The sequence below is a fragment of the Pan troglodytes genome, chromosome 16, assembly GCF_028858775.2.
Source record: "Pan troglodytes isolate AG18354 chromosome 16, NHGRI_mPanTro3-v2.0_pri, whole genome shotgun sequence".
Classification (NCBI taxonomy): Eukaryota; Metazoa; Chordata; class Mammalia; order Primates; family Hominidae; genus Pan; species Pan troglodytes.
Genome location: NC_072414.2, coordinates 77745891 through 78899323, shown reverse-complemented (window position 1 = coordinate 78899323; position 1153433 = coordinate 77745891). Strand labels below are relative to the sequence as shown.

The 1153433-nt window shown below is 39.6% G+C and overlaps 1 protein-coding gene, 3 long non-coding RNA genes and 1 other non-coding gene across 15 annotated transcripts; 4 read left to right on the top strand and 1 right to left on the bottom strand.

Moving 5' to 3' along the window:
- Nucleotides 1-186984: 186984 nt before the first annotated feature.
- On the bottom strand, nucleotides 186985-1024827 carry AGBL1 (AGBL carboxypeptidase 1). The gene is made up of 23 exons (XM_009429779.4): nucleotides 1024424-1024827; nucleotides 962497-962560; nucleotides 960718-960864; nucleotides 950007-950138; nucleotides 945520-945613; nucleotides 879683-879720; nucleotides 856831-857039; nucleotides 847693-847858; nucleotides 846691-846758; nucleotides 841828-841944; nucleotides 839893-840464; nucleotides 838273-838356; nucleotides 837654-837740; nucleotides 834661-834809; nucleotides 833034-833121; nucleotides 824928-825072; nucleotides 809332-809485; nucleotides 707049-707229; nucleotides 574274-574403; nucleotides 557162-557293; nucleotides 548789-548965; nucleotides 428956-429119; nucleotides 186985-195700 (listed from the first exon to the last, which is right to left on the bottom strand). The coding sequence occupies exons 1-23, from the start codon at nucleotides 1024472-1024474 to the stop codon at nucleotides 195493-195495; spliced, it is 3357 nt and encodes a 1118-aa protein (XP_009428054.3). The 5' UTR covers nucleotides 1024475-1024827; the 3' UTR covers nucleotides 186985-195492.
- On the top strand, nucleotides 218740-253602 carry LOC129137164 (uncharacterized). The gene is made up of 4 exons (XR_008539395.1): nucleotides 218740-218830; nucleotides 247558-248399; nucleotides 249525-249632; nucleotides 252327-253602. It is a non-coding gene; the product is annotated as an uncharacterized LOC129137164 (long non-coding RNA).
- Nucleotides 787537-826076, top strand: LOC107968412 (uncharacterized). 11 transcript variants are annotated; one of them, XR_010151489.1, is made up of 7 exons: nucleotides 787581-788037; nucleotides 799702-800096; nucleotides 802850-802964; nucleotides 804871-805016; nucleotides 807669-807731; nucleotides 820725-821061; nucleotides 825601-826076. It is a non-coding gene; the product is annotated as an uncharacterized LOC107968412 (long non-coding RNA). The 11 variants fall into 11 exon arrangements; XR_010151487.1 differs by lacking the exons at nucleotides 820725-821061; nucleotides 825601-826076 and adding exons at nucleotides 809189-809505; nucleotides 809653-810023; XR_001709557.4 differs by lacking the exons at nucleotides 820725-821061; nucleotides 825601-826076 and adding exons at nucleotides 809155-809505; nucleotides 809653-810023.
- LOC112205758 (small nucleolar RNA SNORD74) lies at nucleotides 931276-931348 on the top strand. The gene has a single exon (XR_002939845.1). It is a non-coding gene; the product is annotated as a small nucleolar RNA SNORD74 (small nucleolar RNA).
- On the top strand, nucleotides 987837-1016128 carry LOC104002415 (uncharacterized). The gene is made up of 4 exons (XR_001709559.3): nucleotides 987837-987942; nucleotides 994551-994697; nucleotides 996813-996932; nucleotides 1016089-1016128. It is a non-coding gene; the product is annotated as an uncharacterized LOC104002415 (long non-coding RNA).
- Nucleotides 1024828-1153433: the final 128606 nt, after the last annotated feature.

Below are 1153433 nucleotides of genomic sequence, written 5' to 3'. Positions count from 1 at the left end.
CAGTTTAGCCACTGTGAAAAGCAGTTTGAAGATTTCTCAAATAACGTAAAACAGAACTACCATTTGACCCAGCAATCTCATTACTGCAAATATACCCAAAGGAAAAGAAATCATTCTACCAAAAAGATACATGCACTAGTATGTTCATTTCAGCATACACAATAGCAAGGGCATGGAATCAATCTAGGTGCCCATCAGTGGTGGATTAGATAAAGAGAATGTGGTACATATATACTATGGAATACTATGCAGCCATAGAAAAGAATGAATTTGTGTCCTTTGCAGCAACAGGGATGCAGCAGGAGGCCATTATCCTAAGTGAATTAATGCAGTAACAGAAAACCACATAACACATTGTTCTCACTTGTAAATGGGAGCTAAGCATTGGGTACACATGGATATCAATGCAGGAACAGAAAACCAAATAACACATTGTTCTCACTTGTAAATGGGAGCTAAGCATTGGGTACACATGGATATCAAGATAAGAACAGCAGGCTGGGCACAGTGGCTCATGCCTGTAATCCTAGCACTTTGAGAGGCCAAGATGGGTGGATCACCTGAGGTCAGGAGTTCGAGGCCAGCCTGGCCAACATGGCAAAACCCCATCTCTAAGAAAAATACAAAATTAGCTGGGCATGCTGGCGCATACCTGTAATCCCAGCTACTTGGGAGGCTGAGGCAGGAGAATCCACTGAACCTGGGAGGTGGAGGTTGCAGTGAGCTGAGATTGGCCACTGCACTCCAGCCTGGGTGACAGAGCAAGATTCTGTCTCAAAAAAATAAATAAATAAAAAGTAAGAACAACAAACAACAGACACTGGGGACTAGTAGAAGTGGGATGGAAAAAGAAGGGAAAGGGCTGTGAAACTACCTGCTGGGTACTATGCTGACTACCTGGGTGACAAGATCATTCATATCCCAAACCTCAGTCACACAACATACCCATGTAAAAACCTGCACATGTACCGCCTGAACCTAAAATAAAAGCTGAAATTTAAGAAACAAAAGAATCTTGGAAATAAAGGGAGTATCAGCAAGCTTGAGAAGGCTGGCTTAAATCCATGGAGTGGAGCTTAAGTATATAGCAGATTTCTATACCTGAGAGCATGTGATTTGGGAAGATTAGTTACATATATATACACTAATGAAAGCATATTGTCCAACCCAGCTTTTAGGAAGTAATCCTAAAGAAACAACATTTAAAAAGAGATATGTGTTAAGTGATATATACAAAAATGTTTACTGTAATTGTGATAGATACACTCTTGTCCCAAATTCTTCACCCTTCTTGGTATCCAAGCTTTTTACTATGTCCTGTTGGGGTTTTTCTTTACAAAAGTTGGAGTACAATTTGAGCTTGGTTATGATTTGCTTTGGACAATTTTTTTATGGGCAGCTGTAATGTCGCCAAGGATTCAGAATGTGCTCGCAAAGTCAAGTTTGTTCCTGCTGTTGCCATAAAATAGCATACCCCAGATAGCCTAATGTTTCATGGAAGAAGAAAGCCACATGGAGAAGATCCTGAATTGCCAATATATACAGGGAACCACAGCTGCCATGGCTGAGCAGTAGATCCACAAATATAAAGATTATTATTTTAAGACACTGAGTTTTGTAGGGGTTTGTTACTGAACATTATTTTAACAATAGCTGACTGATACCATAGTATAATTTACAATATCAAAAATTCAGAAACAACTTAAATATTCCATAATAGGATTGACTGAAATATGGCATGTGCATGCCATGGATATGTAGTTACTAAAAACAATGTTATGGAAGAATATTCACTGACCTGGAAAGTCCCATTAGATACTTGATAAATGAATATATAGCTATCAAATGCTATGTATAGTATGCTTTTTTGGTAGAAAATATATATAGATTTCTATCTCTGTATATCTATACATTTATATATAAATTTAAATTTTTGCATAAAAAGATTAAAAAACTAAAGACTAAAATATTAAAAGTGGTTATTTCAGAATGTTGAAATAATAGTTTTTTTTTCTACCTTTATACTCTTCTCTTTTCCAAATTTTAGAGATGCAAATAAGGACAAGGAGAGATTTAACATTACTAAATATTCCAGACAGCTGCAGATTTCCCTTCCATATTACAAATTTCGAGCTGGTCTCGCTGCATGCTAACATGACTGGAAACATCTGAGAGAGTGTCTGCACATCTCAGTATTTGTAAAATCTGAATGAATGAGAATCTGAATGAGGATACATAGTTTATTTGTGTCAATAAATGTTTTCATCATCACAGTATATCATTTGTAATTTGTATCAACTCTTCCTTCTTGATTCAGGGTGAAACTTTCTGCAAAACAGTACTGCTGATACAACAGGCATTTAGTGTCTATTTGGTGAGTGTATGAATGGGTGGTTGAAAGATTGAGTCAATGATGGAATGAATGTCAGGTGGCTGAGAGATTGTAAAGCAAAACACAAAAAACTCTGGTCCACTTCCTCTTGTTTGGCAAGGAGACCAGGTGGGAGGCAGGACCAACTGCAACTGGGGTTGAACCTATTTTTTAGTGTATAAGAGATGACTCCATACACTGTATCTATGTGAGTGTCACCATGGTTTTGTTCTTATTCATAACCCAGTAGTCTTTTTTCTAAACTTGTTAACCTCTATGTTACAAAAATACATTTAACATGGGTAAATGACTTCAATAATACATTGGCAAGATTCTTTAAATCCTTGTGCCACCAAAGAACAAGGGCTTTCAGAATAGTGGATGTCTTCTTTAAATGGATGCATGAATATGAATAGGTTTGGTATAAAGCTTTGGGATTAGATCAATATTATATGTCATATAAAATAAATCAACTCACGCAGGAACTGACAACAAAATCTTTCCATATCCAGAAATTTGTCCACATTATTACTAGGAGTAATCTGAGTTTGAGTCTCATCATAATCTTAACTTAGGACCTCAAGCAATCATAATCATATAGTCTTCCCTTAATAATGAAAATATTAGCTAATGCTGACAAAAGAAACCACCTCATTTCAGAGTGATATGTATGTAGTAAATAGTGCATTTAGATGTATTTGTATGAATTTCAGATGTATTTGTACAAATTTCAGATTTAATCCACATTTCAGCTCTTCCTTACTGTATGATTCAGGAAGGCTATCTTAGTGCATTTGCACTATTATGACACAAAATATCCTAGTCTTGGTAATTTTTAAGAATAGGCCAGGTGCAGTGCCTCACACCTGTAATCCCAGCACTTTAGGAGGCTCAAGCAGGAGGATCACTTGAGTCCAAAAGTTTGAGACGTCCCTAGACAACATAGTGAGACTTTGTCTCTGCAAAAATTTAAAAACTAGCCAAGTGTGGTGGTGCGTACCCATAGCCTCAGCTACTTGGGAGGCTGAGGTGGGAGAATTGCTTGAGTCTAGTAGGTTGAGGCTGCAGTGAGCCGGGATTGTGCCTCTGCACTTCAACCTGGGCAAAGGTGTGAGCTCCTGTCTCAAAAAATAAAAAAAAAGAAATGTATTTTTCACAGTATTAGATGTTCGTAAAACTAGAGGCACAGTACTAGAGGCTGGCTTGTCCAAGATCAGGATACCAGTAAGTTCAGTGTCTGGTGAGAGCCTGGTTTCTGCTTTCAAGATGGCACCTTGTTGCTACATCCTCTGGAGGGGACTAATGCTGTGTCCTCACCTGGTAGAAGGGATGGATGGGCAAAAAGGGTCCCACAATAGTTCGTTCCAGTTCCTTTATAAGACAGTAATCCCTCATGAATGACAGAGCCCTCAGGAATTCATCACTTCCCCAAAGGCCCCAACTCTTAATATCATCACAATGAGTATTAAATTTCAACAAGGATTTTGGAGGGGACACATTGAAACCATAGCACTCTCTGACATTTCTGAGGTTACCTGTACACAGAACTATGGAAAGCTCTGAATGAGATAGAGGTGAAGAAGCCTGGTCATGTTCCACAAGGCAAACAATGCACTCATCAGTTTGGACAACTCAATTTTTGTAAATTCTTCTCTACACATGACACTAATAGTACCTAGTTACTGTGAGAATAAGTGACGTTAGTCATACACAGTGCCTGGCGTAGGTGTTTGGTACATATTAAGCACTAAAGAATTATTAGAGTCCTCCCTGCTTTTTTCTCTTTTAATGTTATTTTCCTGTCTTCTATTCTTTGTCTCTTTATGTTCTCCTTATTTTTCCTTCTCATGTACTAGGAATTGCTGATTCAGTACAGATGTTTGTGACAGGATATACCCTACTGCATTAGACCCAGTTTCTCTCTTGCCCCAGCATACATCTACTTCCTTTGAGTGAACATGTTCTAAATTTGAAAGATAATGGTGGCAGTTCTTGACATCAAATTCTTCCAGATTCAAGTCAGATGGAAATAGAGAGATTTTAAGGTCTCAGCAAAAGTTTGATTGTATCTCACATGCTTTGATTGAATCAGAATTTTATCTCGGCAGGGAGAATGTGCTGCAATTGATTGGCTTAAGTCTGGGTCATACGCTCCAATGCTGGAGTCATGTGTCAGGGCTCCACTTAAATCACAACCTGCAAGTGGGTTGAATAGATGCTGAGAGGCTTAAATGAACACATTTAACTTACACAGTATTTTATTTTATTACCAGCCTTAGAATCTTCCCATTCATATAGTAACAGCTCCTCAGGTAATATATAGGAGGCATGGACTGGTTTATATGGAAAGGATTAGGAGAATTTTTAGCCTCAGGATATCAATCCATAGGCTTTTATCTTTTAGAAAAAAAAAGTCATGAAGACTTATATAAGGACCTCTATCCAATATTGCAATATCTTCACCAGTCTTTTCCCAATTTGACTCTTTCCTATTGTTTAAATTACCCAATTATTCCATAATTAAAGAAGGAGACCAGGAAAGAGCTTCTTCTGTTTTATTTTCTGTGTCTCATCTTCTTCTTTGACATTCCACCATCTATAGCATCACCAACCTGAGCCTGAGTCTCCAACTATTGAAGAATATTTGGTGCCAATATTCTTGTGCCATACTTTTTACGTGTTTGGATGTACTCCAAAATGCCTAATGGTACCCATTAAACTTCAAATTACAAAGATTTTTTTGAGGCAAGAGGCATACAATCCTGTAAATAATTAATGTAGAAGGAGAAATACACATACACACAAACACACACACACGTTACCGTGTATGCCAGGAGACATGAAATCTAGGGATAGGATGATAGTTTGTACATATTCATGATTAGAACCAAAGAGAGAAAGAGAGGAAAAACAGATTATAAAGCTTTCTTTTTAGCACTTTGCTTCAGTTCCATTAGAGTTTTAATATCAACAAAGTATTTCACCAAACACCATTATGAATTAGGCCCACCTATCCCTGCTGTTCAGATATGGGAGCTGAGGCCTAGAGAAATTTGGGGTCTTTCTCACTTATTCACTGAGGACTCAGTAGACCCGGCCTCCATTTGCAGTATGGGTAGACATCACCCTTATAACACACACACACACACACATACACACACACGCATGCACACACACACACAACTACAAACAAAATTACTTGGATGAAACTATAATTTTTAATGAAACAGTTCCTATATGTAATTGATTCTATTAATTCAGTTTACAAATCAATTCATTTTGTTAAAAACAAGCCATAAAATTGACTGAACCTTTCACTTTTCCACTGGTCTGATGACTGCATATACAATATAAGCACAAACACCTCCACGTGTGGTTTCAGGGATAATAGACTAACAAGAAACAGGAAGGAAAGTCAGAAAAAAATTAAAAAGTAAAGGAAGAACAATGCCAAGGAGTGAGTATAAAGGGGAACAGAGAGGAATGCCAGTCAAAGGACACAGCCTGTTGAGCAACCAGAATTGAAAAGCATTGAGAGAAACTGTCAGAGTAAGCCGATGGGAAGACTGACACTCTGGGAGCTCTTATTATGATCCAAGAACTGTTATTTAATTCTCCCCTGACCTGAGAAGGCAGGTACTGTTATTATTATCACATTTGCAAAGATGAGAAAGCTGAGGGACAAATGGGTTAAGTAACTTGCCCAAAGTCATAAAATGGTAAGAGATGAGAAGAGTTTGTGACTCCAGGTAGCCCATGGTGTGATCCTGAGCACTGCTTGTCACAGTGACTGGGAATGAACCTAGAGGTGTGCACAGAAGCCGTGGGGCAGTGAGGGGCTGTGAACAGGGACAGTGTTTAGTGCAAGACATGCCCAGTATATGTTGTATGTACACGGAGGGGATTCAGGTGATTGACAGCGGTAGAGTAAAATGTGCAGGTAGATGAAAAATGGGCCCAGCATAAAATGCACAAGGGGCAGAAAGAATGGGGAAGTCAGGAGAGAAGAAAGAAAAATAAATGAGTAATTAAGGTAGCCAAAGCCTTGAACTGGACTGAAATACCAGCCCGTTGCACAGGGGTCAGAGCCAGCCCACCGTAGGCGCATCCACAGAAGTGGCCACTGTCTTTATAGCCGGGACCACACGGAAATGTGGTGGTTAGGTTCTAGGAGTTGATAACTTCTGCAGAGCTGAGCACCGTATACAACAAAGAGTAGACCCTCAATCCATGTTAGCCCTTTATTCCCAGTATGCTGTCAATACCTACTATGTACTAAGTACCTACTACAGGTTAGGTAGTGGTGATACTTAAGAGGGCCTTATAAACTAGGGTTTGGAGTCGGGCAGTTTTGAGTTTGAATCCCACTTCTGTCACTTAATGTTCATTGGACCTTTGGCAAATGTTCTTAGTTGCATTTCTCTTTTCTCTGAATTGTGCCTAATAGTAATTAGCACAGTACTCATGGCATTGTGATGGCTCAGAAGTGGTTAGGTGTTGAAGATATTTTGACATTATTACCAAAGTCTTACTGCGCATCCCTTGCAGATGATGGAGCTCACAGTTTAACAGGAATGACAAACCCATAAACAATGGTTGCTCTGGTGAACACAGGCATGATCTTGAGAAAAGAATGCACTCCTCCCCCCCATAGATTTAGAGACTGCCTCTTCATTTTCAGGAAACTGCCCTTGTGGGTATCAAGAAGGTCAAGGTGACAATTCAGCTGTCTCAGCAAAGCCTGAAGAATAATAGAAAGATTCCACTGCCGCGTTTAAAATTGACTCATAAAAGTATGCAGGAAAATGGCAAGGTTGCATGGTATGTTTAAATATAAATTTCATCAGAAGCCTGGGAAATATTTCTGAGGTTTAGAATTCAGGCCACACACCTGAAAGCAAACCTTTGTCAAACCAAGAATTCCCTTACAAAGCAGTTCTTCACATTATTTGGCATACGTTTGTCACATAGTAATTATCCTATTAATCCAAATTAAACCCTTATCTTAGGCTCTTTATCCAAAGTGTGAATATAACAATTAATGGGGGGGGGGGCTAAAAAGGAGGAGGATTTTAGAATCATGCCTTTTCATGAGAGCAGACATTGTGTTTTTTTGGCAGCAAGAAAGAAATACACTTTTAACATACGCAGTGTAAGAACTAAGACATGAATATAGTTAAGAAATATGATAAATTACAGGTTTTTAAAGGTCTTCAAAGTTCATATAGTGATCTGCAGAGAGATTATAAAATCGCAAGCAGTCTCAGTTAGTGGGCACACCAGATACTTCTGGCACTTTATATTCCAGAGACTTCTATTTATGTGACCAAAGAGCCGTATAAAAGACCATCACTTAATTCAGGATCCCATCCCACAGATCCAACGGGCAGCAGCAGTGAAATCCTAGGGTAGGACTTCCCAAATGCCACTGAGGAGCCCTGTGCAGCTGCTTTGTAAGAACGCTCTCAAAACCTAGATGACGGGTCGATAGGTTCAGCAAACCACCATGGCACATGTATACCCACGTAACAAAACTACACGTTCTGCACATGTATCCCAGAACGTAAAATAAAAAACTAAAAAATAAAAAGAACACACTGGAGAGCCTGCTAAGAGACATATTCTTCTGCCCCGTTTTGGAAGATTCTATTCAACAGATCTGAAGCATGGTTTCAGGATCTGTAGGTTTTATCAAGCTCTCCACGTGATTCCGATAGCTAAGAGTGGAAAATTAGTGTCAAATGCAAAGTGCAAATCACACCTGACAGTGAGAATCTCCTAGGCTGTTACATAAAATACAGACCTCCAGGCCACACTCCAGACTCACTGTATCTGAATCTCTGAGTTCTGAGCCCAAATGCTGTTTCACCTCCCCACAGGTGAGTCTCAGCCTCTGACCTAGTATGAGCTTATGCGGCAGTGCTTAATGTCTGTAAATCCACTTTCTAACAATACCAGTCAGTTCAGAACTGGAGGCAGCTTTGAGTTTTAATTCACCTGTTTTAACTACTAGACCTGTGACTCTGGATCAGTTCCATGACCAAGAAAAGTCTCTGGTGACTCATCTGTGAAATAAGCCCAGGTTATTGTGAGGATTAAATAGTAGTGAGTATAAAATCTCTAGTAAACTGTCTGGCAGGTAGTGGGTATTGAATATTTATTTCTCACCACCATAACTTTATTTATATCTTAACTTCAATATAAATTCACACATTTGAGTAAATCTAAAATAGAACATTTTGGTGGAGGAATTATGATCAGAACAAAAATAAGGTCACATTTTGCTTTTGCTAAAAAAGAAAAATGAAAAAAAAAACACCAATTTCTGATGAGGTTGAAATTAAACTAGTACATTTACACTGCCATAGGCAAAGTGAATTGACAATTCTTTTGGAGATTTGATGTGTTTTTAAAATTATAAAAATGCTCAGATATTCTGACTTAATCATTTTCCTCCTGGAAAATTTTCTAATGAAATCGTCCCCAACGATGGAAAACACTACTTTGATCAAGATGTTCACTTCAGTAGTGAAGAATTTTAAGATGGCTTGAATGTTCAACAAGGCATTTAAGACCAGGTACATTCATTTAGATGTAATATTATGAAGCTTCTAAAAGCAATAGTATACGTTATACAGCAACAAATAAAAGTAGCCACACAGTAATGAGAGAAAGTCAGAGTGTAAAATTGTATCTATTCTATGATTACAAGTTTAAAGTATTTATGTATAGAAGACATGAAAAATGAATAACTGACTCCAAGTCTGAGATATGATTTTTTAAATTTAATACTATTATTATTACAATACTGCTGCATGTTTAATGACTACTTGAAAATATTGCTCATCCGTTTTATTACTTAGCAGAAAAAGACAGCATCCACAGAGGTTCTGACATAAAGCCACCTTGAATATCTCTGACAATTAAAGAAGAATCTCATTTGTATTATAGGGCCCCCCTGGTTAATCACCAAGCCCCAAACAGAAGGAGATCAGGTTCAGTGATAGGAAAGAAAAAGGGTAACCCAACAAGCGCATGCCAAGCTGGACACAGGAATATGAGCTAAACCCAGAACGGATGTCCAAATTCAGGTCTGGAAGGCAGTGTTGATCCACAGGACGGCTGCACCTGGAAGGCATCAGAGGTATGGATGCCTCTGCGGGTTTGTTATGTCCTGAGGCCTGGGAAAAGCAGCAGAAGTACATTTTCACATATACTGAGTAGAGTCTGAGACGAGCTGAGCTGAGCATTAGCTGGGATGGCCTAAAGAAGGGATTGGTTCTCTTTTCCTATGCTTGTTCTCTTCTCCATATCCCTATGTGCTCCAAGGCCATGCCTGATTCTATGGGTGCACTTTTGACCCTATTATGTTGTTGGTATATTCGTTTGCTAGAACTACACTTTGCTTAAGAAACAGAATTTTGTTTTCACACAATTCTGGTAGCTAGACATCCAAGATCAAGATTTCAACAGGGTTGGCTTCCTCTGAGGCCTCTCTCCCTGGCTTGTAGATAATTGTCTTCCCCTCCCTATGTCGTCATGTGGTCTTTTCTCTTTACTTGTCTGTGTCCAAATCTCCTTCTCTGTTAAGGATGCAAGGCAGATTGGATCAGGGACCACCCTAATGATCTCATTGTAAGTTACGTGCTTCTTTAAAGACTCTCTCCAAATACAGTCACATCCTGAGGTACTGGGGTCTAAGGCTTCAACATATGGATTTTGCAGAGAACACAATTCACCCCACAACAGTTGTCGTGCTTTAGCTCAGAACATGAAAAGGGTCCCTGGAGAACCAGGTAACCAGTCACATTTGCAATACAAGGTATGCATGGGCAGAGAGACTCTGCGTGTTGGGAAGAATCTTGGAGATTAAACTTGACCTAATCTTGGAAATTACTTGACCTTCATTTTATAGAATAGGGGGAGACTTGGGTGGGTTAGGTGAGCTGCCTGGGACTATAGCAGGCAAGTTCACCTCCATCTTTGGAGCCTCCTGGTCTTTTTGAGATACTATGCAAGTTATCACTATTTTTTTTCCTCCTTCTCATCCCTGGACTTCCCCTTCTTCCCTTGAAGTAATCCTAGCTAATTGTGTCCCAAGCCTGAGTCCACAGAGACACTAGCCTTGAAAGAGGGGGATTCTGAGTAAGGGTCAGAGGCTACATGAGTCCTTCTTCCCCATCCTGAGATGTAGTTCTGTTGGATCCAATTGCAGGACAAGAATAAGAAGGCTCCATCCTATTCCAGCTGAGGCCTTTTATCTGCAGGCTTCTGGAACAAGTGGAGTAGGAAAAATGGTTCTCATCAGAGGACTCTACTTCCCCACCAAGGAAGAGGAAAACCCCGGCCAAGATGATTCCTCATGCTGAAAAACAGTTGGGCTTTCGGTCTATTTCTCTGTGCCTCCCCCTCTTTCTGACCTCTTCCCCTTCAACAGTGGCCTCCTTCCCATTCCTCAGACATGCCATGCACCATGTTCTGTCCGAGGACCTTTGCAGTGGCCGCTCCCTGTTTGTCATGATCTTCAGATCTTCAAGTATTCATATAGCAGCTTCCTTCAGATTCTCTCACTGAAGCCTACCCTGATCATCCTATTTAAAATTGCAAGCCACTACACCCCCCAGTCCTACACCTATTACCACCTATGCCTTTTCTGTTTTTCTATAGTAATTATCACTTTCTAATATATTCTATAATTTATTTACTGTTTAGGTCTTTGTTTATTGTCTTTCACCCTCCACTAAAACACACACAAGTCAATTATTTTTTTAAGAATAACGAATTCCAAGAACTAAGAAGGCACTCAAGAAATAGCTATTGAATGAATGAATGAATGAATGAATGTCTTCTACCCACAGTTTGGGGTGACTAAGCATTCTTTTCTCCAGCCAACTGAAGTCTCCTAGTAAGGAGATTAAGAGACAGGGAGAAGGAGGGAAAAGGATGTTGGCTATCCCTCTGTGTACTGGTTTGGAGAAACATAAAAATGTCAATTCTAATTATATAATAATAATAGTGGAAGGATCTTACGGTTATTGAAAATCTATTTGGCTGCAGTCAATTCAATAGTTATATCATACAGCAATTCTTTACAGATCCAAAAATTCAAGTTCAGAAAAAAAAAAATAGGTCCCTGTTTTAAGATCACGCAGGAAGTAAAAGAAATCAAATTAACAATAAAATCCAGATCGGCCTGGCTCCCACATTCATTGCTTTTGGTACACCATCACTACAGTCCTTTATTTAATGACACACCAGGACATGTTCATTTCCCTCTATTTTCTTAGAGGGGATATTTGTCATGAGAGAAAATTAGCTCCCTAAAGATTCTGAGTGAGATATCACCTGACCTCAACTTTATGGCTGCCTGAGTATCAAACCAAGGCCCCCTCTTACCTAGTGGATTCCCATTTCAGTGTTATAATACATGTGGGTGTTGACTAATTTGGGGTGTGTCCTCTAGCATTTGTTACCTACATTAAAGTACTGTCTTATATGACTGATGGAATTTTATAAAGAAATAACAATTCAATGTTTTCTTTACAATAGCATCACTACAACTTCTTTGTTTTTTTATGTTCTTTCTTAAGTGGAATAAAAATGGATAGAGTCACAATTAGCTTGCCCAGAATTGCCAGATACACCAAGGGAATGAGCCACCCTTGTGCATGTTCATGATGGGTGGGTCTGCTCAGCCAGTGGGCTGCTCACATGAGATCTGTACATCCGGGCTGGGACTGATCCTCTTCTTGAGCCACACATGTCTGCAGCAGGTATTAATGTTCACATCACAAATGTAGAGTGATAGAATATCTCTGTTTTTCCTAAAGTATAAATAAAGATATGCTATAAGCCCCCGTTTTGAAAAGCACAAACATTTAACCTCAATAGATTTAGGGAGACTTGGTCAGCTGGCCTATGTCTTAGGTATTATGGGGGAGCAGTAATATCCAAGCTTTGCTGGATATGAAGGTGAAATAGATGTTCAATTATCCGTCTGTGCACATCGTGGCTCCTCATTCTGAAAGCAGGCATCAAGGCCCCTTCATGTTCACTGCTGTCCTCATCTGTGATGCTCAATTGTACATGTCAGTTTGACTGGACCAAGGAATGCCCAGATAGCTGGTAAAATGTTACTTCTGGGTGTGTCTGTGAGGATCTCTGGAGAGATTAGCATTGGAATCAATAGACTATATAAAGACAATACCCTCCACCATGTGGACCAGCATCATCCATTCTGAGGGTCAGAATAGAACAAAAGACCAAGGAAGGACAAATTTGCTCTTTGCTTGAACTGGGACATCTAAATTTTCCTACCCTCAGACATCAAAGCTCCTAATTCTTGAGTCTGTAAACTTGGACTGAGAATTCTCTCTTATATATATATGAGAGGGAGAGAAAGATAGATAGATAGATAGATAGATAGATAGATAGATAGATAGATAGATAAGAGAGAGAAGATGGATGGATGGATAGATAGATGAGAGAGAGAAGATGGATGGATGGATAGAGAGATGAGGGAGAGAAGACGGATGGATAGATAGATAGATAGATAGCTATTCTATTGGTTCTATTTCTCTAGAGAACTCTGACTAATACCTCATCCATTTTATCATTTTTCTCTTTTTGGAATTTCAGAGCATCCTACTGCCCTTATGTACCTGGGGACACCAAGAACTCTCCTTTCCTATTAAGAGCTCATGGAAACCTGAAGCAACCCAGGAGATAAGGACCAGGGCTTCTCTCACAAATCTATGGAGTACTAAGCCTCAGTCTAGAATCCAGGATATAGGGTATCTTATCCAGGACTCACAATCATCCAAGTCCTCCCTTTGGTCTCCTGACTCTCTTCTCCATACCACCCATGACTTTTTACCTAATCTAGAAACAAGGTTGCTTGACTTTTTATCTCTTCATCCCAACCTACCACCAATAGCCTGAGGTTTGTGCCTCCAATTCTTTGTGGCTCAGAATTTTGAAGATTAATGTTTACGTTCCTTAACTCCCAAAGCATATTCCATCTTGATACTCAAAAGACTAGAACTGACTTGTTTACTGGGCTCTGTGGTAAATAATCTAACCTGAGGCAGTAGATCCTTCATTGTCTCTTTTGAATGGAGAAGAACGATGGGTTAAAAAAATTACGAAGATTAAAAACTTACTGTCAAAATAGTATCTTACTAGACACCTTAACTAATGAGGGAAACATGTGGTCAAACTCATCAAAAACCAGTGTTGCTAACTGAGAACTATGAGCTGATAGGTATCATCTCTATTGCACAGGACAGATAAATAAGAATTATCAGGATCTTCAGCTGCAGTTGCCTCCTGGCAGGTTTTTGTGTGTCAGGGACTGGAAGCTTTTTAAAATTTTTTCATCATTTTCCAACTAATATGTCAGATATTGGGTGCCCTAGTCCAGTGCTTCTCAAACTCTAACATACGTGCAAATCACCTAGGATATGGTCAAAATGCGATTCAGATTCAGCAGGTCTGCAGAGAAGCCTGAGACTATGCATTCCCAAAGAAATCCCAGGGGCTATTGATGGTGCAGGTTCATGGACCAAACTTTGAGTACAAAGTAGTATGTTGATTTCATCTGCAACTTACTCATATGAACCCTATACTCCAAGCCTGCCAAATACCCATAATTTTAAAATTATGTTTTTTCTGTGTTGTTTGTCCTCTGTCTAAAAGAGCTACCCAGATTAGCTGCATGTTTCTGTCTTTGTGGTTGTCAATCCTCAGGCCATGCTCTCCTGATCCCTTACTTCATCCATGTCCTAAACAGGGGGGGGGTTGATACAGTTGCCATGTCAATGCATCACGCTGCTCTCTAACTTTTTTTTTCTTATGCAACATATTATGAGTTCATTAAATACAGGGATTACGTGTGTCCTTTCTCATTACCTAATATCGTGTGTGGCTGAAACCAGATATTAGTGATTGCTTGAATGAATGGATGACTAAATGAATGAAGCTTAATGTTTGACAGGTGAGCAATGGCACAAATTATATGAACCACGTATAGATATATGCAAAGGGGGAAAAAACCCTCCCAACCTCATATTCTGACAAGAACAGATGATCAAGGCTGTGTGTAGATTGCTAGGCCTGTTTCAGAAGAGGGGCCAAAGACATTGAGATTTTATTCTGTCACTAATGAGATGAATTAATCTCTAGGACTATCTGTGTGAAGAGATTCATTCACCTTATACCTCCAGCACTCTGGGGTGGGAGTGGGGCAACCAGGAAGAGGGGAAGAAAAAGATCTCTCCTGCTCCTCGAGGCTCCAGGAGAAACCTCATTGCACAGTGGAGATCACAAGGGGAGGCCCGTGGCGATTATTACCTTTTGAAGATGGTAGATTCATTTCTGCAGAAGCCAATTCCAGGTTTGTTCCCATTAATCCCCTGCTTGATGAGAACGGCGGGGTGTACTGCTAATGGTTTCTGGTTGCTTTTGGGCTGATGTGAAATGCATGTGATAATTAGCTAACTAAATTAGTTCTGTTCTGTTCTCATTATTTTTTATATAAAATGGTTTTGTAGGGACGGATTTTTATAACAATGTCTGGTCTAATTTCTCATTATCACCATTGGTTAAAAAAACCTGATAACAATTTTCTCCCCATTTTCAAGGATATCTCTTGTACTCACCTCTCTTGGTGATTTTCAACCATGCTCATGTATGTATGGCCTATTACATATGAAAAACACTAAAATTCTGGAATTGTCTCCGTCCTCTGTCTTTCCTTTGGGTTCATAGGACGGTCATCACTATTGGATTTCCTCTTGAATATTCACAGGTCAGTGGTGATTTTCCTCATGGCTCTAAATGCAGAGAGAAGCACAGGATTTTCTGCTACTGCAAGCACAAGGACTTTCCACCCCAACATGTTAACATCCCAGATGTATGACATGAGCCACTCTCTGGGACTTGCCCATCTGTTCTAAGTCTCAACCACCTGGTGATTATGCAGAAAGAGCAGAATGCATGCGGGTTTTTGTCCTGGTATGGCCATTAGGTTTTAGGGCCTTACAAATCCCTGCATATACAGCCTGCTCTGGAGAGCTCCCTGTAGGATTTTTGATAGTGCATTATGCTGAGTTGCTTGAAATTAGTTGAATTTGCACCTCCTTCTTAGAGGTTGTTTCTTATTTTTGAACAAACCAATTCTGGACAGTCTTACATGTAGAAAAATTCCCAGACAATGTTGTGAATTGAATTACATGACTTTGTCTATTTGGGACTCAGCTACTGCATCAGCAACATAAGATGTGCTCCAGGGTTAATTTTCCTAAATGTGATATGGATGTTGTTAAATGATATACTGAGATTTAGTTCCTATACTAATTGAGTTACTATGGTGTAACCTTTTGAAAGATTGCCATAGATTCTGTGACACTCCTCCCCGGGTCAGATGGGGTCTAATTTATCTTCCTGTGCTGGGCTGGCCTGAGTGAATTGCTTTACCAAGAGGAGTGAGTGGCATACTGAGACTTTTTTTTTTTTTTTTGAGACATTGTCTCACTCTGTCACCCAGGCTCGAGTGCAGTGGTGCCATCTCAGTTCACTGCAACTTCTGTCTCCCAGGTTCAAGTGATTCTCCTGCCTCAGCCTCCCGAGTAGTTGGGATTACGGGCCTGAGCCACCACGCCCAGCTAATTTTTTGTATTTTTAGTAGAGACAGGGTTTCACTAGGTTGGTAAGGCTGGTTTCAAACTTCTGACCTCAAGTTATCTGCCCGCCTCAGCCTCCCAAAATTCTGAGATTACAGGCATGAGCCACCACGCCTGGCCCACATACTGAGACTTCTGAGGGCAGGACATAAGAAACCTTATAGCTCAGTCTGGAGGATAACAGCCACCATATAAAGAGTCTGACAAGCCTCCCACCGCCATGCTGTAAGGAATCTCAGGTTTCATGTGGACAGGCCACGTGGAAGGAGGAAGACAGAGAGAGAGAGAGAGACCCAGCTAGGCTTCTGCTAATTAAACCATCTTAGTTCAGGTGCTACACGTGAGAATAATGATGCCATTTTGGATGTTCCGCTCAGTAGAGCTTTCAAATGACTACAGCCCCAGCTATGCAAAAGAAAGCCCAAGCAAACACCATCTAGTTGAGCCCAGTCAACCCACAAAGCCATGAGAGGCCATAGTAAAGTATTTCTTTTTAAGTCACTAAGTTTTGGATGATTTGTTTAGCAGCAACATAGAATGTACAAACAAATAACTCAGTATTCTCATCTATAAAATAGAGATACTTATGCCTATGTCCTGTGAATACTGAAACTTAAGTATAAATAGGTAAATCCCTTAGCACATTACCTGCAGGAGGAGATTCTTAATAATTCTCACTTCCCCTTCCTTTCCAGTTCTAATCATTTATAAATTTGTGATCAATTTTTGTAGGTCTGTATTTGCCTTCCAAAGTTCACTTGTCTGAAATATCGTCAGAAAGAGAAAACACTTACAACCATCCATTTATTTCATCAGTCACTACTTTCAATAATAGCTAAATCTTAGCCATCCAGAAACACCAAAGAAATAATAATCTGGATAGTTAAGTTTTATGGAGAGTTCAGCATACATTTTTCATAATTTTCAAAAATTTATTTTCAAAATCCTAATTTAGATGTAAATCTTGTTAACATCTATTATACTTTTTTATACTATTAAAATACCAATATACTCAACATGATGTGATATTAATGTTCACTGATCACTTAGTCACTGGGATAAACACAAGTTATTATATTTTATTGTCATCTAATTATTACATAACCATTTGTGTGTACATCACAGATCCCTGGTTGCTATCATATTTTTTTCTTGTTTAGTGAGTTCTTACCCACGCCTTTCTGCTAACAGGTTAGCTGTCACATCCTGAAACTGACAATATAATTGTTTCTGGGAAACTTCTCAGAGACTACCTGGGCCACTGGCCAGACTACACATGTGTGCCTTTAGGTCAGGTGTCTACTCGTGGTCTGTCAGCTGTTGCATGTTTGGGTGATGAAACAGAAAACATAATGACTACGGGGGGGAGTGGAATGCTACAGAAATACAAGACAATCAACTGAAGGCCTTGGGAGGCACATCCTAATATCTAGACCACCTGAGGGTTCATGGAAGGCTACCTAATATCTAATAGGCTGTAGCAGTAAGGCATTGCTCTTACCGCTCCCATATTAACCTGGTCTGTAGAATTTAATTTCCTGATTTGCTGTCTGCTTTTCCTGATGAGATGGCGCCTCTTCTTGTAACTTCAAATCATCTGTTTGCTGCCTTGACAATTTTTCAGGTCCTTACCAATCCCAGTCCCTTCTTTTTGGGGTTTGGACTCCATCCAACTGGCTGCCGTTTGGGGCCTGAATTCACATTAAGAAATAGTGCCTGGATCCAAAATGCCACCATCATAGAGTATTATTCCCTAGAGATTAATAAGAAGAAATAAAATCAAGCCTTGAATAACAGTGCAGTTCAGAATGAGCCAAAGGTCATCTCCCACTGGACAGTACTCCACATTTATTAGCATTACCCCAACAACCATAATGATGATTGCTAATATTCTGAGAGCAACTCAGCATGTCCCATGCATCATACTAAATGTAATCTTATGAGCTGGATTTTACTATTATGCATGGTCCATAAAGAGGAAATAAAAGGCAGAGCAGTTGAGAGAATTCCCCAAAACTACAGAGTGAGCAAGAAGGAGAGGCAGAATCCAAACCCAGGCAGGGAGTGTGCTCCCTTACCGACTGCACCCCAGTGCCTCTCACAGTGCTAACCCAAGCCTGGCCTTGGCAACCTTACTTTTCTTACTTTTGCAGCTCAGTGAAGACTGTCTGGAATGCATCGTGGCACAGGCTGTGTGTGTTGTCACATTGTCTAGTGACCATTTTGGAGCTATCTTCAGATCATGCATCAGCGTAATTAGAGAAACAGTGATGAATTACTGAAAAAATTAGCAACTCTAGCTCCCCAGTGAGATCCATTACAATTTTCCTGTCCAATTCTGGCTAGTTTACATGATTTTAATTTCTCATATTCCTTAAAGAATTGCATCTTGGGAACATATCTTAAAAATTCCATATTCCTTGACTATATTGTTCTTGTTCTGCCGTACTTTGAAATTTAATTCCTGATTGGAAAGAGCATAAATTTTTGTCACTGCTACCTAGAAACATAATAATGTTTCTTCATCATAACCATAAATCTTTCTCATCTTTCATTCTCCTTAAATTTAAGTGGAAATTATTTGATAGATTAGAAAAGTCCATAAATGGCATTCAGACATACTGCTTTTTTATAATTAATTTCTATTTAATTTTTTTAGCCTATGTTTTTAACAACAGCTCTTTGTCAAGGTCTTCATTAAGCTTCAACTGTTTCAATGTCTATTTTTTTCCTTATCAATAGGGAATTTAAAATTTTTCCTAGCCATGTCATTTTTAGCTGTGATCTATCCTTTACTACAGTAATAAACAGACTAACTAGCCTGTATTTCTAGTTTTCATTTATTGAAGCAGTAACTCAGCTTCTCAGAGGATCCAAATGTATCCCTAGGGGAATTCAGTTTGCCTTTTTGTTGTACATATGACATTCTTAGAAACCCTGGTCTAATAACTTTATTATACAAATAAAAAGAAAAAGATCAAAATGTTGATGGCCTTAACAGTGTGAGTTTAGAGCCAAGGATCCTCTAATTTTTTCTCCTGTGGTTACTAAAAAATAACAAGTAATAAGATTATTGTTGGTTTTGAACTTCAGACACCCTAATTAAGATGGTGGAAAAACTTCCTTTGAAACATCCAGTTCTACCCCCAAAGATAATAAAGAGATCACAGACAAAAGGAGCATCAAGACCTTTTTAAAATGTTTATTTCTTTCCTCATACTCCATTACCCAGAGAAAAACAATAAATAGCAACCACAATGAGAAACAGGGAGGTGGGAAGACAGGACAAATGATATACAGTCATGCACCATGTAACAACGTGTGGGTGAATGATGGAGCACAGATATGATAGTGATACCATTGGATCATAATGAAACGTATCTAACAACTTGATATATGGCACTTGATATTGGCATTTCAGATCAAAGAGGATAAATATTAATATTCAGTATAAATAAAAATGTATACATCATCTGCGTTTCTGTAACTGTACTCTGTAATGTTTGGACAACAACAGAATTGCCTAATGAGACATTTCTTAAAATGTATCGCCATCTTTATGTGATGCATGACTATATATATTTTTAAAGTCTTAACTCTAAAAATAAGAGGCATAGTTGAAAATGTGGCAAATAAAAAGTCACTTTCTAGAGCCCAAAGACAGGTAAGGAAATTTCTCATTGAATTTTCTAGTTGAAGGAATCAGCCTAAATTCCCTTTAATGAGAGACTGGCTAAAGAAAAATGTGGTACACATACACCATGGAATACTATGCAGCTGTAAAAGGTAATGAGGTCATGTCCTTTGCAGGGACATGGATGGAGTTGGAAGCCATTATCCTCAGCAACCTGAAGAACAGAATACCAAACACCACATGTTCTCACTTACAAGTGAATGATGAGAACTTATAAGTGAAAGCTGAATGATGAGAACACATGGACACATAGTGGGGGATTAACACACACTGAGCATCTGTTGTGGGAAGGAGAGCATCAGGAAGAATAGCTAATGGATACTGGGCTCAATACCTGGGTGATGGGATGATCTGTGCAGTAAACCACCATGGCACACATTTACCTACGTAACAAACCTGCACATCCTGCACATGTACCTCTGAACTTAAAATAAAAGTTGAAGAAAAAAAGAAAAAGAAAAAGTCAGAAAAGCAATCCATTTTGAAGTGGGTGTGTTCAGGATTCTTAACCCCTCATTTGGTATAGTCTGAGTGGCCAAAACCTGAACCATTAATCTCAGCTTACCAGATGAGAGCCCTATGCTTGCCTATAGGTCTGTGTGTTTTTTTCTGTACTTCGGTACCAATGACTAGAGATGGTTTTACTTAGCATTACAGGTAGCCACTTAAGGCCAAACTATACTTGTCTTAACCCACTCCTTCCTAACTAACCACTACCTTGGAAGTGGGGCCAATGAGATTCTTCAGCACTGACTGATAATCTTTTCTCTAATTCCTCTGCTGGAGAGGTATAGCTTACTTCTTTCCATTTCCTCCTGTAGCATCAGGTATATTCCATACACTATTGTACCTTTTAATAGTATGCTAGGCTAATTACATCTGACTATTCCATAAGTCATGACAATAAAAAGGTCATTCTTCAATCTTTGCTGTTTCCTATGTTCTCACTGTTTAGTCTGGATCAGCTGGTCAGCTTGAGTTAAAAGGGTTGGAGGAATTCAGAACAGTCATTTTCCATAGCCAGCCTTCCCAGGGACATTTAGCATACGTTTCCATATGATGTTGTGGTAGTGATAAGTGACTAGGCTGTTGAAGGAATATTGTAGGAAATCATCAAGAGGGCAGAAAATATCTACAGACCAAAGCGGTAGTTCCAGAGAAGCATCAATAGAGATCATCCTGAACTAGGTCGATGACGAATCACATATATGTACTTGAAGCACCATAGGATTCCATTCTAAGAGAGGGAAATAGGGCTCATGTGAATATTTGCTGAGAAGATGTGCCAGGCAAAATAGGACTTGATCCCAACTCATACTACGAGGCCAGTATTAGACTGATGCCAAAACCAGAGAAAGATGTCACAAGAAAACAACAGTAAATATCCCTTATGAATACGGACCCAAAACCCTCAACAAAATACCAGCAAAACGAATTCAGAAACAGATGAAAAGGATTATGCACTGTGACCAAGAAGGATTTATCCTAGGATTACAAGACTGGATTAATACCCAAAAATCAATACTATGTTTATAGCATGAAGAGCAAAAACTACATCATCATCTCAATAGATGGTGAAAAATTATTTCACAAAATTCAATACCCTTTCATGATATTAAAAAAAGAGTCAACAAACTAGAAATAGAGGAAAACATTATACTTAATGGTGAGAAATTGGATGCTTTTCCCTTAAGCTTGAAAATGAGGCAGAGACATCTTCTCTACCCACTCCTATTAAACATGGTACTGGAGGGTTCTCACCAGGGTAATTAGACAAGCCAAATAATAGTAATAATAATAATAGTAATAGGCATCCCGATTGAAAACAAGGAAGTAAAACTATCACTATTTGCAGATAAAAAATCTTGTACATAATTTTGTCAAGCCAAAGAAAGACTATTAGCAGTAATAAGTGACTTCGGCAGGGTTATAGGATAAGCTAACAATATTCAGTATTTTTATACCTTAGCCATCAAGAATCTGAAAATAAAACTAAGATGCAATTCTACTTACATTTAAATTTCCCCTAAATTATAATGCAAAATAAAATACTTAGGGATAAATTTAACCAAAGACATGTAATAATTAATTGTATACTGAAAACTACAAAGCAATTGTTACAATTTCAAGGAGACAGAAATAAATGAAAAGTTACTCCTTGCCATGGATCAGAAGATTTAATGTTGTTAAAATAGTGATAACACCTAAATTGATCTACAAATTCAATGCAGTGCCTATCAAAATCCCAGCAGCCTTATTTTCTTCTAGAATTGACAAGATGATCATACAAGTTATATGGAAATGCAAGGGACTCAAAATACCCAAATCGATATTGAAAACAAAGAACATAATTGAAAGACTCCAATACTTGATTTCAAATATGCCCCCCACACATACACACACAGTGTAATATTTCTATGCCACAAAAAGAATGGAATCATATCTTTTGCAGCAACATGGGTGGAACTGAGGCCTTTATCTTAAGTGAAATAACTCAGTAACAGGAAGTCAAATTCTGCATGTTCTCAGTTATAAGTGGGAGCCAAATAATGTGTATATGTGCATGGAGAGAGTGTAGTACTGGACATTGAAGACAGAAAAGTGGGAGAGTGGTAAGAGGGTGAGAGATGAGAAATTACTTAATGGGTACAATGTCCATTATTTGTGTGATGGTTATACTAAAAGCCTACACTTCAGAGCTAAGTAATATATCCATGTAACCAAACTGCACTTGTACCCCTTAAATTTATAAGATTTTTTTTAAAAAAGGTATTTCTAGTCTCACCAAGGATTTCTGCATTGCTAAATCCAGTGAGCAACATTAAGGAGAGTGTCTTTCCTGCTATTTCAGCAGCACTTAACTCCAGTTGATCCCTCTTCCTTCTTGTGTAAACTCTCCTGCCTCGATTTCTGTGACAGTCCAGAGTTCGCACTGCTCCTTTCCCTTCCTGTTTGCATGCTTAGCCTCCACTACTGAGAAATTAAGTGTTGATGTCCCTCAAGATTTGACCTTAGGTTTGCTTCTCTTCATGCTCTATCCTTTATAAAATTTGGTAAAGATGTGGCTTGCCTATTGGTCCAAACACTAAATACATAATCATTTCATACCCACAGTAGCCATGTGAGGTAGAGGGTTCAGGCAAAACCTAAATATGTCCAAGACCATGTGCTATGTTTATAATTCAGGAAGTCCAAAGGCTGGTAAAACCACTGTCTTATCTCTGGATGATTTCACCTACTTCCCTTACTTCACTTCATATCTGTAGGCTGATAACCCAATGTCTTATCTCCATCCCTTCTCTTTCACTCAGTTAACTTCTAGTCAGTCATCGGGTCTTATCTCAAATGTTACTTCTTTTCCATAACTCCCAAACTAGGGGATATCCTGTTATGTATTCTCATTTCCTTAACGATGCTTAGAAGGACTGTTATTTTACAGGTATAGGTTTACATATTTAATTAATAACCCTCCCTCTCCTCCACAGAGAATAAATTCTGTAAGGGTTGAGTCCAAGCTACTTTGGATGTCTTCTGTTTACAGCAGTATCCAGGACAAAGTAAGCATGGAATAATAATTTAGTAAGTGAAGGAATGCATGTGTGAATAACTAGTCAAACAGACCTTTGTTGATACCCTACTTCTTCACTGCTGCTGATGGGACTTTAAGTAAGCAATTGACTCTCCTACTCCAGTATTCCTTATCTGTAAAAGGAGGATCACAATACTCCCAGCCATGCAGGTTTTCTGTAAGGATTAAGTAAGATAATATATTTTAAAAGCTTCCAGCAAAGTTCCTGGAATGTCATAAATGTTCAGCGTTCTGACAACCTATACTACAAGAGCTTCATCTTAGAACAGCATCTAGAGAAGGATGGGATTTGCCCAACATCCCATAGCTTGTGGCAGAGGCTGGATTGCATTTTACCACCTTCAAGCCTTTGTTAACTCATTGTTCATCTGTGTGACATACTCAAATTTCCATTTTGGCAAGATTACTCTGCCTGCTCTGTGTGTGTGTGTGTGTGTAGTGTGTGTGTGTGTGTGTGTGTGTGTGTGTGTGTGTGTGTGCTGGGCAACAGCCACCTTTCCTGTCTCAGACCATAGCTTTAACAGCACTTTCTTATGATAGTGGAGTCTGACGCCCTCACAACCCCATAACCCCTAAATCCCCTGGTAGGAAGAATTACAGGATTCAAATGCCTGCGTTTGTAAAGTGGGGAATCATTACAATTCTAAACTCACTATGCTGCTCCTTAAATCCAGTCAGATGATTTCCATTGAATTGCTGCTGTATGAGATGAAACATTATCTTTGTGTTATATTATTATTATTCTACCAAGACATTCAAGCCTCTGAAATGCACTTTGGAAATGCCTTAGGGTGCATGCTGTTTGGTAACAGGCATTGCTTCTGCACTGACACCTGTGTGCAGTGGTTTAGTCAACTGCTTGTTTTCACGCCCCTCACAACAAGGGCTTCTGAACTCAGGGGATGTTTAACAGGAATCTGAAATAATCAGAAAACAACGAGAGAGGTCCACGGGGGAGCAGCTTTGGCAGGGAGAAAGGGAGTCCGTAATTCACAACTGCCAGTTCCTGGGACCAAAGCAGCCACCTGACTGACAGCCAGGGAAGAGAGCCTTTTTCAGCCTCGTTCCCTGGGCTTCACGCCTTGCCTCTCCATTTGCTCCTGTTCTCTAGCTGCAAAAGGAAGGGAGAAGAATATCTGCTCTGAGCTGCAGAAAGGGGTTTGAGGAAGCTTTTCAACCAGTGCTGAAAGCTGCCCACAATTACAATTATCCATCATGAAACCTGCTTAACTGAGCAAAGCCAGATAACCAATTCTCATTTCTTCGCACAAGTAGGATTTTTCAGGCCTGGGTCAGGCTTTTTCTCTCTTATTCCATTTTTAAAGGGAAAGGAGCATGGTGCTTAATTCAACCAAGGGCCAGCATTTTGGACTGAATGGTTTTGCTCCCTTTCCTGCCCTGCAAATTCATGTGTAGAAACACTAACCCCCAATATGATGGTCTTTGGAGATGGGGCCCATAAGAAGTAAGTAGGCCCATGATGGGATTAGTGCCCTTATAAGGAGAGATGTCAGAGAGAGAGAAAGAGAGAGAGAGATCTCCATGATCCTGAACCCAGGAAAAGCCACTTGAGAAACAGCCATAAAGCAGATGTCTGCAAGCCAAAAGAGAGCCCTCAACAACAACTGAATCAACAGGCATTTTGACCTTGGACCACAGAACCGTACAAAATAAATTGTTGCTTAAACCACCTAGTCTATGTTATTTTCTTTTTTTCTCTTTTTTTTGAGATGGAGTCTCACTCTGTCACCCAGGCTGGAATGCAGTGACACAATCTCGGCTCACTGCAACCTCTGCCTCCAGCGTTCAAGCGATTCTCCTGCCTCAGCCTCCCAAGTAGCTGGGATTACAGGCCCTTCCACTATTCTCGGCTAATTTTTGTATTTTTAGTAGAGACAGGGTTTTGCCATGTTGGCCAGGCTGGCCTTGAACTCCTGACCTCAGGTGATCTGCCTGCCTCAGGCTCCCAAAGTGCTGGGATTACAGGCGTGAGCCACCATGCCCAGTCATCTATGGCATTTTCTTATGGCAACCTGGGATAACAAAAGACAGTCAGGGGCCACCATGTAATGAAACACGTATAAAAAGATGTCACTTTTGTGACTTCTAGGAAGCTATGGCTACTTGGTGTATCAGGTTCAAATGTCCTTTTATATGGTCACCTACAGTGTGTGGCTTGAGCCAGAGGAGCAGTTTTCCTTTAGTTAGCACTTCTCTTGGTGGGATTCTGCCTTGCTGTCCAAGCACTCTTGATTCAAAGCCCCCCCGGCCTTGTTAATAGCATCAGACTGCAACAGGGGCTGGCACAATTCAACAATGATTTTGCCCTTTCTAACCCACTGCAGGTGGTAGCTTTTGTTATTATTAATTCTGGCCTCCATGTCATTCAGGTCACCCTGGGAACAGAAGCTTGGAGCACATGGACAAATGGACTGAATATTCCCTTAGCTGCTTGTGGTTAATTCCTGAGTCCATCCTTAGACTCAGCTCTCTAAGGCTGTCAGGCCAGTGGGAGCTAAAATCCCCTCAGTGTATACTTAAGGGTTTTGTGGGCTTTTTTTGTTTCTCAAAAATGATTAGATAATTCTCTTCTTTTCTTAAACCTGGGACCTTGAGGAAACCTCAGTGGCTAAAATTTGTCATCAATGAGAATTAAAGATCCACATCCAAAGTCAGAATAGCCAGATAACTCAGCCCTCATTTATCCACTCCAGAACTCAAGGCTTACTGTCTTTAAAATGAAATGATTAAATAGTCTTATACCTAATATATGAATGTTTTCTCTGAAATAAGTGTGACTCTACACATTTTCCAGGCTCTCTATGCTGTATGACTTGGAAAGGGATTTTTGCATAAATCTTTCTCTACGCCAGGGGCTTCCAAAGCATAGAACCAGCAGCACCAGCATCACCTGGGAATTTGTTAGAAATATACAACCTGAGGCCTCATCCAGGACCTATAAGATTGAAAACCCTGAAAGAGGAACCAAGCAATCTGTGTCTTAACAAGCCCTGCTTGATTATGATGCGTTCTTAACTCTGAGGACCACTGTTCCATCTTAGCCATACTTTTTTCACTAATCCTATTTTTAAGCACCTTTACCAATACCAAAAGCATGAAGCCAGATAGTGAAACCTCATCCCTCTTACTGAAGTGACTGGCACAGGTTGGTTCAAATTGTCTGAGAGCTTGTGACTTTTCATCTCTAATTGGTGAACAAGATACCTATGTATCCATAAGAAATGTGCCTTTTCCTTTTTTCAATTTCTTCATTTATGCCTCAGTAGAGTTTCATCATTTGCTTCCAACAGACAATGAACATTTTTCCAGTTCATTCCTAGACAATTTAACTCTTTTGTTGTTGTTGTAAATTAGATCTTTGCTGCATTTGATTTTTCTAACTTTACTGTTTGTGTCTAGGAAGCTATTTAATTTTATATATTAATTTTTTAACCAGCCGATCTCTAAAATTCTCTTACCATTAAAACAGTTCTTCAGCTGATTCTCTTTCCATGTATACAGTCTTATCATGTGCAAATAATAATAAATTTGCCTCCATTTGTATATACTTGATACTTTAACTTATTTTCTTACTGCATTGATTTGTACTTTCAAAACAATTTAAGTACAAGTAAGTTTGTTCCTGGTTTTTAATGGTAACACTTCTTTTTATTTTACTAATCATGATCTTTGCCATTCATTTTATGTGCATTTATCAGATTAAAAATTTACAAATATATTTCTAATTCAAATTTTATTGGCAAAATTAAATAGTAAATCAAGAAATGCATATATTTAATATACCAAAATGTCTTCGTCAAGTTTGTGGAAAATGTTGGATTATTTAACAAATACTCCTAGTGGAATTTATTATCTAGCAGAAGAAAACCTATCTGGGCTTCCATTTTATACTATTTCCCAATGGAATTCCCAGGGAACTAAACATTCCAATTAAAAAAAATACAATATTGATGATAAAATATGACATTAACAAGGTCAAATAGATGATAAAAATAGATTTTTACTAACTTTTTTCCAATTCCGATAACACATAAAAGGTTAGTGTCTCTAATGTCCAAAGAAAATTTACAAATTCCCTAGGAAAATATATATATTCCGATAGAAAATACCAGGCAAAAGCTACAAACAAGTTACTAAAGAACGAACTCAGATTGTCATCAAACATGACAGACTCCAATTAATAACAAGAGAGAAATGTGAATTTAAATTGTAAGATGTCTATTTATAACTATCAGACTGACAAAATTTAAAAGGAATAGCAGCATTGTGTCTTGTGTAGGATGTGGGTAATAGGCTTTGCTATGTTCACTGTAGGGAGGTGGATTGCTACTGTTTTTGAGGAAAGCAATCTGGCAGCATCCGTCACATTTAAAACACATGTATTCTTCATTCTAGCCATTTTAATCCTGGAAATCACTTTCATTAAAATAAAGCACTAGTACTATAGTTGGATGCTGTGGTGTACCACCCAGATCTCCCCTCAGGACTGAGTCACTAATGCCCCAGGTGTCAGGAGTGTTGTAGCGTATCTTCAATTAGAGTAGCAGACCTGCTATGGTTGATATAAAATAAAGAATATATTATAAAGACAAGACGTGACACAGTGGTGGGAAGTAGTGGAGATGTCTGACCCTACATCTGGTGTTGGGCCTGAAGTCACTGTAGGTCAGCCAGACCATCAGTCAGAAAGGAAAGCTGGGCATGGACAAAGGAAGAACACACTGAAACTGGGACAGTGATCTGCAGTGCATGAAGACGAACTGGAGTCCAAGTCTCTCACCACCTCCAACCTCAATGCCACAGGAGACTTTCAGGAGCAGCTGGTACCATTCATCACAGATGTGCATACTCACTTGCACAGGGTCAGAGAAGCCAAAAGAGTAGATGTGGTGGGAGTTGGGGAAATTATAGGTCCATCCATTAATCAATCAGGTAAGCTGGTAGATTAGCAAAAAGGTGCACAAGCTGTCTGTGTCTGGCATCCTGTACCGACTTTTATTTTTTAATTTATCTATTTATTTTTGAGACAAAGTCTCGCTCTGTCACCCACGCTGGAGCGCAATGGCACGATCTTGGCTCACTGCAACCTCTGTCTCCTGGGTTCAGTCTCTCAGCCTTTTGCGTAGCTGGGATTACAGGTGTGCGCCACCACACCCAGCTATTTTTTTATTTTCTTTTATTATTATTTTTTTATTTTTAGTAGAGATGGGGTTTCACCATGTTGGCCAGGCTGGTCTCGAACTCCTGACCTCAAGTGATCCACCCGCCTCGGCTTCCCAAAGTGCTGGGATTACAGGCGTGAGCCATGCCACCCGGACTGTAACAACTTCTAGACATGGCAAAACAGCAGCACATTTACCTCTGCCTTTGGTTATCTCCCACCACTTTCTGTTTTGTCCAAAAGGAACCTAGAGCAATACAGGGAAGGGGATTCTGAGAAATGTAGTTCTAGCCTAGCTAAGATGATAAGGAAAAAAGCTCTGCAATCACTCAGCCAAGTTGCTCTCCAGTAATTGCCCTCAGTCAAAGTAAGCTGCCCCATCCCAGGCTTTGACCCCTCTTTGGGGACAGCAACCACTATGGAGGTACAGAGGCTTAGCCTCCTTGCATCAATTGGACCAACTGCGAGCACCTGATTTCAGAGCCACCCAAACTCCTCAAGGCCTCTGATACAACTGTATTGCAATTCAGTGGCTCCTTCTGCCCAATCCTGGTCCTCTCACCCCTCACAGATGTTCTTCCTGGGAACGCCTCCCCAAAAGCCTCCTGCAGCAACTCTCAGAAACTCAGAATTCGTTTCCCAACAAACCCAACTTACTACAAGTATATATAGATATTTTATGATGCCTTGTTTGTGGTAACAAAATGAGGAGACAATGTGAATTTCAATTATTGGTTGAATATATTAGGTATCTACATCATAGACTATATGCCAGCAAGAATATGTAGTAGTTGCTCACTCAGGTCTCCCTTTTGAAGTGCTCACAGGGAAACGCACTTCCTCAGATCTGGGTGACAGTCCACAGTGCCCACAGGGGCCTCGCGGCATCTCCCAGTCTCATTGGCGTCGCTGTGACTTGGAGCAAAAACTCCCCAGGCCTCATCTGTGGTTGTTTCCTCATTTTCATTTCTAATTTGAGGTATTTGTGATACTTATGCTTTCTCTTCCCATCTTTTTTTTTTTTCTGAGACAGAGTCTCGCTCTGTTGCCCAAGCTGGAGTGCTGTGGTGCGATCTCAGCTCACTTCAACCTCCAAAGCTCTGTCTCCAGGGTGCAAGCGACTCTCATGTCTCAGCCTCCCAAGTATCTGAGATTACAGGCATGTGCCACCTATGCCCGTCTATTTTTTGTAATTTTAGTGAAACAGGGTTTCTCCATGTTGCCCAGGCTGGACTTGAACTCCTGACCTCGGCCTTCCAAAGTGCTGGGATTACAGGCATGAGCCAGCGCATCCAGCCTCCCTTTTTTACTTTTTAGTTTAAATGTAATTTTTAGAGTTTCCACTAGTTTTTCTAATTTTTAATTCACTTATTTCTGCTTTTATTTAAGTTCTCCCTACTCACCTTCAATTTATTTTGTTTTCCTTGAAACCATAATTTTCATTTTTTCTAGTTTAGTAAACATGAATAATTTTTTTTAGTTTAGTTTTAGTTACAATCTATTGATTTCCTGGGAGTTATTTCATAATTCCTGATTAATGTTGTAAAATGTTGGTTTCGATTTTTTTTAACACAATAGAGGGATTTTTAAAGTTTCTAGATTGGAGGCTTTTTAATTTTTCATGTCTATGCTGGGAATTATTTAATAGTTTTTATACAAATTATTTTAAAAATATGATCCATATTACTTTCATTTGAGAATTCTTGGAAGATTTCTATCGCCTAATATATGGCCAATGTTTCCAAATGCCCTATAGGTATTTAAAAACAAGTTACCTTCCGGGTATACAGCAGGGAAAAGTTCAAGAACACATTATTGAGTGTACTTTTTAAATTGCATTTAAAAATCTCTATTGTAACTTGGATTAGTCATGCAATGCAAGAGAAGTTAAACTCTGCTAGTTACCATGTTTCTATATTTTCTCCTTTTATTGCCCACAATTCTTGGTTATGCATTTTAATGTTTTGTTGTTTGATGCATGAAGATCACATGAACACTTAGACGTGTATGCGTCTCTAAATTTTATTATTATACAGATCCTTTAGTCATTTAAATTTTTGTCTTGGATTTAACTTAAATACCATTGTTGTGGGCTGTGATTTATTTTTCGTTTGTGTTTGTCTGATGTGATTTTATTCTATCTTTTCACTTTCAAACTTCTGAGTCAATTTCAGATATGTCTCATATATATGGCATATAGTTAGGTTTTATTATTTGATATAATCTGAGTCTTTTTCTTTAATAGGTTAGTTTATCCCACTGACATTTGTTGCTGTAACAGATATTTTTGTTCTGAATTCTGTCATTTGTGTTATTCCATTTGTTTTTAATGTTTCCTATAGCATCTGTCATTAGCTCGATGGTTTGTATTTTCTTTTGCTTTGTATGTATGATTTGGGTTTTAGTTTTGATAATCTGTAATGTTTATAGACTCTATTTCTTATATCATTGGCTTTACTGCTACCTTTATTACTAACATTGCCCTTAAAATATATAAGGTCTAATAAATCTATCAATTTCAAATCGTATCAAATAATAGGAAAGCAATATTTTTACATGTTCTTTCAATATCTGCTTACATATGCCACCACATTTTTGTAAGTTATGATATAATCTTTAAATTATCAAGATTAAAAACATTTATATTTTGCTGTTAAAATGGTCACACTTGTCCAGTTATACATTTAAACAAAATGTATATTTTGTTTAACAAAATTAACACTTGCCACCAACTTTCACCTCACAGCTTCTCTGACCCTAAGCTTCTTATTTTGTTTAATGATTTGTTTGATGGAGTGTTAAACTCACTCCTCATTCTGAACCAATTCTCTCCACTCCTGAGCCTTCCATGTTTCCCATTTTCTGCAGGTCAGAAGCCAAAATTCTTAGTATTTTATTCAAGTCCCCCCATGTACTTGTTTCTGTCTGCTTTTCTAGCTTCCTCCCTCATCAATTCCTGCCTCCAAGTTTTCATTTTGTTTGTGGAGCTGCCTATAGTTTATACATGTATCAAACAATTTTATGTTCCCGGACCTATAGCCACATTGCCAAACACTTAACTCTTCCTGCCCTATTTTATGCTAATTCTAATTTGTTCATAAACATTCAGGTCAGAATTTATATTTCAAGTAAAAATTTATGACTGTATAACTTGAACATAGAAAGTTACAAATCCTGAATGTGCAGCTTGGTGAATTTTTACACACAGACACACAAAATCACACCTCCCTATCCAGATGAGGGAACAGAAATTAATCTGCAGGCCAAAAGCGCTGTTTATACACCCATAGTCACTCCCTCTCTCCCCAAGGAACCCCTCTGCTGATTTGTTGCCATTAGTTATTTTTGCACGTAAGTTTACCTGCATGGAAAAATATTGTATGGGTAATTTCGTGTTTGATTTCACAGGCCCTGCAGTTTTTGGTTACTTCCTTGATCCAATCTTTGATCACCTCTGTAGCCCCAACCTCTCAAGTCTTACCAGCCCCCATCTGTCCCTTCAGCCCTGTCTGCCTTTTTTGTTCTAGATGCCCCCAGCCTGGCCAGTCCAGGCCATCTCTGAAGAAGACTTGTTGGCCTCCACTGGACCTGATCACTTAGGGAAGAGAAGAAAAGCCATAGCAATAGAAGACCAAGAAAAGGAGAGATATAGAATCATTTTTTTTAAGAAGCCAAAAAATAAAAAATAAAAGGAAGGGAGAAAAAAGGAAGAACACATCTAGGGCATTCCTATTTTTAGGTATTGAGATTTTCAAAAAATAGACACACACCTAAATACATATTTGTCAAAGAAAATATGTGTCTTCTAGTAAACTTTTCTACGTTGCTATCTATTTTTAGACAAAGTATACATTATTATTAGTATTATTATTTGAGATGCAGTTTTTTGTTCTTGTCACCCAGGCTGGAGTGCAATGACGCGAACTTGGCTCACTGCAACCTCTGCTTCCTGGGTTCAAGTGATTCTCCTGCCTCAGCCTCTCTAGTAGCTGGGATGACAAGCACCCGCCACCATGCCTGGCTAATTTTTCTATTTTTTGTTTATTTGTTTTTGGTAGAGACGGGGTTTCACCATGTTGGCCAGGCTGGTCTCAAACTCTTGACCTTAGGTGATCTGCCAGCCTTGGCCTCTCAAAGTGCTTGGATTGCTGGCAAATTATATATTATTTGAAGTCCATGTCTGATGACTTAAATATGTGCATCATCTGCAGATAGGTTTATTTTATTTCTTATCTTTGTCCTTTTTCTTGGAATTCCCGATAATTTTTAAAAGAATGTCACGTGCTGAGTACGCAAAGATGCCATGCCCTCTGCATATAAAGTCTCTGGATGACATTTGCTTATTTTAGATAATATTTCCTTCAGGTTATTATTTGTAGTTAGATTAGTAGTAGACCACCAGTCTTGTATTGTGACAACTCAAGGCTGATTTTAGGCTTGGTAAGACATAGGCCATGTCCAGTTGACTCCCCTAGACTGCCAGGAGTCCCTACATAAAATTGTGGGATGTTTATCAGGGTCTCTTCACCTTCAAGTGCTCTGAATTATAATGTTTATCTCTCTCATACCATAAGGTGGCTGATAGCTCAGCTCCACTTAGCCCCTTATGACCTACTTTCTACTTGGCTTCTCCACCTCTCTGACAGCACAAAATACACATCAGAGAATTTATCAAGAGGAAAAGTTGGTCTCACCTCTCTTCCCTTCTATTTGGGATCTTGGGCACACAAGAAATAAGGTCTATGCAGACCAATTTCTTCTTTTTTTTCCCTGTGAGACTGCCAAAAGCTCTGCCTTGTTTTTAACTTGGTTATCAGCTGGAGCAGCTGTTTCTAACTAGGTTCTTAGACTCTCCACAAATCTTGTTAACGATTCAATAAGTTACTAAAGTGAAAAAGTAGAGTAGAATATCATACTCTCCTCAATACCTTTCCTTGGGGACTTTGGCATTTTATATCCTGCCTGCCTTGGTAGATATTTAAGGTCTTTACACAGATTTTTTTCTGAAATATATGTTATCCAGTTTTGTAGTTGTTCTCATGGAGAGGATTGGTCAGCTATGTGCTAGTACATCATAGGCATAAGCAGAATTCAGGAAGTAGTTTTAAAGCAAGACAACTACTAACTCTCTCCACACCTCTCCCAGATTCATTTTGAAATCAGCAAATATGAGAATAAGAGTCATCTGAAATTGTGAACACTATACATGTCTATTGTTCCCATACCTGAGATCTTGACATTGATACCGTAGATACCTGTCTACTGGATGGAAAGAAGGGCTCATCCAGAGTGTCCTTTTATGCAAAGGCAGATTTCCTAAATCTGAAATAAGGAGCTGCAGATGATATAATCACAAGTCTCCAACAAAATCCATCAATTTAGGAAAGGGTAAGAGCTTGATTTGAGGGTGTTCTGTGGTGAAAATAGGCAACACATTTAAATCCTAACAATGCTCTAGGACAACAAAATCGTATTGTTGCATGTCTGACTCCATCACTAGAGGGTAAGCTTCCTGAGGGCAAAAAAAAAGGCATCATTTTTCTTCTGCAAAGCCGATTTTTCAGGAAATGTTGGTTAAATTCTGTACCATAATGACTCCCTTAACACTTAATTTAGAATTTCCTTTGTTCACTCATTTATTCATTTATTATTTTTTTTCTAGCAACTCAATGCATGTTGGGAATGAGCACCCTTCCTTAAGGACACGGCAAGGAACACAGAAGCTAGGGCCTAGGCTTTGTGGGACTTACTATCTAATCCCATTTCCACTCGAACACTGATTGTTTGGGGATTGTGTTCGCTTACTCCTTGATGATAAAGACCATAAGCCTGAATTATGGAAAAAAATAGGAAACTACAGAGAAAGAAAATGGAGATGAAAGTCATTTCTTATTTTTTTCATCTGAATTTAACCAAGGTAATGCCTCCTGCTATATTCCTTCATACATTCTCTTATAGTTCCAAACACTTATTCATAGATATTTTTACAAATGTAAATAGTTTTATACCATATATACTGGCTTTTAAAAATCCTATCAGAATATCTTGAATAACTTTCTACTTGTTTCCCTTATATTTTGAACTATTATAGACATATATAGTAGTCCGTGGAGTGACAACATAAGCCACCCCCCACAAAGTTTTAGAAAAAAATGAAAATATTTGCCTTTTACTTCGTATACTTCTCTCTGCTGTATTCTTGTGCCTACCTTTCCCTTCCTGAACTGTGAGGCATTCCCAAAGATAACCATTATCCTGATTTTTCTGTTCATCATTATTTGAATTTTCTTTACTTACTAAATACTTATGCATCTGTCCATGTTGTATAATTAAGTGTATTTGTAAATTTTATAGAAAATCACATTTCTGAGACACTTTTTTTCTTCTCAAAATTATAGTTGTAGGATTTATCTCTAGAGAATTATGTAAATCTAGTTTTTTAAAAAACTTTAATATAGGATACCACTATTTAGTATAGGTTTTATCACTGTCTTCTTAAACATTTAGGGTTATTTTCTATAATTTTTCACATTTCACCCAAATGGGTGAAATGAACATTCTAATTCATGCTTTCTCAAGTACCTATGTAAGAGTTATAGCCTGAAAGTAAAACTGCTAGTTAAAGGGTTCATGCAATTTCAGCTTAAATAAATATTGCCAAACGTTTCTCTAAAGTAGTTACACCAATTAAAATTCTTAATTTCAATTTACAAGTGTATATGTTGCTACACATCTTTGTCAATACTTAGCATTATCAGGCTTTACACTTTTTAGCAATTCTATGGCTATGGAATCTGAAATTTCATCATGGCCTATATTTGCAAATCTTTCCTGACAAGTGAGGGTGAATATTTTTATATATATTAATTGGTCATTTTAGTTTACCCTTCTAAACTGTTTATTTCTTTGGCCAATATTTTAATTGAACTATTTCTGTTGAACTTATTTTAGGGATAATTTTGAACAATTTGCACACTAATTCTTTGTTATCTACATGCAATACAACTGACATATTTGCAGGTTTTATATAATTTTTTTTACTATTTTCATTATCTGAAGTTTTAATTTCTTCCTAATAATACTGATTAAATTTTTCCCTTATGGTTTATGAAAATTTTGATTAAAAGATGCCTGTCTAGATCTTCTTTTTGAAGTTAAAGTTTGGCTGTTCACTTTGAGGTCAATATTTCATCTGCAACTAGTTTTCTTTATAGCATAGAAGTAGAGTGTTTTCCCTATAGAGATAATTGCCACAACATTGCCAATTACAAGCGTGTGACTTCTTTTGCAATATCTGTCATGTATCAATTTTCTATAGATATTTTACATTTGTATCTAAGATCTCATTCTGTTTCTTCATTCTATTTTTCTATTCTTGCATCAAGACTATGTTGTCTTAGTTACCCTAGCTTCTAATAGTTCTTGGTGTTTGTTATGATATGTCTTTCTTTATTCTCAATTAACGAGGTCATTTAAGACGTCTGCTCTTTGAGGCATATTTTAGAATACACTTTCTAATTCCATTATAAAATTTGTTTGAGATTTTGAGCTGAAATGCTTTAAGTTTTTATATTAATTTTTAAAAATTCAATATTTTATATCGTTTCTGTATCCATAGAATGACCATATGAATTATCATAAGTATATATATGTATCAATGTGAAATGTTTATGTATTAACAAACATTATTATATTGGTGAAATTATAAAATAAATCTCTTCAAAAACTAGTTTCAAAAATTAAGCTCTTCCAAAGAAAAAAAGTAACATGTAACTGTGTAAAAAAAGACAAAATGAAAAATTATCTCGTGCACTTGATTATTAAAATATAACATAAGCAGAATAATTATTCTTAATACATTTACATATTTCATCAAATTTTCGCTCTGTCTCTAATACAGAGGATCTGATATTTTTCTAAATAATTTTTGATATGTCTTTATTATTTTCAATTTTTCATAAATTGGCCTCAAGTGCATTTTATAATAAACTTGAAACTGCTGACACCTTAAACCTATTCTGTATATTTTCCCTTCCTTTGAAAAAATCTTTATAAACTCATCCAGTAAGTTGCTATATGATTATTTTCAATTTTTTTTTACCAATTTTAAAAACCACAAAATCATACATCTTTAATGTTATTTCATTTTAGTGTAGGATAAATGTATCTACTTAAAAATAGACATTCCACCAAAATATTTTTCATGCAAGTCAAGATGTTTGAAAACACAATTATAGAAATTTGACATTTAATCTGGTATGCCATTTTAACTCTTTTTATTTAATTTATTTAAGACCTTTTTGGCTTTGCGGTGCATGAAGTTTATTTATGTAAGGCACACATACAGAGGAGTTTAAAAATCACAATTGTGTAGTTACGGTAACTAGCATCATATTAAAAAGGAAAAAATCGCTCTGCTGTAAAAGCTGCTCACCATCGTGCCCTCTTCCAGTGACTACACCCATCCTCCACAAAAGACACCACTGCCCTCATTGCTAACACCATGAATTAGTTTGGCCTGCATGTGTACTTTATATTAATGGTATTATACGGAATGTAGTTTTTCATGTCTGGCTTCTTTTATTTGATACTGTTTGTAAAATTCAATCATGTTTTGGAGAATAGTTACAGTTCATTTATTTTCATGGCTAAACATTTTATTTTGTATATATAGATTATATTTTATTCTGCACTATAGTGATTTTCAGTTTCAAGCTATTGTAAATAGTGGTGCTATATACCTTCTCTTATGCATCTTTTTTTTTTTTTTTTTTTGAAATAGGGTCTTTCTATTTTGCCCTGGCTGGTCTTGAACTCCCGAGCTCAAGCGATTCTTCTGCCTCAGCCTCCTGAGTAGCTGGGGTTAATTACAGGTATGTTCCACCACACCAGGCTACACATCTTTTGAAGAACTTATAAACACATTTCTATTGGATATACAGGTAGGATTGGTACTTCTATTCTACAGAGTGTGCATGTGTTCTCTTTTATGAGAATCCCAATTGGTCCACATTTTTATGAACCCTTGCTGTTTTCAGTCATTGTTACCTTTAGCCTTTCCAGTGGTGAGTAGTGGTATTGTGTTGTATTTTAAACTTCAACACCACTCATAACTACTGAAGTCAAGCACCTCTTTATACATTTGTTAATATTTTGGTGATATTCATTCATGAAATATTTGTTCATACTTTTTGTTGTTGGTTTGGATGTTTGCAAGGTTTTTTTTTGGCCAATTCTTCTGCTGGTGGTCTGCCTTTTGGTTATTGATTTGTAGGAATTATTTTGTTGTATTGAATACAAATCTTTGTCAGAATTTTTTTCCCAGATGTGTGACATGCCTTTTCCCTCTGTTACTAGTGACTTTTAATGAATGAAGGTTTTAAGTTTTACTCATAAGTAGAAAAAAAACTTAGTATTTTAGTTGAGAGAACGTTTGCTCTGTAGATACTGGTATTTCTATTGAGCTCAGAAAATAATGTTCTAGAATGAAGATACTAATTTCTATATTTTTCATGTTTATAGGTATAAATATTTCAGCCTAACTATGTAAACTCGTAAAATAATTTGCCTGATTCTGTGGCATGTCTTGGATTCTAAGATGATATTATGTGCAAAGTTAGAATTTTCATTGTCTTGTTGTGGCTGCTATTGTCATGCTCACCCATTGCTTTTGTGGGCATGAATTTTCATATCCCCTTTTGTGTTCAAACTTTGTTTTCAATAACTACATTTAATTAAGAGCATCAGCTACGGAATATTTTGACATTCCATTTGTTAATTACTTTAAATAAAGATTTCCAACTAAATTTGCACAAGATACAACTAAATTGAGAAGAACATTTTATTTTTAAAAATGTTCAATAACATCGTAAGCCATGGTGTTTCATTTCCCAAATAGTTTTTCAAAAGCTCAAGTATTTGTAAACTTTGGTGATAAGTAGCAAAGAAAGAGTATTACTTGCATGGGCCCGGTAATCTCCTTGTTTTGCCAATTTCTTCCCTTTGGAATGGCTTCATTTACCGAATACCCGTACTCCCATTGTAACTAGGAAGTAACTTGCATTTGATTTTTTCAGGCTCATAGGCAGAAGGGGCTTGCCTTGTCTCAGATGAGACTTTGGAAAGTGGACTTTTGGGTTATTTCTGAAACGAATTTAGACTTTGGGGGACTGTTGGGAAGGCACGATTGGTTTTGAAATGTAAGGACATAAGATTTGGAGGGTCTAGGGGAGGAATCATGTGGTTTGGCTCTGTGTCCCCACCCAAATCTCGTCTTGAATTGTACTCCCATAATTCCCACATGTTGTGGGAGGGACCTGGTGGGAGATAATTTGAATCATGGGGGCCGTTTCCCCCATACTGTTCTCATGGTAGTGAGTAAGTCTCACGAGATCTGATGGCTTTATCAGGGGTTTCACTTTTGTCTCCTTCTCATTTTCTCTTGCCATTGCCATGTAAGAAGAAGTGCCTTTCACCTCCCACCATGATTCTGAGGCCTCCCCAGCAATGTGTAACTGTAAGACCAATTAAACCTCTTTTTCTTCCCAGTCTTGGGTGTGTCTTAATCAGCAGCATGAAAAGGGACTAATACACTAACTAAGACAAAAAGAGAGAAGACAATAATTACAAATATCAGCTGGGCACGGTGGCTCACGCCTGTAATCCCAGCACTTTGGGAGGCTGAGGCGGGTGGATCACGAGGTCAGGAGATGGAGACCATCCTGGCTAACATGGTGAAACCCCGTCTCTACTAAAAATACAAAAAAATTAGCCGGACGTGGTGGCAGATGCCTGTAGTCCTAGCTACTTGGGAGACTGAGGCAGGAGAATGGCATCAACCCAGGAGGTAGAGCTTGCAGTGAACTGAGATCGCGCCACTGCACCCCAGCCTGGGCGACAGAGCGAGACTCCGTCTCAAAAAATAATAATAATAATTAAAAAAATAATAATAATTACAAATATCAGGAATGAAATAAGTAACATTGCTATAAATACTACAGACATTAAATGGATAATAAGGAAAAACTAGCTTTATATATGCCCATAAATTGACAACTGATATGAAATGAACCAATCCCTTCAAGTACATAAACTTTCTAGCTCACTCACAAACAACAGATAAACAGAACAGATCGATTTCTGCTAAATAAATTGAACTTGAAAAAATTTAACAAAAAAAGGTTTTTTTCCAGATAGCTTCATTGGCAAACTGTATCAAATATTTAATTAAGAAGTAATAACAGTTGTACGCCAATACTTCAAGACAACAGAAAAGGTTAAAAAAAAGTCCTAACTCAAGTTATTATGCCAGTACTACCATGAGGCCAAAACAGTACAAATACAGTCTAAGAAAAGAAAGTTAACAAGCAGTATTCTTCATGAACATAGATGTCAAAGTCCTCCACAAAATATTAGTAAATAAAGTCCAAAAATATATGATGAAGTAGGGTTTATCCTGGGAATGTAAGCCTGATTGAACACACAAAAATGAATCAGTTGTAGCTTATTTCTTATTTGTGCCTGTAAAGTATGTTTCTTCTCTTATTTTTGAGATCAAGAAAGGGTTATATAAATTGAGAGACTTTCCAGAGTCTTGAGAGGTAAAGAGGAATATTTTCTCTAAACTTCTCACCCAATTAATATAGTATTATTCTGCAAACTTACTACAAAGGGCAAATGATATTTTTAGAAGACATTTAAAAACAATTATAATAAGAACTAAAAGTAATACATGTACAGAAAAAAGAGAGATAGAGTAACATTAATGAAAATATGTACTACTAGCTTTTTAAAAAATATTTTTAATAATATTCAAAACTGGTACATTAGTAGACTTCTGTAGTAAAGAAGTCTATCAATTCTTCAAAGCTGTTCCACATCTCAGTTTTCTTTGCAATTGATTCATGGTATTCTAGTTTTTTCTCTCTAGATATATTTTGGTTTTTGTTGTGGTGGTGGTGGTGGTGGTGCTAGTGGTGAATAGACAAAATGTGTTGTCTTTATTGTAGCATTTTGACAGTTAGCATCTTCAAACTGCCTTTAAAATAAATCCAATCTCTTACAACAAACATTATTTTCAGGGCCATTTCATTTCCTCTTTTATGTTGGGCTAATTTTTATGTTTTAAGGCTGCTTTATATTTGAAGTCCGATGATTTATTTTCATTTCACTTGTGGTATAAGTGCATTGTGCTTTGATTCTAAGTCTGCTTCTTTTTCTCTCTTTCTTGAATTCCTTTTTCCTTTGATAATGCGTTACCTCAAGATATTTTTCTCAAAAAATAAGTACATGGAAATTTTTTTTAAGCGCTAGTACATTTGAACATATTTTAAATTTTCATTTACATTTGATTTATATTTTAATAGATGTAGCATCCTAACTTCAAAATTATTTTCCCTCAAAATCTACTTCTCTCAAAATATTAATAATATTAATTTATTGTCATTTGACATAGAGTGTTGCTGAAGAGAAGACTAAGTTCTTTGCCATTTTTTCCTTTGTCAGGAATACCATTTTGTTTTGTTTTGCTTCCTGTTTCTTTTTCTTTCCAACTTTTATTTTAGCTTCTAGGGGTACATGTGCAGGTTTGTTACACACGTAAATTTCATGTCACAGGGGTTTGGTGTACAGATAATTTTGTTACCCAGGTAATCAGCATAATACCCAATAGGTAGCTTTTTTATCCTTACTCTCCCCCAACCCTCTACCACAAGTAAGCCTTGGTTTATATTGTTTCCTTCTTTATGTCCATTTATATTCAATGTTTAGCTTCTGCTTATAAATGAGAACATACAGTACTTGATTTTCTCTTCCTGCATTAATTCACTTAGGATAATGGCCTCCAGCTCCAACCATATTGCTGCAAAGGACCCAGTATTTTTTATGGCTGTGTATTATTCTGTGGTGCACATGTACCGTATTTTCTTTATCCAATCAACCATTGATGGGAATCTAGGCAGATTCCCTGTCTTTGTGACTGTAAACAGTGCTACAATGAACATCTGTGTGCATATGCCTTTATGGTAGAATGATTTATATTATTTTTAGTATATACTCAGTAATGGAATTGCTGGGTGGAATGGTAGTTCTATTTGGGGTCCTTTGAGAAATCTCCAAACTGCTTTCCACAGTGGCTGGACTAATTTACATTCCCACTAGCAGTGTATAAGTTTTCCCTTTTCTCTGCAACGTCACCAACATCTGTTTTGTTTTCTTTTGTTTTGTTTTGTTTTGTTTGCTTGTTTTTTACTTTTTAATAATAGACATTCTGACTGGTGTGAGAGGGTAACTCATGGTTTTGAGTTGCATTTCCTTAATTATTACTGATATTGAACATGTTTTCGTATGCTTGTTGGCCACATGTATGTGTTCTTTTGAGAAATGTCTGTCATGTCTTTTGCCATTTTTAAAATGGGGTTGTTTTTTGCTTGTTAGTTTGAGCTCCTTATAGATTCTGGATATTAGATCTTTGTTGAATGCATAGTCACAAATATTTTCCTCCATTCTGTAGGTTGTCTGTTTACTCTATCGATAGTTTCCTTCGCTGTGCAGATGCTCTTTACTTTAATTAGGTCCTACTTGTCAATTTTTCTTTAGTCTTTGTCATGAAGTCTTTGCTGGGGCCAATGTCTAGAATGGTATTTCCTAGGTTTTCTTCTAGAGTTGTTATAGTTTTAGGTTTTACATTGAAGTCATTAATCTGTCTTGAGTTGGTTTTTTATATGGTGAAAGGTAGAGGTTCAGTTTCAATCTTCTGCAAATGGCTAGCCAGTTATCCCAGCACCATTTATTGAATAGTGAGCCCTTTCTTCATTGCTTATTATTGTTGGCTTTGATGAAGATTAGATGGCTGTAGGTGTGCTGCTTTACTTATGGGTTCTGTAAACTGTTCAGTTGATCTATGGGTCTGTTTTTGTACCAGTACCATGCTATTTTAGTTACTGTAGTCTTATAGCATAGTTTGAAGTCAGGTAGTGTGATGCCTCCAGCCTTATTCTTTTTGCTTAGGATTTCTTTGACTATTCAGGCTCTCTTTTGGTTCCAAATGAATTTTACAATAGTTTTTTTCTTTCAAATTCTATGAAAAATGATGTTAGTAGTTTGATAGGGGTAGCATTGAATCTGTAAATTGCTTTGGGCAGTATAGCTATTTTAACAATACTGATTCTTTCTATTCATGAGCATGGAACATTTTTCCATTTGTTTGTGTCATCTCTGATTTCTTTCAGCAATGTTTCGTAATTCTCATTGCAGAGATCATTCACCTCCTTGGTTGGCTGTATTCCTTGGTATTTTCTTCTTATTGTGGCTATTGTGAGTGGGATTGCATTCTTGATTTGGCTCTCAGCTTGGATGTTGTTGGTGTACAGAAATTCTGTGGAGTTTTGTACATTAATTTCATATCCTGAAATTTTGCTGAAGCTGTTGATCAGATCTAGGAGCCTCTGGCCAAATAATATGGTGTTTTCTAGGTATAGAATTATATAGTCTGCAAAGAGAGATAGTTTGGCTTCCTGTCTTTCTATTTGGATGCCTTTCATTTCCTTCTCTTGACTGATTGCTCTGGCCAGGACCTCCAGTACTATGTTGAATAGGAGTGGTGAGAGTGGGCATCCTTATCTTGTTCCAATTCTCAAGGGAAATGCTTCCAGCTTTTGCCTGTTCAGTATGATGTTGCCTGTGGGCTTGTCATAGACAGCTCTTATTATTTTGATGTATGTTCCTTCAATGCCTAGTTTGTTGAGGGCTTTTAACATGAAGGTTGTTGAATTTTATTACAAGCCTTCTCTTTATCTATAGAGATGATCATGTGGTTTTTGTTTTTAGTTCTGTTTATGTGATGAATCACATTTATTGATTTGCATATGTTGAACCAACCTTGTATCCCAGGAATAAAGCTTACTTGATCATGGTCAATTAGCTTTTTGATGTGCTGCTAGATTTGGTTTGACAGTATTGTGTTGAGAATTTTTACATCCAGGTTTACCTTAGATAATGACATTTTTATTTTTCTCTGATTATTACTTTCCATAACATGATGTTAAATCATTTTTTTTTTTGGTCAGGGGGGATGGAGTCTCACTTTGTCATCCAGGCCGGAGTGCAGTGGCGCGATCTTGGCTCACTGCAAGCTCTGCCTCCTGGGTTCACGCCATTCTCCTGCCTCAGCCTCATGAGTAGCTGGGATTACAGGTGCCTGCCACCACACCCAGCTAATTTTTTGTATTTTTAGTAGAGACAGGGTTTCATTGTATTAGCCAGGATGGTCTCGATCTCCTGACCTCGTGATCTGCCCATCTCAGCCTCCCAAAGTGCTGGAATTACATAAATCATATTTTTAAATAATTAGCTCTTTGATCTTTCTGATTAAAAATTTTATTTAAAGGTCTTTTCTGTTACCTGAATAATTTATTTACTTGCAGGTTCAGATGTTCTGCTGACTTCTAATGGTCTTGTGTATGTGTGTGTGTGTGTGTGTGTGTGTGTGTTTATGCACATGCGTGCTGTTGGTTTTCTTTAAGTGCCAAATGATCTGACGTGTTATTGTTGCTATACAGAAAAACTAGTTATTTTAAATATTTACTATGTATGTAACCCAATTATAAAATTATCACTATTTATAATAGATTTTCTTTCAGTTTTATCCTTTTGATTTAGGTAAAATTGCCATTATCTGTGAAGAATTATCTTTTAAAATATTCTCTATTTTAATTAGTATTATTATTTTTATTCTTTTTTATTGTATTGGTTGTAACTACCAGAAAAAATTTAAGTATAGTATTGTAATATGTTTAACAATACTTATTATATAGATAATACATAACATTTCATTTTATGTCATAGCATATATAGTTCCTCTAGAATGTAATCATATTGACGTCAGCTAATGGTTTTGAAATCATCATGCAAAGTCAGTATACTTCACTTGACAGTTTGCTCAAAGCTTACATTTTATGTTCTTAAATGTAGAAAATTACTATAAATTTTTTTGAAATTATTTTTAACATCTATTAATATTTTTTCTTCTTTGCTTATTAAAATGACAAATTATGTTAATATATCCTTTTGTTGAAATGGCCTCACATTCCTTTATATACTTTATGCACTTGTATGTTGTTATTTTAACATGCTGGTTTCATTTATTAAAACATTTTGCATTTCTATTCTTGAAAAATGAGTCGATTTTCTTGAGCTATCTTTGTGATTCATTATGAAAATTATACTTGATTTATAAATTTAATTGAGAAGAAATGTACTCCTTTCCACAATGCAGAAAAATGTAGAGAGCATGAGTGTTACCTGTTTCTTACTGATTTTATAGAATTTAAAGCTCTCCGGACCCACAGTTTTAGTGGAAATCCTTAATAGCATGCTCAATTTATTTCCCCGTTTAATACATTTATTAAATTATCTCTTCTATTTTAAGAAAAGCATAGAAAATAACCCTTTTCATATAGATTTTCCAATGTTAGCTGTAGAAATGTATAGGAGTATTCTTTTAAATCTGTCCCATATTTGTGCCCTCTTGTTTATGTATGGATTTTTGTAGTTTTAGTTTTCTGAATTCTGAATTTTGCTTGAATTCTGAATTTTGCTTGATTACCTTTAAAAAAACTTTGACTATTTTTAGAGTTTACCCCCAAAACTAGTTCCTGCATAAATTTATCATTTTTTCAATTCTCTAATATATTAATTTCTAGTGTTATCTTTGTGATTTATCATACATATTATCATCAAATCTTTGCAGGAGAGGAGGCAGTTTGTTTTTGAAAAATTTATTTTCTTTTTTATAGTTCAATAATTAACATATTTGAGACTATGAGTATGCTTCTAAAGACATGTTTTTCTGCCTTAAGTTTTCACATGTTTTTATTCTAATTGGCATTAATATCTAAGACTGTAACTAGGCATATTACTTTGATTCTGGAACTACTTAGTATACGGTTTTTATCTTCTTTCTTTTCAATTTAAAAATGAATCTATATTTTGTAAGTATTTTATTATTACTTGTTTTTTATTATAGAGTTACGTCAGTCCCATCTTCTGTAATAAATCTGTCTTCTCGTTTGCCAATATTATACCATATTCCTTTTACTTAGCTGCTGTTATGATGTTTATTAGTAAAATCATATCCTGAGTTTTCAGAGTTATTTCTTGTGTGATATAATCTGAGAAGAGAGATATCCAGCTTATGATATTAGTATCTAAATAAAGATACTCAGGAGAAAATTTAGGATTTTTAAACAGCTTCCGAATTTAGAGGCCAAACTCTAAATAAGATCCCATAAGGTTCCACTTGTTTAAAAAGAAATCTTTTGCTCTCCTTACTGCAAAAGTAAACCATAATTCAATTAACTTTTCAAATATCAAGCCATTTGGACTAGAATTAATAATGTGGTATCATAAGGATAAATAAGTTCTGACAAGAGTTCTGTTCTTTAATCCTTCAAAACAAGTAAATAATCAAAAAGGGGAGATGAAGCTTAGCAGAGGCTGACAGGAATTTTTGAACATATCACAAACACAAGGAAAGTCTATAGTGTTTCAAGTTACTCTCTATTGATTTCTCTTTTGTCCTTTCCATTAGAGAAGGCTCATGTTCATTACGATGTGCTCTAGACTTGGAATAGGATGTCCCTGACAGCTGCTAGCAGGGATCCTGGGATGTGTCAGAAGATATCCAGTTTCCTTTGAAACTGGACATTCTGAAGAGAAGCTGCTGTTGTTTTTGATATTAAAAGCACAAATGCAAAAATGGTCCAAATTTCTTAAGGTCTTACTAGTGTGGGAGGATATATCTGTGAGATGAGTCTCAAAACATGCATGGCTTTGGCCATACAGCATGATTTTAGCCTTCACCAGATTAATATGTGAAAAGCCAGGCCCTCAGTTCTTTTCTCTGGATTGCCAAAAATCCTATATTATCTTATATTTGTTTCCAAGTAGTCACAACTGATCTTTCTTCTCACCTTTTAGCATTCAGTTTCCACTCTATTTCCCATCACTATATTTGTATTTGTATTTATATTTAGGCACTTGGTCCATATGTGAACATTCTTTTTATTATTTATGAATGCATCTCCTCATAACTAGATAATGTCAGTTCTTGCTCTAATATTCATTACCATTTTCAGGAGCCTCCATGTCTTTGTTTTGTAGCAGCAGGGAGTATGCTTAACTATTCAGAATCACAGAAAAACATTCAAATAGAACCAAGAGACCATGATTTTGTCCATCATCTTACAGGTACAATGTCAGTGCATGACATTCATAAGTTCACACACAGTTTGTCTGTAAAAGATATAGGACTGGAATCTAAGTTTCCTGAATTTAGTTCTGTGTACTTTCATCTGCAACAGTCATTTTCTAACTTTTTAAAGGCTCAGAACACTTTACATGATATAGGCCCTTGAGTCAAATAATATAAAAGAGGAGCTAATTTAAAATAAATGCTGGGGATCTAGACCCTATCTGTTCCACTGCCCCACCTCTTCCCCTTCAGCAGGTCGTGAAGCAACCCTGCAAACACATAATTTGAGAATGACTGCTATGAAAAAGAAAAAAAAATAAAGAACAAAAAAGACAATCGGGAGTGTCAGAGCCCCAGGGAGGCAACCAATTATGTAGGAAAATAATTTATATTTTAAATAAAATGGTCAAGGTAAACCACAACGAGATGGTGACATTTGAGCAATGCCTTAAAAGGAAATAAGGGAGCAATGCATGTGGACATCAGGGTAAAGAACATTCCTGGTAGAAGGAACAGCCATTGCAAACTCCTGGGCATGTCCAAGTCCCAGTGAGAAGGTGCATTTGGAAATACAAGAGAGGAAGGTTTCATCTGCTAGCCAGCTAGGTTAAATCAGAGAGCCCTGAGGAGACTTCCGATAACACGTGTTACAGCTAAACCATCTTTTGTATCATTAATATAACAAGCACTCTCAACTTTCTTATAAAACAAAAACTTCTAATTTGAACCTTCTTAAGTGTGGGTTTGTGCATGTGTGTGTTTAAGTCATTCATATATATTTTTATATATATATGAACACATACACATATATTGGAAGCTTACCAAAGAGGTTGTTCTAGAAGATATCACTAATTGTTACTATTTGCAGATGCTACACCTATTTGATACAGCATCTATCAAGCTGAGAACATGGAGCTACCTGGGCAAAAGCATTACATGCATATGGGTATAACATAACCACATCTAAGCAAGTGCTTCTATAGAAGATTCCATCATAGTTAAGTGAGTTGTCTTGCCGTCTGAGAAGGCATGTGGTTTCTTTGACCAGTGATTCAGAGAGACCTTTCCCAATAACTAAGCTTTATCAAGCTATTCAATATTCCATAAAACATTGTGTTCTAATCAAAGTGCCAGTGTCCCTTGACCATCTCATTTCCTTTCCCATGAGATCTACTCTGCCCAGAATGTTTTCCGCTGGTCTTTCTTTCATCATCGCACAGACTACCTGGCAAGTATCTGTTCATCCTCCAAGAAGAAGTTCATTTATCATCTATTCTGCAGCAAGCAGAGCACGTGGCTTCTTTCTCTTTGCTCCTTCAGCATTCTGCTCCTGGCCTCCTTTGAAGCACAGTTGCATTCCATCATTGCTGTGTATATTTGCACAGGTCTTTGCCTTGTACCACATTGTGAGCTCCTTAAGGACACATAATGACAATTGATTTATTTCTGCATCTACAGACTGAACCCAGTGTCTAATGCACAGTAGACTCTTAATAAATGTATATTCAACACATGTGAATGAGTTCTATTAGTTCAAACCTATTATGTCGGTACACATGCAAACTAACATTTAGAACATCTATGGAGAAAATTTCCATGTTGAAAATCAAGAAGCTGAACTCCGATATCAGTAACACTTTATATGAAGTTTTTCATTGGGATTAAAAACATATATCATTTTATTGTGCTTCACTTTATTGTTCTTCACAGATATTGCTTTTTTTATTTTTACCAGCTGAAGGTTTGTGGCAACCCCACATCAAGCAACTCTGTTGGCACCATTTTTCCAACAGCATGAGCTCACTTCTTGTCTGTGCCATATTTTGATAATTCTTGCAATATTTCAGATTTATTATTATTACTATTATAACTGTTATGGTGGTCTGTGATCCGTGATCTCTGCTGTTATTATTATGGTTTGGGGCACCATCAATCATGCCCACATAAGATGGCAGACTTAATCGATTAATGTTGAGTGTGTTCTGATGGCTCCACCAACCAGCCATTTCCCCTTCTCTCTCCCTCCACCAGCAAAAAGATTACAACTTGCTGAAGGCTTAGATAATCTTTAGCACTTTTTAGCAATAGAGTATTTTTAATTAAGAAATGTACATTATTTAGGCATAATGCTATTGCACACTTAATAGGCTACATTTATATGTACTGGGAAACCAAAAACTTCCTGCGACTTGCTTCATTACCATATTCACTTTATTGCATTGGTGTGGAAACAAACCCACAACATCTCAAAAGTATGCCTGTATATATAAAGCAAACCTCCTTGGGTCTCACCCAACATGAACTGGACTTGCACTGAACCATTTTTGATTATGCAGGTAACAGGTCCTGAAAACAAAAATAATCATTCCCATTCAGAAGATGAGATTTCTATATCAGTGAAATAAAGTGCCTTAACAAAGATGCACCCATTCCTTTATTTATTCCACACATTTACTGAGCTTCAGGCACTGTGTTAGATACATCAGTGAAATAAAATACCAAAACCTCTGTCCTTATAGAGCTTGCATTACACTAGTAGTTAACAAAAAATAATTCATTGATTTAGCAATACAGCAGAAATAGGAGGATCAGTAATACAAGGGATTCTGGAGCAGGTTTGAGTATGAATAGGGTTGTCTGGGTGGACCTAATTAAGAGAGGTAAGCTTTGAACAAAGATTTAAAGGGATAGAGACCTCATAAGAGACCTTGGCCCAGCAGGATCGCCTCTAAACTGGAATCTCCTATAGCAAGGACCCCAGGAAATCAACCTGAATAGCTGAGCAAACCCAGCAAACATTCCTGGCACCGTTTGTTAAGTTCTCCTAGTACCAGTAGCCTGCAGAAATGGCATCCATAAAATATTCTAATAGTATAGCCATCTCCAAGATGAATCTGGTCTATGCATTTTAAAGATAACAAAATGTTTCCATCACCATGGTGCTTTGAAATTATTTTTAAAGATCAAGGAAATTGGCCAATTTGGTTGTATTTAAAATGGAACATGTTTACGTCACCTTATATATTACCCACCCTTTAACAATGCATTCTGTGCCTATACCAGGGGTACAGTTGTGTCCCCACCACCTTGTGGAATAAACGGGCTGAATAAATGCTGCTGGTAAAAGGCTCAGTGATGATAGATTCATGGCAAGTTCCCTGGAGGTCACTGTGCTTAAGATCAGCTGATGTTTCCTTACTTTGCCAGCGCCTATCAGACTGCCATTTGTAGAAAATTGACTTGGGCAGAGCTATCATTATTATTAATATTATTTTATTCTTGCCAGAAGCTGCCATTTCAAAGTGTGTTCTTTTCTGGACTGAAAAACAAAATAATGAGCCTGTATTTTTATTTCCTGGGAGGCCACATTCATTTGCATTCATTTACAGTTTAGACTCTCCAGGTCCTATAATTTGCACAATGCTTCTAGAGCCAGGCATATAATCACAGCAGGGGAGAAGTGAGTCCCCAAAGCTTAGATATTGCAAGATGCCTAGGTTGTGCTTATGTTGGCTCAGGGGTCCTAGTGCTTTCAGCACCATATCCATGTATGTATGGGCTGAGACATTTTATATAGAGAGATTTGCATCCTAGCTATTGTACTCAATCTCTGATGGGTCTGAGCCTGTCTCCTCGTAAGTCTGTTTGCACAGGCCAAGCACCATAAATGCTCTCTGTTGAACAATCAATCAGGTCCCTGACCTGTCATTTTTTTTCTTTTGTGGTTGTAACACCAACGTGCATGTATATAGCACTATTAGATAAGTGGCCCCCAGGACAAACCTGATTAGTGATAAAGAGTGACTTGGTGACAAGACACTATTTCTAGTCTTTGACTCCATCTACTCTTAAGCATCCAGACCTCTAGCCCACCTGACTCTAGGAACCTGCAAGGAAATCTCACAGATATTTCCAGGCTTCCTGCTGCTGTGTTTCGTGTTATTCCCTTCTCTGCTATTTCTTGTCATGATTTATATCAGCTGCTTAAACCATCAGAGCATCCACAGCAGACAGGGCTGGTCTCTGTTCTGGTTTCCTATTGCTACCTAACAAACACACTAAAACTTAGTGGCTTAAAACAACAACCATTTAATTTGCCCACGATTCTAGTCTGTGAGCTGGGCTCAGCTGGTCTTGCCAGTGATCACTCCTATGACTGCATTCAGCTGGCAGGTCGTTTGGGAGCTGGGATGCCAGTAAGGCTGGGCATCTTCCTCTGCTCCTGTAGTCTCAGAGCTTCTCCCATTCCACATGAAGTGTCCACTCTGTATCTCCATGTGCTCTCAACAGTAGTATGACTGGACTTCTTAGAAGACTGAAGATTCCCAAGAGCACAGAATAGTGGCTTCCAGGCATTCATAAGACTTAGACCCAGAACTAGCACAGCGTCACTTCCAACACATTCTATTTGTTAAAACAAATCGCAGGCTGAGAACAGATTCCAGAGAAGGGTCAGGATTAGGGTGAGGCAAATAAGGTGCCTTGGACACATCTCTGAGTAAGTGGATCTGTGTACATGGATCTCACTTATATTCTGTGCCATAGGCACCTACCTGGTCTCACTCTAGTCCAGGTCCTGCTGAAGAAAAATGGAAAAGGGCATGAATCTCAGCAGCCAGGATTTATTGGGGACCATCAAGGTGACAATGTAACATAATCTGGTTTATAATGATTCACATTCTTCCCAGATGAAAAATATTCTCACTCCCTACCCCACAAAAGCAAAAAGTAAGACCCCATTTTAATGTTATGCTTGGGTTTGAGGTCTAGGATATTGTCTTCTAAATCAGACCCAACGTGGATGAGGTTCATTGTCTGTTTTTCCTCAGAGTCAACCGAATGAGTATACATCTTCTCAATCTAAAGGCCAGTAAAGTGATCTTACACACCCCAGGGTATAACACAGAAGCAGACATAGAAGTAGAATAACTGCAATGGACAAGACCATGCAAAAAGTAATTTAAAAAATAAAAAAGATGCATTTCAGTCACTGGCTTGCAGAAATTCTGTCATCTACCAGGGCACATATCATCAATTTTCTTATTCCAGGGTGAAAAAATATTCCTTGATTAAGGCTCAGTTTTAGTCCTTGGAAAATGTGTGTGTGTCTGTGTGTGTGTGTGTGTTGGCTGTGCTCTTGGCATCATCCTTTTAAAATCAAATTGGCATGTGTTTTGTACCTAAGTGGTTTTCTCATCCTACCGCCTGTCTGTAGGTGTCCAGAAGCCTGTTATTATTTTGAACTGTCCTTGGTCCTTTTAGTTCAAGCTGCTAGTGCTTCCATCAATATAATTACATTTACAAACTTTGTAAGTTTTCTATGAGTCATATCGGTGTTTACTTCATCAGACAAAAACCACACCTTCACATATCTTCAAGAGAAATCACACTCTACTTTGGGCTGCTGTGATACAATGCCCTTCAGATTCTTAGAAGTCTTTTGGCCTGAGTTCATAAGGCACCCCATTAAACTCTTCTGAGGTCCTGTCACAGGATTTACAGTTGCATTTCTCATTTGATTTTGACCTGACCCTGAGGCCATCTTTTACTGACAGAACCCTAGATTTGGTCCTTGCCCTGAGGCCAATTCTTATTTTGAGAATCTTTATTTTCTGGAGAAGCTGGGTATGAAAAGCATTTAATTTTCCATACTATCAAATTCAAATGTGGGTTTTATTTTCTCTAGCTTCTATTCATACTTGAAAACTGAACAGCTTATCTCTTAGTTCATCTCTATCTGTATATTATGAAACAGACAAACATAACTGGCACTCATACCATTCAACCTAGACATCTCCTTAGCTAGAGGTACAAACTCATTGAGTAAATTTTCCTTTTTTTTTTTTTTTTTTTTTTTTGAGAAACAAGGCTGTTTATTTCACCTGGGTGCAGGCGGGCTGAGTCCGAAAAGAGAGTCAGCGAAGGGGAGATAGGGGTGGGGCCGTTTTATAAGATTTGGGTAGGTAAAGGAAAAAGGGGGGTTGTTCTCTGGCAGGCAGGAGTGGGGGTCACAAGGTGTTCAGTAGGAGAGTTTTTTGAGCCAGGAAAAGGAATTTCACAAGGTAATGTCATCAGTTAAGGCAAGGACCGGCCATTTTCACTTCTTTTGTGGTGGAATGTCATCAGTTAAGGCAGGAACAGGCCATTTAAATATCACGTCTTTTGTGATTCTTCAGTTACTTCAGGCCATCTGGATGTATAGGTGCAGGTGACAGGGGATATGATGACTTAGCTTGGGCTCAGAGGCCTGACATTCCTGTCTTTTTATATTAATAAGAAAAATAAAACATAATAGTGTTGAAGTGTTGGGGTGGCAAAAATTTTGGGGGTGGTATGGAGAGATAATGGGCGATGTTTCTCAGGGCTGCCACGAGCGAGATTAGGGATGGTGTGGGAACCGAGAGTGGGAGAAATTAAGCTGAAGGAAGATTTCGTGGTAAGGGGTGATATTGTGGGATTGTTATAAGTAATATTTGTTGCATAGAATTATTGGTGATGGCCTGGATATGGTTTTGTATGAATTGAAAAAAGAACGGAATAAGACAAGGAGAAAAACAGATATTAAAGGACTAAGAATTGGGAGGACCTAGGACATCAAATTAGAGAGTGCCTAAGGAGATTCAGCATAGCCCTGCCAGCAAAGATTATTTATTTACTTTAAGAGGGAGTTAAGAGTGGCACTTTGGGGATAGCACCAGGAGATATCAGCTGTGATGGCTTGGAGAAACAGTGTAAACCGGCAGTGTAAACAAGAGCAGGGCATTTATGAGTAGTTGAGAATGGTGAATAGGAGTATGACTAGACAGAAGATAGTAGGGATGGCAAGTTGTTTTTTTTTGGGGGGGGGGCGGGGCAGGGGTGCAGTCCAAGTTGGTCTGGTGTCTGGAATGAGACTGAGACTTAATAGAAAGGAGCATCCATTACAGGAGCTCAAATGGGCTGTACCTTGTAGCATTCCGAGGACAGGCCCGAATTCTGAGAAGGACAAGTGGTAAAAGTATTGTCCAGTCCTTTTTATGTTGGTGGCTGAGCTTGGTGAGGTGTGTTTTTAAAAGACCATTAGTTCACTGAATACTAAGAGCCTGAGCAATTGCTTGGGGGCTTTGACTAATAAAGTCCTTCTAGGACTGTATAGAGGTGGGAAGGCCAAACCGAGGAATTATGTCTGACAGAGGGAAGAAATGACCGCGGTGGCCTTCTTACACCCTGTGGGAAAGGCCTCTACCTATCCAGTGAAAGTGTCTACCCACACCAAGAGGTATTTTAGTTGAGTAAAGCCAATTTGCCAGTCTTGGGCGGGGGCAAATCGCCGAGCTTCATGTGTATGGAAGGGAGGGGTCCTGAATAATCCCTGAGAAGTAGCAGAATACCAGATGGAACACTGAGAAGTTATTTCCTTGAGGATAGATTTCCACGACGGAAAGGAAATGAGAGGTTCTAAGAGGCGGGCTAGTGGCTTGTACTATAGCATAGCCTGCCTTAGCTGGTGTGTGGCAATTAGGCTGGGCGGAACTGCCATCAATAAACCAAGTGTGATCAGGGTGAGGAACAGGAAAGAAGGAAATATGGGGAAATGGGGTGAATGTCCGGTAGATCAGAGAGATACAGTCATGGGGGTCAGGTGTGGTATCAGGAATAATGTGGGAGGCCAGATTGAAGTCCCGGCCAGGAACAATGGTAACTGTGGGAGATTCAACAAAGAGTGAGTACAGCTGAAGGAGCCGGGGAGCAGAAAGTATATGCATCAGGTGTGAGGAAGAAAATAGATTTTGGAAGTTATAAGAACTATAGAGAGTGAGTTGAGCATAGTTTGTGATTTTAAGGGCCTCTAAAAGTATTAGGGTGGTGGTGGCCACCACACGCCAACTTGAGGCTAGGCAAAACAGTAAGGTCAAATTGTTTGGATAAAAAGGCTACAGGGCACAGTCCAGGTTCTTGTGTAAGAATTCCGACTGCACAGCCCTGCACTTCAGCTGTGGGTAATTAAAAGGGTTAGGATGAGTCAGGGAGAGCTAGGGTGGGGGCAGTCTCTAAAGCTGTCTTCAAGGAACAGAAAGAGGAGTGGGGAAAGGATTTAGGATCTATGGGGTCAGCTAGGTCTCCTTTTGTGAGTTTATATAATGGTTTTGTTAGGATGGCAAAACCAGGTATCTAAAGTCGAAAGTATCCAACCATGCCTAGGAAGCAAAGGAGTTGTTTTGTAGAAGGTGCTGGGGTTTGAGAGATCAGTTGGACATGATAGGCAGGGAGAGCACGTGTGTTTTTATGAGAATTATGCCAAGATAGGTAATAGATGAGGAAGAAATTTGGGCTTCACTGAACTAATGGGGGTTGTCCGTGAAGCCTTGCGGCAGTACAGCCCAGGTAATTTGCTGAGCCTGATGGGTGTCAGGGTCAGTCCAAGTGAAAGTGAAGAGACGCTGGGATGAAGGGTGCAAAGGAGTAGTAAAGAAAGCATGTTTGAGTTCCAGAACAGAATAATGGGATGTGGAGGGAGGTATTGAGGATAGGAGAGTATATGGGTTTGGCACCACCGGGTGGATAGGCAAAACAATTTGGTTGATAAGGTGCAGATCCTGAAATAAGCTGTAAGCCTTGTCTGGTTTTAGGACAGGTAAAATGGGGGAATTGTAAGGGGAGTTTATAGGCTTTAAAAGGCCATGCTGTAGCAGGCGAGTGATAACAGACTTTAATCCTTTTAAAGCGTGCTGTGGGATGGGATATTGGTGTTGAGCAAGGTAAGGGTGATTAGGTTTTAATGGGATGGTAAGGGGTGCATGATTGATTGCTAAGGAGGGAGTAGAGATGTCCTACACTTGTGGGTTAAGGTGGGGAGATACAAGGGGAGGATGTGAAGGGGGCTTTGAACTGGGGGAAAAGGTGGCATTGAGGTGTGGCTGTAGCCTAGGAATAGTCAGGGAAGCAGATAATTTAGTTAAAGTGTCTCAGCCTAATAAGGGAACTGGGCAGGTGGGGATAACTAAAAAGGAGTGCTTAAAAGAGTATTGTCTAAGCTGGCACCAGAGTGGGGAGTTTTAAGAGGTTTAGAAAACTGGCCGTCAATACCCACAACAGTTATGGAGGCAAGGGAAACAGGCCCTTGAAAAGAAGGTAATGTGGAGTGGGTAGCCTCCATATTGATTAAGACAGGGACAGACTTACCCTCCACTGTGAGAGTTACCCAGAGCATCTGTGATGGTCCTGCAGGCTTCCGAGGCGATCGGGCAGTGTCAGTCTTCAGCTGCTAAGCCTAGAAGATCTGGGAAGGAGTCAGTCAGAGAGCCTTGGGCCAGAGTTCCAGGGGCTCTGGAAGTGGCTGCCAGGTGAGTTGAACAGTCCAATTTTCAGTGGGGTCCTGCACAGATGGGACACAGCTTAGGAGGAATCCCGGGTAAGTTTTCTGTCTTCTAAGTCCATGGTCCCCAACCTTTTTGGCACCAGGGACTGATTTCATGAAAGACAATTTTTCCATGGATGGGGTGGTGGTGGGACATAGTTGTGTGGTGAAACTGTTCCACCTCAGATTCTTAGGCATTAGATTCTCATAAGGAGCTTGCAACCTGGATCCCTCGCATGTGCAGTTCACAATAGGCTTTGTGCTCCTATGAGAATCTAATGCCCTGGCTGATTTGACAGGAGGCAGAGCTCAAGCAGGAATGCTTGCTTGCCCTCTGCTCACCTCCTGCTGTGTGGCCCAGTTCCTAACAGGCCACAGACCAGTACCAGTCCACAGCCTGGGGGTCAGGGATCCCTGTTCTAAGTCACCTAAGATGACAGTGTTTCCAAATATTCTGCCATTACATAACACGAACCATCTTTCCTCCAACCTTTATTTACAATTCTGTACTAGTTCATTTTCTGTTGCTTATAACAGAATACCTGAAACTGGGTAATATGTAAAGAAAAGAAGTATATTTTTTATAGTTACAGAGGCTGAGAATTCTGAGATTGAGGGACTGCATCTAGTGAGAGTCTTCTTGTTGATCGGGACTTTCTGAAGAATCCAAAGGCAGCACAGGATGTCACATGATGGGCGGCTGAGTGTACTATCTCAGGTCTCTGTTTCTCTTCTTATGAAGCTACCAGTTTGTCTCCCATGATAACCCATTAATCCATAAGTGGATTAATCTATTCATGAGGTCAGGACCCTCATGATACAATCACCTCTTAAAAGATTGCACCCTTCAATACAGCCACATTGGGGATTAAGCTTCCAACACATGAAAACTGGGAGACACATTCAAACCATAACAAATTTACTCATGCCTTTCTAGCACCCAGTAGCAGGCTTCTTATTGCCCTTTAAGTACCTATTCTCCACTAAATCCCAATGGCAATGTCACATATATTCGATATTTGTTATGGCAGCACCTCATGTATAGTTACCAATTTAAGTTTTAGATATCTGTTACTGCATAACAGAGAACTCCAAAACATAGTGACTTAAAACAACACTAGTTTATTTTCTCATACCCTGTGCATCAGAAATTTGCACAGGGTTCAGTTTGGCAATTCTATTATTTTATAAGGTTTTGGCTTGGGTCATTCACTTGACTACATTCAGCTAGTGTCTGGGCTAGTGTAAAGATACAAGAAGGCATTTGGATAGCTAATTTCTCCAGCACCATGTTTGATTCTATTCTCTATCTAATTGCATTGGCATCTTTGTTACACTCAATAAACTATTGTTTTATTGATCTAAGTGTTTATATTTTACCAGTACCATACTGTTAAAGTTGGTTTCTTATAGAGATCACTATAGCAGTGACTTGTTCATATCTAGTCTGATAACCTCAATATTTTGATTAAAGTATTTAAACTCTTTATATTTAATGTAAATATTAATATGACAAGATTTCAATTATCATGCTATTTCTTTTTTATTCTCTCATCATTTATAATGTAGTCCTTTTCTCCTCTTTTACTGAATAATTTTGTGTTACCTGAATATATTTTTCTATTCCAACTTACGTCTACTCTTGGCTTATTAGATTTATCTGATTTTTAATTTAATTTTATAGTGATTGCTCTATGATCTAAAAATCCATTTTTAACTTGTTACCTGCTACCTGTAAAAATATTATACAACATCCTACAGCATGTAAGAAACATACAACAGTATGCTTCTGTATTTCCCACCTGACCTTTGTGCTATTGTTAGCATACCTTTCATTTCTATATGTTAAAAAACCTCACGATACATAGTTATTATTTTTACTTTATATGTTAAAATATTAAATAAAATTTTTAAACATGAAATAGACTTTTATATCGACCCACATACTACCATTTCTAACACTCTATTGTTTTCTATATGTCCAAGTTTTCATGTGGTATAATTTTTCTTTGGTATGAAGAATTGCTCTAAACATTTCTTGACTACAGGCCTGCTGGCAGTGCTTTTGTCAGAAAACGTCATCATTTCGTGTTCATTTTTGAAGAATATTTTCATTATCTACAGAATTTTGTCTTCGCAATTATTTTTCCTTCCAATACATAAAAGTTGCTGGTCCTTTATCATCTGGCTTGCTTTGTTTCTGACAAGGTGCCTACATTCATTTTTATTTTTGTTTTCCTATACAAAATATGGCTTTCCCCCACTCTAGCTGTTTTTATTTTCTTTTTATTACTGACTTAAGAAATTCGGTAATGATTTGCTTTGGTGTCACATTTTTTCATTTTTCTTCCTCAGGATTTGTGAGGCTTCTTGAATAAAGAAATACATAATTTTCACAAATTTGAAATTTTTAAATAATTTCTCTAATATTTTCCTGTCCATTCTGCTTCTTTTCTAAGAATCCAATTAAGCGTGTTAGACCTCAGTAATGTCTGCAGTTCATTGCTGTTGTGGTCAGTTTTTCAGTGTTTCTTCCCTCTGTGCGCTTGAGTTTCCTCTGCTCTGTTTTCAAGTTGACTGGTCTTTTTCTCTGCAGTGTTTATTTTTTGCTAATTCCATCTCTTGCTGAACTTTTAATTTCAGATAACGTATTTTCAAGCTCTGGAGTTTTAACAAAGATGTTGTTCACTTGTTTACTCATAATTTCCTTCTTATTCTCCTCTTAATTTTTGAACATATAACAGCATTTTGAAAGTGCTTACGTGCTATTTCAGTCATCAGTTGTGTTTAAATCTGTTTCTGTTGACTGATTTTTCTTCTGGTAATCATAGTTCACATTTTCCTGGCTCTTCACTCATCTAATATTTTTTATTGGATGTCTAGTATTATGAATGTTACATTGTTGAGTATTTGGATTTTGTTGTCTACCTTTGAAGAGCACAGCAGTTTGTTTTGACAGCTAAATTTCTTTTGGATCAGCTTGTCATTTCTAAGGCTTGTGTTTAATTTTGTTAATGTGGATATAGATTAGCCTTTGTTCCAAGGCTAGTTTAGCCTCACTGCTTCAGTAACCTACTTGGGTCTCTACTGAATGTGCTCAGAATTCAATGTCCCTCACTGTATTCATCCGTTTTCAAACTGCTATAAAGAAATACCCAAGACTGGGTAATTTATAAAGGAAAGAGGTTTTAATTGACTCAGTTTCGCATGGCTGGGGAGGTCTCAGGAAACTTACAATCATGGCAGAAGGTGAAAAGGAAGCAGACACCTTCTTTACAAGGCAGCAGGAAAAGAGAGTGCAAGCGAAGGAGGAACTGCCAAACACTCATACACCCAACAGATCTCGTGAGAACTCACTGGCTGTCACGAGAACAGCATGAAGGAATCCACCCCCATGATCCAATCACCCCTCCCTCCCCTGTCAGGTCCTTCCTCAACACAGTTTGAGAAGAGAGTTAGGTGGGGACACAGGGCCAACCCATCTCACTCGCTGTGGCTATTAGGAACTTGAATGTCTCCCAGCCGTGTAAGAAATCTGGAAGTTGTTAGCACATAGTTTCCTGGCAATTGTTCTTTTTAGGTTTCATAGAAGATTACTCTTTCCCTGTAGAGAGTAATATTTAGCCCGAGACTCAAAAGGGCCCCTGCAGATTTCTGTGGCTCTCCCTGTGAGTAATCCTTTGTTCTCTGGTGCTCTTCTTTCACCTATTCTAGTTACCCCTGACTTTCCAAGATTTTTTCTCTGTCTTCTCTTATCAGCAAAATCTTCAGGCTCTGATTAAATTTCTTCTTCCTTTGCTAATGGACTCTAGGCAGAAAACTGGGATAGTGATTTAGACCAGCTCTTTAATTTCCATTTTCTTAGGGATCACAGTCTTATCCTACCTGTTGTCCAATGTCTGAAAAATATATGTGTGTATATATGTATGTGTATATGTATATGTATGCAGTATGCCACTTTAATTTTTTTCTCATTGCCATCTGTGTGTATCTTAAAAGATATTTTCTGAGTGGTTCCACTCAGAAATTAGTCTGAATATACAAATATAGATTCAAAGTTTCCATAAAAACTATGCTTTAATACAGCTCCTCCCTCCCCCCAATTTATGTTATTTTTGTGGCAAGTTGCATCTTTATATAGGATGTATCCATTAATATAGATTTATATTGTTTTATGCATTTAAATCATATAAAAAATAAAGTTAACAAAAACTAAAAATACAATAATATCAGCTTTTATCCTTATGTAATTATCTTTACCAGGATTTATCATTTATGCATATAGCTTTGATTTTCTGTCTGATATTCTTTAATTTGAGCCAAAGGATTCTAATTAGGATTTCTTGTAGGGCAGTTCTACCAGCAATGAACTCCTTCAGCTTTTGTTTATCTGAGAATGAGATTCTTGAATGTGTAGATATGTCTTTTATCAAATTTTAGAGTTTCTTCAAATATTATTTTCTCTCCTATTTCCCTTTCATCTCCTTCTGGGATTCTCATTATGTGTATGTTTTTATGCCTAATGGTGTCCCACAAATCCTTTAGGCTCTGTTCCTTTTTCTTCATTTCTATTTTTCTTCTGTTCCTCAGACTAATATTTTAAATGGTTCTACCCACATTTTCTCTGATTATCTTTTCTGTTTGCTCAAATCTGCTATTGGTATCCTTTAGTGAGTTTTTTGCTTCAGTTATTATATCTTCAGCTTTAAAATTTCTGTTTTTTATAGTTTCTCTTTATTTATATTTTTTACTTATTCATATGTAATTATTCTGGTTTCCTGTAGCTCTTTAAGGTAGTTGAATTACAGTTATTTGTCTAGTAAATTAATGTCTGCTTTCTCAGGAACCATTCCTATAAATTTCTTCTGTGAATAGACCACACTTTCTTGTTTTGTTTCATGCTTCATAATTTTGAAAACAAACATTTTTAATACTAGAGTGTGATAACTGTGGAAATCAGACTTTTCCCTATCCTCTGCAATTGTATTAGTTGCTTGTTATAGGCTGTAGCCATTTGTTTAGTAATTTTGCTGAACTAATTTTGTACTGTATAGTCTTCTTCACATGTGATCTCCAAAGTCTCTGTTCATTTAGTTTGTATTCAGAAAGTATTTTGGCAGATACTTCCTTACATGCCAGGAACGTCAACCTCCAAAATAAGAAAATTGACAAAAAAAGAGGAGGAAACAAATTTTAATAATAATAATAATCTATTTATCCTGGCCTTTGCAGGATAGGCTGAGTAACAGCTCAGCCTTCCAACATCAGATTAATTTCACTTTATTCTGCAAAAAGAATGTACTATTCTCCCACCTCTGTCTTCCATGTTTTGAAGCTTATGTTTGAAGCTATTACTTTGTGTTAATGATTCTTAGTTCACAATCTTAAAAAGAAAACAGACTGCAAATCTGTGTCTTTTATGGCAAAGAAAGAAACAAGTAGTGGTGTTATATTACCCCTTCAAAAGGAATAGCCCCTGTGTTATTTGCAGATTGGCTATGTGCTGGGTCACTCCTTCGATGTTTAGCCTTAGTTTTCACTTCCTGCTTGTTCCAAGCCTAGAGATTAGCCCTAAGTGAAAGCTTAGGGCTTTCCCAGGTCTTTTCTGAGCATGTATCATGTCGTGGACATATGTGTACCTTTCTAAATCTTTCAGTATACACAGGTGTCTTTGAGTAGCCTACTTTCCCAAAGAATCTCTCTTCTTATGTTTTCACCCATGCTTTGGGTATTCTCCTGTATGCTTCAGCCATAATCTTTTGCCTCAGGTGATTTTAGCTTCTTCAGTTGATTTACAAAGTTCTCAAGGATTGCATGCTGTTTTTCCACCCTGTGTGAGTTCCAGATTAGACAAAACAATGACAAGCAACTTGTGTCAGTTCTTCCAGCAGCCCCCAGACAGACAGATTAGAACAAACATAATTCTTTGCAAATGAGGTGTGTATTACTCCCTCCAGAATCAGGAAATGAGGTTCTGGGAAAGTGGGCTGCTGTCTTCAAAATCACTGCCAAACTGGAGAAGGGGTAGAGCAAGGGCAAGTAAAAATGCTACATAACTTTTCTACCATTTTTAAATGGTCTTTTTCTTGATTCAGCATTTGCTTGGTTATTGTAATTCTTTTATGATTTTCAGGATTCTGACAGTTGATTCTGACAACTTTGCTTGATTTTTCTGTTTCTGTTTGAAGAATGAATTGTTAGAGTTGCCTACTCCCCTACTTTTGCTGACATCATCTCTATTTTTACTTATTTGTTTTCTGGACATTACTAGTAGATAACAAAAGAGCAATAGAGATGAAATATGAAACAAAACCCCTGCAATTCTTTCCTGCTCCTGGACTGCACTTTGCAATAGGCAACAACATGAACTTTTACAAATTCAAAGGTGAAATCCAGGTGAAGGTGTCCTGAAGGGATTTGTGGGCATGCTGTTGCTAGACTTGAATACTTTCGATTCCTTTTACATATCTCCATTCTAATGAGAAGACCCTACATTTTCATAATTAGTGTGCCAATCTTACCAGCAGAAAGAAGACTAAAAATAATTTTGTCCCTGCAGTGTAGCAATGTGCCCAATAAATGTATTTGTTTGGATCCTCAGATAATTAATTTTGGCAGTATGTGTTCATTATTCATCCATTGATTAATTTACTCAACATATAAACTCTCTCTATGTATATATAGATATATATGTATATACTTATATGTATATTATATATGTGTATATATACACAGTTTATATATTGAGTAAATATATATATACATATATACAGGTATATATACACGTACGTATATATACATATACATTATATATGTATAACGTGTATATATACACACGTATATGTACATATACGTGTATATATACACACGTATATACGTATATATACGTATACATATATCTATATGTATAGATATACGTATATACACATGTATCTGTATATACATATACGTATATACACATGTATCTGTATATATATATTTCATTACGTATGTATACATGTATACATGTATGTATACATGTATATATGTATGTATACATGTATACATGTATGTATACATGTATGTATGTATACATGTATGTATACATGTATGTATACATGTATGTATGTATGTATACATGTATATATGTATGTATACATGTATATATGTATGTATACATGTATATATGTATGTATACATGTATACATGTATACATGTATGTATACATGTGGCTATATATACATCTATATACATATACATGTGGCTAGGGGCTGTTGCATTGGAAAGCACACAGATCTAGCTGGTTTCTTGAGCTGTTATTTGGGCATTTACCAAGTGGTTCAGTCAGAAAAATTAATGTTTTATACTTAAAATAAGTTGTTTCTACACTATACTATATATGGTATAATCTATAGCATAAACCGCACAGTTCTTGAACACATATATATATGTGTTGTGATTTAAGTGTATATCATTTTATTCATTAGTGGTATACATAAATGGAAAAAGAAAATCCCTGACCTCATGGAGCTTATATTTTAGTGGTGGAGGAATTTTTAAAAATTATGTAAATAAATAGACTTAATACATGCACATTACGAATATATATTATATAATATGCAAATATAGGCTATATGGGATATTAGTTTTTAAACCATATAGTAAGGTTAGAAGATTTTGGTAGTGATGCCAAAGAGAAAGGGTTATAATTTTAAGAAAATGATTGATGAGGGTAGTCTTTATGGAGAGGTGACATTTAGGAAATATATCAAATATCTTGAAGGAAGTAAGCAAAGAGTGGTTCAGATAAAGGTTGAGTCAGTGCAAAGCCTTCAAAGTGGGACTTGACATATATGAACCATAAGAAAGGTACTGTGTGGAATGAGAAGGAGAGACATAGTAAGAAATAATCAGAGGGATTCTTAGAAGCCAGATGCTGTTGCCCACTCTGAGTCATTTTAAGGACTTTAGCTATCTCACACTTTTGCTGAGTGATCTCTTGCTCAGGAATCATTAGAATATTTTGAAAAGGAGAGTGACATGATTTGACTTAGATTTTAAAAGAATCATTATGGCTACCATGTCAAGAATAATCTCTAGGGTAAAAAAGACATAAACATGAATTTTCGGTATCTCCTTCCCACTAGATTATCCCGTTTCCTTGTCCTGCTGCACTTTTCCGGAGTTTCCAAAGAGGAATTACATGCCGTGATATGACACCTTTAAGTTTTGTATCCAATTCTCCTAAATTCTGATCAAGTTCTACTGGTCTAGGTTTCAAGACAGTGAACATGAATGTCATTTTAGGGCCTATTGTCTTCCCAGTCCAGCATGGGCAAGATTCATTGTCCTTTTCCTTCATGCAGTCAGATTGACAGTGTCTCTGAACTTCCGGTACCTATTTTCATTATTAGTTATGATTCTTTCACTTGCAAGCAACTTAATAAAAATAAAGAATTGTTTTATTTTTGCAGTCATATTTCACCAAAACCAAGGGCAGAAATGAAGCCAAGCTTCAGAGAGTGCTGGAATCAGAATCTGTAAAGCCACTGGGAATGTACCCAATCCTTTAAGAAAGTGAATATGATTGGCCCAGCTTGGGTCAGGTCTATCTTGATTAATCGGTTGTGTCCAACTGGACAGTCACATTGTACGAGAGTAGCCATAAGGGGCCCCCTTGTGGAAGGAGGAAAGATATTTTCAGAAAACGTAAAATGGTTCAAGAACTGTGCAGTTTATACTATAGATTATATCATATATAGTATAGCATAGAAACAACTTATTGTAAGTATAAAACATTAATTTTCTGACTGTACCACTTGGTAAATGCCCAAAATAACAGCTCAAGAAACCAGCTAGATCTGTGCCGTCCAATGCAATAGCCCCTAGCCACATGTAGCTATTGAACACACTTGAGATGAGACTAGTCCAAATCAAGATGTACAATAAGTACAAAATACACATTTGATTATGAAGACCAAGTACAAAAACAGAACATAAAATGTCTCAATATTTTTTATTAACTACATGTCTGGATATACTGCATAAAATAAAATGTATCATCATTGAAATATATATATATACTTTTTTTACATTTTTAATGTGGCTACTAGAACATTTAAAATTACACATTCGACTCACATTATATTTCTGTTGGACAACACTGAGCTAGATTCATAGTACATTTTAACACTGAATGACAGCATACAAAATATATGCCAATATGTCGAGATGTAGACATGGTGTAGAAGTCAATGCTCTTTTAAGTTTCCCTTGGAATCCGTTAATCATATTCATGCATTTGTCTCCAGCTTCTGTGAACTTCGCTTCTAATGACCTGTATCTGCAATGCTGTTCGCATAACTATCTCTTGGCTAGGAGAGCCACCTTTTCCTGCATGCCTTAGAGCTCACACCCCTCCAGGGCAGATTGTAGCCAGTGGCTGACTGACTTATCGATCAGGAATGCCCAGCTCCTGTGCTTTGAGTTTTGACAAACTGTGAGGTGCAAACTATACTCCAGAGTTCCCCACAGAATCAGCTAGAGATTCGACTTTGCCTGAAATCATACCTTATTAACTTCTTCCCCTTCCCCTTACTTTCTCCATTTTTTTAACCATTTTATCCTGGGAGTGCTACCTTAAACTATTTAGGTTGGTGCAGAAATAATTGCAATTTTTGCCACTAAAAGTGAAGGCAAACTGCAGTTACTTTTGCACCAACCTAATACTTGCACATGAATCTTTATCTCAGGCTTTGCTTCTGGAGAACTAAAAAAGGCACATGGTAATTTTCTTTAAGTGGCAACTTGGACAGATTTTTGCAGTAAGGCTATGATTCCTGATGAGCCATATTCTCTCCCATGCTGCAGAGTGTTTCCTTACAGGCACAGAGTCCACAGAAATCTACAACTGCAGAGTTTTAATCAATATCTCAGTTTGCAAACAAAGGAAAAATAATAAATGGATACGGCACTGTAGGACAGTGTGTAATTGTGAAAGTCTTTTCTTTGGTTACTGATAAAAGTAATTTTATTCCAGAGAAGACCAAATTGATCTGAAAAATCTCCTTCGGCTCAGAGGAGAGTATGTTTGGATTGTTCCTTAAAAGTCATGCGGAGACATGTACAAGGCACGAATGGGGTGCAATGGTACATCTTTGAGCAATTAGCTAAGTACCGTAGAACTTGCCAGGACTGTCAGATTAAATGTGGAACAATGCCCAGCTTCAACTCTGGCAAAAATAAAACAAAGCAAAAAAAACCCAGCAAATGAAGTCAAAACAATGTAATAAACCATGCTAAACTAAGGACAATAAAAATGGAAGGCATTGAAAAAGAATAAAGCTTTAGTAAAGAGCCTGAAAGGCAAAAAAAAAAAAAAAAAAAAAATACAACAAATATTAAAAGTCCATTTCTCGTCTCATGTTAAAGAAAAAATCATTTGACATGAAGTTACATTTTTTATCTGCACTTAAGGCTGGTCTGTGTTATCTTAATACAATAAGGGAGCCACATATTTATTCCTATTTGCTGTAAATGTATATTTTTCATGAGAAATATCTCTCTATTTATGTTAATATGTCTGCTTTTTCCAATTTTGCCGTTGACTAATCTTCCATTTTGTAATTATGGTTACATCAGGGTATCACAGATGTTGGTTTAAAAAAATTAAGAGAAAAAATGAGACAATAGATCAGTGATTTCAGGATATGTTTGAAAAGTTGCCTTCTTCCATACACAAAGCTGACACATAAAAAGATAAGGGAAGGTTGAATTTGTTCTGGTTTACAGAAAGCCCAAGCTATTGTAGTGGGAATTGAAGAAGTAGGCAAATATGTTTGCCTAAAAATGAAAATGCTTTTTTTGAATAACAGCAAATATTTGCCTTCAGTTGAGAGCAAATCGATGTCACTCTTCTCTGAAGTAGTGTTGGTTGTATCGGAAATATCAGGACCTATGATGCCACCTCTGTCCTTCCTCAGTTCAGCCACAACATCCTACCAGAGTGTAGACTTGTATGGACTGGGTGAGAGGCTGTGGCTTGGTGCGAGTAGAGTAATAGAGTTCAAATACACTGATAATTGGGAAAAATAGACCCAGTGAAGGAACTGGGATAGCTTTCTAATGGAGAAAAAGTGGGTTTTATTCATAAGGAAGTAGGAAATTGGTAAATGTGCTCAATATAGTTAGCAAAGCAATATCACAAATAAATTTATTTAGAAAAAGAGGGGAAAAGTGCACAAGGAAGCTTAATGTGTGTCCTCAAACCACCAGGAATAATTTTGCTGGGCTTACTTGCAATGACATCATTTTCTCTACTCTTTCCTTAGTTATTGGCCATGATGGCAAAACTCACTTTGATTATTCTTATATGTTAAACACCAATGATTTTGTTAGTGATATAATCTATGGCCAAGCAAAGAGTTGTAAATAGAATGAGAGACTAGAATAATAAAACCTGCTTTTATTACTACTGTTCAACAAGAAATACTTACCTGTTCAAGCTGCCCCAGTAGAAATAAAAATTATATCTAAGAATTTGGTTCTTAAAACGATTGGGTATTTAAATATTGATATTTAAAGTTGAGTTTCACTCAGTCTTAAGGATAGAATCAGCTGCTATTTATTATTTTTAATCTCTTCTCTTAATTAACCTTGTATACATATGCCCACCATAAGATTTCTGAATCCTTGCATATTGTGCTAAAATGTCATGGGTGTACAGTAGACACATAAAGTAATAGTGGTAATAGTGACTTCAACTACAGCCACGAATGAGCTGTTCAGTATAAGCAGTTTTTCCAGATACCTTAAGTTTAGTTTAAGTATCCAACCTTTTAATTGTAATAATCTTGCTTAGATGTCTTTCAAAAATATAGATTTTTTTTTCATTTATCCTTAGTCAAAAAGAATCAATGAAATTTCACTTTTACTTCATTATTCAGAATTTTCTTTATGTATCTTCATTAACATCCTAGGAGCCATCAAGGGATGAAGGGTTGTTTGCCTCTACAACGAAATACCCAGAAGTGCTATGCATTTTAGTTTTGTGGCTTTTGTGTGTGCATGTGTTTGCGTGTGTACGTGTGTGTGTGTATGTGCATCTTATACTATGTCTCCCTCCATTTATTAGCTGTTGTGAGTTATGAAATCAGATATTTGAAGGAAAAGATTATATTCTAGAGAAATACAAACATAGAAAAACATTAAAATTCTTGTTTCCCTACAGATTATGTTTTTGACTTTAAAAAATATTCTCTAAACCTTAGTTTCCTCATTATAAAATGGACATATAACTATAGTCATCTCATAGGGTTTGTAGGAGGACAAAATAAGAAATTATACTTAAGTACCAATGAAGGGGTAGTGGTCATTACTATTCCTAATGTTGCTGTCATTGTTGTTGTTATTATTATAAATAGAGTGCTGGTCCTTTGAAAGAGGATCTAAGAAAAATGCAAAGAATAAAGTATTAGCACATCAAAGCATGCATGAACTAGGGACATTGTGCTTGGTGGTTAGATTCACTTTCTTCTTGATGACTGGTTTTGGTCTATGTTTAAATTGATGGATGTTCCAGAAAGTGATCCCTGGGTAAATGAGTTGTTTCAGTATTACGTAAAGGATATTGAGCCCCTGATGCTACAAAACCACTCACGGCTCTTTGAACCGAAAAAAGAGGCACTATTTCAAATATGGAAGCTGCCTTGGTAAGAGACACTTTAATGCTTGAGTAGAAAACTATCTATGTGAAGTACCTTTGTGATTCTTTCATTCATTTAGTTAATGTATATTTATTATATTTACTGAGTGTTAGTTCTGTCCTGTTCTAGGTTCCGAGAACTATGAACCAAATAGGTGGAGTCTATTTTTATGAAGATTGCCTGTCCTTATGTTTTCTTATGGAGGTAGATATAGTAGATAAGGGAGTGCAGGGATGATGGAGCAACATTTTCCATAAGACATGCACATCTTGAAGGTTTCAGATATTTCCTCACAGATCCAGGAGGAGCTGGGCACATGGCATGAACTTCAATACTTGCTCATTTGAAGGGAGCCTCATCAAGTGTCACAAACTCTGAGAAGGAATAAGAAATATATTAATTACTGTGCTTGAAGCCGTGTAACTTCTGGTTTGTGCCACAAGTTTGGCAAATTGACCTTTTAGAGATATGAAATTCATTTTCCTCATCTATGGATTATAAACAATTATACTTACATTTAGATTAGAGATGTAAGAGATATTTCTCCTCTTCACCCAGAATGTGAGAATGTGAGGGCATGAATTCTTATTTACTGCTTTATTCCCATTGCACTGAATAGGACCTGATACCTAGAAAATTCTCAATAAATTTTTTTTAATGAATGGATGATTTAAAAATATAAAGTCGTTAGGTAAATTCCAAGTATTAATATTATTGATATTATCATCACTACACTTAAAGTATTATTGTTTACACATGAAATTAATCTTTAAAAGTTCTATATGAAATTGGCCACTTGAATAAATTTAATTCAACTGACTTACTCAGTAACCACGTTTGAGTCTATATGGATCAGATATCCTATTTTGATACAGATACAAAAGCAAACAGGAAATACAATGCCTCTGCCTGCATGATAGTTGTATTATAATACAGCTTACAAAATATTTCCATTATTTTTCCAATAGAAAGACATTCTCAGAGAAATCTCACAACTTACTGCATTGAATATTATGAGGTTGATCAATAAGCAAAGGGCACTTAGATTTCTCACTTTCCAGTTAATATTGAAACAGAAGGTATTAGAGGAAATGGAGACTTTCCTTTTTTTTTCTTTTGACCATACATTTATATATATATTTTTTATTTTTTTCTTCCACTTTTAAGTTCAGTGTATGTGCGCAGGATGTGCAGGTTTGTTACATAGGTAAACATGTGCCATGGTGGTTTGCTGCACAGATCGTCCCATCACCTAGGGATTAAGCTCAGCAGCCATTAGTTATTCTTCCTGGGGCTTGCCCTCCCCTCACCCACACCCCTCGAGAGGCCCCAGTGTGTGTTGTTCCCCTTGATGTGTCCATGTGTTCTCAAAGTTCAGCTCCCACTTGTAAGTGAGAACACATGGTGTTTGGCTTTCTGTTCCCGCATTAGTTTGCTGAGGATAACGGCTTCCAACTCCATTTGTGTCTCTGCAAATGACATAATCTCCTTCCTTTTTATAGCTGCATAGTATTCCATGGCGTATATGTACCACATTTTCTTTCTCCAGTCTATCATTGATGGGCATTTAGGTTGATTCCATGTCTTTGCTATTGTGAATAGTGCTGCCATGAACATAAACGTGCATGTATCTTTATAATAGAATGATTTATGTAATAAATATACATCTATATAATACATATCTATATAATGTATTATATAATGCATAATACATCTATATAATAGAATTATTTATATCCCTCTGGGTAATGAGATTGCTTGGTCAAATGGTATTTCTGCCTCCTGTCTTTGAGGAATCACCACGATGTCTTCCACAATGGTTTAACTAATTTACACTCCACCAACAGTGTAAAAGCACTTCTTTTTCTCTGCAATCTTGCCAGCATCTGTTGTTTTTTAACTTTTTAATAATACCCATTCTAACTGGTGTGAGATGATATCTCATTGTGGTTTTGATTTCCATTTCTCTAATGATCAGTGATGTTGAGCTATTTTTCATATGTTAGCCACATGTATATCTTTGTATTTATTTATTTTTATATGTTATTGAGGAACAGGTCGTGTTTGGTGACATGAGTAAGTTCTTCGGTGGTGATTTGTGAGATTTTGGTGCACCCATCACCCAAGCAGTATGCACTGCACGCTATTTGTAGTCTTTTATCTCTCACCCCCTTCCCACCCTTTCCCTGAGTCCCCAAAGTCCACTGTGTCATTCTTATGTTTTTGCATCCTCATAGCTTAGCTCCCACTTATGAATGTGAACATACGATGTTTGGTTTTCCATTCCTGAGTTACTTCACTTCAAATCATAGTCCCCAGTCTCCTCCAGGTTGCTGCAAATGCCATTAATTCATTCCTTTTTATGACTGAGTAGTATTCCACTGTGTATATATACCACAGTTTCTTTATCCACTTATCAATTGATGGGCATTTGAGTTGGGTCCACATTTTTGCAATTGCAAATTGTGCTTCTATAAACATGTGTGTGCAAGTATCTTTTTTGTATAATGACTCTGGGTAGGTATCAGTAGTGGGATTGCTGGATCAAATGATAGCTCTTCTTTTAGTTCTTTAAGGAATTTCCACACTGTTGTTCATAGTGATTGTACTAGTTTACATTCCCACCAGCAGTGTAGAAGTGTTCCCTGTTCACCACATCCATGCCAACATCTATTTTTTTGATTTTTTGATTATGGCCATTCTTGCAGGAGTAAAGTGGCAGGGTATTGTGGTTTTGATTTGTATTTCCCTGATCATTAGTCATGTTGAGCATTTTTTCATATTTGTTGGCCATTTGTATATCTTCGAGAATTGTCTCTTCATGTCTTTAGCCCACTTTTTCATGGGATTGTTTGTTTCTTGTTGATTTGTTTGAGTTCATTGTAGATTCTGGATATTAGCCCTTTGTTAGATGTATAGATTGTGAGGATTTTTTCCCACTCTGGGTTATCTGTTTACTGTGCTAACTGTTCCTTTTGCCATGCAAAAGCTCTTTAGTTTAACTAAGTCCCAACAATTTATCTTTGTTATTATTGTATTTGTGTTTGGGTTCTTGGTCAGGAAATCCTTCCCTAAACCAGTGTCTATAAGGGTTTTTCCAATGTTGTCTTCTAGAATTTTAATTTTCAGGTCTTATATTTAAGTCGTTAATCAATCTTGAGTTGATTTTTGTATACGGTGACAGATGAGGATCCAGTTTCATTTTCCTACATGTGGCTAGCCAATTATCCCAGCACCATTTGTTGAAAAGGGTGTCCTTTCCCCACTTTATGTTTCTGTTTGCTTTGTTGAAGATCAGTTAGTTGTAAGTATTTGGGTTCATTTCTGGGTTCTCTACTCTGTTCCATTAGTCTATGTGCCTATTTTTATACCAGTACCGTGCTGTCTTGGTGACTATGACCTTATAGTATAGTTTGAAATCAGGTAGTGGGATGCCTCCAGATTTGTTGTTTTTGCTTAGTCTTGCTTTGCTTGCTTTGGCTATTTGGACTCTTTTTTGGTTCCATATGAATTTTCGAATTTTTTTTCTAATTGTGTGAAGAATGATGGTGGTAATTTGATGGGTATTGCACTGAATTTGTAGATTACTTTTGGTAGTAACGTTATTTTCACAATATTGATTCTACCCATCCATGAGCATGGGATGTGTTTCCATTTGTTTGTGTCATCTATGATTTATTTCAGCAATGTTTTGCAGTTTTCCTTGCAGAGGTCTTTCACTTCCTTGGTTAGGCATATTCCTAAGTTTTTTTCATGTTTTTTGTTTTTGTTTTTGTTTTGCAGCTATTTTGAAAGGGGTTGAGTTCTTGATCTAATTCTCAGCTTGATAACTGTTGGTGTATAGAAGAGCTACTGATTTGTGTACACTAATTTTGTATCTGGAAACTTTGCTGAATTCTTTTATCAGTTCTAGGGGCTTTCTGGAGGAGTCTTTAGGGTTTTCTAGGTAAACAATCATATCATCAGCAAACAGCAGCAGTTTGACTCCCTCTTTACCAATTTGGATGCCCTTTATTTCTTTCTCTTATCTAATTTCTCTGGCTAGGATGTCCAGTACTATGTTGAAGAAGAGTGGTGAGAGTGGCCATCATTGACTTGTTCCAGTTCTCAGAGGGAATGCTTTCAACTTTTCCCCATTCAGCATTATATTGGCTGTGGGTTTGTCATAAATGGCTTTTATTATATTGAGGTATGTCCCTTGTATGTCGATTTTACTGAGAGTTTTAATCATAAAGGGATGCTGGATTTTGTCAAATGCTTTTTCTGCATCTATTGAGATCATCATGTGTTTTTGTTTTTATTTCTGTTTATGTGGTGTATCACATTTATTGACTTGCCTCTGCTAAACCCTGCATCCTTGGAATGAAACCCATTTGATCATGGTGAATTTTCTTTTTGATATATTGTTGGATTCAGTTAACTAGCATTTTGTTGAGGATTTTAGCATGTATGTTCATCAGGGATATTGGTCTGTAGTTTTCTTTTTGGGCTAGGTCCTGGTTTTGGTATTAGGATGATACTGGCTTCATAGAATGATTTAGGGAAGGTTCTCTCTTTCTCCATCTTGGGAAATAGTGTCAATCGGATTGGTAGCAATTCTTCTTTGAATGTCTGGTAGAATTCTGCTGTGAATACGTCTGGGAATCTGTCTGGTCCTGAACTTATTTCGTTGGTAATTTTTACGCTACCATTTCAATCTTGCTGCTTGTTATTGGTCTGTTTAGGGTATCTAATTTTTCCTGAGTTATGCTAGGAGAGTTATATCTTTCCAGGAGTTTATCCATTTCTTCTAGGTTTCTAATTTATGCATGTAAAGATGTTCATAGTAACCTTGAATGATCTTTTTTATTTCTGTGGTGTTAGTTGTAATATCTCCTGTTTTGTTTCTTATTGAACTTATTTGGATTTTCTCTCTTCTTTTCTTGGTTAATCTTGCTATAACGGTCTATCAATTTCATTTATCTTTTCAAAGAACCAGATTTTTGTTTCATTTATCTTTTATATTTTTGTTGTTGTTGTTTCAGTTTCATTTAGTTCTGCTCTGATATTGGTTATTTCCTTTCTTCTGCTGGGTTTGGGTTTGGTTTGTTCTTGTTTCGGTAGTTACTTGAGGTGTGAACTTAGATTGGCTGTTTGTGCTCTTTTAGACTTTTTGATGTAGGTATTTAGTGCTATGAACCTTCCTCTTAGCACTGCCTTTTGTGTCCCAGAGGTTTTGACAGGTTGTGTCACTATTGTCATTCAGTTCAAAGAATTTTTTAATTTTCATTTTGGTTTAATTTTTGACCCAATGATCATTCAGGAGCAGGTTATTTAATATCCATGTATTTGCATGGCTTTGAAGTTTCCTTTTGGAGTTGATTTCCAGTTTTATTCCATTGTGGTCTGAGAGAGTGCTTGAAATAATTTCAATTTTCTTAAATTTATTGAAGCTCATTTTGTGGTCTATCATATGGTCTTTCTTGAAGAAAGTTCCATGTGCTGTTTAATAGAATGTATATTCTGCAGTTGTTGGATGGAATGTTCTGTATATATCTGTTAAGTCCATTCGTTCTAGGGTATAGATTAAATCCATTGTTTCTTTGTTGAATTTCTGTCTTGATCACCTGTCTAGTGATGTCAGTGGTGTATTAAAGTCCCCCACTATTACTGTGTTGCTGTCTATCCCATTTCTTAGATCTATTAGTAATTGTTTTATAAATTTGGGAGCTCCAGTGTTAGGTGCATATACATTTAGGATTGAGATATTTTCCTGTTGGACAAGGCCTTTTATCATTATATAATGTCCTTCTTTGTCTTTTTCAACTACTGTTGCTTTAAAGTTTGTTTTTTCTTATATAACTATAGCTACTCCTGCTCACTTTTGCTGTCCATTTGCATGATGTCTCTTTTTTCACCCCTTTCACTTAAGTTTGTGTGAGTCCTTACATGTTAAATGAGTATCTTGAGGGCAGCAGATAGTTGACTGGTGAATTCTTATTCATTCTGCAATTCTGTATCTTTAAGTAGAACATTTAGGTAATTTACCTTCAATGTTAATATTGAAATGTGAGGTACCATTCCATTCATCATGCTATTTGTTGCCTGTGTACCTTGGTTTTTTGACTTCATTTTTTAAATGGTATTTTTGTTTTATAGGTCCTGTGAGATTTATGCTTTAAAGCGGTTTTGTTTTGATGTTGTTTCCAGGATTTGTTTCAAAATTTAGAGCACTTTTTGAAAAGCAGTTCTTGTAGTGGTGGCATGGTAGTGGTAAATTCTCTCAGCATTTGTTTGTCTGAAAAGGACTGTATCTTTCCTTCATATATGAAGCCTAGTTTCACTGGATACAAAATTATTGGCTGATAGTTGTTTTGTTTGAGGAAGCTGAAAATAGGGCCCCAATCCCTTCTAGCTTGTAGGGTTTCTGCTGAGAAATCTGCTGTTAATCTGATAGGTTTTTTATTTTAATAGGTTACCTGGTACTTTTGTCTCACAGCTCTTAAGATTCTTTCTTCCGTCTTAACTTATATAACCTGATGACAATGTGCCTAGGCAATGATCTTTTTGTGATGAATTTCCCAGGTGTTCCTTGCGCTTCTTGTATTTGGATGTCTAGGTCTCTAGAAAGACCAGGGAAGTTTTCTTCAATTATTCCCCCAAATATATTTTCCAAACTTTTAGATATCTCTTCTTCCTCCGGAGAACCAATTATTCTTAAGTTTGGTTATTTAATATAATCTCAGACTTCTGGGAGGCTTTATTCATATTTTCTTACTCTTTTTTCTTTGTCTTTGTTGGATTGGGTTAATTCAAAGACGTCTCTGATTAGCTTAATAACTAACATCCTGAATTCTTTTTCAGGTAAATAAGGGAGTTCTTCTTGGTTTAGGTCCATTGCTGGTGAGCTAGTGTGATTTTTGGGGGGTGTTAAATAACCTTGTTTTGTCATATTACCAGAGTTGGTTTTCTGGTTCCTTCTCATTTGGGTAGACTCTGTCAGAGGGAAGGTCTAGGGCTGAAGGCTGTTGTTCAGATTCTTTTTGTCCCATTCAGATTCTTTTGTCCCACAGTGTGTTCCCTTGAGGTAGTACTCTCCCCCTTTTCCTATGGATGTGGCTTCCTGAGAGCCTAGCTGTAGTGATTGTTATCTTTCTTCTAGATCTAGCCACCCAGCAAGTCTACCAGGCTCTGGGCCAGTACTGGGGATTTTCTGCAGAGTCCTGTGATGCGAAACATCTGTAGGTCTGTCAGCCGTGGATACCAGCAGAGTATTTGGCATGTCTCCTGGGTCCTGCAGGAGCAATCTGCTTCCTTCAGGGGTCTGGGGGTCCTTTCAGGTTTCCTGATTTATTCCTGTAGTTGTTCTGGAGCAGAAATTCATAATGCAAGCCTCCACATGCTGCTCTGTCTGAGTTAGAGCTGCAATCTAGTCCTGCCTCCCATCTGCCATGATTCCCTAGGAGTTGAAAACACATGTCTTCTTTTGAGAAGTGTCTGTTCATGTGCTTTACCCACGTTTTAATGGGGTTGTATGGTTTTTTCTGGTAAATTTGCTTAAGTTCCTTATAGACTCTGGATATTAGGCCTTTGTCACATGGATAGATTGCAAACATTTTCTCCTATTCTGTAGGTTGTCTGTTCACTCTGATGAGAGTTGCATTTGCTGTGCAGAAGCTCTTTAGTTTAATTAGATTCCATATGTCAATTTTTGCTTCTGTTGCAATTGCTTTTGCGCTTTTGTCATGAAATCTTTGCCCATGCCTATTTCCTAAATGGTATTGCCTGGATTTTCTTTTAGGGTTTTTATAATTTTGGGTTTTACATTTAAGTCTTTAAACCATCTTGAGTTAATGTTTGTATATGGTGTAAGGAAGAGGTCCCAGTTTTAATTTTCTGCATATGGCTGCCAGTTCTTCCACCACCATTTATTAAATAGGGAATCCTTTCCCCATTGCTTGATTTGTCGGGTTTGTCAAAGATCAGATGGTTGTAGGTCTTATTTCTGAGTTCTGTACTCTGTTCCACTGGTCTATGTGTCTGTTCTTTTACCAGTACCATGCTGTTTTGGTTACTGTTTGGTTTGTAGTATAGTTTGAAGCCAGGTAGTGTGATGCCTCCAGCTTTGCTCTTTTTGCTTAGGATCGTCTTGGCTATATGGGCTCTTTTTTGGTTTCATATGAATTTTTAAATTTTTTTTTCTAATTCAGTGAAGAATGTCAATGGTAGTTGAATGGGAATAGCATTGAATCTATAAATTACTTTGGGCAATGTGGCCATTTTCACAATATTGAGTCTTATCCATGAGCATGGAATGTTTTTCTGTTTATTTATGTCCTCTCTGATTTCTTCAAGCAGTGGTTTGTAGTTCTCCTTAAAGAAGTCCTGCACATCCCTTGTTAGCTGTATTCCTCAGTATTTTATCCTTTTTGTAGCAATTGTGAATGAGAATTCATTCATGATTTGACTCTCTGCTTGCCTGTTTTTAGTGCATAGGAATGCTAGCAATTTTTGCATGTTTATTTTGTATCCTGAGACTTTGCTGAAGTTGCTTATTAGCTTAAGAAGCTTTTGGGTGGAGATAATGGAGTTTTCTAGATATAGGATCATGATATCCGCAAAAATAATTTGATTTCCTCTCTTATTATTTAAATACCCTTTATTTCTTTCTCTTGCCTGATTGCCCTGGCCAGAACATCCAATACTGTGTTGATATAGGAGTGGTAAGAAAGGACACCCTTTTCTTGTGCTGGTTTTCAAGGGGAATGCTTTCAGCTTTTGCCTATTCAGTGTGATATTGGCTGTGGGTTTGTTATATATGGCTCTTATTATTTTAAGGTATGTTCCTTCAATTCCTAGTTTATTGAGAGTTTTTAACATGACAGGATGTTGAATTTTATTGAAGGCCTTGTCTGCATCTAATGAGATAATCATGTGGTTTTTGTCTTTAGTTCTGTTTGTGTGATCAATGACATTCAGTGTAAATTGTGCCAGCTCTTGTTTGTACCTCTGGTAGAATTCAGCTGTAAATTCTTCTGGTCCTGGGCATTTTTTTTGATTGGTAGGCTATCTATTACTGCCTCAATATCAGAACTTATTATTGGTCTCTTCAGGGATTCAATTTTTTCCTGGTTCAGTCTCGGGTGGGTGCATATGTCCAGGAATTTATTCATTTTATCTAGATTTTCTAGTTTATGTGCATAGAGGAGTTTATAGTATTCTGTGATGGTTTTTATATTTCTGTGGGGTCAGTGGTGATATCCTCATCATTTCAGATTTGTTTCTTTGATTCTTCTTTCTTCTTTATTAGTCTAACTAGTGGTATATCTATTTTATTATTTTTTTCAAAAAACAGGCTCCTGGATTTGTTGATTTTTGAATTTTGAGGAGTTTCTATATCCTTCAGTTCAGCTCTAATCTTGGTTATTTATTGTCTTTTGCAATGTTTTGGATGTGTTTGCTCTTGGTCCTCTTGTTCTTTTAGTTGTGATGTTAGCTTGTTAACCTGAGACCTTTCTAGTTTTTTAATGTGGGCATTTAGTGCTATAAATTTCACTCTCAGAATTGCTTTAGCTGCATCCCACAGATTCTGGTACACTGGCTCTTTGTTCTTATTAGTTTCAAAGAACTTCTTGATTTCTGCCTTAAGTTGATTGTTTACCCAAGAATCATTCAGGAGCAGGTTGTTCAATTTCCATGTAGTTATATAGTTTTAAGTGAATTTCTTAATCTTGCATTCTAATTTGATTGCACTGTGGTCTAACAGACTGTTTTTTATAACTTCAGTTCTTTTGCATTTGCTGAGGAGAGTTTTACTTCCAATTATTTATAAATTTTAGAGGAAGTTCTGTGTGGTGATGAGAAGAATATATATTCTGTTGTTTTGGGTTGGAGAGTTCTATAGATATCTGTCAGGTCCACTTGATCCAGAGCCAAGTTCAGGTTCTGAGTATCTTTGTTAATTTTCTTCCTCGATGATCTGTCTAATAACGTCCATGGAGTGTTAAAGTCACCCACTATTTTTGTGTGTTAGTCTAAGTCTTTTTGTAGGTCTCTAAAAACTTGCTTTATGAACTTGGGTGCTCATGTATTGGGTGCATATATATTTAGGATAGCTAGTTCTTGTTGAATTGAACCCTTTACCATTATGTAATGCCCTTCTTTGTCTTTTTTTTTTTATCTTTGTTGGTTTAAAGTCTCTTTTGTCAGAAACAAGGATTGCAATCCCTGCTTTTCTCTGTTTTCCATTTGGTAAATTTTCCTCCATTCCTTTATTTTGAGCCTATGTGTTTCTTTGCATGTGAGATGAGTATCTTGAAGACAGCATACCAATGGGTCTTGGCTCATTATCCAGCTTGGGATTCTGTGCCTTTTCATTGGGGCATTTTGCCTATTTACATTTAAGCTTTGTATTGTTATATGTGAGTTTGATCCTGTCATCATGATGCTAGCTAGTTATTTTGCAGACTTGTATATGTGGTTGCTTCATAGTGTCACTGTTCTGTGTACCTCCGTGTGCTTTTGTAAAAAACTACTTTTGGTAACAGTTTTTCCTTTCCATATTTAGTGCTTCCTTCAGGAGCTCTTGCAAGGCAGGTCTGGTGGTGATGAATTCCTCCAGCATTTGCTTGTCCAAAGAAGATCTTATATCTCCTTTTCTTATGAAGCTTAGTTTGTCCAGACATAAAATTCTGGGTTGGAAATTTTTTTTAAGAATGTTGAATATTGGCCCCCAATATCTTCTGGCTTGTAGGATTTCTTCTGAGATGTCCATTGTTAGTCTGAAGGGCTTCCCTTTGTAGGTGACCTGGCCTTTCTCTGGATGCCTTTAATAATTTTTCTTTCATTTTGACCTTAGAGAATCTGATGATTATGTGTCTTGGGGTTGATCTTCTTGGGGAGTATCTTAATGGGGTTCTCTGCAGGTCCAGAATTTGAATGTTGGCCTGTCTTACTAGGTTGAAGAAGTTCTGAATGATATCCTGAAGTACGTTTTCCGACTTGGTTCCATTCTCATCTCTTTCAGGTACCCCAATCCATTGTAGGCACAGTGTCTTTACATGATCCCATATTTCTTGGAGGTTTTGTTCATTCCTTTTCATTATTTTTCTCTATTCTTATCTGTCTATTTTAGAAACATATTCTTCAAGCTCTGAGATTCTGCTATTGATACTTGTGATTGCATTGTAAATTTCTTGTGTTATGTTTCTCAGCTCCATTAGGTTGGTTATGTTCATCTCGAAACTGGCTGTCCTGGCGATCAGCTTTTGTATTGTTCTATGATGATTATAGCTTCTCTGCATTGGGTTACAACATGCTCCTTTAGCTCAGCAAAGTTTATTATTACCCACCTTCTGAAGCCTACTTCTGTCAATTTAGCCATCATCTCAACCTCAGCCCTGTTCTGTGCCCTTCCTGGAGAGATGTTGCAATAATTTGGAGGATATAAGGCACTCTGGCTTTTTGGGTTTTCAGGGTTTTTGTGTTGATTCTTTCTCATCTTTGTGGGGTTAACTACCTTCCATCTTTGAGGCTGCTGACCCTGGAAAGCAGTTTTTGTGGGATCTTTTTGCTGATGTTGTTTTTGTTGTTTTCTGTTTGTCCGTTTTACTTTTAACAGTCAAGCTATTCTTCTGTAGGACTGCTGCTGTTTTCTAGGGGTCCACTATGGACCCTAGTTGCCTTGGTTTTTCATGTACCTTGAAGTATTATCAGTGAAGGCTGCAAAACAGCAAAGATTGCAGCCTGCTTCTTCCTCGAGAAGCTCAGTCCCAGGGAAGTATGGACATGTTGCCAGCCCAAATTGTATCTAAAGGAGGTAGCTGGAGACCTCTGTTAAGAAGTCTAATCCAATCTAGAGGAATGGTATCAGGGACCTGCTCCAAGAAGCAGTCTGGTTTTTTTTGGTAGCAGAATTGTGCTGTGTTGTGGCGGACCCTTCCTCATCTGGACTGTCCGGACTCTCCAGAGTTGGCAGGCTGGAAAAGCTGAGTCAACCAGACCACAGAATGGCAGCCACCCCTCTGCCCAGGAACTTGGTCCTTCTCAGGCAGACTCCAGCCTGTTGCCACTGGCTGGCTGGAATTCCAAGCCAGTGGGTCTTAACTTGTGAGGTGTTGTGGAAGTGGGGCCTGCAGAATGATGCTGCTCAGCTCCCTGGATTTAGCTCCCCTCTTAGGGGATGTAGGGACAGATCTCTTACCTTGTCAGAAATCCTGGGGCCACAGTATGCAAAACTCCTGGGTCTCTGTGTGTGCCCCAGTGGCTGCTCTGCAGGGACTTCACACAGCTCTCTGTATCAGACCCAAGGCCTTGGTGGTATGGGCTTAGAAGGGGATCCCTGATCTGCTGGTTGCAAAGATCTGTGGGAGAAGCATGATTTCCCAGGTGGGATCACACAGTCACTCACCACTTCCCTTGTCTGGGGGTGGTGGTTCCTTTGGCTCTATGCCACTCCTAGGTGGGCCATCACCCCATCCTGCTTTTCTTCATTCTCTGTGGGTCAAGATGTTTGCCTAGTCAGTCCCAGTGTGAGAACCTGGATATTTCAGTTGAAGGTGCTGAATTCACTTGCCATTTTCTTTTCTCTCCATGAGTGTTGCAGACTGTAGCTGCTTTTAATTGGCCATCTTGGCCCAGTCCTAGACCTTCTTTTATAATGTCCTCAGTTTATAGATGAGAAAATAAAGGCCCGAGAGATAAGTATTTTGTTGAGACTTCCTTTGTTGGGAACATCTTTGCACCTCTCCTCAGCCTAGCAAGCCCCCACTCATTCTTCAAGGCACAGCTCAAATGTCCCTTTGTCTGAGAGACCATCTTTAACTCCTCCAGCCTGAGTCCATTGCTAAGCCTGCACTTAATTCTTGTCTCTATTATAGCAGTCAGAACAATGATCTGAAATATGGCTGAACATAAAAATCACCTGGGACAGTTATTAAACATCCCAATTCCTGGGCCTTATATCAGTCCTAGTGGATCAGTGGGTCAGATTCTCCTTAAGGGTTACTTGAGAGTTTATGTTTTAAACAAGAATTGGAGGGGGCCTGTCATGATCACGTGATATGGAAAGCATTAAATTAAACTAGCATTCAGCTAGGATGGTTCTGGCTGCAAGTAAGTAAAAATTTATTTCAGACTTGGTTAAGCAATAAAGTCATTTATTAGCTCAGATAACATCAAGTCCACAGGCAGAGCAAGAAGTCTTCAGATTGCTTAAACCAGCTGCTTATGTGTATCACCTAGGACACAGTAACCTTCCCACGCTCTACTCTGCAGTTGGCAAATTTAACATCATTCTAAGGTAGTGTACCTTAAGGGTGTTAGATGACCTCTTTAGCCCAAGAGGGCATTTTTCCCATAAGTGTCTAAAAATTACTCCTAATGTTTTAGGTTTCAAGTTAGCTTAGACTTAAAGCTCTATCCCTGAATTCATCAATAGCACGGGTGTGGGGTGGGGGAAATGAAGGATGAAATTACTATAATTGGCTAAGAATAATCAACTATGGGAAATAAGCCATAAAATGCTTTAGGAGATAAATAGATTTATTTATGCACATCTGTTTCCCTCCACTAAACCATTTTCAACTGAAGTCAAGAATCATATTGTGTATATAACTCCTAGCACAGAAGGCACTCAGTGTTTACTGAATGAATGTTGTAATGAATCACATAGCTTGGTAGGGCTGAACTGGTTTGACTTCCATATCATTGCCCTTACCTATACACATAGTATATTCGGTCAGGGTTTTCCAGAGAAAGAGCCAATAGGATAGATAGAAAAATAGGTAGATAGATAGACAGACAGACTAGATAGATAGATAGATAGATAGATAGATAGATAGATAGATAGACAGACAGACAGACAGAAAGATAAGGGATTTATTAGGGAAATTGGCTTCCATGATTATGGAGGCTGATAAGTATTATCACAGGCTGGAGAACCAGAGAAGCCAGTAGCAGGGCTTAGAATAAGTCCAAAGGCCTGAGAACTAAAGAAGCTGGTGGTGTAATTCTCAATCCAAGACCAAAGAAAGACTTGAGAGGCCTGGGAGGCTAAGGGTGCAGGTTTCAGAGTTCAAAGCTTGAAGAACCTGGATTTCTGATGTCCAAGGGCAGGAGAAGAAGAGTGTCCCTTTCCTGAAGAAAGAGAGAATTGATGCTTTTCCACCTGTTTGTTCCATCAGGGCCCCAAGCTGATTGAATCATGTCCATTCACATTGAGCGCAATCTTCACCACTCAGTCCACCAACTCACATAACAATCTTCTCTTAAAACACCCTCAGAGAGACGCCCAGAAACAATACTTCACCAGCCATCTAGGCAGCCCTCTATTCAGTGAAGTCGACACCTAACATTAATCATCAAGCATGGCTACAGAGAGGAGTTTCTTTAAGCAAGCTTCTAATGGAGGGCAAGTAGGGAGATAGACATAGTATTCAGAGCAGGCCTCCTTGTTCAGGTATTCCCCCACTGAGCCTGGCAGTACAAGTGATAAAAGAACTTCTCCATTTAAAATGTTCAGGCATAAAATGCATTGAAATATCCGGGTACTCTTCTGTACCTCTTCCTTCTGATTCTGCCTTTGTAATGGACTTTATAAGCACATATCCGTTAATCTGAACACTTCTTAAGAGGTAATCATAATAACTCGCCTAGATCTAATGTTGTAGAGAAACATTTTATGGCCCTAGGATACATTTTCATCCAAGTTATTAAAGCCCAATTACATCATGTTTTCTTCCAAGGAATGCCAAGTACTTGAGGGACAATATTGCAGTCACTCTCACTTGTGTCTTGGAAATAATTACACAGATATAGCAGATAAAGTCCTCTGCCCTTCCTCTCAACGAAATGCAAAATTGTACTTACTTGCCTAAGATCACGCAATAGAATTAAGAGAGGGAAAATTGAAATAAGAATGCAATTTTTCTCTTTTGCGTTAGCTAATACACACAGCCTTCTTTGTGAAAACATTAGACATATATATTGTGATGATGAGGAAACTATCATGTTGGGTGGTCAAGGGAGGAAGTAAAACTTAAGACTTTCTAAATAAAATTTCTGGGCTATATCATGATTCATATCACAATTGTCAGCCTTAAACCAAGCAATGTGTTGGAATTAATACAAGAAATAATAAGTGTTTATCATTTATTATTATTGATTATAGTTTAGGTACATTAAAGGTATTTTTTGATAATTCATATCAACTCTATAAGTTGGACTCTATTTTGCTTTTTAGAGATCTGACACTCAGAGATCACTAAGATGTAGAAGGACGTACAGCTAGGAAAGGGTAGCTCCCGGAATCAAATCAAGTGTGTCTATGTTCAAAGCCCATGACCTCCCTGCTACCCCATGCTGCTCTGGAATATTGAGCTGGGAATTCAGCATAACTCCATTTTGTTAAATTTAAACAAGTCACTAATGTCTCATTGAGTGAACTTCTTTAAATGAGGACAATATTCTCCCCTCCAAATTCTTCAGTCGGGTAACCTCATGTAACTCTTCTAGAAGACGGCATGCCTAAAATGAGAGGCAAGGCCTCGTAACCAAATGGACCCAGATCAAGTGTCTAATAATTGTCACAAGATCACCTGCATGGGTCTTGGAACCCTTCCTACTTATTTATTCAACCAAAATAAATCTTTAGGAGTCTTGTAAAAAAAAAAAAACTATTCAAAAACAAAAGAAAAAATAGTTTATTCTTTTGCTCTCATGAGGTTAGGTATTTTTAACATTGTTAAAAATGTTTGGGCCACCTCTAAACAGTAGCAATTTCAGCTTTAGTTGCTGAAAATCAACCAGGACCCCAGTGAGCACATAGCTTTAGAGCTCCTTAAAGCCCCAGACTTGGGATGCACTCAATGCCAAAGGAAAATTCACTGAAAAATAACAAAGAGACCAGGGCTGGCTTTGTTTCATCCAGCCTTCCTGTCTTGCCAGACCTTTCAGATAACAGAGCAGGCATATTTAAATTTGAAAGTTTTTTATGATTATTTAATAAAATGAGGATGAACTAAGCAAATAACTGTTGAGAAGAAGTAACATTTAATTTCCAAGAGTGCCCTGAGAGACATATCATGGAGTGAAGCCACTGCAATTACTTGGGAATTCATTGTCAGAAATGTTAAGCTAATTCAGGCTATAGGAAAATACTTAACAGTATTATGAAGTATAGATATCAGTAGCCGTGGTCAGAAAATAAGCATTGTTGCAACCGCATCCAGGACAAGGTTGAAGATTTGAAATTCCAAGTCAAAGACAAAATATTTAGCCAATTATCTCTCAACTCAGAAACTTAGAGCATCAAAGTGCAGAGCTGGAAAGAATTTTTTGAGATGCCCTCAAGGGCAATCATCTCCCTCTAGGTAAGGATATATCTCAGCCATACAGAACTGATGGATTTTGAGGGGTATTTAATTTCAGGTTTCACTTTTTATTTAGCTTCTAGCTCCCTATCTAGTCAGCTGTACTGCTCCAAATGCCAAAAAATAATTTTTTTTGTATTGACTACACTGGACATATTTAGGATGGGATTTAAAAGTGGCTCCTCCTCCATTTAACACCAATACTATAATAGAGGGAAGGGCAGGATACAGCCCAGATCACACTCAGTATTCCTTTCCTTACCACTCAATTCCCCGTCATTCTGTTTGCATCAGTGGTACATAACTTCCTCTCACCAGGTGACTGTGAACAATTTCCTTCTAGTAAAACGATGTCTTAACGTTGTATCTTCACCCTTTTCCCCACTGAACCATATATTCGAACCATATATTCAGTAATTGAGGTTAAATACATTTTCTTAAACATTTACAAGTATAATCCTTTGTATTTTACCCTCCAATGTAGGAAAGTACCCCCAAAAAATATGGAAATGAGAAAAATCAAGGAATTAGCTTTATGCTACTACATTCTTGTTGGATTTTTTTTTTTTTTTTTTTACCTAGCTTTGGCTGAATAATGAGCAGATATGCAAGGGTGTGTGTGTGTGTGTGTGTATAAATTTGTGTATACACGCAAAAGTACTAGAAGAAACTAACATGAAGGGTCACCTTGATTTAGCAGAGCATACCTGAGCCTATTCTCCTTCTCAGCATTTATATTTCTAAATAGTTATCTCTATTAAAAATTAGAGATAGTAGCCTCTGTTGGGCCTTTTATAAACCTCAACAGAAGAAAATTAAATTGGCTATTTTTTTTCTTAGGTTTCATGGTGAGATAGCTCTATGGAAAGTAAACGGAATATGTACCAGCTTGTTCTCATCTTCAAAACTTTGATGACTCTTTATAGAGTTTCTGCAAAGTAATTAAAGTCCAATTAATTAGAAAAATATACACAATGGGCATTCTGAATATAATATCTCCAATGGGTGCAACTTTTATTATCTTAAACAAGTGGCTAAGCCAATGTTGCAAGTTTAAATTTTGAGCTCCTAAGCAAATATCTCAGAAAATATACTCTTGCACTTTGTTGACTACAAAATAAACTCCTCTCCAGTGGAGGGCTATCTCACCTCCTTTGGGAATCCATTACAGTGCAGTCAGTTTGGGTAGCATGCTGGTACATCCCTTTTTCCTATAATGACTGTACCCACAAACATACTGAAAATGCAATATTTTTAAATGGACAGTAGAAGCTGACCACTGAAAGGAATCCAAGGGGAATATTTTGGTGACATACAGAATTACCAAGTAATTTATCTCTTATTTATTTAAATCTGGACATTCACTTCCTACGTATACATAAATTTAGCTGTTGTTACATAATGTTTCCCCTTTTCCCCCATTTATGTTCTACTTGTAAATAATGCTGGCTTCTATTACAATTTCATGTTCTCAATGGATCAACACAGTGAAGGTTTCTTTTCTATTCACTCCCTAGTTCAAATTTAGATAGTGTGGGAGTGGGCCTCTTCCCCATGCAACCATTCAGGTACTCAGGCTCCTCCCATGTGGTAGTCTCCTTCAATACACAGTTAGGGGTTGTCCTGACATCATCTAGCTGGCAGATGGGAAGAAGGGAGTGCAAAGACAAGGCAGGTTCTTATGTAACTTCTGTCACTGAACTGCAAGTGACAAATCACTTTCATTCACTATCTATGGCAAGAACTGCTGACATGGTCTCGCTCATATATGCGAGAAGTTCACAAAATTTAGTTTATCTGCACTTACAAGAAGAGAAAAATGGGTTTGGTGAGCATTTAGCCAGACTCTGCTACATTTTCTAGGCTTTGTCTCTGTTTGATCTTTTCATCTTTAGATAGATGTATTAGTCAGGATTTTCCAGAGATGGAATCAATATGATGGGTGGATAGATAGATGAACAGATAGATAGGTAGGTGGGTAGGTAAGTAGGTAGGCAGACAGATAGATGACTGATAGATAGGAGATTTATTAGGGGATTTGCTCTTGTCATTATGAAGGTTGAGGAGTCCCATGATAGGCTATTTTCAAGCTAGAGAACCAGGGCAGCTGTAGCATAGCTTAGTCCAAGTCTAAATGCCTCAGAACCAGAGAAGGCAATGGTGTAATTCTCAGTCTGAGGCTGAAGGCCTGAGAATCCAGGATGGGGAGCAGGGGAATGGTGCAAGTTGTGAAGTTCAAAGGCCAGAGAACCTGTAGTTGTGTGGTCCAAGGGCAGGAGAAGAAGAGTGTCCCAGCTCCAGCAGAAAGAGTGAATTCACCTTTCCTTTGCCTTTTTTTCTACATCAGCCCTTAGCTGATTGGATGCACTCATCCATGTTGGGTGGTGTATTAGTCCATTTTCACCCTGCTGATAAAGACATACCTGAGGCTGGGCCATTCACAAAAGAGAGAGGTTTAACGGATTTACAGTTCCACATGGCTGGGGTGGCCTGACAATCATGGCAGAAGGCAAGGAGGAGCAAGTCAATCTTACATGGAGGGCGGCAGGTGAAGAGAGTTTGTGCAGGGAAACTCCTTATAAAACCATCAGGTCTCATGAGACTTATTCACTATCATGAGACCAGCATGGTAAATACCTGCCCCCATGATTCAATTGTCTCCCACTGGGTTCCTCCCACAACACATAGGGATTCATGATGAGATGTGGGTGGTGAGACAGCCAAACCATATCATTCCACCCCTGGCCCCTCCCAAATCTCATGTCCTCACATTTCAAAACTAATCATGCCTTCCCAACAGTCCCCCAAAATCTTAACTCATTTCAGCATTAACTCAATAGTCCACAGTCCCAAGTCTTATCCAAGACAAGGCAAGTCCCTTCTGCATATGAGCATGTAAAATCAAAAGCAAGTTAGTTACTTCCTAGATAAAATAGGGGTGTAGGCATTGGGTAAATACGGCCATTTCAAATGAGAGAAATCGGCCAAAATGAAGGGGCTACAGGCCCCATGCAAGTCCAAAATCCAGTGGGGCAGTCAAATCTTAAAGCTCCAAAATGATCTCCTTTGACACCATGTCTCATATCTAGGTCACTCTGATGCAAGTGGGCTCCCATGGCCTTGGGGAGCTCTGCCCCTGTGGCTTCACAGGGTAGAGCCTCCCTCCCAGCTGCTTTTGTGGGCTGGCATTGAGTGTCTGTGGCTTTTCCAGGTGCATAGTGCAAGCTGTCAGTGGATTTATCATTCTGGGGGCTGGAGGCCAGTGGGCCTCTTCTCACAGTTCCACTGGGCAGTGCCCCAGTGGGGACTCTGTGTGGGGGCTCTGATCCAACATTTCTCTTCCACACTGCCCTAGCAGAGGTTCTCCATGAGGCCCTGCTCCTGCAGCAAACTTCTGCCTGGGCATCCAGGCATTTCTGTACATTATTTGAAATCTAGGCAGAGGATCCCAAACCTCAATTCTTGACTTCTGTGTACCCACAGGCTCAACACCATGTGAAAGCTGCCAAGGCTTGGGGCTTTCACCCTCTGAAGAAATAGCCCGAGCTGTACATTGGCCCCTTTTAGTCATGGCTGGAGTAGGTGCAATGCAGGGCACCAAGTCCCAAGACTGCACATAGCACAGGGACACTGTACTGAGCCCATGAAACCATTTTTTCCTCCTAAACTACCTCTGCACCTGTGATGGGAGGGGCTGCTGCAGAGGTCTCTGATATGCCCTGGAGACATTTTCCCCCATTGTCTTGGTGATTAATATTCAGCTCCTTGTTACTTATGCAAATTTCTATAGCCAGCTTGAATTTTTCCTCAGAAAATAGGATTTTATTTTCTATCGCATTGTCAGGCTGCAAATTTTCCAAACTTTTATGCTCTGTTTCCCTTTTAAAACTGAATGCTTTTAACAGCACCCAAGTAATCTCTTGTATGCTTTGCTGCTTAGAAATTTCTTCTGCCAGATACCCTAAATCATCTCTCTGAAGTTCAGTGTTCCACAAATCTCTAGGGCAGGGGCAAAGTGCCATCAAACTCTTAGCTAAAACATAACAAGAGTCACCTTTGCTCCAGTTCCCAACAAGTTCCTCCTCTCCGTCTGAGATCACTTCCGCCTGGATTTCATTGTCCATATCATTTTGGTCAAAGCCATTCAACAAGTCTCCAGGGGGTTTCAAACTTTTCCACATTTTCCTGTCCTCTTCTGAGCCCTTCAAACTGTTCCAACCCCTGCCTGTTACCAAGTTCCAAATTTGCTTCCAAATATCAGGTATCTACAGCAGTGCCCCACTCTACTGGTACCAATTTACTATATTAGTCCCTTTTCATACTGCTGATAAAGTCATACCCTGAGACTGGAAAGAAAAAGAGGTTTAATGGATTTACAGTTCCAAATGGGTGGGGAGACCTCACAATCATGGCGGAAGGCAAGGAGGAGCAAGTCATGTCTTACATGGATGGTGGCAATTAAAGAGAGCTTGTGCAGGGAAACTCCTTCTTATAAAACCATCAGGTCTCATAAGACATATTAACTGTCATGAGAACAGCGTGGGAAAGACCTGCCCCCATGATTCAATCACCTCCCACTGGGTCCCTCCCACAACACATGGGAATTCTAGATGAGATCTGGGTGGGGAGAGAGCCAATCAATATCAGGTGGAAGCAGATCTTCCTTACCCAGTCTACTAATTCAAATGCCAATCTCTTCTGGAAGCACTCCCACAGACATGCTTAGAAATAATGCCTTACCAGCTATCTGCATATTTCTTAATCCAGTCAAGTTGACACCTAAAACTAACCATCACACCTTCCCTCCTTCACTCACCAGAAAAATCTATCTTCAGCAATGAATAATCCAAATTTTCTTCTTTATGACTTCCATTATTTCTCCTTATAAAGGCTGCAGAGATTCAGTTTCAGATTCAACAAATATCATTCGGAGTCCACTATCATGGCAGGTTGTTACAAGGAATTGCCATATACATTAGGCTATTTAATATAGAAACAAGCATTGTAGAGCCAGTTTTAAGATGAGAAATCTGAGGCCCAGGAATTGACTAAGCATACACAGAGGTAATCTGTAGAGTCAGCATTCCCATTTGCTCCTGTGATGGATTCCTTACATATCTAACAGAGCTGATTCTTCCACCAGCAAACATTTTATATCTTTTTGTTGCGCAGTTATTTTCTTAATTCCTTTCTCCTTTATATTTTCCCTCCCAACTTCTTATATAGTTATCTCTCAACTAAAACACCTCATCCTGTCTGTGTTCTTATTCATGTCTATTATGAACAAGACTCATGCTAGCAATATATTTGTATCAAGAAAAAGTATGTTGTTTTGTAAAGAAATCAGAAATACCAATATTGAACTGGTGATATCAATTTTAAAGTTCCTACCAAAGTCCAGAGTACCTGCAAATTTTCTATTAAAATTGATTTTCTTGAGGAAATAGTTTAGCTAAAAGCAATGTATTTTTCTATCTTAGTGGGGTTTATTTTGCTGCTGTATCTAATATGGATCATTTTAAGAGTCCAGGATTCTGTTAATTCCATTACAAACCTGTAGTATTTCAGCTGCATTATGGTTATATATATATACAGCTAGCGTAAGAACCTGGTCTTGATGCAAAATATTTCTTTCCTGGAAAAAATGTACTATATATTTCAAATGAATACCAAACAATTTTTCTTCAGTGGCTTTTTTAAAAAGGCATAATTTCTGTGATTCTTTTTTGAACCCTTTCTATAACTTCACTTGATTTTTACCCAATACAAGAGAATTTAAACTAATTTTGTACCTTCTCTGGAGTATTATTCAGATAGAGCATGACTTAGTTTTTCCCTGCTTTGTTTTACTTTCTGCTATGTTTTGGGGATAGCAAAACCCATCCTACTTAAAGCTCAACCCCCTGTCTCACTCCTCACCCATGAAACAGGACCCATGTCAGATCCTTTACTTTTCTCTCATTCCGTTCTTCTCAGGCTGTAGTCCAGGTTTAAAATCTTGGCTCCAAGGGGTTCCAAGACGGCTGAATAGCAACAGCTCCAGTCTACAGCTCCCAGAGTGAGTGACGCAGAAGACGGGTGATTTCTGCATTTCCAACTGAAGTACTGGGTTCATCTCACTGGGGCTTGTTGGACAGTGGGTGCAGTGCACAGAGCGTGAGCCAAAGCAGGGCGAGGCATTGCCTCACCCAGGAAGTGCAAGGGGTCAGGGAATTCCCTTTCATAGCCAAGCAAAGCTGTGACAGATGACACCCAGAAAATCAGGTCACTCTCACCCTAATACTGCACTTTTCCAATAATCTTAGCAAACAGCACACCAGGAGATTATACCCCGTGCCTGGCTCGGAGGGTACCATGCCCATGGAGCCTCACTCATTGTTAGCACAGCAGTCTGAGATCAAACTGCAAGGCAGCAGCGAGGCTCGGGGAGGGGCACCCACCATTGCTGAGGCTTGAGTAGGTAAACAAAGCGGCAGGGAAGCTTGAACTGAGTGGAGTCCACCATAGCTCAAGAAGGCCTGCCTGCCTCTGTAGACTCCACCTCTGGGGGCAGGGCATAGCTAAACAAAAGGCAGCAGAAACCTCTGCAGACTTAAATGTCCCTGTCTGACAGCTTTGAAGAGAGTAGTGGTTCTCCCAGCATGCAGCTGGAGATCTAAGAACAGACAGACTGCCTCCTCAAGTGGGTCCCTGACCCCTGAGTAGCCTAACTGGCAGGCACCCAACAGTAGGGGCAGACTGACACCTCACACAGCTGGGTACCCTTCTGAGACAAAACCTCCAGAGGAAAGATCAGACAGCAACATTTTCTGTTCAGCAATATTTGCTGTTCTGCAGCCTTTGCTGCTAATATCCAGGCAAACAGGGTCTGGAGTGGACCTCCAGCAAACTCCAACAGACCTGCAGCTGAGGGTCCGGAGTGTTAAAAGGAAAACTAACAAACAGAAAGGATATCCACACCAAAACCCCATCTGTATGTCACTATCATCAAAGACCAAAGGTAGATAAAACCAAGAAGATGGGGAAAAAACAGAGCAGAAAAACTGAAAATTCTAAAAATCAGAGCGCCTCTCCTCTTCCAAAGGAATGCACCTCCTCACCAGCAACGAAACAAAGCTGGACAGAGAGAGAATGCTTTGACAAGTTGAGAAAAGAAGGCTTCAGATGATCAAACTTCTCTGAGCTAGAGGAGGAAGTTCGAACCCATGGCAAAGAAGTTAAAAACCTTGAAAAAAGATTAGACAAATGGCTAATTAGAATGACTAATGCAGAGAAGTCCTTAAAGGACCTGATGGAGCTGAAAACCATGACACGAGAACTATGTGACGAATGCACAAGGTTCAGTAGCCAATTTGATCAACTGGAAGAAAGGGTATCAGTGATTGAAGATCAAATGAATGAAATGAAGTGAGAAGAGAAGTTTACAGAAAAAAGAATAAAAAGAAAAGAACAAAGCCTCCAAGAAATATGGGACTATGTGAAAAGACCAAATCTACGTCTGATTGGTGTACCTGAAAGTGACAGGGAGAATGAAACCAGTTGGAAAACACTCTGCAGGATATTATCCAGGAGAACTTCCCCAATCTAGCAAGGCAGGCCAACATTCAAATTCAGGAAAGACAGAGAACGCCACAAAGATATTCCTCGAGAAGAGCAACTCCAAGACACATAATTGTCAGATTCACCAAAGTTGAAATGAAGGAAAAAATGTTAAGGGCAGCCAGAGAGAAAGGTCAGGTTACCCACAAAGGGAAGCCCATCAGACTAACAGTGGATCTCTTGGCAGAAACTCTACAAGCCAGAAGAGAGTGGGGGCCAATATTCAACATTCTTAAAGAAAAGAATTTTCAACCCAGAATTTCATATCCAGCCAAACTAAGCTTCATAAGTAAAGGAGAAATAAAATACTGTACAGACAAGCAAATGAGAGATTTTGTCACCACAACTCCTGCCCTACAAGAGCTCCTGAAGGAAGCACTAAATGTGGAAAGGAACAACTGGAACCAGCCACTGCAAAATCATGCCAAATTGTAAAGAAAGACCGTCAATGCTAGGAAGAAACTGCATCAACTAATGAGTAAAATAACCAGCTAACATCATAATGACAAGATCAAATTCACAGATAACAATATTAACCTTAAATGTAAATGGGCTAAATGCTCCAATTGAAAGATACAGACTGGCAAATTGGATAAAGAGTCAAGACCCATCAGTGTGCTGTATTCAGGAGACCCATCTCACGTGCAGAGACATAAATAGGCTCAAAATAAAGGGATGGAGGAAGATCTACCAAGCAAATGGAAAACAAAAAAAGGCAGGGGTTACAATCTTAGTCTCTGATAAAACAGACTTTAAACCAATAAAGATCAAAAGAGACAAGGAAGGCCATTACATAATGGTAAAGGGATCAATTCAACAAGAAGAGCTAACTATCCTAAATATATATGCACCCACTACAGGAGAACCCAGATTCATAAAGAAAGTCCTTAGAGACATACAAAGAGACTTAGACTCCCACACAATTATAGTGGGAGAGTTTAACACCCCACTGTCAAAACCACTCAGCTACATGGAAACTGAACAACCTGCTCCTGAATGACTACTGGGTATATAACGAAATGAAGGCAGAAATAAAGATGTTCTTTGAAACCAGTGAGAACAAAGACACAACATACCAGAATCTCTGGGACATATTTAAAGCAGTGTGTAGAGGGAAATTTATAGCACTAAATGCCCACAAGAGAAAGCAGGAAAGATCTAAAATTGGTACCCTAACATCACAATTGAAAGAACTAGAGAATCAAGAGCAAACACATTCAAAAGCTAGCAGAAGGCAAGAAATAACTAAGATCAGAGCAGAACTGAAGGAGATAGAGACACAAAAAACCCTTCAAAAAAATCAATGAATCCAGGAGCTGGTTTTTTGAAAAGATCAACAAATTGATAGACCACTAGCAAGACTAATAGAGAATAATCAAATAGAGGCAATAAAAAATGATAAAGGGGATATCACCACCGATCCCACAGAAATACAAACTACCATCAGAAAATACTATAAACATCTCTATGCAAATAAACTTGAAAATCTAGAAGAAATGGGTAAATTCCTTGACACATACACCCTCCCAAGACTAAACCAGGAAGAAGTTGAATCTCTGAATAGACCAATAACAGGCACTGAAATTGAGGCAATAATTAATAGCTTACCAACCAAAAAAAGTCCAGGACCAGATGGATTCACAGCTGAATTCTACTAGAGGTACAAGGAGGAGCGGGTACCATTCCTTCTGAAACTATTCCAATTAATAGAAAAAGAGGGAATTCTCCCTAACTCATTTTGTGAGGCCAGCATCATCATGATACCAAAGCCTGGCAGAGACACAACAAAAAAAGAGAATTTTAGACCAATATCCCAATGAACATTGATGCAAAAATCCTCAATAAAATACTGGCAAACCAAATCCAGCAGCATATCAAAAAGCTTATCCACCATGATCAGGTGGGCTTCATCCCTGGGATGCAAGACTGGTTCAACATACGCAAATCAAGAAACATAATCCAGCATATAAACAGAACCAAAGACAAAAGCCACAGAATTACCTCAATAGATGCAGAAAAGGCCTTTGACAAAATTCAACAGCCCTTCATGCTAAAAACTCTCAATAAATTAGGTATTGAAGGGACATATCTGAAAATAATAAGAGCAATTTATGACAAACCCACAGCAAATATCATACTGAATGGGCAAAAACTGGAAGCATTCCCTTTGAAAACTGGCACAAGACAGGGATGCCATCTCTTATCACTCCTATTCAACATAGTGTTGGAAGTTCTGCCCAGGGCAATCAGTCAGGAGAAAGAAATAAAGGGTATTAATTAGGAAAAGAGGAAGTCAAATTGTCCCTGTTTGCAGATGACATGATTGTATATCTAGAAAACCCCATTGTCTCAGCCCAAAATCTCCTTAAGCTGATAAGCAACTTCAGCAAAGTCTCAGGATATAAATTCAATGTGCAAAAATCACAAGCATTCTTATACACCAATAACAGACAGAGAGCCAAATCATGAGTGAACTCTCATTCACAAATGCTTCAAAGAGAATAAAATACCTAGGAATCCAACTTCCAAGGGATGTGAAGGACCTCTTCAAGGAGAACTACAAACCACTGCTCAACAAAATAAAGGAGGACACAAACAAATGGAAGAACATTCCAAGCTCATGGATAGGAAGAATCAATATCGTGAAAATGGCCATACTGCCCAAGGTAATTTATAGATTCAGTGCCATCCCCATCAAGCTACCAAAGACTTTCTTCACAGAATTGGAAAAAACGACTTTAAAGTTCATACGGAACCAAAAAAGAGCCCACATTGCCAAGTCAATCCTAAGCCAAAAGAACAAAGCTGGAGGCATCACACTACCTGACTTCAAACAATACTACAAGGCTACAGTAACCAAAACAGCATGGTACTGGTACCAAAACAGAGATATAGAACAATGGAACAGAACAGAGCCCTCAGAAATAATACCACACATCTACAACTATCTGATCTTTGAGAAACCTGACAAAAACAAGAAATGGGGAAGGATTCCCTATTTAATAAATGGTGCTGGGAAAACTGGCTAGCCATCTGTAGAAAGCTGAAACTGGATCCCTTCCTTATACCTTATACAAAAATCAATTCAAGATGGATTAAAGACTTAAATGTTAGACCTAAAACCATAAAAACCCTAGAAGAAAACCTAGGCAATACCAGTCAGGACATAGGCACGGGCAAGGACTTCATGTCTAAAACACCAAAAGCAATGGCAACAAAAGCCAAAGTTGACAAATGGGATCTAATTAAACTAAAGAACTTCTGCACAGCAAAAGAAACTACTATCAGCATGAACAGGCAACCTACAGAATGGAAGAAAATTTTTGCAACCTACTCATCTGACAAAGGGCTAATACATCCAGAATCTACAAAGAACTCAAACAAATTTACAAGAAAAAAACAACCCCATCAAAAAGTGGGTGAAGGATATGAACAGACACTTCTCAAAAGACGACATTTATGCCACCAACAGACACATGAAAAAATGCTTATCATCACTGGCCATCAGAGAAATGCAAATCAAAACCACAATGAGATACCATCTCACACCAGTTAGAATGGCGATCATTAAAAAGTCAGGAAACAACAGGTGCTGGAGAGGATGTGGAGAAATAGGAACACTTTTACACTGTTGGTGGGACTGTAAACTAGTTCAACCATTGTGGAAGTCAGTGTGGCAATTCCTCAAGGATCTAGAACTAGAAATACCATTTGTCCCAGCCATCCCATTACTGGTTATATACTCAAAGGAATATAAATCATGCTGCTATACAGACACATGCACACATATTTATTGTGGCACTACTCACAATAGCGAAGACTTGGATCCAAGCCAAATGTCCAACAATGATAGACTGGATTAAGAAAATATGGCACATATACACCATGCAATACTATGCAGCCATAAAAATGATGAGTTCTGGCACAAGACAGGGATGCCCTCTCTCACCACTCCTATTCAACATAGTGTTGGAAGTTCTGGCCAGGGCAATTAGGCAGGAGAAGGAAATAAAGGGTATTCAATTAGGAAAAGAGGAAGTCAAATTGTCCCTGTTTGCAGATGACATGATTGTATATCTAGAAAACCCCATTGTCTCAGCCCAAAATCTCCTTAAGCTGATAAGCAACTTCAGCAAAGTCTCAGGATACAAAATCAATGTACAAAAATCACAAGCATTCTTATACACCAACAACAGACAAACAGAGAGCCAAATCATGAGTGAACTCCCATTTACAATTGCTTCAAAAAGAATAAAATACCTAGGAATCCAACTTACAAGGGATGTGAAGGACCTCTTCAAGGAGAACTACAAACCACTGCTCAAGAAAATAAAAGAGGATACAAACAAATGGAAGAACATGCCATGCTCATGGGTAGGAAGAATCAATATCGTGAAAGTGGCCATACTGCCCAAGGTAATTTACAGATTCAGTGCCATCCCCATCAAGCTACCAATGACTTTCTTCACAGAATTGGAAAAAACTACTTTAAAGTTCATATGGAACCAAAAAAGAGCCCGCATCGCCAAGTCAATCCTAAGCCAAAAGAACAAAGCTGGAGGCATCACACTACCTGACTTCAGACTACACTACAAGGCTACAGTAACCAAAACAGCATGGTACTGGTACCACAACAGAGATATAGATCAATGGAACAGAACAGAGCCCTCAGAAATAATGCCGCATATCTACAACTATCTGATCTTTGACAAAACTGAGAAAAACAAGCAATGGGGAAACGATTCCCTATTTAATAAATGGTGCTGGGAAAACTGGCTAGCCATATGTAGAAAGCTGAAACTGGATCCCTTCCTTACACCTTATACAAAAATCAATTCAAGATGGATTAAAGACTTAAACGTTAGACCTAAAACCATAAAAACCCTAGAAGAAAACCTAGGCATTACCATTCAGGACATAGGCATGGGCAAGGACTTCATGTCTAAAACACCAAAAGCAATGGCAACAAAAGACAAAATTGACAAATGGGATCTAATTAAACTAAAGAGCTTCTGCACAGCAAAAGAAACTACCATCAGAGTGAACAGGCAACCTACAAAATGGGAGAAAATTTTTGCAACCTACTCATCTGACAAAGGGCTAATATCCAGAATCTACAATGAACTCCAACAAATTTACAAGAAAAAAACAAACAACCCCATCAAAAAGTGGGCGAAGGACATGAACAGACACTTCTCAAAAGAAGACATTTATGCAGCCAAAAACACATGAAAAAATGCTTATCATCACTGGCCATCAGAGAAATGCAAATCAAAACCACAATGAGATATCATCTCACACCAGTTCGAATGGCAGTCATTAAAAAGTCAGGAAACAACAGGTGCTGGAGAGGATGTGGAGAAATAGGAACACTTTTACACTGTTGGTGGGACTGTAAACTAGTTCAACCACTGTGGAAGTCAGTGTGGCGATTCCTCAGGGATCTAGAACTGGAAATACCATTTGACCCAGCCATCCCATTACTAGGTATATACCCAAAGGACTATAAATCATGCTGCTATAAAGACACATGCAACCGTATGTTTATTGTGGCACTATTCACAATAGCAAAGACTTGGAACCAACCCAAATGTCCAACAATGATAGACTGGATTAAGAAAATGTGGCACATATACACCATGGAATACTATGCAGCCATAAAAAATGATGAGTTCATGTCCTTTGTAGGGACATGGATGAAATTGGAAATCATCATTCTCAGTAAACTATCGCAAGAACAAAAAACCAAACACTGCATATTCTCACTCATAGGTGGGAACTGAACAATGAGATCACATGGACACAGGAAGGGGAATATCACACTCTGGGGACTGTTGTGGGGTGGTGGGAGGGGGGAGGGATAGCATCGGGAGATATACCTAATGCTAGATGATGAGTTAGTGGGTGCAGCGCACCAGCATGGCACATGTATACACATGTAACTAACCTGCACAATGTGCACATGTACCCTAAAACTTAAAAGTATAATAAAAAAATATATAAAAATTTTATATTTTATATAAAAAAAATGATGAGTTCATGTCCTTTGTAGGGACATGGATGAAGCTTGAAACCATCGTTCTCAGCAAACTATCGAAGGACAAAAAAACAAACACTGCATGTTCTCACTCATAGGTGGGAATTGAACAGTGAGCACACTTGGACACAGGAAGGGGAACATCACACACCAGGGCCTGCTATGGGGTGGGGGAAGGGATAGCATTAGGAGATACACCTAATGTAAATGATGAGTTAATGAGTGCAGCACACCAACATGGCACATGTATACATATGTAACAAACCTGCATGTTGTGCACATGTACCCTAGAACTTAAAGTATAATAAAAAATATATATATATATATATAAAAGAAAAAATAAAGTAAAATCTTGGCTTCATGTCACCTTGGGCAGGTTGAGCTAACTAACTTGTCAGAAGTGTTTTTTTCTGCATCTGTGCAATTTGCAGTCATGCTTATATCTCAACCAAAGCCTTACTTTGCAGAATGATTGTTACAACCAAATGAGATTCTGTATATCAGCTGCCCATTCCCTTGTTGAGTACTGAGCATGCATTCCACAAATGTGGCCTTTATTGCCATATAACAAATTAACAAACATATTGGAGAAAATAAGGTGTGATTATTATTTTCAATTTCTCTAAGTCTAGGCATGACTTATCTGGGGTCTCTATATCAGAATCTTTAAGAGGCTACAATTGAGGTATCAGCCAGGGCTGCAGCCTCATGTAAGTCTCAGCTGGGAAAGTATCCACTCCCAATTGATGTGTCTGCTGGCAAAATTCAGTTCTTCAAGGGCTGGTTGGATTGAAGTCCTCAATTTCTAGATGGCTGCTGGCCAGCAGCTGCCCTCAATTTCTTGCCCCTTGAGTCTCTCAAGATGGCAACTTGCCTTACTAAAGCCATGAAAGGAGAGAGTCAATTGAGAGAATCTACTTGAAATACAAATGTTACAGTCTTTTGTATCCAGTCACTGAAGTGGTATCCTATCACTTTTACTATATTTTATTACATAACAGCAAGTCACTAGACTAGATCATACTCAACGGGAGGGAATTACACAAAGCAAATATATCAGGAGGTGGAAATTCTTAGGAGGTCATCTCAGAAGCTGCCTGTCACAATCCCCAATCCTATGTGTTCCTAAGACATCACAGACATTCAATCTACTATATATACATAGCTCAATGTGTTACATATCTAGTTCATTTACACAGAACATGTAAAGTATAAGAAAGTAAATATATAAAATACAAAAATAGGCAAAGTGTGTGTGTGTGTGTGTGTGTGTGTGTGTGGCTTCCACATGTTTGGCCAATATATTGTGTTTTTAGTATATAAGGAGTTAGGAAATATGTCTTCCTCTCATGAAAGAATGCACAGTTCAGGTGTTTATATTAGGTTTTCCATTAAGTCTCTTTTAAAGAAAAGGAGCAGAGATATTAAGAATGTGGGCTTTACAAACATGGTTAATGGCTCTCTCTGTGTAATTTAATAATCAGATGTTGGGAACCCATGAGGAAAAAACAAAAAGAAACCTAGCACGTCAATCAGTCATAAAATCATAGACTCTAGGCTTAGAGGATACAGTCTATCAAGTGATCCATCAATATCTATTGTGCTTTTTTCTGTTTTCAAAGGCTGTCCTAGTTGCTAAATTCCAAAGTCTGAAGGGGGAAAAAGCCACAATTGAAAAGGGGCTTGATAAACTGAAGCTGAGAATTAATTTAGTCTTCAATTATTTTTGACATGTAAACAAATGTTGAAGCAGTCTCCTTAGGGCCAGGGGAAATTTGAAGGAGAGTATACTTCTGGGAGAGAGATGGAAAAAATGAAAACACAAAAGTGAAAGGATGCAGGGAAGAGAGGGCACTGCAGGAGGCCGCCAGGACCTGGTGACTGTAATTAGGGAAGTTGGCCATGCATTTGGTTATCTCTGAGATACAATGTATGGAAATAAGAGACCGACATGCACAGTTAGACTCCAGAGTGCCATGGGACCAGGAAATATGATTAGACCACATACAAATCATTTAAGTTCAAAAGAAGGTTAGTGGATGAGGGACTAGGTTTATTCAGAGATGCATAATTGGACAAATACAGATCAAAACAACAGGAAAGAAAAAAAACGCTATTCATGTCTCTTTTTTTTCTTTCTTCTTATTTTTTGTTTTCAATTGCAGCTTTATAAAGATGGTTATGACTCTAGAAATAAGTTTTATAATGGATATTTTCTGTGGTGGTCTCTTAAGAAATTTTTAAATCAAAATATACATTGGAGTATTAAAAGGGAGCAAAACGAAATTGACAAGTTTTGTCATTGTTTTTAATGGTGATGAACTCCAAAGTTTTCTCATTTTGGTTTAAATAAAAATTTTTAAAGTATGAGCAATAGCGTTGCTATTGAATTGTAAATGATTCTTATCAGTCAAAACCATGCTTTAGGCTTTCAGGTAAAAGATGGCAAACAGATCTAATGTGTTTATATTTTGTTCATTCCAAAGCCTACTGAAATGACAGAAATATGTAATAATAGAATAAATCAAAGCCAGCAATTCTACTCCTAGGTATATGCTAGGTATATGCTTTGAGACAAGGTCTTGCTCTGTTGCCCAGGCTGGAGTACAGTGGCACCTTCCTGGCTCACTACAGCTTTGACCTCTCAGGCTCAGGCTATCCTCCCACCTCATGAGAACAAATAAAGCATGGCTACATGCAAGAACAGGGGTGAATCTCCAAACACAGATTAAAGAAGCAGTGCACAAAGTGTATATACTGTGGAATCCTGCTTACATAAAGTGCAAAACAGGCAAGTTTAATATGGTGCTAGAGGTCAGGATAGTTGACTTCCTTGGGAGGGGGGCTTAGTATCTGGAAAGGTGCAGGAGATGGGTTTCTGGAATTCCTGGGAAGAATCTGCTGCTTGATCTGGGAGATAGTTACACAAGCATACTCTTCAAAAATTCATCAAGTTATAGCCTCACCATATGTTCACCTTTCTGTATGTATAGACTTCAGTAAAAAGTTGGGTATATGAACAAATGAGTAAATGAATAAAATCTCCATAGCGGGGCTAGGAGGCTGGGAGGAGTGTCATCAGCCCACATGATGGTTACGGGGTTTGTAAAAAATGCAAAGCTGATGGGAACAGGGTAAAAAATGATAAAATACAGTGATGCTGAGAAAATTGCAAACTCATCCAAGTGAAGAAGAGTATCTCTAAAAAGTGATTTTTTCCATTAGTGTTTCGAATAATTTCAGAATGATAGGCAGTGGTGTCATAAAATTAGAACCCGGAGGCTGGAGAAAATGCGCTCCTGCTGCAAAGACTGATCAATGCAGATTCTTATTTACAAATATGAAAAGATGACTAAAAATCCCCAAACATTTGAGGCAATCCACCCTTGTGAGAAAAAGCATCAAACCAAACAAACACAGAAAATTCAAATTCAGGAGGAAAAACTGTTAAAATTAAAAACTAAAATCTTAATGTAGCAGAGAATAATTAATGTATCAGAGACATTGGTGGCAAAATGCTGCCCCTCAGGTCAGGCGAATTTTCTACCACTGTATTTTCAAATATTTTCTTTTTTCTCCTCTGTGCCTTCCTTCTGGAAATAATCTTCAGGGCTTTTTGAACTTTTGACACATTTCTATGTCTCCTAAAAGGCTTTCGCCCCAGAAGTTTCACTGGCATAGAATTGTATCTATTTGATTGAGAGCTGTGGGCTCTGTAACTTGGACAGGTTGGTTAACTTCTATGTACCTTAGTGCCCCTATGTTTGTTTATTTACTTATTTATTTTTGAGACATGGTCTTGCTCTGTCACTCACCCTGGAGTACAGTAGCACCATCCTGGCTCACTACAGCCTTGACCTCCCGGGCTCAGGTGATCCTTCCACCTCAGCCTCCTGATAGTTGGGATTACAAGCACGCACCATCATGTTCAGCTGATTTTTAAATTTTTTGTAGAGATGGAGTCTCTCTAGGTTGTCCAGGCTGGCTCAAACTCCTGGGCTCAAGCGATCTTCTCACCTTGACCTCCCAAAATTCTGGGAGTACAGGTGTGAGCCACTGTGCCCAGCCCAGTACCCTTATTTTAAAAGCACAATTTACTATCTACCACATAGGACTAGAGAATGGATTAAAGGAAATAATGTAACACGGTCTCCATCATAGTGCCTGGCCAAAGAAACATAAAGTCAGCTCAGCACCAACATAGCTCTATGCTTGGTAAATACCAGGTTTAAAGAAATAGTTCATTACAGCCTCATATTTTACTGTATGGGTCAAAGATTTTACTTCACCCCACAGTATCTGTTTCTTTCGACCATTATAAGGTTGAGAAATAAAATGAAATTAAATCTTACATATACTTTATGTTCTAAAGTCAGCTTGTAAGATGACTAATTGGAATGTTTAAATTTGCCCTTGGAAAGCCTTTTAATGGCTTATAAAATATAGAAGGGTATATGTGATTTTTAAATACAACTTTGAAAGCAACTTTTCTTTAAGCATTTTTTTCCCTCTGAACCTCACTGAATTCTTCAAGCTCTTTTATGATAAAGAAGCAAACTGATCTACTTGCCTAGAAATAAATGTATCATTTTTTCATTGTCTGGGAAATCTGTAAAATCATTAACCTATTTTCCATGACCACCAACCATTTCAGAATTGCCTCTTTCCAGGGCTTGAGGGAGAGTGGTATGGTAGAGAGTCTTTTAGTTATTTTCTCTTTTCTCTCTCTCTCTTTTCTAACTATTCATAATTGAATAGCTACCCAGTTGGCGTCTAACACTCTGGACAGTCCATGCCCAGCTGTGCCCATCCGAACCCACCCTGGGACGTAGAGAGAGCACAGGCCAGGATATATATATACAGAGAGAGATATTCCCTTGTTGTTTAGGCTTTTCATAGTTGTTCAAGTGAAAATCAGTGCTCTGATTTCTGAGGGCCATCTCAATTCCAAGGCTGGGCTATCCATAGCATTCCAATCTACTGCTTTGAATTTGAAAGACAAATTTCCCATCAAAACTCACTTTCTGGTTACTTTCTTTGCTGCGGGGAGCTTCCTCTTTCAGTGGTCTCCATGGGACTGAAGTTGAGTTCTTCTTCAGAACCTGTGTCACAGAATGAATGTAACATTGAATGAAGCGTTGTGACGTCGAATGAAAACGTCACTTTGGGGTTTGGCAGGATGGATGGGAAAGGACCTCCTGTAGAACTCAGGTTTGGATCAATCTCTCTAATTCCTCTTACCCCTACCCTTCGAGAGGAGTCCTGGTTTCTGCCAAGAGCTCTCAGTAAAGAAGGGTCTAAACAGCTATCCTTGCAAAGCAGGCCAGCGCTAATAAAATGACAAAAAGCATACTGAGAAGGGGATCTGACATTTGAAGTGGAGATTCATTGAAATCTGGCTTCAGGCAAAGGAAATTGTTGGATTTAGATAGATTTGCTTCTCTCCCTGCCTTTGGAGTGAGCTTTTATTGAAGAACAACATACATAAAGAAAAGTTCACATAGCACAAATCATAAGTGTGAAACTCACTGAACTTCAACAAAGGGAGCATACTCATATAACCACCCACGTGAGAAGAACACCAACCCCACCCCTCAGAAACCTCCCTCAGACTCCCTGCCAGTGACTACCCCACCCATAACTGCTCTCATGTTTGTGACAGCAGAAGTAACAGGTATATTTGCTTTTGAAACTTTGTTCAGCTGCCTATTGATAATACAACCTAGGAAAACTGGGTTAACTTGTTGGTTTCCATATCAGCCATGTGGGAGATAGTAATTCTTATATTATTGCCTATCACAGTGTCCAATATATAGTTGGTATTCAATAGAAGTTTTGAATAAAGGGCAAAGAAGAAAACAAGAGTTGATGTACAAAATGCCTTGGGAATAAACTGGGGTTACAAGGAGAAAAATAAGGATCCAGCTGCTTAGGACAGTACATATTAAGTGAACTGTGTCTATCAGTCACAAATTTAATTTGTAGCAGTTTATTATACTTTCCTTTTATATTACAGTTAGAGCACAATGTTGATACTCTGAAACTATTTATGTCAAATATTATATCACTTTACTTTTTATTTTAGGATAATAAAAAAATGACAAATATTGGTCATAAATGGGAAGTGTTTATTCCAGTTAGATTGAGGACCTCTGCTTAATTCAAATTTCTCTTCCACACACTCACCACACTGGAGATATTTTAGGGATGCTCATGTCTCTTTGCATAGCTCAAGTCATTCCTGCCATTTAAAACAGTCACCCATAAGGAAACTATGACTAGATAACAATGACTTTGAAAAGCCAAGCTAGGAACTGAACTTATCTTTTAGTATGCACCAGATAGCCATTGTGTAATATTTAGCCGTTTAGGCATTGTTGATATTGAGCAGGCTTAGCATTAGGCATGGAGGTGAAAATCATTACAAAAAAAAAAAAAAAAAAATCCAGACTTCCTTGCAATCCTGGTTGGCAAGAAACACTCAGACCCAGGGAAACAGCAGCCCTGAACCCATGGCCATCTGTCCATTTATGGCAGTGCACCCTGATGAGGGAGGTGACACTTCAGCTAAGTGCAGTGCCAATACCTAGCCAATAAGACTGCAATTAGGAAGGGATTCTGGTTCCAGCAAATAGCTGGTCACTGAGAAATAAATTTAGTAATATATCTAGTACTGTGTTCAGTGCAATAGATCAAAGTATGTGGCTTACTAGAGATGAAGAGTGCAATTCTAAAGATTTCAAGTTAAATGGGAATGTATTTTTGCATTAACTAAACATTTGCTAAGTACCTTACATAGTTCCGATGTTTCCCTCCAAACCTCATGTTGAAATGTAATCCCCACTGTTGGAGCCGAGGCCGGGTGGGAGGCGTTTTTGTCATGGGGGCAGATTCCTCATGAATGGCTTGGTGTCCTCCTGGCAGTAATGAGTGAGTTCTCAATCTGAGAGCACATGAGATCTGGTTGTTTAAAAGAGTGTGGCACGTGCTACATCCCCTTGTTCACTCTTGCCATGTGACATGCCTTCTCCCACTTCCCCTTCTGCCTTGAGTAGAAGCTCCTTGAGGCCTCACCAGAAGCCAAGCAGATGCCAGCACCATGCTTCCTGTACAGCCTGTAGAATTAGGAGCCAATTAAACCTCTTTTCCTTATAAACTACCCAGCCTCAGGTATTCCTTTACAGCAGCACAAAAACAGACCAACAGTATCTACTATGTACCTGGTATAGGGAAGATACAGAGAAAGACAAAATTGACAGCCTTAGTCTATCCCCAACTAATACAATCGTTTCAGGAAATGCTTGATTCCAAGTCCTTGGAAGAAGTAAAGCTGAGATTGAGATTTTGGGTGTCCTTGGTGATTACTGAGGGAATTTCTATTGACCAGAATGTGTGAGGAAAGCATACTCAGTGCTACGGGCTAAAGTCAGAGAGAATTGACACAAGTACTCACAGGCAGGCATCTCTGTCCCTCTCTACCTGTGTAAAACAGACAATATTCACATCCAGGCTCAAATCCTAGTTCCTCCTCAGAGCCCTCCATGGTCCCTCAGTCAAGAGTCATTCTCCCTTCCTCTGAAATTATCTTATTGCCTAGATCATCCTTATGGATTTTGTCCTGCATTGCTTTGGTTTGTAATGACTTGATCTCTCATACTTTGGTTTCCTAAGCATTTTGCAAACCAAAAAAAAAAAAAAAAAACTAAATATAAATCTGAAATGAACAAAAAGTACATAAGGGGCCTGGAGAACTTCACTTTTGGGGAAACGATGGAAATGGGCAAACATGTGTAAGCAGTTCAGATGCTGAGGGAATTTTAGAGACATATGATTGATAGTTTTATGCAAGAAAAAAGTAAGTTGGTGTTCTGTGCCATCACACTAAGAATGCACAGAGCTTCATTTTAACAAACAAACAAATGAACAAAAAATAAGAAGAAAAAGACTTCTGTACCATTTAGCCAGAGAAAATTCAGATCCAGTATTAAGGACTGATCATGGGAGAAGACAGCGAGAATCCTAGACACTCTACTTCTTTCTCTTTTTTGTCTATTATAAAAAACTACGTTGCAGCTCTCAGGATCAGAGAGCCTAGGTACTCTTATAAAATGTAATGCTAACAGCAACAAATGAATAAATTATGTAATCCTACCCCTCCTTCACTATTATCAATAACAGAGTCCTCTTGTATCCACAGCCAGAGTGGAGATTTCTATCCTAAGAAACATACCCTAGAATCATAGCCAGATAAAGCATTCATGCCATTCTAAAGTGAGGCCCCAGACAGCCTATAAACCTCCCCCTTCTGAGTTTCCATATGCCAAGGACTCTCCCTCCCTGTCCTTGCTCCTGGTGGCCTTGAACCACCTTCGGAGGTAGACCTTGTTTGATGTTCCCCAGCCACCAAGCTAACTCCCTGAGACTCTTTAAACATGTGCAGGTACTTTACCTCTCTGTACCTCAGCTTCTTCATATAAAATGGTGGTCATAATAGTATCTACCTGTTGAAGCTGTGAAATGAATACATATTTACGAAATTCTTAGAAGAGTGCCGGGTAGATAGTAAGTGCTATAAAAGTATTTGCTGTCAATATGGATATTCCCCATGTGTCCAGAACCCAAACCTTTCTCTTTTTTTTCTGAGATGGAGTCTTGCTCCATTGCCCAGGCTGGAGTGCAGTGGCACAATCTTGGCTCACTGCAACCTCTGCCCCCCAGGTTCAAGCAATTCTCCTGTCTCAGCCTCCCAGGTACCTGGGACTACAAGCACCTGCCACACGTGTGGCCAATTTTTGTATTTTTAGTACAGACAGGGTTTCACCTTGTTGGTCAGGCTGGTCTTGAACTACTGACCTCAGGTGATCCACCTGCCTCAGCCTCCCAAAGTGCTGGGATTATAGATGTGAGCTATGGCGTCCGGCCCCAAACCTTTCTTATTTGACCAAGTCCCTATCCTCTCTCATCTGGAGTTACACAAGAGCCCTCTAACCATTAGTTTGCTTGTGATTTTGCTTTCTTATACGCTTTCTATCTTCCGCAAATAAGCCAGAGGATCCTACTAAAAAATAAGTCACGCTCTCCAGAGTTTTATCTGCTTCAGAATAAAACTCCAAAGTTCTGGCCATGGCCCCCAAGACCCTGGAATGGAGCATCTGATATTTAGAACCTGTCAGGTCAGATATGCTGCTGTGTCTTTGACTTTACAGAACCCCACTCACACTGTTACTTGCCACCCCTTCGCCATCCTGACCAACTTCTTTCTGCCACAGGGCCTTTGCGCTTGCCAATTCCATTGCCTAGAAAGTGCTTCCTGCATGTGTCCATATAGCTCATTTTCTCACTTCCTTCTGATCCCTGCCTAAATGTCATTTTGATCAGATAGAAAATTCTTAAACATCTTCTTTAAAATAGTACCTACCAATCTCTATCTTGTTCCGTTTTTATTCAAAACATTGTCATATGTCATATTATTTATTTGCTTAGTTTTAAAAAAATAATAAAACCTTTATCACCATTCTTCCTTTAATCATTGCTATATATTTCTCAGATGCTAACAGAACACCCAGCACTAAGTGGGCAATTAATCAACAAATTTAATGTTGGCCTCATTTTAGAAAATATTTTAATCATTTCCCATCTTAGCAGATTAAAAGGGGGAAACCCTTATGATCTCTTCAAGAGAAAGGGAAAAAAGCAGTTGAAAAAATTTAGCAATTATTTAATAATAATAATAAAATCCTTATCATACATAGACTCTACTAACCTAATAAAGGAAGGAAACTCTACTAACCTAATAAAGATAATCTACCAAAAATCCATCAGACTTTACAGTAAAAGCTTAGAAGCATTGATTTAAAAATCACAAATGAGGGCTGGGTGTGGTGGTTCATGCCTGTAATCCCAGCACTTTGGGAAGCCAAGGTAAGATGATAACTTGAGGTCCAAAGCTGGAGATCAGCCCAGGCAACATAGTGAGACCCTATCTCTACAAGAAATAAAAAATTAGCCAGACTTGGTGGCAAACACCTGTAGTCCCAGCTACTTGAGAGGCTGAAACAGGAGGATCATTTGAAGCAGGAGGATCAAAGCTGCAGTTAGCTATGATCACACCATTGCACTCTAGCCTGGGCAATAGAGCAAGACTCTGACTCTTAAAAAAAAAAAAAAAAAAAAGCAGGGGGAAAAAAATCAGAGATGAGTAAGTATATTGGCAATCATCATTTTCACTCAATATTTTATTCAAAGTCCTAGCCATTCGAGTAAGAAAAATAAAATGAATAAATACTTGTCATAAATGGGACAGAAAACCCTGTCAATTCTGGGGTGATATTAATATTCATGTAAAAGAAGCATGGGAATCTGTAATCAAATTACTAAAATTAATCATCAAAATGTATAACTTGGTTTCTAAACATAAGACCAAAATTTGAAATAAAGTGAGTTCTTACATACTAGCAATATACAGTTACAAAGTATAATTCGAACATACTATTTGCATTGCCAAAATATTAAGAACTGAATAACTTTGAGATAAATCTGACAACAGAAATACAAAGAGAAAATGATAAATCCTTATGTAATAGCATTAAGAAAGGTAAAATTAAATTGTTTTTTAATAGGTCTCCACACAATTATAAAAAGATACTTCTCAAATTAATCTATAAAATTTAATATCATTGCAGTGTACCTCAAAATGATATGAATAGGTATTTTAAAGAAAAGAAACAAGAATCAACAGCAAGCAAGACATTTACCAATGAAACCTTGGTGTATATTTACTAACAAAACCACAAAGGGATCCACCAATTGAGATCAACATCTACTGGTAGATAGTAAGTACTGAGTTCTATGCATACAGAACAACCAGTAATCGTATTCATTTGTATGAATGTAAATTGTTGCAACGACTTTGGAAAAGAAGTTGGCATTGTCTTGCAAAGCTGAAGGGTATGTTGTTTTTTTGTTGTTGGCCCACCCATTTACTTTCTCTTTGTCCAGTCCCAATGTAGTCACATGCAGGGCATTTCATCCAGCAATCCCCGCCCCAAGCAATGTACAATCAGGAAACTGACATACTCACTGGGAGACATGCAGAAGAAGGTTCATCTTGAAAAAGTTTGTAATGGCAAAAAAGTGGTAAGCAAACCAAATATGCTTTGACAGGAAATTGGATGATTTTAATCTGTAATGTTCAGATAAATGAGTGGTACAGATTGGTGAAAATAAACCATAGTGTCACATATTATTATAGATGGATTTTAAAAACATATTATTGAGTGGGAAAAACAAACTTTAATAGGATATATATAGTAGGATACCAGCAACATAAGGTCAGAAACATACAAATATTTATAATCTATTTCTTATTAAAATATACATAATGTATGGTAAAATATATGGTGGTCTAAGAATCTGATAAAAAATTAAGAGTGACTATCATTGTCAGGAATGTATGGTACCGTAGTTTTGAATAAACGAAAGGAAACACGATTATATCATTAGATGCAGAGAAACCTTTTGATAAATTCCAATACCTATTAATGATAGAAACTATTAACAAAATAGTAAAAGAAATGGAAGGGAAAATTTCTCAACCTGATAAAACTAATTAAAAACAGCCAAATTTCACTGCTTTTGTTTAATAATGTAAAAGGAGGACTTGGCCTGTGCGGTAAGTCAAGCAAAGAAATAAAAGGCATACAATTTGGAAATAAACTGTCTTATTTGTAGTTGATAAATCATGAATACAGAAAATTCTAAAACATCTACCTAAAAGGTTTTTAGAAGTTTTTAGAACTACTAGACACACTTATGTATGCAAAACAATATACAAAAATCAACTGTCTTTTTATATACTAGCAATAACAATTGTAAATGTAATGCAAAAACACCATTGACAATGATGTCAACTGTCAGGCCTCTGAGCCCAAGCTAAGCCATCATATCCCCTGTGACCTGCACCTATACATCCAGATGGCCTGAAGTAACTGAAGAATCACAAAAGAAGGGATATTTAAATGGCCTGTTCCTGCCTTCACTGATGACATTCCACCACAAAAGAAGTGAAAATGGCCGGTCCTTGTCTTAACTGATGACATTACCTTGTGAAATTCCTTCTCCTGGCTCATCCTGGCTCAAAAAGCTCCCCAACTGAGCACCTTGTGACCCCCACTCCTGCCCACCTGAGAACAACTCCCCCCTTTGACTGTAAATTTTCCTTTAGCCGAATCTTATAAAACGGTCCCACCCGTATCTCCCTTGGCTGACTCTCTTTTCGAACTCAGCCCGCCTGCACCCAGGTGAAATAAACAGCCTTGTTGCACACACAAAGCCTGTTTGGTGGTCTCTTCACAGGGACGTGAGTGAAATTTGGTGCCGTGACTCGGATCGGGGACCTCCCTTGGGAAATCAATCCCCTGTCCTCCTGCTCTTTGCTCCGTGAGAAAGATCCACTGAGACCTCCGGTCCTCAGACCGACCAGCCCAAGGAACATCTCACCAATTTTAAATCAGGTAAGCAGGCTCTTTTCACTCTTCTCCAACCTCTCTCACTATCCCTCAACCTCTTTCTCCTTTCAATCTTGGCGCCACACTTCAATCTCTCCCTTCTCTTAATATCAGTTCCTTTCCTTTTCTGCTACCAGAAAAGGAGACGTGTTTCTGCTACCAGAAAAGGAGACACGTTTTATCTGTGAACCCAAAACTCCGGCGCCGGTCACGGACTCAGGAAGACAGTCTTCCCTTGGCGTTTAATCACGCAGGGACGCATGCCTGATTATTCACCCACGTTTCAGAGGTGTCTGACCACGCGGGGATGCCTGCCTTGGTCCTTCACCCTTAGCGGCAAGTACCGCTTTTCTGGGGGGCAAGAAACCCCTGACCCCTTCCCTCCATGTCTCTACCCCTTCTCCACTTTCCTTGGGGTCAAGCAACCCCCACCCCTTCTTTCTGTGACTCTCTCTCTTCTCTGGGCTTGCCTCCTTCACTATGGGCAGCCTTCCACCCTCCAGCCTTCCACTCCTCCTTCTCCCTTAGCCTGTGTTCTCAAGAACTTAAAACCTCTTCAATTCACACCTGACCTAAACCTAAATGCCTTATTTTCTTCTACAATGCCTCTTGACCCCAATACGAACTCAACAGTGGTTCCAAATAGCCAGAAAACGGCACTTTAAATTTTTCCATCCTACAAGATCTAAATAATTCTTGTCGTAAAATGGGCAAACGGTCTGAGGTGCCTGACATCCCAGGCATTCTTCTACACATCGGTCCCTCCCTAGTCTCTGTTCCCAAGACAACTCATCCCAAATCTTCCTTCTTTCTCTCCACCTGTCCCCTCAGTCCCAACCCCAAGCATCACTGAGTCTTTCTAATCTTCCTTTTCTACTGACCCATCTGACCTCTTCCCTCCTCACCAGGCCGAGCTAGGTCCCAATTCTTCCTCCGCCTCCGCTCCTCCACCCTATAATCCTTTTATTACCTCCCCTCCTCACACCGGGTCCGGCTTACAGTTTCGTTCTGTGACTAGCCCTCCCCCACCTGCCCAGCAATTTCCTCTTAAAAAGGTGGCTGGAGCTAAAGGAATAATCAAAGTTAATGCTCATTTTTCTTTATCTGACCTCTCCCAAATCAGTTAGCATTTAGGCTCTTTTTCATCAAATATGAAAAACCCAGCCCAGTTCATGGCTCCTTTGGCAGCAACCCTGAAACACTTTACAGCCCTAGACCCTGAAAAGGCAAAATGCCGTCTTATTCTCAATACACATTTTATTACCCCATCCGCTCCCGACTTTAAATAAAGCTCCAAAATTAAATTCTGGTACTCAAACTCAACAACAGGACTTAATTAACCTCGCCTTCAACGTGTACAATAATAGAAAAAAGTTGCAATTCCTTGCTTCCAGTGTGAGACAAACCCCGGCCACATCTCCAGCACACAAGAACTTCCAAACGCCTGAACCGCAGTGGCCAGGCGTTCCTCCAGAACCTCCTGCCCCAGGAGCTTGTTACAAGTGCCAGAAATCTGGCCACTGGGCCAAGGAATGCAGGCAGCCTGGGATTCCTCCTAAGCTGCGTCCCATCTGTGTGGGACCACACTGAAAATCAGACTGTTCAACTCACCTGGCAGCCACTTCCAGAGCCCCTGGAACGCTGGCCCAAGGCTCTCTGACTGACTCCTTCCCAGATCTTCTTCTCAGCTTAGCGGCTGAAGACTGACACTGCCTGATCGCCTCAGAAGCCCCTAAACCATCACGGACGCCAAGCTTCGGGTAACTCTCAGAGTAGAAGGTAAGTCCGTCCCCTTCTTAATCGATACAGAGGCCACCCACTCCACATTACCTTCTTTTCAAGGGCCTGTTTCCTTTACCTTTATAACCATCGTAGGCATTGATGGCCAGGCTTCTAAACCTCTTAAAACTCCCCAACTCTGGTGCCAGCTTAGACAATACTCTTTTAAGCACTCCTTTTTAGTTATCCCCACCTGCCCAGTTCCCTTATTAGGCCGAGACACTTTAACTAAATTATCTGCTTCCCTGACTATTCCTGGGCTACAGCCACACCTCATTGCCACCTTTTCCCCCAGTTCAAAGCCTCCTTCACATCCTCCCCTTGTATCTCTCCACCTTAACCCACAAGTATAAGACAGCTCTACTCCCTCCTTAGCGACAGATCATGCACCCCTTACCATCCCATTAAAACCTAATCACCCTTACCCCGCTCAGCGCCAATATCCCATCCCACAGCATGCTGTAAAAGGATTAAAGTCTGTTATCACTCACCTGCTACAGCATGGCCTTTTAAAGCCTATAAACTCCCCTTACAATTCCCCCATTTTACCTGTCCTAAAACCAGACTATGCTTACAGGTTAGTTCTGGATCTGCGCCTTATCAACCAAATTGTTTTGCCTATCCACCCGGTGGTGTCAAACCCATATACTCTCCTATCCTCAATACCTCCCTCCACATCCCATTATTCTGTTCTGGATCTCAAACGTGCTTTCTTTACTATTCCTTTGCACCCTTCATCCCAGCGTCTCTTCACTTTCACTTGGACTGACCCTGACACCCATCAGGCTCAGCAAATTACCTGGGCTGTACTGCCACAAGTCTTCACAGATAGCGCCCATTACTTCAGTCAAGCCCAAATTTCTTCCTCATGTGTTACCTATCTCGGCATAATTCTCATAAAACACACGTGCTCTCCCTGCCGATTGTGTCCAACTGATCTCTCAAACCCCAGCACCTTCTACAAAACAACAACTCCTTTGCTTCCTAGGCATGGTTGGATACTTTCAACTTTAGATACCTGGTTTTGCCATCCTAACAAAACCCCTATATAAACTCACAAAAGGAAACCTAGCTGACCCCATAGATCCTAAATCCTTTCCCCACTCCTCTTTCTGTTCCTTGAAGACAGATTTAGAGACAGCCCCCACCCTAGTTCTCCCTGACTCATCCCAACCCTTTTCATTACCCACAGCCAAAGTGCAGGGCTGTGCAGTCAGAATTCTTACACAAGAACCTGGACTGCGCCCTGTAGCCTTTTTATCCAAACAACTTGACCTTACTGTTTTGCCTAGCCCTCAAGTCTGCGTGTGGCAGCCGCTGCCGCCCTAATACTTTCAGAGGCCCTTAAAATCACAAACTATGCTCAACTCACTCTCTACAGTTCTCATAACTTCCAAAATCTATTTCCTTCCTCACACCTGACACATATACTTTCTGCTCCCTGGCTCCTTCAGCTGTACTCACTCTTTGTTGAGTCTCCCACAATTACCATTGTTCCTGGCCCGGACTTCAATCTGCCCTCCCACATTATTCCTGATACCACACCTGACCCCCATGACTGTATCTCTCTGATCTACCTGACATTCACCCCATTTCCCCATATTTCCTTCTTTCCTGTTCCTCACCCTGATCACACTTGGTTTAATGATGGCAGTTCTACCCAGCCTAATTGCCACACACCAGCTAAGGCAGGCTGTGCTATAGTACAAGCCACTAGCCTGCCTCCTAGAACCTCTTATTTCCTTTCCATCGTGGAAATCTATCCTCAAGGAAATAACTTCTCAGTGTTCCATCTGCTATTCTACTACTTCTCAGGGATAGCTCAGGCCCCTTCCCTTTCCTACACATCAAGCTCGGGGATTTGCCCCCACCCAGGACTGGCAAATTGACTTTACTCACATGCCTCGAGTCAGGAAACTAAAATACCTCTTAGTCTGAGCAGACACTTTCACTGAATAGGTAGAGGCCTTTCCCACAGGGTCTGAGAAGGCCACCACAGTCATTTCTTCCCTTCTGTCAGGCATAATTCCTCAGTTTGGGCTTCCCACCTCTATACAGTCTGATAGCAGACCGGCCTTTATTAGTCAAATCACCCAACCAGTTTTTGAGGCTCTTGGTATTCAGTGAAACCTTTATATCCCTTACCATCCTCAATCTTCAGGAAAAGTAGAACGGAATAATGGTCTTTTAAAAACACACTTCACCAAGCTCAGCCACCAACTTAAAAAGGACTGGACAATACTTTTACCACTTGCCCTTCACAGAATTCGGGCCTGTCCTCAAAACGCTACAAGGTACAGCCCATTTAAGCTCCTGTATAGACGCTCCTTTTTATTAGGCCCCAGTCTCATTCCAGACACCAGACCAACTTGGACTGCGCTCCCCGACCAAAAAAAAAAAAAAAAAAAAAAAAGAAAACTTGTCATCCCTACTATCTTCTGTCTAGTCATACTCCTATTCACCGCTCTCAACTACTCATACATGCCCTGCTCTCGTTTACACTGCCAGTTTACACTGTTTCTCCAAGCCATTACAGCTGATATCTCCTGGTGCTATCCCCAAACTGCCACTCTTAACTCTTAAAGTAAATAAATAATCTTTGCTGGCAGGACTATGCTGAATCTCCTTAGGCACTCTCCAGTTAGATGTCCTAGGTCCTCCCCAATCTTAGTCCTTTAATACCTGTTTTTCTCCTTCTCTTATTCCATTTAGTTTTTCAGTTCATACAAAACTGTATGCAGGCCATCACCAATAATTCTATACAACAAATGTTTCTTCTAACAATCCCACAATATCACCCCTTACCACAAAATCTTCCTTCAGCTTAATCTCTCCCACTCTAGGTTCCCACGCCGCCCCTAATCCCGCTCGAAGCAGCCCTGAGAAACATCGCCTATTATCTCTCCATACTAATCCCCAAAATTTTCGCTGCCCTAACACTTTACCACTATTTTGTTTCATTTTTCTTATTAATATAAGAAGACAGGAATGTCAGGCCTCTGAGCCCAAGCTAAGCCATCATATCCCCTGTGACCTGCACCTATACATCCAGATGGCCTGAAGTAACTGAAGAATCACAAAAGAAGGGATATTTAAATGGCCTGTTCCTGCCTTCACTGATGACATTCCACCACAAAAGAAGTGAAAATGGCCGGTCCTTGCCTTAACTGATGACATTACCTTGTGAAATTCCTTCTCCTGGATCATCTTGGCTCAAAAAGCTCCCCAACTGAGCACCTTGTGACCCCCACTCCTGCCTGCCAGAGAACAACCCCCGGCTTTGACTGTAATTTTCCTTTACCTACCTAAATCCTATAAAACGGCCCCACCCGTATCTCCCTTGGCTGACTCTCTTTTCAGACTCAGCCCGCCTGCACCCAGGTGAAATAAACAGCCTTGCTTACACAAAGCCTGTTTGGTGGTCTCTTCACATGGACGCGAGTGAAATCAACGAAACAGAAAACACTTAAATATAAATTTAGCAAAGCAGGTACAAGATTTGGACACTGCAAATTACCAGCATGAATAAAATAAACACAAATAAATGAAGAGATGTACAATGTTCATCTATTGATCATTCAATATTAGTAAGGTTCTCTCAAACTGATCTATAGATTCGACACAAGCCCAGTCTAAAGCACACCAGATATATTACTCCTCTACATCTTCCTCACCTTTTTCCTCCTCCTCCTTCTTTTTGCTACTATTTTTGTAGAAATGGATAAGCTGATTATAAGATGTATATTATATGAAAAGGCTATACAATGACTACAAGTTTGAAAAAAAGTTGAAAGACTATCTGATTTCAAAACGTATTATAAAGTAATTAAGAAAGTACGGTAGTGTGTGTGTATATGTGTGTGTAAATATATATGTATATAGTTGTAACAAGCTAGGAGTCCAGAAATAAATACCCACATGTCAATTGATTTTTATAAGATTTACCTAGACAATAGAAGAAATAAACTTTTTAAAATTTAATTATTTACAAATAGTACTCTAACAATTGATATCCTGGCCGGGCGCCGTGGCTCACGCCTGTAATCCTAGCACTTTGGGAAGCCGAGGCGGGTGGATCACCTGAGGCCAGGAGTTCGAGACCAGCCTGGCCAACGTGGCGAAACCCCGTCTCTACTAAAAATACAAAAATTAGCCGGGCATGGTGGCAGGCACCTATAATCCCAGCTACTTGGGAGTCTGAGACAGGAGAATGGCTTGAAACCGGGGGACAGAGGTTGCAGTGAGCCCGGATCCCGCCACTTCACTCCAGCCTAGGCGAAAGAGGGAAACTCTGTCTCAAAAAAAAAGAAAAAAAAAAAAAGATTGATATCCATATAAAAAAATAAACTTTGACAATTCACATTGCATACAAAAGCGAACTCGAAATGGAACATGGGACTAAATGTAAAAGCTAAAACTATAAAACTCTTAGAAATAAATGTGGAAATACAGTTTAGATACAACAGCAACAATATAAACCATAAAAGAAAATGTTGATACGTTGGACTTCGTTAAAATTAAAACCATTTTTCTTTTGAATACCACCACTGGGACAATGAGAAGGTAAGCCACAGAGTGGAAGAAAATATTGACACAACACAAATCTGATAAAAAAAAAATTGGAACAAAAAATTTTTACAAATCCTAAATGAGAATGCAAACAACCCAATATAACGTGGGTAAAATCTTGAATTGACACATCACCAAAGAAGTTTTAAGGATGGCAAATAAGCATATGAAAAGTTGCTTAGCAGCGTTAGTCATCAGGGGAAAGCAAATTAAAACCATGATACGATGTCACTGCATACACATTACTAAGCTAAAATTAAAAAGGCTGACGATGCCAAATGCTGATGAGATATAAAGCAACTGAAATTCTCATACATTGCTGGTAGGGGTGTAAAATGATACAACTATGAGGAAATCATTAGGAAGTTCCTGATTAAGTTAAACATAACCTACCATATGAACCAGACATTTCATTACCAGATACTTACCCAAGAGCAATGAAAATAGATGCCTACACAAAGCATTGTACATGAATGTCCACAGAGGTTTTATTCACAATAAGCAAAAACCAGATATAATCCAAATTCCCATCATTAAGAGAATGGAAAAACACAATATAGCATATCTACACAATGTACTACTATTTTGCAATAAAATTAGGATACTACTAAAACATGCAACCACATAGATGGATCTCCATGAATGAATCATTATGCTGAGTAAAATAAGTCAAAAATAAAAACTGAATGTTTCAATTTATAAATTGAAAAACCTAGAAAATGCAAACTAACCTATTTTGACAGAAGGCAGATCATCAGTTGTCTGTGACCAGCCAGGAGTGGAGGCAGGGATGGAAGTATTTTGTATATACTGTAGTGGTGGTTTAACAAGTGTATGTGGCTGTCAAAACTCATTGCACTGTGAACTGTAAATGGATATTTTTTAATGACACCGTTAAAATAAAAAAGCAAGCCACTAACTGGGAAAAATATTGCACCTATATGTATATGAGAGAGGTCTTGTCTCCCAACTATATGAAGGACACTTAACTCAATCATAAAAAGAAAACAGGCCTGGCGTGGTGGCTCACGCCTGTAATCCCAGCACTTTGGGAGGCTGAGGTGGGTGGATCACAAGGTCAGGTGTTCAAGACGAGCCTGGCCAAGATGGTGAAACCCTGTCTCTACTAAAAATACAAAAATTAGCCAGATACGGTGGCAGGTGCCTGCAATCGCAGCTACTTGGGAGGCTGAGGCAGGAGAATTGCTCGAACCCGGCGGGGCGGAGGTTGCAGTGAGCCGAGATCACGCCACTGCACTCCAGCCTGGGCGACAGAGTGAAACTCTGTCTCCAGGAAAAAAAAAAAAAAAAAAGAAAGAAAAAAATGGAAAACAATCTACTTTGAAAAAATTGACAAAATATGTCAATAGACACATTTCCAAGAAGATCTATGAATGATCAATAAATACATAAAAAGATATTCAACATCATTAGTCCTTAAGAAATGTCCATTTAAATAATAGTAGCTAAAATTAAAACAAAACTTTGAACTAAGCCTACCTAATGAATATGGATTACCTGAAACATCCCTACATTTCTGGTGGGAATGTAACATGAGTACTAACACGTTGGGAATGTTTTAAAGTTAAACATAGGACTTACCATACAACCCAAAAATTTCTCCCCTGGGTACTTACCCAAGAGAAATAAAATGATATGCCCACATAAAGCATATGCCTATACTTGTATATAAATATTTTAGGATCCAAATTAATAAGAAAGACCTTAATTGTCCAGCAACAGAAGAGTGGGTATGCAAACCGTTGCATACAGTGGAATACTACTCAGAACTCAAAAAGAACTACCTATGTACACAACAACATGGATAAATCTCAAAGCACTATATTGCACAAAACAAGCCAGAGACACCAAGTACTTTTGTATAATGTACGATTATATTTATATAAAATTCTAGAACACTGAAGACTAACCTATATTGACAGCTGATACTGGTTGTTTGAGGCTGGAGATTAGGAAAGGGGCTACTTGCAAAAGAACGCATGGGAACCTTTTGGAGGTAACAAGTCTGTGTTCTCCATCTTGATTATGGGTATATATACTTGTCAAAAGATATCAAACCATATACTTAAAATGTATGCATTTATTGCATATAATTACATCTGAATAAAGCTGAGTTTTTAAAAATTCAAAAGAGGGGTTAACATAGTCAGGAAAGACAAAAGAACATCAAAAGACCTTCAGGGGTATTGCTGATATTTCATCACCAGGTCATAAGGTAGGTGTTTGGCACAAGAATTTTTGTTTTATTATATTTCAAGCCTTATATACTCATCATATATATTCTTTGTGCGAATGAAATATTTCATAATAAAAAATAGATTAGCCATGGTCTGGGAGATGATAGTAGCCATGCATATAAGTGACAAAGATTAATATACTGATTATAATAGAAGATCCTGCAAATCAATAAGAAAAGATAAACACCACAGTAAATATTAGGCAAGATATATTAGTAAGCAATTTGAAGAAGAGGAAATGTGAAGATCAATATACATACAAAAAGAAGGTCAACTCAATAGTAATCATGGAAATACTAATTAGAACCATAATAAGACACCAATTATCACAACAAAAACAAAACAAAAACAGAACAAAAAAAGGTGTGATAATAGTAAATTCTAATGAAAAATGGAAATTTAAATTTGTAGAACCACCCTGAAAAGCAAATTCCAGTCAACTAAAAAATGGCGTATGCTGATCTAGACAAACTCACAGGTTCTCAAGAATACACAGCTGATCCTTGAACAGCATGAAGATGAGGGGTGCCGCTTTTCCCATTTGGTTAAAAATCCTTGTATAACTTTTGACTCCTCAGAAACTTAACTACTCATAGCCTACTTTGACCAGAAGCCTTACCAATAGCAAAAACAGTTAACACTTATTTCGTATTATATACTGTATTCTTACAATAAAGTAAGCTAGAGAAAGGAAAATGTTATTTAAAAAAATCATCAGAAAGAGAAAATATGTTTACTGTTTACTAAGTGGAAGTGAATCATCATAAAGGTCTTCATTTTCATTTTCTTCACATTGAGTAGGCTCAGGAGGAAGAAGAGGAGGGGTTGGTCTTGCTGTCTTAGGGATGACAGAGGCAGGTGAGGTGGAGGAGGTAGAAGAAAAGGCAGACACACTCTGTTTCATCTTTATTGAAAAGAATCCATGTATAAGTAAATGAGAACAAATTCATATTGTTCACAAGTCAACTGTATATAAATATTCCTATCAGCTATGTTTATAATAGCAAAAAATAAAACAAGATAAAAGAAAAGAAAATAAGAATATACCACAAGCTAAATGTCCATCAACATTATATGATGTAATACTATAAAAGAGTAAAATAGGTATCAACATGAGTGAGTTTCAAAACATAATTATGGGTGAAAATATATGTTCTCTGCTTAATGAAATTTGAAATGTGCATATTTGACAATTTTAAAACCATTCTGCCTATTATTTGGGATGATATAACTATATGATTAAATATAAAGAAGTTCTTAGGGATAAGAAACTCTTTCTGAGGGCAGTAACTTTTTCTAGTTTGGGAGGACATTAAGAAGAATGTGATCAGCATGAGGTACCTGGGGCCTTCATCGTTTTGATGATCATTTCTTAAGCAGAATATTCATAACATGAGTGTTCATGATATCCTTACTCATATTTGGTCTGTTGAAAATATTTTACATTATAATTTTTAAAGTAATTATAGGAAGCAAAACAAATAAAGAAAATTAAGAATGAGAGGAATTTTCTGGTCCCAGGAGGAATCATTCTGCTGGACTAAGATCCACTTACTCTCTGTGCCTCTTGTGCCATAATCATCTCAGATGTCTTTACAAAGCTGATGGTTTAGAATGGTGATGGATCCTGTTTTCCTGTTTTGTCCCAAGGCAACTTTCATTTTTCCGGGCCTAGAAGCTGGCTTAACGGGGAGATATTTTGGTCATAGGCATTCAAAGAAAAAACAATTTAAATCAAGCAAGGACCATCATTTCAAACTCAAAAAAAGGTGCAACTGTATTAAAAGTTTCAAAAGTATTCTGCATTTCTTTGACGAAAAACAATCAAAATCTATGTCAAAGGTTTACACTAGAACTATGTAAAGAACAGTTACAAGTCAAGGAGAGAAACCAAGGAGATACATGGACAAAGATCATGAACAAAATACTCATATAATAGTGACGAAGAGCTGAGAAATATATAAAGACATTTCTTATAAGTAATTAATGAAATTCAAATTAAACAAAAATTAGCTTTTCTGTCCATTAAACAGGCAAAGTTTGAAAAACAACGATCATGGTGTTGCACAGACTGCAGTAAGACAGACTGTACGATGCAACTAATGAGAATGAAAATTGATTAATTCTTTCTGAAAGCACATTATTAAAATATACTAATAAATTTAAAATATTCATACATTCTGGTTAAATAATTAATATCGTAGAATATTCACTGAGGAGATACTAAGAGATGTGAACAAAAGTATACTTATAAGAATGTTTTTGCAATCCCAGCACTTTGGGAGGCCGAGGTGGGTGGATCACCTGAGGTCAGGAGTTTGAGACGGGTCTGACCAATATGGTGAAACCCTGTCTCTACTGAAAATACAAAAGTTAGCCAGGGGTGGCGGCGTGCGCCTGTAGTCGCAGCTACTCAGGAGTCTGAGACAAGAGAATTGCTTGAACCCGGGAGGTGGAGACAGTCGTGAGCTGAGATCACACCACTGCACTCCAGGCTGGGTGACAGAGCAAGACTCTGTCTCAAAAAAAAAAAAAAAAAAAGGATGTTTCTGAAGCACTATTTATATTTAGTAGATAGTAGATAAAGCTTCAATGATCATGAAATTAATTATATTCATATAGTCATAAGTGGTTTTAAAATAATATATAATTTGAGTTTTTAAAATAATAGCAAGAGAAATGAATGAGAACTCAATATTTAATGAAAAAACATGATGCAAGACTCAATTTAGTATGATGTCAATATTGTATTGTGTGTGACTAGTGGAATCTACGTTTTTGTCCATTTTTGAGACAAATGAAGGAGGCGTATTTTCTCAAAAAATCTCTCTAATATCTCTGCTGCAGCCCACAACCTAGGAGAGAAGTTTACGATTTTCTTAGAGGAGGAATGGAAGTTACTTTTTAAGTATCATTGACAGAGGATTAGACTTCCCAGGGAAGATGCTTTCACAGAATTCGCCGAGCCATTTTCCACTGATGAATTTTGCAGCCCCTTTGCAGTACGAATCTGACTCTGACATTCATATACACAGCAGCCAGTGCTATTTTTTGGAATGCTCCCGCAGGTGGCAAAATCTCCCATTCAAATAGAACATTAAATATAGTTTAAAATCACAATAACACACAAAAAAGCAATCAGCAGGCAGCTCTAACTTCTGGCCACCGTCTATAAACAGGTGGTGAAATTCTTGTACCAACCAATTATTCAGAGAATATTGGATAAAATCAATGGTTTCAACTACACTTCTGATTTAAAACTAGGATCTGATTACTGAGTTGAGTTGCTCTAGGAGGGCGAAGAATTCAGGATTGAGGTTAAAATCAAATAAGATGACAAAGGTTTTTTCTTTTTAAGAAGCTCCTTCCTAGATTTCAATCCCAACAATTTCTCAGGCTATATTTGGAGATAAGGGCATTAGGGGAGAGGAAGGGAAAAGAAAGTGATAAATTGCTCTCACCTGTTAAAAAGTCTCTTAGTGGATCCCAGTAAAAATCACTTGGTAGCTTTCTCTCTGTTGTTATGGGATGGGAAAGGGAAACAGTGAGATGTGTATGAGATGGGGCCAAGAGGGGTCCTTCACTCTAATATGGTTTCAAGTTCTTCAAGAAAGTGCCTCTGGCCGGGCGCGGTGGCTCACGCCTGTAATCCCAGCACTTTGGGAGGCCAAGACGGGCAGATCACGAGGTCAGGAGATCGAGACCATCCTGGCTAACACGGTGAAACCCTATCTCTACTAAAAATACAAAAAACAAACAAACAAAAAATTAGCCGGGCGTGGTGGCGGGCGCTTGTAGTTGCAGCTACTCCAGAGGCTGAGGCAGGAGAATGGCATGAACCCGGGAGGCGGAGCTTGCAGTGAGCCGAGATCGCGCCACTGCACTCCAGCCTGGGCGACAGAGGGAGACACGGTCTCCCCCAACCCCCAAAAAAACAAAGAAAAAAAGAAAGTGCCTCTACATTGCTTTTAATTATTGGCTCACTTACCTGTGTGTTTTCAAATAATCTACTCTTAAATTGTATCATGTATTAGATATAGTAAGATAACTGTGATTTTAGGGCATTGGGGGAAACAAATGTGCATTATAATTGTGGATAGTTATTTTATTTGAAATAAGGTGCACTCGAATTTTTGTTTGCATTTTCAATACTGCACTGCATTTCCCAAATTGTCATAATGGATTTTTCTTAAAGAACGGCTTATTCTTCATGATTTATATTTTAATTGCTCAGACACATTTTTAGCATTTTAATAATTTAAGGACAAGTGACCAAAATGTGTAGAAATAGTTCAGTTTTAATGACAGGTTAGATGAAAGCATCACCAAGCATTACAAGTAGGATTTACCTCCTCACACTGTGTCATGCCAGTGAATAGGATACAGGTTTTCTGAAGCCTGTGCCTGCACCAGTTCCAGAATGCTCAATACAGACATGTTAATATCTCCTTCAGTTTGAGTGTGAATTTGAAAAGCAAGAACTCATTAAATGATTCCTGTCAGCTTTCTGCCTCAATTCTCCACCTCTTATGGGTTCCCCCTGACTGGGTCCACTGGACTATGTAAGTTCAGATTTATTTCCAAGGAGAAAATAGGCTGATGACAAGACATAGTAAGAGGCTCCATATCTTGCCAGTCTGAGAGGCCTTAATATTATTTGTTCTTTTACATGAACTGCAGTGACTTAGAGCTTATCTCTAAGTTCTTCCCTCCTGCCCAGCTCACAGCCTGACCCCAGAGGTGCTAACGTGATCTGATTCTGAGGGCTTCAGTAACCACATGTTCACTCCTTCACCTGGGATCCTTTGGTGGGGCTAGGTTTCTGAGCTGGTTTATATTTTGGTCCTACATCAGTAACTTTTCTGAGTCATTCATTTTCTATTAAGGAGCACTACTTGTTTTACCTTGCTGTAGGGCTGCGCGAGTACTTAAACCCCCAGCTTTGTAAGTCAGGCTCTGCAGCTCATAGACATTTCCCAGAAGCTATTTGTCTAAATCTTCGTTGCTAAATTTGGTCTGCCTCCTACTTTTAGAACTTGTGAATATTTATGACCATCACTAATATATGTGCCCTAACTGAAACTTACAATCGCTTTGTGCTATCTGGTCAATTCCATTGACCCTATTCCCCTAACCTAGGAAGAAGATCTACTTTCATTCTCTGAACCTTAGTGTATTCTTTTTTTAGTCTTGTTGCAAGTCTGTATATGGCATTTCAGATATGAAAATTTCAACCTAAGTGTGTGTTGACTTACTTGTAAGGTTAACAGACAATAGTGGTTAGGTAGTAGTCTGTGAATTTGGCTGATGGAATTACTTATAGACAGTTTTAACTGAATTAGAAAAGTAAGCATTAGTTTAAAATAATAATGCTTTTATCTAAAAAATTATTTATAAAAGACTACATGATAGTCTTAGAAACATGATAGCTTAGAAGATAATTTTGATAAAATTTAACATTTCTTATTTTAAATATCCTTAGTAATTCAGGAGTAGAATGATTCTTCTGGGGCTCCAAAATCAACTTAATAAACAAGCTAAAGAGGCATTCCCCTTAAATTTGAAAATTAAGACATATTTGCTTATTCAGTAGTCAATATCGATCTAAAAGTTTTTAAGTAAGCAATAAGAAGAGAAAATAACATCAGAAATAATCATACAAAAGTAGGATGCAAATTCATAATCATTTGCAAGAAAATGAAATCTAGTAGACTTAAGTAATTAATTACATACTAAATTCATAAAACCCAATAATTTTCCTATCATTATAATAACAACTCAGAAAAATGTAATGACAAGAAATAAATCTCATCTATAATTGCAATAACAGAAATGTAATGCTTAGGAATAAACTTGACAAATATTGCAGTTAAGGAAAATAAACAGCTTTTTTTCAATATGTAAAAAGATTTGAATAATGGCATAAATTAATCTCTAATTTTAATGTGCAATGACTATCCAGTGATATTTGATGAGTTCTTTTTATCTATAAAAATAAATGTATCACAATAGTAAAAAAAAACTTTAATAAAGAAAAAGAAACAATAAGGAACTTACCATACATTACAATGTATTATAAAATTAATAAAGTAGTTTTCTATTAGCTTAGTAGACCGTTAAAACTGCATACAAAATCCAATGCCAAAGTCAAATGTATATAAGAATTGCTATGTGTTATGAGTGGCACATGAAAAAAATGAATTTTTATATAAGTGATATTTGATGGAACAACTGAAAATTTATTTGGAGAAAAAAATGGAAAATGTTACCTCATAACTTATAGCACCAGAAATATGAAATCTTTATATAAGATGTAAAACACACACACACACAGAGCATAAAATACCTGAAGAGAACAATAAAAGATGTAACTTTCACTATATTAAAATGTGTCACTTTACAGCAAAACAGTGAGTCAAAATTAAAAGACATCAACAAATTCAGAAAATATAACATGCTGCAAAAGTAGTATAAGTATCTTTGAAATATACATGAAGACATTTATAAATCACTAAGAAGACAAACAACTTGAGTGAGGACAGCAACAGATCCATACACGATATAAAAAAAGTTGTTTTTGAAATGGTGAATATGCGTATATACGAATAAATATATAAGCATATCTATCTGTGTTTATGTATAAATTCCACTATATTTGTAATAAAAAAGATATGAATTTAAAACAAAATCTACAAATTTTGTCTATCAACTTCGAAGAGTTTAAAAGGAGTATAGGAATAATATTGTTGAGCTGAGTATTACATCTCACTAGTGTAAGAGAGCTTTAGAATTACTTTCCTTTTAAAGACAATTTGGCAGTATGAATCAAAATATTAGACTCAGTAATGCCACATTTAGAAATATATCCTAAGAAAAAAGCATGCAAAATTTAGCAAAACAGTTGTTTATTCTAGCATGTTTATAATAAAATATTTAAAATCATCCAAATGCCAACAATAAGCTTTAGTTAAATAAACTGGGGTACTTGAGAAACAAACAAACAAATGCAATGCTATTTAGCAATTAGAAATTATATTGGTAAAGAACATCTAATGACTTGAAAAATTTGTTATGATATATTTCTAAGTTGTAATAAAAAATTTATGAACAACATATGCCCTACCATCCAAAATTACACATGGATACATATTCACATATACATACATATATACTACAGATATATAAGCATATATATTACTAGAATAAATTATAATATCTTAAATAATATAATTTATTAATACATAAATAACTAAAATCATAAATAAAAATATAATAAATGATTTATCCTATGTGATAGATCTAAAATTTTTTATCCTATTCATACTTTTATAATTTTAAAACTTTCTACAATGAATATGTGTAACCAACATAATAATTTTAAAGTATATGATTTTTTTGCTTATTTACTCAGTTATTCATTCACATACTCAGCTATCATTACTGAGCAGCTGCAGACGGTTTATTAGGTATGAAGTTAAACTGCCTCTGCTGTCATGGGGCTTGCAGCCTAATGGGATAGCCAGGGCAAACAATCATGCAGAAATTCCATGATTTCAAACATTTTGGCTATCTAGGAAAAGAACTGACCAGGTGTTCTTGAGAATTTATAACTGCGATCATATTTAGTCTGAAGACCCAGGGGATGCTTTCCTGCAAAATTGACATTTAAGCTGAAAGACAGGTTGAGTGTGGGATGGTTAAGCAAAAATAAGGAAAGAAGTTCTCAGACGGAAGGAGCATCATTTGCAAAAGTCCATTGTGTCAGGAGGGAGCCTGAAACATTGTGCTTTAGAAACACTGCAAATATTTGCTGATGAGGTTGGAGCATGGAGAGCAATGGGAATTTTTGGAGACAGGGTCTTTAGTTGTAAAATAAGGGAAATACTATGTATTTGATATGGCTTGACTGTGTCCCCACCCAATTCCCATCTTGAATTGCAGCTCCCATAATTCCCAGGTGTCGTGGGAGGGGCCCTGTGGGAGGTAATTGAATCATGGGGATGGGTCTTTCTCTTTCTCGTGCTCTTCTGGTGATAGTGAATAAGTCTCATGAGATCTGATTGTTGTATAAAGGGGAATTTCTCTGCACATGCTCTCTTGCCTGCCACCACGTAAGAAGTGATTTTGCTCCTCCTTCACCTTCTGCCATGGTTGTGACACCTCCCCAGCCATGTGGAACAGTGAGTCAATTAAACCTCAGTCCTTTATTAATTACCTAGTCTCTGGTATGTCATTATTAGCAGCTTGAGAAGAGACTAATACAGTATCCTTAGAGCAATGGGAAACCACTGTAGGACTTTTTATCTTATTTCTCCTCTCAAAAAAGCTCCAGAAAGTTGAGGGGAGGATTACTTGGTCCTGTCTCCAGAACCTCAGAGCTAATGAGAAATGAATACCAGGAGTTCCCCAAAACCACTTCTTTTAGAGACCTCTTAGACCCTTGCTTAAAGTCCCTAACACCAAGAAAAAAGCTCCAATAATCCCCCTGCAACATTATTCTGCTTTATATCTCCACTCAGGAACTTCAAAATAATCACCCAGAAGTGTGGTTTCTCTCCTGTCAATTTACTACATTGTTACCTCTAGCCAACATACAGTAAATTCCACCATATCCCCAACTAACTTGCTTGAGATTCTGTTTTTGATCTGGCTCAGAGTGGAAATTCAAAAACTGAAAGTCATAATTAGCTAGTATTGCTCATGTCCTCTCTGTTCTGATCACTGTTTTTTTTACTTGCTATTATTCCTTTTGATCTTTCTTCTCATCTTTTTTTGCAGAAAAGTTAAATATATATATTTATATATTTAATATATAAATATATATAATTTATATTATATAATTATATATAATTTTTATATATTTAATATATATTTATATATAAATATATTTATATTTATATTTAATATATATATTTTATATATAAATATATATATTTGTATTTATATTTAATATATACAATAAATATATTTATATTTAATATATAAAATATGTTTCTATTTAATATATAAAATATGTTTCTATTTAATATATAAAATATGTTTCTATTTAATATATAAAATATGTTTCTATTTAATATGTTAAATATATTTATATTTATAATATTAAATATGTTTATATTTATAATGTTAAATATGTTTATATTTTAAATATATATGTATATATTCATGGCACATTGCAAACATTTTTTAAAGGATTAAGAACACTAGGGGTACGCAGATTTTATAATTCTGCTTTTCAATGAAGAAATATATTCAGAAATGTAAAATGCATTGCTGAAGGACAAACCTGGGGAAGCCTGGTCTCTTAACACAAGAGAATGCTCCTTTCACCACAGCATACCACTTTTTATTAAGCACAAAGATCCTTTCTCTTTCTGCCTGGAGAATAAAAGTTGCAAGATTACTATGGCTATGTCTGTGTAATGTACTTCGCACAGTAGTTAGCATAGCATTATGCCCTTTTAGGTGCTGAAGAGATGCTTTTGGATGATTGACAGCCAACTTGTGATTTTTTCCGATCATGCTAGGCCAACCTGACATGAGAAGTCTTGGGAGGAACTAGTTCCCTGAAGAGGAGGTAGGCTGACACTGAGTGACTTGGAAATGACAGGAAGTCAATTGAAATTGCTACTATAGTTAAAATGTCCTTTTAAGTAATTCTACATAAAATAGATTTCTCACCATCAAGAAGCTTCAACTGTTGATGGTGTAGCAATTTTAAGTCACAAAAGTAAGTTTAGGTTTCATGAGCATAAAATCATTAGGAAGATGATACTGTTCACATGTCACCATGCTCTTCATGTGGCTATTTAATGTCAGTGGAGTTTTAAACAAGGAATAATAACAACTAATATATACCAATTGCTAACAAACAGGACTACTGACCATATCTATTCATCATTTCATACCATCTTCACAACAAGCTTACAGCATCACAAATACATACCAGTACTACTGTTACACAAATGCCAAAACTGAGGCTTAAAGAGGTTTTGAGATTCACCAAAGGTCACACAACCAGAAAGTTGCAAAAATCCAATTTGTCTGATCCAAATTCTTTGTTCTTAACCACCGAGCTATACTGCTTATACCAAGATTATAATGAGAGAAGCAGATGGCTACTCCAGAAATTTGATTCTGGGTGAAGTTTATTGAGACTCTGGATCTACCATTGTCAGAAAAAAAACTCAGAAAAATTACTTGTCAGGTTGTGAAAAACTGAGTTTTAAGGGAATGAAAATTATCAGACTTGCAATAGATTAGCATACAATGAAAGAGAAAAGAAAGCTTTTGTAAAGCAGAATGGCCACATTAGCATGATCAGTGCATTCTCCCCCTGTAAGGAAAGGGGAGCAAACAAACATGCAAATATTTGGTGATCAGGACATCAGAAATGCAGGTGAGTTTCAGAAGTCAAACATTTAATGGTATCTGGCCAAAAGCTCAGTGCATCTATGTAACATAAAGATAGCCTTGACAGTAATGCCCATAAAAGTGTGATAGATAAGATTCTTATTTTCAAATCAGAAGTTATAAATTTAATAATTTCAGTAAATAAAAAATGCTTTGTTTGAAATACATATCTTTATCTGCAATAGACCATTTATCATCCAAGCCTGAATGAAGTCTATGTCTTGGTCTGGAATGGCACCAACAGGTGCCACTATTTCCTCAGACCTACTAGAATTTCACGTCTTAGTTATATGTTGGGCAAATAGCAAGGCCTATTTCAGGAATGCCAAATATTGTATCTGTGAAACTTCTTTCTCCTTCTCTCCTCAGATCAATAATCTATGACAGAGTTGGCAACTAGGGCTCACAGAGTGGTAATCATCTATTTGGCATGGCTTTCTGACATGCTGTGTTAAGATGGATTCTGAGGTCTTATCCAGGGTAAATGGAAAACTATATTCATCAGTGTATTAGTTCGTTTTTGTATTGCTACAAAGAACTGCCTGAGAGGATAATTTATAAAGGAAAGAGGTTTAATTGACTCACAGTTCAGCATGACTAGGGAAGCCTCAGGGAACTTAGAATCATGGCAGAAGGTGAAGGGGAAGCAGGCCCCTTCTTCACAAGGCAGCAGGAAGGGGAAGTGCCAAGCAAAGTGGGAAGAGCCCCTTATAAAACCATTAGATCTCCTGAGAACTCACTATCATGAGAACATCATAGGCGAAACTGCCTCCATGATTCAATTACCTCCACTTGGTCTCTCCCTTGACACAGGGGGATTATGGGGATTATGGGGATTACAATTCAAGATGAGATTTTGGTGGGGACACAAAGCCTAACCGTATCAATTAGTTAATTCAGCTGGCCAAAGAATGAAAAGAGAGGGAGCTGCAATGTTTCCAGATACCAAATTACCTCAGTTATTTAAGTTACGCAAATAAGAGGAGAAATCATGTATTTTACTGACTTAGTAACATATTAGATGCTAGAATAGCAGCTATTCCTATTTTTTCTTTTACCTTTCTCATAGAGCTCAGTGTTTTCTGTTCTTGACTATTTAATTAAAAAGCACATCCCCTCTCCCCATAGCCACATACTTGGGTTAGTAGGAATAGTATAAATGAGGCAATATTTAGCATTAATATCAACTGGTAACCTTTATGAACAAGCCATCCCTTACTGTAGAATGCTGTTTAGAGCAAGGTGCTAAGGAAACACGTAGTAGATGGCAATTAATGTCTCACCACATGTCACAAAATACAGCTCTTAATGGAAACATACACAAAAAAGGGCATAAGAAATATACTTCTCTCAGGTTTGAAGATTCCTAGCATTTCTAGGTTTCATCTACATCCAAGTATGACAGTACAGTTTTCCAAGTTCATGCAAACAGGAGGAGCTAATAGGTAAAGTGAGCCATGCTCATCTTGGGTACTTGATCTTCTAATTTGGTTTGAACTGTCCTGAATTCGAGTTGTCCCTCAATATCCTTGCAGGATTTGTTCCAGAACCACTGCAGATGCCAAAATTCACGAATGCGCAAATCTCTTATATAAAATGCTGTACTATTTGCATATCATCTACACACATTCTCCTGTATACTTTAAATTATCTCTAGATTACTTGTAATACCTAATGCAGTGGAAGTGACATGCAAATAGTGGTTAAATGTCTTGATCTTATTTGTATGTCGTTATGTTTTATTATGTTTTTTCCAAACATTTTAAAACCTCAGTTCGTTTGAATCTGTAGATGGAGGACCCATAGATATGGAGGGCCAATTGTACACTATTCTGCAGTTCAGATATCTAGGGGAAAGTTTCAGCTAACTTCCATCCAATATGCATATGGAAACTGAATGTGGTAGGAACATACTGAATTTTGTAAATTGCTTTGTAATGTTTTCCCTTGCTAGGATAAAGAGAAAAATTGGCTATCACATATTGCTTTTGCATTATCAAATCAAACCTAGGTACCATGATTGTAGTTTAGAAAACTAACTCTGAAAATAAAGACAATTTGTAATAGGCCTGCGTTCAAATCATTGCTCCACCACTATGACTTTGAGCACATAGCTCAACGTCGTTGAGCCTGAGTTTCTGCCTTAGTAAAATTGACTTCTTAATATAGACTTCAACCAGTTGTTATGAAAATAAATGTAAATGGAATATATCTTTAATGCACATAGTAAAGTGCCTGATATACAATTGGCAATTCATAAATGACAACAATAAGCAATAATGACTTCTAAAACTCTTTAAATGGTGCTTGCTCATACTAAGTACCATATAAGTATTTGCTACTATTATTAATATTCCTGTATTGAAATTGGGGTTTCTTTCTTTTTCCTGCCTCCCAGTATAGTGGGATCTCATTCAGGGGTTGTTCTGAGGGCTAGAAGGAAGGGATTAACACAGTATTTCCAGTGCTGCCTTGGCCTGGGCTCCACTTCCTCTGCAATTGAAAGACAGAATAAGCTACTAGAGTTATTGGGTAGACTTTTGGGCTCCCCATGCCTTTACCTTTTACTCTTATTTTGCTTATTCTGGATACAACTCTTCCCCGTAAAGCAGCTACGACCTACCACCCAACTTCCTTATAGTTATAAGGAAGCCCCATGTAGCTGGAGAAAATTCAACATGAAATCCAGAGTCCAAGTAACTCTATTTTTGCTGATGTTTAAAGATAATTTCAACTGTGTTCTTCCCACAGTCCTCAGTGAGGTGACTGTAGACCAGCTCCTGATTTGGTTAATAGCATGCTGTTTCCTTAAATTCCCACTGTAGGTTCAATGAGAGAATTTCATTCTATTTCCATTTTCTCCTTCTTCCCACTTCCACCCTGATGACATATTCAGAAATCTGTGCAAATTCAACCAACAAATATCTGCAGATATATATGTACATCTACCCTTATATCCACACCCACATATACCAACACATGAATACACAAACTAAAATGCACATATGCCCACATACACATTCCCACGCAAATAGTCACACACATGCATATGCTTGTGCAGAAACACCCACATGCAGACTGATGAATACACTTGCCTATGCGTATGTGCATACATAAAGGTGAATATTCACATACATATGCATGTATCCTCACTGACTCTGGTCTGGGACATGGCAGAGACTTAAGGTTTTCCACTTCCTGTGCTTCGTTTTCTTGTATCCCATGATTACTAGTTTCTAAAGGAGAGCAGGTAGTATCTTGCAACAACTCAAGTTGGAAGGAAAACATGTCTGTTTTTTGAGTTAAGTTGGGCCAGTCCTGAGGTCTGAATGATTGTGCAATGTGTTGTGGAAAGCACATAACTTGTTTGATTTCACTGGCCCACAGCTGGAGCAGAATTTGCTCTCAGAATGAGTTGTACCTTGAGTCTCACCCACACCTGATTTAGATGAGACTTTGAACTTTAAATTTTGAGTTGATGCTAGAACAAGTGAATACTTTTGATGCTATTGGGATGGAATTAATATAGTTTGCATATGAGAAGGACATAAATTTTGGGAGGCCATGGGCAGAGTACTATGATTTAAATGTTTCTCCTCAAAATTTATTTGTTGAAATCTAACCCTAAAGTGATGGTATTAAAAGGTGGGGCCTTTGTGTGGTGACAAGGTTATAAGGGATCTGCCTCATGAATAGAATTAGTGCCTTTATAAAGAAGGCCTGTGGGAGCTTGCTTGCTTCTTCCACAATGTGAGAAAGCTACAAGGGGTCTCCATGTGTGAGTAACAAGCCCTTACCAGACACCGAATCTCCTGGCATCCTGATCGTGGACTTTCCAGCCTCTAGAACTGTGAGCAATAAACACTTTTGTGTATAAATTACCTAGTCTAAGCCATTTTGTTATAGCAGCCTGAAGAGACTAAGGCACAGAGATATTGAATCCATTATCATGGTGTGGGATAAGGGAGGTGGCTGAAGAGTTGATTGAGTCTGCTTTCCCTCATTTTTATGCCAGGGTAAGATGAAAATCAGACTAAATTTAGTTACATGGTGTGGTCACGGGGCCTAAGATCATTTTGCTTCCAAGAGTCTTAATTTGATAGAAAACTTTGAAAGAGCATTGTGTTATTTACCTATGGGATAATCCCCCTGGCCATTTGTATCCATTGCAAAATGCGATGTAAGCAATTATTTGTAAGTTTTGGAGCAATCAAAGCTTAATGTTTGAAGCCATATTTGTGCTTAGAAGTCTTTTTTTTCCACTGAACATTCCATCTAATCATTACCTTAGCTCTATGAGATAGAGACTATTATTGCAATTACACAAATCTGAGGCTCAAATATGAAACTCAGAGACTATTGGCCCCTAGAAGGTCAAAAAGATGGTAATCATTTGAGGAGGTAATCTAGGCCTTCTTTCTGACTCCAAATCCAATGTCATTGTCACTACTCCAAATGATTTTGGGTGACCCTCTTTCTACATGTTCAGGAAGAGACTCTCCTCACCTTTGAAGTTGGGCAATATTACTAGCCCCATTCTGCAGCATAAAAGAGAATCTGATATTTTGTTTGAAATGATTCAATCCCGGACCTCTTCAAGGAGAACAACAAACCACTGCTCAATGAAATCAAAGAGGATACAAACAAACGGAAGAACATTCTATGCTCATGGGTAGGAAGAATCAATATCGTGAAAATGGCCATACTGCCCAAGGTAATTTATACATTCAATGCCATCCCCATCAAGCTACCAATGACTTTCTTCACAGAATTGGAAAAAACTACTTTAAAGTTCATATGGAACCAAAAAAGAGCCCGCATTGCCAAGTCAATCCTAAGCCAAAAGAACAAAGCTGGAGGCATCACGCTACCTAACTTCAAACTATACTACAAGGCTACAGTAACCAAAACAGCATGGTCCTGGTACCAAAACAGAGATATAGAACAATGGAACAGAACAGAGCCCTCAGAAACAATACCACACATCTACAACTATCTGATCTTTGACAAACCTGACAAAAATAAGAAATGGGGAAACGATTCCCTATTTAATAAATGGTGCTGGGAAAACTGGCTAGCCATATGTAGAAAGCTGAAACTGGATCCCTTCCTTACACCTTATACAAAAATTAATCAAGATGGATTAAGGACTTAAATGTTAGACATAAAACCATAAAAACCCTAGAAGAAAACCTAGGCAATACCATTCAGGACATAGGCATGGGCAAGGACTTCATGTCTAAAACACCAAAAGCAATGGCAACAAAAGCCAAAATTGACAAATGGGATCTAATTAAACTCAAGAGCTTCTGCACAGCAAAAGAAACTACCGTCAGAGTGAACAGGCAACCTACAGAATGGGAGGAAATTTTTGCAACCTACTCATCTGACAAAGGGCTAATATCCAGAATCTACAATGAACTGAAACAAATTTACAAGAAAAAAACAAACAACCCCATCAACAAGTGGGTGAAGGATATGAACAGACACTTCTCAAAAGAAGACATTTATGCAGCCAAAAGACACATGAAAAAATGTTCATCATCACTGGCCATCAGAGAAATGCAAATCAAAACCACAACGACATACCATCTCACACCAGTTAAAATGGCCATCATCAAAAAGTCAGGAAACAACAGGTACTGGAGAGGATGTGGAGAAATAGGAACACTTTTACACTGTTGGTGGGACTGTAAACTAGTTCAACCATTGTGGAAGTCAGTGTGGTGATTTCTCGGGGATCTAGAACTAGAAATACCATTTGGCCCAGCAATCCCATTACTGGGTATATACCCAAAGGACTATAAATCATGCTGCTATAAAGACACATGCACAGGTATGTTTATTGCGGCATTATTCACAATAGCAAAGACTTGGAACCAAGCCAAATGTCCAGCAATGATAGACTGGATTAAGAAAATATGGCACATATACACCACGGAATACTATGCAGCCATAAAAAATGATGAGTTCATGTCCTTTGTAGGGACATGGATGAAGCTGGAAACCATCATTCTCAGCAAACTGTCACAAGGACAAAAAACCAAACACCACATGTTCTCACTCATAGGTGGGAAGTGAACAATGAGAAGACTTGGACACAGGAAGGGGAACATCACACACCAGGGCCTGTGGTGGGGTGGCAGGAGCAGGGAGGGATAGCATTAGGAGAAATACCTCATGTTAAATGACGAGTTACTGGGTGCAGCACACCAACATGGCTCATGTATACATATGCAACTAACCTGCATATTGTGCCCATGTACCCTAAAACTTAAATTATAATAATAATAAAAAAGATATGGGCCAAAGAATGAGGATTTCTGTTAAAAAAAAAAAAAAAAAGAAATGGTTCAATCCCACACCTAAATTCAGACTGGACCTTAAGCTCTGTTACAGCTATTTTCACATTTTTGTTTTGTTTTGTTTTATATTAAAAAATACTACAGAGTCCCTGATACCTTAGCCTTTATTGCTATTTTGAAAAGGCGTTTTCAGTAATATTTGTGAAACATGGCCCAGATGGGCAAAATTAAAGGCTTTCACTTATTGCCAGTGACCTCAAAAACAATTTACCTAAGAAAAACCGTCTATTATTTCCTTTATTACTATTATTATTATTATTATTATTATGCTTTAAGTTCTGGGGTACATGTGCAGAACGTACAGGTTTGTTACATAGGTATACACATGCCATGGTAGTTTGCTGCACCCATCAACCCGTCATCTACATTAGGTATTTCTCCTAATGCTATCCCTCCCCTAGGCCCTCAACCCCTGACAGGCCCCGGTGTGTGATGTTCCCTCCCTGTGTCCATGGGTTCTCATTGTTCAACTCCCACTTATGAGTGACAACATGCAGTGTTTGGTTTTCTGTTCTTATGTTAGTTTGCTGAGAATGATGTTTTTCCAGCTTCATCCATGTCCCTGCAAAGGACATGAACTCATCCTTTTTTATGGCTGCATAGTATTCCACGGTGCATATGTGCCACATTTTCTTTATCCAGTCTATCATTGATGGAAAGAAACCATCATCAGAGTGAACAGGCAATCTACAGAATGGGAGAAAATTTTTGCAATCTATCCATCTGACAAAGGGCTAATATCCAGAATCTATAAAGAACTTAAACAAATTTACAAGAAAAAAACAAACCCATCAAAAAGTGGGCAAAGGATATGAACAGATAACTTCTCAAAAGAAGACATTTATGCAGCCAACAAACATATGAAAAAAAAAGCTCATCATCACTGGCCTTTGGAGAAATGCAAACCAAAACCACAATGAGATACCATCTCACACCAGTTAGAATGGCAATCATTAAAAAGTCAGAAAACAGCAGATGCTGGAGAGGATGTGGAGAAATAGAAACGCTTTTAGACTGTTGGTGGGACTGTAAACTAGTTCAACCATTGTGGAAGAGAGTGTGGCGATTCCTCAAGGATCTAGAACCAGAAATATCATTTGACCCAGCAATCCCATTACTGGGTATATACCCAAAGGATTATAAGTCATTCTTCTATAAAAATACATGCACATGTATGTTTATTGCAGCACTGTTCACAATAGCAAAGACTTGGAAACAACCCAAATGCCCAACAGTGGTAGACTGGATAAAGAAAATGTGGCACATATACACCATGGAATACTATGCAGCTGTAAAAAAGGATGAGTTCATGTCCTTTGCAGGGACATGGATGAAGCTGGAAGCCATTATTCTCAACAAACTGTCACGGGAACAGAAAACCAAACACTGCATGTTGTCACTCATAAGTGGGAGTTGAACAATGAGAACACATGGACACAGGGAGGGCAACATTACACACCGGGGCCTGTCAGGGGTTGGGGGGTAGGGGAGGGATAGCATTAGGAGAAATACCTAATGTAGATGATGGGTTGATGGGTGCAGCAAAACACCATTGCACGTGTATACCTATGTAACAAACCTGCACATTCTGCACATGTATCCCAGAACTTAAAGTATTTTTTTTAAAAAAAAGATTTCTATTTCTTTTAGAAGTAGAAGTGACTATAGGCAAGCCCACTAAGCTGTCTACATTAATAAGGTTGTGTCAGTGGTTCATGTTCAGGAGGTGATTTACTGTAACATGCTCACCTTAGGGATCCTATGGACCTACTATTAATAGATCAGTAGTTTCCAATCAGGGATGATTTTCTCCCAGGAGACATTTGGCCATGTCTGGACACATTTTTTGTTATCACCGTGGGGGTAGTGGTGGGTAATGTGCTTCTGACATCTAGTGGGTAGCAATCAGGGATGCTTCTAAACATTTTACAATACATAGCATAACCCTCCACAACAAAGAATTATCCTACAATACATAGCATGACCCTCCACAACAAAGAATTATCCTGCACTAATTGCCAATAGTACTGAGGTTAAGAAACCCTGAAAAAGAGTGATTGAAGAGTCCTAGTTTTACAGTCAGGCAGAACCAGGTTTGGTCCCTAATTCCAGCACTGACTAGCTGTGAACTTAACCTCTCTAGGTATAACTTTACTCAACTGTAAAATTAGTATAATAACACCAAGTCTTCCAAATTGTTTGAAGTCACACACACACACACACACACACACACACACATACAGAGAGAGAGAGAGAGAGAGTTTCCTGGCTCAGATCTTCCATTAGTCTGATTGCTTGCAGAGCTGGCTTTCTATTCTTAAATTATGCCAATGTATTACCCTTGAATCGCTCATAATTCTTTCTTCAAGATCTCTTATCTCTGGCTTTACAAGTATGAACTCTGAGCCCAGCTCTGTACTAGGTAGTGCTGGGAAAAATCAGACACTCGTCCACTAGGAAGCTACTGCCTTCAGAGGACCATTGTTCAGAAAAATCATTGAACAGTGGTTCAATGAGAAAGGCAGTAACTCAAAAAGGACTAACACAGAGACTTTGGAAGAGAGGGAGTCTCCTACTCCACCCTCTAACCTACAGACTACACTAACTCCGAGTGATGTGATGTGAGGATACACAGATAAATAACGAGACGGAGCTTTTTCCAGATCCTTAATCATATTCTGGCACCCAATATTTGTCATGTATGTTTCCTGAAACTTCTTGCTATAACTTTGTACTATGTGTGCTTTCAACGTGGTAGATTGTTTATAATCCATCCAATATACTAGATGATGTTCCCTTTGATTGGAAAGTTTATTTCTAACTGATCTGAGGACAGCACTAATCCAAAGAAAGCATTTTTGAAATGATATAATTAACCAGTGATAAATAAATGTTAAATAGATATTTTCAAACCATTAGAATATTTCTAAACTTGACATTTGGCACTATTAGAAGAGTGTAAGTAAATTGAGGATTCTGTATACTACGTGTCAATGTAGCCTTGGCGCATTCATGGCATTAAATGTCTTTCTCTACTCACTAGCAAATTGTTTTGTGTTAATCAAGCGAGAGTTGTGGTTTTACGCCAGGTTGTCCATGGCTTTTGTCATTCTCCTTATTTCCTAATATATTCTTATCCAGTTATTTAGATCCAGATCTGATGCTGATATATATGAATTCAAACTGGTCACCTATTCAAGGCTTACATGATATTTTAATATCATTGTTTATGCTTTGCAATTGGTTAATGCTCACGTTTTAATCGTCACATTTTAAAAGATAAGTGCAATTAACCTTAATTATATGTTTCTAGTTTGTGTTTTCTAATTTACATGCAGAAATGTGTGATATTCATAACTTTAGAAGTTTGAGTATTCTACAATAGACTTTCGCAAACTTTTTGTGCACAGGAATCAGCTGGGGATGTTGCAGATAATGCAAGATTCTCATTCAGTAGCTCTGTGGTGGGACCAGAGTTTCCACATTTCCAACAAGATCCACAGTGATGCTAACCTTCCTTTTCCAAGAACCATATTTTGAATAGCAAGGTCCTAAATAGACCTGCCTCAAAATATGTTTTATAAATGTTTGTGGCTTTTCATGGAAAGAAAATATCTTCTGGTGTAAGTCTTATATTCAATGGTATGTCCTGCATAACCTGAAATTTATTTACTCTGCATCATTGTCTCCCTAGGAGAGCTTTATGAAGCAAAATTTCCAAGAAGTGTTATTCATAAGAATTCTTTAAAAAAGTGTTTTGTGGTGAAACGAATATGTGGCATGATAGTAAACAATGTAAAAAGAGATTTTTTTTTTCTTTTAAAGACATGATTTAAAAAAGAATGTTTCTTTAAGAATTTTTGGAATCTTAGACACGTTAATGCCTTGTGAATGGTAATAAAAAATGTGTCCTTCCTGGAGAATCATTTGGAAATGCTATTCCAGAAAACACACAGATCCAGGAGTCTCTTGTGTCTCTCCACCAAAAATCCTCTCTCCCACTTCTGGCCCAATCTGGATCTAGAAACTGCCCATTTTCAATTTTGCTGAGGCTTACATTTAACACTTTTGTGTCTACATGTGTATTTATAAACCTGGGTGCAACTTGTCTTTCTTTTCAAACACTGCTAAACTTATTGGTTGGCTGTCTCCAGGATAATTGAATTTGAGAATTGAATTTGCAATTTGTAATAGAAAATAGTAACATCATATGACTGCAAATAAGAACTCGCCAATACATCACAAGAGATTTGTTTAGTGTTTTGTGGGGAGAAATGATTATTTATCCTCACATCCAGGCTTTTTGGACATTACTCTATAAAGTCAGTTTCAGGCCCTTCTATTTAGTAGCCCTGGCTGTTCTACTGCCTTCACTGCCCTCTTCAGGAATGCTGAATCAAGATTATCTTAGGTGATGGTAAATGCACCTGAGAGGCAATATCTTAGGCATACCCTAAGAATGGCCCTGTATGGCAGATGCACCTGAATGTGTGCTCTAGAGCTAGGGAATCCAGGAGTGGCTAAACTAGAGATTCGTTCCTGTCTATGAGAAACATCTGAGCCCCCGGCCTGACCCACAGAACATGGGAGATACAGAGGATCGAGGTCCTGAGTTTTGGGTTGAATGAATGTTGCCAAATGGAGGTGGTCAGGGAAAGGGTTCTAAGTAAAAATACTGTATACATTGCATGCCTTTCCAAGTGGTGGCAGTTCTCCTGTTCATCCCACCACCACTGGACCCTCTCCCCTGTGTGTAAGCCTCAGTGAAGCCCCAGGTCTCGTTTGCTGGCTCTGGGTCTCTTCTTCAGACCCTTGAATCTGGTGCCCTCCCCATTGAAGTCGATAGAAGTTTGGCATAGCACTTAGTCTCCACAGTGATAGGGTTGTCATTATACTGACCAATTTTTCAGAAATCCTACAGTAGAGCTGCCGAGTGGACCCTCATTGGCTTTTTTTTTTCTTTTCTAAAGCCTGGGTAGATTTATAAGTACTCCTAACAGAGGTTGCAGCAATGACTCCCTTTTTTGAGCTTTATTTAGTATTAGTGACAAAAATTGTAAACATTTAAATGTACAACATGATGATTTGATAACACATACGTATTGTGAAATGATTACCACATCAAGCTAATTAACATGTCTATTATGTCACATAGTTACCATTTGTCTGTGGGAGTGTGGGGGTGAGGACAATTGAAATCTACTTTTTTAGCAAATTTCAAGTATACAATAGAGTATTATTAACTCTAGTCATCATGCTTTACATTAAGTCTCTAGAACTTAGTCCTCTTATAATTGAAAGTTTGGACCCCTTAACCAACTACTCCCCATCTGCCCCATCCTCCAGCACCTGGCAATAACCATTCTATTCCATGATCCTATGAGTTTGACTATTTTAGGTTCTACATATAAGTGAGATTATGCAGCGTTTGTGTTTCTGTTTGGCTTATTTCACTTAGCATAATGTCATTCAGGTTCATCCATGTTTTCAGACATGGTAGGTTCCTTTTTTATGGCTGAGTAATGGCTAAGTGTCCATTGATGGATGCTTAGATTGTTTTCATATCTTGGCTATTTTGAATAATGCTGCAGTGTACATGGGGGTGCAGATATCTCTTGGGGATGGTCATTTTCTTTCTTTTTTGGGGGGATATATAGCCAGTATTAGGATTTCTGGATGATTTTGTAGTTCTATTTTTAATTTATTGTTGAATCTCTATACTGTACTAATTTACATCCTTATCGAATACATAAGGGTCCTGTTTTCTTTACATCTTTGACAACACTAATGTTTTGACTTTTTGATAATGACTTTCTCTTGTGTCAAGCTCTACTTGAATCTGATCCTTACCCTATGAAAATAAAACAAGAGTGGTGTATTTGGCTCATTTCAACCAGATAATTTATATTTCTTAATAATATGGAATTACCTGTAGTTTATAGATATGAGCATAAGTTGTACAAGGAAAGAAAAGCTATAAAATAGAGTGATAAGAGCTTGAATGGGTATAAGATCTAGAAGTAGCTCCCTAATAGAATAAAAACTAAGAGCCATCAACTATCAACTCCAATCCTGTGTCTACATCTTTTTAACAACTAAGAAAATGTTGAGTCAGACTGTGCAGAAAGCAAGATAAGTAGTACCCTGCATTTTTATTACATTTTCATTTGTTTTCAAGTCAACAAAGAAAGGTTAAGAAGCAAAAGGCCTTCAATTGAATTATTTAAAAAATATTTTGAAATATTATGCGCTGCACATTTCCCCGAAACCTTAAAAGAGTTGGTGGGCATCTTTAGAGATGACACAATTAAAGAAGAGCTAATCCCATTTCCCCTGAACAAGACAAATGAACAGAGCAATAAAGATCCAATGTGGCTGTGTAAACATCCAATCAATGATCCACTTGTTAAGCTAAATCTGACCTGGAAATAGAGAAGTGGAGAGAAACTCAGATAAGAATAATGTGCATCATTATTTTGGCTTTAGAAGAAAAAGATAAGTCTTGTGAAAGGGTATTGAAGCAAATGAGCACAGAGATGAATGTGTTGAGGAGAGAAAAAGAAGGAAAGAATAAGAAGGGAGAGAAAAAGTGACAAGCTCATTAATAAACAGGAAAGAAAAACAGAGTAGATTTACCAGTTATCGGAAATAGGGAGCTTAAATTTTAATTCATCTCTCCTGACAAATAACAAATCAAAGAAAAAAAGAAGACTTTGGGTGTTTGTGTGTGTTGTAATGATGATCTCATAAGCAAACACTCTTCAAAGTAAGAAACAGAAAATGGAAAGTGCATATTGCAAGTCAGTCCATATTAGAAATGTGAAACCACTTCTGGTCAAACCAGAGAACACCCATTTCCAGGCAGGGACATTTTTTAGAAGAAGCATGGAAATGGAAGGCATGCATTTGGGTTCTTAGGTACAGAACTGGATGTTGAACTACTCATTTTATTGTGTTTGTATAAGTAGGTTTAATTTTTTTTTACTAAATATTAAAATACCTTTAATCAACTGGACAAGCATAATACCTTTTTTATGAACACACTTCCACATATAAAAACAGAGAGCAATAAGAAGATTATTATGTTTGATGAACAAAGATTAATACTAAACTATTGCTACATTAGCTTCAGAAGTCTTTTTTGTTATTACCGACTTAAGTACATCTGTAATTGAAATCTCACATCATCCTTCTTTGTCCCTCCATTTCCAGAAAGGGAATATTTTCTCTCAGGATTCTGTGTACTTACTACATTTGTAGGCAACTATAAACAGTATATATTATTGTTTCTGAGTGTTTTAACATTTCAAATATATGGTACCTTACTGTAAGTATACTTTGCAATATTTGCTATGTTCTTGTATTATATTTTTGAGGCTTATTCATATTGATATTTTTAAATCTAGCTAATTCATTTTAACAGACACATAGTGTCCCACTGAATTAAACATAAAGTTTATTTGTCTTAATAATGGATAGTAAAATTGTTTTCATGCTTTTGCTATTACAATCTGTGCCAAAATGAATATCTTCTGAACTATCCCTTTGAATACATTTGTGAAATTTTTCTAAGATCAATTTATAGAAAGTGCTGATAAAATATTATATATTGCTTTAGCTTTTCAACTGAGTCTTTACATTTAGTTTTTTAATCAATAGATTTATGTGTATAGCACAGAAATCTATTTCATTAATTGTTTTCTATAAACAGCTAATTGTTGCAGAACCTTATACTAAACTTTTTCCTGTTAAATTTACTACCATTGCATATACACCAAATTTCTATGAATGTAGGTCTGATTCATGTTTCTTTTTCTTTTTAATTATTTTTCTTGTTTATACCTATGCTAAAATCAAATGGTTTTAATTAATTTAACTCTGTGGTTCTCAATGGAGGACATTTTACCCTCCAGAGGGCATTTGGCAATGTCTGGAGACATTTCGATCATCACACCTGTAGGGGCAGTGGCCAGGGACACTGCTGAATATTCCATTAATACAGTGCAAAGGAGAGTGCCATTCTACCACCTTTCATTTTCTTTTCTTTTCTTTTTTTTTTTTTTTTTAAGAAACAAGATCTTGCTCTGTCACCCAGGCTGGAGTGCAGTGGCACAATCATAGCTTACTGCAGCCTCCAATTCTTTGGCTCCAACAATTCTCCTGTCTCAGCTTCCCAAGTAGCTGGGACTACAGTTGTATGACACACATTCGGCTAATTTTTTATTTTTATTTTTTAGTTACAAGGATCTTGCCATGAGGCTCAGGCTGGTCTCCAACTCCTGGCCACAAGTGATCCTTCTGCCTTGGCCTCTAAAAGTGCAGGGATTATAGGTGTGAGCCACCGTGCCTGGCCTCAAACATGTTTTTGTTCAGAATTATATTGACTGTACTAGGTTTTTTATTATTCCATACGAATTTTAGAGTTAAGCTCTTAAATTCCAAGAAAACAAAATATTTCAACATTTTAATTGAATTAACATTTAACTTATAGATTAATATGACAAGAATTGACGATTCATTATATTGATTCTTCTCATTTATTAAGGGATAAATCTACATTTGTTTTGAAATTGGAAAAGGTTCTTTAATTAAATTTGATATTTTTACTCTGAAAGATCATTCAAACTTTTGTTAAATGTATTACAGGATGATTACCTGATTTCTTTCTTCTGTTTTATATGTAATTGATTAAATTGTTTTTCTGATTGTTTGCTGCTGCTATATAGTAATGTGATTGATTTTTATATATTGATATTTTCCATTATATATTAATCTAACATTTTTTCCCAAATTCTCACAGTATATCTAAATATTTTTTATGGATTCCCTTAGATTTTACTTTGTTGACATACCTCTGAGAAAAATGAGAAGATTTTAACTTTTTCCCAAATGTTACATATTTTATTGAAATTTTTTCTTCTGCATTAGTGGCTAGGCCCCTCACTACAATGTGATGATAGAGGAAATGGCTGAACTCAGCATTAAAGAGTAAAATTTTCTGTAGGATTTTAGTAGATATATTTACCACATTCACTGAATGTCCTTTAATTTCAAGGTATTAAAATATTGAATAAAATATATAAAAATAGATTATTTTTCAGTGTGTTGAATTCAGATTTTAGACTTGATTTCAGATCCCACACGCACAGAATGGAGACAATCATACTGCTTAGTTCCTAATTACTAGATTGATTGCCCTTATCGTCGGACCATGTATAACACCTCTAATGTTTCATGTCATGTTTTTTCTTTTTGTGCCCAATTGCCTTTGTATTGTTCCTTCTAGACATGCACTTTATTTTCAACAATCTATACCGTTTTAATTCATTCTGTATACACACATATGTGCATAGATGTGTTCAGTGTTATATGCTGCATGTTTAACTTATGTAAATATTATTTGTTATTCCATTCAATTTCTTAATTATTTCACTAACATTTTGAAATGCTGCTACATTGCTCTATGAAAATGTAGCTCTTTACTTCTCATTGCTAAATAGTAATCTTTGGCATATGTGATGGTTAATTTTATGTGTCAACTTGGTTAAACAATGGTGACCAATTGTTTGGTCAAATACTAGCCTTGATGTTGCTGCAAAACTATTTTTTAATGTGTGACTAACATTCACATCGGTTGGTTTTAAGTAAAACAGATTACTCTCCATGACATGGATGGACCGCATCTGATCTGTTGAAGAGCAAAGACAGACGTTTCCCAAAGAAGGAATTCTGCCTCAAGTCTACAATAGAAATTTTGCTTGAATCTAGTTTTTACACTCAAGTATGCAAGATCAACACTTACTTGAATCTCCAGCTTCTGCCTTGTCCTGTGGGATTTGGACTTGCCAGCTCCCACAACTGTATGAGCCAATGTCTTAGAATTTATCTCTTTCATTTTATCTGCCTCTCTCACTCTCTTTTCATCTATCATCTATCTGTCTATCTATCTATCCATCTATCTATCATCTATCTATATCTATATCTATCATCCATCATCTCTATCATCTATCTAATCTATCTATCTATCTATCTATCTATCTATCTAATCAATCATCTACCTATCTATATCTAAATCCTACCGGTTCTGTTTCTCTAGAGAACCCTAATACAGAATTTATAACTTTTTCCTTATATATTTTCCTAGTTAATGGACCCATTAATAGTCTATAATTTCTTGCTACTACCAACAATGTTGCTTGGGATAATTTTGTAACTTGTTTCGTATAAACTGTATAACTCTATTTACCCAGATTTGATACAGCATGCACATGTATACTTAATTTCATTCCAAAATGCTAGACTATTTTGTAAAACCCTGGCTTCATGTCTCACTCCCACCAGCAGGAGTTTCTCCATGGCCACAATAACATATATATTATTGAATTTTTCATTTTTACGTGTTTGATATAAAGTCGTATCTCCTAAAACCTTTCTTCTATGGAGGGAGAGCCTTGGAATCCTATTTAAGTATACTAAAAATCGAGTCTAGTTGATTTTCATTTTTCTTCTTCATAATCCGGTTGTTAATTTATTTCCAGAAATTAATTCATGTCATATGCACTCAATCATGTATATTTCATAGTACCTTTCCAAGACTTTAAAAACTTTTGTTGATTTTATCATTATAGCTACTCTAATCTTTCTTTTCTCTTAATCATACTTGTCAGAAGTTTGTCTATCTTGTCTTTGTAAACCAAGCTGTAGTTTTATTTTTACATTTTTGATTTCTTTCTCTATTCTGTTCATTTTTGATTACATGTTCATCATTTGTGTCTGGTTCTTTTTTAAAATTTACTCATTTCTATTTCTTCCATCTTGAGTTGAATTCTTGGCTCCTTTGTTTCAGAACTGATTTGTTTTCTGATAAGGGTAGCTAGGGCCACTGATTTCCTTCAAGTACTATTTTGTTAGCAACCCACTCATTTTAACCTTTAGGGTTTTCATTGTGATTCTATGATTCAATTTTAAGTATGTGCTAATTGTGCTTAGGAGTTTTAAAAAAATTTCATTACAATGAATATTTAATAACATTTATTTTGACTTTAGATATATATTAAAATTTTTATTTTTAGTAAATTTGTACTGGAGTAAATATACATATAAATTTGCGCAAATCTTAAATCCAAAATGATAATGAAATTGCAGGGTTTCTAAAATATGCAATAGTGAAATGTACGACAGCCATAGAACAAAGTTCTGGAGGGGAGAAATGGAAGTATGTTTTTGTAGGATTCTTATACTGTATGAGAAGTTATGTAGTACCACTTGAACTTACACTCTTACAAGTTAAAGATATATAAGTAAAGATACGTGAACTCTAAAGCAACCACTAATGTAATAACACAAGTTATCATGACTAATAAGTCAAAAAAGATATAACCATAAACTAATATTCAATTCAATTAAAATTCAGAAAGAGAGAAGCAGAATAACAGATGGAACATTTTTTTAAATTTCAGTGTTTATGTTAGATATAGAGGGTTCATGGGCATGATTGTTACATGGGTGTATTGCATGATGATGAGGTTGTGGAATGGATCTTGTCACCCAGGGAGTGAGCATAGGACCCAATAGGTAGTTTTTCTAACCATGCTCTCCTCTTCTTTCCCCCCTTCTAGTAGTCCACAGCGTCTATGTTTCCATGTTTATGTCCAGGTGTGCTCAATGTTTAGCTCCCACTTAAAAGTGAGAACAGGTGGTATTTGGTCTTTTGTTCCTGTATTAATTCACTTAGGATTATGGCATCCAGTTGCATCTATGCTGCTGCAAAGGACATGATTTCAATCTTTCTATAGCTGCACAGTGTTCCATGGTGTATATGTATCATATTTTCCTCCTTCAGTCAATCACTGATGGACACCTAGGTTGATTCCATGTCATTGCTATTGTGAATAGCACAGTGATGAACATACAAGTGTGAGTGTCCTTTTGGTAGAATAGGATAATTTATTTTCCTGTGGATATATACACAGTAATGGGATTGCCAAGTCGAATGGTAGCTCTATTTTAAGCTCTTTGAGAAATCTCCCAACTGCTTTCTATAGTGGTTGAACTAATTTCCATCCTTACCAACAGTTTATAAGTGTTCCCTTTTCTCTGCAGCCTCACCAGATTCTGTTGTTTGACTTTTTAATAATAGCTATTCTGATTATTATTATTTTGACTTTTTAATAGAAGCCATTCTGAATTTTATTAATAGCCAGACTGGTGTGAGATGGTAACTCATTGTGGTTTTTGACTGATTGGCATTTTCCTGATAATTAGTGATGAGGAGCATTTTTTCAAATGTTTGTTGGCTGCTTGTCCGTCTTCTTTTTTTAGCCAGAGTGATCCAGCAAGAAAAAGAAATAAAAGGCATCCAAATAGGGAGAGCAGAAATCAAACTATTTCTTTTTGCTGATTATATAATTCTATACCCAGAAAACCCTAAAGACTCTTCCAAAAGGCTCCTAGAACTAATAAACGACTTCGGTAAAGTTTCCAGATACAAAATCAGTGTACAAAAATCAGTAGCATTTCTAAACACCAATAATGTCTAGGCTGAAAGTCAAATCAAGAACACAACCCTTGTCCAGCCACAGTGGCTCACACCTGTAATCCCAGTTCTTTAGGAGGCCGAGGTGGGTGGATTGCTTGAGCTCAGGAGTTTGAGACCAGCCTGGCCAACATGGTGAAACCCTGTCTCTACAAAAGATACAAAATTGAGCTGGGCATAGCGGCATGTACCTGTAGTCCCAGCTACTTGGGAGGCTGAGGTGGGAGGATTGCTTCAGTCCAGGAGGCAGAGGTTGCCGTGAGCCAATATCACACCACTGCACTCCAGCCTGACGTGAGATGCTGTCAAAAAAAAAAAAAAAAATCCAAATACAGCTTACCAAGAAGGTGAAAGATCTCTACAAGAACTACAAAACACTGCTAAAAGAAATCAGAGACTACACAAATAAAAGGAAAAAATATACCTTGCTTGTGGATAGGAAGAATCAATATAGTTAAAATGGCCATACTGCCCAAAGCAATTTATAGATTTAACACTATTCCTATCAAACTACCAATGTCATTTTTCACAGAATTGGAAAAATATCTAAAAATTACATGCAACCAAAAAAGAGCCAAAATAGCCAAAGCAATTGTAAACAAAAAAGAACAAAGCTGGAGGCATCATACTACCCCACTTCAAACGATAAAACTATAATATCCAAAACAGCATGGTATAGCACAAAAACAGGCACATAGACCAATGGAACAGAAAAGAACAATCAGAAATAAAGCTGCACACCTATAACAATCTGATCTTCAAAAAGGCCAGCAAAAACACACAATGGGGAGAGAACTCCTTATTCAATTAGTTATGCTTTCATAATTGACTATGTGCAGAATGAAACTGGACCCTTACCTTTCACTATTACAAAAATTAACTGAAGATAGATTAAAGATTTAAATGTGAGACCTCAAACTCTAAAAATTCTTTAAAAATCTAGGAAATATTCTTTTTAACATGGGTCTTGGCAAAGAATTTTTGGCTGAGTCCCCACAAGCAATTGCAACAATACAAAAAATTGACAAGTTGGACCTAATTAAATTAAATAACTTCTCAGCAGATGAAACTATCAACAGGGTAAATAGACAACCTACAGGATGGGAGAAAATATTTGCAAAAACTATGCATCTGACAAAGTTCGAACATCCAGAATCTATAAGGTATTTAAACAAATCAACAAGAAAGAAACAACCTCATTTAAAAAATGGGCAAAGGATACAAATTTTTTACAAGTAGCAAGATACTAGTTTTAATTACAGTTATATCAATAATCACATTAAGTGTCAATTATCTAAGCACTTAATTAAAAAGTAGAGATTGTTAGATTGGATAAGATATCATGACCTTACTAGATATTGCCAATAAGAAGCAGGTTTTAAATATAAATAAGCAAATAGATGAAAAGCAAAGTAATCAAACAATGAAATAATTTATATGCTACTAACACTGACTAAAAGAAAATAAGAGTGACAAAAAAATTTTTTTTTTTTTTTTGAGACAGAGTTTCGCTCTTGTCCAGGCTGGAGTGCAGCAGCGTGATCTCGGCTCACTGCAACCTCTGTCTGCTGCTTTCAAGTGATTCTCCTGCCTCAGCCTCTGGAGTAGCTGGGATTACAGGCACCTGCCACCATACACAACTAATTTTTGTATTTTTAGTAGAGACGGGGTTTCACCATGTTGACCACGCTGGTCTGGAACTCCTGATCTTGTGATCCACCCGCCTCAGCCTTCCAAAGTGCTGGGATTACAAGCGTGAGCCACCATGCCCAGCCAGGAGTGACTATATTAATAGCAGACAAAGTTGATTTCATGGAAACAATGTTACCATATATACAGTCATTTCATAATGATAAAATGGTTATGAAGAAGACATAGCAGGCCTAAACATGTGTACACTTAACAATAGAGCTTCAAAATATATAAGAAGAAAAATTGGATAGACTTATAAAAAGCAATAAATAAAAATTGCCCAAATCATGAGTGTGGAGCTCAATAAATTTTTACAATTTTCATATCAATAAATATGATATTATTGGCATTCCAAAAGTTTCTCTTTGTGTCTCATCTTAGCAACTCTTTTTCTCAAATAACCACTCTCCTGACTTCTAATCCCACAGACAAGTGCCTTTGTTAAAATTAATATAAATCAGTTAATATGATCTTTTGCATCTCCTTTCACTCAACATTATATTTATGAGATTAACCATGATGTCATGTACAGTTGCACTTTGTTACTATATACAATTTTTTGAATTATTTTACTAAAATGTCTCTACATATTTTTTGGATCAACATTTGAATTGTTTTCTTGTGAGTGCTATTAGGAATTGGGCAGTCGTGAGCATTCTTATATTTGACTTTTGATGAACATAAGTATTTATTTGTCTTGAGTATAATAGCAAAGAGTAGAACAGCTGAAAACTTAGGGTATGTGGGTACACATTTAGTAGAATATGCCAACATATTTATCAGGTGGTTGTGCCAGTTAATAGTTCCACTAGCTTCTTATCCTCACCAACACTTAACATTAGGTCCAGGAGTACAATGAGGCAGGTGAGGCAATGAAGGTAGAAAAATGTAAAAGGTGCACACCCTCATTGACTTTTGAACCTAGCGTAACTTGCGTGAACCTAAGAGGGTGTCTCTCTAAAAATCAGGTGCTCGGACACAAAATTTAAGAAGGTAGAACTCTGCATTTGAGCAAACTTGAGAGTAAGTGCCTTCTTAAATTCTATACCATAGACACACTTCATTTATCTCACTCTACTCTCAGCCTTGTTTGATATAGTGTTTTTATTTTATTTTTTTATTTATCTAAGGGGAGTGTAGTGTTTTTGCATTGTTATTTTAACTTACATTTCACTGATGATTAATGATGTTGAGAACATTTTAATGTATTGATTAACCATTTTGACATCCTCTTTTGTGAGTTGCCTTTTCAAATCTTTTGTCCAATTTTAATTGGGTTAGCTGTGTTTCTTCTTCTTATTTAACATTCTTTGTATATATTCTTCATGAATCCTTTATTGGATTTCTGTATTGCAAGTACATTTCACTCTGACTTTCCATTCCATCCTCCAGTGGTTTCTAATGGTAAGTAAAATATCTTCATTTTAGTAGAGCTTAACTTATAAATACATATACACACACAAATATATGTGTGTGCATATATATATACATATATATATTTTTTTCTTTTTGGTTACTGCTTTTCTGTCCTACTTATGAAATCTTCTTTCTTATTTTCTTTTTGTATATGTAAAATCTATGATTATGTCTCTTTTACTACTCCTGATATGAGTATTTTTTTAACTCTTGGTTGAATTCTATGAATCTAATTAGTCTTTCCCAAATGTAAATTTGATTTTATTTATGTTATTTTATTTTACATTTGTTTTTTATTCCGTTAGTCTATCTTTTTATTATTTTCTTGTTTTAACTTTATTTGGGGCTAACTGATTATTCTTTCCTTAGCTTCTTGAGATGGTTACATAAGTTACTGTTTTTTGAGAATTTATTTTTTAAGTTATATTTATTTAAAATTATCTTTCCTTTAGGTAATTTCTCCTCTAAACAGGCTTAACAGATATATTTTGATAGGGCATTTTTTTGGTCATTTAGTTCAAAATATTTTCTAATTTCCAGGTTGATTTATTTGACCCCTGTCTTATTTACAAGTATATCTTAGTTTCCAAACGGCTGATAATTTACTTTTTGTTATTGATTTATAGCTTGATTCCACTGTAATCAGAGAACGTACTCTACATACAATCATTCCTTAGAAATTCGTTGAGCTCACTTAAAGGCCCAGTATATAATTATTAATGATAAGTGTCCTATGTCCAATGAAAAAATATGCTATTTTGCTATCATTGGGTATAGTGAGGTTCTATATGTGTTCATATACAAAGGCTCATAAATTACTGTAATTGCGAGTTTGTCTATTTCTCATTTTAATTTTTTTAATTTTTACTTTACATATTTCAAAACCTTTTTTACTCTTTTCTTCCAGGTTCTAGAATGGAGAAGGATCAAAGCATTATTATACACATAAAACATTAGCAGTTTTATATGATTTTTGTGGATTGACCCTTTTGTTATTATGTAACCCCTTTTTCTTTAGCAGTATTTTTTGTCTCAGAGTCTACTTTATTATTAATATATTTAAGTCAACTTTCTTTTGATTATTTGACAGCCTGAAATATCTATGTTATCCTCTCTATTCTAGGAGTTTTGATTTTTTTCGTCTAGTTTATTTACGTCTTAACAGTGGCCTTCTTCCTGAATTGGCTCCAAAAGTTTGAAAATTCCCTGAAGGGTGGAGCAGTTACAGGACATGGGCCTACCTCGCTACAGTTTCTTCTTTCTGGGATCTTAGTTACTTGATTCTAGGAAAACTCCTGACTGTTTCTGATGTCTTCAAACAGATTTCAAATTTCATCTTGATTTTGTAAGTTTTTCCTAATAGGAACATTGGTCTGCTGCAATCTGTTCTATCAAAAAGAGAAACAAAAATCTTAATGGGTCATTTTTTTTTTATTTTTTTCATTTAAGAAAATTATCTGCCATTATTCTCTACAGTATTTCTTTTTTTCTTCTAAATTATCTCCTGTTGGAACTTTTACGTGACTTTTTCTGCAGTTTTTATTGTCTCCATTTCTTCATCACGGGAGACATTTTATGTAGGCTGTATGGACCACACAGTTCCTGTCACTACTATTCAGTTCCACTGTTGTAGCACGAGAGCAGTTATAGATGTTACATCAATGAATGTCTGTGGCTGTATTCCAGGATACTTTATTTACAAAAAGTGGTATCCAGGGCCTACAGGCCTTAGCTTACCAATTCCTGGGCTAGGTTATGCTAGTGTATTAAACATTCTTGAAATCTCACTCGTCCAAGATATCAAATAGTTATTTTATTTTTCTCTTCCTCACGCTACATGTTTATTTTAGATATATCAATGGCACTCTGCTCATTGCAGTTTTTCAGGGATACTAGCTAAGACATCTTGTTGGCATTCAAACAGAAAAGAATGTTCTGGCAATTAAATATTTACTTTGGAAGACATACTCATCACACGCATTCAATCACTCATTGGCTAGAAATATGATGGACCACGCATAATCCTCTAAGTGTATAAAGTGACCAGGAAGGGTAATCTTATGGCAGTCAAAAAACAGACAAATCAAATGAGTGGCTCTAGTGTCCACTTAGGTGAGTTTTAACCTTTTTTAAATAGATTCATTTCTTTTTCCTTCGATATTAGTATTCTTATATTTATCTTCTAATTTACCAATTCTTGTTCCAGATGTGTCTACGTTTTTATTTTAAATGTCCATTTACATTTTAATTCTAATGACTATTTTTTATTTTTAAAAATGCAATATGTTCTTTTTTAAATCTGTCATTTACACATATTGTTTTGTGTTTGCTTTGGTGTTTTCTAGGGGCTCATTGGTGTATTTCATTCATCTCTTTATCAGTCTGCAGCTTATCGCCTGGGTGTCTATCTGGTGGTGTTTGGTCTAAATCCACCTCCTCCCCCCAAGTCAGGGAGCCTCAGTGTCACTGCACATGCTAACTCATGGGGCTCTTGGTTCTATTTTTGCTTCTGTCATGCCGTAAAATGTTAAACCAGTATAGCCACAGAACTGCAGAATTGAAAGGCCCTCTTTCATCTTTTGAGGTAGATGACAACCTTAACATCATGTTAATGGGGGAATATTATTTGATGATGTAGAGAAAAACTTCAGCTAAAGCAGATAATTAATGTTTCTCCTAATGTCCGTTATCATCAGTATAGCAGATAGCAGTATAGCAGAAAAAATACTATATTTTTAATGTAAAATCTAAAGGAAAAAACAACATCAGATAATCTGTATGAATTGTTTTATATACTAATCACAACAACTTCACAAATTTGGTATTTTTAAAATGAGTAATAAAATAAGAAATATAAGGCTAACTTGCCCTCAGTCATTCAGCTGCTACACGGTGAAGCTAGGATTTGAACCCTGGATCTCACTCAATGCCTATACCTTTTGACTCTTTTGTGGACATTTTCTTCCTTCAGTGTTGTAAAGCAATCATATGACTTACAATTTGATAACAAAATTACAACAAAGTTTGACATTTTCAAAATAAATTAATAAAATAATTCGCTGGAATTAGCTCAGCAATCCTTTCTGTTTTCACCCTGAAGGCATAATCAGGCAAACATTTCAAAGTTCCATAATTTATCTGCAAATGATTGAGTCATAGAACAACATAAAATATGAAATATCTGACATAAAATCTACCTAAAGCAATTTATGAAATACCTGAAGGAATACTAAATGTTAAAAACCAACAATATAAATTTAGGTCAGGTCAATAAGACAAGCTTGCCAGGTTTCAGGACTAGAAATTATGCTCATGTGAGTAACTGTCCCTCAATTCTGGTATCATTCAAAACAATTACTAAAATATGAAATTAAATGGCTGATCAAATCCAAGCATATACTTAGTCAACAGGAGCCGGGCAGCTTTCATTATTCATTATTCATTAAGATCAGCAAAGAATTCCCACCACCCTTCTCAAATTTAGCATTTAATTTTCAGAGAAGCAGCAGAAATGATCTTCGTGTTTCTAGCTGATTAAGTCGGTAGTCCCTGGATAGGTTTGTGTGCTTGCAGGGAGTATTGCCACATCCTTAAAAGGTTCCTTGAAGAACTTAAAGCCCATATGAAAAGATGCCACACAGATTTCTGAGTAATGGGCAGGGGACATGCGAAGGGATAAATCAATTCCCATCTCCCATCTCACCTCCCTGTAGTATTTCTTTTTCTTTCTTTTCTATTTTGTTTTTTTTTTTTTTTTTTTGGACCGAGTTTCACTCTCGTTGCCCAGGCTGGAGTGCAATGGCATGATCTTGGCTCACTGCAACCTCCCCCTCCCGGGTTCAAGCAATTCTCCCTCAGCCTCCCGAGTAGCTGAGGTTACAGGCATGTGCCACCACGCCTGGCTAATTTTGTATTTTTAGTAGAGACGGGGTTTCTCCATGTTGGTCAGGCTGGTCTCGAACTCCCAACCTCAGGCGATCCACCTGCCTCGGCCTCCCAAAGTGCTGAGATTACAGGCTTGAGCCCCTGCGCCCAACTTCCTCATGGTATTTCTTAGCATTCCCCATTAGACACTTCAACAGAAATAATCATAGTGAGTCTATTAATAAATGAATAAAAGGTTTATGGACTCATGTGTTCATGTATGGAAAGGATAAATTAAATAGATTATATATACTATATAAACTAGCACTGGAATAAATTCCACTACAAAAAAAAAGAATCCTAAATGTTATATCCTTAAGCTCAGTGAAGTATTCAAATAGCAGAATGGGAGTTTGAATTTTTATTAATTTCAGTGTTGTTTTAATTTTCTGGCCATCAGGCAAGATCCAGTCTGCTCAGCACATCACTTGTGCACGTGACTCTTCAACAACTTTTCCAAAGGCTTCTTCCATCCAAATAGTAGCCCCTTAACACTGCCTGTAATAAAATATTGCATCATAATTAGTGACCCGGGATGAACCTAGGTTGCTGTATTTGAAAGAAATTTGAACTTAGAGTTGGGAGATATGAGTTATAATTCTCACCCCACCTTAAAATATCTGTTTGACTTTGGGCAATTAAGTTAATCTTTCAGAAATTCTGATTCTGGAACTGTAAAATGAGAATTATAATACCTGTCTTCTGTTGAGTAGATGAAATCAGATAACGCACATGAAGGCACTTTAATGTGAAAGTGCTATACATTTGGGAAGAATTATTATTCTTTGACTCTGAGCTGTCCTTCAGCTGAATCTACTTGTAAAAACTTTGGTGAGGTCCAAAAGTATCTTTTTAAAGTGCTGTATCCCCAGACTGCTGACTAATAACAATGAATCAAAATAGAAAACATACATACACGCACACACATATGCACACACATATCTTTCTACTATTCAATGGGTCAACCAATTTTAATAAGTTGTAACAGTTTTTTACTTTTCTTTTTTGAGATGGGGTCTCACTCTCTTGTCCACACTGAAGTGCAGTGGCACAATCTCAGCTCACTGCAACCTCTGCCTTCCAGGCTCAAGTGATCTTCCAACCTCAGCCTCCCAAGTAGCTGGGACCACAGGTGCATGCCACCACAACCGGCTAATTTTTTTTGTATTTTTTGTAGAGACGGGGTTTCACCAGGTTGCCCAGGCTGTTCTCAATCCCCTCTGCTCAAGCCGTCTACCTGCCTCGGCTCCCCAAACTGCTGGGATTTACAGATGTGAACCACTGTGCCCGGCTGGTTTTTCACTATCTTTTCTACTACCACCCATTGAATGGAAATAAATCTGTAAACTTTTTTTCTCTATCTTTACATATTGTGAACTCTTTTCATAATATCAAATATTTTCTTTATGACTTTTTTTTTTTTTTTTTTTTTTTTAGTGATGGGGTCTTGCTCTGTTGCCCAGACTTGGGTGTAGTGGTAAGATCATAACTCACTGCAACCTCGAACTCCTGGTTCAGGCGATCCTCCTGCCTCAGCCTCCCAAGTAGCTAGGACTACAGTGTGCACCACCGCACCCAGGCATAACATTGTTTTATCAGCTGCTTACTATGTCATCATTTGACATGATAATTATAATTCCTATTTATTACTATAATTTATTTACTGTGACATTGTAAACAATGATGTGACAAATTTCATAATACTTATATACACGATGACCATACATTCTGGTTTGCTCAGGAAAGGGCCAGTTTACAGCTGTTGTCCTACTGTAAGTATTTAGAGAAAACCCTTTTCCCTGCAAAAGTCTCCTAGTTCGGTCAATAAATTGTATTGTCACTCTATCTTAAAGATTCTTACTTATTGCCCTTAAGAAAATTGACAATGGAATTGCTGAGTAAAAGATAATAATTAATTCTACTTGTTTTCTAATGTGAAATACATATTCATTTCTGAAAATGAATTGAAGGTATTGAAAATTTGCAGATTTCATGAATGAAGGCGTTAAAAATATGCAGATTACTTATGTAGGTACTACATATGCTTGGACTATTTTAAACAGTTATTTTTGTCCCTTCCTCTTTCAGTTCTACTGTGCGTCCCTTATGACTTCAACATTGCTAAAGTTCTGAGCAAAGCGATGTCCAGTCGAATGTTCTGTCTCTCTATCATCAGGACTGACTTTGAATTGGTCCCCTAACTCAGCTCAGTATGTTCCCCGAATGGTGCCATGCTTTCCCTGCACATGCTGGTCGGCCATCCTGAAACATGCCTGCCCTCATTATTATTATTATTATTATTTAGACGGAGTTTCACTTTTTGCCCAGGCTGGAGTGCAGTGGCACAATCTCAGCTCCCTGTAACCTCTGCCTCCCGGGTTCAAGCGATTTTCCTGCCTCAGCCTCCTAAGTAGCTGAAGTAGCTGGGACTACAGGCATGTGCCACCATGCCTGGCTAATTTTGTATTTTTAATAGAGACAGAGTTTCTCCATGTCGGTCAGGCTGGTCTCGAACTGCTGACCTCAGGTGATCCGCCCGCCTCAGCCTCCCAAAGTGCTGGGATTACAGGATGAGCCACCGCGCCCCACCCTTCATTCTTCACCTGACTCTTACTCTTCCTTCAGGTCTTATCTTAGATTTCATTTTATCTTAGGCATACTTTTTTGACACAGTATATGTTATACTGTGGCAGAGAAAGTTCGTGGTCCACAAGTACTCCATGTGCTAGCTACATTCTCCAGTCTTCCTTGAAGTTAGGTTTGGGCCATTTGGCTGCTCCTGGCCAATGGGCTGGTGATACAGGAGCTAGAAGGAAATGATTTAGGCAGACAGCAAGGGTGAGAGAGTCCTTGGTAAGGTTTCCCTTTAATAAAAAGCAGCCTGAAAAATCAAGCTGCAAGCATAGATAAGCAAGCTAAAACTTGCAGAGGGAAATGCCAGCAGCTGTGCCAATAGAAAAGGGATACCTGGAAGCCAGGTATATTCAACAGGGAGGTTCCCTCTTCCTTTTTCTTCATCACCACATGTGCAGTAAAAAAGCAGGCAATATGGTGCCGACTGGATAGAGAACCCATCTGCATAATAAAAGATTAGGGTGGGGTGGCCAGCATCTTCACACACTATGTGAATGGCGCACCTGGTCCAACCAATCTCTCGTGCCCTATGTAAATCAGACACCACATCCTCAAGGTCGTCTGTAAAACCCTGTGTATTTTGTCACAGAACCAGAAGACCTACTGGAGCGCTCTTGTCTCTCTGCAGGAGAGAGATACCACAGATTCCAAAATTAATAGAAATTTTGAATACCGTTTTGTGAATTTATTTTTTTTCCACATCTGGATATGTTGTAATCTCTTTCCATGTCTTCTATGTCAGGATATAAAGTCCACACAAAGTTTCCAGTAGAATTGCCATTTTTCTTCTTCCTTATCATGCTAATCTTAAAAGTGATGTGTTCCAGATAGGTAGTTTCAAGATAGAACAGGACTCTTTAATTTGTATGAGACTTAGGTTAACTGAGAAATAATCCTTAAATTATTTTAAGTACCTGAGATTTTAGAGCTTTTACACTGTAACCAAATCTGTTAACTCTCCTGACTTATAGGAATCTTGGTTCCAAAAGTAGGGTAATGACGTTACAAAAACCTAATTTATGTGGCATTGAATAAGGAGTTGAGCAGTTAACAGTGAGGCTAAGAAGATGGTGATCCATTTTTTGCAGTGAAAAGTGAGAACAGGTACAATGTGCCTGCAGTGTTAGAAGGAAATAATACAAAATTTAAAAGGCAGTTGTTACTGAGATATTAGCAACTACTGGTGGATTGAGAAGGTATTACAAGAAAGACAAGAACTCAGTAATTCATTAGCCTCCTTATAAGTAGAAATGAACTGGAATGAAATAGAATCCAGAAAATTGGGTCCTTGCAGGGTTAGAAAAGCCGACTGTTTCTAAAGCCCAAACTGTAAGAGAAGGGATTACAAAAGGCTTTGAATCACAAATGCTCAGTAAGATAAAGTGATTCTAGGCAAAGATCAGATTGAGTTTTAAGGTATTTTAATTAAGTTGAGAGAGAGAGGTGTGAGGGAAAAAATGAAAAGTAATAAAGTGGCTCTAAAATCTATGTCTCTTCAGATGTCTAGGTGTGGTTGCTGGTACCTGGAACTGAGTGAAAGTCCATGAGTCAGAATCTGATTAACTTTTTGAGACAATGAATAACCTAAGAAGCCACAAGTTCAGAATGTAAAAATATCTTTTACTGAAACAATTCTAAAACCCTCGGAAGAAACTTCCCGACAGTAGAGTCAGGGAATCTAGAAGAAATGTCAAATGAGCCCTTCCAGGAGTAGAACCATGACTACCTCTTGAGTCCTCCTCCACCTTAGGGGATGAAAACTTCATAGTCCTCCAAGCACAATTGCTATGGCTGGTGACTGTTGCTGTCTCCCTCACGTTCCCTTTTTAAAATGGGAGTATTTACTACAGTTATCCTATTCTGGTTACACCACTGTGTACTGAATGTTTTGCGTATGTGTGTGTTTGTGTGTGTAGGTTTACAGGGGAGGCAGTTAAGGAGAAAAGGAACATCTTAGTTCTCAACTCTCTGGATCAAGAGTTGACTCTTCTGTCCTAATGGAGAGAATACTGTATATTGCCTGGTTCGAGTTGGATGCCTGTGCTATTCATCCATTGCCTCTCAGTTCCAATATCACCCTTTTTACTGCCTTGTTGAAATAAATCTGCAATCTTAACTCTTTTTCTTCCACCAGCTAGCACTAATTCACTACAAGGCACTGGAGAGAGATTCTGGCAGAGAAGAATTTTGCCTCCTGCTTCTGGCATGTTCCCTGGGCCTGCTCCTGTAGTGTGCATGGTTCTCCTGCATCAGGCTCTGCATTGCACGGCGGTCAGCAGCCCTCAATGGCTGGCACCTTGCCTGGCAGCTCTTCTTTGAGCACTTTGTCATAGAGTGCCTCCAGTAAGAAAGATGCCTCCTGGTGAACAGTTTTCCTGGAGGGCAGTTTTCCAGCAAATTCCAAAGGGCCTATTTCCAGCAAGATCTGCCAGGATGGCTTCTCTACGTATATTATCTCTATATACAGTGACTTCTCTGCCATCATGAGCCACAAAATGGCCTCTCCAGCCAGGTTGGATCTCAGCTTTGGGTGGGGAATGGCCACTGCAGAGGGCTCTTCCTTGGGCGTGATGTCTCGGCTCCATAGCTGTGACTGTTCCTCATGTTTACTATTTCTATGTTCTTTAGAGTTCTCTTGACTTCCAGTGACCTAATTCCTGATTACTCCAATTCCCTATTAGAATATTTATATTACCATAACTGTTAAAGTACTGTGTAGTTTTTCTCCTGACTGACCCAGACATTACAATGTCCTGACAGGGTTGAGCTTTAGCTTTTCCTCCTGGGGAAGTGTGAATACATTTCAAATGTGGAGGAAAAGAGTCTCAGAATATTTAACCAAAAGCCAAACAGTTTGTGCTCTTCAAATATATCCATTCATCTTGTAAATGTCACAGTCTCCTTTGCAAGTAGATTCCATGTTACTTAGAACCATGTTTTTTACTTCATATCACAGCACGCATAGGACCAAAGAGTATGGTTTATCTACTGATTTCTTTTGCCAAAAGACAAAGTTACAAGAATTACATTTAAAGATCTAAGGTTGCTTTATTTGAGGTCCTAGAATTGGGCAACACTTCATTTCATAAAATGGAATAAGTTCCAGTGAGCTGAGCAGAGGACATTGGTTTTATAGGCAGAGCAGGGCTGAAGAAAGCAGAAACAAAGAACAGGAAGTGATTGGTCCTTTCAAATTTATATTTCTTGTAAGGTACGGAAACGGAAAAAAAACAATAGAAAAGTGATTGGCTAACATCAAGTTACTTCAGGTTACCTTTTGTTTAAGAGTTAAAGGCAGAGGGAACTTCATTACCATGCCAATTGAAACTGGCCTGTTTGGGAAATTTGCCTATCTCTCCCTCCAGATTTCTCAAGTTGGATAACTCAGTTTTGGTTTGGTGATGTGGAGCCTCAGCATAAGTGACTCCATTTTGACTTTTAGTTTGGTCTGTTGGGCCCTTGTGTGTGCACTTAGTTTGTAACAATTTCCTTCTATAATTTTTATTCAACACTCTTATAAGTTCCCTGAAGGTAGGGACCATGGCTTAGTGGTCAACATTATATGCCAGGTATTCAGCATATAACCAGTACTTAATGAGTATTTGTGATTCAATGAGTGAGTGCCTGATCACTCAGGGAGATTAAGTTTCTTGGACACTTACCATGTGCTGGCAATCTTCTAAATAGTTTGATAAATCATCTCAGTTGAAACAGCAACTCTATGAGGTCTATATTATTATTATCTCCATTTTACAGATCAACAAATTAAGAGGTTAAGTTTTTCTAAAAGAAAGTGTGTTTCGAATAAGACACACCAAATCAAAGGGCTCCATTAGAAACAGTGCACTCAACCGGGCACAGGCTCATGTCTGTAAGCACTTTGAGAGGCCAAGGCAGGTGGAGCTCTTGAGCATAGAAGTTCAAGCCCAGCCTGGGCAACACAGAGAAATCCCGTCTCTACCAAAAAAAAAAAAAAGAACTACCAAAATTAGCCGAGTGTGTTGACACATGCCTATAGTTCCAGCTACTAGGGAGGCTGAGATGGGAGGATTGCTTGAGCCTGGGAGGTCAAGGCTGTGGTGAATCAATAATGGTGCCACCCTGGGCCAGTGTAAGACCCTGTCTGGAAAAAAAAAAAGCATATATATATAAAATAAAAAAAGAAACAGCATACTCTATTCTCTCCCATGGTTATCAAGATTCTGCCCAAATTACTGGTGTATTTGGCTGACTTTCTTCCTTATTCCAGTCTTCTGCTTATTTGCCACTCAGGTGATGAGCAAAAGCTCAGGAAGAGTGGTACTGATGGAGAGGATAAATGCTTACCCAAAGTCACATAAGTTGGCATATCTGCAGGGAAACATCACGTTAGCCTTTGAGGAGAGAGGTAAGTTCTTAGGCTGTATTAGGATTCTTTCGAGGCACAGGACTAATAGGATAGATGTATATATGAAGGGGAGTTTATTAAGGGGTGTTGACCCACACGATCACGAGGTGAAGTCCCACAATAGGCCATCTGCAGGCTGAGGAGCAAGGAAGCCAGTCCGAGTCCCAAAATCTCAAGAGTAGGGAAGCCAACAATGCAGCCTTCAGTTTGTGGCGGAAGGCCTGAGGGCCCCTGGGAAATCATTGGTGTAAGTCCAAGAGTCCAAAAGCTGAAGAACTTGGAGTCTGATGTTCAAGGGCAGGAAGCATGCAGCACAGGAGAAAGATGAGGGTCAGAAGACTCAGCGAGTCTGCTCTTTCTATCTTCTTCTGCCTGCTCTATTCTAGCTGAGCTGGCAGCTGATTAGATGGTGCCCATCCAGATTAAGAGTGGGTCTACCTCTCCCAGTCCACTGACTCAAATGTTAATCTCCTTTGGCAATACCCTCACAGACACACCCAGGAACAATACTTTGCACCTTCAATCCAATCAAGTTGACACTCAATATTAACCATCACACAGGCTATGCAGGGATCCAAACAGGAAAATGTGTAACAATTTCAGAAGTGGCAAAAAGCAACAAGGAGATGGAAAAAGATGTGAAGGATGTGACAGTGAATGTGGGTCACCCCCAAGGCTCTTTGTGGCAAGACAACGCTGGAGCTCCTCCTTTGCATGAAACTGATTGATGCTGCAAGGTCCTGAAGGAAGACAGATGTTTTTTGTTTTGTTTTGTTTTAGTGCAGTTCTCCAGTAAAAAGAAAACCCAGGCGGTGAATAAATTCAGTCTTCTCCTTTGGGAGAAGTTCACTTCTACTGGAGCCAGAATCTGCTTTTACATACCCTGAACTAGAGGGTCAGAGTATCCTCAAAAGGCTTTCTTGGTACTTCAATTCTGATATCCACCGATCCTTAGAACTACCGCTGCTGCTCCAAAACCTCATACCCTGCTTTCTCCAACCCCTGAGAGAGAGATATTGGCTTGAGTTAGTCTCAATTTTGTTATGTATCCTGGACTAGGTGCTTGGAATGGCTGAGTGTCCCTCCAAGCAGATGGAACAGCCCCCATGCCATTCTTCCATATTAGTTAGAAATACGTTCTGCTGCCTGAATTAGAAAATCCCATGACAGAGGCATTAGGGAACAACACTTTGGTTTTCTCCAAAAGAGCAGGGAGGTAGGCAATTACTATGATTATTTTAGTGGCTCTACCAAATTAGGTCCAAAGTCTCTTCCATTTTTGTGGCCTTCCTCTCCTGGTCACAGCAAGGTTGCTGCCACTCAAGCCATCATATCTGTGTCCCGTGCAAGATGGGAAGACTATAAAAGGGGAAAGGGCTCTTGGAGGCCATTCTATTTTCTATAATCAGGAAAGCAAATATTTTCGTAGCTCATCTCTTCACACCCACTTCCCAGCAGACTTCCATGGGCAGCAAGTCTTCCCACAGAAGCAAGGGAAGCTGGAAAATTAGGGACCACTTTTATCAGAAGTGTCTCTGCACAATCATGCCTTGGAATGGATATGTTGCTGCACCCCAAAAAAGTAGTGTGTCTCAAAACAAGGAAAAATAAGAGACTAAATACTTGATGGGCAACCAACTGTATTGGCCATTTCTTCTATTTAATTTAATACATCAGATCTTACTCTGCTTCCCTTAGCTGTATGGTCTCACCTCTTGCAATTTTACTTTGAGGTCCCTGCATGCTTTACGTCCAGACTGTAGAAGGATTGAGCCTGCTGAGGCTGTGCAACAGGGTAGTACATAGCGTGTGGTATTTTACAGGTTGAAAAAAACTTTTTTTAAACTTTTATTTTAGTTTTGGAGGTACATGTGAAAGTTTGCCACATAGGTAAACTCATGTCATGGGGGTTTGTTGTACAGATTATTTCATCACCCAGGTATTAAGCCCAGTATCCAATAGTTATCTTTTCGCTCCTCTCCCTCCTTCCATCCTCCATCCTCAAGTAGAACTCAGTGTCTATTGTTTTCTTCTTTGTGTGCATAAGTTCTCATCATTTAGCTCCCACTTATAAGTGAGAACGTGTGATATTTGGTTTTCTGTTCCTATTTTAATTTGCTGAGGATAATGGCCTCTAGCTCTATCCATGTTCCTGCAAAGGACATTATTTCATTCCTTTTCATGGCTGCATAGTATTCCATGGAGTATATGTATTACACTTATCCAGTCTACCACTGATGGGCATTTAGATTGATTCCATGTCTTTGCTATTGTGACTAGTGCTGCAGTGAACATTTGTGTGCTTGTGTCTTTATGGTAAAATGATTTATATTCCTCTGGATATATGCGCAGTAATGAGATTGCTGGGTTTAATGGTAGTTCTGCTTTTAGCTCTTTGAGGAATCACCATACTGCTTTCCACAATTGTTGAACTAATTTACACTGCCACTAACAGTGAATAAGTGTTCCTGTTACTCCACAACCTCACTAGCATCTGTTACTTTCAGACTTTTTCATAATAGCATTCTTACAGGTGTGAGATGGTATCTCATTGTGGTTTCCATTTGCATTTCTCTAATGATCAGTGATATTGAGCTTTTCTTCATATGCTTGTTGGCTGCATGTATGTCTTCTTTTGAAAGGTGGCTGTTCATGTCCTTTGCCCACTTTTTAATGGGGTTGTATGTTTCCTTTCATAAATTTATATAAGTTCCTTAAGGATGCTGGATATGAGACCTTTGTCAGATGCATAGTTGGCAGATATTTTCTCCCATTTTGTAGGTTGTCTCTTTACTGTGTTAATACTTTCTTTTTCCGTGCAGAAGCTCTTAAGTTGAATTATATCCCACTTATCAATTTTTGCTTTTACTGCGATTGCTTTTGGTGTCTTTGTTATGAAATATTTGTCCGTTCCTATGTCTAGCATGGTATTGCCTAGGTTGTCTTCCAGGATTTTTTACAGTTTTGGGTTTTACAATTAAGTCTTTAATTCATCTTGTGTTGATTTTTGTTTATGGTATAAAGAAGAGGTCCAGCTTCAATCTTCTGCATATGGCTAGCCAGTTATCCAAGCACCATTTATTGACTAGGGAGGCTTTTCCCCATTACTTGTTTCTGTCAGAGAAGAAATATGTTAATAGTCCTGATAACATTCCCGTATCTTGAATGTCCTGCTAACATTCCCCTATCTACAAAGCATAGCACCTGGGGTGGTGTTGAGTCTGGATTCCTTGGAAGTGTCAATATACACCAGATAATGGCCAGTTTTCCACAAGAATATAGATGACTAGCACTTCCTGTCACAATACCTGGCACAGTGAGTAATTTACTTTTGTTTTTTTTCTTGTTTATCTGTTGTTCTCTCTCTCTTTCTCTCTCTCTCTGACTCACACACACACACACACACTGCTGTTTACAATTTGGCAATGCATTTGTTGTCCATTCAAAAGCACTCATTGACAAAGCTGGGCTCTCTCGAGTGTGGCTGAGATGGTGTGCACTTAGTGGCACTGCAGAACCCCAGGGCCTGGGCACCAGGGCTGCACCTGCCGAGCAGCCCGCCTGTGAGACCCATCCTCGCCCGCTCTGCTGCTCAGTGGCGGCCTCTGCCTTGCCTGCTGGAGCAGGGCTCTTCAGCCGAGGACAGGACAAGTCTCTCCTTTATTCAAGTCTTTCACTGAGCTTCCAGAGCTGCGGTTGCGAATCTTTTGTTTTTATTTGTAAACTAAGTGAATTTGACATGGAAATCACCAAAGGGGAATACATTTGGAACATTGAAATGCCATTTTTACAGGCACATTTCTAACCATAGCTGCCCTTTAAAACCCACATACAATTGTCGCCTTGAGTTCCCCTGTTTTCCAGCCTCAGTGCGGCTCTCTTTGCAAATCCCACAGCATGACAACAACAAGATTTCATTTTTAGTCAGACTTGACACTGGCTAAACACTAACGTGGGCTCTTTATGTTTCCATAAACTCTCTTATCACAGAGCCACCAGTAGAGCATGGGAAACTGAAAACTAAGTTCCAATTAGAGACTGTGTTGGTCCACTGAGGGTGATATGGCTCCCAGTGTTTTTAGAGAGGGAAAGAGCATAAAAGAAGAAGGCTGTGTGCCCCAGCTTGCACCTGAAGGAGCTGTGCCCACTATGGTGGCATGGGGAAATGTCACTCATTAGCTGGCTTGCCTCCTAGCCTAGAATTTGTTCTTACCTTCTCTGTCTTCTCCTAAGCCATCCCTTTCTCTGAGCAAATCCAATGCCTTAGAGCACCGCCAACGTATTCACGTGTACAATTAATTTTAATGTCACATGTATAACCATAACTCCGTGTGGTGACTCACAGTGCCCGCATTATCCTCTTTGCCAAGTGAATGGTAAAACACTGAACAACCCTCTAATTGATCTCTGGGGTCACAACAAGACCTGACAACGGGACTCACCAGGCACAAGAACATGATGGAGAAGTCTGAAAACAGAAAATGGAGAGGAATCGGGGAGAAAATCCACTGAGTTCATTTTCACTCCCATAATGAAAAGAAATCTGGTTCAGCCTGGAGGATTACAAAATAGGACAAGACCAAGGTGACCCCAGCTGCAGCGTAAATTTATTTTATAGTTATTATATTTTAACTTAAATGCTACATTTGTCCCATTTATTATGGCACAAGGTTGGAAAATTTGGTGTGATATCAGGAGGAGAATGGATTCAGAATATCTGGAGTATGTCTTATCGTCCTAACCCACAATTTCCCCAAAATCAGTGTTTAAAAAATATTTATCAATATATGTAGAGGTTATTTTGGCAGCCCATGGAAAAAGGGAACTTACTATTTTCCTCACCATGTATCTGGTACCCAGAAGTAACCACAATAATAAATAACTACACTATTAAAAGGCAACATTTATTGTGTGCTTACTTTGAGCCAGATACTGCTTGAAGTACTGTATTAACCAGCTCCAGGGGCTATAATCTTAATCATGACATCCTATTGATCCCATAACTTATAAATATAACATAGTATGCAGTTAATAAATATTTATTTTAGCCATCTCCAAGAACTTTGGGAGACAGTTTTGTTCTGCTATTTACTTTTTTTTTTTAACCTATATAAGGTTTGAAATGGAGAAATAAAATAATAGCAAGGAGGAAGTCTGTAAGCACAGAACATACTGGCTTGTTTATTCTGCCTCTCTTTGGTTCAGATGAGGGAATATAGTTGAAGATTCACACATTCTGATCTATTGTTCTAAATGGATGATCCCAAAGACTTATTCTTGGCCAATAGGGAGCTGTTAGACCTTTTTCTTGCTTTAACAGCTTTCTGGACACTTAAAGAGATAAAATAAGGAATAAATCATTTGATGCCCCTACTTTGCCACTGGGAACATTGGGTTAACAGCACTCACAAGCTGCAGAACAAGTCTCCTTGGAGAGGTGAATTCATTTACTCCTCTCCCCAGCTCACAGCAGCTTTTAGCTGTTTATCATAATTCTGACCTCTGAGCATAAATTTGAAGAGATAATGGATGAAAAAACACTCTATTAAAAATATAGTGCAGGAAGCCAGTGCTCTCTGATGATTTTATTATTTTGTTTCTATAACTGAGATTCATCATAGAATCCACAGACGGAGAACATTAGGGATGATCTTGCCCAACTTGTTCAATTTTTAGACGGAAGAATTGAAGATGGAGAAACTTAATAAGGCCACAGAGCTTGTACTGGGCAGTGTTAGAACCTCAACCAAGATCTCCTGACATCCAAACTAGAGTTGTTTTTCCCAAAGTGGCAATTCCTCCGGCAAGGGGGCCTATATTATATGCATTGCATAAGACACTGGGGAATACAAAGAGATGGGTGTAAGAGAAGACTTAGTGGTTAGAATAGAGCTATTCTTTGAAGGAATCGGATACACGGAAAGTGGGTAGAGTGAAATAAAACACAGGCAGGCAGATAAAACGTGATCATTGAGGAGGGGATGTAATCACCTAGCAGGTTCTTCCTGCCTGCTGCACAGACAAATCCAATTCCCTGAGACTGTGGTATTCCAGTCAAGAAATGAGTTTAACTGATGCAAGGCCAGACACACAGGATAACTGGAGTTGATCTCAAAAGGTCAATCTTAGGTTCTACAATAGAGATGAGATCTATGGGAGCAATTGGGGAAGTCACAAATCTTGCGACCTCTGGCTACATGACTCCTGAGCTGTAATGAGCTATAGAAATTAAGCCTACATTTGAGCAGAATTCAGACCCCTCCCATATCCCTTATTTTGTGGCCTTTTGGTTTCATCCCCCAAACAAGGAGGGGATCAGTTGTAGGGAGGGACTATTATCATCCTTGCTTCAAAGTTAAACTAAAAACTAAATTCCTCCCATGGTTATCTTGGCCTCTGCCCAGGAATGAACAGGGACAGCCAGCCTGTAAGGCTACAAGCAGGATGGAGTCAGCCACGTTACATTTCTCTCACTTTCATAATCTTTGCAAAGGTGGTTTCAGAGAAACTGTTAAGGTCATGTTTGAAGACTAGTTATAGATTAGACTAGCGCGTGAAAAGTCTCAAACAGCAGAATTAAAGGCAGTCTATCTTGTTTAAAATTCTATTATTATTTATTCGACTGCATATTCACAAATTATGCCTCAATATTTAGAAGAATGACTTACACTTAGCCTTAAAAAATCACCATGGAGATGACAGCTGACTAACAATTCTGTTTCCACCAGGAAGGCTCTCACAGGCAGTCAAGACCAGAACATTTTTTTCAAGCACTTAAAACATTGGCTAAAAGTCTTCTCATCAGAAAGAAAATCAGTCCAGATTCAAGTAACTAGACTTAATGGGACAAAACTTCCATAAAAGGTTAATTTCTGCCTTCAGCAAAACATTCATAATGGGCCATTATATGGTAAGCAGTGAAGCAGGAGAATGGGGAGTGAGCCATAGTTGATGTCATTGCAAAGCGATTTTGGAAAAAAATACAAGACTCAGGACCAACCTCTGTCCTTGCTTCACGGAGTTGACTAAATGTGACCTAACTGATTGTCTCTGAAGACTGGTGATTTGATTTATTCTCAGCAATTCTCTTTTCAAACAATTCTCTGGCTTCAACACCCACGCAAAGCTATTATACATAGCAAGAAGGGAAGGAAAGAGTTTCCACGCACCCTTTGAAACAGGTCCTAAACACTATCAAATCAGCTTATCCACACAGCAGTCCATTTTAGAACCTGAAAGATCTGAACTGCTGGCATTAATCAAATGACTTGAGTAATGCCTGAACACCCCTTCTCCACTTTTAAATGTGTTGACAGAGCCTAAAGTTAATGGTCAGGTCTATCCTTGCAGTAATATCATGTTTAGAAATTACTTCGTTGTTTATATGCACTTAGGGAATTTTACATTATACATTAGCCATAGTTGATATAACAGGGCTCTTCAAATGGGAGGGTGTTGGAAGGAGTCTTGTATTAGGTCTTGGGAAACCTGGGTTTGAGTCCTGTCTTTCCTACCTGAATGACCTCAGGAACTAATTATTTTTTAGCCTCACTTCCTCCGTGAGTAAACCGTACAAGCTAGATAAGATAAATTTAAAATCCCTTCCAGCTTTATAACTCTATGATTCCACAATTACATTCATTTTGTCCTTCAGAATATCAAACAGAACCACAAGTAGGCATTTAATAAACATTGCTAGATAGCATCACACTTGATTTTTACTGCTTGCATGTCTTCCCCTAAACCATTCAAGAATTTTAAAATATTCAGATAAAGATTCTGCAAATTGTACATTTCATTTTGCTTATATATTTAGGCAACCATGATGCCTTCAGGGTTATAGTTATAAATGATGGCATTGGCTTGTTTTAAGAAGTAAATAACTCTAGGAAAATGTATCCCAATAGAATTCAGAGTATTTCTGCCCAAGGTCCCCCCTCCACCTCACACCACACACATACCTTAAAATTTCAGAAACGTATCAAATGAAAAAGACTTGTTAGCATGGAATCGATCAATACAACAACCAGCAGCAGCAGCAGCAGCAGCAGAAGCACCACTATTCATTTTGTTGCTGTAATTTTTCAGTGAAATAATGTAATTTTTTAAATGTAGATTCCTATTGTTACCAAACTGAACTGGGGTGCACTTGCCCAGCATGGTAAGGCCAAACATTCCTACCCAGGTTTTGCAGCAGGAGAAAGATAGGTGTGTATCTGCAAGGCGCCAAGCAAGGAGAATCAGGTACCTCACTCTGAAGACCTGACCTCTCTGATAGCTTACAAACAAGGGTTGTTAAACATAGGGGTAAATTTCAGGGAAGCGGAAGTTACAGGCAAAATTGTAAATCAACACATGGAGGTTATCCTTTGGTTTGGCCTATAAAGGCGAAATATCTTGAAGCGAAGGGTAACATGTCATAAGTAGATTCAAAGATTTTCTGATTTGCAATTGGTTAAGGAAAGGAAGCATCGTCTAAAGACTTGGGGTCAACAGAAAAGGATGCTAGCTTTGGCTTATGAGGATGACTCTTTCCAGGCCTCCGAGGAAGAAATTTGGAGTAAAAGATGGCAGGCAGTCAGAGTCCAGTCCTCAGCTCCTCCTTATCTGAGGTCTACATGCCAGCAGATCTGTTTGGTGGGGGTCTGGGTTTCTGAAAAACAACTAAGGGATTTATGTTAAGATGTTATCTTTAGTTTCTATAGGGAATCAGACATCTCACAACTCTAACTTCCTTGACTATTATTTTAAGCCACGATTACCTTTTTGCTTATCAAGTTGCTCATTTACTTTTATGTGCCTGGAATTCCCCTTGAAGAAACTCAAGATTTTCCTTTATATCTATGGTTCAGGGGCTGGCAGGCCCCTAAGAGGGATCCCTGATCTATCTCACTTTGAAAATAATTGTTGAATTATTCTGAGTAATTTCTTTTTTGTCATTTTTTTCAAGGACCCTTAAATCCTATAATGAACAGCTAGCACATGGCAGATAAATGTATTTTCTTTCACTCATATGCTGAAAATAATTGTTTATTTTTAAGGGAGCTATCTACAACCAAAGAAAATATTTATTAAATAGCAGTCAAATTGAAATGATGTCCTCTAAGTAAGCATCTCAAAGGTCTCCCTTGCTTATTGTTAATTACAGAATAAACAGATCTCCCGAAGCAGTGCCCCCAACAGAATGGACCTCCTCTTATCACTGGCAACTGCTATCCCGCCCCTGTCCCTCCCTGCCTCATGCTGACCCCTTATATTTATATAGTAGCGATAAATATATTGTCACATGCATCACTTCATCCTGTTCATAGTTGCCCTAAGTGGAAAGTAGGACAGGATTTTTATTTTCACTCTGGAGGGTTTTTCAGAGTTGGTGACTTGCCTGAAGTCACCCTATCAGCAGTTAACTGGAACAAGGATATAAGTCTCCTAACTCCCATTCCAGTGATATTCGTTATATTTTGTGGCATGGGAAGGAGTGAGCCATTGACGATAATATTCATCATTTATTTGTGCCCTTTTAAGTAGTATCTGGGGGAAGACAAATACCATGATTTATGGTATGTTTCCTTCGGCAAGCAAGCATGGATTGTTGGAATGCATGATAGACAATTTACACACACCTATCTATGTGCTTACCAAAATATTAGCCAGCCAAAGGGCATTTATAAATGAGAATTGGAATAAAATTGAGGAAAGGCAGGTAGGCAACCTCCATGAAGTGGCATATTCTAGTTTACCCAGTTTAGAAATCATATTCATCTGTGAATATGTTCATCTGTGAATATGATATATAGAACTTCAGTTGGATGCCAGTGATGAATGTCAATGATCATAAAGAGAGCTATTACTGGAAGTTTTTCAGTTATAGTCAAAGCTGAAACACGCTGGCTCTCTGGAAAGCCCAGATTCCTCTGAAGATCACCAGGCTGATGGATAGTGCCATGCAGTCCTAATATTTTGAAAACTGGATGTTGAATTGTGTATCTGAAAGGAACCTCTGGGCACTGCTCTTTCATAATTTTGTGACTTGCTAGACTGGGAATCTCTTCATTCCAGAGCATTAGTATTACTTGGATGCCATTCCCTAAGATGCATCTACCTGGCCATGTAGGCAAAGGTGGTGAAAATTCACAGGTAGATTCAGGCCTCTGAGTTGATATTGGAGGGGAATGTGATCAGTTGCTGGGATTGTGAGGCGTAGCTATCCCATTTTGTGTATTGTCCAGAGGTTGAGGAAAGAGTATTAAAAAACTGTTTCCTTGATAATCATGTTGATAGTCTTTTTGTTCAGAGCCACAAAGGGCAGACCTTGAAAAGGTATCTCAACCTTCAATCTTTCCCCATTTAAAAAAGCCAGACCAGGTGTCACTACTATTGCTATTTACATCAGATTCTTTCTTATTAAGAGAATGTTTCAAGACCTGACCTGAGGAGACTGAATAGTGGTAAATGAAAACCAAATAGGAAAGAATGTAAATGAATGGTGGACTGAGGAGGAGGACATGGCAGACAATGGAAGAAACTGCAAATAAACACTGCACTCCAGCCTGTCGACAGAACCAAGACTCTGTCTCAGAGAGACAGGGAGTTTGAAAGAAAGAGTTTCAGTATGGAATGATTAAAAAAAAGTTCTGGAGATAATAGTTGCAAAACAATGTGTATGACACTAAATTGTACATTTTAAATGGTTAAATGGTAAATTCAATGTGATGCATATTTTACCACAATAAAAAATAAAGTTAAATTATTAAAATGTGAAAAAAATTATAAATTAACACAGCTTAAATTAACATTCAGCAACCTCACATGTAAAATAAACAGGTAAAATATGAGAGACAACTTAATTACTTTCATTCATTCAAATGAAATGCTTTATTGCCAGAAACATTGTGGTTAGAAGAGATTGGGATAGAAGAGGCAGAGGGGCACATTCAAAATGACCAAAAGGATATAATTCATACACATACAGAAAACATGCACGGTACTTGGAGAAAAAGATAGATATGAGTGATAGAGCATCGTTGTTGTTAAGACTCATACGTTCTTCCACATTTGTAGAAGCTCTGCAGCACGTGATAGTGCAGTGGAAAGAGCAAACCAGCCCTAGACTCAAATAACTGCTCCAGTCCATATCAGCTCACCAGTTTCAGGAAAGGGGCTTTACATCACTGAGCCTCAAGGAAAATCGGGTTCATTGTCAGGATTGATTTGGACTCAGACGGGACCTGAAAATCTTTCTGCAGACAGGGCCTCTCTTAGGCCAGGTCCTCCCTGGTCCCTTCCACCGTGAGCTGTGTGTTCTCTGCCTTTGCTTCTCTCTGTGCCTCTGCCCTGGTTGGTCCATTCTGTTCCTCTGCCCTCTCTTTACTCTGCATCACAGATTCTGACAGTCCAGGGGCTCAGCATCCTTACTTGAGTTTGCATATTGTTCTTCATGCCATCAATTGCCTTATGACTTTTCAAAACCTTTCAATGAGCTAATTAAGTCATTATCTTGATATTCTTAGTTTAAATGGCCCATACAGGGATCTGATTGGCCTAGCTTATCCTTCCTTTTTTGTTTTATACATTTATTTCTATTTCCTCAGACATTCCTTACATAAAGTACATTTTAAGTGCAAGACTCAAACATATATACACACATGCTCACAATATACATACACACACATTTTATATATATATATGCATATATAAAACTCTGAACTTGCTGTCCTTGAAGTAGCTGCTCACCTTTGGTCTAAATATTTAAAGGGAAGGGTGAGGTCAGGTAATACACAATATTGCAACCTAGGTTTGTCCTTCAGTCAGTGGTTTTGAGAGGAACAACTGCCCTAGAGGTCTGTGTAGGCAAGCAGACACAATGATTGACATTTCTAGTATGCTGGCACATGGTAATTTTTTTTCAATAACTACTACTGGTCATGATTATCAATATTGGATTATATTATTGCTACTTCCTCTATTCATTATAGCCTTCTGCCTAGATCTTAGCCTAAAGTAACTTTTTTTAAAAAATTTTATTTATTTATTTCAAAGATGGGGTCTTGCTCTGTCACCCAGGTTGGAGTGCAGTAGTATGATCATAGCTCATTGCAGCCTGGAACTCCTGGGCTCCAGCGATCCTCCTGCCTCAGCCTCTCAAGTAGCTAGGACTTATAGGCCTGTGCCACCACACCTGGCTATTTTTTTTTTTTTTTTGTAAAGATGGGGTCTCCCTTTATTGCCCAGGCTGGTGTCAAACTCTTGGCTTCAAGTGATCCTCCCACCTCAGCCTCCCAAAGTGCTGGGCTTCCAGGAACAAGCCACCACACCTGGCCTAAAATAACTTTCCTTATTATTTGTAAGTTGAGCTACTTTGAGGCATAAGGAACAGAGATACTCAGTTTATCCTAAATAGCATTTTACAATTATACTAAGCAGGATTCCTAGAGCGGAGATTTTATTTTATTTTATTTTATTTTATTATTTATTTGTTTATTTATTTTTAAGATGGAGTCTCACACTGTCGCCTGGGGTGGAGTGCAATGGCACGATCTCGGCTCACTGCAACCTCTGCCTTCTGGGCTCAAGCGATTCTCCTGCCTCAGCCTCCTGAGTAGCTAGGATTACAGGCGCCCACCACCACACCAGGCAATGTTTTGCATTTTTAGTAGAGACGGGTTTCACTATGTTGGCCAGATTAGTCTCGAACTCCTGACCATGGGATCCACCCGCCTTGGCCTCCCAAACTGCTGGGATTACAGGCATGAGCTACCACGCCTGGCCTGAGTGGAGATTTTATTGAGGTCAATGCAATAGTTCTAAAAGTACAACTCCTGCTCTGATGATGCATAGAAATTCTGGTGATTGCCCTGTGGTGTCCAATCCTCCAGACTCTGGCTTGAATGACTTGGCAATTTTTTACCTCTATTTCTATTATTAGCACTGCTTTTGTAAAATTATTCTACATGTGTCTCAAATTCAAACTCTTCAACAAAGAAAAATCGAATTGGCTTGTAAAGTCTCCATCCAGTCTATGGCATTCCTATTAGAGCTTTCACACCAAGTCACTTCATAGATCTAAGGAATCCCTATAAATTGACTTGCTTCTTTTGGGTTGGGGGTCAAATCCATCGTGTTCAAGGTCATGATATCATTGAACACAAACAAAATGACCTATTTGTATGGAGTCTCTTAAAAGGTTGTTTACATGGCAGGTATACTAAGCTATTGGAAAGTCATTGTGACTTGCTAGCACCTTGCCTGGCCTGAATGGTTCAAAGTCTCAGTAAGTTTCTAGGACCAGAACGAATGGCGTTCATTTTGTTCAGAAAAGATTTATGTAGTGAGGATAATGTAAGACGAAGTAAAGTCATGGAGATGGAAGTTGGCAACGCTCCACAATAACTTCTTTTCATCTGCAGCAGATAGAAAGGAGAGGATAGACAGAGGCTTACAGACCTAAAGAGAAGAAAATGACAGGGGCAAAAGGAATAGGGGAGAAACATGAAAGGAACGTGGAGGGAAAAGGTAATGGAAGGAAAGGAGAGGAGATGAAGCAGATATTGACGTTTTCCTTCTCCTATAGGTTAGTGTTCTCCTGCTTTCCCTGATCCAGACTCTCCTTTTCACGCCTATAATCCCAGCACTTTGGGAGGCTGAGGCGGGTGAATCACAAGGTCAGGAGATTGAGACCATCGTAACTAACACAGTGAAATCCCGTCTCTACTAAGAATACAGAAAATTAGCCGGGCATGGTGGCGGGCGCCTGTAGTCCCAGCTACTTGGGAGGCTAAGACAGGAGAATGGCTTGAACCTGGGAGGTGGAGGTTGCAGTGAGCCGAGATGGCACCACTGCACTCCAGCCTGGGTGACAGAGTGAGACTCTGTCTCAAAAATTAAAAATAAAAAAAAAGAAAAGAAAAAGAAAAAGAAAAAAGAAAAAAAGAAAAGAAGAAAAGAAGAAAAACTCCCATCAATGAGAGGAAGCCTGTCAGCACCTATTTGGTGGACAGCTACTTTGCTTACATAAGAACAAGGCTTGAGATAGTAATATGAGCATCTGTGTAATGCATAGAAGCTCTCTACATTCTCTGAGATACAAAGGAGAGCACTGATGTTGGAACAGAAGAAAAATACTTAGGACTGGTGTTATTAATAGAAAAAGCTTCCTGATTATCAGTATCATAATATATTTTCTTGAAGGAAACTAATGCTTCTTCTATGCCCTATAATTACACACCATGTCTGTTAGGACAGCGGTTCTCAAAGGGTGTTCCTTGGACCAGCAGTATCAGCATGATTTATGAACTTCTAAGAGATGCAAATTATTAGACTCTACCATATACCTCCCCAATCAATCACCAGGATTGGGGCTTAGCTCTCTGTTTTAACAAGCCACCCAGGTTCTTCTTCTTCTTTCTTCTTTCTTCTTTCTTCTTTCTTCTTCTTCTTCTTATTATTATTAGAGACAGAGTCTCGCTCTGTCACACAGGCTGGAGTGCAGTGGTGCAGTCTCGGCTCACTGCAACCTCCACCTCCCGGGTTCAAGCGATTCTCCTTTCTCAGCCTCCCGATTAGCTGGGACTACAGGTGCCCACCACCATGCCCAGCTAAGTTTAATTTTAAATTTTTTAATTTAATTTTTTGTATTTTTAGTAGAGACGGGGTTTCACCATGTTAGCCAGGATGGTCTCAATCTCCTGACTTTGTGATCCACCCTCCTCAGCCTCCCAAAGTGCTGGGATTACAGGTGTGAGTTACCGCGCCTGATCACCCAGGTAATTTTTATGTGGCCAAAGTTTGAGAGACATAGAGTAGCAAAATGTAATGATTCTTATCATGCACATGGAAACTATCCGCTGCCAAAAAGTGATGTCCAAGTTATGAAGGGAACCTACGAACAATCTTGTGGTACCTTCCCCACCACAATTCCCTCTCTGCTTCCCACTTCTGAAAGATTATAGGTTTCAGAGCTGTCGTCTTTGTCTCCCAAACAGAGAATAAGCTGAGAACCTGGATAAACAATATGCCTGCTGAGCACCCTCCACATTCATTATACTTTCCACGTCATGATTAACAGAGGAATTGACATAGAGCTTTTCAATAGCTAATATTACAACTAACACGGCTGTACTTCAAAGTAATTTGCTGACTATAAACCAAATCAATGAGGTCTGGGCATCCTTGCAATAAAATTGAGCCTCGAAGCATTCTGCTAAGATTACACACCTTTCTACCCTAAATGGGATTAAAAATTCTCTATGTCCTTGCCAATGAGACCATTCATTGTGCCATTAGGATCACAATGTCCTTTCAGGCAGAACTGTGTGTGGCACTTACCAGCCAATCTATCGTGATGCAAACATTTGTGTGTATGAGCATGTGTGTATGCATCCCTGTGTGTGTGCACATGTATGTGTGCATGCATACATGTGCATCTGTGAATATGCATGAATAGACATTTTATCTAGGCTTTCCATTTAAAGATTCCTTCATAACTTAAAACTTGTGGGCAAATGAAGTAAAATAATTGACACGTATTTATGGAGACTGCTTTTGTATGTATATATGCTATGAATATCTTATTTTGATGTATTATCTAGAGTAATGGCTCCAGGAAGGTGTAATGATATCATGGCCTCATGGGAAAAGCAGAGGATTTTTGTCCAAATCACATGGCTTTAAATCTTGATTCTGTCACTTATTAGCTGTATGACATAGGGTGGGTTTTTAAACTTTGTTAAGCCTCAATTAGGTAGTTCATATAATGAGGAAAATAATATTTAACATGAAGTTTTATAGGGAGCATTTTGTCAGATAATATCCATAAACAAACTGAAATTGGAAGATGCTAAATGATGAATGATATAAAAAAGACATAACCTTGCTTTCAGGGAATAAATAGTGTACTTGCAGAGATATGACAGTCACATGTGAAGCATTGAACCACAACAAAAGAGATAAACAGCCAAATAACCAAGCACGAAAGGATATAGTTAATTGCATAATAAATGCTTTAAGGGTTCATGGATAGAAGCACAGAGAGAGTAGGAGTTACAAAAGATACTCAGATCAGGGGTAAGCTGAGATTTGAATTGGTCCTTGAAGGGAGGGAGGAACAGCAGGAAAAGATGAGGAGGTGATAACAGGCAGGATAAACTTAGGAGATGAGGAATAGGCCACTCTGGCTGAAAAGCTGGTCCTGGGCCCTGTGTATTGAAGACAAGCCTGGCAAGGCAGGCACAGGTGAGCTAAATTGTAGAGGCTTTTGAATGTCAAGCTGATACATCATATGGACAACTGAAGGAGACAGTCTTTTCAATTCACTTTAATCTGCCCTAAGCCCACATAATTCAACAGATCTGTTTACCCATTCTGCCTATTTATCATGTGTTCAAAGTTACCTGGTGTAAGAGAGAGAGACAAGGGATGAGAGCGCAGATAGACACATCACCACATTAGTGATATCCAGCTTCAGCGATTGCATCCCTGCCACCACCATCCCTCGGGCCGGATACCTGGACTCCTTCTTGCTGCAGTGCCCTGGGTGGGATCATTGTGCAATTTTTGCCTCCTTATTTTTCACATGCTCTCACAGTCAGATTGAACATCTCCTCCTGGTCATCATGCCCTTCTACCACAGCTGTGATAATAAGCTGATTCATATTTCTCCTAGTTTCCTAAACCAGTCCCGTTATCTAAACCATTGCTTCAGAACTTGAGCTTGCACTTGTAATTCTTCTCATTGGTAATTGCTCCCTAGAAATCGCTTCATTGCCTCTTTTCCACCTGGATTGTTTCATTATGAATCTTTTTATTTTGTTATGTATAATGAATGAAAAATAGTATTATGTTTATTTCTTGATCATACTTGATATTCTGTGTCATTTAGTGGTATAATTTATAGCATTTAAATTATAGCTATAATTATGAAATGTCAGTTTTCTACCTTCTGTTTAGTTTTTTAAAATGTTTCTGGGCCGGGCATGGTGGCTCACCCTGTAATTCCAACGTTTTGGGAGGCCAAGGCAGGTGGATCACCTGAGGTCAGGGGTTCAAGACCAGCCTGGCCAACAGGGTGAAACCCTGTCTCTACTAAAAATACACAGAATTAGCTGGGCATGGTGGCACATGCCTGTAATCCCACCTACTTGGGAGGCTGAGACAGGAGAATTTCTTGAACCCAGGAGGCGGAGGTTGCAGTGAGCTGAGATTGTGCCATTGCCCTCCAGCCTGGGTGACAGAGCGAGACTTCATCTCAGAAAAATAACAACATGTTTCTGGATTTTGATTTTTGTTATGCCTTTTGCTATATGCAACAATGTAATTTAATTGGTGAAGTTGCTCTGTTAATACTAATAATATTAAGGCGCTGCAAAATACTATTTTTGAAATCAACTTTGTTTCATATTTATTAGCCTTTTTTCTTCTAATTTATGATTATAAACTAGTTATACCTTTAAGGATATATCTTCATCCTCCTACATAAGCCAAAATAATGCAACCCAATCAATGAAAGACTGAAAAATTATGACTAAGTCCATACAGAGTAACCATTGGTTTATTAGGTCCCTTTTTTATATAGACCTGTGCAGGAAGCAGAGTCCCAGGGACATGGAGGTGGGATATCTGTTTCATGAAGACCTCACTTTATACCTTGAACATCTCAAATGTCGTTACTAGATCAACTGCTCCTGAAGGATATATGGGAGAGGGGACAGTCTGGGGAAATGTGTGCTCTTTATAACTAAGTAAGACTCTGAGTACAAGATGGTGAAATTAGAAGAGGTGGACATGCCACAGGTGCCTTGACATTACAGCCTTGGCCACAGACAGTCTGATCCATGCATGCTGTGCTGCCTTCTACTGCATCCTATTCCTGTCCCACTAGACAACTCCAAACCTCATCAAGAGGGAGTAGGGACTCCTCTTAGGGGCCTCCTCCTCATTCTCCCTCCCCAAGCATGGAAATAAGAGAAAATATTGAGTTTCTTCAAGGGAAATTCCAGACACCTAGCTAGCCTTGAGAAGTAAAGGAGCAACTTGATAAGCAAGAAGGTAATAGTAGCTTAAAACAATAACCAAGGAAGTTAGAGTCATGAGATGTTTGGTTCCCTATAGAAACTAAAAATTACATCTTAACATATGTCCCTGAGTTGTTTTTTCAGAAACCTGGACCCCTACCAAACGGATACACTGGCACATAGACCTCAGACAAGAGGAGACTGAGGACTGAACTCTGACAGCCATTTTCTGTTCTAAATTTCTTCTTGAGGAGCCTGGAGGAAGTCCCATCCACAGGCTGGAACTCACATTCCTTTCTGTTGACCCCCAAATCATTAAACAAAGCTTCATCTCCTTAACCAATCACAGATGAGAAAAATCTTTGAATCCTCTTACGACCTGCTTCGAAATGTCCCAACTTTTTTGGTCAAACCAATGTATAACCACCACGTATTTATTGATGACTTTGCCTATAACCTCTGCCTCTCCTCCTTTAAAGACCCTTACCTAGAAGCCGCTGGGGAGGTCAGGTCTAAGTGTGAGCTGCCCAGTTCTCCTTGCTTGGCACTCTGAAAATGAATGCCCTCCTTTCTCCAATTGCAAAACCTCAAAGTGGATGTTTTGCCTTAATGCACAGGTGAGCAGCTCCCTAATTTGTTTTGGAAACACCATGTTCACATCCCAGCTCAGGCAAAATGAAGGAAAAAAACTATGTCTAAGAGAGTACATTTTTAGATGGAGCCAAGAAATCTGGCATAAACCTGGAGCTGTACTTGTCGAGTTCAAATCACAACTCAATCCCAGGCTAGCTGTGTATACTACATCAATACTTTGGCCTCACATGTAAAATCAGAATACTGGGATGAATATACCTATGTTATAGGATTGTCATGAAGATTGATGTTATTAAGGTATATAAAATGCTTAAACTGTTCCTAGCACTTTGAGAGAGCATTACATAACCCTTGATAATATTACTGTTTGTGGTAAGCAAAATTATAAAAATAAACCCAATGAAATCTGCCCTGTGTTTTCCCCTTCCCCACTTTTGATCATGGATAGAGGCCCTGACTATGATGAGATTTCACTCCTGTGATTATACTAGGTTTTAAGGCAAAGAATAGATGATCAGGGTGGGTCTAACCTAATCACACTAGCCTATTAAAAGAAGAGAGTTTTTCTGGCTAGTAGAAGTAAAAGAGATTCAAAGCATCAGGGAGGGGTGGTGGTTAAATCCACTTTGTTGGCTTTGAGATGTCACAGGCCAAGGAATGGAGGCGGACTGTAGGAGCTGAGAACAGCCCCTCTGACAGCTGGCTAGGAAATGGGGAGCTCAGTGCCTACTACCACAAGGAACTGAATTCAGACAACAGTTTGAGCTTGGAAGCAGATTCTTTCCCTGAGCTTCCAGATAGGAGTCCAGGCTGACTGACGCTTGGGTTTCAGTTTCGAGGCCTCTTGAACAGAGAACCCACGGAGGTTCCCTGTGCTTCTGACTTACTCACCCTAAGACAGTAAATGGATATTGTTTGACAGCACTAAATTGGTGGTAATTTGTTTTCCAGCAATATAAAACTGAGGCACAGGTACTGATAACCCTCCCCTATGAGCCTGCCCTTTACTCCTGAGGCCCATGGCAGAGTGGGCCAGGCAGCCCCTGCCTACTCCTTCTCCCTTGTCCCATTTCAGCCCCACTGAGACTCCAGACACTGTGAGTGCTTTACAGGCTGGACACATCCTGCCACACCATCTTTCTCATATCATCTGGCACAAGGTATTACACCAATTATAAAACATCGTGAGAGAGCTTGCCGCAGTCGCTTCTATTTATAATCTTCCTCTTACCACAAAAACTGCTCTCTGCAACAGGCACCAAATTAGTGTCCTTGAAGGCTCTGGTTTTTTCTTCATTCATATAAGAGTTTTTCCTTAGGTAGTCGGGTGGGTGGGGGGGTATGTGTGTGTGTGTGTGTGTCAACAGGGAGTGGGCAACTAAGCAGCTAGTCATTGATGGGCCCTAGAGATTTCAGTGTCAATTCATTCTCCCTTGCTGGGCTCTGTTTTTCCTTACCTTAATTAATGTCATGTGTTTCTGGTCTTTTCATCTTGTAGCCACTTCAGATGAGAAAAAAGCAAAACAAAAAACAACAACAAGAAAACTATTCAGAAAAAGAGAAGCATGGCTCAGGTAAGGCTGTCTTTCGGGAATATCATTGACTTATGTCAGACTACAGGAAAATCTATTTCAACAGAGACAGGAAAAGGTAGAGGACCAAGGTGTGTTTCTCCTGTTGCTCTTTGCTGAGTGGCCTTGCTGAAGTGGCCACTCACTTATAGCATTAATTTTTAGGTTGAAGTCAAGTGAAGTTGAGGAACAGTAACAGTTTAGGATTTAAAGAGTATAGATCCTTTCCTAATAAAGTAAACTGAGTATCACTTGAAACTAGCTGATATTGATGTGGTGCATTATAGATCTCTGAGCGTAAGTCTGCAAGGTATCCCTAGCATTACTATGCCACAGCCTTCAAAGTAGTACTCTGAAAAAAAAAGAGTCACCAGGGGAACACATGATATTGTTCGGAACACGCATGGACGTGACAGACAGAGACCCAGAAGAATCATTTCCTGAACCAGAGCAGACACCTTAAGGGAAATCCTGCTGATCCCAATCCAGACACGATTTTGTTGGGGACATATTTCTCTATGATGTTTACTTAACCACTGTGTGAAATTCATGTTGTTCATCTTTAAAAATGTTGCTCTGAACATTTACTAGGGGAAGCTTATAGTGTGCTTCACGTATTTCCCATACACATCATCAACTACCACCATCAGCCCATTGTAAGATTTCTGTAAAAGGTCACACAGCATTTTTGTCTGGAAATGTGGAAAAGGAAGCTGAGCAAAATTTAGATTAATAGGTACGTGGGGGAGAAAACAGGCCTTGACTAAGTCTGAAAATAAGACTCTGAAAATTACAGATCCATTTCCTTTTTTTTTTTTATTTTTTGAGACTGGGTCTCCCTTTGTGGCCCAGGCTGGAGTGCAGCGGCATGATGCGGATCCATTTCTAATTGAATTTGAAGAAGAAAGTATGAAGGCAAGTTTGCCTCAAGGGAAAAATGAAGGGAGGAGATGTCCACTGCCACTAGGAATATTTCCTTTTCCGAGGTGATACACCATGGGGAGAATGGGAAGAGGATGCAAGCTCAGTTCAAACCCAAATGCAGCCTCTCCACTAACCACTCACTTTGCACAAGCTGCTAACTATCTCCCAGAGTTTGTTTCTTTGTCTGTAAAATGGGTATCATAATAGTTATTTACCTCAAAAGGGTTTTGTGAATAGTAAACATTCAGCCCAAGGACTGGTTCATGTTTATGGTAAGTTGATTATTATCATTACCATCATATTCATGAAGTGCCCAAATAAATGGAATCTGTAATTTCCTAGAAATGAATTTTGCAAATTTCCTGCTTCTGCTGAATTCTCTTTGGTGGCTTCCCCCATGTTTTTATCCAAAATGAACAATTGAACCTTTCATCTATGCAAAATATAATGAGAACCCAGCTACTTGGGAGTAATGGACTTTTACTAGAGATTTGAGGGACTAGGGATGGAGTGAAATGAGATCCCACAGAACAGAAAACAACTTAAAATTCAATCCTGGACATCACTTTTTTATGAGTCAGGACTTCTCAGAGGCCCTCTTTGCTCCCCTGCCTTGAGCCATGCTGGGAAGTCCTCATCCTCTCTCTTCTCTCTCCTTCTCTCCCAGTGCACACCCCTGGCCCCACTCCCTGAATCTTTGGTACCATCTAATGCACAGCAGAGCAGCTTTTCATCCCTCACCCCGACATTTGCATATCCCCAAATTCAAGAAACCGCCTCACTAAAGGAAGTCTCCAACTGCTTTGAATCTCTACCCTTCGCAATGACAAGGCCTGGAACAAGGTTGTAGAGGTGATCCGCGTGTGTTTACTTGCCCTGTGGCTGCTGCTAGGTCACTGCTGTCTGTCTCCTTGCATGTTGCATGTAACTGTACAGTGGCAGGAACATTCAATGTGCTCAGTAATAATGAGCTCCCTTTCCCTAACCCTCTTGCACACATCGTCCCCTAAATGACCAGATTTGAAAGTCATTTTGATTGAAATCCTGAGTGTGTGCAAAGAGCCTAAGAGGAAGCTGGGCCCCAAATGCTGAGAGACAAGGTCGATGAGGGCAGTTGGCCCAGGCCCAGGCAGAGGCCAGGGACAGGAGAGGGACTGTGAAAGAACTCTCTCTGAACAACCAACAAAGAGTCAGTGAGGAGTGGGTGGACCAACTGCACAGTGGGGAGGAAACGAGCCTGAGAGAGCAGCCACGCCTCTCCCCCATCTTCTCCATCTTCTCCCAGGGTGGCATCAAACTCCCCCTTCCAACAGCACTTTAAACACCAGTGCAGCACCTAGCAGGCCAAACCATGTGGATGAAAACAAATTAGATTCTTCCCTGCCCCACCCCAGCTGAAGTTTGCTGACTCAATTCATTCCCCCTCCTTTAGGTCTTCCTGTTTATGTTGTCATTTTGTTTTATTATTTATTTTTAGCCCTGATTTCGGAAGCTTTTATTCTGCTGGGCATTGGCAGGGTATCAACGGCACTGCTCTGCTCTGTGCTCTGAAAAGATCATTGTGCAGGCCTGGCCTCGGTCCCTGCAGAGACAGAACGCTAGTGTGAGCCACCTCATGCTGCCTCTTCACCGGCCTGGCCAGCCCTGGGCCTGCTGGTGTTCTCTGCAGGCCCCGCCAGCACAGCATTCATGTTCATGAATATTAGAAATAGAAGTGAGGTTAGATTTCGTGTGGTCCAGCCCTTCACCCTCCAATGGAGAAACTGAGACCCAGAGGAAAGGGTCAGTCGAAAGCCATATATTGAAGTAAGAGAGCCAGAGCCTAAACCTTGGTTGGACTCTCAACTTCTGTTATAATGTTCTATTCCATATGCTAAGGAATCACTTAAAGAACAAAACCATCATTTCCTAAATTACACAATAGGTGAAGACCAGAGTGCCTGATCCATTTTTATTATTTACATATTTTTTCTGGACTCTGAATGTACTTACATTCACACACACACACACACACACACAAACACACACACACACACACACACACACACACAAAGTCTGGGACATCAATAGGAACTCCTCTCATCGTTCCCACAGGTTATTCTCTTTGTTATTTTTTCTTCTTTAAAAAATTAAAAAAAAAAATGCTGTGAGCCGGTAGCAGCAACCTGGTGCGGCTTGCCTCCTTGGACAGGCTGCAGCAGCAATGAAGCAAGGGACACGCTTCAGTTCCCAGGACAATGGTCTCTTTGACTGGGAATATACCAAACCAGAATTACAAGTGTGCAAGAATAAACAAGGCTGGAGTCAATCTAAAGTTGTTTTACACTCTGTTTTATTAAAGTCAATGCATTTCCGTTCCTATGTGCCCAGCTTAGGCTTGCTTAATTATAGACACCCGGGGTGAATGCTAATGTAGAGAGGACAGTCGGTGATTGGAAAACAAGGCCCTTTTCTGACCTCTACAGGCCATTTGGAGGAAACAAGAAACTGCTTCTGGAAAATTACCGACCAGGAGGCACCGCAAACGGGGCTGAAGGAGGTTTCTCCTGGACGCCTCCTTGAAGCTCTGAGTTGGCTGGACTCACGTGTGTCCTGCTTTCCTGCAGCTCTGCTCTCCATGTGTAAGAGGCTACTGAGGCAACAGGTAGGAGGTCATTCTCAGGAGACCTTTGTAACGGAAATTAAGATCTCAACCATTCAACACATATTTATGGAAGTCCCACCACATCTTGGGCACGATGCTAGGCTCTCAGGATGTAGCAGTGAACAAAATTGTCTTTGTTCTCCAAGATATTACAGTCTTGGTGCAGTGGGGCGGTGGGGGGGAGGTGAAGAGGGGACAGCAAAGTCCACAGGCAATGCCATACAACAAAAGCTGTGACTGGGTTTCTCCAAGATGACAGTAGGAACTCAGAATCAGATCATGGGAGACTTCTTGGAGGAGCCTACATTTAAGCACATAATGGATAGATCTAGGCACATGGATGGAAGAAGAGGGAACAGAAGAGTAAGGTGCTTTCTGAGAATTGAAAGTAAGTTTTTATGACTTTAACAGGGGCTGATGTCAAGAGAAGAGACCAGAAAATTACGTAGTGGCTGGATCTGAAAAGGCTCAAGCACTAGGTCCTGTTTGCATTTTATCCTTAAGACCATGGGAGGTCACTGACAAATTATAAACCGCGAAAGTAGAAGCCGGTTTTCCTTCCCAATACTATCAGGCTGCACAGGGATGAAAGGGTTGGAAAGGAGGCACAACCAAAGGTGAGAAGAGTGGTAAGAAAACTTGAAGTCCAGGTGAGAACAGCGTTATCGAGTCTGATTCTTAGCTTTGGACTCCAACCAAAGCTAAGATTCACACTCAACAACATTGCAGATTCATCTGTTTAGTGAAGATCTGAGTACCTGCCTCGGCCAGACAGTGAGCTATGCATCTGGCACACAAATAAATCAAACAACACCAGTTTACTATCAGCATAATCAAGTTTAGGAATTTGGAGGTAGAGATTTTGTTGGGAGGAGATTTTGACTTTGAACCTGTTGAGTTTGAAGAGGAGCAGGAAGTTATGCAGAAATGTCCAGTAGGAGTTACTTGTATTTGAGTCAAGGATCTACAAGAACAACACACTTTCCTAGAGATGGAGACTTGCTCCATAACCTCTCAGAGGGCCCTTAGGGGTCTTTGAAGAAAGATGTTTTTCCTTGGAGAGCAAGTTTAAGAGTCCGATTGCCTGAGTTAAGGTTGTGATCTGCTACTTACTACCTGTATCATCTTAGGCTAGCCCTTAAATTCTTAATGCCCTCACTTATAAAGTGAGCATAACAACAGAGTTTAGCTCGTTGGGCTGAAGTTTTAGGCTTAAACATGATGACACCTGCGATGGTCTTAGACTATTATAGATACTAAGTGTTGCTAATTACCACGTTAGCTGTAACTGTGTTATGGTTCATATTCACCTCCTCTGGGGAAGTGGAGGGAGCATGAGTTAGGAAGTCAGATTTCCCCGGGAACAGATTCCAGCTCTATCATTTACTAAACGTGTCTCTTTAAGTATGGGTGCACTTCATTTTTAAAATGGCAATCATAATGTCCATTTATCCCATAGAGCTGGTACTGAGAGTGAAATGAGTCACTATGTGATTGTCTGAGCAGAGCAGAAACATAGGCAGATTTTTCCTCCTCTAATACCTCCCAAAATAACTTCCTCTTCAGAATGAAGTGTGGGTGGGGTCTGGTTGATAGTCTTCTACCCCAGGACATTCATTCATTTAACCCCCATACCCTGGATGTTTGGATGGCAGACCTGTCGGCCTCTCTGCTTCCTGTCCCGTCCCACAGCCAGTAGAGACAATGGAACTCAATGCCATGTCTTGCCCTGCCCTTCAAGACCAGGGCTACACTCAGACACTTTAACTGAATAGCTCCAAATAATTATGCTTAAGTGTTACTTATTTTGCCAGGAGCTGGTCATAATACTTATCTGATACCAAGAAATCATTTTAACCCCATAAGAGCCTAGAGACTATAAAAGATCATTGAAATCCCCCCATGTAGAATCATCTTTGCTTCAGCCTTTTTATTTACTTTTAGACAGAGTACAGGGTCTCACTCTGCCACCTAGGCAGGAGTGCAGTGGTGCGATCACGACTCACCATAGCCTCAACCTTCCACTTCCAGGCTCAGGTGATCCTCCTGCCTCAGCCTCCCTAGTAGCTGGGACTACAGGCATGCATCATCACGCCTGGCTATTTTTTTTCTTTATTTTTTGTAGATTCAGGGTCTAACTATGTTGCCCAGGCTGGTCTTAAACTCCTGGGCTCAAGGGATCCTCCCAGCTTGGCCTCCCATAATTCTGGGATTACAGTTGTGAGCCACCACGCCTTGCCTGCTTCAGCCTTGTAAACAGTCAGTGCTCTCCTCTGTTTAACTACTTGTCATAAGACCTAAATGTGGCTCATTCGGTAATTCTCTCATAGACTGTGTTCTCTACCAATGATACTGAACCCATTTTACTTTGCGCTGGAACTGGCCCAGAATATATACGCACTTCAAGTCCAGTTTATGTCACGTGCTAATGAGAGATGAGTCCTGTCTTCTACCCAAAATACCTTCATCTTGACATCTGTGTGACAGTAGAGCCTAAAATCATCAACTAGCTGCCCCTCACCCATATGAACATGTGTCATGTGTCTGAGGATCAACCTTCCCTCACTCATTGTTATGCTTAAAGCCCTGTGCCGTGTGTGTTTGTGTGTGTGTGTGTGTGTGTGGTGGGGAACTCAAACTCAGCTTCAGCTCCATTATGTTGAATTGTGTGTGTGTAATAGATGATTTTAAGTTATATGCAATTGTATCTTTTTATTATTAGGCACTGAAAGGTTGTAATAGAATCCATTTTTATCTCAAAATTCCCTTTTACCACTCTATTTTTTCTTTTCTAAAGAACACTTTTTATCAAGCATTGGTAGCATGAACCAAACTGCAACACAAACAAAAGAGGACATCTGTTGGGAAGACAGCAGCAGGCTCCAGAGCTGATGAATTATTTTTGCCCAGAAAAGCCCTCCTGGTGAGCACCAGGCTACTATGCATGTCTTTCCAAGACTAGAGAGTTTGGGGAGCTGGGGTGAGCTGTACCAGCAAGGCAAAACAAATCCATCATTTTAATGCAAATCCAAATGCTGAGATCCACCATGCGAGTCATTATTCTGTGGCCCTAACAAGGATGACTTATGTCAGGCATTTCCTGGGAGCTCCTTCTCTTGGCATAGGGCAGAGGCCTCCCTTAGCATATGAAATCGACTCTATGGCACCATTTTCCAGGCTGATAAATGAAAGGGTGTAATATGACCTTCCTTGTGTTGGCAGCCCTCAAGGTGAGCTTGTAACTCAGGGAGCAGGTTAATTTCAAATATTCTTGGTGGCTCCGAATCCTCTTTCTGGAAGGAAACGGAAGCCAATGTATGGAATTCTTGGATGCTGATTCTTATTGATGGGATTGCAAGGAGGGCCCAGGCAGCCAAGTTGGCATGATATCCATGGAGCTGCACAGACAGTTCTCACCAAAGGGAGCATAGGAGGCAGAGCCCCTGGGTAAATGTGGCAGCTCCTGGGAACCCTTGGAGATGCCACCCCTCCATTATCACCACTCTAAACATTTGCACAACACAGGTAAGGAAAAGGACACCCTGCCCCTTGTTAAGCTCTCCTCGCACTGGGAAGTCTTCCATGGCAACCACCAGCTTGAGAGGCCAGGCTGCACTTGTGCTACACGTCCTTTTAGTGAAACCAGTTTCCCTGTCTATAACACAAACTCTTCTTTGAGATGGAAAATGGAGGGATTTAAGGAAAATAAGTGAGATTTTATTGAGACATTGGATGTCTGGGTTTGAAGCTGAGGGGAAGACACATTTTTGAACACCTGCAATGTGTTAAGAAGTATGATAGGTACAGGGACAGATGCCAAGACAATAGCAGGTTTGTGCACTTTAGCGCTCACTATTCAATGGCGAATGGGGGTGTGGGTATAAAAGACATATTTATCAAGTTAAAAATAAGCATAGTATAAAAGAGATATATAAACAGTGCAACAGGGGCATGGAAGAGAGATTATATATAACTTGGCATTGGGCGATGAGGACAAGTTTTATAGAAGAAAGGTGATATTTGAACTGGGTTTTCATATTCCCAAATGAGGGAATGGGAGATTCTTATCAGAGGCAGAGGAAAAATGTGAAAATGTTAGAAAAATCAAAAAGGACATTTAGGGAGCTGTGTGGCTTAAGAAGTGCCCTTCCATGCCCCTATTGCACTGTGCATGTGCATATGTGTGTAGACACTCACATGCATAAGTGCGATGAGAGAAAAAGAGGGTATGTTCTGCGGCAAATCAAAGAGAACAAAGAATGTCAGAACCTGAGGCTGTCAAGGAGACTGGGGCCAGGCTATAAAGGGATCTGTTGAGACATTTAGACCTCCTTCTGAAGGAAATGTGGAGCCACAAAGCCTCTTGCCAGAGGGAAGTGTTACGAAGGGGTCAGTAGTCTCCACCCTTGAGGGCTCATGGGTGGCAAGTCTTGGGCTTCTATTCTAACAATGGGACTATCTTAAAGGTGAAATCAGAAAGCTCCCAACCTTTGCCCATCAGAGAAGTTTTACCAGGCTGTCCCACGAAGCTGCAGGCCCCCACAGCCCCTCAGCCCCAGTTCCAGTCCTGCATGCAGAGCACCGGATGACAGCTGGTACAGGACAGCATGCACTTGGCCTGCCCCAACATCGCCTCTCTGGACTCTCCTCTCTCCTCTGCACGTTTTGGACCACATTTGCTTCCCATTATGGCCTACAACTCCTTGGAATTCTTGGGTCATCTTAGTTTGGCTTTGAATTTGGTAGAACACGTTTTATCCCAACAATTCAGTGAAGTGGTCTGGCCAGCAAGAGAAAGTCCTGGCTTGACTGGAAGAATGGCTCTTATAACTATTGAGAGTTAACTCTCAAGTAAGTACCCTCTAACTCTGGATGGAAGACTGGTGAGATGTGACACAAGATAGCCTTCAGTCCTAGCAGGAAAGGAGAGAGGTCTGCTCCCAAGTCCCCTCCTTCCCTCCAGTCAATTGCCTTCCCAACTCACTGACACCTGGGCTTAGGTGCTCAGGACATTCACCTGTGTCCCCAAAATCACCAGGTGTTAGGTACACCTCTCTTTGTTCTCCTTCTACTTCCTGAGGTACCTCTGATTTCTAGGAAACCTTTCGAACAGGCTATCATGTAGGCCACCAACATTTAACATGTCCCCAAACTGCACTTATTATCTTTGACCTGAATGCAAACGTTCTGCTCTTCAAATATAGTAGTATCACACCTGGGGCACTCCTCAAACTACTGAACAACCAGCATAGCAGGAGCACCAAACCCTCAGCCATAAACAAGGGAACAATGGCGCTGATATCAGTCACGGGCATGCCTCTGCTGAAAGCTCTTTAAGTCTCCCCCATTACACTCAGAATTAAATTCAGCCTTTTCATCAAGGAATGCCAAATGCAGCTTTATCTGACTGCTGTCTAGTTTTTCCATTTCATCTGTTGTCACTCTCCTCCTTTCCTCGCATACAAACACATCTTTTAAACGAGTCACACTGAACATTTTATTTCAAGCTCTAACTCTACCACAGGGCCTTTGCACAAAATCTTTCCACTCCTTCGCATGTCTTTTCTCCCTTTATACCTGAAACCTCCTGCATATTCTTCAAGAATCACCCAAATTATGACCTTCTTTTGGTAGACTTTTACCACAACTGCCACCCCCATTAGATTAGGCGTTTTTGTAATATTCTTTGCAGAGTTCCATAATGGCATGGGCCATACTGCATTAACTTAGAATGTTTATTGTTCTTCTTTGTCTGGTTACTGAGGGCACAAAATAGGTCTTTCTCATCTGCATCCGTAGAGCTTAGTAAAGTGCATGACCCACAGTTAGGGGTTAAATATACATTTGTTACATAGATGGATCAACAAATACTTCATGTTCCTGGCTTTTTCTGAACATGCCACATAAAAACTTATCTGTCATGGCCACGTTTTTTAAGAAACATGCCTCATGACCAGAAGCTAACCCCCAAAACTAATTTGGGCTGAAATAATAATTAATGATAAGCTAGCATCATTCCCACCTCTCTCAGCAATTACATTTCAATATTATCTTCTTGAATCCTCAAAGCAAAGAGAAATCAGCACCATTATGCTAACCTTTATTTAAGAGTGGAAAGATTAAATATGGGAGGAGTTAAGAGCTATATAGCGTTTGGGTTTCACTTTCAGTATCTTTGCTAATAGTCTTCAAATTTCTTGCATATGTTACATAAACATACATGTCTTAATATGAAGAATGGATATACAATTTCTGAACTACAAAATGGAAACTTGGAAAAGAGTTATAAAAATAAGAGACTATTAATAATGTTATCAACTCCCAAAATCACAACACAGATGCCTTTCTTCTATGCCTTGGAGCTAATCCTGTTTTGTTCTGTGGCTTTCTGCTGGTCAAGAGGTGTGTGCTATGAGTGTCATCTGAGATTATTCTGATATATCCAAAACTCCCTTGGTGGTGTTTGGAACATCAGGAGAAGTCTTTTGGCAGATATGTAATCTCCCAATATGTATTATTATCTTTTCCCTTAGTATTCAGACTTTTACTTCAAACTTCAAATTTTAGCTGGGCCCACCTCAAATAAAGACTATGTTTTCTAACCTCTCTTGCAACTTCCTGTGGCTATAGGCCCATTTTTTTCAGCTGGTGGGATTAAGAAGAAATATTATGTATAGCTTTTGGAAAGATAGAAAACAGGCATTTCTTTTTGTGTTCTTCTTGCTACTGCCTGGGATGCAGATGCAGTGACTGATGCGTCAGCAGCCATTCTAGACCAAGAGTAGAAGCAACACACACGTAGAGCCAGAAAACTGCAGAAGCCAGGTCTCTGACACCATGCAGCCATGACACTAGGACTGGTCTTCCAGTGTGTAAAATTCCACAGGAAAGAGACATAGACTTATGCCTTATGAAAGCTACTACTATGATAAGTTGTCCATCTCTTGCAGCTAAACCTAATCCTAACTAATACACATGACATCTAAAACAGCCTAAGTTTGACCTAGCATATTCTATCTCTCACTCTACCACTGCCTTTGTCGTCCCTTCTCATCCTTTCTTCGCAGGTCTCGTACACTTCATTATTCAAATAACTAAGCTGCTTCCTTCCGAATGCTAAAAGGCCTTGCTCCATTTTCACCTGTTTTAAGTGATTCCAGCCTCCTAGATTCTGCTCCTCTGTAATCTCCTTCCCAGCTCCCTTCCAGTGAGAGGGCCTATTTCCTACCATGTGACTCCAGAGAATTCTGGATTCTGGGTTTGTTGTCGTTGTTGTTGTTGTTGTTTGAGACAGAGTCTTGCTCTGCTGCCGGGCTGGAATGCAGTGGTGCAATCTCGGCTCATGGCAACCTCCACCTCCCAAGTTCAAGTGATTCTCCTTTCTCAGCCTCCCAAGTAGCTGGGATTACAGGTGTGCACCACCACACTTGGCTAATTTTTGTAGAGATGGGGTTTCGTAGAGACAGGGTTTCATCATGTTGTCCAGGCTGGTGAGAATGTTTTCTTAACTGTCAGAATTCTTACACAGAATGTTCTTTTGTGTTATGAAGAAAAATAAGCCAATGTTGTTGTGTACCAAATGCTAAGCTATACACTTTTATATATCATCTCATTTCATCCTACAATAACTTTATGATATAGATATACTTATCCACATTTTATATATAAGAAAACTGAAGTTTAGGAAAATTTAATTACTTGCCTAAGTTGTCATAACAAGCAACTGCCAGATCTAGCATATGAACCATATCTGTCTGATTCTGAAATGAATAAATTTTCCAGTAGGTCTGGTACTTCCTAGCATTATGTTTGGTGATCTGAATACATAGGATTTTAAAATCTGTGAAGATCAGTGACAATGTCTTATTTCTAAGAGTCTAGGGCAGCTTCTGGCCTGTACCACATATGTAAAATATATGCTGCTTGAGAAGATCACAGATGAAACCTGCAATTACTTGGATGCACGGTTTTTCACGTTCAAGCGCCAGCACCTGAAGACCCTGCCAGGATCCCCAGAGTCTCAGTGGTTTGTTCTGGGGTGCTCAAATGCTATGGTGGGGAGATAACATTGGAAGATAACACTTGTATATGGAACAACTTCAATAACCACTTGGAATTCTGACTGAGAAGCCAAGAAGAAGCCCAACTCCTCTACTCCCAGCTTGCTCCAGTTCAAGCACAGGAATGGAGAATAACTCAGAAAAATCTTGAAAGGATCCATGGTAATCTTGAGGCTACCCATTGGGTCCCATTCTAAGTACAACGGCAGCTTGCATAGGCCCCAAGGGCTACCTAACTCTAACATAAAATGTTATAAAGTGGCTAGTTTCTACACATAGGGAAACTAGAACAAAATCTGGAAATGGGGTTGCTGAGCTCACATAGGCTGGCTTTTTGCACTGGCATATACATTGTGTGTGTCTGATGATGAAGCAGCAGCAACATAGATGCTAGTCCAATCCAATGGTTGGAGACACAGAACTTGCTGTGAACCTCGGGGCTATGGGATGGCTTCTCCTCCCTGCCCTGGTGCCTCCTCTTCTTCCTCTCCCTCAACCTTATTGAAGGCACACTCCTGGATCCTCCGGTCCAGCTCAGACAAGCTCCCTTCCTGGTCTGAGCTGTTGTCGGTACTGTAATCAATCTCCTCCATGCAGGCAGGTTCATCCTCCAGTTCCGAAGGGATGCTGCCACTGCTGCTGCTGCACCTGCCATTGGGTCCCGGGAAATATGGAGAAGAAAGGAAGAAGAGGAAGGAAGACAGGGAAAATGTACAAAGGGAAAGGGAAGTAGAAGGAGAAAGATGGGGAAGAGGAGAGAGAAATGAAAAGAGAAATTAGCCAAAAAAGGGAACACATTCAATTGATTGGAAGAGGAGAGTGGAAGTTCCCTGCTTTGAGTTTTAACCTCAGATCACTGCTCCTTTAAATGTGTCATATGCACACTCCCCTGTGTCCTCAACCTTGAGGCTGGGGCGGGGGGAAAGTTGTATACAATTTGCAGGCTTCTTTCTTCCTTTGCCAGCAGAGTATACATTTCTTAGCCCTATTTCCAATCAGAAGATGTGCACAGCCTCACATGTTTAGAATTTTTCAAAGTAGTTTAGGCTTTAAGTGAACAATCAGAGAAGGTCATCACTGAGTGTCTGAGAATGCCATGTCATTTTCTTCCAGGAAAGAGTGGGATTGGAATGCAGGTAGACAGAACTCAAAGCCCTCGTGTTTCCCACTCCAATAAACAGCACTATGAGTCATATTACACGGTTCTCCTTCATCATGATGAATGGTTTATAGTAGCTGGAAAATTAATCCAGGTTGAAATTAACAAATGACAGAGTAAGTGGGCAAACAGCATTCTGCTTCTACAGTGTTTGTGCTTTCCCACTTATGCCCTCTCTCCAGTTTATTAACAAGTGGAAGATCAACAGGGGTTGACCAGCAAGCGATAGAAGAGGGCAGTAGAAATGAACATTAACAAAAACTTTACTGCATATTGTGAGCAGGGGGAGTTTCCTCCCAAGGAGCTGTATGTCTCCCTCATTTGCATGAGGCACCTTCATTCCTGAAGACTTTCTACTCACTCCCTACTTAGGACTTAACCAATTAGGATTAGCAGCGTGCTGGGTTTCTGCTCTGTGATTTATAGAAGGCAAGCACTTCATAAATCAGGCAGAGCTGTTCATCCACCTGCCTCGCCATAAACAATGAAAATGGGTAATCAGCAGCATGGTTACATGTTAGATCGGGAAATGAATCAAAGGCCAGTGTCTTAATTGTCTGCTGACTGATGTGAGCTGCTTCTGTGCTCTCCAGGCTGCGGTACCCTAAACTGAAGGTCTGGTGGGACATTGCCTGAATGGAGAAGAAGAGGAAGAAATATGAAACTTGTTTCTACAGCACCACATTAAATTGTTATCATATTTTACAGGCTGACTTGTGGGTAATAAAGTAGCTGAGTAAAGGAAGGCAAGAGCTGCCCCAGCTGCAACACAGGCTCAAGACATTGAGAACCCTGGGAGCCTGTGCCTCACCTCCATCATGCTAGGTATGGAGGTGTCAGTGTCATGCAATGTCAAGAGCCTGTGTTTAAATATTGGCTGTGGGACTTTGGAAAAACCGCTTAATCTAATAGAATGTCCATAATAATACCTCAATAGTTGCATTGAATACTAAATGAGAAAACACATGGATGTTGTCTAGCAGAGTATTCTATGAAATAAAGGCAATCACCACATTTTAATTCCATTGCTGTGCTGTTGATTCTGAAGAACATGGTGAAACATGGTGTGGAAGAAGAGCATGCATGTAGATTTGTTGCTTCACACCTGGGTTACTGCAGTAACTGTTGCAAAACCAGCCAAATTGGCACTCCTAATAATTTCTCTAAAACATCATTTTTATTACGCCACTTTCAAATTGTGGAACTTGCAATGATGCTCCCTTGCCTATTAGTGCAATGTGAGTATTGATGAACAGAGCCTACAGGGTCCAGTGGGACACAACAAGGTCAATCTTGCTTAAATAATGTCCTGCCTTGCATCCTGCACAGTTGGCTCTAGTCACTCACAAACTTGCAGTTCTCCCGCGCATCAAGTTGTCAAGTCGTACTTGTTGTGATCATTTAGACATACCAGATGTAATATTTTCCCAAGCCTTCACAATTTCCTAAAACCGTCTGCCAACCCCTCAACATACAACCAAATGCAGCTTTTTTAAAAAGCTCACTTTAATTTCTATGAAATGACTATTTTGATAACTCCATCTCTTAATGAAATTTCCATTTTCTAAATATGAGTCTTTACAAATTAATTTATTTTTATCATTAACATGGTTATAGTGTTATTGTCAATAAGGCCTATGCCTCTGTCAGATTTATGTTTATTTTATACTATAGAACACCTAGAATGTAATGAGATCATACTAGACATGCAATAAAGAGTTGCTGAATTGAACATATAACAGGGGTATATATAGAAAAACCCATATTTGAATCATCTTTTGTGGAATTACTTTTTAATTTATTTTTAAAAGATTTTTATATATGGATTATACCACAATTATCATGTCTGTGAATTTTAGTGATTTATAACAAATATGGTTTTGTCATTTATATATAATAAAATACATGTAATATATTTATATATAATAACATACATTTATTATACATAACAAAATAAATATAATAGATACTACAAATAGAATATATAATACTTATTATATATGATATGATAATACATTATGTAACATGTTATAAACATATATATAAATTTAGGAGTCTCAAAATCATTTAATTTTATCTCTCACTTATTTGCCCAAATGCAGCATAAGCATTCTAATAAGTTAAGGAATTAAGATACACATTCAAGGACTTTCACTTCTGAAAAGATAGAGAAGTATTTTTACTTTTTCCTCTTCCTAATTTCCTTCAATATTATATATTAAAATATTATATACTAAAAAAATAAGAAGACACTGAAACGTGGACGGAGTGGGGAGAGAAAGAGGCAGACCGTATCAGGGCCTCAGGACTAGCAGGTGGAGTTGGCAATGATCTCTCTGGGTTTCCTTTGGGCCTCACATACTCTAGATTTGGAGCTGGAACAGCTGAGAGCTGGAAATGCCAAGAGGTGCAGATGATTAAAAGCCCCAACAAGAGCTTGTTTCCTCTAGCCACACGATGAGGAAGGGGGCAGCTTATCAAGAAAGAAAAGTTTGTTCTGCTCCAGGCAAACACCACAGAAAAGCCAGCAGTCCCACCCCCATCCCCACCAACAAAAGCAGGGAGCCTAGGCTTCTACTCTCACCAGACTGTTAGAACATGCCCCAAACCCCCATCTCCCTCATGCTGAGGAGGAAGATCAGGGAGAGAAGGCAGGGGCGGGAGCCAAGACTTTTATCCCCACTGGGTAATAATGTGGCTTCCTCCCCTTCAAGATCAGTGGAGGTTATGTGGGGAACCTGGACCTCTACAGGCAATTGTTGGTAACAAGACTGTCCCCTACCATTGGAGAGCAGTAAGGAGGAACTGCTGCTTCTTCTGGCCAGAAAGGGATCAGCAAAGTCCTGGTGGGGAGCTGGAATTCCCACCATGGCCCAGCAGTAGCAAGGAGCCCCTCCCCACACTGGGTGCCCCTGGAGGCCTAGTGGGGAACCTAGACTTCCACCCAACACCTGACAGTAACAAGCTCCCTTTTTCTGTTGTGTGAATGGTGTCAGAGAAATCAGCTCAAACAGAAGATTTAAATAAGATCCATAGCCTCATAGAGTAATACTCAAAATGCCCAAGTTTCAACAGAAAATCACTCATCATACCAAGAATCAGGATAATCAAGACATGCCAACAGCAAGATGATACAGCTGTTAGAATTATCTGACAAGGATTTTAAAGCATATAAGTGTTCCCATGAGTAATTATGGACACACATGAAACAAATGAAAAATTAAAATGTCTCAGGAAAGAAATAGAACATCCCAGAAAAAAAGGTAGGGAAAATAAAGAAGAACAAATGGAAACTGGAGAGGTGAGAAATCCAATAACAGAATTATAGAACTCAGTAAAAAACAAGAAGTCTCAGCAACGAAATGGAAGCTATAAATAAAAAATGAAATGAAAATTTTAGAATGAAAAAAGTATCAAAAGCTAGATAAAGGAAACTCAGTAGAGGGACTCAACAGCAGAAAGGAGAAGGCAGAGGAAAGAATCAGTGAACCTGAAAGTAGAAAAAACCCAGTCTGAACAAAAACGTGAAAATAGACTTTAAAAAAAAAAAATAAAGAGAACATTAAGATCCTGTAGGACTATAACAAAAGATCTAATCTTCATTTCACCATTGTCCAAAAAGAAGAGAGGCTGTGAAGGTATCCAAAGAAATAATGTCTGAAAATGTCCTAAACTATGCAAAAGACATAAACCTACAGATACAAGAAACTTAGAAAAAACCCCAAACAGATAAAGCCAAAGAAATCAAGGCAAAGACAGATGATAGCTAATCTTCTTCAACTAAAGACAAACTTAAAATCTTGAAAGCTGTGGGAGAAACTTTAGGGGAACAATGCCATAGGGAAAAACAATTAGAATGGCAGCAAAGTTCTCATCAGAAACCATAGAGGCCAGAAGAAAATGGCACACCATTTTTCAAGTGTTGAAAGCAAAGAACTGACAACCTAACACTCTAAAACTAGCAAAGATATCCTTCCAGAATGAAGGGAAACTTAAAACATTCTCATGGGAAGTAAATTTTTGATAATTTTTTGGCAACAGATCTACCCTAAAAGAATGGTTAAAGGAAACTCTCTAAACATAAATAAAATAATAAAAAGAAATTTTTAACACAAGCAGGCAGAAAAAAGCAACAAAAGAGTAAAAATATGAGCAAATACATAGATTTTTCTTTTCCTAAGTTTTTAAGATGATGTTTGACAGCTGAATTAAAATTTATAAAATTGTGTGGTGTTTTTTACTATATTATATAAATATTTAAGATGTTCAACAACACTAACTGTGAGGGAAATGCAAATTAAGACTATAATGAGATATCACTGCCCACCTATAAAAAGAAATACAATTTTAAAATAGTCATTATACCAAATGCTGGAGAGGAGACAGATGAGCCAGATCTTTAATACATTCCTGGTATGAGTGTACAGCTGTTCTGGAATGTAGTTTGTTAGTTTGTTTAGAAACTCAAAGCGTACTTTGTAAAACGATGCCACAATTACACTCTTGGACATTACACCCAGGTATATAAAAACTTATGTCCACACTGAAACCTGCGCATGATAGTTCACAGCAGCTTGATTTGTAATAGCCCAAACCTGGAAACATCAAAATGTCCAAAAATAGGTGAATGGTTAATGAACTGTGGGACCTGCATACCAGGAAAAACTACTCAGCCACAAGAATAAATGTATTATTATTAATATTGATATTAATAGTTTTGCTGTTTGAACATTAACCAGCTAAAACTTTAATGTAACAATTTAAAAAAAAATTCATCCACAACAGAAAAAAACATATATAAAATACTTAGTCATAAAAGCAATAAAAACTATGTAGGTTTACATGAAAAAAGTACCAAATTTCAGTGTGGGTCATAAAGTGACACCTAAATGCATACAAAGAAAATTATAAACTATTTTGAAGTAAATCTTTTATTCAATTATTAAAAATTTTTGAAATTGTTTGAAATGTAACTAGAAGACCAAATCACCAACAAAAACATGGAATTGGGTTCAAAGAAAAAATTATTTAAAGAAAGGGTAATGAGGGGTTACTTGCTCTATTTGTCTTAGGACTCTTTATAAGTTGGTCTAACAAAATATAGTAAAGCTGAAGGAATAAAAATATAGTGCAATAGAAAAGAAAGTTGGAAATGAAGACACCATTATGTATACAAACTATTACACTATAAGAGGGTTTTTTCAAATAGAGCACCTGCAACAATTTTGGCATGAAATCAAGTTATAACCCTATCTCACACCATGATAAAAATGTAATTCTAAATGGCTTGAAAATATTAAGAAAATACATTATGAAAATATCAAAAGAAAACACAATGAATGTTTTCTAAAACTTATGATGGAATTCTTTCTAAATTTGACACCAAAGGCAACTGAACTCTTTAAAAAAATCTTCTACAAATGAAACAGAAATCTAAAACCTAGTCAACATATTTGAAAGCCTATAAAAAACCAGAAAAGTCTTGCAATGTGGAAAACCATCGAATGGTCATTATCTGGAGTATTTAAAGAATTCTTATAACCTGGACTCAAACAAAATCCTCACCAGTGGAAAATGATCAGGGGTATGAAGAGAAAACTTATATATGAAGAATATGGGGATTAAAAAATGAGGAAAAAATTAAAAAGTGAGGTTTACACTAAGTAAAATAAGAATAGCTAATATAATGGGATGTCACTGTTCATGTATAAAATTGACACTAAATATGTGAGAAGATTGTTAAGTGTTGCATTAGAGAGGGTCCAGGTAAACTGATACCTTTGCAAGTGCTGAAGGGTGGCACAGTCTTTCCAGGAAGTAATCTGCAAGAAGTATCAAAAGCTTTAAAAAAGACACAATCTTTCACCCAGATATTCAACATCTTATCAGTAAAAAGGTTGGGCAGAGATATTTATTTTGTATACCAGGAAGTTCATTCTAGCATTGCTTATAGAAGGAAGAATACACAAGCAAAAAAAAAAAAAAAATTCTGATATAAGATAGTCGATATAAGATACTCGATTGTCTTTTCTGAACTCTCAAAAAATAAAAGTCCAAAAAAAAATCAATTACACTGAAATTAGAAATTGGCCTTAACCTCAATCTATAGACTATGAAAAATATGTGCTAAATATACTCAAGTTTGGAAAATTTAAAGAAAGAACTAAGAATGGATAAATTATTTTCCCGTTTGTCAAGGAGGCTGAGGAGTTTTCTGAAAATTACTAAGCATTCTGATAAGATCAACCAAAAATCTCTCTGAGGAATCTTAGATTCCTGGGATGAAACTAGGAAAAGTAAGAAACATACGTGTATTAGTCAGGGTTCTCTAAAGGGACAGAGCTAATAGGATGGATGAATATATGAAGGGGAGTTTATTTGGAGAACTGACTCACATGATCACAAGGTGAAGTCCCACAATAGGCCATCCACAAGCTGAGGAGCCAGAAAGCCAGTCTGAGTCCCCAAAACCTCAAAAGTAGGGAAGCCGACAGTGCCGCCTTCAGTCTGTGGCTGAAGGCCCGAGAGCTCCTGGCAAATCAGTGCTGTAAGCCCAAGAGTCCAAAAGTTGAAGAAATTAGAGTCCAATGTTCAAGGGCAGGAAGCATCCAGCACGGGAGAAAGATGAAGGCCAGAAGACTCAGCCAGTCTAGTCCTTCCATGTTCTTCTGCCTGCTTTATTCTAGCTGTTCAGGCAGCTGATTAGATGGTGCCCACCCAGATTGAGGGTGGGTCTGCCTCTCCCAGTCCACTGACTCAAATGTTAATCTCCTTTGGCAACACCCGCACAGACACATCCAGGAATAATATGTCGCATCCTTCAATCCGGTCAAGTTAACACTCACAATATGCATCACAATATGCATCAGGCTGCAATGTATCACCAAAGCACAGTGTGCCTGGCTAGGACTGAAGGGAGGTCAGGCCAGGATCATTTTTCCATGATATGCACAACTAATTCAGATGAATTGTCTTCATGTGAGGTAAAATGAAGAACAAATCAAGACTTGATATACCCAATAAATATATACAAGTATTATCAAATATAAATTTTAAAGAATTTTAAGATTTTGAAATAAAGAATTTCAAGCTACTTTTTTTAACATTTATTTTAGGTTCAGGGGTACTTGTGAAGGCTTGTTACATAGGTAAACTTGTGTCATGGGGGTTCGTTGTACAAATTATTTCATCACTCAGCTATTAAGCCAGTACCCAATAGTTCTCTTTTCTGCTCCTCTCCCTCCTCCCCACCTCTACCCTCAAAGATTCTAGTGTCTGTTGTTTCCTTTTTGGGTTTAAAAGTTCTCATCATTTAGCTCCCACTTATAAGTGATAACACGTGGTATTTGGTTTTCTGCTCTTGCTTTAGTTTGCTGAGGATAATGGCCTTCAGCTCCATCCACGTTCCCACAAAAGACATGATCTCATTCTTTTTTATGGCTGCATAGTATTCCATGGTGTATATGTACCACATTTTCTTTACCCAGTCTATCATCGATGGGCATTTAAATTGAATCCATGTCTTTGCTATTGTGTATCATGCTGCAATAAACATTCGTGTGCATGTGTCTTTGCGGTAGAATGATTTGTATTCCTCTGGGTATATACCCAGGAATGGAATTGCTGGGTTGAATGGTAGTTCTGCTTTTAGCTCTTTGAGGAATCACCACTGTATTTTCCTCAATGGTTGAACTAATTTACACTCCCACCAACAGTATATGTGTTCACTTTTCTCCACCACCATGCTAGCAAATGTTATTTTTTGACTTTCCAATGATACCCATTCTGCCTGGTGCGAGATGGTATCTCATTGTCATTTTGATTTGCATTTCTTCAATGATCAGTGATGTTGAGCTTTTTTTTTTCATATTCTTACTTGCCACATATTTGTCTTCTTTTGAAAAGTATCTGTTCATGTCCTTTGCCCATTTTTAATGGGGTTGTTTGTTTTCCTCTTTAAGTTCCTTATAGATGCTGGATATTAGACTATTGTCAAATATATAGTTTGCAAATATTTTCTCTCATTCTGTAGATTTTCTGTTTACTGTGTTGATAGTTTCTTTTGCTCTGCAGAAGCTGTTAAGTTTAATTAGATCCCAGTTGTCCATTTTTGATTTTGCTTCATCTAAGACCTTCATCTAGGATCTTTGACAAAGTGGGCAAAAACAAGCAATGGGAAAAGGACTACCTATTCAATAAATTGTGCTGAGATAACTGGCTAGTCATACGCAATAGATTGAAGCTGGACCCCTTCTTTACACTATATACAAAAATTAACTCAAGATAGATTAAAACCTTAAATGTAAAACCCAAAACTGTAAAAACTCTGGAAGACAACCTAGGCAATAATACCATCCTGGACATAGGAATCAGAAAAGATTTCATGACAAAGACACCAAACACAGTCAAGCTACTTTTTAGACAGCAGATCAGAGTTGAAGAATAAAATACTAAATTTCCAAAAAATGTGTATCTATTCTGGTGCTTTAATAAAACTCTGGAGAAGTTTTTTCCTGCTATTTTGTGCATCTTTCTTCATTCATTTAATAATTTATTTATCAAATATTTATTCAGGGCCAGGTGCAGTGGCTCATGCCTGTAGTCCCAGCACTCGGTAGGTGTGGGTGGGCAGATCACTTGGGCCTAGGAGTTCAAGACCAGCCTGGGCAATAAGGCGAAACCCCACATGTACAAAAAATACAAAAATTAGCTAGTCATGGTGGCACGTGCCTGTAGTTCAGCTAGCTACTCAGGAGGCTGAGGTGGGAAGATCACCTGAGCCCAGGAGGTCGAAACTGCAGTGAGCTGAGTTTGTGCCACTGCACTTTAGCCTGGGTGACAGAGTGATTCCCTGTCTCAAAAAAAAAAAAAAAAAAAAAAAAAAAAAAGATAGAAGATGAAAGGAGTAAATTATCATAGTTGGAGAAAAAAAAAAGGTGATTAAAATTTATGGAAACCATAATCACATTTGAAGCAACAAGAATTAGGGTGGAAACCACTGGGGGGAAAATCAGTGACAAGAAAATCAGAGTTGTGAAGTTTACATAAAACATACTGAACATATCCAAGGAATAAGAAAAACATAATAAATATGAAAGAAACATTGAAAAACCAATGTAGGGGAGAAAGTTACAATTCAAATATATAATATATAAGAAAGAAGTTAATAGGAGAGAAGATAATAGATGTGAAAGTAAAACAATAAAGGATCAATGTAATGGGAAAATATATAGTTTAAAGATATAATAGAAAAAAAATCTCATATACAGAAAAACTTACTTGTAGCTCAAAATGGTGCATCATATACACTAGAAATAAGAACGGACTGAATGATCCACAGCAACATATAATCTTACTTATTCAATCATCCATTCAATCCTGCAACACTGAATACTGTCTCTATGTCAAAGAGGGTGCTTGGAGCTGAGAAACATGTAAGGCACTATAGCAGTGTCAAATTCAAAGATAAAGGAAAAAAGTATATAAGCATGTAAGTAGAAAAATAAGTCTTCTAAAGTGAGAAACACAGACTGATTTTAATGTTCTCTACTGTGGAGTAAGTGTCCCTAATGAAAGAAAAGGCCAAAAGAAAATTAAAGTCTGACTAAATAATTTTCTAAAAAGCCAAATTGTTTTGCAAAAGAAAGACACTGTCTAACATGCAAGACCTCTAGAAATATAAAAGCTATTTGCTTTCCTTAGGAATGTGCATGTAGTGGGTAGAGGGAGACACTACTTGAGAAAGTCTAGGAAATCCAAAGATTGATAAAGTGAAAATCTCACAAATGGGGAGTGCATGGTCAGAAAAGTGTTGACGAGCACAGAACTATGTTATAATAAATAAATATATAACTAAGGATAATCTGGAAATGATGTTTACAAAACAGAATATAAATGCTATCAATCTTGTCAATGGAAAGGTGATGCTATAACTAATAAAAATAAGAAGCTATGCATGAGAAAGAAAATGTATATTGGAATAATTTATCTCTTACAGCAGAAGTCAATAGACAATATGTTAATTTTTAAAAAGAAACAAAAAATAGAGATTTAAATATGGGAAAGTAATGTTAGCAATGCAACAAAGTTAGAAAACCTAACTACCAGAAGGGGGAAAATGTTGACAAAATATAGAAATCATAGATTACACAGATGTGGAGTTCACAATTACATTGTGAATCACAAACCACGTAATTCTTGTTGGTGAAAACTTGAGGCCCCCATCAGAAACAAATACAAAATTACCATGCAGGTATTTTTTTTTTTTTTTAACCCAGGGTATATGGAACTCTCCTGAGAGGGGGTGAAGGCTACAGCCTGCAGAAGATACACTCAAAATAACAAATCATAAATCAAATGAGGAAATAATCCACCTTGAACAAGACTCAGCAGACACAAAAAGCAGCAAAAGCAGACACTCACGAACTTGAAATATTATGACCCATTTGGAAAAGACTATAGAATGGTTATATTTGCAATAATTAATAAATTAGAATAAGTTCTCGAAACATAATGAAAGAAAAAGATTTTTTTGGGAAAAAAGGTAGATTTAAATAGTAAACAGTCTTTTCTCTAAATGAAAAAAACATTTTAACAAAAAGCTTAATAGAATGGTTAAATGTCACAGACACAGTTCAGCAAAGATAAGAAACAAGAAGGAATTTTTAAAAGTCGTGTTTAGGGTAAATGGGTAAGAGATAATATTTAAAAAGATACTAGTTGAAAGATGATCATCTTCAAGAAATACTCTAGAAACCAGAAAAAATATAGGAAATATATGAAGTTCATAAGTAAATACATCATAATAAACATCAATAAAGAAGGGCAAATCTTAGAAAACTTGAGAAATAAAGACAGATTATCTTTAAATAAGGGACATTTAGATCAACAATAAATTTTCTGTAAAGACAAATTAAATAAGTGAAAGTAGGTGAAAGGAACTTTCTGTGGTATCTTTGCAGTGTTTCTATAAATATAAAATTATTCAAAGTTTAAAGCTTAATTTGCAAAAGCAAAAACAAACAAATAAATAAAAATGTTAAAGCCAGGCAGAAAAAAGAAATTAATTAATGTCTTGTCAATGCTGAAGGAAAATGAACCCCAAACTGCAATTCTATACTCAAAAAATCCCTTTATTTCTTTTGTATGAGTAAATACATCTTCCCATGGAGAAACCACTGCTAAAAAGAACTACTATAGTATATAGCTTAGTAAGAAGAAAACGGAGCTCAAGAAATACACGCAAATGCAAAGATAATTAAAAAAAAAAAAAAACTAACCATGTCAGATAAAGAACTGGAAAGTATACTCTTGTAGGCTGACAGTGGTTATACTTAGATAATGAGAATAAGACGACATAAGGTACAGGTTATTTTTTATGTATCAATCAATGTTTTCTATATTTTTCTCAAGGCTTAAAATGAGTATTTTAATGAGAAAAAAAGAATATAATGTTTTACATCTAAAAACATAAAAGTAAGGCTGGGAAAAGAAAAGGGGGGAAAAGAGAAAGAAGAAAAGAGTAAAAAGAGAAAGAGAAGAAAGTAGAAGGAAGAAAGGAAGGAAAAAAGAAAGGGAAGGAGGGAAGATAAAAGAAAGAAGGAACAAAAGGGGATGGATATGAAAAGATGAAACACTGTTGTTAGATGTCCCTGGCAAGTGGTCAGAGTCACTGTGTCCTGCCACCACTTAATCCATTATCTTATTCCCTTTGAACAAAGTTGTTCATATCTAGCAAAATGCAATAAAACTGCCTTGACACTCCTGCCAACCTTTCCATCTTGAAGGCAAAGCTTGCATTCAGCTCTTTGAAATCTTCCTTGAGAACATCAGCCTCTCCCTTCTTTAACTTGTTTGAGCACTTTGTTGGACCACTCTCTTCGACTGGATACTTCTATTTTGTTTAATATGACTGGCAGTGGTAAGAAGCAATTCTGTGTGTGGTGGCCTCCTACTGGTTTCACCACTGCTCCTTGTACTGCCCTTGTGCCCAGGGCAGTGTGTGGAATACTTCATAGATACCAAATCACCTCCAATCTCATTAACTGTTTGCTCATTCCAGATAATTCCCCATTCTCATAAACAGCCTCACCCTTAAGTTAGCCTAGCGGACCAGAAGAGCAACACAGCCCGTGTCCAGGAGAACCTTCTTCTAAGGGCAGCATTCTACATGCCAGAGAGCAGACAGCAGCTTCTAAAATAAAGCTCCGACGTCATGCAGAGTTGCTCTCTCTGCAGCTCAGATTCAGCTCCCTCAGGATGAAATACATATGTTAAGGCATGGTTACAATAACTTCAGCAACAGTAGGGTGTTAGCTATTCTCTCTCTCTCCTCCCTCTTGATTTTTCAAACCTGATGAATTCAATTCATACTCACCATTTGCAACTGAAGTTAAATGTAAATGAAAGAAAATAGCATTATAGCATCATGCAGAAATCAAACGGTAGTTCCATTGATAGAGTGGGCCTTAATATTGAGATGTGGGAAATACATGGAGAAAACACCTGAAAATTGATTTTATTTCCTCCTTTCACTAGGAAGCTTTGATGTCCTGTAAACACACATTCAAAAGTGAAGTCACTTTAGGCGGTATTGGAGAGTCATGGTGTAGGGGCAAAATATAAATCAGAAACAAAACATAAAATTAGAGTCAGATAAGTAATTGTGGGTTTGAATCCTTCTCCAAATACCAAGTGAGAAACAGGAATTTGCCTTCTCTGAGCTTTGTTGTCTTCATCTGTAAAATGGGAATCTTATTCTTTTTCTTCTTGAAATGATATACATAGAAATGAATGCCATAGCATAAAACCTCTTCTTCTTGAAATGACGTACTTAGAAACAAATGCCATAGCATAGAACCTCACACATAGTCACTCGACTGAATTTTTATTCCCCTTTCCTTTCCACAGAGTTTGGAGACAAAGTATGAAAATGATTTTCTCCTGGCAAGTTCACCATCCTCATCCTCAAACATAAACCTATATAAATGAAGCTTTCAGACAATCTCTAAGCAAAGCCATTAAGAAGACTCTATCCCTTGCCATTCTTCCAAGCCAGGCTATACAGCAATTTGCAACTTTATGATGTGATAAATAGAGGTTCTTTGTTTTGATTTTTCATTTGCATATTTATTGAGATATGACGATCTTAATTAGTTCTGCTTTTTTTGTTTTGTTTGTTTTCTTGGTTGGGAAAAGACAGCTTCCTATAGTGAAAAATAATTCTGCATGCTAACAGGGTGAACAAAACCCAGCCTGTGGCATTCCTTAATGTTGACGCTAATTTAAACGCAGCTTTGCGGATTCTTTTTTTCACTTGTTTTCTCTTTAAATGCTGAGGTAATGCTCAAGACTTGGGTGGGTGCCAGACCTCAAGAGGCAGCCACCTACTGAGAAGCAAGAGGCGAGCACTTAAAATTCCAGACACTCAGATTCATCCAGCATACTCTCCCAGCTACCTGTCGCCCATCTCCCTCCTGAAAAAGCTGAGCTCCACCGAATGTCTCCTTCTAATGAAACGCAACTCTGGCTACATCTCAGTTTTTGCAGGCTAGAAAAGAGCAACTCTGAATTCCCTGGGTGAGTGAGTCCCGGAGGCAGTATTTAGCAGCATTGCCCACACGCTGCTATTCTCCCTTGACCTTCTATCTATTTTCTCCAGGAGCAGAGCTGTGTGAACGCTGTGCTCCATCTAAGAGGCACGAGCAGCCTATTACACAACTCATCCACACTCACAGACACACTGAGTATGCTCACCATGAATGTCTCACCATCATCATCTGGGACAGTTAGCATGGTTCCCTAGGGTTTTGTGTTTGTCAGGTACTTCACACCATCACAAAGTGTGTCCCTGAGTTAACACATTTAAGAGGAAGGACATAATTTATTACTCTCCGGTTTTTTTTTCTTAACTCCAGTAACGGAGCATTTTCTATGTACAGAGAAGAGCACTAGGCACTGTTGAGAAAAGAATAAGAATAAACATCGCCAATCACCTACTGTGCGCCAGGTGCTTGGCCATTGTTCTCTCTTAAAATGTAAGCAAATAAACAAATCTATGGGGTAGATCTTATCAATCCTACTTAACAATTGGAAAAAGAGATTTAGAAGTTTAGATAATTTTCCCAATATCTTAAAGCTGCACATGGCATAGAAAATGTGTGATAATTAGATAAGACCAAGGGTTCCTATATCCCTTGATTCAATCAACAAATATTTATAGATAAGGTCTACTCTGCCTGAGGAAGAACTGGAATGAGGTATTCATTCAGCCCCAATCGAAGTCATGAACTCTGTTACATGATCTAGAGCTCTAGAAAAAAATCCAGTCATTCCCACATAAAAAGTAATGGAAATAAATGTCCTATTTCTTATTGAACAAGTGTACCCTAGTGTGGGGAGATGCAGTCCAAACTCTTTATGAAAATGGGAATGTAGAATAAAACAGGAAGGAAGTGGGAGAGAGTGGGTTAATGAGGAAAAGAATGACAGCAAAAGAGAGGGAAAGGAGAGACGGTGTTTGACCTGTTTAGTCAAACTTGCTGAATCAATTCATCAGCAAGTGCTTTTCTCTTAAGTTCTCATAACTTATGAAAAAATGGGTTGACCTAAGTGGTCTAAAGGAAAAGATATATAAGAGGCTGGTTCACTGAGAGTATGGTCAATAGCTAAAAGTTTAGCATTTACATGAGAGGACCTCTGAGTACTGAGTGGCCCATTGATGTTTCAGACATGCAATTCAAACTATTTACCTAATTAGTTGATGAAACTCCACTGAACCAAACCACATTCATTTGCTCATTCCTTCTGTTTAGAAACTTATTCAGTGTTAAAATACAGCTGGGCTTTGGTGTGCATGGTTGGCTGTAATGTGTAGCTAAGGGACCAGGAGAAGTTAACAAATTCGTATAGGTATCAAAATCAAGGTCATAATGACCCATGTCACTTGAGTAGAGAAGGTGCTTGTGGGCAACCCAGTTTTTCACTTTACCAATGAATGATGGTGCTGTTGCTCAAGCTACTATTGTTTCAGCATTCAAAAGATACCCACTCCCTTGCTTGTTTTTTTTTTTTTTTCCTCATTATTTCTTGTTGAATGGTGTCAGATACATTCTACTGGATATCTGTGGGTCATTGCTAAAATGAGACAGTGTAATCAGATATGGCTAAGATATTTTACCATTTGGTATAATACATTCCCTCAAGCAGTGGGACACATGGTGCAATGTCAGATCTAATGGATCAAGGAAAACACTTTACAGGGAGATGGGACCATCTCACTCAACTACACTGCTGTAAAACTCATCAATGTCATTCTAAAACTTACAGAGGAACATTTTCTCATTGTCTGAAAAGAAATCAAAGCATCCAGCCCAAAAGCTTCTTAAGCTGATAAGAAATTTCAGCAAAGTCTCAGGATACAACATCAACGTGCAAAAATTGCTAGCATTCCTATACACCAACAACAGGCAAGCAGAGAACCAAATCATGAACGAACTCCCATTCACAATTACTACAAAAAGAATAAAATACCTAGGAATACAGCTAACAGTGGAAGTGAAGGACTTCTTCAACTACTGCTCAAGGAAATCAGAAAGGACACAAACAAATGAAAAAACATTTCATGTTCATGGATAGGAAGAATTAATATAGTGAAAATGGCCATACTGTCCAAAATAATTTATAGATTCAATGCTATTTCCATTAAACTACCACTGACATTCTTCACATCTTCACAGAATTAGGAAAAACTATTTTAAAATTCATATGAAACTAAAAAAGAGCCTGCATAGCAAAGATAATCCTAAGCAAAAAGAACAAAGGTGGAGGCATTATGCTACCTGACTTCAAACTATACTACAAGGCTACAGTAACCACAACAGCATGGTACTGGTACCAAAACAGACACATAGACCAATGGAATAGAATAAAGAACTCAGAAACAAGACCACACACCTACAACCATCTGATCTTCAACAAACTTGACAAAAATAAGCAATAGGGAGAGAATTCCCTATTTAATCAATGGTTCTGGAAAAACTGGCTAGCCATGTGCAGAAAATTGAAACTGGACCTCTTCCTTATACCTTACACAGAAATTAAGATGGGCTAAAGACTTAAATGTAAATCCCAAAACTATAAAAACCCTAGAAGAAAATATAGGCAATACCATTCAGGACACAGGCACAGGCAAAGATTTTATAAGAAAAACACCAAAAACAACTGCAACAAAAGCAAAAGTTGACAAATGGAGTCTAATTAAACTAATGAGCTTCTGCATGGCAAAAGAAACAATTATCAATAAGAGTGATAAAACAACCTACAGAATGGGAGACAATTTTTGCAATCTATCCATCTGACAAATGTCTAATACACAGAGTCTACAAGGAACTTAAACAATTTTACAAGAAAAAAAATTAAAAAGTGGGCAAAGGATATGAACAGACACTTCTCAAAAGAAGATATTCATGCAGCCAACAAACATGTGCAAAAAAAGCTCAACATCACTGATCATTAGAGAAATACAAATCAAAACCACAGTGTTATACTATCTCAAGCCAATCAGAATGGTGACTATTAAAAAGTCCAGTAACAACAGATGCTGGCAAGACTGCAGAGAAAAAGGAACACTTTTACACTGTTGGTGGGACTACAAATTAGTTCAACCATTGTGGAAGACAGTGTGGGTGATTCCTCAAAGATCTAGAGGCAGAAATATCATTTGACCCAGCAATCCCATTACAGGGTATATACCCAAAGGAATATAAATCATTCTATTACAAACATACATGCATATGTATGTTCATTGCAGCACTATTCGCAATAGCAAAGTCATGCAATCAACCTACATGCCCATCAATGATAGACGGAATAAAGAAAATGTGGTACACGTACACCATGTAATACTATGCAGCCATAAAAGGAATGAGATCATGTCCTTTGCAGGGACATGGATGAAGCTGGAAGTCGTTATCCTCAGCAAACTAATACAGGAACAGAAAACCAAACACCACATGTTCTCACTTATAAGTGGGAGCTGAACAATGAGAACACATGGACACATGGAGGGGAATAATACACACTGGGGCCTGCCGTTGGGGGCCAGGTGGGGGAAGGGAGAGCATCAGGAAGAATAGCTAATGGATGCTGGGCTTAATAACTAGGTGATAGGTTGATCTGTGCAGCAAACCACCATAGCACATGTTCACCTGTGTAAGAAACCTGCACATCCTACACATGTACTTGAGAACTTAAAATAACAGTCAATGAAAAATAAAACACAAACACCCCTCACCCACCCCCCAGAAAAGAAGATCAGAGCATCTGGAAAGAAATATAGATTTGCCGAAACCACTTAGATTTCAGTTTAATTTTTGGTCAATCTTTCTACAGTAAGTGGTATCGCCACCCTAATTTTCTATTAGAAGGACTTTTCTATCTTATATGCTTCAAAACAACAGAAATAAAATGGGTTACTGGATGTAAACTAAGCCACATAAGGATAAACTATGGCATGGGAAAGGTCAGGAATGACTTTTCAGTGAACGGAAAACAAATTATAAACGTTGTAAAAGTAAACATAGGATTTAATCCTTTGAAAAGTTAAAAGATAATATGCATTTATTTTATGACCTAAATTTATAGATGTCTCCTTTAGTGCCAGTCTTTACTTGTTATATAACTCTTACTAAGTGCTTATATATTGTTAGTCTTGTCCCAGAAATGAACGCCATCTATTGCTCCAGCCAATGAATGTAGCATGCGATTCAGCGCTTTGCTCATTTCTAAAAGTGCTCATTTTTAACTCCTCTGCAGCTTTCTCTTTCTGACATTATTTTATGTTCTGATTAACAGTTTTGACTCATAATGGTTCACGAAAGACATGCAAATAATAATGCTAGAGGTACATAGACATGAATGCTATGTTTTAAAGCAGCTTGAGGCCATAAGCACATTTAAGGAAATGAGGGGTAAGGCAACAGATGGAAAATGTCCAAGGTCAATGTATATCCCCAATGAGATCTCTGAGAAATCCCCTCGCGCTGAGCTTTAGGACCACCCCACTCCCTCTCATCCTCAGAAAACTTCATTTTATACCTAGATCTTCGTTGGTTACCATTTTCTCCTCAAATTATTGACACACATACATCTTAGATATAATTCTGGCTAACAAACCTCGCAAAGAATCGACAGTGTGAATTTCAGCATCAATATTACCTTTAAAATACAGGTATATGATTCATCTGTAGCTCTACAGTTTATGTGGATTGGTGCATTCTTTTTTTTTTCTTTTGAAGAGAGCTCCAGTCTTCTGAATATTTAGTTTCCACTGGACAGCCTAATCTCTTTCTATGAGGTAGCCCTAAGGTGAGTGGTGCTGGCCAGGTCACTTCTGATACAATCAGACCCATCACCGGGCTTGTTAGAATGAATGGTGCTGAGGGTGCCTCAGACTAAGGCAACAGGACTGGTCTTGGTCCATGTAGTTCTCGTTTCCCTGCTGGTCCCAGGGACTGAAGTTTTGATCTCTGTGGGCCCAAACGAAAAGAATCCAGCTTCCCAAGCCTTGATGCTCCTGCAAGATGCACCTCCTTTTTCTCATCTTTGGCATGTAGAGGCAGCCGGAGTGGTGAGAGATTGTAACTCTAACTTCTTCTTCATTGTTATATTTTTCTCATTCTTCTCCAGAGGGTTTAGAGTAAATGGAAGGCAAATTAAAGCTTCCTGGGGCTTATACACATCATTATGAATCTATACCTCTGTGTAGTGACCCCCTTATCCAAGGATCCAGAGGGGGTATATGTTTTCTTTCTTTCTTTCTTTCTTTCTTTTTCTCTATTTATACTAATTCAATTGGAGAATTGTCGAAGTCCTTTGACATTATAACACTGCCTTCTGTGAGGTGCATATTCCTAATTGTATGATCTGTGGCTAAAAGAATCTTGGTGAGGTGCATGGAACAATGTCAGGGAATTAAAAGTGAAATGACAATTGTAAAGTTCAATGTCAGAAACTCATCTCTATAGGGACTATGTTTTAAGGACTTGTGTAGCTTTTATTCAAACGGCATTTCTATTTTCACAAACACTTCCTCCTCACTCAACTCATAATGCCTGTACATGCTAGGAACTAAAAGCTTAAAATGAAAGCATAGCAGAATATGGCTTGAGAGAGATGCTTAAACAATACTAGAGGTGCAGGTATAAACTGCGCAAAAGCCCTGTTGAGCTCAGTGAAGTCTGAGTTCAGGCAGGTGGATGTGAGCACTTAGGCAGGTGAGTGTTAATGAAAGAGATGCTTATCCTTAGAATTGAGGTCTATAGTTCAAATAATAGGAAGAGTTTAAAAGTAACAGCCAAGATAGATCGATTTGATAGATAAATGATAGGTAGGTAGGTAGACAGATACATACATAAATAGATACACGCATAGATTGAATGATAGAGGATAGATGGCAGAATAATAGACATATATATCTTTACACATATACCTTTACATATATGTACCTTATTATTTCTATTTGTTTTAATAAATTATGTTTATGAATCAGAATCCTTACATAAACAGTCTAATTGGAATTTACTGAGTGTTAACATCTTAGACACATATTATGAGCAAAGCCTTCTCACTGTGGGAACTCTGTGAGCATTCCACTAACCTTGGGCATTCTCTGCCCCTTAAGTTAATAGAGCTTTGATCTGTGTCATCTACTGTTTTGGAGACTTGGTATTACATACTTGGTGAGAGAAAGGAGCTTCTAAAACCTTGTCTTTACTTATTTCTTCGTCTGAGTTTTCAACTACATGGTCCTACCTAATCCCTTCATTAGAATTAACTTGATCTCTCACCTCTCCTCAAATATGCTTGGGGCCTTGCTGTTGTCTGACTGGGTCCAAGCTGACTCTAGCTGGAATGCCATCCTTCTTGCCACGGCTAATTGAAAACTCTGCCATAGCTTAAAATAAACCCAATGTTACCTCCTCCATAAAAACATCCATGATCATGCAGATTAGAAATAATTACCCATTTGATTTTAATGCGTTTATTCACCATATGGTCCCTTAGAGGCCAGAGACACATTTCTATTAATTTATAATCCTCATGGTTCTTATCCTTTGTCTTATATATAGAATATGCCCAAAACAAATGCTAATTAAAGAAGGGCAGAATAATTCTCTTCTCTAAACTTGAGAAATATACACTCCACTTCCAGATTAGGGATAACCAAATATCTCTGCTGCTTTCATTACACCATACACAGAAATGGAAGGGGCAGGAGTGTTTAAGAGAATTCATACCTTGAACTGTTAAACTGCAAAAGTGATAGTGCTAACGTGGGCCATTTCTTCCCAAAATAACTTGCTATAACTTCAAGTTAATTGGCAATTTTATAGATGATTTTAGTACACTTGCCATAGGCAAATATACTAATATAAACTACAAACATTTGTATGCTATTTTACTGTCTGTTCTATCTTTGTGTTTTATTTTGCTTCTTACTTCATATGAAGTATGAGAACAGGATGTTTACAGTTTAGATGAAGAAAGTACAGATGGATAGAAGTCCAAAACTTGCAGGATGGGGTGGATGTTTAAGAGCCTATATAAAAAAAAACCAAAAAATCGGCAATGCTATTTAAAGACTCTATTTTGTTATCTTGGAACTGTTTCCCAAATTCTATGTTTCTATCAGGCTCTCAGGTTTCAGATAAAAGGATTTAGTGTTGCTATTGTTACAGACTAAAAGAATTCTTTACACAGGTCTTTTTGTTGTAAGAGCAAAATCAAATCTGCTTGCCTTCTGAAACACCCAGGGATTGGAAGTTTACAGAGCAATGAATTTCAGTCTCAGTTGTAGGAAGAAAACCAGATGGCTCTTGGGCTCAGAGCATGGAGTAAGTTATGCTACCACCTACCATTGACTCTGGAGTAAAACCATAATTTTGTGGATGTCTTATTCTATTTTAGTTAGAAGTAACACATTTACAGTTATCTATATCTTATTGCTTTTTTCACATACATTTTTCCTGACAATGAAATTATATTACAGTCAGGTAGCATGGCCATAGATGCTAGTACTATAAACATCATTGGGAGAAATCACTGTGGAAGTGAAATAAGAATGAAGCATTTATGTTTATTAAATATAATATGATATAGAGAGTGTCACTCTTTTTTACTTTTAAGTAGGTAAATAATCAACATAGGGTATTTTAATAGTTGTGAAGTATTTAGAATGGACTCCCATATTGTTCAGGTCAACTGCTGAAAAACCTTGTCTTTTCACAAGATGTGTGAGCAAAAGCTGTCAGTACCTTCAGAGGGAGGTTACCCCAAACCGATAAACAAATTTGAATTTCTCCCACATTCAGTTCTATAGTAATTTCATTACTATATGCCACATACAATATTATAAAATAATTTAAGATAATGCATAATATGTTACAGCAACTTGGTATAAGAAAGGAGTGAATTAATATACTTAACAAAACCATGATATTGTATTATAAGAATCATAACAAAGAACAGTATATGTGTGTATGTAAAGTTATTTTACACATTATATATAATTAAACTAGGTTATATATTATAATTTATTTCAAAAGCTTTTTAAATGTAAATAAAAATAGCATGGTAAAATAGATGTTTCAGCATCATCTGGTAGCATATGTTCTATTAGGTAGTTCTTTTTTATTTACTAATTACTGAACAACATAGCAACCACGAGAAGAAGCACAATGCACAGTAAAGCACATCTTCCGTATCCGAGAGCTCACTGAGAGGCATTTTGTGAGACACTTTAAATAAATTACCTCATTTTACTCAATGGCATTGCTTTATAGTTTTTTTGTTTGTTTTTGACACAAGGTCTGGCTCTATCACCCAGGCTGGAGTGCAGTGGTGCAATCTCAGCTCACTCCAGCCTCTGCTTCCCAGGTTCAAGCGGTTCTCCCATGTCAGCCTCCAGAGTAGCTGGGATTACAGGTGCACACCACCAGATCTGGCTGATTTTGGTATTTTTGGTAGAGGAAGGGTTTCACCATGTTGTCCAGGCTGGTCTCCAACTCCTGAACTGAAGTGATCTGCCTGCCTCGGCCTCCCAAAGGCTGGGATTATAGCCGTGAGCCACTGCACCCAGCCTATAGTTTGTTTTTAACTTTTTTATTTTAAAATGCAGTAGTCTCCTTTTATCTACAGTTTCACTTTCCAGGGTTTCAGTTACATGAGGTCAACCTCGGTCCGAAAACAATGAATGGAAAATTCCAGGAATAAACAAATCGTAAGTTTTAAATAGTGCACAGGTCTGTGTAGCGTGATGAGATCTTGTGTCGTCCCACTCCATCCTGGCCTGAACATGAATCCTCCCTTTGTCCAGCGAACCCACCCTGTGTATACTACCTGCCCATTAGTCACTCAGCCATCCTGGTTACCAGATCCATTGTCATTATATTGAAGTACTTATGTTCAAGTAACCTTTGTTGGACTTAATAATGGCCCCAACGTGCAATAATAGTGTTGCTGGTGATTCTGATGTGCCAAGAGTAGTAGTAAGGTCAAAAGGTGGAAGTTCTCAACTTAATGAGGAAAGAAAAGATATGCTGAAGTTTCTAAGATCTATGGTAAGGATGAATATTCTATCCATGGGCCTCAGAAGAAAAACAATTAGTGCATAGTATATATAGAGTTCAGTACTATCTGCAGTTTCAGGCATCCACTGGGGGGTCGTAGAACTTATCCCTCGTGGAAAGGAGGGACTACTGTATACATATTCTGGTTCTGATTTGTTACTCAGTGTGCCTAGGCCATATAAATCCTAAATGCACTAAAATTCTTACAGTCACTAATTCATTTAATTTATCCATTCATTCAACAAACATATATCATTAGTCTACAAATGTTATTTATCTATTCATTAATTTAGAAAAAAATGGAAGAAGGAAAGAAAAGCAACCTTTCTTCCACCTACCTACCATGTGCTAGGGATATTACTGGGCACAGGAATAGAAAAGAGCCTAGGAGTGGAGTCGGGGCGAGATGGGCTTGGAGATCAATTACGGTATAGTTTGGTGAATGTTCTAGCAGAGAAACAGGCAATGCACCCTAGGAGCTCAGCAGATGGAATCAGTAACTCTGTCAGGGGGAGGCAGGAAAGATGTCTCTAAAGAGGAACACGTGAGATTTTCTCCAGGTTCAGAAGCAAAGAATGGACACTACAGGGAGAAGACTCACACATACAAAATCCAGCATTATGGGAGACCATAGTTTGCACAGCGAATGCTGGTGTAGGAAGTGTAAGCTGTGTATGGATTCTGGTGGGACTTGAAGCTAGGAAGAGGGAGGCCTGAAGCTGAGGAGCTGGTTAGCCAAGGAAAGAAAATCAGACTTAATTTTACAGGTCATTTTATGTTGTGTTTCTAAAGAAGATGCTGAAGCACACTCCATTTTATTAGCATTAGATGTAATTATTTAAATATAACTTGTTCGAAATTAGCTGTTTAATTTAAAAAACATAATTAATTGAAGCAATGTTTTAAATAATAATATTTGACATCTATTAATGAGGATATAATTAGATGTGCTATTAAAAACTTAATGCAATACCAATATTTTCTCATAAAGTAAAGTGAAGAATACTAACTACCAAGCAACTCTGCAACTCCTCTAAATTCATTTCACAATTCACATCTCTGGCAAGAATCACTCATATTTTAAAAATCTGTTTGAAATTTCTCCACATAAACTTATGTAAGTGTAAGAAAATTCTAGTACTATTTTCATTGGAAATATGTTTCTAAAAAGAAAAGAGAGAAAAGATTTCCATTAGGTTCCTGTCCAGTTTTTTTAATAAAGACCTCTCTCTCCTCTCAGACTTAGGAGGATTTAGAGAAAATGCCTCCAGTGAGTTGTCATTTAGTTACAGAGTATCAGAAAGGGTCCAGACAAGACTGATCCAAACAGAGTTGGCCTTGAATTGATCCAGAAAAATAATGCCAACTCAACTCCATGGTGAACTTAGTAGGTGCAAATAACCCTACAGACCATTTTATATGCACTTTTACTTTAATTTTCAGACAAGCCCAGTTGGTTAACTATTATTAATATATCTAAATTTTATATGAAAAACAGTGAAGCTTAAAAAGGTGAGTGATTTATCTAAGGTCACTCAACTCAAAATTAGTAGTGTCAGAACCAACTCAGATTTTGCAGACAATTTTTTACTGGGAGAAATGGTGTAGTGACTTCAGAAAGGATAGAATTCAATTGATATTACAAAGAGGCATAAAATGTGTACATAGAGATGTTTTACTATTTGATTTGAACATCGCATTTCAGAGGTAAATATCTGATCTTCACTGTTGGTTACCCAGCAAATGACATCGATGGGACGTGAGATTCTGGATACCACCCCACTTATTTAATTCTGAGGAAGTGATTAGGAAACAAAGTACAGCAAGTTCTTCTCAAAAAACCATTGTTATGAGAGGCCAACACAGACTCGAGAACTAGGTAGCCGTGTCATGGTGACCTGTGTTAGACTGCGAATTTTTGCAGGTCAAGAGAGGTTGGATACTGGCAATTTCATAGTTTCCCATTTAATGCAACTAGATCTTCTTACTGAAAGGTAACCGATATGGTTTGCATTTGTGTCCCCATCAAATCTCATGTTCAGTTATAATGCCCAGTGTTGGAGGTGGGCGCTGGTGGGAGGTGATTGGATCATGGGGACAGTTTCTCATGGTTTAGCACCATCCCCTTTTGGTACTACATAGTGAGTGAGTTCTCATGAGATCTGTTTATTTAAAAGTATGTAAGCCTAGCCCACATGGCAAAACTCCATCTCTACTAAAAATACAAAAATTAGTCGGGCGTGGTGGCACACAGCTGTAATCCCAGCTACTTGGGAGGCTGAGGCAGGAGAATTGCTTAAACCCGGGAGGCGGAGGTTGCAGTGAGCTGAGAGCACCCCACTGCACTCCAGCCTGCATGACACAGTGAGACCCTATCTTAAATAAATAAATAAATAAATAGCACTACCCTCTCTGCCATCTTCCTCCTTTCCTGGCCATGTAAAGGTATTTCTTTATACCAGTACAAGACAGAGTAATACAGTAACCTCGGCAAGGTGTACAGAATGAAATAAGGAAAATGGAAAAAGAAACCAAGCTAGAAATTTTGTGGTGACACAGGCAAGGAGGAATGACTGTTTTCATAAAAGCAGCTTTACAAAGAGAGATTGAGTAGGTTCCTGAATCATTTCCAAACTAAAATGACAGATTACCAAGTGGACATGAGAGGCGAGAACGTGAGAATTACCAGGAGGATGCGGAGGTTTGCAGTAAAAGACACTGAGAGCATTCCATGAGGTTTCTTCTAATGTCAAGAATTTTGAAAAAAGAAAAGTTTCTTCAGATTTCTATAGACTTTATTCTATATGCCAGAATTGGGTCCATGCTAATTCAAAAAATTGCATTTCTGTCTTAAAAACAAATGCTCAAAAAACAAGTGACAAAACCTAGACTCCCCATGTTGCAAAATGGAACTCAGCATGTCTGGTGAGGAAGGAGGTGAGATGAGAACTGCCCGCCATGCACACTAACTGTCCCCCATCCCATCAGTGTGGGGTGCAGTTCCACTGCTCTGCAGACACTGAGCTAGCACTTACCAGGAGGCAGGCTCAGGGCTGGGTGTGCAGCTGAAGAACACACAGCCGCCCCCTCCCCCGGCCCTCCTAGGAGAGGAGGCGGTCAGTTCAATGGGAATCTACAGTAAGAACCACGGAGGTTGTAACAGGGAAGTAAAGGCCAAGGCTGCAGGAGAAGAGTAAAGGGCTCTTATCTTATCTAGTGTGTTTTGATGTCCCTATACACACACACACACACACACACGTGCACACACACACAGAGGCACATACACACATGTACACCCACATACATATGCACACACACCCATACCCAGCAACACATATGCAAATGCAGATATGCACACATGTACACACTCACATCCACACCCACTCACATCCACACAGATGCATACACACATGCACACAATTCATATCTGCATGTGCACATGTGTATGCACACATAGTCACTGCCACATACACATACCACCCCCGTGCATACATAGACACACAGGAAAAACCCCAAGCTCACTCCTCACTGGGAACCCTCTCACTACTATTGAGACTCAAAGAACGTTTTTTTTTCTGTCAGCCTTCCTTGGCCCTCCTGACATAAACAATTGTTCCTAAACTTCTCCATCCCCTGCTCCATGCCTGAGATGTTCACAAGTTTGCTCCCTGTTTCCCCTTTTATCCTGATGATTTTATTAACAGTTATGAATAGCATTTCACATGAATGGCAGCTCCCGGTGAAGGGTCTGCAACTCTGAGGCTATGAGTCCTGTAAATGAGTGAATTTCTTACTTTATCACTGACATAATTTTATAGTGTGCTTTTCAAATGCATTTAGGTCAAGGAAAGCCTTTATTGGTACCTAAAGCTGAGATTCAGCAGGCTCGGAGATTCCATTGTCTGATGATAGTGAAAAGAAAACAAGAAAAGAAGAATGTAAATGTCTGCTCTGGGTTTCTTCTCTGACAGGCACTGTTGCTGAGGAACGCTCTAGTGATCCATCACTTAACAGGACTCCACTAGTCTCAGGCCAAGGTTAACACATTGCTTCTCTTTCCTTTTTAAGCATCTCCTGCATCTGCTATTTGCTTTCCGTTACCAGAACTCCCAGATTTTTGCCCAAGGAAACTGAAGTTTCTCTTGGTGGTGGAATGACAAGAAGACATGGTCCCATGGGTATTCTGGCAACATCCCCTATAGTGGCAAAAGATGATGTGGCTGCTGCCCAGAGCCCTGGCACGAAGCCTGTGGCCACCTCTGACAAACACCCACAAACATGCAGCGGAGCTAAATAAAGAGCCGTTTCGTGAGCATCCCTGGCAGGGATGAGCAACACTTTCTCTGCCTCCTCAGGAAACAGTTTTCTGGAACATCAAGCCAAAGGAAAGGTGTAATTTATTGTGGGGATTGCATATTACATAATTAGTTTTCGGGAGTTCCTTCGGTAATTACAATCTGTAACATTTGTAATTGATTTGGTCAGATTAAAAATGGATGTGTTGGTGCATCTGTGAAACTAGCAAGAGGGCAAGGAGGAGTGGGAGGGGGAAATGTCTCACTGAAGGAGACCAAGAGCAACCTGGACTCAGGCCAAGCCCCAGATGACACCGTTTCTGGAGCCAAAAGCACAGCAGGCCTCTAAGATGCACACTCAGCAGGTAAGTTCTTTCCCAAAAGAGACCATGTGGGGAGGCCCAACATCTCCTGAGCGGCTCTTTATAACCAACAGAAGAGCTGCTGCCACAGGGGCTTGTGAAGTCAGACACTTACCTTAGCCCTGCGTTGACCCGGGTCTGTCAACTAGATTGGCATAAATGAAAATTAGTCATTTTGCAAAACAGGAGGAAGGAATCCTTCTCTTGGAAGAGATGAGGGCCAAAGAGAGGATGAATGGGGCAAGAGTGCAGAAAGGAAGCTGCCACCTGCCAGACATCCTCTTGGGTGGAACACCTCTGACCCGAGCCCTCTGAAAGGCCTTCTGCCTTCTGGGACCTTCACCAAAAGGCTTTCGCCCCCTCTCGGTCTGACTCATGCTCCTGCCAGGGCTCTTTTGTTCTCCTGTCACAACCAGGTGTGCTGTGAACTGGAACAGCAGCTCTCTCTTCAGGCGGGGACCAGCTGCTGAAGGTTCCTGGACTCAGAAAATCCCATCCCAGTGGCTGTTCCTCCAACACTGAGAGCTCCAAACAGAGAGGAGGAGCTGCTCCTGAAACACAGCTGCTGTGGAGGTTATGGGAGGAAGACCAGGCATTCAGGAAAAGGAGTAAAATGTCCCAGTTGAGCAGGCTGATTAGCTAACATTGAACGAGCACCTACTGGCTATAAAGCGTTGCAGAAAACTACAAACTCTCAGAAACAGAGCCTTAAGGAAGTCCAGTAGAGGACAGATCTGGGTGCAGATGATTACATTACAATGTGGTGGGCAAGTGCTTTACAAGAAAAACAGTAAGAGATTGAAGATATAGAAGAGAGAAACAAAAAAGGAGCAGAGAAAGAAAAGCGAAGGAGAAAGGAGGAAAATAGAAGTACCGAGGAGCACCTGCATTGGGCCGTAAACAAGAAGCCTGATGGATAGGAGGGATGGCCTTGTGGAGAAAAGAGTATTTTTCTCCAGAACAGGTGTCAGCCAACTACATTCTGCAACACAAATCTGGCCCACTGCCTGTTTTTGTAAACAAAGGTTTTGTTTTGGAATGCAGCCATGCCCATTGTATTGTCTGTGGCTGCCTTTGTGCTACAAGGGCAGAGTTGAATGATAGCAAAACAGAGCCTATGACTTGCAAAGATTAAAATATTTACTACTCTTTGCAGAAGAACTTTGTCAAGCCCAGCCCAGGAACAAAACCCTAATCACAAAATCATACTGCATGCATAAAAACATGTCTTCATTCTGTCTCCAGAGTCTCATGACACAAAAGCAGACACAGGATCTGCTTTTGTGGGTGGCATCACTGAGCTACTGAACTCCATGTGGAAATCAGTCCCTCTTGGAGGTATTTTCTGTTCCAGAACAGAAGCAGTTTACACTTTCCAGTGTTCTTTGTTTTTCCTCAACATCAGCATGAGGTGGATGTGGAGGCTGGGTTATCCATGATGGGGGTAACTCCGTTTTAAAACCCAGACATGTGTCATTAGAAATGTCACCATTTTTAGCTTTGACCTTGGGGAGAAAGAAGAATGTGAGAAGAGAGAAGCAGGTTGGTAAAGACACTTCATGAGATGGGGAGGTCATGGTATCTCGGGGAAAAAAATGCAATTTAAGTAATCCAAAGGAGTGTCCGGAGAGAAGCTGTTAAATTATGGAGCAGTAAGTGTCCCTTGGGCTTCTTTGTCTGGATGTGTTTCTAATCACTGACGGTTACAAGATATAGATAAATCTCATTGTCTCCCAGGGTCAGAGGCTGAGCCTGCTCACAGTGGATGGCAAAGTTCTAACTGGACTTGGAGATGCCTTGTGTGTTTCCTTCCTGTAGGGGAGGCTCATGCTTCATTACTTTCTACTTATCCCTTCCCCAGCGGTAACAGGAAGGAGAGATTCCAAGTATCCTTTGACAAGAAAGTCTGTCCTAAGAGGTCAACTGAGTTCATCCTCCCATCTCCAATAACACAACCTAATATCCTCCAGAAGAGATGGCTATCTGCCCAATCTCTTCTGCATGGAAGAGCATGCCGGCCAAGACTAGTGACACACTGTTTAGCAATCCCTTCAGTTTGGTGCTATCCACTTAGAAAATGGGGCAGGGCTGGGCACCTGTCATACTCTTTCCATCCGGGTTGGGGTACTATGACTCAGGTTTTCTTAGCAAGTCCATTGTTGAGTGGCAGCCAGGATGCCTGCAGAAGAATGAGCTAGACAAGATCTCAGTGAGCACAAGAAGAGTGGGCAGGGATTGGTTATGGGGCTTTTATGCATTTGAACAGAGAAAGGTTGGAATTTGATAATTGACCCATATACCCTATCTTATATGGATCTGAGAAGAGAGCTCATTAAGTGCAGTGAGTGAGATGAGTGGGTAGAATTGATCTCTGAATGCTTTTTCCTAGCCCAGGAATGGGAAAACAATAAAGACAATACAGATTGTATTGCTATTGTTATTTTTATTATTGTGCCAGGCATAATGCTGCAGGATTAGCATGCATCCATTCATTCAAACCTTTCAACAACCCTAGAGATAGGTATCATTATTCCATTTTAGAAATGAGGAAACCAGGACTTAGGGAGCCCGAAGTACACGTGCTCAGCCAACTACATTCTGCAAGACAAATCTGGCCCACTGCCTGTTTTTGTAAATATATATTTTCTTGTTTTGGAATGCAGCCATACCCATTGTTCATGTATTGTCTGTGGCTGCTTTTGTGCTACAAGCGCAGAGTTGAAAGATAGCAAGACAGAGCCTATGGCCTACAAAGCTAAAAATACTTACTACTCTTTGCAGAAGAACTTTGCCAAGCCCAGCTCCAGAAGAAAACCATCATCAGGCTGGTCAGCCACAGACTAATCTCCCTCTGACCCAGAACCCATGGCAACGAATCCCAAGAGGAACTTGTTCCCGCAGGAGAGGAAGTTCCTGAGGAGTCAATTTTCTTTTATCAGCAGCATCTAGTCTGAACATCTCGGGGAGTCAGCAGCAGTATCACCTCCGGTCCCCTGGCTCCCAATTCTGAATGCCCTCCATCGGTGCAGCTTTCCCTCCACCTGGCCTCTGGTTTCTAAGGCCCTCTCTATTCATCTGTCTGGAGTCCTGCCCCGAAGCACAGACCAGGTTACTGGGTTGTGACCTTCCCATCAACCCCCGCCTTCCCTTGTGGTTGAGACTCATTGTTCTCATCTGCTTAGAAGGGCCTCCTGGGCTGGGGTTTCAGAGTCCTTGGTATCCAGGATGGCAGCTATGTAGAAACTGAATTTAAATGTTCCACCCTACAATATTTTGAGCATAAATGTTGGCCTGGATCAAACTTGAGGTGGCTACACTCTCTTATTCTTAGTGACAAAAGGACCCCAGCATTTATGACAAATGAAATTCTGCCACCTGCCTGACAAAGCTGTTTGGATGTTTTATGAGTCAAGGGATCACTCTGTTTCCTTCTTTACCAAGTACCTGCTAGTCCATATGGATTACCTGATGCTTGAGGATTGATCAATGCAGAGGAAGTCGGGTCTCACATTGAGGTGAGGTGGTATCTCAGCCTTAGTCCCCTAGTCTAGCTTTCATTGATCTCTATCCCATTCTTAATGGTTAACTTTCACGGATCTCTACCCCATTCTTAATGGTTAACTTTCATTGATCTCTACCCCATTCTCAATGGTAATAGGAGCCCCTTTGTAATCTGTATCTTTAATCCAGCCTTTGAACATGGAGGCCAGAAAGTTGGAGGAAAGCCAGGGCTTCAATATCCTACACGAGCATTAATTTCTTTCTTATGGAAAACAATCTATATGTCAGTGCTGTGCTAACATTGTATCTTTAATATTATGGCTATAGCTGTAGGCCAGTAAGCATTAATAAAACAGACCTACTTGAACAGATGCAAGTCAGACACTAAAGAGAAAGTTATGAGGCTCAACGCTGATCCCAACCGCTCACTCATCTGTTCCTCTTCTATGGAATCTTCTATTAAAAAGTTTTTTTAAAAAAACTCCAATTACACTGCAGCAAGGAATATGCTGTGTGCCTAAGGGAAACTGGTACATTTGTCAACCACGTTCTGGATAGTAAGATGTGATCTGGCTCTGGGCTTGTCCCAGGTAGCAGACACATTTGTAAGACCTAGATCTTATTTATGGTGACAGTGGCAGAGCATGATGAAATGCCTGCCCTGAGCAGGGTGTGGGGGGCCTAAGATGGATTTCACCCTTTTATTGTTATTAAAAGATTCTTAGCATTTATAGGGAAGAGAAATTGTGAGACTTTTTCTCTGGGGGTCATGAACAAAGCATCTAAGAAAAACAAGATATATTTTTTTCTGTTCTGTATTTTTTAGCTCTTCTAAACCCATGGTCCTGGTTATGATCTCTTTGTTTTCTGAACTGCAAAACAATTAATAGTCGGTTTGTCACTTGTCAGGTCCCTAAGGGCACACCTTAGGGAGTGCCCAGAAAAGTTATGAGGTTGGAGGTCATGCCGGGAGACCTTCTACAGTGGCATTTTTGAACTGTTGGACTGCCACCAATTAGTGTGTCCTAAAATCCTATTTTTAAAAGTAATAGGATTAAAGGAATAGAAAGTAGCATATGTCTGGTTCATATGTGTTGTGCTGTTTATATATACTGGGCCACTGCATAAAAAGTACTCATAATATGGGGTTACATTTAAAAGTATTTGAGAAATTCTGTTCTAAAGGTTAATCCCAGGTCAGTGAGGGGAACAAAGAATGTCCCCATTTCTTCTTCCTCCTGTGGCTTACTCCACATAGAGGGATTTTCCTAACTCTGGATCATCTGGTGCTCAACTAGCAGCTGTTATTTCCCAGGTGCTGTGGCAGGGGCTCAGGTACCCACTCTGGTACTCCTTCAATAAGAACCAGGCCTTTGCTCAAACTAGAAGGGAGCCAGAGTGGGTGAGGCTCTCAACAGTGTAGTGGGGAGAAACGAACATAATTTAGTATTTACTATGCATAGGTTACTGGCCCCAGGGTGTGTGTGTGTGTGTGTGTGTGTGTCCCACCCACAACAATCTTAGGGCAGGTCCTTTTACTACATTTTGCACATAAAGTAATTGAAGTTGAGAAGCATAGCACCATAATTTTTCTTAAAAATCTGACTGTCTAGATAGTTTTTGTTTATTTTTTTCTTTTATTTAAGCAACTCTTGGGACAGTTACCATGCCCTGTGGAATGGATTGGAAAATAGTGACATAATTTTGGCTCTCCATAGAAGCCTTTTTCATGATTTTATAGGAAATAATGCAGGCAGTTATATTAGGTTTTATGATTAACAAAGCACTTCCATAGCTGAATCAGACTTGACCCTCACCTCATATGTGTCAGGTGGTTATGGGAAGTATTGTCCCCATTACAGAGATTTAAAAACTGAGAAAAGATATAGTAAATGACTCACAGGCTTAACAGGCAATAGAGCCAAGTTTTGAACCTAGTTCTTGCGTCCAAGTCCACTGTTCTTTCTATTATAACTACTACTGTTAAGATCATAAAGACCATTGTATCTTGAGTTCCATTCTATAGTTTCTATTATGCTGAAGGCAAAAAATATTACTACCACCAAAAGAGGTAGTAATATTTAGTTTCTTAGTCTGTTCAGATAGCAATAGCAAAATACCATAAATTGGGGTGCTTATTAAACAACAGAGATTTACTTCTCACAATTCTGGAGGCTGAAAAGTCCAAGATAAGATGTGGTGTTTGGTGAGGGCTCATATCCTGATTCATAAATGGCACCATCTAGCTGTGTCCTAACATGGTGGAATGGGCAAAGGATTGCTCTAGGGCCTCTGTTATACGGGCGCTAATCTCATTCATGAAGGCCCCACTCCCCAAAGGTTCTACCTCTCCATACCATCAACTTGGGGCCTGGAATTTCAATATGTAAGTCTTTCATGGGGACAAAAACTTTCAGATTATATCAGGGAAGAAAACTGGACATTATCATTGTGGAGTGGAGATTTTTCAAACACCTTTGAAAGCACTGAACAAAAGTGGATTCTTAAAATTTTTATTCTCATTATTAATATCTCATGGCATTCAATGGTATCTAACCAGATTACTAACCTCTTTATATAATAACGAGAATTTGCTCAGAAATCAACTCATCTGGCTCAGCAGGGAAACAGGAAAAACCAACATGCCTTTGCTCCCACACTGCCTTCCCCAAGCTCTTCAAGTGAAAAGCAAAAGAGAAGACTTTTCTCTGTCATTTTAAACAGGAAAAATTAATTGCTCCTGCAGAGATGAAAACTTTACCTTTGAAAAGAAACCACCAGTGAAAAATGCTTTTTTTCTTCAGTTCCCACCTCTGGAGACCTGGGGTTTGGCAGCAAATTGGAGCTTAAAGAGTATAATCACAAAGACAAATGCCAGATTCCTCTCTAATTAGAAATGACTTGTCTGGTAGACACTGTGACTGAAGGCTGACAATAGGTAGAGGGAAGCAAGATGACGTGTATAACATTTGCATGTTTGAGAATGAGTGTCTTCACATTGGCTGTGTATATATAACTAAGTCTGCTATTGAATTTCTGAGAAGGAAAGGATAAATAAAAAAAAGGATTGCTAAACATATCATTATGGATTTGTAACTGGCATAGAAAGTAGTTTTTTATTTATTTATTTATTTATTTATAGACGGAGTCTCACTCTGTCGCCCAGGCTGGAGTGCAGTGGCTCTATCTCAGCTCACTGTAACCTCTGCCTCCCAGGTTCAAGCGATTCTCCTGCCTCAGCCTCCTGAGTAGCTGGGACTACAGGTGCACACTGCCATACCCAGCTAATTTTTTTCTATTTTTAGTAGAGACAGGGTTTCACCACATTGGCCAGGCTGGTCTCGAACTCCTGACCTTGTGATCTGCCTACCTCAGCCTCCCAAAGTGCTGGGATTACAGGTGTGGGCCACTGCACCCACGGCCTCTTGTCTATATTTTTAGATTTTTCTCTGCAATAATAGTAAGCGGGTTTGCAATACCATTAGCGGCAGAATTCATTACATTAATTTATGAAGGAGGAAAACTTGGTCTAAGATTCAGGACTCAGGGCTTCTATTTTCAAATTGTTCCATCAGCTTGTGTCTCAATTTTCTCCACCTGAAACAATGAAATGTTGCCTATTTGACTTCATAAAATCTATTAAGGAGGAAAATGCAAGGGGACCTGATGAGAATTCACAGGCACTGCTTGTGATTCATGCGACAAGCTCTTCTGTCCCAGCCATCTGACTACTACAGCTGTCCTGACAGAGCTCCCACGTGTGCGTGGGGCTGCACAACTGCATTGGAATCTGCTCTGTGTCTGAGTTCTAGATATGCTTCTGTTGATCGATAGGAATTTGTGAAATTCATTTCAGCATCACTTAAAGCATTTTCTCATCTGAATGAGAAAATGGAGATATGAATACCACAAGGTTTTTGTAGTATCAGATGTGAACATATGTACCAAAGTATTTTCTAAATGTAACTGTATTTTAAAGCTAAATGTGTCAAGTGACAATCATTCAAATAAATAATTCAACCAATCATTTTATTTTCATTTGAGGGATGATGTAGAAAGACAAAGTAGTGTTGTCCCAAAAACTCTTTTGGCACAAGTAGGTCTCCGGAGTTCTTGGAGCCAAGATGGTAGGTGTGGAAGGAAGTCAGAGCTGTGTTATTTTGAAGAGCGTGAAGGTAGAGGTGACCCAACAGTCCCGGTGTATGCAATACCAGAATAAAAACCTGAAGATGAACCAAAGCATCCAACCATTGGAAGAGGCCAGGGGACCCCAAGTCTGAGGCAATGAGGCAGTTAACCATCTTAAGGCTTAGTGAACAGAGTGAGGAAGGAGAAAAGTCGGTAGAAGGAGGAGAGAGCCTGAGGATCCAGACCACAGGAGTGGCAGCCTTTTGCCAAAGAGCATGTGGGAAGGGAGAATGAGGGAAGGGGATTCTGTGTGTTTAGTCTATAGAGATCTAATGATACTACAGAGATCTAATAAAACTATGACTCATGGCAGGTCAAGGAGTTCATTTAGGCTTGTTTTGTGAAGGTATCTGGGCTTCCTATTGAAACGGTTGACAGGTTGAGGTCAAGCTTGATCCTTTTGAGGGTCTCTGCAGATAGATACTCCCTTTGAAATAGCAAGCCCCATATCTGACAGATGGATGTCTCTAGGGATCATGGATACTGGAGACAATTTCCTTTCTGTTTCCATCTCCTACCCACAAATCATGAGGAAGAAAGGAAGCAAAATGACAATGGCTTTTCTGATTTGGTTTCTTAAGCCGGCTTCCTGGCTAAGTCACTCAGATAAGTTTGTCTAATTTCATGGAATGTTTCCAACAGGAAGGCATCATGTGGGTTGAGGGAGATAGTGAGCGAGAGATAAGAGTTACTATCCCTAAGCAGTTAGTTGCTGGGCACCAAAGGCAAGCTAGCCCAATCTCTCTGTCAAGTAGACTAAGGAATCTGTACTTTAGATACTCTCTTGAGCTAAAATTTTGTTTGGAAAATTCCAGTGTTGTTTCTGTAGCCAACTGGCCAAACTGAAAGATCATATCCAATATCATCTTTGATGAAATAGTAATCTCAGTACATATGATGTATCCCCTATAGTATAGACAGCACCAGCAAGCCCGTTTATCCTGAAAGAAATCAGGGCCATGATTACACTGCATCTCTTTTCCTCATGATTTCTCCCACTCATTTATTCATCAGATGCCTTTTTTTTCTCTGCTCCTTTCTTGCTTTCCATATATCTATTTGAAATAGGTCTGAAATAAATCTCAAGGCTCCCAGGAATATTTCTGCTCATGTAAGCATGTGTACAATTTTCATCCTCATGTTTTCACACAAGCAATGTTTAAATGCCAAAGGGAAAGGGCTTTTGCTGTGTTTGTTTCTTTTCTTTCTTTTTTTTTTTGCAGTATGCTTTACTTTTTTCTTGCCACAGTTGGATGCAGGCTATGGATTCTCTTTTAAATGTTCCTTCTGAGGCAGAAAGAGGAAATGGAAAAGCTTAAATCCTGACTTTGCCACTTACTCATTATTTGACCTTCAAGATGTGACTTAAATTCTCAAAGCCTCAGATTTCTCCCTTGTAAACTGAGGATGAAAAATAGAGATAAAGTATTTCTCTTAGTCTATATAAAGCATTAAGTATTAGTGGCTATAAATTAGTTCCCTTTTCTTTCCTTTTCCAATTAGATGATCTTAAGACAATTTAACTAGAAAGTTCATGTTGTTCAATTATAAACATGAATCTCTTCTAATCAAGGTTATCTGTGTGTTAGAATAGGGGGTCTCAAAGGCCCTGCAGTCTAAATAGAAGTGGGGTGATGCAGTCGAAGGAAGGAGGGAGATATGACTTTGATGCAATGGTTTCAAAATGGAAACTTGCGGGCAATGGATTAGCCTATTTTGCAGCTCTGCTGGACATAAGTCCAGGTAAGCAACCAGGTACTGTCAAGTAACAAAATGATGCTTGTCTCCTCATAAGCTTCCTAGGAAAATGAGAATTCAATTTAATGACTTAAGGTAGAAAGGATCTCAAGAGATGATCAAGCTTAGACTTGGGCCACTTGGGATAAGATATGCGAAGTACTTAGCCAAGGGCTTGGTACATGGTCCTCCTTGTCAGCGTGTGTAATAGTTGGGGTAGTAGGGATGGTTATAATAATTATTATTGTTATTTTATCATTACTGTTATTAGGAAGCATTTGTCTAGAATCAAGTCAAGCAAAGTTTGGTAACACTTTCTTCTCTGTCTCTAGGCTTTATCCACATATCGGATCTACAGGGTCTAAATAGACATCCTATGAAATATGCCCCTCATGACATCTAGACTGTGCCCCAAGTTCTTCTCTAAGGAAGTTGAACACTAGTGTGTCATTTAGCTTTACCATATCTTAGATTAAAACATCTACATGTTTATTGCTAAGGAAGGAAACCAAAGCCCTGAAAATGACCATGATTATTAATCCAAGGATGTTGAGGGGCTCTGAGGCAGAGAGGAGGAGAGACCTGCAGCTAGATTCTCTGTGGTGGGTGGGAGCAGCTGTGCCATTGTGCATTCAGGGGTGGGCATCACGTGGACCACTGGGAAGACACGGTGGCGGGTGGCTTTTGCATACTTGTGTCTCTATCTCCCACCTCCATGCTAGTTTTTCCCCTGACACACCTCTCTGTCTTACCCAGTGGGAATTTTGGAGAATTGACCATTAGATAGTTTATCAGTTGTGCAAGCACAGTTTCATAGAGTTTAGTCTGCTTAACTCAAATTCAGAAGCATTTATCACCCTGCCACCAAGGCAGTTGACAGCTAGTATATAAATGCCCTAAAAATTATTTCAAAATGATGCCTTTGCTTGGTCCTTGAAGCTGTTGATTTAAAGGCCTTGAATTGGGAATGTCCTAGCTGTAAGCCAAGGTGGACGTGCCACTTTCTTTCATTATCTTCTACTAAAAGCACAGGCAGTTTAATTCATACCTGTTGTTTCTATTCTATTTTTTTCCAATTTTGAGATTGCTTTTTATTTTTTCAACATATGTTGCATGTCACAATTCCATTAATTTCTGTCACCCCACCAATATCTACTAATGGTTCACAGGCCTTACTTTTTAGTAGTTTTGTTGGACATAAGCCCAGATATAAACCAGACAGTGCGAAGTCACAGAATGAAGATTTTCTCTTTAATGAATTCCCAAGGTGAGTGGAAATCAGTTTAATGTGGTTCTAGATAGTCATATTTCGTTACAACATCCTCTTCACGAATGCTTTACACGCCTATGTTTTTAAAGCATTAATTTCTAGTTTTAAACCACTAGAGTCGAAAGTACTTAGAATTATGTGATAGTTGAATGTGTCCCTTGTGCAACACCCTCGTGGGGAAGTGGACCTTTCTTCCATGATTTGTAGCCACTAAACCTGAAAGAATTCCCTTAGCTTGGTGCTAAAAGAAAAGTCATAAAGGATTTTCTAATTGCTATATAAACAAGACTTCTCATCTAGAAAGACCCAAGAGGTTACAGTCTTGTGTGGCTTGGTTAGCTATATGCAAGCTTTGTGCTATACAGTTAGTGCCACATATAAATAGTCCTCTGGGGACCTCACAGGGTTTGAAGCTTTTCTTGTGACCCATTAAACCAAATCATCTTCACTCTACGTCCATGGCTGTTCCTTTGCTTCTTGCCTATTTTTTCATGTTTTTTTTCATGTACATTTCATGTGTCTTCAACTCTACCTGATGACCGATGTTCAACTTCATCTGATGTTACATCCTGACCTCTCACAGACCGGATTAGCCACATTGATAATTCCTTATTTTGAAAAACTGTAAAATATACACAATCTGACATCTCTCGGATCATGGCCCCAATATATGATCTGGATTCAGGCATTTATGAAACACCAAAATAAGGGCTCACCTCTCTGTGACGATTGCTATTTCCTTTATTCCCTATTAGAAAATAATCTGGGTTCATTGGGATATCTGTATATTGGACGGCCATGGATAAACTTAGAAATCTGCATTTAAGGAGACAAATTAGTACCTCAGATCTTTAAAGTCAATCCTATCCATTTCCTCAGCTTTAAGTTACAGCTGCTAATTGATTTCCCTCTGCTTTCATACCAACATATATCCTACTTCTTTTAAATGTCTATTTATTTTTGCACAGTGCCATGAACAATAAAATTGAGCCTAAAATATCTAGCACTATAAGCCCCACCTAGTCCGGGTGCATTTTGCCATTTTATTGTTCTCCCCGCCTCACAGGTTCACTCACATGACATGTTTCTATTTCAAGTATAACACAATGAGTCTTCACCAAAGCATCAAAGCCCATTACTGAAAACAAAATTAAACACGTCCAGTGTAATTTAATGCTTAATTTTTTTAAAAAACTGTTGTTTTCACTCCTGCCACATACAGAATCCCTCATCCTTGGGGCAAGCAGTAAGTGGAAACATGTACCACAAAACGCAGAAAGTTATTCTCTCCTACCTAGTAGGTGAGTTGATTTGTAAAATGTAAAGTTAGCATAATGTCAACTCTTGGCAAAAGGAAAACTGAAGTACCAGCACATCAAGTGTGGTTTTGAGGGAAGTGTTATGCTGTGACCAACGTGGGTAAAGAAAAAAAATGAGGGCTGAGTAAACCTTCAATGAGTTCTATAATTGTACCTACCATTTATGATTGTGAAATACAATTCCCCCACCCCCAAGAAAAGGATAAAGCTTAAGTCCTGACAGCATGAGATGCAAGTGTGTTTATGACATGACCCCTCTTCTTCCTCATTACTCCCTCCACTCCCAAACTCATGCCACAGCCACACTGATATGATAGATGTCTCCTAGGAGTGTCTTACCATCTCAACTCATGCCCTTGCAGACATTAGTTAATCAAACGGGAGCTCTGTTCTGCACCTTGCCTAACTTCAATCCATTCTTGCAAATGCTCTACTGATACTCTCTTCTCTGGGAAGCTTTTCTGACTTCTACAGTCTCTGTCAGATGGGCAAATAGTGGACTAAGCATAGTTCTATTTAACAAATGCTTGAGATGGAGTCTTGCTCTGTCCTCAGCTCACTGCAACCTCTGCCTCCCAGGTTCAAGCAATTCTCCTGCCTCAGCCCTGAGTAGCTGGGACTACAGGCATGTACCACCATGCCTAGCTAATTTTTGTGTTTTTAGTAGAGACGGGGTTTTACCATGTTGGCCACGCTGGTCTTGAACTTCTGACCTCAAGTGATCTGCCTTCCTCAGCCCCCCAAAATGCTGGGATTACAGGCTTGAGCCACCACACCCGGCCAGAGGTAGTATTCTATTTATTGTTGATTTGCCAGCATCTAGAAAAATGCCTCCTTTGGGAAAGAGTAGGTGCTCAATAATTGTTTTCTGAAAGACTTATGCAAGAAGTAGATGACTGTTGTATTAACCATCATTCCCCCAACCTGGTTTTGTCACAGAAACAAGATCACAGTTTGCATACCTCCTTTGAGGGTGTGATCAATGCCATAGCGACATGAAAGAAATATGGCTCAGGCCATCAATGGAACTGAAGTCCAACCAACAATTCAAGAATAGTACATGAGGAAATGGTATATAGGCAATGATAATGGTCACTATTAAAATATCCATTGTCCTTCATTTGTCAAGATGACTTTTCTAATTCCTTCAACGGAATGTTTATTTTGAGTCATAATCCAGTTATGAGAAGAAAAATGATCTTATTTTTATATTCAGAGTTATGATGAAAGGAAATTGTGGTTTGAGAATTTAGAAGGGAGCCAAAAAGAATGGCAGAGTAGATGACAAAGATGTTTCTTACAGTGCAACTTGGGGGGAAGGGAAAGATGGCTGAGGCAAGGTCATCTGGATGTTAGAATGATAATGAAAATGATAATGATAACAGCTAAAAGATACCAAGCACTTGGTTATATGCCAGACCTAGAACTAAACACTTCATATGCATTAACTCATTTAATCTTCTCATAAACCTGTGAAAGATTGAAGCACAGGGAGTTAAAGCTACTCATCCCAAAGCTGCAGAGAAAGGAAGAGGTGGAGCTAGGATCTGAACGCAGACAGGCTAAACATAGACTCCATTTACTTCAGATGAGGGACTGGGAAAAAATGAAGGTGCAGGTTGACACATTGTATAGCACTCTGCTGAGTTATAACATGCTGTGACATCAGGTGTTAGTGGATGAAGCTAAGGCTGTGCTTTGGGAAGAAAATGGAACGATTAGCTCTGCAGACATGGGATTTTTCTCTCAGTTATACTGAGTTAAGAAAATGAAACATGGTTTATCTAAACTTGTCATCCGCTTAAACTATTTATACTGTCCATTTTCTTTAGGACTATCATACAACTGAGAAGGCAGAAGTTGATTCTTTCTGCCTATATTCACTCCTCTGGTCCAATTATGCCAAGGGCCTGTGTTTCTGAAGTGCTCAGTTTCAACAAAGGGTACCTCCAAAATGTTGTCACAGTTTCATTTGCAAACTTGCAGAATACAAAACGTGGGGCTTTGAGTCAAAATGGTTGCAGTTTTCACACGTGTGACTTTGGATAATTCAAATAACCTCTTTGATTTTTCTGATTCCTCTTCTGTAAAATGAGGAGTGCAAGTTAGCTCTCCCACAGGGCTGTCGATGAATATCAAATGGAATATTGTATCTGCAAGCATTTCCTAAACTTCAGTGAAATGATGCAAAGTGTTATACTAGGATTTATTGTTGTTGCGTTCATTCACTGTTCACTCAACAGCTATTTATGTAACTCCCATGATGGATCAGCACTCTTAGGGGTGCCAGGGATTCTACAGTGAACAAGTCAACAAGACCCCTGCTCCAGGGAGAACAAATATTCCCATCAGGATGGTAAAGGGGAAGAAGGCAATAAGCAAGAAAACAAACGTAATAATTTTTTATTGTGATAAGTGCTCCGAAAAATCAAAATATGGAGAGAGTTTATGGTTGTTTTTGCTACATCATATTCCAACCAATAAGACTGATTGCAGAATGCTTTCATAGACATCCATAGCACAGTGGTATGAAATCCAGGGCGACTTACTGCACCGTTGATTGTGCATTGTAACTCCTGATGCCTAGTTCCTGGTAGGCTCTTTGAACACGTGTTTGTTGAATACTCCACTAAGTCTATGCCAGTGACTTAATTTCCTGATGCCTTCCTGCTATAAAACATTCATGAAAGAGCCATGACATTTGTAGTTAAGATGGAGCTTAAAGCTTCAGTGAGATCAACATCTTGATTTTGGTGGAGGTAGCTTAGTAGAGTAGTATGAAGGCAAGCTCTGGAGTAAGATGACCCAGGATTTACTCTCAGCTCTAATACCAATTACCATAGCCAAGTTGCTTCAACTCTGCATATCCATTTTCTTATCTATGACATGAAGGTATTAAAATTCTCTTAACTCATAAGATTACTAATAGTGTGATATGAACTAATGCAAAAAGTACTTACAATCGTGCCTGAGTAAAGCAAACTTTCAATACACTTTTTGGTAGATGGGAAAACTCAAGGCTTCAAGGTATTTTCTCATGAGTCAATGCAAGTTAGTGGAAAAATAACTAGAAATCAGAGTGCTGTTTAATATTTATTTCTACAACTCACAGCCATAGGCTCTGGTGTCCCTCTGGGCTTGGATTATGTTTTCAAGCAGGTCAGGCTGACCTAGGGAGCAAGTATGCCTTCTTTCTTACATTCAACTCAAGAGAAAGAGCCTCTGGCAGCTATTTCAGAGGTGTTTTGGCTTCTGTTTTTATGCAAAGCTGTGCTACCTAAGTAAAAAGTGCTGTGCACACAAGTATGCCTTCACTGGGGACAAGCAGGTGGGACTTTGCTGTTCTGGTCATTGTTAATAATTGTATCAATTACCTTTTGTTGAAACCCTACCATCCCCCAGGTGCTAGGCTAAGTAGTTTGTGTAGACTATAACATCTACTTCACGTAACAAACCTATGAAATGGTTCTTATAATCCCCATTTTAAGACTAAGGAAGATTAATTATGTAACTTCTTTAGTATCACACAGTTTCTGGTCCATCTGACTTCAGAACCCATGTGTTTTCCTTTAGAAGCTGTTGCATAAATATGATCACATTTCTGCTATTATTACTTTGTTATGCCCATGATCCATACAGAATGTTCCAATATTTACGATATGAAATGCTTGCTACTCACAGGGAAAGTCCCATCTAATAAACAATAGGAACACTTCCCAATACCTACCCAGAACAAATCCTTTGCCTCAAGCAAGAAATGGTGACTTCTCTTACTTATCACAGCAAGGGAAAATGAGGGCTTTTTTTTTTTTCCAAAGAAAACTGAGCCCAGTAACAGACACTGGTGGTGAGCTTTCTCAGGCAGCGATTACTGTGGCTTCCTGGCCATGCTGTGGATGAGACATCCATTAGGACTCAAGGGCTTGAAGCTAGAGCCTGAGTCACAGTTGCAGCTGCTAACACGGTGTGAATGTTGAAAGCTCTAATCAGACATCCAGTCATTGGCTTCACGGTTGCTTTTCTCTTTGATGAGGAAATATGCAATTCCTTAGGGGTGAATGTCAAATGTTCATAAATAGAGAAGCATCTGAAATATCTATGAGCAATTCTTATTTATAGGAATCATTTATCCGGAGTCTCTATATGCCTTTCCAGCTCCAGTATTTATCTATGGCATTATCTATCACCATGCAGCACCCATATATCCACATGCTCTTTCTATTTATATGCGTGGAATCTATCTCTCTAATTGTTTTCGAACCTCTAACTAGCGAGTAGAGTAATTTACCTCCTGCAGCATGGTAGCACGTGCTTCCCTGGACTGCTAATTCTACCCTCAGCAAGCCTATTGGCAAATCATTTGTCCATCCTTTCACAGTTTTTGCCCATATTCATCAGCAAGTACCTGTGTTTCTAGCTACCATGTTTGGTCCAATTAATGTAGGACTCTTTTCCTTACATAGTGCATTTTCCACATCCACCTTCTTGCTTTCCTCTTCTGATAATTTCATAGATGTCCTCATGTATGTATATCCTCAGCACAACCAATAGCTGTTACATAAATGCTTGTGGCCAAAATGATAAAAAGAACATTAACTTTGTTTCCATATTCGAATTTGTTTTTGTTTTTGTTTTTGTTTGGAGATGGAGTCTCGTTCTGTCAACCAGGCTGGAGTGCAATGGCGCGATCTCAGCTCACTGCAACCTTTGCCTCCCAGGTCAAGCGAGTCTCCTGCCTCAGCCCTCCGAGTAGCTGGGACTACAGGCGTATGTCACCACGCCCGGCTAATTTTTTGTATTATTAGTAGAGATGGGTTTCCACCATGTTGGCCAGGCTGGTCTCGAACTCTTGACCTCAGGCGATCCGCCCGCCTCGGCCTCCCAAAGTGCTGGGATTACAGGCATGAGCCACCATGCCTGGCTGAAAAGAACATTAACTTTGAATTAAGGATATACAAATTCAGATTAAATATGCAATCTTATAGGTGTGCACCCTTGGGCTAATATCATCAACAATTTGAGCAGCCTTATCTGTAGGACTTATCAGTAATACTAATCTTGTAGTTTTGTTGTGTTGTAGATTTTTAAGTAAGTTATAATTTATGTGTTCTGCCTATAAATGCTGGTTCTCTGTGCAATACACTTTCCCAATGACCTATAAGTAACATTCCTCAAGCAGTTACTCTGCGTAGAGACTATGGTTTGTGTTTTTTCATGTCACTTAGCCCCCAAATGATTCTAAGAAGTAGGTACTGTTGTTACTCCAATTTCATAAAATGAGAAAGCAATGCTATAGAGTTTGGTAGCTTGGACAAGAGTACACAAGCAGAAGGAACAGGGAGCAAGATTCCAACCCTAGTTTTTCTAAATCCGAAGTGCCATGTAGACTCTCAATTGCAGTATCCTCAGCACCTAGGACAATGCTCATCTTTGCAGATTTGACCTGATGTCTATGAGCTACTGCTATCTTCAGAATTGTGTTTATTTTTTGTGATACCTGATGACATACAGTTGGTTTGACTTTGTGGATAAACCTGACAATTAACCCATGAATACAAATAAATACTTCAGGGTTGGACATTTCAAACACATCAGTCTCTTCTCAGGAGTATGGGTGGCATACTGAGGACATTGATGAGGCAATGATTTAAAAAACAGCTAACATTTTTGGTGTCCTCACTATATGCCAGCACATATTAAATACCTAATATATTGTTTTATCCTTACAACAGCTCTGTGAAGTAGATAACATCATTATGCAATTGTAAAAACGGGAAAACTGAGTAACAGAGAACTTCAAGTTACCAAGGTCATACTCATAATAATGTTTAAAACCAGGCTCTGAATGTTGATATTCTAGCTCCCTGTAGTTGGAATAGTTACTAAACCTTTTTGAACTTCATTGAACGTATTAATAGAATAGGGATAATAACATAACCTAACGCAAAAGATTTTGAGAATTAAATGAGAAACTGTTCTCGAGACAGTCCTTAGAACATAGCACATTGAAGAATGAGCTCAATACAGGTTAACATCATCATTTGTAGCTGCTGGATTTCAAGCTCTCTGAGGGCAGGTATCGTATCTAGTTCACTTTTGCTTTCCCCACAGCACCCAGACAGTATGTTATTGCCTATGGTTGGTGCATCATAGACACCTTTGAATGAAACTGAAGAGAAAATAGATACCTTCAATGGGGATCAGAATTCCCTAGAAAAAATTTGGGAGCAGTGACGTTCAGGAGTGCCTGGGAGCTTGGAAAAAGGTGAAATAACTTCATTAGTGCCCTTCCATCCACCCAATGAAATCAACAGACCCCTGCCACCTCCTTAAGAAGGCCCATCACTTGGAACTGCATTGATCTAGCGCAGGTGCAAGACTGACACAGCTTCCCACATCCCTGCTGCCCCCTGCCTGGGCTGGGGAGGCACAAGAGCAGCCAGAAGCCAAGGGGTAGGTAAACAAAGAGCCTCTCCCTCAACTTCTTTCACCTCCTTATTGCTTCCTGCCCACGATAGATGCAAGCAGAATATAGATTTCCCTGTGGTAGGTGGTGGCTCTGTTAACATTTTCAGAAACATGTGCTCATCCAGACACATGTGTATCTTCATAGGCACACACACACACACACACACACACACACTTACTCACAGAGGAAAGGAAGGATCGCTGATGGCAGGAACTACCAAAAATCAAGCTTCTTGGGCTTGGTTGTTGAACAGCAGCCCCTGCTGCGGGACAACGCACCAAAGCATAATTTGTAGTCGTGTAGTACCAACATGTCTGGATGGCAGCGTAAAACATTTATAAGTCAGGCTCTAATGAACAGCCTCTGTGCTTTATGACTGCAGTTAACTCTTTCTCACTTCTCAGCTGGTAAGAAAGAGGAAGAAATTGTATATAAATATAAATATATATATGAAATTATATATATAAGATATATATATGATATATATATATCATATATATATCATATATATCATATATATATCATATATATATCATATATATATATCATATATATATATCATATATATATCATATATATATATCATATATATATCATATATATATCATATATATATCATATATATATATCATATATATCATATATATATCATATATATATCATATATATATCATATATATATCATATATATATATCATATATATATCATATATATATATCATATATATATCATATATATATATATATCATATATATATATATTCCAGGAGAAAAAGAGAAAAAGCAAATTTCTGACACAAAAGGAATGAAGGGGAGCTGGCTCTCTTGATGTAGTTGTTATAGTCAATAATAATGATAATGGCTATGTCTAGTCTATTCAGAACTCACCATGTGCTGGGCACTAAACTCAGAGCCATGCATGTGTCATCTCCTATAATCCTAAAACATGGTACAGGGGAGGCTTCATTGCCCTCCCTTGACAGATACAAAACTGAGGCTCAGAGAGGCTTGGTAACTTGCCCTAAGTTCGCCGTTTTTACAGTCGGTGAATGACTAAGTTAGGTTCGTAGGGCTTTGAGATATTCAGCCCCAAAATCAATCATTAAAGTATAGCAAAAAGACATTATTGAATCAGACTAGACCTAGGCAAAACTTGGGATCAGATGCCTGAACACGTTCAACTAGTTTCAACTTCAGATTTAATCCTCTGGCTAACAATCCTCAGTGGGAAGTCTCATCATCTCACTTTGGATAGCAAACTCGACAGTATCTTTAAGTTGTCCAAGGTCACACAGCTGATAAACTCTGGAGATGGAATTAGGAAGCAAGCATGTCTGACTCCAAAGCCGTGTACTGTCCCTAGAATACCAAGGTGTTGAGGTGTGAGTATTCTTCTTCCATATGTGCACTCATGCCTCTGAGTGCTCCCCACCACACATGAACACTTCTTATGTACTCTCTCCTTCATGATTTCTAAGGCGACTCATCCAGACCTGCTGCAGCTGGTCAAGCCTCTCGTGACAAGCCGTGTGTTCTTGGCACCCTTACAGAATGGCATTTGTCCAGATAGCAGAATGCCTTACCGAAACTAAAAGCTTTGATAGTAGCAACCTTTGAACCCAAAGGACAGCATCCCAAGTAGCATGGATTTATGGGACAGTACTCTTCATGGGAGATAGATTTAAGGGGAAGAGGGTTAAAGGCCACTCTCAACTTCACACTACTTCTGTATGATGACAACATTCTTTTATTAAAAGAGGAGTTTTAACCTTAGCTCAGTGGCCCTGCCCTGTTCATGTTTGCACCCTAGCACCTGGCACACTAATGCTCAATTAGTGCCCATGAATATCCTTTGCACAGATGTGAATGTCTAGGTCATCACTGCCCGTGGGAAGTGCCTTGCCCAGGGTGAGGCTAGAGCCGTTTCTGGCATCCAGGGTGATCAGTCGTGCTGGAAACATCCATCTATGGATTTATCACAGCTAGACTCATATATTAGTTCCTCTGAGAAACATTCTCCAATGCAATAATTAGGGTTAACTCCTTCCTATTCCATATGCCTTGGAGCATGCTTTCACTAATATAACAGCAGCACAGCAGCACAGCAAAACAGGCTAGTGCTGAGCTTGGGCAGCAGTTGAGCCTAGTCTTGAGCATTTGTCCTACCATTTGGAAGGTATATGAGCTTAGGAAAGGTAAGTAGCCTTTTTTGAGGTTCTAATTCTTCTCCATAAGGTGGAGGTAACAATATTTAAATTTTAGAGTTGTTTCAAGGATTAAAGATAATACAGCTGAGAAGAAGGCCTGATAAGAAAGACACAGTGGTCTGGAGTCCACATGCAGTAGTCTTTTAGACCTATCTTGACCACCTTAATTCACATACAAGTACACACTCCATCCCCCTACCCCACCCAAGTTTCCTGATTCTTCATGACAGTTAGCGCTTTCCAACATTCCGTAGATTTTACTTATGTTTGTTCTTGAGCCTGTCCCCGTTACCCCAACTCCCTCCTGAGCATGTAAGCTCTTAGAGAGCAAGGGGGTTAGTTTCTTTGCTTACATTTATGTCTCAGTGCTTACAACAGTCTCCTGGACATAATAAGTTGTCCGTGAATGTTTGCTGAATGAATGGATGAATGATTATTACCATGTTGTAGTTACAAGTCTCCTGCTCCCTAACACACACACACACACACACACACACACACACACACCACCTGCAAGGTGTGAACTGAGAACTGCTTGAAGTCAGAAACAGTCTCCTGTTTTCCTCTGGCCCCAGTATTTAGTCCTGTGCCCAGCATAGTGTTAAAGGAATAACGCTTTGGGCTGGTAAACTCCCAGTGATGTTCCACAAGGCCCCATGACATTGAGTTTTAGAAGGCCCTATTAAATCTAATTTTCCAATACTTTTCTTCACTCTAGCTTCTTCTTCTGAGCAATTATTTATTTCCATTCCAAGCTTTTGCCTTTTTTTCTGTGATACCCTCTTATAGCACTGAACATGTGTCCCTCCAGGAGGTTTATGTTGAATCTGTGCTACAGATATTGTATCCCCAGCATGGCCTTACATACTATTTGTAAAAGTGGTATCAGGGGAGCTTAGCCTGTGTATAGTGGATATAAGGTGTTACGTGGGCAGAGCGAAGAAGAGAAACTAGAAAGACTATTCTGGAAAGAAAGAAAAATTCTGGTAAGGGCTCATAAAAGCAAGAGCCCAAAACTACAGTGCCAAGAAAACATTTGTGAAAGAAAAGACTCAGTTGTGGGATGTGGGAAAGAGCTTGTGGAATGTAGAAGACACCAAAGAGAAATAAATGGAAGAATGGATTCCAGGCTGACTGGAGTGGATTAACTCATCATGCCAGTGAATATTTATTGAGACCTTCTAGGTTCAGGCTGCCATCCTGGGGGCCAGGGATGTCCTGGTAAATGAGACGTACACCGTCCTTGCCCTCCTGCATCTCAGAGCCTAGTACGGAGCCAGGTCTGAATGAAAGAGTCACATGAGTATATAAAAACAGCGAATGACTACTATCTGTGATGATATGAGGTTCTGATCTATTCAGAAGGGTCGGGGAAGGCCTCCATAAAGAGGTCACTTTTGAGTTGAGATTCAAAGTAAGGAATAGTTAGCCAGGTAGAGGCAGGTGGGGCGAAGTGAAGAGCATTCTATGCAGAGGGAGTCACATGGGAAAAGCCTCTGTTTTGAGAGAGACCATGTGAAAACAGATGAAAGAAGGCCACATGGCTGGAGCAAGGAGGCATGGATGTGGGCTCGAGATATGGGATGGGTGAGAATCGCATATTGAAAAGAGACGCAGGCCATGAGAAAGATCATGGCCTTTACTGGAAGGATGGGAAGCTGATGGATGGGTTTAGCCAGTGAGTGACATGACCACATTTGCAGTTTTTAAGTTCACTCTGGTTGACATGTAGGGAATAGATAGTAGAAACAGGGTGGCCAGTTGGACAGTAATAGCTGAATCCAACTAGGAGATAATGGTGGCCTGGACAGCATGCTGGCTGGGGGATGGATAAACTGGAGAAGGATTAAGCACATAAAATGTACAGAAATTGGTCATAGAAACAATGTGGCAGGTGACAGGGGTTTTCAGGTTTCTGGATTGTGCAGCTAAGTGGCTGGTGGTGTCACCAGCTGGGATGTAGGACCACTGGAAGAAGACCAGGTAGGCACAGAAGAGAGCACATGGGACTTCGGGACAAAACTAGGCTTCACCACTCTCTAGTCATGAAAATGTCTGCCATTAGCTTCACCACTTGGAGCTCATTTGCTTCATTTGCAAAGTCAGCATAGTACAGTGATGCCTGGTCCATAGGGTTGTTGCAAGAATAAGAGGAAACAAAATATCTAAGCGTGTAATGCAGTTCTGGCTCTAAGCTTATGTTCCACAGACAACAGTGGTCATTGCGTTACTCAGGCTAGGTAACTAACTTTTTTGCACGTCAGTTTTCTCATCTGTGGAATGGAAATAATAATGGTGGCTATACTGTGCTTTGCTGTGAAGGACAATGCACACACAGTGCCTGCTGCAGAGTGGATGCTCAATGCACTTTATTTATCAATACCAAAGTTCCAGAAATGTATCTGTTTCTGTTTGGCAGAAAGTGTAGGGAATAACTGTGTGAAGGAACCATAAGCAACATAATTGCTTCACAAAGACATTTGCCTATTTCTGTCAGTCTGTCTTTGCTAGCTTAGTCTTAGATCTAGACCTCCACTTTCCAGTCCATAAAATGTAGATAAGGTTTGTTTCCCTTTTATCTCCCAGTAACCATGGAGAAGATCATTGAAGAAAAGACCTCCCAGCAAATGGGGATATTTGTGCTGTTATGGGTACAATAGAGCCCTGCTTCTAAGCACACTCAGAGAAAGAGGACTTTCTCCTTCAAAAGACTCACAGATAACATCTCAGCCTCTGGGGAGGCAGGGACAGAGAAGCCAGGAGATAATGAAAGAGAAAGGGAGGAGGACAAAGACATAGCCTGGAGCTAACTGTGAAAGACAGTCGGCCTGCCTGCTGTCCACCCCTTTGCGGAAATGTCAAGTCAGAGCCCATCCACACTGATGAGAAATCAGATATAGGGACTGTGAGAGGGTACATTCCAAGGAGTAATTTATCTCTGGAGGCTGAACCTATGTAATGTCCTTAATAATCTTGAGCTCCCGGGTTATAAAGGCTGCCATTAGGGATGAGTTATATTTTCAATAAGTCATTCTAGCTAATCAGACCCTCTCATCACGAGCTGCTAGAGAAGACGACACGATGAACCCCTCTGCAGATCTGAGCAGGGGTCCCAGATGAGGAGAGAATCCTTGGCAAAGGCCTCTACCATAAATGGATTCTGCTATCTCCCCTCCCCTTGGAATTGAGCAGAGGGAAACACAGACTGCGAGCACAGGAAGATGACGGGATCTGTGTTTGATAAGGTTATGATTAAATCAAGGTTTTTGCTCTAATTACACTGCATTTAAATAAATGCAGCCTAGTAACTAATTGTAATTGATGTGCAATTAAACATGTATTTATATCACCATTGCCTTTCCCTGTGCAGCTGTCTATTCCTGCTTCTTATTGTGGCTGGGGATACTGAAATCTGCCTGATAGGAGGAGGAAGCACCACTTCTCCCACGTGGATGCCATGTTCCAGTGGTTCAGCAAGAGATCTACTGGGACAGTGAGAAATAGCTGGATTGCTTAACCCCAAATCTATGAGAAAGAAGACCCACACATATCATTCAAGCCCTGGAACTCAAGGGGCACTCTTAGAAATGCCATTATATTCATAAACATATGGTGCTCTGGCTCTCCTTGGCTTTATACTAAGCTACTTGAGCTTTTTGTTTATCAGATTTGTGTATTCTTCAGTGTCTACCCCCTCCCCCTGTGTTTCACACATAATAGCTGCCCAATAACATTGTGGAAACAAACTTTAAATATTAGTGTGGAATCTTCCACTGAATATATATAATTTATGCTATTGAATTTAAGACTTAGACCTTGACCCTTTATTGGGAAAACTGGTAAAAATGATGCAGTAACAACAGCATCACAATAAGATCACAGGTCCTTCTTCCCCATATTTCCCTGTCTCTGCGTGCCCTTAACCTTTGAGTAGAAGACAAGTTTCTCATCTCCTCTGCATGCCAGATGGGCCATTAAACTAGGACCAGTGGGGGGTGTAGCAAATCACAACTATATAAGATATCACTGAAGTCATCAAAAAGCAGTAATGGAGATCAAGGGCAGTTGAGGGGAACGAATTGCAACTATGTAATGTTTTTCATGCGAATCATCAAAAATCAGTGATGGTCTTTGAGCTGCTAGGCGGAAAGTCTGAGAATTTCTATACAGGAGATAAGACCCAGATACTGCAAGATGGAGAAAGAGGAACAGGTAAGCAATTGCATGAAGATTCAAGCTCTATTTATATTTCAGTGAACATTTATCAATGGCCTTTGCTAGAATAAACTATAAGGCTGAAGAAGATACACCCTTAGAATGTTTCTAGTCTCCACTACCAAAAGTTAGAAAACTGGCTCAGGCAAAGGATGAAAAAATGGAAATAAAATCAGGTTGTGTGCATGTAACACTGAGCTCCAAATTGACTGTTTATTTGGGACCTAGATGAAAATCATAATCCTTTGGCTTGACTCCCCTGCAGCCCTGATGGAACACATCCAGTTGGGCCTCTTGTCACCCATCAGAGTGCTAATTAAGGAGCCAGAGAAATACCACAGTCCACCTCATCTGTTTGTGTTCTTCTGCTGAAAGGACACCATGCATCTCCCTGACAGCTAGTCATTACAGGAGCATATGGGCATATCAGGCTTCTGCCAGGGACAGCTAAGCCCCTAAGAACCCAAGCAGAGCTCTGAGCTACGCTGGCCTGTACATGTCCATTACCACTCCAGTGATACAAAGGGATGTACACCCCCATCAACTAAGATGACTAGTGCAAATTTTGACCTCCCAAAGGAGTGTAAGTGAGACACCGTGAATGGGATGACAGAGTTGGTAGAGAGGGAAAATGCAGAGGAGGGAGAAACAGCTAGATTTGTGTTATTGCAACTCTCCCAGTGCCATTTCAGACCCAAGGTATTTGGAAGGTGCAAAATGACTTTCTGCATATTAAAAAAAAATTGCTGTCCTTTCCACTTTTACGGCTCTTGGGTATCGAGCATTTCCCTATGCAATATTTTCTTTGACCTTTATCATCTGGCAGAAATTATTATCTCTAAGTGACTAATTAAAAAAACACGGAGACCCAGAAAGGTTAAGGAATTCTTCAAGGTCATAGTACTGTGTAAATGACAGGGTTGGGAGTAAAACCCAGGTTTTCAGACTTTTAGTCCGATGTTCTTTAAAAGCCAGTCAAATGGGCACAAGGGATCTTTTGAGAGTGACAAATGTTTTAAAACTAGATGTAGTGATGGCTGCACAACTCTGTAAATTTTTTAGAAATCATTACATGCTTTAAAAAGTTGAGTGTTATGGTATGTAAATTGTATTTCAATACAGCTCTGAAAAATAAAGGCAGCCAAGTGTAGCAAGTAGAGCCCGGGCTTTGGTGTCATTATTCTGTAGTGCAGATCCTGATTCCAGCTCTTCTGCCCTGGGCAACATTGGGTAAGTTCTTTAATTTCTTTAAATATCAATTTCTTCATCTGTAGAATTGGAATAATATTCTCTACTTCCTAAGATTGCTGTGAGGATCTAGCACTAAAGCAATAATAGCTAATTTTATTTCTTTTATTTCTGATGACTAGAAATCGAGATGTTAAAAATAAGGTAATTAGCTCTCTACTGCTTGCTTAATTGCTAATGCTTATTTGTGGATCTTGTATGAGCATTAGACATGTGAAACTATTTTGATTGTTTTGGTCAAAGGTCTAAATCAGTGCTTTTAATTGGCATTCAACTAGCAAATAACAGTGATTTGGCATACCAAGGAGAAATAAATCTTTGTTTTCTCCTAAACTACTTATTCTAAAACTTGACTGGTCATCTGGGGAGTTGTCAGAATTCTGATGCCTTGGCCCCACCCCAGATATTGTGACTTAATTGGCATGGGGTGTGGCCTGGGCTTTGAGATTTTTTTGGAACTTTCCCATGTGATTCTAATTGCAGCAGAGTTGAAGAACAAAAACTCATTGGCTTTCAACTCTGACCACAAATGATTCACCTGGGAAGCTTTAAAAACGACGAAGCCTGAGCCTCGTGACCAGAGATTCTGATTTAAATGGTCCAGGGTGAAATCTGTGCACTTTACAAGTTCCCCAGGTGATTCTAATATGCAACCAGGCCTGAGAGCCACTGCTTCAAACCTTTGCAATAGGCAAGATGCCTTCTAGGTAGGAGATAAGGGATCTACTCCATAGCAGCCTGCCTCATTCCTCTTCCCTGCTTCCAGGAAAGAGGTTCACAGGATGGCATGTTGAGCCCTCCATTACATGTTGGCCTGGGGTAACCAGCCATAGGCCTGCTCAGTGAAAAAAGCCCTGGGGCATTTAGAACCCCTCAAGGAATGAAGGAAGGATATTTTTAAATGAAGATAATGTACCTTGCAAAAAGAGGCATTGGGAGAGCAGCTTCAGTGTTAAGTCACATAATCTATATAGTGTCTGGGGGCTTGCAGGTGGATCAGAATAGAGTTTCCAGATAGCAGGGGATGTCTTAAAGTGATTTAGGAGACTCTCAGGAAATGGACTGATATGGTTTGGCTCTGTGTCCCCACCCAAATATAATCTCCAATTGTAATCCACATGTGTCGAAGGAGGGACATGTACTCTCAGTGTGTGGAGAGAGGGAGGTGTTTGGATCATGGGAGCAGTTTCCCCCATGCTGTTCTCACAATAGTGAGTGAGTTCTCACAAGACCTGATGGTTTTATAAGTGTCTGGCATCTTCTCTGCTTGCACTTCTTTCTCTCCTGCCCCTTGTGAAGAAGGTGTCTGCTTCCCCTTCCACCACGATTGTAAGTTTCCTGAGGCCTCTCCAGCCATGCGGAACTGTGAGCCAGTTAAACCTCTTTCCTTTATAAATTACTCAGTCTCGGGTAGTATATTTACAGCAGTGTGAATATGGATGAATACATGGACCATCCATTCATCCATCCAACAGTGTTTATGTAGTAGTTCCCCTGCAATAGGTGCCATGACAATGGTGAGCAAAACAGATGCGGTCGTCTTTTTACAACTAAACAATAAAAAATAAAAACCTGCCACTGCTGCAGGCAAACCATTCACCACAATGAGTCTGAACTTCCCACTACCTCCCTCTTTCCATATGAAATTCAAATCTCTGTTGGCCATTCCAGCAACTCGTGGAGAATATCTCCTGCATCCTTCATGTGGGCACACTTCTCAGGGCCCCACTGCTCACCATCCCCATGCCTTCCCCATCCAGGTTCAAGTTAATGCCCTGCCTTTCTTTCCTGCTACTGCCCATGCCTAGGCCCAGATTCTTTATTTATCAAGCTAGTTACCACTCTAGAGACTCTGAGGATGGAAGAATTTGAGGGTTTCATGAGTCGGATAGAACTAATCTTTGCAGATTTTACTGGAAAAACTTGCTCTTATAATAAAGATGTTTTCAGGAAATTTTGGGGATACAGAAAGTTGTGCCCACTGAATGGGTTTGATATGTATCTTACCACTTCAAACAGACCTCCTGTTCTCAATGCCCAGGGAAGAGCAATGATGCTGTGTTCTTGACCAGGTGATGGACCTTTCTGTCCTCACTGTTTGCCCCCATCAAAATTGTTTAAAGCCCCCTCCTACAGGGTTAGGTGGGCAGAGTGAGCCAGTTCCAGTAGACTTGGTTGTGAGATAGAATCAGCTCCTGCCCCAAATCCTAGAGATTTATAGCCTCAGGAATCAGAGAACCCATAGGTCCAGCTTTCAATTTTCTCCCAGGGCTTTATATGCAGCACTCCTTTCTTCCACTTCTTGCCCTCTTTCCCAAAACAGTAGATGAGGGTGATGCTATCAGGAAAGCATTTAGAAGGGATAAGAGTAAGTGATGCTTCCATTGCTGTGATTGGTGACATCACTCACCCTTAATCAGAAGGTCTAAAGCAACTTATAAATCCAGTCCCTTCAATAATTGACCAAAAAGCCTCTCCAAATGCATTATAGAAGTGATGGCAGAAAATTATTATTGATTTCCTATACTCCAGTTTCTTTATCAATAAAATGGGCATGGCAATAATTAATAAAATATTATGCTCACACAGTATCTAAGTAATATAAATATTACCTATTACTATCAATGTTGACCAGAAGGAAACTATCTTTTCATTTTGTTTTGTTTTGTTTTTTAGCTTTTGGAATGATTACATGATATGCAGCATAGTAAGTAAATACTTGCTATATGACAAGTATTTTTTTCAGCATTTCTATTATCTCATTTAAGCCATACAACAATATATCATACAGGTATTCTTATCACTCCCATTTTATAGTTAAAGGAAATGGTCAAGGTTAATTTAGGTAACCATAACAATAATGACTCTGTGTGTTAATAAGAATGTTTGGCAGAGCCCAGAGGAAATGAGGGTGGGAGGAAGATGGGTTTTGATGCAGAAAGAATTATCTGGAACAGGAGCAAACAAAACAAGGACAGGCAATGTGGGCGCAGTGGGGCACCCATGGTGTGAGGGTACTTGGTTCTTTGGCAAAGATCTGTTTATAAAATGGCATGTAGTCGGTGCTATAGGAAATGTGTGAAAAACAGGAAGGGGGCAGGAGCAGAGATAAGACTGGGAAGTCAAATAAAGCAATGAATATTGGTAATTTCTCCAACATTTAATCCATGCCATGTACAGACACTTTTTAATAAAATAATGGATGAAGAAATGAATAAGTAATGTCCATAGCCTAAGGCAGCAAGAATGGTGACATCTTGCTACTTATCAAGCCCTGAAAATGACTGTCTCTTTTGAACCCAGTTATCAGTACATTTCAGCTCCACTAAATAGGTGTTTTACACATGGGCAACAGCTGAACAGAGTTCTCTTATCATTTCCATTGAATGCGATTGGGTTGAGGGAGATTGAGCATCACACCAGCACATAGGTGACTACCTTTATGCAATGGAAACTACAAAGCAATAGCATTAAAGTTCCTAGGCCAAAATGACTGAACAGCATAGGAATGGAAAGATTAACAATTTTTTTCTTATTTTCCAAATTGTAAAAGACCAAAAAGACCAGCTCCTTCTATGACTTCTCATTACAATTAAAGCATGATGTCGACAGAGGCCTTACTCACTCTGCTTCTAAAGCAAGCACAGTGTTGCTGAGGCAGGAGAACCTTGCCGTCCTGAATGCTACCCAGCACACGCTGCCTAGGATGAGGATCTGGGCACAGAAGCTAATGGGAATCGCCCCTGCAGAGCACAGATACTAAGCCTGGCATAATCTGTGCCATGCCTGTCACTTCTGGAGCCTGTGAAGGAAATTGGCCAGAGCTGCTACTCTCTCTATTCTAGATATAATTCCACTTTTATCCATAATAAGGTCCATCAGGATTTGGGCAATTTTATTCTCACATGATTTGCAATTCTGATATTTTCCTTGTGATTGGCATAAGATCAGCCAAAAAAAAAAAAAAAAAAAAAAAAAGAAAGCCATCACCTTATTTTCATAGCTCTTTGTTCTACTTAGCAAATGCCCTCAGATTCAATAGCTGCTAGTAATTCTGATTTGAATTATCTAGCCCCATGCTGATTTGTGTGCAGGTCTTCTAGTAGAAGGGATGGCTACTTACTATGCGGAATGTGATCCCAGTGTGCATAGCAGCCTGGCCGCTTCAGCAGCCAGAGGAACTGCTTCTTAGGGACTCTTCTGAGGGACTTGCAATTTGCTGAGGCAAAGCAGAGGAAGCTGCATAAACTGAAACATGCAACACTGAAATGTGCTGTAGATTGGAATCATTTAGAAGTTTACAGCACCAATCTTTTCTCAATCTCCTTCAGAACTGGCGATGGATAAGCAAGGCATGCTCAGATTAGCTTTCAATGAGAAAGCTCTCCTCACTAGACAGTGAGTAGCCCTGCATATTCAATCAACACTGAGCATTGGATCCAGAGGATCCCTGCTCAAACTCCAGTTTGGCCACTTAATAGCTCTGTTATTTTAGGCAGGTTGCTTTACTACAGTTGATTTCAGTTTCCTCATCAGTAGGGTTGCAAAGATAAAAGGGTGGTAGTTTGTACAGCACCTAAAATTGTATCTCGAGCATGGAAAGTACTCAAGAAATATTGGCTATTATTGATATTATCATAATCTCCTTTTCCCCTATGTATATTGCTACCATAAAAAAGTTTAAAGATAAATATATTTATGCTATTCATTCCAAATTTCTTCCATGGAAATTTAGTCTAATGCTTTGTCTCACTGTTTTTCTACCATGGCTCATCAGCCAGAGCCCAAACAAAATCTATTAAAAGGCTCAACTCTTATTGCTGCCTATTGGAAAAAGGATGATATAGTCTTAGGTAACCCATTCTACAGAGATAAGTTACAACTGCTTGAATGACTGAGACCATACTTGAAGTATTATGTTTAGTTCTTGGGACCATGTATTATAAAGGTGTATAAGTAACCAAAGATATGGATCAAGATGATGAAGGGATGTGATACCATATGATCACAGAAATGAGCATAGAATTTCATGTCTAATTAATGAGGAAAGTATGATACTTACATTCTCATTAATTCTTTCACCTATTCCTTCTTTCCAAAATAATTTATTGAAACAGGGATTCTAATATGGCACAGTTTTTAGCTCAGCAAATTCTCTCCTTCAAAATCAGCTACAAAATTAGAAAAAAGTAAAAACTAAAAAATAAAAACCATTTTCAGGCTTTGGAAATCAACCAAATGCATACACAAAGTCGAGGAGCAGTTATTTAAAACAATACTGAACTTCTGGTGGGAAAATGGGAAGTCTGGCATTCTTGCTCTGGGTAGCTTCCACTTTCTGTCCCCCACTCAATTGACATAATAGTTCTAACAGAGTGGGTCCAATCTGTGAAAAACAGAAGCTTCACTGAAAAAGAGGACTGACCTGATTTATAGCAAGCAGGAAAAAAACACCCCACACTAAGCAGCATTGTCTGTGTTTATAGGTATCTGTCACGAAGGAATGAATGAATGATCAGTCTCTCGGCAAGCCTGAGGTGAGGACCTAATGTGATCAAGCAGTAAAGTAGCAGACCAGCCAGAAACTGAACAAGGAAACCTGGGAGGCAAGACAGCTGGAAGGGGCCTTGGTAAGCTTTCTACCAGTCCTGAGCTGACTGGAAAGCTGTGCACATTTAAGGCAGACTTAAGATAATCTAAGTTATCCACACATCACCGTCTGACTCCAAGTCTGCATACGTGTGCGAGAGGACGTGCAAAAAATAAAATCTGGAGCCAGCTTAAAAGATGGATGGGTCTGAGTGTGCTCCCCAACACATACACAGATCCGTTGGCAGAGGGTAGAGACTTGTTAGATTGAGAGGTTGAGTGCAACCTCTCAAACATCATTGTTTAATTATTAAGCTATGCATAAGTGCGTGGCCTTTAAAAATCCATGAATAAAACAAAAACAAAACTTTTCAAAACTTGAGTAGAAACAACAGCAGCCACCTATGAAGGGGAAACAGATGACATAGACTTAGTCAAAGCAAGTTACCAAAAAACAAAACAAAAGCAGCAAAACCAAATATCATTGGGCAGAGAAGGCATATCAGAATTCAGGGTTAGTACAATGCATTATCTACAATTTTCCGGCTTTCAGTAAGAATTCTGATACAAAGAAAGAAGAAAGTATGACCCTTATTCAAAAGTGAAAGAACAAGCAGTGATTAGAAACTGTCTTTGAGTGGGCCTATAGATTGAACTCAGCAGAAAAAGACTTCAAAGTAGCCATTATAAATATGTTCAAAGGACTAAACAACACTATGCTTAAATAAAGAGAAATATGATTAATTTCAATGAAGCAATAGAAATTATGAAAATAACCACATAAAAATTCTGGAGTGGAAGAACATAATAACTAAAATAAAATGTTATTAAAGGAACTCAATAGTAGAATTAAAATGTTAGAAGACATAATCAGAAAATTTAAAGATAGATCAATAGAAATTATTTAATCTGAAGAACAGAGAATAAAAAGTAATAACAGATAAAAAATGGAAACTTAAAGGGTGTCAATACATACATTTTAGAAGACTCAGATAAAGGAGGAAGAAGAAAGGCCAGAAAAAGAATATGAAAAAGTAATGGATACAAACTACCCAAATTTGGCTGGGTGTGGTGGCTCACGCCTGCAATCCCAGCACTTTGGGAGGCCGAGGTGGGTGGATCACTTGAGGTCAGGAGTTGGAGACCAGCCTGGCCAACACAGTGAAACCTCGTCTCTACTAAAAATACAAAAATTTGCCAGGTATGATGGTGCACACCTGTGGACCCAGGTACTCAGGAGGCTGAATCAGGAGAACTGCTTGAACCCGGGAGGCAGAGGTTGCAGTGAGCCAAGATGGCACCACTGCACTCCAGCCTGGGTGACAGAGGGAGACTCCGTCTCAAAACAAACAAACAAACAACAACAATAAAAAACTACCCAAATTTGATTAAAAGTAGTAATCTGTAAGACAATGGAACTCAAATTCTAAGTAAGATAGACACATTGTAACCAAAATGTTCACAGCCAAACACAAGTAGAATTTCTCCTTATGTACAGATAAAAAGAATATAAAATTAATGGCAGACTTCTTATCAGAAACAACAGAAGTCAAAACAGTGAAATGACATGCTCGGAGCAATGAAAGCAAAACAATCACACAAAAAAACTGTCAACTATCCAGGAACACTATCCTTCAAAAATGAAAACAAGACATTGCCAGACAATCAAAGCTTGAGAGAGTGCTTTTCTAGCTGAGATGTCATACAGGAAATACTGAAGAGTCATTTAAGTTGAAGAGAAATAACACCAGATGATAAAAATCCACATGAAGAGACAAAAAGGAAAAGAAAATCTAAGTATATGTGTAATTGTCATCCAAAAGACTACCAGGCTGGCTAAATAGAAAAGAGAGTTTTATTGGCAATATCAGTTTGCAAACTGAAGGAGACAGTCTCAGGCATGTGTCGAAGGTGCTCTTTCTTTTAAGAGGGAAGAGGGTAAGTTGGCTTTTATGCTTCATTGGGTCTGTGTCACACAATAGAGTCATAAATATTTAGCAGGTTTAGGAGAAAAGCTATACATATTTATGAGAGAGGATTGAGAGAATGAACAATGGGTAAGTATTTACCAGATTTACCAAACACAATTTACCAAAATGGATTCATGAAGAAATAGAAAATACAAATATATCTATAACAAGTAAAGAAATTAAGTTAGTAAATAGGTATTCTTTTATCAAGAAAACCCTGGGTGCAGATGGCTTCACTGGTGCTCTATCAAAAAAGATGAAATAATACTAATCTTTCACCAACTCTTTCAGATAATAGAGATGGAGAATACATTTCTCAATATATGAGGCCAGTATCACTGTGCTAACAATGCCAGATCAAAAGAATAAAGTAAAATACAGATCAATATCCTTCATGAGTATAAACACATATTATTAGCAAACCAAATTGGGCAAAGCATTAAAAAAAGGATTATACATCATGACTAAGTGAGATTTATCCTAAGAATGCAAGGTTGGTTTAAAATTCACAACTCAATTCATACAGTAAACAATAGAGTGTACACTGTATTGGGTACAGTGCATAGTATAAAGGACAAAGAGAGCACAGTCATCTCAATCACTGCCTAAAAAAAGGATTTAACAAAATTAACCACCCTTATTCATGTATTAAAAAATTCAATATTAAGATGACAATTTTCCTCAAATTGATTTATACATTCAAAGTGATATATATCATAATCCCAACAGACCTTTTGTAGAAGCTGACAAATAGATTTTAAAATGTACATTGAAATGAAAATTACCAAGAATAGCTAAAATTATTATGAACAAAAAATTTGGAGGACTTTGATTTTAAAACTTACTATAAATCTACAGTAATTAAGACAGTGAGCACTGCATAAAAGTGTAGACCAATCAAAGATTAGAATAAATTCTTACATATATGCTTAACTGATTTTTGACAAAAGTATAATTCAATGGGAAAAAAGCTAACCAATAAATGATACTAAAGCCATTAGATATCCACATGTAAAATAAATAAACAAAAATTAACTTACACTCTTACCTCATACCATACATATAAATTGACTCATAGAACTAAACATAAGAGCAAAAACTATCAAACTCAGATGGAAATATAGGACAAAATTTTCCTTACTTTGGGCAAGCAAAAATTTCTTAACTACAATACCAAAAGCATGATATATAAGATTAAAATTGTCGTTTTGGATGCCATCAAAATTAAACATGTTTGTACTTCAAAAATACCATAAAGAAAATAAAATGCAAGCCACAGACTGGGAGACAATATTTGAAAATTATGCATCTGACAAAAAATTTGTATCCAAATATATAAAGAATTCTCACAACTCATTAATAGGTAGACCAAAAATCCTAATTAAGAAATGGGCCAAATATTCGGAGAGGGATTTCACCAAAGAAATACATGAATGGCTAACAGGCATAAGAAAAGATGCTCAATATCTTTAGTTGTTAAGGAAATGCAAATGAAAACCACAAGGTGATACCACTATACAACTCACTAGAATAGCTATAGTAAAGATAGACAATGACAACTGTTGACAAGGATGTAGGAAAACTGGAACCCTCATTCACTGCTTATGAGATTGTAAAAGGTACAGCCACTTAAAGACGTTTGGCAGTTACTTAAAAGTGAAACATATCTTACCATACAACCCAACAATTTCACTGCTAGTAAAACTGAAACATGTCCACACAATGATTAGTATGTGAGTGTTCACGGCAGCATTATTTATAATATCCCCAAGTTGTAAACAATCCCAATTTGTATAAACTGGTGCATGGATAAACAAAATATGGTATACCCATACAACAGAACACTTTTCAGCCATGAAATAGGAACCAGCTACTGATAAATGCTATAAGATAGATGAATCTCCAAAACCTTATGCCATGTGAAGGAAGCCAGAAGACTACATATTATATGACACTATTTATATAAAACTTCCAGAAAAGAAAATCTGTAAGAAAATAAAGATTAGTAGTTGTCTGGGCTGGGACTAAGAGGAGGGTGGAAGGATTAACTCCTGGTGGACACAAGGAAAATAGGGATGATGATAATACTGTATTCTAAAACTGGATTCTGGTGATGATTTCATTACATACATTTGCTAAAAATCATTGAGCCTTACGCTTACCTTGGATGGAAATTTATAGTATGTGAACTATACCTCAATAAAGCTAAAAAAAATCTTCAGTATATGATTCTTGAAGGTCAAGGTCTAGCCATCAAATTCAGTTACAAGTCTTTAATTCAAGCAGACATGTAATTAAGGTTGAAAGGAGAAATCATTCTGCGTTGCCTTACTTCCCTACCTGGGGGACAATGTTTGCAGTACCTCCTTCTGGATAACTTCATAGAAAGGACCAAACATACAAACAAAAAAAATGGGGTCTTGATTTGGTTAACCTACCAGTATTAAATGCTCATTAAATAGCCTTACCCCAAAGGTTATGTTAAAATCCAACCCCTATCTCTTTTTCATACACCCACCCTTACCCTTCTTGCCTTAACATCCAGACCTTTCACCATTTGTGAATTATTTTTTAAAAAAGAAAAAAAAAAGTCCTGGCTTCAGTATTGCCTGCATGAAACCTATACTATTCTTGCTGCTGGAACATCCATGACTGTCTCTACAGCAGGGCCCTCAAAGCTGAGTGAAGTCTTGCTGATCCAATGTGCTCATCCTTTGAAGATCCTTGTGAGAAGCATCAGGCCGTGGTGAATGCAGATGCATGACCTTTAAGCAACTTGCTTTTTCTGTTGTTGCCCATTAAGGATGCTATCATTATTTACCCATCTGTAGTTTTGAGTGAGAGCCACTCAGTCAAAGTGCTTAGTAGACGGCCCCCAAATCTACCTTGAATGTCCCAAAGTATGATATCTGACCTGTTTGAAGGAGCCCTAAAACCCCATCTTGGGTGCAATTACATAGGCTGGAGGAGTTGCAAGCATTTTCCAGATTGAATTGTCTAATGAGATCATTAAGGAAGCAAAGGGGAGGGAGTGTAACCCCCTAAAGGCAATTAGGAAGACTACACCTCTGACTGAATTGCAGGCATCACTAATCCAACAGGTCTAATCACCAGGCCCCATAGCAGAGCTGAATCCTCTGCTTCCAGTTGGAGAGAAAGAATGTGTTCTCCCACAAAGCATTTGGATAATTGAAAGAATTAAGGAAAAATACATTATTCCATTTGGATTCAGTACTAATTGGAATGAGCCAAATAATCAGCCCACCAGCATGAAGCATACTCCTCACTTTCCTGCTGCAGAGAGGAGCATTTCTTTATATTAGCATGAGCCCATGTCCTCTTCATCAATGGTTAGATTGCCTGTTTCTCCAGAGAACCCTGTGGAATGTTCCCATACCATTTTTCCTGCCAGCCAGTTTCTAATTCAAAGAAAGAAAATCTCCTAATTACACTGAAATAGAAATGGAAGACCAGCCCCATGGCTGGGCCAGACTCTGCCTGCCACAGAGCTCAGGCAGAGATGACTGCAATATCACAGAGCAGGTTTCAAAGGTTTGATTTATTAGAGTGAAATTGATCTATCTGAGGAGCTCAGAGTCCAGTATAAAGGTTTTCAGTGATTCCTATACCACCACTTCAATAAAAGCTTTCCAGTTCTTAAAAGCAAAAACACTCAAGGCAGGTGAAGTTGCACTTTTTTTTTTTTTAATATCGATGGCTGAGGACTCACGCCCTTCCTGAAGAATGAACACTTAAATCTTTCACACTCTCAATGAGAACTAGCAAAGCAAAGCAGTTTCCTCTAGGTAAGAATTTAGATTATATTTTTTTCTTCTGCAAGATTCAGAGTTTCAGAATCTTCTACCACCCACATACTCATCCATCCATCCACCTTAATGTGCCTTGTCTTCATTGTCTAATGTGAGCCAGACTCTGTTAATTGGTTTATTCCACTTTACAGATGAAGAAATGTAGTCTGAGAATTCTTAAATAACTTGTTCAGGTCCCATATTTAATAAGTGGTAGAGCTGGTATTTAAATCTGATTTGTCTGACTCTATTTTTATTTTTATTTTTTGAGACAGAGTTTCACTCTTGTTGCCCAGGCTGGAGTGCAATGGTGCCATCTTGGCTCACCACAACCTCCGCCTCTCTGGTTCAAGCGATTCTCCTGCATCAGCCTCCCAAGTAGATGGGATTACGGGCATGCGCCACCACACCCAGCTAATTTTTGTGTTTTTAGTAGAGACAGGGTTTTTTCCATGTTGGTCAGGCTGGTCTCAAACTCCCGACCTCAGATGATTCACCCACCTCGGCCTCCAAAAGTGCTGGGATTATAGGCATGAGCCACTGCGCCCAGCCAACTTTTCTGACTCTAGAGCTGAAATCGTGAGATGTGTGTTGGGAATGCCAAATTTTGAAGACAGATTGATTAAAAGTAAATTTAAAAATAAATTAAAAAACATTCATAGGTCTTTCGAGACTAACATCACAGCAAAATATTTTCTGCAATTCTTACCTGTATTTGGCATGTGTCTATACATTTTTCCAAATAGAATTATCCACCTATTTCATCATTTTCCCTCACTGCCCCTGAACCCTTATACTCCATCTCCTCTCTCTTCTTTGCTAACAAAATCCCTCTGGAAAAGATCCAGTCAATTCAAAATGAATGATACATGCCTGGGTGGTCTCAGCAATACTTGTATTTTATCTGTTTGGTCAACTGCCATCTTTCTTCTAGTTAAAGGGGAGCTGCCAAAGAAATGCTGAGCTGCCTGTAGGGGCTGAGTGTGGAAAAATACTGTCGTTCATCCTTGCTGCTCTATTCTCTCCAAGTGTAAGCATCAGTGGGCTTGTCCTAGAACCTTCTGATGGTAGGGAAGAAATTTCAAAATTATTATTGAAAAAAAGTAATCTTGTAGTCTCATTTTTCATAGATAACTTTTTTGGCATAGGGCTTTTGACTGTTGTTTGTGAGTTGCAGTAGAAAGATTGTGCACCTTCCATTGAAGAAGCTTTTTGTTTAAGTTCTGGAGAAATAGCATGGTTGGGACATGACCTAGGGAAACACAAAAACTGGGGCATAGTTAATTCAAACATGTTGGAGGAAAAGAGGAAGCAAGAGATGAAAAGAAGATGAGAATAAGATAATATACCTGTCTAAGAATAGAACATGCCTTTGCGATGGGTGTGGTGGCTCACGTCTGTAATCCCAGCACTTTGGGAGGCTGAGGTGGGCGGATCACCTGAGGTAGGGAGTTTGAGCCTGGCTAACATGGTGAAACCCCGTCTGTACTAAAAATACAAAATTAGCTTGGCATGGTGGTACACGCCTGTAATCCCAGCTACTCGGGAGGTGAGGCAGGAGAAATCGCTTGAACCACGGAGGCGGAGGTTGCAGTGAGTCGAGATCATGCCATTGCACTCCAGTCTGGGCAACAGAGTAAGACTCTGTCTCCAAATAAAATAAAATAAAAAGAATAGAACATGCATTTGGACAGAGCATCCTGGGTTGCATCTTTTGGGAACTTAAACTTGGTCCAATTTCCACACAGTGTCATCTTGGAGCAATAAGAATACTGCATCTCTCAACTTACTAAAATGTTACCTCTACCACTGAAGAGAGATTTATTTGTCTGTGACTTGCCCTCTTGATGAAATGAAAACTGCTTAACTCTAGTTAAAGTGTTAAGAGAGAGAAGAAAACAACAACCAAAATTCTGTACCCTATGTTGACAAACGCAAAGATTTGATGAACCCAAGGAATTTAGAATTCACATTAATTAGATTTCAGAATTGAAGCCAGTCATGGGTATTGACAGATACTGTGCATACCTCAAATTTTGAAATATGTTTCTCTCCCAATAAAAATATGATGCTCCATGTAACTGAGGAAAATTATTTACTGAGATACTATAAACCTTCTGCCCAATCAGATATAAGAAAGTTGTGACTTGCCTGGAAAGGTAGATATGCATAAAAAATTCATAGAAGTCTGAGTTAGGATTTGATTTGTATAAACATCTTGGTTATGGTAAGGGGAATCTCAGAGGAATAAAAGTAGAGGAGTTAAATGATATGAAGCTGGAACCCAGCTTGACTGGGTTGAATGGTTTTTGCCCTAGATCCTTGAAAGGAATTAGAAGGAATCCTCTCTTCTTTTCACCTATCTATCCTATATGCCAGAATTCCTTGACAGGAGGCAATTTTGGTACTCAGGAGACATTTGGCAATATTTAGTTGTCATATTTAGTTGTCATATCTGCTAAGGGATGGTGGGTGGGGAGGCTGTAACTGACATATAAGGGGAAGAGGCCAGGGATACTGCTAAACATCCTACATAGTCCCTAATAACAGAATATTATCCCACCTAAAATATCAGTAGTGCCAAAGCTGAGAAACCCTGCTACATATGGACAGCAAATAGAGACAGCAAGAGAAACTCCAGAGCTTTGTGAATCAAACTGATAAATTTAACAGGCAATGGATCCAATAAGAAATATGTAGACATCACCTTCAGAGGATGAGGGCCCCTATGGCAGAGAGCAGAAAGAATAGGATTTGATGAAATAGTTGCTTGTCTGATGATTACTAAAGCAAGACTTTTTCACTAGAATGTATGTAGAAAATCAGCAGAGTAGAGGCCAATATTGGAAGTCCTCATTCATGGCTTTTCAGAGAACAAGTTGCTGTGTCCCAGAATTTGGTTTTCTTGTCTTTTGATGTTCCAGCTCCTAAATGAGAGATGAATGCAGCTGGGTGTTCATTTACTGTCAACAATGTAATCTTCTACCCAGTATTTCTCCTCTCTCTGCTTGCATTCTACACTCACCAAACAACCTTTGGATTATAATATGGCTTCTCATATGTGTAGGTTCTCCTGGAAGAAGAGAACGTGCTGACCAAGGAGATTAGATCATTCTAGTCTCCTCTGCTGCTACATTTCTTTTTTTTTTTTTTTTTTTTATAGGATCTCATTCTGTTGCCCTGGGTGGAGTGCAGTGGCCATAGCTCTAGCTCATTGAACACTTGAACTCCAGGGTCCAAGCAATGCTCCCACCTCAGCCTCCCGAGTAGCTGGGACCACAGGCATGCACCACCATGTCCAACTATTTTTTTAAATTTTTTTTTGTAGGGATGAGGTCTCACTATGTTGCCCTGGCTGGTCTCAAACTCCCGGGCTCAAGCAGTCTTTCTGCCTTGGCCTCTCAAAGTGCTGGGATTACAGGCATGAGCTACCATGCCTGGCTGCTGTATTCTCATCATGATATTATCAACTGACATTTTGATTTCTTTATCAGATGAAACTTTGTCAATTTGATGTAAGCCAGTGAGGCACCCCAAAATCTGAGAACCCAGCCTTAGATCATGGTGAACTTGCTAAGATAATGTCACCACGGACAGACAGTCAAACGTTATTCCTGGGCCATATATTTTCCATAGACTAGAACTTGCAGCAGCAGAAATACGAAAGGGTTGAAAAAACGTAATCTAATGTCCAGCCTTTCCATACTTTTAAAAAATTATTCTAAAGGAGGGCTATGAAAAAGAATAAGGGTATATTATGCAAATACTCTATAGCCTCTTATATAAGAAGCTCGGTATATAACACACTAACTTATAGGCCAGTGATTTGTCTTTTTATATAAAGAGCACTGTGTTCAGAGCAGGAATAGAATGTAAAAGCTTTCAAAGGAAAAATATAAAAATAAGATTTTTTTTTTTTAGGTTACAGAGCAATTAGGGCTAATTTGGTCAAACAGCCAAAAAATTCCCAAATGGCAAGGTAAAAATCTTCTTGTGGGAATGCCTTGAGGTAAAGCCAATTCAATTAGTTTCCATAGCATAACTGTCAGGACCCAAAAACTAGGTGAAATAATGAACTGATTAAAACCTGTAATTGCAATTCAATGGAGGAAACGATTCATCATGAAGATGGCAGTGTTCCCTACATTCCGGATTGCACAGAGAACAGATGCAAACAAAGGTAGGAAGAGGGGGCCCAGTGTGAAATGGAAGGGAACTAAGTGTCTCTTAGCAAGAGAATACAGAACTAGCCTGAAAGAAAGGTTGGTCTTCAGCCAGTAAACTTCTGATTTCTGAGCTAACCACTGAAATGTAGTCTTCTCTCTCACGCTCTAATCCAAAACCATTTTGAGGATACACTTCTAATTTGGTCACTATCAAATTTCCTGGATTTTACCCAAAGAAAACACCAGTCAATGCTCTCATTTTTCCCCCTGACATTTTGCAGCTCTTTTTCTCACACAGTTTCTATTTTTGAGTACATATTGCTGTATATCAAGAATCAGTAAACTTTTTCTGTAAAGGGTCAGACAGCAAATATTTTCAGCTTTGGGGGTTATACCAACTCTGTCGCAGCTCCTCAGCTCTGCCTTTTTGACACAAGAGAAGCCATAAAAATATGTAAACAAAAGGCTGTGGCTGTTTTCCCATTAAAATGTATTTATAAAAATAGGGGGTGAGCCAAATTTGGCCTGGAGGCTGTAATTTGGTGACTCTTGCTTCATATACACAACAATAACTCAGAATTTGTAAGGCAAATAAACAAATAAAATAAATGACCAGCATGCAATAGTATTCAATTGGTACTAGAACGTCCTTGGTTTCTTGGAAGGCTTAGTAGTCATTTTGTACTAAATGGCATTTTTTTTTTTTGATAGTCAGGAAGTCTTCTGGAACAGCCTGTAATAAAAGTGGTAATCCTGGGGATGTATATGCAGGGATCCTGAAGTTGTATACACTGTGAAATGCGCTAAGAATATTTAGTTTCATGCATTCATTCATTTACTCACTCATCAATTTTTATTTGGGGAAAGGAGCGTGTGTGGCTGTCTTCCAAGCCCTTTTCTAGATGCTAGAGGTGTAACTGTGAGCACTGCAAAATTAGTTCTTGCTCTTTTGAAGATTATATGTAGTATGAGGAAGCAGATAATGAACAGATAAATATATAAGCAAGATAGTTTCAGATAATGAAAATTAGCATAAAGGAAACATAAGAGTGATGTTACAGGGACAAGACATAGGAGGAATGGCTGCTACTATCTGGGAAGTTGCAGAAGGTCCCTCTGAGATAGATTCTTTCAGCTGAGCCCTAATGATTAGAAACCTCCTGTAAAAAGATTAAGGCACTAAACAATAGAACAAACGCTAGTATGACTGGAACATGTGGTGAGAGTGGGGGGGAGGGTACCCATATGAGGTGAGAGAGGCAGGCTAGAGCTAGGTCACTGGGACCAGGATAAAAATTTTGAATTTTATTACTAATGCAAAGGGGAGGTATTGTATGGCTTGAAGGAGAAGATAATATAACTAGACTCCTTAAAGAAGAGCTTGTCTTGGGGTGAGAACAGACTGTTGGAGGACCTGAGAAAAAGTAGAATCTGAAAGGTAAGTTAGGATACTGTTGCCTGATGTCGGCGTGTCTGGAGTATTTCTTTCATCCATTACACTGTGTTAATTAATTTAGAGTTGAGATAGTGTAAATTGGTACGCTAATACCTCTGAAAAAATTACTTCTACTGAAAGGACCAAGATCTGAGAGCTGGTTCTTTGTTATCTTAACTCTTAAGTCACTGACCTTCTCTACTTCCCCGCCTTGATTTCATCAGCTTCTATTTTCAGGGCTACCCATGTGGCCTATTGAACAAATAAGCTATTGGACTTCAGAGCATAATCTCCAATAGTTTAAAGTCAGTGAATATTCTTTTCATCCAGTACCAATTTCCAGATTTTTCTTTAAACAGGCAATCTCTGTTTAGCTGTATAAAACTGAACTTCTGCCTCTCATGTTTGTAAGGGTAGGAGAGGTTTTCTTTGTAAGACTGCAGAATATAAATAAATATAGTTTAGTCAAGGGATAAGCTAGAAGCAGCATGTTCTTGTTCAAGAGCAGACTTAATGAAAGATAAGAAACTGTTTTTCCTTCACTTTGTGGGTGGGATCTGGCCCATAGACCTGTGTGAATGAAAGAAGATGGACTTTTCTTGATAGGAGCCAATGGATCGTACATACATGGATCATACACATATTTCTGTGCATGATGGCAGGTCCAGCTTCTGATATCTGCTCCACACCTACCTCCTTCCCAGCTAATGCCCCGCATCCTCTGTTCCCTGCCCAGGTCTCCTACTATAGTCATTTATATCCCAATCCTTGTAAACTTTCAGCTCAGACCCTAACTATTCACCACTTTTACCCTAGCCATATATTTCACCTACTAACTTGTTAGGGAAATTCCCTCACCCTGTGACCAGGTCTTAATTTTTTTCCTTCTACTTCTTCCTCTCTCTCTCTCCTCCCTTTTTTTGAACCTGCTTACCAGAAACACCATAGATGTCTCTTACAGAATGCTTTTTCTACAGTATTTCCAAATGGCAGAACAGTGTCCCTACACTGGTCTATGCCACGCTAGAAGGCAACAGCCTTTTACTTACTCCCACTGAGTAATTATCAAATCACCTCTCCTGATCATTTATAGTTCAGGACTCCGTTATACACCACCCCATTCAAACCATTACTGCTTAATCTACAGGATTGATTTTTACCATCCCAACTGTTTTCAGCAACTAGATCATGTCTTCTATTAAATACATTAATTAAGATCTAGATTTTAAGCCAGGCTGATCTAGGTGTGAAAGACCTAGATATATGATCCCAGCGAGTTGCTTCACTTCTTTTTGCCTCAGTTTCTCATCTATAAACTGGGGATCAAATAGTATACACCTGTCTTAGCCTGGACTACCCAGAAAAAAGAGCCTGAGGCCACTAGTTAACCCTTAAATGTAATACTAGGGAAGCAAGAGCCTGGAAGAGGGGAGTGACTCAGACAAGAGAGTCCATATGTAGGTACCTTACTAAACTGTTCACTGCATTGTAGCAAGTGAACACAATTGCTAAATATCGTGGGACTGTCTTTAGAGTAGTCTTAAGAAGTATTGTTCCTCAAGACAGTCCATAGGAAAGGAAAGAAGAAGAATTTATCCTCTGGATCCCACGTTTCATAGGTTTTCCCCAAAGAAAATTAACTTCCCCACACCTCTGGCTTGTGCATGCCATGTAGGTTTCATGGCATCTCACGCTTTAGTGTCAACGGAGAAGCTCCAGAGTCGAAGGTGACAGTGGCCTGGCATGGACAAGTTCTATTGGGTTGTATCCACGTGAAGTGGGTCAAAGTCCATGCAGAGTTGGCTCCCTAGTGGTAACTGGGCAAAACACGCAGCCTAGAGACACATAAGGTCAAAAGGATCAGAGAGGGTACATAAGGAGGTGCCTGATACAGTGTTCCCCTACCGGCACTCAGATCCACACGTGCCCTTTTATTATTCCAGCCTCTCACAATACAGAGGTACTTCTATTTTTATGAGCAGATCCTAATTTATCCCTACGAGGGCCTGTAAATTATTCATGGAGCTCTCTTTAGCTGGTGGCAGCTATGATTTCTGAGAAGGATTAAGGCAAGAGTGTTTATGAAACAGGCTAAATTCCCTGGTGCGATAGAGCTGATTCTGAGACCATGACATTCATGATCTCCCTTCTCTACTTCCCTTTTTTGATTTCTTGCACACTGAGCTGGTCTGGGTTGCTTGGCTGATGGAGTGACCCAGAACTTTATCCCTATAGGGACTGAACTCTTAGTTGCCTTGCATCTATTATTGGGATACCGTGGTTGCTGCAAACACTTGTTTTTACCTTTGTTTTGGGGTACAGAAGCACAAACAGATGCCCCATTGAATCCTCTAGTATCCCAACATAGGGCTTCCTTCTCTCCATTGTGTAGGAGAAACTATAATGCCTCATAGTGATCAAAGTCAAGCACCCACCTCCAGTAGAGTAGCTCTTTTCTTGTTTGCTGGCTCATAAGCCTAATATGGGCTTATGAGAGTTGTAGCTTTCAGTTCTGCAGGAAACTAAATGTGTCCCCTGACACCAGACTTCTTTCTTGGGAAACTGAGGGTCTTTAATTAGGAAGAGGCTGAGTTTTCAAGGGTGAAAAACAAAATAGAAATTGAGTTGACAGGAGTGAGGCTGAGATGTGTAAATTCTATTTTTGCACACTGATTTGTGGATCCATGTATCTTAAGTACTGGGGACATAGCACTATGTACTCTTGTTGACTCTGGGTATGTTCTCAATCAAAGAAAATAGTGTCCCAGCTGTTCGCGATGTTGTTCTGAGATGCTGCTCTATTTGAGCTTTAGCAGGCTATTCCAGCATTCTTTTGGTCTGAAATGTGGTGATGGAGTACTGTATTAGTTCGTTTTCATGTTGCTGATAAAGACATACCTGAAACTGGGAAGAAAAGGAAGTTTAATTGGACCTACAGTTCCATATGGCCTCAGAATCATGACTGGAGGCAAAAGGCAAGTTTTGCATGGCAGCAACAAGAGAAGAGTGAGGAAGAAGCAAAAGCAGAAACCCCTGATAAACCCATCAGATCTTCTGAGACTTATTCACCATCAGGAGAATAGCATGGGAAAAACCAGCCTCCATGATTCAATTACCTCCCGCTGGATCCCTCCCACAACACGTGGGAATTCTGGGAGGTACAAATCAAGTTGAGATTTGGGTGGGGACACAGCCAAACCATATTAAGTACATTACATGATTTGTGAATCTCATGGGCATGTGCCCAAGGACATACTCTTTTTGCCATTAAATGGGTGATATGGTTTGGCTGGGTCCCACCCAAATCTCATCTTGAATTGTAGCTCCCATAATGCCCATGAGTCATGAGAGGAACCCAATGCGAAGCAATTGAATCATGGGGGTGGGTCTTTTCCATGCTGTGATTAAGTCTCATGAGATCTGATGGTTTCATAAAGGGGAGTTCCCCTGCAAATGCTCTCCCTTGCCTGCTGCCTTGTAAGACATGACTTTGTTCCTCGTTTGCCTTCCACGATGATTGTAAGGACTCCCCAACCATGTGGAAATGTGAGTCCATTAAACCTCTTTCCTTTATAAATTACCCAGTCTATGGTATGTCTTTATTAGCAGCATGAGAACAGACTAATACAGTAAATTGGTACCAGTAGAGTGAGGTGCTGCTATAAAGATACCTGAAAATGTGGAAGTGACTTTGGAACTGGGTAACAGGCAGAGGTTGGAACAGTCTGAAGGACTCAGAAGAAGGCAGGAAGATGTGGGAAATTTTGAAACTTCCTAGACCTTTGTTGAATGGCTTTGACCAAAACGCTGACAGTGGTATGGGCAACAAAGTCCAGGCTGAGGTGGTCTCAGATGGAGATGAGGAACTTTTTGGAAACTGAAGCAAAAGTGTGACTCTTTCTATGTTTTGGCAAAGAGACTGGTGACATTTTGCCCCTGTCCTAGAGATCTGTCAAACTTTGAACTTGAGAGAGGTGATTTAGGGCATCTGGTGGGAGAAATTTCTAAGCAGCAAAGCATTCAAGAGGTGACTTGGGTACTGTTAATAGTATTCAGTTTTATGTATTCACAAAGCTATGATGGTTGGAATTGGAATTTATGTTAAAAGGGAAGCAAAAAATATAAAAGTTCAGAAAATTTGCAGCCTGATAATGGAGTAGAAAAGAAAAACCCATTTTCTGAGAAGAAATTCAAGCTGGCTGCAGAAATTTGCATAAGTAACGAAGAGCCAAATGTTAATCACCAAAACAAGGGGAAAATGTCTCCAGGGCATCTGAGAGGTCTTTACAGCAGCCCCTTCCATCACAGACCTGGAGGCCTAGGAGGAAAATATGGTTTCATGGGCCTGGCCCAGTGCCCGGCTGCTTTGTGCAGTCTCGGACTTAGTGCTCTGCATCCCAGCCATGGTTAGAAGGGGCCAACATAGAGCTCAGGCCGTTGCTTCAGAGGGTGCAAGCCCCAAGACTTGGCAGCTTACATGTGGTGTTGGGCCTGCAGGGACACAGAAGTCAAGAATTGAGGTTTGACAACATTTGCCTAGATTTCAGAAGACGTATGGAAACACCTGGATATCCAGGCAGAGGTGTGCTACAGGGGTGGAATCCTCATGGAGAACCTCTGCTAGGGTAGTGCAAAAGGGAGATGTGGGGTGCAAACCCCTACACAGATTTCCCCACTGGGGCACTGCCTAGTGGAGGTATGAGAAGCAGGCCACTGCCCTCCAGACCCCAGAAAGGTAGATCCATTGACAGCTTGCACCATGTGCCTGGAAAATCTGCAGACACTCAATGCCAGTCCATGAAAGCAGCCAGGAGGGAGGCTATATTCTGCAAAGCCACAGGGGCAGAGCTGCCCAAGACCATGGGAACCCACCTCTTGCATCAGCATGACCTGGATGTGAGACATGGGGTCAAAGGAGAACATTCTGGAGCTTTAAAATTTGACTGGCCTTCCGGATTTCAGAATTGCATGTAGCCCCTTTGTTTTAGCCAATTTCTCCCATTTGGGTGTATTTACCCAATACCTGTACACACATTGAATCTAGGAAGTAACTAACTTGCTTTTGATTTTACAGGTTCATAGGCAGAAGGGACTTGTCTTGTCTCAGATGAGACTTTGGACTATGGACTTTTGAGTTAATGCTAAAGTGAGTTAAGACTTTGAGGAACTGCTGAGAAGGCATCATTGGTTTTGAAATGTGAGGATATGAGATTTGGGAGAGTCCAGGGGTTTAATGATATGGTTTGGCTCTGTCTGCACCCAAATCTTATCTTGAATTTTAGCTCCCATAATCCTCATGTGTCATGGGAGGAACCCAGGGGGAGGTAATTGAATCATGCGGGCAGGTTTTTCCCATGCTGTTCTCATGGTAGTGAATAAGTCTCATGAGATCTGATGGTGTTACATAGAAGAGTTCTCCTGCACATGCTCTCTCTTGCCTGTAGCCACCTAAGACATGACTTTGCTCTTCCTTTGCCTTCTGCCATAATTGTGGGGCCTCCCCAGCCATGTGGAACTGTGAGTCCATTAAACCTCTTTCCTTTATATATTACCCAGTCTTGGGTATGTCTTTATTAGCAGCATGAGAAAAAGACTAATACAATGTGTGTCTTAATCTGAAGCATTGTTGTATGAGATGCCATGCAAGCATTTTATAAGTACTCTTAGTGGTATGGGTGAAGTCCTTGCTGACAAAAAAGAGAAAATCATAGCCTGGAGTACCTATTAAGTCCAGTAAGGACAAATTAATACCCTTCCAGGATAAAAGGGGTTCAGAATAATTGGCCTGTCTGCTATTAATGGCTGGCCTTTTAAATAAATGGAGCTACATGGAGGGCCCAGTGTATGTTGCTGACAGGATAGACACTAGGCCCTGACAGTAGCTAGATCAGGGAGAACTTATGCTGTTGAGTTTTTGTGTAGCCTTCATCTTTACCACCATGACCACATGGTCATGGACTGATTGCACCAACACAGGGATAAACTAGTCAGAGACTAGTTCACATGCCTGGATGAGTCATTCTGTCCACCTGGTGACCGAAGCCTCCTTGGTGGTAGATGCTTTCTGGAAGGATTAAAGATAGAGATCTGAATGCTTTACTATGATTGTTTTTTTTAAAAAAAAAATAAGGTTCAAAAACAGGCAAAACTAATACATGGTGATAGAAGTTAGATTAGAAGTTAACCTCTCAGAGGTTGATTGAAAAGGGTCATAAAGATTTCTGAAGTCCTAAAAATATTCAACATCTTTACCTGGATGGTGATTGCATGGGTATAATGTGTAGGTAAAAAAAAATCATCAAATTGTATTCTTTAAAACTTAATTCTGAGAGTATATGTGTTATACCTCAAAAAAAGATTTAAAAATACATTAATAATATATTTGAGATAATTTAAATACATCTAACTCTAAAAATTGGAAACATATAAAATTATTCTAAGAATCATACCTGGTGGTAAGTTTTATGGTATTAAATCATTCTCAAGTAGAATGAGAACTAAGTACCCTCCTGGGGGTGTGTGAAAATGTGTAGCAGCATTCTTGGCTATTGCAATAAAAGTGGTATACTATGGGCATTTAATCCTTAGGCCAGGGTGCTAAAGATTCTGCAATGAACTGAACAAATGCACGCAACTAGTTTTCCCAACCAAAAGTCAATAAATCTATGTTATAAATAGTAACAAAATTTAATAAATATTATAATTTTTAAAAAATAAAATAACTGTATGCTTTGGGACCATTCCTACAGGTCTGTGACTATATCTCTCCCTCAAATCTGCTTGTCTCTGATCTTCAGGTTTAATTTCTTCCAGAATCCTATGCAACAAGCTCAGCCATTCCTCAAAGCCCAGAAGTCTGTGTGTCCTTATCTCAGATTACTTTTCTTTCCATTTGAAATGACCAAATAGTTCTACTGATGTTTTTTTTCAAATGGCAAGTGGTTCTCTTCCATAGAAGGCCTGATCTTGCTTCAGAAATCTGGCATGTGAACTGTGACTCTCTAATTAGGGCTTGTCAGAGAAACAACACATCATCATTCTTTACCACAGCAACATCTGACACCATCAGATTTACAGGGTCATATCGCATGAGTGGAAGGGCAGCCTGCATTGCATTCTGAGCCTGTTGCAGAGGCTTCTCTTTATCAGAGCCCACTTGACCCTTGCGGTTTTCCAAGTTGGAGCAGTATTCTCATATGTGGCATATGTTTCTTCTAAAATTCTAAGAAGCCCACTAAGAGTTGTGCCTCTTACCTAGTGGTAGAAAGTGCAAATTTTAACAACTTATCTTTAACTTTAGACAGTCCCAGCACATGGTAGAGACTGCATCCCTCTGAACTTCACCAATGCATCACCCCACGAGTCTCTGTTGAGGTTATCTTCTACTCTCTGGCAACATGTAATAACCAGGACATCAATAATATTTGCCATTTCCTACTCACTAGTTCCAATCAACATCATGTCATCAATTTAAGGACAATAATATATTCAATTATATACATACTATATATATAATATTTATTATACCATATAAATACACAGTATATATGTATATATATTTTGAACTTTATGACCATATGAATTATATATGACTGTATATATAACTTTAAACTTTATCACAGCCTTGGTGCACACAGTGAGTAATTTGCACTGTGTTAATCCTTTTTGCTGAAACTAATGGCATATTCCTTTCTTATGGCTATTGCAACAAATTACCACAAATTTGGTTTCTTAAAACAATACAAATGTATTCTGTCATATTTCTGAAGACAAGATGTCTGTAACTAATTTCACTGGGCTAAAGGCAAGGTGTCAGAAGCGCTGGTCTCTTCTGGGGTTTTAGAGGAAAACTCGTTTCTTTGCCTTTTCTAGGTCTTCTACTTTCTACTTCTAGAGACCCCTGGTGTTATTCAGCTTGTAGCCCCTTCCTCTATCTTCAAAGTGCATCTCTACAGTCTCTCCTCCTGTCACCACAGTGCTTTCTTCTGACTCTGACCCTTCTAATCCTATTTATAAGGACATGTATGATTACATCCAGCCCACTGGGATAATTCAGGATAATCTTCCCATCTCGAGATTCTACACTTAATCACATTTGCAAAGTCCCTTTTTTCCATGTACATTAAAATTTATAGATTTCTGGGATTGTGACATGGACATATTTGGGGGTTATTATTCAGCCTGCCAGAATGATCAAGAAATCATTTGCCATAAAAAAGTCGTACAACAGGCTGAGCACAGTGGCTCATGGCTGTAATCTCAGAACTTTGGGAAGCTGAGGCAGGAGGATCTCTTGAGCCCAGGAGTTTGAGACCAGCCTAGGCAACAAAGTGAGACCCCCATCTCTACAAACAATTTTTTAGAATTAGCTGGGCAAGGTGGCGTGTATTTGTAGTTATGCTTATTCAGGAGGCTGAGGCAGGAGGAATTCTTGTGCCTAGGAGTTTAAGGTTGCAGCGACTATGATCATACAACTGCACTCCAGCCCGGGTGACAAAACAAGATACTGTCTCAAAAAAAAAAAAAAAAAAAAGCCCTACATCAAGTGCCAGAGACTATGTTAATTGTATGTAAAGATAACACACCCAGCAGGAAGGCACAGATAGGGCTACCATCTTTTATCTTATGGTAGCCACCATAATCCACCACAATCCACCTGGCTTTTGCAGGATCTAGACATATTAATGGGAGAAAGGAAGAGGACCACTACTCCTACATAATTGCACATCTTTGGTGGTGGTAGTGGTCTCAGACTTTCCTCAAAGAAGACAAATATTGCCTCTGATGTGTATCTTAGCTGAAAGGGAGAGGAGGTGGGGGCTTCAACTTAGCCATTCTCACTGTAACAGCCATTGCTCTACACATCAGATAATCAACATGGCTGGCTATTAAGTAAATCTATGTCCATCATACATTCAGAACCCAGGAAAATAACCACAGGCTACATATATATATATATATATATATATATATATATATATATATACACACACACCCATTGGGCCCACTATGAAATATGCTTGAGCCAAATCCTATTTAATAGCTGGCTTTCTTATACCCCAACTCTAGAGAAATGTGAAGGCATTTTAGGTCCCCTGGTATTGGTGTCAGCTTAGAACATCTATCTAACAGCCCTCAAATAGTCTAGTTATTTCCTGCTCCTCATACATAGTAATCCTAGCACAGGTCCCTTTGGGGGAAATCAGAGGGATCTTTACCACATCTACTTGCAATGACATTGTAGGGCTCTTCCTTATGGGGTAGACCTTTGCCTTTAATCAAAAGTCACCTTGATCTCAGACATTGCTACAAACTTCTGCAGGTTGAGACATCCAGATTACTATGACAGTGTTCTTACCCATTATAATAATTATGTCAGGTATATTCTCCTTGTCTGATAGTTAAGTGCTGCCACCCAGTCTCAACCATTCTGGAATCTCATCATCACCATTTGTCTTAGGGAGATTATTTCCATGTTAAGAATTCCAATGGTCAAATCTAGCCTACAGAGGACACCCACCACTGAACTTCTCAACAATGCTGATGCTCCCTTATCCCCAGTGCATTTCTTACTGTGTTAGTGCAGAGTTCTCTCTCAGTGTAGACCCCAGAACAGTAACATTAACAGCACTTAGGAGCGTTTTAGAAATGCAAATTTTAAAACCTGAAATTTTAGGGTCTACTAAATGAGACTTTGGGAATGGGACCCAGAAATCTATATCTAACAAGCCCTTCTGGAAATTTTGATCTCCTCCTGGAAACTCTAAAGTTCAAGTGTAAGGACCATTGACTTAGTGAAAGGAGTGTTTTCTGGGAATTCTAAGAAAATATTATCAGATGGTAAATTTTAGATGTCGTGTAATAAATCAATTCTAATATTTCCATTGCCCCGACTCTTCTGACTTCATTCTCAATATTCTTCAGGTGGCAGACACTGCATCCCTCGGACTTTACCAAGCATCATCCTCAAATCTCTGTTGAGATTATCTTCTACTCTCTGGCAACAGTTAGTTCTCCAGAACATCAATGATATTTGCCATTTCCTACATAGGCAAAGGGATCTCTATCTCCTTAATATAGGGATTTGATGTGTAGAAGCTTTAAGGAACTACTCTGAAGATTTTAACTTTTCTTCTATACGTACATACACACACAAATAAGTACAAGCAAAACTGGAGAAATATGATAAAATCAGTGGATTACATCAGTGTGAAATATTCTGATTGTAATATTTTTTTTTGCAAGAAGTTACTGCTGAAGGGAACTCAATGAAAGGTACATGGAATCTCTCTCTATTATTTCTTACAACTGCATGTGTATCTATAATTTATCTTATCTATCTATCTATCTATCTATCTATCTATCTATCTATCTATCCATCTATCATCTGTCACATTTCTACCAGGAATGAATGAGTGATCCAGGTTCTCTACATTCTCATCAATATTTAGTGCTATCACTTAAAAAAAAAGTAGCCATTCTGATAGGTATCCCATTATTGGTTTTTTTGTTTTTCTTTCTTTCCCTCCCTCCCTCCCTCTCTCGCTTTCTCCCTCCCTCCCTCCCTCTCTTCCTTCCTTCCTCCCTCCCTCTTTCCCTTCCCTTCCTTTCTTTCCTTCCTTCCTTTTTTTATTTTCCTGATGGTTAATAATGCTGAACATATTTTTCATGTACTCTTTGCCATCTGTATACTTCCTTTGCTAAAATGTCTCTTTTTTGGGTATTTTGTCCATTTTCTAAGCGGACAGTTTGAACTTTTACTGTTGAGTTGTAAGAGTTTTTATTTAGTATATTATTGATAAAAGTTCTTTCCCAGATATCTGGCTTGAAACTTTTTTTTTTTTTTTTTTTTTTTTTTTACAGTTTCTACCTTGTCTTTTCAACTCCTTTTTGAGAATTTTACAAAAAAGAAAGTGTTTAATATTGATGAAACCCAGTTTATCAATTTCTCCTTTTATGGATCATGCTTTTGGTATCAAGACTAAAGACTCAGCCAATTATTGAATAAGGTGTGAGTTGTAGGTCAAGGTGCATTTTCTTTCCTATGGATGTCCAATTGCTTCTACACCATTTGTTAAAATGATTTCCTCCCTTCAAATGCTTTTGCAACTTTTGAATATATTTGCGTAGGTTGAGTTCTGAATTCTGTTTTTCTGTTTGTTTTTTGTTTTGTTTGTTTGTTTTTGTTTTGAGACAGAGTCTCACTCTGTCACCTAGGCTGGAGTGCAGTGGCACAATCTCAGCTCATTGCAACATCCACCTCCTGGCTTCATGTGATTCCCCTTCCTCAGCCTCCCAAGTAGCTGGGATTACAGGTGTGCACCACCATGCCCGGCTATTTTTGTATTTTTAGTAGAGATCGTGTTTTTCCATGTTGGCCAGGCTGCTCTTGAACTCCTGACCTCAAGTGATCCACCTGCCTCGGCCTCCCAAAGTGCTGGGATTTTAGGTGTAAGGCACCATACCAGACCTAGTTCTGAATTCTCTTTTCTGTTCTATTGATCTATATGTGTCTATTCCCCTGCCAATATCATGCTGCCTTGATTACTATAGCTATAAATTAAGCTCAAGTGTCAGGTAGAGTGATTCATCTCACTATATTTTTTGGTCAAAATTGTTTTAGCTACTCTAGGATATGTATCTTTTCATATAAATTTTAGAATAAGCTGTGTTCATGAAAAAAAAAAACTTCCTGGGATTTTGATAGGAATTTTATTAAGCCTATAGATCAATTTGGAGATAAATATCATCTTTACTATATAGAGTTTTCCAATCCATGAACATAGTATGTCTCTCTGCTTACTTAGATTTTCAATTTCTGTCTTCAGCATTTTATAATTGTAATCATACCATTCTTGTACATGTTTTGTTAAGGGTATATGTGGGTGCTGTATTTTCTTTGAAGCAATTATAAATGGTATTATATTTTAAATTTTAGTTTCAGTATGTTCATTTTTAGTATAGAAAAATGATTGGTTTTTGTGTATTGATCTTAGATTCTACAATCTTAATAACCTCATTTATTAGTTCTCAAGTTTTTGGTGGGTATTGGGTAGGATAGATTCCATGGAATGTTTTACATAGACAATCTTATGTGCAAATAGGGAGGATTTGATTTCTTCCTTTCTAATATGTGCCTTTTATTTCTTTTATTTCTTTTTTTCTTGTTCTTGCTAGAGCTTCCAGGCTTGTGTTGAATAGTAATGGTGAGAGTGGACATCCTTGCCTTGTTCCCAATCATCAGGGGAAAACATTTAGCCTTTGATTACTAAATACAATATTATTCATATGCTTTTTTTGTAGATGCCTTTTATTGTTGAGGTAATTCTCCTCCATTTCTAATTTTCTGAGATGAAAGGGTTTAATGAAAGGGTACTGAATTTTGTTAATTTTTCCACAATAATTCTATGAGTATGATTTTTCTCCTTTAGCCTGTTGTTATGGTGGATCCAGCAGACTTTCCAAATTTGCTTTAGGGTCTTTGATAAAACATTAAACCCAGATTCTCAGGTGATTTCTCCTATGTTAATAAATTCTACCCTGTCCAGTCTTATATTTGCTTCTCGCTATCCCAATCTTACCTACTTAGGATACATTCTCATATAGATTTATCCTGTTTCTCACTCAAACACATTAGCAAGATCTTGCAATTTATTTTAGTTTATTATTGCATGTAGTCTATATTTCCTAGAGCAAGGCTGTATTTTCCTGATTGGGCTGTGCTAAGACCTTACCCTGATTATTGGCCTGGAGGCAATGAAGGATAGGAGAAAGACTCTTGAAGTGTATAAGCATTATTTTGCAAGGCTGAGATATTGCAAATTTCAAGGCACTGACAGACTGTTGTCCTGCAGAAATTGAGAGGGGGTTACTTCTACTGGCCTGAGGAATTCAAGAGAATTTGGGGATTAAAGATTCTCAGACATATTCATCCAATGTCCATATCTCAGGTCGTATGTCCCACCCTTTCTCTCAAGGCCTTAATTTTTAAAGGTGAGTATTTAGGTTCCATTAGCAGCTCCGTTACGATAGAGTCTGTGCCTGATTTTCAGTACTGTATGCCTTATAGTTACAGAAGATAAGGGTATTACTAAAAGCTTTTATAAGGTGACTCCAGGTTTCATTACATGACTTAAGCTAGCAGTTGACCTGAGCCTATCATTTTCTATTGTCAAGGCTACTAGCATTGTTAACAAAAGCCATCTATTGAGACTAAAGCAACTACATCTTGGCTGCTCATCTGCCATGTTGACTTCTGTTTAACCCCAATATTAGGAACGCCTCTAAGATTTCTATGTCATCTACTCTTCCTTGTGTAAGAGCATGTACTTACCATAAATCCTGCCCTTAGGTCAAAACAACTCTGATGTTATTATACTTACTGTAAATCCTGCTCTTCAGTATTTATCCTACACATCTCTTTCCCTACAGTTTAGCTAGGTCTGAGGGGTAATGGTGTGGGAATCCACTATCTTGTCTTGCCACCACCCAAGACACAGACATGGCTTCTGTTGTAAGTCCCTGTTAGATGTTTACCTCCTTCTTTCCTGAAAAACTGCATATGTCAGCCTCTTTCTTTGGCTTCTCAGCTTCCTTGGACTTTTAGGGGTAGGTTCGCATAGACCTGCTAACCACAGAACACCACCCAACTCCACAATTCCTATACTTGTCATTGTGCCCATTTTCTTTCATCACCACAACCACTGCATATCCCATGCTCTGCGTTCCACCTTCACCTCATCCCAATTATGCACAGGTGAAGGTCACAGAGATGGTGATGCCACTGCAGAACAGACATTATAAAACAGCCTAGTTCTGGTGCCATTGTCTTAGCCTGGGTTCTTAAAAAAGGCAAATGCTGGTGCTATACTAATTTATTTGGAAGAGAAATATCAGAGAAGCAGGAATTTGAGAAGGGGTTAATGAAACTGAGAAGAACAGGGGATAATAGAGGTATGTCATTGTGGTGGCTATCATGTGTGATCAAGAACAACCCATTGCTCTAACTTAGGAGATTCTCCACTGAGAAGTCTCATGAAGCTATTGCATCACAGGAAAATTAGTCCAGGGGCAAAAAAGGAGGCAAATGTACTCACGAACTTCCATTTTTCATTGGTCACAAGTTCATCCCAAATGGCAATAAATCCCTGTACTTCAGGGCTGTGCACACATGGACACTGAACAGGTACTGTGCACACATGGACACTGAACAGGTACTGTGGCACTGTATCTCTCAGGGAGTGTCAGGAAACTCTGAGACAGGAGCCGAAAGGTGACCAGCACAGGTATGAGGTAAGGTAGGTTGGGTTGTGCCCATGCGATATTGGTTAAATCCCATGCCTAGTTAGTTACTGCAGAGGCAACTGGGATGGAACAAGTAGCCAGGGGTTCCAGAGATAAGTGAAGCTGAGCAAATCTGAAGCAGCACCTTAAAGGTGTGTGAAACACTACCTCAGAGGATTGATTTAAGAATTATACAAAATAAGACTCATAATACCATCAGTACTACCACAGGAAAACAGTAAATGCTCAATAAATAACAACTATTACTATTATCATTTATGCTGATGACATTATTGACATGTTTACACTATCCATTGACATCTATGGCCATTATATAAAAAGGCAAAAATTCATCAGCATAATATACCGTTCTGTTACACAAATGAGTCATCATGAATGCTTTATTTTCAACAATTATATTTTTTATCTATTATCTTTTTTTTTTTTTTTTTTTTTTTTTTTTGAGATGGAGTCTCGCTCTGTCGCCCAGGCTGGAGTGCAGTGGCGCGATCTCGGCTCACTGCAAGCTCCGCCTCCTGGGTTCACGCCATTCTCCTGCCTCGGCCTCCCGAGTAGCTGGGACTACAGGTGCCCGCTACCACGCCCGGCTAATTTTTTGTATTTTTAGTAGAGACGGGGTTTCACCGTGTTAGCCAGGATGGTCTCGATCTCCTGACCTCGTGATCCGCCCGCCTCGGCCTCCCAAAGTGCTGGGATTACAGGCGTGAGCCACCGCGCCCGGCCTCTATTATCTTTTTTAAAACTTGGTCTTGTATTCCATTCCCTCTCTGTTATCTGGAATTACTTTCAGTTTTTTCACGAAGACCAAAATGTTGTTCTTCATATCGAATAAATGTATTCTTAGCCTTAGATTTCAAATTCAATGTTATTCTCCCTAAGATATTTAACATGCTTTTTTGTTGTTATGTTTATTTTATTTATTATTATACTTTAAGTTCTGGAATACATGTGCAGAACATGCAGGTTTGTTACATAGGTATACACGTGCCATGGTGGTTTGCTGCACTCATCAACCCGTCATCTATATTAGGTATTTCTCCTAATGCTATCCCCTCCCCCAACCCCCCAATCTCCTGACAGGCCTCAGTGTGTGATGTTCCCCTCCCTGTGTCCATGTGTTCTCTTTGTTCAACTCCCTTATGAGTGAGAAAACGTGGTGTTTAGTTTTCTGTTCCCATTAGTTTGCTGAGAACGAAGATTTCAAGCTTCATCCATGTCCCTGCAAAGGACATGAACTCATTCTTTTTTTGGCTCCGTAGTATTCCATGGTGTACATGTGCCACATTTTCTTTATCCAGTCTATCATTAATGGGCATTTTGGTTGGTTCCAAGTCCTTGCTATTGTGAATAGTGCTGCAATAAATATACGTGTGCATGTGTCTTTAAAGTAGAATGATTTATAATGCTTTGGGTATCTACCCAGTAATAGGATTGCTGGGTCAAATGGTATTTCTGATTCTAGATCCTTGAGGAATTGTCACACTGTCTTCCACAATGGTTGAACGAATTTACACTCCCACCACAGTGTAAAAGTGTTCCTATTTCTCCACATCCTCTCCAGTTTCTGTTGTTTCCTGACTTTTTAATGATCGCCATTCTAACTGGCATGAGATGGTATTTCACTGTGGTTTTGATTTGCATTTCTCTAATGTCCACATGGTGATGAGCTTTTTTTCATATGTTTCTTGGCCGCAAAAATGTCTTCCTTTGAGAAGTGTTTGTTCATATCCTTCTCCCACTTTTGGATGGGGTTGTTTTTTCATGTAAATTTGTTTAAGTTCCTTTTTGATGGGATTGTTTCTCATGTAAATTTGTTTAAGTTCCTTGTATATTCTGGGTATTAGCCCTTTGTCAGATGGACAGATTGAAAAAATTTTCTCCCATTCTGTAGGTTGCCTGTTCACTCTGGTGATAGTTTCTTTTGCTGTGCAGAAGCTCTTTAGTTTAATTAGTTCCCATTTGTCAATTTTGGCTTTTGTTGCCATTGCTTTTGGTGTTTTAGTCATGAAGTCTTTGCCCATGCCTATGTCCTGAATGGTATTACCTAGGTTTTCTTCCAGAAGCTTTATAGTTTTAAGTCTTATGTTTAAGTCTTATATCCATCTTGAGTTAATTTTTGTATAAGGTGTCAGGAAGGGGTTCAGTTTCAGTTTTCTGCATATGGCTAGCCAGTTTTCCCAACACCATTTATTAAATAAGGAATCCTTTCCCCACTGCTTGTTTTTGTCAGGTTTGTCAAAGATCAGATGGTTGTAGATACATGACATTATTTCTGAGGCCTCTGTTCTGTTCCATTGGTCTATATATCTTTTTTGGTACCAGTACCATGCTGTTTTGGTTACCGTAGCCTTGTAGTATAGTTTGAAGTCAGGTAGCATGATGCCTCTAGCTTTGTTCTTTTTGCTTAGGATTGTCTTGGCTATATGGGCTCTTTTTTGATTCCATATGAAATTTAAAGTAGTTGTTTCTAATTCTGTGAAGAAAGTTAATGGTAGTTGATGGGGATAGCATTGAATCTATAAATTACTTTGGGCAGTATAGCCATTTTCATAATGTAGATTCTGCCTCTCCATGAGCATGGAATGTTTTTCCATGTGTTTGTGTCCTCTCTTATTTCCTTGAGCAGTGGTTTGTAGTTCTCCTTGAAGAGGTCCTTCACATCCCTTGTAAGTTGTATTCCTAGGTATTTTATTCTCTTTGTAGCAACTGTGAACGGGAGTTCACTCATGATTTGAGTGAACTCACTCTCCATTTTTCTATTATTGGTATATAGGAATGCTTGTGATTTTTGCACATTAATTTTGTATCCTGAGACTTTGCTGAAGTTGCTCATTAGCTTAAGGAGGTTTTGGGCTGAGACAATGGGGTTTTCTTATTAATATATGCAAAGCATGTGAGAAGTATCTGGAACATAGTAATCACTTAATAGAACCACTGTCCCTTTTTCTCCTTATCTTTGTGTACCTCCTTCTATTACTGCTCCTACTATTAGTACTACTACCAACCTACTACTAGTACTACTGCCACTACTATTAGTATCACTACTGACCTCAGCATCATGGTGCCCTTTTCATACAAACAAATACCCTTCAGTGTTAGATTTTTGCCCCCATCACTTTCTTTTTCTGCTCCCTGTGGACAAAAATGCTGGCTATACTTTGGAAATATTTTGTCTGGAAAGACTTCCAGACAAAAATGCTGTTAGAAAAAGGCATATAATGGTAAAGGGATCAACAACAACTGTAACTATTATAACTACTAGGAACTCACCTCACTTTATTGAGCACTAAAAGGCACTGTGGCAAGCACTTTACATGTTTCATGCCATTTAATCCTCATCATAATACCATGGTGTAGGAATTATTATATCCATTTTGCAAATAAGTAAACAAAGCCTTAGAAATGTTAAATAACATTATCAGTGTCTCCCAGCCTAAAAGAGGCAGAATAACAATTTGAACCCATTGGTGTCTGGTTCCAAAATTACTATGCTGAGCCACGATGTTGTACTACTGGCCTGCAAGTATTTATTCCAGAAATGCATTTTCCCCTTTGTCAACTCCCACTTTCACCATCCACTTTGGTCATTCACACCTTCTCTTTTCTGGACAAGTTTTCACCAAATCCATCTAGGTGATAGGCTCCCATATTAGTTCTCTAGAGCAGCAGTCCCCAACCTTTAGGCATCAGGACCTGCTTTGTGGAAAACAATCTGACAATTTTCCAGGGACCACAGTTGGGGTTCGGGGGAGCGGTTTCTGAATGAAACTGTTCCACCTCAGATCATCAGGCATTAGGCATTAGATTCTCCTCAGGAGCATGCAACCTGGATTACTTGCATGTGCAGTTCACAATAGGGTTTGCACTCCTATGAGAATCTAATGCTGCCGCTGATCTGACAGGAGGTGGAGCTCAGCTGGTCATGCTCACTGGCCCACTGCTCACCTCCTGCTGTGTGGCCTGGTTCCTAACAGGCCACAGACCAGTTCTGCTCTAGAGCTGCCGTAACAAATATCACAAATTAGGTGGCTTAAAACAACAGAAATGTGTTAAATGTGTTATCTTATAGTTCTGGAGGCCAGAAGGCAACCCATACCATCTCCCAACACTCTCTCTCACGCGCATGTGTGTGTGTGTGTGTCACATACACGCACACACACACACATACTTGCCTTATTTAATAGCTTGAGGTGGTAGCAGGGCCATGCTCCTTCTAGAAACTGTAGGATAGAATCCTTCCTTGCCTCTTTGATGTTTACTGGCAATCCTTAGCATTGCTTGGCTTACAGATCCATCACTCTAATCTCTGCCTCCATCGTCACATGACTGTCTTCTTTCTGTGTGTTTGTCTCTGTCTCTTCTCTTCTAAGGACGTCAGTTACATTAGATCAAGGGCCTACTTTTATTCCAGTATGACCTCATGTTAACTAAGATCTTAAGTAACATCTTAATTACGTCTGCAAAGACCCTGTTTGCAAATAAACACACATTCATAGAGAGTGGGAATCAGGGCTTCAATGTATCTTTTGGAGGACCACAATTCAACCCATACCCTCTCCCAGCACTCTCTCTCCTGTCTCTTTCTGTGTGTGTGTGTGTGTCTGTCTCTTTCTCTCTCTCCTGTGTGTGTGTGTGTGTCTGTCTCTTTCTCTCTCTCCTCTGTGTGTGTGTGTGTCTGTGTGTGTGTGTGTGTGTGTATATGCCTGTCTCTTTTTCTCTCTCCTCTGTGTGTGTGTGTGTGTGTGTCTATCTCTCAGAGACACACACACACTTGCCTTATTTAATAGCTTGAGGCCACAACCCACAGCATTGCTGTCATCTTCTTTGGTCATATTCTAACATTGGTGTAGACAAATGTGATGAGCATTTAGAAGGCTTGGCCCATGCCTTAAGTTTGGTGGTTTTTTTTTTTTTCAGATGGAGTTTTGTTCTTGTATCCCAGGCTACAGTACAATCGCACTATCTTGGGTCACTGCAACCTCCGCCTCCCGAGATCAAGCAATTCTGCTGCCTCAGCCTCCTGAGTAGCTGGGATTACAGCCACCTGACACCATGCCTGGCTAATTTTTTTTGTATTTTATAGTAGAGATGGAGTTTCATCATGTTGGTCTCGAACTCCTGACCTCAGGTGATCTACCCACCTCAGCTTCCCAAAGTGCCATGCCTTGTTTTAAGCTTAACAGATCTGAGATCTTGTCCTAACTCAGCTACTCCCTGTGTATGGAATCTTGAATTATTTCCTAACCTGCTCTGAGACCTCCTTTATACAATGTAAGATTAATGTAATAATGCCTTTCTTACACAGTGACTGTGAAGGTTTAATGACCTAAGGAAAAAAAATATTTAGATAAAAAACTGCATTTACAGTCTTGTAAGCTAGGGAGTATTTCCAAAGGTAAGATGACATGATTGTCATTTACACCCACTTACCTCTTCTGGTCACTGACCTCAGAGAGGGGGCCAGTTTCCCAGTTGTGCCAAGTCTTCTCTCTGCCTCCTGAGGGATTTTTGTTTTTGTGGTTTTTTACTACATCTTTCTATTTTAATCTCTCCAGATTTTTCCCCTCAACTGAATTGCTTTCAAATAAGGTATTTTTTCTCATCCTGAAATGATTTTTAAATGACCCTACTCACTATTTTTACCTGTCACCTTCTCTTAACAGCCAAACTTCCAGATGAATGTTCTACAACTATGCTTCTATTTCCTTTTAACCTATCCTCCTGATATTTCTTTGGTGTCGATGTCACCTGTCAACTGAACTGCCTTTTTGAAAGTCACAATGGCATTAAAGAATCTTGGCACTGAAGGGAAATAGCCGGGTGCAAATGTGTCTTTTCTTGGCCTCCAGGCCTCCTCACTATTCTGCGGTGTATCCCAGCTGGCCACCTGCCTTCTTCACTTTCTCTTTATCTTGACTTCTCTGATATGACAGAAGGCTCTCTTGGTCCTTTTACCTTTGTGAATAAGACCTCGCCATTCTATTTGCTACTACACATTTTGTCCTCTGTCCTAAAGGTGGGTATTCCCCAGTTCTCAGGCTTTTATAATGTGTCCTCTCTTTAATTCCTCTGGAAGACATCATTCTTTTTACGGTTTTAACTGACACGTCTTATCCGTCTTCCTGCCTTATCTTCTTACTGTGTCCTTATCCCATATTTCTGGCTGAAAACACAAATTACTCACCAGGACTTGAAATATATGCTTGTTACACTTACTACCACCTCAGACTCAACAGGTCTAAAGCATGAACAACAAACTTACTTTATGCTTCCCCACCATTTCCTTCCCCAAAGCATCCTTTATGAAAATCTCCTTTGCTATAAATGTTCTGTTTATTTTGTTTGTTTCAAAATTCTGGAATCACCTTCAAACACTTTGAAGGTGATTCATAGTCTCCATATTCTGGGAGGTAGAAGAGGAGAGGACGGGGATAGAGTGTTACTTAGAGCAGGGCTTGGGATTTTGCTCCTCTCTAAGTATATCAGGAAGATTGGAGACCCCTCATCTCCTCCCAGTCCACAAACTGAATCCACCAAACCCAGAACCATACTACTTATCTCCTGGGTGCTTGTCTTTCCTCTTTGCTCCAATTAATCTTAAAAATGCAGTGTGCTGCTTCAATAACTCCTGATAATGTGCAGTTTTCATCAATGTGGTGATCCTGACCAACTTCTTAAGTTTTCATAACTTTCTAAATATGAGCATTTTGCCAGAAATGATTGGTCTCTTTAATCTCTCTTACACACGTTTTTACCCCCACTCCTTGCAGTAAGTGGGAATGTCTTGGAATGTTTTGCAGAGCAGAACACCAACACCACACTAGAAATTGGTGGTGGACCCTATAAATTTCTGTGCACTGATGTGACCCAACTCATCTAATTCTGGGAACCTATTTACATTAAATATCCCCCAATTTTAAAATTAAGTGAGTAAAAGTTCAAAATATCTCCTAAATCATCTAATCCATAAAAATTTTTGGAACCTCTGCTGAGCACAAAGTACTTAAGTCATTACTGTGGGGAGATTAAAGCATAAGCCAGTTCCTCAGTCAATTACCTCACAAATAAATGTCACTTATTTACAGGTACACAAAATATTATATTATGCTTTCCCATAATTCTTTCCTCAGATTTACATTGGTGGTCAACTGCCATATTAAAAAAAAAAAAAACAGTTATCTGACTACTCCATGTAAATTACACAGGGACACAAGAAACTAAAGGAGAGAAGTAAACCAACATTTATTAGTACATTTCTACTAAGAAGGCAGGAACTCTGTTAGAAACTTTAATGCATTTCATCAGGCAATTTCCACAAGAACATAGTAGGTATTTTTAACCTCTACTTTACAGAGGAGGAAAATGAGGCAAATGCAATAAAAGTCCCGAAGAATTAACTTGTTTAAGAAATCAAAAATTGACTGTTTTCTTTGGTGAGTGTTGGGCTACCTCGAGGACTAAAATAAACCTAGACCTTTCCCTGGATGTTGGCCTGATATGGCAGCTCCAGAGCATTAACCATGATAATAGAATCATTTGAACCAGATAATCCAGACTTCAGAGTCCCAACTCTTACTCTAAGTAACACTTTATTCTCTTCCACTCCTCTCTACCTGCTGGAATATGGAGACTATCCCTTTTGAGATCCAGAGAATGTGTTTCTGTGACCTGGATGCTTCTATGGGCAAGCTTTTATGTAAATCTGTAACACATTAATAGTCGAGGTTCATTGTGACCATCCTATGTAGGTTCAGTCTCTGCCTGGCCACCGAATTCCTACCCATCCATCTAAAGAGCAGTCCCCAACCTTTTTGGCACCAGGGACTGGTTTCATGGAAGATGATGTTTCCACGGATGGTAGAGTGGAGGGAATGGCTTTGGATGAAATTGTTCCACCTCAGATCATCAGGCATTAGTTAGATTATCATAAGGAGTACTCAACCTAGATCCTTCATATGCACAATTCACAACAGGGCTCGTGCTCCTACAAGACTCCAGTGCTGCTGCTGATTTGACAAGAGGCAGAGCTCAGGCGGTAATGCTCGCTCACTTGCAGCTCATCTCCTGCTCTGGGGCCTGCTTCCTAATAGGCCATGGACCAGACCGGTACCAGTCCGCAGCCCAGGGACTGGGAACCCCGGTCTAAAGCATCTGGCTTCCCAGGCCATGAGCCAAGGCAGACCAGAGCAGTTGGCAGATGAGACAGGGATCTAGACTCAGTTTCACAGTCCTAAGTCTGGTATCTATTCACTTCTAGTCAGGGTTCAGGGTCAATTCTATGTGGAAAAAGAAGTAATGTTTCTCCCTAGCTCTTACAGCAGGTGCAAAGTTCATGGGATTTGCATTGATGATGTTCGTATCTCTAGTAAGATTATTAGTTTTCTCCAAAACTGGAGCTCATTCTTGAATGCTATGTAGTTTGAATAGCCCTGAATCCTCTGACTGACTGTTACAAACCCTCTCTCTGGATTGTTATTCCCTATTCTATAACTGACTCTGAGCTTGTTTCAATGTTAACAGGTCTTAGAACAATAATGCTGCCACCCACGAGAAATGAGAGCCAGGTGAGGACTCCAGAGGATTTGTCTGTTGGCCTGAGAGGGCCAAAGGGCCTTAGGATGACAGCTTTCAGTGCTATCCTCTTTGGAAGACAGCAAAGAAAGGACAGAGTTTTCTGCTTTGGAAGACAGGAAAAGAATGCTCCAGAAAACATATATGACTCTTCTTATAAAAGAAAGGCAGAAGAGAATGTGATAGAAGCACTTTTTGTCAGAATGTCCCTTCTGGCTCAGAAATGTTATTAAGAATATATCTTTACTTGAGATTAGATGTGTATTTTTGAAAAATCATCGGGAAAACGAGAATGCAGAGACATGCTGTGTACTGGGAATAGCACAGCGGAGCTCCATAGCATTGCACTCAAGGCCCTTTGGACTGACCCCTACTGACCTCTCCCTCCACATCCCGAGGCCCCCCCACCCTCAAAGGTGTGACCCATCATTACTCCCATCAGCCTGAAGGTCCCATGTGTTCGAGGCTGTTTCATGACTCCTTGTACGCACTCCCTCATCTTCCCAGAATATCTTCCTTCCTTCTTTCATCTCCCAACAGCTACCTGCTCTCCATTTCCACTGGCTTGACCCACTTTCTTCCTCTTGGACAATTCTCACTCATTCTTTAAATTCTGCCCAGAAATTTCCTCACCTGTAAAGGCTTTTCTTTCCTGCTGCCTTCCAGTGAAAAAAAAAAAAATCTCTCCTTTAATATGGACTTTGGCATATATATATAACTGCAAATATTATACTCACATTAGGTTTACTTCTTTACCTGCCATGCATACCTTTAGAATGCCTTGTAAGCAGCAATTGTGTTCATTCATGTTTTTATCTAGCATAGTGCAATATAACATGGGTGGTGATTGTGAGTCCAAATGGGTCTGCATGCTGTGCATTTCCAGCAGTGCATGGAGGCATGGCTGTGCGGTGGGAGGCAAGGCAGGGGGATCTGTGTGCACTGCAGATCTATTGTGCTCTATGAACTTACATGTCAGAGGTTGTGGGGGCCAACTATCCACTTAAGCACGTACCAGGATCACCACTGTCCATTTAGCTAATTTCATGTCTTGGGGTTCAATCATTAAGGGAAATACAGGATATCCTGATTCGAGAGGCTTGTGGTGGAGCTCGAGCATCAAAACTGTTTTTCTGTTTTGTTTCATTTTAATTTAAGAACTCCATAGGTGATTTTAATACCAAAGCAAAGTTGAGAATTCTATTAGTCATTTTAAGGAAGCAAGTTGTTCAACCCCTTTTGTATTCTTTATAAATTCTTCTAAAGTAAATTGTAGTCCATAGCTTGACTGAATCATTCTAAACACCATATTGGGGTGTCAGAATTAGGGAGACAGTATAATGTTTTATACACACCCATACACATGACTTAGTTTGCTACAGGAAAAGAAGGTATTCAGGCTTAATTCTTTTTGAAACTAAGTAAAGTGTATACAGGAAAATATGAAAAATAAAAAGTAAGTGCACAAATTGTCATACTAGGCTAGGATGGGTATCAGGAGACCTTTTGTCTTGGCTCTGTCACTAATCAGTTACTTACTCTTACACATTACAACCCAAACCATTTAATCTGACAGTATTTTAAAGTTTACAAAGTGCGTTCTTATATGTTGATTGATCTGAAAAGTGAGTGAGATAGGCATTTTTCTATGCTTTTCAGAGTTGAAGAAACTGAGCCTTAGAATGCACTTTGAAAATGGCTGTAGCCAGTTAAAATGAATTAATGTACCTGGTAGATATGAAGTGGGTTCTAAACCTAAAAGTTGACTTGTGTGTTTTTTTATAACTCCTTCCAAATTTATTGACAGGTGTTACTGTGTCAGTTTAAGAAGACTCACTCATAACACTTGTCACATCTTATATCAAGCTGTAACTTTCTTTTTGTATTTACAGTGGTATTTCAAACATCTTGGAACTGTTTGAGTTCCAAACTGTTTGGGACTGAGCCCTCTAAAATCCTAGGAAACTAAGATTATTCCATGATTGCTGATTGATAGAAGTATCACAGTCTTAAATATTCAACTGCAATGAAATAAAACAGAGGGGAGTTGGGAGAGCTCTTCACACAGGGCCAGGAAGAGAAAAGAAAGCCTGTTGGAACATTGGGAATATATTTGTCCATCTTAAAGAATTGTTTTTACTTTTAAATAAAAGAGCAAGTTATAAGGCCAGGAAAGAGAGCTGTATCTCCAAAAAGAACCACGGTCACATCCATAGACCCAGATCTTACTACTCCAGTTATCTCATATCTGAACTTTTCCAGTAGCCTTCTGACTGTTCTCCCATCTTTCATCCTCCTCCGAGTTCTATCCTTTTATTTTACCAGAGTGATATTTCAAAAACTCAGCTCTGCTAAAACATTTCTGATGGTTCACCACTACCAATAGGAAGAAGACTGGGTTCCTTGGCCTATTGTAAATGACATTTCTTTATTTAGCTGGTCTTGATGTTCATTCTTTTCTACCACTTCACTTGACTCTCACACTCTAGATACACTGAATACCTTCAGCTCCAATAAATGGGGCAAGAATGATCCACATATTTGTACATCATCTTCTCTCTTTCTCTAATAACCTTCCCTGGTCCATCTGCTTCGCAAACAATAACCAATCTCTTGAGACTTTGCTCATGTGTTGCTTCCTCTGGGACTGTTGGCAAAGCGAAGCACTTCCTCCTCTGTGTATCCATAAGGCCTCCTAGTGAACAATTTCCCCTCCAGTGCTTAGAGCTGCTTGAGGTGTGGCCCGAATCTTGCTCCATTTTATTCTCACCAGTACCACGAACTGTGTCTAGTCAATACCAGAAATGCAGTCATCCTTGTTGAACTTATGGATGTTTTAGAGACAAAAGCTGAACTTTAAGAGTAAGGACAACCCTAAGGCAAAGAAAGCACACCAGAGATGGAAAAAAAATTTTCCTCTGCACTGGCCACGCACAAGCTTCATTACAGAGAGAACTCTGAACTCAAGAATTCTGAGAAATGGGGTTAATTAATCAAAGAAACACTGGAGACTGAGACAACTTTAGATCATTTAGTCCTGCCAGGATTATAATATTCCCCACAGTATATTTCCTAGTGTATTATCCTGTCATACTTTAAATATTCTCAGTAATGGGGCCTTTCAGACGTGCTGATTAATAGGGTTTAGAGAAAAATGGCAAGAAGAAAACTGCATGCCAAGGAGCAGAGGAAGAGAGAGTGATGGGCAATTTCATGTCTTTGGACCTAGAAGGTGAAAGGGTCATTCTCCCTATAGACTGGGTGTTGCAGACAGGCAAGAAAATATTTGGTCATGTTGTAGCTAAATGACAGATCAGAAAACCCCTACTCACTCAAAAGGAATAGCTTTGAGCCAAACCCCCAAGAAGGTTATATTCCAAGGACTGTGTTCTTGTCTTTCCCTCTCTCTCACATTGCAGCAGAACTAAGAATCTACTTAGTCCTGAGGAAAGGAAGACTGATGTGGTTTTTATTGTTGCTGTTTGTTTTTACAAAACCTTCCCAAGTTTGAACTTATTTGAGGCATATTGACCAAGGCTGCCAATCTCTCACTTTAAGTTGTAGTGAACCCAAGGCTGAATTAATGTGATGTTTTAATGAGATTTTTAAAAAATCTGGAACCAAATGTTTCCATTCCAAATATTTTGTGTTAGAGGTAATTATTTATCCTATTAAAAAGCAATGATCCAGCAGAGCTTTTATTGGCCAAACGACATATAAAACTCACATCAAGAAAGCCCAAAGCCAGGTCCAGAGCTGCTTATCTCCTCAGAAATTTTTCAATCTTTCCTGGATGGTCTGAATTTCAACATTACATTGAAAACGTGTGATCTACCAAAATAATATAGATGAATGGGTTCTTAAATGTTGTTCATTTAAGTCAAATAGAGCTACATATCTCTAGAAAATGACCCAATATGATTGGAAGTTCCCCAACTTGACACATTCTTCCCTTAATTCCAAGGACTGCCTGCATTTCTCAACCACTACCTTCCTGAATTAAGGCAATGCCACCAGAATGTCCCAGCCAATGAAGTAGTACTAACACTAATGGCTGCTCACAAGTTAGGATACAGGGCTAGTATAGCAAATCGTGTGTTTCAAAGGACACAGATATAAAGGATTGGGACAATACCAGACACAGTTTGATAGGATAAAAAGAATCCTGGTTATGGAATAGCTCAGCATATATATATGTGAGAGAAGTGGAAATGGCTTTTTGAAATGTTAACTTTTAAGGACAGGGGCTTTTGAGGGTAGAAGGAATCATCAAAGTAAGACTTTCCTAACCTCATATTTGTCTGGGGAAGACTTTGGTAGTAAAAGCTTTTAAGTAACCAGTTATAAAAGTAGAAAAATGAGAAGAGCTACAGAAATTATTTCACTGCACATTCAAATTAGAATGAATCACTGTGCCTCAGTGAAACAGATCTTGGATTGAATTATGAATCTGTCACTGTCTAGCCGGTGACTTTAGGCAAGTTTGTTATATTTTTCTAGTCCTTACATTGTTGGAAATTGAATGAAACAATGTACATAGCAAGCCTTTTTTTTAGATATTCATAAAAATTGTTTTGCTAAAGAATAGTACTTTATGAAAGAATCCATAGGGTTATGCCTTTTTCCATTCATCAGTATCTCACACATTATCTATCAGGAGTGCTAACAAATAGTTATTGAGTATGTAATTGAATAAATTATTCAGAAAAAAAGAGAAAATCCATCCATAATTGCCAATGATAAGGAAAGCAGAGAGACAACTAAAATTGAAGTCAAGAAGAATTGCAAGAAGTTAAAGAAACCATGATCCAGATGAGAATGGAAGGAACTAAAGAAATAATGGAAAGGAGAGAAGGAAGGAAAGAAGGGAGGGAGGAAAGAAAGAAAAGGGAAGAAGGAAGGAGGAAGGAAAAAAGGAAGGAAAGAAAAGGAAAGAGGAAAGAAAGAGAAGGAAGGAAAGAAAGGGAAGGAAGGAAAGAAAAGGAAGGAGGAAAGAAAGAGAAGGAAGGAAAGAAAAGGAAGGAGGAAAGAAAGAGAAGGAAGGAAAGAAAGGGAAAGAAGGAAAGGGGAGGAAGGAAGGAAAGGGGAGGAAGGAAAGATAAAGAGAAGGAAAGAAAATTTATAAAACTGAGTAAAAATCCGTTTTTCACCTTAGCAGATGTGGAAGAGGTTTATAGCCATTTTTATATCTCTCATTCAGTTTCTATGGGACATTATGAAAGACGAGGGAAAACTAATGAGATGTGGATACAAGAACTGATTTGCTATGTCAACTCAATGACATGCTAGTGAAATCTTGGTCAGCTCCTCAGGTGTTTCTGAAAGCTGTTTTCTGAAGTTTGTGCAAATGCAACACAGAGAACACCATCTTCTCTACAGGAAAGGCACGGGTAGCATGGAGAAGCACCACTTCTAAAATTCTCTCAACTGAGACGCATGGAGAATACCAGGGGTCAACCACAGTTTAAAAGCTTTATTTCTCAGAAAGGTCATTCTGTATAAGATTTATGGATTGAAAATTTATTAGAAGAAAAAATAAAGGGAGAAACAGGAGGGAAATCACATCTAATAATTGCTCCTATGGAGTAATTTTCTTTTTTAATTTAATCCTCCTCTAACTCATCAAGGTTGGTATTATGAGTCTTACTTTACAGATGATAAAATAGAAGCTCTGAAATGTTCCACAGCTTGCCCATGTTTATGCAACTACCAAGTGTGAAGCTTATATTCACACTCTGATGCCTCTAACTGGAGGGTGGAATGGGTGGAACATAGCAGCTATAACACTTGTTTTACTTCAATTATCTCACATACTATAGGTACAATTTTTTGTTTGATAACAAAAGTGCTACAAGTCAGGATTTGTTTTCCCTATTTGACAATAGGAAAATATAATTCAGAAAGGCCAAGTCATATATTCAGGGTGAGGATTCACTTCCAAGTACAAAAACTCCCATTACCTAGAAGCCACCTCATTCCTAGGAAACTGGGCCAGCTGGTCACCCTACTTTTCATGGCTCCAAGGTCAGCACACTTTCCACAACACCCAGGACTTCCAAGGTACACAGACCATACCTATAGGCTGCATGGCCTCTTTAATTAAAGTAGTAATATTAAAACAGGTTCCAATTCCCCTTTTGCTAAGAAACAGAACAATGACAGCAAAAGAAAAAAAAAAGTTCTTTTCTGTCTCGTCTTCCTTGCGCTGCCACTGTTGTCATCAGCAACCACAAAAGCAAATATTTTTGGTGCACCTACTATGTTCCACATTTGGTGCTCAATGCTTCCAACGTGATGTCTTTCACAGTTCTCTCCAACAGGTTATTATGAACCCACGAAAATAATATTTGTAGGGCACAGTAAAAGGACAGTTATGGTCAGAGATGACCAGGCAAGAGCCCTAATTAATCCAGACCCTGGCTGTCTATTGGCAAGGCTAAAGTGCTCACTATTTGGCTTGCTTGTAACGAATGCATGGCGCATTGGCTGAGCAGCTCTGTTCTATCTTATTTAAATCTTTACCCACCCCTATGTTCAAGATCAACTAACTTGGACTTAGGGAGGTTTGTCACACTTCCACAATTAGTATATGTTAGAGTTTGTTTTGAGCCAGATTATTTGGAATGTTTCTCAGGAAATCTAGGAAGCAGTTACAAGTTTTAAGGAAAAAAAGGTAGATATAAAATATAAATTAGGTTCAGTTCTGCAATGCAGATGTAGTCACCAATAAAGAATAATATATATGTACCGTATGATACGTGATATATCATGTATTGTATATAGCACAGTATAATATAATAGATGTAAAAGATAGAATAGTTATTAATTATAATATTTATATAGTGTACAAATAAGCATCATTATATATTACATGCATTATGTACATAATTAATATAAAATAATAAAGAGAATTTATATATTACTTTATAAGTAGCAGCACTCTTATGAGTGCTTTTATACATAAATTAATTCAATTTACCTTCATAACAACCCTCTGAGATAGTATTATTTCTCCCATTTTACAGATTAGGAAGGGAAGGCACAGAGAGGTTAAGAAGCTTGCTTAAGTTCACACAACTAGTCAGTGTTAGAACCAGAATTTGGACACAGCCAGTTCCTCTGAAGTCCTTGTCTTGAACTACCACACCATCATGGAATGTGAAACTAATATGAGGTCCATCTCCTGAGATTTCCAGGCCCAGAACACATATTTCATATGGCATTAACTATTTGATACTTCTTTTGGGAGTTTCAGTTCTGCTCAGCCACTTTTTAAGTAATTTCTCCCTAATTTTTCTCTCCCAGGTCATATTTCCTCTGCTTAATCAGGGTTTTGCACCCTCTCAGTCTGCTTAAGATTGATCTGGCAGAGTCAGTCTGAAGTGGTGGAGATCATTCCAGTTTCCATCTTGACCCCATTGATCTATAGTATGTCTATGTCCTCATCATCTGAATCATAGAATCCCAAATGCATGACAATGTATTGTCCCTGGAGGAAGAGCTGGCTCCAAGTTTCTGGAATATGTCTTTGTGTTCTGGAGGCCTCCCACCCTCCCTTCCTTCCTTCCAGTCCCCAATCCCCAGCAAGCCTCCAAACAGTGAGGCCAAAGTATGAATATGCTGGGCCTTGAGCACTGATCAATTCTTGGCAGGAAAAAGTCTCTGGGGAAGGAGCCCCTGAAATCAGCATAGACCCCATTAGTATTTTCTGGAGTTTGTGCTGTTACAGAGCTCCAACTGTAGTGTTTTAGACTGTTTTGGTTTTCCCTGCTTCTATTGGGTCTGTCACAAACTGATTAGGACTTATTCGTAGTACAAGTTGACTTTTGGGGATTGCAACTGGGTAGTAAATGGTTGAGTGTGCTGTAGTTGGTTGTAGAAAGCCTGTCAATGCCTGTCCTGTGTATTTGGGGCAAAATTAGCATTTTATTTAGGAAAAAAAATACTTTTTACACATGAAAAATCATGAAAATAAGCATTTCAGAGAACAGCGAGAAAATCAACGAGCATGTCCCACCAACCCCAAGGGGCTATGTTAAGTCCACACATCTTCAGAACAGCTAAAAATCATTCCAAGCAATTCGTAATCTTGTACACTCTGAGATATGTTTCTAACCCTCTTCCTATTGTGCACATGTCTACAGCACAGAGTCCTACACATTTTTATTAGCTCCCTTGTTGGAAGGCTTAGCAGAGAGGGCTAGATGCTGAGTGGTTGGCAGTACTGAGGAACTCTCATCTCACACCAAGTGGCAGTGTTGGGCAGCGGGCAGAGTGGGCAGAGGAACAAGGCTCTTGCAGAAAGTCTTGTGGCGTGCTGGAACAATTCACAGAGGAGACTTTTGCACCACTCTAGCTAAGTCACTATATGTGTGTTAATGAAAAAACTTCGGCCTCTAGGGTCTATTTGTCTGATGCTCCTTACAGACAAAATTTATTTCGAGCAATAGGAAAAAAAAAGAAAAAACCCTCTTTTCTCCTTCTTGAAAAAATAATGGATTGATATAATTTGTCATTGGCCCATGGGTGAGACAGCTCTGCTCAGCTAACCAATTATCTCCTGGGGCCAGAAAAGACCACTTGAGTCCTTTGCAATTATTTTATCCAATATGCACTAGAAACTTGGCACTGGGAGTCCTTCAGCCTTTCCCACGGGACCCTGCTCACTCCCTGATGGCTCTGTCTAAACAGCATCTCCTTTATTGGCTAATATAAACTTTTCGTACCTTAGCTTTGAGCTCTTGGTTTATATTCCACGGTTTCTGGCCACCGATGCTTCTTTTCTTTGCGGATAGTGAGTTTGGAAAATAATTCTTCCAAAGAAACTTTGGTATTTAGATATTAAAATCCTCTGTGGCTTTCCTTCTATGCAGACATAAAAACTCAGGGCCTCACACTCCACCTACTCCTTCATATAGCCTTTCCCATCCCTCGTTATACCTCCCCCAAGAATAGTGATATAGCTATTTCTGTGCAAGAAAAAACAGTATGACCCAGGTTTTTGAGGTGTGTCTTGGGCCAGAGCCAAGAGAAGTGGCATTGCTTAGTTTAGGATCACATTAAATTTCAATTAGGACACATGCGTAGCATTCACATTCGGCTTCGCTTCCTTCCATTCTGCATTTTTCCTGAGGCCAGATTTGTTGTTGTTATTATTTTTGATTTGGGTTTTTTTGTTGTGTTTCTGCCTCCACCATTGGCTTGAAACAGAGAACCAGCTAAGGAGAAAATACGGTGAATTAGAAACACTTCAGAAAGTTCTGTATTGAATTCTGATTCTGTCATTAACCAGCTGTATGTTTAAGAACCCAAATTTCTCAACAGTCAGTAATACTACTCACCTGAAGCCTTTTCTAATGACAATTAACCTGAGATATGTCAAAAGCTTGTCAGAGAACATGCACTTAACAGATGGAAGTCTCCTTCCCCCTTTCTCAGATTCACGAATGTTTAAATGAATTCCAATGAAATTTATGGTGCTTCTTCCCACTCCTTTCATATTTACTCTTAATGTTAAATACCAAAGGGCTGGAATTTCTGTCACTTCTCATGATCCCTTTGTCTTCTAGACTGTACTTGGCTTTCTTAGGGGTTGGTTTTTTTCATGTCTGTTTTCCTGAAATCTACTCACCAAACCATTGGATAACAGACTTGTTATAAGCACTAGTCCATATTGTCTTTCCCTATGCCAAGGTTAATTAGCTACACCACTACTGATACAATGAGCCAAGTAATTCTTTATTGCGAGGGGCTGACCTGTGAATTGTAGGATCTTCAGCAGCATCTCTGATCTCTACCCAACAGATACCAGAAGCATCCTCCACCCCTGCCCCAAGTTGTGACAACCCAAAATGTTCCCAGACATTGTCAAATGTCTCTTACACACCACAGTCAGTCCTGGTTGAGGACCACTGCACTATATCTTTCCCAGTCTCTTTCCTTCAAGACTTTTAGGATGAATTTTGTCCTTACCAAGAAGCAACAGCAATATTGCCACACCATTTAGGAGATTCCAAATCACCATAAGATTAGGTACAACTCAAGGAGAGATGCAAATAACCTGATATAATTTAAATGGATCACTCATGAGATGCCAGAGTTGACTCTTACCGTTTCTGAAACGAGGCAGGATAAATACTAATTGATATACATATTAGTGTTTGTTCTAGTCTGTTTTCACACTGCTATAAAGAAATAACTAAGACTGGGTAATTTATAAAGGAAAGAGGTTTAATTGACTCACACTTCCACATGGCTGGGGAGGCCTCAGGGAAACTTACAATCATGGCAGAAGGTGAAGGGGAAGCAAGGACTTTCTTCACATGGCAGCAGGAGAGAGAAGAGCATGAGCAAGGGAAATGCCAGATGCTTGTAAAACCATCAGATCTCATGAGAACTCACTCGTATCACAAGAACAGCACGGGAGAAACAACCCCCATGATCCAATCACCTCCCTCCCTCGACACATGAGGATTAGAATTCAAGATAAGATTTCAGCGGAGACACAGAGCCAAACCATGTCAGTGCTATACATGATGCTCCTTATGAAACAAATCTAAATTCCTCGCCATACTATGGCCCCTCATTTGGATGCTGTTTCCAACAAGGTAAATACAAAAGAACCCTCACTTCCTTAGGAAAACTTCTCTGATTTTGGAGTAATGGTTAATAGCAGTCCAAATAATGGGTCACACATAGTGATTTGCTTCTTACCTATCTTACGTAATGAAAAGCTTATGACAGTTCTATACTGAGTGTCTTATTATCTTCTTTTTGTAGATAAAGAAATTGGAGCAAAGAAAGGTTAAGGGACAATTGCAATGTAAAGTAATTAGTGGATGACTGAGGTTCAGTTTAAATGCAGGTCTGTCTGACCACAAATACTTATAGCTCACCTTTACCTCACCTTTATGTTCAGTAGCTCCATGAATTGCATTTATAGCACAATATTGAGATTTCATGTTTGTTTGTGTGTCCCTCAATTACTAGACTGTGAGGTCAGAAACAATGATATGCATATTCCCAGCTTCCCCTTAGATACAGAAACTGAATCTCGATCTGTTTTTATGTGTTAAGTTAACATATTTACTACATTATATATTAAGTATATGCTAGACTAAAAATAAAGAGAGTAGAATTATATTACCGCATTGGGCTCTCCAGCATTGCAACATGGTTCTACTTTGTGATCTGAGGAACAGGTGCATGGTGGAACTTGAACATTTGTCCACTGGAAATGAATCAGGTAAGAAATATTTGAGTCCCTTGCAAGTGCCAGGCTCTGTGCTAGGAACTGGGGTTACAATGGTGAATCAGGTAGACATATTCCCTGCCATCATGAATACTACAAAGCAACTACTGAAAACTGAAAAAAAAAAATGAAAACCTCATTAGAAAGCATCTGGCTCATTTGAAAATGGGAATAATAATATAAAGTCTAAAAAAATATAATTCAAAGTTGAGAGCTGATGAGTGAAACTTGAAAAATAAAATGCTGCCCACTGTTTCTGTATATGGAATCATTCAGTGAGACTCATAAACTTAGTCTCCCTGTATAGCCACAAAAAGAACTCGGCAAATTTAAATCCCTAACTATCATCAAAAATGTTTTCAAGATTTATTCCCACCATCTAGGGAGCTGTTTAGTCTCCAAAGGATATAAAGTTTAATTCTTCCCAAATATAATAGCATCCGTAAGTTGTTGTCAGGGCTTGATCATTTCTCATCTTTAGCATAAACTGACCAGATTCTGACTCCCATTCCCTTTAAGTCTCTGAGAGCTCCAGGTTCCTCTGCAGCTCTCTCCAGAGGGCACATGTAATAACCACAGCAATGATCTTTTCTATTTACTAGTACTTGCTTTTCTCCCAGAGCATTCCAACTGGTTTAATCATAACTCCACCAAATCTTCATGTAAAATGTACTGGTAGCATCTAAATCTGTACCATGATGGAGAGATCTCCATGTTAAAGTTAAAAAAATCTAGATATAGTTATCTCTATGTTGAAGGTTAAACAGATCTAGATAGATAAGTTATAGAGATAGACACAGATACAGACAGATATATGCCAAGAGACGTTCTTGGGAATGTAGTATCTTCCTTTATGAGACTTCATTGAAGTAGGTAATATCCCACAAATGGAAATAAAGTGTGATGTAACATGAGTGAGGACCAGGGTCCATGGGCAGATAAAATATTAATAAACTAGAAGTCTGTCATCATGAAGCAACATAGTAAGTAGCAGGCACAGAAGATAATGGGATGAGTGAGTTTCTGAGGGGCTTTTAAGAAGGCTTTAATATAGATAGATAGATAGATAGATAGATAGATAGATAGATAGATAGACAGACAGACAGACAGACAGATAGATAGATACATAGATGTAATCATCAACGGTTATAAGCCAAGAAAAAACATGCATATTCTCTTTTCTGCTTCTCCCCAACATTTGTCAAGAAAGAGTTTTACTCCCTGATAGAATTCAGAAGAAAAACTTAAAAGAACTAAAGGAACCATGATGGTTGCTACTACAGGAAAAGGCAACGTTTGAAGCTGTAAGATGGTGAATGTAAGGATCATTTTGAGGATGGACCATAAAAAAGTGTTATACATGTAAGTTCGAGTTTTTTTGCCTGAAGGCAAAGATGTGCTAAGAAGAGACACCTATTTCAAACTCAACGACCTTTCGTTGGAGAAATCTGCTTTAAAAAAAAGTTTCCTAACACTAATCTTTAGTTGATATTTCATGCATCTCACCCCTTAAAATGTCACCTGCTCTATAACCTAACTCAGCAACTGCTGCTTCTGATAACAAGTCATTGTCTTCAATCAGATAGCTTAGTTCTCTTTTTTGGGCCAGTCTCCATTTCTTTATTCTCTATTTCTACCTTTGTAAGTGACCTTCTTTTCTTCAGGTAGGAAATATTAAAGCAAATATTTTCAAACAGGATATACAGCATCCCAAAACTGTTCTGCAATGAACTTGCCAGGTGGTGGTTGCTTGCTAGCATATGGCTCATGCTTGAACTTAGCACTGCTTGCCATATTTAATTTTTAAATTATGTCTTACTTTTAAAAATCTCCTAAAAACATAAGAGGCCAGTTTTCTAAGCCAAATTTGTAAACCAGTTATGCAAAGTGAGAAAGGTACTTGGAAGTAAATTAGGGAAAGTGTAGAACACCAAATAGACTTATGGAAAAAGGATTCCTAGGTTCCATATTTCTGGTTTCCTTCTGTCTTAGAATCTCTTTAAAGGAAATTCTGGGCCTTTTTTCTCACTTGTCTTCTAAGATGTACTATTTGCAAGGATATGGAAAGGAGAAAAAACACAAATACAAAACTATCCTAATATAAATTAGTCAACTCATAATTCTCTTTACGTGGCTTCAAATATTTTGTAGTTTTGTGGCATGGTTTTGCAAACTACAGCTCATAAATATGTCCCAAAATAATTTGTATAAATATGATGTGTTGGTTAATTGCCAGGATCTATGACAAAAGAAAATAATATCCTATCAAATGATCTGGTTCTAATTATTTCATGGTGGTGCAGGTGTTTTTTGCTAAAGGGAAAGTGACCATTACTTATTAGTAAACGAGCATGATATTGGCTGCTGTAAGATGAAAAATGAGAATAATGAAAAATAATGAAAAACCACTTGACGCTCTCAAAAGGGACTTGCTATTTTGAGAAGCCCGGGTTCCAGAATGTATTAAGCTGCATTTTATACCTGGGTAATTATATGGATATTTTTCGGTTCTTCGCTGGAACCTTAATTTTCCGATCTAAACACTGCCAGTTACATGGTAATTAATCTTTGAACTTTTTGATGACTTCAAGTATTATTAAGCAGTAACTTGCAGAACCATTTCATTACAAGGTAATGATTAGTTTTATAGGCAATTCCCTAGAACTTTTCAGCTAACAATTTCAAAATGGCTTGTGGAGTCAAATGAAGATGTAAGGGGGTTTTCTTTTTTTTGTCCAAAGTCAACAGAAAAATAGAAGTGAAATTCAAATTACTTATTCAATTTCTCCAACTTTCGGGAGATGCGGGAATCCTTAGAGCAAGAATTCTAGATTTTACATAATTCCGTCACAATATCAGATGCCATTTTTTAAATAAGATGAGCTACTCTGAAAATGAGTGAGAAGGAGTGTTAAGAAACAAATGTGGTATAGCCGTGCATTAATTATTCCCAAGTAAAGAAGAGAATGTTACCTCTTGGCACTTGCTTAGTCTGGATTCATCTCTTAACACCCACCCTATTCGCCCACACCTTGCAAGGGCAATTTCTGTGTGCTCATGCATTTTTCAAGAAATCAAGGATAGATTTATTTAATGTTAGAGAAAAAAACTGCCTGAAGATTTCTGCCCACAACAAGTGGCCCTAGAAAATGACAATTGCAGCACACCAGCATGGCACATGTATACATATGTAACTAACCTGCACATTGTGCACATGTACCCTAAAACTTAAAGTATAATAATAATAAAATAAAATAAAATAACAATTGCATTCAGATACAAACAAAAGGAACCAGAGAGAACTGTCTTACTAGATAGGAGTTTGAATCTGGAGTCTGATTCCTACCTAGACACTGAGCGCTAATCAAATGCCCTGGTATTGAACGAAGGATATTCCCAAAAAGAATACTCACCTCAGGCAAATACATTTATTATTTTAATTTTCCTCAGAATGCCAAATGAAGACTGCCCAAGCAAACCAGCTTCTTCCCCAAATCTTTAAGTCAAAGTCTCCTCATTCAGGAGGTTCACTTCCAACAATAATAATCAAAAACGGACAAACAACAACAACAACAACTCCACCACGAACAACTGAAGATTTTGTCTCCTGACTATGGTTTCTTCAGGCTCTCTAAAAATATGGGACTCTGGGCTCCTCAACCTAGCAGATCTAGTTGCCGGTCCTGGATATCCAGACGTACTACCCAGCATGTATGTGGTATTAACAGGACAAGTTACTAAGTTTGTCTTCCTCCCAGTTTCCAAGAGGAAAGTTGAAATAAATAATATTTATCAAACATAGTTGTTAAAAAACAACTAAATAAATTATGCCAGGTAAAGTGTCCAGTTCATTGCTATTATAGAATAGTGGCTCATTCAATAGGTTACTAACCAATCTTAGTAACAAAGGAAAGCAGAGTCTTCTCAATTCAAATTTCTAAGAATGTCCAGGGATTGAGGGTACTCTTAACATAAAGAGATTCTTTTAATAATCCCATGTAATTTGTTTACATAATCCTTAAGATGCAGACATTATAGATTGATTCACCCAACCCTATCCCAACACCCTTGTAGCGTGTGTCCCAGCTCACTTAATGCTGGAGAGTTAAAGTGTTAATTTCCCAGACTCCTTGGTAGTCAGAGTTCCACGGGTAATCTGACTGTTACCAAGCCAACTCTGTCACTCGAGATTTTGAAGGCAAAGATAAATGTGGTGGAATCGGTTGTTTTTGTTGTTTTGTTCTGTTTTCCTGTAGATATTGAAACTGAATTTCTGTTCTATGGTCTGCAGTCTAATGGATACCAAGGGACTGCAGTGACAGCCTCAGGATTTCAATTGGAACATCTGTACAAAGTGGTCGGCCATTTCTCCTGGCTGCATTGCTTACAGCTGGGCAGAACCCAAGCTTTAGCTGCATGAACCTCCAAGACATTCTGTAACTAATTGCCCTTAATAAATTTCTTTCTGCTTAAACTAAAACCCTGACAAGTACATTAGCAGAATACCATTTGACAAAAAGGTCATATCCAAGAAAAGTAATTTTACCTCATATCAAACTTCTGATCTTATTCTAAGGCCTCCACCTCCACGGGCTTCCTTCCCTTTGCAGGTTCTTCCAAGTCCTTCCCTCTCCATTTTGCTGATGGATCACCTCCCCACCACCCCTGCCCCATGATTTAAATATGTTACAAAACTCTTCACTTGAAGGTCCTTGCCTCTTGAAATGCATTTCTACCTTTTTTTCCTGCAGACACTCTGTCATTCTTCCATAGAAATATTTAAGCAGGGCCTCTTTGTCCTGACCTATCTCAACTGTGATCACTCAGTAATCTGAGATGTTTGAGCCAAATGGAGAGATCAATAGGGAGAGAGCTATCAGCAATTAGCAATTGCCTGGTGCATTTTTTATTTCTCAGAGTGAGCAGGTTGAAATGCCTGCAGGATAACAAGTTCTGGCATGAGGAAGACAAACCAGGAAAGGGAAATAAGAGGGGGTTCTGCTCCTTTTTTGAAATGAGCATGGTTTTCCATTCTATTCTTAGAGCATGAAGACACAGCCTCCTGTGGGTCACTTATCACTGGGATGTAAAGAGGAATCTGTCATGCTGGAACAGCCCAGGGATAGTGAGCTCCAGTGTGCATACCCACAAAATGTCAGTTTAACTGAGGTCTTCATGATGTGGGCATGCAGTCCTTTGAGAATTATATATAAAATATCACGGAGTGAATACTACTATGTGCCTGACACTGGGCAAGGTGCTACAAATATCCCATCCAATTTAATCTTCAGAGGTCCTGCAAGGTCAGAATTCTAATGGGCACTTCACAGACGAGGAAACTCAGAGTAGTTAAGTGACTTTTCTGAGTGCACAGCCAGATAGTTGTTAAAATTTGAACTCAGGTTTGTCTAATGTTCAGAGTCCATGTTCTGTACAACTGCACCACCTCTCGGAGTCAGCACGGCTACCTCAGCCCTGGACAGTTCATTCTGGTTGATTCTGAGAAATAAACTTTGTAGTGAGAAAGACTTAGAAAGCCCTTTCTTCCTAATTCATAAAACAGGGCTTGAAAACATTTTTATATAAAGAGCCAGACAGTATCGCTTTGTGGACTAAACAGTCTCTGATGCAAATAGTCAACTCTGCCTTGTAGAGCAAAAGCAGCTACAAATGATATGTAAATAGATGGGTGTAGCTGTGTTCTAATAATGTTTTATTTACAAAAGCAAGTGGAGGACTGGATTTCATCCTGTGCCATACTTTGCTGACTATTGCTCCAAAACCAAACAAAGCCATTTCAGAGTGCATGAGCTTCTAACTGGTATGAGCCAGAATGACTGTAGAACTCCAAAGCCATAGCTAAATCTTGGGCCATTATTAAAGATTCTTGTCATGTCCTGGGTGTGACTTACATTTGGTCAGAGGTATTTCGGACTGTGGCATCCAAGAAGCAAGCAATACAGTTTTTATCTTTGACCCTTGCACTTGCTTGATGCCAAAGAATAGATTGAAACCAACTACTTCAGGTTGCAGAGAGTTTACTTGTGTCCTTTGAGGCTTAGGGACAATCCTTTGTGACAGAAATGAAAGGACAGAGTGTATTATGTTCAAAGCCCAATAACACTTACTTTTCTGACAGAATAAATGTCTAGTCATCCAACTCATCTCTTCACTTTTCCCAGTGTGAGGTGGAACAAATGTGGTCTTTGCATGAGAAAGAATGAGAAGAGAATGCTGATACCAACAGTTAATTTTTTATGTGACCTTGAGAAAAGCATTCATTCATCTGGGCCCAAGTTTATGCATTTTAACTTGGTGATAATTGTACCAATGGGTGCCTCATAGAGTTGGTAAAACTTTTAGTTGGTTGACACATGTAAGAAGACTGCTGCATAGTCTTGAGTGCCTCATGTACACGTGTTGGGTTCCTAACACAGTGAAACTGAGGTGCCATGTCTCCAGGAAGGCAATCTGGTGCTTTCTCATTGTGTGCCTTCTGGGCTATAAGATCAAGCAGAAACCGGCCAGGCAGGATGGCTCACGCCTGTAATCCCAGCACTTTGTGGGGCTGGGGTGGGTGGATCACCTGAGGTCAGGAGTTTAAGACCAGCCTGGCCAACATGGTGAAACTCCATCTCTACTAAAAATACAAAAAATTAGCTGGGTGTTGTGGCGAGCACCTGTATTCCCAGCTACTCGGGAGGCTGGGGCAGGAGAATTGCTTGAACCCAGGAGGTGGAGGTTGAAATGAACTGAGATCGCGCCATTGCACTCCAGCCTGGGTGACATGAGTGAAATTCCGTCTCAAAAAAAAAAAAAAAAATCAAGCAGAAAGCAAGGTTTACTAGTCAAATGCCTGTGCTGAGGGGCTGGATGAGGAAGGGCAGTGTCACTTAGATAGGAGAGTTGAACTCCTGAACATCACATTGGATCTAAGTCTCAAACAAGCAATTGCAGAGTCATGCTCCCCATCCCAGGTAATGGGATCCTCAGGGAATGCTCCCAATGACATTATTTCAAGGACGAGCATTTCTGAGTGTTCCACAAAATTCCAGTCCTCCTCTTCATTCCCAGAAGGCTTTATAAAAGATCGGCTGTCAGATATCACAACAGGGCTCCACCAATCAGCCTCCGTCCAGGCAATGATTTGTCTATCCCCACGTCTCCCTTTCACAATGCAGGGATCCAAGCAAGAGCAGATAGTCAATGGAAATTGACGATCTGGCAATTAAAACTGAGGATTCCAACTGCAGCTAAAGTGCCAGGGCTGGGCCTTGTAGCCCTCAGAGCCATGGAGACTAAGTTTCAAATTTTGATAGCCACTTTTTTCAGCTCACCTTTAGCAGATGGCCCTGAGCCTGAAGCTGTTTAATTGATTATCCCCCAGGGTGCTGGGTCTATTATTTTCCACCTTTGGCAATTTTCTTGCTTTTGACAGGTGCCGGTCCCCCCGGGTGGCCTTCTAATTAGGAACTTTCTGTGATGTGATGACACAGTCCATTGTGTCCACTTCGGGGCTTTCTCAACGTAACTAGAAAAAATATAAAACTAGCAGTTCCATTGCTTGTATACAGCACTGTGCTTAGGACTGAAAGACTAACGTTACTTTCATCCAGCTACCTAAGAAATAAGCAAAATACTTTTGCCATATGGATAGTCATGAGGTATATATCTAAGGGCTGTCCAGTTTCAGAATATCACTGAACATGGATTGGGGAAAAGTACACTGATGTAGAAGCAGTAAACATGAGACCCTGCATGTTTTTTTTTTGTTTGTTTCATCAAAGTAAAATTCACAGATTATAAAGTTCTCCACTTTAATCATTGTAAAGTACTGTGTACAATTCAGTAGCTTTTATTGCGCTCACAATGCTTTGCAATTATCCGCCACTATCTAATTCTAGAACATCATTACTCTAAGGAGAAACCCGGTACCCGTTAAGCAATCACTCCCCATTGCCTCTTTCAGCTAGCCCCTGGCAATCACTAATCTGCTTTCTGTCTCTGTGGATTTGCCTATTTTGGCCATTCCATAAGTATAGAATTATCTTCTATGTGGCCTTTTGTGATTGGCTTCTTTCACTTAGCATAATGGTTTTGAGGTTCACCCATGTTGTAGCCTATATCAGTACTTCATTCCTTTATGTGACTGAATAATATTCTGTTGTATAGACACACCACTTTTTATTTATCCATTCATCAGTTGATAGACATTTCAGTTGTTTTCACTGCTTGGCTATTGCAAATAGTACTGTTATGAATATTTCTGTACAAGTTTTGTTTGAACATACGTTTTCATTCCTTGGGTATATTTCTAGGAGTGGAATTGCTGTGTCATGTGGTAATTTTATGTTTAACTGTTTGAGGAACTGCCAAACTTCTTTCCAAAGTGGATACACCATTTTACATTTGCACCAGCAATGTATTAAGTTTCCAGTTTCTCTGTAGCCTCACCAACGCTGGTTACTTTCCATATTTTTTATTATGGTCATCTTAATGTGCATTCAGTGGTATCTCATTGTTGTTTTAATTTGCATTTCTCTAATGACCAGTGATGGTGAACATCTTTTCATATACTTGTTGACCATTTGTGCATCTTCTTTGGAAAAAGTCTACTCAAGACTTTCGTAATTTTTAATTGGGTTGTTTGTCTTTTTGTTGTTGAATGTATATTCTGGATACTAGACCATTATCAGACGTATGATTTGCAAATATTTTCTTCCATTTTGTGAGTTGTCTTTTTACTTTCTTGATAGTTTCCTTTGATAAACAAAAGTTTTTAATTTTGATAAAGTCCAAGTTATCTGTTTTCTTTTGTCACTTGTGCTTCTGCTATCATATTTTAAAAACAAATTGTGAAATATAATGTCATGAAGATTTTTGCCTATGTTTTCTTCTAAGAGATATATAGTTTTCACTCTTAGGTCTATGATTCATTTTGTCTTAATTTTTGTAAATGGTGTGAGGTAAGGTCCAAATTCATTCTTTTGCAAGTTGTCTTGAACCATTTGTTGAAGACTATTCTTTCCCTACTGAATGATCTTGGAACTCTTGTCCAAAATCAACTGACCATAGATGTATGGGTTTATATCTGGATTATCAATTCTATTTCACTGGTTCATATGTCTAGAGTTATGCCAGTCTTCCCTAAATATTCTTTTGGTCAAGTTAATCCATTCTTTGAGCATCAGATTTCTCATATCTAAAGTATGTGTATTGGGAGGAAGGAGGCAGATGGATGAATGATAGTCTATGGTGCTTTTCTAACTCCCATAATAAATGTTTTATCATGAAAATTTTTGTTACCATTTTTAAAAAGAATGGGAAATTCTATAGGCTCCTTTCTGTACCTTGAGGATGGCATTAAATTTAAAAATATTAACTACGGTTACTTTTTTTTTAACTATGCTCTAATTTTTTTAAGTTATCAAGAGGCACAAAAGTGCAAATACCTGTGTAGTTCTAAAATATGTATAGAATGGGACTGACTTGACAATGGAAGAGACAAATATCTATATTTTTGTTGATAATATTACTGGGAATCATGGAGATATAGCTTTGACTTCTCTAACCTTTTGTCATAATTTCTGGATATTGTTAATTGTTTTCTCTTTTCTCTTATATTTTTTAAAAAATAGAGATGGGGTTTTGCCATGTTGTCCAGGCTGGTCCTGAGCTCCTGGGATCAAGCAATCCTCCCATCTCGGCCTCCCAAAGTGCTGGAATTACAGGAATGAGCCACCACACCCCGCTAATATTGTTAAATTTTAAAAGAATTATTTTAAAGGTGCAGGCCAGGTAGAGCTAGGTCTGGGTGGATGGGTAATGATTTCAAAGTCTATTTAACCACTTTATTCTTTCCAACAAATTTCTTCATAATATTAACCCAAGTTATTCACATAACTCATATGAAACTCCCAATAAAAATCTTACAGGCCACTCTCAATAACTTCCACGCTGAACAGACCATGTTCACTCCTTGCTTGACATCTTTGCTGTCTAGTATTTGGAATGACACTTTCCAAATACTAGACAATGAACAGGTTATATCAGAATTACTGAAGTACTCCTTGCTAATAAACAAATTTTTCTAGAATCTACCCAGATTAATCAAATTAGAACATGAAAGGAAGAAGGGGACTAGAGAAGAAAGGCACTGAACAAACACCCCATGGAATTCTGATGCAGAGCAAAAGTAAAGTACTCTGTTCTAATGCTTAAGGGACAGCTGTACATAGTATATGGTATTGAAAGTTAGGACAGGCCTACTTCAGAATAAGTGTGGGCACTGGAGTTAGATATAGAATCATACAATGTTAAACTTATAAAATCAAATATATGTTGAGGCAAGGAATTGTGTTAGAAACTACATAAAACAGGCCTACTTCAGAATAAAGTTAGGACAGGCCTACTTCAGAATAAGTGTGGGCACTGGAGTTAGATATAGAATCATACAATGTTAAACTTATAAAATCAAATATATGTTGAGGCAAGGAATTGTGTTAGAAACTACATAAAACAGGCCGGTGCAGTGGCTCATGCCTGTAATCCCAGAGCATTAGGAGGCCGAAGTGGGCAGATCACTTGAGGCCAGGAGTTCAAGACCAGCCTGGCCAACATGGCAAAACCCTGTCTCTACTAACAATAAAAAATTAGCCAGGTGTGGTGGCACACACCTTTAATCCCAGCTACTCCGGAGGCTAAGGCATGAGAATTGCTTGAACCTGGGAAGCGCGGGTTGTGGTGAGCCAAGATTACACCACTGCACTCCAGTCTGGATGACAGAGCAAGACTCTGTCTCAAAATATATATATATATATATATATATATATATATATATATATATATAACAAGGAAAGATGAGTTCAGAATTCAGCTGATACTATTGCAAAGATCAGAGGAAAAGATTCAATGACTGCTGTTTGGATTAAAGATTTAGATACCCAAGAAACTGAGGTATCCAAGAGAGTTTCAATGACATTAGCTTGTAGAAAAGCAATGTGAAGGTAGGCAACATTTCTGTGTCTGAGTTCCAGCTGACTTTACTTCCCTAAGGAATACTGAGCTTGAAAAAGACTGAGGCCATTGTGGCCAGCTTTCCTGCCTAAGGATACAGGTGGGCATTTACCAAGCACCTGCTATGGGTGAGGTGAATTATTTGTTTTAATTCTGAAATGATCATGCAAACTAAAGTGCATCCGTAACAGGCAAAAGTGAAAACTCATGGAGTTTCAATACTTATTCAAAGTCATACAAATAATAAATGGAAGTACTGAGATTCATATATAATACTATCCACATTTGGTATATACTACTCAGAAAGTTTAGCCTAAGCCTTATTGGGAAACTTATCTTCAGACCTAAGTAGCTTACTAAAGTGACCAGGTCATCCAATCTAATGGTAACTAACTGGGAGGATTCATCCACTGTGGCAAATCATTTTACGTTCGTGTGTTTTCCAGATTAAGGATGTGATCTCAGTCTAAAGACTGGATTTTCATATCTTTCCAAATATCATCCATCTTCCAGTGCTACCTCTTACTTGTTGATCATCTGACAGTTCTGAAAATTCTGACAAAGATTGATCTTTCCCCTTCCTGTCATCTGCTACATGGATTATTTTGGTTATTTTGTCTATAGATTTTACAACTTATTATTATTCTTGTTTTAGTGTTTGGGACTGATTACAACTTCTTTCATGCAACTGCTTCTTGGTGGTTACAGAAGCCATACGGTGTGTTCCAGGAGCTGCTACCACATGGAACTGTTATACATTTTCTAAATGCTTGTTGAATTAAATTGAAAGTATAGTGATTCTCTATGACAGGAGGGACTTTTAGGCACACAAGATGAAGAGGGAGCAGTCCTGGGAGTAAGTTGCTAAATTCCTAGATTCCATCACATGTTTCATGCTGCTACCCTATTAGTATTCCAATGGAAATCATTTCCCATAAAATACATTGAAAAACCATAGGAACCCTAAACTAAGAGACCAAATGGTCACCATCTATATCTCAGTATTCTAGAAAAGAAGTTCGAATAGCAAGTTTGCCACAGGGCACTAGCTTGCAGGTCCTACAGTGATGCTCACCAAGCTCTGAGGAAGCTCAAACACCTATTAAGATAGAGGTGTGTGAGAGTGGGGAGAGAAAGTTTTTTTTAAAAAAGATACAGGACTGTGTGTGCGTGTGTGTGTGCACGCACGCGCGTGAGTGCATGCGTGTGTGTGTGTTTGAAGGACAAAAATATACCCATGGCTTCCTTTCTATCCAGCTGGTGAAGTTAATATGCCACCCAAGTTCCTTTCCTCAGGTTGATAATGTTACCCAAATGCCTTGATGAAATAACATCTAGAATGTCTTTCTTCTGGAGAAACACAGTACTTTCCTCACCTGAAGTTTCTTTCTGTGGGCTTTGTGATTAGAAAATGATTGCCAAGTGCAAAATGCAGCTCTGTGTACCTTCTTCAGAAAGTTTTTCAGATCCTGGGATGAGAAATAAGTAATGAGAATGCATCATCATGTTACAAATAACAACAAAAACACCTTTATAACACTGCTGAACTTTAAGAAATCAGATAAGAGAAAGCAAAAGTAGTGGAAATCAAGGATGACAGTGGATATGTTACTGACGGTGGAGTTTCCTAGTCTCCTGGTGACTATTTTCATCACCAGAAACAATTCAAATGATTGGAGTCATCTAAGCCTAACTGAGAGTCATACAGATAAATTTGATGAGACTTACCAGGGCTAGCCCCAGGCAAGGGTGAGATATCTTATGCTCCCTATCATCAGAAGCACTCACTTGGTCAAGTGAACATTCCCCTACTCTTTCAAAAACATAGGGGGTCTCTAAGTATCACAAAGACTGCTAAAACTTACACGTGTTTCAAACCACTCTCTGGAGTGAGTGAGGATTGAGAGCCACTGAAATGGGCACTGTGGCCATCCAGGTTAGCTGGGTCTGGATTGCAGTTTTACTTAGACCTGGATCATTGGCCAGGAGGTATAATTTAAAGGCTCATTACTCACCTCCCCCTTAGCTTTCCAAGAGGGTGGAATCAAGTCCATCTGTATTCAGCTGTTCGTCCCCCTCAATGGGATCATCTATAAACTCACATGAAATTTCCAGCAAAGAAAAATTTAAACAACCTGGCAGCAACTACCAAAGCCAAAGTACAAGCTGCAGTGATGGGAATTTGGCTGAAACTTGTCTCAGATGATCTCTATCTCACCCTCTTAACTCCAGTTGATAATCTGAGTCTGCATTTTGCTACTTCCCTGGGGGAAAACATATTTCATTGTTGCATGATGTGATATTCCTTGCCTAACAATGGAGCCTATGGAAGTGTTGGGACTCCAGATTCGGAGCACAAGTGTACAGGCAATTGGGCTGAGCCCAGACATCATGAAACATTGCAGGCAGTGGCTTGTAGGACCTTATTTCTGACTCTGTAATTAGACACAGTAATGGATTTAGATGCAAAAGCTTTGACCTTGCACATGTTATTTCCTCTAGCTAGAAGGTTCTTTAGCTTATTCTCCATCCTTCCAGATTTTGCAGTGTGATCTACTCTGCAAAGCTTGCCTTTAACCTGAAACCCTACTGCCTGCCAGCAGATCCCATTACTACTTTTTCTATGATTTGTGCTTATCTGTGAACCCCAATCTTATGCCTGCCTTGGAGCCTTGCACTTTGCACTTGCTTTTTTTGGTCTGTGATATTCTTCTGAATTTTGTACGTCTGATTCTTTCTCATCACATATAGCTCACTCAAATGTTTGTACCTTAGAGAGGCCTTCGACCATGCTGGATGCAGATCCATTCCTCAATACTTTTCATGACATTATCCTTATAAAACTGTTCAGCACAACATTTGTCACTGTCTGAATTATGTTACTTATAAACATATTTAATGATCACTAATTTATGGCCGTGATTTTGTATGTTTATTTACTAATTGCTTATGACCGTCTCACATCTTTAAAATATATGCTCCAGGAGGTCTTGCTTCTCTTGTTCACTGCTATATCCCTAGACCCCATAGTAGATGTTCTATAAGTATTTTACAAATGAAGAAATCAATGGCTCCAATATTGTCCCGTACTTAGTGCTATTAAAACTCTTACCACATTTTCTTGCAGTGACTTCATTAGAGATGAGTCTTTTAACAATCCTGAAATCTCTTGAAGGTCAAGTTCTGTGTCATCTTCATGTGTATAATACTAGCAACTTGGTACACAGCCTGGCATATAGTATGTGTTTACTAAGAATCTGCTAAATAAAATAACAACCAGGCTATGTATTCTTTACTTTATTCATATTTTGTTCTGTGGCAATAGGTCTGCTCAAGCTCACAAGCAAGAGACCAAAGAAAGCATCTAAGTCCTTCCAAGGGCTTGGCCTCAGTGGGCACCGTGCAGAGCCACTGCCTCAAACTCCATCAACTTCTAGATCCTGTTCTTTTCCCTCCGGCCTTAGCAACTGGCCAGCATCTCCCATTTCCTCATCCTTCTACTTTATAAAAAGTTGATGCACATTTCTTTGTTCCCTTACTTGACTTTCTTATGTTCAAGAAGGTGGCCTTCAAAAAGATGCACCACAGTTTGATGGAACTTATTTTCAATGCAATTAAATTGCAAGAATTAGTGTTCAAAATATATAGACTCTTTGAAATCAACATTTAAAAAATCAACAATTCAAAGAAGAAAAAAATAGATATAAGTATTGATAAAACATTCTTGGAAGAAGAAACCTAAGTGACCACAACCTCAGTAGTAATTGAGAAAAATGCAAATTATCCATATGACCCAGCAATCCCTCTGCTGGACATATCCCCAAAAGACATGCAATAAGAACCTCAAAAATATATCTGTGCTGTCATGTTCATTGGAGGACTATTCATATTAGGCAAAATACGGAAACAACCAAAGTGTCCACATACATATGTATACAAAGGAATATTGTCCAGCATTAAAAAAGAAGATCCTGACATTTATAAATGAATCTGGAAGACGACATGCTAAGGGAAAAAACCGAGACCCAGATAAAAATACTGCATGATTTCACTTATATGTGGAGTCTAAAGAAAAAGTTGAATACATGGAAACAGAGACTAGAACAGCGATTACTAGGATAGGGGAGGGGAGGAAAATGAGGGGATATAGATTTAAGGGTACAAATTTGCAGTTACATAGAATGAATAAGTCTAGAGTATGTAGGATGAATAAGTCTAGAGATCTAATGTACAGCCTGAAGACTATAGTTAATAATACTGTATTGCATACTGAAAATTTGTTAATAGATTTTAGGTGCTCTCACCACACATATACACATAAAAATGCGTAACTATGGAAGGTTATGGATATGTTATGGATATGTTAGTTTGCCTGACTGTAGTAATCATTTCAGCATATATATATATATATATATATATATATATATATATATATATACATGAACATTATGTATTAAATATATACAAATTCATTTAAAAAACAATCAAAGAATACCCATTAAATATTTGATTAGTAGAAAAGAATCAGTAATAACCCTTCAAACAACATCAATTAGGCAAACACCACCAAGTGTTGACAAAATGTGGAGCATTAAGAAATCTCATGCACTGTTGGTAGGAGTGTAAATTGGCAACCACCAGTTGCAGACCAATTTGGCAATATCCAGAAGATGAACATACCTTTTGGCTCGACACTCTCCATACTGGCAAAACAGTAGTACAAGGGTACAAGGAGATAGGTGTGAGAATGTTAAATGTAGCACAGTGTTTAATAACACATGCATAAATTCTAGTGTTTCTAATCTAACACAACAAAATTAAAGGGCTAGATCTACATGTAGCAACATGCATATGTCTCAAGAACACATGCTGAAATAAGAAAGAAGGATTCATAAAGCATGACAACAATTACATGAAAGTTGAGATGTATCAACAAATGATAGAGAGATGGTCCTTAAAATGGTAAAAGCTAAATTTAGAATAATGGTTATTTTAGGTTGCAAAGAGGAAGATGGATTCTGACATGGGTATAGAGAGGATAACCATTTTATTTGTGATATTTTAGCATTTAAGCTTATTAGTTAAGTATGTATGTGTCTATTATATTTTTATGTATTTTAATACATAAATATGCCCTAAATATTTTATTAAAATTAATTGTACCCAATATCCTTTGTACGTATTGATGACTGCACAAGCCATATCCTGCCACACTCTCTGTCTACAACCCAGAGCCCCTGGCAGTCATGAGCTTTCAGAGCCAAGGCTTTGACACAAGTGTTAGTCCCGGAAGAATCAGGGGAACATCACACTCTAGGGACTGTTGCGGGGTCGGGGGAAGGGGGAGGGATAGCTTTAGGAGATATACCTAATGCTAAATGACGAGTTAATGGGTGCAGCACACCAGCATGGCACATGTATACATATGTAACTAACCTGCACATTGTGCACATGTACCCTAAAACTTAAAGTATAATAATAATAAAATAAAATAATCCAGAAAACCTTTCAAAAAAATCCAGAAAACCAAAAAGTCTCTGAAAAGAAGCCAAATCCCTTCACAACTGTTTACCCAGTGGGTGTTTGTACACAAACTACCTGATACACTCCTATATCCTATGTCACCAGCACTAACCTAGAACACTAAAATCACTTCCCATCTCCAGTCATAGTTTCTGCCTCTGATGTAGTCCCAGCTCTCCTGTTTGAGTTTCTGTAACTAGACACTAGCTCTTACCCTCTGTACCCCACTAGAAAGAGCTGACTACTCAGTTGCCCTATAACTCAGTTCTCTTGGGGTTCAATTACCTGATTTATTTCTTGTAATTTTCTCCTAACTTCTGCTTCATTGCTGATATCTGTGTTTTCCAAACTGGATTGCTCATCATAATCACTACTGACCCTTTAAAACATGCACATCTCGGGCCGAGCATGGTGGCTCATGCCTGTAATCCCAGCACTTCGGGAGGCCAAAGCGGGTGGATCGCCTGAGGCCAGGAGTTCGAGACCAGCCTGACCAATATGGTGAAACCCCGTCTCTACTAAAAATACAAAAATTAGTGGTGATGTGCGCTTGTAGTCCTAGCTACTTGGGAGGCTGAGGCAGGAGAATCGCTTGAACCTGGGAGGTGGAGGTTGCAGTGAGCAGAGATCACACCACTACACTGCAGCCTGGGTGACAGAGCAACACTCCATCTCAAAAAAAAAAAAAAAAAAAAAAAGAACCCGCAGATCTCTGTGCCTCTTCCCAGACCTTTTGAATCAGAAAAAGTCCTAAAGGATTCCGACGGTCAGCCAGATTTTCCAAACACTGACCTTGACCATGCTTCCCCTTGATTCTCTCCCTGCACCTCCTACCCAGACACTTAAGCCCCTTACTAAGTGCTACCTGGATGTGCTCCCTACAACTGTGCCCTGGCTCTCCTTTCTCCTATTCCTCCTTAGCTTCAGGGATGGAAAGGGCAGAGAGTGCACCTTAGGAAGTGAAGTTTCCTCTGCAGTAACACCAATTAATTTGCATTCATTGTAGGAATTTGCCCGAGAAAGTACAGCCTTCCTCTTAATTTACACTGATAATTATTACTATTATTTGTAATACTGTGCTTGAAAAGGCACTTGAGAAAATACGAACTTATGAGCTAAATTTTTTTTAATAATCTTATTTTGAATAACTTGATTTATAGAAAAGTTGCCAAGATAGTAGTACAAAGATTATCTATTCCAATGATGTCAAGCTCCACTTCACCAAGGAGCTATAAACTAGAAAGAACCTAATGCCTTGTAGGAACTCGGGCTATAGCTACTGAGCACTATTGTATTTTAGAGTATTCTATAGGCCAAGGCAGTCTGACTAACCTGTCTCTATGGATAATTTATAACGCAGTAGAAGCCACAGTTACCTCTGAACTGTGGCTCAGATAGTGGTGGGAAACTGTATAAGTAAGCTTTATCAAGCAATAGGATCAGCCTGAATCAAAGCCCAGTACAGCAGTTTTTAATATATAGTCAATGAAGACACCTGGGCTACTCCCTAGAAAGCAGAATCATGAACCCAAGGGCAAATAAACTAAAATCTCTAAGGATAGAACCTGGGTCTCTGCATTCATAACGACCTACCCAGGGATTTTTATTCACAGTAAAATCCGAAAACCAGTGGGGCAGAGAATATGATCTGGCAAGCTGAAATAAATGTTGGCTATTATTTCTGGAATTTGCATAACCACTTCTCCTGTTTTCATTCGACCAGTTCACAAAGCAAATTAACTTTCTGGCTATACTTTTCCTGAATTCCATCAGTAGGTTGCCTCTGTGGGGAACAGGACTTTCTATGCTCCAACATTATTAATATCATTATTAATATTTAACATGGCACTAGGAGCTTATGATGTGCCAGCTCTGTCCTAAATACTATATAAGTTATCTCATTTAAAATTAACAACACTCCTTTATAGCAAGTATTATTATTATTCATATATTACAGACAGGGAACTGAGGTTAAGAGATTGTGCAAAATTGCACAGTAAGTAAACATTAGGGCAGGGATTTAATCTCACGTCACTCTGACCTCAAAATCCATGTTCTTACTTCTTCTCCAACACCATTCCTCCCCTAAACCAGCAGTTTAAAATTTTTTTAAGAAAAGTGGGGGCAAGGCATGGTGGCTCACGCCTGTAATCCCAGCACTTTGGGAGGTCAAGGTGGGCAAATTACCTGAGGTCAGGAGTTCGAGACCAGCCTGGCTGACATGGTGAAACCCCATCTCTACTAAAAATACAAACAATTAGCCAGGTGTGGTGGCATGCACCTGTAATCCCAGATACTTGGGAGGCCGAGACAGGAGAATCTCTTGAACCCAGGAGGTGGAGGCTGCAGTGAGCTGAGACTGTGCCTCTGCACTCCAGCCTGGGTGACGGAGTGAGACTCTGTCTCAAAAAAAAATACAAATAAAAATGGGTTAGAGTCCCAAAGAACCTCCCAGTGTGTTCCTGTAATTATAATTTTCAAACAGTGATGCAAAGAAAGCCAATGGCAGGGAGTCCTGCACCTTGGAGACGGGACCACTCTACCATGATGGGAAGACATTCTTGGACACATAGACCACACATTCTTCCTGTTCTTGTGCTGTGAAGAAAAAGAAGACCATTTCTAGTCCCAAAGAAAAAGAAAGGGTAAAAATAAGTGAAAAAGTTTGCTTTAAACAACAGACTTTCTGGAGATCCCCAGAGATTAGGAAATTCCATAGTAGCTGATAACATTAACTACAAAACAGATGCATGTCTTTAGTAGAAGATGAGAAAGAAAACAGAATAGAGGACCAGAACTTATTCTTAGGACTCATGGTAGAAGAATAAACATGCATCCAAATGGATTAACAAGAATGGAAAGGCAGTACTGGGGACATGGAAAGCAGGGGGTAACAATTAAAATAGCAATTTCATTTGGTGGAATAACTTCTTATAACAACTGGAAAGCATAAGCAACTTGGAAGGAGTAAAACAATTTCATGGATATGGATTCCTTTGGGATGCAACTGTTTTTCTCAGCCTTTTAACTAATTATACATGTCACTGGAGAGATGAAACATCACTTAAAACAAACAAACAAGGAAAAGTGACCAAAGAATTTGGCTAGTGCAAGTTAAAGCTAATTTCCCTTCAATCAGACGTTGACATAGAAAGTAGTTAGCTTTGGGGCTTGTCAAATTTAACAAAAATAGCCCCACTGTCTTTAATTCTTAAAACATTTCACTGCTGACCTTCACAAGAGTAAAATATTTGCTTTACCATTGCAAGGCAAAGTTTCAGCAAATCTCAACATTTATAAAAATGTTTTCTAAGTATATGTAGATTTTTCTTTCTTCCCTATTGCCACCTATCCCTACCTTGATCAATCCTGAATTTGATTGATATGCCCCAACTTTAAATTGACTGATGTCAACTTGAAGCAAAAATTAATGCAATTGTTAGAGTATTATCCAAGATTAGTTTCACTCATATTTTTGTTTCTAACCACCAGTCTCATCATATCTTTCAAGAACGCACACAAAAGTAGGAAATGATTATTTTTGGATTTTGCTTCCAATTCCTCAAATAAGATTAGAGCAGATTACATAGCATTTCGAACACATTTTAGAAATGAGAAATAGTAAAATCCTACTGTCTCTCCTGTAGAGTTTACACCTGAATTGTCTTGTCTGCTTTTGCAAGGGAATAATATATATCTTGGAATGGGAGATAATATCTACCAGGTAGCATAGAGTCAAATAATGACTCAGACATTATATATGGAAAATAGTACTCTTCATTGTTTTATAAATACTATTGTCAAATAATCCTTAAAATTTAAAAAATAATAAAGATTTTGAAATGAGTCAAGGCCCTTTGAGAGTTAAGGCTCTAATTATTTAAAAGAGATAAAAATATAATACAGAAATAACAAACAAATATAATTTTTGATTCCTAGATTGTGTCAGGACTGATATTTGAATGAGTAGCATTTTGAGATTGTGACTTTTGAGTCAGAATTTTTGTAGATTAAAAGACTATGAAGTCCAAGATCTATAATAACTCTGCCACAGATCCAGAAGATCTATAAATTGTGATTAAGAGGGAAGGACACAGAGAAACTTCTTGATAAAAAGTAAAAGCCATGATTCTGTTAACAGCTATAACAAGGCCAATTTAAAAAAAAATGGGCAAAACCTCTCATGCTTGTTCTTCCCAGTAGATGATCAGAGTGTCATCATAGTCAACTTTTAACAAGATACATGTAAATGAGGTGGAAAAAACATGTTTCAGCTTCCAGTCTCATAAGCCTCAAGCTGAGGCTCCACTACTCTTGACTATATTGTCTTTGGTAGCCTAACCATCTCTGGAGATTTTAGTGACTCAATTTTCTTCTTACAATGAAACAACTCAGATATAAAAGTTCTTTAAGGATAGGTTTAATGTCACTGTTTAGTCCTAGAAAGGTATGTAGAGAGTGACACAGGGAGATATACAAAGGGTGGGGTAAGAAAAGATGATTTTTGTGTCTTAAAACTATCTCTAAGAGTCCTAAAGATCCTCATAATGATAATTACTGGTTTTGAGCACCTGTCATGGGTCATGCACTCAGAATACATTGCCTCATGATCGCTACTAAATTCTTATATCAACTCCCACAAAGGAGGTGTTACATTGAAATATTAAGGGAAACCTATAAACAATTAGAGGCATAATGTGCACTTTTCAAAACAGTAAAGAGGAAAGTGAGAATAAATAAAATTGATTAACCCTACGGAAGGCAGGAAATATAGAGCTAAAACTAAAGGCAAAACATAGTAAGTAGAAAATTCATAAAATGTTGGAGAAAATAAATTAACACATATCAGTAACACACATGGGCTAAACATGTCAGGTAATGACAGAGAGAACTTGAAAAAAAATTCATCTCTATGTTATTTCAAAGAGAAATGAACATAATACAGAATTAACAAATAAATACAAATATTTTAAAGGGTGCTATTTACAATAACATCAGAACATGTTAAATACTTAATAAATTAAATTAATAAAAATTATAAAAACTTCAAAAATGAGCAATTCAAACAATTAAAAGAAGTTAAATTCCAGGTGCAGTGGCTCATGCCTGTAATCCTAGCACTTTGGGAGGCTGAGGTGGGTGGATCACCTGAGGTCAGGAGTTCGAAATCAGACAGGCAAACATGGTGAAACCACGTCTCTACTAAAAATACAAAAATTAGCCAGGTGTGGTGGCACATGCCTGTAATCCCAGCTACTCGGGATTGAGACTGAGGCAGGAGAATTGCTTGAACCCGGGAGGTGGAAGTCGCAGTGAGCCAAGATATCACGCCACTGAGCTCCAGCCTGGGTGACAGAGCGAGACTCTGTCTCACCAAAAGAAAAAAAAAAAAAAAAGAAGTTAAAGAAGACCCAATTAATTGAAAGATATTTTAAAGCCATAGAATAAAAAACTTTTATGTTGTCAAATTCCAAATCTTCCCCCAAACTGATCTACTGACTCAATGCGATTCCAATAAAGGTGATTCCAATAAAGATCCAGAATGTACTTTTGGTGGAAGTTTATAAGTTGATTCTAAATTTTTATATGAAAATGCAAATGGCCAAGAAAAGGCAAAGTAATATCAAAGAACAATAAACATGAAGGACATACCCAATAAGATACTGAGAGCTGTTATAAATCTATATTAATGAACACAGTGTGATATTGAGATAAAGAGAGAAACATAAATGAGTAGAACAGAAAAGAAACCAGGGATAGTTTCTGAAACATACGGTCATCTGATTTATGACAAAACTGACACGGCAGTGAAGGCAAAGGTGGCCTTTTTAATAAATGGTATTGTGCCAACTGGATGTCAATGGCAAGAAAATGTGTCTTGTTCCTTACATCATACTATATACAGAAATAACTAAAAGTGGATCATAGACCTAAATGTGAAAGGTAAGACAATAGAGGTTTAAAAACACATAGGAGGATGGCTTCATGATCTTAGAGTAGGCAAAGATTTCTTAAATAGGATATGAGCAGAACTAGCCTTAAAAGAAAAATAAGTTATAGTACATTAGACTCCAAAATAAAACATACTGACAAGGGAGTGAAAAGTGTAGGGGTGTGTGTGTGTGTGTGTGTGTGTTGGGGGGGTGTCCAACACATACTTTTCCAACTCAATCAGAAAAACACAATCAACTCAATAGAACGATGAACAAAAGTTTGAATAGGCTCTTCACAAAAGAAGAGACTCAAATGGTTAATAAAATATAAAAATAAAATACTCTATTTTATTAGTCATCTGAAAAAAATGCAAATTAAACCACAATGCAATCCCACTATTTCCCCATTACAATAAATCAGTGAAAAAGAAAAGAGACACAAATGGTTGGTAATGTGGATCATCAGAATTCTCCATACAGTGCTAAAAATTTCTTTGGCAGTATCGACTACAAGTTGAATATATATACCATATGAATCATTAAGCCCACACTTAAATTTATACCCAAATAATTAGATGCATATTTTCATCAAAAGACAGGTACAATACTGTTCATAGCAGCCCTATTTATAATGGTCCCCCACTAGAAACTATCCAAATGCCCACTCAGATTTCAGGGAATAAATGATTCCAATGTATAAATAATATTCACACAATGGAATACTGTCTTAGTGCATGTGGGCCTCTTTAACCAAATGCTATAAACTTGATAGCTTATGAATAAAACAAAGTTATTTGTTAGAGTTCTGGGGACTGAGAAGTTCAAGATCAAGGCACTGGCAGATTCTGTGTCTGGTGAGGCCTGTCTCCTGGTTCACAGATGGTGCCTTCTCCCTGTGTCCTCACATGGTGGGAAGGGCAAACATCCCATTCATATCACATTTTTAAGAGGACAAACTAGTCAATGACGTGTGATAATAAGAATAGTGAACAATCCGTAGGAAGGGTGATGAGTCAAAGAGCAAAAGGAGACACCAGGAGACTTCTGGGATGTGCATAATATTCTCTTTCAAGTTTAGCTGTTGCGGGAAGTCAGGAACCCGGAAGGGAGGGACCGGCTGAAGCCATGGCAGAAGAACATAAATTGTGAAGATTTCATAGACATTTATCAGTTCCCCAAATTAATACTTTTATAATTTCTTACGCCTGTCTTTACTGCAATCTCTGAACACAAATTGTGAAGATTTCATGGACACTTATCGCTTCCCCAATCAATATCCTTGTGATTTCCTACGCCTGTCTTTACTTTAATCTCTTAATCCCATTATCTTTGTAAACTGAGGAGGATGTATGTTGCCTTAGGACCATGTGATGATTGCATTAACTGCACAAATTGTTTGTAGAGCATGTGTGTTTGAACAATATGAAATCTGGGCACCTTGAAAAAAGAACAGGATAACAGCAATGTTCAGGGAACAAGAGAGATAACCTTAAACTCTGACTGCCAGTGAGCTGGGTGGAACAGAGCCATATTTCTCTTCTTTCAAAAGCAAATGGGAGAAATATCGCTGAATTCTTTTTCTCAGCAAGGAACAACCCTGAGAAAGAGAATGCGTCCCTGAGGGTAGGCCTCTGAAATGGCCGCTTCGGGGGGTGGCTGTCTTTTACAGTCGAAGCTGTAGGGATGAAACCAGCCCCAGTCTCCCGTAGCGCTCCCAGTCTTATTAGGACAAGGAAATTCCTGCCTAATAAATTTTGGTCAGACTGGTTGTCTGCTCTCAAACCCTGTCTCCTGATAAGATGTTATCAATGAAATTGTGTGCCCGAAACTTCATTAGCAATTTTAATTTTGCCCCCGGTCCCATGGTCCTGTGATCTCGCCCTACCTCCATTTGCCTTGTGATATTCTGTTATCTTGTGAAGCTCGTGATCTCTGTGACCCACACCCTATTCATACACTCCTTCCCCTTTTGAAAATCACTAATAAAAACTTGCTGGTTTTACGGCTCAGGGGGCATCACGGAACCTGCTGACATGTGATGTCTTCCCTGGACACCCAGCTTTAAAATTTCTCTTTTGTACTCTGTCCTTTTATTTCTCAGACTGGCTGACCCTTAGGGAATATAGAAAAGAACCTACATGAAATATCAGGGGTGAACTTCACCCGATATCTGGCTGAATTTCGCAGGATATCTGGCTGAATTTCCCCCGATAATTAGCTTTTAAAAATTTCTCTTTGTCTAGGTGACAGTTTCTTGATTATGACCCCTTTGTAATCAAGACTTACTATTATGATTTGTTCACTTAGCTTTATATATGTTAAATGTGGATAAAAATTAAAAGAAAAAAACAGAAGAGGTAACATGGCTGTTGTCAAATGTAAATGGACAATTATTTTCAAGATGAAACATATTCAAAATAAAATTTTCCATGTAAAAAACATGTTTGGCCTGAATGTAAAATTTTATTGAAGACTAAAAAGAAATGTTATAAATAAAAACAGATATATCTACATGGATGGTAATTATAATGTCATAAATATCCCAATTCTCCCTAAATAAATCTGCAAATTGAATGTGGTTATAGTTAAAATTCCAAAAAGATCTTTCATGAACTTTGACATGCAGATTCTAAACTTCCTATGGAAACTGAAAATTAAATAATGACTAAGATGATATTGTAAAGGGAAAAAAAAAATAGATGGAAGAGGCCACTGTAATAAGAAGGAAAGGGGAGGCACAAGAGAAAGAGTATGAATTTATATGAGTAATATTTTTATTTTAATATAACTGTGTAATATATAAATAAGTATTTCACCGGTAAGTAATTATAAATATTAACGAAATGTCAATATTTTAACCTGGATGGTACAGGTGCAGGAATAGGAAATAAATCAAGGGAACATAACATGGAACAAAGAAACAACCCCCTCATGTATATGAGAGTTTGGCACATAATGGAAGTAGGTTTTTATAAAACTGGTGATGGTGCTGGGACCATTAATTGGCTGTCCATATGGAAAAAGACAAAATTAGAACGTTTCCTCTGCCTATATGCAAAAATTAATTTCAGCTAGATAAAATACTTAAATGTGAGCAGTAATCCTCTAAAATGTTTAGAAAACTGTATAGCAGAAAAAAAACCTTATTGTGTTTGGTTAGGAACAATTTCTTAGAGCACAAAAGAAACATAATACGTAATGAAGAAAAATCACATATTTTAACACATATTAAGTAAAACTAGCAAAAAATAATACGTACTCCCGTGTCTAAAAGTTGATTTTTTAAAAAAACCTGTTTTATTAACAAATTCCCCTTAATTCTCTCTCTCTCTCTCACACACACACACACACACACACACACACACACATATATATATAATTCTAAGCCATTGATTCACAGAGAATAAAATATGAATCAGGAATGCTATCCATTCAAATAAAAGCAAAACAAAACAACAGCAAAAATCTTTTTTCCATAAATAAAAAAAACCCACAAAAATGAAAAGACAAGTCACAAACTGGATGAAAATATTACAGTCCCTGGAACAAAGGCCTAAGTTCTCAAGATACAGAATGAACTTCTACAAATCAATTAAAAAAAAGAACAGAAAGAGAAGCAACGAATAGAAAAAATGGACAAAGCATATTAATAAGTGACTCACAGTGGAAGAAACACAAATAAATAAAATATGAGGGGTTGAGCTCAACCTCACTAATCAGAAAATGAAGGTAAAAGCAACCATGAGATTATATCACTTCCAGATTGTCAAAGGGCAACTACATGGATATCACCAAGTTATGATGAGGAAGTAGCTCAGCAATTCTGCTTCTCCATTGCTGACATAGAGAACTTTTATACAAGGCAAAGGACAGAAAGGTACTGTCTCTCAGTAAAGAAAATGGATCTGTAAACTGTGATCATCTATGCAATGAGTATATACATCCATTAGAATGAATAAACTGAGTCCACTTTTATCAACCTGAAAATCTCAAGTGCAACATGTTGAGTGAACAAGAGGAGTTGGAAAATGATTGATGACCATTGAACAATCATCAGAGACCAGATTGTCAGCTACAATTTAGGGTGGATTGCTAAAGAAACTATGTGTTGTTTGTGGACCCACTTATGTCTAGCAAAGGTAGAAAAAGAAGTATATAGGATGCTATTTATCAACTTCACAGTGATTCTTTTCTCTAAGATGTTAAGGATGATGAAATGGAAATGGTGATTTAATTGTATTTTAACAGCTTAAATAAAAATTACTTAAGATTGGTGATTGCTGAGTACATAGGTGTCTGTCATAATATTTTCTAAATGTTTTTACGTGTTTGAAATGTTTATAAATAAAATGTAAACAATTTTAATATAAAATATATTAATAGCTTGGAAAAATCTTCTGGCATGAGTTAAAAATGTAAGTATTTACCACTGCATGAGCTCTGGCTGAAGAAAAGGTCCAAGTATAAATTTTAAATAGACTTTTGAATCTTAACCTGTACTAAGTCTTTTTCATGTTAGCCGTCCAGAAACTAGCCATGCCAAGTGATCTTCTTCAGAGAGTATGAGATATTGACAGCTCTTTTCAAATACCAATGCTGCCTGAATTTCTGTCATCTCTCACCACCACAGGATTAAACTCTAAGATGCACCAATAGATTTGCAAAATTTGAGCAGGTTCCTTTTTCTTCATGGAGTGAACTAATCCTGAGCATGCTATTTCATCAAGAGAAGTGTATGGTCACCAGGAGATCCCAATTGCCTTTTGCATTTTTCTTCATATATTCAGTCATAGTGTCCCAGGGTTTCTCACTCTATACCACATCTGGAATTAATCTATTACTCCCAACCCTGCTATCTGCCTTGGATTGAGCCACCATCACTTTCTGTCTGGTTTATCGCCACAGGCCTTTAAGTCACCTCCCTGTCTCTAGCCTCTTTCTGTTCATGTTCCACATTGATATCCCACTGACCCTTCAAATCATTTGTTTAACATCTGTCTTACAAGTGCTGCAAGGGCAGGAATCATGCCTGTTTTGAACACCACTGTGTTCCCAAAGCAATGTCTGCCATACAGCAGGGGTTTTCTGTGTATTTTTTGGGATATGAATAAAAAATGAACATTTCCCAAAGTACAAACATGAGTTTGCTTCCTTTCCAGTTAAAACTTTTCTATGGTGACTTAAAGGGCAACATCCTCACTCCTTAGCATGGCATTTTAGACTCTTAATGTCATAGCCGCTACTTACCTCTCTTCCTCTCCACTTCATTTCTTATACCTCTATCCCAGCCCTCTAAGTCCCAAGCCACAGTGAACTATTCATTCAAGAAATATGCCCTGCTTGTGTCTCCTGGCCTTGATACATATTGTAGCACTTCTCAGAACACCATACTTTGTTTTCCTCAATATAAATCTTAATTTTTCTCATACTGTACCTCCCATTCTTAACTTTCCATTAGCCCTCAATGATAGGGCTGCTTCTGTCTTCCAGGAGCTCCCTGTACTTAGAGCTTCCTGCCCTGAGAGCTACCTGTTGCAGTAATTATCTCATTGCACTGAAATTACTTTATTGATTTATTCCCATAGATTTTAAGTTTTTGAAGTCAGATACTCTGTTTCATTAAATATTGTGCCCCCAATATGTGAAAAATGCTAAATAAACATTTGCTCAATGAATAAATTGAATAAAACAAAAGTATGTATTAAAGACTCCATTGTCCTTTTTCTATGTCCCAACCATCTTGCAATAACTCTTAAACATTGTTTAATATTCTTATTTGAAATCATCCACTATTGTAATCATATGCCAGATGAAAAAGCCATACAGATTTTTAAATTAGTGAGGGGAGAAAGATTTTATTTTAAGGACTGTGTTGGTCTGTCAGAAACTCCTGATTTCAGTGAGGGAAAAACAGGGGCACAATACAGCATCGGGCTCAGGTTCCCGGTCTTCTCTTGCTACCGTGCACATCACTCTAATTTCTCCCACTTGAAGCTCTCTCACAGGACTGAAGTTGCAGATGGTCTTGGTTACTGTTGCTAGGCAAAGCCTTCTGGGATGGAACCACCTGCCCTAATTAATAGACAAATACTTCTGAATGTGGGTCATTGGGGCTCGCCGACACCCACATCCCTGAGAATAGATTTATACGGCTGTGCTATCCCTCTCAGAGCCAGCCTATTCATTTTCCATGGCTTGTTAAATAGGTTCCCATCTGTCAGAGGCTTTCCTGTGGAGCTGGTATATTTCATTCTGAAACCCCATGGAGATAAGAAATCTAGGAGAGATTCTTTTCCATACACACCTAGCTGCTCTGCTTTTTTCTTTTTCAGTGCATACAGAGCCAACTAGTGGTAGCTGGGCAGCATCAGGGGTCTAAAGAAACAGGCTTCTGCTTCTCTGCACATTTATTCCACTGAGTGCATGAAGGCTAATTGTCTTGACATCCACTTTCTTTTTTTATTATTATACTTTAAGTTTTAGGGTACATGTTCAACAAAAAACAAAACACCACATGTTCTCACTCCTAGGTGGGAATTGAACAATGAGAACACATGGACACAGTAAGGGGAACATCACACACCAGGGCCTGTTGTGGGGTGGGGGGAGGGGGCAGGGATAGCATTAGGAGATATACCTAATGTTAAATGACTAGTTAATGGGTGCAGCACACCAACATGGCACATGTATACATATGTATTGACATCCACTTTCTATGGGTTGGCTCCATATGTGGAAGAGTTAGATTTCTGGAGAGAGAAACTTAAACCCTACATATCCTTCGAGGCTTGGTTCAGCTATCACACCTCTTCCACTCAGGAGTGCCTCCTCTGTACCCCATCACTGCATTACCATGTTGAATTCAAATATTCTTTTTGCAAGTCTTTTTCCCCACCTGGATAATTCGTTTCTCAAAGCCAAGAACCAAATTCTGTTCTTCCCTACAACTCAGGGCCTAACACAATGTATATACTCAATAATGTTGGTTGAACAGAACTGAACCATGGACAAAAAGCCAAGAATCAAGAATCAAGGCCCATAAGTGCACCCTTGATTCTGAAAAATCCAGGTAAATCTAACCCCAAACCACAGTTTGTCATGCAGGCTTCCAGTTGCCAGTGGCTCAGTTTTGCATGTTAAGGGTTCACTGGTTTGGAAGGGTTGTTTATGATAACTTATCTCCATTTCCTCTCTCTTCAGTCACTCCTTAACCCATTCCCTCTGGCTTTTGCTCTGATCACACTACTGAAACAGCTCCAAAGGTCAGCAATAGCATGCATGTTGCTCAATTTCAAAGTATTTCTCTGTTCTCAGCTTATTGTACGTATCAGCAGCTATCAGGATTGCTGATTACAACATCTTCAAATATTTTCTTTCTGCCTTAGTTGACAAAATGACCTCCTTGATTTCCTCCTACCTTTATGATTATCCATTCTGTGTCTTCATTTTCAGACCCCTTATTTCCTATTTGGCCATTAAATATTGGCATTATCCCAGGCCCAGCCACAGGCCCTCTTCTCTGCTCACTCTTAACCTTTGACTCTGTGATCTCACGTGTGCTTATGAATTACCACCAAGGAACAGATGATTTACCAATGTTTCTCTCCTGTCCAGAGCTCTTCTCTGAAACCTAGACTCAACTTTCCAGTTGCCTAATTGAAATTTCTATATGAATGTGACAAAGACACCACAAATAAAATGTAAACTGATGATCTTGACTTCACCTCCAAATTTGTTATTCTTACAGGTTTCCCACACAGAAACATCTTAGAGATTATTTATACTGGTGCTGCTTGGGTAATATGCTCATTTCTATAACAGCTACTGTGGCTGGGATCAGCAGAGGGTAATGAGGACTAAATCAAGTGATGGGCCAAGTCTGGGTCAGGTTCCCAAACCAGGAAGTAGAAGGTGCTCAACCCCAATTTAATTTCAAAGACTAATAATAGAGGAGAGATGGTTTCCCAAGGAGATGCTGAAGGAGATGCTGGGCAGACTGAAAGCCTGAGACCACTACAGTGACCTCCCAGCCTCATGTCTTATACTTCCACTCTCAGATCCAGCCACACTGTTCTTCCACTTGGTTTTCATAAGTGCCCCATCAAATATGTACATTCTGCCCCTCTCAGGCCCTTACTTCATTTCTATCCACACAAGAACTTCCGTATCTCCCAGGGCTGCTATATGTAAACACCCATTTCCCTTAATGACTCTGCCTGCCTACTGGCAACTTCCCCATCCAGCAGCCTTAGGGGCCAATAAGCTCTCTAACTGGGAAATAAAACATGGCTTCCAGCAGCTAAGAGAGGCAGAATGGTCCTTTGTTTCATGTACCTTTTCAGTTCATTGGAGAAAAAAATAATTAAGGAGAAAGACAACTACATTTGTGAAAGCTTTTTCTTTTTTTTTATCCATCCCTGAATGTCTGACAAGCAATGTACCACTTACGCAAGTGCAGTTTCTATTTACCGAACATGTTACCAGTGGACCAAAAATTTTAGGCGATGAGAATACTGCATTGGTATACTAAACCAGGCATGGAAATACGGGGGTTAGGGGTAATCTTTCCCCCATACCAAACCAGAAGAAATACAGAAGAATGCAAGTCTGTATAGGAAAGCTCTCCCTCCAAAAAGTTATCCAGAGTCATTCAAAACTAGCTCTTGTAAAGAGAAAGCACATACCATTAAGCGCATTGGAAAGAGCAAGCATTTGATCCCTGATTCACTCCACTTAATAGCTTTTGTCACTTAACTACTTTGAACCCTTTTTCCTAATGTTTAAAATATGTAGAATAACATCTGTATTGCAAGATTATCAAAAGGATTAGGGATAATGTAGCTAAGGTACCTAGCACTATTTATACTTAGATTAATTATAGTAGCACTTTCTACTATAAGAGATAAACCCTGAAATCTCAGTAGCTTAATGTCATAACAACTTAGTCTCTGCTCTAGTCAAGTCCGGTGCGTAATCTTTTATGCAGTGATTCAGGGACCAACTTCCTTCCATCTTTGACACCTCCCTCCTCGGGGCCTTAGAGTTCCTCTAGACTGTGGCTGAGGAAAGAGAGCAAGGACCACACATTGGAGGCCTTTACGAGTGAGGCCTGGAAGTGGACACCTCAATCCTGCCAATAGTCCAGGACTGCACTCAGTCACATGGCCACATCTAACTATGAGTGTAGCTGAGATAGGTAATCTAGCTGTGTGCCCAGGTTTGAGAAGGACTGGCCTCCCTGCCCTTAGCACAGAGTAGATGTCTGAACAAGGTAGGTTGTTATTATTCTATGTAATCCTAGTTACTTCCTGTGTACTACTCCTCTGTGGTCTTCAGTAGCCTTGGGGAACAAAAAGTTCTCTAGCAGGAAATCAATGCTCCATGCCCCAGCCCGTGAGGGAGCTTGCTCCTATGATACCCTCTACATCTACTTGGAAAACTCCTAACTGTCCTTTAAAGTTCAGCTCAAAACTCACCTCTTCAGGTACGTCTCTTCTGACCAACTCTGCCATCCTTCGGTGAGACACTGAACCCTCCATTGTGCAATCACGGTGTCTTTCTTAATTTCTGGTTCAGCTTGGTTACCCTATTGTAGGGTTTCTAAATCTTAGCACTACTGACATTTTGGACCAAATAATTCTGTTGTAGGAAACTGGCTTGTGAATTCTAAGGTGTTTAGCAGCAGCTGTAGCTTCTACACAGTAGATGTTCTTAGTAACCAACCCTACCTTCCCAGTCATGACGATAAAAAAAACCATGTCCCGACATTGCCAAATGTCTCCTGTAGGGGGATGCAAAATCAACCCCATGGAGGGACCACTGCACTGTGATAGTTATTTATGTATCTGTTCCACTAGACAGTGAGCTTCATGAGAGCAGGACCCAGTCTTATTCATCTCTATAAACTAACTATAGCGCCAGATACATGTAGATTATCCGCCAATGTTTTTGTTTGTTTAGTTTTGTTTAGTTTTTCATTTATAAAGGAAATAAGAAATAAAGAAGAACAAGAAAACCAATAGGGACTATTGAAAAGGAACAACCTGGGCAGAATATTTTAATCCTATTGCAGAGGTAAGGAGTCAATATACAGTATTAAAGGATTAAAGTAAGAGCCTTTAAATTGGGTTGAGGAGCCCAGCGGAATCTTCTTAATGCTTGGTATATAACTGGTCCTTTGTTCTGGGATATGCACTAGAACCCAGTCATCTTTAAGCCTTTCAATCTGCCTTTCTCAGAAGCTCTCCCCAGATTTGCATTTGTGACTTTAAAAGGGAGGCAATGAGATGAGGTGGAGGGAAATATACTCATCCCAAACATGTCTCTAAATGAGCCTTGCATTTCAAACTTCTGCTACTGGAAGAGTATTATTTCACTTGAGCTGTATTACTCCACCTGCTAGTAAAGTCCAAAGAAAGTCACCATTAACAGCAAATGCTACCAATGTCGATGGGGATGGTGAATGAACAAGTGTCCTTGGACTCAGATACCTTGGGTCTAAGCTCTCCTGCTGGTGGCCAGGCCAGGGCATCAGTCAAACTGGACAATGGAAAGGTTTCCAGAGTTCATGGACAAGATTGCTTGCAGAAGGTAAAAGTAAATACAACTCAGAGTCTTTAGTTAATGACATGGAAACTGTGTGATGAGAAATCATTTTCTATGAATATCTCATGTTTACACAGGGTCTCGGTCCTCTGAGCAAAGGCATTTATAGCCAAATTAAGAATACTTATGTAAGGATACATTCCAGGATAGTAAAGCATAGAGAAATCTTCCTTCCTAGAGATAGCCTGGGATAATGAAGATACAGAACTCTCCTTCCTTTTCCCAGGAAATGTTTGCTTATATTCCAGAATAAAAATGGAATATCTCTTCCCTCTCCTTTCCTCTCTCTCTCTCTCCCTCTTTCTCTGTCTCTCTCTCTCTCTCTCAAAATGAGAAACCCACCAACAGCTTTAATCTTGGGTTCCTCTCCTGTAATGTATCCCACTGCATGTACAGGTCCCATCAAGCCCTCACTGGATCCAAGGATTGGACACTGGCAACTGATGCAATATGCTCCTTTGGCGACTGCTTTTGTTATGAGTAATAAACTGTCTTTGTCTCTAACCCAGGGGTCTATGTTATCTAGCAAGTAGGTTAAAAACCTCACACCCTTTACAGTGTCTGACAACATTGTGTTCTAAATATCTAATCTCTTCAAACATTCACTCACCCTACAGATTATTTTTAAAGGGCACCTATTATATTTCAGAGATTCCTCTAAGCCCTTAAGGCACAGCAATTAATATGATATAAGAGGCCCCTGATTTGCTGGAACTTACATTGCAGAAAATTAGTAAACAATAAACGACTATACATGTTAAAAAGTTAATTTCATATGGTTTAATTTTTATAACTCCCATAAAGAAAATCTAGAAAATGCAATGTGGTAGATAGTGACTTGATGTGGGCCAAGAGCCAGTTGATCACTAGGTTGTCAGGTCAGGCTTCTCTACGTTGCTGAGATTTGAAGTGCCTAAAGGAAATGAGGCATGCAAAGGTCAGGGTAAAGGCATCCCAAGCGTAAAAAGCAAGCACAAAGACCCTTACACCAGAGCAAATGCAAAATGTTTGAAGAATTTAAAATAAGATACCAGTGTAGCTGGAGGACAGTGAACAAGGCAGAAGGTGGTATAAGATAAGGTGGGAAGGGGAATCAAAGACTGGGTGGATCATGCTTGCGGGCTATAGCAGTAATGTTATGTTGTGTTGTTATGAGTATGTTATGCTATGTTACGTTACATTACGTTACATTATGTTATGTTAAACTATGTTATATGCAATGGGAAGGGTATGGAGATGTTTGTGTCCAGAAATTTGGAGTAAAACTAAATTGGAGAAAAATGCCAAAGGTGTAAAGTTAGACTGAATAAAATTTGCGAGCAAATCAGCAGGGTCTAAGACTATTCACATCAGCTGAAATGCAATGTTCCCACATTGACTAGATTCACTGTGGAGCAATGATTGAGGATATGGCTGGCTTGAAGCAACATGATCAGGGCAGACACCTTGCAGTGATGTGTTCTTTCTGTATAAATGAAAGCAATCTAAGAAGGCCCTTTTTTCATCTCTGTGTAGCTCTGTCTGACTCTACTCAACTCACGGTTTTCATGGTTTAATCAAGGAAAATAAAATCCAAAAAGGTTGAGTTATGCAAATTTTCACATTTGAATAGAACATAAGATTGTTTGACTTCTCGATTGTGATGTCTTGTATTATCAGAGAGATGGTGGCATGCTTTACAGAATGCTACCAGTAAGAACAACAAGAAGAGGAAGTAGTTCTGGTCATCGCATCAGAAAATCTGACTTTTAAAATCTCTATTCTTACTCTGGTGAACTCTGTGATCTTAGAAAAAAGCCTCAGAAGCAAATCTCAGTTTTCTCTACTGTAAGATAGGAATATTAATAAATCCATGGGAAAGTGTTGAAAGAAATAAGTCAAATGAGATAACAAATATAAAACTGAAGCTCAATAAATGCTATATTATTTCCTTCAGTTCAAGGCATAGAATTCTTTGACTGTTTGCCTCTGAAATATTTGCTACCTCCTGAAACTAAATCCATGCTTTGGGTAACATGCCTCCTCAGCATTTATTATTTAAGAAATTTAATAATAAAGTTCTTCTTAATGTTGAAGTTCTTAGAGAAAGTGAAATTCAAACAAGCAAAGAGGGAAAAAGTCTGTCTTTCCCTAGCTTGGCTTTACTTATTTTAGAATAATTTATAATGACACCAGACAAAGGCCCATTCGTCTCTGTCCCTGGTGCCATGAACACATGATCAGAATGCCTGCATTTGCTGCTAGAGTGATGACCGGAGGTTAAGTTTAGGCTATCTAGTTCCATAGATTCTCAGGGTTCACCTCTGAGCAGTATTGCATTCTTTAAAAAATAGATTCAAAAATCTGAGCTTCACTTATATAGCTAATCATGTTTTTTAAAAGTTGATACTTATTTAAGCAATAGCTAAGAATTAAGCATTAAACACAACTGAATACCTCATCATTAATTCTTAAACATGATTACTATTTAATAACACATACATTTCCTACTTAAATTTTAATCTAATATTTTACTAAATTACCCTAAATCCTTATGTCAGAGCTATAGTTCCTCCCTCTATTCCAGCCAGCCAGATTTTTAGAAATGGGGTCTGTAGGTTGTCTTGTTAATTCTCAGAGCAGAGGGGTGTGTGTGTGTGTGTGTGTGTGTGTGTGTGTGTGTGTAGATTATTTTGTCAAGATGGGATTCTTTCAAAAAAATTATTTCTTGTTTCCCTGTTTCCTTCATTGTGGACAGCAGAAATTTGATTAGGCCCAAATGACCAGATTTTTGAGGGTTAGAACTGTGTCTTTTTGACAGTATCTCTAGTACATAACCATAATCCAGCATTTAGCTGACACTCAATCAATATACAACAAAAGAATAAATGGACAAATGGATGAATAAGGGAATCTTGGCACTGAAATAAAAATCACTATGACTTGTTCCCTTATAATAGAAAAAAAATTATATGACCATCTATCTTTTCATATAAATTTTGTACTGCTTGTAATTGATGGGCCTAGGATGAAATAAAAATGTTGAATGGAATAATTTCATTATCAATGAGTTTAATGATAACATCAATTATTAACTTGTCTGAGACATAGGGTTAGACCTACAAAATCCTCCATTTATACCATAAGTAGTTTTATAAAGGGACCAGTGTCTGGTCGGAAGGAAACAAATTCTAAATAACATGTATAAAATTACAAGAAAAAATAGTGGAGTGACATTGTAAATTGCATTAAACATAAAATGGTCTTGATCTAGGAGGCGGTACACCCTGGGAGACAGAGTATGAACTCTGGAGCTGCACCACTTGGGTTTGACTCTTGGCTCCACTCATTTGCTGGCTGTGTGACCCTGGACAAATTACTAAACCTCCTTCTACTTTATCTGTAAAATGGGACACCACTGTAACCTATCTCACTGGGCTGTTGTGAGAGTTGAGTGAATGCAGGTGAATTATTAAAAACATGCAGGGCACATAGTAAACACTGAGTAAATATTGGTTATGATTATTATTACTATTATTATTATTAACTATTAGAAATTACAACCAATCTGGGTGATGGAGAGCTAAAGGTACTTTAAGGAAAATAGTTGCTGACTAAACTAGGTTCAGCTCTCCCTCTTTTAGACAACACCTAGAGACTTTTTCCAGCTCAGTCTACTGAAACCACCATATGTCATGTCAGGTCCCTATAATCCTGTTGTGTTTTATCTGTCCTTTGGTTATAAATTATTTCCCAGCCATAGATATCTTTCTTCTTCAGATTCATACTCCAATAAGATAACATCTACACTGCCATGACAGAGATGTTTTTAAAAATTTTTTTTAAAAAGCCGAAGTCTAGTCATTCTTCACCTCAAGATACTTCAACAGAACACTGAGACTTTCGCCTGTACTTGGAATTTTTTTGTCACGTCTCTCCCCCTTAAAGCTCCAGGGAATCGTAAATGCTGTCCCTACCATGTGGAATGTGTTCCCCATCTGTTTCACTTAGCAATGGCTGCTCCTCTGCAAATGCTCCTTTCTCCACGATGTGTCTTCTGAAACACCAGCTGCAAAGTGGGTGCCCTTTCCTGCCCTCACTATAATACACTAAATGTCTCATAGCAGAGCCTGTCAGTTGGGATTGTAGTTGTCTGTTGACTTGCTTCCTTTCCTCACTAGACTGTGAGGGCCTTAACAAACCTATCTGGGTCTAGCATAGCTCTGTGTCTCCAGTGACTGTCATGGTTGCACTTAGTAGGAGCACAATGATTATTTGTTGGAAAAAGCATATTTTTTGCAAGGGGAAGAAGGCAAAGAAACTGAACATAGGGAATTTCCACTGTCATAAAAATACAAGTCAGGGGCTTCTCTGCTTCCGGGTCTGTATCATCTTCAAATATGGAAAACCACACATGTAATCCTTATGGATCTGCAATGTGACATGGTGTAGAACCAGTTAAGTTTCATTCAAGTCATAAACTATACCTAATGGATTTTTCCAAGCTTCTTCTCCCTCTGGTTTCTCCTAGGAACACAAGCCTACTCTTCCTATCTATCCACCTGCAATGGAAATGCCTGTCCTGGAGAATCAAAGCATCCTACAGCAATGGATTACAGAGGATCAATATTCTTTATCATTGTCTAGAAATAGGTTCATTAGAGTAGAGATTAATCAAGTGATTTCTGTATAATCTACATTCACCCAGCTCAAAGGTGGCCCAAATTAACATGAAAATTCATTTTGATGTTCACGTGCAAGATGTTTAAAAATTTCATAGTTATAAAATAAGTTGGACATGTTGTTTCCTAATAACTTTAGCATCTGAGGCAAAGTGGGCTTAAGAAATTTACATTAGAAAGGGAAGTCTTTGCAGAGTTGATAATCAAATCTATAACACTATTATTAATATTCTTGTAGATCATAAACTATGCCTTTATTATACTTTTACCCTACAAATAACTTTAAAATGTAAGAGTATACAGGATTTATAATAGGCACCCATGTGCCCATCTTATAGATATAACCTATGTTAATATTTGATATATTTGTCTCAGATCCTTTTAAAATACATAAACACACTTCCATCCACCCACACAGAGCATTAGACACACTCAGTTAATTACTTTGGCCAATACCCCTATCATATTCCTATCTTGCCTTCCTAATAACCCCATCTGACAACAGCATGCTTCTATACTGTCATTGTTTTTAAACTTTCACTACATATCACTGTACCCATATACAGCTTACATTGTATCACCCGGTACTTAGCTGTACTGCTACATGTATTATCTTGCTTCTTTCTCCTTTATCTCCCCTGCCCTTCAATCCCTGGTTTGTTTCTGGAAGCGTGTATATTGTAAGGTTCAATGGTTCCAAGCAGTGGCAGCTGGACTTTCTAATCCAACCCACTTTCTCCTCAGAGAGATCAGAAAGGTAAAGCAACTTCTGTTTTTCCTTCTGTCTTTCCCCATTAGAAAAGTTCTTTCACTTCTACCCAACCTGTCTGTCTTCGCTTTCCCTACCCAATTATCTCAGGAAAATACTTGTCCCTCACTTCATTTCATTTTTCCATCCCACAATCCTATTCTATCTCTGTATCTCCAGATATTCACAATAGAATTCCTGTTCCATCACTTGGATGCAGTCTCTTTACAATAAACTCAACTATTCCATAAATATTCCACAAGAAGGAACACCAAAGATAGGTGGAAAATCATGCACTGTTTGAGTTAGAATCAAAGAATTCCAAAGCTACAGTAAAACTCTGGTTTCACAGCTAAAGAAACCAACTGTAACTTGTCTGAAGTCACAGGTTCATCAGCAACAGTGCCAGGGCTAGGACACAGTCCTTCTGATTCCCATTTCCTATGATTGACAAGTGACAATAATCTTGGCCAATAAAGGTGAGAGCTGTGTTAGGCATTCAACTCCTTCAACATAAAAGGAACATCCTAGATTTAAAGTCAAATAATGACAAGCAATCGGGAACCACAATCTCTGAAGTCCTATAGCTCTCCCAGATATTCATAAAAGAATATCTGCCCCATCATCTATCTCCCCATCATCTTTAAATATGTGTTTTTTTCACTAAAGTGAGTATAATTTTTGTAATTTTTTTCCTAATTTGTTGAGAACAAATTATCAACATTTTCTACTGCAATTCATTGAGGATACAATATTCTCAGCCACTTTGTGAGTTAAATAGTTCTTTAGTGATACATCCTGAGAACCCACAAATAATCTAAAACGTTTTCTCTATTGGAAAATATTTGAGAGATTGCCTACATGAGCCATCTTCTGAGTGTCCATGTGCATAAGTCATAAATCTTACAGTCAATACATATCTATAGTATTATTGTTATAGTTTTTGTTGTTGTTGTCATCCTTGTGGTCAGTGGAGACTAGGTAAAGGAGTGTGATTTGGAACAAAAATGCACTTACAGTAATGCAACTCCAAACATCACGCGATCAGCAACTGCTCTCATCTTCTGCTATTCAACCTAGCTTTTCATTTACACAAAATTAAGCAACCTGAATTGTGTGTGATAGACATTGGACTCTATTTTAGTACAGTGCTATGGTGTTTTCCCTTCTCTGTTTCTGTCTCTACCCACCCGAGGCAAGGCAATATTTTCTCTTCTCTCTTCACTTCCACACTTCTCTTGGAGGTGGCCTCTTTACAACACACTCAACTATCCCACAAATATTCCACAAGGAGGAACACCAAGGATAGGTAGAAAATAATGCATTCTTTGAGTTAGAATCAAAGAATTCAGAAGCTACAGTAAAGCCCTCTGTTTTCAGAGATAAAGAAACCAAATGTAACTTCTCTAAAGTCACAGGGTTTATCAGCACTAGCACCAGGGCTAGGATACAGTCCTTCTGACCCCCATTTCCTATGCCTTCTCCATGGATTGGCTCCTTTGTAGAGTGGTTGAAAGCCTACCAGTCAGGGCTTCTTCCCTCAGAGCTTTATAGTAAGGAGTAATAAATTCCTGAGCCACAGAGAAAACTCCATGATTAATTTTTCACCTTCTCTTAAGCTTTCCAAAACTTCTGCCTCAAAGTCTATTGGGATATTAACATGACTCTTTACTATTTCACATTTGGATTCAACTTGTTAGGACACTCATCTTTTGCGGGGGGCAGGGGGTATTTTTTATTTTTTTAAGTTCTGGGGTACATGTGCAGGATGTGGAGGTTTGTTACATAGGTAAACATGTGCCATGGTGGTTTGCTGCACCTGTCAACCTGTCACCTAGGTATTAAGCCCAGCATGCATTAGCTCTTTTCCCTAATGCTCTCCTCCCACCAACCTCCCCCAACAGGCCCCACTGTGTGATGTTCCCCTCCTTGTGTCTATGTGTTCTCATTGTTCAGCTCCCACTTATAAGTTAGAATATGCAGTGTTTGGTTTTCTGTTCCTGTGTTAGTTTGCTGAGGATAATGGCTTCCAGCTTCCTCCATGTCCCTGCAAATGACATAATCTCATTCCTTTTTATGGCTGCATAGTATTCCATGGTGTATATGTGCCACATTAACTCAAGATGGATTAAAGACTTAAATGTAAAACCTAAAACTATAAAAACCCTAGAAGAAAATCTAGGCAATACCATTCAGTACATAGGCATGGGCAAAGATTTTATGATGAAATTGTCAAAACCAATTGCAACAAAAGCAAAAATTGACAAATGTGATGTCATTAAACTAAAGCGCTTCTGCACAGCAAAAAAAGCTATCATCAGAGCAAAAACACAACCTACAGAGAATGGGAGATAAATATTGCAATCTATCCATTTGACAAAGGTCTAATAACCAGAATCTACAAGGAACTTAAGCAAATTTACAATTAAAACACGAAACAACCCCATTAAAAAGTGCACAAATGATTATGAACAGACACTCCTCTTTTTTATATGCCAAATTTCATTGCAGTTGAGATATCAGGGAGACCAGAGTCAGATAGGCTTCTTCTGCTTCTAACTGAATGGAAGCAAATTTACCACAGAGCTGATGAAGATTCAGCTACAGTGACCCTCCCTTTCACATGCCCTTTCTGTAGCCCTGTACCTACATTTGTATTCCTGCATTTTTCATACAGACTATTCAAGTAACTTTCAGGACCTACAGAACTTAGATCTGCCTTGTCTCAGCTGCATGAATTCAGAAACACAATCGCTAGCACTAGGTTTTTCACCAGTAAAATTAAATCCTTACTTTGGAGTGCAGTTGTGCAAATTAGCCATTTTTAATATATGTCAGGTTTCTTGTTAGAGTCAGTGCTTGGCATACGGTAAGTTCTCAATGAACTTGTTATAGTATTCCTGACCTTCTAGTCTTGCCTGGGAAACAGTATATGAAAGCTAAGAGTGTCTAAGATCCATGATCAAAATTAATTCGGGAAGTAATCAGAGGAAAAAACCTGGGGTACTTGTCTAAGGAAGAGGCTCCTAAAATCCCTTTGTGTACATGTATTAGCATCAACAAGTATATTCTTGGAGAAGACAAGGCTAGAATACTGTTTCCCTCTATGAATTGCTGAACAGATCTGTCTGTCTACACATCACTATTGGATTCACCCTTTTAATGTATTTAGACCATGAACCAGTTCAGTTTTACTGAACTGTCCACTTCACTTCTTTGTAGACCTTACAGAAACTTAAGTTGTGGCTTTTCCTCTCTAGGGTAGGACAGAGGGCAGTTTAGGAAGACACAATTAATTTCCCAAAGTTGGTACTCCTCCAAGAACCAGCCAACGTCCTCACTTTCCTTATCTGTCAGGAAGTTATGATAATGAAGAAAAGAAAGAGCTGTCTTTCACACTGCCAAAGGAAAGAAATCTAGGTGGGAACCAAGTTATTTCTTTTTGCAGAGGGGAAAACAGGAGGCAACAGTTTCTTTACCTCTTGTGGCAGCAGCTGGCTGGCCAAGTTATCGATCATTTGGTTTTTACATAGGTCCATTTACATTCACAGGAGCAGGAAGCAAGCAGCAAAGACATCTCTCTGTTGTGTTTTTCCATAATGCACCTCCATCCCTCACCCCTTCTGTGGTTTTTCTCTGCATTTAGAAAGTCATTGAGAAATGTTAATGGTCTAGGGGAATCTAGGGATTGGGGAATGACGAATGGGCAAGTAGTAGAATGAGGGTGTGCAGCTAATGATTTCCTACAAGTGATGATTAAACATCATTCCTCCATCTCTCAGCACCTAATTCTCCCCAAGGCTGATTTATGGAAGACACCCTAATGTACAGTTCCTGCAGTTTTATTAGCCAGGAACAATTTAGTCATGAGGTAGTCTGCCCCTGCTTCTCATTTTCTCCCAGCCCGGGAAGAAAGAAATGATAAAATGCAAAGAACAACCAGGGCCTCATTCTCTTAATACTAAAAAGACAAACTAGCATAATGCAAAGACCACTAAAGAGGTAGGTAATCATCAGTGGGATAAAATTTATGATGGCAAAATCATTACTTCATAGAAGTCATTACCTTGTCCCAGACATAGGGGAAGGTTCCTACAGTTCCTATAAATGGAAGCCTGCTGCTGCTGTTTCAGTAAGTCTAAAAATAACCACACATCTCATTTTTCCAAATGTCAGAATGCCTGCCTTTACTCTGCTCTAGGAAAGGTGATAAGGTTACCATAAGTACCAGAAATAATGTGGGAGTGTTTGTGATTTTTAAAAATGATTACAATAAATGTTTCTATTGTTGCCAAAGAGAATTAGAATCACGTGAAGATCATCGAGAAGAATGTAGAGTCATCATCTTGTTTTCTTTCCTTAAAATAATCTACTTGCATGTTTCCTGTCAAAGATTTTAATGTTCTTCCATATTCTGTATCCAGATTCTCAATGAATGTCTAGATGTCATCTCAAATCATGACTTTCTAACAATGGCTACCTCACCAAATGTTACAAAGGGAAACTGGTTGTGTGATTTGGGGAGGAAAGCCAAAGCAAGTCAGTTAACATTGATTAATTCTTAAATAACTTGATAATGTATTAATCTCTTAATTATATAAGAACATTTGGGGGCACTTCCTTGATGCCCAGCACTATGCTATGCACTTTGCCTAGCTTACCTTGTTTAAGCCTTTTCAACTTTATGAGGAAGTTTCCGTTATTACTTCTATTATACAAGTGAGAAAACAGACTAAGAGGGCAACTAAATATTTTGCACAAAATCACATGCCTATTAAGCAGAATTTTATCTAAAAAAGTCTCATGCTAGAACTCGGACTTATAACCACTATACTACTCTAATTCCCTAAATGCTTTCTCTGTTAACATTTACTTTCTAATGGCCAACTGTCTTTAAAAAGCATAAATTAATCCCATATTATTTTGGATCTCTGAACTAAACATGAATCCTGCAATATTTTGTATTAAATACAGAGTTCGGAACTGATGGGAATACGAAGAGATCCATATTAAGAAGATACAATTTAAACTCCTTTGATTCAAAGAAATCTATATCAAGTATAATCATGCTCTCTACTCTCATGAGGTATAAGTTTAAATTCTTTTCTTTTTTTTTTTTTTTTTGACAGAGTCTCTCTCTGTCATCCAGGCTGGAGTGCCATGGTGCAATCTCCACTTACTGCAACCTCTGCCTCCCAGGCTCAAACAATCCTCCCACCTCAGCCTCCCGAGTAGCTGGGACTCCAGGCATGTACCATCATGCCCAGTTAATTTTTATATTTTTTTGTAGAGACAGGGTTTTTTCATGTTGCCCAGGCTAGTCTCAAACTCCTGTGCTCAGGCAATCAGCTCACCTCGGCCTCCCAAAGTGCTGGGATTTTGGGTATGAGCCACCACACCTGGCCAGGTATCAGTTTAAATTCTAACAAAAGTGAGTCCTCGGCACCTGGATCAGAACAATTCAGATGGCAATTTAGTCACCCATAATATAATCCAGAGCATTCATTCAAACTTTCAACAGATGCTTATCGAGCACCTAAGTCCCAGTTACTTAGACCACAATGGTTTGCAAAAGCAGACTTGGCCTCTATTATTATGAGGTTTATCATCCAGTGAATGAAATAGATATTAATCAATTAATTACAATATAAATAACAATTTGCATGGTATGATACATGGTACTACGGAATGCATATAATAGCCCAAACTACTCTAGGGGCTAGAAAATACTTCCTTGAGGAAGTCACCATCAATTAAGATAATGAGTAGATTATGAACCAGAAAGCTGTTAAGAAGTTTTCAGGCAGAAACTATGCAAAGACCTTGTAGAAGGAAGGAGCTTGGAGTGTTTAGGAAATGAAAGGAAGGCCATTGGAGATGGAGCACAAGAAACAAATAGTCTTATGGTATCAGATGTGGCAGGGGAAGGCACAGGAGAGTGGACATGGTGGGCTTTGAATGCTATAGTATAGTTTTCAGATTTTACTATAGGAGAATTGGGAAGCCATGGGGATCATTGACTTGGACTCAGAAAAAATATGTAAAATGAATAGAACTTCAAAGGCCCTGATAATTGATTGTCTTGAGATCCCCTCCATGCTTTAAATAAAGAGGAGGAATTGCTATTCTCTTTGTTAGAGATGGAGCCACAACAAACTCTACAAAGTGGAATAAAATGTATCTAGAATCACTTGTCTTACATTTTAAAATCAGAATCATTCAGAGAATCTGGGTTTTCTTGTTCTACTATGGTTAAAGAATCAAGAGCCAGCCACGGCAGGAGCACTCATAGTTCAAGGCTAGAAACTACAAATCCGCTTAGAGAGGCATAATGGGCCAGCAAAGAGGACCAGCGTGAGGAAAGAAAGGAAATTCCTAGGAACTAAAAGAACGTGGCCAAGACAACTTTCCGGAATGGAGAAAATGACAAAAAAGGGTGGAGAGAGAAGACCATTTGTCATTTAAACATATCCATTTTCTTTTCTGTTTTCCAAGAACACTCCAGAGCTATGTGAATCTTGGACAAGTCACTTAACCCCACTGAGCCTTGGCTTTTCCCTCTGTAAAATCAGAGTTAATAAATCCTTCCCAATAGTGCCATTGAGAAGATCAAAAGAAATGGCAACAGAAAGTACTTTTCACTTTAGCGTTTGCTCAGTAAAAATTAGGTCACTCCTCTAGTTCACAGGAGGACATTAAAGTTGATAGCTAAGAAAGTGATCCCTTTCCCCAAGTGTGACAAATAGAATACAGTGCTACCCACTCATCCTACCTGTAGCAGTGCCGTGAGGTTAAAATGAGAGAATGTAGAGAAACCTTTGACACACTCTGGCTGCTTAGATTCAGCAGTAATAGCAACATCAAGGTTACTCACTTGCCGCTAGAAATAGCAAGAAGGATCATGCTTTTTCTATGTATCTTCAGAAGTCAGCATCTAATGTTAATCATGAATAAACTTGTCTAGACATCCAGAGATGATAGGAATTTATAAATACTCAGAAAATCGTATACTGTTTTTAGTTGTAAATTCTCAGCCTAATGAACAATTTTCAAAAGCCAATATATGACAGTCTCTGGGGATCTGGGGATCTGTAGGTAAGTAATTAGTTACAAGCGGAATGAGTAGAGGATGGGGAGAAAAAAAAAAAAAAAGACATGTTTATTGGATTCAAATTTGGTCAACACAACCAAACTACAGCCAGAGGGAGCTATTTGAACTGTCAATATTCTTCCTTAAAAACCTTAAGTGTCTTCCAATTATCCTATTGACAAACTCTAAGCTACTTACCATTATTTATAAGACAGGCTCTGTCTATTTTTTCCCTCTCAACAACTTTTGTCTTCAATCTACAATTCGATCGGCCATATTGAACTTCACTCCCATGATGCTCCAGGTTTTACAAATGCTGCACCCTCTACTTCACACAGTGGGTCCTGGTTATAGACGCTCCACCCCAGACCCTCCTTCTCTCACCCTCAGAACTCCTCATCTTCATTTAGGAATCAGCTACTATGGGAAATCTTCCCCAGTTCCCTTATTCTAGGTTAAATTCTTTCCACACCTGCCCAGGCAACTCTGCCCTTCCCTTCTTAAAACACCCATGGCATGGAAGGGCAGCATCTCTGTCCTCTTCTTCACCTCTTACTTAGTCAGGAGCCAACAGGCAGGGCCTGTGTCTATCTTATGAACTGATGAGTCCCCACTCCCCAGCACATGGTAGTTCCTTTAGAAAGTTCATGCATGAATAAATGGACTCTAGAAAAGGGATTTGAAGATTACATAGCAAACTTCACTTGGAATCTGAAATTTTTCTGGGAAAATGGCCGTGTAGTCTTTTTCTTTTTTTGGTGGGGGCGGGGGCACTACTGGAATTTCATGGGGACTTATCTTTTTCTGTGAGCTGTTTTTGCATATTTCAAGATATTTGTTTGGCCTGGCTCCTGGCATCAAATGCTAATATTACCCATTCTTCCCTCTGGTCAGTATGACAACCTATAATTGACCCTACTATATTTCTGCATGCCCCTTGGGGAATTTGCTAACCTCAACTGAGAACCAAAAGAAGAGCATCCAAGCCATCTGGGCTCTTGGCTAAACAGCATGGGGAAATTCCAGCCTCTAACCATCTTTTTTCATTGTCACTTTAATGGATATCTTTTAGGAACCAGCTCTTGGGGAAACAAATCCAGCTGTGCACAATCTGACTGACTGCCCTGGTAGAGTCTCCTCCCCAACACTACCTCATCCTTCCTTCTTAAGGGTGAAGCAAGATGTCCTGTGCTAGAGAGAAGTCAGGTAACAATAGTGCAAGGCTGCCTTGTCTAATAGGAAAGAATAGCTGGGAAGAACTAAAATGAAAGCACTCAGCGTCTACTCTCAACAACCATGCAGTCAGGCAGGAAAGCACATGAAGGAACAGAGGCACAGGACGAGAACTCAACACATTCACAAAAGTAAGATAGAGCGGCAAGTGAGCAAAGAAGTATACAGAGGGTTGTCAATCAGGGAAGAATCCTTGGAAGAGGGGGACTTTGAGGTCAACCTAAAATGAATGGTACTTTATATCTGAAAAACAGAAAAGACTCAGGAAATGGCAGTGGTGTCCACTGCTCCTTGAAGAAGATGGGCAACTTCTTGTTCCTGGCATTTTAACTTTATCTGTGCTTTTCACCCACCACTCTAAACCTAACACAGAAAGCTTGCCTTCTCAGGACTCTCGGTGTTCCTGGTCTGTCTGCTACTCAGCTGTAATAATAACTCAAACTTCAAATGAAATATAGAATAGAATTTCCACACTTTCCATTCTATACTGTAGAGTGTTTTCATTTTAATTTTGAGCAGGGATGGGTTGAACCAGCAGCCAAAAACATTAGGTCATCCACCCTACTTTTATTTGCCTTCCTGTTTTTTGCTCCCTCCTTTCCTTTTTCCTTTTGGTCTTTTCCATAGAGCAGACACAAGTATGAAAGTAGTATGAAAGTCCGTCACATTGTGGAAATATTTTCTCCATCTGGTCTTTCTCAGACATATATATGGATGATGCAATTTCCCATGCCATCATTTTGCAATGAAAGGTTTCTGATAAATCTCAAGTCCCACATCATATACCCCTTCCTTCTCTCCAGTTAGTAAGGCTCCAAATGTGATATGGGGAAGAAAATGAAATCGAAAGCAAAGGATGGATATGAGAGAGAAGGGATAAGGGGAGAGGAATGAGGATGAGCTACAATTGCCAGGTAAAGGACAGATTGGGTTTTCTCTTGAACCTGGCAATGCATGCAAGCTAAAAGGTCAGTGCCTCTGAACAGGGAACACAAAAGAATAAAAGGATGGGAATAAAGAAACCACTTTATGCAGGGATATTAGTGCCATCAGCAACAATAAAGCTGCACAGCCACAACTGAACATCGGAGTGGAAGATGTCACTGAGGAGAGGCCAGGCTGATGCTTTCAGGACACGAGGAGCACTTACTCACTTGGGGTGGGTATACACATCAAAGCCCTGCAGGAATCTCTGTCAGGGATTAATGGGATCAGGAGCCCTTTGGACTCATGGACAGACACAAAAGAGTTGACATGTGTACTCTCTTCTTGCCAAGAACCCCAACCATGCACAACTCTCAATCCTTAAAAAATCCAGAGGAAAATAAACAAAACCCAGACATCAGAACCTACCTGGTGACAGAACCATTAATCAATCAATATTGTTTGATTGTTGCTTAAATTCCTTGGTACCCTTGGGTTCCAAAAATCAAGTGGCTCATGGCACCTGCCCTCAAGAATTTTATAATTTAGCTGGGCAAGCAAGATATATCTGCATGAAAAGACAAACACCAGTACTAATTAAGGCTGTGCTTCCATAAACTTGGAGTAAGCACGAATCCCTTTTAAATATGAATATTCCCTTAAATTTGTTGATAATTTTAAAATAATAGTGTTTAAATCTGCACAAACATAAAATATGTTATAGTTAGAGCTCTTCTACTAATAAAATTTGAATTAACCATTCTAATTTAGTATGATGGATGCTGTTGTTTGGTTGAAGCCAAGTCTTTGACTCAAGTTTCCTGATTTAGGTTTCTTTTCTGTGGAACAATTGTCACAGCATATGATGAGTAAGATTCTCAACATGCTTAGGACATAGGAGGTATGGAAGTACAGTGGCCCTACTCTCAAGTCACTGATGCCTAGCTCTGGAGAGCAAGTGGAACCTGACAAGACACTGGGATAGATGGAGACCTGCATCTAAGCAAGGGAGACAGACTTGTGATTCACATGTTCAGTGTTCTGACATTCAGAGTTTAACCTGGACAAGTGTTTGTAGGTGAGATAAAGGGGCATCTCTCCCCTCACTCTTGAGACCTAGACATGATTGACAGTTAGAAAGACAGCCTTGAGGCCAGGCGCAGTAGCTCACGCCTGTACTCCCAGCACTTTGGGAGGCCAAGGTGGGTGGATCACCTGAGATCAGAAGTTCAAGACCAGCCTGGCCAATATGGTGAAACCCTGTCTCTACTAAAAATACAAAAATTAGCCGGGTGTGGTAGTGGGTGTCTGTAATCCTAGCAACTCAGCAAGCTAACGCAAGAGAATTGCTTGAATCCGGGAGGCAAAAGTTGCAGTGAGTCAAGATCATGCCACTGCACTCCAGCCTGGGCGACAGAGTAAGACTCTTTCTCAAAAAAAAAAAAAAAAAAAGAAAAAGAAAAAGAAAGAAAGCCTTCATTCCTGCCCCAGGTTACTCTTGTGTGTCCCTAAGCAAGTTTACTGAAAATGAAGCTCCTTGAAGCAGACATAAAAACGTACCTGGTGCCTCATCATTGGCCAGAGTCCTTGGCTAACACAGCAAGAATGGAGATTGAGCCAGAAAAACCATGGATCTGACACCACCCAGGGCCAGATTGAGACCACATAATATAATCATACACATATTATCTATATAACATAGAGACACAGTCTCTACATGCATTTGTCTCTGTTTTTAACAGATTTAGATAGAAGGGTAACAAATTTACAGAACAAAGTGATTTTAAAAGAAAAGAGTTGTCAAGGAGGAGAAAATAGGACAGCGTCTTATAAACAGTGCCTTGTTTTTAGAAGGACTGAAGAAAGGGTGGGAGGAAGGAAAGATAACTTGACTGGTTATTCTGTACCAAGGAAATTTTGTATGTGAAAATTGCAATATTCTGGTCCATTAATTTAGCAATTAGTGTCCCTCATCTAATCAAGGGTCCTTGATTTTTGGTTCAGAAAATGCATTTACTAAATAAATAGCTACTCCTTTTATAAGCAACAAAAAACAAAAAGGTTTGGTCACAGAGAGTTTGGTTTCCTCTCTTAACAACTTTTTCTCCCAGAATATGGCTTCAAAGGTATCTATTCTTTGGAGGTGGGAGAAGGCTGTCATCCTTAATGTCAGTCTGAAAAATATAGATAACAGTAAAAAGAGTACAGGGAGCCTTCCTGCCCAGCCTCTGGCCCCTGGCAATGGGGTAGAGCCTGGAGCAGAAACAGAGCTGAGTTCCTGTGCTCCTGCATTCTCCTTAAAGCATGGATCTGGGAAGGTGACGACAGACATGGAAGAATCTGCCTGCATCTCCTATCACCACATCACTAGACTCAAACTCATTACCTCGGGAAGAACCTAGAAATCCCTTTTGTACCAGATAAAAGATGAATGGCTTTGTCTTTAAAATCTGGATGGATTAAGACACATTTCAGAAACACATCTGTTTTGCTTCAGGACCCAGCACATCATAAACCCACAGGCTACAAATGCTAGGTCCAATGAGACTGGAAAGATGGATACACAGAAAATCAGAAAGATTGGAATATATCAGTTGGGAGGGACAGAGCTGTGAGCTGATGGAGTAACTGCTGCACAGTGTGAGGGCTTCATTTAGCCTTTTGGTCTCCATCCTGGCATCACGGCACACAAACAGATAAGTAGAGGTTCTAGAATGTCCACCTGTGGTACATTAACTCCTGCTAAGATGGGCCATTGGGAGGGGTGTGTGATTTACAGAATGACATAAGGTGAAAGCTAATTTATTCCATATATAGAACAAATTGAACCAAGGTAATAAAGTGATCCCTACTAAAGATCATTCCAGAACAACTTAGATTGAGGGTGGTTTGTAAATAGAATATGAAGCCTTTAATGACAGATGAACATCTCTAAAATTCTGGGACCTGTGATTAAAACATATTTTTTTCCCTAAAAGGGCTTTACCATTGTCTGTGCAAACCTGTGTGTATTTAGGATGTGCTAATAAATAAATAAACCTTTTCATTTCTAACTGATACTAAGGTAGCATCTTAAGAAATACACATATCAGTAAGCAGACCAAAAATATGCAACCTCACTTTAAAAATATTTAAATAAGATATGTAATACAGTTTTCATCTATAAGATGGTCATTGAACATTGCTCAGGAGGCTGCAAGAAATGAATCTACTCCTACACTGATCAATGTGACTTGGAGGGTAATTTAGCAATATCTAACAATATATAAAATGCTCTGTTGATAGTTTCTTTTTCTGTGCAGAAGCTCCTTAGTTTATTTAGACCCCATTTGTCAGTTTTTGCTTCTGTTGACATTGCTTTTGGCATCTTAGTCATGAAATCTTTGCCCATGCCTACATCCTGAATGGTATGGCCTAGGTTGTCTTCCAGAGTTGTTATTGTTTGGGGTTTTATGTTTAAGTCTTTAATCTGTCTTGAGTTAATTTTGTATATGCTGTAAGAAAGGGGTTTAGTTTCAACCTTCTGCATATGACTCAGAGTGGCTATTACTAAAAAGTCAAAAATAACAGATGCTGGCAAGGTTGTGAAGAAAAAGGAACATTTACACACTGTTGGTAGGACTGTAAATTAGTTCAGCCATTGTGGAAGACAGTGTGGTGATTCCTCAAAGACCTAAAGACATAAATACCATTCGACCCAGCAATCCCGTTACTGAATATATGTCATTCTATTATAAAGATACATGCATATTTATGTTCATTGCAGCACTATTCACAATAGTGAAGACATGGAATCAACCTACATTCCTACTGACAATAGACTGTATTTAAAAAATGTGGTACACATACACCATGGAATGCTATGCAGCCACAAAAAAGAATGAGATCATGTCCTTTACAGGGACATGGATGGAACTGGAAGCCATTATCCTCGGCAAACTAATGCAGGAACAGAAAACCAAATATCACATGTCCTTGCTTATAAGTAGGAGCTAAATGATGAGAACACATGAACACATAGGGGAACAACACACACGCTGGGGCCTATCAGAGTGTGGAAGGCGGGAAGAGGCAAAGGACGAGAAAAAATAACTAAGAGGTACTAGGCTTAATACCTGGGCAATTAAATAATCTGTACAACAAATGCCCACGACACAATTACCTACGCAACAAACCTGCACTTGTACCCCTGAAGTTTAAAAAAATTAAAAAATAAAAAATAAAATGATCACACATCATTCTTATAAGCAATCCCATTGCTTAATACCTAATTTACAGTTACACTAGAAGGAAAATGCCAATGAATGTTCCTGCCAGGATTGTTTTTCAAAGCAAAAACAAACAACTACAATTGCTTGTTAAATAATTGATGATCTAGCCATAAGACAAAAGATTACACAGCTATTAAAAAGAAAAAGGGAGTTCTGTGTTATTGTTATACAGAAATTACCAGGTTCTATTTTTTGCTGAAAAATAAAATGTGAATTACCCTGATTTGATCATTACACATTGTATACAGGTATTGAAATACCAATCTGTACCCCATAAATATGTAAAATTACTATGTGTTAATTTTTAAATCTTATACTTAATAATTAAAAATAGAAAAAGTACAAAACAACATTGTTGAATGACTCCTTTTGGTATTAATAATAATTATATATATACACACATGCACACACACAGTTATTTGACTAGAAAACTTTTCTGCAGGGAATCTTGAGTATTAAAAATTATTGCCTCTAGCAGCTCCTCCAAGGAGGAGCTGGTACCATTCCTTCTGAAATTATTCCAATTAATAGAAAAAGAGAGAATCCTCCCTAACTCATTTTATGAGGCCAGCATCATCCTGATACCAAAGCCTGGCACAGACACAACAAAAAAAGAGAATTTTAGACCAATATCCCTGATGAATATCGTTGCAAAAATCCTCAATAAAATACTGGCAAACGGAATCCAGCAGCACATCAAAAAGCTTATCCACCATGATCAAGTGGGCTTCATCCCTGGGATGCAAGGCTGGTTCAACATACACAAATCAATAAAAGTAATCCAGCATATAAACAGAACCAAAGACAAAAACCACATGATTATCTCAATAGATGCAGAAAAGGCCTTTGACAAAATTCAACAGCCCTTCATGCTTAAAACTCTCAATGAATTAGGTATTGATGGATGTATCTCAAAATAATAAGAGCTATTTATGACAAACCCACAGCCAATATCATACTGAATGGGCAAAAACTGGAAGCATTCCCTTTGTAAACTGGCACAAGACAGGGATGCCCTCTCTCACCACTCCTATTCAACATAGTGTTGGAAGTTCTGGTCAGGGCAATCTGGCAAGAGAAAGAAAGAAAGGGCATTCAATTAGGAAAAGAAGAAGTCAAATTGCCCCTGTTTGCAGATGACATGATTATATATCTAGAAAACCCCTTGTCTCAGCCCAAAATCTCCTTAAGCTTATAAGCAAATTCAGCAAAGTCTCAGGATACAAAATCAATGTGCAAAACTCACAAGCATTCTTATACGCCAATAACAGACAAACAGAGAGCAAAATCATGAGTGAACTCCCATTCACAACTTCTTCAAAGAGAATACAATACTTAGGAATCCAACTTCCAAGGGATGTGAAGGACCTCTTCAAGGAGAACTACAAATCACTGCTCAACGAAATAAAAGAGGACACAAACAAATGGAAGAACATTCCATGCTCATTGATAGGAAGAATCAATATCGTGAAAATGGCCATACTGCCCAAGGTAATTTATAAATTCAATGCCATCCCCATCAAGCTACCAATGACTTTCTTTTCAGAATTGGAAAAAACTACTTCAAAGTTCATATGGAACCAAAAAAGAGCCCACATTGCCAAGACAATCCTAAGCAAAAAGAACAAAGCTGGAGGCACCATGCTACCTGACTTCAAACTATACTACCAGGCTATAGTAACCAAAACAGCATGGAACTGGTACCAAAACAGAGATATAGACCAATGGAACAGAACAGAGCCCTCAGGAATAATACCACACATCTACAACCATCTGATCTTTGACATACCTGACAAAGACAAGATATGGGGAAAGGATTCCCTATTTAATAAATGGTGCTGGGAAAACTGACTAGCCATATGTAGAAAGCTGAAACTGGATCCTTCCTTACACCTTATACAAAAATTCATTCGAGATGGATTAAAGACTTAAATGTTAGACCTAAAACCATAAAAACCCTAGAAGAAAACCTAGGCAATACCATTCAGGACATAGGCATGGGCAAGGACTTCATCTCTAAAACACCAAAAGCAATGGCAAAAAAAAAAAAAAAAAAAAAAAGCCAAAATTGACAAATGGGATCTAATTAAACTAAAGAGCTTCTGCACAACAAAAGAAACTACCATCAGAGTGAACAGGCAACCTACAGAATGGGAGAAAAGTTTTGCAATCTACTCATCTGACAAAGGGCTAATATATCCAGAATCCACAAAGAACTGAAACAAATTTACAAGAAAAAAACAAACAACCCCATCAAAAAGTGGGTGAAGGATATGAACAGACACTTCTCAAAAGAAGACATTTATGCCACCAACAGACACATGAAAAAATGCTCATCATCACTGGCCATCAGAGAAATGCAAATCAAAATCACAATGAGATACCATCTCCCACCAGTTAGAATGGTGATCATTAAAAAGTCAGGAAACAACAGGTGCTGGAGAGGATGTGGAGAAATAGGAACACTTTTACACTGTTGATGTGATTATAAACTAGTTCAACCATCGTGGAAGACAGTGTGGCGATTCCTCAAGGATCTAGAACTAGAAATACCATTTGACCCAACAATCCCATTACTGGGTATATACCCAAAGGATTATAAATCATGCTGCTATAAAGGCACATGCACACATATGTTTATTGTGGCACTATTCACAATAGCAAAGACTTGGAACCAACCCAAATGTCCATCAACGATAGACTGGATAAAGAAAATGTGGCACATATACACCATGGAATACTATGCAGCCATAAAAAATGATGAGTTCATGTCCTTTGTAGGGACATGGATGAAGCTGGAAACCATCATTCTCAGCAAAGTATCTCAAGAACAGAAAACCAAACACCACATGTTCTCACTCCTAGGTGGGAACTGAACAAAGAGAACACATGGACACAGGAAGGGGAACATCACACACTGGGGCCTGCTGTGGGGTGGGGGGAGGAGGGAGGGAAAGCATTAGGAGATACACCCAATGTAAATGACGAGTTAATGGGTGCAGCACACCAACATGGCACATGTATACATATGTAACAAACCTGCACGTTGTGCACATGTACCCTAGAACTTAAAGTATAATAATAAAAGAAAAGAATTATTGCCTTTGGAAAGAAATTTCACTTCGTGTTTTTTAGACTTTCATACTTAGACATTTTGCAATTTTGTATGTTTTATTATTTTTATTTATTTCAATTTGTATCTGTCAGTTTAATTTTCTAACTAAGTTTGTATATTACTTTAATCTACAAAATGTCATCAGCAACCATCTAGACAATGGAGACATGGGCTATTACTGTTTTCTTTCAAATATTTTTACAAACTCCTTAATAAGCATTATTTGAGGCAGGAAAATACTCTTACATTCTCCTCTCATGGCCATGGATTCTAAGGAAAAGCAGCATGAAATCATGGCCTATATTTGGGGCCCATGCTCTTCTAAAGGCGGAAGGGCAAAAGTGATCCCTCTAGAGTCCTGGGATGCATATGCTCGGGGGGCTGTGAAGCTGAGACATTGGTGGTATCATCCCTATTCACTTCCAGTTTCCATTATGCAAATGAGCATGCCACTTAATTGCTGAGTTACTGAATAATTTTTCATGTGATCTTATCAATTCCTTAATAGTTAAACAGTATCAGAAGGTAATCTATGATTGAAAAAGTTTAGGTCATCATGTAATAGGGTCTCTTGTAATGTATACATAGAATATTTATCAGAATTTATAGTTATATTGTTTGTGTGTGCCTATGTTGTTGCATAGTTACATGTGTTTCGGCCAATAGACTGAAGTCTTTAGGAGGCCAGCGTCATACTAATTTCCTCTCCATTTAATGACCAAGACTAGATACAGTGGCTGCCATAAAATACACCAAAGAGAAAGGATGTGTTCCCAAAACATCCAATAAGTGCTTCATTGAAGAAATATTTGTTTGGTACCTATTTTGTGCTGGACCTTCTCCTAAGCACTGGGGATATAATGTAAATCAGACAAACATGGTTACCAGCTCCTGGGACCTCACAGTCTATCGGTGGAGGCTGATGTGCACGATCAGGGAATTATAATATGGGGTGATAAGTCTAGGCCTGAGCTCTGTGCAAGGTATGTTCTGAACCCAAAATAAAAAAGTCAAGGGTAAACTTACTGAGTGAAGTGATGTTTATACTGAGACCTCAAGAATGACCAGGACTTGGGCCAGACATACAAAGATTTAGGGACTGGGAATAGCAAGGTTAAAGGCTCAGAGGCAAGAGACATATGTCATGTTTGAAGAAATAAAACCTTTTCAATATGGATGGGTTTACAGAACAAGAAACAACCATTTCTTACAAGGTCCTGCATAAGTCATGTAAAGAAGGATGTGCAGAAGGAGTCTACTTCATCTTGTCAATAAGAGCAAAACATAACCAGGTGTGTTTTGAAAACTCTCTTGGGCTACAGTGTGGTGAACAGACTTCAGGGAAGGGAGAAAAGAGGCAGAGGGGAGGCCTTACTGGGATGAAGTACTAGGTGAGAGGCATAACCACAAGAAGCCCCAACAGGAACCAAATGGGTCACTATCCTGCACTGCCCTGGCTTCTTAGCACATCAAAGAATGGGAGCTGTATTCTCTAACTGAAAGAGAGACATCAGAGTTTCTTAGACCAGATGTGTTCTGGTGCCCATGGTGTTGGGCTGTGAGTTTCTGTCCCAAATCTATTGCTGACAGCCTGTGTGAGTCCAAGTGCCTGGGGTTCTCCAGGTGTCATGGGAAAGATGAGCTAAATAGATCTTACTGCGTTAACAAGATGTTTTAACTGCCACCAAATAATGACTGGCTACCAGTAGGAGAGGCTTATACACCAAAGACCTGAGTTACAATTTCGGCTCAGCCTTGGACAATCCATTTTCCTCTTTAGGTCTGTTTCTTCACAGATAAAATCGGGAGGTGGGATTTAAATAAAATTTCTGAAATCTGACATGCACCACGTAATATTTGAAAATGCCAGGCCCTCAATGCCATCTCCCCTTGACCAAGATTTTGGTCCAAAAAACTGGTTCCTACATAAGGTCCAGAAAAAGACTGAGCCTCTCTGGGCAGTAGTTCCCAGTTCTCTGCACCTCCTTTTTAGACCATTTACTGACAACTTTTCCTGTGGCATAGATGCATGTTTGAAACAATGGACTTTGGGGGTCAGACAGCCCTCAATATAATGTTTCACTTAATATTTTCTATACTTGTGTAATTCAGAGCAGATGATGTAAACTTACAGCCTCTATATTCCCATTTTTTAAATGGGGATAATAATGCCCCTTCTTCAAGGTTAATATATTCAGAAAGAATGGGGACAATGCCCATCACATACTAAGACCTCAGCAAATAGCAATTATTTCTATCAAAATTATCTATATGTTTATTCTTAATATGCCAGATGTCATTCCTTGAATTAAACCTACTCTCTCCTTTGTTTTCACTGGTGTATTTTGGTGCTACATATATAAGAAATGGATCACCAAACAGCAGTAGGTCTACGGAAAGACATACTCTATTACCTTGTCTTCCCCCAATGGTCCACCTGGTCCCCAACCCTTCCTGGCCCCGCTTTTAGCCCTATCCCTAATAGGTACTTCTCGAGAGAGATCAATGGTTTCAGATGAAGACAAAGAGCAGGATAGAGCTGCTCCACAGATCAACAGAGGTTTGCAGAATGACACCAGTCTGGCACCTGGGTCTAGCACTGAATTCACACCAAAAAATTATAAAGAGTTAAAGGCAAAGACAAACAACCCATCTCTCAAAACTATGTATTAACTCAACTGATAGAAAATAACAGCCAGTGAGACATCCTGTGAAAGTGTGATTTTCTCCCATATTAGTCTCAGGACTCAGTGCAAGGAGGGAGGGTGGGAGAAACATGGGGAAGGGAGAGCTGATCTATTTTAACTCCTCCCCCACTCTGGGGGTGAATGTCTCCCTTCTTGCCTTAGTCTAATGTTGATCTATAAAGAAAGGTGCCTCTGCCCTTTGCTTTCGGAATTGATGGTCTTGGATTCCACTGTTATTGCCCTGATTCCCTGAAAGGTCCCTTGATTTATTCCCTTTATATTAGAAAACCATATCTGCTCATTATCTAGGAAGGTCACTGGGAGGGAGATATTTCTTCCAGCTTCAATAGCAGATCACTTGGCCTTTTTTCATATCTCTCTTGGCACGGCAGGAGCTCTGCGAGAATGGGGTAGGCCAGGACAAACAATAAAGGCAAATTTATTCCTGAGCAGAAAGCACAATGCAAAGACATGGCAGAATATATAAATATGCAAAGCCGGCTCGTCAGCTAGCATCCTTGGTTTCCATTTCCACTTTTATTTCCAAAGCTAATTATTCCTGTCAATAGGAAGTCCTGCCTTAACTAAGGTGGCAGGAAACCATTAGTCACTGGAAATGTTTGTGTTTTAAACTAGAGTTGAATCTCCCATTTCATTCATTTCTCAGCAAGAATCTGGTCTCAGCTAACATTTGGAAGGGTGGATGCATATGTATCTGTATCCCTTGAAAGTAAATATATATATTTAAATAAGATGGCATTGTTCTAAAAAATATTTTCCCAGAAAATTATGATTTATTTTACTTCTAAGTTATCTTTTCCTAACTTACCCATATCAACTTGTCTTTTCTTTTTGTCAAAAATAAAGATTGTGTGTAGACGTGTGTGTGTTGCGGGGGATGGGGGGCGGTGATTAGATACACTGGAAAGGCCATGTTAGGTAGTTAAAGCTAGAACTGGTTAGACTAGGGCAGTCAACATTTCCAACTCATAACCTTTCCAATATTGCTATAAGGTCATTCAGAAGCTCTCAGATATTTTTCAGGGATCATCCGCATCAGAATCCCCTTGGGGGCTTCTTTAGAATACAGATTTCTTGGGCCTACATTAGCCCTCCAGAACCAGCCATTTGGAAAGTGAAACCTGGGAATCTGCACTTTAAAAGCACACTCCTCTAATGGAGGTCCATTGGGTTATTCAGGTAAGAACTCTCCCCAGTGTATATAAGTGAAGATCCCACATGCGCTATGGCCACAACCTTCATCTCACCACCCGACACCAGGGGACGCTCTCTTGCCAGAAGCTCAGCCTACTAAGAGGGAAAAACAGCCCAGGTGGTTCTGAGAAGCTGTAAGGATGAAAAGAGGATGAAGTGGATTTGAAAGATGTTCCCCAGAACCTAGGGGAGTGACAGATTTGATGATAACATTTAACCCCCTTAGGCTCCCCTAGAGTTTCAATCAGAGAGATGCTCTTCCTTCCTTCCATTATAACAAATGTTGGGTCAAGAATAATTGCAAAGTCAATAGCCCACTTAAGTAGATGAATTTTAAGATACGTAAATTACACCTTAATAAAACTATCGAAATAAATAATTTTTAAAAATACTTTTTAAAGAAAAATATAACTTGGGTGTCTTGAGGAGCTGTATGTTCAAGCCTTTAACATTGCTGTGACCACGCTCCTTGGGAGTCTTCAAAATGCATCCATTCATCCAGCTTACAATTATTGAACCCTGCTTTCATCTAGGTGCTACAAAACAAAATACAAATTTTTCGAATAAATTATATATGATACTATTACTCCCACAGCGTCCACAGAATTTATCCATATAACAAGCATTGAAGTATGTTGATTTTCAGTTTGGTTTTCTCATTATTTGCTGAACCAAGCTACCTGTAGGCTTCTGATTCTTTCCAATGCAGAATTTAATTTAGTGACTAACAGATCAAAGCAGAGAGAGCAGCAGGGACCATTTATTCTGCATAAGGAGACTTGTATTTACCCAGATTCTATCAGAGGAATGAATAGAGCACTGAAGGAAAGAGGTTCTTTTCTGACACTGCTAATGGCAATATTATCAGAGTCCAAGTCCCTCTCTGTGGCAAAATGGGCAAATCCTTGGGAAAGCCACAGCCCTGAGACTGGCCTACGGGGAGGTAACTTGGAGAGGCAGAGGCAATAGGCAGAACATAGGGACAAACAGAAGATGAGGGTAGGTGCTTCTTTTTCCTTCCCTGCATCCCATAATCTGATCTCGTGATACTCCAAGCCCATGGGAACAACAAGCTAAAGAAAGCCTCATTGGTAAATAAGGATAAGGTCAGATTAACAGAGAAACAACTTTTGGCTTTTGCCAAAGTGTGGGTAAAGAAGAGTTTAGTCACTTCTGTCATTTATTTCTTGACAAAGGGACTCGACAAAAGCAGAGGGCATTGTTTCATCTGTAACTAATTTTAATCAATCTTCCTCTACAAAATGTCTGGAAAAGCCATGCCGTCTGATTCCATTTGTAGGGGCTCATAAAAAGTACAAAAAGGAAATCCTCTAGGAAAGAAGCTGTGACACAATTGGTCCTTTGCAGTCTGGGTCACGTTTCTTTATGTATGCCCAATAAAAAGAATAGCCATGTCATCAGTGAGTATAGATGGCTCAATGCCTCACTGCTGGTTCAGAGTCACTGCCGGCCTCTCAACCCTCCTCTCCACACAAAAAAGCTTACCCTTCCCTTTCATCATCTTTAGCCTGGCATGGGTTTTAAGCCACTCATAGTTAAAAAAAAAAAAAAAACTCCAGTGGATAAAGAGAATTAATATGGACCTAGATTTGAAGAGGAATAGAGAAAAACTGAAATTAACATTTATAAAACATCTACCATATACCAGACACTATCCTAGGCACACTGTATGAATTCTTAAAATAACTCTTAAATGTAAGCATTGTCCTTTTGTTTTGCAGATTGAATAACTAAAACAAGGAGAGGTTAAAAAAAATGTCTGCTAGCAAATATTAAAGCTAAATTAGAAACTGGAGCCGAGGATCTTTTTCATCAAGCTGTGGTGTTTCAAAATTCAGTAAGGGACTAAATTCTTTTCCCGAAGGTCAATTAGAACAGTGTATAGAGTTCCTTTCTCATTGCTGTTTGATTGCCTCCTGATCTAAATTTCAAGAGACTTCATCAACATGCAGAACTATGATGTCTTGTAGTTCAAGACTTCAACATTGTCCCCACCATAATGGTCAAAATCCATTATCCTATTTATTTACATTATCAGTGCTTATTTTCTTTCTAATCATTCATCATTTCCTTGAATTTCAAAGCCATGCTTCATCTGGTTGAATTCTTTTTTTTTTTTTTTTTTTTTTTGCTTTGCCTTAGACCACTGTTCACTTGGGCTACAAAATTCTCTTTACAGGCTCAGTGTTTCTGCCCGTCATTTTCTGTAACCTGCTGTGACACTTTGCACCAGCAGTATTGTTTGTCTTCCTTGTTGAGGAACCTTTTCCTGCTAATATAAACAGTCCTGCCTGTAGCCCTTGGAACGAAAAGTCCTCTGTACTATGTGACCCTACCCTTGGGCATAGCTGACAAACCACAATGGTCCCCTAACTTGTGAGGATGCAATCAAAAGGCTGGCTAGTAGCAAATGATGTGTAGTGTTCTGCCCACATAGAAGAGTTTTGCCATTCAGAGGCTGGAGCTGCCATTTGAGTGTGCTCCCAGGCAAAATAAAGAGTAAGCAGTAGTTCTTCCATGTGTCCCCTGAGAGAGAGGAGGTTGAGCAGGTATACTTGAGGATCTATAGTCAACTGTGTATCCTCTGAGGGATGGAGGGGATCTCACCTCTGGAACCTGCGGCATTCCAGTTATCAATTTCTATTCACCTAAAATTTGGCTGTATTTTCTTTCCTAACTGGAATTCACAAAATACCTTATCATTGTATTAAAACTTGATTTTTACTTGGGATACCTTACATCATTTCCTTATCTTTGCCAGTAAAAAGAACCTGAATAAAACACCTTCTTTTTCTTGATCTGTCCAACACTCATTCATCTGTCTACCCAGCTCCCCATGAAGCCATTTCTGAACGGATGTAATCACACTGTCTACTAATCTTCTACAAGCACTTATAAATTGTGTGCCATAATTATCACTCAACTTCACACTGACTGTTTTCTATTTCAGTCTTATGTCCCCAATTAGACAGCAATCTCCTTAAAATCAGGGACAATTTTGGATCATCTTGAATCTACTCGCATGTTAGCAGAACTCCCAATTTTACTCCTTCTCTCAGATCTTCAGACTAAAAGAACACAAGAGTGTGGGGCATACCCGGCAACAATTTTATGTCAAGAATCTTAGAACTTTCTGGGTGGGCAAGCTGGAGCAAAAAATGTTAACCTCCTCAATTCACATATACAGAGGTTCAGAGCAGTTAATGGTTACCTAGTTAATGAAATTCAGCATGAGCTCCCATGTCTGAAAGGTCTGGGGCAATCCCAGTATGGAGGAGCTAGGGAAACAATTTTCTTCTTTATACTTTACAACAAAAGAGACAAAACTGTCCAACTCTTCCCTGATAGAAGACTGAGCTGTAGTGAATGAAATGTACTTGCTGGGCTTCTATTCTTTAAATTACTAAGGCTCTAGCCAGGTCACTTTTATTCTTTAAAAAAAAAATGTATTGCCTCTTTAAAGTGAGGTTATTTTTATAGCTTTAGAACTCCTGGAACAGTAAACAGGAGGCAAATGTATCAGGCTTTAAAGGTGAAAGGGGTTATTTAAGAGTGTTATCGAACTAGCCAGCTGCAGCATCAGAAAACCATAAACCTTTCTCTTCATAGCAGGGCTCAGTTATTCATTAGGCCACCCTTCTGGAGAGGGAGGGTCTTTATAAACTTAGTGTCACAAAACCCTGGAGGTGTCCAGTCCTCTCTGCCATCCTGCTGTTTAAGGAGTGAAAATTATCTTTCCATCCTCCCTTATTTCCAGTGCATTAGGGTTTTGAAAGTGACAGTGATAAAAGTAATAATGATAGTTGCTTCCATTTCCTGTACTTTCCAAGTGCCAAGGTAAGTCTGTTATTCTAAGGGTGGATAGATTACTTATGGGAGCTGGTACAGTAAGTTAGTTGGCAGAGGTGGGATTTGAACCCAGGTCTTTTGAAGATTGCAAATCATGGTTTTCACCTGTTACTCTCACATGTCTAATTTCTTGCTCCCCCCGAAAAAAAAAAAATGAATCTCGATGGATCCTGTGAAAATTTTTTTTTCTCTCTTTTTTTCTTTTTTTGAGATGGAGTTTCGCTCCTGTTGCCCAGGCTGGAGTGCAATGGCACGATCTTGGCTCACCACAACTTCCACCTCCTGGGTTCAAGCGATTCTCCTGCCTCAGCCTCTTGAGTAGCTGGGATTACAGGCATGTGCCGCCAAGCTCGGCTAATTTTGTATTTTTAATAGAGACAAGGTTTTTCCATGTTTGTCAGGCTGGTCTCAAACTCCTGACCCCAGGTGATCTGCCTGCCTCGGCCTCCCAAAGTGCTGGGATTACAGGCATGAGCCACCGCACCTGGTCTATTTGTTCATTTTTGAAACAGGGTCTTGCTTCTGTCACCCAGACTGGAATGCAGTGGTGTGATCATGGCTCACTGCAGCATCAACCTCCCAGGCTCAAGCAATTCTCCTGCCTTAGCCTCCTGAGTAGCTGGGACTACAAGCATGCACCACCATGCCCAGCTAATTTTTTTATTTTTATTTTTTTTTAGAGATGAGGTCTCATTTTGTTTCCTAGGCTGGTCTCAAATTTCTGGGCTCAACGATCCTCCTGCCTTGGCCTCCCAAAGTGTTGAGATTACAGGCGTGAGCCACCAAGCCTAGCTGGGATATTTTTTTAAGTATGTAGAAGTGGCTTCATGGTCAAATTATCTTCCCCCACACAACTTCTATCTTTTGGAGCCTTATAATGCACTCTAGCATATTAAAGACTTCTTAGGCCTGCAATAGAGATACTTATGTTTCTTGTGTAACTTAGATTTCCCAAATTCATTTGACTTCAGAACCCCATTTCATGTCACATGAGACAATATTCTATTGCCAGAATATTGAGAATAATGCATAATGGACAATAATGCATAACGGATGAAGAGAGTCAGAAAAACCCATGTAGTTTAAAATGGGACCTTTGTATGTAAATCTGTATTTTGCCAGTTTACTGAATTTGTTTACCATTTCTAAGAGTTTTTGGTGGCATCTTTAAGTTTTTCTATATATGAGATGATGTATTTGCAAGAGGAACAATTTGACTTCTTTTTTTTTTCCAATTTGGATGCCTTTTATTTTTTTCTCTTGCCTGATTGCTATGGCTAGCATTTCCAGTACTGCGTTGAACAGGAGTGGTGAGAGTGGGCATCCTTGTCTTGTTCTAGTTCTAGAGGAAGTGCTTTCAATTTTTTCTCATTCAGTATGATGTTAGCTGTGTGATTGTCACATAGGACCTTTATTAAGCTGAGGTATATTCCTTCTATGCTTAAATTATTAAGAGCTTTTATTATGAAGCGGTGTTGAATTTTATCAAACTGATAAATGAATTTAGTAAACTTGCATGATACAAAATTAACATATAAAGATCCCATATTTTTATCTCAATAGACACAGAAGGGATTTTTTTCTGTGTTCTGTAGAGATGAACATATGGTTTTGGTCCTTCATTCTGTTGATGTGATATATCACATTTATTTATCTGTGTATGTTGAAACTTCCTTGCATCCCTGGGATAGATACTAGTTGATTACGTTGTATTAACTTTTTTGATATGTTATTTGATTTGATTTGATAGCATTTTGTTGGGGATTTTTGCATCTATGTTTATCAGAAAAAGTTAATTTCATGAAGCCCATTTACATTTTAAAATACTGCACATTTACACCAAATGCTTTTGACAAATGTTTTCATTAATAATAAAGTGAAATGTGATCTTGAAATTAAAAGGGGTCACATTTTCCCTTATGGAGTATTATAAAAGGAGCAGAGCAGCAGTATGTGGGATCTTTACCATTGAAACCCCACCTAATAACGCTCGGCTGTGCTCATTCTCCCAGATGTCATTCTCCCTGAAACATACCCTACGTAGGAGGAAATCAAGGCTCAGCTCATACTACACAATGTGGTTACAGCAGGAAGAACTTGGCTCCTGAGTCTGGCTCATACTCTCACAAGCTGAGATATCATAGGCACTTTGTTAGGCTTTTGAAACCTCCATTTTCTTGTCTGTGAGATGGTGATTTAAAAGAAAACGAAACAAACTTCACTTTGTAGAGATGTTGTGATAACCAGAAATAATGTGTCTTAAGACACCTGGAATAAATCACCATTGTTATGGCTCTCATTGAACAAAGGAATATCACCTTTGCCTGGAAATTGCATCAGCTGTTTCTCTCCTCAGCAAAATCCTTTCACCTGATCAGGCCCAGCTCAGATATCACCTCCTCTGTGACTTTCCAGGCCCTACTACTTCCCCAGCAACCTTCCAGCTCCCTTCCCCTAGTCACTGAAAACGTGCCTTGTCTTCCATTCCCGCACCGTTCAGCACCTTGCTTCAATAATATTCTGTATGTGTTTGTCTTCTCTATCAGCAATTTGAAGACAAGGTATGTGTCACAAACACAGTGTCTTCTACACATAGCATTCAGCACAGTACAGGGCATATAAATGCCAGAAAATATTGTGAGGAAGAAGACATAAGGGGGATTGTTACAAGCTAGGATCTTTGCCTCCAGAGAACTTGACTTCTAAGAAGCAAATACACATACCAGAAATTACCAATGATCAAACATAATAAGTGAGGATTCCAAATGCATGATACTTTCTTGACCTAGGAGTTTAGAGAGAAAAAACTAAGAGGCTGAAGGGAGCTAAAAATGTTCAAAGGGTACCCTCATAAGCATGTCTAAAAGCCAGGTATTAATGTCGCAGGCCTGTTTATACTTCCAGCTTGCATACTTATGTCCTTATCCCCATGGAGACTATGCCCAATTTTACATGAATATTAAAAGGGATGATGGATGAAGCGGTGTAGTTTATGGCTAGTGGAAAAGCCAAATTGTCTCACAATATGAAAAAGGGTATTTGCTGTGACATTACATGAGAATAGCCTTGAATGCCAGTGACATCACTTATAGCCTTGGTGGCCTCGGGCAAACTACAGAAGTTCTCTACGTCTGTTTCCCTATCTGTAAAAAATTGATCATGGAGCCCACTCATAAAGTTGTTATGTGAATTAAATGGGAGATGCTATATAGAAGTGCACTAGGCAGAGTATCTAGCATAATATAGGTGCTCAATAATTTTTTTTTTTTTTTGAGACAGAGTTTCACTCTGTCACCCAGGCTGGAGTGCAATGGCACGATCTCAGCTCACTGCAACCTCCGCCTCCCAGGTTCAAGCCATTCTCCTGCATCAGCCTCCTGAGTAGCTGGGCTTACAGGCGTGCACCACCGCACCCAGCTAATTTTTGTATTTTTAGTAGAGATGGGTTTCACCATATTGGACAGGATGGTCTTGATCTCCTGACCTTGTGATCTGCCCACCTCGGCCTCTCAAAGTGCTGGCATTATAGGCGAGAGCCACCATGCCTGGCCCAATAAACTTTATTTATTCATAATATTTATCTCCTTTGCAATGCTGAGCTCTTTGAGGTCATAGACCTTGCTGCAGTAAACTTGGTATCCTCATTGTCAAGCACCACACCAAGCATGTGCTGGCACCTCCATAAATATTTGCTGTACAATTAAAATGAATAAGCAATGAGAATCAAGAGCAAAATGAGCATGAAAGTCATATCTCATTTCTACTTTATTGAAATTCTAGCAGCCACACCTGTGAGGTACGGCACCCCTGCTACTGTTTACAGAGCGCTTGCTACATGCCAGGCCATGAGTCACGCCTATTTACATTTTAAAATATAGCACACTTGTGCCAAGCAATTTTATTCATTTTTAAAAATTTACCTTCATTTGACAAAATAAGATATTTGAAAGAGACCCAGAGAGACAGTAGGCAGACAAATAATATATATACATATATATATGTGTATATATATATATGTATATATATATGTGTATATATATGTATATATATATGTGTATATATATATGTATATATATATGTGTGTATATATATATATATATAGCTCTTTGTAGCAGGAAATACACACACACACACACACACACAGTCTGTATCTCTATATCAAAAGAGACAATAGAAGGTAGTAGTAAAATGTGCAATAGTTGGAGGAAGAGAGGAGATTTGATTTATAGATAGATAGATAGACAGATAGATAGATAGATGTTCTAATGATCTTCAATATATATGTGTGCATTTTCCTTTGAAATCTGCCCACTCAGCATTAATGTGTGTGTGTTTTTAAGTTGTGTGTGTGTAATGGCTTTAATCTAATTATAAGCCAGCTGGGTGCCATGCCTCATGCCTGTAATCCCAGCACTTTGGGAGGCTGAGGTGGGTGGATCACCTGAGGTCAGGAGTTCAAAACCATCCTGACCAACATGGTGAAACCCCATTTCTACTAAATACAAAAAATTAGCTGGGCACGGTGTCGGGTGCCTGTAATCCCAGCTGCTTGGGAAGTTGAGGCAGGAGAATCTCTGGAACCCAGGAGGCGGAGGTTGTAGCGAGCCAAGATTGTGCCACTGCACTCCAGCCTAGGTGACAAGAGTGGAACTCCCTCTTAAATAATAATAATTATTATTATTATAACTATATGCCAAGAAACAACATCTTTATTTCACACTGAGTATGATGCCTATGAACATATCAAGGTATGAACACAAAAGAAAATAGAAAACTGGATGGAAACACATCCTGAATCTGGGGCATGTGTATGTTTGTGGGAGGGAACTATGGTTTCCCTCCTGTTCCCTTATTGTTCCCTCACAATTCTACAACATATTCCCCATCAGCTCACTCAGGGAACAGTGGCAGAAATGTAAGGAAAGTCTTGCTCTTTTGTCTTCTTTTTGGTTTGTCTACAGAGAACCAACCTAAGAACCACAGAAAACTAAAGAGGCTGCCAATGGGAAGGAGTCATCTGGCCTCATCATGGAAAGAGCCAGCGTTGTCTGTTCCTCATTTTTCCTGATGTCACTTCATTGCTTTGTCGCAATAGAGAAGTATAGGAACCACCAGTGACACTGGCTCCACAGCATAGGAGTTGGCCGGCTGTGGCTCTGAGCAGGCAGGAGAACCAGCATGAAGGATGTATGCCCATTTCTACCTAGCTTTCCTTCAGCACTCATCTCTCACCTCTTGCAGACCTGAGGCACAGCCCACACCTCTCCTTACTCTCTTAAATCTCCTTATTCATCACCTCTCTTCATATAACAGTTCTTAGTCTCTGCATCTTTTCCAAGTGAAGATCTCCTTGTCACTCCCTGCTATCAAGTTCATGAAACCTGTCATGCCATACTTCTTCCTATAATTGAATTATTATTTCATTACCACTCTAGTCATTTTTCTTATTGGAATGCCCAACTCAGGGTTACATTACACAGAAATATATACTTTAGAGTCACACAAGCCTGGTTTTCAATCTTGACTCTACTTCTAGGTCACAATGTGACCTTGAACAACTTTCATAACATTTAAGAACATAAGTGCCTTGGGTCAAAATAGATATGGCTGTATGTCCCAGGGTTGCTTATAACCTGATCATTTGAAAAGAAAACATATGCAAACTGCCTAGAACAGGGTCCAGTACAAGGAATGGCTTCAATAAAGGTCACTCCCCTTCTCATGAGGGTATCAGAGGGGATCAAATTTAACCTGTATAAGGGGTCACTGCAGATGTCATAGACCTAGGGAAGGGAGGAGGAGTTTACTTACAGAATGGTGAGAAGGACTGTGTAGTCTCATCAGCAGTAAGTGTATGAAGGCAGAGTGTTCTGGGTATATACGACTCATGCAAAGGGACTTTACCCTTCCCAAAGAAGGTCCCATAAAGGATAAAGACACTTTTAACCAGGATAAAATACTACATTTGCCAATTCTTGTTTATGAGATCCTGGGAGATCTTTGAATTTTCTGAGCCTCACTTTTCTTTATAAATGGCTAATGATAGCTCCTCATAAGATTGTTATGAGCACATATAGAATGATTAGTACCATGACTTCTACATAGTAAACAGTCAATGCATGTTAGTGATATTTAAATACAACAACAATAACAAACCACTGGGAATAATAGTAGTTAATGCTTATATTATAGTTACTAAGTGCCAGGTCCCATTCCAAGCAGTGATTAAATATTCTCATCTGGGACAGTTAATTTTATGTGTCAACTTAACTGAGCTAAGGGATGCTCAGATAGCTGGTAAAACATTATTTCTGGGTGTCTGTGTTTCTGGATGAGAACAGCATTTGAATGATTAGACTGAGTAAAAAAGACTGCTCTCATCTTCACAGTGGTTGGCCATCATACAATCTGTTGAGGGCCTGGATAGAACAAAAAGGAAGAGGAAGAGAAAACTTTTTATCACACTCTCTGTTTTTCGGTCTTCAGACTCAGTGCAGGAGCAAGCTCTACCCCCACCCCTTATCCCCAGTTCTCAGGCTTTTGGACACAGACTGCACTATACCATTGGCTTTTTGGTTCTCCAACTTGCAGATGGCAGATCTTGAGACTTCCTAGATACCACAATTGTGTGAGTCAATTCCCATGATGAATCCCTATGTATAGAATATATATATTTATATATAATATGATTTATATAGGATACAGGATATATATGGATATATATAGTATTAATATATAGAGATATTATATATAATATATATAGCCATCTCCTGTATGTGTGTATATGTATATGTGTGTATATATTTCTCTCTATATATATATATCTACAAATCTATCTATATATATATTTGTAGATTTATCTATAGCTATATATCTATCTATCTATATATATCTTATTGGTTCTGTTACTCTAGAGAACCCTAATATATCTTCTAATGCTCAGAGATGAGGATATGAGACAGATGCTATCATTATTCCTATTTTAAGATAAAGAAACTGACAGATACATACCTGGCTTACCTAAGTCACACAGCTAATATATGGCACAGTCTAGAATCAAATCCTCAAATCCAAGCAGTCTAGTCATAGAGTCTGTATAGTGAATACTATACTGCCTTCAGAATGAGGAAAAGTGAACTCCTTGTTACTTACCCCATATTCAAGAACTTAATTTTCAAAAGAGTACTATCTTTCTTAATCTCCACATTTCAAATCAATCGTGGTTCTTAACTACAAGGAACTAAAACCAAATCTGCCTAATTTAGAAATGCATAGAAAGAATATTAGGGGGCTCACAAAATAAACCGAAAATCTGGAAAACAAGGATGAGAAAAAAAGGCATTGACAAGGGCAGCTACATAGTTACAAACAGTTATAAAATCACATCACAAGAAATTTCAATTTCCAGCTATGGTGGAGTAGATTATATGAGATCAACCTATTACTAATAAAACCTACAACACTGGAAAACATCACATAAACAAATATACATGCATACACATGCACTATCATTTATTTGAATAAATGAAATTATTATTTTTTCAGACCACTCAGGTATAAAACAATAAATTAAGTTTATTTATTAGTCTCTAGAGCCCTACTGCCTGCATTCAAAATGTTGCTCTGCTATTTACTGTCCGCAAATTCTTGTGCAAGGCAATTAATCTTGCTGTGCCTCAGTAGCTGCCTCTGTAAAATGGGAATAACAGGAACATCTGCCTCATAAGACTGTTAAGTAAACCTTCCTCTCAATCTTCATGTGATAACCAGACAAAGCAGAGTGACTGCAGATCAGTGCCCTTGAGGAATGCCACGTGACTAAATGCAGAAAGAAGAAGATGGTCCTTAAAGAACTGAGTTTTTATCTTGTTCAGAATCAACGGTCAAGCCAGTTCCCTGGGGCACATTTCAAAGGCTTACTACCACTCAAGACACCCCAATTTCTGGCTTCCAAAACTGCTGCCTTACACATAAGCAACCTTTACTTCAAGACATCTGTAAAAATGCAAGCTACTCCGTTATCTTAGGTCAGTGACTTACTCTGCAACTTGAAAGTCAGTCTGGCTGGTGGAAAAAATTCTAGGTGAAAATGATAGCTTCTTTCTCTCTCTATCTTTGTATCTTGTTGGCTTTCAAGTCTCACCTGCCAGCATTACAGAAATGGGAAAGAAAACCAACAAGATTTCCTTCCTAGCCTTGCAGGATCAGATAGAACCCCAGAAGAACAAAGCTGGAGACTTTGCTGCTTGGCAAATCATCACCTGAACCGTCAGCTAAAATCCCACTGCAGAATATTTATTGTTGGTGATAATATAAAAAGCAGAAAGATCGCAGCACGATTTGGAGATCCCTGGTGACATTTTCTATTTTCAACAATGATGGAGAATCTCTAGTCTTAGGATCTGAGAATGCTGGATGTGCATATGAGAGTGAGAGACTCAGACAGTGTCCCCCATGAAGTTAGTCTCGAGAGACTTTCAGGTACGTGAGACTTCTTTATAGGTCAGTCAATGTAAAAAACGAAAAATCAATCAAGCCTACTATCATTCCAGAAAGCCTATGAACATAATTCAATAGTTTGGACATAATTCATGTCTTTTCTCTTTTTGATCCCTGATTTGTTTATATATAAGGCCGGGTGCAGTGGCTCACACCAGTAATCCCAGCACTTTGGGAGGCCGAGGCGGGCGGATCACCTGAGGTCAGGAGTTTGAGACCAGCCTGGCCAACACGGCGAAACCATGTCTCTATTAAAAATATAAACAAATTAGCTTGGCATGGTGGCATGTGCCTGTAATCCCAGCTACTTGGGAGACTGAGGCAAGAGAATCACTTGAACCCAGGAGGCCGAGGTTGCAGTGAGCCGAGATCGTGCCACTGCACTCCAGCCTGGGCAACAGAGTGGGACTCCATCTCAAAATAAATAAAATAAAATAAAATAAAATAAAATAGGTACAAATCTGAAGTTTTTGCTTTTGCATGGAATTTGTAATTATACACTCTGAAATTTGTGTTCTCTTTACCACTAGTAAAGTCCATTGCCATGCATTCTTATTTAATTTTTTCCAAGCTGTTTGTAATAACTATCATTATTGCCAGATGACAAATGAAGAATTTTACGTCCAGAAACATGGGGATACATAGTCAAGGCTACCAAGAAAGCAAATGGCAGCCAATGCACTTAACTGTGGAAACACTGATAGCAAGAGACCCTACATTGTATCTGAATCAGCCTGGGATGATGGAAGAAAAAAAAAAAAGCCATGGACCTAAAATAAAATGTTCTAAAGTTTAAGAGTGATTAAAAAGTAAATATTTCATGTCCTTTGCCCATGTTTAATGGAGTTGCTAGTTTTTTGCTTGTTTGATTATTTAAGTTCCTTATAGATTCTGGATATTAGATCTTTGTTGGTTGTATGGTTTGCAAATATTTTCTCCCATTCTGTCTGTTGACTCTGTTGATAGTTTCTCTTGCTATGCAGAAACTCTTTAGTTTAATTAGGTCCCACTTGTCAATTTTTGTTTTTGTTGCAATTGCTTTTGAAGACTTAGTCATAAATTTTTGCCAAGGCCAATGTCCAGGTTTTCTTATAAGATTTTATAATTCGAGGTCTTACATTTAAATCTTTAATTCATCTTGAGTTAACTTTTGTATATAATGGAAGAGTCCAGTTTCAATCTTAGGCACTTCTCAAAAGAAGACATACATGCAGCCAACAAATATATGAAAAAATGTTCAACATTGCTAATTAGAGAAATGCAAATCAAAACCACAATGAGGTACCATCTCACACTAGTCAGAATGACTATTACTTTAAAGTCAAAAAATAACAGATGTTGCTGAGGTTGTGGAGAAAAGAGAATGCTTATACACTGCTGGTGGGAATGTAAATTAGTTCAGGCATTGTGGAAAGCAGTGTGATTTCTCTAAGAACGTAAAACAGAGCTACCATTTGACCCAGCAATCCCATTACTGAGTATATACCCAAAGGAAAATAAATCATTCTATCAAAAGGACACATGCACTCATATGTTCATTGCAGCACTGTTCACAATAGCAAAGATATGGAGTCAACCTAGATGCTCAACAGTGGGCTGGACAGACAAAATGTGGTACATATGCACCAGGGAATACTATGCAGCCATAAAAAAGAACAAAGTCATGTCCACTGCAGCAATATGGATACAGCTGGAGGCCATTATCCTAAGCAAATTAATACAGGAACAGAAAACCAAATACTGCATGTTCTCCCTCATAAGCAGGAGCTAAACACTGAGTAAACATGGGCATTAAGATGGCAACAGTAGACACTGGGGACTACTAAAGGAGGGAAAGCAGGGTAGGTTGAAAAACTACCCATTGGGTACTATGCTCACTACCTGAGTGACAGGATCATTCTTACACCAAACCTCAGTGACACACAATTTATACACATAACAAACCTGCTTGTGTGCCTCCTGACCCTAAAATAAAGAGCCAAAGAAACAAAGAAAAAGTGAAGATTTCAGAAAATAGTTAATCATTTGAGCTATTTTTCAGTTAAAACCTAACATTAATAGTGGCTTGTTTGAAAATCACTATTGTTCTCTTTATCTGTTTAGAATACTCTAGAGACATGGCAAGACAGAGAGCTCAATTCCCAAAAACTTGCCAGAAATTGGTTACGGGCCTAGGAGACTCTATTGGAGGGAGCTTAGATAAATGTTAACAGGTCATAAACACTAAAAACTATAGAGTTTTGTTGCATTTATTTATTTATCCAATGAATATCAATTGGGTTTCTACAAACTAAATGTACTGAACTCTGTAGATACATCAGAGAATAAAACACACAAAATCCCTGCCCATGCGAATGGCTTCACAAGTCCATTTCCTAGTGCAAACTAAATCTGGATGTGCAGGTTAGATTCATCTGGAAAATGGGTGGAGTGGGCCCATTTTATCTATATTGTTACACAGTGAAACCAGAGGCTACAGCAAGTAAAGAGAAACCTGGAATTCTATCCCCTTGATAACTCCAGACACAAAATTTTAAAAGGTGTGAACAAAAAAAAGAAAAGAAAAAGAAAAACCCTCAGTAGTCAAGACAGATAATGTCTTAATGTAGTATTTTAAAAAACAAAACTTAATGCAAAACAATTCATGATGAGCATAATATCAGAATTCTAAATAAAGGCAAGGTTTTTTCCTTTAGCCCCAGGCTTCAGTATGGCTCCACAAGGCCCTGAGTAAAAAGGCAGCTGAAAAGATGCTGGAGGTGAAAAGGTAGGCTCTGCTGATACCTATGGGGCCACCTGTCTGACTGAGGACTTGGAATGCCTCGTTCTACCCTAAGCCTGGGCAGTTGTGGACAGGCTCCAAAAAGAAACTTGTTGACTTTTATGAATAGAATTTCTTTAGAAGCTCAGTGCCTCATGCAAATGGAAAGGAACTCATTTTGTCAACTCTAGCCTGCTTCTATTTAAATAGTGTCACATGATGGAATGGAAAGAACCCTGCAGCAGGAAGCCAAAGGCCCCAGGTCCACCTGCACTGTGTATTTCCTGGGTAACTGTGGTACGGTTACTTAGTTTTGCTGGGCCTCACTTATCACGTCTATAAAATAGGTACATCCTTTCCAGTTCAATGACTGTTAGACCCTTTGCCAGGCTGAGGTTTCCAAGAAAGGAGAGGGAAATCTACTTGACTTTATATAATGCCTTTGGAACCAAGAATGTAGACCATTTTGTATAGGTTCATTGTACATGTTAGAAGTAAGGTCTAAACAATGTTTCCCTGTATATCATTTGCATAAAGGGAGATCAAGGAACTTGCCTATTGCAAAAGCTTTGCTTATGGGTACACAGTAAGTCACTGTAGAAGCTAAGTATATATCCAGATATCTTCATCTTAACTGCACCTGTTCTTATATTTCCGAGTAAATTCACTGGATAACCAGTCACTGAACCTTTCTAGACCTCAGTCCTTTCATTTATAAAATGAAGGGATACACAAAATGATTTGTGGGATTTTTGCAACTTAACATTCAGTGATTCTCTGAGTCTATAAATTGATTTCTCCTTAGAGTCTTTAAATTGAGAAATCAGAATTAAGCTTCTGCCTATGGAAAATATCCCATTATTATTAGATAAACTCTATTTTACTTTTCCAGCTTTAATTGCACACTCCTGCTTCTGATGCTCTTTCTTTACATTTGAGTTTGAAAAGATAATGAAGCTGAAAGCAATTTAGTTTTTTTGTCATTGAAAATAAAACAAGTTCTTGGGGAAGAACTATCCCTATACATTTCTTTTATCCAGCAAGGACTATGTTCATTAGTTGATAGTCCAGTGTCAGGGCCATAAAACGTAGAATGGGAATCAAACTAAATTTTAAAAAAAATTAATGATGTCTCTTTCCCAAGGCACGTTTTTCAGAGCAAAATAGTCTTTGCCAGCTCATGTGTGACTGCTTCACATCTCAGCTGATACTTCTGAATTCACACATTTAGCCAGTGTCCGGGCCAAGAGAGTCTCCCTAAGTCTGAATTTTAGTGTCACCTTTGTGGTGTGGAAGCTCCCTGAGTATGGCAGGATGTCTCACACCTTCCTGATATACATTTAAATGGTGCAATCACATTCCCTCTTTGGCCATCATGTCACAGGTTTTGCACCTTTGCCTTAGTGTCATTATCACTAGAGTCCCCATTATCCCAAGTACTGCCTGACACTTTCTTTTCCATCTCCTTGATACAACACAGTCCAAAGGGAGTTTAAACGTGTTCTGCATTTTAATATCCTTTTCCTCCCACTGACTTCTTAACTGTGCCAAGACTCAAAAGCTCCCCATGTGTATCTGACCAATGAGGAAAACGACGTTTCTACCATTCATTGTAGCCTTGTCAGAAACTAACTGCCACTAAAACCTGGTGTATCCAATGATAATAACGATACATAGTACTGGCTGGGTGCAGTGGCTCACACCTGTAATCCCCGAACTTTGGGAGGCCGAGGCAGGAGGATCGCTTGAGCCCACGAGTTTGAGACCAGCCTGAGCAACATAGTGAGAATAGAATAAATAAAAACAATTAGCTGGGCATGGTGGTGCCTGCCTGTAGTCCCAGCTACTCAGGAGTCTGAGGTAGGAGGATTGCTTGAGCCCAGGAGGTTGAGGCTGCAGTAAGTAGTGACTGTACCACTGCACTCCACCTTGGGTGACAAGGCAGGACCCTACTTCAAATAATAATAATAATACATAGTACCTACCGACTTTAAGAGCTGAGTATTGTGCCAAACACTATGCATATTATCTTGCTCAATCCTAAGTTAACCTTCATCTGTTGGTTACAATTGCTTTCTTTATATAGATGGAGAAACTGATCCTCACAGAGTGAGTTCACACAACTCAAGTTTCCAGAGCTGAGATTTGGATCCAGTTATGCCTGACTCTAAGGTCCGCTCTCCTCCCACTATCCCATATTGGCAGCCCAACTCTCTCATGCAGCCCAAATTGGCCCTGACTTTCTTGTTGCTAAAGCGCACTGCCTTTTCCAGATCTTGCATCTGTCACTGAACTATGGACCAGAAAACAAAAGATTTAGTCACAGCTCTGCCAAGTAACTGAGAAGCTTTTTTGCTAGGTAAAGCAGAATTTGATAAGCATCTCAGGGCTTTGTTTATGGCATCTAATAAGTCAATGTATATTCAAAAGTCTTAAAATTTACAAAGCACAATGTACTCTAAGCAAGCACTATTATATCCTATGACAGTATTGCTAGATGATTTCTCATATTTATCTGTTCATTGGCTTCATTGGTGAAGGTTGAACAAAATACCATCTTTTTTTTTGACCATACTGTATGCCAGATGCAGAATTAGTACTAGGAACACAATGATGAATAAGATATGGCTCTGTCCTTTAAGAACTCATAGTCCAGTGGATTCTTCCTCCAATCGTAGCTATACTTAGAAGGGCTTTAGTGAAATCTGCAACAATCACTGGTATGTGTGTGTGCATGCCTTCGTACTTAGGGTTGATTCATCCAGAATGATAACACACATATGCATATAGTGCATACCTACCAGTGGCATCAGAACACAACTCACAATGTCACCTTGCTCTTTGACTTAGTGGTAGCTCACACCACCCCATGTCCTACCTACCAGTAGAAAGAAACCCTACTTTACAAAGGAATGTTTCTGGAAGAGTTCCATGGGAAAAATTGCCACACATATGTTCACACATGCACACAGGCAGATTCACACATACAAAGGAATTTATCTCAAGCCTTTGTCTGCTGATACTACATTGGTAAAAGAGGCAGCCACAACTTTTCAGCTAAGCCTCGTACCCCTAATGTGTTCTCATACCTTTCAGACTTCACCCATGCTCTGCTAAACTGACCTCCCAGGAATTAATTACTTACCTTTAAACCATCCCTTTCCCTAGAAAACCTCCCCTACCCTATCCTAGAGATCTATACCACCCTGGAAGCATTACTTGATCATTTTCTGTGTTCCCATAACATCTAGACCATGTCTCTGTGCATTAGTTTCATTGTACATGATTTTCTTGGAAATACAGGAGAACCAGAGCTCCTCTGAGCTCCTCAAATAAAACAATGTATTTTGTTCTCCTTTAGCTTGTCATATATTGGAAATTTAAAAGAAATGTAATAATAGTTATTATTTATTCATTTATTCAACCCACATTTAATTTTTAGCTCTGCTGGCTGCCCTTCAAGAATGCTACCTCCTTTGCATCCCTCACAAATAGTGGCTGCTTTTTTTCTCATGCTTCACATACCACTGTATTAGGCCATTTTTGCATTGCTATAAAGGAATATTTGAGGCTGGGTTATTTATAAAGAAACAAGGTTTAATTGGCTCATGGTTCTGCAGGCTGCACAGGAAGCTTGCTGTCAGTATCTACTTCTGGTGAGGACCTCAGCAAGCTAACAATCATGGCAGAAGGTGAAAGAGAAACCTACTTGTCACACACCAACAGTGGAAGCAAGAGAGAGAAGACGGAGGTGCCACACACTTTTAAACAACCGGGTCTTACAAGAACTTACTATACTGAAGGGATAGCACCAAGCCATTCATGAGGGATCCACTCCCATGACCCCAACACCCCCCACCAGGCCCTACCTCCAACATTGAAAATTACATTTCGACATGAGATTTGGAGGGAACAAACATTCCAACTATAGCAACCTTTTATGCTAAAAATGGAGCAAATATCCTCCCTGTTCCTCACTGTCACCACCAGGTCACTGTTCTTTCTTTCTCCCTTACCTCTACCCTTGCCCCCTGCTGCTGTGATTTCTGGGCCAAAAGATTATACCTTCACTATTGCTATTCATCCATGATGCTATCACCTATACACCTCAGGTCACTCCTCTTCCTTCCTTAAATATTTTAGCACTGAATCAATCTAATGCTTGTCATAATTCTTGAGGACTTCAAGATCCACACCGGTAGCCCCTCCAACATTCTGGCCCCTCTATTCCTTGGTTTCCTTATTGCCGATGTTCTTGTCATTGATTTTTAGCCATTCACTGTCATGGTCATACTCAACACCTTCTTTTTTTTTTTTTTTTTTTTTTTTTTTTGAGATGGAGTCTCGCTCTGTCGTCCAGGCTGGAGTGCAGTGGCGCTATCGCGGCTCACTGCAAGCTCGGCCTCCCGGATTCACGCCATTCTCCTGCCTCAGCCTCCCAAGTAGCTGGGACTACAGGCGCCCGCCACCGCACCCGGCTAATTTTTTTGTATTTTTATTAGAGACGGGTTTTCACCATGTTAGCCAGCATGGTCTCGATCTCCTGACCTCGTGATCCGCCCACCTCGGCCTCCCAAAGTGCTGGGATTACAGGCTTGAGTCACTGCGCCTGGCCTACTCAACACCTTTTGGTTTAGTCATCTTACTCCCTCATAATCTCATTTTCAAGCTTTTCAAGTATCCAAACTTTGACTCCAACAATTCCCACTCTGCCAGCACGCCCACTGCATTGGTCCTGCCACCTTTTCACTCCCCCTCATCTCTTTCACATACTCACTTCCTTTCTTCTTTTTTTCTCTCTCACAAATTTTCATTTACATTTTAATTCTTTTGTATATTTTTGCCATATATAAGTTCTAGTTTTCCGTTTAGTCAAATCCATCAATTTGCTTTGTTTTCTTTTTTTTATTATTATACTTTAAGTTTTAGGGTACATGTGCACAACGTGCAGTTTAGTTACATGTGTATACATGTGCCATGTTGGTGTGCTGCACCCATTAACTCGTCATTTAATATTAGGTATATCTCCTAATGTTATCCCTCCCCCCTCACCCCACTCCACAATAGTCCCCGGTGTGTGATGTTCCCCTTCCTGTGTCCATGTGTTCTCATTGTTCAATTCCCACCTAGGAGTGAGAACATGTGCTGTTTGATTTTTTGTCCTTGCGACAGTTTGCTGAGAACGATGGTTTCCAGCTTCATCCATGTCCCTACAAAGGACATGAACTCATCATTTTTTATGGCTGCATAGTATTCCATGGTGTATATGTGCCACATTTTCTTAATCCAGTCTATCATTGTTGGGACATTTGGGTTGGTTCCAAGTCTTTGCTATTGTGAATAGTGCCACAATAAACATATGTGTGCATGTGTCTTTATAACAGCATGATTTATAATCCTTTGGACATATACTCAGTAATGGGATGGCTGGGTCAAATAGTACTTCTAGTTCTAGATCCTTGAGGAATTGCCACACTGACTTCCACAATGGTTGAACTAGTTTACTATCCCACCAACAGTGTAAAAGTGTTCCTATTTCTCCACATCCTCTCCAGCACCTGTTGTTTCCTGACTTTTTAATGATGGCCATTCTAACTGGTGGGAGATGGTATCTCATTGTGATTTTGATTTGCATTTCTCTGATGGCCAGTGATGATGAGCATTTTTTCACGTGTCTTTTGGCTGCATAAATGTCTTCTTTTGAGAAGTGTCTGTTCATATCCTTCACCCACTTTTTGATGGGGTTGTTTGTTTCTTGTAAATTCGTTTGAGTTCATTGTAGATTCTGGATATTAGCCCTTTGTCAGATGAGTAGATTGCAAAACTTTTCTCCCATTCTGCAGGTTGCCTGTTCACTCTGATGATAGTTTCTTTTGTTGTGCAGAAGCTCTTTAGTTTAATTAGATCCCATTTGTCAATTTTGGCTTTTGTTGCCATTGCTTTTGGTGTTTTAGACATGAAGTCCTTGCCCATGCCTATGTCCTGAATGGTATTGCCTAGGTTTTCTTCTAGGGTTTTTATGGTTTTAGGTCTAACATTTAAGTCTTTAATCCATCTTGAATTAATTTTTGTATAAGGTGTAAGGAAGGGATCCAGTTTCAGCTTTCTACAGATGGCTAGCCAGTTTTCCCAGCACTATTTATTAAACAGGGAATCCTTTCCCCATTGCTTGTTTTTCTCAGGTTTGTCAAAGATCAGATGGTTGTAGATATGCAGCATTATTTCTGAGGGCTCTGCTCTGTTCCATTGGTCTATATCTCTGTTTTGGTACCAGTACCATGCTGTTTTGGTTACTGTAGCCTTGTAGTAGAGTTTGAAGTCAGGTAGCGTGATGCCTCCAGCTTTGTTCTTTTGGCTTAGGATTGACTTGGCAATGCGGGCTCTCTTTTGGTTCCATATGAACTTTAAAGTAGTTTTTTCCAATTCTGTGAAGAAAGTCATTGGTAGCTTGATGGGGATGGCATTGAATCTGTAAATTACCTTGGGCAGTATGTCCATTTTCACGATATTGATTCTTCCTACCCATGAGCATGGAATGTTCTTCCATTTGTTTGTATCCTCTTTGATTTCATTGAGCAGTGGTTTGTAGTTCTCCTTGAAGAGGTCCTTCACATCCCTTGTAAGTTGGATTCCTAGGTATTTTATTCTCTTTGAAGCAATTGTGAATGGGAGGTCACTCATGATTTGGCTCTCTGTTGATCTGTTATCGGTGTATAAGAATGCTTGTGATTTTTGTACATTGATTTTGTATCCTGAGACTTTGCTGAAGTTGCCTATCAGCTTAAGGAGATTTTGGGCTGAGACAATGGGGTTTTCTAGATATACAATCATGTCATCTGCAAACAGGGACAATTTGACTTCCTCTTTTCCTAATTGAATATCTTTTATTTCCTTCTCCTGCCTGATTGCCCCGGCCAGAACTTCCAACACTATGTTGAATAGGAGTGGTGAGAGAGGGCATCCCTGTCTTGTGCCATTTTTCAAAGGGAATACTTCCAGTTTTTGCCCATTCAGTATGATATTGGCTGTGGGTTTGTCATAGATATAGATAGCTCTTATTATTTTGAGATATATTCCATCAATACCTAATTTATTCAGAGTTTTTAGCATGAAGGGTTGTTGAATTTTGTCAAAGGCCTTTTGTGCATCTATTGAGATAATCATATGGTTTTTGTCTTTGGTTCTGTTTATATGCTGGATTACAATTATTGATTTGCATATGTTGAACCAGTCTTGCATCCCAGGGATGAAGCCCACTTGATCATGGTGGATAAGCCTTTTGATGTGCTGCTGGAATCGGTTGGCCAGTATTTTATTGAGCATTTTTGCATCGATGTTCATCAGGAATATTGGTCTAAAATTCTTTTTTTTTATTGTGTCTCTGCCAGGCTTTGGTATCAGGATGATGCTGGCCTCATTAAATGAGTTAGAGAGGATTCCCTCTTTTTCTATTGATTGGAATAGTTTCAGAAGGAATGGAACCAGCTCCTTCTTGTACCTCTGGTAGAATTCAGCTGTGAATCCATCTGGTCCTGGACTTTTTTTGATTGGTAAGCTATTAATTATTGCCTCAATTTCAGAGCCTGTTATTGGTCTATTCAGAGATTCAACTTCTTCCTGGTTTAGTCTTGGGAGGGTGTATGTGTTGAGGAATCTATCCATTTCTTCTAGCTTTTCTAGTTTATTTGCGTAGAGGTGTTTATAGTATTCTCTGATGGTAGTTTGTATTTCAGTGGCATCGGTGGTGATATCCCCTTTATCATTTTTTATTGCATCTATTTGATTCTTCTTTTCTTCTTTATTAGTCTTGCTAGCGATCTATCCACTTCCTTTCTTATCTTCTTTTCTTTCTTATGTCCCATGGCCCATCAGTATACTCACCCCTGACATTCACTCTCAGCAACTTCGCATTCTTTCTATCATACTTGTCTGACAGCAACAATGGCTAAAGGTAACTGTTGCCCACTATAGTCCTAACCAGAGCAATGAAAAGCTGAGGAACTGATCACATTTCCCATCTATAGCCACATATCTCAAGTGGCCCCATTGGCAGCGAAGTAAATTCCTTCCATAAGTGGAGTGGCCCTACATGTTCTATGGTAAGAAGAAGGAATACTTGAGAACTTTAATACAATCTACAGTGGTAGCATTAAGAACAAAAATAAGTTGGTTATTCAAGATATATTTTGAGGCTAGGAATGACAGAAAGTAAACATAAATGAAGAGAAGAAATCAATGATGACCCCCAGGATTTGAGCCTGGTAACTGGGTAGATAGTAGTGTTATACATCCAGGTGAAAAAACTAACAAGGAATAATGTGCAAGGTTAGGAGGTGGAGAAAAAAGTCTTTATCATCATCAGTCAGGTTAAGTCTGAGTTATCCAAGTGAAGATGTCACAGGATTGATTGCCCATGTAAGTATGGGGCTCTGTGGAGAAAACTGAAGCTTAGAGATATTAATTTGACAGTAATCTGTATATACTTGTCATTTAAACCTAAGTTGATCACTTACAGATAGAAAATAAATATGCAAAGGTCTGGGAAATCAGAGTCAAGCCCTGAAGCAGCCCAACATTTTGTGACTAGATGAGAAAGCTAGGGAAAAATCAGCTAAGGAGCTTGAGAATCCGTGGCCAGAGAGGCTGGAAAGAAGTGTCACAGAAACCAAGAGAGCACTAGCATGTGCTGGACATTGAACACACATTATCCTCATCCTCCAACCTTGCTAAACAGGCACGGGTATTTCCATCTAACAGAAATAAATCAATACCTGGAAAGACTAATTACTTCATCCAAGTTCACACAAGTGATACATTTTAGTGTTGGTAATTAAACTGAAGTTGGCTCACTTAAAAATTCCTGTGTCTTCCATCACCCTTTACCATCTTAATTGAGGATAAAAAGGAAAGAAGGAACAAAGAAAGGGAGGGAGGGGAAGGCAAGGGGAGGAAAAGGGAAGGGAGGGAGGATAGGATGACTGAATGAATGACCCCTAGTGATCTGAGAGAAAAGCTTCAGGATGGAGTCTGGTTTTACTGGGAAGCTCACCATGCTCCCTATGCATAGAAAGGAATGCAAAGAGGGCTTTACTCCTGATGAAGATTTCAACCTTCACTATAAGGATGCTGTGTCTTTTTCTTTTTCTTTTTAGATTAGTGGATGTTTTCTCTACCCTATCTTTAGCTCACATGCCTACTCAGAGCTGGTATTAATTAACTTACTATTGTATGTAAAGTGCTTGGAGGCAGCAGAAAACTGGGGCTATATAGATTTAAAAACAGAGTTGTCTCCTATCTGACTGCTGCTGACTTTCCCAACCCCAGTTCTTGTAGGTCAACTGGGGGAAGAAAAAGCCATCGAGTGAGTGAATCCCAATTTCTCCCCCACAGACTTGAAGTTTGTCTCCCTCTATTCTCAAATGCTTACATATTTTTTCTTGTTATATTTGCTCTATCACTTACTAAATTTTGATGGTATGTTTCCCAGAGAGCCATTCCCATGAACTTTTTTTTCTCTTTGGAGAGAAAAGGGAGACTATTGAATGGGGGGAAAGGGGTGTTGAGGGATAGATTGTTGATTTCATTAGGCAGTTAGACCAGAAGCCAAAACTTTTAGCAGTACCAGACGCAGGGATTCCAATCAAATTTATTCAGAAATGTTTAGATTTAAGGGTGGATAGGACTAATATTAATAGTTAACTTGGTGGAATCACCATTGTTCTCTTGTTCCCCAAAAAGACTTACTTCATTTGTTTCTGTTCAGAAAACAGACTTATGAAATACAATTTTTTTTTTTTAAAAAAGTCCTTCATTTCCTGGCCTCCTCCTGGCTACATACCCCTTCTGTGATCATTAACTTCACCTCAGATTTTTCAAGCATTGTTTTCCCTTCATAACTCCAACTAGCCAAATTCTTTCTCATCGGATGCCTCCATCTCCCCTTGGTTTGGGGTACGATTTGTCCTTCTGACTGCCACTTTGTTAAGCTGCATTGATTGCTTGCTTCTCCATCAACACAGGATGGTTTTTTTCTTATTATTACACTTCAAGTTCTAAGGTACATGTGCACAATGTGCAGGTTTGTTACATATGTCTACATGTGCCGTGTTGGCACCCATTACCTCGTCATTTACACTAGGTATATCTCCTAATGCTATCCCTCCCGCCTACACCCACCCCATGAGGCCCCGGTGTGTGATGTTCCCCACCTTGTGTCAAAGTGTTCTCCTTGTTCAATTCCCACCTATGAGTGAGAACATGCAGTGTTTGGTTTTCTGTCCTTGAGATAGTTTGCTCAGAATGATTGTTTCCAGCTTCATCCATGTCTGTACAAAAGACATGAACTCAACACAGGATGGTTTTCTAGCTGGGCAGCGATCAGCCTTACTTCAGTGGTAGGGTCTCTGGCTCTGGCTGTTTTGTTCATACACAGACAATATTAATAATATTTTTTCTCCTGTTTCTATAATAATTTTTTTTTTAGATGGGGTCCCGCTCCATTGCCCAGGCTGGAGTCTGAAGTGCAGTGGCACAATGTTGGCTCACTGCAACCTCCACCTCCCAGGTTCAAGTGATTCTCCTACCTCAGTCTCCTGAGTAGCTGAGATTACAGGTGCATGCTATCACGCCCAGCTAATTTTTGTATTTTTAGTAGAGACGGGGTTTCACCATGTTGGTCAGGCTGGTCTCGAACTCCTAACCCTGTGATCTGTCTGCCTCAGCCTCCCAAAATGCTGAGATTACAGGTGTGAGCCACCATGCCAGGCCTGAATTGGGTTTTAAATTCTCCCAAATCTGCCATCTCAAAGATGGCTGTGATACTATAATCCCATTTTTCTGGGAGGTATCAATGGGGCAAAAAATAAAGATCCCTGAAGTCCAGATTAATCAGAGGCAGTACAAACATGCTTCCAGGGAGCCAAGCCTTTGCTTTTCAACTTGGCTAAGGTTACTTCTGCTCCCTAGGGCAACTGGCCAATCAGTGAAATGTGAAGGTTCTGGGAAATGTCTGCAAAACATTGAAAACTTCAAAAGGAGGGGCTATATAAGAATTGTCATGGAAGAACTAAATGTGCTTATCTTTACAATGACCCATAGAATCTAGCCTCTGGTCTTGGTGGAGTACTTCCTTGTTGGATAATGGGGCACCCTATTGCTTAGCCTAGCAATCTGTTTATAGAGTATTCTCCCCTGGGTTTAGTAGGTCAATTAGAAGAGATCGTCAAGTTCCACACTGACCATATTAGCCCATTGCTTTTGCCCCAATATATAAATTTTATTTGCAGAAATTGAGTTTATAAAATGGAAACTAATACTTTTCATTATGAAGTGCTACCCCACTCCTTCTCCTTGTTCTCAGCTCTTATCACCTTTCATCTCAAATTCTCCTTGTCCTGCCCTTCGCTTCCCTTGTGGCTTCTTTCATCTTTGCCTCTTAACCATTTTGTCACCTAGGACATATTTCCATCTTGCTTTAACTAATAGTTAATATTTGAGCACTTACCATATACCAGGCAATTGCCTGAAGCATTTCATGTGGATTAATTCACAAAATATTTTCTGAGTTAGTTTATATTATCATCTCTGCCTTAAAGGTAAAAACAAAACAAATACCTCTGAAGCATAGAATGATAAAACAACTTCTCCCAAATCACATACGTAATAAATGGCCCGACAAGGATTCCAATAGGCCCTTAGAGTCAACCCTAGAGCCTGAGCTTTTAACCTCCCCACCTCATTTGGATTCCCAATCTACCTATGAGGTCCTTTATTTAACATTTAACAATTTGTAGACTAAAATAAATTTGGTTTATGCATCTATTCCAAATCTTAGCAATGATGGCTTTGGGATAGTTGACATCTATGTTATGAGCTCCTGAATCAAATGTCTTCATTGTCTCAGGTGTAGGTGTCCTTTCTATTCTGACATCTGAAAGCTGAGTATTGGCTGGAGATAGCCATGAGCTTTTTTCTTACTGGTTTTTCTATTTTCTTGCTCCCTTCCAAGTCTTGGTCAGTTGTTTGTTTATCTTTAATATCTTGCTGGGATCTTCCAAGCTGTAGAAATTATAAGCGGTGATTACCAATGACACATTTAGCTCAGCTACAGATCAAACTGGGAAGAAAGTCACATGAAATGGAGGTGACATGTACCCTACCTGATCCTGGGAGAGATGTTAAAATACACACCATCAACTGAAGCCCTCCATGGGACCCCACTACACTTCCAAGCCTTTCAGATTTCCCCCATGCAGCAATGCTAACTTAAAAAAAAAGGACTGGGTTGAGTATTTAGCAGTCACCTTCACTGTAACACTCTGCAGTGTATAGCATCTTCACTGAAATCCTTTTGAGAAAGACCTAGACTGGGAATGGTAGAGAGATTCCAGGAATGGAGGAGAAATCCCTAGCACACTTTAAAATATAGATATTACTACCAATAGACCGGCAAACTAAAATGCAATAGCGAAAATAACTGATTTTTTTTTTTTTTTTTTGAGACGGAGTCTTGCTCTGTTGCCCAGGCTGGAGTGCAGTGGTACCATCTCAGCTCACTGCAAGCTCCACCTCCCGGGTTCAAGTGATTCTCCTGCCTCAGCCTCAGCTTCCCAAGTAGCTGGGACTACTCGGCACCCACCACCACGCCTGGCTAATTTTTGGTATTTTTTAGTAAAGATGGGGTTTCACCATGTTAGCCAGGATGGTCTCGATCTCCTGACCTTGTGATCCGCCCGCCTTGGCCTCCCAAAGTGCTGGGATTACAGGCGTGAGCCACCACACCCGGCCTGATTTATATTTCAATAACCACAAACTAATCAATTAAAACTCATTAATTATACATTTTCCCTGTGCTTTTCCTTCATCTTTCTTTCTCTTTCTTTAAATTCCAACAGCCATCCCTACTTAGTAACACAATCTTGCAGATAAAACAGATCCACCAAGCTATCTTCTTCCTCAAAAAATTTCAGAGAATAAGCTTAATACAGTTTTCATTCCAAATTATCAATTCCACATCAATCAGTAACTATTCTATTTGCTAAAGACCCAAAGAAAGGTAAAATAAGACTAAATCACCATGAAAATGGGATCAGTTCAGTTATGAGTTAAAAATCTGTGAATTCTTATTTCTTGGTATTAAATACTCAGGTATAAATGCTTCTACGAGAAGACCATAGATTGTAGCTGTGTGAGGGGCATGAGCTGCAATACCAAAGAGCAGTCCATCAGAGCTGTTTCCTTTGTGACTTCTCCGCTGGGTGATAAGGATAATTTGCCATTATAGAAATAGTGAACAGCAACAATAACAGGTACATAGGTCTCTGCCACTAATTCACTGTGCAGGATTTAGATTATTTTCCCCCATTCTCTGACTTCAGACCTAGCAGAACAACTCCATTCTCAGCATTCAGCTTTGCAGGCTTAAATCAGTGAAGTTGCTGGGCCAGGTCAATTTCTTACATCTCCCCTTCGTAAAAGCAGATTACATTCCCACGTCTGGGCCAGCAAAAGTGCTGGGGGCAGGGAGTACAGAGGCATGGTGGGATGAGGAGGAAGGTCATACGGAAGATCACTAAAGTACTTAACTTTATTTGAGCAACCCTAAATTTCAATAATCCAAAAATTTAAAGTGGTGAGCACACCACTTAAAATACTTGGAGTACAGACTGATTGCATGCCTGCTGGGAGACATCAGACAAGGAAGCTCCAAATAGGAGGGATGCTGAGCAGGGGCCCCTCCCTTGATGCTCCCTGCTTGTTTCCCCTCAGGGGACCCTTTACATCGTGGTAGAATGGGGAAGCAATGAAGCCTAGAAGCATCAGGAAGCCTTCTTCTCTTTTTGGGAGCCATGTTGACTTTCAGAGGGTTATTGACAACAAGGTCACGACTTTACTCCACAGTAGAGGACTTTGTCAGGAAAGCTGAATCATGCCTGCTCTGAAAGGTTATGCTGGCATTCGGGGTCTGTAAACTTTTTTTTCTAAACGTTTGAATCTTAGTCGTTTCTGTTTCTTATAGACCTCACACCGCTCCATGATGTCTCATACCACTCAGGCCCCTGATTATCTGCACACACACATGGCTTTGATAAGACAGCCATTGCTCCAAATCCCCTAGAGTTTAAACTGCTTCAATTCCTTGCTTCCAGGCTAATTTCCCACTGATAGTTTATCTTATGATCTGTTTGAGTCTTTGCTGTGCTTCCCATCCTTGTGTTCTGCCCTTCCCTCTCAGCTCAGCCCACTGACATTCAACTGCACTTGAGTTCTGACTCCCATATCACCTGAGCCTTGAACTCCTTTATCCCTGTCACCAGTAAAATGTGCCTTTGCCATCCTCTGCAACTTAACGGCACATGGGTTGTATTTCTTGGGCCCCTTATCATTGCCTCATAAGTAATTCTGTGTTTATATGCACCCCTTTCCCTAATACTATATATTCTTTGAAGGAAGTGGTGGTAGCAATTATATTTATAACTCCTGTGCCTCATAGCTGGTGTCCACATGTGTTGCCTAGACAGAGTAAAAGTTCAGCTATCGACACAGGTTATTCTTCTCTCCTGTTGCCTATGCTTTCAGCCTTTGTGTGTGCGTTCAAGGAAAGACACACGTAGACACCCATCATGCATGGCATAATTTCACTCTCTCTAACAGCCGCATGCTCAACTTGGTCAAATGCTCATTAATTAGTAAACTCTAATCCAAGTCTACGTTACAGCTCTTTCATGATTAATTTAATTTTAGTGGATTTCTTTTAGTAGATTCATGGGAAAAAAATACACTCTCTAGCCTGTTCACTTTAGCTTTTGGGCTGAAGGAGCTCCCAAGTCACGTCCTGGTGAGTTATGTACCCTGGAGGAGCAGCGCTTTAGGCTCCCACCACTAATTTATTATGCTGACCTGAAACACTTTGAAGAGTATCGGGGCACAGTTCTGTCTTCTATTAGATCACTCCCTAGTTAGCATCACCCAGTTCTTTTCCCTCTTGCTCATTCATTTATTCAAAACATACTTTAATTTCCACAACCTGTCTAGTGCTCTATGGGCACTGGGGATACCAATGTAATACTTGTAATTCTAACAACCATGCAATCCAGACCAAGGGTGGGATTATGTTTAAAGCAATGCACTTCCATAGCCATAATTAATTAAAAATCAACTTAAATATGGATTTGTATATTTTAGAAAGTAAGGAGGCCCTGTTTGCAATCCACAGCAACGCTTCATAACATACACATTTTTCTAATTCCAATGCTCTCTTCTGCTCCACCCCTAGCATTTTTTTCCCCAGTAAAAACTCTTCTATAAACATGCTGCCTGAATTTTCTATCTTTGTCCTTCCCCAAACTCTTTCATAATTAATGATGTAGCTATACTTAGCCTCCCTTTCTCTTTCAGTGGAAGAAAAGGAGAAAGGGAAAGGGCAAAAATAAGATTCTATGTAGTAGGAAAGGGAGTGTAGGGTCCAGTAATGCCTGTGTAAATAAGACAAAGACCCCAGCCTCAAGGAGCTTGCTTTCTCCTGGGGAAACAGACACACAAGCTAAATTGTCCCTTCTGTAGGATGGGTTGTAGTGCACATCATTATCACATAGGAAGGGGGTGGCAATTGTTAAAATCAGATCATGCAGACCAGGAGAGGAGGGAACCACGGAATGTGGCTGGAGAGGGCAGGAGCCCCATCCCAGAGAGTGCTTAAGGCTTCTGTTCAGCAGGCTAAGCTTCAGCTCCAGCCCTTGCTGCTATCTTCACTAATCAAGTATCTAGTTCCTGGAAACAGACTCCTCATCTTTTTTGTTACTTAATGAGTCCGGAATTGGACCAGATGCCTTGTTGCGTTCCAATCAGCACCTTACAAAAGGCCCGTATCCCAGGACTAATAGAATAGCCCTCTGAACACAAGCTGACAGCATTTTAGCTCTTTCCATCACTGCTGCACAGTGAACCCAAAATGTAAATGTTCATTCTCAGAGTACAGGCGGATTTTTTTTCTCTGCTGTATTAACTAATTAAGCACCATTTAAGTTGTACTTAGCCTGGGCATTATTTCTACCCAAGTGCATCACTTAGCCACATTAAGTTTCATATTCCACTTTGAAGCCCAATTGCCTAATCTCTCAGTGTTTATTCTGTGAAATGGTTCTAGCTGGGTTTCTTAACATTCTGTTTTAATGTCAGTGGTAAATTAAAAAAAAAAAAAAGTACACATCGTCTCTGTAATCCCTTCTACTAAGTACAAGCAAAGAAAGAAACATAATAGAGAGACAATTTATGCTCAACAAACTTACAAAACGAGGCTGGGACATCTTTATTATTGCTTTGTTTGTTTTAATTATTTCTACCCTAAATCCATGATAAACAAGGCAATGGAAACACTGAAAATTTTAACAATATTCTCATGGTCACTTAAAATGTCTATACTAAAAAGTGTTAGTAGCTTAGGTTAGTATAAAGATCAAAGGCTATAGAGTCAGAAAGGTTGAGGTGGAGGGCAGGGGTGAATTTGAGCTCAGATAGCACTCAGCTCTGTATCTTTGCAGAAGTGACTTCTCTGGGTGTCAGTTTCCTCATTTCCAAGACAGCAGAAATAAGACCCACCTTGCAAAGGCTGTTAAGAGAGCAAATGAAAGCACATAAAATGTCTTGTCCATATAAGACATATGTGATAGCTGCTCTGATGATGGTGATACTATCACAATATTGATTTCTATCTTCTGAATCAAGAGTGGACAATCTTTTTTTCTCTGAAGTGCCAGATAGTAAATATTTAGACTTTGTGGATCAGGAAACACATACTCTGCCACTGTAGCAGCAAAGCAGCCACAGGCAATAGCATGTGAATAAGCATGACTGTCTTTGTAGGCCATTCAAAACAGGTCATAGGCTGGACTTAACCAGTGGGCCATAGTTTGCCAACTCCTGTTCTTTGCCATGACCTATTAATTCATTCAACAAATATTTATCTGGGTGCCTACACTAAGCTAGCAACCGTACTAGATTAGCAACTGTAAGGGCTAGCAGTTCTTGGAAAATTCATATTCTTGTAAGACCTACCTACATTCCTATAAGAGGAGGCAGTGACTAAGCATGGACACAAATGCTATAAACAAGAAAAGCACCCAATAATGCTGGCACGATGCAGAGAATTAGAACAGATGTCATTTACAAGGTGGATACATGAGGCTTCTTGCCATATCTTGCCACAGAGAGGTTCAGAGTACTGCAGAACTCATTTACCAAAAGGCTTTCATTGATCTTGTTGGAACTTTTACCTCAGGATTTTTGTAAAGATTTTCAACCTCCTCAAGTTTCTTGTTTCCAAAGAACTAAGCTGGGTTTTACAGTGCTGATCTCTTGGACAGGTATTTACAGAGAGGAAAACACTTGAAACATATATAAGGTACCAACGGCTCAAGAATAGAGCAGAGCTTGGACCTCAGTATTACCCACAGTCTTGACAGCATATTGAAGTATTTGCTTCCCCAAACTCCCTAGAGTCCTATGTGATCAGGGGAAGTCACCTTGTGGCCTAGGGTCTAGATCTAGTGAGAAAAATCATCCCATGGAAACCTGCTATATGTTGAGCCCTGAACTTTAAAACCATTGGATTTGTTCTTCTCAAGAACCCTGGAAAGAAACTATTATGATTCTTATTTTATAGATCCAAAATTTGAGGTTTCAAAGACTGTGACTTGTCACAAAGTCAGTAATTGGCAGTGCTAATATTTGACCTTGAAACTGTCTGCTTATCCCTCCATTCCTGGCATTTTGTGCTTTTCCAGCCATTCCAAAGAATTGCTATGTTTCTTTCTAGATCTTCAACCTTGGCACCCATTGTCTATTGCCACTTGACTATTACTTATAAACCTACCTGAAACCTATCCATATGCTTAACACTGATAAGGAATGTTGCCAGGCGACTTAAAAAAGAATTCAGTTGTATTGCATTTACTTGTTTCCTCGTCTAGCTGGTCCAATAGCAATTTAATTTTAAAGAGTAATCAAATGTGTTTGACATGATTTATTTTCACAAATCTACGCTGCCTCACACCAATTAAATTGCACTTTTCCAAATGTAATGCTGAGCAGAGCCTTAAGTATCAGCTCAAATTATCTTTCCATTGGAAATAATAGAACTACCTTGGTTCACAGTCATTCATTATTTTAAAAATAATGGGATGTTATTTGCAGTTTTATAATCATTTATATCTCTTGATTCAAAAGACGACTAATAATGGGTCTAATAGGTCTTACTAAGTAAAACGATGAATTCTCTAATCAGGTGCATCACCCCAAGATGCAATCCATCGATACTTGGTGTTTTGTCTAATTATATTTTTCCCAAAGCATTGTAATGCATCTGAAGGATTGGCTGTCACATTTTTTTTCTAAGTTCAGCAAATAAGCCTCTTCCTGTAAGGGATGATGAGTACGACAAAAAGTGATTACATACAATCCTTCTATTTACTACCTTTGTTCTAGCACATCCCCTCCAAATTATCTGCTCCTTGCCCCATTCAAAGCCAGACTAGCATTTTGGCCATGTGTTAGAACCAGCTATGCATATTGCTCATCTTTGAAGCAGGGAAAAGTTGGGGCAGCAAGAAACATAAAAAGAGTACAGTTAACAGGATAACAAGGCTCTCTATTTAATGATTTTCAATGACCACAAATAGCAATTAGGAGATTTAGTACATTTCATTAAGCATTTACTATGGGCCAGACTCTATTATAGAAACTTTAAATAGGGAAACTATGATTTAGAAAAGTTTAATAATTATCTGAGAGGACAAAAGGACAAAATAGATGGAGATAAGATTTAAATTGTTCTGTCTAACGTCCATATGGTTTCCATTACACCATGCTGTCTTCCCATATATCAAATACCTACTCTAGTCTCAATTCCTTGTTGATGTTATTGGTGAACAAAGACAAGATTGTGTTGGCTATTCTTTGGTTTTCAAGCACATAGCAGCAATATCATTATGTATTTCATAAATTGTCATTTGTTGAATGTCTTTGGATCATTGGAATTAGCCATGAAATACAGAAAGGAAAATATATTCCGAGCCAATGCCATTCAGTTTTGCAAAGCCTAGGTCATAGTAAGTGCTCAGTAACTATGTACTGATTAGTAGATTTCTTGGCTGCTTGATTTGTTGGCTAGATACTTGAGCATGCATTCAAAGAGTTTTTGTTCCCCTGCCTTCCCCACCTGCTTTTTGAAAAATTCCTCCTAAACATTAGACAACTAGGAAATAACACACGACCCAATAGCAAAAAAGAAATAAATTGCCCAAAAAAGTCTAGAGAGTTTTAAGTAGGAGGTCACTATAGACTGATGTAAGAAAAGTTTTATACAAGTGCCTGGATTGAGTCTGTCTTCAGACGATGAGTAGAAGTTTTGTGTGTGGAGGGGTGAGAAAAGTGTTTTCCGGAGAGGGAATACCATAGATAGGATTATAAATACAAGAAATAATGTAGTATAATCTTGACGTAGTGAAGTGAATTGGAATTTGGCATTTGAGCTTTGAGAAAATAGTCATACCTTTTAGTTAAGTGGGCTCAGATTTTGAACACACCTTAAAAAGCTGGTTAAGGATTTGGAGCTTGTCCTGGGAACTCTCACAGGTACATTAAATGAGCTTGAGCAGTGGAAGTGAAGCAACAAAATGGATGATTTAGGACTTGGCAAGTGTGCAAAATTAACAAGAGTGCTGGGTAGCTATAGGGAGATGCTGTGAACCAAGTAAGTCACTAAACAAGGAGGGCCTGGCCTAGGGTGATACTGTCAGTAGCATGAAGGAAACACACTTATAAAATAGAGCAAGGCTCAAATTGTAGTTCCTACATCTTTAAGTTCTGAGTTCTTATAATTCAGTGAATTAACCTCTTAGAACATCAGTGTCTTCATCTATAATAAAACCTCATTAACACAGGGCTTTTGCAAAGATTTTTTGAAATCTGGCATAATATATACATAGCTCTAATTCTGGAATATTGTAATTAACCTTGTCTTAGACTGCTCAGGCTGCGGTAACAAATACCACGAACTGGAAAGCTTTAACAATAGCAATTTATTTTCTCACTTTCTCATAGTTATGGAGGCCTGAAGTCCAAGATCAAGGTCTAGCAGGGTTCTTCTTCTGGTGAGGGCTATTTTCCTGACTTGCAGATGGCCACCTTCTCACTGTGTCCTCATATGGCCTTTCTCCTTGTGTACACCTGCAGAGAGAATGACCTCTCCTATGTCTTTTCTTACAAGGACACTAACCTTATGAGATCAGAACCCTGCCCTTATGATCTCATTTAATCTCAGTTACTTCCCTTAAGACCCTATCTCCAAATATTGGGTCCAATCCAATATTGGCCAAATATTGGCTTCAACTTTAACCCCTAACGTAACTACATTTGGAGAGAGGAGAGCACGATTAAGTCCAAAAGCAGTATACACGTGTTAATGCCTGTGTCACTGAAAGAAATAGGATGAAAAATATTAAGAATGGCAATTGTCAAGCAGTAGCTACAGACTACAGAAGGAAAATGAAAGAAGGGAACAAGTTAAATGGAATGTCAATGTTTTGAGACTGAGTAGCTAAAAGAATTGTGGTCTGTGTTGGACCTCCCCGCTCCCTCTATTAACCCTCCATTTCCAACTATGATTTCCAAAGAGCTGTCATCCATAGTCTAATCAAGTATGGCCCCTTTAAAGATTGGTTAACATATATCTATCTCCTCATCTCCATTGAAAAAGGAAGTTCAGCTTCTACTTCTAGGAAAATGCTCAGAAGATCTCATGATAACAATAGTCTTTCAGAAACAGTTTTTGTCATGGAAGAATTCAACAGCCTCCTTATGCAATGTTGCTTCAATATTTTATAAAGAAAGTCCAGAAAAAGGGGTTTTTATTGAACTTATGAGGCTTTTCTTTTCTCTGGTGAGGTTTCTGTAAACTCTACACATTTGATTTTGTCTTTTTTCCAAATTATGGGAAAGGTATGAGAGGAAAGCATGCAATAGTCAATTACATTTCTACAATGTAGTATCTTTAGAACATGAGGGATGTGGTGTGTGCAAACGTGGCAGAGTATGTTTTATTTAATGCTCTCTCTATACAGAGCTGGGAAAAACAAAAACAGAGCCGAGCTATGCAGTTTCATGAAAACATATTCTTTCCTATTTGCTTGACTGGAAAGTAATATTTACAGAGTAACCTCCAACTGATAAAATGGAAATCATTCCCATGACACCATCAAGAAAAATAACTGACTATATACCTGGATTTATTTTTATTCCAATTTTTGGATTCATTGGTGGAGTAGACCTTTGTTCCCCATTATGGTATTGTGCACAGATGTAAAGGTGATGTAGTGTTGTGAGAAGAGACAGCTGAAAAGGGAAAGGAATCCCTGTTTGTCAGGTACTTGCTGAGTGAAGTGCTCTGATAGGATCTAGCACATAGCTAGCAAAACTAGAGAGATGAACAGATAGAGAGACTTACAGCTCAGGGACAGAATGTTGAGTTGTTCACATTATTTGATTCATGTTGCATCATCATTATCAGTAAATGCAAAGTCCCTCTCTTATTATATCTATTCATTTTTCCCTTTTGACTACGTTTTCCACTCTTATCCCTTTTTACTCACCATAGGAAAATGTGTTGTGTCATAGATGAGTAACTGGTAGAGAAAAGTGAAGTAAGCTAGGTTAAGTAGGTGTTTCTAATATTCCACAACAAATTAGTGCAAGTGCCTGGATTTAAATTTGGGGCTAGTTAAAATGTATATTCCATTGAATATGCTTATTTTGCAAAATCCTCAAAGACAGAAGATAAAATACGCCCCAAATTTGGAACAAACAATGGGATGCATTTGTCTTGTAAGGAGAACAGCATGGTGTTAGGCAACTGTGTTAACTGTCTACGTACACCATTTCTTTAAATTTAATACCTTTTTCTTATAAAACAAATTGCGAGCCTTAGGGAATTGTGATTACTAGCATGTTGCAGCAAGTTTTACAAGGCAAACTTAAATCTTTCCTGAAGAATATGTTGTCTAGGAGATGAGCGCAAGGTTGTGGGAGAAGGTTAGCAGTGATTACCATAATTAAGTGCTATAATCAAACTCAAAAGACTGGCATTTCAAATTTTTCCCCAAATTAACAGACCAGGTCCAAGAATCTGAGTTCTGCCTCTATGATTTTTTATTAAATAGAGCTTTTCCAAGCTTTTTCTTTTTTACCACTTGAACTTATTTCATAATCATATATGATTTTGTAAAAACCCCTTGGGATTTTTCAAAATATTTTGTAAGTTTTTATTGTGACAATAAAAAATGAATTAAGGTTAAAAACGATATTTTATCTTTGATCGGTAAACTATGACATATATAATATATAGTTAATTTAGCATAACCTTCAATAGTATTCATAATCCATATAGACAAATTTTACTTTTTCCATTTGCAATTGGCACACGTTATTTAATAATTGATTTCAGATGGAAATTAAGCCATGAAATTAAACCTTACCTTATAGATCTCATGTCTTGAATTATTGCATTTGGTACTTAAAAAACTATTTATTTTTAAAGTTTTTTTTTTCCAAAAGATGAAGTAAGAGAGATGGTTTCAGTATTCCATTTGCAAGTACTTCTCCACATGTAACACCATGTTGCTTGTGAAGATAGTGTTTATTTCCCCAAAATGAAAATCAAACTAGATGTAATCATCACTGAATTTTATCTTTTTAACATTGGTTTTCAAAGCACTAGAGACACCTTGATGTGCTCTGTGAGAGTTTTGATCAGATGAATGCACCTCAAAGATCCAGTGAAAATGCATGCACATCAATGCCCCTTATGCTTCCTGTTGCCAACCAATGGTACATTAAGAGTATAAATTAAACAATGTATGACTTAGAATAAGACAATTTAAGGCTGTATAATGCTTACATCCCCATAACTACTAGCAGTCTTAATTGAGGAATGAAGCGAGTGGCTGGCTCATTTAACTCCAATGCTAAATGATAAACATACTTTCCAGTAATTCAGCCAATACATATGGAGGTCTTGCCATGCAAGAACACTTTACGTGGATTACCTAGATTGATTTTCACCATAACTCTATGAGTTTGAAATTATTTGTTATGCTTGTCCAAGTGAGGAAACACAAATTCATGGAATATGTTTTAGTCCATTCTTACGTTGTTAATAAAGACATACCCAAGACTGGGTAATTTATTTAAAAAAGAGGGTTTTTGTTTTGTTTTGTTTTGTTTCAGTTCTGGGATACTTGAGCAGAACATGCATGTTTGTTATACAGGTATACATTTGCCATGGTGGTTTGCTGCACCTATCAATCCAACATTTAGGTTTTAAGTCCTGCATGCATTAGGTATTTGTCCTAGTGCTCTCCCTCCCCTTGCCCCCCACCAGCCACTGACAGGGCCCAGTGTGTGACGTTCCCCTCCCTGTGTCCATGTGTTCTCTTTGTTCGACTCCCACTTATGAGTGAGGACATGCAGTGTTTGATTTTTCTGTTCCTGTGTTAGTTTGCTGAGAATGATGGTTTCCAGCTTCATCCACGTCCCTACAAAGGACATGAACTCATTCCTTTTTATGGCTGCATAGTATTCCATGGTGTATATGTGCCACATTTTCTTTATCTTGTCTATCAGTGTTGGGCATCTGAGTTGGTTCCAAGTCTTTGCTATTGTAAATAGTGCTGCAATAAACATACGTGTACATGTGTCTTTATAGTAGAATGATTTATAATCCTTTGGGTACATACCCAGTAATGGGATTGTTGGGTCAAATGGTATTTCTGGTTCTAGAACCTTAAGGAATCGTCACACTGTTTTCCACAATGGTTGAACTAATTTACACTCCCATCAACAATGTAAAAGCGTTCCTGTTTCTCCACAGCCTCACCAGCATCTGTTGTTTCCTGACTTTTTAATAATCACCATTCTAACTGGCATGAGATGGCATCTTATTGTGGTTTTGATTTGCGTTTCTCTAATGACCAGTGATGATGAACTTCTTTTGATATGTTTTTTGGCCACATAAATGTCTTGAGAAGTGTCTATTCATATCCTTTGCCCACTTTTTGGTAGGGTTGTTTATTTTTTTCTTGTAAATGTGTTTAAGTTCCTTGTAGATTCTGGATATTAGACCTTTGTCTGATGGGTAGATTGCAAAAATTTTCTCCTATTCTGTAGGGTGCCTGTTCACTCTGATGATAATTTCTTTTGCTGTGCAGAAGCTTTTTAGTTTAATTAGATGCCATTTGTCAATTTTGCCTTTTGTTGCAATTGATTTTGGTGTTTTAGTCATGAGTCTTTGCCCAGGCCTATGTCCTGAATGGTATTGCCTAGGTTTTCTTCTAGGGTTTTTATGGTTTGGGGTTTTACATTTAAGTCTTTATGCATCTTGAGTTAATTTTTCTATAAGGTCTAAGGAAGGGGTCCAGTTTCAGTTTTCTGCATATGGCTAGCCAGTTTTCCTGGCACCATTCATTAAGTAGGAAATCCTTTTCTCATTGCTTATTTTTGTCAGGTTTGTTGAAGATCAGATGGTTGTAGATGTGTGGTGATATTTCTGAGGTCTCTGTTCTATTCCATTGGTCTATATATCTGTTGTGGTACCAGTACCATGGTATTTTGGTTACTGTGGCCTTGTAGTATAGTTTGAACTCTGGTAGCATGATGCCTCCAGTTTTGTTCTAAAAAAAAGAGATTTAATTGACTCACACTTCCACATGGGTGGGGAGGCCTCACAATCATGGTGGAAGGTGTAGGGGAAGAAAGACACATCATCTTACCTGGCAGCAGGCAAGAGAGCATGTGCAGAGAAACTCCCCTTTATGAAACCATCAGATCTCATGAGATTTATTCACTAGCACAAGAACAGCATGGGAAAAAACCATCCCCATGATTCAGTTACCTCCCACCAGGTCCTTCCACAGGGATTATTACAATTCAAGGTGACACTTGGGTAGGGACACAGAGACAAACTGTAACAGAAAAACAGTCACTAAGAATTTATTTTATCACACTGTTCTAGGCTTTTCCAGTATATTTTCTCATTTAATCTTTAGATCAACATTATAAAAGAAGTACTATTATTATTCCTATTTGATGGACTCGGAAATGGAAACATAAACAATGTAAACAACTCACCTAAAAGCACATCATCTGCTTACAAAAAGAGCCAGAGTTAAAGTCACGCCATATGGCTCCGGAGTCCAAGCTCTTACCACCATGTTATGCTCATTAAGAGGCAGAGCCAGTATTCAAACTCAGTGTATCCAAACTGTTTTCTTGATGTATATCTATTTGTCTAGGCATTTAAAAAATAATAAGTGAAACAAAAATGCTATTCCAATTGTAATAATGTGAATTTACCAGAATACAACAACCATGGTTGGAAACATTGATTCATTATCACCACTCTACCCAGTTGATAAAAGCCTTTCAGTGTTGCTCCTTAAAATTATTCTCTTGGCTTCTGAGACACTACAATAACTGGATTTTCCTCCACTGTATCTGGCCATGTATTCTCAGTCTTCTTTGATAATTCATCCTCATCCTCCAGTCATTTAAAAGTTGAAGTGTCCCAGGGGTCAGTCTTCGAATTATATTTCTTTTCCATCTACACTTGCTTCCTTGAAAGATTTTTTTAAGCACAGAGATTATAGTCCAAGTCATGGAGGTTGACGTAATTACCCCAGGAGACTGGGCAAGGAAAAAAAAAAAGGAAGCTAAGAAACTTCTGGAAACACCAGCAGATGAAGACAAGCAAGTGAACTATACTACCAAGTACTTAGACTGTTAAGAGGAGACACATAGGAGATGCAAGAAAAGTGTGAAGGAAATAAAGGGAGAAAAGAGTTTAAAGGTGGAGAGAGAAATGTACTACTTGTTACAAAGAGGATAGTGCAATGAGGACTGGAAAGAAGAAAGTGGATTTGGCAGCAGTGTGGTGTCCCTGTTGAAAGTAGTTCCAATGGAGTGATGCTGCAGTGAGTTAGGGAGTGGATGGGAAAGGAGGAGTCAAGTATAATTTTGAAAGGGTAAGAAAAAAGTGATGATAAAATAATGTAAACCCTTTGATTCATTTATCCATTCAGTACTTATTGAGCACCTACTATATATCTAGAACTATTGAAGGGACTGACTACATAACACTGAACAAATCAATAAGGCCATCTCTGTCCTCCTAGAGTTCAACTCTAGTGGACTTGATGAAAGTAAAATATTTTTATTAGTCTTTGTGGAATGATTACAGGTATAATATTCACATTGCTTGTCAGTTCCTTTTTATTATACTAATTTAATATTTGTCATGGCTTATTTACTAGATTTAAGTTTTCAAAACTAAAAAGTAAACCTCTCTTTACTCATGGTTATATTTCTTTGTAATACTCTGATATTTACATTTGTTTAATATGAGCTATGGATTGGAGAAAGGAGTGATAGGATTTAGTGATAATTTGTTGTAGCAGATCAGCCACAAGGGAAGGGGAGGGAAGAGAAGAAAAGAGGAGAGAACGGATGGGGTAGACCAGCCACAAGGGAAGGGGAGAGAAGGGAGAGAAAGTGAGAAGGAGAGTGGAGGGAAGGGATGGAGGAGGGGAGGGGAAGGAAGGGTAGTGGAGGGGAAGGAAGGGTAGTGGATGGGAGGAAAGTGAAAGAAAGGGAAGGAAAGAAAAAAGAGAAGGGAAGGGGAAGGAATAGTTAAAGAGAGATGGGGAGTGGAAAGGAGGAGAGGTGGGGAAGAGAAAGGAGGGAAGGAAGGAGTGGGGAGGGGAGAGGAGTGAAAGGAAGGGGAGAGGAGTGAAAGGAAGGAGAGAGGAGTGGAGGGAAGGGAGTGGAAGGGAGTGGAAGGCAGAGGAAGGGAGGAGGAAGAGAAGAGGAAAGGAAGTGGAGGGAAAAAATGGAGAGGGGAGGGGAGGGGAGGAGAGGAGAGGAGACATGTTTTACCATTCTATCTGGTTCTCTTCAACTGCTTTCTTTTCCTAATCTCTAGAGACCATTCAAGAGACAAAGCAAGTCTTAACCTTTGAGTATGAGCCTCTTATTGTTTCACAATTTAATCTTGATTTACCCACAATTCTGATGATGTATATCTTTGTGCACACTCAGCACAATTCGGCTGGGACTTTGTAAACATCCATGTGGATTCTATCAACTATTTATGAAGGATTTCCAGAATTATTAACAATTCTAGCTTCAGAATTATGAACACACACAACCAGAGTCCCCATATTTTTTCACCCTTCACCTCCCCTCTCCAATGAAACCTCCAACACACACCACTCTCTAAAAGCACCAAATGTGAAAATCATATCCTCTCTTTTCTCCTTCTCTGTGATAATTACTCCATTTCCTTACTTTATAAAGAGCACACAGGCTGAAATTCTCCCAGCAGAATGTCATCATTTACTTTCCAAAGCAGGCACAAAATTTAAAAGCATTGTGGATGATGGAATGCAAATGATCCGAGGCTGACACCTTCTTAACAAAGTTAAACTGTTAATGTGCACCTGGAATTCATCCAGGGAATGAGCACAGGACACAGCTCTGCAGCAGCCCTCAGCACTTTATTCCCTCAGCAGGACTGGGGAAGATGCTCAGATTCACAGCATTTCACATGGTTCCTGATCCGGCTGACTCTGACTGTCTCTTGGGGTTGTTTGTGGAGACCACATGAACACCAGGCCAAATACTAACATTTTCACTTGGATGAATCGATTTAACCTACACCCGAATCTCAACTTTCATGATATCAAGTATCTTGGTAATAAACTAGATCTCATGAAGAAACTTCTCTGAGAACAGGGAAGCAGAGAAAAAGAAAAGTTAGGATTACTTGAGACACAGAATAAAACGCAAGGCAGCAAAAATCCTTGCCTGTATCTTTAGTGTATCATTTCTATTTTTTGGTCCTAATTTTCACCAGCTGAAAATTGCAAGTTTTGATTATATCTTGAAAAGTGTTAATGCTCTATGTTTATATCTTTTCTAAAGAAAGGTACTATATTGTTGCCTAAACTACTTCTTGTCAAGAGAAAGACCACTTCAAGAGAGATTGTGTGTGTGTGTGTGTGTGTGTGTGTGTGTATTAGTCTGCTGAAAAAGTAAACATGAACAACACCTACATCTTGGTTTATAATACTAACTTCACCAAAGGACCAAGCATTCTTTAAAAATGGGTGATTCTAGAGATGAATTGGGGAATGTACAAGATGAACCTAGAACATACTGCTGTGCCAGAAAATAAAGACTTGCTCAGAGAATGATGGAGACATAACAAAAGGATACAACAGCCAGCATGAGAAATTCCCACTATCAACATTTAGGAGAATTTGAGCATCAAAATAAATAATGATAATAATGAAGTATAAGTCACTGAAGAAAAAAGTAATCCTTGAATCCATAGATATATACCTAAATAAATACATAATGAAATGGGGAGAAGAGGGAAGGAATAGCTCTTCCTTACCACAGAATGCCAACTAACAAATGTAGAGGAAATAACGGAACTGGAAAATAACAATTTGGCATTTATTCACCATAATAGTAATTGTTTCAGACGAAAAAGAATCATCAGTGGATGCTAAAACTGGTAGGTGCATAATTTTAAAAATAGAACATTTATACAGTCTCAGGGTAGCATCTCACAAAATAGCTATTAGTTACAAGGAAAAATAGAAACTATACAGAGGGGAAGCTTGGCAGACACTACTTTAAACAAGCGGTCAAAGTAAACATCATCTGTAATGGGACAAATCAACCACATGTGCTGTGTATGAAGCACTAATAAAGACAAAAACACTGCCCTGTGGTATTCTTGCCCAAAGTGGATAGGCTAAATTTAATCAAAAGAAAATATCAGGAAGACCCAAAATGAGAGACATTCTTCAAAATTACTGACCTAAAATCTTTTAAAAAACATAAAGGTCATGAAAGGCCAAGAAAGATCAAGGAACTCTTCTAGATTAAAGAAAACTCAATAGATTTCACAACGAAATGAATCTTATTATTTTGACTGGATCCTGTAGCCAAGATATTTGTCCCCTGTTGCTATAAAGGGCACTGCTGGAACAACTAAACATTTTCACTAAGATTTGTACATTGTTTTTACTTTATTAATTGCCATTGTTTTAATTATACTGCACTGGTAGGCAGGAATATATATTTTTAGGAAATGCACACTGAGATATTAAGGAATAAAGTTGAATTATATCTGCAACTTAAATGATTTGGAAAAAAATGACAGTGTGTGTATATATAGTGTGTGTGTAATAAAATATTAACATTTGATAAATCTCAATGAAGATATACAAATTTTTTTTGAAATTTTTGTGAGGTTGAAATTATTTAAAGATAAAAGGTTAACATTAAAACAGTAAAAAAAATATGAAAGGCATGTTACCTGAGATTGAGAATACTTTATCTTCCTGCTTTTTATGATTTAATATTTTGACCTCCTCATCTTTATTATTTGAAAAGAAAGTTATAGAGACTTTTAATGAAGTCTTAAAAACTGATATTTTGGTCTCATCTTACTAAGAGGAATCCACAAGAAGTCTAAATTACATATATATCAAATGAAAAAATTGAATAAATCTTTATTTTTCAGTAATGATCTTAACCTTCACAACCTACAACCTTCACAATATACCTTCAAAATCCATTTCATTAATGGCAGCAGGATCTCAGAATGGCATTTCACGTCTTGTTCCAGAACCACTGTCTCAAATTCCTACTGTCTTTTTTAGGCATCCCAGAAAAACTGCAGCACTAGATAGGCAGGGTAGGATAGTGGGACTGAGCTTCCTTGCCTGAGAGTACTGATCAGTTACCTCCATAAATCCTGTTGGTCTCTTTTTTAAAAAAAAAAAACAATGATCAGCACTATATACAGATGGAATTCCAATAAAAAAGGAGTGGATATAACAATATATTGTTTTTCTTCCATGGATTATCTCCCCTAAAGAACATCATTGGAAACACTGTGTATGCGGGTGCAGGTGGGTATGCAGCATGGTATAGGGAAGGGAAAGAATGTGGAAATTGAAGTCAGACAAATCCTTATTCGTATTGAGGCAAAGTGTTTAACCACTCTGAACCTCAGTATCCTTTTCTATAAAAACAAGGAAACTAGTTATTTTAGGGGATATTTCGAAGAACCAACAAACTAACATGTGGAATGTGCTGTTTATTCTTCCTTTTCCCCTCCAGGTCTGTTCATCAGTTTTCTGCATCCCACTCTATGTCCTAGGAGACCAACCCTAAAGACTACTTTAACCAATCTCCCTTGCCTTGGGCTATTAGTTGGGTTCAGACAAATTGTGGCATAATCAGATTAGAAGTTAGTAAGAGAAAGAAGGGGTAGGAAAAAATGGCAGATAGGAGGCAGGACTAAATTGCAGATCCAACTCATATGGGCAGAGCAGCATGTGGAGACTCACATTGTGAACTTTTGCTCCAAGAACTACTGCAAGAATATACTAGGAAAGCTAAGAAAATTCACAGACTCTTTGAAGGAAGTAGATTGTTGTTGCACGACCTGGGAGACAGCCCAAATACTGTGCTGGTATCCATGGCTGAAAGACCTGAAGATGGTTCACATCCCAGGAATCCGCTAGATACAGAAGAGAAATAACAATTACTACAGTTAAGCTCTCAGGAAGCCACATCTCTAGGAAAAGGGGGAGAGTATTACATCAAAGGAACAACCCATGGGCCAAAAGAATATAAACAGCAGTCTTGAGCCCCAGATCTTCCCTCCGACATAGCCCACCCAAACGAAAAGGAACCAGAAAAACAATTCTTGTAATATGACAAAACGAGGTTCTTTAACACTCCCCCAAAAATCATACTAGCTCACCAGCAATGGAGCCAAACCAAGAAGAAATCCCTGAATTGTCAGAAGGTTGATTATCAAGCTAATCAAAGAGGCACAAGAGAAAAGTGAACTCCAACTTAAGAAAATTTAAAAAAAAAAATGATACAAGATGTGAGGGAAGAAATCTTCAGTGAAATAGCATAAATAAAAAGAAATCACAACTTCAGGAAATAAAGAACACACTTAGAGAAATGCAAAATGTACAGGAAAGTCTCAGCAACAGAATTGAACAAGCAAAAGAAAGGAATTCAGAGCTGGATGACAAGGTTTTTGAAATAACCCAATCCAACAAAGACTTTAAAAAGATTTCAAAAATGAACAAACTATCCAAGAAGTTTGGGATTATGTTAAATGACCAAACCTAGGAATAACTGGCATTCCTGAAGAAGAAGAGAAATTTAAAAGTTTGGAAAACATATTTAGGGGAAATAATTGAGGAAAACTTCCCTGGCCTTGCTAGAGAACTAGACATCCAAATACAAGAAGTTGAAAGAACACCCGGGAAATTTATCACAAAAACTTCAATACCGAGGCACATAGTCATCAGGTTATCTAAGGCAAGATGAAGGAAAGAATCTTAAGAGCTGTGAGGCAAAAGCAAAAGGTAACCTATTAAAAAAAAAACTGTCTTATTAACAGCAAATTTCTTAGCAGAAATCCTACAAGCTAAAAAGGATTGGGGCCCTATCTTCAGCCTCCTTAAACAAAACAATTATCAACCAAGAATTTTGTATCCAGTGAAACTTAGCTTCATAAATGAAGGAAATATACAATCTTTTCCAGACAAACAAATGCTGAGAGAAATTTACTGCTACCAAGCCAGCACTACAAGAACTGCTAAAAGGAGCTCCAAATCTCTTAACAAATCCTGGAAACACATCAAAATAGAACCTCTCTAAAGCATGAATCTCACGGGTCCTATAAAACAAAAATACAATTAAAAAAAACAACAACAAGGTATTCAGGCAACAAATAGCCCAATGAACGGAATAGTACCTCACATCTCGATACTAACATTGGATGTAAATGGCCTAAGTGTTTCACTTAAAAGATACAGAATTGCAGAATCAGTAAGAATTCACCGGCCAAGTATCTGCTGCCTTCGAGAGACTCACTTGACCCATAAGGACTCACATAGACTTGAGGTAAAAAGGTGGAAAAAGACATTCCATGCAAATGGGCACCAAAAGCAAGCAGGAGTAGCTATTCTTATATCAGATGAAACAAACTTTAAAGCAACGGCAGTTTAAAAAGACAAAGAGAAACATTATATAATGATAAAAGGCTTTGTCCAACAAGAAAATATCACAATCCTAAATATATATGCATCTAACACTGGAGCTCCCAAATTTATAAAACAGTTACTACTAGACCTAAGAAATGAGATAGACAGCAACACAATAATAGTGGGGAAGTTCAATACTCCACTGACAGCACTAGGCAGGTCAAAACAGAAAGTCAACAAAGAAACAACAGATTTAAACTATACCCTAAAACAAATGAACCTGATAGATGTTTACAGAACATTCTAACCAATAACCACAGAATACGCATTCTACTAATGAGCACATGGAAATTTCTCCAAGATAGGCCACAAAACAAGTCTCAATAAATTTAAGAAAATCTAAATTATATCAAGTACTTTGTCAGACAACAGTGGAATAAAATTGGAAATCAACTCCAAAAGGAACCTTCATAACCATGCAAATACATGAAAATTAAATAACCTGCTCAAGAATGATCACTGGGTCAATAATGAAATCAAGATGGAAATTAAAAAGTTATTTGAACTGAACAATAATAGTGACACAACCCATTAAAACCTCTGGGATACAGCAAAGATGGTGCTAAGAGGAACATTCATAATCTTAAATGCCTACATCAAAAAGTCTAAGAAAGCACAAATAGGCAATCTAAGGTCATGCCTCAAGGAACTAGAGAAACAAGAACAAACCAAACCCAAACCCAGCAGAAGAAAAGAAATAACCAAGACCAGAGCAGAACTAAATGAATTGAAACAAAAAAAATACAATACAAAAATAAATGAAACAAAAAGCTGGTTCTTTGAAAAGATACATAAAATTGATAGACCATTAGCAAGATCAACCAAGAAAAGAAGAGAGAAAATCCAAGTGAACTCAATTAGAAACGAAATGGGAGATATTACAACTGACACCACAGAAATACAAAAGATCATTCAGGGCTACTATGAACACCTTTGTGCACATAAACTAAAAAACCTAGAGGAGATGGATAAATTCTTGGAGATATACAACCCTCCCAGTTTAAATCAGGAAGAATTAGAAACCCTGAACAGACCAATAACAAGCAGCAAGATTGAAATGGTAATACAAAAAATTACCAACAAAAAAAATTCTAGGACCACATGGATTCACAGCTGAATTCTATTGGACATTCAAAGAATAATTGGTACCAATCCTATTGACACTATTCCACAACATAGAGAAAGAGGAAATCCTCCCTAAATCATCATAGAAGCCAGCATCACCCTAATGCCCAAACCGGGAAAAGACATAACAAAAAAAGAAAACTACAGACCAATATCCCTGATGAACACAGATGCAAAAATCCTTAACAAAATACTAGCTAACCGAATCCAACAGCATATTAAAAAGATAATCCACCGTGATTGAGTGGGTTTCATATCAAGGATGCAGGAATGGTTTAATATATGCAAAGCAATAAATGTGATACACCATATAAACAGAATTCAAAACAAAAATCACATGATCATCTCAATAGATGCAGAAAAAGCATTTGGCAAAATCCAGCATCGCTTTATGACTAAAACCTTCAGCGAAATTGGCATACAAGGGACATACCTTAATGTAATAAAAGCCATCTACATAAACCCACAGCCAACATAATACTGAATGGGGAAAAGTTGAACATGTTCCCTCTGAGAACTGGAAAAAGACAAGAATTACCACTCTCACCACTTCTATTCAACACAGAACTGGGAGTCCTAGTCAGAGCAATCAGACAAGAGAAAGAAATAAATGGCATCCAAATCAGTAAAGAAAAAGTCAAACTATTGCTGTTTGCTGATGATGTGATCGTATACCTACAAAACCCTAAAGACTCCATCAAAAAGCTCCTAGAACTAATATACGAGTTCAGCAAAGTTTCAGGATACAAAATTAATGTACACAAATCAGTAGCTCTGCTATACACCAACAAGGACCAAGCTGAGAATCAAATCAATAACTCGACACACTTTACGTTAGCTGCAAAAAAAATTAAATACTTAGGAATATATCTAACCAAGGAGGTGAAAGACTGCTACAAGGAAAACTACAAAACACTGCTGAAAGAAAACATAGAAGACACAAACAAATGGAAACACATCCCATGCTCCTGGAGGGGTAAAATCAATATTGTGAAAATGACCATATTGCCAAAAGCAAGCTACAAATTCAATGCAATTCCCACCAAAATATTCCCATCATTCTTCACAGAACTAGAAAAAACAATCCTAAAATTCATATGGAACCAAAAAAGAGCCTGCATAGCCAAAGCAAGACTAAGCAAAAAGAACACATCTGGAAGCATCACATTACCTGACTTCAAACTATACTATAAGGCCATAGTCACCAAAATAGCATGGTGCTGGCATAAAAATAGGTACATAGACCAATGGAACAGAATAGAGAATCCATATATAAGCCCAAATACTTACAGCAAACTGACCTTCAACAAAGCAAATAAAAACATAAAGTGGGGAAAGGACACCCTAGTCAACAAATGGTGCTGGATAATTGGCAAGCCACAGGTAGGGGAATGAAACTGGATTGTCATCTCTCACCTTATACAAAAATCAACTCAAGATGGATCAAGGACTTAAATCTAAGACCTGAAACTATAAAAGTTCTAGAAGATAACATTGGAAAAGCCCTTCTAGGCATTGGCTTAGGCAAAGGCTTTATGACCAAGAACTCCCCCAAAAAGCAAATGCAACAAAAACAAAGATAAATAGGTGGGACTTAATTAAAAAGCTTCTGCACAGCAAAAGGAACAGAGTAAACAGAGAGCACACAGAATGGGAGAATATCTTCACAATCTATACATCCAACAAAGGACTAATATCCAGAATCTACAAGGAACTCAAAAAATTAGCAAGAAAAAAATTAACAATCCCATCAAAAAAGTGGGCTAAGGATACGAATAGACATTTCTCACAAGAAGATATACAAATTGCCAACAAACATATGAAAAAATGCTTAGCATCACTAATGATCAGGGAACTGCAAATAAAAACTGCCATGTGATACCACTTTACTCCTGCAAGAGTGGCTGTAATTTAAAAAAAATAGATGTTGGTGTGGATGCAGTGAAAAGAGAATACTTTTACACTTCTGATGGGAATATAAACTAGTACAACGACTATGGAAAACAGTGTGGAGGTTCCTTAAAGAACTAAAAGTGGAACTTCCATTTGATCCAGCAATCACACTACTGGGTATCTACCCAGAGAAAAGAAGTCATTATACAAAAAAGATACTTGCACCTGCCTGTCTATAGCAGCACAATTCTCAATTGCAAAAATATGGAATTAGCTCAAAAGCCTGTCAATCAACAAGAGGATGAAGAAATTGTGATATATCTATATGGAATGGAATACTACTCAGCCATAAAAAGGAACAAATTAATGGCATTCACAGCAACCTAGATGGAACTGGAGATTATTATTCTAAGTGAAGTAACTCAGGAATGGGAAACCAAACATTGTATGTTCTCACTCATAAGCGGAAGCTCAGCTATGAAGATGCAAAGGCATAAGAATGATACAATGGTCTTTGGGGAATCAGGAGAAATGGTGTGAGAGGGATGAGGGATAGAAGACTACAAATTGGATTCAGTGTATACTGCTCAGGTGATGGGTGCACCAAAGTCTCACAAATCACCACTGAAGAACTTACTCATATAACCAATACTACCTGTTCCCTCCAAAATCAATGGAAATAAAAAAAAATTTGAAAGAAGAATTTAGTAAGTTAGTAAGAAGTTAGCAAGTGAAAGAGATGTGGTATTTATTCCTCAACCTCCCTCCTTGCGAAGCCATTGTTTGGCAGTGGCTACGTGACCTAAGGCTGCAGTTCCTGGTGGGTAGTCCTTCTACAGCCCCCAGCTTTCATAGGTGAGGGCAATTCTTCGCCAGTTCCACCCTCTTCCTCACTAAGGGTGATACTAACTTCCCACTTCTGCCTTTCCCAAGGTGCTTCACCTTTTCTTTATTGCTTCCCTGATCTTGCTTTGTAAAGAGTTCCTTCATTGAAGTTTCCTCAATTACCCCTTTGCCATGTGCCATCTGCTTGATGCTAGGATGTGGACTGATTCGAGAACAATTCTGGCACTCAAAGGAGGTCAGTTTTTTTGGGTTTTTTGTTTTTTGTTTTTTGTTTTTGAGATAGAGTCTTGCTGTGTCGCCCAGGCTGGAGTGCAGTGGTGCAATGTCAGCTCACTGCAAGCTCCGCCTCCCGGGTTCACACCATTCCAAAGGAGGTCAGTTTTACAACCCTTACCTCATCCAGCAGTGTTGTCGAGCTTAAGAAACCTCATATTAAGAGAGGGACAAGCCTCAAATTGCTCTTTGAAGTCAGAGGGATACTATAATTATGATGATTCAACTTCTTAATAATAAAATTCTTTTTAAGAACCACCTTAAAGGTTAATGATTGGACATGGGATCAGGCCCCTAAAAAAATAAATCCAGTCCAGATTTTATCCACATGCAGTCCCGTGGCCCTTGTGTAGAAAAGATAAGTTGGATCATAGTTAATGTACCATTTATTATGGATTAGCAATAATGCTCCTTAATATTTTTTTGTAATAGCCTCAGGCAGAAGGGAAAAGAAAAGGAGCAAATCGGTTTAATATAGTAAAACTTTATCATTATTGACCTTCCAGAAGGATTTCATGCCTATGATCTTATTTGTTTTCTTAGTTTTTACATCAACAGATTTTATAATGTCTGAAACCCACCTCAATTTGATCCTTGTTCCTGGCATTTTCCCTCTCATGCATCAAACATCTGGGAGCATTTTACAAGGCTTTCCTTTAATCTGCCAAACTACACACACATGTGCCTTTCAGGAGTCCAATTTTCCCCTCCCAGTAATTGGCCAATGCAGAGAAACAAAATATCATTTTATTTTACATAATGGCACTATGTAAAATGATTCACTAATTCAGTACTGAAAAATAATAATCACAAGTTGGAAGATTTAAAAACACATGTGAGAAGATAGCACCCAGGGAAATCGAAGCTCACAGTGCTTACACAAGCTCGCTCTTGCCCCCTGCAGTTTGCTAAGAGACAAAAGAATATTTTATAATTGGCCTTGTGTTTTGCTTGCAAACTTTAGCCAAAATGTTCATTTGCCTTATAAGGAGCTGTCAGTACCTCCAGGAATACACCACACAACAGTATTATTTAGAAACAATTTTGCTTCCATATCACGTAACAAATATGTCTTTGTTCTTCCTTTGTCTCCACTTCTTGTTAATAGAGAAAATTGTCTAGGAAAAAAAAAATGCAACCTACTACTTAATATGAATTAATATCTTTTGTTCCTCTTACAATTTAAAATAAATGTCCACATAAAAGAAAAATACATCAATAGCTAATACATTTCCCTGATTAATAATACAATTATGAACAATAGAATTCATAAATAAATTAGACAAGCTTATCTTGTCACCTGCAGTTTCATCCTACTAATGAGATTGCTGAGAAAACTTCCCTTCAAGAGACTAACAATTCAGCACCCATGCTATTGGACAGTACCCTCTCAGCAAGCATCCACACAAAACCACCCAACCAAACAGAAATTGAGGAATGAAGCATAATTTTCTGTGGTGACTAAGATCCCCATAATTCAGTGCCTTCAGCATCACCTTCCAACACCCTACCACACACTACTCTTCTGTGCCTTAAACAAATAAAAACCTACTCTCCTTTGTCACCCTAATGATTCGAGATAAATTTTCAAACAAATCCCAGTTCCTTGCCACTTTTCAAACCTACCTCTGCAGTGGATTACCCATGTTAATAAGGAATTTAGGGAAGAATTCAGCGTTTTTGCCTGTTTAAAAAGGTGAATGGACTAAATCTCACCCCAAATGAATTAAATGAAAACGAATGGATTTCTTTATTAAGATGACATGTTTTCATTTGTATTTCAGAGTTGGTACAAACTCCTTATGCTGTCAATTCCAAGTATAAATTCATACTTTTAAGTCTTTCCTACAAAGCCTTTCCAAACACTGTATGGTCCTCAAGTCAGTAAGAGTTCATTCTATCTTGGGGCATCTGTGATCATCAGACAGGTCTTTGTAGTATCAGAGATTAATAAATCTTAGTTCCTTGCTATAAGCAAGACTGTTTAATTTCATTACAGAGCTATTTGAAGACAGCTAACAAAAGAACACTACCTATTTCTTACAACATTCCTTGTATGTATCACTCTTTACTTACCATTATGCAGTCAATCCACTGAACCCATTTCCATTTCTGTGGCTCAGAAATGAACCATAACATTCTAGGTTTTGTGTTGACCACAGCAAAACAGAAACCATTCCCTATCTAATTCTAGACATTATGTTTCTACCAAAGTTACTAGTTGCAATAAGAGCTTTTGCAGGTTTAGCACACAGAGCCTTAAGCTCACTGCCAATTACAATTCCCATATACAGAACCGTGTACTCCACCAAGGTGGCATGCTCTTGGCTAGGAACACTTTGAGCAGAATTTATCCTTATCCACTTTTATCTTTTTAGTATCATCCATCATTTCAATCTGTAAAGATTTTTTTAAAATATCAATTATATTATCCTAATGTGTTGTAGTATCACATTATACAGGAAGGGACAATCGTTTCTATAGTTACAGCTAATTTTTTTTTAATACATAAAAGTTCTCTAATAGGACAGAATTTGAGGTAATGCCGTGGGTGTAAATCCCCATCAAGGTTAATTAATATCCATTAATCAGCATATTTTGAATATATTCCATCAATGAACAACTATTGCATGGAATTATACTGTTATTTAGCCCATAAGTCTTCATATCTTCCCATAAATACAGGATGAGAGGCTTGACAAAGATTTGCTCATTTATTATATTTATTGATTACTTCCTATGCATCAGGCATTATTCTAGGTGCTAGGGATTCAGCTTTAAACAAGACAGATAAAATTCCTTCTCCCATGGATTATACATTCTAGCTGGAGGAGACAGATAATACTAAATTAGAGGCCTTACAGTAGGAGTGGCTAGAAATGCTACTTTAGGCAATGTGGTCATGAAAAGTCTTGCTGAGATGGTGAAATTTAAGCTGAGATTATGACATTTAAGCTGAGACTTGAATGTCAAAGAGGAGCCAGCTATGCAACCATCCGTAGAAAATGCATGCCAGGCAGAGGAACAACTAGTGACAAATTTTAAGTTAGAACTGATGCGTCTCAGGCTGTTAGAGAAATAGAATATCTGGTCGACATCCAGGTAAACAAATTCTGCTTTCTTTGATCCAGTGACCATTTACCATGTAAAAGTAAAATGAAATTGGATTAGAACACGAGTAATTCGCAAAAGTATTATGCTGAGTGTAAAAAACTAAATGGAAAATGAGTACGTACCATATGATTCCATTGACATAAAATTCTAAAAATGCAGGCTAATATTTAGGGACAGAAAGCAAGTCAGTTGTTGTCTGGGGATACTGGAGTAGAGTGACGAATGAATTACAAAGGAACTTGATATTTGGTGTGATGATGGGAATAACTGTGATTGTGGTGATAGTTTTATGCATATATATAGATATGCCAAAATCATCCAATTAGTATTTCAAATATGTGCAGTTTATTATATATCAATTGTGCCCGCCTCGTTAAAGCTATAATAAAATCAGGTTTGTTTGAACATTTCACTTCATAGGGAAATATTTGGTAGTTTGAGTAATGTTTGATTCATTTTCTAAGTACCTAATAAACCTCCCTTGATAATCCATCCCATGCCCTCCTGACATCTGCATCACACTCACTTGCGTATATTCGGGAGACTATACCACTTTCTCAGTTTTGGACAGTAAAACAATATTTGCTCAACTTCAGTTTGCAAACAAGCCTCCTCAAATACCTTGGAAAAGAGTTAGATAACTTAATTTGCATATGATTTCAGAATTGCATTTTAATTCAGACAGTTTGAAAACCCTGAATTCATTCAGAGTTCCCTCTCTCACCTTGACCTCTGTTCCTTCTTGCCCAGTTTCTTCTAGTCTCCTCCTTCCCTTCTTTCTCCTCCCTTGTCCTCCCCACCCTTCTCCTCCTCCTCTTTCTCAGTCTAAATATCATTCTTTATGTTGTGAAGAACGCAGCATCCAAGGGTCAGAGAGGACCTCCCTCCTCAAGCATCAATCCCCTGCAGCACCAAGCAATGTGCCTTCCCCTTTAGCTGCATTCATACATGAAACAACGACATGCGCTTGTTGTTTCTCCTGGCATTAGTTTTATAAATTCCAACTTTTTAAGGAAGTTTCATACTCCTGGCCCTGTTCTCATTTCTGCTGCTAACAAAAGTTAGGGTCTTGGGGAAGACAAAATCTCTGTGTTGCTGATGGAATTAGTAACAACTATTTTATTGGATATAGGGTAACTGTGCCTGGGACATGATTTACAAATGCTGAGAGGTGATTGTACTGACCTGGCTGCCAGTGTGTATGGGTCTCTCACACTCTCAATATTTCAGTGTATATCTGAGGACACTCATCGAGGGGCTATAAATAGAAACACCTGAACATAGTGAAGAATTATATAAATTAAAATTACTGTAATCATTATGTACACTTTGGAAACTCAACAAAAACATGCAGATTTAAGAATTCCCATCAATCTACTCCATAGCAACTTGTGGAACTAACTTAGCCTATGCTTTATTCTTATGGCACTCATACTTCTGCTTTGAAGCTATAGATTTGTCTATTCACAGGCCATGATTTTTGAAATCACTTATGACTATATTAAAATATTACATAGTATTCAGCCATATAATCATCCTATCCTTTCACTCTGGTTCTCCAAGGTTTCAGGTTAGATTCTGTCAATCTATTTGTTGGATTTGGAAGCAGAAGAGAAGAGGCCATTGTTCTTGGGTAGGGGGCATTTGTGGCAGATGGATGGGCAGGCAGCAGACATGAGGGTCTAATTAGCTTTCAGGCAAGCCTCAGCCAGACACCTTCTTCATGGTTGTTGGCTACAGAAGCAGGTGAGGGCAGTTACTTCAGAAGTTCTCCAGCCGACTTTACAGACAGAGGTGCCTGACAAGAGTGTCCTAGAAGTTCTTGAGGCTGACAGCAGCTTCTAGGTGTGCTCTTGAAAATGGCCAACTTTTCTATTGAAGGTAAATTGGCCACGGAGTTCTTGCCTTTGTTTCCATATATAGCCTTTCAATGCCTTAATAAACCTCTAATTCCCTTTTTTTTGCCATTGATATCTGGAATTCATAGAGCAGTTTGTTTTCCTGACAGAACCCTGACCGGTGCAAGGATAAGTTAGAAATAAGAGATGAATGATTTTACAAAACCACATCCACTGTTCAAATGGGAGTAGTGGTTAAACATTCTGGTCTTAGAGTCTAACTGCCAGAGTTCAAATCCCAGCTTCATCACTTACTAGCTGTGTGGGCTTAGGCAAGTTATTTAAACTAGCTGTGTGGGCTTAGGCAAGTTATTTAAGTTCTCTGTGCCTCAGTTTCATCTCTGTCAAATGGGATATGTATAATTATATTATGTATCTCATGACTATTTGTTGTGAGAGATGATAAAAATTCATATGAATAAAAACTTAAAGGCCAGGCATGGTGGCTCATGCCTGTAATCCTAGCATTTTGGGGGGCCAAGGCAGGCAGATCACAAGGTCAGGAGTTCAAGACCAGCCTGGCCAACATGGTGAAACCTTGTCTCTACTAAAGATACAAAAAATTAGCTGGGCGTGGTAGCACACACCTGTAATCCCAGCTACTCGGGAGGCTGAGGCAGGAGAATCACTTGAACCCGGGAGGCAGAGGTTGCAGTGAGCCGAGATCATGCCATTGCACTCCAGTGACAGGGCAAGACTTCATCTCAAAAAAAAAAAAACTTAGAATATGCTAAGCAGTCAATAAACATCAGTTACTACTATCAGCAGTGCCATTAACTCCTATTTTTCTGATGGGGATACCAAATTCCCTGGTGTCTATTCCTTCACACACTAACATGTGAGTGGTTAAAAACTAGCTAAGACTGGAATGCAAATCACTTCTAGGTCCTCAGCACTTCATTGATAGGAGATGGAGTCAATTCAAACTCTCCAGGCCTTCTTTAGAAAAACTAGATCAATCCTTTAAAAAGCAAACATTCAATAGCCAATATCATGTAGACCTAAAAAATCATTGCATGTCCTTTGCTGAGAGTGGGGAGGAGAAGTTTCTTTCCCTTTTTCTAGGTTGTCCACGAGTAATTAAATACATGAAGATCAAGAACAACAACAAAGGCAGGCTATCTAGTTTTGCTTCATGACCTTGAACATCTAGTGGGTGAAAAGTTTAGAATGTTGGGACTTATTTTCACGTATGTTTCCCTATAGTGGAGGATGTTACGATCTTTGTACTGAAATTATAGGAAGTCAGCTCTTTGGTAAAGAACAGTGATTTATATAGATCACATTTTATGGACTAATTTTTCCACTTCATCCTGGAAACTGTTTTATGAATATATTTTCAGAATCATTTGCAATATGTTTCAGAAATAAAAGAGAAAAAACTTTGATTCAGTGACCAGCATTTGAATCACTGATCAGTCATATAATACTGATTTGGCTTTTATCAAACATTTAGCATCATAAACCTCCTTTTATTTATCTATAAAATAGTATTAATCATAATAGTAATAATAATAATGACTTTCTAAACTTGCTTTAAGATAATGCCTATCAAATCTTTATCACACTTCCAGGCACATGGTATTCTATATCATTATCATCTCTTCCTTCTACTTATTTTATTACTCACTGGCAAAGCATAGGGAGCTAGTCAGCTTTTCCGATTCAAAGCCACATAATAAAATGATGAATGCTAAGTCATCATAAACTTATTGACTCTAATTTAGTTTCCATTCCTATTGTACTGAAACAATATTGGCTTATGCTAAGTTATCTTCATTTTCCAATAGGCTCATCTCTCACCACAAATAGAATCAGTAAGTCTATGATGAGCTATCACATGACCGAAGATATTTTTCTGGCTTACTAGAACATACTTGAGGTCTCAATTGGACAAATCTGTCTAAAGAAACTGAAAGTACCAAGCAGAGGTAATCACTTTTTTCTCCTGAGATGTCCATGTCCAGAAACAGAAAATATTACCTATTGACATTCCTGGTAAGAACATTTAAGCCCCTTGTAAAGCGTCCTCTTGTATCGGATTCTACTTTGGATGCTAGATGTTGGTTTGGTATTTTCCACACATCTTGATATCTACTTCTAAACATATCTCTTTGTTTCCATCTTTTTCTCATTGCTTGTTTACAACTCCTTTCTGTTACCCATGCACTAGTAAGGCTTCTGTTTCTTTATCATCTATCCAGTCAACATAAAAATAAAATTTAATTTTTATTCAGTCAAATACAAGCTGTTTGCCACTTAGCATAATCCAACTGCTTTGCCTTTTGTAGCTTGAATTCAGGGTTGCAACTCTACTGCTGATGTTAGAATGTGAGGGTATCAGTAGCTGTACCTTTGAGAGTAAATGTAGGATATTAGATCTGAAAGGAGATTCCCTAATGTTAAAGCCAAAAAAATCTGAGAGTAAACAAGTTAAGACAACGCCATAGATTCACAGAGCTTGTCATCCCAGAAATACTTTGAATCAGAATTGAACTTCCTTGAATTTAAGCCTCATGTCTGTGATCTAAACTATGCTACGGGTCAGGTGTGGTGGCTCACATCTGTAATCCCAGCACTTTGGGAGGCCAAGGCAAGAGGACTGCTTGAGCCCAGGAGTTTGAGACCAGCCTGGGCAACATAGTGAGATCCTGTCTCAAAAACAAAAAGAAATAGAAGAGAAAAAAGGAAAAAAAAAAAGAGAGAACTATGCTAGGTACTAACTAAAGTGAGGACTTCATGGAAATTTACAGGACAGCAAAAGCCATGATAGACTATTTCATCTTGGGTACAGTAGAATGTAGCTAGGGTTCTTTACTTCCTTCCTTCCTGAGAGGGGGCAACTTGGCAATTGGCAAAGATAAAGAAATCAGGTAAAAATGTGGAAATGTTCACAGAAACTTTAAAAGGCACCATCTTTCTTCTAAATCAGTAATCTAAGCTCAGGATCTTTCAAACCAAAAAATGTAAACATTCTATGATGCTTTTTATCCCCATAAGGATCTGTTAGTTCAAATGCCTTGATTTCTTCTCCTGTTCATTAGCCTCCCTCCCTCTTTCCTTCCCTCCCTCCCTTCTCTCCTTTGCCTTCACTATTGTATTTACACTTTTGTTTTCCTCTAGCACATCTGGTAGATTAGCTCTCACCAGTAAAATGGCTTTGACCTAAAGGACTAGCTCTTCGGTAAGAGCCATAGGCGTCACAGGGTACTTAATAAAAAGAAATAAGAATTAGATAGAAAGAAGAGAAAGCGGTAATGATGTAAAATTAATGAAAAGTTATTGAGTTAACTTAGACCACCCATGCCAGGCTATTTGAAGCCTTCTTAAATGAAAACAACTGCTCCTGTTTGGGAAAACTTCAAAAGTTTTATTTGCCTTCCATTTTTAGAATTAACAACCAAAGACAAGGGCTGGGAAGGGCTGCAGTTGCTATACAGAGTAGTAAGAGTGAGTTTCTTGATTGAAATCCTTTTCCAGGGGCTGGTAGCCTATTCTATTTTCAGGTATTTATAGTTTCATAGGCAAGAGACCTGCCGTTCATTTGGTTGAGCCTGAGGCAGAGGTGAATGAGATCCCCCATGTTGACTGGCAATGTGTAAATCACCTAACTACACCTAGCAAGTCACTTAGATTCCCTGGACTCCCATAGAGTCACTTGTAAAATAGGAATTCTTTTAGGTTAACTTTCATGGTTGTTATTAGGTGGTAACATTTTGGAAGCAGCAAATGCAGTATGAAGAAAATGTACTTTCACTCCTTGGCATCTGCAATCTTTTTCTCTTTTCAATTCACCATGGGTTACAACGCATTCAACCTATAATGGTATACATTAATCTTCCCTGAATAGTATTAAAACAATCAAGGGATATTTATGGTCCAAAATGAACCCAAGTCATTCGAGTTTTAAAACTTACCCAGAAACACACACAGATATACATGCACCCAACACATACGTTAAGGAACTATAAAGAGAAATTAATAAAACTAAATTAAATTTAGATTATACATTTAATGCCCCCCCCCACCTGTCAGTTTTTTGTGTTGCTGAACTCGTAATCAGCATGTGTACACCATTAATTACTCTGCTTTGCTTTTCATCTATTATTCAAAAGGCTAAATATAACAAAGGATAAGAACTTGAGCCATGGAGTTAGGCAAAAGTAGATTCAAATGCCAGTGCAGTCTCTTAAATATAGTCATGACATTTGGCAAACTTATTAGCCTCTATAAAACTTAATTTCCTTGTTGGTAAAAGGGAATGTTAATGAAAGCATCTACTACATGGGATTATTTATAGGATTAAGAGAGATAATATTTATAAAATGCTTAGCACAGCATCTAGTTCATGGTAAGGCCCTAATAAATGTTTGCTTTATTATTATCTTATATATAAATTGACATACTTATTATTTTCATGGTAGTATAGTAATTCAGAAAATTAATCAATAATGTTCTTTTTTTTACTGCTAAGAATCTGAGTTGTTTAAAATTTTGTGGAGAAATAAGTACTATTTATATAAATATGTGCGTATTAAATATTCTGTTCTGTTTATTGTCTTGAGTAATATTCTGTAAGCTGTAAACAGAGGATCAAATGAGAGATTTTTATGGGCCTTTTTACAAACTGCCAAATTGCTCTCCAGAGAAAAGTAAACCAATTTACCAATAGCTTCATGATATTATTAAACCTCTTTCTTCACAGAAACGTGAACACTGGGTTTTCACTATTTTAATTTATCTATTATAGAAGAATCAGCATAAAATCATACCAAAAATATTTGATTTTGCTTTTAACAGCTAATGAAACAAGGTTTTTGTTTGTTTGTTTGTTTTTTGCTATTGTTTTCCCAGCCTAAAATTAGCACTTCTTCTGGCCAATCAGTTCATTTCCCGTGACCAGTTAGGGAGCCATTTAATGTTTTAAAGCAGGACATGGTACTCATAATCTACAATGATTCCCAGGTGGAGTTCCATTCTAACATTTCCCAACATGTAGCATTTATTTGCCTGCAACTATAGAAAGAAGCTAGGAATATTCTCAGATATTTCATACTATGGGCTAATTTTAAAAATCTGAATAGAATTAAGACAACAGCAGATAATTAAAGAGAGCTATTACCAGAATAGTCACGTAGCATTAATTTGGAATTGATGGAAACAGAAAGTTAACTTGAAACTGAAGATTCTACTAAGACTCCATCCTTCACTTTACTGTAATGGGATCTTTATGGAAACCATTGTCTCCAATCCCAATTTTCCCATTTTGGCCCATAGACATTAGTAGGGCACTTTCCATCTTCATTCACTTCTCCATGCCCGCTCTCCTTAACCTCTCCAACACAATCACCCAACTTCGTACTCTCAGGTAAAAGCCAAAATACCATGAATTCTTGAAGAGAAAGCACCACCTAAATCACGTTACTTCCTATTAAAACAAGAGGACCTCTCAACATCCAGCTAGACCATAAAAGGGCTTAAAGAACATATAAACTCTTGATTATTGACTAATTGTAAGTCATGATAGAGCTCTCATGATTCAAAATGAATAGACCAAAAAAAAAAAATGAGGAAAAGAAGTTGGAAGAGCAGAAACAGGTAAGAAGCACAACCTAGAGGTGGTGAAACATCCTGCAAAAGTACAAGGAGGCCAATGCCTTTCCAGAAGCTTGGCAGTGGTGCACTTCAGGGGAATGACTAGCCACAGGACACAGGAGCCTGTATAAAGGTATCTGGAAAGTTGTTTTTCAAAAAGGAATGTATGGGACGATAAATGAAAAGATAACTGATCCAAATGGAAAGTGAGCTGGCAATAGTACAAACATGAATAAAAGGAAACTCATGAAAGATGAGGAATAGGTGCAATGAAACCTAAATGTAAAGTCACCAAAATTAAAATATGTTATCAGCAAAGAGCAGAGAATGCATGCTGCAGAAAATTGAATGTGTGAGGGCAAACTTGAGACATACTTCCAGAATTTGATGAATTGGGGCAAGGAGGTAAAAAGGATTAAAGAAGAAGAGATAACAGATACAGAGGTGAGAAAACAGATAACAAACACTTCAGAGGAAGATAAATGAAGACGTGGGGTGGCATCACTGATCCTTTATAATTGAGACATGTTTCAAGAGAATAGAACGTTCATATTCAAAATCAACTAAAGGAACTAAACCACACACACAAGAGGAAAGAAGGGAGGAAAGAAAGAAATATTTTTGATGTAGTAGAAAAATAATTTTTGTTTTAGGGAACAAACAGAAACTACTACAACTATGAAGGTAGAAAAGACAGGGTGCGGCCAGGTGCAGTGACTCACGCCTGTAATCCCAGCACTTTGGGAGGCTGAGGTGGGTGGATCACTTGAGGTCAGGAGTTCAAAACTAGCCTGGCCAACATGGTGAAAACCTGTCTCTACTAAAAATATAAAAATTAGCCACGCATGATGGTGGGCACCTGTAATCCCAGCTACTCAAGAGACTAAGGCAGAATAATCCCTTGTACCCAGGAGGCAGAGGTTGTAGTGAGCCAAGATTGCCCCACTGCACTCCAGCCTAGGTGACAGAGAGACCCCCATCTCAAAAAAAAAAAAAAAAAAAAAAAAGAAAGAAAAAAGAAAAAGAAAAAAGAAGGTGCATACAAAGAAAGAAAAACTAGGCTGGATACCATAAGATTACATACCAGAGTAAATTTGGCCACGTCTACATTGTTTTAATGTGTTACCCATAAAATCTCTAGGCAGGGAAAGTAGAATTCCTAGGTAAAGGGAAGAGAAGGATATTCACATATGTATTAATATGCAAAAAACTCCACTGATTTACATTTTAAAAAAGAAAAGCTATTTTTAAGGTGCTCTCTGAAAAAATGTAAGATGAATCAACATTGAGAAAAAAGAATGAGGACATGATTGCCTAGAATGGGTAGAGATGAGCAATGCAAGTCATTAAACACAAAGTTGAATTTTAAAATGATCTGAATATGATTATAAGACAATTTAAATGCCATAGATAATTCTTATTTGGGAAAATTAACATTGGAAAAATAATATTTTTTTTCAAATAAATAGAACACAGATGATTTTACAGGCAGTATGTACATGTTCAAGGTGCAGATGTATCCTAGGAAATTTAAAGCGTTCCAGGTCATAGAACAATAGAAACCAAGCACAGACTTCACTCACTCACAAATATAGGCACAAAACTCCTCAATTCACAGTAGGTAATATCAATCTCTACATTAAAATAATATTTCAGATCACAGCCAGATACATTTTCCTTAGAAATGTAAAGATAGCTAAATATTAGAAAATCTATAAGATTTTATTAATTCAAGTAAATAGTTATTTTTCTAGATACTAAAGAATCTTTTGATAAAATTAATCATCTAATCTGGACTTTGTTAAATTAATAAGCTAAGAAAAAATAGTAATAATGAAGAAGATATCAAATATTAATATCAAACCAAGAGCCATTTCACTTAATTCTTAAATGCTTAGAGTCATTCTCATTTTGAAGTTAGGTTTATGGTGAGGATGCTCACAGACTCCTCAGCCTTAAACATTAGTCTCAAAACTCTAGCCAAGATCATAAGATAAGAAAAAGAAGTAAGCAAAGTTGATGGTCAAAAATTATAAATGATACTGTTTTCTATCCAGAAAAACAGAAAAATCCCTGGAAATACTTTTAGATATAACTAGAGAGAGTTTGCTGAAGTTACAAATAAATATATAAATAACCCAGAAATTTCCTATATAACTAAAACAAGCACTTAGAAGCAATGTAGTGAAAAATACGCTTTTTTTAGATGAACAAAACTTTTTTAAATATTGAGATTAAAAGTTTATGATGATATATTCAGGAACTACATAAAAAGGATACGAAAAGAATCCCTACAATACTTTACTGATGAACATCAAAGCAGATCTGAATCAGTAAATAAAAATATCAGATTTTATAAAAGTAACATAGACGAGCACTCAATAGACCAAAAATATCTGTAATTTAATATTACCTGAGTTAAAATCCCAGTGGGTTAGGTTTTGGCAGCTAACAACTCATTATAGAGTGCATCAGTGAAAATAAAGAAGGCAATGCAGCAAAACACATTTTTAAACAAATACTAATGAGGCGGTGTTTGCAACATCATACATTTAGATTACAAAGCTACAGTATTAAAAGCTACGTGCTCTTGGCAGGCAGACTAATGGAACAGAATACAAATCCAAAAAATATACCCAGGTACATGCATGTGTATATACTATATAATAAACTGGCACTACTAATCCGTGATAAAAGGTTGATTACTTAAAAATACAAAATGATTCAATAGTAAAAATGGAAAATAAATTATAATATGTAAATATACTCACTATAAAACTACCTGCCTACCTCGTTCAATAACAGATAGATAAACAGTGGGTGTGAATTTATCTGTTATTAAACTGAGGTAGACAGGTTTATCCAAGGTAAGAGAAGCAAAGAAAAGAATTGATAAACATAATTACTTGAAAGCAAAAATATTCAATGTCAATAAACCATATAGAAAATGTGAAAGGTAAATGACAATTTGGGGAAAATATTTGCAGCATACAAGACAAACAGAAGTTGAGTACCTTTAACATAGAAATTAAAATTAAATGTAAATATAACTTTTTTTAAAAAAAGGATGGTTAACAGAACAATGCACAAAGACGTGATTAGGAAATTTATAAAAAATACTCCTCATGATATAGAAGGATTTTTATCTGCATCAGAAAACATCAAATTCTAAATTAAAACAGCAACCCATTTTCTCCTAGAAATGGCAAAAGTTTTAATATAGGAACAAGTGTTTATAAAGCTGCAAAAAAGGAGAACTATAGCACATTGTTTTTTTGAGAGTACTGTATGTCTATTTATCCACAGGTAAAAAATATAACCTAGGAATAAGTTCAAATAATTTATTGCCAGCATGGTGAATATAGTTAATGACAATATATTACATTCTTGAGAAATGATAGAAGAGTGGATGTTAAATGTTCCCACCACAAAAATAACTTTGTGGGGTGATACATAGGTTAATTACTAGACTTAGCCATTCCACAATGTATACGTGTTGCAAGGCATCATACAGTACACAATAAACACATACAATTTTATCTGTCAATTTAAAATAATAAATTAAGTTAAAAACAGAAAAATAATTTAGGATATTTCGCCATAATGTTGACAGTAGTTATCTGGATGCTGAGACAGGGATGGGGCGCTTTTGTCTGCCTTCCTAATTTCATTTTCTCATTCAAAAGAACAAAATTATACTTTTACAAATGAAAATCAAGCAACTTTTTAATTATTAAACATTTTTTTTTTCTAAGATCTATGTAGAATTTTTATTCTTTTAGCGTTGTCCGTCAAACAAACCCAGTTTATGTAGATACTAAGGTGAGCCCAGGCTAAAGCAACAGGATTATAATTTCGGAGAACACGGGAGGTGTTGAGCCATTGCTGAGGCGCAGCTCTGAAGCTCTGAGCTTTAGCTTTCTCTTGTTATTAAGTGAGGGACAAATGGAGGTGGGGGGCTCGGCTGAGAAGAGCAAGAGGCAGTGGAGGGATACAAATCGAGACGAACAGTGGCTGACTCGGCAAAACTTAAATGACTTCGCAAAAGACCTGTCACAATGGATAAACGGCTCCTCCTGAAGAAGCAGCTTAGCATTCCTGCAGTGCACACACAATTATTTCCAGGGATAAGATTGAGAGGAAGGGGAAAGGAAGAGGAGAGGAAAGATCAAAAGATGCTTTCGTGAGTATGCAGACATTTCTGAAATGAGCAACTGGGAAGAAGAGGACTGCAAAAGGAAACCAACAACAAAGCATGCATGTACTTCATTTTCAGCGTCAGCCACCAGGCAAACATCCGCTATCTCTGCTCTTCCTCTGCTCTTGAAAAATGTTGAGTTGCTCTGTGGATATTGAGTACACTCTAATTGTTTTTATGGTAAATGAAGCATGAAACCTATTGTCAGAAAACATGATGTCCACAGTGTGCAGCCACACTTTGTCTTCCTGGCTGATCACTCCCAAGGAGTTAATGCTGTCTGTGGGCCTAGGAGAGGATGCAGTACCGCATCCTTGCATTTTTTTGTTGTTGTTGTTTGTTTGAGACAGAGTCTCCCTCTGTCGCCCAGGCTTGAGTGCAGTGGCACGATCTTGGCTCACCGCAACCTCCGCCTCCCAGGTTCAAGACGGGGTTTTACCATGTTGGTCAGGCTGGTCTTGAACTCCTGACCTCGTGATCCACCCGCCTCAGCCTCCCAAAGTGCTGAGATTACAGGCATGAGCCACCGCACCCAGCCATTCTTGTAGTTCTTTAGGGCAGACCTTTGGAGAAGAGCCCCCTCACCCACCTTGTTATTCACAATTCCTTCCGTGCAACAACAATACAAATCTTGTAGGATGCTGGAAACCCTGTTATATCAAAGGAAGAGGCAGGAGGAGAGGAGGGTGGTAGAGGTCTCCTCTTTAAAACATACAAAGATTTGTGTTGACAAACATTGGTTACACTCTTTGTATTACAATAAGAATCCTGATACTAACAAAAGTTCTAGGATTCACTCTGCTGAGTATTACATCTCAGGATTTAACTTTATTCTTCAGAAACTAATCAAATGGTTCTCAAAAAGCCTGTTGATGGTTTCAAACCAGTAGATTTTATAAATTTTCTCTCTGTCATCTTTTTGTGACCATAAGCTTATTGGCTGGAACATTTTTGGGGTCAAGAAATGCTCACGGTGATCTCCCTCTCAACCATGCAGTTTTCAGGTCCTTTGGGCAAGAATCGCAATCCGTGTGGTCAACTGCATCGTAACGAATAGGAAAATATATTACCATACAAATGTCTGGGTGAAATAGGTAGTTTCCCTCCTGCTGATCTCCACCAAACTCCATGCCTGCCAAACTTAATTCAAATATATTCAAAGTAGACATATTAATCACATCCTGTGTTCAGGTATCTTTCCTTGACTGGGAGCTGCACCAGCCTAGGAAAGGTCAGAGGTCATGCGAGGACCTCTAGCTTCAATCCCCTTGGTCAGGATGCAATTGAAAAATGAATAATTGTGTGAAATGGTGTGGAAGGGTGGAGGCAAATAATACTATCTCCTTATAATAACCTATATAGCAGCCATTGTATTTGAAGCCTGACATCAAATTCTTTAAACTTGAATTAGAAAAGGCATTTCTTTGATAGATTTCTTTTTGTTCCAGTTTGCAGGCAACTAATCCTCACTGAATTGGATCAAACAGACGGGCACAATCAATTTGACGAAAGCAAGCAATGCCAGTTCTGCTCAATCTTCCCTCAATGAGCAGCAGAGGAGAGAGGGGGAAAAAGAGAAAGAAGGAAAGAAAATCCAGGCATGCCTACACCCAAGATAGCTTAGTAAAGGAAAAGATGAAAAGACAAGTTGAAATATATATGCTGGCAGGTGGAAGCGCTTGCTGTCAGAGGCAGAGTCTGAAAACACCACAAAGATACCAAACACACGAAGCCTTCAGACACTGAGGGGTGTTGAAGGGACCAGGGGCAGGCAGAAGTGGTTGTGATGTCAAAATAAATCAGCAGCGGCAGCTCTATGGAAAGAGCCCTGCACTTACTTAAGTTTCTGTAGTCTATGATCTATAGCCCAGTGTGGTGAGCAAGTTAATTACTGCATTTAGGTAATCAAGTCTCAGAAAAACCACGGCCTTCCAAAGCAGTATTAAGGCATACTGCTAGATCTTTCTAGGTTTCACTGGCCATTCAGTATGTCACACTGCAACAGCCACCTAACAGGAACAGGAGGAAAATTCAAGAAAATTAGCTAAAAATAAGATGGCCCCAGGATGAATGGCTTTCTCTCTGCCTTTGGACGTGAAGTGCACAACCAGATGCCTCCTCATTTACCAGGAGACACTTCCCCAACAACTCAATTTCTCCATCCATTCTGACACTCAAAGTGTGGGCAATGACTTAGCCGCTTTTGGCTTCTTGGACTCCCCTCCATCCTCTCTCCTCTCACGTGTCCATTATTTCTTCCCCTCTTGCCCACTGAATTTGTTTTGGTCAAGTCTGAAATATTTCTCAACAGGAAAGAACATCAAAACAGCTCATTTGGATAACGGTTCTCCCTCACTTGGCTCATTAATAATCTCCATGATTCTCAGAAATCCAGCCTTTCCCTGCTATGGCTGGGAGTCCGGTTCTCTGAGCCAATGTATTAATCATCTTCAGGTGGTTCCCTTCGTCTTCCAAGAAGGAACAATGGTGTTTGAGAATGGGAAGAGTAAAAACATTTCTTGTCTCCAGGTGCCTAGATATTGTCAATGAGATTGCCATTGTTTTTTGTTGAGTAATGGCTCAAAAATGTTATCTGTATACATATAAACACATAACGGGTAAATATAAGTGTATGTAGATATCCCGTGTGTGTGTCACCAAGCCACATCTTCTTTATCATAAATGTGTTACCTAGAAATATGTATAAATACATATAGTTTTATATTTGCATATATGTGTACAAACAGGCGCATCCTCCTTGTCATCAGTAGGAAACGAGATAGCGTACCTACCTTTACTTGGGAATTCTTCCATATTTTCTCTGTGTGAAGACCCCTAGGTCCACTCGACTTTCATTACTGAGATATTCAGCAATGTAACCACCAAGGTCCAAATTTCTCTGAGCCCTTGGGAGCATCTTACCGTTGGAGGTGCTGGTCCAGAGCCTCCTCCTCAGCACTCAGCAGAGTTGCAGCTCGAGCCAGGAGCTGATGGCTGCAGCTGGCAGATTTGAGCTCCAGGATGAGGAGGCCCAAACAGAACATGGCTCCCATCTCCTCCAGTTCTCTGGTACCAAACTGTAGACCCTGCCAGTTAAACAAAGCATTAACCGTGGCAACGTATAATGGGAGCTGAGTGGTGACACTTTGAAATTAGGAAGAAGGACTTCTACACACAGGCATTTTTCAGATAGTGAGAATTAATTGTATTTGTCAGTCACTGTCCATTACATTCTGTTGTGTGCATTGTGGAGTGGTGGTTCTCAGTCTGTGTGATGTCGACATCCAGGGCTCCCCAGAAGTACCCCCATGACAATAATGAGCTGGTAGGGGTTATAAAGGGAAAGGGGGATATATGGAGATCCAGGAGTCTGTACCCTTCCCACACCATGGTCAAAGCAGCAACGCTTTTATCTGTATTTTTAAAAAGGGCTTTTTTTCACTTCTGAAACAAAAGTTCATAAAGAATCTTACTAAGAGATAACTTTTCCTTCCTCTGAATTTATCGGCCAATGGAGAAAAGTAGGGGAAATATTTCATATATAAATACTGAACACTGAAACTTTAAAAAACCAGTATTCATTTAGAACCCCCTATTCAGCTGTACTCATATATGCATGAAAGCAAAATTATGACATGTACTCTATAGTATAATTCATGAAAAAACAGATAATAATAACAATTGACCAAACTTAATTGATCACTTACTGCATGCCAAATACCCTTCTAAGCTCTTTGATTTGCATTAACTCAGCGGATCCTTACCAAAGCCCTGTGAGGTAGAGATTGTTCTTTTCTCCATTCCACAGATAAGGAGATGCAGACTTATGAATACAAGTAACTTATCCAAGGCCTAGCATCTAGTAAGTACCAGAGGCTAATAAGTAAATTCAGTCTTGACTACTCAACATAAAAAGCTGTATAGCGACTAGAAGAGACTCCATTGTGGTGAGCTAGAAAGTGCGTGGTTTTTGAAGTTAGATCAGAATTAAGTGTGAATCTGGTTTCACTAGTTTCTAAGTGTGTGGTCTTGGGCTCAGCGAACTCTTTTTGCCTGGATTTTCTCATCTGTAAAATGGAATCATAATTCTCCCCTTCATACCTAAGCATCTGGTGATAAGGAATATTTCACAGTCATAATATTGATCAAAATTAGCTCAATTTTGATCTTTCTCTCTTCCTATAAAGATGTTTAATACAACGGAATTCAGTGTGGTCCTGAGGCCTTCCTGTTTATAAAGTACATTTGACCTAAATAAAAAATAATAGTGAATCATTTTTTATGAATAGATTTTCACATCCAAATAATAATGATTTATTATGGAGGACAGGAATGGGACAATAAGAATGCAGAAGGATTGCTCATAAGCACCTCAAGGAGAAACAAAATTCCAAATTGGGAAATCATAAGCTTCACAGAAGAATTCCTGGCTAAAAGCATTAAAAAGGTAGAAAATCCTCAAGTTTATTTCAGCTGTTTGAAAATCTGATTTGCTGCATGTTTTGACACCTGTTTTCCTAAAGAAAGGAGACATTACTTCAGAGTTAAGGGAAGTCAGTTCCTCCTTAAGCAACAGCAGTCAGAAGGTAAAGACAGATGTTGAACAAGTTGTTTTTCTCTTAAGTCAATAGAAAAGATCACTTTCTAAAGAAAGAGAAATCTGAGTCTCTTTTCTAAAGCTCCGAGGTCTGATTCTTTCCCCAACCCCTTTTCCAGGTTACTTTTATACAATTCTAGAATGGCTGGCTTGGTTGGAAGTGAAGGTCACACCCGCCTGCTCAGTCAGCCACCTCACAGGTGGCAAAGGGGAGGCGAGAAGGGGAATGAGAGTAAGACTCTGGCCCTCGGGGGCAGGAGCACTCGCATACACATTTGCAACCCCAGCCTCCAGCAGACACATAACAGGTGCTCTGTAGAGGTTAAAAGAAGGAGTCATTCAGGAAAATAAACCTCACGGTATATTCCATACTGGTAGGTTAGGGAGAGTTCCTTCATACCAGTCAACTTCTATACAATAACAGCTAAAATGATAGTATTTTATAATGTAAAAAAATTTGATGCCCCAGATGTTGGTCCACATATTTCAGGTCATAGTTGTCATTGTAACAAGCAGTCCAGAAGACCTTGATTAAAGGAACTTGTACCACTTTATTGGCTGTGGAGACTTGGGCAAGGCCCTTATATTCCATTTTGCCCTTTGATATTAATCTCTCTTTACTACTCTGTTTTTTTCTTTTTACTCTCAGACAGTATAAAACATATTTGAGAGTTGTTTTTGTTTTTGTTTTGTTTTAGAAAAAGGGTCTTGCTCTGTCACCCAAGCTGGAGTGCAGTGGCGCTATCACAGCTCACTGCAGCCTTGAACTCCTGGGCTAAATACATTTGTTTATGTAGATAACCTCCTCTCACACCCCATCACTGGGGTGGAAGAGAACTTTTCAAAGGCAAAGACTGAGGAGTATGTTTCTTCCTTTACATCTCTGGCATGGAGCACATACCTGTCGAATGTCATATCCTCAGTATGTGATAAATAGGTAAATAGCAACTCTAAATGAGTGGACGTGGAGAGGCATGGATGGATTTTTATCTCTCAGATACATATTGTAACTGTCAAGTAGAACTTGACTTCTCTGGGTTTGGGTATGTGAGTGCCTTTAAATCTTGTTCTCCCATTGTCAAATGTTGTGAGCATTAAAAATAAAACAGATTTTATTTTGGCTCCAGGAGACTTATTCATATCTCTGGATATAAACTGGGAAACAGGTAAATAAAATTTAGAAATTTTGACCTCCACTTTGGTCAGTTATCACGGGTTCACAGTAGAAAGTTTATGAATAAAACTGGCTCTGGATTTGTTTAAAAGTGAGTATAAGTAAAATGAAGATCCAATTCCCTTCTCACCCAGCTCAGATGTCTTAATTAGAAATTTTTTCCACAGACAGTAACACAAAGTCTGATTATAATGACTTAAACGAGGTTTTATTTTGCACACAAATAAATTTGAGGGAAAGGTAGAAGATTCATAGCATTATTTCAGCAATGTAATAAAATAAAGGCCACACTATCTGCCATTCTCCTGTTTGTTTGTTTGTTTAAATCTGATTGCAAGGTGGTTGCTATGGCTCCAGCAACCACATCATCATCTGAGGAAAAAGAAAGAGAAAATGTGGCACAAAGGCACCAGCACACTCTTGCTTATATTTTATTGGCCAGGCTTTATAATAAAACCACCTCCAGCTTTACTATGCGCTGGTCACTCAATGTTTCAGCCTGTTCACCCTCTTTAAAAGAGACAGGTAAGAGAGAAGAGGGTTAGAAATGAGTGTCAGGCAAGCCAACAATGTCTATCACACTAGTATTCTGATGCCAATGCTGCTAGAAAATATAGGTCCCTATGTCTGCACAGTATTAGTAAGCAAAGCTAACCAGTACAACCCTCTCTGTTTTTAAACAACTTTTGTTGATAACTCACCACAAAAGAAGAATATCTATGCTAGATATCTGTAAGACAAACATCAGGTCCAAAAAAGATGTTTAAATAGCATAAGTACTGATAATTGGTGAGCAAAACAGAAAAAAAATAAGGAAATGTGGGAAAATGTTCCATTTCATTATTTAAACAAAAATGCCTTCTACACTCTGCAAATCGATAGACTATTACATATATGTAATATATATGTACTATTCTTACTATATAAGTTTGCTATATATATATACACACACACACACACACACACAGCGTGTTTGTGTGTGTGTGTGTGTGTGTGTGTGTGTGTGCGTCGGAGTTTCACTCTTGTCACCCAGGCTGGAGTGCAGTGGCACGATCTCAGCTCACTGCAACCTCTGCCTCCTGGGTTCAAGCAATTCTCCTGCCTCAGCCTCCCGAGTAGCTGTGATTACAGATACCCGCCACCACACCCAGCTAATTTTTGTATTTTGAGTAGAGACAGGGTTTCACCATATTGGCCAGGCTGGTCTCGAACTCCTGACCTCAGATGATCTGCCCGCCTCAGCCTCCCAAAGTGCTGAGATTACAGGAATGAGCCACCGCACCCGGCCTTTATTTTAAACTTATAATACTCAGTGCTGACCCTCATGCTGAAACTGGCAGATATCAAAATACCTGGTGGAAGTGTAAATTAATTGAGACCTTCAGGGCAGTGGCTCCATAACATTTGACATGGTAATGTCACTTCAGGGAACCCTTCCTAATAAACTGAACCAAAATAAAAGGGAAGCTATAGGCATAAAAATGTATATTATGACAGTATTATATATAATAATCCAAATTTGAGGGAAATAAAACCATAAGTGTCTAATAGGCGAGGAATGACTGAGGAAATTGTAATGGAATAAATTTGATGGAATATAAGGAAGCTATTAAAATGATAATTATAACAACCATTTAGAATACGAAAAATGCACATGATTTAAATAAAGTTGAATAAAGTCAAGGTACAAAGCAGGCAGTCACACAATTTATGCCAAAGGTTTGGCAATGAAAGCAGAGGTGATGATCCTCAGACCCCACTCCCCTCCACACACACTTTCAGACTTTATTGCCATAGTTTGCCAGGAAAATGTAAGCATTTCCAGGAGACGGGGCTCTATAATCTCATCAAGAAAATATCCACATATTTCGGAAATTTTAAAGAATAAGAAATTATTGCTACCTGGAAAAAATGTTTTAAAAGTTATATATGCCTACAAATGAATGGTGGAATTTAGGTTAGCAGTTTGTAAGATCTTCTCTTTATCTTGGATTTTCTGAAGTAGATTTAAATTTATTTTCATTTCTTTTATTTAGAATTTATTGACAGGATAATTAGTATTTTTCAATAATTCTAGAAAAATGTCATCCATGATCTTTTTGAATATTGCCTCTCCCTTATCTCTGTCAAGGAAACCAAAGATAATATTCAACGTATGTTACGTTTTCTATTTTCCCTTTCTCCTCCACATCTCTTAACCTTACTTTCTTATTTTCTATTTCTTTGTTTCACTGTAGTAAATTCTGATTTTTTTCATATTTTTGTTCCATATTAATAATTCTTTCTTCAACTAGATTGAATCTACTTGTAAACTCATTCATCTCAAAACCATTTCTGAAAAACATATAACCATGGTTATTTTATATTATCATACCTGATTATTCCTGCATATGCAGTGTTTCTGGGCATCGTACAGTAGTTTGATTTTTCTGTTGAGTGTCAGTAGTGTAGTCCTGTTTGCTCAATTATTTTATAATTTTTAAAACGCTAAACTTTTTTTTTTAACATTAAAGTCTGTTTTTGTAGATTGGTGTTAGCACTCTTTTCTTCAGTTGGAACTTTTGTTTTTCTCCCCTAAGTACTTGAGGACACTACCAATCAGGAACCATTATAGAGAGAATTTTTGGCTTGAGGCCTTTTGGGCTACAGGTACATTTGAATTGTGATTCCAAATCTGCTTGAAGGAGGGCTGTGTTTAGAAATTATGAATGAAGACTTTGCCCATTTTTACTGCTCTACCCAAAGACACGGCCAAGAAAGTCAAATATGCCCATGTTGTCCCTTTGCAGATTGCGGTCTTACTAATTTATTGACCACAGTTGTCATCTCTGGAGGTCCTGGCTTTGTATGATGGTCCCAAATCAATCCTCAAACCTTGCATGGGCCTCTGTCTTTGTTACAAAACCAAGTTATAAGTGAACAGGGTTTAGTATCTGCCCCAAAGTCTTACAACAACCTCTGGCAATCACTTTTTATAAAACAGAGCATCATTGAACATCCTCTGTAAACATGCACAGAGGAAAGACGTTAAATCTGTGAAGAAATATTGCAGATAAAAGGGGGCCACTCTGAAGATACCAAAAAAATGTCTTTTTGTGAAATAGATTTACTGCCAGAAATAGGAAAAATCTGGGAAATTTCTTGTTTATATTTTCTGAAAGAAATGAGTATATTGCATTGGTGAAAGTACATTAAAAGGCACAAAAAGGAAACAATAAGAAATTAGAAGTGACATCACTATTGAGATTAAAATTCAATTTCTAAATTAAAGGCCAAAATTGTGAGTTAGACTGTTCAATGTAGAAAATTAAATATATTACAGAGAAGACAACTTCAAGAAGTTTTCCAATATCTCAAAGGTGGATGATATGAATTGGATATTTATCCCCTCCAAATCTCATGTTGAAATGTGATCCCCAATGTTGGAGGTGGGGTCTGGTGGGAGGTGTTTGGTTCATGGAGGTGAATCCCTTATGGATGGCTTGGTGCCCTCCCCATGGGAATGAGTGAATTGTTAGTTCAGGCAAGAGCTGGTTGTTTAAAGTGCCTGGCACCTGCTCCTCTCTCTCTTGCTGTTCTCACCATGTGACATGCCTGCTCCCGCTTCACCTCTGCCATGAGGGAAAGCTCCCTGAGGCCTCACCAGAAGCTGAGCAGATGCTGTGGCCATGCTTTTACAGCCTGCAGAACTGTAAGCCAAATAAACCTCTTTTCTTTATAAATTACTCACTCTCAGGTATTCCTTTACAGCAATACAAAACTAACACAACAGATTAGATTAAAATGATGAGTTAAACATATAAATAGGAATTTTAGAAGACATTAGGGAAAAGTGATATGCTTCCATTTGGAATTTCAAACTCAGATAGTATGGTAGTCATAGCAGAAGCCAAGAAGAAGGAAAAGGAAGGAAAGGAGGATGAGGAGAAGGAAGAGAGCACTCACCTACGGTCCAAAAAATATCTGAGTTTACATATCAAACAGGATCTCCAAGTATTTGAAATATAATTAAAGAAAATAAAGAAAAAAGGATCTAGATCCCTATAAATAACTAAAATTAAACAGTCTAATATTTATTCATACTACTAATACCTAAGACAGTGGAGCAAGATATAAATAATTTTGAAGAGAAAGTATTGCACCTCAAAATGTTTTGGGTAGGAGCGTCAGGAAGACAAACCAAGAGAAGGGGAAATATTGAATGCAAACCACATCATAAACAAGAAAAAGTTTCATAATTTCTTTTATAATATTAACATAATCCTAATACCAAAAACTGATTATTGCATTACTAATATATAAACAGGGCAGCCAGCCAACAGCATAGATAGATAGATAGATAGATAGATAGATAGATAGATAGATAGATAGATACATACATACATACATACATACATACATAGACACATACATAGATACATAGATATCTCAATTTTAAAAAAATTTATGTTCAGAAATATAAATATATAGAAATATAAATGATTTAGAGAGTATTTTTCTAAGAATGGCATGATGATGGTATCATTAGGAAATCTGCTAGTATAGATGTTAACATACCTAACGTATCAAGATAAAGGGCAGAGAACAGAAGAAAATATCAGGAACTTCTAGATGGATGCATCTATGTCTGATACAAGTCATCTCATATGAGCCCACCAGGATTCTCTGTAAACCTGAGAAGATAGCCTGGCATGGTGTGTGTAAACACAGGCCCCAAGACCCATATTTCTGGGGTTACAGTCCTAGTGCTTCCACTTCTAACTGCAGGGTCCTGAGGAAGCCCTTTGACTTTTTAGTGCCTCGGTTTTCTCATCTATGTAATGGAAATAATAATTATAATAAGCATAATAATATCTAATTCATGGAGTTGCTGAGATAATTCAGTGAATTAATATATAAATTGAGATCAGTAGTTGGTCCACTGCATATTATATAAGTACTTATTATTATCAATAACAGCAGCAAATGCTCATGCAAAACCAATTGTCAAAATCGTACTTGACACTAACACAGTCCTTGTTAAAACTATCACCAAAACTATGGCCTGCTTTCACCAATGTTATTTCCTATTATTTGGCAAGACCCAGACAATTCAATAAGATAAGAAAAAATGAGTCATACATATTAGAAAGGAATAATCACATTATCTTCATTTGAAGACTGATTATATCCTAAAACAAACTAAAGAAATCAACTGAAAGACAAAATTTATTAGAGATAGGGCAACAATTGAGTAAATAGACAGGTTACAAATTAAATATACAAAAATCAATTTTCTTTGTTTAAACCAGCAAAATAAATTATTAAGTATAATAAAAATTCCATTCACAATAGCAACAGAACTATAAAATATCTGAGAATGAAATTAATAATAAATATCCCAAGGGTTATGTGATAAATCCTAGGACCAAGAGACAGCAAGGAACATCTAAATAAATTCTGGGAAAGCAAGGCCCAGGACCATGCAATATCGATTCTCCTCCTATTAGTCTATCAAAGCATAGGAAATCAGAACGCCACTGGGGATTTTCAGACTTGGAAAACAAATTCCCCTCTGGAAGAATACATGGCAAGAATATCCCAGAATAAAAAGTAAAAACTATTAATGAGGGTTTTCCCTTACAGATAAGAAAAAGCTCTTGTACGCGATGATGATGAAATGTTTCGGTATTGATATAAAACATGGCAGGCAGATCAAAGGAAGAATAGAGAAAGCACAAAAATCTTGGGATAAATAAGTTTGTAGTTGACAAAGGAGCCCTTCAGGCAACAGGAAAAGGACTACAATAAAGATAAAAACTCAAAAGCAGTTGGTTAATATTTGAGAGAAAAATCTTACCCCAAATATAAAAAAAAATTTATTTTGATTAAAGAGTTAAATGATCAAAGAATTTAATGATAAAAAGGAATAGAATACATTAATGTTTTATCATCTCCAAACCAGGAGAAGGTTTTTCAATGTATATTTTCAAAGGAAGAAATCATAAAGGAAAATATTAATGATTAGATATATAAAATTTGAATATATCTAAATAACCTGAAATACCATAAACTAAACTAAAATGGAAACAACAAAATAAACATAATTCCAACAGAGAAGAAAATGTTAATTTGCTTTGATATAAAATGCAAATTAATGTAACAATAAAATACTATGATTCTCTTCTCATCGTAGGCTTACTCTCAGCCCCAAATCATAATCGTCTCCTGGAAATGGACTGGAAACAGTCACTGTTACATTCTATCATTGGCAAAAGCACATACCACTGCAGTCTTTCCAAGGAAAATTTGGAAGTGTATTTCGAAAGCCTTAATAGTGTTTAATTAAACTCTTGGCGTTAACAATACAAATTTCAGAAATTAATATTAAGGAAATAATCGTAAAATGAGCAACAGAGACAGTCCAAAATGTGCACCAGTCCATTACTAGTCAAATAAACTCGAGTGAATTCACACTGTGGAAATATTGACATCATGTGTTTCAAATTGGCAACGTCATAGGGATATAATCATAATGTAAAGTATAATTGACTATAGTATGCTATATTCTTTATGACTCCAATTTTACTTTAAATTTTTGTAATGCTATATGGGCACAAAAATGTTAACTGGTTAGAAATGCGCGATGAGGTTGCGTGATTTAAATATTTTCTTTGTGCGTTTTCCTTATTTTTTTAAAATCCGCAGATTATGTAATTGCTTTTGCCACTCATTCTTTCCTTCAGCAATGCATGTAAGCCTGAAAAAAGTGTATCTGAATTAAGATATTATTTTATGTAATATGTGATTTTAAATCTACAAATAAAATTAAATTTAAAATTAACTTTTATAAATCATTACATTTAAATTTAATATTTTAATTTAAATATTCAATAATAAAAGGCAAAGGAAAGAGCTGGTTAGACCTATCTAGTTTCTTAGGTTCCTACTTTTTCCTTCCCATGAACTACCTGGTATCACCTAGATTCCCCTTACCTTTTTTAGGGTCACTAGGCTTGTGTCTACTCGGCAGGGGAGGTAAACCCCCAGCGAAAAGGTCTAGTGAAGAAATAGCAATGAGACATCTATTTCCTTAGTATTGTCCCTCCAAACATTCTCAGAACCTTTACAAAGAGCCAGCATGAGTTGAAAGACAGTGACTTTTGGAGTTTTAAACAGGTTTGGAGAGGCTCTGAACTTGAATTAAGTGTGTATATTCCCTGCCTTGACATGCACCCAACAGAGAAGTTAAAACTGAGTCAATCAGACCATGCAGATCTGTGAACTCTAATAGGTAGCAGAGAAGAAAGTATGAGGGCTGGTGGATGGGCTCTGCGGCTTCTCCACTTATCGACCCCAACAAATGGACTCTAATGCTTTCATGCTGAGGACTGGATCAATCACTAAGCATGTTGGTGTCTCTGCCAGCTTTCATCTGATGGGCTCCTCCGTACAAAGCCTCCTCTGTGTGTGTCCTTTCAGCCCAGGTTTCCTAATCCATTACTGACAATTGTTTCCTTAGTAACTGCAAAAAAGGCCATATATTCACTGGCACAGCAGGGTTGAAGGTGTGGGCTAGACTTCAAACATGTCCTTCATTTCTATGCTGGACCTTCCTTTGGGTCTTTTATTGGTGAAATTGTCCCTACACCATGAATGACCACAGCAGACAGCAAAACCCTCTGTGATTACATTTCCATGTTTTTCTAGAGGATGCATACAGAGGGTAAATGTGAATCAGAGACTATATCATTAGATAGCCTAGAGTCTGATCAAGCCAAACTCTCTGTTTTTTCAGATGCATAAACTGCATTTAAAAAGTTATGTAATTAAGTAGTAGTAGAGCCAGAGTGACAGAAATAGTCCCTGACTCTATTAAATTGTCCATTTCAACAGAGGCTTTACACTTCATGGATTTGTTTACCAAGAGCTTTTGCAGATCTGGAGGTCAGTCTTTCTTATAAATTATGTTCTACCTTTCCAGATTCCCTCTCTCTTTTCTCATGCCTCCACCAAAAAACTCAATACGGCACCAGAGACATGCACAAGCCCAGTATTGTGCAACAACAGCCTGCCTCCCTCCCCTTTGCTGTTGTGACCAGTGTTTCCTGCACTCATCTTCTCTGGCCCTTTGATCCCTAAGCTCCACACCCTGGCTTCTGAAACCTACCTGCAGCTACCTCGTGTGGTGACTAGCAGGAGTAATCTCTTTAGACCTGGGTCTCTGTGGTTTCTCTCAGACCTAATTTTGAACTTTCCTTCGAAGACCACAGAGTGAGGGAAGAAGGAGAAAGGTGCTGCTCTCCCCACGGTTACATACATCATTTTGAGAAACTCAAATGAAAAGGACAACGACCAATTAGAACAGAAGCTGGCCACAGCAATGGAGCTGAGTTCCGTTTTGTTTGGCTTTAACCCTTTAGTTTCTGAATCTCAGTAAGGTCCTGGTGGATCATGTAAGAAGTGTGGGGAAGAATAGGATAGCGAAGTAGTGGGTAGGGGATTCACTTGGTGGGTATGAGCAGGGGCCATTAACCCATAGGTGTGGAAGTCTTGTAATGCACTAGCAATTGGTATAGTCACGCCAGTGAAAATCAGTGGAATATCAATCCTAATCTTTACCTAGACCTCCAAGCCCCACAGCAGCTCATTCAAGTCCATCCAGTGTTCTTGGAAGATGATGGGGATAAGACACAAATCAAAACTATTTTCAAAAATGTGAAATAATATTAATATGAAGATGTTGCTCCCTGATCTTCCACATGGTGTCTGCCAGGAGAGTGGTCCACTAGGCATATCTTCACTGGTCATGCGGAATGGCTAGTCGTTTTTGTTAGGTAAGAGGACCATAATAGTCAAGTCCAGGGGTATACAAATTATGGCCTGCAGATTAGCATTTGCCTGTGAAATAGTTATGAACTTTTATTTGTGATAAAATAAGAAGCCTAAGCCAGAATGTAAATCAATCATGTAACTAAGCATCTGTTTTTAGTTCAGCTGATTTTATCAATGAAGGTGGCATTGGGATCGTGAGTACAAGCTCCCTCTATCATTGCAGCAGCCAATGAATCAAAAGCTCATAGACCAGATACTTTGAGTAGCAATGCTCCAAAATACACTCCCCAGCAAGATCTCTCTACTTTAAGGAGCATAAAGGGAGTATTTTGGTAGTCAGCTCTCTGGGATCTAAATCCCAACTTTCTGTCCAAGTGACCACTTTTGAGTTACACAAGCTCTTCAAGCTCAATGTCCTCTTCTTAAAAATGGGAAAATATTATCTACTGCTTAAGTGCTTCTATAAAGATTAAATGAGATATAAAGTGCACATGCCTTGCATGGAGGCATAGAGTAAATGCTCCATAAAAAAGTGAATTTTTTCAGACACTTTTTCCCTATGCAGTATGTAATATTACACACAGAGGCATAGCAGAATATGCACAGATCACAGATATGTGTGTGTATGCACATTTACATGGATATATAAATGCCACTCATCTTTGCTTAGTTTTGCTTCTCTTTTTCCAGCTGAAATCTTTACTTTTCTCCAATTTTACCTGGTCATTTGATATGGATAAAACACAGAAAGGCCAAGTATTCAGAAGTGACATTCAAGGGAAGCCAGAGCTTTTATTCCTCTACATAATTGAAGTTGTTGAATGAGGTAAGATAAAAGATTAGTATTCCCATTATACATAATTTATGTGGAAAGTGGAAGTTGAATTGAAGAAAGAAACTTTAGATCTTAGAGCAGAGAATAGAGAAATTGTCCACAAAATGATTCATTTGACTAGTCAGATAAACTGCACAGAACATGAGATGAAGCAATGTGACATTCTCAGAGCGGCGAGAGTGACTTGGTATGGAGCCCTGTACTTGGATGACACCTTAGCATGGTCACCGTGCTTAGCACCATCTCCCAGCTCCCTATCTCCAGTTTATCTGGGGACTGTTTGCTTGCTCTAGCAAAAAGGCTTTTAACTGGGTTTCACTGACCAATGAGAGTCCGTGGCAATTGGTAATTCTCCTCTCATTGCAAGTAAATTTGTGCGTGGGTGTCTTTTTAAGAGGTGTCCTTGGCTTCATGAAGAATTACAGGGTTCTCATAATTATTTGCTGGAGATAACGATGTTAACCCAGTCTAGTTCTGCTAACTGGACTGGGTTAGCATCATTATCTCCAGCAAATAATTGTGAGAGCCCATTGTTCATTCATTCATTTAATGGCCATTGAATTAGCTTTTACTATGTACATGACTCTGTTTTAGGAGTTGGGAAAAAAAGCATGGTCTGAATTCTTGAGGGTGACTCATGTGCCTGCCTCCAGTCTAAAAATTGCCTTTATTTGTACATCTCTAGCACAGTGTTTGGTACAGGGTGTCATTTTAGAGTCCAGGGTGGACATTTAAAGGATCATTGAAGGGAATAAGAAATGTCAATCCCCAATGATCTTATGCGTATTAAGGAAGCTAAAACATACACTAAAATAGGATTTGCCTTGAATGTCTGAAGGAAGAATAGCTTCTCTGCATTAGGACTTTGGGATGTGTATACTTACAGACATCTTTTGGTTGCTTGTCCCTGCACAGTGTTTTAAAGGTGAAAGAGCTAAGCAGGTATAGCAACATAAGCAGTTAAGTCCATACTGTTTTACACTTTCTCAGTCCCTGAATTTACATTACCTGCTTGGCTCCTGTAGGCATTCAAGTTCTGAGCATTTTTAGTCACTAAAACTCTCCTTCATTAATACTATTATTATTTTCCTTCAAGTTTTGCTTGACTGAATACTTTGGAGAAGGAGAGACTTAGAACAAACAAATATAAACAGGAAGAGAGGCTAATATACATTAGAGTCTGCAGATTTACGCATGGCTAGAATTTGCTGTTATGATCTAAAAGATAATATCTGACCAAAAGCCATATAACAATTTTATATTCACTTCAGTAAATGAGGCCTGACCAAATGCAGAGAAAATCATAATTCAGGTCTTAAAAGCAATGAGATTGCTGTATAAAACTCATACAGAGTCTATAAGTAAATTAAAAAATAATGGTTAATTTTCAAATCTTTGAACTTAAAAAATCAGTAAAAAAAAATGTGTTGACTATATTGGATTAGTAATACAATTAACTTTAAGGGAAAAAGATTGTTTCCAAAACTTTGCTCTGTTTTTGAGCAAACGTCCCCTACCAAAGTGTAAGTAGATTTGAAGAGAGGATGATACGTGTATATTTTGCCTTTTGAAACATGTACACCGTAAGAATGCAAAGCATTCTGATTGTTCTAAATGGTAAATTTAATTATTTGTATGTTTGTTTATAAATGTATTTATGTATAGCTGTAGCAATAATGGAAGTCTAGGACCTGAGCAGTTTGACAATGAATATGTCTCTCTGCCCAGTGTCAGGCATGAAGCACCGGTCAATCGGCCCCTGTAGATCTTTTCAGATGAAAATGAAGATACTGCAGTCCCTCCTTTCTGCTCCTTGCCTGGAGTGGAAAACTGACATTTTCTGCAGGAAACCGTCTTTCTTGCGGGAGTAGGTCTAAACATCTATGGTTCTGCTTACTAGATAAAGGGAATATGCTAAATTCATATCAATCCAAGAATTGCCAAGCCGTGGCTACAAATGTGCCTGTGGCTTTGTGATTCCCCAGGGTGTGCATCTGTGTTGAGAGGCCCCCAAAGTCCATGAGCAGGGAAGTAATAACAATAGTAATAAATACAGGAACAGACCTGAGCACTGTCAGACTGTAATTGCCCTGGCAACAGAGCAAACAGTCCTACCATGGGCCCATATAACTTTGATGCCCAAGTGCTCAGGAGGTAACAGCTGGAAACCCCAGCAGGCAAAACACTTGTTAGCAGACTTTGTTCAGTTCAAATGATGAGAAATGTTTTATTTTTTAATGAAACCTTTTCCAGTTAGTCCTGTCTGATTCCTGCCTGCCTCCAACCTTGTTTAGCTGTCTCATTCTTACTTACATAAGAAAGATTAGGTTATGATCAGGTTCATAACCTGATCAGGTTAGATCTTGTGGTTGACAAAAGAACTGGGATGTATTGTCAATGAAAGAGACTTGGAAATTAAAGATGCCGTGGCGGGTAGCAGAAGATAGGAGCATACTGCTGAAATTCTGCAAAGGGGCAACAGTTGCTATAGACAGAAGAGAAAACCCCAATATTGGGCACAGAGATGAGGTTGTATTAGATCTACCTGCAGGTCTAGATTGTATCACCTTTACCTTCAGAGTCCTCACCTTTGGCAGGGTCTTAGCTTATGGAAGCCAAAAGTCTCCCGGCTTCAAATCATCTCATCCATCAATCTGACAATTACTGATATTCTTTTTATTAATGGCTCTTTAAATAGTGTCCACTAATAAGCAAAGTAACACCAATTCTTGCACTGTTTATTAGTGCATAACTGCTACATAGCCACTCAGTGGAGATTCAAGGCCAGATGGAGTGAAACATGGAACAGGTAGGTAAATTCTGGAAAAAAGATCAAGAATCTAGAAATCTTCAGGCCTTCAATGACCCTTTTTAGGAAAGGGATGTGGAGGGGGGACAAATAGGAAATAAATGAGACAGGAACTTTTCTTAATTAAAAGATCATGGCTTACTTCTGTCTTTGTGAATACCCGCCTTTGCTCTCTGTGTAGTACAGCCAGCCAACACATGTTCTGCGTAAATGAAGGGAACGTTACTATAACCTCCACTGAATCTGCATGATGCTTGGTAGTGCATCCCAAACAGCTTTCCTCCAGAATGTTCTAACATTCTATGATTTATCTCTACCTACCAACATGGAGGATTGCTCTCCTTAGTGTTTCTGTGACCACGTTTTTTCCCTAAATCAAACCCCAAACACATGGCCTAACAAGTGCTAAATTATTAATGGGGTGATGGGCCAAATATCAGAAACACCCACCAGCCTAGGAACTCTGGCTATGGCTTTCTGTATCCACATGCCCATATAAGATTTGCAATCCTGAGTGTTGCTGATACCTATGTGTCAAAGTAAGAGTCAGTCTACAAATGAGAAACACTGGCCAAAACCAAGGTCCAGGAGGCTGTAAGAGTCATAGTTGTAAAAAGGGGTTCATATTTTCATTTTGCTAGATAGTTAAAAATTAAATGGGCACCTAGGATATTATTGACTCTTACTTAATCCAGAATCAAAATAAAGCAGACCAGTAGAGGTGTCAGTGTCCATTAGTCACAGAAAATCCCCAATAGAGTTCATTTCTATTCAGACTTAAGAAACATTAACATTTACTATTCATTCATTTTTGCAAAAATATATAGTAAGTTCTTTCCAAGTGTTAGACACTGTTACATTGTTCTCAGGCTAAGGACAAAATCCCTATACGCTCATATAACTTAATCCAGAGGAGTCATTTTAATAATTGTCTTGGTCTAGAGGCATTACATTATTAATTGCTTCATTATAGTTTTGAAAGTGCTGTGACCAAAAACTACAGGATGCTACGAGAAAACGTTAAGGGAATCCAACCCAACCTGGATTTTTGTGCTGATCATGTTCTTTCATTATACATACATAAATACATGAATATATACACACATACATACATATATATATATGCATATACAATATAGTATATACACATATAAATTATATATATTTATGTGTATGTATATATTTTAACTCTTACAACAGTCCTAATGATGAGTTTGAGAGAAGTTGAGCATCTTATCTCTGTACTGTCAATAAGCAGGAGACTTGCACCCCTAACTTAGCTCCCCTAAACCTAAATCCAGGGTGCTTCCCACCAAGACACCATGGCTGCTGGCCCATCAGAAACCCTTGCTCCCTATTCCCTGGTTCTGGTCTACCCCAGGCCAGTAGCCCATTTTGTCAATCTCAGAAGTAGGAGACTTACGAGAGATGTGTCCTTCCTTATGATGTGAGATTAGGCCACCACCTTAAGTTTGCAGCAAGCAAGTCCAGACATAAATGATACTGTGATTATCCATAGAGGACACAGCATTTCTAGGGAAAACCATTAACTAGGGGTTTGAAAATGTGACCTCCATTAGCAATAACACCAAATCTTTCTCCGGCATTTTTATATCCCACTGTGAGTCACTTTCCAACCCATGGGGCAATGGATTTCCACTCTAAACGTCACCTCCAGTCAATATGTGTACATACAAACACACACAGAGTATTTTCTGCATCTAATAGCTTTACCCACACACAGTGGTTCTGCCCTGAGGCTGGGTATAAATAAATTGACAGTCTGATTTCCCACTAATGCCATCAGAGAAAACTCTTTCTGAATACTAATCAGAAACTCTCATGAAGTGAGGAAAGCTTGTGTCAAGGAGCATGAGGAAACGAGCTCTTACGGGGGCTGGCAAACTGATTGGCCAGGAGGCACACAGTCAGCCCGCGGCACTTGTACAGTTGGCATTGTCCCAGGTCAGCTCCCGCTTCATGAAATATTTCTGGAGGACCAGAGCAAAGGCTGCTGAAGGCTTAGTGGAAGGGGCATGGTAGACAGTGAGCATATTAGCAAAAGAAATCACACTGAGAAACGAGGAAGGTGAGGGTCTTGGAAGCAGCAACAGTTAACATGAGAGAAACCTAATGATCTTAAAAAGAAATAAGGGCCAGAGAACCAACATGGCTGAGGCAAGATGGAGGGCTGGGGAGCAGGTAAAAGCCAGGGCAAAGAAAAATACAATTTCCTAAGGGAAGGGAGCAGAGAAACCAAATCTGTGACATGAAAACTACTCTCAGTTTATTTGCATTTCAAACCTCCAGTGGAGATGTGGAATTCCTTTTGGTGGAGTTCAGGTAAAAGAACAGACCCTTCTCATGTTAGCTAAGGAGGCAAAAGAGCCACTGAGTACATTTTAACCTCTTCCATAGAAGGTAAACAATGGAAGATAAGGGAGCTCAGGGGGTGTAAAGGAAGAAGGTCACAAGGGTTCTGGCCAGAAAATGGGAGAGATCTTCAATAAATAAGGGAAAAAGAAGGGAGAGAAGCCAGATTATTAACATCAGTGGTCAAATTAGACTATGTCATATTTTAAGAGATACTTTACTACTTTTTGATGCATAAAGAACTTAGGAGTGCACTACCAAAGTCTGGCTACACAGAGGCCTGCTAGAGATTCCCTTCAAAGAATAAACAAGAGTGATGTGTCATTAGAACCTCAACAAGCAGCAAGTTACTTCCTTTAGAACTCTACAACACTGGGTTAGTAATGAAGTTGCTTTCCTACATAATGCAGGCAACCCCCCTAAAGCCCCAGGGTGATATCTAAGCACTTTTGAAGCATCACTAATTTTGTCAGCATGCTCTTTCTTTCTACTAATGCTAGTTCTGCTCAAATTAAGAGAAAGTTCAAATAATCCAAATGAAATTTAATATTGTACATAGTTTCTCACCCTCTGCCACTTGTTACGATGGTTGAAAGCAGTTTATGTGTATTTAATATAGAATAAAGACTTCCTATAAATCACAACTTTCCTCAACAAAGGCCAGTAGAAATATGTCCAAATTCATCACACAAAGACCTCCATGATTTTATCTATTACACTGCAGGTGCAGAAAAGGGCCTGGCAGCATGCTTCATGCTCTGTACATTATTTCATTACTTATTTCACTTAATTGATAGCATCTCAATGGAGGTAAGCATTACTACTCCCATTTTACACATGAGGAGACTGATGCTCAGGGAGGCAAATTAACTTGTCCAATATTTAAATTATCTGCCAATCTTTCTTCTAACTCACACTAACCATCTATAGTAATGTGGTGTAGCAGCAAAACTACTACAAAGCCCATAGCTAGACTTTCCTCATAATGTTTATCCCTACTCCACCTCTCCCAGGTATTTCTCCTCCTAATGTATCCAAATTGTACACTTTCTTGAAGTGTTTCCTGACCACTGCAAGTTAGCAATGACTTCCCTTCTCCCAGCACATGACAACAGCAACATTTATTGGACATCTAATAACACACCAGGGCAATTTCTAGTTTTTTGAATTGCGTATGTTCTTTTTGTCAACACATATGAATTTGATGGCGAGGAAGTCCTTTCCTAGAGGTACGATGTACACAGAATTACGCATAATATAAGATGCTTTACAAATATTTGAGGGAAGAAGAGGAGAGAAAAGGAAAGACAAGAGAAAAGAAAGTAATGGGAAATTATTGATTACCTACTTCCAAAAATTAGTTTGGAGATACTCAATAGTGTTATTTATATGTTTACATATTTTCCACCAAATATTTACTAGTGAGGACATTATTGCGTGTATTGGTAGTTAAATAGAAGCCGCAGTCAATTGGCTAGTCCAGTTTCTATTTTCCTATTGTGTATTCAGCTGCGCTTCAATTGTTGAGGAACAATGGGAAGGCAAGTTGTTAATAGATATTCAGGATTCAAACAGAAATAAAAGGAAGGTCTGTTTGAATGCCCTGCACACCTGTCCCTCCTTGCTAATAATTTTCCCAGGGAAGAATGCATTTCCGGAGATTGGAATCAGCCCCAGAATTGTCCCACCAGATGCATCTGGAATGATTGTGCCAATGGATAGAGTAGGCGCTTCCCTTACCTCCCTTATAAACAGATGCATCACCTTTTCTGGCAAGCTGTGAGTATGAGTTCTTGGCTAACAGAAACAGACCTCCAACTGCTTTTCTGCAAGGCTGCTCTGAAAAGTAGGAGCTGTTGAGAAGATGTTACATTATAAAAGAGCATAACCCTACTGAGAGAGATTCCAGAGTGGCAATCTCTCGGTGCCTGGGGCTACGAGAAGCTCCCATTTGATTTTGATGCTCACTGGCATCTTTAGTCAGGAAAGGCTGTATGTAATCTTTGTTTCTCCATGGCTGGCTGACTAGGCAGGGCCCATCATCAGAAAAGGCTTACCATGAAGGGGACTGGGAGGTCAATGACCACAGTCCTCCCCAAGGAAAGCATCGGTGACACCTATAGGAGAAGGTTTGAAACAAAAGGGGATGCCAACACGTTACACTGACACCTGCCATCCACCTCTTTCCATGAATGTATGTGGATTCTAAACATGAAACTTAAAAAATACAACAATGTACTCTGTAAAGCCTTGATTAGGGTCCTGGTACTAATGGACACTAACTATTAACTTCATTTTCAAGGACGAGACATTGCATACAGGGCCATGGGTAAAGAGTGGTGCCAGCCTGGTAGCTCACAGCTATTAATAGATCCAGCCCACAGATATATTTTAGTTTGTTTTGGCCCATGCATTTTTTGTCTAAATGCAATTACTTACCCATATGTAAAAATTGGAAGCTTCTACTCTCAAAATAAGTCTTTATTATATAGCTTTGAAAAAAATGGGAAGATCTGAAAAAATATTCCTACTTGCTAACAACTTGGCAGAGCTCTAGGGGAGGAGTAGAGATTATAAACAAGGAATGTGATCCAGATGACCAAAGACTCCCCCTCTTGCTTTTCCCTTTTTCTACCCCTTTTCACTCAGGTACATGATCTGCTTGGCCCATAGAGACATCTGAGTTTGTGGCTCAGAATAAAATCTTGGCATTTTGATTATCAGTGAAACTCTGCAATCATTCTACCAAAGACAGAGGTTTTCCTGTGAAGAAAGAACATTCTAACTGTGGTTTCCTGTTACCTCTGCTTTGGGGCAAGCTTTTTATCATACTACTCACATTCTTCTGCTCTAATCTGCTTTCATTTACTGCATAGACTAATTGCAGCTCCTTCACAAAGTTGAGAGTTGGAAAACACACTTAAAAAAAAATGAGCTCCAGGATTGAGTGTTGTGCTGTATTTGGTCTCTGGGAGTATGAGACATTGGCTAGTTCCAGCCCAAGGTGATCGTGTTTATTTCTCTGCAGCTATTGAGCACCAAGTGGAAAGCCATCATGATGAAAGGCATATTTGAAATGAGCTCTTTCCTTCCTCATGCTCGATATGCTGGCTTGTATGTCTTCCATTTGGGAGTGGAGACAGCCTGTGGTCACTAGGGGAATGGCATAGGTAGGGTGAATCAACCCATTAGGAACAATAAGGGGAAGGCCTTGGTGCTTTTATTAGCTTTGATTTGTGTTGCCTTCAGGGCTCAAGTGCACGGTTTATAAAAAAGAACCAAGCAGTTATAGATTGTGCGCTGCTCATCACTGTGGTTTATATCCGATGTCTGTGAAGGTTTTATTGGATTATTGGTGGCGTGTTTATTTGCCTGAGTGCAAAAAGTCCTGCTAGGCCTTGAGAATAATACAAAGAGCAGGGGCTTTGTGGTATTATAGGATTTAGGGAAAAGTCTGCATCTTGTACTCCGGGTGGCAGGGAGAAGGGAAAGGAGCAGGCACTGAAGGACACAGTGTATGGACTATAATTTAAGATGAGACTATTGACTTGATGTGGAGGGAGCTTGGCAAGCCAGGGCTAACTATTTCTTATTTGTGTATCAGGATCCCCTGGGATGTTTGTGCTGACATAACTCATTTTGGTTTGCATTTGAGGAGGTTATGGAAGGACGGTGCAAGAAGGCTACTTGGCAATATCCCAACTGGTTGATGGGTGAACTAATCTTTCGTGAAAATAAAATGAATATACATTCTCATGGATAAAATGCATTTGTTAGGGTCTATAACAAGGATTCTCTACATCAGCACTATTGACATTTGGGTCATAAAATTATTTGTTATGGGGACCGTTCTGTGCATTGCAAGAAATTGTGCAACATCCTTGACTTCTCCTCATTTGATGCCCATTGCATCCGTACCTAGTTAGGACAACCCAAAATGTCTCTAGATACTGTCAAATGTCTCTGGCAGGGGAAGTGAAAAGGGGGCAAAATTTCTCCCTGCTTAAAACCACTGCTTTACACACACTGAAGTGTGTGTATACATACATTTTTGGGAGATTTAATGTAGTCATTCATGAAATTTCAAAGAGAAAACTTCAAACACAATACTTTTCATTAACTTAATACCCTTGAAATGAGTCTCAGAATAGGGTTCCAGAAACAAATATTGGAAGATTTTTAAAGGAGAATAAATGGATAGTACGCTAGTTTTAGGCGGGTCTTACCCAAACAAATGTTTAAATCTACAATCCGAGGTAGGTATCTACATAACTATGAAATATAAAGCAGCTAAACCACATCTCGGTGTGTTAATATTGATCCTTTGACAACATCTTTCTAGAATGGATTAATCAGGAAGTATAAAAACCTCCGGTAGCCAGTCTTTCTATTCTGGCCTCGAACATTAAAGCCTAGCTCTTATCTTTGGATCTTCAACAATAACAACATTAGGAGGCTGAGATCCCTGTGCCTCTCTGGAAGAACCACAGAAATGGAAATTGATTTTATCCCCTTTGTCACTAAGTGGAAGTCATGTCACAGCTGCGAAGCTCCCTATGATGCTTGAGTTGAAAGAGAACATGAGGAGAACTGGTGTACCTCCATATATTGTCTGCCAATCTTTTGACCATAAAATGACATTTAAATTGAGAGTGCACTGGGAGTAGAAGCACAGGTGTCAGAGTTACTCTTTTAACAGAGGTTTCCTTTTTATTGTATTGGGGAAAGAATAGATGAAGTTAGTGAAGATCACTCATTTGTTAAACAATCTTAGACAATGGAAGGCTTCTGAGCATCCAGTAGAGTCCAGTTGGACTGTAGAAAAGCAAGCAAAAACTCCCCAGACTTTTGAAGTACCTCCATCTCAATGACACTTTATGCTGGTGGAAGTAGGGCAACCACATGTGGGACCACAGCTCAAGAGACAGTGTCTCAGATGGGGCAACCAGGACTGACACCAAGCAGTGGACCAACGAAGACAATACTTTGTCAGACATTCAGGAAGTCAACTGAACTCAGTGTTAAGAGTTAACGTACTCAGTGGCAGTTTTAGTAAGATATCAACACTCAGAGAGATCAGTAGTTGGAACTTATTAGCAATCTATGGAGGGGTCAAGAAGTTTCATGTAACTAAGAAAATGAGAAGAAAGAGGAATGGGAAAACAGGAACACCATCATTTACTGACGAACGTCAATGCTCCAGGAGCCAGGCTAGGCATTCCAATCCTGACAACAGCATTGTGGATGAGGATTGTATATGCCAAATAACTCATCTAAATCACTTAGCCAATAAGTAGCAGTGCTGGAATTATAATAAGATCTATACAATTCCAAATTCACACAGCAAGGGAAGCCATGCAATTTCTTATCTGTTTCTACAGTGAGAGAAGTTTTAACCAGAATCTAATCCTCTTTGAATTATCTCTTTGATACAGAAATGTTCTTTCCTTTCAGCATGAGCCTTAGAAGTACTAGAAAATTATAACTAGTTAGATTGTCTGAGTCAAGACCCTTGGAGGCCTCTATGCAATTTCTCAAAACGTGACCCCTGCAGGGCCCACATCAGAGTCATGGAATAACACTGGTTAAAAATGAATAATCCTGGGCCTCACCATGATAGCTACCAAATTAAGAACTCTGAGGCTGTGGTCAGATGAGATGCATTTTTATCAAGATTTTATGCTGATTAAAACTTGAGAACTACTTAATTAAGTTGTATGTTGGGGGAATATAGGAAACATAGGAAAGGGTGTCTTAAAGACACTTCAGTGAGTAATATCAGAATTTCCTTCTCAGATGAAAGCCAATTTGAGGATTTGAACCAAGAAGTGCTAAGGGATTTACTAACTACAGAATTTTCAAGAATCACTGCTCTGCCAATGAACTGTGAAGTCAATGAAATCCCCAAATCAAACCAACTTGGAATTTGTCCTTGGCAGAGAGTAGCGTGGGCAAGACTAGCTGCAGGCTACAAAAAAGTTACACCTATATTCAGAATCCATAGGTCTGGTAGATGAGGGAGCTCGAGAAAGAAGCCTCTAGACAGTGTGCTGATACTGTATGCCTGCCAGTCTGTGATTCAAGGACAGTTGCTGGAGGATCACAAATATGTACTTTACAGACATCTTGCCCTATAGTTTTTAAATTCAGGATTTTTTTTTCTTTGTTCTTTTTAAAGTAATGCCTTTTTATTTTGCTCTTATTTTCAGAGAGTCTCATGTGGACTGAAGAAAAACAAGCAATAGAATGCTTGGCTTAGGAAAAAACAGGTATGTTGGACTTTCGTGTTATCAGATGGCTGAAATTCATCTGTGAGGCCCAGAAAAAAACCACAATAACAGTAGCTTATAAAAGAAGTTATTTTTCTTTCATAGTCATTTTGACCAGAAGTATATCCCCCATAGTGTCAGAGACATAGATTCCTTATACCTTATAAATTTATATAGCTTCCATTGTCAAGGTTATGGTGCCAGATGACTGATGGCTGAAACACCACTTTCACTTTCATCTGATTGGCCAAAGATGGTCACATGGCCATACTTAGTAATAAGGAAGCTGGCAAACTTAGTCCTCATTTCAGGTGGCCGTGTACCAAGCTAAAAACAGGGAAAGGGATTCTGTTACTAATGAAGAATGGGAGAAGAGAGTATTTTAGAAAAACTGCTGGTCTCTTTCACAAAACTAAATGCCCCCTGTGCCACCAAAAGAACTAGATATATATGCTGTAGCTTATTAAGAAACTAGACTATTTTTAGATGTCCATAAAAGAATGTTGAATGATACTTTTAAAGCTTATCCCAATTTTTTTTGGTCCTATGACTTAATGCTTGTCAGACATATGGCATGGGCCATTTTCATGGTTAAATTGATTGGTGAGTGAGTTATTGATAACATTGGGTGTTATAACCATGAACTGACATGTAGTTTTAAAGGACAATACAATTAGGTAGATTTACAATAGTAAAAATAAAAATTAATGCAATCATTAATTGTATATAACACCACACATAGGCATTATATTGTAAGCCCCCCACCAAAAAAAAAAGAATGTTGAATAAAAGGGCATACTTCAGAATAATTGTTTTTATGTAAAAAAAAAAAAAAACCCAAATTAATCCTGTGCATTAAAAAGATAGAAGGAAATGAAACAAGGTATCAATTATGAAAGTAACCATTTTTTCTTATGCAGAATTTGGACTGATATGATCAGCCAATCTAATCACATATTTGCATATATTCTCAGCTTCTGCTGTCTTACCACCTACATTCTTCCAAGTAACTGAATATAGGTAGGGAAAAACACATCACTCTGCTGATTGGGCTCACTTCAAATTCATGACTGAAAATTTCCAGTGGACTCAGTACTACCAAGTCATCACAGTATGTTTCTTTTGCCCATTCATTCTCCTAGTCTCTTGTTGAACAATTACTTACCTCTTTCTTCCCCCTAAAACCTTCAACAATTCTTCCCCATCTTCATTCTCAATGATCTTACTTCCAATTTCATGGCAAAATTGAAGCTATCAAAGGAGATCTTCCAAAGACTCCCACAACCTCTTCTACCCCTTCCAGAATCTATTTCCATATACTCTGCCTTTCTCCTGTTACTATAAGTAAACTACCCATGACACTCTTTAAGGTCAATTCTTTCAGGTATGCATCAGATCCTATTTCCTCATCCTCATAGATGGACAGCCATCCAGCAATTCTTGCCTCTTTTCCACACCATAAGCTTTACCTCTCTACTAGATCATTCCCATCAGCATTCAAACATGGTATCATTTCTCCATCTCTTAGAAAGGGTCTCTTCACATCACTCTTCCTTCCAACACTGGCCCCATTTCTCCATTCCCCTTTGCATTAAACTTCCAATTCTTCTTTCATTATCTCACACCCATTACTCCACTGAAACTTCTCATGCCAAAGTCATCAGTGGCCTTCATTTCATTAAATCTGATAGCCAGTTCTTACTCCTCATCTACTTCATTTTAATTGATACAGAGAATCAGTTATTCTTCATTACAATATTCTCTTCACTGGGCTTCTAGGACACTATACTACTAATTCATCTCCTGGTTTTCCTTCTGCCTTGTTTCTTATTGTCTTCTGTTAGTCTGTCCACTTCAATTCTTAGTAACAAAGGTCCCAGGAATAAGTCAAATTTATTTCTATAGCCCAGACCTTTCCGGTGAACTCTTGGCTCATTATCTGACTAAGGACTTGACATTACTACTCGGCTATCTAACAGAAATCTTAAACAAAACATTTTGCAGAACCAATTGTTTATATTGTCCCCACCTGCTCCAAACCTATTAAACTCACAGTTTTCCCCATCTCTGTTGATGGGGAGCTCCATTCTTCCAGTGGCTCAGGCCAAAAACCTGAGAGCACTCCATTATTCTTGATTTTTCTCCCACTCACCACCTCTAATCCATCATAAAGTCCTATTGGCTCTGCCTTCAACATATATTCAGAATCTGATCCTCACCACTCTCAAGTCTAGCACCCCACATAAGAAGTCATCACTAGCCCTCACTGAGAACTGCAATAGCCTCCTACCTCATTTTTCTCTTTCCACTCTTGCCCTCCCCTTCCTGTCCTCCCCCACAACATCCCAAACAGTTTTCGCAAAGTTTAGTAAAAGTGAGACCTTCAAAATGTAAGTCAGATTATGCCACTAACTTCTCATTTCTCTCAGAGAAAATTCCAAACCCCTTATCATGACCTAAAAGGCTACAGGTTATGGTCCTTGATCAAGTCTCTGACTATTTATTTCCTAACACTCTACTCATTCCTTATTATGATCAGTCACACTGGCCACATTGCTGTTCCTTAGAAATGCCAGACATGCTTCTACCCTGGCTCTGACTCTTCCTCCCTCTGGAAGGTTCTTCCACCAGATACCTGCATGGCTCACCTCCTCACATATTCAAATTATCACCCAAATTTCATCTTCTCAATAACACCCTTACCCTACTTCCAGAATTTCCAAACTCTTTTCCTTTCATTCTTTTGACAACATTTATCACCTTCTAGTAATCTATATGATTCATGCATTTATTGTGCATTGTATATTGGAAATTTAACATATTTTCTTTTTGTATTTTGAGACAGATTCTTTCTCTGTCACCCAGGCTGGAGTGCAGTAGTGTGATTTCGGCTCACTGCAACCTCCGCCTCCTAGGTTCAAGCAATTCTCCTGTCTCAGCCTTCCGAGTAGCTGGGATTACAGGTATGCACCACCACATCTGGCTAATTTTTGTATTTTTAGTAGAGACGGGATTTCACCATGTTGGCCAGGCTGGTTTCAAACTCCTGACCTCAGGTGATCTACCCGCCTTGGCCTCCCAAAGTGCTGGGATTACAGGTGTGAGGCACTGCGCCCAGCCAGATATTTGACATATTTTCTAAGTTGCATGAAAACAAGGATTTCTGTTTTGTTCATTGGTATATTCTTGGCCTTTAAAACAATAGCTAGCATATAGTAAATAATCAACATTTATTTAGATCATTAACAAATATAGGACACAGGCGATTTTATTGTCCATGTTTTAAATATTTCTACTTTACAAATTATCTTGGATGCATTATTTTACTACCTATGCAGTAAAAAAAATGACAGATTAAAATTAAGATTTTTAAACTATTAATTCTAGCTCAAATATGGTTGATTGTTATATAAATCAATTAATGTTATATAAATCAATTAATTTGCTACACTTTCATTTGTGTATTTTAAAAATGGGTTTTAAAATCTTAGTCTTTTATCTGAGCTAGAGAAGATCACATAAGAGAAAACAACAAAACAATGTGTTCAAATACATTAAATCATACAGAATAAGGAAATGTCATGACACTTTAAAAAACCAAGAAAAAAATTAATTCAACTTTTCCTGGATAATTAAGTGTTGATTTTTAAAATATATCTTTTAGAATGTATTTTCATATATAATTTAAGAATGAACATGTATAACCTAATTACTCACCACCTATCAAACACATGTGAAGGCAGAATCATTCCATTTTCTCAACGTTATTTAGTGATGAAAATAATGTGATCAAGGTCATAGGACTGACTAATGGCAAAATTGAAATTGTGACCCCCTGACTTTCAGTCCAGAGCTCTTCCTATAAAAGCATACAGTATTCTGTGGGAAAAAAGTTATTTATAGTGGGGCAGAGTATACTATTGTTCAAGTATACTCAATAACTTAAAAAAAAAGAAAAGTGTAACCCAAACTCAGGGCACAGAGTCTTGAGTGTGGGAAGGGAACATGAGACACATCCCTTTCCTCTCAGGTTAGGCAGGGAGCCAGGAAAAGTAAACAGAAAGATGAGGATAATAGAAACAAAGAAATTGAAAACAGAACCTTTTCTATGAGAAGAGGATAAATGAGACTGGAAAGCACTCTCAAGTTCGAGAAGGACTGTCTAGGGTCTAACATTCCTATTTTCAGGAAACCTGCTAATAGCCACTAAACTGAAATTAACAAAACCAGACATGAGGAAGCCTTCCACTTAGAGTTGTTACTGCCACCGTGCAAATCAGCATGGCTCTCTGCAGAACCATTTACATGGAATTACCCATAATGCCTGACACCATGATAATTCCCTTCTGCCCTGATGCATATTCTACTGACAGCATTGAAACTCTGTCAAAGAGAAAAAGTAAATGATTCAGCAAACTGTTGATGTAAGACGGGGAAATAAACACTCAGAAATTCTGCTACACGCCAAGATACACTCCCAACCTGGCTGGGAAAGAGAGCAGGGATATTACACATTCAGAGGAGTTATACAAAATGTTCCCGACTCAAGCCGAAAACAATGCCTGATTGACATGTAGTCAGAAGTCAAGCTTAAACCTGAAAAGCAAGCTGAGGAATTTGAGGCTTTTGTTTTGGTTTTTGATTTTGAACTTTGTTGTCCTAATGTTCCATGGCCCAGAATTCTATCTGCTTGGAACGTTCAGCTCATTGGTGGTGCAGTAAAAATAATATGGATTTTAAAATTAGAAAACCAAGATTGTAATGCAGGCTCTGACATTTCTAACTCATTCTGTGAACTTGGACTGAGTACTTGACCTCCTTGACATTTCTAAGATTAGAGAATCTGATTAGCTGATCACTGTAGTTTCTATCTACTCTAAAATTCTAGGATGTCTTAATAGCTTTTACCTTTCTCAACTGTCAGTCAACAGTGTCCTTGTGGCCTTCATAAAAGGTGCACAGGAGATGGTCAGAAGACCTAGATCACAGAGTCATCAGGGCCACACTCTAGGCAATGTGCCAAACTCCACTGAGCCTCAGTTTCTACATATGCTAAATAAAATCACAACAGAAAATCTACTGCTCAGTTATTAAAAATTAGGATTAAATAGCAATGTGTGCTTATCTTCCCATTTTTTAATTTTAAAATATTTCAGCCCCCACAGAAAAGCTGAAAGAACAATACAATGGACACCAACCTGTCCTTCCCCAATTTTTCACATTTTGCCACACTTCCCTGCTCTTTTTATGCACACAAGTATATATGTATGTATATTACTTTTACCAAACTATTTTAAAATAGCTTACAGATCCTAAAACATTTGACTCCTAAATGTATCCTGTCATCTAAGATCAAGAATATTCTTCTATATAACCACACCATTTCACAATAAAAGTTTTAACATTAAGAAGATAATATTAACATGTTGATATTCAATTTTTTTCTAATTAAATCATATGTTTGTTCATCAAAGCTTCCCCTTTTTTTTTGTTTTTGTTTTTTTGTTTTTGTTTGTTTGTTTTGGAGACAGTCTCGCTCTTGTCACCCAGGCTGGAGTCCAGTGGCTTGATCTCCGCTCGCTGCAACCTCCGCCTCCTGGGTTTAAGCAATTCTCCTGCCTCAGCCTCCCGAGTACCTGGGACTACAGGTGCGTGCCAGCACGCCCAGCTATTTTTTTTTTTTTTTTTTTGTATTTTTAGTAGAGATGAGGTTTCACCATGTCAGTCAGGCTGGTCTCAAACTCCTGACCTCAGATGATCCACCTGCCTTGGCCTGTCAAAGTGCTGGGATTACAGGCATGAGCCACCATGCCCAGCCACGTCTCCTTTAATGTAGACAAGCCCTTCAGCTTTTTGTTTGTTTGCTTTTCTGGTCTTTCACGATATTGATTTTTTTTTTGAGTTCAGGCCAATTGTTTTATAGAATGTATCACACAAAACACATGACCAAATCTAATGTTGAATGAAAGATGCCGGACATGAGACATTACAAAAACAAACAAAACTTATCTATGCTGTTAGAATTAAGGATAGCAATTACCTGTGAGTGTTAGTGACTCAATAGAAGCAGGAAGCTGACCTATTAAGTTTGTAAGTCCTGACTTAGGTGCTGATTATGTGAGTGTGTGCTCACATATTACACAGGAAATCAATTTTTTTCTTATTTTGTAGAGACGGGCTCTTACCATGTTTGCCAGGCTAATCTCAACTCCTGGCCTCAAGCAATCCTCTTGCCTCAGCCTCCCCAAGTGCTCCACAATGCCCAATCTGAAACCAACTGTTTAATCAAGCAATTATTTGTCAAAATAAAATGAAATTAAAAATTGAGATAAATATAATTGGAGTTGCTTTAATTCCCTACTTTCACAATATAATAAAGTAGTCAAAATGTATAGAAATAGTGATGATTAGATTAATATAATCAGCATATAAAGTGAATAGACATACAGTATATTTAATGTTTATACCACTTAAATGTTAAATTTTTTTAAGTCTCCAAAGAATAGTTTAAAATTTTTTGTTTACTGAGACACAAAACTGCAATAAGTCACCCAAATTAGACATTGTATAGACTGCATTATTTATTCAAGATTAAGTAAGAGTAAAAATAGCAAAAACAACTTTACAAGGTCCTAAAAGTTGAAAGCTGCTCTTCTCTAAGGGCCTGTTGAGATAAAGAGTAAATGCATAACAAAATAGTAAACTATTTAGATATGTCCACATGACAAATGTAAACATGCATAAATAAAATCCTTAAATACTTTGTCATGAAATAATTTTTATTCTTAAAAATTTAGAAATGTAAAGTCAACTTCAAGAAAAAAGGAGAAAATAATAAAATGCAGTAAAACTGATTTAATGTATTTAAAAATGTCAAACTAATTACTGAAAAATATGTAAACCAGCAGATAGAGTAAGTAAATCCAAGAATCAATTCTTTTTAAAAAATAGACAAAACCCCAAAATTAAACAAGTCCTATAAATCTAATTAAGAAAAAAAGAGAAGTTAGCGATAAGCTAATATACGTAAAATTTCTTTCAAAGTACTTAAGTCAAATTAAGTCCTCAATATTATGCATATTCACAAAGAAAATCAAGGCTATGGCAGCAAATATAGGGGCATATAGGAGATTAAAAATAGGAGAATTGCAAGTAGAATGTTGGCAAACATTTTAAAATCAGGATAAAATAAAGGTTATCTTTGGTATAGATATAAATTACAAAACAGATTTCATAAAACATATGAAACCTAAATTGATCAATAAACATGAAAAAGTATGTGACTAGATATATATTCTAGGACTATATATGTTGAATATATATGTGTGTACTTCTCAAAATAAGATACTTCTATTTTATATAAGCTTATAAGGAGCCAGCCCATCTTTCTCTTTATGAACAATGTACTACAAAATGTGATGACTGAAATTGCCGCAGCCATTTTGCTTCCATGCACCGAGCCAGCCTAAAAAGTTTGTCACCCCAGAAGTCAGAATTGAGATGTAAAAAGAAACCAAGTCATTGATGTCATATAATCATTGATTTAAAGCAATCTCAAAACCCCAAACTCGCTCTACCTCTTTACCATCCTGGTATATTAGTGCATAAACACATTTATTTATTTTAACAGTATGAGTTAGTTTTTCTAGTATGTGTAATATTAAAATAAAATAAAATAGTCCTCCTAAAGCACAGAAAAAGATGGTAGCTACCCAGTGCTCTTGGTAAAGGTAGCACAACACTAATGATAAAACTTAAGAAAATAAAATGAAATTGCGAACATAGATGTGAAATCTTAAATAAAAACCAAGCAAATAGAATCAAAAGGATGTAAGGAATAATTCACAATCACTAAATAGTGTTTATACTCAGATTGTAAAAGTGGTTTAATTTCAGTAACATTAAATATTAATATATTTAATAAGTAAAAATTTTAGAAAATATTATCCCTATAATTTCAGAAGACAAAAGTTGCATGTTGTTTAAAATTCTTAGTAAATTAGAAATATGAATACTCTTTATCACAATTTTTAAAAGAATTCACTGTAAACTAACAGCCAATATCTTGCTATAGTGAAACACTGGAAGAAAAAAAATGATAATGTAATATCTTAATTACCATGTCTCAATTCTTAAACACTTAATTGTAAAGCCATAAACTATTAACTCTAAACTATTAACCATAAAAAGAAAAAGACAGGGAATGAGATGCATGACAATAAATTTAGCTATTGAGTAAAAGATATATTTCACTTTAGGAAGGCTAAAATGCATGGCAGATCTCATTATTGCTCCAAATTCTTCAACCCTTCTGATTATAGTTTTATATAGCTTACATGCATTCCTGTTTCCATATGACTTTACAGTCACCACTAGAAATCCAAATATATTTCCCTGTTTCATTGAGGTTGAGCTTGTGTGATTTGCTTTAGCCAATAGATTATTTGTGGACATGATGCAAGCAGTGATCAAATGTGCTTATAAGTATGAGTAGTCTACTCTTACACTTTTGTCATTACCATGAGAACAAGTTCAAGGTAGCAATCACATAATAAGAAAAGACATAAGGAGCAGGCTTGAAGTCCTTTCACAGTCTGAAGTAGACCTGCCCACCCAAGCCCTAGCCTAAAGCACAACTGGCCAGCACATCCACGAGCCTGAAAATGAATGCTTGTTGTTTAGGTTACTGAGTTACAGAGTAGTTTGCTACACAGCATTGCTGCAAAAATAGTTGACTGATAAAAGCTGTGGGTTTTTTTTAGGTCTTTTTTTGAAATACAGAAACGGAGTCTCACGATGTTGCCCAAGCTAGTTTCAAACTCTTGGCTTCAAGCACTCCTCCTGCCTCAGCCTCCCAAAATGCTAGGATTACAGGCAGGAAATGATACAAAAATATACACACTGTGGTTGCATTTATATAAAGTCCAAAGACAAGAAAAACTAAAACTAAACAATATATTGATTAAATATTAAATATATACAATTCACAAATTCAGGAGAAAAATGATTCTCATAAAAGTCAGCAGAGTGGTTAACTTGGGGAAATAAAGGAGAATTGTGTGACTAGGGAGTTCTCATGGGGGCTACCGGCATTGCGTTTTTTTTTTAAAAATTGAGTGCTAGGAACTAGAGCTTTCATTTTATCCAATATTCTTTAAACAGCGCACATATATTCTATACATCATTTGTATATTGTTTTGTGTATTTGATACATTCATTTGTGCATAAAATATTTTACAATAAAAATAAGTGATCACAATAATTTTTGGAAAATAGTTCAATGTAGTTCACTAGCCTGAATATTACTTAAGAAATTAATATATTTACATGTCAAAACCATCATATACAAAATCTTGAAGGCAAACAACTGCAAAGAAATAATTGTAATACGATAGCCTAAAGGTGAAAATCAGCTATTAAAGATCTTTTATCAATTAAAAAGGAAAACATTAGGACTCATTAAAAGTCAAGAGGGCAAAAGAGGTAACTAAGCCATTCACAGAAGAATAAATGCAAATGGCCAAAAGGCACATAAAAAAAATCAACCTCAGTAATTAAAAAATAAAAACAAAACTAAATGTGAATATTTTTGCATCAAATAATCAGAAATTTTAAATTAATATTATTCATTGCCACTGAGGGTGGGATAAGAGACGCAATCTTCTAGACTCTTGGAAGGATGTAAACTAGCTAATTCTTTTCAGAAAAATGCCTTGCCAGATTTATAAATATATTTTAAAAGGTCATACCATTGACTTACTAATTAAACTCTTAATTCCTAAGGAAGTAACTAGGGCTGTAGACAATGACTTATTACCAAATCTTAATTGAAATCTTATTCATATTAGGAAAGAGACAGAATCTTAGATCTCCAAAAAGTAGAGAAATGGTTAAACTTGTTATTACATATATTTGAGTGGAATATTATTTTACCAACAAAATAATAGTTTTAAATGTATTTAATGACATAGGAAATTGCTCATGAGACTATAAACACAGCAACACATAAATCTTTATACCCATAACTACATATACCCAAATCTATGTATGCATGTATTATATATTAATACACACAAGGATAGAAAGAAATGTGGCAAAATATTAACAATGGTTTCTTCTATTACCTCATTTCTATTTCTAAATTTTATAAAAGATATCTGATTGCTCTTCCAATCAGAAAGTGTAAGTAACATTTAGAAACACTCATGCCATAATATGTGATATTCCCACTCTATTATAATTCTGGATTTTATAAACATAGGAATGACACATAAATATATCTTTGGAAGGAATTTGTCTATTTTGTTGCGCTTAAATCCTGATGGTCTAGGTGGAGCATTCATCTAGGAAAAAGCCTATTTTTGCAGATGGTGCATAAAAGATGTGCTAGAGGATGATGATGATGGTGCTGATAGTAACAATAATAACTATGACATGTATATAGAGTGTTACAATTTACATTGCACTTTCAGACACATTATCTCTTTCAGTCACACCAGTCCACTGGAAAAAATGTCACAGCCCAGTACACACACCATCCATTCAGCAAACCTCGGTCCCACATATGCTGTTGGGAAATACAAGAAAGCAGAAGATAAGGACAAGCTTTCAAGGAGTTTGCAGCCTGGTTATAGAGATAAAAACCTGCACCCAGAAAACGTAATGTGATGAGGCTGAAAATATTAATATACATGGGTTTCCCAGCTTTCCTCCTTCCTTGCCTGCTAAAGAGAACTTGCTTTTCCTGCTCAGGTCATTGCTCTCCTCCACTCCCCAAAGAGGGATCAGCAGTTGCCAGACCATTTCTGTGCTGCAGCCAGACTTTGTCAGTGGACATTTGTCATCTAGAGATGGAAGAAAGGACAAGAGACCCGGGAAGCTGTATGGGGGAGGTAGGAAGAGAGCAATTTCGGAGCAACCCAGATGTAGTTTACGAGTTAAGTAGATGGGAGGGAAAAACTGGAATTCAGAGGAGATGTGGTACAGAAGATGCATGGCCCCCACAGTATTTTTAAGAAACAGTAGTGAATAATTTGAGTCCACTGAAATCACATTTAGCCACCAGACTCTTTCTTTGACCACCACATTAATCTAATCCTGGATCAGAGTTATACCAGAGTAACACTTTGGAGTTGCTTCCATGTAGAAGTGAAGGTACTTACCAAAGAAACTCCTGCTCTTCCTTCACTGTACCACAACAGTTTTAATATTTGCAAGTAGATCTAGTGCAAGGTCATTGTGGTAGGCAGACTTCCAAGATGACCCTCAGTGATCTCTATCTCCTGTATTTGTGCCTCTGTGTAACAGCCTCTTCTTAAGTGTGGACTGGAACTAGTGACTGGCTTCTAACCAATAGAATACAGTAAAGGTGGCGCGATGTCAATTCTATGGTTAGGTAGCAGAAGACTGACTTCCACCTTGCTCATACTCTATTGCCTTCTCGCTTGCCTAGATGGATGAAGTGAGCTGCAGCATCAATGAAGCAAAAGGCCCACCTGGCAAGGAACAGAGTGGCCTCCAGCCGACAGATAGTAAGAAACTGAATCCTGTCTACCAGCATGGAGAGAACTCAGAAGTGGATTGCTACCAAGTTGAAACCTGAAATAACTACGATGAGCTGACACATGGATGGTAGCCTGTGAAAGGTCCTGAAAGCAGAGGCCCACCTGAGCCACACTCAGACTCAGACCCACAGAAACTATGAGATAATATGTATGGTGTTTTATGCCTCTGAGTTTTGCAGTGATTTGTTACTCAGCAATTGCAGACTAATACAGTCCTATGTTTACCTCTTCTTTCATTTTCCTCTTTCTCTCAGAAGTTCCTCATCTCCCCACTAAGTCCTCTTGGCCTCCTCTTAAGGCAAGCTCTCTATTCGGATTACTTAGACACTGAAGCTGCATGTGAAGAACAAAGTGTGGGGGCTGACAGGAGTCTTGGAGATAAAGGAGAATGCTGCCTCAGCTGTGGCCGTCCACCAAGTCCAAAGACCCCACCAGAGCAACTGCTTGGTTCTCAACACTCACTACCCACACCTGCTTCCCCACAAGATAGAGTGATAATATGATGGCAGCCTGAACGCGGCACCCATGGTCTTGAAATGGACCAGGTGATACAGACGCAAGTGAAAATGCAGCACATCGCTTCCTTGGAAGATCATTACAAAGAGCCAGATCCCACACCATTGTCATTGAAGTATTCATAGAAAATTTCAAAAGGCATATGAAGACATTTTAAAGGCACATCCATCTGGTCACTACACAAAACACAATGATACCAACTGTTGTATTGCAATATTTCTTTAACTTGACTGGGCTACCAACTGCTACTATCTTGAATAGCCCCTTTAAGATGGCCACCATTGTAGGATTTTTTTTCAAAAGGGCAGGAACAGTTCTGGGTCTCTAGCCTGTGCCAAGTTGAAAGAAGATGAGAAGTAGTCCCGAAGTATGAAGTATAAAGGATTTTTTTTCCTGTTCTTCCTCTGAGGTCCTATCAGGAAGCAAATACACAGTGATGGAAAAAACAAGAGAGCCCTGAGGGGCAGAAGGATAGAGAAACTAGATTTTCTACCTGGGAAAACAAATTGCAAATTAATATTTTCCAAACACCATCTCCCTCTTTCATGCTATAAAGAGCACAGAGCAGGCAGAAAGCATGTCCACTGCCTCAAAGAACTTACACTCTCATGACAAAGTTCAGATTACAATATAAAAGCAAACAGTCTGGTGTGTTCCTTCTCTTTCATTCTCCCTGTTTAATCCATAATCAAGTCTTGTTGATTCTACCTGCAAAATCTGAGTGCTTCTTACCACCACCACCCCTGCCACCCTCATTGCTTTTGCCCTAGTCCAAGCCACCATCTTTCCCTGGGATGACCCCAGTAGCCTTTGCTAGTACTGCTTTCTGCTTCCAATCCATACTTTATATTGTACACAATATTTTTGTAGCTCCAAAGAATTCCCATAGCACAGAATCATTAACACGCCTTTAAGTTCCTTGACACTTTAGCTTCTTTTCCTCCTCTCTGAACTATCTTCTGCCACCCTCACTCACTATAACCCGGCCTCATTCACCTTCATCTGTTCTTCAAGCTCATCAAGCTATCTTCTTCCTTGGTGCCTTTCTCATTTGTGTTTCTCTATGCCTGAAACAATCCACATTATCCTCCTTCACCCAGGTCATTCCTCCTCAGCACTTAGCTCTCCCTGACATGCCACATTCTCACACTTTTCATGACCCTCCACTCTTCATCAGGACTCTCTTTCATTGCCTCTTACATCTATTTTTTCTTAACACATCACAATGTATAGGTTACATATTTGTGTATGTCCTGTGTTGTGTAATGTGCATCTTCCTCACTAGATTACAAACTCTATGAGGGCAGGCACCAAATATATTTTGTCCATCCTCTGTCATCGAATAAATGATTGGATGGTGCTCCCATACTTCAGAATTTTCAGTTCTTTATGTCTACTTGTCACCCAGCATTTCTATGATAGTTACTTGTATACATACCTGGTTGTGCCTAAAAAAAAATCTGAGCTCCTTGAAGATGAGATCTGTTCTTATAAATCTCTAAATCCACCTTAAGTCCAGCAAGAGCCCTATATATAATTGGCACTGATAAATGTGTAATGAATGGATGAAACAATTGAATTGTGCCTATGAGTCATCATAGGTGATGTCACAGTGTTTCAGTTAAATGTATTAAAGAAGGTAATCTTCTCTTGCCTTTCTGTATGTATGTGTGTGTGTATATATATATATGTATATATATATATATATATACGTATATATATATATGTGTATATATATATATATATGTGTATATATATATATATATGTATATATATATATATATATATATATATATATGACTGGTGGTTCTATGCAAAGCTGTAAGCCAATATGATAAGATTAAAAATTTCTGACTCACAATGATTCAGTAATCTAATAATCCCCTTACAGTGAGGATGTGATGAATTTGTTTTAAAATGTATTTTATAAGGGAAAAAGTTTTACTCTGTGTCTTCCTAATAGGAATTTTTTTTAAATGTAGGAGATGTTCCAGAAAAAAAAAACTATCTTAATGAATTAAATAATACTTTTCTCATGTCCCCTCTTCTCCTGTCTTCTCTGTATGTTTTAAATCGGAATGTTTCAAAATGTCCTGAAATCATTACTCTTGTAAAATTGTCCAGATGAAACGGTGAAAATTGACTTCTTTGACTAGAGATCTATAAAATGCCTCTGAAACAGAGCATCAGTGGAGATATATTTATTAAGAAACTAAAGAAGGTGAGGTTTCATGGGCCCTTGCTAACAGGCTCCTTCCAGGGCCCTACTGTTATAAAATTTGCAGAAGTGGGTATTCTAGCAGCAATGGATTAACACTGTGCTGTCTCCCCTCTCCGACACTGCCACTTTTCCAGTCCCCTCCATCATATTTCCCCTCATGTGGTATGGTAAAGCAGTGTTCCTGGACATTTTGATCATCACACTGAGGAGGAGATGATTTAGGGATCTATTTAGTTCATGGTGAGTGGTACCCACTTATGTGGTTCACAGTGAATCCAATGTGTCATTAAATCATGGCTACCATCCCACCATTAGAGCTTCTAATAACTCTCCTATCTCCAACTGTACTGACTCACCCAATGTTGGGACACAAAAGTTAGGGCCAGGAGTTCTGTTGATAACTCCTTTGGCAGTTGGCACTGAGAGGAGAGAGGAATGAGACACAATGCTTGAAATAAATTATGTTTTTAAATCTCATGTTGGAATGTGGCAGCATGTTGACCTATGTGATGGGTGATATCTTTTGTCACTCTAAATATTCACTTTTGTAACTATTTTTATATTTGTAATATGTAATCTTTTTCTTATAGAGGAACTCCCGAACGTTATTAGATGAAGGCCCCACAAAAGCTGTATTTACTGCTAGACCCAGCACACCTACTTTTCCTTGAGTAAGAACACAAGACAACTCTCAAATACATCAGGATCCTTAAACGACCAACCTGGCAGGAATATCACTTGTTGAGCTGAGTCTGTTACATTAGCCTTCAAACAGAGAGCCAAAACAGTGAGCTGTTCCTCTAAGTTACCTCCACAGCAACCTGAATCGCAGTTCAAGGCAACAGTACTTTGCCCTTGATAATTACACAGCAATGAGGAGGAAGAGGAATAAGAGGAGGGGCAAGAGGAGGAGGAGGAGGAGTAAGAGGAGGAGGAGGAGGAGTAGGAGGGGGGAGGAGGAGGGGGGAGGGGGAGGAGGAGGGGGGAGGGGGAGGAGGAGGGGGGAGGGGGAGGAGGAGGGGGGAGGGGGAGGAGGAGGGGGGAGGGGGAGGGGGAGGAGAAAGAAGAAATGATTATATCCCCTGCCACCCAAAATAGGGCAAGGCAAGAAATTATGGGTAAACTCTAGTTCTTTTAGTCTTAAAAGAAGAAAATATGAAGGAAGCACTCATTCTTTTCTCTTCTCCACAGCCTCTTAAATGAGAATATATCATTACAAATCTGATAAAAATTACTTTTCTCCTAATTCATAAAACAATTTTATCAGTTTTGTTTATGCAGAATGTCCTCATTTTTCAATATACATCTAGTGGTGTTCCCTTTAGACACCATGAGGGTACACAAAATGAAACATGCCATCTCTTGTTAAGTCAATGCTTATAGAGATAATTTAAAGAAAAAAATGTCTTTTAGAGATTATGCTATTTAAAGAGAGATAAAACAAATGGGGCAACATAATGCAAATGAAACGGAACATTTTTATTGCCAGGGTCTTTTCAGTTATATTAGCTTCCTCAAGTTTGTGTGAATTTATCTAAAGTAGTGGTTTCCTGGCACATTTTTCTTTTTTATGATGGTTTTATTGAAACATAATTTACATATTATAAAATTCACCCTCTTAGAGTATACAATTTTGTTTAGGATATTCACAGAGTTGTACAGGCCTCACCACTATCTAATTTTAGAAAATTTTCAGCACCTCAAAAAGAAACTCCACATCCATTAGCAGACACTTCCCATTTTCCATTTCCCTAGCTCCAGGCAACCAGTAATCCACTTTCTCTCTATATAGATTTTCCTGTTCTGAGCATTTCCTATAAATACAATTGTGCTTTATGTGGTATTTCATGATGGGCTTCTTTCACTTAGCGCAATGTTTTTAAGTTTCATCCATGTCGTGGCATGTACCAGTACTTCATTCCTTTCCATCAAATCCACCCTATGGAAATACCACATTGTGTTTATTCTTTCATCAGTTTTCCGGCTTTGGGGTTGTTTCTACTTGTTGGCTGTTATAAATAGCGCTGCTATAAATACCTACATACAAATTCTTGTGTGGACATATGTTTTCACTTCTCTTGCATACACACCCAGCCATGGAAGAGTTGGGTCATATAGTAACTCTATTTTCAACAATTTAAAGAATTGCCACACTGTTTTCCAAAGTGATTTCACCACGTTACATTCTCGCCATCAGAGTATGAGGGCTCCAATTTCCCCACGTCCTTGCCAATACTAGCTATTTTCTATCTTTTTATTTCAGCCATTTTAATGGGTGTGAAGTAGTATCTCCTAGTGATATTGATTTGCATTCCAAACACTTTTGATTGTGCATGCCTATTAGCATTTGAGCATTCACCTCACTTTATGTGTGGTGGATTATTTATAAAGTTATATATATACATTATATATATATACACACATAAAATATTGTATTTATACATATTACTGTGTATAATACAGTACAAAGATAGCATATAGTATGAAACATCCCCTAAAATATGTTTGAAATGTAAGACAGAAGTTCTAACTTTTCCAAATATTTCAGAGAATGATCTTTTTTTACTCCCTTGGGATTAATTCATTCCACTTAGAAAACACCTATATAAAGAACCATCAAAATTTAAAATAAAAATTCTGCTAAGGAGCAAAGATTCTAATATTCTTTCAGCAGTATTTATTTACTGAGAGTTCACTATATATGTAGCATTCTAAGTACTTCCCAGTAAACAAAGTACATAAAAGATGATCCATGATGTCATATGTTACAGTATATATATCATTTCATAAACAGGTCCTGTTGATAGAGATTTTTTTAAGTTAGCAGCAGGTGACCATATTACATAATAAAATTCATGGTGCAACCAAACACAGCAAAACTAATCTGATATGTCTTAATGATATAGGTAATAATTAACGTGTGTGCAAGAAACCATAAAAGCTAACATTCACCTAAGTTCTATCCATTCATTATCACACAACACAGCATTTTTTTTCAGAGCTGCACCACTTTTTTGTAAGTATTGAATGGTAGTCAGATAATCTATGTTTTCTCTGTAGTTGCTTTCAAGATACTTTCTTTGTCTTTATTGTTCTGAATTCTTACTACTTGTCTAAGTGTAGATTTATTTTTATTTATCATATAAAGAATGGCTTATGTCTACCTAATGTTACATTTCACAATGTTCATCACGTCTACAAAGTTCTCATCCATTTTGTCTTCAAATATTGCTTTTGTGTTTTTGTAGGCTTTTTGGTTAATAATTGAACTATGCAAGTGAATCAAGTATGGTTAGTTTGAAGCAAAAATTATCCATAATGACAAGAAAGGTAAGAAACAAAAAAGGCAGTAGTATTAGCAAAACTGCAAAAACAAACCAAAACAAAACTACGCTGGCAGAAGAAATCCCTAACACTACACATGCATCTTAAGAGCAGTGGCAATGAATACACCTGCTCAGAAGCCCTTACTTATAGGCAACGCCACCTAAAAATTACATGGGTTAGTTTGAGCTCACAGAGAAGGAAGCCTTTGTGAAAAAGAAAAAAAAAAAAAAACATGATGAGATTTAGTTATTGTCATGGTAGTAAGGTTGGAAGTGAGAGAATCTGAGAATCTTGATGAGACATCCAGAAGCAAGGTCTGAACAACCTGAATAGTAGAGTGGTCTACAAAACTCCCCCCCTTTCTCATGAGTTGCAACTACATAATTCAAATGGACATGATTAACATTTTTTTGTTGTTGAGACAGAGTTTCGCTCTTGTTGCCCAGGCTGGAGTGCAATGGCGAAATCTCGGCTCACCGCAACCTCCGCCTCCTGGGTTCAAGCGATTTCCCTGCCTCAGCCTCCCACAGTGCTGGATTACAGGCATAAGCCACTGCACCCGGCCAGCCTTATTTTTTTTTTAAAAGAGAAAGACAGGGTCTTGCGCTGCCACCCTGGCTGGAGTGCAGTGGCATGATCATAACTCACTGCAGCCTGGAACTCCTGGGCTCAAGTGATCCTCCTCCCTCAGCCTTCCAAGTAGCTGGGACTACAAATGTGAGCCACCACACCTGGTTAACTTTTAAAAAAAAAAAATTGTGGAGATAGGGTCTCCCTAGGCTTGCGCAGACTGCTCTCAAACTCCTGGTTTCAAGAGATCCTTCTGCCTCGGGCCTCTCAAAGTGCTGGGATTACAGGTGTGAGCCACAGCACCTGGCCGACCTAATTAACTTTTAAAACTAGTACGAAGCAGGGAACCCAATGAGAACCGAGGGAAGAAACCATCAACAAAAGGGGATGGAGGCAGAGGCAGTAGAAAGAGGCTCTAGGCTCCATTCAGATAGGAACAGATTCAGGACCTGGGGTTGGCTATGAGAACCCACTGGGCCCTCTAGCTACCCTAAACAGCCTTTTTCTGCATCTCCCTGGGAACTCCCATGAACCACACCTCCCATCAGGGAGTGTGTTCATCCTTCCAGGAGGTTCCATTAGCAGGCTGCCCCATACATCTCATGAGAAAGGATGCAAGAGATAAATAAAAGATGCCAGCATGCCTCAACTCAAACTACAGGTCTCAAAGAATTAGTAAGTCAGAAACATGTATTTTAGAAATAAAGGAATATGGGCTTTAGGTCTTCCCAGTAAACTTGACTCTTGGCAAGTCACGCAATCTCTCTGAATCTCTCTCAGCCCCTCTGAGTTCCTTTATCTTTGACGTATGCTGTTACTGACCCCTTAAGACTGTTGCTAAGATTAAAAATTGAAATGTTTGTTAAGCATAGCACAAAGAGTGCTCAGTGAATATGACATTTTTTCTCCCCAAACCTACGTCTCCCCCTACTTCCTCCTAAGGAAGCTGTGACAAGAGGAAACTGTAAGATTGTCCCAGGGACTTGAAAGCTTAAGGAGATGAATAACTCCTCCCTTCTCAGGCCTGGTCCCAAGGCCCAAGGCCACTTGTGTCACCAGCGTGTGTCAGCAAGATAGCAGAAGCAGGAAGAGAGCCGGACGGAAGACACCTACCCTGGCTGGCAGACACCCCTGAAGATGGAGAAAGACGCCTTCCAGGTACAACGTAGCAGTTATGTCAGACCAGGACACTTCCTGTTTACAGGAGGCTATAAAACCTTTGCCCTGTCCTCACTTGGGCTGACGCCATTTTAGGCCTCAGCCCACCTGCACTCAGGCGCTCGTTAAAATAGCACGTTGCTCCACACCTCCTCGTGTTATCTGTTGGTGCGCTCTCCGGGTTTGAACAGATACAAGAATCTGGTTCATTTGCTTTTACTTACCTCTACATTTTGAAAGGAAAAATTAAGGGGCTTTTAGCAATCCTGCTAATTTACCTATTATTTATTTACTTATTTGTGACTTTGGGAAAAAATAGCTATGTTGTCCTCTGGAGCTATCTGAGCAGAGCTCACGTTGTTCTTGTCACAGAAGACAGAAGGTTAAATTGAAGAAGCTGAAATGCACCCCTGGCTCAGGTGAGAGAAGGGAAAGGAATTAAGACAACTCAAAGAGTGGCTCATGGACCAGCAGCACCTGCATCCGTGAGAGCTTGTGGATCCAGAATCTGCTTTTTAACACAATGCCCAGGTGATTCTTTGCATAAGATTAATGTTTTGAGAAGCACAGCACTCTTGCATCTTAGCACTTATTGCCCTTCATTGCCCTCCCGTAAGTGTGGGAGTCAGCCAATGGAGTCTGTTTTGCACTCTGGCTCTCCATTCCATTATTAATGACAGAGCCATTCAGGTGTCCCTGTTGGTACAGTGACACAAGTGATCAACGCTGAGTTCCACAGAAACTATCATGGAACAGGCTGGTTCTTTTTGTCAGTGCTGGGGCCACCATCTCACCAACAGCCAAGAGGCGAGCAAGATTAGAATGTGAAGGATCTGGATTTATAATGCCTGAGAGATCGACACAAAGCACAGTCATCAACCTTGTACACAAAGGAAGTTGGACAGACACGGCCACTTTGCCTTACCCCATGACTTGCATCCTGACCACATAGAAGGAAGATTCATATAAGGAGAAATTTTCATCCTCTTCAAAGCACCACATTGCAGAATTAAAGATGCTGAATTTAACAAGCAAATGGCAGCTATGTATCTGCAATTGCAATAAGCATCTGCTTTGGCTGCCATATCCTCTATTCTTATATTTATTAATGTAATGCTAATTAGTTCTACTAATGAGAGTTATAACAGAAGGGTAATGACCAGAAGCCCCATACAAATTGTTCCTCTTCATCTGTTTTCTTCTCTCTCTTTTTTTCCTTTTAGCAATGAATTGATTAGGGCCTGAAATAAAGGAAATGCAATATCTGTCAACTCACTATAAATATGAACGGGAAATTCTGAGAGGGTTTTTTTTTCCTGTTTCTTTGGCATTTGTTTCAATGCTGCCTAGATTTATTCAGAAGTGAGCCAAGAAGCCCGTACTATAAAAATGACTAAATGCAAACATAAAAAATTAAACCTTTGTACCTTGGACGAAGCTGATGGTTATCTAGCTGCAACCTCATCTCCATTTTTATTGGAAGCAAATTACATATCTATGTATGATTCAAAGGGTGCATTATTTTATTCTTATTCTGAATGTGTGGGGTTTGAGTGCTATAGTTAACTTTGTATAAGCAAGATGATAAAGCTTGCCTTTAGGCTTCATATGTCCTGTTCACACAGACAAACTGACTGACCGATATGCAGATAATCATAAGACTCATGCCAGCTCTAAAATTAACTGCTATTCCACAGAGATCCATTAATTCAGAGTAAATCTTTTGCCCAACAAACATGCATTTGCCATGCATCTTGGCATTTCTTAAATAAGCAAAATAAACACATTTTTTTCCTTCCTGTTACTTTCTCAAGCTCCAACCAATCTTTATCTTCTTAAAAATGTTTATTGGAATGTAAAAAAGTTGAATTCATAGAAACCAAGTAGAATGGTGGTTACCAGGGGCTGGAGAGTGGAGAAAATGGGAAGATGTTAGTCAGCTATAAATGTTACAGCTATAAAATGAGTAAATTCTGGGGACCTAATGTACAGCATGGTGACCATAGCTAATAAGAAGCTATGGTATACTCGAAATTTGCTGAGACCAGATCTTAAGTGTTCTCATCAGATACACAAAAAAGTTAACGATGTAAGGTGACTGACATATTAATTAGCTTGATTGTGATGACTCTTTCCCAATGTATATCAAACATCTTGTTGTACACCTTTAATATACTGTATAAATTTTATTTGTCAATTGTACCTCGGTAAAGCTGAAGACATTTAAAAATAAATCAAATTTCAAAAAAATATATATATTTTTTGAGATGGAGTCTCACTGTCTCCCAGGCTGGAGTTCAGTGGTGCAATCTCTGCTCACTACAAGCTCCGCCTCCCGGGTTCATGCCATTCTCCTGCCTCAGCCTCCCAAGTAGCTGGGACTACAGGCACCCACCACCACGCCTGGCTAATTTTTTGTATTTTTAGTAGAGGTGGGGTTTCACCATGTTAGCCAGGGTGGTCTTGATCTCCTGGCCTCGTGATCCATCCGCCTCAGCCTCCCAAAGTGCTGGGATTACAGGCATGAGCCACTGTGCCCGGCCAAAAATTTTTTTAAAGAAAAAAAAATTAGTTCAATAAACATGTTTTAGACAAGTACTGAGATTTCATTTAACGCGCCTATCAGTGCTATGTTCTAGGTAAGACCCTCATCTTGCATATGAGAAAATAGGCAGAGAGAAATACCTCAAGGCAAAGAGCCAATAAGGAGTTGGGATTCAAACTAAGTCTTCTAACTGAATATACAGGGATATTTTCACATGCCTAGGGGTTCTCAAAGCATGATCACTGAACCTGTGGCCTCCGCACCATCCAAGAACCTGTTTGAATGGAAATGCAGGGGCTTCACTTCAGACCTATTATTACAAATCGAAAACTCTAGGGGTGGGGCCCAGCAAGCTACATAACAAGCCCACAGGTGATTTTGATGCATGCTCAAGGTCTGGAAGGACTGCACTAGCCCAGAACTGCCTTCTCCCCAGAACTATTTAGGAAAGACAGAGGACGCCTGCAAGACTCAGAAGGCACTCCCTCTTAACACCTTTGTTTCCATGCCTACAGCTCTCCTAAACAGCCCCGTGTCTGTGTCTGTGTTTTCCTTTCTCCATTCAGGAAATATTCATTGAGCGCCTTTGATGGGCAGGACGCTGTGTTGGAGGCTACAAATACACAGGCACAGACAGAATTTCTCTATGTTCAGAGAAAATGGCAAAGATGTGAAAACAGCACTCATCACAGCATTTCCAAAGGCTTTGTCTCAATCCTTCTCAATCCCTGAGGTCCCTGCCACTACTGACCCTGCTGCTTTCTTCAAGGAACTCTCTCTTCCTTCCTAACTGTATACCCTGGTTGCTGGTTTCTCTTTTTCATTAGCTTTACTTTCTTTCTTTCACTGCATTACATAAATTCTTCCCAATGTTCCATTTGTATACTTCTTTTCTCTTTATGTATTTCCTCTTGTAAACTTTTTGGAATTTGCCACTCATTATGATATTTCTGCTTATCCTAACAGCACCTTCATTTTCCCACTGAGGCTTAAAAACTCCACCATCTGTTTGCCCTGTCTCTAATACTCCAGAACCTGTGTTTAATCAGAGGCCAAGTCTTCACATTTGTACCTTGGTATCTCTAACACCTCCTCATTCTCACCTCTGCCACCAGATTATTTTAAGGACTCTTTTACTAACCTCTCCTCTGGCATCCCATCTCCTGTTCCAGCATCCATGCCCAGACAATAGGCAAAAACTTCTTTATAAAAATTATATCAGGCAGGGCACAGTGGCTCACACCTGCAATCCCAGCACTTTGGGAGCCTGAGGCGGGCGAATCACCTGAGGTCGGGAGTTCGAGACTAGCCTGACCAACATGGAGAAACCCTGTCTCTACTAAAAATACAAAATTAGCCGGGGTTGGTGGCGCATGCCTGTAATCCCAGCTATTCGGGAGGCTGAGGCAGGAGAATCACTTGAACCCAGGAGGCGGAGGCTGCGGCGAGCCAAGATTGCGCCATTGCCCTCCAGCCTGGGCAACAAGAGCAAAACTCCATCTAAAAAAAAAAAAAAAAAATTAGCTGGGCGTTGTGGCAGGCACCTGTAGTCCCAGCTACCCTGGAGGCTGAGGCAGGAGAATTGCTTGAACCTGGGAGGCAGAGGTTGCAGTGAGCCAAGATTGTGCCACTGCACTCCAGCCTGGGGGACAGAGTAAGACTTTGTCTCAAAAAAAAAAAAAAAGAAAAAAAGAAAAGTATATTACTCTTGTATTGGTTCTCCATTGTCCACCAATCTCAAAATTGTCTTTAGGAAGGCTCTTTACAATATGATTTCAGAGGAACTTTTCCAATCCTGTGTCCCCTACACACTTCAACAGAATAGTCTTCACTGTTCTCCAAATGTAACCCTTTCTTTTCTTAAAAAAAACAAGTTTTAAGTTCAGGGGTATGTATGCAGGTTTGTTACATAGGTAAACTTGTGTCATGAAGGTTTGTTGTACAGATTATTTGTCACCCAGCTATTAAGCCAAGTACCCATTAGTTATTTTTCTTGCTCCTCTCCCTCCTCCCACCTTGCAGCCTCCAAAAAGCCCCAGTGTGTGCTGTTCCCCTCATGTGTTCTCACTATTTAGCTCCCACTTACTTAAAGTGAGAACGTGCTGTGTTTGGTTCTCTGTTACCGCATTAGTTTGCTAGGGATAATGACCTCCAGCTCCATCCATGTTCCTGCAAAGGACATGGTCTCATTCTTTTTCACAGCTGCATGGTATTCCATGGTGTATATATACCACATTTTCTTTACCCAGTTTATCGTTGATGGGCATTTAGGTGGATTCCATGTCTTTGCTATTGTGAATAGTGCTGCAATGAACACACGTATGCATGTGTCTATGTGATAGAATGATTTATATTCCTTTTGGTATATACTCAGTAATGGGATTGCTGGGTCGAACGGTATTTCTGTCTTTAGGACTTTGAGGAATTGCTACACTGTCTTCCACAATCAAATGCAACCCTTTTTTTCCTGACTTCTGTTCATGCATTTCTTTCTTCCAGCTAGCTCATCCTTTGTGTTATTACCTGTTGATACTCTACTATTCTTTATGACTCAATTGAAACTTTCTCCTTGGTGCCTTCCAAGTTCCACCAATGGGATACAGTTTCTTCATTCGATTCTTGATTGAATCCTGCAGTACTTTGCTGGTCTCTTTCCTGGCTTTTTCTTGCTTTTATTTGCATTTGGATATTGGCATGGCTGGATTCTCAGCTGCCTCTAGGGTTGCATGTCTTTTGCTGCCCTGAACAATAACTTTTTCAGGGGAGAAACTTAATAAATATTGGTTGAGTATTATTAAAATGTGTTTCTCTTCTGTTTAACCTTTACCTGCCATTCTTGACCCATTTTGCTACTACCATTTGATTCACAAATATCCCTTAGCTTCTATCCCAAAGATCCAGAATTTACTTTTTATGAGACTTATTCAAATATATTCTCTGTGTCTTTCATCTCATCATGTCTAAAACTCAGTTCCCAGGAGTCACAAAACATTTGTGTGTAGTTTGTAAATGAACACCCCAGTTACGGTGGGATTAATCTGGACAGATCTGGATTAAAATGTCTCCTCTGTATTCCCTTTTGATTACCTTCTTTTAGTCTCACAGGCCCTCAGTTTCTGTGTTTGTAAAAAAAAAAAAAAAAAAAAAAAATGGCTAATTTCTTCTACCTTGGAGGCTGTCAGAGCCAAAAAAAGAGAAAGTAATTGAAATGTCTAACCAAATACGACATGGCCAATCCTTCATTAATGTTCAGAAGTTGAAAGGATCCACCTTCATTTTACAGATTGGGAAACTGAGGCCCATCCCTGTGGATTCAGCGGCTGAAGGTCCCCACCTTGAAGGAAGCAGAGCCGACACTAAAATCATTGTCTCTTGACCCCCTGCCTGGTCCTTCTCCAAATAAATGATGCAGACCCTTCCAGGAACAAACCTGGTCGAATGACTGGAGGTCTATGAGGGAGCCGGTGCTGCGTGGGTGTGGGGCTGTCACCAGTCCCTCATCTCACTCACGGGCACTGCCAAAATGTCGATCCCCTCCATTAGACCAAGAGCTACACAGAGCCTGGTAAGCAGCTCTGAAGGCATTCTGTGAGGCCTTGGCAGCCGTGACATTCTAGATGATTTTTGAGCAGCTGGGCTGACTCAGGGCTGACTCACTTGGCGATGTGGGCAGGAGAGGGAACGACAAGCTGCTGGTGTCTGACCTTTCAGACCTTGTCTCCCTCCTGAGTTTGTAGAGGAGTCCCTGGGGCAGTTGTGACACCCTGTGGCCAGGTCGGCTCATCACAGCACAGTGTCCCTTAATAAAACAGAGTGCACTGGGCATTTGCTGGGGAAGAAAGGGTGCTCTCCTGAGTTAGTGGATTATTCCTCCTTTTGGCTGCAGCTCAGGCTCACTGCTCCTCCACTGTCTAGCACCACTTCCAGCCTTAATTAAATTTATGTGCAGCCTTTTGGGCCTTAATTGAGAATACCTTCCAAGAAAGTAGATATGAAGAACTGAAAAAGTGAAGGCCACAGGAAATGACTCAGAATCGATATTGAACACTTCTGGAGGACAGAGGATATGTCTTCCATTCCACAGAGCCCTTATTCAAACCATGGCACTGTATACTGTAGGTGCTCAACAAATGTTACTGCATGTTGAATGTGTTCCATGCCCAATAGCTTGACCAAAAGGCTAATAAGTGTCACATGCTGTTGTATTACATTTGATCTATCAATATCAGCTAGACTCATACTTTTAACATTCAAATCACTTTCTCTTGATTGTGACTTCCCAATAATGAGAACTAGAATATTATTACCTTTCTAAGCCTGCCTAGAGAAGTTTAGAAGAATTTGAGAGGCATGCTCTGACATAGGACAATTCACTATAGGACAATTAGATGATGCTATTCACACATGTGTGTGCTTCTTTGACTTTCCATGCTTTTGTTCAGCTTTTCTTCACTCAGTATCCTTCCTCCCATTCCTCTCAATCTCTATTCTTTCTCTTATGGAAAGGCCCCTAGTTTTATTTTTTATGCTTGCTTTTATTCTTTGAGAAAATAGTTTTTAATGAAAGTATTTAGCACAGCAGTGTCAGACTAGAATGAGATCGCATCTAATTGTGCCTCTTCTAGGTGAACTGTGCAGCAAAGCCCACCAGAATTTAATTTCAGGTGAATAGACAGTAAAATCCACAGAAGTGTATGCACTCACTTAACAGGATTTGGAATTATTATAAAATTATTTAGAAAATCACTGTCATGTCATTTGTGTTGGAGGAACAGGATTTCGAATTATTGCAAAATTATTTAGAAAAGCACTATCATGTCATTTGTGCTGGAGGAACTGACAGGGTGAAATGCATCTCTTGTCATATACTGGTTCCTAGAAGTATCTCAGAGTATTACTGTCTGCTTCTATCAGATAACAAAAATAAAATAAAGAGAGCAAGAACAAGCATCCAGAGCTGGTGACATTCCTGTGGTTGGAGGACAGTTTGGGTAGTGAACAAAGAGAATGGCAGTAGAGAGAGCCTAGAGTTGGAAAACGAGGCAAAAGTTCTGCATATCCTAGACAGCTGTACCAGTGTCTGGAGAACCAGCCACAGTGGTCTCAATTCACACTGCAGACTGCCCTTCTGAATCACAGCTAGCAGTAGCTGTTGCCCTCAAACCCTGTGCTCTGCCAGCCACACTGGATCCCATCCAGCATTTATGATGGCCCCATCCCAACCCTGGCCAACCAGGCTCTACATGATTGGGCTCCTGCCTCCTCCAAACCCGTCCCCATACCCCACTGCCTTACACACCCTGACTGTCCTGCTTTGCACTTGCGATTCCTTCTCTCTAGAACAGGGGTCCCCAGCTGATACCGCTGCATGGCCTGTTAGGCAGGAGGTAAGTGGAGGGTGAGAGAGTGAAGCTTCATCTGTATTTACAGGCACCTCCCATCGCTTGCATTACTGCTGGAGCGCTATCTCCCATCAGATCAGTGGTGGCATTCGATTCTTATAGGCATGCGAACCCTATTGTGAACTGTGCACTTGAGGGATCCAGGCTGTACTGCATGCTCCTTTTGAGAATCTAATGCTTGATGATCTGTCACTGTCTCTCATCACCTCCAGACAGGACTGTCTAGTTACAGGAAAATGAGTTCAGGGCTCCCACTGATTCTACATTATGGTGAGTTGTATAATTGTTTCATAATATATTACAATGTAATATTAATAAAAATAAAGTACACGGTAAATACTGCCCTTGAATCATCCTGAAAGTATGCCCCACCCCTAGTCTGTGGAAAAATTGTCCTCTGTGAAACCAGTCCCTGGTGCCAAAATGGTTGAGGATTGCTGGTCTAGAACGTGTGTCCCCCAGTCCCTTGCATGGGATGACCCCTCAGTTTATCCAGAACTTGCCTTAAATGTTACCTTCCCAAAGGTCATCATTTCTCCTGCGTTCAAAGTGCTCCATCTTTTCATCCTGTTTCATTTGTCTCTATTTTATTTACTATTACTTGAAATTATATTTCATAGTTTTGTGTTATTGTCGATTTTATCTCTTTCCATGATGACTGGTCACTGGTCTCTTTTGGTCAGTGTTTAGTACTTAGTAGTTGCTCAGTAAATATTTATAGACTGAAAAAAATAGTTAGGCCTGTCTGGTTTTTGTGTGGACCCCCCAACCCCCCCCTTTTTTTTTTTTTTGAGATGGAGTCTCAGTCTTGTCACCCAGGTTGGAGTGCAATGGTGCCATCTCAGCTCACTGCAACCTCTGCCTTCCGGGTCCAAGAGATTCTCCTGACTCAGCCTCCTGAGTAGCTGGGATTACAGGTGCCCAGCACCACGCTTAGCTAATTATTTTGTATTTTTAGTAGAGACAACGTTTCACCATGTTGGCCAGGCTGGTCTCGAGCTCCTGACCTCAGGTGATCAGCCCGCCTCAGCCTCCCAAAGTGCGAGTATTACAGGCATGAGCCACCACACCTGGCTGACCCCTTTCTTATCAAAGTTTTCAACTTCGTCTTGCAGATGAATTATTTAGAGGGAAGCTGGTTTCTAAATTGCATATAGTGATGTAACGCTAGATCTTTAAAAATGTCCTACTCTGTAAAACAAGATCGTATTTGTTTTCTAAAAAGTCCTACCAAAGGAGTAAATAGAAATTTTGGAAAAGGGAATTAATATTCATTGATCACTTACTATATGCCCGCCATGATACTAGAGGCTTTCCAAACATTTTATGATTTATTTCTCTCAACAACCATTCTGGAAACTGAGTGTGAGAGAGAATAAATAACTTGACTAAGGCTATATCGCATTGAATAGTATCCTTCCAAATGATATCTCCAAGTCCTAAATCCCAGTTCCTGTAAATGTGAGCTGATTTGGACATAAGGTCTTTTCAGATGTAATTAAGGATCTCAAGATATACTGGATTTTAGTGAGTCTAAGATCCAATGACTATTATCCTTTCAAGAAGAGGAGAGACACAGAGACACACTGAGAAGATGGCCCTGTGAAGATGGAGGCAGAGATTGAAGTGTTGCAGCTACAAGGCGAGGAATGCCGCAGATTGCTGGCAACTATCAGAAGCTAGGCAAGAAATGTGGAATGGGACTCCTGCCCTCCAGATCTGCGAGACAATAAATTTCTTTCAAGCCATCCTGTTTATAATAATTTATTACAGTATCTTTATTTTACTAACACAAAATCTTGGGCTGGTAATGGCAGAGCAAGGACTTGAACCAGGATCTGTTGAATCCAAAGCCTGTACTCATTTCACTATCCCAGTTCGCTTCCCTGAATTCTATAGCAGAGGAGTCATCCTTGATCAACATATTATAACAATTAAGGAAGATGTAAAAGCACAGCCCTATAACCAAATGAAATCTGCAAGCACAGTTGTTACCGTTGGTCATAGTATCACTTATATTCATGGCCAAAGTGCAAAGAAGACCTCACACAAAAGAAACTCTTAGCTGACTCCAAATAGAAAGGGTTGCAAATTCCAGGAAAGCGAGAAGAGAGATGCAGAGGAACTTAGCAGCAATAGCTATGAGAGTAGAAAATAATAGAGAGATTTAACTGGAGGGAAAGAGCAGCCCCTCCCTTTGAAGAGAAATATTCAAAGCACGCAGCCGACTTGAAAAAGAGCCTTGAAGAGAGACATGCAGGCGGCAAGTCGGATTTAGACCAGTCATGCAATGCTATAGAAAAAAAAAAGGAGCTAATATCATTTCGAAGTTCACTTTCAGAGGTGGAAAAATCACATAGCTGGCAGGTTGCAAAGTCCCTTTTTACGAGGCTCTAATGAGAAGATAGATTATTTCTGAGTCACTTCAAAACAGAAAGTAGAAATGCAGCAGGGCAAGGTAGGAAATTGATAAAAGGGTTAAACAAAAGTAATGCATGCAGAGGATAGATTGATTTCTGGGGACAGATTAAAAGCACTAAATATGTATTCTTGATGAGGTGATAATTAAGGTCACTGGGGAAGCCAAAGGAGCTGTCTGGGAGATGAGAGGTCAGCATGCAGGCAAATGTGGAATAGCATACAAAAATCTCACACAGGCAAGCAGGTAAGTGGGAGTGATGGGGTGCAATCCACAAAGGATCATTCACAAAGTCTCAGCGCAACCTCCTGACAGGGTGAAGTTTATTGCTTCTCTATGTAACTCAAATTTCAAATGACCTTTCGCTTTTCCACGAGTGAAGTCATTTCCTTTGAGGAAAGGTGCTATATAAATGTAAACATGTAAGTCTGAGCTGGACAGAGTACTAGAAAATAAATACATCCCGGAATCCTCCTGCCCTGATCCTCCAGAGACAGACTGGATGTGACCTCATGGATCTTTCTTTTCATCTTCTACTTATGGGAATTGTACCTGACACCACCAATTTTGTGGACCCTTTCCACCTGGGGAAACTCACAAATAAGTGATATTACTGGAGACCACAGTGTTTTAATAAAAACACTCTGAGATCCGTCTTCACCCAGCATTTCTGGAAGAACAGTTATGTGGCTAACACTAGTGAGTCTGGAAAGCCCTTCAGCGGGAAAGACTGGGTCCTGATAGCAGCAATGTGACTTAGCTCTGTTATAGGAATATCCAGGAGTAGACTCTTGTAGAAATCAAGTTTGTCCACTCTCTCTGCGTGTGCATGTACATCTCAGTTCCTTTGAAGCTTAGTCATATATTATTTAAGGTTCAATTCAAATGTTCCTTCTTCTGAGGCCTTCCCTAAATCCCAGGTCTGCAGTGAGCCCTCTCTGCCCCGGGTATTGTACCTCTATTTCACTGCTTGTCACAGTCTGAGTTGTCACTTACTGATCTCATTCCTTTAATGGCCACTGTGGCCCAGGCCCTGGGAATCACAGGCCAAAAGGATGAGTGCCATATTTTGCTTCTGTTCACCCCCACCGCACAGCCCATCTCATAGGACTGCACTGACCAGCAGCGTCTAATTACCTATTAACAGGAAAGGCACTAAGTGTGATTTTCTCCCAGCTGTGAATTAACTAAAAAGGTCACCCAAAAATGTGATTTTTCTCCCCAAGGAAAAGTGACATCAAAAGCTAATGAAATCTGAACTTTATCATTTCCCACTGAACTTTTCATTTTGTTTTAGGACATTAAAAGAGAGAAAGAAGCATGGAGAAAGGGAAGAAGTGGAAGTCAGGGGTAGATCTTAAAAGGCTTTTCCACATTAGTAAGTGATCTTTGACCTTAGGCCACACACCAAGCATAGATGGGTCACTGGTAAATTACAGGCATTGTAGGAGGTTCAGTGTCACGTCTATTAAAAAAGATATATTGAGTACTTATTATATGCTTGACGTTATAATTGATAATAAGTATCTCTCGGGCCTAGTATGGTGCTTCATTCATAGCAGGCACTTGATATATATATATTAGCTTTTAAATGAATGAGTGAATAAAGAGGTTTGAACCTCAGCACTCTGGCCACAGACCCCTGGGGGTCCTCATTACAGAAGGGCCTACGAAATTTTCTGAACTGAAAGTCATTTTTAAAAATCTTTTAGAACCTAAATGATCTCTAGTGATAGTTACTGCCTACATTTTTTCTGCATTCTGAGAGGACAAGCAACTACAAAGTAGGAGCAGAACCTGTAGCCCAAGGGAAGGAGTTAGCGCCAGAGGGTCCAGCAAAATAGGGATGTGCCTGAGACAGCAGGATCCACGGAGGGTCTCTAATGAGGAGGGCAAAACGGGCATCTTAGAAAAACTCCATGTCTTTACCAGAGATTTCAGTAGATCAGTCTATGATCCACTTTCCCATTTTCTGGTGCAGTAAGGATGGGAGTCTAGTATCAAATAAATCTGCATGTCTTACCACACTCTCTGGTTTAGCAGTTCTCAAATTTGAGATGCCTAAGAATTATTAGCACTATACATGTGACATAAATATTCATTTACATAGCACTAACAAAATTCCAGGCATTTGGAAAAGCTAATTAAATGCAGATTCCCTAGGCCTCATCCCTGAGGATTCTCATTCAGTAGGTCTGGAGCTGGAGCCCCCAAATGAGTCTGATGAGGGTGGCCCTGGGACGAAACCTGGAGAAAGATATTTTTGCTCCGTTTGCTTTATCACTTTAATAGACCTGCTGGTGTCATCAGGAATGTAATGAGCCCCATCTAAAGTGGGGAGAGGTCTTTAAATCATCTTAGCCTCATCCTAATGGCTTGCAAATAAGATGCCATAGCACCAAGAAGTTAGTAATTCTTAACCAAAATTGCAGTTGTTTAAAGGCAAGACTAGGCAGACATGGCTTTTGCCTCCTGTTTCTTTATTTAAATTATCTTCTCTGATATCAAACTTAGTAGCATCCTGCATAGTTTGGAATTAAAGAGTATTTCTGTTCGTTGGTCATAATTAGCCCCGTCTAATGAATATTCCATCAAGACTTCAGTTTCCAAGATATGCATGAGAAATGTTAAATCTCAGGCAGAAGTATAATATAGTGGGAAGCCCTGCTCAGTTTCTACCTTATAGAAATGTTATGATTAAATATTTTACCCATAGGAAGTCCTCAATTAATATTATTCCACTAATATTGCATAATCATTGATCCAATAGGAATAATATGTTTTGTTTTTGAAATGGCAAATCAACACTTTCGTATCAAACTTCTGTTGTGAAGTACTTGCATTTTAAGAAAAAATCTCTTTCTCTCTCGCTCTGGCTGGCTGTGTGTGTGTGTGTGTGTGTGTGTGTGTGTGTGTGCGCGCGCGCGCATAAAGTTGAATCACACAGAATTGCCATTATTAACCATTTCTGATCTATGAAACAGCAATCTTATACTGTCTACCTAGTATATTATATACTTATGTCACAGCCCAAGAAATGAAAAAGATTTTTAATTTAAAAATAAAAAATATACCTATGATCACAGTTTTGACAATACCATATTCTTACCAATTGAACGAAAATTTGACAATACCACTTGTAGCTCCAATTGTCAGAACTTATCATAAATTATAGAATATTTACATACATACAATTGATTAGTAGACAGGAGGAATTTCATGCTCAATTCTGTACTAGAGAGTTTTATATTTTTAATGTAAATCATTCTGACTTTAGTCAGAGGCATCATTTCTCCTACTGAATGGAAGAAAGCCAGTTTGGGCAGTTCTTTCCAATCTCATGTGTCTAGTCCTTACAGCAGAAGAAAACAGTGACTCTGAAAGGTCACAGGAATATTATTGTTGGCTATCGACTCTGAAATCCAAACAGCCGTCAGATTGCAGAAAACATCAATTCTGTCGAATGACACTAGTCCAAATTCCTGTCAAAGGGTCAATAAATTGTGTAAAAGCAGGACCCCTTATAGAATGCAATTAGAAATCACAGATCAAAGGGGAAGTCAGGCCAAAGGTAGTTTGCTAAGGCTAAGAAGGGACTTGAGGAATAGATTTTTACATGTGAGCAGAGAGTGAAGGTTAAAGGAGGCAAGATAACATTTAAACTGGAAATGGGATCATAATGTTTGTGATGGTAAAGGATTACAACACAAATCCTGCCCTACCAGCAAGCAATCGCTCCTGGTGACAGAAGAAGCAGAAGAGATAGATGAAGTAGCAAAAGTCCCTTTTCACAATACTTACTGTGAGCTAAAGACATAGGACTAGCCCTTTCGGTTTCTTTCCTTTTCTTCTTTTTGAGTCAACTTTATTGAAGTATAATTTACAAAAGGAGGAGGAAATTGAGGGGTAGAGATGGACAAGCGAAGTATATGTCTGAAATGTGACAAAGTGACAGGTGACTGGTAACAATGCATTAATCAACCAAATATTCTGTCTGAGTGAAACCAAGTATAACAATATTTCCAAATCTATGACTCTATAGAAACATCAAGTGACTCAACATTATGTAGGCATAGGATAAAGCTGTGCCAGGGTCAACAGCAAGTTAAATCAATAACAAAATCAGACAAGAGGTGTCTAGTTCTATATTTACCCATTGATCAGGCATTTTGAAGACAGTGTCCTCTACTTGCTCATTCTTTTCTCCTTTCCCATTTTATCACCCTGCCCACTGCAATTTGTACAGTCCAACCTCTATAGTAACATCATACAATGACCACCAATCTAATCCAACGACAAGTTTTCCATCTTCATTTTTTTTTCTTTTTTTTCTTTTTTTTTTTTTTTTGAGGTAGAGGAGTCCTGCTCTGTCGCCAAGGCTGGAGTGCAGTGGCGCTATCTCGGCTCATTGCTACCTCTGCCTCCCTGGTTCAAGCGATTCTCCTGCCTCAGCCTCCTGAGTAGCTGAGATTACAGGTGCCTGCCTCAATGCCCAGCTAATTTCTGTATTTTTAGTAGAGATGGAATTTCACCATGTTGGCCAGGCTGGTCTCAAACTGCTGACTTCAGGTGATCCACTTGCCTCAGCCTCCCAAAGTGCTGGGATTACAGGGGTGAGCCAATACTCCTGGCCCATCTTCATTTTATTGTATTGTGACAACTGCTACCCTAATCAGATTAATCTCCCTGCCCCAACCTCCTGAAACTCTTTTCTTCTGTGGTTTACCTTCCACTTCCGTGGGAGTATTTTTTTTTATTTCCTGTTGACATCTTTTCTTATATTGATGCCCCCTATCAATGTATGTATAACCCCAACACTGTCATCCCTATTAATTAATTTTTCATTTTACAACAGTCTTTCCCTGAGTTTCCATCTGCTTCCAGAACTTTTATACATGTTGTTGACTTTTAAATCTATTTTTTAACCTCTCTCCACAATATAAAACTCACATTTCTAACTCTGTGGCTTTGAGTAGTTTTGAATCTTCTTAACATGTCAGTCAATGTCTTTGCACCCACGCCAGCTGTCCAGAGGTGAACCGGAGCCCCAGTGCTCTGTTACACTCAGATTAGATTGCCTCAAAGTCCATGGAAGGTTTATTGCCTTCTCCACTGTGCCATCTCCACCTGGATGGCATGTGGCCTTCTCAGGTTCAGCATAGCACAAGGAATATTTTTCATTTCCTCTACATCTGTTCCTGCAATTTGTGTTGCCTATTTTAGTTAAAGCCACAGTAACCATCAAATCATCTCATAATCATCTTACCTTCTTCCTCCTTACCCCAGATCCCACTGGACACCACCTGCATCAAACCTACTCCTGAAGAGCTCTCAGATGTGTTCCCATATCTCATTCCTCCACTCTAGTCTTTACCACAGTCCCTCATCACATCTTTTCCTAGGCTGGTTTTTAGTCAATAGTCTGTTTGTAGTCTCCCTGGCCCTCTACTCTACTTCCAATGCTAGAATTAATCTCCCACATTGCTGGCAGAGGCATCTGGAAGGCAAATCTGCTGGAATTACTCTCATTTTTAGATTTCTTCAGTGACTCTCCATCACCCTCAACATGCTGCTTAATGCATCACTCAAGACATTTGACATTCTAGTCCTAACCTTTTCTAAAGGCCCATCCTCTTGGTATCCTAATTACTTTATCCAAATTGCCCTGCCATGAACTCTCACTATTCTAGTTTTCTTTGCTCATCTTAGAACAACTTTGCTCATTCTCTATAAACTACCTTCACTGCCTGGTCAACTCCACACCCAGTTTGGTTGTCACCTTCAGAAAGAAGCCTCCAATAGGCCATAAAGTTACTGTTAATTGTCTCTTCTCTTTGTCTACACAACACTTTCTTCTTACGATCAGTAGATTATATGACAATCTGGTTTTTTCCACTTCATTCCTTCATTAAGTAAATGAAAAAATATCTTTTGAGCACTTACTTGGAGTTGACACTGTTCTAGGTAGCACTGTTCTAGGGACCAACTGTGTGATGGAAGCTGCTCAGGTCAGCTCACAAGAGTCAATTGTGCACATTTTTCCTAACGTCACATTCAGTGATGTAGTAACAGTAGCTTCAAACTGGCCATGACAGGAATATTTACACCAGAGGGATTGGCAAACACTACAAATCAAAGCTCATTTCAAACCTGTTTTATCAGTACTCCATCAGGGTACCACCATACCTAAATCTTCTTACTAATGAAACATGTAATTCTAGTGAAAGAAAAGCAGACCACACAAATGCTAAATAAGAAAATAATTTATAAAAGTGCTTGAAGATGCTAAATACTAAGAAAACAATAGAACAAGGTGGAGTATTCCAGGTATTGGGTATTCATGTGAACAGCAATATTATCAAGAATTAAGAAAAGAGCAGGGCTGGAAGAAAGTGACAATAAGGATGAGCTAAATTCATCCAGAAATTAAGGCAAGAGCCCCAGGGTCAGTAAATGATTTCAACCATTAGGGGCAGAGTATAACAGTTTAATACATAGAGCTCGATGCATATATTATTCATTTTGTTTTATTCCCAGTGCCTGGCAGAGTGTAATAGATGCTTACAGTTAAAATAGATAGAATCTTCTATTATCCAGAGCCAGCTAACTAGTTCTGGGTTGCACATTCTTCTGTTCTTAGGATTTATTTTTATTAAAACCAACAACTCAGCGGGACAAGTTTCTTCCCTCACCGTACAAAGTTTGCAGCAGCACATTACCTCACCTCCCTTAGGAGATGGAAAGGAATCCACCTATCCATTAATTATTTGAACTACTTTGAATAACATCCCTAGAGATTGGTCTTTTCACTCAGGACTTCTCAAACATTAACATGCATATAGATCACTCAAGAATCTTACTATGCTACATATTCTAATTCAGTAGGTCTGGGATGGGGTCTGAAATTCTGCATTTCTAACAAGCTCCCTGGTGATGGAGATGATGCTGTTCTGAGGATCCTACCTGGAGTAGCAGAGCTTGGGCTTTAACCAACATTTGTTTTCATCCCTCAATAGAAAATGCCCTCTTTCTGGGAAATGTCACGCCTTCTTTAGGTAGCTGGTAAGTACTCGTGACTTACTTTCTGTGATCTGAAATCTGGCTCAGGTAATTTCCTACTTTACAATTCCTAGTTCTAGCTCTTATAAACACACAGAATAATCCTAATCTCTCTCTCACATGGCAGCCTTTAAGTACTTAACAGCAAGCCTTCTCTGTCTGAGCTAAATGCCCACAGCTCCTCCTGCCACTCATCTGGCTAAGCAGCTTTGAACATGCCAGACATTGTCTTCTCACCCACTAACTGTCCACCCACCAACCGGTGTCCTACTGCCCCATTAGATCCAGCTAAAGTCACCTACAAGTTCATGGGACCTCGACTGCCTTCACCATGCTGCAGTTCTCCGATGGTTTGGGATCTCACGTTCCAAAACCAACAAACCTCTCACTCCGATTCCTGCTTTAATTGGTTTTCTTCTTTAAGGTACCTGTAAACCAAAAAGTATCTGAGACAAGTCTTAATCAATTTAGAGATTTATTTTGCCAAGGTGAAGAACCATGGCCTGTAACACAGCCTCAGGTGGTCCTGAGAACATGTGCCCAAAGTGATTGTGTTACATCTTGGCTTTATACATTTTAGGGAGACAAAAGTTACAGACAAAGACATGAATCATTATATGTAAGGTATACATTGGTTTGGCCTGGAAAGGCAAGACATCTTGAAGCAGGGAAGCTTCCAGATCATAGGTGGAGTCAAAGATTTCCTGATTGTCAATTGGTCGAAAGAATTGAAATCAGCTTGAGTTAAGGTCAGTTAAGGGGAGAGGGATATTGCAGAAGCCAAGGTTCTTGTCATGTAGATAAAGCCTTCAGGCCAGCCGGCTTCAGAGAGAATAGATGGTAAAATTCTCTTATTGAAACTTAAAAGGTGTCAGACGCTCTGGAAAAGACCTAGTAAGAAAGAAGGTTCTCTACCGAGTGCAAATTTTCCCCACAAGAGACAGCTTTGCAGGGCCATTTCAAAATACGTCAAAGAAATATATTTGGGTGTAAAATACTTTTATTTCCTTCAGGGCCTGCTGTCCTGTGATGCTGTACCAGAGTCAGGTTGGAATTCGGTATTTTCTTGCTATAATGAGTCTGTTTTGTCAGTCTTAAGATCTCTGTTTTAATGCCGGTCACTGTTGTCTAAACTCCGAAGGGAGGAGGGTGTGATGAGGCATGTCAGACCCCCATCCTTCCTCTCCCCCGACCCCATCATGGCCTGAACTAGTTCTTCAGGTTTTTTTGGAATCCCCTTGGCCAAGGCAGGGCCCATTCAGCCTAAGTTTATTCAGGAGCTTAGAATTTTATTTTTTGTTAATATGCCTTTAGCTCAAAATTATCCTTAGGCAAAAGTGGCTAGCATATTTTGGGGTGGCATATTGTGCTACCCTTCAGGGGCTTCTATTTGCATATTCAAAGACTCATGGAGGTGATGCATCCTGCTGCTGGTCAAAGGCAGATCTCTTAGGGTCTCACCTTTCCTCTTCCCCCTACAATCTCCCAAAAAGTGAAGAGCACTATGGAGGTTTTATCTCCAGCTGAGGGTGATGGTTCTCTCTTTCCCTCACAATTACTAAGTAGAGAAGCTAGAGTCTGATTTGGGTTGGAAATTTGGGGTTTATTTGTTAAATTCCTTTGAACTGGGCTCAAAACAAAAGGCAATACTCCAGGTGTGTTCTGACCGCTACTGAGCAGAACACTCACAGCCTGCCCCCATTTTAAATACCAGCCACTTGTGCATGCAGGGTAAGATCAAATTAACTTTCTTGGCAGTCTTGTGGTTCTGTTGACTCACCCTGAGTTTACAGTAAACTTCCGCCTCTGAGGTTTTTTCCTGTAGCTGCTGCTTTCACAGTATCTTACAAATAGGCTTGTTCTTCTAATAAGAACCTCTTCTCTGGCCTCTGTTGCCTGTGAGTATCATGCTTTAAAAAATCCCACAGAAATGTACGTTGTCTTTCTGATTAGATTACCAAGGGGGAAAAAATACCGTGACAGAAAAGGCTGCAATAAATCAGCAAAGATTTCCGCAACCTGTTGTAAATTGCAACAGGATGCAATTCACCTTGTGGGATCTGACATTAACTCTTTCTTCCTGGGATTGGTGAATATTCCTCCCTCTAAGTCTTTCTCCTGATTTGGGGTTGAGTTCAAATTCTAGGCCCCAGAAAAACTGAATGACTCTGCAGACAAAAACATTAAAGGGATGTTTCACATCATCTATATTGAAAAATTCTCAAAACTGAATTTGATTTCCTCCTGGTTTGGTGTTATGGATCTCCAGTGGTTGGGGTGTCTGCTAATTTAAGATGGCTGCACATCGCAAATATGCAAATATATTGGTGACACTCTTTAGACAATAAAAAGTTGCTGAATTTAAAGTGTCACAGAAGTTCCTCTAAAACATTGATTTTTATTTTGTTGCTCTTTCTTTGTTCATCCACACACCCTGAGCATACCTATATCATATAGTTTATCATAAACTAATACTTTAATGCAGTGCCCATTATCAAATTGCAAGCTACCAAGAGCAGATACAAGATACAAGTCCTGTTCAATTTTGCAGTCTAGGTTAGTCACAATTTCCATCTTGACCTCACATCAGGATCATCTGGAGGTCTTGTTAAGACACAGATTCCCAGATCCCACTCCTGAGTTTCTGATTCAGCAGGTCTGAAGTGGATCTGAGAATTTTCACTTTTAACATTTCCCAGGTGACAATGAAGCTGCAAGTTCAGGGAGCAGACTTTGAGAACCACTGATCCAGAGCACAGGACAGTGTGAATATCACGACCTCTACAAATACTTTATGAAAGACAAAAGGCAAGAAAGTGGTGGGAAACACAGAAGGAAAAAAAAATACGTGATTAGGGAAGCAAAACATGTGATTAGGGAAGCGAAGTTAAGTACTGATTTTGGACCTACCTTGGAACGTCTCAACAAAGTGTGAAGCAGAGTTTTTGCACTCAAAGTCTAAATCAGAAACATTCCTTTTATTCTTCCCCATAGATTTGCAGGAAATAATTTGGATTTGGTTGTTTCCCATTTTAAACTCTAAACTGTATTATCTAGTTAGTCTAGGGAACTCCTTTGTTTATCTGTTTCTCCCTGGGGCAGAACAGTGAGCAGCCCCAGGCTGACTTTTTTAGCTGTCGCCCAAAGTACATTCCACATTCACATCCAAGAAAGTGTCTCTTCACAACTAAGGGCCCCAGGTAAGCATTTCAAATCCATCATCACATGCTAAAAATTCTAATTTTTCTTGAAGTATTTGATGTTGCTTAATCTTAAACTTTTGTTTACTATTATGTGGACCAAAGAACCACTGGGTTGACTAAGTTTTTCTCTTTCTCAGTCTGCTGTGTTGGAGGTTTGGCATTAACCCAACAGTATGGTGGTAGTGACATTCAACTATCCACATATATCACAACCACAGTGCTGTCATGTCAAAAGAGACGAAATGACTATCTTCCATTGAATGTATTATGCTACAGAAAGAGGAGATCACCTTTTTAAACCGGCAGTCAAATTAAATCCCTAATAGAAAACAATGTTTTTGCCCCTAAGAGACATTAAAAGTTTGATGTTCCATTGGTGGAGATGGGGGGGACATGTAGTCTTTTTGGATGCATAGCTCTGCTACTTATTTGATCTGTGAACTTGCACAAGTGGTGTGTTCACAGAAGCATGGCCTCATCCATAAAATGGGCACAATTAAAGTTAAGATAAAAATTTGAGAGAGGGTTTGTTAAACAGAACACAAAACCCCAGCATACGGTTGGCATTTAATAAGTAGTCGAGGGAAATCTGGATGAATTATTATGAGTACCTGGGTCGTTTTGCTTTGCTTTGTTTTTCCTACAAGAGTATGTCATTTACAAATCTTTTCCCCCCCCCCATCTTTTTGAGAAAGCATGCATTGTTCACCTGGCTATTGTAACAACTCTCACATGACCTCTGTTTGTTATGCCAAGTTATTTGTTAGAATAAATGGATTTTTTAACAAGAAGTTTTCACGAGAATGAGGTGTTTGGGGGAGACAATGCAATGTGTCCTATGATTGAGTTCTATAACCTGGATCGACTAAAACGGTATTAAACCCAAGAATAGGTCAACACAAATTAACTCCTAGAACTACACATACCCTACCCCACAGGTGCCAATACTCCCTACCACAGCTACTGATATAGAAAGCAGTAAATGAAACGTGCATCAGCCCAGGCACCAGACTTCTCTGCCCTCAGCTGTGATTCTCAGCTTCGGTATCTGAAACATCATTTGATGGCTGGTGACCTTTGTGTCTCAGCAACCTAGCAACTTCTGCTTCCTAGGATTTCTGGTCTGAATTCCTCCTCCTTTCTGATTTTCTTGTGTGTGTTCTCTTTCCACCTCTTACTACTTTGCAGAGCCTGAGATCTAGTACTCCTCAAGAGGAAGGCTGGTTTCATCAATCTTTATCCATATACAGGCAGTAACACCTTCAAGGACGTATCTCTCTGTCTGGGTTTGTGTGGGTTGGATCAGACAGCAGGTAGAAAGGGAGTGTAATATGCATTCACAAGAGCCAACCCGCACAGTTTAGCTAAATATGTTTGGAAGCAAAAAAGTCACGTACTTTAAAATTATGCAAAGTGTGCTTCCTGTGTCATATTCCACATAGCCACTTTGTGTTTGCCAAGATGCAGTTTCTCGTCAGCAAGTCACTAGCGATGCAAACCCAACTGGAGCAAAATCACCAACTTGGAAGCCCTGTGATAGGCCAGATCTCATTTATAGATATGTTTCATGATGCTCACAGGGTCCAAACTCATTGCCAACATTTGAAAATTAGGAGATTTTACATTAAATTCAGATTTCCAGCTTCCCTTGAAAAATCAGAAGATCTGACTTGAGCCCACATTTTGGTATGCAGCAACTGACTGACACTGAATAGCAGCTCTTCTTTTCAATGGGCAGAGTTCTCCGGTATGCTGCCGTCATCCTGCCTGGATACCCGCCAGGTCTCTGCTGGTGAATCCTGCAGTTCAGCATCATGTCGTATATAGTGGTCTCTCAGGGAAGGCAGTTCAAGGCCTCCTTTGCTTTGCCTCTACCACTTTATGCCTCTCAGGACCCAAGCATTTTACTTTTCAGTGAGAAGGTTGCAAGGCTATTCAGTTTGAGCCACATTTCTCTGCATAGTGTCTTATCAACAGAGAAAAAAGAACGTTGTGTTTAGGCAAATATTCTTGCTTGCTCTTGCATTCCCCTATTTTAAAAATCTAAGATTGGAAAGTGAATTTGGGGAAAAGGACAAAGAGCAGTCCCTCTTCTCTGCTTTGGTTCTAGCTCGAGCCTGTGTCTAACCAAGGCAAGGAAAGTCTTGCCCTAACATAGTAGAGATTATTGTAGTTTGTGACCAAAACCTTGTAGTGATATTTCTGGTGTTTCTCTCCAGAAACACCTGAACTGCAGGATAAGAAAGGGATAAAGCTGTTCTGGATCTCAAATAATATATCCACATACTAGCAGGATTATAAAATACTGGTTTTAAAAATACTGCATTAAAAACAAATGATGTCACTGTTGTGTCATTACTTGGTGTTAAAGCACTTGTAAATACTAATGAAAATGCAGGCACAGAAAGAAGATAAGACTTGGTTTCAAAGTGGCCCTCCAGCTTAGCAATACATGTTTCTCTTATGGTTTATAGATATCATCTCAAATAAAATAATAATTCATAAACCTTTGACAATATGTCCATGCACTGCCTGCCTAGACTTTCCTTACCCCAGCTTGAGAAACACAAAATTTGCATAACAATTGTTCCTCTGTAGCACATTCCCCTTGAGATATCAGAAATCAAAAAAGCAAAACACATCTTAAAACTCAACAATAAGAAAATAACCCAATTTTTAAAAGGGCAAATGACCTGAACAGGCACCTCACTAAAAAAGATATATACATGTCAAAAAGGCTTACAAAAAGATGTTCAACACAGTAAGTCATTAGGGAATTACAACTCAAACAACAGTGAGATACCACTACACACCCAGTAAAATGGCCAAAATATAAAACACCAAATGCTGGTAAGGATGTGGTGTAGAGGGAACTCTCACTCATTGCTGCTGGGAATGCAAAATGCCACAGCCACTTTGAAAGACAGTTTGGTGGTTTCCTACAAAATCAAACATACTCTTACCATAGGATACAGTAATCCCATTCCTTGCCATTTACCCAAATGAGTTGAAATTGTACGTCCACACAAAAACCTGCTCACAAATGTTTAAAGCATTCATTCAAGAGGAGGTTCATTCAAGAGAATGAACCAAGTACATCAAAGATTTGGAAAGTAAAAAGGGCTTGAAATAGAAACCCCAATTGGCTTCCAATCCCCAGATGCACCTGATTCATGATAGCTAAAGCTTGGAAGCAACCAAAGTTTCCTTCAGTAAGTGAATGGATACATAAACTGTGGTACCTCCAGATAATGGAATATGTAGTGTGAAAAACGAGTCAGCTATCAAGCCATAAAAAGAAATGGAGGAACCTTAAATATATACTGCTAAGTGAAAGAAGCCCATCTGAAAAGGCTTCATACTGTATCATTCCAACTATATGACATTCTGGAAATGGCAAAACTATAGAGACAGTTTTTAAAAATCAGTAATTTCCACCAAGGGTTTGGGAAAGGGAAAGAAGGAAGGATGAGTAGGGGAAGCACAGGGGACCTTTAAGGCAGTAAAACGACTCTATATGACACTACAACATAGGATACATGTAATTATACATTTGTCAAAACCATTGGAATGAACAACACAAAGAATGATCCTAAAGTAAACTATGGACTTTGGTTAGTAATACGGATATTGGCTTATCCATTGTTACAAATGTACCACACTCATGCAAAATGTTAATAATAGGGGAAGCTGGGAGGAGAGAAAGGGGATATATGAGAACTCTCTACTTTCTGTTCAATTTTTCTATAAATCTAAACCTGCTCCCCAAAAAGCCTGTTAATTATCTTTAATCAAAGCATGCTAATTTCACAGAGTTCAAGAGAGGAGGAGTAGGGGCTGGTTCTGTGTCTTGTCTCTAAACACCATTTTACTCTCACTTTATTCTTAACAAGATTTCAGAACAAAACCAGATTAAATTCTATTTAATGGTGAGGTGTTCAACAATTATCAGGTGTCCAATAATGTCAGATACCAACAAACAGCGTCTTTATATCCCTTCCCTGGAGTGTAACTTAGACGAAGATAATTTTGGCCATCTCTCTGTCTTTACTGAATATGTTACTCAAACTAATCTCACACAGAAAATTCTGTACTGTTGAGTGTCCTTGCCAAATTTACCAGGGAGCTCTGTTTCTAAGGAGATTGTGGAAGGAATGTTTTCACTCCCCCAAATATGCCATTTTGCTTAAACAGAACCACAGTAGCCAAATCTCAGACCTTAGTCTGTAGAATAGAAGCTAATTAATTCAATAACTAGAACACTTTGTCACTCAGACTCCTTTCTTCTTTACTCTTTTTTTTTTTTTTTTTTTTTGAGATGGAGTCTTGCTGTGTCACCCAGGCTGGACTGCTGTGGCACCATCTCGGCTCACTGCAACCTCTGCCTTCTGGGTTTAAGCGATTCTCCTGCCTCAGCCTCCCTAGTAGCTGGGATTACAGGCGCCTGCCACCACGCCCGGCTAATTTTTGTATTTTCAGTAGAGACAGGGTTTTACCATGTTGACCAGGCTGGTCTCGAACTCCTGAACTCAGGCGATCCACCTTCCTTGGCCTCCCAAAGTGCTGGGATTACAGATGTGAGCCACCATGCCTGGCTTCTTTACTCTTTCAACCAATGCTGCCTCCTCTAGCCCAGCCCAAACCACACAACATACACACATGCACACACACGTACACACACACACACTCACATACAGCCTGAGTCCACGTCAGTAAAATATGAACTTTTTGCGATATTCTGAAAAATCAAAACCTGGCTTCAACTGGAGATTGGACTAGCAAAATCAACGTCAATGTCTTAACCTCTGAGGGCAATTTCTGTCTTCCATGTGATGTTAAGAATGAACCAGGTACATCAAAGATTTAGAAAGTAAAAAGAGCTTGAAATACACAGCCCAACTGGCTTCCAATCCCCAGTTGCACCATCATCCTCCATACCAATTTCCCTCAATGTAGAAGTTAATGCTTACTGCCTGCATTGTATCAAAGGACAGTTTTTAGCTGCTGCACAGATTTGTGCAATAAATCCACAAAGAACTAGATCGAAAAGAAAGAGATATCAGAAATCAAAAAGCAAAGCATGCTGATCTCACAGAAAACTTAAAGATGTAAGATTCTTTTTTTTTTTTTTATTTAAAAAGTCACCAACAGGACAGAAAACCTACCATGTCTCATTTGTAATGAAAAGGATATTCCTTTAAGAACAGGCTTGTTGCTAAAAGCTGAAGGAATGTTAGCTGTATTTCTTTCAGACAATGTTCTTTACTATCTTCAACTTCCAAATTTGTTCTTTTTAAAAACATTATTCTTCATGTCACCAGTTTTGACTACCACATATGAAAGAAAGGTGAGCTGGGCGCAGTGGCTCATGCCTGTAATCCCAGCTCTTTGGGAGGCTGAGGCAGGCAGATCACCTGAGGTTGGGAGTTCAAGACCAGCCTGACCAACACGGAGAAACCCCGTCTCTACTAAAAATACAAAATTAGCCGGGCGTGGTGGCGCATGCCTGTAATCCCAGCTACTAAGGAGGCTGAGGCAGGAGAATTGTTTGAACCCAGGAGGCAGAGGTTGCAGCGAGCCGAGATCACATAATTGCACTCTAACCTGGGCAACAAGAGCAAAACTCCAACTCAAAAAAAAAAAAAAGAAAGAAAGAAAAGAAAAAAAAGAAAGAAAAAGAAATGCGAAAATAGCAATCATTGTAATTCATAATAATTTATATATAATTTTAATTATTGGGCTCATTCACCTGCCTATCCAAGTACTAAAAAGTAGAAAAGAAAATTTTGTTACCTGTTAATTGAGGTTGGTATATGTCAACCCGACTGTACAGGTATTATTAAAAGGTAAGGCACATAGAAAATATAGCACAGGAAAAGAAGAGGCAGATAAATGTGTGGTGATCCACAAGCTAGTTCAGCCACTGTGTAATTGAGAATTAACTGAGGAATAAATATTGCCTGCCCCCGGGATAAGAAAACATGGATTGAAATTTTAGCTCTGTTCGTGAATAGATGGGTAACTTTGGCCAAGTCCCATAACCTCGATGAAAATTTAGCTTTCTTTGAACCTATTAAATGAAAATATTACCTTCTTTCACAGGGTTGTCATGATAAATAATTATAATAAAACAAATAAAAGTGTGTAGATCTGACATATGGTAGGTAAATGATAACTGTTGTTTAATGAGAATGTTAATTATCATCTAATTGCCTACAATTTCATATTACAACTTTGTAATTTTTATTTCTTTGCTTGTTTGTTGAGTTTTTGTTGCTCCCCTAAGAAAAACATCTATTTTAATATCTGCTGAGGTGGCCCCGATGAGTTTGTTAGAAATGGATGTAATTTTAACACAATTTGTATAGGTGGATGGTCGATATGATGAGCTAATGGTGTAAGAAAATGCTTGCCTGAAATTTCACATTGTGTGAATCTTAAAGCAGAAATATTTGGGGATGGCTCAATAGTTCTGTCTCTAGTGGCAGAATCTGAAACACCCTTTTGAAATCTCTGAGGGACAATCTGTCCTCCTTCGTCTTGGAAAAGAAAGTGGAAATTTGCTACTCAGCGGCTATAGTAGAAAAGCAAACAACAACAACAACAACAACAAAAACATGGCAAACAGACTGCTGCAAATGTCCACAGGGCCCTCTGGGTTCCTTCCACTAAAGGATAAGCTTTCACATTTTTTTTGGCACTTTCAGTAGAAATAATTAAACTTTGGCAACTTTCGAATTTCACTGTTTCTCTTCTCTTCCAGATGGAGGGGGTGGGAAGAGAGGGAAGAGGTCAGGCTCCCCTTCTGAGAGATTCGATTCAATACTTCTCTCTGAAAACAAAGATTTCTTTTCTGGTAGGTAGTGTGCCAGCTTTATCCCATTTCAGGCAGAATACCCATCTAGAAAGTAAAAGGGATGGGTATTAGAAAATAGGGGGCCAAGGGGGACAGGAAGCCTGTGTCATTGCACTAACCTTTAGCCAAGTGCCCAGATGCTTGAGACTGTGGGGGGCGGGGGTGTGGGGAACAACAATATTAAGAGGAATCTTAAATGGATTTTATATCCTTATTCTTAAGTCAGTTTCCAACTATTTCCTAAACAACTACATAATTAACACATAAAAGTGAGATGTTAAAACATGCATCAGATACTGGGTCCTTTGTAGGGGAAGGTTTGTGCTGTAACCAAGGAAATCTGAATTTGGAAAGATACAGTCCAGAAAGTCTACAAAGTAATGTGGAGAAATGGATGATGGTGGGGGATGGCTGAATGTTGAGGGGTAAGAAATCTTGAGTTCTGAGAATAAAAGGAAACCACCTCCTCTAGCTGAGAGATGCCAGAAATTGCCCACATTCAGAATGCATGTGGACCAATACTGCCTTTATCCTATCATTGCTTTCTTCTGAACTGTAATTGAACCATTTGGCATGGGGCTTCATCTACAATTGCAAGTCAAGTCTACACCCAACAACATGTCAGCAGCCAGGGTGAGAGTCCTGATTTAAGAGGTGTCGCTATTATGAATGAGACCTCCACTGGTCCACTGCTGGAGGAACAGAGATCCTAGCATTCCACTTAGAAGGAAGGCTTTTGATATCGACTTCAAGAGATCAAAGCCATAGCTGAAGTCTCTCTTCCCTCCAAGCCTTATTTTTTTTTCTGCTAATGCTTTTAACTTCAGAATTCTCATTTTCATATTCCAAAGACGTTTCCCTAGTTAAGTCCTGATCTTTAAATAATTTCCCATCTTGTTTACAAAATAGAAACAACCCATTCCACTAAATCATGATTATGATTTCACAATCCTATTGTTAACTAGATCATTCATGTATTCCCCACTAGCTGGGTATTTTTCAACCCATTACAAATCTTTTCATATGCAAGGACTATATTAAACTTGACTGGAATTTGCCCAGAAATAGCCCTAACTAACTGATAGCATACCTGGGTTTCATCTCAAATCAAGGCTGTATATTTTGTGACTCTATTTCCCTCTCTTTGAAATGAGGATGAATTTCTTTTTATCAATTTCAATTTCATTGTTACTTGGTAAGCATACAACATCACAGCATCAACAGCTACCATTTATTGAGTACTTAATCTCTCAATGTACTAGAAGTTGTGCTGAGCACTTCACGTAATAATCAAATTTAATCCTCAGAATAATTCTATGAAGGAGGAAACTTTTATACCAACCCCACTCCCACCATACAACATGTGATGAATTAAGAATCTAAAACTCAGACTCATTGTTAGTGAGGATTAGATTTTCTCTGGCAAAGGGATTACTAATGCTTGCCAATGTCGTGATATTTTAAAGAAAGAAACATGGAGAGTAAAGAAGAGAGGGAAGAAGAAAGGGAAGAGGAAAAATAAAAGAAAGAAAGAGAAGGGAGAGAAGAAGGAAGGGAGGGAGAGAACAATTAAGATACAGTAACTACTGATGGCTTACATTTAATGGAGATCATTCATAAATTTTGCTTGTCCAGGTAATCTAGTGGAAAGAGTATATGGTTAAGCCAAGAGCCCTGGGATCTGGCCTCAAACAATTTATTAAGCAGCTATGTGACTTTAGGCACATACTTATCCTGTCTGTCTCCATTTCTTTATCTATTGGATGGAGTAATGATGATAACTTGCCTAAACCACCTCAAAATAAAATAACATGGTGAATGTAGAAGGGATTGGAGAAATTAAAACTGCTATTAAATGGAATGTGTCGTTACTGAGGATTCTGCCTAAAACACCAGTTAAAAACGTCTCCTTTTCTTTCCCTTTGTCCTCCATAGCTCACCACTTGTGCCTTCTTCTTAAGTCTTAATTGGCTGGGCAGAAGCTTGTCTGTCTTTTCAGAAACAGAAAGAACCTTACTTGTATCTTTTTAAAAAAGCATTTGTTTATCTGTTTATTCATTTATTAATTCATTGAATTAATTAACCCACTTGCACCCAACAGAAGCTTGATCAAAGCTTAGCTTTAAAGCCACATTTTTGTGAAATTCACTACCTATTTTCAAGACCTCAATTCTAATTCAGAATATTTCCAACAAATGCAAAATAATTGTATTATTAGTATAAGCAACACATACTTGGAAAGGTAAATATATTAAAAACAAAGTCAAATAATGTATTGCCCCGTCACTTTCAAAATTCCAGGCTGAGGATTTGATAACCCTTAACTGAGTGCTAGCTAAGTCTACAGAAGAATCTTCTCATTATTAATTAAATCTATGTAACTTTCTTTTGACAAAATGACTATCAGAGAGCATACTTTTTCCCTATTATTCCCACCATTTCCTTGACAACAAACAACTCTGTCAACTGTTCTCTCCATAAGGGTCTGGCTGGAAGTTAATGCAAATAAGATGAAATGGAATGGTTGCAGTTACCACCAATCCTAGGGTATTTTAATATCCAGGAGGGTTTTGCAAAAGGAGAAGTTTGAAGAAATTACAAATGGAGTCCAGCAGGCTCTGGACCCTTGGAAAATGTCAGAGCTTACAGGGAATACTGTTACAGACTTCCTCCTCTGCCTTGATTAAATTAGTATCAGCTCTCCCAGGTATACTACAGGAGTGTTTAGAATGTTTAAGATTTAAAATGCTTTGGAACTGTGCCACTGAAAGAACAAGTCAGCCCAATTTTCTCTCTTTTATATTCTCTGATTTTGATACTGCTTAGCCATAAAAGCAGATTCGGGAATTGTTTTGGAGGTGAGGGTAAGGGTAGGAAAAGCAGGGCTCCCCACCCAGATTCTTTCTGATTCAGCTTCCTTTCCTAGGAACCAGTTTCCAGGCTACAGGGATCTCTCCTAATCAATCTACCTAAGGTGCCTTCTGTAGGAAAACAAAAAGCAGATTGTTTGGGTGACAGAGTAAACCCATCCCATACTGCCAGGGGATGACTATTCCCAGAACACAGTTTAGGAGGTATACACAGAGGTGGCTTGACAGGTAGGTTGTCACATGGCAGTTATCAGAAAACCACATCCCGTATAGTCCTTTTGCAAGACCTTTAAGATATTTTGGGCACTTGATGTAGTGGTATTTTGGTACCATGAACATGTATCACCTGTCTGATAATATTTGTGTTTCTGGAAGACTCCATGTGTGCACAAGGTTTAGTGCACAGTGGAGATACTCAAGTCTAATATTTGAAAGAAATAACCATGTCAATGTAATCACTTTCCAGACTAAGCATTCATAGCTCCAGCAGTGACAGGCAACATACTTTCAAAAGTCCTCAGAAATGTGTTAACTTCCTCCGAACCTATTTCAGTTAGTTGACATCCTTCTCCAAGGATGTTGCCCAGAACTGGACACATTCTATACATGCTCAGATCAGTAATAACTGGAAAGAAGCAATTACTTTTTACTATTCAAAAATTAATTCAAAATTAAATCTAAGATGGCAAATCAAGTGTACCACAATTTTGGGACTAAACGTACTGCCAATTTAAGTAGGCTGTATATAATTCAAGGGGTATTTAATAAGTTTTGTTTTCAATATGGGGGTTTTTATTATTAGAAGCACATTCTTCTATACATCAAGCACCTACTGAGCCCTAATTATGATATGTAAAAAAGGTGTAGGATATTGTCACCCAATTTGTTATTAACCAATCGGATCTCAAGCAAAAAATTAGTGTTTACCACAACTGTTCAGAATGAGCATAGAATTGGGGCTGATGATTATCCAAATGGGAATCCATCTGAGGAATAGGGGAATAAGAATTTGGATATTGAGTAAGAATGAAAATTACTGGCAAGGATAGGAATTGATAGCTTACTGGGCCATTGTGGAACATGATATTATCATCGCTTATAGGCACTTACCCAAAGAAACACCAATTTGCCACGCCATTATATACGCATTCACTTATCAATCCATTCATCCACTTCCCATTGCACTTCCCAAAGGATTTGAGGTACTTGAAAGAATGCATAACATAAGTAAATTTAAAACATAAAAATAAAGCCAGAGACAATGTCATTTAAAATAAGAGATTGAGACCAGGAAGAAAAAGCATAAATATAGAGACAATTTGACCCTGCATGATTAAAATGTTCAGTGGCAAATTTGTCCCTGGGCTTTATGGCAGCTAAAAAAAAAAAAATGGAAACATCTGCAGTTACATGATTCACACAGTCTTTAAAGAGAAAATACAACAAATTTTTAGGGGAAAAACATATGACTATAGAATATTCTCACGGCAGGTAAAACAACATAATACTAGTAAGTGTCCCTTTGTAACCTTTGTAACTCTGGCTTAAAAACTTAGTAAACTTTTAAAAAACTAAGTAAAACTAGGTAAAATAAAGTCAGCTCGGTGTGAAACCAATCACTATTCTCCTGACAGGATTATCAACGTCTCACAAGAATCATTCTGAGACATAGACTCTTAGCATTGAAAGAGACATTAAAGTTAATAATCTATTTCAACCTCACCCTCAAAGCTGGAATATTATAGACTCTCCCATTACACTTGAGAAATGGCTAATCACTCTGGAAAACATTCAATAGCCCACTGCTTTCTCAGGGCAGTCTGCTCCATTTTCAGATTTCTTGTTAATATCAAATTCATCCTTACATTGACAATTCAACAGTTGACCCTAATTTCACTGCCTACAGAACAACAAAATCTAAGTTGCATTTCTATATTTAAATATCATTAACATATCTACAGTAAGTCATCTCAATGTAATATCCTTAGTATAGGTGCAGCCATGTTTTAAATTGACCCATTGCTTGTGAAGACAGTCACAGCAGCGTTCCCAACAGTGGGAAGCATACATATAGAAGTAAAAGCTCTAAAAGAGTGATCCCTAACTCTGGCAGAAGTCATTAAGGATACTACCTCTGCCCTAGATGGAATACAAAATGGTGTCATTTGTTGACAAGAATAGTGATGGACAATTGCATTGCTCTACATCCCTTTTGGGCTAGTCATGGTGGCTTCTATGTCATTGCTAATATTGATTTTGCACTTGGATCAAACAGGCAAAGTAGAACTGGCTATATTTTGCATTAAGGAAAAAGCTACTTAGATCACTAAGGTCAATCTCCATAGCCTCTGGAATTTGTTGTCTTGGCAATTGGCGTTCTTGGGTCCAAAGCATCTTACATGAACTATTAATTGTCATTTTAGTCATAGTGTCAAGACTATGGTCCATTGCACTCTACTCAGAGTTTTAAATGCTTCTTCACAGCTGCTCCCTTATTATATGATTACCATGATGATATAACTAAAAAGTCAGTATTTCATAATACAGTTGACTATGGTGACAATCCTCTAGCAGTGAATATCTGAAACCATGGCCTTCTCTGAATGGGTTAAACACCCCTCATAAGCAAGAAAATGACAAAACCAAGGACCAAAGAGGCCAAATTTACAGACAACAGCCAGACAAAATATGATGATAGAACTCTGACCCACATAGGAAGTCCAGAAAGCTATACCACATCCTCCAAATCAGTCAGCTCAGGATGATCAGGACTATCAACAATGGCAAACTTTCTTATCTTTGTTCCCTCTCTTTTATCTGTTTCAGAACAGACTAGAGAAAGCCAAAATCCTCCCCAAACCAATCACATAAGTTGCCCCACTTCTATCTATCCAGTTTCCCCTTGCCAACAATCTCCAATTAGATCACCTGAAGTTTTTCCCTTTTTTTCACTCATAAAGCTTTCCAAATACCTAACTGCTTCTGCATCTCTGCCAAACACAAGTGATAGTAGCTGACTCCCTTGATAAAGCAAGCTCTGAGTAAGTAGGCTCTGTCTATTCTCATTTGAATATTCTTCATTTATTTCCACAAGACATGAATACTGCAAGTCCATCTTAACTATCCTCTTGAGTTCTATTACATACTGTATTTAGGAGCTATATGCTTAGGAGTTTAACTGCTTTATGGCAAGAGATGTCTTATACTTCTAGTGGTACACTGGTAAACTGGGGCTAGGGGTGATGAAGGGAAAGGGCAGGAAAAGCCCTGATTTGCAGAATTTTCCAATTTCTCTGGTATAAATACCCATACCATGGCCAATTTCAAGCTACCACTATTTTAAAAGCCAGCTCGTAAAATTTCTGAATATTGAACCATCAGTTCCTATAAGCTGGCGTAAGAAGCTCTAGCACATCACTGTATATTCACTTTTTCCAAAGCTTTTAACACTATTTCTGACAGAGTAAATAAAGAGTAAATGCTCAAAAACAGATAGACAGAAAATAGTAGGTAAATAGATGGATAGCTGGCTAGCTAGCTAGATAAGAGAGATGGATGGATGGATGGATGGATGGATGGATATAGGTAGATTAGATAGACAGATCAATAGATCAATCTATCATGGATATATGGACAAAGAAACAAATGGACTGATGGATGGATGAATGGATAAATCCATCTTGCTGTGGAAAATGAGAACAACCTGTCTAATTTATTCCATGTGAATTTATTAAATATCTGTCACATGTTGGTCCATATTTTAGGTACACAATACTAGTGAGCCAAACAGATAAATATCCCTGCTCTTGAAGACTAAATTTTAATAGGAGTACAGGCAATAAATAATAAATATAGTACATAAATTTTATGATATTAGAAGTTGATGAGTAATATGGGAAAAAGAAGAAGGAAAGCAAGGTAAATAGATTCAGAAACTCTGAAGGTGAAGATGAGATATTTATAGTTTTTGACAGAACAGTCAAGGTAGGATTTAGAAACTCTGAAGGTGAAGGTAAGATATTTATGATTTTTGACAAGACAGTCAAGGTAGGCTACATTAGGAGGATGGATGAAAGTTGAATGATGACTTGAATATAGTTGTTAGCCAAGTATATCTCTGGGGAAAAAAAAAAGAGAGAGAAGTCCACCAGGTGTTTTCCAGGAATTGCAGAAAACCACAGTGTCTGGAGCAGTGAATGAGGAGATGTACTGGAAGAAGATCGCATAGGTGTGGGGCCCAAGGGCCCTCTGAAGGACTGTGAAAAATCATTCTCAGAAAGAAGATTAATAGGAGAAAAGGCACACAAAGTTATTTAATCTATATATACATAAGAGCCTTCTGAATGGAGATCCAACCCCCAGTGAGGAACAGAAGTCTATATATCATCTTAAGGTTACAGAAAGAATGGGGACTTGGATCCTAGCAAAAGAGGATATGGGAGGGGGTGGAGAAGAGGACTTTTGTTGAAGGGCAATAAATGATCATTAGGGAGGGCTCATGCAATCCTCCCACCTTGACCTCCTGAGTAGCTGGGACTACAGGCACATGCCAACATGTCCAGCTAATTTTTTTCTTTTGTGTGTATGTGTGTAGAGATGGAGTCTTCCTGTGTTGTCCAGGCTGGTCTCAAACTCCTAGGCTCAAGCAATTCTCCTGCATCAGCTTCCCAAAGTGCTGGATTTACAAGTGTGAGCCACCACACCCAACCCCCTAAGATTGGTCTTTTGAGATGTTTTTCAGACTTTGGCTTTCTGGCGACTAACTAACTCCACAGGGATGCATGATTCATAGCTAACTCATTCTGTGGCTCCCACCCAGAGACCGACTCAGTGCACTAGGATCATTTTCCAGACTCTATGAATTCATCTCCAACCAATCAGCGGTGCCCATTCCCTTGCCCCCTGCCCATCAAATTATCCATAAAAACCTTAGCCTCTGAGTTCTTGGGGAGGCTGATTTGAGTAAAAAACTCATATCTATCACTCAGCTAGCCCTGCATTAATTAAACTTTTTCTACTGCAATACTACTATCTCAGTAAATTGGTTTTATCTGTGCAGTGGGAAAGAAGAACATGTCAGGTGATTATAGTCCAAGAAAGAGGTGATGGTCCCTCAGACTCAGAAAGGAGTGAGAGAGACAGGAGAGGGTGAGAGGAGATAATAGTTGATAATATAATGACATGGTGAAAAGTGGTAAGATTTTTGATTTACTAGAAATGTAAAGACAAGAGAATTTGAATTTTGATCAATATAAGAGAGCAAGAAATTCATAGTTGAAGCCAAGGATTCTGAACTGAATAACCAGAAAGACAGAACTGACAGCAACTGAACTTTTAAAAGGTTAAGGAGTAGGTTTTGGAGAATTTATAAGCAGGTGAGAGGAGCAAGTTTTGAAGCATTTGGTGTGGAACATGATGAGTTAAAGATGTCTGTTAGACTTTTAGGTCTGGGGTTAGAAAAAAAGATCCAAGTTGGAGATATAAATTTGGAATTAACAAGATAGAGGTGACAGTTTAAGTTATGAGACTGGTTGAGATTACCAAGGGATTAAGGTTATAGAGAGAGGAGAAGATGACCAAGAACAGAGCTTCACGGCATTTCAACATTAAAAGTTCAGGGACAAGAAATGGAACCAGCAAATGACATCAAACAATAGCAGCCAGAGAGGTCAGGGGAACTCAAGAAAAGGTGGTGTCCTGAAAGCCAAGTGAGGAAAGAAGAAAGTGACCAACTTAGTCAAATGCTGCTGATGGATCAAGTGAAACAAGGACGAAAGACATACCAACTGATTTAGCAAAGTGGAGGCAATTAGTGAGGTTGGCAACAGTAATGTTATTCGAGTAGGCATAAAGGCCTCAATAGAGTGGGTTTAAAGAAAACGAGAGTGAGTATACAAGTAGTGAAATCAGATAAATAGTCATGTGTGTATAAAATGAAATACTCTGCAGTATTCAGGTGTATTTGCTGATGTAAAACTATGTTCCAATGTATGATTGAGATTTTAAAAAATAGATTTTACTTTGTACTATTCTGGTAGTGAAGGAATATCATGTAGCATACTAACATGCTCTCAAATTACAAATTTTAACATTGAAATAAATTTGGAAAACAGAACAAAACAAAGATATTTAAAGGCACTGAAGAGTGACCAATAGCCTTATATCATTATAAAAAGCATTCCCACAAAGAAAACTCCAGGTTAGACAGCTTCACTGGTGAATTCTATTAAATATTTCAGAGATGAATTATAGCAATATTCTTCAGTTTACTTAATAAAAAATAGAAGAAAAGAACATTTTTATTACATTTTCTGAAACTAGCATTACTTTGTGAGCACAACCTGACAAAGATGTTACCAAAAAAGAAAATTACAAATAGACCTCAAAATCAAAGATGCACTAATCTTTAACAAAATATTTGCAAAATGACTCTAGCAACATATGAAAAGATAATAAATCATGAACAAATATGTTTTATCCCCGGGATGCAAGCTTGGTTTAAAAATCAATCAGGGCTAGACACAGTGGCTCACTCCTGTAATCCTAGAACTTTGGGAGGCCTAGGTGGGAGGATCACTTGAGGCCAGCCTGGGTAACATAGTAAGACTTCATCTCTATTAAAATAAAAAAAAATAGCCAGACATGTGTGATGGAGTGCACCTATATCCCATCTACTCAGGAGGCCAAGGCAAGAAAATTACTTAAGCCCAGGAGTTCTAGGCTGCAGTGAACTATGATTGCACTGTTGCACTCCAACCTGAGTGACAGAGCAAAACTCTGTTTCAAAATTGAAAAAAAAAAATCAATCAGTGTCACACAAGATAAAGAATCTCAAAAACATCAAGAAGAAGCAGAAACAGGAACACATATTGTATGATTCCATTTATATGAAATTCTAGAAATGAAATATATAATCTGCAGTAACAAAAGATTAGTCGTTCCCTAGAGCTACAGATGAAGGATTAACTACAAAGTAGTAGGAGGGAACTTCTTGGAATATTGGAAATATTTTGTATTTTGATTATGGTTAGTGATTTCAGTGGTATATACTTTGACAAAACTTATCAAACAGTACATGTAAAGTGGGTGAATTTTACTGTATATAAATTATATGCCAGCGAAGTTGATATAACAATTAGTCCATGCAATTTATCTATTAACTGAATCATGCAGAAAAATAATGAGTCTCATGCCAGGTTTCTCAATTCCCAGCTGTTGAAGAAGACATTTAAAAATATGAAAAACAGAAAACTTAGAACATACTCTTTAGTGTTAAGCTGGAGATATCCGTATGCTCTCATGGTTAAATAACTGCTGTCTGTATCTCCTGTCTCCTAGGTCTGTCTGATGAGACACATCAGTAGCAAGGAGCACACCAAATCCACAGATCTTGGTTTCTAAGTTCTTTTCTCAAAAAAAAAAAAAAAAAAATCTAAGGTTCCTTGGGACAAGAGCTGATTACACAAGTTGGACAGAGAAAGTACAAGGTTAGTAAGAAACATTTTGTGGTGCCAAGAACTAAAAAAGTGCTCACAGAATAAGGACATGTCAAAAGGAAAAAGCAGCAGCATGAAGGGCCTCCCTGCGACCACACTGGGGCAACTTGAACAATAAAATAAATAATGACACTGGTAGACTATAACCCATTGATGAATCCATTAATCAGTACTGCAGAGAGAGAGCAAGAGAGAGGATAGAGATAAAGGGAGAGGTTTCACCTTGTCATAGAATGATAACTAGTAAATACGAAGTAATGATGAAGTTAGAAAATCCCAAGGGGATGTTAAACCAGTGGTTTTGTTAGATCAGGTAGCTAGGCAGATATAAGCAGGGCAGGAGATGGTCCCGCACCCCAGGAATGTCAGGCAACCATCGGGTGTTGGTCTGGCATTTGTTATACTGTCTCTCTAAAATAATAATTAGTTACAGCTGACACCAGGGAAAGGCAGTCTCCCAAGATAGAAAACACGTGAAGCTGGTGATCAGAAGCATTCTGATAAGATCTCAGAAGCTGGGTGAGTGGGCTCAAGCATGTCTACTAAGAGACAAAATGGCAAAGTTTAACTATTATGCGACCTTCCTCTAAGAACACTCAACTGGTAAGGGAAAAACGCTTCTAATGAGCATGGCACAACTTCAGTAAACACACTGCACACACGGCCCCTCCCAAGTGCTGGCAGGCCACTGTGCATGTGCACAGTGCACCCCAAGGGAAAAATCAAGGGAAGAGAAATGGAAACTCTGGAACCATGCCAATGTACAAAACAAGTTAAGGGCCAAAGAGCACACTTGGATCTCTCAAGTCTCTTGCTTGGCCTTCTTCATTTCATTCCTGCTCTAAAACTTTTTAAATAAACTTTCACTCCTGCTCTAAAACTTGCCTTGGTCTCTCCCTCTGCCTTATGCCCCTTGGCTGAATTCGTTTTTTTCTGAGGAGGCAAGAATCGAGTTTGCTGCAGACCCGTTGGATTCGCAGCTGCTAACAGTTTGATAAGAAATAGGACATTTACGTGGCCCCAGAGTATTTCCTCAAAGGAAAATGACTCATTACAATGGGAGAAAACAGTAACTTTACAGTTGAGAAACCTGGCAGACAACACTTTAACCAAGTGATCAAATTTAACATCACCAATATTGGGATGACCAGCACTATGTACCTCCTGATATGATGCATTGAGATGGGTCTATATTACTTCTGTGGTATTGTGATATTGTAAAATATATATTTGGTCCTTGACCTCATTTCCTGGTATATAACTTCTAAAATCCTTAGAATCTCCACAGTGATGTTTTGTATGTTAATTATTGACTGGTGACTGGCAGCCCCTAGGTGGCTTCAGGATGGCAGCTGGTCACCCGAAAGACCAAGATACAATTAGGGGGTTGGGATCTTCAACTCCACTCCTAACTTTTAGGGAGAGGAGAGGGGCTAAAGGTTAAACTAATCAACAGTGACTAATGGTTTAAGCAATTGTGCCAATGTAATGAAGCCTCCATAAAAACCCAAGAGGATAGGATTTGGGGAGCTTCTAGATAGCTGAACATCTGGAGGTTCCTGGAAGGTGGCCCACCTACAGAGGGGATGGAAGCTCTGTGCCACTTCCTCCATACTTCACCCTATGCATCTCTTCATCTATATTCTTTGTAATATCTTTTATAATAAACTGGTAAACACAAGTAAGTGTTTCTGTGAGTTCTGTGAGCCAATTTAGCAAATTAACTGAATTTAAAGAGGTAATCATGGGAACCCCAACTTCAAGCCAGTGGGTCAGAAGTTCTGGAAGCCTGAACTTGTGACTGGTGTCTGGAAGTGCCAAGGGCATTCCTGGGGACTGAGCCCTTGATCTGTGGCATCTGGCACTATCTGTAGGTAGATAGCATCAGAACTGAATTGAATTAGAGGACATCCAGCAGGTGTCCAGTGGTTGGTGTGTGTGGAAAAACCCTTACTCATTTAATCACAGAAGTATTGCATTGATTGTTGTGTTGGGAAAGAGAATAGGAAAAAGCTCTGAGTTTGTATTTTTTCTCCTCAGAGGTACACTTACCAAAGATGCATAAAATGAATCTAACAATGAGAAAACAATCACACAAATACAAATTGAGGGACACCTTTAAGCGTCAAGGTTAAGAGAGATAAATGATGAGTAAGTATTCTAGATTAAGTAAACTAGAGAGTGAACTAAACTTAAAGTGGAATCTCACACTGGATTCAGGAGAAGGAAAACACAGCTATAATGTACATTATTGGGACAATTGAGAAAAGTTGAACACGAACTCTGGATTAGACAATCATACTGTATCAATGTATATTTTCTCATTTGGTCATTTTATTGTTGTATGTGAGGAAAATAAAAGTGTTTTACACCAGAATATATTTCTTTGACATATTTTGAGATGGCTGTCAGAGAGCCAGCAAATAAAAGTAGCTCTGCAAAGCTGTCTTTCCTGGGGGAAATTTACATCATCTGTAGGGAACCTGCATTTATACTGCCAGGCCTTCTCCCTTGTCTGGATCCAAGAAAGATTAACTGAGAGTCTGACACCTTTAAAGGTCTCAAGGAAATATTTACCATCTCTATTGTCTCTGAGGGTTGCTACCTGTGAGGTTTCATCTACATAACAAGACCCCCTTTGCAAGCTGTATTAGTCTGTTCTCACACTGCTAATAAAGACATACCAGAGACTGGGTAATTTATAAAGAAAAGAAGTTTCATTGACTCACAGTTTAGCATGGCTGAGGAGGCCTCAGGAAACTTACAATCATGGCAGAAGCAGAAGTAAACAGGTCCTTCTTCACACAGTGGCAGGACAGAGAAGAACAAGAGTGAAGTGGGGAAAAGCCCCCATATAAAACCATCAGATCTTGTGAGAACTCACTCTCATGAAAACAGCATGAGGGTAACCACCCCCGTGACTCAATTACCTCCCACAGGGTGTCTTCCATGACACATGGAGATTATGGGAACTACAATTCAAGATGAGATTGGGTGGGGACACAGATAAACCATATCACAAACCAAGTCTCCTCTTCTCTCCCTACCATAATGTGTTTTACCAATATAACCTATTTTTGGCCATTGTCCGAGCTCCCATTCTGTGTGTAGCCTCAAGATGGTACATAAGCTTTTGCAGCCCACTGGGGAGGCCAATCACTCTGTGGTTCTCCCTGTGCACACAGTAATAAACTGGGTTCCTTTTATCTTATGAATCTGCCTTTTGTGAGTTAATTGTTCAACAAACCCTCTGAGGGCGAAAGGGAAGTTTTCCCTCTGCCCCTACATATGTAAGAGAAATATTTTACTGTAGCTATACAAGATAATGTCCTTGTTTTTAGGAAATGCATACAGAAATATACACTAAAAGGGCATGATGTCTCCAAACTACTCTCAAATGATTACAAAAAATATGTGTGGACAGATAGAGAAATGATAGATTAGATAAAGAAGTAGACTAATAGATAGGATGGGAGGGAGGGAGGAAAGGAAGAGGGAGGAAGGGAAGGAGGAAAATTATAAAATAAATGGGGCAAAATGCAAACCATTTGGCAAATCCAAGTGAAGAAAGCAAAGATCAACTGGTGATCATCAAGCAAGCCATCCGGAGGCAAAACTTTTTATCTGAGGAATTTGAAGTAATTGGACTTCCCTAGTATCTAAAGCAGGCATCTGGTTCCAGGTTTCTCTACCCAAAGTTTATAAGTAATTAGAATTTCTATACATCTCCAGAATGCATGCATATAGAATCTTATTGTGCAACCCTTGCTGACATTAAGGCACAAAATGTCTACAAATTTAACCATTTATCATGAGCTATGTGACTAACATGATCCAAATTACCCTTAAGGTCCCACTTTAAGTTCCATAAATACCCCTAAGCAAAAATTCATCATGGGGTGGTCAGCCCTCTCTTGCTGAGATGCCCTACTGCACTCTTCTGCAGTATACTTTCTATCTATAATAATAATAATAATAATTTCCTTTTCAAACCTACACAGTCATCAGTAAATTCTTACCAACCTGTGAGTTGATCACTTTCTGATGCCAGGGCTCTGACATCTCATCCGGCACTAAGTAATGAGTACTTCATTCTGTTCTAAAATCATACCCAAAAACAGATTTCAAATCAACCATCATAAGTTATTCATATTTTAAAAAAATTTTCGTCCTTCTGTGTCCATGCACACAGTGTATATATACATATATATATATATATATATATATATGAAGATTCTGAAAAGATACACATAAAAAATAAAAATTGTGAAAGATACATGAATGGGAAATGTTTAATATTCTTTAGATCTTTTATGATCAGCATATTCTCAGTCTTCTCAATAAACATTGATAACACATATTTGCCATCAAAGAAATAATAAAGGCTTAACAGAATTCAAAAGACACTTGCTTCAATTTCCTCTGAGGAAGAGTCACTATCAATAAATATGGGTTTCTGTTCAGTTCTTGCTGCCTCCTCATAGGGTCAGCTTTAATTCTTCCCCAAGAGGGAGACTAAAAACAAAGCTTAGTCATGCTGCAAACAGAAGATTCCGGAGTCAAACTCTGCTTCAGAGGTGAGCCTGCTGTGCTCCATCACAGAGGCCCTGACACACACTCCAGGGGTTGGATTTGATCAGGTTGTGGTTGCCATGACGTCTGACTTCAGGCAAATGAGTTCTATGTGCATATGAGCTTCAGCCTTATTAAAAATGTTGAAAAGCCAAATCCCACAGATCCCAGCACTCCCTGCAGCTACTTCTCCCTTGCAGGACACAGCAGGCAGGCCAGTCCTCAATGGTTACTGCTGCCAGTTTTCTTCTGGTAGGGGCAGGAGTGGGGAGGCATATCTCGTTGTTTAGGACAGTAGAATTACTACTGGCTGAATCCTCTCAGTCAGTGATAACTGGAGGAGATCAACTGTGTAAGAGGGCCTTTGATAAGACCTGTAGGTGATCAAGGCTCCCTAAGCATAACTTCTTTATTCCCATTCACATTTATTCACACTCTGTAGAGTAGCCAACCCAGGCTCATCCTGATTTCAAATATCATAATATTGTATTAACGAAGGTATAATGCAGAATTTTAAAATTCTCTTCATGAACTTTATTCTTAAACCCACAGGTAATTTTCTAACTGTGCAATTAAACATAAGCATTACTTATACCTTTACATAAGTTTATATTTAGAATAATGAAGAATAGTGCCAGCATATATGTTAGTTATTAGTAATCCTTTCCATGTAAATGCATACATATACAAAGCAGTTACTTTTTCAGAGACAGGTTGGGGTCTAAAAGACAACTCTGGGTTCATAGTGAGTCGTTGGAGCCTGGGGAAGAACTAGAAGCTTCCTACTGTGATATGATACTTGCTTTGTGATTTTGATCCTAATGGTCCTCACCCCTGGATGTAACACAGCCCAGCAGCTGTTGTGTGATTACTACATGGGTTCTCATGGCAGCATCTTCCCTGTCTTGGTCACTTTCTGCGGTTGTCTGTGGGTACTCTGACTTTAATCAAAACTTATTTTTTCTGTCTTCTGAGTTTCTCTAAATTGCTGTACTTTTAAAGAAAATATATACTAAAAGGTACACACCCTCACTACTCTAAACTGAATGACAACTGAACATTTCCTGCAGCAAACCCAGTGCCACTTGGCTTTTATGCCTTTGCTTATACTGTTCCTTCTTCCACGAACGCCCTTCTCCCACTTGCTGCCTATAGAATTAGACCTACTTTCCCAAACTGTAGCCAACACAAGCCCCTCCATGAAGCCTTTTTAACACCCAAATTTGGAGCAATCAAATATAATCTCGTCTTTCTCCAAACACTGAAACCATGCTGCCACAGGTGAGCTCCGATTCCACCTGCCTTGCTGCACAATTGCTTAGTACTGCATATCCTTGCAGCACTCTGACAGGAGGCCAAGGAGCATAGAGGTCAGAGGAAAAAGAGACAGCAACCCAACTTAGTTTGAATCCCTGATTCCTCACTTCATTTCTGATTTTAGATAAATTATTCATCCTCTCCGTGCCTCAGTTTCCTCATCTGTAGAAGGAAGATAAAAACAATACCTGCTCATAAGCTCATGGTGGGAGTAAGCTAAGACCATGCCTGCAGTGTGCTCAGTGAAGCAGAATAATTTAGCAGTAAGGAGAGAAGCCTCAGTTGCAAATCTGATGGGTTCTAGTCCTAACTCTTTAAACGTACTGAGGAATGGACTCTGACCTTTTTACTTCCTCATATTCCTTTCTAAGGGGCCTGGGGTGTCATGCCTCACAAACCCTTAGAGATCATTAAACAAGTCTTTTTTGACCCAGTATATTGTGGCCTACTTTTCAACCAGACTCTAACATGGCATCACATGACAAATAACAGACCCCCCTTAACTTGAGCATTCCTTTCTATTGACCCCAACTTTTTAAACGAAGCTTAACTCTTTCAACCAAGTGCCAAATAAATAATTCCTAAACCTTCCTATGACTTATAAGCTCCCACTTCGAGATGGCCTGCCTTTTCAGACCAAACTATTGTATACCTCCCAGGAATTTATTTATGATTTTACCTGCAATTCTTATCTTCCTGAAATATATTAAACCAAACTGTAACCCGACTGCTTTAGGTGCACTTTCTCAGGACCTCTTGAGACTGTTTCCCTGGGCTGCTGTCACTTACATTGGCTCAGAATAAAACACTTTATATATTTTCACGGAATTTGGTTTTTCTGCCATCATTACTCTCTGTGTAACCTTGGACATGTTACTCGACTATTCTCTGCCCTAATTTTCTCATCCTAAAAGGTATATGATAAAAATAGCAACTACCTCATAGGTTTACATTGATAGTAAATATAACACATGCAAACATAAGAACAAATAGTAAGTTCTAATAAATATTACGATTTATTATAAGAGCCACTCCAAGCAGGTAAACTAATGGCAAACACTTAAATAACATTACTTGTTATCATTCAGTTATGAATGTTTTTCAGGTGTCCCTAGTACCTTGTCTAGATAACTGAGAATTACAGGCTAGGAGAGAAAGAGATAGAGACAGAATGAGAGAGTAAGCAAGAGAGAGAGGGATTTATTATTCCTTCCTCTTCCCCTTTCTGACTCAGTTTTAGAAACATTATCTCTCAGATGAGAATGTTCTTGCCTGTGAAGCTGAATCTGAATTCATGGTTCTATTCGGTGCAGAGGCATGCCGACAGGCAGCATGCCTGTGTGTCTAAATAGGCACTGAACATCACCAAAGCCCTTGTCACAGTGAAAGCAACAGAATGTGGAGCATGGCTAGGTATTCTTCATCATTTTCTTCCTGCTTCATCCTCACGGTCTGTCTAGAACTCTGAGCTCCTTGTCTCACCATTGTTATGAATTTGCTAATTATTCCTTTCAATCTACTTTGAATGCAATTCCTGGATTTCACACCTAGTCTCGTCTGTGCAACTTAAATAACCAAGTGATGACAGAGAGAGCCTTCCAACGGAAAACAGTTCCTGGACTCCTTCAACCTTTTTTTCTCTAACCCTTAGTTTATTTTATGTTTAAAAGGAGTGGTGTCCAAATAGCTCAGTCAGGTAAGATGGCTCATGCCTTTAATCCCAGTGCTTTGGGAGGCTGAGGCAGGAGGATTGCTTGAGAACAGGAGTTCAAGACCAGCCTGGGAAACATAGTGAAACATATCTCTATAAAAAAAAAAAGTAAAAAAATAGCTGGGCATCATGGCACACACCTGTATTTCCAGCCACTCGGGAGTTCAAGCTTATAGTAAGCTATTATCACACCACTGCACTCCAGCCTGGGCAGAGACAGTGAGACCCTGTCTCTAAATAAATAAATACATAAAAAGAAAACAATAAAATGAGTTCTGTATGTATTTGCACACTTGAAATCTACTGATTTTACCTTCACTCCTTTTTTACTCTTATCTTTGGCCAGCATTCTATCTTCTGACTCCGTCACACTCCAGCCTGCTTCCAATCTCAAAATTCTGGGGCATTTGCACAAATAAAACTTCCAGTTCTGAGGAAGTACTAGCCAGAGCAATCAGGCAAGAGAAAGAAATAAAAGGCATCCAAAAAGGAAAAGAAGAAGTCAAATTATCTCTCTTCATAGACAGCATGATTCTATATCTAGAAAACCCTAAATACTCCACCAAAACTTCTGGAATTGATAAGCAACTTCAGTAAAGTTTTAGGATACAAAGTCAATGTATAAAAATCAGTAGCATTTCTATACAACAGTAACATTCAAGCTGAGAGCCAAATCAAGAACACAATCCCATTTACAATAGTCACACAAATAAAATAAAATAACTAGGAATAGATTTAATCAAGGAAGTCAAAGGTCTCTATAAGGAGAACTACAAAACACTGCTGAAAGAAATCACAGATGACACAAACAAATGGGAAAACATTCCATACTCATGGATTGGAAGAATCAATATTGTTAAAATGACCCTACTGCCCAAAGAAATCAACATATTCTATGCTATTTCTATCAAACTACCAATATCATTTTTCACAGAGCTAGAAAAAAACCTATTCTAAAATTCATATGGAACCAAGAAAGAGCTCAAATAGCCAAGCAATCCTAAGCAAGAAGAACAAAGCCAGAGGAATCACATTATCAGACTTCATACTGTACTGTAAAGTTATAGTAACCAAAACAGCATGGTACTGGTACAAACAGATAAATACCAATGGAACAGACTAGAAAACTGAGAATAAAGTCACCCACATACATCCATCTGATCTTCAACAAAGTCAACAAAAACAAGCAATGGGGAAAGTACTCCCTTTTCAATAAATGGTGTTGGGCTACCTGGATCGCCACATACAGAAAAATGAAACTAGACCCATACCTTTCCTCATAAGCAAAAATTAACTCAAGATGGATTAAAAGATTTAAATGTAACACCTTAAACTAAAAGAATACTAGAATATAATCTAGGAAACATCATTCTGGACATTGACCTTGGGAAAGAATTTATGACCAAGTCCTCAAAAGCAATTGCAACAAAAACAAAAACTGACAAATGGGACCTAATTAAACTGAAGAGCTTCTGCACAGCAAAAGAAACTATCAAAAGAGTCAACAGACAACCTAGGGAATGGGAAAAAGTATTTGCAAACTATGCATCCAACAAAGGTCTAATATCCAGAATTTATAAGGAACTTAATCTAACAAGCAACAAACAAATAACCCCATTAAAAATGGGTAAAAGACATTAAGACACTTCTCAAAAGAAGACATACAAGTGACCAAGAAACATGAAAAAACGTTCCACATCACTAATAATCAGAGAAATGCAAATCAAAACCATAATGAAATACCTTCTCACACCAGTCAGAATAACTATAATTTTAAATGTCAAAAACAACAGATGCTGATGAGGCTGTGGAGAAATGGGAATGCTTATACACTGTTGGTGGGAATGTAAATTAGTTCAGCCACTAGGGAAAGCAGTTTGGAGATTTCTCAAAGAACTTAGAACAGAACTACTGTGTGACCCAGCAATTCCATTATTGGGTACATACTCAAAAGAAAATAAATCATTCTAAAATGATCAGTCTAAAAGACACATGCAGTTGCACATTCACTGTAGCACGATTCACAATAGAAAAGATATGGAATCAACTTAAGTGCCCATCAGCAGTGGACTGGATAAAGGAAATGTACATATATACACCATTGAATACCACACAGCCATAAAAGATGAAATCATGTCCTCTGTAGCAACATGGATGCAACTGGAGGCCATAATCTTAAGCAAATTAACACAGGAACAGAAAATCAAATATTGCATGTTCTCACTTATAAGTGGGAACTAAACATTGGGTACATATAGATAAAAATATGGCAATAATAGACACTGGAGAGAGGGGTAGGGAGGGGGCAAGGGTTGAAAAACTTAATATGAGGTAGTATGCTAAGTAGGTATATACCTGCTAATTTTAGGTACCAGTACCTTGGTGGCAGGAGCAGTTGTACCCCAAACTTCAGCATCACTCTATATACTCAAGTAACAATCCTGCACATGTACTCCCTGACTCTAACATAAAAGTTGAAATTTTTTTTTTAAATTCCAATTCTCATCTCTAAAAATACTTTTCCTCTTAGATAAAATAATAGCTAATCATATTTACATTCCCCAACTAATAATACCATGGTGTTTTTTAAAAAAAAATTTTCAAAAAATATTATAACTTTTTTTTATTGTTATTATACTTTAAGTTTTAGGGTATGTGTGCACAATGTGCAGGTTTGTTACTTATGTATACATGTGCCATGTTGGTGTGCTGCACCCATTAACTCGTCATTTAGCATTAGGTATGTCTACTAATGCTATCCCTCCCCCCTCCCCCCACCCCACAACAGTCTCCGGTGTGTGATGTTCCCCTTCCTGTGTCCATGTGTTCTCATTGTTCAATTCCCACCTATGAGTGAGAACACGTGGTGTTTGGTTTTTTGTCCTTGCGATAGTTTGCTGAGAAGGATAGTTTCCAGCTTCATCCATGTCCCTACAAAGGACATGAACTCATCCTTTTTTATGGCTGCATAGTATTCCATGGTGTATATGTGCCACATTTTCTTAATCCAGTCTATCATTGTTGGACATTTGGGTTGGTTCCAAGTCTTTGCTATTGTGAATAGTGCTGCAATAAACATACGTGTGCATGTGTCTTTATAGCAGCATGATTTATAACCCTTTGGGTATATACCCAGTAATGGGATGGGTGGGTCAAATGCTATTTCTAGTTCTAGATCCCTGAGGAATCACCACACCTACTTCCACAATGGTTGAACTCCCATTGTGTTTACAGCCCCACCAACAGTGTAAATAACTTTTAAACTTCAGGAATTACAAAGGCTAGGGCTTTAAAGATTATATAGACCAGTAAATCTATTTCCCTGACCCTGGCATGTTCAAATACCATTAATGTTGTAGGGTAACTTAGATAACCAAGTCTTTCTTTTGATTTTTCAGCTAAGGAAACCAAGACTCAAAGAGTGAACCTGAGAAACTAAGCAATGGTTCTCCATAATGGGTGATTTTGATCTACAAGGGGACAACTGGCAATGTCTAGATATATTTTTTGGTTGTCATAACTACAGAGGTGTTACCTGCATCTAGTGGGTAAAGGCCAGGGATGCAGCTAAATATCCTACAATGTCAGCCTCTACTACCAAAAATTATCCAGCCCAAAATGTCAAAAGTGCTGAGGTTGAGAAACTTTCCAAGCCAGAGAGATCACCCTTGCTTCAGTAATACTTTTAGGATCTCATGCCTGTCATATATCCATAATTATTACATAAGATCCTCATAATCAAAAGTAAACTCATCTCCCATGTCCTTGATGAAGAGAGGGGTTTGGCTGGTTTCATTTCACCACCTTCCTTGGTAATTTATTTTATATTTCCTGACCGAGACTACAAATGGTCTCATTTTTGTACCTATGTTGAGCCAGCGAGGAAGTAGCTATATCAGAGAGATTTGGGGGAGAGGAAGATTTGATTTCTAGGTAACATTTGGGGGTTGCTCATGACAGCTGTACTCAACCCATTCATGGGTGACTGAAGAGTGCCCGAGGAGTGTTATGACACACAAATTGATTTGTTATGGAAACTGGCAGTGGGTGCCACTGGTAAATGAGATTTCAAATGAATGATAAAATGATGATCCAATTTGGAAGTTAACATAATGGTTTTTGCAATGGCCTCTTTTAGGATATCATTTCATAAGCACTAAACAAAATAAACAACCCATCCTTTGAATTCCTTTCTATGATAATTTATCTGAATGAGAAAACTTACAAGAAATGTTGCCACCAGATCTTGTCATTAGCCAATGGGGGAGGAGGGGAAAGTAAGAAAGGACCTATCAAAATCAAGAGATGACAAATCTTGAGATAAACATTTAAGATAAAAGTGGTCATTTTATTCCTAATTTGCCTTCCTTTCTTTTGCCTCTCCATTAAGCTTAAATGTCGTATATATTGTTGAACTAAAAAGCCCAAGTAGAAATACAACTTCTCACGTTGACCATGAGCAAGGAGTCAAGACCACCCAGGCTTTAATTTGTTGAATAATATTTTATAATATCAAGTTCCATAATTTTTCTCCAACACTTTGACTTAGTAATTCCCCTTTTGGAACTCTCATCTACTAATTCAAAGTATTGGAGTGAGTGAAGGAAAGTTTACATATGAAGATCTTATTTCTAGGGCTGCACAATACAGCAAAAATTTGGATGCAACCAAAATATCTAACAGTTGTAAGTAAATTTTACTGTAGTTAATGTAATGTTGGAACAAAATACAAATATTAGAAGCACGAAGGCTTCAAAGCAATGTGGAAAATTCTTATCATATTAATTAAAAATAAGTGGTTCCAAAACTATAGCTAGATAGGTGGACTAAGTTCTAGTGTCCCATAGCACTATAGGGTGAATATAGTTAACAAAAATTTCTTGTAAATGTTTAAAAGCAGTAAGAGAGGATTATGAATGTTCTCAACAAAAAAATGATAAATGTTTGGGGTGATGAATGCCCTAATTACCCTAACTTGATCATTATACATTGTATACATGTATCCAAATATCACTCTGTACTCAGTTAAATATGTACAATTATTATGTCAACTAAAAACAAAAGGAAAAAAATTAATGATCCATAAATGTATGTACAGACTGACTACTAGTCTATAAAAATGTGCATGTAACAAAGTCTAGAAAAAAATACCGAAATAACAAAAACAATGATAAAAATAAATTCATACATTTATGGTCCATATTTCTTGTTTTACCCTGGGCTTGTCTATAACATAGTTAGAAATATATATATGCATACATAGTTAAGTTGACTCAGACTCCCTTTTTTCAGCCAAAAGTATACTTTCAATACTAAAAGTACAAATCTGCATTTATAGCAAGTTAGTAGTAACAAGGAAAACTATAGTCAGAATTTTGGAGTGCACAGAAGAATAAGCATTATAATTTAAATTAGGCTGCAACAAGGATAAGGTCAGCTGTGTTGAAGCAGTAATGAGTATATGTTAGAAAGTCCCTCCTACGGTTAACTCAGCAATTTCACATTCTCTTCCATTAATGGTCTGATTATATACTCAAGAATTTCACAGAAGAAATTGGCCATGGACTTTATCTATCAGCCAAACACAGCTTCTTTTCTTCCTTAACATCAAAAGAAATTGGTAGTTCCCCTGCCTATGCTTCACTTTCTGATGCATATAATCATCCAAACATCCCACAAGACAGTTTTCCTTCTTACATTCCCAGTATCAAATACAGTCCAGAAACCTGGGAGTCATCATAGGCTTTTCCCACTTCTTCCTCCCTCACCACCTCAACCAACCAATTATCCAGTCCAGTCAATTGCACCTCCTGAATATCTCTTCATGTGTCTATCTTGTTTTCTGCTCTCCCTCCAACCATGGGCTTCACAAAAGCCTTCTGACTGGTCTCCCTGCCCCAAGTCCCATTCAACATTCACATGTTAAAAGACAGCTGTGATCCCATTACTCCTTTTTTTAAATCTTATCAATGGATTCTTACTGTCTCTGAAATAAACTCCATCCCCTTAGGATGTCTCATAAGGCTCTTTTTTTCTGACCATTGCTTACTTCTGCTACAATTCTCCAATAAGTGCCCAAAAATCAAGTTACATTTTTGCATGGAACACATTTTTCTCAGTGCATTGAGACTTACGTGGAGAAAGTAGAAATATCAGCTTCCTCATTTTAGTCACTATGATAATTTTAACATAATCTAATATCACATTCATGTTCTTAACAGTCATAATTCACATTTAATTCATATGACATTAAAAGTAAAATCTCTAAATATTTGTTGTAAATCTTGCAGTTCAGTGAAGCCTTTTTGTTTTAACCAAATTCAAGACTTCCCAATTAGCCATTTTAAGTTCCTCTTTTGAGATTTTGCCCAGGATTCCATTTTGCTAAGATCTTTTTAGACACAAAATTTGCAACGTAATGCAATAACTGCTTGTCCCAGCTTTTTGACATCTGAAAATTTCATCAATATAAGACAAAGCAGTATAATTGAAGAACACTACTGACTACTTGTCAAGCATTTAGAATACCACTGAAATATTTTTCATCTAGGTTTTCACATCTAGGCTTTTACAAAAGTCTTTTGTTATACCCTAGACTGGGTATAACAATATGCAAGCAAGATGAAAGGATGATGATGATGGTGAGGATGAGGATTAGCTAGTATTTTGTGTCAGACACTGCTAAATTAAGTTTAGCCTAAAGCTGCCTGTATTAGTCCATTTTCATGCTGCTGATAAAGACATACCTGAGACTGAGCAATTTCAAAAGAAAGAGGTTTATTGGACTTACAGTTCCACATGGCTGGGAGGCTTCACAGTCAAGGTGAAAGGCAAGGAGCAGCAAGTCACGTCTTACATGGATGGCAAGAGGCAAAAAGAGAGAGCTCGTGTAGGGAAACCCCCTTATAATAACCATCAGATCTCATGAGACTTACTCACTATCACAAGAACAGCACAGGAAAACCTGCCCCCACAATTCAATTACCTCCCACTGGCTCCCTTCCACAACATGTGGGAATTCAAGATGAGATATGCGTGGGGATACAGCCAAACAGCCAAACCATATCATTCCACACTTGGCCCCTCCCAAATCTCATGTCCTCACATTTCAAAACCAGTCATGCCTTCCTAACAGTCCCCAAAAGTCTTAACTCATTTCTGCATTAACTCAAAAGTCCACAGTCCAAAGTCTCATCTGAGACAAGGCAAGTCCCTTCTGGCTATGAGCCAGTAAAATCAAAAGCAAGTTAGTTACCTCCTAGATATAATGGGGATACAGGCATTGGGTAAATATAGCCATTCTAAATGGGAGAAATTGGCCAAAATGAAGAGGCTACATCCCCCATGCAAGTCTGAAATCCAGCAGAGCAGTCAAATCTTAAAGTTCCAAAATGATCTCCTTTGACTCCATGTCTCACATCCACATCATGCTGATGCAAGAGGTGCGTTTCCATGGTCTTGGGCAGCTCTGCACTTATGGCTCTGCAGGGTACAGCCTCCCTCCTGGCTGCTTTCACAGGCTGGTGTTGAGTGTCTGTGGCTTTTCCAGGCACACGGTGCAAGCTGTCAGTGGATCTACCGTTCTGGGGTCTGGAGGACGGTGGCCCTCTTCTCACAGCTTTACTAGGCAGTGCCCCAGTAGGGACTCTGTGTGGGGGTTCCAACCCAACATTTCCCTTCCACACTACCCTAGCCGAAGTTTTCCATGAGAGCCCTGCCCCTGCAGCAAACTTCTACCTGGGCATCCAGGCATTTCCATACATCTTCTGAAATCTAGGCGGAGGTTCCCAAACCCCAGTTCTTGACTTCTGTGCACTCACAGGCTCAACACCACGTGGAAGCTGCCAAGGCTTGGGGCTTGCACCCTCTGAAGCCATGGCCCGAGCTCTATGTTGGCCCCTTTCAGCCACAGCTGGAGTGATTGGGACGCAGGGCACCACGTCCATAGCTACACACAGCATGGGGACCCTGGGCCCACCTGGTCCATTAAACCACTTTTCCCCTCAGACCTCCAGGCCAATGACAGGAGAGGCTACCATGACAACCTCTGACATGCCCTGGAGACATTTTCCCCATTGTCTTGGGGATTAACATTTGGTTCCTTGTTACTTATGCAAATTTCTTCAGCTGTCTTGTATTTCACCTCAGAAAATAAGATTTTCTTTTCTATCACATTGTCAGGCTGAAAATTTTCCAAATTTTTATGCTCTGTTTCCCTTTTAAAACTGAATGTCTTTAACAGCACCCAAGTCACCTCTTGAATGCTTTGCTGCTTAGAAATTTCTTCCACCAGATGCCCTAAATTACCTCTCTCAAGTTGAAAGTTCCACAAATCACTAGGGCAGGGGAAAAATGCCACCAGTCTCTTCGCTAAAACATAACAAGAGTCACTTTTGCTCCAGTTCACAACAAGGTCCTCATCTCCATGTGAGACCACCTTAACCTGGTCTTCATTGTCCATATCACTATAAGCATTTGGGCAAACCTATTCAACAAGTCCGTAGGAAGTTGCATAGTTTCCCACATTTTCCTGTCTTCTTCTGAACCCTCCAAAGTGTTCCAACCCCTGCCTGTTACCCAGTTCCAAAGTCACTTCCACATTTTTGGGTATCTTTTCAGCAGAATCCTATTCCTGGTACCAATCTACTGTACAATTTCATGCTGCTGATTAAGACATATCCAAGACTGGGAAATTTACAAAAGAAAGAGGTTTATTGGACTTACGGTTTCCACATGGCTGAGGAGGCTTACAGTCATGGTGGAAAGCAAGGAGCAGCAAGTCATGTCATACATGGATGGCAGCAGGCAAAAAGAGAGAGGGCTTGTGCAAGGAAACTCCTCCTTACGATAACCATCAGATCTCATAAGACTTACTCACTATCACAAGAACAGCATGGGACAAACCTGTCCCTATGATTCAATTACCTTCTATCAAGTCCCTCCCACAACACATGGGAATTCAAGGTGAGATTTGGGTGAGGACACAGCCAAACTATATCACTGCCTCCTTAGGTATTTCAAGTTCAGCCTAAAGACCTCTTTGTATATAGTGAACTGTAACCTAACTGGATGTGTAAAGAGACTGTAACTTACTCTTGTGTCAGTCACTTTGGCTGGTTTCGGCCAATCAAAGGCAGCCAACTGTTCAAACCATGTTCAATTAAGGCAAACACCAAGCTGTAACCAATCCAGCTGTTTCTGTACCTCACTTCCATTTTCTGTACATCTCCTTTTTCTGTCCATAATTTTTTTTTCAGTGACAGTGCCTGTGCTGGAGTCTCTCTGAATCCATTCTGGTTTGGAGGCTGCCCAATTCCCAAATTGTTTTTCTCTCAATTAAATTTTACTAAATTTAATTTGTCTGATTTTTTTTTAACAACACTATAAGTGCTTTATATACATGTACTCTGCAGGAGGTACAATCATTAGCCCCCTTTTCTTTCTGATGACTACACTAAAAATTTTAAAATCATAAATAATTTACCCAAAGTACAGTCAATAAATGATGGAGTTAGCATGTAGAAATGCTAAAGTCCATGTAAATATTAATTATCTTCTTCCTTCTGAGTCATCCAATGTTCAGACAATTGTTTATTTCACTAATTTTCTACTTATGGGAGTTAAGCTTGTTTGCACATTTTTATCACTAACAAGCAATGACTTTCTTGTATATGTATCTTTGTGTAGTTCTGGAATTAAATTTCTGGAAGATTTCAGAGTCAAAGTTCATGAAGGCCCATCATGGTGGCTCAAGACGTAATCCAAGCAATTTGAGAGGCCAAGGTGGGAGGATTGCTTGAGCTGAAGAGTTTGAGATCAGCCTAGGCAACATAGCAAGACCCTGTCCCTATAGAAATTTTTTTTTCAATAAATAAGCCAGATGTGGTGGTGTGTACCTGTAGGCCCAGTCGCTTAGAAGGCTGAGGCGGGAGGATCACTTGAGCCCAGGAAGTCAAGACTGCAGTGAGCCATGATTGTACTACTACACTCCAGCCTGGGTAACAGAGAGAGATCTTGTCTCTAAAAATAATTTTTTTTTAAGTTCGTGAATTTTAAAATTTGAATATGGCTCGTTTGTGCTTTAGCTTTTATTTTCAAATTTTTATTTATTTATTTACTTATTTTTTTGAGACAGGGTCTTTCTCTGTTACCCACACTGGACTACAATGGCACAAACATGGCTCACTGCAGCCTCAACTTCCCAGGCTCAAGTGATCCTCTTGCCTCAGCCTCCCTTGTAGCCAAAACCTCAGGTGGGTCCAACCACACCTAGCCAATTTTTTGATTTTTTGGTAGAGACAAGGTCTCACTATGTTGCCCAGGCTGGTCCTGACTTCCTGGGCTCAAGCGAACCTCCTGCCTCAGCCTCCCAAAGTGTTGAAATTACAGACATGCACCACCACACCCAGCCCATGTGCAATAACTTTTTTTTTTCTTTTGAGACAGAGTCTCCCTCTGTCACCCAGGCAGGAGTGCAGTGGTGCGATCTCGGCTCACTGTCACCTCCACCTCCCAGGTTCAAGCGATTCTCCTGCCTCAGCCTCCCAGGTAGCTGGGACTGCAGGCACCTGCCACCATGCCCAGCTAATTTTTGTATTTTTAGTAGAGACGGGGTTTCACCATATTGGTTAGGCTGGTCTCAAACTCCTGACCCTGTGATTCGCCTGCCTCAGCCTCCCAAAGTGCTGGGATTACAGGTGTGAGTCACCACACCCAGCCGTGCAATAACTTTTATAATTAAAAACATTAGGGCCAGGTGCAGTGGCTCACATCTATAATCCCAGCACTTTGGGAGGCCAAGGATGGTAGGTCACTTGAGGTCAGGAGTTCCAGACCAGCCTGGCCAACATGGTGAAACCCCGTCTCTACTAAAAATACAAAAATTAGCTAGGAGTGGTGGTGCTTGCCTGTAGTCCCAGGTACTCAGGAGACTGAGGCAGGAGAATCGCTTGAACCTGGGAGGTGGAGGTTGCAGTAAGCCGAGATCATACCATTGCACTCCAGCCTGGGTGACAAGAGCAAAACCTCATCACAAAAAAAAAAAAAAAAAAAAAAACTTTTAAGAATTGTATAGAACATATGTTATGTATCTCCTTAGATTCCTTCAGATATGTCAGCTCCTGGATCCCCAGTTATGAACTTTGCCTTAGGTGCCACCAGTTCTTGTTGGGCCCTTGTTGCACCCCTTGGGACTGACCAGTCAAATTCCTAAAAGGACCTTCTTCTTTGCTGCTCTAGAGAGCCAAGCCAACCATCCTTCCACCTCAAGTTTCTGGCTTCTCCCACCATTTCTGGACTTGGATGAGTGGCTGCAGAAGGGACCAGATGGTGCAACCTGAACATGTCAGTTTAACCTTCTGGGTACATACTTGGACTAACAGGAAACAGGAAGGTAGGGTGGTGCACAGCATGCAGATAAATGCTCTCGCCTTCCTTTTCAACTATGTACAGCCTATCCAGCAATAGCCCACATAGCTGAGTGGACCTCCTTGACTGCTTTGACCATTGCAGCAATGCAACACTCTGCACTCCTTTCCATTGCCCTATCTCTCACTTTCATGGTTTTTGTTTGTTTGTTTGTTTGTTTGGTCTCTGGTAGTTTTCTGTCTTATCTGAGAAAATAAAGTTTATGAAAATGTTTTGTAAATTATACATCATTTTGAAAAGGGAAAGTATTTTTATTATTGTGATTTTTGTTGTTTTCAGGAATACTTGGGGGTAGATAGCCAGAATTCCATTTGGAACAAAATAATTAAGATGGGCCCTATTTAAATTTTACTACTCTTTATCAGTCTGAGGAGTTTGAAACATTTTGTATCTTTCCGATTCTGTCTGCCTTCGGGGAGGTGTAGTTAATTATAAGCTTCATAGAAATACCAGCAGTACATTTCAGCATGCTCCTAAAGAGGGCATGTTGGAATAAGGAGGAGGATCATGTTCTTACATACTCCAGCGGACTCAGATCCAGCAGGATGCATACCCTGGCATGCAGTTCTATGGGGAGATTAGAATATGAAAGGAGGAGGAAGTAGGATGAAAGAGAAATCAAGGACTTCCTGACCCTGCCCTACTTTCAAAGAATGATCTTCTATTTTACCAGATGTTACCTTTTCCAGTTTCATACACACACACATACACAACCAACATTTCCGGAAGCCTAAATCATCATCTCCTTCTTCTGTGTTCTCTTATGGCACCCACTTCTTTCCATACTCTGCTGTCATTGCTTACTTACTTATCTGCCTTTGTGGCTGGACTATAAACTGTAGAAGACATGGAAGTTGTCAGTTCTACTCCCTGTCATATTCTTGGCACTTAACATATTGCAGGATTTAAAAAGGAAAACGTTTCTTGAATGGATAATGCAAGAAAGAATGAATGAAGAATGTAGATGAAATGGCTATTATCTGCCCTTGGTTATGTGCTTTTAGTTGTATATAATAAACCCAGTCACAAACTTCAGCTTAAAACAAAGTAGATAACTAGTAAATATATATTGACTAATTGATGAAACAAACATTTATATAAAAACCTCTAATTATTGGCTTCTAACAACAGGATTCAAGGTATTCTAAAACGTTCTCATTTACATTTAGGGAATACAGGCATATAAACAGAATTATTGCTTACTGTTAGAAATAGAGATGATTCTTAAGGCTGCTCTATTAGATTGCAGAAATGGTGAAGACTGTTGAAGACTTGAATCGTCATTTGCCTCTTACAGTGAGACAGAAATAATACAGGGCAGTCACAGGAGAATAGAAAATTCCAGGCAGCAGTGCCACACTGATGGCAGGGGCGGGCCGTCCAGAGCAGCCACTGCCATCATGCTGGCTGAAGCAGCGAAGCGCAGGCGGTGGCAGCTGGAGAAGCTGCGGGAACAGCTGTGGCGATGGTTGGACTCCTGTGCCCTGTACCCCGAGGCAGCCGACTGCACCGCCCCCAACATTGCGTGACTGGGCAGGACCCACTCCTAGGCCCAGAGCCTCCGCAGCTCTGGCCCCTGTCCCCATGTTGCTGCTCTCACCAACCACCACTGCGGGAACGGTGCAGGCAGGAGGCGGACAGTCTCCAGAGCCTGCCTCTGGGAGCCTCCTGGAGCCTGCCACCCCGGCAACTGCCACGATGGGGCCGGGCTGAGCTGCCAGCCGTCAGGAGAGCAGCACGGTATGGCACAGAGGAACTCTCAGAGAGGGACCCAGCGAGGACCTGGAGCCCCCACCCCAGACTGCAAGGAGGTGTGGCCTGGGCTGCACACTCCATGGAGCCAGCGGGAACCAGGGACAAGTGAGAGCCTCGCCCCTTCTGATTTGGCAGAGCGGGAGCTCCACAGATGCAGCTGCAGCCTCCCTGCCATGGCTCAGGAACCGGGCATCTCTGTGCTCTTGGGGGCCCAGGAAGGGAGCCGGCACTTCCCCCTGCGGGCCCGGAAGTGCCTGCTCCCACTGCCTGGCTTCTCCCCACTGTCAACGCCCACTCCAATCTCAGAATAAAGTCAGGGCTGAGCCTGGGCAATGTCACAGCCTGGCCAGATATGCACATACTCGGGGTAGAGCTGACATGCCTGACGCCTGCCGGCTTGGCCCCCTCAGGACTTTGTGCACCAACAAGCATGGGAGGGAGGCTAAGGGGGTGCTGAGGACAGCTGGTGCTGGCCTTCAGGCTTCCCTTAGCATGAACAGCCTGGGTGTGGAGAACAGTGGCAGGAGGCAGTTTCCTGGGCGAAGGAGGCAGGTCCCTAGTGAAGCCTCACCTTTAAGCCAGGGAGGGCCTGAAGCCTGGGGGCTGGGCCATGAGACCCCCAGACCAGAGGGGGAGCTTGTGGTGCTTTTGCCTGGGCCCACCCATGGCTGCTCATGGATCAATCAGCACCCAATTCCTCCCCTCTGAGGCCAATAAACACCCCATCCCTTGACTTGAGCAGAGGACAGAGAGGATAGGAAACAAGGGGGAGATGAAGGGATGACCAGCTGCAGAGAAGAATTACCTTCTCTGCTGAGAGCTGGACACTCATCAGGATGACCTGCCTAGCAGAGAGGAACCACCCTCTCTGCTGTGAGCTGAAGAAACAATGGGACAACCAGCTGCAGAGAGCAAGTATCCTCTCTACTAAGAGATGCACACTTGTTGGGACACCCTGACTATGGAGAGGAGCTGCCTACTGTGGGCCCTCTGAGCTATTCCATTGCTCAATAATGCTCCTCTTCATCTTGCTCACCCTCCACTTGTCTGTGAACCTGATTCTTCCTGGGTGCAGAACAAGAACTCGGGACCTGCTGAATGGTGAGGCTGAAAGATCTGTAACACAAACAGGGTTGAAACATGCCCCTTGCTTGCCATGTTGGGAGTGAAGAGCAGAAGAGAAGAGCTGTGGCCCTTCAGGGATCTCAGACCTGGGAGCTCCCTGGGCCAGGGATGTGACTCCATCTTTGGGGCCCCCAGCAGTTCCTGGCATCTCCAAACTTCAGGGTGCCACCATATTCCCCAGTGCCAGCCAGGGAAGTTGCCTGTAGTGTACCCGGTCCAGCCGCAGCTCAGCCAAGAGCCTGTGTCCATGCCAGCACCTGGAGCTGCCCACCCTATAGCATCAGCCAGCGTGTCTGACTGTGCAACGGCCAGACCACAAATTGCTCACAGGCCAGCCCGCATGCTGCTCACACACCCCTCACTGCTCCATGCTTGACTCTCCCTTGGCAGGCATGGGATCCAGGCCAGTAGCATGAGCCAAGTCCAGCCTGCCAGGTCGAGTGAGCGGAACAAGCCCAGAGGGCCCCAGCAAAACTTGGGCAAAGATGCCTCCAGCCACAGAGGTTTCCAGCCAGAAAAGCGACACCCCAAAGATCCCATAAAAACATGAATAGCAAAAGGAAACCTGAAATAGCTGCACAAGCTGGGGCTGAAAAAGACCCTGAAAAATAGTTTGTGGACCAAGCTCGCTAAGACCGACTAGATCCAACATGGTGCTGGATTTGACCTAGGTTTCTCCTAGAATGTCATTATATGCTCATTAACATATTAACACTCATGGGCACCATGACAGTTCGAGGAACACCCATATTTGGTGTAAAAATGGGTGGCATCATAGTTCTGAGAAATTCCCACTTTTTCCAGGAATCTTTATGAATATTCTACCCCTTGATTAAAGAAAAACCCATAAAGGTAGCAGCTGTAAATGTCTTTGCACATGACTCTCTCTTGAGTGTGCCTGTCCTCCCCTTTCTTGAGGGTGTACTTTTCACTTTGCAATAAATCTCTGTACTTTCCCTATTTTCTGAATCATCCTTGAATTCCTTCTCAGGATGGTGTCAAGAGCCTGGACAATAGCTGGGTTCAAGGTCCTACCAGTGTTTGGGGACCTCCCCCAGCCCACTGGTATCAATAGTCAAAGGGGATATTATGGTTTGGGGTGCAACCCATTTTATACAGAGAGAATACCCCATGACAACTCTTCATATCCTGGACTCTGCCCTTCTCAGAACATTTGTATGGAAATGCTACTCCATGCATCCCAGGTTGAGTCAATCCTTTTTCCCTACACTACAAGATAAATAAAACTCTGGATTAAGTCAATGCTTTCTTTGATTTTGTTTGTCTGTTCTTTAAGAGTATCTGGCTTATGCATTTACAACAGTCACATGGGAGAGTAAGATTTACAGAGATAAACCATCTTTTCTTCTTCTTTGTCATTTGAAGTCAAATTATTTTTAAAAGATCATAGGTCCTTTGAGGCTCATAGGATTATCCCAAGTGCCAGATCTCCTCCTTATTTTTCATAGAAGGAACAATTTTCTACGATGGGCATTTAAATTTCATGGTTCCCAGGGCTTTTCTAATCCCAGGAAAGATCCCTGCTGGCAACCTTATTAGCATCTCTGCCTCTTGATTTTTATTTAATTCCTTTTAATATTCTATCATGATGCTGACAGACATTGTAGAACTGAGGGCAACAGAATGAGGACAATATTTTACTACATAATTAAGACTGCAGTGAGTTAATAAACTGCTCATAGTGTGCTTTGAGATCATATCCGAAGAAGTTTTTCTAAAAACAAAACAAAAAAGACAACAGCAAGGCATCACTTGAATTGCAGTTAATAAGGAATGACAGAGTGTCAACATAAATGGTCCAAATAGTATTTCTACTAAAATGATAGATTAGCATCCGGATTTCTCTCTCTTTTTTTTTTTTTCCCTTGTTTTCTTTTTCTTTGAGACAGGTCTTGCTCTGTTGCCTGGGAGTGCAGTGACATGATCTCAGTTCACCGTAACCTCAGCCTCCCAAGTAGCTGGAACCACAAGCACGTGCCACCATGGTCGGCCGATTTTAAATTTTTTTGTAGAGATGGGTCTGCCTATATTGCCCAGGCTGGTCTCAAACTTCTGGACTCAAGCTATTCTCCCACCTCAGCCTCCCAAATTGTTGGGATAACAGGCATGAGCCATTGCGCCCAGCAGCATCTGGATTTCATATTTGTATTTTCAAAGAAATAAAATGGCATTCCAATGGCAAAACAGGCATTTGGAAAATTGTCCTCTTTTCCAAGACTTTGAGAAGGGAAAGGTATTAGAGAATATGGGAGTGAAAAAAAAAACAGTTTATGTAACATTAAAAATGTTGGCATAGATCAACAAAGTATCTCATACTAGGAATTATTTATTTTCAACTTTTAAATCATATTTATCATACATACAGCATCTCATTGTCATTAAAAAAAAATTTCTGGGAACAATGTCCTTGCCTTAACAGAAAAGTTGGAGCTCCCCAATTTCCTATGCTTGACCCTTCACTCTTTCCAACCTACCTCACCTCTTTGACCAAGGGTGTTCAAAATCCATGTTTCTCAAATTTATGGGAAACATGGATCACCTGGAGATCTGGTTAAAATGCAGATTCAGTAGGTGGGGCCTGGGAGTCTGCATGTCTAACAAATCCCAGATGCTGCTGATGCTCTGCTCCAGGGTCTATACCACCACTTGTGAGACAGAGCATCCTAAGAAGATTAGCATCCCATGCAGTCACAGAAGATTTAGACTGCTTAATCCAATACACATTTAATGAGATGCTTCCTTCTTCGTGTGCTAATTGATAAGTAGGCAGAAATAGTCAGGGATTTACAGCCTCCATTTGATTTTCACAAAGTCAAGCCAAGCACTTCTGAGCTGATTTAAGAGCAAAAACTAGGAGACTGTGAAGGGCCCTCTAGAGATCCTGGAATCAATAAGTTAAGGCATGATCTCTTAATCTTTTTGGGGGCGTTGCTCATCCTTTTAAGAATACCTTTAGAAATACAGGTATTCTCCCCAGAAAACTTACACATAGCCAACAAATAATTTTGTATATATCTGTTCTTAAACTCTTGAAAGTCCACATAAGAGGACTGTTCGAAGATACTGATTTAAAATACCCTGACCTGGGAGTGTCCCAGGAGCTAGAGAAAAGAAAGAAACAAAGACATCTTTAAACTCTCAATGGGATATTAGACAGTTTCTTGTAGTAGAATTAAGCTAATTACCTAAAAGCATGGATGAAGAAAAAAAAAGTAAAAGTGGGAGCAGAAGCAGAATTTGAGACTTCATGACAAAAGCCATGGGGAATTTTCTATCCCAAAGAAGATCAGAAGCAAGAGAAGAAAAACAAAAACTTGTCTCAAAACCATCTTACCTTTTACCTCTGGTCTGACTATCCTGCCTCAGTCTCTCAGTAACTGGTCTCTAGGCAGCTGGGCTCTTAATGTCCAGGGACAATTGAAAAAAATGTAGATTCCTGGACCATGCCCCAGATCAAGATATCTCTGGACACAGAGTTCAGACTTTCTTGCAATTTAAACATTTGCAATTTCTAAACTCCACAAGTGATTCTCATGCACACTAAAGTTTGAGGTGGTCCTCAATCTCTCCTCAGATTACATTAATGAAAGAAAGACACCTCCTCCCCCTATTCAAAGATCAAAAAAGATCAAAATTATATTCCTCTAAAGGTTACCTGTAAAAATGATTCTGAGAACAGTGATCTAAAATATTTTTGAGTTGTGCTCATAATTAGAATAGACTTTTAAATTCAGCAATCTTGGAGAAATTTAAATCTGTTTCCTGCCCTGCCTCAACTCCTCATGCCTTTCTTTCTCTTCTTCTAGAAGAAGGCTCACAAATTGTCCTCTTCCCCTTCCCTTCTCTGGGACTTCACATACAAATTAACTATAACATAGATTACGCAGCATAGGAACTTTGATAGATAGAATAAATGAGTGGATAATAAAGGAAATGTCTAAATGATACATATAGAAATTACTTTGATGTAGCTAAGCCTATAAATACAGGTATATGGATATTAGTGTCTATGAAAGCCAAAATCTGTGGTTCTCAACCCTGGCTGTATATTACACTTCATAAAAGCTCAGAGTCTTAATCTTAGACCCCAAAGTTTCTAATTAGGAAGGTTGGAATAAAATGATTATGGTTAAGAGTTGGAGCCTAAGTGTCTTTATCTAAAATAGAAAAAGAAAACCACCGTTAATGATCCTGTTAATCAATAAAAATACAAACAGTAAACATGTATTGAGTTTTTACTATGAAAATGGTGATAAATGTTTTATAGGCAGTAGCTCATTCAGTCTTTATAGCATCTCCATGAAGTAGGAACTATGAGGAGCACCATGTTTACCACTGAAGCTCATAAAAGTCAGGAACCATCTCAAGGTCACAACTGTGAAATGTAGAGCTCTCCCTGGAACTCTACATCTGACACAGGAGCCCATATTAAACAATAAACTCTGCTTTCCTGTATACATCTATTATTAAAAACCATTGATATGGATACATGTTTGTGTATATATGTGTGATATATACATATACTTGTGTGTTGGAGAGAAAGAATCTGTGTGTGTGTGTGTCTGTATCCTGATACAGAGGCAATTCTGCAGCTCAGGACACTTTTAGGGAGGAGAAATGTCCCATCTGGGCTGCGCAAGTCCAAAGAACTGTGTGAGAGCCATGGTTCTCTGATGAGACAAGGAGAGAAGTCAAGAGGAAGTGAAATGAGAAAAGGAAGCAACCTAGGAGGTTCCCTGCTATAAAAAAAATTGGCTGTTTCACTGAAGATCTACTCTGCTCCTTATTCCCCCTGCTGATGGAGAGCTGCCACTTAATGTATTACATTCCTCTCAGCCCTCTTTGTATACTCTGGAAAGGTGAAATAAAGACCAGCCAGAATAAAATGAAAAGGAGAGGGGGAAATAGTGGATGGAACAGCCAAAGTCACTTGAAAACTACCTAATTGGTTCTAAAAGCAGAGCACTTTCTCCCTAGAAAAATGTGCATACTCAAGAAAAATTGGGGTTCCAAGATGGCCAAACAGGAACAGCTCCAGTCTACAGCTCCCAGTGTGAGTGATGCAGAAGACGGGTGATTTATGCATTTCCAACTGAGGTACCGGGTTCATCTCACTGGGGCTTGTCAGACAGTGGGTGCAGGACAGTGAGTGCAGCCCAACGAGCATGAGCCAAAGCAGGGCGAGGCATCACCTCACCTGGGAAGTGCAAGGGCTCAGGGAATTTCCTTTCCTAGGCAAGTGAAGCTGTGACAGATGGCACCTGGAAAATCAGGTCACTCCCACACTAATACTGCGCTTTTCCAATGTCTTAGCAAATGGCACACTAGGAGATTATATCCCGCGCCTGGCTCAGAGGGTCCCACGCCCATGGAGCCTCGCTCATTGCTAGCACAGCAGTCTGAGATCAAACTGCAAGGCAGCAGCGAGGCTGGGGGAGGGGCACCCACCATTGCTGAGGCTTGAGTAGGTAAACAAAGCTGCCAGGAAGCTCAAACTGGGTGGAGCCCAAGGCAGCTCAAGGAGGCCTGCCTGCCTCTGTAGACTCCACCTCTGGAGGCAGGGCATAGCCAAACAAAAGGCAGCAGAAATCTCTGCAGAATTAAATGTCCCTGTCTGACAGCATTGAAGACAGTAGTGGTTCTCCTAGCATGGAGTTTGAGATCAGAGAACGGACAGACTTCCTCCTCAAGTGGGTCCTTGACTCCTGAGTAGCCTAACTGGGAGGCACCCCCCAGTAGGGGCAGACTGACATGTCACATGGCTGGGTACCCCTCTGAGACAAAGCTTCCAGAGGAATGATCAGGCAGCAACATTTGCTGTTCAGCAATATTCGCTGCTCTGCAGCCCCTGCTGCTGATACCCAGGCAAACAGGGTCTGGAGTGGACGTCCAGCAAACTGCAACAGACCTGCAGCTGAGGGTCCTGACTGTTAGAAGGAAAACTAACAAGCAGAAAGGATATCCACACCAAAACCCCACCTGTACGTCACCATCATCAAAGACCAAAGGTAGTTAAAACCACAAAGATGGGGAAAAAACAGAGCAGGAAAGCTGAAAATTCTAAAAATCAGAGTGCCTCTCCCCCTCCAAAGGAATGCAGCTCCTCGCCAGCAATGGAACAAAGCTGGACAGAGCATGACTTTGATGATTTGAGAGAAGAAGGCTTCAGATGATCAAACTTCTCCGAGCTAAAGGAGGAAATTCAAACCCATCGCAAAGAAGCTAAAAACCTTGAAAACAGATTAAACAAATGGCTAACTAGAATAACCAGTGTAGAGAAGTCCTTAAAGGACCTGATGGAGCTGAAAACCACGGCACGAGATCTATGTGACAGATGCACAAGCTTCAGTAGGCAATTCGATCAACTGGAAGAAAAGGTATCAGTGACTGAAGATCAAATGAATGAAATGAAGGGAGAAGAGAAGTTTAGAGAAAAAAGAGTGAAAACAAACAAACAAAGCCTCCAAGAAATATGGGACTATGTGAAAAGACCAAATCTACATCTGATTGGTGTACCTGAAAGTGATGGGGTGAATGGAACCAAGTTGGAAAACACTCTGCAAGATATTATCCAGGAGAACTTCCCCAACCTAGCAAGGCAGGCCAACATTCAAATTCATGAAATACAGAGAACGCCACAAAGATATTCCTTGAGAAGAGCAACTCGAAGACACATAATTGTCAGATTCACCAAAGTTGAAATGAAGGAAAAAATGTTAAGGGCAGCCAGAGAGAAAGGTCGGGTTACCCACAAAGGGAAGCCCATCAGACTAACAGCAGATCTCTCGGCAGAAACTCTACAAGCCAGAAGAGAGTGGGGGCCAACATTCAACATTCTTAAAGAAAAGAATTTTCAACCCAGGATTTCATATACAGCCAAACTAAGCTTCATAAATGAAGCAGAAATAAAATCCTTTACAGACAAGCAAATGCTGAGAGATTTTGTCACCTCCAGGCCTGCCCTACAAGAGCTCCTGAAGGAAGCACTAAACATGGAAAGGAACAACCAGTACCAGCCACTGCAAAAATGTGCCAAATTGAAAAGACCATCGATGCTAGGAAGAAACTGCATCATCTAATGAGCAAAATAACCAGTTAACATTATAATGACAGGATCAAATTCACACCTAACAATATTAACCTTAAATGTAAATGGGCTAAATTCTCCAATTAAAAGACACAGACTGGCAAATTGGATAAAGATTCAAGACCCATCCGTGTGCTGTATTCAGGAGACCCATCTCACGTTCAGAAACACAAATAGGCTCAAAATAAAGGGATGGAGGAAGATCTACCAAGCAAATGGAAAACAAAAAAGGCAGGGGTTGCAACCCTAGTCTCTGATAAAACAGACTTTAAACCAACAAAGATCAAAAGAGACAAAGAAGGCTATTACATAATGGTAAAGGGATCAATTCAACAAGAAGAGCTAACTATCCTAAATATATATGCACCCAATACAGGAGCACCCAGATTCATAAAGCAAGTCCTTAGAGACCTACAAAGAGACTTAGACTCCCACATAATAATTATGGGAGACTTTAACACCCCACTGTCAACATTAGACAGACCAACAAGACAGAAAGTTAAAAAGGATATCCAGGAATTGAACTCAGTTCTGCACCAAATGGACCTAACAGACGTCCACATAAACATCCACCCCAAATCAACAGAATATACATTCTTCTCAGCACCACATCGTACTTAGTCCAAAACTGATCACATAGTTGGAAGTAAAGCACTCCTCAGCAAATGTAAAAGAAAAGAAATTATAACAAACTGTCTCTCAGACCACAGTGCAATCAAACAAGAACTCAGGATTAAACACTCACTCAAAACTGCTCAACTACATGGAAACTGAACAACCTGCTCCTGAATGACTACTGGGTACATAACGAAATGAAGGCAGAAATAAAGATGTTCTTTGAAACCAATGAGAACAAAGACACAACATACCAGAATCTCTGGGACACATTTAAAGCAGTGTATAGAGGGAAATTTATAGCACTCAATGCCCACAAGAGAAAGCAGGAAAGATCTAAAACTGACACCCTAACATCACAATTGAAAGAACTAAAGAAGCAAGAGCAAACACATTCAAAAGCTAGCAGAAGGCAAGAAATAACTAAGATCAGAGTAGAACTGAAGGAGATAGAGACACAAAATACCCTTCAAAAAATCAATGAATCCAGGAGCTGGTTTTTTGAAAAGATCAACAAAATTGATAGACTGCTAGCAAGACTAATAAAGAAAAAAAGAGAGAAGAATCAAATAAACGCAATAAAAAATGATAAAGGGGATATCACCACCGACCCCACAGAAATACAAACTACCATCAGAGAATACTATAAACAACTCTACACAAATAAACTAGAAAATCTAGAAGACATGGATAAACTCCTGGACACATGCACCCTCCCAAGACTAAACCAGGAAGAAGTTGATTCCCTGAATAGACCAATAACAGGCTCTAAAATTGAGGCAATAATTAATAGCCTATCCACCAAAAAAAGTCCAGGACCAGACGGATTCACAGCCAAATTCTACCAGAGGTACAAGGAGGAGCTGGTGACATTCCTTCTGAAACTATTCCAATCAATAGAAAAAGAGGGAATCCTCCCTAACTCATTTTATGAGGCCAGCATCATCCTGCTACCAAAGCCTGGCAGAGACACAACAAAAAAAGAGAATTTTAGACCAATATCCCTGATGAACATTGATGCAAAAATCCTCAATAAAATACTGGCAAACCAAATCCAGCAGCACATCAAAAAGCTTATCCACCATGATCAAGTGGGCTTCATCCCTGGGATGCATGGCTGGTCCAACATATGCAAATCAATAAACATAATCCAGCATATAAACAGAAGCAAAGACAAAAACCACAGGATTATCTCAATAGATGCAGAAAAGGCCTTTGGCAAAATTCAACAGCCCTTCATGCTAAAAACTCTCAAGAAATTAGGTATTGATGGGACATATCTCAAAATAATAAGAGCTATTTATGACAAACCCACAGCCAATATCATACTGAATGGGTGAAAACTGGAAGCATTCCCTTTGAAAACTGGCACAAGGCAGGGATGCCTCCTATTCAACATAGTGTTGGAAGTTCTGACCAGGGCAATCAGGCAGGAGAAAGAAATAAAGGGTATTCCATTAGGAAAAAAGGAAGTCAAATTGTCCCTGTTTGCAGATGACATAATTGTATATTTAGAAAACCCCATCGTTTCAGCCCAAAATCTCCTTAACCTGATAAGCAACTTAAGCAAACTCTCAGGATACAAAATCAATGTGCAAAAATCACAAGCATTCTTATACACCAATAACAGACAAACAGAGAGCCAAATCATGAGTGAACTCCCATTCACAGTTGCTTCAAAGAGAATAAAATACCTAGGAATCCAATTTACAAGGGATGTGAAGGACCTCTTCAAGGAGAACTACAAACCACTGCTCAATGAAATAAAAGAGGATACAAACAAATGGAAGAACATTCCATGCTCATGGATAGGAAGAATCAATGTCATGAAAATGGCCATATTGCCCAAGGTAACTTATAGATTCAATGTCATCCCCATCAAGCTACCAATGACTTTCTTCACAGAATTGGAAAACACTACTTTAAAGTTCATATAGCACCAAAAAAGAGCCCGCATTGCCAAGACAATCCTAAGCCAAAAGAACGAAGCTGGAGGCATCACGCTACCTGACTTCAAACTATACTACAAGGCTACAGTAACAAAAACAGCATGGTACTGGTACCAAAAAAGATATATAGACCAATGGAACAGCACAGAGGCCTCCGAAATAACACCACCCATCTACAACCATCTGATCTTTGACAAACCCAACAAAAGCAATGGGGAAAAGATTCCCTATTTAATAAATGGTGCTGGGAAAACTGGCTAGCCATATGTAGAAAGCTGAAACTGGATCCCTTCCTTACACCTTATACAAAAATTCATTCAAGATGGATTAAAGACTTAAATGTTAGACCTAAAGCCATAAAAACCCTAGAAGAAAACCTAGGTGATACCATTCAGGACCTAGGCAATAGCATTCAGGACATAGGCATGGGCAAGGACTTCCTGTCTAAAACACCAAAAGCAATGGCAACAAAAGCCAAAATTGACAAATGGGATCTAATTAAACTAAAGAGCTTCTGCACAGCAAAAGAAACTACCATCAGAGTGAACAGGCAACCTACAGAATGGCAGAAAATTTTTGCAATCTACTCATCTGACAAAGGGCTAATATTCAGAATCTACAAAGAACTCAAATAAATTTACAAGAAAAAAACAACCACGTCAAAATGTGGGCAAATGATATGAACAGACACTTCTCAAAAGAAGACATTTATGCCGCCAACAGACACATGAAAAAATGCTCATCATCACTGGCCATCAGAGAAATGCAAATCAAAATCACAATGACATACCATCTCACACCAGTTAGAATGGCGATCATTAAACAGTCAGCAAACAACAGGTGCTGGAGAGGATGTGGAGAAATAGGAACTGTTTTACACTGTTGGTGGGACTGTAAACTGGTTCAACCATTGTGGAAGACAGTGTGGCGATTCCTCAAGGATCTAGAACTAGAAATGCCATTTGACTCAGCCATCCCATTACTGGGTATATAACCAAAGGATTATAAATCCTGCTGCTATAAAGACAGATGCACATGTGTGTTTATTGTGGCACTATTCACAATAGCAAAGAGTTAGAACCAACCCAAATGTCCATCAATGATAGACTGGATTAAGAAAATGTGGCACATATACACCATGGAATACTATGCAGCTATAAAAAAGGATGAGTTCATGTCCTTTGTAGGGACATGGATGAAGCTGGAAACCATCATTCTCAGCCAACTGTTGCAGGGACAAAAAACCAAACACCACAAGTTCTCACTCATAGATGGGAATTGAACAATGAGAACACTTGGACACAGGAAGGGGAACATCACACACCGGGGACTGTTGCGGGGGTGGGGAGGGGGGAGGGATAGCATTAGGAGATATCCCTATTGTAAATGACGAGTTAATGGGTGTAGCACACCAACATGGCACATGTATACATATGTAACAAACCTGCCTTTTGTACACATGTACCCTAGAACTTAAAGTATATTAAAAAAATGTACAAGAAAAAAAGAAAAATTGCATAAAATTTTTAAGGGCTTCACATTACACTGGGTCACCCTGGTCTGGGTGATCCATAAGTCCCTCGGATACCCAGCAAAAAATTTGGTCAACATAATGTAGCAGAAACCACACCTATCTTTTAGTTCCAATTCTGTCTTCCTATTATAAATAAGAAAATTGTGACCCAGAGAGGTTAAGTGGCTCACCTGTTGCTGCAGATCTGCTTAATTACAGCCAAGTGCAGAAGGTGGGTCTCCTGCTTCCAAAGCCCAGGTCCCCTTTTACCAACCACATTCTACTAGACAGAAAGCACGAGGTAAAAGCAAAGATCCCAGTAACATATCTGTCTGGCTTCAAATCCTGGCTCAGAAAACTTCTAGCTGTGGGACCTTGAGCAAGTTACTTAACTTCTCTGTCTCAGTGGTCTCATTTGTAAAATAGGAATAATGAGAATAATAATGAAACTGATTTTGTAGTGCTTTGTTGTACAATAGCAGCCATGAAGTAATTTAAGATATGTAAAGGGCTTAGCACACAATAAGTATGATAGATGTGTTTGTTATCATTATCGCTACCTTAACATTGTGTATTATAATACTGGAGCAGCCTTAATCAGCACTCATACATGCCATGAGTCTCAAATTTGTCTTCCAAGATGTTCCAAGAAAATCTGAAATGTTTCATTTTCCTCATCATGAGGTAGAGAGAAAATAAGAACTGTTATAACATATTTAGGGCTTTACCGCAGGGCAATATGGAGACAGAAATAAAAACCTTCCCTAATTCTTGGAGATAATTTTGTGTTTTCTTGTGTGACCCAGTTGATTAGCTTGAATAGTATCTTGCCCAATGCCCAAATTTATCTCCTTATCAGAATGTCAGAATATGAGCTTATTTGGAAATAGGTTCACTACAGATACAATTAATTAAGTTAAGATGAAGTCATCCTGGAGTAAGGTGGGCTCTTATTCCAGTATGTCTGGTGTCCTTATAAGAAGAAGAGGGGAGACACAGAGATAGAGGTTCACAAGTAGAGAAGGCCATGTGACAAGAAAGGAAGAAATTGTAGTGATGCGTTGACAAACCAAAAAACACCAAGGATTTCTGGCAATACAAGAAGCTCAAAGAAAGGCACGAAACAGTTGCCTTTAGAGAGAACATAACACTGCCAACACCTTGATTTCAGGCTTTTATCTTCCAGATCTGTGAGAGAACAGATTTATGTTGTTTTAAGCCATCCAAGTTGTGGTATTCTGTTACGGCAGCCACAGAAAATAAATACAGTCAGCCTACAGTCTGGGCTACTGCAAGAAACCCTGCTCTGATCTGCGGTCTCTAGTTTTGTAGTAGAGGGCTTTGTTCCCTAAACAGCTAAGGCAAGTGGAGTGAATGAAGGGCCACTGGGAGCCCTGAACACGGAGCTCTGATGATTGAATTTCCTATATGAAACTCATCCCCACTAAACCATCTCCAACAATTTAAGTGCTTAGTTCCAGCATGCATGTTTTATAATCTAAGCCTTTTTGAAATACTGTTATAAGTTGTTTACAGCAGGAAACAGCCTCTGAGATGCTGAGATTTGCATACAGAAGGACTTCTGGGGAGTGCTTGCTGTAACAATACCTGTGAGTTACTAGGGAAACAAAGTTGGGCAGAGGGGGAGGTTGAACCACAAGGGAATTACAACAGAGGTGCCAGCTAATCCTATAGGGATATCTAGAGCTGGAATGGCCCTTTGGAGTCATCCCAACTGAAGCAGAGACAAGGCTTTTGTTTTCCCACAGATCAGCTATTGGATGTAGGCTGCAGGTAGGGAGGAGCCATAGCTTTGGGGCAAGATGGGGTCCTTTAGTTACAAGCAATTCCTGGTTATAGACACAGCTGTGAACAACCAGGGGAAATTGAGTGCCTGGGTCCTAAGGAGGGATCTCGAAGGTGGACCACAGCATCTACTACGTATATGGATGGAAGTCTTTCTGCCTAATTATCATCTGTTATTAGAATGTGTCCATAAGAGATTCCATACCTGAACTAGAATTGCCTTACTCTGGGAAATAATCCATTGGGTGGATTATTGTCTCTCAAACCATATCTAGTGGCAGGTCTGAGAGGTCTCAGCCCTGCATTCTTGTGTCTTTCCTTCTTTCACCCACACATTTTCCAGCTCTACCCATTGCAACGACTCTTAATATGTCCATTTTAGAATGGCATCTGATCACATTTGGACCACAATAATTTCTTCTCTTTTTCTACTTACCCAAGGACAGTGAGGATCACCATTTGAGGGCTTGGAAATTGCCATTTATTTACTTGTTCACTTACTTACTCACTTGTCAGCCATCATACATTTTTAATACCTACTTTATACTATACTAAGCATTGCGTATAAAAAAAAGAAAGAAGAGATTGTAAAAGGCCTTACTCACCACGATGATGAGGTGGATTTTATCGAGACACAATGAAGACACTTATGGGCATTACTGTGACTTGAATAGATTTGTGTTATTAAAGGAGCCCTTGTGGGTGGTAGAAAGGATGCACTGCAGGAAGGTCCCACAATACAAGGATGCAGCTCACAGGTAGAGAATTTAAACACAAGTTGAGTCACTCTTCAAACCTCAGCTGAGTTACCATCTTCTGTCCTTCTTTAAGATCCACTTTGCTGTCCAAGTTAGCAGTGTTGCAAGGAGCAAGCTGACAGCCTGCTTGGGTAGAGGGACTCACATCCTCCTCCTAAGCTACCAGCAACCCCTGGGGCCCAGCCACATGCCTTTGTGTATGCAAACACACCACGTGTGTGACCTCAGGTCACAAACACTCAGTGTGAAGCCCACAGCTGTCCACATGGACGGGATGCCTCTAAAAAAATGAGCCCCCAAAGGATGCATCATTTCATTTTGGCTTTTTCCTCAACAGCCTTAATAGCTTTGGGCCCATCCCTAATAGGTAAAGTAAATCTCTCAGTGGGTGGGATTTCCACATTAAATACAAGTTATAGATCTAAGTGTATAACCTAGCAACAGAGACTGTATCCCAAAGAAACAAGAGCAGGATAATTCTTTTTCTAATTAGCCAACTATAGACTGGAAAATAGAAGAGGAAATATCGTATTAATAATCATTATTTTAAGGTAATAGCTTATGTTCTTTAATGCAGTTCCAATATAAATGTCACTGTAAAGAATGATATTTCATTTCAATACTTACAAATCAGGTACTTAGTGTGCTGGGGGAGAAATGATTGGAACTACTTTAAAGCTGCATTAACCAGAGAAACTGCAAAAATATTTATATTCTTATGAAGGAAGGAAAGAATGCCTCTCACGGGTGTATTTAAGTATCCTCCATCTTTTGGATAAATGGTAATGCTAAACAAAAAATGGAAAGATGACCTTAGAATAATAATCTCAAGACTCAACTGGGACTCAGCTTCCCAATGTACAAAAAGCATTTGCAATATGTTCAGGATGGAAATTTCTATACTGCTTTGTAGCTCATAGACTGCATTATGTACCTTACGCAAAAATCACCAAAACACCCAACTCCAGGCTGGCTTCCTTCCCATGGGGTGGGCCCCCCCATATGTAAAATTACTCACCATCCTCTGTGAGTATCACTGCCTGTGATTCTGCTCAGTTACTCAACAATGTTTGTAAGGACAGGAAAACAAAGAGAAGGAGGAAACTAATACATTCGGAGAAGTGTTTTTCATATAGAGAATGGGATTCTTAAACCAAAACCAGGTCTGGCACTGTTAGGGCTTTCTCTAGCCAGTTCTCCCTCCGTTATTCCTTCTAGTGACCCAATGCAAAAGCCATTTGGAAAATTTCACAGGATAAATGCTGCTCCAATACCTGAAGGCCATCCACTGGGTAAGCCCTTTCATTCTTTGTCCTCTCCAACAGCCTCTGTGTACACTGCACAGTAGAGAGTTGGTGAGGGCCTGAACCTATGAGTCATTTCATTTTCAAACAGCTCCAGAGAACTTTGAGTTTCCAGCTGATTTATTGTGAATGGCACTGATACTTACGTGACTAGAAGCTGTTTGTTTGAACTGGTGCTTGGAGAAACAAACTCAATGACAGTCACAAGCTAATAAATCTTTGAAGAGTTACATGGAGTTGTCTTTTAAACAAATGACAAGCCCCTTCCCGTCAAGACACATGTACAGAGAGACACACAAACCTATGTCCATAAGGCCTTAAAGTCACAATATTTAAAGCTTTTTTTTCCAATCTTATACGTTTTGAATGACAAGGGAGTGAACAGATTCCTGATTATATAACCTCCAAGTATATTCACATATATGTTTTCTTTTAGTCCTTACAAAACCTTGTACAGTAGGATAAAAGGAGTCCTTATTAAAATCTGCATTTGACATATGAAAAAAAATAGGTTCCTAGAAGTAAGTAGCTTTCAACACTGCTGGTAAGTGAAAGAGTGAGATCTCTTGATGCCCAATCTCAGGCTCATCCAGTGATTTCAGCTCTTCTTATTCTTCTTTTACATTAATGTGGGTGAATAGGATTAATTCAGTCTAAGAATTTATTAATTCAGTAACAAAACAATTATTTGAAACAAGTCTTTAGACTAAGTGGCTATTTGACAGTATTGATAGTCAAAAGGGGTGGTTCGGTAGCTCTGAGTTAAAAAAAATCTTCGACTATGTGAGAAGTTAGATAATGTGCATTGCCTGTCACACCCTGTATTCTCTTTGGTAACTAACAGATTTCTACAAGCTCAGGATTGCATAGATGCCAAGTGCTTCCTAGCTGTTCCAGGAGACTATCAAAGCCAACACAATGAGCTTAATGCTGGGGAGGTCCAGGTATTCTTAGGGTTGAATGGAAGTCACCGAGGAGCAGTCTGTCAGCTTGCCTAAGAAATTTACAAGAGTCTATTACCCTGGCACTGTCAAAATGTCCTTTATTTATGCTTCTCTATGGGGGAGTGGGAAAAGCAGCCAGAACAGCCTGCTGTAGCAGCTATCCAGCTGCTCATGCAGTTAATATAGCTGTAGAAAGAATGTGATTTATACAAGAGCACTTTCCCTCAACACTAGCATATGAGTCCAAAACCCACTCGTTCTGGGAGACCCACGCCATGCACACACTTTTGTGTGCTCTGGAGACAGCAGGATAACAAAGAGAACTACAGATTTAGATTGACGCAGAAGATGGAAACGCAATAGATATATGTACCAACAATATCTACACACTGACCTATGCCCTTTATGATGTACATAGAACTAGTCCACTTGTTGCAGAAGGCAAGAATTTTATGCATATAACGGAGCCAGGCAAGCAGAGGTTCTGTAAAAGTTGGGGATGCACATCAAAGAGAGGCTCCCAGCTGCTTGCTAGTGAGGGCAGCTGATTGAGGAACCAAATTGGAAAGCATGCACGCATTGCTTCCAGGATCAACATAGATGATCCTGCAGGTGAAAGCAATTGCTGAACCAGTTTTTCAAGGCAAGGGAGAAGGACCAAACTCTACTTGGAGCCTTCTTCCCCTTTTAGGTGAGAAAGCAGGTATGAGCTGTCTGTAATTTCTGTGTATTGTTGCTGGACAGAAAGTATGGGTGTCCTGCAGCCTCACATACCTGATAAGGGCCCTGGTTGCAGCCACAGTAGCTGCTTTCCATGGTGTAGCTTCTGGACACCCCCATCTCTCTCCACACCACCACCCGGGCCGTGGAAGCTCGAGATTTCTCCACGAGGAAGCTGCAGCTGCTCATTGTGAATGCTGGTGCTAGCTTATCAAGGATTTTGGGAAGAGTCTACAGTAAAAACAAAAATCAAACTATGATTAGTTGTGGATGACTAGGGATAGTCATCATAAAAATAGCTTCTCAACATTGTTAAGCATCTATATATAAAATACTCGTTACTTTAAATCATTTATTAACCCTAAGAAATGGCTATCACTTTTTAAAAATCATTTTGCAGATGAGGAAACAGGCTTAGAAAAGTTGGAAATAGGCCGGGAGCGGTGGCTCATGCCTGTAATGTCAGCACTTTGGGAGGTTGAGGCAGGTGGATCACCTGAGGGCGGGAGTTCAAAACCAGCCTAGCCATCATGGTGAAACCCCATCTTACTAAAAATACAAAAATTAGCTGGATGTGGTGGCAGGCACCTGTAATCCCAGCTACTCAGGAGGCTGAGGTAGGAGAATCTCTTGAACCCAGATGATGGAGTTTGCAGTGTGCCGAGATTGTGCCACTGCACTCCAGCCTGGGAGACAGAGTGAGACAGCATCTCAAAAAAAAAAAAAAAAAAAAAGTTAGAAATAAATAGCTGAAGTCCAGAAAACCATAAAGTTGCTAGAAAGGAATCCAAATGCCAACCTGGCCAACTCCATAATCTTTCAATTCCTGTATTGCTGTGGACCAAGGCTGCACACATACATTTGGCCTCATACATGAAAGAGTTGAGACTATGGAAAGCCTCAGATTTCACAGGGACTTGAAAATTACAGACTACATCCAGCCTCACTGTTACTTAGCAGGGTCAGACTAGGGACTGTTCACTTATTTCACAAGGCCAAAGGGGCCAGTGATGATTCTAGAGAAGAAGCACATATAGTTCACTTCTTTCCTAAGAGTATATAATTGCCAAAATGAACTTTTTCGTCTCATCTTCTAAGCCAAAAATCTGAGGCTTGATCAATATGAAACTCCTGAAAATCCATCCTCTCTGGGTTCATATGTTCCACCTTTTCTTGGGGTAAAAATATTTTATTTATGACTACTTAATCTCCATTTAGAAGGCATCTCTAGACACTTGACACCCTGATTGACAGAAAGGGATCTTCCAGCCACTGGACCTCCTCCCCAGAAGACAATGACTCAGAGTTGATAGTATACACAGTTCTGAGTCAGCAGAAATACTGCAATTAGTCCCAGAACTTTTACGACATTAACAAGAAGGATTCTCTCATTTTAGTGTTGGCAGAATATGCATAAACTAACACATAGTATAAAATTACATACATTAGACAACAGTGAAGCCTTAGGCTTTCAGACAAATTACAGGGAGAAAGTAGAGAAGCATAACAAGTTAATGAGAATATAAATGAAAGAATTGTTTTTAAAGAGATGCAGTTTTGTTAATTTCTAGAACATTGAGCAAATCTCTTACTCTCTCTGGTACTTACCATCCTCATGTTAAATGTAACTGTTAATTATAATTATTAATTATCTTATAAATTATATATTATATAAATATATTAGCATAATTAATATAATTCACTATGATCTCTAAATTCCTACATAGCCTCCAGACTTACAATCATCTAAAAAAGGGAAATAGAATGCTAATGTTATCTTCACTTGAGTGTCTACAATTGCCTCCTAATTGATTTCATCTTATCCACTCTTGTCCCTCCCTTCCTATAATCCCTCCATCTATTTGTTCCTTCAAAGTGCTCATTACAATTACAACTGAATTATTGTGTATGTATTAGTTGTTTGTTTTCTATCTCCCCAGAAGCCTAGAATTTCCATGAGGGCAGGTCTGTGTCTTATTCACAGGAAAATCCCTACACATCGAGCAGTATGTTGCTCATAGAGGGTACTACATAATTATTTGCTAAAATAAATAGAATCTGCTAGTCCAGACCCCTGGGGGGCTGGTCAAATAGACATAAATATATTGTTTCTATATCCTGCAACTAAAGTGATCAATAATACTTGCAAATAGCTTTAATTTAACATTGGCATACCACGTTGCAAAAGTTTACTCTTACATTGTTTAAGTGACTTTTCCTTTTTACTTAAGTGAAACCATTTTTTTCTTCCGTAGGTTGTATCTCTCTCTTTTTAAAAAAAAATAAAAAGGCTTTATTTAAAGCAGTTTTAGGTCCACAGCGAAACTGAGAAGGAAGATGCAGAGATTTTCCATATGCCCCCCACTCCTGTACATGCATGGACTCCCTCAACATTGACATCCCTCACCAGAGTGGTAGGTTTATTGTAACTGCTGAACCTACATAGAAACATCATCACTCAAAGTCTATAGTTTACATGAGGATTCTCTTCACTTTTGGTGTTGTATATCTTATGGGTTGGAAAAAATGTATAATGATGTGTACTCAATATTACAGTATTATCCAAAGTAGTTTTACTGCCCTAAGAATCCCCTGTGTTCCACCTATTTATCCTTCCTTCCTTCCAAACTCCTGGCAACCCCGATCTTTTTAGTCTCCATAGTTTTGCTTTCTCCAGAATGTCATACAGCTGGAAATACAGTATGTAGCCTTTTCAGGTTGTTTTCTTTAACTTAGTAATATCCATTTAAGGTTCTTCCATGTCTCTTCATGGCTTGATAGCTCATTCCTTTTCAGCACTGAATAATACTTTATTGTCTGTTTATAACAAATATTGGGCTGTAGCTGTCATTTCTTGTGATGTCCTCATTTTGGCTTTGGTATCAGGATAACACAGACCTCATAAAATGAGTTGGCAAGTGTTTCTCCTCTATTTTCTGAAAGGATGTTTTTATAATTAGCACTATTTTGTTCTTAAGAGTTTGATAGAATGTATGAACAAAGCCATTTGGGCCTAGACTTCCATTTGTGAGAAGAGTTTTAATTACTAATTCTTCTTTCCACTTAAAATAAACCTCATCAGATTGTCTGTGTGTCCTTGAGTCAGTTTTGGTAGTCTGTGTTCTCCTAAGAATGTATTCACTTGTTGGCCTAAAGTTGTTAATGATATTCATTTTTACTTTGTAAGATCTGTAGTGATGCCCCTTCTTTCAATCTCAATTTTGGTAACTTGTATCTTCTTTCTTTTCTTTGTCTAGCTAAATGATGATCATTTTGTTGACCGTTTTAAGAAATCAAATTATGAATTATTGAATAAAAAGCATGTTCTTTATGGATTCTCTATTGTTCATATGATTTTTATTTCATTGATCTTACTTTGGCTTTTATTTTGTTCTTTCTTATACTTTGGGATTTATTTGCACTTCTTTTTCTTGTTTCTGAATGTGGATGCTTAGATTCTTGATTTTAGATCTTTCTGCATTTCTAAATATTATAAATTACAAAGTTCCTTCTGTGTACTATTTTTGCTGCGTACTATAAATTTTCACATATTGAGTTTTAATTTTTATTCACTTAAAGATATTTTCTAATTACCTATTGGATTTCCTCTTTGATCCATAAGTTAATTTGATACAAATTGTTTAATTTCCAAATAATCAGAGATATCCCAGATTTCTTATGAAAGTTAATTTATAATTTAATTCTGTTGTGTAGGTGAATATTCTGTGCATGGTTTCAGTCCCTTAAGATATATTGATATTTATTAAATAGCCTATTATAAGATCTATGCTGGAGAAATTTTGATGTGCACTCAAAAAGAATATACATTCTTTTGTTTTGAAAAGAACTGCTATATATAAGTTAAGTCAGGTGTTCTCTATACTAATTTTCTTTTTGGTTATTCTATCGCTTACTGAGAGAAGATTACTAAAATATTCAGCTATTATTATTAAATTTTAAATGCCTTCTTTCAACTTTTTCTTCTTGTATTTCAGAGTATATAAATTCACATACATTTATAATTGTTACACCTTGCTGATTAACAATTTGTTTCAGTATTATGAATTGCACCCTTAGCCCTAGTAATATTTCTCCTTTTAATGTATATTTTGTCTTATGTCAACATAACCATCTTTATTATGGTTACCATTTGCATGGTGTATCTTTTCCCATCTTTTAACTTTTAAGCTGTTTGCATTATTGAATCAAAAGCATGTCATTTATAGACAATATATACTTGAACCTATTTTTTAAATCTGGTCTTACAACCTCTGCCTTCGGAATGAGGGTTTGTTCGTTCATATTTAATGACATCATTGATATTTTTGGATTTACATTTGCCATTTTGTTGTTTGATTCTATATGTCTCATATATGTTTTGTTCCTCCTATACTATCTTCTTCTCTCATTATATCTTCAAATATTTTTTCAGACATTTATTTTCCTCTCTTTTTGGGCCTCCCATTACATGTTGGTTGATATGCTTTATGCTATCCTATAGGTCTCTACAGCTCTTTACTTTTCTTTAATCTTGTTTTCTCTGTTCTTTGAATTGAATAATTTGGCGTTAATCATCAAATTACTGATTCATTCTCTACTATCTTGCCATCTCAAATCTGCTGACAATCCCATCTAGTGAATTTTTCATGTTGGTTATGATACTCATCAACATTATCTCCTTCCTTCCTTCCTCCCTCCCTCCCTCCCTCCACTCCCCTCCCCTCCCTTCCCCTCCCCTCTTCTCCCATCCTCTTTCCTACCTTCCTTCCTTCCTTCTTTCTGTTTTTAATTATCCATCAAAGTTCCATATATATTGAGTAATGGTCATCATATTTTGCCATTAACTTTTGAACATAATTTTCTTTAATTATTTGAACATATTTTAACAGTTGCTTGGAAATAATTATGAATCCAACATGTTGGCCCACTCTTGTTTCTACTGACTGCTTTGTTTCCTGAGCATGGATTTCACATTCTTGATTCTTCACAAAATTGTAATTTTTGGTTGCAAACTGGACATCATAGATTATACTTTTTTTAAGCATCTCTGGATTCTATTTTTTAAATGTTTTTAAATTTTTAACTACTTTCCTGGATTAATCTGCAGAATATTTCTTTCTTTTTTCTTCTGCAATGTGTGCCACTGATGTCTCTACACAGTTTCTACCTTCTTATTTAAATTATTTAGCTTGACATCTGTGGCTGCTTGGCATAGTGGTTATACAATAATTTGGGCAAATGTAGTGCTCAAATATCTTGAGTGCATAAGACTTCCACTCTCTGTTGATTGATTTGTACGTGATTTCGGAAGACATTCAAAATTGTGGCAGTTCTTAAGTCTCTTTGGACTTTCTTTCTCACTGGGCCCTCTTGGGTCTCCTCTAAAGACATATATTTTTCCATAATCCATATGATATAGTTTAGATACATGTCCCCACCAAAATCTCATGACGAAATGTAACTCCCAGTGTTAGAGGTGGGGCCTGGTAGGAGGTGACTGGATTACAGCAGTGGATTTCCCATGAATGGTTTTGCATCATCTTCTTGGTGCTGTCATTGCAATAATGAGTGAATTCTCATGAGATCTAGTAGTTTAAAAGTGTGTGGCACCTCCCCCTGACTCTTCTCCTGGCTCTGTTCTCACCATGTGAAGTGCCTGCTCCCCCTTCACCTTCTACCATGATTGGAAGCTTTCTGAGGCCTCCCCAGAAGCAGATGCCAACATTATGCTTCCCGAACAGCCTGCATAACCATGAGCCAATTAAACCTCTTTTCTTTATAATTTATCCAGTCTCAGCAATGCAAGAATGGCTTAATATATCATGTATTTATAGAAAGCCTATCTTAGCTTTTCTGTGGCTCTCTCTTTTCTAAGGTCTCCCTTGTAAATTTCTGGCTGTGTGTGTGTGTGTGTGTGTGTGGCTATCCTTCTGTTGGTAAAACTGCATTTCTTGATGACCACATAGAGTGGTGTCAGGAGCAGCCCCAGTCAAGAAGGTTACAGACCCCTGCTGTTCTTACATGAACTTCCAGCAATTTTCAAGAATAAATGCTTCTCAATTTATCATCTGTATTTGGTCAATTTACAGAGTCCTAAAAGGGCTGCTTTTCAAAATTTTCTTCTATTTTATACTGTGTTTTGCAGAGAGGATTCACTGACCTCTTTATACCAACATAACTAGAAGTAGTACCATTAAAGTTGATTAATAAAATTGAATAAATGTTGCAGAGTGGATGTGAAATATAACAGGGTGTATAATTGTCTCTTCAATACTAATGGTAAATGACCAAATAAAGTCTTAGATAAGTTTAACATGTTTAGAATTGTTCCACTTTCGATGGTAATGAAGGAATCAGCCTCTAAGCATCAACAGACTCTGGACTGCTGGTAGATATCATGATGATAACATTAACCTATCTTACCAAGACACTCTCCCCTGAGTCGCAATTTTCCCATCTGTAAAATGAGTGGGTCCTTTCAATTCTGACAAGATCCATTTGTATACACAAAAGTCTTTTTAGGCAGATCACCAGTGTTAAGATAATTATTTACAGATCATTATGTCCTAATTTAGAGTGTCAGTGATAGAGGGAGTTATATACTATGTGGGACCCTAAAAAGCAAAGCTGTTTGGGTTGAAAGCCAGGGATGTGACCAAATCATATTCACTTCACTACCTCCACATATGTCATAGTAGCCCATGAATCACCTTTAAGGAATCCCAGGGCACCAACAAACTTGATGTAATAAACTATGTAGAAAATTTAACTTCCTAATTTCACAAGGGAGAAAAGTGAGGCTCAGACAACTGACCCACTCACAGTTAAAGAACCTTATAGGTGAGCATTAATGTATAGATGGATTAATCTTTTTAACAGCATTGCTATTAAATACCACTGTGCCTATTCTCATAGGCAGAAACTGGCATACCTGTCTCTATAAGGTTATGCCTTTTACTTTAACTGACACTAATCTGGGCCTCAAAATATGTTTTGAATTTATTAATTAAACAGTATGAATTATTCACAAAAATTAAAATACAGTTGATAAGAACCCATCCTATCATTCCCTACAATGTCTGACCTCTGCCCCATTTCATGTCAGCTTCGTACAGGAGACTTCTTAAAGGTTCTGTGTCTTATACCTTTTCCTGTCTATAGGGAATTATCTATTAATATTATTACCTTCCCTTGGAAAAAGAGAAGTAAAAAACACGCTGACTCTATATTTAAGATTGGACCATGGTAATTTTTTTGATTCAAGATGTATCACATATAAGAGATCATTTTATATGGGTTGGGTCCACAGGAGCTGCCCAGATGAATGCTTTAATTTACTAAACTAGTTTCCTAAATAAGATTAAGTTATTAAGCTTCTTATGGTTTATCACCATTACTCTGGTTGAGCCTTACAGCAAACAGGTTATTGAGGATAAGCTGTTGATTCTGCTATAAAAGCCTTGGGGTGGTTGTATTGATCAGCAGCAGTCTATTTTTGATGGACTGGGTGAAGAAGCCTAGAGAAGAGGGGACGTATTTCCAGGTGAAATGGTGATTTGGTGGATTTTTACCTCTTAATACTATCATTAACCCTGGGGATGAAGCTATTTTGCACATAGTAAATTGCATACCCAGAATAACAGAAGAGGCAGACACCATCATAATTTTCTACTTTTTCTACAGAAATTTTAAACAAAGACCAGTTTTCATTTAGTGTTTGGGCAACTTTGCTTCTTCCTGATTCTCATTATGCAATAGCTTGTTGCCTTTATCCTGATGGGAAGAAGTACTCTCTTCTCTACCCCTCCCTAATTTCCTGTGTGGTTTCATGGAGGAACAGTTGAGCTCTAACCACTAAAACTAAAGTAAAATAGAATTAGGGTCAGTGGATTACTGATCTGCTTTTTATAGAATGCTCATGCAGAGAGATGTAGATGGTTTAATGGCTTATGTTTGTTCATCCCTTCCTATTTATTTGAAGTCCTTTTGTATTCAGTATCATTGTGTTCCTTCCATAAGCTATGTAACAGAGGCAGTATTTTACTATCCTCATTTTACAGATGGCAGAAGGGTGGTTCAGAGAGGTAATGTTAATGACCTCATAATCACACAGTTAATAATCGAATAATTGTAAAGCCAGGCATTAAGATGAGGTCTTCTGTCTCTAGTTCTCATGCCTTTTATACAATATCAAACCACATAGAAAACAGAGGCAAAGCAACAAGTCAGTAAGTCATTATTCAACAAAAATTAGGAGAGGTTACACATGCCTCCAGCCTGCTTGTATTACAATCCTATAGTTAAAATAATTAAAATGCTTATTTACAAAAAAAAAAAAACTAAATAAATGAGTGGGGCATGGTCTTAAAGGTAAGAATAAAGAATATGAACACAACATGTCTGATGTCATTCCCCACAGCGGCTTACCCTGTAGTTGACCTCCTCTAGGATAGTAGATGTGCCCACAGTGCATGCTGCTTGCCACAAGGTTTCCTTGATGCTACAGCCATAAAGGAACACATTCTTCTTTTGGGAGTGGCCATGGAAGTCACAGAAAACCTACAATGGCCCAACAAAGGAGAAAATAAAACCAGGTCAGGTCATTGGTTTCTTAAATCCACTTAAATCGTATCTACTCATGTTCCATGGCTCAAAGAAAGTTTAAAATGTCAACTTTCTCGGAGGCTGTTGAGTTAGCAGACCAGCCATGTGGGGATCACTGGTGTCTTTGGCAAGAGTGACATTGATTGTATTGATGGAGTTATCAGGGGAGAATGTAGACTTTAAGGGTCTTGGGAGTGAATAGAATACGAAGAAACACAAGTCATGTATAGCTCTTTTGATAAATTTACTTGTGACTGGGTAGGAGGAATGGGCAAAGCTGGAAAAGAAAATAGGAACAAGGACATTTTAAGATATCTATGAGCATTTTAAACAATTTGATTAGAACACATGGACACACAGAGGAGAAAAACACACACGCTGAGGCATTTCAGAGGGTGAAGAGTGGGAGAAGGGAGAGGATAAGGAAAAATAACTAATGGGTACTAGGCTTAATACCGGAGTGAGGAAACAGTCTGTACAACAAAGCTCCATGACACAAGTTTACCTGTGCAACAAATCTGTACTTGTACCCCTGAACTTGAAAGTTAAAAACAATTAAAATAAAAGTCAATAGGAAAGATCCATCTAAAGGGAATTGGTGAAATATACAAAAACAGAAGCTAATCAATCACTCTAATTTTTCTCTAGGTTCCGATGTAGAAAAGAATGACCATCAAAACACAATGGCTTATCAAACAAAGGATTACTTTTCATTCATACTAGAGATCGGCTATGACTCTGCTCTGCATGTTTTCTTCATTCTAGGATCCAGGCTAAAGAAGCCCTAATTTGAAACATGCTACTCTTGTGGTAGAGGGGAAAAACGGTCAAAGGTAGAATCAGGTAATGGCCATTAAAGCTTCTACTGAAGCGTGGAAAACATCATATCTGCTCAAAGTCCACTGGTCAAAGAAAGTCACATAACCAATTTTATCAGTGGTGTAGGGAAGTACATTCCTCCTACAGGGAGGTTCTGCAAATCATATGACAAGCGCAGTGGTGCAAAATCTTATTATAAGGAGAGATGCTAATAATGGAGAAAAATAATAAAATCTAAAAAAGACCACAACTTTTTTTCTATTCTTGTATGCATGACCCTTTGCAGTAGACTATGTTTCATCTTCATCAATAGGTAGAGTACATTTCTTCACCTCTTGAATATGCACTTAGCCATTGATATGGTTTGGCTGTGTTCCCACCCAAATCTCACCTTGAATTGTAATAATCTCCACATGTCAAGGGCGGGTCCAGGTGGAGGCAATTAAATCATGGGGGTAGGTCTTTGCCATGCTGTTCTCCTGACAGCGAATAAGTGTCATGAGACCTGATGGTTTTATAAAGGGGAATTCCCCTGTATTCGTTCTCTTGCCTGCTGCCATGTAAGATGTGACTTTGCCCCTCACTTGCCCTCCACCATGATCGTGAGGCCTCCCCAGCCATGTGGAACTGTGAGCCAATTAAACCTCTTTCCTTTACAAATTACCTAGTCTCACGTATGTCTTTATTAGCAGCATAAGAACAGACTAATACAGCTATGTAGCATCTTTTGGTCAATAAGAATGAGCAAATATGATGCAAGCTGAGGCATATTAAGGGGTTTGCTGTCTTGCTGTTCCCAGGAACATTGCAACAACCATCACGTGAGTAAACATAGGCTGGGCTGCTGGATGATGAGACTCTCTGCAAAGTCATCCCGATTGACCTAGCTGATATCAAGCCAACCACCAGGTATGTGAATGAATCTAACTTAGACCATCCAGTCCTAGCCAACCTGGCTCAGAGCAGAGGAATCATAATGCATAGCTTTTGTTTAAGCCACTAAGTTTTGCTGTGGTTTATTATACAACAAAAGCTAAGTGTTAGAATAATCTCTCCTCCTAGTCTAAATATTTGTTTCCCTCCCTTCCACATACAAAATACACTCACCTATTCTCCAAGGAAAATACACTTAAAGAGCCCATTCCATTACAGTATCAGTCTCAGCCCAAAATTCCATTATAGTTTCTATATCCTGTGTATGCCTTCTCCTTATCTATGAAGAAAAAGGCAAGCCACCTGTTTTCTGTTCATCTACCTACAATGGTTGAATGAGGAAATAATATCCCCAGTAACACTCATGTTTCAAAGGAGATGAATAAGATGGATATAGCAGTTGCTGGTTCATAACAATTCTATAATGCTTTCATCCAGGCATTGTGAGATGCCTGTATCCTTTGGGTAGGGCCAGTTGGTTGATTAGACCCTGGTTCTGCTCCCTGTCATTAGTTGTCCAGTATTATTTTTTCTACAGATATTTACTCTTTCCTTGTGAGGTACTTATTTTTCCTGTATCTTTCTTGGCCATGCATGAAAAGGGCATTGAACAATATTGCCTACTTTAAGGCAAAGCCTCTAACTTCTCCAGTTCCTGATGTAGAAGTTTGGGGTCCAAAGATCATTTTGGTCTGAAAAAGTCACAGTCTCTTTGAATCAAAACATTAAAAGAATGGAAATGAAACACACGACAGTAAAAGAAAATATTTTTCTTTTTTTTCTTGACTTTAATTTCTCTAAAACACAACTGACAGTCTAAAGAAAAATAGTAGCAATATACTGCATGTTTATAGCATATGTAAAAGTAAATGTATCACAATCATATTATAAAATGTGAGAAAATAAATAGTTATATACTGTCATAAGGTCCTTGTAGTAGAGATGAAGCAGTATGTTATCTCAAGGTAGACTCTAATTAATTAAAGATAGATATTGTAAACAATAGGGCAAACACTAAATTACTTTTAAGGGGCATGAATAATAATTCAAATGTGGAGATAAATTGGGATCATAAAAATGCTCAATGAATAAAAGAGAAAGCAGAAAAGATAGGAAGCTCTAGGAACACATGAAAAAATAGAAAACAGCAAAATGGTAGATTTCAACCCAAACATATCAATAATCTTACTTATTGTAAATGGTCAAAACACACTAATTAAAAGGTAAAGAGTATCAGTTTGGATAAATAAGAAAGATCAAATATATCTGCCTACATGAAGTTCATTTTAAATAAAAAGACACAGATAGGTTGAAAGTAAAAGGATGTAAAATATAGTATGCAAATACAAAACAAAAGAATGCTAGAGTAGCCATATTAATTATCAGATAAAGTAGACATCAGAACAAGAAGAATTATCTGAGATAAAGAGAGATACGATGGTTGATGTATCCCTCCTGTCTTTGGTGGTTAAGTGCTACCACTTGGCCTCTGTACTCTAGGATTGCATAATCTCCATAAAATCAAAGACCCCATCTCACCAGGCGCAGTGGCTCACTCCTGGAAATCCCAGCACTTTGGGAGGCCGAGCCAGGTAGATCACCTGAGGTCAGGATTTCGAGACCAGCCTGGCCAACATGGTGAAACCCCGTCTCTACTAAAAATACAAAAAATTGGCCAGGCATGGTGGCATGCGCCTGTAATCCCAGCTACTTAGGAGGCTGAGGCAGGAGAATTGCTTGAACCTGGGAGGTGGAGGTTGCAGTGAGCCGAGATCGTGCCATTGCACTCCAGCCTGGGCAAAAAGAGCAAAACTCTGTCTCAAAAAAAAAAAAAAAAAAAAAATCTCAATGGTGGCATCCCCTACAAACCTGGCCTTCAAAGGAGAACAACTACAGAGTTTGTCAAGGATGAAGACACTAATGTATTTCTCATTGCTTCATGGAGGGAGTGTCTTCTGAGCCCTCTCATAAACAGGATAAACTCAGTATACATTTCTATCTCCTAGAGACTTTGCATACTCTCCCCTACATTATGCCAGCAAAGCTCTGGAATCTTGACCTTACTAAATGTAGACTATTGTTGAGCACAACATTCATTCAACCACCCAATTAAGCTGTTAGATCCACTTCCAGCTGCGCAAGCTAACACATTAAATTTAGAACCTCTAGATTGTATACTCATGTCAATGAAGTCAGCCAAATCTAGTGAATTTCTGCCCTTATTAGAATACTCCCACACATGTTGCCCAGGTTTCTAATGATATATATTATCAAATCTTGTAATTCTTTTGTGTGCAAGCTATTTCTTTTTGGGTAACAGCATGTACTTATCTTCTAGGATCATGCTGATATTTGATTCTAGTTAGGAGATCAGGAGGCAACATGAGGTAGTTGTTGTGGGTCTTGAAAAAAATTGGCTCAGTCTCTAGAGGCATCTGTTCCAGGTGATGTTATTATAGAATTTTCCAGCAGGGGAAAGCTAGTCTCCTCAGTTACTATTGCTACTGATATGTGAGGCTTGCATGATTTGCATGATGTCCTATTCTAGACTTCAGAGCAGTGGGTCTCGCTCTCTCTGTCTCTCTCTCTCTCTCTTTTTTTTTTTTTTTTTTTTTGAGACATAGTCTCACTCTTTCACCCAGGCTGAGAGTGCAGTGGTGCAATCATGGCTCACTGCAACCTTCGAGATCCTGGGCTCAAGTTATCCTCCTGCCTCAGCCTCCCAAGTAGCTAGGACTACAGGCAAGCGACACCATACGTGGCTAATTTTTAAAATACTTTTGTAGAGACAGGATATCCCTCTGTTGCCCAGGATGGGTCTCAAATATTAATAAGCATCAGAATAACCTGGAGGTCTTATTAAAGCAGACTGCTGAGCCACACCCTGGCAATTCTGTGATTCAAGTAGGTCTGGGTTGAGCCCAAGAATTTGCATTTCTGGCAAGTTTCTGGGTGATGCTCATGCCCCAGCCCCAGGACCTTATTTTCAAAGCCTCTAGTCTAAAGGAACAAATAAAATAATTGTTTGAGGTTTAATCCTCTACTATCACTAATTTTCCACCAACTTTTCCCTCTTACATCTTAGTTTCTCTCTGTGAATAAACACTCACCATTCTTATGAAAAGTGTGCAAACAAATTAAAACTGTGTCTTAGCAACAGATTTCTCAATAAAGCCAGAAGCTATGCCTCCTTGGTGATAGGCACTCCTTAAATGCTAAATTCAACTGGAGAAAATAGCTTTTCTTCCTTCCCTGATCCTTACAGACTCTGAAAAAGGAAGTAAACGACAAATTATAGAGCTATTCACCTGCAGGAATAAACATGGTGAGTTCTAGTAGCCACAGAAGATTCAGAGTGAAGGAGAAGGAGACATTGTTCTGCTTGTTGCTCAAACGATATCCCTAAAAACAAATGCGTGTTAATTCTAAGAAACATGTGTTTCTCCAAATTGCAGAGTGCTATTACAAGGCAATTTTCCAGTTATTTAAGTTAAGGAAGCTTTTTCTTTTCTACTGTAAGATTTAATACTTATACTTCTTTTCAGTAAAATTCTTTAACAGGTAAGCAGAAACTGTTCCCAATACAATATTTACAGGTTAATCAATAGCCCTTTTTTTTTTTTTAAGACAGAGTCTCACTCAGATTGGAGTGCAATGGCCCAATCTCAGCTCACTGCAACCTCCATGTCCCAGGTTCAAGCGATTCTCATGGCTCAGCCTTCGGAGTAGCCAGGACTACAGGTGCCTGCCACCACGCTCAGCTAACTTTTTGTGTTTTTAGTAGAGACAGGGTTTTTCCATGTTGCTCAGGCTGGTCTCAAACTCCTGAGCTCAGGCAATCTGCCTGCCTTGTCCTCCCAAAGTGCTAGGATTACAGGCATGAGCCACCACTCCCCGCCTCAATAGCCCTATCTTGTTGTTTATCAATTGATTCAACAAATATTTACTGGGTAACTGCTACGTAATAGGAGAAGTTAAAATTTTAATATAACACAGCACTGCTCTCCGTAACAATAATAATAGCAATAATATTTAATTTATTGAAGACTCTAGATAGCATGCTAAAAATTTAATCTAGATTATCCCATGATGAAGTAGGTGCTATTATTATGCCCATTTTGTGGCCGAGAACACTGAATTCCAGATAAAATAAGTAACTTGCCCAAGTTTGTATTGTTATTGTGTGAATAAATATTGGAGCCCCAGTTTGCCCTAACCCAGAGGCAATGTTTTAAAACACTTTTCATTTCTATATTACCCCATCCAGAAGCTGATTTGTTGATATTATACCACAAGCCAATAGGTCATTGTATTACTATGAGAGAAGAGCTGAAGTAGAGATAAGCAGTGTTCTCTGGGAACCCAATAAGAACAGTTGCACCCTTCCAGGGGGCAGCATTCACATTGCACTCCAAGGGAGCAGCACCTTGGAAGTGTGCTATGTGGTGCTTCTGGGATTCTCAAGGGAGGTTATACATAAGATGAACCTTACTGAGTGAGAGCTATCCAAGCAAATGATGAAAGAGCGAGACGGATCTGTGGTTTTGAGGTATTAACAATAATTTGGAATAAGAGGGTAGAGTGAAAGGAGAATAAATTAGGTATCTATAGAAGTGGGCAGTGGTCAGATCGTTAATGCACTTGTACATCATTCTAGAATGTTGAGACATTTTCTTGAAGGTGGTGAAGGAGCCTTTAAACTAAGCAAGAAGGAGCAGGATGATCAGATCATTAGAACAGAAGAACAGAAGTGTTAAGATGGGAGGGACTGAGACTAGGCAAGTGAGATGAGAAGGGCCTAGCTTAAGGCACCAGACATAAGTATACAAAGAAAAGAAGTTTTGTGAGAGTAAAGAAGTAATATCTACAGGAGTTAGAGACAATGGATTTAGAGGCTAAGAAAGGAAGAGGTTAGGAATAACTCCTTGATTTCCAGATTAAGTAAACAGGCAATGATTGTGCCTTTCCACAAAGGCAAGGAACATAGGAAGAAATGCAGAATTGAAGACTTTGTTTAGTTTCATCTAGTTTCCTTTGAGCTGGAGTGTTTAGTTTTGAACTTTTGGCCTTTGACTAAACCAATTCCCCTCTCTGTGTCTCAGTTTCTTCATCAGGAAGGTATATGGTATGGATTGGATTATGCATCTTCCTGGGACCTTTTCCAATGCATTCTTGTCTGAGCTGAATTGCAAGGTTAATTTAGTTCATGCAAACATGAGTTCCATGATTTCTTGCTCAGCAAAGAAGCTGATGAGGACCAGATTGCCATGCTTCTCACATGCCTTCCTCATCTCCTTCCTCCTTGGTCCCATTCTAGTTCCTCTGCAAGTGAATAGGTCCCACTTGTTCAAGAGGTTACCCTGTCCCTCTCAAACACCTCTCCCTTAGCCGTTCCCCTTTTCCCCAGGGCTCACCTATTCCTGATTGTGTTTACCGCTCTGCTTTGCCAATGTAAACTGCTGTGTTTTCCATTCTGACATCTGGGTCTCATTCCTGCTTCCCAGTATCAAGACATTTGCATTATTTATACCATTGCCACAGGAAAATACAGGCAAGGCTGAAGCCTAGAGGAGATATATTCGAGAATATGATGGAAACCGAAAACAGCAATGTGTCCAATTAAACCAACCGAGGCTAACTAAAGCCCTGGAGGTTCCAGCTTGTGCACAATATTGTGCAGATGGCATTCAGCCCAAGTTCCTAAATGGAGTTAACATCTCTTTGAGGGAAATGATATTGGTGACATGTTCAGCTACCTTCCAAGAGGCCAATTTGCAAGACCACATTTCCTAGTCTTTTTATTGATAGCCATACTCTCTCCTTAGTAAGTGCTTCATCTGAGTCATCAGCAACATCCAGTCCTAGCTGAGGTTAACCACATTAGGCACATGCAGAATTTATTCCTAAAACCACCCGAAAGGGATTTTATGCTCTGTTTCCTTTCCCAAAGCGAGAGACTCAGACTTTCACTTAAATTGGGTCATCATGGGCCAAAGTTTCAACATGGCCTTAGAAAAGCAGCCTTTACTTACAGATCAGTCTTGGACCCCTCCAATGTCCACTTTGGGGAGAAAAATTTCACATTAAACTCAATAGAATGTATCAATAACCAACTGCTCATGAGACTGCCCACAGTGGGACCCTTTATGCTGAAGGACGTTTTTGGCCATCTCACCTCAGTAGCATGTATTATAATGTTCTTTCCAAAATATTTCAGTTACAATGAAAGAGCGCCTGTAAATCAACCCAAAAACACACAATCTAATATGTGGCTTTGTTTTGTATCTAATGCCCTTCTAGTAAGTAATGATTTTAACGTCTATTATTTTTTTGAATGCCAGATATGTGCCGGTCACCATGCTGAGATTTTACACTTCTCTATAATCAGTATAAGAAGTCCTAAAGGAGGATGTTATCCAAATATACAGATGAGGTTCAATTTCTTCTAAAGTTAAAGGAGGTTAAGCAACTTGCAGATGGACCCATTAGAAAGTGATGTGTGATATCTCAAACTCTAATCAGTGTGGTTCTAAAAGTTTTCCAAACACGACATTTTAAAACATTTGATGGACGAGTGATGAAGAACAATATAACAAAACTCTCAATTAGCGTATTTGAAAGTGAGTGGTCTTGCGTTTTTCCACTCTCCATCTCTGGCCAGCCATCCCTCCATGAGTGGTAAGCCTAATGCCCTGAGAAGGCACTTATGCAGTGAGTTCCTGGGCAGATTCCTCAAGAGTTAAATCTGTTCCCTTTCCCCAGTTTCAGACATTGAAGGGAGAGAAGCAGTAGCCTGGATGTCACCTTTCTACACAATCCCTGCAACCTATCAGCCTGAGAGGCCTTTGCCATCTGTCTCGCTCAGTTGCAGGTACTGAAGTTCTCGAGGTAGAAGCATTAATCTATTTGGTGTACCAAGCCCAATCAGAGCAGATGGTTATTGGGACCTCTGTCTTCACCATAATGTGGGATTCAGACTAGTCTTTTTGACCTATAACAAGGCTTCTATATTGTCTGGCTAAACCCTTGGGGTAGGCTGGGGACTGAATACTGACCTATCACCACGCCTACTCAGTCCCTGTAAAGAGATTTGCCCTTGGCTTTTGCCTCTGTTTCTGAGTTGCTTTCCTAACTGAGAACTGTTGATTGCCTTGGACCCCAAGGATGGACTGTGCTTTGCTCTGGGCAACCCTCACTGTCTGTGATGAGAACTTTAAGCCCTATGCCCAATGCCCTTGGCCATGATCATTGCTACCTTGCTGTGTTTACCAGATTAGTTTCCTTCAGACATGCACAAGTCTCTTCCGTGTCTTCATCGGAAGCCTCTGTTTTCACTTCTGGCCTTCACGGAGAGCAGCCTTATGGCAAAATTAGTCCCTCTGGCCCCATCTCCATGTATTTCTTGCTTTCCCCTATTTCCACTAGCCCTGGGCAGAGGGACCTTCACAAAGGCTGAAGAGGAATGCTTTCTAAGCGGTTACCCTCCTATTTTCCCCTCCCCTCCATCTCCTCATTTCATTCCATTCCACAACAAATAAAACATAAGAAATTTGTTTAGACTTCTTTGAAAATTCTGACTTGCCCTCCCTCTAAGAACATCCCAGATTTTTGACCAGGCACAGTGGCTCACGCCTGTAATCCCAACACTTTGGGAGGCCGAGGCGGGCAGATCATGAGGTCAAGGGATAGAGACCGTCCTAGCCAACATGGTGAAACCCCGTTTCTACTAAAAATACAAAAATTAGCCAGTTGTGGTGGCACGTACCTGCAGTCCCAGCTACTCAGGAAGCTGAGGCAGGAGAATTGTTTGAACCCGGGAGGCAGAAATTGCAGTGAACTGAGATTGCACCGCTGCACTTCAGCCTGGTGACAGATCGAGACCCCATCTCAAAAAAACAAACAAACAAAAAAGAATATCCCAGATTTTCAGCTCTTGTGTTACACAGAAACTACATTGAAGACACTGTTGAGAGCAAGAGAAAAAATGCCCTTCGCTTTTCACTAAAATTTATCAAGAAACTGAAGCAATTCAATTAAATGTAGTTTTTTTGTGTCAGTAAAAATATACACAAAACTTGGTTTCTGGTATGGTAAAGAAGCCTTGTTTAACCTTCATTCTGATAGCATGGGAACAATTCCAAATAAAAGAATATGGAAGCAAACTGAAATATTTTAAATTCAGGACCTTTATGGGTATTCTGTCCTTCCTGACTATGGAACAGGAGTGTTTGTTCTTTTCCTACCATATCCTCAAATGTAAAAAAAGGGAAATTCTAGATGTGGTACCTTAACACGAGTTATGAAAATAAGCAAAAATAACACTTATTCTTCTGCTACTGCTAAGGAATAAAGTGGAAATAAAACAATTCATGTGTATAAAATATCTTGAGGCCCTTGGCGACAAGGGTTATAGAAAGGAATACGCCATCCTTTTTTTCATCTCCTTTTGTGCTTCTTTTAAAAGAAGCTGATTAACCCAAAACATATGCCAGAGGGACAAAATAAAACCAGAAAAATCATTTAAGTAGCTAAAAATTCTATTCCACTGGGCCCCAGAGAAAGACAAAACTACAATATGCCCACCCTGTCCTCTGGCAGAAGGCAGCTCAGTTTGTGTGAGTTATAAACAGAAATCGATGCGCTCTTCAAAGAGGACTGAAATCCCTTTACCAAAATGCACTCACATAGTGAGAGCCAAGAGGATAGGAATCAATCCCATTCCCATTTCTGAAGCCCCAATTACTTGAACAGCACAGGGGCCAGGCCAGCTGCAATATGGCAGCTCAGAAGAGGCTGTCCACCTGGCTCCCCAGGAGCTTGCTGTAGTAGCCTAAGAACTTTCTTCCAGTCCCAGGGATGTCCCTGACTGTCCTCATCTGCCCCCTTGGCCATGAGCCTCTTGGCTTTTAGAGGGAGCTCCACAAAGGGAAACTGGTTCAATGCCTTCTGCTAGCTGATTGTAGAGCTTGTCCGCTTCTTTGGGCTTCTCTGCTTATAGGCCGCCTCTCTGGCTGGATCTTTCTGACTTCTAAACAGACCTTCTTCTACAACCTTTCTGCTCTTTCCTGGGAAAACTGTTTTCCTTGGCTCACATGCCTGTATGCTAGTCAGCTTCATTTAAGGGAGCCCCCTTTGTCTCCTCATTGCATTTTAAATCTCTGTGACTTTGCTTTAATTTTAATTTTCTGTATTTAGGTAAATGTGTACCTAGAGTGAAAAACGCAGATCCTGAATATATAGTTCAACGAGTTTTTGTGTAACCGACTCTGATCATGATATTGAACATCTCTGCTAACCTATAAAGTTCCCTCCTGACCCCTACTATTCAATGCTCTTCCTCAGAGGCAAACACTGTTCAATTTATGTCCCCATAAATTACTTTTACTGATCTTATACTTTACATAAACAGACACATAGAGAATAGAGTATGTAGTCTTTAGTGTCTAGCTTCTTTCACTCAATATAATGTTTATGAGATTCACCCACATTATTGACTATATCATAGTTCATTTTTTGGTTTGGTTTTGGTTTTAGTTACTGAATAATATTCCAGTGCATAAATATACCAAACTTTGCTGTGTCTGGGCTTCTGTATCTAACATCTGGACTCTCTAACAAACAAAAGAGACAGAAAACCTGGGTTAAAGAAAATGGGAATGGAGTCACAAGAAGGTCTGTGTGATATCAAATGAATCTCTGCGACCCATCAAATGAGAAGCTTCTTTTCCTTTGCCCTGTGTAGTAACCCCAAGCACAGAAAACTCCCAGATTTTCAATTTCACAGGGCAGAAGACCCAAGAGATCATAGGCCTACAGATTCTTTGAGGAAAGAATATTTCTCAGCCTTACTAGAATAAAATCCAAGGGAAACTCTTCTTCATGCAAGTCCAGCTCAAATGGTACTTCTAATCTCTGGCTTTTCCATGACCCTGAGAGAGAATGACTCAACCCTTCATCTATGTTCCTATCAAAGCTCACATGGGCCTTTGTTACAGTGCTTACTATTTTCTACCCCTCCGGTTTCCTTGTAGACCTGACTCTACTTTCTACCAAAGTAAAATCTGGGTTCCTCAAAGAAAAGGACAATCTTAAATAAAAAATTTTCTTTGTATCCCTGACATGTAGCACCATAATTATACATATATGATGCAAGTGAATGAAGAAATGAATGACTGCCTACATTGGGTGGATGGGTGGGTGGATGGATAAGTGGTTGGATGGATGAATGGATGATGGATGGCTAGGTGAGTGGATGGACAGATATATGGATGAGTGGAGGAATTACACAATATGTGAATATTGCCATATTCACTATAAAGTGAATGACTTGTCTGGTATTTAGCAATGCTCAATGCTCTCAGGGTACTGCTTTTTCTCACAGTACCACATTCTTTTTTGTCCTGGGAGTCATATTAATCCACTCACCATAGGCAAATGGCTGAATAGTATCTAGAACCGGTGGAACTTCCTAGCCACCATAAAGTGGCTTCCCAGTGCTTCAGAAAACATTTTCATAAGAGCCAGAATTTGGGCAGAGTCACAGTTAATCTCGTCGCAGTGGAAATCTTCCCAGTACAGGATAGGCCTGAGTGCTGAGTGAGTGGCAGCGCTTCTGCTGCCAGCAGGAGACTCATTAAATATAGCCTCCTAGGTAACTAAAAGGTGATGTTGAGCCCATTAGAGAGCTTTGTAACACTGTGAACAGCATTTAGTGCTCAGCTGTTTCTCACCCACCTCTCAGATGGTCCCAGCTGGAAACATGTCTGTGGCTGTCATGTTTATAGCTAATTAATGTTTATTTATATTTTTAAACAAGGCTTTCACCTGTCATGCTTTAAAATAAATGTTCTGCTCTTCAATTAGAGGTTGTCAGAGCAGAGAGGAATTCTGTTTTGTTGTGGATTGAATGTGTGCGTGTTTAAATGTGTATTATATAGGGATTTCTTCCTTTTAAGTCCCACTCTCTGTCTCTCCTCTTAGAAGCTAAAGCTTTCTACTCAGAGAAACATACTTTTTTCAAATTGTGACCTGCTGTGCAGGCCATGTGCTTGCTTCCAGAGGGTAGACTGCAGAGATTAGGGTGCCTTCTAAGATTGGAGGAGGGAGAAGGTCAGAATGAAAAGATTGTACATTTTCAGCAGTGTAGAACCAGTATTCTTGTTTTTAACTTTGTAATTTCAATAGCTTTAGTAGTTTTTGGTGACGTGGATGAATTCTATAGTGGTAAAGTCCCCTTTAAGTGTACCTATCACCTGAATAGTGTACATTGTACCCAACAGGTAATTTTTCATTTCACTCCACTCCCACCAATCCCCTTCTGTTTCTCCAAGTGTCCATTATACCAGTCTGTATGCCTTTGCATACCCGTAGCTTATCCCACTTAATGAGAACATGTGGTATTTCATTCCTGGGTTACTTCACGTAGGATAATGGCCTCCAGTTCCATTCAAGTTGCTGCAAAAAATATTAATTCATTCTTTTTAAGGTTGAGTAGTATTCCATGGTATATGTATATGTGCATCTGTGTATAAATACTATACATATATATACTCTGTGTGTGGGTATATATATATATATATATACACAGACACAAACATATATGTGTGCATATTTATATATGCCACATTTTCTTTATCCACTCATCAATTGATGGGGACTTAGGTTGATTCCATATCTTTGGGCAATTATGAATTATGCTTCAATAAACATATATGTGCAGGTATCTTTTTAATACAATAACTTTTTTATTCCTTTGGGTAGATACCCAGTAGTGGGATTGCTGGATCAAATAGTAGATCTCCTTTTAGTTCTTTGAGAAATCACCATACTGTTTTTCATAGAGGTTGTACTAATTTACATTCCCATTGGTAGTGTATAAGCATTCCCTTTTCACTGCATCCATGCCTACATCTGTTGTTTTTTGATCTTTTAAAAATGGCCATTCTTACTGGGGTAAAGTGGTATCTCACTGCAGTTTTAATTTACATATCCCTGATAATTAGTGATGTTGAGTATTTTCTCATGTTTCTTGGTCACTCATATAACTTCTTTTGAGAAATATCTGTTCACATCATTTGACCACATTTTAATAACATTATTTCTTTTTTGTCTTGCTGATTTGTTTGAGTTTCTTGTAGATTTTGGATATTAGTCTTTTATCAGATGTATAGTTTGCAAATATTTTCTCCCATTCTGTAGGTTGTCTGTTTACTCTGTTATTTCTTTTGTCATGCAAAAGGTACTTAGTTTAATTAGGTCCCATTTATTTATTTTTGTTTCTGTTGTATTTGCTTTTGGAGTCTTCACCATAAATTATTTGCCTATGCCTATATCCAGAAGAGTTTTTCATAGGTTTTCTTTGAGAATTTTTACAGACTCAGATCTTAGATTTAAGTCTTTAATTCATCTTGAGTTAATTTTTGTATATGGTGAGAGACAGGGATCCAGGTTCATTCTTCTACATGCGGCTATCCAATTTTCCCAGCATCATTTACTGAATATATATTTTCTCTACTTGGTCAAAGATTAGTTAATTGTAGGTGGTTGGCTTTATCGCGGGGTTCTCTATTCTGTTCCATTGGTCTATGTGCCTACTTTTATACCAGTGCCATGCTGATTTGGTAACTATAGACTGGTAGTATAACTTGAAATCCAGTAATGTGATGCCTTCAGATTATTCTTTTTGCTAAGGTTTCAGCTATTTTTTGGTTCCATGTAAATTTTAGGATTGTTTTTTCTAATTCTGTGAAAAATGATGTTAGTATTTTGATAGGAATTGCATTAAATCTGTAGATCGCTTTGGGCAATACGGTGATTTTCAAAATATTGATTCTTCCTATCCATGAGCATGGGATATTTTTCCATTTGTCGGTGTCATCTCTGATTTCTTTTATCAGTGTTTTGTGGTTCTTGTTGTAGTGATCTTTTACCTTCCTTGTTAAATATATTCCTGGGTATTTTTTTTTTGTAGCTATTGTTAATAAAACTGAGTTCTTGATTTTATTCTCAGCGGGTTGTTATCGGCATACAGCAGTGCTATTGATTTGTGTACATTGATTTTGTAGCCTGAGACTTTACTGAATTCAGTTATCAAATGTAAGAGTCTATTGAGGGAGTCTTTAGGGTTTCCTAGGTATATGATCATATCATTAGCAAACAGAAATAATTTGATTTCCTCTTTTCCAATTTGGATGCCCTTTATTTCTTTCTCTTGCCTGATTGCTCTGGCTAGGACTTCCAGAATGAGGATTCTTAAGAGAAAAGAATCCACTTTGCTCTCTAAGCAAAACAAGATTGACTCAGCAAGACTAGATTCAAATCCTGCACACTCTGAAATAAGATCTGTCCCTTGAATGACTCCTAGGAAATAAACTTCACACTCTTGGAATATTCTGCTGGATAACAGATCTTTCTTTACCTTGGGACTTGGGCCATGCCAGATGGTTGATGCTAACAATGTGACTTATGGTGGGGCTCTAGGACCATGAGATATCAATTTCACCTCTGGAGAGATGGGAGACAGAGTAACTAAGATCAGCCATGTAGGATATTTGATGGCTACGTAACTGACCCCCCAACAAAAACCCTGGACACCAGAGTTAAGTGAGGTTTCCTGGTTGGCAACCCATATTGTTGCTGGAGAGTCAAGCACTGTCCATATATCTCTACCGGGCAAGGATACCTGGAAATTTGTACCTTTTCTCTCCTGTACTCTGCCATGAATGCCTTTTACCTTTTCTGATTTTAATCTGTGTCCTCTGAAGGTAATACACTGTAATTATGAATATAACTGCTATTCTGAGTCCTGTGAGTCCTTCTAGGGAATCACTGAGCCTGCGGATAGTCATGGAGCTCCCCAACACATGCTTTCAACAGTAAGTAATGAAGGGAGGCTATGTTGCAGGGTAGAAAAACATATCAGAACTAAATTCCCACTCTGCCATACACCTCTGGGTGATCTCATTGAAATCAGTTTACTTGTTCATCTCTTTTGAGATTTAAATAAGATTCTACATTATATATTCATCCATTTTAAAAATAAATATTCATTGAATGTGCCACCTTTTTGTCACATAGTAGATGTTCAAAAAGTGGCTAAAGGTAGAGATGATTAATTGATTTGGCCAGTATGTGAGCTTCTTCACTCTATTTTAAGTTTGTTACGTTAGGTAAGGACTCTAAATTTGGACGTATGTCCCTCTACATGTTTGTAGACAGGTATGTTCACAGTTTGTAGTTAATAAATGAGCATTTTCATATGGTTACTTGGCTGCCATTTTCTCTTTATTATCTTGAGCCAAGTCCTCTGGTTTCAAATAGTGTTTTTTCAATCAATTGTATAGTACTAGAGGCTTGGGAAAACAGCCTAGATATAAAAATCCCTGGGACAGCGCCAGAATAAAATTTGGAATATAGTAAGTATTAGTTGAACATAAACACCTAGAGGATTTTGTTCCAAACACTATTTAATAGGTATATCATTTTCTTTCTTATGCAATAACTGAGATACTAGAAAAATGAAGACTCAGGATATGGAATGAAATATGATTTTTTGCCCAGTTTTTACCAATGACTACTACACTGGGGGTTTGCCTTTGTTGTGGGGTCAATTGTGTCCCCCCAAAAGATGTATTCGAGTTCTAATCCCTGGTACTTGTGAATGTAACCTTACTTGGAAACAGGGTCTTTGCAGGTATGATAAAACTATGATGAGGCCATACTTAATTAGAATAAGCCCTAATACAATGACTAATGTCCTTATTAGAAGAGGGCAACTTGGACACAGAGGGAAGATGGCCTTGTGAAGACAGAGGCAAAGATTAGAGTTACACTGCCACAAGCCCAGGAATGCTAAAGATTGCTAGCAACCACCAGAAGCTGGAACAGACAAAGAAGGATTATTCCTTAGAGCCATCAGAGTGGGCATGATCCTGCCAACACCCTGATTCCAGACTCACACCTCCAGAAATGTGAGATAAGTTTCTCTTGCATTACACAAAGCTACCCAGTTGTGGCAGTTTGGTACAGCAGCCCAGGAAGTCAATGCACCATGCATCCTCCATTCTATCTTGTCATACATAGGTTTTTGGTCATTGTCTATTCTTGCCTTGGCAGAATATAGTCTGCTTCCTGGAAGGTAGAAGGAAGAAGCCAGGAAGGTGGAGGCAGAAGGAAGTGACTCACCACGGGACTTCGGCCAATGCTGCTCAGGTGGTAGAGGAGGCCTTTGGCATGGTAAATGGTTGGCTGCAGATGAGCAATGGGAGAAAGCCATTGTCTGTTCAAATCTTCCCCGCTCAGTGAGCATCTGTGGCTACAGGAACAAACAATAAGCAAATAAATACACATTCAGAAGAAAATAACTTGAGAAAATAAAGCTCCACAAGATAAACAATTAAACTAATGACTTCAAAACTTTCCTCTGATTTCTCCCCAATTGGCATCAATTTCAGATGTCTAGAAAGCTGTAGATCTGTCCTTTAAGCTCCAAAGTATCATAATTATTCACAACCCCCAAATGAACTAGAAACCATATTTGACTTGCTATCGGATTATCAGAGTTTTAAGACAAAGTTGGAAAATGTAGTTCCCCATTATATACACCCATGGGGAATATATTTAATAAATTTCTCTAGGCTATGAGTTCTTCAGTTCTACAGATAATTAAGTTGCATTCAATCTATCATACTTGGTGTGTTACATATGATATTTCCAGCTGGTTCAATAACTCTGCAAGGTAGACATTAGAACACCCCAATGAAGAGACTGAGGCTTATAAATTATTAAATGGCTGGAGATCTAGGTCATAAGAAGGAGCTAGGCTTTCCCCCCAGATTTATTTGCTTCTAACCCTGTTCTCTTTCTTCTATTGCACTGTTTGACATTTACCAAGAGAATCAGAGTGCCTTTTTCAAATATATCATCATGGTATATTAGAGCAATAATGAGCTCAAAATCATACATTCCCTTATTTGTGGGAATGATGATGTTCATATTCAAAAGTACCAAGTTACTTTACAAAAGTGACCCAGCTGGTAGTGAAAGGATTGACTGCCACTTACAGTGATGAAACTGAGACGCTGAGTTGTCAGGCAGAGTGATCCTAAAAACCCACAACCACCAGAGATTACCAAGGGCAGCCCTGCACAGGACACATTCCCAGTAGTCCTGCTAAGGTATTATTTACTCAGTAGGGTCAATGAGCTAAGTGCCACAGATCGGGAGGATCAGCACAGCATCCCCAACACCTCCAGCACCCCCAACTCCTCCCAAACCCTCCACCATTGTCCTTCCACACCCAAGCTCAGTGGAATTGCTAACAGTTCCCACTTGACTTATGGCCTCCAGAAGTGTGAAATGAGTTTCTGTTGTTTTAAGCCACCCAGTTTGTTGTAGTGTGCTGCAACAGCCCTAAGAAACCAGTACACAATACATCACCCATTCTATCTTATCATACATAGGTCTTGGCTGGGGCTCCTCCATCTTCATGTACCCCTACCTCTTCAACGTCTAGGGGATCAATCTGCAGGGGAACTTTCCCTGATTTTTCAGGCCATTGCATCTATCTCCTATTTGCTGCAATAACATCCTGAGGCCCCCTTGATCAGAGTCCTTATAAAACCATTTTGGATGGATTTTTATTTTTATTTCTCTTGACTTCCCAATTAGACTAGGAGCTTCCTGGGGGCAGGGACAGTGATAGTCTCTTGGTCACCATCAAAACTCTAATATAGTAACTCTGTCAAGAGTTGATATTGAATAAATAATTTGGAAAGAATAAATTTACCAGCATTCATATGCAGAATCAGATATGATTTCTGTTTTGTTTTGTTTCAAACACAGTGTTTTCAATAAACATTGGAGGTAAAAAGAAGGTTCAGGCTTCAGTCTTCTCCTTTTACCACTTATTCATTTCCATGTTCCTGAAATTATCTTTAAATATTAGCTTCCTGCTGCCTGTCAGACCCTCTTACAACTTACTGGAAACTAAAAATCTTCAGATTAATCACTTATCCTGATTTCTCCATTAAAATATTTTGACTTGATAAATGGTAGGTCTTGTACATGTTCCTCTCTGGCATTTTTTATTCTTTGCCTGCTTTTTTTCTCCCTTTCTCTTTTTAATAGCAATGACATCTAGAAATAGAGTTTATCAGTTCTGCCTGGTGACCAAGGATGAAGGTAAAATATGAAGCAGATTTTCAATGCCGATAGCAACAGAAAGGAACAGGCAGCCCAGACTTGCTCCCAAGCACATTTGCTGTGTTTAAATGAATTGCTTTTCTCAAATCAAGGTACTTGCAGGCACAACATCCCAGAGCCCCAGGATTCTCTTTGACTGCTCTGTGATTTCTCCTTGCCTTGACCCGGATTCTCATCAACACTGGGGATTTGTTTTTTCCTTTGTAACACTGACTGTGACGAAATTAGTTGAGGCCCTTTAAAAGCATTTCTGCTTGTATAAATGAAAATGCAAGCATACATGTGTCCAGCAGCCAGCAATTCTGTATGAACTCTCTCTACATCTTCTTTGCCTATGCTCCATGGAAACCAAGTTCAGGGGCAACATCTACATGGAGAAGGCTCACGTATTACCACTTTGCAGAAATACTATTTTAGATCACAATTTCCAAGAATAAAAAAAATAAAGTTTTGTGCTGAAACCAGAAGCCCAAATTTGAATAAGACCTAGTTCCAACTCCAAGCTGCTACCAGATATAGGATTTGAGACCTCTTTGAGAGTCAACATTCTCATGTGTGAAATAAATAAGTCAAATCTCCCCCTAGGTTTATTTTGAGGATCGAATGAAATAGCTATTTTAGATATCCCTATAGAGAAATATCATATACTTCTATCTCTACCTATGTCTGTGTCCATGACTATATCCACATCTGTATCTATGTCTACATCTTTATCTACATCTAAAATGCTCTAGGATGCATAGCACAACTTTGACTACATTCATTGGTTCCTTACCTCATCCTAATTTTTTTTCTTATAAAGAATAATCAGATAGCTATATGCAGGGTGAATGGAAGGGAGAAGTGTCTTGACTAAGAACTCCAGGCAAGAGGCTGTGGTCATTTTTAAGTAACAGTGTACTTGGACACACCTAAGGGTAGAGGGAGTAGGCTGAACAGAAAAGAATTCATCTAAGAAAAAATGCAAAGAAATAATCAGTAGAAATTGCTGATTGAAATTTGGGCTGTTAAACAGCACACAAAGGAGGACCACATCTAAGAATATTTAAACATAGAGATTTGGAGAGAAATTGGGCCAATGTGAGACATACAGAAGTTAAGAAAGCTCTTATTTTGGGGAAAATTTGGTTTGTTTGTTGTCTGTTTTGGAGGCAATGAATCATTCCATTTGTGTAGATAGGTTGTGTGGATTTGGGAAGCCCATGTGATTGTATTTGTCTTCAGGACTCTATGGTGGTTATGATTTGGAGAGTATCTCTGTGTGTGACTAGGGCTTTGGCAGTCCCTGTATCTATGCAAATGCAGGTTATTATAATATGTACAACACCTAACTTGAGTGCTTTTCCTTTTAAAGTGAATCCATTTGCTTCCGATCTCTGAATCCATTTGGCATTTTGTGTTAATAATATCAGAGATTCATGCAGTCAGAAGAACTGTTGCTGCTCTTCCCAGGGATTTAAGCATTTGAAGATGAAATGCACCCTATCTTATTATCTACCGTAGCATTTCTGAAATGACAGCTGCTCCTTCTATGGGGGGAGAATTAGCAGATGGACAGCTATGACTGGCTGGCAATAAATTCAGTGCCTATAATTTCTGAAAAGTGGTCCTCTCTCAAATAGTTTGAAGTTCTGCTTTCTTTATAAGAATCATAAAATGGTGATTATTGCTATAGTTGGCCCTCTGTATCCACGAATATGGAGGGCCAACTGTACTAAGCCATTTTATATAAGAGACTTGAGCATCCACGAATTTTGATATCCATGGAGGTGGGTGTGGGGAAGGTGTCCTGGAACCAATAATCTGCAAATATCAAAGGATGATGTTATTTTTCCCTTCACTGAAAATAAGTTACAGGGAAAAATTATCCACTTCATTTTGTTTTTCACAAATAAAGACATTTGATCTGACTTGTCCTCCTTATTTTAAAAAGCTTTAGTTTAAATAGCTAGTTTAAGATAAAGTTTATATGCACTAAATATGCCAGATCTAGGATGCTCAGATATCCAGTTTGTCTAGGAATGCTGCATTTTTAGCTTTGAAATGCTTGCATCCCTGTAACTCTCTCAACAAATGCACACCAGAGATGTGATAACCTTGCCTAGATCCTTAATTTTAGAAGGTGGTACAGAGTTGGAATACTTCACCAGAACTAGGCTGAATTATTTTGCACTGACTGAATGTTTTTAGGTGGGAATTTCATACGCCACTGAGGGTCAGGCATCCTTATTGCCTATGTTTACCTTGATTGTTTCCCACACGCATTATCTTTCTGTTCTTTTCAGGCATTTGCAGCCAATGTCTGGAAATCCTTAAAACTGAGGTTTTTGTGGGGCATATCTTTTTCCTTAAGAAAAGAGAAGACAGCTTCTGATCTCCAGAAAATATGGTCATTTTATGACCAAACAAAAGCATCTCAACTGAAATTATTGAAGAGTCAATCAGCAGCACTAGTCCTAACTAAAGGGTCACTGAATAGAAGCCACCAGCTGCATGATATTCTGATTAAAAGGGAACCTTAAAGGCTGGACAGTCTAAAAGACAATGATGCCACGAAAAATAATTCTTTTAACATTAATTGTGGATCTCGTTTATCTGCTGAGAACAGGGATCCTCCAGAGGTTGGGAAACAAGTAACATAACTGCGGGCTTTAACAACTAGATCCTGAACTACCAGAACTCCTAAAGCCAAGAAAGGACCACAAGCAGAGACAGAGGAAAAGTGAGTCACCTTCTAAAAATGAATCTATAGGGCTGCCGTCCCAATACAAGAGGATTCAAAAATCTCCCATCCGTCCATGACTGAAAAACAGAGGGATAGAGCCCATCAGACTGAATGAATGATGCCAGGCTAGATAATATTAGTGCCTGCAGCACAGCAAGCTCTGGAGCCTAAAGAGAGGCAGCACGTTTGAGATTTAGGCAGCAGCTTCGCCATTCACTGCACATCCTAGGTGAAGAAGGCAGGAAGGGTGCAGGAGGAGAATATCTATGAAGGCAAAGAGATGCATGAAAGCTTCAAGAACATGACGAAGAGCATGGGGGACTATCGGCCAGACACTGCACCCAGAGCTTTCCAAATAAACATGGTTTGGATGGAGAAAAGGAAAAAAGAGGAAAAAACCAAAAGACAACTTCATTTCAAAGCTACAGTTGTTCTAAAGCTCAAAACAACCAGGGTTGTCAGGGACATATTATTATGTTCAGGATATTTTTTGTCACGCAAAATGCTCAGGAGAGTCAATAATCCAGAGAGCAAGGGAAGATAAGAGATCTAACACAGGTGTTCCTACACACCTCCAGGAACCCAGAAATGGGTTACCAGAGGCATGATCACCCCAGAGCCCAGAAATGGGAAAGCCAAAATCTTTAAAGATGAGCCAGAAGAACTGACCTGGGTTCAAATGTCATCTTTGTGAAAGAAATTACCCATAGTTAACATTTGAACTTTGGTAGGTCTAAATACAAAATAGTTCTTTATGCCCTTGTTCCTCCAAGGGTAGTCACAAAGGAGGAGCAACAACATTACCTGGTAGCCTGTTAGATATGTAGAAACTCTAGTCCCAACCCTGAGTCTGCATTTTAACAAGATCCTAATGGACTGTGTATGCACATTAAAGTGAAAGAAGCAGTGCTTTCTACTAGAATTTAAGGTAAGAAGAAAATTAACATTCACAAAGGAATTATTACTTTATAAAGGGATTTATTGCCACCATGCTTCCAGGAACTAGAACACATATTTAGGATTTTTAGCATCTCATCTGGAGCAGAGCCAGCTCCAAAAGCTTGGAGACACTCCCACTTACATACTTGCCCAACTCATTTTTCCCACTGTTGTGTTAGTCTCTTACATGCTTTAATTTGAACACCAATAGAGAAGATTAAAATGTGGTTTTTATTTCTAACTTATTTTCACCAGTCTGATTTCATAATATCATTCAGCTATTCAATGGGGCAATTCAAAAGATCACACAACCAGGACAACTTCAGCTGAAATCAGCTCAGACCAGATTAAGTGATGAGCCAGATTAGCTGCAAATATAGAGAGAGCCCTACCTCATCACTTGCATCAATCAAGAACACGTGATCAGTTAAATCACTTTTTTTTTTTTTTTTTTTTTGAGATGGAGTTTCACTCTTGTCACCCAGGCTAGAGCACCATCCCGGCTCACTGCAACCTCCGCCTCCTGGGTTCAAGCGATTCTCCTACCTCAGCCTCCAGAGTAGCTGGGATTACGGGCATGTGCCGCCACGCCCGGCTAATTTTTTGTATTTTTAGTAGAGACGGGGTTTTGCCATGTTGACCAGGCTGGTCTCAAACTCCTGACCTCAGGTGATCTGCCCACCTTGGCCTCCCAAAGTGCTGGGATTACAGGCGTCAGCCACCGCACCCAGCCAGTTAATTCACATTTCTACACAACACTTGTTCCCACATACAACTGACTCAATAAATTAAATATTACTCCCTGTGAAGCAGTCAGCGCTCTACGTTGGAAGTTTCTAAAGTTACGTCACCAGAATGAAAGGAAAATATATCTCGGGACCTCAAGATCACTAAGCCAAAGGGAAAAGTCAATCTGGGAACTGCACAACCTTCCTCCCATTTTATTACCAGATAAGATAGCTACAAAGATAGAAAAGCTACATACCTGCCTTACAATTTGCCAACAAGGAGATTCCTTGTGGACAAAGAAGACGGAACTCAAAGCCAACCCTCTGTTCACCTGAGAAAAATGCATATGTAATGGCTTTCTCTGCCCTGTTGTTTCACTAAGCCAGACTCAGGCATAAGTGACTACTCCTCTAGCTTCCTCTCACATGGAACTTGTGTATTCAGTAAAAGGCTAATCAGAGTCTCAAAAGAATGCAACTGTTTGTCTCTCATCTACCTATGACCTGGAAGCTCCCTCCCCCGCTTTGAGTTGTCCCACCTTTCTGAACCCAATCAGTGTACATCTTACACATATTAATTGCTATCTCATGTCTCCCTAAAATGTATAAAACCAAACTATGCCCCAACCACCTTGGGCACATGTCATCAGGACTGCTGAGGCTGTGTCACGGGCACGTCCTTAACACTGCCAAAACAAACTTTTTAAATTGATTGAGATCTGTCTCAGATACTTTTGTGTTCACAAGACCAACAACTGTTTGTGAAGAATTTGCCAAATACACATGCAAGTGAACAGTGAAACCTTAGGCTGTGCTACTAATTCTGAGGCCAGCCAGCCAATAACCACTTGAAGTCATCCATTGCAACCAGCTGATATTTTGAACAACATAACATTATTTAGTAGATAAAACTAAGGGTCATTTATTTAAAATCCGAAATTTTAAATTCTTTTTAATTCTCACAAAAAATTGTTAGAATAGGAAATAATAAAAGACAATGTTTAAAAATCAAGAACTAATTATTATTTTTATAATAATTAAAGCAAATAGAAACCTTTGAAAAATTCCACACCCACTCCTGATAAAGACAATCAAGAAAATAAGAATTGATAGATACTGTGCGTGTATGTGTGTATATACACACATACAGGCACACATGCGCACATTCCTAAAGCCAGGAATTCTAAAAGTCTTAAAGGAAGAATTTTATTTAATGGAGAAACTCCAGAGGAATTTCCACTAAGAGCAGGCACAAGGTAATGAGGATCACTCTCTCCACAACTCTTCAATGTATAATTAGAAGTATTACCCAATGAACCTAGACAAGAGGTATTATTCAGAAGCATGCAAATCAGTAAAGAAGATCTGAAACCATGTGTATTTGCAGATAACATTGCAGCATACCTAGAAAACCAACTATTAACTCAAACAGTAAAGGAATTCAGTAAAGTAGCAGGATACAATATTAGCATACAAAGGTAAATTTCCATAAAGGAGAGTAGTTGAATAATTTGGTGCAGTCACAAAATGAAGTATTATGCAACTATGTAAAAAAAGAGGAAAATCCCAATGAGTTGATATGGAGTGGTAATTTTTAGGATGTGGAGTTAAATGATAAAGTTGAATGAAATATAACTTTTACAAATAAAAATATACAGTTAAGGGATAAAATAGCATAGCTAAGAATGAAGGAGATGAACAATAAACATGCATTTATTCCTTTGTGCAAGAAAATACAAGAAAGATAAATCAGAAACTAATAAGACTGATGGCCTAATGGACATGGGGTGGACATGGGGTATAACAAACAGAGAATGGGTAACTGGGAATGGGGTAAGAAGACTGAGGGGCAAGTGACATTTCCCTGAGCATATATTTTTGTCTAATTTCAACTTTTAGAACCAAGTTAACATTTCACATATTCATATCAATAAATAAATAAATATAATCAAACACAAGAGCCATGGAGAAAACCCAAATGGGTTACAAACATTGATAAATAAACTCTGTCACAAGTGACTAACACTAAACGAAGTAAGAAGAAAGAACTGAACTGAGTAACTTTAGAAAATAAAATTTTGGCTATAAATGGTAAAGCTAAGGACAAAAAGAACAATACACAAATTTGTTTTTCATAGCAGTGCACAATTCTGAGCTGGCAATTCTAAAACTACTTTATGTGTATTCTAGGATTGAATAAATAAGTAAATCAATTATGAATAACAACAACCAGGTTTCTCACTGTTACAGAAAGGAATTACAAATAAGGAATTAACTCTGTGATTTTGTATTGAAATCAGAGGTATCAGCATGAACTCATGATTTTAAATTTACAGATAGATAAAGAAATAGATGTGTGTGTGTGTGTGTGTGTGTGTGTGTGTGTGTGTGTGTGTATTCATACATCTATTTCCCAGCTCTGTCTGCTAGAAGAACCGAGAAATACTAACAAGCAAGAAACATATCTAGTTCCCAGATATCAGTTTCTAAATACCATTATTGAATAAAAGAAACCAGGGCTGCTTGAAGAAATGCCTGGTTTCAGAGGTGGGGCAGAAGAAAAGAATATCAGTCTGGAACAGAATATATAATGGTGCCAAAAAATAAGGAAGTATTTTTAAATAATGGGGACATGTTGAAATGACGCAGAGATCAATTCTAAGGGAACCACAATGGTGAAATGCAGTAAGATTTGACCATGAACAATAGTACTATGTTATAACCCATAGAATAAATTAAATATTCATAAATTCATAGTGATTTAAATAAATAAGTAGGGAAGAAGGAATAGCTCTTAATTTTAGTAGAATTCCAATTAGTACATAGAGAAGTAGATTTATACATTTAGAGAAAAACTTAAAAAACTTATCATTTGACAAACATCACAGTAATAATCGATACAAGCAACAATCAGCAATGTAGCTAAAGTTAGTGGGTAAAAGTATAATGAGCAACAGAAGATTCACATCAGAGTATCTCCCCACAAGACACTTACTAATCCCAAAGCGAATAATAGTAACTTTATGACGGAGAAGTCTGGAAGATACCACTTCATTCAAATGATCAAAGTTAACATCACCATTCATGAGGCATGTCAACATCACATGCCCCTGATATGATACAACTGAGAAGGGTACAACATCACCTGTGTGACAACCTTGCCAGAAATACAAAGCCACTATTTAATAATGAGGAAACATCAGACAAACCCAATTCAAGGGATATTCTATATATAACTCACCAGTACTCTTCAAAAAAGTCAAGATAAACAGAAAAAAAACCTGAGGAACCATTTTAGATTAGAGGAGATTGAGAAGACACAACTACTAAATGCAATATATGATCCTGGAAAAACAACATTATTGGAATGATTGGTGAAATCTGAATAATGTATGTAATTAATACTAGTATATTAATGTTAGTTTCCTGGTTTTGATCATTATCTTACAGATATGTAAAATGTTAGCATTTAGGTAAGCTGGGTGAAAGATATGCAGGAATATTTTTATACTATTATTGTAACTTTGACAGATACAAATTATTTCAAAATAAATACTTAAAAGAGTTTTAAAAGTTATAACTTGAAAAAAGGAAAAAATCTATAATTAAAAAAAATAATAACTGGAAAAACTCAAAAATTAGGTGATAATAAATGGTTAAAAAAAGAAAATATCATTTTGTAAATAAAACCTAGTGTAGAAAGAACACAAACATGAATAAATAAGACAAATAATGCCTTTAGAGAAAAATGTAAAATTAAAAACTTTGTTTTAATTCTGTAGAAGGGTAGAAAAAGATAACAAGGATTCAAGGCAAAGTGACAAATATTGAAGACAGGCAAAGAACATCTAACATATGAATAATAGTAGTTTCTGAAAAAGAAAAAGCCAAGGATCAAAAGAAATACTAAGACTTCAACCAATACCAAGAGATAATCTAGTGATATTAATGGATTTTAAAGAAAAAGAAATTCATTGGAAATCTAGGTAATAACAGGATATGACTTACCAAGGAAAAAATTAGATTACACCTTTTTGAGGACAATGTTTCAAAAGAAAATTGAACAAGGATATTCAAAGAATTAAATAAAAATATTTAAATAAAGAAAATGCGAGACAATGATTTGATGTCCAGAAAAACTGATTTTTCAAATATAGAGGTATAGACAAATTCTTATCAATATTCAAGAACCTAGGAAATATCATTCCCCATAAGCCTTGTCCTTAGAAATACATTAGAAAAAACCCAGATAAACAAAATGAGCAGAAAGATATGGACATTTTCAATTTTTGCAAAAGTAATTTGAGGACACCTCAGCGACAGACTTGATTTTACCTTACTATAATGGTTTTTTCCACCAGACATTCAGCACTTTAAAGACAAGATAGTGTTTTGTGTACCTCTGTGTCTCCAGAGCCTGAAAGAGTAGCTGGAACACAGATATTATTTCATAAACGTATATTCACATGAATTAAAATGGCATTTAATTGTATATTTTAATGTCCTAAACTGTGCTCAAAACCTTTTTGTTAAACCTAAAAAGCAAAATAAATGCTTTCTGACACCACAAAAGCAAGAACACATTATTCTCTACATTTATTTATATCTTGGTTGTCATGTCTGTAATGTAAAATGAAATGGATAATTATATATTTCATTTAATATTGAAAGCTCCTATCACACGGGAAAAATAAATGAGCCCTACTTCATCCTTTTGTTTTAGACCAGGTGAGTATCAAAAACTGTTCTTCCTCCCAATCACCATTATCTCAATCATCATCATCATCACCACCATTATAGTTCACATTCATTGAGCACTTATTTTGTACCATGCCTTTTATTAACTGCTATATGTATTCTCCTCATGGATCTTCACAACAACCCTAGAGGCATTTATAATTATAATTTCCATTTTGCACAGGAGAAAGTTGAGATTTACAGATGTTAAGTAACCTGCCTAAGTTCACACAGCTAGAGTAGCCTCTGAATAAAGAGTAAACTATGTAACAGAGAGGACAGTTACTTATAAGAAGCACAAATGTCTTAACCATCTAATTAGCATGATTTATCCAGTGTTTGCAATGGATGAAAAGGGATGGGGAAGAAGCCTGCAGAAATGAAAGGTGTCTGCTCCCCACACCTATGTGAACCAATATGTCTCAGCTTCTATCTGATTTGCCTGTTGAACTCTGGAGTCCAATTTTGTTTGAAGAAAGGATTTCACTGCTTAATATTTTAAAAATGGATGGGATGTGAGGCCAGTGCTGTCACCTGACCATAAGCCTTAGAAATCTTCTGACATCTTTGTGGTTTTCTTCTATGTAAAATTAATATTCCTCTTCCCATTTGACAAGTTTGTTTCAGGTACAAAATTATATTCAAAAGACAAAAATGTCATATAAAAAACATTTTATTCACTAATTCACCACACATTTGTTGTTCAACTAGAACACCTACTATGTGTCAGATACTATTCTTATTCTGAGGATTGCAGCAGTGAATAAGTCCTTCCAGGAATTTACATTCTGGGGATTATTATCAAGTGCCAGCTCCAAGCTGATATCATGTCTCTCTCATTCTGACAATTTCTCAGCACCAACCCATCACAGTGGTCAGAAGGTGATAGACAATGAATTCACCTTTATCTGAGGAATAAATGAAAGTCAACTCCCCATTCTACTGCTGTCAGAATATTTTTTCTCTGGACAGTCAATCTCTAAATTAAAACTGCAGCTTTATTACTGTGAATTCAACAGGTTTAATTATGAAATATTGATTGTTCCTGATCATCTCCATCTCAGCTGGGGCTTCCTCTAGGCTGCTGCAGTCTGCTTTGGATTAAAAGTCACTGTATATTCCTTGTTGGAGAGAAATCTTTAATAGAAAAATATCATGTAATGTTCAAAATCATTAACATTAAGAAAAATAGACATTGTTTTGTATAAACTTGCAATAGAACTTCTAGTCTCCTATCCCTACTGCAAAAAAGTTGATAAAGAAATTTAGAGCTGAGTTTTCTCAAAGAAGCTCAGAAATTAGAGTCCTGTAATGAATCATAAGACCCCATATTTATTTTCCTAGGTGGAAAGAATGCATGGGGTTTTACTTGTTCCCTTTTTCTATGCCTAAGAGCCTTCTTCATATTCAGGTAAGTTTTCTTTACAGGCCAGAAAGGAATCCCCCTGATGAGTTGATCAAGCCAAAATGTGTCTCTAGAGAGTAACAACTCTTCTCTTTCCTGCTAACTAGTAGATGTAGAAAAGAAGGTGATTCTTATGCTTTCTTTAGAGGATGTCAATGTGTTTAACTCTGGATGTATAATAAAATCTTGATTAGTCTCTTAGGACATGGAACACAGGTACAGAAAAATAATTTCTGCTGATTGGGTCTTTAAATAGCTAGAAAACATTTATCCCATTCCCTGAAAGCAATGCTGACTGCCAATACCATCCTAGGTAAAAGAATGTCAAGAGTCATCTTGGAATTCTGGAGTTCCTTTTCCTTGATTTCCTGGTAGGAGAAAATGGATAGCACTCAGTGCCGAAGAAGAAATCAGGAAAAAAAAAATGAGCTTCAGCCTTGTTTTGACACTTGCTACAGTGTAATCCTAAGCAAGCTCCGTAGTTTTGGTTGGCTCAGAGATGTTGTTTTGTTTGTTTTGCTGTTGTTGTTTTTAAAGCAGAAAATTAGAACCCATGATCTCTATCCAAGGTGACTTTCTCCTTTGAAAATGCTAATTCTAGGTAAAGGCATGCAAAAGAAAAGACAAAGTGTCAGTGACATAAATAAGGGAAGAGAAAGAGAGGGGAGGTAGGTTATAAGGTTTTATTTTTTGAAACCCAAATTCATAAGAAGAAAAATTGTCTAAGATTTATTATCTCCTATATAAATTACAGCAATTGCCTCCTCACCGTTTTTCTCATCTCCTATCTATCGTAATGTTTCTCCTCCAATTTGACATAATTCCAAAAGTATATTCAAATTCTTTCACTGACTCCTGTTACCTAAAAAAGGATGTGTAAACTACTTTGGCTGACATTCAAGATTTTCTACAAACTAGTCTCATCTCACCAGTCCAACTGAATCTTCTATTACTGCCCAACACAAACCCAGTGGTCCAAGCAAACCATATTTCCTTATTGTTCCCAGACCACTATGTGCTCTCCCAGCTCTCAAATCCCCTCACCTGCTGATGGAGCCATGTCTGCAGACCCAATCTTTTTCTTCTCCATCTCTTTCTTATTCTACCTGTCTTTCAGGAAACTTATCAAGCCTTGCCCCTTTCATGAGACTTCCTTTGACTACAATCTATAGCAATTTCTCCAACTTCTAAAATTCCTTGAGAAAACAAAAATGGTGAAAAGTGTATGTGTGTGTCACCGGATTCTGGCTGTGTGCATTCAAGTCTGGATCTCTCACTTGCTGTATAAACTTGACCAAGTTATTTAACTTTGTTAAATTTTAGACTCTCAATATCAGATGACGAACACGCCTGTCTTTTTATTTTGACCTAAGGGTGATACCAGTATTTAACTCACAGGATTTTTGATTGTTTGTTTCTTAGGCTTAAGTGTCATAACACACTTAAGGCACTTAGCAAAATGCTTCGTATGTAATCAGTGATGAACAAATGTTTGCATTTTTTAAAAGCAGTTCTTTTTAGCATTCACATTTGCATCACCATCAATACTGTTCTGAATTTTCGCTTAACTACAGATTTAGACTATAAATCATTTGAGGATAGTACTGCATCTTGTATGTTTATTGAATCTGCTTCAATACTCATCATCATGTCCTACATTTAATGGATCTCAGTTACTACTTGTAATATATAATCTTAGAGACTAATTGGATCATCAATATAGGGCTTTTCTGAGACTTTCAGTAAATCATAACAATAAAATAAAAATAAGAGGAGAAAAAGCTATATTTATCATTTAATCCTCGAAAAAAATCCTGTTTTATATTTGAAGAAACTGCAATTCACAAGGTTTGTGTAACTGTTCATAGTCATGTATTTCAAGCATGAATTTGATCCTAGGTCTTTAGCCAATGAAAAATAGGTTTCCTGGAAAAAGTCTGGAAATTTCTTTACCTAAAGCACAATCTTTTTCTAATCCCTTCTTTTTTCTCATTATTTTTCCCCTCTCTCTCTTAACACACTTTGTACTGTTTTGTTACAGAAAAGCTTTTGTGTTGGTTTGAATTCTATCCAGATCTTCCACAACCTGTTGGTATTGTTCAGCTGAATCACATACACAAGTGGTTCCAGGAAATTAAAAGGCAAATCACAGGCGGGGCACAGTGGTTCACACCTGTAATCCCAGCACTTTGGGAGGCCAAGGTGGGCAGATCACGAGGTCAAGAGATCGAGATCATCCTGGCCAACATGGTGAAACCCCTTCTCTACTAAAAATACAAAAAAAATTAGCGGGGCATGGTGGCTCGTGCCACTGCACTCTGGCCTAGCAACAGAGTGAGATTCCATCTCAAAAAAAAAAAAAAAAAAAAAAGGCAAATCACTTTTAGGCTTCCTAAACAAAGAAGGAAGGAGCACCAACTACCCTCTCTCTATTGTCATTAAATGGCTCCCCTAATCACCAGTTGCTCAGGTCAAATACCTTATAGTCATCTTTGAGGCATCTTTATCACATACCCCTAATCCTGTTTAACAGCAAATCTTCAAAATATTTAATATATACAGAAACCAAGTATAACTCACCACTTTCAACACTACCACCCTGTCTAAGCCACTATCTTCTTTTACCTGGACTATGTCAAGGGTTTCTTAACTGCTTTCATTCTACCTGGCAGTCTCTTTCCCCAAATATCCATGGTTTACTCTCTCAAGTTTCTGTTCAAATGTCATCTCATCATAGACGATCTTCTTCCCACCTTTCACCTGCTCATTACCCTCTATTTTCCAACCTACATTATTTTATTCACTACAATTAACACTATCCATCATTGTATTACATATCTACCCTAGTTTAGTTCATGTTCTGTCTTCCCCACTAGAGTGTAGGCTTAATGATAACACGAACCTTACCTATTTTGTTCAACTACTGTATCCTCAGCCCCAAAAAACAATTTGTGACACATAGAAATCACCTTATCGATAAAGAATGAATGGATGAATTCTCCAGTCTCTAGTTTCTGGGAAACATATTTTTATGGTCTGAGTATATTTTCCTTTTAGAATAGTTGCAGTTTGAGTACAGATATGGTATTAATGGATCTTCCATGAAATAATTAGATCTTCATCTTTCTTACTGATAAGTAAGCTTGATTCTTTTCAGTGGTCTAGCTCCTTCAAATATATGGCATTAACATTTTAAAGTTATTTTACTTTAATTTATTTCCACTAAGATCCAAGGAGAAAATCAGACGGCTTTCTCGTTAGTAGCTTGGCTGCGTCTTTTTATTTAGGGAGTCATTTTTGCAATATGAGAAATCAAAACATCTTTATAGTTAGGTCTCATGGATCAGAAAAATGTCATCTTCAGTTCACTGGGTATTTTAAACTAAAATATACACTTCAAGCTAAACATAGGCAATATGACTTTTATATATATTTATAAAAGAAAATAATTCTCAAAATAATATTCCTTAAGAAAAATTATCCTACATGATATGACACCTGCTTTCCTTCTTTGTTGCTCTCCATTAAAGGTGAGAAAATCTCAAATAAATCTTGAGGAAATAAAATGTACACATTTATTTATTCAATGCCAATCCTTAGTACAAGACTCTAGATGCTACCTCTCCCCTCCCTCTAAGGCTCCAGATTGGGTAACCACAATTATCAGGAAGGGGTTGTTTTCTCCTTTCATTCTGTCATCGGTTCTGAATTTATATTTTACTGGGCTCTGTCAGGTATAGTGCAGCAGATGGCAAGTGGAATCCAATTAGTGATGTCTTGCAAATTCTGTCAAGACTCTTCAATTAAGGTTGTTTTGTTGAAAAGCTATTGGATGAATGTTGGCTCTGTTCACAGGCAAAAGGAATCAGCAGCACTGGTCCTTATTTGACATGATTCAAATCTTCCTGAATGGAAACAGACTTTTTCCCATGGGCATTTGTTGAAAAAAATTAGAGGTAATTGCTAAACATCATGGGTCTCCCAGATAGTAGAAAACTGTTGGGCAACCAATGGGCAAACCACCGAACTTAAAACTAAAAGGTGAGGGGAAAATGTCCACAGGGAGATTTTGAAAGCTCTAAAATATTTCTAGAAACCTGCATGCATAGGATTGTATGTACACTCAGGGCTATGTGCATGCTCAGGAAAGACCTAAAACGGCCCTGAGCTCTCAATCCTGACAAACCTTGAGGTTCTGAACAAGCAGGAAGTGAAGATTAAAGAAGAGATGTAAACTGTCTGACTGAGTGTTGAAGGCATGCCCAGACATCAACAGTAGGTTCCCTAGCAAACGCTATGAGACTTATTAGTTACAGAATACTAAGAAACTCTATCTAATCATTAGAAGACCACTAAGCTAGCCAAGCAAAGACTTTAATGGCTGCACATGACAAGAACATAGACTTTACGGATTACTTCAAGAAGTCACTAAACAAACAACAATAAATCCTGGGTTTGGGGAAGAATCTGATTTCCAGAATTGCAACATTATGTATTTAAAATTTCTACTTTTCAGCAAAAAATTTATGAGATATTAAAAAAACAAAAAAGCATAGGCTATACACAGAAAATATAACAGCTAATAGAAACTATCCTTGTGGAAGCCCAGATATTGAACTTACTGTCTAAGACTTAAATAAGCTATTATGCATATGTTTAAGGAACTAAAAAGAGAGAGAAAAACAGGTCTGAAGAACTAAAAGAAAGTATGAGAATGATGTCTCAGCAAATAGAAACTATCATTAAAAAACAAAAATTTTACAAAATAATCAAATATAATTTCTGGAATTCAAAAGTACAATACCTGAAATTTAAAAATCACTACAGATCCTCAACAGAAGTTTTGTGCAGACAGAAAAAGTATTCAGTGACTGGAAGGGGTTATCCACTTTCAAGAATAGAGAGAAGAAAGGATCTAAAAAATTAACAGAGTCTCAGACACCACTGGGACACCATCAAGCATACCAACATACATCTAATAGGAGTTCCAAAATAAAAGGGGAAGCAATAGAGAGACAAAGAGACAGAACGAACAAATAGTTAAAAAAAGTAATGGCTGAAAACTTCCTAAACTTAGTGAAAAACATTAATCTAATCTACACATCTGAAAATCTCATCAAACTCCAAGAAAGATAAACTCAGGGTCCACACCTAGACATGTAATAACCAAAATATCAAAAGACAAAGAGAATTTTGAAAGCTACAAGACAGAATTGACTAATGCTATACAAGAAACCTACAATGAAATTAATAACTAATTTTTTTTTCAGAAACTGTGGAGACCAGAGTCAGTGAGATGATATACTCAAAGTACTAACACAAAAAGACTGAACATCAAGAATTCTATACTTAGCAAAACTATTTTTTAACGGAGAAATTAATTTGTTTCCTAACAAAGAAAATAATAAGAGAATTTATTGCTATGAAATCTGCTGTACAAGACACACTTAAGGGAAGGCTTCAGGCTTAAATGAAAAGACACTAGACAGTAACAAGAATCCACATTAAAAAAATCACTGATACAGTTAATACATATGTAAATATAAAAGGCATTGTATTTTTAATTATAAAATTTCTTCCCTGATTTAAAAAACAATGGCATAACCTGTAATTATAAACTGTGTTGATGTGTCTACAATATATGAAGACGTATTTTATATGATAATAGCACAAAGAAAGGGGAAGGAAATGAAGCTATATAATGGCATATTTTGTACACTATTGCAATTAAGTTTGTTTTAATCTGACTAGATTGTTATATATCAATATTATAAATCCCCAAGGCAGTTATAAAAGAATTCAAAAAATACTATAAAACTAATGGAAACAAATTTAAATAGTGCCTTGAATATTTATTAACTCAAAAGAAATAAGAGAGGAATGAAAAAACAACAAAAAACACACATAGAAATATGGAAAACTGATAGCAAAATGACATACGTAAAACCTTTTTTAAAATCAGTAATTATGTTAAATGTAAATGGATTAAACAATTCAATCTAAAGATTGAGATTAGAATGGATTTTTTTAAAGTGTTCCAACTACAAGCTGGCTATAAGAGATATACTGTGAATTCAAAGACACAATGGGTTAAAAGAAGGAAAAGAAAACACCATGCAAACAGTAACCAAAAGAAAGACAGAGTGGCTATAGGACTATCAGACATAATGTACCTTAACTCACAAACAGTTACAAGAGACAAAGAAGGACATTAAATAATGATAAAGGGTTAATTCATCAAGAAGCTAGATTGTAAATATGTGCACAACTAATAACAAAGCACCATCATACATGAAGGAATAACTAAAAGAAATGAAGTAAATAGACAATTCACCAACAATTGTTGGAGATTTCAGTTCCCCACTTTCAGTAATGGATAGAACAACTAGACACAGAATCAAAAAGGCAACATAAGATTTGCATAACAATATGAAACAAGTAGATTAACAGACGTCTATAGAACACTTGGTCCAACAAAAACAGAAAGCACATTTTTCCCAAGTACACACATTCTCTAGAGTAGATCACATGGTTGGCCATAAAACAAGTTTTAATAAATTTAAATGATTTAAATCATACAAATATATTATTTGACCAAAACCAAAATAAATTAGATACCAATAGCAGAGGGAAGTTTGGGAAATTTATAAGCACATGGAAATTAAACAATGCACTCCTAAATAATGAATGAGTCAAAGAAGAAATTACAATATAAATTAGAAAATACTTTGAAATTAATAGAAATGAAAACACAGCATACCAAACCTCATAGGATAAAACAAAAGCAGAAAAAATACATATTTGTAAATGCCTATATTAAAAGAGATTATTTTAAAACATAACAATCACAAATCAATAATCTAGCCTTTTATATTAAAAAACTGGAAAAGAAGAGGAAAACCTGAAGCAAGCGGAAGAAAAGAAACAATAAAGATTAGAAGAGAAATACATAAAATACAGAATAGAAAAACAATAGAAAAGTCAAGGAACTAAAAGTTGGTTCTTTGAAAACTGATAAACCTTTTTGTCAAACTGACAAGGAAAAAAAGGAAGAAAAGATGTAAATTATTAAAAGGAGAAATGACAGAGGGAACATTACTAATGACCTTACCGAGGCTGTAAAGAAATACTACGAATAATTTCATGCCAACAAATAAGAAAACCTAGATGAAATGGACAAAAAGTTAGAAAGACACAATTTACCATACCTGACTGAAGAAGAAATAGAAAATATTAAATTGAAATAGACCTATAATAAATAAAAGATTGAATTATTAATCAACAAAGCTCTCACAAATCAAAGCTGAAGACCAAGTATAGGACTTCAGTGGTGAATTTTGCATGGCCTCAGTGGTGAATTCTACCAAGCCTTTAAGGAAGAATTAAAACCAATCTTTCACAAAACTTTCCAAAACATACATAAGAAGGAAACAATTTTCAACTCATTCTGTGAGTCCAATATTAGCCGGGTAGCAAAACCAAAGATATCATGGGAAAAAAACCTACAGAACAGTGTCCCTGATAAATATAAGCCCAAAATGCTCAAGAAAATACTAGCAAATCAAATCTAACAACTTATAAAAAAGATTATATATGTAGTTCACAAACAAGTGGGATTCATCTCAGGATTGGAAGGTTTGTTCAATGTATGTAAATCCATCAATGTAATACACCATGTTAACAGAATAAAAGACAAACACAATCATCTCAAGAGCTACTGAAAAAACGTTTTATAAAATCCAGCATATGTTCATAATAAAAACATGTTAAAAAAAAAAACTAAGAAGGGAACTTCTTCAACCTGATAAACCCACAGCTGTTATTTTACTTAATGATAAAAGACTGAAAATTTTCCTGCCAAGATTTGGAATGAGCCAAGGTTGTCTGCTTTTACCACATCTATTCAACATTGTATTGTGGATCCTAGCCAGAGAAATTATGCAAGAAAATGAAATTAAAAGCATCCAGATAGGAAAGGAAAAAGTAATACTATCTTTATTGGCAAATGATACAATCTTGTATACAGAAAATCCTAATTAATCTACAAAAAATTAGAGGTAATAAACTAGTTCAGCAAGTTTCCAGAATTAAGATTAATGCACAAATATCTATTTATTTACATACATCAGCAATGAACAATCTAAAAATAAAATTTAAAAGCCAAGTTTACTTACAATAGCATTAAAAAGAATAAAATACTTAGGAATAAATTTAACCAAAGAAGTGTAAGGTTTTTACACCACAAAAGACAAAACATTATTGAAAGAAATTAAAGAGCACTTCAACAAATGTAAGATATCCTGTACTCATGAACTTGAAGCCTTGATATTAAAATGGCACTACTTCCCAGATTGATCTACAGTTTCAACACAATCTCTATCATAAGTCCATCTGGGTTTTTTTATTTTCAAAATTTGACAAGCTAAGCTTAAAATTCACATGGAAATGAAAAGAACAAGGAATATACAAAGCAGTATTGAAAAAGAATGAATCTGGAGGACTCACACTTCCGAATTTCAAAATCAAAGTTACAATTATCAGAGCAGTATGATACTGTAATAAAGATAGACATAGATCAATGGAAACAGAAGTGAGAGTCCAGAAATAAACCCACATATTATTGATCAAATCATTTTCTACAAGGATGCCAAGACAATTTAATGAGGAAAAAATAGCCTTTTCAACAAATGGTGCTAGGAGAACAGAATATCCATACATAAAACAGTACATTTGGACCTTCACCTCAAGTAACACATGAAAATTAACCCCAAAACAATTATAGATCTAAATGTAAGAGTTAAAATTATAAAACTCCTACAAGAAACATGACAATAAATCTTTGTGACCCTGGGTTAGGGTATGGTTTCTTAGATATAACATCAAAAGCAAAATCAATTAAAAACACAGATAAACTGAATTTCATCAAAAGTAAAAACTATTGGGTATCACAGGACACTATCAAGAAAGTGAAAAAGACACCCCACAGAATGGGAGAAAATATTTTCTTATACTCAATAATACAAACAACCCAATCAAAGGCTAGGTAAAATATTTGAATAGACATTTCTCCAGATAGGATATACAAATCACCAATAAGCTCATTACAAGATGTTCAACATCATTAGTCATTAGGTAAATGAAAATCAAAATTACAAAAAGATACCATTTCATACCCACTCTGATGGCTAAAATATAGAAAATGACAAGTGTTGGAGGGAATGTGGATCAATTGAAACTCATATATATTGCTGGTGAAATATAAAGTGGTTCAGCCACTTTGAAGTAGGTTTGTAGTTCCTTAAAGTGTCAAACATATAGTCCCCATATGACCCAGCACCATATGATCCGACAATTCTACTCCTGGATATATATTCAAGAGAACTAAAAATATATGTCCACATAAAATCTTGCACATGGATGTTTATAGCAGCATTACTCCTATCAGTCAGAAAGAGGAAACAAGCCAAATGTCCATCAATTGATGATGAATAACAAATGTGGTATCCCCATACAATGGAATATTATTGAGCCATAGAAAGAAACAAGATAGTGCTGCATTCAACACCATAGATGAAACCTTGAAAACCTTGTGCTGAGTGAAAGAAGGCAGACATAAAAGGCCATACATTATATCATACCATTTATATGAAACACCCAGAATAGAAAAATCCGTAGACATGGGGAGCACATTAGTGATTGCTGGGGACTGAGAGGAGAGGAAAACAGGGAAGGATGGTTAACAGCTTTCTTTTGGGGAGATGAAAATGTACTGGAATGAGCTAGTGGTTGTACCAATTTGTGAATATGTTAAAAACCACTTTACCCACTTGAAATAACTGAATAGCATGGTATATGAATTATATCCTGATTTTTAAAATGTAATTGCAAACATTACGAAAACTACATTTCATATTCCAAATAGTCCATTCATTAGCCCCTTAATTACCCAAGTTTTACTCTTTCAGCATATGGCTACCTATTTCCATACTAGAACTTGGGATAACCTATTCTTAACTTTCCAGTTTCTTGTGTGAATCTGCAACTTTCATTTTTAGAAGTCAACCACAATTTATTAGCAAGTTCTCTAAAACCTAATGATTATCAAGAAGCCATGAGACACACATAAAGACTCCCTCCACAAACCTGTGCATCATAAAAGGAATTTCCAGGAATGACTCCAACCGCCAGCCTCATAAAGCTCTCAAGTCCCACCTCTGTGATGAACAGGTATCTGTCTATTCTTTAGAAGAAGGAAATAGCACCATTTTCTCCAGTTGTCCATTTTGTCTGGCAAATCAGCATGACCACAAACCCAGGAATTCTTCAGCTTTCACACAACATAAAAATAGCTCAGATTGGCAACTGACAAGCTCTTTCAGTAACCAAGAGAGTCACACCTGTAAAGCTGCTAGGTATTCACAGGTGACTTCCCCTGATGCTATGATGTGATGTTAGTTAATCTGATCTCACTGAAGGAGGAACAACAATTCCCTGCTCCCTTCATTTATATAACAATAGAATGTTTCTGCTGCTCACTTGAAACTGTGTCTACTGACTGCTAACCAGGTCACTACTTTCACTTACCTTGTTGGCAGTTTAAGATGGCATAATGATTTATTTACAATTTACAACTTTAGTTTCCTTTAATGCATTTAAAATGCATACCTCCTACTAGCTGAATCCATGCTTAAAACGTCATTCTATGGGACCAGTCCAGAATTGAACTGTAATACCAATTAGTAGAGGATGCATTACCTGTTTGCTATTCTGCAATAAATAACCTCAAGTCAATGTACAATCCTCCTTTCAGACTGAATCAGCAGACTTTAAAGCTCCTACCAGGCAACCTCTTTGTGGTAATCCTTTCCACAGATTTGATTCTTGCTTTGGAAACTCTTCTTCAACTTCTAAAATATTTGTTTGTCTAAGCCCAGCTTTCCTGGTTCCATTACACTTCGTTCGAAATTGCATAGCCACAGACCCCAACCCTTCTCAAACCCATATTATTCTTTTCTCCAGAATCCCAGCCTAGCCAGAATCCCCAGGCCTCCCACTTCTTGAGGAGAGATTAGACAATTCTCAGAATTAACAATAGCATGTTTTTCTATGCCAGGCAAAAATTATCATTATTCCCTTTGCTGATAACTGTTGGTTGTCAAGTATCTTTGTGGTTATAATTGTGTCTAACTATAATAGTTTTACTAAATAAGAACTTTGTTTCTCTGCATAAGGAGAGGTCCCCCTACTCCCTCCATTTAAAATATTAGAGACGATAAGCTCAGAGCTGTAGTCCATTTCTGGTCAGAATGTGGAATTGGGTAAAGAAGTATATCTGTGTCACTCTTCATGGGCAGGTGGTCTAGCACACAGGCCGTTTCTGTAGATAGATACATGTTGCACCAAGTCCCCTTTCCTATTTCTCTTCAAAAAGCAGGTATGTGCTAACTGCCTCATGGTCGTATTCCTTAGGAGAAGAGTAATACGGAAAGGAAAATTCAGGCCTGTACTTTGGCAATTGGCAAGTGATCCATACTTTTTAAAATCCCTTTAAGAAGCCCTTCTCCTAGTTTCCTGCCTTCACTGCTCCTAGTTTTACATAAAATGTCAAATATGGGAATTTCCTTTCCTTTTCCTAAATTGATGATGATTATTCTCACCAGTATCTTGTAAATAGGCCTTGCTATTCTCCAAAATTGCAGGGATGTATGAAGATTTTTAAAAATTATGGGTATAGAAATATCTTAAACAATAAAAGGATTATACACATACCAAGTAACATTGTCATCCCATTATTACAGGGTTTCCATCTACTCATAATGTCATTTTCTAAGCCCAGTAATCAATCAAATCATGTGACAAATCTGGGAGAAAAATATGGTAACATAGTGAACATCTGGTTCAAATTTCTTGCCAATAGGTGAGAAACACTCTTGTCATAGATGAAAATTTTTGTGTTAATTCTGATTCTAAATCACTCCATTTTATTGAAGAAGCATGTATGGTGCAACCTCTGTACCAGGCACTCAAATGAGTATTTAGTGCCTGTCATGGTACTAACACATAATCCCAAGAAGTCTACTGTCTAGTTATTGAAGCCTGCCAACCAAAACCATAAATATGTGAAGGAGATAAAACCGAGAAATGGAAGCAATTAATTCTGAATTGGGGGTCAATTATAAAGAGGAAAGCAGACAGCCATTTATAATTATAAGTTAATGTGTTATGTCTCCCTGGGATATTTCTAATTATGAAATGAAGGACCCTATCTTCTGTTAATAGAATTTCCAATGTCTATAAAATCTTAATGGAAAAAATTTTTGTTTAAATGTAGAAGATTGAATATAGGCACTCATTCATTATACCTCCAAGAAACCCCCTCCAAAATTACTGTAACGAATTTTAGAAATATTTATAAATCTTCAGACACAAAGAAAATAGCAAAGGAGGATAATAACAGACAAGAAATATCTAAATATTGAGAGATTGAAAGCAGATGGTCTAGCGGTATGTGATTTAGCAGTTCAGAGATCCCTCAAACTTATGTGCCAAAAGGAAGCAAGGCAATTTATATGAGAAAAAGGTCAGGAACTGGGTGCACCAGGTAGCTCTGAATGTGAGACTTACAGAAAATTTCCAAACACAGAAGGATTGGTTGAAAGTCTGCATTAGGAACAATCAGATCCCGAGTCCCATACTCCAGGTTATATGACTAAGCAATATCCCCTCCCACTCCAGTTCAGAAAACGGGAGATTTATTCCCAAATGATGGGGCCCCAGGTCCCTAACCTAGGGGCATGAAACACAACTGAGGGAAGGGTGAGTTCCCATAATAAAAACAGGAGGACACATTTCATTGAAAATAAACAGAAATGTTTTGAAAATTATCAAACAGAAAAGCCACATTCTCTTCAAAGCAATGGCAATTATACTGTGAGTAGATTTAAGAGTAGTAACAATAAATAATTGAAAGCAACAGAGAAACATTTCAAAGAGCTGAGGGAAGACAATTTTTAAATTAGAATTTTGTAACTGGATACAGTATCATTCCAATGAAAATGAAATAGACATTTTCAGACATGAGGTTTAGAATTCTTGTAAATTAGTAGTAAAGAACTACTTAAGGATGTACTTTAGAAAGAAGCAAAAAAGGCACAGAGAAGGGAAGCAAGATGCGAAATTTATATAACTATTGAATATAAAATAGCTGACTTTCTTTGCTTCAAATAAGTCATATTTAAATTAAAAACAATATCACAGAAGATGAGAAAGAGTGTTTGATGGCTAGATAAGTCAGCTTTGCTAATGTCCTCATCTCAGTTGGGAAGGCATAGAGATATTGCACAACTTTAGATAACGTAAGAAGCAAAATATAAAGATTTATTTTAGATTGTGGTAGTCATTTCACACTGTATATATATATCAAAACATCATGTTGTACACCGTAAGTATATTCAATTTTTATTTGTCATTTATACTTCATTAAAACTGGAAGGGAAAAGATGCATTTTTAAAATGCATTAATGCTCTATACTGCTGAAATACTGGAAATGTTTTATTTCTTGTATGACAGTTACATGAATGTTAATTTTGTGATCATTCATTTCTGTCATGTACAATTTTATGTATGTACATTGTATTTTGTTATTTTTTAATTAAAGCAAAATCACCAAAATAATAAAATATAATTAGTAGCTTCCAAACTGGCAAAAGGGAAAAAAAATAAATTGTTAAAAAATTTATAATCCAAGGAAGGTATCAAAAATGAATTTTAAAAGGAAGTTAAAAATGATGTTAAATAGCACAAAACAAGATGGAAAAAATCAATCCAAATACAGGAATGCTCACAATAAATATAAAATTAAAGTAATCTATTAAAAGACACTACTATATATAGGATCTTTTTAAAAAGCTATATGATCTCTGCTGGATGCATACTTAAAACAGATTATCAGGAAAACACTGTGTATTAATCAATTTTCACACTGCTATAAAGAATACCTGAGACTGGGTGATTTACAAACAAAAGAGGTTTAATTGACTCACAGTTCCACATGGCTGAGGAGGCCTCAGGAGACTTATAGTCATGGCACAAGGCAAAAGGGAAGCAGGTACTTTCTTCACAAGGTGGCAGGAGAGAGAGAGCAAGTGTGAAGGAGGAACTGTCAAAGATTTATAAAATCATCAGATATTGTGAAAACTCATTCACTATCATGAGACCAGCATGGGGGAAACTGTCCCCATGATCCAATCACCTCCCACCAGGTCTGTCCCTCAACATGCCAGGATTATGAGGATTACAATTTGTGATAAGATCTGGATAGGGACACAGAGCCAAACCATATCAGGTTGAAAATTTAAAAGAAAGACTCAATAGGCATATTTTTACCTGGTGTAGCAATACTAGTATTGGGGGTGAAATAGAATTGAGGGCAAAAACATGGAACAGGATAAAATAGTTCCAAGGAGATATAATATTGGGATATTTTTATAAACATCCTTCAGAGATACAGATCAAATAGGAAAAAAAAGAAAAAGCAAGATAAAAAAATCTACATAATACATCAAAAAACCTTGATCTTAAAAAATTATATACCAAACAGAGAAGATGCATACTTTTATACCATATATTGAATATTTATTAAAAATGTTCTCATGCTATGTCAAAAAGAAGACTCACTACATGTCAAAAAATTACTGTAGAGACCAGGTTGTTTAATCAAAATGGAATTGAATTAGAAATCAAGCATCACCTTAAAAGTTATAAGAACAGCGTTCCAACAATAGTAACCTCTACCACGACCTTCTGGCATCAAAAAACAGAATCTATCAATTTATGGGTTAAAGAAATGATGGAAGTTATAAAATGTAGAAATATAAGAAAATAATGCTTATCAAACTTCTTTTGTAAGGTTTTTTAAATCAAATTTTTATAAGGGTTTTTTAATCAAATTTCTTTTATAAGGTTTTTTTTTTTTAAAAAAAAAAGATAGAGGTATTAAAAAAAAAATACCTCTCACAGAAACTGATAGATCAAGCTGGAAAAAAATGACATTAGAGTTTCATTTTGTTTTGAATTTTAGAAATTTTCTTGGAATGGGGTGTGTTTGTTTGCTTTTAATTAAAGAAGAATTTAATAAAAATTTCTATATAAACATTGTAAATTAGCCATACACAAGCATTAAAAGTTAACCAAAGACGTCAAAGAAAAAATACAAAAGCAGAAACAAGGAAAGAGGGAGAAAGAAAGAAAGCGAGAGAGAGAAAGAGAGAGAGAGTGAGCGAGACAGACAGAGAGCGCACTAAGGGGCAGGTAAAACTGATGCCAGGTTCAGGATGTTGCAATTTTGGTGAAGCAAGGATGAAAATTGGATTGTGAATGGATTCAAAGGGGGCTTAAATCTTTATCTACAATATGTTATTTATTTAAAAATAAAACCCTGAAGCAAATACGTAAAAATGTTAAACTTTGTTAAATATTAGCATTAAGTGTAAGTGTGTTCCCTACATATCCTTTGCACATTACTTGATGTGTGAATTATTTAATAAAACAAAACAAACACATGAGTAATAATGGCTCCAGATATACCTGTATAAAAATAATAACTAGACTTATTTTTTAAAGGTCAATGTTCTAGAATAAAGGATGACATTTTCTTTTCAAGCAAGGATAGTTCTAAGTAAAAGTACTAACTGAAAAATGCTGAGTCAGAGTTTATGATTAAACAAAAGTAAATAAACTGCTCATGTTTTTAAGTCATGAGGCTGATCGGTAGGTGATAATAAGTTAGGTCTGAAGAGACTGTCAAGATTAGGTTGACTGAGCAGAAAGTTGAGTTCCTCAACCCAGACTGGAGACATCAACACTCTAAGCACACCATCATCCTGCAGAACATACAAAACCAGCATGGGAAGAGCCAGTGAGGGCAAAGAATAATGATACTCAATAGTCAACTTTCTTATGTTGAGGTGTGACCATAAGAAAGAACAGAACCACCTACAAAATTCTACTCTTTATAAGAAAAGTCTTCTAGGAGGGAGGAGATTAGCTGTAACCATAAGGGTAATTTTAATGTGCCACAGACATGTCAAATGAAACTCATCTAAGATAAAACAGGTCACCTTCTGTTACAAACATGACCCCACATCAACCATGCCTCATATTAACCACATAATAAAGTAGATACATTAGAATCACTTTATAGCCAATACCTCAATTATCTTTGGAAGAAAATACTCTTGATAAACACTTAGAGTAGAAGATGACTCATCTCCCACCTCTTACCCCATGCTCCAACGTCACAAGGACTGAGATGTCAGTGAGCGTCAAGGGTTCAGAAATGAAGGAAGAACCAGTATGCCTGCAAAAGGGAGAGGTTTGGGAAAGAGATTTGTGGCTCCAGAAAAGGAGTAAAGAGGATGAGAAAAGAAAGGAGAATGGAAGGATAGAGTGAAGAGAGGAGCCATGCACTGATATGAAGCTAAACAGTCTAAATAGTCGGGGTAGTCAGGGGAAGGGGAAGTGGGCAAGGGGATGTTTGAGTGTAGGACTGTAAAGGAAGTAATTTTTCAAGCTTTCTTTCGTGGAAGACCATAAGCTCTTCACTGGAGTCGATGATGTTTAGAGATGTGTCTGTGTGTGTTTTGCAGGGACAAGTGAAAGGAAGTTTTACATATGGATAAATATTGTGCAAAAACCCACAGCATTACAGAAGAAAGTGTGTGGACTGAAATCATGAGAACTTAAGCTTCATGAAATCTTGAAAATATTGGGGAAGACTCAGACCTGCAAAAGTGAGGAATGTGAGATCAAGACCCAATTATTCTGGCTCTCAATGGGCCAAGAGATGCCACCTGACAAAAGGTTGTCCTTCTCTGTAAATGATGCCACTGTCCTTGGGCATGCTCTCCCCTTCATCTTTCACATTTTACCAGTTTACCTTCTCCTATGTGTCCTCTAAATGTCTCTCCATTATCTTCTTTCAACCCCTTTTCCTCCGAAATAGTCCTCCACTTGTAGCCTCCATCTGATGGAGGTTTCAGTCTACCATCTACCCAGCCCCCAAACAAGAAAGTGAGTGGCATTTATATCCATCTCTTTCTAAAACCCCTGATCACCATGTTGTCTCTCTTCACCTCCTGAATGTTTTTTTGTATGTTTTTTTGTTTGTTTGTTTGTTTGTTTCTGAGGCAGAGTCTCACTCTGTCACCAGGCTGGAGTGCAGTGGCATGATCTCAGTTCACTGCAACCTCCCCTTCCTGGGTTCAAGTGATTCTCCTGCCTCAGCCTCCTGAGTAGCTGGGACTACAGGTGTGCACCACCATGCCCAGCTAACTTTTGTATTTTTAGTAGAGGTGAGGTTTCGCCATGTTGGCCTTTGGCCAGGATGGTCTCAATCTCTTGACCTCGTGATCTGCCCACCTCAGTCTCCCAAAGTGCTGGGATTACAGGCGTGAGCCTATAATCCTGGCCTATATCTATCTCTTTCTAAAACCCCTGATCACCATGTTGTCTCTCTTCACCTCCTGAATGTTAGTCCTACCGCATCTCCACTTTTACCATACTAGTTCAAGCTTCTACCTCCTCTGACCTTGAAATTGCCTTTCCCTAATCTTCTTCTTCCCTTCTACACTACCCTCAAAATAATCTTTATTAAGTATTTATTTTATCTTAGCACACACTTGCTTAAAACTCATCAATGGTTTCCTATTTCTTTTATCATAAGGCCCAGTCCTAGCATATCCTAGTTTCACCTTCTTTTTTTTTCTTTTTTTTTTTTCTTGTTTTTGATACAGAGTCTCGCTCTTTGACCCAGGCTGGAGTGCAGTGGTGTGATCTCAGCTCACTGCAACCTCCGCTTCCCAGGTTCAAGCAATTCTCCTGCCTCAGCCTCCCGTGTAGCTGGGATTACAGGTGCACATCACCACACCCAGCTAATTTTTGTATTTTTAGTAGGAATGAGGTTTCACCATGTTGGCCACACTGCTCTTGAACTCCTGACCTCAAGTGATCCACCCACCTTGGCCTCCCTTTGCTACTCCTATGAGCCATACTGATCCATTTGCAGTTCTCTGTTCATAGTCCTTCAAATTTTGAACATGTGACTCCGTGGGCTGCCCTCTCCTACCTCGTGGACAAGTCTCAATCACCTTACAGATGCTACCACCTCTGAGAAGTTTCCCTAAATATAGGTCAGCACTTTTCTTCTATATACTTGCATCACTCCATATTCATCTTCATCATAGCTTCACTCATAATGAGTTATAATTCAATTTATACAAATTTCCCTCACTATTCTAGGAGCACTTTGAGGGTAGGGATTGTGTTATCTTTAAGTCTCCATCTCTCATCCAAAAATGAAGGTAAAATCAACTTTCAAGGGCTATTGTGAGAACCAAGATAAATCATGAATGTGTAGTATTAGGCCAGTGTCTGGAATAACATTTTTTATAAATATAATTTCCCTTCTATTTTCTGTACTCCCATTCTTCCACTATGCTCCACGCCCCCCACCCCCCACACACAGCCGGAACTTAGCTAGGGCTTAAAACTGAGCATAACGTCACTAAATATATTCTGAAGAATGACTAAAAATATCATTAATTTTTTTCCAGTGCTTTAGAGTTTGTGCAATGCTTTTACTCATAATGGCTTGTTTAATCATCAGTTTAAACATATCCCCTCTTCTTCACCCACCCTATCCAATCAACCTCTCTACCCCTAATGATTTATTTACTGATTCTAAAAACCACACCCTTTCTTTCTGTCCCTTCCGTCACAGATCTAGTCTGTCTCTTTCCTGGAAGCTGTAAGAATTATCTCTTAATTTTAAAACTCTATTCTGTTGGACTAGTGCCTTATACACTAGCCAAAGTAATCAAAAGTGCACTGTAATTGCTGTACCACATCCCTGCCTGAAAGCCTCACAGAATTCCCAGAGCTCTCTGGTTAGAGTCAGAAAGGATCCCTTAGCAAGGCCTACAAGGCCTCTCATGACCTGGTCCTCACATGCACCTCCAGCCACATAGGCTGCCACCATATGCTTTTCTCTTTATGGTCAAATACTGCCAAACCTTTTGGGACTTTCCACATATACCATGCTGTTTCACACACCCTTGCTTCCTGTCATGCTATGGTCACCATCTGGATAACCCTTCTCTTCTACCCTGGCTTAATGACACTAATTTCCCTGGACCCTCAGACTGAGAAAAATACCCTCTTCTGTATCCCTGTAAAACTCATATAGAATCCCACATGCTCCATACCAAATTATATAGAACTCGTTCTTATATGTATCTGACTTCTCAATTCACCCTAGCTACTTAAGGAGAAATAAATATATTTTTGTATAACCACAGTGCTAGACAAAGAGCCTAGAAAGAGTAAATGCTCAATAAAATTCTGTCAGTAGAAATGGAATAGAAGTGAATTTAGTGAGGCTGATGATACAATCATCATCTAGATTTCCTAGAGGAAGAGACTGAAGCTCAGAGAAGTTACACAACAAATTGGCAAGAAACTTGGAATCTGTTAAGTGGTGGAGATGTGGCTGGAATCCACGTTCTCTTATTTCTAAGTCTATGTTGTTTTAATATAGCAGGTGCCACTGAGAAACAATATTTCAATATTCTCTTTATTTGCATAATTTCACTTTAATCATGAAGTCACTTAAGCAGTTTGCAATCGGTTTCCTTATCTATGGCTCAGTGATAAAAACAGCAAGGCTAAATGGCAGCTGCCAAGATAAAGAGGCAGATTGCAAATCCTCATGTTCGACTTGTTCTAGAACATTGGTATTGTCATGCAGACAAATTAAAAGTAACTGCCTGTAAAAAAAAAAAAAATCATCTCAACTTATCAAAGTAAATAAGCATCCAAAAGCAAAAATTTCCCCACAACTAACCAGATATCTCACGACCTCCTGCCTGTGTGAATGACAAAATCTTCAGAGGCTGCAAAAACAAGAGGAACCTTTCGTTGTAACTGAGCAGAGGTTTACAAATGGATTCATCAGAGGAAATTGCTAAAATGCCTACAGGTACAAGAGGTCCCATATGTTCCATCTACTTATGGATCCAGCAGGGAAAAATTAAGCTCTCAGAGTGAAGGCAGCCTGCACACACTGCAGGGATGATGAAAGAGCGAGGGGAGGGACCCATACCTAATTATGTTACTTTCAGCAGAGCTGCATCTGGAGTAACTTCTCAAGTGTAAAGATAACAGAAAGTACGAGATAAGGAAGAAGGCTAAGATGGCTCAGCGGGCTGTCATAGCCACCTTGTGGGACAGGGGGCCCTCCGAAGCACTTTATGTTGAGCTGTTTGAGATAACACAAGGCAACCTGAGTGTGAAACCCTGGGTACTCCAGTATGCCTTTACCCATGCATCCACTGAAGAGGATAATTTTATGTTTTATATACTGCTCCACTTTTCCCGCCTGCTGTTTCTTTTTAAGCACATAACTTAGGTCACTGATCAGAAAATACCACCCAGCTATCAAGAGGAGTTTCAAAGGCAGGCAGACTTTCTCTAGCTTTCTTGGCATCCTCAAAAGTGAGATGTGCCCCCTGCTGAGCAAATGCCTCTTAATTATCTAGACCAGATGTCAGCAAACTTTTTCAGTCAAGGGCAAAATAGCAAATGTCTTGGGCTTTACAGGCCTGACCATCTCTCACAACTAGTTAGCTCCGCTATTGTCAAGATAAAGCAGCATCATGAATAAGCATGGCTGTGTTCTGACAAAACTTTATTTACCAAAATAGGGGATAGGACAGATTTGGTTCGTGGGCCACAGTTTACTGACCCCTGATATAGACCCAAAGGCCAGATACAAGATAATATATCTCATCATCTATGCCATTGCTCCTTCTGGTTTTATTCTCAGAATTAAATTAGTTGCTTATTTGTATGTTTTCTGGCTTTGACAAAAGTGCAGGAAAAAAATGACAACTTACCAATAGTCACATCAAGTCAGATGATATATGTGGAAATACTTGGAAAAATTTTACAAATATAGGGCACTATCATTAGCGCAAGCAGATCCAAACAGATTTGACAGTTCATTCATTCATTCACACTGTTCTTTGCCTAGGCATATTTTTATGCCAGGCACTGTGCAAGACCCTGCAAATATAAAAGCAAATGGAAGGCCCCTTATCATAAGGAGATTTTGGTCTAGTCCCAAAGGCAAAGAAGCCAGGGCAGTGCAGTGCCAGGGCTTATCACTGTAGCCAAATAATTGTTTAGACTCTTGCAGATATACTTTCTTTTCTTGGCCTCTTTTATTAATATCTTCTCCCCTTAGCTCCTGCAGCCCTTCTGCTATGAAGACTAGTCCAAGAAGCTAAAGATCAGTACCTCAGGATAAGGGAACAAAGAAATCATTGCTCAGCTCTTTAAATCCACAGTAAAATGATAGTCTTGAAAGCCAGACTTTAAGCAGCAGAAAACTAAATTTGATTTTTTTTTTCCTATCAAGAGCAATGCTTGGTGGATTAATTGTAAAGGCAGAAGAATGAATATTTGACTATAGGGAAATGCCTTCTGCAAAGGAAGAGAAAAACCCTTCAATGCTTGTGAGAGAAGTTCAAGGAAGATGAACATTTCCCCATCATTGGAAAGGGCCCGGTAGAGAGGGGTGATGAGTTGTAGGAGTTGTTTGAAGCAAGGAGGACAGGTATGTATATATGTAGGGAGGAATGGAAAAGAGGAACGTAGAAGAGGGGAGGCAGGGAGTGAGGGGATGTGTCAGAAGGCTGAAGGGAGGAAACAAGTGGCTCTGCTCCCAATCATGTGTATGGTGGTGCAGGTGGTGCTGGATTGGAGGGCTGCCTTTGTGAACCCATAGATTTTATCTTAGGACCGCATCTGAGTCTTATGTCCTGGTATTACCTTACCATCACGTCACCCTCAAACTCTAACTGATCTATCTCCCTGGCTCAATCCATGGCTAGATTTACAAGACTGGAGCTGGGTCAGCTCCTAATGAGAAGCAAACATAGTTTGGGAGCTGGAACTGGACTTCACATTTTGGCAGCAATCTCAGGGGTAAGAAGGAAGGGAAGTGCTTTTCAGTTGGGATGGAATGCATAGTTGCTGGGTTACAACACAGAATATATATCTTCGGGTTACTTCCCAGCTGCAGAATCCTGGCTGCAATTAGAGACCTATACGTCTAGCCATTTTATCATTTTTATACATTTAGGATCTCAAGTGTTTGCTCTAGCAGGCTACAGCTGGGTTGCCATCAACTCCCAGCTGTTGTTTAGCTGAAACACCATGACTAAAACTGTGGGCTAATATGACTGGAAACCAAACTGGGGGCTGAGTAGAAAAGTTCAGGATGAGTTAATGATGTTTAGTGCTCTTATTGTTTGCTTTGACCAGGTAAACCCCACTCATTGAGAAGAAAGCAAAGGAGGGGAACTTGAAACTCATCCAGACACGTTTGAGCATCCCCGATATAAAACAGGCATGCCCTACAGACCAGTGTTCTCTCAGCGATGTTCCATTATGCAGGCTTCTGGTTTCCCAGGCTTTCCCAAAGTCACCAACTCAGAGACTTAATTCCAAATAAATACGTTCGGCTGCTTAGAGAAAATATGAATTCAATATTCAACAATCAGTGCAGTGTTGTTGGACAACTGAAAGAAAAATAATATTAATCATGCAGTTGATTCCTTAATAGATGGGATTTAGGGGCTAACTAAATGCATTAAGCTTGCTGTCTGGCACTGGTCTCGGCCTCCTTGCCAACTGAGCTTTCATTTTCCTTTAGATTGAAGCTACTTTCCTTTAAAAAAAAAAAAGTCAGGGGGCCTCTTCAAATTTTTAGCTCATTTCATTACCAGAGGTATCTGGATTTCTAAGAAGCATCTTTATGAGACCCATATTATGCACTGATCCAGCCTACTACAAAGGTGTTCCTGATGAGTCAATAATACCCCATCACTTATTAATTACTATTTTCACCATCGTTCTGCACATTGGCAAGGAGTCCACAGCACTTTACACCACAGGATTAGGGCTTCACTTCATCTTCCACGGGCTGGGGTGCAGCTGCCCTTGGAGGATGAAGCTCCTTTTTCAAGCAAAGAGTTAGAATAGGAAGAGAGAAGTTTTCATGTGGACTGAGCTTGTTTCTGGATGAACGCTGCACCCTGTGGCCATCTCCTTGTGACCTGACTTTGCCATCCCTTTATTCCTGATTATAAAATGCTCTCCGGTGACAGTTCTGGAAGGTCAGGAAAGACTGAAACAAAAAAGAGCTGGCAAGCCCAAGGGCTGGCAGGATGGTTAGAACCTGAGAATATTGGGCAACTACAGATCCTGGCCAGTTTTATAGCAAGGAGCGTGCAGCACCGTTGGACACCTATGGGCTGAAATGAAAAGAGGATAAGCATCCAGCGGGTTACAGAAAGAGGAGAAGCTGGAAAGCTACACATGCAGGGCTGGCATTCAAGACTCAAGCTGGGAACTCGGCCACTCAACAGGAATCCGTGTACAGAGGTCCAAGTCGAATAAAAGTGCATAGGCAAGAGTAGGGCAAATGCATGTACATGGGCACAGCTGAAACCCAAATGTCCGTAAGCAGGGAGACATAAAAAGAGAGAGGGAGCATTTGAGCTCCAAAAGACACATGGAGATTCACTGTATTGGTCAATATCTCACTTATAGCAATGAGGTTGAGAAATTAAAATTATAATAAAAAGTCTGTACTATAAAAAAGGTAATTTCATCACAATTCTCAAGTTCTTTGCTCATGACAACTACTGCATGTATCTCTTTAATTCATGCAGTTGTTGCTTGCCTGCTCTGGGAAATGGACTGTGCCCAGGTGCCTGGGTTTTAAAGCCAAATCAGACAGATCCCAATGTCCAGCCAGTGAGGCAAATATACACATGACCATGCTAAAATGTGACAGCAAATGTAGTGATGTGATTCACAAAGCAAAAGCATGGAATCATTACTTTTGCCTAAGTAGGGATTGGCACAGTGGGATGAGTTAGGAAAGATTTTAGAAGAGGAGGGACTTATATCCTGAACCTAGAAGAATATGGAAATAGAAGGGACAAATGAGGGAAAGGTAAACTGGGCAAAAGGATCGTAAGCCAAGGAATCGAGAGCTAAATATTCACAGCATGGATCAGGAATCATGAAGCCTTATAGAGAATTTGTCATGTGCCAAACATTGTGCTAAGAACCCTGCATACTTGATCATTATTTTACAAATAGCACAAAACTGTCAGCCAGCCATTATATAATTATCTCCAAATTAATGATGAGGAGACTAAGCTGTGCAGAGGTTAAGTATCGTGACTAAGGTTCACATAGTTAGTAAACAGAAGAACCTAAGTGTCAACCCAGATACAGGTGATGCCAATGCTCAGCCTCTTAGCTGCTCTGCAATCCTGCCTTTCTGAGTGTCTAATGTATTGGGTTTAAAAAGAGGAGGAGAAGGAAAGGAGAGATGTGGTCAAGGTTTGTGAAGAGCTTTGGGTGTGATTTCAAAGTTTAAACCTTTAGACCAGGATTTGTCAAGGGTATTTCTACAGGCCACCTGGATCAGAATAAGAATAAATTTTGAATGAATACCTCTGCAACACAGAATAAAAATTAAACATACCTCAATATGTTTTAGGAGTTTGCAAACTACGGTCCACAGGCCACATCTAACCCATCATCTGCTTTTGTATAGCCCATGAGCTGAGAATAATTTTTACATTTTTACAAGGGTTAGCAGAAATCAGAAGTATATTTTGTGTTATATGAAAATTATGTAAAATTTAAAATTCAGTGTACATAAATACAGTTTTATTGTAACATAGCCATACCCATTTTTTTAGTTATTGTCTGTGGCTGCTTCTGTACTATAACAGCAGAGTTAAAGTTTCATCAGAGACTGTGTAGCTGCAAAACTTAAAATATTTACTATAAGCCCTTGACAGAAAGGATTTGTTTGATCCTGCACATGTATTAAAAATAAGTATAGTTGTTCATATATAAGCAGTGAAAAATCATGGGTGGAACTCTGCTGGTATTGGCTCTTAAAGTCTTTTCTTTATTCAGATGTGGCTTTGAGCAGCACTCTTCAAACTTTGCACGAAGATCACTGAAGATTCTGGTAAAATGCAGATTTGAATTTCACAGGTTTGGCACGAGGCCTGAGATTGTGCATTTCTAACAAACTCCAGGTAATGCCAGTGATACTGGCCCACAGACCACACTTTAAGTAGCGACGGCTTAGCAGATCTTCTATTCCCGCCTGTTCTGGTGTCATTTAGACTGTTAAGGGATTGAGATGCTGCTTTGTTTGGCTGGATGTGCTCTGCTCTTCTCTCTGCAAGGAGTTCTCAAAGAGGACTGAGGTTCAAAGATAGTTTTCCAAAATCTTTACAAAGCACTAGCAAGTGGGAACTCGTAAACACACTGAAGTATTCTAAGTAAAGTGGGGCATGTAGAAAAGGTAAAACAGAGTGGAACAATCTGGGAAACTATTTCAAGCATTTTTCAGTCACCTCCAGTGATTCTGATCTGGCCTGATGTAAAGTTTTGAAAAAGTTCTCATAGCAGTTCTCTAGAATTCATCTCAGTCGAACAACACAGCTGCAGATTTGGAAGGAAACAGACCCCAATAGAGGGAAGAGATGCTTTGGAATTTCTTGATAAGACATGGAATCAATTGATAATAGGCTCTTTTTAAATGCATCTCCTACTCAGGCAGTAGTATTTCAGTGCGCCAAGGGTGAGAGAGTACTCAAGCTCAGGCGAACTAAATGCACTGAAACGTGGAAGAAGCCAGCCTGTTTCTATTTTAACACATGCTTCCTAAAAGAATACCTTTGGGCTCAAGAGAGTCTTAGTCATAGAATCAAAAACCACTTAGATTCATACATGATCCCTTGCATTTTCAGTTTGGGAAAATATTAAGGCTTATCTGTTTTTTTTTATGTTCATCTGATTAAAAAGTGGCCCAGGACATTACGAACACATGTTACAATAACTCCTCTCTGCTGGTGCACAGATAAAAATGATTCGTTGCCCTCGTCTGTGCAGTTCTTTCCACCTCACACTCCCTCCAAAGTGTACAAAACCTGCCTTGCTTCCTTCATCTCCTCTCTCAGCCTTCCCCTCACGGTTTCTCCCAAAGTCTGTGTGTTCTTGCAATTACAGGTTCTCAATTACACACACTTGTTACTTGCTTGAGGGGAGAGAAAGTATACTTCCTCTTTCAGCAGCTGCTCAAGCCAGATGTTGCACTGGCAGGCTGTGATTGGCTGGCAGATGAAAAAGAATGGCTCTTCACGGATAGATAAGAGGAGAGATGTAAACAAACCTACTTCAGCACTAAATCAGCAGGTCTTCATTAACCTGATTGGAAATGTCCTTCAAACTTGAACTGGAAAACAGGGAGGATATTGTCACAAGACCATTCAGCTGAATACTGACTGCTCCCTCCCTGGCTAAAATAGCAAGAAGCTTCATTTGAGGAGATCATAACAGTATTCAAGATGAGCTGGGATTCATTTAAGCTGCATCTGCATTGGTAAGCAATAATTGTAGGGATGCAGAAGTTTGTTTATTTTAACAGCTAAATGTTTGTGTCTCAAAAACCAATGAAACTTTTCTGTAATCACTTTGGAAATGTGCTTGAACCATTTCATCTACCCAAATCTTTCCATTGTGTTTCTCAGGCAATGACAATAGACAGTGATTGGGGCAGAGTTAAGTAATCATCAACTTTTCCCCCTGCCTCCTTGGAGCAAGCCTGAAACTGAATGAAAAATAAAAATAAAATTTTAAGCCCCCTAATGGACTGAAGGGACACCCTCTTGGTCAAGAGGAACTGCACAGAAATCTCAAAGATGAGTTCCTGGCCATGATGGGATGGGAGGTCAGACAAGCCTCGTTATACCTCCTCCCTCGCTAACTGCCATTAGGCATTTTTTCCTAGGGGTTAAATAAACCAGACCTTTGGAAAGACTGGCTCCACCATCGATATCAACCAAACCCCTGACACCAACCACCTTAAACTGCCCCTCTCTTTTGCAGTTTCAGCCCAACTACCAACTAGCATTCCTTGCTGATAAGAGACCATCAACCATGAAGTGGTTCTGGCCAGTCTACAGAGGATGTACAGTGAGGGTTTTCATGTTCTCTGCTTCACACTTTTATGTCAGAGGACTGAAAACTGCACCCTCAGATCATGCCAATGCCGCCATATTTTGAACATGGGCCCCATGGAGAGGCATGCAGCTCAATTGAGCATATACATGTTTCTCCTTTTATACATATTCATGACTCCTCCTCTAGCTTATAAATACGTATATTCAGCCACCCCTCTCAGCATAATTTTTGTTCCCTTTTCTTCTCCCTTGAAGTGTCTGTTTCTGGCTTCTGACTGGAGGCTATGTTTCCCAGCCTGTCAGAATGGCCCCCCTGCAGACAGTAACTCTTTATGAGAAATACAGCTCTCCTTTCCAAATTTATGAACCTTGTCATCCTTCATCTGACATAATGAGACATACTTTGCTTGGCTGATGAAGCTTTTGTTGGAATGATTAAGATCATGTAAAGCAAAATGATTGAAAAAAAAAATCTGATCTATGTTGACTGTGTATAGACCCAGTTTGGACATTCTGGGTGGCAAGAACATGACTACAAGACACAAAGTAGGCGAAATATGCCAAGGTTACATGTAAAACTACATTTCATTTGTTTCCTCTCCTCATGTTATGCAGGTGAGATGAATTCAAGTAGACGGTCTTCACACTGCTTCTTAATATAAAACATGAAGGGTCCAGCCAGGGTTTCAGTGCAGTTTGTTTCAATTATAGGTATCGAAAGTCACCAGATGAAATAGGAGGATAAAAAAGCATCTCATTCAGAATAGATTATGGGAAATCATTATTTTTTTAATCCAATGTAGAGTTAATCCTTCTAAAAGATTAGACATTTATAGCACACTGGACTGGCATCTGCAGCTACACTCCTGGGGATAAAGCATGGCAGAGGCCATCCATCTCCATGCTCTGGGCAGGAGTCGATAATAACAATAATTAATAACCATTTGTGCTCTCTAGCTCCCTTCAACTGGGATCTCAGAATATTTTACTAACCCAAATTCATTAAGCCTCAAACTACACCTGAGCATTCAGGAAGTACTTGAAGGCTAGCCTTGTTATTATTTTATATTCATATTGCATCTTTCCTCCAAGGAGCTCAAAAGGATTATAAATATATTACCAAAGTAGGTTAACTCATCACAGTTATAAGTCAGGAACACATTGCTTCTGTCTCCTTTGCAGAGGAGTTCCTAAGCTGTGAACGATGAGTAAGGCTGGGAACAACACAGCAGACTACTGGACTTATCTCTGGCAGCATCTATACATTACTTTTTCTGTTCAATGTTTAACCTCTCTAGAAGCAAACATGGCTTTCCCTCTGCCATTCCACTTCTCAGCTATATTAAATGAGTCATTTGAGTAAAACACAACCCCTTCTACTGCAGTCAAGTCTTGAGTCAGACAATATCTATCAGAGATACTATATGGGGATTTCAGAAGGGTGAACAACAAACCAGGTGACCGCCAAAGTTCTGTCTAGTTCTAAGATGATGATTTGGCAGAATCTGAAGAAAATAAAGTGCAAAACAGGTAACTCTGAGTTACCATTCCATTATAGGAATTAATACTGAATAAATAATCAATGGTATAGGAAAAGATTGGCAACAGTGCAACAGTTTCTGACACTGCTGTTCTTAAGACTGGAAAACTGGAAGCAAGTAAAATTCCAAAAACAGGATAGTCGTGCCATAAACATAAGCACCACAATTTGGAAAATTATTAATATGCATTCATTGCATATTCCAACCCAAGCTTAACATGTCTTAGGATTCAGAGATAGAAGCTATAAGAATAATAAAAGAACCCAGAAAGTCCTGCTCCCAGAAGGTCACATATTCAATACAGGGCAGTAGTAAGAACATGGGATCTGGAAGCAACTGATTTAAATTTTATTCCCAGCCCTTTGTGTGATCCAGAACAAGGGACATGAACTTACTAGACTTTGACTTCCTTTTTCATAAACTATGGTTTAAAATATCTACCTAAATTGTTCAAGGAAAGGTTAGGAAAGCATCTAGCACATAGTAGGTACTCAATATCCTTATTGTCAAGAAACCCTCAAGAAATCCTCTAAACATGGCAAGGCAATGAGACAGAAAAATGACTTTTTTTTTTTTTTTTTTTACTCTCACTGTCCTTCAACTGTTATGTTCAAGTTGCATTTCATGTGAAAGATTTTATTCCTCTTCTTCTTCCTCTTTTGTTCTGCTACCTCCCTCTTAACTGATAAATCCTACCCATTGAAAATAGTCACCAGCCTTAAATGGCAGGAGAAAAAAACAGTCAGGAATATCCAAGTAGTACTTTTGCTATTGGAATAAGCTTCCAAGTTCTTAGCATGATGATCAAAACCCTTCACACACTTCCTAGGCTTCAACCAGACTAGAATGCTCACCATTGCCTAAATATTCTTAGCCTTTCTGACCTTATGTGCTTTCTTCATGCTGTTCCTATAGCCTTATAATCTCCATCTCTTAAAATCCTGCCTAGTCTCAGAGGGCAATCTCTTTACCATATTTTCCAAGAAAACATGATTTTATCTTCCTTTCTACTTGAGTCTGTATGACAGTATATATTACATTCTTCCCTCTCATATGTATGTATATTTATTCATAGGCATTTGTAGGTTTTATTCCTCTGTAACATTGTGTACTTTTTAAAAGGATGACATCACATTCATCTTTTCATAGTACTAGATTCAAATAAACTCTTATCCTCATGACTGATGTTCAATGAATGTTTATAAAATAGAATTTAATTGACTCATTTCTGGTGCAAGTTCCCTTGATAAGATTTTTCACCACTAATTTCCATTAGCATGACAAAAATAGCCACAAACCTGAACCCTAACATAAGCATTTACGAGAAAAAAATGAATTTCGAGTGCTTTGAAAGTTAGTAAAACTTTTTTTAAATTGTGTATATTTACAGTATACACTATGATGTTATGGGATACATATAGATGGTAAAAAAGGTTATCATATTGAAGCAAATTAATGTATTCATCACTTCACATAGTTACTCTTTTTTTTATTATACTTTAAGTTCTAGGGTGCATGTGCACAACGTGCAGGTTTGTTACATGTGCCATGTTGGTGTGCTACACCCATTAACTTGTCATTTACATTAGGTATATTTCCTAATGCTATCCCTCCCCCCTCCCCCCACCCCACAACAGGCCCCGGTGTGTGATGTTCCCCTTCCTATGTCCAAGTGTTCTCATTGTTCAATTCCCACCTATGAGTGAGAACATGCGGTGTTTGGTTTTTTTGTCCTTGCGAGAGTTTGCTGAGAATGATGGTTTCCAGCTTCATTCATGTCCCTACAAAGGACATGAACTCACCCTTTTTTATGGCTGCATAGTATTCCATGGTGTATATGTGCCACATTTTCTTTATCCAGTCTATCATTGTTGGACATTTGGCTTGGTTCCAAGTCTTTGCTATTGTGAATAGTGTTGCAATAAACATACGTGTGCATGTGCCTTTATAGCAGCATGATTTAGAATCTTTTGGGTATATACCCAGTAATGGGATGGCTGCGTCAAATGGTATTTCTAGTTCTAGGTCCTTGAAGAATCGCCACACTGTCTTCCACAGTGGTTGAACTAGTTTACAGTGCCACCTGTAAAACAGTGTAAAAGTGTTCCTATTTCTCCACATCCTCTCCAGCACCCGTTGTTTCCTGACTTTTTAATGATCACCATTCTAACTGGTGGGAGATAGTATCTCATTGTGGTTTTGATTTGCATTTCTCTGATGGCCAGTGATGATGAGCATTTTTTCATGTGTCTGTTGGCGGCATAAATGTCTTTCTTTTGAGAAGTGTCTGTTCATATCCTTTGCCCACTTGTTGATGGCGTTGTTTTTCTTCTTCTAAATTTGTTTGAGTTCATTGTAGATTCTGGATATTAGCCCTTTGTCAGATGAGTAGATTGCAAAAATTTTGTCCCATTCTGTAGGTTGCCTGTTCACTCTGATGGTTGTTTCTTTTGCTGTTCAGAAGCTCTTTAGTTTAATTAGATCCCATTTGTCAATTTTGGCTTTTGTTGCCATTGCTTTTGGTGTTTTAGACAGGAAGTCCTTACCCATGCCTATGTCCTGAATGGTATTGCCTAGGTTTTCTTCTAGGGTTTTTATGGTTTTAGGTCTAACATTTAAGTCTTTAATCCATCTTGAATTGATTTTTGTATAAGGTGTAAGGAAGGATCCAGTTTCAGCTTTCTACATATGGCTAGCCAGTTTTCCCAGCACCATTTATTAAATAGGGAATCCTTTCCCCATTTCTTGCTTTTGTCAGGTTTGTCAAAGATCAGATGGTTGTAGATGTGTGGTATTCTTTCTGAGTGCTCTGTTCTGTTCCATTGCTCTATATCTCTGTTTTGGTACCAGTACCGTGCTGTTTTGGTTACTGTAGCCTTGTAGTAGAGTTTGAAGTCAGGTAGCGAGATGCCTCCACCTTTGTTCTTTTGGCTTAGGATTGTCTTGGCAATGTGGGCTCTTTTTTGGTTCCATATGAACTTTAAAGTAGTTTTTCCAATTCTGTGAAGAAAGTCATTGGTAGCTTGATGGGGATGGCATTGAATCTACAAATTACCTTGGGCAGTATGGCCATTTTCACAATATTGATTCTTCCTATCCATGAGCATGGAATGTTTTTCCATTTGTTTGTATCCTCTTTTATTTCCTTGAGCAGTGGTTTGTAGTTCTCCTTGAAGAGGTCCTTCACATCCCTTGTAAGTTGGATTCCTAGGTATTTTATTCTCTTTGAAGCAATTGTGAATGGGAGTTCACTCATGATTTGCCTCTCCGTTTTTCTCTTGTTGGTGTATAAGAATGTTTGTGATTTTTGCACATTGATTTTGTATCCTGAGACTTTGCTGAAGTTGCTTATCAGTTTAAGGAGATTTTGGGCTGAGACAATGGGGTTTTCTAAATATATGATCATGTCATCTGCAAACAGCAACAATTTGATTTCCTCTTTTCCTAATTGAATACCCTTTATTTCTTTCTCCTGCCTGATTGCCCTGGCCAGAACTTCCAACACTATGTTCAGGAGGGGTGGTGAGAGAGGGCATCTCTGTCTTGTGCCAGTTTTCAAAGGGAATGCTTCCAGTTTTTGCCCATTCAGTATGATATTGGCTGTGGGTTTGTCATAAATAGCTCTTATTATTTTCAGATACGTCCCTTCAATACCTAATTTATTGAGAGTTTTTAGCATGAAGGGCTGTTGAATTTTGTCAAAGGCCTTTTTGCATCTATTGAGATAATCATGTGGTTTTTGTCTTTCATTCTGTTTATATGCTGGATTATGTTTCTTGATTTGTGTATGTTGAATCAGCCTTGCATCCCAGGGATGAAGCCCACTTGATCATGGTGGATAAGCTTTTTGATGTGCTGCTGGATTTGGTTTGCCAGTATTTTATTGAGGATTTTTGCATCAATGTTCATCAGGGATATTGATCTAAAATTCTCTTTTTTTGTTGTATCTCTGCCAGGCTTTGGTATCAGAATGATGCTGGCCTCATAAAATGAGTTAGGGAGGATTCCCTCTTTTTCTATTAATTGGAATAGTTTCAGAAGGAATGTTACCAGCTCCTCCTTGTACCTCTGGTATAATTTGGCTATGAATACATCTGGTCCTGAACTTTTTTTGGTTGGTAAGCTATTAATTATGAGCCTGTTATTGGTGTATTCAGAGATTCAACTTCTTCCTGGTTTAGTCTTGGGAGGGTGTATGTGCCCAGGAATTTATCCATTTCTTCTAGATTTTCTAGTTTATTTGTGTAGAGGTGTTTATAGTATTCTCTGATGGTAGTTTGTATTTCTGTGGGATCGGTGGTGATATCCCCTTTATCATTTTTTATTGCATCTACTTGATTCTTCTCTCTTTTCTTCTTTATTAGTCTTGCTAGCAGTCTATCAATTTTGTTGATCTTTCAAAAATCCAGCTCCTGGATTCATTGATTTTTTGAAGGGTTTTTTGTGTCTCTATCTCCTTCAGTTCTACTCTGATCTTAGTTATTTCTTGCCTTCTGCTAGCTTTTGAATGTGTTTGCTCTTGCTTCTCTAGTTCTTTCAATTGTGATGTTAGGGTGTCAGTTTTAGATCTTTCCTGCTTTCTCTTGTGGGCATTGAGTGCTATAAATTTCCCTCTACACACTGCTTTAAATGTGTCGCAGAGATTCTGGTATGTTGTGTCTTTGCTCTCATTGGTTTCAAAGAACATCTTTATTTCTGCCTTCATTTCGTTATGTACCCAGTAGTCATTCAGGAGCAGGTTGTTCAGTTTCCATGTAGTTGAGCAGTTTTGAGTGAGTTTCTTAATCCTGAGTTCTTGTTTGATTGCACTGTGGTCTGAGAGACAGTTTGTTATAATTTCTGTTCTTTTACTTTTGCTGAGGAGTGCTTTACTTCCAACTATGTGGTCAATTTTGGAATAAGTGCAATGTGGTGCTGAGAAGAATGTATATTCTGTTGATTTAGGGTGGACAGTTCTGTGGATGTCTATTAGGTCTGCTTGGTGCAGAGCTGAGTTCAATTCCTGGATATCCTTGTTAACTTTCTGTCTCATTGATCTGTCTCATGTTGACAGTAGGGTGTTAAATTCTCCCATTATTATTGTGTGGGAGTCTAAATCTCTTTGTAGGTCTCTAAGGACTTGCTTTATGAATCTGGGTGCTCCTGTATTGGGTGCATATATATTTAGGATAGTTAGCTCTTCTTGTTGAATTGATCCCTTTACCATTATGTAATGGCCTTCTTTGTCTCTTTTGATCTTTGTTGGTTTAAAGTCTGTTTTATCAGAGACTCGGATTGCAACCCCTGACTTTTTTTGTTTTCCATTTGCTTGGTAGATCTTTCTCCACCCCTTTATTTTGAGCCTATGTGTGTCTCTGCACATGAGATGGGTCTCCTGAATACAGCACCCTGATGGGTTTTGATGCTTTATCCAATTTGCCAGTCTGTGTCTTTTAATTGGAGCATTTAGCCCATTTACATTTAATGTTAATATTGTTAGGTGTGAATTTGATCCTGTCATTATGATGTTAGCTGGTTATTTTGCTCATTAGTTGATGCAGTTTCTTCCTAGCCTTGATAGTCTTTACAATTTAGCATATTTTTGCAGTGGCTGGTACTGGTTGTTCCTTTCCATGTTTAGTGCTTCCTTCAGGAGCTCTTGTAAGGCAGGCTTGGTGGTGACAAAATCTCTCAGCATTTGCTTGTATGTAAAGTATTTTATTTCTCCTTCTCCTTCACTTATGAAGCTTAGTTTGGCTGGATATGAAATTCTGGGTTGAAAATTCGTTTCTTTAAGAATGTTGAATATTGGCCCCCACTCTGTTCTGGCTTGGAGAGTTTCTGCTGAGAGATCTGCTGTTAGTCTGATGGGCTTCCCTTTGTGGGTAACCCGACCTTTCTTTCTGGCTGCCCTTAACATTTTTTCCTTCATTTCAACTTTGGTGAATCTGACAATTATGTGTCTTGGAGTTGCTCTTCTTGACGAGTATCTTTGTGGCATTCTCTGTATTTCCTTAATTTGAATGTTGGCCTGCCTTCCTAGGTTGGGGAAGTTCTCCTGGATAATATCCTGCAGAGTGTTTTCCAACTTGGTTCCATTCTCCCTGTCACTTTCAGGTAAACCAATCAGACGTAGATTTGGTCTGTTCACATAGTCTCATGTTTCTTGGAGGCTTTTTGCATTTCTTCTTACTCTTTTTTCTCTAAACTTCTCTTCTCACTTCATTTCATTCATTTGATCTTCAATCACTGATACCCTTTCTTCCAGTTTATCCAATTGGCTACTGAAGCTTGTGCATTCGTCACATAGTTCTCATGCCATGGTTTTCAGCTCCGTCAGGTCATTTAAGGACTTCTCTACACTGGTTATTCTAGTTAGCCTTTCTTCTAATCTTTTTTCAAGGTTTTTAGCTTCTTTGCGGTGGGTTCGAACTTCCTTCTTTAGCTCGGAGAAGTTTAATCATCTGAAGCCTTCTTCTCTCAACTCGTCAAAGTCATTCTCTGTCCATCTTTGTTCCATTGCTGGCAATGAGCCGCGTTCCTTTGGAGGGGGAGAGGCACTCTGATTTTTAGAATTTTCAGCTTTTCTGCTCTGTTTTTTCCCCACCTTTGTGGTTTTATCTGCCTTTGGTCTTTGATGATGGTGACATACAGATGGGGTTTTGGTGTAGATGTCCTTTCTGTTTATTAGTTTTCCTTCTAACATTCAGGACCCTCAGCTGCAGGTCTGTTGGAGTTTGCTGGAGGTTCACTCCAGACCCTGTTTGCCTGGGTATTAGCAGCAGAGGCTGCAGAAGAGCGAATATTGCTGAACAGCGAATATTGCTGAACAGCAAATGTTGCTGCCTGATCGTTCCTCTGAAAGCTTCATCTCAGAGGGGTACCTGGCCATGTGAGGTGTCAGTCTGCCCCTACTCGGGGGTGCCTCCCAGTTAGGCTATTCAGGGATCAGGGAACCACTTGAGGAGGCAGTCTGTCCGTTCTCAGGTCTCAACCTCCGTGCTGGGAGAACCACTACTCTCTTCAAAGCTGTCAGACAGGGACATTTAAGTCTGCAGAGGTTTCTGCTGCCTTTTGTTTGGCTATGCCCTGCCCCCAGAGGTGGAGCCTACAGAGGCAGGCAGGCCTCCTTGAGCTGCGGTGGGCTCCACCCAGTTCGAGCTTCCTGGCAGCTTTCTTTACCTACTCAAGCCTCAGCAATGGTGGGTGCCCCTTCCCCAGCCTCACTGCCACCTTGCAGTTCGATCTCAGACTGCTGTGCTGGGAATGAGTGAGGCTCTGTGGGTGTGGGACCCTCTGAGCCAGGCACGGGATATAATTTGCTAAGACCGTTGGAAAAGCGCAGTATTAGTGTGGGAGTGACCCGATTTTCCAGGTGCCATCTGTCACAGCTTCCCTTAGCTAGGAAAGGGAATTCCTTGACCCCTTGCACCTCCTGGATGGGGCAATACCTTGCCCTGCTTCGGCTGACACTCAGTGGGCCGCATACACTCTCCTGCACCCACCGTCCAACAAACCCCAGGGAGATGAACCCGGTACCTCAGTTGGAAATGCAGAAATCACCTGCCTTCTGCGTCACTCATGCTGGGAGCTGTAGACTCCAGCTATTCCTATTTGGCCATCTTGGAACCCCCTAATCTAGTTACTCATTTTTTGTGTGTAGCAAGAGCAGCCAAAATTTACTCACTAAAAATAAATACCAAACAGTGCAATTTTATTACTTGAGTCCAGCAACACATATTCATTCTTATGAAATTCTGACCAGTCATCTAGGTGGGGGTTTTCCAGCCCACTACATGTAGAAGTTCAAGTCCGGACAATTTTCCAAAGGAAAATTTGGCACAATTTATCAAAAATAAGGAAAATGTCCAGAGGCTCAATCCAGCCACTCCATTATGGGAATTAATACCGAGTTAATAATCAATGATATAGGCAAACGTTGGCAACAGTGCAACACTAGAAGGAACTAAAATTCCAAAAACAGCATAGTCATGCCATAAACATAAGCATCACAATTTGGAAAAATTATTAAGATCAAATAAATTGTTTTCCAGTCCTATGACAAAATGCCTTCTATGTAGTCATTGAAATACTGTCTCAGAATAGTTTTGATATGAAGAAAATACATACATTAACACAAAGTATGTACACATGACCTTTTTTAAAAAAAGCAAATAGAAAAAAATATACATACTACATACACATAGAAAATGATGAAACTTTATACCCTAAAATATTAACAGTTATTAACTGACAGAAATAAAACTCTAGGCAATTCGATTTTCTTCTTTGTGCTTTTCTTTTTTACTTTAATTTGTATTTACTGGAAATCAAAGCTAACAGATAAAAAAAGATCAATAGAGAAAAATTTTCCTAACAACCGACCAAGAATTTTTCACCTGCATTATCTCCTTGAATACTTAGAATGGCCCTGGGAGGGGGCCTCACTATTCCTATCACATTCAGTCTTTCCCTGGAAAGCCATCTAGACTGGATCAGGGTCCCATTCTGGGTTCCTAGAACAAAATCCAGTACTCAAACCTATATTTTTGTGCATAGGAGAAATTGGGATGAAACCTAAATGCTACAAAATTAGAGAACAGTATTCTCTATAAAGGACTTATAAAGCCATTATAATGATATTTTAAAGTAACATTTCATTTATTCTAATGTTAAAGTAATATATACTATTGTAGTTATAAGAATATTTATAAAATGGATTGAAAGAAATCCATTAAAATATTAACTGTGATTAAACTTTGATTCTGGGCTAATGGGTTATTTTATTGTTTTGGTTTTTGTTTTTTGAGATGGAAATCTTGCTCTGTCGTCCAGACTAGAGTGCAGTGGTGCAATCTCGGCTCACTGCAACCTTTGCCTTTTGGGCTCAAGCAATTCTCCTGCCTCAGCCTCCCAAGTAGCTGGGATTACAGGCCTGTGCCATCACAGCTGGCTAATTTTTGTATTTTTAGTAGAGATGGGGCTTCATCATGTTGGCCAGGCTGGTCTCGAACTCCTGACCTCAGGTGATCCACCCGTCTCAGCCTCCCAAAGTGCTGGGATTACAGGCGTGAGCCGTGGCACCCAACCTATTCTATTATTTTTGTCTATATTTTTTAAATGTTCTCCAATTAGCATGTTCTCCAGTTGGAATATTTATAGTCAGATTAAAGAACATTTAACAAACATACTGTAATACTGGTCTCTCTGCATTACCTGTAAAATTGTATAATGTTAGGAAGTGCATCTACTTACCACAATGCCTACCACTGTGACTAGAGCACACAAAGATGTAATTATAAGCTTGTTGAGGAACCAATTAATGAATTATCAATTCACTGGCCAATCAGATGTCGGAGAGGATATCTTAGCCTAAGGCCATAGAAGCAAAGGAGTAAAAATGCCTGAACCTTAACCAGGTCTTGTAATCACCAAAGCCCATGAGCTTTGTCACTTTGTCTTTCTGATATGAATCCTCTAGTCATCTGGACTAGTTTCCTGGGGCTGCTGGAACAAATTACCACAAACTTGGTGATAACAGAAATGTATTCTCTCACACTTCTGGAGGTCATAAGTCTGAAATCAAGGTGTCAGCAATACCAGCCTCCTTCCAAACTCTCTAGGGGAGGATCCTACCTTGCTGCTGCCAGCTCCTGGTGACTCCAGGCTTTCCTTGGTTCATGGCTGCATCACACCAGTCAGTGGTTCTCTCTTCACATGACCTTCTTCTTTGTGTGTCCTATAAGCACACTTGTCATTGGATTTATGGTTTACTCAGATAAACTAGGGTAATCTCATTTTGAGATCTTTAACTTAGTGACATTTGCAAACATTGTCTTTCAAAACAAGATCATATCCGTGGGTTCCTATGGTCAAGACATGCCAATATCTTTTTGGAGGTCACCATTCGACCTACTACATCACCCTTAAAATGACCCTCAGTTTTAAAAATAGAATTTCCTCTATTTTTCACGCTAGTGCACATTTTACTTTGAATATAGAAGCACTGGAATGCCCTAAAGAGGGAAAATTTACAAAGAGAAGCCAACACCACTGTAATCCTCTGTCCTCACCAAATATTAGAAATGTAATTTAAATATCAATCACATACAAAAAAATTGAAGAGGAGTGAATGCTTCCAAATTCATTTTACGAGGCCAGTGTTGATCTGATAGCAAAGCCAGCTGAGGACGCTATAAAAAAAAAAAAAAAAAAAAACTACAGGCCAATATCCTTGATTAACAGATACAAAAAATCTCACAAAATACAAACAAAGTGAATTTAACAGCATATTGAAAGAGTCAAACACTGAGATCAAGTGGAATTTGTCCCTGAGATACAAAGATGGTTCATCATATACAAATCAATAAATGTTATACACCATCTTAATAGAATGAAGGATGAAAATCATATGACTGTCTCGATAGATGCAGAAAAAGCATTTGACAAAATTCAACATGCTTTCATGATAGAACCAGTCAACCAACTAGATGTAGAAGAAAACTATCTTAATATTAAAAAGGTCATATATAATATTTAAAAGGCCATTTATGTCAATCCCACAACTAACATTATATTCAGTGGTAAAAAAGTGAAAGATTTTCCTCTTAGATCAGGAAGAAGGCAAGGATGCCCTCGCTCACTACTCCTATTCAGTATAGTACCGGAAGTCCTAACAAGGGCAATTTGGCAAGAAAAGGAAATAAAAGGTATAAAAATTGAAAAGGAATAAGTAAAATTATCTCTGCTTGCAGGTGACATAATTTTAGATATAGAAAATCCTAAAGACTCCACCAAAACACTGCTGGAACTAATAAACAAATTCAGTAATGCGGCAAGACACATAATTAGCATACAAAAATCAGTAAAATTTCTATACACTAACAAAGAACTATCCCCCAAAAATCAATAAAACAATCCCATTTACAATAGCATTAAGAAAACACTTAGAAATACATTTAACTGAGCTGAAAGATGTGTACACTGAAACTATAAAACATTGATGAAAGAAATTTAAGATGACACAAATAAATGGGAAGACGTCTCATGTTTAAGAATTGAAAAAGTTAATATTGCTAAAATATCCATGCTACAAGTGATCTACAACTTCAATGCCATCCCTCTCAAAATTACAATGGTATTTTTCATAGAAGTAGAAAAAGCAATCATAAAATACATATGGAACCACAAAAGACACTAACTGGTCAAAACAATCTTGAGCATAAAGAACAAAGCATACAATGAAGCTGTAGAAATTAAAACAGCATGGTACCAGCATAAAAATAGACATATAGACCAATGAAACACAATAGAGATCTTAGAAATTAATCCATGCAATTACAATCAACTGATCAACAACAGTGCCAAGGACAGACAATGGGGGAAGGACAGCCTCTTCAGTAACTGATTTTGAAAAAACTAGATAGTCACATGCAAAAGAATAAAATTGGACCTGTATCTCACATTATATACAAAGTCAATTCAAAATAAATTAAGCACTTAAAATCCAGATCCAAAATTGTAAAACTATCAGAAGGAAACATAGGCAAAAACTTATTAACATTAGTCTGGACCATGACGCTTGGCTACGATCTCTAAAGCACAGGCAATAAAAGCAAAAATGGACAAATGGAATTGTGTCATACTAAAATGCTTCTGCACAGCAGAGGAAACATCTGACAGAATGAAAGAACAACCTACAGAATGGGGGAATATATTTATATACCATACATCTGTAAGAGGCTAACATCCAAAATATATAAGGAACTCAAACCAATAGCAAGAAACAAGTAACCTGATTTTTTAAATGGCAAAAGGACCTAAATAGACATTTCTCAAAAGAAGACATACAAATGGCCAACAGATATATAAAAAAAAGTTAAACTTCACTAATCATCTGGGAAACGCAAGTTAAAATGACAATGAGATATCACCTCATACCAGTGAGAATAGTTTTGAACAAAAAGACAAAATATAACAAGTATTGGAGAGTGTGTAGGGAAAAATACCCTTTGTATACTGTTGGTGGCAAGTACATTGGTACCGGCATCCTGGAAAACAATATGGAGCTTCAAAAAATACTACAATGAACTACCCTATGATCCAGCAATCCCCCTTCTGGGTACATATCCAACAGAAATGGCATCAGTATGTCCAAGAGATCTCTGCCCTCCCATATTCAGTACAGCACTATTCACAATAGCCAGGATACGGAATCAATCTAAGTGTCCATGGAGAGATGAATGGATAAAGAAAATGTGACCCATATATACATACAATGAAATAGTACTCATCCTTAGAAAACAGGGAAATTCTCCAACTCAGGATGAACCTAGAGGATATTATGCTAACTGAAATAAGCTATGCATATAAATATAAATACTACATGGTCTCACTTATATGTGGAATCTAAAAAACTTCTAATTCATAGAAGCAGTGAGTCAAAGGTTGATTACCAGAGGCTGAGGGAACAGGAAAAGGAAATGGACAAAAAGCTGTTGGTCAAATGGTACAAAGTTTCAGTTAGACAGTATGAGTAAGTTCTGGAGAACTTATACTTCAAGGTGCCTATAGTTAATAATAATGTATTTTACACTTGAAAATTGCTATCAGAGATCTTGAATATTCTCATCACAAAAAAACAAACTGTGTGAGGTGTTGGATACATTAACTAGCTTGGCTGATAAGCATTTAAGCATTTCACAATGAATATATATATCCAAACATCACATTGTGCACCATAAATACATACAATTTGTATTTGTAAATTATACCTTGATAAAGACAAAAAGTCAATCATAGGCCACTCTGCCTACCCCACTTCATTTAGGTTCCAAGAGGGGAGACAAAAATGTCTATTCCCCTTCAGCTTCAAGATGAATAGTTCCTCTCTCCTAATTTCTTTACATCCCCTCTCATGTCTATCCTACAAAACACTCTTTTAATACCATAATTGCTGAATTATTAGCAAAAGAATTTACAAACTCTACTCATTATTCCTTGGTCATGAAGAGAAATGCTATGAACATGAACAACACAATTTTAATAAGCACAGGAGCCTTATTAGTCAGTGTTTAGTCCAATTTAAATCTGAAAAAAATGGAAGCTCCACCAAGGGCTAATAATGAGGTCATTTAAGACACATCAAACAATTCTCTCCTCAGAAGAAGAGGAACGGCAATGTCTGTCCATAACAGGTGTTTCCAAGCTCCTCTGTGGGGAAGGTGACCTGCCCCTGGAATTAGCCTGAATCAAAATGAGGGAGCCAAGTGCCCGGAATGCAGATTCCAGCAGTGGGGTCTGGGAAACTACACCCCAAGCTTAATAAGCCTCATTCTCTAGGGAGGCTCAGTAATTTAAGCTTCAGCATGCCAAAATTTTGTGCAATGGACAGGGTTTCTAGATTTCCGTTCTCAAAGACAGACCTTGCAAAGTTTGCCTAAAGATCCAATTTAGGACCAGTTAGAAAAAGGTAGCTAAGGACTTGAACGCCTGTCTAATGCTTTCTTCTTGCGGAGAGGAGGAGAAGCAGACATGCAATTTTTCTTCAAGGCCTTAGTGTGAATTATCCAAGTATCTGCAGGTAGAAAGTTCCCTATCTGTCCCCCTACTCTCATTATATACTTGCATGTCTGGGAGTAGGGACAAAATGATTTAAGTCATATTCCTGCCCCAAGGAGTTTACAGTCTAATGGGCAGAAACATGCAAGTAAAAGAAAATAAAGGAACATCTGTAAAGGCGAAATAAACAAGCAGAAATGATGCAGCAGGATTCCTGGGCAAGATGACCAAATAGAAACAGCTCCAGTCTGCAGCTCCCAGCCAGACCAACATAGAGATGAGTGATTTCTGCATTTCCAACTGAGGTACCTGGTTCATCTCACTGGAACTGGTTAGACAGTGGGTGCAACCCATGGAGCAGAAGCAGGGTGAGCAGAAGCAGGGTTGGGGCATCGCCTCACCCAGGAAGTTCAAGGGGTTGGGGAACTCCCTACCTAGCCAAGGGAAGCCCTGAAATACTGTGTGATGAGGGGCAGTGCATTCTGGCCAAGTCACTATATCTTTCCCATGGTCTTCACAACCCTCAGACCAGGAGATTCCCTCAGATGCCTGTTTCACTAGTGCCCTGGGTTTCAAGAACAAAACGGCAAGGCCATTTGGGCAGACACAGAGCTAGCTGCAGGAGTTTTTTATTCATACCCCAGTGGGGCCTGGAATGCCAGTGAGAGAGAACATTTCACTGCCCTAGAAAGGGGGCTGAAGTCAGCGAGCCAAATGGTCTTGCTCAGGAGAACTCACCCCAACAGAGCCCAGCAAGCTAAGATCATTGGCTTGAAATTCTTGCTGCCAGCACAGCAGTCTGAAGTCGACCTTGGACGATCAAGCTTGGTCGGGGGAGGAGTGTCCGCCATTGCTGAGGCTTGAGTAGGCAGTTTTCCCCTCACAGTGTAAACAAAGCCATCAGGAAGTTTGGACTAGGCGGAGCCCACCACAGCTCCCCAAAGCCTCTGTAGCCAGACTGCATCTCTAGATTCCTCCTCTCTGGGCAGGGCCTCTCTGAAAGAAAGGCAGCAGCCCCAGTCAAGGGCTTAAAGATAAAACTCCCACCTCCCTGGGAGAGACCCCCTGAGGGAAAGGGTGGCTCTGGGAGCAGCTTCAGCGGAATTAAATGTTCCTGCCCACGGGTTCTGAAGAGAGCAGCAGATCTCCCAGCACAGTGCTCCAGGTCTGCTAAGGGACAGACTGCCTCCTCAAGTGGGTCCCTGATCCCCATGACTCCAGACAGGGAGACACCTCATACAGGAGTGCTCTGGCTGGCATCTGGTGGGTGCTCCTCTGGGATGAAGCTTCCAGAGGAAGAAGCAGGCAGCAATTTTTGCTGTTCTGCAGCCTCCGCTGCTGATACCCAGGCACATAGGATCTGGAGTGGACCTAAAGCAAACTCCAGCAGACCTGCAGAAGAAGGGCCTGACTGTTAGAATAAAAACTAACAAACAGAAAGCAATAGAATCAACATCAACAAAAAGGACGACCACACAAAAACTCCATCTGAAGGTCACCAACAGCAAACACCAAAGGTAGATAAATCCATGACAATGAGGAAAAATCAGCACAAAAAGGCTGAAAATTCCAAAAATCAGAAAGCCTCTTCTCCTCCAATGGATCACAACTCCTTGCCAGCAAGGGAACAAAACTGGATGGAGAATGAGTTTGAAAATTGACAGAAGTAGGCTTCAGAAGGTGGGTAATAACAAACTCCTCCAACCTAAAGGACCGTGTTCTAATTCAATGCAAGGAAGCTAAGAACCTTGATAAAAGGTTAGAGGAATTGCTAACTAGAATAACCAGTTTGGAGAAGAACATAAATGGCCTGATGGAGCTGAAAAACACAGCAAGAGAACTTCATGAAGCATATGCAAGTATCAATAGCCAAATCGATGAAGCGGAAGAAAGAATATCAGAGACTGAAGATCTGCTTAATGAAACAAAGCATGAAAACAAGATTAGAGAAAAAAGAATGAAAAGGAACAAAGACTCCAAGAAATATGGGATTATGTGAAAAGACCAAATATCGGGGGAACCAGCCCCCAATATTTCAACATAGGTTCTTTTCTATTTTCCCTAAGTGTCGGCCAGTCTGAGAAATAAAGAGAAAGAGTACAAAAGAAAGAAATTTTACAGCTGGGTCTCCAGGGGTGACATCACATGTCAGCAGGTTCCGTGATGCCCCCTGAGCTACAAAATCAGCAAGTTTTCATTAGCAATTTTCAAAAGGGGAGGGGTGTACGAATAGGGAGTGGGTCACAGAGATCACATGCTTCAAAGGCAATAAAATATCACAAGGGCAGAGAGGCAGAGTGAGATCACAAGGCCAGGGTGAAAGTAGAATTACTGATGAAGGTCCATGTCCCGCTGGGCACACATTGTCATTGATAAACATCTTAACAGGAAACAAACAGGGTTCGAGAACAGATAACCAGTCTGACTAGAATTTCACCAGGCTGGAATTTCCCAATCCTAACAAGCCTGGGAGTGCTGCAGGAGACCAGGGCATATTTCATCCCTTATCTACAACTGCATAAGACAGACACACCCAGAGTGGCCAGTTTAGAGACCTCCTACTGGGAATGCATTCGTTTTCCCAGGTTATTCCTTGCTGAGAAAAGAATTCAGCAATATTTCTCCTATTCACTTTCTGAAAGAAGAGAAATATGACTCTGTTCTTCCCGGCCCCGCAGGCAGTCAGAATTTATGGTTATCTCCCTTGTTGCCTGAAAATCTCTGTTATCCTGTTCTTTTCAAGGTGCCAGATTTCATATTGTTCAAACACACATGCTTTACAAACAATTTTTGCAGATAATGCAATCATCACAGGGTCCTCAGGTGACATACATCCTCAGCTTATGAAGATGACAGGATTGAGAGATTAAAGTAAATACAGGCATAGGAAATTATAAGAGTATTGATTGGGGAAGTGATAAATGTCCATGAAACCTTCACAATTTTATGTTCAGAGATTGCAGTAAAGACAGGCATAAGAAATTATAAAAGTATTAACTTGGGGAACTAACAAATGTCCATGAAATCTTCACAATTTATGTTCTTCTGCCATGGCTTCAGCTGGTCCCTCCATTCGGATTCCCTGACTTCCCACAACAACAAAACCTACATTTGATTGGTGTACCTGAAAGTGACAAGGAGAATGGAACCAAGTTGGAAAACACTCTTCAGGATATTATCCAGGAGAACTTCCCCAACCCAGCAAGACAGGCCAACATTCAAATTCAGGAAATACGAGACTACCACCAAGAAAAAGAAAATTTCAGGCCAGGGGGAGGAGCCAAGATGGCCGAATAGAAACAGCTCCGGTCTACAGCTCCCAGTGTGAGCGACGCAGAAGACGGTGATTTCTGCATTTCCATCTGAGGTACCGGGTTCATCTCACTAGGGAGTGCCAGACAGTGGGCGCAGGCCAGTGGGTGCGCGCACCGTGCGCGAGCCGAAGCAGGGCGAGGCATTGCCTCACCTGGGAAGCGCAAGGGGTCAGGGAGTTCCCTTTCCGAGTCAAAGAAAGGGGTGACGGACGCACCTGGAAAATCGGGTCACTCCCACCCGAATATTGCACTTTTCAGACCGGCTTAAAAAACGGCGCACCACGAGACTATATCCCACACCTGGCTTGGAGGGTCCTACGCCCACGGGGTCTCCCTGATTGCTAGCACAGCAGTCTGAGATCAAACTGCAAGGCAGCAGCGAGGCTGGGGGAGGGGCGCCCGCCATTGCCCAGGCTTGCTTAGGTAAACAAAGCAGCCGGGAAGCTCGAACTGGGTGGAGCCCACCACAGCTCAAGGAGGCCTGCCTGCCTCTGTAGGCTCCACCTCTGGGGGCAGGGCACAGACAAACAAAAAGACAGCAGTAACCTCTGCAGACTTAAATGTCCCTGTCTGACAGCTTTGAAGAGAGCAGTGGTTCTCCCAGCACGCAGCTGGAGATCTGAGAACGGGCAGACTGCCTCATCTAGTGGGTCCCTGACCTCTGACCCCTGAGCAGCCTAACTGGGAGGCACCCCCCAGCAGGGGCACACTGACACCTCACAGGGCAGGGTATTCCAACAGACCTGCAGCTGAGGGTCCTGTCTGTTAGAAGGAAAACTAACAAACAGAAAGGACATCCACACCGAAAACCCATCTGTACATCACCATCATCAAAGACCAAAAGTAGATAAAACCACAAAGATGGGGAAAAAACAGAACAGAAAAACAGGAAACTCTAAAATGCAGAGTGCCTCTCCTCCTCCAAAGGAACGCAGTTCCTCACCAGCAACGGAACAAAGCTGGATGGAGAATGATTTTGACGAGCTGAGAGAAGAAGGCTTCAGACGATCAAATTACTCTGAGCTACGGGAGGACATTCAAACCAAAGGCAAAGAAGTTGAAAACTTTGAAAAAAATTTAGAAGAATGTATAACTAGAATAACCAATACAGAGAAGTGCTTAAAGGAGCTGATGGAGCTGAAAACCAAGGCTCGAGAACTACGTGAAGAATGCAGAAGCCTCAGGAGCCGATGCGATCAACTGGAAGAAAGGGTATCAGCAATGGAAGATGAAATGAATGAAATGAAGTGAGAAGGGAAGTCTAGAGAAAAAAGAATAAAAAGAAATGAGCAAAGCCTCCAAGAAATATGGGACTATGTGAAAAGACCAAATCTACGTCTGATTGGTGTACCTGAAAGTGATGCGGAGAATGAAACCAAGTTGGAAAACACTCTGCAGGATATTATCCAGGAGAACTTCCCCAATCTAGCAAGGCAGGCCAACATTCAGATTCAGGAAATACAGAGAACGCCACAAAGATACTCCTCGAGAAGAGCAACTCCAAGACACATAATTGTCAGATTCACCAAAGTTGAAATGAAGGAAAAAATGTTAAGGGCAGCCAGACAGAAAGGTCGGGTTACCCTCAAAGGGAAGCCCATCAGACTAACAGCGGATCTCTCGGCAGAAACCCTACAAGCCAGAAGAGAGTGGGCGCCAATATTCAACATTCTTAAAGAAAAGAATTTTCAACCCAGAATTTCATATCCAGCCAAACTACGCTTCATAAGTGAAGGAGAAATAAAATACTTTACAGACAAGCAAATGCTGACTGATTTTGTCACCACCAGGCCTGCCCTAAAAGAGCTCCTGAAGGAAGCGCTAAACATGGAAAGGAACAACCGGTACCAGCCGCTGCAAAATCATGCCAAAATGTAAAGACCATCAAGACTAGAAAGAAACTGCATCAACTAACGAGCAAAATCACCAGCTAACATCATAATGACAGGATCAAATTCACACGTAACAATATTAACTTTAAATGTAAATGGACTAAATTCTCCAATTAAAAGACACAGACTGGCAAGTTGGATAAAGAGTCAAGACCCATCAGTGTGCTGTATTCAGGAAACCCATCTCACGTGCAGAGACACACATAGGCTCAAAATAAAAGGATGGAGGAAGATCTACCAAGCAAATGGAAAACAAAAAAAGGCAGGGGTTGCAATCCTAGTCTCTGATAAAACAGACTTTAAACCAACAAAGATCAAAAGAGACAAAGAAGGCCATTACATAATGGTAAAGGGATCAATTCAACAAGAGAAGCTAACTATCTTAAATATTTATGCACCCAATACAGGAGCACCCAGATTCATAAAGCAAGTCCTGAGTGACCTACAAAGAGACTTAGACTCCCACACATTAATAATGGGGGACTTTAACACCCCACTGTCAACATTAGACAGATCAATGAGACAGAAAGTCAACAAGGATACCCAGGAATTGAACTCAGCTCTGCACCAAGCGGACCTAATAGACATCTACAGAACTCTCCACCCCAAATCAACAGAATATACATTTTTTTCAGCACCACACCACACCTATTCCAAAATTGACCACATACTTGGAAATAAAGCTCTCCTCAGCAAATGTAAAAGAACAGAAATTATAACAAACTATCTCTCAGACCACAGTGCAATCAAACTAGAACTCAGGATTAAGAATCTCACTCAAAGCCGCTCAACTACATGGAAACTGAACAACCTGCTCCTGAATGACTACTGGGTACATAACGAAATGAAGGCAGAAATAAAGATGTTCTTTGAAACCAACGAGAACAAAGACACAACATACCAGAATCTCTGGGACGCATTCAAAGCAGTGTGTAGAGGGAAATTTATAGCACTAAATGCCCACAAGAGAAAGCAGGAAAGATCCAAAATTGACACCCTAACATCACAATTAAAAGAACTAGAAAAGCAAGAGCAAACACATTCAAAAGCTAGCAGAAGGCAAGAAATAACTAAAATCAGAGCAGAACTGAAGGAAATAGAGACACAAAAAACCCTTCAAAAAATCAATGAATCCAGGAGCTGGTTTTTTGAAAGGATCAACAAAATTGATAGACCGCTAGCAAGACTAATAAAGAAAAAAAGAGAGAAGAATCAAATAGACGCAATAAAAAATGATAAAGGGGATATCACCACCGATCCCACAGAAATACAAACTACCATCAGAGAATACTACAAACACCTCTACGCAAATAAACTAGAAAATCTAGAAGAAATGGATACATTCCTCGACACATACACTCTCCCAAGACTAAACCAGGAAGAAGTTGAATCTCTGAATAGACCAATAACAGGAGCTGAAATTGTGGCAATAATCAATAGTTTACCAACCAAAAAGAGTCCAGGACCAGATGGATTCACAGCCGAATTCTACCAGAGGTACAAGGAGGAACTGGTACCATTCCTTCTGAAACTATTCCAATCAATAGAAAAAGAGGGAATCCTCCCTAACTCATTTTATGAGGCCAGCATCATTCTGATACCAAAGCCTGGCAGAGACACAACCAAAAAAGAGAATTTTAGACCAATATCCTTGATGAACATTGATGCAAAAATCCTCAATAAAATACTGGCAAACCGAATCCAGCAGCACATCAAAAAGCTTATCCACCATGATCAAGTGGGTTTCATCCCTGGGATGCAAGGCTGGTTCAATATACGCAAATCAATAAATGTAATCCGGCATATAAACAGAGCCAAAGACAAAAACCACATGATTATCTCAATAGATGCAGAAAAAGCCTTTGACAAAATTCAACAGCCCTTCATGCTAAAAACTCTCAATAAATTAGGTATTGATGGGACGTATTTCAAAATAATAAGAGCTATCTATCACAAACCCACAGCCAATATCATACTGAATGGGCAAAAACTGGAAGCATTCCCTTTGAAAACGGGCACAAGACAGGGATGCCCTCTCTCACCGCTCCTATTCAACATAGTGTTGGAAGTTCTGGCCAGGGCAATCAGGCAGGAGAAGGAAATAAAGGGTATTCAATTAGGAAAAGAGGAAGTCAAATTGTCCCTGTTTGCAGACGACATGATTGTTTATCTAGAAAACCCTATCGTCTCAGCCCAAAATCTCCTTAAGCTGATAAGCAACTTCAGCAAAGTCTCAGGATACAAAATCAATGTACAAAAATCACAAGCATTCCTATACACCAACAACAGACAAACAGAGAGCCAAATCATGAGTGAACTCCCATTCACAATTGCTTCAAAGAGAATAAAATACCTAGGAATCCAACTTACAAGGGATGTGAAGCACCTCTTCAAGGAGAACTACAAACCACTGCTCAAGGAAATAAAAGAGGATACAAACAAATGGAAGAACATTCCATGCTCATGGGTAGGAAGAATCAATATCGTGAAAATGGCCATACTGCCCAAGGTAATTTACAGATTCAATGCCATCCCCATCAAGCTACCAATGACTTTCTTCACAGAATTGGAAAAAACTACTTTAAAGTTCATATGGAACCAAAAGAGAGCCCGCATCGCCAAGTCAATCCTAAGCCAAAAGAACAAAGCTGGAGGCATCACACTACCTGACTTCAAACTATACTACAAGGCTACAGTAACCAAAACAGCATGGTACTGGTACCAAAACAGAAATATAGATCAATGGAACAGAACAGAGCCCTCAGAAATAACGCCGCTTACCTACAACTATCTGATCTTTGACAAACCTGAGAAAAACAAGCAATGGGGAAAGGATTCCCTATTTAATAAATGGTGCTGGGAAAACTGGCTAGCCATATGTAGAAAGCTGAAACTGGATCCTTTCCTTACACCTTATACAAAAATCAATTCAAGATGGATTAAAGATTTAAACGTTAGACCTAAAACCATAAAAACCCTAGAGGAAAACCTAGGCATTACCATTCAGGACATAGGCATGGGCAAGGACTTCATGTCCAAAACACCAAAAGCAATGGCAACAAAAGCCAAAATTGACAAATGGGATCTAATTAAACTAAAGAGCTTCTGCACAGCAAAAGAAACTACCATCAGAGTGAATAGGCAACCTACAACATGGGAGAAAATTTTCGCAACCTACTCATCTGACAAAGGGCTAATATCCAGAATCTACAGTGAACTCAAACAAATTTACAGGAAAAAAACAAACAACCCCATCAAAAAGTGGGCAAAGGACATGAACAGACACTTCTTAAAAGAAGACATTTATGCAGCCAAAAAACACATGAAAAAATGCTCATCATCCCTGGCCATCAGAGAAATGCAAATCAAAACCACTATGAGATATCATCTCACACCAGTTAGAATGGCAATCATTAAAAAGTCAGGAAACAACAGGTGCTGGAGAGGATGTGGAGAAATAGGAACACTTTTACACTGTTGGTGGGACTGTAAACTAGTTCAACCATTGTGGAAGTCAGTGTGGCGATTCCTCAGGGATCTAGAACTAGAAATACCATTTGACCCAGCCATCCCATTACTGGGTATATACCCAAATGACTATAAATCATGCTGCTATAAAGACACATGCACACGTATGTTTATTGCGGCATTATTCACAATAGCAAAGACTTGGAACCAACCCAAATGTCCAACAATGATAGACTGGATTAAGAAAATGTGGCACATATACACCATGGAATACTATGCAGCCATAAAAAATGATGAGTTCATATCCTTTGTAGGGACATGGATGAAATTGGAAACCATTATTCTCAGTAAACTATCGCAAGAACAAAAAACCAAACACCGCATATTCTCACTCATAGGTGGGAATTGAACAATGAGATCACATGGACACAGGAAGGGGAATATCACACTCTGGGGACTGTGGTGGGGGGGGGGAGGGGGGAGGGATAGCATTGGGAGATATACCTAATGCTAGATGACGAGTTAGTGGGTGCAGCGCACCAGCATGGCACATGTATACATATGTAACTAACCTGCACAATGTGCACATGTACCCTAAAACTTAAAGTATAATTTAAAAAAAAAAAAAAAAGAATCAAAAAGAAAAAAAAAAAAAAGAAAATTTCAGGCCAATATCCCTAATGAACATTGATGCGAAAATCCTCAATAAAATACTGGCATACTGAATCCAGCAGCATGTTAAAAAGCTTATCCATCACAATCAAATCAGCTTCATCCCTGGGATGCAAGTCTGGTTCAACATATGCAAATCAATAAATGTAATCCATCACATAAACCGAACCAACAACAAAAACCACATGATTATCTCAATAGATGCAAAAAAAGGCCTTCTATAAAATTCAACACGCCTTCATGCTAAAAACTTTCAATAAACTAGGTATTGATGGAACATATCTCAAAATAATAAGAGGTATTTATGACAAACCCACAGCCAATATCATACTGAATGGGCAAAAGCTGGAAGCATTCCCTTTGAAAACTGGCACAAGACAAGGATGCCCTCTATCACCACTCCTATTCAACATAGTATTGGAAGTTCTGGCCAGTGCACTCAGGCAAGAGAAAGAAATAAGGGGTATTCAAATAGGAGGAGAGGAAGTCAAATTATTTCTGTTTGCAGATCACATTATTGTATATTTAGAAAACCCCATCGTCTTAGCCCCAAAACACCTTAAGCTCATAAGCAACTTCAGCAAAGTCTCAGGATACAAAATTAATGTGCAAAAATCACAAGCATTCCTATACACCAATAATAGACAAACAGAGAGCCAAATCATGGGCAAACTCCCATTCCCAATTTCTACAAAGAGAATAAAATACCTGGGAATACAACTTACAAGGGACACGAAGACCCTCTTTCTGGGAATTACAATCACTGCTCAAGGAAATAAAAGAGGACACAAACAAATGGAAAAACAATCCATGCTCATGGATAGAAAGAACCAATATTGTGAAAATGGCCATACTGCCAAAAGTAATTTACAGATTAAATGCTATTCCCATTAAGCTACCATTGACCTTCTTTATAGAATCAGAAAAAAACTACTTTAAATTTCATATGGAACCAAAAAAGAGCCTGTATAGCCAAGACAATCCTAAGCAAAAAGGATGAAGCTGGAGGCATCACGCTACCTGACTTCAAACTATACTACAAGGCTAGAGTAACCAAAACAGCATGGAACTGGTATGAAAACAGATATATAGACCAATGGAACAGAACGGAGGACTTGGAAAAAATGCCACACTTCTACAACCATCTGATCTTTAACAAATCCGACAAAAACAAGCAATGGGGAAAGGATTCCCTATTTAATAAATGGTGTTGGGAAAACTCACTAGCTATATGCAGAAAACTGAAACTGGACCCCTTCCTTACAACTTATACAAAAATTAACTCAAGATGGATTAAAGATTTAAACATAAGACCTAAAACCATAAAAATCCTAGAAGAAAACCTAGGTAATACCATTCAGGACATAGGCATGGGCAAGGACTTCATGACTAAAACACCAAAAGCAATGGTAACAAAAGCCAACATTGACAAATGAGATATGATTAAACTAAAGAGCTTCTGCACAGCAAAATAAACTATCATCATAGTGAACAGGCAACCTACAGAATGGGAGAAAATTTTTGCAATCTATCCATCTGACAAACAGCTAATATCCAGAATCTATAAAGAACTTAAACAAATTTACAAAAAAAAAAAAAAAAAAACCCTATCAAATGTGGGCAAAGGATGTGAACAGACGCTTCACAAAATAAGACCTTTACACAGCCAACAAATATATGAAAAAATGCTCATCATCACTGGTCATCAGAGAAATGCAAATCAAAACCACAATGAGATACCATCTCACACCATTTAGAATGGTGATCATCAAAAAGTCAGGAAACAACAGATGCTGGAGAGGATGTGGAGAAATCGGAACACTTTTACACTGTTGGTGGGAGTATAAATTAGTTCAACCACTGTGGAAGACAGTGTGGCTATTCCTCAAGGATCTAGAACTAGAAATACCATTTGACCCAGCAATCCTATTACTGGGTACCCAAAGGATTATAAATTATTCTACTATAAACACACACGCACATGTGTGTTTATTGCAGCACTATTCACAATAGCTAAGAATTGGAACCAACCCAAAAGCCCATCAATGTTAGACTCGATAAAGAAAATGTGGTGCATATACACCATGGAATATTATGCAGCCATAAAAAAGCATAAGTTCATGTCCTTTGCAGGGACATGGATGAAGCTGGAAACCACCATTCTCAGCAAACTAGCACAGGAACAGAAAACCAAACACCTCATGTTCTCACTCATAAGTAGGAGTTGAACAGTGAGAACATATGGGCACAGGGAGGGGAACATCACACTCCAGGGCCTGTTGGGAGGTGGGGGCAAGGGGAGGAATAGCATTAGGAGAAATACCTAATGTATATGATGGGTTGATGGGTGCAGCAAACCACCATGGCACGTGTATACCTATGTAACAAACCTGCGCATTCTGCACGTGTATCCCAGAAGTAAAAGTTTTTTTTGTTTTTTTTTTTTAAAAGAAAGAAAGAAATGATGCAGCAGAGGAAACAGGTCTTGAAGTCTCCCAGCAGGAGTCAGTGAACAACTTAAATAAAGGAAAGAGCTTGGGCTGAGACTGGAAGGCTTGTCTGTGTAGGTGACAGATGCTAATAAGGACGTCATCATTTATTGATCATCATGCCCCAGATATGGCCCTCCATACAATACATAGTTATCTCAATTAATCCCCACCACATCCCAATAACAGAGGCTCAGAAAGGTCATATGCTTTCTGGAAATGATAGAATTTGAACCTAGATCTCTGACTCCTAAGTATATATTTTCAACTCCTATAGGATTCTGCCTTTTGAAATTGATGCAGGCAGGCACAGTTGCCATTTTTGATTGCCCAACAAATAAAGCTACTCATAGTTTGTAAGTAATTGTCAAAGGAAAAGGAATACCACAGAGCTAAGAATTTGTATGGGCTGCGTGAGGCAGGGAGGGGTTGTATGGTAAGATTTGAAGCAACGGATGTTGCAAGCCGTTTGCTCACCTTGGTGCGATTGCCACCATGAGCATGTGGAAAATAAGCAAACATGGTGGGTGAAATAACCATAAATGTAGCCATAGGAATTTCAGCAATAAAGAGACATGAAAATTCTTGCAAAGGGAAGGAGAAAGAAAAAATAGGGCACCATAGAGTAAAAGATGGAATTGAAAGGAAATGTTGATCAATGCAAGCACATTTGATGGTTTGTGTTTTATATATGTTATAGATATTTTCCGGGTTTTATATACACCCAAATATAAATGTTTATGGAATGTAAATAGTAGTTTGAAAATTACATGGCACTTATACATATTTTTTAAATTGTGTTTTCAGCATTTATATATTGCCGTGATACTCCTGTGAAATCTTAAAGGAAAAACTCTGTGAGATTAATGAGATCTTAAAACATATCTGCATGGTATGTGTGCTCTAGGGAGATAAACGCTATATAAATATGATATTATAAAACGTTCTTCTCAGATGGAGTCCAGGGAAGAGTGGTGGCTAGGCATAAAAGGGGCTCACTGAAGATTTTTCTCTCCTTGAAAAGAGAGTTTGGGTGAGCAATATGCTACTTTGGCTGATTCCTTCAAAGATAGCTCAGATGGATTCTATACCTAAAGCAAACATTTTTTATAAACCCAGTTCCACTCTCCTAAAAACTAGTAGAGTGGTTGCAGGACTTTCTAGAGTGTTGGTACCCCCACACCCTACCACCGATGGGGCATGGTAGAGGCAGCTGGGGCCTTTAAAGTCCCTGATCCCAGGCTATAGCCCAGAACAATGACATCAGAATCACCCAGGGTGGTTTGTAAAGCTCCCTGAGGAGCTGAGCCAAGGTTGACATCCACTGACCTAGAATGCATTTGCTTAGCTCACATCCAAAACAAAGAAGAAAATAAGATCATATCATTCTTTGAACTTCTGGGCTGGAAATCATCTGTTTGGGTACTGAACCGCCAGTTCTCTCACATGGGTCAAATTAGACGGAAACAAAATGCAAGGTTAATAGTAGAAAATGGCAAGCGGTTGTGACCCAAGAGGCAGAGTGGTATACAGACAAGAACTGGAGCAGCTGCTAGGAACCCAGGAAAGGATGTATGAGGTCAAGTGTCAATGGCACAGAACCAGCACTAAAGGAACTAGGAAATCAGAGACAAGCATTTCAGGAAAAGCGGCAAGGAAGGCCAATTAATTCTGCCAGCCTTCATCTTCTTTGCCTTGGCAGAGTATCTCAGACTTCTCTGATGGTAAGGATTTCCCGCGGTGTATGTTAAATTTGCAAATTCCCAAGTTCATCTCAGGCCCTCTGAATCCCTGGCTCCAGGAGAGGTATCTGGGAACCTGGGAAGCTGTACGTTTAACAAGAACCATTGTTTTTGTTGTTGTTGTTGTTGTTGTTATTGTTTGTTTTGTTTTGTTTTAAGACACAAGGGATTGTTCTGTGTATTGCCCAGACTGGAGTGCAGTGGCTCAGTCATTGCTCACTGCAACCTCAAACTCCTGGGCTCAAGGAATCCTCCTGCCTCAGCCTCCCAAGTAGCTAGGACTATAGGTACCTATCACCATGCCTGGCTTTTTTTTTTTTTTTTTTTTTTTTTTTTGTAGAGATAGGGTCTTTCTATGTTGCCCAGGTTGATCTGGAACTCCTGGGCTCAGGCAATCCTCCCACCGCAGCCTCCCAAAGTGCTGAGATGATAGGTATGAGATGCCTATCATCCAATAGCCTCTTTTTACTTTTTTAATGGTGCAGTTTGTCCCTTGACATCTAAGTAGCTGCAAGTGACACCTAAGACCAGGAGACCAAATTGAACCGAGTATCAAGTAAACACTCTTCTATTGATGAATCTGACCAGCCTGGCCCTGACCAAAAATAAAAATGGCCCAATTTACAAGCTATTCTCTCTACTTGTTGCAGAAGCAGGAAGATTTTGCCATCAATTATGCTCAAGCCTTGATCCTAAATTTTTCCTCACTTTTAAATTCTCTGGAGTTTCCATCATATAGCAAATCACTGGTCACTGTAGCTATGTAAGCTGGTTTCACTATAAGCATTGCTTCATAAGAGTAGCTGTACCTGTTGGGCAATAAAAAATGGCAACTGTGCCTGCCTGCATCAATTTCAAAGGGCAGAATGCGGTAGGAGTTGAGAATATACCCTTAGGAGTCAGAGACCTAAGTTCAAATTCTACCATTTCCAAAAAGCATATGACCTTTCTGAGCCTCTGTTGTTGAGATGTGGTAGGGATTAATTGAGATAACCATGTATTGTGTGGAGGGCTGTGTCTGGGGCATGATGAGTGATCAATAAAATCATGTAACAGAACCAAGACTTAAACTGGGAAAAAATTTATAAGAGCTTAAGTTTTTTATTCCCAAATCTTTCCTTTCACCCAAACTATTTATAAATACGAATTATGAAATTTATGGCCAATGTTTGATATAAGTATATTGAATAAAGATTTAATCACCACATATTTTTAGGCAAGCTGAAACTAGAGAAAGCAGTACTGTTATTCCAGTCTCAATCTTGGGGACAAATGAACATTTGTCACTCGTTGTGGCTTCGGTTTCCCTCAAGCATGTGAGTGCATGCTCCTGGTCTACATGAAATTAGGCCAGAGGAAAACTGGTAGTATAAAAGTGCAATTCCTATTGATCTTACCACATTGGCAGCAAGTTCTATAAATGTGATATTACACTGAAAACAATAACACTGCAGCTGTTCTCCTTGAGGTGGGCACTATTCAAGGGAGCCTGTTACACTCACATGATTACTGCACATACACATGCTCCATGTCAACACATGTGAATATAAGCCAGAGAGAAGCAGAAACTTCCAGTTTCTTGGATCAAACTATAATTTGTAAGCAAGCATACAGAGAAGCAGTAGTTCATTCGAGGATATGTATGAGATTTTACCAAGCTTTCAAGGCAAAAGGTGAGTACAGTGATACGTTAGTAATTAACGAGACATGTAGCATATAATTAATTCATAAAGGCTTTGAGCAGTGCACAGTGGGACCTTAATATGTCTATTTGCCTCAGAAATCAGCTGCAATTTCCATTCTATTTTCTTAGCTGCAATTTTCTTCATAGCACTTAACTACACAGGATAGCCTTGCAATAAACCCAAAAATTATCTCCTGCAAACTAGGGTAACCCCTCTGCAACAGGTACTTAGTGATGGTGTGCCTTTGGTGAGCTCTATAACCTTCTCTGCCTTAATGTTCTCGTCTCTTAAATGGGACAGTAAACGTATTGCTCACATACAACTATTGAGATAAATTAGAAAATTAGATAAATTAGAAAATTGATGTGGCCAGACTATTTAGAAAGCAGAGTTCAGCTTGCTCAGTGACAAATGGTGTTAGTGTAAGCTTTGTTCTCAATTCACTAAAAAAGATAGCTCTGATAGAAACAATGTAACAGACTGACTACAGTGGAATGAATGGTATACATGTTTCTGTAAATTAGATCCAATTGTAACAGAATCAGTTTACATTAAATCTGTCACTTGGTAAAGAGAGAAAGAAAATTGATGCAAAATGGATAGCTTAATTCTTGGTACACGAATGTAAATTATTATAATACATCATCATATAGACTATATATGGCATAATATATCCATTACAAGATTATATTTCATATAATAAAATTATTATAGTTATTTTTATTTTGTAGTCTACTTCTTAAAATTTTGATTTTTGTTTAAAATAAGCTCTCCTCCAAATATTGGAAAAACAGGCTTGATTTTTGTACATTTCTTCAGATTGTTACTTAGTCATAGTAGTTGACCTCATTTAAGCCAGCTTTCTGAGCCTTGTTATCAGATTTTTTTAACTCATTTTTTTCAAGTGGCAATATACGGGGACAGTCTATTTGGCTTCAAAAAGGAAAGTAGGAAAATCATTTCTCCCTATTAAACCTGCATTGTCTTCACTTTTATTCCATCAGCCTTCCCTTTATACCAGACTACCCCTATGATCGAAAGCACTGACAGCTGAAAGAGGCCAAGGGCCCCACATGGAAGAATCGGGGCACTCACTAATCCCAGGCCCAGAGAGGTCTTAGAGGAATTATGAGAAGCAACGGCTGGAGTATGTGTGTCTGGCATTGCCCTTTCTTTTGCTGGTAGATTATTAACCTTTATCTTTAACTTTGTCAAAGTGGATAATTCACATAATTCCTTGACATCCTTTCAACCAACAAAACTATATCATCCTATATAATGTGACTACTGGGAAGATATATCTCTTGGACTTCTTCTCCAGAGCACTTCTAATCTGGTTTGATTTTAAGATTATTTGGTCTTAAATCTTTCTACAAGATATGAAGCTTAAAGCATAGTGGGGACACTTTTCCCGAGACATAGATGCTCTAATCATACTTTCCTGACTCTAAAATTCTCCTGAATAGTTTAAGACAAAACTTTATTATGATCACTCTTAATGTCAAGTATTCTCCAGATGTCCTGCCCTCTTCAGAAAGCAGAGAATATTTCAGGTATTAAAATTGGCTCCCAGCGGGGTCTTGGGTGCAGAGGCTGCGACGAACCTGTTGAGTGAAACTCCTCTTTACTAGAGGGAAAAATTAGTGTGTCAACTATAGCCTGATTGCAAACCAAAAGCCTTTTGTACATGCCACAAAAAAATTGAAGTTTGTTGCACATCTAACAGGCCAAATGCTTATGCTGGGTTTTAGTCTTTAAGAAAGGAGTTGCCTTCAAAATGGAAAGCATGCAAAAATAAATTTTAAAAACATAGAGATAGATATAAAGATATTTGCTTCTGTCCCTTTGAACAGCTTTTTTTTAAGAATGCACATTTGAAGTGCATTCTTAAATTTTGAAATTTTTTTCGAATGTGGTAATATTAGCTAGGCTGCATAATGAAAGGAATTTTGTCCATTTAGTTTACTAACAAGGCAAATAGCGGTGTGTTCTTCCTCTACATATATAATTTTTGAAATGAATCCATAAGGAATACTTAATAAATGTATCTGTCTTCAGAATGTAGGTAATCCTTTTTGAAGATATTCAAATGTTGGTCATTCAACCTAGTTAACACAGTAGCAAAGGTTATAAAGTCTGAATAAGAAAGCATTGTAGATATGCTCTATTTTATAAAACCAATCCGGTAAAACTGACATTTCATTTAAAAAATCACAATTCCTTTCTTAAAGTGAAGCATTGAAACTGTCATGAAATACATTAAATTGTATTTGCTCTAGAGGCATGTTTAATCACAGTTTCCTCACTGAAATATCCTAATCAATGTGCAGCTTTTATCAGACCTCTTCTGAACTTATTCTCCTTGGGGACTATTGCCCCAAATGTGAGATCCAGCCTACAGACATGCATGTCAACCTGAAGAGTAAACCTCTCTAGCCCTTTGAAGCCTTCTCCTCTGAATACCACAATGGCTAGAGGATTTTCTTCTCAACTGCTCTCAAAGGCATCATCATCTACTGTGCCCATGCTGCCTGGTCACTGGGAAGAATGCTAATGACTTTCTGGCCATAAGCCCTTTAACTATTGAATTGAAGAGTCAAAATCTGGAAATCCCATGCTAGATTTTTCCAACATATTTTCAAGAGAAGGAAAAGAGAAACCGTATGAATGGAATATGTAAGATAGATTTCTGGAGTGATAAGTCCTTTGTGTCTTTTTTCAGTTTAAGAGAACATTATTCAGATAAATGTGATGTGACTTATTAATGCAAAATTTACCCAACTCAGATTGGCAGCAATAAAAGACAAGCTATGCCATTGTTTTGCTTGTTGTTATTGTTTTAATCTAGAGGAACAGTTTCTATTCCGAATTTTAAAATTGGTTGAAATTTCAACTGACATACAGAAAAATATACATAACTTGCAGTCTGTTCATCTATACAGAACATCAAAGTGAATGACAATGAGGTGAGGATATCACTGAATGAACATTATTTGTCAGACGTGTTGCAAGGAAATATGCTAAAAACTAGTGTTGTGGGGACGGAAGGATGGATGGATGGGTAGGTAGGTAGATGGATGGATGAGAAAGTATAGGGTAATGGCTATGAGAGATTTGAATAAAAACTATTTGGATTCAAATCCTGGCTCTGCCACTTACTACCTCTATAACTCAGGGGAAAAAATGCATGAACTCACCTATAAAATGGAGATGTTGAAGACAAAGATAAGACAATGATGATGATGATATGTACCTCAGACAGTTTTAAGCGAGAATTAAGTGATTTTTATAGACTACACAGCACTTAAAACAGTGTGTGGTACATTTTAAGCACAAATGTTAGCTTTTATTATGTTAGGAAAAAAGAAAGCCAAATTTTATGCTAAGCCATATTGCTTACATCTTGTTGTTCTACAAAGCTTTGGAGTTTACAAAGATTGTTCACATATTTAAATTATTTGATTGCCAATACAGGCATATGATTTAGATATAATCATAACAATTTTACATTTAAAAAAAAACCCAACCAATTGGGAAGCAAGATATCTTGCATTAAATCGAATTTTAATTTAATGGAAAGCCTGATGCTAGAGACCTGGGCTCGAAAAATAGCTTTGAAAACTCTTAGCTCAGAGATTTTGGAAAAGTCACTTAACTTCTCTGACCCTGGCTTATTTATCTATAAAATGGTGATACATTCATTGTAACATTATTATAAGTTTTGTTCTACTACTCAATAAATATTTATGGTGTGCCTCCTATGTACCAGGCACTGTGCTAAGAACCAGACATACTGGCACAGCACTACAAATGCCTGGTATTTCAACAAATCAATAAATATGCACTGTTTTCATTGCTTTTATCATCAGTTGCTATTCTCCCAGGGAGAGGCCAGCAAAATCAGGTCTTGAATCCGAGCTTGCTCTTTGTAATAATTTAATGAAATTTCCTAAAATTCTCCTGATGGGTAAATGGTCAGCAGTGTCTTAGGGAGGCAACAGTCTGCCTGTAGACAGACGGCTTGACCACTGAAGATTTCAGTGGGAATTGACTTCAAACATGCATTAGTTTTGCTTTTTTGTTTTTATTTTAAATTAACATTATTGAGGTTTAATTTACATACAACAAAATGCACCCAACTAAAGCGTAGTTTGATGCATTTTCACAAGCGGGTACATCTCTGTAATCACTCTCACAGTCAAGATATAAAACTTTTCTATCACCTCAAAAAGTTTCCTTATGCCCCTTTGCAGTCAATAGCCCCAACCCTGTTTTGAGAGAACCATCAGTTTAGATTAGTTTTATCTATTAAAGAATTTCATAAAATAGAATCATTCAGTGTGTACTCTTTTTATGTTTGGTTTATTTGGCTGATCATGTCAGTGAGGTTCATCCGTGTTGTAGCATTTACCAATATTTTGTTCCTTTTTATTGCTGAATAGTATTTCATTGCATGGATTTGCCACAATTTGCTTATTCATACATCTGTTGATAAATATTTGGTGAGTTCTCAGTTTGGGGTGATTATGAGTACAACTGCTATGAGCAATCATGTGGACATGTTTTTATTGCTCTTGGGAAGACAGTGGAATTCACTGAATCATATGATCAGTATATTTGTAAACTGAACTTCAAAAATGTTTTCCAAAGTGGCTGTATATGAGTTCACCCCAACTGGCCACGTAAGAGAGTTCCAATCGTTCTACATTTTTGGCAACAATTGGCTTCATTTTTAATGATGAAATAAGCAAAAATAGTAGAAGGAACTCCATGTGGACAGGCATAGGACTCTCAGAAGCCACCACAGTGTGCACCTCTAAGGGAACTTTTCTAAGGTTAGTCCAAAGATTCAGAAATAACAGTCTTCCACACATGGTGAAGAGAGTGAGAAAAAGACACACAGATGGGTGAGGGCAAAGTCTTCCATACGTAGTGAAGAGAGTAAGAAAAAGTCACACAGATGGGTGAGGGCAATTGAGGAAAACAAGAAAGAGTAAAAAATAGCAGTCTATCCTTAAAAAGGCAAATTATATCTGTCAGTGACCAAGGTGGAAAAGAATGGAAAGAGAAGCTCCATAAAATTTACAGAATTCTTTTAATTGCCTATTCACAAATCTATCTATCATATCTATTACAAAATATGATATTTTAAAAATACTACACACAACAAAATCTATTTTTTTTTTCCAATGGGTAAGGCTAGGGTTTTGTAGGTGCTTTTATTACAAAGCTTTATTCAAACATCCAGGGCTTGGCAGTAGCTGCCAAAGATTCTTCATTAGCCCACCTCTAAGAATGTAAACACTGAAATCAGTTATTTTAGGGTCAGGCACTGGAAAAGATGCTAATAAAATAAATTGACCAGCTTACTACGGATGAGAAAACTCTAAAACCTGATGGCTTTTTGCTGGTAACTGCAGCAGTAAATTCAGGCAATCCTGGATAAATGTCAGGCTGCTTTCGGGAAGAAAATGCCTCCATCAAGCTACCAAAATATTATGAAAAGGGGTACGGAATTGCTGTAGGGAGAAGTGTTCAGGCTCTCTCCTCTCTTTTCCCAATCTCCTTCACAAAGCAATGCTAGACATGATGTATTTTGTATTATTAATACCATTGTGCCTGTATTGGATTTGAAGTTTCCGGAACATGCATCTATATTTAATTTAGGTATCTGTCTGTTTCTGTAGAGAAGGGAATATGAATGGCTGGTGGGAATAGCTATCTATATTCAGTAGTGTCCAACATAATTATTTTACATGCTTTGTGTTCCCTTACAACCTTTTATTTCTTTAGCACGTATTCATTCACTTAACAAACAGTAATTGAGTGCCTACTGTGTACTAGGCATATTCTAGAAGCTGAGGATAGAGTCGCAGACAAGGCAAAGTTCCTACCCTCATGGAACTACCATAGAGAAAAGGGCGAAACACAATAAACACACCACTGAACATATATTGTGTAACATAAGGCTAAGGGCAGTGGAAATGATTAAGAAGGGTAAGGCATATAGGATGTGCTATGTAGAAAGCACTTTATAATATCAGACAATCAGGGACCTAATTAGGTTATAATTGAGCAGAGCAGACCGGGTACATACCAGGGGAAAGAGCAATTCCAGCAGCGGGAACACTCAGGGCAAAGAGAATGAATCTGGAACACACTTGTCACCTTCGGGGACACTGCAGTGTCACAGAAAGAGCAAGGAGGCCAGTGGGCAGAAATAGCAAGGGTGGGTCAGGGACAGTGTGAGGAGATGAGGGCAGAAGGGCAGCAGGATCACATCTTAGAGAATATTTTGTTTCATTCAGTAAGAACGTTGGTGTTTACCATCATTGAGTTGGAGCCACTGAAGTACTTCTGTGTTGAGAGCTTCCTTGTGCCCCATCTTTCTCTGTGCACTAGGATGTGACAGGGTGTAAATAGGATAGGTAAAGTTTGCACCATCCCTGAGCTTCTACACTAGCTAAGCATGTGCTAAGGACAGGTGACAAAGATTTGGAAGGCTCAATTTTTCCATGAAGGGGTTCCTGGTGTAATTGAGACAGGGAGAGTAAATGGAAATTACATTACAGTGTCATAAGGGAATATTCAGTGCATCATGAAGCTACAAATGAGAGGCACCTCCCACTCACTAGGAGAAATCAGGAACAATTTTTCTGAGACAAGTGTCCAGGTGAGAGTGGTCAGCACTGGAGAGAGACTGTGGAATGACACTCAAGAAAGGGAATACCATGTACTAAGGGACAAACATGTGGCCACTTGGCCTGCCCAGAGACCTGTGAGTTTTTCAACATGATAGACACACAGAGCATGCCTATAATGGGGAACAGGGAAGAATTCCAGGAATGTTAGGAGATGAGTCTAGAGATTATGCTCAGATTATTCCTAAGATTTCTAATGAGTCTACATAATGTGTCCAGGCAAAGCTACTGTGGCTGGCATAAGGCTCCTCCACCAATCCATTGAGGCTGTCTTTAGGATATAAGAGCCAATTCATTGAACAGCTGGTTCAAGTAGAAATTTCTGAATAATAAAATCATCAATGTTGGTAAAAGACAAGATTTTTTTACGGTCTTGAATGCCAGGCAGAAGAGTTCAAACTTTATCCAGTGAGGATTAGAAATGACGGAAGGTTTTAAAATATGGTAAATGCACTTTTTGGGAAGTTCAATTTTACAGACATGTGCAAATCATATTAGAATTGGGAGAAAACAAGAAGGAGATAGGAAAGCACATTAGAACAGTGGCCAAGGCCTGGAGAAAAAGGGAGACATGGAAAAGACATTGAGAAAGTGGTCTCTGGTAGGTGATGGAAAATGGAAAAGGGGACATGAACTGCTCTTGCCTTCCACTATTCATTTCTCCTTTTGGTAGGTAGCAGCAACTGGGTTTTCCTTTGGAGGAATTACCTCTATCCCATGGTATCCCAAATTAATACAGCTTTTAATCAGAATTTCCAAGCCCTATTTGGCCAAAGTTTGGCCACGTGACCACAAGTGAAAAGAAGAAACTAATTAAATATTCAGAAGCCTAAGAAAGGCTGTTTTCTGAGAGATTCTAGTAAAGAAGAATTATAACACAATTTCAATTAAACAAGTATTTCTTTTAAACAACTTTTATGGGTATATAAGAATGTAAAGAACAAGGACTCTATCCTCAAACTTCCTACACTTTAGATGTCTCTAAGGTCCTTCTTTCCCTCTGCCTTCATTTACACTCTTTCTCTTCTGAGCTTACATGACCAGCAATGATAGAACAAAATAGCAAAGGCAATGGGAGGCCCAAGGAGTACTGAGAAAGTCACACATGCTGAAATTTAGTGGGTGGGAAAGAAAGTGTCTAACCAGTTCAGGCATAAAACATAATCTCAAGGCATACAAAAATGTTCTGTAATGAGCCTGTATATTTAGAAAGTCAATAGCTAGTTCTTTTGAGTATGTCTGTACATATGTATATATTTCTAAATTAACACTCTTAGAGAAAGAAGGGATATCCGTTAAAACATATCCTGTAAGATATTATTAGCTGATGACAAACCCCAAGACAAAAAAATCAACATAACCCTATAAATAGCTGGAATATTATAAGGATAGTACAGTAAGAATATCTATTGATTAATCAGTAACTAATGAAGATAAATAAAATATTATTAATAATGGCTCTATTTAAAGCATATTCCATGCCTAGGTACTGAGCTAGAGAATTTTTATGCAGCATCTTCTTTAACCCTAACCACAAACATGTGATGTGGGTCTTGTCTGCATTTTATAGATGAGGCTCAAAGAAGTGAATTACCCTCTTCAAAGTCACAGTCAGTACATAACTAAGCTAGAATTTGAGTCCAAATATCTCTAACCCCAATTCTATTATTTTGACCCTATTCTTAAATAGTAGTAGTCAAAAAAGTTAGGTTTTGGGTAAGTAAGTAGTCATTCTCCGGCCTGAATAAACAGAATGAATACTGTTCAAAATTTCTGTAGGTTGAATCTAGGAGACAGGAAGCATGTGGCCCCAAACACTTCATTCTAGAGCAAACAGTCAACCAACAAATCCAGTTCAACTTTTCAAAGACTTCTTTCCTTATAGGTATGATTTTACCACTGACTGTACATCCGACCTAGCCAGGGAGCCTTATAAAAATACATATGTCCCAACTTCATACCTAAAAATTCTAATGCACCAGGTCCAGGGTAGGGATTTGACAAGGAAAAAATGTGGAGTAAAAACATAAACCTCTACTGGGAGAATCTAATGGATAGTCAAAGATAAGCATTACTGCCTTAGATAGCTAACAGTCAAATCTATCATTAAATGGACCCCATGCCTCACGGGAGGTGGCTGAACTGAATGGCTTTATGCCACAATCGATTTATCTAGATAAATAGACATGATTTTCAACAGGCCAATGTTCATGGAGTCAGAAGTCACTGGGCATTGATGGCAGGGGTACTTATAAGCTGCTGGAGTAAGCTGACATGCAGGACTATGGGTAGGTGAACAGATGGCACACAGAAGGGAAGCTTGAAATGCCACAATTTACTGTTATTTTTTTTTTAAATAGGCCAGCGAAAGAGAAAGGGGGTTTATTTGCAGCTTATTTCTCTGCATACAGAGCCATGGATGTCACTGACCATCATAGCAAGCCAAAGTATGGCTCTCCTGGGTGGAAGGATTGGACATGCCATTCCTGTCACTCTACTCACAGGCACGCATGCAACAACCCAGGATCTGCCTCACTGAACACCAGGAGGCTGCTCTAGCTGGACACATAACAGAATTCTGCTGCCTAGTCCAAGCTAAGGCTTCCTACCTTCTCCACACTCTTAATAGACATATGCTGAGCACTGTACCAGACAGTGGTCTGGATGCTTTATGTGCTATTCATTACTTAATCCTTGCCATGAGCCTGTGTGGTAGGTAAAATCCTCCACATTTTTACAGAGGAAGAAACTGGGCCACTTGGCCAAGAATCCACACAGCTAGTTAAGTGCAGACCAGGGTTTCAATCCCAGGTCTTGCCATCTCCATAGCATAGATGTTCAACCACTGCACCACTGTTGAATATGCTTCTCAAGGGCAGAACCCCATTCTACCAACTGAAGATCTCATAACCCACTTCAAAGACAGCCAGTATGAGTTGCCTTGGATTTTTCTGTAATTACATCTGTCCTCTGATCCTTTTTTCTTTGCTTGGGATAAAAAAAATGCCTTTGATCCTTCTAAGGTATATTCATGTAGTGCTTAAGCATAGTGTCTGGCACTTAGTAAACAGGCACAGTTATCACTGTTGTGGCCGTTGTTTTGTTGTTATTACCATTGCCTCCTTGACCAGCCTATCTCTATTTATTTTCTGAGTTCCATTTCTTCCTTTTGCTTTAGAAATTTACTCATATTTTGGCATTGATCCTCATATTTTCTCTATATATACTCTTTATGGGGCTTTGTATCTGTTCTTCCAGCTTTAACTTTTTTTGTTACCCCAAAAAGCTGCACCTGTAGCCTTGACTTCCCTTCAGTACACCACATCCTTATTTCTCATGTACTCGCCACAAATATCTCCATACAAATATCTTGTCAGCCAATGAAATTCAAAATACTTGAAACTGAAAGAATTATATTCCTTCCGAAATCAGCTTCTCCTTTTTTTTTCTTTTGAGTTAAATTTTAATGGCACACTAAGTCCCGTAGTAACTGAGGTTAAACATTTCATAATTACATCTAATTCCCTCCTCTCCCTTTATCCTCCATAACCAATCAATTACTAAATATTCTTGTGTCTACCTGGCCTCGGGCCTCTCCCTGACAATCTGATTGCCCCCACATTCAATCAGAGACTAAAGAGATGTTAGCCTAGATACTTGAGGGACCTTCCTTTCTTCTAATTCACCTTCCTCTAAGACACTCTAGACACAACTGTCATATCAATATTCCCAGATACACCGGGTGCACCTCTCCACTGCTAAAAATCCAAAGCGTTGTTCCTTAACTGACAATGGGTGGGGAGTTGGATCTTTAAGTAATTTTTAGATCAGTAATTCATGTAGCCTCCTCTTTGTACTAGTCACCTACACATGGCTCTACCCTCGATGATATCAGCATGCTTAACTCATGAGTAGGGATGCCTGTCTGATAATCGATGTCTTATCTTCCCTTTGGTCATAGGAATTACCCAAGAGTAGCCCAAAAAAGGAGACAGGAAATGGCGTTCGTAAACAATGATGGCTAACAAATCCAAATACTACCTCCTCTATATCTCTGGCCTATGATGAGCTTTGGTTCTTACTCCTCTAACTTCCTTTCATTAATTGATTGCATTTATTCTGTTTTGATACTTCTTACTTTCTGTTTTTGAGACAGGGTCTTGCTCTGTCGTCCAGGCTGGAGTGCAGTGGCGTGATCTCAGCTCACTGCAACCTCTGCCTCCCTGGCTCAGGTGATCCTCCCACCACACCCTCCTGAACAGCTGGGACCACAGGCCCGTGCCACCACCCCCGGCTAGTTTTTGTATTTTCTGTAGAGTCGAGGTCTCGTTATGTTGCCCATGTCGATCTCGAATTCCTGAGCTCAAGCGATCCTCCCACCTCAGCTTCTCAAAGTGCTGGGATTATAGGCATGAGCCACTGCACCTGGCCCTGTTTTGATCCTTTTGTGTTGCCTTATATTATTAGTTCTTTTAAAAGGCATACTGTCCTCTCTTTGTATTCAGAAAATCTCAAAGAACTGGCCTTCTCAACTCCAGATATTCCACGCTGGCCTTAAATAGTGCTTGGCCCTACCAGGTACTCTGTAAGTATTATTAGAATCTGGTGTCTGGTTCATGCTCATTTTGGATTCCCTACCTATTTGGGATGAGACTTAGAGCAAGGTTTCCTCAGCATGGCTATTTGTATCAGGTGGCACTTTTTTGGTTTTGAGTGATTTAAAACACACCTCATCTCGACTTAAACACTTTGACTGATGTTGCTGAAATACCTACACATAGATTTCAAGTCAGACAAGCCTGATCAAGAAGCTCAATTGATACATCAAGGATCCAGTTTCTCTCCATCTCTCCTCTCTGCTTTCCACGGTGTCAGCTTCATTCTCAGGCTACACACGGCAGTGCCCAACAGCTTCAGGCTTTCCCTGGCTATAGCAAACAAAATGTCCACTACAATTCCGCGGCTCACACATCTTTATCCACTGTCTTCAGAGGAAAAGAGTCATTTGCAGTAGCTCTAGGTTTTAGGATTTACTCTCTAACATTGGCCTGAATGGTACAAATGTGGATCTATCTTTTAAAAATAACCACATGGTGGAGAAGAGGCGGAAATTAAATACACAGAAGGAAATTTGGGTACTGGTGGCAGGAAAAGAGTAAAATTAATTTTTAGGCTGAAACCAATAACTTCACTACATTGATCATCAGAATCACCAGATAAACATAAAAATTCAGATTTATGGGCCCTATATCAAAACTTCTGAATCAGAATCTTGTTCTAAAGTATACGATCTGCATTTTATAAAACCCACTCAGGTAATCCAGACTGTTGGATCAAAGCATCTTGCTTCTGTCTCTTCCTTTATTTGCTTCTGTAACACAGAACAACAATCCAGATATACATTTAAAGGATATAAAATAATGCTTAGAAAGAAATATGAGTACCAAGGAAACTAAGTCTGTAAATATGACAGTGTAATTATTTTCAAAATTGCATTTCTGCCTGTAACCTCATCTAAAATAAAAGCATGTGAGCTGCAGGGATGTCTCATTCTGATCTTTCAGAGTCACTAACACAGATTTATTCTCTTAGATGGCATGATGAGCAGTTGCATCTTTGAGGGGAGTCGAAATCTATCCTCCTGGGTACCCTGGCCCCATCCTGAAAGAGTCACAGATATAATATCACAAAGAGAGATTCGATATAAATGGAAGTTTCTTCTGATGAAATAAAATAATCAGAAACTTTGCAGGCATTTGCATAAGTGTGACAGGAATATTAGAAGGATGAAGTGCTAAGAAATCCAAGTTCCCCGCTGGCACAAAACCTGCTCTCAAACACTGGCTTCAGAGCATTCACTTGAGCAATTCTAATACAGCTTGCTATGCCAATGAAGTTGCAGAATGCTCCATTGAGCTTCTCTGGCTCAGAAGAGATCCTATGCAACACCAGAGCAGTGCGTCTGGAGAGGGAAAAGAACAGAACAACTGTGCAGCCAGCTCCCATTCCTCACCTGCTGGCATGAAGGTTTAATATGCTCAACTGATTAAACTTAGACAAACAAACAAAAAACATGAAAACATAAAGGGAAGAGAGATGTGAGGGACAGGAGAGTGGCAGGTTGCTGGAGGGACTCACTTTAGCTCATCCTCCTGAATCATGTCGGCTCTCTTATGGTGAGCAGGTCATTTTCCTATCTTCTCCCAGCTGTGTATAGTCTTGCTTCCTTTTCATTTATCCACCTCTCAGCCACTGTCTACCAGTCTCTCTCCCTTCTTCATTCTTCCTCCCTCTCTCTCCATCTCAAGTGTTCTGAGGAAGCCGACATGATGGATAACAGATGTTCTTTGACATATTGTGTCATTTATCACACAACAGCCCCAATCCTGCTAACAGGGCCTTTCCCATATGTCACTGTCGACTTTTACACGGCCCCAATGCATCAAAAAGAAATGATTTAATACAACGTGCTGTAATTCCTGAGTCACAGCTCAGTGGAGGGGTTTGGGACACCAAGCTCCCTTTCCTTTCCACTTCATTTATTTGTTTCAACTGGCTCTTGTGCCTGATAAATGGATGAATGAACTCATCTGAGGTCAGGTGGAGGGAAAATCATCCACAGAATTGTGCTTCAGGTTGGAAGAAAAAGGGAAGGCAGGTCTAGAGTGGAAGGCAGGAAATGCAGGCTGCACTCTATTACCACATTCACTAGTAGGCACTTGCTTATTTTCTATGGAGCAGGGCATCTGCCATACTTAACAACAAGGAGTGCTCAGTGGTGAAACTCTACAAATTCAGACTGACATGGGAATGCCCCGCTATGTTCCCATAGGGAAGAGAGTTGACCACATCAACTGCAAGGGAAGTTCCCCTGACCAAGCCTTCACTGAGGGCTGCTCCTGCTTTGGCTGAAGCAAAAGGGTTTTGAGGTATTTCCTGTTATAATCCATTCATCCCAGAAGCATCGCTATAGCAACAAGTCACAGCTTGGGTAAGCACCAAAGGCTATCCCACATTCACACACTTTATGGATTTCTTTCTCTCCAAATCCTCATGGCTGACTTGCTACTCCTGTCAGCTTGCCAGTGGGCTGCTCTCCCCCAGGGTGATGGGCTTCAAGTCAAGCTGAGTGCCAGTGTGATTGTTCTTGACCCCTGTCTGAGGCCTTTGATGCAAGCCACATCCATTCCCATGTGAAGCAGATAGGAAGATGCACACAGTAATAATACGGATTTTTTTCACACCCCAACTCAGACAGGCAAAGACAACGTGGTTTCCACCTTTTTATATATATAAGCACCCACCCCACCGGATAATTAAAATCTTAAATTTGCAATCTAATGTATCTCAATTTATTTTTTTGTTTAAATTGTCTTTGGAGTTAAAACAACTTTGTGGGAAACCAAATTAAGTGAACTCAGAATTTAACTTTCAATTAAATTTTCTCCCCTCCTTCCTTTTTCCCAAGATGGAATGTGGTTGTCATGGGACTGTGAAGGCATGGGGAGCGGGTGGCCCCTTGTCTTGTGCCGGTCTTTTGACTGCAAAGGGCTGGGCCGGCCTTCAGGTGTGAGGTGCTGGCCCTGGTGCTGACTCCCAGCACGCTCTCCCTTTCTGCTGCTGGAAGTTTCTGCTGGTTTTCTTGCTGTTATTCATAGCTCTGCTTTTGCTGCATGGACGATGCTCCCAAGAATCCTAAGAACCACCTTGGTTCTTAGTACCTGGAACTCCCACTCAGGTCTTAGGCAGGATGGCCTGCCCCCAGATAGCTTTTGGCCCTAGGCTCACACTACCCTGTAGTGAACCCTTTGGGCAAGCTCTCCAGCTAGATTTCCAGGAACTCTCCACTTCTGAGAGTCATGTGAAAACTTTCAGGTCCTTTCCTATCATGCAATAGCTGAGTGAATCCAGGTAGGGCTAACCCCAGCTCTCCTTCTCCCTGAACACTAGAGTAAGAATTCCTATCCAAGTGACTTATGGGGGCGGGATATTCTTTGAAGAAAAGCGGAATGAGGAAACCCAGCAAGAGGGGAGAATAAAGCCAGTGAGATTGTGTTCTCCAACAGATATATCAAAAAGAAATGCTCAACAATGCTAATCATCAGGGAAATGCAAATCAAAACAGTGAGATATCATCTTACCCCAGTTAGAATGGCTATTATCAAAAAGACAAAAGATATCAAGTGCTGGCAAGGTTGTGGAGAAAGGGGAATGCTGGTACACTGTTGGTGGGAATGTGAATTAGCACCACCTTTATGGAAAACAGTACAGATATTCCGCCATAAACTAAAAACAAATCTATCATATGATCCAGCAATCCTACTACAAAGTATTTACCCAAAGGAAAGAAAATCAGCATATCAAAGTGATACCTGCACCCTTATGTTTATTGCAGCACTAGTCACAATAGCTAAGATATAGAGTCAACCCAAGTGTCTATCAATGAATGGATGGATAAAGAAAATGTGGCCTATATATATGCAATGGAATACTATTCAGTCATAAAAAGAGTGAAATCTTGTCATTCATGGCAACATAGGTGAGTTTGGAGGACACTATGTTCGGTAAAATAAGCCAGGCACAAAAAAAGAAATACTATGCTTTCTTTCATATATGGAAGCTAAAAATGTTGATCTCATAGAAAGAGAGAGTAGAATAGCAGTTACTAGAGGCTGGGAAGGGTAAGGGCGAAGGGGGAATGGTGAGAGGTTTGTTAATAAACACAAAATACAATTAGATAGGAGGAAAAAATTCTGGTGTTCTGTAGCACTGTAGGGTGACTATAATTAACGATAATTTATTGTATGTTTTTAAATAGCTTGAATTTTGAATGTTTCCAACACAAAGAAATGATAAATATTTGAAGTGATAGATATGCTAATACCCTGATTTCATCATTACACATTGTATACATGTATCAAAATATCACATACCCCGTAAGTATGTGAAATTATTGTGCATCAATTAAAAGTAACAAAAGTGGAAAAAAGAAAAGAATGTTATCTCAATAGGAGATTCCCATCCATCTGATCACACAGGGAAACTAAGAGCACAAACTGTACCCCCAGCAGCCATGAGTCCCATCTGGAGATCCCTGGTGCCCTGCGGCAGATGGTCATTGCAGAAGGGCCACAGGGGCTGAGTGGAGAGAGAGCCACTAGGTTTCTCTGGCTCAGTGACTTCTGTCTAGCTGAGGGCAACAACAGAAGAGAACAACAGTTTCTCCTTGTCAGACAATACAGCATCCGGGGAGAGATGCACAGGCTGGTACAGGAGATCCAGACAGAATAGCAGTAACACCCACAACCCTGCCCCCATCACTTTTACTTCCTTGCAGCCACCTTGCCTTGCGGGCAGGAGCAGGGGGTGGGAGGAGAAACCCTTCTACACAGCAATCGCATCTCTCTGCTTTTTCTTCCAGAGTTCTAGAGACAGTCACATCTGTCTCCTCTGCTTCCTCTTCACCTTTCTCTAACACATTTTCCCCAAAAGACTTCAGCCCTAAGAATGGAGGCCAGGATGCCTATGACGAAGCCCTTGCTTTTCTTGCTGTTGTTCTTTTGCTTCCCATAATCCACCAGAGCTATAAGAGGTGGCTTTTTACTTCTCTCTCCAGCACTGATTCTCCCACTATTATATCTAGTTCTTTCCCAAAGTTAATTCATTCCAGCCATTTCCTTGAGCCACAATGGTGGATTGAATGAAGGAAGAGAAAGTGGCTTACCAACAATGACAGATCTAAAATGATCTTTTATTAGGATTGTTATCGTTATTAATGGCAAGATTAAAAATATACTTTGACTCAGGCTCTGGGGTTGACATTCCCAATGAAATTTTGAAAACCTTTGTGAGGTAAATATGATTATATTCACTTACAAATGAGGAAGAGGCATCTAGGCCGGAAAAGAAAATGGCGAGCTTGACACAGGTAACAGGGAATGAAACCAGAACCTGAAACCAGCTCTGTCTGATTCAGAGGCTCAGGCTCATTCCATTATACTGTAGCCCTGAGAATATTAAGAGATGGGGGAAATACCTCCTTCACTCTCAGCCTGCTCCTCAGATTCAAAGCCAGGGATTTTTATTTTCTTTTTCTGACCTGACCATGTGCCTTTAAACCTAGCTGAATACCACACACCACATAGCTGGTACCCAGTGACAAGGCACAGCCTCCCGGCTCCTTGCAAACAGTTGTCTCGAACCATGCTTTGCTTCTATCTTGACTCTTAGCTCCCTTCTCAGTTCCTGAGGGTATTGGGCTCGTAAAGTTCCAAATTTCATCAGTTGTGTTACCATCTACCCCACCCTTGTGGATTTGGCAGCTTTCCCTTTGATACACAGAGGTCTTTCAAGCATGACCTTAACTTTCCTTAAGTTCTTCTGATCCTTCCCTGTTCAAGAACGGATCTCAGCCCAGCACTTGAGAGGTCGAATGGACACCAGGCTGCTGGGCTAGCATCTCTGCTGGACTTGTCTCTTCCCTGTGATCAATGCAGACAGAAGATTCTGGCTTAACTCCTGCTGCCAACTCCATTATTATTACATTCATCTCTGGTAATGGACCCTTTGGTTGGACAACAGCTATGGTTAGATTCTGGAGAAGGGAAGCTACCCAACCTCTTCCAATAACGGGGATACAATGCCCCCTGTCCAAGTACACACACTGTTATTTAGTCATTTAGTCCTTTTAGGAATAATGGTAAGGCCTTGGCATGGGTCTGCTCTCACGGATACCTGGATATTCTCCTAGAAGCATATCTATGTCATTGGCACCCCTACTCTCACACCGTCTTCGATGGTTCTCAAAGTCATTTATTAAACAGAATGAGTCATTAAAAGCAGTCCACTATGTGTGTTCTTCACTGCTTAAAAGGTGGTACATTTTGTTTGAGCAGGAATTGGAGAGAGCCGCTGAAGAATTTTTTTTGTTTTCCATAGCATGAGATGTTGAAGATTTTGGTTCCAAAGGAAAAACACTAGGTCAATATTTTTTTTAAAAAAAGTAAGATTCGGACTTCACTAGTTTAAAGGGTTCTTCAACAACCAGTGATAATTATATCCACGCATCCAAATTTACTATAAGAATAACCATCACTCAGGGCTATGTAGTACAGTCACATGACACAATAACCACACCGAGCACCCTTTATAATACAGCTCTTGCCAGCAAGCCTTCACCTACCAGATTTGAGAAAATCATCTTTCTTGAGAGCTTATAGTAGAATGGATGGTTTCTGTCCCTGTTCTTTAACTGTATTTCTAACTCTAAAGGTTAGGTCTTTACTCCATCTGTCCTGACCCTTGCTCTAATGTATGACTCTGACCCCAATGTCCACTCCTGACACTGTGTTTGATCTTTTTGTTTCTTGAGCCTGTTTCCTATGCCTGATTCTGATTCTGATGCTTGTGCTACTCAACTCTTTTATCTCATGTCCCAGTAAAAGGCACCTTACTTTAACTATGTTCCCTTGGTTCAACTGTCACTTATGAGAATGTTCTGGAGTTTGATGGAAGCTCCCTGGTTTCCATTCCTATTGTGTTTGTGCTGCAGTATTACAGCAGGAGACCATGTCAAAGGCACAGTAGGTACATACTCTACCTTGGGTTAAAGCTTCAATGATATCATTCACGAATATGTGTCTTGGGGCTAACTACTGGACTCATTTCCTTGTCTAGTAAGAAAATCAACCTCATAGGATGGTTATGAGGAATAAATGAGATTGTGTCTATGAAATGGTAGGCACAGTGCCTGGAATAAACTGGTTAACTTCCATTAACTGTTATTATTATTATTATTATTATTATTATTATTATTATTCATCCCATGGCGGTGATAGGACAATCACACATGTCAATTTAGCCCTTGATAACAGATTCTTGATCGTACTCTCAACTTCTCCTTTCTTGATGATCTAAAAAGGCTTTTACAAAGACATCAATTTCTGAGTATAGCCAAATAATATATAAACCAACCATAAGTGATTATGTATTCTTAAGCATTTCTCTGGTTGGGCAGATTCTTTTATTATTTTTTAAATTATTCTACCCATCCCTCATGAAAATAGCATTAAGTTTCCTGACCCAAAACATCTTAAATCCCAATGAATGATTTTCAAAGTATCATTTGCTCTTTTTCTTTCATTATTATTCAGCCTACAAACAGTGTTTCCATTTCATAAAAACATGGCAGCACAAGAATCAAACACAAATTATGGTGCAAAATTAGTCAATAAACTTTTATTATATTAGTTCTTAATGCTGTTATTAATATTGTGGGACTTAAAATTAATTTCTATCCACGGAAAAAATTATGGCTAAAACTTCAGATATAAGGCTGGCTAGGGTACTGATGAAGGCCACTTCAGGAACCCTCTGGCCGTTCTCACTGGGGCCGTGTGCTCTGTGCTCTGACATAAGGATTTTCCCTAAGTAAACTGGGAATGCTTCTGTTTACACAGCCTATCTGCTGTGGGCTGTTTGAGCAACTGGGGCCTGAGGGACAGCAGCTGTTGGAGAGAGGAGGAATTTAACTCATTTCATAACACCTCAAGTAAATGTATTTAATTGAGAACCACAAGAAAATACCACAACGGGATCAAGTTGTTGCTGCCTGGTCATGGTTTGAAAAGTGTTGGATTTCTGTGCTTTGCTCAGTATTGCCTTGTCTTACTCCTGTTGTTGACCCTATTAGTGATCTTTGCTGACTCCTGCTAAACTGAAATGTATTTATTCGTTTATGCATTCCTTTATTCATTCTTTCAACTGATAACACATTAAATACTAAGCCTTGGAGAATAAAAAAATGAACATTGTTTCTACTGTCTTCAAATTTATAGTCTACTTGGAAAAAATTAAAATGTACCATACAGGGCCATTAATACTGAGCCATAAGAATGCAGCTCCCTATAGGGAATTCAGCTGAACGAGATGTCATCTCTAAGTGTGGGATATCAAGGAAAGTCATGTGGGGGGAAATGTAATTATACCGGCTGGAGTTTTCAAATTTGCGACCCTTGAGTGATTTTTAAATTAGTTTCAACGTTTAAATATTGGCAGATAACACACACTTAATTTTTTGAATTTCTGACTACCCTTAAATACTGGGGACACTAGCAACACAAGTTTTACATTCACACATAGAAACAAGCAGGAGATGAGATGCTGCTACCCTGTATACACTGCCCCATTACGACATCCTCATCGGGACTCTTCCACCCATCAGCATTCCCTACCTGGTTGAGTTTGCCACCTGCAAACAAGATTTTCAATAGCAGATAGGGCTTGGTAGGCAGGAGACAATGGAGGAGGGAGAGATGCCAGATAAAATACAGACTATCAGACCATGCACAGTGGCTCATGCCTGTAATCCCAGCACTTTGGGAGGCCGAGGTGGTGGATCACTTGAGGTCAGGAGTTCAAGACCAGCCTGGCCAACATGGTGAAACCCCGATTCTACTAAAAATATAAAAATTAGCTAGGCATGGTGGCAGGTGCCTGTAATCCCAGCTATCTGGGAGGCTGAAGCAGGAGAACTGTATGGACCCAGGAGACAGAGGTTGCAGTAAGCTGAGATGGCACCACCGTACTCCAGCCTGGGTGACAGAGTGAGACTCCACCTCAAGGAAAAAAAAAAAAAAGAGAGACAGATTATCAGTTATATACGAATTTAGATAAGTAGATAAATTTTTAGGATAAGCATATCCCATTAAATATGGCATGGGACATACTTGTACTAAAAACTATTGGTTGTTTATTTGAAATTCAAATTTAACTAGATGTCATGTATTTTTACTTGTTAAATCTGGTAACCCTGGATGGTGATAGAGGAATTGGGGGATAAGGAGGTCATTTCTGATAAAGCAAATGTTATTTTAAGAAGCAGAGAGAGAGATAAAGTATATTCCTGAGAAAGAGAGTATTCCAATCTGCTCAGAGCATGTGATTGTGGAGTATTAGGAGATAATGAGATAATAAAAATAAGAACTTAGGTATATTGAGCATTTCATGTCAGATCTCTCTTACCTAGTTTAGCCTGCCTTTTTCTCAAAATCCACCTATAACATTCACCATTTTATAAAAAAACTGAGGCTTGGCCGGGTGCAGTGGCTCACACCTGTTGTCCCAGCACTTTGGGAGGCCGAGATGGATGGATCATGAGGTCAGGAGTTGGAGACCAACCTGACCAACATGGTGAAATCCCATTTCTACTAAAAAAATACAAAAATTAGTTGGGCATGGTGGCACGCATCTGTAATCCCAGCTACTCTGGAGGCTGAGGCAGGAGAATCGCTTGAACCTGGGAGGCAAATGTTGCAGTAAGCCGAGATTGCACCATTGCACTCCAGCCTGGGCAATAGAATGAGACTCCGTCTCCAAAAAAAGAGAAAGAAAAGAAGGGAAAAAAAAGAAAACTGAGGCTTAGCTGGATCGTGTACTCTGACCCGTGACATTTGGTTGGCAATTGAGAGAGGCTGGGTTTGACCTCAGATGGCATGAGCTCATCCACTGTACACGCCACTCATGATGGAAACAGAAGGGTGGGAGGAGACAGATGAAGAGACTGGGAGCTCATAAGGGTAGGATTGGCACTTTTTAAAGCCTAACCTCCATCCTGAAGTGCTCACTCCGTGTTAGATGAAACTGTTGATGTTCTTGTAAGAGGCCTATCACTGTAGTCACCAACCAGGATTAGGATTAGCTGGGCTTGTGACAGACTAGGTGGCGGGACCCAGCTGAGTTGGGGAAACTGCATGCATATTGGGAAAAAAAATGAATTGAAGGTTCAGGATAAGGTAGTTCTTTGAGAGCACCAGACTGTGAAGAAGGGACTACATCTTACTCTGATTTTTAAAATGATGGTGCTCAATAAATGTCTCATAATGGTAACATAATGGAGCTCTGAAGCAGGAGCAGTGCCTCCTCAATCTTATTTAAGCCCTTTCTCTTTTCTCTATTGGAGAGAAGAAGTGGCTGATCATTGGGCTAGTGCTTCACAAAAAGCCAAAATTATTTCTACAAATACCAGGACTCGGAGAGGGGAGTTTTGGTCACAACACCAAGATATTTAGAATTCTATCGAATATTTGACAGCAATATTTATTCTCAGTCTTTCTTATTTAGCTTCTCTAGTCCATACCTTCTTACACACCCTCAGTGTCCTCAAATTAAGCTAACTTATAAAATTATAAAAACCACTCTCTCTGATGATAGCAACTCGGGGAGAAGCTGTTTAAAAAATAGCTTCAATGGAAAATCCCCAAGAAATTTGGAGCCATTTGATGCAAAAAAAAAAAAAAAAAAAAGCAAAGTCCTGCTCAAATCCGTCTGCACAATGATGCTTTTTCAAGATTTGGCAAGGCCAGTTTGTTTTATTTTGGTGAGTTACAGAGTCTTGAAACATACCAGAAAGCCCAACTTTGGTGATTACTTACTCTTTATTGCCCTGTAGTTATTTTCCAGAACCATAAGCAGTTCCTTAGGCACTCTCTAAAAAAAGTATTTATACATCCTTAGTCTTTCCTCAGCTAATCCATTAAACTAATTAACTTTTGGTCCCTATTCCTCATTAACAGCTGCTGCTCTGCCTATTTGCAAAATAATAAATTTGAAATCATGGTTGTCAACAAATATTATTACTAATATAAGTCTTCCCATTAACTTAGCGTAATTGTTATGGCAGCAAAGGTCATGTCTCTGGTCTTCGTCACTCTATTTACAATGCTTAACACAGTGCTTGTCACCTAGTGGGAACACATTAACTATGTATTAAATGGATGGCATGAGCTAGAGTTTCCTGGCCCTGAAACTCTTCTTGCACATTAAGCTAATCCTGGATAAGACTATCATTCTGAACAAGAACCTTGCTCCCACACACCCAACAGACACATTTATCCCATCTTTATGTCCATTTTTTTCCTTAGCTTAATTTTATCATTCTCCACATTTACCTCTTTCATTATTTATTTTGAATCTCTTCTTTGGTGTTTCATTTGTTGCAGCCCTGCCCTTTCTCCCCTACCTGACTCTAGCAAGGCACAGTTTTGGGTAGGAGATGAGACTTTCTCTAAGCTTAGCCCTCACTGGGATGCTACTAGATCTCCCTACACACCTTCTCCACCACCACAGAGAGGGGTAAGACAATAATTTTCTATATGCATGCAAGGCTTAGAATTGAGGATTTCACTAAGAAATGGGCCAAAAAAAAAAAAAAAAAAGAGAGGAAAGGGATTGAATGGAAAGTTTAGAAGCTCCATTGCAATCACCCTGAAGTACCATCTTAGGGAAAGAAAACTGAATTTAAGTATTCCTTGGACTAATGAACCACTGTGAGAAGAAATTTAAGTTAATATAGGATTAGTTAATGATAGTTGTTAATAATTATTATTGTGTTGCTATATATTGGTAATATATTGGTATTAACTATAATTACAATAGCTGAAGATGTATTGAGCATTTATTATATGCTAGGAACAGTGTTAGGCACTGTACCTTATTATCTCATTGAATTAATGGATTCTATTATCTTCACGACTTACTGGGAAGGAATCCGAGCCGCAGAGAGGTAAATAAATGTACCCGAGGTTTCTGGCTAGCCTGGGAGTTTAAGAATTCTGGCTCCAGAGCCCATTTGCTTCACCCATATACTACACTAGGTGAATGACCAACCTAAAAATTAACTTCAGATGCTCCAAATTCTAAAGCAGCCCACTGAGTTTTAATAAAATGACACAGAAACTTAAATCTCTAATTTGGCTTGAACTTCTGATTCACATGGAGATTATTCTTTTAAAATTAGCCTAAATGGAGCACCTTTCATGGCTTAAAACATAGGATTCTTCAAAAATGTAAATTTACCAAAAGTCTGATTGAAGTGAAACTATTGACTCTCAGCCGGCAATATCACCCTGGTTCTCACCTAGTAACAATAATCCTCACAATACTTAGTGGAATATCTTCATAATTCACAGCTTATCTTCTCCCTGCCTGATCTCAGTCACCCCCAACTGCCTTCAGCATAACCTCAACTCAGAGCTAAAACAGTGAAAACATCAAGAACATAAATGGAAAAAGGGACAGAAAATTTAATATGCATATATTTTAATGTGAGACTCATATGTGCTTATGTAGAGATTTACTTGGTAGGTTAATGACAAATATGTATTTCCTTCCCTTTCTAGTCCTTTCCTCCTAGAAATTATGAAAAGAACCACCTGAGTTGTCCATTCAGTATTTCTCACTGTCCTACATATTTCAGTTCGATGGATTTACAATAGCTCAAGGATCTTTCAGCGCATATATTCAATAGAAAAACTTACTATTGGACACACACCCTAATTTGTAAGCTTTAGTAATTGCTGCGGCTACGTGAGCAAAACAACTTCAGAACAATAGGACATAAAAGCCCTGAATGTCATGTTCATTTCTTCTACATCAATTACAGCTGGACTATAAACCTCTTCTGAGAGGAAGCCATGTCCATTTAATCAAGCTTTGCATACTACCCTGCATGAGTCCAGAGACACACCTGATATTAGCTGCTGCAATGCTACAGATATAGTTCCCTTATCAACTCTGACATCCTCTGGTGTCAGATATTTTGGCAGCAGGTAGAAAAGTAGAGGGGACCGACTAATGGATTCTATTTAAGGACGTTTGATGAAAACGTTGACTGGCCCATGACCGATTTTATTCTTAGCGCTTAAATGTTAGTTAGTTAGTTATTCAATTTGAATGTTAATTAGCCATAATGACAAGGAGTGTGTCTTTTATGATCCTCTTAACATGTATCCAGAGGCTAATAAGTAATGGGTGCATCCCATAAATATAATAAGTAAATAAATTAGCATCAGTTAATTTAAATGTAAGCAAACTGCCCTATGTGCTCTCCCTGCATTTCAGCTATTTTCCTCTCAGCATCTCTTCTCGCCTCATCAATTTCACAATCTAAACAATATACTCTACAGCTGAAGAGCAAGGTCAGACATTATTGAATTCAGTGTAAAGCAAGTGGACCTTTTTTCACTTTTTAGACACATGTTGTCAGATAACTGGGTGGTTAGAATAAAGGTCAAAGGAAATGAGACTCGTAAAACTCTGTGTGGACAACTGCTTTCACCACGGTGATTAATCCAGATGGTTAGCACAGTCATCAAAAAGGTTAATTTGGTCAGAGAACTACCTAGACTCAATTTTTTGAAAGCCGAAATGACTAGGTAAGTGAATGATCGAATATTTCAGCCACGATAAAAGGATCAGTTGGGTTTGTAGATGCCTGTAATTTCCTCCACTGGCTGGATCAACTAGAATTTCTGGATCAATTACAGGTGCTCCACTCTGGATGGTAGAATATAGTCAGGAACATTTTATAAACTGGGTCCCAATAGCTTTTGTTTCTGTAAATCACTGTCTCTTAGAGGAAAAGGCCACAGGGACACATTCCAGTTAGAAAGGAAAGGAAGAGAGTTATTTGAGAAAGATGCTGTTATTTCATCCTGCCTCTGCTTACTCATTCACTCGCTCACTCAGTATTAGTTTCTGGATTGTATTAGTGGATACATTAACAAATTTAGCACATCTCACAGAGAAAGGCTGAAGCTTGGAGATTGAGTGGGAGTAGACACTGGAAGCTTAAATTGAGGGGCACCCTCCCTGGAGGTACCAATTGCCACTCAGTGCATGCCAGAGTTCTCATGGGAACATCCCTACTGGGCTTTAAAAGTAGAGACCCTGACACACTTCTCTCTCCAAGAAATGTGAATGGCGGTCAAAGTTGCTGCTCTGTCAGTCAAGGGGCAGGATTTGGGAGCAACTGGTTTTCTTAGACAGATATATTTCATTGAATGTTTCATTCAGTCTTCCTTGCACAAGAAATGCCAACGTAATTTCCAGGGAACAGCCTGAACAGGGGCCTTCACCTTCCTCCTTCTAGAAGGGGCTAAACAAGCTCATTTAGAATGATGCAATCATCCTGGTTCTGTTTAAATTTCCTCTACCCATCCATTAACTATGTGGCCAATGGCAAAAAAAAAAAAAGAGAAGGAGGAGGAGGAGGAGAAGGAGGAGGAGAAGAAGAAGAAGAAGAGGAGGAAAGGAGCTTCATCTTCTTCTAGGAATTTATTCAGACTCCTCATCTTTTTAAGGCCAGGAAGTGGCTTCTTCTCAGTCCTCCCAGGCCACTGACCTTTGGCTCCTGCATCCACCCTGCTCCAGCCTATCAGACTTGCCCTGGCTTGAGCACAGCTGAGTCATCCTTGGGAACTTTGTTCTTAGCATCTTGAATGTGCATGCTTGTCCTGATATGATCACCAGGACTGGACCTCAGCATGGCCCCTAGCAGCCCTGCAGCCAGGCCCTGCCAGAACCCTGAGGGAGACATGGGGACAGGGGCCACTCCAGTCAGTGCAACCTGCCCCTGTGCTGACACACTGGCTTACAGCCACCTGCCAGGGGCTGCTCCTCATTGTTCTCAAAGCAAAAAAAAACCTCTTTCAATTTTTCACACCACTGGACCCAAGAAAAAAATTAAACCCAAAGCAGAATAGCCTCAGGCTTTAGATCTCCCTACCTCCTTCAGGCTTTTATCTAAGCTCCTTTATCTCTGCTATCCTTGGTGGTGACCTGATATTATTTAAGTGAAAAAGGTTGGTCAGCAAGAGTAAAGTATAAAATGAGAGGGAAAAAGAGTAACTCTACAATACAGAAACCCAGCAACATTACCTCAGCAAGGTCAACATCAATAGTGATAAGTCGTATTGATATAGCTCTCTTAATAGAATACAATAAAAATGGCACTTTACACCTACAGTCTTCTTCCCAAAAATACACACTAACACAGGCTAATCATGAGAAAAACATTAGCTCAATCCTAATTAAGGGTCATTCTACAAAATATCTGACCAGGACTCCTCAAAACTATCAAAGTCATCAAAAACAAAGTCCAAGAAACTGCCATGGCCCAGAGGAACCTAGGGAGATGAGAGGACCAAATGTAATGTGATGTCATGGATGGGATTCTGGGAACAAAAAATACCCTAGGTAAAAACTAAAGACATCTGAATAAAGTATGGACTTTACTTAATAGAAATGTCTTAACATTGGCTTACATTAATTGCAGTTTGACATGTATGTAGTTGTTTGTCAGGAGGTCGGATCCCAGGGCAAGCTGGACTCAAGCCCTTATACCAGGTCCTTAGCAAACAGAATCCTGAACCACAAAGTTAAAACCTGATCTTGGGAACTGAGTTGCTGAGAATCACAAGGGCCCCACCTTAGCAGAAGGATGGGAGGATAACAGGTGAGTCCCTGGATTCTAGGGCTGGCTGGCGGGAGAGGGGATTCAGAGTTATCATGTTGCCGATACACAGCCCAATAGCCCTGGGGTGTTCAGGTCTGCTGGAGGGAGGGGAAGCCTTTGAGATGATTTAAAACTGACTTTCCCATGTCATAGCAACCGGGAGTCTCAACCAAGTGGAGTCAAGGAAGGTAGAAAAGTCAGAGAAGTCAAAGAGGGGATAAGCACTATAATAGGGTCCTAATAAAATAACCACAACTCAGTCCAGAAGCTGATACAGTGTATTCAGTAAGCATTAACATTTCAAAATGCGTGTGGAATCCTTTGGCTTACCAGACATTGCATAATAACTCAGGATTAGTAACAAAAAGTAAAATAAAAGCTTATAAACCAAGACTAATTAGTGTGAAAGTCAGTCTAAGTTACAGAAATATTTTACACATAGTTCTTTCACTTTGTCCTACGGAGACAGAAGCAGACACTGTGGACGGCATGAGCGCAAAGGTTGGGATACTCCAAATTGCCCTATTGCAAATTACTCGGAAATGTATATGGTAACAGACACTTTTGTGGACACCATATTATGTGCCCTGTGCTTAGCACTGTGTGCTTAGCCGTCCACGTGTATAGGTTAAAGATTACCCTACTAAATACTTCATAATGAAGGGAACACTATATTCATTTTACTTATAAGAAAGTAGGGCTATTCAATTTTATGTAACTTGTCCCAAGACCACTTGAGTACTGAAACTGACACTGAAAGAAACAGAGAATCCCCAGATGCCAAGTCAGGCACTAATCTCTCCTGGTCATGGTTTCAGGCCAAGTTCTGGAAAGTGAGGTTCATCGTGGGATCTTACGAAGGGTTAGCCAATTAGTAAGGTCACTGCTAACAAGCAAATAGGTCTATTAAAATACTGGGACTTTGGAGCAAGATAGACCAGGTTCTAATCCCAGTTCCGCCACTTGGTAACTGTGAGAACTTGAGTAAGTTACTTACCATCTCTGAGTCTCACTTTCCTTATCTATATAAGGCATTTTAGTATTACCCCTTCCATAGGATTGTCACAAGAATTAAAAGAGATTTTGTAGTATAAAATGCTAGAAACTATTTATTGTTACATAGTAAACAACCAGTTTAATAATTCATTTTAAAAATGTATATGTATCACAAAGTTATACTGTAATACAACCCACATTCTCAGAAGTGAGTGCTGTGAAGTCTTTGTTCTCTCAAAGCCCCACTAAAACCCCAATTATCACCTGTGGACTGTTCAGAGCAAAGTTAATTCTCAGCGTGCCTTTTCTTTGCTTCCACAGCAAATTACTGATGCATCTATTAAAGCATCTATCCTATGTGCAGTGTGGTTAGTTCTTCTGGGTCTCTCTTTCAAGCTTGATGTGTGCTTTTGAGGATAAGATTATATCACTGCTTCCCTAAGATCTAGAATAGTGTCTAGCACTTGGCAAAAGTTACACACACACACACACACACATATTTTTTTTTTTTGCCACGGCGCTTTTTCACCCAGGCTGGAGTGCAGTGGCGTGATCTCGGCTCACTGCAAGCTCCACCTCCTGGGTTCACGCCATTCTACTGCCTCAGCCTCCTGAGTAGCTGGTACTACAGGTGCCTATCACCGCGACCAGCTAATTTTTTGTATTTTAGTAGAGATGGGGTTTCACCGTGTTAGCCAGGATGGTCTCGATCTCCTGACCTCATGATCCGCCCACCTCAGCCTCCCAAACTGCTGGGATTACAGGCCTAAGCCACCATGCCCGGCTGAGATATATCTTTAATCACTGAATTCTGCTTTAAGGTGCTTAGTAAATCCTATTAAGAAAATGTTAAATATCACAACTAAAACATATGCACTGAAAGTATAATTTGCCTTTTCTAAGTATACTCTCCAACATATAATGACATTGATACGATGCTTTGATTCGCAATGTCTTCAAAATTCAAAGATTGGCTACATCAATGTAGACACTCTAAAATGTTGGAATTGAAATAGGCTCTATTCCATTGTGCTGTCCCCCAGAAAAGCAGCTCCAAGCTTCATCACTGCAGGCTAAAGAGCTGACTGAACTCCAGGCCAGTGTGGACAAGGGTAAAGAATATCAAAGTCAATGCATTTTTGTTATTTGTTTCAACTACGAATTTCCCTTGGGTTCCTTTTAATGTCTCTGGCTTTCTTAGAATTATAAGTGGCAATGCTCAAAGGCAATGTTAAGAAAAATGCCTGATTTCACATACAATATGTGCTGCAAGGAATTCATTTGCCTGAAATAAAATGAAAAATGTAGACATGGTTCAAGGTTGTATTCATCCACATGGTGAGAACAGAGCATGAAATTATAGGGGCATGAGTATTAGGGAGAGTGGAGCTTTCATGTTGATTCCTCAGAGATGAATTGAAGTTACGGTCCCAGGAGGCATTTGTGCAACACTTGCCTGTTGCCCTACCTGTCAGATTTACGTTGTGAGTCTGCTGGGTCCAGCTATAATTTTAAGTTTGATAGCATGGCTGACAGTCTATTATGCTCAATGCATTTTTTAAAACTTTTACTTTCGAAGAAAAATCACAGCTTTCTTATTCTTTTCTATTCATCATACGTCCGTGTTGCTAAGGTGGAGTCTTGGAATTTTCTTGGTCTCAATGTGGTAGAATAGGCCCATCCCATGGAGTTTTGCCATAAGACTGGCCCTGGAGAAAGGCAGAGGCCAAGATCCCACATTTGGCATGTTTTAAACCAGTTCTGAGAGATACCATTGCATATTTGTTTTCTTGCCATCCGGAGTATGATAGGAATCTCCCAACAGAGAGAGCACTCTACTGTCTATTCTAGACCTAAGGTCCTCATGACCTGGTGATCCAAGGAATTTGTGCCCTTTGGAATGTCTTTGTGAGGAGGCAGAGCGAAGGGAAAGGATATTGTCTATGTGTTTCTGGAACCTTCTGTGAAACCAGCAGCCATATTTTCCCACCTGTGTCTATCCTATTTCTCAATATTCACTTGTTAGTAGCACTGGTCCCAAAGACACCACCTCGTCAGGGACACATCATGGAATCAGGAACTTCTGGGACATAAACCTTTCCATTATTTTTTCTTTCCTTCTGTAATAGATGAGAACATGAGTCTCCAAAAGGGCAAAGTTATTTACTCACAAAGCAAGAAAGGGTTTCATGTATTCCTTTGCTTTTGGAAAGACTCAGTTTATTCCTAATTTATTCCAGGAAGGTAGAAATCCAAGGTACAATTAATGACCTTCAGATATTCTGCGAACTCTATTATTAATCCATCCTCATGATTAACAGCCCCAGTGGTCAATATATGAGTCCTTAATTCTAGTCACAGTCTTCCCTATTACAGAGTTCCTCTTGCTTGGTTTTCTCAGAGGAGAGGTAGAACTCAAATCAACTCATAAAATAACAAAGACATATGAAAAACACAATGCATATCTTTTACTGGATTTGTCCAATAGACAATAAGGACTCTGAGAAATAGATTATTTCTGATTATGGAAGTTAAAGAAGTCCGTGGGGAAAATAGGACTATCAATAGGAAGATGTGTATCTGCCTTCCCTGGAGTATTCCTCTTTAATATATTTCCCCTACTTTGGGATAGTTAATTGTGCTGTCACAGGAATGGTTCCTAGAACCCAGGTATTGCAGGTGGCACCCTAGAGCAACACGAACTCCCTCTTGTCCTACTCTGTTTAGCAGTCTTTCTACCCAAAGATGTGCTGCATGAGGATTCCAAATACCCAGGGTTTCATTTGGATTTATGTAAAATTCCACCTTCATGTTGGCTTGGTTTTTCAGATCCCTCCTTTTAGTGAGCTTATTTAGGACCCTTTTTAAATACTAATTAAATTGAAAAGCATGCTGGTCTAAGAGACAAGCCATCCATGGGCTAAACCCATTATACCCTCTTTGAATCCCAGTTACATCATCTACAGAATGGAGGGTAAGAGATACCTGAATAAGTATTTAAGATCTATCCCATTTTGTATGTTACTCCTCTCTACAAGGTCAAGAATAATAAAGGAAAAGGGAAAGGGTATTTGTCCGTAAGCTTTGCAAACTTCTATCATGTTCACAGTGTTTGGATCCCAAGGAAAGACTGGGAACATGAGCTTTAATTCCTGGAGAAGACACAGCTGGGAAGAATAGGCCTAAACAAGCACAAAAACCGCTAGTGTTAAAGTCAAATAAGTAGTGACTCTGTTAACTATATTAAGGGATGCCACATAATATATCATCTACAGTTTTTGAGAATAAACTGGTATACTATTAAATAATTACACTGGAAAACCAAATATAAACTGGGGCTGTCTCATGAAAACTACTATAAATAGTCAAAACTTTATGAATGGTCACCTTGCTAAATGCCAATAGGTGTCCTTTTTTTTTTTTTTTGTAACCATGCACTAAAATTGAAGAATGTATTTTATCATGAACTGTGGGTCTCAATGCTTGAAACAGACTGAAAAAAAATAAAATAGCATAAAAGACACTGAATGGCAACATAAAGCTGGAAATGTCATTTAGGACTCTGGAGATGTCCTAGTTTTGACCTCATAGAAATATTGCCTAATTAATGACACACAGTATGTACTAAAACATCTTATGAAAGACCCTAATATTCATCCTTATGCAATTTCTGTTTTTTGGCTGTGAATATTACAAAAATGTCTAGCACAATTGTCATCACCCTTATAAAATGAAACTTTTATAATTTCATTTCACAAACTTCCTCTTTTTCCCTCCTGCCTATAAAAAATATTTTTATGCAGTGTCTACCCCAGTAATTCAGTCAAAAACAAAGTCATTTGGTGACAAAGAAAACATGAAGTCAATTTTTTTTTTCTTTAGGTGATCTCCATTTGACTCAAATTAAATAAAACAAGGCCAGGTGCAGTGGCTCATGCCTGTAATCTCAGCACTTTCGGAGGCCGAGGCAGGCGGATCACCTGAGGTCAGGAGTTCAAGACCAGCCTGGCCAACATGGCAAAATGCTGACTCTACTAAAAGTACAAAAATTAGCTGGGAGTGGTGGTGTGCACTCATAATCCCAGCTACTTGGGAGGCTGAGGCAGGAGAAACACTTGAAAAGGGAGGCGGAGGTTGCAGTGAACCAAGACGGTGCCATTGCACTCCAGCCTGGGTGACAGAGTGAGACTCCGTCTCTTAATAAATAAATAAAATGCAAAACACATAACATAGTGGACAAAATAAATAGTTAAGCAGCCCCACTTGGGCAGCTTTAGGATATGATCCACAAAGGATTTCAACTAATGTGTGCATTTATATTATAATGTATTCTTACAGCAGAACAGCCTTAAGGCTGCATTTAGGCAGGGCATAACTCATGTCCACTATTCACTTTGGCCACCATGTTTGAGGCTTCAGTTGTTGGCCGGTTCTATCTGGCTGAAGTTGATACTTCCTGAAAGAACCTTTGTAGTTAGGACCAAAGGTATTTAGACAGCATTGTCCCTCTGTGAATGAACCCACACTATGGAACTATACACAATTTCTCTTGGTGCTCACTTAAGCAAATAGCTGATAGACACAAAATATATGTAAAATCATTTGACAGACCTTGGAAAAGAGATTTTCTTTGTCCTGGATCTGCCAGAATACCTTTCTTTGGTAACAAAGGTTCTAGATTTTCCTTTAATCCTTTTGTACATCATACAAATTTGTCTTAGACCCACCCATGGCTAAGCTGACATTCCTTTGTATGAGGGCTTTTACATTAACTTCAAAGAATTCGCAGTCTTTCAGAGTACAAATCTTCAGTGTTCAAGTTCTAAATATAGAGTTTTAGCTAGCTTCATTTCTATATTGGTTCCTGTTTTCTACTACATGTGTTCTGCTACGTATGTTCTACTATATACTAGAGAAGTAACAATACTCTAGCTGATGCTTTGAAAAAAATGTTTGCTACCTCTCCCATGGGGTTGGCATTTTCTTCCTGTTTCTCTTGGTGAATTATCTCTGTGTGTTATTTTTATGTCTCTATCTCCCTCACACACAAACACGTCTTTGTCCATCCATAGACTGACAAAGATCTCTCCACAATCATCTGACAGTGTGACAGTAAAAAGATTATACAGATGAGTAGCATAGAGTTGCCTACTTTTAGAATTATCCAGTATATTAAAAATACAGACACCCAGAGCCCACCTCTCCCTCTTGAATCAGATATCAGAAACTATAGCATGTTGGCCCTGGACATCACTTTTAGAAAGCTCCTTGGGGTATTCTGATGATCAACTACATTTGGAAATCACTGATTATAAATTACCAGAAGTTTAACTGAAAAATAAAACACACTTTATTGAAAATGTTTTCTGCACTATACAGGAATCATTGACTTTAACTTGCTTCCCAATTTCTATTAATAGTCTGGAATTTTGCTGGGTTTTTTTTATTATACTTTAACTTCTGGGATACATGTTCAGAACGTTCAGGTTTGTTACATAGGTATACATGTGCCATGGTGGTTTGCTGCACCCATCAACTCATCATCTACATTAGGTATTTCTCCTAATGCTATCCCTCCCCTAGCCCCCCACACCCAAACAGGCCCTGGTGTGTGATGCTCCCCTGCCTGTGTCCATGAGTTTTCATTGCTCAACTCCCACTTATGAGTGAGAACATGTGGTGTTTGGTTTTTTGTTTCTGTGTTAGTTTGCTGAGAAAGATGGTTTCCAGCTTCATCCATGTCCTGCAAAGGACATGAACTCATGCTTTTTTATGGCTGCATAGTATTCCATGGTGTATATCTGCCACATTTTCTTTATCCAGCCTATCACTGATAGGCATTTGGGTTGGTTCCAAGTGTTTGCTATTGTGAATAGTGCTGCAATAAACATATGTGTGCACGTGTCTTTATAATAGAATGATTTATAATCATTTGGGTATATACCCAGTAATGGGATTGCTGGGTCAAATGGTATTTCTGGTTCTAGATTCTTGAGGAATCGCCACACTGTCTTCCACAATGGTTGAACTAATTTACACTCCCATCAACAGTGTAAAAGTGTGCCTATTTCTCCACATCCTCTCCAGCACCTGTTGTTTCCTGACTTTTTAAAGATCGCCAGTCTAACTGGCATGACATGGTATCTCATTGTGGTTTTGATTTGCATTTCTCTAATGACCAGTGATGATGAGCTTTTCTTCATATGTTTGTTGGCCACATAAATATCTTCCTGTGAAAAATGTCTGTTCATATCCTTTGCCCACTTTTTGATGGCGTTGTTGGTTTTTTCAACTGTAAATTTGTTTAAGTTTCTTGTAGATTCTGGATACTAGCCCTTTGTCAGATGGATAGATCAAAAACATTTTCTCCCATTCTGTAGGTTGCCTGTTCACTCTGATGATAGTTCCTTTTGCTGGGCAGAAGCTCTTTAGTTTAATTAGATCCCATTTGTCAATTTTGGCTTTTGTTGCCATTGCTTTTGGTGTTTTAGTCACAAAGTCTTTGCCCATGCCTATGTCCTGAATGGTATTGCCTAGGTTTTCTTCTAGGGTTTTTATGGTTTTAGGTCTTATGTTTAAGTCTTTAATACATCTTGAGTTAATTTTTGTAAAAGGTGTAAGGAAGAGGTCCAGTTTCAGTTTTCTGCATATGGCTAGCTAGTTTTCTCAATGCCATTTATTAAATAGGAAATCCTTTCCCCATTGCTTGTTTTTGTCAGGTTTGTCAAAGATAAGATGGTTGTAGAAGTATGGCATTATTTCTGAGGCCTCTGTTCTGTTCCATTGGTCTATGTATCTGTTTTGGTACTGGTACCATTACCATGCTGTTTTGGTTACTGTAGCCTTGTAGTATAGTTTGAAGTCAGGTAGCATGATGCCTCCAGCTTTGTTCTTTTTGCTTATGATTGTCTTGGCTATATGGGCTTGTTTTTTGTTCCATATGAAATTTAAAGTTGATTTTGTAATTCTGTGAAGAAAGTCAATGGTAGCTTGATGGGGTTAGCATTCAATCTATAAATTACTTTGGGCAGTATGGCCATTTTCTCTACATTGGTTCTTTCTATCCATGAGCATGGATTGTTTTTCCATTTATTTATATCCTCTCTTATTTCGTTGAGCAGTGGTTTGTAGCTGTCCTTGAAGAGATCCTTCACATCCCTTGTAAGTTGTATTGCTAGGTATTTTATTCTCTTTGTAGCAATTGGGAATGGGAGTTCACTTATGATTTGGCTCTCTGTCTGTTATTGGTGTATAGGAATGTTTGTGATTTTCACACATTGATTTTGTATATGGAGACTTTGCTGAAGTTGCTTATCAGCTTAAGGAGATGTGGGGTTGCAACAATGGGTTTTCTATATATACAATCATGTCATCTGCAAACAGAGACAATTTGACTTCCTCTCTTCCTATCTGAATACCCTTTATTTTTTTCTCTTGCCTGATTACCCGGGCCAGAACTTCAAATACTATGTTGAATAGGAGTGGTAAAAGAGGACATCCTTGTCTAGTGCTGGCTTTCAAAGGGAATGCTTCCAGCTTTTGCCATTCAGTATGATAGAGATACGTTCCATCAGCACCTAGTTTATTGAGAGTTTTTTGCATGAAAGGTTGTTGAATTTTATCGAAGGCCTTTTCTGCATCTACTGAGATAATCATGTGGTTTTTGTCATTGGTTCTGTTTCTGTGATGGATTATGTTTATTGATTTGCATATGTTGCATCCCATGGATGAAGCTGACTTTATTGTGGTGGATAAGCTTTTTGATGTGCTGCTGGATTCAGTTTGCCAGTGTTTCATTGAGGATTTTCACATTGATGTTCATCAGGGATATTGGCCTGAATTTTTCTTTTCTGTTGTGTCTCTGCCAGGTTTTGGTATCAGGATGACGCTGGCCTCATAAAATGAGTTAGGGAGGAGTCCCTCTTTTTCTATTGTTTGAAATAGTTTCAGAAGAAATGATACCAGCTCCTCTTTGTGTCTCTGGTAGAATTCAGCTGTGAATCTGTCCAGTCCTGGACTGTTTTTGGTTGGTAAGCTATCAAGTACTGCCTCAATTTCAGAACTTGTTATTGGTCTATTCGACTTCTTCCTGGTTTAATCTTGGGAGGGTGTATGTGTCCAGGAATGTATTCATTTCTTCTAGATTTTCTAGCTTATTTGCATAGAGGTATTTATGGTATTCTCTGATGGTAGTTTGTATTTCTGTGGGATCAGTGGTGATCTCCCCTTTATCATTTTTTATTATGTCTATTTGATTCTTCTCTCTTTTATTTTTTATTAGTCTGGCTAGTGTTCTATCTATTTTGTTAATCTTTTCAAAAAAATCAGCTCCTGGATTCATTGATTTTTTGAAGGGTTTTTCATGTCTCTATCTCCTTCCGTTCTGCTCTAAGTATTTTCTCGTTTTCTGCTAGCTTTTGAATTTGTTTGCTCTTGCTTCTCTAGTTCCTTAATTATGATGTTAGCTTGTCAATTTTAGATCTTTCCCACTTTCTCCTGTGGGCATTTAGTGCTATAAATTTCCCTCTAAACACTGCTTTAGCTGTGTCTCAGAGATTGTGGTATGTTGTGTCCTTGTTCTCACTGGTTTCAGAGAATTTCTTTATTTCTGCCTTACTTTTGTTATTTACCCAGTAGTCATTCAGGAGCAGGTTTTCAGTTTCCATGTAGTCGTGCAGTTTTGAGTGAGTTTCTTAATTCTGAGATCTAATTTGATTGCACTTTGGTCTGAGAGACCGTTTGTTATGATTTCCATTCTTTTGTGTTTGCTACAGAGTGTTTTACTTCCAATTATGTGGTCAATTTTTGATTAAGTGCTATGCAGTGCTGAGAAGAATGTATATTCTGTTGATTTGAGGTGGAGAGTTCTGTAGATGTCTATTAGGTCCACTTGGTCTAGAGCTTAGTTCAAGTCCTGAATATCCTTGTTAATTTTCTGTCTCGTTGATCTAATATTGACAGTGGGGTGTTAAAGCCTCCCACTATTATTGAGTGGGAGTCTAAGTCTCTTTGTAGGTCTCTAAGAACATGCTTTATGAATCTGGGTGTTCCTGCATTGGGTGCCTATAAATTTAAGACAGTTAGCTCTTCTTGTTGCATTGATCCCTTTCCCATTATGTAAGGCCCTTCTTTGTCTTTTTAAATCTTTGTTGGTTTAAAGTCTATTTTATCAGAGATGAGGATTGCAACCCCTGCTTTTTTTCCTTTCTATTTGCTTGCTAAATCTTCCTCCATCCCTGTATTTTGAGCCTATGTGTGTCTTTGCATGTGAGATGGGTCTCCTGAATACAGCACACCGATTGGTCTTGACTCTTTATCCAATTTGCCAGTCTATGTCCTTTAATTGGGGCATTTAGCCCATTTACATTTAAGGTTAATATTGTTATGTGTGAATTTGATCCTGTCATTATGATGCTAGCTGGTTATTTTGCCCATTAGTTGGTGCAGTTTCTTCATAGTGTCGATGTTCTTTACCATTTGGTATGTTTTTGCAGTGGCTGGTACTGGTTTTTCCTTTCCATATTTAGTACTTCCTTCAGAAGCTCTTGCATGGTAGGCCTGGTGATGACAAAATACCTCAGCATTTGCTTGTTTGTAAAGGATTTTATTCTTCACTTATGAAGCTTAGTTTGGCTGGATATGAAATTCTGAGTTTTTTTTTCTTTAACAATGTTGAATATTGGCCCCACTCTCTTCTGGCTTGTAGGGTTTCCATAGAGAGATACGCTGTTATTCTGATGGCTTCCCTTTATGGGTAACCCACCCTTTCTCTCTGGCTGCCCTTAACATTTTTTCCTTCATTTCAGCCTTGGTGAATCTGACGATTATGTGTCTTAGGGTTGCTCTTCTTGATGAAGTTGCTGTTTGTATTGTTCACTGTATTTCCTGAATTGGAATGTTGGCCTGTTTTGCTAGGTTGGGGAAGTTTTCCCGGATAATATCCTGGAGAGTGTTTTCCAACTTGGTTCCATTCTCCCCGTCACTTTCAGGTACACCAATCAAATATAGATTTGATCTTTTCACATAGTCCCATATTTCTTGGAGGATTTGTTCACTCCTTTTCATTCTTTTTTCTCTAATCACATCTTCACACTTTATTTCATTAAGTTGATCTTCAATCTCTGATATCCTTTCTTTCACTTGATTGATTTGGCTATTGATACTTGTGCATGCTTCATGAAGTTCTCCTGCTGTGTTTTTCAGCTCCATCAGGTCATTTATGTTCTTCTCTAAAGTTATTCTAGTTAGCAATTCCTCTAACTTTTTTCAAGGTTCTTAGCTTCCTTGCATTGGGTTAGAATACGCTCCTTTAGCTCAGAGGAGTTTGTGATTACCCACCTTCTGAAGCCTCCTTCTGTTAATTCGTCAAACCCATTCTCCATCCAGTTTTGTTCCCTTGCTGGTGAGGAGTTGTGAGGTTTTGGAGAAGAGGCATTCTGGTTTTTGGAATTTTCAGCATTTTTGGACATTTTCCCTCATCTTTGTGCGTTTATCTACCTTGGTCTTTGATGTTGGTGACCTTCGGATGGGGTTTCTGTGTGGATGTTCTCTTTGTTGATTTTGATGCTATTCTTTTCTGATTGTTAGTGTTCCTTCTAACAGTCAGGCCCCTCTGCTGCAGGTCTGCTTGAGTTTGCTGGAGGTACACTCCAGATGCTGTTTGCCTAGCTATCACCAGCAGAGGCTGCAGAACAGCAAAGATTGCTGCCTGTTCCTTCCTCTGGAAGCTTCATCCTAGAAGGGCACTCACCGGATGCCAGCCGAAGCTCTTCTGTGTGAGGTGTCTGTCGACCCCTGCTAGGAGATATCTCCCTGTCAGGAGGCACACAAGTCAGGGACCCACTTGAAGAGGTAGTCTGTTCCTTAGTAGAACTCTAGTGCTGTACTGGGAGATCCACTGCTCTCTTCAGAGCCAGCAGGCAGGAATGTTTTAAGTCTGCTGAAGCTGTGCCCACAGCCACCCCTTCCCCCAGGTGCTCTGTCCCAGGGAGATGGGAGTTTTATTTATAAGCCCCTGACTGGAGCTGCTGCCTTTCTTTCAGAGATACCCTGCCCAGAGAGGAGGAATCTAGAGAGGAAGTCTGGCTACAGCAGCTTTGCTGAGCTATAGTGGGCTCTGCACAATCCTAACTTCTGGGCGGCTCTGTTTACACTGTGAGGGGAAAACTGCCTACTCCAGTCTCAGTAATGGCGGACACCCCTCCCCCAACAAAGCTAGAGCATCTCAGGTCGACTTCAGACTGCTGTGCTGGCAGCAAGAATTTCAAGCCAGTGAATCTTAGCTTGCTAGGCTCCATGGGAGTGGGATCCACTGAGCTAGGCCACTTGGCTCCCTGGCTTCAGCCTCTTTTCCAGGGGAGTGAATGGTTCTGTCTTGCTGGCATTCCTGCACCACTTTGGTATGAAAAAAAAAAAACTCCTGCAGCTAGCTTAGTGTCTGCCCAAACAGTCACCCAGTTTTGTCCTTGAAACCCAGGGCCTTGGTGGTGTAGGCACCCAAGGGATTCTCCTGGTCTGCCGGTTGCAAAGACTGTGGGAAAAGCATAGTATCTGGGCCATAATGCATCGTTCCTCATGGCACAGTCCCTCACGGCTTCCCTTGGCTACGAGGGAGTTTCCTGACCTCTTGAACTTCCCAGGTGAGGCAACACCCTGCTTCTGCTCACCCTCCATGGGCTGCACCCACTTTCTAACCAGTCCCAATGAGATGAAGATGAGCTAGGTACCTCAGCTGGAAATGCAGAAATCACTTGCCTTCTGTGTTGATCTCGGTAGGAGCTATAGACTGGAGCTGTTCCTATTGAGCCATCTTGCCAGCCACCCCCCAAATTTTGCTCTTTAACCCCTGAAAGCTTACCACATGTGGACAAAAGTGCCAAGATATGCAGGACATATCTTAGTCATGTATCTTTGATAGCATGTCACACTATCAAAAAATGTTCAGTCTTTGCCATCTATGATCTACTCATATCCAAGAGGGAACTTGGTTAGTACTACAGAGCATTAAGTCAATGGAAGTAAAACAATGTAGTGTCATAAAGCATTTTCTAGATTAAAATACCTGAAGTTACAATGATTTGGGCCCATATGTAACATGTCAGTTCAGTGAACCAAGGTCAAAGGAATTGCAGTTTCACACCCCCAGACTAAATCATCCCAACAAGCATGATGAATGATCTATTCTGGGGATAGGTAAGACTAAGTGCTGCAAGTTCTCAATTATGAGAGGTGCCTGTGGGAAGTCTGAATCATCCTAAGTCAGGAGCTGGGGTCTCCTCTTCACTCTTCAAAGGCAGTGGCTGAGCCCACCCTTAGCTTAAGACAATGTCAGTAATCTATGGGAAATTATCAAGACTAAGGATGAGCAAATATGTCTCCATTTTTGAAAAAAGAGAAAATGGAAGATGAAACCAGTGAGCTTGACACTGATCTTCAGCAAAATTCTGGAACATATTAACAGGGAAATATGGGGTCTCTTAGGAAAGGAAGTAGAACTCATAAAAACCAGCACCTGTAACCAAGAACAATTTTGGGAATTGTTCCAGCTGTGCCAGCCCAACTTTGTTTCACACTTTGACAGGTTATTAGATAAGGAGACAGAGCTTAACAGGCCTTCAGTGAGGAATTTGCAAAAGTCTCTCAAGATATCCTTGCAAGTTATATAAAGAAAGATGGGTTCAATGGCAGCACTAAAATAGATTAGAAAGTGGTTGAATGATCATAACTAAATGGACTTGTGCCTTTGTTGATATGTCTTCTAGTACACTGTCCTTGGTTCTCTCAAGTTCAACAAATGTATCAATGACATGATAAAAAGATAAAAGAAATTCTTGTCAGCTCTGAAGTTTCCATGTAAATTAGTAGAAAGCCAAATGAAATGGATAGCAGATTCAAGATCCAAAGTGGTCTCCAAAGAATGGAATCTAATTGGATGAAACTGGGATAAGTGTGATTCAAGACTTGATCCATCTAGATCAACTATAGAGTGATACAGAAAGATACTTTCAGGTTAATGGCAATTAATAAAAAAAATAACTTCGAGGCTTTATTTGACAATAAGCTGAAAATGAGTTAGCAATAGGATTAGGCCATCAAAAGAGCTTAAGTCTTCATGCTTCAGGCTTCATGAATAGCAATTGGGTTTTCAGAATAATAATGGTGGTCATCTGGGAATTCCATCGTAATAAAAACTTAGATATTCCTGGGCTGTGAACATGCCGGTCTCTCATGTAGACCAGCATGCTCTGACACCTCCCTGCTTCTACTGCACTTACACTCTTTGCCACTGGCTAACCCGTCCTTCAGCTCTCAATGTAGATGCTACAAGAAGTTGTCTCAGACCTCAGGACCAAATTAGGTCCCCTTTCTCTGGGCATCTGTATGGCTAACAGCCATCAGATGATGTCTAACACTGTATGATACTATTTTGAATTGTCTGTTTCCACCTCTCTACTGTAAACAGCTTGCTCTGTTCAATGTTACATCCACAGGTTTACCAATGTTTCTTACTTAGGATATGTTCAATGAACATTTATTGCATTAATGAGTGAGGTAATTCAGATAACAATCGGAATGATGGAGAGATCCAAAAATACATCCCAAGACAAGTGATTGAAGAAACTACAGATTCTTACTGTGGAGAAAGGAAAACATATAGAGGTGATATGAGGGTAGTCTTCAGTTGTGTGAAAGTCCAAAGAAGAGTAATTCAACTTACTGTATGTGGCATGAAGGGTAGAAGCTTTGAGAGGAAATATATTAACATGGTTTAAGAAATGACTTTCTAAGAGGACTATCAAAAATGAAATAAGTTCACATGAGAGGAAATAAGTTCACACACTATAGACATGCTAGAGCACAGGCTATTTGGCCACATGTCATGAATGCTATAAAGGAATTTTAAGTGCAAGTTGAAAAACTGAACTAGATGTTAAGTTCTCTAAGATTCCATGGTTGTATGATCAAGTCACAGAAATCTATTCACGTAGAGCTCACATTGTCTTCCTCTGTGGAATAATAGGGATAAGATCTTTGTCCAAGAGAAATTGCGTATCACTGGAATGGAAGAGTCCATTGTCTTTTGACTTGATCTTATCTATGCCAGGAAACTGGGTAAACTTTTTACATAGCATCGAATTGCTAAGCCTATTTCTTTTTCCATACAATGAAAAACTAGGTTGAATGAAATGATTCTCAGTACTATTATGGATATATAATCTATTTTATGTTATTCAATGGCTTTAAATAACCTAGCCAAGGAGAACAATTGTTTTTCAGATGATATCCGTTACATTACATGCATTATGGCTGAGTCTCTCAGTGGCCAAATCCACTGAATTAGAACACTCAATAATGCAGTGCCAAGATGGCTAGATTAATAGCTAGATATTGAATTACATTTTTTTTTATAAAAAAGTGTTCCCCACCTGAGATCAGATGGACATCAATGGCCCTGATTACTGCTGAAAGGAGTCTTGCTGGCTGAGTTACCACAGTTACTATCACAAATGACAGGCACTAATGTGCTGCAGTCTCCCCTTCTAGAGAGAAGCCCAGCCTGATCAGGACTCATAAACACTCGAATTTTTTGCCCTGACATTGGAAAGCACATCCCAAGCTTTGGACATTTTCATTTAACACCGCATTTATGAAAATAAAAGAAAAATTGATCTCAGCTATGCTAGCATCAAATCTCTTGACATTATATTGGAATAGGCCATCTTTTCCATGAATACAGTTCCCTTTAGGTCATGTCAAAATCACAATCCACTTCTTAGAAACGAGTCAATATTTAATCATCTCTACTCAAATTACATCTTGGCCTGGACTGAATTTTGTTTGTTTGTTTGTTTGTTTGTTTATCAAATACATGAACTGTCTGAGGGGGTACCTTCTGAAAGAGTGGGCCATTCTTATAACAGTGATATCTACATTATTAGAGAAGGAACGCAGCAGAAAATGCAGTAATAGCCTCTTTGTCCAAGGCTAAGAAAAAGCTATGAAAAAAAAGTCATGTGAAAATACTATGACATATAGACACTTGTTTTTAATACATTAGGAATGAAGGATATATTCTCTTTGTTTTTTCAGTTTTCATTGTCTTAACTATAAATGTGAATAATCATAACATTTATAAGAGCACAACTTAGTGTACAAAATGGATGACAGATTAAAGATCCAAAGTGGTCTCAGAAGAATGGAATCTAATTGGATGAAATTGGGATAAGCATGGGTTCAAGACTTGATCCATTTAGATCAACTACACCGTGACATACCAGGAAACATTCAGGTTAATGACAATTAATATAAAAAAAACTTAGATGCTTTATTTGACAATGAACTAAAAATGAGTTAGCAATATGATTAAGCCATCGAAAGAGCTTAATAAGGCTTCATGCTAAATACACTATTTAGTTTATTTAATAGTGATTTTATAGGTGTTAAAGTATAATAACTGTTCTTATAAGTGTTGTTTATTTTAACATGTATAAGAACACTATTAAATATCAGGCATATTATATAGTAACTCACTTAACTCATAATGGCCTTATTAAAAAGTTCATTACTTGCTATTATCCCCGTTTTACAGATGAGGAAACTGAAGCACAGCAGATACTGTGGTGTATCCCTCAGAGTACCGTTAGGACCAAGGAACTCATTCCTCAGCTGCTACTGGCTGCTGAAGCTCACAACTGAGTACTTCCCCTAGGAATTGCCCTCAGCCAAAGGGATCTTCTTTCCCTGGGGTTGTATACCCTCCCTACAGGAAGCTCATATTCAAGAACGGATCACTGGTGGGGAGTACAAAGGAAAGGCTCAGTCCACTTGCCTTAATTCCAGACACTGAAAGGCCATTGGGTAAAGAGGCATCCCAGCGTTAGTGGTACCCACTGATCATCTGAGGCCTTCGTAATAGCAAATGCATCACAATTCAACTGTACTCTATGCCCAATCCAGCTTCCCTTACGCTCTCATAGGTGTTATTCCCAAGAACTCAACACAACTAATTTCCTACAGCAAGTCTCCATCTTGGAGACTGTGTCATAAATAACCCAACCTATGACAAGTTTCTTGTCCAAGGTCACACAGCTAGTAAATGGCAAACCCAAGCAATACAGCTCCATTCTAAGTGTTCTTAGCCACGATGCTAATGTGCTTCTTTCTAAGTAGGCTTAATTTTATGTCTGCATCTCAGTTAAAAGCCTGGGGAAACATTGCCCAAGTTGAGTGACCGTTAATGTTCCTCTAGATAGTTTAGGTGTACTTCAACAAATGTGACCCTGTTCAAATAACTTCAGGAAATGGCATATATTTTTTCCCATCTTGGAGAGCCTCCATGCATGTTAATATTTTAATGGCACTGAACATTTCTACAATTAAAAGAAAATTTGTTTACCCAAAATTTTTTGAACTTTTCAAGCCATAGCACCCTCTTGTGTGAAACATCTATTAGCACCAATCTGCTAGCGTCCTGCAGAAGCCATTAAGAAAATGCTGGTCTGGAGATACTATCACTCTTCTTCCAAGGGTATTCTGCCTCCCATTTTAAAGCACCCTTAGACATCCAACTACCTCTGGGAAGCTATATTAGACAGGCTAAAATATTTGTGATGTTTTGACCATCTCTACGCAGAACTCTTTGCATTCTCTCTTTTTAATATAAATTTAAGGGGTACAAGTGCAATTTGGTTACATGAATATATTGCATAATGATAAAGTCTGGGTTTCTAGTGTACCTATCACCTGAATAATGTACAGTGAACTCATTAAGTAATTTCTCATCACCCACCTACTCCTCACCTCCCTATCCTTTTGAGTCTCCAGTGTCTTTCATTCCATACTCTATGTTCACGTGTATACATTATTTAGCTCCCCCTTATAAGTGAGAACATACAGTATTTGTCTTTCCATTTCTGAGTTTTTTTCACTTAAGATAATGGCCTCCAGTTCCATTAATGTTGCAGCAAATAACATGATTTCATTCTTTTATATGGCTGAATAGTATTCCATTGTGTACTTATACCACATTTTATTTATTCAATCATCCATTGATGGACACTTAGGTTGATTCCACATCTTTGCTACTGTGAATTTTAAATGGGAAAATTAAACCAGAAAGCTTCTCCACAGCAAAATAATCAACAGAGTGGACAGACAACGTGCAGAATGGGAAAAAATATTTGCAAACTATCCATCCGAAAAGGGACTAATATCCAGAATTTACAAGGAACTCAAACAACTCAACAAAAAATAAATAAATAACCCCATTAAAAAGTGGGCAAAGGGTATGAATAGACATTTTTCAAAAGAAGATATACAAATGTCCCACAAGCACCTAAAAAATACCCAACACCACTAATTATCAGAAAAATGTAAATTAAAACCACAATGAGATAATATCTTATACCATTCAGAATGGCTACTATTAAAAAGATTAAAAAATAACAGATGTTGGTGAGGAAACAGAGAAAAGGGACCACTTATAGACTGTTGATAGGAATGTAAATTATTATCAATATGGAAGACAGCATGTAGATTTCACAAAGAACTAAAAATAGAACCACCATTCAATCCTGCATTATCTGTCTTAATGAATAACTTATCTTTGCTTTGCATTCCCAAATGTCATAATATTATGCATAATAGTTTACATAAATGTCTGCCTAGATTGCAAATATGTTATCCTTGCATGTAATGGAGATTCAGTGGGGGAAAGTTTTAGGCCTGGACTTCAAATTCAACTCTAACATTGTGGAGATTTAAGAACCTACTGCTATCTTACTGAGCATCTTTTATTTTTCTCTTCTATAAAGAAAGGGTGGGGCCGATTTGTTGAAATGTAAGATGCCTTTCACCTCTAACATTACAGAATTCTATAACTTCTGATTCCATATATAATGTAGTGGTTAGTGGGCAGGATCTAGAATCAAAATAAAAAAAGAAAGAAACTGAATTGAATATTCTTTTTATCCAAATACTATCTGTGTTCTGAATGCCCTGGGACACTTATTTTGCTCTTAAAATATTACTTTTTTCATTAGTAAAGTCAAGATATTATTAATATTTACCACAGAGGGTTGTGTGAGAATTAAAAGATAATATATGTAAAGTACTTGGCATTGTCAAGCATGTGTTAAATGCTCATTCAATATTTGCCATTTTCTTGTAATGTCACTGATGGTGGTGGTGATAGTAGAGATGGTGGGGATGGCAGTGGTTTAGGAAAGAAGTGTTGTAGTAACTGTGTCTAAATTTTGTATTTGCCCTATATTTCAAATGTGTAGACGACCAAGACCACTTGTTTAGAGCAACTTAGAAGGACACATGGTCACATGAATTAATAAATGCACTTGAAGTTTAGGGATGGTGTTGTAGAAAGATGCTAAGATGCATGGGAAAGCCACTATGCTGCACCTCATCCTTCCACACTCAAGAGCAACTTGGAGAAGGTTAAGGAAACCAAACACTGACAATTATAGTTAAAACACTGTGTATCAGGACTAAACACTGAACATACAAGATTTAGGTTCAAAAAGAAAGAGAAGCAACTCAAATACCAAAAGGACTTGGAAAGATGACTATTAGAAATAGGATAATAGTCATGATTAATGAAGAAAAATAAACATTCCACACTTCCTCTGTGGAAACAAAGGACATAAATTGCTTTTGGATAAAATTAGATTGGCTATAAAGAAAAATGGTCTAACTCTAAGACTGGTCAGCACCAGTGTATTCTACAAAAGGGTGTACTGTGTCCTCGACTTGGAGATCCACGGATGTTGGGGTGAATGCATGTCTGTATAGACTAGTTAAGAGAATGTTATCTACAGAGGGAAAAATGCCAAGTAATTATTTGCAATTCCCAAGCTTTGATGATGATGAAACTTAACATGCTAAATGCTGCTATTTTCCAACATTGAGCTGCTGACAAAGAGATTTTTCAAGGGATTCCTTGGGCCAAATGTCTCCTTTAAAGACCTAGGGATAAGTCAGCTAGGAGTGGGTGCTTTCAAAGACCAATAACAACCAATCCCTAATTAGACACAATCTCCTAAGCGGGGTATGAACAGAGTAGCAGAGACTGGCACTAGTAAATTAAAATTTTAAAATCCTGCTGTAATCACTACGCTGCTATGTCCCCTTCTTTAAGCTCCACTCTCAGTTATTTTTTATTTATTGTAATTACTTTAGTAATAAGATTTGTTTCCTTGTTATTATGTATATATTACTCTGCAGAGTAACGACAAAAAAAAATGGCCAAAAAGAGTTATGTCTCTTATTTATCTCCTTGGCCGTTAGTTATTGGACCAGAGGGAAGGGTAGGGGGCAGAAAGAAGCTGTAAATAGAGAAGAAAGCATTTTCTGTGGAGTGAAGATGTATGGGAGCATGTTTGCAAGAAGGAAGCTGGGCAATAAAGGAGTAAGGCTAATAATTCAAAAGGGCTATGTGGCTCAGAGAGATGAATAGCCAAGGAAAAGACAACCTGGAAATCGCGGCGGGGAGGTGGATCTGCATTATCAAAGTATATATGCTGCCTTTGACTTTCCTGCTTAGAAACTCCAGACTGCCAGGCAGAGTGATCCAGAACAGAGAGCAGAAGGCTCTCGGGCAATTTTCCAATGCCAGCCTTCGAGGTGCAATTCCTTCTAGTTCCTGATAGGGTGCACTTTTCTAGGAAACTGGGCTTCTGTGATCTTGAGGCTTGGGTACCCACCCCAGGGAGGCAGTCCCCAGGCTGGGGAAGACAGACTCCATGTACCACAGATGCTGCTCATTACAGACACCCTGAAAAGCTCTTGGAGATACCTTGATGGAGGCTGATGATAGGCTGGCTTCTGAAGGCAAGAAGCCAGGGTTTTTGTCCATTCTAAGGTGCCAGTTAAATCTATTTGATGAGTAAGCATGAGGAAAAAAGGCATTAGCTGAACTACTCAGTTCCAAGCTTTCTCTGTTGCTGAAATTTTTGTACAACCTATTCGGTTCTATACTTGCCCCATAATTTTAAAATCAAAAGGATAACCAGAGAGAGCTTGTTAAAGCTCTCTCTCTATATATATATTATATATATATTATATATAATATATATTATATATATAATATATAATATATATTATATATATAATATATATTATATGTATTATATATAATATATATTATATATTATAATATATATTATATATATATTATATTATATATAATATATATAATATATATTATATAACATATTATATATAAAATATATTATATAATATATATTATATATAAAATATATTATATATTTTATATATAAAATAGTATATATATATTTTATATATATGTATCTTTGACCTTGTCTCTTCCTCTGCAAAATTTAGAATTTCTATCCTATTGCCATGGCTTATCCTGGATCTCTTTGCAAAACTAAAAAATGAAAAGCAGGAAAAAGATTATTAAGACTGCTTGGCCCTACCATTGAGAAGAACATAGATGCCCTACCACTGAAATTTAGGCATCAGAACACAATAAAAGGAACCATTACCTTTGTTCAGTACTTAATAGTTTTGAAGTACTATGGTACTTGATTGTGATATTAATCAAGTGAGGTGCAGTGGTTAGGGCTTACTACTCCCTTAAAAAGTGGAGCAAACAGGAGTAGAGAAGTTAAGTAAATTGTCCAAAGCCACACAGCTATAAAGAAGCTAACTTTGACCTAAAGTGGGTCTTCTTCTGGCTGTCTTGTTGGAATTTTTTTATACTACATCACCACCACAATCATCACTGATGAAAACAAAGTAAAAGCCAGGGAGAATGAAGGAAAAGTAAAAACTGTTTCTCCTTGAGAAAAGCAGTGAGATTGCATTACAGTTCTGATAACACGGGGACAGGCTTCTCCTCTTCCTCTGCAAAATCAGAGCACCCCTGAGAGTAAATACCCAAAGAAAAAGCTTCCTCAGTTTTGGTGGGGGTTCTCAGAGCTATGCTTCCTATTTTCCCATTATAGGCTTTCACGTATTTTAGGAAGCCATGTATCACATCCATCCCTAAATACATGATAGATGTGATAGAAATTGAGAAATAACTTACCTATATTATGCCCAAGGGTTTGCTTTATAAAGATTTCTAAGTTTATGTTGAAATAAAGTGTTAGAAGTGGGGATGCTAAGAAGAGAGATGTCTAAAGGGGAAATTTAGAATAAAATAATAGATGCTCATCTACCTCCCTCTATCCCTGCATCCCTGCCCGGATTTCTTCCTCCTATAGAAGGATCAGAGGAGGGGAGGAAGGAAAGGAGAAACACTGGAATGCAGACAGACATCAGAAGCTGCCCGGCCAATGAAAGAGCAAAGCATTGAACAAAACAAGTGCATTTCCTGAGGAGCCTCAGCCCCAACTTGATCAATGATTCTGCAACACTGAATCATTTTTAATTTAATGCTTCTGGGAAGTGAGGGGGGGAAACCCATCAACTACAGGCACAGTTGGCAAGAGCTGGGTATTAGAATTTGGCAGCATTTATTATCGCTGTTTATGATGGCATAAATTAGGTTTATGCTGATATAATTAATAACTCTAAATTTGGGGATAATAAATAGTAATATTTATTCAAAACGGCAATGTCTGAGGAAGGCAAATGGAGTCCTCAAGCTCCTGACACCTTCTGTGTATGCAGGCAGTGGTGGGAATGGGGTGTAAGTGAGGAAACCCTTGGGAACACACTCCCAGAATCCAGCCGCAGCACTATGCATCATTTAACACTATGCAAATGACTTAGCAGCAGGACCTTAAGAGTTCCCAGAGCAAATAATTTCCATTTTGATCTCTACGAACAAGTTCATCAGCAAGATTGAGTGTGTTGCCCTCTAGAACCAGGGCCCTCAGTGCTCTCTGAGTCCATACTATGTCTGTGGTTTATGGACAGAGGTTTGGACGGTTGCACCAAGTGCCATGTTCTTCATGGGTCTCTCCACCTCCTTCCACTTGTCTGAAGATGCGTTGCGGATGCCCTGCAAATTCTCTACAGACCATGATTTGGGAATTACTGACAGGCATTTGCCAGGCAGGAATTTAAGGCAGAAAACAGTTACTTCTGCATATTTTTTAAAATTTAAATATGTGACTGTCTTTCATTTTATAAAGTTGTAAACAAAAGCTGTGAGATTACACTATTCCTATAATGTTCATTTTTTGTTTTTTTGTCTAGGAGAATATCTTCACATTCAAAATGGCTGAGACCTCCACCCCTACTTTTTTCCCAGTGAGGGCAGGAGAAAGTGAGGAAAAATTATAGTTCCTCAGACCCCTTCTGAATCAGAATAACAATTTTCCCCATTTTTAAATATAAGGAAAGTAATGCAAAGGAAGATTAAAAACCCTTTTGCCCATCTCCCCTTAGAGCATCTTGACACGGAGATGGATAAACAGGGTAGAACCAGAACCCAGATTGACATTTTCATCCAAACACTCAACCTCTGCTTCATGTCTCAAAATTCTTAAATTTTTCTAAAAACCAAATGAAGCAAAAATTTCCATCCACCAATAATTCTGCTCTGTTTCAAACAGTACAAAATAGCAAAGCAATCTAAATTAAAATGTGACGAATGAAACTCAGGAATTAAACATGATTGCAAGTTTAAGCTCCTTTGTCAGCTCCCAGGAAGAGCAGTTGAGTTCCATGTGGAAGGAACAGATGACTGGTAGAGGTTAAGCTTTAACTGCGAAGAGATTATGATTTTCGGATAGCAAACATTTCACAGAGAGATGTTACAGCAGGAGCTTTGAATTGCCCTGGCCTGTGCCTGAAAGGAGAAGTTTGGAGCTGAAACCTTGGAATGAGAATTCACAAGGGAGTCGGGAATTTTACTCCCCCATCTTGTCATTAGCATCATTTCTACAGAGAATATCAATAGAATTATTCATTTCCCAGAGGCCACAGAACATAGAGAACTTTCTCCTACATGTTCTTCAGCTTGTGATCATGTAAGCTTTCAGAGAGGGGATGCAATGCCTTAATGAGTTACAGAAAGAGAGAGATTGAGAAACAGAGATAGAGACAGGGAAAGAAAGAAAGAGACAGAAACGCCTGCTGGGAGCTGACCATGTGACAGCCAGTTGTCCTCTGCCTTTGCTGGTCTGCGCTGCTTCTTCCTGTCGCTCCTTCTCCCTCCTGCAGAGGAGTCCTGGTCCTCTGCCCTAGCTTTGTGGGTGAGCACTGCAAAACTCACACCCATAGGCATACAGGGAATGTGCATTTCAGAAGCCAAACATGGACCAGCGAATCATGGGAAAGGGAATCATTCCCCCACATGATCCAAGAGTCCCACGATCATAAATCCAGCTTGGAAGGATCCACAGACCCCATGCTTATTAAACCTTAGCCTGTTGGAGAATGCCCAGACATAAAACAAGGCTCCCCAGTATGTCTTCAGTAATTCTTTCAAGACAGTAAATGATGACTAAAAGGAGAAAAAGGGAATTAAAAATGCTAAGTGATTGTTATGCGCACAAGTTCAACAAAAATCATACCTTCAATGAGTAGTACACAAACTTTACCTTCCTATCTGACCTATAGCAAAACATTTTAGAGCCTTTCTGTTCTGGAGTGACCTTACCTGGAGGGCCATATTTTAAGAGACTTTAGAAAGATTAGGTATACTCAGAACTAGACTTACAAGACATATATTGGGCACTTACCACTTCCCAAGTTCTATGCTGGAAACACTCAAGAGGAAAGACACCAGGATGATTGTCTAGAAGCTTTGACACAGTGGGGCTGTATAACAAGAACAAGAGCTTTGCAAACAGATGAACCTGAGTTTAATTTCTGACTCTGAAACTTATTAGACACGGGACTGACCTTGAGTATGTCACTCAATCTCCTTTTGCCTCAGTTTCATTTTTTGGTCTGCAAAATGAAATTAAACAGTTTACTTTTTCAGGTAGTTGTAATAATTAGAAGTTATAAATATAAAAAATGAAAATAAAATCATGTTTATCCAATCAGATTGACAGAAAATGAAAAGGTTGATGATGTGTAGTGTTAACAAGCATATGAGGACCAGTCACTTTTATCCATTAGTACAAGGAATATAATCTGTGAATTTTCTAAGGAGGGTAATCTGGCAACAATATGTATCAAGTATAAAATATGTATAACATCTGACTCAATTGACTACTTTAAAAATTTATCTTAAGAAAATAACCAGAAAAAATTGCTAAGAATAAACAAAATATTCATCTTTCTACAGTTTATAATGAAAAATTGTTTACATTAATTATGGCCCCATCAATACTGAAAGATGGTTATTTTTAAAACTGATCATTTAATTTGTATTTTTGCCATAGGAAGATGCGGTTAGTTTATAAATTATACTATAAAATATATTATCTTATGAAAGTTAAAATAGAAATATACTTAAAGATACAGCTGATATACCTAAAGCTGTCAATTTATAGACAAATGGCTAAAATATCTCCTTCAACTTGCTAATAATGTTTTTCTCTGGGCAGCTTGATTCAGGAAGAGCCTCTACATTACAAAATTCCAGAGGCACTATGTAATTATAATAGATTATAATGTAAATGATGCCCTTTGGAATTATACAATGCAATAGTCCTGAATTTAGGTGCCTTTAAATTTCTTCCTTAAGCCTTCTCTATACATATTGAATTGTTTATAATAATGATGTGCATTTTTTCACACTGGAAACAATAAAATCATTTTGTTTTTTGAAAACAATGAAGTCACATAGACAGGGTGCTAAGAACCATACTACGGCATGTTGAGCACTCGGTAAATAGATACTTTGCACTTATTTTCACCTGTTGTTAAAACTCTGCAGACTACAGTGCTCAGATGCCCTTGACATTTGACAGTAGGTTCTGCCAATGAGAAGCCCTAGAGAAAGATAGGAAGGCAAGTTGAGAAAGAAACACACTCTTTCTGTTTCCCAGTTCCAGTTAACAAGACCAGAGCAGCTGCCATTAAATGTGTCAATCCCTACTCCTTCAGCTCCCATAGTACCAACGTTGCTGCACTCCATCAAAGGCATCAGCAGCAGGAAGAACCAAATGGTTCCTTTACTATTTGGATACAGGCCACTCTAGACTCCTTCACCCTCTAGGCTGTGCCTGCTGTGCACTGAAGCCCTAGCCAGATCAGTCTCCCTTCACAGAGTTCCAAACACCAGCCTCATGGAGCCCCTCAACCTGCTAGGTTCTGGTAACTCCTCCTCTGGCATTTGCTTCCTCCATTATTACAGGTGGTAGCTGCCTCTGCAGTTCTTAATCTGTTTTTTTTTTTTTTTAGCATCTCCTTTTGAACTTAGACTTCTACCACTTGTGTGAACCTTGTATTAGATTTGTACTAATTCCGTATATTAAGTCTTATTTTTGAAACACCTATTATCTTGGCTGTATCATGTATCATTTTTATAATTAGAAAACAAATCTATTTTATTTTCTTAAATGTTCTCATTTTACTGAGTACAACTCTTAAAATGTATTAGCCATTGTACTATTTCCACTGTTCCCTTAGGAATTTCGTTACGTATGAGTGCCGCTTTTCCCCTTAACCAATCTTAGGCATAGGCACTTTCTTTTTTGTTGTTGTTTTTTTGTTTTTTTGTTTTTTTGAGATGGAGTCTCGCTCTGTTGCCCAGGCTGGTGTGATCTTGGCTCACTTGCAAGCTCTGCCTCCCAGGTTCATGCCATTCTACTGTCTCAGCCTCCCAAGTAGCTGGGACTACAGGTACCCACCACCACACCTGGCTAATTTTTTTTTGGTAATTTTTTAGTAGAGACAGGGTTTCACTGTGTTAGCCAGGATGGTCTCAATCTCCTGACCTCGTGATCTGCCTGCCTCGGCCTCCCAAAGTGCTGGGATTACAGGCGTGAGCCACCGCGCCCGGCCAGGCATAGGCACTTTCTTTAAAGCCCAGTAGCATAGCTGAAACAGGACTAGAAGACTGATTAACACTTAGATAGTCAATTATATAGCAAAAGATAACTACTCAAAAAAATTAAAACTGATTATTAGTATAGCTGCTCTCATTCTCAAGAGGCCACTTGTCTCCTCTGGCCTCCTCCGTATGGCAGATGCCATCATTCCTCTATGACCTACGGGGACCCCCTGGTTAGACCTGAGTATTCCCAATTTAAAGCTCAAGAGCATTGCCTCTTTCCCTTAAGGGCCCATTTTTCAGGTACCTTTTCCTCTTCCAGAATTTTCCCTGTTCCTGGAAAAGGATGATTAACAGTGGGAATAACTAACACACTTATTGACTACACACTTCTTCCTGTCCACAAAGAAGCCTTCATGGGTACCAGCAGCATGGATTATAGTGAACATGGCAAGTATGCTCATTGCCGTGATCTACAGGCCCAGCATCACATCTCCCAGGTTATCTGCATAATCCCATGTAGAAAAGGCAGCAGCTCAAGAAACAAATGAGACTGAAACTTTCCCCAGTCAATTGTTTGGGATCTCAGAGAGTATCTTCCATTCTTACTTGTTCAAATAAAAAATGACATACTTACTAATCAGTCCTCTGTTTATTTAAATTCAACAGATCTGTGAAATCCAAAAGTCTGAGAGCCACTGCTGCATGTCATTATACCAAAGGACTTTAAATACATTCAAAAGTAGAGCTGAGTTCAAAATGGGAAGGAAAAGGCATGGCCCAGCCCAGAGGTGACAGTCTAAGCGCCTGGTGATCCTGGCGAGTTGAGTGAAAGTGAGCCATAGAACAGAAGCCCCATGACAATAAATATTCACAGTCAGCTGAGGTGTTTGCAGCCAAAAGCTGGCAGTAACAGGGAAGGACACAGCATTCTCTAGTAGAGAAAGCTGGAAAGTCAAGGTAGAGTGTCCAGGATCAAGCCCAGCTAGGAAGTGAGGATGAACCAATTCATTCATCCCGGGAAAGAATAGCAGAAATCTGGGCAAGGCTGCGCCATGGCTTCTCCCAGACACCCTGGATATGAAGATCTGAGTCAGCAAGATGAATTTCAGAACCAAGCAGCTGATGGGGCTGAGACTCTATTTATATCTCTATCCAAGGTTGGGAAGACCTGATAGACCAAAATGAACAAAGGATTTGAAGTTAGCTCTCCCACAAGCTAGTCATATAACCTTGGGCATGGATGTGTGTGTGTGTGTTTTCAATATCTAGACAATTTCTTATGCCAGTTCCATGTTGAACTAGCTATGTAATTGTGGATAACTCATTTACCTCTTTGGTCTCAGTTTCCTTATCATTTGAATGACTGGGACTAAATAATATACAAGAATCTGCCCTGCAAGAACATGTTAAGGTTCTTACATTCTAATTCCCTTAAATATCTACAGCAAAGTAATGTAGGATAGACTTGAGTTCCTGGCTCTGTAACACCAGCTGTTTAAACTGCACTCAAAACTGAACGCCTGTGTGCTCAACTTTTCTTATCTAGAAATTGCATAGAACACCTACATTTGTTGGGCTATAGTGATGATTAAGTAAGACAATATATGTAAAGGAATTAGCTTCTTTCTTGGCCCATAAAAGGTGCTGAATAATTTTTTAGATGGATTCTGTGAGTGCTCTTATTGTAAAGTCTTCACAACCCACAGTGGAGTAAACACTACTGGCACTAACTTTAAATGGTCCCAGATTGTTAAAATGGTCAAGATTTTGTATCTGATTTTTATAGCTTGATTTGTTTCCTCTAGTGCATTCAGCTATTATGTTTTAATACCTTGGTGTATTTACTTATAGTGGAGTCTTTGCTCTTTATTGCTGTTTGCTTCTGTTCCACAATGGCCTTGAAAGAAGATAATCAAGTTTTTAGAGTTGTATATACCCTAAGAATCAATATGCCCTGGTTCTCCTGTAAATAAAATGTTAGGCTGTGTGTTGAGTTTATAAAAATTATTTTGTCACTACCACCCAACAACCAAGATAAAAAGATTGGGAATCATGCTTGACTTATCCTCTCCCTCACCCCGTGCTCATTTATACATCATGTCTACCTTTAACGCAGTTCAGGAATCACCTGTCTTCTCCCCACTTCCCACTCTAATCCAGCTACCAATTATCACTTCTGCTCTAAGAAAATCTGTTGACTGCCTATTCTATTTTTACCCCACCTTGGGAAGATTTTTAAGTGTCAAGAAACCGCTGGATCAGTCCTCCTGATTTACTTAGAACTCAGCCCAATTCAACACAAACTACCAGGCCAGAAAGATGACAAAATGTTTGTTTGTTTGTTTGTTTTTGAACTTAACATAACCTTCCATCTTTGTATTTTCTCTCCCTGTTCAGACATGTGTTGCTAAGAGATCCTTGGCTTGGCAGGACTCCCTAAATTTTGCTGGGAAATCATGCCTTTATTTCACTGGCCACTCTTATCAAAAGCTATCAGGCACTCTCAGAAGCTCCATCACCATCACCACAAAAGGAAACTGGTCTGCTTTTATTCATTATTGCAAGCTCCATTTTTATTTGTGAGAGAGAAGTAAAGCCTTGTAGGCTAAGTGCCAAGTTCAGGTTTTGGTTCTCTAATCTTTATGCAAGGATTGTCTCTTTACTGATCAGACAACACACAGGACATTTCTTTCACCTTTAAGAAGCCTACTAAGAATGCCCACATTAATCACTTCTATTCAACATAGTACTTGAAGTCCTAGCCACAGCAATCAGACAAGAGATAAAGGGCATCCAAATCTGTAAATAGGAAGTCAAACTGTCACTGTTTGCCAGTGATGTGATTATATACCTAGAAAACCCTAAAGACTCATCCAAAGAGCTCCTACATCTAATCAATGAATTCAGTAAAGTTTCAGGATACAAAATCAATGTACACACACTGCTATACACCAAGAGTAACTAAGCTGAGAATCAAATCAAGAACTCAGTCACTTTTGCAACAGCTGTAAAAATAAATAAATAAATAACCTAGAAATACACTTAACCAAGGAAGTAAAATATCTCTACTAGGAAAACAAAACACTGCTGAAAAAAAATCACAGGTGACACAAACAAATGGAAACACATCCCATGCTCATGGACAGGTAGAGTCAATATTGTGAAAATAACCATGCTGCCAAAAGCAGTCTACAGACTCAATGTAATTCCCATTAAAATACCATCATCATTCTTCAAAGAACTAGAAAAAACAATCCTAAAACTCATATGAAACCAAAAAAAGAGGCCACATAACCAAAGCAGTACTAAGCAAAAAGAACAAATCTGGAGGCATCACATTACCCGACTTCAATTGTACTACAAGGCTATAGTTACCAAAACAGCACGGTGCTAGCATAAAAACAGGCATGTAGACCAATGGAACAAAATAGAATATCCAGAAATAAAGCCAGTACTTAACAGCCAAGTGATCTTTGACAAAGCATACAAAACATAAAGTGGGAAAAGGACATGCTATTCAATAAATGGTGCTGGGATAACTGGCAAGCCACATGTAGAAGAAGGAAACTAGATCCTCATCTTTCACCTTATATAAAAATCAACTCAAGATGGATCCAAGACTTAAATCTAAGACCTGAAGCCATAAAAATTCCAGAAGATAACACTGTAAAAACTCTTCTAGGCATTGGCTTAGGCAAAGAATTCAGGACTAAGAATCCAAAAGCAAATGCAACAACAACAACAAAAAAAGAGACCTAATTAAACTAAAAAGCTCCCGCACAGCAAAAGACATAATCAGCAGAGTAAACAGACAACCCACAGAGTGGGAGAAAAATCTTTGCAAACTATGCATGCAACAAAGGACTAATATCTAAAATCTACAAGGAATTCAAACAAATTAGCAAGAAAAAAAAAATCCCATCAAAAACTGGTCAAAGGACACGAATAGACAGTTCTCAAAAGATATACAAGTAGCCAACAAACATATGAAAAAAATGCTCAACTTCACTAATTATAAAGGAAATGCAAATTAAAACCACAATGAGATACCACCTTACTTCTGCAACAATTGTCATAATTAAAAAATCAAAATGTAATAGATGTTAGCGTAGATATGCAAAGAGACCACTTTTACGCTGCTGGTGGGAATGTAAGCTCGTACAATCACTATGAAGAACAGTATGGAGATTCCTTAAAGAACTAAAAGTAGAACTACCATTCAATCCAGTAATCCCACTACTGGGGATCTACCCAAAGGAAAAGTCATTATATGAAAGTCACTTGAACACACATGTTTACAGCAGCACAATTCACAATTGCAGAGATACGGAACCAACCTAAGTGCCATCAACCTATGAGTGGATAAAGAAAATGTGAGATATATAGAAATATATATATATATATATATCAGCATGGCATAAAATGGAATGAAATAATGGCCTTTGCAGCAACTTGGATGGAGTCGGAGACTGTTATTCTAAGTGAAGTAACTCAGGAATGGAAAATCAAATATCATATGTTATCATTTGTAAGTGGGAGCTAAGCTATGAGGATGCAAAGACATGAGAATGATATACTGGACTTTGGGGACTTGCGGGGGAAGAGTTGGGGGGTGAGGGATAAAAGACTACACATTGGGTACAATGTACACTGCTCGGGGGATGGGTGAACCAAAATCCCAGAAATTACCACTAAAATAACTTATCCACGTAGCCAAAAAAAAAAAACCTGTTCCCCCAAAACTGTTAAAATACATTACAAAGGACAAAAGACCACAGTGTCACAAAAAGGAGCCTATTAATAAGAATATACCCAGAGAAAACCAATGAAGATGAGAACATCGAAAAAAATACCATATACACAAGATTTAGGTGAACTGCATCAAGGTTGGAGAGAACTTCACATGGGAAAGTTCAGGCACGGATGAGGGGGATTAGATTTTATCCATGGGATTTCCTAAGGGAGGAATGATTAAAATGGGTGAAGCTCACAGGACAAAGATCAAAACACAGTAAAACACAAATCCACCTGATGATACACAACAGAGTGGGCATGCCCTGAAATAAAATGTCAATCACAGAACTAGTTCAAGCAGAAATTAGATAAACCATATGTTACGTATGTTCTAAGGAAGGCTCAGGCACTGAGACTTTTAAGCTCTTTTATGATGAGGCATTATCCATTCAGGCAGCCTCAAGTTTTTTCATAATGATGTGCTACGACCTGTAGATTTTTCCTTCAGTAGAATAACACTATGATTTCCAAGTCCCTTTCAGCCAAAATTGTTCGGGTAATCCAAGTGATCTACAAAGTGCCTTGAGCTCCATGATGAAAGATGCTATATAAATGAAAAGGTACTTTTAGTCATATCATAATAAATAATGGTAATGATGATAAATGCCAGTGTCACTAAGGAGAAGCTGGCCTGCCATTTGGGAATCCAAAGCAACCAGCTGTGAGCTGGAAATAATGTGTGTCCAGGCCAGGAGGATACTCAGTGACTGAGATCACATTAACCTTTAAACCAAAGATCTGGATAAAGCCCCTGGTTTGGTGGTGTAAGCATTTAAAATTGAAGAAACTACAATACTTAATCCCTGAGCTTGAATATTGCCTTGGGTTTCTGAGACCTTTTCCAGAATGGTCAACAGGGAGCATGTTGTCTCCCTCTTCCAACAGAAGAGAAAACTGACTAGGGCAGGAGAAAAGCAAGAATTCCCAACGAATCATATGACTCTAGATCCACGGCTCTTTCCATTCTCTACTGGACCGCAGACAATTCCAGCGAAGGAGAGATTTCAGAAAAGAGCCAACTTGGATGAGAAAATGTCAAAATGGGATCATGTCCCTCAAGATGCCTTGCATAACTGTTTTCCATCCATTTAGGCTGAGAAAGTTTGCTAGTAAAATCCTTGGCTGCTCAAGCAGGGAGGAGCCATTCACTGATGTCCCAGAGCTGTTCTCTGCCATTAAAGGAACACATAGCAAGAGCCGGCTGAGTTCTGTTTGACCAGGAGCGAACACTGCTTTGGGGCCTTTCCAGCTTGAGAGCTCAGAAGGCTAATTTCTTTCCAAGGTCTGATCGAGTTTCTTAGTGAAGGACTTGGCCTCCCAGTTTTCCCATGTGCTTAAAGGCCAATCAGTCACCACAGAGAAAGAGAAGAAACCCTGCTCTCTGCCCAACATTCTCTGCCCTCAAATAATCTCCATAAAAAAGTAAATAAAATGAAGTCTGGCAACAGCTAAGCTGGGAGGAGCTCACCTGTAAGGAACACATGGGTACATGGGTGTCTTTCCTTTCTGTATGTGTGTGTGTGTACTGAAATTTTATTTTTATGGTCTGTAGCTTTTATTTGCTTTCCTTTAACCTGGTTTAACATATTTCATCATTTGGAATTTATGCTTTTCATCTTTTTGTAATTTATCATCTTCATACTTTTTTTTTTGTTATTATACTTTAAGTTTTAGGGTACATGTGCACATTGTGCAGGTTAGTTACATATGTATACATGTGCCATGCTGGTGCGCTGCACCCACTAACTCGTCATCTAGCATTAGGTATATCTCCCAGTGCTATCCCTCCCCCCTCCCCCCACCCTACCACAGTCCCCAGAGTGTGATATTCCCCTTCCTGTGTCCATGTGATCTCATTGTTCAATTCCCACCTATGAGTGAGAATATGCGGTGTTTGGTTTTTTGTTCTTGCGATAGTTTACTGAGAATGATGATTTCCAATTTCATCCATGTCCCTACAAAGGACATGAACTCATCATTTTTTATGGCTGCATAGTATTCCGTGGTGTATATGTGCCACATTTTCTTAATCCAGTCTATCATTGTTGGACATTTGGGTTGGTTCCAAGTCTTTGCTATTGTGAATAATGCCGCAATAAACATATGTGTGCATGTGTCTTTATAGTAGCATGATTTATAGTCATTTGGGTATATACTTACACCTTATACAAAAATCAATTCAAGATGGATTAAAGATTTAAACGTTAGACCTAAAACCATAAAAACCCTAGAAGAAAACCTAGGCATTACCATTCAGGACATAGGCATGGGCAAGGACTTCATGTCCAAAACATCAAAAGCAATGGCAACAAAAGCCAAAATTGACAAATGGAATCTAATTAAACTAAAGAGCTTCTGCACAGCAAAAGAAACTACCATCAGAGTGAAAAGACAACCTACAACGTGGGAGAAAATTTTCGCAACCTACTCATCTGACAAAGGGCTAATATCCAGAATCTACAATGAACTCAAACAAATTTACAAGAAAAAATCAAACAACCCCATCAAAAAGTGGGCGAAGGACATGAACAGACACTTCTCAAAAGAAGACATTTATGCAGCCAAAAAACACATGAAAAAATGCTCATCATCACTGGCCATCAGAGAAATGCAAATCAAAACCACTATGAGATATCATCTCACACCAGTTAGAATGGCAATCATTAAAAAGTCAGGAAACAACAGGTGCTGGAGAGGATGTGGAGAAATAGGAACACTTTTACACTGTTGGTGGGACTGTAAACTAGTTCAACCATTGTGGAAGTCAGTGTGGAGATTCCTCAGGGATCTAGAACTAGAAATACCATTTGACCCAGCCATCCCATTACTGGGTATATCATCTTCATACTTTTAACCTTTTCAACTTATCTATCTTCGGTGCTTATCTTTTGAAACTAGTCTATTCTTGGCTGTTTAACACTTAAATTGTTTCTTAAAAATTGAATTATTTCATCTTTCTTACATCATTCTTATTTATTTTAAGTCATTTTCATTTTATTTCTTTGAAGTTTTTGTGCTTTTAGTATTTCTTTATAATTCTCATTTTGTCTCTTTCATTTAACAATTTTAATATTGCTCTATTTTATAGTTTTCTAAACTTCTTTTTTGCTTCTTTGATACTAATTTTTATTAAAAATACATTTTCCATTGTAGATTTTGAATTTTTTTTCCTTCAATGTTTTCAGTTTATCTTGCATTCTCTTTTTCTCATGGGATAGAATGTCCATTCCTATTCATCTATTACCATGGCAAGGGGCGGCTTTATCCTTTGCCCACAAAGTTTGAAAGACCTCTTTGTGGATGTTAATCCTGTCACCCTCATGCACCACCTGTGTGACTTTGGGTGCCTCATCTGATGTCTGGGCCTCAGCTCACAAACTCTGAGAATGTGGTCCATTTCAACGGAGCTCACCAGGCACAGGAGCCATCTTTCCCATCATATATTTCGAAGAGTTCTGTAAGGGCTAGGTAAAGAGAAGAACAACCTCAACTTCTGTTTTTCAGCTGACATTTTATTTAGCTAGAGGGACACCATTCTTATAGCTGTGTCCTATCAGAGCTAATTGAGAATAAAGATTTCCCTGTAGTAAATATTAATAAGTAAATAAAAGCATTGGTCTTACTCTGAAGAAATCACAGTTTGGGCCCTGACTTTATCATTAACCCACCATGTGATTCGGACAAGTCATTTGATTACCCTGGACACCAGTTTCCTCCTTTTTAAAAGAAAAATGTTAAACTAGATTCTTCCTCTGCTATTAATTGCCTGTGATTCTATAGCTTCCTATTTTTTAATTAATTTATTTTGTAGAGATGGGGTCTCACTGTGTTGCCCAGACTGGTCTTGAACTACTAGTCTCAAGTGATCCTCCTGCCTAGGCCTCAATTCTATACCTTTCTACTCAAAGAAACCATGAGACTGACATCAGTGTGTATGGAAAGTAGGTTGTTATTTGTAGCAGAAAACAGAAAACCAAGAGTTTATTCTCGACAGAGTACCGAGGCCTCTCCAATCACGCCCACTTGGTGAAATGACAGTGTCACTGTGGTAGCATAATTGTGGGTTTGGCTGAGCCAGGTGCCTGACATACTTGCCGTTGATGACACCATCTGGGTTGAGCATGGGTATGATCTTGAAGATGAAGTTTTCCCTCAAGAGCCTAGCCACAGGGTCACTGCTGACCAGGAACTCCAAGGTACCCTTCATCACCCAACTGGCATTGCTCTCTCCTGGATGAACTCGAGCGGTGATCACCTGATATGGACGATGTCCTGCAGAAAAAGGGACATAAGAAAATTAAACCCAAATTCGCTTTCCGTTTCCATCAAGATGTCCTCCAGGGGACCAGATTTTCACATGATTGGCATGAGGTTTTAAATAGATGGATTGCTTCTAACACATATCTGATCTACATTTACCCATTTTCTATCTTCCTCTGTGGTCTGCAAGACTCAAGAAAGTATGAAGGTACAGCTCAAGGCTGTCATCAAAAATGTAACTATTTGATGGTATGAAAAGAACCCAAGAAGCAGATTTTATCAAGATCACAAAAGAAATAACGAATTCTCCAGCGTTCAATAGCATGATGCTAGATGTCACAAATCTGAGATTGATTATCTTCATCTCTCACTACCTCTGGGATCTCAGGCAAATGAATTAATTTCTTTCACACTATCTCCTATCTATAAAATGGGGACAATAATACTGACTTTATGTGGTTGTTATAAAAAACAAAAAGAAGTAAATATAAAGCACTCACTATATTGCCTGCCATTCAGTATGTTAGCTCTTTCCCTCCTCATTCGTAAAGTCTGTGGGTGGGATGGTCCCTCTCATTCCTTAGCAGAAATAGAAGGCAAGTAACAGAAGCAGTATCTTTGGAACTCCATGACTGTAAGACCCTGAACCCAATCCTTGAGAGAGATTTGACAAAAGAGTTAAATATCTGGAAGCTCAATCTTGGAGTCACAATGCTTGCTTCACTTTGCAAAGGGAGTCAGGAAAACACTCTCTGCCCAGTTACAGGTAGTGTATTGACATGAACAGTCTTTATGGAGAATGTGCTGATGAGGGAAAGATAGGAATGTCTTCCCTCCTTTGTTTATAGAAGATAGCTGGAGTATCATAGTGCTGAAATGCATTCTAAAGCCATGTCTGGGCTCAGGTGGAAAATGTGTTTTGATTCATTTACTGACGTGTGTGTATATATATATATACACACACACACATATATACACACACACGTATATGATTTTATATATATACACATATATATGAATATATGATTTTATATATATACACATATATATGAATATATGATTTTATATATATACACATATATATGAATATATGATTTTATATATACACACATACATAGATACAATAGAATACTATTCAACCATAAAAAAATGGAATTCTGTCATTTTCAGCAACATGGATGAGTCTGGAGCACATTGTGTTAAGTGAAATAAGACACACACGGAAAGACAAACATGATACTATCTTACTCATACAGAATCTAAAAAACCGTAGCCTTTTTGAAGATACAAACTGTGTCTCAAATTGTGCACAAAGAAAGAAAAAATTGAATATCTTTTGATAACAGAGCTAAAGAATAGGCAATGGAAGATATAAAGAAAACACTTTAAAATTACTGAATTATGTTATTATCATCAACTAAGACCAAAAAAAAAAAAAAAAAACCTAAAGACTATCTGTCTCTTCCGTATTTCTGCTGACAGCCATTAATCCACTGAGGTCTAGATTTAAGGGGTGTAGATCAGTGCATTTTTACTGACTATGGTGAAAACAGGTTACTTCAGCTCCTTGTAGGTCACCTATACACTGGAGGTAACACTCAGCTATATTTTCCCTTAAGCAGGTGTCTTGAGCATATTCCAAGAACTGCAGGAGCACTGGGTAGAAAAAGTTGAATAAATTATAGTCCTTGTTCTCTAAGAGGCCATAGCATTTGTCAGTAGTGACAAATATGAAAGAAAATAATTACAAGTGAGCTAATGGAGGTGTATACAAAACACCAAAATAGGTATGACTGAGAGAGGTAAGGCCATTTCCAGAGATGTGATGGTATTCACACTGGATCTTGCAAAATAAGTATTATTTACCAGATGGAGACGGTGAGGAGGGTCTTCTGAACAAAGAAAGGGACATATGCCAAAACCAGTGGCGCAAAAGTTGATGAATTAAAAAATGAAGACAAGTTATGTGTGGCTCAAGCAAAGGGCTAGAGATGGTGGAACATAAATTTTAAAAAGTAGGCTAATATTAAACTGGTAAGATCCTTTCTTATATATTTTGTTTAGGGATTTGGACTTCATCCTGTAGATCAGACATTCTCAACCATAGAGTCAGTGTCTCACTGATATCCTGTGATAAGTAACAGAGTATATTGCAGAGTCATCAGTTAGCAATAAAAGTGCAAGTGCTTGCTTATGATATTACATACATGGCACAAACTGCCGGTCACCTGCCCAGTAGCCTTTCTCCCTTTCTTTCTTATTACCAGGGCCCTGATTTTTGAAGGGGAAGGAATTTGCCCATATTAAAATACTAGCTTCATGGATCCTTTTGTAGGTAGGAGTGGCCGTGTGACACAGTTGTGTCCAGTGAGATTTAAATGTTACTAGAGTGTGAGTCCTTCTGGAAAACTAATTAAAGGGAACAGTTTCATCTGGTAAATGCCTACTTGGTTTTTGTGTCTTGTCCTTCGCCCTTCTTCTTCCTCCAGTTTTGCACATAGATGTGATACCTTCAGATGAGAAAGCCAACTTGAGAATCAAAGTCACATGCTAAAGATGGTGACTATAAAAGTAGAGGGAGCCAGGGTTCTTGGCAAATTCCTTAAGCAGCTATACCACATTTTCACCAGCTTCTTCGTTACTTCTGGATGTTTGAGAACAGTAAACCACTATTTGGTTAGGCCACTGTACTCAGGTTTTTGCTACACCCTGTTAAACTCAATGTAAGATCAGGTTTAAAGTCATCCCTATAATAATATTACCTTGAATGACATGTATTCGTGTGTGCTTTCTAGATTGTGGAGAAAAGAGTGAAATAGTTGTAGGGAGAATGATATTTGACATGTGTGTTTTAGAAAAGAACAATTGAGAACCGCTATCTTAAGTAAAAGGGAGATGATGAATTTTCACCAGAAGAAATATATGCCAAAGGCTGTGCTTTATAAAACGAATTCTGAAATTATTGTAGATGACATGTTTACCCAATCAGGGACAGTACAGCATAGTGAATTACAGAACAACTTTAGGAGCCGTATTTCCAGGGTTCAAATTCCAGCCTCACCATTTTTAACATGAGATGAGTTATGTAAGTTTCTGAAAAAACTGGGCAATGGATTTGTCTTACTTTTTCTGGGCTTCCATAGCAGAATACCATAGACTGGGTGGCTTATAAACAACTGAAATTTCTTTTTTACAGTTCTGGAGACCAAGAAATCTATGATTAAGGTGCCAGCAAATTCTGTGCCTGGTGAGGCCCCGCCTTCTGTTTCTTAGATGACTTTCTTTTTACTGTGTCTTCACATGTGGAAGGGACAACTGAGTTCCCGCAAGCCTCTTTTCTTAAAGTACTAATCCCATTTATGAGGGCACTACCCTCATGACCTAATCAACTTCCAAAGGTTTCACCTTCTAACACCATCACTTTGGGAATTAGGATTTCAACATATAATTTTGGGAGGACATACATATTCAGTCCATAGCAGATTAGGTGTTCTGCACCATAGGACTAATGACTCACTAACTGAAACTTTCTAAAAAAAAATGTTGGAAAGAAGGAGATGTACAGTTAGCTAGCTAGGCACAACTGAAATTAATGGGAGGTCAACTTTCCTACTATATCATTTGCTCACAGTTGGTTTCGCTTTTTCCAAAGCAAGCTGTGTTGGCACGCCAATAAAAAGCTTGTTTCGAAATAAAGAGGCTTGATGAATTTGTACCCAATCAGTATCCTATTTTCAGTTCTATAATTCCATATCACTCTCTTTGTGATTTTTGAACTATGTTCATTTGCAGCATATTGGACAACAATAGTAAGTGCTTTCAGCCCAGCAAGATGAAATAAGAAATGGCTTAAGCTCTTGTAAATTTTTGACACTAATAAAACACTTCCATTGTCTGGGCCAGTTGGCTTCCATTGCCTGATATACCCAGTACAACGCAGTACATTAATCAATAAGCCAAATGCAAGCTCTAACAGAGAGACATCAACAATGTGTTTCTTTCCATTGGAGAGTCAAGTTGATAATCTGCTGTATTGTAATACACCACAAGACCTTGCAGGCTGTTCTAGTATCCTGAAGAAGCAAATGGGGACAACGATGGATTCTCATGAAGACATAAGCAGTATTTTAGCCAGTTCTAGTTGGCTTTCCTCTCTTCCCCTCTGTGATTTAAGACAATTTTGCAGTCATGTTGGTAAGTTAAACTTACAAGACCATTCAGTTGTAGCAGCAAATGGTACTCCAGAGAACTCATAATGGACAACAGCTGCAAATAGTATGCACCACACATACCATGTGGTTTTTTCTTGCAATTGACAATCTCAGTCTTAGTAACTCGTGTCTGCTCAGGGTCAGGCAAAAAGTGCCAGACATTTGCATTTATTTTTTTCTGCAATTAATAAAATATGTTTCAGTGACCACCATAGTCTATGGGGGAGTCATGGTTTGGACAGATTTTTATTCTTAAAGCTACATATTGAATTTATAGTGGTAATGACATCTGTGAAAAGAAATTAGGAACAAGTAGGGGATTGAATAATGCCTAAGAGATATCAGGCCTTTAGGCCAATGAAAAGTTGAGTAAAAACTGAAGACATGTGTGATGATAAACATGTGTACCCAACTATATAAACATCCATTCATTTATTCCTTCTTTCTTTCAACAATATATATTAAGCTTCTACTGGCACTCTGCAGGGTTCTGTAGATTACAAGATAAATAATGGTTTTTTGCCCTCAGGAAACTAATAACAGTCTGGTAGGAAAGAAAGGCGCACAGATAATTACAATCCAATGTCATCAGGGACATTCATCAGGATATTTTCAAACACAGTGGAGTAATCATTGTGACATCATTTATACTAACGCAAACAACTGTAAATGACTTAAACACACATTCATAGGAAACTAGTTCAGGAAATAATATGCAAAACAGAATGCTATGCAGCCATTAAAAATGATACATAAGTCTTTTTCTGTCAACAGAAAAAGGTACCTGTGATATAACAGTGAGTGAAAAAAAAACAGACGACAGAGTGCATCACAGAAGGATCCCATTTGTATGTGGCTGTAAAATTTATACAAAGGTATCTATACATACAGACAGCTGCAAGTAGAGGTAATCTACGTGATTTTAAGGTCATCTTTATCCCTATCTGGAATGTTTACTTTTTTAGAGAATAACAATCATATGTCAATTTCACAAAGGCAAAGTATTTTCAAATACTAAGGCACCACAGGAGAAGAAGAGTAAAAAAAATGAATTTTCACAGAAAAGGTAACATTTGATCTGGTCTGTCCAGTTTAATTGTTTGCCAAGTAAAGAAAAGAAAAAAGAAAGGTAGTAGAAATGGCCTAAGTAGACGTATTTGCAAACGTCTGAGGTCATAAAGTACATAATACCCAAGGAAAAATGAAATGGTTTAATGTGACTAAAGCACAGGCCATTTGGAAGGCAAGAGAAGAAATGAAGGTACAAAAACTAAGTTCGTGCCTGCTTCTGCAGCCCTTTCTAGGGCATACTAAGGGTTTGGGAACAATCTTGTATGCTATGGAAGCACCACAAAAAAAAAAAAAAAAAACAACATTATACAAAGGTATGATCAGATGGGGCTTCTTGGAGCTGAAGAATTAGATAGTGGGATTAAGGGGTAGAAGAAATGACCAGGAGAGCAGGTTTGATTTCAAGGTGGAATCATGCAGCTAACATGAAGTCCAGCAATCCTAGAAGAGAGTGTATACAACCTGTTAGAAGGAAAACAGGATGAGGAAGGAAGGAGACAGGAAACAGGAGTGGAAAAGGAAGTGGAAAGATTCTGAGAAAAAAAAATAAAATGAGAAAAATTTGTATATAAGACACATGCTACTATGTTTTCCAAAAAAGGTACATACCATGCACATTTTATGCACTGTGCATTTTTCATTTACCAATATATCTTGAAGATATTTCCATATCAATATTAAAAGATGTTTCTATCTTTTTTATTAGTTTGTGATATAATTTACGCAAATACATTTTACCAATTGTAGTGCTACAAGTCAATAAATTTTGACACATGTATACAGTGTTGTAAAACCAAATGATCATGATATAAAATTATTATTGTCATCTCCGATATTCTCCTCATTTCACTTTGCAGGCAATCCTTTCACCCCACCCCTAGCCTCTGGCAACCACCGATTTGCTTTTTTTTTTTTTTTTTTTTTTTAATCACCATAGTGCTTCCTTTTCTGGAATTTCATAATTAAATCATACAGTGTGAGTAGCGGAGGCTCACGCCTGTAATACCAGGACTGTGGGAGGCCGAGGCAGGCAGATCACCTGAGGTCAGGATTTCAAGACTAGCCTGGCCAACATGGCAAAACCCCATCCCTACTAAAAATACAAAAATTTTCTGGGCATGGTGGTAGGCGCCTGTAATCCCAGCTCCTTGGGAGGCTGAGGCAGGAGAATCGCTTGAACTCAATAGGCGGAGGTTGCAGTGAGCCAAGATCACACCACTGCACTCCAGGCTGGGTGACAAGAGCAAAACTCCGTCTCAAAAAAAAAAAAAAAAATCATACAGTATATAACTTTTCTGCCTGGCTTCTTTAACTTAGCATAATACTTTTGAGAGCTATCTATGTTGTTGGATGCATCAGTAATTTCTTTTAATCACTGAGTTGTATTCCAAGGTACCACATAGCAATGAATATGCCACAATTTGTTTATTCTCTCACCTCTTGATAGACATTTGAGTTCTTTCCAGTTTAGGGCCATTATGAATAAAGCTGTTAGGATCAAAGAATGTTATTGGGTACAATGTCCCATATACACCAATTAGGTCAAGTTTGTTAGTCATATTTCTCATATTGTCTATATTCTTACCAATATTATATCTGCTTGTTCCATGAATTATTGAGAGTGGTATGTTAAAATCTCCAAAGATGATTGTGAATTTGTCAATTCCATATTAAGTTGTCAATTCTTTATTTTTAGGCTATGTTATTAACTGCATACAGATTTAGAATTATTATATTTCCCTGCTTAACTGAACTTTCTATCATTATATCTCTCCAGTTCTCCTAAGGCATTGCCTTAATGTCTCCTTTGTGTGTATAAATATAGCTTTGCTGGCTTTCTTTTGGTTAGTATTTAAAATATATATTTTTTTCATCACTTTCAGTGTTTCCATCGCTTTACAAGTATTTGTCTTTTGAAGCACCATATGGTTGTATATTGTATTTTATTTAGTCTAGCACTGTTTTATTTTAATTGAAGCATTTAGTCAAAATTTCCATTTCATATAATTAATGATTTATATTGGCATATAGCTATCAATTTAATATTTGCTCTCCATTTGTCCTAATGTACAATCAATTCTTTTTCCCATCTGACCTTCATTTGGATTGTTTTTTTCCCATTGTTTCTTTTTTCTCCTCTATTAGCTTGTTATATATCCTTCTATTCTTTTTCAGCAGTTACCTTAGAGATTACAAGGTACTTCTTTGATTTATTATAGTGTAATATAATCTACTATATTTTAGTTTCCACTACATATCCTAAAATCCATAAGACATTTACATTTATTGTGTAATAAAGTCAATATTGATTTAAACCACATATTTACTCTTTTAATTACTCCTCACTCCTTGCTGCATCTACAAACTTTCATCAGGTTTCATTTTTCTCCTGCCTGAAACTCACCTTTTAGTGTTTCTTCTGATATGAATCTGCTGGCAGTGAACACATGCACTTCTTATTTGTCCGAAAGTGAACTCATTTTATCCTCAGTTTTGAAAAATGTTTTTGCTGGGCATAAAATCGTATCACCCTTGCTCATAACCTCTCCATTTTCCACATCTCTCCATGTTTCTTCCACCAAGATTGTGCAAGAACTTGACAGCTTTTAACAGTCTTTAGGTACCTGGAAACTTATCTCCTCATTTTCAGAAATAGAAATGTGTGTTTTTGTTTTCTGTTGTATGTGTTCTTTTTACATGTTTTCCAAGACAAGGAAAAAAACTTTTATCGAAATTTCCAAATTATTGAACTTTCTTATACTCCTTATTTTTTTAATGTTTTCTGTTGATTCTCCTAAAGTTTCCAGGAAAATAATCCTAACCCCTGCAAATAATAAAGTATTTTCTTCTCTTCAAAAGCTATATCAGTTATTACTGATACATTTCTAATTTCTCAGAATTTTCTCAATACTGCAAAATAAAAAGAATCCTTTAAATTCATGCCATGTTATTACAACTGGTAGCTATATGACATAGTAACAAATAATTCTGACTAGCTCTGTTCAAATGTGTGGGATTGTATGTAAACACATTCATGGCATTTTTATAGCACCTTGCAGCAGAGAAGGCGTTTTCACCTGTATTATTCCTTTGGTATTGAGAGTAAATCTGTGAAGTAGGCAAGGCAGGAATTATCACTATCTTGCTTATAAGGCAAGAAAAGAGAGAAAGCAAGGGAAAAACTTAGGTGTTCTGAATCAAAATCCAATATTCTTTTCATTTCATTATGTATTATTTTGCCTGTATATATTTAAGAGGAAGGCCAAAATGAATCTTATTGAGACAAAATATGATATAGTGAGGGAACAAGTACCATGTAAAGTATGAATTGGAAGACTTTGGTTTGAGATCTGGTTCTGCCTCTTACTGATTGAATGGATTTGGGAAAATTAAAATCTTTTGAAATCTGTTCTCTACCCATAAAGCAAGGCTCTCCTAAGTCTTTGCTGCACTAAATATAATGATTATCAATGGCAACGTGAAACAGGGTAGATGAAAATCAAACTTTTTAGCCAATGGTTTCAATCTGCTTTAATTCTATTGGTTCCTTCAGTATTCTTTTAATAGAGCTGCTAACAGGAAGCAAAATTACATGGAGCTCCTTCATCTCTCTTTTCCTCTTTTCCAATATTCAGATGCTAGTGCTAATAAGCAGAAAAGTGGTCCAAAGTTGGGTGGTAGCAGAAGAAAATAGAAAGTGCAGGTAATCACGGCTAATAATCAGCTTCAGAACAATGAAGTGTGAGCTGGCTTTCTCTTGCTGGGACACAATTCCTTCCCAGATGAGCAGGGTTTGTCTGCACCCAAGCCATCTTTTACAAACTCTTAAGCTGTGATCTTTCTGACCCATATACCACTGGAATAAGAAACTGACCAGATTATCATTTCCAAACCATTTGCCTTCACCAGAAATTGTTCTTCTTCAGCCCTACCAGCCTTCCAGTGACAGGAAGTGGCCCCAGACCCTGTCCCTCCCAGAATTTTGCACTCTGCCTTTTCCCCAAAACCTGACATGTGACCTCCATTACCTCCAGATGACAAGGAGCCCAAGAAGCTCTGACATCTTTCAGTGATGGATTTGCTTAGTTTTCACCAAAAAGGTGTGGGGATTCATACATTGGCAGAGCGGGGAACAGAGATTCTGATGGTCCTACTCACCGCACTGGGGATTCTTGGGGACAGCAGGGAGGAAGGCATGGAGGCCAAGGCTGACCACAGGCCCTTTGTAGCTGATAAGCTTTGGAAACTGATTGAAGGATAATGATCATTCTATTGGCAGCCTACAAATATTTTTCTTAAATCTTTTCAGCTTCTTCACAAATTGTAAGTAATACACATATTTTCCTATTAATGTTCAGGACCTTCAAGTCCCACCCTCTCTCTTTCCTTCTCTCTCAAACATATATCCCCCTTTCTTCTTCACTGCATTACTACAACCTCTTCCTTAACATCTGGTCCAGCCACACAGCAGCATATAAGGTGTAAAAACGAAAACCTAAGTCTGATGGTATCATCTTCCAGGTAACACACTGTAGTAGAACCCACAGTCCTTTGTCTCCTCATTGAAAGTGTACCCCACTCCAGCTGGCCCAGCCAATTGGTCTCCTTTCCTGTCACTCCTGAACCAAATACCCATCCTCTGATTTTTACTGTTCCCAAAACACACTGTGTCCTTTCCTGTTCATCCTCACTTCTTCTACCTAGCAAATTCATTGTCCTTCCACCTGAAGCTTTTCTTGATGCCCCAGGCGAAAGAGTAACTCCCTTCTCCTGGGTCCCAGGCACATCATCTATGCAACTGTGTACAACTCACCATGTGACCTTAGAATCCATTTTCATATTTGGTCTCTTCCATCACCCTCTCTGCTTTCCATACCTTATTTCTCTGTTGTCTACACGGGAATTATTCAGAAAATATTTGCTGAGTAGATAGGTGCAATTAACTGTAATTAACTCCTGTCATTAACTCCTCCATGCTCAGTTATGTCACAACATAAACAACATAATCACTCATTTTTTATTCATTAATTCATTCATTCAAAGAATATTTATTTATTGAGGTCTTGTGATGCAACAGGCACTATAATAGGGACTGTGGTGAAAGAGTTAAAGTCCCAGCCAAATAAGGGCTGGGAAGTGGAGAAGGGAGAAAATAACATCATGTAAGTACTATGAAGGTCCCAGGCTTGAGGTCCTGGGCATTAGTGGGTATTTACTTAAAGCAGAGGGAGGCAATGGGGATTGAAAGAGGAGGAGTGGAATCATCATTTTAGAAAAGAAGGCTCTTTGAGGAGTTGACAGATAAGCAGAGACTTCTCTGGATTGAGGAAACTTGGCCAGTTAAAGAAATGAAATGAATTTAAGTGGGGATGGCAAAGAGTATGTGAGGAAAAGGGTACCACGTGCCAAATACCACGATCTCATTTGTAATTTTGCTCCATTCCATATAATTTTCCATACCACAGTCAAAGCCCACCCCTCTCCCAGAAAACTCACAAATAATCCACCCCTCGTCTAGCATAAAATCAAAAAATAATCTTGAAAATGGGCAACCAGCTGGCCTGGGGCTGCTCTGCCTACAGAGTAGCCATTCTTTATTCCTTTACTCTCTTAATAAACTTGCTTTCACTTTACAAAGAAGAAAAAGAAGAAGGAGGAGGAGGAGGGAGGAGGAGTGGGAGGAGGGAGGGAGGAGGAAGGGGGAGGAGGGAGGGGGAGGGTGGAGGAGGAGGGAGGATGACGGTGGAAGAGGGAGGAAGGGGGAGGAGGATGAGGGGGAGGAAGGGGGAGGAGGATGAGGGGGAGGAGGGGGAGGGGGAGAGGGGAGGAGGGGGAGGGGGAGAGGGGAGGAGGGGGAGAGGGGAGGAGGGGGAGGGGGAGAGGGGAGGAGGGGGAGGGGGAGAGGGGAGGAGGGGGAAAGGGGAGGAGGGGGAGAGGGGAGGAGGGGGAGAGGGGGGAGGGGGAGGGGGAGAGGGGAGGAGGGGGAGGGGGAGAGGGGAGGAGGGGGAAAGGGGAGGAGGGGGAGGGGGAGAGGGGAGGAGGGGGAGGGGGAGAGGGGAGGAGGGGGAGGGGGAGAGGGGAGGAGGGGGAGAGGGGAGGAGGGGGAGGGGGAGAGGGGAGGAGGGGGAAAGGGGAGGAGGGGGAGGGGGAGAGGGGAGGAGGGGGAAAGGGGAGGAGGGGGAGAGGGGAGGAGGGGGAGAGGGGGGAGGGGGAGGGGGAGAGGGGAGGAGGGGGAGGGGGAGAGGGGAGGAGGGGGAAAGGGGAGGAGGGGGAGGGGGAGAGGGGAGGAGGGGGAAAGGGGAGGAGGGGGAGGGGGAGAGGGGAGGAGGGGGAAAGGGGAGGAGGGGGAGGGGGAGAGGGGAGGAGGGGGAAAGGGGAGGAGGGGGAGAGGGGAGGAGGGGGAGAGGGGGGGAGGCGGAGGGGGAGAGGGGAGGAGGGGGAGGGGGAGAGGGGAGGAGGGGGAGGGGGAGAGGGGAGGAGGGGGAGGGGGAGAGGAGAGGAGGAGGGGAGGGGGAGGGGGAGGAGGAGGAGAATAAAACAAACAAGGTAATTTTTAAAAGTCAGATAGGAAAACCAGTTAGGATCCTAACATATGAAAATAAAACAGTTCTGTGCTTCAAATACCCAAAGGATGCACACATCACTTTAAATTATTTGGACTGGATAGTGGTCGCCCATCAGAACACTTCACTTTCTGTGACCATTGAGAGTCTTCATCCATGAAGTGGCAGACAGGACTATGTGCCCATTCATGTATTCAACATTTATTGGATATCATCTTCTGTGTGTCAAAAACTATACCAAACCCTGAGGATGTCAAGGAGTGTTAGACAAAGTTTCTGTCCTCAAAGAATTCCCACTTTCCCCATGGGAAACCAATAGGTATTTATGGGAAGTAAAATAATTTAAGCCTTTCAGAAATTTTCCTCTACTAGAAAAGTGTTTCTCAAACTTCAAAGTGTGTGTGAATCCTCTGGAGATCTTGCTGAAATGCAGATTCTGCTCCAATGAGTCTGAGGTAATGCCTGAGACTCTGCATTTCTACCAAGCCCCCAGATGTTGCCAAAATTAAGGAATCAGACTTTTGAGGAGCAAAGCTCTCCCTGTTCAACAGAGATATAATACAAGGCGCACGAGTAATTTTATTTTTTCTAGTAGCCACATTTTTAAAAAGCAATGTAAGGTGAAATTAATTTTAATAATATATTTTAACCCAATAGATAGTAAAAATGACTATTTCAGTATGTTATCATATGAAAAAATGATGAATGAGACATAGATATTGAGTGAGACTTTTTGGTGCTAAGTTATCAGACTTTTGGGGGTATACTTTATACTTGCAGCCCAGAGCAATTTGGACTAATCACTTTTAATTACTCAATAGCCTCAGGAGGCTCTCGGCTGCCGGATTGAAAGATGCAGCCCTAGACCCTCTGCCAGCTTGCTAACTAAAGCCCCTCACCACGCTGAATAGTAAAAGTTTATTATACCCCAGTGGAACAGAGCTGAGACATTGAGAAAATGAATAACAGAATAAGGTTTTTTCCCCTCAAAACATTCTGTTTTGCTGCCTTCTTTCTCACAAAACTATCCAATTTCAAAATATTACCAACTCGTATTTCTTTGCAAAGGGTAATCTCGCCTTCTTATTTTGTACCCTCTGTCTCTAAACTATAAGAAAGTGAGCTCACATAATGGGAATAAATGAAAAGAAAATCAGCAAATCTATTCCTGGGCAATTTTCAGATAACCAAGAGGAAGTGGTGTAATCGAGGCTGAGATAACGATTTTAGACTCTGAATAAAGATGAGCCAATCCATCTGCATTCCCTCATCTGCATCAAACTACAGATTTTTCTGGAAATTGTTATATTATAATATGCTGGGAATAAAAAATAATACATCTGTGCTATAATGATACGTAATATATACAGTATAATAATAAAGTATTTGGGTTGGGTTTGAGAAATTTACTACACACAGAAACGGCAGTCACTTGGGAGAAGCGTGTAATCGCATCAGGAAAATTGCAGACAGATGCTGTGCACCCGCCCCCATCAATCTATCAGCTGATTTCACTTAGGGATGTTTGCAACTGTGCTGCAGACCTGCCGGCTGGCTCACTTGTATCCCACGCTACTAGCTCCTTTGCCCCCAGATCTCCCTGGTAAAATTAACACTGCCAGGAGGAAAGCATTAACTGATTCCCTCAAGCTTCAGGAGTTCTCATGAAAGCTCCAGACACCTCAAGGCCAGATCACTTCTGTTTGGCTGTTCATGGCCGAGTCTCAAGCAGTCTCCTTCCAGAGCTCCTGCCCTAAGCACTACCTCAATGGAGCCCACGCGGTACAGCAATCTAGACTCATCACCAAAATGAGATGGGAAGGGGACCGTGACATGCTCCACGAAGACTCATTCAACACATCCCACCCTGTTATACTTTATTACATTTCACCAGGTTTAGACATATTATAAAGCACTGAGAGATAACAATCCTGAAGAAAGAGAAAGCTATTGATTTAATTCAGAAAACTTTGAAATACAGTCTAGTGAATAATTTTGCTCTCAGGTCAGATATGTTTCTTGCTCTGCTCTTTCCCACATTATTTGCCTGAAAAAAAGTATTAGAACAGGAGAAAGATCCAAAATCCTTGAGGAAGCAGGCTCTGGGCTCCGGGACAGAGTTTCCTCTAGAAGCAAAGTATCTGCCCTTGCAGCAAGCACTGCAGCGGGCTGAAGTGGGTCAATTTTGTTGCAGGATGCCATTACACGTCAGCAAAGAACGGCAGGGAAAAGGTAAGAGGAGTGAAACAATGTGAACTCACGTGCAATGAAATGTTTTATTATTTTTATTTTTATTTTTTTGAGATGGAGTCTCACTCTGTTGCCCAGGCTGGCATACCGTGGTGCAATCCCAGCTCACTGCAACCTCCACTTCCCAGGTTCAAGAGATTCTCCTGCCTCAGCCTCCCGAGTAGCTGGGATTACAGGCGCCGCCACCATGCCCGACTAATTTTTGCATTTGTAGTAGAGGTGGGGTTTCACCATGTTGGTCAGGCTGGTCTTGAACTCCCGACCTTCAGTAACCCACCTGTCTCAGCCTCCCAAAGTGCTGGGATTCCAGGTGTGAGCCACTGCGCCCGGCCCAGTGAAATACTTAAGATAAGCAATTAGGAATTTTTTTTTTTTTTTTTTTACATACTGAATGCTTACTCTCTTCAGTGCAGCATCTCTCAGGAATCTTGGGCTTCCCCCAAACCCTTTCCAGCTCCGGCTATTTAAGACAGCTGACATCTAGACAGCAGAAAAACCACCACATGAGAACAGCACAATGAAGAAATGACAGTCCTGAGCCATAAGGACCAATAACATAGAAGGTGAAAATGTAAGAGTCTGAAGCTGAAAAACAGATGTCACCAGCTGACACCAGAGCAGAGCTGTTCAAAATGGAAACCGTGTCAGGAAATTTCTATAGCTAGGTTACTTGCTTTGAGAGGTGGATTGTTTTACTCTCACGAAGCTTAGCATAGTTCAGGTCGTTTGCGGAGTTCTGGAGGTGTTCACGGAATGGGGGAAAGTCAGCAAAAGGGAAGCGCTTTGTTACTCCACAAACAGAAATAAGAACTGTTATGGGCTTATGTTAATTTAAATAGAGCTATTATATTTTAAAATTAAGGCTGAGCTGCTGGTTTCTGGTAGGAAATGGAAGAAGGGAGGAAGGAAAGAAATCAGAGAAAAATAAAAAGAAAGAGAATAAGAATTATTATTATTATTATTATTATTGTTACTGTTGCCACTGTTCACTCAAAATGACTACAGCGGTGGCCTGCCAGTTCTCCACTTACATAGCCTGACAAGGGTATTTCAGATTTCCAGTTGCTTGGCAACCTGCCTTTTATGTTTAAGCCGTTTAAATGTATTCACCTTTAGAATTAGGTATATTCACAGATGACTGGGCAACAAGAAAGAGCCCCTGGCAGGCCAAGAGCTCCCAGGATGTGTGGAATCAACAGAGTGTGTGGGGAGCAGGTCTGGTCAGAGAGCCTGACGGAGAATATTAGTGACACGTTTAGGCCTGAAAATGGGAAATTGAGATCTGCATACAAAGTCTTTTGCTGCTTGCAAACAGTCTCAAAGACTTATTTCTGGCCCCTTCATTTCAAAGTTTACTTCTGCCATCCTAAAACCTTCCTGCGGGTCTGTGTGGCATACCAGCAGTGGCCTGAGACAATGGCTTAAAGATGTGTCCCCCTGCACAGGGGCAAGTCCCCCACTCCCCTGCCCCCCATCCCCTGGGACTGATCTGGGGAAGGTACCCTGCATTGCCACCCTTCTAGTCAACTCTTCTGGAAATGTGGCAGGGCGGTGGGGGAGTCCCACAAGACATCTGCATCACAGAGGTACCTGGCACCCAGAGCGTTACTAAGTCCCATCATTTCCACCTCCTAAATACCTTTTGGATATTTTCCGTCCTCTCCATTCCTATTTCTTCCAAATATTCAGCGGCTCCCCATTAGCCTCAAGATAAAATCAAGACTTCTTATTGAGGCACAAGGCCCTTCATGATCTGCCTTCCCAATGGGGAGATGTTCACCCCATGCCACAGACCCCCACCTGTACCCCCACAGTACAATTTGGTTCAATATGCTCTGTTCTGCTCCTGATCTTTGCACAGGCCCCTCCTTCTTCAGGAAAGCCCTCTCACGCCCTCTCTTCTTGACCAGCTCCCTTGGACTTCTGGTTACATCGTGTTTCACCCATTCTGGGATTTCCTTCTTTCCTCCTTTAGAGACTGAATTAAGTTCTCCTGTGCCTGTGCTCCTATGCTGTCTGGCCCTAATTTCTACCATGGCATGGGTCATTTCAGTCTATCCTGCCTTGTACTTCTAGATTTTTCTATCTGTCTTGAGCCAGAACAAGCCTCAAGGCAGGGAAGACACCCAGGGTCCTTTACCCCTAAGTTTCCAGTCTTCCTAGAGCCAACACACTTTGTAAGATTCAGAAAAATATTTGAGACCTGAAAAAAAAAGAGTATCAGCTCCAAAACATGAAAAGAAACTATTAAATTGAAATAAACATTTAATTGTCCAAAAAATAGAATATTATGTCAACTTCATTAGTTGTTAAATTTAGTATTCATAAGAATGTCATTGACTTTGAAAGCAATTTGTAGGTAAGATTTCCACACTTCACAAGAATTCCCAATTAGACAATGATGGCAAAAGAGTCACTCATAAATTAAATATCATCCATAGCCAAATAGTTGTAAAAGCAAACATAAATTTTTTTCAAATTCAGTGACAAAAAGGATATTTAATGTGGGTTGTGATTGCATTTTATTATGTTTAATATGCTATATGATGGGCCCTCCAATTCTTAAAGTACCTCAGGCCTAAAAAGGATTTTAAAAGGGCCCTGAGTATATGTGTTTAATTCAATTTTGTTTCCCCAGTAATTAGAAACCAGCACAGTGACTGGTACACACACACACACACACACACACACACACACTTTATAAGTAATGTGGATTAGAACAACAAAGAGTAGTGAGTAGGATATCACCCTGTCTGAGAATAAGGCAGGCATTAAAGGCAAGAATTTAAAAAGTTCTGCTGTGTAGCCATTAAGAGATGTGGCTCCAGAGAGGATTCATATAAGAATGAGTAGCTTTCAAAGGACACAATTTGAAAGTTGGAGCCAAATAAAACAGATTTTTAAGCCAAGCATGTGCATAAATGGCCTTGTAAATGAACAGGAAGTTAATGGAAATACTTCTTTTTTCTTGCAGGGTTTAGAGACAGAGAGGAAGACAAACACCAAAGAAACAGAGAGAATGACACAGACGGATGAATACGCCATAGGGAGGGAGTGAGGGAGGGGAAAGGGAGGGAGGAAGAAGGAAGGAAGCGAGGAAGGGAGGGAGGAGAAAAGAAAGGAAAGAAGAAAAGAAGGAAAGGAACAAGGAAGGGAGGGAGAGAGGAAAAAAGGAAGGCAAGGGCTGGGCTCAGGTGGCTCATGCCTGTAATCTCAGCTACTCAGGAGGCTGAGGCAGGAGAATCACTTGAACCCGGGAGGCAGAAGTTGCAGTGAGCTGAGATTGCACCACTGTCCTCCAGCCTGGGCAACACAGTGAAACTCTGTCTCAGAAAGAAAAAAAAAAAAAAAAGGAAGGAAGGAAGGAAGAAAGGGAGGGAGGGAGGCAGGCAGGCAGGCAGGGGAGGGAATGAGAGAGGGAGGAAGGGAACTCTTGGTCCGAAATATCTGTCTGTGTGACCAAAGTTGTCTGTCATGTGAGAATTTTTTGGTCGTCAGTTTTTCCTGAGCAGTATATAGATTTAAAAGTCCCCGGGAAGTCATTTAATACAAGCCTAACGACATCCCTCTAGTGCCTTGGTTTAAAACAATCCCCTAGACCATGCCAAAGGATTGTGCCAGAGATAAGCCTTACAGATTGCATGTAAATGAATATTTTACAAATCAAGTCATCATTTAAATTTACTTTGAGAGCCCTCAATTTTGAAGCAGCCTGCTATGAATCTTTCTAAAAAGTTAAGAGTTCTCACAGTTGTTTTTTAAGTGAGACACAGCTACATGGTTAAGATTGGACTGCTCCACTGCAAAGCCCTTGAAACCAGCTCTGAAACTGTAGAGAAGGGCAAATAAGCTGTGTTGAGATCACTATGTCCTGTGTCAGTGAGCAGGCTGGACTTGGGTCAGAATCTCGACTCTGCCCACTCTCTATGGCTAGTCATTGAAGTACCCTGAGCTTCACAGCTTTACTTACAAAACTGGGGAAAATAATGGTCCCTATCTCATGGGGTTGTTGTCAAAATTAAATATGATAATGCATGTAAAGCATTTTGCAAAGTATATGGCACACATCAATTGCCCAATCAATGTAATTAGTTAAGTTGTATAATTACTGGCATTATTATTAAGGAAAATTATATTATTATTATTATTCAAACTGTACTCAATCAAATGAATGAGTGAATACATTATTGGTATGGCCATATCTAGTTTGAATGAGAACCACTCAAATTTGACTTTAAAAAGTTTTCTGTAAAACATAAAAATTTAGAAAGATGGAAATAATGAAGAGTAGATATCGTATTAATTTATGTAATAATATTATCATATTCTGTTCCATGTGGGTAAGGCAGTATCCTTCATGGTTAAGAACAAGGGTTTTCAGGTAGTCAGAGGGACTGAAATCTAAACTAAAGTGACCAGCCAGGCACGGTGGCTCATGCTGGTAATCCTAGCACTTTGGGAGACTGAGGCAGGTGGATCATCAGAGGTGAGGAGTTCAAGACCAGCCTGACCAACATGGTGAAACCCCACCTTTACTAAAAATACAAAAATCAGCAGTGCATGGTTGTGGGTGCCTGTAGTCCCAGCCACTTGGGAGGCTGAGGCAGGAGAATTGCTTTACCTAAGGAGGTGGAGTTTGCAGTGAGCCAAGATCGCTCCATTGCACTCCAGCCTGGGTGACAAGAGTGAAACTCCATCTCAAAAAAAGAAAAAAAGAAAAAAAAAAAAACTAAAGTGATCAACTATCCTTCTCTGTCAAGAACTGTCCAAGTTTTAGCACTGAAAGCAAGCATCCAGGTGAACTCCTCCATCCTGGGAAAACTGGGGCAGTTGGTTGCCCTGAACCCTCGCCCTGCCACTGAATTTGTGGCTTGACTTTGTATATGTTACTTACATGTGGCCTCAATTTGTTCAGCTGTGAAATGGGTATAATAATAATAATAATAATCCCATCTCACTGCATTGAAAAAATTAAAGGAGACAGAATAAAGAGCTTAGCCTGAGCCAAATACATAGCAAATGCTCAGTATCACCTATTTGTAAGCCCCTGTGAAATCAGCATAGCTCTCAGAATGGCCCAGTTGGAAGCTGAAGCTACTGAGCACTTACGTGAAAAACAGCACTGGATGACCAGGGCTGGCTGAGTGATTGTATTTCCTCTGTTCTGCTGAGGCAAAGGGGTCTCTAGAAGACTGGCCCCTGGAGACAGACCCCCAAAAGAAAGTGGCAAGAGAGGAAGGCCGATGGGAAGGGAAAAAATTTCCACTGACACAGAAATATCTTCTGTGGTAATCAGCACTGACGGGAAAGGGAAATAAAGGGAATTTAGGTGACAGTTTAATAGGGTTTTGAGAAATATGATATTATTTTAAAGTTTGCCTGAGTGGGGCAGACAGCACATTAAGGTAACTCCAGCTCTAAAAAGATGACAATACTGTATTTTAAACTCTGAAATTTGCCCCACTCTTTCTTTGCTGTATTATGCAGAGTGTTATATATTTGCATTATACATACATATGTACACACTGTGGTACGACTGTTTTAGATGCTAAGTTGGTCCGTAGGCAAAATGAAGCCCAGGTTTGTAATGCCTGGATGTTACACCAGGACTTAAATTCCCATCCAGATATTACAATCTATTTTTTTCCTACCATTGTTATTTGTTTTAATGATCTCTATTCTACCATGGGAAAGAGGAGAGGACCACAGCAGGATATGTATCTTATGAGCATGAGTTTTTTTCTTCAGGCAATCATACGAATAATACCTGCTCACGTTATCTTCAGAAGATAAAAACAGAGAAATCAAAGATGACCTCCAAATCACCAGGTCCTTCAATCCCCAGTGTAGGAATGGGCTGGGAATATCTGGCTCCTGGACCTAGTGAGCATGGCAGCCCCCAGCTGGATGAGAGCGGCCCTAACCTACTCTACATGGTAACTTAAAGCTGGCTTAGATTAATGTACTAGGAACCACTTACTCTGAGATGTCACTTATATAAAATAAGCTTGTAAATTATAACACAAAATAATGTAATGAGAGAAGCCTTTGGGACCTGATAAGAAATAATAAAAATGGAGACTTGGAAAAACAGGACTTGTTAGCACTGACCAGGAAAATTTGTGCTCTCATTTTAGGAGTCTGATACTGTTATTTTAGAGCAAAAATGCTGCTAGAGTAGGCAAGGCCAGTCTTCAGGCCGTGAGAACTACCATATCTTCAACAGCCAGCTCCCTCTGCTCTGATTCTGTGCTGAATAAGCTGCCTTCTGCGATGTATTTCAGTGTCCTGAGTGGCTCACCTCAACAGGACTGAGACACGCCATGTGAGTGACCTCTTCTGGTTCTTAGTAAAGGTATGCACATATGTGAGTATATGTTTAATTATAAATTAATAGATTTGTGATTTTTAAAATCCATCTCTTGGGGCATTGGTCCATATAATCCAATGCACCCAGATGAATGGATAAAATCAAGTATCTGAGACTGCAAAGCGAAGGCTAGGACGGGGTCCATGGTGGTTCTGCACCATTAGGCCCAGCCAGAAAAACCTCACCAGCATAATCCTGACTTATAAAGACCTGGCCCACTCTATCTGGCTTTCCCATATAGATAGGATCATAAATTAATATGGTCTAGCTTGGTAGAGTCCCTATAATCTGTTTTGCCCTGTGCCACCATTTGCAAGGTGATTTTGGACAAAAGGGGAATTGAAGAGTTAATAACTATGCAATGAAGCATCAACTTTACCCAAAGATAAGTCTGGCCTTTGCCTTTGGCTACATAGAGGAGACCCCCTGTGCCCCTAGAATGTCCTACCTGATTGGAGTATATTTTTTTTGGGTGCTTTGGCACCAGGACTGTCTAACAATGTGACTTAAGATGAGAGTTTGAGCCATGCCCTAGCCCTAGCAGTTCCAAGCTCTGGAGGAACTGGAGACTAAAGGTATTAGCCCAGCGTCTGCAAGGAGAGAGACTGCAGGTCAGCCACATAGGCAGTATGCAATCAAGCCCCAATGCAAACTCCATACAAGGACTGGATGAACTTCCCTGGTTGGGAATACTTTACACCTGTTATCACACATCATGGCAGTGAGGAAGTAATGCCAACCAGGATTCCACGGGAAGAAAAGGAGCAGAATCTCTGCATTTCAACTCCTCCTGGACTCTATCCTATGCATCTCTTTCTTTGCCTAGCTCTAATTTGAATTCTTTCCCTGTAATAAATTATCACTGAGTGTAATAACTTTCAGTGAGATGTGCAGTGATCCAGCAAATCATGGAAACTAAGGGTGATTCTGGGAAGTTCCCAAACTTGCAGTTGGTACAGAGTGAGGGCAGTTTTGAAGGAACTGTTCAGACTTTGAAGTTTGGGTAAAAATATATCCCTAACACTGACCTTCTTCTCATCCAGCTGACAATTGTCTCTGATTCTGACATCAGTGACATCCTTCTGACATCTTTCTCCTTTGTCCCATTGAGTCTCTAACTTGTCAGGAAGGCTTAAAACACATACCATATTCTCAGCTAAAACCTTGGCACCTCTCTAGCATAATTCTGCTCTCCATATGCTCACATAGCCATAAACTATATTAGATAAATGCCTACTCAGATCCAACTTGATTTAAGACACACCAACTTGTCCATAGCAGTTTGGCTGCCTGGCTCACCAGACTCTGAGAATGTGAGTGCGTCAAATAGGACTCCACCCTCCCTTTCCCAACATGAGCCCTGCCTAGCCATTGGCAGTGGCCCAAAAGTGGCATTTCTTTATGGCATTCTTTCACTTCTCCTTCACCCATGGCTCCCACACCTTGGTCTTCTACCCTTTGCCAAAACTCAGTAAACTATAAAGTAACTGAACACAGAAGAAGCAGCAGTGCAAAGTACAGATTTTTAGGGCCAGTTAAGGGCTACACAAGAGACTGTGTTTCTTCCCTGCATGTACTTGCTCATGTGGTCAGCACAGCCGAGTACCTTTTTTGCATCAGGTACCATGAAAGACACTAGGGATGGATTAGTGAAAAGCCCAACGTGACATGAGAACAGGAGAATTCAAGGAGTTTAATATGATGCTACAAATCAAGATCATGAGTTCTGTACCTGACATGGTTTGGCTCTGTGTCCCCTCCCAAATCTCATCTTGAACTGTAATCCCCATGATCCCCATGCGTTGAGGGAGGGACCTGGTGGGGGGTGACTGGATCATGGGGGCAGTCTCCCCCATGCTGTTCTCATGATAGTGAGTGAGTTCTTACAAGATCTGGTGTTTTTATAAATGTTTGGAAATTCCTCCTTCATGCTTCTCTTTCCTGCCGACTTGTGAAGAAGGTGCCTGCTTTCCCTTCTGCCATGATTGTAAGTGTCCTGAGGCCTTGCCAGCCGAGTGGAAATGTGAGTCAATTAAACCTCTTTTCTTTATAAATTACTTAGCCTTAGGCAGTGTGAGAATGGCTAATACAGCACCTTTCAAAGCAAACCCATGCCCAAATATCATCTTACCAGGGGTCAGATAGGCTGCCTTGGGTCTGACCAAAAGGCAAGCGAAGAGTTGAACCCAAGTGGCTGAGTAGAGAAGGAGTGTGACAGATTCCACAAAGGGAAACCAAGAATCTGTAGCTTTAGGACCAGACAACAAATTAAGACACATTTACTATGTATCCATCATTGACTAAGCACTGTGGTTGTTTTGACCCAAATTATCCTCAAGACAGCTCATGATGAATGTGCTACTGTAAGCACCATTTCACAAATCAGAATACTGAGGCTGGGAATAGTTAAGTGACTGGCTCAAGATAATATGGAAAAAACGTCCTAAAGGCTGGGTTCTAAAGCAGGCAGTCTGGCTCCTGTGTGCCACATTCTTAACTAAGCCCTGCTACATTTCCAAAGAAATAGTTTCATGAGAGATACCCATGGAGCAAATCAGGAGCTAAAAGCAGAGTCAAGAACTCTGAGGTTCTCCTTTTGGCCAGATGAGGCAAGTGTTTGACTAATGATCCTCAATTTATGGGTTTTAGATAGACAACCTAGCTCACTCCATTCCACAGACTGTGCTCTAACTCCAATCATTGTTGTCATGGCCAGAGGGACTGGGATGGGAAAGCAGATAAATCAAAATGATCCATCACCAGCAGTGTATACACAAGACAAGTCACATGCCCCAAAGAAGGTGCTGCCTGGTTCTCATCATCTCCTTCATATGGTCTTCCTATTACTTTTATGACATTTAGATAAATGCAAGCATTAAAGTCAAACATGCAGACCTGTAGGGCATTCATTAAGATGCATCCATGAAACATAAAATAACACTTATCTTCATAGGCTTTGTAATAAATCCACAGACGTTTCCTCGCCAAGATACAAATCTTATTTGGCTCCAAATATCAATGGATACCATTAAGTATTTACACGCTTAATTGGAGAGACCTGCGGATTAGAATTTAGAAAAGCTGAGTTATATTTCTGGCTTTGTTTCTAACAATTGCTGGGACCTTCACCAAGTCAAGTAAGCACTCTAGACTTGAGTTTCTGTCTAAATATGCAACCAAGTCAGACTTAGGTAAGAAACCCACAGGAATTCCTCACCTGCTAACCTCTGTATGACGGTCAACTTTCATTCATACAGCTATGCCACAGGACCTTGTCTAGGGCAGGGGGTAGTGAATTATCAGTTAGTAACAGCTACTATACAGCAAGCCCTGTATTTAGCATTTTACACACATAATTTTACTTAAACCTCACCATAATAAAGCAAAGGGGTTTTATAGGTTTCATTTTAAGTAAAATATAAATGGCTACAGATGTTAATTATGCTCAAGGAGAAACTCCTTGTAAATAGCACAAGAGCTTGAACCCAGACCTAATGTGAGACTTAACCCCTGGTCTTTCCAGCATGCTATGCTTTGCCTACAGCTTTTCCTCTGTTACCTTTGTCTTTGTCCAAGGGCTCTTGACCTTGTTATCCCCACAATCTCCACCTGAATCTTCAATTTTCTTTGCCTGGTTCTCTGATCTGGATTCTCACTCTGGTGCCTGCTCTCCCTGGACTCCTGGCCACTGGCCTGCCTAGTGTACCTTCTCCTCAGATCTGCTAAAAGACTTAGATTTCATCTCTGACATATAGAACTTTCTAAAACCCTCATCCAATACAGCCAAGCTCCCAGTCCTGGCCTTTAGAGCAAGCCTTCTATGATTCCCATGCCCTCCACCATGCTGAGCCATTACTATTCTGTCCCTGCTCATGCCCCAGCATGTCAAGGTGATTTCTCTGCCCATGATAGCAGAGCTTCTAAGTGTTGAAAGGGTGCCAAGACCTCTTCCGGGGGAAAGTAATTAATCACATTATAAGAGGCACACATTCTAGAAGAAAATTGCACATAAAAAGTCAGAGTAGAGAATTTCAAGCAAAATATCACCACCCTTTTCCTAAGGATATGTTGATTAAACCACAAGGAGTTAATTAGGTGAGGGTCAATGAGGTATATTTGTAAAGGTAATGACCCATTAGGCTGCATGCTATTTGAAGGGGATGTGGGACTAGTTTCAAAACTTCCTGTTGCTTTGACCATTTCATTACGTGCCAGAAACTATAAACAAAAAGAAAGAAAAGAAAAGAAGAAAAGGAGGGGTTACAGGGTTAGATCAGTTCTTTCCAGCACTTTAAAATTTACTCTTCTGGAATCCAAATTTCATCCTTAGCACCCAGTAACAGCTGGATTCCCTGGTCTGTAGGGGCAGCAAGGGCGGGAGGGACCTCTTCCTCACTATAACTACCTTGATACCTTCTGCTCAGAGCCCTATAGGCCCTACCCCTTGTCTTCTTAATTTTTCCAGAGAAGCCTTTGTAGCATCTGGAATCTAGCCAGCCAGGCTGGCGTGAGACAGAGAGCAACCTCCCCGATGGAAACAGTTTCTCAGGTATTGGTCCCAGGTGACATTGTAGAGGTAGCCAGGAAAACTACGACCATAAGAGAAAAAAACCAAAAGTCTGTATTCCAAATCGGAATGAACTATATAAGCATCTATTTGCATTTATGCAAACATGTGCATATGTATGAATGGAGAGAAATAGAGAATGAATGAGAGAGAAAAAGTGGCAGGTAAAAAGACAGAAAGGAAGACAGATAAGACACTCAAATAAAAGACACCAAGGGAGGAAATGCTGGGTAGAATGAATGGGAGGAGGGAAGGAGGGAAAGAAGGGAAAACAATCTACATTTGACCTTAAGACAGATGAGACACTCAAATAAAAGACACCAAGGGGGGAAATGATGAGTAGGATGAATGGGAGGAGGGAAGGAGGGAAAGAAGGGGAAACAATCTACATTTGACCTTAACTTCTGTTACATTTGAGGCCAAGACTAAGCCAACCAAATGGGTGCTACTCTTGGCTGAATTGGGACATTCTCATTCCAAATCCTGGAAAAGCACAACATGGAGTCTGCACATAACTCATATGCACTTCATGCCCAGGCATGTGATGAAGGCAAGGGTCTGTCCTATCCACCATCTCTGCCTGGCCCCAGGCCACATTATACCAGGATGAAAAGCCCAGCAGCTATGGGTCCATTAGCACTGCACTTTCGGGGAAATGCTGGGAGGGTGGGGAGGCAAAGGAGCATAAGAAATGTCTGAGGGATGCCAGGTACCCCCGCCCCAGATGGAAGTGGCCACTGCCGGAAGTGCAGGCAGATGCTGCTCTGATAGTGGCTCTGCACACCTCACCTCCCTCCTACAAGCAGCCACTCTCTACTACGTTACCACAGCCAACCAAAATTGTGCCAAAACACATTACGAAGGGTGGAAAGAGGCAGCGTTGTTGCCTTAGCCTTTCCCCTCACCACACCACCCCCTTTGTGCGTCTCTCACCCTCATAAAAATATTTTCTATGAAGGGAAAGATAACACACTTCTGCACACGGTGTTGGAAACTGGGACACACACATAAATGGTCTTGACCCCAAAACCTCACATTCTCAGCCAGGGTGAGGTATGGGAGTCCACACATACATAATAATGATGTGTAATAGTAGATAATGATTGTGATGTGTAGTAGTAAAAACTTATGTATATGTGTGTATGTTATTTATATCTTATATATGCAATGTGATAAATATTATGTATAACTATATCTAATAAAAATATAGGATATATATGAAGTACATGCAGAGGACAGGCTGTGAGCCAAGACTTGAGGGGTAGAAGAAAAGGCACTCCAGGCAGAGCTCTTCATGCACAAAATTATGCAGGCAGCTCACTCCAATCTCATGTCCAACTCCACCATTTCCTTAAAACTGACTTTGCTCCAGGCACCAATGACCGCCATCGTTTTTATTCCTGTGAACTCCTTTCAAATCTCTTTGTTCTTTGCCTACCAGCTGCACGAAGCACAACTTAATTTTTTAAAAAACACTCTTTTCTCCAGATTTGCAGGTACTTACACACCTCATTTTCCTCTTACCTCTTCAGCTAGCCCCTTCTCCAAATCTGTACAGGACTGTGTGCCATTCCTCTCTTCCTGAACCTGGGCTTTCTTTGCTCACACCAGTCAATGCCTAAGTGATCTTAACCATTTCCAGGCTTTATATATCATCTGAATGCTGATGATTCTCAAAGTCAGGTCTATAGCTTGAGCACTGCTCTGAACCCCACACCCATAGACCCAAGAGCCTTCACATGCTTCACATGCAGAGGCACAATGTGTAGGTGCCTTCTGTGATCACTTTGGCACTCAAGTCTGTGAACACTTACTGCACACCTACTATGCACAGGTCTCTTACATGGAACAGGGCATATACAGATCCCTTCCCTCAAATAGTTTACTTCTAGTGGAAAGAGGAGAAAGGATTAAACAAGGTCATGGATAATGCTACGGTAAGAAAGATGGAGATGTGCCATGAAAGCAGATAAGTAGAGGCAAAGTAGTATAGATCAGCTCAGGTTAGATATCAGAGGCTGTGCTCTGGGCAGGTATCACTTGTCCTGGCGTTAAAGAATAGAAACAGGCCAGGCACAGTGGCTCACGCCTGTAATCCCAGAACTTTGGGAGGCTGAGGTGGGTGGATCACCTGAGGTCAGGATTTCAAGACCAGCCTGGCCACATGGTGAAACCCGGTCTCTACAAGCATTAGCCAGTCATGATGGCGGGTGCCTGTAATCCCAGCTACTCAGGAGGCTGAGGCAGAAGAATCACTTGAACCCGGGAGGTGGAGGTTGCAGTGAGCCGAGATCATGCCATTGCACTCCAGCCTGGGTGACAGAGTGAGATTCTGTCTAAAGAAGAAAAAAAAAAAAAAACGGAATAGAGACAGTAGGAATGAGGCTTACTAGGTAGCTGCAGATGTAAATCCTCACTCCAAGACACATGATTTATCCAGAGTGGCTAATACTGGTTTAATGGGCAGAAAATTTTTTCTAATTACTGATTTAGCTGCACCTCATATGTTTTTATGTGTAATGTTTTCATTGTCCTTCAGTTCAAGACATTTTTAAATTCTAGGATGATTTCTTAATGAAAAATTAAGTTTCTAAATATTTTTTATGATAGAGATGGAAGTAAATTGCTCTCTGCTCATAAAACCGGTGACTGATTTTTTAAATTGCTGATAATTTTTCTTCTGTGACCCGGAATATGGTTAGATTTTGTAAATCCATTTGTCGGGTGTGAAATTCTATATATGCCAATGAGAAATATTTGTTTAAATCATCCATTTTATAGGTTTGTTCCTACCTCCTTGTAATTCTGTTTTTGTTCTGTTGGTAGGGGCTTGATAGATCACATGATTGTATTTTTTATTATACAGTAGCCCTTGTTATCCCTATCATTAGATTTTCCATAATTTTTTTCTCATTTAATATGAATATTACTGCACAAGCTTGTTTGGTGTTTATATCTGCAAACCTTCTCTGAGGGTCATCTTAAGTATGTCTCTTGTTAGCAGAGATGGAGATCGATTTCATTTTTCTCAAACTGTTAATTTTAGCCAAAAATAATTTACTTTAACCCAATTATTTTTATTGGTATTACTGGTTACATACACACACTCATTTTAACCAACTGATTTTGTGTTTATCAGTCTGTTTTTGTTCCTTTCTCCCCCTACTTTCCAGTCATGCTTAAGTTGATGGAGTTTAATATATTCTACTCTTTGATTTATCTATTAGTGTCAAATTATAGATTTTATGTCTTGACTTTAGTGGTTTTCTTTAGCCTATAACCATTCTGAACAAAATTTATGTATTTACAATGCATCTGCACCCCCCAAAATATGACAAAAATTTTAACATATTTTAAGTACCCATTAAATTCAGTCTTCCATATTGGCATTGCTATCTCGAGTTTGCTTTATCAAATTAAACAATAAATTAGTTTTTGTAGCCAGTCCTTTCTGTAATTTCTCATAAAATGTATCAACTTCTATATTCATCATCATTCCTCATATAACATGCCTGTCATCTCTTGTTTATTATTCTTCTTGCTGAAGTGCATCCATTAATTGTTCCCTTATTGAGGGTCTTGTTGGTAGACTTTCTTCATCTTCAATGACTGAAAACTTCCACTTTTAACTTCATTCTTTTAAAAGACATTGTGCCTTGTTGCTCATCCCTTTCTTTCAGTCTAACTGTTGTCTCTTTGAAAGTCATCTGTTTTTCTCCCAGGCGCAGATTCTCAAATTTTCTTTTTATCCTCTTGTTCTGCTAATTAAATATGATGTTTCTAAGTGTGGGTTAATCTTTATTTCTTTTGTTTGATATTCAGAATACACTTTTGAAAGACAAATCTTTCCTCTATTTTACAAAAATTTCAGCTATTACATCTTATAATACTGTTTCTCCACCATTCCCTTCATTCTCTTCTGGAAGTTCTATCAGATAAATGTGCGAGCCTCTCAGTATATCCTCATGTCTACTAACTGTGCTTACAGAAATATTTTATCCCATTCCTCTTGTGCTGCCTCTGAGCAGATTTCTTTCACTTCATTAATTCCTTCTTTAACTGTGTCTAGGATTAAATTTATCCCATTTACTTTTTTGAATAAACTATACTTTTTTCATTTACAAGATTTCAAACTAGTTAATTCTCACACTTCTTAATTGACATTATTTCTTCGTTTGTCACTTTGAGCATCCTAAATGTAGTAACTTTAAAATCTTCATATAAAATTTTTATATATTTGATATCATATAGAGTGAATTTGTGGTTTTCTTACTGGCTTTGTTGGCTGTCTTTCTCATGACATATTTTGGAAGTTTTACTTATTATAGGGTCATGTTGAAAGTGGGTTTTACTTGGTTGTTGTTTATGTTTATCTCTCTCCCTCCCTCTGTGAATATCGTACCTATCTAGTGGTGCTGTTTTTGTCTTCCCTCACCTTCAGACCCCCAGTCCAGAAATATTAGGGAGCTCTTTACCCATGGTGATATTAGGGCTATGGCATCTTGGTGCTATTCCTGGATGCATCTTTATCCTCCTGACTTTGTAGGTCCATTGATTCTGAAAAAACAAATCCCCAAGTCCTGAATCAGCACTTATTTATTTTTTTCAGTGTACTTTTCTTTGTGGGAGGGGAACCAAACCCAGCTCCAGACTCTGACATCAAATAGTGAGCCTGACTCTAGAACCCTAACCTATGTTTATTAGTTTTAGCAGAAATAGCCTAGGAGTAAAATGTTAGCTACCACGTCTCCTTCTAGTCTTAGAGCCCAGCAAGCCACTGACTTAAGTCTTCCTCAACATTTCAAATTTCTGGTCTATTTGTGGTCCATGATAACTTATTTCTGGACTTATGTTCTTTTCATGTGTTTAAATTATATTTTATCTACCAACGTCATCTGTTTGGATGACAAGGAAAGTATCCTAAAAGCCTCTTTTTCTGAGATCACACTTGTAAATATGGGAGGAGGCAGCTGAGCTTCACATACTATGGATTACATATCTTAGTTTTTCCTGCCTTCCTCCCTACCATGCATCTCTTTTCTTCTGGTAAAAGAAGCTTTTTTTTTAGTTAACAATTGCTTCCCTACTTTCAGCCCATGTGGTTCAGGCAAGTATGATCCTAGGTTTTGGGCACAGGAAACTTGCATATTATATCATCATTCCTCCCACCACCACCACCACCCTGCCCCCAGCAGACTGACTGGTAAAAACTGGCATAAAAATCAGTCTCCTAAGAGGTAGCTCTAGGACTTGTATTTGACCTAATAGGAAAGATGCTTCATGCAATTCCCTTCATATTAGAATTGCTAATTAGTAACATATAAACTTGTATCTCTAGGAATAAACTAGACTGTCTATTAGAATTCCCTGACAAAATACATTCCACACAGAGGGGAGCATGGCAAAAGACTAAATTCTGAGGGCATTGTTTAGTTTTTGGATAAAACCATGCTTAAAGATTCCATTCTCCCAAACTTTTGATTTACATGAGCCCATAGATTTTTCTACTTCGTTGAAACCATTTTAAGTTGGGTTTTGTCACTTGGTTCTAAACAGTTCTTAACTAATGGTCAGGCTTCCATGAAATTAAATGAAATTAAAAGACACATATTCACACATGCAGACACATTATTTCAGATTTGGTGAAAAGTTTTAGCTGACCCAAGTCGGCCTGCCCCCGGAAGATAGACTGAATATGAGACATATTTCTAAGCATGGTCCACAAGCCCGGGTGTCGCAGAGTATGGGGTCAAGGCGAACACCTTATTGCTGGAACAAAGGCAATCACTTAGCTGAGCCTCATCTTATTTTACACATGGACAAGAAAGACAGTAAAGGAACTTTTTTCCCTCCAAGATCATATAGTTTGTTTCGACAGAGCTGAGACTGCACCTCTAAGGCAGAAGTAATTCTAGGATTTGGGAGCCTGGACATCTCCTGAATGCTTCTGCCATAACTTGTTTGGGGAATGTAAAGAAATATGATGGGCAACATCCTTCCAAAGAGTAGTTCAGAGACTGAACAAATAAGAACAGGCAAGATGTCTGGGAGAGACGGGTGATGCCAGGATAGATGCACATCTAACTGAACAATTTAATATGGAGGCAGCAGAGTAGGTGATTAAGAGTATCGATCCTGGCTGCATTGGAATCCTGGCTTTACCACTTGCTGGTAACTTGAGTCATTGACAATTAACCTCTCTTTGCCTCAGTTTTCTCAACCATAAAATGGGGATTAAAAATAGGATCACCATCATATAGGATATGATGACCATTAAATGAATTAATATGTAAAGATCTCTGAAATGTTGCCTCACTCGAAGGAAGCTCTTTATGGGTCTTCATTAAATAAGTACTACTTTGTTCCTCTCTAGCCTTAACCAAATTCTAGTGTGTTAACTTAAAAGGTCAGTTTTCAGCCATTGTCTCAGACTCCTCAAGTCTTCCTTAATTTAAGAAATGGAGCTGAATGAAGAATGTAGGGGAGGATTGTGTCACAGCCTTTTCTAGATAAATTTCTTGGTGACAACCAGAGATTAAACCAGAAAGCAACACATTTAATAAAGAACCTGAGCAAGTTTATGAAAATATTTGCTGCCAGGCCTGGGGACACAAAGGGCTAAAGGAATATCAGGTGCCTTTCTTCACTATCTGCACAGAATCCACTCTGCTTTGATTCAAGTTTCTCAGGAGGAAAAAAAGATTTTTTTCCAACAAATTATGAAAAGGCACTACAATCAGAGTCTTCCATTATCACAGGGATAAAATATCAATTTTTGTCAGGATAAAACGAAGCACAGATTGGCCCTGATAGGGAAAATTAAATTCTTAGCCTCCATTTGATTTGATATTTATCACTCCCTTACCCCAGAAATGTTCTGTCACAAAACATTTTAAAAAATGTATTCATCACACACCAAACAAGCTTAAAGGCTCTTAGAAAGCAGAACTAAAAAATAATGGGTGTGATTGAGAAAAAAATCAATGGTTTGAGTGAGAAAAAGGGCTAAAAAATAAGAAATATGAATAATTTCAGGCAGCTCTGTAAAGAGATAAATGGGTATAGAGAGAGAATGTAAGAATAGGTTTCACATAAGAGGCAAAAATTCAATTACCCACTCTCCAACACAGGGCTAGCAAATGGTAAATTTCAATTTATTTTTCCAAACAGTTGTTGAGACAGTTGCACCCCTCCATCTTGGGTAACAAAGACATGGAGATCTACAGCAAGCAGTCAAGTGCCCATCACTTCCTCATTGTCAGTTTCTCCCAACCAAAATGTTAGGATCAGAAGAATTCAGATAACTCAAAATTAGTTCTTCCAGATGAACTTTTCTGTAGAAAAATTTCAGACTACTACACATGGACTTGAATAGCTTAGATGAATCTCTTCTGACTAATGTAGGAGATCAAAACTAGGCTATTAATTCTAATTAATCCAATTTAAAAATTTTTTCCTTCTGTCTGGACATTGCTGTGACACTTTTTCAGTTACTACTGCTTGTCTTTTGTGGAAATAGACTTTTCTTTTCCTCAGCAGGGCAGTTCTGGAGATATAAATAAATCAATTATATATATATGTGTGTATATATATGTGCATATATATGTGTGTGTATATATATATGTGTGTATATATATATATGTGACATATAAATCAATGCGGCTCCTGCAGGCTGTCTAAACACTAATGCAAGAAGTAATAATCATAAAAGCATGAAAGGTGCATTGTAAGGAATTAGGACAAGTTCTGATATTTAGTTAAAGTGCTACCAGCCAATTTAATTCAAATGAAGACCCTACCAGCTTGTAGGTAAGGTGCTTTTCTAAGTAACTTAAAGCATAAAAAAAGGGATTGAAACACAGTTTCTGTCTCTATGGACATAAAAAATATTAAAACTGAGATGCTAAGGGCACACATTGTTATAAGAAATAAATACAGTTGTATATCAATATTACAAAGTAAATAATGTAGGATTTCAAATATGGGGCAGGGGTCAGTAAAGAAAATATTTTCTAACACAACATGTGTAGAAAAACATTCCAATCAGTGGGAGGTGGGGCAGCAGTCAATGGTGGACGCATTAAAATTCCAGATTAAAGCTTCATGTGGTACGAGTAGGTGATAAGCCAATAAAACACCAAAATGGTAGCAGGATCTGGAATCCCCTCACGTAGGCTCAAATGCTTACTAACTCTCTGACTATAGCACATAATTAATGTAACTATCAAATTATAATAACAGTACCTACTTCATTGGGTTATTAAAATCACTTAGCACAATGCCTGGCCCACAGTGAGTTCGCATTCATGTTCACTATTATTAATGGCTGTTATTCGTGGTGGTTAAAGTATGTAGAGAGCTGGGTCCTACATTGTGGAGGATCCTGAATTTCACACTGTATTTAATTTTTTCAGTGAGGGAAGCTAAGTGATGGCGTCTGAAGAAAAGAATGATTATTCCAGAGTATGGAAGTTATGATGGAAAAGAACAGAGACTTTGTGTATAGAGATTATGGGTGAGAAGGGGTCAGACGAGAGATAATAGGCATCACACTAAAATAGAGATGGGGGGATAGAAAAGCAGGATGCTCACCTGAAAGAAATTATAGGTAGAATATAAAAGCTGGGCACTGATTATGGAGTGAGAGAAAGAATCAACTCTGATTACTAAATTTTGAGCCTGAATAGTGTGGATAATGGTGATATAAGGAAGAGCAAGTCAAGAGGGAGCAGGAAGAGCTGAGTGGGGCAGGGGGAGGGTTATCAACTGGGTTTTCACCATGCTGGCTCTGAGGTATTTAGGGGAACCAAGGAGAGCTCTCGAGCAGACATTTGGAAATATGAATCAGGGATTTGGGAGATAAATCAGGCCTAAATTAATGAATTTGAGATCCATTTGCATACAGGTTTATAGCTGAAACAGAGTAATCATAAACATTCCTGAGATACAGAGAAAGAAGAAAAATAGGTGAATATTGTTCCCTGGGGAAACTACTGTTAGAAATATGAGAGGGAATAGAAAGGAAATCAGTATGATCCTGCCATGGAGGTCAAGGGAAGAGAGGGCTTCCAGAAGGTGAGGAAATGTATCATCCATACAAAAGGGTCATGAAGAATTCAAGTGGGGACAAGGACTGAGAAAATGCTGCTTGATTTGACAAGGAAGAGATCCTAGAGAGGCTTATAATCATGAGAAATTTTTTAAACCAGAAGTTACAAAGAATATGGGAACAAACCTCTAAGTACCCACCACTCAGTAAAATGATGATGAAAGAGTAGTATGTCTAAATGACACCAGTAAGATAGCAGAACAGGAGGTGCCCAGTTTGCATCTGCCCACACAAAAATTGATCTGGCAATCATTCCCCGCAGACAAAAGTGCCTTTGTAGGAGCTTTAGGATCCAGATACGAGATTGCAAAACACTGGCAACGCTCATAACCAAGGAGATCCCCTTTGAGAAAGCAGGCCTTTGTCCCAGTGGCAGTCTTACCAAGCCTGGCCACAGCTGCAGACCAAAGAAGCCCCATTCCCCTGTAGACTCAGCTCCAGCCTCACTTGGCCACCATCCTGCAACCAGCCTGATGTGCCAAGAAACTCTGGAGAAGCCACACCTGTCCATGCCCCAGGTATTAAGCCCTTGGTTAAACTGCAAATCCTGAGGCAGTCCTGTGACTCATTTCTAGCTCCAAGTTTCATCCTGCCAGTCCAGAAGCAGTCCTGCCCACCCAGGGAACTGGGTGAGGGCAGGAAACACATCCACCTCAACTCTTGGTAGCAATCCACCTGACTTTGGTCCCTACTGCAGATCTTGAAGTAGCTCTGTGACTCAGCTCTAGCCCTGCCCTACCACAGTCCAGAGTCAGCCCTGCCTGCCTGGGAACCCAGTGACTCACATCCATGCTTCCTGTGGCAGGCCCTCCCACCTCAGTCTCAGCTATGGAGCCTTAAGCAGACCTGAGATTCTGTTTCAGTCCTGCTCTGCTGCAGTCCAGGGCCAGTACTCTCTGTCCAGGCATCCAGGAAACATGCCTATCCCTGTCCCCTATAGCAGGCCCTCTGAACTTAGCCGAATTATGGATCCTCAAGCAAACCTATGACTAGGTTTAAGAAATATATATCCTAAGTGAGTCCTTTGAGTTGAAACAAAAGAACATTAATTAGTAACATGAAAATATATGCAAGTATAAAACTCACTGGTAAAAGGTAAGTATATAGTCAAATTCAGAATACTCTAAAATTGCAATGGTGTAATATAAACCAGTTTAACTCTACTATCGAAGTTAAAAGACAAAAGTATTAAAAATAACTAGATACAATAATTTGTTAACGGATAAAAATATTAAAAGATGTAAACTGGAACTTCAATAACATAAAATGTGTGAGAGAGTAAAAGTATAGTTTTTGTGTGACTGAAGTTATTAGCAGCTAAAAATAGTGTTATAACTGTAAGATAATTTACATATATTTCATGGCAGCCTCTAGTTGATACACAAAAGAGAAAAAGAAAGGACTCAAAGCATACTGTCCCAAAAAATCATCAAATACAAAGGAAGACAGAAGCAAAGAAGAAAGAAAGAAACTACAAAACAGTTGAAAAACAATTAACAAAATGGCAAGACTAAGTCCTTACCTATCAAAAAATGTAAATGGATTAAATTCTCCAATCAAAAGACATAGAATGGCTGAATGAATTTTTTTAAAAAGATGCAACAATATGCTGCCTATAAGAAACTCACTTTAGCTTTAAGGACATACATAGGCTAAAAGTTAAGGGGTAGAAAAAGATATTCCATGTGAAAGTAACCCAAACAGATCAGGGATAGCTATACTTATATCAAACAAAGTAGACTAATACAAAAAATATTGTCAAAAAACACAAATAAAGTTATTATATACAAAAAGATCCATTCAATAGAAAGATAAAACAATTAAAATTACATATGCCCCCAACATCAAAGAACCTAAATATATAAAGAGAACATTGACAGATCTAAATAAGAAAATAGACATCAACACAATAATAGTAGGAGACTTCAATACTCCATTCTCTATAAGGGATATATCATCTAAACAGAATATCAGTAAGGAAAAAGCAGAACTGAACAGCTCTACAGACTGAATGAACCTAATAGAAATATACAGAACATTCTGCCCAAGAGCAGAATAGAAGACTTTCTTCTCAATTGCACATAGAACATTTTCCAGGATAGATCACAAGTGAAGTCACTAAACAATTCTTAACAAATTCAAGAAGATTGTAATTATTCCAAATATCTTTTATGAACACAATGGAATAAAAATAGAAATCAGTAACAGTAAGAAAATGAGAAAATATATGGAAATTAAACAACATACTCTAACAACCTTTGGGCCAAAAAAAATTTTTAAATGTTAAAAATATTTTGAAATGGACAAAAACAAAAATGCTACATAACAAAATTTAATGGGCTGCAGGAAAAGCAATACCAAGATATAATTTTGTAGCTATAAATGTCTACATTATAAAAGAAGAAAGATCTCAAATAAATTTTATACCTTTAAGAAATTAGTTTTAAAAAAAGATCAAAATTAGCAGAGGAAAGAAAATAAATATTAGAGCAGAAATAAATCAAATAGAAAATAGAAAAACAATTACAAAATTAACAAAACTGAAAGTTTATTTTTTGAAAAAATATGCAAAATCCATAAACCTTTAGATAGGTTAAGAGAAAGGTGACATTACAGTAGATGTCTCAGAAATAAAAAGGATTACAAGGGACTATTATGGGCAATTGTATACCAACAAAATTGATAAATTCCTAGAAATATACAACCTACCAAAACTAAATTAATAAGAAACAGAAATCCTGAACATACCAATAACAAATAAGGAGACTGAATCAGTAATCAAAAACCTCATCGAAAAGGAAAGAACTGGAGCAGAAGCCTTCAGAGTTGAATTCTACCAAACATTCAAAGAAGAATTAAAACCAGTCTTTCTTAAACTCTTCCAAAAAAGATAAAAAGAGAGCACACATCCAAACTCATTTTATGAGGCTAGCATCACTCTGATACCAAAGAGACAAAAAGGAAAGAAAACTATAAGCAAACATCCCTGATGAACATAGATTTTTAAATCCTCAATACTAGCAAACTGAATTAAAAGGCATATTAAAGGGATCATGCACCATGACCAAGTGGGATTTATCCCTGGGATGCAAGGATGGTTCAACATACACAACTCAATCAATGTGATACACCACATAAAAAAAAAAAGGAAAAAACCCTACATTATTATATCAGTAGATGCCAAAAAACATTTGACAAAGTTCAATATCCATTCATGATTGAAACTCTCAACAAAATAGACATACAAGGGGCTTACTTCAACACACTAAAGCCATATATTAAATGCCCACAGATCACATGATAATCAATAGGGAAAGCCAAAAGGGTTCCCTCAAAGATCTGGTACAAGGCAAGGATGTCCACTCTTACCACCTCTATTCAGCATAGTACTGGAAGTCCTATCCACAGCAAATAAGACAAGAAAAATAAATAAATAAATCACATCCAAATCAGAAAGGAAAAAGTAAAATTATGTCTGTTTGCAGATGATATATATGTAGAAAACCCTAAACATTCAGCAAAAAACCTTTTAGTACCAATAGATAAATTCAGTAAAGTTGCATAAAAATATTAGTCACACTTCTCTACACAAAAAACAAAGTATCTGAAAAGAAAATTAAGAAAGAACCCCACTCATAATAGCAACAAACAGAATAAAATGTTTAGCAATAAATTTAACCAAAGACTTAAAAGACTTGTATGCTTATTTTATAATTACATATAATTACAAAATATTGGTGAAGGAAATTAAGGAAGATAGAGATTAATAGAAAGACATTTCTTGTTCAAGGATTGTAAGAATTAATACTGTTAAAATGTTCATACTATCCCAGTGATCTGATTCAATGCAATCCTTGTCAAAACCCCAATGACATTTTTTACAAAAATAGAAAAAAAAAATAGTCCTAAAACTGATATGGAACACAAAAGACTTTGAATAGACAAATCAATCTTAAACAAACAAACAAATGAAAAGTTGGAGGCACTACACTTCTAGGTTTCAAAATATATTACAAAACTACAGTAACAAAAACCACGATAGTGGAATTCAAAAAAAAAAAAAGAACGAAAGAAAACCAATACTGATAAATAGATTACAACAGAGAGCCCAGAAATAAAACTGAGGAAGTACAGTCAACTGAATTTCAAAAAATGTGCTGAGGACACTAAATGAAGAAAGAACAGTCTCTTCAGAAAATGGTGTTGGAAAAACTGGATATCCACATGCTGAAGAATAAAATTGAACACTTATCTAAACCACACGTAAAAATCAACTCAAAACGGTTTAAAGACTTAGACACAAGGCATGAATCTAGAAAATACTAGAAGAAACTAAGAGGAAAAGCTTGTTAATATTGGCCTGGGTGATGACTTTTGGATATGACTCTTAAAGCACAGTCAACAAAAGCGAAAATAGACAAGTAGGATTACACCAAACTAAAAATTTTCTAAATAGCAAAGAAAACAATCAATGGAATAAGCAACCTACAAAATGGAAAAAAAAAAATACTTGCAAATCATACATCTGATAAATGATTAATATTCAAAATATATAAGGAACTCAAATAACTCAAAAGAAAAATTAAAACACAACTTAATTTAAAAATAGGCTAAGGACCTGAATAAACATTTCTCAAGAAAAACCATACAAACAGCCAACAGGTGTAGGAAAAGATGCTCAGCATCAATAATCATCAGAAAAATGCAAATTAAAACCACAATGAGCTATAACGTCATACCTATTAGAATGGCTATTATTTAAAAAAAGATAAATATTAGCAAGGATGCGGAGAAAAGGGACCCCTTGCACACTGCTAGTGGATATGTAAATTGGTAAAGCCATTATGGAAAACAGTACAGAGGTTCCTCAAAAAATTAAAAATAAAACTACCACATAATTCAGCAATCCCACTTCTAGGTATATACTCACAGGAAAGGAAATCAGGATCTCAAAGAGATATCTGCACCCCCATGTTTATTGCAAGATAATTCACAACCGCCAAGATACTGAAACAACCTGAGTGTTCATCTACAGACAAATGGAAAAAGAAAATGTGTACATATATATAAGAGAATATATATAGAGGGAAATCTGCCATTCATGACAGTATGGATGAATCTGAAGGATATTATGTTAAGTAAAATAAGCCAGAGTCAGAATGACAAATACTGCATGATCTTACTTTTATGTGGACTGTAAAAATTTCTAACTCATAAAAACCAAAAGTAACATGGTGGTTTTCAGGGGGTAGAGTTTGGGGGAAATGGGGAGATATTGATTAAAGGATACAAAGGTTCAATTAAGAGAGATGAATAAATTCTGAATACCTACTGTACAGCATGCTGACCATAGTTAATAATACTGAGTTATTAATATATACTTGAAATTTGCTAAAACAGTTTATCTTAATTGTTCTCACCACAAAAAAATTATAAGTATGTGAGGTGATAGATATATTAATTAGCTTAATTGTGGAAATCATTTCACAATGTATCTGCACATCAAAACATCATGTTGCATACCTCTTAAATATATAGAATTGTTATTTGTCAGGTATACCGCAATAAACGTGAGGGGCAAGAAGAGTCATATGTTAAGAGTTTACGGCCTGTGCATGAATTGGGGAAGCAGAAATGCCAACTTTTTAATTTTAAAATAGTTCACAAATTATTGCTTCATGGAAAGATTCAGATTGGAAAGATAAGGAGTGGCAGAGTTAAGGGAACATTGTTTTAGTAAAGAAGCACGCTATGTTAAAGCAAAGAAAGTGCCCTGGAGAAGATATTAGAAAGGTAAAGGAGGGAAGTAGATAACTTTATGAGTAAATCAGACAGGAAATGAAAAAGACAGGACTGAATCCAGGAAGGTAAGTTAGACTTTGCTAACCACAAGGCCCTTTTTTACCCTACATAGAAATAAAAGCTTAGATGGAGAGTAGAAATCAAAGGCAAATAGGAAAGAATAAAATAAAGAAGTTCAGGTGGAGTCATTTTAATTTTGATAGAAACAGTGAATTTTAATATCCGGGTTATCAAGCACAAGCCCACTCCAATGTTGTGCCAATTCTATAATTCTCTGTACAGCATCCTGGCAAATGATCATTCAGTTTTGACTTAATTACCTCAGAAGACATAGAATTCATTATCACACAAATTAGCTAATTCCATTTTAGATTCTTCTAACTGGAAGAAAATTCTTTCTTATCCTAGGTTGAAATCTGTTTTCCTATTGCTACTACTCTTCAATCCTTCATCAGCCCTCTGGGACCACAGGGATTTAAGTAAATCCCTCTTTTACGTACATGACTCCCTGTTAGGTGAAGATAACAATCATGTTCCAACTGAGTTACTTAGTCCACGTTAAAATATTCTGAGTCCTCAAATGTTCTTTCATTCACAAATAAGCTCTACGCTGGTAGTGCCGATGTTTGCCCAACAAAAACAACAAAACAGGAAACAAGGTTATTCTCAGGCAATATGGGAATAGAATTGTTTTAGAACTTGAGAAAAATGGAGAGTATTTGCATCAGTTGGTACGTATGTTGCTAACTGTGTAATGTTGGACAATTCTGGTACCCTGTGGGACTCAGCTGACTCAAATGTAAAATGAGAATCTGCATCGCCTTGCTTCTCCAGCATCCTCCACAGAAGAGCTACAGAGCAAATTGCCGGGGATATCACCAAAAGGAATACCTCCTCGTTTGCCCATGGTAAAGACAGCCTTAACTCTTGCTCTAACTCAAAAAACTTGTCTCAGGAACTGTAGCCCTGCTTCTTACTTCCTTCCAGTACAATTCTCAGGGTAAAAAGACTCAGAAGATCATCAAACACATGGGATGCAGCATGGGATCTGTGCTGAGTCCATCTGATCCACTCTAAGACATCTGCTTGGATTCTAGCCTAAGACCAGCAAGCTAGCCTCTCATTTCCTCTCAGCTTTGGTAAAAAACGAGGCCACCCTTATTATTTCTCAGCATATAAACTCAAGGTCTGGACATTAGTTGATCTTCCAAGAAGGTATTTAACTCCCTTAGCTATTTTTTTTTTCATTTTCCCTATTCTCTGACACATGTGCGTGTATGCGGGCGCACGCGCGCGCACACACACACACACACACACACGTCTATCTTCATATAGTTTTTTCTAAGTTATTCTACTTAGAATAAAGTCTTAGGCCTTTCTCTGGGTTAACTCTAAACCATTCTATTTTTAACCTCTTTGATTTTATTCCCATCAGTCTCTATTTCTCACTTCCATTTCCATTACCCCTTCCCAGCCTCAACAAATGGCCTCTCCCTCTGCTATGTGCTTCCTGTCAATCCAGCTCTTGCTTACCATAAATTAGCATTTTCCAGTATCCACACTCAGATTTAAAACGCAGAAGATAGCTCTGTTGACTACATAAGGAGTGCACACATACTGCCCAACTGCCTAGGGGGACTGTCCATCCCAGTCTGGTGCTGAAAAGAAGACAGGCAAGCAGAGTGGTGGCTCCCATGAGTGCATCATTAAATTCTTTTAATCAGGATGTTTGCAAAGAATGAAGCAGGAGCTGTTTTCTCTGGGTAAACTCATGAGTGAGTTTTCAAAACATGGGGAAGCACAAATAAGAAAAACCTCCAAGAGATGTCACTGTGAGAAAAGGATAGGCCCAGTGTTGATAATAAACCAAAGCCTCATGCCCCCCTTCACCTGCTGTTCCCCAGTCCATAGAAAGTGGGCTTCTCAGTGTTTCAGCAGGACCAATTCTGCTGTATTCTTAACACATTATAAAATTGCTTTGAAAATGGCAACTATATATCTGCATGTATATATACTAGAGACACATAAACACAGATACATACGTATAATATTGGCTGGAAGATTTGTCAAGTTTGGCAAAAGCTTGGGTGAAGGCTGAAGATGGGTTTGAATTTCTGACAAAATATAGGAGCCAGCAGCCCTCAAAAGCGGATAGTATGATAATTTCACACATGGAATCTCTTTTTTAATTTATCATGGAAGAAGTTTAAAATGATCAAAATGCATCATGCTTCCAGACCAATCCTTGGTGGTGTGTGCCAGAAGCAATTGACCATAAAGCTATGTATACCTGACCCATGAACCATTTATTTACTCTAATATGTTATATGGTGTATGATACTTTTCCTGAAATATCTGCATATGTTCCCACACTAAAGAAGAACATATATACCTTTATGTAAACATAAATATGTGAATATGTTAGTTTTCTATTGCTGCCATAACAAATTATGACGAATCTAAAGACCTCAAACAATACCCATGTATCTCACAGGTCTGTACAATAGAAGCCAAACATAGGTTTTACCAAGCAAAAAGTCACCTGGCCTGGGCTCTTATTTGGAGGCTAGGTGGAGAATCTTCTTTGGGCTTATTCAGATTTCTTTTTGCTGTAGAGCTGAAGTCTCCATTCTCTTGCTGGCTGTCAACTAGGAGTCTCTCTCAGCTTCCTGCCTCCATCTTCAAAGTCCGCAACAGCACATCAAGTTTGTTTCATGCTTTTAGCCTTTCTGGCTTCCACATCTCTTCTGCCTCCTTTCTACCACATCTGATTCCAGCCACAAAATGGTCTCTGTTTTTAATGGCTTGTACAATTACACTGGGCTTGCTTTAATAATCCACAATAATCTCCCTATTTTAAGATTTGTAACCTTAATTATACCTACAAAGTTCCTTTGCTATGTAAAGTAACCCATTCACAGAATTAAGGGATTAGGGCAAGGACATCTTTGAGAGACCATGATCTGACCTCCACAATGGATATATCATACGAATTCCTTGATATACTAAAATTCAACTGTCATTTCAAAACTATTGGCTGATTATGCAGATCTATGCACATCATGCTAATATGTCTCTCCTCTGTTTTCATATTTTACATGTTTGTAAATCCGCTTAACCTTATGTAATGTTGGTTATCATTCCTATTGATGTCTTCTACCTCAGCTCCATTCAATCCCTGGTCCTTTTCTGACAATGGCAAAGATTACAGATTTGTGTTACAATCTAACCAACATGAGTAGGCCATGCCAATTGGTCTGTCTCTTATCCAAGATGTTAAAGACTTGTCTTTGATTTTCATCTACTCTCAACAATCCTACCATGAACCATCGAATGCCTTAGCAGCTGACTGCACTGGCCCTCCACTTATATTTGCCTAATAATCAAATGAATTTCTGCTTACCTATGACTACCTGAACCATACCTTGGAGCAATTTTACCTTAACACCCTATGCAGATACCCCCTCAGGGACCAGCTTCTGGGAGAAAGTATCTGTTGTTCCATGTACAAGGTGTGGGAATACCCATGCTCAAGTGTATGGAAGTCATGACAGCCATGCCATTTAGCAGCTGCATCTATGCAGAAGTGCAAATCACCCGCCTCATTAGTGTCCTTCACAGAGCTACATTCTCTGAAATTAAAGTATTGTTCTGTAATATATCAGCACACTGTGTCTTGAGCCATGCATGAAAGAAAAAAGCACCTGCTTTTTCAAGGATATATCAAGTTTATTATAACCACACCACTACTCTAGTTTCTTATCGTCCAACATAACTAAATGATTGGGTTCTCATATGACTCTCATCTCTCGGGTGTTTTTTGAGACGTCTGCTCCCTTGTTTCTAATTTTACTCCCATTCTTCCCTAAAAGTCTGGACTCCATTTTTGGGCATTCTCTCTATCAAATCTGTCTGTCCGAAATTGAATTCCAGTAACTCATCCAGATGATAGGTCTTGTGGTTTCCAAGATAAACCTCTTTCATACCTGCATTTCTCTGCTACTTTCATTATTTCCCTTATTCTTCAAATGATTTTATCATAAAATCACACACACTGCAAAATAATTAGAAAATCTTTCTAAATGTGAAGAAATTGGAATGGCATGTATTTCATTCTCCTGGAAAGGCAGGACCTTCCACTTTGGAATCATGATGGGTTTCATTAATGTTCTCCACAGTCCTCTCTTTTCCTTTCATTAGGAAATGAAACTTGACCTAGAGCTGACCTCAGTGGCAGCCCATTAGATACATCCTCGCTATTAAGAACATTGCTTTGCATTGATGGTCCTTGTTTATAGGCATGCAACCAAATTGAAGCTGCAAGACTATCTTGATCCTGGCCAATTTAATTTTGCAAATAGAGTTTTGTGAAACTCTGTCTTACTCTTTTCCTGGCAACAGCCTGAATATTTTCTGATAGCCCAATGCCAATCCAACTGACTTCCCTCACTCAGCTTTTCTGCAAAGCATGGTATAAAAGCTACAATGGATATATGAATTGTTGGACCAAGGAAAACTAATTGGAAATCACATCTAAACGTTTTGGTCAGCCATCTTTCCATCCTCCTGAGTTTCATATATACTGCAACAGATGCTTTATAAAAATAACAACATACTCCACAAGAAAAGAGATTTTTAATATCATTTTATATCATTGAAACAAAACTTTTTATTTTTTCTGACATGTAGAACACAATCCAAAGCATGATCCTCTTAAGACTATTAAGCTACTTTCCAACTTAAGAGGTTGTCATAACCTGAGGTCTCTAGAAAATAGAGACACAGAAAAGAAATAAAGTGCTAATCCTTTCTTTGAGAGGCCCAAACCATGGGCCTAAAGAGTAAAGAAAAAGTGGCTGGGCATGGTGGCTCAAGCCTGTAATCCCAGCACTTTGGGAGGCTGAGGCACTCAAGTGAATCACTTGAGGTCAAGAGTTTGAGACCAGCCTGGCCAACATAGTGAAACCCCATCTCTACTAAAAATACAAAAATGAGTCAGGTGTAGTGGTGCACACTTGTAATCCCAGCCCTTCGGGAGACTGAAGCAGGAGAATTGCTTTAACCCGGGAGGCAGAGGTTGCAGTGAGCCGAGATGGTGCCAATGCAATGCGCTCCAGCTTGGACAACAGAGCAAGACTCCATTCCAAAAAGAAAAAAGTAAAGGAAAAGTAACAGGAGACAAGGAAAGATACAAAACCATGAAAGTATTACCACGTTGATTCACAACATTCCATGAGTAGATAGAACAGATCACTCGGCACGTGAGTTGTCTACTGACATGTTGCAAAGATCAACCATGATTCCAAGAGGTCAATAAAAGGAAGAAATGGGGAATAATTTCTAACTATATCTTTCCTGTCTTCTGTTTCTAGTTGGTCAGAGTTCATCTCTCAGAGTATTAAGCCCTTCTCTATATCATAGTTGCTTTAGTGACTCAAGATGCCACAATCCAAACCTTCATTGTGAGGTTCTGTTCAAGTCTAGAAATGGCTGTTACGAACCAGGAACTCCAGTCTTGCTACTGGTCAGCCTAGCTACTCAGAAACAGCGTTAGAGAAGGAATCTGGCCTTTCCAGAACAAGTGACTGGTCAGCCCCCAGTGTCCGTAATGTTGTTCAGGCATTGGGCAGCACTTCTCACAGGAAGGAGGTAGAATATCTGAGGAGTCCTATAAATCATGTGCCTGCTACACTAGATGTCACTTTTAATGTAAGTTAAAGGCTCAAAGAACACCCTTGGTCTATGTTTTGTCAAAACCAGGTAAACTGGAAAGGAAGGATATGTGAAAATATTTCTAATGTCATATTTATACAGAAATAAATGGCCTCAGCTTGTAGAGAAGGCAGAAGGTGAACAGAAGGACAGAAAAGAATCCCAAAGTTACTTGTCTCTGGTAGAAATAGATGTAGAAATATATTTTATATTTGATCTTCTGGATGTAAACTTATAAAAAAATTCAGGGTACAAGTATTACCCTGAATATCCACACATGATCAGATTTACAGATGCCACATTACCTAAGTAATGAAAGCTGGGTCCTCCAAAGGCAAGACTTATAGCATCATGTGTGCAAAGGAGTGGCCTTCAAACTTCAATGAAATCTGTTAATTTCAAGAGTTAACAAATTAGTTGACATACCAACACACAATGGTAGAGGAACGCCATGCTTTCTCTTCATGTGGGCTTCTGACATAAATTCTTTGGATAGCAGGTACTATCATTTGAATACCTGTCCCCTCCAAACCCATGTTTATGTTTAATTGCTATGGTAACAGTATTAAGAGGGGGGACATTCAAGAGGTGATAAGGCCATAAGGACTTTGCCCTCATTAATGGATTAATGCTGTTATCATAGGAGTGGGTTTGTTATAAAAGGACAAATTCAGCCCCCTTTTGCCTCTCTCTTACCTAGTCTTTGTCCGTCCACCATGGGATAATGCAAGAAGAAGACCCTTCTAAGATACTGGTTTCTCTATTTTGGACTTCCCAGCCTCCAGAACTATGAGCCAATAAATTTCTGTTTATTACAAATTACCTAGCCTAACAGCACAAAACAGACTAAGACAGTAGGTCTGGCATAACTATGCACAAAGTGCTTAGGTCAGACCAGAGAAATTTAAGACAGGCTTTTCCTCACCCTGATTCTGGTCTCTGATACAAAAAGTATTCTCTTGGGTATCACTTAAATGCCCTTATTTTTAATTTACTTTTTCTTTGAATTGCTCATTGAAAACTCTCCAATGGATTAACATATTTTCCATTAGGACATAAGCCATCAGGACATAAATAGTTTCACAGAGAAGCTGCCAGAGTATAAATTCCTAACAGGAGCATAACAAGAGGCTTTGGAATATTCTTCTGGATTACCATGTAATATCCTGATGTGTTTTCCAGACCTTTAGCCTTGTCATTCTCTAGCTCTGATAGCCAAACTTCTGAAACTAGCTAACTCAACAGAGTGCCTTGTAGGACTCCTGAGGCCATGGCCCATCATTTTCTCTCTAGCCTGTGTCCGTAGATACCACTATTAATGCATTACAGGCAAATCCTGGAGACCAAGCACATGTATAACTTACTACTGCTACTAGAGAAAAACAGCCTATGTATATGGCACAGCAAAGGCGGGTCAGAAACATTGTCTTACACAGAGATGACACCCTACCAGCACATGTTTCACTTCATATTATCTTCATATATCTTCTGTTCCAATACAACATGGTCTCATCACCTTTCTTTGATTTGTCAAACAACCACTCAAGACTTCACATCAGCTTGAAAAGCAACATGTTCAGTTGATATATTTTGGGCTTTAATATTAAATCAGAGTCTGTCAATACTGACTGCAGCTCTTTGTGAGATTCTTTTTGTGAGTTTCACCTCCCTCATATTTCCAAATTGAGAATAGCAATTGCCACCTCATAAGGTTGTCCTAAAAATTAAAGAGAAAATGTGAAAACATCCCTGGCACACAGGAGGTGCACAGTGTTAAGCATTACTCCCTCATCCATGATCTGTATTTCCCAGGCAAAACTCATAGCTCCCTCATACACACATTTATGTCTCCTGGTATGTGACACTTTTATGAACCAGGAGAAGATGCTTGTTCCATGCTTTTTGCATGGTCAAAAATTAAAAGTTTTGCTTAGTACTTTTGTCAAGGTCTTTATGTTATAAGCTGCTTGATCTTCACAACAATTCTATAAACTAGGTTCACTATTTGCATTTCATTGAAAGGAAAACTGAAGTTCAGAGAGAACATGTGAGTTGCCCAAAGATATATAAATTGAACGCTTCTCTTTCCTTCCAGAGCTCTTTCCAATAGGCCATGCTTCTTCTATGTCTTTTTCACATCAGAACTTCCTTGCTGAGTTGACAGGATTTACACAGACATCTCAAACTTAAGGAACATCAATCGCAACTTGGAAAAGTACAACCTCAAGACCTCAGAATATGCTCTACTGACAGAAGTAAAGACAGGTTCATTGCAACTGGCTCGTGTGCTAACAGTCTTTGTTCATTTATTTAGGAAGCATTTATTGAGTTCCTACTATGTACATATCAATTAACATTAAAGGAATCAAAGAGGCAAACACATGCCTTTCAAGAGTTAACAAATTAGTTGACATACCAACACACAAAGGCCCAAAAACTTAAATAACATACAGGAATCAGGTGAGAAATTGCAAACATAGAAACACCTCAAATCATATATAATAAAATATTAAGGAGACCCATAGACTTAAGATCTATAGTAGGGTTTTTTAATCTCATCATTCTTAATGTTATGGGTCATATAATTCCTTGTTATAGGTGGTTGTCTTGTGCATTGTAGACTGTCTATCAGCATTCCTAGTGTATTAGTTTCCTAGGTATTTGTTTCCACATGAATCAAGTGGCTTAAAATAATGGCTGTATATTCTCAGCCTTGTGGAGGCTAGAAGTCCAAAATCAAGATGTTACCAGGCCATATTTCCTCCAAAGTCTCTAAGGAAGAATACTTTCTTGTTTCTCTTAGTCTTTGGTGGTTCTTGGCAACCTTTGGCATGCTTTGGCTTGTAGCAGCCCAATCCCAATCTCTATATCTGTCTTTACATTGCCATCTTTTCTCTATGTCTGTGTCTCCATGTCCAAAGTTTCCTTGTCTTAAAAGGACAACAGTCTTTGGATTTGGGCCCACCCTGATCCAGTATAACCTCATCTTATCTTGATTACATCTACAGAGACCTCTTCCTCAACATGATCACATTCATAGTTTTCTGAATGGACATGAATTTGGGTGGGAGGGGCACTATTCAACTCAAGATACCTGGCCTTAACCCACTGCAGCAACCTCCTGTCTGCTTTTTTTTTTTTTTTCTTTTGAGACAGTCGCGCTCTGTCACCCAGGCTGAAGTGCAGTGGCTCAATCTCAGCTCTCTGCAATCTCTGCCTCCCAGGTTCAAGTGAGTCTGTGCCTCAGCCTCCTGAGTAGCTGGGATTACAGGTGTGCACCATCATACCCAGCTAATTGTTACATTTTTAGTAGAGACAGGGTTTCACCATGTTGGTTAAGCTGGTCTCAAACTCCTGACCTCATGATCCGCCCGCCTCAGCCTCCCAAAGTGCTGGAATTACAGGCGTAAGCCACTGTGCCTGGCACTCCTCCCTATTCTTACCACCAGTGGTGATCATCAAAAGTGTCTCCAGACATTGCCAAAAGTCTCCTGGAGGAAAAATCACCAGTAATTGCGAAGCAGTGCCCTGCAGAGCTCAGAAGAGGGAGATATTTTTGTGAGCTGCATATTCACTAAGGTGAAAACACAGTAGGTAGGGGTCAAGGCGGGGCTGGTTTCTTTGACTTTTCACAATTTGCTTCTCCCTTTCATTTTTCTTTCCCCTTTGTTGCTATTTATTTCTTCTGTTTTTTATTTCCTCCTTTTATTTTCTTATTCTTGCTGCCTCTTCTTTTCTCTCCCACTTCTCGGCAAGTCCCTTCCTTTCCCCTTCCTTAAGAAGATGCTGTGGACTAGCAACAGGAGGAAAGCCAGCAATGGAAAGCATCAGATTCCAGCTGGGAGGTGAAAGAGAAGTAGGGGTGAATTGGAAACGCATGGGGACACAACAGACTCACTCCTTCCCTGTCACCTTGTGAAGAATGGCTCTTACCCAGCCTTTTCTCATTCAATAGTTTATTAAATTAAAGCAATGAGAAAAAAAGAAGAAGAAATGTAAAAGGAATTATGAAGTCTTGAGGAAAATTACATTTTTTAAGGTTAAGTAGCATGACAATGGCAGCTGATAGAGCAAATTAAATTCTAACTGCACCAGTGATTTGATAGATATCATTTTGCTAAGTGTTACTAAGAAAATGTCTTCTTGGGGATATGAAGCTCAAATTCAGAATGAACTCTTGTCAGTTGTGGCATTTGATTCAATTAGGTGAAATTCATTAATATAAAGAGGAAAAGGGTCAGATGGAAAATTGAAATTTGTAAAACATATTCAGAGCATTTTATAGAAAATATACATGCAACATCTTCAGGAAGGCATATATTTACTTAATTCAGAACCAAAAAGAAAGGAAAATATTTCACCTCTGTATCAGTGAGCAATTATAGCTGTGGCTAGAAAAAGTTCATTTCTTGCGACATTTGAAATGCTTGCATAAAATAGGCTTTGTCTCTGTGAACCCAAAACAAAGCTTGCCAATGACTCACCCATTGCAGGAAAACATGCTCAGTCTACTAGGACGTAACCCTGTTGTTACAGGTAGCAAGATAAATCTAGCAATTACTGTAATTACTTTGGGCCAATCCTGCACATCATGAATTTTGAACACCAAAGACAATTGCCAACTGGGACTTTCCAGTAACCATCTAGTTATCCTTTAAAAAGTTAGTAAGATGGGTGTTGTAAAATGCTCTTCATGAAATATTTATCATCCATTTAGTAGATCACTTCTCCTAAGGCATTCATGCAGGGCTAGCTAAAAGAGTTACAAAATCTTACTTTGCCTAGATGAAAGCAAGTCTGCCTCATTAGTAATCAATTACCATCCAGGTCAGCCCTAACAAGTCATTAATATATACCTTTTACTGTCAAATCCAGTAATTGGGCACCACATATTCAATAAACCGTCAGATGCTATTATTAATAAAGCCCTCAAAGCTCCACCAGGATCCATATTGTGTAAACGAAGCATCAGATGGGGTAATTTTTCATAGCCTTCCAAGTTGACCTACAACAGATCAACACAAAACAGCCAGTGCTTGGACCCAAAGGCAGAGTCTTGCTGTATGGCACATTGTGGGCATGGATTCTCAAAGCTTCCAACAGAGGTATACAAGCACAAGCTTCTTCCTGTGGATGTTAAGCTATGACTAATTACAAAAGGTCCATTTTTCAGAAGTTCCTGATTCCTCCTCTTCAATGTGTAAGATTTCCAGGTCAGCAGTGCTGCTATTCACTTGACCATAAAGAATGAGCTTTCACTTGACCATAAAGAATGAGCTTGGCCGGGCGTGGTGGCTCACACCTGTAATCCCAGCACTTTGGGAGGCTGAGGTGGTAGGATCATGAGGTCAGGAGATCGAGACCATCCTGGCTAACATGGTGAAACCCTGTCACTACTAAAAAACACAAAAAAAATTAGCCAGGCATGGTGGCGGGCGCCTGTAGTCCCAGTTACTCGGGAGGCTGAGGCAGGAGAATGCCGTGAACCCAGGAGGCACAGCTTGCAGTGAGCCGAGATCACGCCACTGCACCCCAGCCTGGGCAACAGAGCGAGACTTCATCTCAAAAAAAAAAAAAAAGAAAAGAAAAGAAAGAATGAGCTTATATCCTATATCAACTAAGTACTTTTTAAAAGGAGGAGCTATGGGCCGGGCACAGTGGCTCATGCCTTATAATCCCAGCACTTTGGGAGGCCGAGATGGGCAGATCACAAGGTCAGGAGTTCAAGATCAGCCTGGCCAACGTGGTGAAACCCCGTCTCTACTAAAAATACAAAAATTAGCTGGGTATGGTGGCACACGCCTGTAATCCCAGCTATTTGGGAGGCTGAGGCAGGAGAATCATTTGAATCCAGGAACAGTGGTTGCAGTGAGCCGAGATCACGCCATTGCACTCCAGCCTGGGCAACAAGAGTGAAACTCCATCTCAAAAAAAAAAGGAGGAGCTGTGTATGTCTAGTCAAAAGAAAAGAGAGAATTGATGAAAGAAATTATAGCAGCCAAAAATCAGCAAGAAGAAGGCCAAGGAGTAAGGATGGTAAATAACTCTCTCTCTTCAACCTATTAAAATGCCAATGACCCTGATCCAGAGAATCTTGAGGATTTTTCCTAATGCAAGATTTTATGTATTCATGCATTCACTCATTGAAGATGGATGATCTATCCATCTATTCATTCTGTCACTTAACAAATATTTATTGACCAATCAATTGTCAAGCCCTCAATGGGGAAAAAACTTACTAGAAAAATGGCCCATCTTCATCTTTTAGAAAAAGTTAGAGATTTCAGAAGCTGCTCTCCCTATACCTGCCTTTCCCCTGCAACTCCTGGTCATCCTTCAAGTCTCAGTGTAAATGTCACTTCCACAGAAAAGCCTCCCTTGACTGCTTCCTTACAATTAGAGGTGCTTCTTTGAACATTTACTATTAGTTAAGTAATTACTTTCAAACTTTCTTTAATGTCTATGTTCATACGAAACTCAATTTCTGTTGTGTTCACGACAGTATTCTTTGGGCCTAGCACAGTGCCTGGAACATAGTAGGTGCATAATTAATGTTGCTCGCTGATGGACTATTGGTGCCACAAACTGTGGGAGGTTAAACACCAGGGGGATGGCTTAGCAGCAGCAGAGTCTCCTGAAAAAGAGCACAGAGCCAAGGCCTTTGAATAATAGTTATAGCTTTACTTTCCATTAAAAAAAAAAGTCTTCTCTAAATGTTCTCTCTCTCTCCTAAACGCATGTTTCCTGCAGGTAAAATAAGATGGTTAATATAAAGCTCAAGCAGACCAGGAGAGGCTGTGTAAAGAACTTTTGACATGATTTGTTTATTGTCTTCTTTGTTCCCTGCTGCTCCCCAGTCTAAAACGGTGCCTGAAAAAGAAGAGGTGCTCAATTAATATGCTTTAAACAAATGAATAGATTGATTAAATAATTAATTGCAGGAAAATTATGCTCCTCTGTTCACTGATGACATTATATGACTCTGAAAAGGAAAGGAGTCAAGTACAAACAAAGGGCTCTGAACAGGGCATGGCAAATCAAGTTCCCGTCCATGTTTTTCCATTAATTATTATCATTTCTGACAACACTGGGTTCTGGGGCTCCAGAAAGAGCCTACATTTTAAGTAATAAGAACATTAATAGTTAACATTGTGAAACTGCTTATCATGCTGAGCAAGGTGCCTTATTTGCATTATCTGATTTTATAATCAAAATCACATATGGAGGTGTTATTACTATCACTACTTTTAAAATGCATACCCAGAGATGCTCAGAAAATTTGAAAGACATGCTTTAGGTCATACAGCTAAGAAGCAGAAGACCTGTGATCCAACCCAGAACCATCAACCTCAGAGCCCTCACTCTTAACTCCTGGACTATGCTGCCTCCTCCTAAAGCTGTGGTGTTGTGAACTCAAGGCTATCCTACATGGCTGCACAGCCAGTACACTGCACAACTCCAGGGTGCTCCATTCACATAGATATTGACAGGAATGGTGTCCTCTGGATCTTGGCAATGCATAGCACTGCTCAGACTTGAGGGGATAAGACCTCATGACACCAAGCTATTGCCTTCATGCTTGGCAGAACTTCAATACTCACCTCCCAAAGGAAGCTTTGGAAAAGAACGCTGCTGCCATTCATTGTCTCATCACACTATTCCAGTGATCACTCAGTGTGACAATAACAGTGGTTCCAAGGCCCATGGTACAATTCTGCTTTTTTGTCCAAATCACCCTGGCACAAGAGCCATGCCCCTCCAGCCCATGCTATGCCCATCAATACACATTTACAATAGATTTCATTCAACTCAAATGGCCCTCCAGTTAATTTACACAGTGCCAAACTGACCTTTCCAAATGTGTCCCACAGCACAGGGAGAGTGACGGAAATTTACTGCCAGGAACCAAAAATATGCTACCTTGTGAAATATAGGTTTTTTCATGGCTTGATTTGAGCTTCATATCAGAAACTGTGGAGTGGTTCAATGATTATTCACCATTTGAGGAAGGGGAAAGGCAGCTCAGAGGCCTTCAGGGGCCATATTTCATAACCCTATCAGATGTTCATACAGGTGATTAAAAGCCCTGCGAGCAGCGGCAACAGCAGGGCCTGCTGGTCACATTCTAGAGAAAGAGATGAATTTCTCTAAAAGGGAAGAAACTTGAGAACCCACAGGCACTGGAAAAGTTGGTACAAATTTCCCCAGTGAATTCATTTAAGAAGAAAAATTTCCCAAGCCTTCCCCTCCTCTCCCAATATTTGTTCTTCCATGAAAATCTATCACGGCCCCTTTAATCCATGTTTTCTGAACACAAACATGATTTCAATGCTATTTGGATTGAATCCACTCTACCATGAGGCATCTTCCCTGTGAGGAGACGCAGAAGCAAGAATAATTTCCAACCCGACTGGGGCATCATTTCAAGCATTGGCAGGAAACAGCACATGAAACTGGAGAAATCAGCAAGGATAGTACAGGATCCTGGGGCTAGCTGGAACACCCCTAGCCTCAAGACACAAGGGGAGGGAGCCATTACAGGTACTTAGAAACGACAATGGGATGCAGGGGACCCCACCAAAAGCTGGACTCTTAAGGGGAGGAATTCATAGCCAAGGAGGAAGCTGGGAGAATAAAAACCATGCTGTCACTCTTCCTCCCTTTATCTAATCTTTTGTATTATCTTCCATTGGCCAAACCCAATCAAAGCCATTCCAGCAAAGATGCAGGTCATAAAGATTAGCCTCTCAATTCATAAAGTCACTCTCCAGGGCTAGAGAATAGATATGGGATACTGGGGAGGTGGGTAACATGAAAATGTCCAGCACATCAAGAAAAATGTAAAAACCCACCTTTATCCTTGACCCCCAAGACTATGTCTAAGTTAGTGAAGATCATTCATCTGTATATGCCAACCTGAATGATGTGCAGCAATACAACTACATTTAACTTATACAACCCATTGCCAGTTTGATGTGAGCTTTCTCCTTTGAATTTACAAAATGCTGCTCTCATAGGAAAATCTAAAAATGTTCTAATTACTTTGAACATATTCTTCCTTCTCTACTATACTATAAGCTCCTTTAAGGCAGAAAAACATATTTTCTTAATAATCAACATAAATCTAGTACCTACTTACATCAGGTATTCTATATGTTTGTTATTTCATCTAATCATCATAACAAACATACAGAGGAGGAAATCAAAGCTCCGAGAAGCTTCATTTCACAGCGACACAGTTAGAATGGGGCAGATCGGAGATCTAAAGTCAGGTCTTTCTGACCCTGAAGTCCAAGGTATTCATCATCCTGTCCCTCTGTTTCTTTTAATTTTTGAAATCTGTACAATGCTTAGTAAGGTACCTAATAAACAGCAGGCATCCACATGAGAGTTTGTTGGATGGATGAATGGGTGAATAATATAATCTAATAAAAAAATACTTAATCTTTATTACTATCCTCTAAGCCAGATTCTCTTTACCTCCTTCATTAATTCATTTCACCATCAGTTATTAGGCCAGCATTTTCTTCATCATCCCAAAAGATAAGAAAGAAGTAGGAAATATAGCCTTGGGTCTCACACAGTGTACAATATTTCTGAGAAAAGCTAGTCCAACATATACAAGTCAAGGAACATAATTGAGTTCATGACCAAATTGTATAGGGAAGACCAGAATTTGGCTATTTCCCAAATGTTCATCCTGTAAAAAGCTTAGACAGTGCTCATGAACACATTGAGTACCGGGCAGGCAGAGAAGTAGCAGTAAAAAAAGGATGTTAGATAACAGGGGAGAAACATACAGAGCAGAAAACAAAATTGAGAAAGCGTTCATTTTCAGAAAGTAGCCTTGATTAGCATGAGAAAACCCTGGGGGAGGAGAACACTAGCCCACTGCTTTTCACAAACCAGTATTTCAGAAAGTAATTACTTATTTTAACATCTGGGTTCACGAAATATTCATATAACCTGAATAATATCTTATTCACTCTGGAAGGACTAGCCTTTTTTGATAAATTTTACAGTAAATTCTAAAATGAAGGCGGTCTTAAAAAAAAAATGTTACTATTAATGTTCCTTCCTCCTTAAAGCAATGACTCAAGTGGCCTACTCACAAGTAACAAGGAAGGACAAAGGACGTTTCTGACCAAAACCTCATCAAGGTTCAGGGCCCTCCTGAGTTTGGGGAACTCGATTGGTCTCTAGCTCATAGTTACATTTCTAATCTAACAGGATTGCCTAGATCTTTGTAGTGCCCGAGAATGATACACATGAGGAAAGGGCATAAAATGATAAGTTCTACAATCTGGCAAGAATGAAGACATGAGGAATCTTTAAAAGGCACCTGAGGACTGCCATTTCTGGGAATATATAGTAGATGTACCCTTCATGAGTCCTCCCACTAAGTACAGCTAAAATCCCTGGTCATTACATAGAACACAAATATAAAAAGTATCTGAAAAGTGAAGAGAAGAAGGTGGACCAGCTCAGAAACTCAGGACCCAAGAATGACCTCAGGGTAGGTTGGTTGTTGTTCTTGTTTTGCCTCCTACATCCTAAACTTGGAGCTGAACAAGTCAGCAACCCAGAAATGCCAATTGTCACAAACAAAGAGGCCCCCATAAAAGCCTGCTCTGTCTAGTCAGGAAAAGGGCAGCCTAGCAAGTCAGAAAATTTTTACATAATAACATTCCAGCCAAACACCACACAAAAAACCCGGGGAGACTAGACTTCCACTCTGGACAGGTCCCAATGAGGCACCCTAAGTGGGCCACTTCCCAGCACACAGGTGTGTCAGAAAAGGCCAGGTAGGGAACCTGCAGTGTCAGGGGGAGACCTGGACTTTGCATGTGAGAAGCCTGGACTCCCATGTCCTACCCCAGCAGTAATGAGGAGCCTAGCCCTGCTCCCCACTGGGGTGGTATCAGAGGAGCCCTAGTGAGAGTAGGGACTTTCACCACTTACCAGTAATAATGAGGTGTCAGAAGACACCACGTGAGGAGTAGTGGTCTGCACCTTGCCCTCCCAGTCAGTGTGCTACCAATGCAGGCTTAGTGTGGAGCCAGAATCCTCGCCCCCAACCAGAAGCAAGGTAGAGGCCACCTCCTTTGGGGATCATCAGAGGATTAGTGGAAAACCTGGATACGCAATTCTGGCAGTAACCGTGGCATCCCCACCCTTCCTCTACCAGAGAGGTATAGAGGAAGCCACTTTGTTTCCTAGGACTACCATAACAAATTACCACCAATTAGTTGGCTTACCTCAACATTAAGTTATTCAGTCACACTTCTGGAGGCCAGAAATCGGAATCAACGTGCTTTCAGGGCCACACTCATTCTGAAGTTGCTAGAGGAAATTTTTCCTCACCTCTTCCAGCTTCTGGAGCCTCCAGATGATCTTTGGCTTGTGACAGCATAGCCCTAATCTTGGGCTCTGCATTCACATGTCCTTCCCTGTGTCTTTTTGTATCCTCTCCTCCATGTTCAAGGACACAAGTCATGGATTTAAGGCCCACACTAAACCTAGGATGACTTCATCTCAAGACCCTTAATTAATTTCATCTGCAAAGCCCCTATTTTCAAATAAGATCATATTCTGAGCTTCTGAATAGACATGAATGGGGGGGGCAGTGGAGGCAATATTCAACTCACTACACTAGCTAAAACAGAAGGTTTAAATAAGATCCAAAGTCTCATAATATCATAGCTCAAAATATCCAGGTTTCCGTCAAAAAATCACTCATCATACAAAAATAAAAATAAAAAACAGGAAAATTGTCCTGAAAGAGAGCAATCAATAGAAGCTAACACTGAGAAGACAGAGACGTCCGAATTAGCTGACAAAGATTTTAAGCAGTTATCATAAAAATGCTTCAGAAGAAATGAAAATTAAAAAGGTCCTTGGCAAACAAGTAGAATATATAAGGAAGGATGAAATAAAAACTTTTTTTTTTTTTTGAGATGGAGTCCCGCCCTGTCGCCAGGCTGGAGTGCAGTGGCACAATCCCGGCTCACTGCAACCTCTGCCTCCCGGGTTCAAGCGATTCTCCTGCCTCAGCCTCCCGAGTAGCTGGGATTAAGGCGTGCGCCACTACGCCCAGCTAATTTTTGTACTTTTAATAGAGACGGGGTTTCATCATGTTGGCCAGGATGGTCTTGATCTCTTGACCTTGTGATCCGCCCGCCTCGGCCTCCCAAAGTGCTGGGATTACAGGCATGAGCCACTGTGCCCGGCCGAAATAAAAACTTTAGAACTGAAAAATACAATTACTATAATAAATAATAATTAACAAATAGGCTAAACAGCAGAATGGAGGGAAAGAAGAATCTGTTACCTTGATGATAGAGCAATAAAAATTACCTAATCTGAACAACAGAAAAAAATTCACTGAAATAAAAGAAGAAATCTCAATGACCTGTGAGACAAAATAGAAGATCGAACATTCATATAATTGGAGTCCCCAAATTAGAGGAGAAAGATGGTGGAGCCAAAAAGGGAACTAAAAGAAATAATGGTTTAAAACTTGCCAAATTTCGCAGTAAACAACCTACAGATTCAAGAAGCTGGGCAAACACCAAATAGGATAAGCTCAAAGAAAGCTAGAGCAGGACATATTATAATTACATTTTGAAAAATAAAGAAAAAAGTTCTTGAAGACAACAAGAAATGGATAACACCTTACCTATCGGGGAAAAAACTGAATGGTAGTGTATCTCTCATCAAAAACCAGAGGCCAAATGAAGGGGCACAATATTCTTCAAGTGCTGAAAGAAAAGGACTTTCAACCCAGAATTCCGTATCTAGTGAAAATTTCCTTCAAGGATGAAGGATCATAAAGCAATGTATTATCTACCATATTAACAAACTAAAGAAAAATCACACAATCATATTAATGCATAAAAAGCACTGACAAAATTCAACACCCACTTATGATAAAAATTCTCAGAAAAATAGGAACACTTGTAACCCTCTAGTAGAGGGTTACATCCTCAACTTGATAATAATCATCCACAACAAACCTACAGTTAACATGACATATAATGGTGAAAGACTGAGTGCTGTCCTCCTAGCATTGAGAGCAGAGCAAGGAGATCCACTCTCACGACTCTTTTTCAATGGTCCAGGAAGCTCTAGCTTTACGTGGATGACTGAGAACAGTCTCTACACCGGTTTTCCTGGTTCCAGTTTGGGCAGCCCATTCAAACCATTTATCCTGGGAGTCATCCTTGATGACTTTCTTTCTTGCACATCCTTTGTCCAATCCAATAGCAAAATCTGTTGTTCTGCCTTCAAAATGGGTCCAAAATACAGCCACCCCCCTACCTTTGTGGTTCTGTTCAAAGTTACCACTATGCTTTCCTGGATCAGAGCAAAGGATTCTTCGGGGGTCACCTTTATCCCTTCATAGTGCCCTCATAACAGCCAGAGTAATTCCTTTAATAAATAAAACATACCGTATCACTCTTCTACCTCAAGCCACCAATGGTGCCAAGTCACTCAAAGAAAAAGCCAGCATCCCTACAACTGCTACCAGTGTCTGCAGAAACTGCCCTCGTCACCTCTCAGAACTTACCTCTGCCTCTCCACCTTGTTCTCCCCATTCAGCCACCTGACCTCCCTGATTAGGACCCACCAAGCACATTCCTGTCTTGGGGATTTAAAACATGTTGTTTTCAAATGCACTTTTGCAATTGCTATTTTCTTTGCCAAGAAGAGTTCTCCAAGTCTCTCTCCTCCAACTGTTACCTTTCACAGAGACTTCCTGACCTTTTCTCATAATTCAGAGCCCATGTCCCCATGTCCCTTTATCCTCCATTTTGCTATTCTTTCTTCCATTTCCTTTAGAACCATTTCAATTAATCAGTTTATGTGTCCCTTCACTAGAATGCAAACTCAAAGGGCAAGACCTTATCTTTTTTGCTTCCTACTCATGCCGTCTCTCCTGACTAGAAGTGTCTGGCATATACCAGACACTTGATAAATATTTGGTAAATGAATGAATTAAAATAATGCCCTACATGCATCTTTCTTTTTTATTTTTAAGTGCATTTTTTGTTTGTTTTAAGTTCCAGGGTACATGTGCACGATGTGCAGGTTTGTTACACAGGTAAACGTGTGCCATGGTGATTTGCTGCACCTATCAACCTATCACCTAGGTATTAAACCCAGCATGCATCAGCTTTTTTCCCTAATGCTCTCCCCACCCTCCACCCTCCCTCGACAGGCCCCAGTAAGTGTTGTTCCCCTCCCTGTGTCCATGTGTTCTCATTGTTCAGCTCCCACTTATAAGTCGGAACATGTGGTGTTTGGTTTTCTGTTCCTGTGTTAGTTTGCTGAGGATAATGGCTTCCAGCTTCATCCATGTCCCTGCAAAGGATATGATCTCATTCCTTTTTAATAGCTGCATAGTATTCCATGGTGTATATGTACCACATTTTCTTTATCCAGTCTATCATTCATGGGCATTTGAGTTGATTCCATGCCTTTGCTATTGTGAATAGTGCGGCAATGGACATACACATTCTGCATGCATCTTTCTACCTCATTCCTTCCTTCCTTCTTTTCCTTCCTACTTTTTTTTTTCTTTTCTAGAACTAATATAAAAAAGCCTACTGGTAATACAAGACAGTGCACTGAATTCTTGCAAAACATGAGTGACTAGGTTTGTCTGTTTCCTGCATAAATCTGTGTATGTAAACAAAATATCACATGAGAATCAAATAGCAACTCAGTTTACAAAAAGTGTACTAGTGTAATTCTGTGCACATTATTAGATAAACATAGGAAAGAAAGAGAGAGGCACTGGGAATACAAATGCTCCCAGGATTTCTAAATTGTTTTGTGTGTCCATCTAATGCTTCACCCTAGAGAGTGATGTTAATTCTTGTCCCCATTCCCGGACAGCCAGAGTCCTTAGGAGTGATTCCTAACACTCTAGAAATACAGAGTCTTGTGGCCCCTTCACTCATTCAGACAATCTTCCTGTTCTAGAAGACTATCAATACATGAAGAAGTAGATGGCAAGGTAATTTTTACTTAGGTTGGGTATGCAAAGATCATGTGTCAACATAGGAGCTTGCCTCTAGCACCTTTCATTTGTCTCTTTCTTAAGGCAGCAGCCAGTCTGGAACTAACTATCAGAGCTATGAAAAGCCCCCATTAAGTCTCCTCTGTAAGGGATTTAGTGGGATAGGTTTGTGTCCATAAGCAAAAGCCCTGAAAATGGGCAGTGTCTTGCTTGCTATTCCCATCTTGGTATAAATTATGGATCAGAGCTGGAAAGTGTCCAGCCAATCCAGCAACTCTACACTGATGAAACACCCCTCACCCCTCCTCATGCTGATGCCAGCCCTCTGGATAATAAAGGCAATCAAATGCCAACTCTCACGCAACAGTTGTTATTCCAGACAAGTGCCTTGTTCCAGTCTGCCCAAGAAGTAGGGAAGATTATTCACTTAGCTCCAAATGCAATTTATTTTCTGAACTTGTTTGATTCTCTCATGCTTTATGCTTCATAATAAGTTTATATTCTGCTCTACTTGAATCAGCGAAACCTCAGGGGCGTCTCTTGCAAGTTACAGAGAGTGATGATTAGCAACTCAAAACTGAAGCATGTTCAAGACTTCCAGAAACAGAACCCAACCCCATGAGTAAAATGTAAGTCACAGCCTGGAGCAGATGTAGCAAGAATCTGTGGTTTGAGACATCAAATGGGCACCTCTGCTCTGTGCAAACCACTTCCTTGCTGGCCTCAAAGCCTCAGTTAGTCCTAAATGCCTAGGGCACTCTATCACAGGTGGAGGCTGAGTTTTGGCTGCTTCTTCAAATTCTGGATTTCTCCACCCTTTCTTTCTGCCAGACAGGAAGCTAACTTCATGCTTTCTCTCATCTTTGTGTCTAACACCTTCACAATACAGCACATTGGGCTCTTTCAGTGGAAAATAAAAATCACTGTGCGAGAGGGGCTGATTGCTGATGATTGAAGCTTATCGAAACAAAACCAGAACACATGCATGTTCTTATTCAGAGAAGGTAGGTAACCTAGCCAAATTCTCACAGGTAGTAAGTGACAAACCAGGAGTAGAGTGTCCTGAATTTAAGTGCTGTGATCTCCCCTATTTAACACTCTTGAAACTATTCCCTTCTTTCATTTCTTACAGTTTCCTTTTTTTCAACATTCTCCTCTCATAGTTTTCTCCAACTTTCTTATAACAACATCTTATTTTACTCTTGAGTTTTAGAAAACAATAATCAAGGACTATGTCATTTTATGTATTTTATCTTTGGCTTCTTCCAAGAATTTCCCTCAATATTTGGTGTTCTGCAACTTCACTTTGGTGTGTTCAAGTGCAGTTAATCCTATCCTCAACTTAAGGATTTATTTCTTTTGTACTTCTGGAAAATTATTAGCCAATATATTTAAGACAGTGCCCTCTTCTTCCTACTCTCTATGCTCTTTCTGAAGCTTCTTCGAACTTCTCAATCTAGGCCAGGCATGGTGGGTCACACCTGTAATCCCAGCACTTTAGGAGGCCAAGGTGGGCGGATCACAAGGTCAAGAGATCGAGACCATCCTGGCCAACACAGTGAAACCCCATCTCTACTAAAAATACAAAAAATTAGCTGGGCGTGGTGGCACATGCCTGTAGTCCCAGCTACTCGGGAGGCTGAGGCAGGAGAATCGCTTGAAACTGGAAGGCGGAGGTTGCAGTGAGCCGAGATCGCACCACTACACTCCAGCCTGGGCAACAAGAGCGAAACTCCGTCTCAAAAAAAAAAATAACTTAATCTACCTTCCATGTCTCTCAGTCTTTCTTCTGTGGTATCCATTTCTTTCTCTAGGTCATAAATTATAGGTTATGGCCCCAAATATGTCCTTCATTTTCTTAAGTTCTTCAACTGTGTCTAAACTGCTGCCTAATTTGTCTACCATGGTTTTAATTTCAATGGATATATCTTTCATTTCTAAAAAATGCCTTTATTTTTCTTAAATATGCCTGTTGATTTTCATAGTTTCTTATTCTGTCTTCATAATTTTTATTGCTTCTTTCATCGTCTTGGTCAATGGCATTATTTCTGGGCTTTCTGTTGTGTTCCATTGGTCTGTGTCTGTTTTTGTAGTGTACCATGCTATTTTGGTTACTGTAGCCTTATAGTATAATTAGAAGTTGGGTAATGTGATACCTCCAGGTTTGTTCTTTCTGCTTACGATTGCTTTGGCTATTCGGGCTGTTTTTTGGTTCCATATGAATTTTAGAATAGTTTTTTTTCTAGTTATGTGAAAAGTTACATTAGTAGTTTGATAGGAATAGCATAGAAAATATATATTGCTTTAGGCAATATGGCCATTTTGAAATTGATTCTTCCAATCCACGACCATGGAATATTCATCCATTTGTTTCTGTCATCTATGTTTCTTTTAGCAGTACTTTGCATTTCTCTTGTAGGGATCTTTCACCTCCTTGGTTAGACGTATTCCTAGGTAGTATTTTGTGGCTAATTTAAATTGGATTGTGTTCTTGATTGGGTTCTCAGTTTGAATGTTATTGATGTATAGAAATGCTACTGATTTTTGTACATTGATTTTGTATCCTGAAACTTTACTGAAGTCCTTTATCAGTTCTAGGAGCCTTGTGGTGGAGTCTTTAGGGTTCTCTAGGTATAGAATCAAAAGTGAAGAGAGATAGTTTGACTTCTTTTTTTCCTATTTAGATGTCTTCTTTTTCTTGCCTGAATGCTCTGGCTGGGACTTCCAGTAGTATGTTGAATAGGAGTGGTGAGAGAGGGCATCCTGATCTTGTTCCAGTTCTCAGAAAGAATGCTTTAAGTTTTTGCATGTTTATTATGATGTTGGTTGTGAGTTTGTCATAGATGGCTCTTACTATTTTGAGATATGTTCCTTCAATGACTAATTTATTTAGAGTTTCATTATGAAAGGATGTTAGATTTACTGAAAGCTTTTTCTGCATCTGTTTAGATGATCATATGGTTTTTGTTTTAAATTTTTATGCAGTGAATCACATTTATTGATTTGCATATGTTGAACCAAACTTGCTTCTCAGGAATGAAGCCTACTTGATCATGGAGAATTAACTTTTGGATGTGCTTCTGGATTCAGCTTGCTAGCATTTTGTTGAGAATTTTTGTGTCTATGTTTATCAGAGGTATTGACCTGTAGTTTCCTTTTCTCATTGTGTCTTTGCCAGGTTTTGGTATCAAGGTGATGCTGGTTTCATAGAATAAGTTAGGAAGGAGTCCGTCTTCTTTGACTTTTTTGGAATAGTTTCAATAGAATTGAGACCAGCTCTTCTTTGTATGTCTAGTAGAATTCTGCTGTGAATCCATCTGGTTCAGGGATTTTTTTGGTTGATAAGTTTTTCATTACTGATTAATTTTTGGAACTTGTTATTAGTCTTTTCAGGGTTTCAATTTCTTCCTTATACAATCTTGGGAGATAGTGTGTTTCCAGGAATTTATCCAATTTTTTCTAGATTTTCTACTTTGTGGGCACAAAGATGTTTATAATCATCTTAGGATCTTTTGTATTTCTGAGGGATTACTTGTGATGTCACCTTTGTTAGTTCTGAGTGTGCTTATTTGGATCTTATCTCTTTTTCTTTCTTAACCTAGCTAGCAGTCTATCAATCTTGCTTATCCTTTCAAAAAACCAACTTTGGGCTTCATCAATTCTTTGTATGGATTTTGGAGTCTCAATTTTGTTCAGTTCTTTTCTGATTTATTTATTTTCTTCAGCTAGCTTTGGGATTAGATTGTTCTTGTTTTTCTAGTTCCTCTAGGTGTGACATTAGATCATTAATAGGGGATATTTCTAACTTTTTGAGGTAGGTATTTAGCACTATAAACTTTCTTCTTAATCCTGCTTTTGCTATATACCAAAGATTTTGGTATGTGGTATCTGTGTTCATTTATTTCAAAGAACATCTTGATTTCTGCCTTAATTTCATTGTTTACTCAAAACTCATTCAGGAGCAAGTTGTTCAATTTCCATGTAATTGTGTGGTTTTTGAGAGAGCAGAGGATTTTTATTCCACTGTGTTCTGAGAGTATGATTGGTATAATTTCTATTGTTTTTAATTTATTGAGACTTGCTTTATGGCTGAGCATGTGGTCGATCTTGGAGTATACTCTGTGTGCAGATGAGAATAATGTACATTCTGCAGTTGATGGGTGGAGTATTCTGTAGATATCTATGAGGTCCAATTGGTAATGTGTCAAATTTGAGTCCAGAATTTCTTTTTTTTTTTTTTCTTTTTAGATGGAGTCTCACTCTGTCGCCCAGGCTGGAGTGCAGTGGCGCAATCTTGGCTCACTGCAAGCTCCACCTCCTGGGTTCACGCCATTCTCCTGCCTCAGTCTCCTGAGTAGCTGGGACTACAGGCACCTGTTGCCATGCCCAGCTAATTTTTTGTATTTTTAGTAGAGACAGGGTTTCACCATGTTAGCCAGGATGGTCTCGATCTCCTGACCTCGTGATCCGCCCACCTCAGCCTCCCAAAGTGCTGGGATTACAGGCGTGAGCCACTGCGCCTGGCCCAGAGTTTGTTAGTTTTCTGCATCAATGATCTAACACTGTCAGTGGGGTGTCAAAGTTCCCTCACTATTATTGTGTAGACATCTAAGTCTTTTCGTAGGTTCAGAAGTACTTATTTTATAAATCTAGATGTTCCAATGTTGAGTATTTAAGATAAGTCTTCTTGCTGAATTGAACCCTTTATCATCACATAATGCCCTTTTTTGTCCTTCTTTACTGTTGTTACAGTGTTTTATTTTATAAAAGAATAGCAATCCCTGCTTTTTTTTCCCATTTGCATGACAGATTTTTCTCCAATCCTTTACTTTGAGGCTATGGATGTCATTATGTGTGAGATGAGTCTCTTGAAAACAGCAGATGGATGGGTCTTGGTTTTTTATCCAACTTGCCACACTATGCCTTTTAAGTGGGGCACTTAGACCACTAATGGTTACTATTCATCCATTGTGAAGTTGTTAGCCTGTTGCTTTGTAGTTTCTACTGTGTGATTGCTTTATAGGGTCTTTGGGCTATGTGCTTAAGTGTGTTTCTGTATAGCAGGTATAGTTATGTTGTTCCATGTTTAGAACTCACTTAAGGAGCTCTTGTAAGTCTGGTCTGGTGATAACAAATTCCCATAGCACTTGCTATCCTGAAAAACATTTTATTTTTCCTTTGCTTATGAAGTTTAGTTTGGCCAGATATAAAATTCTAGGTTGACATTTCTTTAACAATGTTGTAAATAGGCCCCCAATCTCTGCTGGCTTGTAAAGTTTCTGCTGTGAAGTCTGCTGTTAGCTTGATAGGGTTCCCTATGTATGCAATCTGACCTTTTTCCCTAGCTGCCTTTAAGGTTTTTTCTTCAGTGTTGACCTTGGACAGTCTGGTGATTATACGCCTTGGTGATTTTCATCATTGTAGCATCTTGCAGGTCTTCTCTGGATTTCTTGTATCTGGAGGCTTACCTCTCTAGTAAGATTAGGGAAATTTTCTTGAATTATTCCCTCAAGTATGTTTTCCAGGTTGTTGCTTTTTTCTTCTTCTCTCTCAGGAGAGAAGAAGAGAGAAGAGGAGAGAATTATTATTTATGCCAATAATTCATAGATTTGGTCACTTTACATAATTCCATATTTCTCAGACTTTGTTCTTTTTTTTTTTTTTTTTTTTTTTTTTGAGATGGAGTCTCACTCTGTCACCCAGGCTGGAGTACAATGGCACGATCTTGGCTCAGTGCAACCTCTGCCTCCTAGGTTCAAGTGATTCTCCTGCCTCAGCCTCCTGAGTAGCTGGGATTACAGGTGCACACCACCATGCCTGGCTAATTTTTGTATTTTTAGTAGAGACAGGGTTTCACCATGTTGGTCAGCCTGGTCTCGAACTCCTGACATCATGATCCACCTGCCTTGGCCTCCCAAAGTGCCAGGATTACAGACATGAGCTACCGCATCTTCCCTGCTCATTTTTTTAAATTCTTTTTTCTTTATTTTTGTCTGACTGGGTTAGTTTGAAAGGCTAATCTTCAAGCTCTGAAATTCTTCCAATTGGTCCAGTTATTACAAAGCTTTCAATTGTATTTTGAAATATTTCAATTTTTTTTCCAATTCCAGAAACTCTGATTGATTTCTTTTAAAGATATTTATTTCATCCTTCATTTCCTGGATTGCTTTAGAAGTTTCTTTGATTTTCATCCTTGCCTTGGATTTCATTGAGCTTCTTTGCAATCCATATTTTGAATTCTTTATCTGTCATTCCTGAGTTTCCATTTTGGTTAGAGACCATTGCTGGAGAGCTAGCGAGATCCTTTGGTGGTATCACTACATTCAGATTTTTCATGGTGTCAGAATTATTGCACTGGTTCCTTCTCATCTGGGGATGCTGGCACTTCTAATTTGTGTAATTATTTTCACGTAAGTGGAATTTTTTCTTTATCTTTCCTTATAGTTTTTTTCTTTCCCTTTCGCCTCTTCCCTACGGAATGTGACCGTAGAAAATGCTAGGCAGAGTTTTTGGGTTTGCCAAAAATAGCCCTATTTATTTGCCAGAAATAGCCCTATTATGCACATCTGTCGGCAGGTTTTATATTGGGCCATGCAGTTTCACCTAGAAGCCAGTAGACGTACCTTATGGGTTACAGCCAGCTGTGGCCAATGCAGCTGGGTATATACTTGATCCTTGTTTACTGGCAAAAGTTCTCTGTTGCCTCAGGAAATGGGCTGACTTGTGGAGTACACAGTGGTCTGAACTCCCTGCTCAGCTCCCAGGGAGGCAGCAGCCACAGTGGGCAGGGCCAGGCTGAGCCAGCTCACCTAAAGGTCTCTTGATGGTAGGCACAAGCATCAGTGCTGAGGGAGAATCCAACGAGCAGCCACCAAGCACCCAGATGTGTGCCTAAGTCTGAATCTGGAAAACCTCCTAGGCTCCAAGTCCTCTGCACAGTGATGTAGGGGGAAGCCTAAATTCCTAATCCAGGAGAGTGGATGCTCTGGATGCCTGGAGATCTGCCTGGGCATGGAGCAAAGAAGGCTCCTCTCCACTTGGATCTCTGCACAGGAAAAGTGGGGCAACTCAGGCTGTTAAACCAGGCAAACAGGTGCTCTGAATGCCTAGAGATCTGCCTGGGCATGAAGCATAGAGGGCCCGCATTTACCCAAATCTCTTCACTGAAAGGGTTTGGCAGCTAAGGCTGCCAATCTGTGTAATAAGGTGCTTTGGGTGCCTGGAGATCTGTCTTGGCTTGGAATGTAGAGGACCCCACTGCACCATGATCTATGTCCAGGAATAGTGAGGCGGCTCAGGCTGCTTGACCAGGGAGCAGGCACTCCAAATACCTGGAGATCTGCCTGGGCATGAAGTGGAGAGGGCTTTGCTACACTAGGATCTTTGCACAGGAAGGGTGAGGTGACTCAGGTGAGCGGGTGCTCCAAATACCTGGAGATTTGTCTACATGTGGAACAGAGAGGGCCCCTCTGCACCACAATCTATGCACAGGAAGGGTGAGACAGCTCAGGCTTCTGATCCTGGTGAGGAAGTGCTCCAAATACTTGGAGATCTACCTGGACATGGGGCAGAGAGGGCCCCACTGCACTATCATCTATGTCCATGAGGGTGGGGTGGCTCAGGCTGCTGGTCCAGGCAAGTGGGTGCCCTGAATGCCTGGATTTCTGCCTGGGAGTGTAGTGGAGAGGGATCTGCTGGACCACGAACTCAGGGGAACAGGCTGGGGTAGGCAGCCAGCAATGATACATGCAGACTGGTTCCAGTCTGCCAAGATGGCCCTGGCTGCAAGTCTCGTCACCTAGGAGAAACCACAGCTGTAGCAGCTCTCCTTCCACCCCAGGCCTGCAATGGGGAAGAGCACAATTCTAGCACCTACTGCTGAAGCACTTTCTACGGTTCTGGCTATGGATGTCCCTAACCCCTCCAGAGCAGGTGCTCTAATCTCTGGCCCAAGACTAAAATGCTTGCACAGCTATGCAAATTGCCAAAGAATGACTGACTTTATATGAGCCCAAATTAAAAACGGTGTCCTGTTCTTGGTCCTGAAACTGGGAAAATGCCTGCAGCGTTTCCCAGTGTCTTTCCCTCATACTGTCTTCAAGCCTCATTCCAAGTTAGCTCTAGGGCTTGGGAGAAACAAAATGCTCTCTCTCAGCCTCAGTTGCTTGGATCACTAGCGGAAAGGTGAGTCACAGAGGGAGGCTGTCTGTCTCTCTCATGTACTGGGGCTTCACTCAAATTTTATGAGATAGACACTGTCACAGGGGCTGTTTACCCACATTCTCCTCCTCGGGATTTGGGGTGTCCTTCATGATTCTGGTGGATTCCTGTTTTTCCTCTTGAGTTAAGGCTCACAGAGTTTATCTTTGTGCACTATCATTCTATTTCCAAGTGGCTGAGGCATGCTACAAGCCTCTAATCTGCCATCTTGGAAAAAAAATTAAAAACCGTTTTCTTTATAAATTGTAATTTTTTTTAAGTTTTATTTGAAATAAAAAGTTGCAAAAATAGTTCAAGGGATGTCTTAGTAATTTCATCTAAAATCTTTCAAATACTTTTTACCATACTTTCTGTATCGTTCTCTCTCCATTTCTCTCGCTTGTTCACTTTGTCTCAATTTATTTATAATTGTTAAGTTAGGTTATTTTGATCCTGTAGTTTTTGCTCTTGTTGTGGGAGAAGAATCACAATAAGCATTAACTTGATCTCTCATGTTTAGGAGCTGGAAGTTTTATAGTTGGGGGAAGCAGGTAGGAAATGAGAAAAACAAATATCCATAGGAACAGGAACTAAGCTCTCTGCTTTAAGTATTTGTTGACTCATCTTGTTTTCAGAATAACAGAAAATTATGTATTATGAGCTTCATTTTTAAGAAAGAGGAAAACAGAGGCTTAAAAACAAAGCTTGCTCATATAGGTATGGGGTCCACATAACTATGAAGCCAGGATCCTAAACCATATTCTTCTTCTTTCCTTTAAAACACACTGCCTGGAGCAACTCAGGAGGACGTACCCCAACACACCCCATCTGGCAATTGCTGAGCCTCCTCATATCATTAGAGTGGGATGTAAATAAATTAGAATAGCTGTGCTTTTTCCATCAGCAAGTAATTAGGCAAGTCACACCTGCCTAAGGTTCATTTGTAAATACATTCTGATTCCTTTCTGAGTTTTATACCTGTCTCTTTGGGCAATTAACAAACTCAGCTGAATTTCCTATGAATCACCTCAAAATGCCATATGCTCACAATGGTTCGTGTATAGAAAAAGCAGCTGACACCTCAAGGAAAACATTAGCAAACACTGCATATACAAACACTTCTGCTGGGCACATATGCCTAAGATTTATTGTCTCTTAGGTGGCTTTCATCGCTTCTTAAAATAAATAAGCTGAACTAAACTAATTTCTGGAAACATTTACATTCAGACCAAAATTTCTACATCCAAAGAATACATTTTACTGTCAGAGAATGAGTCAGAGATGTTGTAACCTTCAGCATCCTAAGTAAAGGACAACATATCTAGCTAACATGTGTCAAGAACAAAATCATTACCTAGTGTTTGGAATGCCACCAATTTATCAGATAAGAACTTAGCTGGGGCTCTAACTCCATAAAACAAAGAATTTATGACCCTAAGCCTCTTTTATTCCCCAATTTTGCCACTCCCTTGTCATGCACACCCTCCACATCGGGTCAGTCCGCACATTGACTATCTCTGTTCCATCAGACCTATTGATCACTGCTGGGGAAAAGTACCCATCCACATAGGTTGAAGCCACAGAAATCCACAGTCTTCCTTACCACTGATCCTTTACCTCTGTCCCTCTTTGCTCTATCACTGGTCAGTTTTTCCTTCCATTCCCTTTAATGACTGTTCCTCCTTTACTATTTTCCTTAAATCCTTCTCCTACTCTATTTCCCATCAGCAGATGACCTCATAATGCTCTGTGCAAAATTAAAAAAAAAAAGAAAAAGAAAAAAACTCGAGGATATGGGGGATAACATCATTCTACCTCCTGCTCATGGTTAGAAGTTCATGACTAATCTATTCTGACCCCCTTCTAGCTTCTTTCAGATACTTCATCAGTTGTTACCAGTCTTGGCTGCACTTCTGATCTTTTCTATCTCAAGAATGGCTTCTGCTCCAGACAGATATTTAAGAAGGTTGCTCAAATGCTGTTGTCTGTAAACAAAACAAACAAGTAAAAAATTAACAACAACAAGCAACATATACCTCCCTCAATCCTGAATACTCTAATTATTGCTCAAATGGTCTCTTTCCCTTAACAATCAAGTATCCTTAAAAAAAAAAGAAAAGAAAAGCTATACACATTTTCTTGTTTCCCACCAGCCAAACTTCTCTAGCCAAAGGAATGAATCACTTCTTCTTCTGCATCCTCACCTTGGTTGGCCTTGTTATAATATTTGATAATTTTATTTACATTGTATAACAAACTGAAAATCATTCTCTATACCCTTCTCCTATGTATACTTATATTTAGAAGTATATAATAAGTAAAAAAAGAATTTAATGGAACTGTTTTTCCCCCACACCAGATGGCTAAGAGAGAGACACTCATGGCTAGTGTAGACTGATAAGTCTGCATTTCTTGTTTCATAAGGAGGCAGGAAAATATCTTCTAGACTGAAAGGGTATACATTATGTCTATGAGACTGAACTGTGCTGTCCTGAACAAAATGAAAAAAAAAAGCTCACCGTAATAAAGTGTGCTGGCTTCCTAACAGTGAAAAAATCAACTACTTGTTGATGGAGAGAATGAATGAGAATTGGAGCATCGATCTGCCTTCACAAATGGGACCAGAGCTGCACTCTTCTCATTTGAACCTTTAAAAAAGTTATTTATTGTCTATTAAAGACTTACATGATCATATCTGGAAGATACAGGAGGGGATAAGGGAATAGAACTTCCTGCTCATGTAGGAAGGCTTGGAATTTTCTGAGGAAGAGAGCAGCTACCGGATATGAGGGCTTGAGTGTAGGAGGTCTGAGAGAAAATTGAAAAAATTAAGAAGTTATCATGTGCCCCTTCCCACCACCCCCAACATGCACAGACTGTACCACTCTGAGATCTATGTGACCCGTTGGAAAAATAGCAACCTATATTTCCAGTATAGTCCAATGCCTTGTCTGGTGAAAACAAACCAGGAGTTACTAAGAACTGGAGAAAGGGAGATTAACTGTTCGGTGCTCACCTTGCTAGGGGGATGGAAGATGGCTGTGCCGGCAGATATTGATTGGGCTGTGGAGCTGGCCCACTCGGTGATATAACAATGCCAGGCTGGCAGCAGAGGCGAAGACTCCCCATGTGTGAAACCTGGTTCCCTATCGTGTATTTTAGCAAGTTACAGAAAAGGAGAGGCCCTGCCAAACCTGCATTCATCTCTAATTCAAGTCCTGATTGCTCCATAAGCTCCAAATAGAACTGCATTCCCCAACTCCAGGCTGTTCTCTTTTCTCATGCTCTTAAAACCTCAAAAGTTACCCATTTAAGAAACTTTCCTTCCCACTACAACTAGTTCCTCCTGCTTAATTTAGAGATTTGGAAAATGACAGCATCATCTACTCATCCCCCGTGGATGTTATCTGCCATTCTTCCTCTATTCTTGCCCAAATATTTTTCATACATTTCTTCCTAGAATTCCCAATTATACTCATTATTTTTTGTCCACACTATTACAAAAATCACTTCGTGTTTTCTTTGCCTCTCTCTCTAGTCTTCTAGGCCTCCATCCTATCCTGCCTACTGATGGAAGAGACACATTTCTAAAACCCAAAACCCTTTAAACATTGTCCACTGACTATAGGATGAAACAAAACTCCTCCTTAGCCTGGTCTATAATGCACTCCAAGATCTGTCCCGTCTACCTCTCCAATGTCACTTACTTTGACTGTCTCCCTTGTCCAGTCACCCTCACCTCCTCTCCAATCCTGAAACACACCAAACTCATTACTGCTACATGGTCTCCTCACATGCTAGTGAGCTAGGGAGATATTGGCTCACTTCCTCTAACCCTCTTCCCCAAACTCGGCCCCACTTCACTCACCTTCTCAAATGGCAAATTCTTGTGGTTGGGGTATTGGCTTAAATGTCTCTTCAAAGAGGCCAACCTGTTCTAAATGATTTACCACTACGACTCTACCTTATTCTTTATTACTACGACCCACTTCTTTTGTTATGGCTACTATCACATTATGTGAATACTCACGTAATTGTTAACTAGACAGTTTATCGACTGTCTCCCATTAGTGTGAAAGTGTCAAAAAACCAGAAACTCTCTCTATAAATATTTTAGTCCCTGGTACCTAGTAGATGCCAATACAAATTGGTTGAATGAATGCCATATAAACTAATGAATGAATGCCGTATAAACTAATGAATGAATGCAGGCTACGAGATGTTCACAGCTGCCTCACATCAGTGGACCTTTACTCACTATGATTCCTAAGCCTAGAGAAGGCCCTTTGTCTACTCCACCATAATGGGAAACACCTACCCATACAGCTTCCATCCCTTAGTGCTGGCATCATTTGCTCTTTTAAGTTTTATCTGACTTCCTCCATTCATTCCCGGGTAGAGTTTTAAGCTCCCTTCTTTATACTTCATCTCTAATTCGCTTCTATCATAGTGCTTACAACACTTACACATTCTATTTGTTTGTATATTTCCTCCTAAGAAAATCATTAATTCTTTAAGGATGAGGACTATCTTAGTCATCACTCTACCCCTAGTATCTAGCCCAGTGCCTGACACTAAATTAAAGTAATTTTTAAATTAGCAAATAAATGGCTGAATGAGACATGCTTATGACTCTATTTTTTCTTATAGCACATGAAGCATTTCACTGCAGAAATTATTGACAGTCTTCTCTGTGCACATCACCATCCATTAACTGGGGTTCTGGGATACACAGCAGTGCCACATACAGGTTAATACTTGGTAAATTACATCCTTTCCAAAAAGCAAGTCATGCCAGACTGCACAGAGAAAAGGAAAGACACCATGAAGAGAGGTCAGTAGTGGTAAATCCATTAAGTTTGCAAAATACTGTGCAAAACTGAGCACCAATGGTCCATGACCTTAGTAGGGTAAAAGGATAGTTTCAGAAGTCACATTGACAGTGTTGAGTATACGGATGGTCAAGCAAGGTAGAGTCAGAGGAATTATTCTTTTTAGATTGTCTATACCTGAATATGAGGAGCATCACATTTAAACCCTAAGACCATTTAAACCACATTTAGCACCAAAGGGCAAGCAGGATTTTGCACTGGCAGTTATTTAACTTTCAATGCCCTTGTCTCTAGTCAAATTGCCCTTAACATAATCTGTCAATGAAATGATTATTTCTCCTGATAGTGGATGGACCATTTATATTTAGTTATTTAACATGACAATGCACAATACTGAGGCTTACACAGCCACCTTAGAATGAAGTTAGTTGATTTTTTTTTTCAAAATATGACTCTCCCTGACATGTTTTGCCTCAATTGGTAATGTTATTTGGTTATTTACATAATTATGGAAAAGCCAAGTACTTTATTTGTCATATATTATTTTCCTGATCCCCACAGCCACCCTAAGAATAAGATATGAAAAATATTCATTAAATAGACTCTTCCACTTCTAGCAACATGGTGGATGAGATGCCCTCATTCAACCTTCCCACAGAACCAACTGAAATGTTCAATAAAATACAAAAAAAAAAAAAATCACTATGCTGGCCTAAGAAAGAAAACGTGCTATGCTCCAAAGTAAAGTAAAACCAAAAATTTGGGGAATAAGTGACTATTGAAGTCATCTTTGAACCTGAGAGTTTCCTGCCAACCCCTAGAGATTTTGAGTTTTGGTTTGACAACTCCACAGATCCCAGGAAATAGGAGAAACAGCCCAAAGCTTGGCCGCAGTGGAAAATTTAATAGACCACTGCAAAAAGCTGGTACTCAAAAAAGCCACACACATAATACAAAAGTGAACCAGAAACAAAACACTTTTGCAAAGGGAGTGGCAAGAAAAATTACTGGACTTGACTCCAGTGCTACTCTGGGAAAGTATCCATGTATATCCCCAAGCTGGTTTTCAGTACAAATGCACACTACTAATGTGGTTTGATAGTCATGAAGTAAATAATTTAACTTCATCTGGACTTGTGTTGAGCATGCTGCTGGGTGACTAGCAGAAGGAATTCTCTCAGGAATATAACTTAACCCATTATAAAGTGTTCCCCCAGATGCTGTTCCAAATAAATAGTCACCTTACAATCAATATTCATAAAGCATACTAGTAATGCGATATTACAAATAAAAACTAGCTGAAACAACCGACATTAAAAATAAACCTCCAAAGACATACTGTAATCGGAAATAGATTTACCAGGTCCCCTCAAATTTCATGTACTGGTCCCCTCAAAATTTAAAGCATAAATATTAATATCAAAGTGCCCTTTAAGGCATTTAAGGTAAAGAAAATCACTACATAATGATCAATGTTACAATTAATTAGAAAAATACAGTATAATAATTCTAAATTTATACGCACCTAACATCATAGTCTCAAAATAGGTAAAGAAAAACTGTTAACAAGAAAAAAATATCAAATCTCTTGTTGTAGTGGAAGATTTAACACAATTCTCTCAAACAGACAGATCAAGCAGTCAAAAAAAGAAGTTAATAAAGATATATAAGATTCAAATAGCACAGACAAACATGTTTCACCTAAATCGGCTATACAGAACAATGCACCCAATAGCTGGAAAGTACACATTCCTTTCATGCACACGAGATAGTTACAAAAATTAGCTATACACTAAGCCATAAAGATAGCCTTAACAATTATCAAAGGATGGGTAACAGGCAGATAACATTCTCTGTTTACAATAAAATTAATTTACAATCAACATTAAATAGATAACCAGAACATACTTGAAAAACTTCACATATTTGAAAATTTTAAAGAAAGTATTGAATAATTCATGGGTTAAAAAAAGTAACAATAAAAAAATTATTACTGACAGAAAATGAAAATATTACATAGAAAAGCCAGTGGTATAGAGGTAAAGTGGCATTTAAAGGGAAATAAATTATATATATATATTTTTTGAGACAGAGTCTCACTTCATTGCCCAGGCTGGAGTGCAGTGGTGCACTTTTAGCTAACTGCAGGCTTCACCTCCTAAGTTCAAGCAATTCTCCTGACTCAACCTCCTCCCAAGTATCTGGGATTACAGGCATCCGCCACCATGCTCAACTGATTTTTTTTTTTTTTGTATTTTTAATATAGACGGGTTTTTGCCATGTCGGTCAGCCTGGTCTTGAACCCCTGACCTCTGGTGATCCACCTGCCTCAGACTCCCAAAGTGCTGGGATTACAGGCATGAGCCACTGCACCCGGCCTCTCTGAAATTTTTATATCAGAAAAGAATAAGGTATGAATAAACAACATTAAGAAAGAAAATAAGGACATAATTACACAAGCTGAAGAACTTGAACAGCTTACAGACAAGGTTAAAACTTAGATTAAATAGAAACATTATAGAAAAAATAAGGACAACTTGTCAAACTTGTTTCAAAAATAAATAAGAAAACCAGAAAACATTATTTAATCAATCATGAATTTGAATTAACAGGTTAAAAAGTTCTCACAAGAAAGCACCAGAACTATAGAGGCAAATTCTCCCAAACATACAAGGAAGAGCTCATTCTAATGTTATTAATGTTACACACACTCTTCAGAGAATTTAAAAATAAAAGTATTATATCACTTAATTTTAAGGGATAAGCACAACCTTGATACCAAAAGGAGACAAAGACAGCAAAAGAAAGAAAATTACAAGCCTCTCACCACCTTGAATATATATGCAAATCCTAAACAAAGTAAAAGCAAATTTAATCAAGCAATGTATAAAAAAGATAATATATGATGACAAATGGATTTATTCCAGAACTGCATGCACAGTTTAAAATTATAAAGTCAATTCATGTGATTATCTCAATAGCAGATTAAAGGAGAAAAACTATCTGATAATTATAATAGATGTGGGAAGAAGCATCTAATAAAATTCAACATCCATTCATGTTAAAAATCTTATAGCAAGTGAGGAATAGAAAGACACATCCTTAACCTCATAAATGAATACACACACACACACACACAGACACACACACCTTCAGTAAATGTCATACTTAATAGGAAGATGTTAAGAGCATTTCTTTGAAGATCAGAAACAATACAAAAATGCTCACTATCACCGCATATAATAAGCATTGTTCTGAATCATAAAAAAGAGAAAATAAAGAATATAACAGAAGCAAAGGGGGAAAAAAAAACTTGTCAGTTTCAAATGATATATCGGCATAAAAAATTCTAAAGTTTTGCAAAAATTATTTAAATTTTAAAAGTATTTCATTTTAAAATACAAAATAAATATAGAAAAATCCATCACATTTTTCTATACCAGTAGGAATCGTTTTTAAAAGAAATTATTAAAGAATATATTATTTGTAATAGCCACAAGTATATAAATTATCCAATAAAAATATGATGTGAAAGCAAGCTCTTTATACAAAAAAAAAATAAAACTTTATGAAACCAATTGTAGAATCTTACTTAATGGTGAAATAACATGTTCTCAAAACCTTGGAGAGGAGCATTAGATATCATAGGAATGTCCTTTTTTCCCTGATAGGAATATCATTTCAATAAAATCTCAATGAAAAATCTCAATAGACATTTTATATTTTTGTTTTAAAAGTAGACAAGCTGATACCAAAATTTATTTAGAAGTGAAAGAGGCCAAGAATAGTTAAAATACTACCAAAGAGGCCGGGTGCAGTGGCTCATGCCTGCAATCCCAGCACTTTGGGAGGCCAAGGCAGGCGGATCACCTGAGGTCAGGAGTTTGAGACCAGCCTGGCCAATGTGGTGAAACCCTGTCTCTACTAAAAACACAAAAATTAGCCAGGTGTGGTGGCGCATGCCTGTAATCCCAGCTACTCGGGAGGCTGAGGCAGGAGAATCACTTGAACCCAGGAGGCGAAGGTTGCAGTGAACCAAGATCATGCCATTGCATTCAGCCTGGGTGACAAAGAGTCCACCTCAAAAAAAAAAAAAAAAAAAAACTACCAAAGAGGCAAAACAAAGTACAAGACTACAAGACTTCCCCACAAGGTATCAGAATTTATTTAAAGTGACATAAAGCTAGTAACATATGAGTGCAGAGATGGGCAAATAAAACACAAATCAGAACTAAGATAACAGAAACAGACCCACGTCTATAAAAACATGATTTACGTCAGAACTGGTATTACACCTCAGTGGCCAGAAGGATTCCATATATAATGTGAGAGAAAGACAAACCAATAGCAAAATGTGGGGGGAGGGAGAAGAGGATGAACAGAAACATCACAAAAGAGGAAATCCAAAGGGCTAAAGAAATATTTGAGAAAATGTTCAACCTCATTTATTATCCAAAAAATGCCAATTAAAACTACAATGAGATACCATCACATACTCATTGGACTGGCAAAAATCAGAAAGTTAGCCAGGATGTAGAGCAACTCTCATTCACAACTGGCAGGAAGTTAACTCTGTGTAATGACTTCAGAAACCAGTGCAGTATTCCCTAGTAAAGTTAAACATCTGCCTGCTCCTAGATACTATGATTCCCTTCTAAGTATATACTCGGTTAGGAGAGACTTTGAACCACATCATAGCAGCATCCTTTGTAACAGCAAATATTCAGGAACAACTCGGATGTCATCAAAAGTAGATTGGATAAGTAAATGTCAGTCTGTTCATATAATGGAATATTATATAGCAATGAAGAAAAACTATAGTGGTAAAGTTAAATTGTTTCTTTGTTATTTGTTTTAATGTCCTTGCTGGTAGCAAGACTGTAAGGGGAAAACTGATCATTTAATCAACATATATAAAATTCACCCAGACTCACAAGAAAAATAAACTATGGCCAACTCAGCTACAACGTACATCACAGACCATATAATAATACCACTTCATTCAGATCCATATATCCTAACAGAAAACCACAAACAGACCTTTACATGGATTCATGCATTCTAAAGATAAACCCATTGACAATTCCAGCAACTCCCTGGCTTACAAATCCTGACCAATCCCTGCCAAAAAAAAAAAAAAAAATCTATGATCAACTCTACCCTTCAAATCTTATAAATACCCTCCCATAACTCCCCTTTGAAAGGCTCAGTGATTCTCTATTCTCTATTGCTGCAGCCAGTTAATAACTCTAACATTGTTTGACTACACATCTGGCTCTAGTGGTCTTTGGACCCAGGCTTTATTAATAGCTACACACATCTGTGTGGATGAATGGGAAAAAAAAAACATTGAATAAAAGATATATGTCAAAGGATAGTACTACATTATGGCTCAAATAATTTAAAACATCAGAGGCAAAATTAAGGTTTTTTTATGAAATATTTATATGATTAAATCAAAAAACAGACAAAAAAGGAAATAACAAAATATTCTGAAGAGAAGAGAAGGATAATGAGACCTGGGAGAGAGACACTAGTGGCAATGTTCTACTTTATGTTAACATGGATAGTGGGTAAATAGGTATTTATTTTATGTTTATGTTCTACATAAATTGTTTTGTATATGTAATATGACTCATGATTTTAAAAAATTACATCCCCACAAGAGAAAGCTGGGGCTGACTTTGGGTAAATGGTTTGCCCAAGCTGTACAGCTAATTAGGACATAAAACTTTTGATGACAGACATTCATGCACTGCTGTATTCCCAATGCCCAGAATATTTCATGAAGCAGATTCACAATCAAGTTTGTTGAATAAATGAAGAAGCTTGGACTCAGTACCCACCTATTCTTTTTACTCATGACACTATAATACTTGGTCCAGAAGTCTCAGGAGTGCATCTGGTGTCCATACAACTATCAAGGACCTTTCCATTTAAATATGAAACTTATATTCTATAGTCTTCCACTTCAAGAATTTCATGGGCCACATCTGGCCCATTCCTATTTTATAAATAAATCTTTATTGGAACACAACTCTACCCATTTGTTTATTTATTGTCTATGTCTGCTTTTGTGTGACAAAGTCAGAGCTCAGTAGTTGAAAAAGAGATCATCTGGCACAAAAAGTCTAAAATATTTACTATCTGGCCCTTTACAGAAAAAGTTTGTCAATCCCTGCTCTATTTCATCATTAATATCAACTCAATCCTCCTCCCAAAGCTAGTCTGTGACTTGCTTCACAGCCCTGGCAAATTCTTTTGCCTCTCAAAGTTTTATTTCCTCATTGTGCATGTTGTTCATCACCCCAAGGGAGTGGTGCCGATTCATCATTCATACTGCCTGAAAGGAAACAAACATTGCTCGCAAGTGTTGCTAATTTTCACTCCTAATTTCTCCAGTGCTGTTTGGAAAGGATTCTTCCTTTCTCTCATTGCTTCTTTATTTATCTCTCCCTTGCTCTTTATTACCAAGGAAATCTCTGTGCGGATAGGATATTGTTTTCCTTTTCTTTCTTTACAAAAGCCCATCTGCTCTCTTGCCACCTAATTCCCACCTGAAGTCATCCCCCTCTGTTTGTGACATCATGATTGGTTGCTATGGAAACAGATGAGCTAGAAACTAGGTTGATTCAAAGTCTTTTGTGGACACTTCCTTTAAGAACAGTATTGATAGACTGCCTTTATGCAAATCCCTTTGGAAGAAAGGATGGAGAGGAAGAAGCCGGAAACAGATCAGAGGCAGGAAATACCAAATTGCATGTTTATAAACGCTGTGAAGGAATATGACAAGAGGGGATAATGCTAGACTGGCGGCCATGGAAACTGAAGTCTTCTGTTTGTTCACAGGACAGCTCATAGCCCTGAAAGTCCCAGTTCAAGCTTCCACAATCATCCTACACAAGAGCACTGCTTCTCACAGGACTGCCTCAGCCTGGCAGGATTCAGTCTCCTGCTCTGAGGGAAAAACAGGAAGTCAAGGATCAAGACCGCGTGCTCAACTGAGATCAGAAAGGAGGACATACAGTGACTTGGCCAAATCACTGGAGATTCACACAGCAGAGCTCAGACGAGTGCTATCAGCACAGCTGAGGAAGACAAGAGTTAGGGTAAGATGGAAAATGTGGTCTTGTCATCTTCAGACCCTCTGACCCATTTTTCCCTTACCATGAATTTGCTCCTCCACCTCACAGATAAAATCTAGTCAGACAGGAAGAGCATTATTTTGGTGGCCTGCAGAAAGTCAAGGGACCCACTGATTGCTGAATCCTCTGAAGTGGGGTCACCTCCACAATGACTGACCTTTGGGTTTCTCAGAGGAGGAGACAGATGTTCAAATTACCGAGTGGTAGAGCAGGCATGAGAGCCAGGGCCGTCAGGCTTCCAAACCCACTCCGTTCACTCCTGCGTTTGATGGCTTGTTCCTGTCCACCCACGGCATGAGTGGGTGTGGTTCTTTAGTATAAGCCGTGTAGGAGAGAAAGAGGAGGAATACAAGAAAAAATGAATCAAGCACAGCTCAAAGTTCTAAGGAATCATTTGGGGCCTCTGGAAGAGCCTTTCACTCCAAGATGAGTTGGGATTTATTTCAACTCGGAAACAGAGTTTCAGTCATTAAGACAGGACACTTCTCCCCTGTAACTTCCTCTAAACCTTTTACACTACTGTCATGGGATCCTGTTAGGCATCCTTCATGGGTCTATCTTTAGCAGACAAGCTAGGAATAAAGAAATAGGTAAGGGATAGAAGGAAATTCATTTGCCAAAGCAAAAATTAGATACATTTGGATTCATTTGAATAAAATGAATGAGATAGTGCTTTAGTCTTTGCTGAAAGCTGTCTCTAACTTGTTGTACTAAATATAGATAAGGTTTTTTCCTGAGAGCTTTAGGCTGAAGCAGGATGTTTTGTAATGCTTGCTATTTCCTCCCCTCTGGTATTTTCTGAAACCACAGATGGGAAAGGCCATATCCTTCTCTTTGACCAGTGCCACTTTGGAGTTAAATGCTAGCTACAGTATTCCCATGTGAAATAAAAGGAAGGTAGAGGACTAATATTTTATTGAGCATCTACTGTGAGCCTAGCACTGTGATTTATATATACTTTTTTTTTTTTTTTTTTGAGAAAAAGTCTCACTCTGTCACCCAGGCTGGAGTGCGGTGGTGTGATCTCAGCTCACTGCAACCTCTGCCTCTCAGGTTCAAGTAATTCTTCTGCCTCAGCCTCCCAAGTAGCTGGGACTACAGGTGCGCACCACCTCACTCGGCTAGTTTTTTTTGTATTATTAGTAGAGACGGGGTTTCACCATGTTGGTCAGGCTGGTCTCCAACTCCTAACCTCGTGATCCGCCTGCCTTGGCCTCCAAAGTGCTGGGATTACCAGCGTGAGCCACCGCGCCTGGCCACACGAATTTTTTAAGCTTTACCATAGTCATATGTGAAAATACTACAGGTATTTCATTTTACAGATGATGAAACTGAGGCTTAACTAGGTTGCCCAACAGTCAATACCTTTAGAAGTCTACCTAGCTACTCTGAGAGAAAGCCCAAATGTGAGTGCAGATAAGAGTGACTCCAAAACCTACACCTGAGCTATAACTCTTGACATTACATTTCAGTAGCTTGCCTATCCATTTGAGTTTCACCATTCGAAAGGCTTTCGGGTTACCCTGGGTGTTAAAATGGCATTGTATAAAATGGGCAATTACATTTCAGCTTGCAATGAACAAGGAGGATGGAGTGAAAGATTATGGGTATGAGTATTTAACAAGCACCCTCTCTTTACGCTGTGTTAGGAAAATATACCTTACCTCATTAATCCTCACCACAACCTTAGGAAGGTGGGAATATTATCCCTATTTACAGATAAGGAACCCGAAGCTTAGACAGTTTAAGCCACTTTCCAAAATTCAGAAAATCCAGATTTCCAATCCAAGTCTGATGACAAGCCCATGTTTTACAACTCTATCAAAATGCCTTATTTCCTGGAAAACATGCCCTTGAAAACATGGCTTTTTATGGAATTCACAACGAGAAAAGATGGAGCTTGAAGATTAAATCTCACTTCCTCCACGGCTGGTTTCTGAGTGCGGTGCTCAGGATTAAAGGGACTTCCTACTGGGGAAGCAATGTCTCAGGAAAGCCAGTCACTGTTACAAGTGGGAGCTCCAATTCATTCCTGAGTGAAGGGTTCCTCTTGGGTGAAGAACCAGAGGTGGTGATAATGATGCCTCCCAGGGTGTCTTCAATAAAATTAAGCCCAGGTCCTACAGAAATGTCTGTGCAAAGAGACCCACCATAGAGGAAGGGGCCATAGAATTTCTCCGGTTGGTTCCTGCTCCTTAAATTTCATCCTTCTTTTGGATATCAAGCAAGAATTCACTGTGCTGCCATAACCAGGCTGGCCATGGGGACACCATGACCTTTTTTAATGTGGATTCATTCCCAGCTCCTGTCTTGACTCCCCCAGCATAGACCAGGCTGGCACTCTAAAGCAAGATCTTACTAGCCAGAAAAAATAACTAAACAGAACTAGGCAAATGAAGTAGCATGCAACAGGCTATCCTGGTTTAGGTGTGGTAACTCCTCTTGTTTGGCCAAAGGCCTCTCTCAGAGTGGGAGGCCATTTCCATGAATAGCTCCTACCCATCCCACCTATACCCAGGAGAGGTCAGTTCCTTCTCCTAGAATCCCCAAATACCCTTGGGCATATCCAAACCTCAAAGATAGACTATAAGCATCAGGAGGGAGAGCAGGAATGATACCTATTTAATATATATTCAGATAGCCTCAATAAGCAGAATCCTGTGGCAGTAAGGATCTAGGCGTTTATGATTCTGATATCACCCATCTCATTTAGTAGGGCTCATCCTCTAACTTGTGTGTGGGTGCCTTCCAACCCTGTCTCTAATTATTTGAGCCTCAGCTCTAAAAATGCTAAATGCCTGCTCCCACTTAATGAACAATACAGGGTTGAAAAAGCCTAGCTCTTCTGACCAGCTCTGAACTAAAGATAATCTTGCTTCATTAAAAACCTCATCAGCTTTATCTCTAAAGTTATTCCAAGAAAGTGCTTGAGCATTTCATAATTAACATGTGGCAGCAGGTGCTATGAACAAAGCAGGACAATTATAATAACTTGAAGTCAATAACTCATAAATGATAATGTATTATTAATCAATTATTGGGGTCTGAACAACAGTTAATGAGATTAAGCTGATTGCCAGGCTGAACTGTTGGATACATATTGATTTAATCAGAGTGCTTAATTAAACTATGTAAGTTGCCCAGCAAATCATTACATCACAGCTTCCTTCAAAGGAAGACAGTTTCTATTTCGCTTTCCTTTTCCTTGTGAATTAGAAATTGTTATTGATTGAAAAGAAATTAAGATAAGGATTCTTGCTTTTCATAACAACTTAAGAAACTGCCATACCATCTGGCTACATTTCTTTTTAATCATAAGGAATAAATGCTGTTTGCGTAAGTGTGCTTAGACTGCAATTTGGTATGTGGGAATTCTTTGTTTTTTTTCTAAAGAGTTCAGAATCTGAATAAACAAGACTACATTATATACCTAAACAAAGAAGATAGTCACTTACAACCCTCCATTTTAAAGACCAAGAAAATCGACCTCAAAGAAATAAGTCCTGCAAAATATTGAGATAATCCATGATTCAAATTCAGGTGTCCCCCACTTCTTTCCATGACTAAAGTGTTCCCAAAACCTCAAATTATGCTTCCATCTGCTGAAAACCAGAGAAGCATACCCATTTTACTCTATGGGTTTCCAATAGCACCTTCCAGAAGCTGAAAGCTGCTTCCCCAGCAGCTTAAAGTTTTTAGAATTACTCATTATTTACAACGACGCATAAATCCTTTTCTTTTGACATGCAGGTCCTCCTTTCACTTGTCATGTTGCTAATGATGGGAGTTATTTTTGTTGAACATTGAACAAAATGTTTTTTGCTCAGTGTTTCAGCCCAATGATCCTGCCTGAGGGGAGACAGTGACAGCTCTGTTGAAGCATCCTGGGGTACAGAGAGCCCTGCTGGTCTTTCTAATTAGGGCTTTACCCTGTCAGTTTCATGAATAGCCACTTCCTAACGGGATGTGCATCACTACATGTTGAGAATGCCCTTGCCCTATAAAATTCTGGGATGTCAAAATCCACAGCTGCCACCTGGACTCGTTGCTCAAGGAGCCACAGAAAATCAGCTGCAGGGAAGATACACATAGGACACTGGGGTAACACCAATTCCCTCTGAGCTGCAGCATGCAAGCTCTTAATGCGATCATCTGTTACCGGGAAAGGCAACAATGCGCACAGTTGCTTAAGGGGAGAACTTGATCACTTGATCATTACCAAGGTGGCTCATGGACATACATTTTAATTATCACATTTGGGGCAGTTTATTTGCCCAATGACTCAGCTCATAACCTGTGTTCCCAAATCTCTCTTGTGAAGGGAATCAGTGAAGTGAGCTCCCAGCTACCGCCTCGAGAGGCTGCTATTGACAATCTCCTGTCTGGCCAAACAACTTCCTTTCTACAACTTTGCTTGGGCGAATGGCAGTAGGAAACACCACCAACAAATTGGAAATTGCCACATCATTCACATCGGTTTTCCTCTACTAAATCCAATCCCTGCTTTCAAGAAGAAAGAAGTGGTAGTACAATAAAATCTCAGCATTCTGTAATCTGGCTTGAATGTGACTGTAAGTTTTGTTTTGGGGTGAGGGGATGTCCCTGTGGCCATAATCACTCATCACTTACTCTAACAGAGAAATGAAGACTCCCACTAGGTCATGAACATTCATTGTGAAAAAATAGCTAGGATTCATATCTGGGTTCTACTACATCACTCTATCCTGATTTTTGAGAGCATGGGAACATCGATCAGCTATGCTGAGAATTATTCACTGTCCCAATTACTGTAATTACACCCGCCCTGTAAGTTACAATTTAGAAGTTCCATCTTGGGACTGAGAGAATTTCCACCAGCTGCAAGGGAACAAGCTCCTTCCGCAGCTGAAGGTACCTCAAGCAAGCCTCACAGATCAGAACAGCTGGGTGTGGTGTATCGAATAACTTGTCTTTTTGAGCTTTCTGGTGTTGATGTTGGATACAGGTGACTAAAAACACACATGAGGTGCCTCTGGGTAAATTAGTCATCTTACAAGCAGAAAAAATAAAAATCACACTCTTCTGTTGATATTCATGATGTCAAAAAAAAAAAAAAAAAACTAGGAAGCCCCGGAGAAAACCCGGGTTTTGGTTGGAATCTTAATTCAGGAACTCCAAAATATTTCTTCACTAAAATTCTTACTATCTGCTAAGGAAAAAAAATATTCCAAGAACCATAAAAGAAAGCATATTCTTTTCAGCAGGAATAATGTCAGTTCTAAACACAGAATAGCAGATATGCTATTTCAAATTACAAACAGACCTTCAAATTCATATTATCCATTATAGCAAACAAAAAATAGACTTTCATTTTTCTTTCTAATGGAAAAAAGTAGCATGTAAAGTGGAAAGATCAGGGGGGTAAGAACTTCCATTTTTTGCAGAATAATAGACTAACTATTCTGAACAACCTGCCAAAGGAAACAACAAAAATGTTGAATTTTTTTTCAAAAGTCATTTTTGATGCATTGCTGAATTGGTCTGAAAGAATAAATCTGTAAGTGCCAAGAACAAAGTGAAACCAAAAATAAAACTTGGAAAATAAGCAAGCATCGAAGCATGTTTCTCCCCCTGAAGGTTTCAACTGAGCCTTGGAGACCTTGACCTTCTGTTTTGAGGGCTGCAAGGGACACAGGGAACCAGGAGTGAAGCATGGGGCCCACCCATGGCAGGGCATCCAATAGGAAATCCCTGCATAAAGCTAAGTGTCCAAAGGTCTTTACTCTTAATTCACAGAAGGGGAGAGCAGGAACAGCTTTTTATGTCAAATTTTCCCTAGGAATTTATAATGATAAGCAAATCCTCACATCCTTTTGAATTTATGATCCATATGTGATCCCAAAAATCCATAGTAGAGAATATGGTCATCCCAGTTTGCTAGCACTCTCAGTTGACTAACAGAGGCAAATAGAAATGCTTTTGCCAGGCCAGCTTCTGTGGCCCCAGGCTCTAGGCTGGCCCCCACGGCTCCATGCCTCATTGGACCCATGGTCCAACCCTGCCTCAGTAGAGGTGCTCGTTCAGCCCCTGTGAACACAGGCTCCAAGCCAGTCCCCTGAGATCCAGTGAACAGGTCCACCCCAGGGGCCCCCTGCACCAGGCTGACCCTTGGAGAACTAAGATTCAGGGCCACCCCCAGCAGATCCTAGCTTTAGGCTCCCCTCAGTGAATCCAAGCACAGACCCACTCACCTGCTGACCCTGGAACTAGCCACCTGCCCAAGGACTCCAACAGGAAGCCTGCCTGTGGATCATGCCAAACACCCATCAAGAATCTTTGGATCAATGAAATTAAGAGTTGCTTTTTCAAAAAAATAAACAAAATTGACAAACCTTTAGCTAAACTAAGTAAGAGAAAAAGTGAGGAGGTTTAAATAAAATTATAAACAAGAGGCATTACAACTGATACCACAGAAATACAAAGGATCATAAGCGACTACTATGAACAATTCTGTGGCAACATATTAGACAACCCAAAGAAATGAATAAATTCCTAGAAACATAAACCTACCAAGACTGAATCATGAAGAAACAGAAAATATTAATAGAAGACCAATAACAAGTAAGGAGATTGAATCTGTAATCAAAAAACTCCCAACAAAGAAAAGCTCAGGATCTGATGGCTTCGCTGGTAAATTCTACCAAATATTTAAAGAATTAACTCCAGTCCTTCTCTAACTCTCCCAAAAAATTGAAGACAAGGGAACATTTACAAGCTAATTTTTCAAGGCCAGCTTTACTCTATGACTGAAGCTAGACAAGGATATTATAAGAAAAGAAAATTATAGGCCAATATATTTGATAAACATAGACACAAAAATTCCCAATGGAATACTAGCAAACAAAATGTGAGAGCACATTAAAACATCATACACCATGATCAAGGGGGATTTATCCCTAGGCTGCAAGGATGTTCAACATATACAAATGTGTTACAAAACATGAACAATAAATGTTATTATTGTGATACACAACATTAACAAAATGAAGGATAAAAATCATATGGTCATTATAACAGATGCATAAAATGCCATAAAATTCAATATCCTTTCATGATAAAAACAACTCTCAATAAATTAGTTATAGAAGAAACTTACTGCAACATGATAAAGGCCAAATATGACAAGCCCACAGCTAAATACATACTCAAAGACAAAAAGCTGAAAGCTTTTCCTCTAAGATCAGGAGCAAGACAAGGATGCCTACTCTCACCACTTCTATTCAATATAGTACTAGTGGTCCTAGCCAGACCAATTAGGCAAGAAAAAGAAATAAAAGGCATCCTAATTGGAAAGAAAGAAGTAAAAATTTTTCTGTTTGTAGATGACGTGATCTTATATGTAAAAAATTCTAAAGACTTTCACACAAAAACTGCTACAACTAATAAATTTGGTAAGTTGCAGAATGCAAATTTAACATACAAAAATCAGCAGTGTTTCTATACACTGACAACAAACTATTTGAAAGGAAATTTTAAAAATCTCATTTATAATAACATAAAAATAAAACTTAGGAATAAATTTAACCAAGGAGGTGAAAGAGCTCCACACTAAAAACTATAAAACATTGAAAAATAAATTGAAGAAGACACAAATAAATGGAAAGATATCCCATGTTCATGGGTTGAAATAATATTGTTAAAATTGCCATACTATCCAAAGCAATCTACAGACCCAATTCAATCTCTATCAAAATTCCAATGATACTTTTCACAGAAATAGATAAAACAATTCTAAAATTCATATGAAACCACCAAAGATCCCAAATAGCCAAAGCAATCTTGAGAAAAATAAAGAACAAAGCTGGAGACATCACAATACCTGATTTTAAAATATACTACAAAGCTGTAGTAACCAACTCCACATGGTACTATCATAAAAACGAACTTACAGACCAATGGAACAGAATAAGGAGCCAGAAATAAATCCATGCATATGTGGTCAATTGATCTTGGATACAGGTGTCAAGAGTACACAATGGGGAAAGGACAGTCTCTTATATATGTTGTTGAGAAAACTAAATATACAGATGCAGAAGAATGAAATCAATCCCTTATCTTACACCATATACAAAAATCAACTCAAAGTGAATTTAAAACATAAATGTAAGACCTAAAACCATAAAATACCTAGAAGAAATATTATAGACTGGGTGGCTTAAACAACAGAAATTTATTTTATCGGTTTTGGAGGCTGGAAGTCTGATAGCAGAGTGCCAACAAGGTCAGGTTCTGAAGAGGGCTCTCTTCCTGGCTTGTAGATGGCCACATCTTCTCTCAGTGTCCTCACATGGCAGCGAGAAAGGGAGTAATCTCTCTTGTGTCTCTTCTTATAAGAACACGAGTAGCATCAGGGTCCCACCCATATGATCTTGTTTAACCTTAATTACTTCCTTACTTCAAATACAATCACATTGGGGGTTAGGGTTTCAACTCATGAATTCTAGGGGAGAAACTGACCTAAATTCATACATAGGAATTCATTATAGAGCAATGAAAAATGAGTAACTCAGATGCCAACTCAAACATGTTAACATAGTTTAATCTTTAAAATATGTTTAATAAGATAAGCAATTATAAATAGAATTATATAATGTTTCTGTTTATGTAAAGTCCCAAACAGGCAAACTCAATAGTAGATGGTCAGAGATATATAAATATGTGATTTAAAAGTATAAAGAATAGCAAAAGACCATTTAGCACAGAATTCAGGATGGTAGTTACTCTGAGGTAGTATGAGTGAAAGCCATTGAGCAAATTGTTATGGGGACTAAAATATAGGTAAATGTCATATTTCTTAAATTGGATTGTGTATACATAGATGTCCATTTTATTATTGTTCTTTAATCTAGGTCTATATGTTATATAAATTATTTTATAAGATACTAAAAACAAAACTGTTTGTCTGATTAGAGAAGACCTAATTTTTTTTTAAGACAGGGTCTCACTATACTGTCCAGACTAGACTCAAACTCCTAGGCCCAAGTGATTCTCCCACCTCAGCCTCTCAAATGGTTGGGACTACAGGCACACGCCACCCTATGCTGCTGAGAGAAGACCTAAATTCTGATTTCTCACTCCATATTTAATAGCTATGCAACCAGGCACATCACTTTTATTCCCTAGGTCTTACTTCCATCATCTGTATAAAGGGAAACTTTTTCCTAACACATTATGCTTACAAGTGTAAAAAATAGACTACTATATTAGATTCCATGAAAATTAAGCAAAAAAAAACTAACAAATTTAAAAAGAGGTGACAGGGAGAAAATGTTCCCATATTTAGTAAAATGATCAATAATCAATAAATCTTTGCTAAATGAATGAATCCATGTTTAACAAAGAGGAATATTCCTAATATTCAAAGAGTTCCTCATAAATCATTTATAGAACAAATCATCTAACATAATAGACAAACCAGACAAATGATTTTAAAAATAAACAATTTAAAAGGAAGAAATGAAAATCACAAACATTTTAAAATATGGACCACCTGAGTCACGCCCCCAAAAATACAAATTAGAATCACACTAAAACGGTGAGTTCTTTTTGGAGGGGGGCAAGAGAGTTAAGATTTTTTAAAACTCCCCTCTGACAAAGAATTAATAGCCAGAAGATATAAAGAGCTTAAACAACTCTATAGGAAAAAATTGAATGATCCGATCAAAAAATGGGTAAAAGATTTAAATAGACATTTCTCAAAAGAAGACATACAAATGGCAAACAGGTACATGAAAAGGTGCTCAACATCAGTGATCATCAGATAAATGCAAATCAAAACCACAATGAGATATCATCTTACCACAGTTAAAATGGCTTTTATCCAAAAGACAGGCAATAAAAATGCTGTTGAGGGTATGGAGAAAAGGGAATCCTTGCACACTGTTGTGGGAATGTAAATTAGTACAACCACTATAGAAAACAGTTTGGAAGTTCCTCAAAAAACTAAAAATTGACCTACCATATGATCCAGCAAGCCCACTGCTGGCTATATACTCAAAAGAAAGGAAATCAGTATATCAACGAGATATTTGCACTCCTATGTTCATTGCAGCACTGTTTTTACAATAGCTAAGATCTGGAAGCAATCTAAGTGTCCCTCAACACATGAATGAATAAAGAAAACATGGTTACATATACATAATGGAGTATTATTCAGCCATAAAAAAGAATAAGATTCAGTCATTTGCAACAACATGGATAGAAATGGAGATCATTATGTTACGTGAAATAAGCCAGACACAGAAAGACAAATATTGCATGTTCTCACTTAATTGTGGGATCTAAAAATCGAATCAATTGAACTCATGGAGATAAAGAGTAGAAGGATGGTTACCAGAGGCTTGGAAGGTAGTAGAGGGTCACAGGGGAAGGTGGAGATGGTTAATGGGTACAAGAAAATAGAATGACTAAGACCTACTATTTGATAGCCCAATGGGGTGACTATAGTCAATAATAACTTAATTGTATATTTTGAAATAACTTAAATAATGTAACTAGATTATTTGTAACTCAAAGGATAAATGTTTGAGGGGATGGATGTCCCATTGTCCATGATGTGCTTATTTCACATTGTGTGCCTGTATCAAAACATTTCATGTGCACCGTAAATATATACACCTACTATGTACCCACCAAAAATTTAAAAATAAAAAAATTAAATTAAAAATAAATTTTAAAAACTAGTAAGTATAAAAATGCAGAAGACAGATAAAATTGTTGACTGAGCCATGGAAGAAAATAATCTCTTATACTTTGTGGGAGTGTAAAGTGGTAGCACAGAATCTGGTGAGTCTGTCAAGTCTCAGATTAATGGGAAAGAGATTTGGATTTCCAAAGGAAGTCACAGACTTCAATTGTCAAGAAGGCCAATTTAAGTACTTTTTAACCTAAATTTCAAGGCTCTGTACATATGTATTCATGCGTCAGTATGTGAGTGTGCATGTGTGTGTGCATGCATCTGTATATTAAAGGATAAATTTAAAATTACTAACAGTAATTGTCTGAGGAGTAGTAATAGGAGGAACGTGGAGTTATTTTCACATTTCTAACTCTAATTTATGCATTTGTTAGACAAGGATGACATGTTGACACTTTTTAGTTTAATTTTTTAATTTTAGACATGAAATATAAAAATAGTTGGAGGCAGAAAATAATATCACAGACACCCATGTTTAAAGTCATTAACATTTTTACATATTTTCTTTAGAACTCTTTTTCTTTAAGAAATACAAACTCCCCAATAGATGAGATTTAGGTTTCATTTTGCTTTCCCTTTCTGCTTTAAATTTTGCTTTCCCTTTCTCCTTCCTCAGATGGAATCACTATCTTGAATCTGGCGGTAGCTTTCCTTCAGCATGGTTTTATACTTTTTCTACACATGTAAATATCCATGAACAATAAATTGTATTGTTTTGCTTTATGAAAACTACATATTTTATTGGGAATTTTAATAGCAAACTCATGGTCATGCCTGGCTAGCACCGTCTTATATTCTGAGTTTGGGGAACTGACAAGGTTTCTAATTACCCAGCCCTCAGGACATGTGTTAATAACTATGGAAGACAAATCGGTTGTGTTTTTCTGCCTTAGGTGCAAGGATCCTGAAAGAGAAACATTGGTTGTGTTTTTATTCCTTGGGTATAAGAATCCTGAAACAGAAAGGCATCTGAACCTTGGAGGCATGGGGTTCATCTCATCCTCATCCAGCCTTTCACCAGAAACGTGAGGAGACTCATACCACTTGAGGTAGTGTGGATGTGTGGCACAGTTTTGGAGAGGGCTATTCCCCTACCTTTACATGGAATCCAGTAACTCTCTGAAAACATAGCAATGGCAAAAGTCCTTTTCGAGACTGCAAGGAAAACAAACAACTACCAAGAGAAGTCCAAGCATCAGGGAAAGAATGAAGTGGTGTGGAGACCGTAGCCAATAGCTGCTTTATGAGCACATTTGTGGCTACCCTTGGGGACCCAAGAAATAACCGGGTAAGAGGTAACTTTTCAAGAGAGGTTAAAGGTCCTACATGGTGGCTAGGAGCAAGAACAGGTTCAGGGATTTCACTTACTTGTTGAATAAACATGTCTTGTGCACCTGCTTCATGCAGAGACTGTGTTAGTTCAAAGACATACAATAGAAAAAAATACAACATATAGTCTGTGCTTTCATGGAGCTCAGTCATAGAAGCAATGAAGAAAAAAAGTAGCAAGGTCATGTGATAAAGAGATTCGGAGTAGGGGAACAACATTAGATATCATGATCCGGGAAGACTTCCTTGACGTGAGCATGAATACTATATGACAAGGAGAAATCAACCATGCATAGCTATGGAGAAAAAGTGTTGGACACAGAGGAAACAGCAAATACAGAGACCCAGTGGAGGTGGTTAGGTTGCTGTGTTCAATAAGTAGAAAGAAGGTTAGTAGGGTTGAAGCATTTTAGATACGGGTGGGAGAGGAATGCAGAGTATTGTAGAGGCAGTAATATTTAGATTTTACTAAAATTATAAGGGTTATTAGTGTTTAAATGACCATTGGAGAAGCCTAGAACATATTACTTGTAGCGTAAACAATTATTCTGACATATGGGTGATTGTATCTTGAAGGTAAAGGATTTTCCCTCATTATTGCACAGCTGAAAGAGGCAGTCAGTACAACAGTTACGATTATGGGGTTTAGAATTCCGATTTGGTTCAAATCCAAGCTCTTCCTCCTACTTATTATATGTCTTTCTCAGGTCTCAATTTCATCATCTAAACATGGAGATAATACATCCAATTCTTTCTTTTTTCTTACCTCACAGGGCTGTTGTGAGGTATTAGTCATATGTAACTGTTTTGTAAATAATGACCTTGAAATATGCAAATCATTATATCACATGAACAAATTTGTAGAATAGAATGTTCTAGGACTGATTCTGATGAAATATATTACATGTTTCTGCGTAATAACTGTATAGAATTAACTCTGATATCCTTGCTAATTGAGAAAATTAGGTAGTATAAAATTTGTTTTATTTCTCTCTAAAATAGAGTATATTTTATAGCATATTGGCTGTATAATTATATTTAGCCTTAGTTCTTAAATAATTTTTAGGCCTCTGAAAATGTATATTTCCAAAACCAAACTTCTTATCCCCCAACAACAGTCTTACTCTTTTTCACATATTCTTTGTTGTTATTCAACTATCCACCCACCAACCAAAGTGGAAATATTAATATTTCAACTCCCTACCCTTCATACCTACTCTCAGCCAGTCACCAAGGATGTCTCACTTCTGAGACACATCTCTTAAATTTAGGCCCCTCCCTCCCATTTCCCTAGACCTATCTTCCTTCGAAACCTCATCACCCACTTAGTTGACCAACAACTGCTAATATTTCTTGAACATTCACTATGTGGGAGACACCCTTCTAAGCCCTTTACAATCTTCAAATTGCTCTATGAAAAAGTATTATTATCCACAACTTACATATGGGGAAACCATGACACAAAGTGTTTAATCATCTTTTCCCAGGTCATAAAGTTAACAAATGGCAGAGCCAATATTTGAACACCAGTAAGTCTAAGACGTAAATGCTTCAGAGTTCCTCTGTGCTGGACTCCATGACACCACTATCCTCCTTACCCCAAACTTTCCTCTACATTACTGCCACAAAACTTTCCAAAACAAATCTGATCTTGTCATTTCTCTGCTTTTAATAACATCCTATTAGCTCATAATTGCCTTCAATAAAAACTTTTTAACATGAAAAAGAAGGCTACCTATCATTTAGCCCAACTTACTTTTCCCATTTTATCTGCTGTCCCCATACTCTTTCCACAATTCTGTAGTCCTGTACCCTGAGATTTTCTATTTTCTTATTTCTTTTTTTTTTTTTTTTTTTGAGACAGGGTCCCACTCTGTCACCCAGGCTGGAGTGCAGTGGTGTAATCTCAGCTCACTGTAACCTCCACCTCCTGGGTTCAACCAATTCTCCTACCTCAGCCACCTAAGTAGCTGGGAGTACAGGTGCGTGCCACCACACTCGGCTCATTTTTTTGTAGTTTTAGTAGAGACGGGGTTTCACCATGTTGGCTAGGCTGGTCTTGAACTCCTGACCTCAAATGATCCACCCACCTCGGCCTCCCAAAGTGCTGGGATTACAGGCATGAGCCACCACACCTGTCCACCCTGAGATTTTCAAAGCACCATATCCAGGTCTCCTTGCTTCTGCATATGCTAAGTTTCTACTTGAAAAGACATTGCCCCCATTTCTCTGCATATAGAAGTTTGACTTCAAAGTGTAAATCAATGGCATTGGCACTGAATCTAATTTTTATCATCCATAAAATAGGTGTAATAATTATTGTCTTTCTTAATTCATAAGGTAATTATAAGAACCAAATTATATTATGTAAAACTGTATAAGAATAAAATATTTACATGATAGGGTGTTAGCCAAGCTATTCAACTACCTTTAAGGTTTTACAGTCTTTCCCACCCACTTCAACCAGCCTTAGAAGGAGGAAGGATTCCTGCCTTCTTATTAAAGTGACTAGGCCAAAGTGGAAAGCAGAAAGGAGATATTCAACCATTCTCGATGTCACACAGCTTGAGGGTTTGTATCTGAAGAGGGTAGGATTATGGTGAGTCACTGTTGATATGCAGGCAGATCAACAACAGTGAGAAAAATGAGGAAAAACAAATTTAAGATGGTTTTGATGTGTTTTATATATTTTGCTTTTCATGTATTCTCAAGAAAGAGTCAAACTGTTCTTCGAATAGTTTTTGGATTGCCAACTGAGCTTTCTTTGAAAGCAAAGCTGTGTCAATACAAGACCACCAGGCACGTGGAGTTTATACAGGTGACCATGGTGGGTAAAAGTCCCCCTTTGATTTTACCATGAAGATACCTCCTCTCTTCTCCGTGCTTCCGCTGAACTTAGTTTCACCCCTGTTAAAACTTTCTGTATTATAATGACCCATTTGACATCACACACACACACACACACACCCTGTAGATTATGAGTACCTCAGTGACAAAGACTAAATAATACTTATCTATGTGTTCCTAATATCTTCAGCCCAGGTTGCCTGAAAAGATGGAAATCCCAAGACAAGAAAAGGGCACAGTTCAGTTTCTCTGACTTCTTTTATTAAAGATTTCCATGGAGAGAAGTCATTATGCTCTTGTAGTTAATTTTTTTTTAGCTGTACTATTTGTCAAAAGCATCACTTTCCAGAAAAAAAAAAAAAAAAAGATTGCCAAGAGACAAGAGGCTGAGGTCTAGAACTACCTCTGCCACCAACTAGATAGGTAACCTAGATAGTCCAGCTCATGTCCCTATGTCCCTCAGCCCAATCTCTCACCAGCAATTGAGAAATCAGGACTCAATAGTCTTTATGGATTGTTAAGCTCTAAAATTCAGTCATCCCATAGTGATACTTGTCCCCACATGTCTCTGGGAGGTACAAAAACAGAAATGTCCAGAGTGAGAGTTTTGCAGTTCGCCTGAGTTTCTGTTTTCCTGGGACCAACCACTGTTGTCACTTCCAGCTCTCCCCAACGGAAAGCTCTGTTCTTCACACCTGATCAGGAGGCTTAGAAAGAGACAAAGGCCAGAGAGAGTGGAAAATTATTTGCAAAGAAGCCAAAAGGGGAATTCTGTAACTGTGTATTTTTCCACTCCTTTCTAATTTAAAACCACTTACAAGTGACAACTCCCAACCCAAGGCAGGTGCCGCAGTAGCTCATTACACCCTCGGGACCCCATGTAAATCTTTTTTCTGAGAACAGCTATTGTCTTCCAAGGAAAAGCTTTTAGCATAATGGCAGGCTGAATAGAACATTGCTTTTGTAAGAATATTTTTAAGAAAAAGAAAAAGAAAGGTATTCTTTAACAACTGCAAATGCAGCCTCTTGCTTTTCCCCACCTCAGGCCCCCTGGAAAGAACAGTGTGTAAGCCACAGGAGACTGTGGCAGGGGAGTGAGATTATCTCACCTCCAGAAACATAGAAAGGTTATGCTTTGCTCTTTTAGGTTATAATAAATGCAGGGTGGCGGTGTCTCAGATTGCAAAAATAGCATATCCACCCCCTCCCAGCCACCTTTGTTGTTTCTTGACTTCTCACCAGTGAATCAGCCCGTGACTATTCATTTAGAGAATGAGAGTTTCTAATAGGAGAATGACATTTTCCCTCAGAAAATTCCCACAAATTCATTCCTTCTCTCAGATCACTCACGAGGACAGTCAAGACAATGTTGTTATAGGGTCTAAATGTAGAGATGTCCAGTTTGGCAATAAACTTTCTAAGAAAAATGAAGCATCTTCCAGAGATATAGCTCTCCAAACTAAAATGGGACTCAACTTTCTCCAGGCTAAAATGGTCATTTAGAATGCGAGGTTGTGAGAGCAATGTGGAGAGAAAAAATGGAGAAGTTAAAAAAATGATAGCAGCCTTCACTAAGCAGTGTGTTCTGGTTGTGTGCATTTCTGGGTAATAGTCCAGTAAGACCAAAGCCTAAAGAGGGGTATCTGGGAATATGTTTGATGGATGCCATCTGCAAAATGGAGGTAAGACAACAAGTATAGGAAGGCCAAGAGCTCATTACTAAGAGGAATTTCCACACAAAGGCAACTCCATCTGTGTGAGAAGAAACAGAAAACAGGCATGGTTTTTCGGAAATGGCTGAGTCTGGGCAAAGGTAGAATCATTCTTCTTTCCAGGATTAGATAAATAATGACCCCCCAAGACGCTTTATTCTGATTGCTTTTTAGTTCTGCTTAAATTCAGCATCTTCTCTCAGTTCAAATTTAAGAAAGGAGATACCACACCACCTACCGACATATCCCATTCTGGAAGAGTATACAAACTAAAGATAGAAAACTTCTCAAATCTACCTGGAAGCTTGCATATTCAAAGGGTATGCTAATCAAAGTACCTATTCACATATAATGTGTTGAAGGATTTAAGTAGGCTAAGTGTAATTATGCCAGACTACCATTAACCAATGGAGACTAGGCTCAGAAGGCACTGAAAAGAATTTCCTGGACTGATCGTGCCTACCAAGCCTATTCCCAAACAGCTTATGGGATATCTTCTGCTCCAACCTGTTGGAGCCCCTGTTCCATTTTCTTGGATTCTGTGTGTTCCTCCTCACTCCCGTTCTGCTGTGCAAAACCCAAATGCCCTGCCTGGGTTCCTTTGACATCCCAAATCCTACTAGTTAGGAAGGGCCTGGACTTTCTAACTGCCCAATGCCTATTCATCACTCAGAGTCCCTGATCCTAGGCTGAGCTGTTGATCCTTTTGTAAAGGTTCCCTGCTACCGTCATTTTCTCCTTAAGCCCCCCTCTTCCATAATGACTTCAGTGACAATCTCCCAGAGAACTTCCCTGTTCACTGTCCCACTGAAAAGGGCAGAGAATGATTTTGCTCTTGAAGACCTGCCAGCAGTTTGGCTTTGAGGGCTCAAATATCAAGGTGTAAAGTAGTAAGTCTTCTTTATTGGGAGAATTTCAAAAAGGGACTGTCCTCAGTTCTCCAAATAGTGATAAAGTACACAGCTGGCAAATCTGGTGACGACTCAACTGAAAATAAGTTATCAAGAAAGTAAGGCTAAATGTTTCCAGGAAAATAACTTTAAAAAGAAAATGCTTTTGAAAAATAAATCAAACAAAATAAACACTTTTGGAAGACTCTCTGGAGCTCAGACCCTGGGAGGAACTAAAAGTAATCATTAAGTTGTCCTCAGTAATCTTCAGGTCCAGGACTTTAGACCAGATCATCGGGGGAACTAGCCTTGAGAGGGGAGTTCCCCCAGCATTCCATAGCCGTGGTCTTATTTCATGGAATTCTAAAGTAAGACTCAAGTAATAATCCCACACAGTGGAGAGAAAACCTTTATTTCCACTCATGCCTCCTTATGAGGGGTGAGTGACAGCTACTGAACCAGAAACTAGCTAAATTGCAGCTAAATGCAATCCCACACTGAAGCTACCCTAGTCCCTGAGAGGCAGGAAGCAGGTAGAACAATTTAATCTCACCTGAAGGGAGGCCTGGAGGCAGGAGAATCTTGAGCTGCAGGCTCATTTGCTGTTTTCTCCTAAATCAATACATCACATTTTATAATTCAAAGGAAAATAAGTAGTTCCATTTCTGATTTACAGGCATGGTTATTTGCACTTTGAAGGGTAGGCAGTGTTTATACTGGGCTGGGTTTTTTTTCTTCTTTTAGAAACACAGCAACGGCATGTGTTTATACATTCGTATATATATAAGAATATATTCATATATATAGTTACCATATATATAGCTACCTATATATATATATAGCTACCATATATATATATAGTTACCATGTATATATATATAGTTACCATATATATATATAAATATATAAATATACACAGACACATACCCTGTATACATTTTTATTATGTAGCCCTGCTGAAACTGTGCCCCAGCACGTGGCTTAGGTCATGCAATCTCAGCTCTGTGCTGGGATCTGCTGGGTATGAAGAAAGGCCTTCAGGCAGAAAGAATTTTCTTTCTCCCTTCCTGCCACAGTATCTGAAGCATTCACCATGAAAATGCTTCCATTGGGTTAGGAAAGGAAAACAAAATTCGTTGTGAGCAAGAAGAGAGTAATACACTTATTTGTGGTCAATTTAGCATAAATGCTTTAACAACTCAGCTAGTATCTAATAATTTGAGGACAGAATGAGGAAGAGAGGAAGTTATGGCTCCAAGAGTGAAGCCAAAATGTTGATGCTGAACATGTGTTATAACAAAGGAGTCAGCACGTTTGTTGTGTGTGTGGAGTCTGGAATCAGAATAACAATGTTGAAAATCTGTCACCTCTACTGATCATAGTATTTAACCTTTCTGAGCTCCACTTACCCCATCTGTAAAATAAGGGGTCCTGAAATTAATCCCCATGATGAAAGATACCAATCAGCTACATAATCCATACAAATAGTATTTTCAGTGAGTGGGAAAAATAGGTTAAAACTTAAAGCTCTTCATGCATAATTTGGAAACAGAGAAGAGTAGTATCAGAAAGGCACTGGCCTTTGCCACTTTCTACCTTTATGACCTTAAATCACATCCAGGACCAGCTATGTAATTTGCAGGGCCCAGAGAAAAATGAAAAAGCAAGGCCCCTTGTTTAAAACTTTATAAAGAATTTTATAAAGATAGTAGCAGAAAAGCGTTAAGCAGAGTGCATGGCCCTTCTAAGCAGGAGAGCTCTGCAAATGTATAGGTGACACACCCATGAAGATGGCCCTAACTAGCCCTTTCATCTAGGTCAAAGCCTGGTTTCCTCAGGATCTAGCTCAATGATTGTCATTTGCAAGTGACAAAAAGAAAATGCATAGCATTTATCTGATACTTCTTGAGATGAACATCGGATATGTTAGCATGTGTTTAAAAGAAAAAAAAGCTGTTATGATCATAAGAGTGTACACTTACTATAACCCATCTTACAGAGCAAGCAGAAACCAGCCTCTTTTGATTCATATAAGGGTGTACTAAGAGATATTTTTTCTCTTTCTCTCTCTTTTTTTAACAGAACTATTTGTTGGAGTGCCAGATTATTTAAGGGCCTTTGCATGTTTCAAGTCCTCTTCTTAAAGTAAGAATACTCTCCACATTTATAATAGCAACAAAAACACCAATGTCAGCACAAAATGCAAAAACGGAGGCACTTCTATGTCATAATGATACATCAGAGTTCTGCTCAACTCTTTTTTAGAAAAAGAAGCTCAGACTTACACACATCCACTTTCTTAAGTAAATAATTGTTCAATGAAAGTTACCCGGGGAGGATTGCTGTCTCCAGCTCCCAAGCACTGCTCATCTGCTAACGGGGTGGACTCTGTGACTGTTACAGAAATTGCTCTTAAATGCATAAAACACAGAAGAGAATTTTTGGAAAATCCCTTATTATTCATTAAAGCATTTTAGGGCCTCATTAATCCAGATGGGTTAATCGGTTGTTGATTTGCCAGGTTGTTAAGCATCCATTGTCAGATGCTGATGGGGTGTGAGAAAATATAATTCCGATCTACCAAAGAGTCACCTGAATGAGGCTAGCACTTCATCAGGGAAGGCTGTATCTTCCTCAGGGAAGGCTGTGTCTTCCTCAGGGAAGGCTGTATCTTCCTTAGAGAAGGCTGTAGCTTCCTCAGAGAAGGGTGTATCTTCACCAGGGAAGGCTGTGTCTTCATCAGGGAAGGCTGTATCTTCCTCAGAGAAGGCTGTATCTTCACCAGGGAAGGCTGTATCTTCATTACGGAAGGCAGTATCTTCTGGGGATAAATTAAGCTGGGCATCCAGCTTCTTCTTTAATTTCCAAAACTTCTCTGTATCACAAAACATTCCTCATTCTTTGGGTGTTTTTTTTTTTTTTTTTTTTTTTTTTTTTTTGCCACCTAAGGTCTGAAATGATGTCAGAAGCCATTTTCAAAAGCTAGTTCGTAACAGGTCAACAGGTCAGTCGCACATATGCACTTAGGCACAGAAGCCCAACATTTAAAGATGTGTGTGTGTACGTGTCTGTATACGTGTATACACATCTGTGTATATGTTTGTGTCTACACATGTATACACGTCTAGGCGTATATGTTTGTGTCTACACGTCTGTGTATATGTTTGTGTCTACATGTGTCTATGTGTTTGTGTATATGTCCATATGTGTATATTTGTGTGTGTCTGCGTGTGTGTGCATGAGTTTGGCATTGACTTTGTTTCAAAGTTCTTAGCTAGAGCCTGTCCACATCTTCAGCCCTTCAGACACAAATGGTATTCAGGTTATCAAGGGGATTCTTTAGCCAGGGCTTAAAAACTCAACTTTCTTTCTTTCCAAACCTTGACTGACTGAGAGTCACATAACAGCAGTGAGCACAGTGAGAAAAGTCCCTGGATTAGAAGTTGGAAAATATGATTCAGAGTCCTGGTTCTGTTTTAAGAGAGGAGGTGACCATCATTAGCAAACTGTCATTTCATCTGCCTGACAGTTTGAATTCATTTCATTTTCTCTCCCTTTAACAACAAAGCAACATTAATGTTTAACCTTTGTGTCACACCAAGAAAAGCTGGGGGTGCATTTCTACAAAGACAGACAGTCTCCAACCCTTTATGGAGCTTTTGATCTAAAAGAGAGAGAATGCTTCCAACACTATAAAGGACACCCTTAGTCAAATCTTCTACGAAGAGGATCCCATTTTACTCACGCAACTGCTCTAGATGCTCATCACTGTTGGACTCAGGCATGGCCGTGATGGTCACCAAGGGACACGGATTCCCTCCCAGCGTCTGGCAGAGAACATCTTGCCGGAAGTAGACCTCTTTGAGGTTGACACTCTTTTCCAGGATGTCAAGATGAGTCTGGAGCAGAAATAAAGCAGGCATGTATATTATCAACATTTTTTATAAAAACAATAATAGAAAACAACAACGGCTTACATATAGTTTAGAAGTATTGTTGTTAATCTAATCTGTCCTTTATGTATTGGGCCTTGAGTGATTAAAAGGGGGCTATTTCTACTGTCTAGGAGAAACTCAGTGAGACGGAGCAGGAAGCATCATTCCTGCATGTTTTGGCATAACAGAAGATCTGTTTTCAAGTTGCACTGAAAGCAAGAAGGAGGAGGGCAGGGGCATAAAGCCCTCTTCCTATCGCTGTGACATACGAGGAAATCACAGAAAATGGAGACTCGGAAGGGTCAGGGGATGGGGTGGGGGAGGATCATGAGAAATGTGTTAATGGCTACAATGTACGTCATTTGGGTGATGGATACCCTAAAAGTGCTGGCTTGACCTTTGCTCAATCTATGCATGTAAGAAAACTTCACATGTACCCATAAATTTGTACAAATAAAAATTAGCAAACAATTTAAAAAGAAAAGAGACAAATCTAAGCATGCTTTCCTTAAAATTAAAAAAAATGTGGTTATCATGAAAATAGAACACGCCCAGAACACTGGGGAAAATGAGACAGAAACTTCAACAGCACATAGTATCACAGGGCAAAGTAATAGGGAGAATTGTGAGCACATTGAAAAAATAATAGACGTGGTTAATCCAGGGGGACTGCTAAGCTAAAAGAACAACTAACTAATAGCAACAAATTTTTCCTACCATACCTCCGCAATACTCATTTAAAAAAAAAAAATGAAATAGCCATTGAAATTAGGACACCTGGTTAACAATCCTTTTTTTTTTTTTTTTTTTTTTTTTTTTTGAGACAGAGTCTCACTCTGTCAACCAGGCAGGCTGGAGTGCAGTGGCGCAATCTCAGATCATTGCAACCTCCACCTCCCAGGTTCAAGCGATTCTCCTGCCTCAGCCTCCTGAGTAGCTGGGATTACAGGCACCCACCACCACACCCAGTGAATTTTTGTATTTTTAGTAGAGAGGGGGGTTTTGCCATATTGGCCAGGCTGATCTCGAACTCCTGACCTCAGGTGATCCGCGCCGCTTGGCCTCCCAAAGTGCTGGGATTACAGCCATGAGCCACCACGTCCTGCCCCTGGTTAACAATCTTTAAGAATTCCAAAGAAATTTTCCCTAATCAAAACAGGGGCACTAGTCATAGAGAGGCTAAGAGATTTTCCCCCACCTGCACTGCAACCCCTGACAGTGGAAATTTCAGTAACCAGAGAGGGAAACACTGCCCCGTCTGCAGCACAAAAACACCACTGCCCAAAAATTATCCTCCCAGCTTAAAATGTAGAAAGTTTTTTCCACAATCAAGGAGGTATTAAGAGGGCCAACAGAAACCACCCACCTTGTTTCTTGACAAATAACTAGCCTGCTGGGTAAATGAAACAAAAAACTTATGAATTTTTTAATAAAATGAATATGTAAAAATATTGACAAATATATAAAATATATGGAAAGGGAAGTAGTGTCTTCAAAAGGTAGAGGAAGTATTTACATGTGGAAATAACTTACTACAGATATGGTAAGAAGAATAGTGGCCCCCAAAGATGTTCACGTTCTCACCTTCAGAACCTTTGATAGGATACCTCACATGGTGAAAGGGACTTTGCAGACATCTTTAAGATTAAGGTCTACTTGAAATGGGGAGGTCGTCCTGCACTGTTCAGTTGTGGCCAATCTATTCACAACATGATTAAAAGCAGAGACCCTTTCCTGGCTGCAGAGAACAACTGCTGGCCCCATAAGACCTCAGTCTTCCCTTGATGGCTTTGAAGATGGAGAAAGGCATCACCAGCCAACGAATGCAGGTGGCCTCTAGAAGCTAGAAAAGGAAAGGAAACACACTCTCCCCACAGAGCCTCCAGAAGAAACACAACCCCAAAACCCTGGTCTTTGCCCAGTGAGATTCATGTCAAACTTCTAACCTAAAAAGCTGTACAATTTTTTTTAAAAAAGTACCTGTTCCTGTTGAAGCCACTACATTTTTTATAATTTGTTACTGCAGCAATAGACAATTAACATACAAGGGAAAAAGAATGTCCTAAAGTAAGTACAAATCCTGACATCTGAATAGGAATAGACTAAAACCTATTTGTACTCTACTGAAACAGTTGAATTGCAAGGAAAAAGAAAAAGTGCCAAGAAAAGAAAAGATTACCAGATAATTCTATGACCTTTCTCTAGCCTCAGGGGCACCTGAAAATTTGACCTTGAGTCATTCTCCTTAAAACTGAGAACCAAAATCATTTACCCACACATAGCTTACTGTCTATATTAACATGACTATTATTCCCCAACCTTCATCAGCATAACTTTACTGCTCTGGGAAGACAGAAATTACAAATAAATATATTGTTCATTTCAGGAATATCCCATCAACTCTTCAATAGAAAGCATCAACCCATCTTTGAGCCAAGATTCTTTGAATCCCTCTTCTCACCCTTTTTCAAAATCCTTGCCTTACAGTGTCCACCAATCTTAAACCATTACTTCATGATCCTTACCCAACCCTAATCAATGCCCCCACATTAAAATATCTGCCTTTAAGCCAGGCTTTAAGGTCTCAATAAATATCCCCACTTTGCCCTCTGCCCTTTGAGACACTAGTAAGACTCTGTCCCATTCTTTCTACTTTGTCAAGTAAATTAGTTTCCTACTACTGCTGGAATCACCACAAATTTTGTAGGTTAAGACAACACGAATTTATTATCTTATAGTTCTGAAGGTCGGTAGTCTAAAATGGGTCCCACTGGGCAAAATTCAAGGTGGTAGTAGGGCTGCATTCCTTTTGGAAGCTCTATACAAGATCTCTTCCCTTGCCTTTTCCAGCTTCTAGAGGTCACCTGCATTCCTTCACTCATGGTACCTCCCTCCACCTTCAAAGCCAAAAATTGCATCACTCTGACTTCTGCTTCCATTCAGTCCCATTTTTTTCTCTGGCTCTGATTCTCTTATCTAATTCTTTCACTTATAAGAACTCTTGTGATTACCCCACACCCAATCTGATAATCAAGGTTAATCTCCCCATCTCAAAGTCTCTAATCATATCTTCAAAGTTCCCTTACCATGTAAAGTAACATCTTCACAGGATTGCGATATGGACATTTTGGAGGTCCATTATTCTGCCTACCATGCCAACATGAGCAATAAACCCAACTGTGTCTTAGAAACAGGTTGTTCTTGTGATGTTCCAGAAAGCCAGGATTTGACACAACACTAAGTAAAGGAATTATAAGAAGCATGTTTATACCAGATTCAAGATAAATAAAAATCCAGCAGAGGCCCATGTATCTAACCAAATCTTTGTATGTAGTTGTTACGATTGTCCATCAAATAATGAGTATCAGGTATTGATGAGATGCACCTGCATTGGAGATTGGGAGGGAGCCACATACCCCTGAGAATACAAGATGACTAACTACACATACACAAGCACACACACACAACCTAGACAACTAGCTAAGCATGAAATCTGAAGGAAGTCCAAGGCTGATAGTATTCCTAGGCTGAGATGGATATGTCCCACTCAACTTAATCTCTCATGACCACATAATTCCATAGTGAGGAGTTACTAGGACAAAGTAAGCTGTGCCTGGGAATCCAGACTCTCACTAAGCCCTTTCTATGTGTGCTGTTTTGTTGCCTTCTCTGTATTCTTTCTTATGGATAAGTAAATTTAGTTCTGGATAAAGCCTAACCTGTGTGTTTGATTGCCAATCTTAACTCACTGCTCATTGTTGCATAGAATGACACTTGCACGCTACACTGAAGATTATTTTTAAACATGTATGTGTCTCTGTGTGGTGTGTGTGTGTGTGTCTCTGTGTGTGTGTGTGTGTGCATAAATAAACCCATTGTACATATATGTATGCAAAAAAAATCATTCTTGGCTCATATTTCTTCTGCAACACTGCATGCTAGAGGAAATGAGTACTGCTTAGAGCTTGAAAGAAGAGGGGATTATAATCTAAAAAACCTATATCCAACCAAGTTTTTGCTCATGAGCAAATGTAGCATGTATGCTCAGACATACAAAAGCTCAGACAACATATTACCTTATCTTTATTGAAAATAAGGACTTAGTCCAGTCTATCATTGTTGGTTCCAAGTCTGGATTAAGAAAATGTGGCACATATACACCATGGAATACTATGCAGCCATAAAAAATGATGAGTTCATGTCCTTTGTAGGGACATGGATGAAATTGGAAATCATTCTCAGTAAACTATCGCAAGGACAAAAAACCAAACACCGCATATTCTCACTCATAGGTGGGAATTGAACAATGAGAACACATGGACACAGGAAGGGGAACATCACACTCTGGGGACTGTTGTGGGGTGGGGGGAGGGGGGAGGGATAGCATTAGGAGATATACCTAATGCTAAATGACGAGTTAATGGGTGCAGCACACCAGCATGGCACATGTATACATATGTAACTAACCTGCACATTGTGCATGTGTACCCTAAAACTTAAAGTATAATAATAATAAAATTAAAAAAATAAAAATAAAAAATAATAAGAAAATAAGGACTTGGCCCAGGTGCAGTGGTTCACACCTGTAATCCCAGCACTCTGGGAGGCCGAGGCGGGTGGTTTGCTTAAGCTCAGGAGTTCAAGACCAGCCTGGGCTACATGGCAAGACCCCATCTCTACTAAAAATACCTAAAAATTGCCGGGCATGGTGGTGCACACCTGTGGTCCCCGCTACGTGGGAGGCTGAGGTGGGAGGACCACTTGAGCCTGGGAGGTCAAGGCTGCAGTGAGCCTAGATCAAGTCACTGCACTCCATCCTGGGTGACAGAGCGAGACCCTGTCTTAAAAAAAGAAAGAAAAGAAGGACTTGAAGACACACTTCAGCTGCCCCCAAATCAAACAGAAAAGCAATATAAAAAGACTAAAATAAAATCCAGTTAAACAAGCTTACATCTAAATGACTATCTAAAAATATGGTTACTATATTAATATAAACATTAAAAAATAATTCTTTAGGGAGGCAGTACACATTATCAAATTTTGATGTCATCACCTAGCTCTAAAATGAACTTAAAAAGAGATGTACAAGGGAGGAAAAAGGTGGAACAAAATGTTAATGTTTTCAACTTACATCGATATAGTAATATTATTTAATTCTTGAAAATTGAAAGGCAGTACTTAGTATTGTGCCAAATGCAAACTCTCTAGAATATCACTAGAACAATGGGTCTCTAAAACAGAGTTGAGTTTATTGCTTAAGTTGGTGTGATAGGCAGAATAATGGCCCTCCAAAGATGCCCATATTCTAATCCCTGCAACCTGTGAAGATGTTATTTTACACAGTAAAGGAACTTTGAAGATGTGATTAGGAAATTTGAGATGAGGAGACTATCCTGGATCATCAGGTTGGGTGCAGGGTAATGACAAAGGTCCTTATAAGTGAAAGGAGATAAGAAGTCAGAGCCAAAGAAGGAGATGGGATGTAATGGAAAAAGAGGTAAGAGGCATGCAATTTTTGGCTTTGAACGTGGAGGGAGGTACCATGAGCCAAGGAATGCAGGAAATCTGGGTTTACATTCTGGTTGCATGGATTCTGAAAAAATTGATGTAAATTTTTTATTTAACCTCTTTATGACTCAGTTTTCTCATCTTTAAAAGGCACATAAAAATATCATTACCTATCTCATGCAGTGGTTGCTATAATTTAGTTGTATAATGTATGTGAAGAGCATCTGTTATGTAGGAAACAATAAATGTTAGCTGTTAATGGAGAAGTATAAGTTCAAATATATTATTTCTAAGTGGTAAAAAGAAAGCACTAGTAAAGTTATAAACCCTGAGGATGAAAAAATGAAAGAAATGATGGTCCACATTGCATAAGAAAAAAAGAAAAAGAGACAACAGCGGTGAGGCATGGAAAATAGCATGAAACCAAAATGACAAGTAACAGTAAAAACTGTTTAAGTATAAACAGGCTAGTCAGCCTTAATAATGACAAAAATTTGGATTACTTTTTAAAATCCCACAGCATGTTGTATATAAGAGGCACTTTTAAAGAGAGAGAAAGGAAAAAAATGTGTATGAGAAATGCTCTTAAATTATCTCTTTATTTTGTTTGCCTCTGTTCAAACATTTTAAAGGAGAAATATTGAAACTAAAAGCATAAGCAAACATAAATTAAGGCAGACATGGCAATAGTAATATACAACGAAGCCATATTCAAGATCAAGTGCATTAAATGGGATTTTAAAATCTTATTTTGATAAAGGGCACAATTCACAATGAACATATAAAACTCATAAATCTTAAGAATCAAATAATATGGGATTCAAATATATAACACAAAAAACAGCAGAAAGAGAAAAAATTCTCGGAGTGGGAGATTTTAAGACAGCACCTTGGTCTTGAATAAATCAATGGCATAAAAATAATAATATAAAGTATTTGAACAATTTTGTTTTTGTACACATATGTCAAACTTTGTCTTTCCAGAGAATATTTTTTAATTTTTTCTCATATATTCATGGAATGGTAGCAATAATTGATCATACATAGAGCTATTAAAAACTCATTAGATTATTCCCCCAAAAAAGCAGAAATTATACAAATCACATTTTCTGACAATTAAATGAAATTAGACTTAAATAAAAATGGTTTTTGAAACAGCAAAAATAAAATAACCACTAGAGAATAGAAAATAGCCTCTTAAAAGAAGCTTACTGGAAAAAAAATCATAGGTTACAAAAATCAATATTAAATTATCAACTAAAGCCCTGATATAAGAAGTAGACATCTGGGTATCCCACGAGAGATGGCACAGAAGAAGAATGGAAATGTCTCCATCAGAATATCAGTCACGTTTCTAAGTCATCCTGGAAAAGGAAAATTCCAGCTCCTTAGTTAAGAAGGTATGGATAGTGCTGGATTCAGATTATAGTCTCTGTGATCATAAACAAATTATTTTTAAGATTTTTATAAACATTTGAGTGACAGCTGCTCTCAGTATTCTTTATTATCAAAATCTAGACTAAATGTAGCCTGCCTCACAATTACTATCAAGATTCCGAGGCTCTAAAGCCAGAGAGGGAAACTTGGTTGCAGCATTTCCCAAAATATATCCCGTAGTGTGTAAGTGCTGTGGTGTGAACAAGGAGGTGGAGAAGGCAGGAAATTCATAGCCAAAGTGCTTAGAAAATGTTGAGTTAAAGAAAATGAAAATATTTCTGTGGATGCAAGATTCTTCAGATTCTTTAATATTTCAATATGCATTGTGAACTGTTAGAAGAAAAACTAGCACCAGTGCTTCATAAATTTAGATGACCATTAAACTTTTCTTCTCTAAACATCTCAAGAGACTGAAATGCTATTGAGTATGTTTTGGGAAACACTGTCTTGCTGAATTATTTCTATGAGCTCACTCTCTCTCTCTCTTTCTTATTAAATCTGTTTGTTTCACATTTTATTATGACCACATGGGTCCTTGCCAATGGTGAAGCTTTCTCAACTAAAGCCCAAACATAAACTCAGACACCTATAGTCAATTGATTTTTGACAGAGGTGCCAAAAACACGCAATGGGGAAAGGACAGTTTCTTCAACAAATGGTGTTGGGAAAACTGAATATCCACATGTGGAAGAATGAGAATTGATCCCTTATATAAGAATCAACTCAAAATGGATTAAAGACCTAAGCATAAAACCTGAAACTGTAAAGCTACGAGATGAAAACATGAGGAAAACCTTCCTGACATTAGTCTGGGAAGCGATTTCTTAAATATGACCCCAAGAGCACAGACAAACAAAGCAAAAGTAGACAATAGGATTCCACCAAACTAAAAGGCGTCTGCATAGCAAAGGAAACAATTCACAGAGCAAAGAGACAACCCACAAATTGGGAGAAAATATTTGCAAATCATACATCAGATAAGGGGCTAATATCTAAAATATACAAGGAACACCAACTACACAGTAACAAGAAAACAAACAACCTTATAAAAATGGGCAAATTGCCTGAATAGGCATTTCTGAACAGAAGACATACAAATGGCCAACAGATACATAAAAAAAATATGTTCAACATCTCTAATCATCAGAGACATGCAAGATAAAACCACAATGAGATACCACTTCACACTTGTTAGATTGGTTATTATCAAAAAGATGAATGATAGCAAGTGCTGGTGAGGACCTGGAACCCTGAACACCATTGGTGGGAATGTAAATTAGTGCAGCTATTTTGGAAAACAGTATGAAGTTTCCTCAAAAAATTAAAAATAGAATTACCATACAATCCAGCCATCTCACTTCTGGGTATATATCCAAAGGAACTGAAATCAGTACATCAAAGAGATATCTGTCTATACCCCTATGTTCAGTGCAGCATTATTCACAAGAGCCAAGATATGGAAACAACCACAGTGCGCATTGATGGAGTTTTATATATATACATACACACAAACACACACACACATATATATACACACACACATACATATATACATACATATACAATGGATTACTATTCAGTCTTAAAAAGCAGGAAATTCTGTCATTTCCAACAACATGGATGAGCCTGAAGGACATATGCCAAGTGAAACGCTGGGTGCAGAGAGACAAATACCACCTGATCTCACTTATACATGAAATATAAAAAAGTCAAACTCATAGAAACAGAGAGTAGAATGGTGGTGACCAGGGCCTGGAGGAGCGGGAACAAGGGGGAGGAATGGAGAGTTGTTGCAGAAAGGGTACAAAATTTCAACTAGACAAGAGGAATAAGGTCTGGTCATCTATTGCATAGTATAGTAATCATAGCTTATAATAATACACAGAATTATTCCAAAATCCCTAAAAGAGTAATTTTAAGTGTTCTCACCACAAAGAAATGATAAATATGTGAGGTGATAGATACGTTTATTAGTCTGGTTTGATCAATCTGCAACATATTCATTTATCAACACACCCCATTGTACCCTATAAATATAAGCAAGTATTATTTGTCAACTAAAAATGAAACTTTTATAAATAAATTAAAAATAAATAATAAACACAATCTGTAAAAAAAAAGAAAAAGAAAAAAGAGAAAAGGGGGAACAAATAAATGAAAAACAAAAAGCAGTAGTCATCATTCTGTGATATTACAATTAAGCCATAGCTCTTTGGTGCCTGATATCAAACTTTAAAAAAGTAATAAAATCTAGATTTTATAAATCAGATATGGGGAAGCAGGTTAGGCAGAAGGTTGGTCTATAGAAGCCACCAAGCACTATTAGCTATGAGAGACAAAAAGTCAAAAAGTATCATAGGGCACATGAGCACTGTCCTTCAAAATAGTGTTGGCTGGACAGGCTCCCAAGCAGCAAATGTCAGAGAAGGCAAAGCCTGAAAGTTTTCTTCTCTCATGGGTTATCTTTTAATTTGTTATTATTATTATTACATTTTCCACAATAATATTACAAATCAACAAATGCCTAATATTCTCTTAGCTTAAGCTCACTGTATTAGTCCATTCTCATGCTGCTAATAAAGACATACCCGAGACTGGGTCATGTGTAAAGGAAAGAGGTTTAATCGACTCACAGTTCCACGTGGCTGGAGAGGCCTCGCAATCATGGCAGAAGGTGAAAGAACAGCAAAGGCACGTCTTACATGGTGGCAGGCAAGAGGGCATGTGCAAGGGAATTCCTCTTTATAAAATGATCAGATCTCATGAGACTTATTCACTATCATGAGAACAGCATGGGAAAGACCTGCCCCCGTGACTCAATTAATTCCCACAACACGTGAGAATTATGGGACCTACAATTCAAGATGAGATTTGGGTGGGGACACAGCCAAATCATATTACTCATTTTCTGTAAACTGCAATTTTTCATGGATCCATCTCCCTGCACCCCTCTATGAAATCTCCCTCCTGCTGGACCTGCCATCAGGTCCAGCAAGTATTTAACACTTCTACTTTTAGGGGATTATTTTGACTTCAGTCATATAAAAGATTGCTAGAAGTAAACCAAGTATAAATTTCTGTTGGATTTCCTTTTGCAAAAACGGTTTTGTCCTGTTCTCCTAAAAATGATCTCCCATCTCTGGTCCAGAAAAGTTATGCCTAATTGGATATTGTGGGGATCACTGATGAGAAAAGTAGGACCTCTGAATGCATGTGCCAACTGACTGTAATTACAGCCCTGTGGAAGCCACAGCGGTGAGTTTCTTTATAAAAATGTGAATGAGTTTAAGGCAATTGTAGAAACCCCCAGAGAGACTGACTTCTTAAAAGAAAATCCTGTCTGTGAACAATATCAAGCTGATAACCTTAGCCTGCAGCCTCATCCTGTGTCTCTCCACAGGAGTCCTCAGTCTCCCTTTCCTTTATCAACTACTCCCTTAAAACTTCGATAAAAGACTTCCTTGACCTCAGCAGGGTAACCTGCTGATGGCTACTGATAAAGTGAGAAGCACTATGCACTCAAAAACCATTCATTTTCTATTGTTATCCCCTAAACTGCTGCACTCTCTGTTCCCCTAATTTAGAAGAAAGCCTACTCCTAAGGAGATGGCCTACTTTATTTGTCTACTGCCTAGATCTCAGTTGTCACTTAAATACACTCATCAGAGAATCAAAGACTTCTTATCACAAGAGAAGAACAAATAACACCCTTAAGCTAAATAAAAGCTACAAGAATATGCTGCAGGCATGTTCTGATGAGCTTCCTCAAACTGTCCCAGTCTGCCAATATTATGCTCCCCAAGTTAAAGGGACTTAACTTTAAAAATGTGAGAAAAGATTAGTCTCTAGATATCTACCCACAGATTTGTCAATTATAAAGAAAGGATGGTTTCATATTCCTTGTCCATTAAAAATAAGCAAAGCTATATTATGATGATTTGGAAAAAAGAGTAAGAAAAAAATAATCATAATCAATTACCCCAAGAAAACCATCAGTAGCCTTTGTAATTTTTGAGGAGGGGTCTTCCATTTGTTTTTTTTATTTTAATTTTAGTATGAATTATGGAACGGGTATCTTCCAATCAGTCCAACAGAGAAAATAATCACACATCATCATAAAAAACAATAAATGCTTTAATGGTTACCATCTAGTATTGCTTACCAGATGTAGACACTTTGCTAAAACTTTCCAATTAGCAATTATTTAATCTTTGAAATAGCCTATGTAGTCACTGCTTTTTTGTTTCCAATTTTACAGATGAGAAAACCGAGGCTAAGAGAAGTTAAATAGCTTGCCTGTGGATACACAGCAAGGAAACACAACACCTAGACTAAAATCTAGGCCTGTCTGACCTCAAAGCTTTCTTTCTTTGTGCCCAAGACCCTGGAATGCAGATGTCCTTGTTGTCAAAGACTGTACCATTCATGCACATATTGGCTTCTTCAGAATGGCTTTCCATGTTCGCCTCTTCAACATCAAGAACCTTTATTGGGGTCTGTCATTTGTTTGGCCTATACAAGGATGGATCTCTGTCTACTGATTACTTGACAGTGCTGATTTATGACCTGCTCATTGCATCTTCGATCTGCCACATGTAAGTCAACATTTCCCACTAGACACTTCTTCAACTCTTCATTTATTCTGAGTCTTTTATAAAATATTGTGCATGTGGCATTCTAATTCCTTTCCTTTTCTTTTCTTTCTTTCTTTCTTTCTTCTTCTTTCTTCCCTCTCTTTCTTCCACCTCCCCCCACCTCCCCATCCCACCCCTGTCTCTGGAGATAACAGTATTCACATCTTTCACAGTGGGTATATGTGTCTGGTAAAAATTCTGCTCTATCCTTTAAGATCCTTAAGCTCCCCCAATACATGGACTCTACTAATGACCGCTTTTGTTGTCTCTTGTCATTTCATACAGTTATAAGTTCTCAGTGAGATCCCAATTTTTTACCTCCTAAAATATTCATCAGAAACTCTCTTGGGGCCCCATTTTCAACCAATACTACTGGCTACCTAGGGGCTATTTATAACATAATTCTAATACTGTAACGATTATTGCTAACACTTTAACAATCATTACAATTACTGATAACTTGATATGGCTGATTAAAATAGAGCTTTTTTTGTTTGCTTCAGAATTACAATAGTGTATTTCTTTCTTTTAGCTATATTTGAATGCTATAAAACGAACGATTATCCAACAGACTTGCTGGCAAGCATCTGGAAGATATCCATTTGAAAGAACCAAATACTAATTTTCTTATTATAAGAGATTAAAAAAATTTTGAAAGTTTCAAAATTGTAGTCACGTTGAAAAACATTCAACATACAAGTCCTTTGCTATAAAAATGTCTGTAATTACTAAATGTAATCCATATTATAGGAGACTTGCAAATTATGAATTCCACATGGAAACGTATTTTCTACCCCTCAGCATAACCCCCAAGTAACATACAGTTAATTCTCCCCTTGGGGTATCATTCGCATTTAATTTATCACTGATCTGTTGGAAGAAAAACCATTTCTCCTCAGGACATGTCCAAAAATAAAAATGACTGGTTAGCATTACAGAATGTACTCATTTTGTCCATGATGGGAGGAAGATTTTTTTAAGAGAAGTCACAGAGTCAATTATTGTCTTAAACCTAGAGAGGACAAAGACCATGAGTTATTGGAAATGTAAAACCTAAAATTGAGAATACACATTTGTCACTTTCAAGTAACAAATTGTCTTTCTAACCCTGTTTTGTTCATTTAGGAGAAATAAGTTATCCCTCTTTCTCATTAACTCTCCACAAACTTCCCTGGAGGAAGACATTCACAGTCAGTAGCCTCACAAGTAACAATAAAAAGTCATAAGTAGTTATAACTTATTGTAATTAATAGTAACAGTAATAGTTACTAATATTGTTAACAGTAGCAAGCCAATAAGCATCAATTAACAAGGCCTCTCTTTACCTCTCAGTGAAACTAAGTGACTGGTGGAGAGAGGCGGGTCCTCTTTTTTGTGTGTTTTGTTTCCCTTTAAGATGAAATCTTCTCCTCATTGACCCCCCACCCAGTGATTCTTAGAGTTATTTATCAATTGCAAATTTTAGACCCTGTATTCTGATCTGAAACTGTGCCCAGAAGGTAAACAGGCCCAGAGGCACAAGGTAAACAACTAGGTACCATCAAGTCAAGGCCAGGTTGAAAGGGGTACACAATTTGAATCAGTTTGTAGGCACCTAGCAAGAATCCACTGGATTATCTTGGGGTAAGAATTAGACCATGTTTGGAAAGAGACATTATCCCTCAGCTGAACCACATCCACGGCACTCAGCATTAAAGATATAAACTGTGGGCTGGTGGTTTGAATTCAAACATTAGAGATGTCTGTATCATCACACAATGACGACTACATGGACTCATAAAACGACTGTATGTTTTAGCAGCTTGTGAATGTAATGGCAAGCAATGACACTAATCTGACCCCGGGGCAGAAATTCTGAATTTCTTCTACACTTTTCTACAGGGGAGTAGAAAGACCACAGGAATACACCTCAAGGGCTGATGTTCTGTTCCTGCATGGCTGCTAGCTAAATGTGGGACTTCCGGTCTCAGTTCTTGCATCTAGAAACGTTAAGGGTGAATTAGACAACTTCACCCAACCCCTTTGCATTCTAATGTTTTATACGAATGGCCACCAGGAACCTTATCAGAGTCCAAGATATTCTAACAAGCGAAAAGAACAGTGTCCTAGATCCATGATCCCTTACCCAATGGGAAAGGCAAACACATAACACATATTTTAAAAGGAATCGCCATCCCTAGCAGACTTTTTTCTCTTTTCTGGTTTCTGCTTTGGGTTTTGTTTTTTAGATAGGGTCTCACTTGGTTGCCCACGATGGAATGCAGTTGTGTGATCCTGGCTCACTGCAGCCTCAACCTCCTGAGCCCAAGTGATCCTCCATCTCAGCCTCCCAAGTAGCTGGGTCTACGGGTGCATGCCACCAGGCCTGGCTAATTTTTGTATTTTTTGTAGAGATGGTGGTTTCACCATGCTGCCCAGACTGGTCTTGAACTCTGGGCTCAAGCAATCCTCTCACCTTGGCCTCCCAAAGTGCTGGGATTACAGGAGTGAGCCACTGTGCCCAGCCCACAGTAGACTTTTCATGTGCAGTGTTTCACAGGCAAGACCGTAAAAACAGCTGTTGAAGGGAGATCATGAATCTTGCCTGTTCTGTGTCCCTAAAGGCAACAAAACATGTTTTATAACAAATGTGGCTTGTTACAGCCTAGCTTGCAATGCACATTACTTGGATTAACTTCTTGAGCTCTCTGAGTGTGATACACAAATAATACTAGTTGTGTATCTTTTACAATCTGGAAAACAGTGAAAATCTCTCTTTAGGCAAGACAACATATGGAGAAGAGGACAGATGCACTTTCATGAAGCAGTGAGCCAAGTGGTTCAAGATATGCCTTCTCTATGCGAAAAATTCACATTTATACCTGCACATTCCTTTTGAAGGAAAAGATGTTCTTGGTTATTATCTTTTCCAAGTCCTTATCACAGCCTTAAAATGAAAATGCTCATCCTTCAGGCTAAGTGATACATATACCCATATACACACATACGATTATAAATATGCTAATAACATTTTACATTAACATAGAGGATGAAAGTGCTTTATAGAAGATACTGGAGTTCATTTATCCTCAGGATATCCACGAAATGGTAGCAGTAAGGGATAGTTTGCCAGCTTTTTCAAATGACAGAAAGCTGCATGGTTTAAGCAGTCCATTTTCTCACAATTGTCTTGCGAACTTTTTGCAGGGCCTTATGGTACACAGGAATGCTAACTGTGAGTCTGCACTGACTTCTTCTACTCTCCCTCATAAAAAGATTGTGGCTCTCTGTTGCAATGATCTAGTGTTTTATTCTTACACTTTTCTCTTCCACCCTGGATCCTTCTAGCCACCTCCAGCTCATGGTCATTGGAACCACTGGAGATGTTGGCGTGGCTGCTTGCACACAGACTCAGAAGTTTCCCAAGATCTACCTTCCTGCTTTCTCCATTCCTCTGAATGACTGAATTTTCTTCAGATTTGCATCTCAGCTTACTTGTATGGTGTTGCTCCCCATACAACTCCAACCTACTACGTACTTAACTTGACTTTTTAAAGACAGAGTCTCTTAAGAAATGCCCCCATGTCCTGCCCCAACTTGCAGACCACTTGGGCCTTTGGAATGTCACTGATCAAGGCTCAGCCTTGTGCTCTGTCCAGGGAAGGAGATGGGACAATTAGAAAGCACCAAGTCAGTGACAACAAAACCTGGCTCCTTTAGGAAGGCTGTAGTTCCCCTACATTCCCCTCTGCCCCCCATCAGGATGTCAGGGTCTCCAAAATGTTCCCAGGAAAACCTCAGAGAGCCCCTTCACTCCTGCTGGAGTGATGCTATAAAGAGGAAGTTACCATGAGGGCTGTGTAGGTATAGGGATAGTGGTAGGCCAGGTAGCAGACATCCTCATTGTGTGGGAAGGTGACAGCAAAGGTGAGGGTATAGTAGCACTTCCCAGATGCTCCGCCTGCAACAGCCGTACTCTGGCGATAATGATTTCTAAAGAGAGAGGAGGAGAAGAGAAGAGAATAAGGGAGAGGTGGGAGGGGGGTGCAGGGTCATTTAGGGTCCTAGATGCTATAAATCATGTGCGTTATATACTGTCCTGGCACAATGGCCTTCACTTGAAACATTTCTGTGGGTGAAACTGAGAAAAGGGAAATGTACAAGTAAACTTACTGCCAGTTCATGAGTCAGTTCAGCAACATGTAGCCTGGCCCATCTGCCTCCCAATTGTGCCATATATGCTACCGACCTTTTCTTGCTGTCTGAAAATGAGGGCTATATAGTCACTGAGCTAGAACATCAAGGAAAATGTGAACAGTTCTGTTTTTCTTGGGTTTCAATTGCAGACATAAACTTTATCACCCAAATTTGGGTTCCCCCAATCCCTATGTCTCCCCAGACCACATAGGATTCAACTCCTTCCTTTCCGCTCCACCTGCCAAGTAGATTTATTAGCAATCACATGATATATGGAGTTCCAATTCAACATTTAACATATGTCATCTTATGTTATTATTGCAGCAACCCATCGTGTGGATGATGAAACAAAAGCTTAGAAAAGTTAATTTGCCAAAGGGCTCAAAGCTAAATGGTAGATACAAGACTGAGACCCAGATCTCTCTGGCTGCAAAGGCTTTGTTCTTTCCACTGTACAATGCTTTCTTCCCAAAGGAATATATTTGTCACCTCAAATGTGGTTCAGCTTCGTAAGGCTTGAGAGTGCACATTTTCCTTTGTCAAAGATGAAGAACCAATTTTGATACTTCAGAGAACAGTATCAAAGAAAATTGCACCCAGAAGTCCATTCCGAGCAATATTTTCCCCACACGCTGCCAACTGATGCTGAGACAGCTGCACAGGCTTTCCTGAGAAATGTTATCATCAAGGCTGCATTATAATGCAAAATACACCCGGACACCAAGATGTAATTCCACCTTTGAACATTTACAACGTTGGCTTACTAGTCCATTGTGCTTTTGGTTTTATTGGGGGAAAGGGAAGGGGAAGGGAAGAAATAGTAGGTAATTAATCTTGTGTGTTCTTGAAAAATATAACAAACATGGGTTATTCTTTTCTACCTTTTTGCTACCTTCATGCCACTCCCTACCTAAGCAAAAAGTAAGCATGGAAGAAAGAGATAGAAAATCTGTTATTTTATTTCTCATGGTTTTGTGGCTTTTCAATATTTATACACCTCGGAATGGGACTAAGGGAAGCTGGTAGCCCACTGACTATGGCCTGATACCTTTATCTTCCCTCAGCTTCTGCCAACATGGCAATCTGGAGCCTTGGTCATGCTAGGGAAAGGAGGGTACCCTGTAACAACATAAGCCCCAAGTGGCTGTCACACCCAGGTTTTTGGCATTGTATTAATAGAATCCATTTCCTTTGTGCCTACAGAAATAGAAATTTTAAAACAGTGTCTTCCCACATGGTGTGATATGGATCGCAATGGCTAATTAGGTCTACTTTGCCAGATTGCCCCAAAGTTCTGAAGCTTCTCCAAAAGCTATGACTCTGGTTATTAGAAAGTATGTAAAGAAGCAGATGGTAGCTCGGAAAGCATGCAAGTTACATATGCTCTACCTCTTATTTGCTTTCTGATTTCCCTTGTAAAGCCTCCTTGCAAACATACACTCAGTTTACACCTTGCTGAACAACGAATGCTAGTCAATTACTCCTCTTTACAGGAAACAGCAGTTGAAATAAAATGAGCCAGGGATAACCAATCAAAGCGTGGAAGAGTGCTTCACTTGTAAGCATATATGTGTGAGTGCACACACAGATGTGCATATATTCATGAATGTAAAGGCAGATGGAAACACGCACCTTGTGCCTCACTGTCCCCAGTTCTTCACCTACAAATGGTGGAGACAGAGCCTGTATCTTGACTCAAAAATAATAGGTGTCCCTAAGGGCCAGTAGGGTTGGTCTTATTTGGCATGGGCCTTGCTTCTTTTTAGGTTCCCCACTGCACTATTAGTACACTAAAGTCACATCACAAGCACATTTAGCCTATGCAAACTCAACCTCACCACATTCAACCACAGGAGAGAGCAAGAAAGAGAGAGAAAAAATAAAATCCATGTATTTATCTCTATGTTCTTTCCCTCATTCAGACAAAACCTGGACTCCAAGGAAAAAACAGCTACAGTGAAATGGAAAGAGAAATAAAATGGGCTAATCCTTAGCTCTTGAGCTTCCATGGGCCCAAGATTTAAGGGAAGTGTAAGGAATTCAAATGGTAGTTCTGACTATGTCAAATCTGCCTTCTCACACCACCAACATACACACACATACACACAAATACACACACACACATGCATACACACTCTCTCTCTCTCTCTCTCTCTCTCTCTCTCCTAACATGCTACCCCCCATAGCTTGGTGATATTAGATTCTCCCGAGCAAGACTAAAGGCTCCCCACCAACAAGTCAGCCTTCTCCAGGATGGTTGCACACTGCTGGAATTCCAAAAAAAAAAAAAAAAAAAAAAATCTTATTATTAACACCTTATTTAGAATGACTTTCAGCTAAAAGAAATTCAGTTACAACCCTTGTCTGGGGTCTAAACTCTGGCTGAACCTAAAGCAAATGTCAGGCATCCCCACTGGACTCTCCTGGCAGCCACCTTGTAGCAGGAGTTGTCCAGGAGATGACTCTACTTCCAGCACACCTTCCTCTGCAGAGGCCTTTAAACTTTCCCAGGATCTTCAAAGCCAAATGTTTGATAAATCTCTAAAGTGAAACACCTGGCTTGCTACAGTTCAGTTCATCCATGATAAACTGAGATCCCATCAACAAGTTCTTTTAGTTTCCCAGTTACGATGTGGACATATCAAGCGATGTTTGCAAGAAGCAATGTTCATCCTTCCTATGTTAAATTGTTCCCATGTTCTTGCTTTGTATGGAAAGCCCTTTCCATCTTCCTTATTTAGCTAAGTCTTCTTCACTCCTCAAGATTTAACTCAAGTGTTTCCTCTTTCAGGAAGCCTGCCCTGGTAGCCCCCTTATCACTCCTATTCTCATGGCCAATACTTTATGGCAAGGACCATGCTTATTCATCTGTTTATCTTTATGCTTCCCACCTTGCCTGGACATAGCAGCTGTTCACGTAAAGTTTGTATAATACGTGGACCCAAGACTCCAGGAGTAATAATTAGGTTGTTCAATGTATTATCTCCAATCCTAATGACATCCTTTCAAGGTGAGTATTATTACACACATTCTACACGTGGGAATTAAGGCTCACAGAGGTTAAGTGTCTAGAGCAATTCCACACAACAAGTATAGTAAACAGGATTCAACCCCAGTTGTAGGCTTAGCTCAGAAACTAAAATTTTTTTATTATATCATCTGCTTCTTAGGAATGGGTTAAAAAGGACAAGATGTCTTATGTCCAAGGTAGCAAGTAAGAATCTGAAGTTTTGATCTTCATAAATCAGAGCTGCTTATGAACTTACAGTCTAAAATAATAGAAAAAAAATGTAAAATAATCAAGATGAGAGCTAATAAAATGATCCATATACTATGACTTTTATATCATTGGTATTTGATGTCACTAAGATGTTTTTACTAATTATTAAAAATAATTGCTAGCATTCATTGAACACCTACTATGCACTAGACACTGTTCTAACCTTTACACGTGTTTTATCTCATGTCATTTTATCTTCAGAACACTTCTATTAGATAGATACCATTATTATCCCATTTTAAGATGAAGAATCTGAAGGAAGTTGGTATAATTTGCCCAATGTCACACCATTAATGAGTGGTGGAAGTTTGAGTCAAAGAACTTCCTCTCCTCAATCTGTTCATCTAGATGGAGAAGCAGCCTGGTGAAAATCAGGAGTGATCTTGAAGATTAGCTGGATCCTATTGGTCATCTGGGGTCAAAGATGACCTGGGCTGGGTACATCCAGCAACTTCACAGCTAAAAGGCTTTTTGTTTGCTTTTCCATTCCCTGAACCATTTATCTTTGGAAGGATCTGCACTTTTATAATGATAAAGACTTCAATGAAGCAAGGAGCAAGTACACAAAGGCATAGTTATGAACTCAGGTTATTTCCATTTGTACTTAAAAATATGCTGGAAAGTCATTGTTTCTTTTCAGCAGGGTGCATAAAATAAGCAAATGCCATGATGGAGAATGGATTAGATAATCTTATAATGACAATGGCTCTGTTTAACAAGGGTGCATCATTTCACTTAACAGGACCTAATAAGGCAGAGCAGTGAAGTTGCCAGGCTTCCCTGTGTCTGCAGCATTTCTAATATTCTATATAACACAAAATCTCTCTCTTGAGATCCCGCGGAAGGATGCATGATGGCAGAGCTCTTGTATGACATTCATCTTCATGAGTGAGCTGTTCCATCTCCTCTCACGAGCGGAGATAAATGTCAGAAGAGATCAGCCATGGTGTATTACATGGCCACTCTAAGCGCACAGCTTCCCTCCCTCTGCCCTTCAGCACCAAAATTACTTTAAACCAGAGCTGGGAGAGAATTCAAAAAGGTGTGTGGTTGTGCACATCAGAGGAAGAAGCAGACCACAGGGAACTAAATAAAAAAAGAAACTAAAAGGGCCCTTGCTTACTTTTACGAGAGGCAGGGAAAAATGAATCTGCCCATTTCTGTTCCTCCCTCTCGAGGGGCATTTTTTATTTTCCAGCCTAGTGGTCATCAAGGTGGGGAAGAGCAGGAGGTGGAATAGAAGGGGTGGGAGGTGCTCCAGGGGAGGGGCAGGGTGATCAACTGACCACAGGCAGAAAATATTAGAATTTCTCCTTAAAACGATTATTATCTAGATAGTAAGAAAGAAATTAAGTTGTCTACTATTTAATATGGGGATTGGCATGGCTGTCTTGATGTCAACCTAATGTGATGCGTAATTATAAAACAAACTAGATGATGGTGCAGCAATCTTATCCACTCATCACTGTTGTATTCCAGGGCTGGAGTATGAAAAACACATTATATTCTGCATCTACGGTTTTTATATGTTAGTTAAGCATCGATTGTTGCATGGGAGAGGTCTCCAAAGGGAGAAGTGGGAACAGCTAGCTCCCCTCCTTTTTCTTTTGCTTTTAGCTGCTGGCAAGGTATTTAAGTTTACAGAAGCTTACTTTCATTCACAGATTGTATTACCTAAATTAAACTAAACCTCACAAACTAGACAATTACTTTTTAAAGAAAAATCTTCTTAGAAGCCATCTATTGATGATAAAATTAAATTGCAATCAAAATGACCATAAAATGGCAGAATGGACATAGCCTACCCCTACCCTTAATATTAGGTCTTTCTCGGTAATTCTCATTTTTGTTAAAATAATCTAATCAGATCTAGAAAGTTAATCAAAATTTCTCAAAATTACCAAAAAGACTATTTATAACTACATCTAATGATAAACTCCACAGCAAAATTCTAGTGTGCCCTAAGCTATAAATAGCATAAAGATGTAACAATTAGGTAGATATAAACTATTATTTATTTCATCTTTTTTTCCTAATTTAAAACTCTTCATTTTTTACATGCTTTCTTAGGTGCATAATATATTAGTATAGTAATGCATATACACTTTTTTAAATGTATAAACTAATCTGGTAAGGACACATACAAATATATCTTATTGATTAGTGGCGCATTGTCAAAATAGTTTGGAGACTTTCTATTTGATGACGATTGGCCCTACAGAGTAGTCAGCCCATGTCCTTAACTGCTCATCATTGCTGTCAACTTCAACTTCTGAAAGAAAATGCAAATGCAAATCCCATTTCTTCTGAGTCTCCTTTTTCCTTTCACCCTTCTATAAACATACTCAGGTACCACGGCTCACAGTTGTCCCCACAGTGAGCACCCTGGCATCCTCTTAAAACATGGCACCAAATCTGGGACTTTAACAGCATAATACAAATAGAGCAGAGTATCTAAAGATATATTGGAGACAAGGAAATAGGGAAGTAAAGTTCTCCCAAATTAATATACCAGAGATAATAAAGGCAGGAGAGAAGCAAAGAACTCTTCTAAAGCAAATCAACTCAAAGATCAGGATAGGTAAATAGGGAGAGAGATATTGCATAATCTAAGGCATCATTTTACAATTGAGAGAGGCGTTCTAATTTGTGGGTGAATAGAGATTACACATATCTACCCTGTTGTTACATCACAGTATTGGGAATATGTTAACACAACGTGGTGAATAATTATAAAACAAACTACATTACAATGTAGCAATCTTATCCATTCATCTCTGTTGTATTCATGGCTGGAATATGAAAAATGAATTACATTATACATTCATGGTTTTTTTCTTATCCCTCTGTTGCTCTTTAATCACATAGTAATTGTCTTGCTAATAGCTCTAAAAGCTATCAGCATTGGTTCTCCTTAGGTCAAGGCTGTGCTTTTGAAAGTGTGGCTTCTTCCTTCTTGTGGGAAATACGTGGTCCCCTTAGCCTTCTTACTCCCCAATTCCAAGAGGAGCATCCTCCAACCGGAATTTATATATCCCATTAGGAAATAATGCAAAATGTTATGTTTGTCCAATCTGTTACTAACTTTCAGGTCCAAGCCAGCTCTAAGCTGGGTCTTTCAGATTTACTGAGAATAACTATTTTCAGAGAAAACTAAAAGTCATTCTTGACACACCAAGGTCCAAAAGTAGGTTTTCATTTTTTTTCCCTGCAGTTACAGACTATCACCTTGAGGTGATTTTTAATCTAAATCTCTCTGAACCGTAAGAAAGGCCCTAAGAGTCTTAAGATAGGTGAGCCAGACAGTAGTTGCCATTTAGGTGAATGGAAAACCAACAAACTCATAATATTGTGCAATTTTTCTAAAGGATATAAAAAAATCCTCTTTAGATTCATATCCTAATAGATCAGGGATTGAATACCTCCAACTCTTTTATTACAGGCTAGTCAGCCTGGCTCTGTGTCTTATAGACTGTCATTATCTCCATGGTGATTTTTGCCTTTGTATCTGATACAGCAACAAGATTCTTGACCTTTCCCATCTATCAATACTCCTATCTTCAAAGTCTCAAAAGCCAAGAGGCATAAGGGTATATACTCTGTTTCTTTTCCATAGTGACAACTATCCCAAACTCTAGAATGTCTGATCATACTTTTTTAGAGGCCACTAGTAATTTCAGAAAGAGATGAAACTTACTTTATTTAAGAAAGTAAGTACTAGTCTCTCAGTTTTTATAAGAAACTAGCACTGAACTAATAATTAATTATATATATTCTACCTCTCATAGCAATCCCTATCCTTATTTTCTTATAAATTTGAATTTTATTTTTCATCTGAAGAAAATGTACATATGAGCAATCTAGATGGCTGGAATGCATTTCTTTCATCAAAATATATGGACAATTTAAAGTTCATTATAACTTTGCAGGATAAACTGATGAAACTGGCAACTGATCAAGGATTGAAGATGAATTTTGAAACTCCTCCCTCTTTTACTTTTTTCCACAAAATTACCTTGCTATGGGGAGGAGTTACTTATGTGTAATTGTCACATATTCACCCTCCTGTACTTTGGAAAACTAAACCACGGGGTGGATAGAAACAGGATAGAACATCTCAGACATTTCACTCTCTGGGTTCAGCAGAAACAAGTAAAGAACTAAGGCTTGACACACTAATCACAGGTAGAATCTCTATGACTTCTAATATCTGACAACAAGATCTAAAAGTTTTAATGTGTTTAAATGAAGATAAACTCTTTCAGCCAATCAAAAGGTATTTCTCGAGGTCTACTGTGGGTGCCAGTGAATATGCTTATATCTCTGAAGGGCAGGACACTGGCCATTAGGACAGAGTGACAAAAAGTTTAGCAGACAAGCACAGATTGCTGATGTTTATAAGATCAATATGGAAAAGTGGGAAATTGAGAGAAAATTACAGGACAGAGAAAAGGAAGCTAACAGCGCTCTAACTTACTTGTAATAACATATTTCATGGCCTGTCCGTATCCAGGTGGGTTTGCCAAGAAGAGCCTCCTTCACAGAATACAGGGTGGGCTGCATCCCTACACAAAATCAGAAAGGAATTAATCCATGAGGGAAAGAGAGTTGTTCTGGGCCAAATAATGACCCCCACATACACATAGGTCTTAATCCCTGGAAACTGTGACTGTTAACAATATATCGCCAAAGAGATTTGCAGATATGATTAAGTTAAGGATCTTGAGATGGGGTGATTATCCTGGTGAGCCCTAAATGCAATCATAAATATCCTTGTGAAAGGGAGATAGAGGGAGGTTTGACTATAGAAGAGATGCAACGTGGCCAGGCATGGTGGCTCATGCCTGTAATACCAGCACTTTGGGAGGCTGAGGCCAGCAGATCACAAGGTCAGGAGATCAAGACCATCCTGGCGAACATGGTGAAACCCCATCTCTACTAAAAACACAACCCGGCTACCAAAAAATTAGCCGGGCATGGTGGCACATGCCTGTAGTCCCAGCTACTTGGGAGGCTGAGGCAGGAGAATCGCTTGAACCCGGGAGGCGGAGGTTGCAGTGAGCGGAGATCACACCACTGCAGTCCAGCCTAGGTGACAGAGCGAGACTCTGTCTCACCAAAAAAAAAAAAAAAAAAAAAAAAAAAGAGATGCAACGTGACTGAAGCAGAGAGAGATTTCAAGATGCAACACTACTAGCTTTGAGGATGCAAGAAGGGGCCATCAGCCAAGGAATGCAGGGAATGTTACTCTAGAAGCTGGGAAAGGAAAGGAAATGGAGTTTCCCCTGGAATCTCCAGAGGAAACATGGTTCTCCCAACACCTTGGCTTCAGCCCAGAGAAACTGATGTTGGACTTCTGAACCCCAGAACTGTAAGAGAACAGATTTGTCTTGTTTTAAGCCACCAAATTTGTGACAATTTATTACAATAGCCATACAAAGTGAATATAAATGTCAAGGTTCATATTTTCTCTTCTCATACCCACAGGAATCTGTTTAGTCACTACAAAATAGAGACAGTACCCTGCACTTGGACCTAGACACCTGGGAATACTTCTTCCTCATTCAAAGCCACCCAGTAAGTTAGTATATGATGCAGCAGTTGTATGCAGAATTTCCATTCCTCGAAACATTTGAAATAAATACAGCCTGCTCGTCAGCCTTTCTCTCTTGAATATCTCCTCCAAAACGGCCACGGGTATTCAGGAGAATTTAAACTTCTTCAAGAGCTTTCTAAGAATGTAAATCAGTGTTGTCCAATTGGATTTTGTTGTTCCTCTATCTTGCAGGAAAAAAAGCAGGTCAAAGCATTTGCTCCTATGGGACTTAGGAGATGGAGAGAAGGAATAAATGAGAATGCTCACCAACCTCAAAAAATTCAAGGTAGAGCGAGGGAATCCAGAAGCAGTGGATGTCAATGTGTGGCAGAGTGAGGGTGCCCAGCCTCCCCTCTAAAGTAGCAGTGTGCCACTGAGGGCCATTGCCTGCCTTGCTGCACCTGGCAACCCAAAACTCTGCCCAACTTCAAACCCTTTGAATCCAAACAGTCAAGAAATGTCATTCCTGGCATGTTCCAGAAAGCCCCTGCTCCCCAGGCGTTCATACCATAATTAAACTGGCTGTTGGGCTTCTCACAGTTGATGATGTTGAAGTGGTAAGGGATGGCCGCCTGCATACCGCTCACTTTGAAATAGAACCACTGCTGGTGCTGGGTGCTATTCACATCTGCGTTGACCAGCAAGTCATACTCGAACCTGCAGATCAGAAGCAAGACTGGAGGGTTATCTGGAAAGTCTTTCAGGTAAACTTCAGACACTAAGAATCTACACATTTCAGTTTCTGGGTTACAGATCTAAGACCCAGGATCTCAGCCAGCTGGTAAGTTATACTTATCATCCTGATACCACAATATTGGGTACAGATTTTGGAAATTCATGGAGGTGAGGGGGCTTCCTAGTATTACAAGAGTCAATTACACAATAGCGCATATTTTTAAATTTTTTAAAACTATTATGGATACACAATAGTTGTATTTATTTATGGGGTACATGTGATATTTTGATACAATAATACAATGTGTAATGATCAAATCAGGGTAATTGAAATGTCTATCACCTAAGCATTTAACACTTTTTGGGTTAAGAACATTCCAATTCTAGTCTTTTTACTATTTTGAAATATTAGCATACCTTTTTATTAAACTATAATGCAGTTTTTATCTAGCTAGAAAAAATGCAAGTGTGCTATATACCAGAGAAAATTCAATCACATCTGGTTTGGATATGCCATTGCTATTTGAGATCAACGTTACTTTTGAGCCTTAATTTCCACATATGGAAAATGGAAGTGTCTAAACTTGCGGTGCTGTTTATAAAAATCAAATAACCTAGTAAATATACATCCCCCAGCAAAACAACAAACATGAATTAGGCTAGCAATGCAGGCGTTGTTTCATTTTCATTGTGATATAACTCCCATGCTATAAAATACACACATCTTAAATATACAGCTCCATGAGTTTATCTACATCTGAAACCACTTGTGTGACTACTACCCAGATATAGGACATTTCCAGCACCCCAGGAGGCCCTCAAGGATCCTCTCCCCATCACTATATCTCCAAAGGTTATTATTTTTCTGATCTCTAGCAACAGAACTAGCAATGCAGTTTTGACTTAAACATTATCAGGATATTTTATTTTAAAAAATATTGCTCCATCCTCTTGGTATTCTCTTTGCATTGCTCTTATGAAAAGGAAAATGTTTTTGCCCCGATCCATTCATACTCTCCCACACTGGACCCCTGGTAAATGGCATTGTCTGAGATTTATGAAATGCTGAGCTTGGTATAAGACAGATGAGAGCAGAGTAGAGCTATCTGATGGCGTCTAGTCCTCACCCTATCGCTGTGGGCACCACACTCTAACCACTGGGCTCACCACACAACACATGACGCATAACCCCATGGAGTGGCACTCACAAGAACAATTCTGGAAAGGCTATGCCCTTCAAATTGTCTGCTATTTCCACAGTGCTCTCTCCAAAAAGTAATCATAAAAAATTCCTTACCCATAAGTAGGTTTGTTTACTGCTATTTGACTCTATTACCCTGACCATAACTGATGAATTTAGGATTTTACACTCTGGTCCAAGGGAAATGTATAGAGAAAAAGACCTGAGCCGGGCCAGCAGCTTAGCCACATCCTGATCTGATAGCTGTTCCACCAGGAGACTCATAATCAGGTCTCCTCTCCTGGATCCTTTGAACATGATATCTGGAGGGAAGAAATAGTAAAAGCAGGAGCCACAGGAAGAAGTGGAAACTAAGCCAACAACACAAAGAGGGCTGAGAAAGAGTCTTGACATGACTGTCTTTCCCGTCTTCAGCCTGATTAAACTGGTCTCTGTTTTATATGTTGGGCTTCCTTGAAATATTTTATGTACAAAAAAAAAAAAAATCACCCTTCACCTCCCCCAAAGAGGAAGAACTTCAAAAATGAATCATCAGGTGGATATGAGGGAGGTCTCAGCTATACTGAATTCTGAGCTCCAACAATGGCGAATATGCATCCCTGAGTAAGAACGGATGTTGACTAAGTGCTGACCATGCGCCAGGTACTACTCTGAGAGACTTAAGTGTATTACTTAGCTCTCATGAAATCCCAAAGTAGTAGGTGCGATTATTGTTCTCATTTTGTGAGTGAGGAAATAAATGCATGGAGTGAGTTAGGAAACTTGCTCAGTCTCCTGGTTGGAAGGTGATGAAGTTACCCTGGCACTCTGATTCTGATGTCTGTCTATGGCCACCACACCATTATCTGTTCTGGACTGTTTTTTCAGAAGTTCACCTATAGAAGATGAATCATGTATCTTGCCTTTTGGTATATGGGAAATATATCCACACTGCTATAATAGAAAGAATTTTAACATAGTGAGAACGGCGGTCTCTTCTGACACTGAAAAAGAAGTAAAATTCATTTGTGTTTTATTTCCTTTCTTTTAGTTTGTACAGCCCTAGACTTTCCTTGGCTAGGATATCCTTTTCTACTGAGAGCTCATCTGTAGGTTCTGCTAGAGAGGCATGGTACTGCATCTTCCCTTGAATGCAGGATGGTTCACCTTTCTCTGGGAAGCTCATAATTTTTGCCACCTAAGTACACAGGAATGAGAGCAACAGGCATAGAGAAGTGCAGGAATAGCAAGCCCATGTACCCTTCCCTTCAACAGAATCAGCCTTGGCATCAAAGTATAAACATCCCAGTCAAAGTGCTCTCACACCGAAATATGGACCCATTATTTGAAACACAAGACACATTATTAACAGTTCACTTCTACTGAATGGCTCACTTAGCTATGATATCAGTGTAGCTATGATATCAGTACACTTAGTGGTGTACTGGTAAATGTTTAACAAATGACTCTCTGAAAGGAAAAACCTTCACTTGTACTGTTTGCCAATTTTTAAGATATAAATATTCCCACCATGGCTGATTTCAAGCCACCAATGCAAGGTCACTGAACAGAGCATGGGGAAGAGATAGTCACAGCTTGCTCTTACGAACTGACAGGAGACACCCACTGTGGTTTTCCTTACTTACTCACGCACTTGGATGGCTTTGCGAAGATTTCCTGACTCAAATTTGGAGAAGAACCGTAAACAATTGGAAGCATTGTCTTGCAAAGGCCTACAATGAAATAAGGAACATGTGAACATATGTGTTATCACTACTCTTTGAAAACAGTGTGATGATTCTTTTTTTCATTATTATTTTTTTGAGACAGAATCTCACTCTGTTGCCCAGGCTGGAGTGCAGGGCGGGATGTCAGCTCACTGCAACCTCCGCCTCCCAGGTTCAAGCGCTTCTCCTGCCTCAGCCTCCCGAGTAGCGGGACTACAGGCACCCGCCACCATACCCAGTTAATTTTTTGTATTTTTAGTAGAGACAGAGTTTCACCATGTTAGCCAGGATGGTCTCCATGTCCTGAACTCACGATCCACCTGCCTCGGGCTCCCAAAGTGCTGGGATTACAGGCGTGAGCCACTGCGCCTGGCCGATGATTCTTAAAGCTAAGTTTTCTCTTATAGATCTTTAACCTGAATTTTCATCATGCTGTTTTAGGAGGAGGAGTGGATTATTAACAGGAAACATGTCTATTCTCATGCCATTAAGAGAATTCTCCATGCCCCACCTTCCTCAGATGCACGAGACTACCTACCAAGGCTCATCTAAACTGAAGACAACTTTATTTATAACATCACTTGGCTGGATGAGCCTCCGAATATCCTCAAATATCCTGATCCTGAAAAAGAAAATTGAAAACATTTTAAGGGTCAGCCTTCTCTCCCTAGCTCACTCATCCTGTGATCACCTGGGAAGAACTTTGGGGGTCACCAGAGAAATATGAAAGCACAGAGAAGTTTAATAACACCTCAACTTTGAGCTCAGAGAATACAAATAGCCCTGCCCTTCTTCTTTCTCTGTCTCTATCAAAAAATAAAACTGCATAAGAAGTAGGAATGTAGGAAGTAGTCATGTTAGATTTCAGTTAGAGAATTCTTGGCTTGAAGAATTTTATCAAAAGCACTTGCATTGGGGGACTTTGGAACTTTTCTAGCTGTGGGAATAAGAGGGTAGTTTGCACTGAGAAAGTTTTGAGGAAGACATTAGGACTATTAGCTGCTAGCATCTTCAAGGTTTGGGAGGATCCAATAAGCCTGTGTACCCTTGTGCAATTTATATTCCTTGGGCTCTGTCTGCTCCAGTAGGCTAAGGTCAATCTTCTAAGAAACACCAAAATGTGGGATATTTAACTAAGAGAGAGAAAGAAAGCTTAGAAGGTCTTTCAGATTACCTTCCTGAATTTCCAATCCAGTTCACAGGGGAGGTGTGAGAGAAGGGTGAAGAAAAGGTGGACATGAGGCCTGGACTCAGAGGGAAGATGCCCTATGCAGGGATAACATGGTGCTAGAACAGCCCTTGTGATCTGTTTCTCAAAAAATGAGCATGACAGATAAAGTGCAGGGGGTAGGGTTGGATATGTCAGCCAGGACCCCAAGTGGGAGCAGTTTGGGGGATTTACCATCAAGAGAATAATTTACGGATGACGTGGATAATAAGAAAACTTTCTGGTCTGCCCACTTTGCTCCATTGACTTGGTATGTGCATACAGTTTTTTTTCAAGGAGAATAATGTTTTCTTTGCCTTTAGCAGTTTTCATTTTAATCTCAATATGCTGAGCCATGGGTAAAGCTCCCTTTCCTGCCTTCTGGGAATAATCTATCATCCAGTGTTTCTTCCCTGGAGAATGTCTTTTCCATCAACTCCCCCCCAGCTCTGTGAGGCAGCAAAACTATTCTCCTAACTAAGCCAGGGTCTATAATAGCTAGGGCTGTGGAATGGAGGCACACCTCCTTCTTTCTATTAGCGAGAGATCCCCTATCAATTTGTAGGAAGCAAGAAAAGAGATCCCAAATAATCAGCTCTTGATTTTCCTGAAAACCTACTTTTGAGGAAGGAGCCCAGTATTTGGAGAAACTGGATGATCTTTCTTTGTGATAGTGGTTTGCAATGGAGATAGGATAAGGAGTTGTATTAGAATTACTCAAGGAATTTTTCATCAGAAAATGCATGCCTACCACTACCCCACACTTGATTCTGAAAAGTCCTTGCAGGAAGCAAAGTTTGTGTGTTTGGCCAGTTTGCCAACAGGCTTTGACATGTTCCTGATTAATGCTCTCTTTCCTATAGATAGTAGAATTATCTGTACAAACCATTTTACTTATAAAATTATCAAAGAACAGAAAAAAAAGAGCTCCCAAGTCAGTAGCGCCATCACCTTTGGACTCCACATTTTCGTTCCAACATAGGCTGGGTGGTGGGAGGGGGACAGTGTCCCCAGACATCAGGAAATGCCATCATCTTGAAGTCTACCACAGAGCTGGTTCTTCTGGCTTTGGCCATATAAAGATAGGGATCGTGGAAAGGGACACGCTTCAGATGTGTCTGCAGAAGCTTATCTATTACTTTGACAGCTTCTCTAGTCCTAGTGGAATTAGAAAAGGAGGCACTCATCCTTGGGCAGAAAATTGCATCTATGTCCCAGGCATCTGCTTTCAGGGAAGCCTGAATGTCAGGGATTTCACTTTCAGAAGAATCTCTCCTGAGACTACTGGATTGCACATTTTGGTACAGGTTCACTCCAGGATTTTTTTTGGAGCCTAGATGCACAGTGGACCTTCCCATCTTCACCCTGCACAGAAGGGAAGTCTGGACAGCATATTCTCTTTCTTGCCCACAGGAGCTTTGGTCCTTGCTGTAGCAATGCTGCTTTGAGGAGGCAGCGGCTGGAATGTGGTGGTGATTGGTCTTTTCAGAGTTCAAATCATCTCCAAGTTTGGACTGCAGTTCCTTCAGGTTCAAAATGGAATACAATATGTTAGTGTGTCCTTCCAGGTAGGGAATACAATTTGATCCCTGTCCTTACTCTCTGGGCACAGAGCTAAGCATAAATCCTGTGAATTGGGAAGCTTTTTCCAAGGTCAACTAAAGACTAACCTTCAAGAGTCAAATAAATGACAGAATCATAGAAACTCATGTTTGGAAGGGGCTTTTGGTGGGTCTAGTCCAATGCAAAACAGTATTTGAATGTCTTCAAGACCCCCCACTAAATTACAATCTGGTTGGAAAACCATATTTATGGGGACCTCACTGCACCCCAAGGCAGTGCCTTTCACTTGAGAATAATTCTGTTTATTTGAAAAAAAATTTTATACTAAACTGAAATTTCCTTCCCTGAAACCATCCTTCTGCTTTCTGAAGTCAAATAGAATATATTAACTCCCTCTGTACACATGACTTAGCTTATACCCTCAGATGTAGGCAAATTCATGATTACTAAGAGCCATAAGAAAATAATGGAGATCAAAAAGCAGGTCTAAAATATCGATGGCAGCAACAGTGGCAGCAGCAACTAGGCACAGAATTAGCATCACCAGGTCTAATGTTCCCAATTTGTTTCTATTAAAAAAGAAAGCCTGAAGTCAGTATGTCCACCTTCAAAAAGCCATCTAGGACAACGGTCCCACTTTAGCATGAGAACAATTAAATCATCATGAATTTTTATTTGCTTTTTCAGTGCATGGGGGCAGGGCACCCTGCCCACCAGACAATAGGCAGTGATGTGTACCTTCATGCTACAGTCATGCATTACCTAACAATGGGGAATGTTCTGAGAAATGCATCATCAGGTGATTTCATTGTTGTATGAACATCATAGGGTGTGCTTACACCAACTTAGATGGTTTAGCCTACAGTGTACCTAGGCTATATGGTGTGGCCTGTTGCTCCTAGGCTACAAACCTGTACAGCATGTTAAAGTGCTGAACACTGTAGGCAATAGTAATACAATGGGATTTGTGTGTCTAAACATAAAAAGGTGCAGTGAAAATACAGTATTATAATCTTATGGGACCATCAAGGAATATGCTGCCTGTCATCAATGGAAACGTCATTATGCAGCACATGACCTTGTATCCATCCTAAGTGTAAGGTGTCAGACTGAAGAACCCTTGCATACATCATAATTTTTTTCCATTTTTGCCACCTTTTCCCACTTTTGTTTAGCATTCTGCTTTTCTCTAAGGAAGAGCCCAGAAGCATATGGCTAATGATGAGCAATGCTTTCCATCTGTACACCCTGGTTTGGCCTCCCAGGATCTGCAAAGAACCCATCATGCATCGTCAAAGATCAGAACCACAGCATATGTCCTACCTCAAAGCTATAGGAGAGCTCAAGACACATCGCCTCATATTGCATCAGTTCCTCTTCAGGTCGGTCAAGACCAGGTTTGGAACTCAGCTTGTTCACATCTGTTTCCAAGTCATCATCCTAAAATGGAATAGTCATAGAAGAGATTACAGTCAGGAAATCCACCCTGAGAAGCATCAAGACATGATATGTACGTGCTTCTTCAGAATCTTAGGACATGGTTTTCTTGCCTCCAAATTATAGCACTGGCCCATCCAGTGAAGAATTTGTTATGCTGGATTGTATTTTTAAAATAAAAAGAAAGAAGATAAAGGACTTGTCTCAGCATTTATGTCAGTATTTATCAGCCTTCATCAGAAATAAAAATTTGTATAAAATGAGATAAACTACATAATCGATAAAGCACATTATAAAAGAAATTCTTTATCTCATTGCCACTATCGTCAGCATCATTGTAATTATTGTCCCTCTTTATCTATCTTTGACATTTAGGTTTGTCAGTCTTTTCACAAACATTTAATCAGCACCGACTGTGAGCAGGTACTCTTCCAGGTACTGAAGTTTCGGTCACAATGGAACAGACAAACATCCATGCTTCCATGGTATTTGCCTTCTAGCGAGAGAAGAAAAACAGTAAAGAAGAAAGTAAACAAATGAATAAGTTAATTTCCAACAGTTATAACTCCCCTTGAAATGATAAAAGAGAATGATGTGACTAAGATTGGGGAATGGGAGGCTGTTTGGATTAGGAGATCTCAGGAGGACTCATAAGGAGGTAATGTTTTAACTGAGACCTAAATGGCAAAAAAAAAAAAAAAAAAAGCCAGCTATGCACAGGCCTAGCAGTGAATTATTAGCAGAAGGAAAAGCTTCAATTTGCTTACAGAAAGAAGGTAGCTGATGCATACAGAATAAGAGGAAGATTGCAGGAGATGAGATTTGAGAAGTAGGCGGGAGAGAAATTATATCAATCCTTACGAGACATGGGGAGGAGCTGATATTCTCCTACTACATCTTTATCCCTTTGTACATTTAAAAATTTACCAAGGCACCGTGAGTCTTTTATTTATTGGATTGAATAATCCCAGGCACTTTATTGTTTATTCTTGATAGATCACCATTTCGAAACCTTTTAATGATGATGGTGACTCTCCTCTGAATACTTGTGTGTTTTCCAAGGGTTGTAGGGTCTTACAGAGAAAAGACACCAGGAATGAACCAGCCCAGTCTCTTCATCTTTTCATATCCTAGATTAAGTTTCCTTAATGAAATAGAAAAAAAAAATACCATATGTTTTACAAGTATATTTCATTAGTTAAGGAAAAACCTGGCAGTACTGAAAGGTTAAATCCAATAAACATGGAAAATAAATGTTTGTATTCCTGATCCAAGGGGCAAAAAAATGCAATGTTCCATCTATGTTTCACAATTTTTCTCCAAACTTCAAATTAAAAGAAAAGTAATTCCCATGAGTTTCATTTAATGATATTTTCAGGTACAGTATACACACCATGACCAACTCCATGGCCCCCACTCTTGTGCTTTGCAGCTTCATCCATCAATTCCTGCTTGCCTTCACCCCCTCCACTGCAACCTCAGCCATGGCCCAGGGTGGTACTAATGGAAACACAACCTGGAAGGCCACTGGGAAGGATGTCCCCACCAGTGAGTAAGGCTGTGCTCCAACTGGTGCATCTGAAGGGAGGAGAGTCATTCAACCCATGAGCTGCAACCTAATTCATTCCACATGTGACTAGGCGACCCACTTAGCCTTAGAGCAGGGGTTAATAAACTATGGCCCACTGGTTGTTTTTGTCAATAAAGTTTTATTGGAAAAGAGCCACACCCATTCATTTGATCATGGTTGTTTTCTTAGTGCAACAGCAAAGTTTAATAGTTGTGACAGAGACCATTTCTGCCTTCAAAGTTCTGGAGCTTAGTCTCTGAGAACCAGGCACTCAGCCAGGTTGCCACCTCCTTTTGTATTTCTTATAAATGGCATTTATTCTTATCTGGAGGTGGCCTGCTTCTGTGTCCTCACAGCAGCCCAGGCAGTCCTTTACCAGCTAGAATTCTGGTACCCACCTAATCCAGGTAATGCTTTCTGGCTCTTGTTCCATAGGTTGGAGCTTTTGGACATTGTCTTTTGGCTGCCTCAGACTTGAGTTCACCACTCCATTGAAGGCGGTGATTAGAACAATTAATAAGGACAAACTCCAAGTCCACTAGACTGTGAACTCTTTGAAGATAAAAACTGTGTCTTATCTGTTTGTGTTTCAGATTATCATCCCCAAGAATTTAGCATGTTGCATAGGGATCATACCCAATAAAGCACCTGAAAGAAATAAAAAATTAAAAAGAAAGGAAAGGAAGGAAGAAGGAAGGGAGAGCTTGAATTCACTCTGTTTATCACCCTCCTCTTCAGAGTTTGTCAGAATCTAATGCTTGTGTATGTGAAGACAGCCCACATCTAATACGTTGACCTTGGCAGTTTTCAATCAAATCATGGCACCCTACTTTCCACTCTCATAACCCTTTACGGATAAAAGATCCTCTTAATCATTCTTGCTAACAGGCTGGTCCCAATTATTACCTAAGATTGTCAAATGGGAAGGCCACAGGTTAAAGGCCTGGATCAGTGCTGTGGCCAGAAATAAAATATGCCTGACTTCTTGTTCACGCCTCTGGCAGCAAATGCTGCTGGTTTCCCCAGGGAAAATCCAGTTTTCTGGAGCAGTTTCCTTGCTCTTGCTGTGCCTCCAATTTGAGCCCTGACTCTCATGCTCCTCTCCTTCTCTACAATTCATCCTCACACTGACTTCTCATCTTCTTGCCTTGGCTTGAAGCCTTTTGAAGAATAGTTTTCAAGCTCTTACCAATTTGTCTTGTGCTTCTTTGCCAGTTGAGTTTATTTATTTGTTTAGGGTTCTCTCTACCCCACCCCTCCATCCTCTGCAAAGCATGGGCCAAGGGAAGTATCTGAACACCCTCCCTCCCATGCTGTGGGAAGTCAGGCACTATCGTGCACCCGGTCCCTCCCCATCAGATACATGAAGTGGGTGACACTCTGCATCAGACATTCAGTTATCAAAGAGCAAGCAAGAGGGGAGGGGAAAGTGGCATTGATGAATGACTGCAGCAGCACAGTATTATTCAAATAATTCAGCACGTACTCCATAGGTCTGCACCATCAAGCCACAGCAAAGATCCAATTTGCTACGGATGACTTCAGAAATGATTCTATTTATCAACAAAACCCAGAGAACACCAGACTGTCAATAGCAGTCTAAACCTATAGATGTAGCTTAAGAGGTAGTCCCTGTATGACTGCTACTACCATCAGCAAGGTGAGTGATTATCATGACAGAGAACTCAAAAGCCTCTTTCTTTCTAGACAGATAGGAAAGAAGGAGAGAAAGGAAAGGAGGGAAGATTTTTGATTTTTTAAATTTGAGTTTCATCCCCAGTAAATGTCATAAAAGGCAGCATTGACCTTAATTTACTGACTCTTATTTTACAGACAACAAAATTAAGAAACTATAACTTAAAGGAATTTGTCAAAGTCCATGTCCACCAACAGAAATGGAGATAGAATTATAATTCACAGACAAATTCTTATTCTAGAGCAGTAGTCCTCAACTAGGGGTGATTTTGGCAAGTCTAAGAGATACTTTTGGTTCATCCCTGGAGGGTAACGAGGTAGGTACTACTGATATCCAGTGGGTAGAGGTGAGGAATGCTGCTAAACATCCTACAATGCACAAGGCAGCCTCCCACAACCAAGAAGTATCCGGTCTAAATGCCAACAGTGCCAAGGTCTAGAAAACTTGTTGTACAAAAACAGTCAGTAAACTATAACCCACTGCTTATTTTTGTAAACAAAGATTGCTTGGAGGCTGGGCACAGTGGCTCATGCCTGTAATCCCAGTACTTTGGGAGGCTGAGGCGGGCAGACCACAAGGTCAAGAGTTCGAGACCAGCCTGGCCAATACGGTGAAATCCTGTCTCTACTAAAAATACAAAAATTAGCTGGGTGTGGTGGTAGGCATCTGTAGTCCCAGTTACTTGGGAGGCTGAAGTTGGTAAATTGCTTGGATCCGGGAGGTGGAGGTTGCAGTGAGCCAAGATCACACCACTGCACTCCAGCCTGGTGACAGAGTGAGACTCTGTCTCAAAAAATAAAATTTCTTGGAACACAGCCATGCCCATTTGTTTACAAATCGTCTATAGCTGTTTTGTGCTACAACAGCAAAGTTGAGCAGTTGTGACAAAGACTGTATGGTCCACAAAGCCTAAAATAATTACTATTGGACCTTTTGTAGGAAGTTCACCAACCTCTCTTCTATAGGATAGGCCTTTTTGGGAGGGGGACCAAAGAGCAACACTTCTCTGCTGGCCAGGTTGTGCACTGTGCAACTTAAGGGAAAACAATTCACAGAGTCTGATGTCAATGGAATTGTACAATGCAGCACCCCTGTGCAGAAAGGATAAGAAGAGTGACTTACAAAGGCAGAAAGCTTCCTGGAAAATCTTTCTAGGGTCTTAAATGGTCTTATCAAATATACCAACTCCAAGTGTTAAATGTGTGCCTAAAGGTCATCTGAATAAAGTATTGGTGTCATAATAATGTATAGGATAGCCTCTGACTTTATAATGAGACATTGTACCGGACCTACCAAGATGAAAATGACAACTTGGAAATCAATAACAGTAGCTATCATTTACTGCGCATCACGACCACTGGAGTGGCAGTACTAAAGTCAGTTCTTAAAATTTACACTGGGCTTGGGCAAACACAGGAAGTAATATTTTTCTGTGCATGATGTGACTATGGACATCATTAGAAGCATGGGCTGGTGTACCTACTTCCACTTTCCCATCTTCAGCATCAGAGTCTTTGTCCACTTCATCATCGCCATCATCTTCAAAATCCTCTGGATGGGGAAAAAGAGGTGAAATAAGTGAAGTTTCCCCTTTGCCTGGGATTTAGGATTTAGATGTTCACCATACAGTGGTTCTTTCTTCTTCCTCTCTCAAATAAGGGGCCCAATATTAATTGCACAATATCCCACCACACACAAATGCTTATTGGTCGGTATAAATGGTGTTCTTGTAGGCATGTCGGGGCACTAAGTCATAAAGTTTAAACAGTTATCCCACATGGAATGCAAAATAAGTGCAGAAAAAATGACACATGAATACCACTCTGGATTCTCCCATGAAAGTTAGAGGTATTTATGCAACTAGTGTAGCCAAAGTTTAGAGATCACACACAAACGAAATGTGTTATAACCTAAATATCACCTTGATTGAGCCCCTAATTTTTTGATTGAGGAAGTTATTTAAAACAAAAGTCCATAGAAGGCATCTTGTACCATTGTGGCAAAATTATGCCTATAGAAAATCTGTTCGTACCAGGATCTTTTGACAGGAAGATCTTCCCAGAGATTAAATAATAATACTTTCAAATATTCCAATATGACTAGCCTGCAGTTGTAAATAACAAGAGTTTTATTTCAATTTCATCCTTAGGGCAAATTAATTCCACAGTCAGTATGCTGCAGAGATTCGATCATGGGATTCTAAATAGACTTTTTTTTAATTAGCTGAGATGACTGTACAGGCATTTGATAGCTACCAAGCAAAGCAGAAACAGTTAATAATGAAGAACAAAATAAGCGAGCTTGGTTTTTTCTCACCCTGTTTATGAAAATCAAAACTGCTTTTTCATATATGTCTCTAATTAGCTTAATAGACAATTATGGTTGACCTATAAAATAACGAATTCTATTTTCACCCATGTTCCTGAGAAACATGGTCAAAATGCAAAAACTCATCTTAAAGGTCATAGTTACCAACTTATTTTACCTTCAGACAGATCATGTGGAGGTTCAGTGGTGATGCGCCCAGGGACCGGGAAGGCATAGGCACTGCTGGCTGTGACCAAGGGAAGTGGACTCTTAGGGTAGCACTGCCTCAGGATCTGAAGCACCACAGAGATGACGGGCTCCATGCTCTTGTCATCCAGGCAGTTCTGAGCAAAGGGAAGATTATATCAGATGCCAACATCTGGGCACAGTCCCCTAGCTGTAACACAGCTAATAACACTCTCCTAGCTGTAACACAGCACAGTCTCCTAGCTGTGTTCCAGCTAATGAATTATACACATGGACAGACCGTAAACAGCCTTAATGTAGAATGTCAAATTTGAACACTCCAACATAGAATTTTGCCTAATGTAGAATCTGCACTTTTCTGTCTCTTGCTCATTTCATACATCATTGCAATGAATTCAGTCTGAATACAGACTTAAAATTCTTTCAAGGGATGCTGCGCCTAAGGCAAGACATTGCTCAGGATAGCTGGGGGAAGAGGAGGCCGGTGTCTTTTCTCAGCCACCCATGTGTCACTGTGAATTATTGCCTACGTTAGGCAATGAGCAGCTGAATTGATGGAAGTTTTGCTTTTCTCTTTCAGCTGTCTTCTGTGGAGAAAAATATTTTTTAAAAAAGATAAAATATGAAATCAGAAGGAAAGACTAAGTGAATCCCAAGTACCTAAATTAAATTACATGCCTCTTCTCAAAGCCCACAGTGTTGATCCCTCTTGGTACCTTCCCAAATCAGAGAAAAATTGGGTTTGCAGATGTAACATTTTGATACTGATGGAACATGACAAGACCCTTCTTTTCAGACACTGTGAAAAATGTAGGAACAAGTTCACTAAATTGAGAGACAGAGAGTTGAGTATAGTTCAGTATCTCTGGCAAAAACACAACCATTTTCTTCAGTATCTTTGTAAATGTTTTGTCTACTGACTTGGTACAGGAAGATGACTTGTGGGGTCCCCCAGTTTGCTATTCCTAAAGGGTGCAGAAAGCTCTGAGGCCAATAAGTCACAGAAGTGGAGATGGTGGATGCTAGGTACACACCACAGGGTAGTGTGAATGTCTGTGGTGCTGCTGAACTATGGCATCTCCAGACTCAACATTACAGGTACTTCCATGTGAAAGAACATGGAGGAAAAAAATTAATAAAAATTTTTCCATGAATTTAAGCTACCCAAATGACTCCAAAATATAAGTAAGTCAACTTTCTTTTTTTTTTAGACAGTCTCACTCTGTCACCCAGGCTAGAGTGCAGTGGCACGATCTCAGCTCACAGCAACCTTCACCTCCCGGGTTCAAGCAATTATCCTGCCTCAGCCTCCTGAGAAGCTGGGATTACAGATGCCTGCTACAACACCAGCTAATGTTTGTATTTTTAATAGAGATGGGGTTTCACCATGTTGGTTAGGCTTGTATCAAACTCCTGACCTCAGGATAAAATACCCACCTCAGTCTCCCAAAGTACTGGGATTACAGGCGTGAGCTACCACGCCCAGCCTTAAGTAAGCCAGCTTTCAAAATGAAATGTCTTAATGCAATCAAGAATGCTCTCTCTCCTTCAGTGTGTGCCAGTCATACCCATCAGGTGTTCTGAATCAACAGCCTCAGGATACACCGCAGGAAATACTCTTGGTGGAAAATGAATTAGTTTTGGCTGATTCCTTATGGAGGCTAATGAACAGTTGAAGCTATTTCACCATTTGGTCTGGTCAAATGGTCTCAAGTGTTTCATGAAAAGTATCAGCAATGGGAAAAAAAAAAACAGAGTCTCAAGGAGGCAGCAAGAAGGTGAAAGAGATGGCTTATCAGATATAATATTCTAAGCTCCAAACTTGGTAGAGATAGAGCCAGCCCAAGCCAGGGAATTCAGTCAAAAAAGCCAACATTTTGGAACCCAGGTATGTTTGTGATGGTCTTTGATAATAAAAGATAATCGTGTCTTTTTCGTTGGTGGAATGGAACAAGTGAAAGGATGAAGGCAAGTTCAAATGTTCTGAAAAATTGGGCCATACCATGAACTGAATTTGAAGGCTGGAGGGAGTATTAAAACCTATAAAACCCAAGGCTTTAGGAATCATGCTATATTTGCTGTCTGCTGCACTGTAGGGGAAATACTTATGAATGCAAAGATCATTGGTTTCAAGGTAACAGAAATTCTTGAATTCATTTGTCAACATTTCCCTCATGCTGATGGAAAGGTGCTGTGCAGAGCCAAGACTAAGGTGAGGAAAGGGAGGTTCCCAGGAAGCACTTGCTCTCAGGCTCCTAGAAGTGCAGGGTTGGTACTTGTGCTACACATCAAAAAAAGACAAGACTCCAGGAAATAGGACCCTTATGGACCAATGTCTCAGAATTGGAGGGAAAGGTGAGATTTTAGGCTCCCTTTTCCCATCACTCTCAATAACACATCTGCTACTTGGAAGGGATGACGAAATATGAGAATGCATTCAATTAATACATTCAATGCTTCCGTCACAGTTAACATCTTTGAATTTGCTTTGGTGTAATAAATACCCTACTTGCATGATACATAGGCAAGGTAAAGTAAGAGCAAACTGCTCAGGTCCTGGAGCCAGACTACTTGAGTTTAAATCCTGGACTAAAGATTACTAACTTCATAACCCTGGCAAATTAATACACTTCTCTGTGCCACAGTGTCTTCATCTGCAAAGTGGAGATAATAACACAAGCTCTCTCCTAATGTTGTGTGTGAATTAAATGCATTAAAGTAGGCAAGTGCCGAATAGTAAGCATTTAGTATTAGCCAGTGGGAAGAGAGAAGGCATCCTTAGTTTCATAAAGTCTCCTAGGAGTCTGCAAGAGAATACTAGGAGTCACTGCTACTCAGAGCAGAGTCCTAGTAATAATTCCCACGATAACAAAGCAAGGCATTTTCGTGGAAAAGGACCTTGACTGAGAGTATAAAGTCCTGGGTTTAAATTCCAGCTCTGCTTCTAGGTAGCCAAAGCCACGAACGTCTCCTGCCTACACTCCTATCAACACTCTAATTCCTCCCCTTACTCTCCTTCCTTCCCCTTGTGCCCTCTGATAATCTCTTTTCCAAATGGCAGCCAGAATGGTCCTTTAAAAGCATAAATCAGTTTAATGGGTATAGAGTTTCAATTTTTCCAGATGAAAAGGGTTCTGGAGATGGATGGGTAGTAGTGACAGTTATACAACAATGTACTTAACCCTACCAAACTGTACACTTAAAAATAGTTAAGATGGTGAATTTGGTTGCATGTATTTTACTACAATTAATTTAAAATTTTTCAAAAATAAAAAAATGAAACGCATAAACTGTATCAGGTCAGTCTCCTGCTTCAAACTTGATAGAAATAAAATTCTAATTTATTTTTATGCCCTAGGAAGTTCTATGTGATCTGGCCCTCCCTATCCCTTTAATTCATGTCTTCTTCTCCTTCGTGCCTCCTTACAAGTTGATGGAGGCCAGGCAGGGTGCCTCATGCCTGTAATCCCAGCACTTTGGGAGGCCGAGGCAGGTGGATCACGACATCAAGAGTTTGAGACCAGCCTGACCAACACGGTGAAATCCCGTCTCTACTAAAAATACAAAAATTAGCCAGGCATTGTGGTGCGTGGCTGTAATTCCAGCTACTCGGGAGGCTGAGGCAGGAGAATCACTTGAACTCAGGAGGCAGAGGCTGCAGTAAGCCAAGATCACACTACTGCACTCCAGCCTGGGTGACAGAGCGAGACTCCATCTCAAAACAAAACAAACAAAAAAAAGTTGATGGAAGTAAAATTCAAAGTCCCCATCATAGTTCAAGGAACTCTAAATGCCCTGGCACTGCCCATGACTCCAACTCAATCTCATGCCCTGGCACTGCCCATGACTCCAACTCAATCTCATGCCTCCACCGTTACTCACAATGCTCTGCCATATCTGTGTTTCTCAAGCTCACCCACCTCCCATTCTACTACCCCACCTGAGGGTCTTTGCATGTACTTTCTTTTTCTCTCCCTGGAACCCTCGTCTCCAGACCCTCATGGCACTGGTTCTTTCTTACTATTCAGGTCTCAGGTGACACAGCAGCTCTTCGACTCCTGCCTGCCATAACCCCTCTCTCCCTTCTCTTTGCAGTGATTCTTTGAACATAGAGGAGAAATTCTAAGCCCAAGGGCAGATGTGGCGTAGCTTCAATATAAAAATATCTTAAATGGAAATGGCTTGATATCTTCTGGATTGTCACTGAGATCTTTCCTTCTGCCTGACCCTCCAAAAAGTCCTAGTTGTCCCGCTCGCTCTCCATGGCTTCTCTGTGCCTGGTGGCCACCTCCTGTGCTTCTCTGAACAGTTCACAAACCAAGTGTTTCTCTTAGACTTTTCAAAACGCTCTCCTAGCCTCATTCAAATGTGGGTGCCTTCATGGAGGCTTCTCTGGTCAGCAAGACCAAGTAGGGCCTCCTCTGCATGGTTACACAAAGTCTGCTATTACCCCCGCCTGCTGCCTACACTGCATTATCCATATCCTATTTTCCCATATAGGATTCTAAGTTTCCTGAAGATGATGAGTCCTCTATCACCTTCATCTTTGAATCCCCTATAGAACCCAGCCCCAACATCTTTCACAAAGAAGGAGCTCAGAAAACATTTACTGAATAAATAGTAAATGATCTCAGACCAATCTGACCTTTAGGGTATCCAGTTCTTGATTCCAACCTGGTAATATTCTCTTTAGAATTCAGTCCCTCCTTACACAGGTCCACAAGGCTGAGGTCATTGGTCTTGTTGGCCAGAGAGGAGCCTGATGAATCAAGGCTTGGCCTACTGTGCTTTCTGAGCAAATGGTGGCAACTGTGACTTTTAAAAGGCCATATCACTTCTTATTCCAGTGGTTCTCAAAGTGAAGTACCCAGACCAGTAGCATCAGTATCACCTGAGAACTCATTAGAAATGCAGAATCTTGCATCTCACCTTGGAACAACTGAAGTAGAAACTCTGGGGTAGGATCTAGCAATCTGTGATTTAACAATTCCTCTAGGTAACTTTGATGCATGCTCAAGTTTGAAAACCACCAATTTTAGCAACCTTTCAGGCCCCTTAAACTGTTGTGGCTCCAAAGAGTGGTTCTTTTCTCTGATTATCTTATATAGGTTTGTTCCTTCTGCAGTTACCTATTTCTCCAAATTGATAATTATCCCCAAATGTTTCAGGCATCCTTGTAGGAGTTCTTTTTTTAATCTTGCATTCAAATTGTCATCCGTCTTCCTCTTTCCTCATGCAAAGCTCCAATAAGATTCCATTATACTACATTACACAGCACCCTTGCTGCACTATGATCTCAGCCTTTGAACTTTTAGGGGATGTTTACAGAATCTGTGCAGAAATGCGAGACTCAGGAAACAGAGAGGTAGGGTCACCAAGAGAGAAACAATGCAAGCAGTGGCCTCAGCACAAAGGCAAAGAATAATATTACGATGGCAAAGGTGTGGGAAGGACTTTAAAAAAGTTCCTTTACAGTCAGTCTCATTCTCAGTAGGTTTGTAAGCACATCACAAACATCAATAAAATTAATTTAGGACATTGGTTTTCCAAGTGTGATCCTAAATCAGTAGTATCAGCGTCATTTAGGAAGTTGTCAGGAAAGCACATTCTCAGGCCCCACCACAGCCCTGCTGAGTCAGAAACTCTGAGATTGGTGTCCAACAGGCTCTGCTTTAGTGACCCCTCCAGGTGACTCTGATGCATGCTCAACTGGGGGAGCTGCTGGTACAGTGGGCAAAAGCATGGGCTCTCAGGTGAGACTACCAGATTCCAATCCTAGCTCCAACACTTATGAGCTTTGCGAACTTGGGAAAATTACTTAACAGTTACGTGCCTCAGTTTCCTCATCTATAAAAAGGGAGATAATAATAGATCCTACCTCAAAAGCTTTTGAAATTATCAATATTGGAGAGTCTGCATAAATTGCTAAGACAGCCAAGGGATGTATTAATAGTAAGAGTTCAAAGTAACTGTCTTCTCCTTCTCCTACTTCTTCTCTTCCTCCTCCTCCTCCTCTCTCTGCTGCTGCTGCTTCATTAACATTGTCATCACTATCACTGGCAGTAGCAATAGCAGCAGCAGCAGCAACAGCAGCATAATTTGCAAATGGCAACTGAAACAACATCACCAAATCCAAGGCCCCTAAGTTGGCCATCCAGTGACTCCCATGCCTTCTCTAGCAGAAGGGAGAGGAGGGGTGATGGGCAGCTGTAACTCCAGCACACCTGCAAGGGCATCTGTGCTCACAGCACTCACCTCAGGTCTGGGAGGCTACTCAACACTGGTTATGACTGCCGGGGGGAAGAGTAACAAGCCATTTGGTTTCTAAGCCAGGACAGCCTATCTTTCACCTGCAATGATCATTTTCCAAAAACCAGGAGAATGTCAAACATCTGACTTTGCACATAAACTTGATAATATTTTCTCTGGAAGAGCACACCTTTTTTTTTTTTTTTTTTTTTGAGACAGAGTCTTACTCTGTTGCCCAGACTGGAGTGCAATGGTGTGATCTCAACTCACTGCAACCTCCACTTCCTGGGTTCAAGCAATTCTTCTGTCTCAGCCTCCTGAGTAGCTGGGATTACGGACACATGCTACCACGCCCGGCTAATTTTTTGTATTTTTAGTAGAGATGGGGTTTTGCCATGTTGGCCAGGCTAGTCTTGAACTCCTGACCTCAGGTGATCCGCCTGCCTCAGCCACCCAAAGTGCTGGGATTACAGGCATGAGCCACCACGCCCGGCCAAGAGCACACTATTTAAAAGACTAAAAGCAAGGGCGAGTGGTGGTGGTGAGGAATTCAACCTCTTGAGGTTGACACCCATACATTCTATACACTCTTCCAGGTGACAGATGTGTCATGGCCTATTTACTCAGCACTATCCCATAGGCCCCTCCTGAACTGCTTTTCCATATCATACTTGCAGAGATTATAACATGAGCTAGAGAAACCTCACTATAAAGTGCACACTCTGTGTGCACTCACATTCTGCTTCCATTCCAACAGTAGTTCAAGGCTGGAAGCTTCTTGCTAATGTGCTTAATTGAGCAACTGAAGTCTTCACTGACCTGATAAGGAACTGTTTTGAAGAACCTGTGCACAGATTCTTAGCACCTCATGCTGGGCTTCATTTGGTGTTTTCTCGACCATCTTTCTATCGTAGACATTTCCCTCTGTGACTACTGTCTTCTTCCTTTATTGGTCTTGTTTTTCTTGTTTGTTTTGTTTATTGTTTGGTTGGTTTTTTAGCACAGAACAGAGAAATAGCCAATAACATGGAGGGCAGAGGAACACGGTAAAGCACTGGACCAGAGCGGGGGTCTCTTAAACATCGGCAATGCAGGAGGGCATTGCACAAGGACTGGGAGGGATTAGAGACTTGGGCAACCACAAGCTTAGAAAGCATGGGGGAGCTTGGAAAAATTCAAAGCCCTGCTTCATCCCGAGAAATAGAAGGTAAAATATAGCTATTTCATGACTGAGAAGCTTTGAAAGCTGTAATGATGGAAAGAAACCCAGAGGTGACAGCAGATAGGAAATTAGATATTGGTTTGCAGCACTGTATTTTGTTATTGTTTAGCAGGGGAAAAGACCATTTTTTAATGAGAAATGTCTACAGATACCACGGTTGGAAAACAACACTCTCATTGGTGGCTTCATTACCTCAGATGTACTCAGATAGAGAAAAACTGGAGGGTGTCCAGAGAAGAGCAAGAAGGCTGATAAAGGGAGTCCAGAGGCGGCCTAATCCAGAGATAATAGGAACATAATGTGTGTGTAACATGGCTGCCTTGGCCCCAGGAGAAGGTGAGTGAGCAGATGATGGATACTGGAACACTTATATCACCAATAGAGAGGGCATATGTAGCCTCAAACTATAGTATTTCAATTAGCCCTGATCAGGTGAAATTAAGGAATTTATTTAGGTTGAAATCCAGGAATCCCTAGAATGCATACTCCAGTGGGGTGCCAATAAGTAGAAACCCTTGAAGACACCATCCCCTTTCCCTGGGATGCTCTTCCCCTGCAACTTGGCCTGACCAGCATGACCAGCTCCTCCAACAACTCAGGTCTCAGCTCAGGCGTCATCTGCTCAGAGATGACTTGACCTCTCTCTCTAAAAGAACACCTGCTCCCTCTACCTATGGCGGCCCCTGTAGACCTATGCCCTTACTTCATTGATTTCACAGTGCAATATGAAATTATCTTCCTCATTGGATTCTTTGCTTACTTAGTGTCTCACTCTTCTGCTAGGAGGTTTTCCCTATAGGATCAAGGGCCTCATTTATCATATCCACCACTAGATTCCACTGCTAATTATTCCAATAACGGCTCATCCTCACAACGCAGTTCAGTCATGCCAAGCACTCTTCTAAGCATGGGCCATATCTACAATAACTTATTTAGTCCACACAACAACCTAGGTTTTGTTATTTCTGCTGTTTTTTGAAGAACCTCAAGGCCCAGAGAAGTTGAGTGACTTCTTCAAAGTTACACAGCTGTAGGCCCTAGAGCTAGGATTTGAATCCAGTACTCTAGTTCTAGAGTCAACACTTAACACTATGCCATACACTGCACCTCTGGTAGTGTGTATTCAACAAATATATGTTAACTATATATGAATGAACCAATGGAATGAAGATTTTGTTGTTGCTGTTGCTGTTGTTTTGAGACAGGGTCTCACTCTGTCACCTAGGCTGGAGTTCAGTGGTGCGATCTCGGCTCACTGCAACATCTGCCTCCTGAGTTCAAGCAATTCTCCTGTCTCAGCCTCCTGAGTAACTGGGACTATAGGTGTGCGACACCACACCCAGCTAATTTTTGTATTTTTAGTAAACACAGGTTTACTAAACCAACATGGTCAGGTTGATCTCAAACTCCTGACTTCAGGTGATCACCTGCCTCGGCCTCCCAAAGTGCTGAGATTACAGGAGTGAACCACCGGGCCTGGCCTGGAATGAAGACTTAAATCCAGAACATCCGCCCTTAGCAGGCAACAAGAAATAGACTGAGGCGTTCCCAGCTCTGTCTGGGATGATTCCTAAATGACAGCCTTCAGGAATCACCCAGCTGGCCTCCAGCTGCAGAGTGAATCCCCATGCTGCCTGCCTGTGTGGTGCTGAAGAGGATCTCCATGCCCTGTGCTGCCAGGAAGGCCTCCCTGCCAGACCGGAGGGCAGCAATGTGCCTGAGGCAGAGCAGCAAGCCCCGTCGGATCTGCACGTAGGCGTTGGCTGTGTCATGGCTGTGCCAGTCCTGGTGCAGCCCGAGCAGGCTGGTGACGTAGCCTCGGTTCACTGCTCTGCGGCCGTTCGACTCTGAAAACAAAGGGAAAGGCAGGGTCAGTCACAGGCTCTCCACAGCCACACCTCTTTGAGAATGTTCCAGTGTATTTCCCACAAGATACTTATTAATCATCAAGGGAATAATAACATTTTAGTATGAAAACTGGCAGATGTCACCTTAAACCAAGTGATCAAAGTTAACATCCCCAGTAATGGGACAGTCATCACGTGCCACCCGATATGATACACTGAGAAAGATCGGCATCACTTCTATAGTGTTCCTGCCAAGAATGCATAACCCGAGTTGGATCATGAAGAAAATCAGCAAAGCCAAAATGAAGGACATGCTACAAAATACCTGACCTACACTCCTTGAAAATGTCAAGGTCATGAAAGGCAAAACAAAGCAGAACAAAACATGAGGCTAACGGGAAATAAAAAGACATGACAAGTCAGCATAATAAGTAATTATAGTTTAAATCTTGGGCCAGCAAACAATTTTTTCTTTTGCTATAAAAGGCATTATTGGGCATCTGGTCAAATTTGAATAAGATCTGTAGATCTAATAGTTATACTAACAGTTTTGTATCAATGTTTATTTTCAGATTTTGATAAACTGGGGTTATGTAAGAGAATACTTTTGTTTTTAGGAAATTCATAATTAGAGTATATGAAAGTCTGTACCTTATTCTCAGAAAAAAAAAGAAACATAATAATAATAGTGTGGGAGGAGAGACAGACACAGAGAGAGATTTCCACCAGATTTCCATTCCTCCTATCTGAATTTCAGTGGACCCAGGAGGTTGTCATTTGGGTTGAGCTGACTATCAGGTTAGGTGGGGAAGGAGAGGATGCTGAATGAGATATAGCACCTGAAAGGCTGCCATGTCTAAGAGATATGTTGGGTGTCCTTTCTAAAGAGAATGGAAGCTAATTTATATATAATCAAGACTCATAAATTTGTTTCATATAGTTGTAACCTCCACATCCATTTTTAGGCATGACTTAAGTTGCTTGAAACCCAGTCATACCCTGTTGCCTCTGACCTAGAGAAAATTTGCCCTTCCCACGTGGTTGTTTGCCACATGGCCTGCTTGTTCCTCATCCCACTAACCCAAAACCCAACATTTCCCACATCTGCTGACCACAGTAAAACCCAATGGACAACACCAGAGTCGTGTGAATAGGACCTGCTCTTCATGTGTGTTTTCTTTAAACTGCCCAGTCCATAACCCCTGCAGGAAAGCCTGACAGATAACGACATGAACCTTAAGAAAGGCCCAGTCCCACAACAAGACCTCTCTCTCCCCAGACACTGTTAGAGCTCCCTGCCACCTCCAGGCTCCCCAGCAACTCCGCTTATTCTCCTGGCTCTGTAACGACAGAAACACTTCTGTTACTTCACGGGTTTTGCTGTGCTGCCTCCTCCACACACCCCAACTAACTTTACCCCCTATCAGTGGCTTACAGCCACTCTTGAAAGAGACCCCAAGATCAAGTTAGAAAGAAATCACAGGCCGGGCGTGGTGGCTCACACCTGTAATGCCAGCACTGTGGGGGCCTGAGGCAGGAGGACGGCTTGAGGCCAGGAGTTTGGAGACAAGCCTGAGTAACGTAGTAAAACCCCATCTCTACAAAAAATAAAAATAAGCCAAATGTGGTGGCTTGCACCTGTGGCTCCAGTTACTAGGGAGACTGAGGCAGGAGAATCACTTGAGCCCAGGAGTTCGAGGCTGCAGTGAGCTATAGTCCTGAGCAACAGAGTGAGACCCTAGCTCAAAAGAAAAAGAAAGAAAGAAAGAAAGAAAGAAAGAAAGAAAGAAAGAAAGAAAGAAAGAAAGAAAGAAAGAAATTAAAATACACTAGGCTGAATTCAGGAAAGGAATTCTTCACAGTTAAGGGTGTTCAACAAGATAGACTCTACGTGGTAGTGAGCAACAGGGCTCTGAAAATGTTCAGGTAAAGTTCGGAAGCCCACCCAGCAGGGATTTAGTATGGAGCTTTCTCATATCTAATAGGGACCTTTTCAACTCCTTGACTTCTCTGTGTTAGTTCAATATTCCTGTTTGGGACCTCCCATAAAACCGTATTTTACGGACTTAAAACAGAGGGAGAAGAACAGTCCAAGATAACTCTCTCAAGAGTTAATATAGACTACTTTTCAGGTTAAGCTCCTTGGGCTACAGGGTTGGTGGACAAACATGTACCGGTTCAGATCTACCCAGTAGATGCCTGGCCCTCTCGGCTCCTAGGGACTAGGTGCATTGCAGGGCTCTAACCAGCTGACTCTCAGTCAGAATGCCCAAATTTTGTAGCTCTGTTCTCTCACTACCGCATCTCCCCATCATCTAAACCATTCACACTGGCGTATGAGACAGTATGTGCTTATGGCTGAGTGTGTGTGAGGGAGAGCCCATGAGGTATAATCAGATAAGCAAAATTTCATCTCAAAGTCAGATTTCTCCCTAAGACCATGTGAGTGCATATGAGTGCAAACAATAACATGGAAATGTAATGCTTTATTCCAGAGGGGATTTTTTTCATAATATTAATAAAACTCTCTTTTTTTCTGCTTGTTTGTCAAATTCTAAATTGTCAGGCTTGACTAAGCCCCACTGATTTTTTGGCCCATTTGTGCAGTTGGTGTTTGTTTGTTTGTTTGTTTGTTTCTCTTTACAACATGACCCTAAACAGACAGTGACGAGCTTTATTCACCTGGTGATACATTTGTGGAGGGTTTGAATTGCCTTCATTACCTCCTTTAATGAATTGTTCTTTTGTATCAAAAATATTTCACTTCCTGGCAGATCTTGGCCATACAGCATGAGAGTTATTTATTGCCTGAAGGAGTTTGCAGCCGATTCAATATCTGATGTTTAAAAGAAAATTGAGAATTAAGTGGGAGGTATTAAAGGACAGTATCACCTGCTAAAAAGATGCCAGAACAACAGTTCACAGGGGCCCCGTGGGCAGCATAAGCTTAAGGACTTTTGACTTTTTTCTGTTTTAAGAATATTAGATTGATAATGGGTTATCCCAGTGACCTTCATCCATGTCTTTTTTGGTGGGGGGAGAAAGATAATGAAAAAAAAATCTTTAATTTTCTGGGAGAAAAATCCCTTATCAAATCCCAATGATTTTATTCATGATTTCCTGTTAATCCCCAACAAACTCTCATGTTTACCAACATTTAAAATAGCTAAACCTCCTTCCCCCGCGACCCTACACCCGTCCATCTTTCTCTGAGAATGGCTTGGGAAGTTGTGCAAAAGTCAATACGTATCTAAAATGCGACAAGAGGAGATTCATCAAACTGAGAAAGAGCAAATGTGGAGAAGAGCAAAGAATGAAATGAGGGTCACTGGGATCAGCAACTTAGAAGAGTTCTGGAAGATCTGAGAGGAAGGCGCTGCTTTGCAGGGCCAGGGCAAACAGAGCAGAGATGAGGTGCATTTTTGAATACTGCTCTGGGTGGACTTAGAGTTGAGAGACGTGAGAGGGCTTCAAGTCCCCCTCTTTGGAAGAGACCAGCTCTGCTATAGTCTGTTTACATAAACAGCATTTTCCTAAGATTTTCCTTGAAACAAAATTTTTATGTTGCTTAATTTTTTTCAAGTTTCTAAATAGATTAGTGTCTATTTACTTATATATATATTTATTTATTTATTTATCTATCTACTTATCTATTTATTTTAAGACAGAGTCTCACCCTGTTGTCCAGGCTGGAGTGCAGTGGCATGATCTCGGCTCACTGTAATCTCTGCCTCCCAAGTTCAAGTGACTCTCCTGCCTCAGCCTCCCGCATAACTGGGATTCCAGGTGCACGCCACCACACCCGGCTAATTTTGCTAATTTTTTTTGTATTTTTAGTAGAGACGGGGTTTCACCATGTTGGCCAGGCTGGGCTCGAACTCCTGACCTCAAGTGATCCACTCACCTTGGCCTCCCAAAGTGCTGGAATTACAGGCGTGAGCCACCATGCCCGGCCTACATTAGTATCTTTTAAACTGGTTGGAGGATGGGGATGGAATGGACAGAGAGTTCTGAGGGTCTTTTGTATTAACACCTCATCCTCTCCTCTACCCCACCCTAAAAGCATTGACCCTGCTTCCTGGCACCCCCTAGCTCCATCAGGCCCTTGCTGCCAGCCTCATGCTGAAGGTATTTTTTTGGCCAGTTTTCCTTTGGCAAATCCATGAACAACAGGAGATTTATCTCTGTCCTCACCTCCCATTCACCCTTCTATATTCTACTATTTCTGCTTATCTCTCCAGGTTCTATCCTCCAAGGGCCTGACTTGTAGCTAATTCTCAGTCTGAAACGGGACCTAGTGATATCCTTATTTTAACCCCAAGTATTTCTTAACTGAGTTTCACATGTGCCTCTTTAGTGCAGATCCCACTGATGCAGATTTTTACACTTAAAAACTGGAAGGGAATATGCCAAGGTAACAAGAATACTTAATGAGTGGGGATCAACTGATGATTCTATTTGCTTATTTAGAGTTTTCTGTAGTTTTAGTCCTTACGCGTTCTACAACAAACTTTGACAATCAGGAGGAAAAAAAAATGTAGCCTTTTGATGTTACAAACTGGTAACCTACAGACTATTAGCCACACAGTGTTGTCAAGGCAAGTGAGAAGGGCAAGCAGTCCACAGGTTGACATAGTAATCAACTCATTTTTTTGTCTAACCCCAGCTCCTTCAGAAGTGAATTACCTGCCTAGCTCCTGAAGGCACTGGAGATCCCAACCATCTTTATAAAGATGTTTGTGGTCTAAACAGGAAAGCCTAGAAACCTTCAAGACTCAAAAAATTGAATTTCTCCTGGGCAATGTGGGGCCACATGACAGGCTGGCGGGGAGAAGTGGTTGGCGTCCTGAATAATTATACCTGCAAGCAGCCCACTGCTCCTCTTACTTGGCAAAACTAAAGGAAGTTGTTATCACTGCTCTTTATTTCCCATATTTGGGGACTGCCTCATCCTTTTTGGGAGCAGTGATGACCTTAAGCAGAGAAAATGTAGGAGCCTGCAGCAAAGTAACGTATTGGACGCTTTAACAGCCACAGCTCCAGAAATGAGACATGCAGATGAGTGTAGACTTCTAAACTCATGTACCCCTCCCTGCCTTGCATGTCCTAATCTGTGGGCAGACCCTTCAGCTTTCTGTCACTGCCTTTCTGAAATCCTTGCATATAGCCAGAAGCTCCACCACTTTCTAGCTGTGCGACTTTGAGCATGTTACTTTACAGCTCTATCACTCAGTCTTTATCCGAAATAAAACCAGTAGTAATCATCTCTCCTTTGTGAGACTGTTGAGAGAATTAAATGAGATAATACATATGAAGTAGATGGCTCGATGCCTGGTACATAATAGGTACAATATCTGTTGCCTGTGGTAACTATCATCATCATGATCAGCATCATCTATTTTTTTTTTATTCCAATGGCTCTCTATTGCTACGGACAAATGTATTAGTCTGTTCTCAGGCTGCTAATAAAGACATACCTGAGACTGGGTAATTTATAAAGGAAAGAGGTTTAATTGATTCACAGTTCCACTGTGAATTGTGAGGCTGGGGAGGCCTCACAATCGTGGCAGAAGAACAAGGGACATTTTACATGGTGGCAGGCAAGAGAGAGCTTGTGCAGGGGAATTCCCCTTTATAAAACCATCAGATCTCATGAGACTTATTAACTATCATAAGAACAGCATGGGAAAGACCCACTCTCATGATTCAACTACCTCCCACTGGGTCCCTCCCATGACACGTGGGAACCATGAGAGCTACAATTCAAGATGAGATTTCAGTGGAGACACAGCCAAATCATAACAACAAGAAGAGAAGCTTCAGGGGCCCCTAGTTACTCATTTTACTTTTGGCTCTAGTGTTTACTAGCTGTGTAACCTTGGTTAAGTTACTCAATGTTACAGTTTGAACATGTCCCCTCCAAAGTTCAGGTGTTGTCAATGTGATAGTATTAAGAGGTGGGGCCTTGAAGACATGATTAGGCCAGGAAGGCTCTTCCCTTGTGAATGAGATTAAGGACCTTTTAAAAGAGGCTTCACACAGTGTCCTGCTAGCTTGCCCTTTCACCTTCTGCTATGTGAGTATGCAGCAAAAAGGCCCTTACCAGATGCCACACCCTTGATCTTGGACTTCCCAGCCTCCAGAACTGTGAGAAAAAAAATTTCTTTATCAGTTACCTAGTCTCAGGGATTTTGTTATAGAAACACAAAATGGACTAAGAAGGACACTTAGCCATTCTGAACTGAATTTCCATCATCTGTAAATATTAAAGCAATATAAAAAAGATAAAAATAATTGAAACATTCTTACAAGTCCATTGTAAGAATTGAAAACATAACTCAGCACCTGACATAAAGTATGTGCTCAATAAATGATCATTCCTTTCCCTACGAAGATGGCATCCAAATTTCACATACCCTTCACCGATGAGCATAGCCAAAGGAAAAATTTCAAAATAAGTAAAATTTATAACCATTTTCTTCAATCCCCATGGAATGTAGTTGACTTCTCACCCCAAAATGGCCACCAGTCCTACATTGCTGCCTCTTCTGAAACACTCCCATACATACAATGAAACACTCCTCTTTACGCATGCTGAAGTTCACACCCCATTTTATACCAGGTGCCATTAAAGGCCATGTCCATGATATAAACCTGAAAATTTCCCTCTCTGGCAAAATGTACACATATTGAGTCTCATTACTCTAAAGCCTTTTTAGGAGATTAGTTAATCTTCTAAGATCCATATGACTGATAGCAGTTACATGTTTAATATGCCACCTTTACATTTGATAAGACATATATGAGTAAGAATAAATACAAGGACTTGAGGCCCTCTATCATTCCTGAGAACAGAAATTACCTCCAGCTATATAGCGTACCGTGACATATTCTACCCCAAACAATTCTTGCCCAGAAAGATTAAATAGCTCTACTGTTTCAGAGCCTTCCTGAAAATCCATTCATCTGAACTACTGACAATTCAACTCGTCTTTTTCAGGATAGAAACCCCCTTCTCAGAACAGAAGACCATGCAACTGGGGGGATTGAACTCTTACTTACTCTCCAAAGTTTCCTTCCAAATCCCTTCCTCCCAACCTTGAGCAATTATATTGCAAAACTTGCCTGATCCCAAATAGGGCTCCACATTGAAACCCTTGCTTCAAACCACTGTTCTCAAACCCTGCAATTTTCCACCTGAGAATTCCCATTTTTGAGACATTAGTAAGAATAAAGGTAGTGGTGTCCCTAACTACAGTATACGATACCATTGACTTTGCAACAGATTATCTTAGGGGTCTTTTCAGGGAGTCTATTTAGAAGATGTTTCTGGATAAAGTAGTCTCTACTAAGTATTCTAAATCATATTACATGAAAATAAGCTGTCTGCCATCAGAACACATTACAACGTGAATATTTATTTACTAAATATTTCCTATGTGCTCTGCACTAGACTAATCATCTTACATGGATCATCTAATTTGTCTTATGAAAATGTTTAAAGATAAGTATTACTTTCCCTCTTTTACAAATGAAGACAGAGGCTAAGAGAAGTTAAACAACTTATTTAAGTCTGCAGAGCTTATAAGTGGCGTATCTAGGATTCACATGAAATCCCCTCATCTGACTCCAAAGTTTAACATCCCATGGTAGCCTCAAAGCTCCCTTTTAGTTTTATTTTCATTTTTAATTGATAAGCAATGATTGTATATATCTATGGAGGTCGATGTGAGGTTCCCGTGCCTATATACCTTGGGGAATGAACAAATCGGGCTAATAAACATATTCATCTTCTCACAAGGCTGTCAGCATAGTTCACATTCTTTGCACCTATGTAAAGACTTTTAGTTCTTATCACTAATCCAGCTTCTTGAGGAAGATTTCTGAAAGGCTAATGGAGATACAGCCTGCGGTGCTTGAAGAGAGTAGCTTTTAGCCAATCCCCCTCCTCCAACTTCTCTGTTCCCTCTCAGGGCCCTAAATTATGGTAAGAGTTGGTTTTTCGTAGGAAACTTGAAAAGGTTTAAAGGCCCAAATAAATAGCCTATGGGTCTTTGAGTCCCTGGAGAAGATGTTTTGGGGACTTCTTCACATCCAGCCAATGACACAGTGAGGCCGGCTCAGCAATGTCAGGCCCAGGTGTGAGTGCGGCACCATTGAAGAGAGGTGGAATCAACTGCCACCTCCTCCTGCCCTGCAGCTGCAGGAGCAGCTGGTGCAAAGGAGAGCAGCCAAAAGCATAAGGATATGTACAAAAGCATAAGGAAACCTAATGCCATCCATAATGGAAATTATACTTGATTATCATTTCTCAAATAAGAATGATGGTTTTGAATTAGCTTTCGGGTACTTTTTTCTCTTTGTAAAATAGATACATTTCAATAAACTTGGCTATAAAGTAAATTTTGGTTTCAAGCAAATCTTGTTTTCTCAATTGACTGACTTTATAAAATTAAAGATGCTTTTCCTAAGCTCCAGAAACCGGGACAGGTAAGAGACTACACTTCAGACCATTGTTTTAAATCTAGATTAATCTATCTTTTTATAAATCCTCAACTCCTTCTAATAACTTGCCACAGAACTAGTCCCAAACCACAGGAATTTCTCTACTTTCAGTAAAGCCTCAGAATCCACACCTTTCTCTTCCTCACACATCTCTGCTCCTCCCCCACCCTCAGCACATACAATGTCTAATGAAGGACCTTAGGTTGCAATGCTGCACCTATTAAGAGAAAGGGGCATGCCTGTAATCCCAGCACTTTGGGAGGCCAAGGCAGAAGCATTGCTTGAGCCAGGAGTTCAAGACCAGCCTGGACAATAGAGTGAGACCCCCATCTCTACAAAAAAATAAAAATAAAAAATAAATTTAAAAAATAAACATAGAAGGCGCCACAAGACTCGAAACTCTTCTGAGTCAACATTCTACATTCCATATGAGGAGTCTATCTCCATACTTTATCAATCCTCAGGCATATGTTTATCCACATTTTAGCATTTCTGAAATTAAGGTGCTTCTTACCAAGGGTGATGTTTTCATTGTAACTGACAGCATTTTCTCACTCAGTGGCACATAAAAAATGGCATACACCTCACAGTTGATGATAGACTTAGATTTGAGAAAATATGGTTGATTTTTCAATATTGCTAGTTTGAAAATTCTCTAACATGGTAGACTCTTGGGAGGTTTGCTTCTTAGATGCAAATAAACATACAGGCCTTTGTCCGGAAAGCCAGATTCTCCCTACGGCTAGGCAGAGAGTAAATTATAAACTAAAACCATGTTCACACACCCAAAACCCAAGGTACCACCCTTAATCCATTCAGCAAACATTTATTTAGCAACTACGATATACCAGTTGTTCCAGGCACTATTATTGACAACAGAGATGCAGCAGAAAATGAAATAGAGAAAGCCTCACCTCTTATGGGGTTTGCAGTCCCATAGGAGTGGCAGGGGGAGGCAGATACCAAATAGGCACACACAAAGAAAACTAAACAAGGCAATTTCACATAGAGACAAGTGATACAGAGAAAACAAAACAGTGGCGCTAGAGTGATGAGGTAGGGTGGCTGCTTTAGGTTGGATGATCAGGGAAGACCCTTGAGGAGGGGGCATTGGAGCTGAGGCATGAGCGACGAGAAGGAACCAGGATGCAGAGATCTGGGGATAGGAAATTCTTCAAACCTCAAGGGCACACAGCAAGTGGATAAAGCAAAAACTTGGTAAGTACAAATAATGAAAAGTCCAGGAGCTAAAGCCAGGTGAAGAAAGCAAGGGGACAGTAGTAGCAGATGACGGGAAAGGTGAGCAGGGATCAGGATGTGTGACCTCCCCACCATTTTGAGACTCATCCCAACAGGTTGTGCAAAAGCGGGGGAATCTGTCAGGCTGAGAATTTCTCACTCGCCTTTCTGTTGTTTTTGCATCTCTGCAAGAAGACCCTTCAGAATAATTGTCTTAGAAATAGGCCTAGAAATTTGTATAGGAGTTTTCCTATCCATCCAAATTTTTATTTTGAGTCTAGACTGTGGGTGGGGAAGGAAGTAGTTGCTAAACCCCAAGACAAGCCATTATCCCTTCCAGGTCTAGAAAATCTTCCACCTGGTTTGACTTTGCTGTGTCCACTGTCAACTCATCAGAGGATGGCACTTAAAGAAGAAAGCCAGGATTTACACCAAGAAGAAGAAAATCAGAGACCTTCCCTCACCTTCCTTTCTCCCCAACTTGATATTTAAGGCACCCGTCTGTCCACCAGTGATGCTGCCTGCTTCTGGCCAGAGTACAGACAACCAACAAAGACAGCAGGAAAGCAATTCTGCCCTGCGTTGCAAGCATCGCTCATGAATCGGTTCACACTGCATTGTGCCTCTAGGCCCTGAGTGTATGAGGAAGAGGCAAATAGCAAATGCTTCTGCACCCCTGAGCCTGCCACCCTTCAGCCTTATGTCAGCCAATAGTGTGTCACTATTGTTATAGGAGTTATTAAGAAATTATTTTAGGCAGATAGAGAGGAAAGAGGGTCCTTGGGAAGTTTTTGTTTCTTTTAAAGTAGCTCCAGAACGTTTCTTGTCTAGCAGGAAAGGCCCGGCTTTTAGAGCTGGGCTGGCCAGCTTTGATATGCAAATGCGGGCCATTAAAAACTGAGTCCACCATTAGAAACTGGGTCCACCCACGTCTTCTTGCCCTTGCCCCAACATGTGCCTGGCAACTTGGCGCCCCCCAACATATCCCCATGTGTGTGGAACATCATGGTACCCTGTATTTGCATATTAAAAGGCTAGGGTGGGAGGGTCAGTTTTTTCCCGGGCTATGTGAATGACACGCCTGGTCAAACCAATCCCCTGAGCCCTATGCAAATCAGATACCCCCTCCTCCAGCCTCCAGCTGATTTCTGCCGCACTCTGGTTTCCTCTCTGGGCTTTGGAGCCCCCCTCCCTCTGTCTCTGTATGGGGAGGCTTCTTCCTTCTTTCTTTACTATTAAACTCTCCACTCCTTAAAACTACTCCATGTGTGTTCGTGTCGTTTTATCCAATTCGGCCCGAGACTAAGGATCCTGGTGTTCCTCCAGTCCTCAGAGCTGTAACACTATGCAATCACAGAACCTTGAGCCGTGTGCATTCTCCTTTTAACTCAACTCCTATCACTCTCGATACGTCCATCCTCTCCTATCACCTGGGCTGCACCAGCAATCAATAGCCTCATATGTGACCCCAATGCTTCCATTCTCTCTTCTTCTGTGCAATGCATTTTATTGAAGCAGAATTTGGATGCTTCATCCCCTACTGGGAAAAAAAAAAAAAAGTAGTAGTTTCCAGGGACATCTGGAAGTCTGGGGTGCCAAGAGATGTCTAGTGCTCTGTGTGCCTCACGGTCTGTGGGCAGTGGTTGCCATACTGTGTGCCCCTGGGACTGATGGAAGGGGCTAAGAAAAAGGCTGAGCAGGGTCTCTAACTTCCATTGTCCCCAGAGCAGCTACATTGTCATCTGTTTATATACAGTGGCTCTGCAAAGGATTTCATTTGAAAATAAAAATAAACATTCATTTCTTTCAAAAAAAAAGTTTAAAACCTGCAGTAGTGAAAGGAAGGAGTAGAGGTTAGTCCCAATATGCCAAGTGCATATTACACAATCTCGGGCAAGTCAGTCAATCTCTTTCAGCCTCAGTGTCCTCTGTATAGAACACTATTTTTCTCATCCTCACACTACTGACATCTTGGGCTGATATTACTCATTGTGTGGGGCCATCCTGTGCATTTGTAGGATGTTCAGCAGCAATCTGGCCTTTACTCAGTTGATGCCAGCAGCACACCCTCTCCCACCACAGATGTGACAACCACAAATGTCTCCAGACCTTGCTAATTGCTCCCTCTGGGGCAAAGTCACTCATGTTGAGAACTACTGTTATAGAATAATTAAATATTTACCCGTCTGACAGGACCATGGTGAAGATTAAATGAGATTGTATATATGAAAAGCTGCTTTGTAAACTGCTATTATTAGAAGGTGCTAGGAAACACCTTAGGTACATCTTGACGTAAATAAATAATTGTACAGCCAATCCTGAAAGTGATGAGGAAGCCATGATGTATTTTCTGAGTCATGAAATGTTTATATTTTTCTCTATCTCCTTAAATCTTTGTGATAATTTATCTTTGTCAATCCATAGCCAGTCATCAATTATGCCAGGATGATACAAGTTCTAAAATTTAAGACATTTAGAACTCATCAACCTTGGATATTAACCTTTGATTCCCTAGACTAAAACAAAATAAGTGCATGCGGATTGATTGAGCAGGGTTCAATCTGCACGCATTCACTTATTCATTGATTCCTTTGTTCATTTAGATAACTTACTCTGAGTGTCCACTGTATAAAACACATTAGAGTCAATAGCTTAAGAAATAAGAAAGAATGAATAAGAAATAAGAATAAGAAGAATAGCTTAAGAAATAAGAATAAAACAGAGTCCCCAGATCCGAGGCTCACATAGTCTAAAGTAGGGGGTCAGCAAATTGCCCACAGCCCGTTTTCATAAAGTTTTTCACTTCTTTATATGTTGTCTGTTGCTGTTTTTGTCCTATAAGGGAAGAGTTAAGTAGCTGTGACAGAAGCGTCTGATCCACAAACCGTAAAATATTTACTATCATCTGGCGCTTTTACAGAAAAAGCTTCTTGAAAAAAAGACAGACTCTAAAAACAACCAGATATCATTCAACCCTCGGGGAAGATCTTGGGAGACAAATTTACATTTCATCAGGCTTTATGCCCTTATATCATCACTTCCTGAAACCTCCAGGACTTTTGAAATGGTGATGACAATAAAACAAGGGTTCATCTTTATTGAGATGTACTAAGATCCAGCACTGTACTCCCACTCTTTTAAACATCACCTTGTTTAAATTTTACCAATTATGTTTGGAGCGTACTGTTTTCTCTGCTTTACAGATGAGGGAAGTGTAGCACAGAGTCATTAAGAAACATGCCACAGTGGCCACAGTTCAACTCTACACAGTCTTTCCAGAGCCTGCACAGTGACCACTGAGCAAGTGCTATTCTCCACTGTGACTTACTCTTTTTTTTTTTTTTTTTTTTTTTGAGACAGAGTCTCGCTCTGTCGCCCAGGCTGGAGTGCAGTGGTGTGATCCTGGCTCACTGCAACCTCCGCCTCCAGAGTTCAAGCAATTCTTCTGCCTCAGCCTCCCAAGTAGCTGGGACTACAAGTGCATGCCATCACGCACAGCTAATTTTTGTATTTTTAATAGAGACGGGATTTCACCATATTGGTCAGGCTGGTCTTGAACTCTTGACCTTGTGATCTGCCCACCTCGGCCTCCCAAAGTGCTGGGATTAGAGGCATGAGCCACCGCTCTCGGCCTTGTGACTTACTCTTTCAGAGTAAGAGTTCTGAGCTTACAGCGAACATACACCATTCTGCACACATGCCACCAAGCCACCTTGAGCACTTTTATACTATGGTCAAAGAAACAACATGGCCGAAACCTACAAGCAGATACACAGGCCAGAGGAATAGCCCTTGAGATAGAACTAAGTCTTGACAGGATCTCCTGATAAAAGACAGCATCCTGCATGAGTGTAAGAACTAGGATTAGTGGCAATCGCAACCCAACAATATCTTACGTGACCAAGAGTTTTGTATCAAACAAGAAAAACTCAACACCACCATCCACAGCTGTGTTGGACCCAGAATGGGTGCCTGGGAACACCCTGGCCACCTTGGGAAGGTGGAATTATACTGCCCATCCTGCCTGCCAGTAAAATCCCAACTGGAAGCTGACCCTCCTCACTCGGTCAGGTTCAGTTCAATTGTTTCATTAGGTCTGTTAGTCCCAAGAGACTCAGAATTTACTTGACTAAGGCTGGAGGATGAGGACAATATTTTGGATCTTCCTCCAGGTCAGACTTCACTAGTTCTTCCTTATTGCCACTGCATAGTAAGATTTAACACATTTTCAAACCTCCCAAGGAAAGTGTCAGCCCATTTTTTAAGTTGTAATCTCAAACAACAGACTGGGCTCTGAAAGAGTCCCTTGAGTATATTTATTTCAGAGGTTTTCAAACTTGATTTCTTCTGGCCCCTCAGGAACTTCTTTGGGTGTTTCTCAATGCCTATCAAGAGCCAAAGAAAGGGAGGGGCAAGGGACAAGTCATGCTGTCATTAATTGGGGTCTCCCCTTACCCCCCATTGTTTGCTTTATGCATGCAATTGCCCTCATAAGATTTTATGTTCAAGAAAAAAAAAAAAGGTTTTGCTACTAAAGAATTCCTAATCTCCTCACCCGGGCTAGCCCTCCCATGTTTGAAAAATCAAACTGAAGTCAAGTGTTTGATTTCAGTTTGATAATTGGTAAGATTTAAACTAGCAAAGAACTAGTTTAAAGTCACAGAGCCAATCAATGGCTGCATTGAACCCAGAGTCCAGTTTCCTGACTCTGTGTGGAAGGCAGGAATCATCTTTGAAATATGAAGCTTTTCTCCTTTGGAAACGGTCACAACTGAGTTCAAATTTTAGCTCTTCGTTTACCATGTGTGGGATCTTGGGCAAGTCACTAACCTCTCCCGATTACACCTTCCTTGCATGTAAAATGGGGATCATAATATTACAGGCTCTAGTGAGAATGAGATGCCATGTGTAAAGTGCCTAGCAAGTGCTGTGCTCCGTAATTATTGATAGTCATTTTTCAGTGCAGGTACTCTAATAAACAGTCATTCTCTCCCTACTCCCTACCCTCCTTCCCACTTCGCTGAGGGCTGGCAGTAAAACGTTCACAAAACATACTATGACAAGGGATGAGGGCTACATGCAGGGCGGGGAGGCAGGAGGGCATTGTCCTTACATGGTGTTTTCCTGACCAGGCAAGCAAGATAACAGGTTATCAAAGAGCGAGAGGGGAAATGGGGAGACGTAACTACAAGATGTTCTAGGATTCACCAGAGGCAGCTCTGAAAAAGCAGCTCCGGGTGCTCCTGCCTTCCGTAAGTCCCGATCCATCATGCTAACATCACTGAAAATGCAACAAATTCCATTGGCTGTTCTCACCCCGGGCTCTGCTCACCCTGCCTCCTCCCAACTCCCTTAAATAATGGCTTAGCAAATGCCTCTGAGACCATCTTCAGCTAATTTCCTTCAAGACATGCAAGCTGCTAACGCTGGGAAGCACAGATAGTATGGAATAGCAAATCTGGCCAAAATTAGATTAAAATAACCTCCTGATAAACAAATTACTCACTGAAAATAAATATTGGACTAGCGCGGCCAAGATAACTAAAAGAACAGCACCACCACATGGCCGGAAGAGGAACGACATGCTTTACTGTCTGCGGCTCAGCCCAAGGCCCGCCCAACCTGTTGGGTCTGACCGTCCCAAGGGGACAGGGATGGGGGCGACGAGGACAGGTAGTATCCCTTTAGCTTAAACTTTTTAAGCTCTTCTATGGACTTATGCAAAAGACATAACATTTTGGCAGAGAGGACTGAATTTGGAGCCAAGGAAAAAAAGCCATGTGCCAAGTTGAACACAGCATGGCATGAGGAGTCTGTAATTCGTCCTGCTTCCTTCCTCTCTCTCACCCCACCATTCATCGGCCGGCCTGAGGCTCAGCCTCAGGGCAGCAGAGACCCTGGCCCTTTACACAGCCATGGTGGTGTGCTGGGTACCTCTTGCTGGGTCCCACTCAGATGCCTACAAGGCATGGACCATGTTCTTTTCTAACCTCAATGACAGATACCCCCTCCCACAATAATCCTTCTAATACTTAGACAGTATTTATTTAGCTTTTCTTCAGCTTCCAGTCATATCTTCTTTAGGCTAAATAAACCTAGCCTCATTAATTTCCTCGGTTCAGCACAGAGCTCAGGTCCCAGGGGTCTGGAGACTGGCAGGTAAGCCCTGCAGCCCACTAACGATGTGAGTTACTTCAGCTTTCCAAACTTCAGTTCCTACATCTGTAAAATGGGGATTATAATATCTCCTTGATAGGCTAACTGTGTATAGAGTGCCTGACATACTAAGAACTCTTGCTAAATGGTAGATATTTGGGTTGTCATTTCAAACCAACAGCGTGATGGATATAGCTTGCTATGCTGCATTCCTACACACTCAATCACAGCCGTCCATCCCAGTGTGACAAATGCAAAAATCTATCAATATTATTTGAAGCAAATTTTTGGCTCATCACAAAAATATACTGCATGCTTCTCCAGAAGTTATGGTGGAAGAAGAGACATCAGCTGTATAATCATGCCACAATTTGATTCCTTCTGGGGACGGGAATTAGGCTGGACTCTTCACCAAGGCATAGTGAAAGCAAATGTGTGAGGCTAAAGTCAGGAACCTGGAATTCTTTCTTAGTCAACATTAATGTATTATCAGCTCCTCTGGGTGTAGCCCAGTATGAGGTATGGGGGATCCAGTAGAATCCCAGTTCCTTTGGAGCTATACCCAGTAGGAAAAATATGCATACACACATAATATGCAAAAAAAACATGATTCATCAATTACAGTATGGTTAGTTCTCTGAAATATAAACATAAGGTTCTATGAACAGTGTTATTTGTGCCAAGACCCAAAGAAGGGCTGGACATGAAACATTCAAAGTCTCAGAGATCTAGGTGGATCATGCCCTCTCTCTGGTCCTCAGTTTCCTCCTGTGAAAATAAGGGGAATGGGGGAGGTAAGATCAATAGTTTTCTGTGTTCACAGGAGCCCTGTTTTTTGTGACTGTGTCTCAGAGGCCGCCTTGGGGGTAATTGATGGGAGCCGGGCAGACGTGACTCTGAGCTCTCTACTCAAAAACTGCATGTGTCAATTACCTCAATTCAACCATCACAATGTCTACATATTTCAAAGCATCATGTGGTGCACCACAAATATATACATTTTAACTTTTCAATTAAAAATGAATAATAAGAATGAATTTTTAAAAACAAATATTTGAATATCCCTGGATGAGACAGCCTTGAAGGTGTTTTCCAGTTCTCATAGTCTGACTCCATGGCCCTCATCTGGAAACTAAAGGAAGAAATACACTCTGTGGGCAAAACCTTGGGGGCATCATTCTCATCAAGGCAGAGCAGAGCCTGGAGCCAGGAGGGCAGACCACAGGCAGTGTGGAAACACAGAATTTACATGCAAGTTCAGTGACAGCTGCATTGATCCACTGGTACTTGTGCATGGTCATGAGATTTGATCTCATTACCATCCTAATGGTAATAATCCAACCATGGATTAACAATGCCAACCATCCTAAACGTATATTGCCATTCTGAGGACTCCTTGGAACTCTTAGAATTCTTATAAAGACCTGATTTGGGTGCATATCAAAGATGGCCCCTTCTTTGACATTTTGTAGTAGAGCAGCCATTTGGCCATCAATCACATTCTCCCGTCTCTGCATTGCTGATTGCCAGGTCACAGCAGACGACTCCTGAGACTATGAGGCGTCTGTTCCTGATCCGGCTCTCAGCACTTAGAATGCCCTCCCTTCGTAGCCTACTGGAGCAACAGGCTGACGGGCTGTCCCTGTGAACCAGCCAGACAGAGCATTAACTAGGAAGATCTGTGAGAAGTCTCAACTTCCTGCCAAACTTCCCATTAGCTCTTTTACATCTCTCCCTCCCCCTTTTCTTCTCTGTCACTCTTCCTTTGCTAACTTGCTTTTCTGTTCCCATGCCCCAACTTCTGCAAACTTCCAGACTCCTTTAAATGCTAATTCTTAAATTGGAGAGTGGTCTGACAGAGACTTATCATTCCCTTATTAAGTTTTAGGGCCTGAACCAGAAGGCGTTTTCTTGTTGCAAGAATATGACCTTTAAATCTGGACAGCAAGGTTAATACTAAGACATTATTTGAAGATTCATTTCTGGAGCCAGTACAAATCAGGCATAATCCCATTGCCACACACTTACTCAAGTGCCGCTTCCAGGGTCACAATTTTTCAAAAATGCACTTATGCCTAATGCTCATGGAAGGTAATTGAGGAAGCAAAAAGAAAGAGGGAAAGGTGGACAGGGAAATGAGAAATGACAAAAAGGATGAGGGAAAAAGAGGAAAAGACAGAGATGAAGGTAGAAGAAGATGAGATGAGATAAAGGCAGAGTGAAGGCAGATGATAAGAAAGGGTGATATGGTTTGGCTGTGTCCCCGCCCAAATCTCATCTTGAATCGAAGGGACCTGGTGGGAGGTAATTGAATCACCGGGGCAATTACCCTCATGCTGTTCTCATGATAGTGAGTGAGTTCTCATGAGATGTGATGGTTTCATAAGGGTTTTTTTGCCCTTTTGCTTGGCACTTCTCCTTGCTATTGCCATGTGAAGAAGGACATGTTTGCTTCCCCTTCTGCCATGATTGTAAGTTTCCTGAGGCCTCCTCGGCCCTGCAAAACTGAGTCAATTAAACCTCTTTCCTTTGTAAATTACCCAGCCTCAGGTATTTCTTCATAGCAGCATGAGAACAGACTAATACAGAGGGAAAAACAAAGGACATGTTGTTCTGATTTATTATATTAAAAAATTGCCTGCAATAATAAGTAGCACTATTTCCTGACTAAAGCTTTACTACATTTCAGGAATAAAAAGCTAAATGTGTTTGGATAGGATAAAGCATAAAAGGGCAAAGCTTTCAATACAGGACAATTTAGGGTGGGATTTGTGCATGTGTGAGTGGAGAAGAGGGGAACTGATACAAGGAAAGGCACGGGATTTGGATTAGACCATTCCAGCCTACATAGACACAGAAAGGAACCTTGAGTGAGCAATGATTTTTAATTTGTAGGATCCCAAATTGCTGAGATAATTGGAGAAGAGAACTAGGATTTCCAGGTTTATTTTGCCTGCTATTGCCCAGAAAGAGACAGAGATGGGAAATGTGTTTGCTCATTTTTCTTTTCCCAACACCCACATATTCTACACTGGCTTTTCATGCAGTGGCTACTTGATAAAAGAGAAAGCTGAATAATGAGATCTTCCAAATGCAACGCAGGTGATCTTTCCCTTGCTTTCTGTGGTTACTGTGGGTAGACTCCAAGCCTCCCTGATCCCTCAGTTCTGCTTTTCCTGGGGATGGCCTCTGCCTGTCACTACTTGATAGGGCCTCAGTGGCCTCAGATTTCCAACCCACCTGAGTGTTTACTGTCACAGGACCACTGACTGCCCCCTCTCCCTGCAGAGTAGTGGGTCTTTACTCCTGGCTTTACTTAGATCAGAGAATTATTTCCTTTTTGGGATGCAATTACAGAGAACGATTACAATGGCCAACTTTCATACTCACTGACAAGCAAAGATCAAGCTCAGAATAATCACCAGCTAAAAGGAGTGTGCCTTTAGGAGCTAAAGGTTTACATAAACGTTCCCAGATATCAGTGCCAGATGGTGAAGTCTTGAATTTTAGACAGAAACTGACTTCCTGAATTTAAGTTCGGCTGAGGCGAACTCACTCTGGGGTCCAAGTCGAAAGATATTCCATATCAGGTCTTAACTATACATGACATATAGGCAATGTAAAGCAAATAGAAAATTCCACAACACTTGTATGCCCTGCAGCAACCCCTGACTCATCAGAATGTTGGTACCATCTATAACCAGACCCTTCATGCCATCAATACTTTTGATAGGCTGGTAAAACAAAGATGGCAGCTGCCTAGCATGCTGTTATTACTTCTCCCCAAATCCATGACAGACTTTGCTATTTAAATGTAGTCCTCTTTCTTGCTGAGCTTAAACATGATCTCAGAATTCTCCTACCCACACATTGGACTTTCTACTCATTATTAAATCTATTTGCCCTTCTCATTCTCAGACCCTCAAGATCCTGTAGAATCTGTTTCCCTCCAAAGTACTTTGTAAATGCTCACAATGACATTCTGCCTTCAGTGTTCTTACCTCTTATGAACCCATATGAATGAGGCTGATACTGAGGAATTTCACATCAATTATGCAAGAAGTGCATTTCTTGGAAATATCAATAAAGGTATTTTGGAAGGGGTCTTTTGAAACTTTGAACGAGTTTCAGCTCATGTGCGTACCCAAATACACATCAGTGGTTCTCAACAAGTGGGAATTTTACTGTCCACCCCCCATGGGGGATATTTGGCAGAGTCTGAAGATAATTTTTTGGTTACAACTGAGGCATGATATTGGCATCTGGTGGGTAGAGGCCAGGGATGTTGCTGTATATCCTGCAATGCACAGAACAGACTCTAACAGCAAAGAATTATCCTGTCCAAAATGCCAATGGTACATTGAGAAACCCTGATACACATTAAGGCTGAGTATTTAGTGTTAGAAAGAATGTTAGAGAACCTCTCATCCAACTACCTTGTGTTATAAGTAACACAAAAGATGTATAGACAGCTCAGCAGAATTAGCAAATAGGCTATACATCCTCCTAGTGGGACACTAAAACCCGTTTTATATGTGGAGGACAGCAAGCTATTGCAGTTCTCCACCAATCTGTTAGAACAGGTAAATAGAGATGAGAATCACAAATGTTTAGATCATTGGTTCTATGCATGGATGTTAGATTCTGGTAGTAGGGGGCAGTACTGCCATTTTTACACATGGGAAAAATCACAAATCATGTATTCATTTAAAAATTTGGTATCCCAGTACTCAAAATTATTTTAAAAACAAAACAAAACAAAACAAAATTTAGTCAACAAATATTTATTTCAGGATTTTCATTGTGCTGAGGCAAGTAATACAACAACCAATACAGATGACGCTCTCCCTCAAAGGCTTGCAGTCTGCTGGAAGAGACAGACAATAGCAATTTCATCACAATGTAATCAAATCTGAGTTGGGAGAGCCTATAAAAGCATTGGTGAGGGGCATCCAAGTTGTGGTAGTCAGAGAAAGGATTTTCAGAGGAGGCAATATCTGAGCTAAGCTCTAAAGGGAAAGAAGAAGTTAGAAATTCTAAAAGCTGAGGCCCAGCACTGCACACTCAGCCTACTAGGCATGGCTGGTGTGTTGAAAACCTAGCTACACGGTCTGAGCCTGAATCAAGCCGTGTTTGCACTGGCTATTGGTTTTTCCTGGGCTGAGGCATTGTGTTCCTGATCAATAGAGTTAACAACTGACATAAGACTACTTTCAGAGTTTTACACATCTAGGTAGGTACAATTTATATCAGGATGCTCAACCCTAAGCTCAAGAGCTAAGGAAAGTGTGTATGTAGAAAGTAAGCCAGCCTTACTCAGCTCTCTGGGCTCCCTTCCCATGAAACATCAAGTCCTCCATGCCAAGGCTGGGCTAGGGGGATTTGAGAGATAGCTTCTTTCCCAAGGCATGACATTCACAGGCTGGCCTACCAGGCTGCTCTCAGCATCTTTTCCTCCTGCAATTCAACACCCCCTCACCTTGGTGCTTCAAACACCAGGCATTTGGGAGCAACCAAGGGAGCAGATAAATAATGAGAACCGAGATGCCAAACCTGAAGCAAGTTCAGTCTGAAGAATGAATGGTCCTCTCCCCAGAACCCACAGTAACACTTTTCCATCCCTTCCTATCTCCAGGGCTTCATAAGCCCTTCCTCTTCACTCCTCTATCCTGCTCTTACCACCTCCACTCTACCTGCAGGTCTTTAAGCTGTGGATAGACTTGCATCTCATATCAAATTCAAATAAACTAAATGAATTCAAGCTTCAATTTTTCTAAGCCTATAAAGGGAAACAGCATGTGATTTGGCTCTTTCTCTTTGCTTATAGTTGACAGAGATGTATGGATGGGGGGAGAGAGTGTTTTTATTTTTATTTATTTATTTAAAAGTTTTATTAAAGTTCACCTATTACCCACAGGCCTCAGGCTCCCTATAGAGAAACAAATATCACAATTGAAGCAGCTGGCTTCCAAGGTGCCAAATTAAAATAGATGAAGAGGTAAGGAGGAAAAAATGAGTAAAAACATTAAGCTAAGACTTCTTCCCTCCCAAGTGCATTGTGCCTGCTATTATATTGCACACATGAAATTGACTCCCAACGTAATTAGGCCAGGGCTACCAGGCAAAAAAATCCTCAAATTATTCAGAACCCCAGAGCTATTCTTTTGCAATCACTCAAGTAACTGAGAAAAGAGTCAACTTTTAAATATAAATTTGTTATCAGCATCATCATTGTCCAAGCAATTCCCAACAGTCCACCTGCCCAAGAATATAGACTCATAAGCTGAGCTGAGTTGAGAACCAAATACAGGAATACTTCTCTCCAGCCAGCCAAAATCTTTTCTTCCACTGGGACCTGGAGGCAATCCCACTGGAACCTGGAATTTATTTCAACAATCTTTAGGGACTGCTGGCTCTGTTAGACAGGGGTGGAGGGTCTACCAGCTCCAGAGTAGTCAATATACCCCCTTTAGGGTCCACTGTCTTGGTGGCATTGTGTATGGATAATATTTATTTTCTCTTTGTGGTCATGTACCTGGAACAGCCATAATATTCTCTATCTTACCCCAAAGACCCAGGACATGACTTTATCGCTTTCAAGGTCAGAAACTAGCCATAGGTGATTGAGAAATAGTAGTTCATGAAAAAAAAAAAAAAGAAAGAAACAGCCATGGGGACCAGAAAGTATCTTTCATTAAACCCAGAGTGGAGAGAAATAGCCACCCTTCAAAAGAGGTGCTTACTGGATTTCAGCAATGCTGCCAGAACTTCAGTGGCTGCCCTGGGGAAAGAGAAAGAAAAGTAACAGTCAACATTCAATGGTCTTTTTGTCAGCACATGGATCCCACAGCCAGCATGCCCATTGCCACCCCATAACAGACCCATGATTAACCAGGTAGCAGGCAATCTATTGATTGCCCCGCTGACCATTAAAGAGGCATAAATGCAGAAATAACGCTGAGCGAAGTGTCCATCTTGTAGATGGGTCTCTGAGGTCCCCTCTGCTGCTGAAAATCTCTTTCTCTCCCCTGCTTTCCTCCCACCTTCCACCAACTTCCTTGCACAGAGTGGCTCATTTTTCTATTATTCATACCAGGCAGAGCTCTTGTCAGTCTCTTGATTTGTTTCTGGAAACATGCAGGGACTCTGGAGGATGGTCTGGGAAGGAGTGGGGCTTGGGGGCTTAGTGAATGTAGCAGCACAGTGCAAACTTCTTGAAACACTCATACCCCTGGGGATGCAGTGGAAAATGCATTCACACGTTGCAAAGAGAGGCTGTTTCCTTAGGGTGGAAAATAGTTATGTTGGGATTTTTCTTCCAAATTCATCGCTTTCTACCATGGAGGAATGTCACAGTCTTTGCAACAAAGGGACACATATGAAAATGAAAAATACTTTTTGACCCACATCTTAGTGATTTTTCAATCTGTTTCCTGCTTCTGAGAAGGTCACACAAAAATCTACCTACAGGGCAAAGGAAAACTTCACTGGCATTGAGGGCAGTGTGGTATAATTATAGGGAGGAGAGTTGTGTTTGCTTTTTTTTAAAAAAATAGATTCTGTGTGGCCCTAGTAACTTATCCCTAAGGCCTGCTAAGCAGTGATCTGTTTCCACCACCTCTCTCAGGATTGGAGAAACAGGCCAAAGAGGCTAGATCACACTTCCAAGACTGTACAGACATGTCAGCAGAGCTGGGATCCCAATCCCAGGAATCTCGCTGCACACCTCTGCTTCCTCCCCATCTGTTGTTCTCCAGAATCTCTCACTGGCCCTACCCTGGCCTCTGCCTGGTCAATGAAAGTTCACTTTGCAATATATTAGCTAATACTGAACAACAGAGACAGCAGTAAAAAGGAAGATAAATGAAAGAATAAATATAAAGTAAAATACAATAGAAAAGCAGTACATGTGAAAGCATTGCTCCCCATAACCTACAAGGCAGTTCTACAAGAGCAAAAGCCTGAAATTCACAGGCCCCTGTGCAAACCCGCAACTGGGATGACACTCCAGCTCAGGGAGACCAAAATGACCATAGGGCAGTTATTAAGAGGGCGAGGCTAGCTTTCATGGAGGGACTACTTCATTTATCCTTCAAACGGTTTTCCTCTTATCAACTTTCAGCTTCTTCAATCCCACTGTTGTTGAATCCCACAGAGTTTTGGCAACGGTGGATTGAAGACGGAACACATGGAAGGTGTTTCTGAAAATTCAAGTTGTGTGAAAAATCCAGGTGCCATAGTATATGGGGCCTGGCTTGGCCTGGGGCAAAAAGAAAATCAGTGTTTTGGGAAAAGCAGAACAGCCTAATTAATTTCATCAAAATGAATGAGCAGAGAAGAAGGAAACCATAGAAACAGGAAAAGAATAAGGATGTCCCAAGCAAGGCGCCTAACCCAATCCTAGTTCACAAGCCAGGTCTCTAAGGACTGCATTTCTAATTTCCATTGCACTTTTGTTTTAGGAAGTTCACAAATGAAGTAATGATCCATTAGATAATAGTTTTATGAGACAGACTAGTGGTGGGGAGGGACAGGTGGCAAATAGACCAGTTAGGAGAATAAGTAATAATAAGGTCTCAAACCCAAAAAGTGGCATGGAGGAAGAAGGGATGGGTTAAAGCCACATTTGAATCTTGCTACTCAAAGTGTGGGTCTCTGACCAGCAGCCTCACATTTTCTGAAAGCCAAATAGAAATGCAGAATCTCAAACCACATCCCTGGCCTGCTGAATCAGAATCTTTATTCTAACAGATAATTTATACGCACATGAAAGTTTTAGGATAATTGGTTTAGGGGACAGTATCAATATGGCTTAGTTACTCTTTCGATGTTGAGAGAGCAATTCAAGGTGACTCCCAGATCACAACTCTCTAGAAAGTACCTAATAATATGCTAACCTAAATAAATATTAATCCAAACAGTGACATTACATAGCAGGAAATGCATGATAAGTGTCACATTCATCAAAAAAATTGAGGCTTATTCCTGAGAAACTAGAAAATATTTATTTCTTCCTAGGGCATAAGTAGGAGATCAATGTTTAGTGCAGCAAAGGGCACATTTAGGGCAATGATGGAGATAAGATTTGAGGCCAAAGTCCAATATTCTAAAGAGTTAACATTCAACTCTGTAGGTAATGAGAAGCCATTTGGTTTTTTAAATTGAGATGATGTGGTGTCAAAATGGAAAAGTGAGAGAGAAGTTGTGAGCAAAAAATTAACAAGAGCTGAGGAAAGGTGAGCTGCGGAGGGTGAAGGAGAGAGAAGAGTCAGTGATGGCCTGGAATAGTTAGGCTAGGTAGATAGGGGAATAAGAGAGCCATTCATAGACTAAGGAGAGAAGTTGCAGTGTTTAGACAAAATAATGATTTTGATTTTGGTGCTGAGTTCAAGATGAAGGGTACAACAGAAGGCTACATGAAACTGTTTGGAATGCTGCTGGAAACATCATACAGAATTCAGGAACGCAACCACAGTTAGGAATATACATTTATGAATCACTACGGCAGCAATGATCATCACAGCCAGGCAAGCAGGTGGTATCTGAGAGGAAATTCTGTCAAGAGCAGAAGAGAGGGCTGCCCCAGGAAAACATCAACACTAGAGGGTAGGAAACCCCTAAAGGAGTCAGAAGATGTGCATTTGAGGAACTAGGAGACCTGCGGATGATTAGTTTGGAAACTGAACTTCACCAGACTGTCTAGGCACACTGTTTTTCAAACTGCAAATTTTGACCCAATAGTGCATTGTGAAGTCAATTTTATAGGTATCAACTATAGTTTTTAATGAAATAGAAATCAAAATGAAATTTAATATATCAGAGTCATTTCATGTAGCAAATGTTAGCAGTGATCTAAGAAATTTTCATTTCAATGCATGAACATACACTTGTGTACCTACCGGGAATGTGATATAAGTGCTTTCCTTAAAAAAAAAAAAGTTTGTAAATATGTTGTTTTGGATGTAGTGTCCATATAAGATCTGTATAAGAATAAACATCTGAAATCAACTAATGAGCAAACTGAAAGCACTTCATCTCCCATACGCAGTGCCAAGGATCCAGACATCGAGTCGCTCATGTGCATGTCACCAAGAGGCTCTTGATTTTTGGTTTATTCAGTGGTTACATGTCTGCAGCGCTGGTCCACTCTGATCATTGCTGCTCTGCCACTTGTCTGCTCCCACAGCGAAGCGTGAAGAAAGAAGTAAAACCTATCAGAGCCGAGGCAACTACTCTGTCAACCAACTGCTAAGCCCACAAAAAGCAAAAGTTTAAGCTGCTAAAACTTAAACAACTAAGAAGGCATTCGGTTACTTCCACTCCAAGAGCCAAGCCCATTGTATTGAGTGCGTGAACTGGGGGCCCACAGTCAGTGCCTTTGGAGTGCAAGACCGCCTTCTGCTGGATGTGCGCATCTGACACCCATGGTTCTGGTAGCTGCACTGATTTTATAGAATAGGACTTCTTTTTATTTTTTATTTTTTATTTTTTTTTATGGAGTTTTGCGCTTGTCCCCCAGGCTGGAGTGTAGTTGTGCAGTCTCAGCTCACTGCAACCTCCGCCTCTTGGGTTCAAGTGAGTCTCCTGATTCAGCCTCCCAAGTAGCTGGGATTACAGGCATGCCACCATGCCTGGCTAATTTTTGTATTTTTAGTAGAGACGGGGTTTCACCATGTTGGCTAGGCTGGTCTCAAACTCCTGACCTCAAGTGAGCTGCCTGTCTCGGCCTCCCAAAGTGCTAGGATTACAGGCATGAGCCATGAGTCACTGTGCACGGCCTGAAGAGGCCTCCCAAGAGGACTTCTTGGGAGGGCACTGTTTTCTTAGAGTGTAAACTCATAACATCATCCCCCATTGTTTGATCTTCCCTATGGGATGCCCAGGGGAGATAGAAAGTAGAAGTGCCAGAATGTCCTCCAAATGGGTGTCCCCACGTTTACATCAATGAAAGAATCATTTCAGAAATTTTTGCAGAACATCTCGCTCCAAGAGAGTTATAGCAGCCAAAGGCAAAGTGGAACAGCCCACATCCTATCTATTTTCATACTGTAGGATAACTCAGTTAAGATTCTAGAGGTCACAGTTCATGTCCACTCTCCTTTTCAGAAAAAGCTAAGCTTAAACTATTGGCAAATTTGTAAATATCCTCTCGTTAAGATTTTAGCAAAACACAACAGAATTGCAACAGTTCAATTTATGTCTTCAAGTTGAAGTAAATTTTAAGAGCCATTACAGAGGAGTCTTGAATATTTATCACCCCTATTTAGGGAGCACCTATAAATGCCAAGCAGCAAGCTAAATGTCCCATATACATCATTATACATCACATTTGATCTTCACGGGAATGCTAGAGGGTGAAATTATTAGTCTTGGTTTACAAACAGCAATAATGAAGTTCACAAAGGGTAAATAATCTTCCCAAGTTTCAGCAGCTAGCAAGAGGCAGTATTCACTGGACTTGATGGCTCATGCCTGTCATCCCAGCACTTTGGGAGGCCGAGGCAGGTGGATCACAAGGTGAAGAGTTCAACACCAGCCTGGCCAAGATAGTGAAACCCCATCTCTACTAAAAACTACAAAAAATTAGCTGGGCATGGTGGCAGGCCCCTGTAATCCCAGTTACTTGGGAGGCTGAGGCAGGAGAATTGCTTGAACCCAGGCAGTAGAGGTTGCAGTGAACCAAGATTGTGCCACTGCACTCCAGCCTGGGCAACAGAGTGAAACTCCATCTAAAAAAAAAAAAAAAAAAAAAAAAAGAGGCAGCATTAGCTACAAGTCTACCTCTGGGTGAATTTAAATCTAGTGATCCTAAAGTCTTCTCTCTACTTTTAACATAATTCTAGAAAGAATCTAAAATATCTCTCTGTGCAATATTTTTATCTTTCAAATAAGGATTGTGGAGATCAAGAGGTTAGATGACTGGTGAAAGGTCAGAGGATTCATACATCAAAGAGCCAATGAGGCAAACAACTTGTCCAGCTTGAGTCCACTGTTTGACTCAAGATTCTACATAGCACAGTGTGGTACAGCTTAAGCGGGTTTAGATGTTCAATGGTGGTCATGGAGACAAAGACAAAGAACTCAAGGAGAAGCAAGTCACAGGCATCTTTGAGTGGCAGGACTGAGTTGCTAAATTAGGAATTAGAGGGCTTGGGTTTGAAGCTTGGAGCAGCCACTTTTCTGCTTCTGGGTTCTGGGTTTACTTGATCTCTCTGAATCTCATAGCCTTTCTCATTTATAAAGTGGGTATAAGATCTAACTGATGGGATGGTGTGAAGAGTGAGATAAAGTAAAATTTAAATTAAATTAAGTTAAAAAGCTTACTAGAGCCCCTGAAATGTAATATTATTAGGTTGGTCCAAACGTAATTTTTGCCATTAAAAGTAATGGCAAAAACCCCAATTACGTTTGGACCAACCTAATAACTTGAATGTCACTCTTGGATCATGGAAGGTGGAATGGGTACCAAGTGAGGAAGTGGGTTTATCTCTGTATATGTGTTTGCAGGCAGTGAGCCTGCAGGGTCATCATTCACCAGTCAGGAGAGGTCACTGGAGAAAAAATGTGCTCCTATCCCTGGGTACATGGAGGAAACAGGACCAAACTATCTCTTGGAAGTCAAATATTCTGTGGCACAGATGGCCTAGATATAGCAGTGCCACCCATATTAGTTATCAATTGCAGTGTAATGTTACCACAATTGTAGCAGCTTGAAGCAATATTCATGTATTATCTCACAGTTCATATGGGGCAGGAATCCACTTAGGTGGATCCTCTGCTTAGGTTCTGACAAGGCTGCAATCAAGGCATCAGCCAGGGCTGAGTCTTCATCCTGAGGCTCAACTGGGGAAGGATGTTTCCCAACTCAAACAGGTTCTTGGTAAAATACCTTTCCTTGCAGTGCCAGGGCTAAGGACACTGCCGGCTTGCTGTATCAACAGACAGTAAGACCACTCTGCATTTCTGGAGGCTACCTGCAGTTTCTACAAGCCACCAACTGTTCTTTGCAATGGGGGTTTCCCCAACATTACTGCTTACTTCATCAATGAGGAAAGTTTCTACAGAGAATATGTATGCAATGACCTCTTATAACACAATTATGTAACACAATCACAGGGGTGACCAGGGATGACATGTCCTTACCTTGCCATATTCTGTGGGTTAAAAACAAGTTTCAGCTCTTTCCCATCCTCAAAGGCAGGAAATAACATAAAGGTATAAACAACAGGAGGTGAGGATCATGGTAGAGGGCCACCTGAGTCTGTCCCCTACCCAAAGCTTCTTGCAATGTTTAGCATCCAGATACCAGGAACCTAACATTCACTTCACCAAGACTTGATCCTCCCCGGGCTTCCCCTTTTCAGAGAGTGGAAATACTATCTTCCCAGAAGTTGAACATGCACCATTAACACTACCTGCCCTTTCCACCTAGATCTCCATCATTTCCTCAAACACCACTTTGTAACTTCTAGAGTGCTCTTAAGTTGTCCATTCCTTTTGATCTCTGCTGTTGTCACCCTAGCCTAAGCATGTGAGGGTCTGGTACTTTAATGAGAAATGTAATTTCTAGAGCTATTGGTCCTTGGTTGGAATATATATTTTAACTTCCTAGGTTATTTCTTAGGTATATTAGAAAATATAATTAAGCAAAAAGAAATGAAATAAATTAAAATCACCCAAATATCTCTCACCCAACTACTGCTATAGCCCCAAAACTAATCCATCCATATCCACTCTATATCTCCTTCAAGCTGTTCTCCAGTCTGCAACTAGAGTGGTCTTCTCAATCAGAGGCTCGGATGTGAGCACCCTCACATTGCTACCCCACATGCACTCTTGCTCTGGATAAAAGTCCAAATCTGAAACATGGACCAGGAGGCCCTACTGAATCTGGCAGATGCCACCCTCTCCAGCTTTGTCCCACACCACTTTCTCTTGCTGTCTATACCTCTGCCCCACTGTTCTTTTTCCAAGACCTAGAGCATGTACCCATGACTTGTCCTTTGACCTTGCTAATGCTGCAGCCTAAAATGCTCTGGGCCTTTCTCCCCTTCTTTACCTGTATCTCATACTTTATCCTTTACATCCTAACTTAGGTGTCATTTCCTGTAGAAAGACTCCCTTGACCCCTAGTCCTCTGTTAGGTACATTCATCCTTTTTTCCTCTTTTCTCATTGCACAATTTAGTTTGCAGCTATTCACTCAGTTGTGTGATTGTTTTATTAATTTCTGTCTCCTCTTCCACTCTACAAGCTCCAGAAAATAGGAAACATGTTTTGTTTTCTACTATTCTACCCCTACCACTTAGTCTTATTTGAACACAGATCACCATCAAATGTTTGCTAAACCTTTTTCAAAAGCTAGGCACTGGTCTAAGAGCCTTAGTTATATTATTCTTTTGTTCAACAAATATTTACTGAGCACGTGCTATGTGTCAAGACAAATTGATAAACCAAAGACTCTTACACCCAAAGAGCTTATGTTTGAGGGAATTAAAGTGAAAGAAATAGCCAATAGACAAAAGTATTTTTGAAAAGTACACTAAATTAGTATTCTTAGATGTGATAAATGCCATGGGGAAAAAAAGAAAAAACAACAAGGTAAAGAGATCAGCTGTACAGGAATGGGTTACAAGATTTAAAAGGTTGGCTGGAGTAGACTTCTTTGATAAAGCAACATATAAATAAAAATATGGAGAGGAAGTGATTGTCATGCAATTATCAGGAGAAGCATCTGCTGAGCTGAGGGGACAGCCAGTGCAGACACTGTAAGGTGACAATAGCCCTGACCTGTTCAAGGAACAGTGAGATGGACAGGGCTGCTAGAGTTGAGGATGACAGGAGTGGAGCAGGACTGAGATGAGGTAGGTACTATAAGGGCTTTGGCTTCACTGTAAGTGGAGGATTCTCTACTGGATTTTGAGCAATGATTTAGCATGTTTTAAGACTTCTCTGACAACTCTACTTTTTTTTTAAAGGACTAGGAAGACAAGAGTAGAAGCCAGAGACCAGTAGAAAGCCATGTGGAGCAAACTAAACACAGCAACAAGTAAAAAGGATTACACACAGGAGTAAATGGGATTTAGTCCAGGAATGCAGGGTTGGTTTGACATCTGAAATTCAGTCAATGTAGTAACCCACCATAATAACAGAATAAAGAATTTGAAAATACCTGATCATCTCAAAACACGCAGGAAAAGTATTTGATAAAATCCATCATATTTTTCTTACAAAATTATTCAATAAGATGGAATCAAAGGAAACTTCCTCAAACTGATAAAGTGGCCTATAGAAAATCCACAGTTAATATGATACTTAATGAAGAAAGATTGAATGCTTTTCCCCTAAAATCAGAAATAAGATAAAGATACATATTCTGCTACCTCTGCTTAACATTATACTGGAGATTGTAGCCAGGGCACTTAGGCATAAATGAATAAATAAATAAATAAATAAATGGCATGTAGTTTGGAAAATAAGAAATAAAACTATGTCTATTTGCAGATGGCATGATCTTGGGTACAGAAAAATCTTAGTCACTAAAAACTATTAAAACTAATAAACAAGTTTTGCAAGGTGGCCATGATAACAGATTAACATACAAACATCAATTGTATCTCTATACATTAGCAATGAAAATTCAGAAATGATTTTGTTTAAATCCCACTAATCTTAGCAGCAAAAAGAGTACAATTCCTGGTAATCAATTTAACAAAAGGCATCCTTTTATACTGAGAACTAGAGAACACTTGAAAAAATATTGCTAAAGATTGAAATAAATAGAAATCACACAAGTATCATTTTTCACCTAACTATTGCAGTAGTCCCCGAAATGACACGTCCATATCCACTCTAGGACCCCTTCAAACTGTTCTTCTTGGTACAATTGGAGTGATCTCAAGAAGCACGTGGATATGTTTTAGATTTAGAACTGATGGGATTTCTTGACAGATTGCTGTGAAATTGCTGAGAAAATACTAGCTCAGTTACTTCTCATAACAGTCACCATTTTACAGATGAAGAGACTAAGAAAGGTAACTTAACCTGCCTGAAGTAGCCACGTTAGAAAGCAGCAGATCTGGAACTTCACTGGGCATCTGTCTCACTGCAATGTCAGGTACTTAACACCTGCTGTCCAACACCACATTGAGCACTGGCACTAGCGAGCTTTTTTGGGGAGATTTCAGAAAGAAGGAAGAAGGTGGCCCTAGAATTTAATCCTAGAGCCTCACTAGCGTTGGCAGTGGGACAAGGGGTTGTTGCAGCGGAAAAAGAAAGTGAAAAACCAAAGGAGTTAGCCAAATAACAGGTGGATAAAGCAGGAGGACCTTTAAAAGGGATTGAACATGTTGTTTAGAATACCATCTGCTACAGCGCCGGCCTCCTGCCTGAAGTGAGAGGGACTAGCAGGATGCATAAAATCACACACACACACAGACACACACACACACTCACACACACACACACAGAGCCAGGTGACCAAGAAAAGTGGTAATACACGGATCTTGCTAATCACCATTTTCAAGGGAGAGAGGAGAAAACAGAAACAGAAACTGAGATGGCTTCTGCGTGCTGAAAGGAAAGAAAAAGCATAAACATATGGTGCAGAAATGGAACCAGATCCTGTGCCCAGGATGGAGCTCGTCCATTTTTCTTTGGAAACAAAGAACCTCCTCCCCTACAACTCTATCCAGATGCTGTCAAAGACAGATGCAGGAATCCTCATCAATCACGGGAAATTTTTTTAAGAGAAAATGAAACCCAGATCTCAGACTGGTTTGGTTACAAACACTCAGCAGGGAGTGTGACAGAGGATGGCTACTGCCTGAGATGGAACCAGGAGCAGAGCACCGCAATCGAGGCTGGGAGGGCCCCATTCTGCCTGGCTTGTCATAAGCAGAGACTCTGCAAAGGAGAAATGGTTTTGAAGTACTTCCAAATTCACAAGCAACAGCATCAGAACAAGGGCTCAGACAAAAGCTTTTGGGAATCCCCAGCACTGGGAAGGAAAAAGCTAATGTCTGAGGGGAAAGGAGCAGACTGGGATTGCAATAAGTTCTCACAAACAAGAGAGTCTCTTTCTACATAGAGGTGTGACTCTCAAGTTAGCACTTAAGGCAAACATTACCCTTAAAATAATTTAACTTCCTTAAACAATTCAAAAGTCCATTATACATGGATGTACAACCATAATCCTATACTGCAATATGTATATATAGAGGTATAATGAGTAAATAATATAATTAAGCATATATATGCAAAATAGAATTCTACAGAATGTTTGCTATTTGACTACAATAGAATATTTACTATACCACACATTTAGTTGAACTCTTATAAGTCAAATGTACCTATGACATAATCCACTCTTGAAATATCTGGCAGCACAAAAGAAAAGATGTGATATCCTATCTCAATGCACAGCACAGAGCAGGCACCCAGCAGACAGTTTCTGAATCAATAGATGAACAAAAATGTATCTGATTTTGCTCCAGTTAAAGAGCACATTGAAGACAAACCTGACTGTTATCTGTCCTGTTTGATTGAGATGTAACACGGCCGTATGTGGTACCAAGGCTTAGCACCTTCCAGCATGAATGCAACCAGCATTTCAAAACGTTGTCATTCATACAAAGACAAATATTGTGCAATTCATTCCACTTACATGAGATACCCATAAAACGATGAGAAATAGAGACAGAAAGTAGATCAGTGGTTACCAGGGGTTGAGGGGAAGGGGAGTGGGAAGTTATTGCTTAATGATTACAGAGAGAATTTAGGGGGTAACAACAAAGTTTTGACAGTAGATAGTGGAAATAGTTCTACAATATTGTGAGTATAATTAATGACTGAATTGTACACTTTAAAAGGGTTTAAATGGCAAATTTTAGGTTATGTATCTTTTATAATAAAAAAATAACAAAAAGAGTTATTCTTGTATTTGATGACTAACTAGTCATCCCTCTTTTTAAAAGCTGCTTAGGTCTGTGGGAAAGAGGGGTACAGTGTGGCAAAGACCTACAAAGTGCTCCCTCACTTGGCAGGACATAGAATAGCAACAGAAAAGTTCACCAGCGATCACTGAGACCAGTGATTTTCAAACTTGAGCATGCACTGTGCCTCAGACTCCTCGGAAGGGCTTGTTAAAACACAGAGTTTTAAGCTCCAGCCCCGAAGTTCCTGACACAGGAGGTCTAGGGTGGGACCTGAGAAACTGCACTTCCAACAACCTCCCAGGTGTTGCTAATGCTATGGTCTAGGAATCTCACTTGTGAAACACTGACTGAGGCAGTGGGTGCTCAGTAGATCTGACCAAGGGACTTTCTTAGTAAGAAGTGAAGGAAGTACTGCTAAGCCATTTTTATTTCAGGTCAAATACTCAAGATCCTCCAGGATGCCTCCCAGTAGTTCCATGATTTGCGGAACTCCAAGAAAAGATTTCATAAACATTCTTCTTTCCTAAATAAAACTAAGGACTATCACCTAAAAAAAGAGATCTTTTAGTTTTGAGGAACTCTTTCCTAACTAAGATCTGCGGTTCCAGACAGTAAGGGCAGTTATTCATTTTTGTACATATCACAAAGCCTTGCAATGATTTGGTGATCACTCCTTGATTGACAGGATTTATGATTCCCAGAATCCTTGTAGTGTTTAGAAATTAAGATCGTCATTAAAACTCAGATGACATGGGAAGACTTCAATAAAACTGTCGGCCAGGTACAGTGGCCCTTGCCTGTAATCCCAGCACTTTGGGAGGCCGAGGCGGGTGGATCACCTGAGGTCAACAGTTCGAAACCAGCCTGGCCAACATGGTGAAATCCTGTCTCTACTAAAAATACAAAAATTAGCCAGGCATGGTGGTATACACCTATAATCCCAGCTACTTGGGAGGCTGAGGCAGAAGAATCGCTTGAACCTGGGAGGCTGAGGTTGCAGTGTGCCAAGATCACGCCATTGCACTCCAGCCTGGGCAACAGAGTGCGACTCTGTCCCAAAAAATAAAAAATAAAAATAACTGTCAATCCCACTTCTTTAAAGGATGGGATTTAGTACCAATGAAGTTCAACACGGGCTATAATCTCTCAGAGAACTCCAGGCATGCTGAACTACTTGAAATTCTCATTAACACACATGTTCCTGCATTTCACCCCAAGGTTGAAAGGGAATTTCTCTCATTCTTTAGAAAGCCTTTTCCCCTTTGGCCCTTTCCCAGCTAGCAAACTTTTCCTCCCCTATCTACTCACCTTATATCATCCAGCTCAATTCCAGCTCCCCCGCTTCCTGAGTTCCAGACTCCATAAAGTTCTTCCTTCTCTGAGTTCTCATCACACTTTCTAATTTTCTTTATTATAACATTGTTTACGGTAACATGGAAATTGCGTATTTATGTATCTGACTTCACATTAGTCTAGAAGCTCTTTGAGGACAGCAAATATAATCTTTAAAATCTCAGCACTTATCATAGCACCTGCTATACAGTAATTTATAAATACATGTTTGGTGAGTAAATAAACTAATCATTGAATAGATTGCAACAGTTGTCTGCTAAACTTAAATATACCTCAATGTTAACTCCACACTACTTCTAGAAACCACATAGAAGGTGTACTACAAAGACAAGCCTTTTTTTAAAGAGAAAATAAACAAGAATTCCAGGAGACAACTCTTAAAACTCAACAGGATTCTGTTCCAAGATGGCCGAATAGGAACAGCTCTAGTCTGCAGTTCCCAGCGTGAACAACACAGAAGACGGTGATTTCTGCATTTCCAACTGAGGTGCCTCGTTCATCTCATTGGGACTGCTGGGACAGTGGGTATAGCCCATGGAGGGTGAACTGAAGTGGGGTGAGGCATCTCCTCACCCAGGAAGTGCAAGGGGTCAGGGGATTTCCCTTTCCTAGCAAAGGGAAGCCGTGATGCACTGTACCTGGAAAATTCGGACGCTCCCACCAAAATACTGTGCTTTTCCAATGTTCTTAGCAAATGGCACACCAGGAGGTTATATCCCATGCCTGGCTCGGCAGGTCCCATACCCACAGAGCCTTGCTCACTGCTAGCACAGCAGTCTGAGATTGACCTGCGAGGTAGCAGCCTTGCAGGAGGAGGGGCATTCGCCATTGCTGAGGCTTGAGTGGGTAAACAAAGCGGCTGGGGAAGCTTGAACTGGGTGGAGCTCACCGCAGCTCTGCAAGGCCTGCTGCCTCTGTAGACCCCAGCTCTGGGGGCAGGGCGTAGCTGAACAAAAGGCAGCAAAAACTTCTGCAGACTTAAACGTCCCTGTCTGACAGCTCTGAAGAGAGTGGTGGTTCTTCCAGAACAGTGTTTGAGCTCTGAGAATGGACAAACTGCCTCCTCAAGTGGATCCCTGACCCCTGTGTAGCCTAACTGGGAGACACCTCCCAGTAGGGGCCAACTGACACCTCATATAGGTGGGTGCCCCTATGGGACAAAGTTTCCAGAGGAAGGAACAGGCAGCAATATTTGCTGTAATGCAATATTTGCTGTTCTGCAGCCTCCGCTGGTGATACCCAGACAAACAGGGTCTGGAGTGGACCTCCAGCAAACTCCAACAGACCTGAAGCTTAGGGACCTGACTCTTAGAAGGAAAACTAACAAACAGAAAGGAATAGCATCAACATCAACAAAAGGACATCCACACCAAAACCCTATCTGTAGGTCACCAGCATCAAAGACCAAAGGTAGATAAAACCACAAAGAAGGGGAGAAACAAGAGCAGAAAAGCTGAAAATTCTAAAAACCAGAGCGCCTTTTCTCCTTCAAAGGATTGCAGCTCCTCACCAACAACGGAACAAACCTGGATGGAGAATGACACTGACGAGCTCACAGAACCAGGCTTCAGAAGGTCAGTAATAACAAACTTCTCTGAGCTAAAGGAGGATGTTTGAACCCATCGCAAGGAAGCTAAAAACCTTGAAAAAAGATTAGACAAATGGCTAACTAAAATAAACAGTGTAGAGAAAACCTCAAATGACCTGATGGAGCTGAAAACCATGGCACAAGAACTACGTGACACAAGCTCAAGCTTCAATAGCTGATTAGATCAAGTGGAAGAAAGGGTATCAGTGATTAAAGATCAAATTAATGAACTAAAGCAAGAGGAGAAGTTTAGAGAAAAAAGAGTAAAAAGCGACGAACAAAGCCTCCAAGAAATATGGGACTATGGGAAAGACCAAATATACATTTGATTGGTGTACCTGAAAGTGACAGGGAGAATGAAACCAAGTTGGAAAACACTCTTCAGGATATTATCCAGGAGAATTTCCCCAACCTAGCAAGGCAGGCCAACATTCAAATTCAGGAAATACAGAGAACATCACAAAGATACTCCTCGAGAAGAGCAACCCCAAGACACATAATTGTCAGGTTCGCCAAGGTTAAAATGAAGGAAAAAATGTTAAGGGCAGCCAGAGAGAAGGGTCAAGTTACCCACAAAGGGAAGCCCATCAGACTAACAGCGGATCTCCTGGCAGAAACTCTACAAGCCAGAAAAGAGTGGAGGCCAATATTCAACATTCTTAAAGAAAAGAATTTTCAACCCAGAATTTCATATCCAGCCAAACTAAGCTTCATAAGTGAAGGAGAAATAAAATCCTTTACAGACAAGTAAATGCTGAGAGATTTTGTCACCACCAGGCCTGCCTTACAAGAGCTCCTGAAGGAAGCACTAAACATGGAAAGGAACAATCAGTTCCAGCCACTGCAAAAACATGCCAAATTGTAAAGACCATCAATGCTAGGAAGAAACTGCATCAACTAATGGGCAAAATAACCAGCTAACATCATAATGACAGGATCAAATTCACACATAACAATATTAAAATTAAATGTAAATGGGCTAAATGCCCCAGTTAAAAGACACAGACTGGCAAATTGGATAAAGAGTCAAGACCTATCAATGTGCTGTATTCAGCAGACCCATCTCACATGCAGAGACACACACAGGCTCAAAATAAAGGGATGGAAGAAGATCTACCAAGCAAACGGAAAGCAAAAAAAAAAGCAGGGATTGCAATCTTAGTGTCTGATAAATCAGACTTTAAACCAACAAAGATCAAAAGAGACAAAGAAGGCCATTGCATAATGGTAAAGGGATCAATACAAGAAGAGCTAACTATCTTAAATATATATGCACCCAATAGAGGAGCACCCAGATTCATAAAGCAAGTCCTCAGGGACCTACAAAGAGACTTAGACTCCCACACAATAATAATGGGAGACTTTAACACTCCACTGTCAATATTAGACAGATCAATGAGACCGAAGGTTAACAAGGGTATCCAGGACTTAAACTCAGCTCTGCACCAAGCAGACCTAATAGACATCTACAGAACTCTCCACCCCAAGTCAACAAAATATACATTTTTCTCAGCACCACATCACACTTATTCTAAAATAGACCACATAATTGGAAGTAAAGCACTCCTCAGCCAATGTAAAAGAACAGAAATCACAACAAACTGTCTCTCAGACCACAGTGCAATCATATTAAAACTCAGGATTAAGAAACTCACTCAAAACCACACAACTCCATGGAAACTGAACAACCTGCTCCTGAATGACTACTGGGTACATAATGAAATGAAGGCAGAAATAAAGATGTTCTTTGAAACTAACGAGAACAAAGACACAACATACCGTAATCTCTGGGACACATTTAAAGCAGTCTGTAGAGTGAAATTTGTAGCACTAAATGCCCACAAGAGAAAGCAGGAAAGATCTAAAATCGACACCCTAACATCACAATTAAAAGAAGTGGAGAAGAGCAAACAAATTCAAAAGCTAGCATAAGGCAAGAAATAACTAAGATCAGAGTAGAACCGAAGGAGATAGAGACACAAAAAACCCTTCAAAAAATCAATGAATCCAGGAGCTGTTTTTTTGAAAACATCAACAAAATTGATAGACTACTAGCAAGACTAATAAAGAAGAAAAGAGAGAAGAATCAAATAGACACAATAAAAAATGATAAAGGGGATATCACCACCAATCCCACAGAAATACAAACTACCATCACAGAATACTATAAACACCTCTACACAAATAAACTAGAAAATCTAGAAGAAATGGATAAATTCCTGGACATATGCACCCTCCCAAGACTAAATCAGGAAGAAGTTGAATCTCTGAATAGACCAATAACAGGCTCTGAAATTGAGGCAATAATTAATAGCCTACCAATCAAAAAAGTCCAGGACCAGATGGATTCACAGCCAAATTCTACCAGAGGTACAAAGAGGAGCTGGCATCATTCATTCTGAAACTATTCCAATCAATAGAAAAAGGGGCAATCCTCTCTAACACATTTTATGAGGTCAGCATCATCCTGATAACAAAGCCTGGCAGAGACACAACAAAAAAAGAGAATTTTAGACCAATATCCCTGATGAACATCGATGCAAAAATCCTCAATAAATTACTGGCAAACCGAATCCAGCAGCACATCAAAAAGCTTATCCACCATGATCAAGTAAGCTTCATTCCTGGGATGCAAGGCTGGTTCAACATATGCAAATCAATAAACATAATCCAGCATATAAACAGAACCAATGACAAAAACCTCATGATTATCTCAATAGTTGCAGAAAAGGCCTTCAACAAAATTCAACAGCCTTTCATGCTAAAAAAAAACTCTCAATAAACTAAGTATTGATGGGACGTATCTCAAAATAATCAGAGCTGTTTATGACAAACCCTCAGCCAATATCATACTGAATGGGCAAAAAACTGGAAGCATTCCCTTTGAAAAGTGGCACAAGACAGGGATGTCCTCTCTCACCACTCCTATTCAACATAGTGTTGGAAGTTCTGGTCAGGGCAATCAGGCAAGAGAAAGAAATAAAGGGTATTCAATTAGGAAAAGAGGAAGTCAAATTTTCCCTGTTTGCAGATGACACAATTGTATATTTAGAAAACCCCATTGTCTCAGCCCAAAATCTCTTTAAGCTGATAAGCAACTTCAGCAAAGTCTCAGGAAACAAAATCGATGTGCAAAAATCACAAGCATTCCTATACACCAATAACAGACAAACAGAGAGCCAAATCATGAGTGAACTCCCATTCACAATTGTTACAAACAGAATAAAATACCTAGGAATCCAACTTACAAGGGATGTGAAGGATCTCTTCAAGGAGAACTACAAACCACTGCTCAACGAGATAAAAGAGGACACAAACAAATGGAAGAACATTCCAGGCTCATGGATAAGAAGAATCAATATCGTGAAAATGGCCATACTGCCCAAGGTAATTTATAGATTCAATGCCATCCCCATCAAGCTACCAATGACTTTCTTCACAGAATTGGAAAAATCTACTTTTTAAAGTTCATATGGAACTGAAAAAGAGCCTGCATTGCCAAGACAATCCTAAGTAAAAAGAACAAAGCTGGAGGCATCATGCTGCCTGACTTCAAACTATACTACATGGCTACAGTAACCAAAACAGCATCATACTGGTACCAAAACAGAGAGATAGACCAATGGAACAGAACAGAGCCCTCAGAAATAACACCACACATCTACAATATTCTGATCTTTGACAAACCTGACAAAAACAAGAAATGGGGAAAGGATTCCCTATTTAATAAATGGTGCTGGGAAAACTGGCTAGCCATATGTACAAAGCTGAAACTGGATCCCTTCCCTATATCTTATACAAAAATTAATTCAAGATGGATTAAAGACTTAAATGTTAGACATAAAACCATAAAAACCCTAGAAGAAAACTTAGGCAATACCAATCAGGACATAGGCATAGACAAGGACTTCATAACTAAAACACCAAAAGCAATGGCAACAAATGCCAAAATAGACACATGGGATCTAATGAAACTATAGAGCTTCTGCACAGCAAAAGAAACTACCATCAGAGTGAACAGGCAACCTACAGAATGGGAGAAAATTTTTGCAATCTACCCATCTGACAAAGGGCTAATATCCACAATCTACAAAGAACTTAAATTTACAAGGAAAAAATCAAACAATCCCATCACAAAGTGGGAGAGGATATGAAAAGACATTTCTCAAAAGAAGACATTTATGCAGCCAAAAGACACATGAAAAAATGCTCATCATCACTGGCCATCAGAGAAATGCAAATCAAAACCACAATGAGATACCATCTCACACCAGTTAGAATGGTGATCATTAAAAAGTCAGGAAACAACAGATGCTGGGGAGGATGTGGAGAAATAGGAACACTTTCTCACTGTTGGTGGGAGTGTAAACTAGTTCAACCATTGTGGAAGACAGTATGGCAATTCCTCAAGGATCTAGAACTAGAAGTACCATTTGACCCAGCCATCCTATCACTGGGTATATACCCAAAGAATTATAAATCATGCTACTATGAAGATACATGCACATGTATGTTTAATGCAACATTATTCACAATACCAAAAATTTGGAACCAACCCAAATGTCCAATGATGATAGATTGGATTAAGAAAATGTGGCAAATATACACTATGGAATACTACGCAGCCATAAAAAAGGATGAGTTCATGTCCTTTATAGGGACATGGATGAAGCTGGAAACCATCATTCTGAGCAAACTGTCCCAAACACTGCATGTTCTCACTGATATGTCAGAATCGAACAATGAGAACACCTGGACACAGGGCAGGGAACATCACACAGAGGCCTGTCGTGGGGTAGGGGGCAGGGGGAGGGATAGCATTAGGAGAAATACCTAATGTAAATGATGAGTTAATAGGTGCAGTAAACCAACATGGCACATGTATACCAATGTAACAAAGCCACACGTTGTGCCCATGTACCCTAGAACTTAAAGTATAATCAAAATAAAATTAAATTAAAAACTCAACAGCAAGAAAACAAGCAGGCTGATTTTTAAAATGAGCTAAAAACCCTAACAGACACCTTATCAAGAAGACATACAGATGTCAAAGCATAGGGAAAGATGCTTCACAGCATATGTCATCAAGGAAATGCAAATCAGAACCACAATGAAATACCAATACATACCTATTACAATGACTACAATCCAGATCACTGACAATACCGACGAATGGTGAGGATGGAGCAACAGGAATTCTCACTCATTGCTGATGCGAATGCAAAACGGTAACAACCACTTTGGAAGACAGTTTGACAGTTTCTTACAAAGCTAAACAAACTTTTATTATACAATCCAGCAATTGTGCTCCTTTGTATTTACCTAAATGGGTTAAAAACTCATCTCCACATGAAAATCTGCACATGGATGTTTACAGCAGTTTTATTCATAATTGCCAGAACTTGGAAGCAGCTAAGATTTCCTTCAGTAGGTAAATGAATAAATAAACTTTGCTACATCCTGACAATGGAATGTTATTCACAACTAAAAGGAAATGAGCTATCAAGCCATGAAAAGACACAGAGAACCCTTAAGTGCATATTGCTAAGTGAATGCAGCCAATCTGAAAAAGCTACGTATGTGTGATTCCAACTAAATGACATTTTGGAAAAGGCAAATCTATGAAAAAATCAGTGGTTGCCTGGGGTTAAAGGAAGAAAAGGATGACATTACCCCCAACATAATAAAAGGTTCTGCCCTGTTTGACAGTGAATTGTTGAAGCACAGAGGATTTTTAGAGCAGTGAAATTACTCTGTATGATACTATAATGGTAGATTCATATCACTATAAATTTCTCCAAACCCAGAGAACGTACAACACCAAAAGTCAGCTCTGATGTAAACTATGGACTTTGGGTGACAATGAAGTGCCAATGTAGATTCAGAAATTGTAGGCTGGGCACGGTGGCTCATACCTGTAGTCCCAGAACTTTGAGAGGCCAAGGCAGGTGGATCACCTGAGGTCAGGAGTTCAAGACCAGGCTGGCCAACATGGTGAAAAACCATCTCTACTAAAAACACAAAAATTAGCTGGGCATGGTGGTGCACGCCTGTAGTCCCAGCTACTCGGGAGGCTGAGGCAGGAGAATTGCTTGAACCCAGGAAGCAGAGGTTGCAGTGAGCCAAGACTGCACCACTGCACTCCAGCCTGGGTGATAGAGTGAGACTCCGTCTCAAAAAAACAAAACTAAATGAACCAATGAACGAACAAATGAAAGAGCAAGCAAGCAAAGAGAAAAGAAGAGAAAAAAGGAAGGAAGGAAGGAAGGAAGGAAGGAAGGAAGGAAGGAAGGAAGGAAGGAAGGGGAAGGGGAAGAGGAAGGGAAAGGAAGGGAAGGGAAGGGATCAATGGACCACTCTGATGGGAGACACAGATAATGGGTAGGGGGCTCTGCATGTGCAGGGTAAGGGGTATATGGGAAATCCCAGTATCTTCTGCTCAATGTTGCTGCAATCTTAAAATTGCTCTAAAAATAATACTGAGTAAAAATTAAAGAATACCAGGAGTGAGCTGGAATGGTGTGAGGAAGGACAGGGGGCAATGAAGGTACTGAGTTGGCAGGAGAATATGGTGCTAGGTAGTTTTCTTGGCTCCACTGAGCATTGAGACACAAAAAGCATAGAATGAGGATTCCTCTAAGTGGCTTGACAAGCTTAGAGCTCTTCCTAGTGAGGCTTCCAGAGCCACAGGTACAGTCCACCTGCTTTTTTCAGCCTCCCTATAAAGATCTTGGCTATTGTCCCAGACTCCTCATCCATCATAAGTCTCATCCTTCACTCTTTATCTAGGAGTGTCATGTAAAGTGTAATATCTTGCCAAGAGTGCAACATAAATAAATTTTTATTTTATTTTCAGTTTTGTTGCTTTTTCCTTTTGAATTATTGAATCATCACATCTATTGGATCCTAATCAAGTCTTTGCATAAATAAATAAAGAATGAATGAATAAGACGAGAGACAGGGACTTCTCATTCAAAGTAAAATAGTAACATAAATTCATTTCCTTTCCCACAATACCCCATTAATTTCAGAATGGAAATACGAAGATGAGTAACTCCGTAACAATGGAGATAATGGCAAGGGGAAGTCACCAGTCAAACAAATACCTCAACAAATTTTTGAAAGAAAAGACACAAAGGAAGTCTATTGACAGATTAAACAGAGTAAAGGTAGCCACCGTCCAAAAATAGCTGTGGTCAGGTAGCAAAGATGCTGAAGTCCAAGTAGGAGTCAATCTGTCAGTGAGAAACTCAAAAAGCCTGTGAGTCAAAATTCTATCCAACTATCCACTCCTCATCTGAAACACCACAGTTTCTTATACTTGAGAAATACACAGATACTGTGTATTTATAAAGACAAACAATATTTAGGTTGCCAGTTTCAGAAACAATGACCTTAGAAACTAGCCTTATAAAAATATTTTCAGCTATAAGTTATCAATGAAAAGTTTTCTATATATTTTTGGTAGGGTAGCACATTTGTGACTATCTTTAAAACATAAGCATAACATTTTAAAATTGCTATCAAGCTCTCAGGCTCTTGAAAATGTGTTGATCTTAGATTTTCAAAAATGAATCTGTACCATGAAGCATTTCCTGATCCTCTATCCAGATGTTAACTCCCAACTTTTGGATTTCCCTCAGCATCTCAGTAACTTTTATGGTGATTAGCAGCATCATCATCATCATCATCATTATCACTATCATTATTCTTTTTATTTTCAGAGACAGATTTCTTTTTGTCACTCAGGCTGGAGTGCAGTGGTGTGATCACAGCTCACTGCAGCCTTGAACTCCTGGGCTCATGCAATCCTCCAGCCTCAGCCTCTCAAGTAGCTAGAATTACAGGCATGAGCCACTGTGCCTGTCCTTATGGTGATTATTAAATAGTAATTTGTGCAATTGCCTCAGCCTCCTTACGCAATCTTAAACCCCTCCAGAGCAGGGATGGACCCTGATAACTCTAGAAGCACTTAGCACCAGGGCTTTGCCTGTGATAAGCCACTACAGTTCTTATCTGAATCAAAAATTTCCACAAGTTTCATATGGGTGAGATGGAGGGCAATTTTTCCAGTATGGTGACCCAGCTCCTTTCTGGATTCTCAGAAATATTCTAGGAAATAAAAATATTGAAACTTTGGTATTTTAAGGATTATAAAACATTACCCCCAACATAATGAAAGCTTCTGCCCTGTTTGACAAAGCATTGTTAGTCAGTGGAATCCACTGAGTACTTGCAATGTGGCAGGTGCGATGTCAAGGTCCTTATTCACTCATTTCAATTGTTTTTACAACAAATCTGAGGCTGTCTCATTTTACTATGAAGAAACTGAGACTTAAGAAGATTAACTTTTTCAGTGCAGGTCTTCTGATCTCTATAGCACAAGGATATTCTTACAAATAATTGAGAGAGAAAAAAATAGACAAAAGGAAGAAGTGAGAAAATAGGGTCATATGACAGAGCCCCTTCCTCCTGTGCCTAACACAGGTTTACCTGTTTTTGTTTTGTTTTTTCAGACAGAGTCTCACTCTGTCACCCAGGCTGAAGTGTAGTGGCACAGTCTTGGCTCACTGCAACCTCTCCCTCCCGGGTTCAAGGGATTCTCCTGCCTCAGCCCCCAGAGTAGCTGGGATTACAGGCGCACACCACCATGCCTTGCTAATTTTTGTATTTTTAGTAGAGATGGGGTTTCACCATGTTGGCCAGGCTGGTGTCGAACTCCTAACCTCAAGTGATCCACCCACTTGGTCTCCCAAAGTGCTGGGATTACAGGATTACAGGCGTGTGCTCCCATGCCTGGCCACACAGGGTTTACTTGTTGCTGAACTTTCCTAATTGGTTAAATGGATGAACTCAAATTGGCCTTCTTTGTCTGCCAGCACCGCCCCCTACATGTGCCCAAACCTATCTGTCCTTGTGTGAGTTGCCTATAAAGGCCCTTTAAAGAGAAGGAACTTCTAACCCATTTAAATCCATGCGGCCTACTGAAGTAGCTGACATGACAGATTCAGTTACTGAAGCTCCACATAAATGATTTTTGTCAATGAAAAGGGGTCCTGAGAATTGGGCACATTAGTCTCTAATGCTGCACTGCTCCATTGTGCTCCCCTCTCCTCCCTCCAGCTGCCAGGTTTTGCACCATGGTGAGGTAGAGGTAAATGCTAGCTGCTATCACCTAATCTCTTGACTAAGCTTTCTCAGTGAAAACAACGTCATAGACTCTGTGTTGAGAGGGAAAGGATCTGTCAACCCATTGAGTCACAGTGTTTTGTGATAACATCATCTCTGTGGGCTGAAAGGCATTTTCTATTCAAGATAGCTCCTAGTCTGCCTTCAAATGTCTCAGACATGGCTTCAGGACACTGTGCTTGTTATATCTAGATTAAAAGACAAGAATGATAGTCAAATGATATCTGTAATCAACATCCTACCCAAGGTTGCCTTCCTAAATATGAAACTGCAAGAAACTTCTTTTTCTTCTTAAGGGTACAGAGATGGAGAAGATTTGAAAAATGTCATTATATCCTACATAGAACTTCCCATTATCTTTCCTAGGTCTTGATTGATCTATAGATAAGTACACAGTCGTTTTAAAACACTGGTAGCCTGGACTATTCCTATTCATTATTAAAATTATATTAACCAAGTAGAGTATAATGGTAATAATAGACATGACTATTTATCATATATAATTATACATATTTATGCATGTGTATCATTGAATACATACTTTAATAAACTTATGATTATTAGTATAATTGTAATTATACTATTACTATATGCCTTGTACTTTTACTGTATGAAAACATTTGGATAGGAGTTTGAATAAGAAGACAATTTCATTTTCCAATTTAAAGAATTCATGATTCCTCGCCAGGCACAGTGGCTCACACCTGTAATCCTAACAATTTCGGAGGCCGAGACAAGTGGATCACCTGAGGTCAGGAGTTGGAGACCAGCCTGGCCAACCTGGTGAAACCTCATCTCTACTGAAATACAACAATTAGCCGGGCGTGGTGGCAGGTGCCTATAATCCCAGTTACTCAGGCGGCTGAAGCAGGAGAATTGCTTGAACCTGGGAGGCAGAGGTTGCAGTGAGCCGAGATCGCGCCATTGCACTCCAGCCTGGGTGACAAGAGCGAGACTCCATCTCAAAAAAAAAAAGAAAAAGAAAAAGGATTCGTGATTGCTTAAAACAACACCATGATGGGAGCAAAAAAAAAAAAAGGGGGGGGGGGGGGTAGGGGTCTATTACTCTAGAGTAGGATATAATGCAACTAAAAAGTGCTATAAAATAAACACCTTTAAACAATAAAGCATGGGAAACATCTCAGCTTCCAGTACCTGAAATCTGTGATAATTTGTAAGTCACTGTTGTACAGAAAAATGCTATAGATGGCATAAATGAGGTGCTAAAGATTAAGTGGACTTGGGAAAGATCTTCTTTTTTATAATTTGTTGAAATCAGGAAAGGAAGCTCACTAAAAAAATTTTAAGTCTCTGATCCATCAATTTAATGACACTGGTTCTTTTTCTTTTTTTATGTATATGTGCTGTCACCTAAAATAAATCCAAGCCCAAATGAGGCTTTAAATATGAATAAATGAAAAATTAAATTGTCATAATTTTAAAAAATTAAATTGACAAATCTTCCAAAATACAGCTCTGGACCTTCAAACAACTGAGTCAACAAACTGAGACACGTGTATCACAATTAACAGCGTTTGCATGGAAATTGGATTTTCAGAATAATCTTTATATTGTAAATCAATTCAATCCCCAATGGTAAACACAAGAATATCTTGGCTCTTGCAAACAGGACAGTTGTGCAAACTCACAGGCATGTTAGAATCACCCGTTTATCTTCACAACCCCATTAATAGGATTGGATGGCTTTAGGGATTAAATGGCTTGACTACGGTGACTTTTTGTCACTTTCAGAGTATTTGCTGATAAATAAAATTAGATTCAAGTAATATAAATTATGAGAAATAATTTTCCTTATAAACACTACACAAATTTTAAAAACTTTTATGGAGGCCAGACTCTTTCATGTTGCCAAAATCCTGCCTGTTGATTCATTAGTCAGATTTACTCAATTCAAGCCACGTAGCTAGAAGGAGAGTTCATCCAAGATGAAATAAGTCAGCTGCTGAGTAATGTCACAATTTCCGTAACAGTTCAGTGTCACAAATGAAAGAACAAAGTACTTGGTCCCTTAAAGAATGGGAAGTTAGCACTTCAGGTGCACGAGGACCAGATGGGGACCATCCAGCACATGGGTATTCATTAGTGCCCTATATTATCATGGCTTTTGAGAACTATTAGCCAATTACATTTTGCCATGGCCAAATGGCCAAATGTCTTGAGAGCCTCAGGAAGTTACATCTTCTTTTAAGGCAACAAACAGACACAGACAACCTGAAGTTCTAGAATAGCAGGTCCAAAATTATATATTTTGGAGATATATATATAATATGAGATGTTTCATGTTCTGATAAGTGTGGAAACCACTTCACGCAACATTCTCCCATACTGAAGTGGTTGAAGGAATTATAATACATCTACACAATCTATCTATATAGCCTTTATAAAGAATGAGATAGGGCTATGTATTTTGTTAAATGGTAATACACAACTTGTATAACAGTAAGTAAATATCAATGTTAAAAAAATAAAAAGTAAACAAAGCATGTATGTATAATGATTAATGTATGTATACATACACAAACATATGCGTGCATTTGGTAAGTATTAAAGCGACTAGAAAACTACCCCACAAATTATTTTTAGCAGCAATCTTCAAGGCTAGAATTGTCATAGAGAGAGGAATCTCATTTTTTTCTAGAAACTTCTGTTATACTTTAATTTTTATCACATTGATATAGGTATTAGTCTTCTATAGCAGTAATAATAAAATATCAAGACTAGGTGGCTTAAGCAATAGAAATTTATTTTCCCACCAGTCTAGAGGCTGGAAGTCCCACATCAAGGCCTGGGAGGGTCAGTTTCTGCTAAAGGCTCCCTTCTTGGCTTGCAGACAGCACTTTCTCACTATATTCTTACATGGCCCTCCCTCAACACATGCACACATACACACACACAGAAAGAGAGAGAGAGAGAAAAAATCTTCCTCTTCTCATGAGGCCATCAGTCCTGTAGGATTAAGATCTCACCCTTATGATCTAATTTAATCCTAATTACCTCCTAAAGACTCTGTCTCCAAATACAATCACATTGGGGATTAGGGCATCAACATATGAATTTCAGGGGGACTCAGTTAAGTCTCTAGCATTCTGCCTCTGACTCCTCGAAATTAATATCTTTCTCTCGTGCAAAGTACATCCACTCCATCCCAACAGCTTCAAAAGTCTCACCTCATTTTAGCATCAGCACTACAATCTCAAGTCCAAATTCTCATCTAATTATTGTCTAAGTCAAGTACGGTCGAATACAATTGTATTCAGAATACAATCTATTCTCAGGCAAATTTCTCCATAGCTGTGAGCTCATGAGACCAGAAAACTTATATGCATTGAAAATACAATATTAGGACAGGTATAAGACAGGCATTCCCATTCCAAAAGTGAGAAATCAGACCAAAGAAAGAGATGACAAGTCCCAAGCATGTTCCAAACCTAGCAAAGCAAATTCTGTTAGATTTTAAGGCTGGAGCATAATCCTTTCTAGTTCAATGCTCTGTCACCCCCATGACTCTGTCAGTTAGAGATCCTGCCCCAACACTCCAGGAAGAGATAGCTTGGCCTCTTGAAACCAAGGCAGTGACCTCACCCAACCTTGCATCCTGGGCCTGTATACTCTGGGCTGTGATGTGAGTGGTAGCCCTGATCATCTCTGAATCATCTTTGGAGTCTTCCCTTTTTTTTTTTTTTTAAAGAATAGCTCATGTTTTCAGTGAAATAGCTCTGTTGTTCTGTCCTGAAGCATCCAAGAATCTGACAGCCTTTCTTCACTTAGTTCCTTTTGCTCTATTCCCTTCAGTCCAAGCTGTTTTCTGCCCATATAATCTCATTATCTCTTTATCAAGTAATAGTCCAGCCATACTCTTGGTGTTCTCTTTAGAACATGCTTCCTCACTTTTTGCAACATGGATAGGCTGAGAATTTACTAAATTTTCAAGCTCTAGTTCCTTTTTGCTTAACAATTCCTTTGTCAATTTCTTTCTTCTCTAGAATTTTCTCTAAGCATTCAGGAAGAACATAGCCACATCTTCAACATTTTGCTTAGAAATCGCCTCAGGTAATTATCCAATTTTAGTGCCTGCCAGTTCTACTTTCCACAAAACACTAGAACACCCAAGTTATTTGCCACTTCATAACAACGATGGCTTTTCCTCCAGTTTCCAATAACTTGTTTCTCATTTCCATCTAATTCCTTGCCAGAATGGCTTTTGATGTCCTTACTTCTACCAACGTTCTTTCCATCGCGCTGCACTTATTCTGTAAGCAGGTGGAGGCTTTCTCTGCGTCTCTCCTCTTTCCTTTTTCAGTCCTCACCAGAATTGCCTTTAATGTCCATATTTCAACCAACAGTCCCTTCACAGCAACCTAGGTGTTTTCTGGCATGCACCTCAAAACTCCTCCAGCCTCCACCCATTACCCAGTTCCAAAGCTGCTTCTACATTTTTAGGTTACAGCAGCACCCCACTTCTCAATACCAAAATCTGTATTTGTCAGCTCAGGCTGCCATGATAAAATGTCAGAGACTGGGTGGGTTAAGCAACAGAAATGTGTTTTTTCACAGTTCTAGAGGCTAGAAGGTCTGGCAGGGTTGGTTTCTGGTGAATTCTCTTTTCCTGGCTTGCGTTTAGCTGCCTTCTCAGCATGTCCTCATATGGCCTTTCGTGTGTGTGTGTGTGTGTGTGTGTGTGTGTGTGTGTGTGTGTGTACATTTGCATATGCAGGGAGAGGAGGAAAGAGAGAAAGGAAAATCTCTTTCTCTTCTTATAAGACCACCAGTCCTATAGGATTAAGGTTTCATCCTTATGACCTCACTTAACTTTACCCCTAAAGGCCCCATCTTAAAATCCAGTAACATTGGGGGTTAGGGCTTCAACATATGTACTTGGTGGGACACAATTCAGTCCACAGCAGTGTATTTCTTTAGAAAACGTTGTTAGTGATCTACTTGACACTTAATCCCACATAACTCCCTCCAATTTTGTGCAGGTATTACCCACCCCATGTGTATCCAGGTGCTTAAAGGAGAGCTCACCCCTTCTCCTTGCTGTTGATTGATGTAGGAATAAGGCTAATACCCAATTCTGTCCAAAGATACATGAGAAACAGTACGTTTGGGGATTCTGAGACAAGTTTCTTCACACCTAAGGGCTCTAGGAACAAATGGCCACTCCTCTTCTTAAGGATATTGCTATTGTAGATTTGAGGACACTCCCTCTACCACTAGGTATGCAATCAACACTGAGTATGGCAGAGGCGAAGATGGAAAAAACTAAGCCTGTGATGCCATCACTGAGCCACTGAATCAACCAACCCTGACGTCCATCCTACATCTGAACTCAGTTGCATGAAATAAGATTTCTTTCTGCTTAAATCATTTAAGTCAGAATGCATGCTACATGCGGCCAAAGTCATCATAAATGATATAATTTATTTGAAATATTTAAAGTAGATCTCTGAAAAAAACTAAAAAATCACTTTCTTAAAAATGTACAACATATATTAGTATGCTAAAAATCAGATATCCTATGGTTTTTTAAAAATGTCTTATGGCATTTGAACTGAAGCTCCCCAAATTTATTTGACCACGAAATCTTTTTATTTTCTCCTCAGTAAGTCTTATGATCCTCAACAAAAGAGAATAGTTGTTGAAAGACGCCCCCATGGCAGAGCTTGGATAGACTTAGAAATATGGGCAAATGACAAAGCTTGAGTTAAACAAAAAAATAAATAAAAAAGCAAAAATCCCCCAGGAGAGGAAATATTTGAGGGACTTTTAAAATCTTGCATAGCCAGTATCTATATTTTTGCTATCCTGCTCTGTGGTTTAGTTGCCATTTAAACCACGTTTTGCCAAAAGTCCTCAATAAAAAATGCTATATGGACATTTATTGGTGAACACTGAGAGTGACAGGATGCTGGATTTCCCACCAGATTTGGAGTCAAATTTCACTTTAATCTAAAGACGTGGGAATCCCAGCAAGCCAGATGATTTGCAGACTTTTAAGAAGCTGTAATAGATATCCAATCTTTTTTATTTTCTAGGCATTATTTTGATAGAAAAATTATGTTTGGGAGTTTTTTATTCCCTGAATCTGATTAACAAAATAATGTTAACTGTGTGTTAAATGCAATAAAAACTACCAAACCCTGTGAAAAATAAACACTACAACATGACCTCACCTTCAGAACAGTTACAGCCAAGGACACACATGTATGTGTGTGTCTAATTTAGTCCAGGATGACTATATGCAAATTCAGCCAGTCAGAACACCCCCAACATGCCCTTCACCTAGGTACCCTTCAACTAGGAGTTATCATCGCCATGATTTTACAAGGATTTGTGGGATGTTATGATTAACATCTGTCTTTCCTGTTGATCTATAAAACTCGGGACAGAGACCATATCTTTTTCTACTCATCAGTCCTTCCCTAGCACCCACAAAATACCCAGCCTATAGTAAGCTCTCAATAAATGCATGATGAAAAAGTGAATACATGAGTGAATAAGGCATTTAAAAACCCTCATAGATCAATCGAAGAAGTAAATCACTCATGCTTAGTGACTATAATAAAAGAATGAATTTATACCCATCATAAAACAGTGTCTACAGGTGGAAGAGAACTTGTCAGACAGTATATTTGTATCAGGTTCTACAGTAAGACCTAAATGACAAATTGTAGAAATATATATCTTTCCTTACATATGTCTTTTGCCTAAGACCTTGCTAGCTTATTCATGTCTAGTTTGATGAGGTTGGGACTATGATTAAATCACCATAGTGTAAATTTTCAGACTCTGGCACTCCTGTTGGAACAGAGGGTTACCTGTTCTGTGCCTGAGTACTGGCCCATCTTCCCTCTCATACTAACTACCCAACACGGGGTCAGGAATTTATCTCATGATATATCTTGCCTGTTGGCTATCACCCAGGTTATCATAGGAAAATAAGTTACACAACTGGTGAATGCTTCAGGAAGTTAGGTCTCCCAGTACACAGACACACAAACACAGAGAGCATCCATTTCCAGAATGCTCTACTTCTAAAACCATCATCATGGAAATCCTGAAGTACATTAAAAGGAACAGCATTCTGGATTGGAAAATGAAAGTAATGTTATGATCTAGCAAGGATAGTGGAAAGCAAAAGAACAGACATGGGAGAAAAGATCCCAAGACGCCCTCCACATAGACACTGTACTCTAGTAGCAGGCATCACTCTTTCTTTGCAAATGCTTAAGCACAGACCCAGACATCTTGATAAATGAGTAGGATCACGCAAAACACTGAGGAAGATGATTAAGGGAGTGGAATAATTGATATACGAGGAGAGAGGTTTTTGAAAAATCTAATTATAGAGCAGCCCAGCCAAACGATGAGTTCGCTGAGAAAGTGCAGATGTAATTCTGGGTTTGCACTCCGAAGAAAATCCCAGAGCAGAACGAGAACAAAATGAGTCGTTCCAACAGGATGTGAGTACGAGTGAAAGGAAGAAATTAAAAAACGGCAAAGTCAAGAGCAAGTATCAGGACAGAATTCCTCACAGGAGAATGTATGACTCTACAAAGATTCTGCCTCATGCCTGGCAGTCTCATTTTCAGAGACAGGACTCAGAAACTGACCCCGGTTATACTCTGCTATGCCTCTCCCTTGGCCTGATGGGCTGGCCAGAGAGGCTCTGTCATTTCCAATCAGTGTGATTGTTTAATGCAAACAGCCTTGTGTTTATGACAAGAGGATGGTTAGAATAAATGTAGAAAATATTCCAAAATTCAAAGGTTTTGAACAGCCTCCAAAATTTGACTAAAGGAGTGACTTTCTCCAGGGGACACCTTGAGAGAATGCTTCAGACACCATTCTCTACACACTGGTCTTCTCCACTGAATTAAGAAACACGATCCCTTGTTCCAATGTCCAACCACTTCTCCTCAAGGCTTTCCAGAGCCCTGAATGAGAAACTCACAGATGCAGTCCCCCACTCTGTGCCTGTGTACAAGTCTCAAGCACCCCAAGCTTGACATTAAGCCAAAGCTACAAAGAGTGGAGAGGTGGTTTCATCTCAAGTGGGCTGCGGGGTCAAAATCAGAAAAAGACACAAGTGGGCCAGAGTGACACCTTCACTTTGCCACCTTCTAATTTAGAAAAATGGATAAATGGGCTCTATTGCATCATTCCAGTCTCCAAAGAGTGAAAAATTCTTCACCCAAAAGACCACATGCTCCCATTTCCATAATCATATTCTTTGGTCTCCATCTTTGTGCCTGTACTCTATCAAGTCCATTCACATTTCATCTGGTCCTTTTGTTTCTTGGAAAAAATAATGCTTTGGGGAAGCTGGGCAAAAATAAGGGGCAAATTCACCCTCCTCTCAGTGACATCTCCAAACAGAACCAAGGAAACTGTTCCCATCTGGGGTGAAGAGGGTTCCCAAAGATTCCTTTGACACCCATCACAGTATCTGGTATGATCACATTTACGAATAAATTAAGGTGCTATCATTTCTGCATTTATATTTATTTTTCTAAAAAATACTTTTTTTAATATTTAAAAATATTTTTGACTGAAAAATGTGAAATAAATTAAGTACAAAATTAAAATCTCTTTTTGGTGCTTATGTGTGCTCTCAATAGAAATGAATGGAATGGATGCATAATGGACAGATCATTAAATAAGATTATATATGTGTGTATATTTCCATATAGTCGTGATCATACTATACAAAGTCTTATAACCTGTATCTGCATTTTTCACCTATATTTTCAGCATTGTGTTATGAATTCCAAATTTTTTCCTGACATCTGATTTTTAATGACTGAATAGTATTTGATTTTTCATATATACCACTACCTACTTCATGAACAGGCACTATGGTTCAATTTTTAAGTTATTTCTAATCTTTTAGCATTAGAAACAATGTTGTCACAAATGCCCATGCATATAAATGTTTATTTTTAAATAAGAGTTTTAATAGTGAAATTTCTGGGTCAAAGGAGTTAAACACTTTTACAGCTTTCAATGTGCATAGACAGCTTTAGTGTATGAACAGATCTGTTTAATCACATCCTTGATACAAGCCAGGTTATCATTTTTTTTAGAATGGCCCACGTGATAGACAAAATTTACATGTGCACATACACATATGTATGTAGATTGCATTATTGGATTCATGTTTTAAACTATATAAGTTTATAAACTTTATATTTCACTATTTATATATTATTGAAAACATTAATATCTGTAATATATTTATATAAATATATAATAAAATGCTCCATTATATGTAAAAATTATATATACAGTATTAAAATGATCTATATTTTTAATATAAAATTATAAAAGCATTTTATAAATTTATAAATTATAAATGTACATATATTTTTATATATGTGTATGTGTGCATGTGTGTGTGTGTGCGTGCATGCGTGCGTGTGTGTGTGTGTGTGTGTATTGGGGGCGTGCGGGAGTGGGAGAGACAGGATCTCCGTCTGTCACCCAGGACAGAGTACAGTGGCACAATCAACTCCCTGGAGCCTGGAACTCTTGGGCTCAAGCGACCCTCCCACCTCAGCCTCCTAAGTAGCTGGTACTACAGGCACATGCCATTACACCTAGCTAATTTTTGTGTTTTTTGTTTTTTTTGGGTTTTTTTTGTTTGTTTTTTTTTAAGAGACAGGGTCTATGTTGCCCAGGCTTGGTCTCATACTCCTGGCCTCAATCTTCCTGCCTTGGCCTCCTAAAGCTCTAGGATTACTGCACGCAGCCCATGTGTTCATATGTTATTATAAATAAAATAAATTATTTCCTCAATATTAGGTAATAATGGAGGAAGATTTCCCAACATAAATAAATTTTAAAAATAACAGAAAAATTTACAGCAGAGGCAAGTGAAGGATGCCTGACCCAGGATTTCTAAGGCCACTCTGGTAGAGTTTTCTGTCATTCACAACGGTTGGCATTCTCTCTCTTTCTATTCAGAAAGACCAGTTGTTCTTGATAACAGCATCATCCCTGGCTTCTTATAAATTATTGTCATTCTAGTTGCATGTTTGACTTTTTCTTCTACATTCAGGGTTATCATTACAAGCCTTTGCTCTCTCTGTCACAAATTAACTCTTTTGCTGTATCTATTCTGCTTCTATTCTGTTAATTTCATTTAAAAGCAGAATTTCTGTTCTCAATTTCTCTCTCCCTTTTTTTTTTTTTTTTTTTGAGACGAAGTTTTGCTCTTGTCGCCCAGGCTGGAATGCAATGGTGCAATCTTGGCTCACCGCAACCTCCGCCTCCCGGGTTCAAGTGATTCTCCTGCCTCAGCCTCCCAAGTAGCTGGGATTACAGGCGCCTGCCACCACACCCAGCTAAATTTTTTTGTATTTTTAGTAGGGAGGGGCGTTTCACCATGTTGCCAGGCTGGACTCAAACTCCTGACCTCAGGTGATCCCACCACCTCAGTCTCCCGAAGTGCTGGGATTACAGACGTGTTCCACCACACCCGGCCTGTGTTCTCAGTTTCTGTCTTCTTCAGGCATCTTTTCTACCAGCTCATTCTGTTGTTTTGGCATCCTACCCTTTGGATCTTGAGTCACTGAATTCATGATATCCTGAAATTCTTCCACACTGCAAAGCAGTTGTAGGAAATTTGCATTTGTTTCTTGGGTAATGTTTTCCCCAGCTTAAATTATTCATGTCTTTTGTATGCCATCTTGCTTATATCTTTTAGAGGGGTTTTGCCCCTACATTGTTACCTTCTATGTTAACTAGGACAGTCCTTTCTATGTGTTTTATTCATTCTACATAAATGTCGTTAAATTATCTGTTAGTCCATGTCCATGTTCTTTGATACCTTATTAGCTTCCCCTCAGATGTTCGGTTGGAGGTAAGGGTATTGTAAGTTATGTTTGTCTTTACACAGCCTGAGTAAGTTATATCTGCTTTTATGCAGCCTATAGGAAGAGGAGGAGGGAACCCAGGTGGGCCTGGAGCTGGTTATGATGCATTTACCTAGGTAGAATTGCCAACATTTTAGAAAGTCAATCCAAGACACAGCTGTACCAAACAAACAAAAATAATAATTTTAAAAAAATTATAGACATGTTATTACTTTAACATAAAATATGAAGAATAGATGTTTACTTGAAATCATATATTATTACTTACTATTTACTTTCTATTATATAAATGCTAATATTTAAACAACAAAATAAGACTAAAAGTGGTAGTTAGTAGTAATTAATAGTAGGTATAAACAAATATATGTGAGAAAAATGTAATGATAATTGTATCAATTTTTTCTATTCTTTAACAGAGCAATTTATTTAAATCTTTTTAAATTCTCTTGGATATTAAAGAGATGCTATATATTCATCATGCTATATTAATATGTATTTTTAAGGTGCATAATACTTTTTAAAAAGAGAACATAAATAGAACTAATTAAAAATGTCTTATGACTACTATGCAATGAAAAACAAGTTTCTTTTAGTCCTTTGAGACATAGGAAAATTATAATCTTTCTATTTACTTCTCTAATGATACTTCTTTCAAATGCCTGCACCCTTTAGGACATCCTTCTTTTATGTAGGCAAAACTATATAGCAAATGTAACATTACTTTGTCTTGCAGCTCTACTCTCATTGAGCCTATGTTACATGGGTACCTGGTGTCAGTCCAGCATGGTAATGTCAAGGTGATATACATGCTCTCTACAAAAGCATTTGCGCTTCTACATCTTAGCCTATTTGTGTGTTGCTATAAAGGAAGACGTGAGACTGGGTAATTTACACAGAAAAGAGGTTGATTTTGCTCATGGTTCTGCAGAAGCACAGCACCGGCATCTGCTTCTGGTGAGGGCTTCCAGAAGCTTCCTCTCATGGCAGAGGTGAAGGGGAGCCAGAATGTGCACAGCTCACCATGCTGAGAGAAGCAGCAAGAGAAAGAGAGAGAGAGGAGGGAAGTGCCAGGCTCTTTTTAACAACCAGCTCTCATGGGAACTAATGGAATGAGAACCAACTCGTTACCATGAGCAGAGCACCAAGATGTTCAAGAGGGATCCACCCCCATAATCTAAATGCCTCCTACCAGGCCCCACCTCCAACACTGGGGATCCAATTTCAACATGAGATTTCGAGGGGTCAAATATCAAACTATAACAATGGAATACTTAATATTTTATTTACTGGCAACAGCAGGCTTCTAGATATGTAGGATTAGTTTTCATCCCCAAATCTCCACCCACTTTGTGTCTACAGGCTTGTTACCACAGACCAGCTTGCGCCTGTCCATCAGGTCTTTTGCATCTTTAAATGTGTGCATAAGTTCTCCAGATGTAAAATGGACATGGTTTTAAAACACGAAGTTTAACCTACCCCAGGGAAAATGGTTTTAAAGCACAGAAGTCATCTAAACTTGTGAAATTAACATTGCACTCTAAATAAATTACAAATTTAGTAAGGAAATTGAGAAAGTTCTGTTTAATTTGGTTGCCCTTTTCATTGACATTTTCTCAATTCTGAAGCTGTCTTATTTCCAAAAATTGAGGCTTTTTTCCATATAATTGTCACAACTTAAAACTATTCATGTACAGTTAATTCATCCTTTTCTAGGATACTTAATGTCTCTTCAAAGATCAAACAGCTTCAGAGAAACAGCATATAAATCTGTTTTACAGTACTCTTTTTTCCCCCATTCTCATCCTCAACATATTTCCAAATTACAAGAGATTTCTTCTTGTCTCACACTTTGAAAATAGTTTATTGCAGGCCAAAGATTAAAAATCTTTTCTATGGCCAGCAACAGTATATCAAGATGTACCATCTTGTAGGCACATGTCTAAGAAGCTATCACTTCCCATTTTTATAAAGTCAAACATGTTGTTAATTGCTTCTGCATGTTCTGAGGAGACTTCAAAGTGACCAGGAACTTTTATTATGAAAGCCTCGATCCACAAGTAAGCAAATCACACCCCTTTTCAGCACTGTTGTGTTCAAGATGTGCAGGACATTTAGCAGGTAATATCTTTTTTTTTCCTTTAGCAGAAAGTTTATAGCCTGAATAGAATTTGTTAAAATCTATATTAGTTACGTCTGCCAAGTCTGCAGATAGATGAGCAAAGTCTAATATGAATTTGGACAAGATTATCAACAATCTTTTGTTTTATGTTTTCTATAGCTCCATTAAAATCTTTACAGAAATAAAGAAGATGATTTCAAACTCATTTTTTCACATCTAAGAGCTGGGTGAAACTTTTTATTCCTAACACATTACTCAGTACTAAAGAAAGCATGATCATTAACAAGAACTGACAGGATCAGCTCCATAGTGTGGGGGGCCAACAGATCACTTACCAAAATTTCCCCTTTTTGTCAACCATAGAGTATTTTAATTACAACCTCTGAATCAGGAAATGTAACTTCCTCAGTTTCACAGAAGATTCACGGAAACAATATGATAACTGTGTACACATTCATGCCATGTGCCCAAGCTAATTCAGTAGCCGCTATTAAGCATTGGTATCATTTGAGAGACGAAAAAACTTTAAATTATCTTAGAAGTACTTGTATCTTTTCCTAATCTGGGCCTTTCTGTACTATATCTATTAGAAATGCCTTGAAGAAATGCATGTGGATGATGCTTTGCTTAATTTCCAACCCTGAATGCCTGAGGTTGCAGGGAAATAAAGCAACGTAAAAGGAAGCAGCGTTTTGAGCAAGCCTTAGAGGAGATGTTGACTTCAAATGTCAATACAGATAGCTACATTTGCCAACCAAAGGACAGGATTTGCTACACCTTGGGATAGTGCATTGGTTGAGCAGTGAAAGTCATAGTCACATGTGACCTGTATATCATCTGGACAGTTTAGAGAACGCCTCTTGAGGGATGAAGGGTAGTATTCATTATTAAAACTTGTTAAATTCAATCCATTGTTCTGGGCCCTGATATGAATCATACCACTTCAATCTCACCACAGCTCCATAGGACAAGCACTATTATACCTGTTTTTAAGGTGTAAAAATTAAGGCTCAGCAGCATTAAGAAAGTTGCTTAGGATCAATGAAAGAGACGGAGCCCACTCTTGAACCCAAATCCATGGCTTCTGACCTAATGTTATTTTCAATAGTTTGAGGGGCTTTCAATACATCTTCTTTCAAGTCCTGGAATCCCAGAGAAGGTGACGAGGCAGAGAAGTTTCAAGTCAGAACTCTGAAGTTTTAACTATAGCTTCCAACAAGGCGGCTCTTATCTGTGTTGTATTTTGGAATTTCATATTAGAATTCATTTGAAAAAGGAAGCAGGGATCTTCCGCTTTAAAAAACCTTGTAAAGAAATCAGCCTGTAACAATGTAAAGCAATGTCTTTCCTTCTCCCATATCCTTTTTTAATTGCTGATACTATGTACAATCTTGTTAACTGATTTGTGGATGGGGGTGTGTGTTGGTTTTCATTCCAATGTGTGCGTTTGCAGCATAGTTTGGATGTTTTTGCTTAAACACAAAAACGAAGAAACAGTTACAAATGCTTTAACTTTGTTTGCTATAACGTTAGTATAAATAATAGACTAATGTCCTCAAATTATTAATGGAAAGAAGCATAGCCTGGGGCTGGATGACTTGAAAAACCAGTGTGCGTTGTATAATGAAGAGAGTGTGGAATTTAGAGTCACATTCTGTCTTGAACTTCATTTCTGGTATGACCTTGTGCATGTTACCAAATTTCTCTCAGGCTCTGTTTCCTCATTTGTAAAACAGCAGCATAAAAGCCAACTTCACAGTGATGTGAAAATTAAATAAGAGAATGTACATAAAAAGATCGGACACATTTGGGGTTGCTAACTGATGCTCCATTTTTATTGGTATCGATGGATCAAATTCTTGAAAGTAATGATACCCTCTGTGAGATTTACCAACAAGAGGCCTTTGTGGCAGCCAGAGGGCTCCGTGTCAGCCTGGCTCTTGAGAATAAAACAGCACTCCCATAGCAAGTATTTTGACAGGCCCGCAGCAGGTTTGCCCTCAAGTTTAACACTACACTTGAAATGGTGGCTTGAAAGGCCTGGAGCATCCATAGCACAAAAGAACAAACAGTCTTTACAATGACATTGATTTCTCCATTGTTCACGTTTACTGATCATGACGTGAGGTCCAGAGACTTGTGTTGGAATGCATAACATTTTCTCTTTTTGATTTCTTCAACTTTTATTTTAAGTTCCGGGATACATGTGCAAGATATGCAGGTTTGTTACACAGGTAAACGTGTGCTGCACAGATCAACCCATCACCTAGGTATTAAGTCCAGCATACATTAGCTATTTATCCTGATACCCTCCCTCCCCATGCCCCGCCCCATGCAAGTCCCAGCGCCTGTTGTTCCCCACAATGTGTCCATGTGTTCTCATCATTCAGCTCTCACTTATAAGTAAGAACAGAACGCGTGATATTTTCAAACCCATTTTGGGGGACAGCAAATACACCTTCTCCCAAAGATTTGAATGAATTCAATTGTTCAAGTTTTGGACACCCATAAACCAGATCTAGTGATGAAATCCCACCCTATAGGAACTACTTAAAAGGTAATTTTCAAAAACAAAAGCTGAACTTGAGAGACAAAAAAAAATTTTATTTTAGAATCCCCTTTTTAAGAAACTGGAAACGATTTTTTTAAATTATACTCTAAGTTCTAGGGTACATGTGCACCACGTGCAGGTTAGTTACATATGTATACATGTGCCATGTTGGTGTGCTGCACCCATTAACTCGTCATTTACATTAGGTATATCTCCTAATGCTATCCCTCCCCCAGCCTCCCACCCCACGACAGGCCCCAGTGTGTGATGTTCCCCTTCCTGTGTCCAAGTGTTCTCATTGTTCAATTCCCACCTATGAGCAGGAACATGCAGTGTTTGGTTTTTCGTCCTTGAGATAGTTTGCTGAGAATGATGGTTTCCAGCTTCATCCATGTCCTTACAAAGGACATGAACTCATCCTTTTTTATGGCTGCATAGTATTCCGTGGTATATATGTGCCACATTTCCTTAATCCAGTCTATCATTGATGGACATTTGGGTTGGTTCCAAGTCTTTCCTATTGTGAATAGTGCCCCAATAAACATGTGTGCATGTGTCTTTATAGCAGCACGATTTATAATCCTTTGGGTACATACCCAGTAATGGGATGGCTAGGTCAAATGGTATTTCTAGTTCTAGATCCTTGAGGAATCACCACACTATCTTCCACAATGGTTGAACTAGTTTACAGCGCCACCAACAGTGTAAAAGTGTTCCTATTTTGCCACATCCTCTCCAGCACCTGCTGTTTCCTGACTTTTTAATGATCGCCATTCTAACTGGTGTGAGATGGTATCTCATTGTGGTTTTGATTTGCATTTCTCTGATGGCCAGTGATGATGAGCATTTTTTCATGTGTCTGTTGGCTGCATAAATGTCTTCTTTTGAGAAGTGTCTGTTCATATCCTTCGCCCACTTTTTGATGGGGTTGTTTTTTTCTTGTAAATTTGTTTGAGTTCTTTGTGATGGTGGATATTAGCCCTTTCAGATGAGTAGACTGCAAACATTTTCTCCCATTCTGTAGGTTGCCTGTTCACTCTGATGGTAGTTTCTTTTGCTGTGCAGAAGCTCTTTAATTAGATCCCATTTGTCAATTTTGGCTGTAGCCTTGTAGTATAGTTTCAAGTCAGGTAGCTTGATGCCTCCAGTTTTGTTCTTTTGGCTTACGATTGTCTTGGCAATGCAGGCTCTTTTTTGGTTCCATATGAACTTTAAAGTAGTTTTTTCCAATTCTCTGAAGAAAGTCATTGGTAGCTTGATGGGGATGGCATTGAATCTATAAATTACCTTGGGCAGTATGGCCATTTTCAAGGTTAGAGAAAAAAGAGTAAAAGAAATGAACAAAGCCTCCAAGAAATATGGGACTATGTGAAAAGACCAAATCTACGTTTGATTGGTGTACCTGAAAGTGATGGGGAGAATGGAACCAAGTTGGAAAACACTCTGCAGGATGTTATCCAGGAGAACTTCCCCAACCTAGCAAGGCAGGCCAACATTCAAATTCAGGAAATGATTTTAAGACTCCATTTTTAAGCTGTTTGCCCTCTTGAGACAAAAAAAAAAAGAAAAAAGAAAAAAGAAATAAGGAATAGATCGTGTATAAAAGTCCATGGAAAATCAAAAGCCTCTTAACAATTGCCCTCCAATATACACTCTTATACTTCTGCTTTAACAAACAGAATTACTATGGACCTTATGACTAATTACTCAATGAACTCATTTCAGCCTTCACTGCAACCCTAATGAGAAAAAGACTACTACTAGGATGCTACTTGGAATGAACACTTGTCCCCACTACAAACAAAATTTAAGAAGTCAATATTTGGGTTCTCCCAACAATGGAAAGAAAAATCAGCAAATTACATTTTTTAAAAGCAATTTTCTTTGCATTTCTTGGAACTCACATCTCTATCAATAAGACATTATAACACTGTATCTCTTTCTGTCTTAAGGAATGTGTACACCAGCTTGTGGCTGTGGCAAACTGGAGCTGTAACACCCACGGCTACCAAGAGATGACAGGCGGGCACGAGTGTGCTCAGGATTAGTGGGTGGCTGCCATCCGGATCTGACTCATGTTTCTCTGCCTCATTGACTCTTGATCTTGTTTCAGAATGATCATTTTCCACATTCCCTCTTACCCTTTTATATTTTAGTTCTGTAGTTTAATTATTTAATTTCATAATGGCATCATCTGATTGAGAGACTTTGGTATTAGCTCTGAAAAGCATTTTTGGGGGATTCATTTGGCCTGAAACGCCACATAAAATGTGATTTTATTATGTGTGATGAGGATTACTATGATTAGGGTGGACCATTTTCAAAAACAAATTAGTTCAACCTCAAGGAAACAGAGGTCTGAGGCTGGCTCTTTCCTCTTTAGAGCCCTTGGGCTCCAGTAAAACTGTCCACTGCTCATGTTTTATTTATTTATTCTAGTCATTTAGTCATTTCTGTTTTTAAATTTGAGGAAAAAACTCATCATGCTACAGCATGGTGTGGTGAAAATAGATATGCATAGGACATCAGGAGACCTGGAGTCTTCTCTGAGCTTTTCTACCCACTAGTTACTTGAGTAAATTATAGGAAATCATCTATTTTGGACTCATTATCCCTGTTTATAAAGTGAGGGTATTGGATTGAGTACCTTTTACTTTTTCATTTGCATAAAGCATTTAAAGATTCTATGGAATTAAAAAACTTACTGATATGTCATAGAGTCAAAAATTGTTTTATTTACCCTTTAGAAAGTCTCATAGAAATATTCAAACTGCAAAAATTTTAGCAGTTCTGAGAAACAGGAATGGAACATGCCAAAGTAAAATATTTAGAAGACTCTCTGATAGCCAGAGATGGGACAGAGGCACCAGTAAACACTGGAGAAATCCCTTATCCCAGAGAAACAAGAACTCAAGGTCAAAACCATGTAAGAATCTTCTGGATAAGCGTGAGTTTGATTACCTTCCTCCTTAGTAAACCTGCATATGAGAACTTCTCAAAGTTTGCTCTTAATCACACACACACATGAGAATTAGCCATAATGGGGAGCATCATATTAGTGATACTGAAATAAAATAACAACATCTCTCGCTATGGGTATAGACCTGTTCCACTACACTACTTCTCCAAGGAAACTGTAAACTGCAAATGCCACATATAAACTGCTAAAATTGTACTACTAGGGTTTCCTTTTGCTTCTTTTATTCTGATCTTAGAGATCCTCCTATAAAATATTTGAGGAGAGATCTATGTCAAACTCCAGCATAATCCAATGTGACTTATTAATTAAAACTAATACTGAGAGAACAGCTCTGCTTCTGCAATGCTGAAATAGCAAACAAAACTATTCTTTAGTTCAAAAAAAGGAGGTAATCAATTTCCTGAATATTCAAGGGGTAACTTCTTGTGAAAGAGAGTAAATGTAATTTAGAAAAAGGAAATTAATTTGGAAGTACTTGATTTGCATTCTCGAGAATATTCTAGGGGCCATTTGGGTCTATAACACTAGACCAAAGCTGTCATGAGACCATAAATCTAAGAATATAAAGAACTGAATATATATAGAGAGAGAAATATATAGTTAGATACTTTGTGGGAGACAGTAAACAGCAGATAGGATGTAGCAGAAAATTGAATTATTCAGGTTGTAAACAAACACAAGGAATTTCCCTAGCATGCAAAAAACCTAAGATGACAAAGGGAGAGAAGGGAAAGGGAAGAAGAGAGGAAGGGAGGAAGAGGAGCAGAGAGAAAAAAAGGAAACAAGGGAGAAAGTGGACAAGATATAGAGGCAAGACCTTGAATTGGTTTATGCCTTTCTCTCCCATTACCACTCATCTCAAATGTTACCTTATATTAATATCCAACCAATTATTTGTCCCACCGAAACCAGTCCATTTCTTGCTTTATGCATTTACTAATGCTTTTATTCTACGCTCAAAAAACCCTTCTCTATTTTATTCCCTTCCTTTCCATCCCCAACACTGATGAGTTAAATCTAGTTCATCTGTCAAAACTCCCCTCAATTCCTTTTTGAATGAATGAATGCATGATCTAATTATTGATGATGGTGTTGTCAGTTATAATGCATTTGCCTGTAGCCACACAATCAAAAAGAATATATTTTCGACTAGATAGTACTGAAATTATTTTCATTTAATTTTAATAATTATAAAAGTAATTTCTAATGTTATACAAAAAATAAATCATTTACCCCCCCACCATTCAAAATAACTAGTTATTGGTATCCTTCTTTAAGATTTTACTATGCATATTCTTTAATATAAAGAGAACTTTTTTAGTTTTTTGACTGATGTATTGACTTATTATTGGCATGCAATAAGTTATACACATTTAAAGTGTATAACTTGATGAGATTTCATGTATGTACCTTTGAAACATCACCACAATCTAGATAATGAATATCAATATCCTCCTCAAATTTTCCTCATTCTTCTTTATAATCCCTCCCTCCCACTCCATATTTACCTCCAACCCCCATCTCCAGACAGCAATTCATCTTCCTTTTCTCACCATAGTTTATTTTACATTTTCTGGAATTTAATACAATGGTATAATACAGTATATACTTTTTTATCTGGCATCTTTCATTCAGCATAATTATTTTGAGATTTATTCATGTTGCAGCATATATCAATAATTTTCTCTTTGTATTGTTGAACAATATTCTATTGTATGAAAACATTACAGTTTATTCACCAGTTGATACATGTAAGGATTGTTTCCAGTTTTCGGCTATTACGAATAAATAATGAAGCAATGAAAATTTGTAAATGAGTCTTTGTAAGGATATATGCTTTCATTTCTATTGTGTAAATGAATACCTAGAAGAGGAGTGGGTGAACAATATGATAGGTGTGTGTTTAATATTTAAGAAACTGCCAGACTGTTTTCCAAAGTGGTTGCACCATTTCTCCATTCCCACCAGCAAAGTGTGAGTGTTCGTGTTCTTCTTTTCCAATTCTTGTGATGGTCAGTCTTTTAATTTCTAACCATTCTAAAAGTAAGTAGTAGTATCATATTACAGTTTTAATATGCATTTCCCTAATTAATTCTGATGTTGAGCATATTTTATGTGCATATTTACTATCTGTATATCTTCTCTAGTGACATATCTGTTCAAATCTTTTGTCCATTTTTAATTGGATTGTTCTTTTTTATTATTTAATTTTAACTGTTCTTTGTATATACAGAATAAAACTTTTTTACAAGGTACCTGATTGGCAAATATCATCTCCCAGTGTGTAGCCTGTGTCTTCATTCTTTTAACAATGCCTTTTGAGCTACAGAAGTTTTTAATATTGATAAAGTACAGTTTATCAATTGTTTATAAATTGTGTTTTCACTGCTGTGAAATAAATAATTTTTGCCTAGCTGAAGATCACAAAGGTTTTCCTCTGAGTTTTCTTCCAGAAATGTTATAGCTGTAGGTTGCACATTTAAGTCTATGATCCATTTTTGTTTATGTTGTAAAGTATAAGCTGAAATCTATCATTTGCACATGAATATCCAGATTTTCCAGCACCATTTATTGAACATACTATTATTCCTCCGTGAAATTTGCCTGTGCCAAAAATTAATTGTTCATGCATGGGTTTATTTTTGAAGTGTCTATACTGTTCCATTAATCTATTTGACACTGATACCACACTATCTTCCATACTGTAGCTTTATGATAAATCTTAAAGTATTCTTTGTCCTCCAATTTTGTCCTTTTTTTTTCAAATTTGCTTTGGCTATTCTAGGTCCTTGGTCTTTCCATATGAATTTTATAATCAATGTATCAGTTTCTACAACATACAGAAAGCCTTCACAATTTTCACTGGGAATGCAACGAATCTATAGATCAATTTAAGGAAAATTGACATTTTGCCAATATTAAGTCTTCTGAACCATTACCTCTAGTTATCTCTCTATTTATGTCTTCTTTCATTTGTTTCAACATTGTTTTGTAGCTTGCAGTGTACAGGTCTTTTACATCTTTTGGCAGATTTATCCCTAAGTTTTTACATTTATATTGCTATTGTAAACTATATTATTAAAAATTTTCAGTGATGTATTTCCAATAATTTGTTGCACTATGTAGAAATATAAATTTTTTGTATGTTGATCTTGCATCCTGGAACCTTGGTAAACTCACTTATGAGTTCTTGTAATTTTTTGTGTATAGATTCCGTTGGAATTTCTACAAAGACAATCATCTGCAAATAGTTTTACATCTTCTTTACCCAGATGGATGTCTTTTAGTTCTTTTCCTTACCTTATTTCACTGACTAGAATTGCCAGTATAATGTTAAATAGATTTAATGCCAGTAGACATTCTAGTTTTTTTTCTGATCTTACTGGGGAAGCATTCAGTCTTTTAACCATGAAGTATGATGTCACTTAACAGTTTTCATAGATGTGATTTATTGAGAAAGTTCCCTTCTATTTCTAATGTATTGCGCTTTTTATTGGGAAATGGTAGATCTTGTCAAATGTTTTTTTCTGGGTCCATGGAGATAATCATATATTGTTGGTTTTTTAAATTTTTTATATAATAAATCATATATAATGATTTCTACACGTGTTAAACCAGTCTTGCATTCTTGCAACAAATATCACTTGATCTTGATCTTGTATATATTGTCGATAACAATTTACTAAAATTGGGTTAAGAATATTTGCATCTCTGTTCTTAAGAGATATTGGTGTCAACACCATACCTGCTAACCTCGAGGCTTTAGTCATACAAAGAAAATGGCCTTTCTATATTGTACTTCTGTGCTCTCATAATGCTTAACCATGTCTTTTACTTAAACAATTCCAGCAACTGGCCTTAGGAGATCCAAAATAGGGAACCAAGATTGCAGAGTGCCCCATCTTGGGAGGGAATGCTGAATAATTAATTGATTTACAGCCTTGTTGCTGCTGGCCAGACCACCAGGTGGCCCATTACTCGAGATAATCATCACAACCAGATGATGCTAACCTATATCCTCTACCCTTCGCGTGCTTTGTCTGGGAAAAGTCTTTTGGCCCCATGTCAATTTCTATTGCATTGAGAGCCCAGGAGCCCCTGGTAAGTCAGGGATGTTTGCAAAGTTTACTCATGTTGTAGCATGTGTCAGAATGTCATTCCTTTCTATGGCTGAATAAAATTCCATTGTATGAATATTTAAAAAAAGAGAGATATTGGTTGGAAGTTTTCCTTCTTTGTAAAGTCTTTGCCTGCTTTTGGTATCAGGGTAATGCTGGCTTCATTGAATAAGTTAGAAAATATTGTCTCTTCTTAAATTTTCTCCAAGAGTTTGTACAGAATTTTTATTATTTATTTTTAAATGTTTGGTAGAATCCGCCAGGGAACTCATCTAAACCTAGACTTTTCTTTGTGGGGATAGTTTAACCATACATTCAATTCAATTACCAAATATAGGGCTATATAGGTTATCTTTATCTTCTTGGGTGAGCTTTGATAGTTATGTCTCTCAAGAAATTTTTCCATTTCATCTAAGTTGTCCAATTTATTGGCACAAAGTTGTTCATAGTATTTCCTTGTTATCCTTTGCATAGCTACAGAAATTGTAGGAATTTTGCCTCTCATTTCTGATACTGGTCATTTGTGTCTTCTCTCTTTTTCTTATCAGTCTGGATTGGATTTGTTTGTTTGTTTGTTTGTTTTGTTTTGGCAGAGTCTCGCTCTGTCATCAGGCTGGAGTGCAGTGGTGTGACCTTGGCTCACTGCAACCTCCAACTCCCTGGTTCAAGGGATTCTCCTGCCTCAGCCTCCCACGTAGCTGGGATTATGGGCAAGTGCCACCACACCCAACTAATTTTTTTGTATTTTTAGTAGAGACAGGGTTACATCATGTTGGCCAGGGTGGTCTTGATCTGCTGACCTCGTGATCTGCCCACCTTGGCCTCCCAAAGTGCTGGGATTACAGGTGTGAGCCACCATGCCCAGCCTGGAATGAAGTTTTATCAATTTTATTGATCTCAAAGAACCAGCTTTTGATTGAATTGCTTATTGTTTTTCTATTTGTAATTTTATTTATTTCTATTCTGATTTTTCTTATTTCCTTCATTTTATTTACTTTATATTTCAATCTTCTTTTTCTCCTTTCTTATGGTGGAAGCTGAGGTTGTTGATTAGAGATTCCATCTTTCTTCTTTTCTGATATGTGCCTACTGGTCTATAAATTTCCCCCAAGAATGTGGCATCCCAGAGATTTTAATATGCTGTACTCATTTCATTCAGTTCAAGATACTTTCTAGTTTCACTTTTGATTTCTTCTTTGACCTATAGTTCCTTTAGAAGTACATTATTTAATTTTCAAATTTTAGGGACTCTTATAGAAACCTTTCTGTTGTTGATAATTTAATTTCCTTGTGGTCAGAGAACATACTTAATACCATTTGAATTCTTATAAATTAATTGTGACTGGCTTTATGGTTCATAATATTATCTATCTTTGTAAAAATTCCATTGCATTTGAAAAGAATGTATAGTCTGCTGTAGGTGGGTAAAGTATCCTATGAATATCAGTTAAGCCACATTCATTGATAGTGTTATTTAAATCATCTATATTCTTACTGATTTTCTCTCTACTTATTCTATCAATTATTCAGAAAGGGTTATTAAAATCTCCAACTAAAGTCATGGATCTATCTATTTTTCCTTGCAGTTCTATCAGTTTTTACGTCAATTATTTTGAAGCTCTGTTATTAGGTAAACATTTAGGACTTTTATTTGTTCCTAATAAACTGACCCTTTACTATTACGGAATTACCTTTTTATACCTGGCAATATTCTGTGCTCTGAAAGCTACTTTATTTGATATTAGAAAAAGCTTCCTAGCTTTCTTTTGATTATCATTAGCTTGGTATATCTTTTTCATCCTTTTACTTTTAACCCACTCGAGTCTTTATATTTAAAATGTATTTATACACAGCTCTGAGTGGAGAGACTTCAAGATGGCTACCTGGAGGCACCCAAGGAATCTCTGAGGCATGGAAGGAGAGGGAAGCTAAGCATCTGGCCTGGCCAGGATTAAGAACAGCTCTGTGTCAGGAGAAACTCCGCAATGCAGGGAAAAGGTGAGCAAAGGATCCCCAGGACTCCACATTCCCACAGACTCCTGCAATCCTAGCCACAGGAGAGCCCCTCAGCCCTCATGAGCCCTGAAACTAGTATATGAAGCTGCCTAGAGTTCATACCATGACATTGTTCCAGAGATGTAGTTCAGGCTGGATCCCACACACTCCCCAGACCCAAGCAACTGCAGCACACAGCCATTTTAAGAGCCCAGGCCCCACCAGATGATATCCTGCCCTGGGGCCCAACAGCCCCTGAATTTCCACATCCATGGAGCCCCACTGATATTTCCTCATGTCCACCAAGTAGGCTGGCTGGACCCAGCATTGCAGCCAGGTCCCCAGCACTCTAACCCACGCGATGTTCTACACCCTAGTGAATGGCAGTGCAGTGCACCAGGGAAGCTTTCTCCAGGACAAAGGGAGCTGAAGCATGCACTCCCCAGAAACTGAGAGCCACCTGACTGGGGCTGCTGCCACTGACAGCAACCTTGCATCCCCAGACACAGACACTCTGCACGTGCATGTGCTTTCAGCAGGCTTGGAGTCTGGTCTGTCTGGGAGCCTTCCTGGGACCTGAAGACAAGCCTGTCCTCACCACTGCCACCACCATGACCACACCATCTAGGGACCTACACATCAATATTGCTTGCCAGTTTGGGTGCTTATGTGCACCATCAGCAGGCTTCAGGACAGGTCTGCCTCACCTGGCATCATTCCCCATGCTAGCACAATCAGGGAACTTGGAGATTAACCTGCTCTACCCACCATTGACCTTACTGGAGAGATAGACTCCAATTCAATAATAGTTGGGGAATTCAACACCCCACTTTCAGCATTGGACAGATAATCTAGACAGAAAATCAGCAAAAAAACATTGGATTTAGACTGCACCTTAGAACACGTAGACCTAACATTTACAGAACATTTCACCAAACAGCTACAGAATACACATTCCTCTCATCAGCACATGGAACATTCCCCAGGATAGACCATATGTTAGGCCACAAAATTAATCTCAGTGAATTTTAAGCATCAAAATCCTATCAAGTATCTTTTCAGATCACAGTGGAATAAAACTAGAACTCAATAATAAAAGGAAATATGGAAATACGTGAAATTAAACAACATGCTCTTGAATGGCCATTGAGTCAAGGAAGACATTGAGAAGGAAATTTAAAAATTCTTGAAATAAATGAAAGTAAAATTACAACATACCAAAATCTGTGGAATACAGTAAAAGTGGTGCTAAGAGGGAAGTTTATAGCAAAAAAGTGCCTATGTCAAAAAAGTAGAAAATTTCAAATAAACAATTTAGTGATGCACCTCCAGGAACTAGAAAAGCAAGAATAAACCAAACCCAAAATTAGTAGAAAGAAAGGAATAATAAAGATCAGAGCAGAACTAAATGAAATAGAGACTAAAAAACTACAAAGGATCAAAGAAATGAAGTTTTTAAAAAATAAATAAAATCAATAAACTGCTAACTGACTAACAAAAAAGAGAGAAGACCCAAATAAATAAAATCAGAAATGACACAGGAGGTATTAGTCCTGATACCACAGAAATACAAAGAATAATGAGATGCTATTATGAACAACTATATGCTAGCAAATCAGAAAACCTAGAGGAAAATGATGAATCCCTGGATACAAACAATCTACCAAGATTGAACCAGGAAGAAATAGGAAATCTGAACAGAATAATAATGAGTACAAGATTGAATGAGTAATAAAAAGTCCCCTAACAACAACAACAACAAAAACTCAGGACCAGATGACTTTACTGATGAATTCTACCAAACTTATAAGGAAGTACTAACACCAATTTTTCTAGAATTATTCCAAAAAATTAAAGAGGAGGGAATTCTTCCTAACTCATTCTACAAAACCAGCATTACCCTAATACTGAAATGAAACAAGGATACAACAAAAAAAGAAACCTATAGATCAATATCCCTAATGAACACAGATGCAAAAGTCCTCAACAAAATATAGCAAACAAAATACTACCAAACCAACAACACATCAAAAAGATAATATACCACGATCAAGGGGGATTTAACCCAGGAATGCAAGGATGGTTCAACATATACAAATCAATAACTGTGACATATCAAATAAACAGAATGGAAGATAAAAACCATACAGTCTTCCCAAAAGATGTAGAAAAGGCATTTCATAAAATTGAACATTCCTTCATGATAAAAAAAACTCTTAACAAATTAGGCATAGTAGAAATATAATAAAACATAAGAAACATAATAAAACATAAGAAACATAATAAAAGCCACATGTGACAAACCCAGCTAGTATCATAATAAATAGAGAAAAGCTGAGAGAATTTCCTCTGAGAACTGGAACAAGACAACAATGCCCACTATCACTATTCATACTCAACATAGTACTGAAAGTTCTAGCCGGAACAATCTCTAGCAAGAGAAAGAAATAAAAGGCACTTAAATTGGAAAACAGAAAGTCAAATTGTCTCTCTTTTTATATAACGTGATCTTATATTTAGAAAAACCAAGACTACACAAAAAAACTCTTAGAACTGATCACTGAATTCAGTAAAGTCGCAGGATACCAAATCAACAAATATCAGTAGTATTTCTATCACTAATAAGAAACTAGCTGAAAAATAAATCAAAAAAGCAATCCCATTTACAATAGCTACAAAAAATAACAAAATGCCTAGAAATAAATTTAACCAAGAGGTGAAAGACCTCTAGAAGGAAAACTACAAAACACTGATGAAGAAGTTGAAAAGGACACAAACAAATGGAAAGACACCCATGCTCATGGATTGAAAGAACTGATATTGTTAAAATTAATCTTGAGACTATACTACTCCAAAGCAATCTACAGATTCAATGCAACCCCCATCAAAATACCAATGACATCCTTCACAGAAATAGAGAAAAACCTCCAAAATTCATATGAAACCACAAAACACCCAAAATAGCCAAAGCAATCCTAAGCAAAATGAACAAAGCTGGAGGAATTATACTACCTGCCTTCAAAATATAATACAAAGCTATAGCAACCAAATCAGCATGGTACTATCATAGAAACAGACATACAGACCAGCAGAGCAGAACAGAAAACCCAGAAAGATATTCACCTATTTGTAGCCAATTGATTTTTCAAAAAAGCACCAACAACATGCTTTGGGGAAAGGACACCCTCTTCAATAAATGATGATGGGAAAACTGGATATCCACATGCAGAAGAATGAAACCAGACCCCTATCTCTCGGCACATACAAAAATCAACACAGAATGGATTAAAGACTTAAATATAAAACCCAAAACTATGAAACTACTAGAAGAAAACACTGGAGAAATTCTTCAGAACGTTGGTCTAGTTAAAGATTTTATGGCTAAGATCTCAAAAGCACAGGCAACAAAAACACAAACAGATAAATGGGACTACATTAAACTAAAAAGCTTCTGCACAGAAAAGGAAACAATCAGCAGAATGAAGAGACAACCTGCTGAATGAAGAAAAAATATTTGCAAACTCTCTGGCGGGGGACTAATAACGAGAATATACAAGGAACCCAATTCAACAGCAAGAAAACATATAATTCCATTAAAAAGTAGACAAAGGTTTCTGATGAAGCCTATGTTGGTAGAGACATCTGAGAGTATTGATGAATGCCAACAGCTTCAATGGAGAAAATGATAATAATAAAGTGGGCAAAGGATGTAAATAGACATTTCTCAAAAGAAGACATACAGGTGGTCAACAGATATATGAAAAAATGCTCACTATCACGAATCACCAAGAAAACACAAATCAAAACCACAATGAGATATCATCTTACTTTAGTTAGAATGGCTGTTATCAAAAAGACAAAAAAATAACAGATGCTGGCAAGGATGTGGAGAAAAGGGAACTCGTATACCCTGTTAGTCAGAATGTAAATTTATACAGCCATTATAGAAAACAATATGGAGGTTTCGAAAAAAAACTAAAAATAGAACTATCATGCAATCCAGTAATCACGCTATTGAATATTTAACCAAAAGAAAGGAAATCAGTATATTAAAGAGATACCTGCTTCCCATATTTATTGCAGCACTATTCGCAAGAGCCAAGATATGGAATCAATCTAAGTGTTTATCAACAGATAAATGGATTTTTTTAATGTGGTCTATATCCACAATGGAATACTAGTCCACCATTAAACAAGAATGAAATCCTGTCATTTGCAGCAACATGGATGGATCTGAAGGTCATTATATTAAGTGAAATAAGCGAGACACAGAAAGACAACTACCACTCACATTTTTCTCAGTCACATGTCTGAGCTAAAAAGTTAATCTCATGGGGATGAAAGTCGAATGATATTTACCAGAGGCTGGGAGTGGGGAAGGGAGAAGAGAAATCGGTTAATGTGGGTACAAACACAGTTAGATAGAAGGAATAGGTTCCAGTGTTCAATAGCATAGTGAAGTGATGATAGGTAACAACGATATCTATTTCAAAATAACTAGAAGATTTGAAATATTCCCAACACAAAGAAATGATAACTGTCCAAGGTGATGGACATCCTAAACACTCTGATTTTATCATTACACATTGTGTGAATGTATCAAAATATCACATGTGCTCCATAAACATGTATAATTATTATATATCAATAAAAAATGTTAAGTGTGTTTCTTATATGCAGCACAATTTTAATTTTTTTATTTCAATAGGTTTTTGGGGAACAGGTGATGATTACATGAATAAGTTCTTTAATGGTGATTTCTGAGATTTTGGTGCACCATCACCTGAGCACTGCACACTGTACCCAGTGTGTAGTCTTTTATCCCTTACACTCCTCCCACCCTTTCCCCAAGTCTCCAAAGTCCATTTTAACATTCTTATGACTTTGCACACTCACAGCTTGGCTCCCACTTACGAGTGAGAACATAAGATGTTTGGTTTTTTATTCTTGAGTTACTTCACTTAGAATAATAGTCTCCAATTTCATCTAGGTTGTTGTGAATGCCACTATTTTATTTCTTTTTATGGCTGAGTGGTATCCCACGGTATATTTATACCACAGTTTCTTTATCCACTTGCTGATTGGTGGGCATTTGGGCTGGTTCTATATTTTTGCAATTGTGAATTGTGGTTCTTATATGCAGCACAAATGAGTAACTGGTTTATCAATATGGTTATATATTTGCCCTTACATAGAGTATGCAACATTGACATCTGAGTGGAGAGGAACTCCACTCAGGAGTTATGTTATGGTTAGGTTTAAGTCTACATTCCTGTTAATTTTTTGTCTATTTGTGACACCTGTCCTTTAACTACCTTTTTCTCTTTTCCTGGCTTCTTTTGGATGAATTGAATGTTTTTATAACAATTGACCTTCTTGTCAACTCATTAGCCGTAACTCTTAACTGTTTTAGTGGTTGCTTTAGTGTACATTTTCAAATTATCATAGTCCACATTTAATTGTTAATATACCATTTAATACATAAGACACTTACAATAGAATACTTTTATTTCTCTCTTCCTGATCTTTGTGCTCTTGTTGTCATATATTTTAACTTTACAAAAAATATAAACTACAGACTACATTGAGATTACCTTTATTTAAATACTTAGCTATTTTTAAAGAGACTAAAATAATAATCTAAAATCAAATATATTTACTCATGTTACCATTTCTAGTGCTCCTTGGTCTTTTGAATAGATACATCTTTCCACTCGTATCATTTTCCTTCTGCCTGAAGTTTTCTTTTAATATTTCTTGGCGTGAGAGTCTGCTGTTGATGACATCTTTTAGTTTTTGTATGTCCGAAAAGTCTTTATTTCATCAGCAGTTTTAAAAGCTATTTTCATTGAGTACAGAATTCCATACTTTAAAAATGCTGCACCATTGTTTTTTCACTTGCATTGTTTCCAACCAGAAATCTGTTAGATTCTTATTTTTGTTTCTGTGTACATAATGCATCTTTTTTCCTTTCCTGGGTGCTTTGAAGATTTTTTTTTTTTTTGTCATCGGTTTTGAGTTTTTTGTTTGTTTTTGTTTTTGTGGAGACAGAGTCTTGCTCAGTCGCCCAGGCTGGAGCGCAGTGGTGTGATCTCAGCTCACTGCAACATTCACCTACCTGGTTCAAGCAATTCTCCTGCCTCAGCCTCCTGAGTAGCTGGGATTACAGGCATGAGCCACCATGCCCAGCTAATTTTTGTATTTTTAATAGAGAGGGGGGTTTCACCATGTTGCCCAGGGTGGTCTCGAACTCCTGAGCTCAGGCAATCTGCCCAACTCAGCCTCCCAAAGTGCTGGGATTACAGGCATAAGCCACCACACCTGGCTGGTTTTGAGAAGTTTAATTATTATTTTCCTTGGAGTCGTTTTTTTCATGTTTCTTATGCACGTGGTTTCCTGTGTCCCTATCATTTTTATTGTATCTCAGAGATTTAAGCCTTTATTTCCTGAAATATTTTTTTCTGTCCCTACCTATTTCTCCTCTCCCCAGTGGCTCAAATTATATGTATTGGGCTGCTTGAAGTTGTCCCATAGTTCACTAGTGCTCTCTTCTTCTCAAATCTCTTCTCTGTGTGTTTCATTTTGGAAATGTTCTGTTACTGTATTTTCAAACTAATCTTCTCTTCTGCCACATCTAATTTTCCTTAATTCAATCCAGTGTGTTTATCTCCTACACACTGTAGATTTCATCTCCAGAGGTTCAATTTGGGTTTTTCTTATATCTTCTGTGTCATTACTTAATTTTTGAACATGTGAAATATAGTTAGAATAGCTCTTTAATGTTCTTGCCTAATAATTATAACATCTATCTCAGTTCTGGTTTTGATTGAATAAATTATCTCCTCCTCATGGGTAGTGCTTTCTTGTTCCTTTGCATGCCTGATAATTTCTTCTTGGATTCTACACATTGTGATTTTACCTCACTTAGTGCTGAATATTTTTGTGTTCCAATAAATATTCTGAGGCTTTGACTTGGGATGCAGCTAATTTACTTGGAAGTGGTTTTATGATTCAAGGTCTTGCTTTTAATATTTGTTTAGCAGGACCAGAGCCCTGGTCTACAGCTAACGCTCAGTCTAGAGGTAACAACAGTCAGCTCTGTATTCATGGGTTCCACACACATGGATTCAACCAACTGTGGATTAAATTTATTTTTAAAAATTGCATCTGTGCTGAATATGAACAGATTTTTCCTTGTCATTATTCCCTAAACAATAGAGTCTAACAACTTATTTACATAGCATTTACATTTGTAGGTATTATAAGTAATTTAAAGATTTAAAAGTATACAGGAGGAAGTGCATAAGTTATATGCGACTATTGCAATATTTTATATGAAGGACTTGGGCCTCCACAGATTTTGGTATCTACAAGAGGTCTTGTAACCTATCCTCTATGAATATCGAGGGATGACTTTATTCCTCCCTACTGAGGAAAAATCCTGTGTACTTTATCCAATGTCCCATGAGTCATGAGGTTTTCCAGTCTGTCTTTCAGAACCAAGTACTACTTCCAGTCCTATGTGTGTGTCAGATATTGTTCCCTCCATTTCCTTCAGGTGGTCTTTCCTTGGTTTTGGCTAATTTCCCTATAAGCACGCTTGCATATCCAGCTAAATACCTGAGGGTAATCCCTGAAGATCTCCAGAGTTTTCCTTCTGTGCAGCTTTCTTTCTAGTACTCTGTCCTACAAATGCTATGCACCTTGGTTTCTCCAGGCCTTCAGCTCTGTCTCCCAACTGTTTCTTTAACTCAGGGAGTCTGCTGGGCTGCAAGTGGGTTCATTGTCCCTGCACTGCAATCTAGAAACTCTCTAAGAAAATGAGCTGGGGGAATTTAAGGGCTTATCTCTCAGGAATCACTGCCCTTCATTGCCTAATGTCCATCAACATTGGTTTATATATTTTATCTCTAGTTTTTTTTAAGGTGGGAACACTCTAATATCTTAGCAGACAATAGAAGAATGGGAATATGTAATTCACAAAGAGGTAATAAAAAACAGAGAAACTCATAAAAATATTCAACTATCCAATAATCACAGAAACGCAATTTAGATCAAGACAACAATCTCACAAATCAAAGTAATAAAAATTTAGAAAAATGGTAATATTTATTGTTGGTGAGGATTCAATTAAATGGACATTCATATGCTGCTGGGAATGTAGATTGTATCACTCTGAACTTTGAGACTTACTTTTTCTAGTCAATATTTTATCATAAGCTGTTTCCCACAACAAACATTGTGCCTAACCTATTTGTGTGTGTTGCTTCATAATATGATATGGAAATATATCACTTTTACCAAGCATTCCCTATTATTGAGCTTTTTCAGGTTACAATATTTCCAATTAAAAATAATACTGTGATTGATATTTTTGCACATAAATCTTAGTTCACATTTCAAAGTGATTTTTTAGGACCATAGTTTAAGAAAAGAAAAATTGCGTTAAGGAATAGGAATTTTTTTGTCTTGATACATATCACTCATTGTTTTCATGCTTTTTTGTCTTTGCTCTTGCTTCTGCCTCTGCCTAGAACGTGGTGCTCTTATAAAATTAACACCCAGAAATTCCTTCCCTATTTCAAATCAAAAGCTGCCCTCTCAGTGAGTTCCTCCTTGCTAATTCCTGAGCAGACTGAAACCCTCCCTCTTAAATATCCCCCCCATGATCACATTAATCTTATTTGTTTACATGCTAATGTGTGCATGTATCTATACAATCCTTGAGGGCAAGGACTGTGTCTTTTCAACTCAATGCCCACAAATCTCTGACAATAATAAAAGCCCCACAATACTACTGAATGAATCAATGGATAGTTAAAAGAGGACAACTCAGGCAAACCAAAACAACAGTGTTCATTCATTCAACTGGCATTTATTGAATACCTATGATGCACCATATGAAAGAAACTCAGACCTGATTTATACTAATTCACTCCTTTTAAATAACCATTTATTGTTCTCTACTCATTTTTCTCATTAGCTTTGTTGAAGATGACTAATGATCACATAGAGATCTAATATTAAAATAGCACTATAATTGAACTTAGGCAGAAAGCTTTCAATCTGTCCTCATCCTACAATCTCTGCCTAAACTCTTAAAAGCAGCTAGCTTTCCATGGCTACACATTTGTGTGATGGCCTCCTTTTGACCCTTTCCTTCCCAGCCAACTGAGTTGGCTTGTCTCTGCTAAACAAGCACATCTCCAGACACTGCACCCTCTCACAACCCCACAGGAAAACCAGAGTATGTTTTCTTCCCCCATCTGCTTTAAAATTTGTGGTGCCTGAGTGTGGAATCCATCCCTGAAGAATTTAGAATTCTATTAGAAATATCAGTTCCCGGGCCAGGCACGGCGGTTCACGCCTATAATCCCAGCACTTTGGGAGGCTGAGGTAGGCGAACTGCCTGAGGTCAGGAGTTCAAGATCAGCCTGGCCAACATGGTGAAACCCCATCTCTACTAAAAATATAAAAATTAGCCGGGCATGGTGGTGGGCACCTGTAATCCCAGCTACTTGGGAGGCTGAGGCAGGAGAATCGCTTGAACCCAGGAGGCGGAGGTTGCAGCGAGCCAGGATCATGCCATTGCACTCCAGCCTGGGCAACAGAGTGAGAATTGATCTCAAAAAAAAAAAAAAAAGAAAGAAAAGAAAAAAAGAAATATCAGTTCCCTCAAAGTAAAAGGTGAAACCACAAGAGTCCCTCCTGATAAGAGTCTTTCCATACCTCCCCCGAGTTCCTCAAACTCCCTTTCCTCCATATTTGTAGGTGGTTACAGTGTTGTGAGGAAGGTGTGATTTACAGGAAAATACAAATTTCTTTGCATAAGCTCCTCACTGAGTCAGGCTGGGCAAGAAGATTAACTTCTATGGCAAGTGAAAGTTCCTAGAGCCTGCCTCTAGTCTCTAGAGGGAAATCTATAGGGAGGTACGAGCTGTACAAGCTTCAGCAGATAAAGGTGGAAATGCAATTTCTGTAGAGGACCCTCATCAGGGGAAAGTGGTGCATGTAAGGCCTCCCCAGGATATGAAGGACCAAGGGAGGTTTGTCTTGTTTTGTTTTTGGAGGCCTGTCTGTGTAACTTATTTGATCCATCCAATATCAACATATCAAGTACCCTTCTCACTGTCCAGCATGTCATCCTCAGGAATAAATACAGAACCAGCAATGGGAAAGATCTGCTCACCAGTCCAACACACCTGAATCAGGACAACCCACAGGCAGGTTGAGTTCCTGAGCTCCTCCTCCTGAAGGAATCTGGTTCACCACCCAGGTGACAGGGGATTAGAGAACACCTCAAAGGTGAGAAACAGGGACTAGAGCCCCCCCTGGATGGCACTGCCAGACCAAGCCCTTCTCAAGCACCAAAAGAATACCTGAGACATTTCAAGGAAGACTCTCCAAAGTGTAGGGTCGCCTGAGGCCCAGAGCCCAAAGCAGAGGCCCTGTCTGCTCAGCTCTGTGGGCGTTTCTGAGAAAGGCATTATAAAGGCATTTCCACAGGATAGGGAGCTGGTCATTTCACAAGCCCAAGACTGGATCAGAATGCAAGGCCTTCCTCATACACCACATCATTCTTGTTGGCATAGGCTGTCGGCAACTTGAGGTCCCCAAGCAACATTTCTCCAGCACTTAACATTGAGACAGGCACATAGAATGTTGGCAAATAAAAGTCCTAATTCAAGGCATGTTTGTTTTGTAATATGCAGAAAAGTGTCTTGGAGTAATAAATGGTGCCTTGAAGTTAGGGTAGAAGGCTTGGTTCAGCCTCTCTGGATTTCAGTGACCTCATTTTAAGATGAAGGAGATGATAAGAAGGTCCCTTAAGACCTTCGAACTTTAGATCCTACAACTTGAATATCTATGGCTTGCCCTTATCAGGAAGAGCTCAGTGGCTTCTTACGAAGATGAAAGGGCTTTAACCCTATAACTCTAGTTGTCAAGGCTTAATTCATGTAGAAAACTATTCATTCCCCATCAGCTACAGGCTTGGAGTCAGGTTGCAGATGCAATAATCACTCTGCTAGTAACTTGAGCTCATGGTGCACGCCCCCAATATCAGCGCTTGTGAGGCTGGGGTGGAATTTTTTTGCTCCTGTTCCAAGGTATTTGAATTGGAGTGCTCTGGAGACAAGGTACAAGCAGAAAGTGCTGAGACATAGAGTGAAGCCCCACTGTGAGGCCATGCCCTGGAGACCACAGACTCTAATTTTGAATGGGGAGTCATGAAGCCGTTAGTTGGGGCTGGGAGGGAATTAAAACCCAGGGCAAATTCAGTAACTATTTTAAGAAACAGAAAAAAATCCATTTCTTGTAACTTGGATTTCCATTGTCTCAGTGAAGAGTAGCTGAGTCACCCACTCACTCATGATCTCATGGAATCCATTAGCTCTGGCTGAGTCTCACTCATCTATCAGCTACTATGATCAGATAAAGTGGAATGGAGTGATGGTTGGAGAAAGCCCAGAAGACCCGGCTTTGGGCAGAGGTAGTGAGTGATTTGGGGGCAGGGAGAAGAGAAGCAGGACATTTTTTCTAGCTCATAAATTGCAGATGAAATCACCAGAAAGGGCTGCCAATAAAGCAATGCCCAGTAATCCTGCACTCAGGCAGAATTCTAAGGCCAGGGAGGCCCTGGAAGATTGGTCCTTTGGAGGGAGAATATCACCTAACACTATTCCAAGAACAAGGAGCTACTAGGACAGCCAACAGGAGACTAAGGTGAAGAATTTGCTTATGAAGCTTGCTTGAAGACCAAACATATCCATCTCCTCCCGTTGCCAAGGTGTTTAAGCCCAGGTACTCTGACCTCCACAATCTCATAACATGAGACTGACCCTGACGGTAAAGAGATAAATCATAGCATGACCTTCCTGCTGAAAACCTGAGAGGGCATTGAGAAGGTGGGGATACTAAAGATGTTATCCTCTGTGAGGGTGAGACCAGCATGGTCTTGAGCAAAACACTTCCTGACTTCCTGTGTGTCCTTGGGGCAGCTCCAGAGAAAATGAAGGTGAGCGGTGAGGAAGCTATCCCAGCCTGTGGGCAGCCCGAGTCCTCTTTCTGGAAGTGTGGAGCAATGGTCAGAGAATACAATGGGCTTCAAGACCTGGTCTCTGCTAGGAAGATCCAACCCATTTCCAATTGGCTATGATATTTATAAAGCAAGGCAAGCCAGCAGAGTTTAAAATCCTGGAAGACACACTGATGATAACATCTGATAACCCAGTTTCAAAGGTTGGGTTCAATATTACACTGTGAGAATCCAAAAGGATCAGAGGGGATGTGGCTGTACTTTGGAAAAGGTCAAGCACGTGGCCAGTGGAAATGGTCCTTATTATTATCAAAATCTTCAGGCCCATCCTGGGAATGATGGCACAAAGGGACAGCCTCCAGCAGAAAGTGTTGAGACGTGGAGTAATCACAAGCTTTCCTAAGGTCACAAGATGAGTCAGTCGCAGACAAGTAATCTGTCTTTGCCTCAATAAATTTCCCTACTTAGTGAGTTTGGACAGCTCAAAGACAGCTTTAGTGCAGATAAACAAGCTTGTCCACAGTGGAACAAACGAGCAAGAGGTAGCACACTGTGGCCCAGTGTCATTTCCTCCTCCCTACTTCTATAAAAGGCACCCCCAGAAAAGTTTAAGCCCCAGCTGAGTTCATTAACAGACCAAACACTAGAAGCCTATTTCAAATAGACAGCAGAGTTTTAATGTGAATGCTGTCCCCACATGCCCCTCCAGTTCAGATCTTTCCCTTCTCCAATCTCTGTCGGTTCCCCCAGACAACTCTAAAAGACTCTGAACTTTTTTCTTCCCTCCAGTGAGAGAAACTTTGCTCCCTTTCAAGCTGGTGGCTGCTGCTTCGCAGTCTCTCAGAATGAGTTCTCTCCCAGAAGGCACCTCATTCCCTCATGCAATAGAGCTCTTGGGAGGTGTGCCAACTGATGTTTCAGACATGTTTGGATGGGGCAGAACCCTGCATGTGCAGCCAGCCTGGGATCAGGGAGAAAAAAGGTAACAAATATGAAGTGCCTAGCATAGCACCTACGCAGTACATTCTGGCTTTCATTCATTACTACATAGGAAATTCACCAATAATTTTTTTTAAATATTTCTTTTCAATGTATTTATTTAATTTTATTTATTCATTTTTTTTTGAGACAGAATCTCACTCTGTCTCACAGGCTGGAGTGCAGTGGCGTGATCTTGGCTCACTGTAACCTCTACCTCCTGGGTTCAAGTGATTCTCCTGCCTCAGCCTCCCAGGTAGCTGGGATTACAGGCATCCACCACCATGCCCAGCTAATTTTCGTATTTTTAGTAGAGATAGGGTTTCATCACGTTGGCCAGGCTGGTCTCAAACTCCTGATCTTAGGTGATCCACCCACCTCAGCCTCCCAAAGTGCTGGGATTACAGGCATGAGCCACCATACCCAGCCCTCATTTATTTAAGACAGGATCTCAATTTGTCCCCCAGGCTGGCATGCAGTGGCATAGTCATGACTCACTGTAGTCTCAAACTCCTGGGCCCAAGCAACTCTCCCACCTCAGCCTCCTGAGTAGCTGGGACTACAGGTTTGCACCACCACACCCAACTGATTTCTTGTAGAGACAGGGTCTGCCTACGTTGCCCAAGCTGGTCGCAAACTCCTGGCCTCAAGCGGTCCTCCCGCCTTTGCCTCCCAAAGCACTGAGATTACAGACATGAGCCACCATGCTCAGCCTCGTTTGAATTTAATTAAGAGCCTATTATTATCTAGGCACTGGGCTAGGAGGAATGGAAAATAACAAGATACATATAATTTGATTTCTACTTTAGGAAGTACAGAATTTAGGGAGGAGAAAAGACACCCAGGCCAATATAGTACAGAGTCCAATAGAATGCATGTCGAAAGAAGGTCTGAACAAATCTCTGGAGGATGTTTGAGGAGAGTAGATTCCTTTTCTCTGATGAAATGGAGCAGGTGGCATCCAGTGAAGTCTGGAGACTGGGTAAGACTTCTACCACTGCACAAGGCAGCATGGCATTCCAGAGGAAGGGAGAGACCTGGGGAAGAAGAGGGAATGCCACACTCAGAGATAGCTGGCTGGAAAGAGAGATGAGAGCAGGAATGAGAAACCACTCTGGAAAGGGAAGCTGAGGCACATTCCTGATGGCTTTGAAGTGAAGCGAGACCAACTAGAGGGCTATCATAGCAGTTTAAGTCTGACCATAACTGTTCCCACTAGCATGGGACTCATGAGGAGCCGAAGGAAGGAAGTTGGCACAAGCCAGCACAAGTGTGTGCAGCATGGTGGGTATTTGGGAAGTGGAGGAGGCCTGAAATAGCTGCCTGCCCTGGGCTGAGGGCTGGCACAAGGCCACAGAGGGTTAGTGACATTGCTCTTCATGTCCCTTCTCTCTAGCAAGTATGTGGTTGGAGCTTCTGTTGTAAATCTTGCCCTGAGTACTATCTGGAGACAGAGCTTCATTGGAGGACAGCTGCACATCTAATTTTAGGTTCCTGCTAGAGAAGTAGGGCAGATCTAATCTCCACAGGAGGGAGGAGTCATCATGACCCAACACTGGGCCTCTGCTCCTACAAAGGCCTCCCGGAATAACTCTCCCATAGCATGCTAGCATTTGGAGGATGATACTTAGTAGAGCTATCCATGCCCCCTGACATGCGACTTCATCCCTTCCCTGCAAGACCCGCCTTGAGCCCACAGGTTCTGTCAACCAAATGGCTTGAGTAGAATTCATTTTGGTATGTCTTAGTTACTACTCTCAGGATGGAGTTTGTGAAAGATGGAAATTGGCAGGACGTTCTCATCTCCAGACTCTTCCCCAGCCTCTGCCATCTGATCTGCAGCAGGCAACCAGACATCCCATAGTATTTGTATTAATAATGATTAACAATGTCATAGCATGTCAAAGCACACGATGTCTTTACACATTATTTTTTATTGCCCACAATAAACCTAGGAGGTAAGACTTGACATTCATGCTTTAAGAAATGTCAAAGTTTAGTTAAGAAAAGTTAAATGACTCGCCAAGGAATCTGGTAGAAGGAGGCTTACAGAGCAGGTCTTCCAATGTCATTACCTTTGTTCTTATCTTGCTGTTGATGAGTAAGGATAAGATAGAAAACAAGGTAGCTTTGGGAAAGAATTCAAAAGCAGAGGGAATAGATATTTAGCCTTTGAGAGGAAATAGCCAACTGATGGAGGAGTAAGACTCCTCTATCATTAAGCAAATTGTTCCATGGGTATAAGCCATTTAGATGGAAAAGAAATTTAAGCAAACTTTAACTGCATATGATCGTCTTACATATGATGGTTGTAGAAATAAAATGCTGGAAATAGACTGTATAAGATTCGCCAGTGGTGGCTTAAGAGCTGAGGCTCATGTATCAGACAGGATTTAAATCCCAGCTCTCTCACTTAAAACCCAGCATGTTACTTAACTTCTTTCAGTTTCAATTTATTTTCCGGTAAAATTGGGGGCAATAATAGCACCCACCTTGCAGAGCAGATGAGAGGCTCAAAGGAGGTAATGCATGCTAAGAGCTTAGCACAGTGCAGGGCACCTCATAAACACCATGCCAATGACAGCTATATTGTAACGGTTGGTGGAAAAGCCTCTTTCCTACAGAGGTTTGGTTTTAATATGGCATTTGACTGAAGAAGGAAAACCATCTTGCCCAAAATTTACAGAACAAATCAGACATGTAGAAATATGCCTGGAATCCCTGGAAGGCTCCTTTTGTGATTGGGAGCACCCTACTCCCACTCCCTTAATCCCTGGTATTACTTTCCCACTTGCCTCTGACACTTTGATCAGATCTGTGCCTGAATTCAACTCCCTTTGCAGGAGGAAAAGAAAGCATTAAAAATGGCAACTAGTGTGAGTCTCTGAGGAAGAGGTTTCTATGCTTTGTTGATTTCTCCCCGCTACCCCACAAGTTTGGCCTGAATGAGGAAGACAATAAAAGCTATGTGAGCACCCCAGAAAGAAGAGACCTAGTGCCTTGATACCCATGGTTATGTGGGAAGAGCTTCCTAGGGGAGCCTTCCAAACAACATGGTACCCAAGTGGCAGAGGAGAAGACTGAGTGAGACCCGTATGTGGATGAGCCCAGCAGATATCACCAAGATTTTCACAAAATCTAAAGGAAGAAACCAGATATTCCTGACCTTCTGAACAGCTGAATTATGACAGCATCAGATTAGAAGAAGCCTTGTGAATAGGGCAGAAAGATAAAGTTCATAGATTGGTAACCAAAGAACATGTTGAGACTGCAGATGTCAGCAGCAAAGGCCTGCACACAATGATAAAAATGAGACATATCCAAGTCATATATATGTCCAAATGCACATGAGATGATTGAGGACAGTCTGTGTTTTTCCATCAACACCCCAGCACTACCATGGCTTCTTAGAACTCAGATGTACCCCAGGAAGTGGGGGGAGAAGAGTGAAATCCCTGGATGAACCAAAGACTCACTAATTTGACTTAGATTCCTGATAAGACACCGGTTTATATTTCTTGTTATCTGACATAAATGTAAATTTAAGACAGAGTAAAATATAATTATAGAAAATAAATTTTTTTGGTCCCTGAGTTTTTTATTTTGAAGTTTTTTACCTACTAGATGAGGGTTCTTAGCAGAATTTAATTGAATTCCACCTTGCAATAAATTCACACCCTGGAGAAGATGTTTCCAAAATGAGAGACATAAAACACTGACCCCCTCCTTCCCCTAAAAAAGGTGATCTCAAAAAAAGAAAAAAAAAAACACAGTTCCCTGACTAAATCAATTTTGGATCAGGGTATACTAAATAACAGATATTCTCAATATGTATTGGCTTTACAAAGGCTCTGAGAAGTCTTACAGTAAAGAAACCAGCATTCAATCCAGTATTTCTCAACTTATTGGATGAGAATTTTTTTTCACTGAGATATAATGTATTTCACTCTATGAAATGCTTGGTGTAGAGAGCTGCAGGTGAGAATGGATGATAATGGCATAACTGTAGTGACCCAAGAGAAAAATAATCAGGTGGGACATGAGCCTAAGATTGACGCTGGGATGCAGAAAATATCATGGTTGGGCATGGAAATGTTACTTGCCAAATGATCCCCTCTATCTTGGAAATTGGCTGAATTTCTTCTAATATTCTTTCAAGGTCCTCGCTGAGTCACTCCCATAAATGATAGATCTTAATAGTCCCGAATATCTCTAAAGCCTTCATGTCTAACCATCTCCCTTTTTAACCTGATGATTCACTCCACTCCAGCAAGCAGAGGCAGGGAGAACAGGCTGAGTTTCATTTTCCAATCATAAAAATACATCTCAAGACTAGCACATGACCATGATGGACTATTATAAGGCCCAGAACTCATGCCAGAAGTTTAACTGGCTGTCTCTTTGGAGACCCTGTCATTTATGAAATGTCTTTTGAGGATTATATTTATTTATGGCAGATTTGCTGTGAGTAAAAAGTATATACCTGAGGACTTCAGGCAAAAAGAACATGAGGTTTTGAGTCTGAAAGATCTGGAATCAAATCTCAACTCTACTATTTGCTACCACAGTGACCTTGGATAAGGCTCTCGACATATTTTAACTTGCTCGTCTGAAAAAGAGAATAATAATATACCCATTCAGGGTTATGATGAGAATTAGAGGAAATGACTCATGGGTGTGGAGGGATGTAAACTGCGAAAGGATAAAGACATGGTACCATATTCCAAAGGACAAATGACCACTAAACTGAGCTGGAAGCATCATGAAAATACATGTAGGGCAATCTCCATCTCTCCATCTGTTACAAAAGGGGCAGAAGTATTACATGGCACTCTGTACCTGATTGCTTGGGTGCGCTTTCGGGTGTAAGGAGTAATAACCTTGAAAAGCAGTTCCATGGCTCCATTAATTCCCAGCATGGCTCCCATGGAGACTAAGAAAAACAAAAGCACAGTAGTTATGGTCACAAGTGGATGAGTTAAGGCTCAAGACAACTTGGACTGACTCCTTTAAATCTTTAAGGGGCAACTTGATAAACAAGATAGCTCCCTTTCTTTTCCACCCTGGTTGCACATTCCTCTCTAATGTCATTCTCGGGTCTCCCATGACTAAGGTAATGACTTGACTGTGCCCCAACTAGAATGTCAAATGAAGAATCAGTTCTTCCTGCTCAGCAGTAACTGGACTGGGAAGTTTTTGCCTTTTTGGCCAGTTGGGTGATTATCAAAATATTTTCATAGATCTGAATGATAGAAAGAAACTCCAAAGAGGTATCTGGTTAGGTAAATACAACTTTTGGATGTTACTCTTCCCTCCAAGGATGCCCCAGCGTCTCTCCAACATTCCCAGTACCCTATTCCACTTAGATCACTTTAGGTAGAGCTCTGCTCATGTCAGAAAATAAGAGGAGTCCACAGACACTCTCGTCTGTCTTTCCTCCACTGGACTTGTGTTTTTAAGACAAAGACCTATGAATGCCTTGTGCTTTAGGCTAGCCTTGATCTGAGAAAAGTGAGTGGGAACAAGAGGTCTTAGAGAAGCAAAGAGAGGGAAACAAGGGTGGATGATATTGAACTGCTCCAACCCTCAGGAAAGGAAGCTAAATGGAAATCTGAAGACTCCTCATCTCACTACAGTCTTTCAGATAGAGACTGAGGCTGATGTCTTTGCTATTGCAGAGTGCAGGTTCCTGGAACATTGTCCATGCATATGTCCCTCCTGAGGCTAGTACATGAAGTAATTGCCTGGATCAAAATTCAGAGATTTGGCATCCTAGTCCTGCCCATCAATCTTCCACTCTTGTGGCTACTCACTCAGCTCTTACTTCCGAATTGGGAAAACAGACTAGAGAAAACTCTTGGCAAGTAATTTAAAAAAATTATGGTATTGAGTAAGGGAGGAGTTAATTTTAAAAGCACTGATTCTAACATGGAAGATTTTAGGCTTGAAATTGGAAGAGGATAACAATAAGAAATCCTCACTGAGTTCACCTTTGTGGATGCCTGTCCGAGGTTAGAGCTCCGGCAGCTCTGTGAACATCCTCATTGGCCATCTGAGAACGTCTAAAGGGTTCATTGGCTCTCACAGCCCCATTAGGGTTCCAGCCAACTCCTTCTGAAGATAGGAGCTGTTTAGAAAGCTTTGCTGGAACATTCAACAGTGGCTAACAATTGACGGAAAAGATAGTAATCCGCAGGCTTCTTGAACTCTGCTTGCCTCTCATCACTAAAGTGAATGTATGGAGAGTGACAGTATAATTTTTTTAAATACCTTATGGAACAGTGAGTTGGTACAATCAACATAGGCTTAGAAGATGAATCAGATAGCCACCTCCTCATACCCACAGGAAAATCCCAGGACTTCTCAGAACTCAGCTGAAGGAATTTTTCTAAATCTCCATAACCATTATATTTAAGGAAGGCAAGTTTTTCAGCCTATTTATGCTTTAGGAAACCAGGAAATGCTTCAAATTTCGCTCTGCTGGCACACTGCAAATGTGGGTGGCACACCTTCTGTCTATTCATTAATGAGAGTTGTCCTTTATATAAAGCCACAGTTCCTCTTTTCCTTTATTAGAGATGGGTGTATACAAATCTACTCAGCCTTTCCCTAATGCTCTCTGGTGTTCAGGTCAATCTACGGGAGATGGGTGAGTAGAGGCTCCGTCTGTGAACAAGGATTCAAGCATCTATCCCATTATTCCCCCAGAAATACCTTCTTTTTATGAATCCTCCATGTTTATTAAGAGAATTTACCAATGAAAATCAGGTTATTGTGGCCGGGCACAGTGGCTCACACCTATAATCTCAGCACTTTGGGAGGCTGAGGTGGGTGGATCACCTGAGGTCAGGAGTTCAAGACCAGCCTGGCCAACACGGTGAAACTCCGTCTTTACTAAAAATACAAAAATTAGCCAGGTGTAGTAGTGCACAACTGTAATCCCAGCTACTCGGGAGGCTAAGGCACGAGAATCATTTGAACCCAGGAGGCAGAGGCTGCAGTGAGCCAAGATCATGCCACTACATTCCAGCCTGGGTGACAGAACGACACTGTCTAAAAAAAAAAAAAGAAAGAAAGAAAGAAAAGAAAGAAAAAAAAGAAAAAAGAAAGAAAAGAAAAAAAATCAGGCATTTTAGTAGTTCTTGGGGTAATTAGAAATAAAAAGTCACCTATTAACTCCCCATATCTGTACTCATTCTACTATTTCAAAAGACTAAGGGAAAAGCATAGGGCGGGGAAGAGAAACTAGCAATTATCAAGCAGTTGCCATGTGACAAACATGCCCATAAACATTCTCCCATTCACCCCATCTACCAAGTCTATGAGCTCCATTATGGCTAGTTGTGTCCACTCCTAAATTCACACATTGAAGCCCTAATCTTCAGTACCTCGGAGTAGGACTGTATCTGGAGATAGGGCCTTTAGAGAGGGAATTATGTTAAAATGAGGCCATTAAGGTGGGTCCTAGTCTAATGTGGACTTATGTCCTTATAAGAAGGGAGAATTTGGACACACAAAGAAACATCAAGGATGCCCAAGCATAGAAGAAAGACCTTGTGAGGACACAGGGAGCAGCCAGCCATCTGGAAGCCAAAGAGAGGGGCCAGTAGAAACCAAATCTGCCGACATCCTGAGCTCCAAATTGTAGCCTTCAAAAATGTGAGAAAAAAAGGGCATGGTGGCTCACGCCTGTAATCCCAGTAATTTGGGAGGCCAAGATGGGCAGATCACCTGTGATCAGGAGTTCGACACCAGTCTGACCAACATGGTGAAACCCTGTCCCTACTAAAATATAAAAATTAGCCAGGCATGATGGCAGGTCCCTGTGATCCCAGCTACTCGGGAGGCTGAGACAAGAGAATTGCTTGAACCTGGGAGGCAGAGATTGCAGTGAACTAAGGTCACACCAGTGCACTCCAGCCTAGGCAAAAGAGTGAGACTTCATCTCAAAAAAATAAAAAAAAATTAAAAAAATTAAGTGAGAAAATACATTTCTTTTGTTTAAGCCACATAGACTGTGATATTTTGTTAAGGCATTAAGGCAGCCCTAGCAGAGTAATGGTAATCATTATTACTACTGTAATTTTGTAAAGGATGAAACTGAGGTTCAACAGGGTAAGTATTCATGCTTTATGACTCATTAAAAAAAGAACCACAGTCAAACTCAGGTCTTTTTGGCTCTAAGCCCACGTTCTTTCCCCTATCAACTATATAACCTCTAAATAATTGTCACTTTCATTTCATAGGAAGGGAATTCGGAAAGGAGAAATGAAAGTCTATGCTCATTACATATGAGATAGGAGGTATAGGATCTAACGTATTAATAAAAAGTTTCCATATGGAATAGAATTAAAATGAGCTCTGGAGTTAGAAATTCCACCCTCCTGACTTTTTATCTGTATGAATTCAAGCAATCGCTTCACTTTTTTTATTTTTTTAAGGCAAGGTCTCACTCTGTCACCCAGGCTGGAGTGCAGGGTCACAATCAATGCTCACTGCAGCCATGACTTCCTGGGCTCAAGTGATTCTCCTTCCTCAGCCTTCCAAGTAGCTGGGACTATAGGCACATGCCACCATGACCAGCTAAGTTTTTGTATTTTTAGTAGAGACCAAGCTGGTCTCAAATGCCTGGGCTCAAGCGATCTGACCACCTCATCCTCCCAAAGTGCTGGGATTACAGGCGTGAGCCACCATGCCTGGCCCTGCTTTACTCTTTAAAGTTTCTTTCTCAAAACTATAAAATTATGGGTCTAAATACAAAATTTCTATGATAATTAGAAATAAGTCAAATCAAGAGATAGCAAATAAATATCAACTGAGCAATGATGTTCCTAATAATTACCTGGAGGACCCTGTTGAGAAGGATCATGGGTTTTTTTAAATGGTAAGGGATGTTGTCATCAACGAGTAATTTCAGGAATATGGTAGGGAGGTTTGTGATGTGAGAGTCATTCTGCCCAGATATAACACTTGAGTGTGACAAGGACTAAATAAAGTCTGCCCTTCTCCTGTCATAGATCTTTTTTTACCTTGTAGTATGAATAGAAAAGCCTACAATGCTGTAATGTGTAACTGCCAAGGAGAAACAATATTGAAGTCCATCTCTAGGAGCAGACTCAAGAGCTCTACCCAGCTAAGGAGAAGATGATGAAGTAACTTCTCACCTCCACAGCTTCTGGATTGTCAGCCTCTTTTATTTACCTGGCTGGGACCACCATGTGTATCTCTCACCCATGCTTTTCTTCCAACCAGACCCTCATGCAGTTTCCATGTGTCCCAGCCCAGGTTTGGAAGCCATCCCCGAGAGCCACAATAGAGTCACTTACCACTGGAGGCAAACACACGCAGAGCCCAGAGACAGTGGAGGAGATTCTGGCCATGGGATAGGTTCTTCCTGGCCAGAATCAATGTCACATCAAGGGCTTCCAATTCCAGGGCCTTCTGTCCAATCTTTTTATCTAAGAACACAAATCAATCTATCTTAATTGCACTTCACATTGATTCTGGATTGTACAATGAGTAGAGTGGAGGAAGGGGAAGATGGTGAAGGAGGAGGATAATCATAGCCAAAGACATTTTTCAGACCTAGTGACAAATGCTGCTAAATATGTCCCCACTAGAACCAAATGAATCAAAAGAGCTAATTCAGGCTACACATATTTACATGGAAGCTTGTGGGTTGAATAACTCTCAAGCCCCTATATTTAGGTTGTCCTCATACATTAACCACAGTTCAATTGGGAATAAATTTGTTCCTTTAAGACAATTCTAGAATTATGAATATTGAATATTCTTGATATTAATATAATTATTAATATAACATTCAAATGTAGTATGTCAACTTGGATTGGATCTTGCTTTGACTATGTCTATAAAAGACAGTTGGGAACATTTGGACAAATTGGAATGAATATAAATTACACACGTATTTTTAATTTTATTAGGTTTGTAATAATGGTATTGTGATTATGTAGGGAAATGTCTCTTTTCAAAGAAATGCACTTGAAAGGATTTAGGAAGAAAATGATAACCTACAATTTCTCTTAAAATATTTCAGATAAAAATAAATAGGTGAAGAAAATATGGCAAAATGTTAACAATGGTTAGAACTAAGTTTTAGGTATATAATAGGCCATCTCTCTACATGAGAGAGAGTTTTCATAATAAAAAGTCAAAACACATTTTTAAGAAAATAAAATTATCCCCTCTAATGTTTCTTTCTTTTTTAAAAAATAATTTAAGTCCTAGGGTACATGTGCACAACGTGCAGGTTTGTTACATATGTATACATGTGCTGTGTTGGTTTGCTGCACCCATCAACCCGTCATTTACATTAGGTATTTCTCCTAATGCTATCCCTCCCCCTGCCCCCCACCCCACGACAGGCCCCGGCGTGTGATGTTCACTGCCCTGTATCCAACTGATCTCATTGTTCAATTCCCACCTACGAGTGAGAACATGCAGTGTTTGGTTCTCTGTCCTTGTGACAGTTTGCTGAGAATGATGGTTTCCAGCTTCATCCATGTCCCTGCAAAGGAAATAAACTCATCCTTTTTTATGGCTGCATAGTATTCCATGGTGTATATGTGCCACATTTTCTTAATCCAGTCTATCATTGTTGGACATTTGGGTTGGTTCCAAGTCTTTGCTTTTGTGAATAGTGCCACAATAAACATATGTGTGCATGTATCTTTATAGTAGCCTGATTTATAATCCTTTGGGTATATACTCAGTAATGGGATTGCTGGGTCAAATGGTAATTCTAGTTCTAGATCCTTGAGGAGTCACCACACTGTCTTTCACAATGGTTGAACTAATTTACACTCCCACCAACAGTGTAAAAGCATTCCTATTTCTCCACATCCTCCAGCATCTGTTGTTTCCTGACTTTTTAATGATTACCATTCTAATTGGCATGAGATGGTATCTCATCGTGGTTTTGATTTGCATTTCTCTGATGACCAGTGATGATGAGCATTTTTTTCACGTGTCTGTTGGCTGCATAAATGTCTTCTTTTAAGAAATGTCTGTTCATATCCTTTGCCCACTTTTTGATGGGGTTGTTTTTCTCTTGTAAGTTTGTTTGAGTTCTTAGTAGACTCTGGATTAGCCCTTTGTCAGACAGGTAGATTGCAAAATTTTTCTCCCATTCTGTAGGTTGCCTGTTCACTCTGATGGTAGTTTCTTTTGCTGTGCAGAAGCTCTTTAGTTTAATTAGATCCCATGTGTCTCTTTTGGTTTTTGTTGCCATTGCTTTTGGTGTTTTAGTCATGAAGTCCTTGCCCATGCCTATGTCCTGAATGGTATTGCCTAGGTTTTCTTCTGGGGTTTTTATGGTTTTAGGTCTAACATTTAAGTCTTCAATCCACCTTGAATTAATTTTTGTACAAGATATAAGGAAGGGATCCAGTTTCAGCTTTCTATATATGGCTGGCCAGTTTTCCCAGCAACACTTATTAAATAGGGAATCCTTTCCCCATTTCTTGTTTTTGTCAGGTTTGTCACAGATCAGATCATTGTAGATGTGTGGTGTAATTTCTGACTCCTCTGTTCTGTTCCATTGGTCTATCTGTTTTGGTACCAGTACCACGCTGTTTTGGTTACTGTAGCCTTGTAGTATAGTTTGAAGTCAGGTAGCATGATGTCTCCAGCTTTATTCTTTTTGCTTAGGATTGTCTTGGCAATGCATGCTCTTTTTTGATTCCATATGAACTTTAAAAAGTATTTTTTTCCAAATCTGTGAAGAAAGTCATTGGTAGCTTGATGGGGATGGCATTGAATCTATAAATTACTTCGGGCAGTATGGCCATTTTCACGATATTGATTTGTCGTATCTACGAGCATGGAATGTTCTTCCATTTGTTTGTGTCCTCTTTTATCTCGCTGAGCAGTGATTTGTAGTTCTCCTTGAAGAGGTCCTTCACATCCCTAGTAAGTTGGATTCCTAGGTATTTTATTCTCTTTGTAGCAATTGTGAATGGGAGTTCACTCATGATTTGGCTCTCTGTTAATGGTATATAGGAACGCTTGTGATTTTTGCACATTGATTTTGTATCCTGAGACTTTGCTGAAGTTGCTTATCAGCATAAGGAGATTTTGGGCTGAGACGATAGGGTTTTCTAAACATACAATCATGTCATCTGCAAACAGGGACAATTTGACTTCCTCTTTTCCTAACTGAATACTCTTTATTTCTTTCTCTTGCCTGGTTGTCCTGGCCAGAACTTCCAACACTATGTTGAATAGGAGTGGTGAGAGAGGGCATACTCGTCTTGTGCTGGTTTTCAAAGGGAATGTTTCCAGTTTTTTGCCCATTCAATATGATATCGGCTGTGGGTTTGTCATAAATAGCTCTGATTATTTTGAGATATGTTCCATCAATACCTAGTTTATTGAGAGTTTTTAGCCTGAAGGGCTGAATTTTGTTGAAGGCCTTTTCTGCATCTATTGAGATAATCATGTGGTTTTTGTCTTTGCTTCTGTTTATGTGATGGATTACATTTATTGATTTGTGTATGGTGAACCAGCCTTGCATCCCAGGGATGAAGCTGACTTGATCGTGGTGGATAAGCTATTTTTTTTTAATTATACTTTAAGTTTTAGGGTACATGTGCACAATGTGCAGGTTAGTTACGTATGTATACACATGCCATGCTGGTGCACTGCACCCACTAACTTGTCATCTAGCATTAGGTATATCTCCCAATGCTATTCCTCCCCCACCCCACCCCACAACAGTTCCCAGAGTGTGATGTTTCCCTTCCTGTGTCCATGTGTTCTCATTGTTCAATTCCCACCTATGAGTGAGAATATGCGGTGTTTGGTTTTTTGTTCTTGCGATAGTTTACTGAGAATGATGATTTCCAATTTCATCCATGTCCCTACAAAGGACATGAACTCATCATTTTTTATGGCTGCATAGTATTCCATGGTGTATATGTGCCACATTTTCTTAATCCAGTCTATCATTGAGATAAGCTTTTTGATGTGCTGCTGGATTCAGTTTGCCAGTATTTCATTGAGGATTTTTGCATCAATGTTCATCAGGGATACTGTTCTAAAATTCTTTTTGTTGTGTCTCTGCCAGACTTTGGTATCAGGATGATGCTGGCCTCATAAAATGAGTTAGGGAGGATTCCCTCTTTTTGTATTGATTGGAATAGTTTCAGAACGAATGGTACAAGCTCCTCTTTGTATCTCTGGTAGAATTTGGCTGTGAATCCATCTGGTCCTGGACATTTTTTGGTGGTAGGCTATTTATTGCTTCAATTTCAGAGCCTGTTATTGGTCTATTCAGAGATTCAACTTCTTCCTGGTTTAGTCTTGGGAGGGTGTATGTGTCCAGGAATTTATCCATTTCTTCTAGATTTTCTAGTTTATTTGTGTAGAGGTGTTTATAGTATTCTCTGATGGTAGTTTCTGTTTCTGTGGGATCGGTGGTGATATCCCCTTTATCACTTTTTATTGCATCTATTTGATTCTTCTTTTCTTCTTTATTAGCCTTGCTAGTGGTCTATCAATTTTGTTGATGTTTTCAAAAAAACAGCTCCTGGATTCATTGATTTTTTGAAGGGTTTTTTGTGTCTCTATCTCTTTCAGTTCTGCTCTGATCTTAGTTATTTCTTGCCTTCTGCTAGCTTTTGCATTTGTTTGTTCTTGCTTCTCTAGTTCTTTTAGTTGTGATGTTAGAGTGTTGATTATAGATCTTACCTGCTACCTCTTGTGAGCATTTAGTGCTATAAATTTCCCTGTACACACTGCTTTAAATGTGTCCCAGAGATTCCGGTACGTTGTGTCTTTTTTCTCATTGGTTTCAAAGAACATCTTTATTTCTGCCTTCATTTCGTTATGTACCCAGTAGTCATTCAGGAGCAGGTTGTTCAGTTTCGATGTAGTTGTGCGGTTTTGAGTGAGTTTCTTAATCCTGAGTTCTAATTTGATTGCACTGTGGTCTGACAGACAGTTTGTTGTGATTTCTGTTCTTTTACATTGGCTGAGGAGTGCTTTACTTCCAATTACGTGGTCTATTTTAGAATAAGTATGATGTGGTGCTGAGAAGAATATATATTCTGTTGATTTGGGGTGGAGAGTGCTGTAGATGTCTATTAGGTCTGCTTGCTGCAGAGCTGAGTTCAAGTCCTGGATATCTTTGTTAACCTTCTGTCTCATTGATCTGTCTAATATTGACAATGGGGTGTTAAAGTCTCCCATTATTATTGTGTGGGAGTCTAAGTCTTTTGTAGGTCTCTAAGGACTTGCTTTATTAATCTGGGTGCTCCTCTATTGGGTGCATATATATTTAGGAGAGTTAGCTCTTCTAGTTGAATTGATCCCTTTACCATTATGCAATGGCCTTCTTTGTCTCTTTTCATCTTTGTTGGTTTAAAGTCTGTTTTATCAGAGACTAGGATTGCAACCCCTGCTTTCTTTTGCTTTCCATTTGCTTGGTAGATCTTCTTCCATCCCTTTATTTTGAGCCTATGTGCATCTTTGCATGTGAGATGGGTCTCCTGAATACAGCACTCTGATGGATCTTGACTCTTTATCCAATTTGCCAGTCTGTGTCTTTTAATTGGAGCATTCAGCCCATTTACATTTAAGGTTAATATTGTTATGTGTAAATTTGATCCTGTCATTATGACGTCAGCTGGTTATTTTGCCCGTTAATTGATGCAGTTTCTTCCTAGCATCAACAGTCTTTACAATTTGGGATGTTTTTGCAGTGGCTGGTAGTGGTTGTTTCTTTCCATGTTTAGTGCTTCCTTCAGGAGCTCTTGTAAGGCAGGCCTGGTAGAGACAAAATCTCTCAGCATTTGATTGTCTGTAAAAGATTTTATTTCTCCTTCGCTTACGAAGCATAGTTTGGCTGGATATGAAATTCTGGGTTGAAAATTCTTTTAAGAATGTTGAATATTGGCCCCCACTCTCTTCTGGCTTGTAGGGTTTCTGCCAAGATATCTGCTGTTAGTCTGATGGGCTTCCCTTTGTGGGTAACTTGACCTTTCTCTCTGGCTGTCCTTAACACTTTTTCCTTCATTTCAACCTTGGTGAATCTGACAATTATGTGTCTTGGGGTTGCTCTTCTCGAGGAGTATCTTTGTGGCGTTCTCTGTATTTCTTGAATTTGAATGTTGGCCTGCCTTGCTAGGTTGGGGAAGTTCTCCTGGATAATATCCTGAAGAGTGTTTTCCAACTTGGTTCCTTTCTCCCCGTCACTTTCAGGTACACCAATCAAATGTAGATTTGGTCTTTTCACATAGTCCCATATTTCTTGGAGGCTTTGTTCATTTCTTTTTACTCTTTTTTCTCTAACCTTGTCTTCTCACTTTATTTCATTAATTTGATCTTCAGTCACTGATACCCTTTCTTCCACTTGATCGAATCAGCTACTGAAGCTTGTGCATGCATCACGAAGTTCTTGTGCCATGGTTTTCAGCTCCATCAGGTCATTTAAGGTCTCCTCCACACTGTTTATTCTAGTTAGCCATTCGCCTAATCTTTTTTCAAGATTAGCTTCCTTGCAATGGGTTCGAACTTCCTTCTTTAGCTCAGAGAAGTTTGTTATTACCGACCTTTTGAAGCCCACTTCTGTCAACTCGTCAGTCATTCTCCATCCAATTTTGTTCTGTTGCTGGCAAGGAGCTGCAATCCTTTGGAAGAGAAGAGATGCTCTGATTTTTAGAATTTTCAGCTTTTCTGCTCTGGTTTCTCCCCATCTTTGTGATTTTATCTACCTTTGGTCTTTGATGTTGGTGATCTACAGATGGGGTTTTGGTGTAGATGATCTTTGTTGATATCGATGCTATTCCTTTCTGTTTGTTAGCTTTCCTCCTAACAGTCAGGTCCCTCAACTGCAGGTCTGTTGGAGTTTGCTGGAGTTCCACTCCAGACCCTGTTTGCCTGGGTATCACCAGCAGAGGCTGCAGAACAGCAAATACCGCAGAACAGCAAATATTGCTGCCTGATCCTTTCTCTGGAAGCTTCATTCCAGAGGGGCAGCTGCCTACATGAGGTGTCAGTCGGCCCCTACTGGGAGGTGTCTCCCAGTTAGGCTACACGGGGGTCAGGGACACACTTGAGGAGGCAGTCTGTCTGTTCTCAGAGCTCAAACACTGTGCTGGGAGAACCACTGCTCTCTTCAGAGTTGTCAGACAGGGATGTTTAAGTCTGCAGAAGTTGTTTGCTGCCTTTTGTTCAGCTATGCCTTGCTGATAGAAGTGGAGTCTAGAGGCAGTAGGCCTTGAAGAGCTGTGGTGGGCTCTACCCAGTTGGAGCTTCCCGGCTTTGTTTACCTAGTCAGGCCTCAGCAATGGCGGACACCCTTCCCCCCAGCCAGGCTGCTGCCTCACAGATTGATGTCAGACTGCTGTGCTAGCAGTGAGCAAGGCTCCGTGGGTGTGGGACCTGCCAAGCCAGGCACAGGAGAGAATTACATTGTCTGCAGGTTGCTAACCTTGGGAAAAGTGCAGTATTTAAGTGAGAGTGCCCCCATTTTTCCAGGTAGTCTGTCAGGGCTTCCCTCGCCTAGGAAAGGGAAATCCCCCAACCTCTTGTGCTTCTCAGGTGAGGCGACGCCCTGCCCTGCTTCAGCTCGCCCTCCATGGGCTGCACCCACTATCCAACCAGCCCCAGTGAGATGAACCATGTACCTCTGTTGGAAATGCAGTAATCACCCATTTTCTGCGTCAGTCACGCTAATTGCTGCAGACCGGAGCTGTTCCTATTGGGCCATCTTGGAATGCCCCCTATTTCCCCTCTAATATTTCTAAATTACTGCTCCAAATAACCTGACACCTAGTGTTACAAATAGTCCTCATTATTTTAATAATTAGAAAATAAGCATTAAAAAAGAAATACTTATTTTCTGTTCTTTGCCCCCACTATGATACCTGTCAATGGGTGATGTCTAAATCATCCTGTTTGTTTTTGCAAGAATACATCACTATCAGATTTATCGGAGGTAGAAATGAGTAAAACAGAAATAAAATCCTAAACCTGGTTTACTGATATGTACCTCTGGACTAAAGGACACCAGCAAAGAGGTTGTAACTAAACCTACATAACCCATTCCCTTCATCAGAAAAGAGATATCTATCCCATTCCTTCATGAGCAGCCAACCTCATTTCTGTTCTGTTCAGGTCAGCCCATGGCAACTTGAATGTCAGTGTCAAGGACTATAACCCCTTGATGGCAGAAACTGTGGTGATGTAATCACTACAATAGTAATATCAAGGTGAATAACTTGGAAATCACTGGCCTGGTGTATCTCTCATCTCTCTCTTTCTCCTATAAAACCTGTATGACCCTAGTTTGCCAGGGCCCTGAACATATGATAAGCATGTGACATGCAATACTTTGTTTAATCCTCACAGCACCCTGGAATTAAGTAGAGTCATCCCTCAGTGTCCACGTGGGATTGGTTCCAGGATTCCCACAGATTCCAAAATCCACAGATGCTCAAGTCCCTGATATAAAATGGTGTAGTATTTGCATATAATCTACACACATCCTCAGACCTTACATCATCTCTAGATTACTATAATACTTAATCTAATGTAAATGCTATGTAAATCGTTGTTAAACTGTATTGCTTAGGGAATAATGACAAGAAAAAAGTTTGTACATGTTTAGTACAGATACAATTTTTAAAAATATTTTCAATCCAAGGTTAACCGAATCCATGGGTGCAGAACCCACAGAAATGGAAGACCAACTATACAGATAGCTCTTTTTATACATAAGGGCACAATGCTCAGAAAGTTTAAGTACTTTGCCCAAGGTCACACAGCTAATAAGTGTCAGGGCCAGGCCTGAAACCCATGTCTGACTCTCCAGCTTATACCGTTTATGACCGAGGTATATATCAAGTCTCTGTGGTCCTTTCCTGGAGTCCACCTGGCTCACTCTTTGCTTTACTGACTTCTCATTCTTCAAGTTTTAGCTCCAATGTCACCTCTCCTGACCATGCCAGTCTAAAGTAGCATCACTCTTGCTTCCTCTTACAGCCCTCATCATAGTCTGCTATCATCAAGTTATTTGTTGATTTGCTGGCCTTCTCCACTTGAACATAAGTTCCATGAGAGCAGGTCCTTAACTGCCTTGGTCATCATGGTGTTCCTAGTGCCTAAAGCACCTGGCCCTAGGAGACATGCAGTAAATATCTGTTGAATATTCACCGAACGAATTGTATTGATTTTTTCTGGGACACGCTCATGCAGGTGTTGGCAAAAGCCTAGTTCTCCATCATTATCAGCAGAATGTTGAATGGACTCAGCGTGGAGATCCAAATATTGAAAGGAAGAGTGCTCCAGAACCCCTGGGCATTTGGCTGCCACTGATAGCACTGGACATCAAAGGCCCACTTTTCAGAGGCTCTGAGCTTCTCAGCTGTGACCTATATAAGACTCAGCACACAATTAGAACTTAACACTTGTGACTCGTTTGCAATGTCTGCATGAGTCCTGAGTGCCCATGCTTGTAAACTGTGCTCCAAGAACTTCTAGAGTTTTAGGGAAATGTTTCAGGGTTTTCCTTGGTGAAAGAGAAATGACTATGGAGCCTAAATGGAAAGAACTCTAGGCCCTTCTTCCATCTTCCCTTCAACTAGGAATGTTCCACTTCTGTGTGACTTGTAGTGGATTGAATAGTGGCCCCCAAAAATTCATGTCCACCCAGAAGCTCAGAATGTTATTCTTTTGGGAAATAGAATCTTTGCAGATTTTATTACAAATTAGAGTGGGCCCTAAATCCTATGACTGATGTCCTTACACAAAGAGGAAATGATACAGAGGAGAACACCACGTGAAGATGGAAGCAGAGATCGGAGTGATGCATCTATAGTCCAAGAAACACCAAGGATTTCTGGCAACCCTCAGAGGAGAGGGGCATGGAACCGATTCTCCCTCAGAGACTCCAGAAGGAACCAACCCTGCCAACACCTTGATTTTGGACTTCTGACCTCCTAACAGTCTTCTGTTATGTTAAGCTAATCAGTTTGTGGCAATTCGTTATGGCAGCTCTAGGAAACTAGGACACTTATATAATAGACTTTATTTTTTTAACTTTTATTTTAAGTTCAAGGGTAAATGTGCAGGTTTGTTACATAGGTAAACTTGTGTCATGGGGGTTTGTTGTACAGATTATTTCAGCATCCAGGTATTAAGCCTAGTACCAATTAGTTATTTTTTCTAATCCTCTCCCTCCTCTTACCCTCCATCCTCTGACAGGCCCAAGTGTGTGTTGTTCCCCTCTGTGTGTCCATATGTTCTCATCATTTAGCTCCCACTTGTAAGTGACAGCATGAGGTATTTGGTTTTCTGTTTCTGCTTTAGTTTGCTAAGGATAATGGCCTCCAGCTCCACCCATGTCCCTGCAAAGGATATGATCTCATTCTTTTTTATGGCTGTATAGTATTCCATAGTGTATGTGTACCACATTTTCTTTATCCAGTCTAGATGGGCATTTAGGTTGAGTCCATGTCTTTGTAATTATGAATAGTGCTGCAATGAACAAATGCATGCAGGTGTCTTTATAATAGAATTATTTCTATTCCTTTGGATATATACCCAGTAACGGGATTGCTGGATCGAATGGTATTTCTGTCTTTAGGTCTTTGAGGAATCACCACACTGTTTTCCACAATGGTGGAACTAACTTATACTCCCACCAACAGTGTATAAGTGTTCCTTTTTCTCCACAACCTTGTGATGCAACTTTTAGACATGTTCCATTTATTTTTAAAATAATTAAAAACTTCATTGGAGTATCTCCCCTCCTTTCCCCCATATTATCCATGCCCCATGTAGCCCATGTTTGTTCTGGGCTCTGTCCTGAGCACCATACCTTGGATGAGCTGACATCAAAGTCAACAAAATGGCCTCTCCTATGGGGCTGGTCCTGCCATCACCATCAGGTTGTCCAGAACCTCCCTGCCGCTTTCTCCCTGTGCTACTCCACCAAAGCTTCCCAAATTGCACTCATGATAACAACCCTAGAAGTGCCTTTTCAGTCAGCTTTAGGTCTTGGAGTACGAGTACCTCTTAGGCCAACTTTGGCCAGCAGCCGGAAGAGCGGCAGGAGGATGTCATAGTCTGGAGGAGCTGTCCTCGCTATGTCTACCAGGGTCTGCAGAAGAGCCTCACTGCCACCCTTGCTGATCATGTAGTGAATTCTCCGGTCTGTGCCTGAGGGGAAACCAGAGGAAAGCTGAGCCACAAGTAATAATCCCCATTTTCCTTGGAGCAGAAGACAGACCTCCCAGCTAGAGACAGAGCAAGAATTAGTTCATTTCAACTACATAAAATTATGTAGTTCTTGAAGCAACCTGTGTTAAAGTTGTACTATCAGTTAAGGGAAGAGGGTTGTGAAATGGGAAAATAGTGGAATATTTAAGAACCTAGTTGTGTTCAGCTGCAACAGCTGTAATAAATAGAGCTTATCTGAGATTCTGTTGAATATTCAGTATATGTATGTATACATGTGTGTACATGTATGTAAATATGCATATAGGCTTTTGAATAATCATATACTTAGAAGAGAGAATATCAGTATCCCTCTGCTATACATTTGAATCTTCTGTAACAAGGATTGGGATGATGGCCTAATCTGGAATCATTGTATTGATGGCATAATGATTTTCTGATGCTAGCCTTCAGAAACTGATGGAAGAAAATTACAGAAACCACTGCAGTAGTCCCTTGAGAAAGAAACATCCAATCATCCTATCTAGGGAATTTTGAAGACAGTCTAGAGCTATGACGAACTATTGGTCTTTCTACCTAAGTACAATTTTGAACAGGGATCTCCTCCACCTTACCCAAGGACAAACTCAAAAGCAACGATTTCATTACAACTTGGCCTTGGTTGATTCTCTCTATGCACGGGGCAAAGTTGACTTAACCAAGGTGGCCAACAGGGTGGTACATTATCAAAGACGACCATCTGATTTTTTGTCCTAATGAAAAGTAGCATTCTCTGCAAGAGGCAAAGTAATCACCACCTTATCAGAGGGAGAACTTCAAGGTTTTGTCTTAAGAGTTTCAGACACCTCTGGACAAATGTAAGACAGCACTATCCCAGAAGACGAGTGACTTCACTTACACAGGCCCCACGTGAAAGACTAAATGTAAGTCATCCTGCCAGTGGAACGCAGCACAAACCATGGAAAGACCCCAATACGATGGGCCCCTTCCTCTTGAAACCATAATCCTGAGGATCTATGGGTCTGGAGTGTCATTTATTTCTGATATTGCCTGTTCAGTGTTAATATTTCTTTCTAAAGTAATGAAGGCAAGCATACATAAAAATGCAAATTGAGTGAATGTTGGAATGTTCAAAAATCTCAGTAAGAACTTGAGCGAATAGAAGCATGCTCCAGTTAATCCAGTTGATTCCAATGTAGTCAACTCTGTTATCTTATCTCTGAAAACGTGATGCTTACATGCTTTCAAGTTCAGCTTCTGCCTGATATTCCTGCCTCTACTTCAAATAGCCAAAGCAGCTTCTGATACTCAGCTCTCTTAAATAGGTCACAATGGAAGCGAGCAGAGCGAGAAGAGGGGTAGAACCACGGAGGGTTACTACTAAATCTAATTTCCTCCTCAGTGTCGGGTGAGAAGACTGAGGAGTGCAAGTACAAACAGTCCAGGTTACTTGGGTCTTATTAACCTTAGACAAAAAAGATGGGCTAGTGATGCTGCCTCTCACAGGAAACTGAAGCAAGAGCAAACCCCCAGGTCACAGAGGTGCCTGGGAGAGATCACAGCCAGCAGGCTCCACATCCGCCATATGAAAGCATGAGGGCATGGCCTACTCACCAACAGAAAGCAGATCTCCGAGGACCTTGAGGATGGTCAGGATGGACTCCTTGTCAGAGGAGCTCTGCAATGAGAACACAGGCAGCCATATTTAAGAATGCAAGAGGAAGGAGTTGGATGATCAGGGATGTACATGGAATGGCAGAGCTCTACTTCCTGTCATGGAGAAAGATTAACTACAGCGAAAGGACAGGCAAGGGGATTCACTTGGTAAGAGACCCAGGGGCTGTGCCTCCCTCCATATTTAGTCTTCAGAACTCGTCTTTGCAGACGTATCTTGTAGTAACATCAGCAAGATGAACAAAAGAATAAGCAATAATGATTTACACAGAAAACAAGGAAGTAAAAGGGGCTTTGTGGGCCAGAGTAGCACAGGTCTGTTATTTCAGTAGGCTTGGCTTATTTTTATTTTTATTTAAGATGAAGTCTTGCTCTATTGCCCAGGCGGGGGTGCAGTGGTGCGATCTCCACTCACTGCAACCTCCACCTCCCGGGTTCAAGCGGTTCTTCTGCCTCAGCCTGCCAAGTAACTGGGGCTACAGGCATGTGCCACCACCCCTGGCTAGTTTTTTGTGTTTTTAGTAGAGACAAGTTTCCACTGTGTTAGCTAGGATGGTCTCAATCTCCTGACCGCGTTATCTGCCTGCCTCGGCCTCCCAAAGGGATTACAGGCATGAGCCACCACACCCGGCTGGCTTATTTTTCAATACAGCACAGAGGCAAGAAACAGAAATCCACTAAAATGTTCTGACGAAAAGACTTCCCTGACTGACAAGAATGAACTCCTCCTTTTCTCAAGAGAATCCCAGGGTGGTGCCAAATCCTATTATGAAAAAACTCTAAAGGATCTCTGCAATGCTTGATACTCTATCCTCTGTTATACAGAAGAGAACCCTGAATTCAGAGACAGTGTGGACTTGCTGAGTCTCCTGAAGTAATACATACAGCAAGGCCAGAAGTACCACTCAGTCCAGTCTCCCAAAATCAGGCCAGCGCTCTTTGCACTGTAAGATATTTGGAGGAGAGGGTATTTTATTTAAGGCAAAGCCTTAATCTTCCCATTTATAAGACTCATACTCCTCATCTGCTTCAAAGGCCTCAATAATTCCCCATCACATATAGGATAAAGTCATAGCTCATTAATAGAATTTCCAAAGCTCTTTATGATCTTGTCCTTCTTATGTCTTCAGCTTCATTATTCATTACAACACCCTGCCTGAAATAGATGCTTCATCAACACGGAACCCCTTGGAGTTTCCTGCTCAAACCATGCCATTTCATGCCTCTGTAACTTTGATCACACTCTTCCCTCTTCCAGCAGCACTTTTCCTTACCTCTCAGCCTAGTCAATGCCAGCTCATCCTTCAAGTGCACTCCAGCTCCACGAGATCCCATCCAACCCCCAAGCTGGGTCTGGAGTCCCTTCTATCTCCACATCACTCTGGGCTCAGCCCTGACATTGCACTTACCACATGGTGTTGGTATCATGGTATAATCTTGCTTCCCACTCCACCCCCACTAGGTATGAAGATATTTAAAGAAGAAATCAAGTTTTGTGTATATATCTTTCCAGCACCTGGCACAAGGGGTCTTTCATAAAGGGTGGGCAAATATTTGTTGAATGGAACCAAACTGAACCAAAAAGAACTCCAAGGAGGCCATGAAGTCCAACAACATCACCAAAGGCACATGATGCCTACACTTTCTTCAGTCCCAGCTTTAAGCCTCCCCAGGGTCTTAAAGAGTTAAAATCAGACTTCAAAATCCCAGCCAGGGCCACTTGCTTCAGCACAAAATTTAAGGGGCATTAAAAAAAAAAAAACCCACAGTAATCAAGATAAATATTTTTACAAATCAAAATTAATTAATTGAAAAAATCAACTAATTGATTAACACCTGTGGGCGGGTGTTTGAGAAGTACCACCCTGAGGGTGAAGAACTTGGCATCTGACTGCGCTATGACTCCGGGAGGGGCACCCACAACATGCACGGGGAATACCAAGACCTGACCACCAGGGGCGCTGTCACTCAGCGCTACCCAGACAGGGGCTCTCCACATCATGTCCCGCCCACCCATTTAGATCATGAAGGTGGAGGAGATTGTCCCCAGCAAGTGCCACCGGCCCACAGTGAAGCAGTTCCACGACTCCAAGAACAAGTTCCCGCTGCCCCACTGGGTCCTGCGTTGTCAGTGCAAGTGGTACTTCACCACCAAGAGACCCAACACTTTCTTCTAGGTGCTGGGCCCTCTCACCCAGGTGGGCCCCACTTAAACTAACGAATGCCCTGGTTTTTAAAAAAAAAAAAAAAAAAAATCAATTAACGTATTTTTTCAATTAATTTTGATTTGTAAATTAATTGATGAACAAGATATCAAAATTTAACTTTCTAACTCCTATTCTGAGAAGGATGAGACCTCTAGGGATCCCTAGATACTTGATGGGATCCCTAGACACTTACCCAGGAGATTGATTGTGTTTTCAGAAGAGACGAGTTTCCACCATGTTAACCAGGATGATCTCGATCTCCTGACCTCGTTATCCACCTGCCTCAGCCTCCCAAAGGGATTACAGGCATGAGCCACCACACCCGGCCGGCTTATTTTTAAATACAGCACAGAGGCAAGAAACAGAAATCCACTAAAATGTTCTGATGGAAAGACTTCCCTGACTGACAAGAATGAACTCCTCCTTTTCTCAAGAGAATCCCGGGGTGGTGCCAAATCCTATTATGAAAAAACTCTAAGGGATCTCTGCAATGCTTGATACTCTATCTGTATAACAGAGGTGTTATACAGAAGAGAACCCTGAACTCAGAGACAGTGTGGACTTCCTGAGTCTCCTAGGGATCCCTAGACACTTACCCAGGAGAAAGACTTGGATTTCCTCTAACATCTTCTCCACTGGGAGCTTTGGGCTAACAGGGGCAGTCTTGGCATACGCTTTGCTAATGCCTGTCATCACAGCTGCACTAAATGTTAATAGACGATATCATTCTCTGAAACTCCAAGTCCACACCATCCTCCAGCAACTGTGATATATACGTGTACCAATGTGGGTGCCTCTCCCTCCGTAGTCTATGAAAAACTAGAAATAAGAACCGAGGAGCTGTCCAGCAACTGATCTATTATTTGGGGGAATGTTCAGGACTCTAGCCCTTTGAAAATGGACCCAAAGATGTCTCACAGAAGAAAATGAAGTCTCCGGAATTGGTTTCCTGATCAACATTGACATTTCTGGATAGACCTGTAGCCCAGCTCATCTTTCTATGAAGAGGAGGGGCATAAAAGCCTTTGGAAAGGCTGTGCAAATGTTGGGTAACTTTTAAAATGCTGAAGTCATTAGTTGATTATAAATCATGAGCAAGGAAAAGGAAAATAAGAGAGAAAATGAGGAGATGAGAAAAAGAGGAAGGAGAAAAGGGAAAGAAGAAAACTAATAAGGTAAAAACTGATTAAAGGGGAATAAAAGGTCCAGATATAATTTATTTTCATTCAATGATTCATGCATTCATCTCGCAAACATTCATTGGGAATCATCTACATTCCAGCCACCAAGCTGGGCACTGAGGATAAAAATGGATGACAGCACAACCTTCCTTCACAGGGCTCCAGGCCTGGCTGAGATGAACAGCTGGCAGACAGGACCCAAGACAGCAAGGGCTGTGACAAAGGTAAACTGGGAGAAGTAGAGAGAATCCTGGAAAGAAACATTGAACCCAGCCAGATCCATGAATGATAACTCTTGAGAAACCTCTCAGAAGCTAAACAGGGTTGGGCCTGGTTAGTACTTGGATGGGAGACTCTTGAGAAACCAAGTTGAAAGGGGAGAAAAGAATGTTCCCACTGTGATGTAGCCCTGTGTGTTCCGAGGGCAACATGGCAGAGCATGGGGAGGCTGGGGGATGAATCTGTCTGCAGTATGACCAGATTGAATAAAGCAGATGGTGAAGGGAATTGCACATTATTTGTGGGCAAGAACTAGGTCTTATTCATCTCTCTATTCCCACCTCAAGAGCTGTAATAGATAATCCATATATTTTATTAATTTCTCAAGCTAAGGAATGGCCCGCTTTATTATAATGCCCACTGATACTCCCTGAGAACAAGCATTGTCTTCTATACTTCTGTTTTATCTGCCAACAGGGATATAGAACTGGGCATATGGTATATATTAAATCAACATTTAATATACAAATCAATTAAATTGGTTTGACCTGTGGCCAACATCATATGCTGCACACACTTCAGTCATTCCCCCGGAGCTGCCTCTGAGAAAACCCCATTTGCTTCAAATACAGGGTGGTTGAGTGTTGATGGAGGATGTGGGTCCATCTCCCCTGCCCAGGGAATGGGCCATGGTTCATCTCCTCTAAGCTTTTTCTCTTTCATGTGGTTGGTTTAGAGGAGGATATGAACCCAGATCAGAAATAGAAAACCTGAGAGGATACCTACAAGATTTTGGAAAAAATTTTTCTCCAGAAGTTAAAAAAAAAAATTTAAAACAAAACACAAAAAATATTTCCTGTGTTTGGACATTGCCGTATGAAGACACAATTTTGGGTCCTCGGTGACTGGTAAGCCACCAGATCAACTCTAAGGAGCCCCCCACATGTGGGCTTCCAGTTAAGTGAAATAATGAATATCTTACTTACGAAAGCCACTTTTAGTAAATTCAGATGTGACAGAGAAAAGAAAATTTTACACCTCCACATGCTCTCTTCCCAAGTACTGTGGTCTTGAAAAATAGGAAAGAAGTTGGTTTCACAAACAAACCAGAGAGCCAGCTCACCCACAGGGTCCTGCCACCCCATAGAAACTAAGAGACAGTGTTGTCCTAAAGACGTTCAGTTCATAATGCCCTCACTTAGCGCTGAGCCAGAATGGAGCAGCACAAATGGTTTTACTTTAAGTAAAAATTATGGCGATCAGTGGAGAAAAATAATCTCAATTGGCATTAATTTATGTACTGCTACATTTACCAGTAAATATTTTATACTATTTAGGAGAATAACACAAAGCCGTTATCTCACCCACAGTAATAATAAATGAGCAGTTAAAGAAGGCACGATGTGATGTGCCTTGATTTTCCTTTAATGATCCTTTGAAATGAAACATTGAGTAATTCCCTGTTGTTGAAAACAATCCTATAAAAAAAATGTATCTACCAAGCTTTCAGGGAGACTCAGGGAGTTGGAGTTGGAAGAACAGTGTCTTTCATAGTCTGTGGGGTTTTGAACTGCAATTTTCTCAACTACTGTTTTGAATGTGTCACTCCCTGCTTTAAAATCTTCTATGTCTGCCTGTTGCCTTCCTCCTCCCAGCTCCTCACCACAGTATGAAAGTGATGCCCTTTACGTCACTCTGCCTTTGGAGGCTCAGCTGCAGCCACTCCTCCTACCCCAACACTCCATGCCAATGATACAGAACCAGTTATTATGTACCAAGAGTATCATGGGTACCTCTGCTCTCAAGTCTGGGCTCATGCTGATGCAGGCTTAAGCATCATTTCTCCCCACTCTTTGTAGCATATGTTAATTCTCAGCTCCAGTTCCTTTTCTTTATGGTTTTCCCAGCTAACCTGCCTTCCCAGCCCCCATTACCCACAGTTGCCACATATGTCTGCTCATGTTGGGCTCTGCACAACTCCAGGGCTGCTGTTCACAAAGACTACAACATGATTGGTGCCCCACCAAGTGAGGCACTGTGGTGGCCTGGCCTCTCCAAGAACAGAATTATTTGTTCTAATTCATTGTCCAACAACACTTTGTACATACCTTTTATTAAAGTTCTTACTTGATGCTGGTTATTTTCTTATATCTCTGTTCTCACTGTCTATTGTAGGGGTAACAAACTATCCCAAAACTTAATGCCTTAGAACAATGGCCTTTTAATTCTAGCTGTGGATTTTGTGGGTAGGTAAATTTGGCCAGAACTTGGCTGGGAGATTCTACTGCTTCCCATGGTATTAACTGAGGTCACTGAGTGCCACTCTACTGGCAGATGCACTAGACTGGAGGGTCTATGTTGGTTTCAATCACATCTGGCACCTTGACAGGTATAGCTAGAAGACTGGGCACACCTGGACTAGTGACCAGAATGCCCACATATGTCTTTTTCAGCATAATAGTCTTAAGGTAACTGGACCTCTTCCATGGCAGCTGGCTTCCCCCAGATCAAGTATTCCACATGAACCGGGTGAAAGTTGCAAGGCTTCTTTTGTCTTAGCCTCAGAAGGCCAAACATCACTTCTGCCACATTCTATTGATTAATCAAATCAATCTGGACGCTAGTCCAAATTCAAGGGGAGGGGAGTTAGACTCTACCCCTCAACTGGAGGAGTAGAAAAGAATTTTCAGCCACTTTTAATCTCCCACACTCACTTTAGACTGTGAGCTCCTCTAGAGAAAGATTTTTGACTCATTCCTCTTGCCCTCCCCTGATCCTAGCATGGGGTCTTTCACACAGTAGGCATTCAGGGAACTATGGAATGATATGAAGTGGGATTCAGACTTAATATGCAATCGACAGAGCCTTGCCATTCTGTTCTCGATGCCAGGATGTAAAGTCCATCTCAGTGAGAACATTGTTACAGAAGTTTACAAGGTGCACAGCTCAATTTTTCTGTCAATCTAGCAACTGAGCAAGCAAATATAGAGTGCCAACTATGTGTCAGTGTTTTAGTCTGTCTTTTGTGTTGTTATTTTTTAAAGCTTGAGATTGGGTAATTTATAAAGAAAAGAAGTTTATTTGGCTCACATTCTACAGGCTGTACAAGAAGAATGGCCCCAGCATCTGCTTTTCGTGAAAGTGTCAGGCTATTTCTGCTCATGGTACGAGGCAAGAGGAGCCTGCATGTGCAGATCACAGGGTAAGCGAGGAAGTGAGAGAAGGAAGGGAAGTGCCAGGCCTTTTCAACCACCAGCTCACGTGGGAAACAAGAGTGAGAACTCACCCACTCCTGTCACAGTGGCACTCAGCCATTCATGAGGGATCTGCCCCTACGATCCAAACACCTCTCATTCCGTAGTTTCCTGAATGCCTACTCTGTGCAAGGCCCCAGCGCCCCATCAGGCCCCAACTCCAACATTGGGGTTCAGATCTCAACATGTGACTTGGTAGGGGCAAACAAATCATATTCAAAACATAGCAGTCAAACACTGTTAAAAAAAAAATAGGCACCATTGGCTGGCACAGTGGCTTACACCTGTAATCCCAGCACTTTGGGAGGCTGAGGCAGGCAGATCATGAGGTCAGGAGATCGAGACCATCCTGGCCAACATGGTGAAACCCCATCTCTACTAAAAATTAAAAAAATTAACTGGGCATAGTGGCACGTGCCTGTAATCCTAGCTACTCAGGAGGCTGAGGAAGAAGAGTCATTTGAACCTGGGTGGCAGACGTTACAGTGAGCCGAGATCACACCACTGCACTCCAGCCTGGGCGACAGAGTGAGACGCCATCTCAAAAAAAAAAAAAAAAAAGACACCATTGATCCATCACAGTCTTAAAGTGAAGGGGAAGAAAGGATCCTGTAGTCCCCCTCTCAATTTTCTCCACAAGTCTAGATCCAATTTTACTAGACTGGGAAAAAAACAGTCCATCCCATCGCACTTTGAGTAGTGCCCCTGATCTCACAGAAATAGAGTGCTTATGCCCTGCCAGATTGAAAGAACAAGCCCATAACATTCTATTTCTTAGACTCTAAAGAATAAGACAGAACCTTTCCAAACTCATGAGCCAAGAGCTCAGGACACAGCTCATAGCCCAAGAAAACCATATTGCCAAAAATAAATTTGTTCTTCCAGTCATGCAGTTTGAACACTCACTAGAGATGGTCCACTGGTTAAATAAAAGACTTTCTTAAATTTGAAGTTGTTAATGAATGACTGAAGGGAGCACTAATCACAAACTTCAATTACTAAAAATGGTTATGTAACACCAAAAATAGTGACCAGCCGCTCTCTGTCTTCACACAAGAACGAACAGGCAGAAACTGCATGATTAGAAATTTAGTCTAAGTTGAAGGAAAACATTTCCTGGCGAGGTTGAAATGGGTTCATAAGAAAGAAGTGTTTTAGAAGACTATGGGCTGAATAACTATGATATTTGTTTCAGTAATGATGGGGGTTGGCATGGAAATAGTGAAGACATATAAGAAAGACATTTGCTATCACTACAGAAGCTGGGTGGTAGGTAACGTGGTTTTGTAACAAAATGTTAAGATATAAAATAAAACAAAATAAAAAAAATAAACGGCATATACTATTTTCTGACTGGAGTATCTTAGATGGAACCGTGAAAACAACCTCACCAAGATCTTTGCTGAGAGTTCTCCAGCCCCAGAATTTGACAAATGTCCCAACCATACATTGAGTATTATATAATGAATTGTCAAGGATATCAATGATCCTCCTCGGTAAAAAGGGTATTCACGGTCTAGAACAAGGTAAAGATAGAATGTAGTCTGTTTTTCATTTATTTGGTAGATGTTTGTTGAGCATTTACTATGTACCAGGCACTGCGCTAGGTGCTACAAATACATAGATAGCATGTATACAGACAGTCCTTGTTCTTACAAAGCTTCGAAGTTAGTTGGGGAGGGATGTATTGTGTAGAGTCACCCAGATATAAAAGTGCAACTGGGAATAGGTGCCGGGTTTATTGTGACATGTGAGCATAAAATAGAGTTATTTGATGTGAATCAGAAAAGGATCCCTTAAGAAGTAACACTTAAGCTGAGAGCTGAAAGATAAACAAAAGTAAACTAGCAGAAAATGGAAAAGAAAAATGCTCAGGGCAAAAGAGGCTAGTATGCAAAGTCCTATGGCAAAGTTGAGGGACATTCAGAAGGCTAGTGAGGCTGAGGCACAGAAAGAGAGAGGTAGAGGGAGACAGGGAGAGAAAGACAGAAGAGAAGGGGTTAAAAATGTAAGTTTAATTCAGATCAACTTTAGGCTAATTTCCATAACCTCTGTAACACCCAATTTCCTCACCCACATTATTGGACTAATACTTGTACCTAACTCACGGACAGTTGGGTTAGAAATACCATAATAAATGTAGAAATGCTTAGCTTACTGCCTGGGTCACACTAAATGCTCAATAAAATGTTGATAAATAAATAGGCGATGGCCATGACAGACAAAACGTGAATAATCTAAAAATAGGTCTGAAGATCCTTTGAGATACATCTTATGAGATCAATTTTCCACCAGGATCACAATGTTCCCAATTTAGCAGAATACTCTTAAGGAGAGAGAAAAAAAATAAACAAAACATCTCAAGAGGGTGAGATTGCATCCTCTGGGCAGAAATAATTTTGAATCCTGTGCTTTGTCAACAATGCCCGGCACGTTCGTGGTCTCTCTATAAATTGCAAAGTCTCCGGTCATCATAATAATGATAGCAATCAACAACCTCACATGCCTAAAAGGTTCTCTGTTTTCTTTTAAGTGATGCTGATTGAAAAGCAGGCTCCATCTCTATTTCTAGGAAGTCTATGAAGTCTTTCCCAAGCACAGTTGACAAATTATAGCACAAAACTTGCAGGTTAGAATTAAGGATTTCTGAAAGGAAGTGGCGAACTGTTTTCAGCTTTTCTAAAAGGATTCTAAACATAGCAAGTAAATAACACTTCCAGGTGTCTACCACCCAAGGCTCACACCGTAGTCAAGGAAATGGGTTGCCGCCTTCTTCCTTCAACCAGCAGCTGCCACTTGCTACCTTCATCCCCTCTGAATCCACCACCTCCAAAACATACATGGACAATTAAGAGCATTCAGGACAGGGAGGCTCCTCCCTGCCTCTACAAGTCACCTTCATTCCAAAAACACTGGGAAGATGCCCTTTTCCTTGTCCTCTACCCAGCTCATTCTCAGCAAGCTAGTCTAAAGCAGAATTATGAAGCAGGAATGATTTGACCCTGCTGTCTTTGCGCCTCTGTTTCAGGGACTCCTGTTATCTTGTGGGTACTCCACTACTCGGGTACTCTTTAAAGTAGTGGGTAATGGTCTTCCCTACCCCAATCTGAAGCGCTGTTTTCAGAGATGTTCTGTACAATTTGAGGGTTAAGAAATAGGCATCAGGAGATGAACTGGCATCCCATGTAGACAACAATGTTATGATTTTTTTTTTTCGAGACAGGGTCTTGCTCTGTCACCCAGGCTGGCATGATCACAACTCACCGAAGCCTCAACTGGACTGCAGCCCACCTTCCCAGGATCCTCCTACCTCAGCCTCCTGAGTAGCTGGGACTACAGGAGTGCACTACCACACCTGGCTCATTTTTGTATTCTTGGTAGAGACAGGATTTCCACCATGTTGCCCAGGCTGGCCTTGAACTCCTGAGCTCAAGCAATTCACCCACCTCAGCCTCCCAAAGTGCTGGGATTTACAGGCGTGAGCCACCGCACCTGGCCAATATTATGATTATTACCATTCAGTGTCTACCTTGTTTCAGACACCATTTACTGCTTAATTCTTAAAACAAAATTCTCATTCTAAAATTTAGATATCATTATTCTTATCATAACGATAAGGAAATTGAGGCCAAGAGAAGTTGAATAATTTACTCAAAAGCAAACATAAACTTTCTTACTATTTTACAAATTGAATTTTGAAATATAGCAAGTTTAAAAAAATAGGACATTGTAAAATAGCCAAATTAGTATTTATTTAGTGGAAACTTTTTGACTGTAAAATCCAAACTGTGATGATTTTAAAACTTGTCCACAAATGCTTTGTCATGTGTACCACCAAGAGATGGTATCTATGTCAACTACTCTTGAATCTTAGCCAATTTCAGTAACTCTCTTATTACCAAATAGAATGCAATGGAAGTGACATTGCTTACCTTTCAAGAGTAGGTCATGAAAAGCAATGCAATCCTGGGGTACAGCTTGAGGATTAAGAAATAGGCATCAAGTCACTGGGATACTTGCATCTGAAGCCCTAAGTCTCCATGTAAGAGGACTGACTACCATAAGGAAGCCATGCCATAACAAAGCCCAGTATGGGTCTTGCCATACGGAAAGACCCATATGGTGGTCCAGTAGACAGTCAATTAAGCTCTCAGCTGAACTGGGATCAATTGGCATTAAATGTCAACCAAATAATGGAAGGGAGCAATCTTAGATGTCCAGACCAATTGAGGTTTCAGATAATTGCAACCCCAGCCAACTTCTGACTGCAACCATACAAGAGACACCAGGAAAGAACTGCCCTGATGACTTATTTCCAAATGCCTGACCACCAAAATGTGAGAAAAATAAAATGGCTGTTTCAAGCCACTGAGATCAGGATAATTTCTTACCAGCAATAGTGACTAGAATGCAAACCAATCTCAACAGGAGATCAATAAAAAGCATTGAAAATCTTGTTCCTAAAAACTGAATTTGGAATGCACGACAGTGAAAAAGAAAAAAATCTATACCAAGCATTTAAACTGCAAAATCTCTCAAAGATTTTAGTGAGTTTCTCTCTTACTCAGGTGTTTCTACAAAAAATTACATGATAGAGAATAGAGAAACATCAGACTTGGAGGTGGTAAATCCAGTTCTAATCCTCATTTTTCCATAATGATTTTAGAGAAGCCATTTACTTTCCCTGGACCCCACTTGCTTTCCTCATGTTTCAATTAAGAAAATAAGAAGACACGATTTTTCAGGCTCCTTCCAGTTCCATAACCTAATGATGTTCTGTGATGTCAAACTGGAGTCAATAGAAGATCTTCATGCTTAAAGTATAATAATAATAAAAATTTAAAAAAAAGAAGCCAACTTTCCACTTTTGACAGTGTGGCAGACTCTGAAGATGAAGAATGAGAGAGAAAGTGGTAGTGTATGTTCATCTGCTGGAAACATGCCCAGGAGTCTCAGAGGACAGGTGTGCCCTCAGAAAACTCAGGTAGGGCACGAAGCTCTTCTAAAGGTGTCCCTCATGCTCCAGGATAGAGTGAGGCATATAAAAGAGGCCAGTGTGGACTTCAGTTCAAGATCCCTGCCCTTTCCCCCACCCACACGACTGCTGACCTTTGTTAACTTAAGACGGCACCATGACATTTTAAAAGAACAGCTCTACAGTTGGCATATTTCCCAAGAAGGAGTAACTTTTTCCCTTTCAATTCACATATGTTAGCCAGGAGCCTCTGGGGTGTAAAGGTATTCCAGCATTCATCCTCCCATCCCACAATTTTAAATTTATGCCTTTCTGTCCACCCCACACGCTCTCTCTCAAAACCTCCACTGTGTTAACTATCTTCTCGAAAGAACCTATCAACGAGTTGCTTCACCCTAATGCAGGCTTTCTCAAGCTCAGCACTATTGGTATTTTGGGGCAGATAATTATTTTTTTAATGGGAAAGAGGGAGCCATCCCATATATTGCAAGATGTTTAGCAGTATTCCTGGTCTCTACCCGCTAGAGACAAGTAGCATAACCACCCCACCACTCTCAGCCCCAGTTGTGACAACCAAAAATATCTACAGATGTTGCAAAATACAAACTTGGCCCTGGTTGAGAACCACCACACAAATGCATTAATTACTCATACCTATGTAACATACTATTCCTCCCGGTAAACCTAATGGGGATAAGGAAATAAATGAAAGGAATAAAAGTCTCCTTGTTTCAGGGATCAGTTAAAGCCAAGTCAGGGAGATACTTTAGGGCTTGGAGCTTTATGGAGCCTCCCACAAATCATTCCTCCAAGACAACTGCCTACCTTCCATTTTCACTCAAAGCCAGGACTAGATTTTTCTGAATCAGATACAAGACCAGTCAGATTCCTATACACACAAATGCACACACACAGAGGGTTAAGTGACAACGTAGTTAAATTTAGCAAGTTTCATTCTATAGATATATCCAGCATCTGCTCAACTATTTGAAAATAAATCAATAACCAGGAATTAAATTAAGGGTGTGGCTTTGATCTAGAATGAGACATTATATTCATTTTTGAATGATTATTAATTCATATTCCCACTACAGTATTTGGTTCTGTTATATTGAAAGAAAGCATCCACCACATTCCAGGCGATAAAGACTAAGATTTTCTGTTCGTTTTATTGTCAGTGTTCTCCCCAATTTATCCATGATTGGCTTCGTTATTGGAAGCACTGTGTTAATATAATTGGGAGATATTTATTAGGTAGCCACTTCATGTCAAGAACTGGAGATGCGGTTGTAAATAGGTCAGTAAGGTCTATTTTCTCACAGATATCTCACCCTAGGAAGTATCTGCTCAACTAATGTTTCAGGTATGGTAAGATTAATAGCTATAATTGTCATATACCCCAGTTCCCTTCATTCTGCTACATAAATACAGATTAATTCCCCAGATCTAGTAAATGAGCTCCTTTGGCTAAAGAAAAAGAGATAAAGAAAGGGAACATAGGTAAGTTAGCATAACTTACATACAAACTTCTTGCCTCCATTAATAAAATAACGCGCAAACACTGTAAGGTTGAACTGGGGTGGAAGGAACGAGGTGTCACCATGCGAGGTGGGGCGCCTGTATCTCAGGGACTGATTCTCTGCGCCTGGTGATCCAGCTTCCTCCCAAGTTACTCATATGGTAAGTTAGAACCAAGACATAAACTTTGCACATATCTCCAGAATTCCAAGTTTTACCATGACATGTAATGTGGTTTGGCTGTGTCCCCACCCAAATCTCACCTTGAATTGTAGTAGTCCCCACCTGTCAAGGGCAGGGCCAGGTGGAGGTCATTGAATCATGGGGGTGGTTTCCCCCATACTGTTCTTGTTGTAGTGAATACCTCTCATGAGATCTGATGCCTTGATAAATGGGAGTTCCCCTGCACAAGCTCTCTTGCCTGCCGCCTTTCCTTCTCCTTTGCCTTCTGCCATGAGTGTGAAGACTCCCCAGCCATGTGGAACTGTGAGTCCATTAATCCCCTTTCCTTTATAAATTACCCAGTCTCAAGTATGTCTTTATTAGCAGCATGAGAACAGACTAATACAACATGAGACTAATTGGTAAATAGACAAGTTTGTAAGGTATACAGGTGAGTTAAGATAATGTTACCCACTAAAACAACCACCCCCCAGAAAAACATGTGAATGGCCCAATCAAAAAAGAGGGTTTTTAAAAATTCATAGAAGGTCCTAAAGAGATATTCTTAATTGATGGGCAGGGCTTCTGTAAGTGGTTATTCAATAACCCAGTTCCTTCTATCTTGTGGCTTTCCTTTTCTCATGTACCCTCCAAGATCAACATGTTCATCTGCCTTAAGCTAACTGAAAAAAAATACAGAGGACCTCTCACAGGAGGGTTTTATGTGACAGGTCTGAAAGTGGCACATGTCATTTCCAACCCCATCTCATTTATCAAAACTCAGTCACATGTTCACACATAACTGCAAGGGAGGATGGAACTTGTAGCCCAGCTGTTGTGTTAAAAGAAGAAGAAATGGCTCTGGAAGATAGATAGCTTGGCTCCGCCATAATAGAATTTTCTCCTTTTCCTCTTAGGGTTTCCCAAGAGGTATGATTTCCCACGTGCCCTCAGCCAGCCTGCTTTTGGTGGATGCCATCTTTCCCTTGCTACCTGGGATCACCTTCCATTGTGTCCATACTCACCACACTATAGGCCAAAGTAATCAAGATCCACAGACACTGGATTTCCTATCCTGCAACAGAAGGCAATTTTCCAAGTTCTTATTTCTATAGGAGGACCCACGTCATTTATAAAAGATTGACTCTGATATTGATTACACTTTTTGGGATGAGCCAAACCTTTAATCTCAATAATAAACACAATGTTATATATGAAAAGAAAACTCGAACAATAACAAGAAGAGTCAGTAAATCATACAACCTATGTCCACGGTTGAAAACATAAAGCCCTTATACTTCTGAGTGAATTACTTCATAAAGATAATCACCAACAGCTAAGGTCAAACATACCAAGGATCAGAGAGTAAGTATTCCTGTAGTTTTCCCCCTTGTTTGAAGGCCAGATTACTGGGGACTACAGCTTTAAGTTTCTATGAAGAGAGATTACCCATCCTGTCTGTGTAGTGTAGCCTCCTCATCTCATGAGGCACATCTCAGAAGTATTTAAGCCATATCATGAGCTCATTGGACCAGCTGGTCCACACAAGTACCTCTAAAGGACTTCAACTGTGATTTTCATCCCAGCAAATCTCATCTTCAAAGCAGAATGTTTCCCACCAAATATATCCAGGAATCTCAGTGCTATGTGGCCAGCTGCAATGAAAATTTGCTGCAAGATTTGGTGTATCAATTATAACCACAGCGCAACAACTAAACAGGAAGCAGTTTGGAAGAAAATTAGGCATCCTATTTATCTTTCCCTATGCCCTAGGTCTTCATTTCCAAAGAATCAAATGTATTTTTTATCTGTATCTCTATTATAAATCCCACTAACCCCTTCTTCAGTGAAAGAATATGTTCAAAATTTTATCATCACTAGGTAATAAGTATGGATAAGAGTGTATGGATAATGTCATAAAACATTCTCCTAGAGAGGTCTCATTTCTCATCAACAGGATCTTGTGCTTGAAGCACTGTTCAATTCATATAGACTCTACCATCTATTTATGAATATTCTGTATATCTCTTTGGAAATATAAACATTCCATCCTGGAGCAACAAAGACCCACAGATGTCACCCTAGAATTCTGCCAAGGACACTGCACCTGCTTCAGATGGATTCTTGGTTGTCAATAATTTTATACCAGGTTCTTCAGTCTTTACCAGATTATATTTCATGAAGTAGAGGAAGCAGGTAAGAGTAAACTGTTTTTATGTGAAAATAAGGCTGAATAGAAACTGATGACATTTCATCTTTTTTATAGTTCACACCCCAAAAACAGAGGATTCCAGAAAATCAATGTCAGCAGGCGTGGTTATAAAATTAATTAGTTAAGAGGGTAAATAAATGGGAAAGATAATAGAAAAAAAAGAGCTTCCAAGGATGAAGGTGGTAGTTCCACTATGGATCAAGTATTCAACGATCAAAGATTACAACAGGGCACCGAGAAGAAAATAGTCTATTAAAAGCCATGAATGTTTGGCAATTAGCCAGTTGAGTCACAATTTTGATAGGTCATAAAAGCATCTGCAGCTGTGTAGGATCACATAACCCATAAAGAGGACATCAGGCATCTCTTCTCTAATTGCCAGGGCTGAATTCCAAAAACTAAGGAGATATTCAATGATCTCTTAGTTCAATGCTCCCACTTAAGGAATACAAATTTGTTTCATGCCTGTTTTCCGGAATTCCACTTTATGTTGAATTATCAAGTAAATGTCATGATGATAGAAGTTGTTTTTGACTTTGATCGTTTCCATGAATCTGGGACACATGGCTGGGACACTAATACGCAGAGATCCCTGCCTAGGTTGAAGAGGGATGAGTTTAAAATTATTGATTGAAAGTCACCAGGACATACAGTCATAGAGAGTTGTGGCTTCCCTCATAAGCAGTCACTTGACAGAATGTCCATTGTCTGTCCTTCTATATATCCATTAATCAATTGTTTATTAAAACTATTAGATGCTCATCAATACATTTAGCCATGGATGAAGGGGACTCAGAGGATGCCAGCAGAATGGGAGTTCTCAACGCAGCTGCAAAACAAGCCAAAAAGGACACAGAAATATTGACAAGTTACCGTGATCAAGTGCAAACTGAATTCAGTGAATGAGAATGGTTAACGGAAGTTGAGAGAGACGTATGAGAGAAAGGGAAAGTCTAGTCATGAAAGGCTTCATCATGGAAATAAGATTAATAGTGATGGACAGTGAGGAAGTGGAGGGTCTTTCCAAATAAAGGCAACAGTTATCTTGGTTAACCATGGCTATCACAGGGTGGAAACCTCTTTCAAAAACCTTATTGATTATTTCTGACTCTGTCTTAAGTTTTGGCTCCCATTTTCTTCAAGGAAGTCAACCAATCGTGTAAAGTAAGCACACATTTACCACGAGTGAAAACCAAAGTTCTTTACTCTCACAAAGTGGATGTGGGTTGGCTAGACAAGCACAAGCAGAGAGTCCCTCATGAATCAGAGATGCTGCAAAGCCATTATTGCACTTGGAGAGATATTTGAACAACTTAATTCTAAAACCCCTTTTTATTAATTCCTCCCCAAAATGAAGTCTACCATTCTAACATCAATCAGCTTTATGCCCATTTACTGAGAGTAATTATAATTGTGCCCTGCCATTATATAGACTGTTGCGAGTGACTGTATACATAATTACATAATTAGGTTAAGCATTACAACCTTCTTCTGTTTGTCAGACTCTATGGTGAATTGTCAAGCAGTTGATAATGAATGGCTACTCTAACCATTTACTCTTAAGAATTACATCCAAAATCTGGTGTTTGAGCCAACAATCAAAAATGTAGACTCTCTTTGTGAGGAACATGCTGATTTCCTTAAAACCACCTGATGGGTCAGTATCAGAGGCATGAACCAAGTCCCTTAAGGAAACAGAAGAGAAATCTGCATAGAGAGAAAAAATCTTTAAAATATTTTTAATAAACTTTTTAATTTAGAATAATTTTAGATTGAAGGAAAAGTTACAAAGGTAGCACAAAGAGTTTCTTTATAACCTGTTGTGTTATTGTCAACATCTTATAATAGCATGATACATTTGTCAAAACTAAAAAACTGACATTGGTACATTACTGAATTTTGGTATTTTGTTTTTTTGGGATTTTTGGGGGTTTTTTTGTTTTGTTTTGTTTTGTTTTGTTTTTTTGAGACAGAGTCTTACTCTGGTGCCCAGGCTGTAGTGCAGTGGTGCAATCTCAGCTCACTGCAACCTCTGCCTCCTGGGTTCAAGCAATTCTCCTGCCTCAGCCTCCTGAGTAGCTGGGATTATAGGCACCTGCCACCATGCCCCGCTACATTTTGTATTTTCAGTAGAGATGGGATTGCACCATGTTGGCCAGGCTGGTCTTGAACTCCTGGCCTCAAGTGATCTGCCTGCCTCGGCCTCCCAAAGTGCTAGGATTCTAAGTGTGAGCCACTGCACCCCGCCTGGTACATTATTGTTAACTAAACTCTGGACTTTACTAGATTTCACCAGGTTCACTAATGTCCTCGTTCCATTCCAATATCCCACCCAGTTACCATGTTGCATGTGGTTGTCATCTCTCCCGAGTCTCCTCTGGTCTGTGGCGGTTTCTCAGTCTTCCTTTGTGGATAAAAAAGAGTCAAACACTGTAAAATATTTGAAGGGATTTACTCTGAACCAAATACAAGTGAACAGTGGCCCATGACATAGCCCCAGGAGATCCAGAGAACATGTGCTCAAGGTGGTCAGGCTACAGCTTTGTTTTATACCCTTTAGGGAGACATAAGACATCAATCAATACATGTAAGATGTACATTGGTTTGGTCCAGAAAGGTGAGACAACTAGAAGCAGGGGCTTCCAGGTCATAGGCGGATTCAAACATTTTTTGATTGGCAATTTATTGGAAGAGTTATTATCTAAAAGCCGGGGATCAATAGAAAGGAATGTCTTAGTTAAGACAAAGGGGTCCTGGGGTGGGCGTGGTGGCTCACGCCTGTAATCCCAGCATTTTGAGAGGCCGAGGCAAGCGGATCACCTCAGGTCAGGAGTTCAAGAGCAGCCTGGCCAACATGGTAAAACCCCATATCTACTAAAAACACAAAAATTAGCTGGGCATGGTGGCAAGCACCTGTAATCCCAGCTACTCAGGAGGCTGAGGCAGGAGAATTGCTTGAACCTGGGAGGCAGAGGTTGCAGTGAGCTGAGATTGTGCCACTGCACTCCAGTGTGGGCAACAGAGCAAGACTCTGTCTCAAAACGACAACAACAAAAAAAAGACAAAGGGGTTCTGGAGACCAAGGTTTTCTCATGCAGACAAAACCTCTATGCAGCAGGCTTCAGATCTCTTATCAGAGCTAATAAGGTGCCCGACTCTTAGTTAATTCTCTCCTGGAGCAGGGAAAAGATCTAGAAAGGAATAGAGATTCTCTATAGAATGCAGATTTTCCCCACAACAGACAGCTTTGCTGGACCATTTCAAGGTATGTCAAATACATATATTTTGGGGTAAAATACTTTGATTTCTTTCAGGGCCTGCTATCTGTTATGTGATGCTGTACTAGAGTCAGGCTGGAATTTGGTGTCTTATTGCTATGAAAAGTCTGCTTTGTCAGTCTTAAGAGCTCTGTTTTAATGTTAATGCTGGTCAGCTGTGCCTGAATTCCAAAGGGAGGAGGGTATAATGAGACATGTTCAACTCCCACTTCCCATCATGGCCTGAAATAGTCTTTCAGATTAACTTTGGAAGGCTCTTGGCCAAGAGGAAGGGTCCACTCAGTTGGTTAAGGGGCTTAAAATTTCACTTTTGGTTTACACCTTTTTTTCACAACCTTGACAGTATTGAGGAGTAGTGAAAAGGTAACCTGTAGAATGGCCCCCAGTTGGGCTAGTCTGATTTTTTTTAATTAGATGAGGATTATGGATCTTCAGAGGTCCTTTCCGTTATATATCCAGGGTCAGTGATAAACACATGATGTAGCTGATGATGTCTTCACTTGGTTTATCACTTAAGTGATGCATGCCATGTTTCTGCACTGTGACATTATTTTTGCTTTCCATACTGTTTCTTGGAAGCCAGTCACTATGTCTAGCCCACATTTGAGAAGAAGGAGTAGAATTAAGCACGATCTCTTGGAGGGGTAGTATCTATACATATTCTTTAAATCCTTGAAGTTTGAAGGAGAGTCACATTTCATTCCATCAGCTTTCACGGGAATATCTACATTCTCCTCCATCCTATTTTTCATGATCACATATGCCCATTACTTCGTTTGCAACAGGACCCTGTACAACACTCAATCTGTCAGAACCTCCTGTGACCATGTCGGGAAATGGACAATATCCTGTTGCTCCAATGACTATTTTCCATCAGCAGTAGATTCTGGCTGCTGAGAGGTGAAGGGGAAGAAACTTGGAGACAGTTCCTTGGAGGGAGAGCGCACATTCAAACGCAAATGTGTGTAGTAATTAGGTATGATGGGCTGTAATTTTCCGACTTCCTTGTGCAAAGCAAATTGCTTTCTGAGTTGAAATGTTCTCTGGCTTTCTTTCCCTTAAGTTTGGCCTTGTATGAAAGTCCTCCTTTTCAAAAAGCCAAATTTGTTTCATTTTATCTTATAACTAATTTAATGCTAATTGCACAATGACTACATTAGGCAACACTGAACTATACCACATTGTGGAACGAAAATTCATCTGTCAACCTGAAAAGAATAAGTAAACCTAAGAGTGTGTTCAAAGATTAACCTCTGAGAGGCTGCCTTTCAGGATTATGCTGGTTGAGACAGGGCTACAGAACGCTAGGCCTTCTGGCTCTCAACACAGCAGACATTTTTAGAAATGCGGGTTCCTCTTAGAATCCATGAGGATTCTCCAAATGGATCAGAAACTCAGACTTCAGTTCTTTAATATGACTATTGTCAAGTACATGAATCACCCCTACAACTTGCAAATGAAGAAGTTACTAATCTTTTTGGTTTTTTAAATTCATCCAGGGACAAGGAACTTAGCATCTCCCAAAGTAGCAAGCACCACTGTTTGAAACTCTAATCTTAAATAAGGTCCCTCTTAGACCTATTTCTTTGTGATTTGTACATTTACATATTTGCCTAATCTCTATTTAAAGGGGATGATTAAATTTGTTTTAAAAATAACCCACATTGATGTATATTTTTGGCACAGAAAAATATCTGGGAAAGTAGATATTAATAGTTGTTATTCTTAATAGTAAAATGACAAATTATTTTTGCTTATTCAATTTTCAATTGTTCTAAAATGACCATAGACCCTTTCTATAATAAAAAATGATAAAAGTGGGCCAGGCACAGCGGTTCACACCTGTAATCCCAGAACTTTGGGAGATTGAGGCGGGCAGATCACCTGAGGTCAGGAGTTCGAGACCAGCCTGGCCAACATGGCGAAATCCTGTCTCTACTAAAAAATATAAAAATTAGGCAGGCATGGTGGTGCATGCCTGTAGTCCAAGCTACTCAGGAGGTTGAGGCAGGAGAATCACTTGAACCTAGGAGGCAGAGGTTAGAGTGAGTTGAGATCATGCCACTGCACTCCAGCCTAGGCAACAGAGCGGGACTCCATCTTAAAAAAAAAAAAAAAATCCATAAAAGCAAACAAGAACTTAAAGGGAAAAGGAGAGGGAAGTAGGCAGTAGGAAATACATGAGCCCAAAAATTTCTTATATCCTTGGGGCAGAAACCAGAAACACATTTATTATGCCAAAGGGGTATTTCTAGAGAAATTAATACTCTTGTCTTATATTTTACTCATTTTTGCATTGAACCAAAAGACCTTTATTGAGAACCAAAAATGTGCCAAGAGTTCTGCTAGTCACTAGGGATCCACAATTAGTGAGAAACAATTTGTGCCAGTGGCACAATGGTGGAGACAGACACACAAACAGAAAAGCGCAGGCTGTTCTGCAGTGGAGGTGGTTCACAGCCACTGCATCTACCCATGCACCTCGTGCTCTTCTCCATGGGGCCAGGTCTAAGAGGGCACATCTACCGTCACAATCAGTATTGATTTGCATACTTAATACAATTTTTTAGCATTTGACAAAGTGTCTCCAGGAGGGGACACCATCTTTTCACTGACAGACAAGTACACTGTAGGTTAATGGGCATCCTGGAGACAGGCTCACTGAGTACTATGGGAACATTAGGAGTGACTTAGCTTTGCATTAAGAGCAAGGAGAGTGTTGCAAAGACAAGGCTGGGGAGAGAATGTTGGAACTTTGCCTTAAAGCCAATAGGTGTTCATCTATCAAGTAAAAAAGGCAAAAGAACATTGCAACATATCTTACAGCCCCAAGTACACGCAGGAGAAAGCAAAAGATGACCTGGGAAGGCAGGCCTTAATGGGGAGTTTAGATTTTATCCTATAGGCAATGGCAGCCTCTATATTTGAGGCTTTGTTTCTTGTGTTCAGTATATCGAATGAATAATGAGTACTTGAATGAATGAGTAGATGAATGAGTGCGAGAATGAATGAATAATGTGTACATGAATGAATGGAAATCGAGTTAGTTTATAAATAGTTAACAGACGTTTAGATTTGATGCTAAGAACAGATTATGGACAAATTCTTTTCTTCCTTGGCTTTCTTCAGGCACCACTCGAATCCTTCTACTTTTGTCCCTTGTGGGGAGCCATCCACAAGGATAGAATTAAAAGTGATGTGTGGCAAACTATGCAGCCACTAGGACCCCACAACCAGGAGATACTTGCAGTCTGCACAATCATACTGGACAACTTTTGTCTACTAGTTTCCACATACAGACAAATGTGCAAATACATACACACACACACACACACAAACTACTTTTCTGAGATATGCTCTTCCATTTTTATACCACCTAGCCATTGTGGGGTCAATCATGTTTCTATAGTTTTAACCTCCCCACTGGCCCCAGTTGATGGGTCCGGGGCGGCAGATCATTTAAGCTGGGCCAATCAATCCACTTATCACGACTATTGAATCTGGTGTCTCTTCAGGTGCCTTGACTGTATCCTGCTGAACTCAGCAACTGTTGGCTGTATTTGCAGGATGTGGGGATAGTTGAGAGAGGAGCCAGAAGAAGCCCATCTGTAGCAAGAAGGAAAAGTGAACTGAGGTGTGCAAAAAAAAAGCAAAGACAAAAATCTGCATGAGTCCTACCTACACTTAAGCACTGGTTCCAGTTCACTCAGGAGACACAGACTCACTTTAGTGTCTAGTGAGAAACCTTTGCATCTCTGTAATAAATTCTCTTTTATATGTAAACTGAAATTGAATTATATTAGCTTTACTAAACCCAGAGTGTGGTTTAAGTTGAGTTGGTTGAAATTCAGAACTAGGCTTTAGTTACTTGCAACCAAATGAGTCCTAATCAAGCCAATAATCTAGAGAAAGGAGCAAGCACTTTGGACCCTGTGGGTTTAAATGTTGGTATTGACACTTACTAGCTATGCACCCCTTGTGTGCCCTCTCAGAGACTCTCAGAGTATTACATAATACTCACCCACAATTTTGCTGTGGCAGCTTGAAATCATGTCTGTAAAGTTCCTGGTACCCTGTCTGGTAAGTAGTGGATGCTACATAAATGGGAGTTGCTATTATTTATGCTTATGCCAAGAGATACTTTTTAGCACAATACATGAGAAATTGACAGGCTCATGGTTAATTATTAGTACAAATTTGCCTGCTAGTCCCACCTCCCCACCCCACCCAAAAAAAGCTTTAGCTAAGCCTCCTTACCCTTGTTTGACTGCATTATAAACAGAATCCAAGAGAAGAACTCCTATTTCCTGCCCCATCACCTCCCTTAATGGCTGAGCCTCCAGGAAAGCATTCTTATTTATTATGAATGTAACAAAAAGACACTGGGTTCTAGATTTTTATGAGCATATTTTTAACCTCTGCACCTGCTCTCCTATGCTGTACTCAAACAGAAGCTCCTAGAGCGACCAAATAAAGGAAATTTAAGATGCAACTTCTCGTTGCCTTTTTTTTTGAAGTGTAATTATAATGTTGTCATTGGTGCTGATTCGCAGAGGGCCAACAGTGTACGTGGTGCTGTAGAGTTCTTGCAAAGACAGCCTTTTGTGAGCATAAACAGAAGGGAGATGTGTCTTGAATAAAATTAATTTTGTTCTTTGAAATCCTACCTGCCAATTTGGACTTTTAATAATTTTATTGTCATTCTCCTCTGCCAGCCTTTACTCCAGAGAGAAGCAAAGGGAGAAAGACAAGATGAACTAGGGCTCCCCAGCACCTCAGATGAGAGTTTGCTTTTAAAGCCCTTGGCAGCACCTTTAAAAATGGAACTGAGTCCACCTGGGAAAAGGTGAGGGCCATCTCTTGAAAGAGAGAATTTCTGAGAAGAAACATTATATTGACACCCAGGAGAACGGTAACAATGTCAGTGTAACAAGAAATTCAGAGATAGCAGTTTAATATGACAGCACAAACACTGGAATAAGCAGAGACTTTTCAAATCAAGAAGATACCAAACTAAGATCCGCAGAGCAAGTCTTGACAGTTATTCTTCTTGTGCCAGAAGCTCACTAATGGAGTTACACATAACCTTTCTAAACTACAGATTCCCGCACCAATCCAAATCACCAAATCACAGGTCCTGGGGTTGGATTTCAGGCATGTGAATTTGTTAAAACCATGATGTTCTTCTATCATCTCTAATTACATTAAGCTTAGTTGTTGTTGTTACTTTTTCTGTGAAAACCCAGAAAAAGAAAAAATATGAAGGATGACGTGTCCCATTTGATGATCAGGAGGGAAACTTTTGATTAAAACAGGTCAAGAAGAGTTTTGAATACCTCTTGTGCACACGTGAAGTGTTAATCATTGCACATTATACATTGTTTGATATGCACTAAAAACACATTCCAAGCCTCGGTTTCCTCATCTGTGAAATAGAGATAATTCTTACTTTGGAGTCTTTAGTGAGAATTAAATGAGATAATTGTGTAAAGTATCTAGGTCATAGAAGTTACAAAACTTGCTCAACACAATAGTCACACAGGGAAAATTGGAAATTATAGGTAGGTCAATCAGATGCCAAATAGACCTCATTTTAGGCTTTATTTCTTACACACTCAGACTTCTTCTGAAAAACAAATTCTCAAATACTGAGAAATAAAAGAAAAAAAAAGTCGATCAGGAGAGCAGACTGCCGGTTTCTCCCCATTTTCCTTAGTAACAGACCAATTTTAGCGGGGATTCCCAGCAGCCATCCCTGAGCCCGGGGTGTTCTCAAGGCAGGTAATCATGCATCACACCAGGATGGAGGGAAACCAGAGCCATGAGTGTGGACCCCCAGAACACTCACCTCCAGATTTCTTTATGTAAAAAGGAATAAAATAGTGATTTTAGTTCCCATGATCCATAGCCAAATCTAATTCTAATCAATACAATCACACAGGAAATCTCTTCAACAAGACTTTGATGATGACTATTGATAGATCACTAAGCAACTGGCCTAAGTAACACGAAAACATGTTAAAAAAAAAAAAAAGAAAGAAAAAAAAGTGTTTCTGAGGCCAGATGAAGAAAGATGCTTGGTTACCAACTGTATTAGGGTTGTCTTGAGAATCAGAACCAGCGAGAGAGATTTACTGTGATAATTGGCTCATGTAATTATGGAGGTGAGAAGTCCCATGACCTGTCATATGCAACCTAGAGAACCCAATAGAATTCAGTCTAAGTCCAAAGTTCTAAGAACCAGGGAAGCTGACTGTGTAACTCCTAGTTGAGTGTGATGACCTGAGATATCGGGGGTAGGGGTTGCTCTGCTTGTGTAAGTCCCAGAGTGTGAAGGCCAGAGAACCAAGAGCTCCAATGTCCCAGCTCAAGAAGAGAGAGTAAGTTCATCATTCCTCGGTCTTTGTGTTGTATTCGGGCCCACAACAGACTAGACTATACCCACCCACAATGATGAAAGTGGATCTTCTCTACTCAGCCTACTGAACCAATGCTCATCTCTCCCAGAAACACCCTGCCAGAAATAATGCTTTACCAGCTACCTGGGCATCCCTTAGCCCACTCAAGCTGACACATTAATTAGCCATCACATCAACAAAGTAATTGGAAACAAACAAACAAATAATCCTTCAGCTTTAGCACTAGAGAGAACTAAGATTCAAACCCAGCTCTAATACTTAACTGGCTGTGTAATCCTAAGCAAGTTATTTTAATCTTTCTGAGCCTTACATTTTTGTTCTCGATTGGTTGGTTGGTTGTGTTTTGCTTTAGCTGAAATCACCTAGAGCAATTCTCACAAAACAGAGTTGAGATGAATTTTAAATTAAATGAGAGAACAAATGCAAATAACATAGCACAATGGCACTCAATAAATTCTAGGTTCCCTGCCTATTTTAGTGATACAGTCAATTTTATTATTGTTCCCAATTATTTACTTTCCTTCCTATAAGAGAATTTTAGTTAGAAAAGTGACATGATCTGACTTAAATGCCAACCTCATGTATAGGACGACATGACTGAAATCTTCTGGGAGAGAAATGAGTCCTACTAATAATTATAACAGGAGAGTAGGTATAAAGCAGAGCTGTCCCAGAAGGCTGAAATGTTTGGTCATCCTGGAGAGATGAGTCTGGAGTTTCATGGAAAAGTCAGGACCAGAGATATAGCTGGGGCATCATTGCCCTTAACATACACATGGTATGTGACTGAGGAAGACGCCCTAGGAAAGTACACAGAGAAGAGAAGAAAGAGAACCCGAGAGATAGCCTTGAGCTTTCCAGTGCTGACAAGTCAGAAAGAAAATGAGGCACCAATGAGAAGACTGAAGAGGAGCAGTAGTCCTCATCCCAGAGCACCAGATGTTGGAAGGTGACTAAGCGGTATCTGGGAGTAAGTATAAATAATTCTGCGCATTTCACTACCTCCGGCCTTTACAAAAATCACAATATTGTCATTCAAAGGCCCTTCATTTCAAACAACAGTGATCACAATGATATTTCTGATATGTTCTTCTAAGTTACAGAGAACAGATAATTTTTTTTTCTTAAGGAAAAGAAAGAAAGAAATAGCCAATAAAGTAAAGATTTGCCAGGAAATGCGCATCGTGCTATGTTTATACTCTAGCACAACCTAGTGGTACTGCTTTTTAACAGGCAGGTCTAGACTAGAATAAAGTGGATGTTGCTGTTAAAATTTCATCTTCACAGTCACAGTCCACCACGGTGACTTTATGGTACTCCCCTGCATCATGGGATTAGAAGCAAGATGGATGTCACAATGCTACCTAGATGGCTCAAACATCCTTCAAGAGGGATATTTTTGGGAAAGCAAAAGTGGTCTCATTGTGTCATTTTGAGATCCCAGTAGATATTTTTTAGCAGTCAAGATATTACCTCAGGTCTTCCTTACTTGAGGTGCCAGGCAGTGTTTATCCATAACCCAATGGTGAACAGTTAGCACCACTAGCAGCCACAATTTTTTCAACCCTTTTCACATGAGAGCCTATCATGAAGTTCAATAAAGACATTCTAACAAAACAGTCAAATTCACTGACAGCTCAGGCTACTCTGACAGTGAATCTCATCAGAACGAGGCTCCAAGTGAATTCACTGAGAAACAGACTTGTAGCGTTGGACCTCAGCATCTCGTTACAGGATACGAATTGTCATGCATGCTAACAGTTCTGAAGTGGGCAAGCATGGTGTGGGTTATCATTTGCACCAAGCTCAGCTAGCATACAGTTGTTTTATCGGCCACATTCTGCTATGTGGAACCCTTAAGCCAGCAAGGCCTACAACTTCAACAGGATTCATATGCATGGAATTATGACATCGGTGAAAAAAAGACCCTTCCTGGAATCTCCCAAACTTCTTTTTGTTTTAGAGGTTAAAATCTTGGAAAGGGACTCCCATCATGGTAGTACAATATCTACATCATATTGATATTGAGTCAGCATTTGGGCCATAAGGAGCTAAGTTCCTATTGTTTTTCACAAATGCAGGGCTCTAGGAGTCCCACTAGATCTGCAACAGAGAATGTCTTCTGCAGACAGGCACACACAAGCGGACCAGAGTAGAAGACACAGGCCACCTCCCACAAGTTCAGTTGGAAGTGACACCTCTGAGTTCTTCCTTCTGGACTCCTTGCCAAGGCAGAGTGCAGACTCACCTCCCCCAAGGGTCCAAGGCTGAAGACACAGAGCCACTATCAAATAGCCAGTTGCAGATTTTAAATATAACATCATCTTAATATTTCAAATGGGAAAATGGCAAACATGTTATATATAAAGAGTCCCTTAATTGGATTGTTCAACAAGACTAGAAACAGCTATTGGATTCCCATTTCAGACAAGTTTATAAATAATTTCTATTTGTTAAGCCTCAGTTATTAACAAATATAGTCCTTGAAATGTCACTGGTAACTCACATATTTTATTTCAAGTGTAGTTAATGACTTATGTGTAGAACGCTCTTAATTGTCTTTTAGCTCCACAGTAATTATCAGTATTTTCAAAGAACCAATATAACACACAGCATCTTATAAACACATATTACCAATCTTTCCTTTGGGGCATGAAGAATAAGCACGGTAAATTTGGGTCGTTTTTCTTAGACTACCTAGCAAGTTTGAGGAAGGGCTAGAAAGCTCAAACTTGCCTAGTAGTAAAATGGTACTATTGGGAAGTGGCATTCCCTATTTGTTCACTTCACATAGTGAGCACCTGTGATGGACAAGTGACTATGTTAGGTGTGGCATGGCATTATAGAAAAAGAAGAAACTTTCCTTGCCTTTTAGAAGCTTAAAACCTAGGATGGGGCATGGTAATGCAGCTACTCAAATAGCTCGACTGAAAGGCAGGTGAAAGAGGTGAAATGTGGGCCGGGTGCAGTGGCTCACACCTGTAATTCCAGCACTTTGGGAGGCCAAGGCAGGTGGACCACCTGAAGTCAGGAGTTCGAGACCAGCCTGGCCAACATGGTGAAACCCCATCTCTACTAAAAATACAAAAGAGCTGGGCATGGTGGTGGGCACCTGTAATCCTAGCTACTCAGGAGGCTGAGGCAGGAGAATCGCTTGAACCCAGGAGGCAGAGGTTGCAGTGAGCCAAGACCGTGCCACTGCACTCCAGCCTGGGCAACAGAGTAAGACTCAGTCTCCAAAAGAAAAAAAAAGAAAGAAAGAAAGAAAGAAAGAAAAGAAAAAGAAAAAGAAAAAATAAAGAGGTGAAAGGTACTGAACAGAAACTAAGAAGGCTGAGAGCCAACTCTGAGGTAACAGCTAGGAGCTGAAGCAGGAAAGCTAAAATCTGCCCCAGTCCCATTGCTGATAGACTCACCATTTACTAACAGAGACACCATTCCTCCTTTTAGATCATTTCTTCATTTTTCCAGTGGAAAGCATGTTTTTGAAGAGTGAGAACAAAAGATAATGCTTTTAAAAATCTGACCCTAGTGTTTTAAGGGGAATTTTCCTAAAGTAAAACTTTCCCTTACCCAAAAGAAATAAACAGGCAATTTACAAAAGTAGAAATTCAAATAGCTAATAGGCTTATTTTTTAAAGAATTCAATTACATTAGTAATCAAAGAAATGCACATTAAAATGAATTACCATCTTTCTCCTCTCAAATGGGGAGAGATTTAAAAGCCTGATAAAAATCCAGCCCTGGTGAGGGTGAGAAGAAATAGGCATTCTCCTACACTGCTGAAGAGAGTGTAAATTGCTACAACTTTCCTGGATTGGCAATTTAGAAATACTTAATCAAAAGCCTTTAAAATGTACAGACCCTTTGACCCAACAATTTTACTGCAGTTATTCCCAAGGGATGGAGACAAACATCTTATTTGTGAAGATCCTCATCACTTCATCACTGTTGCTAATCGTGAAAAATTGAAAACACTCTAAATGTCTAACGTTAAATAAATTGCCATAATACAATGGAACAATGTTCAATCATTGATAATAATGTTGTTGTAGGACATTTTTATTAATGTGAGAAGATATTCATGTTATAGTGTTAAATACACAAAAATGTATGTGTAGCATGTCGTTTTTTGTTTAAACATGCATATAAATGGATAAATGCAAAGAACAAGATGTGGAATGACAAATGCCCATACATCGTTATCAGCCTTTCTATCAATGCAGAGCCCCCCAGCCTTTTTGACACCAGGGACTAGTTGTGTGGAAGACAATTTTTTCATGACAGGGTGGGTGTGGGGTGGTAGTTGTGGGTTAATTGAAGTACATTACATTTATTGTGTACTTTATTTTCTATTATTATATTATAATATATAATGAAATAATTATACAACTCCCCATAATGTAGAATCAGTGGGAGCCCTGAGCTTGTTTTCCTGCAACTAGACAGCTCCATCTGGGGGCGTTGGGGAACAGTGACAGATCATCAGGCATTAGATTCTCATAAGGAGAGAGCAACGTAGACCCCTCACAGGCGCAGTTCACGACAGGGCTCGCGCTCCTATGAGAATCTAATGCCACTGCTGATCTGACAGGAGGCAGAGTTCAGGCAGTAATGAGAGAGATGGGGAGTGGTTGTAAATACAGATGAAGCTTTGCTTACTTGCCTACTGCTCACTTCCTGCTGTGCGGCCTGGTTCCTAACATGGTCTTGTTCCTACCAGTCTGTGGCCCGGGAGTTGGAGACCCCTGTATCAGTGGACAGTCTCTATTTGTCAGCAGTTCCATGTTAACAAGTAAGAGCATGTCTTTGATATTACACAAGTGTTTTCCCCAACTTGTTCTCCCAGGAAACTTCTACTGGGTCTTCAAAATGTAATTCAAATGTCATTTCTTCTCCGAATACCTCTATCCCACTCATACCAAAGTAGCAGGCCAAGGGAAACAGCCATGAGGCTTCAGCTTCAACAACAGTTGTTACTTGCCTGTGTGTCAGCCTCTGTGCTTGGAAAGGCAAAAACTCTCCCCATCTCTACCTTGACACCCAAATTCCAAAATAGATACAAACATTCAGAAGAAGAAGTTTCCTCTCTGGTCACTCTCCTAGCAGCTGAATTTATTCTACGTAACACACACACATACACCAGAATCTTGGCTATTCCCAGGACTTCCTTAAAGCAGCATTCAAAGTACATACTGCCCAAGCAGAACTAGTCACTACCCACCTTTCTCCCATTCCCAGTCCATCCATCAAAGGAGAGGAATCAAAGGCCAAGAGGTAAAGACAGAAGGTCATGGAATCCTCCCAAACTTACAGTCTGACTTCTAGGGACCTCAAAAACAGGAGACGCTCAGGACCAACCAGGGCATTGGCCTGAGCCCAGCTGCCTCCAGGCAATTCTCCTCCTGCCCTGATGGCTTTCAAAAGAGAAATGCCTGGGTAAGTCATTCAGACAGCTCAGTTCACTCCTCATGCCTTGCTTCTGGGAGAATAAAAGATAGGCCTGTCACATTAGTAATTGTAGCAATACTGGGTGGCACAGAGCTTTCATAGCTTGGCTGTATTGGGAAAACTCAGGATTTGTTTACTAAACAAACCTCTGCTGGAGGAGAAAGGGAGGGAGGGATGGTATTTAATGCGGGAACTATTTCCTCTGGCTCTTCCCCATCTGCCCTGACACTGCTAGGCTCGTTCAGAAACTGTTCACCGAATCACACATTGTTGTGGGTATCAGGAACATTACACATCCCCTAATTTGAACTTCTCACTTCAAAGATGGGAAATCCAGGTCCATAAAAAATAAAATGATTAACCTTACGTCACACAGCTAGTTCTTGAGCAAACTGGTGGCTCAATTCTACTAGAGTTGGCCGTTGGACAGCATGGGTATGTACTGTGCTGGTCAACTTATACATGGATTTTCTTCCCCCTCTGCCACCCCTGAGACAGCAAGACCAACCCTGCCTCTTCCTTCTCCTTCTCGACCTACTCAAAGTAAAGATGAGGATGAAGACCTTTAAGATGATCCACTCCCACTTAATGAATAGTAAATATATTTTTCTTTCTTATGATTTTTAATAACACTTTGTTTTCTCTAGCTTACTTTATTGTAAGAATACACTATATGATACATATAACATACAAAATATGTGTTAATCCACTGTTTACATTATCAGTAAGGCTTCCAGTCAACAATAGGCTATTAGAATTTAAGTTTGGGGCAGCCAAAACTGATACATGGATTTTCTACTGCACAGGGGTCAGTGCCCCTAACCCCAGCGTTGTTTAAGGGTGAACTCTAATTTTCTCCTCAATGCTATTTGTCACTACCAGAGGTCGAGTTACCATAAATCTTACGCAGCTAAAGCTTTGGAGTCCCTCACTTGCATGGGATTCTTTCAATACCTGACGGGGTCCCAGTCATGTGTTTTCATAGGCATATGATTTTGTACCACTAGCAGGAGGAAGGTATTTTAACCACAATTAAGATTCCTGTTCGGGTGGCTTTGGAGTTGAGTTGAGGATCTATTTAGCTTGGGTTTAGCGGAATTTATTTGTATGATTTGCAGAAACTTTTGTGGATAGCTAAGTTACTGCTGGCCATCTGATTATAGCAATGGCTTCCAGGAGCATCACGACCTGTGCAGACTCACCAGCATCATAACAGGAGGGTCCCACGATCATGAGCACATTGCCTTCAGCATCTAGCACTGAATGTGAGTCATGGAGGAGAAACGTGGCATGCAATGGACAGAGCTGGAATCTGCTTTATAAAATGCTCTTTCAAAACTCACAGTTCTTAAAAGAAGCTTGATAGAAGTTTTCTCAAATCTGACAATAATCCCAAATGTTTACTTGATATTACCCCAAAAAACAAATTGTGGAGCTGAAAGAAATTTTTCTTTAATTGTCAGTAGTAAAAAACAAATTTTGATCAACCATGCTACAGAAGAGGTTGAATTATCCTTATTTTCTCTATAGAAAATGGTATTATACAAAATGTCATATGAATAGAGCAATCAAAGAAAATTCAGCCAGAAAAGATATGAGAAAAAAGGATTATAAAGCAGTGCCAGGAAGTCAATTTTAAAATACATTATTTTTCTGATTTTGTGAAGCTTGTGGTATTTGTCAGCTTTTTAAAAATCATTGCTTTCTGAAAGTTTCTTATTCCAGATAAGTATCCTCATTCATACTTAATTTTGTATTTGTAGTTTTGTATTATTCTCCTTAAAGAGAGATCCAAAGTTGTATAAGCTTCAGGCCCCCCAGAACCTAGATATACCCCTGATTATTATTATTGTAGTACTGTATTTTACATTAATAGTAATATTTAATGAGTACCTACCAAGTATACCAAGGAGTTGTTGTAGATATACTAACTCCTTTCATTTTATACTTTCAGGCAACCAATATCCATTTTACAGCTAGAGATGTTTAATCAAAAAAGAGAAGGACCTTAAATATGATAGATATTCTCACTTCAACGTGCTCCCCTTCCTTGATTTTGTTTGTTTGATTGTTTGTTTGAGATGGAGTCTTGCTCTGTTGCCCAGGTTGGAGAGCAGTGGCACGATCTTGGCTCACTGCAACCTCCACCTCCCGGGTTCAAGTGATTCTCCTGCCTCAGCCTCCCGAGTAGCTGGGACTACAGGTGCATGCCACCACGCCTGGCTAATTTTTGTATTTTTAGTAGAGACAGGCTTTCACCATGTTGGCCAGGATGGCTTCGATCTCTTGACCTCGTGATCCGCCCGTCTCGGCCTCCCAAGTGCTGGGATTATAGGCATGAGCCACTGCGCCTGGCCATGCTCCCGCTCCTTGTTAGCTATAGATCTTGGAGCATTTTCCAGTCATCTCTCTTGACCTCAATTTATTTGCATTTTACAAGAAGAGAAACTGGAGCACCTAAACGTATCCACTTGAAATTAATAGTGAGCTTCTGAGCCCCTGACTTCCTAGGTTAAGGATGCACCAATGTCCTGGGACTACAGGAGGTGTTTGTAGGGTGCACTCTAATCTCCTATATTCTGGCATACTAAATTATTCCTCAATGATTAGTCTAGCCTATATCTTTATGTCTTTAAGCAGTAAAGCTATAGCTGTATCTATCTATTTATCTATTTATATAAATAGTTTGAAGAGAAATTCCCCATGCCCTTAAACAGAAGACACTCAAAATCATCTCAACTTTCTCAGTGAGAACGAATGTTTATTGCTGAGAAAATTACTATTATGCTCAACCTGTTCTATGTGAAGTATGTAAACTTAAATCTCTCCTCAAGAGAGCTGCTATTCCTTGCTTTTGTCAAAGAAGCATCTTTAGTATCTTCACCTTATTTTAATTTGGTGGTTGCAGCGAGATAATTGGCTTGCAAGTTAGATCAAAAGGTTTAATTGTATGTAAAATAGGGTTGTAAGGCAGCCCTGATTATGGTAGCATGAGGCTCTCCTCACATGGTGTACAGATTTTATAGCATGACATCCATCTGGGCTCTCCCTATGCATGAATTGGTTGTTGTCTTGGTTCTTACTCTATTTTAAGAGAGCTGATCTTCCTATAAAAAATGAGGTACTACTATGCAAGACATAAATTGGAACCCATATGGATGCACCAGGCTTTGAGAAGCTCTCTGAGAGGGCAAAATAGTCGCCAGTCTGTTCCTAGAGATCCCTGTTTTCCAATCCATGAACCTCTTGAATCATGTTTGCCATTCTTCCTCCTCCCGTTTCTCGCCTCACTGAGCCCTACCCGACAACAGAAAAACCCAGAACACTGTTAAATGTTGAGTACAAATGTTTATCCTCCCATCCCCACTGATGAATTCTAGATGGTGAATTGCACTCTGAAGAGCTTCCTAAGCTTATAAGAAAGTGATTCTGAAAAGCTCAACATTTTGGTAGAATGGAGAGATTTGACATTGCTTCTGCTCCAAAAGCAAAAGACTTGGGTGAGTATTCATCAAGCACCTAGGGCATGCCAAGACTGTGTAAGCATATTCACAAACTCCATCTCCTTTCATCTTCACAACAGGTAGGTATCATTTTCCTCATTTTATAGATGAGGACACTAAGGTTTAAAGAAGCTAGATAACTTGCCTAAGAGCACATAGTTTATATGCAGTAGAACCAGGATTGCAACTCAGCTCTCACCAAAGCTAAAGCCGATTTCTGGCCACTACATATGAAAATTAAGTTCTAAAATCTTTAGCTCTGCTGCAGAAGAAATAAGAACAGAACAGGAACCATGGAGGATCACAGCTGTTTGTGAAATTCTCCTGTTTCACATTGTCCTGTGGTCGCCCATGAACTTGTAAACCACAGGATGCCATATTCATCTTCCATGGATCTTGGTGTGCATACATCAGCTTGCTGGATGATTTTGTGCCCTGAATGTTTCCCACAGTATGTTCTGTTTTTAATCTACTTTAATTGGTCTCCTTCTCCCCTTTGTGAATTATAATACTCGTCTCCTCCAGGTGTGTGTCACTCATATAGTTCAACAATCCCTCCAGCCTCAGGAATACATCAAAGCAAATAACATTGATCACTGCCAGTTGGTTCTCAGGGCTCCACAGCACACTGCCAGCAGGGAGTTAGGAGATGGCTCTTGAGAGAAAATGTTTGTCCTGAGATCCACTAGCCTGATCTTTCTATGAGCAACTCCAAGAACTAGCAAGTACAGCATCTCTGTCTCTATCTCTCTTAGAGAAATTATTATCTAGACAAAATTATACTGTGCTATCTGGTACTGTGCCATTTTAAGTTTCAGCCCAGATCAGTAAAATGGATAAATGACTGATTGAATCAAGTGGGCTTCTCAACTTTGGCACTGTTGACATTTTGGACTGGGGATGAAGGAAGTGTTCTGTCCATTTTAAGACAATTAGCAGAGTAGGACACTAAGTGTTGCAAGATGTTTAGTCAGTAGCATCCCTCGCCATTATGAAAACCAAAATTGTCTCTAGACATTGCCAAACATCCCCTGGGGGCAAAATTGCCCTGGAACAGCCACTGGAATTGAGTGAAAAGAACAAGTATTATCTGAAAATCAGATGGAGGTTTCCTCTCATTAGGACTCAAGGTAGGTCTAAAAATCTTCTGCATTATATCAACCCTCCTTCTCCATGCACCCCCAGAATATCATGCATGAAAATTGCTTTGATCATAGGTACAGTGGGTACATCCAAATGCATTTTGTTCTAGGTAATGGGGAATTTAGCTTTCCTGAAAGGAATTCTATGGATCACATCTTACAAAGACCAAGCACATATAATGTAAGCACCACATTTACTACCCTGTTATCTGTATATCCAACCACTTGACAAATACAACAGCATACTAGGTTATATCATACCAGAGAGGTTGCCCACACATCAGATGGAACACACATTTACTTGCACATTATTAGTCATAAAAATTCTGTCCCTGTGCCATTTGCAGAATTAAATAACCACATGGGAGCAAAACATTTAGAAGCAAAGAGAAAAGTGATTTTTCAGATGTGATTGGAAGAAACAAAGGGCTGAGTTATCAGGTCATTCTAGAAATACTAGTGTAATTCCAGATATTCCATGTAACTTGTAAGGCACACCAAATAAAACTGCATGTGTAAAACTAACTCACTTTCACAGACCTTGTTAAATTGACCACAAAGTCTGTACACCAAGAAAAGATTCAGAGAGTTACAAAAAGAACTGTGATTGGGTTGGCCTAGAAGAGAATAGAAGACACTTATTTGTGTAATCAAACCTGGGCTTTGTAACTGAAGGATCTATTAACCACATAGAGGTTGTATTCAAAGATGTTTGGCCCTGCCCTGTGACCCGGAAAATAGAAAAAGGGCTGAGTGAAGGCCTCTCTTTCCTGCTGTTCTCCTCTTCTTTCCCCTCACCTTCTTCCTTCTCAACCATTTAGCTGATGGTTGTCATCTTATCACTGTTTATTTATTGACATCAATTGGTTTTATGATAGAGGCCAAGAAGCCTCCTGGTCCAAATTCCTCAGGGATATTCAGAACACAGATCTAACTAAATTAGTGATGGTGGCCCCGCTAACATGAGTTTGTGCCTTTACTAGCCCCAGGTAAGGTAATTTGTATATGTCTTTCTAATTTACTTATTAGTACTGATATAAATTGGTACTTACATAGAATTCAGTCATCCTCTGGTTACCTAGCTTAGGTGACTTCAGCAAGAGATGTCCAGAGTCTCAACACTGGGTGATTGAAGAGCAGAAAGACTGGCATGAAATATCTGTCAACATAGCTCAACAAGGAATCAGGAAGAGAGAGTCTTCAAGATGGCTGACTAGAGGCATCTGGTACTTGCCTCCTCCACAAAGAAGAACCAAAATAGCAAGTACATTATTACACTTCAAATAGATCATCTAAGAAAGAACACTGGAATTCAACCAAGAAGTGGCAATAAATACCTAAGGCAAGGAAGGAGAGGGAAATCAGGCAGCTTTCTCAGCCAGGATCACCTGGGATCCTGGAGAGGCTCCCCAATGCAGGGAAGGGTAGGCAAGGGGCTCCCAGTGGTCCACATTCTCACCGTGGACTTCTGCAACCCTAGCCATGGGAAAGCCCCTTGACCATTGTGGGCCCTGAAACTAACGTAGGTAGCTACCTAGAGACCGTACACTGGCATTACTCCAGAGAGGGAGCTCACACTGGGTCCCACAACCACCCCCACAAGTCCTAAGAAGCTACAGGAAGGTGCTATTTTGAGAGCCCAGCCCTCACCAGACTGCATCCTGCTGTAAGGCCCAACAGCCCCTGTATCTCCACATTCTGGGAGCCCCACGGACATCCCTAAGCTTTAGCCATCACCACTGCTGGCTGCTGCCTCCAGGGCAAAAGCACAAGCCATTGGCAACAAGCCTGCCACTCCCAGTAGGACCTCTGCGCGTTTTCATGTGCCCTGAGAGAAGACTCCCCCACATACAGCCATTGCCACTACTGGCTGCTGCACCCAGGGCCAAAGCACAAGCCACTGGCAGCAACCCTGCCACCTCAGCAGTAGAGCCACTGTGCACTTACAAGTGACCTGAGGACAGGCTACCCTACCTGCAGCCATCAACTGGGGTGAAAGCATATACTCCCCAGCTGCCTGTCTATGGCTGCTGCCACTAAAAGCAACCCACCCAACAGCAGGGCCATGACACAGCCACTGCTGTCCTCACCCAAACATTCCACTGGGACCCTAGGGATCACCCCATCCTTGCCTACCACAGCCAGCACCTGTATGCACGACCAGAGGGCCAGAGGACACACCCGCCTGGCCCATCTTTATCCTCCCCAATACCAAAATGTGTTATCTGGGAGCCTTGGGTTCACCCTGCCCCATTTACCACCACTGGCACCTGAGCACTCCTCTCATGGGATTGAGGACAGTCCCACTCAATCTGCAGCTACCAGCACAGCAGGCACCCACCTGCATACACCACCTGTGTGCCTCAAGACTGGCCCTCCTCACCCATCACAGCTGCTGCCAATACCAGCACAGGCCACTTGGGAGCTAGAGGGTTGTCCTGCTATGGCTACTGCCATTACTCATGCCATGCCCACTGTCCAGGGTCCTAAGGACCCACCCATCCACCTGGCCCACTGCTGTCATTGCTTGCATCTGAGCAAGTCAGCAAGCCACCTGGCGACCCAAGAACCAAATTGCCTAGAATAGCTAACACCAACGCCAGCATATGCCACCCTGAGGACCAAGGAAAGGCATGCTCAGCCTGCAACTGCCTTCACTGGGGCCTGAGGATTGGACTGTCTGGTGTTTTCATCCCCAGCAAAACTTCACCACAGCCTCCACTAACAACTGCAACCTAAGTCACTGAGAAAATCACAGACACCACTAACACTGTTTACAGGTGAAGAAATTACATGGAGACTATACTACTGCACACACCCAGAAGCAAAGCCAAAGTGTCCTACCTAACCAACACCATTGGTACGTCTTCAGGAAAAAGCCCTCCCCTACAAAAGCAAATCCAAAAAAAAAATGGGAGAAGTGACTGCTTTACCAGATGCGCAGATATCAACATAAGGACAAATGAAACATGAAAAAGCAAGGAAACTCTCGACACCTCCAAAAAAAGGTAATAATTCTCTAGCAACAGATTACCATAAAAAGGAAATTTACAAAATCCCAGAAAAAGAATTCAACATATTGATATTAAAGAAGCTCAGTGATTTTTCAAATGTACAATTAAATTATTTTTTACTATAATCACCCAGTTATGCTACAGAACACAGATGAACAATACAAATATATCACAAAAACAATTCAGGATATAAATGACAAATTTACCAAAAAGATAGATATAATTAAAGAGAACCAAACAGAAATCCTGGAAATGAATAATTTATTAAATGAAATAAAAAATACTTCAACAATAGACAGCTAGAACAGAAGAAACAATTTCAGAGCTTGAAAACAGGTCTTTGGAAAAAAACCCAAAGATTAAAATGAAGAAAAAAGAATGAACAAACCCTACATGACATATGAGACACCTTAAAGTGGCCAAATATTTAAATATTCAGTGTCCCAGGAGGCAATAGAAAAATAGAAAGACAATAGAAAAATGGAAAACCTATTTAACAAAATAGTGGCTGAAAAATCCCTAACTCTAGTTAGAGTTTTAGACATCCAGATACAGAAAGCTTAGAGATCCCCAAATAGATACAATTCAAAAACATCTTCTCCACAGCACATTTTAGTCAGACTGTCAAAAGTCAAAAACAAAAAGAGAATTCTAAAAACCTCGAGAGAAAAGTGTCTAGTCACTTTATGAGGGAACCTCTATTAGACTAACAGGGAATTTCTCAACAGAAACCTTACAGGCCAGGAGAAAATGTGATGATATATTAAAAGTACTGGTGGGGCGGGAATATTATGCAAGAATACTATACACAGCAAAGTTATCCTTCATAAATGAAGGAGAAATAAAGTCTTTCCAAGACAAGCAAAAGCTGAGAAAAGGTATCACCACTAGACTGATTCTGCAAGAAATGCTTAAGGGAGTCCTACAACTGGAAATGAAAGAACAGTATCTACCATCATGAAAACATGTGAAAGTATAAAACTCACTGGCAGAGCAAACACACAAATAAAGAAGAGAAAGGAGCCCTGGTACGGTGACTCATGCCTGTAATCCCAGCAATTCGGGAGGCCGAGGTGAGCGGGTCACTTGAGGTCAGGAGTTAGAGATCAGCCTGGCCAATGTGGCAAAACCCCATCGCTACTAAAAATACAAAAATAAGCTGGGCATGCTGGTGCGTTTCTGTAGTCCCAGCTACTCAGGAGGCTGAGGTGAGCGGATCGCTTGAACCTGGGAGGCGGAGGTTGCAGTGAGCTGAGATCACACCACTGCACTCCAGCCTGGGCAAGAGAGCAAGACTCCATCTCAATTAAAAAAAAAAAAAAGAGAGAGAGAGAGAGAAAGGATTCAAATGTTACTGCGACAGAAAACCACCAAACCTCAATGATTAACAATGTGAGAGAAAGAAAGGAACAAAGGTTTCTTCATCTATACAAAACAACCAGAAGTAAATTCATAAAATGACAGGAATAAGCCCTCACATATCAATAACAATCTTGAATATAAATGCATTTTCATTTAAAAGATATAGACTGAAATAATGAATTTTTAGAAAATACTGAACTATATGCTGCCTACTAGAAATTCATCTCACCTGTAAAGAAACATATAGGTGAAAGTCAGGGGATAGAAAAATATATTCCACATGAACAGAATCAAAAGCAAACAGCAGTAGCTATACTTATAGCAGATAAAACAGATTATAAGTCAAAAACTGTAAAAAAAAAAAAAAAGACAAATGTCATTACACAATGATAAAGGGATTAGTTGAACAAGAGGACATAACAATTCTAAACATAACTGCACTCAACACCAGAGCACAAAGATTTATAAAGCAAATAGTATCAAATATAAAAGAACAGGTAGATTCTAATATAATAATAGTTGGGGACTTCAGCACCCAACTCTCACCATTAGGCAGATCATCAAGACAGAAAATTAACAACAACAACAAAAAAAACCCACTGGATTTAAGCTACGTATTAGACCAAATTAGAACTAACAGACATTTACAGACCATTTCATTCACAAGTTACAGAATATACTTTCTTCTCATCGGCACATGAACCATTCTCCAGGATAGACCAAATGTTAGGACGACAACAAGACTCAACAATTATAAAATTAAAATTATATCAAGTATCTTCTTGGACTACAATAAAATAAAACTAAAAATCAATAACAAATGAACTTTGGAAACTGTACAAATATATAGAAATTAAACGTGATCCTGATTGACTATTAACTCAAGGAAGAAATTAAGGAGGAAATAAAAAAATTTCTTGAAACAAAGGAAAATTGAAACCCAATATACCAAAATCTATTGCACACAGCAAAAGTGGTGCTAAAAGTTTATAGCAATAAATGCCTACATCAAAAAAGTAGAAAAACTTCAAATAAACATTCTAACAATGCACATGAAACAACTAGAAAAGCAAGAGCAGAACGAACCCAGAATGCGTAGAAGGAAATGACTAATAAAGACAGAACAGAGATAAATGAAATACTGACTAAAAAATAACACTAAGGGTCAACAAAATGAAAATTTCATTTTTTGAAAGATAAGTAAAATCGACAAACTGCTAGATAGACTAACCAAATAAAAGAGGAAAGACCCAAATGAACAAAGTCGGAAACAACAACAACAACAAAAAAGCTCTTACAACTGATACCACAGAAATACGAAGATCATCAGAGACTATTATGAAGAACTATGCAGCAAGAAACTGAAGAAGCCAGAGAAAAGGGATAAATTCCTGGACACCTACAACCTACCAAGATTGAACTAGGAAGAAATAGAAGACCTGAATAGACCAATAATGAGTAATGAGATTGAATCAGTAATAATAATTTTTTAAAAAGTCTCCCATCAAAAGATGGGAGACTGGGTTTTTCTTTCTCCCATCGAATAAAAACCCAGGACTGGATGGCTTCACTGCTGAATTCTACCAAACTAACAAAGAACACGAGTTCTTCTCAAACTATTCCAAAAAATTGAAGAGGTGAGAATTCTCCCTAATTCATTCTACAAGGTCAGCATTACCCTGATACCAAAACCTGACAAAGACTCAACAGAAAAAGAACACTGCATGCCAACATTCCAGAAGAACAGAGACACAAAAATAAAATGCTAGCTTACTAAATCTAACATGCATCAAAAATAGAATAAGCCAATAAGCCATGGTCAAGTGGGATTTATACCAGGGATACAAGAATGGTTCAACATACACAATTCAATAACTGTCATATATCGCATCTTTAGAAAGAAGGATAAAAGCCATCTGACAATCCCAATACCTGCTGAAAAAGCATTTGATAAAATTCAACATTCCTTCATGATTAAAAAAAAACTCTCAAAAAATTAAACATAGAAGAAACACTTAAACTTAATAGAAGCCATATATCACAAACCCACAGTTAACATCATATCCGAAAAGGAAAAACTGAAATCCCTTCTTCTAAGAACTGAAACAAGACAAGATGCCCATTTTCGCCACCCTTATTCAACATAGTACTGAAAGTACTAGGCAATCTGGCATGAGAAAAAAATAAAAGGCATCTAATTGGAACCAGGCATGATGGCTCACACCTGTAATCCCAGCATGTTGGGAAGCCAAGGCAAGCAGATCACCTGAGGTCAGAAGTTCAAGACCAGCCTGACCAACGTGGTGAAACCCTATCTCTACTAAAAATACAAAAATTAGCCTCGTGTGGGATGCTGAGGCAGGAGAATCGCTTGAACCTGGGAGGCGGAGGTTGCAGTGAGCCAAGATCACACCACTGCACTCCAGCCTGGGCAACAGAGTGAGACTCTGTTTCAAAAAAAAAAAAAAATAGGCATCCACATAGGAAAACAGGAAATCAAATTGTCCTTTGAAAATACCATAATCTTACATGTACAAAAGCCAAAAAACCCCACCAAAAACTTTTCGAGCTGATAAACAATTTCAGTAAAGTGACAGGATACAAAACCAAAACACAAAAAATCAGTAGCATTTTTATACACCAATAACAAAATAACCATTAAAAAACTACATCAAGAAAGCAATCTCACAATAGCTACCAAACATAAAATACTTGGGAATAAATGTAAGGTATTCTTAGTATTTTTTTTTAGTCAGTATTTCATTTATCTCTGTTCTGACTTTTATTCGTTATTTCCTTCTACTCATTCTGGGTTTGTTTTGCTCTTGCTTTTCTCGTTCTTTCAGGTGCATTATCAGAATGTTTATTTGAAGTATTTTCTACCTTTTTGAAGTAGGCATTTATTGCTATAAACTTTTCTCCTAGCACAACTTTTGCTGTGTGCCATAGATTTTGGTATGTTGTGTATCAAGGCTTCAAGGAGGTGAAGCATCTCTACAGGGAAAACTACAAAACATTGATGAAGGAAATTGAGGAGGACACTAAAAAATGGAAAGACATCCCATGCTCATGGATCAGAAGAATTAATATTGTTAAAACAACCATACTACCCAAAGCAATCTACAGATTCAATCCAATCCTCATCAAAATACCAATGTTATTTTTCACAGAATTAAAAAAAATCTAAAATTTTTATAGAACCAAAAAAAGAGCTTGAAGAGTCAAAGCAATTCTAAGCACAAAGAACAAAGCTGGAAGCATTACACTACCTGACTTCTAAATATATTACAAGGTTACAGCAACCAAAACAGCATGGTATTTGTACAAAAACAGATACATAGACCAGTGAAACAGAATAAAGAACCCAGAAATAAATCCACATATTTGCAGCCAACTGATTTTGGACAAAGGTACCAAGAACATACACTGGGGAAAGGACATCCTCTTCAACAAATGGTGGTGGGAAAGCTGAAAATTCATGTGTAGGAGAATGAAAATGGACCCCTATCTCTCAGCATGTATAAAAATCAACTCAAGATGGATTAAAGACTTAAACATAAGACCCAAAACTATAAGACCACTAGAAGAAACCTTAGGGGAGACACTTTAGGACATTGGCCCAAAGCAAAGATTTTATGGCTAAGACCTCAAAAGCACAGGCAACGAAACCAGAAATAGACAAATGGGACTATAGTAAACTAAAAAGCTGCTGTGCAGAAGAGGAAACAATCAACAGAATGAGGAGATAACTTGTTAATCAGGAGAAATATTTGCAAACTATTCATCCAACAAGGGACTAATATCCAGAATATACAAGGAACTCAATGGCAAAAAAAAATTAAATAGTTTTATTACAAAGTGGGCAAAGGGTTTGAATAAATATTCCTCAAAATAAGACATACAAATGGTCAACAAATATATGAAAAATTACTCAGCATCACTAAACATCAGGGAAATGCAAATCAAAACTACACTGAGATAATATCTTACCCCAGGAAGAATGGATATTATTAAAAAGACAAAGACTATCAGATGCTAGTGAGGATGCACAGAAAAATTAACTCATATGCATTTGGTGGGAGTGTAAATTGGTACAGCCACTGTGGAAAACAGTATGGAGATTTCTAAAAAAACTAAAAATAGAACTACCATATGATCCAGCAATTCTACCACTGAGTATTTATCCAAAGTAAAGAAAATCTATATATCAAAGAGATACCTGCACCCCCATGTTTATTCACAAGAGCCAAGATAGGGAATCAACTTGAATGTCCATCAGGAAATGAATGGATAAAGAAAATGTGGCATATATACACAATGGCATACTATTCAGCCATAAAAAAGAATGAAATTATGTTATTTGCAGCAACATGGATTGAACCAGAGATTATATTTTGTGAAACAAGCCAGGCACAGAAAGACAAATATTGCATGTTCTCGCTCATACGTGGGAGCTAAAAAAAAAAAAAAAAAAGTGGATCTCATGGAAATAGAGATTAGCTTGTTGATTATCAGAGGCTGGGAAGGGTGTGCGGCAGTCAATGTGGAGGAAGAGTAAAGAGAGGTTGATTAATATGTACAAGCATACAGTTAGAAAAATAAGTTCTAGTGTTCAATAGGAGAGCGGGATGACTACAGTTAACAACAATGTATTGTATATTTAAATAGAGCTAGAAGAGAGAAACTGAAATGTTCCCAACATACAGAAACAACAAATACTCAGTGATGGATAGTCCAATTACTCTGACTTGCTCGTTCCACATTCTATATATGTAACAAAATATCACATGTATCCCATAAATATGTAAAAATATGATGTATCAATTCTAAAAATAAACATCAAAAAGAATCAGGAATAGCAATCCCAATAACATTTAGAATACAGCTGAAGTCCTAGAGAAGACTCAAAACTCTGCTCCTGATGGTGACCTACATATGCAGAGGTAATAGAATTCTAGAAGTGAGTCTGCAGGTTTGAGCATCTCAGTACAGGGTCCGATATCTTCCAGGAAGATCACAAGAAGGACAATGTTTTAGGTCCCTCCTATTAATGCCTAAATGTCCCAAGATAAGTGGGCTAATACCTGGTCAGCATGAAATAAGATATCTGATTAAGAAACTGGTGATTTCACAAAGAGGGGATCTTAGAGCATTTGACTTCAGATCGGGGAAGCTGGGACATAGGGCAGGACTATACTAGGTTACTCAAGGAAGGAGTGTCTATTTTCTATGAAAAGCTCCTTCTTCCAGGGATATTGAAAGAATTGAAGCATTGAATTCTCTTTACTATTCATCATGGCTACATTTCAAATATGGCATGCTCACAATATTAGGAACCTCAGCCAACAAACTTAATTCCTCAGGCTTCTGGATAGCATTTAATTTAATAGATGCATGACCTGAAAAAATTATAATTCATATCTTTTCCCCAATACTCTTCTCACACAAGTAGTGAATCATGGAACAATATAATTTTACCCAAAAGACTGCCTAATCCAGGATTTTTTTGAAAGGTCAAAAACCTCCTACTGAGAGTATATGATCTAGATTTAGATGCCACAGGAGACACAGCATTAAATATCACTGTATCACATAAAGAAAAATGTTTATTCTCAGTGAAGTGTTTATTCTTCTTTTGGGAAATGTCTGTTCAAGTCTCAGTTATTAGTCTATTTCCAATACCTCTCCAATATTTGCTAATCTTTTTAGAAAACAGAAAGCAGACCTGAGGCTCAGAGACTGCACAGGAAACAGTATCTAGCTGGATTTAAATAACATTATGTGTTTATATTACATGTATTTTTGTGGCTACTTCCTGTATGTGCTATGTGCTACTGCTATACTACGGCTATATAAAAAGTCTCACCTTAAATAATGTTAAGTTAAAATGATTACATTTTTGACATGCAGTTCTAGAAAAAGAAACAAAAAAATTTTAATGTATAAATTTACGGGAATAATGTTAAGTAAACAACAGTTTAGTCGAACCAAAAATATGAAAAAAATTATAAAAGTAGTCTGCAAATGATTAAAGTTTAGGAAAAACTGATCTCTTCACTACCACTTATTTTACAGATGAGGAAATTGTTTCCTAGAATGTTACATGGCTTGCCTCAGGTCACATAGCCAATTAATAGCAAAGCCAAGATTTAAGCCCATGTCTCATGATGCTCAGTCTTATCAGTAATCATATGTAGTGGATGCTGGGCATGTTCCTCCAAGGTCTCCCCTTCAGAACTGAGGCAATTATCCTCCCAACCACAGAGAGTATTAGTGACCAACAGCTCTCAGCAGTATCTTCTGGGAATTGCTGTAAGGTAAAAAAAAAAAAAAAAAAGTATCCAAGGTCATGTGACATTATGATATGGTAAAAAATATATATTTGGTCTTCATCCCCAGTTCCTGGAACAGAAAAATCCTTCTAACTTCCTGAATGATAGGAGTATCTTTTGTTATAATATTTGGTCTTAGTCCCTGGTCCCTGACACAGAGCTTCTAAGACCCTTGGAATTTCCAGTGCTAAGAGTGTCTTTTTGTATGCTAATGAGATGGCTGGTGACTGGAAGACCCTAGACAGATTCAGGATGGACTCTGGTTGCCAGAAAGACTAAGACATAGTTGGAGGGTTGGAACTTTCAGCCTCACCTCCCAACCTCCAGGGAAAGGAGAGGGGCTGGAGATCAAAGTAACTGCCAAAGGCCAATAAGTCAATCAGTCAGGCCTATGCAATGGAGCCTACATAAAAACCTTAAATGATGGGGTTCAGAGTACTTCCAGGTTGTTGAACACATCCACCTGCTAGTAGGGTGGTGCACCCTAACTTCCTGGGACTAATGTTCCTGCACTCAGGACCTTTCCAGACCTCCTCTATGTACCTCTCCATCTGACTATTCATTTTTATCCTTTATCATAAACTGGTAAATGTAAATAAAGTGCTTTCCTGAGTTCTGGGAGCTGTTCTAGCAAATTATCAAACCTGAAGACGGAGCTGTGGGAACTCCCTGGCTATGAAGCCAATTGGTCGGAAGTTTCAGGTGATTGGCATCTGAAGTAGAAGCAGTCTCATGGGATAAACCCTTAACTTGTGAGATCTGACGCTAACTCCAGGTAGTTAGGATCAGAATTGAAGTTAAACGTAGGATACCCAGGTGGCATCCAGAAAGTTGAAGAGTTGGTTGTTGGTGTGGGAACCACCTCACACATTTGATATCAGAAGTGCTATATTGATACAAACAGATCATTGTAGCCATGTCCCATATCTGGAAGCAGCCTTCATCCAATGACTGGTCAATGATGCAGGGGAGAAGGTGTACAGCCTCAACCCCTTTGCTGTAGGATGAGATGATTGCTGAAGGACCATCTAAGTTTCAGAGCTCGGTGTGGAATCATCTGGAGCCTCTGTTGTGACTACATTGCAGTTCAATCTCCCCTCTGCCCAATCCTACTTCCTTCATGATCCCACACGTGGATCCAGGCACTCCCCCAATAAACTTCCTGCATGAAAATCTTTGTCTCAGAATCTGCTTCCCAGGGAAGCTACAAAACATCATTTTTCTTCTCTATTTCAAATTAAATAGAAAGTTATCAAAATATCATGTCATTAAAGAGGACAAGGCAAAAGCAAGTAAATATTAATGTTTTAATTACCTGTGATCAGGTTAGAATATTTAACTCAATGCCAAAGGCTGCTACAAAATTTATATTGTAAGAAATCAAATAGAGTATTACAATAGATAACATATATGAGTTTAGGGAGAGTTTTGGTCAAAAAGTAACCATAAGATTATAAATGAGAGCTTAAACTTTATAGTGTCAATTATAGATTTAGCCCTAATTTTTGAAGTAACGACTGCAAATATAGAGATTCAAATATTTGAACACATATCCACATCAGATAGTAGTTCACACTGTCTGATATTATTTTAAAGAGTATACCATTTTGAAAGAACTTTTGATATAATTTCAAAGATATAAAACTAGATTAGAATGTAATCGGAATGTTTCCTCACCTAACGAATTCAGCAGACACTTAAAGGCTGTATTTCAGGGAATATAGACTTCAGTAAGATGCTGTTGCTATTATCATCAAATATTATCAGTATATTGAAGGGCTCTCTCTCATTGTCTCTTTAAATATTGTTGCTGCCTCATTCTCTGCTTTCCTTCCAGAACTCCAATTAAATGTATGTCCAACCTTCTCACTCTGTGTATCTTACCTGCCCTTCAGCATGTTCAATTATTTTGACTTTCTGTGCTTCCTTCTGTGTAGTCTCTTATGACCTGATTTTCAATTCTTTCTTTGGCCAAGTCTAATCTGCAGTTAAACCTATATATTGAGCTGTTCATTTTGGTTCTTTTATTTTTTAGTTCAAGAACTTCTACTGATTAATAGTTCCTCTTCAAATCTACTGTATCACTTCTTGTAGATTATAGTTCACTGTCAAAAATTTCAAACTTAGCTTCTATCTCTTTGACCACAGTAACCAGTTCTCTTACATCCTATGTGCAGTATTTTCAGTTTCTGGGGTACTGGTGGATCTAATTCTATCATGTATTATTTCTTCTGGTGTTTACTCATATTAGCTTATCTCCCTCTAATGCCTGGTTTTTAAATCACTTGTAGAATTAATACAGGGCCTCATATGACATTTTCTTCCACCAATGATGTTTTTAACTTGCAACTAGTAGGTACTTAGGATTTTTAGACATCTGAGACCACCTTTTCAAGTCTTCAAATTTTCTGGGTCACCCAGAAGAGTTGAAGAATTGCTCTATGTGAAGACTAGCTTGTGTATGGTTCACTTTAACTTCTAGAGAGCAGTCCTTCAGGTCTCAGCCCTAAAGCAGGGAGTGGATCACTAGGGTCTCCATTCTTGGAAAGTTCTATATTGTTCTTGTTATCCTAGATGAGCAAGGTCACCGAATATACAATTCAACCTTTCCAGCCACACCTTCCAAAATAGTAAATACTTCCAAAGCTGCTATTATTTGAATGTGTTCCCCAAAAACCATGTGTTAGAAACCTAATCCCCAATGCAATTGCATTAAGGGGTAGAACCTATAAGAGATAATTAGGCAATGAGGTTTCTTCTCTCATGAAGGAATTAATGCCATTATTGGAGGAGTAGGTTTATTATCTCGGGAGTGAGTTTCTTAGAAAAGGAGGAATTTGACCCTCTCTTGCTCTCACTCTCCCTCTCTTTGGCTTTCCATCATGTGATGCCTTCTATCACATCATGATGCAGCATGAAGGTCCTGGTCAGATGCCAGCCCCTTGATCTTGGAACTCCCAGGCTCTAGAACTATGAGCCAATAAATTTCTGTTCGTTGTAAATTGTCTAGTTTTTGGTACTCTGTTACTGCAGCACAAAATGGACTAAGACTGAGGCAAAAATACCAGAGTTTTGCTCTTTTCTCTGAGTTTCTCACCTCTCTTGACTTCAATCCATTACAAGCTCATTATATCATTAGAACATTGATTTTTAGAATAAAAATTTTATATTTTATCCACATTTTTTAATTATCTAAAGTTCAGTGGTTGGTCTGAAATATCTAACCTACCATTATTTAAGAGCAGAGGTTCATGGAAGGTTAGAGATCAACTGAGATCCCCCCTCTTTAAAAAATACACTGGGAACATTGCTACTGCTTCATTTATAATAATGCTTTATAACTATTTGTTCGTGTATTTACTCAAACAATCACATGGCATAGGTTCTCAATCTAGTTGTGGACAAATCTTCTGAGATTCAAATGTTTGGTTTAAGTGCATATGTATGCTTATCTAGGGGGAGAGTTTTTAATTTTCTGGAGACTCTCAAACGTATATCTGATTCTTCATATCTGGGAGGGCAAGAACCATGTTATATTTATTTTGAGGTTCTCAATGCCTAGTAAGGGTTTGTTGAATAGATGAAGGACAACTATTTTTATAAGCAAGTAAATCATAGATGAATCAAGAGAGAGGTACAAATCCTTGGGTGCAACTTTGGAGAAGAGAGATATACCACCTACTTAGATTGTCAGAAAAGGCTTTTTTTGAAAAGTAACATTTTAGTTGATCCATCAAAGGTACTTATGACTTTCACAAGTACAAATCAAGTATGAAAGATGTCCAAGACCAAGTTGGGATATGGACATAGGAAGAATATTGTGTCCAGTACAGATGCATGAGAGATATATAATTGGAAAAAAAAACTGTGAGATTTATTTTACTGGAAGTTGCTGTATTATTCTGACCTTTAAGAGCTTCATTCGCTAAGACAAAGCCCAAATAGTGTATACCTGGAAAAACTTAAACCTGATCAAGTGGCTTATTGCCCTGAATTGTTCACAAGTTTTTATGTATATCTATCTGGGGAAAGTGTCTTTAGCTTTCAAAGGGAATCTGTGGGATTGAAAAAGAAAAACAAAAAGCTTATGACTCACTGCCTTGCAGTGTATGAATTGATAACTGCATAGGCCTAGGCATAACTGCATAGGCAGACAGAAATGCATAGGCATAGCTAAACATGTTACAGCTGCTGAGTGTTCTGATCTTCCCCAAGAGACTTGGAGTCATGATGCTAGTGTGTCCTCAGTTGGTCACCACAGAATAGAGAGGTCATAGAGCAAAGGGGGTCAAGAGTTACCACAACATTCTGGATCTCTTTCTTCCTGACATCAGACATTAGCGTTTGAAAGAATTTCAGTAGGAAAGCGTCTGCTGATAAAATTCTGAAAAACTTTCCACCCACTACTTTCCACTCCCTGGCACAGGGAGGCATTTAATAGACATATGAACAATAACAAGAAAATAATAATATGCCAAAGAAACAGATTATATTGCTAGGCAAATCTCCTAGCACTGATGTCAAGACAGAGAAGATACTGACCCATAGGATTCAAGTCAACCAGAAAGTCGGTGGCAGTACCCAAAATCAATTTTGGCCTTCCTAAAGCCCAGCCAAGAAACCTATATATGTTAATTTAAATAAATAGGTCCATCAGATTTCAAACTTTCAAATGTTATCATGCAGAGCTCTGTTGGGTGGTACAGAAATGAGGCCTTCCAGTAAAAGAAATTTTAAAGCCATAAATGTGTTAACTCTTGGCATAAGCAAGTGAATAGTAGTATGGCAGAGAAGCTCTATGAAAGCAACAAGATATAAGAAAAAGGAAATGATATGGTGTGAAACTCAAACATCATTAAGTATAAGAGTTAGATCATGGGGGAAAAGCTTTGCAGCAAAAATAATCCATTAAAGAAAAGTTTGGTAAATTTCACTATTAAAAAGTGACATATATAATATCAAAAAATAAAGAGCATAAACAAAGTCAAGCCCAAGTGAAATGCTAGAAGAAAACGTACTTCTATTTATTTAAATTATGGTACAACCATGAACTAAAAAATGATATAACTATCACACAAAGTTAAGCTGGCTATATGTCTTGGCATGAAAAATGTTCAAGTACATTGGTATGCAGGAAAAGCAAATTGAATAGCAGTGTGTAAAAATGATAAAGATATAGGTATATAATGATAGAAACATCTCATTGCTATATGTATATAAACATCTAAAAGAATACTTAGCAAGTGCTTACGAAGTTGTCTTAGGAAGTAGAATCTAATAGGGGGATTTTTCCTCCCTATAATTTACATCCACATATTAATTAAATTTTTTTACAAATAGTGAACAGGTATTACCTTTACAGAAAAATATGTTTAGTGGAGAAAGGACAGGTAAAAACAAAAGGGATGCTGTAGACTGGTGAATGGAATGTAATGGAATCTGGAGTCAGACTGCCAGTGTTTAAATTGCGACTGCTACTTAAATACTGCAAGAACTAAAGCAAATACCTGGTGTTCTTTATCTATAAAATGGGGAAAGTAGCCATATATTCCTCATAGGATTGTTGTGAGGTTATGTAAGAGAAGACGGGAAAAATACTTAGGCTATTTCCTGGTACATAGTAAGTGCTCGACAAATGTGAGGGGTTCTTGACAAAAACACTTCTTGAATTGTAATGCCCATTTTTCTTCAAATATTATCATCTTAACCTCTTCTGCAGTGCAAAAATTTAGTTGTCATTTGGGGCATTTTTTTTCCTTTAGAACATATTAGGTTGGTGCAATTAAAGTCAAAGAGAACGTGGGATTTGCTTATGGTGTTCTCTTAATCTAAATACAAAAAGTAAAAGGTATCTGCATTATCCTCAGGACTGGTTGGCTTAATTCTGTCTTTAGAGGGCTGGGATATAGATGCTCTGGGTCGAAACTGTAGGGCATTGAGCTAGCACCGATTGGTGGGATCTGGAGATTAGAAATGTTAACATGCATTGTTTTCGGGGAATTGGTCAGGGGAAGGGTGAGGGGAGAATTCATTGCTGACCATTCATTAGAAAAGCTGCTTTTCTCCAAATCCCCTAGGAAAAGCTTCCTCAGATGCTGTGACTGTGAAATCTGACCCTGCCTTTAATATGAAACCTGAAGCTAAAGCTATCCTTATCACCATATGGCCTCCTGATCAGAATCAGAATGGCTCTCTTGAGCCTCTAGAAAGAACTCTTCTCTAAACCTCCACATCTATTGCTTATATTATTTTATCCCAATCAAGTAAGGACCAGAATTCATGTCAATGCAAGGCCTGCAGACTGGTTGTAGGGTCATTAGCTGGTGGTATTCACCAAGCAGAGGAATGACCCTGGGTTTCCCATAGAACTAACTTCAAATCCACTCACATCAGAACAGTTATAACATGCTGAAACCAGTTTCCAAACCAAGAGAAAGTCAACAGTCACAAGCAAGCAGAGATATAACATGGCATTGGTCTAAAACCATTATTTGCCAAATGTGTTCCATGGATCCCTAATGTCCTATGAAATACTAGTGGGTTTTGCCAAAAAATTTTTTATTTCCAAGATGGTTTCAAAATGCCATATATTATGTCTCAAACTTATTAATATACTATGCACATTCATTTTATTAGTCAATCAACAAACATTTATTGAGCACCTACCATGTACCAGACAGTGCTTTAGGTAGTATGGAAAAAGAGTAAGCAAGACAGATAAGATTCCAACCATGATGGAAGAAGAACAGGAGCACAAGAACAAATATTAGAGAATATGCAGACAGGTAAATGAGAGAGGTGGGGCATACAGTGACCCGGTAGCTAATTGGGCTGTCAGAGAAATCCTCTCTGAGTAAAAGGTATTTAAACTGAGAATTGAAAACCATGAGTGTCTTTAAAGATTTTTTAAAAAATGAAGATTCTTTAGTAAAGAAATATAGTAAATTTATCCTGACATTTCAAATCCATCTGTTTCCACAATGCTTTTTGAGTGGAACACCCACTGGCATCCCAGGGAACACTAGTGTTCTTTGGAACCCAGTTTGAGAAGTTCTGGTTTTATCTTGGGATTCTAGTGCTGTTGAATGCAGACCATTATCTGCATAATAGTCCCCCATCACACATAAATGCTGCTGAAATAACCTGAAAGCCCACCCCCAGTGGGCTAATGGATACAAGCACTTTCTCCACTGATAGCCAGAAAAGCTGTGGCAGCAGCCAGAGTCTCAGGACTCTGAACTGCATAGTTCACGTTCTCCAAGACTTGCACCCAGAGGCATGGTTTGATCTGTTGCTTTTACAGGAAGGGCACCCTGGGAGTTGAGAACATCCACCACAGAGAGGTAAGTTCCTACTTGGCAGTTTGCCGCAGCAATTACCACCTCGTGCTCCATCACTACCTTTCCACTCTGTCTCACACCCTTACACCAGGCTTGTGATTCAAAGGCCTTCAGGCCAGGGGTAACAAACTATGGCCTGTGGGCCAAATCTAATCCACTGACTGTTTTCCAAATAAAGTTCCACTGGAACACAGGCATACCCATTCATTTGCATGTTGTCTACAGCTGCAGTGGCAGGGTTGAGTAGTTGCAACAGGGATCCCCTGTATGGCCTACAAAGCCTGAAAACTTGCTATCTGGCCCTTTGCAGAAAGAATGCTGATCCCTGTTCTGGGCACCTGTTCTGCACCCTTTTGGCCAGTCCTTCCAGCCTGTGGAGACAGCTACTGTCCTTGCTGACGGTGCTAGGTGAGGGTCTCCATCTTTCCCCAGCAGACACTTACACCTGAGGAAATCTATTGACAATCTTCCAAATGCCCTTCCTTTTCCTTAGAGAGTTAATGCACCTGGTGAGGGCACTTCTGCTGGTATGAGATTCCCTCTGCTCAAATTCCAGCTATGCCACTTGTTCACTCTGTGATCAAGGAAAATTCACTAACCTCTCCAATCTTCCATTTTAAAGCTTTAAAATGAGGATAATATTAACTGCCTTAGGATTGTTGCAAAGATTAAATGAGGGCGGGGTGCAGTGGCTCACGCCTGTAATCCCAGCACTTTGGGAGGCTGAGGAGGGCAGATCACTTGAGGTCAGGAGTTCCAGACCAGCTCTGGCCAACATGGTAAAACCCAGCCTCTACTAAAAATACAAAAATTAGCTAGGCAGGGTGGTGCGTGCCTATAATCCCAGCTACTCAGGAGTCTGAGGCAGGAGAATCGCTTGAACGTGGGAGGCAGAGATTGCAGTGAGCCGAGATCGTGCCACTGAACTCCAGCCTGGGTGAAAGAGCGAGACTCTGTCAAAAAAAAAAAAAAAGCCCATTAAATGAGACAATGCATGTGAAAAACTTTGCATAGCTCCTGACTTGCAGAAGCTCTTTCAGAAATGTTAGTTATTATTTTAGCTATTATGAAAAGGACCAAGAAGGGGGAACTGAACACAAAGGAAATAAATGCTATGAGTAGTCCCTTAATGCAGGGCATCTCAAATCACTTTCAACTAACAAATATGTGTTAAACAAGTTTTGGAGTAATATCCAGTGCTTTCGCTAGCTAATGGTATCTATGTGGCTAATAGATATTTGTTTTGGAGCTACCATTTTTGAAAACCATTTGTTGTTATCTATAAAGCTGAACATAGGTGCACCCTAGCATCCCACAACTTCACCCCTAGATATATACTCAACAGACATGCATACATTTGTTCACAAAGACATGTACTGGAATGTGCAAAGCAGCACTATTTCATTATAGCCCCAAATTGGACACTACCCCAAATATCACCAACTCCAGAATGGATAAAGATATTCACACAATGGCATGCTATTGGGCAATCAGAACGAACCATCTACAACAATATATGGCAACATGAAGGAATCGCACAAAGTTAAGCAACTTATATGCACAAATTTAAGCAACTTATTTGCTTAACTTTGTGCGATTCCTCCATGTTACTCTATGTTACTCCATAGATGTATTCAGTTTGTAAAAAGTTACCAAAAAGCAGAAAGGAGAGAAAAAAGAAAGGAGGGAGGGAGAGAGGAAGGCAGACATATTGAGCACATACGCTTTGCCATTCTGTTTCCTATCATGCCCTGTTTTATATTCATTCTTTTGTTCCTAGCTCTTGACCTTGAATGCTCCCTTGTCTCATATTACCTTTTTCTCTAACAAGAACCTGATTTGCAGACCTATGGCTTTGAAGGAACCATGCAGTATTTGCTCAGTGAAAAAGCACATACCCCACAAACCCTCCACTTTCTTTATTTCAGGCCTGGCATAAAGGAGATGGGACTCACACCCAAGAGGATGCATTTCCATACACCCATTTCTGAAATATGAAGAGGTGTCCAGTCTGTTTGATTCATAGCTGCCTGTTCCACGATTGCAGATACAGTAATTGATAACCGAGACCAAGTTCTCATCCCCATCTCCCAGGGCTGGAACTGGGGCTGTGTTTGGTTCTCATAAGATCAGTTCCAGTTTTAGAAACTGAGTAAATTGTGGAGTAAATATTGCCAAGTGATGGCTTTCTGCTGTAGGCGTGGGTCTCTGTTGGCCATTTGCCTCAGCATATCACCAGCAATGCACCTCATTGCATCACTGCATTTCTAATTACACCTCAAAGCACCACTGGCCCCCTGTCCACCCTCTGCCCTGCAGAGGTGGGTGTTCAGGGAGACAGATCCAAAATCTGGGCTCAGAAGATGGAAATGCCAACTGCTCTCAATCTGAGAGTGGGGATGAGACTTTTTGACTCAACTCTGGTTAATTCAGCCATGCTGTCAGAGCTGCTTTGATGCAAGGACATCTGAATGCTATCTGAATGCTGCCCCTAAAATAACAAATTAAAAAACAACAACAACAAAAATCAAGTGTTGTAGAACAGTTCTCCTGCCCCAATCCCTGAGCCTCAATTCATCCCAGCCCTTCCTCCTAGGGTTAGAGAGAGGCTCAGGATGAGCTGAGATAGTAGGATGAGGTAAGTGACAGGAGGGGCTGAAGGCTGGGACTAAGAGTTGGGAACAGGTATAGGAAGAAGTCCAGTGACAAAAGCCTGGTCAGGAATGGGGAATTAAAACAGATCACATTACATCTGCAGTCATGTCGAATGTTCCTAGTCCAAAGAGCTCTGCAATTATCACCTTGGTTGAATGTCTTGCAACTCCACCACTCACACGCAGGAATAGGCAGGCATTACCAAGAGCATGGCTGGACCTGAAGCTTGCCACTCAAGACCCTCCAGCATTTGGCCAAACTTCCATATCCATCTCATTTCTTCCCCTTCATGAACTGTCATTTTAAATCAAACTCCATGCCATGACAAATCCCCACCCCCGCCATGACAGGGGGAAGATCACTAGGCACCCTCCTCAACCTGGTAAATGTACCTCCCCCTGCTGAAATTAGACCCATTTTCCAAAGTCTTCCCTGAATCTCTAATCAGGAGAGGTTTCTTCCCCCAACTTCCATAAAATTTTCTTTTGATGTTTACCTTTACCATGGCATTCATCACATGCAAACTTGCTTTATGAATAATTTTCTTTCTTCCTCCTAGCTCCTATACCACATTTTCATGAAGGCAGTGACTGTATTTCATTACAATAAGTGCTCCTACTTATTGGGCATGTACCAATATGCTTACCACTTCTTATAAATTTTCTCTAAACTTATAAAAAATCAATAAGTTGGTGTTATAATTCTCATTTTTACACATCTCTTCCAGCACATAGAAAGCTATGGCTAGGTGAATGAATGGATAGGTGGATGGGTGGATGAACAGGTAAATGGGATGGATGGATGGATGGATGGATGGATGGATGGATGGATGGATGGATAAATGAATGGGTGGATGAGTGAATACACAGATGGATAGATGGATATTGAAAACATCCAATTGACCCAAATCCAAAATATTACCTTCCTTCATCAGGAGTTCCCTACCCCCACACCAAATCAGGATGTGGAAGATGATATCAGTTATAAATAAGCCTTCCTCTATTGCAGAAAATTCATATTCCCCCAACCTTCACATTTAGTCAGATGAAGGTAATATCCTCAAAATAAAGAATAAGTGAATATTCCATAGGTTGTTTAAGCAATGCAAACCAGTGAAAAGGCTTTAGGGGAGCAAAACCTGCCTCACATCTCTTATCTCAGGGTTTACTAAGTTTCTGTCCTTAAGCCTTGAGCAGCTTATCCTTTCCTTAACCATCAGTGTCCTCATCTATAAAACAGGAGAACAACCACATCTTCCTCACAGGTGGCAGAGAGAGGAAAGTTAAGTAGTGGAGGTAAAAGCCTGGCACAAGTGGACCCTTAATAATTGTTCATTTTCTCCAATCTCTAATTCCAAGAAATGTAAGAAGCTGTGAAAGTAATGAGGTCTTAAAAAACAAAACACCAAATAAAGGGTTCTCCCCACTTAAAGCTCAGCATATACCTACACACTGTCATCATCCCTTCTCTACCCAGGTTGATTGTCACAAAGCCATTCCTTAGGCACTGACAGATGTAATTTCTTGCCAATTTTGTCTCTTGTCCACTTGGCCCTCATCCTTATAGGGTTTCCTCTTTCTTTGCTTCTACTAATGCTTGAAATTAAGACAGTTTTCAGTTTGTTTCTATGTTTGAGTTGTGGTTGAAGCAGGTATCTCCAACAAACCCAGAAAGCCTCAAACTTCCTAGGGAACCTTGGAAAGTCTACACAGTGTTTGCTATCTAAAGGAAAATTCTTCCCTTGATTGTCCAAATCCTTCTGTTTAAGTCCAGGGGAAAAGCTCAGCGTCTGTTCCACCTGACCCTATGGATACAATAGTTGGATGTTCCCATGTCCTCTATGGAGAGTTCTACAAGGGAAAATTTCAAAGACATGTTTTGGAAGCAGAAGTCCCAAGTGCTATGAATGAAACATATCAGTCATCATTTTTCTACCCTTCCTCTATTTGCAGCCCAGAAGCTAAAAATCACCTGCTATCTTGGAAATAATCCCTGGAGGATCAAGTCCAAGGGGGAGAAGTGGACTGATCACCCCAGCCGAGGTTATCTAAGTTCCATGGCTTACTCCAGACAGGAAGCCCCACATCCTGCAGCCTCATTCATAATCCATAATAGATGGTGTTCTTGGATCCCAAGTTGAGAAAAGAAGTTAACTATGCACATTTTGGCAAAGATGCAGACCAGGGTTTGATCTAAGCAGCTATCACATAAAATAATAAAGTACAAATGGAAATGGCAAAAATGTGCCCATATCACACAGCAGAGTGTGCCAAAGCTGACCGAAAAATTATGCATTTTTCATGTTTCAATAAAGATACTTAACTGGCATTTTGTGGGACACTGCTGGGTGACAGCCCACGGCATCAGAGCTGGCAAGGAGCCCTCATCCTGCAACCTGGCAGTTCCCCATCTTCTCCATTAGCTCAAACCACATGGAGAGACGAGAGCAGGACAAATGAGACACCTCTTTTTTTTTTCCAAGTATATTGGAGTCCACCCAGGAAAAAAGCCAGGCAGGTTGACAAAAAGTGTAGGCAAGTGTTCCCAGCCTCTCCACTGCATACTCAACGAGGGAAATCATAAAACCACAGTCATTCAAACAGCCATTTAGAGTTTACAAGTGCTTTTCAGATGTATTCTCTTAAGCCTCACAGAAATGCTAAGGAACGTATTTTTATGGCCCTTCTTTTACAGATTACATAAATGGAGGCTCAGAGAGGTCGAGGGACTTTCATAAGGATAAACAGCCTAGTAAGTGCCAGAGAAGGGGCTGGATCCAGTCCTTTCTGCCTCTCGCACCTGTGCTGTGGGCTGCCTGCCTCCTGCTTCACCCAGATCCACATCAGTCAGTCTGATTTTCTGCCTCACACCCACGCTGTAAAGGCCAGGAAGTTGGAACATGTCTGGGTAGAAATCTGATTCTCAGACCTTCAGGACAGAGATAAAGAAGCTGTTTTTAAGTTGTGGTAGGGAAAACCACTTACCCCTTCCTCATGTGTGCAGGAAAAAGTTAACACACAGAAAACTGATGTTTCTTAGTGGCACAGTTTATTTTATGCCCCTAAAGAGTCAGAAATGGTGATATGCTTAAGTAGGAGGCCATCCACAAACATAGCACAGGGATATTCTGTTATGCTTGTGTTTGCCTTTTCTGTCCCTCCGATCTCTTTCTTCCTTCCCTTGGCAACCTTTTGGGGCACTCCTAAAAGACATGGGAACTGAGACCTAAGCTCACATTTGGTTCAAACTTATTCACTGGTTTCCCCAAAGGTTTGAGAAGCAATTCAAAGCCTTCTGTCTGTCACCTTGTGCACAAGAAGAGACAGACTGGTTTGAATTGGTAAGATCTTTGGGATCCCCAACTGAGACAGGTTCAGCTAACCCTTTCTCAGAAACAATGTGGGCTCACCTAGTTTAAGTCCATGGGGAGCAGGGATGGGGACAGGACATCAAATCCATCATGAAAGATTATTCCACAGAATATATGTTCTGGGTTCTCTTTTTTAAAAAGCGTTTCAGAGTTCTGACTTCTACCGTAGAGACAGAAACAGGGCTTAGGGAAGCACTTGGTGCAGGCCAGGCCAGGAACCCAGGTCAATTCTAAACCAAACTCTGATCAACTGAGGTGTAAACAGGAAGCGTGCTCCTGTTATCATAATGTTCTGCTTAATTGGGAACTAAGTAGAGTCTAGTGAACATAATTAAATCTTTCTTTGATAATTGAGAATCTAGCAGTGCCCCGGGGTGATCATGCTAAACATCAATTATCAATTCTCACTGGTGGGAATACAGGCAATTGAGTTCAACCTGAAGTGACTTTGAGGCCAACTACAGGACATTCATTTTTACTGAACCCCTATTACCAACGTATTACTTTCCCTCTTTCCTAGACAGCTAGTGCAAGGAAAATTCTGTCCATGAGATATTTTCAGTTGTTTGAATCAGTTAATCAAGATCTCCATGTAACTATTCAGAAATTAGAAGGGGTCTCAGAATATCAGCTTATTGTACCTGGTTATTAAATCAAATAAATCTAGCCAGATACAAATAAATCCTTGGATTTATTTTGCAAATTTGTTTTGAGGTCCACTCCTGCCTCCAATACCCCTGGTCAGATACATTCTCACCTTGCATGAATCAGATAGAATGAGTCAAAGGACGCCAAGTCAACTGAATATTGAAGGCCCAGTTCTCCTACTATGTAGCCATTTGACATCAAGGAGCCTATTTCACTTCTGAGATTCCGTTTTCTTATCTGCACACCTGAAGGTTGCATTTATTGGTTCTTAAACTTTCAGGAATACAAATCTTCTTAAGAATCAGAGAAAAATGGCCAGGTACAGTGGCTCACGCCTGCAATCCCAGCATTTTGGGAGGCCGAGGTGGATTACCTGAGGTCAGGAGTTCAAGACCAGTCTGGCCAACATGGTGAAACCCCATCTCTACTGAAAATACAAAAAATTAGCCAGGCATGGTGGCAGGAGCCTATAATCCCACCTACTTGGGAGGCAGAGGCAGGAGAATTGCTTGAACCTGGGAGGCAAAAGTTGTAGTGAGTCGAGATCACACCATTGCACTCCAGCCTGGGCGACAGAGTGAGACGCTCTCTCAACAAAACAAAAACAAAAACAATCAGAGGAAAATTAAGAACATTTTTCCCAACAGGGAAAAAGGAAAATACGTACAAAATGTTTATATTCTAAACAGGGGAATGGGGTCATGGACCCCCCCCCCCAAGCCCATCGTCTTGTGACCCCTTCCATGAACTTCCAGCTTAAACTCCTGGGGTAGAAGACCCCTTGGGCCTTTTTGAACGCTGGCATCCTCTGAATCCAGCTAACTACAAGCATAGAGAGTAGTGTTTCTCAGCCTTAAATCTACATGGAGACCTCGGGGGAGTTTTCAAACTCTAACGCTCGGATTGATCCCTAGATCAGTTAAATCCATGTCTTTGGGGGTGGGTCCCAAGCATGAGTATTTTTTGACCCTCTCCAGGTGATTCTAATGTGCAGACAAGTTTGCAAACCACTGCTGTAGAACAAGAATTCTCAAAATTAGGAATTGAATAGCATCCCCCAGGGAGAAGGCAGTTTCCCAGGCTACTGCCCTACAGGATTCAAACACTTTCTAGTCAGATCCTGCCTGGGAAAATGCACTGATAGTCGGCATCCCAGGCCATTCTGATGTAACTACAATTTGGGAGCCCAGTAAGATAGCCATTTAGCAGGAGATGCCCAGAAAGGTCCTGTCCTCACCCACCCTGTGCTCCCAGACAGCTCTGCATGCTCTCAGCAGGTCTCCAGCCTTATTCAGGAGGAGCGTCAACAGGTCCCCTTCATTTGCCAAACAGGCTTTTTCTCCACCTTTCCCATTTCTAGCAAACTCGGATCTTTTACCCAGAGCCTCTGATCCCACGAGGATCAATAATTTAAGCAGAACAATCATCAACATCCTCGTGTTTAATATTTGAACTCCATAGCATCACTTAGGTCAGCTTCAAGGTGAGAGCCGACTCCTGTTCTCTTGCTGTTAACAAACCGGGCCAGTGACTGCCAGAGGGGACTGTGTGCATAGCTCCCAGGCAGGCCAGCCCAGGCAAACACCCAGCCCGCCGGGTTCTGCACCCACTCTACCCTTTCCTACCTGAAGCGTGTGCAGCAGGACCTGTAGCCCACTAGCTTCTTGTTCGGCCATCCTTTTCTCGGGTCCTAGGGAACCGCTGCCTGCGGCCAGATCCAGGCTGGAGAGGCGGCGGCTGCCAAGCTGACCTCGCTGCCCGCCTCACAGGAGACGACTGCCCGGAGGCCTCAGCTGCACATGCTGCTGAGTGTGAAGTCAGCGCGGTGCAACCCTAGACCTCGGCACAGGCGTGAATACCCACCGACTCCCACTGTGGGGATTAGGTGAGCCCCTGCTGTGGGGAGGGCTGAGCATTTGGGTGCAGGGGTGGGGAGGGCACCAGCATGAGTCACTCACCCACCTCCAGGCCCATGCAGGAGCAGAGCAAAGGAGAAGCCACCCTGGATGGCTGACAGGCATTCCCAGCTGACCTGGTCAGACTCCCTCTAGAGGCTCGCTCAGCCCGCCCCGCTACCCCACCCCACCTCTTTATTTTGGTCTGTTGCCGGCTCCCGGGTAACAGGAGACCCAAGAGTGCTTGCACAACTGTGGCAGTTCAGGGCATAGAAACCCAGGGCCCCCTGAGGTCCCAGGCTTAGAAACAGGAGCTCTGGCTGAAAAGGAAAATAAGTATTCTGGACATTTTTTATGGACCACGTCCCTTACGTAATCTTTTAATTTTTACAGTAACCTAATAGAGGTGGGTACTATTATGACTACCCCATCCCTGTTGTACAAGTAAGAAAACTAAGGCACTGAAATGTTAAGCCACAAGAACACAGAGCTTAGGATTGCATGCCAGGCCTCAAACAGGCAAGCTGGCACCAGAGCACAAGCACTACCCATTGCACCATCCTGCCTCTTGCTGCTGCAAACACTTCAAAGTAATGGAGGTCTGAGAGCCATGTCCTCAGCCTCAGGGACAGCAGATGCCCGGGACAAGTTTCCTTCAGACCAGTGTAGAATCCATGATCCCTTTCTATGTTTTCTGCTAGGGATGTGTGAGCAGAGTCGTAGCAACTAGCTTCTCCTCCTCCCCATATCAACACCCTTCAATGCTGACTTCTCAAATTATGGTGCTAGGGAGTCACCTGGAAGCTTTTTACGCCCCTCCCCAGAACTACTGTGTCCGAAGCTGCATTTAAACCAGATCCTCGGGGGATTCAGAGCTGGTTAACAAAATGACCAGAGGATTAAACTTTGGAAATCTCCAATTTCGACTATATTGATTACATTGCCTGCGTGTTCAACAACTCTGACAATATTTGACCCAATAAATGAGTGCCCAGCAAGCTCAAAGCACAACTTTACTGTGTTGAAAGCTCGCTTTATTGTGTGAAATTGGAGCGCTGAGCTCAGTGGAGATTCTGACTGAGAGCACAGTCAGGTATTATAGAAGAGTCTCAGTCACTGGGGGAGTGAGCTCCCAGCCAACACCCCCGTGCAGAGTTTAGGGAGATTCTGTGAGCATCCCAAACATTCATTAGGCAGGTACCAAGCACATTGGGGTGACTGAAGAAACTGCATTTCCAGATCCTGCTTGGCCTAAGTGTTCTGAAGTCCCGAGTCAGGGGTCAGGCCTGGCCAAACCCTCAATTCAAGGGCAAATTCATGTAGTCCTGCCCTCAAGAAATTTCCACTTAATGGCTTTAAATATGAAGGCCACCCATCTTGGGAACTGACTATAAGCGCTCACATTTATGAAGCTTGCGGGGTGGGGTTGACCCCGTCTACCCCTACCCCAATTTCTCTACATCTGCTGCCAGGAGGGTAGAAATAGAGATTCTCTATGGATTTCTATGGGAGGGTGATGCTTTTTAGGGCATGTGCTCTCTAATCCTCTAAGGCCCAGGGTGAAGGGAAGACAGAACTGTCTCATGTGACTGTCTTAAGGGGAGATCATTTCATGGTTGTCAATTGGAGGATAAAGAAAAGAGATGGGGGAAGAAAGAAACAAAACCATTTTCCCAACATAGACCTAAAAAATAGTTCAAAGGTAAAAAGTAGTGAGAAGTCATAAAAATGACCTCAGAGGAGAGAACTAAAGGTTTTGTGGTCACACTCCCTGATATTAGAATTGGAGCAAAATTTTCTCCATTTTGAAGAGTGTCTTGGTTAAGCTCCCTGGAATTGCATAGGGCAGAAGTGAGATTAAAACCCTATATGTAAAGGATTGCTCTCTTCTACTTAATGACGCCTTTTCCCCCCGCAGTGCCAGGAACCTGGTTTCCAGTAAACCCCTTGTGAGATAAGGAATGGGCTCCCTCTCTTTCAGGTGACACATCTGCCTCCCATGCCCAGCTTGGCTGCTCTCCCCTTCATCCTCTGGAAAGTTACTGCCCACTTGGCCATGTGGATACACGTGGATGCCAGAGAAGGAACAAAGTGCTAGTGTTCACCCTCTAATTTTTCTAACAAAACTAGGATGTAGGCCAGCTTATCGTCAGCCCTCCGCCGCACCTTCAGCACGCTCCTCCCTTATGCCTCAACAGAGCCCTGTGGAGACCCCAGCAACCCTGTTTCCCTGCCTAGCAGAACCCTCTTCACTCTCATAGTTAGGGAAAGCCCCAGAAGTACCCACACCTGAACTCCCCTCTCCTGAATTCTATCTTAATGACAACCCATTCTGTTAGTGAACTGATTACTTTAGGCTGAAGTATAAATGGGTGACAGCAGGGAATTATGCTCTTCCCCAGTTAACATCTGGATTTTAGCAGGGACTCTCCTGAAAGGCAGATGAGTGTGGAGTCTGCTTGGGCAATACAATATCCTACCCAGAGTAGACTGAAGTGAGTACTCATTAAACCACACGGGGCAGGCAAGAGGGGTTGGTCAGTGCCTAGGGCAGGCCATGGGGGAGGAGGCTTCTTTGTGAAGCAGAGAGAGGACTTCCTACACATTTTACATAATATCTTCTGAAGAAAGGGTTTAGGGAAGCCAGAGAGGAGGTTCAAGCAGAAATTCAGAGAGATCTTAGTCCTCTGGCTTTAAAGAAAGACACATTTAATGTAATCCAGAGATTCCTGTTGCAATTCAGGCAACCCCCAGACCACCTTCTGGTTTAGTGATTTGCTAGGACTCACAGAACTCAGAAAAGCCATTGTACTCACAGTTATAGTTTATTACAGTGAAATGATACAGATCCACATAAGCAAAAAGAGAGAGGCACATAGAGCAGAGTCCAGGAGAGACCATACGTGAGCTCCCAGTTTTCCTTCCCCTGTAGAGTTATGCAGCCAACACTCCCAGCAACAATGTGTGCAACACACACAGGGTATTGCCAACCATGGAAGCTCACTTAAGCCTTGGTGTCCAGGGTTTTATTGGGAGTTGGTCATGTAGACATGAATGGCCTTAGTCTCTACCCCTGCCAGAGGTCAAGCTTATACTGTGTTGCCCAGGGCCCCCAGGTAAACAAAGACACTCATGAGGCAGGACATTCCAAGGATTTAGAGATTAGCTCCCAGGGCTAGACGAGGAACAAACCTTCCTTTAGGCAAGATTAATCCTTTGCCGCACACCTGCCCTCTTATCCCATCATCTCAGACTCAAGACTCTCATATCTTATGAATAAGACAGAGAAAGAAGTGCAGGCTTCTATAATTAGAAGAATTCAATAGTGAGCAGAATGCCAGACTCAAAGAGTAGTAATTAATAAATTGACACTGACATAGAGGGTTTTCTAACAGCATTTATTCAGTCCCCTTGCTCTTTCCTATTCAACATTTTTATCAATGACTTGGGTGAAAATAAAGGCTACACGCTCATCAGATTTTCGGATGACACCCAGTTAAGAAAGATACGAATATGTCAGATGACCGAGTTGGAATCCAAAAAGATTTCAACAGCCTTGAGTAATGGACCAGATCCTACAGGATGAAATATAATAGAGCCAAGAGTAGAAATTCCCTCCCCCAGGTCTTCACTACCACCTGACAAAAATAAGGTTGGGAGGCTTGGCTAAACACTGCCGAATGTGAAAAAAGCTTGGGGGTTTATCCAGAGGTGAGACCAATATGAGTTTTCAGCATGACCCCATATCCCCAAAGCATCTTTTCAGTCTAATGTCATCACCTTTAAAAGGGGGATAAATGTTGTATCTGTAACCAAAATAGCAGTGAGGCTGAACTGAGATTTTTCCATTGAGAGTAAAGGTCCCTGGAAGATAAATTCTCCATAGATTTTTTTTTTTTTTTTTTTTTTTTTGAGACGGAGTCTCACTCTGTTGCCCGGGCTGGAGCGCAGCGGTGCAATCTCGGCTCACCGCAACTTCCATCTCCTGGGTTCAAGTGATTCTCCTGCCTCAGCCACCTGAGTAGCTGGGATTACAGGAGTGCACCACCATGCCCGGCTAAGTTTTGTATTTTTAGTAGAGCTGGGGTTTCACCATGTTGACCAGGCTGGTCTCAAACTCCTGAGCTCAGGTGATCCGCCCAGCTCGGCCTCCCAAAGTGCTGGGATTATAGATAGGTGTGAGCCACCGCACCCGGCCCATAGATTTAAATTCATAAATGGCAAACAGGATTTCTTTCCTGAGAGTAGAAGGGAGAGAGTAGGTAGCAGGAGAGCATGCCCTGCCATGAGGATGGCAGCACAACTTCCAGGAGTCTTAGCTGTGCCTTGAAAGATGCAGTGACTTAGCGCTCAAGAGTGCAGGTACCACAGGCAGAAGAGGAGGCATGAAAGCAGGGAGTTCCTCTACTACTGCACCTGGAACTAGCCCAGCTCCACTCTAAACACAGAACACGTGGTTTCAAGCTTTTGCTCCCATGTCTATTAGCTATGTGACTTGGAGCTAAGTTACCTAAGCTCTCTGTGACTCTGTTTTCTCATCTGTTAAATGGGGGGGATGATAATGCTTACCTCATAGGGTGGCTAAGAGGATTAATTTGAGCAGCACTTACGTTTTCAGCGCAGTGCTGGTCATCTGAAAAGCACTCAATAAATGCAGTCGTTATTGATATTATTGTCATTATTACATTTCAGATTTGATAATACCTACTAAAATAATTGGTGAGAGGGTTAAATGAGCAAATGCATGTGGAAGTGACTAATGGACGTTGATGACAGGGCGGTAAATTATTGAGCAGCGATACCCCAGACTCCTCCTAAATAAGAGGGTACTGGGTGAGGAAAGTGACTTGACTTGACATGCATATTTCTGCCCAGCAAGAAATAGGTTTGGAGTTCTGATCATTCCCAAGCATCTCTCAAATGAATTGACCACAAGGCCTGTGCAACTGAAGGTGCCACTGAGGGCCTGATGAGATACCAGACAAAGAAAAAAGACATAGATGAGAGCTCTGCCTCTTTCAAGCTACAGAGACAGAGAGCAACAGCCTGATCCACCATGGCCAGTGGCCTGTGCAGCAAGCTGAAGGGAAGCCAAACCTGCGGCGAGGATGGGCTGACCAACACCAGGGGATTTTGCCCTTTGAAAAAGAACTTGAGACTTAAAGTGAGAGATCCGAAGCAGCTTAGTCGTCTCCACCACAGTGAGATCTTGTAACAAGGACAACACAGGACACAACAGAGAGGGGCAGAGAAAGCATCTCCAGGCAATACCAGAATCACGACTGCGCTCCCAACAGCACTGGTTAGGAGGAACTACTTTCTCATGGGGTGTCCTATGATCTGACTGTATCACCACAAATTTACATATAGAAATCATAATCCCCAATATGATGGTATTAGGGGGTGTGGCCTTTGGGAGGCAGTCAGGGCATGAGTGTGGAGCCCTCATGAATGGGATTAGGGTCCTTATAAAAGGGCCCTTGTATATAAAGAGCTAAATATTAATATTAGTGCCCTTATGAGCCTTGCTCCTTTCACCACCTGAGGATACAGCTAGAAAGAGCCACCTGTGAACCATGAAACAGGCCCTTAACCAGACATTGAATTTTCGGCTTCCCAGTCTCCGGAACTGTGAAAATAAATTTATTTTGATTATGAGCCATTCAGTCTAAAGTATTTTCTTTTAGCAGACCAAATGGACTAAGACAAGGAGGAACTGAATCTACTCTACTCTCTTTATAGTGTTATATAAGTTATGTTTTTTAAATTGTATGTTGTTCTCAAATGAAACTGAATGTACTCATTTTTCACTAGCCGATAGACTCAAAGAACAATTCAAATATTTTTATATCTGGCTGACTATGTATCTGGCTATTCCATTCTGGGGTCCAGAGTGTACAAAACAGGTGAACAATAATTCTTGCTAAATGTTACAATTCAATCATTTCTGGCATAACTTTGGGGCCCAATAATAATAGGAAGGCTCCCCTTGGTGTTGGAAGAACATTCTTGACCACCACTCCCCCAGCTTAATTATCAGAGTCTTAGTCATACTTGTCCAAGATTCAGAAAGCTCATCACCCTGCCTTTTCTTATTTGCAAATCCTGGTCTATTAAACAGGTGTCCAGGTGATAACTTATTCTCCTTCACTGTCTTGGAAGGTTTTTCTCCTCCTCCTGGTTGATGTGAAGCAAAGCCCACATCCTTCAGGACCTATGGAAAGTGGTAGAATACAAAAGTCACACAAAGGGGAACGCCTAGAACAGTGAGGGGAGGTTTCAGTGGCAGTTGATTTATCCTCCTTCTCTCAGTAGTGCTCACCTGCCCCAACCCAACCACACACCACCACCACCCAAACCTCCTACCCCTTTGACCTCTAGTGTGGAGTGATAAGGGTTATCATTAGGATGAGTTCATACAGGGAGAAGATTGTGTGAGGCTGTGGTCTCACAAGGAGTTTCTTGTGAACTATGGAAGCCTTGCTTTCAAATGCAAACTTTTTAGATGGGATCAAGGACCATATTGCTTGTTTATATGTAAATTGTATTTTCTGGCAGAAAAATATAATAAAGCATTTTTTAAAAATCTTCCAAACTTTTCACACAGACTTAAGTTATTCCAGAATCCCAAAAAAGTATTATTACCACAAAAGGGATCACTGGTCCCAGGAGGAAATACATATTAGCATTCCAGGACCAATAGGTTCCTATGCCTGCTGTGAAGTAAAAGACCAACACATTGAGACAGCCGGGTGTGCAGCAGAAGAAGAGTTGAATGATCACAGGGCAGATGGGTGAGGACATGTGAGGAGACCCTCAAATCTGTCTCCCTGAGGAGTTCTGGGTTGAGGTTTCTAAGCGGATCATGGAGGGTGAGGGGCTGGAAAATTAGGGGCATTGATTGGTTTGGGTAAGGGGGAAGAAATCATCAGAATGTGGAAACTGCCTTCTTTGATGAGTCAGTTCCTTCTGGGGTCTTTCAGACCAGCTGGCATCAGTAGTTTCACTGATATGCATGACCAGAAAGAATATCTCAAAGGGAAAACTTAATGTTTCACAATAATTAAGTTGTTATCTACAGAGCAGTTAAGGGGAACTATAATCTTGTGTCAGGATTTCCATGATTCCGGGGTGGTAGGCAGCAAACAACTATAAGGAAGCAAGTCAGAGAGAATAAGCTGAGCTAGTAAATGCTGAGTGTGCTGCAAGTTTGGTTTATTTTCATTTCTCCCCCTCCCATCTTTCCTGATAAATTCTATAATGTTTATAGAAATGGTTTCATTAGTTTAATTGAATTATTTCTATCAGAGAATACGAGAAGGGTAATTGGTTCTGGACTAGTCTCTATTGTTTATCGATTTCTTTACTTCATTAATATCTGCTCTTTATTATGTCCTTTCTACTTATTCTGGATTTAAGTTGTTTCTATCTTTCTAACTTCTTAAGGCACAAATTTAGATTACCAATCTTAAATTTTTCTTCTCTTCTAATATAAGCGTATAAAGCTATAAACTTCCCTCTATGTACTGCCTTTGCTGAGTCCCACAACTTTTCATGTGTGTTCATTATCATTTAGCTGAAAACATCTTCCAATGTTTGACACATGGGGTATTTAAACATGTGTTTTATAAATATGCAGATATTGGGACTTTGCCAGATGTCTTCGTCCATTCAGTGTTGCTTTAAAGGAATGCCTGTAGCTGGGAAATGTATAAAGAAAAGAGGTTTATTTGGCTCATAGTTCTAAAGGCTGTACAAGAAGCATTTGCTTCTGGTGAGGGCTTCAGGCTGCTTCCACTCATGGTGAAAGGCAAAGGGGAGCCAGTGTATGTAGAGACCATGTGGTAAAAGAAGAAGAGAGAGATAGGGGAGGTGCCAGGCTCTTTTTAACAACCAGCTCTCACAGGAATTAATAGAGTGAGAAATCACTCACTCTCCTGCTTCAGGGAGGGCATTGATCCGTTTATGAGGGATCCACCTCCATGACCCCAACACCTCCCACTAGGCCCCATCTCCAAACACTACCACACTGGGGATTAAATTTGAGCATGAGATTTGGAAGGATCAAACTTCCAAACCATGGCACCAGAGTTCCTTTCATTAATCTTCAGTTTAATTCCATTATGGACAAAGAACATATTCTAAATGTTGGAAGATTTCTGTCATTTGAAATTTACTGAGACTTCATTTTTGACCCAGCATGTAGTTAATCTTAAAGACAATTAAATGTGTACATAAAAAAGAATGTATGTTCTGCAGCTGCTGGATGTAACATACTATAATTGTCAATCATATCAAAGCAGTTGCAATGGATTAGATGTTTGTATACCTCCAAAATTTGCATTGAAATCTTAATCCCTAATATGATGGCAGTAGGAGGTGGGGCCTTTGGGAGGTGATTAGGCCATGAAGGCAGAGCCTTCGTGAATGGAATCAGGGCTCTTATAGAAGACAGCCCAGTTATCTCCCTCATCCCTTTTTCATATAAAGACACAGTAAACCTGACAAAAACAAGAAATGGGGAAACGATTCCCTATTTAATAAATGGTGCTGGGAAAACTGGCTAGCCATATGTAGAAAGCTGAAACTGGATCCCTTCCTTACACCTTATACAAAAATTCATTCAAGATGGATTAAAGACTTAAATGTTAGACCTAAAACCATAAAAACCCTAGAAGAAAACCTAGGCAATACCATTCAGGACATAGGCATGGGCAAGGACTTCATGTCTAAAACACCAAAAGCAATGGCAACAAAAGCCAAAATTGACAAATGGGATCTAATTAAACTAAAGAACTTCTGCACAGCAAAAGAAACTACCATCAGAGTGAACAGGCAACCTACAGAATGGGAGAAAATTTTTGCAATCTACTCATCTGACAAAGGGATAATATCCAGAATCTACAATGAACTCAAACAAATTTACAAGAAAAAAACAAACAACCCCATCAAAAAGTGGGCGAAGGACATGAACAGACACTTCTCAAAAGAAGGCATTTATGCAGACATCAGACACATGAAAAAATGCTCATCATCACTGGCCATCAGAGAAATGCAAATCAAAACCACAAAGAGATACCATCTCCCACCAGTTAGAATGGCAATCATTAAAAAGTCAGGAAACAACAGGTGCTGGAGAGGATATGGAGAAATAGGAACACTTTTACACTGTTGGTGGGACTGTAAACTAGTTCAACCCTTGTGGAAGTCAGTGTGGCAATTCCTCAGGGATCTAGAACTAGAAATAGCATTTGACCCAGCCATCCCATTACTGGGTATGTACCCAAAGGATTATAAATCATGCTGCTATAAAGACACATGCACACATATTTTTATTGCGGCACTATTCACGATAGCAAAGACTTGGAACCAACCCCAATTTCCAACAATGACAGACTGGATTAAGAAAATGTGGCACGGATGAACCATGGAATACTATGCAGCCATAAAAAAGGATGAGTTCATGTCCTTTGTAGGGACATGGATGAAGCTGGAAACCATCATTCTCAGCAAACTATCGCAAGGACAGAAAACCAAACACCACATGTTCTCACTCATAGGTGGGAATTGAACAATGAGAACTCATGGACACAGGAAGGGGAACATCACACACCGGGGCCTGTTGGGGGATGGGGGAGGGATAGCATTAGGAGATATACCTAATGTTAAATGATGAGTTAATGGGTGCAGCACACCAATATGGCATATGTATACATATGTAACTAATCTGCACATTGTGCACATGTACCCTAAAACTTAAAGTATAATAAAAAAGAAAGAAAGAAAGAAAGAAAAAAGACACATTAAAAAGATAGCTGTCTATGAACCAGGAAGAGGGCCACCACAAGGGAATGACTCTCCCAAAACCTTGATCTTGGACCTACCAGCCTTCAGAACTATGAGTAATAAGTATTTGTTACTTAAGCTATACAATCCATGGGGCATTTTTGTTATAGCAACCTGAATGGACTACGATAGTGGTTGACAGCCTTGTTGAGATCTTCTGTCTTATGATTATGGGATTTGTCTCTCTCTCCCTTTAGTTGTCAGTTTAGGCTTCATGTATTTTAAAGTTCTGTTATTAGGCAAGTACACATTTACAATTTCTATGTCCTCCTAATGAATTAAAACTTTTATCATAATGAAATGTCCCTCTATGCCTTTGGTAATACTTTTGTCTTAAAGTCTATTCTGTCTGATGTTAATATAGTCACTCCAACTTTATTATGCTTATGGTTTACATGCTACATCTTTTTGCATCCTTTACTTTACATTTATCTGTGTCTTACACTTAGTCATTTCTTGTACAAGGAATATAGTGGAGTCTTACTTTTTAATCCAGTCTGACCATCTCTGCCATTTAACTTGAGTGTTCAATTATGTTTAATGTAATTACTGATATGATTGGTTTTGAGTCTGTCATTTTGCTGTTGTTTTCCTGTTTGTCTCATTTGCTTTTAGTTTTTTTCCTCCTCCTTTTTGCCTTGTTTTAGGTTCATCAAATATTTTTAGTATTCAATTTTAATTCTGCTATTGGCTTTTCAGCTCCATCTCTATGCGTTATATTTTAATGCTTGCTCAAAGGATTACATTATGCATCTTTGACTTACCACAGTCTAGTTGGAGTTTATATAATACCATTTTATATAAAAATATAATAACCATGCAACAGAATAGCATTATTTGCCTTCCCCTGTATTTTTGATATTGTTGTTGTATTTATTACGTCTATGTTTGTTATAAACCTCACACTATATTAATTTGGAAAAAATTATATAATCTTTTATATCTTGTTACATGGTTACCATTCCCAGTACTTGTCATTCCTTCCTGTTGATTCTATCAGGAATCTATCAAGATGATAGATGATTCTATCAAGAATCATTTTTCTCCTGCTTGAAAACTTTTCTTTAGCATTTCTTGAATTTGTGATCTACTGGCAATAAATCCTCTCAATTTTTATTTACTGACAAATGTGGTCATTTTGCCATCATTTTTGACAGACACAGAAAAATTCTGAGATTCTGAATTGACAGGTTTTTTTTCTTCAAGCACCTTAAAGATGTCATTCTGTGCCTTCTTGTTTCCACTATTTTTATGTATTTATTTATTTTTGAGATGGAATCTCACTCTGTTGCCCAGGCTGGAGTGCAGTGGTGTGATCTTGGCTTACTGCAACCTCTGCCTCCTGGGTTCAAATAGTTCTCCTGCCTCAGCCTCCTGAGTAGCTGGGATTACAGGTGCCCAAGACCACACCAGCTAATTTTTGTATGTTTAATAGAGACAGGGTTTCACCATGTTGGTCAGGCTGGTCTCGAACTCCTTACCTCAGGTGATCTGCCAGCCTTAGCCTCCCAAAGTGCTGAGATTACAGGTGTAAGCCACTGCACCCAGCCAGCTTCCACTATTTTTAAAGAGAAGTTAGTCATGATATGTATTAATGTTCTCAGTACGTGATGTGTCCTTTTGCTCTTGCTGCTTTCAACAATTTTTCTTTCTCTTTGACTTTGTAGTGCCTGTGGTTTTATTTATTTTATTGTCTGTTTATCCTGCTTGTGTTTAGTGAGTTCCTTGGCCTGTAAATTTGTGTTTTTCACCAAATGTTGAACATTTTTACCCTTTATTTTTTCAAATTTTTTCTCCCCCAATTTTTTCTCCCCTCCTTCTTGAACTACAATTAAATGTATCTTAGATAACTTGATATGGTACCCCTGGTTCCTAAGGCTCTATTTATTTTTAAGCCTTTTTTTCCTCTGTTCTTCAGATTGGACAATTTCTATTAATTTTACAAGTATACTTACCTGTCATCTACCATGTGATATTAAGCCCATCTAGTAATTTTTTAATTTCAAATATTTTAATTTTCAATTATACAATACCCATTGGCTTCTTCACACTTTCCATTTCACTGTTGATGTTACACATCTGTTTATTCATGATGATTATATTTTTCTTTAAATTCTTGACCATGTTTTAAATAGATGCTTTACAGTATAGTCTATTGATTCCACTATCTTATAGTTTCTATTGCCTGCTTTTTCTTTTGACTGTGGGGTACATTTTTCTGTTTCTATACTTGTCTGATCCCTTTTTATTGATTGCAAGACATTGTGAGTGAGATATTGTAGACATTAAAGATTCTGTTATTAGAAGAGCACTTGGGTACCATGCAGTCCATCTTTCTACATTTATAAATTATAAAAGAGAATCAGTCCATAGGGAGAAGGCAATTTACCAAGTGCTCAGTTAGTATAACTCACTGTAGCAGAACTGAAACTATAATTAAATTTCCAACCCTGAGTTCAGTGTTTTCCCAACTTTCCAACTTCTCATCTTACTGTTTTTTCAATACTTTTTCCAAACTTACTCCATGGGAATAATATTTTCTCCTTTTAAGGAGGGAACGCTGATCCCTTTCCTGATTTTTGTGCCTGAAGATCACTTATTCACTCTTCTAGATCTAGGGGTGCCACTACTGTTGCTGCTGACAATGATATCTGCAATCATTGGACACCTACTGCTTGCCAAGTACTATGTTTCCACTATTATGTTTCAGTGACCATGCAGGAATTGTACTTACTTTATCTCATGCTAAACCATGTCTTCCTCTTTTGGCAGCTTACCATACACCACTTTGTCTACCAGCAGAATTAAATACTCATTTTTTTATGTATCCAAAGCACATACATGTATAGCAAATTACTCATTATAATATATCACAATTGTTAATACATGTGGATATCTCTGACATTAGGCTCTAAGTCTTTCCAGGGCCAGTGGAGTCCTCTAGGTCCATAACTCCCAGCATAGCACCAGGAACATATGTTGGGTTTCAGTTGCCTCCAAGGAAAGAGGAAAGCCCCCTCTCTGGGCTAGTATACATGCCAGTATTGCCAGCCTTGTCAGCAAGTGGCAGCTCAGAGGTCATCCTATCCTTGGCCCTATGAGGCAGAGGGCCAACTCTACTCAGCATCCACTCAGGACTTTGTTGCCATGGACACCTGACAAAGTTCTTCAGGGAAAGCCAAGACAATCGCTACCCTCCCACCCAGGCTGTTTTATCCGTGGCCAGACCTGCAGTGCTGACAGGTGTAGAATGTCCATCAGACCCTTGCAGCTGGGCCAGCCCAGAGGCTCATGGGTTCTGGGCCCTAAAGCTGAAGTATCAGGTCACAAACAAGCTGGAACCAAGGGCTCCTCAGGTCAGGCTGCCCAGAGTAGGGAGGAGGAGGAATAGAGATATCAGCCATCAGGGCCGCCAGTCCAGATGCTTCCTTCTGCTTCAATGAAGGCTGAAGGGACTGCAAGCCAGAACTACAGGAACTAAATGCCAAGCTGAACAGACGCAGGGCTTCACTGAGGAGGGGCTATGAGGGCAAGGCCACTCTCTAACATGTGACACTTTCATTCAGTCAGTCGCTCCGTAAACATGTATTAATCATAGTTCTATAGTAAGGAGTATGCACAAGACAATAACGTAGGAGCTAAGACAAAATCTCTACATCAAGAAACCCAGGTTCATATCCAGGCTCTGCTAATTCTAGTTGCATGACTTTTAAAAAGTTACATAAATTCTCTGTGCCTTAGCTTCTCATCACTAAAGCAGGAATAGTAACATGAAGACTTGTAAAGATTAAGTGAGTGATACATTTAAAATGTATAGCCCAGTGTCTATCATACAATAAGTGCTCTATAAATGTTAGTAGTTAGTATCATCAGGCCCTAGGATGGCATCAAAGAGATTATAATAAGAAAATATAGTCCCTTGCCCTCAAAAAGCCCTTAGGGTAGTGAAAGAGATTAACTTTCATGTAACCTTTTCCAGTGTGATTTGATGCTACCAACTGCAATGTGGTAGCCCCAAGGAGAAAGCAACTTCTCCTCCCTAGAGAAGTTGGGGAAATCTTCCCGAAGCATATGGTCATTGTACTAGATCTCTAAGAACTCCAGGCTGAAGAGAGTAGAGAGGCAACCAAGGTAGAAGTAGGAGTGTGTGACAGGTATACCTGCGTAAAAGAGTTTGGGTTGTTTGTTATAATAAAGGGTTGGTGTGGTATACAAGTATTAGAGCACTCATGATGAAGCTATAGGGGGAACTCTGGCCAAATAAAATAGTTTTATTTTCTATAATGTGGTGTGGGAGCCCAGCGAAAGTATGTAAGCAGGGAAGGGACATACACAAAGGACATTTTCGTGTTAAAATGTTTTCTCTCTCCATGAAAATGTGAGCCTTCCACAACTCCACGTGCAGTGGAGGATATGGCAAATCCATGTCCCTCTCCCCTCATTCACACTAGGCTGTGAATAACTAATAAAGCAGGATGCAGTGCTTCACCAGGAGAACTTACAATTTACTAGGACACAATTGATGAAATCTGGGGCATCGTCCAGAGAAGGAAGGATTTTGAGATTCAAGGGACGTCCCCAAGTCCCCTCTCTCTCTCCTCTTTTCAGGCAGATGTCTAGTAAGTTCATGACAATTGGAGGCTCCCTTTAGCAGTTTAACAATTGATCAACAATTTCTAATGGATCTATCCGGGGATACTCAGTACTTTGTGAACCTGTAAGACACTCTGGATTTCCCTTCTGGGATATTATGACCAACTGCTTCCACTGAGCTATCTGCCCTTGCTGTAGTTCAGAGAGGAAACACCGTTACTCACAGCCTAGCTGTTGGGTAAGTAGAAAGCAAGATCCATGGAAAAGGCAAAGTATTTTGTCCCCCTTCTTAGTTTGTATCTCACACTTCACCCAGTGGGATCTTTTCTTTTCTCTCCCACATCTCATTTCCCATACAAATACATGATGACCAGATGTTAGCCATGAACAATGGTGACCAGCTCAGGTAACTAAATTCAGTCAAGAATAACTTCAGAGAAGCATTTGAAATTTAAGTCTTCTACCTTCTATCAATTTAACAGAAGACATCAGTTTATTTTATAACAGAAGATTATTAAATACCTGAAAGCAGGCAGAGAGATATTTGAAAGGTAAGGAGGACCAACTCTACCTAAGCTTGGTATAACTTAGGATGTATCTCCACGGTGACTTGAAAGTCAACATGATTTAACCCTTTAATGATACTTGGGAATGGAATTCATAAGTAATGATATGACGGACAGCCCCCTGCCACCTGGATCCCCACCTCCTAGTGTTCATGCTTTTGTGTAATTCCCACTCCTTGAATGTTAGCAGGACCTAGTACTTGCTTCTTCTAACCAATAGCATACGGCATGGGTGTGGATGTCACGTCTGTGACTCCACTGCATTGTACAAGATGCCACCTTGATACACACTCACTCTAGAGACTCTCCTTGCTAGCTTGATGAAGTAAGCAGCCACGCTAGGAAAGCACATGTGGTAAGGAGCTGTGGGCACCTCCGGAGGCCTGCCGGCAAGAAGCAAAAGCCTGGCATACACCCCCAAGCCTGCCCCTGCCCCTTCCCCGTGTCCCTTGCTACTATGCTATGGCTGGAGGATTTTATTTTTTTTCTGATATAGGATTTCTTTCTGTAGCCCAGGCTGTAGTGCAGTGGCTCGATTACAGCTCACTGTAGCCTTAACCTCCTGGACTCAAGTGATCCTCCCACCTCAGCTTCCCAAGTAGCTGGAAACACATGCACGCACCGCCAAACCTAGCTAATTCTTTTTCATTTATTTTTTGTACAGACAAAGTCTCGCTGTGTTGCCCAGGCTGGTCTCAAACTCCTGGACTCAAACGATCCACTGGCTTCAGCCTCCTGAAATGCTGGGATTACAGACTTGAGCCACCACGCACGGCCAGAGGAGGATTAGACTGAAGCCTTTCGGAGAAAGCCATCATCATGAACAAAGCGTCCAGCCCAGCTGCTCTCCCTTCTGTACCCCTTCTTTCCCTCCCGCCCCCCACCCTCCAGCAACCTACCCATCCGCACAGGAATCCCAGGGAAATCATCCGCATGCCTGCACATCATTCACACTCAAAAGGAAGCAAAAGAGAAAAACTGCAAAATCTGATCTGGCTGGTTGAAACTGATTCTCATTACAGTGATTTACATGAATAGGAGCTCAAATTTGCATACCATTAAGTGTTTAAGATTAACTTGTGCAAGTTTTATTTGATTTCAGCCTTCAATTCTCCACGGAAGCTGAGCCTCCATGGTTTTCTCCTCCAAGTAACAGAGCTTTAAAACAAAAATTAAAAGAACTGCCACGTCTAACAGATTTCTTCTGATTCACTAGTTCACTTTGGGGAAGGGGAGCACTGTTGCGCTTGGGATGCTTCCTCAACACTGAAATGGCAGCTGGTGCAAAGATCAATACTCACATAGAAGCTTCTTTGAATAGGAAATAGAATATTAATAGTAAGCTCTGCAGAGCTCAAAGAAAGAGTTTGCAGAATACTCATACCGCCTGCCAGAACCAGAAGAAAAGCGGTTTCAGGGGTCTGTCATTTTCCACAAGCAGAAAGAATTTAATGTTCACTTTAAGACGGAAAGAACCCTGCCTCTAGGATTAGGCCACACCTGTCCACCGGACTTGCAGTGCCAAAACCTGGATGGATGTGTCTCATCGGCCAGCTCCTATAAAATCTAATAGCAGGACTTTACATAAGGACCAGGAGTGGCAACGAATATCTCCTCACCCTGGAAAATGATTGGGAAAAACAAGTTTTATGAGCTGCGCTAGCACGCTGTGTCTGGGTGTGATTAATCCATCTCAAGAAAATGACTTTAAGAGCCAATTAAAGGCAGCTTAGAGGAGCTATTTTGCATTGTCTCTTTATTCTGTTTCTGGCGACAATTGTACCTGTCAGTAAAGCTGTGAGAAACTATCAATTTCAGCGGCATGAATTTTCAAAGGAAAATAAGAACTGCTGCCCCAGGAGAGACTGGTTGTTTATCTCACAGTGGAAATCCCAACCACCAAGATGGAGACCGTTGGGTCTGTGTGGTTTCCAGCTCCAGGTGACGCTTTGCAGGTCCTCCCCTCGCCTCCCTGTAACCTTCTGCTCTGGAACATGGGAACATAAGAACCACTCAGATAAAGCAAATACATTCCATCCTAGAAGAATGTCTCTGATCACAATGAAGTGGGAGCAGGAGAAGGAAAGAGGAGGCGGAAGAAGAGGAGGAAAAGGAGAAATGCTTTCTATATACCACACAAAATTATGTTCCTAGTTTAAAATGGCAACTGCTTAGAGGCAAATGAGCAGAACAGAGCTTTCTTTCAAGGCAATGACTTTACCTCCACTTAATCAACTCTTGTATCCAAGTAGGTAACAAAGCATTTTTAGTAGGGAAAAAACCCAAATCCTATAATCCTTCCACTTAATGCTTCCACTTAATGCTTCCCCCAGAAAACAGGGACTGCCCCAACGTGAAGTATTGTGAAAAGAGTCGAACTGGGGAAAAAAAAAAAAAAAAAAAGATGTGCTCCCAGCATCCAAGCCTGAAACGGAGTCAGATTGCCCAAAGTGGGACCGAAGCTCAAGGCAAAAGTAATCACTCCTGGGCTTGGACCAGGGAGATTCTCCTGGTTCCTTAGATTGCTGCATCCTAATGCCATACAAAAGGGACAGGGCTGGCTCTGCCTGCACCTCAGGTTCTGTCATTTGGGTAGGGTTGCAAGTGTGTTTTGATGCCTATCGGCCTCTGGTCAAGACAAGCACCTATCAGTTTACCTATCCAAGAGCTCGAGTCTTTGCCAGGTAGCCAGGGTCAGGCAGAGGCAAAACTGGGAAGTCAAGAGGCTAGTCCTGCAGGCCCCTACATTGTCCTTCTGGGAATGACAGGCATTTTTCAAAGCAGATATGGCTCCACTGACATCATGCTCTGCTTCAGGATTCCAGAAACTTGTGTAGCCCCACCCGGCTGAAAAGGTAAGCTATGCAGCTGCAGCCCCATTGCAAGCCCTGGGAAACATGCACAGTTTAATTAGGCCTTAAGAAGATAATGTCGTAATCCCAGCTTCCCTTGCGAGGCTCTTCCTGCAAAGCCTCTGGCCTCAGTGAAGCAACTATGGGCTCATTTTCCCAGTCTCTTGCCCAATGCTACATCACAAATGCTTGCGCACAGAAGCACATTCACGCGCGCGCTCACACACACTCCATCTTCTGTGCTTCTGCAAGTTTCCATCAGGAATCAGCTAAAACGCCAACTCCTTCACAAAGCATTCCCGGAGACCTCCTCCAAGCATGAATCTGTTTCCCTGCTCGGCATCAAAAGCGTGCCTTCTCTTCATTATGTAGTTTACCATAATCTCCCACACCGGACTGTACCTAGTTTAGCATCCCAGACCAGATCACGGTCATCTGTGTGTCCTCAGTGCCTAATCCCGGGCCTGGGATACTGGAGATGCTTAGAAAATGTATCTTGAGGAAAGGAAGAAAAGAAGGGAAGAAAGGAGGGCGGGAGGGAAGAAGACGTTTGACATGAAGGTTGGCTGGCTTCCTTAGGTTGCTAGAGATAGGCAAAAGAAAAAGTAAAGAGAGAAACTCACATTTCTTAAGTGCATATATGTATCTGGCATTACTCTAAGCACTTTATTTTATTATAAGCACTTTCATTTCCTTCAATATATTTTATATATTAAAAAACCAAGGTCGGTTAAGCAACTTTTCCAAGGACTCACAACAAATGAGGCTGAGAGCTGAAATTCTAAATCCCAGCTCATCTGACCATGGAATGTGCACCTTTTTTCTCTTACAGCATTGTCTTCTTAGGCTCATAAAATATTAGAATAAAAATGAACCTTAGCGATAATCTAGTCTGAGCTCTTTGAGGCCCAGAGAGGTTAAGTCATTTGCCTCAGGTCATCCAGCTGGTCCATGGTAGAGCCAAAAACTCCTAACTCCCATTCCAGTATTTTTTGGCATCATCCCTGGCTCCTTGGAAGAGCTACAAGTATGTGTGATATTACACTACCAAATTCTATTAAGAAATGCAGAACAATATTTGGGGAACAAGGCTAGCACGTTTTGTCTTCCCAAAGCAGCTGTGGGACCATAATTACAGTGAGGAAACATACAAAGGAGACAATCAGCCCCAAACACTCCCAGATGCTGCTCACATCCCCTGGAGGAGATCTGTACCTCGAGGGGAACAGGAACTCTTAGAAAATTTTCTGTTAATCCTGTCAAAATCTGCCCTCCAGACAGGAGGATTAAATGATACCAGTATCAGGCCAGGCGCGGTGGTTCACACCTGTAATCCCAGCACTTTGGGAGGCCAAAGCCGGTGGATCACAAGGACAGGAGTTCGAGACCAGCCTGATCAACATGGTGAAACCTCGTCTCTACTAAAAATACAAAAATTAGCCAGGCATGGTGGCATGCGCCTGTAATCCTAGCTTCTCAGGAGGCTGAGGCAGGAGAATCGCTTGAACCCGGGAGGCAGAGGTTGCAGTGAGCCAAGATGGTGCTGCTGCACTCCAGCCTGGGGGACAGAATGAAGACTGTGTCTCAAAAAAAAAAAAAAAAAAAAGATACTGGTATCAGGACTTCCATTTATTTCCTTGTGAAATGATTCATTCCAATGGCTCTGATGTGCAGGTCTTCACACCTCAGTAGTTTTACTGCCCATGAGCACTTCTCCACCATCCCATGAGGTGGCCTGCTTTGCTGTCAACGTTTTCAAGATGAGCACACGGACACTGTGAGAAGATAATGTACTTGCTAGTTAACAGCAGTACTTTAACAGCCACGCAGAAGCCACCATCACAGCTTTCGAGCCACTGGGTTTGATCAAGAATAGGTTGCTTGGCTCAGATCTGTCTCCTGGGTGGAGTTTCCTTCTGTCTTCTCATCTTTGACTCTTTCCTCTTATGGTGTCCCCTCTCTGGCAATGTCCCCTTGCAACTCCTTCTAACCAGAAGACCTTCTCAAGATCCCCGCCCTGCTCCTGGGAGAAGGCATCACAGTTGAATAAAAAGAGCATTTGGCTCAGGCTCAGAACTTGACATCCCACACCTGCTTTGCTGTTTTATCCTCAGCGAGTGGCTTGAGTTCTCTGCACTTCTGTTTTCCACTTTGGAAACCAGGATGATAGTCAAGGTCTCCTTCAGCTGCGACATTTTGTGATTTATTCCAGGCCATTCTGGTTGGTCCACTATCTGACCTCCAGCACTTCACAGCCTTCCTGTGCAACTTAGAAATTCACTTACCCAACTGGGTGCAGTGGCTCCTGTGTGTAGTCCCAGCACTTTGGAAGGCTGAGGCAGGAGGCTCACCCAAGGTCAGGAGTTCAAGACCAGCCTGGCCAACATGGTGAAGCCTCATGCCTACTAAAAATACACAAAAGTTAGCCAGGCGTGGTGGCATGGGCCTGTAATCCCAGCTACTCAGGAGGCTGAGGCAGGAGAATCACTTGAACCTGGGAGGTGGAGGTTGCAGTGAGCTGAGATCTCACCAGCACACTCCAGCCTGGGCGACAGAGCAAGACTCCATCTCAAAAAAAAAAAAAAAAAGAAATTCATTTATCCAATAACTGTTTTGCATACACAGTCTCATCTCTCTAATAAATATGCAGCTGCTTAAAGGCAAGCACTAAGGTAGTGTTTCTGGTTTATTCTCTGCAGAAGAACCATTTGGAACTCAGTAGATGCCTGGAGATGAATTAATCTGTTGGGTTCAAGCAGGTCATACCTCCATAGTAACATCACCGCCACTATGTAGGACAGGAGAAAAACAAGCATGTGGAAGAGGAGGAGTCGAGTCAGCCGTTCTGGAATGTGACCAGGAAAGAAGTCAGGCTGAGCCCCTCAAGGGCAATATGTACCTAGGCTGTGCCTAGGTGTGGACACATGGGACCAAGAAGGAGCAAGTCAGTTGCCATCCAGGAAACAATGCCAGAAGGCTGCAGAGGGGAGCTGGGCAGCAACAAGGGAGGGTCAGGTGCTGCAGGAGAGATGGTAACCCCAAGTCTATGGAGGCTGAAGGCTGGTCCAAGAATCAACTCTGAAAGCTCAGCCTACCTTCCAAGTCATCCTTAGTTCAGGTGACAAGCTCTACTTGGAGGGATTAGAGTCTGCTTCCGTGTAAAGGAGAACCATGCGAGGGTCACAGCTCTTCTCTTCCTTTATCCTAGCCAGGCACTTGTCTGTCTCACCAGTTGCATTGGTTCCAGCTTTCAAGGAAGGCTTTTTGAATGATGTACTTTCCCCTCTGTATTCCTTTAGAGGATGGGCTCTGGAGCCAGACTGCCTGAGTTCAATCCTGGCCCCCCTTCTTACCAGACTGACTACCTGTGTATCCTTGAGCAGGTTGCTTCATGCCTCTGAGACTTGGTTTCCTCATCTGTAGAATGGGCATGACAATAATGCCCACACCCATGCGGTTGTTTTGACATGTAAGGAATTAGTACTTAACATAAAGTCCTTCAAACAATTTCTAATATGTAAGTGTTACTGCTATTTTTTTTTTTGCTCCATTTTAGCAAAATATCCCCTGAAATAATCAAGCACCCATCCTCTGAGGTACTTACCTTTCAGAACAAATTGGGCTTCCTGCCTACAAAGCAAACTTTTTCTAAGATACAACTGAGTGATTTACCTGCAAGCCTTTGGTAGATGTTTTTCTCTTATGTCTCACCTTTAGAATGAATGGGAAATTAATTTAGCTTAAAATCATTTCATTCTATAAATGACTGTTGTTCAGGGTATGACTTAGGCACTGCAGTGGGCTTATATAAAGTACAGTCCCAGCCGGGCGCGGTGGCTCACGCCCGTAATCCCAACATTTTGGGAGGCCGAGGCGGGTGGATCACGAGGTCAGGAGACCACGACCAAGACCATCCTGGCTAACATGGTGAAACTCCGTCTCTACTAAAAAATACAAAAAATTAGCCAGGCGTGGTGGTGGGCACCTGTAGTCCCAGCTACTCGGGAGGCTGAGGCAGGAGAATGGCGTGAACCTGGGAGGCGGAGCTTGCAGTAAGCCAAGATTGTGCCACTGCACTCCAGCCTGGGCAACAGTGTGAGACTCCATCTCAAAAAAACAAAAACAAAAACAAAACAAAACAAAAGTACAGTCCCGAACCTCAGTGCACTTAAAACCTTGTGAGGGAGACACACATGTGGCAAAATAGCATAGAAACAGAATACACCATGTGCTGTAACAGAGCTACAAGATATTATGGATACCACGTGGAGAGAGAGGACCTTGTATAAGATAGACATCATCCTGTTGCAAGAAACAAGACTTACTCACTTTAAGCTGAGTGAAAGGGAATCTGTTATGAAGATACTGAAGTATCTTCCAAGCACCAAAGGCAAGAAGAGAGTCCAGTTTACTCACGCATTCAACAAATGTTTATTGAGGGCCTACTGTGTGTCAGGCACTAGGGATTCAGCAGCAAACTATGCAGACAAAATCCCTGCCCTCTTGGAGCTGGCATTCCAGTGGAAGGAGACAGAAAATAAACAAAATGAGTCAAATATGAATTATGTGAGGAGATGAGGAGACCAAATAGCAGGGGAGCAAAATGGGGATGAGTGAGAACTTGCAGGGTGATGATTTTAAACAGGATGATGATGGAAGGCCTTGCCTGGAAGGTTCTATTTCAACTAAGTCTTAAAGGAGATCAGAGGGTAAGCCTTACTGACATCTGGGGAAAGAGCATCCCAGGCAGAGGATGCAAAAAGCAATGTAAAGGAACAGACCAGGCCTGCTTGGGAAGAGTTGGGGACCTGTGTGGCCCAGAACAGTGAGCCAGGGGAGATTCATAGGATCCAAGGTCAAAGACAAAGGAAAGCCAGACCATAGAGGGCCTCCTCCAAGGTCAGTAAGGACACTGGCCTTAGTCTGAGGGAGAAGGAACACCATCAGAAGGTTTTAAGCAGGTTTCCTGTGAATTAGATGGGGAATGTGAGAGAAAGAGAAGACCCGAGAATACTCCAGACTTAATGTATCCAACTGGTCCAACTGCCTTTTTGTAAACATCCCCACTTATGTCAAATGGGCAACTTCAACCTACCACGGACAAAGCAAGACTCCTGATTTTCACCCAAAACCCTGATCTTTCCAATTTTCTCCAGCTCAAGAAATGAAATTCCATTCTTACAATTGCTCACCTAGACTCTGCCCTTTCTCTCACACCCACATTCAACTCACATCCACATTTTCAAATTCACCAGGAAATCTGTCTTCTCTGTCTCAAAAGACACAAACCCATCTCTTTCTTGCCCGACCCCTCACCCCGCCACTACAACTACCGTGGCCCAAACCACCATCACCTCTTGCCTGGAGGATAATAGTGGCCCCCTAGCTAGCCTCCCTGCTTCTGCTCCTGGCCCTCGAGGTTATTCTCTACATAACAGCTCAAGTGCCTTTTAAACCAACATCATGCCATGCTGTTTTAGTGGCTTCCCCCTCCTACTCAGAGTGAAAGCTGAAGCCCTCGTAATAACTTCCCTTTGCTCTACCCCAAGTAAGCACTCAGTGTATGTGTGTCCCACGAATGAATGAATGGATACAAGGATGATGGGAACTGAGAACTTGAAAACCATCAGGAACCAAGACAATCACTGTGTCTCTTTCTCTGCATTCCTCCTCCAACTGCCCGGCTTTGTCCCTCTGAAAAGAGCAAACTATTATTGACCACAATGTTCATTTTTTGTCCACTTAGCTGTGCCTGGATAGGAACAAAATCATATTTTGTGCAAACTCTCTGGGTAGACAGGAAGGCAGGGAGGAAATGGGAAGGATTGCTGGCATAGGAGCAATACATAAAGGCCTTGGCATCAAATTCAGTAAGAGAGATGAACAAAGAGAATCGTGAAACAAACGAGGGGCTTCAAAAAAGAAAGTGCAGAGGGAGAGATGAGGAGATTACATAATTGTAATGCTTCATTCCATTCTACAATGTAAGAGCCACAATTACATAATTGTAGCAATAACCTAGGGCGAGCAAATCCTGTGGACAGAAGACTAGCAGCAGCCTTGCATATGGCTCACCCAAAGATACTATTAATAAGTACTTGACCAAGACTGGAGAGGCTCTTGTCTCATAACCCAGACAAGAGGATGTGGCTTATCCAGACACCGGGACCAGGTGGCCCAGTTCACTCTGGATCAGGTAACAACTGCTTAGGTCCAAATTCTAGTTCCCCCACTTGACAACCTAGTCATTTAGATTAGTCTTTTTATTTCCATCTCGGTTTAATATTTAACTTTTATACATATAACACACTGCATCACCATGTAAGGATATTCATCCAAGTTAGGTTCTACACAAGGATTTTTGACTGAGAGATGGTGTGGGAGCTGAAATTCTACGTGGGAACCATTCACCAAGCCTTGTACATGACAGAGTGCTGCACTGCCCGAAGAAAAAAGGTTTTGTGGGCTAGCCACCACTAAGGACAATCACTTATTGAACTAAGGGATATTCTCTATTTCCTCTGCTAAATACCCAGACAGTCTCTCTGAACCCATAGCTGATATGCCTACCCTGCTGTTTTCATCAACTGTTAGCTACATTTGTTTACAAACCTGGCTTGCCCATTAACATAACTATGTCCTCTTATTAAGTATTATCTAAACCAATGAAATATAAATGCAAAAAGATTTTCTTTCTATGGAAACTAAGTCGAATACTGGGGAAAATCACAACAAAGGCAATAAATCTTAAAAATTATTGTCCAATTAGGTATGGATGAAACAACCCTAAGTGATTGGGGGAATTTACAATATCCAGAAGGATTCTTGGAAGTGCTTTAGGTTTTGATTTCACTTTGAAGAAGCTAAATCTAGAAATTACAGATGATGCATTATGTATGAGGTTTGTGTAAGGAAAACAACATACAATTCCAATCAGTGGGTTCACACTCATAAAAGGCTACATCAAAGTGTTGGTAAAACAATGTGTATTTAAGTTAAAATTAAAGGGCCAGGTTCTGTGTTATTTAATTATCGACTCATTCCATTGATTTCCCAATAGCTGCACCTTTAAAGACAAGTCTTCCTGGCTCTGGTTGCCTCATAAGATTTTTTTTCAAGGTCAGATGAGAACGATGAGTAAGGAAGTATTTTGCAAATAAGAGAAGACTACACAAGTTGGCTTGGAAGGAGTTATCTTGTTTTGTTCTTTGATGCTCAGCACAATGCCCTGGGCATAGTAGGTGACCCATGAATTGTGATAGAAGTGTGTCTCAGCATCACCAGCTTCTCCCAAGTACCCTTTCCTGCCAGTACCACCCTTCCAGATGTCGAGAATCCCCCAGTCCTCTGTTGGAGGAGTTATTCATTAAGGGAATGCTAGCAGCTGCTACAGACAAAAGGGGCTTAACACAGAAGCAGCTTATTTCTCACTCCCTGTAATAATCCAATGCAACACTTTTCCTTGATGTGGTGCCTCAGGAACCCAAGTTGTCCCAACTCCTAGGGCGTCGGTGCTCTGCAGTCAGTGTGCAGATGAGAAATGAGAGAAGAGGGTTTTCTATAGGGAGGCAGCCACTCATTGCTTCTGCTCCTCACGGTTGGTTCTGATGTGGCTGGACCTGGATGCAAGTGTTCTGGAAAGTGTAGTCCCGGACCAAGCGGCTGCCTGCCAGCAACAGCTGCTAGCCATCTCAGCCTCCACAGGCTGTAACTCCCTCGGGGCAGTCCACACGGGACTTGGCAAAGTTTTAAGCACAATCTTTTGTCCAGTTGGACAACCTATGAGCAACACGTAGGTAGGTATCAATGGAAAATCCACACCTTACGTCAGTGAGGCAAAAAGCTAAACTCACTCCTCAACCCAGGCAAGGGGCTTTGTTCTCTTGGATGGTGACAGTTTTGCATGCATTGATGGCATCTGCATGTTGGCTTGCTTGGTATGCACAAAAATCAGATGGGCAAAGGAAATGCAGTGTCTTTCATGCATAACTGATCTGATTTTTTTCCTTAGCCCCCATGCACTTGGTAACACAGTTTGAGCAAGGACTCTCTTCTAGCATCCATGGTGCTCCCTGGCTGAGTGGTCTTCCCCTCAGCTCCGGGTCCTTCCCTGCATCCCTCTGAGTCTCTGCCACATCTCCACTTGCCCCTGGCCTCTGCCCCCTCCCAGGGCCTCTGCTCACTCATTGCCTTGGTAGGATCCAAAGAGACCCAGGGGGTGCCAACACAGTTATTTTCTGTAATTCCCACTCTTTACAGCGCATATGGAAATTTCTGGGATTCATCTATGGTGCATGGGAACCTAGAGCAGTTCAGGAAAGCACTGGCTAGGTTAGCAGGTTTACTTTACAGGGTGGGGCAAGGGGAACTTGGGAGGTAGTGTCCTTCCAGACTCCCAAACTCAGCAAATTTCTTGCCCTCAGAACTCCCCTTCCTGTATGAAGACAAAGCCCACTGGGGTGATCTAAGCACAGAGTCAAAGCCCATACTCCTACAGCCTTCTCTTTCTACAATCTACTTGGCTAGGAATATGTATCAGCTGTGTTCCTCCAAATGGCCAGGAACTCTCTTACATATAACTCATCGCAACCAGGATTGCCCTTTGCTTGTTAAAGCTGCCAGGAGTATGACACGGGGATGGTACCTATTTTCTTGATTCTAAAAACAACAACAACAACAGAGATCTAATTTGACAGTTGAAGCTAAACAAGCACTACAGCGTTTTAGGGGTTATCTGCCCTCCTGAAGCTCTGAAACTTGTTCCTTCTAAGTTGGAAAGCCCTAGGGTAGCCAGATTTGCAGGCCATGGGAATTCGCATAAAATTATTTCAGGCCGGGCACAGTGGCTCACACCTGTAAACCCAACACTTTGAGAGACTGGGGAAGGTAAGTAACTTGAGCCCAGGAGTTCAAGACCAGCTTGGGCACCATGATGGATAACCCATCTCTACAAACAATAAAAACAACAAAGAAAGAATTAGCTGGATGTGGTGGCACACACCTATAGACCCAGCTACTCAGGAGGCTGGAGTGGTAGAATCACTTGAGGGAAGATCAAGGCCACAGTGAGCCAAGATCTAACCACTGCACTCCAGCCCGGGTTACAGAGCCAGATCTCGTCTCAAAATAAACAAACAAAAAATAGATTTAAAATAAGTTATTTCTACGACAGAGGTGAAGTGAAGTGATGGGAGTTGAAGTGAATGGAGTAGAGGATTTATTATTGAGGGACTGGTAGAAGGAAGAGTTGGTTTAAAATGGTGGCAACAAATGATGGCAGAGCTAAAAAGCCTGAATAAGGCCATTAGACTTGATTTTACACAAAGCATAAGACTTGGAGTTGGACAGACCTAGGGACAGCTCTTGTTTCTTCTACTTACTACCTAGGGAAAAATCACTCAACTTTGTGAGTTTCTGATTGTCTCTGGTGGGCTTAACTTAGGGGATAATTAGGATTACTTTCCCTACAGAGTTGTTGTAAGGACCAGATTCACACAAAGGTATACCATGTAGCTCCAAAATATATGAGGAAGCTCTTCATTTACTAATATGAAAACAACACCAAGACATACTGTTTAAGTGTGAAGAAGCAAGATATAACCTACCATATACATTAGTTTGCTAAGGCTGCCAAAACAAAGTACCACACAGTGGGTGGCTTAAACAATCAAATTTCTTTCCTCAGTTCTAAAGGTAAGAAGTCCAAAATCAAGGTATTAGCAGGTTTGGTTTCTTATTCGGAGGCCTCCTTTCCTTGTCTTCCAGATGGGTGTCTTCTGTGTCCCCACATGCTCTTCCTTTTGTGTTAGTGTCCTAATCTCCTCTTATAATGACACCAGTCCTATTGGATCAGTCCTACCCATATCATCTCATTTTACATTTAAATTATATCTAGAAATTACAGAGGATGCATTATGCATGAGGTTTGTGTAAGGAAAACAACGTACAATTCCAATCAGTGGGTTCACACTCATAAAAGGCTACATCAAAGTGTTGGTAAAACAATGTGCATTTCAGTTAAAATTAAAGGGCCAAGTTCTGTCTTATTTTATTATCAACTCATTCCATTGATTTCCCAATAGCTGCATCGTTAAAGATGAGCCTTCCTGGCTACGGTTGCCTCATAAGATATTTTTTCAAGATCAGATGAGAATGATGAGTAAGGAAGCATTTGTAAATAAGAGAAGGCTACACAAGTTGGCTTGGAAGGAGTTGTTATCTTGTTTCGTTCTTTGTTGCTTAGTACAATGCTCTGGGCATAGTAGGTGACCAATGAATTGTGATAGGAGTGTGTCTCACGTCGCCAGTTTCTCCCAAGTACCCTTTCCTACCAGTACCACTCTGTCCTACCACCATTCCTACCCATATCATTTCATTTTACCTTTAAATTGTATCTTTAAAGACCCTATCTCCACATATAGTTGCATTTTGAGGTACTAGGGTGCTATGTTCTGAATGTGTGTGTCCCCCCAAAATTTCTATGTTGAAATCCTAACTCCCAGGATAGTATTAGGTAGTGAGGCCTTTTGGAGGTGATGAGCTCATGAGGACTCTGTTCCCTTATGAAAGAGACTCCAGAGAGCTTCCCTGCCCTTTCTACCATGTGAGGACACAGCAAGAGGTGCTGTCTTTGAACCAGAAAGTGGGCCTGCACCAGACATGGAGTCTACCGATAAGTCCCAGCCTCCAAAACAGACAGAAATACATTTCTATTGTTTATAAGCCACCCAGTTTATGCTATTTAACAGCTTGAGCAGACTAAGACATTGGAGCGAGTACTTCAACACAGATAATTTATCCCATAGCAGTGTTTATAGAAAACATCCACACAAAGGCCTGTACTCAAATGGCCATAGCAGCTTGACTCATCATCACCATCACTGGGAACACGCAAGTGTCCATCAGTTGGTGAATGGGGGAGTAAATGGCGGTGCCTTCATTTATACACTGTGAAGGGAATGGCAGAAAGTCTATTTTAAACTGAAAACATTTAGACAATCCATAGCTGCAGAGAGAAGTCTTACCTGAACTTCCCATTAATTATTAAAGCAGATTTTCCAAGAATTTAGCTGCCACAAACGCCCCTCTGTGGGATTTTCCTATAAATTAGGAAGCTGACTTCTAGCACTGGGAGCTAGCACTGAGACATCTAAGAAACTGTGTAAACAAACCTAATGAAAACATTTTATACCTTACTGCTAAAGCCTCACCTCACCACCTTAATAAGCTGATATTTAAGCCCTTATCCTTAGGTATCTGCAGAACCACTCCTTATAAAGTGCTCCCAAACGCATTTGTAAGAACCCTTTTCTCCTGTTAATATCTTTGTCAATTAATTCACAGATCCCCAACCACTCAAACCTAAATAGGTAGTGGAAAAGTTTTTCCTCCAAACAAGCAGAATATTACTAAACAATAAAAATGAACAAGCTTCTTATACACATATCTCAAAAGCATTATGGCAAGTGAAAGAAACCTAGCAAAGCAGCCTACATATTATATAATTCCATTTATTCGACATTATTTTTTAAAAGGCAAAACTAGGCCAATGCTTGTCAGGGTGCTGGGGTGGAGGGAGAGATTTAACGTAAAGAGGGGGATGAGAAAACATTTTGGAACGATGGGGCTGCTGTACACCACAATTGTGGCGGTGGTTACCTAACATTGTTAAAGTTCATTGAGGCCGGGCATGGCAGCTCACGCCTGTAATCCCAGCACTTTGGGAGGCTGAGGCGGGTGGATCACCTGAGGTCAGGAGTACAAGACCAGCCTGACCAACACGGTGAAACCCCATCTCTACTAAAAATACAAAACATTAGCCAGGTGTGGTGGCAGGAGCCTATAATCCCAGCTACTTGGGAGGCTGAGGCAGGAGAATCGCTTGAACCCAGGAGGCAGAGGTTGCAATGAGCTGAGATGGTCCCACTGCACTCCAGCCTGGGTGACACAGTGAGACTTTGTCTTAAAAAAAAAAAATTTCACTGAGTTGTATGCTATGAAACGGTGGATTCTATTCTGTGTAAATTATACCTCAATAAACCTCATATTTTAAGGTACTGTAAAACTGTCCTTTTCTATTAAAAACTTGGAGGCTGAGAAATGATGTTGTATTTTTCTGCATTTATATACATGAAGTCTGTATGGAAACTGAATAGTGTAACAATAGCAGCTGCTTGGGAGTAAGGGAGGAAAATGGAATCTTAAGTATATGGAAGACAAGGACGTCATGACAGAGCCTTTATACTGAATACCTACGCACGGTTTCTGTTTCTGAACCAGGGGAATGTACTACCCATTCAAAAGATTAAATTTAGCACAAATTAATCATTTTAATGAGCCAATGAATGTGGAAGAACTTTGTAAACGCTAAGCATGCAAAGACTGTTTATTATAGGGAGAAAGTCTTTTTTAAACGTATGAAAATAGGAGTGGATTTGTTTAAATAAACGTTTCTTTGCTGCTTCATATTTGCTAGATGAGCATTTCCCAAAATGGAATCCATTCTTCCGCGTGCTGCATGACAAAGTGTTCTAAGGTCAGGAATGCTTGGGGAACAGTTTTCTGTACCAACTTTGGGAGTTTCCCAATCACATTAGCTTTTTCACTGTACTGGGGGTCCTACAATAAGAAGGCCAGCTTGATTTCATTTCACCCAAACTACACTAAACGTATTTGATGATGCAATGCATTTTTCCCGGCACATTACTCTGGGCTACTTTTTCCACAGAGCATAGTTTGAGAAAAGCAACTCTGGGCCTGTGTTGGTGACATTTTGGGAGGGAAGCCCAGGCCAGGGTCTACATTCTAGGTCATGGCTGGCAGAAGCCTGGGTTACTTGAGTAGGAGGGGCCAGAAGGAGGAAGAGTAGGTATGGCAGGGAGGTCACTTGAGCCTCTGGGAGCAGATGCATACTACCCCACGTAACCTGCTATCCACAGAGCATTTGGCATTCCCTGCTTAACTTCCTCACCCTTCTGCTGAGAAATCAAAAACAAAGCCTTTAGGATAAGTTCTCAAAGAGTAGAGCCATCAGAACATTGGAGGGCTGGACATGGTGGGAGGACATGACACATTAGGACTGTGTCACATGCAGTGGTACTCCAGAGGGAGGGGAGAGCTTTCAATAACTAGGAGATGATGTGGACAGGAAGACATAAATGGAGAGTTCTTCAGCATGGAAGAATGAAAGATTTTGCTCCAGAAATTCCAGCATTGTAAAGAGGAAGCATGGTTGGGAACTTCCATCTGAGCTTCTGTGGGTAATGTACTTAAACCTTCTTCCGTGCTTCAGAGGGTCACAATTGTAGATGAGGCTTATTACTCTTTGGGCTTTGCATCTTGGAATGGGAAATGGCTTTGGCCGCAAGATACCTGGATTCCTATTATAATATTTTGTAAACATTAAAGCTAGAGTAAGTCAAGTGAACATATTTACTTAATGTCTTGCCTAGTAAGATAAATTTGCCTAATAAGAAGTACAGAGGCTGGGAAAGGAACAGGAGAGGACCTTTCCACCCTTCATAGAGTGTTTTGAAATAGAATTTGAAATAGAAAATTTCTGTCCCACAGTGGCACCTATGAAAACTCAAGGTCTCAGGTTTTAGGAGCTCTGTACCAACATGTATATGCAATATGCATTGTAGTTTCAATTTGCATTTCCCTGACAATTAGTAATACTGAGTATTTTTTTTTTTTTTTTTGAGATGGAGTCTCACCTTCACCCAGGCTGGAGTGCAGTGGCGCAATCTCAGCTCACTGCAACCTCCGCCTCCTGGGTTCAAGTGATTCTCGTGCCTCAGCATCCCAAGTAGCTGGGATTACAGGCATGCACAACGATGCCCAGCTAATTTTTTGTATTTTTAGTAAAGATGGGGTTTCGCCATGTTGGCCAGGCTGGTCTCAATCCCCTGACCTCAGATGATCCACCTGCCTCAGCCTCCCAAAGTGCTGGGATTACAGGCATGACCCACTGCACCTGGCCTCTATTGGCCATTTCTGTGTCTCCTTTTGAAAAATGTCTATTCAGGTCTGTTGCCCATTTTTAAACTAGTTATATGTTTTGTGGTTGAGTTTCTTATATATTTTAGATATGATCCCCTTATCAGATACATAGTTTGCAGATATTTTCTCCCATTCTGCAGGTTGTCCCTGTGCTCTGTTGGTTGTTTCTTTTGCCATGCATAAGTTTCTTAATTTGATGTAATCCCATTTCTCTATATTTGCTTTTGTTGCCTGTGCTTCTAATGTTTTATCCAAAAAAAATCCTTGTCTAGACCAATATCATGGAGATTTTCCCATATGTTTTCTTCTAGTAGTTTGGTAGTTTTGGGTCTTAAATTTAAGTCTTTAATCCATTTTGAGTTAATTTTTGGGTATGGTGAGAGGTAAGAGTCTAGTTTTATTCTTCTGCATGTGGATATCCAGTTTTTTCAGCAATATGTATTGAAGAAGCTGTCCTTTCCTAATAGTGTGTACTTGATACCTTTGTTGAAAAATGAATTGGCTGTAGATGCATCCGTTTATTTCTGGGCTTTCTATTCTGTTCCACTGGTCTATGGTTTCTTTGTTGTTTTTTCTGTTTGTTTTTAATGCTAGTACCATACCATTTGGTCACTATAGCTCTGTAGTATATTTTGAAGTCAGGTAATATGATGCCACCACCTTTGTTATTTTTGCTCAAGTTTGCTTTGGCTATTCAGGGTATTTTTTGGGTCCATATGAATTTTAGGCCTGTTTTTTTTTTTTTTATTTCTGTGAAGAACGTCATTGGTATTTTGACAGGGATTGCATTGAATCTCTAGATTGCTTTGGGTTATATGAATGTTTTAACATTAATTCTTCCAACCCATGAACACTGCATATCTTTCCATTTTTTGTGCCTCTCCAATTTTTTAAATCAATGTTTTGTTTCCAGTGCACAAGTCTTTCACCTCCTTGGTTAAATTTATTCCTAGATATTTTTTGTAGCTATTATAAAAGGAATTTTTTATTTTTCAGATAATTTTCTAATCCTGTATAAAAATGCTACTTATTTTTGTGTATTGACTTAGTGCCCTGAAAGTTTACTAAATTCATTTATTAGTTCTAATGGTTTCTTGGAGGAGTCTTTGTGGTTTTCTATATATAAGATCATGTCATCTATAAACAGGGACAATTTTACTTCCTTCTTTCCAATTTGGGTGCCCTTTGTTTACAAATTTCTCTTGCTTGATTGCTCTGGCTAGGACTTCCAGTACTATATTGAATAAAAGTGGGGGAAGTGGACATCCTTGCCTTGTTCTCAAAGATCTCAAAGAGAAAGCTTTCGGCTTTTCTCCACTTATTATAATGTTAGCTGTGGATTTGTTATAAACAGCCTTTATTATGTTGAGGTTTGTTCCTGCTGTTATACCTAATTTTTGAGAGTTTTTATGATAAAGAGATGTTGAATTATGTATTTGTTCATAGTTTTACATGGCACAGGAGACTTCAGATTGAAGGCCCAAAGATACAGGGAAGACTACCCGTTTGTATGCTTAGGTTCAATAAAGAATGGATAGTCGTGAACTATGACTGGACAAAAAGAGTACAATCTAATGCTAATAGACTGAGTGGGGAAACTCAGCAAGGCCTGTCTGCTCAAATTCTTCTTCAGGCCTCTCTGTGCTGCACTCCTTCTTCCCAAGTATAGGGTAGCACCCTTTCTGGAATGGGGGTCTTTTGACCCACAATCAAACAAGGTATGCACAGAATTTATTTATGGTCAGTTCTTACACAGAAAGGCAGGGGAAATTTAGAGTAATATTTTTATGTTTTATTGCTGGCTTTAGAGAAAAGGGGTTCTGATTTCTAAGACCCCACCTTAGGAAGAAGGATACTAGTTTCTATGGCTAGCCTTGGGGGACAATAAGAGGTGAGAGACAGGGAGGCAGGAGAAGGTCAGAGAGAAACTCTACTTCTGAGGCTGGTCCTGAGACCCTTATTTTTGGGCTCATTTTCATGAGCCCCAGCACTATTCCCTCTTTGCAACTCTTCTGTACACATAAAATTATTCTCAAATACAAAAATTGTTTGTATATCTATATCTGTCCTATCTTCATCCAAAGCCCATGTACCAAAGCAAGTGACACCTTCACTTTCCTAAATGTGGCAAATTCCAGGCATTCAAGAAATACACCTTGACCTTGTACACGGCACCCACCTTCCCATTCACACTCTTCGTGAATCACCACAGCATCAAGTTTTGGATCCTTCTTTCCTTTCTCCTACTCCTGATAGGATTGAGCTGAAAGCTCTAAAGTGGAGATCAGCAAACTATGTACGGTCTGTGGGCAAAATCTGGCCCCCAGACTGTGTTTGTAAATAAAGTTTTATTGGAACATAGCCATGCTCATTCATTTACACATTGTCTATGGCTGCTTTCACACCATGATGGCAAAGTCAAGTAGCTGCAACAGAGACCAAATGGCCTGCAAAACCTGAAATATTTACTATCTGCCTTCCAGAAAGTTTGCAAACTCTTGCTCTAAACTTAGAATTCTCCCTCTTCAACCAGGCACTACTCTAGAAAGCTGAGTTCTATGGTTCTCTCTGGCTGCAGGCAAGAGAATGGTGCCCAAGGAAGATCTCTCTTTCTCTGTCTGTCATACACACACACATACAGCACTCTATAAAAATAACAAATCAGTTTGATTTGATCTTCCTGAGCACCCACTCAGCAACAAGGGAGGCTTCTGAGCTGCAGGAGAGCTCCCACCAGTGGTTGGTCACAGTTTGAAAACACCTTAATGAAACACGCTTTTAAGCATACCCCGTTGAGTAGCTGCTTCCTTGCAGGGGTGCCTGGTCTGACTCTGTCAGATGCTTCCTGTCTTTCATGCAGGTGTCTGTCACCAACAGGGTTTTTCTTTGTCTTCCTATGAAGCTGCTTTGGTTGTTGTTTCTTTCAGTGCATTTTTCCAAAAAAAAAAAAAAGTCTCCCCACCAGTCTTAGACTATTGTCTGAACAGAGACAAAACACAGAATCACTTTTGGCCAAAAGCTCCTTGCAGAAACGGTCTGGTTTGTTCTTTGAATCCCTTAAGTTTGTGTGATAACTGAAAAAGGGTAGGAGTACAGTAACAGTTTGTTTGTTGAATTAGATTGAATTTTGATGAATTATTGAATCATATTTCATGCCTAATGTAAGCCACGTCATGACCGCTTTTACCAGCTTCAGGGACAGATGTAGCTACTTCTATTTTCCCAATTAACACTTTAATTTCTGACTCCAGTCTCCATAGATTTGAAGGCTGGAGTGAAAATTTACAAGGTCTGTGACTTTAGGCTAGTTGCTTAACCTCTCTGTTACTCCATTTTCTCTTCTGTTAAACAGAAATGATGATTTCAATTTAACCTCTCTAAAACGAATTATAATAAACCTCTCTAAAATGAATTATATAATTATATAATAACCTCTCTCAAACAAATTATATAAACCTCTCTAAAACAAATTATAATAAGGATTACATGTAGAGTAACTGTAATGTCAGGAAAATACTATTAATAAGAAAATCAATATTTTATCTGATATTCACCTCACTGCCCATGAAACATTTAAATAACTAGGGGTTTGTTCACTTCAGAGGGATTAGTCAGTCCTCATTCCAAATGCCAGGTGGATGGATGCAGACGGTCAGTGATTAATGCACTAGAAGGTATCAATTTTTTTTTTTTTTTTTTTTTTGAGATGGAGTCTCACTCTTGTTGCCCAGGCTGGAGTACAATGACGTGATCTCAGCTCACCACAACCTCTGCCTCCCAGGTTCAAGCGATTCTCCTGCCTCAGCCTCCTGAGTAACTAGGATTACAGGCATGCACCACCACGCCCGGCTAATTTTTGTATTTTTAGTAGAGACGGGGTTTATCCTTGTTGGTCAGGCTGGTCTCGAACTCCCGACCTCAGGTGATCTGCCCACCTCAGCTTCCCAAAGTGCTGGGATTACAGGCGTGAGCCACCGCACCCAGCCAGGTATTGATTTTTAATGACCAGTTTCTTATAGCTTCTGAACAGTTTCACTGTTGAAAGCTGGTCTTTCCAGGAAGATGGGCTCTTGTCCACTGTTGCAATCATGTCCTTGCTGGTTTGGCTCCTTCTGAAGCTCCATCTTGAGGCCGTGCCTTAGCCCAGGAGGAGGAGGAGGACATTCTAGAAAGAGGCTGCATTTTGTACAGGCAAACACAAAGTGTCTGTGATGCAGAATGACCTGCAAGGAGTGTGAAACGGCTAGTGCCAAGTGCTAGACAACAAGGCAGTGGAGCTGGCATGTCTAAGGGCTCCACATGTCCTGATAAGAAAGCTGGACTTTATCCTGTAGAACACAGGTTGAAAATTGATGACCCATAGATTTATGGTTTTTAGTTTTCACTGTATTTCCAAAATATGTTTTTAATTTAGTAGATGTATTCGTCAGCTTAGGCTAAATTATCACAGGAAGAAATGGCCTGCAAATTTAGTGGCATTCAACATTGAGCTTTCTTTCTTGCTTGTGTTTACATCTGTTGTGGGCTGACTTCAGCCCTGAGACAAAGGCCAATGGAGGGAGCAAGCTCTGTCTGGGATGTGCATTTGAAGGAATCAAGAGCCAACCAAAGTGATATGAAGATTATTTTAGACTAAAAAATCTGAATAGACAGCAGTCGCAGAAAGAACCATTATTTAAACTTAAGCAGAACCTTCTAAAAATTCATCTGCCATTAAACTCCTCCCAGGGATTCTCCTGTTTGAAAAAGACAGGCCCTTAGCCCCAGGAAGTATGAATTCAGCTGCCATAAACCTCCACTACTGGGAAACTTCCAGCCAGCAAGAAAACAGACTGCCCATTCCATTCGCATCCAAAAAACCAATGGACTATTCCATTCTCTCCCATGAAAGCCCTAAAAACCCATTTCGGTTGAAACATATCAACCGTTTCTTGGGATTCTTCCTCAAGTTTTCCATTACTGGGAGCTCCACTTATGCATGTATGAAAATAAACCTTGTCTTTTCTCTTGTTAATCTGTCAGCCCTCTGATCATTTCAGACATAAATTGGTAGAGGAAAATTTTACCTTTTGCAACAAAGGGAAAGAAGGGTAGGAGAACCATGCATTGGCTCTAGAACTTCTGCTTAGCAATGGCACACATCAATAACGCTACTCACATGTCATTGGCCATAGTATATCATGTGGCCAAGCCCACCACACTAGCCAATATTTACAACTTGACACTCATGGAAAAGCCAGAATTTCCAGATTTTCTTGAAGAAAAGAAATCAAAATACCAGCAACATGAGGCTCTGTTTCTATGCCGTAGCCATTAGCCAGGGCTGGGCTTCAGCCACCCCTTTTAGGCAATGTGTGCTTCTTCCTCTCCTGCCTCAGTCCCTGCCCTCCTGCTCACTCATCTGGGTTACCTGCCCAGCTCAGATAAAGCAAATGAGTTTGTATCCCTGGACCAAGGAGCAGCCACTGGAGAGAAAAAGGACAGGGTGACTGGACCAGCTCTACTTTCCAGACAGTTTAATAGTCTGAACTTGAGAGAAAGCCCAGGGCACAGCCCTGACACTGGGTAGGAAGTTACTGCAATAATCCCTAATCCAGCATGAGAATGTACTTTACAAAAATAGGGACAAAACACTCTGTCCACTGTTCTTCACCTGTGGAATGGCCAGCCAGAAGCAGCCTGCAAGAGCCCACAGAAGGATGCTCTGTCACAGTTGCCTTGAGGCAATTAAAGCATCCTGGAGTGGGCTGGGGGCAGGGCAGAGAAAAGAAAAAAAAAACGTGACATTAGAAAGCTTGGGTTTAAATATTAGGTTGGTGCAAAAGTAATTGTAGTTTTTGCTGTTACCTTTATGGCAAAAACCACAATTACTTTTGCACCAACCCAGTATTCTCTCCCCGCCCCACCCCACCCCCACAAAAACAAACACCTACATGCTTCCCAGTGTCATCCAAAAGAACACCAGGAGAGCTTTATTGGTGATATCAGCTTGCACACCAGGAAGAGAGAGTCTCCAGACCAGAGGTGCTCTCTTTTTGAAGAGGTGAAGGGCAGGTTGGGTTTGACACCTCATGGGGTCCGTATGACACAATAGAAGCATACATATTTAGCAGGTTTGGAGAAAAGCCACACAAATTTATGAGAGAGGGGTGGAGTGCAGGCACAAGGCATGAACAACATACATCCCTTGTTCACTTTGAAGCAGGGTTTCAGCATTAAACTGAGGTAGAATTTGGCTCTTTCCGTCAAAAGCTGAACTATAGGACACAAAGATAGCTTGTGTGTAGCCTCTGTCAGCGGGCTGAAACCGGCTTGAGGTCTTCAGTTGCTTATCAGGAAAGAATGTTTGTAAGGCCAGTCCTCTGTCCAGTCAGAGTTGCAATGGTCTAGGTTGTAAATCAGAGTTAGGAGGGATCTGATAACTCCTATTGCTAAGGAATTTAGCAAGAGTGTGGTTTTTCGTAAAGCCGTAGGAATTTTGGAAATTGCCATGCCAGCAGTCCTAAACCCTGGACCCATAGGACTTTTGTTTTCTTCACCTTGGAGCCCATTTTAGTGGACAAAGGGACATCTATTTTGGTCTCTCAGATCACACCAGGGAACTGAAGCTGGACCCCAAATGGTACCTCTCTCCAAAGCTAAAGGGGAGGGAGCCATTGTAACCAGTGTGGTTAAAGAGCTAGTTCCCTCTCTGATCCTCTCCCCCCACACCACCCCCACCTGCTGCTCCTTCCTCCTCTAACCCGATATTGACCTAAATTAAGTTTTCAAAGGCTCTGTACTGATTTTTGCTGAAGAGCATTGAATTCAATAAAACATAATTATTGATTTAATTAAAATAGTTGCTCTGTAAGGAGCAAAGCTTTTTTAATAGCCAGTAAAGATGGAACAGCCCTCATTCATTTCCAGTGTAGCTTCTGAAACAAATTGGGCTGCTTTTTTTAATAGGCCAATTCCAAGTGCAGCTTTGAAATAGATCCTCTAGCCATTCACATGCAGTAATTCAACCAGCGAATTAGGTGCCTTTCTCATTGGCTGCCTTTCGGGATGGGGGAAGAGGAGGTGCTATGAGCCTAGAGCCCAGACTATGAGATGAATAATTCATAACCCTTCTTCTGGGGCTCCTCTGTGTTCCCTTCTGCTTCCTTGTACTTACATTTGAAAGGAAACTAGAGCTGGGGACTGTTACACTGTGGGGCTCCACATCCTCTCTTGATCTCTGTGCAGAGGAGCTGCCTGAGAGGCCCAGCAGCCTTCCAGGAACCTAGGACCCTGGATCCTCACCATCCGGAAGAATCAGACACCTCGAGGGCTGAACACTTAGCACTGCAAAGAAACAGGAACACAGAGACCAAAGGGAGAGTTTCCACTCCTGGACACATGGAAGCAGGGCCTGTAAGGGTACAGCGAAGCAGGCCCCCTCTCCTGCTCCACCTGCCTTCCGCACCTGCCATTACAGGCTAGCCAGCCTCTGCATGGGCACACACGCACATCACTTCTATTAACGAAAGAGAATAATGATGCATCCTTGGAGAAGACATTAATGAGGTGATGACACATTTTTAATTAAATGCCTTATGTAGATTATTAATCCATTTCTCCTGGAAAGATAGACAGTGCCACATTATAAATGTGAGACAAGCCAGTGTATATCTGAAGGCACACATGGACGCATACACATGCACACACACATGCCCACACAGACATCGTTTCCCCAGCTCCTGATGAGGCTATTCAGCGCCAACTGCAGCCCTGAGACAGAAGCTAAAGCCGTCTTTTCTTACAGCCTGAATGTTCATCTCAAAATCTCTGTTAACTCTGAGCCTTATTAAAGAAAATAATTATTCAATGACATTGGTTAAAGCATGGTAAGGAAGACTTTATTCGGGACCATCATGATAGGTACCGGGACCTATCAATGGGGTCCTGCAGTGGGGGAGAGAGATTGGACTCAACTCCAAATACAGCACTGGAGAATGGGAATTTATCACCAAGGAGCAGAGTGGGGTCAGTGAATGAAGAATCCTTAAGAGGAAACATCCTCACGGGTAAGGGGGATTCTGGCTAAACTGACCTCACAGAATTCTGAAGATGGGCCAGGGTGATCAGACATTACCCAGGGGATGGTGGAGGATGAGGAACTTGATCAGATATCAAGGATGGGGGGTTCCTACCAAACCAACTTAACAGTGTTCTTTGTTAAAACTGGATTTTACAAGGAAATGCACAGGCGAATTTGGAGAAGGTTCAGGAGCCTGACTAAAGTTTGGTGAAGTGAAGAATCTTGATCAGTCTCAAGCTGGAAAGGAAGTCTTTATGCAAAACAGACCACCATAATGTGAGTTTTGCAGTAGAGGAGAGAGATCAGGCTCAACACCAAATACAACAAAGTCAAGTGGAGATTTATAGCCAAGAAGCAAGGTAAGGGTCAGTGGATGGAAAAATTACTAAGAGAAAACATCAAGGCTAGGGAGATTCTTGCTAGAGCAACTCAACAGGATTCTAGCTGAAGGCAGGCCAGGGTGATAAGATATGGAGGATGGGGTGGGGAATTTGACAAGATATCAAGGGGCGAAGATTTTCACCAAACACAGCAGGATTCTTGCTAAAACTGGAGTAAGCAGGCCAAGGATAGAGTCCTCATCAAAAAGAGGACTCAGGCCAGAGGCTCATGCCTGTAATCTCAACATTTTGGGAGGCTAAGACAGAAGGATTAATTGAGGCTAGAGTTCAAGACAAGCCTTGACAACATAGCAAGGCCCCCTCTCTATAAAAAATTATCTGAGTGTTGTGGTGCACATCTATACTCCTAGCTACATGGGAAGCTGAGATGGGAGGATCATTTGAACCCAGGAGTTCAAGGCTGCAGTGAGCCATGATTGCACCACCGCACTCCATGCTGGGCAACAAAGTAAGACTGTCTCAAAAAAGAAAAAAGAAAAAAAATGATTTAGAGGGACTAGGGACTCAGAGGAGCCCGATTTAAGTTTGGTCAAAAAGAGTCTTCGTCACCATCGGGACCTGTGAGCATTCCCTAGACCTCAGCATGCCCATATTCCAACATGAAACCTTGTGGTGGGGGTCAGTGTTCAGCTGATGGCTATAAGAAGTCACTGGTGTGGCTGGGGGTAGAGGCATGTGCCTGTTGTCCCAGCTACTAGGGAGGCTGAGCCAAGGAGTTTGAGGCTGCAGTGAGCTGTGATCACAAGCCATTGCAATCCAGCCTGGGCAACAAAAGAGACCCTGTCTTAAAAAAAAAAAAAAAAAAAAAAAAAAAAAAGTCAGATCCAAAAGCCTGCATTATCCACAGGACTAGACATGAAAGGAAAAAAAAAGTCACTGGTCACTGGTGTAGAGGCGGCACATGCATGGCAGCCCATTTACAGTCAGGAGGCAGCATTCAACAGACACTGTTAATCTTCATAGCAACTGCCCCTCTCCTATTCCAGCACCTGTCCTTCATTTCCCCATTGCCTGCAGTAGCTCCTGTATTTTACTAAAACCAGAGACACCTCCTCCACTGGGCTTTCAGAGTCTACCTCCTGGTATCAACACTGGATGCCACTAACATTCTCATCTATTAAAAAAAAAAAAACTAAAATGATATTTATCATTGATAAATATCAATGATATTTATTATAATAAAATGACCACTTATTGAGCACATATATGCCAGGCATTATCCTAAGTACAGAGTATATATTATCTTTATCAATCCTCACCACAAGCCCTGTGAAGTAGATACTATTACTATCACTATTATTGTTATTATACATACACATATATTGTAGATAAAATAATATGTTCAAGTTCAGAACATTAATAACTGGCAAAGATAGGATTCTATTCTGGTCTGCTTGGTTTCACCACACTGCTTGCTTGGGACTTTCTAAAACTAAACCTATAATTACTATTCTCACTTTGGAAATGCAGAAATTGAGGCACAGAGAAGTTAAATTGCTCAAGATGCCACAAGAAGAAACTAGAAGATGGAATTTGAACCCCAACCATTGAAATCCAGAGTCCAAGCACATACCCACTGCAATACATTGAGGATAGGCAATCAAGCACTTACATCTCCATCCATACTGCTGGAGAGGACATCAGAGGCCATCTGTTCCCAATTATTTTCTCCATAGAAACAAACAATGGATGTCAAATCAGGATCTTGGTGGAGAAACAGGGTGTCATGTTTTTCCTGCAGAGTCATAATGAAACCTAATCAGTATTCGGGGAGAAGGCTGCCATTTCTTTCCATCACCTGAACTTTATTCTGGGATGGCTTCAATGGGCCTCTCCCTTCACCTTTCATTCCAAATCTCTTTAGGAAGCAAAACATATTCTGCTTTATTTAAGGAGTTACCAATTACCACAAGGAGCAAAGGTGCCAATAAAACAAAGGTATATGATGCTATTCTGCTTTATAAAAGGCAAACTCTCATCCACCTACTCACACCTTACAGTAAAAGTAACCAACGAGGTGGAAGACGGCTCTTCAAATGTTCTAAAAACATAATTGGAGCCAAAGGAAATATACCAAGACCAAGAGAATGAGATGTTATGGAGACCTTCACCCTAACATCACTGTAGGCTTATGTCAAACATAGAGGTGCTAAACGTATAATTATTGTATATAGGGAACCATATGCAATGTCATTTCAAGAGCAAGTGTTATTGCTTCCATAAAAAGAACTCATGTCAGCAACTTTAAAGGATCCCCAGCCTTTCCTCCATAAGCCAATTTGTCAATATGTGGGAAAGACACCCTCAAAATGATTCTCCATTAGGGTCACAAGATAATAAAAAAGCATATCCCACAGAGATGGCACTGGAAGCATGTACAATTGACAAGTCCATTGAAGCCATGACAGGTGTTTATAAGGTATTTGGAAATGTACTGCACGAAGAATCACTTCATGTTTCATGCAGTCTGCCAGGCCACAGCCTCTAAGGAAGCTTACGAAATTGGTTGTTACCACATTTAGGTAATATATTTAATAAAAATCAATAAGCCTGCCATTTTCTTTTATAAAAGATTGAGCCATTCCCTGGATTTACTGAACTTTTACCTCTAAAGGAAATTTTTAAGTGAAGTGATGAAGTAATTCCTGTAAAATCAAATTGCATGCATTTTCCTCAGTTGGCCCCTCTCTCTCCTTGTCCTGTCATTTTTTGGATATTTATTAATGTTCATTCTAGGACTTTGGTGGAGGGGAATTTCATAATTGCTTAGAATTCAGAAGGTATCTCAGACAAGAAACAGACAGGTATGGGGCAGTGGGGTTACAGGCAGGGGCACAGAATTGGATCCCTGAGCCAAGTCTCTCCTCCAGGCTCTTCTGCTGAGAGTGGGAGTTTGCAGGGACCTGAAAAGCATACCCTTGTTCCTGCTCAAGTTCAGAACAATTGGGTGATAGGCTCAGCCAACAGGCAGAGGAAGATCAAACAACCATTCTTGAGAAATGTCGCCACTAGGGCTCATATCTTGCAGTTCCTCTTAAAAGCTATGCAATGCTGGGCAAGTTACTCAATAATTGCACTTCTTCTCAAGGTTATTGTGAGAACAAAACAAGAAAATATCTGTTAACATGCTTTGCACAGTTGAGAGCACACAGTGAGTACTAAACATTTGTTGGCTCCTATTATCTTCTTGCAAACAGAGTCAACAAAAACACAGTGCAGCTGAACCCAAATCACACATTCAAAAAGTAACATGGATTTTAAAGGGTTTGTGCTCAGAACACAATACCCCAAAGTATGGCCCGTTGCATGCTGAGTACTTTGAACTAAAGGGGATGAGGCCTCAGAAGCAAGGTCTCTCTGACCACCTCCTGCCTTTCTGTTTCTCGCCTCTTTTTTCTCCTCCGAAGTGAGCCATAGAAACAAGAATTCCTCTTTCCCAAGATGGGTTGTAGAAACTAGAACTCTCCCTCAAAGTAAGCCATAAAACCTGGAAAGGTCACTCTCTCCCTTCTCCCTTTTTTCTTGAAGACTCTCATTCCAGAGGGGTCCTTACTCCATATCCAGGAGGAAGGAAGGCTATGCAAAGAGGCCAAGAAGAATCTGAATGAGAACACACGGACACAGGAAGGGGAACATCACACTCCGGGGACTGTTGTGGGGTGGAGGGAGTGGGGAGGGATAGCATTAGGAGATATACCTAATGCTAAATGATGAGTTAATGGGTGCAGCACACCAACATGGCACATGTATACATATGTAACAAACCTGCACATTGTGCACATGTACCCTAAAACTTAAAGTATAGTAATAATTTTTTTAAAAAAAGATGTTAACAAAAAGGGAAACTGGGTAAGGGGTATATGGGAACTGTTTCTACTATTTTTTCTGTGTCTAATATTAGTTTGAATTAAAAAGCAATGATAACATTCAAAAAAAAAAAAAGAATCTGAATGGACCGGGCTCGCTGGGTGTCTGCCCTCAGTCTATTAGCACTTCATCACACTCTTTTGTCCAATCACATTTCTACACCACTGTCCATCCTTCATCAAGGTTAAGCATAGAAACTGATCTGTAGGCCTTTATTTCTGAAGGCTCGCGTGTCACGTAAAACTTTGATTAAATAAATTTGTCATCTTTTAATTTTGTTAATGTGTCTTTTTTTATAGGAGTGTCAGCTATGACCCTTATGATGGTTGAGGACATTTTCATTCCTACAAAACATTGAAATTCTAATTTAGGAGCATAGAGATAACCACACCCCTTGTGAAGTCAAGGAAAAGAAAACAGAAAAAAATAAAACTTGAATCCATAATTGTTTTATGATGCTAATTTCACTTTTATAGACATGTTGGAGTGCTCTTTTTCAGAGTCTGGTATTGACTGTTCCTGTATTGTTAACTCATAACCAGACATTTGCACACATAAACTTTAAGACAGATAATAAAGAAGAGAGACACTCACATACGTCTCATGTCTCCTGGTTGAGTGGAATACTTAAACACTTTAGAGGTTTGTGAAGTTATGTGACCAGACATTAAACATGGATTGTGGTGATTTAGAGGTGGCTGAGCTTCAGTTAAACTACTCTGCACTGATCAGATCACATCTGGACTATCCTAACAAGTTCTAAGGCCATTTGTAAGAGTGTTATTACCAAACTGGAGTTTCTCCAGGTAAGCAAGCCCAATGTAAAATGCAAACCTATAGCCATATTCCATGAGAAATGATACAGGGGTTGGGCACCTTCACTTGGGGAAAAAATTCTCAGAGGGTAGGGACTTGGGATCATTAAAAAGTTGCCACATGCAAGGTTTTTGTATTTTTGTTGTATGACCTAGAAATAGGACATATATAGGAAGAAAAAACACAGATGGCTTGGTATACTAGAAAGCACCTGAGCTCCAAAGTTAGAATGTCTGAGGTTGAATCTTGTTTCCACCTTGTTTTTTTTGTTTGTTTGTTTTTTTCTCAAAATGGAGTCTGACTCCATCGCCCAGGCTGGAGTGTGGAGAGCAGTGGCGTGATCTTGGCTCACTGCAACCTCTGCCTCCCAGGTTCAAGCAATTCCCCTGCCTCAGCCACCCGAGTAGCTGGGATTATAGGCGCCCACCACCATACCTGGCTAATTTTTGTATTTTTAGTAGAGACAGGGTTTTACCATGTTGGCCAGGCTGATCTGGAACTCCTGACCTCATGATCAGCTCGCTTCAGCCTCCCAAAGTGCTGGGATTACAGGCGTGAGCCACTGCGCCCAGCCTGTTTCCACCATTTTTAAGTGAAATGTCCTGAATTCAAATTGCTTCCCAAGGTCAGACAGGTGACAGAAATGTATAGAGTAATTCATTAAAAGGATACAGAATGATGGTAGCAATGGCATGATGAAGAAAACTAAAGTCATCTGCTATAGTTTGAATGTCTGTCCCTCCAAAACTCATGTTGGAGTTTCGTTGCCATTGTAACTGTATTAAGAGGTGGGGACGACTGAGAGGTGTTTAGGTCATGAGGGTTCTGCCTTCATGAGTCGATTGGTGCCATTATAAAAAGGGCTTGCAAGAGTGGATTCACCCCTTCTTCCTTCCACCATGTGAGAATGCAGCAGGGAGGCCTCACTAGATGTCAGCACCTTGATCTTGGACTTCCCAGCCTCCAAAACTATGAGAAATAAATTTGTTTTTTATAAATTACCCAGTCTCAGGTATTCTAATATAGCAGCACAAAATGGACTAAGACATCATCCCAATTCAATTTTTGGTTTTTGGGTTTTTGTTTTTTTTTCTTTTTGAGACAGAGACTTGCATTGTCACCTGGGCTGGAGTGCAATGGCACGATCTCTGCTCACTGCAACCTCCGCCTCCCGGGTTAAAATGATTCTCCCGCCTCAGCCTCCTGAGTAGCTGGGATTACAGGTGCCTACCACTACGCCTGGCTAATTTTTTATATTTTCAGTAGAGATGGGGTTTCACTATGTTGGCCAGGCTGGTCTCAAACTCCTGACCTCATGATCCACTCGCCTTAGCCTCCCAAAGTGCTGGGATTACAGGCATGAGCCATGGTGCCCGGCCTCAATTTTTAAAAAGATGCATTAGACACACACACAAAAAATGATCTGTGGGCCAGTCTGGTTTATAAGCCTCTAATGGCAATTCCTTAGCTAATCTTGGGAAAGTTGCTTATAGGCTTTTATGCTCATGGAGTTGCTCTTCTGTAAAACGGGAATATTAATAAGATTTGCTTCAGCAAGATTTGATGGTACTCAGGAGAAATAAGATATACAGAAATGCTTCGGAAAGAATACATAAAGAGCTACATAAATGTTGGATATTATTTTTAAGAACTTTCTAATTATTAGAAATGTTGGGAAAGGAGTTTGGGAATTATAGAAGGTAGAGAGCATTATCTGTCTCATGAGGGTTTTGGGGCTTGGCTATTCAGTTGTGAAAATGATTCACATACTGAATGGGATAAATCTGTGGGACAGACTAAGGTTCTGAAATTTTCATGCAAGAAATTTATAGGAGGGTATTCTCAAAAACAGCACCTGTGAGGAGTGAGGAGGCAGGCTGCATCTATGAGGTGTGAGGGAAGAAGCCGTGCAAAGCAAGGAGTTGAGTTCCAACAGATGAGGACACTGAAGTTGCAACAGATGCCTCAACCCATGCCACAGAGAGCTCTGGAGCTGGGAGGACCCTGCAGAGTTGTTCCAATGGGATTGTTACCAAACCAAACCAGGTCCATTTTTCCACATATGATGGAAAGTCAAATACTTGCTTGCAGTGAGAAAGGTTTATCGCAAGTCAACTGGCAAAGAGACAGGAGAAAATACTCAAATCTGTTTCCTGAGCTGGGGGCTGGGGCAGGTTGTTTGTTTGTGACTGAGTCTTGCTCTATCACCCAGGCTAGAATGCAATGGCACGATCTCCGCCTCCCAGGTTCAAGCAATTCTCCTGCCTCAGCCTACTGAGTAGCTGATATTACAGGCACGTACCACCATGTCCAGATAATTTTTGTATTTTTAGTAGAGATGGAGTTTCACCATGTTGCCCAGGCTGGTCTCGAACTCCTGACCTCAGGTGATCCTCCTGCCTCAGCCTGCTGAAGTGCTGGGATTACAGGCATGAGCCACCACACACAGCCAGGGGCAGGTTTTATAGGCATACATTAATGAGTCTTCATCTGATTGGATCTTGCAATGACGTGATACCAGAAAGCACTATCTGACTGGTTCCTGCCGTGGGGTGATGCCAGGGCTCAATCTGACTGGATCCTGGATCCTGCCATGCAGTGTCCACTTCTTAATTCAGTCCCTATTCCTCAGGCTGAGCATTTAGGTTCTGCTTCTGGTTGCACACTTGGTCCATCGAAGCATGCTTAGGTTATGTGACCTTCAACCTAGGGGGTCTATGGCAATGAAAAAACAACTCACAACTTTGTTACGTAAAAGTTGAATCAGATTGGTCTGCTGCAGTTACAAGACAATGAGGCTGGGCTTTTGTATCTCTCTATGGACAGGTCATTGGTGACAGCCTGCCTCAGGGAGGGTGTGTAACCTCGGGCAGAGGGCAGCAGGACTCAGCTATGAGCCACCAGTAGCCCATAGCCCTGGCAGCAGGGGAATGCAATCCTCCCTCCTGAGGAGGCTGACAGGGTACCATGGTACCACAGCATCACCATAGGTTGGATAACCTTAACAATTCTTGCAAGAGAAATAATGATGACATTAATAATTTAATGAATTAGCACTTACTGACTACCCTTTGTGTACCAAATTCTATGCTAACCCCTCTCATACATTATTTCATTTTCTCACATTCACCCTGAAAGATAGTTATTCCTATCTCTAAATTACTCATAAGAAATTTGAGAGTCAGAAAGGTTTAGATATTTATTCAAACTTCCACAGCTCATTAATAACAGATGTAGGATTTGATAAAGCTCCATCAGGCTGGGTGCGGTGGCTCACACCTGTAATCCCAGCACTTTGGGAGGCTGAGGTGAGCAGATCACTTGAGTTCAGGAGTTCGAGACCAGCCTGGCCAACATGGTGAAACCCTATCTCTACTAAAAATACAAAAGTTAGCCAGGTGTGGTGGTACACACCTGTAATCCCAGTTACTCAGGAGGCTGAGGCAGGAGAATTGCTTGAGCCCGGGAGGCGGAGGTTGCAGTGAGCTGAGATTGTACCACCACACTCCAATTTGGGTGACAGGGAGACTTCATCTCAAAAAAAAAAAAAAGAAAAAAGGTCCATCAGACCCCAAAGCCTGGGCTACTAGCCTTCAGGAATGATCATGTGATTTTCCATATATGATTCCTGACATCCCCACTCTGCTGGGAAGGACTCATGTCCCCTGTTGCCCAGATGAGGAATCACCCAGAAATCTCAGGTCATTATGAAACATGATCTAGATTTGATTCAAACCCAGGTCTGAATGACTCCAAAATCCATGTGCTTCCTCAAAGCCACACTGCCTCTTCTAAAAGACACTCATCACTCTAAAAGAACCAACTTTCAGACCCCAGAAGACAATGTACAGTGAGGGCCTGGTGTTACCCTAATGGCCCATAGCGGGCCGTGAGTAGAGCAATCATTGCAGGTTACATGAGTTCCTGTGGCTCAGATTGTCAAGAACCTCTGGCTGAGAGGTTTAAAGAAACTCAAGAGAACAAAAAGGGGCACTCTATTCTCAAACTTTCTGGGGAGTTAAAGCAAAGCAAGCCCAAGGCTACAAGCAACTAGAATTTGTCTTCCATTTATCATCATCACTGCCTCTGAGCAATTGCCTAAGTTGGGCAGGGGGTAGGCGGGTGGTAAGGATTGAAACCTCTCATCCCTTCATCACAACAGAATCCTGCATATTAAGAAATGTATTGCTGGGCGTGGTGGCTCGTGCCTGTAATCCCAGCACTTTGGGAGGCTGAGGCAGGCAGATCACGAGGTCAGGAGATCAAGACCATCCTGGCTAACACAGTGAAACCCCGTCTCTACTAAAAATACAAAATATTAGCCGGGCGTGGTAGCGGGCACCTGTAGTCCTAGCTACTCAGGAGGCTGAGGCAGGAGAATGGTGTGAACCCGGGAGGTGGAACTTGCAGTGAGCCGACATCACGCCACTGCACTCCAGCCTGGGCAACAGAGCAGGACTCCATCTCAAAAAAAAAAAAAAAAGAAGAAATGTATTGACCTCCTAAAACCTGGATCTTTAAGTTCGAATGTGACAATTGCCAGGCCCATTCCTTACCTGTGTTATCACAGCTCTCCGTGGGAATTCACACAGTTCAAGTTCACCTGCAACTTAGGTTATCCATGAGATAAATCTAAAATATGAATCACCGAGGCTGCCAGGAGAAGGTAGAGCATGCAGAGATGACAGCTTATTTTACAACAGCCCTGAAAGGGCTTTCAAAATCTTCAGGCCAGTTGACATACAAAATCTGAGTAGGTGGTACCCCATTTATCCCTCATTTCCTGCTGCCCCCACCTTGGCCTATTATGATTTTGGTGAAGAAGCACCAATTTTAGAGGGAAGTGACCATAGTCTCAATACTGCTTCAGTTGTATGAACTTGGACATGTTTCTTAACCTCGCTGGTTCTAGTTTTTCACATCTGTAAATGAGAATAACAATAGCAATGTTTGCAAAGGTGCCTAGTAAAGTGGGCTGGTTTGTAGTATGTATTCAAAACAAAACAAAACAAAATAATGAGATCTCTTCTCCTTAACCCTCCTGCCTCTTCATTTTCCTCAAATAAAATCTAGGTACATACACACAAAAGGAGAGATTTCAACACCTATCAAGCTAAAGCATAGAGAAAGTATATTATCCAAGCCGTATTCTTACGTCAAGTAGCCCTTTCCAATCTTAAAGCCCTAGGAACTTTTCATTTTATTCCATAAATATCTACCAGGCATCTATTAGATGATAGACCCCAGAATGCAAAGATAAAAAAAGATATTGGCCCAGTCCTCAAGGTGATCACACAAGAGCCAATACTTACGCTCCTGTCCCTTTCAGTCATTTGACGGAACTCAGAATGTGTCATAGCCTTGTATGCATCTCTCTAGGGTGCTGTATATGGTCATCATTTTTACTATTAATTGAAACCAAGCTAATTTGATTTTTAAAATTTTGGTCTTCCTATCTATCCAGTATTTTCATATCCAAAAGAGCCACATTGTCAGGGCTGCCTAAGGAGTGTAGCAAAGGCAGTTGTTAATGACTCCATTGAAAAAGTCTCTCTGGGGACTGAATTCAGTACTTTAGCAGGCATGTAGGGAACTGGATCTGCACCCCCACTTGTGGGAAAGAACAGAGATCTGTGTTTTGTCCTAGAAGGACCTTCCACGTTTAGTCTGGCTGAAACAGAATTCAATCGTTACCCCAACCGCAGATCCTACTGAGAATTTGAGGAAATTATGTTCCCATGGCCCCTAAATGAGGGAAAACCAATTAAAGCACAATTCATTATTGCATTCTAAATATAGGCCAAGTCGGGTCCCCTGAAACCTATTAACCTATTAACTACATGTACTAGAAATTTGCTATGTTCTTCAGGAAAGTTAGTCTATACTGAAAGTTCAGTGGACAAGGCAGACAAACAAGGATCATAGTAAGAGTCCTGTAAGTAGAAAAGGGTCTGTGAGTTCTGAGAGACAGACAGAGAGGCAAATAAAAGCAAGTTATTAGATATTCATACAAGAGCCTATCAGAAAACAAGGTAAAACAAGGAAAAAGAGAGATGAAAAGAATAAAATGGAGGAAGAGAAAGGGAAAGTGGTGAAGAGATATCTATTGATACCTGTAAAGCAGGTATGCCTGCTACGTCGGGCATTGTCCTACTGCTTTACACACATAGGTGATCCCATCTCTATTATTGTGCCCATTTTACAGAAAACTGAGCCCATGAAAATTAAATAATTCCCCAAAGTCACATAAACTAGAAAATAGCTGGGGTCCACAGTTTTGATTTGACCATTTTGGGGCAGAGCTCATTAAAGGTAGTTTTTATAGACCTTGCTGTGCCTTTAGTTTGTTTGTAGGGTGGGGTTGATCCTTAGCATGTCAGCTGCTTTATCCCCACCCCATCTCAACTGTTCTTTAAAACCAGAAGATGAAAGAATCTTCTTTAGGATTCATCAATTCAAAGAAGAATGGGGTTGTCAGATTGTCCGCTAAAGGAACCTGAACTGTCTGGCCCCAGAGACTGGACCTCAGGATGCAACCAGGCATGGCCATAGACTTACTACAAGAAGGGCCAGACTAGAAGGCACCTGAAATTTGGCCTTCAATTGGGATTTGTCCATTTAACAAACACGCATAGAGCACCTACTATGTTAGACAGGTTCTAGGTGCTGATGTACAGGGCTGCCTGAGAGCACAGTGCCCTCACTGAACATACAACTCGGTGTAAGTAAATGATAATACAACTATAGTGAGTCCTAAGTGCTACAAAGACAATAAAGCAGCATAAGGGCTACACAGTAACTGGTGGGGTCAGAGATCACAGATACCTTGGGGGAAAGATTCTGGGAAGAGAGAACAGCAAACGTAAAGAGGAAATTTGCATGGCGCAAAGAAAACCCAGAAAGCTGGTGTGCTTGGCCATCATGAATAAGAAGGAGAGTGTTTGGACATGAATTTGAGGCTCTGTCTAGCTCTCCAAACTGACTATGTGAACACTAAACTTAATTCCTCTGGACACACAGCTAAACTATGTTTTCCAGCCTCCCTTGCAGATAAGGGATCTCACTATAGGGTGCGTGGGATCATCACTATCATTGGAGAATGAAAAAATACTATGGGAGCTCAAAAGATGTAATCACAGTCTCTGGGAGCACAAGGAAGTCTTCATAAAGGAGGTGACATCTAACTGAGGCCTTGAAGGATACATAGGGGTTTTCTAGGTGGAGAAGGAGACGCAAGGCAATTCAGATAGAGGAAGCAGCTCACACAATGGATCAGAGATGTATACCCTTTAAGCATCAGGGAATCATGAAGAACTGCGTCATTTATAGAGTTAATATTTAATCTCCATAATGATGCTGTAAACTCCTAGAAAGCAAAGGATACCTTCAATTTATTTTGTATCCCTCAAATTCCAGGCACGTGGTAGGAAGGAAGAATAGAAAGAGTGAGGCAGGAAAGGAAAGAGGGACAGATGGAGGGAGGAAGGACATATAGTACACGTGGGTACAAGCCATACACTCATCCTTAGTTATCTAGGGCCAGACTCACTGCTGAGAGAGAACATTCAGGGTTAATTTGAGTTTTATTTACTTTGTGTCTATGTTCATTTCACACCATCTGACAGCTGTTTTAGGCCATTTCACTCGCGGTTGGAAGCATGATCAGGCCTGAAATGCAGGTTGTAAATAGTGTACATTACATAGTAAAGCTGGATTTAGTGGGTAGTATGTTTTATTAATGTTACAATATTTATTGTGTATTTTAAGTTGTTATTGATTTTTATTAAAAGGGGCATTTTTATTACAAGTACATGATGCCAGGAAAATAAAACCCTCCCCTCTCCAAAGCAAATTTGGGTTTATTTGCTGTTAAGTGATCATGAAAAACCCAGCTAGATTTGGCTGGCTCAGATTATGCTTCCCCAGTGATAGCTCGTCTATGTACTTCTGCATGAAGGGTTGGAAAGGAAAACGGATAGCGTCCTCACCTGGACCAGCATGGATGCCAAGGAAACAAAGAGGAATTCTGATACTTTAGTTCATTTTTAACTATAAAACTAATGAAAAAATAACTCCAGCTGCAAGTCACCTAAGATGTGAAGGACACGAGAAACAGTATTTGGATACTGTAATTTTATTTCTTCTCCACCAAGTTTGTACCTACGTGAACAGCCCAAACCTGAGATTTCACTGTGGGACTTCCTGCTACTATCATCATTGTCTTCAAAACTGTCATTTGGCATATCAGTACTCTTACTGCCAATTTCTCCCCCATCATTTTCCTGGGTCCACAAACTCTTTCCTTGCATTTTGGAGATTTTAAAGAGTATTCTTCACTATCCAATACAGCAGCTGCTAGCCACATGTGGCTATTTATGTTTAAATACAAATTTTTTAATGAAAAATTCCATGCTTTGATTGCTCTAGCCACATTTCAAATGCTCAAGAGCCGCATAGATCTAGTGGCTACCATATTGGACAATGCAGATATACATTTCTATCACTGCAGAAAGTCCTATTGGAGAGTGTTGCTCTACATCAGAGGCCCCTCCAAGACCATGGAAATGTGCCCATCTTGCTTGCACAAAATGTTCTGCATCCTCCCATTTTTCTCCTTTCCCACGGCCACACAGCCCTGTTTGGTTGGTTGGTTGTTTTAGAGATGGGGTTTTACTCTGTTGTCCAGGCTGGAATGCAGAAGCACATTCATAGCTCACTACAATCTCAAACTCCTGTGCTCAAGAATTCCCCCTGCCTCAGCTTCCCAAGTAGCTAGGATTACAGGTACACACCACAGCACCCAGCTTCCCACAGTCCTTTTTTTTTTTTTTTTTTTTTTTCTCTCTCTCTCTCCAAGACAGAGTTTCACTCTTGTTGCCCAGGCTGGAGTGCAACGGCACAATCTCGGCTCATTGCAACCTCCACCTCCCAGGTTCAAGCGATTCTCCTGCCTCAGCCTCCTGAGTAGCTGGGATTATAGGCATGCACCACCATACCCAGCTAATTTTGTCTTTTTAGTAGAGACAGGATTCCTCCATGTTGGTCAGGGGGGTCTTGAACTCCCGACCTCAGGTGATCCGCCCACCTCGGCCTCCCAAAATGCTGGGATTACGGGCATGAGCCACCACTCCCAGCAGTCCATTTCTTTAAATTGGATCCTCCTGGCCTTGTGTTTGAGTTACTCTGGCCTCTTCCCCTAACTCTGCCCACTTCCAGCTTTCAGCTTATAACCTCTAACTCTAATCCCATTCCTGCCTGCATTTGCCAGCACTCTCCTTCACACTCATTCATTCATTCAAAAAGTATTGAATAGCAAATAAGTGTGTGGCACTGTGGCACTTGCTTGCTAACTTGCTAGGGATACAAAAGCAAAGGCCCCATTCCTTATCCTTTAAGGCATCACAATCAAGCAGAGAGCATGAATGATAACCTTAGTTGTTGAATAAGAATTCAGAAAGCAAATCGTGTTATTTTCCTGCTTCAATATCTTCAGTAGATCACTATTTCCCAAGGAAAATGGTTTTTTTAATGCTGTAAATTATTCAATCTATTTACACACTTTCAGGGACTAATCTTTTGCACACTTCATGTATGAGGAATAGAAAAACATATTTTTCTATTATGTTTATATATATAGGTGATATATTTCCCCTTTCCTTAGGAATAATATTGCTTCTTTTAAACCCTTATAAATTGAAACTTCTGAGAAATGTATTTACCCCCTTATAATCAACTGGATGCCAAGACATAATTTGAAAGGAAGAGGTATGAGATTCTTCCCATGGAGGGCTGGGGGCACTAGGAAAAACCAAGGCTTAGGCCACTCCCAAAAGTAGTTTGTCTAAGTTGAGACCCAGAGGGCATGTTGGGCTGTGAGGCTCTTCCATTAGTTTATACTCCCTTGACCCACCTTCACTCAATTGCCAGAACACATCCACATACAGCTGTGCTGCAAGGCCACATCTGGGCAGAGAGGATGGAGAAGCTCACCCAAGCCCACCCATGCCAAGAAATGAAAGCCCTTGAAGTTTCCTGCTATGGTGACGGTGGTTGTTGTTACTGTTACCTATCTCTATGTGGGCACTTGGTCTACTTGACATTCTAGAAAGATGAGCATAGAGATGAAGTAGCTGCGCTCCAGATGAAAACAACCTCAACAAAGCCAGGCTCCATTGGCTCCAGCCCCACTCACCAATCTCTTGTATTGTCCACGCTAGGAGGATCAACTGCTCCCCATCCTTCCCCAGTCCATAGGGAGCAATATCTGGAAATAACCTTCTGGGAAAGCTCTGTACCTCAAGCTCCCTGAACAGAAGGTGGGAAGCCTAGCACCTCACCTGGTTCTTGTCCAGACCATCTCTCTGTGGGTTGTGCTTCCAGTATCCCTTGCATCAACTAACACGGTTCAGATGCAGCTATTCTACATCCACATTGTATCTGGAATTACAGCCACCTAGAAGTCTTTTTCCTGCTGCTTGCCCCATGTTTAGAATGCCCAGGAGACTGAAGCCAGCTAGCAATGGATCATGGCAGAAGGAAACTGCATAGTGGCTAAGAACATCCCCTGTGAAACCAAGTGGCTTGGCCTTGGGTCATGAGTCCCCTCTTCTCTGACTGTGAAACCCTGGGCAAGTTAATGCCCCTCCTTTCCAATTTTCCCATCAATAAAGTGCGACACTTGTAGTACCTACTCCACAAGACTGCTGGGAGGATTCAATCAGATAATCCCCCTAATAATCCACACACTCAGCACACTGTCTGCCTCCTGTGTACTAGTAGTTGTTAACTACTCATTTTATTCAACTAGCACTCCTCACTCTGTTGGACTTGGTAATACAGATAGCCAGGGCCTGGAGGACAAGGACCTTCTGTCTCTTTAGCTCCCCTCAATTTCTCCCTTCCCCAGGGGGGGAGGTAGGAGGACCATTTCACCACTCAAGAAAGAAATGAAAGTCCTTAAGACCTCAGTAGATCTGAAGGAGCAGATTGGGTGAGAAGCCGTGGACAGAGAGGGCAGGGAGCTCCCTATTTGCAATCATCACTTAAGCCTGAAGGTCTCACCCTCATCCCAAGACAGGATCTTAGCAGTTTCTTCACGGCAAAACTTGAGAGGCAGTACTTCTAAAACCAGGACCTTTCCTTGAATGAGCATTTATCATTATTCTATTATCACATTGAGGGGCCTAAGTGCTATGCCTTCTCAGTGATGCCAAGGAAGCCTGGGGTTGAATGAAGTCACCTCTCCCAGGCAGATAGCTCTACTCTGCAACTTAATGTTTGGGTGTCTCATAGGCATCACAGCATAGAATAGCTAAATAATGCTGTTACAAGAGCATAATGACATCTTCATACCCATGATCTGTCCCTGTCATTTGCACTACATACTACTCTTAAAGTGAGTTGAAAGCTCCCAGTTGGCCAGAGTCAAAACCTGAAACCCTTCCCTGGAAAACAAATTATTCCCCAGTAACTAGTGAGAACAGAATAACTTTGCATGGAAATTGGTCCAGAAAGGCCAGGGACCAAGAGTGGTAGGAAGTCCTAGAGAAGTCCTAAGTGTAGCTAGCCAAGAATAGCTAGCCAAGCCGTGTATTTGAGATGGGGGCCTCTACTTTATCACACTGAGCCCTCCGAGTTGCTTTACCGCCATGACAATTGGACTCAAGTGATGTCCCACTGCCCCCCCTCTGAGCTAGTAATGACCTTGTTCAAAAGATAACTCTGATGCAATGGACACAGAAAGGAGTTAGCATCTGGAGACTTGACTTGAGGTTAAAGCCCAAACCCCTTCGTCTTCATCCAAGGACATGCCCCAATGATAGGACCCCAGCCTACCTTTCTAGGTACATTTCTCCCAGCACCCTCTGCTCCAGCCTCCCTTCTCTCTGGGCTACAGGGATATCACATCGTGCTTTTCCAGAACTCTGAATTTGTGTACATGAGACCCCAGCGCTAGAATCCTCCTCCTCCTCCTTTTGGAGAACTCCATCTCCCTTCAAGGCTGAGTCCAATGTCATTACCTCTGTGAAACCCTCCCTGACCCTCTAAGTCAGAATTCTCTTGCCACCTTTCTAACGGTTTTAATCCATCTTCGAACGTTTTTTAAAAATCATCTTTGGGTTGCGAATCTCTTAAAATGTTCATGAAGGAAGTAGACCCCCCCCCCCAGGAAAACGCTCATAAGACAGGTAATTTTAGAGTGCTAGAGGATTTCCTGAGTTCATCTGTGGATCAATTACAAATTCCTCCTCTTGTTATTTTTTCGATCACTTGCTGTCACTAACATTTAAGCCAGACAGAAAATTCTGGATAACTGGATCTCCTCCAAGGCAAATATTCCTCAAATGCTGCCACTATAAAAGGGTGGTGAAGGGAAGGGGCAAGCAGCCAGATGATTTTGGCTCTAGGTGAGACAGGAAGTTTCTCCTGGACCAAATGCCCTTAGATAGTTCTTTCCTGACACTAGAAACCCTTCACTTGGGTCCTGTTTCTCCTCTTCCCCTATAAGACATTTCCCTGGCCGCCCAGAATGATTGAAAATTGCATGTGTCCATGGCAGGCTGAGACTGCTGTCCGGAGAAGGGCAAGAGGAGCTGTTTAACTCCCTTGTGCCCACTTACTTGTAGGTTTAAAAAGTTGTGGGAACTGTGAAGGGCTGCACGGAAGTTCAATGACTCCACTGATGGAGACTGTGAATGGCTTTGGTGATGGCTGCATCCCTGTATTCCCTTAGGGCTCTGAAGCAATGGTCAGCCATCTAATCCAGGCTCTGTAGACCACACACCAGACACTCCCTGTGCCCTGTCCAGGAATGTGCCCTCCCCACTGGGATGCAAGTTTCATCCCCTTCTGGCTCCAGGCCCGGGAGTCTGACTCATACACAATCCATCTTTTAGGGTACCTAGACTATTGCCATTAAAAGTAATGGCCAAACCGCAATTACTTTTGCACCAATCTGATACTAGAAAGAGGGAAGGGACAGGTGGAGGCTGAGAAACCCCATCCATATCCCATCTGGACCACCCTTCCACCAGGGCCTGGCTCCTGTCTGCACACCCAGATGAACGCTGGAGCTCATACTCAAAGGAAAGAGGGGATTTGCTCTCTTGTTTCAAATGTGTTGCTGATTGTGTTTATTGGCCTATTAATTATCTGTGTCTTTTAACAGTCTCGGTCCTGGAAAAAATAAAGATGCAGACAATGCTTCCAATGTGACTTTTCAGGGTGATGGAAATTACAAAGTTGTCCAGCCCTAGAGAGTATCAGGCAGTGTAACAATGTTCTAATGTAAAGCACAGAGCAATTAGCAGGAAAATTTACCTTCCTGTCTTAAAAGCATTTTTATTACTTAATCAATCACAAGCAATTTCTAAACAAGGCTTAGGTTTTACAAGGAACCATAAATCTCTCCCATTTGCTTCCAGGGGAAAGAGCAGGAAAAACAGACATAACATTCCAGAAGGGACACTTTATCAATTAAAACAAAAATTGAATCCAAGTCACACAGGAAACAAAAAAGTGGGCAGGAGGTAACCACAGGGTCACAGAAGATACAAGGAAGAAAGAATAGTTGGGGGCAGGGGATTGGTCGTGACCACAGGTCCAAGTTCAAACCCACAGATAGAGCAAGAAAGCAAGAAACACAACTTGGAAAAAAAACCCAGAGGCAGCCAACAGATTTTCCTCATTTTATTTCATGGCCAAGGGCTTCCAAGCTATAGCCTTTCTCTGGGCCTCAGTTTCCTCTTTTTTTGTTTGTTTGTTTGTTGTTGTTGTTGTTGTTGTTGTTATTATACTTTAAGTTTTAGGGTACATGTGCACAATGTGCAGGTTAGTTACATATGTATACATGGGCCATGCTGTGTGCTGCACCCATTAACTCGTCATTTAGCATTAGGTATATCTCCTAATGCTATCCCTCCCCCCTCCCCCCACCCCACAACAGTCCCCAGAGTGTGATGTTCCCCTTCCTGTGTCCACGTGTTCTCATTGTTCAAGTCCCACCTATGAGTGAGAACTTGCGGTGTTTGGTTTTTTATCCTTGCAATATTGTTTGTTGGTTTGGTTTGGTTTGGTTTGGTTTTGGATTTTTGTTGTTATTTTTGACATAGTGTCTCGCTCTGTTGCCCAGGCTGGACCGCAGTGGTGCAATCTCGGCTCACTGCAACCTCCACCTCCCAGGCTCAAGCAATTCTTGTGCCTCAGCCTCTTGAGTAACTGGGACTACAGGCGTGCACTGCCATGCCCAGCTAATTTTTTGTGTGTTTTGTAGAGACGGGGTTTCACCATGTAGCCCAGGCTGAACTGCAGTGGCACAATCTCAGCTCACTGCAACCTCCACCTCCCAGGCTCAAGCAATTCTCGTGCCTCAGCCTCCTGAGTAACTGGGACTACAGGAATGCACCGCCATGCCCAGCTAATTTTTTGTATTTTTTGTACAGACGGAGTTTCACCATGTAGCCAGGCTGGTCTCAAACTCCTGACCTCAAGCAATCCAACCACCTCAGCCTCCCAAAGTGCTGGGATTACTTTACTTTTGAGAGAATTTAGACTGGATAAAATCCAAATGGGTTTTAGCCCTGACCGCGTATCAGAATTACCAGGGGAGCGTCTTAAAAATGCCATTGCCAGGTTCCTTCCCAGACCAATTAAACCAGACTTTCTAGGGCTGAATGGTCTTTAATCTTGTCTAGCCTCAGCTCGAACATCCAAGCAGAGAATCTATTTTGAAAATGAAATGCTTAAATTCCTCGCTGCAGTGAGCTTAGCAATTAATGATAGAGACATTCGGCTTGCATTCATACCTTCATTCTTCCCTTCAGTCAATAAACTTTTCCCGAGCTCTTCTATGTACCCCATCCTGGGCTAGACCCGTGGACATGTGTCTCAAGGCTCAGGATGCTTCCATAAGAAATGTACCATTAGCTCTCCTTTAGACCAGAGAAAGGGTTCCTGGAGGCCTCGCTGAACAGGTGCAGAGGTAGGGAAATGCTATTCGCAGGTCAACACCTATCAGCTCTGTTGGTTTATTACTTCCAGGTTCTCAAAGCCTCTCTGAAGAATACTGTGGAATAATAATTTTTCTATCACAGGACTGTACTGGGCACACGCTAGGCAGAGAGGAGCAACTAGGACCTAACTCTGGTACAAATGCTGCAGAGAACAGGTAAGTGTGACAGCCAGAGAAAGAACCCTATTGAAGTGATGATGGATGCAGCTTGGACATTTCCTCGGGCCCACGATGGACCCATCCTTTTAAGGGAGTGGTGACTTTAGTTAACACTTAAAACAGTGACATCTGTGTCCCTCCAGACAGGCAGCCTGCAGCAAAAACTGACTTGGCCCAGCCCTCCCATGGCCCAAAGTCAACTTGCTTTCTTCAGTCAAGTAAAGATTGTTATACACTTCCCAAATTTTGAACCAACATATTCAGGACTGATGGTTTTTTTCCCCCCTAATTTTACCTAAGGCCTCAGATTCAGAAGAAAAACAAATTTTCTTCTCTTGGTCATATGGAATTAAAATCAAATGCAAATGCTTTCATCTATATAAAATTTCCCTTTCTTCTGAATTCTTCTAGTGTTTATGTAACTCTTTCATGACCTATATCTCACCATGACCTTAATTATAATGTTTCTACCATGGAATTCTTTCTGCTAGACTAGTGATTGTCTAGTGCAGTAGAAACAATAAGCTTTTTGAGACACGTGGATCAAATCCCAGCTCCAGTCCTTATGTGGCTATGTGGCTTGGAGAAAGTTATTTGACCTTTCTGAGCTCTAGCTTCTAACCTATGAAGGGAAGATAATAAGACCTACTCAGAGTGTTGGTGTGAAAACGAAGGAAGATAGCACACATCATGTCTCTAAGTTTACCAACATCCAGCTTAAAATGCAGTGCTCAGAACCCAGCAAGTACCCACACCAGGGTTCATCAACTGGAGAGCATGTGATTGGTGCTTTGGTCAGCAGAATGAATCAGAGAAACTAGGTTTCACTTGGGCAGTGTGAAGAGTGCAGATGGAAACCAGGGGCAAGCTTCGGCCATGGGGAGGGCCCACACACTGCTGGGAGAGCCTGGGCACCAAGGGAGGGCCAGTGCCATTGTTTTTGGGTGAGTAGACATGTTGAAGAGACTCCTGCCTACAATGGCCTTCATTACATATTTCCACTACGCACTATTTCAAACTGCTTCCTCTGGCACCTCTCATCATTGCTCAGAACAGTCACGCCAACAGTACCTATTACAAGTACAGAAAACTTTGCTAAGGGAGAATGACCACTCCACACGAGTGTGCACGTGCACATGCACACACACACACACAGAAGGATGCACATACACCTGGATGCTGACATACACACAGGCACACACACGAGCACACACAGCACTTTCTATTTAAGTATCTGCTGCTCTGTAGAGCCCTTCTACTTGGTGTGGATGAAATCATCTTGCTGGCCTCCTTCCTCAGTGTCCACCAAGATAGCAGGAAAGAGAGTCATAAGAGGACTATCCTTTACCAAGCACTTATGTCACCAGTACAGAGGGTATTGTGCAGGGTGTGGATTCGAGTCCAGGACTTTCTTACACTAAACTAAAAGCAAACTTTTTTTTTTTTTTTTTTTTTTTGGAGACAGAGTCTCCCTCTGTCTCCCAGGCTGGAGTGTGCAGTGGCGCGATCTCGGCTCACTGCAAGCTCCGCCTCCCAGGTTTTACGCCATTCTCCTGCCTCAGCCTCCTGAGTAGCTCCTGAGGCGTGCACCACTTATGCCCGGCTAATTTTTTTTTTGTATTTTTAGTAGAGATGGGGTTTCACCGTGTTAGCAAACTTTCTATAAAGGGTCAGATAGTAAATATTTTCACTTTTGTGGGCCACTTGATTGCTGCCACAACTATTCAACTCTACTATTCTAAGGCAAAAGCAGTGAGAGCTGATACATTTTAAAAAGGGGGCATAGTTGTATTCCAATAAAACCTTATTTACAAAAACAGTCCATGGGCAGCATCTTTCTGACTCCTGGTCTAAACTCTTAGTTCCTAACCACTAGGCTCTAGAACTGGGTCTTGTTTCTGTTAATCCAAAACATGATCCCTACAATAGGTACTAGGGACTCCAAAATGGGGGAGGGAGGGAGGCATGGGAAAAAGGGCTTAAAAACTACCTTTTGGATACTATGTCCACTATTTGGGTGATGGCTTCGCTAGAAGCTCAAACCCAACATCACCTAATATATCCATTAAAAAACCTGCACATGTGCCCTCTGAATCTAAAATTTAAAATATATTTTTAGTGGTCCCCTTTATTAATATACAGCAATTGTCCTAAATATTTTGATACCACTTGGCCTAATAATTTTGCTACCAGGGATTTATCTTAATAATTATCAACAGTTATTGAGCATTTTGTATTCAGTATCTATTTGACCTTCACAGTAACCCCATGTGATGAGTCATATTTTTGTCTTCATTTTGAGATAAGGAAACTGAGGCAAGGAAACTGCTAAGCAATTTTTCCCCTGGACACACAGTAAGTGATAAAGCTGGGCTCTGACATAAGGCAGTGATTTCTAACTCATAGGAGAAAAAAATACACACAATTAGACAAGTACACAAAAATGCCTTTTGTTTGAAACAAAGTTCATAACAACATAAAGAAATAACCTAAATGTGAAAGTTAGAAAGTGAATAAAGAGTTATGGTACAGTAGACTACAAAGTAGTATTTGAAAGTGATAGGGAATAATGCTGTTTGCAAAAAGGGCTGCAGCCATTCCTCTCATCCCCAGATGCTTGCCCCTTGCACTGCCACTTTGCTGCTCCTCCCATTTAAAGTTAGAGCCCATTTTTGGAGGACTGAATGCGGGCAACACTATGACTCATTTGACCAAGAGACTGAATGGGAAGTGACGTTATGTGTGTGACATCCAAGGCTAGGTTTTTGAGATGGAGTCTTGCTCTGTCACCCAAGCTGGAGTGCAGTGGTGTGATTTCAGCTCACTGAAACCTCCACCTCCTGGGTTCAAGCAATTCTTTTGCCTCAGCCTCCCGAGTGGCCGGGTCTACAGGCATGCACCACTGCATCTGGCTAATTTTTGTATTTTTAGTAGCAGCCAGGTTTCACCATGTTGGCCAGGCTGGTCTTGAACTCCGGACCTCAGGTGATCTGCCCACCTTGGCTTCCCAAAGTGCTGGGATTACAGGCATGAGCCACTGCACCCAGCCAAAGGCTGTCTTAAAGGGTGTGGCAGCTTCCATCTTTGCCCTTTTGAAATGCTTTCCTGAGCCCACCATACAAAGAGATCCCATGCAGCTTACCGGAGGACAAGGGCCACATGGAGGAGAACCAAGGCCCTCCACCACGGAGCGATTCCAGATGAGGTTTGCCAGCTAAAACACACAACACTCAGTTAAATTTGTATTCCAAATAAGGAGCAGTTTCTTAGTATATGTCCCAAATATTGTATAGACATGCTTATACCAAAAAAAAAAAAAAACTAGTCAGTGTTTATTTGGAATTCAAATTTAACTAAGTATGTTGAATTTTTATTTAAATCTGACAATCCTACAGGTGAGTCCAGCAGAAGAACCATCTAGCTGATCCCAGTCTGAGTTCCTGATCCAAAGAATCACAAGAAATAATAAATTATCGTTGTAAGCCACCAAGTTTTTGAATCATTTGTTATACAGTAACGTATAACTGCAGGATCGTCCTATTTAGTGATGTGGACCCTGTTTACCACGGGATTGGTAGTAGTATAGGAAGAGAAGAAGGATGACATTCAGACAGGGAAAGATTTGCAAACAAAGAGTAGACACTGTCACGGCCACCCTTCAAAAACACTGAGTAGCACTCTATGACGAAAGCAGAAAGCATTAAATGGGGATCAGTGGGACATAAAATTGGAAAGTTAATTGGGTCCAGGTTGCAGAGGATCATGAATGCCAAGCTAATATTTTTGGACCCTATCCTATAAGGAAGAATTATCAAAAAGAATTGAGCAGAGAAATAACAATGAAAACAGTAAACTACATATAATCTCTATGTTCAACCAAAGTATTTATTTTATGATAGGATGTTTTGAGAATGTGTGTTGATGTGCGTAAGTGTTAAGTATTAGAGTAGGGTCTACAATCTCTCATTTTGGACTTCAAGACCCATCTTTGAGATATCTTTGCTAGTGATTTCCTAGTTAAAACTCTGTTTAGGACCTAATGCTAATATTTTTAAGATAATGGAATTTGCTTATGATCTATTGCCAAATTGTAAAATGTAGCTATAAAAGAGTATACACAGCATAATCCCATATTGATGTAAAACTGCATACATATACATACATACACACACACACACCTGGAATTGGTAGTTTTTAAAGTATAGGGAGTGAACATAGGTGGTTTTCATTTTTTTTTCTCCTATTTGAACTTTCTCATTTTCCTGCAGTGTACACATCTCTCTTGTGTGCAAATAATGTGTGAGTGTCTGTGTGTTTACTGTGGCCTTTAATTCCCTGACCTAACCCCAGTCGTTAAGTATTTACTGAGTTCTTGGTCTTTCCCTAGCACAGTGTGTGGAAGAAAGTACTGTGAGTGATCAAAAAGTAAATAAAGGACAGAGCCTGGTTCTCTCCCCAAGGTGAGAGTGGAATAACAGAAGAAACAGGCAGCTATTTAAATTATGTGGTGCTTGGGGATGAGGTACAAACCCAAGTGGCGTCAGAAAAAGTGAGCTCGGGTCTGCAGGCTTCTTGGTAAGCTGTAAAGTGCTATAAAACATACCCATTTTTAGGTCCCATCAAGAGGCATTTCAGAATTACTTAGAAAACTTGTTTTAAAAATACATATGCCTGGGCTCCTCCCCTCCAGCTTATAATTTTAACAGATCTGGAAAGGGACCCAGACATCTGCATTTTATGAGGCTCTCCAGTTGAGAAGTGCTGGTCCAGTGTTTCTGGTTATTTCTCTTCCATTGAGACTGTGGGTGATGGGAAATGTCAAAGGAAACTTCCTGGTTGAGGTGGCCCCTGGCTGGGCCCTGTGAGATGTGGGAGAGGAGAAGCCACCTCTGGCCTGCACAATAGAGCACTGTGTTCATTAGCCCAGTGCAGGTGAGGACACCTTCCCTGCTGGTCTCCACCATGGCTCGCCCACCCTCGTGCATCCTGGAAGCGGGTCCTGCTGCGACCCACCTTGGCAGGTCTGCTGTTCGGTCTGGGCTGTGACTACAGCTCCATTCCTGCTCCTGCCCTTTGAGCTTAGCTTTGCTTCTGCTCTAATTCCTCTCCACCCCTGTGCCTTCTCAAGTTCTCCTCCTCCAGGCAGCCCGCAGGACACAGAGCCCTATCGGGTCAGCTTGTGAGGAACCTTCCCCCAGGGTGTTCCAGTCACGGCTATGCCAGCACCACCTCCCAAAATCAGAAAGAAAAGCCTCTGCTGAAGCAGAGAGTGTATCTCAGTTTCCAGTGCAGCTGTACTGTTCAGCAGCCTCAGGCAAGCCACTGCAGCTGGCTGCTCCGGGCCATGTTACTCTCCCCACCAGCAGCCTCCACACCAACATTAGATCAATAACTCCTCTGAATGGCAGCCATGTGGAAAATGAGGTACAAGGCCAGGCTGTGAGGTGGGCTCTTTGTTGCTGCAGTGTGAGGGGAGTGGGCAATAGGATGGGCAGCTCAGAGAAAAACAGAGGCAAGAGCTAGTGGGGGCAGAGACCCTCCTGCCAGTGCAGGGCACAGGGTGGTATGGGGCATGGTCCAGCCAGAGAAGAAAGCTCACTGGTATCCCAAGATGACCTGGAGGAGTCCGGGCAAAGAACTCTGATTTTCTTCAGAATTCACATGATTGTTGCAGGCTGTGTGGGGGATAGAACAAGGCAGGGGAAAGAGGTTCCTGAATGATGGGGTGGCTTTAAGGAGGGTAGGCTTTGGGACCTGCCACAGGTCTATTTAACAGGTCCTGTCTCGCTTTCCTTCCACAGACGCCCCCACCATAATACCCGTTCTAAGTCCCAAGTGCACAGTGGCCATGAGGCCAATCCCAGCTCCCAGTGAAATCGACAAGAGACAGAGATTGCCCATTGTCCTAGGCACAAGGTGGCAGAGGTGGGGCTGGAACTGCACCTGTTAATTCCTAGTTGGAAGTCTCTTGCTGTACCACACTGACTCTAGGTTCTTCCATGGAAAAGTTCTCTTCTCAGGTGCTGGGGGCCTCCTCCAGCTACAAGAAAGAGCCTGCTTAAGGACATCATGGTATAAGAAGAAGTATATGCATATAAGTTCCCTAGGTATCTAGATAACTATATATCTCTCTCTGTATGTATACATATACATATACATATATATATACACACACACACATATATATGTATATGTATATATATGTATAGTTCCTGTCTTCTTGACAGGGTCTCTGTCTTCCTGATACAACTCACACAGCACAGTTCTACACTCGATTTTGCTGCAGCAAAATCCGTGGAATGGAGTGGAGATTCACCATACCAACATCTGGGGGGTGGGGGGAGGGGGGAGAGGGGTGGGGGAGAGACAGGAGAGAAGACAGAGATGGAGGAGAGAGAGAGAGAGGTGGAGGGGGGGAGAGGGAAAAGAGGGAGGGGGAAGAGAGGGAGAGGGAGGGGGAAGAGAGGGAGGGGGAAGAGAGAGAGAGGGAGGGGGAAGAGAGGGAGAGGGAGGGGGAAGGGAGGGAAGGGGAAGGGAGGGAGGGGGAAGAGAGGGAGGGGGAAGAGAGGGAGGGGGAAGAGAGGGAGGGGGAAGAGAGGGAGGGGGAAGAGAGGGAGAGAGAGGGGGAAGAGAGGGAGGGGGAGGGGGAAGAGGGGGAGGGGGAAGAGAGGAAGGGGGAGGGGGAAGACAGGAAGGGGAGGGGGAAGAGAGGGGGGGAGGGGGAAGAGAGGGAGGGAGGAGGGGGAAGGGGGAGGGGGAGGGGAGAGAGGGGGAGGGGGAAAGAGAGGTGGGAGGGGGGAGAGGGGAAGGGAGAGAGAGGGGAGGGGAGAGAGAGGGGAGGGGAAAGAGAGGGGAGGGGAGAGAGAGGGGAGGGGAGAGAGAGGTGGGAGGGGGAGAGGGGAGGGGAGAGAGAGGGGAGGGGAGAGAGGGGAGAGAGGGGAGAGAGAGGGGAGAGAGAGGGGAGGGGAGAGAGGGGAGAGAGAGGGGAGGGGAGAGAGAGGGGAGGGGAGAGAGGGGAGGGGAGAGAGAGGAGGGGAGAGAGGGGAGGGGAGAGAGAGGGGAGGGGAGAGAGAGGTGGGAGGAGGGAGAGGTGGGAGGGGGGAGAGGGAGAGAGGGGGGATGGGGAGGGAATAAGAGAGAGGGGGAGGGAGAGAGAGACGGGACGGGGGGAGGGAGAGAGAGACGGGACAGGGAGGGAGGGGAGAGGGAGAGAGAGGGAGAGAGGGGTAGGGAGGGAGAGAGAGGGGGAGGGGGAGAGAGGGGGTAGAGGGAGGGAGGAGGGGAGGGGGAGGGAGGAGGGGAGGGATAGAGGGAGAGAGGGAGAGGGGGGAGGGAGGGAGAGATGGGGGAGGGGGGAGGGAGGGAGAGGGAGGGGGAGAGAAAGATAGGGTGGGAGAGAGACAGAGGGGGAGGGGGAGAGGGGGAGGGGGAAAGAGGGGAAAAGTGGGGGGAGACAGAGACAGAAGGGGGGAGAGGGGGGAGAGAGAAAGAGTGGGGGGGAGAGGGAGAGAGAGAGGGGGAGAGAGAGAGGGGGGAGAGAGAGAGGGGGAGAGAGAGTCGGGAAGAGAGAGGGGGAGGGGGGGGAGAGAGAGAGAGTCGGGAAGAGGGGGGAGAGAGAGGGGGAGAGAGGGGGAGGGGGGGAGAGAGAGAGTCGGGAAGAGAGGGGGAGAGAGAGAGAGTGGGGGAGAGGGGGGAGAGAGAGGGGGAGAGAGGGAGGGGGAGAGAGAGGGAGGGAGGGAGAGAGAGGGAGGGAGAGAGAGAGAGGGAGGGAGGGAGAGAGGGAGGGAAGGAGAGAGAGAGAGAGACGGAGAGGGAGGGAGAGGGAGAGAGAGAGAGACAGAGAGAGAGAGAGAGAGACAGAGAGAGAGAGAGAGAGATCTGCTCCTAGTTCCTAACATACAGCTTCCAAAACCCTTGTGGATAGGGGTGCTAGGTGAATCTTTTTTTCTAATATTTGGTCTTTGACCCCGGCTCCTGCCACAGAGTTTCTAAGAGCTTTATGATTTTGAGAGCTCCTAAATCCCGTGAAATTTCCAGGGTGATAGGATAGGAGCATCTTTTGTTCTAATGAGGTAACCCTTGGTGGACTCCTGGATAGCACCAGGATAGGAGCTGGCTGCCAGGGAAACCAACCATGTGATTAAAGGGTTAGAACTTTCATCCCCACCTCCCAATCTCCAAGGATGGGAGAGGGGCTGAATGTTGAGTTGATCACTAAGGCCAACAATATCATTAACCATGCCTACATAAGAAAGCCTCCATAAAAACCCACAAGGACAGTATGCTGAGAGCTTCCAGATTGCTGGACCTGCAGAGGTTCCTGGAAGGTGATGCTCTCAGAGAGGACATGGAAGTGTCACCCCTTCCCACATGTCTTGCCCTATGCATCTCTTCCATAGAATAGAGAAAAAAATGTTTGGTTTTTTGTCTTCAGACTATCAAAGAGGGCAACATATGCGGGATGGTCTGTTTCAAACCTAAAAGTAAGAAAGATCAGTGCCTACTTACAAGCCAGCAGGATTCCCTCTCCATCACTCACCTTCCAACCAACAAGCAAGGGTCCCTATCTTCCTGATAGAACTTACACAGCACGGTCCCAAACTAGATTTTGCTGCAGCAAAATCCTTGCAATGGAGTGGAGATTCGCCACACCAACATCTGGTGGATTCTGCCCTAGATATATGTGTAGCCAATACCATCAGTAAAATTGACTCAACACCATTGCTTTATAAGACAGCCTTTCTGATGGGGTCACATGTGGTGCCAGCTTTCAATTATCCACACAGGGAGGAAAGAGGGACTGAGCAGAGCTCAAAAAAAAGAGAGAGAGAGAGAGAGAGAGAGAACAAATTCAAGATAATAAATAAAAACCAGTCTGCAAATAATAGGCTGGGAGGATCATCTGTATTTGGATAATTGAGCTATGACCATAGGCAAGCCATTTATTCAACAAACTGTATGTAAATCAGGACTCCTATTTATTAATTTAAGCTGGAAATAAATGCACTGTCATGTGGCCCAGACACTCACATCTGTCTGACCGAACACGCATTCACTCCATCGGCAGGAGCTGCCGGGGAAGTCAAATTATCCAACTGTTGCTTGGTGAGTGTGGAATCAGTGCAGGAAGAACTTGCTTTGTGATTTAAATTCAGCAAAAATTTATTGAGCTTTATATGTCAGGCATCATCCTGGGCAATGAGGACACAAAGATGCGATGCCCAACTTTGAAGAGGTTGCAGCCAATAGAGAAGTGTAATTAGATGGTAATTTGATGTGCTCAATATCACAACAGAGTTATTAAACATATGTGCTTGGGTCCTGGAGGCCTGGAAAAGCATCATCCTTCTACGGGACCTTGAAGGATTCATAGGAGTTTGCCAGGTGACAGGGGATGTGTGGTAGGGGTGGATTTCAGGCAGGTGAAAGAGTATGTGCAAAAGCACAAAGGCAGGTAAGGGTGTGAAGGTTCACTGCGTCTGGTCTAGGGTGTGACATGGTGAAGTATTAGGCAATGCCAGATCGGGGTAGTGTTTGGATGTTAAGGAAGTTAGATATTATTATGAAGTTTGGTAGCACTCAATAGCAGACTTAAGTGGGACACATTTTAAAGACTATGAATACTCAGTGCCTGCCCTGAACACTGACCCAGAATCTCAGGAGAAACAGCCCAGCATTTGTATGATTGACAGGCTGCAAAGCTGATTCAGAGGTGCAGCCCACGAAGAGATTCTAACCCAGGAAATGGTGGGAGCACATTTTCAAACTCTTGATAGACTTAATAGGGGCGTTATTTTAAAGAAGGAGGAACTGATGATACAGAGAAAACAACATCTGGGCCGGGCAGTGGCTTACACCTGTAATCCCAGCGTTTTGGGAGGCTGAGGCAGGCAGATCACAAGGTCAGGAGATCGAGACCATCCTGGCTAACAGGGTAAAACCCTGTCTGTACTAAAAATACAAAAATTAGCTAGGTGTGGTGGCGTGCACCTGTAGTCCTAGCTACTTGGGAGGCTGAGGCAGGAGAATCGCTTGAACCAAGGAGGCGGAGATTGCGGTGAACCAAGATTGCATCATTGCACTCCAGCCTGCAGACAGGGTAAGACTCCGTCTCAAAAAAAAAAAAAAAAAAAAGAAAAGAAAAGAAAACAACATCCATTGGTGGAGTCGTGGAAAACCAGGGCTGGTATATCAGTCAGGATTCTCCAGAGAAATAGAACCAATAGCATACACATATACATATACGTATACATATACATATACATATACATATACATATACATACACATACACATATACATATACATAGAGAGAGAGAGAGAGAGATGAAGACAGAGTCAGAGATTCATTTTAAAGAACTGACTCGCACAATTGTGGGGCAAGCAGGTCCAAATTTTTTCTTTTTTTTTTTTTTTTTTTGAGAGGGAGTCTCACTCTGTCACCCAGGCTTGAGTGCACTGGCACGATCTCGGCCCACTGTAACCTCTACCTCCTGGGTTCAAAAGATTCTTATGCCTCAGCCTCATGAGTAGCTGGAATTACAGACGCCCGCCACCACGCCCCACTAACTTTTGTAGTTTTAGAAGAGATGGGGTTTCACCATGTTGGCCAGGCTGGTCTCGAACTCCTGACCTCATGTGATCCACCTGCCACAGCCTCCCAAGTGCTCACACCTCACAGATGTGAGCCACCATGCCGGCCAGCAGGTCCAAATTCTATAGGGCAGGCTGGAAAGTCAGGTAAGAGCTAATGTTGCAGTCTTGAGCTGCATTCCACAGAGCAGCAGACTGAAAACCCAGGCAGATTTTCCATGTTGCCATCTTGAGAATTCATTCTTAGGGACACCTCAGTCTTGGCTCACTTTGGCCTTCAACTGATTGGATGTGGCCCACCCACACTATGGAGGGTAATCTGCTTTACTCAAAAGTCTACTGATTCCAATGCTTATCACATCTAAAAAATACCTCCACAATCACATCTAGACCAGTGTTTAACAAAAAAAACTGGGCACTGTTAGCCAAGTTGACACCAAATTAGCCATCACAGCTGAAACCCCAGCACGTGTGATACAGAAGCGGGGAAGGGAAGTTCTGGGTAGAGAAGGGTGTGGTCCCTGGCTAGGGCTCCACCCCTGGGCCTGTCCCCACAGACCTAGGTGAGAACAGGCATTTTTGTTTTCCTGCCCAAATGTTGCATTTCCCAAGACCACCCTGGCCTGCCACACCCACATCCTGCGCCTATAAAAACCCTGAGACCCTAGCTGGCAGACACACAGGCGGCTGGACATCAAGAGGAGCACATCAATGGAGGAACACACGGGTGGCTGGACGTCAAGAGGAACGCACCCATGTAGAAGCACTGCAGCACACCAGCAGGCCATTGACCCACGGAACAATGTGGAGTTTGACCTGGACGGTTGGAGAAGATTCGGCCGCCAAGCAGCCTGACTCCAGGGGAAAACCATCTCTCTTCTGGCTCCCCCATCTACTGAGAGCTACTCCATTCAATAAAACCTTGCACTCATTCTCCAAGCCCATGTGTGATCCGATTCTTACGGTACACCAAGGCAAGAACCTGGGGATACAGAAAGCCCTCTGTCCTTGTGATAAGGCACAGGTCTAATTGGGCTGACTAACATAAGCCACTTAGGGACAGCTAAACTAAAGGAGCCCCCTTGCAACACACGCCCACTGGGGCTTCAGCTGTAAACATTCAACCCCAGACACTGCCGTGCGGTCGAAGCCCACAGCCTGCCTGTCTGTATGCTCCCCTAGAGATCTGAGCAGCGGGGCACTGAAGAAGCAAGCCACACCCCCACTGCACACCCTGCAAGGGGGACAATGGAATTTTTCCCATTTCACTTGTACCACTGCACTCCTTTCTAGTTGAGAGAAGAATTTGGAAATGGCGAACAGTTTCTTGTGGCAAACAAGGCTCCAACTTCTAGGCCATTTCCCACCTTGAAATAAGGGTGTCGAATCCACCTTTGTGGGCAACAGCTTCTTGACCCAGAAAAAGGGGAACTGAACAGAGAGTGAACAAACTTGATGCGTGCTCCACGTCACCAAGCAGGGCCAGGCTGTGTGGTCTTTCTTAAGGAAACTAGTTAAGTTGTATTTCCACCTTATTGGGGCTGGGTCCCCTGGGCAAATGCAGTGACAATCACTGGGTACTGCCATTTCAATGCTTCATAAGAACAAATGTGCTGGTGCACAGTTCACTGATTTAACAATGCTGAGGCTTTGATAAATGGCCTCATAGATTTATATTTTCGTCTCATAGATTTTTACATCACACAGTGAAAGACAGGAACGTGCTGCTTCATGGTGCAAAACTTACCCGCCAAGGAGAAGCCTTCCCGCAGGTGCAGGGGAGCCTGGGCAAAGCCTGCGGCAGCCCCACTCACTCTTCCGACTTGCACCCCTAGCCACATGTCTGCCATGGGGGAAGCAGCAGGCGGCTGCCTCCAGTAACCTGGAGCAAGAAAAAAACACATTGTATTTTTATTACATTGATCTAAATCAGTGACTGTGGTCCCATCTAAATCTTATTCCACCTTTTTGATGGCAAAAAATAAAAACTCAAAGTAAATGTCATAAAGACATTGAACTATTACATTGTTTCAAAGGACATTTAAACCTGAGAGGCCTTAAATCCCCATTAATACTATGAATTCTCTAGAGATGGAGAATGGGCAGGAACTTGCCCAAATTCACTGCCCTGCTCTAAAACCAGAGCCTTCAGATTCCAATTTATTGGTCAGCCTTTCTATTCCTTTCTTCCTTCTTGCTTCCTTCCTCTCTCTTCCTTCTTCCTTTCTTCTTCCTTCTTCTTTCCTTTCCTCCTTCTTCCTTCCTTTTTGGTCTGTATTTTTAGCACAAAGCATTTTAAACACACTGTGTCCATCATGCTTTTGTTTTTTTAAGTTCTGGGATACATGTGCTGAACGTACAGGTTTGTTACATAGGTATACATATGCTATGGTGGTTTGCTGCACCTATCAACCCATCATCCAGGTTTTAATCCCCACATGCATTAGGTATTTGTCCTAATGCTCTCCCTCCCCTTTCTCCCCACCTGCCAACAGGCCCCGGTGTGTGATGTTCCCCTTCCTGTGTCCATGTGTTCTCATTGTTCAGCTCCCACTAATGAGTGAGAAAATGCGGTGTTTGGTTTTCTGCTCCTGTGTTAATTTGCTGAGGATGATGGTTTCCAGCTTCATCCGTGTCCCTATAAAGGACATGAACTCATTCTTTTTTATGGCTGCATAGTATTCCATGGTGTATATGTGCCACATTTTCTTAAGTATCTAGAAGCAACACTCAAAATATGAGCTGCAGGTCGACCTGATGTGAAAACAGCCTCCGTGGCTGCTACCCAGCACTGAGTTCAATGAAATACCAAGAAATTGACCTTATCACCCTGGCCCCCATGTCCTGAGCAGGCAAGCCACCTGTAAGTCAGGAACTTGACTCTGCAGCCTCTGGGAAACCACGCCTGCAGCATCTGAAATCCAGATGCCATAACGATCACCAATAATGGGTCCTACTTTCCTCAAATTGCTCACATTAAGCACTGAAATCCCACACAGCTGCATTCTGGCTGCAAGGGAGGCCGGGAATGTGAGCTCTGGATTCTATGGTCAGATCCTAGGATCTTGCAGATCCGGTCGTTGAGTCAGGGGCTGAGTTCAGCTCTAGGTGGGAGGCTGTGCTGGTCCTCAGCACAGCCTCAGGGTCTCCTGTATGATTCTCCATCCTGCTGGTTGGGAATTAGCGTAAATCTCAGAATGAGATTTACACAATTAGGGTGCTTGAAGAACCGAAATGCTTTGGGATCCACTTTTGAATTTCTCTCCATTTCTTCCTGGAAATAACCTAAGCTTCAAGAGACACAAACACTGTTGCTCCCAAATCTGACCTGTCTCCAATGTCCCGCCTTGCTAGCTTGTCTAACTTACAATCTCACTTCTGTCTTTCCCACTCTGGTAGAAAGTCCACACCCACAGGACAAAGTCAACGATACAGAAGAGGGCAAATAACACCGTATTTTCTAGCTAAAGATTCCACCTTTTCAGAACTCTGAAATACTTAGTCTTTTTTCGTAAGAGATTAAGAAACAACTACGGTATCCTTAGCTCCTCTCAGACTACACCTGAACAGCAGAGGTGAAAGCCATTTTTGAATGAACTTTCAGAGAAACATGGAGCCCTGGGCCTGGCTGGAGAAGCTTAAATGGAGCACAAAGATTTTTATAGAATGTCCTTAAAACCTCCCTATATAGCCAGTGGAATGGATGTTCAAACACCACATTCAGCTTCATTCTCTCCATCTTCCTTATTCTCTCTTCTCCCATGGGAACCTTTAGGCTGAAAAGGTGTTGAATTGTGTCCCACAAAAGGTCATATGTTGAAGCCCTAATGCCCAGTACCTCAGAATGTGACATTATTTGGAAATAGGATCATTACAGTTATATTAGGATGAAGTCATTATTTGAGTAGAGTGGGCCCTAATCCAGTGTGACTGGTGTCCTTATAAAAAGGGAAATTTGGAAACAGACACAGGAGAACGTGATATGAAAATGAAGGCAGAGGTGGGTGACCAGGGGCAGTAGCTCGTGCCTGTAATCCAAGCACTTCGGGAGACCAAAGTGAAAGGATTGCTTAAAGCCAGTTCGAGACCAGCTTGGACAACAAAGTGAGACCCCGTCTCTACAAGAAAATGTTAAGAATTAGCCGGGCGTGATGGCATGTGCCACTGGTTATAGCTACTCAGAAGGCTGAGGCAGGAGGGTGGCTTGAGCTCTGGAGTTCAAGGCTGCAGTGAGCATGATGGTGCCACTGTACTCCAGCCTAGGTGACAAAGTGAGATCCCCTCTCTAAAAAAAATAATAAAAGAAGACAGAGATTGGGTTGATGCTTCTATAAGCCAAAGCATGCCAGACCTTCCAAGAAACCACCAGAAGCCAGGGGAGAGAGAGAGGCCTAGAAGAGATTCTCCCTCACAGCCTTCCGATGGAAGCCAGCCTGCTGACACCTTGACCTCAGACTTCTGGTTTCCAGAACTGTGAGATGATAAGGAAGCCATCAAGTTTGTGGTGCTTTGTTTTGGCAATCCTAACAAACCAACAGAGAAGCCTGCAGCTTGGGACTGTAAATCCCATAGTTTCTTAAGCAAGTAACTCAGGAGAAGTTACTTACTCTCCTCTTAAAGGGGGAGGTTGGCAGACAGCCACATAGACCTTCAGTTTAACTAGTATGACTGCAGGAATAAATCAAAACACCCCCACCTTGGCCTCCAGAGTTCTCCCACATACCTCCAACATCATCTCCCACTGCTCTTCCCGAAGCCCTACACCCCAGCACCACCTAACTTCTCACGGGTCCCCCAATATACCAGCCCTGGTGGGTCATGGTGCTCTGCCCTCCCATGTGCCATGGCTTCTGCTGGAGTGCCCCTTCCCCTTCATCAGTCCTTCTCCTTATGCCAGACACATACCTAATCATCCATAAAAACACAGCTCAGATGGCGTCTGCTGTATGCAAACTCCCTGATACCCTTGGCCAAAGCCAAATTATTCCCTGCCACACATTCTCCTCACAGGTGATTTATCTTACTACTATCACACCTTCCACCTACCATATAATTTATCAATTTGCTCGTCTGTCTCCTCACCTCACTGAGAACACCTGGAGGACAGAGATGGCACTTAAGTCATCTTCAACCTTTCTATGGCATCTGGATCATGTGTCCAGGAAATCAGCCCCTCTGTAACTTCAGATCTTGTGCCACCTATTCTAAAAGTTTAAAAAGGGCTGGGCATGGTGGCTCACACCTGTAATCCCAGCACTTTGGGAGACCGAGGCAGGCAGATCATGAGGTCAGGAGATCGAGACCATCCTGGCTAACATGGTGAAACCCCATCTCTACTAAAAATACAAAAAATTAGCCAGGCGTGGTGGCAGGCACCTGTAGTCCCACCTACACGGGAGGCTGAGGCAGGAGAATGGCGTGAACCCAGGAGACGGAGCCTGCAGTCAGCCGAGATAGCACCACTGTACTCCAGCCTGGGTGACAGAGCCAGACTCCATCTCAGACAAACAAAGTTAAAAAAAAAAAAAAACACTGGCAAATAGATCCTGAACGTTATAATTTTGTATTCCCCTGGCTAAACACTATGATTCCTTTATAGACAACCCTCATTTTATTCCCTTACACAAATATAGTAACCTGTTATGATCCTAAATATTTTTCAGAACAAATATGCAGGCCTCTTTCAAATACAGTACCCCTACCAACTAGACTTTTTGAAGTTTGGCTGGTGACCCCAAGGCCCTCCTCCTCCTCCTCCCCTGGGAGGTATCTTCATGTCCCACCCTCCCTACCTGTGGATCATGGGGCTCCTCTTCCCTGGTGGGTGACAAGGCAAATCTTAGAAGGGGTCTTGGATTTTACTCAAGTGTGAAAGAAAGACTGGTCTTTTAACGTATGAGGTTGCTGGCTGGTGTAGACAGTCCCCCTCCTTTCCAGAAATGCAATTCTTATAAACAGCCAAGTCTTGTTTTTGAATTCCAAATCTGTGGTGTTTTTTCCTACAGCATGTGGGCTGTGCACCATCAAAGTCTAGTGAGACAGCGATGAGAGAATAGAAACTAAAGGAGGAATGCATATGGAAATACAAAATTTCATAATATATTTAATACCATAATTGATGGATCTCGTTTTCTCTTCCTTCCTTCAAAATTGCTTTTTTTCACAAACTCATACTTTTCTTTTCCTTAAGCCCACCTATTTTTCCCCATTCTCCCCTGTTCTGCCCCTGCTGTATAATGGAAGGTAAATACTGGCACAGTTCTCAGTGTGCCCAGATGAAGGAATTCAACGATGCTGACATGAGGAAGTGCCAAGTCAGCTGCAGCACCACTAGAATCCAATGACATTTTGGGGGAATCTGAATGAGGTAATTATTGCGTGAATGTAAATTTGCCCAGGGAAAGAAAAATAATGGAGGAAAATGGTTGAACATTTCCACTGGAAAAGCTTGTTCACCCTGAGCTAGTATGGAAGCAAGGATCCCCACAACTTGACTTACCAGCATGCCAAGGGTCATCCCCTGAGGAAAAGCCACATTCACCAGGGTTCATGTCTCACTCTGGTTTTCCCCACACTGCACCTACTTGGGAGAGCAAAGGCCACAATGAAGCCATCTTAGCTTCAGTTACAGAGGCTGACATACAAGGTTTATCGCCATGCCTCCTTCCTCTATTCCTTTACTGATCTTCCTTGACTTCTTTGTTCAAAAGCTAAAGCCTCCTTTTGCAGTCCCCACTCCTGTATAACAGGTATTATGCTAGATGCTGCGGATATCAAGATGAAATACACATATGCACACCAACACACACACACAAAAACATACACACGACTACATACATGTACACACACATGCATGCACATGCACAATCACATGCACAAACATGCACACAACAGATACATACACAGGCATGCGTGCACATACAAACACACACACACACACACACACACACAATCACACACATACCCTGCTCCTGAGGAGCGCAGTTGAGGAGTGGGGCTAGTCAGCTGAGGAAAGTCAGGAAGGGCTTTGCAGAGGGCTAAGGTGCTGAGTTGAAATCTGAAGGGTGAGGAGGAAGACAAACAATGGAAGAGAGAGCACTTTGGGGAAGAAAAAGGGCACAGATGAGAGGGCTGAAGGAGCCTGGCACATTCAGGGGACTCGTATAGCTCAGTACTTCTGGAGAATAAAAGCATCCAGAACTCCAGCTTCTCTCAGCTTGGGCCAAGATTAAAGACTCAAATTGCAGCCCAGGCATTCTCCCTGAGTCAGTGGGGCTGGAGACGGAGAAAATAAACTGTGGCTTCACTATATATTTGGACATCCAGAGTCCCGGGAGCAGAAGAGCAGGTGAAATTAACATGTGTTTCTATACCAAGCCCTCCTCAGCAAAGATATAGCCCTCCCTCGGTGGCATAAAGCCAATCACATGATTGTATGAGTGGATAAGCCAAGAACACCAGCAAACTGGTCTCTCCAAATAAAAAATAAATAAATGAGCATTTGATTGGATCACTTAACCATAAGCCTTATGAGGGCAGAGATTCAACAGCCTCCTCTGCATTCTAAGTCATATCTGATTCCTCTCTGCTCTCACCAGACACATCCAGTGCATCTGAAGACACCTCAAATCCCTCTACTCTTCTCCTTCTTCAGGGCCACCACCCTCACCCAAGCCAGCTATTGTCTGGATTCTTGAAGCAGCTCCTACCTGTTCTCCCCTGCATCTTCTCCTCTCCCATCACGTATCCCAAACTTTGAGAAATCTAATGCAGGTCATGTCACCCTGCTTGAAACCACCCAGTGGATTCCATTTTATTATACATATGGTGGCTGACAGCACAGCTCTGCAACCAAGTCCTGGATTTAGCTCTGAGTTCAAATCTTAATTACCCCATGCCTCAGTTTTCTGCACTGTAAAGTGGGGTTGATAATTGTACCTATCTCATACCATTTTGTGAGGACTAAATGAGTTACTGTATGTAGTATTTGCTGATACTGGGTTTTTATTAAAATAAAATCTAATCTTTTTATTGTGGCCCCTGACTATGTCTGTGGCCTCATTATGACCCTCTTTGCCCCTCACTAGGTGATAAATAGCCACACTGAACTTCTTCTTGATCTTTAAATAGATCGAAGTTATTTTGAGCTCAGCGCTTTTGCCTTTGTTGTTCTCTTCCAGACACCCTTCGGCCCAGATCTTCACATGCCTGGCTCCCTTGTCTCATTCAGAGACAAGCAGAGATGTCACCACTGAGTTCCCTCTAGCTTCCCCTCTGCCATGTCCTCCACACACACATCCCCACACACACATACACACACACTCATGATTACCCTATTGGTTGTCTTCATAGTGTTTATCGTGAGCTCCATGCATGTTACTTATTTATTGGTCTAATTAATTATTACTCACCTTTCCCCAAATAGAAGGAAGGCTTCAGGGAATGAAAACCTGGAGAACAGTGTCTGGCACATGGAGGAAACTGAGAACATGTGTGCATGATGAATGAATGAATGAATGAATCAGTGTATTAGCACCCTGTATGTGCTTATTGAACCCACTGAAGGAAGCTCTAGCCCCTCCTGGAAATGGAAACAAACTAAAGTTAAAGGAAACTCCATCTCCGCCATGTGACAGATGTGGAACTCTTATGCCACGTGATCCAATTAGGATTGCTCTTGAAAGGGCATTATTCTTGGACATGATTACACCATCTGTCTTAAAAGCTTTCATGATTCATGATCAGATAAGCACTGAACCCCATTTGGCAGGTCTCATAAAGAGACTCTATCTTCTCCACTGGGTTCTGGCCATGTGTGGGCAGTGTTTTGACATTTTCAGATGAAATATGGGCTCAAATGAAAAACACATAAGTACTGAGATGACATGGGCAGGGGAGGAATATTGCACTCTGTAAACTCTCAGAGGGTAACCAGGCTAAGGAGGATAAATCCAAGTATAGAAAAATGTGGAGAAACATCACCCAATGAGAAACCTTGTTAAATTCTGGTTTTATCTCCCTAAAGAAATTGCTAGAGGCTATATTGCATGTAGCAGGACGAAGACTCGGAGCACACAACACCTGGATGTTGTAGAAGGTCCCAGAAGCACAGACTATGACAGAAGAGGACTTGGATCAAACTACTGAGCCTAGGGAAGTGACCACTACCCCATTTTAAGGATCAGGAAAAGGAACTGTATGTGGGACACGATGGCTCATGCCTGTAATCTCAGCACTTTGAGAGGCCGAGGACAGGTGGATCACTAGAGGTCAGGAGTTTGAGACCAGCCTGGCCAACATGGTGAAACCCCGTCTTTACTAAAAACATAAAAATTATCTGGGCATGGTGGTGGCTGCCTGTAATTCCAGCTACTTAGGAGGCTGAGGCATGAGAAACAGTTGAACCCAGAAGGTGGAGGTTGCAGTGAGCTGAGATCGTGCCACTGCACTCCAGCCTGGGCAACAGAGAGAGTCTGTGTCCAAAACAAAACAAAAGAAAAAAGAAAAGAAAAAAAAACACTCTCAGCTGGGCAACATAGTGAGAACCTGCCTTTCAAAAAAAATTTTTTTAATGAGCTGAGCATGGTGAATATACTTCCGGCTAGTTGGAAGGATGAGGCATGAGAATTGCTTGAGCCCGGGAGGTTGAAGCTACAGTGAGGTATGATCATGCTACTCCAAGCCTAGGCAACAAAGTGAGACCCTGTCAAAAGAAAGGGAAAGAGAAAGAGGGAGGGGGAGGGAGAGAGAGAGACACAGAGACAGAGACAGGGAGGGAAGGAGGGAAAAGGGAGGGAGGGAGGGAGGGAGGGAAAGGAGGCATCAATAACTGTTGGTTTTGCCTGCCTGTCCACCATTTCTCCTCCTGCTGATGAGACAAACTCTTTTTTCCTTTCAGAAACCACTGACTCCCCATTCTTGGGTCTTGTGGTTTGGGTAGGGCTCATGCTAGATCCCAGGGTTTAGTGATGATTTGGGTGGAGCTAATCAGAGTGTTGCACCCCCTGGCTACGTGATTAACTCAAGGATAAACATGTGACACACACCACACAAAAGAGATATTCTGGGATTTTCTTTTTCTGAAACTATTGAGAAAGAGCAGCTTTTTGTCTGTAGAGGTTGCTAAACTCTAGGAATAAACGCATCTCGGGCTGCCAGCAGTCAGTTTTATTCTCTTGAAGACAGCCTGCCTAAGAATGTAGCCAACACAAAGGTAGGCTAAAGCTAAGTAGTGGAGGAAAACGAATTCCAGAACAAACCAGGTCTCTGGCTAAAACAAGCACTGAATATTTCAATTACATGAGCCCCAAATGCCTGAAACCCCTTATCATAATTTTCTGTGGTATAATAACAATATGTATTTGGTCTTTGTCCCTGGTACAGAACTCCTAAAACCCTTGGAATTTGCTGAGGGGTCAGAGCATCTTTTATTATTCATAATGAATCCCTTTTGATCACACCTGAGTTTATAATCATGAGTTTACTTAGATTGGGGCTTCTAGATAGCTTCAGGATGGCTGGTCATCAGAAAGACCAAGTGATAAGAGGATTGGGACTTTCAGCCCCATCCACTGACCTCTGGGAAGAGCAAGGGGGGCTGGAGATTAACCTCTATAAAACTCTCAAACAACAAACTTGGGGAGCTTCTGGGTTGGCAAAGGTGCTGGAAGGGTAGCAAGGCCTAAGAGATCATGAAAGCTCTGCACCCAACACCCCCAAGACCTGGCTGTCTGCATGTTTTCCATTTGGATGTTCCTAAGTTGTTTCCTTTATAACTCAGTAACAGCAGGCAAAGTGCTTTTCTGAGTTCTGTGAGTCACTCTAACAAATTATCAAACTTGACGGGGAGGGTCCTAGGAATCCCCAAATTTATAGGTGGTCAGCCAGAAGTACTGGTGGCCCCTAAATCTTGCAACTGGCATCGGAAGTGGGGGAAGTCTTGTGAGACTGAGTCTTTAACCTGAGGGATCTACATTACCTCCAGGTCGTTGATGTCAGAATTGAATTGAATTGTTGGACACCAGTTGGTGCTGGAGAACTGGTTGTTGGCATGGATAAAAGACGTATATTTAGTATCAGAAGCAGCATCAGAAGAAAACGCCATGTAAACCCATTCCCATGGGATTTTCTATCACTTGCAACCAAGAGTCCTGACCAGTTCAAGAATCCCAGGCTTAGAAATTTGCAGTAACTCACTCAGGGCCACACAGCTTAAAAGCAACAGAACTGGGCACTGAACCAGGTCTCTGGTAGTCCATAAACCCAGTGTCTTATCTGCTGACCTGCTCTTTCCCTGAGAGGGGCACCATGGAAGCATTTCCAAACATAGGTGGTAGGTGGCACCTAACAGTTTCATCAACTCTTGAAACTCCAAGTTTCTATCACTGTAACAATCTCCCCCACAGATGACTGTAAGAGAGTTTACACACAAACTCCAAAGAAGCAGTATCCTCCAGGGAAGCAAACCCAGTACTGCTCTTGTCCTGACACTCTGAGCGCCCTACACAACGTCATCTGTGAGTGTGCATTCTAAATTCAGCCCATGACATACTGGTCAACTCTATTTCCTAAACAAAGTTCAACAGTAGGGTTGAGGAAAATAACATCTCTTTAGCCTAGACTCAAGTAGTGAGAAGGAACTCAATGAACTATCTAAAATATTGGCTTCTTGCTCTTTTTATTTTCTAATTTCCTCTTACCACTCTAAAATAGATTATAGCATCCTTCTGGCAAAGACCACATCTTAGACACTTCAGTGTTTCCCTCAGCCTCCAACACTGTGCCTTGTGCATAAGAAAACATGTTGAGTGCTGACTAATTCAGGACCTTTGCTGGTCCTGGTTTGATTCCATTATCTCTGTCTCCTTCCAGACCCAATGCTTCTAAGTCTGATTCTAGGAAGTCTTTTTCCAAGCCTATTTAACTTTCCTAAGATACTTGTTTTCACAGATGTTTGTCACATGTGTTGTGCTGATGGGCTGTGAAATTAATCTTGTTCAATATCAGCTCACCCCACATTTAAAATAAAATGGCAGCTGGGAAGAAGCAGAACAGTGAATGGAGAGGGTGATCATAAACAGGGCTAGAAATAGAACAAATGTGGGCATTTAGGAGAGAGGAGGCTGTGCAGGAGGGGAGGCACATACCCCTGCGGCTGGGCCTATCTGAATTTAATGGAATAAGATGAACTTAGAGCAAGGATTGAAGTGAGGTTAGAGTGCTCAGCACCAGAAAGGCTGAACAAAAAGGGGTGCACGATGCCTGGAGTAGACAGTTGGGGTGAGGGGACTGTCATTCATCAACTGCTCACACGGGCAAGACCTAGAAGTTCAATGCCATGAATTTCAGGGAGGCCACTGTGTAGAAGAGAGAATACGATCCAGCCAGGCTGGTTCTCTTTCTGAAGTCCTGTGTGCTTTCTTCTCCAGCTTTGCACGTGCTCATTCCTCTGCCAGGTAAGATTTCTCCTTCCAATCTTGCCTCAGATGTTATCTCCTCTGGGAGCCATCCCTACAAATCATAACGCCCCCTCACCGCCAATCTTACATGGTCACGTGCTATGCCACACACAATGTAGCATTTTACTCTACGTCTGGGATCAGGCCTCCGTTATATTATACTACACTTTAACTTTTATAGGATGTTTTCACCCTGTTATTCAAGCTTCCTGGCTACCCTGGGAGATTGTGTTTTATTCACCCCATTCGATATATGATATAAACTGAAGATCAGAGAAGCTGAGAGCATCACTCAAGGACCAGGCTCATGATGCTCAGGACAAAACTAAGCCAACTCTACAGCACAAGTTCAATGTCTTCCCACTTCACCAAGTTGCCCAAAGGATTAGCTGGAGGGAGAGCTCTGTGTGCATATAAGAATGGAGCTCTCCAGGGTTCTTTGTCATAGTCTTTCGGGGGAAAAATGGGCTTCCTGGTATTGATGGTCATATTGAACAGAAAAGTTACTTTTATTCTATTTCTTTCAGCTTTGTGCCATATTACAAAATGGGCATATGCCAGATTCTGGGATTAGCACCCTTATACCATTGAAGGCAAAAAAAAAAAAAAGACAAGAGTGTCCAAATAGAAGACCCTAGAGCTGCTCCCTATAGACCACTAACCTGTCCTACCTTGACGCACATGGAATAGAAATGGCAGAATCTAGGCACATATCAGATGTGCTTAGCCACCATCCTCCTAAGGCAGTGATGAGGAGACACCATTCTCTCACCAAACATCCATTAAGTCTTACTGGGTTCTGGGAGTACAGAGTGAATGCATAAGATGAGCCCCTGTCTCAAAGTGTTCAAAATCTTGTGGGGAAAATAGATTTGAATGTCCTGTTCTTTTATTATGATTCTCTTACTCTTGTTCATTCTTTTTTCTTTCCTTCCTGTTTCAAACGTATTTTATGCGGGTTTTTTCAATGTATTTTGTAATTTTTATTTCCTGGGGTATTATTTTGCTAAATAGTACTAAATGTGCTAAACATGCTCCATTTGTTGTTTCAGCTGACTCTACCTCTTTGTGGTTGGTTTTCTTACGTGGTTTAATTATTACTGCTGCTGCTGTTGTTAGGTCATCTTTAACAAGTGTCGTATTCCCTATAGGATTTTAATGGACTCTGGGTTGTAAAATATAACAGAGCAGCATTAGGTTTGCTTTTGTTAGGATCCTGGTACATAAATGGTCTTGAACCGCTTTTACGTTAATCCCTTGCCTTTCAGTAATTGACGCCCAGTTTGGATACAGACCTGGAGTTGTAATTTCCCTTTAATAACTTTAATGTTCATGGGCAGGGCTTTTCTAGGCCCAAGACCAAGGGGCACTTGGAGGCTCTCCTCTCCCTACTCTTCATAGGTCTCTGATCAGGTCTCTGGCTGCTCAGTAGGAAATTAAAAAATCAGTCTCTAGGACACAGAGCCTTTATCCAGCCTAAAACCCCAGCCAGTTGCAGCAGTAAAATCCCTCTCTCATTCTCACTCTTACCATTCTCTGTGTTTATGGCACCTGGGGGCTTCCCTTTTCTCTCCTTTCAAGCTCAGTCACATTTTAGTGTTTGATTGTATGTAGAATATTTGTCTTATAGCAAAAAACTGTCACCATGTTGCTGGAAGCCCCAAATAGAGACTTAGACACCGTAATAAAGAATTTTGATTTCTTTCTGATGAAAGCAATGGAGCCTAGAAGGTTCCACAGCGACCTCCTTCGCTGACAATGCTGATGACTGGAAAATCTGCTCTGGAGCCAGTAGCTGCCTGGAGCCCTGGAGACAGAGGCCGGTGCCGACTCGGCTTTGAATGCACCTGGGACCCTTAGCAGCTCACCAGGCTTCTCTAGAGCTGACTCCTTCTCCCTAGTGAACAGCATCCCTCCTCTGTGTGATCCAAGCAAGGGTGAAGGAGTTCAGAGAAGTCTACAGAAAGGAGAAAGGCCAGATGCTGGGAGTGACCTACAGTAGTCCCCCTTATCTGAGGTTTCATTTTCTGCAATTTCAGCTACCCATAGTCAACCATAGTCCAAAAATAGCTAAGTATCATAGAGTAAGATATTTTGAGAGAGCAAGCTCACATTCCATAAATTTCATTATATAATTGTTATATTTTATGTAAATTTCTTACTGTTTCTAATTTATAAATTACATTATCATAGGTATGTATATATATATATATTTTTTTAAAAAGGCCAGGCCAGGCGCAGTGGCTCATGCCTGTAATCCTCACACTTTGGCAGTCTAAGGCGGGTGGATTGCCTGAGCCCAGGAGTTCAAGACCAGCCTGAGCAACATGGTGAAACCCTGTCTCTAAAATATAAAAAGTTAGCCAGACGTGGCAGTATGCACCTATAGTCCCAGCTACTCAGGAGGCTGAGGCAAAAGAATCACTAGAATCGGGGAGGTGGAGGTTGCAGTGAGCCGAAATCGCACCATTGCACTCAGCCTGGGCCAAAGAGTGAGTATCTGTCTCTAAAAAAAAAAAAAAAAAAAAAGAAGGAAAGAAATTTTTAAAAACACCATAGTATATATAGGGTTTGGTACTATCCACGGTCTCAGGCATCCACTGGGGGTCTTGGAACATATCTCCCATGGATAAGGGGAGGCTACAGTACAGAGGGAATTGGGTGCCAGGGGGAGGACCCCAGGAGGGTGAAGTGAATAAGGATGGCACCACCCATGACTTCCAAAGACCAGCAAGGCATGAAATTACAACAGATGGAATGAAGGAAGAGGACCCGATGTTTACATGGGAACTACTCAGTGGACTCCTCCATGAAGTTCTTTTTTTTTCTTTAATTTCAACATTTATTTTGGATTCAGAGGGTACATGTGCAGATGTGTTACATTGGCATATTGCTTTACACAGAGATTTGGAGTTTGACTGATCCCCATCGCCCAGGTAGTAAGCATGGGACCCAATAGGTAGTTTTTCAGCCCTTGCCCCCCTCTTTTGGAGTCCCCAGTGTCTATTCTTATTTTGTGTCCATGAGTACCCACTGTTTAGCTCTCACAAGTGAGAACATATGGTATTTGGTTTTCTGTTCCTGCGTTAATTCGCTTAGGACAATGGCCTCCAGCTGTATTCTTGTTGCTGCAAATGACATGATTTCATTCTTTTTTATAGCTGCATAATATTTCATGGTGTATATGCACCACAGGTTCCTTATCCAATCTACCATAGATGGTCATCTACATTGATTCCATGTCTTTATTATTGTGAATATTGCAGCAGTGAACATACAAGCGCATGTGTCTTTTTCACAGAATGAGATAGTAATGGGATTGCTGGGTCAAACTGTAGTTCTGTTTAAGTTCTTTATACTGTCTCTTTTAAAAAAATATTAATAGGCTTTGTGTTTTAGAAACAAAGCTTTTTCAGAAAAGTTGAGCCTAAAGTACAGAGAGGTCCCATATGCCCCCTCTCTCTCCGTCTACTCTAGTTTCTCCTATTACTGTCTTGCTTTGTGTGGTACATTTGTGCTGGATGGATATCGATACATTATTATGAACTAATGTCCATCATTGACTTCAGGGTACACTTCTTGCACTGTACACTTAATGGATTGTGACATATGTACAATGGCATATATCTACCATTGCAGTATCATACAGAATAGTTTCACTGCCCTACTGTCTCATTTTTAGAAAATTATATATTTAGAAACATAAGATTAACATATCATCCAGCAATTCTGGGTAAATACCCAAAAGAATTGAAAGCAGGGTCTCAAACAGACATTTGCACCCCCATGTTCATACCAGCATTCTTCACAACAGCCAAAAGAAGGAAACAATCCAAAGATCCATCTATGGATGAATAAACAGAAGGTGGTATATACATACATGTACTGAAATGTGGTATATAATACAATAGAATATTACTCAGCCTTGAAAAGGAAGGAAGAATACATGCACAGTATGTTTATTGCAGCACTACTTACAATAGCAAAGACTTGGAACCAACCCAAATGCCCATCAATTATAGACTGGATAAAGAAAATGTGGCACATATACACCATGGAATACTATGCAGCCATAAAAAAGAAGGAGCTCCTGTCCTTTATAGGGACATGGATGAAGCTGGAAACCATCACTCTCAGCAAACCAGCACAGGAACAGAAAACCAAACACCACATGTTCTCACTCATAAGTGGGAGTTGAACAATGAGATCGCATGGACACAGGGAGAGGAACACCACACACCAGGGCCTGTCAGGGGGTGGGAGGCAAAGGGAGGGATAGCATTAGGACAGATACCTATGCATGTGGGGCTTAAAACCTAGATGACGGGTTGATAGGTGCAGCAAACCACCACGGCAAATGTATAGCTATGTAACAAACCTGTACATTCTGCATATGTATCCCAGAACTTAAAGTAAAATTTAAAAAAAAAAAGGAAGTTGGAATGGCACATGCTACAATATGGATGAACCTTAAAGACATTACGCTGATTAAAGTAAGCCAACCACAAAAGGCCGCATATTGTGTGATCCCACTTATATGAAGTACCTCAAACAGTCAAATTTCTAGAGACTGAAAGTAAAGTAGAGGTTACCAACAGCTGGAGACAGGAGGGAATGGAGATGTATTGCTTCATAGGAACAGTTTCCATTTGGAATGATGAAAAAGTAGTGGAGAGGGATGGTGATGACAGCTGTACAATAATGTGAATGTTCTTAATGCCACTGAACTGCACACCAGATGGTGAGTAAGCCATCTGGTCACAGGCTTACTCACCTATCCGGGCCACCCACTGACATACTGTTGGCAGAAAAGGGCATAGAAGGTGGTAGGTAAAAGGGAGGGCATGGATAGACGGATGGCACTAAATGGCTTAGGGCCTTGGTTCTAAAACTTTGCCTCTGTCCCATCTTGTTGAAGTAAGCATTATGACACATGGCCATAATAGAGGTTCAGACAAGAATCTCCCCCATTTCTTCTATTCATTGCTGGAGATCTTTACAAGTGAAACAAACTTACTCTAACTCTACCATTTTTTCTAATGCACTTGGAAAAGATAAAGACAAAAGGCAATATTCATTGGTAACAACTTTGCAATAAAACCTCACTTTCATATATTGTTTGTTAGGGGATAAATTAGTATAATTACAGGAAAGCATGTTGGCATTAATGCATCAGGATTTTTAAAGTTATTCCAACCTTTAGACAGCCTTCTAAGGTAATTCTCTGTGATATCCTAAGGAAATAATCAGAGATAAGCACAAAAATTAATGTTACAAGAATTTTCATTTCTGCATTTCTTACAATAGCAAGAGTAAGGGAGAGAAAGAGAGAGAGAAGGAAGGAAGGAAGGTTATGGTTAAAATGGTAAATTTTATGTATATTACACCACGATACAAAATAAACAAACAGAAAAATACATCTATAGACCTTATTCCCAAAATGTTTTAAAGAAGTAGGTGTCTTAATTCTCATAGAGGCCATATAAGGTGACTACCATACTCAGTTTGTACAGATACTCGGTAACTCTCCAGCCAGGGCCACTAGTGTCACATAGTGTGACCAACTCTGCCATCCTGTGCGCTTTTTTCTACAGAAAGTTCTAAGCCAGTCTCAACCCAGATCATAACATGGAACAGCAAGCACTCACCATTCTCTACCAAGAACCACACAACAGAAGGGCAAGAAGAGACATAGGCTATGGTGGCCACTGCCAACAAAGAAAAATCCCTTTCCTGGGTCCATGAACTCAGTGGTTGGAAAATCTGGTTTGGATGACCCTTTTCTCCCCTAACATCCCACTGTTTTACATTTTTTGGCTTAAATGCACAATCAGCTGTTGACATTCTTCATCAGTGGGAGAACAAAGACAACACCATTCTCCTATGTGTTTGAGTTTTCAGCTTTGACAATTGGAACCGAATTGGAGGAATTATTTATCTCATTGCTCATTCCTCCCTCTACCCCAAAGCAAATTCTCAGTCTGTGCCTGCCAACCCATAATGACACTCTTGTGCATTCCTCTTGTTCTGCCTGCCTTTTCCCTCTCCCTTCCCCACACCCCCAACACACAGGTGGAAATTAAAAGCCAGGTTTGCCAATGCTGGAAGTCATATATTGAAGTTGGAAATAAATTGAAAATGAGCAAGCTGGAGCAACATAACAGAGCTCTGTGCCCAAGGCCTGATAAGCCACCCACACCAGTTCTTTCTGCTCCTGACAATGTGTTATGATTGCATAGCTGAGTCACCTATACCAAATGATAGTAATTCAGCTCAATCATGTAAAAAATCAGAAATGCACAGCCATCTGGTCACAGGCTTACTCACCTATCCGGGCCACCCACTGACATACTGTTGGCAGAAAAGGGCATAGAAGGTGGTAGGTAAAAGAGAGGGCATGGATAGACGGATGGCACTAAATGGCTTAGGGCCTTGGTTCTAAAACTTTGCCTCTGTCCCATCTTGTTGAAGTAAGCATTATGACACATGGCCATAATAGAGGTTCAGACAAGAATCTTCCCCATTTCTTCTATTCACTGCTGGAGATCTTTACAAGTGAAACAAACTTACTCTAACTCTACCATTTTTTCTAATGCACTTGGAAAAGATAAAGACAAAAGGCAATATTCATTGGTAACAACTTTGCAATAAAACCTCACTTTCATATATTGTTTGTTAGGGGATAAATTAGTATAATTACAGGAAAGCATGTTGGCATTAATGCATCAGGATTTTTAAAGTTATTCCAACCTTTAGACAGCCTTCTAAGGTAATTCTCTGTGATATCCTAAGGAAATAATCAGAGATAAGCACAAAAATTAATGTTACAAGAATTTTCATTTCTGCATTTCTTACAATAGCAAGAGTAAGGGAGAGAAAGAGAGAGAAGGAAGGAAGGAAGGAAAGAAAGGAGGGAGGGAGGAAGGGAGGGAAGGAGGAAGGGAGGAAGGGAGGGAGGGAGGGAAGGAGGAAGGGAAGGAGGAAGGGAAGGAGGAAGGAAGGGAGGGAGGAAGGAAGGGAGGGAGGAAGGAAGAAGGCAAGGAAGAAGGGAAGGAGGAAGGGAAGGGGAAGGGAAGGGGGAAGGGAAGGGGGAAGGGAAGGGGGAAGGGAAGGGGGAAGGGAAGGGGGAAGGGAAGGGGGAAGGAGGAAGGGAAGGGAAGGGGGAAGGAGGAAGGGAAGGGAGGAAGGGAGGGAGAAAGGGAGGGAGGAAGGGAGGGAGGGAGGGAGGGAGGAATTCAAATGTCCTATAATGAAATAAATGGTTTAAAAATTATGGCCACACAACCAATTTACTAGAAAATAGCCATTACAAACCTCACCTTCAAAGAAAATTTAATGACATGGGGAAATGTTTATGATATAACAGTACGTGCAGAGCAGGCCATAAAACTTGATATACAATATGAAATGTATTCTGTCAAATCATATATAAAATTGCCTTTTTATGGGTCAAAATGGTTGAATTTCATCAATTTCGTATGATGCAAGTCAAAAAAGAAAAAATACTACAAATAAAAAATATCACTATGGTAAGAGTGGTTTGCTCGGTTGACATTTAAGTTTTTTTTTTAAATCCCTCTCTCCTTATTCCAGTGTTCTACCTCAGGCCTTTTGCAATTAGAGGAGGGAAAAAGTATAATTTAAAAATAAGAAAAAGTGGCTGGGCACAGTGGATCACGCCTGGAATCCCAGCACTTTGAGAGGCCGAGGCAGGTAGATCACCTGAGGTCAGGAGTTCGAGACCAGCCTGGCCAACATAACAAAAACCCGTTTCTACTAAAAGTACAAAAAATTAGCCAGGCATGGTGGTATGCACCTGTAGTCCCAGCTACATGGGAGGCTGAGACAGGAGAATTGCTTGAACCCAGGAGGTGGAGGTTGCGGTGAGCCGGGATTGTGCCACTGCACTCCGGCCTACACAATAGGATGAGACCCGGTCTCAAAAATAATAACAAAAACATAAAAATAAGAAAATATAAAAGTTTAAGAGCCCACCCCCAGCAGAGTCCAATTCAGTCCAGGGAAGAGATGTGGTAGAACCAGCTTGTACAGGCTTACAAGAGCATATTGAGTGCTTTTCCCAACTCTTCCTTCTTGGTGTGATATCATATCAGGTTGGTAGTCTGAAATTGGCCACAGTGAAATTGGCCATGAGAATTGGTAAATGCTACAAATCTGGGCCTCTTTCTCCAACCTACTAGCATACCACTGGTCCAGGGGTTTTATCGGTCCAGGACAGGACCTCTCCAGCCACAGGATACCCCCTGATTCCCTGCTGTTGGACTGATGAGTCAAACAACTCTTAATCATCTAACCCCTATTCTGAAATTCCACAATCTGAGTTCATGTTCATCAAATGAGCTTCTAATTCATATGACTTCCCATGGGTCTCTCCCATAGGGACAGGACTATGTGATGGACAGGCCCATCAGGGGATACATGGACACAGTGGTTACAGTTCTCACTGTTATTTAATAAATTAGAATTACTCAACAGGAATGGCGGAGTTTGCTCCTGAGACAAATTCAGGCTCCACGTGCAGCTCAGTCAGCTTTCAGAGCCTCTGATACCAAGGGTGAGGTCGTGGGCCATGCTGAATTCTTCTCCCTGGGAGACTGCTTTGTCAGCTGTCAGCACACTTACCACCCGCTTCTTCCTAGGCATTTCCGCATTTTCTATTAACAGTTAATAATAGTTAGCATTTACTGCTTGCTTATCATGCCAGGCACCATGCTGAGTGCTTGACACACATGATACCATTTAGTCCTCAGGAGAAGCTCATAAGCTACATTGTAGGAATACTAGTGATGCTTTTGGCTCCTGAAACCTTTGAATATCTTTCTTTCATTCAGAGACTTTCCCACCTTCTAAGGTAGGACAGTGGAGCTTGATTTCCCAGCCTCCTTTGCAGCTAGGGCACAGGCATGTGACCCAATCTCTGCCAAACAGATGCACCCAGAAGATCTCCTTTGGGAATCTGGTCACCTAAAGCACCACTGGAAAGCCACCATGGAAAGGGTGGCCTCACGGACATCCACAATCCAGTGGCAGGGATGCAGGTGAGAGTGCCCTGTACAAGCAGGAAATGCAGCAGTGTCTGGCCCAGCAGCAGTGGCAGGGGCATCTCTCCTGAGGCAGTCCTGCTGCTATGTAGCCTGCATGCCTTCCAAACCTGGCTCGGTGGCCCTCCTAAAAAAACCAGACACTAATGAATATCCTTTACCCAACTCCTGTGAGGTTTAACCTCCAGCATAAGTTTCTGTGAATCTCAAAAACATTAAGAACCCTGACAGATTTATAGGTAAAATTATAACATATCCAAGGTCGTATAATAATCAGGATTAAACCCAGGTCTCTTTGATCCCAGAACACATGCTTTTAAAATATTGCTGCAATGCACCATACCTCTACCCTCTAGGTCAGTATTATTGCTCCCATTTTAAAGATACTTCGGAGATTCTAAGAAGTTGAAATATTTTCTCAAGGACACACAAGTGGTTAGTGGTGAGTGGAGCCAGGATCAATCCCAGGGCCACTCACTTCTCCCCCTGCCCTTTCCTGATAGATGTACCATCATGACCTGACTCAGTGGTCCCCATCCCACCCTTGAATTCCCTAGACCAGTCTCTCACCCTATATGGGTGATGCCCTGTGCCATAGCACCTCCTCCCTCAACCTCTTCCCTGACCTAGAATGACCTGCCCTTCTCCCCACTTTTCATTCAAATTCTATCACCTTTTCAAGGCCTACAAATTAAGTGCCACCTTCTCTGTGACACAGCGACCCACAGCTCCCGTGAACTCACATTCTATCTGAACCACTCATTCGGGAGTGTCACCCTGTGCTGCCTGGCATGGTTACTAATTCTGTCTTTTCTTCCTTATCACATTGACAGCTCTTGGCAGACAAAGACTTGTAGTTATTTAGCACCAAGACCAGTGTCATGCATACAGTAGGCACTTAAGAACTATTGCTCAACAAACGAGTGAATACAATAGCAGCCAACTTGCCCTAATTAGCAACATGATCTATATGAGATTTTTTTTTTTTTTGAGATGGAATCTTGCTCTGTCGCCCAGGCTGGAGTGCAGTGATGTGATCTTGACTCATCACAACCTCCGCCTCCCGGGTTCAAGCAATTCTCCTGCCTCAGCCTCCCGAGTAGCTGGACTACAGGCATGCGCCATCATGCCCAGCTAATTTTTGTATTGTTAGTAGAGATAGGGTCTTACCACATTGGCCAAACTGGTCTTGAACTCCTGACCTTGGGATCTGCCCGCCTCAGCCTCCCAAAGTGCTGGGATTACAGGCATGAGCCACCGTGCCTGGCCGAGGTGTTATCTTAATACTTCTGTTTACCTCCTTCCCCTTTCCCTAGGAATGCAGATGTTTAAGATGGAAATTGGAAGTATCTTTAGCCCCTACTCAGTGTGGCAATTCTGTGGGAACTCAGCTACCATGCACACAGGCTAAGTAATAGCAACTGTTCTCCCCAAAAGGAAGGTTCAAGAACATCAGAACTGTCTGTGGTGGGGTCAGATCTGAGTCTACAGGGCCCTTAGACCCAGTTTCACAGCCGTTCTACACACACATTCTCTCCCTCTCACCAACAGACAGTGTCATGCAGTCCTGCTGTGCCTTGCCTCGGCTTCCTTTTCTTCCCCCAAAGTGCACTGCAGAGTTAGCTGCTCCTGGCTCCACCCTCAACTCCATTCCCAATGCTCTCCACTTCCTTATTAACCATGCCTCACACTGTTCTATCTTCCCTCATGCTAAGCCCCGCCCCACACAGTTATGGACTGTGTGTTTGAGTTCCCAAAAAAGTCATACATTGAAACCCTAATCCCCAGTGTGATGGTACAGGAGGTGGGGTCTTTGGGAGGTGACAAGGTCATGAGGGTGGAGTCTCCCTGATGGGATTATAGTAGTCCCCCTTCATCCATAGGGAATAGACCTCCAGAGGATGCCTGAAGCTGCAGATAGTACCAAACCCTGTATACATTATGTGTTTTTGATCTAATAACCCAGATCGCTACTAAGTGTCTAAACGTGAGTATTCTATAAAGTATAAAATAAAGGGATGATTCATGTCAGAGCAGGATGGCACAAGATTTCATCATGCTACTCAAAATGGCATGCAATTTAAAACTTACAAATTGTTTTTTTTCTGTTCTGGAATCTTCCACATAATGTTTTCAGACCTCACTTGACCACCCGTAACTGAAACAGCAGAAAGCATAACGGCAGATAAGAGGGGACTATTTTACTGCCCTTAAAGAGATGCAAGAGAGCTCTCTCTCTGTCATGTGAGGACACAGTTTGAAGATGTCAACTTTAAACCAGGAAGTGGGCCCTCACCAGAACCCAGTCATGCTATCACCACGATCGTGGACTTCCCAACCTCCAGAACTGTTTCTATTGTTTAAGTCACCCATTCTATAATAATTTGTTACAGCAGCCTAAACTGATGAAGAAATACGCACACACATACCTGATGAAATCTTCACCCATATACTGTAGCCTCACTGCCTCCTGCCTCCTCCAGTGTACCTCTGGCAGGCAGACACCACTGTTTACCCAAACCCCACTCACAATCCTCTCCTCCCTGGATACTTCCAACTAGGGCTGGCCTGTGACACAGTTCTGGCCAATAAGATAAAGTCAGAAGTCTGATAAGAAGGGCTTCCCTTCCATAATTTAAAATAAAATAATAATAATAAAGTTCTTGAAGAGAGGCCTTTTTGTTCCTTCGCCCTTCCCATTTCCTTCTTCCAACCTGGAATGTGGACTTGAGGTCTAGAGATGAAGCAGCCCTCTTGCAACCACAAGGCAACAAACACAGCACCAAGCCCTTCACATTAAAAGTGGTAAAGTGGGAATGCTAGGAAGAGCCTAGGTTTCTGGGGCCCTAGAGAGTCACTGTGCCTGCCTGGACCACATACCCAAGACTTCTCATAGAAGGAGACAACTCAGAGGTTTTCATTGAAGTCACAGTCATAGGGCTCACTGGGCTTTGGAGACAATCACATTCCTATTGAATACACCACTTTTCCAGGTGTCCTTCCAATGAAACAACCACAAAATAGTGTCACTTGTACCTCTCCCTCATGACTTTATCACATAGTTCTGTGACATATACTGATTTGTACACTTTCTTATTCTATCTTATAACAGCTTCAAGTTTTCTAGGGCCAGAGCTTAGTTCCCTTGTCTTTAAGTAGGGTCTCCCCCTGTCCTTAGCCAAGTATATTAAAAAACTAGGAACTCTACATGTCTGCTGATCTAAGGTAAAGTGTATCCTTTTTTGTCTGGCTCTTTTAGCCAATGTCTCCTAATTAAAAGGAGGAATCCACCTGCCCTCCCATCTTCATGTACAGAAGGAAGCCATCTTCTGAGCAATCATCAGAATATCATGTATATTTTTCCCTGCTGCAAATTTGTTATTTACATATTAAAGTGGTTATTAGAGGAGAGAAGTCACTGATGCAAATTTGACATTCAGATGTCAGCCACTCCATAAATAAGGTCAACTGTGATGAGGACACATGTTAATCTCCAATTAGAATCGCTTAATGTCTAAATAATGCTGATGTGAGGCATCTGCCAGCCCCATCTAGACTCATAAACAAAGACACTGATGAGAGTTAACCTAGTCCAATGCTTCTTTCATGTCTCACCATTTCACGGCTCTCAACTACTAGGAAACAAGCCTTCTCTATCTGGGAGTTGTTCTGGTGCAGTCAGTTAGTGAACAGCATGGCCAAGTCCTGGCAGCACAGATTCTCCCAGATCTGTGAACCATCAGAGCCAAGAGCTACTTCGAGTTGTCCTTCCTGTGGCCTCAACTCAACTCTTCCCAGAGGAACATGGAGGCACGCAAAGCCTCAGAGTATACAGATCATGCTGTCTACACTTTTTAATTTTAATAAAGTGTTATTCAAAGAAATCCATTTCATTCAAAGATTTGGTTTTTAAAAATAAAATGATTACATTTTTTACCCACTGATAATTTCAAACATGATTTGATATTCAAACAGATATGAATATAAAATGCAAAATTCACATAAATAGTTTTCAAATAAAACATGGAAATATTCCAAGAAATTTCATGCCTGGGGCCAACTTTGCAGGGCTCTTCCCATAGGGTGGCACCTTTGATGGAAAAGCCTGAGAAACACTGGCTTCAAGGAAACCATTCTAAAGCCAGGGCAGCCGTCCTTTGGCCACAACTTGGAAGAGCTGTATGCAAACTGGAGTGGAAGGAAAGACTCTTTCTAGAGGGAATGCCAGCTGCAGTCATAAGAAAGCTCTCTCCCCTTGCAAAGGGAATCCAGATGACTTCCTTTAACATAACTGGTGTATTCGCCAGAGTAAAGACATCTTCCCTGATGTCCCAGGCCCCACGTGCCTGGTCTCTTCCTTATGGCTGGTCTTGACTTGCCCTCTCTGTACTTCTCATTCATTAAACTCCAGATCTCCCCTCCATGGCTTGGATGATCAGGTCAACCTCAGACGCCCTCTTTGAAGCATGGTTTTCCATGCCTGAGTTCCGGCCTGGGCACTGTGGGTGAGAGGCATGTTGCCTCATCACTCAAGCTTCTTCCCCTTGTTCTGCCTCTTCCATCAAAAGGAAATTGTGCATGATCAAAAACAAAATGTCTGAAAAAGTAAAAGGGTCCTTCCAATCAAGATTCATAAAACATTTTTAAAACACTGATAGCAGTTGCCTCAATTCCAAAATAATATAAACCTTACTCTCATGGTTTAATGCCTTTGCCAAAAAGGCACTTCAGTAAATCCAACTAAAACTCTTTAGCCTGACATTTGAAGCTAAGTCTCTGCTCTACAGTGCCCTCCACACCCAATTCTGGGACCTGCTATTTAGCGTTTCACTAATTGATATCCATCTATCAAGAGCAGACCATGAGCTGGGACTGCCCTGAGTGTGGTATAGGAGACAGGCCAGGTGCTGCCCTCGTGGGACAGTCATTCTAAAAGGGAGTGATGAAAGAAAATATCTGGAGATGATATGTGCTAGGAGGAAAATAAAACATGGCATAGACAATCAAGAATAACTAGAGACTCGGGTGGCCCAGCAAGGCCTCACTGAGAGGGGGATTAGAGGCGAGACGTGCAAGGAAACCACTTCATACCGATCTGAAGGAAAAGCATTCCAAATAAAGCAAAGGTGCGATGCAAAGGCTTAGGTGAAGGGCATGTTTGGTGGGTCTGAGAAACTATAAGAACGTGAGAATGGCTGGAGCATGTCAGCTTAGAAGGAGATGGTGCAGATAAGGTTTGAGAGGCAGGCAGGGCCCTGGTCGTGCAGAATCTTGTAGTTCAGGAAAAAGAATTTGGATTCTATTTTGAGTGGGAAGAGACACTATTGGAGGGCTTTAAGAAGAGAAGTGACATGACCCCAGGTGAGAATCCCACATCAGCCCCTTACTCATCCCGGGTCTTTGGATAACTCACTTAACACCTCTAATCTTGCTCAGCCTTAGTTTTAGAACCTACTTCTTTAGGTTATTATGATAAATAAAGGGATGATCTATAGATAAGCCACAACTCAGTCTCTGAGACTGAATTGGCAAGTCTTAGTACCAGACGCAAGAATATGGCAGGTCTTAGTACCAGACGCAGCTGCCTGATTCTGTTCAGCTGGAAAGGCTGGCGCCAGCCTCCAGCCTCCAGCCTCCCCTAGCAACCTATTTGTTTGCCTCACAGTCTGTATCACTTTCCATCTTTCTGTATATTTTTCCTCTTCCCCTAGTAGTAAGTGACTACCTTGTGAGTTAAGATTATATCTTACTCATTTCTGGGTCTTCCACAAAACTAACTTCAGTGTATTCCACAGAGTTAAAAAGGTCAGTATTTATTGAATGAATCTATGGATTTAAAAAAAAAAAAAAAAACCAGCTAACAGTGGTGCTTGGTACCCTTACGTTTTTGCATGGAGAAAAGACATGCACATTCACATGTCAACCGCGAGCTGGAAATCTATTTTCTTGGCAAGGAGAGATAATGAGAGAAGTGTGTGCAAAGGCCTTCAGGGGATGAACCTTGGAGGCCCATGTCATAATTTCAAAATAAAGAGCCAAAAATGGAGAGCAGTGATTTCAACTTTTCTATCTGATATGTGGCTCGGCTAAATGAGGGTGTCAGATCCACCCTCCCTCCCAGCTCTCCTCCCTCCTAGGATGGGAACCAGCACTTAAACCTCAGTCCCCCCAGCCAGTGCTGAGTCAGCCCAACCTAGATGGAGCAGACAGCAGCCATCCAGGCCCGACTAGAGGCGAAATCTGGACATAGCCTTATCACTATTTTAAAAATAGAAATAAACAAACATGAATAAAAAATATCATTCAAGCTCTTGCTGTGCACCTATTACTGTACCAGCACTTTGATTTTTTTAATTTTGTTTATTTAAGAATCATTACCCTCAAGACAGCTTTTTGAGTGTAGGCATTTGTCCAGTTTTGCACTGCAGGTGAGTAGAGAAGATAGGGATCAAACACAGGCCTGTGTAACTCCTAAGACCCTGATGTAAAACTGGGGTGACCTGGGTATCTGCTTTGCCAGCCTAGCTGCTACTTTTTTTTTTTTTTTTTTTTTTTTTGAGACAGAGTCTCACTTTGTTGCCCAGGCTGGAGTGCAGTGGTGAAATCTCAGCTCACTACAACCTCCACCTTCCAGGTTCAAGCAATTCTCGTGCCTCAACCTCCCGAGTAGCTGGGATTACAGGTGTCCTCCACCACACCTGGCTGATGTTTGTAATTTTAGTGGAGATGATGGGGTTTCACCATGTTGGCCAGGCTCCTCTCAAACTCCTAACCTCAAGTGATCCACCTGCCTCGGCCTCCCAAAGTGCTGGGATTGCAGGCGCGAGACACCATGCCTGGCCACTGCTGCCTTTTCTAACTCCTACCTTTTTACCCCACGCATATGCCTGGGTTTGTGCCCATTTTCCTGATTAGCCCAAACACAAACCAGGGTCTCAGGCTCTACCTTGGAAGCTACAAAGCTGACTGTCTCTGCCTATCTCTTGGACATTTTTTATGCTAAGAGGCAGGACCCTGGCTCTCTTGGCCTTGCCTTTGAGAGTGCAGCCTGAGGGTGATGTTGTACTTGAGGGTGAAGTCGACTGGAGGATGACAGGTTGGTTTCCCTGGTCCAGCTATGCTACATAGGACTTCCTTTTCTATCACCACCTCTTCCTGAATATTCCAATTAACCCACAGGCTTTCCCGATCTAAGCTGAGACTCTCTTTAGAACAGGGCAAGAGCACGTGGCCATTAGCACTATCGTAGTCCACGTTGTTCTGAATGATACCTGTGTGCCTCTTAGACTACCGTACATGGAATGTCAGGGTATCCTAGTTCTCCTGTCTTGTGCGTCAATTTTTTGCATTTCCAGATGTTAGAACAGATGGACAGCTAAGTAAAGCATCCTTCCTGCTATCAAAGTCTTGCAAACTTGTCAAGGAAACATGGAAAATTACATAATAACAAATGGTTTCACAAGCCAGCCAATAGAGAAGTAGAGAATGTGTGAGGAAATATTCCTTGGGCTGAGTTCTTGGGTCTGTTAGCTTGTGAGACTTTCTTTATCCTCAAGGTTTACCAGGAATTTTACCAGGTTATGCATAAATCTGTCTGAATTCTATATCCTTGTCTGGAGTTTGGTGAAAACTCTTGATGTGAAGATTCAAAGAATTTGTTTCCACTTAAGAAATGTTTTGCTTTTATTTTTATTTATTTATTTATTTATTTAGGTATTTAATTCTGTTTCTTTTTTGTTTTGTGGAACCAATGTTGGAGCTCCTGGACCCATTTTTCAAGTCTCTCATCTTGTCCCATGAGAGTTCCCTCTCTTTATATTTTTGTTCTGTTCCAGTTATTTCTTCCTGATCTTCCAAGGCCACCGATTGAGGTCTCATCTTCTCATTTGATTCATATATCAGATTTTTTAGTTGGCAAACTATATGTTTTTGGTACCAAAGAGTCTTTTTCTTCAATACTTAAATATCCTCGCATAGTGCAGTAGGTTGGAAGTCATGTCCACCCAGAACTTGAAATGTGACCTTATTTGGAAACAGCGTCTTTGCAGATGTTTAAAAGTTGTCCTACTGGATTAGGGTGGGCCCTAATCCAATGACTGATGTCCTCATTTTTAAAAAGAGAGAGAGGGAGGATACACAGATATACACAGAAATGAAGGCCATGTGGCAATGGAGGCAGAGGTTGAAGTGATGCTACCACAAGCCAAGCAACACCAGGAGTCACCAGAAGCAGGAAGAGGCAAGGACAGGTGGGCCCCTAGAAACTTCAGAGGAAGCATAGCCCTGCTAACTCCTTGGTTTTGGACTTCTGGCCTCCAGAACTGTAAAAGAATAAATCACTGTCTTTTTAAACCACCATTTTTGTGATGACTTGTTACAGCAGTCCTAGGAAATGAATATACGTTTTTAATTTTAGCTGAAGTTGTCGATTCCGGCCACTCTATTTCAGGTACTCCTTCTGTGTGTTTTGTGGATTCCTCCTCTCCAGCTCCTGGGTTCCTTTGCATGTGTTTTTATTCTCCTTTCCTCTGCTCGCTAGGGTTAAGGCAGAGTTACCATGGTACCCTGCACAAAGGCAACCCTGAGAGCAATGAGAGACACAGCCATCTCCTCCTCCGGTGTGGACACACAGTGTGCATGTGACTGCCAGTGTATGAAAGGCAAGTAGAAGCCAGCACTCACCCAGAGAAGACCCAATGCCCGTGACCTTACCAGGAGCAAGAAGAACAGTCAATCCTATGCACAGGTAGGAACAGTTCCATCCACCGAGGCCACACACCTCTGCAGACCAGGCTCCCTCCAGAATTCACCGTCTTCAAAGTGGTTCTCTCTCCAGGATCTCAAACTTGCCTTCTCAGTCTCTCGCCAATCTGGAAAGTAAAATCGTACAGAGTAAAACCCCTTACAGAAGAGCCTTATGGAAGAAACAGCCCAAGTGGCCGGGTGTGGTGGCTCACCCCTGTAATCCCAGCACTTTGGGAGGCCATGGCGGATGGATCACCTGAGGTCAGGAGTTCGAGACCAGCCTGGCTGACATTGTGAAACCCTGTCTTTACTAAAAATATATAATTAGCCGGGTGTGGTGGCACGTGCCTGTAATCCCAGCTACTTGAGAGGCTGAGGCAGGAGAATCACTTGAACCCTAGAGGCGGAGGTTGCAGTGAGCCAAGATCACTCCACTGCACTCCAGTCTGGGCGACAGAGCGAGACTATCTTTAAAAAAAAAAAAAAAAAAAAAGAAGCTAAAGCCCCCTCTCCCCCAGAACTTCCTGGAGGTCTTGGAGATGTCAGAAGAGCCACCATCCCCCTCTCACCCCCGCCCACACACACTGTCTGCCTTGGAGGTCTTTATTAGGACACCCCAGCCCGAAAGAACAAAGAGGAAGCTTTTCTAATGTGCTTATTCTAATAGAGGGTTCAGTGCTGGAAATGTCTGGGGCATTTCCTTTTTCCTCCTGCAATAACGTGGGGCAAGCATGAGCTTGCAAACCTCTCCAAGAAAGGTAACAACAGTAAGAGGAGAAGTCCGTGCTATATAAATACCTCTTATATGTTTACTTCTCTTTCATTCTCTTCTAAAATTGAATAAAGCCTGTCTTTCAAGATCCAGGCTACTCTCAGCTGGGTCATAGGGAACCAGAGGGATCTTTGTTCACACTGGGCCAGAGCATTGAAAAAAGGCTCAGGGCCTCCTGGGAGCCAGTTTGGAGGCCACAATGTCTGTCTGGGGGCCCCCAAACAAAAGATCAAGCTGAGGGGAGTCAGGGCGGCATGGCCTTCCACCCCTGCCACTAGGCAATTCCACTTTAAGAGCTTTAAAAGGTCTTAGGTTTGACTTCACTGAGGAAGCAGCCTTCCCTTTCTCTTTAGCCTCTCTTTCAACAGATAATTATATATCCACTACAATCAGGATGACCAGCTGATACAGTTTGGATGTTTGTCCCCTTCAAATCTTATGTTGAAAAGTAATCCCCAATGTTGGAGGTGGGGCCTGGTGGGGGGCGTTTATGTCATGGGAGTGGATCCCTCATGGATGGCTTGGTGCCCTCCTTGCAGTATATGAGTGAATTCACTCTCAGGTCACACAAGATCTGGTTGTTTAAAAGAGTGTGGCACCTCCCCATGCTCTCACCATGGGATGTCAGCTCCTGCTTTGCCTCTGCCTTGATTGTAAGCTTCCTGAGGCCCTCACCAGAAGCAAATGTTGGAACCATGCTTGTACAGCCTGGGGAACTAAACCGTGAGCCAATTAAACCTCTTTTCTTCATAAATTACGCAGCCTCAAGTATTCCTTTTTGGCAACACAAAATGGTGTAACACACCAACTATCCCAGTTCACAAAAGATTCAGATTTTTTATTTGTTGTTGAAATAAAATGCATATAACATAAAAATAAAACGCATATAAAATGAAATGCGTATCACCATTTTAAAGTGAACAATCCAGTGACATTTATTTAGTACAGTAACAATGTTGTACAACAGCCATCTACTTCCAAAATGTTTTCATCATCCCAAAAGGATACTCTGTACCCCCTTAAGCAGTCACTCTCCATTTGTCCTCCACCTCTCAGCCCCTGGCAACCTCCAATCTGCATTCTGTCTCTGTGGTATTGCCTACTGGACATCGCATATCAATTGAATCATACAAAATGTGGCCTTCCATGTCTGGCCTCTTTGATTTAGCATGTTTTTGAGGTTCATCCACATTGTAGCATGTATCAGTATTCCATTCCATTCTTACTCAGCCGTAAGAATGGCTGAATAAGATTCCATCATGTGGTTATATCATATTTTGTTTCTCCACTCATCCACTAATGAACATTTGGGCTGTTTCCACTTTTGGCTATTGTGAATAGTGCTGCTGTGAACATGGGTGTACATGTATTTGTTTGAGTATGTTTTCAATTCTTTGGGGTATATACCTAGGAGTGGAATTGTGAAGTTTTGTTTTAAAAGCAGGAAAGTCCCAAGCAGGCCAGAACAAGTCAATCATCTACATTCAATATGTCAAGCATGAGGACAGAGGTGCTCGGGTACAAAGACAAGGGAGGAAGGTGCAGTCCGGATGGAGACCCCTGAATAGATGATCCAATCTAGGGTCAGTACCATTGAGGGAAAACCCAGAAAAGAGGCATCTGACCCAGGCAGGGAGTGAGCTGGGGGACGGGAAGGATCTGGCTGGGAAAATCCTCCTTTAAAGAACAAGACATAGTCCTGCCCTCAAGGGGCTTACAGATTGGTGGTTTGGGGAGACACGCAGAAATTACAGATGAATTAATGCTAAATAGAGATAGACCCTAGCACCAGAGGAACACGCAGGTGGAAGGAGAGCAGCACCGCAGTCAGGAAGGTTTCTTGAGCAAGGACACGTGGGCTGACTTTTGAAGGACAAATAGGAGTCTGCCTCATGCAGATGGAGGGACGGAATTGTAGACAGAATGAATGGCATGTTCAAAGGCACAGAAGCTAGACAGAAAATGTCTTCCCTTGCACATTCCAGAGAAATGAACATCCCACTCCCGTGGATTTAAGCAAAAGACCTTGCTGCTATAATATGATGCCAGAAACCACCACTTCACCTACAAATTACAAAGCGTCATCAAAACGCTAAGTTTCTATGAGAAGAAGTCCTGAGCATGTGTTAATAGACTAATCAGATACAAAGCTGGATACAAAGCTAATTTAGGCAGCTTCCAGAAGAACAACTGGCCTGAGCCAAGAAAGAGTTTTCTGCTGGCAAAATTCTGTAAGATTTTGTCTAATCTCTCAGATAAGAAAGTTCATTTCTTATTTTAATATTATAGATACTTCAGGCACTAGCTCTTAAGGTAGAGCCCTGTGAGTATAATGAAGGTCCCCCTGGCAACAATAATAATAAAACGAAGGACTCTCATTGTCTATGGGCTGTCCTCTAACCAACATGTCATGAGATTGTTCTCCATGGAAGTTCTGAGCAAAGGTGGCCCAAGAACTGAACATTTCCCTCCATCTGTGAATCTCCAAACTCTACGTTTTTGGCTTCTTAGGATATAATCACTTTAGAGAGCCTGATGCAGCCCCTAAAAAAACTCAGAGCAGGGTCTTGAGTCGCACAACCCAGGACTTGTTTATTACACAGTGAGGGAATGTAAGCCTCTAAATTCACTGCTCACTGGCTCCAAAGAGGCTGCTCCACACCACACCCATTAGGAGGAGGCAGCTCTCTCCCTTAACTTGCAGAAGAGAGGTGGGCAAAGAAGTCTGGGGAGGGATGTGGTAGAATCATCACAAATGTGGGCACTCCATCACTTTTCCTTCACAGCATTCAATAACAGAATTGTATTTGCCTTGAAGTCATGAAATTCATGTGATCGTCTCCCAACCAGTCTCCCATCTCTAGCCTTGACTGTCTCTAGCTGGAAATCTATTGTTGGAATCAGTATTCTCATTCACCATTCCCATCAGGAGACAGCCCGTGCAAAATGTCCCTCTTTGATCTAAAGCAGAACAAGTTTCAAGGAGCTTCACTTCAAAGATGCCTCCACTTTTTCCTGACCTCACCTCTTCCTCTGCCTCTGCCTCAACCACCCACTTATTCCCCAGCATTCCCACATTCCCTTTGTCCCTCGCCAAACTTACTTGGGGGTTGAGGGGCCTAGTAACTTTCAAGCAAGTTCTGAATTCTCATCTACAAGATATCTCTTAAAACAGGGGTTGGAAATATGAACACCCACAGAAGTCAGGCAGCTTTCATAAATGAATGAAATACACCAGCCATGAGAGAAAGGAGTTGGGGCTGCAGAAGGAGAGGTGGGGGGAGCAGGTGTGGTGGTGACACTGAGAAACTGGAGACCACAGATCCCACCTAAGAGAGTTGCTTCCATTCATCTTCAGCAGATGGAATAGATTCATTCAGGGATGCAGACTCAACCTGCTGGCTCTTGTGATTTTTTTCAAAATAAGCCAGAAATCTAGATATTAATGTGAAATTCCGAAAGTATAAAACACGATGAGGACAAATAAAACAAGTCTGAAGGTCAGACTCCATCCTTGGCCCACCTGTTGACCACCATAACTTTCCTTTTTATCACACCACCATCAGAAAGTTCAACCTGAAAAAGTGGCTTTATCAAGGATTGAGCTCCTAAATTATCATTCAAAGAATATAGGCATTGCTGCAAAGATGGGAACAATCCCAAACTGAAAGACCATTTAAACTGATGTTAGGGAGAAAAGCTGGGACAATATTAGGTATGATTATTGCTTCAACATCTCAAATACCTCCATTTCAAATGAATTATAAGATAACGTTTCATCCTAAAACATGTATTGCTTTCGCAGTCAAAAATATACAGAATGACGTGGAACTGCTGGGTGACACAGCACTTTGGAATTTGCAGCCTTACATAAATGTGAGGCATTATTATTAAGCTGTATCTGTTGCATCTTTGGTTGGATCTGACTTTACCAGAAGGGAATTAGTCATGGCTTTCACAAACCTACATAGCACTCATCCCTTTGCTTGTGTACAGAAAACCAAAATTCCAAATTTTTCCAAATCCCCAGATACTTGTCATCTGGGCACCTGAACAAGTACATTTTTCCTGACTCTACTATTTATAAATTGTGTGATTGTGATCTTGCGGAAGCCTTAACTTCTCTGCACCATAGTTTTCCCATCTGTAAAATGGGTATAATAATGGGACATATGCCCCATAAAATTGTCACAAGCAATAAAAGCATTAAAATACTTCAAACACTTAGTACAGAACCTCATTCATAAAAAGTGCTATAGAAAGTTTGCTTCTTGGTTGTTTAGGTTTTGTTTCTGTCATTACTACTATTTGAAATCAAATACACACAGCTTCAGTCACCATTATGAGAAGTAGCCATCTTGAAGCGTGCATTTCTATGCAGTTTAGGATGTGCACCATAATGGAATAATCAGTGCCAATGGAACCGACACTCAGGGCATAGTGAGAAGAGCACTGAATGTCAAAAAAAAACCTGCTTTTGGCCTCAGCTCTCTCTTATGTTGACTGCAACCACATCTTTCTCAGGGGTAAAAGATTGGTGAATATCAGATATGCTACATTATTCACTTTATAGTAAAATAGGCATAATAAGGCAGCATCCCATTTCAGAGTCAGAATCACCCTGAAAATTTCCTCAAAGCCATCATTCACTTATTAATAGGGTACCTACTATCTGCCCAGACCTGCAAAGCCCTTGTGAAAGGTAGAAAGGCAGAAGATGAAAGGACAGTGAGATGCCACTATATTCCCATCAACCTGGCAAAAACTAGAAAGATGTATAATACCAAGTGCTGGTGATGATGTGGTGACAGAGGGGGCCCTCATGCACTGCTCATGGGGTCCAGCCATTCTGGAAAGCAAACTAGGAGAGGTTCCTAAAACTCTGCCCTTTTATGACACCCTGGGAGGGAGTGATCCCTTAAATTGTACCTTTAAATTCATACCTTTAAATCTCTGACTTCAAAACGAGGCTTTGCACTATGCACCTTGCATGCTTCATCCTAGTCACAGCCCTGATTAATATGTTCCTACCCTGTAACCTGGCAATCCCATTCCTGAATTTATATCTCAGAGAAGGAATCACAGAGACCTTTAAGAGACATATCCCACCCTTAAGAATTACACAAATCCTTGTCCATAAGGAATAAGGAAGCTCCTTGAGGCATTGTTGAATCAAGGAATTAGAGACAAAGTATATGTTTATCACCAAGGGATTCAATATATAAAGTGTGGCAAATGCATATTAAGGAATTATCTGTACCATTTAGAAACATAAAATAGATGTAAATATAGCAATGTGGATGGAGTTAAAACATGGCATTTAGAGAGAAGAAACCATAATAAACAAAACTTTTTAGCATACCATTTTAGATAAATTAACAATATTAACAAAATCATGCAACTTTGCATATTTTACAAGGATAGGAAGCATATTAAGGACATGCCAAACATATAAAAGCGAGTGCCTATGAGACATGATAGGAGTAGGAAATAGGGATACGGAGGGAAAAATAAAATAAGAGAAGGGCTTCCTGACGACCAAAGGCAATAATGGGCTGCTAACTGGCAGAAGGAGTAACGCAGCCCTCCACATCCAAGCACTGTCAACAATCCCATAAAGCAGGCGTGAGCTATGGTAGATCCCTGCAATAGAAGGCAATGATACAAACATTCGCAAATCTGATTAATAACATGAAACAATATACAAGGAACGGCTGAGTTAGTTCTACAGACAAATGCTTTCCAAGTTAGGAGGAGGGAGTTTAGATCAGGGAGAGACAAAATCAGAATGGTATGCTAGAGTTAGTCCTTGAAGAACAAGTAGGATTTATACCGCTGATTAATTAGGTAAATAACCATGAGGCTAATGGTAAGTCACCGACTGAGTTCCTAGTAAGCAACACAAAGCACTTTATATATACTGTATCATTTAAGCCTCCTAACAATATTGCAAGGTAGAGGTTGTTATTTTCATTTTACAGAGGAGAAAACTGAGGCTCGGGGATATGAATAGATAACTTTCCACAGGTCTAAAAGCAAGTAAGTGACAGAGGTGAGATTTGTACCTTTAAATCTCTGACTCCAAAGCCGGGCTTTGCACTATGCACACATATGCACAACATTCAGGAAGAACTGACAACAGCATGAATCAAAGGCCAAAGGCTCAGCTTAAGGTGCAGTGGACAGAAAACTTGGACTGCAGAGGAGGGGGATGTGAAAGGAAGGGAAGGGCCCTGAATGTCAGGCTATGGATTGATGGCTTGGTCTTCTCTAATAACATCTCCATATTTTTTTAATCATAAACCTTTGTCAGTTTTCTGAAACTGAGTATGCCTTCCAATATAGCAGTTGTTTTCTACATGCATGAGTTTATTAATGATGCATTTTATAAAGTTACATGCATGAGTTATTAATGATGCATTTTATAAAACACATACAAAAAGTAAACCTTTTAAAGAGACAAGACAGAAATCTAACTCAGAGTTCTGTTGTTTTCTTCTTGCACTCCAATGGATTGCCTTACAAATGCCGCCCTGGCTGCATCCAGTCCAGATCCTTCCCTCTATGACTCACTGTCTTCTCTTCCTTTGGTTGCTGAGGGTGATCTCTGACATGCACATAAGCCTCAGCTGAAATCAGGAGTGAGGACTCAGGAAATCAGTTTCTTTGGCCTTCTCTGTCTGGTCCCGTCCTTCCCTCCTCCAGGGACCCCTCCTGGGTTGCAGCCCTGCCCCTGCTCAGCAAAGGCCTCCTGCAGCCTGGAAACACAGATGCACCAAACCCCTGCACACCGGAAGGGATGTCCCCAGAAATCAAAGCACGTCCTCCCCGTTGCCGCGGAAACTGGAAACAGGGGAAGACTGGTTGTTTTCCTCCAAGGGCAACCCTGTAAACAGTAACCAAACAGCCTGGCCAGTCTGGAAGCCCATTTGCAAAGAGCGTAGCCAACTCTTCATGGACAGGCGGTGGGAATCAGGGCCCATTAGTCCCTCTCATATCACATTTGCAATGCCTGGATTAGGTTTGATAATCCTGACACCGCCACATAGCAGGTGGATTTGTTTATAGAGTCATGTCCTGACCACAAGGGAATTTGAAACAGAGTAGCTCCCCACTGTTCTGGAGTCTGCCTAAAATATGCCTTCCAGGAGGCTGAGGGGTCACCAAATGCCCAGAACTGGGTTTGGCTTCCAATCACTTCACCCACTTCTGATTCATTGCCTCCTCCCACCAGCTCTAAGGCAGGCCTGGACCTTTGACTCCATTGAAGGTTCACGGGCAGCAGTCACTGAGTGACAGAGTTGAGCTAGCTTGAGGTTCAAGGTTAGGCCATGTTAGGCTACATTTCTGGCTTTGGCCCTTACTGGCTGTATGAGTCTGCTAGGGCTGCCATAAGAGACCATCACAAACTGTGTGACTTAAGGCAAAAGAAATGATGTGTTCCCTTACAGCTCCATCTGAAATCAAGCTGTTAGTAGGACCACCTCCCTCCAAACCCTCTAGGAAGGATCCTTCCTTGCCTCTTCCAGTTTCTGGCAGCCCCAGGGAGGGATTCCTTGCTTGTGGCAGCATCACTCCAATTTCGGCCCCTGTCTTCATATGACTGTCTTCTCTGTCTCTCTGTCCAAGTCCAAATCTTTCTCTTTTTATAAGGACAGTAGTCATGTTGGACTTAGGGCCCACTGGACTCCATGTGACCTCATCTGAACTAGTTACATCTGCAACAACCCTATTTCCAAATAAGGTCACATTCTCAGGTACTGAGGAGGGAGTAGGGGTTAGGGTTTCAACATATCTTTTGTGAGGAGACAATTCCACCCATAGCACTATGTGTGACTTTGATGAAGTTGATTAACCTCTCTGAGCCACAGCTTTCTCAGCTGAAAGAGACAGAACTGTGACCCACTTCACGTGGCTGCTGTGAAGCTCAGATGAGATTCACGGGGAAAGCTCCAACTCCTGGAAGATGTTCAGTACATATTAGTTCCTCTTTGTGTTCCCATCATGCCTCCCCCACCCCTCCTCTTCCCACTTTGGGGAAACTTTGGCCCCCTATTCAGATACCAACTGTTTGCCTGCTGAGCTATGGATCAGCCACAGGCATTATGCAATGAGAGCTAAAATTAGGAGAAGAGGCAGGAAATGTGTGGAGGAAATGACCTGGTTGTGAATCTGGGAACGGATGGGTTTGGTGTCCACGGCATTAAAAATCATAAGGTTCAGAGGACAATTTGGCAATATTCTAATTAAAAGTTAAAATGCCTATGCTCTTTGGACAGGCAGTCTGCTTCCGGGTAGTTATCCTAAACATTTGGTCTCTGTGCCAAATGACACACAAAAGGCACGGTCATCACAACATTGTTATCAAAGCAATGGTTGGAAACAGCCTACACTTGACGGAATGAAATACTACGCAGTTAATAAAAAATGATAAAGGGGATATCACCACCGATCCCACAGAAATACAAACTACCGTCAGAGAACACTATAAACAGCTCTATGCAAATAAACTAGAAATTCTAGAAAAAAATGATAAATTCCTGGACACATACAGCCTCCCAAGACTAAACCAGGGAGAAGTCGAATCCCTAAATAGACCAATAACAAGTTCTGAAATTGAGGCAGTAATAGCCTACCAACCAGAAAAAGTCCAGGACCAGATGGATTCACGGCCAAATTCTACCAGAGGTACAAAGAGGAGCTGGTATCATTCCTTCTGAAACTATTCCAAACAATAGAAAAAGAGGGAATCTCCCCTAACTCATTTTATGAGGCCAGCGTCATCCTGATACCAAATCCCAGCAGAGACACAACAAAAAAAGAAAATTTCAGGCCAATATCCCTGATTAACATTGATGTGAAAATCCTCAATAAAATACTGGCAAACCAAATCCAGCAGCACATCAAAAAGCTTATCCCCCACGATTAAGTTGGCTTCATCCCTGGGATGCAAGGCTGGTTCAACATATGCAAATCAATAAACATAATTCATCACATAAACAAAACCAATGACTAAAACCACATGATTATCTCAATAGTTGCAGAAAAGGCCTTCAACCAAATTCAACAGCCCTTCATGCTAAAAACTCTCAATAAACTAGGTATTGATGGAATGTATCTCAAAATAATAAGAGCTATTTATGAGAGACTACAGCCAATATCATACTGAATGGGCAAAAACTGGAAGCATTCCCTTTGAAAATTGACACAAGACAAGGATGCCGCCTCTCACCACTCCTATTCAACATAGTATTGGAAGTTCTGGCCAGGGCAATGAGGCAAGAGAAAGAAATAGACAGTATTCAATTAGGAAAAGAGGAAATCAAATTGTCTCTGTTTGCAGATGACATGATTGTATATTTAGAAAACCCCATTGTCTCAGCCCAAAATCTCCTTAAGCTGGTAAGCAACTTCAGCAAAGTCTCAGGATACAAAATAAACGTGCAAAAATCACAAACATTTCTCTATACCAATAATAGACAGAGAGCCAAATCATGAGTGAACTCCCATTCACAATTGCTACAAAGAGAATAAAATACTTAGGAATACAACTTACAAGGGATGTGAAGGACCTCTTCAAGGAGAACTACAAACCACTGCTCAAGCAAATAAGAGAGGACACAAATGGAAAAACATTCCATGCTCATGGATAAGAAGAATCAATATCGTGAAAATGGCCATATTGCCCAAAGTAATTTATAGATTCAATGCTATCCCCATCAACCTACCATTGACTTTCTTCACAGAATTGGAAAAAACTACTTTAAATTTCATATGGAACCAAAAAAGAGCCCACATAGCCAAGACAATCCTAAGCAAAAAGAACAAAGCTGGAGGCATCACACTACCTGACTTCAAACAATACTACAAGGCTATAGTAACAAAAACAGCATGGTACTGGTACCAAAAAAGATATATAGACCAAAGGAACAGCACAGAGGTCTCCGAAATAACACCACTCATCTACAACCATCTGATCTTTGACAAACCCAACAAAAGCAATGGGGAAAGGATTCCCTATTTAATAAATGGTGCTGGGAAAACTGGCTAGCCATATACAGAAAGCTGAAACTGGATCCCTTCCTTACACTTTATACAAAAATTAACTCAAGATGGATTAAAGACTTAAACATAAGACCTAAAACCATAAAAACCCTAGAAGAAAACCTAGGCAATACCATTCAGGACGTAGGCATGGGCAAAGACTTCATGACTAAAACACCAAAAGCAATGGCAACAAAAGTCAAAATAGACAAACGGGATCTAATTAAACTAAAGAGCTTCTGCACAGCAAAAGAAACTACCATCAGAGTGAACAGGCAACCTACAGAATGGGAGAAAATTTTTTCAATCTATCCATCCGACAAAGGGCTAATATCCAGAATCTACAAAGAACTTAAACAAATTCACAAGAAAAAAACCAAACAACCCCATCAAAAAGTGGGCAAAGGATATGAACAGACACTTCTCAAAAGAAGACATTTATGCAGCCAACAAATATATGAAAAAAAGCTCATCATCACTGGTCATTAGAGAGATGCAAATCAAAACTACAGTGAGATATCATCTCACGCCAGTTAGAATGGTGATCATTAAGAAGTAAGGAAACAACAGATGCTGGAGAGGATGTGGAGAAATAGGAACGCTTTTACACTGTTGGTGGGAACATAAATTAGTTCAACCATTGTGGAAGACAGTGTGGTGATTCCTCAAGGATCTAGAACTAGAAATACCATTTGACCCAGCAATCCCATTACTGGGTGTATACCCAAAGGATCAATCATTCTACTCTAAAGACACAGGCACACGTATGGTTATTGTGGCACTGTTCACAATAGCAAAGACTTGGAACCAACCCAAATGCCCATCAATTTTAGATTGTATAGAGAAAATGTGGCACATATACACCATGGATTACTATGCAGACATAAAAAAGGATGAGTTCATGTCCTTTGCAGGGACATGGATGAAGCTGGAAACCATCATTCTCAGCAAACTAACACAAGAACAGAAAACCAAACACCACATGTTTTCACTCATAAGTGGGAGTTGAACAATGAGAACACATGGACACAGAGAGGGTACATCACACACCAGGGCCTGATGGGATGTAGGGGGCTAGGGGAGGGATAGCATTAGGAGAAATACCAAATGTAGATGACAGGTTGATGGGTACAGCAAACCACCATGGCACGTGTATACCTATGTAACAAACCTGCACATTCTACACATGTACCTCAGAACTTAAAGCATAATTTAAAAATAAAAATAAATACCACACAGTCCTTAAAAATAATGAAGTAGTTCTCTGTATGAAATGAAATGATCTCCAAGATATAATTTTAAGTAAAAAAAAAAAAAAACAAGGTTTGAGAAAGGAGGTAGTAACCAGTGGTGCACAGAGGATCTTAAGGTGGTGAAGCTACTCTGTATGATGCTATCACGTGGATGCATGTATAGGCATTGGTCCAAACCCATAGAACGTACAGCAAACACCAAGAGTGAACTGTGATGTAAACTCTGGGCTTTGGGTGATAGTGATGTGTGGGCTTGTCCATTGTAACAAATGGACCACTCTGGGACAGAATGCTGATAACGGAGGAGGCTGTTCATGTGTGAGGAAGGGGTGGATGGGAAATCCCTATATCTTCTGCTCCATTTTGTTGTGAATCTACAATTGCTATATTTTTAATTGTTCTATAAATTCTATTTTTAAAAAAGCAATGTTCAGAATATTGTTCCAACTACCATGGTGGGGAGGAGAGAAAACATACGTGTATCTGTATACATGTCTACACACATATACACACGTATACATGTAATATATAAAGATATATTAAAAATTAATAAGGGTTGCCTCAAAGAAATTGGCCAACTGGGGCTGAAGACAAAGGGAGACACACTTTTCATTGTATATCCCTCTGTGCTTTTTTTTTTTTTTTTTTGAGACAGAGTCTTGCTGTGTTGTCGAAGCTAGAGTACAATGGCACGATCTCAGCTCACTGCAACCTCCGCCTCCTGGGTTCAAGCGATTCTTTTGCCTCAGCCTCCCGAGTTACAGAGATTACAGACACCTGCCCCCACACCTAGCTAATTTTTGTATTTTTACTAGAGATGGGGTTTCACCATATTGGCCAGCCTGGTCTTGAACTCCTGACCTCAAGTGATTTGCCTACGTCAGCCTCCCACCTCTGTGTCTTTTGAATTAGGTACTGTATCTACTGTAAATAAATCAAAACTTTTAATAATAAAAATAACAGGTTTCAAAGGCTTGTGACCAATTACGCTTCACCTAGACTCATGAGGAACCCCAGCGAGGGTTCCAATGTAGTGGAGAGGAGGAAGCACGTCAGGTAGCTGATGGCAGCGCATAGCCTGGCAAAGATGTTTTCATTTAGGGACAAATGCTAACCACAGCTGGAAATATAAGAATCAGAATCTGACCTTCAAAAAGAGAGCATGGTGAAAACTACATACGTAGGCCAGCCATGTGAGCTGAAAGCAGAGATGGGGTTCTGAGTGGGAAGGGGAGAGAGATAGGGGAAAGGACCAGGGGCCCATCTCACACTCAGGGCACACAGCTGGAGGGGTGCCTGGAGGAGATAGCTAAAGCTCCTGGGCACAGAGGCCCGCTCAGGCTCCACACCTTTGCACCTGCTGGGGAAGACAAGGCTGTAGAGGCAATCTCCTCCTCCCCAATAAAGCCAGGAAAGAAAGAAAGGCATCCAGGAGCCAACAAGGCCCCACCACAGTGCACGCATGTCACGTCCTCTTCCTCCACCTCATCCAAGCTTACTCAGGGAGTGTCTTGTTCCCTTGGGTTCCTGCAAGGGGCCTGGCTAATTTAGTAAACTAATCAAGACACACGATCAGGCATTATTTCATAAGCAACTCATGGGGTCACATGGGATGTTTCCTCTTGAATCAACTTGACATTGCAATATTAATAGCTGTTAATTGTTTAATTTGTTCATCCTTCTCAGGGGCAATTGCATTTTAACTGGCACCTCAGACACTCAAAGGAATGTGTGTCTACAGGAAATTATTTCAGGACCGTGACAGCATGGTGGAAGACAGCTATTTGGGACTGGAGGCCTTCGCTGTACCCTCCAAATTCTGTGACAAAGGCAAGAACCAAATTAATCCACCTTTTATCCCAGGCCATCCCTGAAACACTGAGGACCACTTTAAGAGGGGGGGAAAAAAAGCCACTTGGAGTGGAGGCTGCCAGCACTGCTGTATCATCTACGGCTAAACAAAAAGCCAGTGTCACCTGAATGGCTCAACAAAGCACAATTGACTTGGGATCTGTCAATCAGACATATTCCACTGACATAATTTAGCTGCCACTATATGTCAGGTCTGTAAAGACATAATTGCTGGGTCCCGAGAGAATTGATGCTCAACACAAGGCATTACAAGTGGGCCCAGGAGTGTCCTTTTCTTCCCCTGACATGAAACCCCAAGAACTTCTCCAGTCTAACACACGCAAAAAATTCACTACTTTTCAGGGACAAAAGCCCTTACTTTGTGTTGCCACAGACAATGAAAAAATCAGCCTGTCTGGTCCACCCTCAGAGAAAAAGCCAGTCAGTGCAATTTACCATGACCACTGACCATTCAGTGGGACTTACCAACTCTCCTGGGGACTGCATTCTTTCAGTATGCAGGGTATGGAAACTCTATAAGCCTCTCGATTGCCCTGGTGCAATTACTGTATTGATTTGATGCAGCATTAGCTCCGTGTTTAAGGTAGTTTATGGTTTTTAATTTGCAATTAAGTCAAATGATCCCTGTTTGTTAAAATGGCTGACATTTGTTTATATTCTGCAGCAAGCAATGAAGGCAACTTCCATTTAGCCTCACAAACACATGGAGTAGGGAGCTTGACATTTAAGCAACTCAGTTCCTTGCCTGGCTCTTCACACTAGTAAAAAATAATTAAACTTATATCCATCTATCATTAAAAAGGTCCAAGTAATAATTGGTGCTTTTCAGTGATAAGCTAATGAAGCCACCAAGCAACATTGGGAGGATACTAACTAGAAGAGTAGCAAGAATAATTGATTTTGTCACTTCTTCCTTTCTGAATAATCGCCAAGCACTTGACCTACTCTATTTCTTTCCAACCTCTGATGTAGCTACACTGCATCTATTCTTTGTGGTGGTTGTTTTTTGGCATCATTTTTGTTGTTGCATTCTGTTTCAACATAAATATCAGAATTCTTCTTTCTCTAAGAAGAGGCAAGATGGTAGCTGACAGGAGTTTGCGTCTCAGGAGTGCATACCATAATCCCAGTGTCAGAGCAATATCAGCCATCATTGAGCTTGTCGTGGTTCTGCACAAATGTTGTACCTCATGTGAGGACTCTCAAATATTCTCAAATAGTCCCATTTCCATGTCCCATTCTTAGCTCTTTCAACTCTGTGTACCCACCAACTTACCTCATGACAGTTGCAACATAAATACCAGCTGCAGAAAAGAATGCCTGTTTTTTGAACCATCCCAACATCTAACAACTTGGTAGAAGAGAATGAGCCTGCAACAGAGATAGAGGATAGAAGAGTAGAAGATCAGAGTGTCACAGAAGATAAAGGAAGAGTGTGTTTCAAGAACATCAATGCTGCTAAAGAGGTAAAGGAAGAGGAGAACTGCATGGGAGGTAGGAAAGGGATGATTTCAGATACCAAGTGGCACTCAAGTGACCTCAGTTGTAACCGTTTTGATAGAGTGCTGGGGGCGGGAGCCAACATGGAGCATTTGGAGGAAGGAAGAGTTGTCACTGCAAGGCAGATGCTTCCCTGCTCTACACACCTCAGTAACCAAGGCTGTGACTACGCAGGGAAGATTCATCAGTTTAAGAGCCTCCTCATAGCAGTATTCCAAATCATGCTTTTAATTTGCCATTTACTAAACGACTAACCTTCTTTTTAAGAGATGAGGTCTTGCTATGCTGCCCTCCAACTTCTGGGCTCAAGGGATTCTCCCACCTCAACCTCTCAAGTAGTTGGGATTACAGGTTTGAGCCACTGCACCTGGCTTAAACTACTAACTTAAACATTGATTTACACAGAAAACATTCAAATACTGAAGAGCCATAACTATCATGTGGGTTTGCTATTAACTGCCTCCTCATTTTCCAGGTAATTCATGAAATCCAGCCAGAAGTAGCTCAGAGAGCAACTCTGGACTGATCTTTGTCTGGCTTTACTACTTCCTTTGTAGCCTGATGGCTTCATCATCCCTGCTCCATTTCCATGTCCTATTCCAGTCCAAGATCCTTGCTGATCCATGACAATCTATGTTAGACCAGCCACTTGCCCACATCAGAGCCAAACCAGAGTTCTGTCTGTACTGAGAGTTCTGTCTCTACACCTGTTTATACATAGCTCCAAGATCATGCAGAGATTTCAGTAACAGCAGGGTTTTGCTCTGTCGTGTCCCAGGCAAGTGTTGAAGCAACTAGAAATGAAAGTTCTGCAAACATGCTCCAGAGAAACCCTATGAATATGACCTATAGATACCATCTCCAGTTGTGATGAGTTAGTAGTTAAGATCTCCCTGGTTGTAGGGAGAAAAGAAACCTCAAGTGCTGATTGTCACCTGGAAGCCCCCCCTGCTACTACTCCACGACCTTTGAGATACTGGTTGGTAGGAGCTTTTTCGAGCAAGTTTTCCTGCCATAGTCTCCATTACTCTAGGGCATTGCAGATGAGACAAAGTTTTGTGGGGAACACATGACACAGGGATTATACAGAAAGAGAGCCCCCTGCAGTGATGTAATCCCCTCCTCTGGAAACTAAAATGGCCCTGTAAACTACGGGGAGGCATTAAGGGTACGGTTTTTGACATCAGGAGGCACTAAGGGTCATGAATACATCCTGTATCGATGACAAATTTAAGGGGATTGTGTAAATTCAATTGTTAATTAAACTATTCAAACTATTTGGGACTAGGAAAAACCAAGGCAACTGAATCAACAGGTATTTTCTAAACTCACTTTAATCTAAAAAAAAAAAAAAAAAAAGATAGTGACACCCAACAGTCTCTTCCAGCTAAGTGACTACTCAGAAATAGTCAAGAAAGAAACGGAAAGAAAAGATATACTATGTTATGGGTCAAATTATGTCACCCAAGAAAAAATATGTTGAAGTCTTAACCCCCAGTACCTAAAGACATAACCTTATTTGGAAGTGGCATCTTTGCAGCAGTCATCAAAATAAGGTCATTAGGGTGGTCCTAATCCAATAGGACTGGTGTGCTTACAAAAAGGGGAAATTTGAACAAAGACACAGACACACACACACAGGAAAAACAATGTGGAGACACAGGGAGAAGACAGCCATGTGCCTAGAGGAGGTACAAGCTGAGGAATACCAAGGATTGCCAGCAAATTCTTGAGGCTAGAAGGGGGAAGAATGAATTTTTCCCTGGTGCTGTCAGAGGCAGCATGGCCGTGCCAACACTTTGATCTCAGACTTCTGCCCCCAGGATGTGAGAAAATAAATTTATGTTATTTTAAGTCATCTGGTGTTTGGTACTCTTCTATGGCAGTGACACTAATACATTATCTCATTATATGTATGTATTAAGTGTAGGTTTATCCCACTTTCTAAAAATTAAGGTGTGAAAGAGATCTCCATTTTATGAATGAACCACCATGGCGGGCAGATCAACAAAGCTCCATTTGGCACAGCAACTGTGAGACTATAACAACAGAAGAAAGAGACAGAATAAAAAGAATCCTGAAGTAAAATTAGAAACAAAACACATAAGGCTCTATTACAATTTGCTTAAAATGTGTAAATTTTGTTCTGGGCTTCCCACTGGCCAATTTAAAGAAAGAAATTCAATCAGTTACACAAGACAACGTCCACATGGAGGGAGAAAAAATGGCTATCAGGAGAAGCAAAGCTATTTCTGAGAATGAATCCTGAAAGAAAGTTAACTAAGAGACTGGTCTGATTACTGAATTATATCTCTAGCAATATCAATTATCCCATACACACTGTTTAATTCTGAATCATATATGGCTCTGTCTTGTAATGTCCTTCATTTTCAGCCAATGGACACACAGGATGGTGAAAGTTGGGATTTTTAAAGCTAAAATGATATCATTGATTTCCAGCTGTCTATTGATGTGGCTTAATCCAGAGATAAAATCTAGAACGTTTTATGCAGGGATTCCCAAAAACTAGTCCACAGACTAGATGCATCAGGATCACCTTCAGCTTACCTTTAAGAAGATACAGATGGCTGGATTTCAACCCTGGGGAATCTGATTTATTGGACAATTCCAAATGAATTCTAGATGAGAACCACTCATCTAGTGGATTATAAAGTGCCTCAGCCAAGTCTTCTGATATGTAGGCATCATTTCTCTCAGTCCAGATTTTAATAACTTGTGGATAGAAGCTGAGACTCCAAGTCAATTATGGGTTCCCTCAATGTGACAATGTAAACCACCAAACTCATTGCTATGGTCTGAATGTGTCTGAAAATTCATGTGTTGGAAGTTTGATCCTCAGTGAAGTGGCATTGGGAGGTGGGGTCTTTGGGGAGGTGAAATGATTGGTGCTGTTTTGCTATGGTTTGGATGTGGTTTCTTTGTTCCCACCAAAGCTCATATTGAAATTTGATGCCCAGTGTAGTGGTGCTGGGAGACAAGGCCTACTGAGAGATGTTTGAACTGTGAGGACAAATCGTGAATGGCTTAGGGAAGTTCTTGTGGTAGGAAGTGAGTTCTTACTCTTGTGAGAATAAATTAGTTCTTTTAGGAATAGTTGCTGAGAGAGTGGGTTGTTATATAGCCAGGACGTCCCTCAGGTCTCCCTCTTCTTCACATGTGTTTGCTTCCCTTTGGCTTTCTCCACCATGTTATGATGCAGCACAAAAGCCCTCCCCAGAAACCAGGGCCATGCCCTTGAACTTCTCAGCCTGCAGAACCATGAATTAAATAAACCACCTTCCTTTATAAATTACCCAGACTCGGACGTTAATAGCAACATAAAACAGACTAAGCCACCATGACCAAAAAAAAACACTCTCTTCTTCTCTTCTGCTATGTGAGCACACAGCAAGAAGGCCCTCACAAGACACCAGCATCTTGATCTTGGACTTTCCATCCTCCAGAACTGTGGGGCAAAAATTCATTTTTTATGTTACCCAATCTCAGGTAGTCTGTTGTAGCATCACAAAAGGACTAAGACACTTATCACCTCAAAAAGATTGTGTTCTGGAGTGAAAGTGACTCATCACCCACACTTCCATGTGCCACGTGGGCTTGGTCTGAATTCCATCACCTCATTTATTAGCCACATGGTCCTTAGCTGAGTCACGGACCTCTCTAGCTTTACTTGGCCTAGAGAAATGAAGATGACAAAGCCAGTCTCATACATTTGTTGTAATGGTTAAATAAGAGTAGTGTGAAACTCTTAGCAAAATGCCTCAGTGGTGGAAACATCCAATAAAGGAAGCTTATTGTTGTTTATTATTCCTTTAGGAGATATCATTTTCTAAGACTGTGCCCCAAGATATCACCCTGCCTGGCTGGAATTGTCAAACTGCAAGATAAACCATTGAGATGCTCCACAGATCAAAATTGACCTCCAAGGTGCAAAGCTGTGACATAAACCCAGAAAGTGGGCCCTCCCTGGCTACCTCCAACCCTTGGTGAGGGTGTCTTCTACACAGCCCAGTTGGCAGATGGGAGGACAGGTGTGCAGAATGCCATGTGTAACTAAGCAGAGAGTGTTGTTACAGAAATGAGGAAGGCTGTGAAAGCAAACGACTCAAAACCCATAAAAATAAACCAGACTCCACATGCAGCACTTAAATGCAACAAGGACTCAGGAGGCCTCCTAGAGAACGGTTCATGTTATTTTTATTTAGTAAGGGTCTTTTAAATCCTTTATTGGTTAATCCTTCTATTGGCTGGATAGCTCCTTCTTGCAGGATCATAAAGCTAGGTGCAATCTTGAATGGATTATTTTAGGACCTTATTATTTGCCTCCAAACACTTTTTTATCTAAACCTGAGTGCCCAAGGTACCCAAGGTGTATATGCAGGGTAACTAATTTCTATGCCTTCCAAAACTGAGTCCACGGCAGGGTGTGGGGAAAGGGAAGCAGAGGGTGCCATTAAAACTCAGAGGTAGGGTGGTGGAGGGACTGCATAATTAGCAGTAAGCTCGATAAGCGACTCTAGGGAGGCAATGTGACTGCTGTCAATATCAGTTTCATCTCTGCCACATCTATTTGATGGTCTGTGATGCAGCATTTACAAAGGTCTATGGAGAGTTCATAACATAGGAAATGCTTATTTTACTCTGCCCTGTACATCAGTATAGAAATAATAGCTGCACTTGACTAAGCACAAACTCTCTCATTATATACATTCATTAAAGGATATGTATATGTATATGTATATGTATATACACACACACACTCTCTCTCTCATGAAACTAACATCCTACAGGGTAGGTTTTATTTTCCTCACCTGAAAGACAGGGAAACAGACTCAGGAAAACTACTTGTCCAAGTTCATCCAGCTACTGTGTGGTAGAAACAGGTTTTAAATCCAACCTCAAAGCCTGCACTCTCATTTTTGCCAACTAGCTAGGATCAACACAAAAGATTCAAAGGAAGTAGACTAATGTGATTGTATCTTGATCCTGGGAGTTTGGGCATTTTTAAAAACAGTTTTGCATTTTTCCAGAAGGACCCCAAAATTTCTGTCATGAGAAAGAACATTAAACCTGGTTTTGTGTATTCCCTTCCCATATGAGATTCCAGCAAACACAGGAGCCCTCAAATGGACCTAGCAGTGGGCCTTGCTTCCTGCCTGCCATCTCTGAGTTTGTGTCACTGCTCTGTGGCCTGCTGAGAACTGCTCTGCTCACCACACAAGATGGGATTTGACTTGTGCAAACTTTTATTTCTTCTATAGCTGTTCCTTAACCCCAGCCAGGGACCCCCGCTGCCCCACAGCTCCTTAGAGACTGTATCAGTTTCCTGTAGCTGCTATAACAAAGTATCACAAGCTGGGTATCTTATAAAAAAACAGAAATACATTCTTTTTCAGGCCAGGCTCAGTGGCTCACACCTGTAATCCCAGTACTTTAGGAGGCTGAAGCAGGTAGATCACCTGAGATCAGGAGTTCAAGACCAGGCTGGCCAACATGGCAAAACTTCGTCTCTACTAAAAGATATAAAAATTAGCCAGGCATAATAGTGGGTGCCTGTAATCCCAGCTACTCAGGAGGCAGAGGCAGGGAGAATTGCTTGAAGCCGGGAGGCAGAGGTTGCAGCAAGCTGAGATGGTACCACTGCACTCCAGCCTGGGCAACAGAGCTAGATGCTGTCTCAAAACAAAAACAAAAAAAATTATCCTTTTTCAGAGCTCTGGAGGCCAGAGGTCCAAAAGTACAAAGTTTTGGCAGAGCCAGGCACCCTCCAGTGACCCTGGGGAAAATTCATTCCTTGCCTCATCCAGGTTCTGATTCCAGGCATTGCTTGACTTCACTCCAAGCTCCGCCTTTGACTTCACATAGTCTTCTTAATTTTGTCTCCTCTTCTATATCTTGTAAAGACATTTGTCATTGAAGTACAAGTGCCTACTTGGATAATCCAGAATGAGTTCATCTCAAGGTCCTTAATTCTAATACATCCGTAGAGACGCTTTTTCCAAATAAGATCACATTTGCATGTTCTAGGGATTAGGTGGTGAACACAGTTTTGTGGGAGCCACCGTTTAACCACTATGGAAACCATCCCTCTTGCTAGCCCAGGGCTTATAACAAGAGACAATGGGATGGATGCTGTATTTACACCTTATGATGTCAGTTTCAGGATCATGTGTTGAACTCCCCACATCACCACAGCAGAAGAAAACTCTGCTGCCAGACAGAAAAGGGAGAAATTTGTAAGCTCTTCTCTATCTCCTCCCTAACCAAGCACCATCCCTTGCATAGCAAGCAATGATTGACTCTAAGATGAAACACTGTCCCTTTAAGTTCCTGAGGCCCAAATTCTTGAAATCTCTTTTTAATTTTATGGTAACCATTAGGGGCTTTGTCGAGGAAGGATGACAGGAGTAATCACCCGAAAACAGATTTCTAGGTAATTTATACTTAGTCAATCCAAACCTAATTCCTGGGTGACCTATACTGTGCCTAAGGAGGCTGAAATAATCATGTATTTACCCTTTACCCTGAAATTAGATGGTACTTACTATGCAATTACTCAGCCACTAAGTGACAATTACCATGTAATTAAATGGTCAGTGGTTACCATATTATTAAATAGCATTGACATGATATTCATTCCACAGAACCTTGTACAGTGGTCACGGACTTAAACTCCCCACAAAAAAATTACAGCCATTCCTGGGAAGATCTGTTCTTTGCTTGGGTGGCTTTCTAGCTAGCAAAAATCCCAGTGCCACATGCCTCAGAGGGAGCCTGGAAGTAGTGAACATTGAGCTCAGATATAACATGATCTCTTAGGCACAGGCTTCTCATTAGACCAGAAGAGCAACTCTGTAGCCCAGCTCCAGTCCAAAGCTAGGCTATCTGGCCAAATTCCACCATCCTTCTCCAAGAACATGGTGCAAAGGAGTAGAAGACATCATATTCATTCTCTCCTGGATGTGATACCTACCCAGAGGCAAAAGATGCTGGGAGAGCTTGGAGCCCTGAGTAAAGCAAAGCCCTTGGGATAAGTGATTCCACCTGGGAGGAATAGTCACCAAATCTTTAATACAAACATAAGCTGCCTCCTTTGTTCCATAAGGACAGGACCTTTATCTGCCTTGTTTACTGCCTTATCACCAATACCACTCCTGGCACATTGTAGATGCTCAGTATTAGTTGAATGAATTGAATTGATTATTATGCATCTACTACATGCCAGGCACTCTGAATTGAAACATTTTAAGGACATTGTGAGGTCCTCATGGAGTCTCAGAAAGGCTGAATCACTTGCCCAAGATTGTAAGACAATCAGGGTGTGGCAGGTGCAAGACTAAACCCTTGACACCCCAACCTCAACCATCCTGGAGTGGATTTCTGGATTCAATATGGCGGCCCTCACAGCAAGGTTACGATGCACCATAAAGATGAAGGGGTGGGTCACACGTTCCATAGGCTACTCACATTTACAGACTGTCTGACTTTTAGAGAAATATTTCTGGACTACAATGCAGAAAAAGAAGGCCAGGGACTGGATTTAAGCAGTGGTATAGTGCTAACTTCATTGTACAAATCATCCTGTATGCCAGCCTCCCAAAAAATCTGTGGCACCAGATCCCACCTCCAGGCAATGAATGGGATCATTCTAATGTCACCAGCTGGATAGGCTCAGAGAAGTTTCAGCTACTGATGACTGAGGAATACATCTTGGAAAGACTGCCGCTGTTCTGCAGCTCTTCATTAAGTATTAATGTATCAAAACCAAAATAACCTACTCCCCCAGAACAGTTTCTCCCGAAATACCTTCTTGTGTTCGGTAACCCTAGTACACTTCCCCAAGTGCTCAGTAATCCTAGTACTCCTTCCAAGTAGCACTTCCCTCAGGTGCTTCTGGGTCAGAATCCTTTGGGGGCCCCTTTCTCCAGCATGCATATTGGCATGTCAACAATGTGGAATAATCCACCATCACAAATTCTTTGACCCAGGCCTTGCATGAAACTTTTTGTGCACTTACAGCTATTTAAAAAAAAAAAAAAAAAAAAAGAGTCTCGCTCTGTCACCAGACTGCAGTGCAATGGCACAATCTTGGCTCACTGCAACCTCCACCTCCCGGGTTCAAGCAATTCTCCTGTGTCAGCCTCCCAAGTAACTGGGACTACAGGCGCATGCCACCACACCCAGCTAATTTTTGTATTTTTAGTAGAGTCAGGGTTTCACCATATTGGCCAAGATGGTCTTGATCCCTTGACCTTTTGATCTGCCTGCCTCAGCCTCCCAAAGTGCTGGGATTACAGGCATGAGCCACCGAGCCCAGCCACAGCTCTTTTTCACATGGGTCAGAGTTTCAGTCCATCAGCTTCAGTGGAGTTTTTTTTACTATTTGTAGGAGTATTTATCTAGGGTGTTACCAAGCCAGCTGACTATCTTGAGATTTCTGGATCTCCTGTGATCCCAGTTTGTCTTGGCTGTAGGAATCTACAACGAGAGTGACCCTTTACCTAAAAACTACATGTGAAAAATCAACTCTTGGTCTTACATTTACAGTCCTGTATACCATGTCTTCTGCTGGTCCTGATGTAGTCCCACTGTTTCCAGAAGACTTTTTTAAGCATTATATTTCTAAAAAATATTTTGAGACAGAGTCTCGCTCTGCTGCCAAGCTGGAGTGAAGTGGCATGATCTCAGCTCACTGCAACCTCCACCTCCTAAGTTCAAGTGATTCTCCTGCCTCAGCCTCCTGAGTAGCTGTGATTACAGGTAGGTGCCACCACGCCCAGCTAATTTTTGTTTGTTTGTTTTTTTTAAAGTAAAGACGGGGTTTCACCATGTTGGCCAGGATGGTCTCGATCTCTTGATCCACCTGCCTTGGCCTCCCAAAGTGCTGGGATTACAGGCGTGAGCCACCGTGTCTGGCCCTAGAAAATATTTTTATAGATGAAGAATCAGGCTAACCTAGTGAATATGATCTTGCAATTTCCATGATCACCCACTTAAAGATCAAAATATGCGCTGTGTGCTTTTTATAGTTGTTAGTGCTATGAAGGCAAAAATGTCTTCTGTGTTAATTCCTATTTTACTAGGAACCAATGAATTCATGCTGTGTGCTGGAAATCAACTAAATCAGTATCCTGTTCTTAGAGCACATTAAATGTGTCTATGCACATTTGCTGAAAATCCTTTCTGTATAAACCAGTTTAAGTTTTCTGTAGGGTAGGTAAGAATTCTAACTTCCTCTTCCTGTCAAAATTCTCTCCTGCTGAGATGGTGTTCCACTGGTTGAGCTCTGCATGAGGAGGAAGCTGTAAACAGCTTTACTGGTCATCTGTCTGCTTTATGTGTGATAGACTATTACTTACCAGAAAATATGCATATCGCATCTCTAGAAAAAAAAGAAAAAGCAGTCATTCAATTTCAAGGTGTACTTTTTATTTAAGTAAAAATAATTTGTACTGACTTTTCACTTGTCTATTCTAGTTTCAAAGGATAAGCTACAAGCAATGTGTTTTTTCTTTACTGCTATGTTGATTGAACGCTTTTGTACTATGACTAAAATGTGAGGCATTTTGCAAGAACCATTAAAAAAAAAGGACTTTGGAAAGCTGATGGCTTTCCCAGGGTGAATCACTCTGGGGTCTAAGATTTATTTACATAAAGGAACCATTATAGTTTATGTAAAGTGTTATTCACACTTATTAAAGAAAATGAGGCTCAGAGAGATTAAGAGACTAGTCCAAAGTCACACATCTGGTAAATTACTGAGTTGAACTTGAACTCAGAAGCCATTTGTCTGCTTAGTATAACAAGAAAGACAGATCACCTGCCTCAGGCCTTCACATTTTCACCATTAAAATGTTATGTTTGGAGATCAGCATTGTTTCTAAATGTTGATGGTAAAATGTAATGTCTCACTAGCACTCTCTAATACCCTAAATCAAATTACCTAGCCTCCAAAAACAGATTCAGAGTAAAAAATGAGACCAGAGAGGATAAAGTTTGAGGTTGTATAGCTGAACACAGTTTTCATCTTAAAGTCAATTCTGATCAGTTGATAGTGGCCGCCTGGAACATTATATTGTGAAGCCTTCTGGGGTTACATCAGGGTTCAGCAGTATAAAGGATTATGATCGACTAGTGATGTCTGCCATGGACACTGTTGAGGGAGTAGCAGCATATGAGTCAGGTATTTACCATCTCTGATAGAGATTGTGGGATTCCACAAAATAAGGTCAGGCTTGGAAATTGTTAGGGCTGGGAAGAAGACAGTGAGTGAGGCTAGAAAACCAGCTAATAAAGTAAGCAGCCAAAGACATTATTTTCCTCAAGTTCATATGCTTGAAGGAGAAAGTGAAAAATAAGGTCTTAGTAAAATGCAAACTACAAGTTAGGAAAGCTTGCTTCTAGTTTCAGCTCTGCAGTTAATTATCTTTACATTGTTAATTGACCTCATCACTTCCCCTTTCTAGGTCTTGGTTTCCTCATCTGTAAAATGAAGATATTTGAATAGCAAATCCCCAAACTACTTCCACAACAAGGATTCCACAAGTCTATGGTGCTTGTTACTGAACTAAGTAAAGAAAAGGGAAAATTATGGGCAGGAGAAGTGAGTAAAATCTGGTCACACTCTTTTCAATTTTCTATTGGAGGAGTATGAGATACCAAAGTAGAAATCAATACTTTCGTTTTGACTGTGAGTCTTAGATATGAATTCAACATTCAAGTAGAAATGACATAAGTCTAGAGCTCAAGGGAGAACCCTGGGTAGACAAAATAAACTTGGGGGTCATCAGTAAATATATGGGACTGGATAAGGCCTCCTGGGGAGAGAATGTAACTAGAGAAGAAAAGAGGGCCAAGGGGTGTTTCATCATTTAGAATTAAGACAGAAAGGGAGTGTTCACTGAGGCAAGGAGAGAACCATGTGACTGTCATGGAAGCATAGGAAAGAAAGGATTTCAAGGAATGAGTTGTCAGCTCAGCCCAAAGCTGAGAAACTGAGTCACATGGGGAAAGAGAATTAGCTTTGGTAAGTTATAGCATTTGTGACCTTGATTTTTTTAAAAATGGTTCACAGGAGTGACAGGGACAAAACCTGATCAGAGTGAGAAGAGGAGATACTGGGAGGTGAGGAGGTGGGGAAAGCCATGACCCACAGCCTATTGTTGGCTTATAATGTTTTTGTGAGAATCTATGTAAAGGGTCTATCATTGCGCTTGATACACCAGGCGCTCAAAAATACAAATTTCTGCCCCTAAAGGGGATTAAAATCCACTTGCATTTAATCTGTCTGCCATTTTCCACAGAGATGGGTTTCTGACAACCTGTCAGATTCTAGTATTAAAGGTCTTTTATCTTGACCTTGGCCCTGGGGGAGCACTGATAGAGCTGTAAGGCTGGCCTGTCATCCTTTCACCTCCCATAGTCCTATTGAATAAATATCTCATCAGACAGGCCACTGCTAAGGTCAGAATGATGCCTCATTCCAGGAAAGGAAATTGATCATGTGCAAACAACTCCTAAGAAATCCTGCCAGGGAGGGTATGTGAGAGGCCCATAAATAATGCAATGAGGACTGTCATCCTCAGCCCTGAATTCTACTGACCCTCCAATAGGAACTGTGTAGTCAATATCCTAGTGCCACCAAACAAGTGTGGTTACTGATCACTTATGCATCTTGCCCTCCTACAGCACAGACATTAGGCTATCCATGATAACTGAGCCTCACACTGGTCAATTCATCCATAAATTTGTTCAACATGTATTTCCAAGCACCCATCTGCAAAGCACAATTCTCCACATTGTAGGATATGCAATGAAGTCTATGAAATTGATGCAAAATGTATAAACAAATATCCATTGAGCATCTACTAAGTGCCAGGGCTCTAGGCTCCAGGGTTCAGCAGTGAACAAGACAAGCCAAATTCTGAGCCCTTATGGAGCTTACATCCTAGTAGCTATGGGCTCTGAGCTCAGTAATCTTATAAATCAGGTCAGGGAAAGGAAAACACCTAATGTGAAGAATGAAATACCCATAGACCAGATGAAATAGTTAAATGTCCACCTGTCAGTTCAAGTGCCAGGGGCATTAGGGCCCATTCTAGGCACAAACCCAAAGGATCAAAAGTCTCACGGTGGACATGAATAAGAATGTCCAAAACATGGAGTTCCATAGACTGAGGAATGATTATGGAGGACCTTCAAATCAGCCTAGAGAGTTTGGGCTTTGTTTGTGGGAACTCATGAAGGGACTC

Bases quoted from the DNA above. Each gene is read 5' to 3' on its own strand.
- AGBL1 (XM_009429779.4), bottom strand. From the start codon at position 1,024,474: ATGGCCGAACAAGAAGCTAGTGGGCTACAGGTCCTGCTGCACACGCTT. The intron at 574,404-707,048 runs GTATGTCAGGCA...TTGTTCCTGTAG, and splicing joins GATGGTGTCATCAACGGCAA to CCACAGATGCTCACTGAGCG. The intron at 548,966-557,161 runs GTAAGCCGCTGT...TTTTTACTGTAG, and splicing joins TAGAGGAGGTCAACTACAGG to ACTCTTCCCAAAATCCTTGA.